This window comes from Talpa europaea (genome assembly GCF_964194135.1).
Source record: "Talpa europaea genome assembly, chromosome: 3".
Taxonomy (NCBI): Eukaryota; Metazoa; Chordata; class Mammalia; order Eulipotyphla; family Talpidae; genus Talpa; species Talpa europaea.
Window position 1 is genome coordinate 73,461,814 of NC_140069.1, and position 1,153,433 is coordinate 74,615,246.

The 1,153,433-nt window shown below is 37.5% G+C and overlaps 5 protein-coding genes and 3 pseudogenes across 9 annotated transcripts; 3 read left to right on the top strand and 5 right to left on the bottom strand.

Annotated features, from left to right (window-relative positions):
• Positions 1–100,525: 100,525 nt before the first annotated feature.
• On the bottom strand, positions 100,526–924,006 carry SUGCT (succinyl-CoA:glutarate-CoA transferase; the record flags this gene model as incomplete). The annotated part of the gene is made up of 14 exons (XM_084229769.1): positions 100,526–100,689; positions 214,490–214,553; positions 518,668–518,770; positions 572,406–572,503; positions 579,455–579,526; positions 719,344–719,439; positions 795,429–795,572; positions 822,484–822,575; positions 873,464–873,584; positions 900,714–900,764; positions 901,278–901,363; positions 908,889–908,962; positions 909,962–910,013; positions 923,907–924,006. The coding sequence occupies 14 exons, from the start codon at positions 924,004–924,006 to the stop codon at positions 100,526–100,528; spliced, it is 1,317 nt and encodes a 438-aa protein (XP_084085895.1).
• LOC311168233 (ferritin heavy chain-like) lies at positions 815,427–816,518 on the bottom strand (annotated as a pseudogene). The gene is made up of 2 exons: positions 816,142–816,518; positions 815,427–816,082 (listed from the first exon to the last, which is right to left on the bottom strand). The product of its transcript is annotated as a ferritin heavy chain-like (transcript).
• LOC311168369 (small EDRK-rich factor 2-like) lies at positions 895,805–895,981 on the top strand (the record flags this gene model as incomplete). Its single annotated transcript, XM_084229770.1, has 1 exon — positions 895,805–895,981. One exon carries the CDS (start codon positions 895,805–895,807, stop codon positions 895,979–895,981), a length of 177 nt encoding a protein of 58 aa, XP_084085896.1.
• A 452-nt stretch (positions 924,007–924,458) lies between the features above and the next one.
• MPLKIP (M-phase specific PLK1 interacting protein) lies at positions 924,459–926,055 on the top strand (the record flags this gene model as incomplete). Its single annotated transcript, XM_084229375.1, has 2 exons — positions 924,459–924,843; positions 925,855–926,055. The coding sequence occupies exons 1-2, from the start codon at positions 924,505–924,507 to the stop codon at positions 926,053–926,055; spliced, it is 540 nt and encodes a 179-aa protein (XP_084085501.1). The 5' UTR covers positions 924,459–924,504.
• A 24,102-nt stretch (positions 926,056–950,157) lies between these two features.
• On the bottom strand, positions 950,158–1,020,918 carry CDK13 (cyclin dependent kinase 13; the record flags this gene model as incomplete). Of its 2 annotated transcripts, none has more annotated exons than XM_084230337.1 (14): positions 950,158–951,148; positions 951,700–951,969; positions 955,500–955,705; positions 960,997–961,128; positions 961,663–961,779; positions 967,582–967,659; positions 967,750–967,851; positions 979,594–979,650; positions 980,574–980,763; positions 993,157–993,327; positions 995,162–995,301; positions 996,637–996,807; positions 1,002,833–1,003,489; positions 1,019,705–1,020,918. In XM_084230337.1, 14 exons carry the CDS (start codon positions 1,020,916–1,020,918, stop codon positions 950,298–950,300), a joined length of 4,356 nt encoding a protein of 1,451 aa, XP_084086463.1. In that variant the 3' UTR covers positions 950,158–950,297. The 2 variants fall into 2 exon arrangements, with proteins under 2 accessions (XP_084086463.1, XP_084086462.1); XM_084230336.1 differs by having other exon boundaries at positions 951,700–952,149.
• A 28,580-nt stretch (positions 1,020,919–1,049,498) lies between these two features.
• On the bottom strand, positions 1,049,499–1,050,517 carry LOC311168434 (E3 ubiquitin-protein ligase RNF146-like; annotated as a pseudogene). The gene has a single exon. The product of its transcript is annotated as an E3 ubiquitin-protein ligase RNF146-like (transcript).
• Positions 1,050,518–1,104,318: 53,801 nt separating this feature from the next.
• Positions 1,104,319–1,104,959, top strand: LOC311168394 (ras-related protein Rab-18-like; annotated as a pseudogene). The gene is made up of 2 exons: positions 1,104,319–1,104,688; positions 1,104,756–1,104,959. The product of its transcript is annotated as a ras-related protein Rab-18-like (transcript).
• Positions 1,104,960–1,112,407: 7,448 nt separating this feature from the next.
• Positions 1,112,408–1,137,945, bottom strand: RALA (RAS like proto-oncogene A; the record flags this gene model as incomplete). The annotated part of the gene is made up of 4 exons (XM_084229666.1): positions 1,112,408–1,112,530; positions 1,122,226–1,122,400; positions 1,136,590–1,136,798; positions 1,137,832–1,137,945. The coding sequence occupies 4 exons, from the start codon at positions 1,137,943–1,137,945 to the stop codon at positions 1,112,408–1,112,410; spliced, it is 621 nt and encodes a 206-aa protein (XP_084085792.1).
• Positions 1,137,946–1,153,433: the final 15,488 nt, after the last annotated feature.

Here is a 1,153,433-nt window from a genome sequence, read left to right on the forward strand (position 1 = left end):
GAAACCCTTGAAAAATTGGCAAGAAATAGAGTATATCTTAGCTTAATATAAACCATATATAACAAGCCCACAACCTGTAACATCTTTCTCAATGGTGGAAAACTGAAATGTTTTCCACTAAGACCTGGTCCAAAACAAGGGTGTCCACTCTCACCACTACTATTCAATATGGTATAGGAAATCCAAACTAGAGCAATGAAGCAATAGAAAGATATTAAAGAAATTTAAACCAGAAAAGAAGAAGTAAAGCTATCATCATTTGCAGAAGACATGATAATATACATAAAGTGTCCTACGACTCCATTGACAAACTAATTAAAAAAATAATTCAGGGCCTCCCCTGTGGCACAGCGGTTGAGCGCCACACTGCGAAGCTGTCTGCAGTCTCTGCAGTGCCGGTTCCCTTCCCCGTTGGCCAGGGAGAACTCCACACAGCACAGCAGACCTCTCCTGCCTCGCCTGCTGCTCCCCTCAGCAGTGTCTTCAGTCCATCTGCCTGTTCTGTTCTCCACTTTGGCTCTGGTGAATTCTCTCAACTTCCCACATTTCTGACCTGTACCCCAGTTCTTGTATAAAATAAATAAATCTTTAAAAAAAATTCAGTTCAGCAAAGTGGCAAGTTATAAAATCAATACACAAAAATCAGTTCTGTCCTCTGTGTGGATGATAAGCTAGAAAAGGAAGAAATTAAGAAAATGCCATTTTATAGCAGCAAGGAAAACAAAAGAAAATAAAGACAATCGGGACTCCATCAAATTAAAATGTTTTGCACAGTGAAAGAAACTGTCACTAATACAAAAGACACAACACTGAATGGGGAAAAAAAATATTTGCACACAATACACCTGAAAAGGGGCCATTATCCAAGAGCTATGTAAATTCATACAATTCAACAAAAAGGAAACAAATAACCCAATAGAAAAATGGACAGAAGAGTTAAGAAGAGTTAAATAGGCACTTCTCCAAACAAGATATGCTGATGGCCAACAGGCGCATGAAAAAAAAAAAAAAGTTCATTACCACTCATCATCAGTGAGATGCAAATCAAATCATGATGTGATTCCACCTTCCACCTGCAAGAACAGGCCATCTCAAAAAGACCAGGAACAATAAGTGCTGGTGAGTGTATAAAGAATAAAAGCCCTCTTATACTGTTGGTGGGAATAGACTGGCCCTTTCTCTATGGAAAGTAATTTGTAGAATTCTCAAAAGATTAAAAATGGATCTGCCCTACAACCTAGCAATCCCCTTCTAGGTATCTACCTGAAGAACTCAAAAACCTTAATTCAAAAGGAAGCTTGTTCTCCCATGTTTATTGCAGCACTTTTTACAATAACCAAGCTATGGAACCAAACTGAGTACCCCAAAACAGAGGAGTGGATCCAAAAGATGTGTTATATATATGGAATAGAGAGAGATTATGGAATATATATAGAGAGAGGAAATGCAATAAAAAAAAAAGATAAACACATTTTGTCTGTGGCAACATGGATGGAGCTGGAAGGGATTATGCTCAGCGGAAATAAATCAGAAGGAGAAAGAAGAATATCAATGGTGTCACTTGAAAGTGGAACATAGAGAAAGCAAACAAAGGGTTAAAGACAACTTTAGAACCAAGCCTTGCAAGCCCACCACAGAACTGAGGCACCCAAAGGAGGAGAGCTGTGAGGACAGGGTGTGGAGGAACACAAAGGATCATGGAGGAGGACTATGGACATGGTGGTGGTGGACGTGCTCCAGCGACCCGACCTGAGGGAGACATCCCACACTTCCAAAACACTCATGGGGATGTAAACCAATTCCGCCTCAGTAACAGTTCAGAATAAAAAGGGTGTTCTTTGGAGCTAATAATAACTGTGAGCAATGAGACAGTGTATGTTTCAGGCAGCCCCCTCTCCTTGGAAGATGTCCTTCCACCCAAGATTATGAAGGCCAATTGCCAGGGTTGCCCCAAATCAAAAATAAAGTTGGAAGTGTCACTTCAGTGAGTCACAGCACAACAGTACTATCATCCTGACCCACTGGAGGTAAGTGCATAGTGTACACTTGCGTTAATTCTCTCTCTATAGAGATGTATGTGTGTGCAAGTATGAAGCAGAGCTTAAAATCAATTGTTATAAAAACTTAGATGTGATTCTTTTGTAGTGTTTTTGTTTTTCCCCTGGAATTTCAATGTCTTCAGATTCAAAAGTGAAGAATTATTTGAAGTTGAGCTTAAAAGTGGTCCACTAAGCTTTTGTGAAGTTCGTTGTCATTATCGGCACATGGATAAAATTTGCCCTGACTGGAAATAATCTAACAGAGAGCAGTTCCTTTCAGACCAAACTTTCTCAACCCCAGATGCTCAAAAAATCATCAGGGAACTTTCTAAAACCTACCTGTTGATTCAGGCTCTACACTAGCAAATTAAATCAGCATCTTTGGGGTTGTGATTTCCTCAGTGATGATAATATGCAGCCAGAATGAGAAAAATAAACACTAATTTTAGTACCAGCTGACTGCTGGGGCTCTTAGCATGTGGATATTAGTTCCTATCCCTTTGTGTAAATAGGGTGCTATATAACTGTACCTCTTGCACATAACCCAGCATTCCTCTCTGTCTATATTCAGGGTGATTTTTTTATTTTAATAGCGATTATAGACACAGTTCACCAGGCCAAGTTTCCAGGTCATTCAGGAATCACTTTTTCATTGAAAACACTTCATGAAGCTTATAGAAATCACTGGAAGTCTCAAGGCTGGGTCCCAGGAGGACAAATGGGTCTCCTGGGAGGAGATGGACAATGGTAAAGGAGATGCCAAGAGCAGCAGCACAAGCAGGACAGTCTGCACTGCTTTAAGACAGGAAATAGAGTGAGTCAAGAAATCAATGTCAAGAAAACCAGCTTGAGGGGAAAGTGAAGCTAATTGTTTCTGTTCAGTAAAGATTTCTTGAGTAGCTGATGTGTTTCAGGCAGTGTATAAGCATTGCAGGTGCAACCCTACCTTCTAGAAACTTAGAGTTCAGGCCTCACAAGGAAAGTCATGAGCAGACAGTAGATCTGAGACATTACAGAGGGGAGGAGTAGGGGAACAGCTGGAGAGGTATAAAGAAAAGGCCTGGGGGTGAGAGTGGTGGAGTGTGGTGGATGATGAAGGTGCTTTTGTTGTGGGACAACCATGGTGACTGCACCTGAGGGGAGAAATCCTATATTGTAAAGAAAACAAGCAGTGATGTTAAATAAAAAATAAGATAATGTAATATAAAAAATATAAATGAAACCCAGAAAATTGAAGAAAAAAGAAAGTTATGAGAAGATGAGGAAAAGCCATTTGACACAAAGTAGAGTATTGGAAGATACTTCTAGATCATACAACCTTACCCGAGTATTAAGAAGTAAATGCTTTTTTTTTCAGTAGAGCTTTGGCTATTCGGGGTTTTTGGTGATTCCATATGAATTTCATCAATAATTGTTCTATTTCTTTGAAGAATGACATTGAAATTTTGATTGGAATAGCATTGAATCGGTATATTGCTTTTGGTAGGATGGCCATTTTAATAATGTTTATTCTTCCAATCCATGAGCAGGGGATGTCTTTCCATTTCTTTGTGTCTTCTTCTATTTCTTTTAACAGTGTTTTATAATTTTCTTTGTATAGGTCCTTTACCTCTTTTGTTAGATTTATTCCCAAATATTTGATTTTTTTTGTTTCGATAATAAAAGGGATTTTTTTTTAATTTCTTCTTCTTCAGATTTATTGTTTGTATATAGGAAGGCTACTGACTTTTGCATGTTGATTTTGTATCCTGCCACTTTACTGAATTGATTGATAAGTTGAATTAGTTTTTCTGTGGAGTTTTTGGGGTTCTCTATGTATATTATCATATCATCTGCAAATAGTGATACTTTGACTTCTTCTTTTCCTATTTGGATTCCTTGTATGTCTTTCTCTTGTCTTATTGCTCTGGATAGGACTTCCAGTATTATATTGAAAAGCAATGGTGAGAGTGGACATCCTTGTCTTGTTCCAGATCTTAATGGAATTGCTTTCAGCTTTTCACCATTGAGGATGATACTGGCTGTTGGCTTGTCATAGATGGCCTTTATGATGTTGAGGTATGTTCCTTGTATCCCAAGAATTTCAAGGGCTTTTATCATGAATGGGTGTTGCACTTTGTCGAAAGCTTTCTCAGCATCTATTGATATTATCATATGGTTTTTATATTTCTTTTTGTTGATGTGTTGGATAACGTTGATTGATTTTCGGATGTTAAACCATCCTTGTGTCCCTCGAATGAATCCTACTTGGTTGTGGTGAATTATCTTATGGATACATTGTTGGATTCTGATAGCTAAAATTTTATTGAGGATTTTTGCATCAGTGTGCATTAGGGAGATTGGCCTGTAGTTTTCCTTTTTTGTGTTGTCCTTATTCGGTTTTGGTATTAGTGTAATGTTGGCTTCATAAAACGTGTTTGGTATTGTCCCTTCCTTCTCAATTTTTTGGAAGAGTTTGTGAAGGATAGGCACTAATTCGTCTCTGAATCTTTGGAGCTGATGAGACTCAACAACAATAAAGAAAATAACCCAGTCAAAAAATGGGCAGAAGAGCTAAAAAGAAACTTCTCTGAAGAGGAAATGCAAATGGCCAACAGACATATGAAAAAATGTTCAACATCACTTGTAATCAGGGAAATGCAAATCAAAACTACCATGAGATACCATCTTACACCAGTGAGAATGGCACATATTAAAAAAACTAGCAACAACAAATGTTGGCGAGGTTGTGGAGAAAAAGGAACTCTCCTGCACTGTTGGTGGGAATGCAAACTGGTCCAACCACTATGGAGAGCTGTGTGGAGATTTCTGGACCTACTAAACATAGAGCTTCCATATGATCCAGCAATTCCACTCCTAGGTATTTACCCAAAGGACACAGAAACATCAATTCCAAAGAACACCTTCACCCCTATGTTTATAGCAGCACTATTTACAATAGCTAAGCTTTGGAAACAGCCCAAATGCCCAAAAATAGATGACTGGATCAAGAAGATGTGGTACATAGATACCATGGAATATTACTCAGCATTCAAAAAAGATAAACACATGCAATTTGCAGCAACATGGATGGCGCTGGAAGGGATCATGCTCAGCGAAATAAGCCAAAAAGAAAAAGAAAAATACCGGATGGTCTCACTCATAGCAGGAATCTAGAAAACTTAAATAAGGGATCAGGAAAATGAATAACTATAAGAAAGTGAAAATCAAAATCAACAAAAAACTATGAACCAGAGACACTTTTTGGGGGGTGGGGGCCGGGAGGGGAGGGATTGGGGTCAGAGTGGGGCATGTGCAGTTGTATGGGGGAATATAAAAATAAAATTTATTATTTAAAAAAAATAAAAATTAATTGTCATAAAAAAAGAAGTAAATGCTATCCAAGTGAAGCATGTTTGTAAAGCTCAGAAAGTAGACAGAGCAAGGGCAAAGGCTCAGTCAGGATACAGTGGGTGTGTATGTGGAGGGTGGTCAGTGGACCATAAACCCTTGGTGCAATAAAAATTGTCATGTGGGCTGGAAGAGCAGGGCAGATTCACATTATGGATCCAATGTGCTGGTTGCAGTCTAGAGATAGGAGTGGAGAACAGGGAGAGGGTGAGCACACTGTTGGCAGGTTGGTGAGAAGAAGATAGTGCAATGTTCCAGGCAAGAAATGGAAGGACTAGCACCAGTGTGATGACTGGGGAAGTGGATATGAACAGGTGAGAAGTGAAATAAGCAAGACTTTAGGACTATATGAAAATGTGGGATGAGGGAGATAGAGGGCATGTGCTTTATATAAGAAAGTATCAGAGCATGGGATACTGTTTCCGTGAGGACGTGGAGTTAGAAATGGATGGGGACAGGCAATTTCAGAAAAAGGACACAGACCGTCCACATGAGATGGGGGTGCCAACTTTTAAGGGACTGATGGCTATAAGGTTCAGAGATGGCCCATCACTGAGTGGCAGGGCTGGAATGGGCTTGTACAGACAGCAAGGTGGAAAGATCTCGCCTGTTTCCTTCAGTTTCATTCAGTAGTTTACTCATCACATTGACAGTTGGGATTAGTACTTTCCTAATTCAATTGTTTTTGCAAATCCCAATTCATCTGATGATTGACTACAGGTGGCTATTAACTGAGGAATGACAGAGCATAGCTTGGCCTCCCCTCGCTTGATCCCTCAGTAAACCAGAGGCCTGGAAAATCTTGGGGCTGCTTTGGGAAATGTACCACACTCTAAATGAGGAGCTGAGGGAAGGAGGAACATTTAAATTAACCTCTGGTGGAAACCCCAACCCACTTCTTATGGTCATTCTTGGCACAAAATGTTGGCTGTAGTCCAAATAGACAAAAATGGTAAAATTGTAGGACAGAAAGTTGGCATGGACCCTGTGGTGATTTCCCTGTCCCTCTGACTCCCCTGCCTTGGAATTCTGTCTAGACTTGGCTTCAAGACACATTCCTTCAGTCTTCAGTAGGCAGAGGTGTCCGGCTCTTGCAACGTGTACATGATTTAAAAAGAACTAAGAACAGGCTCTCAACAAACCACTGCTTTCTAAAGGTCAAATCTCACTGCTCCAAGTGTGACCGGGAAATGCAAATATATTCCAGATCTCTCAGCCCACAGGTGCAGAAGTCTAGTGCTGCAAATTTTATGTGCAGACTGGGGGAGTCCTTTCTTTGAGTCTCCAGATGCAAAGGGAATGTTTTATGTTTGGGAAGACAGAGGCTACACAGGGACAGCTGGGCTTTGGAAAAAAAAAAAAGTATGGACATTTCCAAGCCACCAGCATAGGAAGCAGAAAGGAAGCACCCAAGGGGCGCTCGTCCATGCATTCATTCCAAAGATGTTGAGTGCTTACTGTACATCAGGCATTTTCCAAAGCTTTTTCTCCGCCTGTGACAAAATATGTTCACACTATGAAACATGTTTCTTGCCATTTAGATGTCACACTGCAATTCAGGAAGTTAGAACATCGCCACACCATTTGACCCTGGATAGTAATTTTATGATTTTTCTTTTATCTAATTAACCTAGTCCTTTTTCATGGATGCCCTGCATAGAAACATTTCCTGAGAAATGGATTTTACAGAGGAAACAGCCTGCCTCAAGGAAGTTGGGAGATGTTTAATTTGTGTAATTGTACTGGGTCCCTCCTGTGTCTAATGGGTATATTGTCAAGAGGCTGTTGCTGTGGTGGATCACAGGATTTTGAAGTCTCCACAAACAGTAATGCAAAGAGCTTTATGTGGTCATAATAGTGATTATAGGGAAACAGGCTGAGGAAAATATGGAAATAGATAAGAAGAGTGAGAAAAAGAGCAGAAGAGTCTAAAACTATAAGGGGAGGAAGTGTTCAGAAACATCATTCATTCAGAGATATTTATTGAACACCTATTATTTTCAGGCCATGTTCGGTGCTGTAGATGAGATAATAAAAAATAAATCATACTTTCATAGAATTCACATTATATTGAGGGAAGAAGGAACCTTGCAAATAAAATTAAATAGATATGATGCCAGGTGCTGAGATAAAGGAGATTAAGGGGGTAAAATGTTTGTATGTGTCTAGGCATATTAATTTGCATAATGGGTGTCAGGGAATGATATGCCTAGAAGACAACATTTAGGCAGAGTCCAGTGGCTAAATGGGTGTGTGGGGGGGCAGTGTTTTGGTCAAAGAGAGTTGATTCTTTTACTTTCTCATCATTTCTATTCCTAACCCAGAGGGTGAGTTGGTGTGTACCCTTAAATGATATTATGCTCACTTCCATCACCTGTCAGAATTGGACCATTGATGAAGTGTAAGGAAGCATCTTTTGATTATTGGACCATATTCTGATTATGTGGACCATATCACCAAAGGACTATATGGCCAGTGCCTACCTACTGGCCCTCCGCTGGCCAGGTCCCAGATCTACTCTGCGTGCCAGGTAAATTATTCCTGCTTCTTTCAAAACTGTCTGGAAGCTTAAACAGAACATGTGTTTCGATTCCTTTTGAATAAGTGCATGGGATTTTCTAACTCAGATCAAGGTGTTAAAATGAAATAGAAAGAGACAGTCTTTCTGATCTGGTGTAACTCTTTGAGAGAGGTGGACATGGATATTTTCTTTCTTTCTCTCCTAATATCAGATTTTTGGGGTATTTACCTCATAATACCAATGGTGTGAAGACACTGGACTCCATTGTTTTACTTAAATGTATTTTATTAAATCAAGATCTTTTTTGCCTTTAAATGCAGACTACACACCTACAAGGAACAATTGAATCACCCACATGGACTCTGGCTTTGGCTGACCCTATCCTGACCAGCATTCTATATCTGGGGGCAAGAGTGAGCACATCATGTGAAACAACATGGTACGTGGAAAGATTTCTCTTTTTTTGAAAAATTTATTTTTATTTATTTATACATGTAAGAACTGGGGTGTAGGTCAGAGGTGTGGGAGATGAGAGGATTCATCAGAGACAGAGTGGGATCTGCTGAAATACACTGCTGAGGGGAGCAGTAGGAGAGACAGGAGAGGTCTGCTGTGCCATGTAGGTTAGCTCCCTGGCCGGGATCGAACTCATGTCACAGTGACTGGTGATATCTTGAGAGCACTGAAATGTTAACCCCTGCTCCACCAGGGAGGCCCATATGAATGATTTCTTAAAAAACATATATACTCTTCTCTCTGTATTGCCTTTTCCTCAAATGGATTTAGATCCCACCTACTTGAATTTTAGAGTCTTAGACATAATTTTATATTTGGACAACTGGGTAGTAAATAGTCTTAGAATTTTTGCACTTAAAAACCTTACAACTGTATTTTTTGTGTTTTTTAAATTACTTTCATAGATTTCCTTGTTTGTTTGTTTGTTTTTTCTTAATAATAGGGTTGTTAGAAAATGTGTGCTACTTGATAATCCCCACTTTACAGATGAAAAAATCTGAGTCTCGGATGTTAGATAATTTGTTCAAAGAACTTAGCAGGTAATTTCATAGTGACATTCAGTTATTTGACTCTGAACATATTGTTCTTCTCTTACATCCCAAATATGCAGATCCTTGGGGTTGGATTCTGACCATTTGTAAAATTTTTGCCAGTGAGAAATAAACAAGTCAATTTTTTTGCCTATCTTCTACCTCAGGAGTAATTGGGTCTTCCCAGACTCACGAAGGAAGTGCCTGTGTAGTGAGATGTGAATATCCCACAATGGTGAGAAATGGAGACATAGAGAAACTTTTGTGCCCATCCTCCCTCCCTAGAAGCCCTCTTCCCAGGCCTTGGCCATGATTCCAGCAATATTTTTGACATATGAGTTTAGCTTCATTTGTAAGAGTTTCCAGTTAAGCTACACAGAATAAGTAGAGGTGGTGGGGCATCCCATTAGCCAGTGATAATGAAACCCTGTCCTCTGCAGCAAGCAAACACAGTACACAGAATGCTGAACACATCCAGAATTGCCCTGAAGTGCTTGCCATTTTATTGGTGATAGTGAGTGGCTCCTGGGAAATCAAAATAAGGGAGATGAGGTCCATCTTCATTTGTGATTTGGAATATCAATACCCAAGTGGTCTACAAAACAATAGATTGGTTCACAGTAAGTTGGGGCAAGTTAGAAACAGAACTTGTCCAAAATCTCCTCAAGCTAAATGTTCATTTTAGTAAGATCCCCAGATGCGCACGTCCAAGTTTAAGAAAATCACCAGAAAACTGATTTCCCATGAAGCTGCATAGGGAGATTCCCAATCCAGTCTGCTCTATGTCCCTCACTCTCTTTTTCTTAGTCTATATTTGTGCCTGTCCATATCTCTTGTAACACCCAAATCTCTCAGCCCTCTTGTTCTTAAATACTCTTCTTGAATACTCATAAACTAAAGATACGCTTTCTTCCTCCACTTTACAGGCACCAAGACTGAGGTTCAAACAGAATAATTCACCTGGAGTAAAACTGTCATTGAGTATGGTTGCACCTGGGAATTGAAGCCAGTTTTGTTTCCCTCCAAAGGCAAATCTCTTCTGTTTCTAACCAGAACTATTCCATATAAGGCCTCTTCTCAGGGATGTTTTTTTCAGTACAGGAGAAAAATCAGTTCTTACTCATCCTGCAAGCCCACCCACAGAAGGAGGCTTTCCTCTGGTAGTTCAGGGATTCTTCTTTGTGCTCACAAAAATGGTGAGAGAATTTCAAAGTTTACAACTTCAAATGCCTCCCAGAGGAGAGGAAGGGTCTTCTGATATTTGCTTGTCCTGGGATCTGTTATCACTCCCTGTTCCAAAGGCATTTCCACGCTTGTGCTGATCACAGGAATGATTCTAGGAACAATGACAGAGAGAAACCAATTTGGGGGCACTCCTGATCAGTGCACAGGGTCTCCCCACCAATCCCATGGCTAAACAGGAAGAAGTAAATTTCTCCCAGTCCCTGCATGCCAGGCCAATCAGGAAACAATTAGTGAAGTGAGAATGTCTACTGAGAAGGAAATAAAAAATCCTTTACAAAATGTTGAGGATGTGCTAAAAATATATTTATGGATGAGATCACATATTAACCAAGAAAAAAGCCAAGCCACAAACAGGTTTTTCAGCATTCTTCTTTGTGTGTGTGTGTGTGTGTGTTTTAAATGATCTATCTATAAACATGGCACATAAAAGAATGTTTTGAATGATAGGTTTATGGGGGACTTTCATTCTTGAAATTTTTCTCAATATAATAAATATATTACTTATATTTTTATCTCTATCATAAACACACTGTGGAATAGACTTAAAAATATTCTTAAACATGGGCATTTTCCTTAGCATCAGTATTATGCTCAATATCAATATTTACATTTTAGGACCTATACAGTTTGCATCATTATGTAAAATTAGTTTGACTGAACCACCTCCTTGTTATGTCATTATCTTAGTACTTTATGTCATTCGACAAAAGATCCCTTTGAGGAAAACATTTCTTCCTGAAGGAAAACGAAACACAGATTCTGTAGCTCTAGGATAATTTTTTCATGGGGAAGGGTGTGAGGTAGTAAGCCTCCCTTCCTTCCCCTGGGGGTGGATTTCCCATAAGGTCTTAGCCCTACCCATTGGCTCTAGGGCCTGTAACACTTCAAACTAAAGGTCTTCACTTTGCATAGTTGAGAATATGTTGGAATTTTACAAAGGAAAGAATTTGCCAGTGAATGAAGAATTGCAAAAGATGAATAAACCCTAAGTATCTTCATTCTATTACATAAACCACACTCTTGGAGGAATATGAATGGGAGTTCACACAAATGGAATTATATTGAAAAAGCACTCTCCACCCATATCCACTTGAACTTTCTGCAAAACTCCTTGTTCCTTTTTTTTTTTAATATTTTATTTATTTATTTATACAAGCACTGGGTACAGTCAGAAGTGTGGGAGGGTGAGAGAATTCACCAGAGCCAGAGCGGGGAGCAGAGCAGGCAGAAGGACAGAAGTACACTGCTGAGGGGAACAATGGGTGCGGCAGGAGAGGTCTGCGCGCCATGTGGGACCCTTGTTGGTGGCCGGGGATGGAACAGGCACTGCAGAGGCTGCGGGCAGCTTTGCAGTCCAGTGCTCAACAACTGCACCACTGGGGAGGCCCTTAAATATTACTTTTTATTGACATCTCTGTGGGAATAATAAATAAAATGTAAAATTGACCTGTTCTAAGAAACTTACCATTTCTGGTAGGAATATCCAGCAAGTGGCTGGAATTCATGTTGGAATGCCAAGAATAAAATGTGTAAGTGATTCCCCTTTATCGTTTGATTCATGGACAATTGGCCTGTCTCCTCATTACCACTTGTTGAAATTATAACTGACCCTTATAAACTATATGTAAAGGTAATTCTTCCCTGATTGCCTGAATCTTCCATAAAGCCTTTCCTTATGCCCTCCACTAAAGTAATAGAATTTGTTTTCTTCTAAACTGCCAGCATAATTACTGAACTTTTCTTGGGAGACATTTCACAACTTAATACAATGACTCGCCACTAGGGATAGCCTAGGGTACACCTCTGAGAAGCATAAAATAATAGCAGTAAAAACAATAAACACTTTTTATTGAGTATGTGTAAGCTGGGAATAAAATGTCTTTTTACAGTATCTCATTTAATATTATTATAATAGTCTTATGAGCTTCAAAATGATTATTATTCATCAAAATCACACAGATGGTAGAAGGTCTCACATTTAATCCTTATCTGCTTTATTATGAAGACCCTACTTGGAATCACCAGTGCCCCCTGATAATTTTCAAAACATCCTAGTCTCCTCCTTCTCCACCAGACTGGATTCTTTCCCCTTCATCATGTCCATGTACTCTTATCAATCATCAGTGAGTCCCCAGGATTGCTGAGGTAAAAGCCTATTGGGGACCACTTTTTGACCCTAGTCATCTGCCTTATTCTTCCTACTGTGTGTTTTATGCCCCCATAGGGAAAAACCTGTACCTTCTTCATCTACCCACCACCTCTCCCATACACCATGGCTATGGCTTCTAGAGCAATATCTTGTTTCTTTCATTTTTGTCTAACTGTTTTAATGGAGTTTTGGAATAAAGGAAAGAACATAGAATAAACATTCTATAAATGAAAATACTGTAATGTACAAATGATAACATCTGCAGGTAAAGAGAGATTTATGGAAGAGGTGACATTTTTTTCATTTCTTTTGACTGGGAGGACCTTGACTTTACAGGGATGAAGGTGAAAGGCAGTCTAGTAAGGGAGAATTGTAAATGACGCAAACCATTTCTCCATGTTGATGAGAAATGATGGTGCTGATAGATTTCCTATGGACATTGAACAAAGTTTAATTCTGGGAATTTCTGTTTTCTATCCCAGGGATTATTGTTTTGGCTATTATCGCTTCAGTGGATGAAGGTATTTGCTAAAAATAGGCTACTAATGTTTTCCTTAGAATTACAACCCACGTCAGAAGAGACTAATGACCCAATGCTCAATGTTTTCTTTTCATTTCATTTGGCCTCAAACAAATAAACCTGATAAATATTATCAGAGTCACATATGCTCATTAAGGGTTATAGTCAGTGGCTATGTTTGTTTTACTGTGTAATAGATGATGAAACCATGGTGATGAGTGGAGTAAGCTAGGATGGTTTTCATATTTTCCCATCTTAACACTGGAGACTTACTCTTTTTTGTTTTTTTTTTCTTTTTTCTGGCTCATATTAGAAATAGAACAACTTACTAAACCACTTATTCATTTTTGACAAGTCTTACAGCATTCCACATTCACATCTTCTGATTTAGCTGAATGATGCATCAAAAATATTTAAAAGTGGTTCTTAAATATAGCATTCAATGTTAAATAAGCATTTTCAGTGGCTAGACATTTAGGGTAAAACCTATCATATAACAAACTGTATTCTTTAATAACTTATTAAGTCACCATAATTGAGGAGTTTATTGATAATCATTTTATAAACTAAAGGTCAAAAATTGACTCATTCTATATAAATTTATGTTATGAAAGTCAAAGTTTACTGGATTGGCCTACTGTCTATTTTATTTTAACATTTCAAGCCAGTAAAAATAAAGCACTGCATTTCTGAACAAAAATACCACTTACATGCATACCAGATCCTCATGACTTTTGTATTAAGAAAGCATATATATATATTCATATACATATGAATATATATTCATATATATATATGAAAAAGCATATATATATGAAAACATGTCTTTCCATTCCTCCATAAATTCTTACCAAAATGGTAAAATTTTGATTTGTTATCTATAAAGATGCATTTCCCATTCTTGTTCTAATTCATGTTTCCGTTAATAGAACACAGCATCATCTCCCAAGTGCAAACTGTCAGTGGACACCTCTAAATGCAATCTAAACACTTTTGCATTATACACATATCTATACATATATACAAATGCATATATATGTAAGTGATATATGTGATGTGTATATATATATTTTCTTATATCCGTCTGCCTGTTCTGCTCCCCACTCTGTCTCTGGTGAATCTTCTCAACCTCTGCACCTCTGGCCTATACCACAGTTCTTGTATATATAAATAAATCTTTAAAAAAATAAAAAAGAAAATGACAGCCATCAGAGTATTGTTATAGAAATATGGGGTTGGACACCAATTGACAGTCTTACATGTAATTTTGTCAATGACCATTATTATTCAAATATAGCTATAATAGCTAGACGACATATCCTATTGGCCTAACAAGTATTAGATATAGTGCCCACGTTCAGGTGAAGGTAATATGTAGAGGCAGAGTGTGCTAGTGTAAACCTGCCATAAGTTCTGGGGCCACATGAGCCAGGGTTCATCATTTATTCCCTTGGACAAATTACTTACCCACCTTGAGTGTAAAAAAAAAAATGATATATTGTTATCTTTTTCAGAGGGTTGTGGTAAGGATTAGAGAGTCTACATAGGAAGCACCTCACCCAATGCCTGGGAAAATGAGTCCTCAGTAACTGATGGATATTTGTATTGTGGAAATCAAGAGATTTGAGTCATGTTCAGGGAAGCACATGATTAGAGGCTACACAAAATCCAAATTTTTTCTTTTTTATATTTTGGAGGAAACCTGGGAAGGAGGCAAAAAGCTCACCTTCCACTACAGAAGCTGTCAGTTGAAGAATTAACACCTAGTTGAATTTGGGCAATTAATCCTCTGCCTGAGGCTGTGATTCTGGAAGTGACGGACAGCAGGCGAACCCCAGCACCCTTACCAGCCTCCTGCCCTACCTGCATCTCGAAGAAGATCCAGGTGCCTTGACCCCTATATATTCTCCGATCCTGATGTTTCTGGGAGCTTTCTGCTATATGGTAGGAAATCCCTTATTTGTTTAGGTTAAATAAATCTGTTTTCTACCATTTCTGACTAATAAGACACTCATAATTCTCGTAGAGGCTAAACAATCCTTCCCAGTTTATTCAAATCTATTGTTTAACACATTTTGTGCTCTAACCCTTAATTATAATCACAGATTCATTTTCTGTGATCCTGGGGAAAAAGTAGTTAATAAAAACAGGACACTGGATAAACCACAAAGTTTACTGTAAGTCACAAGTTTAAGCAGTTAAATACACTAATCTAGTCTGAGAGCTATCCGTCTACTTTGAGTTTAAGGAGCTGAACTAAATTTCAACAAGAGAGTACTGGAGGGCAGAAGCCCAGAAAATCCAGTCTCTAAGAAATGGCCATTTGGTGCAGGCGTGACTTTGTGCAAAATAGCCAGTGAATTTCCAAAATTTTTAAGTTGGAGGGAAATATGTGACAGATGTGTTGGCTCTAGAAACAACAAAAGCATCTCCTTAAATCACCAAGAAGGAGGGGGTGGAAAGAGAAGGTAATATAAGACAGGTTAATCAGGAGGGTGTGGGCAGGACTGTCTGTAGCGGTTGTGAGTAGCAAGAATATGTTCAGTAGCCATAAATGAACTGCAGGTGGGGACCACAAGCAACCACCCAAGCAGAAAACTGCCCTGAACCTCACTTTAAAGGATTATGATATACAACTTGAGGAACACACAAAAATAAAATTCTAACAAAAGCTCAAGCAGGGCAATAACATTAAATAACACTAAAACCCACACAAATATACTAATAAAACAAAGAGAGGTAATTAATGAATCAGGAGCCTATGCTGAGTTCCATTGTGGCAGTGGTTCTCAACATTTAACATACATCAGTTATTATTGGAGATTCTTCTTAAAAATGCAGATGAACAGGGCCTCCCCTGGTGGCGCAGCGGTTGAGCACTGGATAGCAAAGCTGCCCGCGGTCTACGCACTACGCAGCACCTGGTTGGTTCCTGGCAGCGGGGGAGAGTCCCACATGGCGCTCAGACCTCTTGTGTGGCGCCGGCTGCTCCCCTCAGCAGTGTATTTTGCTGGTCTGCCTGTTCTGTTCCCCACTTTGGCTCTGGTGAATTCTCTCATCCTCCTGTGCTTCTGACTGTACCCAGTGCTTGTATAAATAAACAAATCTTTTTAAAAAATGCAGATGAACAATGATGTAAAAATAAATAACTTTAAAAAATGCAGATTTCTGAAGCACTCACCTAATAGGTGCTGATATAGTGCTTTTCTGTGGAGCCTGAAATATGTATTTTTAACAATTTTGAAGATGCTTCTAATGCAAATAGCATTTCTCACTGTATTTTATGGTCTGATAAGCCATTTTATTATTTTTTAAGATTTATTTTTTTATGCATATAAGAGCTGGGGTGCAGGCCAGAGATGTGGGGGGTGAGAAGATTCACCAGAGACAGAGTGGAGAGCAGAATAGGCAGATCTACTGAAATACACTGCTGAGGGGAGCAGCGGTGAGACAGGAGAGGTCTGCTATGCCATGTGGGTCACCTCTGGCCAGGCATCGAAATCGTGCTGCAGAGGCTGCAGGCAGCCTCATAGTGCCAAGTCTCAACCCTTTGCACCACCAGGGAGGCCCTAGTCAACCTTTTTAGTTTTAATAGGTACAATTATAGGTCTTATTGTCCTGGGATACTATGCTAGAGATTGAGACAATTGACATTACAGCATTATGAATAGTGAAGGTGAATTGAGCTCATGTATGAAAGTTCTAATTTTCAAGATAGGCTTGTTATCTGTGATGTATACAACTCAATGATACCAATGATGCCCATCATGCATTGTCTTCATTCTGGATCAGACATGGCCTAGTACTTTATATACATTACACAGAACAATTCTCTGAGGTTGGTTTTATGATTATACACATTTTCCAGATTTAAAAAAAATGATAGAGAACATGAGAATCTTGGATATCACATACTGTGATTGTTAATTTTGTGACAATTTTACTTGGCTGTGAGGCACCAAGAAATTTTGTTTGTATTATTATCGATGTATCTGTGAGAATTTTCCTGGATGAGATTAATCTTTGAATTGGTAGACTGAGTAAAGCAGATTGTCTTCCTTAATGTGGGCCAAATCTCATCCAATCCATGGAAGACCTAAATAGAATAAAAAAGCTGGTAAGCACAAACTTTCCCTGCCTGCATGCTTGAGCGGGGGCTTTGGCGTGCTAGTTGCACCATTGGTTTTACTGATTCTCAGATATCTGGATTCATTCTACTTCTTCTTCTGTGACTCCTGACTGCAAATTTTGGGACTTTCAGCCTTCATAATTGTGAGAAAAAATTTCTGTTAAGTCACCAGTCTATTGTATTTTTCTATGGTCATCAGAAAAGACTAACACTGATGTTGGTACTGAGGAGGGGAATAGTGCTGTAACAGATAGATAGCATGTAGGAGTCTTTGGAATTTGGTAATGGGTCAAGAAAAGAAGAATTGTAAGATGCTATTAGAAATATTGATTTTAAGGGGCCTCCCTGGTGGCACAAGGGGTTAAGTCTCAGCACTATGAAGCTATTGGCAGCCACTGAAGCACAAGTTCGATCCCCAACCAGGGAGCTAACCCACATGGCACAGCAGACCTCTCCTGTATCACCTGCTGATCCTCTCAGTAGCGTATTTCAGTAGATCCTCCTGTTGCTCCCCACTCTCTCTGGTGAACCCTCTCACAGTCTCTACCCCCCACACTCCTGACTTACACCTCAGCTCTTGTATGCATAAATAAATAAAATAAATCTTTAAAAAAAAAGAAAAGAAAAAATATTGTTAAAAGTATTCTGATGAGGTCTTAGGCAAAAACTTGGGAAGCATGCTCTTGGACAAGGAGGAAAAATGACACTCGATATAAAGTGGCAAAGAACTTGGCTGAATTGTGTCCCTGTTCTATTATTTTGCCAAAGGTCAAAATTGCAAGTGATTAAATTAGATATTTAACTTAGATTTCTAAGCAAAATATAGGAGTAATTTGATTCTTGTGATTGCTTGAAGTAAAGTAAAATGTGAGAAGGGAGAGAGAAGTTGAAGTATGAATTATTAAGAAAGGAACCAGAAATAAAGGTTTGAAAAATTCTAAACCATACTAAAAAAAAAAAAAAAAAATCAAGTTTCTTTAAAGAGAACACTAGGGGGCCACTCTGGTGGTGCAGGGGTTAAGTCTCAGCGCTATCAAGCTATCACCAGTATATTTCAGTAGATTCACCTGTTCTGCCCCCTACTCTGTCTCTTATGAATCCTTTCACTCCCCCACACCACTGGTCTACACCCCAGTTCTTGTATGCATACATAAATAAAATAAGTTTAATAATAATAATAATAATAATAATAATAAGGAGAACATGAGGGTGTGACAGAACAACCATTTGATAAGAAATCATGGGTTTTACTCATGCCTTTAGGTGGCCATCTAAACAGAAGCCAGGTAGAGAAATGGAGTATGCCAGTGCAGACACTGCCAGTTTGAACTAAAGAAGACAGAAAAGCTGGTCAGAATGAAGGGAAGCTGTTGAACTTTTGGATTCTGCTTCACAGAAAGGGACTATAGAGTTCTTTAGCTTCAAAGTGTGTTCTCCTTCAAAAAAGGGAATAACTATGCAAAGACAATTAATGTCTCCTATAGACTTACACATGTTTGGGGGAGAAAGTGGGTGTGGCAAGACTACCTCTACATCAATTTTATTTTATTTTTTTTTAAGATTTATTTATTTATTTATTTACACAAGCACTGGGTACAGTCAGTAGTGTGGGAAGGTGAGAGAATTCGCCAGAGCCAGAGCGGGGAACAGAACAGGCAGACTGACAAAATACATTGCTGAGGGGAGTAACGGGTGCAGCAGGAGAAGCCTGTCGCACCTCTACATCAATTTAACAGGGAGGATTTACCCAGGGGGATCCTCGCAGAGTTCCATAGGCAGCTAAACTGTGCAGATGATGCTACTACCCCGGTAGATATGGAGGGCAGAATACAAAACCAATGAGGGCTATTTGCAAGAGGCTTAAGAGCTAATGGAACTTGCCTGGGTTTTGAATTTGTTTGGGAATCATTACCCTTTCACCCTTCTGATTTCTCTTTTGGAATGTGACTCTCTATACTTTACCTATCTCACCACAATATTTTGGAAATACATAATTTATCTGGTTTCACCGGTTTATACTAGAGAAGGATTTTGTCTCAAGATAAATTGTACTTTGACTCTCTCCCATACCTGAATTTGATATTGAGATAAAATTTTGGACTAAATAGACTTTAGGGTTGATGGTGGACTGAGTTAAAAATTTTATTGGTGTGTAGATTTATTTGCATATGCACTTGCATGTAAAAAAGTGGTCATACAAATTTATAAAAAAAATTAGGGCTGCTGGACAATGACAGACACAATATTTTCAGGTATCATGATTAAGATAATGTAGATTGAATGTCTGTCCTTGAACATTCATAGGTTGAAATCCTAACCCCAGTGTGATGACTTTTGGTTGTGGGGTCCTTGGGACCTAGTTATGATAGATAAGGCCATGAGGATGGAGCTCTCACAATTAATGCACGTCTGTTATTTACCATCAATTGCCATTCAGTCTGTGATGTGCTGTATGGCAGCCCAGTCAGCAGAGACATATAACTAAGAAATGGCAGGGTTGGGATTTGACCCCCAATGACTGATTTGAGGACTTTGTTCTTGACTATACTTTTAGTTTACTTTTTCTCAAAAGATCTATAAACAGCAAGCTGTGATTCCTTTCCTAAGTATATTTCAGTCTCCTACATTCCCTTTAGACCCATCAATCGAGAAGAGTGATTTGACTGAAGGTTCCAGGTGCTGAGCTTTATTCTTCCTTCTAAAAATCTCTCCTATAGCAAGATAGAAATTTCCCAACCCAGCCCTCATGAAACTGTGTAGGAAAGCAACCAACACAAGAAACAACTGAGTCTCTCATTTCTATATGACAGGGCCATGCCACTATCACCTGTGTCAAAATGAAGTTTACCCAGATGCACCTGACCTTGGAGGGGATTGTGTGACCACGGATCTCCAGGAGGTCCTACTGATGATGCACACTCTGAGTAGCTCATTAGCCACCATGTGCTGACCTGTGGCCTAGGAAGAACTGGAGCACTGGGAGCAAAATAAAAATGCACATTTAGTGCCTACATAATGGTAGCCTTTTGCAGTAGCATTTCTGCTCTTCAGATTATCGTGTAGGGTATACAAGGTTCATAGGTAGTTTGGACCTGTTTTGAATTTTGATAAAAAGATTGTAATTATTGAAGAGTGACAGGAGCCACTCTTCTTCATAGGGGTGGAAAAAATGTTCCCACAGATGTTTGCTTTTGGGTATCTGGGGGCTTGAAAATGGGAAACCCTAAGTGGGAAATCAAGTCAAGAAGGTCCCCTTGTAAATGTTTAGTATTTTGTGGAGACAGGCAAAGGGCCATTTATGGAAAAGATGTGAGAACACAGACCCCAAATGTCTGTGTTCAACACCCAGAGACCTACCTCGAATCAGGGAGGCTTACCATGGGGCTGAGTATGGCAACTTAAAGCAACTAGAGCTGTTAGCCTAATAACTTTCATAAAGCCAAAGCCAAATTATGTCGTTGTCCAGCTTAAAGCTTTTTAATTGCTATTACTGCATGATTAATTGTGTCAAAAATCTTTGAACTGGCGGCCAATTCTGTCTCCTGCACTTTCTTATAATGTCATCATATATCTTCTTTCCTTTTCTAGTTTCATGCCCTCCTCCACACCTGTTTCCTCTCCTGTTTCTGGAGCATGCCTAGACACATGGTAATTTTTTCTTTATTTATTGGATTAGACTGTTTATCCTTCTATCCTTGGCTTGGTCTTATCCTTCTGGTCTCAAGACAAATGACCCATCTAAGTCTTATGTCCTTCTTCACTGTTATTTTCTCTCTCAGCTCCCCAGTCATAACTTCAGCACTCTGTGAAATTACTATGACCATTTCCATCTTTGTGTATATTTTCCACTGAAACTGATTCCCAGAAGCACCTATACCAGATCTATTGTGGTTTCTCCTTAATGTATGCACACTTTCAATTTGCTAGACATTTGGGAGGTGTTCAGTAAATACTTGCTGAGTGAATGAGTGGGTAAGTTGGTAGTGTCATTGACAAGCATTAAGCTATCTCTGTCCATTTAGAAATATTGCAGTCACCTGATAAAGGAGTCAAAGAACCTGGGGTGCTACCAGGCTTGCCGTTGACTGACCCGTCTGTGATACTTTGGACAGAGACAAAGAGAAATATGAAAGTTGTTACCTACCACCAACTAGACCCACGGTGTGTATCCTGTGCTGGATAGAGCAGTGCAATGGGGCTGAGCAGGGGCTTGTGCCCATATTCTCTGGCTTAGTTGTCTCTCCCTGAAGATGAATTCTTTTCATTTGATCTGCCAAGAACCAGGAGCTTTAGGAATTTCACAGAAAGGCACAACAGGGTCTGTCTTTGATCTTTCAACAATCCAGGGAGTTGCAAATCAGTGAGTCAGTTGTCACCAGAAATTACTTGAGTCTCAGATCCAGATGGCTGATGTTTAGGAGCCACTCACGTAATAGACTCATCTTTGGGTTTCAGGAGGACATCATCCATATCCAACTCCAAAGCTTCCCACAAGACTATGTGTGAGTGACTTAAACAATGTAACTTAAACAATATCTACCTAATCAGAGATGGACTTGTCACATTAATGCAGTTTGACCCTATTTAATTTGGAGAGAAAAACGAACACCAAGAGAATCATAGAAACAAAACAAAGGAGAATAACCTTGTCCTAGTTCTTTATCCTCTAACTGCCTTTGAAAGGTGTTTATCAAAAATAACATTCCCACGGGAGGCAGTGATTGCTGTTCCTGGTCAGAGCAGCTGCTTCACAAGTTTGAATTCACCACTTCCCCATCAACCCAATGTTACTTGTCACTATGGAATACCTTGAAAAATGTTGAAGCTCTAATTTCTTTATATTCCCTTCCCCATGACTACAGACAGACCTGGTAAAATGAGATAGCATATGCAAGTTTCTTTATAAATTTGCAAAGACTCATGACAGACTTTAAATTACCTAACCCAAGAGAAAACTAAGAATGGAGAAAATGAAAACGATACTGACATTCTTTTTTAGGAGCTCTATTCTGTCCCTTTAACCTTGGAGCTAACATACACTGAAAGTCAGATGAGCAGCTCCCTTTTGCAGATGGTCTATTGCACTTGCTATTATTGTTGACACTGCAACCTGTTCCCTTTTCTTCCCCTCCCAGCAGCAGCCAGAGCACATACCAAAAAGCCCTTGAAAGAGCAAACTTATTCAAGGTCATTATTCTGCGGTTGCATGTATGTTCAGGCCCCTATGTTGCACTCACTCCATCCTGACAAGCGCAGAAGGTGAAAACATTGCTAGACAGTCTATATCTGAGAGTTATCAACCTGTTGCCGAAAGATTTATCATCAGGGTAGAAAAAAATGCCTTTATTTGAACCAAAATTGGTCATACAGAGTTCATTCTGTAACCTGAACATTTATTTATATCTTATGTGCCTTCTACCAAGGAGAAGTAGATGCATGTGGGACCATTACCTCATTGATGCCATGTGGTCAAGTAACTATCTCATTGGACAGTCTATTAGAGGCTCTAATGCGAATCTCATTTGACTTTTTCTTTAACCTGTTGTACTGTGATTGTAGATTGTGTGATTTCTAATGATCAGGGGAATTATGTTTCACCTTCTATATTCACAGCCACTGCAAATGGGATCATTAGTTGTAGCGTCTGGTTCAGCAGACACAAGCCACATACTCCTACTTATCTCTGTCCAAACCACTCATGAAAGAGAACATGGCTGGTTACAAGTGACAGAAGGCTTAGCAAAAAATAAAAGGATATATGGTAGAAGAAAAGTTTCCTCTTGTAAATATTGATAGCTTATGCTCATAAAATCGAAGCCAGTGACGTAAAACATCAATTACCAGACAGGTCATCACAGCTTGCCACTGATCTAAAAATCAGAGCAAAATCTTGTACATATACATGGCTTTTAGTCTGTAGAGTATGTTATTCCATTTTCTCACTTAATCCATAGATAGTTCTATTATTATTATTATGCAGATGAAGTAATGGAGGTCTAAGGAGCAATTTTCCCAAAGACATAGGCCAGAGGTGGGATTCAACTCCACCTTTGGAAACTAAAACAAAAGCTCTGTTATCCAAGATCTCTGAAATCATGTCTAGGGACTACTGAGTGTGACAGAAAACAATCTTGGAAGAATCTGTTTGCCATTTCCACTCAACTACCCAAGGTTTTAGTTAAAAACATCTCAAGATGCCCTGGCTCAAAATGACTCCCCTTCTCTGAGAATGCCATCAGTTCATTATTTGCCACTCCTCCCCCATCTATGAACCATACAACCCAGAACGTCAGCCAAATGACCTCCTAGTCATAATGGAGCCACATGAAGGGGGAAGGACACCTGCTCTTGTGCTGGCCATTCTGATTGAAACAAGGTGATGCAGACTTGGGTCTCCATGGAGTTTAGTTAATATTGGTATCTGAAAGGAATGTTCGTAAACCCTTATTACTTAATTATAAAAGCTGCACTTGACCCTCCCCGGTGGCGCAGCGGTTGAGCACTGGGCTGTGAAGCTGCCCGCAGCCTCTGCAGTGCCAGTTCAATCTCCGGCCACCAGCGAGGGTCCCACATGGCGCTCAGACCTCTCCTGCCACACCCGCTGCTCCCCTCAGCAGTGCACTTCAGTCCTTCTGCCTGTTCTGATCCCCGCTCTGGCTCTGGTGAATTCTCTCACCCTCCCATGCTTCTGACTGCACCCAGTGCTTGAATAACTAAATAAATAAATCTTACAATAATAATAATAAAAAGCTGCACGTGTTTATACCTCTCTAAGTCCAAAATTCTCCTCTTCTTACTTAAATTAAAGTGTATGAAACAGGAGGTTAGTCCATTCAACACTCATTCTCAACCAAGTTTTTCTTTGCCTTCCTCTCATACTTTTTTCTAACAGTGGCTATACAATATAATTTTGGCCAAAAAGATGTAGATACAATTCCTGGGCTGGATTATGGGTTCAAAAATAAAAGGGCAAAAATGTGTCCTTTCCATTTCTTGCTGACTAAAAAGCAGATGCCATGCCTTAGAGGGGAGAGAGCCATCTGGAAAAAACATTAAGAAAGAAAAGGCCCCAGAACTGAAAGATCAATTAATCAGCCTGATACAGCCTGGACTTGGTAAAATACATAGAAAGGAAGTTACAACTGTTGGTTTATGCCCCTGTAATTTGTGTATGGTGATATTTGCAAACAAAAGAGGCAATTTTCTACACTTATAATCCTGTGCCTCTTTTAAGCACCATGAAATTAACTGAAATCATTTTCACATCTTATGTGTCATGGGTCCAAGGAAGGAGTCCACATACAGAGCTCTAGTCCACTTGTGAGAAGGATGGTCTATTCCACCTGCTATAGGCTAGATCTGGATCATAGTATCCTGGTAAGGTCTATTTAAGTTATTTGAAGGGAGATGTATAGAAAACCTTGGGTAATAAAGCTTATAGTAAAGAGAGAAAATTTTGGAATGATCTGGAAAATTGACCAAACTATATAGTTAGTTCAGATGCCATTTATTATCATTCATCATTCATTCCTCATCAACAATTGTTTCTTGACTAGTATTAATGCCAGAAACATGTGTGTAATGGTAAACAAGATTCAAAAAAAAAAAGTGATTCTTTCAAAAAACCTTAAGGTAGTTTTCAAGGCAGCCAATTTAGCAAGTACTTTCTATAAAATTGTATGAGTACTTTGGTAATTGGGAGGTACATAAGTTTTACAGAAAAATAATTCAACAGAGCTAAGAGCAAGAAGTTTCAGCCCACATAATCTGATTAGTTTTATTTTTATTTACCTCAAATTTGTGTTTTCCCAAGAAGAGATTTGAGATATTATGTTTGGGACTGGTAAGGTTAAAAATATCACTCTTGGACACATTTGACAAGTCACCTCAAAGGTGACTGATTTCCCTCTTGCTGAGTCATAGTTGCTGTTTCTGAAATGATTACATGACTGTGTTATTTTTCTCATGGTTCCATAAAAAAATTTTAGCTACAGAGTATGTATATTTAACAAAAGGAATTGATGTCAGAGTCAAATCTATGAATGCATTTCATAAATCAAGGTCTGGCAGGACTCAAGGAATTAAGCACAGCTCTGTGAAGTTATCTGCAGCCACTGCAGCACGAATTTGATTCCTGGCCGGCCAGCACGAGTCCAACCCACATGGCATAGCAGACCACTCCTGTCTTGCCTGCTGCTCCGCTCGGCAGTTTATTTCAGTCAGTCTGCCTGTTCTGATTCCCACTCTGTCTCTGGTGAATCCTCTCACCCTCCACACCTCTGGCCTGTACCCCAGTTCTTGTATGCATAAATAAATAAATCTTAAAAAAAAAGAAGGTCTGGCAGGCTCAGTTCCTGGTGAGAATTCTCTTTCTGGATTGCAGAAGGTTCATCTTCACCTGGTGGAAATAGGTCATGGTATCTCTTCTCTTCTTATAAAACACCCACGCTATCAGAATAGGTCCCCAACCTTATTATCACATTTTTATCACCTCTTCTTACACCTTATATCCAATGCAGTCATCATGAAGATTAGTCTTTAATATGTGAATTTTGGAGGGGGTCGAGACTGATTCTGAGTGCCTGGAGGACATTCTTTACGAATGTTACCACCATCAGAGGAAAGAACGGGACCACTCTCTTTCAAATACTCTGCAGGTGTTACAGATTTTTCCTTCAAATATTCCAAAGGAATATCACATGCTGCCCTGGAATCTAGACAAAAATAAACTACCTGGAGAACACAGTTATCAGGGTCTCCCTCTTCAGAACACTTCATATCTAACCAACAGGTAATTTATTTCAACTTATATTCTTCTAATGCCAGGAAAGGGAAAGCCAAATCATGGAGAGCCACTGTTGAGGGGATAAAGGAGGGAACTCTAGGTGGAATACAGGTGGATCTCTGCTTGGATCTCACACACAAAAATTAAAGCAAAGGCTTTTCAGGAGAATCTCTGATTGAGATCAGCTGTATATTTGTATTATCACTTAACAGAAGAGGAAACCAAAAATAAATGAATATGTCAAAGTCATAGGAATTGTCTATGAGCAAAACACAGTTTCCTATGCCAACATCTACTGAACCAAGCCACTACCAGGACACATGTCCAGAGCCCTAGCCCATGAGAGGCTCTGATCCAAGGACAAAGCTTTCTTTTTATTTAATAACTCTCTGATGGATCAGTCCTACTTTTAATGCTGTTGCTACTGCTCAAGGGTCCTCTCTCAAAGTTTTCCTATATATTAAGGACGACATATGTGGAAAAGAGAGATGCTGAAACTTTTGTCATCAAAATTCAGATGGGCATAAGCCAAAAGCCCCCAGGGAAGGATAGTAAAAAAAAAAAAGTAAGAATTGCATATTTCCACATCTGTTTCCAATGAGACTTATGTCAAATAGCTTTATTTGACAAAAACAATCCAAGTAATACTTTGCTTTTTCAGAATGCCTTGAAATGCCATTGAATTCACCTATAAGCTCACAGACATAACACACCACCTGCCCATAGTGTTAGATCAAGTGAGAAAACAGGCAGCAAAGTCTCATCAATAGGAAGAAACTTGGCCTGCTGCAGAGGGGCAGAGGCAATGTCATTGCTTATCTTAGCATTCCTGTCCCCACCAACCTGGGGCAAGCAATCTATTTTCTGCTTGACACCAATCAGGAAATGGCTCTATTAAAATATACTCCTTGTTGATACAAATGAGACATATCCCTGGGAAAGCAGAGAACACCAACATGGACTTGAGTACTTACATGCGAGGGTCATTTTTGGGCTAGCAAGTGAACAATAGACATGTTATAAAACACAATTGAAAAAGCAAACCTGCAAGAATAAGCTTCTGAAAAGTAATTTGGTGATACAAACAGAAAGTCTACAGTGCTGCAAGTTCTTTAGTTTAGTAATTTCATTCTTCTGAATTTACCCTAAGGGTATTTTCAAAGGCATAGGCAAGGATGCTAAATGTTCGCAGATAGTCCATAGTTATCTTATGCTCATACACATCTTGTTAGGTATTACAAGAATGTAATGTCATTACCACTCTTTTAACCCAGGCCATTTCTCAGGATTGTACTTAAAGCAAGCAACCTGGAAGAATGAGGTAATGTCTCCTTCTGGGGCAAAAAAGTAGGCTTGCTTACTGCTTATGGAGAAGAAGTAGATTTCCTGAACTTAACACTTCCTCAGCTGCGATGCAAGCCTGCCTTGCTCATAACATTCATCTGGGCAAAGAACTCCACTGTGGGCTTGGGGACAATGGGAACCAACACATGTGCTGTCAAGTGTGCTATAAGTAATAAAGTACTTTGCTTCTACTTAGGAGTCTTGCCTTCATTTTGGAATGATCTGGAAAACTGACAAAACTCTAGAGTTAGTTCAGATGCCATTTATTATGCATTCATCCATCATTCCTCATCAAGAAATGTTTATTGACCACTAGTAGTAATGCCAGAAACATGTGTACAATGGTAAATGTGATTCAACTTCTTTCAAAAAATTTTAATATAGATTTCAAGGCAGACAATTCAGCATTCATAACACAGCAATAAGCCTACTTCTGAGCTGGCAAAGTAGGTAAAATCAAATCTGAAACCTGATTCTTAAGACAAAATTGCTTAATAAATCAATGAAGCTAAATGCCCTCTGAGGAGAGATTGATTAGATTAATTACAGTACATACACACATAAAGTATGGTGCAGACATTTAAAATTACTTCAGCATATTCATTGACAGGGAAATAATATAAAAATACATTTTTGATTTTAAAAAGCAGGCAACAAAGGAAACTATGTAGAAGGCCACCTGTGTATAAACACATAGATAAAACATATAATGCTTCTGGATGATTCTATTAAAAAATGTCAACTGGAACATTCTCTAGGTAGTGGACTTTTATTCATTTATTTTCTTTCTCACTTGTGTGGTTTTCTCTTTCCTGTAGTGAACATCAATAGCAAAAAAAAAAAATGGAAAAGAAGAAATGCAAGAAAAATAATGTGTACTGGAGATAAACTCTGAATGTATGCTATGTGTAAACAGAGGAAGAAAACAAATAGAAATAAAATTTCTAATTGGACACAGGTGTCATACAGGTGAAGGCCCAAAGAACCTAAAAAAATTCAAATAAAAGGAAAGTCCTAAGTCCTTTGTTGGACATATCTTCTTAGAATATTTAAAGATGAGGATCAGAACCTGCATTTCAGTATCAAAAATGTTAAATATGCCTAGTGTTTCAATGGACATTGCAGCAATCTGTCTTACCTATTGTGTATAGTACTTTATTAAACATGGGAGAACATATATCTCTTTAACATCCTGTTTTCATTTCATTTGGATATATACTGAGAAGTGGATATATTGAGAAGTCAGAGTGTTTAGATTATATAGTAGTTGCATTTTTAATTCTTTTGAGGAATCTCCATTCTGTTCTTCACAGTATTATACTGGTTTACATTCTTACCAAGATGGACAAATGTCTCTTCCCTTTTCTCTGCATCTTTGCCAATACTTAGTATTACTTGTCTTGTTGAAAGTAACCATTTTAATAGGTATGATACCTTATTATGGTTTTGAGCTGCATTTCCTTATTGATTAGTGATGCAGATAATATCTTTAAGTACCTGTTGACAGTTTGGATGTTTTCTTTGAAAGAATTCAGATCCTCCACTCATTTTTAAATCAAATTATTTGTTTTGCTATTGAGTTGTATATATTATTCTGAGTATTTATTTTGGGTATTAATTGTTTAACAGAAATAATATTGCAAATATTTTCTACCTTTCACAAGTTGTCTTTTCATTTTGCTGATGTTTTGTCTGCTGTGCAGATGCCTTCATGTTTATTGTAGCATTATTCACAATAGCTTAAATATGGAAATAACCTAAATGCCCATCAACATATTTTTTTTAAAGATTTATTTATTTATTTATTTATTTATTTATTTATTTATTTATACAAGCACTGGATACAGTCAGAAGTGCGGGGAGGGTGAGAGAATTCACCAGAGCCAGAGCAGGGAGCAGAACAGGCAGAAGGTCCTAAGTACACTGCTGAGGGGAGCAGCGGGCGGCAGGAGAGGTCTGCTGCCCCATGTGGAATAGCTCCCTGGCAGGAGATTGAACTCATGTTGTATTGGCTGGCAATAGCTTGATAGCACCGAGACTTTAACCCCTGCACTACCAGAGAGGCTATTATGTCACTGTTTTGACCTGAATATATACCCTCTCAATTATTTTTCTGTATGCAGCAATGATCTTTAAATCAGCCTCTGCCTCTATTGCACATCTCACTAGTTGTTTTAGCATTGCAGTCACATGGTTTTAAAAAGCCACAAATGAAAGTATGTCATTCTTTTTTTTTTAAAGATTTATTTAATTATTTATACAAGCACTGAGTACAGTCAGAAGTGCAGGAGGGTGAGAGAATTCACCAGAGCCAGAGCGGGGAACAGAACAGGCAGACTGATGAAATACACTGCTGTAGCGGGCACAGCAGGAGAGGTCTGTGACTCCATGTGGGACCCTCGCCAGTGGCCGGGGATCGAACCGGCGCTGCAGAGGCTGTAAGCAGGTTCGCATCCCAGGGCTCAACTGCTGTACCACCAGGGGAGGACTGAGAGTATGTCATTCTTTTGTTTCAAGTGATTGAGTGCCTCCCAGATATTGATAAAATGGACTAGCAATTAAGGCTCACTGTCATCTGCTAATGTTGGCTTCATGACACTTTTTTATGTACTCCTTGCCCTCTTTTCTTTTGATTACTTGTCCCAATTTTTATAGACTTCCCCACCTCTACCCTGCCAGGCAAATACCTATTTCAATACTTAGCTTCTCTAGAAAGTGTGTTTTAACTACCTGCCCAAGTTAAGTTCCCTTTTGGAGTCAAAACTAGATCATATGCAAATTCATAAAAATACACATCTCCCTTTCTTTTCCTTTTATTCGCTGTATATCATTCTCTCTTAAAGGCTGAAGTCATGAGTTTATTATATTTATGTTAGAAACATCGAGTCCCATACCTAGTGAAAAGATAACACCAGAAAAACAGAGTTAAAACATCTTAGCTAGGACAGAAAAACTAAGTATACTTCAAAGAAGACTTGCAGATGAACATTAGGCACGTGAAAAAATGTTCACCATCTTTCATGACCCAGAAAATGCAACTCAAAATGACAGTGAGGTACCCCCTCACTCCCTTGAGAATGACATATTAAACATAAACAAATAAATGAATGTTAGTGAGGGTGGGTAGAAAAGGGTACCCATGTAAACTGTTGGTGGGAATGTAGACTGTTCGAATTCTATGAAAAGCAATATGGAGTTGCTTGAAATAGTAAAAATGAATCTATTATATCACTCAGCAATTCTACTCCTTGGTATTAATCCAAAGGATGCCAAAATTATTCAAAATGATACACGTACTACTATGTTCATGGCAGCACTGTTTGTAATAGACACATAGGAAACAACCTAAGTGCCCAAGGAGAGCTGAAGAGCAGCAAGATAGAAGCAGAAGAAGAAAATGAGTTCACCTCCTCCAAATGCTCACAGCCGGATTACAGCAGAACAAAACCAATAACTCCTGATGGAAAAACAAATGATTATAGCACACTCTAAAAATATCCAGAGAAGAGTGGCCCTGGAATGGGAAATCCAGTAGCCCAGAAAGGTGAGATGAGTCCCAGTATCCAACAGCCTCCTTAAGCAGCAGAGCAAACTTAGCAAGTAACCCTTTTTTGGTAGACACTGCCAGGCCCAGTGAGCACCAAGGTGGGTCCTGGAAGCAGCTTCACCAGTAGTAGGCCCCGAAAGACCACAACATGCCACAGGACAGGGGATCAGAGCAGCTTATCTGGTGTTAGCTCCTCACAGATCCTAGAGAGTCTTAGGATCGAATACTGTAGACCTCACTGAGTCTCAAGGTGTGCTTGGAAAAATCAAATCTAGTAGAGCCTGAAAAACAGTGGTACAGGCCCTAAATGGTGAAAAAGTGATAGGTACTAGATAAGTCAACATCAAAGCTTGGTCCCCACTAACTGCAGCTCTTAGAGCAGAAGCAATCCAGGGGACACTGTTTAGAGGTATACACCTACAGATAAGACTGGGATTGATTATTTCTTGGACAGTAGAGATCAGTGCTTCAACAAGGTTGACACAGGAGATGCATGCTACCTTGAACAGGAGCTGGAAAGAGAAAGTTAATGATTTTGTGTAGGGAACACTGGTGGAAAGGATATCAGGTCAACTCTGGAGAGTGGGGATAGAGGCGGTGAGGAGGCACATTCATTTAAAATAGGGGACAACTGGAGGAGGGATTAGGGTCAAAATAAGGGGAGTGGGAATTGTATGGGGAATATAACCAAAAAGAAAATTTATACATTCTGTAAAAATGAAAAATCATGTAAAATATATAAAATAAAATATTTTAAATAAAATAAAATAGGACACAACCTCTGGAGGATCTGAGGTGCACCACAGGGACTGACTGGGTACACAGAAAAGATAATAGCAGCAGAGGCATTCTCATCTACACTCTCCCTTCCTTCCCTAGGACTGGTGATAACCTTGTGCAGTGCACAGAGAGCACAAGGACTACTGAGAGTCTCATACCAAACCACAGGGGTAGAGATATTTGGGGTGACACAAACACAAGCCAGCCAGACCCCAACTCATCCTTGCCAACATCTGGATTCCTCCAAGGCCCTCTACAACTGGCCAACTCAGCAACTACAAAATTGATGTGAGTACATTCAAAAGCCAAGAAAGGTCAAAATAAGAAAATCAAGTAAGTTAAAGGAACCTCTACCAGAAAAGTAAAGTTATTATTAATTTTTTTAAAATAATAAAATAAAATAAAATAATAACACCTCAAGTAGCAAAGAGAGAGGCAAAAAAAAAAAAAAAAAAAAAAACCAAGCTGGAAACATGAGACCTACGAGAATATGACATCAGAATGCAAGAACAATGCTCCACAATCCAAACACAAAATAGATGATTATCTAATGGAAAGTTATCTAATGGAAAGTTCAGAACTATCATAGTAAAGAAATGCAAGATGTAGAAGAAAACCCAGAAAGGTATATCATACTAATATGAGAGAACTCAGAAAGGCAAATGAAAAGAAATGACAGACAACTCAGAAAAAAAAACTAATCAAAGATAAAAAAATGAAGTTCAGAAAAATAAATTAATGATGCCCCAAATAAAATAAATGGAAATAATGTAGAAAATGCTATCTTTAAATAAGGAAATTGAAATTCAGGAAGAAAAGTATTCAAAAAATGAGATCAAGAACTCTAGAGGGTCTCCCCGGTGGTGCAGCGGTTGAGCGCTGGGTTGCGAAGCTGCCCGCGTCCTCTGCGGCGCCGGTTCGATCCCCGGCTGCTCCCCGGCCACCGGAGGAGGGTCCCACATGGTGCGCAGACCTCTCCTGCCACCCGCTGCTCCCCTCAGCAGTGTACTTCGGTCCTTCTGCCTGCTCTGCTCCCCACTCTGGCTCTGGTGAATTCTCTCACCCTCCCGCGCTTCTGACTGTACCCAGTGCATGTATAAACAAAACAAACAGACAAATATAATAAATAAATAAAAACATGCCTCTATAAAAAAAAAATAATAATTAAAAAAAAAAGAACTCTAGAGAAAGCTATGGAAATTGAATGGAAGATCCAATCTGTGACCTCAAAGATAATAATGCATTAAGGACCATGGTGGAAGAAGAGAGAGATACAAATGAAAGTGGAGATAAAGGATCAAGGGAAAATAATAACAATAAAAAAAACAACAAAACACAACAAAAATAAACATTGGCAGGTGAGGGGGAAGGAGAAAGATCAAAATGAGGGTGGGAAGAGCCCAAATGACTATGATGATGGTGCATAGGTGAATTGGTGGTGGAAATTCTGTGGGGACTACACCTGAGAAAAGAAATCAAACATGGTAAAAAAAAAAATGAACAATGATGCAAAATAGATATCAATAAATATAATTAAAAAATAAAGATCAATTGCAGAACTATTTGACACCATGAAAAAAAAGTCAAACAGAAGAACAACTGGTATCCCAGAAGGTTAAGGGCAGGGGGAAGAATAAAGCTCACTCAAGAAAATAATAGGAGAAAACTTCTCACACCCTTGAAAGAACTAAATATACCAGTATATGAAACTAAAGTATATAAAAACATTAATTTGAAAGGATATTTTCACTCCTAAGTTCATTGCATTCACAATAGTAAAGTTCTGAAAAAAAATACAAGTGGCCAAAAACAGAGCAGTGAACTTGAAAGATGTGGTATATATACACAATGGAATACTACTCAGCTATGTAAAACAGGAATTCCTGTCATTTTTGATAACCTAGATGGAACTGGTGGGGATTATGCTAAGTGAAATAAGTCAGAACGAGAGAGACAAACACAGGATAATTTCACTCATATGTAAAATATAGGGAAACAAAACATAAGAAGTGGTAAATTTACCCCTAGAAAAATGATTGCAGAATTGAGGTTACTGGAGGGGAAGAGAGAATGGGTGTAGGAATAAAGTGGATGGGTACCCAATGATCTGTGTTTGAAGAGCATGTGGACTTTGGTGGTGAGTGTGGTATAGGAACATGATCTGAATAGGAGTGAACAACTCTAATTAACAAGTCCTCTATTTAAAAAAAGGGAAAAAAAAATCTTTAGCACTTGAGTTCAAATATTTATAATTTGATAATTCAAAATCAAAAATAATAATTTTGAAAAATTTCAAGTTAAGAACACCTGGTGGATTCTAACTATGTTGCCAGTGGTATTTGGCTGCCTAGAAAAGAATAAATTGGGTAATTACTACCTACAAAGAATGTAACACTCTGTCTGATACAGAGCAAGCAAACTCTGTTGCCGTTAGAGGGAGAACACCTTTGAAATGTCAGCATTCCAGAGAGAAAATTCATCAGGAAAAACTAACACAGAAACAGTGTAATATGCTTTATAAGATTGTCTTTGAGAACTGAGCATAGAAAGATACTTGAAGTCCTTTCATAGTCTTAATAAAAGCATTCAAGAACAGAAACAAATGTTAGCTCAGGTAAATCAAAGCAGATGTAGAAAACAAACAACAACAAAGCCATTTACATGTATAATGACTAAGTCAATAGGATGTGAGTCTGAAATTGAACATCAGATTTATTTTTAATTCATTTAAATATATCATTTGGTGCAAACTGCATGTGTTTATCTTTTTTGATTGCTGAGTAATATTCTATGGTGTATATGTACCACATCTTCTTGATCCACTCATCTATTTTTGGGCACTTGGGTTGTTTCCATAGCTTAGCTATTGTCAATAGTGCTGCTATAAACATAGGCGTGCAGGTGCCCTTTGGAATTACTGTTTCTGTGTCATAATCAATACAAAGTAAAAATCAAAATCAACAAGCAACTATAAACCAGAGACAAACTACAAACTACCCCACTATGGTGGGGAGGGAGGAGCGGGGAAAGGAAGGACTAGAGTCCAAATAAGGGGGGAGATGCAATTGTATGGGGAATATAACCAAAATGAAAATGCATACATTGTGCAAAGATGAAAAAAGATGTAGGAATTATATAAAATAAATTATTTAAATAAAAAAACATATAGGAGAAAATAAAAAAACATATAGGAGAAAATAAAAAATATATATATATATATATATATATATCATTTGGAATGGTACTCTAACATATATTACTCTAAGATTCAAATAGCATTTATTTCTTCAGTGTGATCCCTCATCTTAAGCAGGGCATGACCTACTGCTTCCTAACATGTAGACTTAAAATGTCAAAACAGATCTTGTGTCATGATGTAACTTGATAAGCCATTCCTGACATGAGGATTTTTGCCAAGAAACACCCTGAAACAACCAACACCAATGGAGTTTACAGAGCTGTCTCTTAAAACAGCATCTTGTTAAAGGCTCTTTCTTCTTCTGATACCCATTGTGACCTGATCTGCACACACTCAGCTGGTTATAGCAGAAACTAGGATGAAAGTACAAATAAGGGTCTCCTGGAAGGGACTGGATGTCTGGGATTGTTCCTATAGCTAGACACAGGCCCTGTGAACACTCATCCCACAAAGGGCTTTAAAGTCTTTTAGGTCAGTCAGGTATGGGCTGCACTAGAGTAGTATTCGCCCCATGTTCTCTGCTCTACAATAGTGCTCCACAGATAGACCAACAGCCTTTATGCTGCTTGAGGCCTTGCTATAGAGAATTCCATTTCTGACTTATGAAACATTGAGCCCTGACTCCTCTCTATACCTCTAGCCAGCTCATCCTTTGGTCTTGTGAACAGCATAATTTTTTTCTTAACATAAGCCCTTGAGAACTTTATTTTGTTATTTGATCTTTTTTCTGGCCTCAAGAGCTGATCCCCACCTCCAAGGTGATTACATCAAGTATGGACACCACACTGCACCAAGTTATCAACTCCCTAGAACTAGAAGCTAATTTCACTGAATTGCGTAGTATGAGGTATCATAATCAGCTGATGGAGATGGTCTGTGCCCACCCTAGTTTTGAGGTTAGCCCTGAAGTAAGAGTCAGGCAAAGTTTGGAGCAGCTCTCCTCACAGCTGACTCAAAAAAATGTAGTTCCACTGTTTAACTCAAAAAATGGTTCACTTTGTGACCTAGTCTATGGATGTTATAAATAATTTATTGTAAAAAGTTTTATTTTGTAAATATTTTTGATGATCTCTATATTATTTCATCCTGTTTCATTATTTCTACTTTTATAAAATGAATGTGATTTAGGGCCTCCCCGGTGGCACAGCAGTTGAGCGCTGGGTTGCGAAGCTGCCCACGGCCTCTGTGGCGCCGGTTCGATCCCCGGGAGAAGGTTCCCACATGGCGCGCAGACCTCTCCTGGCGCCCGCTGCTCCCCTCAGCAGTGTACTTCAGTCCTTCTGCCTGCTCTGCTCCCTGCTCTGGCTCTGGTGAATTCTCTCACCCTCCCGTGCTTCTGACTGTACCCAGTGCATGTACAAACAAACAAACAAATAAATAAATAATGCATGCCTCTTTAAAAAAAAAAAAGAATGTGATTTAGACTTTAATACATGTACAAAAGTAAGGGTTTGCTTCTACCCTTATCAAGTCCATTCTTCAAAGAATGAGTACCTTTTTCATCTGGAAATTTCCGTAGGTATGTGAGCAAGGAAAATAAAAAAAAAATGGATGGGTTATATAAATCTATTAAATGACATCTATATTGAAATTATTATCCACAGTTTATAAATATGCATTGTGTCCATTTTTCTTCATTTGATTCAGTCTCAGTCCCTATGTTAGGAAAGAAACTGTGGATGAGTGATTTTTTTGTAGTTATTATGCATTTTCCATATGCAAAATCACTTTTATTTCCAGAAAATCCCATAGTTTGGGAGAGAACATACAAAATTAATAGCCAGAATTTGTACAATGTTATCAATTTCAGTTAGATTAAAAGTGGGAGTGTGTGAGATGGGGAAATGGGGAGGAGGCTATTTTATTTTTAATGCTTGGGCGTGGGAGGATCTGGTTATCAGTTTCCTATGAAATGCACTTCACACTGAGGGGTTCTGTGCTTGTCTAAATTATTCAAGGGAGCGTCTGTGACTCTTTCATTACTTACACATGAACTTGGTGACTTACAATAACACTACATGATCCAATCCCAACTTGTACTTTTCCGGTGGGACAACATAACATCCCTACCTCCTGGAGACTTGCAACACCTTTTCCACACTGGTAAGATTGTTTTCTGGTCTATGTAGAAGCAGCAACTACCAGGCAGCACATGAAGTAATGGGTGCATGCAGGGTGTGTCAGCTCTCACCCTTATCTGGTGACAAATTAGTTCATGTGAATAACTGCTAACTTGCGCTTTCTAGCCACTGAACTCAGAGAAGGATATGTGTTGTCAAGTCCAGGGCCATGTGATGGTAAACATTCAATTTTCCAGAAGATTGAGAAAGGAGCAAATATGAGATTTAATTGTTTCAGAGTACATTTTTTCTGGATAATGGACAAGTTCTAAGTTAAATATCTCTAGACTGGTTTAAAAACTGAAAAAAATAGTTTCACAAGTTTTCATTCCAATGTTTCTTCTTCAACTCTTTCAACTAAACCATGAATCTTTTTTCTAACAAGACAATCTATTGATCTATGTCTAAATTAAGATTTTAATCACCCCTTAAGACCTATTTCTGAAGGGTCAAAAGAGAACAATTAGACAATATGAGAAAGAATATATTGCTATCTCATGATCACTAACATATTCTCAAACAGGTTTACCTGTTTATTAGTTTATTTTCAAATTTTGTTGCATGCCATTGAGTTATCTCTTTTTTTGGTCTTCCTTTATAGCCTTTGGGTCCTGCTTCCCTCTCCCCAGAAACGTAGTTTCCAATCGGTTGTCCCATTTAGTTTCATTTCCTGTAAAGTTTTTTATTAAATCAACAGGGTCTTGTAGCTTTTGGTTCAAAATTAACATCCATTTTGTAAACCTTTGTCTTGCTTATATTGGCAACTTCTTTTTCTATGCTTGATGTTCTGTGTATACAGAGACTCTGATCCCTATTCTATGAATAACCAAATAAAAAAAGATTCCTGAGCAAGAGAGTGATGGAACACAAAAGAAGAAAGTAACTTTGGGAGGTAAGCCTGTCCTGTGGTATTTGATACTAAGCCATTGTCATGCTTAAATACTTATGAATTTTTGAATTTTCAAGTAACGGCCTGGTCTTCTTTTTGTCTTTCTGAAAATTTGTGAGATTCACCTAAAGTTAATAACTTTCATATTTCATTATATAGTCTAATTATATAGTCAGTTTTATAAGAGTCTAATTTATCTTTCAGAATTAATATGCACAAATTCCCAAAAATTAAATCAATCAAAGTACAGAGGTATTTTAATTTCATTTCATTTATTTTAGTGTAAAAAATATAATACTTTAAAAGAAACACCATGTACAAATTAAGTCATAATTCATATGGTTCATAATGTTGTCATTAGAAATTGACCAGTGATCTTTTGACACTTACCAAACATTGTTCTATTTTTATTATTGTTAATTTATATTCCCTTTACTCAGTAATGGATGAGAATATGGCTAAAATAAGTGAAGTAATGGAGAAAGGATAAAAGAAAAAAAAAGGAAGGGTAATAGAATAAAAACATATGGGCCTGTATTTACATAGTTTGCAAGCATACTTAAATTGGGCTCTAAGGCCCCTAACAGCCAAAGCAAAGAAAGGGAGATATGCACTGCTATATAGCTCTTGGTACTGGATGTGAAGAAACATACTAGCTCCTGAGGGAAGCAAACATATTATTCTTGTATTAATTTCTCAAGGAAATCTTGCTGATAAGCCCTCATATGGGAAACACTGAGTGATGTCACACTCAGAATACTTCCTGGAGTTCTGCAGTTGGAGATGCCATCCAAGGAGACTTATAAACTAAGACTACAACATTAAAGCATTGAAACATTAAAGCACAATATAATTTAGCAATTTTTAAAACCAAGTTTGGGGCCTCCCCGGTGTCACAGCGGTTGAGCGCTGGGTTGCGAAGCTGCCCACAGCCTCTGCAGCGCAGGTTCGATCCCCGGCTGCTCCCCGGCCACCAGAGGAGAGTCCCACATGGCGCGCAGACCTCTCCTGCCGCCCGCTGCTCCCCTCAGCAGTGTGCTTCGGTCCTTCTGCCTGCTCTGCTCCCCGCTCTGGCTCTGGTGAATTCTCTCACCCTCCCGCGCTTCTGACTGTACCCAGTGCATGTATAAACAAAACAAACAAACAAACAAATAAATAAAAACATGCCTCTATTAAAAAAAAAATCTTAAAAAAAGATTTATTAAAACCAAGTTTGAAGCCTTCTCAGTACAACTGGAGGAGAAGCATAAATGGAATGTTTAACCTTTAGACGGTTCTTTTGGTGCTAGATAACAGCTTACTATGGCCTTTTCCATGGAGGATATGATGGGGCAGTGGAAAGCCAATCATGTGAAGAGTTAATTGAAAGCACATCAATTTTCTAGACCAAAGAAACTTAACTACATTCACTTGTCACAACCAAACTACTGTTGAGTAGCTGCCTAGCTCCACATTGATGGCTGTCCCACCTCCCCACAGAGTTAGGCCTTGGGAATAAGCACAAACAAAACTTTCTACAACAAACTATCTCCAGCATATAAATCAGAATATGTACCTTATGCAAACAGAGACCAGTAGATACAGGTGGTCTACCCTGCTAGATCATTCCAATGGAGTTACACAGACTTGGATTTCAACAGCTCTGTGGACAGGGAAAACCAGGCAAAGCACCCCACTCAGCGCTGCATATCATTGACTGTTTTGTATATTTTAAGCTCTGTGAAGTGGTGTGACTCGGTCTCAATCAGACAGAGTCAAGTGCTTGTGACATGAGGTACTTTCCTGTGTTGTCCTATCCTGATCATTTCTCAGGAAGTGGGTCTCTGAGCTTCCCTCCTTAATGATATACACAGTCAACCCTTATTATCTCCACAAAGAGTGGGTGTACTTCTGTTTCTGTGATACAATAAGGTGTTTAAATTTTGGCAAATCCCTTCCTATTCCCCTTTATAAACTGCCCTTTTCAAATAAATAGCATTTTTTTCCAGTCAAATTCATCTTCCCGACCAAGAACTAAAAAAAATCAAGATCCATGTTTATTCAGTATTACATAGTGAGAGAAATCTTTTTCAATTTATGTATGACTCATTAATAGGAAATAGAGAAATCCTTCAAACAAGTTTAATAAGATAGCTCAATATCTTCATGACAACAACAACAAAAATACAACTTGAATATGAAACTTTTCTGAAAATTCCTAATACCATTTGTTTAACTTGATACTCTGTGGGCTAGGCAACTTTACTTCTAAGGGTTTAAGTGAGGAGAAAACTCTTGCTCTGATAAGTGTAGAATATTCCTCCTAATATCCGAGTAAACTGGTAACAAGCAAATTCACAGCCTAAGCCTGCATTTGATATCTTTTCAAAGGATCAAAATATTAAACTGCAGAAATTGTTGCTATATTTGATCTCTCTTATTTTGAGTTCTATCTCGATGATTTTTGAACTGCTTCAAGATCTTCTAGATGCATACATCCTGCCAAAAAGAATAAAGGGAATGAGTATATACTAGTGCTTATGTGTAACCAGAAAACACACACTACTAGGATATTGATATATGTAAGTAATATTTTCCCACATTGATCTCACAGAGGGCCGTTTCACATTATTAAATTTTTTATGCAAATGCTTTTGCAAAAGAGTATTCCACTTAATTTAATACAGCTCTCCTTAAGAAGAGCAACAACAAAAAAAATATGTCTCAGTACAAATTGGCTCCAGGTAAGGCATAAAATCATATCCTGCTGTTCATGTTTCTGGAGACAATAATTTTTGTTCCTAAAATCAGAGGAAAAAAGTGATGTTAAAATGCTTATCTTATTGGAGTCTAATATCCAATCACGCTGCACATTAGTGGCATTGAAAAGAGGAAAAATCAATGGGATATATTCTTGTTCAGAGGGCCAAAGTGGTTGGTGAAGTATCCACCTGGGTAAGCAACTATATATTTACCTTGCCAAACTACTTCTCAGTTCTGGGTACGAAAAACAAAGAGCTTCAAAGTAAAAAGAGTACTCTGTGTGTGTGTGTGTGTGTGTGTGCATAAATCAAATAATTACATAAAATTTGACTTGTTATGATTTGGAAGAGAGGGCAAATAAAAGCTAAGATGACAAATGTTTGTTTATGTGAAATTCCCAGAAAATATGTAGTTGATGCTTAAAATACAGTCCTTTAGGTTTGGTCAGCTTCTTTTTATTTGGGGCCATTATAATAAGGTGCTGGAGCTGGAAATGCACTCATTCCCAGATGAGCCCCTAAAAACCTGCAATGCATAGATTTGAAAATAAACAGATAGCTGATTAGGGTAGGAAAGTTTCCAGAAGCTGATCCGTGACACATATCTAACAAGCACATTGAATTCTGCTGTATTCCTTATCAAAAGTCAACCTGGAACCATTGTGCTACCAACCCAGGAAGAACATTGATGATGGACTTTTTAACTTAGAACTCCTGATGATGGGCTTTTCAACTTAGAACTCAAAAGTGTGTAGCTGCCAAGCATAGGTCACTATTTTCTAGAATTTGCTATTTTTTTTTCTTTTTTGTGATTTCCCTTTGAAGGGACCCCCCCATTTGGGAAAAGAGTATACTCAATCTCAAAGAACTAAAGAAAACAACTGTCCACTTGCGGGAAAGGGACAGTAAACACACTACCTCTATTCTATCTTTGGTTTGGTTGCATTTAAAACAGATTCAGAAGAGCCAGAGTTTTCTGAGTCCTCCACTTCCTCTCAGCAAAAAAGGCAGGAGATGAACATCATCTTAGCTGAAGGCAAGATATAAAAAACTCCAAAACTTCCTCAAATTGATGCACCATGTATTTGTTTTTTTTTGAAAGATGCACCATATATTTCTAATGTTTCTCTTAAAAATAAATTTTGTACCACTAAAGTGTAGATCTATGAATTACACATTTTTAGATTCACAGGTTGTTTGAAAGAATTTGCAGTATTTGGTGTTCCTATGCATTGCACAGGACCTTTAGTTTTAAACATTTGGACTTGGAAGCAAAATAGATCATCTTTCCAATGACACTAATAATATTATGCTTTCAAATACTGATGCCATTTGTACATAATAATTGCTTTATGAAGAATCCTGTATGGGAAGAAAAGATTGACAAGAACACAATAACCCTATATTTATAGTTCTAGCTTCCAAAGTAATTACAGAGGCCACTCTGAGAAAATATATTTGAGGCAGGAATTGAAAATGAGGAGGTCTGGCACTTTGTGGGCTCATTTCTTATTTTCCAACTTCACAAACGGCTCAGAGCCTAATGGTCATCATTTGTAATTGGGAAATGTAGCATCAAAGGTTTCAAGGGGAAGAGGGTAACTTCCAGAGTTGACACTAAATCTGTTTGTGGGCAACATTAAGTAATATTGACATATATCATGGAAAGATGGAGAATGTCATTCATTAAATGTTGCTTTAGTTATCTACTTTCAAATACCATAAAATATGATCAATATTTCTTTCATTTGAAGCTAATTTCATACATAATATTCTTTTTCATTTTTGTTTATTAATTATTTAATTTAATTATTGTTATTTAAATATTAATTATTTGTTTTTTTTTAAGATTTATTTATTTATTTATATAAGCACTGGGTACAGTCTGAAGTGCAGGAGGGTGAGAGAATTCATCAAAGCCAGAGCGGGGAACAGAACAGGCAGAATGATGAAATACACTGCTGAGGGGAGCAGCAGGTGCAGCAGGAGAGGTCTGTCACTCCATGTGGGACCCTCGCCGGTGGCCGGGGATGGAACTGGTGCTGCAGAGGCTGCTGGTAGCTTCACAACCCAGCGCTCAACCACTGTGTCACCAGGGGAGGCCCTTGTTTGATTTTTATTGAGGTAATATTTGGATACCCCCTTGAAGTATTGCCACCTATATGCCTACCACCAAATTACCCATAGTTCATCAACACAGTCAATTGTACTTTCTCCTCTCTTTGATTCTTACCTCTCCCTCATCTGTTCCCCGCATTGGTACTTCAGTTCTGTTGTCAGCTATCAAGAGCTAATTTTTAATTTAGTCTTAACTCTCTTAGTTTAGTTATTTTACTCACATGCTAGTGACACCATCTAGTATTTATCTCTGTCCTTTTGATTTTTCACTTAGTATTATCCCTTTCATCTCCATCTATGTTGCCACAAATGGTAACAGTTTCTCCTTTTTGATTGCTGAGAAATATTCCATTGTGTATGTATGTATCTACCATATCTTCTTGATACACTCAGATGTTTCGGGGCACTTAGGTTGTCTCTATAATTTAGGTATAGTAAATAGTGCTGCAATAAACAGGGGAGTGAAAGTTTAGTGTTTGTTTTTTTTTTTAATTTTTTGTGTAGTTGCCTAGGTGTGGAATTACTGAGTTGAGTGGCAGATCAGTTTCTAATATTTTAGACTCCTCTATACTGATTCCCATAAGAGCTGGAGCAGTTTGCTTTTCTACTAGCAGTGTAGGGAGATTGGCCTATATTATTTTATTTTGTGTTTTCTTTGTTTTGGTATTAGAGTAATGTCCTTATGAAAGTATTCCCTCATTTTCATTTTTTGGAAGTTTAAGTAGGATAGACATTTGTTCATCTCTGGAGCTTTGGTAGAATTCACTTGTAAAGCCGTTTGGTCCTAAACTCTTACATTTTGGAAAGATTTGATTACTGTTTCAATTTTCATCCATGTGAGGGCCTCCCCGGTGGCACAGTAGGTTGAGCACTGTGCTGTGAAGCTGTCCGCAAACTCTGCAGCAAGGGTTCGATTCCTGGCTGCCCAGGGAGAAACCCACATTGTGTGGCAGACCTCTCCTGCCTTGCCCACTGCTCCCCTCAGCAGTGTCTTCTGTCCATCTGTCTGTTCTGCTCCCTGCTTTCTCTGGTGAATTCTTTCACCCTCCCTCACCTCTGACCTGTACCCCAGTTCTTGTATAAATAAATAAATCTTCAATTTTCATCCATGCGATTGGATTGCTCAAGGTTTCTATGTCTTCCCTATTAGATCTTAGTTTATTTTATAGTTCCATAATTTTTTCTATTCCTTCTATGTCATTGAATTCATTAGCATATAGATGTTCAATGTAGTCTATCTTAATCTCTATTGTGATTTCTCCACATTAGTTTTTGATCCTACTAATTTGAGATTGCTACCTTATTTTCTTGTTGAGACTTTATAGAGACTTTTCTATTTTGCTTATTTTTTTCAAAAAAAAATTTTTGGTTTTGCTGATCATTTTGGGCTGTCTTCTTGACTTATTATAATTACTTCTGGTTTAATTTTTATTACTTCTGTTTCTACTGGCTTTGGGTTTGTTTGCTCTTCTTTATCTAATTCCTTGACTTGAGTTTCTAATTCCTTGAGTTGAGGTCTTTCTTGTTTCCAGATGTGGACCTGAATTCCTATATACTCCCCTGAGTACTACTCTTGCTTCATCCCCTAAGTTTTGGATAGTCATATGTTAATTCTCGTGTGCCTCAACATATTTTTTAATTTCCTTTGATTTCCTCATTATCTCAGTAGTTTTTAAATAGTATGTTTCTCAGTCTCCATGTATTAAAGGTTTCCCCTGCTTTCTTTTGGTAGTTGATTTCTAGTTTGATGCCTTTATGGTCTGAAAAGAGGCTATATATTATTTCAATCTTTGTGAATTTGTTCATACTTGTTTTGTGACCCATAATTTGGTCTATCCTGGAGAATGCCCCATGTGCCTTTGAGAAAAATTTATTCTGTGTTTTGATGGTATGGTGTCCTATACATGTCTATGAGATTAATGAAGAACTGAAGACATGTCCAGATAAGTAAAACTGAGATGACACACAATACCTAACAAAACAGAAAACAGCAAAGGAGAAATAGAGAAATCAAAAAAGATAAAAGAATAAAAAAGATTTATTATATGATCTAACATATCCTCTCCTATATATCTACGCAAAGAATACAAAAACACTAATTCAAAGGGATATATGAATTTCTGTTTCATTGCAGCACTATTTGAACACTGAGAAATTTAAACTGTCATTAAAAGAAATTAAATAATGTTTATTAAAAGAAAATATATCCCATGTTCATAGATCAGAAAAGTTAATATTGTTAAAGTGGCAATACTTCCCAGATCAATTATAGATTTAACACATCTCTAGGAAGATCCCAGATACCCGTTTTGCATAAATTGATAAGCTGGTTATGAAATTTATATGAAAATGTAAGACTAAGTGTAGCTAAATCAATCATGAAAAGGAAGAAAGTTGAAGGACTCATATTTCCTCCAATTTGCTACAAACCTAGAGTAATCAAGACTGTGAACTAGCAGAAGAATAGACATAGAGGGCCTCCCCTGGTGGCACAGGCAGTTAAGTGCTGCATTGAAGCTGTCTGCACCCACTGCAGTGTTGGTTTGATCCCGGCTGGGAGGTGAGGGTCCCACATGGCGCAGCAGATCTTTCCTGTCATGCCCACTGCTCCCTTCAGCAGTGTATTTCATCAGTCTGCCCATTCTGTTCCCTGCTTTGCCTCTGGTGAATCCTCTTACGCTCCTTCAAATCTGGCCTGTACCCCAGTTCTTGTATAAATAAATAAATAAATAAATAAATCTTAGGGAAAAAAGAATAGACATAGAGGTCAATGGAATAAACTCAAAAAACTAGAAATAAATCATCACATTTACAGTTAATTCATTTTGAACAAGACTGCCATTTCAATTTAATGGGGAAGAAATATTTTATTTCAATTAATGGTACTAGGATGCTTGCATATTTATTGAAAACACAATGAAATTACAACTATAACTCAGACCTCTAAAAAATTTGAATCAAAATGGATCTTAAAACTTAGAATAAATCTTTTTTTATTCTTTTATCTTTTTTTTTTTTTATTTCTCTATTTCTCCATTACTGTTTTCTTTTGTGTTAGGTATTGTGTATCATCTCAGTTTTACTTATCTGGAGATGTCTTCATTTCTTCATTAATGTAAGTTCTAAACTATAAAACTCTTAGAAGAAAACAAAGCATGTCTTCATAATCTTGGATTAGACAATAGTTACTTAGATATGACACCAAGATCATAAATAACCAAATAGGAACTAAATATATTAGCTTTCATAAAAATTATAAAACAAGTGTATTTCAAAAAATACCTAAAGAAAGCATATAGAAAACCCATCGTCTGGGGGAAAATATTACAATTTTTTTTTTATCTGATAAGAGGTGTAGCTAGAATATACAAATAACTTTAACAATGCAAAAAAAAATAATAATAGGGCCTCCCTGGTGGCACAGCGGTTGAGCGCTGGGTTGCGAAGCTACCCACAGCCTCTGCAGTGCTGGTTTGATCCCTGGCTGCTCCCAGGCCACCGGAGGAGGGTCCCACATGGCACACAGACCTCTCCTGCAGCCCGCCGCTCCCCTCAGCAGTGTACTTCGGTCCTTCTGCCTGTTCTGCATCCTGCTCTGACTCTGGTGAATTCTCTCACCCTCCCGTGCTTCTGACTGTACCCAGTGCTTGCATAAATAAATAAATAAATAAATAAATAAATAAATAAATAAATCTTAAAAAGAAAAAGAAAAATAGCACAGTTTTAAGTGGTTAAAATAAATTGAGAAAAAGTTTCTCCAAAGGTAGATAAATGACCAAAAAGCACATGAAAAATACTCAACATTCTTAGTCAATAGTAACATGAAGATATAAATCACATGAAGTACCACTTTACTCACATTGTTATAGTTCTAATAAAAAGATTATGGTAATTGTTGGTGAGGTTAGAACCTTGATACACTATTGGTGAGAATGTAAAATGTCATGGCCACTTTGAAAAACAGTTGAAGGGCCTCCCTGGTGGCCTAGGGGTTAAGTCTCAGTGCTATCACATCTAATCCCTGAGTTTGATCCCTGGCCAGGTAGCTAACCCACATGGCACAGCAGAACTCTCGGGCCTTCCCTGCTGCTCCCATGAGCAGTGTATTTCAGTAAATTTGCCTGTTCTGCTCCCCACTCTGACTCTGAATACTCTCACCCCACACACCTCTGGCCTATACCCTAGCTCTTCTATGCAAAAGAAAAGAGAAGAGAAGAAAGGAGAGGAGAGGAGAGGAGAGGAGAGGAGAGGAGAGGAGAGGAGAGGAGAGGAGAGGAGAGGAGAGGAGAGGAGAGGAGAGGAGAGGAGAGGAGAGGAGAGGAGAGGAGAGGAGAGGAGAGGAGAGGAGAGGAGAGGAGAGGAGAGGAGAGGAGAGGAGAGGAGAGGAGAGGAGAGGAGAGGAGAAGAAAATCAGCTTAAATATTACTCAAAAAATGAAGTATAGAGTTATTATATGATTAGGCAATTGCACTATTAGGTATAAAAACAAGATAAACCTATACATAACTGCTCACTATTCTGATTCTGATTATGTTAATATAATAAAAATGAGAAGAATTACATTTGCATCAAGTGATGATGCATATTCCTTACAATGGACTAGTATTCTGTCATAAAAAGAAATGAAGAATGTTTCAACATAGATGAACCTTGAAAAATTATGCTAAATGAAAGAAGACGTTTATAAAGGTCATACTATTCTGTGGTTCAATTTGTATGATATAGTCACATAAGCAAATCCACAGATGCAGAAAGCAGGTTAGTGGGTGCCAAGGGTTGAGATCAGGGGTGAATTGGAGTAAATGCTAGTAGGTATAGGGTTTTGCACTGGGGTATTTAAAATGTTCTAAAATTCAAAAGTAGGGATGATTGTACAACTTTGTAAATATACTAAAAATGAACAAAAGCACTAAAAACCACTATGAATGTGTGAAATGTATGCTTTGTGAATTAAATCTCAATTAAAAAATAAACAATTTTAAAACACATTAAAATATCTAAGGCTAATGAACAGAATCAATAGAGATTTGAACATTGACTATTCCAGATTAAATAAGGCAGCCATATTGTCCATAACATCTTGTATTCACTTACCAGAGAAAAGCTTTAAACTGGTAATTTCAATAATCCAAAAAAGACAAATGTTGAGACTTCTCACATTAAGAAAACCATGAACCAAGAATTGAAAGAAATACTACATTAGCAAATGAATATAGAAAAATCATTTCAAAATCTTAAAAATGGAAAAATTTATTCAGTGAAGAAATAAAAATAAACTTAATAAAATGAGCACTAGAGCCAACATGTTCAAAATGCAAATTAGGTAGATGATAGGACTTAGAGATTCACAAAAATGAAGAAAAGGAGGTAAAACTAAAAGTATTTAAGAGATATACTGAACAGACTATGAGTTTCCACATATGTCTGATGGAATGAATGCTGGAGAAGAAATATCTGGTTATCTGAATATTTTTCATAATTAAAGAAATTCATGTTTTTATAGTAAAAATGTACTATTGATCCTGAGAGAAAAAGATAAAATTAAATTCACAACTATGAACATCTTTAGGAAAATTCAGGGAAATGAATGAAACTTAAAATGGACTATAGTGAAAAGAGATACTGCTTATGAAGCAACAATAATTTGACTAACACCAAACTTCTCATTAGTAAAAATACATTGCAGAAGACAAAGTAGTATAACATTTTTAAATACTGAAGGAAAATAATCACCAACTTAGAATTTTACTCTCAGTTAAACTGTTATTTATCAGTTAGGAGAAATATATAAGAATGTGTAAAGACTAAGTGAATTTACCATCCTACTTCCTCATCTACAGTACTATTAAAAATGAAATTAGGGGCCTCCCCTGGTGGCGCAGCAGTTGAGCGCTGGACTGCAAAGCTGCCTGCAGCCTCTGCAGTGCCAGTTCGATCCTCGGCCAACAGCAAGGGTCCCACATGGTGCACAGACCTCTCCTGCCGCACCCGCTGCTCCCTCAGCAGTATATTTTGTCAGTCTGCCTGTTCTGTTCCCTGTTCTGGCTCTGGTGAATTCTCTCACCCTCCTGCGCTTCTGACTGTACCCAGTGCTTGCATAAATAAATAAATAAATAGATAAATAAATAGATAAATAAATAAATAAATCTTAAAAAAAAAACTAAATTAATCATGAATAAAAGTGAATTCAGGGCCTCCCTGGTGGCGCAGCGGTTGAGTGCTGGGCTGCGAAGCTGCCCACAGCCTTGCAGCACCTGTTCAATCTCCGGCCTCCGGGCGAGGGTCCCACGAGGTGCGCAGACCTCTCCTGCTGCCCGCTGCTCCCCTCAGCAATATACTTCATCAGTCTGCCTGTTCTGTTCCCCACTCTGGCTCTGTTCCCCACTCCCGCGCTTTTGACTGTACCCAGTGCTTGTATAAATAAATAAATAAATCTTTAAAAAAAAAAGTGAATTCAAAGAAAAAGATAAGCACAAACATAGACACACTATCATGTTCTATCTATATCCATATGTGTATACATGTGTTTTCATATATATATAAAGTTAGATAGATAGATAGATAGATAGATAGATAGATAGATAGATAGATAGATAGATAGATATTACTTTCAAAAACTTGAATAATATAATGATAGGTTTGGTGACAGTACTGAAAAGAGTTCAGAGCAAACATGTCCAATGTAGAATGCTTGGCTGGTTTTATGGCAGTCTGAATAAATACATTCACAGAGCAAGAATGGAGGGGGGGTAGTCAGGAAATTTTCCTAATGTCTCATAAATTATGGATTATATGCAGGGGATGCATAAAATTCTACATCACACTCCATTTGTGAGGGGTATATATTGATTTTAAGAAGGTCTGTGGACTATAAGAGGCCTTGAGTCAGTACCATAAGGAGAAAAACAAACCAAACCAACCAGCTAGCCAACAACAGCAAAATCAAAGCCTGAGGATTTCATATAACAACCTGCAGAGAGGAAAACTACTACATGGACTGGGTAAGAGTATATACTTTGAACTTTACCTTCTTCTTCAGTCTTTTCTTTCTGACATTGGCAGGTGACAAGAAATGTTGACTTCCAAGGCTTCTTATGACAATGTTGTTAATTGAATTCACAGTCACCCTTTTCCCTGCACATGGACTACTTTCCTCACAGAAAAGATCAAATCAAAGAAAGAAATTTTTGTCACAGCATGATATAAGCCAGATCTGGGAACTGAAGAAATGGGAGTAGCCACACATGTGTGATTCCCTTGAGAAAAGAACAATCTATTAAAGGAGGTAGACATATAAGCAATGTCAAATCAGGTCATGAAGGAATGAATTCTTGAATGTATAGGAGATGGCAGGAGCACATAGAGAGGCCTTTAACACAATAGAGGAGATGGAAGAAAGCAGTCAAGGAAGATTTCCAAGAGAAGGTGCTCCTAGGCTGAGTTATAAAGTTTAAGTTATAAGGGCCAACCATGGGAAAAATTATGAGGGAAGAGAGAAGTATGAACAAACACAACTGGTCTGCAAGATGTCGTTGGGGACTTAGAGATGACACTAGACCAAAAATTTCAGAGACAAAGTTAGGAGAACTACCAAAGATGAGCTCACAGAATCAGAGGAATTAAGATTGTAGAGGGCTGGAATGCTTTCTGGAGGTAATGACTAGGATGACAAAAAGTAACTGAAAGGTTAAGGCAGTGGGATGGTCAGGTAGATTCCTCTTGTAGTTGTCTAGAAAATGAAATTTGGGGGGAAAGTTGGCAGGAAAGGAGGAAACTGGGATGACAAGATCTGTTAATCAGTTCTTATAATATTGCTAAGAGATAATAAAAACTGAATTGAGTTCCCCAAGTATGAGGCTATTTATGAGGTAAAATTAGTAAGACTTCCTGAGAGATTAAAGGAAAATAGTGGTGACAGAGGATTACAAAGTAACTCCCCAGTGTATGACTGGAATAACTGTAGGTGATACCACAAAAAAAAAAAAAAAAAAATCACAAAGCCTATGGAAGGAAGCTTATTTTCAAGGTAAAGCTAGCAGTATTAGGCAGGTTGAGTTTGAGGTGCCTCTGGGACTCCACGTAGAGATGACTAGGAGGCCCTGAGCATGAGCATGAAGTTTGATGAGAGGTCATAGTCCCAGAAGGCAAGATGTAAGTCATGTATATCTAAAAGTAGGTAAAATCTGAGTCTCCCTGGTGGTGCAAGGGGTTAAGATGCAAACTATGAAGCTGTCCACAGCACTGTAGCACAAGTTTGATCCCGGCCGGCCAGGGAGCATCCCACATGACTCATCCTGTCTCGCCTGCTGCTCCCCTCAGCAGTGTATTTCACTCAGTCTGCCTGTGCTGCTCCCCACGATGTCTCTGGTGAATCCTCTCCCCACCACACACATCTATGGCCCATACCCCAGTTCTTGCATGCATAAATAAATAAGTCTTTTTTTTTAAAAAAGTAGGTAAAATCATGTAATTTTAATGAGCTTACCCAAGAATGAAGAGAGGGAAATGAAAAACTCTGAAAACCCCCAACAATTAAGGGGGTTCCTCTCCATTTCTTTGAGGTAAATCAGAATGTTTAGAGTAACTTGTCACCCATCATCACATTGAGGAAAAATTTGTTATCTGTTCACAGTGCCCTAGGTACAGGATTTTTCTGACAATGACAAATAAACATATTGGCACCAAACTACGTCTGAGATTAAAAACAAAATTTAGACCTAAGTGGTCTAAATTTCTTTTCCTTTCTGTGTTGGTAAAATGTGATATCCTGACCCATTGATGCTCATCTTCGCCAATTTTTTTCTGAAATCAATGGGATGTTAGTTGACATGACATGACATGACATGACATGACATGACATGAAATGAAAAAGATGTAAATGAATTTGTGCATTTTGTCTTAGCTTGTGTGCTTCAGTAAGCTGCCATGGGACAAGTATGCTACAGACAGAACTGTCCCTTCAAAATGGGTCCCAGAATGAAGACAGATTCAGTGAACCTGGATTCAACCTTCAGTCTGAAGCAAAACCACCTAGATGAGCTCAATATAGATCAGTTACAGTCAGTCTGCAGAGCTGCGAATGAGAGAACAAATGCTTGTGCTGTCGGTTTCTGAACTTCGAGGTTGTTACACAGCATTATATTGGGTAATATCTCATTAAGACATTTGTATACTAAGTGCTCCAGAATTTCTTTCCAGCACCAGGAATCTGATTAGAATTTGGACAAAGGAAATTATTTTTAGGTCGCATTTACAGAGTAATGGCCCTGCTTTTTTTTAGACTGTATGTTCACTTTGGATGAGCTAGCAGATATTTGGGGAAGGTAAGATAGATGTTCTAAGATCCTTGTCCCACTCAAACAGTTCTGAAATAAGGATGTGTTTTAAAACCAATAAACATGGTGGCAGGTAGCAGCACTTCTCATTTCCTCAATCCCATCATCAATCCTGTGTCCTCTGAAAGTAGAGTCAGTGTGTTTTACAATCCAACAATTCTGAAGTCAGGATGTATTCTAGGGGTTGGCATGACTGAAGCAGATCAGGATTGTGAGGTCTGACAAGTGCATTAAATGTCTAAATAGCAATGGTAAATATTGATAGAGTACAGTTAACTGAAAGCAGAGTTGCATCCTCTTAGAAAAACTAAATGTTGCACTTCACATTACAGTATGGTGATGTCAGTGTTTTGTGATATCCTTAATTGCCTAAATGTGTATTCTTTCAGAGCACAGATTACTGTATCATGTAGTAACAAAGCAATTACTTTTAATCTGGAAATTGTTCAGAACAATTCTTAGCAATTGGCCATGGTGACAATGAAAGCTACAAGCTTTCCAATCCAGCAAGGGAAACTGCACAGCATAAAGCAATGATAGATGCACTTTCTTATTTCTTGCCTTGTGAACATTGGCAGCTGAAGACCAAAACAAAAATTTAGTTTCCGTTTATCTGATATTAAACTGTTCTTTTTGATTATAGTTAGTCAACAGTTTCGGCTGCTAACGTTTTCCCACAGAACAACGTGATAATTAGTTGGATAATTGGGAACTATGTCCCTGACCAAGGACTCAGCAGCAAATAAATCATAGATATAACCAATAATATGTCATCCAAGCAAGATACAACAACCATAAACCTCCAAAATCATTTGAATTAGTAAAATTATGACCCCAGTCCCATAAAAATGGGCAAGAATTTACAAATAACACATAAAATTCAAACCTAACATATCATAAATTTGGCCAAACTAAGCTAATGGAAAGATAGCTATTGTAAACATTGAATTGAACTCTTGTAGGATAACGTCTATAGCCCAAATCTTCAAGGAAAGAAAAGCAAGCTGCCATAGTAAGGATAACTGATATGTTCTTTATTACTTAATAAATTTTGTTGCTGTAAATATGCCAAATAAAAGCCAACACTGTTACTTTGAAATGCAAGATTTGGGGGAAGACTATTTAGGACAAAACATCAACAGAATTTAAATTTAAATTGTTGACATTTTCATCTGTTTCCATATATAATTCAGTGACAGGTATATACATATATACAAACACCCACGTCCTCAACTCCACCATGCATTCATATTGTAATTTCTTCAGTGTCCATCCCTGAGCAAAGGGCTATAAGAAGCAATGCCAAGAAAATTCCCTTTAAAAAGATTTCCCCGTTGTGTTCATTTATGCCAGTAATTCTTAGCTACATAGGATTTTTCTTAAAATTGGCACTGTCTGGAGATGTTTTCGATTGTCATGAATGATGGAGCCACTGGTATCTATACTGTAGAAGCCAGGGATGCTGCCAAACATCCTACTATGCTTGGGATAGCATCCTACAACAAAAAAATAACTGACTGTATGAGTAGGGTAAAAGCTGAGAGACCATATTTTACATAAAGATTTGTATTGTTGAAAAAAGACCATGGGTTCAACCATTTAGACTCCTTCACACTTCTTGCTAATCGATTTTATTGCTCATCTGGAAGTACAGCTGGTCAGTAGACCTATCACAGTCACCATGCAGAGAAAGGATGCTGGAGACTTGATTATTTTGTTCGTCACCATGATCTTAGCCCAACACTTGCTTCATTAAGGTGGTTTAATGAATATTTGCTAAATAATTGAATGAACAGATGAAAAAGGAAGAAATAATAAGAAAGGAAGGGGAAAGAAGGATAGGAAGTGGATGTTGCTATGAACAAAGTTTGCTTGAGTTTGATAGCCTTGCTTTCCATGTATTTAGTGTCACCCAGAAAAATCAGTGGGCACAGGTTGAGCTGATATTTACTGTTTACTAATTACTATCACTAATTCCCTATTATGTTTAACTTTAACTTAATATATTAGCAATAGCTAAAGTGTTATTAGTAACCACTATATAATTTTTCTTGTAGCAGTTCACAAGTAGATTTTTATTTTATTAAAGATTTATTTTTATTATTTATGTATACAAGAACTGGGGCATAGGCCAGAGGTGTCAAGGGTGAGAAAATTCACCAGAGACAGAGTGGGGGGCAGAATAGGCAGATTGACTGAACATACACTGCTGAGGGGAGCAGCAGGAGAGACAGGAGAGATCGCTGTGCCATGTGTGTTAGCTCCTTGGCCAGGGATCCAACTCTGGCCACAGTGGCTGGCAATACCTTGATAGTGTTGACTTTAACCCCTGCCCCACCAGGGAGATCCCCACGAGTAGATTTTTTTAAATAATGTCAGTGGCCTTCAAAGTACTCAAAGTTTAGAAGATTATTTTCAAAATAACAATTAGAACATCCAAATAACCTAGGACCTCATTAAAGTTGTACTGCTTGCTAACTTGATTTGCCTTGTCTTTTAATGACTCTCTTTGGTCTCCTGGTCTTTCCCCAACTTTAAGCAATATCCTGAGGCAAGAGAGTCACTCTGGCTACATTGTGGCTGGGGGGACATTCAGGAAGAATGGAAGATAAGCCTGCTGGCCGTGATCACAGGAAAGGAGTGAAGGAGGGGAGGGGACACAGTCATATATATTACTACAGCCACGCTTGGATTTTAGCACCTGTTATCAGAACTTCTCTCTTCTTTCTCAAAATCACTATCCATTTTCAGTATGGACTTCATTATAACAAAAACAAAAAACACCCAAAAAATAAAAACTTACAAATTTCTTTGTAAAAAGCATTTTTACTTTGCCAGAGCCTACCGTAGTTTCTACATAAAAAAGTCAATCATTAAGGAAATGTGAAATTAGTGAATGTTTTGTGAAAACTATTGTGTGCCATGGACTGCAACGGATATTGGTCACAGCAAGAAAAAGAGAGTATGATTTCTGTTCTCCAAGATGGGAAACATGGGATTACCATGAAAATATTTGATCAACTAGTGCAATAGCAAATGAACAAACTAGAGCCAAATACAGCACTGATTGTATCTTCCAGATTTCACCAAAGCAAAGGTGTCTAATAGGACACTAAAACTTTTGGTCAATATTAGGCACGCAGGTAGGTATTCTTGTTTCCCATCACTTCTAAAAGCCATCATGACCACTCTCAATTTGCATTCTGTGAACACTTTATATAATCACCACAGATTAGCTGTCAAGCTTATATGTCATTATGAAAATGGTCCATATTATATAATCATCTGTAGGAAGATATCTCCATGTCTTTTAAACCCAACACATGATAAGTTAATTATTTTCTGTAGAAAGCAAATACCAACCTAAATTAATAATTCTTGCTACTCTCCATTAGCAATCTTCTCAGACTGGGCATTTTTATATTTTTCTCCTGTTTTGATCAAATTTCCATCATCCTTGGTCCATACTCCATCTACCTATTTCTAAGACTTTGGTTGCTTCCTGTGTCAGATGTGCTATCTGTTCAATAAGCTGTTTATAGAATTCTTCCTCATGGGCTGATAGGAAAAGTACTTTTCATATTGAACACAAAAAAAACCCCACAAGACAAAGTAAGCTCAGGGAAAAAAACAAAAATACCATAGCCTATGTCCAGGTGAATGCAGAAACTGCTGAGTTGGGTTGAAATTTTCCAGCCCTGGATGCTTTTCCTCTCATCACCAGCTTCTAAGAAGGAAAATGCAAAGTGAATTAGCCTGTGGAACCCCAATTTCAGGAGTCAGCTGGTGAGCACATCTTTGGAAGAGACTCCTGGGTAGAGCCTGCTTAAGTTGCTGATTTTAGGTTCAGACACACGGACTCTTAAATCTGCCACTCTATTGAGATTTTGTACAAATTCACTCCTCTGAAAACCTTCCTGATAAGACCACTGGATGAATCCAAACTACCTCAGAACCTTGGAGCCAGCCTATCTGTAAGGTGCCAGAATAAACAGACAACTGCCCTAGTTGAAATCATGAAATATCTGGAAGCAGATAATAGTGAGAAAACAGAATTTCAGCTGAAGTTACACAGAAAGAAAAGGCGAGCAAAACAACCATTAGACGTTACCTCGGTGAAAACTGAGTTTCCCTCCTGTGGTCTTCTCCCTGTCACGTCCAAGGAGAAGGAGCCACACACACCCCAGTTGTCTTTGTGTCTCATTGCATCTGATGACCAGTTGGATTGTCATAAAGTAAAACAACATTCCGTGAGTGAGCACTAGGCCAAGGCCCTGAGCAGGGGCCGCGTGAACCCCGGGTGACCAACAGCCACACTGCAGGTAGTAAGTCAAGGAGGCACGAGGAGACACATGCCATTTGCACAAGTCACGCTCGGAAACCACAGAGCCGTGTCAGCTGCCTCTCAAGTGATCTGCGACTCACAGACTCCAGCCTGCTCTCAGCAGAGCTCTGGCCCAGGTGACCGGAGCAGGAACTGTTGACTCTGGAAATGGCTGGGGCTGTATTTCTGTCACTTCACATGATTGAGTCTCCACTGTCCTTTAGTTAATAAAATTGTATTACAGTGCCTGTGGTATATGTACATTTTAGGAAAAGCACGTGAAAATAAAGGGGAACAAAAACCCAGGATAGTTCTGCGGTGATTTTAAGGTATTTTGTTCCCAAGATTTTGTTCTTCATTGGATATATCCATGCATATATATTTTTTTATTTTTTTTATTTTTTTAAAGATTTATTTTATTGATTGATTGATTGATTGATACATACATACAAGCACTGGGTACAGTCAGAAGCGCGGGAGGGTGAGAGAATTCACCAGAGTCAGAGCAGGGAGCAGAGCAGGCAGAAGGACCGAAGTACACTGCTGAGGGGAACAGCAGGCGACAGGAGAGGTCTGCACTCCATGCGGGACCTTCATCCGGTGGCTGGGGAGCAGCCGGGGATCGAACCTGCGCCGCAGAGGCTGTGGGCAGCTTCGCAACCCAGCGCTCAACCGCTGCGCCACCGGGGAGGCCCCTCATGCATATTTTTAAAAGTAGAGCCGGACCATCCTTAGCAACTTTTAATATGTAAATATATGTATGCACATATATATCTATAAATATGCCCATGTAAGCATAAAACTCAATAAAATCCCTATTATGTTATAAATCTTTCATTTACAATTCCTTGTGGCATTTCACGCTTACAAATAATCCAGGGTTTTAATGGCAACTTCATATTTAAATTATAGGGATCTTCCAAAATCCCTTCATTTCATTTAACTAGAAAAATTCTGGTAGCTATATATTTTTTGCTAAATATTTTTACATTTCTTAAATAATGTTTATTACAAATTTCTAAATGAAGAAAAATGTTTTAACAGATTAAGTAAATTTTAAGATTTTTGATATAGCTGACCAAAATGCTTCTTTTTTCATACTGTGTTCAACATTATGCATTATTTTTTTAAAGGTTTATTTATTTATACAAGCACTGGGGTACAGGCCAGAGGTGTGGGAGTGTGAGAGAATTCACCAGGACAGAGCAGAGAGTAGAACAGGCAGAAGGACCGAAAGCACTGCTGAGGGGAGCAGCGGGCCAGAGAGGAAAGGTCTGCTGCACCATGTGGGAATCTCCCTGGCCAGCCGGGGATTGAACCAGTGCTGCAGAGGCTGCGGGCAGCTTCACAGCACTGGTTCAACCCGCTATACCACCGGGGAGGCCCCCTGCATTATTTTTTTAAATAACAATTTTTTATAATAAAATGGTGTTTATTAATGTCTTAATTTGTATTTCTTTAACACTAGTAAATTTTTCATTCTTTAACTTTCTTGGTGCTGTCTTTCCCATTTTTCTCTTAGGTTGAGGTTAAAGATGAATCTTTTTCTTATTTATATATTTAGAACATTGGTAATATATAATGTAGTGAAACTAGACCTCTATTTACAAATGTTGAGAGATGAAACATAAAAATTCACTCTCTCCTAAGTCAAATTTACAAGCTTTGCTTGTTTGATTATTTCAGTTCTGGTGAGGATGATGTCAGTTTTATCTTAGATTATAACTGTAAAATGCAGTGTGTCTCAGGCACTGTCAACCCAGTCTCCACATCTTTACAGGATTCTGAGCCTAAGATCTCATCCCCAAACAACGTGGTGATTAAGGGGGTGGGTTGTGCTATTAAATGTGGACTCAAGTTTTTCCTTTGGCCTACGAGTCATGTGCCATTGGGCAATATACTGTGTTCGGTTTCAGGTTTTTCAGCTGTGGAATGGAAAGAGCAATAACGCCTACATCACAGGGCCTTTTTGCGAGCATTCGATGAGGCCATGCACATAAACGCAGTGAGAGCTAAATGTTCACTGCTCCTAGGCACTGTTTTACAAGCATAATGCCTGACATGCAGTGATGACTTAATAAGTGTTGGCTATATTAAACTAGTATGATTTCACTGTTCTTCAAGGGTTCCATCTAACAACAGAATGAGAAATGCAAAGCCCAAGAAGATAAAGACTAGATTAAGTACCACCCCTTTTAGAACTTTGTGTCATTGATGCTGATTTCTGTCTGGGAATGTGACATATGACACAATAGCAGGTAAGGATGCAGATATGGCATTTCTGAGCTATAAAGCATTTAATCAACAGTGTATGCAGCAGCCAGGAATGCTCACAGTCCTAAATCAGAAAGACAGCCCCCACTCTCACAAGTACACACACACACACACACTCACACACTCAGGGCAAATGTTCCCCAAGGAAGAGATCTTTACTTTCATCTTCCTCCTCTGAACTCAAGTGCCATCCTATCATGGGAATAAAGAAACATCCAGGTGAGTCCATGGCTCCTGGCAATGGCAACCAGATGAAGGAAAAAACAAAACAAAACTATCTTAAGTGTCTGCGAAGCCAGTCAAGCTCGAAGGTATAGCTCCTTCTCTGGGAAGATTTTATTTGGTTTGTCAATTTTTAATTATATAGCAAATTTTAACTCCCACCTCATTCTTGTATAGCAATCAATATGCTTATTCTACTTTCACCTCCTCCCTTCTCCAAAATGTCTCAGTCATGCTATTATAATTTGTCAGAATAAGAAAAAAATTAGTTTCCCCATTCTTTTTAAAGAAATTTAGATTTAGTGGACTTTAAAAATGTGTCTTAAGGGTGTACTAGTTATATTGGTATATTTTGGAATTGACTACTGTCAGGGCCCAGACCTGAGGCCCAGACCTGAACATCCGGGTTCTCGCCTGAAGCAGGTACTGAATGTTAGCTCCAGGGAAGGTTTCAAGTTTCCTATTGTGAAGACTGAAACTTTCCCCCTGCTTGCTACTGTGGCTTGTTTGCATTGGTGGTCTCTCCTTGCTAGAGATAACGAGAGACCTCCTCCTCTGAACCCTATATAACATTGTACACATTCCTGAATAAATGAGACTGGCGATGATCCTGGCTTTGTCTCCACTCCTTGCGTACCCCTGTCCCATACCAAGCCCCTGCTTCCTCCCCCGGGTACCCCGTTGATCTGCCCGGCTGGCCCGGACAGACTACTCCATAATTCCAGCCTGTAGATTTAAGCCATTATTTCTGGAAGGTATTCTTGAATCGTCATTTCATTATTAACTTTTAACCATTGTTTTGTTTTTCTTCTCTAGGGACTTCAACTAGGTATGTGCTAGCTTTATTTCTATACTTGTCACATGCCTCTCTGATTCTTTTTACCTTTGTTTATTGTGTTTTCATTTCTTTGACTCTTGCCCGCCCTCTACTTGATGCCTGTTGTGTTTTCAGCAAATCTATTTTCCCTTATTATTTCATTTTTATTTCTGAGTTGATTTTACTTTTTTACTTCAATTTCTTTCCAGAGCTTGGGTTCTTTATATTTTTGCATCATCCTGGGTTTTGATCTGTATTTTTTAATTTCTGTTTCTAAGAGTTTTATGAAGATGTGTCTGTAAGTATTGATAGATACATAAGTCAGATTGGGCTGTTATAAATTTCTTCTGTTTCGTGATTTTAATTTGGGGAAAACTTTTCAAAACAAAAATGTTTTGTTTCTATTTAGGTTTACTTCTTATAATAACTGTGTCCCAAAGTCTGATATTTTTCATTCATTTCAAAATGTCTTATATTTCCACAGAATATGGGAATCTTTTCAGGTATAAAATACTAGGTATTTTAGTTGAAGAGGCTCACTTATGGTGTATTTGGGGGGAGTGCAAGAGGGTGTCTTCTGATTTTGTGGGACTCTTAAACAGTTTAATAGTTATTGTAATTTTCACCTGTTTGCTATCAAACCTTCAAAGATTGCTGTCCCTTCTGAGTTGCCTGTCTCTTCCAGAAGTGGGGCTTTCCCAGGATGACCTTGTTTGCTCCTGCTAGTTCTCCTGCAACGTTTTTCTTTAATTCCCTCCATCACTATTAAGCTCATTTACTACATCACCTCAGATCTGTTCTCAGTATTTCCTCATTCATGGTGGGAACTCCTTCATAGGTAACTTTAAATAACCATGCGGTATCACAGTATTTGGTTGGATAGTGTACCCTCCAAACTCATGTCCGACCCACTCATTTGAATGTGACATTATTTGGAAATAAGGTTTTTGCTGATAAAATTAAGTTGAGGTCCTGCAGTGTTAAGGTGATCACCAAATCCAGTGAGTTGTCTTTATAATGAGAGTGATATTTGGAGACAAAGAGACACCACAGAGACAAACAGAGAAAAGAAGATCATGCAGTAACATGAAGGGGAAAAAAACATGTGTCTACAGAGCCAGTGATTCCAGTGATGTTCCTACAAGTAATTGAATGTCCAGGACCAGCAGAAACCACCAGAAGCTTGAGAAAAGCACAGAATTGATTCTCCCTTAGAACCTCAGAGGAAGGACAAACCTGCTGACATCTCAGTGTCAGGTTCTAGGCTCTAGAAGCATGAGACCAAATTTATGTTGCCTTAAGCCACTTAGCTGGTGGTAATTTGTTACAGAATCCTTAGGAAACCACCCCCACTAGCCATCACTGGCCGCCCCTTGTTCCTGTGTGGCGCCCATCTGAGCCTGTGTTAATGAGGACCTGACAGCCAAAATTTCTTGTTTGGCATGTTTCATTCCCCCTTAAACACAAACTGAACTTTATAGTGATGCAAGTCTTATGCAAGTCTTGTATTATACTGTTTAGGGTGGACTATGGATGATTTTTTTTTTATATATATTCCTTTTAAGCCTGTATGATTCTGGAGCATTTGTGGACAAATTCAGTTTTAGGAACTTAAAGACATTATTACAGGTAATGTGATTTATTTTTACCAAATCAAGTGTGTGATAGATAATCTGGCATAGCGTGGTCCTTGTTATCAAACTCTGTGCCATTCATGAATCACCATAAATTCGTGGACATCATTCTTCAAAATACTATTTTGGGACCGGGATTTATATGATTACGTAAACTTCCCTGCTGGAAAGGATTATGCTAAGTGAAACAAGTCAAAAGAAGAAAAACAAATACTGTATGATTTCATTCATATGTGGAACATAAAGAAACAAAGCAGAGGAACAGACTAAAAAAAAAAAAAAAAAAAACAACCACTGAAATCTGACTGCAGAACTGAAGTTACCTGAAGGGGAGGGAGTAAGTTGGGAGCAATGGGGGGTTGGGAGACTCAGTGGACTTTGGTGAAGGGTGTAGGTATTTCAGTGTGGGTGTAGTGTGATGACTTCCCTTTATCAAGGTCTGAACCTAAAGCCCTAAAACATGCACAATGTTGCAAACCAACATTACCTCTATAAACATAATTTTAGCATATATATATACAAGCTTCTCTAGTGTTTCTGATCTAGCTGATATATGTGACATTATAATATGTGACCTATATAAACCCATTTTTTCTATTTATGGAATCTGAGTTTGTAATAAAGTAAAAATAAATAAATACAAGGTAAATTTAGAGTAAAGTAAAGATAGTTCATGGAATAGAAGAATATATTTGTAAACTACACACCTGATAATGGATTAACAACCAGAGTGTCTAAACAATTCCCATAATTCAACATCAAAAATATGAGCAACCTGATTTTAAAAATGGGAAAAAGTTTTGAATAAGTGTTTCTTCAAAGAATAATAACAGCCAATAAGTACATGAAAAGATGCTCAACATCACTAATCATCAAGGACATGCAAATCAAAATGACAATGAAATATCACTTCACACTATTCTCAAAAATAAACTGAGTGAGGTGTAACTGACTTTTGTATTAATCATGTCTCCAATCAGTCTAACTTCAAATTCCTCACACTCAACCATCAATTTCATACTTGATTCCATGGCTTTTACATTTTATAAGAGAGTCTCACTTCAGACTTTCATAAGCTGAAGTAAAGAATGCATCAGTTTATACAATTAAGAAGTCCAATCCAGGTGTCAGTCATCTCCTCTCTTCTCTCTCTCTCTCTCTCTCTCTCTCTCTCTCTCTCTCTCTTTCTCTCTTCTGTTTTATTCACTCACTCTCTTTCTTTCCTCCTCTAATTTTGGAATCTGTCTCTTGTTCATCTTCCCTCCATTCCCTCCATGTAGCCCTCTGTTTATTCCCTATAATATGTTATTTTCTATATGCTCTATATATTCTTTATCTTTATCTACTTAGTAGTGTCTTTTCTTACAAGCCCATCAAATATCTGCAAGGTCTCTTTTGCCATGTAACATGACAAACTCATAGGCTCAAGAATAAGGATGTGTACATCTTGGGGGTGGGTCATTATACAGTCGACTACAATGGGTTGTAAAAGATATTGGAGATTGGCAAAAGGTCAGTTTTTCAGGGTAGAAATCAAGAGTTCAGTTAAGGGGACATTGTATTTATAAGGCTAATAGATCATTAAAATTGAAATGTCAAAGAGGGAAATACTTGAGCGTTTGAAGTTTCTTGGAGATTTCCACTAGAGCTGTCAGTGTGAGAGTTAGTAGGGTAAGATGCTCACATTTAAATGTTTCCAGCATTTTTCATATTTTTTATTTAATTCTTAATATTCTTAATTCTTAGTGCATATGCTTAAATGCATCTTAAATCACTTTTATGCTTAATAAAAATATTTAGTGCTAAATAAGTATATTTTTGTTTTTACCATTGCTTTATGCATTACATGAAATCATAAATGCTTAAATTCAATGATTCTACCTTTACTCCTTTTTATTAAACAATGAACAATCATGTCTATATCTAGGTATTATTTAACATTGCTTAATTTTACTTTAGTTGTTTTTAATTCTAAATTTAATTTGTCTATAAATCTTTATTTGCTTAATTCAATCTTTTGGCATAACTTAAAATTTTAAGTTTAAGCTTAAATCTAGTGATTATTTTAGTTTCAGAATAGAGAATTCTGAAAAATCATATTAAAATATCACAAATAAATAAAATGTAAAATATAAATTATTAAAATGCTTGTTATTCAGGCAAACATTGCTGAAATCATAAAGCTGAAAATGTTATCATCTTATACTAATCATTGATGCCAGTGTTATCAAAGAATTGTATAGGAAGTGAAATATGTGTTTCAAGAGGGTTTTTTTAAAAAAGATTTATTTATTTGTTTGTTTGTTTGTTTGTTTGTTTGTTTATACAAGCACTGGGTACAGTCAGAAGAGTGGGAGGGTGAGAGAATTCACCAGAACCAGAGCAGGGAACAGAACAGGCAGACGGATGAAGTACACTGCTGAGGGGAGCAGCAGGCACAGCAGGAGAGATCTGCGCGCTGTGTGGGACCTTTGAGGGTGGCTGGGGATGGAACCAGCACTGCAGAGGCTCGGGGCAGCTTCACAACCCAGCACTCAACCACTGAGCCACCAGGGGAGGCCTTCAAGAGGGGGTTGTTATAGATAAAGATATAGATGCAGATTCAAATATAAATATAATGACTTCTCCAATCCTAAACTCCCAGCCTCTATTTGAATACAATAAAATATACCTTCAACTTCTAAATATATATTTATTCTGGTGGAATATACATAAAATTTACCATTTTAGCCATATTTAAGCTTAATGTTCAGTGTCATTCACACTATTGTGCAGCCATCTCTAGAAATGTTCCCCTTCCCAAACAGTATCTCCACATTTCTCCATTGCCTCATCCCTGGAAATCAACATTCTGCATCCTACTTTCTGTCTCTATTAATTTCACTATTCTATGTACCTCACATAAGTGAATCGTACAATAGCAAATATTTTTTTTTAATTGCAATGTAAGTATCCTAAATTTAGTACACATAACCTCATAGTTTGGCAAAGGTATACAAGTCTTGGCCTGATGGGGCCTGCCTCCCTCCAGCAAGCACAAAGCCCCTTTATTTACCCTATTTAGTTAAACCCTAAATAGTTTCACTGGTATTCTAGGTCCTGCCTATATACTTTGTGTGTTTCTGATGATGCAAACTTAGTTATAAAAATATCTACAGTACTTGCTTTAAAAGTTCTTGCTGCCACTTAACTGTAAACAGACTTGTAATTTGGCTGTAAAAATTCATGACTTTCTGAAAGGAGCTATAATAAAGTCATAATGATTGCTGGCACAAACACCGCCAAAGAGGCCAAGGATGGTTAGCTGAATGCGAAGTATGGCTTGCACGATGTGAGCTGGACTAAGATTGGGCTATGGCCATCCTAAAGTGACTTCAAGATGTTTATCTATCAGACGATCTTCAATGCCCACATATATCAAATACTGATATTGCCAACCAAGTGGTTCAACATCAATCTCAGTTATGTGGGTGACAAGGAGATACCACCCTTGAGACCCCTCCCGGCCCTTAAACAACAGTGATCTTTCTTTTGGCGAGGAAAATGATGGGCCACATTCTGAACTGAAGACTGGGATAGAGGGTATTTCATGCAAAAAACAGTTCCTGCTGGAAGTCCGGTATGTCAGGTATGTCATCCCTCAGCTTGTGTGACAAAAGAACATTTCTGTTTTTTCCAGGAATTACTAGGGGGAGGATTAATCAAATGAGGAGTCTCTTTGTTTTCATTCTGAGGAGAGGAAAATAGTACCACTATTTGGTGCTCATCTGCATCTGAACAAAGGTGGTAAAGCTGAATGCCCTGCCCTTCTCTCCTCCCCTCTGGCACTTCATTTACCCCTTCACAACACTGTGCCTAGTGTTCCAGAATTCTCTGTTTAGGAAATGGTGTGCCTATGGGATCCCCAGCACTGAGAACTCTGCCTCAACTGACACCTTTTCTGGCCAAAATCCATTCAGAATTGCTTCTCACTCCAGATGTGGCTGCACAGCCCCTCAGAGTTGGAGGGTTTGCCTCAACGCACTGGTGCCCACCTTGGCTTTTCCAGATGTCCAGTCCCCAGGACTATAGGTGTTATAGAGCAACCCCGATATTAAACGGGTTCCTGGCTGTGGGTCCTCACCCGCGCGCTTTAAAGAGACTTATGAATACTCTACTACAGACACACACAAAAGGGTTAATAAAAGGTTTATTTACAAGAGAAAAAGAAAATAAGGAAAAGGTACAACTCAGGGAGAAAATAGGGAAATAAAGTCTTTAATGCGTCCTACCCAATCCGACGACCTGGAAACCCAAAGTCACTCTCAGAGCTTACCGGACGCTGCAAGCTGGCCGCGAGCCCAAAATGGAGAGCCCCCCCAAAGCCCACGTGTCTGCCTTTTGTATCCACCTGGCTGCTTAACCCCACCCTCAGGTCCCAGCCACCTTCCCTTTGGTGGTGATGGGATTTGGAGTTCCCAGTGTCTTTGGCTTTGACCTGGGGTGGGGGTGGAGTCCACAAAGCCTATATGGAATTTGCTTTGGGACATCCTTTTCCCCCTAACATAGGAAGTACTTGATTTGGAGTCTTGGTATCTGAACTTGGGAACAATGTTCTTTCCAGGCTCATCTCCTTTTGTAACACAGAGTATAAAACTCATTTTCTGAAGTCTTTTCTGAAATTGTAACAGTTGTGTTTTTTGAACTGGAAAATATCACTTGGAAATACTGGTTCTCAATAGTTTCAGAAAGATGAGGTCAGAGAAGAACTGGATGCAAGAATATCTTTCATTCAATCAGGGTCCTTGCATAGATTTACAAAAAAAAAAAAGAGAGATCCACACAGATCCTTAAGAGCAACTTGAAAATATTATTTAAACTGAAATTTAATCAGCATTAAATTGATTAATTTAATTAATTAAGGCAGCTGAGCATCACACTATGAAGCTGTCTAAAGCCTCTGCAGCGTGGGTTAGATCCCTACTGGAGGGCGAGGATCCCACATGGCAAAGCAGACCTCTCCTGTCTCGCCTGCTGCTCGCCTCAGCAGTGTATTTCGTCAGCCTGCCTGTTCTGTTCCCTGCTCTGTCACTGGTGAATCCTCTCACCCTCCTGCGTATCTGGCCTGTACCCTGGTTTTTTTATAAATAAATATATATTTAAAATAAATTAAATTACTCTAAAATTATGCAAAAGGGAGATGACTTTAGAGATAAATACCATGCTCTTCTTGTTGGGAAAGGAAAAGTGTACTGGACATAAATATATTATTCTGGCCACAAGTTTGTCTATAATGCCCAGCTTCACAGCATAACCTTACCTGAACAATCACCTCATGGTCTTTATTACGTAAAAGGAAAACAGATTTTATTTTCTTTCAGTACCACTCTTGGACAATGAATGTTGGCTGTTAGAGCTGAAGGTGAGTCTTGTCTTCCGTATGTACTACAGTGTCCTGGGGCATTGGGAAGACAAATGCATTCTAAGTGGGCAAGATAATGAAAGTTTGTTTTTGTCTAGTCCTCTTCACTCCTCTGCTTCCATCAGCCTTGATTTGACTTGCTTCTGTCATCATACTTTTTATTCCTGACACCATTGTATAAAATGGCCAATGAATACAGACCACTCCATGACATTGGTTTTGATATTTTGTAATTTAAAAATATCCGACACTTTGTTCATAATGGCTGATATTTGCAAGCAACCAAGGGCATTGTCTTCCTTTAGTAGGTGAATGGATAAATAAACTTTGGTATATCCAGACAGTGGAATATAATTCATTGCTAAAATGAAAGCAGCTATTGAGCAATTAAAAGACTCGGAGGGAGCTTAAATTCACATTATTAATTGTAAGAAGTCAGCCTGAAGAGGTTATATACTGTGTGATTCCAACATTCCAGAAAAGGCAAAACTACGAAGACAAAAAAGGGCAGTGGTTGCTAGGAGTTGCAATGAATAAATAGAACATGGAAAATTCTCAGGGCAGTGAAAATGCTCTGTACAATACCATAATAATGGAGAGATATATACTCATCTAAGCCGATAGCAAGTACAACATCAAAACTGAACTCTAATATGAACTTTTCATGATAGTGATATGTCTTGTAGGTACATCAGTTGTGACAAATGCACTACTCTGGTAGGGTCTGGATAATAGAGGAGTGGGTGTCTGTGGGTGAGTAGAGGGCAGAGATATATGGGAGATCTCTGTACCATACCCTCAACCTTGATGGCAACTGAAAATTCCTCTAAAAAATAATTTTAGTAAAATAAACCCAATAATTCTTTTCACAGGTAGCATTTCTGCCCTATTTTAAGGGGGTTTAAATATGGTAGTCCAACTTGTTCCCATCAGAAACCAGTTATTTTCTTCATTTCTCTTGATTTCTGTACTTATTTTTCAGGTTTGCTTCCTGATTTATTGCCTGGCATCCCTTTCTTTGAAATATCTGTGCCAAGAAAACCACACTGCTAATGTGGATGTGCAGACTGTTCGGAGATCCTTGGTCTGAAGATGGTCATAAATCAATGCAGACTGGAAACCCAATTCAGTGGGGCTTGTGCTTCCAGGAAGCCTTGGGCATGACCTTTCAAGCGGTTGTGCACCAACTGCTCTGGGTGCAACTCAAAAGTGAAGGAGCTAAACAGCATGTACTGATGAGATGTGTGGGCTTACACAATTAGCCTGATCAGACAGAGACGTGGGGTGAGTGTCCTGAGCAAGTACCAGCTCATTGAAACAAACAGTGAGGACAGCTTCGCTGGCCAGAGAGGTAGCCAAAGGATCTTGGTAAGGGAACAGGAAACCTAGAACCTGCCCACTAAGTCATCACCTGTTCTTCATTACCTGTCTCTCTGGTTAGACCCTCAACTAGTTACCACCACAGACATTTGTCACTGAGACCCAGATGACTTTCCTAATCCTCTGTAGCAAAGTTCTTAGAATCTGGAAGTCATCTGGAATATCTATTCTGTAGTGAACATAAAGCTTCCAGAAGTCAAATAGAGTGGGACTCACAAGATGAAACACAAAAATTAACGAATTCAGAGTCAGGTTACTCTCCCCCATTCCCATCTATGCAACACACACACACATCCAAATTTACTAATTTATTTATGCTCAGAGGGCTAAATATCATCCCTGGAATTTTAGGTGTATATATCTTGTATTTTTATTTGCATATGTTTTTGAAACCATCTAATGTACAGATTAATATTTTTATAAATAACAAATAAAACACCATTTTTTTTTTCATGTTGGCCCCCTCCCTCCAACTTACCCTGCTCTGGGTAACTTTAGCAGCCTCTGAAAGCAGGTAGTTTCCTGAGGACATTCAATATTTCTTATGGAGAAAAGTCCTCCTATTTGCTGTTCTTCTTGCTGTCCAAGCCAAGACACGGGCCTAGAATATCACTCAGATACCCAAACAATCACTTTATTTTAGTCAGCCATATCTGTGGAATTACTTGTAGAGGTCAATAGGGTTAAAAACTAGTTTTCTCTTTCACATTCACTGGGCCCAAATGATAGCTTAAACAATAATTAATGTGAAGGATTTTGAAGAAGGTATGAGTATGTGGGAGATGCCAGCAAAAGACGGGGCAATGTGCTCAATAAAGGACACTTTCCCCAGAGAGCTGGCTGCCTCCCCCAGCCCCTGGGCCCCAGGAAGTTAAATGTGAGGATTTACAGATCCCCTCAGAGCTTGAGGCAGACAGCCCATGCTGGGTCAAGAAGTCTTCAGGTCTAACAAGCTGCCCAGCTGACACTGAGACAGGTTGTGATGGATAAAGGGCATCCTAGGAAGTCTGATCTTCCTGGAAAAAGTCACCACTGCCCCCAAGTCTGATGCCCTCAAAGCTGGACAGGAGACAGAGCGTTGGTACCAACACTACAGCAAAGGTCTGGTGTGAGGTGGGCTCAATGATTTCCTCTTCACAATTGTAAAATGAGAGATACAACTATCCAAAGTAACTTCTAGCACAGTTCACACAACATCAGACATGTAGGAAAACATAGTAAATAGTTTATTCATGAAACCCAAAATCTCTCCTTTCTTAAAATTATTGTTTTAGATTTATTTCTTTATGCATACAAGAACTAGAGTACAGGCCAGTGGTGCGTGAGGGTGAGAGGATTCACCAGAGACAGAACGGGGAACAGAACAGGCAGATTGACCGAAGTACACTGCTGAGGGGAGCAGCATGTGAGTCGGGAGAGGTCTGCTGTGCCATGTGGGTAACTCCCTGGCTGGGGATAGAACTTGTGCTTCAGTGGCTGTGGATAGCTTCATAGGTTGTGTCTTAACCCCTTGTGCCATCAGGGAGGCCCCAAAAATCTCTCCTTTACTGTAAAAACACATTACTGAAACCTATGAATTACAAAAAGTTCAAGTAGCGTTATTATAATTTGGCAACCAACTGCACACTCATCAATAGGCTTGCACCACCTGATGTTTCCAAGTCTGAAAATCACTGAGAGATTAGTAAGCTGGAAAGACTGAAGTGCTAGGTCTCCCTGGGAGCCTAGGGGTTAAGTCTTAGCACTATCACCGCTAAGGCCCGAGTTCAATCCTGGGCCAGGGTGGTGACGCACAACGTGAGCAGACCTCTCCTGTCTCGCTGCTCCCCTTAGCAGGGTATTTCAGTAGATCTGCCTGTTCTGCTCCCTACTCTGTCTCTGGTGAATCCTCTCAACCCCACCTCTGCACCTCTGCCCTACACCCCAATTCTTCTATGGATAAATAATAATAATAATAATAATAATAATAATAATAATAATCCTTTGGGAAAAAAAGGGAAGACTAATGTGCTTGAGTAAGATGGGTCTGGCGTGATCCCAGCCCTTCTGTTTCCTTGCTGTAGGAACCTTTGCAAGCTACTTAACCTCTCATGGACACTAGTTTCCTTATCCTCAAGAGGGGAGTAATAGATACAACCCCTCGGGGGTATGTTTATAGCAACAGAGGAGTCAAAATGGGACTGGAGGTGAAGAACAGGGACTGTCTCCACCCTGTAAGGAAAAGGGGTGACTGGTTTCATGAAAGAAATGCAAATGAATAGGCCACCCCAAGAGGCTGGGAGCCCATGAGGTCAGAGTCCCTGATGGTCTTGCTCGTTTCCACCCCCTAAGGCCTAATGGAATATCCCAAACAGTATGGGAACTAGTGTGGGCTCTCCTCTGCACTAACAGACAATATGAATTGAAACCTTCCATCAGCCAGGCCCATGCTCAGTGTTTCACCGGCACTCTCCTTCTTCTGCAGCTGCTTCCTTTCACAGACAAGGAAACAAGGTGTAAAGAGATGTAGAAATCTGACCGACACTGTGGAACATCACTGTGAACTCAGAATTCAAAATCTGAATTATAAATAGGTACAGAGACAGAGAGAAGCCACAGGAAGAAAAAAGTAGGAGTTTGGAGACAGGTTGATGAAGCCCTTCTCCTAGACGTTGATGGATGGCAAGACTTGACACCAGCAGAGACAGGAGGGTATTTCCATTCTGAGAAGCAATAGTGAAATTTCCAGAGCTGGAAAGCACAGGCCGTCCTGTGTAGACTTTTTCCATGGCTTTGCCGGAGCTTAGTTGGAAGCCTGCAGGCAGCCCCATGATCAAAATGACTGTGGTCTCTGTGGTACTGTGGCCTCTGGGACCCGGGGATACTGGGCAGCCTCAGGCCTGGCACCCTAAGGTGAACGCTTCTCCCTAACCAGGCTTCTCCTTTGTCTTTAGACTCACGCTTCATCTCCATTTTAAGAAGAGCAAAATGCAATGGGCACAAGACCTCGGGGGTAGAGTGCCAGGGTGAGGACTCAATTTCTTGGTCTCTTAGCTCTGCCTCACTCTCCTTAATGACATTTCAACATTGAGAAGGTTTCTACTCCACCAACCCCCTTCTTTAAATGAAATATACAGTAGGTGTTTTGTGCTTAATTTTCTTAAGAAAAAATATATTGTGGGATAAAACGGTAAAAAGGAAAAAGTCGAAGGGAGTTGTGAAAGTTTATAAAAACCATATTGTGTGCAGAGGGGACGGGGTTACCTTTGTGGAGCCTTTCATTCTCCTGGGAACTCTCATAATGTGGTCTGAGAGTTTTGTTGTTGTTGTAGTTTCCTTGCATTCTTTCATTCTCTTTAGCATGTGTGTTACCTCCTGAGTCACTTGTCTTTTATATGCTTCTCAGAAGTATATTGCTGACACAATAGCCCAGAGCCAGTAGGCTTGGGAGCCGCTTCTGTTCCATCGCGTAATTACCTTCAGGGGTGTATTTATAACAACCCCCCAAAGTGGTGCTGGGCATGAAGGAATGGCTCTGCCTCCAGGACTGGATGTCTTGCACAGAGACATGGTCCCCATGGACTGGTGGGGGTGGGTGGCTAAGTGTGCCGGCTCCTTGCAGAGATAAAACCCATGCATCAGCTGGGGCCAGAGTGACAGGAGAAATGCTGGGGTGTCTGGCACTCTCCCCCACATCAGATGCCTCGCTCCATCCCCTTAGAGCTCTGGGGGTCTGCAAAGTGGCTGAAAAGTCACTGTTGGTGAGGGGGTGACCGTGGAGGGGGTATGGCTGTCTCTGGCCTCTTATCCATCCCCAGTGAGAACCACTAACTCCACTTTCATCTGAATGGAAGTTTTGAAGATGGTTTTATGTGAAGAAGTTTCTTCCTTTAGGTAAAATGTTTGACAGCCCTTGACCTATAAGTACTCTTTACCTCTCTCACCTCTCTCAAAAGCCACCTCAGGTTTCCTTGATTTTTTGCCTCTGGCCTCCTCTCTTCCAGCCCCAATGCCCTTCCCTTTTCCTGCCTTTTGAAATCTTTCAGGCTCTGCCTCCCACTGAAGGTTCTTGATGGTCCTCTGTGTGTTCTTCTGGAAGACTCAACCCATTCTTCCCAGTCATCTGGTGGTCATTCTACAACTCTGAGCTTGTCCCTGAACTCCTTAAAGTTTTTCTGTGCTCATCTCCCTGAAGGTAAAGTCCAACTATATTAATGCCACACTCGATGGCCTGCATATTCTGAGCCTTCCTTACTCCCCAGTTACTTGTGCGGCTCCTCCTCACCCCCTCTACGGCAGCCCTAAGGGCCCCTTGACATACAAGGATTGAATAAGTACTTACCGAGCAACTGGGCCATGTCAGGTATGGTGTCCATGGTGAGTAAAAAAAAGTGAATTTTCTCATGGAGCTTGCAGTCTACAGGAGAAAAGGGGCAATATACACAGACACGCGAGTCACATCTTGGGCAGGTATTTTGCAGAAAACAAAGTATGGGAGAAGGTCACACCTGAGTCATAGGGCTATTAGTGTAGAACTAGGATTCTTTGGACAATTAACCTGTGAGCAGAGCTCTCAGAGGTGAGCAGCTGGGGCAGGGTGAAGGAAGCAGCATGCCAGATGTGCAGAGACACTAAGACAAGGTGAGGGAAGTAGGCAGGGTCACAGCCAGCATGGTAGGGTTAAAATGGGAAGTTAGAGGAAGTTTGGGATCAAGTGGGGAGTATGATCTTGTTCCCATGTTTAAAATGGTTGCTATTCAGAAACTGGTGACAAAAATGGTTGGGGGAGGGGGGTCTTTCCAATCAGGTCCCCTAGCCTGTCCCTCCAGGGGAAGGAACAACCATTCCCAGGAGCAGGGAAGATGCTCCACAAGACACCCTCTTTGCAGCCCTGCCCACTGGTGATTTCAGAGAGTGGGAGTTTCGGCTCAGGAATGGAATGGGAGTGGGAGAGAGGGGCCAGATCTTTCCTGGAGTTTTGCTGGCAAAACTAAACAGAACTGTGGCCAGTAGGCAATAATGTTGTCAAAGGAGGTTAGTTCACTCACTGTTTGGTTGGAGAAGACAGTGGGGATGGGGGAATTCACTCTTCGTATATGTGGGATTTCACAGCAAGGGATCTTAGTCTGGAGGACAGGAATGTGCTCCCAGGTCCTCAGGGAGTAGGCTGCAGTGTGAAGGCCTGCCTGTGTACTCCCTTTCTGATTCTGACAACAGCCAAAGTTCATGGTCAGACTGAAAAGATCCCTGGGAGTCACTCTTGTTGATGCCCAGGTGCTCAGAGATAAGACATGAGCTTCCTAGGGTCCTGCCTCTGAACCCTCAAAGTGAGTGGTACTCTGGACACCTGCCTCCCAAGGGGGTAACCCATAGAGCCCATGTCATGCAAGTGTTGAAAACTCAGTGGGTGCACCGCAGAGTATGTGTTTTGAGACTGTCAAGCATGACTGGAAGCCACAGGTCCATGCCACCTATCTCTAGGGCCAGAGTCCCTGCCTACTGTCAGTCAGACCATGGGCCTGTCTCAGCATAACGCCTGTCTCCCCTGCTCTGTCTGTCACAGTCAGGTCCCAGCACGTCTCCATTTTCCTTTTTGTCAAAATACAATCAGTCAAATAAAACACCATCAGGAAGCATCAGGCCACAGCCTGTTTGTCTCAGACTAAGTGACTCTGACAGCTCAGGGCAGACAGCAACGCAGCGCTGCTGAGCTGCAGCTACGGCTCAGGTTCCAGAAACTGAAGTGGACACTGCCGCACCCTGCCCAGCCACACACAGTGGTCAGTCACCTGCGCTCTGCTGGCTCTTGCTTGGTAGTCCATCTCCCTGCATCTTCTTGGCCCCCGTCCAGGCAGTGAACAATGCCTGCTGTGGTTAACCCTAAATTCTGCCTCTTGAGGACTGAGCTGTGCCAATGCCCCAAACCTTTCCAGAGTTTCTCTTAGATGCTTCTAGTTTGAATCTTGCCTTAGATAGTAGTGATGTCACTTGTTGTTGCTGCCTGTGCAAATCAAGTTTATTTTGAATTCTCAAAAAACTGCTGGAAACTTTACTCTGGGTGTATCTCTGCTACAGTCCTACAGTCTCTCAATTCATTTAGGGCAGAGTACAAGAGGAAGCCTGGCATGGGTGAAAAGACAGATTAGGAGCAAGAAGCACTGGGTGGGCATCCCACCTGAGCCCCTGCTTATCTGCGTAGTCACCTCCTCCTGTGCTCAGTTCTTCATCTGCAAAATGAGGACATTGATATCTAAAAGGCACCAACTTTGGAATCAGACAGACCTGGTCTTCACCCCAGCTCTGTCACATCAGAAATCAATTCCGGTGGAATGTTTGGCCCTACGCCTGACAAAGTGAGCGTCTGTTGGCACCTTAGCTGTCAGGCCCATTCTGTTTGAAATTTCTCTCGAGTCCTCACTTCTGGGTCCCACACACCAAACTTACTTTTCAGCCAAACTCATCATTCATGTCTTTTTACTTTCTTTTGCTAAATCTACCTCCTCTACTGAAATGCTGTATTTTGGAGATAACAAGAGTTAGTGCCGGGGCCCTGGCCCCTTCCTCTCCCTTGGGAAGCTCAGCCCTCTCCCCACCTTTGTGTCTCAGGCCTGCTCCTATACACCAACAGGTCTCAGGCAAGCACATAACTCCCTGAGACTCCATTTGCATTTCATGACAACAGCTCTCCCTTCTCCCTGCCACAACAGTCCCATATGTGCCCACCCTATCAGTCCATAACACCTAGGCCTAGCGACTGAAGCCAGACACTTAGCAGGCCTCCTTGAGTCCCCATTCTCCGTCCTCACTACTCTTTTAACCCATTATTGAGGGTTGTGGTTCAATATCTAAACTATACTTGAATTTTGACTTTCTTCATGACCCCACAACTCCCCTTGCTCCATCTTGCTCCATCAGTTAGCTTCCTAACTGATGTGCAGTCCTGCTCCTGCTTAGCACATTCTCCAAACAAGTGTGATCTTTGTACTTCAAAGTTTGATCATGTTATTAAGTTTCTTAACGACCACCCCCTAGAGCTTATAATTATATACAGAATTAAATTTGAAATGTTCTCCAGCATTGGGATGCTCTCTGTTATCTAACCTTTGCCTAGGGCTTCAGATTCATCCCAAGTTTCTCCCCAACCACTGGATATCCCAGTCATGCTTACCTGATCCTCTTTCTTACCTCAAGGTCCTTGCAGGTGCCTAAAACTTTCTTCCATTTTCTATTTATAGGAACGTTATGCATGATACGAGTGATAGGTTCATAGGAAACTGAAGTAAGCCATGGGTTCAAAATCACTCCAACCCTGTTACTCTGATGACTTTGACCAGAAGTCCACTTCTGAAAGGGTCTGTTCTTCCATAGATCAGATCTTCCAGTTGCTCTAGCATATGCTGGAATGCCACTAAACACCAACATGGGTATCACTAAGTTTTCTTGCCTCTTCGGTTTAACAGTTCTGAGAGTTGACTAGTTAACAGAGTTGGGAGAGTGGATTGATATGGAAGCAGCCATTTGGCAGGAATTTCTTAGTATGATAGTCAAGTTTACCAATATTCTAGTCCAGTTCATTTTTCCATTCATTACCTTCTCACACATCCCACTGCCTGATGAATTTACCTCCCTCTCACAACTATCTTCATTCTCTATCCATATTCCCTTAGTCAGTGCAGAAACCATATTCTTCTTCAATGTCAAGCTAGTTTATGAATAATCTAAGTACAGGTGTTCATTCTAGCTCAGCTCAGCCTTCACTCCTGAGGATTCCCAGTATTGGTGCCTACTGCCCACTAGCGGGCCCTGCCACATCTTCCTGGAACTAGCACCAGCTCTGCCCCAGCAAACTGCTTGCAGTTTAAACCTTTATCTAATGTACCTAGCACTGCCGCTATGAGGTAGGTGCCACTGAGCTTCTCATTTTATCGAGGAGGAAATGGAGACTTAAAAAATGAAGCTCGGACCTCTCTGGTGGTGCAGGGGTTAAAGACAGCGCTATCAAACTATAGCCAGTCACGAGTTCAATACCCCTCCAGCCAGGAAAAACCCACATGGCACAGCAGACCTCTCAATTCTCACCCGCTGCTCCCCTCAGCAGTGTATTTCAGTAGATCTACCTGTTCTGCTCCCCAATCTGTCTCTGGTGAATCCTCTCACCCCTCACACCTCTGGTCTACACGTCAGTTCTTATATGCATAAATAAATAAATCTTTTTAAAAAAAAGCTGCATATTCAGTTTCAATTCAAGCCCTTTCTGTCCAATTCCATCAAACATTTTCTTAATTTTTACACTATTTTGCTTAATTTGCTAGCATATCTGTTTCCTTTCTTGAGGAGCTTCTTGATCTATAATAGATCTTCATAGCATGTGATAAACTGATGCTTTATGGGCAGTGCTTTTCTATTAGGGTGGTTTCTTCTGCTTCTGTAAAATCTTTTAAGTGGAAAAAAAGGTGAAGCTCCCTCCAGAACAACATTAACATTGTATTATATAAGAAAAGTCGGGAAATGGATATCTGAATGTTCCCAACACCAGCATTAGCTTACATGCTCACCCACACCCTTGGCCTAGGAGGGCCACACCAAGACAAGTCAGCCTGCCCTTTGGAGCCCATTCATTAGTGAAGGGAAGTGTTTATGTGGCCTCAGCGTGGAGATGATATAATGATTGCCTTTCCTCCCAGCAGGTCTCACCCTGTCTCAGGAAGACGTCAGGGGTCAGCACAAGGCCAGACTCCTGGCCGATGAGTCATTCTGGGAGAAGGCTGATCACAGGATGAAGGTTGGCTTCAGGGGATTGGCAAAAATAAATGATACCTTGCCCTTGGAGTACTGAGGTGAAGTTCACCTCAACCTGGTGGCATGGAAAACATTTGCCTGTCTGGCTAGGGATCCAAGAGGGGAGCAGGGCCCTCAAAGAGGAAGACTCAAAGCCAGGCTCTAATAAGGGTTCTTAGGAAATCTGCATTACCAGGTCTCTGAAGATCTCAAGTGATGCAGGTGTCAGGAATATGGACTTTTTTCATTTTTTCCATGTGTAAGTGTGGTTCCAGTAAAAGCAAATAAAATTGATGGGGAAATGTGCTTTGAACAAAGCAGTAGAAGAACGAAAACAAAGCTCTAGTTTCTCTCTAAGACTTTTGCTATGTCACCCTTGAAGGACCGCTGAATCATATGGTGGAAAGTTTAAACCTACCTGTATCATTGGCTCTTCTATGTATATTCCCAACATCAGCACCACCAGCATCCCACCACCACCACTACCCACCACCACCAGTACCACCACCATCACTACCACCATCCCACTATCACAAACACCATCACCACCATCCCACCACCATCCCAACACCACCACCACCACCAACACCAACCCCACCACCACCATCACCATCTTACCACCACCACCACCATCACAAGCTACCCTTTAATTCTATTAAATTATTTGGCAGGTGTCATTTTAGGTGCTTTATATTTAGTGTTCATTTAATTCATAAAAAGGTACATATTATCTTCAACAATGCAGAAAGCAAGGTTTTCATAAGTCAGGTAACCTGACAGAGATAGATAAGAGTGGCAGAACTCGAGTCCTCACCCAAGTGTACCTCACTCTCCCCAAGGTTATACTCTCAACTACTGTGCAAGATGAAAGGTCCCCTTTGAGGCAGGAAAGTGGAGTATGATGAACAAACCATGAAACAAAGACCAGGTGTGCTCCATTTCTCTCCTATCCCTGCTTCCACTTCTGCTCACTCAGGCTGCAGGGACCACATGATAATCTTTATAACTAGCCTTCCTTTTCCTCCTTTGCTGCTATCACTCCCTTGCCCATTTCTACCAGGCAGGAGGTGGTAGCCATGTCCCTTCTTTCTAAATTGCTGCAACCATTCTTGCATTTTTAGCAGACCCCTGTCACCTTTGATTGAAAGTTTCAGTAGAAAAAAATTCCTTTTACAAAATTTCCTTAGCATTGAGCACAACAGACATGCAGGCCAAATCTTAATATATGAGGACTAAACAAAGCCAAAAGGCATCAGACTGTCTCAGTCCTCTACTGAGCTCAGATTGCACAGTCCTAGGGAAGGCCCATCTTTCCAGAATTTCCAAAGTGTTCCCTTACCAGAAGGTTAGAGGCGAAGAAACAAGGATGAACCAGGAAACCTGTAATATCATTTTCTATGAGGAACTACAGAGAGTTAATGTCAGTGCAGACCCTAACAGAGAGTTAAGCAGTCTGCTGAAGACTTTTTAGTGTTTCTCTGCTTATGCCGGCAACTGAGGAGAGGATCAGCCAGGTAACAGTTTCCTGTTGCTGGCTTGGAAAACTTTCCAGTGTACTCTTCAAGCATAAACATCTTGGAATAAGACCGATCCCTATAAAAAGAACCAAATGCCAGGAGAGTTGAACATAAATATTGTTGTTGTAGGGATTCCTTGACAGTTATTTTTTTTTTCACCAGTGTTATAAGAGAAAGGAATGTGAAATGTGAAAGGAAAACCCAGCTGATTTTATGACCGTGATCATTATATTTCTCTTTCTGGAACAAAATTACCACTGCAGAATTGATCTGTTATTTGAGTTCCTACAAACTGAATTGAATGGACATTCTGTCTGCCTATGTGCATCCTGCTCCCACAGGTGGGTGTCAATTCAGTGGGACACCCCTTAAAGTTCAGAGAGAGGGTTTGCATGTGCCTTCAAGACTGAGGGAAGATATAATTGCTTATACTGCAGTATTCCAGAAGTAAGATCATACTTCATGTTGCAAAATTCACTGAAGACATTTTCATTTTGAAGCATTAAAAAGGTAAAACACATCCTAGCGCCTAACAGCAAACTTTTTTTTTTGGACTGAGATCACGTTCATTTACAATGCTGTTTATGATTCGGAGGTATAAGTTCCCACCTCTTCAGATCCATGTTTCCATCCCACACTCTCCACCACGGCACCCTTGTTCTGTGAGTCCCCTTCTCCCTTTCCCACCCTTTCCACACACCTTCACATGATCACCTCAATTCTACAGTCAGATTGCAACAGCAGCTGACTTTTAAGGAGACCTTACTTTGCCTAAGCATTTTACATCCAGGATGTCAACTACCTCTCATGATAATCCCATGAGATAAGTGACATCTTTATTTTACAGATAAAACCAACACAGAGAGGTTCAGAAACCCTTATAAATTCATAAAAATGATGCAACCTTAATTCTGGTGAACTACAGTTTAATGTTTTCTGTGGATTAAATACAAGAAAATGAGAGCCCCAGTGGAATTCCTGCACCAGCATCTGAAAACAGTCTAGTTCCCTCAAAAACAACACACCAAACCACCAGAGTCCTGCTGTTTCTGGATATACATGGGAAAAGTGTTCACTTCTTGCACCTCATAAGCTGTGTGGGTACCTAGCAGATAAGCCCATATTATTTTTTTTTTTTAAAGTCTTTTTTTTTTTTTAATAGAGGCATGTTTTATTTATTTATTTATTTGTTTGTTTTTTTGTTTATACATGCACTGGGTACAGTCAGAAGCACGGGAGGGTGAGAGAATTCACCAGAGCCAGAGCAGGGAGCAGAGCAGGCAGAAGGACCGAAGCACACTGCTGAGGGGAGCAGCGGGCGGCAGGAGAGGTCTGCGCGCCATGTGGGACCCTCCTCCGGTGGCCGGGAAGCAGCCGGGGATCGAACCGGCGCCGCAGAGGCCGCGGGCAGCTTCGCAACCCAGCGCTCAACCGCTGCGCCACCGGGGAGGCCCTAAGCCCATATTATTAAAAAAGAAAGCATGGTAAGGGATCTGGAAAATGACCACACCAACATAAGTCAGAAATAACAGTTCTCATTGTCTTAGCATAATCTCTAGCTTTCAATTAAACTGGACAGCTGAGAAGAGGAGGATCAAAGAGTGGACTGTGAAGATCATTCCCTGTGCAGCGCTGAGCACTGTCATCAGAGTCAAAGGCAAGGACAGTGACGGCAAGGAAGTAGAAGGAACATAGGCTGGTCCACATATCCCAGGAGTGTAGGAAAAGTACCCAGAGGTGTGGGTCCAACTTTTTAAACCCCCAAACCACAGGGATCATTTCAAGAAATAGACGAGGACAAATTGTTGATTCTAGAATAGTTGAAATAATGTCAATGTGTTTTTCCCAATAAAAAAAAACAATTCAGAACACCCCTTTTTCCTATTCTTTCACATTGGACCAAAAAAAAAAATGAATTACTTTATTGCTTTGGTTAAGAAACTAAATTGATAACAATTTCATCAAGGCTAATGTTTACTTATAACATCTTTTCCTTTAACCTAAATTCAGTGAGTAGCAGACTTCACATGCATCAAATAACTTTATTTTGTGTTCTGATAATAAGCACAGCAAGCTACACACACACACAAGCATGCTCTTCGTATGTTACAAATAGTATAAATTCTTCAGTGACAATAAGGCATTGCCTTCTGCAATTGCCTTCACAGAGGATAAAATTTTATAGGAGGAAGTGCCTAAGGTGGTTAAGATGGTTTTCTTTTAACCTGACCATAAAGAAGTCCAATCAGTTGATGATAGATACCAGGCCCCATTACTCCACAGCACAACTGGGTCATTTTGACTGTTTCTAAATAGGGATAAAAAAAGGTTTCATGTAAAATTATTTATATTGGTCAGAGTTCAGGAATTTCTACTTTAGTGTTTGATATTTTTATTTTTTTTAGATTTATTTATTTATGTATACAAGAACATATAAGCCAGAGGTTGGGGGTGAGAGGATTCACCAGAGAAAGTGGGGAGCAGAACAGGCAGATCTACTGAAATACACTGCTGAGGGGAGCAGCGGGCGAGGCAGGAGAGGTCTGCTGCACCATGTGGGTTAGCTCGCTGGCTGGCTGGGGATCAAACTTGTGCAGCAGTGGCTGGCAATAGCTTGATAGCACTGTCTTTGACCCCTGTGACATTAGGAAGTACCCCTTGATATTTTTAATACTTTATATGTTAATGATTTTTCCTCCATGCTTTTCAGCCTAATGGATAATTTTCTCACACTCAGAAAACAGGACACCTTCCTGTCTGCGGCAAGTCTAGTGAGCTGTTCTCATCTCATTTCAGAAACTTTAAGGTATTTTTTTAAAGGAAACTTGAAAACAATCAAAGTTCTAATGCACTCTTCTCACAGCTGTAGACAATAATTAGAGCCAGTGTCAATTTACCTGCAAACCAAGTGACCTTCTTTTCTGACATGTTTTTTACATGTGCACTTTTTTCTACTCTGGCCTGTCAGTTTGCCTTAGATTCTACCACTTTCCATAGTTTCCCATTTAATCTGTCCAACTCCTTCTTCTACATTCTGCATTCACTAAAGTGGGACTAAAAACCTCAGATAAACACAGTTATTTTATCAACAGTCATCGTGACTTTCTCCAGGACCACCCTATGTGGTAGAAGCCAATGTCAACTTTCACATGGGGAAGGATGCAACTGCCCTTGATATCTGGAAAAAGAAAAAGGTTATCTCCCAACCTGATGCTTTACTTGGCATAACTAGGGTTATCACCAGTATCATGTTTTAAAAAGAGTCCAACAATGTTCCCTTTCATATCAAGGAGCCACATGGATCTTCGGATCAAAACAAGGATCATTTGATTTGCAAGAAAGTGACAGTGACTCAGATGATCCATTCTCCTGAGCTACATTAACATGTGCCCAAGTCAGTGGACTCAATTAGAGAGTACTATTTCTCTAAAATCCCTGTAGACCACTGGGTGCCCAGGAGAAGTGCCTCTATTCATGTAATAAATGGAACACAAGCATGATGGAGAGAAATTCTCCCTGCCTCAAGCGAAGTTAGAGCAGCACATTGAGGGGTGCAGAGAAATGTGGCAGAGCCATGTTCCTCAGTGGTGGCAGGTTATGGTTTCAAAACATCTAAGACTGAGGATGCTTGATCATGTGAAGTGCTTAATGCCGGGTGCCTCCATGTGTCAGAGGTCAGAGGAGACAATCTTATTTTCATGAGACATGGGAATAGTGTATTTCTGAGTAAGCTAATAATACCATAGGTCCCCCCCACCCATGATGGAGCACAGGGGGAAGGGGATGGTAGCAGTTGTGTTTGTTGTGTTTTGTAATCCCCACTGTATGCCTTACTTACATCAGGTTAAGGTACATATACTTGCACAATTTGGCATAATAATCATTCTGCATGACTTCCAAGACTGAACACTGCACTTTACAAAATGCAATTGCTTGGGAGACCCTCCATGACTTCATCATAACCCATTCTCCTCTAGATCCGAGGGACAATCTATCTGGTTGCCTTTGTGCACTCACATCAGTACTTGTATCAGCTGTACTTTTCTGTCCTGTCATGAAACATTGGTTCAGAACAGGCCACTGAATCATAAACCATTACAGCTGGAAGGAACCCAAAAGATTATTTGGCTCAATGATTTCTAAACTGTTTTTAATAAAATTTTTTCCAATGAAATTTTACTCAGACCCCATAATATAAAATAAATATAGTAGCTATGATTCAAATGGCAGTTTCATCGTAACTTTTTATTATTCTTACCTAATAAAGATATATTGAATTATAAAAGAATCATCATTTTGCAGTCACTAATGAAACTAGGCAACAATCGTGAATGGATGCTAGAACCATAGATGAAAAGTTGATGGGGAACTTTTTAATGGAGGGATCGGACTGTTACCAACCAAGCCTACTGATCAGACTCAGCATTAGTAAAAGTAAGTTAATCAACCATGTTGCAACTTCATAGGTGGTGCAGGCGGAAATACATGTAAAGTGTATCTGTGAAGTACTCTTGCTTAAAAATCAAATACAAACTCAATCAATCAACTAGATTTAAACTTCAGTTTCTAGGATGTAAAAGAATAAATCGATAATAGCATAAGGAAGTAATCAGCCAAATTCAGAATGTGGGCTAGTCTACAAAACAAATGACCTAGTTCCTCTAACTGATGAAAGGCATGTGCAGTGGATTTTATTATTGTCCAGTTATTCATTCCCCCTTCCTGTAAGGGGAAGAGTTATACATTTGTAAGAAAATCACACATATGTGCCTACTGCAGGCAAGAAAATTCTAAAATTCCCAGAAGATGTAAAGTGTTTAGATTAATGGTGATTTAACAAGCAAAGTTGAGAAAGTTTTATTCCCAAGTGTGTGTGTGTGCATGTGTTGGGGACAGTAGTCTTGAAGAGTGTCAATCTGCCCTGTAGAACATAGCAAGAGCAAACAAAAACTGGTGTAAGTGAAAGCATGTATAAGGACAGTTGACTTTATGACATCCACCCATTCATACAACTACACATAACGATGCCGCCCTCAAAAAAATAAAGAAAGAAAACAAAGTGTTTACTGTCCAGGAGAAAAATAACAAGGTGACTTTCTTTTTAAACAAAACAGGACAAAACCTGTCTGGGAAAATCTGGGACAGCTGATGTGGGCTCTGATACTCAAAAACAAAGCACTCCACATTCTGGCATTTTGGTGTAATGATCAACTTTCCACATATTTACACTAAAATGAAGCTTATTAGACAATCAGCCATGCCACAGAGGAACCACACCCAGGTCACCATTGCATGATCCTTGAATGTTAGAGAAAACCTGCAGCATGAGGAGAGATTAACACAGAGGGAAAAATGACAACAGAGACAACAGAAATAATTAGGAAACAGGGGATATTCTTTTTTTAGGGATAAGCTTTTGATGAACATTCTCAGAGAAATCTGACATAAGATGAATCCACAAAAAGAATAGGATTCTACAAAAAATCAGAGACAAAATAATGTTGGCAATTAAAATTCAATCCCAACCTCCACTCTCCCATCCAAAAAAAAAAAAAAAAAAGACAATATAAATCCTATGAGAAAAAGGAGACTTTCCCTCATTAGAAACATTAGGGACACAGAACAAAGGATAAAATCAAACGGTATATAAGAGGATGGAAAAGCCATTCATGTGAGGAGCAGTGGACACTAGAGCTTTGTTTCGATCTCCATGTTTTCATCATGGCTGGTTTTGCTACCAGGTTGTTATATATTTTCAGAATTCACATGTGTAGGGACAATGTGATGAGCGTATTTTAGAAATGTAAAACCAAAGAATATTCAGCATTAAATGTAAATCCTCAAGTATCTAATAAATATTTCATTCCTAGAATTGAAAACCTCGAAGTCTAATTTCTATATTAATTGTTAGCCCTCAGAGTAGAAAGGTTATGATAAAAAAAAAAAAAAACTCAAAAACTCCATCCTAGTAAATACCCTTGAGAAGACCCCATCATTTTCATTTTAAAAGTGTGGTTTTTCAGATGAGACTTAAGTTTCAGATTGTGATTAAAAAAAATGGTTTACATAATGAGAAAAACTTGACTCTCACACACACCCCATCCACTGAGTACATTAGTGCTCTAGGTACATTATTGAAAGCCCACAAAATATGTCAAAATTATTTGGACATAGACTCCAAAAAAATGCTTATCAAAGCACTAAGCATCCATTTGGTAATGATTTGAGGGGAAACTACCAATGATGAAACTTAAAATTGCTTATAATATTCAGTAAACATGCACAGACACATTTGGGTACGGCATGAGAAATATTTTGAGGAAGTTCTTCCTAAATTATCCATTACGTATTATCTAAAGATTATTTAAAGTTCTGATTACAAGTCAAAATTCAGAAGAAACTGATTTGAGAATAGCCTTTGGCCGAAGGAGGCTTCATGTGGGTTGAAGTGACCAACACACAAGTGGGGACATTTCTTTCAAAATAAATGTTGTCCTCAACTTTGAATGTTTCTGAACTTCATCCAGGCCCTAATTTTAAAAGGCTTGGGGAAACCTATGTATACATTGAAGAAAGGTAGAGTTTCTTAAGAATTCTGGGGAAGGGTACAGTTCAAAATAAGGAATGCGTGGCCCCGGGGGAAATTCGAAGCTGAGGCTGTGAAATCCGGGAGCCACTCCCCGCTGCCCGGCTCTCCAGGAGCTGTCCCCGAACAGTGTCTGTTCACAGCGAACTGCGGAGCCGGGCAGCGGTTGTCCAGTGGGGCGGCCCTGAGGGATGCACACACATTCATTCAGCACAATGACTAGCAAATCCCTCCCAGAGGGGTTATTAGATACCCCTGCAAGCCAGCTCCACCTTCTGTGGACCTGAGGCAAGCTGTGTTTTGGAGCATTTGGAGAGGAACTTCTTATTTATGAAAGTGGAGCTTTCCTTCCTTCTAACATACAGCTCCAGCCTGCATCAAGGAACGAAGCCAAATTAAACACTTTCTTACGTAGACTTCCAAGTGATGGGTGGCATTAACTTCTTAGTTATGTCTTCAACTTGGTACAGATACATAATCCCTTTTTCTTTAAAGTGATAAAAAGACTTCCTAGAAACTTCAACACACCCAGCTTCTTCATTTCCTAGTATTATCCTTCTGTGTTCTTTTCCATGGAATAAATTGACAGACAGCTTGACTCTAGCATAATGTTTAAGAATATGGGTTGTGGCGTCAGACTTCCTGAGTATAAATGACAGCTCCAACACATACATGCTCTATGACCTCAGGAAAGTTACTTACGCCATCAAATTCGCACTTTCCTCACCTGAGAGAACGAGAGGAAGCTCATGTCAGATTGACAAACTTATGACAAGGATTCACTGAACACATCCATGTCAAGTTAGAATAATCTCCTGTTCACAGGTACTGTGGCTACAAACAACAAAAACAGCTACTCAAATTGGCTAAAACAATAAATAAATGTGTGTTTGACATAGGCTTGGATCCAGAAGAGCAGGCTTCCAGCACCAAATGATTGACAACTTGATGGATTGTCAAAAACCTAGGTTCTTTCCCTCTCTCATATGCTATTCTTGGCAGTGATTCATCCCAAAGCTGCTTCCTCTCCTGGTCCCATTATGGCTTCCTGCGGCAACCAGGAATACTTTACTTCTTGTTCCTATTCAATAAGAAAGAGCAAAGCAAACTTTCTCCAAGCTTTCCAGCAGACTACTCCCTTCCTATTGGCCAGAACTGAGTCACAGGCCCACTCCAAAAGTCATTGCAAGGACTGGGATGACCGTGAGCAGCATAGACTCAATTTTGAAGGAGAAATGGATACAGGAGAAGATTATTTCAAGACCCATTGAAGGTTACCTCTTAATTTCATTACTGTTCACATTATGTTGCCCTTGCACTTCTACAGGACTGCTTTCCAAAGATGCAACTGGCTATGGCCTCAAAGGTCTTGAAATGTCAAAGAGATTTTTTTTTAAAGATTTATTTATTTGTGCATACAAAACTGGGGTACAGACAAGAGGTGCAGGGGGTGAGAGGAATCACCAGAGACAGAGTGGGGAACAAAACAGGCAGATCTACTGAAATACACTGCTGATGGGAGCAGCCGGTGAGACAGGAGAGGTCTGCTGCACCATGTGGGGAGCTCCCTGGCCAGCAGGGGATCAAATTTGAGCTGCAGAGGCTGCAGATAGCTTCACAGTGCTGTGCTTAACCCCTAGCGCCATCAGGGAGGCCAACAAAGAGATTTTATGTTGCGTGTCATTTCAGGTTTATTTCTAGAGGATGTCCAAAGGATTCTGGGAAGGGGGAGGAAAGGTAAAATGATAAGTTAAGAAAATTGGTTAAGCACACAAGATATGCCTTCATCCGGTGCAGAAGGGAACAGGATTGGGTGCTGTTCCATCTGTACTTTTTCTTTCTGCCACTTCTTAAACTTTAATCAGTGTCGAACTCCCTCTAGTCTAGCACAGACTCAAGGCTCTCAGACTAAAACCAGGAGCGCATCTTCACCACTGAAGAATGAGTTGGACAGAATAGCTGATTTTCTAGGTTCCCGAGAGAGTGAACTTTCTCAACAGACCTTTTCAGCAATTATTTACAGAGCAGTAGCTCGTTTTCTTATCGCATGCCAGGTGCTTAGCATAATATAAAAGAAGTGTCAGACACAAACTCTATCCTTAAGAAACTGCTAATCTATCTCAGAAAATAAAGCATGTGGATAGTAAAGTGTTAAATGGTAAAACAAACAACTTAGAATTCAGGGCCCATGGAAATTGCTACAGCCACTTTAATTGGCCATGACTAAACTGACCAGGGAGAATCCCATAATTAACTGGAGCACCGTTTTGCAGGTTGGCATATGGGCTCAGCCTAAATCTGTAATAGAGGCTGATACTTTCCATGGAGCAGGCAGACAGATGGCCTCAGACATTTTCAGACTTAGCGTCAATCTCTTCCATGTGCTAACTGTAACCACGACCATGACCTTGTATAAAAACGTCTTCTAGAAAAGGCTGACTCTTGAAGCCTGATGAAATGGTAAGTCTCCAGAGCCTGAAAGTGTGGCAGTGGCTTCTCAGACTCTTGCTCCATCTTCACGCACAAGCCTCAGGATTCATACTTTGAGCTTAATTAATATCTAATGTAAGTGACTCTGTACCTTTGCTGTACAGAATATTTATAAAATATGTTATATATAATAAAATCTTACATAATTGCCCCTATCGATGTTATTTTCTTATAATGTATTTGGAGCCACTAAGCCTGACAAAATTTGACAGAGTAATAGTATCGATAACATCTAAGGCCTCCCTGGTGGCGCAAGGGGTTTAAGTCTCAGCACTATGAACCTATCTGCAGCCACTGCAGCACCTGGTTGATCCCCAGCCAGGGAGCTACCCCCATGACACAGGAGACCTCTCCTGTCTTGCCTGCTGTTCTCCTCAGCAGTGTATTTCAGTAGATCCGCCTGTTCTGCTCCCCACTCTGTCTCTGGTGAATTCCACTGCCCCCCTACCCTGCACTTCTGGCCTGTACCCCAGCTCTTATATGTATAAATAAATACATCTTTAAAAAAATTTACTCACCAACAGATCCTTAATCCCAAATTCTACATAAGCAAGAGAAGACATGCTCTAAAACTAGGGGAACATAGCTTTGGCTTGCAAGGCATTTATAAGGCTAAGGTAAACAACATAGATATATCGAGCAAAGTGTCTAAAGCAACATACAAGACTACTTCCTGACTTTCTGGCACATAGCCAGATTTTGGCTGTTGGTGCCTTTGGCTCCAGTCCTACATCCCAGGTTACTCAATAACAACTATCAGGACCACCTTTCCAAAGGACAGTGTTGAGCAAGACCTTTTATTATTAGAAAATATATAAAAGCATCCCAGTGCCCACAGAAAAAATATCCTTTTGATTTTCAGTTACCCTCTAAAATCTGGCCCTCGCTGCCTTCTACCACTCATGTGATCTCCTTAACTACACTAGTTCTTGCAAGGTTCCAAAGATGTCATGAATTTTCCTCCTCCATGGTTTGCCACCCAGTGCCCATAATACTCTTGCCTCTCTTCATAAATAATGATAAAAGTCTCATTCTTTGAAGATGAGGTTTATTTCTGACATAATTACTTTCCTAAGCATGCCCGCCTGCTTAATCTATCCACTGAACTCCAAGAGCACTGGCATTTCTCATGTAGTCCCAGGAGTTTTTCTGTGTGGATTTTATTTTATTATTTTTTTAAGATTTATTTATTTATGCATAAAAGAGCTGGGGTGTAGGCCAGAGGTGCAGGGGGAGCAGATGAGAAGATTTACCAGAGACAGAGTGGGGAGCAGAACAGGAAGATCTACTGAAATACACTGCTGAGGGGAGCAGCAGGTGAGACAGGAGAGGTCTGCTGTGCCATGTGGGTTAGCTCCTTGGCTGGGGATCGAACTCATATCACAGTGGCTAGAAATACCATGATAGTGCTGGGACTTGACCCCTGCTCCCCCGGGGGGGGCCCATGCATTGTCTTTAAATAAGTGTCTTTTCTTCGCAGTTGCATTTCTCATCCTTGAGTTTGAGTGAAACTCTCCATCTGCCCACAACTTAACAATGCTGTTGATAGCAAAATAAAATTAGTCCTATTTTTCCAGAATAAAGGAGTAGTAACTTAGAATCATAATGGATTATAATGATATTTCCTAAGTTTCACTGGATGGGTAACTTTTAAAACTAGGTTTGGAAGAAAGACCAGACATGGCAGAAGGGTATAAAGAGAGGAAGCAACAAGGGCACAAATCTAAAGAGTGACGGTAGACATGGAAGGAATGGGTGGATCTGGGAGTCAAGCCACACCCTAACGGTTGAGTGCACCATGTAGAAGGCTGGGTGCCAGATGCCCTTTCCTTTGCATATCTTCTAGGTGTAACTGGCTTAGGCCTATTAAGTTGACAAGTAGATCCAAAAAAAATAAAAAAAAAAGAAAGAAAAGAAAACTTCATCATCTAAGTTTAAATTCTATCTATGACCTTTAAATGTTCATCTTCCATTCAATTCTTTGAAATATCATTTCCTTTGGTGAGGTAGTTTTTTTCCATTGGGAAGTTTGTTGGTAAGTTTTTGGTCCTCCTTTAACCTCGTTAGAACAATTGGACAGAATTTCCAATGTTGAATAATGTTTTGCACATTTGTATCCTCCTTTTCGTGTTGTCAGATACCACCCCACAGTTCCAATTGTAGAGAAGAACCTGTGTCTCCCAGATGTGCAGGTTTTCAGAGATTTAGGGTAATGTTATGTGCTGATCGAGGTCAGCTGGGTTTTACTGAGGCTGACCCGAGTCCCTGCCCAGGCTGAGTACTTCAATCTCAACTACATCTCAACTCTCCTGCAGAGTGAAAATCTGTAGTGTGCTTATTTCAGAGAGATAGAAAGATATGCCAAGGAATGCATGGATTATCTCACTTTATATTTGTTATCTTTGTAAATATTCTATATCTGTACAGTTATAGGTTACCAAAACCCCAAAAAGTGTTCTCCCAATTCCTTTGATTGTCTTCTCCTTTGAGCAACATTGTTCAAAATTGCCCACTAGGGTCTCTCTGGTGGCCTGGGGGTTAAGTCTCAGCACTATCACCATGACAGCCCACCAGTAAATCCGCCTGTTCTGCTCCACACTCTGACTCTGGTGAATCTGCACACCCCCTGCACCTCTGGCCTACACCCCAGCAGTTCTATGCAAAAATAAATAAATAAAATCTTAGGGGGAAAAAGCTGTCCATTAGTTTTGTCTGTACTACCGAGCATCCCTAGTCTGACCCTAAATGAAAGAACCATAGATGTTAAGAATTTGAAATTAGGATCTCTAATATTATCTCATCAAAGTCCCTTACTCTATAGAATAAAGGATGGTTAGACAAGAAATGTGGTCTGTTTAGTGTCACTCAGGCATGCTACAATTCTCTGGTTATTTTAAGAACTAAGATCTTTCCTGTAATTTGACTTGTCCTAAATATAACTGCAACTAAGAAAAACTAATGAGCTCCCTCTATTAACTAGAAAGCTTTGGTCCTTCCATTTTAGAAATACATTGTGAGAAGTCAAAATAAGGATTTTACATTTCCATCGAAACAAAAATGTGTAGTATTTATTTTATGATCATATTGTATCCCAGGGAGTTACCTCCATTGTCTTTTAAACTTATATAATGCATAAAAGGACATAGCGATAACCAGCCAAGAACCCACTCTTTTGGCTCAAGGATCTACTTCTTTCTTCTAGAATAGCATTTCTCAACAGCATTGACATAGGCCAAATAATTACTTGTTGTAGGGACTGTCAAGTGCATTGTTCACCAAGATTACTGGCCTTTATTCACTAGATGCCAATAGCAAACTTCACCACTGCTGCCCACAGTTATGAGACCCAAAATTATCTTTAGATGCTGCCAAATGTCCCATGGGAGGAATAATATGCCCTCTCCCTCTTGAGAAATATTGGGTCTAGAACATACTGTAAACGTGGAAGTTCTTTTGTGGTATCCTTCTAGAAATTACTCATTAATAAATCAATATTAATTGATGCCCCTCCGTTACCCTACCATTAGTGCTGTAATTTCTGCCAGAATTCCCACAAAGAAATTGAAATACAACAGGCAACACGGCCCCATTAAAACCTCTATATAAGGCCATACAGGTATGTCATGTCAGGCTAAACAAACAGAGAATAGAGAGAAGTTACAAAATTGGAATTCAATCTGAAAGTCATATATGACTTTATGCCACAATCTAATGGTAAAATATGTTAGGTAACTATTGCCATGTAACAAACTGTTCTTCAAAGTAAGTCTAACCTAATTCTATTAAAAAATAATGCTAAAATAGTAAATAACATTGTACATGGTTTCCAAGGGTCAGGAATCTAGAAGTGACTTAACTACACCATTCTGAGATATCAATAAGGTGTTGGCTAGGTGACAGTCATCTCCTGGCTATAATGAATCTGGAGACTCTGCCTCCAAACTTACCCACATGATTCTTGGAAGGCCTCAGTTTCTCACTGGCTGCTCACCAAAACTTCCTTGTCATCTGGGCCTTTATGTAGGGCTGCTCACTCCATCACAATTGGCTCCCCAAGAGTAAGTGATGAGAGAAAGAAAGATTTCCTTTTCCATAACCTAACCTCAGAAGTCACTTACCATTGCTCTGCTACATGTTACTTATCCTTGGTGCAATGTGGGACAACACAGTGGTGCAAACCAGACTCACTGAGGGCCATTTTAAAAGGCTGCCTACCACAGAAACCACTAAATAACTTAAGCTCTTTCCCAGTTTTATCTCATTTCAAATCAGAAATATGACAACTTCCCATCATAAGTATCCTAAGTTTCATATGAGGATGGGACAGGATTTGCATGTGGTCATAATAATGACCTTTAGATACCACATCATGAAAACAATCCAAAATATTCTATTCACTAAGTAACAATATTAGGGCCATAGTTTTAGATGTTCTTTTAACAAAAGCAGGTTGCTATCTCTCAATAGAAAATATAGTAAACCATAGCACATAATCTCTGTTTCAACTAGCCAGGAATCCATACAACTTATACCTCAAGTGACATTTATCAAATATATAACCTCAGTGCAGCAGATTAAGAAGCATCAATTAATGTAGGTCAGAAATGTGGGTAAGTTTCAGTTGGGCAGTTCTTCGTTCCAATGGCAGTAGCTGAAGCCACACACTAGACTGCAGTGTTGGTTGTAGATTTGAATTGGAGGATCAAGAAAGCTTCACTGGCATCTATTAAAGATTAGCTAAGAAACATTACACTAACACTTGTAACACATTCTATTGATCAAAGAAAGTCACATTTGAAAAGTAGAACCTGGGCTTCCCTGGTGGCGCAGGCGGTTGAGTGCCACTCTGTGAAGCTGTCCACAGCCTCTGCAGAACAGGTTCAATCCTGGCTGGCCGGCGAGAATCACACATGACTTCTCCTGACTCGCCCGCTGCTCCCCTCAGCAGTGTATTTTGTCAGTCTGCCTGTTCTGTTCCCCACTCTGTCTCTGGTGAATCCTATCACCCTCCCGCACATCTAGCCTGTACCCCAGTTCTTGCATAAATAAATAAATCTTAAAAAAGAAAAAGAAAAAAGAAAAGTAGAACCTTTTGTAACGTTCCAGCTTTCAGATTCACACCAGATAGAAAGATGGATGAATAGATAGACAAAAATAAATATAACTTCTGATATGTATTCATGAATTTTTTTTTCAGAGATTAATTGGTTTTATTAAGTGATTCATGAATCAGACAGCATCCCACTTAGATACTAAAGGGCTTACACAAAATGAAGGATATTTATAGACATAAAGAGGATAGGACAATTTTTACTCTGCTCTGGTGAGTATGTCTAGAACTGATGGTTCCCCAATAACAATGAACACACCTAGCATCCCAAACATTCTCTAATAAAAGGAATATGGGCTCTATGGGTAAATGATTGATTCCAGGGCTAGTTACATGACCCTGGTACTACTTCTGTTGACATAAATTAATAAAATGTTCATAAGATGATGGGGATATGTCAAAAGGGAGTCAAACTGAGGATCTAAATGGACAAATTTGCATCTCTTTAGGCAGAACAATTTTGTGCATAACAGATTATAGCTCATAAAATCAAAGAAATATCCACTGATGCATATGGATGTAAATAAATAATTGAATAAAGAAATAGAGGAGAATAATAGCTTTTACAATAGGCTTTCAGACAATGCTTCTAAAAGAAGGAAAGATGAAAGGAGAACACCAAATAATAATTGTTTTAAGTAAAAAGCATTGACTTATTGAACAAAGTATGATATAAATCAGAATATTTGCATGATCTTTATAATAGGCTGGAAATTGTCCTTCTCAATAGATATTGCATTCTAATCCCTGAATGCAATAAGAATGCCCATGGCCAAAACTTTTCAGATGTGATTAAGTTAATGATTTTTTTTAAAGATTTATTTATTTTATTTATACATGCACTGGGTACAGTCAGAAGCATGGGAGGGTGAGAGAATTCACCGGAGCCAGAGGGGAGAGCAGAGTAGGCAGACTCACGGAGTACACTGCTGAGGGGAGCAGTGGGCAGCAGGAGAGGTCTGTGCGCCATGTGGGACCCTCGCCCGGTGGCCTGGGAGCAGCCAGGGATCAAACCGGCGCTGCTCTAACCGGCGCTGCAGAGGCTGCGGGCAGCTTCGCGCCGTGCCACTGGGGAGGCCCAAGTTAATGATTTTGAGATAAAGAGATGATCTGGGTTATCTGGAAGGAACCTGGCTGTGCTCCTTTAGGAACCACAATTGTTCTTATAGGAGAGAGGCAGAGGGGGATTTGCTAATGCGCAGAAGGTCATGTTATGAAAAAGGAGGAAAATAGAGGCAGAGAGAAAATATATCATGGTTCTGGTGTGGAAAGCAGAGAAAAGGCCAAGAACCAAGGAATAAAAATAGTGCAGTTTAGATGTCAGGAAATGCGAGGAAGAAAATTCATTCTTAGAGGTTCCAAAGGGAGCATGGTGCTGGGTCCCAGCCAATACTTTTATTTCAGCTCAAGGGTACTGATTTTGGATTACTGATCTATAGAATTATGAGAGAATAAATCTCTACTGTATTAAAACACCAAATTTATGGTAACTTACAGCACCCAAAGCAAACTAATACACTCTTGAACTTTCACTAAGGAAAAAAAAAAAGCAGTTACTTTCCAGGGGATAACCTGGAGAGTACCTCTCTGTAATGTGGTGGGTGAGAGAATGTCTATTCAACAGATATTTATTGTGCATCTCCTATAGAGTAGGCACCACCATAATCACTGGAGATTATGTGACTAAGATACCCACAAGAATATTATAGTTTAATTGGAGCAAGTAACTTGTGACCAGTGATTATAACTCACTGTATAATAACTGTTTTGGCCTGATAAATACAGGGGACTGAGAGAGCAATTGAGATATAGACATTACTTCCAATGTGGAGGTCAGAAATATCTTCATTCATAACTCTATGTAGCAGTAGAGACCTTTTCCAGATGGGAACATCTGGGCTTAATCTGGAACTACGTGCTTATTCTATCAAGTTAGAATACTCTACAAATAAGCATCCTCTTAAACACTTACCCACAGAGACCCCCAAACTACTCATTTCTCCATACTTTGGTCAGTGAGTTCAACTACCTGATTCATTTAGCTGGTCCTGAGCATCCTCTGCCTGTGTACTGGGCCCACATGCTGTGACTTAAGTTTTCTCAGAAGGGGAAGCTGGAAAAAATACTTGGGATTTAGAAGATAGGAAACATGGACTCAGTGGTGGAAGTCCAATTTTGGATATTTCCAGCTCTGTTGTGGTTTTAAGAATAGGAGAGTTTTGATTGCTATATCATCAAACATTTTGTGCACTACAGGTTTACAAATCAAGCTAAGAAGGTTTTCTGTGTCCCAAGTCACTGGGCTTTGTTTCCAAAGGTGACTTGAGTCATTGCATTTCATCCTGCCCTCTCATCTGTGTCAATGCCACTGAAAACATATTTGGCTCTCTATAAGGGCACCCCTAGATAGGGAGAGAGTGTCCACTTTTCTACCTCCAGAAATAGCCATTCTTTATCGGTCTTGCAAAATGAATGTGACCATTTTCTTGACCATCTCCAAAGAAAGTATTCAGAAACGTCCTTTAGAAGTACATTTCAATGTTCTATGAAGAATAGCCAGGAAGTTCTTTGTAAAAACATAAAAATATAAATCGAGGACTGTCAGCATGAATGTGTGCTACACGTGTGGCTACGTCTCATAGCAAGAGATACTTTGGAAATCTGAATTCTTCTTTAGAGTTCACAAAGGGGTGAAGAGGCAGAAAGAGGTTTTCCTGTTACAGGGTCATATTAATTTCTTTCCTTTCAACATTGAGGTTGTATCTTCTGAAACTGAGTGTCTCACTTCATGGTGCACACTGGTTTGAAATTTCTGGGCAAAAGGAAAGGGTGCGGGTGACAGGATGAGGAGCAGGAAAGCACTGTTCCTCCAATCTCTGTGGTCAGGAGCCAAAGAAACCAACAGGAGTTGAACAGACTGTCATGTGGTTAATTTGTGCAGAAAAAGAAAATAGTGGGAGCGTGGGCGTTGAAAAAGAAGGGCTTTGTGAAAGTGTTTTTCATCCTGTTGAAAGAAGAAAGCAAAGGGAATCAGTGAAGTTCCATCCACTTTGTTTAACAAATGGTAAAACCCAGGTAGACACGAAGACACCATCACTCTGGAAATCATTAGATTCAAATGACTAGTGACAAGCTACTGATCACCAGCGGAAGGCCGGGTAAGCCCACCTTTTCTAAGAAAGAAATGGCAAGCTCTGGTGCCGGAGCAGAACCATCAACTATCATGAGGTCCCTCTCTTTTCTCTGCTGAAAGTTCAATAATCATACCAGTCAGACCTCAGCTGTCTTGAGTCTAGACTGTACTCTGTATTTTGTTTTCTTTTTTTTTTTCCAGCTGTTTTTCTTAGAAATAGGGGCACATAAGCTTAAGGGTTCTGCCACAGTCCAGAGCAGCATTTGTGACACGCCTTTATTTCTTTCCCTGAGTTTAAAGAGAGGATAAGGGGCAGTCAGTTAGTTAAGAACCACCCCACCCAGAAATTAATTCCAGATTGTTTGTGGAGGTGAAGTCATGGCCAAAATCACCACTAGTTATCTTCCAAATTACTGAGCAAGTCCTGTTTTTCTGAAGGTCAGTCAGGTTTTGGTATCCATGTTTGGGCAACATGGATATGTCACAGTGCATGTGTGTGTGTGTGTGTGTGTGTGTGTGTGTGCGCGCGTGTGTGTCTCCAGAGAGAGGGAGAGAAAGAAGATGAGGAAGCAAAGGAGGAGGGGTTGGGGAGAAAGACAAAAGGAGAGGGAGAAAAATGGTTATTATTACAGAAAAAGAGAGGCCCTTTCCAGAGCTACAAAGATCAGAGGAACAAAGAAAGTTAGGGAAGGAAGTAGGTCACTTTGCAAAAGTAGTGATTTTCCTGTCACTTTATACTTCTAAACTAAAGCAGAACAATCTCTGAATTCATTTTCTATTGATACTGTAACAAATTATCACAAATGTAGTGGTTTGAAACAACACAAATGTATTATCTTGTAGTTATGGAAATCAAAACTCCAAAATGAGTTCAAAAAAGGTCTCACAGGACTAAAATCAAGAAAAGATGTTTCTCTTCTGGAAGCTCTAGGGAGAGTCATTTTTTTTATTTTTCCATCCTTTAAAATATACCTATATTGCATTGTTCATTTCCATTTTCAAAGTCATCAGTAGTTGGAAAAATCTTCCACATTCAAAGAATTCTTATCATCATATTAGGTCCATCAGGATAATCCAAAATGCTCTCCCTAGTTTAAGATCAGCTCATTAGTAACCTTAACTCAATTTTGCCATGTAAGGTAACATATCCACAGGTTTTGGAAATTAATCCAGGAAATCTTTGATGAACTATTGTTCTGCCTACCATAGCTTCTTATCAAGAATGTTGCAAAGGAGAAGACTTAATAGTTGCTTTAAACTAACATGTTTTAAAGAGTGGGGAAAATGAGCTACATTGAAAGAAAAATATTGCGATAGGAATCATCTGTTTTCTAGGTTATGCCTAAGCTCATGCCAGTCCCCACCTCTTGACACCTCCTTGTTAGGCAAGGCCCAAGCTGGCAGGGCCTCTCCAGAGACTCCAGAGCAGACATGCCCTTGGGTCTACCTGACCTGGACTCACATTCTCTTCTACTTTCCTGCTAGTCAAATTTATCTTTTCTAAGTATCATTCCTTCAAAGTACTCCTTTGTGTGTGTATGGAATATTTATATATATTTATGCACGCAAAGTATTTGCATTTATTTGCTTGTAATGTTTAACTTTCTAAAATGATACCTAAAGGCTTGTTGTTGATAGGTGTTTGGGGAATGTGTCTACTGCCATGTTTTTAAGATTTATTTATTTATACAAGAACCAGGGTACAGGCTAGATGCATGTGAGGGTAAGAGGATTCACCAGAGGCAGAGCTGGGAACAGAACAGGCAGACTGACGAAATACACTGCTGAGGGGAGCAGCAGGTGAGACAGGAGAGATCTGCCATGCTATGTAGGATTCTCGCCGGCTGGCCGGCCAGCCAGGATCGAAGCTGCACTTCAGAGGCTGTGGACAGTTTCACAGTGTGGTGCTCAACCACCTGTGCCACCAGGGAGGCCCTACTGCCATTGTTTATACCCTATTAACCCCATCACATAAAGCTGTCCTGACAAGAGCCGATAGGGTGTGAAACTTCAGTCATCTGTGCTTGGAAGATAGCTTAGTATTTCCATATAGAGAAACTATGTAAGCATCTGACAAGATTCATAATTTACAAATCATTTAATCCTGGTATTGTCATAGTAGGACTGTAAGAAAAAATACAATTTTATCTTGAATTTGAGAAAACGTCTATACTTCAACATAAGAACCTCTGCAATGAGTTTCAGTTTTCTCCAACTGCTATTTGGAATGGAAATATGTACCATTGTGTCTCAGGAACCTCACCTACTAAAAGGGTTCACTACCACCAATTGCTTCCCAAAGAGAGCAGCAAATGAAAGAAGAATATCACAATCTTGGGCAAGTTGGAAAATTAGTAGCTCAGGTCAAAGCGTAGAGGTTGTGAGGTGTGCTCCTTTTTCCATTTGTCTCTTTTGCCACTTAAGGATCAATGGTGAACAGTCAGAAGAAGACACAGAAGATTGCACAGTCTGTTCAGCTTTGTATGATAGGCATCTTCTTCAGATCCTTTGGATCCATTACCTGGAGAATAAGCCCACTGGTAGAAGGCAGCATTGAGATGAACAAGATGCACCTTACTAGCTTTCATAGTATGAAGTTGCCTATGTGAGTCCTTCTTTGTTTTTCTCAGTCAAAACTGTACTTATAACTCCTGAAAGATAAATCAAAGCCAAAAGAACATCAAGTAACTGGGGTGGTCACTTGAAGTCTATTTCTCTCCTTCTTGGTAAACATTCAGCATATCAGACTACATATTGGGAAATATCATGCTTGATTACCCAGAAAATCATGGCAGAAAAAGTTCAAGAAAATAATCAAGGCACGGAAGCCTAATTGTTTGTAGATACACACTCAATTCCATAATGATTAACCCACTAAGTTTCAAATAATGTTTTAGGCCAACAGTAGACACAAACCTGCCAGAAGGCAGGCTTTGACACCAACTGAACTTGAGCATATGGTATCTTAGGAGTGTGTTAAACTTTGGAAATGTGTAAGATAATAGGCCCTGATAATTAAAACATCACATTTGTTTATAAGCATAACTTGATCTGGGGCATATTGCTAGAAAATTTAGCAAGCACAATGTTTCTTTCAGGATTAATTATCTATTTGAACTTGAAATGTATTCTAAATTATTTTTCTCACTAAATCAGTAGCGTAAATGCTTTCTGTTGGGTGGTGAACAGGTTCAAAGTTCTCCCAGAGCATTTTTAGTTGTGAAGATGAAAATTTGGATAGTTACATACATGATTACACAAGAGACAGTCTCCAGTAGTGACTCTGCTGGGAATGAAGATTAATATCTTGATTGATTTCAAGGTTTTGGAGGCATTTTGTGATGCTCTGTGAATGATTAGTATCTTCCTATACATGGCTGCCTAGACATATAGAGTCACTGCCTAAGTGATTTGCACCTCAACATATCTACTTGGGTTAGCAGAAGAAATGGTTGGTCTGTTTTCAAGAAATGTGGTTTTACCAGTTCTTTCTCATCCAGTCTTTTGCCATTTTTACTACTAGTAGCATTGGTCATGGAGGGATTTCATTTATAAGCCTGGCCTGAAATGAATGTCTCTAATGAATTAGTCATTGGGAGAAAAGTACTGTAGAGGACATTACGCTACCCTGTATGATGAAATTGTAACTAAATAACAGTAGTAGTTCTTCAGAATAAGATGTTCACAAAGAGCAAATGGATAGTACAATAACTTTTTCAAGAATTAGTAGGCGCTCTTCTAAAAAAGTCCCACAGGTCTTGTGAGAAAACAAATTTCCTGTTTATTTTGAATCCTTGATTCTAGAAACATATTGTGCCTCCCAACATGACAAATGGCTCAAATCATTCCAATAAAAAGGAACACAAAAAGAGAAGTAGTTTCACATCAGTTTGAAAGATGAACATCTATAATTTAACTTTCACTATCAGTTAAGTATAGTGACATGGCTTTAAAATATGTGTGCCCAACAGCGATGACCAGAAGTCATATCAACATATGATCAAATAATCCACTGATCCCTTGGTTTGTACCGGGGCTTGAATGATTGTCTGAGTGACAGTTTATCCTTGAATTATATATAAATCAGTTACCACATTCTGTACAGAAGAAGTTTTCTATCCTTCAAACTCACTCACAATTACTTAAACACAAATACTTATATTAAGGCACATGTTCTCCTATAGTGGATACTCAGATTACAAAGAACATTTTCCTATTTATCATTATTTATACATTATTTAATATATAAAGTCATTTAACATTGCTTTATAAACTTGTTGTATTTGCATTTATTTCAAAATAAGGTACCAACTAAAGAAACTCTCTTTTCACCATAATGCAGGTATATGTACACCCCAAAATGCATTAATGGAAATTTATTTTCCAGCACACATCATTAATTAATCAGAGAAATACAACCTAAAACAAATATTTACCCCCATTATAAAAGGAGATCCGTTTTATAATGGACATCAGCAAAGCCCATGGTTTAAATTACAGATTAACAAAGGGCTCATGAGCTCAAAATTAAGTTATTCTGTTTAAAATCAATCACTGAAGCTGTCATTTTGCTTATTGCTTTGACTTCCTAACAAAAGTTTAAATGAGGATTTTATGTGCAAGCAGAGAACATCAAGGATCTGCTCTTTTTCAGATCTGTGGGGGTAAGGAGGGGCAAAGGTTTAAGTAATTAACATAATTAGAATGAGGAATGTATTTTTCCAGGAAAAGAAAAATCCCACAAATCCACAATTAATGCATTATCTGGAGGGAGGAGGGGGATAGTAGGGAATAAAAGGTAGGGGATATTTAAAAGCACTAGCTTCATTGATTCCAGAGCCATTCTGGAGACACCAGGCAGGAAATGTGTAGCTACTCTAATTGTTCTTTCCAGATGCAGACACCAGCACTGGGAGAAGGGATTAGAACAAATGTTGCCTTTGCATTTAGATTGTGATTTTGAGAAAGAACACTGTTCCTTTGTCACTCAGTTGCATGCTGGGCCACCACGCCTGCACTGAGCAGCTCCCCGATGGCTCTGTCATCATATCTGAGGACTTCCTTCAGGATGTGCGTCGTGTGCTGCCCAAGAAGGGGAGGTGGCCTGGCCTCTGACATCTTGAACTTACTGTATCTCACAGCTGGGCCTATCAAAGAAGGAAGAAAGCAGGAAGCCTGTTAATGACTAACCTTAGGAAATTAATTATCCAATCAGCCTAGGGTGTTTTCAATGAATGTCAAGGATATCAGTGCCAGTCACACCCTTGAAGATGTACCATCACTGTGGAAAGAAATGTATTATTACATGTGGCTTTTCTTTTTCCTTTTTTTTTTTTAAAGATTTATTTATTTATTTATACAAGCACTGGGTACAGTCAGAAGCGCGGGAGAGTGAGATAATTCACCAGAGCCAGAGCGGAGAAGAGAACAGGCAGACTGAGGAATTACACTGCTGAAGGGAGCAGCAGGCGGCAGGATAGGTCTGTGTGCCATGTGGGACCCTCGCCCGGTGGTTGGGATCGAACTGGCGCTGCAGAGGCTGTGGGCAGCTTCGCAACCCAGCGCTTAACCGCTGGGCCACTGGGGAGGCCCTACATGTGGCTTTTCTTGACTCACTTTCAACCACTTGTGCATTGGTCATCTGACCCACCTGCTACCATGCCAAGGGCTGCATGTGCATGCCAGCTCCATGCCAGGTCTGCTCAGGGGCTGCCAGCCCCATCTCGACCACTGTCAGGGTAGGGCAGTCAACTGGGCAATCTCTCTGCTCCAAGAAAACAATGGCCGCAGATCCACCGCATCTCTCTAAAGCTAGACATCTGACTGCAGGTGAAAGCTTAATATTGTATAGATCCAGGATTAGTTCAAAAGATTACACACAACTCAACCTCAGGAAGACCCTAGTTGAAGCCTTTGAGTGGTGGAAGTTATGTGTGCAAATTTTATTGTCAGGGATACTAGGATTTGGTTGTCAGTCTTCATAGATTCCAGCTACGTTGTCTTGGATAAAACACATAACTTCTCTGAACCTCATATTCTACAACTGAACTTGGAACAGTATTATCTACCATGTAAACTTGATATAAGGACTAAAGTGAGATAATAGATAGAAGGGACTAAGTAAATGTTCCATAACCTACAATAATTCAAAAAATCCATTAGTTACTGTGATGACAAAAGTTGCCACATCTCTCTTGAACCTCACAGTGTGCAGGGGAAACAGTCTTTATTGTCATTTATTTGCTGAGTGCCAAGCAATAGAAACGCAGTAACTCAAGCAGTTACTGTTCTTTAAACAACTGTTGAAAAGGGACTATATTTTCCCCACTCTTCTCTATCAACCAAAAAAGCTAAGGCTTTGTTTAAGTTTCCATGGCTAAAAAGCAGCATCAGTATGCTAATCCATGTCCATCTCAGCTGTCTCACATTGAAGGCCATGCACTTTCTGCAACCTCCTCCAAATTCCAACTCCTCCACAGACATGCTGGATGAACATTGGAGAACATGTTGATCTAACAGATTTACCTTTGTTGCCTCACTCAATAAATGATATTTATGTTGGCCATCCTTTATACTTCATTCGATTAGGCTTTGGGAAAAGAAATTAGACAGTCACAAGAAGAGGGCAAAACAATGCATTTCTATCTCAATTTTTTTTTTCCAGTACAGTCTTCACTTGGGGAACTCACAGGGAGAACAAATAAAACCAAAGTGTATGTGAATAACAGAACTCAGATAGCAAAGTAAAGGTCTTTCTCCAGCTTTTTGGAGAATTCTGCTATTAAAAAGCAATGTTGTAGAAGCTATTGTTGATAGAGATACAAGTCAGTGGCCTTAAGCCACCAAACTGCACCTTTGTATCACACAGAACATCCACTACAGAGGAATGGCCACTTCCACTGATGCCCCACGTTTTATTTCATATTTCCATCTCACATTTTTTTTTATTTATTTTTGCATTTATTTAAACATAGAAGAACTGGGGGCTAGAGGTACAGGATTCATCAGAGACAGAATGGGGAGCAGAACAGGCAGGTCTACTGAAATCCACTGCTGAGGGGAGCAGCAGGTGAGATAGGAGAGGTCTGCTGTGCCATGTGGGTTAGCTCCCCTGGCTGGAGATCGAACTGATGTCACAGTGGATGGTGATAGCTTGATAGCACTGAGACTTAAATCCTGCACCACCAGGGAGGCCCCTCCATCTCACACTTTAAGGACAGTTAATAGTTCAGTTAGGAAATTAGAATAACTTGCCCAATGTCACACAACTAAGAAGTGACAGAATTCATTCTAAGTCCAGGTTTGTTAGGTTCAAGAACTTGGACTTTAAGAAAATAACAGTTTAAGGTGAAATTCACATAATATAACCATTTAAAAACGGTTTAAAATTATTTTTTAAAGTGAACAATTTAGAGTATTTGGTACATTCACAATGCAATGAGACCAGCAGCTCTATCTAGTTCCAAAACATTTCCATCACTTCAAAATAAAACCCTCTATCCATTAAGCAGCTTCTTTCAAGTCCACCCTCCCCCAACTTCTGGTAACTACTAACCTAGTTTCCATCTCTATGGTTATCTATCTGAACCTAGTCTATATTATTTCTAAAATAAGGTGGCATTATCCATGAAAGGTTAGTTTGAGCATTGAATACTACAATACAGGAAATATGTAATATCAATAATCAAAGAATTGTATATGAAAACAATAAAATACAACATTGTTTAAAAATTATCAAATCTTGTGGATATTTTGGTTTGCTTTAAAGGGATAGGTGACCTAGTGAAAATTAGTGTAATGTTTTGGAGGGAAATTTATGAAATACATATAGAGTGTTTTAAAGTTGTTTACAAACAGGAACAGAGAAATCCTGTTCTTCGGGGGGCTTTGAACATACGTGTCGACCTATTTCCTGAAATCACTTACATAAAATCATAGCAGTTAATCAAACATAAAACTTCAAATGAGTAAGAAGACTGGGAAGGCGCATCACTAGTGAATGTGACATTTCAACAAATTTATGAATGACAGGGTGCCATGAGCGCTGATAGGTAAAAGAGGTAGAGAAAGCTGGAATACCCTACAAGGAGACAGAGAAAGTGGAAGCCATTTGGTGCATTTAACCCCACCTGAATTTATTTAGAATCTAAAAGAGACAGAACTTAGAATGGGATGATGACTGAAAATAGAAGGATTGAATTTTTCAATACTGGGCAACATATCCAGGTTGGATTGCTCAGAACCTTTAAAAATGAGAGCACAAGTAGCTAACATTTAACCACAAACAAAGTATCAACTGGCTCTTTTAAAAAGAAATTCAAGAAGCTGTGCAGGGAAAGTTCAAACTTGAGTGGGAAAATAAAGCTTACAGAATAGATTTTGGTGCCCCAGTGCAAAGCCCTCCTTCTCCCTGTATTTGAAGGACACAGAGCCTGTCATTGGCTCCCTTTCTCTTCTGCAACTACTCCTGTAAAGTCTGTCAGTTAAACTGCCTTGGCACAACCTTCAAAGAATTTCCCCTCAGAGTAGATCCAACAAGAGTGGAAAACATTCTTAACAATAGACAAAATCAATGCCAGATATCCATATCTTTTTTCTATATAAGAATGATCAACCAAGGATCACCAAGAATATGAAAACTACATAAAAGAGTAACGATGGAAAAGTTAAAATATCTCAGAACAGAGAACAAGAATGGAATGCTTGGAATTCCAAAAACACAATCAAAACAAGACTTAGCACTTGATATTTGCAACATTATTGTCACAATTGAGAATTTAATATGAAAACCAGAAAACAAAGTAAAAAGATATAACCAAGAATGTAGGGATAAAAATAGATAATTTGTCTAAAAGTTGTGAGGAAGAAGCTAAGAGTTCTTATAAAAAAGACAATTATCCCAGAAAAAAGGAAAACACAAAAGTAGAAATTTATGAGGGATTAAGGAAAAAAACATGCTTTCAGACTGAACATATCATATGAGAATCCAGCAAAATGTTCATCTTGATATCCTTTCATGAATATCAGGGTCCAGAACATGAGGGTTAAAAAGGTCTGGCCATTTACCAGGTGGGAAGACTGAATGAGTTGTATGGACATGTTTGTGTAGAAGCAGAAGTCAAAGTATTTTTTTGGACATGCTGTTTGAGGTGTCCATGTGATAGCCAAGCAGAGATGTCAGTGGGCCTTCAGCTGTGCAAGCCAGAAATTCAGGGAAAAGATTTGACCAGGTTGTACAAATTCAGAAGGCATTTACCATATAAATGTCCTTGTTCCAAAACAATGTACTTTCAGGGCAATTGCATATATTCCAACATTCCTGATACTGAAATCTCATTTTATTATTTTTTTAAGATTTATTTTTTTTATTTATACAAGAACCAGGGTACAGGCCAGATGTGCGGGAGGGTGAGAGGATTCACCAGAGACAGAGCAGGGAACAGAACAGGCAGACTGACAAAATACACTGCTGAGGGGAGCAGCGAGAGAGACAGGAGAGTTCTGCCACGCCATGTGGGACCCTGAATGGCGGGCTGGGATCAAACAGGTGCTGCAGAGGTTGCAGACCTTCACAGAGCTGAGCTCAACTGCCTGTACCACCAGGGGAGGCCCTACATAAATTTTAAATAAATTGTTTATGTAGCCTTTTCTCTACTATCTAAGCTTCATATCAAAATCTAATGTTTCAACTCTCCATTGACTTAGGGATAAAAATTAGTTTTATTTCATTTATTTATTTATTTTGTGTAGAAGATCTGGGGTATGGGCCAGAGGTGCAGGGTGTGGGGGGTGAGAGAATTTACCAGCAACAGAATGGGGAGCAGAACAGGCAGATTTACTGAAATACACTGTTAAGGGGAGCATCGGTGAGACAGGAGAGTCCTGCTGCACCATGTGGGTTAGCTCCCTGGTTGGGGATCAAACTCAGGCCATAGAGGTGATAATGCTGAGACTTGACCCCTAGGCCACCAGTGAGGCCCTTAGAAATTAGTTTTAGAGTAGTTTTACTTTTGCAAGAACTACAGCTCTTGTGCTGTAGGAAGAGGCAGAGAAAGAACCTTAGAGTTGTCTTAGCGTTAGCTTAACACTTAGGAAAACTATGGTGAGGTTGGTTTCTCTCAGCCTTAATAAAGGAATCAAACTGAAAAACACAGGAACATATACATCACAGTTGTTTGCAGGACATAAACTGGTACTAAATCTGGAACCTCAAGTGTTGTCCCTCTGAGGGGTCTACCTAGTTACCTAATCTAATGAGTACTGGTCAAAATCCGAGTTTCCTTGTGCCCCTAACAAGGGAAGGATCAGGGCAGGTGGGGCCTCTAAATGAGGTGTCCACAGGGTGGTCTATAGGATTCCGGGGTGGGTCATTGCTTTTTATTTCAACTTCTGCATATGTCCATTTTGGGGAGACTGAACCAATAAGCTTCAAGGGAACTAGCATTCTAGATCTGGCAGCTGTCCAAATACAAAGGTAGGTGAGGAGTAATCCTGTCATTGTCTCTAAGTCAGACATGGGAAAGTTTGACACTACTTCTTAGTGGTGCTCATTGTATACCAGGCCTGGGACTATATGCTTTGTAACTGTTACATAATTTGATACTCACAATAACCTTTGGTAATGCATTTTACTCCTATATCACCAAAAAGAATTTGGAACTCTGGTAAACAAGATCATAGAGCAGATACAAACTTGGATCTGCTGACCTCATAGCCATTATTTTTTTCAGGAAGTTAATTTAGGTAGTGATTGAGTGTGTGTTCTGAAGCAGTGGTTAGAGTCAGAACCTGGCTCTACCATTTATGGACATCTTCTTGGGTAATCTACTTTATCTGTGCTTCAGTATCATTATCTGTAAAATGGGGATGGCGGTGCCCACTATATAAAGATGTGAGGATTAAGAAAAAAATAAATCCCTTAGAAGAGTTTTGGGCTCAAGTAAGCACTCAATGCATACTAGCTGCTGTCCTTAGTTCCCCTCTCTGTGGCAGTTCTTATGTTAGAGACTTTGGGTACAGCCTTGATCACCTGCTAATTTCAAATCTGTTTTTCCCAGAACATGGGCAAGTTAGCTGCCTTTTAGATTCATAAGAGCTACTTAGAGATAAAAAATACTCTTAATTTTAATGATATTTAAAAGCTCTGGGTAAGGTTACTTAAAGATTATTTAAAGAGGAGGAAATCATCCATTTCTCAAGTGCATGTTACAAAATAAGCACTTTTCAAATATTTATTTTGCTTATTCATTATTATAATCTCTGAGGTAAGTAATTTTCCCTCTTCCTACAGAATGGAGGTTAAGTGAGGTTAGATGAATACCCAAGTCACACATCTGAACATGTACACATTCACTGGCGCCAACAGCATCAGAACATATACCAGAAATTAATTTTATACTCTCTTAGATATGAATTAATTATATTAGAAGGAATTTTGAAGATACAGGACTTCTTTTACATATTCAACAGACACTTATGATGTGCCATACACTATTGTATGTGTTGTACACATTTGATTTATTCAGCCTTTAGGATATGACTGGAAAGTACTACTATCATCCTAACATTACCAATGGGGAAACTGAGAGACATGAAGGGGAAGTTAGTCACTTGCTCAGGGTCATAGGATTAGAAAGGGGCAGAGCCAGGCCAGGTTTCACACCCAGATGATCTTGTTGCAAATCCTGACTCTTTTCCATTGGGCTATACCACTTCTGTGGAATGGGGAGAGTCAAAGAGGAGAGTGTTATCGAAGTTTGAATAGAACTCAGAGGTCTTAGAGCAGACCTTGCCAAGGACAGCATCCGTCTTCATCTTATAAACAGTCTGTTCTCTCCCTCTTTCTAGGTCACAGTTCTACCAGATATTTATGCAATAAATACTCATTACTACCTCATATTAATTAGCAATATTCTGCCTATGTCCTTGTGTAAGTACTAGAATCACAGCACAATCAATATATCCCAATTTTTCATGTTTATGTGTCAGGAGATGATCTCCAGTGCTATTCTCTACACACCTCAAAAGGAAAGAATCTGCCACTGTGCTTTTTGCAGAAATTATCTAGTTCAAGACTCAGGGAGGGTCCAGCTCCTGCTGTGCCAGTGAATTTGTTTTCTATCTGTGGTTTGAGGCCCTTCAGAAACAGGACCCTGACTATTTTGTCTTACATCCTTTTAGAAAAAACTTCCATGATTCTCTTAGGTTGAAAATACCAAATCTATGCAAACATCCCAAGCTACTATAACTATATATGGAGTTCAAGCTACATTTCTATAGCCCAGACCAAGTTAATATTGTAAACAGTTGCAGGAAACAGAGGTAGCCAAAAACATGTGGGAAACCATAATGAATATTCAAGTAATGGGAACATAATATCACATCATCATAAGGGAAGGGATCTAAAAAGTCCTTTTTCCAGAACTCTATGCACCTCCAGTCTTGATGATGCATTTCTAAAGCAATGAAATAAACTACTGCTCAACCTCACAGCTAACTGGCAAAAAATCAGCATTAAGGGTTAAATCAATTAGCATAGCTGTCCTGTCCATTCATATTGGAAGCAGAAATGGGTAAAATTAAAACTTAGTGTGGGGTCTTTTCATTTGTTGTTCTGATATGAGTGTCAACTTTTAAAAATATCAAGACTACTTAAAAGCAAACATCTGTTTTATAATATATGAAATGCTGTATTAAACATTTTATTTTGACTTCTTTGGCCCATTTCTAAGATACATGCTGTAGATACCATTTAATCTTCAAGGCTTACTAGTGTAATAAGCCAAACTTCATTTTGCTGAAAATAATGATAGCGCTAGTACCAAGTTATTTCACAATTTCCCCTCCAGTGCTTGAACTCATCATCATAACAATAACGATATTTTTTATATGGCGTCTCACAGCCATAGCATACAAAGCGCCAAATGGAGTCATACAGTTAGAACACATTAAACCCATTAGATGTGAGATAAAAACAGATAAAGCCATTTAAACTAGCATGGGATGGTGGAAAAGGGCCATAGGGAATATAAATGACTTTGGACATCTTTAACAGAAGAACTCTATCTATGGCACTGTTTATACCGTCAGGCATCCCAGAAACTCAACATAGCATGCGGTATTTACCACCAACATAGATGGCTCACCCAGCATTCCCTGGAATTCAGAGGTACAACTAATCATTAGTGCTATAATGGATTTTTAATTCAATGTTTTGAATTAAATAAAGAATCCCTTAATGGCTACCACCTATAATGCAAGAGCTTATTTTCAACTATGTCTTTGGCTTTGTGGAAGTCATAAGTGTTGTCCACTAAATTTCCAGTTTTTACTTTCCAAGATCATGATAATGTTACACATCCTGTCAACTTTGATGCTGAATGAGGTCATGTGACTTTCCAATGACTTGTGAATGGAAGGATGTATAGACAACTCTTCAAGCCAGGAAACATAATTGCTGACTTAAGAATGTCTAGGTGTTACAGACAGTGTATGAGAGATGATGACTGCTGTACTAGTCTAGAACCTTTCTAAGCCATGATGAACATGCAGTTTGAGCATGAAATATTGTGTTGTTTTAAGCCAATGCTATTTGGGAATTGTTTGTTCTTGCAGCATAGCCTAGAAGAGGGAAACTTATCACATACCTCAGGTTAATACAGAGGCCTATCTATCTGTACCAGAGGAATCCCTCAGCACTCCCTTAAAAAGCATTAAGTTCAGATGTTCCAGATAATTTGATACTCATTTTATGTGTATCCAATTTTGAGCAGTGCGATGATAACAGCTATTGTTTATTGAGTGCTTATGTGTGTTAGGCATTTGATGGAACGCTTAGTGTTTATTACCTTGTTTGATGGACTATGTCTTTAAGAAAATGACTTTAACAAGTAGGATTATTATTATACCATTTTATTCACAAGGAAAGTGGGATTAGGCAATGTTATCAAAATTACACAGCCAGTCAATTAAAGAATTTCATTAGAACTTAGGCTGGATAAATACAAAGTGCATGCTCGTTAACACTAGTCTGTATTTCCTCCCTGCATAATGTGGAAGAAAATCTGTTCTCATGTCAGTGACTGAATACCACTCTTTGGCAGATGGTGTTATAAAGCAGTACTGTATTATAAATACTTATATATCTCATGATTGCTAATCCATTAAGGCATTTATCTTTCATTTGAAAAAGAAACAGGGCAACTTGTATTTGATTTATGTATCTTGTTCCAATCCACTGAAATGTCATAGTAGATTATCCATTTCCTGCTGGAAAATATATGGCCCATAAGGAAATACTGTTCATATTCATTAGCAAACATGCCATCTCCCCTCAAAGCGTGCTAACCAAACGTTCAGCGGAGTTCTATGAAACATGTCAGGTTGGAAGATCTCCCTTGAATTCCCCTTTTCCAAATTTGTGTTGCCTTTTAATTATTTTCAACACTTCTGAAAACTCTAGGAAGGGTGAAGAAACACCTTGCTAATAATGTGCTCTTTGCCAAAATAATCAATTTTCCCATTTCTTTGCCTTTTAAACTTCAAATATTCAATACAAGCTCTTTGGGCTTATTCCCAAGATTTTGTTTGGTTAGACCTCACCATGGAAAACAAAATTGGTTCAGCTGAAGTCTGGAGCCAGAACATTTTAAGCTTCATAGACCTTCAAAGTAGTGACCTTCTCCTCACCTCCTTTGCCTCTGTGCTCCATTAAGGAAAATACCGGAAGAAGTTTCCAGTCAGAGAAGCCAGATTGCATTTTGATTCAGCTTTCAGAAGAGGAACTGAACAGAGCTGGAGCAGGTGGTTATTTGTGGCTCTTTCCTTCAAATGAGCTTTGAAAAGTTCTGTAAACCTTTGAAGGTCTATGACAATTTAATAATTTTTTTCTGTGCTTCTTAATTTCTGTCTTAAAGGAATCAACCTTACATCTACCATCTTCTTTTCTTTCCCAAGTGTCTGAGACCACACAAATCACAATTGTAGCCTGAACAGAGAATCAAGAAAATTTGTTGAGCAAAAGGCTGCTGGGGAAATGGGTATGTTATCACCACAAGAATTGATTTTAGCTTTTTCCTTTCATTTTGCTTCTGATTCAGATGAGAAGATTTTAGAAGGACCATTCCCTCCACACACCATTTCTTTTGGCATGACCATCCTCTCTTTAGTGGTACCATAATCCTCCAACTTGCTTTTGATACCTTGCTACCACAATGTCGTAGTCTAAAATGCTTTCACTCATACTCAGGCTCCCGAACTTTTCTGCTGCCTCATTGGTCCAAAGCACTCTGAAGTAGAACTTGTCCAGCATTTTCCCCAGATGTTCCCTCTAGTTAAAATTACATTCATTTTTCCCCTGGAGTTGATGCTCACCTGGAATACATCTCGATTTGGTAATCCTCAGATCCACATATTCCTCCCCTTTCCTCACAGTTCAAAGGAAAATCTTTCTCCTCTGACTTCCTATACATTTGATCTCTTCTATCATATAGATCAATTACTAATTTTATTGTTTCTTGTGCTCATTTTTGAAACTAGAATTAATCTTTCGAGACTAGAATTATTTCATATTTTCTATTGCACCTACCACATGATGGGTGTGCATTAAATTAGTGCTGGAAGGTTTAGATTAAACAAGGACACAAACAAATAAACAAAAACCTAACTAGATTCCTAGATTAGGAAACAAGACCACCAGAAATATGTGAAATAGATAAGTAAAGGGAAGTTAACGCTTGCAAATTGTTATATTTTGCACTAGGTTTCTAATATCACATTTCTTTTTCTCTCACACCCCATTTCCAACCCAGTTGCAAATCCCATTGGCTATATCTTCAAAATATATACAAAATTCAATGAGTTTTTCAAACTAACCCTAGTCATTATCACTTCCTGCCTGGTGTCCTGCCAGCAGGCTTCTCTGCAATACATTCTCAACAAGAGAACTGGAATCACCAAAAGCATACGCCAGATTGTATCACTCTACTTCCTCAAACAATAAGTTTTAGCTGTTTTGCTCCTGATAATGGGCTCAGAGTTTCTACAGAATATGTACACTTTCCCACTAAGCTACCTCTGTGACCTAGCCTCCTGCTCATGCACCTCTTGCTCACTTTTTTTCAGTATATTCGCGCTCTTGCTGTTCACCAGACATGTCCACCCTTAGGAGCTCTGTCCAAGCTGTTGTCTCTGAATGGGCCATTCTTTTCTTTTTTTTTAAATTTTTTTAACTACTGCTATTGCTCCTTTTCTTTTTTTTTAATTTTTTTAATTTTATATATTTTTACATCATTTTTCATTTTTGCACAATGTATTTTCATCTTGGTTATAGTCCCCATATAATTCCCCCCCCTTCTTTTGATCCTACTCTCTCTTCCCACCCCATGTAGGGTGTCTCTGGTTTATAGTTGCTTGTTGATCTTGATTTTCACTTTATTATATTCAGTCATTTTCCTGGTCCCTTATTTAGGTTTTCTAAATCCCTGTTTTGACTGAGACCATCTGGTATTTTTTCTTTTTCTTTCTGACTTATTTTGCTGAGCATGATCCCTTCCAGCTCCATCCAGGTTGCTGCAAATTGCATGACTTTATCTTTTTTGATTGCTGAGTAATATTCCATTGTGTATATGTACCACATCTTCTTGATCCAGTCATCTTTTTTTGGGCATCTGGGTTGTTTCCATAGCTTAGCTTAGTAAATAGTGTTGCTATAAACATAGGGGTGCAGGTGCCCTTTGGAATTAATGTTTCTGTGTCCTTTGGGTAAATACCTAGGAGTGGAATTGTTGGATCATATGGAAGCTCTATCTTTAGCAGGTCGAGGAATCTCCACACAGCTTTCCATAGTGGTTGGACCAGTTTGCACTCCCACCAGCAGTGCAGGAGAGTTCCTTTTTCTCCACATCCCTGCCAATATTTGTTGTTGCTAGTTTTTTTTTTTTTTAAAGATTTATTTATTTGTTTATTTATACAAGTACTGGGTACAGTAAGAAGTGCAGGAGGGTAAGAGAATTCACCAGAGCCAGAGTGGGGAATAGGACAGGCAGACAGACAAAATACACTGCTGAGGGGAGCAGTGGATGTGGCAGGAGAGTTCTGTGTGCCATGTGGAACCCTTGTCAGTGGCCGAGGATTGAACCAGTGCTGCAGAGGCTGCAGGCAGCTTTGCAACCAGCACTCAACCGCTGCACCACCAGGGGAGGCCTGCTAATTTTTTTAATATGTACCATTCTCAGTGGTGTAAGATGGTATCTCACTGTAGTTTTGATTTTCATTTCCCTGATTACAAGTGATGTAGAACATTTTTTCATATACTCGTTGGCCATTTGCATTTCCTCTTTGGGGAAGTTTCTTTTTAGCTCTTCTACCTATTTTTTGACTGGGTTATTTACTTTGATTTTGTTGAGTCTCATCAGCTCTTTGTCAATTTCTGTGATCAGTCTTTTATCATTAGTGTTGTGTGCAAAAATTTTCTCCCAGTCGGTGGGGTGTATCTTTGTTTTGGTTACTGTCCCTTTTGCTGTACAGAAGCTCTTTAATTTGATGTAGTCCCAGCTGTTTATCTTTGTCTTCACTATCACTGCTTTGGGTGATATGTCTGTAAAGATGTAACTGAGGTATATGTCATGAAGTGTTTCTCCTATATTTCCTTCTATATATTTTATGGCTTCAGGTCTTATGCCAAGTTCTTCAATCCATTTTGAGTTGGTTTTTGTGCATGGCATAAGGTCGTAGTCAATCTTCATTCTTTTGCATGTGGCAACCCAGTTTTCCCAGCACTATTTATTGAGAAAACTTTATTTTCTCCATTGCATATTCCTTGCTCCTTTGTCAAAGATTACTTGACCGCAAATTTGTGGGTTTATATCTGGATTTTCTATTCAGTTCCATTGGTCCATATATCTGTTCTTGTGCCAATACCATGCAGTTTTGATTATTATGGCTTTGTATTATAGTTTGAAATCTGGGCATGTGATACCTCCATTCCCTTCTTTTTTTTTTTCAGGAGAGCTTTGACTACTCAGGTTTTTTTGACTATTCATGACTCCATATAAATTCCCATCAATATTTGTTCTATTTCTTTGAAGAATGTCATTGAAATTTTTATTGGAATAGCATTGAATCTGTAAATTGCTTTTGGTAGGATGTCATTTTGATAATGTTAAGTCTTCCAACCCATGAGCAGGGAATGTCTTTATATTTCTTTGTGTCTTCTATTTCTTTTAACAGTTTTTTGTAGTTTTCTTTGTATAGGTCCTTTACCTCTTTTGTTAGGTTTATTCCCAAGTATTTGATTTTGTTTTGTTTCAATAATAAAAGAGATGTTTTTCTTGATTTCTTCTTCTTCAGATTTATTGTTTGTGTATAGGAAGGCTACTGTTTTTTGTGTGTTAATTTTGTGTCCTGCTACTTTACTAAACTGATTGATTGGTTTGATTAGTTTTTCTGTGGAGTTTTTGGGATTCTCTATGTATATTATCATAACATCTGTGAACAGTGACAATTTAACTTCATCCTTCCCCATTTGGATTCCTTGTATGTCTTTCTCTTGTCTTATGGCTCTGGTTAGGACTTCCATTCTTCTTTATGATAGCTACACAGATCATTTCCTCAAATTCTTCACATTTTTGCTTTAAAGGGGCTATTCTTTTGGTGGTACACAAGGGAAGGGGGCAGTAAATGTGATAGTGTAGTGGTATTGAAACTTTGGTGGTATTTGAAGTATGTATATATGTGAAGGAGTGAAGTGATATCCCTGAAGTTACATAGGCTTTTTTCCATCATTCTAAATAAAAACCTATGGACAGAATTGGAAAGGAATTTTGCTAAGTGAAATAAACTTGAGGGAGAAAGACAAATACTAGAAAATTTCACTCATGTGTGGAATACAGAGAAACACAACAAAGAAACTGACAGAACTAAACCAAAATAAAGTCTGGAAATGACTGCAGAATTGTGGTCACTAGAGGGGCAGTGGGATGAGGATAAACTGGGGAGGGGGCCCAATGATGTACAATGAAGGTGCTCTGGAGTGGTGGGGTGTATTGATACACATCACAGGGTGTGAACCTACTTCTCTGAACCAAATACAAGAATGTAAACCAATGTTGTATCAAGTTAATTGGTTTCAAAAAAATAAGGAAAGTTAAATTTAAATCTGGCTTGCCTGAAAGCTTTACTTTTTCTCCATAGTGGCCGAAAGTGTTTGATATTGCAATTTTCTTTATGAATAGTCAAAATTCCAAGCCCCAGGCATGGTTTGCTTATTTAATAAGCAATATTCATGTTGTAGAATAAGAGAAGCCTCCGGTTACTCTATCTACACCTACCCTCTAGCCAGATACTTCTAATCAGGCATGACATTCTGGACCACAGCATGATTGCGACTAATGCATTTTCTTTACATCATTTCTTTGTTAATTTATGTTTCTCAAATTTCCTAACCAAGCTTATTCTAAAAATTGCTGAAAAGATAATATAAAACTCCTTATTTTCAAAAACTATCAGTAAATCATAAAGAAAACCTATTGTGGCATTTTCAGTCAAACTTCTTTTTTTTTTTAAATCAATCATTAAGTTTAAATAATAATTGAAAAGTAAATGAACAATAATTTTTAAGGAATCATCATTATTACAGTTCAAAATTATTTTTGGTAAAAATAAAGTAAATTTCTTCAAAACAGATTTGACGACTTTTAATAACTTGTATCTATTAATAATCAAGGCAGCAGAACATCTGCTAAAGATCTACTTTGCTTTTCACACCATATTACTTATATATGTCATTTTCTAAGAATGTAATGTGACTCTCATTCTTTATTCAGTATTTTTCCCCACCATCATCCTTTATATACCCTTTGACATTTGCAGTGCATAGTAATTTATGATTCTTTGTATTTTTATAATATATGGTAATTTCTCCTTTTCACTTCTGTTTGTAAATTTTTCTCCTTATTTTTCTTTGTGAACCTAGTTAAAAGTTTATAAATTTTAGTTATGTTCTTGAAGAACAAATTCTTAGTTTCATTGATCTTCATTGATCTTTTTATGGTCTTTTGTTTTCTCTTTTATTTCCTCTCTCACCTTTATTTTCTTCTTTTCACTAATGTTAGGTCTTACTCATTTTTCCTTTTTAAAATTACTTTATATGTAATACTGTTACTTATTTGGGGTTTTTCTTGTTTTTTTAATGCTGGCTTCTATCGAATTAATGTTCCCGTTATGGCATCTTTGCCATATCCCATAAATTCTGAGAGCTTGTGTTCTCTTTTCATTAGTCTCAAGGCATTCTTTGACTTCTGCTTTAGTTTCTTCTTTAATCCTATGGATATTGAACAACATATTATTTAGTCTCCATGTATTTATAGTTATTCCTATTATTTAACAAAATAATTGATTTCTATCTCTATGGCATTATGGTCAGATACATTAGTTGGTATAATTTAATGTTCATGGTTTCACTGACAATTGACTTGGCCGATTCTTAAAAATGTAAGATATGTTCTTGAAAAAAAATTGAGTATGCAGCAATTTTTGAGTAAAGTGTTCCATAGATATTTGATAAGTCTGTTTGGTCTTGTTACTCATTTAAGACTTTTGTGTCATTATTTATTATGTCTTATTGATCTGCCCAAAGTTATAAGTGGAGTATTAAAATTCCCTAGCATTGTTGATTTGTTATCTAAATTTCTGTTTATTAATAATTGCCTCATGTGTCTGCTGTGCCATGTGGTTTGCTCCCTGGCTGGCCGGGAATCGAACTTGTGCTGCAGTAGCTGTTGATAGCTTCATAGGTTGCATCTTAACCCTTGCATCACCAGGGATGCCCTAATCTGTCTACTCTTGAGGACTTCTACTCTATAATATTTTTTTAATTCAGTTATAGTCTCTTTTTGATCCAATAGTTCTAATTGTAACTATCTCATTTTCCCAGTATTTATTTCTATTTTTATCATCTTTTTATTATAATTCTATACACATTGTTACAGTTGTTGCCTTAAAATCCTCTTCAGGCATATGCCACAGTTCTCCTGGATTCAGACTTCACCAAGGATTATTTTTTAATTTACTTCAATATTTGCATTATGTTTTTCTGTTTCTTCATTTTCAGTTTTTATGTACTTTTATAGAGAATTTCCTTTTTTATCTTCATTAATTGACCTTATCAACCCATCAATAAGAAGTCAAGTATAATCCTAGCTTTTTTACTTAGTATCTTTATGTATCTATAATTCACAAACTGATGCTTTTGCACCTGTTCAGAGAAATGGGCCACTGATGCCAGGAAGGTGTAACAGGTAGAAGAAACGAAGATGGTAGAGCTCCCAAAGTTTGCCTCAAGTGAGAATTCATACTCTTTACAGTGCTTTAAGTTCCCCGACTTTGTGTTGGGAATCAACTATTATCACTTCCCTTAGGCTAACTTCTCAGCTAAAATGTCTTGTGCAATCTCAGACCAGCCTCAACTTCTAGGCTGTGGTTGAGCAATAGCTATAGCAGCATTGGGTGAGAACATGGTAAAAACAGGACGATAAGCTTAGAATTGCTCTCTTTACTTTTTGAGCACAGATCTCAATCCTAGGGCACTTGCTCCTGTTACTAAGGCCTCAAGTATTTAAGCCTTTGGTTAGTGGCAATATTCAATTGTTGCATCTATTGAGGAAAAGGCAGGTGTTTGGCATGTCACAGTCTCAAGCTGCAAATTATAACTTATTCTATGAGGAGACACAAATGATCAAATTAGTTTTCCCTGCCAGTTCAGGCTCCAGATGTTCTAGTTTAGGAACTTCAGACTGTGATTAGTAATTATCACTCAGTACCCTTAAGAGCAATACTGTAACCTCTGCCCAACACATAATTTTTGTGAAATATTTTCTTCAATGTAGTGTCCAGTTTTTAAAGTACCTGACATGGGCATTGACCCTTGAATCAACACTAATATATATGAAATAAAGAAAAAGTGTACAAAATTAAAACTGTAACAAACCCTGAATATCTGACTGCAAAATTGGGCAGGGAATGGTGCAGGGAACATTGGGAAGGAGAGTTAAATAGAATTGGTGATGGATTATTTGTACTTTGATAGTGAGCATAATGTGATAACATTCATTTGTATAAGTGTGTAGCCATGCCCTTATATATACAGTGCTGAAAAGCACGGTTACCTCAATAAAAGTAATTGAAAATAAAAACAAAGAGTTATTTAGACATACCTCCCATGAGGGTACGATTCCTATCAGTTTTGTTTTCACAGGATAGATAAAAGCTAGTAATTTGAGACACTCAATACACATTTGATAAATGAATAGATGAATGAAGAAAAAAGACCCTTATATAATCAGAAAAAAAGAGCAATAAAAGTAAATAAAGGTTTTATTACTTGGGTACTGGTACTGTGACACTAAATTATACCTTAATTTTTTCAGAAGTTAATCTTTTATTATGACAATAATAGGTGGTACTCTATGAACAATGTAAAATAGTTCAATAAAACAATATCAGATTTTAAAAAAATGTCCATTATTTCTTCTTGGAAGAGCATTCTTTTGGATTTTCAATGGCTTTTTCTATTTGGAAGACATAAGTCTTGGTTTTTATTTATACGTGACTATAATTTTTGCAATTGCACTTTAATTTAATATTATTTCCTATGTTTCTTTTTGTTAGTGGGTGTCACAAATTTTACATAATAATATTACATGCCTGTTGTGGTATACAAGCATTTTCCTAGTTATTGTTTCCCCCTTTTCCCACATTCTTTTTATTAGCTGTTTAGATCAGAGCTTACAAAATGCTCTGCTGATTCTCTTGCACATTAATTCTGTGGTTATTCTTTCCTAATATCTTTTGAATTATTTAAAATTATTTAACACACAAGGTGAAAAGAACTAAGAAATATTGAATAACTGAAGTGTTGTTTCCATTTTCACAGCTTCATTGTGAATTTGGAGAGGTCATTTACTTTTTTATATATTAATTAAATATACAAATAATATTCTTTTCCCCCAAGGAACTCTTTACAGTCTCCAATAGCACAAATTTTGTTCTCTTCTTCCGCTGAGGGTAGAATTTGCCATTGTCCATGAAATGTGTTAGGATATCCTCAGTTGTTGCTGAGTGGGAAAACATTTTTCCACATTGGAACATCATTAATTTTGCCTAAGCAACAATTCAGCTTAAGTAAATGAAAAAATATGGAACATAATTTCTCACAAATAAATTATTGTAATAATTAGCAAATCAATTATTTGCCTACAAATTGTACTTGCTTTGTTTAAGCTTGCTTATTTTTAGGAGTAGTTGAAGTATTTCCTGTGTAATCATAATTAAGCCAATACTTTTCATAGAGATTTTTCAACCAGATAGCATAAAAATATACAGCAAAATGATCAGATCAGCATCTAAATGATCATATAGTACAAATTTTTGTGACCCAAACTTAAATTGTCCCTGTTTTCAGGTCTCTAGGTCCATAAGATACATAAGTTCAAAAAACCTTTGTCCAAAGAATAATTAGTCTAAGTAATAAATCAATTATGGGTTATAAGTTAAGAGTCCTCCCTGAATCACAGTGTATCTGAATGGCTTTTTGTATTAAAAACACAAAGAGTTATAAAACAGCTAATGTGATTGAATGGTATTCAATAAAAAATGTGTGTTGTAAATTCCCAAACACCTAAATGCTATACATACACACACAGAAATATATTTTATATACATATACGTAATGCTATATATGTATATATATGTAAGTAAAAGATAAGTACAATTCTATTTCTTATGAAATAGACAATGCAGCAAACATCCAAGTTGTTACTATGGAGTGAATCACATGTTCCTGTACAGTGTTATGAAAATGAACATGCAGAAAAAAGGGGGAAGTATTCTAGAGACAATACTGGACATGCACTTGTGCAAAACACTAAGAAGAGAGCAACCCCCAAATCCCATTTTCTTTAAAAATAAGAGGTATGATCAGTTTGCACTCCCACCAACAGTGCAGAAGAGTTCCTTTTTCTCCACAACCTCGCCAACATTTGCTGTTGCTAGTTTTTTTAATATGTGCCATTATCACTGGGGTAAGATGGTATCTCATTGTAGTTTTGATTTGCATTTCCTTGCTTACAAGTGATGTTGAACATTTTTTCATATGCCTGTTGGCCATTTGTATTTCCTCTTTGGGGAAGTTTCTTTTTAGCTCTTCTGCCCATTTTTTGTCTGGCTTATTTTCTTTGCTTTTATTGAGTCTCATCAGCTCTATGTAGATTTTTGTGATCAGTCCTTTATCATTAGTGTTGTGTGCAAAAAAGTTCTCCCAGTCAGTGGGGTTTCTCTTTGTTTTTGTTATTGTCTCTTTTGCTGTGCAGAAGCTCTTTAATTTGATGTAGTCCCAGCTGTTGATCTTTGCCTTCACTATCACTGCTTTAGGTGATGTGTCTGTAAAGATGTCTTTGATGTGCATATCATGGAGTGCAAACTGGTCCAACCACTATGGAGAGCTGTATGGAGATTTCTTGATCTACTAAACATAAAGCTTCCATATGATCCAGCAATTCCACTCCTAGGTATTTACCCAAAGGACACAGAAACATCAATTCCAAAGAGCACCTGCACCTCTATGTTTATAGCAGCACTATTTACAATAGCTAAGCTTTGGAAACAACCCAAATGCCCAAAAATAGATGACTGGATCAAGAAGATGTGGTACATATACACCGTGGAATATTACTCAGCATTCAAAAAAGATAAATACATGCAGTTTGCAGCAACATGGATGGAGCTAGAAGGGATCACACTCAGCGAAATAAGCCAGAAAGAAAAAGAAAAATACCGGATGGTCTCACTCATAGCAGGAATTTAGAAAACTTAAATAAGGGACCAGGAAAAAGAATAACTATAAGAAAGAAAATATCAAAATCAACAAACAACTATGAACCAGAAACACTCTATGGGGTGTCGGGGGTGGGGAAAGGAGGGGTTGGGGTCAAATTAAGGGGGTTGTAATTGTATGGGGAATATAAAAATAAAATTTAGACAATAACAAAAACAAAGAGAAACCCCACCAACTGGGAGAACATTTTTGCACCCAACACTAATGATAAAGGACTGATCACAAAAATCTGCAAAGAGCTGATGAGACTCAACAACAACAAAGAAAATAATCCAGTCAAAAAATGGGCAGAAGAGCTTAAAAGAAACTTCTCTGAAGAGGAAATGCAAATGGCCAACAGGCATATGAAAAAATGTTCAACATCACTTGTCATCAGGGAAATGCAAATCAAAACTACCATGAGATACCATCTTACACCAGTGAGAATGGCACATATTAAAAAAACTAGCAACAACAAATGTTGGCGAGGGTGTGGAGAAAAAGGAACTCTTCTGCACTGTTGGTGGGAGTGCAAACTGGTCCAACCACTGTGGAAAGCTGTATGGAGATTTCTGGACCTACTAAATATAGAGCTTCCATATGATCCAGCAATTCCACTCCTAGGTATATACCCAAAGGACACAGAAACATCAATTCCAAAGAACACCTGCACCCCTATGTTTATAGCAGCACTGTTTACAATAGCTAAGCTTTGGAAACAACCCAAATGCCCAAAAATAGATGACTGGATCAAGAAGATGTGGTACATATATACCATGGAATATTACTCAGCATTGAAAAAAGATGAACACATGTAATTTGCAGCAACATGGATGGCGCTGGAAGGGATCATGCTCAGCGAAATAAGCCAAAAAGAAAAAGAAAAATACCGGATGGTCTCACTCATAGCAGGAATCTAGAAAAGTTAAATAAGGGACCAGGAAAATGAATAACTATAAGAAAGTGAAAATCAAAATCAACAAAAAACTATGAACCAGAGAGACTTTTAGGGGGGCGGGGGTGGGAGGGGAGGGATTGGGGTCAGAATGGGGGGGCTGCAATTGTATGGGGAATATAACAATAAAATTTATTTAAAAAAATAAATAAATAAATAAATAAAATAAAACATAAGGTTGAAATATAAAAAAAAATTTAAATGAATAAAAAAATGAAAGTCATTTGACTAGTTGAAAAAAAAAATAAAATAAAAAATTAAGAGGTATGGCTGTTTTCACTAACTGTTGTTGGTGAGAGCCATCTTACTAAAGGCAAGACCATTGTCTCAGTGCCACGTTTATGGCACTCAGTTTTATATTTTCTTAAGTCAAGAGTGCACACTGAGATTTTGTTGAGTCTCATTAGCTCTTTGTAGATTTTTGTGGTCAGTCCTTTATCATTAGTGCTGTGTGCAAAAATTTTCTCCCAGTTGGTGGGGTTTCTCTTTGTTTTGGTTACTCTCTCTTTTGCTGTACAGAAGCTCTTTAAGGGTCTCCCCTGGTGGCGCAGCTGTTGAGCGCTGGGCTGCAAAGCTGCCTGCAGCCTCCACAGCACCTGTTCCATTCCGGTCGCCTGGCGAGGGTCCCACATGGCGCTCCGCCTGCTGCTCCCCTCAGCAGTGTACTTTGGTCTTTATGCCTGTTCTGCTCCCTGCTCTGGCTCTGGTGAATTCTCTCAACCTCCTGCACTTCTGACTGTACCCAGTGCTTGTATAACTAAATAAAAAAAATTAAAAAAAAAAAAGAAGCTCTTTAATTTGATGTAGTCCCAGTTGTTTATATTTGCCTTCACTATCACTGCTTTGGGTGATGTGTCTTTAAAGATGTTACTGAGGTGTATACCAGCTGGTCTCACTCATAGCAGGGATTTAGATAACCTAAATAAGGGAGCAGGAAAAATACTAATTATAATAAAGTAAAAATCAAAACAAGCAACTATGGACTATAGACACACTACAGAGAGGGGAGGTGGGAATAGGATCAAAACAAGGGGTGGGGATGGGAATTGTATGGGGACTATAACCAAGATGAAAATGCATACGTCGTGCAAAAATGAAAAATGATGTAAAAATATATAAAATTGGGCCTCCCCGGTGGCGCAGCGGTTGAGCGCTGGGTTGCGAAGCTGCCCACGGCCTCTGCGGCGCCGGTTCGATCCCCGGCTGCTCCCCGGCCAGCGGCGGAGGATCCCACATGGCGCGCAGACCTCTCCTGCCGCCCGCTGCTCCCCTCAGCAGTGTACTTCGGTCCTTCTGCCTGCTCTGCTCCCCGCTCTGGCTCTGGTGAATTCTCTCACCCTCCCGCGCTTCTGACTGTACCCAGTGTATGTATAAACAAAACAAACAAACAAATAAATAAATAAAAAAAAAACATGCCTCTATTAAAAAAAAATATATATATATATAAAATTAAAAAAATAATAATAATTAAAAAAATGGGAAAAAAGTGCACATTGCTGGTTCTGGCCCTCATCTGCTGAACCTGAAACTTTGGGAGTAAACTTATTATGTGCATTTGAATAAGCACATCCAAAGACTTTTGCATAACTGTGTTGGAAAAGTTAAGCCATTTCCTAGTAATGCGCATTTGGTGTCAAATCTTTTAACCCCTGTTAGCCTATGTGTACTCATTTATAACTTGAGGGTGATACAGTGTTTAGTTTACTCTATTGTGGAGCATTACATAAACAAATGACTGCCAAGTACTTAACTGAAGACCCAGCACATATTAAGCACTATAGGATTGGTAGCTCTTCATTCACTATTTCTTCTTATTATAATTAACACAGTAGAGTTATGAGAATTGAGTGTCTCCTTCAGAATGGCTAGCAGTTATTCAAACCCATGCCTAGGATCTTGTCTGAAATTTGTGTGGTGACTTTTTCTGAAGGGAGATCATATTTTTTTTATGATTAGGAAATAGAAGATTAAATATTTAACAAGCATTGCATAAAAGGCAATACCTTGGAATTCTGGATTTGCTAAAATTGAATAGCCTCATTTCCTCCTGCAAATAAAAATTCTAGAAATAAGGCAACAAATAGTATAGGAAAATTCTGAGAAGTAAAGGTAAGATGATAACTACCTAGGTATACTGGACTTTTGAAACACACTGAAGGGAATTTCTGGGTTTCTTTATTGACTCTATAATCTTGGACAGAATACTAATGAAGCCTCTAATCTGAAACCAGCAATAGACACTAATATAGTAAATGCCTGCTAGAAAAGTCTTTTCCTACTAGCCAAAAGAAAAGGAAATGGGAAATCTACTTGAACAATAATCCTTTTGATAATACCTGCCAGACACTGGCCAGACACCAGTGAGAGATTTCTAACATGTAGTCAGTCCAGTGTAGCCAAACCAGAAGTTGATCTCATACTCTGCACCCTCACCAAAACCCACAGACAGAGCAGCACTAATTTCCCAGACCTCTGGGTTAAGCAGGAATAAGGGGAACAGACTGCTCGTTTTCCATGCAGTGTAAAAGATGACGCTCAAATTAATCTGCCAGAATAATCTTATGGAAACAGAGCAGTGAGCTAAGTGGGCCTAGGGAGCCCATGGGGAAGCTAGCCATATACTCCCAGCTGGCCTTGATGCTATACCTCAACAGGAGAATTGCCTGCTTAGCAAAATATAATTGAACAAGCTACATGGACTCATCACATAATATTCAAAATATACTATAAGCAACTGAAAATAACTTATAAAAATAATCAAGAAAATGACAACATGAATGAGAAAAAGCAACCATCAGATACCAGTATGAAGTAAAAAGCACATGTTGGAGTTTCAGACAAGGATTATAACACATCCCCATAACTATGCTTCACAAGTAATTATGAATTCCCTTGACTTTTAAAAATACAACATCACAACAAAAACTAAGTGATTTAAAAAGCCTAATAAAAATTATAAACCTGAAAATTCAAAACCAAAATTAAAAAAAAAAATTACCGATGAACTTAACAGCAAAATGGAGATGACAGAGGGTTGTTAGTGAATATGAGCACAGATTAACAGAAATTATCAATCTAATAATAATGAGGAAATGGACTATGAAAAGTTAAGGAAAAATCAGGACAAAATCAAAAGAGTTAATATTTCTATTATTGGAGTCTCAGAAAAAGAAAGGAAGAGAAAAGGACTTTGGGGCAGGGAGATTTGAGTAAAATCACCCAAATCTTCACAAATTTGGTGAAAGAAATAAATGTACAATTACAAAATAAAATTGAACTCCAAATTAGAAAAACCCATAGATACCATGCCAAAACATATCTCAATTAAGCTTCTGAAAGCAAAAGAGAAGTGATAACTTGAAAGCAGTCAGAGAAAAATAGTAACTATCTGTTGGGTGGAAATGTTCACATAGCAAGGGATTTCTCATCAGAAAACAGAGGGCAGAAAACATGGCATTATCATTGAAAGAAAAGAACTTTCCACTGAGAATACTAGTATCTGGCAAACATGTCTTAGAAATGAAGAGGAAATCAAGACATTCTCAGATAAAAGAAAATTTGTTGATAGCCAAATTGCCTTAAAATGGGTAGGGGAAAATCATTAGACAAGAAAAAAATAATAGAAGACTTTGAACCTCAGAAAGGTAAAGATAGTATCATAATATGTCAAAACAGGTATAAACATAAAAACATCATATTTGAAAAATATGAAAACTCATATATTTGATGATTGAAATAATAATTACAATATTATCTGATATGGTGCTCAATGTATGTAGAAGAAATATTTAGTACAATTGTATTTACATACAGAACAGCAAATGGGCTTAAATTGAGCTTAGGTTTCTATATGTTATTTGAACTGGTAAAGTATCAGCATTAGTAGACTGAAAAGTTATGTATATATAACAATACATAAAGGAATTTCTTTTTTTTTTGATGGTTTCTACAACATTTTATTTTATTTTATTTCCTTTTTTTACTTTTATATATTTTACATCGTTTTTCATTTTTGTACAATGCATACATTTTCATCTTGGTTATAGTCCCCATAAAATTTCCACCCCCCTTTCTTTTGATCCTACTCCCTCCTCCCACCCCATGTAGTGTGTTTCTGGTTTATAGTTGCCTGTTGATTTTGATTTTTACTTTATTATCATTAGTCTTTTTCCTGGTCCCTTATTTAGATTTTCTAAATTCCTGCTATAAGGGAGAGCATCTGGTATTTTCCTTTTCCTTTCTGGCTTATTTCACTGAGCATGATCCCTTCCAGTTCCATTCCTGTTGCTGCAAATTGCCTGAGTTTATCTTTTTTTTGATTGCTGAGTAATATTCCATTGTGTATATGTACCACATCTTCTTGATCCAGTCATCTATTTTGATCCAGTCATCAAACAGCATTTGGGCTGTTTCCATAGTTTACCTATTATAAATAATGCTGCAATAAACATAGGGGTGAAGGTAAGGTGACCTTTTGAATTTTTTTTTGTGTCCTTTGGGTAAATACCTAGGAGTGGAATTGCTGGATCATATGAAAGCTCCATTTTTTGCAGATTGAGAAACCTCCACACAGCTCTCCATATGGTTGGACCAGTTTGCACTCCCACCAGCCATGCAGGAGAGTTCCTTTTTCTCCACAATCTCACCAACATTTGTTGTTGCTACATTTTTTAATATGTGCTATTCTCACTGGTGTAAGATAGTATCTCATTGTAGTTTTGATTTGCATTTCCTTGCTTAAAGTGATGTTGAACATTTTTTCATATGCCTGTTGGCCATTTGAAATATAGGCAAAACGCTACATGACATACACCTCAGTTACATCTTTAATGACACATCACCTAAAGCAGTGATAGTAAAGGCAAAGATCAACATCTGGGACTACATCAAATTAAAGAGCTTCTGTACAGCAAAAGAGACAGTAACCAAAACAGACACCCTGCTGATTGGGAGAAAATTTTGCGTATAACACTAATGACAAAGTACTGATCACAAAAATCTACAAAGAGCTGATGAGACTCAACAAAACAAAGTAAATAACCCAGTCAAAAAATGGGCAGAAGAGATAAAAAGAAACTTCTCCAAAGAGGAAATGCATAAAGCAATCTTTAAAAAAAAAAAAACTGTATAAAAAGTATACTCAGAAACTTACTAATCAATTTTAATTAATTAATTAGGGAATCTGAAGATGTTTTAGTAGCTCATATCAAGGCAGAAAGGAGCAACAGGGCCTCCCCTGGTGGCACAGCAGTCGTGCGCTGGGCTGCGAAGCTGCTCGCAGCCTCTGCAGTGCCGGTTGGCTCCCCAGCCACCCGCGAGGGTCCCAGGCCACGCACAGATCTCTCCTGCTGCTCTTGCTGCTCTCCTCAGCAGTGTAATTCGTCAGTCTGCCTGCTCTGTTCCCAGCTCTGGCTCTGGTGAATTCTCTCACCCTCCTGTGCTTCTGACTGTACCCAGTGCTTGTATAAATAAATCTTAAAAAAAGAATTATAAAAAAAAAGAAAGGAAAAACAAATAATAAACAGAAAGTGAACGGTAATATGGCACTCTTACATTGTATCATAACTCTAATTACTTAAATATAAATTAAACGTAACAAATGTATGAAATATACCAATTTAAAGACTGAGATTGGAAGAAAGGGTAAAACACATGCGTACCATAAGAAACATACTTCAATTTTAACTATAAAGGTAAATTGAATGCAATATGTTGAAAAAACAACATAGCATTCAAACATTCATATAAATATATGTATATATATGTAAATATATAAAGAGAAACCTGATATTAGATAGATAGATATATAATCTGATATATAGATATAGATATATATTTCTCAGATGAAATAGACCTCAGAGCAAAGAAAATTACTAGAGACAAAAAGAAAAAAACTGCATGATAATGAAAGGATCAGTTCAGCAGAATACATAACAATCCAAAATGTGTATAAATCAAATGACAGATTTTCAATTACATGAAGTATAAGCTGATATTATGGAAAAGAAAAACAAACAAATACTCAGAGTTGGAGGTTCCAACATCCCATGTTCAACAATTGGCAGTACTACTAGATTGAATCTGCAAGGATATGGAATAACTACATAACTCAGTAAACCAATGTACCTATACAAGCACATATACAAATTTTACCCAACAAGAACAGAATGTAATATTTTTTTGACTGCTTATTTAAAATTCATGTAAGTAGGACACATTCTGGACCATATAAAAAACCACCACCCTCTAAGTCCTTTCCCTACTCTTTCAAGCCATTTTCTGCCCTGTTTGCCAGCTATTCTATACTCTCACCAGAAAGCTTTACTATGTGACTAATAAAGCTTTTGTATACTCTTGGTGTATTTTTGTTATTTTAAGTCTCAACATTTGAACCAAATTTTGAGTGGGAGTCTATTTTGCAGTGTGACCACATCAAAATTATGATTAAGATGCTTTCTGACTTTGATGGAATTAAACTAGAACTCAGTAACAGAAAGACAACAGGAGTATCTTTAAACACTTGGAAGTTAAACAGCACAGTTCTAAAAAGTACATGAGTCAAAGGAGTCTCAAAAGAAAAAAAAAGGCACACAATGGGATGAAAATATATCAAAATATGTAGGACATTGGTAAAGCAGTGATGTGAGGGAGATTTATAGCAATAAATGATTACAACAGAGAAGTAGAAAATACCAGTTTCCCATCAAAAGGAAAAAGAAAAAGAAGAGAATAAAAAACCCAAGCAAGAAGATCCAAGTTAAAAAAAAAAAAAAAAAAACTGAAAACAAGGAAAAAGAGTCAATGAAACAAGCAAACAAAAAAAAAGTATTGATAAACTTCTTGCCAGACTGACAAAATAAAAATAACAGGAGACACATATCACAAATATCAAAAATGAAATTAGAAATTAGAGACATCGTCACACACTATACAGTCATGAAAAGGATTAGGTTATTCCTTCTTATTGAATCTATATGACATGATGCTTGTTAGCTGAATCTATTATGGTAATCATTTCACAATATATGAAGATAAAACCATCATGCTGTATGCCTCAACCTTATATAGTGATACATGTTAATTTTATTTCTCAATAAAATTTGAAAGAAGTTACAGTCATTGTAATTCTTATGAGTCATTCTTTTAATTACAAAATAAATCTGAGTAAAGACAAAAAAGGATAAATTTATTTACTCATAAATCAACAACTTAGAAAGTGGACCAATTTCTCAGAAGCCACATACAACCAAAATGATTAAAAAGACATTTGAATAGTTCTAAAATCATTAAAGAAATTGAATTAAATTTTTAATCTTGCAAAAAAGAAATGTCTTGGCTCACATGGTTTCATTGAGAAATTCTACCATACATTAAAAGAAAAATGAATATCATGGGCCACCCTGGTGGCTCAGGGGTTAAGTCTCAGCAGTATGAATCTATTAGCTGCCATTGAGGCCTGAGTTTCATCCCTGGCCACGGAGCCAACACACATGGCACAGAAGACCTCTTCTGTTTTGCCCACTGCTCCCTTCAGCAGCGTATTTCAGTAAATCTGCCTGTTTTGCTCTGCACTCTGTCTCTGGTAGATCCTCTCACCCCCTGCAACTTGGGCTACACCCCAGCTCTTGTGTGCATAAATAAATAAATCTTTTTTAAAAAGAATAGTGATTTTAGAAAATTGCTTCCAGAATATAAAACAGAGAATACTTCCCAACTTATTTTACGAAATTGGTATTACTTTGATCTCAAACTTAGATCAAGCTAGCACACAAAAAGAAAGCTTGCTATCAATCTCTCTCTTGAACTTAAGTTAAAAAATCCTCGAATTATTACTAAATGAATTCCAGTTATGTGTAAAAACAAATTATATATTATGAATAAGTAGAATTAATTCTAGTTATGCAATGCTGATTCCATATTTAAAAATCAATAAATTCAATCTACCATATCAACGGGCTAAAGAAGAAAGATCTCATGATCATATCAATTGATACAGCAAAAACGTTAGACAAAACCCAACATTTATGAAAAGTCTCAGCAAACTTGTACTTCCTTAACTTGACAAAGAGCTTTTACAAATCCAACAGCTACCATCGTATTCAATGGCAAAGGCATTTTCTCTAAGTAACAAGACAAGGCTGTCTTCTTTCCACTCTTATTCAACAAAGTACTGTAATTTCCATCCACTATCTTAAGGCAAGAAAAATAAGAGGCAATGTGTTAGAAAGAAAAAGATAAAACTCCCTTCATGCAGATGACATGATTGTCTATATATATATAAAAAAAAAAAATCCCAAGTAATCTACAAAAATCCTGTAGGAATAAGTAAGTATGCCAAAATTGCAGGATAAACCATAAGCACACAATAAGTAATCTCATTTCTATACTAATAAGGAAAATGTGTAAACTAAAATTAAAAACAAAATAAAATTTCCGATTGCTACAAAGAAAATACACAATGTTAATACAGAAAAAGTTCACTGAAAGAGTAGAAATAGGAAAGTGGAACATGGCGGCGAGGAGACGCTGCGAGTAAGATCTCCCATTAAAAAAAGTTAATAGGGAGGAAAAGCGGCAGGTCCCAGTGAGAACTGGGACACGGAAGATAAACGGACGACTCCAGCAAACTGCCCGAAGAAGAAAGTTGCCATAAAAGAGGACCAGAAGGGAGGGAAGCGCAGAACCCTGCTCCCCTCCCCCGCCCACAGAGGCGGCACTCTCCGACCAGCAGAGACGAGGGAAACAACAAACCAAAACGCCCAACAAGAAAAACGGATGCAGCAAGTGGGACTGTGAGTGGAAAGGAACTATTTCAGCCACCACACCCCGTGAACGGGAGCTGAGGCGAACCCTGCAGGATCCACCGCAGAGGTGAGCTCCAGGCGCCATTAAAGAGCCCCGCCCACCAAGGAGGAGACCAGCACCAGCACACAGCCCCAGCGGCCCGGTAAGCTTGCGCGAAAGCGGCGCTCGGATTGCAGCTGCCCAGGGCCCTGCGCCTGCGACCTAGGCTTGCGGGGAGACGGCGGAGGCCCTCCCTGAGTGAGCAGGAACAAGGTGCCCAGGCAGGGGAGCGGGATTCAAAAGGCGCCATTCCCGCGCCACTGATCTGGGCTACAGCCCGCGTCCTGGAACTGAGGGCTTTGGAACTGAGACCCGGGCGGAGGCCCTCCCTGAGTGAGCAGGAACAAGGCGCCCAGGCAGGGGAGCGGGATTCAAAAGGCGCCATTCCCGCGCCACTGATCTGGGCTACAGCCCGCGTCCTGGAACTGAGGGCTTTGGAACTGAGACCCGGGGCACGAAATTAGGGGCGTGGGTTCCCCACGACGGTGGGGCACAAGGCAGACACAGCACCCCAAAGCCGTTGAGGTGTACCCTACCATCCCCGCTCTGCTCCCTGTCCCACGGGGTGGAAAATCAGCTCCCCAAGGGCTCTAGGAGAGATCTCTGGTGCCACCTAGCGACTTGACCCCAGCACAGGCTACTGAAGGAGCTAGTGGCCAGCTGGGGAGTTAGCCCACACCGGGCCCCTTGTGAACAAGTAGTCTGAGCCCACAGGGAGAGCGAGCACCCACAGCCGGGGCAGACCAGGCGCGCAGAAGAGTGTGCCTGAGACCAGAAGCGCAGGGAGTGTGTCGCACATCACCATTTTAGAACAGGGACATTTCTTCAGTAAAGACTACCTGCAGAAGGCTTCCTCAGGAGCCAGAGGTGAGCGGGGGAAGTTCGCCCACGCCAGACCCCCTCTGGCCTGCAGTCCAAGCCCAGAGGGGAGCAGGAACCCACCGCCGGGGCAGACCAGGCGCACAGGGGAGTGTGTCCCCACATCGGCATTTTAGAACAGGGACCTTTCTCCAGTAAAGGCTGCTTGAAACTGACAGATGACTCCTGGAAGAACCAGAGGGGAACAGAGAAGCCTACCCAAGATGCCGGCAAGTCCCAACAACACAGTGTCCCAACGCATACGGCAAATTAGAAAACAGACAGTAGGGAGGAGAAGAACCACACGCAACCTAGCAACTCTCCAGAGAAAAAGCACACCACAAAAAGAAATCCAGCCCCCAGATTGCAACGACAATAACTTGGAAGAATTTCTGAGCCTTCCAGAAAGAGAATTTAAAATTGCCGTGATTAAAAAACTGACAGAAGTCATAAAGGAAAACAATGATAAGGGAAAAATAATCAACGATCAGAAGAATGCAATTGAGTCCCTAGAGAGGGAAAACAATGGTCAGAAGAAAGAAATTGAGACCCTAAAGAGGGAAGTAAAAGAAATGCAGGAGATCAAAGAATTAATGGAAGAACTAAAGAATTCTGGGAAAAGCAATGAAAGCAGAATAGATGAAATGGAAGAACGAATAAGTAATCTTGAAGACACAGAAATAAAAAGAACCAAAACAGAGAAGGAAAGAGAAGTACGAAGGAAAAAGAACGAAGAAAGACTTCGGGAACTATCTGACTCCATGAGGAAAGGAAATATAAGAGTTATAGGAATACCAGAAGGAGAGGAGAGAGATGTAGGAACAGAGAAAATATTCAAAGAGATAATTGAAGAGAACTTCCCAAATGTGAAGAAGGAGCTGAAAATTGATATACAAGAAGCAAGAAGAACACCAAACTTCCACGACGAAAGGAAAAATACAGCAAGACACATAATAGTAAAGCTCCCAAGAATCCAGGACAAGGAAAAAATAATGAAGCTGGCAAGAAGGAAGAAACAGATAACATTCAAAGGAAAACCAATCAGGCTGACATCAGACTTCTCCGAAGAAACACTACGGGCAAGGAGAGAGTGGAGGGACATAGTCAACAGACTCCAAGAAAACAGATGCCAACCAAGAATACTCTATCCCGCAAAGCTCTCCTTCCTCTTTGAAGACAGAATATGGACCGTCCCAGACAAACAGAAACTCCGGAATTTCATTGCAACTAAACCCCCACTCCAAAAAATACTACAAGGAGTCCTAAAGCCAGAACCTCAGAGCGATGAATAACAATGAAAGAAGGCCAAAAAAAAAAAAAAAAAGTTATTAAAAGAATAAATAAATAAAATCAAAGGAAAGACAAACACAATGGCAAATACAGATGTTAACATATCAATATTAACTCTAAATGTAAATGGACTAAACTCTTCAATAAAAAGACACAGAGTTGCAGCCTGGATTAAGAAACAAAACCCAACCTTTTGCTGTCTCCAGGAAACACATTTAGCTACAAAAGATAAAAATAGGCTCAAAGTTAAAGGATGGAAAACAATCCTACAAGCAAATGGACCAAAAAAGAAAGCAGGAACAGCTATACTTATATCAGATAAAACAGATTTCAAACTCAAAAAGATAAAAAGAGACCCCAATGGTCACTACATTATGATCAAGGGGACAATACTTCAAGAAGAAATAACACTCATTAACATATACTCACCAAACGAAGGAGCACCAAAATATATCAGACAACTGTTGTCCTCTCTGAAAACAGACATCAGAGAAAACACATACGTAGTGGGAGACTTCAACACACCACTATCAACAATGGATAGATCAACAAGACAAAAAATAAGTAAAGAAACCAAAGCTCTAAATAAAGACCTAGAGCAATTGGGCTTAACAGACATCTATAGAACACTAAACCCCAAAAAAACGGAGTACACATTTTTCTCAAGCGCACACGGATCATTCTCCAGGATCGATCACATACTGGGGCACAAGACAAACATCAACAGATACACCAAGATTGAAATCATATCAACCATCTTTTCTGACCATGAAGGCATCAAACTAGAAATAAACCATAAAAAGAAGGCAAGGAACTTTCCTACCTCATGGAGATTAAAAACCACACTACTGGAAGACCATTGGACTAATGAGGAGATCAAAGAAGAAATTAAAAAATTTTTTGAATTGAACGACAAGGAGGACACCAATATCCAAAATGTATGGGATGCAGCAAAAGCAGTAATAAGAGGAAAATATATAGCAATAGAAGCTCACATCAAGAAACAAGAAAGAACGCAAAGAAACAACCTAATCTCGAAGCTCAAAGATCTAGAAAAAGAACAACAAGAAAACCCCAAAACCAGTAGAAGAAAAGAAATAATAAAAACCAAAGCAGAAATAAATGAAATTGAAACTAAAAAAACAATCCAAAAGATCAATGAAACCAAGAGCTGGTTCTTTGAAAAAATCAATAAAATAGACAAACCCCTAGCCAGGCTCACAAAGGAAAAAAGGGAGAAAGCACAAATAAACAGGATCATCAATGAAAGAGGAGAAATCACAACGGACACAGCAGAAATCAAAAGAATAATCAGTAACTACTATGAACAGTTATATGGAAACAAGTTTAACAATCTAGAGGAGATGGACAAATTCCTACAACTCTACAATCACCCAAAGCTAGATAAAGAAGAAATAGAACACCTAAACAGACCAATTACAATTAGCGAAATTGAAATGGTAATCAAAAACCTCCCCAAAAACAAAAGCCCAGGACCTGATGGATTTACAAATGAATTCTACCAAACATTCAGAGACGAATTAGTGCCTATCCTTCACAAACTCTTCCAAAAAATTGAGAAGGAAGGGACAATACCAAACACGTTCTATGAAGCCAACATTACACTAATACCAAAACCGAACAAGGACAACACAAAAAAGGAAAACTACAGGCCAATCTCCCTAATGAACACTGATGCAAAAATCCTCAATAAAATTTTAGCTATCAGAATCCAACAATGTATCCATAAGATAATTCACCACGACCAAGTTGGATTCATTCCAGGGGCACAAGGATGGTTTAACATCCGAAAATCAATCAACGTTATCCAACACATCAACAAAAAGAAATATAAAAACCATATGATAATATCAATAGATGCTGAGAAAGCTTTCGACAAAGTGCAACACCCATTCATGATAAAAGCCCTTGAAGTTCTTGGGATACAAGGAACATACCTCAACATCATAAAGGCCATCTATGACAAGCCAACAGCCAGTATCATTCTCAATGGTGAAAAGCTGAAAGCAATTCCATTAAGATCTGGAACAAGACAAGGATGTCCACTCTCACCATTGCTTTTCAATATAATACTGGAAGTCCTAGCCAGGGCAATAAGACAAGAGAAAGACATCCAAGGAATCCAAATAGGAAAAGAAGAAGTCAAACTATCACTATTTGCAGACGATATGATATTATACATAGAGAACCCCAAAAACTCCACAGAAAAGCTAATTCAACTCATCAATCAGTTCAGTAAAGTGGCAGGATACAAAATCAACACGCAAAAGTCAGTAGCCTTCCTATACACAAACAATAAATCTGAAGAAGAAGAAATCAAAAAGACCATCCCTTTTGTTATTGAAACAAAAAAAATCAAATAGTTGGGAATAAATCTAACAAAAGAGGTAAAGGACCTATACAAAGAAAACTATAAAACACTGTTAAAAGAAATAGAAGAAGACACAAAGAAATGGAGAGACATCCCCTGCTCATGGATTGGAAGAATAAACATTATTAAAATGGCCATCCTTCCAAAAGCAATATACAGATTCAATGCTATTCCAATCAAAATTTCAATGTCATTCTTCAAAGAAATAGAACAATTATTGATGAAATTCATATGGAATCACAAAAAACCCCGAATAGCCAAAGCTCTCCTGAAAAAAAAAGAAGGGAATGGAGGCATCAGACTCCCAGACTTCAAACTATACTACAAAGCCATAATCATCAAAACTGCATGGTATTGGAACAAGAACAGACATACAGACCAATGGAATCGAATAGAAAATCCAGAAATAAACCCACAGATTTATGGTCAACTAATCTTTGACAAAGGAGCAAAGACTATGCATTGGAGCAAAGAAAGTTTGTTCAATAAATGGTGCTGGGAAAACTGGGTCGCTACATGCAAAAGAATGAAGCTTGACCACCACCTCACACCATACACAAAAATCAACTCAAAATGGATTAAAGAACTAGACATAAGACCTGAAACCATAAAATATATAGAAGGAAATATAGGCGAAACACTACGTGATTTGCACATCAAAGACATCTTTACAGACACATCACCCAAAGCAGTGATAGTGAAGGCAAAGATAAACAGCTGGGACTATATCAAATTAAAGAGCTTTTGCACAGCAAAAGAGACAATAACAAAAACAAAGAGAAACCCCACCAACTGGGAGAACATTTTTGCACCCAACACTAATGATAAAGGACTGATCACAAAAATCTGCAAAGAGCTGATGAGACTCAGCAACAACAAAGAAAATAATCCAGTCAAAAATTGGGCAGAAGAGCTTAAAAGAAACTTCTCTGAAGAGGAAATGCGAATGGCCAACAGGCATATGAAAAAATGTTCAACATCACTTGTCATCAGGGAAATGCAAATCAAAACTACCATGAGATACCATCTTACACCAGTGAGAATGGCACATATTAAAAAAACTAGCAACAACAAATGTTGGCGAGGGTGTGGAGAAAAAGGAACTCTTCTGCACTGTTGGTGGGAGTGCAAACTGGTCCAACCACTGTGGAAAGCTGTGTGGAGATTTCTGGACCTACTAAACATAGAGCTTCCATATGACCCAGCAATTCCACTCCTAGGTATTTACCCAAAGGACACAGAAACATCAATTCCAAAGAACACCTGCACCCCTATGTTTATAGCAGCACTGTTTACAATAGCTAAGCTTTGGAAACAACCCAAATGCCCAAAAATAGATGACTGGATCAAGAAGATGTGGTACATATATACCATGGAATATTACTCAGCATTCAAAAAAGATAAACACATGCAATTTGCTGCAACATGGATGGCGCTGGAAGGGATCATGCTCAGCGAAATAAGCCAAAAAGAAAAAGAAAAATACCGGATGGTCTCACTCATAGCAGGAATCTAGAAAACTTAAATAATGGACCAGGAAAATGAATAACTATAAGAAAGTGAAAATCAAAATCAACAAAAAACTATGAACCAGAGACACTTTTAGGGGGGCGGGGGCGGGAGGGGAGGGATTGGGGTCAGAATGGCGGGCTGCAATTGTATGGGGAATATAACAATAAAATTTATAAAAAAAAAAAAAAAATTCACTGAAAATTACAAAATTCTAATGAAACAAATCATACATAAACGGATAATATATTGTATTCATGAATTGGAAGACCCAATGTAGTAAAGATGTAAATTATCCTTGAAATTGGGGCATAGTGAAATGATTTTGCTGGACCAACACACCTAATTAAAGGATAATGAAGATTTACATCAAATCGTAAACAAACTATTTAAAACCCAAAAAGATATTTACCTTTTTTAAAGTCTTGAAACCAAATGAGAATATATTGTTATCATCATGTACAGTTGCCCGCCAATTTGCTGGCAAATATTGGGGCTTATCTAACATGTCAGACAATTCAGGTTATACAGGGTTTGAGGTAGCAAATGCAGGTTCGTTATGGAAAACACTGTTCCTGGAGACTAAGCCATAGAACGTGACTGCTGTCAGGAGGGCACTAACAGAACTTTAATTTCTGAATTAATGTTTCAATATGCAAGAAATGGAGGAAAGTGCTCTGGGGTAGATATTATATGATAAAAATGATTAGAAGAATTTGGATATGTTACTTAAGAAATATTTAGAAGGAATATAAAAAACAATTGTCTATATTTAGTAATCCAGAAACTATGTTTTAATTATAGTTCATTTGATTTTTTTAAAATATTTATTTATTTTTACAAGAACAGGGGTAACCAGGTCAGAGGCATGGGAGGTGAGAGAATTCACCAGAGAGAGTGGGGAGCAGAACAGGCAAACGGACTGAAACACACTGCTGAGGGGAGCAGCAGTCAAGACAAGAGAAGTCTGCCTCACCATGTGGGATTCTCCCTGGCCAGCCAGGAATGGAACCCGCACTGCAGAGGCTGTGGACAGCTTCACAGCACAGTGCTCAACCCTCTGTGCCACCGAGGAGGCCCAGTATAATTCATTTGATTTTAAACAGTTAGGTGAATCTAGAAGAGACAAAAGACTAGATCTCAAAGTTGTTAGCATTGTGAACTGAAGGAGAGAGACAATATCTGTACCTGTGTGCACCAGTAGTATAATCACTAGGCCCATGTAGGTATTTCAATTAATATTAAATAAAATTAAAATCCATTTCCCCAACTGGACTACCAAATGTCCAATGCTCAATAACCACAGGTGGCTAGTGGCTACATAGCAGACAGTACAGAAAAGATATCCATCATCTCCATTAAGTATGAAACAATCCCCAATGAGAATCATTAAGGAAAATATTATGAAGTTCAAATATCATTTTTTTAATTTAAAAAGGGTACCATTTTATAAAATAGCACTTCTATAGACACCCATGGCCTAAAGCAGGTTTGGAAAGGCTAGAAATTGGATTATATCAAACATTTGCCCTACACTTGAAATTTTCTGGTTGTCCAGGCTATGTTTGAACATCTTTATGTAGAACAAATAATTATTTCTTTACTTTTTGAGATTAAAAGAAGCATTTCTGTTCTTTGAAGTCATTCTATTGCTTTGAGTCTTCATAATTCTGACTGTTCACTACTGGACTCTAAAATGGATTCTTATGTATCTCCTCTCTAATCAAACAGCAATTTTACTAAAATTAAGTGCAGGTTTTAAGCACTCAGAATAGTCTTCCCTTATTCTATGTATAATATAACATATTTTCACAGACTAAAATCACAAACTCCCTTTTATTAACCTTACCTATCAGACTATTTGCAATGTGTTGCCTGTCAAACAACACCCTATAATTTGGCTAATGTGGCCCATTGGTCCAGCTAAGAGAGTAACTTTGTGCCCTAGTGGCAAATTCATATATGTTAGTGATGGTTCTGAAACAAACACAAATATTTGGCCTCCTACATCTTTCCTGATGTAACTGATAATGTTGACAACAGGGGCCATGGGTATGTCCTTGGAACACTCTACCACCACCCACCCACAGCCCAATTATCATCAGTTTGGAGCCAGCCAGTCTCAAATCAGAAGTGCCCAGTTCATGTTTCTCTGTTTTACCTGTGAAGTCATAGCTGATAATCTAGAATTTATTACCAGGATTAGCATTTTTCTTTGCTGTCCTACTGGAGGCAAATCTATTAAATAATCTTTTTTTTTTCATTTCCTAATAATGATCAAATGGACCACATTTTAGTTGCAGGTTCCTAAAAGAAAAAAAAATGTGTATTCAAACTCTAAATGTAGGAATGTTGCACTTTCATCATTCCTACAATATATCAATACTTCACAAAGTTAAAAGGCAGGTGCTTTATTTTTACTTTTATTTTACTTTAAGATGACTGCAGAGACTTTTACAACACAAGAGAACTTATCAGTCCTAGAGGACTGAGGATGCACTGAGATAATTGGCCCCCCACGGTAAGCAACTCTAGCATTTTATATTAAAACAACATTGAGAAGAATTTCTAATGATTCTATTGATTTTCACATAATAATAAAGAGTGAGTTCCTACTTAACTAAATTCTAATGAGTTTGGTATTTCCACATAGTCCTCCACCAAAAAGGTACCACTTGTTCAAAATTCTTTGTACAGGGAGAGGAGAGCTCAGCAATTTCATTGCTGCTTTCATCATGGTCCAGCAGGAATATTTTAGAAACACATATCTTAACTTATTTGATTAGAGACAAATAAAGGAAAATTTATAGCCTCTGATCTCAAGCAGGCAGTTATACACTAATGGAGCAATATGTGCCAAAATTCTGAAAAGGCAAGGTCCTAGAGAAATTATGTAGAATGTAATTATTTTTAATGACTCTGCAACATGAAAATGATTTGTGTCCAGGAGTTCAATTTTCTAAAGAGACAATGTAATCTGGGACTTTAAAAGAGATAATGTGGCATATTAATGAATATGTTTATGAACACATATTAAAATGGCCAAGTATTAAATAGGTTGAATTCTACAGAAAAGAGAGTCATCTAGAAGGAGTTAGTCAAGTCAATCAATGTTACTTTTCATATAGAAGTTTACATTTCAAACTTGGGAGAAATAATTCAGGGGGTAGGAAAACAGAGAACACCCTCTTTGGGTTGTTATAAAAACGTTCGTGCTATAAAAAGGATCTTGGAAGGCAAGACATCTCAGCTCAGCATTCCTATATTTGAAAAGAGGATGAAGATTTTTTTTTCCTCCAGGAATCTGCAGCAAAAGTGATCTCTTTAATATTATTGGAAGGTTTAAGAAAATGATTACTTACTAAATTGTTTTCCAGCAGAACAGCAAGAAAGGAAAAAGAAGGGATGGGAAGGTAGGTTCTTCTAAAGGGCAAGCACAATGCCAAGAAGAACCCTGGCTTGTATATTTGGGGGCAATAAGAGCAAACTCTCAAGGAGCGCCAGTCACTGGAGCCAGAACAAAGAGCTTCTGCATTGAAGTAGCTTTAGATAACTCTCTGTTGCTAAGTGTGCTAAAAACATAGTGCATGGGTAGAAGTTTTTGTATGCCCCTCTGTGAGTTATTCTGTGAAAGAATGCCAAAGATATTAATTTTTGGAGAACATGTGGCCTATCAAGTAACATTAATACTAAAATAGCATTGAATGGTAAAAAGCGCTTTCACATCATGTCCCAAAACACATCCACAAGGACCCTGTGGAATGGAGGCTAACTATTATTTCTTCCATTTAACATGAAAGGATAATAAAACCCTGAGAGGCAACATGTTGCTAGAGTCCCCTCATTAACAAAACAGAACAAGGAGTAGGGCTGTCTGATTCCTGTTCTGTCGTGTCTCTCCTTACTCAGCACAACCACTTATTCTGTCAATACTCCCCAAAAGGTTGAAAATGCACCACAGAGAATAGCATCTCAACGTGCTATCTCTTCCAAATGGTGACCTCCTCTTTAGAGTTCACATTATGTCAATACTCTGCAGGCTAAGGTCATTGCAGGGCATCACAGAATACTGCCCTCCCCAACGCCAAGGTTCCTGGGCTCTGAATCCACTCTAAGCACTGGCTCTTCCCTTGCCAGGTGACCCCTACTCCAGAAGACCTCTCGTGCGAGCATCATAACCCTTTCCTCCTTCCTCCTTCTAACACCCAGCCCCCTCTAACACCAGAGACCACAACCAGCCCTGTGGAATTCCAGCTGGGGAGGGACCATGATAAGGACACTCTCACATAGAGTCCAGAGAATGAGGCGAATAATGTGAACAAAAGCATTCTTGCTGTCCCCAGTTGGAACTCAAAATCCTATTTATCAAGAAGATGTGGTGCATATACACAATGGAATATTACTCAGCATTCAAAAAAGTTAAACGCATGCAGTTTGCAGCAACATGGATGGAGCTAGAAGGGATCATACTCAGCGAAATAAGCCAGAAAGAAAAAGAAAAATACTGGATGGTCTCACTCATAGCAGGAATTTAGAAAATCTAAATAAGGGACCAGGAAAAAGACTAATTATAATAAAGTAAAAATCATAATCAACAAGCAACTATAAACCAGAGACACACTACTTCGGGGTAGGAGGGAGTGGAGAGGGAATTAGGGTCAAAATAAGGGGGGTGGGAATTGTATGGGGACTATAACCAAGATGAAAATGCATACATTGTGCAAAAATGAAAAATGATGTAAAAATATATAAAATAAAATAAATTAAAAAAAATCCTATTTCCCACAGATTCTGTGTGACTCATGCTGACGTGCTGCTGAGGGTCAATAATTTGACATTCTACAATGGTAGTATCTCAGTTAGACATTTACAATACACAGGGCCTTATGAATGACCCCGAAGCCCTATCCGTCATTGATGATATTGTCTCTATGGGGAAATGTGCTTCAAGTTTCATATGATAGCTCTCCAAAGACATTCTAGAAAACAAACCCATTTACAAGTTTGGGCACTGTCTGTCTTCTAGCACTGGCTGTTCTCCCACAAGCTCTCTTCGACCTAACCTGTTTTCCCATGTCTAACTTCTGGGTGGCCCATGGAAACTATTGCTCCTCTGAGACTACAGCAGGCATAAGCAATGAGTAGAAGGTGAAAGTTCTGGGGAAAGGTCCAGCAGCAGAGGGGGGAGTGAAGAGCAAGAACAAGACAGAGTTGGAATCATTCATGAGACAGCAAAGATTGGTAAGCCTATGCTGTTGACAAGCTACAGGGAAGAAGGCCTTTTAGGGAAATTCAAATAAAACTCTCAGGCAACCAGGGTAGATGTCACCAAGAAAACACAGGCAATGGATGGAACAGGCTTGGAGGACACTCTGCCACTGTAGTGGTATTTAAGCAAACAATTTAATCCCCGGGAAGTGTCAGTTTTCTCATCTGTAAAATGGAGATAATGTTTACTTTTCAGAGTATTTGTGAAGAGCAAAACGAGTTTGTAAATGTGTGTAGCTTCGCAGAAGGAAGTGCAGGACTAAAGAGAAGGCTGCCAGGGTGTGTGTGAGCCTAATTGAGACACAGTGAGAAGGTCCTCGGAAGGTGGTCCTAACAGTGGTGGAAGAGCACGGCAAGGATGGGATTTGAGGGGACTGGGCCCTTGATGTGCACTTTGCAGAGCTGGAGGGGCTTCATACTTAGCTCTGATGCAAGAAGTGCTTGCAAGGATTTTAAGAAGCTCTATGGAAAAGTGGCACAGTGTAGAGATTGCAGCTGCAGACAGTGGTGCAGGGCAGAGACCACAGTGCTGGGGTAGGGGCGGCGGGGAGAGAACGGGATATGTTCTGATTCAATGTGTGTTTTGAAATTAGAGTTAGTAAGATTTGTCAGTGGGTTGTTTGTGGAGGAGAGTGAAGGAAGATGAGAAAGAAGTAGATTTTAACTAAATAATTATTTTAACTCCCTGTGATGGAGCATTAACTATGGGAGCAATAGTCTGGGGGAAATGAGTGTTATCTTTTGAGAAGTTGAGTCCAGTGTACCCTCTGAGTGTCTGGGTGAAGATTTCAGGTAGGCCCTGAGGTGTGGCGGAAAGGGTATGAGACCAGGACAGACACTGTGGAAGCCTCAGCAGGCTATGACTTGAAGGAAAGGGGACCTGACATGCCGTGGGGGTGGACAGAGCTAAGAAAAAGAAAGGGCAGTATTAAAGGTCCATGGGGCCACACCATCAGTGGAAATTGAAAAAAGCATGCCCTAACTAAAATTTTCCATATTTCTTTCCATTATTTTTTTAGTTATAATATTACTTTTTATTTCATTTTATTTTATATATATTTTTACATCATTTTTCACTTTTGCACAATGTATGCATTTTCATCGTGATTAGAGTCCCCATACAATTCCCCCCCCTTGTTTTGATCCTACTCCCTCCTGCCCCCTCCCTAGTGTGTCTCTGGTTTATAGTTGCTTGTTGATTTTGATTTTTACTTTATTATAATTAGTCTTTTTCCTGGTCCCTTATTTAGGTCTTCTAAATCCCTGCTATGATTACTTTTAAAAGCCTCTTACATCTTCAGTACAAATGCTTTGTGTAGGATAAAGATAGATGCGTACACACAGAAAGATATGCATTCAGACATGAACTCAACTTCTTAATATTAATGTCACATATTGTTTTTGTTTCTTTTTTATCCAAAAATTAAGAAATATTTCAAACACCCTGAACACCGCAAATAAAATAACGGACACTGCACTCAAATTTGTAAATATTTTGCCACTTAGCTATACCCATTTCAAAACCAAGTAAAGTCACAGCCCCTGCACCCCAACCCCTTCTTTTCTTTAGTGTGCTAATAAGAAATACGGCCTGACAAGGAGCACCTTCTCAATAAAGGTTGTGAAGCACTCGCCATGGCAGAGGTGGAGTGGTTGTTAGTGTTATTACTCCGCCGGTTTACATCCTTCTCATGTGCTTTCCAACTTTAGTAACATAAATTTACTTTCATTACAATGTAGAGTACAATTTTGTATGTCTTTTGAAGTTAACATAAACGGTCCATTTTTGTACTAGATTCTTTTATCCCTGGTTATTTTTACTCAGCACTCTTCTTGAGATATTATACATATCTATTGAGTTAGACACAGTTTAGAAAATAATAGGGGGAGGAAACAAATTTTGTGCAAGGAAAGGGACTGAAGGCACTTCAGCAGTCCCCACAGTTCAGCTCTCCTGGGCCCTTTACGTATCACTGCCCAGTCATTTTCCAGTAAATCGTCCCTGCCCGGAGACTGGAGACTGTGAAGGTGTGAGGAAGTTCTGATGTTGTTTTCCATCCTTCATCCTTTAATCCTTCCTTACCTGTGCAGCTATTCACTCAGTGTTGAAGTGATAGTAAATGCTGGCTTCAAAGACATCCGGCCAAGAGGGAACCCTAGAAATCAGCTGGTCTTAGATATCCAAACCTGCCCTGCTGCTTCATCCCTGACTAGGAGCCACACCAAGCCCTTGCCCTAAAAGAGTTCATAACATGGGGGAGGGAGGCACTTAATGTGTATTCATGAATTGACAAATGTGGTCGCTTCTGCAAGCAAAGAAGAACTGAACGTACATATTTTACCTGCTGGTTACTGTATTTTTTCTGCTCTTGCCTAATCCAGTTATCTGCTTAATTCGTATTTCATAGTCTTAAACAAACAAGCATTGTTTGGAATTCAGCTCCAACAAGATGAGGGTAGACAAGTGGGCACATTCTACATAGGGATCCAGGCATGAAGATCAAAGTGACAATTTGACCAATGTCATAGTGGAGCTTAAGCAGAAGGACAGGACTGGATTCCAAGGCCCTGCAGACAGTGTGTGGCAGGAGGCCACCTTGCGTGCTGGCGTGTGGAAGCATCACTGCCCGGAAACTGGAGACTGTGAAGGTGTGAGGAAGTTTTGATGTTGTTATTGTGAGACTTAAATTCCATGACTAATTCCCTTTAGCCAGCCTTGCTTAAGACCCTTAGAGAGCCTGATGATAAAGATGCCCCTGAAGTTGGGCAAAAGCTTTACAGTTCAAGTGAGCTGGGGCAGCAGGAGGGGAGGATCAAGCCCTCAACACAGGGACACACTTTAGAGGGGAAATAATACTTGAGGTTACTAAAAAACCCAGCTTCCTTTGTCTAATGTTCCCTGGGATTAAGAGCTTTTCAGCTGACTCAGGAGCAGCCTGAGGCCCTAAATGAAGTCAGGTGAGTAGAGCAGGTGAGTAGAGAGGCACTCTGGCCTAAAAATGCTAGTAGCCAAGGTGTGCCTTGCTTCTGACCCACAGAGGCCACTTTGCTCCCTCCTCCTTGCACCACTTAAAGCTTTTCCTTTCCTTTCCTGCTGTTCTAGGCAGCAGGTGCCTGACTGCTGTGGAATTTCTCTGCTGCACGTGGAATGTCTCCTGGCAGGGTGGCACCTTCAACCCACGCTCCCTGTCACCTCTGATCCTTTGCCATCGGCTTTTGTGGGTTTTCTTTTGCCCCTGCGTTCTGAGTTCATTCCATAATCTGTGTTCTTGTGTTTTCCTTTCCCTCCCCAATCCTCCTTTTCACCATGGCCCAAGCCCACCAGCTTCTTCCTTTGTTTATAGAGGGGGATTCCTTTCAGCTCATGTGTTTTGTTTTTTAACTATGCATGACACAAAGATTTAAAGTACAAAGTGCCAAAAGAAAAGTAAGATAGGAAAATGTAGTGGATTTGGGGGTGAAGAAAAGCAAATTTGCATCCCACTTTTCCAAACCTCAAACATATTTCTTTTCTTAGCCAAGTTCTTAGTAACTCACCACAGTGCTCTTATTTGGTGCCTTAAGGGATAAGCAAAGGCTCTTTCTTGCTCAGCATATACTTAATACTTAAAAGAACTCCCCTTCCCCTCTTTGGCAATACACTTGTTGCTAACAGTGGAAAGAAAAGGCACTGAGAGGCTAAACTGTTTAGAAAACCAGAGCCAATGCTTCTGAAGACTGACGCCTTGTGGGTGATTCAAAAACAACTGGAATCAGAAAGAACAATATTCCGCACATACTGTTTAAATGGTCAGTCTTTGTCTTGTGCTTGTGTTTTCTGAAAACCATTTCGCTAGGCTGAAGCAAGAGAAATGGGCTTTGTTTGTGGGGCCCAGAGTCCCGGCTTCTTCACCCGATGCTTGCAAAATGTTTATAGTGGATTCGAATACCTTCCACAGATCATTCTGATTCTACATCTGATTTCTCCACCAGCTGTTGCTGGCCTGATTCATTGTGCAGATTTCTTTTTAGCACAGTGGATATTCCCTAGTTACCTACCATAACGCTAGGTCTTACAGGTGCATAGCATGTTTGTAATGCTTGTTCATATACTCCCAGGGAAAAAGATCATAAAAAACAATCTTATGTGTAATTTTCCTGAATGCTAAATGCTTTGCCCTAAACTCTAAGATAGTATATCAGCTGAAGGATGCCAGGAATTACTTCATCTCAGATATATGTACCTGTTACAGATTATATTAATTTTCAAATTAATTTCAAAGCCAGCTGTTATTTTTACTAGAAGTAGTCCTTAATGGTATGCTTTAGCAACTACTATTTACAATGTAAAGAGACTAGTTGGACAATATGAGAATTTAAAAATATGTAGTGTTTGGATGGTTTATTATGATTTTACATTTTAAACGTGGGTCTCTCGTAATCATTTTTTCTGCAGCACTTAATAAAAATGAACTTTCAGGAGAAAAAGCAAAATACATAGTGTTGGAATTTCTGAGTGATTTATTTTCCTTAATTTTTCTAGTATAGTCATTTAGTCATCGATAGCAATGATAATTGAAAGGTAGTTTCCTTTGCTATGGGCTTTATTGGAAGTTCTAACTAGGCATGCAAATACTGGTGTAATCTTAACCCAAGAAGATGTCTCCTCTAATCGGGAAGTTGTCTGTTTGCACCATCAGACATCTTGGCAGGACGGGGGACCTACCTTGCCTACTTATGAGCTGAGTCAACTCTGACAGTCACAGCCAAGAGGAAGTATCACCATCAAAATGCATACATATCCAGTTGCATCTTCCATTTCCCCTTACTCATGCGGAATACTTTTAAAAAGCACTTAAAAGAGTCAAGTTCTCTCCGTCTCTCCCCTCCCCCCACCCCCGGAATTAACTCAGTGATTATATGTAAAATAAGAAAGAGAAAAAAAAAAAAAGAAATCCTCGATGTGTGCCATGCACTTCAAATTAGGCTTCCTTAGAAATTCTGAAACCTTAGAAATGGCCTTCTAAGCTCTAGAGAGATATGACCAATAAATAAGTATATAGACTTAGACTCTCCTACAAAAATGCTGCAAACAGGCAGCTTGTGTTCCAAGAAGGCCATGACCCATCCTGCTCTCTCGTATGTCTTTTAGGATTCACATAACTGTCCATGTTAGCTTGATGAAGGCACCATCACGTGTCAGAGACTATGATTCCTTATGTGCACTGAAACACTTAGTTTTGGACATACAGGGAGACTATATTTCCCAGTTTCTTTTGCGATTGGCTTTGGGTCCGGAGACTGAATTCTATCCAACTGAAGGCAAGTGAGAGTTTTGCATGTCACATTTAGTCCGGGACAGAAGCCTCCCTCCTCTGGCATAATCTCTCACATCTCTGTGCCCATTGTGCTGCAACTTTGGGACCACATGTTGAAGATAGTGAAGACCACACATTACATGTGTGAAAGAGTCTGAATTTCTGAAAGTCTGCATCAGGCGTTGCCTTCTTCCCCCATGACCATGTTGGACTGTGACCAGAGTGAAGAAGAGATAATTAATTGAAATTCAAGGTTGGTTTATTATAGCGGCAATGTATTACTTAACCTAATTAATGCATACCATATTACATCATATTTAATCTCTGTCCCTTCCTCCCTTTCTTAACTATAAGGATTGTTTGAAGAGAAAAATTAGGAAAACTACTTCATTTGCTCAAGTGCTTCTTCCGTCTCCCTGCCTGATGTTTCTCTTTCTTTGCCCTTGCCTCTCCAATAACCCCACCCCTCATACATATCTTTACCTTTACACACCCCTTTTCAGTTTTGAAATAGCAAGCAGGCCTGTCAGCAAAGACTCTCTGGGCTTTAAGAACATCAATCAGCTTCATAGCTATAGGCAAATTTCTTTCCTTAGGGAACATTTTTTTTTTTTTTTTCCAGCGGGGAATATATTTTGCTCTATCCTATCACAGAGTGAAGTTAAGGATGTAGCTAGTTACCTGTCATAAGCTTGAGTAAGAGGGAGAAATTTTCTCCCTTCGCTGCTCACTGTCATTTTCTCACTTTCCAACTTCTACTTCCCCTGAATATTTGCATTAATCTAGCAATTACCCAGTGCTCATCACTGTGGTGTGGACTCAGGAAAAGGATCAATGTTTATTCCCTTTTTTAACATCAGTATGTAACACCCACTAGGTGCTCAGCAAATGTTAGTTATTATTTAGTGGTATCATTATAAACCAGGAAACAGATGAACTTTAATTCTGTCAAGAGGATTTAGGGCAATTTCATAGGACTAGAGCAGCTGTCTGGCTCTTTTCTTAGTCCATAGTTATTTGAATCCCAGATATGAAACTTAAGGAACTGAAATTTTCAATATAAACGTGATGTTTTAATTCATCTTCAAATAAGTTCATTTTATTTTCCCTCCTCATAAAACAAAAAGAGATGGAGGAGGAAGCTAAAGAGAAAGAAGACAAGGAGGAAAAGAGGTGGCAAAAATTAAAGAGGAAAAAAAGCATGTAAGGAGGCCCATTTTTCTCTAGAAGCAGGAAAAAGGAAGTCTTAAATGTTTACAAATTCTACCGTCTCAACTCATATTTATAGTAAGCGGTATAGTTCAGTCGGGAGGAGGAAATGTAAAGCTATGGTAGCAGAAATGGCATTTGTTGAGTGTAAATGTGAAACTACATTTTCCACCTACATTCTCCAGTGTTAGTTTTTGAAATCCCCATAGTAGGAAATCCTCTTGAAATATGTTTGCCTTTGGATCTATTTTTAAATGAAAAAATCTTAATGTTTCTGGTATATGTATGTACTAGAGACAATCTTAACCTAAGATGTTAAGATAGGAGCCTGGGGCAATTTATCAATGACAAAGCCCAACACCAGAAGAGAAAATGTAATGGCTTTTTAACAAAGATTCTATTTTTAAGACCTAATTGGCTTATCCTCTGGGATTATTTCTGGAATAAATTTTTTAAAATGGATTGTTCCAAGAAATTCAGCAGGATGTATGGTAAAAATCATCTCTAAGGTAATATAACAGTAGTAAATATTTATTGGTGTAAAATAGGAAGCTCTAGATTATCTGGGGACTTGCCTGCTATGGTAGTGAGTTATGAGAGCCATCATAACCAAGGCCTGCTTTTGTCTCTCTCCTTGCAGTCAGAGAAATAAATGCAACCCCAAACTATGTTAGAGTCATCAGAATATCCAAGAGGACTCATTACTTATCCCCTGGGGATATTTGGTCAAACTCCTGCCTACTGATTCCTCACTTCTCTGAACTTACCACTCCTCTTTTCCTATCCCCTTTGGTTTTTCTAGCTGCCCACTCTCAGGACATTTCCCGATTTCTTTAACATTCTCACTTTCCTATTAGTGCTCCATTCTTGCTCAGAAATTCTCCACACTGAAAAGTATCAGGTTACTTCAGATAGGTGAACCCACCCAGGAATATAGATATGGGTTAAGTGAATGATGGTGTTGTGCCAGGATGCCTTTCAGGTCTTCTGGGACCCCGTTCAATCTACCATCTCCTTGCACATGCATGCTCCATTTCTCTCTGTCGTTACTATTGCCATGCAAATAGGCAGAAGCATTGCCTAGCTTAAAGGACAATCTTGTCTTGGAAGCATATGTCTTCTAGCTCTGGCACTGTACTGCTTACCTCCTTCCACACAAAGACATACATATTTCCTGTCTCCACTAACTCACTTCCCATTTACTCCTTAATCTAGTAAAACCTTTATCTAGCTGATTTCCATTGTTACACTGAAACTATTCTTCTTGGTACATCGCTATTTCTATTACCAATACCCATGGTGCTAAAGATGAGTTTAAAACAGGAAACATCTTTTAGACTCACTGCCATTTGTTGAGGAAAGCTAACTACAAAGATTTAGTCATATTCTGGGTACCACATTACCTTGTTTCCCTGGCTACAGCCCTCGGGTGCAGTGGGTAGGGTTATATAAGGGGTCCAAAGAACTACAATTCCAGTCTATGGACTGTGAGGCCCCTATCTAATTAGAAACACAGGGATAAACTGAACCAATTGGATTCTCTCATTGAAAGGCTGGTCTAGAGATAACAATGCTGTAGTGGAGCCAAAGTATGCAGACCCCATAAGGAAATGAAAAGTTAGGTTGATGGCAGGTAGACTGGAGAAGGATGATAGATCAGCTATTACTAAAAAAGCAACATGATATCCTGATTGCAAGAATTATACTGTATCCTGAACAAACTTCTAGCTTCTGAACTATAAATTACAGTGTCTCATTTTTCTGTAGTTCCTGTTCTCCCAAAAGCTGTTTGCATAGAATAGGGTACCTGTCTACTTCATTTACTGAGTGCATTCTTAAAGTAAAGCCACTGTTGCTTTAGAAAACTTAAATTAACATATTATTTGCTAGAATAATGCCCACATAATAAAGACTCCTAGCAATCATTAATTTGTATCTGTGACATCTGACAATACAGATATCCTCCTTCTAGAAGAGTTCTCTCTCTTGGCTTATGTGGTAGAATTCTTCTCAGTATTTCTCCTAAGTATATGGTTATTTCTTTTCCGTTTTGTTCCACCATCACTTTCTTCATCTCAAACCTTAAAAATGGATATTCCTCAGATACGCCATGATCTACTTTTCTTAAATCTATACACTCTGTTTCTAAAGAAATGTAAACATAATCATGGTTTTATTTAAATCCTAAAAATATTGTTTGCTGGACACCTTTCATTTGGCTGCCCCAGAGGATTCTCAAATTCTTACTGCATTGTTAAAAAAAAAAAAAGTTGTCATTATTTTGCACTAAATAGCTTTTTCTTATATGCCTTAAATCAACGGTGATACCATTGTTAGTTTAGAAGGCACAGACAATCTAAGTTCAGCCTCTTTACTCTTACTTTCTCCTTGCTTTAATTTCTCTAGAATATATCTTCACCACCTCTATCGCTGCCTTTTTCAGGCTATGCTCCTTGACTCTTCAGTGATTTTAGTGTCTTTCCTCTGTGTTCTTATAGTACCGACTATACACCTCAGTCACAGCACCAACCCACTATACTGACAGATTCAATTTCATCTCTCTCTTCCAAGATTCTAAGTTCCTTATGAATAAAATCTAGTTTTAGTCACATTTATACTCCTACTACCTAGCACAATGCTGAAAAACTACAGGTACATATTAATGCATTTTAAATAAATAAATAAACAAATAAAAAAATGAAAAACCTTACTTGTCTGCACTATAGATAAAAAACAAGGAATTCCCAATTTCCTAATTATATAACGTAGCACAACCAACCCATATCACGTAGGCTCATTATGGGTTCTAGCAGCTGTGTTGGTGTCTTCATGCTCTCCAGTGTTTGTTGCCACACTCTATCGCACTCTGCACTGAACACCTCCACAGTCCTCCACACCATGCTGCACCACGCTACACCATGCCCTCCACATGGCACCACATTGTGCCACGCCAAGCCACGCCATTTGGCTAAGTGCACATGCACGGTGGGAGGGTGGAAAAGCCTGAAGCTTTTTCCCCCTATTTACCCCACACATAAAAACCACACAACTGGGCCTCTCTGGTGGCACAGGAGTTAATGTCTTAGCTGTATTAAGCTATTACCAGCCACTGAGGCATGAGTTCCATACCTGGCTAGGGAGCTACCCACATGGCACAGCAGACCTCTCCTGTCTTGCCCGCTGCTCCCCTCAGCAGTGTATTTCAGTAGATCTGCCTGTTCTGTTCCCCACTCTGTCTCTGGTAAATTTTCTCACCCCCTCATCTCTGACCTAGACCCCAGTCCTAGTATGCATAAGTAAGTAAAATAAATCTTAAAAAAAAAAAAAATCACCCAACTAAGGATGGGAAATTAAAATTGAACAGCAAAGGTGTTGGTTTATATTATCAAAACCTCTCCCTTCAAAGAACCTTCCTTCTCAAAAGACATTTGAGAGAAGAGACTTCCCTCTTACTCCATTCCTATTACTTTCACATATTCTTTTGTTACAAGACCATCACAAAACTCTTATTTGATTTCTTATATCTATTTCTTCTTATTTGTTCTGGTACACGGAGGATAAATGATTTTCAGGCTTTTCTGCCCTCCCACCATTTAGACTGCATGTCTGATGATGGGCACACGCATTTTGTTACATTGTTATTGTAGGGGCAGGATGGTCAGAGCAGACCAGGTGAAGGAGGAGTCCTGAAGCCCTCGGTGGTTTTCTCAGGCTTTTATTGAGCTTTTACATGTATTGCAGCAACCTGGTACTCGGCAGGCAGGGTCGTGGGGTGGGGTGTGTGGGGGGCAGGGGTGTGGGGTGTGTGAGGGGCAGGGGTGTGGGGTTTGGGGGGCAGGAGGCTGGTAGGCCTCTTAGCCCCTGGTAAGTCTTCACTCTGGGCTTCTCCCTCTTCTGGCTTTCTTTCTCCCCTTTGATCCCCTCCTCTCTCCTGCTTCTCTCCTATTTTTGCTTCTCTTGGTGACTATCCCAATACTTCTCCTATGGCCTACAGAAGTAAATAGGGCAGTTTGCAACAATGTAACAACTGCAGGTGCCCCATCAGGCAGGGCAATGCTAATGGTGGGAGAGCAGAAAAGCCTGAAAACTATTTACCAAACTATTTACTCTACAGTTATCTTAAGTTGCATTGTTTACTTCTGTGGTCCATGGCTACAATATTGATATATTCCCCAAGAGAAGCAGAGGCAGGAGAGAGAAAGAGAGAGAGAACAGGAGAGAGAAGGGGAGAAAGGCAGCTAGAAAGCCCAGAGTGAAGACTTGCCGGGAACTTGGAGGCCTGCTGGCACCTGCCTGCCCTGTACCTGATTGCCGCACTACATGTAAAAGCTCAATAAAAGACTGAAAAAGCCACCAAGGGCTCCAGGTCTCTCCTTTACCTGTCTGCTTTGCTCAAATCATAAAGAAAACCTGCACTGTGCTCATCCTGCCACTATAGTACACCTACCAAACTAGGCCCAACTCAGAGGTTAACAGTCATATCTAATAATGCAGAGCTGTGATAACTTCATTCACCAAGAGTCTGCTTATTTAATATTACCTTTACTTGCACACAGCAGGGCTGCTGAAGAATGACCTTAGCAATATCCTCAGCCTTGATACTTAGCCTGCAGTCAGTTTGGATCATTGATTGAAATAGATAGATTGTAAAGAAGCTTGAGGAACCAAGTAGTATGATACCAATTTAAGCTAACCTGAGACTTAACTGATGGTAGGAAATCCAGTTACCTTTGTGTTTTTGTGTGTTTGTGTTTGTGCGTGTGTGTGTGTGTGTAGAGGAAGGGGAAGAGAGAGAATACATGTACCACACAAATGTGTTTGGATATATAGAATAAAATACAGTATCACCATTCCCCATTTTGACTTGCTCATATTAATACAAATGAAGATTGGCATATATGATGAAGAATAATACATTTATATATATTTTTATATAATATTTAGTCCTGGAAAGAATACTAATGATAGAAAAATTCATATGAGCTAAAAATTATTTAGCACTTATAAGTAACAGAACCAGATTTTTTTTTACAAAAAAAAACCCACATCCATCTTAAACATAATGTTTTCAATAGCAAAAATGCCTATCGAATTTACCTAATCAAGTTTCCAGATAAGAAAATGAGGCCCAACATTGTGAAATAACTTGTCCAAGGTTATACAGTTGGTTAGGTAGAGTCAGAACTAGGCAGGAATTACCTAGCAACATCTTGCCTTGCCCTTAAAATAAGTGACTCCTGGAGGCAGACATCTATGAGTAAGAAAGATAAGTAGGGGAGGTGAGCAAAATAAAATCATATGCTTTCCTCTTCTGCTTGACTTTAGGATGGTCTGTGTTCTGTTTCTTATAAAACCTCCAAGAGACAACAATTGCATTTATGGAAAGGAAAACAGACTGTTTAAATGACACATACAAGAGATATTTTTGCATAAAACCAGGGAATTTGGGCCACTTTTAGCCTCTTAAAGATCAAAAAGCCTGTGGAGGAATGTTCTCCCACACTACTAGCTCCTTAACCCAACCCACAGCTGACTGATTTCCTTATTAGGCTTGGATAATAGAAGGGCAAATAATTAAACCAAGTAGGCTTTATGAAACTGCACAAGAGTAATGCTTAGGGGATGGAGGCAATGTCCCCAGGGAGCATGACCGGGTGTAGATCATTTGGGCATTGAAGGATGACACAGTAACCAAGCATATCAATGCATCTGTGCAGATAATCCTGACTTAGCTGAAAGCAGTTCTTGCAAATCTAAGGTTTCTTATTTTCCCATATGGCCTTTCCCACTTATTCATTCCCACTGCCCAGACTTCTGCCGATGGATATTTAGTGTCTTTTGTCTGTAGAAAAGGCAAGACCCAAGTCTCAAAAGGAGTCTTTCAGAAGCACCTTGGAATTAGACTGCTGTCTAAGGATTAGGATGATTAGGAACATGTCCAGTGTAGCCATCAAAACTTCCATTATAACTCAAACTACCCCCAAGTTAGCCTCATCATGGTATTGAGCTAATGTATGGTTCTCTAAATACTTTTCTTAGACAGTTCCATAAGGGCTAAATATAAATTTACAGGATAAATTTATCTATCACTCATCCACAGACTTTTGTTTCCTCCGAAAAACTGAATAATTTTATCCAAACTGTCTTGACAACCTCCATCTAGATGTCCTCTCCACATTCTCCTTGATTATTAAAGATCTATCATGTGAGTCCTCACATCAAAATGTCCTATTATACAAATAGAAATGGTCTATGGTTTCTCAAATATTCTCTCCACCATGTGAGATCATAAGGAAACAAATCTACTGCAATTGCTGCAAAACTGCCATTGTCTCTACTAGAACCATCACTGACTAGCATCTTCTGGGTGATGGGCTTACATGTATGAAAACAGGTCATTTGTACCATTTTAAGAGGAATGTAGTAACTATCCTTCTTATTTCTTCTGTACAGCTCAAGAAACTTATATTTAAAGAGTTGAAGCCAGAGATTGCCAAATTCTATGCCAGGCACTGCATAGAGAATAGGCTGTAAGTATTCTGTGGTGTAGATCACCTGACACCCTCAGGGCAACTGCACCTGATTTTCTGGCCTATGCCTCAAACAGCCCCATTTGTTTACGCCAGGTATTTTATCCTAGCACCTGTACAAATGATTTAAATTTCATTTCATGCTAATAAAATGTCATGAGGTAACTAGTTTGAGCAACTTATTTAAGTATTAGAGCCATTCTGAATTCAAATCTCTGGAAATCAGAAACTGATTTCATGATAAACACTCAAAATGATGTGCTTCCTATCAAAACAAATACAAGGGGAAGGAGAAACACCACCCAAAAAATAGGTAGAAATAAAATACCCCAAGGATGGGTAGAAAGTAAGATTAATCTACACAAAACAGGAAAATCAGATTGAAGATGGACATTATAATAATGATAGTTGAGAAGAAAAGACCAAGTTTGTCTTGAATAGAATCTTAGTGTTCAAAGAATTCTTCAAGAATTAATTGCCCTCCACATTCACAGAAGCATCAACAGTACAAATCAGATTTAAAGAAGGATAGCTCTTGGGCTGACCATCTGCACTCTTGATCATGGGCTTGATGAAATCCTAAAATTTGTTATTCAGGACCATCTAGAACCCCTTGTTAACAAACTACATCAGTACTAGAGGCCTAGACATCTTCTTTCAGAAAAGTATGTATTTAGTACAAAATATTTATCACTGGGTATGTATAAACTTGACATTTCTTTAAGTTGTTTTTTCTTTTACAGACAAAGATCTCATTAAACTGAATCGTGGGCCTCCCTGGTGGCGCAGGTGGTTAAGCACAGCACTGTGAAGCAGCCACTGCAGCACAAGTTCAAACCCCTGCCGGCCAGGAAGCTACCCATATGGCGCAGCAGACCTCTCCTGTCTCACCGGCTGCTCCCCTCAGCAGTGTCTGCCTGTTTTGCTCCCTACTCTGTCTCTGGTGAATCCTTTCATTGCCCGCACCTCTGGCCTGCACCCCAGTTCTTGTATGCATAAATAAATAAATCTTAAAAAAATAAACTCAATCATTTTTCTTGTATGTGTGATAATTGAGTATCTGGAAATGTGTCTGTCCATTGCTTCTCAGGAGGTTTGCCAAGAGCTTCCCAAGATGCAAACATTTCTTCAAAGGAGCTTTTTCTTCTCACTGCCCTACATTTCTGGTATTTGTCTCTTAGGCCCCTTAGATGACATTTTATGCACTCACATAATAATTTTAGAACAAGTTAGAGCCACACCCTCATTTTCTGCTACTACAATAGCTTGATAATACACATGGAACCATTTAATATGTTCAAAAGCAGCACACCAGCATTTTTATATTAAAAGTACCCCAAAAGAATATGTGCTCTTTTCATAAGAACATCAAATAAATGGCAATTGCCAGTAAATGAATTACACAAAGGAATATTGATTCCTGAGAGTAGAATCATTAATACATTCCTAGGCTTGGATGATACCAAAGTTACTGCTTCACAAATGGCTTATAAGAACTTAAATTTTGTAGAAAAACTTCAAAAAATTTAAACTTAGTTTCAGTGTCTTTGTCTAGCATACCCGCATGGACACAACTGCTTGCATATACACCTTTCTGCATAAAAGCAAATCATCTTGCTTAAGGTACTGTTAATTTAGTTTGGAGGGGAAAACCCAAACCTATTTAGGTTTCCAAACTGTAAACCAGCAAATAATTTTGTGATTAAACCCAAGGAGAAAAATGTTCCTGTTGGTTTTGATGAATGCGTTATTCAGAAGCAGTGAGTTCATCTCTTTTGGTATCCAGAAATTGGTAAAGGCCTATGAATAGTAAACAATGCTTTTTTGACATTGTGCCCCAACACAGTCAAATGCTGCCCTTGGACACACCCAGATGAGATTCACTCTAGCCAATGAAAACTACATGAGAGCTTTTGAGGGCTAGAATTCAGCTGGAGGCTGTGCACGAGGATCTAAAGTCAGGGTTTGGACCCAGAATGTAGCTCAGTGGGTTGGATTCACATGCCTTAAAGACAATTCCTTCTTCCTTGGTGGTATATTAAGTAGCATTCTTCCAGCAGTCATGGGGAAACTGATCCAGGAACCAGTGAACCCTAAATCTGTGCAACTGTCTGAAGACATACTATAAAAAGACAGAGTCATTTTACTTCTTATGTGCACTTTCGTGAAGACATATTGAAGCTGACCACAAATAAAAGTGAAAACAGATCCAGAATAAGTACAGCAAACAATGGAAAACAAATGGATCCAGCATTTGAATGAAAATGACAGCTTTTCACATGCCCCTGTATGCTGCCTTTCTCCTTTAAAAATGTCTTCTTAACATTTCTAGCATTAATGGAATTAAATTATTTTGCATGGGTGCAGAATTAGTCCCACAATACCAATATTTGTTTTCAGCATTGAAGCTAGGACAAACAGTGCACTTCTATGATGATGGCACTGCTCTTTTACTGGCAATTTAGGACTTTTGTTTACCCGCGGGGAGCTGGGTATCATTCAGAACATATAAATGACAAGGACTTTGTCCTTGTGTTCCTTATCATGTTTTCTAGCAGATGCTTTCACTTAAGATATTCAGTCCTTGAATCACCCACAATGATTACACTGAAAGAATGTTTTTTTGTATCTGAGAAGGACAATAGCCTAGCCAGTGTTATTCTGGAGAAGAGGAAGTTGGACATTATGAGCAATGTAATTTTCTAGGGCTCGAGAACAAGAAACTAATTAAAAAATGCCAAATGTCTCCTTATGGAATGTGCATTCACTCTGGATAGAGAAAATAAATATATCAGTATTTGTTGTGCAATTAAGCACTGGCTTAAATTTCTGTATTGTTTACCCAATGTTATATTTATGCACAAGGTACCTACTGCTGCCACAATTTGTAAATGTGAGGACTAAACAATTTTTCTTCCTCTGAGGTGATCTATTCCTAGGTAATGATGATCAACATCTTTGAGACAATGTATAAAATAGCATTGTCTTAAAATCTCAGGCTCCAGTTAGTCACCTGTAGTGCCAGGATGAGCCACTGAGCAGGTTTTCTGATCAGGCAGATGGAGTAAAGGAGGAGTCCTGGAGCCCTCCGTGGCATTCTCAGGCTTTTATTGAGCTGTTCCACATAGAGCAGCAACCAGGTACATGGCAGGCGGGGGAGGGGGTGTTTGTGGGGGCAGGAAACCGGCAGGCCTCCAGGACCCTGGTGAGTCTTCATTCTGGGCTTCTTCTTCCCCTTCACCCTCCTGCCTCTCTCCTGCTTCTGCTTCTCTAGGTGACTCTCATTACTGCTCCCATGGCCCACAGAAGTAAACAAGATAGCTTGCAACATAGTAACAACTGCAGGTGCAATAATGTAACAACTACAGGCAGGGCACTCCTAATGGTGGGAGGGCAAGAAAGCCTGAAAACCATTTACCCTACATCACCCTGCTGGGGTTGATTACTTTCCATATGAAAAGCAAATAAACTTTGGCTGTAAAGTTGATCTTTTTAGGTGATAAAGGAGAAAAAGTTATATAGGTCACATTTTTCCTCCTCTTCCAAAAGCAAATGTAATCAATGAAATATCCCTTTCACTGTAGATTGAAACACATGCGCCATACTTTTGAATAAAACTGTTGTTTGAGAAAGCATCAAATGTAACACCATGAAAGTGCTAGAAATGATTTTTAACTTATTATATGAATTTCATACTTTTTTGTTTCCATAATTTTTGCCAAAGAATCTGTTTCTGGTTACACATACATATTATTTATTTGATTATATTTTGTAACTGGCAATATTAATAACAATGCTTACTATTTTGATTTATTATTTTAAAGATTTGTTTATTTTATGTATACAAAACCTGAGGTACAGGCCAGAGGTGTGGGAGGTGAGAGGATTCCGCAGAGACAGAGTGGGGAACAGAAAAGGCAGATCAAAAGAAATATACTGCTGAGGGGTGCAGCGGGTGAGTCCGGAGAGGTCTGCTGCGCCATGTGGGTCACCTCCTTGGCCAGGGATCAAACTCATGCTGCTGTAGCTTTAGGTAGTTTTATAGTGCTGTGTCTTAACCCCTGCACCACCAGGGAGGCCCCAGTGCTTACTATTTTTGATGATTTAAAAAAGTTATTTCGAAGGTGGACTATTATTTACTTTGTGAAGATGGATTAAGAAATATATTGTGGGGCCTCACCAGTGGCGCAGTGGTTGAGCCAGTTCCCGGCCACGGGAGGAGGGTCCCACATGGCGTGCAGAGCTCTCCTGGCTCCCGCTGCTCCCCTCAGCAGTGTACTTCGGTCCTTCTGCCTGCTCTGCTCCTCGCTCTGGCTCTGGTGAATTCTCTCACCCTCCCGCGCTTCTGATTGTACCCAATGTATGTATCAATCAATCAATCAATCAATCAATAAATCTTAAAAAAAAAAAAAAAGAAACATATTGTGAAGAACTGGAGGACTGTGGATTGCCCAGACCCCCTTGTTCTCAGGATGTTGTCTTGGCACCCAAAGTTTCTGTTGGTCAAGCTAAAGTGTAGAGTCAGGCAGGGCTGGGGGGTTCTCTCACCAAGACAAAAGTCTTGGTATGAGGATATCTGCTAAAAACAGCAGGCAGACATTATGGCCAGATAAGCACAACCAGCTAGACCACCTTGGCAGGAAGTTAAGTGTAAACAGGGACTAGAGATAGGATGTTTTGATCAGCAGCAACAATGGAGCCCCCCAGGCAATAGCCCCTATTCACTCCTCTCTAGTTTGTGCCAGACTATTATGCATCCCCAATCCACACACATTCCTCCACTTATTCCTCCACATACTCGCCAACCTCCCCTAAATATGATACCAAATAAATATGAGAGTGGCCATGGGGAAGGTGCTGCATCTCCAGAGATGTGAGCCCCTCTAGCCTCCTCCCAACCCCTGTTCTCTCTCTCTCTCTCTCTCTCTCTCTCTCGCTCGCTCTCTACTTGGACTTTGAGTTGTCTTTCCTCCTCCCCATGTTGCTCCCAATGCTGCCACCCTGTGCGGTGGCAGAGGGCCACAAAAGAAAGACAATGATTTCCTTAAGATTTAAGTAAATATGACTTTCTCAATGGAATACTAGGCAGCTATAAAAAAGATGAAAACTTACAATGTGCAAAAACATGGCTCAAGCTGAAGAGGATAATGTTAAACAAAATAAGTCAAAAGGAGAAAGATAAATGACAAACGGTATCACTCATCTTGGAATATCGAGAAGAACAACAAAGGATCGGACAAAACCAAAACAAAACAAACTCAAGAAATCTGAAGGTAAAGCGAAGCCACCAGAGAAGTGGTGGGAGGAACGGTGTCCTTTGGACTATGGTGGTGAGTATGAGTGCCTTGGTGGTTGGTGTAGTGTGGTAACATACATCCAAAGAGGTGTAAACCTATACCTCTGGATCCTATTCAGAGGTAAACCATGTTGTAAACCATTATTACCTCAATAAAAAAAAAAAAAAGCAAATGCACATTTCTGTATCTGTCTCACTGAGGCAGATAGTAGGTTGCTAAGGACTTTGGAGTCAAAAAATTTTTTATTTGGATTCTGGTTCTGCTACATACTTGCATTACTTTTAGGCATAGTTAAAGTCTGTCAAAGATCAATCTTTCCATTAGTAAAATGGGAAAATTTTACTTACAGAGCTGTTATGAGGATAAAATGGAGCAGCATCTACAAAATGTTTAGAATGAAGGCCTGAAATATCTGTATGTACTCTTTATGTGGTTGCTGGGGTTTTTTTTTATTAGTATCATCATTATCACTTTATTTTAATATATCACAAGACAAGGTAAAGACTCTTGCTTGATCTTGACCAGGAGGAGCAGCAATGAGAAAAAGAGAAGAAATGAAGGATGAAGTATAATAGAACATTACAATTATAAACATTACAATTAAAGATAAAAAACATTAAAGATAAAACATTACAATTAAAGATAAAAAAATACATTCTATTTTATCTCATATGGCCGACACTCTGGAATAGGTATATATATATACGTATACATATATATACATATATATATATATATATATATCTTTTTAAAGAAACATAACCAAGGCATAATTTCTTATAATCAGGAAATAAAAGTTAGCATGTTTTAATGAAAAATTTTAAGTGTTCTTTCCTTCAAATATCGTATTGTAGTGAACACAAAACTGAACAAAAAAGTAAGTTAAATCTGGTCATTTATATGTCTTTTGGTGCAAAGCTTGCTAAACTCTGAGTAATAGGAAGGGGGTGATTATACTTAATATCCCCACTTTCTGTTCCAAATGTGCAAGTTGACTCTACAATATTGAGAGTTCTACCAGCTATCCATGAAAAATATGTGTTACACCTGGGACAGAAGGAATGCTCAGTGGTTTTCTGGTTTGGTATATAAATGAGTCTGATGATATCTACAGCTCCTGTGCACCCCCATTTGATGTGAATTAGGTTATCGTTTGTTCCCCATTGAGTCTCAGAGAGGAAGCTCTACTGCTCACTACTTGCAATTACTAGGACTCACTGGGGAAGGTGTTTACAAGGCATTAAAGATGGCAAAGGGAAAATTGTAAAGATTTTATAGTCTGGACAGAAAAATTCATCCATAATGATGAAAAAACATAATCAGAATAGATAGTAAATATAGATCTAGCAGTATATTTGAGGTTTTAAAATATTGTTTGATGATCAAATTGAAATTTCAGAAAGGAGACAAATGGAGAAAGAGAGAGAGAGAGAGAGAGAGAGAGAGAGAGTAGTGTACTGACACCATTGAGGACATTTCCGAAAGGGACAGAAAAAAATTAATTCTTCCATTTTTTACAACACTGCCTCTTGGAGCATTTCTTCAAGTCAAATTTGTCTGGTCTAGTTTGAAATGACTAAGTGATGGGGCTTCCAAAATGTTCCCAGTGAGACTATCCCACAGTCTACAAAATTTCACTGTTTCCTCTTATTTAGTTTAATTTTACTCCATTTCAATTCACTTTTTTCAAGGGAGAAAAAAGTAAGTGTATCCTTTAAAGTCATGTCATAGGAAATATTTTCTGTTTTATTTTCGCTTTAATGATTGGTTTTCTCTGTGGCCATGCCTAGGATTTGTTAGAAGGGATGAAAGACTATAAACAGATTCATTTCTTATTCAAGAGGGCTGCTGTGGTATCGGTCAAATCTTCATGCAGACCAACTGTGAAAGATGTGTTCAGCTGTATCCATCCTGGGCCTCAGGGCCTGATGCATCTGATGAACATCTTTAGGGCTATTGCTTATCCTCATACTTGGGTCCAAGCTTCACAAATATGAATTCAAAGTTCAAAATGTCCCAATTTACTAACTTCCACATTTCCATTTTCTTTTCTTTTTCTTTTCTTTTTTTTAGATTTATTTATTGCATAGAAGAACTAGGGTGTAGGCCAGAGGTGTGGGGAGTGGTGTGAGAGGATTCTCCAGAGACCGAGGGAAACTTTATTGACCAAGGAAAACTTGCCCAAGAAGATGACTTGAATTCTACAAAGTGTCTTATCCAGGAAACATCCACAAGATAGGAAAGATGTTTAGGATAAATTTTTAGTTTTTTCCTCATTAAAACAAGCATGTGGGAAAGTATGTCTTGATTTTTTTTTTCAAATAAAGGTTGATTTGCCTACTGAAAAAAAAATAAGCATGTGCGTACAAGGCAAAAAATTTCTAATGATATATAAAATGAAATATATCCTCAAGATGCTTTGACTTGTTTGGGAGTTCTTATATGATTAACATAGACCTCAACTCCAAGACTTTCTGGATGGGCTCAGAAATGTCTGTGATTGGAGGCAAAATTAATCAAAGCCCCGGTGACTTATTTGTATGCTTGCTTAAGATATACCAAAGATGTAAACCTTTTGGACTCCATCTGGGAGAGTATTCACAAACTCTCTTGTTATTTAGCCATTTCCTTACATTTGTTGTCTTCCTTTCTCACCTATTTATACCCAGACAGAACCATCACTGTATGTGGACGAGTCAGCTTGGCTCACATGAGTCACACCATCTCCATCTGCCACTGAGTGGCTGCTCCAGCTCAGCGCAGCAAGGTGGCTGAACTTGAAGCAGGTGTGACAGAGCAAGCCAACAGCCAGCAGCCACACCCTGGCTTTGTGATCTCAGTCAAGCTGCCTGACTCTATTTCAGTCTCTTCAACCCTCAAACAGTAGTAATAATAGTATTTACCACATGAGCTGGTAGTATAAGCACTATTTGGTCAATTAATATTGCAAAATGCTTAAGGTAATGCATGTGAACACTATAAATTTAGGACACTATAGTTTAACATTTGTACATAAGATAAACCTTCTATTTATCTGGTACACCTATGTTTTCTGGGTAGAAATTCATTTTCTGGGTAGAAACTGAAGGAATAGATAAATTTGAATCTATGTTGAGCAGTGGCATGACAATTGAAACCTTGGTTTCTGGGGTATCCAAGTTGAACAACAAAGAGTTTAAAGGCCAGGAATACAACACCTCATTCCTCTCTCAGTGTTGCTCCAGATCACAGTCACCTTCCAACAAGACAGTCCCATGATCGGAGGCAGAGTAGAGCACAAACAGGATCCTAGAGAGCTCCAGCGCAAACCATAATGTGAAGCGAAGGGAGCAAGCCCTGCTTTGTAACTGGGTAAGCAGAAGTGAGTCTTTGGACATTCACAATGACCTGGAATATCAGAGATGAAAGCAAATATTAGCCAAAGTACAGTGTCAATGTCCAGGCCTGGACTCACTAGAGCCACTACAGCACTGTTAAGGAAGAATTTTCCTGTATACAAAAGGATTCTGAATAAAATCTTGCTGATTTTTAGGAAGAGAGCCCTTCTCAAATTTGTTACCTGGCTTCCTTAGTGACATATTTGCTTATGGTAATGACTTTTTCACGGCAGGTATTCAGCATTCTGCTTGTTTCACAAACTTCCTTCACCACATTTTCCAGGCTGGTGCCAAGGGTAAGGCTTCTCCATGCCAGGTTTCTAAAAAATTAATAAATCTACTGCCATAATCCTTACTGCTTCAATTGACAAATTTAATAAACGACAGGATGCAAAGTCCAGGTTTCCTAATGGGATTGCTGCCCTTTTTTTTTTTTTTTTTTTTTTTTGTCTTTGACAAGTTTTATAGAATAGCACTTTTGAGACGTGGTCAAGTGCTATAAACCTAATCCTTAGCAATTTCCTCCTCAGCTCAAATAACCTAAATATTTTATGAATGGTAAAGGGTTTCACATGTCAACCATCAACCAACCAACCTTTGTCTATCCCTTCACTCTGTCTCACTTTTCCTTTGGTTGTTTGGGTAATTTTCTTTAAGAAAACATACTTTAGTCAATTTTTCAGGAAAAAAAAATGCACATGACACTTTTAATCTGCTTTCTTTGGAAGCTTCTGAAAGTGTCATGCTGTACATAAGCAAAGCTATCAACATTTTACAATGACGCTGATGTTGATTGAAAAAATCAGTTTGGATTTAAATGTTTGGATTAAAGAAGAAGACCTTTTCTGTAGATCCCAAAGGCCCCATAAGCACAAAGAGGAAGAGTTTGAATGTTTTCTTTTTGTTTGTTTAACAACATATTTAAAGTTCAAGCTACCAATATACTTTGAAATTTCACTAGCACTAGGATGTTTTATTTACCAGAATTTTCTTCTTATTTTGATAAAAGCTATGTGAGCAAGCAATGAATTCTAATGTTTTCTTTTACTATTGTTAAAATAATTTTTCTATTTTGAATACTTTGATGTTCTGCTCAGTAACTTGAAAATATCTTTTTCTTTTATCTATACTTATTCATCTATACAGGTCTCAAAGTATTCACAAATAGGCATGTACCCTCTAAAATAATAAAATTTCTATCAATAGGGGCACAGACATTTCTTTGTCATAATTAATTAATATTAGCACAATCACCTACCCAGCAAATCTATCAATTGATTCAGATTTTATGCAAGGGGTTGGGGGTAAAATGTATATATGAGTTATCATGTGAGAAATTCCCTGGGTAGAGGGGAAGATAGAATTTAAAAATGTATTATTATACAGTCTGATAAAAATTAGAAATGTAGATGTAAGAGTTCTCTATTTCCCTTTAAATTTCATTAATACTTCATATTAAATGTGTTTAATTTATTTTTAATTGAAAAAATTTTCATGTGGTAATGAAAATTAGAACAGTCTGATTGCTTGATATTTTTAATGTTTATGATTTTATATTTGAAATATATTCAGTTTTATCAACTTGTGATTTGTATTTTACAAATTCTAAATACCTGTAAAATTAAAAAAAAACAGTATTTTTTTTAGAAATATATATATTTTTAAGATTTATTTATTTATTTATACAAGCACTGGGTACAGTCAGAAGGGCGGGAGGGTGAGAGAATTCACCAGAGCCAGAGCAGGGAACAGAACAGACAGGCTGATGAAATTCACTGCTGAAAGGAGCAGCAGGTGCAGCAGGAGAGGTCTGCATGCCATGTGGGACCCTCACCCGGTGGCCGGGGATTGAACCGGCGCTGCAGAGGCTGCGGGCAGCTTTGCAACCCAGCGCTCAATTGCTGCGCCACCGTGGAGGACATAAAAAACAGTATTTAAAAAAAATAAAGTTGTAAGGCAGCTTAGCAGCCTGGAGTATCTGTGCATGGCTAGGGAATCCATCCCAATTGCTGATCCTGGGGTTTCGAAGGAGGGATTAGAGCTGTCCTGGTGGATAGCGCAGGGATGACACTTCAGGCAGAGGAAATAACATGAGACCATGCACTGCTTCATGTACAAATAAGTCTGAGCAGCTAATATATTAGACATGAGTTCGGGAGTGTGGCAAGACAGGTGGGGAAGGCTGACGGGGCTCAAAGTTATGGATTACAGACCATGGGATCTGAATTTGCACTTGCATGTAAAGGGCATATAGAGTGTGAATCTATTATTGAGAGACTTACAGCATCCATTCAAAACAAAGCAGACCCTGGGCATCCCTTTGTGGATCCATACTTTTCATCACATAATTCTGAAGCTTGACAACAATGAACTGGACTGAGAATCAAATATTGAATATGACCCAAAAGTTGAATATAAAACAGCCCACTGACTTATAAGGTAGGCAGGATGGGGAATTTAGGAACAGAGAAGACAGGATGCATTTGAGAGGTATATATGACTTGAAAGTGAGAGTTCTTTGGCCGTATGGATGTAGGGTTTGAGGGAGAAGCAGCAACATAAAATGACTGCAAAGTTTCCAGCTTGCGTAACTATGGGACCAATAATTCAAAGTGTAAATAGAAGAGGAAGAAGAGTTTCAGAAGATGGAGCTCTCTAAGAGTCAGAGAACTCTTGAGTAAGGAAACTGAAATAATTGAACGGCGCACTGTGATGAGAGTAGTCATATTTTCCAAATAATAGTTTGCTTCATAGGGACCTGCCCATGTGTACTTTTTGTGAGAAAAAAAAGGGCAGGTATTTCAGTTTTGTTTATTACTCTAACTATGCAGTATTGTGTACTTTAACTTAAATGGTGACTTCAAAGTTCAGGATTTTTAGTCAAATACTTTTATAATTAATTAATTCATATTGTGCTATTTCAGAAAAACTAACGTAAAATACATGGAATTAAGTTGCACCTCACCTATTGTCCTCTCGACCCTATTAGACATCTGAAAAGCTACCACAAGACTAAAATGGCCCCCTTAGAATACTCTGTTGGCTATAAATCGAGGAAACTTGGTCATAGCCACTTAAAGATGTTTTTTCTCAGAAATGGAATGATTCAGTTACAACTTTATTCATAGCCCACTTAACTCTGGGTCTGCCCTACCATTTTCTTTGGCTATTCACCTTCCTATTGCCCTTGGCTCATCCTCAAAAATCAGCCGCAAGCTCATCTAATGCTGGTCTCCACTCACTGTCATTGTCTTTTTCCAGTATCTGCCTCATGTCCACACCACTGGGGTACAAGTGGCTCCACACTGTCACTGGTTTAGAATCATTACATGAAGTCAAAACCTTTCTCAAAAGTGTCAAAGATGTAAAAAAGATATATAACCTGTAGCCACATTGTAAAAGGCAACATAGCTTAGTGATTAACACCAGCTCTATGGTGTCAGAGGCAAAAAAATTAGGTTCCAGTCCCAATCTGCCATTTATAAAGTAAGATCATGAGCAAGTTCATTTGCTAAGACCTATTTATAAAATGGAATGATGACAGAAGCTAGCCCATGCTTTTGAGACACAAACATAAGAATATGATAATATAGATACTGTGCATAGCCTGGAACCCAAAGGAGAATAAAAGTTCAATATTTTTTCTTTACTTCCTCTTTGGTTTTCTCATTGTTATGAATGCATCACAATAATTCTTGTTTGTGCAAATTCTACTAAGATTCCAACTTAGAAAGCACCTTTTCAGAAATATTTAGCTCACTCCTTGGCTTTTAAATGTTTCTCAACTGCTTTGAATACCTTTGTGTAGATCTGCTTGCTTTCACAGATTGATAACTGGAATTCCAAACCCAATGATCATCTTCATTGTCTATCTCAACATTATAGATGTCATTAACTACTTAGTGTACCCAAGACACTTTGTGCTTTATTTTCCCCTGAAAAGTACTTGTTGTTCACAAACAGAGAAAAAGAAAGTCTTTAAAGGAAAGAACTTTGAGCTCTAAGATCCAAAGAACTTCTTATAAATGAGAGTGTTAAAAAGAAAAGAAACATTTTAAAATACCTTGATAGAAACACTTTCATTTATAGTGTTTCAAGTAAAAGATTACATATTCAAAATGTTCCTATTAATTTTCATATGCTGCACTCACTCAGCATGTTTGACTATTTCACTTCATAATGTTTTGGCACAAAAATGTAAATAGCATTGCACTTCACCTTCTCCAGTTCCCACAGTCCATTTTGTGGGTATTAGGGGGAAGAATATACTAATAGTCAGAAACTGTGCACATTCAGCTGGCTGAAATCCATAAGTAGTTTTTAAAAATGTTTTCTATCTTAACTTGCTCTTGGGAGTTTGTTCGTTGCCAACCTAACAAACTATGATTTTTCAAGAGAGCATAAACCCTCTTAAAAATTAGACAAAATTATTGTATCTCCACACTGATTGAATTGAAGTCATATGAAAACTTCTATTTTCTACTTTATATCAAGAACTGGAATGGCTGCTTTTCTACATGAGATTTTATTTTCCTTGAAGAACTCCTAGGTTTATCGTTATTTAGTTATTTGGGAGAGAGACCAACTTTCCTTTCCTTTAGTGAAATAAGATTGGTTTCAAATGCAGTTCAATTTGAGGATGGGGTACTACTGGAAATAGTTTCAGAAGCAGCTCTTGACAAAATGTTTCATTGTGATAATAAAGAGAAAGGAAGAGTGAGAACTGAGTTCTTCTCTTGGCTCTGCTCCTATCTACCTCTCTTTTGTCTGGCTTTTTATTGTTTGTTTGGGGCTTTTTATAAGATTTTAGATTTTTTTTAATTTATACGTATTGAGTTATTGGTGATTTATGTTACAGTACACGTGTTAGGGCAATGGGCTTACGCCTCTACAAATATATGTTAATCACCACACCCTCCACCAAAGGGCCAACAATCCTCCATTAAACACCCCTTCCCCTTTTGCCCACATCCCATCACATCCCCCTTCTGGTGGCCTTAGCCATACCTCAAGTGTACCTCAGGGAAGCGCATCAGCCCTAGGAGTCATCTCAGTCTACAGGATACACATTTATACATCACACACTTTCCTCAGTAAGAAATACATAATTTTATTTAACTCAATGTTTCCCACACTTTTTTGGCCATGCAACTACAAATTAGTGTACTATGGAACTCACTTTGAAATCCATCCATACACATTACTCATGAGCAAAAAACAACTGAGGATTTTGTAAGATATCAATATTAAGATTCCTATAAACTTTTATAATGCTTGATTATTCAATATAACTGTGACATGAAATGAGAATTAGGGAATGAAAATATGCTAGTTAATAATTTTTTAAAAAGAACATGGAACTTCTGTTGATGTAAATATAGCGGAATAGCTCTCATGAAAAACCCCTTTGATCCAAGATATTTAAAAATGTTAAATAAATCATACACCAATATACAATTTATATTATATATATTTCATATATTTACATATAATATATACTGTATATGTGTTTTAAAATATTTTAGTGTATGAATGAATTAACAAGAAAGTAAAAGAAATCCTGGGAAGTGGTGAGGGTGGGAGGACACAACAGTAAAAATAATAAAAACTAAAGTTATAAAGTTTAAAGCTGCCTTAAAAGCATCTACCAATGTTACAACTGTGACATAAATGCCCACAAGCCAGCCCTCATCCAGGTTTGCAGGTAGATTCATACCTTTTTGAGAGTCACTATGAGGAGAAGTGAAGTTTAAAGAGTGACTGGGGGGCCTCCCTGGTGGCGCAAGGGGTTAAGACACAACCTATGAATCTAACCGCAGCCTCTTCAGCACGAGTTCAATCCCCAGCCAGCCAGGGAGCAACCCACATGGCGCAGCAGACCTCTCCTGACTCACCCGCTGCTTCCCTCAGCAGTGTACTTCGGTCAATCTGCCTGTTCTGTTCCCCACTCTGTCTCTGGTGAATACTCTCAACACCCACACCTCTGGCCTGTACCCCAGCTCTTGTATGCATAAATAAATAAATCCTTAAAAAAAATAAATTCACTGAGTTTAATATGCCACAGGTGTCTGTCTATCAGCAAGCCAGAATGTGCTTGCAATCTGAATTTCAAAATATTCTGACAGATACATTTCCAATGTACATAACATATAAAACACTCCTGGAAAGCAGTCACCATGAACCAGAGAACAAAACAAAGTATCAGATATTCAAATATTTCAGATATTAGATTATGAGATCCAAAATATAATTTTGGGGGCTTCCCTGGTGGCACAAGGGGTTAAGCACAGTACTATGAAGCTATCTGCAGCCTCTGCAGCATGAGTTCGATCCCTGGCTGGCCAGGGTGCTACCCACATGGCGCAGCAGACCTCTCCTGGCTCGCCAGCTGCTCCCCCCAGCAGTGTGTTTTAGTCAGTCTGCCTGTTCTGTTCCCCACTCTGTCTCTGGTGAATCCTCCCACCCACCCCTGGCACCTCTGGCCTGTACCCCAGTTCTTGTATGCATAAATAAAAAAATAAAATCTTTAAAAAAACAAAATATAAATTTGTTTAAAGAAAAAGAGTGAATATTAAAAGAAATAAAAGAGTGAATATTAAAAGAAATAACAAAAGTGTATAAGAATAATCAGAAATATTTGAAAACGAGCTTCCAGAAATGAAAAAAAAAATCATTAAATTTAAAACAGTGCAATTATTAAACATTAGACATAGATAAAGACACATTTAGTCAATTACAAAGCAGAACTGAAGGTAAAAGTTATTACAGATAAGGTGAAACAATAAAAACACATTTAATTGCAATTCCAGGAGAAAACAGAATCAACATTTGGAGAATTTTCCAGAATTAATGGAAGATATGACTTCTCAGATTCAGGAAGCCTAAAAAATTTCAAGTTAGGCAATAAAACATTAAAAATCCATACCCTAATACTCTTAAATTGAGCAATAGAGAAAGAGAAAATATTATCTACAGCGGAATACAATCAGACAGCTCAAGGCATATGTATGGGATGTTGCTAGTCAGTGCAAATGGTCTCATGACTACTCTATAATTGCAAAAAATATAGAGAGTAAGAAACTGATCAATTAAATAACTGGGAGAGGATGTCATTAATGTTAAGGGTCGAGACACCCTAATCATTTCTGAACTGGCCTCTAGGGACAGGAGTACTGGGCTTACCAAGAGTCACTATCTCTTCCCATTTTTCTTGTCATTCCCCTTTCTTCTCGCACACTTCTAAAAACTCAGAAATATGTATCATGATTGCTCAACCAGCAATTCCATTTATGGTCAGATCTGTCAGTATAATTGGACAAATATAGCTACTCACTGAAACTAATTACAGTTTTTAAAATGGACCATACTTATTGGTATTTGGTGGAATGGTTGGTGTGGTAACCTACATCAGAAGAGGTGTGCACCTCACCCCTAAATCATATATACTGTTGTAATAAATGTTGCCTTAATAAAAAAAAATAAACATTTTAAAAAAAAAACATATAAAAGAAGTGAATCTGAAAAGATAGACTCTGAAGCTGTACTTTCCCAGCATAGTTATGCATTGGGACCAGCTAGGGAATGTCATTGCACAGAAATGTTTTAAAAACTGACTACCTGCTCTACTGAAACAAAATTTGAAGCACAATAATTTGTTCTTTAAGAAAGGATAGATCTGAGGCCTCCCAGTGGCAAGAGGTTAATATCTCAGTGCTATCAAGATATCACCAGCCACTGTGGCATGACTTCGATCCCTAGCTAGGGAGCTAACCCACATAGCACAGCAGACCTCTCCTGCCTTGCCCACTGGTCCCCTCAGCAGTGTATTTAAATAAATCTGCCTGTTCTGCTCCCCACTCTGTCTCTGGTGAATCTTCTCACTCCCCACACCTCTGGCCTACAGCCCAGATCTTCTACACACACACACACACACACACACATAGATGGAATGTATCTTTTTAAGTTAAAATCTGTATCTTTAACTACCAAACAGAAACTCTTTCTTCCATTATAATTACAAAATGTGAGTGGGAATGTCTTTCCTACATGAGGTCAGCCCTTGACCAATCAAGTGTGATCAGAGGGAAAGTGTCAAAATGGCTGCTTGTGATCTTCATGTATGTGGAAGTTTTCCCGGGGTGGGGGGGGGGAGGGCAAACCAATGAAAGAGTGAAATAAACACAAGTACACAAGGCCAAATGTTGCCATATTCATAGTATTCTTGATAATTTCCAAAGAGAGTATCTGTCAGAAACAAACCAATTCATTTTAAGAACATGTTTTTAAGAGCAGGGTGGCAACCCAGGTAAGATCTTAAATATTTTTTTGGATTGTTTTAGCAGTAAGAATTTGGACCAAGGTAAGAAAAAACATAAATTCAGGAATAAAATTTCCATTTTCCATTCCTCCTGCTTTTACTAAACATTGGCTTTGACTGCAAAAACTTGCCAAGATCCTACTGTTTGTTTATGTGCAACCTATGGAAACAGCATTAAGAAAATTATTCCTTCAAACTTCCATCTTGCTCTTAAAATTCCTACACACAGCATTGTGGTTATTCTTTCAGGCATACCAAGTTGACCTAGTTAGCAAGTCTTACAAAGCTATGATCGGTAAAGTAAATCCACAGCCTCTGAATTTGTGGAACAAAATACTCACATGAAATGACTGTTTTGGGGAACACAAATGAATTAGAAAGCTGATTAAAGAAAAAGAAGAAGTAAAAATATTCTTTGATTTTTAGCTATTTTTTGTCTTTAAGCAAACTTATTTACATTTTATAGACAGTAAAGAAATACAAAGATAGAGCTTATAGTGGTGATTTGAGTGAGATAAATTTATTTATACTAATTTTAATCTAGTTGTCTTGCCTTTATCATGACAACTTCTATTCTCTTAACTGAAAGTCAAAAAATATATTTTATGTAAATAGAAAATGCATTTTCTGTCAAATGTAATTAATTTCTGATAAATGAAGTTTATGAATTTTGTAAAAGAAAAGATTATTTTTGGTGTCTGAGTGATCTTTCCAAAATAGCTTTCTCTGCTCTTATGACATCTGTTAGCTCCTCCATATCCTGGAAGCATTAAGTCAATTATTCTTTCAGCTGGAAGCAAATAAGAACAAATCTCAGCCACCTCATTTTATAAATCCTTTCAATCATTTGTAATATTCTCTGACTAGTAAATGAAAGGACTGCATCAAAAAAGCAATTTAGCTCATTGCTTACAGATGGAAATAATGAACATGGGTTATTGTCTAAGGACAGAATACAAGATTATATCGGAAACAGATCACACTCAAATATTTATTCATCATTTGATAAGTTATAGAGTGCTTCTAAAAATCAGCAGTGATACCTCAGATTTCAATTTTTCTAAGGTAAAGAAAGTGCTCAGAGTTGAAATGATTATTTGAACATAAGGCTGCATCCAGTGACATAACATTCTTGAATTATTTCACTATTGCACTGAAAATAATGTTATTTGTCTGAAAATGATTTCTATTGCCCATGCTGTTACCCATTATTCATGGGAATAATTCTTTAAATCTGTATTAGGCCTTCAGATAAAATATATTTTAATAAAACTCTCTTCTTTGTGTATTGGCTCACAACTACGTATTTGGTTTTTCATATTACTATATAACTGAAAATTGCAATACAGCAGTGGAAACTCATTGATGGGTAAATTACTACGGGTAACACAATTTTTCTTCCTCATATATATACACAGATAAATCTTACATCAAAGGTAATCTTTGGGATCAGCCACTCTGTCTTTAGATTTTACTTCCAGCATTTATTAGTGAAGGAAGGGAACTTGAATGCATTTTCCTAATTTTTCAGAATCTCTTCCCTGATTCTCTATTTCTTCGAGTTCTTGAAGAAGTAAGTGATCTAACTCAAGAAAATTCAGATGGATCAAGGTGACCAAACTGTGTCACCAGGCCCCTAAGTTCTGGCATGTCTTCTTTCCTATCTCTTAGCTCACGACAAGCAGACCCCCATGAAGTGGTGGCAAATACAACAATAAAAGGCTTGTGTTTATAGTCTAGAAGTTGAACAAATCCAACTAAAACGGGCAACTTTCCCAATAATTTCTACAGGAACTCCAGAATTTTCTTTGAATATCTTGATCTGGTATCAAGGTAGATATCTTCTGACTATCTACCTTTATATTCTCTAAATATCTACCTTGAACTAAACTCTTTGACCAGGAGAATGCAATAGATGAATGTTTCCTCATTGACCAAGGAAGGAGTAGCAGCCCTATCTGAGCCATCCAAGGGGAAAAAGAATATAAGAGAGTCAAATGGAAAATAAAAACTGATACAGAATTTGAGAAATGTCTGAATTTTAAAGTCATGTCTCAACCCACACAGAGCTATCTCAAGAGAATGGAAACTTCATAAGTTCAATATATTATGTCATTTTTATTTGGTCCTCTGCTATATGTTCTAGTTCAAAGCTGAGGTTTTCTACTTTTCCCCTTGTTTCAAGTATATTTATAGTGGCTTGTTAAGGCACTTTTAAAATGGCTACTTTGGGCCTCCCCGGTGGCACAGCGGTTGTGCGCTGGATTGCGAAGCTGCCCACAGTCTCTGCAGTGCCCATTCGATCCCCGGCCACCAGTGAGGGCCCCACATGGTGCAGCAGACCTCTCCTGTGGCGCCCGCTGCTCCCCTCAGCAGTGTATTTCGTCAGTCTGCCTGTTCTGTTCTCTGCTCTGGCTCTGGTGAATTCTCTCACCCTCCCACACCTCTGACTGTACCCAGTGCTTGTATAAATAAATAAATAAATCTTTAAAAATATATATATAAGCTGGCTACTTTAAAATCTTCATCAGATAACTCCAATACCTGTGCATTCTCACTGTTGGCAACTGATGTTTGTCTATTCTACTCTTGAGATTTTGCTGGTTCTTGGTATGAAGATTGATTTTCAATTGTATCTAAGATATCTTGAAACTCTGGTTCTTATTTACATGTTTTAGTAGGTCTCCTCTGAGAATATGCTGGCAGGGGAAAGTTTGCTGTAAGGTGATGGTAGAAGCCAGGATTTCCCAGTGTGTTTCCATTGGCACCCTGCAGTGGTATTGGAAGTGGTGATGGTGATGGGGGCTCCACGACACTGCTGGGCAGGGTGGACATTCAGGTTTTCCACCAGATATCTGCTGATATCACCCTAACTCACAAGGAGAGAATTGGCTGGTTATTCCTACAAATGGGGCTTCCACTGACATGACAGGTCAAGTATGTAACTTGCCATTACTGCAAGATGATGCACACCATCCTCTGCTTATCCTCTGCCATCCTTGGCATCCTCTGACACCACTACAGTATGGATAGGGAGGAGTGTTTTGTTACTGCTCAGTAAGGATAGAAGTTCTTTCTTCACACAAGTCTTCACTTACACCATGGGATGGCGCTCATTACTGGCAGATAGATATGGCCTCTTTACCTGGTCACTTCTGACCACATCTTACTGTGGGTATCTATTAGGAGGAAGGCTCTCATTTCAGCTTGGCTACAACAAAAGTCCAGCATTCCTTCTCTGTCTTTGCTGACAAGTGGGAGTACAGCTTATTTCTGTGGTGTTTGACTAGAGAGGTTATTGACTTAAAGTCTTTCTTTCTAGTCTGCATCTTAGTCAGTTGCAGAGAGAACAGGCATTTCTTGGGACAACAGACATTTGTTATTATTTTGGTGTAGAACTTCTTGATTTCTAGCTTCTCCAAAACCCAGTTTGGGATATATGTGGCAGAAATGAACTCCAGTTAATTCACTGCCGTGCCAATCTTTGGGTCCCAACATCCCGAGCTGGTACATCTTCTTCTTCCCAAATTTCAGAGTCCTATATTTATCTTCTACTATTCAATTTTCCCTTGTCCAGCTCCCTTAAATATCCCTAAATGTAAACCCAGAAAAACTGGTGCATCATCTATGGAAGACAGTATGGTAATTCCTAAAAAGAAAATGAAAATATCATATAATCCAGCAATACCACTTCTAGGTATTTACCCAAAGAATATGAAAACACTAATACAAAAAGATTTATGCACTCCTATGTTCAAAGCACCATTATTTACTATAGTTAAGCCTTGGAAGCAACCTGAATGTCTACTGACAGATGACTGGATAAAGAAATTGTGGAATATATGTTCGGTGGCATACTACTCAGCTATTAAAATTCATGAAATAATGCCTTTTGGGAAAAAAAATGGTTGGATGTAGGAGGTTGTTATGCTAAGTGAAATAAGTCAGAAAGTAAAAGTTACCAGATGGTTTTATTCATTTGTGGAATATAAGTAACCAAATTAAAAAAAAAAACTAGAAAAAACAACAAAAATAATTCTTAGACTCTTTGAAAATATATTGGTTGCCAGAGAGTATCGGGAGGTAGACAGCAGAAGATCGGGGAGAGAAAGTGACTGAGTAAGGGCACTGGAGCTTTGGTGGAGAGCAGGAGAAGTATGTGCAAATGAGGAGTTGTGACACTGTCCCAAAATTGTATAGTTGCGGAAACAACTTGTAAATCAATAAAATTTTAACAAATAATTAATAAATATGTTAATTTAAAATGTTTTTTTTAATTAAAAATGGTACTATTTTAAGTGTGGGAAGTGAAGGAGTTCACAGGTCTCACTGCATTATGTTTCCTTTCTCTTTGGGGTTTTGTCTCTGAAGATATAGCTTCACTGGTTGTTCCTTAGTGCTTTCAAACTGATTTAAAAATGTATCCAATTTTTCTTATTGTTCTTGTCAGGAGGTTGGTATGCCACAAGCTAGTGTTTTATAACCAGAAATGGTAATTTCAGATATTACTTAAGGATTTTTATACACTATTGTACCTGACATATGCTTCTTTTGTGCTTGCTCTGGGCTTGTGTATTAATTCTGACAATGAAGACCACCGTCAGGACAGTTTCATTTGTAAAGTTTAATGGAAAATGAATCAAATGCTTACTAATGAATTATTAGATATTTCCCATGGCTGATATGCATCTTTTATGCACTGGTACATCTATATTGGTTATTGACATATAGATACATAAATCCTCTATGGGGGTCCTCTATGCACCCCTCAGTCCCAGGAGTCCTCTGATATTTCTAATGATGTAAAATATAAAGGACTAAAACCTGGTCAGGGTGCATCTGCAGCAGCACTGCTCTGATGTCAAAATTATTTATCTTGGTGACAGCTCATGATTAACTCTTGCTAAGTATTTTGAATACCAGTCCTATGACCCCTGAGCCATCTGTATGTGCATCTCCATTATTTTTTTCTTTTATCATAGGAATTAATCATATTTTACTCTTGGTTATTTCTGTGGAGAATTGTTTAGCATGGCTCTTTCAATCATTTGAATGATATGCAACAGTATAATTAGCAAAAATATTCAGAATTGTTTCTGCTAATGAACCTCATTTTAATTTAAGTCTATGAATATCTTTACCTTCCATTAACATAATTAAAATCAGACATAATTGCCAGGTTAAGCCAAATAACTTCTGATAAGGCCAACCTCACAGCTTATAATAATTTCTCTTGTTAATCATAGACATAATGCTGAATACATGAAACTAAGAACACTCTACAACACAGCTCACAGAGCATAATCATTGCAGATTCATTAATAGCTGCCATCTTTATTTTTCTATTATGCACTATAATCATTTACTGTGGTCTCAGTATTTTATTGCCATTGTACTTGTCTGAGCTAATGTGCTCAAATTTCACAAAGCAATGAGAATTTGTGGTTTTGTGTTTCCTATTAGCCTTAATCAATGTTTTACTTATTGACTTTCTATAGGGAGAGTCAAGGTATTAATTAAGCTTAGATTGTTGTTCCTTCAGCTAAATTACATACAGAAGCCTAATTAATGAGTTTGTAAATTGTTTTACAGTAGCAAAATTCTGTTTCCATATGTTTTTTTCATTCTGAAAGCCACCAATTTAGAGGATATTGTGTATAATTTTTATAACTTAATGTCTTATTTTTCATATGCTTCTTTGGAAGTAGTATAAAGGAAAAATACTTATAGATGTCTGCCTGGTCCTCAGTTACTGTGACCTAACCTTGGAAACTTTTCCTGGATCTACCTCAAGTTCCTCTTCTTTAATTGGGTCCAAACATATCTCAATATCAAAGTTATACTATCTAATTGAGAATAAATTTCTTAAAAGTTGTTTTTTAAGGCTGATATCTCTGCAGATATTGGAAGGATTGGGTTACAGGATACAGAAAGACTGCTGCATGATCAGAGTTCATTGCAATTGAATGAGTCATGATTCTGACCCCTGAAGAATTAGTGAAAACAGGTAGTCAGACCAAGTCAAGCTGAAAGTCCTCCTCTTCTCTGGGAACAGAAAACCCAGCAGCTCATGCTTCCTTATAAAATAAACACTTGGCATCATTTGATAAAATGTATGTTGAAAATATAGAATTTATAAATGGGGTATAGAGAGGAGAAGAGTTGTGCTGGGGATTTTCACAAGTTTTCCATCAGATTACTCACCAAGATTAGAAATGTGAATGTCCCCATAAAATTGGTCTCCACAAGAATAGTTTGTTATCAAGATGTAATATGCAACATTGCCTTATGTGTTGGACTCTTTAAGTAGAGAAAGATTAATATTACTTTTTGTAATAGGAGGTAGAGTATTATTTGTATTAGGGTGAGCAAATGAAGACTTGGGATGACTAAGTGATTTGCTCAAAGTAAATAAACACATAACTAGAAAAGTTAGATTCTGAGTGAGTTCAACGTCCTTTCCATGAAACTGAAGTCTGAGTAGTATCTGCATATACTCTAATCAAGTCTCCCAATGCTGTTCACACAATTATCAAGCAACTATTACTTGTTTTAGTATTCCATTCATAATAGCTTTAAATCTATTTCATCCCCAGCTCATCTGACACAAAAGATGAACTAGACAGAAGCAAAAGAAGAGACATTCTGTGGTCCAAGAGATCAGGAATTCACAGTGTGTTATGAAAGGATTAGTGTATGAGCACACTTCCCAGAAGCAAGTGAATCTACTCCTCTGAGTGTAATCCCCAGCAATGCAGGGTTTTAACATAGTGTTAGAAATAGCTATGAGAAGAGGATGACTGACACAGTACTAAATGGTCCACTTGAAATCCTGAAAATGGGAGTGAAAAAGAATGCTGTTAGTTTTGTCCCATCAGAGGGACTTTAGTCTCAGATAACTACAAAGATTTGTTCATGAGTAGATTAAAAATAATTTCTCACAAAGTTCTGAGACTGTTTTTCCCAACAACCGTTATAAACTATGTGCTTCTACTTACTCTGAAACCAGGCTCAAACCTCCCTGGGAATACTGACTTGGCACACTAAGTTTTGAGATGATGAAGAAGGTACTTTAGGCAAGGATGGAAACACTTGCTCTTTGTAAAAGGTTTTTCTCACACTAATTTAATATATAGTCATTTAACAAGCATATTCATTCAATAACCATCGATTGAGTCACACGCCAATTCTCAGCACCGAGCAATCAAAAATGTTTAAGCTATCATTGCCCTTTGCAAGCTCAGAATAAAATTGGATTTGAGGGATGAAGTTTCATGTGAGTTTAAAGGAGATGGATCAATTTTAACAGGGTCCAGCACCTACTGTACGATTAAATCATAGTGATCCAGGTTGAATAACTGAGAACTCTCTGAGGAGTTCAGTGGTGAAAGTAAGTCTCCCAGTCAAACTATGCCAGTGTCCCATCATAGCCACACTAACATTGTTGTATTACTCAACAGTTCATCAAAGTGCTGTTTTCTTTACTAAAACACAGTCACAGACCTTCAGAGTTTAGCGTTGAATAGAGATCCTACTGTTGAAAAGGAGCATCTGAACAAATACTCCCAGGTCTTTCCTCTTGGGAGTCACCTCCCTTTCCAGGGGACTGCTACTGCCTCTCTCTCTCTGCTGCTCTAAAACAAACATGAACTAGTAGGTTCATTAGTGTTCATTAGTTTCAGCTGAAATTGGCTGAAACTTGCAGAAAAATTTCTTTGCAAATATTAAAGAAGAACAAAAGGGAAATAAGGAGAACATTAAGCACTCAGGCCAGCTAATTAGGAAAAGCTTTCTGATCCTGACAAAGCTGGCTTCCCTGTGCAGCTTAAAAATCCTATCTCTTTCTATATGGGCTTCCCCAAAAAAGAGGTGGTTGTCTCTTAATCTCAAGGACTAAAACAACTCCACCACCAAGGCCGCCTGATGTCCGATTCCTGGCACCAGCTGGTCTCCACCACACACACTCCAGGATGCTGTCCTCACAGAGTTTTAAACAAAAGACACAAGTTTCATTCCAGTTTTTGGCTAGATGTTTAGCTAATCACTGATACCAGGAAGAAATTCATGCTTACAATGACCTTTCTTCAGCACAGAATTAGCTGAACCCCAACATCCTTCCACAGCATCATGACCACACAACGCCCACACAGGCAGGTTACACATGAGAAGTTATACCCTCACTCATTCCTGTTAATTCTGAATCCCCCTCACCACAAGGCATAGTAAGGAAGCAATAGGAAACTTGTGGTTTTAAAGGTTAAATAAAGGATTAAAGGGGAATTTCTTAAGTTTATTGGACATCCCAAGATACTGTGATAGAAAAAGAATTGCCATGAAATAATTGTGTTGTCCCATTCTCCTGGTTACTTTTGCTAAGTGAAAACACTAAAATTTATGAAATGTACTTAACCTGGGAATGGATGAGGAATGCAACCCCTGGGACTGTTTTTACCTTAGGCAATGATGAATTTTTTTTTCTGGAGTCTCTTACAATTTTCAGATTCATTGATCCTACGTGCCAACCCAAATGCATGGTGCCCTAAAGCTTTCAGACAGCCCTTCAGCCTAGAAGGTTAAGATGAAAAGTATTTTAAGTGGGTCTTGGGAAACTTGAATGAGAAGCCAAAAAAGAACAGTGGAGTTTCAAACAGCAGCACCATCCGGCCTCTGTCAGCCTTGTCATTATTGTTCCCCTCTTCCTACCGCCATAGAGTCTTCACTATCGGGTTGTCAGGGTTGATCTCCAGGTGCCTTTGGTCATCTAACTCATTATACGGTTGTCCCAAAGTGCTTGGGCTTTCACAAGTTATTCCATGTTGGCTGCCCAGCCATAAGTGCTTATCACAATGCAGAAGGGTAAAGACAAAGCCTATAGGATATTGTCACCTTCTCAACCGTCTTAGCCAAGATTTATTTCAGGAGTTTGCAGATATTCTCAAACTTGGCCATCCTCGCTTTCATTTTCTTCTCCTTCTCAGGCAGCTCCAAACCCTCCATGGACCAGGCTCTTCCAATCAAACTTCCTAAGCTGTTGCACACCACTCTTCAGTAGGCTCTGTCATAGAGACCACCTCAAAGCCCCACTTCTGCACTCACTCCAGAAAGACAGAGCTAGCAACCTGCTCTTTGTTCTCACCAGGCATGTAATAGCTGACCTTTTGGATCTCCTGCATGCAAGAGACATATTCTGAAAGAAGAGTCATCTCATCTCCATACTGGGAAGTATGATAGTGCAGCATCTCAGAAAGGCACTGTCAATAGAATCCTCATGGAATCCAAGCTTTGGGTTTTGGAGAATTCTTCATAGAATTCTTATAGTTCTCCAGGTCTTCTACCAGCTCAGGGAAGAGTTAAGGCACTTCTTAACGATGTCTTTGCAAATGACTTTCAAGATTTTTCTCTGTGGCAAAATCTTGAGAGGTGCTCAATGGCAGATCCTCAGAGTCAACTATACCATGGATGTTACTCTGGTATCAACTCATCACAGATATCCATGATGGTTACCTGGTGGACACAGAGTTTGATGCTGTTCTTTTTCTTTTCTCAAAAAAGTCAAAGGGAGCCTAAAATAGAATGATATTCATGTCCTAAATTCCAGAGACAACTGCTTGACTCACAGTCATTGGTTAGGATCTTATTGAATTTGCCATATTCCTTGTGGGTAATGATATCAGGGGTTCTTGTCCAAATGGGCTTAGTCCTGTTCAGTTCTTCCTGATCAATATATATTTTCCTTAATTTCCTTTTTTAACCCTTATTGGTATCATCTCCTTCATCCTGAGTCCACATCTTCAATTTTCAACTTTTCTTCATCATCTTTATTTTCCTGTTCTTACTTTTCCTTTGACTCATCATCACTGACTTCTTTACCTCATTCCTTCTTCAAATAAAGGGTGATGAACTGAGATTTTTTTTACCACTTCTTCAGCTCACCTCTCTTCTAGGTACTCGGTCTGATTCTCTTCAAGGTGGAGGAACACATTGGTACCCAAGCCCATAGGGTGGCCATGATCTCTGCATACAGTGAAGGCCCCCCAGCAGAAGACTCACAAGCACATTGCTCATCATCATCGTGTTTTGTGATCCCAACCACTTTTTCTGTCACCAGGCAGACACAATAAAAGCCAACACTAAATTGTCCAATCAAGAGATGTCTGCACCAGCCTGAAGAGCCTCCATAAATGCATTAGTACCAGACTTGGCAATGGTTCCCAAATCATTTATAAGATCAGCTTTGGCCATGCCAATACCTGTGTCCCCAGAATGTGGGTGAGTTCCTGAAAATTAGGGATGATGTCAATTTTCAGTTCTTTGCCACAGTCCAACTTGAAAGGGTCTATCTGACTGTCATACTATGCAAGGTATCAGAAACATTTTTTTAAAAGATTTATTTATTTATTTATACAAGCACTGGGTACAGTCAGAAGCATGAGAGGGTGAGAGAATTCACCAGAACCAGAGCGGGGAGCAGAGCAGGCAGAAGGACCGAAGTACACTGCTGAGGGGAGCAGCGGGCGCAGCAGGAGAGGTCTGCGTGCCATGTGGGACCCTCACTGGTGGCCGGGGATCCAATGGGCACTGCAGAGACTGTGGGCAGCTTCGCAACCCAGCGCTCAACCGCTGCTCCACCGGGGAGGCCCCCAGAAACATTTTTTTAATCAATTCCCAAAGGAAGTTTTCCTACTGTAATAGAAGGTATGTGATGAAAGTGACATATGTTGGGCAATTTCTGCCTGTAAGGCAAAAGTCTTCACCTCCTCCTCTCCATAGCACATTTCTGAGGACATCTTAAAGGAGAAGTGTTGTGAACACTAGAGCACAGAGTGGGCAGGGATTGTGTCCAGCTCACAACCCAAGTTTGCAAGAGGAGCAGGGGGCTCAAGAATAAAACAAGGGCCTCCCCTGGTGGCGCAGCGGTTGAGCACTGGGCTACGAAGCTGCCCCGCAGCCTCTGCAACACCAGTTCAATCCCCGGCCACCAGTGAGGGTCTCACATGGCGCACATACCTCTCCTGCCATGCCCGCTGCTCCCCTCAGCAGTGTACTTCGGTCCTTCTGCCTGTTCTGTCCCCTTCTCTGGCTCTGGTTAATTCTCTCACCCTCTCGTGCTTCTGACTATACCCAGTGCTTGTATAAATAAATAAATAAATCTTTAAAAAAAAAAGAATAAAATGAATATATATTTTTTTTATTGCGGTAACATTGGTTTACAACACTGTATATGTTTTAGGAATACAGGTTCATATGGCCTGTTATTTTGGCAATAAAAGTATGAGAAAACTAAAGAATCAGAAATTACTGATAAAATGGTTAAGCACATTTAAAATGTATGGTGTGAAAGAGATATAACATTAGTATGTATAGCTCTGATAAAGCATACAGAGAAAAAAATGAACAGACTATTTTTTTTTTAGGAAAAGCAATATTCTATTTACTTATACTATATCTCTAAAATATAATGTATGTGACTTTACATTTTCTTGCCATTTTTCTAAATATAAATGTAACATGGAAAAAAAATCTAGAGAGCTTCCCTGGTGTCAGAAGGAGTTAAGCGCAGCACTGTGAAGCTATCCACAGCTTCTGCAGAACGAGTTAGATCCCTGCCAGCCAGGAAGCTACCTACATGGTGCAGCAGACCTCTCCTGGCTCACCCGCTGCTCCTCTCAGCAGTGTATTTCAGTCAGTCTGCCTGTTCTTTTCCCCACTCTGTCTCTGGTGAATCATCTCACCCCCCCCCCCGCACCTCTGGCCTAATAACCCAGTTCTTTTATGCATAAATAAAATAAATCTTAAAAAAAATCTAGAAAAATAATGAGTGAAATAAAAAAGTAAAAATTACCCATACTCTGTCCAAAATAATTATTATTCATAACATCATAAGATTATTGTTAATATTTTGATGTATTTCCTTCTACACTTTTTTTGAGTGTCATATACCTCATTATATCACTTCTGCCAAAACTTGACCATTACAATCTAAAATGGAGTATTAGACAATAACAAGGTGTAATACCTTAACAGGAAAGAAGATGAAAACAAAGAGGTAACTACTATTTGATGTGTAAAAACCAGCTAAGAAATTGCCTGAGGAGGCTGGTGGAATTAATAATTCAATGGTAGAAAAACAATTGTTATCCATCACTAGAAGTTCCACTGCACAATACCCTTTCTAATTTATGCAATCATCAATAAATGCCTGAATTATTTACAAATCCCATTTATTCTCAAAGAGCAACACTTATTCTTTCTGTTTAAATGTGAAGTCACACAACCTAGTGGGATGTCTAAGTCCAGCATATGCCTTAACTTTTACATGCCATCATTTAAAAAAAATGGTTATATATGTATATGTGTACACATGTGTGTGAGGGTATATGCAATATATGTATATGTGTATGTATGTATATGCACATGCATGTATACCTTAGGCTTTACTCATCCCCAGTGCTTTTAGAGAACTGAAACATTTCTCCTTATTTACAAGGTTATCATTTTATTCAGGAGAAAATATTATCAGTCCTGGTGGTGTCCTTTTAATTTCAAGGGAATGTGAAATGGAAATGTATCATCAGTGGTCCAAAGCTAGGAATATGCAGATAAGAATAAAACCTTGAAAATAACTATCTTGGATATATATAAACAACATTGATACACTGTGCAGAACTGAAGAAAAACAACTAGCAGATACAGACTTCAAGGAAAAAGAGACTAGAACTGTACACTCCCTTCAAAAATCCAGTGATACCAAAAATTAAGTAACAAAGCCATCAATATGAAGGACCCAAAGCCTGAAGAATGCAGCAAGATAAAATCAGTCACAATGTACTTATTTTTTCTTCTGATGAACTTCATCATTAGAAATATTTCCTTTCTTCCATTTTGAAGATTTATAGTGCAATTTTTTAGTTTTAATGAACTTCAAGTTGTCCCCTGAAAAGTTTCCTCAAAATGTTTAAAAGTTTTTCAATGTTGGTGTTTTTAAATTTTTTAAAGACAAGAAAATTAAAAAAAAGAAAAGAAAAAACCCACACTAGGAACTCCAAGTCCTGCCAATTTTTTCTTCCTGCCAAGTCCTATTAGTATAAATGAACGGTTTATTTTAAGAAATGCCTGATAAATTACTCTACACAATCAGTAATGAGGGTACTGTCAGCAAAGGAGAATCATTTCCAAAATTTACTTGGCATTAAGGAGCTAGCACCTTCTAAACTCAAACTGGGTTATGTGGCCCTAGCCCCTGCGGATTCCATAAATCTCTCCCTTCTTCTCAGAGGACACAGGGATCAGCATCCCACTGTGTAACTGCTGAAATTTCTCTCAGCCCACAGTTTTTGAAAACTGCAACAAAACATCGTCATTTCAAACTTCCCTTGTCAACAATTTCTACCACTCTTCTACCAGCTCCTTTCCTTCTTGGACTTTGCCCAGAGGAAAATATTAAAGACCTCAGGTTATTGTATTAACATAAAAAAAATATATACAACCCGAGACAGGACAGAAAATAGCATAATGTAAAAAAAGAAAGTCAAAGAGCTTCATGTTTCTTTAGGACATAAACATCAGCTCTTTGCCCACTCATAGCTAACGCGTCTTTGGAGAAACAGAATGTAATGTTGTAGAAACTGTAAGTTACTGCTCAGATATAAAAGCAAAGGAGAACAACGAATTACCACTTCTTCTTCTGAAAGAAAAGTGCATAGTTTAGAGAGTCTGTGGATTATAAGAACATTCAGAGTTGTAATTCAGAAAAGAATGACGAGAATCAGAGAATCATCCTCAACTTCTCCACTTCAAGTTCCCCTAATGCAGTGCCCTCCTATTTACATATCCACCATGTGAAATCCTTCATATTTTATTAATGAAAACCCAGAACTGAGATCTCAGAAATAAAAGATGTGTAGTTGTGGACTCTATCTTCAAACATTAATGGAAAATTATTTTGTCCTGAAGCTTTATTTTTCTAAAGGGAGAAATAGGTGGATGTTCTTGTTGATTAATTATGGCAGCAAAACCAATGGGGGAATGAGGAGTTTAAAATCTGGAGTCTGTTATCTGTTAAAAAAAAAAAAAAGAAAAATGTGTGTTCTGCAGAGGAATAGCATTATAAAAGTTAATGTGCAAATAAAATAAACAAGTACCTCTGATCCTTGCAAACCCGTGACCAGTGCAGACTGGTTCCCCTCAGTTTTTCTTGACCCACTTATAAATCCCCCAGTGAGGGCTTCCACTGCTTTTGCAGTAGGCCTATTTTCCAACCACGATTTAAAAGACTTCCACATACACTTAGCAGTGTCTGTGTAATGTTTGTGGTGACCCTGCATTGAAATCTTGTTAGGCCTCCAAGTAGGAGACCAAAGTGTTTCACACAATTTATACTACTCATATTTTGTATTTAATATGTTTAAACACTAGGATCGGAGTTCAGCGTTTAATGCAATGCAGTCTGTATACAAGCTGACTAAATTACAGATGAACAGAGAGATGCTGCATAGTTCCTCCCATCTTATAGCAAGACGAAAGATACCAGTTCTTCTTTGGAAATATTTATAAGTTCCAAGTATTCTTAGCATCATTAATAAACAAATTTCATGATGGTATGGGGAGGTCATTGAAAGGAGTGGATTCCCACTTTGCAGATGAGGAAACTGAGACCTGGAAAGAGATTGGGTGGACTTCTCAAAAGCAAGGACATGCACAGAGTGAGGCAAGCAGGACCCAGCAGGATCTCAGGCCCTGAGCCATCCAGACTAACTGGATTCTCTAAAGGTCTTGCTTTTCATGAGGCTGGAGGGTGGGAACATTGGTCAATGCTGATGCAAACATTCCTTTGGGAGCTGGAAGAAAATCAAAGGGGCTGGATTAATGGCTTCTGATTGGGACTTGATTTCTACTTGGAAAAGCCTTCTAGAAAATAACACTGGAATGGAAAATCACCTCCTTATCCAAAAGACTTTCACCCTCATCACACCTCCGAAATACCTACCACAGAAATTGGTTTCTACGAAATAATTTTTGGAGACTCAAGTTTGATCCCAGCTCACTACTAACATTAGATGTCATTGATCGGAAAGGTCAGGGTAACAAACACATATGCTAAATGTATCCAACTCAGTCCATACTATTAACCAAATTTCTTCAGCCTGCAAGTCTATGATCACTCTGATTATTTTATCATCGTTTACAGAATGCAGAGCAGAGTGTGGAGCCCTGTCTGCGTAGTCTCACCTCACTTTTGGGTGACAGCATTCTTAGTTCATTAAATTATAAGTCATTGGCAATAATATTAGGAAAAAAGAGTGCTTCTGAAATTATTCTGAAGGGATTCTAGGATACAAATTTCATATGTGCTAAACATCATAATTGCATTTCTAAACAAAATGTTAAACCTGTTGTCAACTCTCTGGAGCTAGCTGTGGAATCTGCTAGTGTACTGTTGCAGTACACTGTTTGAGGCTTGCTCATTTTCTCTCCATGCCTCCAAGGGGGCTAGGAGCACAGCATACTGAAGGGGCTGCATAAGCCAACTGTGTGCATTCTGATTCTGCAACCTCTGTCCACAGCATATTAAATTAATACAGCCCTGACTCAATTAATATGACCCTAACCCCTGAATTTCAGTCTATGTGGTATTATGATCAATGAGTTGGCTTGGAAAGAAAAACTGTGCCCAAGTCCTCTCTGTGGAATTGAGCCCTGGGAAGCTGACTCTGAACTAGTTAGCTAGGGCCACGACAGCTAGCAAGAAGTACTAGGCGAAAGAGGGTGCCATTAGGGGCCAAGCACTGACCCTATGAGGGAGGAATAACGATGAATGCACAGAGCAAGCCAAGTAGGAAAGCAAGAAGAAAGGGAGGCAAGGGCACTATGATTCAGAAGGACAGAGATGCCAGGGCACTGCAGCTCATTTTCTTCTGTTGCTGAAGCTGATCATTCAGGTTCCCCCATGCACAAACTCCCAATAAATCCTCCTTCACGTGAGGCAACTTAAGTGCATGTCTGTTTCTTGTAACCAAAAGAGCCTTGAGAAGAACAAAGGCCCCCAAGGAAATGATTAAAATCCTCTGGGGTAGTCCAAGAGTTGGGCTGGCCAGCACCAGGCACACACAGCTCTCCCCAAACTCACAGCTGTGCCAGGACGCCTGGAAAAGGGCGCCCCCTTGTGCAGCTCCTGACTGCTGAGAGTATATCGAGTGATTTGCTCCTTCTTCCTCCAGAATAACATGAATTACCACTGGAATTTAATGCTACTGAAAGATGAAAAAAAAGAAAGTTAACATATAAAAATAAATGAGACAATCCCACCCAGAAAACATAAATAAGAATGTGACCATTCAACCTGATGTCTTTTTACTCTGATATTAAACATTAAGTAAAGGTGTTACCTTATCACTTACTGCAAGGAGTTTATCTCAAAGCATCAAAGCATGTGGAAAAGATAATGTCACCCTATATGAGGCCTCCCTCCATATTGTGCCTTTGTAGTGAAACTAAGGGAAATGTAATTAGGAACTATCCCTGGAGACTAATACCTGGCACAAGAATCTGAGTTCTGACATTGTTTGGTGAACATGAATCTGAACAATTTCTTTAGATAGGGCATAATTAAAAAGCTGTCTCTAGAGGAGAAGCAATTTCTCTCTCATCTCTGACTCTGGCCGTGGAATTTTTAACTCAAAATTTCATTTCTTCACAAAGTATTTTCAGAAACCAGAACTTTATTACACCTTTATAGATATTATAAGAATGTTAGGACCTTCTCCCTACTTCTCTTGACACCCCACTAAAAAGTGCCTTTTCATTAAGGTTGCAAATTGCTCCCTTGAGGAGGAAAACCCATGCTTGACTTTGTGTTTATTACATGGGGTATAGTCCATGAATAGCAATCATTTAATCCTCAATTCTAAATGGTTACTGACCCTTGTGCCTCTTACCCCAAGTGGCCTCTCTTATTGATCAGAAGACTCTAGGATCATTGGCAATGTCTGCCACAGCAAGCAAGGGCAAAGAGCCAGCATGCAAAATGCGGACTACCTTTAGTTTACATCTTTAACATAGGAGCAAGTACTTGATTTAGCACACTGAACTCTGAGTCTAGCACTAAACTAGCCTCAAATATCACTTGCAGATAGTTGCTGACATTTAAAATTAAAATAATAAAATGGAAAATAATGGACATAGGGCCTCCCCGGTGGCGCAGCAGGTTGAGCGCCACGCTATGAAGCTGTCCACAGCCTCTGTAATGTGGGTTCGATTCCCGGCCGCACCATATGGTGCGGCAGACCTCTCCTGCCTCGCCCGCTGCTCCCCTCAACAGTGTCTTCGGTCCATCTGCCTGTTCTGCTCCCCACTCTGTCTCTGGTGAATTCTCTCACCCTCCCACACCTTTGGTCTGTACCCCAGTTCTTGTACAAATAAATCAATTTAAAAAAAAAGAAAATAATGGACATAAAACTTGTCTCTAAGTTATGAAAAAAGCAACAGTAACTTATTAATAACTGAAACGTCCATCAAATATAAAAGCGGGCCTCCCTGGTGGCTCAGGAGGTTGAGCACAGCGCTGTGAAGCTGTCTGCAGCCTCTGCAGTGCTGGTTCGATTCCCACCAGCTATGTAGCAACCCACATGGTGGGGCAGACCTCTCGTGTCTCTCCTGCTGCTCCCCTCAGCAGTGTATTTTGGTCAGTCTGCCTGTTCTGCTCCCCACTCTGTCTCTGGTGAATCTTCTTAACCTCCTGCAAATCTGACCTGTACCCCCGTTCTTGTATAAATAAAAGATAAATCTTAAAAATAAATATAATTTTAAAAATAAATAAATTAGGAAAAAATAAAAACCCATCCAGGAAGTAGGGTTTCCTCTCATGATGTGAAAAAACTGAAAGTCAAAAAATAACCATAAAAATGGGATGGGGAATAAAGATGTGATGAACTCGGGCTTCAATTCTAAAAAGTAAAAATTCAAAAATTCTTGTGGATTTTTCTTCTGCAAATGCGTTTTTGCTTTTCCCCTTATTCTGATAATTGCTGTGCCTCAGCACAGTGAAGGAAAAAAAAAAAAAAAAAAAAACCTGATTCCAAGACTTCATTGTGAATCAGTAGCAGGTTCTGGACATAGAAAATAAATGAGTTGATTTGGAGCTGACTTGCTTCGTGCCCAGACACTTGGATTGCATGGCTGACTTTTACCATGACAGGATGAGGCAAGCATGGGGCAGCACCCTGCACATTGCGATGGAGCCAGCAAGAGACTGGCAAAGTCTCTGGATGAACAGGGTTCAGGGAAGAGGCTGGGAAATAAGCTGAAGGACTATATATCTCAATAGAGTGGATTCTTTAGAACAGAAACTTTGGAAATAGAAGAAAAGTGCAGCAATAATTCCAGAAACTAAGCCATTTCCGAAAGCCTCATCTGTGTTCAAAATTATGTACTGAAAGTCTCCTTTCGACATTGTATACTGACTTGATTTTATGTTGCTTCTTTAAAGGACTTGGAAGGGTGCAACTATATTGACTTATTTATACTTCCATGAAGGGAGATAAAGGGCAGAAATAATCCACTCACTTTACACTTAAGCCACAGACAGTTTAATATCTTGGGCTTGCCCTCCAAAAGGCATAAAATGTGTCCATCTAAAATCAGGCTAGATTCTCTTCCCTAGAGAATTAAGGCAAAAGAGAGGTGCAACACAATGATTTTAGAATCAGGTGCACATCAGTTAGAACACTAGTCCTGTCTCTCACCAGCTGTTTGATCTTAAATGTGTCCTTAATGGATCTGAACCTTGGTTTCCTAATCTGTAAAGCTGAGAAAATAGTATCTACCTTGCAAAATGAAAGAATATTTTTTGGAATCATGTATATTCCTACTGATCATTGAGTTAGCATTGAATCCATATTAACTGTTAGCCTATACAGTGAATATACCTCTTAGCATTGTTAACTTATGCTTGCGGATATTTACTTTTCCAGAAGAGAAACTGAAACTTCATGCCTCATGAAAGATAAGAAGGCAAAACAAACAAAAATACAAAACAAACGAAATACCCAGTCATATCATACTTGAAGTTGTATGGTATGGCAAGAAGTTTCCAAAACTAAATATTACTACTATGAAACAAACACTTAGTTCATGTAAAGGATGCCTGCTCCTTTTATTTCACTATTAAAGAGATTTCCTTTACTTAACTCTTTCCCTTCTCTTGCCGAAATATTACTAATAGGAGAACACAAACGGCCATGAAAACTCACGGTCCATTATGTCTTGATGTTCAAAACAAATTTGTGTTTTTTGTCAAAATGTCTTAGTCATTATATTTCACAGTTGCAGTATTTGGGGGAAACTGAACATGTGAAACTCATGGAAAAAGTCAACATAAAATCAACCCAGAGTCTTTTCAAGTCTTCATAAGTTATATACAAATGTTAAAAGCACTAAAAATAATTATTTTACGAAATTCATTCATTGCATTCAGGCAAGATGTAGTGTTTTTGGCTACTAGATTCTACTATGAGAATGGAGAAACCAAAATATAACAAAACTCCACACGATTAGCTGTCTTCCCAATTGGATAATATGTAATAAGAAAATGACAAATTAATTTCTTGGGACACTGGCATCTGGGAACTTTTCAGAGTGAATTTTTAACATCTCTTCATAAAAGGAAAACAAGATATACAAATATATTATTGTTTTTATTGAGTTTTCTCTTTATGTAAATTAGAACAAATCTTTCAGTTTTACTTTTGCCTGTTATTTTTGAAGGCACTCTTTTGGCAATTATAACATCTGGGCTTTCACTAGATAAGTTAAGTCTGCTTTATAGAATTGTGTATTTCCTTATTGGCTTGCAGAAGGATTGTTTTACAACCCTTGATAAAAGGGAAGGAAGGCTGACTTCCAGACTCTGAAATTCACAAGTTTTACACAATGTTGGTGAGTCTGAAGGAAAAAAGAAGTGTAGCAAAAAAGAGAAAAGATTTAGTTTCCCAAATGAATTAGTACTGTAGAATCCTAAAATCTGATGTAGTGCATTTACCGTCACTAAAAGTTGTTCAACACATTTTTGTACAGAACAAATTTATAGCATCTATTTTCAGTCTTATTTCCTGTTTCTCTGTCCATTCACCTATCAAGTATTTGGAAGCCTAAAATGGCTATCTAGAGTGTTTTAAGAGCTGACCTAGGAAGTGAGTACCCCTTAGGGAGTAATCTGACTGGTTAACACTAGTTTTGAGCCCAGTATGTGAATCTTTATGACTACACAGCTTCAGGAATGAATTACTTGACCCCAACTTTCTCCATAGGGTGCACACCTTAATTTTCCACACTAATTTTCAAATGGAGTTACAAAAAGCACTTACCTGTCTAGAGGTCAACTATTCTACAAACTCCAACTACTTGGAAAACAGCAAAAAGCAACAAAAAAAAGTATTCAGCCTACAGTTGATGTCATAAACACCCAGAGTTTCTTCATCAGAGTTATTAATATAGAGTAAATTGACCTTGATTTTATGAACAATTCTGATCACAATCTTATTTAATTTTTGAGTCTACAGTATATGAGAAGCAAACCATAAGTGATAAGGAGGTACTAATAGAGGTAATAAAGCAAGAATTGTCTGAAATAATAAAGACACTAATTCAAAAATTATGGAAAAATGACAACCTCTTCTGCTTCAGTCATCCATGAGGACATAACTTACTATAAAAAATTACAATTTCTAATAATTATAAAAACTGCAAGGATTTCATTATATTCTCTCAATATTAATTGGGGAAGGCAGGGGGCTATTTACTTCATTATATAAACTTCCATCAAATAAGGAAAACATTTCAAAAGGACTAGCACTTAGAGGAGTCAGCTGTGGCAATCTATCCATTGATTAATCTATACAATATATTCACCTCTGTGGAATAACTTATTCCCTCAGAAAAAAATATATTAAAATGCCAATAGCTAATTTAATTGTATCAGGTTAAATTATTAAATTTGGGAAAACATATATATCCAATGCTGGATGATATGGATGATTATCAGTCATTTAAAGAAATACTATGAGTTCAAACATGGAAAACTTTTTTTTAAAGTGAGAAACACATTCTCCTCCAAAGTATAAAGGATTTTTCATCTATAAATCACAGGAACTTGAAACAATCTGTAAGACTTGAATATGCGCTGATACTCAGCAGGTGGTAAAAGGAATAAGGGAACAGATGCCAGAAATGGAAACTTCAAGGAAAATAAGTTACCCTCTTCCCTACTCTTACATGCCTAAAGTGTGGAAAGTGAGGAGGAAGGAAGAAATGAAGTAAAGTATATACTACTGAGGATGGTAGAGTGGGAAATAAACTGACCGAGTCCTTCAAGGAGTGAAAGGAACACTATTAATAATGATGCCGGTATAGCAGGCATAGAAATTGATAACCCTGGGCAAATTAGCGCATATGGACACTCTTGTCTTAAGGAGTAAAATGCAAAATACTATTCTAATTAATTGTCTTCTAATCATTCATGAGCTAGAGGATGATGGGAAAATATAAATAGGTAATTCAGGAAAGTATTCCATAGAATGCCCTAAATAGATGGCTTCTCTAGTTCTTTAAGATTCATTCATTGAATCAGTTAGCTTCAGTTGAGAGCTACTGTAACACATCACAACTTTTGATATAATCTCACTTTATTTGATTACAAATTTTTAAAATATATTTCCCTTTCAAATTGCATGTGTTATATTTATTCAGTTAGATGATAAAAATAGTCATTTTTCAAAAGAATATCTTTTAAAAAATGAAGCATTACATATTGAAAGTAATAATTCTACTTTTACTCACCTATCTAATCTAAGTATATCTTGCTAGGGTAAAACTACTGTTTGATCTTAAAGAATGCTATTGAATTCTGGATTTCTCCAGATGGCAGCACTTAGCTTTCCAGTACTGTTAAAGTCATGACACTGTAAAATATTTTACAGAAAAGGGACATATCAAAAAAAAAAAAAAACCGCTACAAATGAAATTATGTATATTTTTTCCAATAGACTTAATAGTCTACCCCTTAAATTTACAGCATTATAGTTACCCACAGAATGTGGCTGCAGTTTCTACAGAGTGTGTTCACATGCAACCTCCTGCATTTAAATGGATTCAACTAACATAAACATCACTTAATTACATTTTTCTAAACTATCTTTAAACGGGAAGCTGGGGTGGGAGTGTGGAAAATATCTAAATGCCCTGTTATATACAGAATCATAACTTTTTGAACCATAAAATTAAAAAAAAATACACACCAGAACCATATTTTCTACATATTTAGGTACATGTTCTATTAATTTTCTAGGAATTTCAACAAAACTATTTGAAGAACACAAAGTACAATATACTTTAAATTAAAATATATGGTAAAATCTAAAATTTCTAGGATGGTGGCATCTGGGAACTTTTCAGGGTTACTTCATTCATTCATTCATTCATTCATCCATTCATTCAGTATAAATAAATTTGATATCTTACTATGCTAGGCAAGCAAGACAGTGATAAAACAGAGTTCTTGCCTCAAATTACTCACAGTCCAGGGCAAGAAATATCCAAGGTAATAAAGGTATTTAATATAGTTAGATAAGATATTCACAGGATATTTGGGAGTACAGAGAAGAGACAACAAATGCAGCTAATGAGTTAGGAACTTCTTCCCAGAGCATATAATTTCAGTTTTAAATAATGTCACATATGGCTTGTTATTCATTAATATCCCTTCTCTTCTTCCATAGAAATAGAGCATCTGTATTTTAGTAAGGTAAACCTGACCCCTCACTCCCATATAACAATTCTCTGCGCGTTTCCAAGTGACTAAGAACTTGTTAATATAAATGAGCAGAGGTATAATTTGATAGCTTTTAGAATCCTTCCTACAAAAATGGCTCGAGAGTACCCTTGGCCTCTTTGTGCTTCTCTCCATTCCTTCTGAGGAAGATAAATGTGATGGCTGGAGCTCAAAACACCATTTTGTATTATGCAGACAACTTTCACACTCCAGGCAGGGCAAACTGAACTGGAATGAACTTGTGGCCATCCCACAGCAGTGCTGACCTGCTCCCTTCTGAATTGTCACAGAGACAGAATTAAACCTCTATTTTAATACTGTGCTATCTGGGATCTCTGTTATAGTGAAAGATGATCCTGACACAACTAAGTAGAAGTTATGTATGCAAACGAAATAAGAGTCACTCACTAAGAGGAAGAAACAGAGGCAAAATAATGTGGTGTTCTCAGGAAGTGTACACATTGACATGACAGGATCAGAGAGGAAGTTGATGAGAAGGGAGCAAGCTTGATTATCAAGATGCTTGTATGCCATGCTAAGAAGTTTGGATTTAATTATAAATACACAGAAGTTAAGGAAAAATTCCATTAGAAAAGAACTACTCTACAAACAGACTCAATCCAATAATCTAAAACCAGTGCTATGTAAGAGAAATGAGGTGGCTGTATCTCCTTCATTTGTGACTAAATATTTGCCTTGGCTAGTTTATTTAATGTCCAAATCAAATTCTAGACATAATATTAAAAAATACAGTTATGTTAGTTTTCTGTTGCAGCTGTAACAAATGCTCTCAAAGGTAATGGATTAAAAGTTTCCTCTTTGGAGAAGTTTCTTTTTAGCTTTCCTGCTCATTTTTTGACTGGGTCATTTATTTTGTTTTTGTTGAGTCTCGTCAGCTCTTTGTAGATTTTTGTGGTCAGTTTTATCATTAATGTTGTGTGCAAAAATTATCTCCCAATCAGCAGGGTGTCTCTTTGTTTTGGTTACTGTCTCTTTTGCTGTAGCTCTTTAATTTGATGTAGTCCCACCTGTTTAGCTTTTCCTTCACTATCACTGCTTTGGGTGATGTGTCTGTAAAGATGTTACTGAGGTGTATGTCATGTAGTGTTTCGCCTATATTCCCTTCTATATATTTTATGGTTTCATGTCTTATGTCTAGTTCTTTAATCCATTTTGAACTGGGTTTTGTTCATGAAGTAGTAGTCAATATGATCCAGCAATTCCACTCCTAAGTATCTACCCAAAGGACACAAAAACAATTCAAAAGGACACCTGCACCCCTATGTTTATTGCAGCACTATTTACAATAGGTAAGCTATGGAAGCAACCCAAATGCCCAAAATTAAATGACTGGCTCAACATTGTTGTATATATACATGTCATTTGCAGCAACATGGATGGAGCTGGAAGGGATCATGCTCAGTGAAATAAGCCAGAAAAAAAAAAAAAAGAAAAGAAAATTACTGGATGGTCTCACTCATTGCAGGAATTTAGAAAACCCAAATAAAGGATCAGGAAGAAGGCTAATTACAATAAAGTAAAAATCAAAATCAACAGGCAACTGTAAACCAGAGACACACTACAGGGTGGGGGGCAGAAGGGAGTAGGATCAAAACAAGGGTGGTCAGAATTTTATGGGGCCTATTACCAAGATGAAAACGCATATATTGTACAAAAATGAAAAATGATGTAAAAATATAAATAAGTAAATAAATAAATACCCATTTCCTTACAGCTCTGAAGGCCAGAATCTGAAATGAACCTCATCAGGCTAGTCAAGGTACTGGCACTGCTGTGCTCCTTTGGAAACTCTAGAGGAAAACTGGCTTTCTTGTCTTATTTAGCTGCCTACTTTCTTGGATTGTGGTCCCTTTGCTCCATCTTCAATGTGCATCACTCCAACACCTGAGTCCATTATCACATCTTCTTCTCTGACTATAGCCCTTCCAACCTCCTCTTATAAACTACTGATATTTATATTGTGATGTAAAGTCCAACAGATAGGTCAAAATAATCTCCCTAGCCTGAGATCTTTCACTAAATAACATCTACAAAGTCCCTTTTGCCATAAGAAGTCACATTCACACATTCTAGGTATTAGGCATACTTGGGGTGTATTATTCTAGTTACAACAGTAGGAACTCAGGGAAAAATTACAGAAATGAGAAATTTGAATTTTGATTCTTGCTCAGTCATTCACTTTAAACACCACTTCAGCTAATTCTTTACATTGAAATATAACATTCTCACCAAGTGCCCACACACTGTATTTATTGAAGTCTGCAGTTACTACGATGTTCACTCTCTATCTGGGAAGATCAACACCCCCCACCCCTTATTTTCTGTCATTCTTTGACATGTATGAAAATTTGTCCTTATTTGGAGCCCAGTCCACTTCTTTATAACATCTATTAGTTCAAGCTCTGTGTTCTGAAGCTGTAGCTCTAGATTATGCAATTTCAAGATCCTCACTCTGCTTATTACTTTCCCCTTAAAGAACAAACTATCATACACACTGCACCCCCATTAAAACACATTGTCCGGCATCTTACAGGGAAGGATGCTGATGATTGAGGTCTGATTAGGAGTTTGCATAGAAAAAAGAACAGCAACAACATATTTGGTGTATTATTGTCATACCAGAGGTATCAACCATCACATGAAGACATTTGGATTGCAATCTGGCAAACTCAACATTATTTAAAAGTAAATGAACAAGGGCCTCCCCTGGTGGCTCAGCGGTTGAGCGCTGGGCTGTGAAGCTGCCCGCAGTCTGTGCAGTGCCAGTTCGATCCCCAGCCACCGGAGGAGGGTCCCATATGGCGCACAGACCTCTCCTGTCGTGCCCACTGCTCCCCTCGGCAGTCTATTTCGTCAGTCTACCTGTTCTGTATGGCTCTGGCTCTGGTGAATTCTCTCACCCTCCCACGCTTCTGACTGTACCCAGTGCTTGTATAAATAAATAAATAAAATCTTTTTTAAAAATTAAATAAATAAATAAATAAGTGAACTGGGGCCTCTCTGGTGGCGCAGGCAGTTGAGCGCAACACTGTGAAGCTGTCCACAGCCTCTGCAGTGCTGGTTGGATCCCCGCCATCCTCAGAGCAACCCAAGTGGTGAGCAGACCTCTCCTGACTCACCTGCTGCTCCCCTCAGCAGTGTATTTCGTCAGTCTGCCTATTCTGTTTCCAGCTCTGTCTCTGGTGAATCCTCTCACCCTCCCGTGCATCTGGCCTATACCCTGCTTCTTGTATAAATAAAATAAATCTTAAAAAAAAAATAAATGAACTATCAGGTCCAATTTTTAACCATCTAGCACATCTTCATGATAAATATTCCTTTAAAAAGCACCATTTAACCCTGATCATGTTGAATAAACCTACTTTCTACAAATGGTGGTAGAACAGTAGGGTAGGTCTATAGACTCATTCAAACATGTTAATGTTTAGCATCTAGGTAGCCAAATATAAACTTAATAGGTTCCTGCATGATCTTGCTCCCTAGTCAAAAAGTGACTCACAAAAAGTTATGTATGGAAGTTGAAACATCATCCTGATGTTCTTCATAGAGATTGTGAAACCACGGGGCTTTTGAGGACCCCAAGGATCCCCTGCTGACTTGGTCGGGGCATGGGACACAGTCTGTATCTCTTGCAGACTGGCAGCTATGGTCCCTGTAGGAACAGTTACTGCCTCACCACTGAAGCTGTGAAAAGTTCTGAGAAATAGGTTATTAAGTAGCTTGAGGCCACTGCCTCTGGACTCTCACCTGCTGAACTTGAGAAAACTTGAGCTTGGTGCCCCTCCCCAACTCTTAAAGTGTATGTCCCTTGCATAGTGTGCTCAGAAGACACAGGGCTTGGCCAGAACTCACTGTGACAGCAGGCCCTGGTATGGGCTCAACCTTGTCTGAAACCAGTTCGTTCCTCTTGGTCAAAGTTTGGAAAGTAGATCCTGCCTTCTTTTATGGAGCTCAGTTCTGCCCTTAAATTCATATTGACAGTCTTGCCCTTCCAGGATATGGGAAAATCAATGACTGCATCTTGTTCTTGCCTTTTTCATCTTTATGCCAGGATTTGACTTCTGCTGTTAAGTACCAGTCCTGTGGCCTAGACCTCACCGAGCAGAAGGACTTATCTGACTTCCAATGTATACAATTTGCTAGCAATCTGTGGCATTCCTTGAACCTGCAATATCTGTTTATGTGTTCTGTCTACTGCCTGCCAGAGAACCTTGCCATATTTTGGTAAATATGACACCATATTTTCCCCAACTGATGGGCCACATTCTCTCCATTGTCCACAGGCCATGCATCCTCTGCCATCCCTTGGCCCACAACAGTATGTTTGTCCATTTGCAAGTTCTCACATCACTGGGATGCTCCATTCTTTCAGATGAGAGACCACCGCCGCCCCCACTCTTCTGTGTAGTTTCATGTAAGACCTAGAGATCCCATGAAAGATCCTCAGGTTACTGGCATTGGGAAAAATGCCCCATGAAGATAGTTTTTCTGGAGAGCTAAAGCTTCGGAATACCGTATGAATTTATTTGATATGCATAATTTACATTTTATGGGCATATCTATTATCCATTGACAAATATATAAGAAGCTTTTGTTCAAGTATAGGAATTAATACATTTTTTATTAGAAAACATTATGAAGAGATCACCTATATTTAAAAAATTAATGCAGGGGGTGAATTCCTAGTAGTCTACTTGCTTTTAATATTGTGGATCAGGTAAATTTCTCTTTTTTGGTAAAATATAGCAAAGACCTTAAGTCATTGAAACATTTTCAAAAGTACCCAAGGGGGATAGGCCTCCCCGGTGGCGCAGCGGTTGAGCGCTGGGTTGCGAAGCTGCCCGCAGCCTCTGCAGTGCTGGTTCCATCCCCGGCTGCTCCCCGGCCACGGGAGGAGGGTCCCACATGGCGCACAGACCTCTCCTGCCGCCCGCTGCTCCCCTCAGCAGTGTACTTCGATCCTTCTGCCTGCTCTGCTTCCCGCTCTAGCTCTGGTGAATTCTCTCACCCTCCCGCGCTTCTGACTGTACCCAGTGCTTGTATAAATAAATAAATAAATCTTAAAAAAAAAAGTAACTAAGGGAGACTACCTGGTGGTGCAAGTGGTTAAGCCTCAGCACTATTAAGCTATTGCCAGCCACTGTGGACTGAGTTCTGTCCCCGGTCAGCCAGGGAGCTAACCCACATGCTGCAGCAGACCTTTCCTGTCTTGCCCGCTGCTCCTCTCAGCAGTGTATTTTGGTCAATCTGCCTGTTCTGTTCCCCACTTTGTTTTTTTGTTTTTGTTTTTTTTTTTAAGATTTTTTATTTTTATACAAGAGCTGGGGTATAAGCCAGAAGCATGGGAGGGTGAGAGGATTCACCAGAGACAGAGCGGGTAACAGAACAAGCAGACCACCAAAACACACTGCTGAGGGGAGCAGTGGGTGTGACAGGAGAGGTTTGCCATGCCATGTGGGAATCTCCCTAGCCAGCCTGGAATTGAACCCCCACTGCAGAGGCTGCGGACAGCTTCACAGCACTGCGCTCAACCCGCTGTGCTACTGGGGAGGCCCTGTTCCTCACTTTGTCTCTGGTGAATCCTCTCACCTCCACACCTCTGGCCTGTACCCCAGTTCTTGTATGCATAAACAAACCTTTACCATATATATATATATATATATATATATGCATCTATTAATATCCAAAACTGACTCATTTTTAAATTATTAAGCGGTTCTCTATATTTACCTTAATAGCATGTTGTTAAGACAAAAAAAAAAAAGATTATTTGCTTCAAAGGTTTTATTCACACTAACACATGGAGATTTACATTTTCCATTAGAAAAAATAAACTGACATTGGGATTTTGAGCAATTTAGAGTTGGAGAAGAAATTACTGAATAGGCATAAAACTCATATATGAAGGTACAAGATTGAATTTTCCTTTGACACCATAATTGACACCAGGACATGTATATGAATGACATGTATTGTCTTTGTACACTTTTCTAGGGGGTCATGGTTTCACTCATAGTATATTGGAATGCAAGAATAAAAAGTTATATTATAACAGAGTTCCATTGTGTTTAAAAAGAAGAGCACTAAAATAAACTTTTTCTTTTTCCCACCTCAAACAAAAGGTTAAATGTTGACATTTCCTTTCAGATAAGTGAAATATTTAATAAAGATAAAGAAGAGCAGTCCAAAGAAAATACATGGCTTAAAACTTAGAGGGTGATGCTTGATATTCCAGAAAAGCATAGGCAGAGGACAAGTTGTCAGAAACTTTCCCTGCACATGAGAGAAGGTGCACTGACTGAATGGAGAGTGATTTAGACCATTTCTGAAGCTGTTTGAACATGTGAATCCCCTCTATTTTTTTCGCTCATGAATTTCAGTTTTTTCCCCCTCAATTTGCCTTCCTTTTGTGGTCTCTGTTAAAACGCCCTATGCCCATTGAAACAAAAACAAAGGAAACAAATGTTAAAGAGCAGTAAGATCTGTTTTTTTATATTGGTTTGTTAACCTCTGATTTTAAACATTTAATTTTTCTTTCAGCTCACATAATCAAGCAGATGAATTGAAAGTCTAAAAGTTATTTTTAATTTCAGGCAAATGCATATTTTTTTTTCTTTTCTAAATTGACATGTTCCTGAAAGCATTTGTACCAGACTCAGTAAGTCCCAGGCAGGGCCTCCCCTCTGGCGCAGGTGGTTGAGCACAGTGCTGTGAAGATGTCCGCAGCCTCTGCAGTGCCGGTTGGATCCCGGCCGGCTGGCAAGGGTCCCACATGGCACCGCAGACCTCTCCTGTCTTGCCGGCTGCTCCCCTCAGCAGTTTATTTCGTCAGTCTGCCTATTCTGTTCCCCTCTATCTCTGGTGAATCCTCTCACCCTCCCATGCATCTGGCCTGTACCCTGGTTCTTATATAAATAAATCTTTAAGGAAAAAAATAAATAAGTCCCAGGCAGAACATCTGGGGGATGGGTAAAAGGCCCAGATTCATGTCAAGAAGAGTTTCACATTCTTTTTTTAAATTAAGGTAAAGTTGGTCTAAAATATTGTATATGATTCAGAAATATAGGATTCTATTTAGGTGTATTGCTACCACACCACACCCACCACCAAGGCACCCATTGTTCTCCACCCTCTCCCCAGCCCTGGCGGTTTGTTGTTGTTGCTTTAATAAAATTAATCGAGTGCCATACAGAATATATTGGTATTCCAACCAGAATGACAACCTCTAGTTTGAAATTCCTAAAGTTCTAACCTGATTTAAGACTTATGTAGTGGAATATTACCTCTTGTATTTATCTTTTTTTATTTGTCTTGTTGGAAAAAAGTTCACAATTAAAAATGGAGAAAAATAAATCAGAAAGAAAATTGTCTCCAATTCACTGCAAATGAAAGCAAGTTTACTAATGAAAATTAGTGTTGTATCTAAAATGCCAACTGTGCAGTAAGTTGTCACTTACACATTCTGATAACTTGGGGACAAGACCTTAGATCATACATGAGCAAAGGAGACCATGGTATAGCGTTCTGATTATAACTTGAGTTGTCATGAACACAAAGAACCTCTAAAACCAGAATAATACAAAAAAATGAACCTTTAGCACCACCAAGGAGAGTTCTTTTCTCAGAAAGTGCACACTGCTCCAACCAGTGGCCTGCTTAGGTGAGCTGGTCTGAGTCCCAGTTGTAGCCTTGTTCATGTCCAGGAAATTGATAGCTCACCTTGGACATAGGTGGCAGAGGGAGGAAATAGGACTGGGATTATCTCTCTTGGGAGTGTTGACAGAGATGCCTTAATCAGTTCAATATGGCAAAACAGTTCCAATTAAGCTTAATTTAAAAAATAAAATCTTCAGGATTATATCATTTTTAGACTCTACCATATTTTTTGAATGGTTCCAGAAGAATTGTTTATGCAACTAACTTTTTTTAAACTTCCTGTCAAATCTGGTTTTTCCATCAGTACTAATACACCATTTTTTTTTTTAAGAAAAGAAGAAATCATTTTAAAGATAGCCAAATAAGATGACATACATCATCTCTTTTAATGTCCTGCTATGGAATTGAATTCCTTAGATTTGAAATGTGTTCCATGAATGTAAAAGACATAAGCAGGGAGTCATGATGGCTAAAAAAGGCAAATGAGGTAACAATGACACAAAGGACTGTTTATCTACAATGTGCTATAAATAGGAATAAGAAATTGATGTTTTCAATCTACACTCTATTCAAGGAAAACCCTCTTAGGTGGTATACTGAGGAAACCTATCTAAAAATGATTAAAATTTAAGTTGTCATTCACATGCTTACTGAAATAGAAAGCATACAGAAGCATGCATTTCCTAAATTTCCTGTAAAACTCAGGAGTGCAGGATGACACTTTTGGAGGAACATTTTTTCCATCTTCTAATCCAGTCTACCGGAGTGATCTCCCCCTGCTGTATGTTCACTGTAGGACAGTTGGAAAGCCGACTTCTCCCGAGGCCTGCTATTACAACAGCTGGTGACTTAGGCATTTTCATATAAACATGCAAGCCGAAGAAGAATTTCTCCTTTATAATTGGCCCTGTTTCCCTCTTCCTGGGTCATTCCACAATGCCACCAACAATGAAATGCCCAGGAAGGAGGAATCATTTCTGTTTACGTGAAAATAGATCTGAACTCCATGCAGCAAAGGAACAAATAACAGAAAGGTTCAAAGACCTCAAAGAGAAGTTATAATCAAATCTGAATGTTATTTTTGAGATCTGACAGAGTTTCTCCTCCATACATCAGCTCTGAATGCTCAGGGAGCTGGTGCCAAATGCCCTTTCTTCTAACCTTGCAGGTTCATTCCCTATGAAACTCCAGACAAGCTGTTTGCTTAAGTCATGCCATTGTATTAAATGGGTTAAGTGTGGGTAACACCCTTAGTGACCACCCACCCTCAGAGAGGAGTAAATCATTTCACTCTCCAGAGTGCTTCATATATACTAAACCCTAGGTCTGAAGTTTATAAAAGTCACGATTAAAGATACCTTCAGGAGGCAGCAATAAAAGACTTTTTTTTTTTAAGTAACTCAGAACTGAATGCAACTTCTGGTTCTGTGACTTACTGATTATGTGACCTTGATAAGGATATTTAATTTCTCTGAGATTCAGTTTGCTCATTTATAAAACAGCAACATTAATGTCTTCCTCAGAGTTGGATGATGCTTAGAGATGATATATGAAAAGCACCTACTGAATAACCACACCAAGTGTTAGCTAGTTTTATCAAATGCTCCCTGTAGTGACTTCTTTATTTATATTACAAGGTTTATATTCCCATACAGTGTAACATAATTCATGGATTTTCCATGATTCTTATCACCTAAGAATCACCGTGATTCAGAGTAAGGGAAAACATGTCTAGAGGCATCAAACAAACTTAAATGTTGGCACCACCTTAATTCTGCAGAAAATGAAACATTTTATTCCATGCTTCAACATTTTCTCCTAAAATACATAAAAGTATGCATCTTTTAAATAAAAAAAAAGGATATTGTAAGAAAAGGAAATATTGTCCTGAATCTTTTTTTTAATATTTATTTATTTATGCATACCACACCTCTGGTACAGGCCAGAGTTGTGGGGGGGGTGAGAGGAGTCACCAGAGACAGAGTGGGGAGCAGAAAAGGCAGACTGACTGAAACACACTGCTGAGGGGAGCAGCAGGAGAGACAGGAGAGGTCTGCTGTGCCATGTGGGTAGCTCCCTGGCCAGGGATTGAACTTGTGCTGCAGTGGCTGCAGATTGTTTCATAGTGCTGAGACTTAACCCCTTGCACCACCTGAATCTTTATCCAAATAACCCAAATGATTTTCCATGCAAAGGCAGTCAAATCACCCGTGCTGGTAAAGATTGTTTCAATTTTAGTTCCCTTTTGGTGCTTAAAGCCAGTTTCTTTTCATTTACCACATTAGGCAATTAATTGGGCATTCGTAGGCAGTTATCATGCACACCACTATCATCGCTACTCAGCCATACATTTTACACTCTCCAGATGTTGCTGCTGAAATCCTACCCCTTAATCACCTCATCATCTTTGTCACATTTAAAAATTTCCTTCCACTTAACTCCATTTTCTAAGCTAAAGCATGAACAATTGTGCAGAATTCTACTAATGCTGCTTTACTGAGGTTCAATGAAGAGAAAGTGTGTTCTTCTTAAGTGATTTCTTTAGATCCCAGGATAGTTTTTGCTTCTAATGCAAGAGCATCACCGTGTGAGCTATTTCTGATCTGCACTTTGGTGTTGTCCTCAATCCATCTCCTACATCATCAATGCCTCTCATTGTCTAATTAGAGTCTCACTCATGGGGGCTAAGCCAGTTTGGAATGAGAGCAGCCTAAAATCACTACTACAGCATCTCAGCCACCATGATATCCCTCGTGGCTAAGCTCCGTGCTGTCCTTCTCTGCCCAACACTTATAGAAGAAAAAAATACTTTGTAACCTTCTGCAGGATTGTGGGTCCCTGGAACTAAGAAAAAAGACAAAATTCTAACCTTCAGAGGATGGCCAGTTTCCTTATTTGGTTTCTAGGCATTTTGTTAGAGTAAACTTTTCAATTTTTCCAGTAAGTAACTATTACAACTGTCACATACTTGCCCTATGTGGTTCCAGGGGACACACATTCCCAGTGGGGTGACCGCCCCCCAAATTCTTTTTTATGGACTCTTTCTACTAAGAGCGCTAGATGAAATAGTCAAATAACTTAAGAAAATGTGACAGTCAGCAGCTCCCTCTTAGAGATACAAATATATCTAATAGAATGTTAATGGTTCTCATATGGTAAAGAAAAAACACAATCCCCAATTAACTCAGGTTTCCCAAAGTTGTTTGACAACACAGTCATTTCTTGGTGGGACAACTCTTAAGACAGTAAAAAACTGCAAGGTCTGCCGAGTACATTTTGAAAATGCACTGTGTCATGGTCCTCTCAAATTTCTCCTGAACAAGCTGCTACATTCTCATCTGTGATCTCTGGATTATTATTTTCACCTGTATGATCTGTCAGAGGATGACAGTGGCTCTGGAAGATGCTTTTCCAGGACACGGTCCCAAATGACTTATGCACTTTTTTTACCCAAGAGCTTCAGGTTGGAGTAGGACAGAGGCTGGTTTGGCCTTACACACATCTGTGTCAGGACAGTCCCATCCCCCCACCCCCACTGCTTGTCTCTCCATTCCATCGGTCACTGTCAAGTGCCCCAGGAGACTGAGCTCCTCCTCAGCCTAGGCCCACACAGGGTATCTACTAAGTAAGTGTTAAACAAAAGAAAGATCTGCTTTACTCTATTTCTTTGAGAAATATGCTAATCATTTAAAATTTTAATATCTGAAAAATAAATCATGTGTCTAGTTGTACCCCCCCAACAGTCACTGTAACTGTAGACACTGTTAAGAGTTTATTAATTATCTAAAATGTGCTTTCACTTATTCCTTCTTTGTGCCGAACTCTAGGTACATTTTATTAAGTAATTATTAAAAGTAACAGTCAGGTAAGTATTTGATCTTCGTTTACAGAGGAGAAGGAGACCACGAGTCTGTCTATTAACTCCAGCTGTGGCTTGCACAGCCAGGCTCTCAGCTTGCGTCCTGATGGCTGAGCACGCGTGCTCTGTGCCCCACATGTCTTGCATGCACACCACACACGCATGCCACAGGGGCTCAGGAAAACAACGGGGCATTAGTTCACATTTTTGGCGCTCATATTTTTTTTTGTTTTGTTTTGTGCTGTGGTGAGATCTGTATGACATAAAATATATTACCTTTACGTGTATCACTTTGTGACATAAAGTCATCCTCCCTGTTGTTCAACCACCACCTTCGCTAGAACTTGGTCATCTTCCCTGAGACTGTTCTGTTAAACAAAAACTGCTCTCTTTTCCCTGCCCACAATAAGCAAGAAAAAAGTCCACACAGCCCCAGGGCCACAGGCAAATGAAGAGAGGAGAAATATGGGTCAGCTGTGGAGACAGATTGTCTCAGGTCTTCGATTATTGAAATCTGCATATATATCCCAAACTTTTCTTTTTTCCCCTTTCAGACTGCTTTTCTGTTAATGTGTGAACATAGTACAACTTGAGGGAAATGTAATCCACATGTTCTGGTGCATTTACACTTAAATGCTCTTGAGAATATAAAAATACATTTCCCTTTTTTTTTTTTATAGAAACACATTATAGACTTGGTAAAAAGCAAACTTAATCCCCAAAAGAGTTAGTCTCAAATCTGAGTTCAAATTTTTGAAATTTAAACATTCCTTAAATAAATTTCCAATTTGATCTTTAAGCAAAGCATTTAAAATACAGTAATCAGTCTTTTACATTAGAGACTCAAGTTACATGGTAAAAAATCCTCAATAGTTGGCTTAATTTTCCTTTTTCGCTAAACTAGGGGAGATAGCAGTAAAGAAGGAAAAAAAGACAGATTTCAAAGATACCTAGTCCTAGGCTGGAAGGGCTGCAACACTCTCAAATATCCATTTTTTCACCTGGATATCATAATGAATATAATAATATGTAGCTTCCAAATTATCCTGGAGATAAACAAAAAAGCAACAACTGTATGCAAAGCTCATGTATGTACCATAGAGAGAGAAGTACTCAACAGCTACTAGATTATGTGCCCTCATTTAAAATTTGGACTTTCCATGGCAATGATGTCATTAAAAATCTATTCACAAAGTATATTTATGTGCCACACAGTGAGTGGCATTTTTCCTTACACTTGAAAGAATAAAAAGACTCATCCCATTGCAACAAGAATATAGGGACAACAAGGTGAAGTGAGTTATATAAGGTCACACACCTACTTGAAGTCCCAGCAGAAAAGCAGAAAGCAGAAAAAAAAATAACCTAAGGAGTGAATGGACGAGAAGCTGTGTTAATATTCTCTAATCCCCAGGGGTTAGATAGATTTTTGTGGCTGCAGCCTCTTGAGGGTAGTTTTATTTCACTCCCATTCTACTCAAATCCCCAACATGTCTTATATTAACTTTTTAATTTTTAATTAATTTAAATTACGTTTTTGCATAGTTGTTTGAAAAGCAAAGGCTTCTTACAACGTGGAATCTAGGTTCATAGGAACACTTGCAAAAGATAGAAGGTTCTGAGTAGCTTAGACTGAGGAGCAGCCACTCCACGAGTCAATAGCAGTGGTGATTTCCATAAAGGATAAAACAGACACATTTCAAGATTGCTCATCCCTCCCCCTCTCAGCTTATTCAAAGCATGAGCTGAGAGACAGTGACCACTAATGTTATACCAGATAAAGATATCACAGCATGGAGATTTGGTTCCATAACTGACACACAGACAATATTCACTCCAACTCAGGTGGAGATAATAATGAGCCCCACAGGCCCAGCTCAGTGCCAAATAAATCATTAAGGTTTGGAGACAAGGAGATGAATGGGAATGAATGGGGTACATGACCCATTGGTTATGCTAACCTATTTAGAGGTTCTCATGAAACCCTATACTACCATTTCTTCATCTCCATTAACTCTTCTTATTAATATTAACATAGTACTGTGTGCCTAGTCAAAATTATTGTATAATCTTTTTACATAAAAATATGGCTTACTCTGTTGATATTTTCTTTGGCTGAGTCTTCTTCACAGGAATATGTCTTGACATTTTAAGGAACATTATTTAAAGAAAATTATTTTCCCATGGGGTTCAACCCATTGTCATCTCTTCCCGGACTAAAGACTTCCTACATGGTAATGCTAGGGGAAAAGCAAAGTCATTCCTTTTTCAGAGAAGACTAAAAACTTCCCTCTCTAGCCATGAATGAACACAGCAATGGTGATAAACAACTCAGTTCAGGAAGAAGACCACTTGGAGACAAAGATAATATCACTTCTTGATACCAAGTTAACTTCATAACATGGAAGTCCAATTGGAGGATAATTTTACAGCTATTACGTGTATCTGATTTTATTTCTAAAGCCTTTTGCATGCCTACTGGTTGATAAGATCAACCATATAGTTGACATACACATTTGGTTCACAAACAACTTCTCTGGGTATTCAACGAAGATTGGCTGGAGCTAATACAGTGAGAACACAAGAAATGATCCCAGAATATTTTTTGACTACCTTCTAAAACATTTAGGAAAAAGCGTTAGTATCATTGAATTCTGACTCTTTCTGTGACTCTCTGTTTTCATTTTTTATTGATTTATTGACTCTACATTTGGTTTAATTCAGTCAAATTATTTCAAACTTGCAACCTCAATGATAATTCAGTATAGTGGTACTTGAGAAAACACCTCAATGCAGAAGTCAAAAGAAATATTCACCCAGAAAAATTATTTTGCCTAAATATTACTTTCTGATAGTGAAAATTTACTCTGCCACAGTATTTCATTGATAACTTAGGACTGATTTGCAGTGAGAGTGTCTCATTTATTAGATTCACTTTATCTTAGCATCTAGGTCGATGAGGACATGTTGAATAAGAAGAAGTGAGCTCTTGGCCACCTTCCCAGACCCAACTAACAGGAACATGAATTCCCTGAACATGAAACCTTCCTCCTGACACAGATAAGCAAAGTTGATGAAGATCCCTAAGTCATATCAATGACAGTAACTTGGCTCTTAGGGCTTCTCAGGTTCCTGACGGAAAGATATTCCTGGGGCTGCAATTCATTCCTCCTCTGTTTCCTCCCTGTTCTCCTAGGAAGGGAGTCACTCTGCTATTCATTTCTCACAGAACAGTAACAATGTCTGCAGTCCCACCTCACTGAAGCAGGACTTGCAGAGAAGGCTGCAGGCAGGCACTCAATGCCAAATCATCTGAGGATACGCTAATTTATTTAACTCTAGTTCATTGCCATAGGTTAAGAGTTTAATAAAGTTAAAAATAATTGAGGACTTTGGGAAGCACCATGGCTAGTCTATTTGGAAATTTATTTCCCTGCCAGCATTCTCCCATTCCGTTGACAGATTGTGGAACCTTCCTTTCATCTCTTTCCTCTTTTTACAGATTAACCTAGTCCCTGGAGGAGTATGTTCTTTCCAGAAGATAGATCATGCACCACACATAACATGAAAATTTTACACACTCTTCCTGTTGTCATCTAAAAGATTTTTCTACCTGGAAGAAATAACTTATCTCACTTTCCATTCTCAGATTGGTTTTACTTAAAATTCCTCATAAGAACCAACATATTTATACTTTATGTAAGGATATAAACTGAAACTTTCTCTCAATTTTTCCTTATCTCCTGTGAAATCTGTGACAGCTTTCCCCACTGCAGTTATCTATTATAGAAATTTAACTGCACTTTGAGGATATGTGATTTCAGACACACTATCTAATTTTCCACCTAAAATAAAGGAAAAAAGCTAAAAGGGAAAGGTGAATGTTCATACAGCACTGAAGAGGAAGATGTGTAACTACAGAAGAGACAGGGCAGTCACTCCATTTGATGTGTGTACTTCAAGCTAGTAACCGGTCTATTCATTTTTAAAAAAGCACATATTGCTAAAATTGTCACGAGTTACCTTTTGAATTTTTTTCATGTAATATTTTTTCATTCTAATCATCACCCAACAAATATCCATTAAGTAGTTTGTTGGTACAAAGTTTGTTGATTTGATTTTAAGAGAATTTAGGTATTTAGCAAAGAAAATGGTTTTAGATCATCATTTAGAAAAAGTCTTGCAAGACATTCAGAAATATAAAATGCTAGATAATCAAATAAAGTACATTCAACTTTCTAAAATTCACTGTAAAATCCAAGCATCAATATTCCAATAATTTGGTTTGAGCTTCATTAACTCAGAGTGATGACTGTTCTTCCTTCATCTAACACCACAAGCTAAAAGTTGTTGCAGGCTCCAAATATGAATATTAAAAACTATGAGGGGCCTCCCCTGGTGGCTCAGGCAGTTGAGCGCAGCGTGTGAAGCTGTCCGCAGCCTCTACAGCACCGGTTTGATCCCAGATGGCGAGGGTCCCACATGGCATGGCACACCTCTTCTGTCATGCCCACTGCTCCCCTCAGCAATGTATTTCGTCAGTCTGCCTGTTCTGTTCCCCGCTCTGTCTCTGTTGAATCCTCTCACCCTCCCGTGACTCTGGCCTGCACCCCGGTTCTTATATGGATAAATAAATAAATCTTTAAAAAACAAAAAGCAAGCAAGCAAACAAACAAACAAAAAACTATGAGGAAAAGACTTAAGAAAAGTTTTATTTAAAAGAACTTGGAGCTGTATTCTAAAAAAACATAGATCGGCGGCCAGCAGGGAAGGGTAATTCAATTTAAAATTATGGTGCATGCATAGAAGACTGCCTCCCTTTCATTGTGCTGCCACACACATCACTAGCAGACTTTTTTTTTTCAAAGTTTTTTTTTTTAAAGATTTATTTATTTATTTATTTATACAAGCACTGGGTACAGTCAGAAGCGCGGGAGGGTGAGAGAATTCACCAGAGCCAGAGCGGGGAGCAGAGCAGGCAGAAGGAACGAAGTACACTGCTGAGGGGAGCAGCGGGCGGCAGGAGAGGTCTGCGTGCCATGTGGGACCCTCCTCTGGTGGCCAGGGAGCAGCTGGGGAAGTGCTGCTGGAATCAGATAACTGCAACCCACATTCACTGGGAAGTATCTGAAAAAGGTTACGGCAAGAAACTTTAGAGTTACATATTAGGGAAGTTACATACAGGGAAGGACAGCATGTTCCACTCTGGCTAAAAGGCCAATGGCCAGTAGCATTGCCCAAGATGCAAACGGTGACTGGCTCGGTGGAAACTGGCAGTGATTTGGAATGTGATAACTGAAGTTACAAATCAGGTGATTTTATATGATGGCTAATCATGTGTTGAAGAAAGATGGTGCAATGAACTTTAAAGTGTCTTTTATTTCAGTAACTAATAAACATAACCTTTTATCAATTTCACAGTTCAAAATTCAGCTTACTGAATTTTGGAGAAGTCTTCAACTGAATTGAAAGTTTTTTATGTTACAAATTATCCTTAAAATCAACCAGTGTGAACATCTGCCAAATCATATTTGAGCAGCCACCCAAGCTCCTCTTGAAAACCCCACCTGCATCTCCAGATAGTAGGGGTATCAAAGACCTCCTGTATATTTTGATTTGTGTTGAATTTGGTAAATAGCCCTTCATTCTTTTCCTTCCTCCCTCCCTCCCTTCTTTTTCTACTCCTTTTCCTCCTTCTCCTTTCTCCTCTCTTGTTCTCTCCAGCTAAATCTCCAAGGTAACTTTTAGCCTGTTCCCTTCCACTTTTGTTTGAATGCCACTGAGTTCTATGGTTATCTGTTACACAATGGCATTGTGACAATAATTATCTGATATACTTATGAATTAAAGCAAAAGGGTACATAACTCTAAAATTATCAAAAAATACACTTCCTTCTTCCTGAGATTGCTTAATTTAATTATTAAGAAAACTGATCAAATTCACTTCTGATTGACTGAGAGTGTTAAATGCAATGAGTACCTTCTAGTTTGGTAATTGACTTACTCTTTTCTTTACTATAATAATGATTAGATTAAATTTTTTTAAGATTTATTTATTTATACAAGAACCGGGGTACAGGCCAGATGCACAGGAGGGTGAGAGGACTCACAAGAGACAGAGCGGGGAACAGAACAGGCAGACTGACGAAATACACTGCTGAGGGGAGCAGCAGGCAGGACAGGAGAGGTCTGCCGCGCCATGTGGGATTCTCAGCGGCCAGCCTGGATCCAACCCGCACTGCAGAGGCTGTGGACAGCTTCACAGTGTGGCACTCAACTGCCTGCGCCACCAGGGAGGCTCAAGATTAACTTTTAATATTTACTCTTTGCTTTCATGTGTTCCCCAACACATATCAATAACTGTCCAACCTCATATCAATAACTGTCCAACCTCATCAACACATATCAATAACTGTCCAACCTCATTTGTAAACCTGTGGAGTTAAATTACAGTTTATTGAATTGTTCTTTAAGCTCATGCTTCCGAAGAAATATTTGGATTGCTGTAGCATGATGGGAAGAGGACAGGATTGCTAACCAGCTGGAGTGTTCACCGGCCAGTCCACAAAACTCAGCTTTGATCTGTCTTAGATACTGACACTTCATTTGGAGAATATGTTTCACTGTTTAAACATTAAAATTAAAAACTACTAAACAAAATTCTGTTTAAAGTTTTCACATACTAAAGGTATATATGAAATTTTCTTTGTTGTGGCTGCCACCTTTTCTCTATGTTTATTACAGTGATTCTAACTTAAGGCAACATCACCTGAACTCTAAAACCTTAATCCCTGTTATAAATTACCAATCGTGTTATTTCATCCTCCTACTTAAAAGTAAAGTTAAACCAAATTTAATGGGGAGCTCATGCTCTGTCTCTCTCTCTGTGATCTTATTTTCAACCTATTTTTCTTCCCTTTTCATGCTGGCTTAACACACACCCAGCTCACTCCTACCTCAGGGCCTGTCTGCTTGAATGTTCTTCCCCTACTCTCCAAATGTCAACTTCCTTTATCCTTCAGTTCTCAGCCATCCTCTCTGAAGGGCTTCCTGATCACCCAAACAAACATAGGTCTCCTCGTTATTCTCTGTGACAGCACACTGCTATTCCCCCTTTGCACTTATCATGACTTGCACTTATAGACACATTTACTTGTTGCTTTTATTCTCTGACTTTCTATAGAGTATGAGATCCATGTAGCAGAGTTGTCTGGATTATTTTTGCATTCCTAGGTCCCAAAGCATTGCTTGGCACATAGTATATGCTCAATAATGTAAATGAATAAATTACTTTTTTGACTTCTATCACCACACTTGTTTTCCACTACCATTCTGTATCACATAGCATTTCCCCATTGGGATGTGACCCCAGTCTCTAATATGTTTACACCTGCTTCCTCTCCTAATTACCTTCTTTAATTCATGCATAATGTTCCTTATACTCCTGCATATCAGAAATGTATCTTTCAACTTGCTTTAGTTATCATACATACTTCATATTCTTTACACATGCCAACCCTCAAGATCTGATCTGTTCTCAGATAATACTATCAAGCTGACCCCAAATCCTAGAATGAAATTAGCAATAGCAGTTATTCAATAAGTGTGCTTCTCAAAACCTGTAGAAGTAAATGTTCTATGTCATTGGACTGAAGTGACTGAACCAAATTTCAAGCAAAACTATCAGGCTATATTTTCAGGGGACACACACACACAAAAAAGACCAAAGTTATATTCTAGCTAATTGCATTAACCTCTGTCCAAAGAAAGGAGAAAAAATAACTGTGGTTTATATATAATAGAGAAAATAAGGACATAATGAGAGAATGTGCTGTGCTGTTCTGAGGAATGTTAATAATATGATCAGAGAAAAAGAGTTTGTAGTGGGTAGTAGGTGGGTCAAGAGCTCTCACTACAGTCTGGATGTTCTGATCATAGGGATAGATGTATGACTACTGCAAAGATAACTTTCTCTGGAAATGAAAAAGAAACACTGTGGCTTAGGGAAAAAAAATGGTGAGTTTGGTATGAGTCAACTAACAAAAAGTCTAATTTAATCTGGCTTTGCTAAAAACATTTAATTTCTTGATCTACAAATGCCATGGATCATGTTCAGTTCTCATAAAGCTAAAATACATACCCTGAACTGTAGTTCAGAGAGGAAATTCCTTGGCCTTAGCAATCAGTCTCCTTCCCTGGGCACCACCTGTATTGTACCCGACTTTCCTTCTCATTCTCATATGAGCCACTCATAATTTCACAATATTTGCCATGTCTATCATCACCTACCTTTTGGCAATTACACAATGTACTTATGTGACTATATGATTAAACAAAATGAACTTAGAGAATATGCAATTTTTGTCACTAAATCATTCAGATTTTCATTAGAGAAAAGACAAAATTTTTTTACCTTCAGCATAGATTTTTGTAGGTGTGATCCTAAATTTTAGTCAAAATGAAAAATTGGATAATATCTTGACAAGTTGTTTGAGGAATCATTAGCTACTTGCAGCGATCACCATAGGGAACAATTAATGAAGGAAGGTGTTAAGGAAAATAACAAAAATTTTCAAACCTGGGACTGATATCTTCCCCACTGTCGGATGTTTCATCTCCATAATGAGGCCATTGTGTAACACCTTAAAATGTAAAAATAGAGAGAAAAATAACTTACAAAGTAAAACTATAATTTCAAGGTAAATGGAAAGTCACCTATTCAGTTTTCTAAAGAAAGATATTGCAAAACACAGAGATGCTTTAAATTTTCATTTGAAAGTAAATATTTGAGATAAAAACAGTGTTTTCATCTTATATTACACCAACTAAAGACAAAAAAAAAGGAATTAGAACACTGAAAGACTAGCAGAATATATTTTTTTTCTTTTTTTTTTTATAGAGGCATGTTTTATTTATTTATTTTATTTGTTTGTTTGTTTTGTTTATACATGCACTGGGTACAGTCAGAAGCGCGGGAGGGTGAGAGAATTCACCAGAGCCAGAGCTGGGAACAGAGCAGGCAGAAGGACCGAAGTACACTGCTGAGGGGAGCAGTGGGCGGCAGGAGAGGTCTGCGCGCCATGTGGGACCCTCCTCCGGTGGCCGGGGAGCAGCTGGGGATCGAACCGGCGCCGCAGAGACCGCGGGCAGCTTCGCAACCCAGCGCTCAACCGCTGCGCCACCTGGGAGGCCCTCAGAATATATTTTTATAAAGTCTTCCCACTCTTAAAAATGTTTTCTGCTCTAAATATACCCTCTTTCTTAGTTATGAATCTCTAAATATTAAAACCCAGCCTCTTCCTAGATTACCACATCCCAGGATGTAGACAAGGTCAATTGCAGAATGTAGGATAGAAGGAACCAGAATCTGGAACAAGTGGGCCCACAAGGGTGGCACATGTACTCCTGGCAATTGATTCAGTGAAATATATGGGAAGTCAGTCCAGTTTGGACGGTGTCAGAGTCCCTGAAGATCCAATGACCAAGGGAAGAGGACAGATGCACAGTTGCTGTGACAAGTAATGAGCAGCTGTCAGGGAACCAGCTGACAGAAAGCAGAGAAAACATCCAGGTCACAGCCCTGAGAAGATTAAAATCAGAGATGTTTTCAGTGATGATACAATGTTAATCTTAAAACTAGGTTTGATTTCAGATCTAGGACTCCATTATCCTGGAGTCTGTGGGTTATGAGAGGGAAAGGAAGGGAACAACTGAAAATAAAAACCTAAGACTTCATCCTAGAGGGCTCATTATGTTCCCATATGCCAGGCCCAAGACAGGTATTTGGTGTCCCATCAAGTTCACGTTATACTTGGTCTCAGTATTAAGACTCAAGACCAATTATTAGGATAGGGACACTCTATCAGTGCCCAAGAGGCAGAAATGTGAATGTTTAATTATTAGCCGCTGAAATAGAGTTACTTATATCCTTGGCATATAAAATCTATAGTTTCTCTTATAGGGTGAGCAGGGAAATAACATCTGCCAGGAATCGGTGCTCCCCCAGCTGTAAGCTGAGAATAAAATGGAGGCATGGAACCAGATTCTAGAACATAAAGGTTTAAATACTAGAGGCAAAATGTTCTACAATTCCACAGAAGAAAATGTTACACAGTTGGGGATCTTTGTTTTTAAATCACTGGAGGCTCTCTGGGTATACTGTCTCAAAGAACCCCAAAGTTCAATTTACTATTTCTATTACTGGATATTCAGTGAAATATAAATGGACAACTTACATATGATTTGTACCTCACCTATACCATCTATCAAATGGAGAGCTTCTCTCCTCCAGTTCTTTACATGGATCTAGTGGCAGAAGCATGTCTGTGGCATAGGAAACTTGTGGACTACAGTTTCATGCCAATATCTCAAAGCCTGGTAGTTGTGATGGTTCTACAACATTTTGAGCTTCAGGTAAAAGTAAGATTTGCATATCTATATTCTACTCTTTTTATAGAGCAAAAAAAGTATGCAATAATTAATAAAATTCTTTCTTCACTTGGAAAAGTGCTCAAATCTCTTGTATTTTATCCATTTCCTTTGAGCTTTTTGTTAAATTATTGACTAAACCACTAATAAGACAACTTTGTGGGTGACATTTTAAGGTTAGAATTATAACTCTGCTATGGCTACATATTCTGGCTTCTAGTGTTTTCTTTGGGAATGCTCACCATTTTGGGGTTTTGCGCTTTAAACAGTCACATCAAACCCCCTCATTGAGGGTGATGCCACACCATATGGAGATCCTTTCTAGGGAGCCTTGCTTCTCTTTGGGAATCACCAGCTTTGCACCCAAGAGCTGGCCAGAGAAAATTCTTACCAGTGTTAAAACTGTGCTATAATTTCATTCTTGTGTGGCTCGTTCTCAGCACTCGCCCAGCACAGCCTCCTCCTTTGTGGGGGTGGGGGCTAAATGCCAACGGGAGGTGCTAAATCTCAGTTCTACTAAGGACAGGAACAAAAATACCGAGCTAAATTTCACTCGAAACAATTATCTGCACACTGAATCATTCTTCTCGTATCTCTGTTGCCCTCCTGACTACCTCTTTGTAATAACACTGCAGTGCTACTCACAAAAGACAAAAGTGAGTGTTCTTAGCTAAATATAACTTAACTGATAGTGTTGAAATTAATTAACACTGAATTTTAATCATGTAGCAAACGTTAAGTGTCAAACGTGAAAGGGTAGTTGGTAAAGGTCAAGGGACCTATGTCAAAGTTTTGTGAAGCAAAAGCTTGCAGTTGATTGAAGATTTTAATGGAAACAATTTAAGGGGTGAACTTCCTTCAGCCCTACCCCCATTGCTATCTGTCTGTGATTCCCAATATGAAACTTATCTAACCCTATCAATTCCTTCGCATTAAACATTGTGAATATAGATTTCAACTGAAACATAAATTCTTCTTCTGTTTGGCAAAGGAAGTTGACTGCAGTCTCATTTGCTGTAGCATTTGTATAATTGCAAGGCAAAAGGGCTAGTCTGAGCCCTCATATTCAGAAAAAAACTGACTTATTCATGATTGTTTGCCAACCACTTTTTAATGCAAAGTCTGAAGGCAATACAATTCCATAGGCTTTCAGTGTGAATCAGGTCAGATCATCTCAGAGGACAATGAAGACTGTGGCAGTGCTGTCCCTGGAAACCTTGCGTAATGACTCGGAATCTTGGAAAACTCTCTAGCCTTGTTTGTGGGGCGAGTCCTGCTCTGCTTAGTAACATATTTGAGGATCTCGGAACCCAGGCAGTCTGTCTGAATTTTAGCATAAATCTCTTCACTGCTTTTCAGGCATATTGTCTCATTCTAACTTCACTGGAAATGGAGGTGCTGCAGCGTACACTATTTGTATTTTTCTGGGAATGGTTTCTATATATTTCCTTTTTTTCATTTGTGATGCAGACTCAAAACCTGAATCTCCATGACCTTAACCCAGATATTCAAATTTAAAGTGTCTAATTTCCTGACCCTTACAATAAAATGAGAAACTTAGTTTTAGGGTCCTTCAACTAACGTTTCTCCTAAAGGGGGAATTCACCCTAGAATCTTAGTTTGCCCAGTCATGGCATTCTTTGTTACACATTTAGTTATTTTAAAATATGGCAAGGATCTTCCCTAGAACTTTGTAATGGATTTTGTTCATCATTTACTTATTTTATCCTCCCTAAATCTTTGGGTTTGGTAGATATTCTAAATTTCATTTCTTCTTGAAATCTCAAAAAGCCTATTCTTGACAAGAACAGAATTGTAGACACTGTACCAACCTCTTTAGTAAAGTATCAGGCCTGTTTAAAATAAGGTCTTTCTTCTTCAAGAGCTTTACAAATTGACAGCCTAATGACAGAGTCAAATGGTAATGTATTAATGACGTAGGGAAAGAGTAAGATGTATACCTCTGTGTGATTTGGGTAATAAAAGTTTAAGTGGAAGTAAGGTTTTAATATTTTTATAAAGCCACATGGAATGGCAGAAAGAAAAAAGCTTTAATATAGCACTAGTAAGGGCGTCCCCGGTGGCACAGCGGTTGAGCGCTGGGTTGCAAAGCTTCGTGCAGCCTCTGCAGCGCCAGTTCAATCCCCGGCCACTGGTGAGGGTCCCACATGGCGTGCAGACCTCTCCTGCAGCCGGTTGCTCCCCTCAGCAGTGTACTTTGTCACTCTGCCTGTTCTACTCTCCACTCTGGCTCTGGTGAATTCTCTCACCCTCCCGCGCTTCTGACTGTACCTGGCGTTTGTATAAATATATATATATATATATATATATATATATGTATATAGCACTAGTTAGACAAAAATATAAAATAATAAAAATTGAAACCCACTAGATAGGCAATGAAAGCAAGAGACGTAGGTCAAGAATAGAAGTAGCAAGGTATATCTAAATGAAAGAAAGTGATAGAGTATCAGCATTAAATGACATACAGAAATAGTCTGTGTAAAGACCATATCAAAGATCAATGTAAAAGCATCAAGGCTATTAATGCTGCATAAAAAAGAATTGATCTCTTCATTCACTGAATGAAGAGAGACATGACCTCTTCATTCAATTTGTTAAACATCATAGAACACTATAATATTAGATGATAAGAAGGGGCTGACAGTGAAAAGATGAATGAATGTGCATACCAGTGCCTATAATTAGAAGAGATGATAAGGAATAAGAGACCTGAGTCAATTTCTACAACACAGTTTAAGCTCTAAGGAAGAAGGTATATCCAAATAAAAACAAAGTAACTCTGCTTGCCTTGAAAGGAAGCTGAAGATGGTGATATTGAAATAAAACATTAAGGTTAACAATTACAATAATAAATATAATGTTAGCTATTGCTCAACAAATTTCCATAAGGGCCAGGCAATATTTTAAAAGTTAAAGATTTGTCTCCATTTAATCCTCTCATTAAATACACGAGGTAGAAATTACTCTCATCTGTATTTCTACTGATAAAGTGGTGGAGGCCAGAATGGGTTAAGGACTTGCCCAAAGTTTCCCAGTAAGTGTCTGACTTTGGATTATAATTAGGTGTGCCTGATCCTAAATTCTTAGCCGGATTCCTGACATTTGGAGACAGATGAACATAATTTGATTTACCATTAAAGTAACTAGTTGATGTGGTTAATTCTGTAGAACAAATTAGTCAATTCTTTGGGGAAGAAAATGAGTAAAAGAGACTACTTGGATCATTCAGCACCATGTGGCCCAATTAGTTAATAAACTGCACTGCTCCCACGTCATTGGCCAGGGATATTCTGGCCACCACAGATACAGAGCTGCTGAGAAAGAGAAGTGTTTTGGCTCTCTTAGCTCAGATTTCGAAGGGAACTGATCCAGCAGCTGACCTTGGGCAAGGTATATACATGCTTTGAAACTGAGTGCTCATCGGCTAATAATAATCTTTTTCTCAGGAATTTGTAAGGATAAAGGGAGATCAGTGTTAACACTAGTATAATGCCTCCAACAGAGTAACTCACAATAAATGGGAACTGTTTTCACCATTATGGAAAGATTGGGTTCAAACTCCGGTTTCACCAAGTGTGAGCTATGTGGCCTGAGACACATTCATTGATGCAACATAAAATGTATTAACAGTAACAATTACTGGGCCTTCCTGGTGGCGCAGCGGTTGAGCGGTGGGTTATAAAGCTGCCCGCAGCCACTGCGGCAGCGGTTCGATCCCCGGCTGCTCCCCGGCCACTGGAGTAGGGTCCCACATGGCGCGCAGACCTCTCCTGCCGCCTGCTGCTCCCCTCAGCAGTGTACTACGGTCCTTCTGCCTGCTCTGCTCCCCGCTCTGGCTCTGGTGAATTCTCTCACCCTCCCGAGCTTCTGACTGTACCCAGTGCATGTATAAACAAACAAACAAATAAATAAAGCATGCCTCTATTAAAACAAATTATAAATAAAAATAAAATAAAATAAAATAAAACAGTAACAATTACTAATTAACAATGAGAATTAAGGGCAGTTTACTGTGCCACGCATTATTAAAAGCTGAGTGAAAACTGGATCACAGAACAAGCAAGGCCCTTGCCCTCAAGAAACTTGCAGTACTACAAGGGAAACTTTCCAATTAAATGGTATGCAGTGGTTTGTTATTGTGACATAGTAATATCTGTTTCCTTCTCTGCTGCATCTCCAGCCCCTCAAACATTGTCTGTCACTATCTAGTAGGTGCTCAATAACATGTTACTGGATTTATAGAGCTAGATTTGTTTATTGATTTCATTAAAATAAATTGATTTAGAGGAGTTAAGTAGAAAGTGTTTATCTTCGCTTTCATTATTTTATTGGTGGGGTGGAGGATATTCTTTGTTTTAAGCTTTTAATAAGTCTTCTCATATTCTAGTCACAAAAGTTATATGGGTTTCCAAAACATATTCACGTTTAGGAACCTAATTATCAAGTTCCAGTGTTGTCTTGCAATTTCTTTTTTCCTAAAGCAGCTTCTAGGTGATCTGAATCTGTCATAGGTAATGCACACATCTGAAGATATTCCAGCGGTCAGGTTGAGAATTTCTGTAACCAACATGGCCCTGGAGAGTGATTGAAAGCACTAATGGGTGAATTGTGTGCAGAAACAACTGCACATACAGTACACATGTAAAGTGAACTGCCATACTTGAAGAAAATAATTGTAGCATTCCTCTCATTGTGAAAACTCAGAAAAACATTTCCAAAGCTTGCAATAATACCTTTGGAAACAAGAAAGTATTGAAGTAATCTCATTTAGTGCATTCTTCATCAATTTATTCATTTCTTTAGTTTAGATGGAAAACAACCTTGGAGTAATATATATAATATTAAATTATAAATAAATATTAAATTATTTTAATAATAATACATAACAAAAATCATTATGTACAATTAATATGATAAAGGTTAATTCAATCTTCTAAAAACTATGACCAAAAAATATGCAAAAGTCATAAAAATTCATGAAAAGAAACTGGCATGTAAATTCCAAACTTTACTTAGATAATTAAGATCATATAAATGCTGACATTTTTATTTTTCTTTTTCATTTTGAAATGGAACACCATGAGTACTAAGTGTGTATAAACCTTATCAAAGTAATAAGAAATACATCTGCAATGAAATTTCTTCTTATATTGTTATTTTATAATTGTTAATGACAACATGATTTTGGTAAAAGAATAAAATAAACTGCAAAAATTAGTTTAATTTTTTAAAACCTCTATATAGGTATTTACAATACATTAGAGTGAAAGGAGAACATAACAAGATTTCTTTTTGTTTTAATTAATATATCTATTTATATAAGCACTGGGTACAGCCAGGAGCACAGGAGGGTGAGAGAATTCACCAGCGCCAGAGCCAGAGCAGGGGGCAGATCAGGCAGACTGATGAAATGCTCTGCTGAGGGAAGCAGTGGGCATGGCAGGAGAGGTCTGGCGCCATGTGGGACCCTTGCCAGTGGCCGGGAATCGAACTGGCGCAGCAGAGGCTGCGAGCAGCCTCACAGCCCAGCGCCCAATCACTGCGCCACCAGAGGAGTCCCCATAGCAAGATTTCTATCAATAAAATGTTCCAATTATATTCTTTTGTTTTTTTTTAATTGAAATTCTTGATTTTTTTTTAAAGATTGATTGATTGATTGATTGATTTGTTTATACAAGCTGGGTACAGTCAGAAGCACTGGAGGGTGAGAGAATTCACCAGAGACAAAGCAGAGAGCAGAGCAGGCAGACTGACCAAGTACACTGCTGATTGGAGCAGCGGCCGGCAGGAGGGGTCTGCGCCACGTGGGACACTAGCCTGTGACAGGGGATCTAACCAGCACAGCAGAGGCTGCTGGCAGCCTCGCAGCCCAGTGCTCAGCCGCTGCGCCACCGGGAGGCCCTTGGTTGTTGTTTTTTTTAAACTTTGTCAGTGGATTATCATTTTTTTTTGTTATCATGAAGAAACGCTGCATTAAAACATTGTTTTATATCTGCATCATTAAAAACCAACATACAGGGCCTCCCCGGTGGCGAAGCAGCGGTTGAGCGCTGGGTTGCGAAGCTGCCCGCAGCCTCTGCAGTACCAGTTTGATCCCCGGCTGCTCCCCGGCCACCAGAGGAGGGTCCCACATGGCGTGCAGACCTCTCCTGCCGCCCGCTGCTCCCCTCAGTGTACTTCGGTCCTTCTGCCTGCTCTGCTTCCCGCTCTGGCTCTGGTGAATTCTCTCACCCTCCAGCACTTCTGACTGTTCCCAGTGCTTGTATAAATAAATAAATATTAAAAAACAACAACAACAACATACAATTGACCCATTTAGGTGGATACCCTGGTTCATCCACCTCTTTTCCCCCTTCCCTCTTGTAACCATTAGTCTTATAATCTAAAGGTTTTTATTTTCTTTTATTCAGTGCATGGATTTGTTTCCTTTATACACTATGTATGAGTTAAAGTGGTTTGTCTTTCTCCATCTGGTTTATTTCACTTTACATAAAAGCATCTAGGTGCAGCCATGTTGTTGAAAATGGGAAGATTTTTCTCATTTTATATAGTGAGTAACATTCTGTTTATCTATCTATCTCTCTATCTATCTATCTATGTATCTATCTATGTATCTATCTATCTATCTATCTATCTATCTATCTATCTATCTATCTATCTATCATATATCTTCTTTATCCAGCCATCTGTGGATGGGTACTTAAATAATATGAAGCTTTTGGCTATTGTAAATAGTGCTTTAATAAAAATGGGGTGTATATGTTTCTTTAAATTAATGTATTTGTATGTGGGGGTAAATAACCAGAAATTGAATAACTGGATTGTATGAACTCATCTTTATTTATTTATTTATTTATTTATTTTTTGCGGAATCTACCTACTGCTTTTCACAAGGGCTATGCCAATTTACATTCCCCTGAGCAAACAGGGTTCCCTCCTCTCCATATTCTCTTTAATACTTGTTTCTTTTCTTTTGGATAATGGCCATCATTACAGGTGTGGGGTGATGAGATTTAATCAATTTTGAATCATGTGGTCATTCTTCAATTATAGCCATTAATGGTAAGTGTATTATTATATTAAAATATCATAATCCATCAATCTACTATGTTCTGACATGACTTACAGTGATTTTACAATAAAAAAGAAAAATTGTCATTGTAAATTACTATAAACAATTACTGTAGGGAAAATACTATAACTACAAGGGATAAGATCGGGCACATTCAGTTTTACCTTGTGAAATAATACAGATTACTTTTCAAAATAATTTACCAATCATTCCTACCTGTAGTGGATATTATTTTGTTCACATCTTTAGCAAAACTTGATATTATCAGACTTTTTTATGTTTTGCCAATCTAACCCCTGTGAAAAAAATTTTTTGAAGCTTTAACTTGCATTTCCATGATTACAGTGGTAGCTGAATATTTAGTTTTCCTGTTTTATAGTCATTTACATTTTATCTTCAATGAAAAGTCATTTGTATGTTTTTTATTGGTCTAATACTTTTCTTATTGGTTCCAAAGAGTTCTTTATATGAATCCTTCATTGGAATATAAATTTAAGTTATTATGGCTTTATGTCTCACTAATTTTGTGGTATTTTGATGAACAGAAGTTATATTGCATCATTTACAAATGTATTTAATTTTTCTGTGTTCTATATTTTTCCTATTCTAGGTGACATAGATATTCTCTTAAATTTCCTTTACAAAAATTTTAACATTGGGCCAATTATAATAAAAATTCACAGGATATTAAGAATTATTTTTTTATACATTGCTAACTAGGACTACCAATATACTGATAAAGTTTTAAAAGAAGCATTTTCATCATGTTTAAAAGAAATGCACTTAACGCTTTATAATATGATTGTGTAAAGGTTTTATTACGTAAAAAAGTTTGATTCTTAGTTTACTGAGAACTTTCATTCTTAGTTTGTTGATGCTGAATTAGCAAGTTGTTTTTAGCCATTTATTAAAAGAATTATACATTTTTCCATTAACCTACCTGTCAACATGAGGAATTAATTCTAATATTGAACTAACCTTATATTTCAAGAACAAACCAATTTTTTTTTTTATTTCTGTGTGCTACTGTTTCTGACATAATTTTCTTGCATCTATTTTCATGAGAGAGGCCATAGTTTTCCATTATTTTATTTCACTGCTTAGTTTAAGCATCAAAATAATTTACTTTATAAAGTGAACTAGGGCCTCCCCGGTGGTGCAGTGGTTGAGAGCTGGGCTGCAAAGCTGCCCACAGCCTCTGCAGCACCAGTTCAATCCCCAGCCACCCACAGGCAAGTGTCCCACATGGCATGCAGACCTCTCTCCTGCCGCCCACTGCTCCCCTCAGCCTGTTCTGTTTCCCGCTCTGGCTCTGGTGAATCCTCTCACCCTCCCGCACTTCAGACTGTACCCAGTGCTTGTATAAATAAATAAATAAATCTTTTAAATAAATAAACTAAATAAATAAACTAGACTAATCCTTCCTTTCCTATTTTTGAAAATCTTTATACAAGATTGGGATTATTTGATCCTTCAGTGCTTGGTGAAAACCCATCTGCAATCTATTGAAATTTATAGTGTGTGTGTGTTGGCGGGGGGAGGGGAAATAGATGACAGAACCAAACATTTCATTTCCAAAAATCTAATACTTCATAGATTTAAGGTATTTCACATTTTTAGAAACGAGAGTTAGGAAGTACATCATAGTTATTGAAATGTGCTATCACTTGTTTTGCTTCTAAAACATAGACTGAAGAACATAATTGTAGGAAGGTTGCATCTAATATTGATAATTTTAAATCACACTCATATCCCCATGTGGTCACAAGCAATGTTTACCTGGAACAGGCCTCCCACCTGGGGAGGGAGGGAAGGCCTAGCCCAAGTCTGTTTGTGGTGAAAAGATGCAGAGCACTCCTGCATGCCAACAGGCTCCTTATGCAGAATGGGAGAGCGAGGGGTTGGGCTGTACATGCCCATTTTCTCTGCCCAGTCTCAACAAATGAACTCATCTCTACTCCTCCTTGTCTAAGGCTAAGAATGAATGCAATGCAGAGAGGCTAGTAATACTCCAGTAAAAGTTGCTCCTTTGAGCATGAGGAATAAGTATCTCTTCCTGCCCCATCATACTACTTCCCCTGCCAAAATATTAAAAAAAAAAAATAAAAAAAACCCTGTAATTTTCCATATGAACTTCATCCAAAGGATCTCACCTACAAGATACACACAAACTAAACAAGTCTTTAAAAGAAGTTTTGAGGTTGCAGTGACCAGAGATTCTTATTTAGGGGCACGATTCCAATGCCCCATAGAGACCTATGAAGGACTCTTTCCCCAGCTGCCCTTGTTGATAATGTTCTGGCAACAATCTTGAGCCAGTGTGCTACGCAAATTTTCATTTGAAAGACAATCACATGGACATTTAAGAATAATAGTGAGGACTTTAATTATTAATTTATTCTTTAAATAAAGAGCAATGCAGATTTTCTTTGTTTCCTTAAATTTTGATAATGTCTATGTCCTAGGAATGCTGTGACTCCACTAACTTGTCAAATTTCTTGTCTTAAAATTGTTCATTCAATACTTTAAAATTTCAGAATTATTTTATCTTATTGGTAATTTGAATTGTTTCTGTTTTGTGGTGACTTGTGGAATAGTAATACATTTTGTTTTAGGGCCTCCCTGGTGGCACAGTGGTTGAGTGCTGGTTTGCGAAGCTGCCCCCAGGCTCTGCAGTGCCAGTGCCGGTTCGATCCCGGGCCACCAGGTGAGGATACCACATGGCACGCAGACCTTTCCTGCCGACAGCTGCTCCCCTCAGCAGTGTACTTCATCCGTCTGCCTGTTCTGCTACCTGCTCTGGCTCTGGTGAATTCTCTCACCCTCCTGCGCTTCTGACTGTACTTAGTGCTTGTATAAATTAATAAAATAAATCTTAAAAAAAAAAGTATTTGCTTTAAAAAAATACATTTTGTTTTCAAGTGTGCAGTGTCTAACATTATTAAAGTTACACAAATTAAAGTTAACTAATTTTGGTTTGAATTTTCACGATACATATAATTTTTCTCCTATGCACTTAAGCTTTCTAAATTTTAAGTTTGAGGTATGTCTCTTGAAAAGAGAAACATCACTGGACTAATTCTATTACATGTTTGTCTTAACTTTAGAATTTAGTGCACTTACATGATTCAGGATTATTAATATGCCTGAATTCATTTCTAGAATCTTATTTTGTGCTTTCTTTTTGTTCCTCTATATTAAAAAAAATCCTGCTTTGTTTGAAATTGATTGAGATTTTTGTCCCCACATTCCATTTCCCCAGATTTTCTAGTTTGGCAGATATACATCTACAATTTTACTATGACTTTCCTCTAAAGTTTTGAAGTACATATTTTAACTATAGTAAAAACAAACAAACAAACAAAAAGATAAAGGCTGATTAGCATTCCTATGTCCATTTACATACCTGATGTTCCCATACATGTTTGTTCCTGATAATCTTAGTGTCTATATAATTTTTCACAGTGCTCCTGGATAAAAATAAACATCTTTTGTTTGATTAATTAAGACATTTTGCTTTGTTTATTAACTAATTAGATAAAAACAACTTAATATGTATTTATGTCCTAATAACTTTGTAGCTATTTGCAAAAAGTAAATGGCATACATTAAGAGAAGAAATAATCTTATTTCATTCACTGACAATTTTTCATAGTTTGTATGTATTTGTTAAATATGAGTGTTTTGGTGGTGGTGTGGTATAGGAACAACACCTGGAGGGGGACATCCATACCTCTAAAACCCAAAAAGTGTTATGAACCAATGTTTCCACAATACAAAAGGGAAAATAAGTAAATACTTTCCAGAGTCATAAAATTAGTGAAGAACTTCCCAAATATTAAAATTGGATACTTTCCTCATTTCTTGCTTCATAATGATTTTCTCTTTGGTTGGCAATTGATTTATTTCCCAGAAACACCCATCTGAAAACTCAGTTGCATAAAGATATGATGTAATTGAAAGGCATGTAGTGCAATTCAATGTTGAAATTGCTTTGAGGCGGCACTGCATGTTGTGTCTAAAGATGTAGATGTATTTCCCTGGACTATTTTATTTTATTATTTTTTGAAAGATTTATTTATTTATTTATATAAGCACTGGGTACAGTCAGAAGCGTGGGAGGGTGAGAGAATTCACCAAAGCCAGAGCAGAGAGCAGAACAGGCAGACTGACGAAGCACACTGGCTGAGGGGAGCAACAGGCGGCAGGAGAGCTCTGCATGCCATGTGGGACCTTCACCCAATGGCCGGGGAGTGAACAGGCTCTGCAGAGGCTGCGGGCAGCTTCACAGCCCAGCGCTCAACCACTGCGCCACCAGGGAGGCCCTTATTTTATTTTGAAGATTTCATTTATTTATTTTTGCATAGTAGAACTGGGGTGTAGGCCAGAGGTGCAAGGGGGTGGTGAGAGGATTCACCAAGACAGAGCAGGGAGCAGAAAGGCAGATCTACTGAAATACACTGCTAAGGGCAGCAACAGGAGAAACAGGAGTGATTTTCTGCATATGTGGTTAGCTCCCTAGCCAGGGATCCACTCAGGACTCTGTGGAGGGCCCTCACTGTGATAGCATTAAGATTTAACCTCTAGGCCACCAGGAGGCCCTCCTTAGATGGTTTTAATATCTTCTGTGCCTCTGTGTATTCACTGGGATGACACTGGTGCCTCGGCATCATAGTTTGAAAATAACAACTATATGTTATTGTTGCTCAATAATTTGGTTCTCTTTTCATTCAAATATTAGCCATTATCAATATCATTTTCCAAGATATTTTTTAAAATTTACTACATGTTTACCATATATATATTTGTTGGTTTTGGTTTTTTTTTTTGTTTGGTTGTTTTTTTTTTGTTTGTTTTTTGTTTTTTTTTTTTTTTTGGTTATCTGAAGCCTTACTTCAATGATTATATTCTCTTTCCTCTTGGATGTTCTTTAGAATATTTTAATCATCTGTTCACTGTAACTTCTCTTGATTTTATCTTCTTAGAATTTACTTTATTTTGTTCACATTCTGTATAAATTGAAAGACAGGATATACATTTCTAAGCTAGCAGTCATTTTTTGTTTGTGCACTGATGATATTATTCTATAATATTGTGATTTCCTTCTTTGCTCTTAAGGGATCAGTCATAAGATTAATTACTTACCACTTATTTGTATATAATCTGCTCCCCTCTCCCCCCAATGAGTTACAAATTTCTCTATCTTGAGTTTGTAACATCAGTCAAGGCTTTATGTGTTTTTATTTAATCCATTTAATTTTCTGTGTGATTTATTGTGTCTTCATTACTTAATGTATTTTTAGAATTATCTTTTCAAAAGTTCTCAAAAATTCCTAATCATTACAAAATATTGCCTCTACTTATTATTCTCCAGCTTCTCCTGGAATGCCAAGTAGATATATATGAGACATATATTAACTGTATTATATACTTGCTCACTCCTTATGTCTCTGGGTCTCTTGTATTTGTGCATGCTCTCTCTCTCTTCCCCTCCTTGTCCTGAATATGATTAACTGAGTTATCTCTATATACCAGATTATGACTTTTCACTTAGTTTGTGTCTAATCTACTATTTCATTTGTCTGTTGTACAGTTGTGTTTTATCCAAACACATTTGTATTTGTTTCTTCTAAATGCTGAGGGACACCACCAAAATGGGATCACATTAAATTAAATTTTATGCTTTTAGAATTTTGCTCCTGCTTTAAGGGCCACCAAGTGGAATTAATTCCTGCCCAACATGTGGGACAGTAAGTATGTGGCTAGAACATCTTATAATAGATTTCTCTTTACATTTTTCTTACAAGGGTCAAAATCAAAACACACTAGAATCTCTACTATTTCCTTTTTCAGTCTTTAGTGCAGAATTTTAACTTTTTTTGTTTTATTTTTCACCTGAGTCACCCACTGAGAATTATGAATTATAGATGCCCAAGGTTTATTCTGAAATCCAACCTCCCATAGACGGTATGACTCAGGGTTTTTGTTTTATTCTCATTTCTTATGTTTTTTCAAGTTCAAGTTCTAAGCCCAGAGAGAGGTATTAGTCAATGCTGGTTCCAGTGCATATTTCTCTGCATGTACACTTTCTACTGAGAAATCCTCAAGAATTCTTTGGTCACATACTGTTCCATATTGACAGAAACAGAGATCCTCTGGATATTACTGTGTCTTCTCTAAGCTACATTTTTCAGACTTAATTTGGTGCGCCAAACTTTCCCAAGATTAATTATCCCAGGGAATATGAAAAAGAACAACTATTAAAACAAAGAGGAAACACAATAGAATCCAGTGAACTATAAAGGTGATTTATGTGCTTTAAAGCCAGGATATTGGAAGTCCAGACTTGTATTTTAACTCAATTCTCTTTGTCAATGAGGCCTTTAATGAAATTATCTCAGAACTAGTTGCTACAAACTTGGTGAAAGTTGAGAAAGCATTTTTTCCCTCCAGCACAGGGGCCTGAAAAGTCCTGTGAAAGGAAATATTCCAAGAGGTGGTCAGCAGGGTGATTGTATATACTGTCTTCACTTAGCAAGAACCAAATAATTCCCTGTTTTTAGGAATTTTCCAACTTTCCAGTGGAGAAAATATGAGTTTTGATTAGTTCTAAGAAAGGTCGGAAGGTTGTAAAAGTATACATATATGTGTATATATATATATATTTTTTAAAACTGGATTTATCCCCCTTCTCTCCTGACACTGAGACGATACTAGGCAGTGATTTGGATGGCCAGTCTAAATTGTGTAACTTGATGTGCTTTGTTTAATGAGATAGTTCTTTATATGACATCAAATATTTTTATTAATATTCATTTGTTGAAGAAAAGATCACTTCAATATGAATCATTGTCAACCACTCTATTCTTTTGGGCACCAAAGTGAGGAGGAAAGGTTAGTTGAATAAAAATATAGCATGACCAAAAAAAGTATGCATCCTTTCTACTTACGTAGAGATTTTTAAGTGACATTTGAAGGCAAAAATCTAATCATCATAGATGTAAAGGAAGGGCAGGGGTATTGGTAGAGAACAGCACCTGCCTACCACCTAGGGGGCGATTGCACCTCCTGACTCTTTCATCCATACAGAAACCCCATAAAGGTGGCCTATACCTCCATACATCGATCACAAAGACAATATGTGAAGGTAAAATGACTTGATTAATGTCATAAGTGGAGGATCAAAGTGGAATGTCAAATATTCTAAATGATGGTTATTAATGATTTGTCATTTTTTCTATTGATTCAAATGTTGCCTTGAAGCTCAAGCACACTATGATGCAAGTAATATTATACTGAGGGCTTCCTTTCTGTCTCCTTGATGGCAGTTTTTTTTTTTTTTTCATCTATTGAGAATAAATATCCACTGGTATCTAATTACAATAAGGCATCTCAGTATATGGCATAGTAAAGTTTTCTTTTGGTTAAGACCACAGTAATATGAAGGACTGCAGGATGTAACAAAGCATCAATATCAACATCTGCTTCCCTAAAAATTTCTTCTTTAATAAAGTCATGCATGCCAAATATGTTTACAACTCGTTATCACTCTTGATACAGTATGATATGAGTTTAACCAGGAGAGATTTTCAGTACGAGAAAACCACAGAGGAAATGATGTCTGCTGTGGTACATGATAGCTGAACAGCCACAAAGCAGAACACCACAAAGCAGAACACCACTTGATAAATGTGATGATTACTCAGTCCTCTACCATGAGGAAGCAATATCATTTGTTTACTTGATGTCAGCCATTCTAAAGGCCCATAACCACCCAAGCGGCAATCAAGCAACAGTCCTGTGACTAACGGAAGATCATGGACACTGCATACCACATCCTCACTGCACCTGATTCATCGTTTGCAAACTTTGTTCAGATATAAAAAAAGAGAGATCCATTATATTCAGCATGTCTCTAAGATTTAAAAGCACAAAGGTAGTGCTTCTAAATGTCAATAAATTCTGCTTTAATTTTACATTTTTGAGTTGCTTTTTACAGGAATTTATGTTGATGGAGAAATACTTAGCATGTTGCAAGCTTGTTGTGTTTGCTTTAGGGCAAGAGATAAGAAAACTATTTTAGGAAGGAGTCTGTGTGACTGGGGGTGGGGGAGATAATAATATTGATAATTGTGAGCAGGATCACTGATAACTTTGTGGGCAAGTAACCCTTTGGTTTTGTCAAGAGATTTTATCAACAAAAAAGTATTGAGTCATGTAGCTATATATATAATTTTGACTTGAACCAGTTGGGATATGGGGAACAGAAGGGATGTTTTTTAAAAAAAAAAAAAAAAACCTACAACAGAGACAGAATCCAGTTGAGAGAGGCCTGAGCTCCTTCATACGTATTCATTTTCCCAAGTGACCTTTTGCATCCAGTGTCACATAGTTTCAATCATATGTTATAAGCCTGCTTTACAGATACATTTTTCAGCATCTGAGTATACATGATACTGTCCATTTCTTAATGGAACATCCAGAAAAGTGGTTCTTGCCTTTGGTTTGCTTAACATGGATATTATGGGAAATGTTGCCTTCTAAATCTCAGTTGTGTGATGAATCTTCCTATTTATAATCCTGCTTTATCTTTTGGACATGACACGTGGCACTATACCAGTATGATCTGGAAATTTTGCTTCTGATCACAGTGAAGACTTTCCAATGAAGACTTAAGGCCTAGTACTTGGTCAGATATACACCTTGTTTAGCCTAGACCTTGAGTCAAACCTTATGCTGTAGGTAATAGGGATGAATAATGGCCACCCAAATATATTAAGCCGTAATGCCTGAAACTCATAAAGGCTACCTTATTTGGAAAAAAAATAGTTTTTGCAAATGTTATCAAGTTAAGGATTTCAAATGTAAAGAATACCCTTGATTATCTGGGTGGGAGCTAAGTACCATCACAATATAATTATGAGAGAGATAAGAGGAGATAACATCAATACAAAGAAGAGAAGGTAGAAGTGTGACCTTAGAGACTGAGAAGTGAGTGAAGTGCCCACCAATCAAAGAAATTTCAGAGCTACCAGAAGTTGGAAGAGAAAGAAGATTTTCCCTGAAGACTGTTAATGGGAGTGGAATCCTCTAAACACCTTGATTTTGGACTTTGACCTCCAAAACTGTGAGAGAATAAATATCTGTTGTTTTAAGTCATCCTGGGCATGCTAATTCATTATACTAGCCTTAATATATGCTATATGTAGCTCCTGGGTTATGCCCTGATAAAAAAACCATTCACAGGCACTAAAATTCTCAGTTTAGTTTAAGCAACTCTATCTAAACAAACACCACTATGCCCCAAAATAATCTTGCCCAATTTTATTAATCCAAATGGCATTTGGGATTTCTACATAATGGAGACTGGATTATATGAAGCAACATACAATATGACTCAATCAAGTGGATGATTTTTTATTGAAATAATCTCAATGGAGAAATATTATTTTTTTAATTCGGTCTTTGCACTATTTTGAAATTAGCTTTGCCATTCTCAGTAACCTGTTAAGAGCTTAAAACCAACCAACAAAAATTGTTTTCATATCAAAATTTTCTTTCTTCCACTACCATAATTTGTTTAGGCAAATTACCTGAGCTCAGGTACAGGTTGATCATTCATTAAGAATGGGTAAAGTGGGGCCTCCCTGGTGGCACAAGGGGTTACGACACAACCTATGAAGCTATCCACAGCCACTGCAGAACGAGATGGATCCCCTGCCAGCCAGGGAGCAGCCCACATGGTGCAGCAGACCCTCCTGGCTTGCCTGCTGCTCCCCTTAGCAGTGTATTCCAGTCAATCTGCCTGTTTTGTTCCCCACTCTGTCTCTGGTGAATCCTCTCACCCATCCCCACACCTCTGGCCTGTACCCCAGTTCTTCTATGCATAAATAAATAAATCTTAAAAAAAAAAAAACGAATGGGTAAAGAGGCATCTTATTCTCACTATTTTGGTTTATTTGTAAGACCCATTTATTTTCTGACTCCTGCAAAACATAGACTTTCTCGTTTTTCCTTGACATATCAAAGCATATCTTGTACCTTCAAATATGTGAATTTACCTATAACATAGGAGTAGCCAGTAACTAAAGTAAGGAGAAGAGGAATTTTACAGGTTTTTAAAAAGATCTTGGTCTTGGGCCTCCCTGGTGGTGCAAGGGGTTACGACACAATCTATGAAGCTATCCCCAGTCACTGTAGCACGTGTTTGATCCTTGGCCAGGGAGCAACCCACATGGCGCGGCAGACCTCTCCTGTCTCGCCCACTGCTCCCCACAGCAGTGTGTTTCAAGTCGATCCACCTGTTTTGTTCCCCACTCTGTCTCTGGTGAATCCTCTCATCCCACAGTCTGTCCTATACCCCAGTTCTTGTATGCATAAATAAATAAATCTTAAAAAAAGACCTTGGTCTCATCTGAAAACCAAGTCAACTAGTAGAAGAAACACTTACCAATTTTGATTCTGCCACTAACCAGATGAGAAGTGTCGGACAAAGTTTTGTGTTTTTTTGACCTTTCTGTACTTCAATTTCTACACTGATAAAAATTGACTTAATATATTTTACTTTACAGCTTTGCTAACAGAAGTAGATGAGTTAAAATATTTTACCTGGATATCCTGAGAGCAACCTTTAAGCTCATAAGTGGCCAAATAAAATTCATTATCACCCTACCATATAACTGTTCTTCTCAAATTGTCCCCTTTAATTCAACAACATCTCTTAACTGGGAATTGTCCTTGACTTTCCCCTCTTTCTCATAACTTACTGATATAGAATGCATCTACATAAAAGGGGGAGAGGCATGCAGTGCAGTGAACTGGCAACATTTTCCCTGTCCCCAGTTACATGTTGCTGCCTTGGATTACAAATGCCAGTATGCCATGGACTGGACTTCCTGGTCATGGGAGTTATAGGGAACTAGGGGTGGAGTTAAGCAGAATGCATCAGGCAAACTCAGGGATTCTTGTTTCAGTGGCCTGACTTGTGCCCTGGTACTGTTGGGAAAGGGACTTGGAAGAGATACATGGAGGAGAAATATGTCAAATAAAACGTAGAAGAGACACATGTGGGGGGCTGACAATGGGCATCATTACCTTGATATTGACTTGCCTAAGTCCCTTCTTGTTGTTTCCCACCAGAAGGTATCAGACTTGTGGCAAGCTTTTGAGTCTCAGGCAGTTCTGCTTTTGGTTGACCCTGTTTGGCTGGGCTTTTGCCCACAAGGGGAATGGTAATCTGGGGTGTTTTATTGAGAATATCCTTTCTTCTCTCTCTCTATGCACACTAGTTACATTAAAGCTCTTTCAAACTGTCTGCTTCCTTTGCCTCTGTGAACATGAATGGCCAGATCCCTCTAGAGTGACCTTAACAGTTTGGGTTCCCTGGGTACCCCTTGGAGCATATAAACGTTAGCATCATTTCCCTAGTCGTTAAATTCATTACAACTATTATCACTTCCTGTTACTTAACAAACAGAACACCTCACTCCTTTTAATCATTTTTTGGGGGGTGGGGAACAACCACAACTACATTAACTACATAAATAAACAGTTTCCCAGTCATTCACCAATCATCTCAATTGATGCTCTAAAGTTCAACTTGTTATGCCTTATGTTCTTCCATGACACCTCTATATTAGGAGAGGGTACATCCAAGCAGCTTCAGCTAATGTGAGCAATGTTTTATTATCATTTTAATCTTAGTTGCAAATATTTAAGATGTGAAGATTTCACTTACAAATTTGGACTTAAAACCTTTCATGAAAAATTAATCAATTTGCACTGAGAAGTAGTGGTTGTCTTTAGCTGTGGCAGGCACTTTCCTGCTTTCCATAGTTCCCACTACACCTAAAGCTGGCTACTCAGTTTGACTTACTTGTTGACATTTTCTGCTTTACACATTTATGTCTCTGATCTGTAACTTCTAGTTTACAGGATAGGTTTCAAACTCTTTAGCGTGTATTTAAAAAATTCTCATATTTGCACTATACAACTTCTCCAGTCTCATCTCACCTAAATACAGCATCAAATACTTACAGTTTTCTGTATACAAGAACTGGGGTACAGGCCAGATGCACGGGAGGGTGTGAGTATTCACCAGAGAGAGAGTGGGGAACAGAATAGGCAGACTGACGAAATACACTGCTGAGGGGAGCAGCGGGCACAACAGGAGAGGTGTGCTGCGCCATGTGGGACCCTCGCGGGCTGGAATGGAACCGGCGCTGCAGAGACTGTGGACAGCTTCACAGCGTGGCGTTCAACCACCTGCACCACCAGGGGAATCCCTGAACATCATACTCTTAAACTCTGTACTTTTAATATGTGTCCATCCTGTCCCCTACAGAAAACCCCCAAGGTTATCTTCTTTGAAAACATGTGTCTTTGCCGGACTCTGTGGTAGTAGTTTTATCAAGTTTTATTTGGTCATCTCAGAACAACTTTGCTACTTCCTTTTCTAATCCTACACTATTTAAATATGCCCCTTTGGTCTCAAAACATCTGTAGACGTATAGCGCTGAGGAAAGGGACAATGCTACTTCCTTCATACCCCTACCATTTCGCATAGTACCTGAAGTAGAATGGTGTTAAGTGCTAGTTACAAAAATCAATGTACCAAAGTGCTTATTCACTATTAGTCACATAGCACACGTTCGATAAATTTTATTTGAATGGGAGTGAACAGTATTAGGTAACACAGGCACATTTAAAATGAATGCATCCCCAAAACAGAAAAAAATCACAGTGTAGTGGCTCAGGGTTTAGGCTCTGGAATCAGACTTTCTAGGTTAGAATTCTAACTCCTCTGCTCATCAGTTGTTCAATTTTTGGCAAATACTTTTTCTAATTTAGCTTAATAATCTGCAAATGGAAATTCTAATAATACCTACTTCAAGGTTATTGAGATGATTATACAAGATATTTATAAAACTATAAACAGCTTTTGTCACACGATAAGCATTAAATAAATTTAGCTGTGATTATTGTTGTTGTTATTCTGTTATAGAAAACATTCTTTTTCAAAAAATCTTTATGTAACAAACCTAAAAATTGGACTCACAGAACAGCCTACTAATGAGATGATTATTTCTAAAGTCTCATATTTTATTTATATAAGCTAAAAATGTATTCAAAGAAGTTACAAAGTCCCTTTTTCTTATAAGCGGGGCTTTCAGGAAACGCCTCTTTTCCTTAAGCTCCAATTTAGTCCTAAACAAATACATTTAATTGGAGAAAATCATTCCTAGTTAAACAAAGTCAAGCAATAAGATACTATAAGCCTGAAACAATAAGGAAATATCACATTTTATTTACATTTGTTAAATATGTATTTTCTTAAATAAGGACATACCTTTGAAAGATGAAAGGAAACACATAAATTTTACCTTGAAGGCAAAAATTTGTATATCTTTTTGAAAAGGGTTATATATGTGTGTAAGTGTGTGTGTGTGTGTGTGTATACATATCTTTGAACGTGTACTTTTGATCCTAACTCTGTGTCTTTGTCCTAAAGGAATAAATTTTAAAAAAGAAAAAGCCTTAGACATAAAAATGTTCATCTAAACATATCTGTAGTATTACCAATTGATAATAATTTGAATGTTCAAAAATGGGATAATGAATAATAATTCATAAGATTATTATTCATAATAGTAATGAATAATACAAATACACTTTTGGGAATTGAAGAGCTATTAAAAATTAAATGCACAAAGTTGTTTAGTACACAGAAAAGTCACTAATTAAGAATTCAGGATATCAATTTATATGAATAAGATAATCCCAAATATTAAGGGAAAAATAAAATATACATCACTTATGCTGTACATAGGTATCTAAAACCACATTCCCAGAGTTGGCAAAATTCTTTCTCTGCCTGTTGTAACTGAACATTTCATTTTTATGGCTCATGTGTTTATAACTAGACAAAAAATGTCTATCAAATTTATAGTAAAATTGTTCATCAAAAGTCAAAGTTAGAAAAACTCAGTTCTAACACAACCAGAGTAGTTTATCTGGAAGAAGCCACACTTACATGAAAGGATGTGGTATTTCTTGCTAAGCCTCAGAAATGATATCAGATATGAAGGACACAAGTGAATGCTTTCTGTGGAATGGTCCACAATTCTTGTTAAGTATGGGTGTATGATGAAAAATGATTTGAAAGATGCTTGGGACTTATACAAATGCAAAGTGCTTATGAGAGAGAAGAATGGTCTACTGGGATAGATTAAGAAATGTGTGCTTGGCAAATAGTTTCCAAAATGCCTCAGCTTTATTTCCACTGAGAGGGAACCGACAACTGTGACAGAGAAACACAAAAATGAACTCATATCTCTTCAATAAGTTAAGAAACAACTTCCAGGAAACAACAATAATAGATTTCATAGTAATGAAATCATGAAATCTTTGTATAAAGCTTGGAAAAATACATTTGTAGAGGGCAAAAGAGAGCTCTCAAAGATCAAGAAATGTGCTTGCATAGAGAAAAAGCTACTGCCTCAGTGAACAGTGAGCAATGGAATTACCAAAAAATAACTAGATATCATTCCTCCTAATATATTATTAGTATTTGACAACCCATGGGACCTCACCTGTTTCTCCAAACACAATATATATATTCACTGCAATAATAACAACACAGATCACTTTTTCTCAAGAGCTTTACTTAAGTACCCCATTTGTCTTTCACCTGCCAGAAAGAGTTGCACCTTGTGTATCATTCCCTGTTTTCTTAGACCACAACCCTTTGGTTATAAGCACCAATCCACCTGAGCTTGTACCTCTCAGCACCCACTTGGTTGGTTACAATGTGAACCCTTATAATGACAGGGTTATAACCCATTGCCGATGTCCTCCAGAGTAAAAACCTGGCAACTCAGCTTGTCGGTTATTACATTCACTGCTGTTAAAAACCTTAGCTCGTTCTTCACTCTACTCCAAATATAAGTTATTATGCTGGAATATAAGATGTTGATCTTTATAGACATTTAAGAAAGAGTTAATTGTTTGGGGCGTACATCTTAGTACATAGTAGGTAATAACTGCCAATGTCTACTGAATGCCTTAATGTTGATAGGAAATAATTCCTTTCATTGTCTACTAGCCATATTTTACAAAGAAACTGAGGTAAAAAGAATCAATGCAATTTGCCAAGGTCACCCAGTCAGTTTCAATGGCAGAGCTGAGAATGTGAATTGGAACTGCCTGATGCCAGGGCGGAAGCTGTCAACCCCATTCTATATTGTTTTCTAATTAATGCCTTCCTGATTATAAAATTCTTTATTTCTTTTAAATCAGAAGTTGGTTGCCACCCCTCACTAAAAAGCGCTATACTCTTCTTACTCCCTCTGCCAGGTTACCTGTCTAATAAAATTATTCTCACAAATCAAGACTGTCAAGGGGCCTCCCCTGGTGGCACAGTGGTGCCCGCAGCCTCTGCAGCACCGGTTCACACCCCCTGCTCCCCTCAGCAGTGTATTTCATCAGTCTGCCTGTTCTGTTCCCCTCTCTGGCTCTGGTGAATTCTCTCACCCTCCCACGCTTCTGACTGTACCCAGTGCTTGCATAAATAAATGAATGAATCTTAAAAAAAAAGACTGTCAAGGAATTTCAGGAGGCAGAAATAGGGAAAAACCCAATATCTCCATGAAAGGAGTCCAGGATTTTCAACATGGACACAGCAATTCTGAAAACTGGACACTTAGATTATGTTTGATGAGAAATGGGGTTTTAAGGTATGTATAAGCAACTAATTATGGGATTTAAAAGATTATCTCCAGGAGGGAGCATTTGAATCAAGCATGAGGACAGAAAGAGCTGGTGAATTCAGCTGAAGAGAGAAGAGAGGGCAAGAAGGAGGAGGAGGCTGTGGAAAGGCTGTGGGGAAATAAAGTCCCATATATCTTTGTGACCCATACTGTGTCATGTTAACCGTCTATTTAATAGGTAAGGTTTAATCTAGAAGAAAATGCTTTTACAGAGAAAAGTCTAAGAGCCCAGATCTTAATTGTTCCCACTACAGAAAAATTAAAAAAAAAAAATGTGATGTGATAGAGGTGTTAGCTGTTGCGACAATGGCAGCCTATTGCAGTACGTAAACACATCAAATCAACATGCTACACACCTTAAACTTACATGATGGTATATGTAAAACAAATTTTAATACACATTTATAATTAACTATAAATATAAAATAATGGAAGATCTCATTAAATAAGGAGTGAGCAAATGGAAATCGAAAGACTAAAAATGGGCATTAGGGTTCTAAGAAGAAAGTTCAGATACTACATATCAATAAAAGGAACCTCTAAAGGAAATAAGTTTAACATTTTTCCTTCATTTATCTACTTATTCACTCATTTATTTATTTATTCAAAAGTGAAGTGTCTTCTATATTAGTATTTCAAACTCTACTATGTATAAGATCTCTCCGAGAGTTGATTTAGGAATCTTACACATGTAACAAGAGCCTAGTGATGTTGACTGCTGATGGAACACACCCTGAGTGGTAAAATCTGTATAAAGGCATGAGAAAACCCCCAGACCCACACATCCTGGAAGGAAAAACAAGGCACTTCTACAACGAGAAGGGGGCGCAGGCAATGGAAGGAGCTCCACAGTTGCCCCAGATAAGACACAGGACTCTGTTAAGCATTTCTCTCAACTGTTCCAATCCTTCTACACTTTATTACAATGCTATAAAAAAGGGCTACTAGCAGGGCCTCCCTGGTGGCACAAGGGCTTGAGCACAGCACTATGAAGCAGTCCTCGGCCTCTGCAGCACAAGTTCAAACCCCTGGCCAGCCAGGGAGCAACCCACATGGTGCAGCAGACCTCTCCTGCCTCACCCACTGCTCCCCTCAGCAGTGTATTTCAGTCAGCCTGTCTGTTCTGTTCTCCACTCTGTCTCTAGTGAATCCTCTCATTCCTCAAACCTCTGGCCTGTACCCTGGCTCTTGTATGCAGAAAGAAATGAAAAGAAAGGGAAGGGAAGGGAAGGGAAGGGAAGGGAAGGGAAGGGAAGGGAAGGGAAGGGAAGGGAAGGGAAGGGAAGGGAAGGGAAGGGAAGGGAAGGGAAGGGAAGGGAAGGGAAGGGAAGGGAAGGGAAGGGAAGGGAAGGGAAGGGAAGGGAAGGGAAGGGAAGGGAAGGGAAGGGAAGGGAAGGGAAGGGAAGGGAAGGGAAGGGAAGGGAAGGGAAGGGAAGGGAAGGGAAGGGAAGGGAAGGGAAGGGAAGGGAAGGGAAGGGAAGGGAAGGGAAGGGAAGGGAAGGGAAGGGAAGGGAAGGGAAGGGAAGGGAAGGGAAGGGAAAGGAAGGGAAAGGAAAGGAAAGGAAAGGAAAGGAAAGAAAAGAAAAGAAAAGAAAAGAAAAGGAAAGAAAAGAAAAGAAAAGAAAAGAAAAGAAAAGAAAAGAAAAGAAAAGAAAAGAAAAGAAAAGAAAAGAAAAGAAAAGAAAAGAAAAGAAAAGAAAAGAAAAGAAAAGAAAAGAAAGGGCTACTAGCAAATGCAGCAGAGCTCCTTATATGGTGGCAAAATAGATGCTTAAATTGATTTTCCATTTTTTTTAAACTTTATAAAACTTTTATCTGTTTGCAATTTATCTTTTTATTTAGTAAAAGATATTATGATTCCAAAAAGAAAGTTGGTTTTCATGCATATAAGATAAACATACATATGTAAGTTACCTGTGTAAATTTATAATTATATATCCTGTATAATAGATGTAATGCATTTAAATAAACAATTAAAAATAGATGATATGCATAGTGAATTTATATATTGCATATGTAATATATGGTCAAATTTCATTGTTCTGACTTCAAGGAGAGGTCAGCAAATTACTTGCTGTTCTTGCATCTCAGATTCAAGCCATTACCTTTATCCCAGACCTTCTTAATATGAGAGAGGGAGGAACCAACTATGCCAGGTAGATGCAAATAGACTCAAATATGGCTATTGTCATCTGCAATGTCCTTCCACTTGCTAGGGTCCCACTGAGTAGAAACTCCCCTTTTATGTTTTATTTTCCCAGATTAAGAGAACAATACAGTCAATCACAAGTTCATTTTTTAAAATTCAATTTAGAGTTAGGTCAAGCCCTCAAGTGATCTCATCTCATTTATACATGACCTTTGGTATAAATATCTTTTCATTTTCTTCACATGGTGAAGTCTTTTCCTTTTCTTAATTTTATTGCTTTGGTTCACATGTGTTTTTCTATAAGCTTCCTTGAATCCTTTTGGAAATAGATAGAAAATACATTAAAACTGATCATTTGTTGATTCACCAAGTTGCTGAGAGTCTAAGTGGTAGGTACTAGAATTAGAGGGGAAGAGAGACCCTGATCATGAAGATGTAAACATGAATACATGCAGAGTGTGGTGGTCTAAGGTCTCAATATCCTCAATATGAGTCTGAATTAATAGATCATGTAAATAGATCTAATTAATAGAACATATAAGAAATGTAGCTTAGTATTTCCTGGGAAGACATAGTTTAGTTTTTTCATCAAAAAGGTAGTCTTAAAAACTGAACTACTCAGAAATTTCCTATGGCTTTGTGATTTTATTGAAATGTAGAATCATAATTAGTCATCCATCACCAGGAATAAGTATCAGGAACTGTTCACGTTAAATAAAAACAAGCCTCCTTCGAGAAGGGTGTCTTTAAGGAACAGGACATCACATTGGGTACATGACCACCTGGAAAAATTAAGACTGTGCTTTTTTTCTGCTAATAGTACCAAAAATGAAGAAAATATAAAAAAGGAAAAGCAACAATTTCTATGCCTGCCATGAAAAGGAGACAAGGAGAGAACGTGACTAACCCTGCTAACCCTGCTATTGCCAGGCTTGTGTCATGTGTTTGCAAGCAATTCATTCAGGCCTGCATCAGGGAAGTTAAGTCATTTTCAAAAATCACAAAGAATTAATGGAGCCACAATTCCAGCCCTTCTACTTCTTGCTCAAATTGGTTGGGTATCCAGTACTAGGTAAGCACCCAAGATCCAGGCTCATAGAAAAATAGCTATTGTGCTCACAGAGTTTTTTTTTTTTTTTAAAAAAAAAAAAAAACCTGCAAACCTGCCTGGTGGCACAGGGGTTAAAGTCTCATCGCTATCAAGCTGTTGCCAGCTACTGTGGCCTGAGTTGGGTCCCTGGCCAGAAAGCTGGGGGATATGGAATGTCGGACCTCTTCTGTCTTGCCCACTGCTCCCCTTAGCATTGTCTTTCATTAGATCCACCTGTTCTGATCCCCACTCTTGTCTCTGGTGAATCCTCTCACCCCCCCACACCTCTGGCCTACACCCCAGTTCTTATATACATGAATAAATAAAAAATAAATCTTAAAAAATACTTCAATAATTTTAATCATTTTAGTTACCTGGAAGTTTCAATAGTTCTATAAAATGTTCACAGGAAAATGTCATTTTGCTTTCTGTATTTGGACCCCAAGCTAGCTGATCTAGGAGGAAATCACTTACACAGCACTATTGGTAGATTGATTTCACATAGCAAACATTACTTGAGAATACAGATGTTGTTTATGATATATACAGTTTATAAATAACTATCAGATTGAAGGATATTGCCTTAATGTGTCACGTGGACATTTTATTAACCAAAATAAAAGGGGGTTGAGGGGTGGGAGAGAATACTTCACCTCAAAGATTCAGATTAAAAAGAGGTGGTAAAGAATCAAAGTCAGAACATGGTAACTTATCTTAGGGAAGAAATATATATGCACTAAACATTTTATAGAAGAGTATTATAGTCCTTCATGTACTCAAGAATTTTTAACTGGTTGTTTCTATGCTCAAGCTATGAGATAATCTCTTGCACATACATGCTGTTTCATAATGTTACATCAGCAGTTTCTTTTAGATGTGTCCCTACCCCAGGTGGTTTTGTTAACCATTGCCTCCTAGAAATGTGTTTCTAAACAGACTGATTTATTGTTTATTATGTATATCCTCAGAAGTCTAAGCCTTTAAGAATAAAGTTCGTAAAAAGACAATAATTATCCACCTCTCATCAAAAACTACCTTTGGGTAGGATTTACATTATATTGCAATTTATTGGGAATTCTTCACTTCTTCCCACTATGTTTTGAATATCAGGCTACACTCAAATACAGGAGACTCCACAGACGACAACTGTGCTAAAATACACCAAAATAGCCAAATAAAGGTAGACTTCAAGTAAGAACGTTTTTGGAACTGAAGTCAAACATTTTCTGGGAAGACCTTCTTTTATCTATCTTCATTGGCATGATAGATCATGAATTAGTACTAGTTTTGTAAAGTGTATGAGAAATAAATATTATTATTATGATTTTTATGATTTCCTTCCCCTCTTAGTCAATAAACTTCAAAATGCTGCCTTGTGGAGAAAAAGATTAAATTATCTTTTTTTTGTCCAGTTTCCCAAAGGATAGATGTAAAGTAATACATTTCAAGGATTTGTAATTTGTTTTTTAGGTTGCCTTGAGGAGACTTGAACAATGCTAAAATAATTTTTGGTTGCTTTCTTTGCTATGTGATTTCACCATTGGCTTCATAAGTAAGGCTAACATCAAAAAACCCTTAGAAAGTGACTAGTTATCTGGCTCTCATTCTTCTACCAGGATCCTATACATTTGATTTGGATTTGTACTCTGGTGAATTGTCCACGCACTTCTGCCTGTGAGTTCTGTGGGGTTGAAAATGGCTTGAAGACTAGGAATCGACTTTTCCTTGACTTACTATTTGTCTTATTCATTGGACGAAGGAATCAATAAGTAAATCACCAAGTTTTGCTCAGCATTCATTCACTGCCAATCTAGGAGGAAGAGGTTCTGTGTGGTGGCCATAGAGTGACATCCTGAGCACAGTTGTCTCCTCTGGTATTACTTGTTGAAAAGGAGCCCCTCAGTGATGTTTATGCACATTATAAAGGGTTAGCTCCTGAATCTGAATTAATTTTTTCATGAATTCCTGGTAAGAAGAAACCCTTGCCTTAGCAGAAGGATTATACACCTGGCCTGTGTTCCAGACCCATCAGCTACATAAGGGCTGAAAACTCTGTGTACAGTGGGGTGGGGAACTGAACACTCTGGCCCTTTGTTGCCACCTCAGCCCAGAACCTTCATAGTACCCGCTATACAGCTGATCAGATTTGGAGATCTGATCTAACCCCACTCTCCCCTGGCTCTAGATGGTCCTCTTCGGAAGACCCATCAGCATCTTAAGAAAACAGATTCCTCAGAGATCCTTGAGGGAGACTATATCTAGAACAGATAAGCAAAGTGATTTTAGAACAGTCATTCCATCCACTGTGATTCCAAAACAACCAGTGGAAAAGTGATAAAAGTGAAAATTCATTTTCATGCAACTGGTTTGATTGCTTTAGGGAATTGACTATATTTGGTCTAGAACTGACTTTTCTCATTGTATGAGCCAACATTCCCAAGGAGAATTTAAATTAGCTATATCATCACAGCATGGGAATGGCTGAGCACTGCACCAAGGTCTATTTTCACTTGATTAGATGTGTATTTGTTATATAAAAATAGAGCAAAAATATGACTCTGCCAGAAGCCGCTCCTACATCATAGTGTAAGAATTAGATAGAATTTCTTTAAATTGAAAAACTGCATGCTTATTTTGTTTTCACAGCTGTCAGCTTTTTTAATGTTTATTTTTTCCCAGTTGGTTGTTATTTATTTTGCTTATTATTTAGGAGAATTTACTGGTAGCAAAATGTGCTTGTTGGCAACCCTAAAAGAGGAAGTCCTCTATTCTGTTAATTTGTGGTGGATAGAGATGGATATGTTCAGATAAAATGAAAACTGCAAAGTTTACTCCAAACACAGGCCAGATTTCCTCATATTTAAATGGATAGATTTTCTTCCCTTGGTCACAGACTTCTACAAGACCTGCTTTCTTCTGGGACCAGAATATATATATGCAGTATTAAAATTCCTCATGAAAGGACAGTTTTGAAAGTCATCCAACTTAAAAAAATCTCTTTAGGAACCATATTTTCTACTTCAAGCCATGTGAAACAAAATTTCAAAACCTACTATCCCTTCACAGATTGCACACATATGCAGAAATAGGGATAGAAACACATTATCCCCACTGTAGCAACTGCAAACCAGAAGGTACTTCTCAGAGGAAAAGAATGTCCAGGTTATATGAATGGAATGAAGCCACTTAAGAAAATGGTCAATTATGGAATGTTCTGTGCATAAGTATGTCCATTAATTAAGAAATGAACTGAAATTACTAATGGATTTCATAATGGCCACCAACCAGCTGCCAGTTGGCCGTAGCTTGGTGACAGATGGTAGTCACTGATCTGGACTAGATTTGACCTAGAGATAGTTCATCATTTATTAAATTGCAGTCCAAATAAAATTCCATGCATTGCAGCATTTCACCATTATGTCTCACAGTGAGATGCACTGATAGCTTTCCTTATCTGTCACCCCTGCTGCAGACAGCAAACTCTTCAAAGGCCTTAAACATAACACTCAGTAAAGAAAGTCCATAATACCTTGCAAGAGAAGGAGGGAGGAGCAACTTGAAAGAACACCACTTGAATGAGGCATAAGGTAAAATGGGAACTCTGTTTTGTACTAATCTGGTTTGTTACCTCCCAGAGGAGATATTTACTTCTCCCCCACACACACCCCTTTATTTAATCACGTTCCTCATTTACACAGCAACTGACACGTAGTGATTCTGGGGTTCTGCTTTAATCCATCAATATATCTCCAGTATCCTCAGAGCTGAAGAGAGCTGCTAAAGACTGACCACAGAACCTGCCTACATAGGGCTGTTGCATAAAAAGTCACTGGAGAGGGCACAATAGCAGTTCCAACTATTATCACCACACACATAGCTTGAGTGTTTGGGAAAATTAACCTTAGCAGTGCTTTGGGAGGAGAAGGTTCATAAAGACTGGAGGGTAGAGAGAAAGGTGGGAATCCTACAGTTAAAAATTCATGTAGAACCTAGAAATTCATAGAGATGACATAAGGATATAAGTCTGTTCAAAACTCCTTCATGTAATATGCAGTAGATCATTGTCAAAACTCTTTGTAGCTTCCTGTCCTATTCAATGATATCTACAGGATGTGCTTTAATACAAGATGTATACAGTCAAGAAGCAAAATTATGATATTGGTAAGTGATATTTGGCCATTGTAAGGCTATTTTACTTATTTCAAAAAAGCAGAATATTTACACATATTTAACACATTATGCTAACCTTTGTATTTTAAAAAAAAAGACTTCTTGTTGGGCCTCCCTGGTGGCGCAGCAGTTGAGTGCTGGGTTGTGAAGCTGCCTGCAGCCTCTGCAGCACCGGTTTGATCTCCAGCCGCAGGGCAAGGATCCCACATGGCTCTGGCTCACAGACCTCTCCTGCTGCGCCCGCTGCTCCCTCAGCAGTGTCCCTCTGCCTGTTCTGCTCCCTGCTCTGGCTCTGGTGAATACTCTCATCCTCCTGTGCTTCTGACTGTTCCCAGTGCTTGTATGAATAAATAAATCTTTAAAAAAAAAAAGACTTCTTGTTTTAGCTGGAGCAGTGTGCTTCTCATCCATGTCCACTGAAAGCCCATAAAATGTAGAGTGGATTGAGGAGGGATTCATCAGAGATTTGGGGGGAAGGCCAACAGAGGCCTGACCAGGGTAAAATTTCTTTGTACTCTCATGCTTCATGCTAAAGCTGATTTCCAATTTTGCATTTGAGTGCAGAGAAAATCCATTTTTCTATGGATTGAAAGAATGATTAAGATTGTTCCACTATATAAAATGAATTCTGAAAAAAGATGTGTCATTATTATCATACAATTTTGTGAACCTCTCTGGATATTTCTGTACCAAACTTTGACAAATACAGGTCTAATCCAAATTGCTTAGTTAATACTTACAAACACTTTGGCCCAAAGAGTTTAAGAGTGTAACTTGCCAGGACATATCCTCTGAACTAACTGTGTCCTACTATTCTACACCTGTCTGTTTCATTCAGTCTTACTGCTTCGTGCCTCATCTTCTCATTTCTCATGTTTAGTCTAATTCTCCTTCTATGTTCTTCCAATTCACAACCTCATTCTGCTTTTGAGTTTTCTGTTGTAGACTTTGGTAACTCTTTGCCTGACCCAGTTTTCAACTTTACTGTTCTTGAATCGTAGCTTGCAGGGGACTCACCACATTTTGAGATCCCCTAGCAGGTATCTATTCAGGACTTTAGGACCGGCTGGTTACAGCTGAGTATGTAACTGTGTGTGAGTCGGCAATGGAGAACCAGACCAACAGCAGAAGCCAGACAGCTGAGCAGTGGGACAATTAATAAAAAGAATGAAAATAATGACAATGGGACTGGGACAAAACACAAAACAGATTGGAATGCAGAGACCCAATGAACAAGGAAAGGAAAAGAGGCCAGGACAGTTTGAGAAAGCCCAGCATAAGCAAAGGCCCACTCCCCAGAGAGCAGGGGGAAAGCATATGCCCAAAAGAGGCACAGCCTAGAGCAAGTTAGATTGGGGAGGGGTCAGTAGGGAAAGAAACTATGTTGAGGGACTTGTATAATGAAGTATAATGAAGTTGTACTAAGTATAATGAAGTTGTACTAAAAAGTTGAAACATGGGGTAACACGATGAAATATGTTATTTTATGCTGCATAGGAAAGCTTCAAATTGACCTTAATAGCTGAAGGAACTATATTCTATCTATGGCTTTTTATTTTTTATATTTTACAGCCTTGGGGAAGAAAGACTGTAAATATTTTTGTAGTCTCTGATATTATAAGAACTTGTTCCCAGAGTTTGTGGCAATAGGGTGGACACTGGCTTGGACACAAGTATGTGGAATCCATTTCAATAAGTATTATTTAAAATACTCAAAGTTCTTTTGCTGAAAAAACATGCCACTGCAGAATCACTTAAAAATATTTACATATAGACCTAAACTCCAAACTGCTGATGGCAATTTTAAATGGAAAGCTGAAAGCTGTTTCTCTCCCTTTTTATTGGACTATTATTAACCAGTCAGAAAGCCTAGCAGTTCATTTATCAGAGAAAAAAGAATGTATATAAATGCCTGACAGATGAAGGCTATAGCCACAATGTTATGACTTTATTTGAGTTACATTATATAGACAAAGCATGCTGATCCATGGGCCTGGAGAGTTACTGCCCTGTTACCTACGGTAACAGTCAGATATTTTCCTCATTACTTAATAATACCAGATCTCAAATAAGCATCACAACATGAAAAACAGATGTTAAAATGTGACACTCAAGGTCAGGTTACACCAAATACTTCTTAATTTTTAAGTGCCTGGTTACTCCTCAAAAATTGTCTTGAAATTTTTCACAAGATTTTGTTGGCTTTGGTTGCAGGTTTTAGAGTTTTAATACATGAGACATAAATAGGAACTTGACTTGTTATTAATCAAAGTGGCAATAAAATAGGGACAAACTGGTTTTTATACTAGAATGCTCATTACTTTACAGGAAATGTGATTTTATGCAAATGACCAAAAGCAAAAGCATGGTTTATATATTTACTTCAATAATTTTATTTGCATTTTCCTCTTAATATATCAAATAGTCTTTTATATTTATTTAAGACATGACTTTCATTGTAAATAGAAAACTTTTTATGAGTGTGCCATTAAAGATTATATATTTTAAAGAAAACTGAAATGTATGAATAAAAAGAGAAGAAAATAAAATTTTCATCATGGCACCACTCAGTAATCACCTCTAACAAAAATTTAGTTGTAGCTTTTTTCCTGTTTATTCATATCTATATATCTGTAATTACACAGAGATTTTTTTCCTTCGAAAATAGAATCAAAACATGCAGTAAAGATCTCCCCATGACAATTATTCTTTCTCTATACCATTTTTATGTTATGACCGAAGACAGTTCCCTTATGTGGATATACTATGATTTGTTTAACTAATAACTGATTTCTGAACATTGAAATTATTCTCAATGTCTTGGTTTCATAAATATTATGGCAATGAACAAATGTGTAGCTTAATATATCTAGACATTCTCAATTATTTCCTCAGTATAAATTCCAAGAAGTGAAATTTGTGGGTCAAAAGGATGCATGCTTTAAAAGCTTTGGTTATAACTGCTAAACTGCTTCCAGAAAGATGGTATATATTGCTATTATATTGTTATATTCCCACCAGAGGTGAGTAGATGACATTTTTTCGTTATATTGTTTCTAGTTTGCACCCCTACTTCCTTGATCTTGAGACACTCTCCCCCACCACACACACATTTTAACAGTCTTAAAATCAACCTTGTTTTATAATGGATGGACTAGCATAGTATAAGTGGTGCTTTTTTTTTTCATTTTTTAGGGATTATATATATATATATATATATATATAGTTGCATCATATAATTAATGTCTAAAATACCATAAAGTATGGTATTTTCTTTTATATGTTATTGTTGTCTTTAGCACAGATTTTAGTTTCATATAGCCAAATGGCCTTTTCTTTGGCTGTCAGGCTCATGATAATCTTAAGTAATAAATATTCACCTATGTTTTCTCTTATTATATATATAATTTTTAATATATAAAAAATACTTTTTCACAAATGAATTAGCCATTATTTATTTGTAAATAATTTTATTTTGCTTATCTATCATGCTTAAAGTTTATTTGATTCAAATATTTGTCATGTTTACTATTTCACTATTCTAAGCACATGAAGAATTTAATAGACTTTTGTTGATTGATTCATAAAATTTGTAGAAGCATGATGTAGATTTTGACTTGACTTAAGTGGAAGTCACAGTTTAGGGCTTCTGAAGAGATTATAGTTAGAGTCAAAACACTACTCAGCCATCTTTGCTCTTTGACTTATCACTTCTCCAATCCTATAATAGATAATAGAACCCAGCAAACTAAGAACTACTGTTTCTCTTGCTGGTGACCATTCTTCTGGCCTGGAATCAGGGGCGAGGAGTTATTGTGCAGAACTAGAAAGTCACTCTGTTTTCAGTTCTCAACAAAATTCCACAGAAGTATTGATAGCCGACCAGGGCAACCTGCTAAACTCAGAAACACAGTCTTCACCCAGCTCAGCAGCTTGAGTTCACAAGTTCATCTTTTATAATGGCCACGTCCAGTCAAAGCACTCAACTAAAACACTTGATAAGCAGCTGATCTGTGCCTAGCACTAATGACAAACAGATGGGTACAAACATGTTTCTCCCTTCAGATAACCAAGCAGTGAGAAAAAAGATAAGTCAATAAAAAGTGTTATAAAATTCAATCTTTAGTTTACCCGTGTATAGTGGGAGAACACTAGAAGAACAAAGAAGTAAACAATGATCCAAGAAGAAGGAAGGGGGGCAAACACACACACACACACGCACACACACACATGGAGGAATAACCTGAAGAATCCAGGGAATCTGAAGATGCAGTTGAGAACAACCTAACAAGCTGAGGGGTATATACCACTACGATGTTTTTGAGGAAACTACAAACAGACCAGTGGTCAAACTCATTGAAATGAGAGCGAGGCTTTCAGTTTCTGAGAACACTGAAAAGGTATGAGAAGATACAGTTAGAATGTGGAATTAGGATTGACAACTGATTGAACGTGGAGAGGGAGGATCAGGGAAAAGTTTGAGCAGATTATCATTTTGAAGCTTGTGGCCCTGACAGTATGCTTGTGCCCATATGTAGGTGTAGAGGCAGGAACAGACACAGTGCAGGTTTTCTATGATCCAACAGACTGGGTAAAGGAGGAGTCAGAGCCCTCAGTGGCTTTTTGCAGGCTTTTATTGGGGTTTACCAGGGACACAGCAGGCAGGGGTACTGGGGGGCCGGGAGGCTGGCAGGCATCCCAGCAAGTCTTCACTCTATCTGGGCTCTCAGGCCTTTTCTCTCTCTCTCGGCTTCTGCTTCTCCTAGCTTCTTTCTCGGCTTCTGCTGGCATCCACATGACGCTGCCCTTAAAAGCTGAGTCTTAGCCCAGGTGAATCCCATCTACCTATGCCCACTCCCTACTCCAGGTGCCCGCCATCAGGCATGCATTCAGGACCTCAAGGATCCATCATCTACCCTGATGACGGGAGGGCAGAAAAGCCTGGCATTTTTCCTTAGGTAAAAGTATCAGGCTTTTCTGCCCTCCTGCCATCAGGATAGATGAGGGAACCCTGTGGTCCTGAATGCATGCCTGATGGCGAGCACCTGAAGTGGGTACACCTGGGCTGAGAGATTGAGTTTATAATGGCGGCATCACGGGGATGCCAGCAGAAGCTGAGAGAGAAGCAGAACCATGAGAAGAGCAGAGAGAATGTGAGAGAAGGCCGGAGAGCCCAGAGTGAAGGCTTGCTGGGGCCTGGGAGGCCTGTCAGCTTTCCGGCCCCCCAGCACCCCTGCATGCCGTGTACCTGGTAATCCCAATAAAAGCCTGCAAAAGCCACTGAGGACTCCAGGAATCTGACTCCTCCCTTACCCCGTCTGCTGGGATCATAGAAAACCTGCACTGTGTCCTTCTTGCCCCTACACCATACATTTGCAACAGTGTGATATAGGTTACAGGTTTCCTGTCCCACCGTAGGCAGGGTGGTATTGGGCAGGGAGGAGAGGCTAGAAAAGACTGGGGGAAAGAAAGGACTGGGAAGGAGCTGTGCTTACTTCTTGGCCTTGGGCTATATCACAGGGACTTGGAGGACATAGAAAGAGACACTTGAATGAGACAGAGACATAGGTGATACCTATGGGGAAGCTGACAGTGGCAGGCTTTATCTTGACTTGTATTTTGATTTTGCTCTTTTTCTTCCAGACTTGCCTGGCCCCTTCTTCCCCTTTCCTGTGGTTCTCCATCAGAAGGTGCCTTAGACTTGTTGCAAACTTTTGAGCCTCAGTGGCCCTTCTTTGGGCCAACCCCATTTGGCTGGGTATTTACCCACAAGGGGATGTGTAACTTCGTTTGTTTCATAGGGAAACTATTTTAACTGCCCTTTTTTTTTTTTCCTCTAATATACACTGGTTGTATTAAATATCTTTTCCAGGGAAGGTTTTACACACTAGGGTATGTTTTTATGTGGTGGATGGCAGAATGCATTTAAAGCAGGCAGATCTGTGGGGCCTGGGTTGCCTCTCATCCCCTCCACTACAAGATTGGGATAAAAAGACACAAGAGGATGGACAAAGCTAAATTCAATTTTAGATATGTTGAGCTTGAACTGCTGTAGGATATTCTGAGTATATAGCTGAATATATACAAATCTGAAGTTCAGGGGATAGCGAGTCACATCCAACTGTAAATCACTTTGCTCATTTTTTCCCTAGTGAAAGCACCCTGGCTGAAGAATAAGAGTTGCACTTTTCATTTATTTTTTTGCTTGTTTGCTTGTTATGTAGGGGGGATAAGTGTTCATGGATGGAGCATGCTATAGGGTGACATTGCTTTCATCTTGAAGTCAAAGACACTGGGTTCCTAAAAGGCAGGAAAGAGATGCCAGGAAATAGGAGAAGGGGCTTTAAGAAGGCAGCAAAAGCAGGCCAGATGTTCTTTGCAATTGCAAATATTAGGTCACATGGCAAAATATCCCCATCCAAGCTTCTATATCACCAATTCCGTTGTTTGCTTCACTGCCATAAATGATTCATCCTTTGCTACACAAATTGAATGAATTAACTGTACTAGGCTGTTTAAGTCAAGAATGACTTAACTGTACTAGGCTGGTCTGCTTTTACAACAAAGGAGAGATTTTATTTTTAAAAAAACTAGTGTTTCGTTAGAATTAAAAGTGTGATATTCATAATCCAACTCATATCCTTACACTTCTTCTTTCCCAAACAATCTTAAATCCTGGCAGGTGGGAGAAGGAGGAAACAGCTTCACAGTTCACTTGGTGGGTAGTCCTGTGATTTGTTCCCAATTTCTGGACTGGGGTGACATAACTGCAGTGTGAATTAGACTTTTCCACCATTACACCAGGTCAAAAGTAACATTATCCAAGGTGGGAGTTTAAATTGATAAATTGCCTTTGTGAAAGGAGGAAATAACGGATGGGCACTACACAAGTATTATTTCACATACATATTATTTTTATGTATTATCCTGTAGAGTTTGACTTTTAAAAATTCAAGCAGTTTTTAACTTCCTCCAGGGTATAACAATAGACTTTAAACAGGTCCAAAGTCAAATTTGCTTCTGAGAACAAGTGTTTGTGTTAATGTGACTTAATTGATAACAGCCAATGTAAACCCCATTATTTAAGACCTATGCATTACTAAACAATTTTATTAAATAATGGAGAAGAACTTAAAAAAAAAAGGAACCCACATAGCACATGGTTTTCATTTGGGGAGTAAGAGCTGGAGAGAGACTATGCTCTGAGGTTGACTTCATGGCTTCAGGCAAAACTGGGAGATTAAACAGAAACTATAGCAGAACCATAGTTCTCTGTTTTTTAGAGACACTGAACTCAGTATATGAAAAATCTCAGGAAATCTTTTGAGTATTTTGGGAAGGGATTTTGGGGAAGAGAGAGTGATTAGTAAGCAGTTATATTTCTTATGTTTAGGGATTTTTTTTTCAATCTTTAATAGCTGATATTAACCATATAATATCATGGAAAGTAAAGTTTAATATATTAAGTGTATTAATTTGGCTGGTTTTCTACGTGGCAAAAGAGAGGTCATGACAAATGATATCTCCTGATATGGTCAAAATGTGTCCTTTAAAAGGGTAGAAGAATATGAAGAAAAGTGTAAAACACGATGCAAGGATGTGGGACTGGGGATGGGAGTTGGAGGTCAGGGACTGGAGTTTAAAGGAATAATTATTTGAAGAAATAATTCAAACAACTTATATTTTACAGACAAATGCTCACATTGGCCACTGCTAGGTGCCTAAATGCATAGCAGGATTTACATGTGCCACAGGCTATTAAAATAGAATTACTTCCATCTTCAATTACTTTTCATTAAGCCCCAAAAGTTAAACACAAAATAACTTGATATGATTCTAGACCATCTCTGTAGGATTTCTGAGGTGGTGGTAAAAATTGGTTTGCAATCCTTAACTCAACATCCACCTCTTGATTACAAAGAGAATGGTGATTTTTATTATAATAACAACCTTCAATCATGTAATAATCTTTCATCCCTCAAACTTAGTGAGGCCTGAAGAAGACAACTAAGAAAAGAATGGATGATTATTATACTTACAGGATGCAGAGTCTGAGGCTGAATAAAAGCTGACAAGCCTGTTGATCTTTATTTTTACTTTATTATAATTAGTCTTTTTCCTGGTCCCTTATTTAGGTTTTCTAAATTCCTGCTATGAGGGGGAGGGGAGGAAGGATTGGAGGTCAAAATGGGGGGGGGATTGTATGGGGAATATAAACAAGATGAAAATGCACACATTCTGCAAAAATGAAAAATGATGTAAAATATATAAAATAAAATAAAATATAAAAAAAAAACCTGACAAGCCAGCTGCAGATGAGGCACTACTGAACCAAGTTTCCTGCAGTTGGGTTTTCTGAGCAGAAGACACTCAGAATAACCCGTGAAAGCATGTCCACTTTGAGCAGTATCCAAACTTAGAAAGAGTCTATACCAGATCACCCAACACCAGTCAGATAAGACTTTTCTCTGTCCTACTCTCTTGGGTTCCTCTCCCAGAGGGGAGTTGGGGTGAGGGGTGGGGCACAAATGACACATAAGGAAATGGATCAGAATCCAACGTTACATCCTTTATCTGACCCGACCGTACAGCAGACTTCTGAATTGAAGTGGGTCTGAACTGGGGAAAATAGGAGATTTCTTATGAAAAAAAGTTCAGGGATTTTATTAATCTACTGTAATGGCCAATATGAATTACATTTCAGATGAATCTTGTCATTGAAAGTGATGTGGGAGACTCTTTATTATCAGATCACTGAAAAAGCTATGGGTCTTCCCAGCAGTAGGAAAAATCCCAGGGCTTAAAATAATAAAGATGTGTCAATATCCTCTATGTCTGCTTCTAACTTTAACATTAGGGAGATGTAAGGTCTCTATTTGCCATCTGAGCAAGAGCTTGCAACCCGTGAGGAATATTAAGGAGCTGAGCAGTGAAAAATGTATGATCCACCATCTTTTCTTCCCAGGATAACATATAACCAGTAGTCCTACTAAATATAGCAAGTAAATATGTTTCCATTTCATATGGCCTGCATTTCTTTGCAAGTAAGTTGCATACTCAAAGCAAGTCTTACATGGTCCTGTAGGATAAGTGATTATCAGGCTTTTTTGCCCTCACGCCATTAGGATTAATGATGGATCCCAGTGGGCCTAAATGCATGCCTGATGGTGGCACTTGGAGTAGGGTGTGGGCATGCATAGATGGGCACACCTAGGCAGAGATGGAGCTAATAAGGGCAATGTCACGGGGACGCCAACAGAACAAGTGAAGAACGAAAATGAGCAGAGAAAGAGTAGCAGAAGCATGAGAGAACACCAGAGAGCCCAGAAAAAGTGAAGACTCGCTGGGGCTGGGAGGCCTGCCAGCCTCCTGGCCCCCCAGTACCCCTGTCTGCCTTGTACCTGGTAAAAGATCATTAAAAGCCTGAAAAAGCCACTGAGGGCTCCAGGACTTTCCTTTACCGTTCTGCTCGGATCATAGAGATCCTGCTCTGTGTTCTTCCTGGCACTACAATCCTAACTTCTCTTTTTCTCTACAGAGCCAATTGGCAGTTTCCCTTCCACATATATTATGCTATTGGAGATTGATGCAACAACCTATACAATTTTTTTTAAGTTTGTTTTTTTTTATTATTTATACAGGAACTGGGGTACAGTCAGAAGCATGGGAGGGTGAGAATTCACCAGAGACAGAGCAGGAAACAGAACAGGCAGACAGAGTGAAGACACTGCTGAGGGGAGCAGCAGGCAAGGCAGGAGAGGTCTGCTGCACTATGTGGGTTTCTCCCTGGCCAGCGGGGAATCGAACTGGTGCTGCAGAGGCTGCGGACACCTTCGCAGCGAGGCCCTCAACCGCTGCGCCACTAGGGAGGCCCACAATTTTTTTTTAAATCAACTTACTTTTCCAATATAATGTGAAATATACACTGGTTTTTATATCTACTGGTGAAACACAGTATGCTTTATATGGCTAGCAAGTGCAGTTGCTCTGTTCTGATAAATTTGTATATGTTGGCGAGGATGTGGAGAAAAAGGAACTCTCCTGCACTGCTGGTAGGAGTGCAAACTGGTCCAACCACTATGGAGAGCTGTGTGGAGATTCCTCAGCCTACTAAAGATAGAGATTTCATATGATCCAGCAATACCACTCCTAGGGATTTACCCAAAGGACACAGAAACATTAATTAAAAAGGGCACCTGCACCCCTATGTCTATAGCAGCACTATTTACACTAGCTAAGCTTTGGAAACAACCCAAATGCCCAAAAATAGATGACTGGATCAAGAAGATGTGGTATGTATACACAATGGAATATTACTCAGCAATCAAAAAAGATAAACTCATGCAATTTGAAGCAACATGGATGGAGCTGGAAGGGATCATGCTCAGCGAAATAAGCCAGAAAGGAAAAGAAAAATACCGGATGGTCTCACTCATAGCAGAAATCTAGAAAACCTAAATAAGAGACCAGGAAAAAGAGTAACTATAATAAAGAAAAAATCAAAATCAACAAGGAACTATAATCCAGAGACACACTATGGAGGGGACGGGGAGAGGAGGGATTGGAGTCAAAATAAGGGGGGTGCAATTGTATGAGAAATATAAAAAAAAAACTTTAAAAAAATGAAAAAAAATTGTGGTTAAAAAGATGTAGGTATACTTTTTATCAACTTATTTCCCTCTTTCTCCATTAGTAGTCCCTATTTTAAAAAAAGCATGTCCTCAAAGTCACAAAATGATTAACAATTTGTATAAAATAATCTGAATGCTCAATTATTGCTTCATCATTCAAAATCCCTGTTGTAGGGTAAGGTAAAAAACATCAGGCTTTTCTTCCCTCCCGCCATTAGGCTTGATGATAGAACCCTGTGGTCCTTAATGCATGCCTCATCGTGGGCACCTGGAGTAGGGTGTGGGCATGCATCAGTGGATACACCTGTGCTGAGAGTCTGGCCTAATAAGGGCAGCATCACGGGACACCAGCAGAACCATGAGAGGAGCAGAGAACAAGGCCACAAGAGAACGCTAGAGAGCCCAGAGTGAAGACTTGCTGAGGGCTGGGAGGCCTGCCAGCCTCCTGTCCCCCCAGTACCTCTGCCTGACATGTGCTTGGTAAGTCCCAATAAAAGCCTGAAAAAGCCACCAAGGGCTCTAGGACTCTCTCCTTTACCCCTTCTGCATGAATCATAGAGATCCTGCTCTGTGTCCTTCTGCCATTACATTTGGCGTAAGTCGGCAAGATAATCTGAAGCAGGCAGGTATGGAGCCCTCCGAAGACCTCTGAAGGGACTGAGGAGTATCAGACTGAGAGCCTGTGACAATGCTGGAGGCGCCATGGCAGCATAGGAAGTGGACAAGGTCTGGGAGCTGCAGGAGGAGACCTCACCTGGAGCAGGAGACAGACAGCCTATGGGGACCAGCCCATGACTCCTGAGGCAGCAGAATCATTGGGGAAGAAAGGACCATGATTCGGAGTTCATTAGTGCTGATGCAGGGCAAGGCCAATGGACTTGGACTGACAATCCCGCCAGAAGGCGGAGGAACCTTGGCAGGTTGATGTGTTTTGGGGACCCTGGGGGTGGATGGTTTCATTTGCAAACCCCAGGAGTTAAAAATCAAGGCATGGCCGGTGGGCCTTGGTAGAAGAGCCCACAGTTGGTTGAGGGAGGAAGCCCTTGCCAAGTTCTCTGCAGCTAGGCAGAGAAAAAGCCAACTTAGAAAAGCAAAAGCTGATGCTATGGGCTTCCCCTGGTGGTGCGGGCTGTTGAGCACCATGCTGTGAAGCTGTCCACAGCCTCTGCAGCACCAGTTCAATCCCAGCCAGCTGGCAAGGGTCCCACATGGCGCGCAGACCACTCCTGTCTGGCCCGCTGCTCCTTTCAGCAGTGTATTTTGTCAGTCTGCCTGTTCTGTTCCCCTCTCTGTCTCTAGTGAATCCTGTCACCCTCCCGCACATCTGGCCTGTACCCCGGTTCTTGTATAAAATAAATATTAAAAAAAAAAAAAAAAGCTGGTGCTAAGATTGAGAAGCCCTGAGTGGATGTTAGGCAGCCTAAGTATGCTGAAGAAGGCCAGTGAGTCTTTTAAAATCACCTGTAGGTGATGCCCTGCTCATTGTTGAGGGAGGGTGAGGAGCTGAGGAACCCGTCCCTGGGGGATGGGTGGGGAACGTGGCTTGTGATGGAGCTCACAGCCGAAGAGGGGACCCAAGAGAGGTCACATGTGGAGTCTACATCCACGGATCCCCAACCCATGTGCTTGTGCAGTGGGTTGGCCTGGGTGCAGGGGTCTGCGTGTCGCATTGGTAGCTATGAAAGCCGACTGTTGCAGCGAACGCAGACAAACCCTGAGGGTTGGGCGATTACAAATCCCCAACAGTATAGAATCACCAATCCAAGAGTGAGTGCATCCTGGGGGTGGATGCAGTGTATGGTGTAGGGAAAGGTAAAAAGTATTAGGCTTTTCTGCCCTCCTGCCATTAGGATAGATGACAGAACCCTGTGGTCCTGAATGCATGCCTGATGGCGGGCACCTGGAGTAGGGTGTGGGCATATGTAGATGGGATTCACCTGGGTTAAGACTGGGCTTATAAGAGCGGCGTCATGGAGATGCCGGCAGAAGCAGAACCATGAGAAGAAAAGATGCAGAGAGAATGCCAGAGAGCCCAGATAGAGTGAAGACTTGCAGGGGGCTAGGAAGCCTGCCAGCCTCCCGGCACCCCAACACCCCTGCCTGCTGTGTGCCTGGTAAACTCCAATAAAAGCTTGCAAAAGCCACCGAGGGCTCCAGGACTCCTCCTTTACCCTGTCTGCATAGAATCATAGAGAACCTGCACTGTACCCATTCCTGCCCTTATAATGCTTGTGGCAGAGACCACAGCCAGAGAAGGCCATCAGGCTTCCTGGCCATGTGATAGCAGATGCCTGAGTGGTTCCCCCCTCACATGAGCCGTGCCAGGCCCCCCAGTACCTCTCCCTACCATGTACCTGGTAAATCCCTATAAAAGCCACCGAGGGGGTCTCCCCTGGTGGTGCAGTGGTTGAGCGCTGGGCTGCAAAGCTGCCCGCAGCCTCTGCAGCGCCAGTTCAATCCCTGTCTGGCCGGCGAGGGTCCCACATGGCGCGCAGACCTCTCCTGCCCAGCCCGCTGCACACCTCAGCAGTGTTTATTTCATCGGTCTGCCTGTCCTGTTCCCTGCTCTGGCTCTGGTGAATTCTCTCACCCTCCCGCACTTCTGACTGTACCCAGTGCTTGTATAAAAAAATAAATAAATCTTAAAAAAAAAAAAAGGCCACTGAGGGCTCCAGGACTCTCTCCTTTTACCCTGTCTGCTCGAATCATAGAAATCCTGCTCTGTGTCCTGCCATTACACCTGTCTACAAAGCACAGAACTGGCAGTTTATATAATTGTTATAGACTGAATGTGTCCTCCACCAAGATTCATATATTGAAATCCTAGTGTCCAATGTAATAGTATTAAGGCCTGTGGAAAGTAATTAAGTGTAGAGTAAGAAATTATCAGGTTGTTCTGCCCTCCCGCCGTTGGCATTGATGATGGATCCCTGTGGCCCTGAACGTGTGCCTGAATGCAGGCACTGGGAGTGGGGTGTGGGCATAAGTTGGTGGGTACACCTAGGCAGAAACAGGGCTTATAAAGGCAGCGTCACAGGGAACCAGGAGAAGAATGAGAGAGAAGCAGAAGAGAGGCGAGATTACGAGAACTCCAGAGAACCGAGAAAAAGTGAAGACTTGCTGGGGGCTGGGAGGCCTGCCAGCCTCCTGGCCCCCCGCCACCCCTGCCTGCCGTGTATATGGTAAACTCAATAAAAGCCTGAAAAAGCCACTGAGGGCTCCAGGACTCTCCTTTGACCGTCTGCATAGGGTCATAGAGATCCTGCTCTGGGCCCATCCCACCCCTACATTAGATCATAAGGGTAGAGCCCTCACGAATAGCATTAATATCCTTATAAGAAAAGACTCAAGAGATGCTTCCTGTCTTCTCTCTCTGACATGTGTGGTTGATAAGAATACAACTTTCTGTAAACTAGGGAGTAGATCTCAGTAGGCAATGGATCTGCCAGCCCCTTGATCTTAGGCTTCTAGCCTCCAGAACTGTGAGAAGTTTAGGCCACCCAGTCTGTGGTATTTTAGTTATAGCAGCCTGAAGTGACTAAGACTGTCATCTAAAGGGCAACAATTTTTTTTCAACTTCAAGTGCCAGCTCCTTCCCTATGATAGGGCTTCCTTGTAAGTCAGGTGGGCTGGCTGAGCCTCCATTTCTACATCTTCCATGTGGTCCCCATTTAAAGGGCGATGGTAAGAACCTAAATGAAAGTGAAAATGCAAAGTCTCTGTCATATGGTGAGTACTACCTAACTGTAGACATTGCAAACTAGTGACCCTCTTATAAACACAAGGGTTTAATCTGAGTGCCACTGTAGGGTAAATGAAGAATCTTAGGTTTCACGCTGTTGACCTCTGTGGCTATCACCTATGCTGTGATTGCAGGAAGCACTTGTGAGTGTGGGCTTGGGGGCACATGTGCCCCACTGTGGACATCTGGAGTATGGTTTCGGCATGCGTAAGCGGGCACACCTGAGCCTGGAGGCTTAGCATGTAAGGGCGGCATCACAGAGAACCAGAGGACAGGGCAGCAGAGGGTGGCAGAAAGGATGAGAGTAAGAGACCATGAGAGAACACCAGAGTGAGCCCAAAGAGAAGGCATAAAGATTAGCTGGGGGCTAGATCTGCCAGCCTCCGGGCCCTCTGGGCCCCCTGCCTGCCCTGCACCTGGTTGCCTCACTACAAATGGTGTAGAAAGATCATTAAAAGCCTGAAAAGCCACCGAGGACTTCAGGATTCTCTTAACCGTCTGCTCAGATCCATACAGAACCTGCCCTGTGCCTGGCTTCCACTACAGCTACCATCCCCAGGTCCCTGCAGCGGTCTCCATTCTGCAGCTCCTATACCTTTGAACTGTGCTTACTGGCCTGGATAAGCATTTGTGATTGCTAATCTCTGATTGAGACTTTTCATTGATCTTGTTAAACAGTGATCCTAACCTCAGTGTCAGCCTACTCAGGCAGGATACCTCTTATTCCTTTATTCCCCACATTCCACTGGCAAGAACTTAACTTTTAGCGCTGAGAGAGCTGTGCCTACACTTGAATACAGAAACTACAGGAAAACCTGGAATTTTTTTTAGACAGTGTCTTTTCAAATAAAAACACTGGAAGGAAATTTTCTTAATATCAGAGCCCAGTGAAAAAATTAATCAAGCAATAATAAAATCACTGGGAACTGGGATGATTTTCAATAAATTAATGTTTATTTCTCCACCCAATTACAATATTCTAGTTTCACTATTTTTTCTTTCTTTCCCCCAACAAGTTTTTAATGTGTGCAGAAAGTTTTTTCTCATCTCTTTTTTTCTTAGGTATGTGTAAGGGCAGGACAGGCCAGAGAGCAGGTTTTCTATGATCCCGCAGACCAGGTGAAGGAGGAGTCAGAGTCCTCAGTGGTTTTTTGCAGGCTTTTATTGGGATTTACCCGGTACACAGAGGCAAGGGTGCTGGGGGGCCGGGAGGCTGGCAGTCTTCCCAGCCCCCAGCAAATCCTCACTCTATCTGGGCTCTCTGGAGTTGGTTCTACTGCTTCTCGGCTTCTCTTTTGGCTCTGCTGGCATCCCCATGATGCCGCCCTTAAAAGCCCAGTCTCAGCCCAGGTGAATCCCATCTACCTATGCCCACACCCTACTCCAGGTGGCTGCCATCAGGCATGCATTCAGGACCGCAGGGTTCCGTCATCTATTCTGATGGCAGGAGGGCAGAAAAGCCTGATACCTTTTACCTAACCTTACAGCATGTTTTAGATTTATCTCTCTCTCTTATCTCTCTCTCTCTCTCTCTCTCTCTCTCTCTCTCTCTCTCTCTCTCTCTCTTGCTCTCTCTCTCACTCTCTGGCTCTCTCTTTCTTTCAACGCATACACATCTTAATCCCTAAAAACATTCCTTGAATCAAGTTCTAGAGGAACGAATATGGAAGAGAAAAAGGATCAGAAAAATCCTCCAAAGATAAGGCCTCTGGGGTGACAAGTTTAAAATCCTCACCCACCCTTGTTGCCCTCTACTCATCATCTGTAAAACAGAAGCTGGACTGGATCTAATCTGTATTCTTTCAATAAACTTTGAGATTAATCACAAATAATTAGCTCCTAAAAACAGAAATGTACGAATGACTTGTTTCTGTGTAAATAAAAGAAAATGGGCCTCCCCTGGTGGCTCAGTGGTTGTGCTCTGTGCTGCGAAGCTGCCCACAGCCTCTGCAGTGCCGGTTCGATCCCTGTCCACCGGCGAGGGTCCCATATGGCACGCAGACCTCTCCTGGCACCCACTGCTCCCCTCAGCAGTGTACTTCAGTCCTTCTGCCTGTTCTGTTCCCTGCTCTGGCTCTGGTGAATTCTTTCACCCTCCGGTGCTTCTGACTACCAAGTGCTTGTACAAATAAATAAATAATAAATAAATAAATAAATAAATACATCTTTAAAAAAAAAGAAAGAAAATGCAAGGATTATTTGTAGTATTATTGCCTTGCATTCCACAACACATTTTGAAATATAATAAGGTGTTCATCTACCAGTCTTCATACAGAGAATGTTTTAGACACCAGGGAGAGGTGGTAGTTACATTGAGGAGTGCAACTTTACAGAGAGGAAAAGTACCTAAAGATGACTTCTTAGAAAGTTTCCTAAGTAAGATTTGTGCTTCTTTTTTCCTGAGAATGATGCCAATGAAGTCTTCAGTATAATACAAACCAGTAATTCTCAAAGTTGTCTTTCCCATCCCTCACTAGCATCAGTACCATCTGGGAACTTGTTAGGTTAAATGTATAAGCCCCAGCCCAGATATCTTAGAAATCCTGAAGGTGAGGACCAGCAACATAAATTTTAAATAGCCCTCCAAGTTATTCTGATGAATGCGGAAGTTGATAATTACTATGTTTTCCTACATAACCATGAAGGTTCCACTACTAAAACTACTATTATAAAGGGAGTAGCCATCATGGAAAAACCATCTACAGGAGGAGCAGCTAGTGCCCATCCATTCAGACCCCCTTAACCAGCCAATGCTACCATCCTCTGGTTGCTTTGAATAATAAAGCTGAGGGTTTATTCGTGTGCTTTCTCCAGTGACTTATTGTTGGTTAGCAGAACAAAGAGAGAAGTTTGGACTGACTGACATGTGGTACTTAAGTCTAGACTCCTTGAAGGGCAGGGCAACTTTGCCCAGTGATCCCCTGCATCAGGCCAAGGCTGGACTTTACCTAAGACCACATTCTGGGGGACTCCTTTTACTTTCCTATCTTGCTTCGCTCACTCTTTATCTTTTTCCTGCAGACTACTCCTACGTTAAGCACGTGCACCCAAATCCATTTCTCTCCTTTTTCTGGGAAAACAGACTAAGACATTTTAATTGTAGTAAAGATTATAAATGATTGCAAAGTTTTTATTAGAGCAGTGGCAAGTGGGAATGGTTATTGTTTGGTGAAGAAAGCAGTTCCCAAATATGGGAATATCTACAAGAGTCCTCTCCAAAGTGTATCAGACTAGACGGTGTTTCTTGTAAACACAGTAAAAATGAAGGTTGAACACTGATGAACCAGATAAGTCCAATGACCATCCAAATTCTAAAAGGTGCATGTCACAACAATCCCTGTACTGTATAAGAGATGTACACTTTTCTTTGTGTTGAATTACAGAAAGAGAAAAGCCAAGAAGTCCCAAAAGGGTAGATGTTCAACTTGAGGGAGACAGGCATCATGCAGGTGAAAAGTCTGAAATATTATGAAGAAAGTAAAGCCAGGGGAGGATATAGAGAGTGCTAACTCAGAGAGTAGGGAATTTACCATGGAGATGAATTTTAGCAGACACTTAAATGCAGTAAGCAAAATTATAGGGATCTCTACAGTGTTCTAGACATAAGCACCCACAAGTGTAAAGACCCTGGGCAGGAACTTGCTTGATGAGGGAGACAGTGGCAGGAGATGAGTTCAGGAGGTATCGAGGGCCCTGGCCATGCAGGGGCTTGCAGGTCATACTGCAAGTTTGATGTGATGAAAAAGAAAGACTTTAAAGTTTCTGAGCATGATTGGAATTCAGCTTCAAAGTCTATCCTTATAGGGAATAGTTGGCAGGTGGAGGCACAAGAATCTGAGACCAAAGATAAGAAGATATGGTAGTAGACTAGATATGGTAGTAGACTAGTCAGGCAAGAAAAAGACTGAAGGCCTACAGGAAAGTTTACTTAACTACTCCTTTACTTCTTTAATGATATCTCTGAATGGTCCTATATGATGTGCACACATATATGCAATTTTTCTCCCCTCTTTGCTTCATCACAAGTTGTAAAGGGAAGAAGGATTTAAAAGCATTTCCACTCAGATATCCAAACTGAGTCCAGTGCAGGATACACAGAGCATCCAGGAAATACTTCAATCCTGGTACCTGATTGTGACGTTGTTACTATTATATTTCGAGAAATCTCTCTCTGCTTCCTGTCATTTTATACAGCACTGTGGAGATGTGAGAAGTTTTAAGTTCTATTCTCTACAGTCACAATGTGAGGAATAATTTATTTCCATTTCATTTTATTCAAAGTGCATAAATGTGTTGTTAAACAATACCATAAAAGAAGACATTTGATATCATTTCTGCTAACAATTGATTTTTTTTTGCTCCCAATAAAATCTATTCTTTGCAAACCTTTTATTGTCAGTAAGTTTGTAAATGCATGGAAAAAAGATTTCAATTACAATTTATAACCCAAGCAAATTTTAACATAGGAAGTCCATTCTCTTGAAAGGAACAAAAGCCCACCAGAGCTTACTTAGAAACAGTATTTGAGGCTTAAATCTGTGGAGATTTCTAATACTCCTTTTCTAAGTGGAATTCAATTTTCCTATTTGTAAGTTTCCTGATGTTGGTGGTTGCAGAGAAAGTGCCTGTGGTCAGCTGGCTTAGGGGGAATGGAGAGAATGAAGGTGCTGGTTTTAAAATTAAGCCTGAATCTTTCACAAGTCCTAAGGATCCTGTCCAAAAAGAAATTGCTTTTCTCAGGACTAAAGGTACTATCTCACCATTCAAATGCAAAGGACAGATTTCATTTATAACTTTTCCATAATTTTCTTCCCAGATTTAGCTTTCTACAAGTATTTCCTTCAGGAAAACATTCACTTTTCCTCTCTTGTCCCGTTTCCTGCAAGAGTGCTTCTCTAGGAAATGGTAATCATAGCATTATTCTTACATTCTTATATTCTATAGTTATAGGCAAAATGTTCATAAATACAAACACAAAAGACCTCTCCAAATTGAGGATGAAGCAGAGAAAAGAGAGTAAAGAAACCCAGTTCTTGCATGCATAAATAAATAAATCTTTAAAAAAAAAAAAAAGAAAAGAAATGTCTCCTTTTCCCAAACTGCTGCTCCTTATTTAAATTAGTTGCATTTGGGTCTCCCTAGTGGCATAGGGGTTAAGTCTCAGAGCTATCAGCCAGGGAGCTAAACCATATGGTGCAGCAGACCTCTCCTGTCTCACCCACTGCTCCCCTCAACAGTGTATTTCAGTAGATCCACCTGTTCTGCTCCCCTCTCTGTCTCTAGTGAATCATCTTACCCCCTGTACCTCTGGCCTACACTCCAGTTCTTGAATGCATAAATAAATAAAAATAATTATTTTTTTTAAAAGTTTACGGCTTTAAAAAATAATAAAATAAATTAGTTGTTGTTGCATTATCTTCCTAGCTTACACTAGGATTTCAAATTTATACCCCTTATTTAAATAGGCATTTCTTCCCTTTAGTCTTAGATATAGATTGAAGCAACCTGAGTCACTATTAGGATTTAGTTCAAAATATCAAAGTTCTACCTTACGCAATGGTAGGCTACCTGGGTTGGTGGTTGAAACACGCACGCAGAGCTGTTTCTGAGTTCCAAGTGAAGGTGGGTGACAAGGGTTAGTCTTCTAATTGTCAGAGCTATGCCATGATCACAACCTTTGTGATGACTCCTTTAAGGGATAGGACAGTTCACCTAACCCAAGCAAGGATTTCTGAGGCTGCCTCCACTAGAAAAGAGAGTAGCTGGGCTACGCAGCATAGCTTTCTGAGCATACAAAGCCATCTTGTAAGCCCTTGGCAATGCTGTGATTTCCTCCAGATTAAAACTCAGCCAGGACCTTAGTGACAGCTGCCCCTTGGAGGTGGGCCTGGGAGCACAAGGTTAGTTATCGCCTTTCCCCCCCCAAATCTAGAAAGTTGCTGAATGGATATTGCTGCCAACAGAAGAGGCCACTGCAATGAAAACCACTCCACAAGGAGGAAGGGGACTATTTCCACTTGTTGAGTGCTACACACTAAGTGTGTCCACCCTGAAATCCATATGTTGAAACCTAATTCCCAATGTAATGGTGCTTGGAGGCGGGGCCTTTGAAAGGTCATCGGATCGTGAGGGTGGCCCTCACGAGTTAATATCCTTTATAAGAAACACTAAAGAACAACTTCTCCCCTTCCACCCTGTGAAAGGCAGCAAAAGACTGTGGTCTATGAACCAAGACGTGCACCCTCACCTGCACTGAAACTGCTGGCACCCTGATCTTGGACTTTAGATTTCAAACCTATCAAACATAAATTTCTCTTGCTTATAAGTCAGGTAATTTATGGTATTTTGTTATAGCAGCCTGAACAGACCAAACAAATATCCTCAATTTCATACTCAAATCTCAAAATGACATATTTTCTCAACTTTAAAACTCTATTATTGATTGAAGGTACATATCAATATAAGTAAATAAAAAGATATTTCCCAAAGAATGAAGGAAATATGTTATTAGATATGATAATGAAATAAGATATAAAAATTAAAAATACATATAATAAAATATAAAAAAGAAAAAAGAAATGAAAATGATCATTAAAATACTAGGTTATGTTGAGTTTTTCTTAGCCTATATATTTAAATTATTTATCAAACCTTCTGGAGTAGATTGCTTTTTCTCAATTTACACATGAGGAAAATAAGGTTGAAGAAAAATTAAGGAAATTAAGAAAACTAATGGAACCTAGAGTTTTGTGAATCTAAACTCATGCCCAGGCCCCTCTGAGTTTCTGAGATGTGCCACCCTGGAAAGGACCAGAGGGTGCAGCAGATGGTCCAAACTTCCCTGCTGTCCCAATCAGATCCAAAAATAAATTTCAAGAGAAAAAAAAAAAGGCAATATATTCACACCATCAGCACAATTAAGTGACCCAAAACCCTGATGCAAGCTCTGATGTTTCTGATGGCATAAAAATCAAATTCCACTTCTGCTATGACCCAAATTTCAGGAGGTAATGTGGTAAATCAAAAGGAATGATGACTCAAGTCTGAAAGATCTGGGTTTAGTGCTGCTGGAACAGAAGGGTGGAATTTCTAATTAGTGTCAAAACGATAATTTGCGAAATAAATGGTCCTAAGAAAATTGGAAATTAAAGATAAATTCCTTATTTTCAATAATTCCAAAATAAATTCCAGATGAACCAACACATTTTGAATAATAAAGATAAAGCATAAAGATTTTTGTGGCAATGGATTAATTCTGTATCTTAACGAACGACAAAGATCATTATATAAATCTATGCACATGATAAAATGGCATAGCATTATACAAACACACATTTTACCAAGGTCAGTTTCTTGATTTTGATAGTATACTGTAAATATGTAAGCTGTAACCATGGGGGTAGCAATTCTTGAAAAAGCAGAGATGGTCTACATTTCTGTTTGAGAAGCTCTTGTGTATACAAATGACCACCTGGGACTATGAGTATGGAAACCTGAGTATCAGTTACCCTGGGGCCAAGGGGAAGAAGACTATTTGCTTTATTGTTTGCTCTTGGAGCCAAAACCAGAATTTCTTGAAGTCATTATGCAGTGCAAAACTTTGGGCAAGTGATTAAACTTTATAGGACTTCTTTTCCCCCATGGTGAAAATATTTATCACTTTTCAGGATATCAACTCTACAATATCACACCTCCGATTCTTCCAAATCACCAAAAGAAACTAAGTATCTTCAGAGAGAAAAGGAAAGGTAGAAAGATGAGAGAGCTGAAAACAAAATAACAAAACAAAATGAAAAAACACACTCTGCTGGAATGTTATGAATTAATGCATTTACTCACCTGTGCTGAGCTTTCCAGGGCAAATCCACTGGGAAAAACCTATCAATTGGGCCAGGCAACAGCCACCACCCATTAAAAAGAGACACACACACACACACACACAAACACACATTCTCATGCATTCTCTGTCTCTGTCTGCCTCTCCCTGTCTCTGTTTCTATCTCTGTGTGTGTCTCTCTCTCACACACACAGAATGCATATTTCCCTTATTATAATACTCTATGTGGAGATTATTCAGATACTTTTCCTTGAAACAACAAAAGTGTGTGGGGCAGGGGTGGTAGAATGGCTCTGTCATGCATACCAAAAGGAACCACCTTTAGTTAAATATTTGTGAGCAGAATGTGGGTTGATTTGAGAATAGCATTGGGTTTTATGTTTTTGGTTTTTTGTTTTACTAAAAAAGAGTGTCATATTTAGCTCTGGTTTATATGTGAAGGCCCCACAGGATAAGAACTAGTCCAGAAAATGCATTTCAGTGATCTTTTATTGAGTTGGAAATCCCACACTAGTGCTTCCAGGGCATTAACAAGAACACCTTGTTTCACAGTTTTCACAACCTGAGAAACAAGGAGCAGACTCATGTTGATACAGTAGGTTGACCCCTAAAGTAGAAAAGTTTAAAGTGAGGTGGACCCAGTGCTTTTAAAATACCCATAAATCTAATGCACCAGGACCATATGCTCCACATGTCATGCTGAGAGCACCGGGGAGAAAAAGGCAGACAGATGCCCACAGTCAAAGACACTGAGGAGGTGACTGGTGACTCTTAGAGGTAATGGTTTTCTTGACTTTGATAAGTTTACATAAAAAGTCACATGACAATACATTGTTTCCACTTTATTTTCCTCATCTGAAATAGTGCCAAGTTTCTTTCACATTAGGAAAAATATCTCAATAGAATGAAAGGTTAGAAACTGTACTTTAAAGTTCTAAACTTGTTCTAGCAGCCTGCCTGCCCCTCCACTACAGACAGTGAGGTGCTAAAGAGTTGTGGTCACTGATATTCATCTCTCTATTGCCTCCTAATCAGAGGACAACCTGGCTGCCTTCCGATAGCACTACCTCCAGTGGAAAGCTCAGGCTTTGATGACTTTGAGGGTTATTTTGGGAAGTTGTCCTTGGCTGGGCTTACAGAAAGGTCACAAGGTGAGAGTTGCAGCTGTGATGATGTCACTCAGGTGGATCTCACACAAATCTTTGTGTTTCTTATCCATTTCTGTTTTACCTTGGTGAAGGGGTCATAACTGTGTCCCAGGGGTACAGCAGGGACTCCAAACCTGAGAGATTTTTTTGGGGAATGTATCGCCCATTAACGTACTATCTAAATCCAGTTTACACATAAATTCATTCTGTAATTCAGTTTTCTTGGTAGGAAGGTAAGGGGACCCTCCTCCCCCCCACACACACACTTAGCCACTTCACAGAGTACTTACTGGAATTTTAACAAAATTGAGATGATAGAACATGTGACAGTTTTAGAATTTTTTGAGAATCTCAACAGCAAAAATACACTAGCTACAAAATTTGGTACAAAGGAGATCTGGAAATTCACCTTGTTTGGTGCCCACATGGCTTATGGACTTTGAACAATCCTTTTAAAAAAAAAAAAGATTTATTTATACAAGAACCGGGGTACAGACGAGATGCACGGGAGGGTGAGAGGATTCACCAGAGACAGAGCGAGGAACAGAACAGGCAGACTGACAAAATATACTGCTGAGAGGAGCAGCGGGCGCAACAGGAGAGGTCTGCTCTGCCATGTGGGACCCTTGCTGGCCTGCCGGAATCAAACCAGCGCTGCAGAGGCTGCGAACAGCTTCACAGCTCTGCGCTCAACTGCCTGTACCACCAGGGGAGGCCTCTTTGAACAATCCTTTTAACTACTTTGAATTTGTTTACTTCCTTATGTGAATTTTATCATTTCCCAGATAATTATCTGGAAAATACTATAATAGCCAACACAATCATTGTTTCTCAAGACACCTGCCTTTTAGAAGGCATAAGCAACAACTGCCGGAAAAAAAAACCCAGTTTTCATTTTAGGAGTAGCCAACCTGCCCCACAGAGGTAGCCTTGTGCCCTCTGGCCACCCAGGGCTGTACCCAGATGTCCCACATCCGCAGGCACTCTGAACACTGGAGTGATTACGGATGAGCTGAGCTTTCAGAAGTGGCTGGAGGGCCGAGATAGGAGTGCTCTGCCACACTCACTTCCTAAAAACAAGTTCAGCCAAAGCCACATTAAAGATGGCTGCTTGATGTTGGCAGAACTTTCCAGGAGGCAACAAATGAGGGTGTGTGGGTGGGGGAGTGGGCAACAGTGTCACAAAATGACAAAGCAAACAAATGTTTCCTGTCCTTGCATTTAAAATCTCCCACGGGGGTGGTAGCAAGCCTCAAAGGCCTGGGGCTTTCCTGAAGAAACTGTGAAAAGAAAGAATGATAAAAGCAGCCAGCATTTTAGCAGGAGCACTACCAACCAAACCAAAGAAAGGAAAAAGATGATTCTCACTCAACAACAATTCTTGCTTGTAATTATCAGGCTGTGTTTGCTTCAGAAGGCTCCTCAGAAGGGATGTGAGTTTTGGTTTTGTTTCTCTGGTGGTGATTTTCTTCAATGACCATAGGTCATGTCTCACCTTCTTATGCCACCACTATAGATCTACATCTAAGATGTTAAACAAGAATCAGTGGCTTCTTTGTGCATCGCACACCTCCTAGTGGTTTCCAACAAAATGTACTACTTGCTCAGAAACATCCCTTGCTATCTGAATTCTTGCTGAAAGAAGGAAAATAATCTATTCAAACAGGGGTCATAATTTAAATGTAAAACCATTAACATAGCCAATAAATGTTTCTTTAGTGTGATTCCCAGGACAAAGTAAGTCATGTAGCATTCCTTTTGACATCAGTCAATTTTCAGTCACAACAAAAACATGAACAATTGATGTGAAGCTGAATAAACAGAAAATAGTTCAAAATGCTCAGCTAGCATGCTTGGCCTATTTCCAGTTATTCAAAGAACAGTATATTGAAGAGTGATTAAGTGCTTAGATCTCTCATTTCATGATCACTTAAATCCTATAATGTAAGATCCCACTTAAGCAAGGAGTGAAATTCCCATTTCTTGAGAAAAGGTGAAGTTCTGAATACTTCAAGAATCTCCAGTCCAAAAGTTTAGACTAGAAATGTGAGAGCAGACCCACTTAGCTAAATTATGCACACTATACTATTTAAAACACAGTGTGTAAGACAGTGTTTCAAGAAGTTCCAAGCATCTTCAGAGTCCCAGGAATTGTATTTGACTCATAAAATTCAGAATTTCCAACCCACACTTATCAATGTCATCTTCTTCCTTGTCCTTGTTCCACCCTCCTCTATAAATCAAGAGACATGCAGCTGCCTACAGCAACCACAAAGATTTTCCCAATAAAACAAATTCCAGCAAGAAGGAAAAAATAATTTGACTCACAGTTTAGTGGGTGGTTCGGGGGTTTAATCAATTAGGTTGATTTAGGTTCCAATTCTGATTCTACTAACAATTAAATAATGAAGAACTTTGAAACATCCTTTATATATTTCAAGTTCTTTAACATTAAGAAACTCATTTGACCTTCATAATAAACCTCTGAGCAAGAAGGGAGACTTTGTCATCCCTAATTAACACATGAGCAAGCCAATTCAGGTCTGCATAATTTGCCAAAATTGACATTTCTACCCTGGCAGATCTAGTGTCACCCACAGCCTTCTTGCTCAGCGTCCATCAGCCTCCACCCCCACCCCACGACCTGAGCTCCCTCTCTCCCCATGCCACTTCCCCCACCATCTGTACACGCATACCTACTCACTCTCCACCCTCATCACACAATGAGCTGTCAGTTATGTGTATATTTATCTTAGTGTTTCTGAAGTTTTGAAAGCTTACTGAGGGCAAGAGCATGCAAGACCCACCTTTAGTGGCTTGAGGATATGGCACGACCTGCCACAAATGCTCCATAAATACGTGGCAAATTGAACCCAACTGAAACGATCTGATGAAATTGTAAAACAGGTAAATTTGGGGCATCCCCCACCCTGTAACCTCTTGTTTTCAACCTTAATTCCCAGTTATCAAAACCAGATCTTTCAGCACATAAAAAGCTGTATGACTGATAGGAACTTAAAATGTTATACATCACTATGGGTAATAAACTTGAATCTAAATGGATGTGACACTAATTTCAGGAATAACCTAAGAGTCTGGGATGACTTGGGAGTGTCAGGACCTTCCCAGCAGGCCAGAAATCACATTTAGAACTCAGAAGCACTTCAGTCTGTACTAAAATTGCAGGCATCCAACAGTCACCTACCTTGGTTTTTCTCATCTATGAGTTGAAAATTATGACTCATAAACTGTTGGAAGTATTTTTTTAACTCACTAATTATTGGCTAGTAAAATGCAATGTTTCAACCTTCACTGAATGCTAAGGCCAATCTTAGCAACCAATTAGGCAAAGTTGACTTTGAAATCAAAGTAAAGTCCAAGAAAAAAGAGTAAGCTATTTAAAAAGATTATGCTGATATCCTAAAATGTGTAACTCAAAGCATCTGTGAATTTTCCATGCAAATAATGGAGTGCAATCACTTCTTCCTCTTTGATGCTGACCATGTGAGGAGGCCTAGCCCTAAAAGAAGCAGCATCATGAACTCCCCCTCAGTCTTGAACTTGCAAACCAGTCACATGGAATGCAAGTTATACACGCTAAGTCATTTGCATTCCATTCTTGATTACTGAGCCTCAGATAAAGAGTGAGCATCAGCCCCACACCCCAAAACCCTACCCAGCCTCAGTCTTTTTGGTTTCTCTTAGAAACACCAAGTTCTGACCCTGTCTCCTCCTCCCTGGCAGGCCTAACAGCCTAGGCTCAGGCTGCCTAAAGCTGAACGAGTCTTTCCTTCCCCAACAGTTTAAGCCACAGCCATCCCTGTCCTGGTCATGCCCACCTCTGGCAGGTTTTCACTCACAACCCTCTCTCCATTTTCAGGACTAGCCTGTGCTGTACTTTTCCTCAAATGCCACTTGGGAAACACCCACTCCTCCTTTAAGGCTCAATTTACAAAGCTGAGAAAGTCTTTATTGGTTCTACCAGGCTGGGTTAGAATCTTCTGCTGTTTCCAAAAAATCCTGAACAGATATCAAGCACAGCATCCACAACACCAAATAGCAATTCCTAGTAACTTTTCTACCTTACGCCCTTAGCAGTCCCACAAATGTCCAGTGCATTCTAAGCACAGAGGAAAAAAAAAAACCCATTGCTTGGCAAACAGGCTGAATGAATTGACTGCAGTAAGAGACGGTCATATCTATCACTTCGGAACACTTAGAAGAAAAAGTGCAAAGTTCTCTGAGATGCTCCTATTCCTCAGTATCTAACATAGCGTGGGGGCATGATGCCAATCACTTCAATGAAATCAAATTATTGCCTTGACCAATCCTTATTTATTTCACTGTTGGTTATCATCTACCATATGCATGTGTATGGAAACAGCAACTAGGAAAACAAAGAGATCTGAGTGAACGTTGTCTTCTTTGTAAGGAAGATAAGGAAGATTTAGCCAGGGAGATGAATTTTGTGCCAGATCATAAATAGTGAGTGTTATGGAAGGAAATATATGCTTTTTTTGAGCCTTTTGCTATGTGTGTAAGACAGTGTTTGGAATATATGTTACTACTAATCACAAAATATCCTTTATGTAAATGTTAATTACATATTAATTACACACTATAATCTAAACCTTCTCTTGGGTTTCTTCTGCCAATACAAAGTCCTTTTGCATGTCTCTAGCATTTTAGCTGTTCTTCAAATGGCAGTTGCTTTAACATTTCACAGACCCTGGTTTACTGGCCCTGAACTGCTTCTTCTGGAGTCCTGTTAATCTCTCACGTTTATTATAATTTTTTTCAGCTGCAGTCACTATGAGCAGTAGTATTTTTTTTCCCTCACAGTGATAAATATGCATACATTTCTGAATTAATGAAGAGTTAATGTTCTCAAACTTGAGGAGTTAATGTCAATGGTCAGGATCAAAGAAATCATATTAAATCTATTGATATCCTCACACTTTTCCAGAAGTTCAATTGCTTCAGACACAAGGCTGAAATATGGAGTTTGGAAGTTTTGATAATGATCATGGGATGAACAGAAAAACAAAGATGCAATTGGCTAGTAATAGATCTGGGTGTGTTTTCTATTTCACAATAGCATGTGGGTGGGTGAGAAGCAATTTGGAGTCTTTTCACATTATTTAATTTATAACATGGATACTGGGTTTGTCCAACTATCCCAAAGATAAGATATATCCTAGGCAGTCATAATCCAAGTCCCATTAGGAAATGGGGGTCTACCTGCAAGGGGATTTCTAGTTTGTACTCATCCCAATGCCTCTGACCTCTGATCTCCACTCAAATACACCTACTGGCTCAGAGACAGCTACTGTAGTGCTACAACTACTGTACGTTTCCTTTGCAATGTAAGTTTCCTGTCTGATGGTGTCTAAGGATTGATGCCAAGCTAGTTTGAGTGCCTTGAAATATTTGCTGGACACGGGTGTATGCAGGTGTGCACACGTAATTAAGGAAATGCCTATTTGGCATATAATATCTGAAAAGAGAAAGGATGGTCAGATATAGTAATGGTTTAGGGGAGCAGATATGCAGTTGATACTCAGAAAAGTTTTACAGTTCTAGTTCTGCCACTTACTATCTGTATAACCTTAAAAAAGCTACTCAACTTCTCCAGGCTTTCCTTTCATCATCTCCTTCATGCAGTGGTTCTTATCTAGGGACAATTTTGTGTAAGATATTTGTATCCAGATAGCAATTTTAATCTCCTTTAGTAATATTATGTAAGTAGTCATCTTATGTACAATACTGACCTTGATCTTTCCTGAAACCAGGACTTAGATCATAAAACCAAGACTGGGCAGCACAAATGTGTCTGATTTTGAGGCCAGAGCTACTAGAACTGGCCAAGTGACTCAAGTAGCCTTGAGCTACCTAATTCTCCAAAATGTTACTAGGTATGTGGTCCAGATTCATCTGCTACTTCTTGAGGCAAGGTGTTAATTTTGTCTCAGAAAGTACAGTGCCATTTGCTAGGCAGTGATATTGTCTAAAAGAAGAGATCTGGCCACTGATAGCAGCAATTGTTTTATGTCTTATTTGGTTTGTTTGTTTAACAAGACTAAAAGAGAACAAGTTCCTATCTTACTTGGTGATTTAACCAAGGGCAGTGTTCTATTTAGAGACCAGCAAGAACAGTGTGGAAATTGTTCACTAACAATGTGAATCATTTTCAGACAATCCCCAGAAAATCTGGGATAAGTTAGGTGGAAAAGAGACAGATGACAGTATGTGGAAAACTTTATTTATGAATGTTAATAAAATTTCAGATGCAAAGGAAATACTAGAGACAAAACTGAAAAGCCCTACATTGAGAATGAAGCCTACTCCAGCCTCACTCTGAGACAAAAACAAGCTAAGGACCAATTCATTAAATGCCAAGTTCAAGAGAGGGATGGCAGGCTAGACCTACAACTGGAGAAGTTCCCCTCCTTAAGATTTTGCCAAGAGCCTGATCACATGCTTTGCAAACCATGATAGATATATTAGGGCAGACCTGACATCCTTGCTTAATTTTCCATGTCAACTTTTTGCAAGATGGGGAAAAGGTTGGTAGGTTTGGACTAAAGGTAATCGTCCTCATTCACATTTGGGCCCTTGACAGAAACTTTCAAAATGGAAATGAAAATGGCAGCCAGTCAAAATCAAGGTTTTAATTTTTACATCTGGAGAACCTTTTTGAGGACAATGGCCCAGAAAACCAGAACAGACTTGAGCTTATGTGACAATGAACATGAGAAATATCCAGATGCACATTGGGTTATAAAATTGATATTGACATTTTTAATGTGTTTTAGCTGGGGAACATTTTCCAAGAATACTGTGAGAACATGGCAGGACAATGTTTTTATGAGGATTTGATATGCTGCCTTCTATTTTCCACCAGTTAGAATAAAATTGTTTTGAAATAGTGACTGAAGGAAGCACCACTTTTTAGAATGCCCCGGGTCATGAAAACAGTAAATATTTTAACTGTGCACATGAAACTGGGATTTGTAAAGAATTAAATATCAGATAAAGTATCGAGGTCATATGGCAGATCCATTTCTAGTGTTCTGAAGATATTCCACACAGTCTTCCATAGTGACTGACCAATTTACGTTCCCATTCTAACTATCCAAAGAACACAAAATTTAAAAGGAAACACTAATTCAAAAGGAAACCTTCACTCCTGTGTTTATTGCAGCACTACTTACAATAGCCAAGATATGGAAACAAACCAAATGCCCCAAAATAGATGTGGTAAATATACACAATGGGATACTACACAGCTATCAAAAATGATAAAGTCATGACATTTGCAGCAATATGGACAGGGCTGTTAGGGATTATGCTAAGTGAAATAAATCAGAAGAAAAAAGATAAATATCAGATAGTTTCACTTATATGTGGAATATAGAAAAACAAAACAAAAGTCAGGCAAAGGCAAAACTTTAAACCTAACCATAAATTTGAGGAATTTCTAGCAGAGAAGTGGGAGAGGTGAAAACAGGAGGTGGAAGAGCACATTCAATTATGACTAAGGCCACCAGAAGGGAGTCATGACGGGGTGGGAACAACGGGGAGAGGGTGGCTAGTGGAGGTTTACTGGAGTTTTGGTAATGGGTATAGTGAAATAACATACAAATTTAGAGGTTTATTTATTTAAACCTATACCCCTAAGACATATAGTGTGATGTAAATCAATATTACCTCAAAAAATATAAGTTAAAATAAAATTAAAAATAAAAATACTTAGTAACAATACTGAAAAAGAATAAATTTTTGTTCCTCCAAGAAAGAAGGTATTATCAAGATGAGGTGAGAATTTCAAAATTCTAATACTGAGGAATATATTGAACATGAGGCTCAAGTAAAAACCCATTGTCTCTTTAACTAACTAATCTTGGGGTCTCCCTGGTGGCACAATGGGTTAAGATGCAGCACTATGAAGCTATCTGCAGCCACTGCAACAAGAGTTCAATCCCCAGCCAGGGAGGTGACCCACATGGCGCAGCAGACCTCTCCTGACTTGCCTGCTGCTCCCCTCAGCAGTGTATTTCAGTAGATCTACCTGTTCTGCTCCCCACTCTGTCTCTGATGTATCCTAACACCTCCCACACCTCTAGTCTGTACCCCATTTCTTGTATGCATAAATAAATAAATCTTTAAAAAATGATATTTAATAAATTAATTAATTAATTTCATTCCATGATTATATTTTACAGAAAATGCTCTCTTTGAGTGTCAGTATAAAACAGTGTGACCTGAAATCTGAAGGTCTGGGCTCAAATCCTAGCTTGCATATTTGTGGGATTTGGGGAAACTTGTTGAGTTTCTCTATTCCTCCTCTTCCTATCTGTGCAATGGAGATAATAATTGTATCTGCCTTACAAAGTCAATGTTTTAAAATTTAAATGAGCAAATGCTACGAAACGTGGGAAAAGAATAACAACAAAAAACAGTACCTGCTGCATTAGAAGTGTCCTGTCATTTCTAGCTCTCCCTATCTAATTTCACTTTTGTACACACTTTGCAGCTCTTGTGAGGTCAGTACTATCTACCCTTCCCATGATGAGGAAGTGAGGCTCTGGGTTATTTAACTTGTCCAAGATCAGACAGCTCAGAAATGATGGAGCCAGTATTTAAAATTTCTCTTTCCATTCCAAACCCCAAATCTCTCACTATCTAATGTATTTGGGGAAATGATTGTGAAGAGGGCGAATTCTGCTAGGGCAGAAATTAGGCACATTCAGAGTCTAGGAAGTAGCATTACAAACTTTCCTCTCTCCAAAGCACTGATAGTAAGAGTAAAGGGGAATGACTGAAAAAATACCGTATCAAAACAATTCTTCCCTTAATTTAATCAGGCCACTTTCTTTACCCTTACCACAAAGCACAAATATCTGAAAGCCATTCTTCTTGCCTGTCCCCAAAAATTTCCACAAGATTGTGCCTCGCATCAGAGAAGAAATACTCTCTTCTGTGGAATTTTGCTGACTGTGAGTCCATTTCAGCTGACTTCTGGGTGAAAGCAGAGGCCTAGTTAGATCTTGCAGATTTTTTAATGAAAGTTAGTGTTGGTGCCTGAATGCTACTTGTTTTTCTTCTGAAACCTTCTCTCCTCTTCCACTATCCCTGTCACTCCATAAAGCAAGGCTCTACAAATTTCCTTGGGTTAGTGAAAGTATGAATTGTAATAATGGATTTATCATTTCAACAATAGTACAGATCCACTTTTCTATACAGGTTTCCTTAAGTGAATATTCCCATTCTTTTTAGGACAAATTAAAAGATGCCCTTTAATTAGCATTTTCAGTGACTATACAGTGAAAGTCCATAAAATCAGTACTTTTAGGCTCTTCCATTTTTGCTTTGTTACTCTTAATCCATAGACTTGAAATACCTTCACTTTTCCCTATGTTATCCTTCACCCCTTTGCCCTCTTAATTGGACAAATTCTCACCCCGTACATGAAGAAGACTTAAATGCCCCAATTATACAGTGGTTTTTCTAGGATTTATCATATGAACATCTGTGTCACCTGCAAAGGCAAATGGCCCAAATATAATCTTTTCTTAAAAAAAAATATTTATTTTTACATAGAACTGCAGTACAAGCCAGAGGAGGAGGGGTTAGAAGATTCACCAGAGACAGAGTGGGGAGCAGAACAGGCAGATCTACTGAAACACACTGCTAAGGGGAGCAGCAGGCGAGACAGGAGAGGTCTGCTGTGCCATGTGGGTTAGCTCCTTGGTGTGGGCTCAAACTCAGGCCTTCATGGTGATAGCACTGAGACTTAACCCCTATGCCACCAGGGAGGTCCAAGTATAATTAATCTTGAAAGACTCCTGCCTGAGCCACTGGAGAAGAGAACTTGTAATGGCTTTCAGTCATAATCTTTAGGTTTTCTTAAAGATTCTCTCTTATATGTTCATATGAACGAATGTCTCTTTCAAGTCCATTAATGTAACTTATTGCAAAATGTAGCTTTTCAATAAATAATATATATCTTCATTAGCCAGGGGAAAGTAATCAGAGCTTAAGAAAGATAATCATATTTGATTTATAGAGCACATATAAAGGTAAGTAAGTAAAGGTAATGGTGCAACATTTTCTTGTTTTAAACTCCTTTGAGTATTCAACTCATGTCACAAAAACGTTCTTGTCCATGCATATAATGATATTGGAAATACAAGTTTTAAAAGAGCTTTAAGGCAATAGTCATTGACAATCAAATTGTAACCACTATGTTTACCATCTTGGCTCATGTTACAAGTTTCACATGGCTTTAGCATAATTTTTTTGACTCAGCAATTAGGACACAGATACAAATATTCCATTTTTGTTACTATTCTAAATGAGTAAGAGAACAAATCCATTTCTCTAATATGAATTTGAAACCCTTTGGAGTATGGTGACCATATGTATCACTCCTTAGAAAGTGAAAGCAAAATATTAATTTCCCTTTCTTTTGGAACACTTTAGATTTCTGACATGAGGAACCGATCCTATTAAGTGGTAATTTACAGTGGCTAGTTACTGCCTAAATGTGGAAAATCCACAGGGGTAGATCATGGGAATTAAGGAAGAGAGTGCCCTGAGTAAAATAATATGTACAGTTAATCCTCATCATTTACTCTGTATTCTTCTCCCCCCTTCACTTCCCCACCCACTTCCTAACTTTGTAATCCATCCACCCCAAACTCCGGCTACTCAATTAAATTAGAAAGGCCTGGCAGAATTTGCCACAGGAATTTATGTTGCAGCAAATACACACACACATACACACATTTATAAGAAATGAGTCTTGTGCTGTGTTTCATCTCATTCATACTCATTCTACTCTATGATGCCTTTCATACAATAAGAAAATATAGATCAAGGAACAGTACTGTCTTTATGAAAGACCTTATGGAGTTTTGTTAAGGTTGCTAAATTTTCTAAATGGGAAATTGCTCATGATAATCTTCCTTTTCCTTTGAGAATGACATTCTAAACAAATTGTAGTGTTCATTTTGCCTTGAAATCCATGCTTTTATAAAATCAAGTATAAAAACAGAAAGGATATTTTCTTTTCACTATTTATTGTACCCAGAACAGAGAGGTTCATCAGTTGCCATCAACTTTTTCCAGAACAATAAGAGGTCCGCTCTACTGAAGCCTGCTTTTTCAATTACTTGCTAGGCTTAAAATGAGTAAACAAAAAGGGGAAAATACAGGGTAGTGTGAACTGGAACACATACTGCTTTGTGACTTTCTAAGTATGTTTTGTTTATGACTATGATAGGTTTTCAAGGAAAGTGAATGTTGGGTATTTGCTCACAGAATTACATAAGGGTCTGCTCTTCCTTCCCTCACTGACAAACTATACAAGAAGGAGTAAATGTATAAAATTCCCACTCCCACCATACAGTTCCATAAGTTATCCTTTAAATACATCCTTTCCAGGCCTCCCTGGTGGCGCAAGGGGTTAAGCACCACACTATAAAGCAATCCACAGCCTCTACAGCACAAGCTCGATCCCCAGCCAGGGAGCAATCCACATGGGAGGCAGACCTCTCCTGCCTCACCTGCTGCTCCCCTTAGCAGTGTATCTCAATCAGTCTGCCTGTTCTGTTCTCCATTATGTCTCTGGTGAATTCTCTCACCCCCTTGCATCTCTGGCCTGTACCCCCACTCTTGTATGCATAAATACATCTTTAAAAACAAATAAATACATAAATACATCCTTTCCATTTCACAAATCTATAGTGACACTTGAGAATGTTTACTCCCCCAAAGGAAGTGTCTTTAAAATATGAATATAAAATTTAAATATTTAATCACATCCAACAATATGTCAATTTTAATTAAATTTAGTTATTTCTATTATATGACCATAACTCAAAAACATAACATCTTATAATTTGGAAGATGCAGAAAAAAAATTGAAAGGGGAACAGTTACCCACAATCTTAGATACCATTATATTAATATTTCCTTCCAAGCTTTTATATGATTGTGATAACTATGATCAAAGTATTCTAGAAAATTGCATTTTGTTATCTCTTCTGAACTGTTACACACATTTCAATGATCATTGTGGTAATAATCTGAAATTTAAATACAACTCTTTGGGGATTGCTATAAATGTTTTTTATTATTTAATGATATCTTGGAAACAAATGCAAGACCTGATTTTTAATTTCTTGGGGAAAACAGAAACTCAGAAAAGCACAAGTATCAATAAAATTAAAAGCATCTCATTTTATCTCTGCCAATGGATATATGCTTTGGATTCTGTAGAATTCAGTTGGAATTTTGGTAAAAGAGTATGACTGGGTCTCTAATGGCATCCATTGCAACATGGCCATGAGGAAGTAGACTATTGGACCAAAATTTCATTATGCTGTGGGAATCCAAAGGTGTATGAACTTACATAGCATTGATATTTACTAATCACAGCATTAAGAATACTACTAAGATTTTACAATTTCATAGCACCATCAGGTTAAATCTTAACATGTTGACAATTCAATAAACTTTATTAAAAGATGCATAGCCCTCTTTTACCATACTGCTTGCATAATAGGTTAGTAAGATGATGGTCAAAGAAATTTTCTGGGCCTATAATCCAGATACACATACATTAAAAAAAAATAGACAAGGATAACTTATCTCTACCATTTTACTATTTGAGGCTTGCTAGCTTGAAGATCCTCTAGGACCACCCTTAGAGGAATCTCATGAGAGAATTCCTATGGGAATTGACACAAGCTTTGTGAGCATTCTGGTGGCAGAAACAACTGAAAGTAGAGACCTCTGCTAGCTTCTCTAAGGATCATTGAAGAAAGGAGGTCTGTTGCAGCAGTCAAGTTCAGCAGAGCATCAAGCAGCTATAATATATCACAGTGTTTCTGGGATCTAAAAGTGTGGGCACCTCATTCCATTTCCCTATGGACATGTGTAATTGTGGAAGAGAAACCTTGTTGTTCCTGAGCTTCTCAAGAAGGAAAACAGAAATTAGAAGAGGTGTGAGAGATGTGGGGCTTCTAGGTGGACACCAGAAAAAGTTAGAAGGCAGTACAGGTAGAAAATGGATTGGCCATCAACTACTGGTGTAACTCAAGGGAAATTAATCAGAGAGGAAGCTTGGGTAAAGTTGAAAACCACCCAAAGAAAGCACAATTGTTCTCTCAGCAGAGTCTACAAATATCAGAGAAAATTAGACAGAACCCAAAACAAGAATACTTTCTCATGACCAATATGTTTCCAGTGATGTCAGATCCCTGCTTCCTCATCACTCCTCTTGCTGTGGGATCAGGACTTGGATAAAGAGGGAAAATTAGACAAGATAGCTTCAACATAGTGCTTATTATTACTCTCTTTTAATTAACCACAAAAATGACAATGATGGCAATTCTATAAAGGATAAACCTAGAAGGAAGAATATAGGAGAGCAAGTTACAGAAGATAAGATATGGTAGTAGCATTTTACAAGTTGAAAATATGGTGGATGAGAAGTCATTATCTTAGACATAGAAAAAAGCTGAAACAGTGGATTGAAAGGTGAGAAATCAGTCTATTTCAGCTGAAAAATCCTGGAACTGACCTGTATAATTGACTGGTGTCTGCACCTACCCCCTGTTTCTGGACTGATTGAATACCATCTGTAGCTGAGATGCATTTTATTCCATGTAGGAAAGAGGAAAATTAAGTGAAAATCTGGCTAGAAATCACGAGATTACCAGTCCTTCTTTTTCATGTTGGGTACTACAGTACAGACAACCAGGCTATACCCCACAGACAGTGATTTATAGGATTTTTCTCTAAAAAATTGAACAAATAGGGCCTCCCCGGTGGCACAGCGGTTGAGCACTGGGCTGTGAAGCTGCTCACAGCCTCTGCAGCACCGTTTTGATCCCTGGCCTCTGTGGAGTGTCCCACATGGCACGCAGACCTCTCCTGCCATGCCACGTCTGTTGTTCCCCTCAGCAGCACTTTGTCAGTCTGCCTGTTCTGTTCCCTGCTCTGGCTCTGGTGATTTTTTTTCTTTTTGTTTTATGTTTTGAACACTTTATTGTATTTTGTTAATTTAAATTTTATTTCTATATTCCCCTTACAATTATAACCTCCTTATTTTGACCCCAACTCCTCCTTTCCCCGCCCCCGGCTTCCCATTGAGTGTCTCTGGTTCATAGTTGTTTGTTGATTTTGATATTTTCTTTCTTATAGTTATTCTTTTTCCTGGTCCCTTATTTAAGTTTTCTAAATTCCTGCTATGAGTGAGACCATCTGGTATTTTTCTTTTTCTTTCTGGCTTATTTCGCTGAGTATGATCCCTTCCAGCTCCATCCATGTTGCTGCAAATTGCATGTGTTTATCTTTTTTGAATGTTGAGTAATATTCCATGGTGTATGTGTACCACATCTTCTTGATCCAGTCATCTATTTTTGGGCATTTGGGTTGTTTCCAACGCTTAGCTATTGTAAATAGTGCTGCTATAAATATACGGGTGCAGGTACTTTTTGGAATTGATGTTCCTGTGTCCTTTTGGTAAATACCTAGGTGTGGAATTGCTGGATCATATGGAAGCTCTATGCTTAGTAGGTTGAGGAATCTCCACACAACTTTCCATAGTGGACCAGTTTGCACTCCCACCAGCAGTGCAGGAGAGTTCCTTTTTTTCCACATCCTTGCCAACATTTGTTGTTGCTAGTTTTTTAAATATGTGTCATTCTCACTGGTGTAAGATGATATCTCATTGTAGTTTTGATTTGCATTTCCCTGATTACAAGTGATGCTGAACATTTTTTCATATGCCTGGTGGCCATTTGCATTTCCTCTTCAGAGAAGTTTCTTTTTAGCTCTTCTGCCCATTTTTTGACTGGATTATTTTCTTTGTTTTTGTTGAGTCTCATCAGCTCTTTGTAGAGTTATGTGATCAGTCCTTTATCATTAGTGTTGTATGCAAAAATGTTCTCCCAGTAGGTGGGGTTTCTCTTTGTTTTTATTATTGTCTCTTTTGCTGTGCAGAAGCTCTTTAATTTGATATAGTCCCAGCTGTTTATCTTTGCCTTCACTATCACTGCTTTAGGTGATGTGTCTGTAAAGATGTCTTTGATGTGCATATCATGTAGTGTTTCACCTATATTTCCTTCTATGTATTTTATGGTTTCAGATCTTATGTACAGTTCTTTATTCCATTTTGAGTTGGTTTTTGTGTATGGTGTGAGGTAGTAGTCAAGCTTCATTCTTTTGCATGTAGCGACCCAGTTTTCCCAGCACCATTTACTGAACAAACTTTCTTTACTCCAATGCATATTCTTTGATCCTTTGTCAAAGATTAGTTGACTAAAAATCTGTGGGTTTATTTCTGGATTTTCTATTCAATTCCACTGATCTGTGTATCTGTTCTTGTTCGAGTACCATGCAGTTTTGATGATTATGGCTTTGTAGTATAGTTTGAAGTCTGGGAGTGTGATGCCTCCATTACCTTCTTTTTTTTCAGGAGAGCTTTGGCTATTTGGGGTTTTTGGTGATCCCATATGAATTTCATCAATAATTGTTCTATTTCTTTGAAGAATGACATTGAAATTTTTATTGGAATAGCATTGAATCCGTATATTGCTTTTGGTAGGATGGCCATTTTAATAATGTTTATTCTTCCAATCCATGAGCAGGGGATGTCTTTCCATTTCTTTGTGTCTTCTTCTATTTCTTTTAACAGTGTTTTATAGTTTTCTTTGTATAGGTCTTTTACCTCTTTTGTTAGATTTATTCCCAAGTATTTGATTTTTTTTGTTTCGATAATAAAAGGGATGGATTTTTTGATTTCTTCTTCAGATTTATTGTTTGTGTATAGGAAGGCTACTGACTTTTGCGTGTTGATTTTGTATCCTGCCACTTTACTGAACTTATTGATAAGTTGAATTAGTTTTTCTGTGGAATTTTTGGGGTTCTCTATGTATATTATCATATCATCTGCAAATAGTAATGTGTTTTCTCTGATGTCTGTTTTCAAAGATGATAATAGTTGTCTGATATATATTTTGGTGCTCCTTCATTTGGTGAATATATGTTAATGAGTATTATTTCTTCTTGAATTATTGTCCCCTTGATCATAATGTAGTGATCGTTGGTGTCTCTTTTTACCTTTTTGAGCTTGAAATCTGTTTTATCTGATATAAGTATAGCTGTTCCTGCTTTCTTTTTTGGTCCATTTGCTTGTAGGATTGTTCTCCATCCTTTAACTTTGAGTTAATTTTTACTTTTGTAGCTAAATGTGTTTCCTGGAGGCAGCAAAAGGTTGGGTTTTGTTTCTTAATCCAGCCTGCGACTCTGTGTCTTTTATTGTCCAATTACATTTAGAGTTAATATTGATATATTAGCATCTGTATTTGCCATTGTGTTTGACTTCCTTTGATTTTATTATTTATTCTTTCAATAACTTTTTTTCTTTTTTTGGCCTTCTTTCATTGTTATTCGTCCTTCTGAAGTTCTGGCTTTAGTACTCCTTGTAGTATTTTTGGGAGTAGGGATTTAGTTGTAATGAAATTCCAGAGTTTCTGTCTGTCTGGGAAGGTCCTTATTCTTTCTTCATAGAGGAAGGAGAGCTTTGCGGGATAGAGTATTCTTTGTTGGCATCTGTTTTCTTGGAGTCTGTTGACTATGTCCCTCTACTCTCTCCTTGCCCGTAGTGTTTCTCTGGAGAAGTCTGATGTCAGTCTGATTGGTTGTCCTTTGAATGTTTTGTTTCTTCCCTCCTATCAGCTTCATTACTTTTTCCTTGTCTTGGATTCTTGGGAGCTTTCTATTATGTGTCTTGCTGTGTTTTTCCTTTTGTCATGGAAGTTTGGTGTTCTTCTTGCTTCTTGCATATCAAGTTTCAGCTCCTTCTTCACATTTGGGAAGTTCTCTTCAATTATCTCCTGGAATATTTTCTCTGTTCCTACATCTCTCTCCTCTCCTTCTAGGATTCCTATAACTCTTATATTTCCTTTCCTCATGGAGTCAGATAGTTCCCAAATCTTTCTTCTGTCTTTTTCCTTTGTACTTCTCTTTCCTTTTCTTTTTTGGTTCTTTTTATTTCTGTGTCTTCAAGAGTACTTATTTATTATTCCATTTCATCTATTCTGCTTTCATTGCTTTCCCCAGAGTTCTTTAGCCCCTCCATTAATTCTTTGATCTCCTGCATTTCTTTTACTTCCCTCTTTAAGGACTCAATTTCATTCTTCGGAGAGTTGTTTTCCTTAATGACTTCCATCAGTTTTTTCATCATGGCAATTTTAAATTCTTTTCCTGGAAGGCTCAGAAGTTCTTCCAAGTCACCATAGTTGCAAGCCGGTGGGTGTGTTGGTTTTTGTTTTTTTTTTTTTTTTTTGGTGTGTCTTTTTTCTGAGGCATCATTTCTTTGCTTGTAGTTTTTCTTTTCCCTGCTGCCTGTCTTCTAATTTGCCTTATGCTTTGGGACACTGTGCCACTGGTACTGGCTAGCATCTTTTTGGTGTGTTCTTTCAGGAGTTTCAGAAACTGGCAATCCAAACAAGTCAAAAACTGTTATGCCAAAAGTCTAGTGAGGCAGTGGTACTTTGAGTATGTTAATGGTCACTGTCACAGAATCTCTCCTCATTTGTGCGTATTGAAGTCCCACAGACTTCCCTGGAGGTGGGGCAGCTGGATTGCACTCTGGGTTCCAAATCTCTGGATTCTCCTCTGGGCTCCAACTTCCTGCCAGGTGGGAACAGGTTTGTGGGGGCCTTCTGCTCACCTCTGACTGTGCAGGGAACCTTCTCCCTCTGGCTCTACAGGGAGCCTTCTGCCAGATTCAAGCAGTCTTTATTAAGAAAGGTCCCTGTTCTAAAACGTTGCTTTGGAGACAGGCACACTCTTCTGCATGCCTGGTCTGCCCTGGCTGTCGGTGCTCACTCCCCCTCTGGGTTCAGACTGCTGGCCTGAAGGGGCCTGGTGTGGGCAAACATCCCAGCTCACCTCTGGCTCCTCCGGGAGCCTTCTGCCAGTTTCAAGCAGTCTTTATTGAAGAAAGGTCCCTATTCTAAAATGGCGACTCGGAGACAGGCACACTCTCCCACACGCTGGATCTGCCCCGGCCATGGGTGCCCATTCCCCCTCTGGGATCGGACTGCTGGTCAGAAGGGGCCTGGCTTGGGAGAACTCCCAGCTCACCTCTGACTCCTCTGGGAGCCTTCTGCAGGTTTCAAGCAGTCTTTACTAAAGAAAGGTCCCTATTCTAAAATGGTGATTTGGATACAGGAACACTCTTCCACGCGCCCGGTCTGCCCAGGCCCTGGGTGCCCGCTCCCCCCTGGGTTCAGACTGCTGGCCAGAAGGGGCGTGGCCTGAGCGAACTTCCCAGCACACCTCTGGCTCCTCCAGTAACCTTCTGCAGGTTTCAAGCAGTCTTTACTGGAGAAAGATCCCTGTTCTAAAAAGGTGATGTGGGTACACACTCCCCTGCATGCCCGGTCTGCCCGGGCCTCGGGTGCCTGCTCCCCTCTGGGCTTGGACTGCTGGCCAGAAGGGGCTTGGCGTGGGCAAACTTCCCAGCTCACCTCTGGCTCCACCGGGAGCCTTCTCCTGGTTTCAAGCAGTCTTTATTGAAGAATGGTTCCTATTCTAAAATGGCGATTCAGAGACAGGCACAATATTTGCACGGCCGGTGTGCCCCGGTCGTGGGTGCCCGCTCCCACTCTGGGCTCAGACTGCTGGTCAGAAGGGGCCTGGCTTGGGAGAACTTCCAAGCTCACCTCTGACTCCTCTGGGAGCCTTCTGCAGGTTTCAAGCAGTCTTTAGTGAAGAAAGGTCCCTATTCTATGGGGTGTTGGTGATTTTTTTCTGGTCGCTAGGTGGCACCAGAGATCTCTCCTAGTGTCCTTGGGGAGCTGTTTTTTTTTTTTTTTTTTTTTAACCCCGTGGGACAGGGGAACAGAGTGGGAGTGGTAGGGAAAGCCTCAACGGCTTTGGGGTGCTGTGTCTGCCTTGTGCTCCACCGTCATGGGGATCCCATGCCCCGGATTTCGTGCCCCGCGTCTCAGTTCCAAAGCCCTCAGGTCCAGGACACAGGCTGTAGCCCAGTTCAGTGTCCACAGAAATGGAGGCTTTTGCACCCTGCCCCCGTGTCTGGGTGCCTGGTTTCTGATAACTCAGTGAGGGACATTCACCTCAGTGAGGGCCCCCGTGCATCTCCGCACAAGCCTAGGTCTCAGGCGCGGGGACCTGTGCAGCCAAGACCTGCGTATCCTTTTCAAGCACGCAGCTTTTCCGCACAAGCTTACCGGCCCGCCTGGGGCTGCTTGTAAGACTCAGGGAGTCTTTGTTTTTCTCTAATGGCACCTGGAGTAGTTTGCTCACCTCCACAGCGAATCCTGCAGGGTTCCCCACAGCTCCAGTTCACGGGGTATGGCGGCTGAAATAGTTCCTTTCCACCCACAGTCCCGCTTGATGCGTAGTTTGTTCTTGTTGGTTGTTTTAGTTTTATTGTTTTTTCCTCCTTTCTGTTGGTCAGAGAGTGCCAACTTTGTGGGTGTGGGAGGGTAGCAGGGTTCTGAGTTTTCCTCCCTTCTAGTCCTCTTTTATAGCAACTTTCTTCTTCGGGTAGTTTGCTGAAGTTGCCCATTTATCTTCCGTGTCCCAGTTCTCACTGGGACCTGCCGCTTTTCCTCCTTATTAACTTTTTTTTAATGGGAGTATCCTACTCGCAGCATTTCCTCACCGCCATGTTGATCTACCCTCTGGCTCTGGTGAATTCTCTCACCCTCCAGTGCTTCTGACTGTACCCAGTGTTTGTATAAATAAATAAATCTTTTAAAAAAGAAAAAATAAATTGAACAGATCAAGAAAATAGAATTTTAGATGCCAATACTAGGGTTCCACAATGGGAAACAAACAAACAAAAAAAAACGTTATTAGGAAAATATCAGTTAACAAGTCCCACCTATATAAACAAGTTTCCATTAGCTTTTTAATGTCACATTCTTCAGTAGTAATAGCTAACCAATGCTATCTTTCCATGTGCCAAGCATCATTCCAAATACATTTTAAGTTTTACACAAAGTAACTCTTTAATCCTACACATATTAATGCTTTCTACATATATACACATTTATTTAACCAGTATAACAATTTTATAAAACGAGCATCATTATTATCCTTATTTTGCAGTAAGGAAACTGAAGTACAATAAAGATTAAGTAGTTTGCCCAAGATCACAAGCTACAAAGTAATATGGCCAGTTTCACAATCTTTTAGTTTAGATCCAGAGCTCATGCATCTAATATCTATGTCTGCCTCAGAATGAAAATAGAAACAAAGTTTTTAAAAAGGGAAACAATGCAAAGACAACCAAGGATCATAAGGTAAGACTACATCAACTCTAACTGATTTATTCAAATTACTCATTACATCTTAAAAAAAAAGACATTTTCTCATTAATGCTACTCAAAAATATGGGAGCAGTATATTCAACTGATGATTTATAAAACAGAATGGTAAAACTTAAAGGCAAAATTAGATAAACCAAGATGATTTACCTAGAAAAAAATTCTAAGAAATAACACAAGATTCCCACATTTTATGATTCCAAAAATATCCAACTAATATAATGAGCTATCTAAAAATATGAAGGATACATGTTAAGATGTATGAATGATAAATATTCAGTCACCAGATATTAAAAAAAAATTATTCTGAAACTACAATGAATATACCCAATCAGAAGATGACAAATTAGAATGACATTAGGCAACTCAAAAGCAATTTTAGAAAATAGGAAACAAAGAGTAGTAGTTAGTCAAATATTAATTGGAAATGAAAATAAGAGCTCTTCTGATATTTATGGTCTAAAAAGAGTATGACCCATGTGTCTTTTTACAATTGGAAGGCAGCATTCTAAAAAAAAAAAAAAAAAAGCACCAAGTTGAGGATGAAGGGTTGCTTCAGGGAAACATTTTATTTTATTTTTTAAAGAGATCTAGGGTACAAGCCAGAGTTGTAGGGGGTGAAAGGATTCACCAGAGACAGAGTGGGCAACAGAACAGGCACATTGACTGCAATACACTGCTGAGGGGAGCAGTGGGTGAGTCCGGAGAGGTCTGCTGTGCCATGTGAGTATCTCCCTGGCCAGGGATCAAACTCGTGCTGCAATGGCTGTGGCTAGCTTCATAGATTGTGTCTTAAACCCTTATGCCACCAGGGAGGCCCTCAGGGAAACAGTTTAATGCAGGATTGTAGAGAATTAATCCAAATGAGAGCAATAGCATAAAAAGGGTGTTAGGAGGCATATTTTTAGGTAAATATTGATAGGTAACCTAATTTGTATAATCGAGTTTCAGATGCCCTTACAGAATGTATATATGAATTACTACTACAAACAGAAAAATAAGGAATGGATAAAGACGATTATTAAGTTCAGAAAAAACAAATACTCACAAAACGTGTCTTGGGTGTAAGAAATACTGTGAATTGTGTTGGAAGTGATTTCAGACAGCTAAATAAATCCTTGTAGTCTTTAGGGCAGAATAAATAGATAATGTCAAAATTTATTTAAAAAAAATAGGAAATAGTATCAATTGTGTTATTTAGAAATATGGAAGTAATCAGTAGAAGAAAAATAACTATTAACTATCAGAAACAAGACGATGGTAGCAACCATGAAGAAAGTGATACATACTGTTTTTAATTCTTATTTTATAGATGAGAAAACTGAAAGAGGCAAAGCTGTAATATAAATAAACATTGGCAGCTAGTCTCTGTGTGAAGCAATGTGGGTAATGTGTGAGAATGAAGAGGGGATGTCAAGAAGAGCCCCATCTCTGGAGTCCATGTGACATGGATGGAGCCTCCCATGCAAGTGATGGAGGAACATGAAGATTCAGTCAGGCCCATGCCAAGACCCTCAGAGACTGGCCCTTCAAAGATCAATAACTGGCAAAAGGGGCAGCAGACTGCCCTAAGTCTATCCTGACCCAGAATCCCACCCACTGGGGGAATAAGGGAAGAGTGGCCAATAGGGTGGAAACTGTGGTCCATACCCACACCCAGGGAGGGCAAAAATGATTGCTCTGGATCTGAAGCTATAAGGCATTTAGTATCAAATCTGAAAACAGACATTGGATAAACCAATGGCCAAATCAACCAGACAGAAAATAAATAAGGACACAATAGCCTTAAATAAAGAATTATACCTAATAGACATTTATAAGACACTGCATCCCCCCAAAAGATGACCACACATTGTTCTCAAGTATATATGGAATATTCTCCAGGATAGACCATCTATTGGGTCAAAAACAAGTATCAGCAAATTCACAAAGATTGAAATAACAAGCATCATCTCAGACCCAATGGTATCAAAAGATACAAAAAAAAACACTAATTCAAAGGAAATTATGCACTCCTATGTTCATTGCAGCTCTATTGACAATAGTCCAGCTATGGAAATCACCTCAGTGCCCAAAAAAAGATGAGTGAATCAGGGACATGTAATTGATACACACACATACACACACACACACACAAAGGAATTCTAGTCATATATGAAAAAAAATAAAACTTGCCATTTCCAACAACATGAAAGGAGCTGGAGGAGATGATGCTAAGCAAACTAAGTCAGAAAGAGAAAGTCATATATTGATAGTCTCATATATCTGTGAGATATAGAGAAACAGAACAATGGGTCAGATAAAGCCTAATTAATAGCATACCCTAAAATGTTATTATAGAACTGAGGTTACCAGGAGGGAAAGTAAGGGGTAAGAACAGAGTAGGGGGGAGCACAATGGACTATGGATGTTTAGTGATAGTCATGGTATAGGCATAGCTATTTTGTCTATAGGTATAGGCATAGCTATTTTGTCTATAGAGACCACTCAAACAGAAACAACATCATAAACCAATGTTACCTCAACAAAAATTAATTAAATAAATAAACATTGGTATTCTGAAGGGGAAAAAGGAGCTTTCAGAAATAAGAGAGTAGATGGATGAGGTAAGAGATTCTTTTCATTATAAACTTATGAGTATCATTTGGTTCTTCAAGCCATGTATATGTATTACTTTGATAAAATGATTTATTTTAAATTGCAAGGATTTTAAAAGGATGAGGTAGAGTCTCATAACTAGACCCCAAATAAAAGGTAATTCATCTTTGCATCCCTATCCCCCAAACATACTGAGACTATGTGTGTGGCAGGTAGACTAATAGGTCTCCAAGGGCGCCATGCCCTAATCTCTGGAACCTATGGTGTTCCCTTACATGGGAAGCATGTAGATGCAATTAAGTTTATAAACCTTCATATGGGGAGATTTAATCGCATGAGGCCTTAGAAGTGGGGAGCACTTACTGACTCCATTAGGAGAAATGAAACATGAGAAGGGACAACCTGCCTTTTTGGGCTTTGAAGATGAAGGAAGTGTCCCTGACTCAAGTAATGCAGCAGATTGTACAGGCTGACAACAGTCCTCGGCCAACAGGGACCTCAATCATATAAGCACCAGGCACTGAATTCTTTCAGCAACCCAAATAAGAAAGGAAATGGGTTGTCTTGAAAAGTCTCCACAGAGGAATGTAGATTACTGATCTTGTTATTTTAGGCTGGTGAAACCCATGTCAGATTCCCTGACATAGCGAATTGTAAGACATACATTTACGTTGTTCAAAGGTGCTATATTTGTGGTAATTCATTATGACAATAAAAAACTAATAAATACTGTCGACTCCTAATGCAATTCATGCAGTTAATATCCATAAAAGAGTCTTATATGACAAAGTCTGAGAGTGAATGTGGACATTCAATAGGCTTGCTAAAGACATAAATTTAGTAACTATATAAATTCACAGAGATAAGACATAAATTTAGTAACTATATAAATTCACAGAGATTATCTTATTTTCTCAGTACCATTGACATGAGTCAACTGCTAATGGAGCAATGAAGGAGCAATTTATTCATTACACACTGATCAGTAGTCTTAAGCATGAACAAGGTCTCAGACTGGGAAACGGAACTTCAAACATCAGTTTATTTTTATATTCTACTACAGCCATTCTTATCAAATGTATTCAAGTCAGCTGTATGTTTTCATGATGAGATACAAATATTTCTAAACACCCAAAATAAAAGCACAGACTAAGATTTCATAACTAAACCTATCAAAAACAGCTGATATCTTAAGTAGAGGTGAGAATATGACAAAGCTGAGCAGCTTAAACAACCATCTATGCAGGTATATAAGCAGGAATTTCAGGGCTAAAAATGTAGTCTAAACAAAGGTGAGATCCGCCCTTTACTTCAACCAGACATTAAAAAAATGAGGAAAATAGCTTTGATCTCTTTCATGTTTTATGTGGGTCACTTTTCAAAATTGAGATATAAAGACTTACAACATTATGTAAATTTAAAGTGTACAATCTGCAAAGATGACACATCTATATTGAAAAATGACTGCCATAGCATCGCTAGCTAATACCTCCACCATGTCACATAATTATCATTTCTTTTTTGTGGTGAGAATTTGAAGATCTAGTCTCTTGTCACTTTGAAGTATATAATACAGTATTGTTGCCTATAATTACAATGCTGTGTATTAGATCTCCAAATCTTATTCATTCTTTTTGTTTTTTTGTTTCATTACTGTTTTTTCCATCTAATGAAGTTATTTTTATTTTTACAATTATATTTTCATTTGACGTAATATTGGTTGACAACACTGTACATGAATTAGAGATACAGGATCACAGCCTTCAGATGTAAGTACCATGCCACACCTACCACAAAGGCACCCATGGTCATCCACCATGGTCCAGTGTAGCTCCCTTCCTACTTTCCTTGTTTCTCTCCTTTATCCTCTGTTGATGGATACTTAGATTGCTTCTATATCTTGCCTATAAAGAATAATGCCACAATATACATAGCAATACCAATATCCTTTCAATATCCTGTTTCCATTACTTTTGGATATATAGCCAGAAGTGGGATTTTTGTATACTGTTTCCTATAGCAGTTCTATTCAATCAACAGTGCACAAGATTCCGTTTTCTCCACATCCTCACCAACACCTGTTATCTCTTGCCATTTTTATGATAGCCAATTTAACGAGCGTGGGGTGACAGCTAATTGTGGATTTGATTTGCATTTCCGTGTTGATAATGACATTCAGAATCTTTTTGTGATTTCTTTTTAAATATAACACTAATACCATTTGGAATTGACACAGTATAATTGGAGAATTGCTTTGATTAAAATTCTATGTATGGAAAAATCTAGGTTTTTTTGAAACATAAAAGCCATCTACAGTAAATGTAAAAAAACAACTTAGTGATATAAAGCAAGGGAAGTAAATTGACAAACTACAAAATAGAAAGGAATTCTATTTCCCCTATTGACAGCCTGTGATAACCAAAACCATTGAGTGAAGAACAAGAATAGAAATGGAATCAACCCCTTCAGTTTTTGTATTAAATACTAATTTTTTTTTGTTTGTTTTCTAATCCTTTCCTTCTGGAGACATCAAAAAATTGGAATAGAATAAAAGATGAGTATAATTTAGAACAAAGAATAGACTATTTTCAAATAAGTTAAAAATAAACAAAATAATGGTTTCCCTCTCTCTTTCCAGGGAGATTAAGAGAGCTTACTTGTCTTTAGCCTCAGGATTCTATGTATCTGACTGAGGGATCTCAGTAGATAAGGTATATTTTCAAAAGAGAGTAGGTGTTTTGAGATTAATGTCCCATAGAAAGTCTTCAGTTGTCCTTTGCCAGTGGAAAGTTGTGTGCACTTAAAGTTTTGATTATATTTAAAGAAGATTCATAAACTTCCCTAAGGTTAACATGGATGTTATTTGATATTGAATGGGTCATGGCTATAAAAACAGGACACGGTGCTTCAATTCATTACTCATTACATTGCTGAAGTGTCACTGACTGTACTTCTAATTTAGTAGATTGCCATCCCCAGTTAGAAAGACAATGGCTACACTAGTCATGCATCCCACATTTAGATATGGGATCTGAGGTCCCTATAACCAAGGAGAGCATAGATAATGTAGATTTTCTTTGTGACTTCTGGTTGTAAAGATTGTCAAAATTCCTTTCAGAAATGTGATGTAAAATATGAATTTTTTTACCCATGTGAAATATAAATATGATATTTTTTTTCCTCCTCTAAAATCTCATGAAATGAGTAGTTATGTCACTGTTTGGGGGGTTAGAGAATAAGTTACCTTTGACAATCATATGTATCCTGCAGCTTTCAAACAAAATTAATAGATCTTTTCTTTTTGTTTTACCTCTTTTGTAAGTGTCCAATCCTTTCTTAAACATTTGGTCTACATATGGATAGACCTGTGATTTTAAATGGCCTAATGAGTCTCAGACAGACTTCGAAGTAACACTCATGAATAAGCCAAAGAGAGAAATTCTCAGATGATAACATTTACTGTACTAAGAATTTTTTTTTCTGTTTGCTGATTTCTCCCCTTTTAAAAAGTTAACACTTATTGAGTATAATACATCCTGAATCTTTTGCAGGTGTTAAACAGCTGACTTTAATTTTTAAAGAACCAAATCCATATATTATCAAACGAAAATAAAATGTTCTATCTATTTAGGTTATTTGACAGTAAATCCTTCCTTTCTATTATCTTCTAGGAAAAGGATTACATTTCTCTATAAAAATAAACTTCCTGTAAAGATTAAAACATGACCTAATCAGACTTGCTCCTTAAAAAGATGAAGGGACCAAAATGTGACATTATATTTTCTTTTATTCTAATCCTTTAATTTAGGAATGAGGGATGCTTATTATGAATATTTGCTTTAAAATTAAAAATATATATCTTGGCCCTCCCCGGTGGCGCAGTGGTTGAGTGCTGGGTTGCAAAGGTGGCCACAGCCTCTGCAGCGCCAGTTCGATCCCCGGACACTGGCGAGGGTCCCACATCGCGCGCAGACCTCTCCTGCCGCCCGCTGCTCCCCTCAACAGTGTACTTCGGTCCTTCTGCCTGTTCTGCTCCCCACTCTGGCTCTGGTGAATTCTCTCACCCTCCCTCGCTTCTGACTGTATCCAGTGCTTGTATAAAATAAATAAATAAATCTTAAAAAAAAGATCAAAAAAAGAATATATTTTATTGTCTGTGACAAAAAGAAATCACTGGAAGGCCTCCCTGGTGGTGCAAGGGGTTAAGCTCAGCTCTGTGAAGCTGTCTGTAGCCTCTGAGCATAAGTCCTATCCCGGGTCAGCCAAGGAGCTACCCACATGGCACAGTAGACCTCTGCTGTCTCAACCACTGCTCCCTTCAGTTGTGTGTTTCAGTCAATCTGCCTGGTCTGTTCCTCACTGTCTCTGGTGAATTATTTCACCCTCCACACTTCTAGCCTGTACCCCAGTTCTTGTATGCATAAATAAATAAATCTTTCAAAAAAGAAAAATAAAAGAAAGAAATCATTGGAAAGGCAATAGTAACCATGATAATCCTGTACAGGTTTAAAGTTTATTATGCACTTTATTTATCTAATCTTTACAATTACTCTATAGGTTTTAACATTTCCTTTGCCAATGAGAACACTGTGGATGCTTATAAAGTAAGCAGAGATTTTTCTCCTATCATTATTCTCTAATGGTTCCTAATGTTTCTGTACTGTTAATTATATATTTTGTGTATACCTCAGTATTGTCTAGTTCTCTCATGTGATAGACCTCTGCCTCCCCCTTGGCCTCCCTGGCTCTCATCCAATCTGACTGCAGCCACAGAGATCTTTCTCAAGTCTATACTTGTTCATGCTTATACATCGTGTTTAAAGAATTAATTCAAAATCCTTGACTGCTGAGTTCTGTGTCACTCACCATTACTTGCTCCCAGCCTCAAATCTCAGTGTCCTCTCTGATTTGACACATCTCTCTATATTTTAACTCTCACTGCTCTTTCTTCATCCTGTTTACTGGATTTTTCCCATCCTCTTATGCTTCTACAGCCCCAAACCTTTGTAATCCATGATCCTTCTGCCTGGAGCACTTTCTCCAACTCTTTTGGCTTAGTTAACGTCCACATTTTTTCATCTTAGATATCACCTCTAAAGCAACTTGCTTCTATAAATTCTACTCCATGAGTGAGAACTTCTCATCTTTGTCTACTAAATCATTTGATTTTCCTATGTCCTTATGAGTATTGTCCTATGTCCTTTGTATTTTCCTATGTCCATATGAATATTTCAATAGAAAATAAGGGAAGGTCATATCTGAAATGTGAATATGACACCGTTATGAATGAAAGGTCCTACCTGTCCTTTAAAGAACTTTTCCTTCTGTTTAGGAGGCATTAACCAGCTCTATTTCCTGGAAGATGAGGTAGCAGACTGAGAAGGAAGCTCGCATAGCAAGGCAAATGAAGATTCCACATACTATATCTTGTATTAAAAGTCTCCACTTTATGCAGTCATTCCTAATAGGAAACCAATTCATCCCAGGAAGATGGTATTTAATATTCTAATGACAAACTGGTTTAAAAAAAAAAAGTAAGAACAGTACCACATTTTAAGCCTCTTACCTTTCTTTTCTTAATAATATAGTTTAATCTTCACCCATTCTTCTTCACCCTAATTTCAGTAGAACTTGTAAATGTTTAAAATCTATGACTTCTGATTTTCATTATTATTGTTTGTGGCGCTTGTTATTGTTTTAAGTAACATTGGCAAGAAATGAGTTTGGGGTATAAAAAGCATATCTAGGAAGTTACTTACAGCATCTTTTAAGGTTGCAAAAACTTGCAAAATTGAGGGAGGAATTATATATCACCAATAGGATAAATAACTTGACAGTGCATGTGTATTTTTTTTTTTTAACCACAAATTATAAAACTGGTTCCATGGCACAGGAAATTTTGTCTCCAAAGTTGGTTTTACAAAGATAACATGAAAAAATGAACTACTGTCAATTCCTTCATATTTATTAAGTTATAGGTAACTATAAAAGAAGTGTACAAATCATACTTATTCATCAGTCTTTTATACAGCAACACAGACATTTTATGGGTGACTATAAAGTACTCTTCAGCTTTATGTGGTTCCCTTAAATAGAACCATGAAACTCTTCATTGTGAGTTTCATTCACAAACAAAAAGGAAAAATGAGCTTAAATAGAGAAATTGACTCAGTGGGTCAGGAGGAAGATTGGCAAAGATGGAACAGCATCCAAGAAGAAGAACTAAATTGTGAAAGGCCATGAAAAGTTAGAATTAGAACAAAGACATGACTGACATGGCTTTCAATAGTTTTCAAGAAATACTTAAGAACACAGTAGAATTCCAATGCAAATCAAATTGGTGGCAATTAAAAAAAAAAAAAGTCAAGTCACCGTAGAAAATCAGTCACTGATAGGAGAAAAATATGAGAAGTTCTCTAATCACATATAGGAAAGAAACAAAGAAATGAAAATTATAAGAGAAGGAAGATAACAGATATCGGGCCTCCCCTGGTGGCACAGGCAGTTGAGTGTTGCATTGTGAAGCTGTCTGCTGCCTCTGCAGCGCCAGTCTGATCCCTGCAGGCCAGCAAGGGTCCCACATGGCGCAGCAGACCTCTCCTGTCTTGCCTGCTGCTCCCCTCAGCAGTGTATTTCATCAGTCTGCCTGTTCTGTTCCTCACTCTGTCTCTGGTGAATCCTCTCACCTTCCCATGCATCTGGCCTGTACCCCGGTTCTTGCATTAAATAAATAAATAAATCTTAAAAAAAGAAGATTACATATCAAGGATGGAAATTTTAAATTTTAATCTAACAAGGACAGAATTTTCAAGACAAGAAATGAAAACATATGGAACAGAATCAGTTGACAGTTACTGAAGAAAATATTAATTTGAAGAGACCTGAATGCATAGGTTAAAAGAAAATACTGAAATTGCAGAAAAATCAAATTAATTTTCAGTGACAAAAAGCAGTCAGTGGTTGCAATGATAAGGGAGGAAGAAGATGACCAACAAAGGGGCATCAGAAAACTTCTTGGGGTAATGAAAATGATTTATATTTGATTGAGGCAGTGGTTATATAGATTGTGGTGGTAGGTATATATATATATATAGAGAGAGGTGTATACATTTATCAAAATGCATCAAATTGTATACATACAAGTAAATTTTATTGTATACAAATCATATTTATATAAAATTTATTTTTATTAAAATTTTGATTTTAAGAGCATTGTAGACATACATGTAATTGTAAGAAATAATGCAGTGAAGTCCTATGTGTCCTTTACTTAAGGGTAACATCTTGTGAAGAGACACTACCCTATCATAACCAGGAAACCAACATTGACAAGGACAAAACACACTCCATCACTAAGTTTTCATCACAAGACATATTGTAAACACACTCCATCACAAGACAACCACAAAGTTGTCTTGTATTTTCCACTAATAACCACACCCACTTCCTTCTTACTCTCATTTTTTCCTAAAGCCCTGGTAACCACTAATCTTGTCTTCATTTCTATAATTTTGTTATTTCAAGAAATGATATAATACATAAATTTCTAGAATTGGCTTTTTTTGCTCAGCCTAATTCCCCAAATATCCATATGGAGATGCATAGGAGTTATTACAAGTAGTAATAGTTTGTTGTTGCGGTTGTTTTAATAGTGGTAAAAATCATATAACATAAAATTTACAGTCTTGACCATTTTAAGCACATAATACAATAGTATTAACTATATGTATGTTGCTGTATAATAAAACTGTTGTGGAAATTTTTCATTTTGCAAAACTATTCATTCACATTTAGAAATTTATAACTGCTTTATTTCCTCATCTATACTTACTGTTATCAGATTTTTAAATGTTAATTACTTGTAGGGTACATAATGCTATATTTCACTATGGTTTTAATATTCATTCCTCTTATAATGACTCTCAGCATCTTTTTTTTAAATTATTTTAATTTATATAATTCTTACATCTTTTTTCATTTTTGCACAATGTATGCATTTTCATTTTGGTTATATTCTCTATACAATTCCCACCCCCCCTTATTTCGATCCTAATCCCTCTTCTCCTCCCCCCGCCCCCTCACTGTAGTGTGTCTCTGGTCTATAGTTGCTTGTTGATTTTGATTTTTACTTTATTATAATTAGTCTTTTTCCTGGATCCTTAATTAGGTTTTCTAAATTCCTGCTATGAGTGAGACCATCCATTATTTTTTTTTTTCTTTCTGGCTTATTTTGCTGAGCCTGATCCCTTCCAGCTCCATCCATGTTGCTGCAAATGGCATGAGTTTATCTTTTTTGATTGCTGAGTATATGTTTACTTGGGCATTTGAATGTTCTCTTTTGTCAAGTTTCTGCTCAATTTCTTATCCATTTTTCTATTGAGTTACCATCCTTCTTATGTTTATTTGGAGGTGTTTCAAAAAATATGTTCTGTATACAAATCTCTTACTAGTTATTTATATATATATATAAAAATATATGTGATATAAATATATAAATATCTATTCTATATAAATATATAAATAATATATATAATATATAATATAAATATATATATAAAGTTACTGGTTATGGCTATGGCATGGATTAACTTAAGAACACATGTACAAGAAAGCACCCTGCTCACAATGGTGGTACAGAGAGACTGGGAGACTGGTGAGGTTGAGGAATGTTAAGTAATCAAACATACATATGTATTACACTAAAAAGTCACATGTAGAATTTTTAATAGCTTTAAAAGAAATTCTTTCACAGAACAGTTTTTTAATTGTCCAGTTTTTAATTGTCCATTTTAAATATATATATATATATATTACAAGAAAAAATGTTATTTTGGAAAGAATTACCTTTTATTAATATTTAATAAACAAAATCAATAAAACTGACTATCTTCATGAAAGAAGCAAAAAATCTTGCTTTACAGTCTGGAGCAGATACATTAGGAAAAAAATAGCTTTCAGTTTTACCTGTTAGTTTTGAGATACCTATTCAGAATCTAAATGGAAGTGTCAGTAAAGCAGTTTAATTAAGAGACCTTATCTCAGGAAAACACAAGGATATAAATATGGAATCATATATGCACAAATGGTATCAAAAAATTAGAGTGGAATCAGATGACCTGAGGAAAGAGTATGATAGAGGAACCAACATTTAAAGACATGGTAGCAAAAACTAAGAAGGAAAAAAATCAAAGAGAACTTTGTGCTGTAGACACCTGTCAACTAGAATTATAAGGGAACTTTGATAGTCTCGATAAAGTCTGCTATAATGGAGCTCTGAAAATCAAATCCCAAATTTAGTAAGTAAAAAAAAAAAAAAAAAGAAAAGCAAGAAGTGAAAACTTGAGGGGAGTGAAGGTAGATATTGTATCATATGTGTGTGCATGTATGTTTGTGTGCGTGTGTGTAAAAGAACCAAGAAGTTAGGTAGCTCCTGAAAGGATATGTAATATCAAGGGAGTCATTTTTTCTTTCAAGATGGATGATAGTTCAGTATGTTAGTTTGCCAATGGGGATTATATGGTAGAGAAGGAAAACTAATGATACAAGAACTAAAGAGAATTATGGTAGAAAACAAATCCTTAAAAGGTGCAAGGAGAAGAGAAGAGTAAAAAAAAAGTAAAAAAGGTTTGATGAACAGAAATTGTCTTCCACTGTAACAAGCTTGGTGGGAAGCTAAAATAATTCCTGACTAATTTAGTCAATTATCTCTAAGAATAGTACATTTAGGTCATCAGTTGAAAATATGGAAGAAGAGTAGTTAGAAAACTAAAGCAAAAGAAGAAAGTATTAGATGAATGTGTTGTACAAAAGACTGTGAATCTTCTAGGGCATTTTAGTGGGATAATCTGGCAATGTGAAATACCCATTTTAGATTTAAATCATAAATTGGGAGTGAATATAGTCAATAAAGTTGTACATTTTTTTCATACCAATGGTCAACTGCACAGATAAAGTTATGGCATAAGTAGATTGTTGGTTTAAGTAGATTCAGGGATTTTGTAGTCAAACATAATAAAAGGAGAGTGGAGCAAGGAACATGAGATTGCAATGAAGATTTTAATACTGGACAATGGAACTTCCCAGTAGGCAGGGGAGTGAGCACAAGAAGAATGATGAGTAGTTGAAAAGAGACGTGGCTAAATATTAGTGGGAGAGTTCTTGAAGAAGTAGAACCAGAATAAGTGCATTAGAAATATAAGAGACAGGGCCTCGGGTGGTGCAGGCGGTTGAGCTCTGCGCTGTGAAGCTGTCCACAGCTTCTGCAGCGCCGGTTCGATCCCAGCTAGCTGGCAAGGGTCCCACTTGGCGCAGCAGACCTCTCCTGTCGCGCCCGCCGCTCCCCTTAGCAGTGTATTTCATCAGTCTGCCTGTTCTGTTCCCCACTCTGTCTCTGGTGAATCCTCTCACCCTCCCGCGCATCTGGCCTATACCGCAGTTCTTGTACAAAATAAATAAATTAATTAAAAAAAAAAAGAAATATAGGAGACACTGGTCATTCTGGGTTGTTTTCATTGAACAAAATTTTCTAAGGTGGCATGAGTGTCAGTGATTGCATCACTTACATGCTTCTGCCTCGGGGAGTTGTCAAAGTATGGAGGTAGAAAAGATCATCAAAATCAAAGAGATCAGAGAACCTATAATCCTGGGTATGGTTTGAATTATTTGCTTGAATGGGCAAACTGCTAATAATGAAAGGAAAAGCAGTCGGGAGTGAGGCAATGACCTAAATGATGACATCCTTAATAAATGAGAGAGCCTGGGAGGTCAGACTAGACAGATGACAACATGAAGGGCTATGGTTAGTAAGTGATATCTACTTGGCTTTCTATACCTGAGATATATGAAGTAGGAAGAAAACAGGTATCATTTGAGAAGACTAGAGGAGATTCAGTCTTCTCAGAAGAGAGTCAGGTTGGGCTAGAGTTAAAGCAAGAAAGTAAAGGAACTTTCCAAGGAAAGGTTGAATTGTAATGAAGCTGATGAGGAGAGATCATGATGAGGTTTAGAATGTGAGGGTCTTCAGTCTGGCAAATGGAATATGATTGAGACAGTATGATGCATTAGGAAAAGTAGAAGGAGGGGACCTCTAGAAGAAACTGATGACATGAGGACTGATGAGATCAGTCTTGAGTTTGTACACACAGTCACTGCATGCTCAGGCCTTGGGGTTGCTGAGGGATTAAATCCTATGGAATAGGGTGAAATACTGCCAGGAGGATAGATGTCTTTCATAATGTATAACTCACTTGAAGAGCAATTGGCTATATGCTTCCCTCATGTATATCCTGCTTCAAATGTATGCCAGATTGCATTTGACAATACCATTCTGTAACAGAAACGGCTAGCTGAATCTTTGTTCATACCATCCCTTTCTTAGTGCAGAATGAGAAGCAACTGCTCAAAATTTTTCAGCCACCTCACCAACCTTCACTCTGTGAAATTAGGAGTAGGCATGAGTTAGGTGTGACTATGTTTTGGTCAATGAAATGTGAACAGGAGAGATGAATGCCACTTCAGGTCCGACCCACAAACATGCTTTCTGTCTTACTCTTTTTACTGGCTGAATGTCAAGGTCACGGTGATACTGCAGACCTGAAATGAAGTTTCTGTTAGCCTAAATGAAGATACATAGCAACTCTCTTGGTTAGGAGACTTTATATGGGAAAAAATAAAAAAAAATATTTTGAGCTAGCCACTAAAGTTTCAGCATTTATTTATTACAGCAACTAACACATCATTAACCAGAATACATCTCTCATATCTCATAATTGAAGCCAGAGACATATTCACAAAATCACTAGTATATTACTCACAAGTGATGACCTTTGTCAATAATCCCCATCTGATATAGGAGAGGACCAAGAAGAGATGAAAAGAGAATTGTTGGCTTCACGACAGTACAGTGTATCTATGAAGGAGGGAGTGGTAAGGCCCTTCATCTGAAGGCAACTGAGAACAAAGGTAAAGATGTGAGGTGATGCCCAAAGCAGTGATAGTGAAGGCAAAGATCAACAGCTGGGACTACATCAAATTAAAGATCTTCTGCACAGCAAAAGAGATAATAACCAAAACAAAGAAAAACCCCACCGACTGGGAGAAAATTTTTGCACACAAGACTAATGATAAAGGACTGATCACAAAAATCTACAAAGAGCTGATGAGACTCAACAAAAACAAAGAAAATAATCAAGTCAAAAAATGGGCAGAAGAGCTAAACAGAAACTTCTCTGAAGAGGAAATGCAAATGGCCACCAGACATATGAAACAATGTTCAACATTACCTGCAATCAGGGAAATGCAAATCAAAACTACAATGAGATACCCTCTCACACCAGTGAAAATGGCACATATTAAAAAAACTAGCAACAACAAATGTTGGCGAGGATGTGGAGAAAAAGGAACTTTCCTGCACTGCTGGTAGGAGTGCAAACTGGTCCAACCACTATGGAAAGCTGTGTGGAGATTCCTCAACCTACTAAACATAGAGCTTCCATATGATTCAGCAATTCCACTCCTAGGTATTTACCCAGAGGACACAGAAACATTAATTCCAAAGAGCACCTGCACCCCTATTTTTATAGCAGCACAATTTACAATAGCTAAACTTTGGAAACAACCCAAATGCTCAAAAATAGATGACTGGATCAAGAAGATGTGGTGCATATGCACAATGGAATATTACTTAGCATTCAAAAAAGATAAACACATGCAATTTGCAGCAACATGGATGGAGCTGGAAGGGATCATGCTCAGCGAAATAAGCCAGAGAGAAAAACAAAAATACCGGATGGTCTCACTCATAACAGGAATCTTGAAAACCTAAATATGGACCAGGAAAAAGAATAACTATAAGAAAGAAAAAAATCAAAATCAACAAACAACTATGAACCAGAGAACTCTTTGCAGGGGGTGGGGGGAAGATGGATTGGGGTCAAAACGGGGTTGCAATTGTATGGGGAATGTAAAAATAAAAATAAAAAATTAAAAATGAGAACATCAAATAGCATATGAAAGAGCCGTAACCTATTGTTATGGATGAATATTTGTGCCCTCTAAAAACTGATATATTAAAGCCTTTTCCTTTCATTAAAAAAAAATGGTGTGAGATGATGTATGTTAATTCACTAGATGGAAATCTTTCACAATGTGCAATCACATCAACTCCTCACATCACATACTGTGAATATACTATAATATTTATCAATTAAACATTAATAAAACAAAAAATGAATATATGTGCCTCTGCACTCTCTCCCCCCTGACTCCAGTAGATTAGATATTATACTTCACATAATCTTTCTGACTTGTAACTATTCAGAGGTTAATAACAGAAATGCCATATAGCAGAAATACCTAGAAAATACAGATATAAATGAATAGGTTAACGAAAGACTTGAGAAGGATGATGTGTTTATCACTGGGGCTGTTGAGTTTTTATTAGTGGTGCTATTATAAAGTAGATCACAGAATTTGGTATCAATAAGCTGAGGATCTCCAGCTCTATCATTTAAAAGCTACAATAATTTCACTATTTACTTATCTACTTAGCTGTAGATACTTCCTTTGGAAAAATGGGGATCAGGAAATTTACTTCAGGAGATTACTAATTAAACGTAATGGTTTAATTGAATGAGCAGTTGGTAAAAAATATGCTCTACTGAAAAGTACATAAAGTAGAACCTGGTAACTATAGTTTTTATAGAAGGTAGACTAAGTTTTATTCTGACCTTGTTGTCAATGTCAATACAACATAGATATGGTGCTGATATATAACTACCACAAGCAAATTATACCTGGGTTGACAACAACAAAGGAAATCATTTCTTCTTGACTTATCCACCATGAACCCCAAATTAAAAAAATACATATATATATATATATATATATTACACATAAGCAAAATCTATAACAGTTATATCTATATAACTGTTTTTCATGGAATTTTGATTTATAGCTTTAGAGAAAAAATATCCTCAAAACCATATAACCCCTAATGTATCCTTTCCCTAAAGCCATAAACACACCTCTAGCTATCCTGTCCAACAAAAATATACCACAGCAGGTGGAGTCACAAAAAAAAGTAAATGGTTTCAATCTTTTCATTCATTTTAGTCTATTCCCTCAACAAAAACTTCAAACTGCAGGTGCATGCAGCATACTTCTGCTATGACAATAGCAGTGTATCTTTGTAACTGGGACTTCACCTAATGATGTGTGAACTAAATGTTAACTGCAGCAAAATGACTCCAAGCCAAGAAAGCCCCAGTTGAAGGTCTTGTCTGGAAGAGAGGCTAAGCCACAGGAAAACACCAGAGTGGGGCTGGATCGTTGGGAGATCCTTCCTTCCTCCAACTTCTAATGTTTCAAGTACAGTGTGCAAACTAAATTGGAATTTTCAATTTTAAGATAGTGTTCACCTTAGGGTCCAAATTTGATTTCAATCTGGAAATTAGTATCTAAATCAGTTTGAGAGAGGAATAAGTTTTAAGAAAGGTAAAAATCAGTCAAAGTAAAAATAAATGTAGGGAAGCAGTTTCACATCTGGAATTGGTTACATGTGCAACAGAAGGAAGAGTTTTCTTAGGATAGTTGATTTAATTACATTTTTAAAACAAGAAGAGTAACCATGGAAGTCCAGCTAATCTCAAATGCAAACAGGCCACCTCTAACTAGCAAATATATTATTAGTACTATAGATGTAAGCAGTTTCTGGTTAAATGCTGGTAATCAGCTGTTGGTTAACTGAGGCACATTTTCTAATGTATCTTTGAACTGCATATTCTGCCTAGGAATTTTTGTGTGTTAGGGTCAAATCTAGGTGTTCAGACATCTTGCCTGTTTAAAAAAAGAAAAAAGAAATGATGGGAGAAAAAAAAATAGTTTTGGCATTAGATTGACCTATATTTTAATTTACTAGCTGTGTGACTTTGGGAATGTTACTTAATCTTTCTTTATCTTCTCCTTATCTGGGAAATGGGAATAATTCTTATCCTGAAGAGATCTGTGTTGTGATTATTATATTAAATTATATAGCATATGTGAAATTCCTAAGGATTGGAAGTCTATGTGACTATATGTTCCACAGATGTTAACTCTCTCACCTCTCCCTTTCTTAACTTTATTCTTTCTTAAAAACTTATTTTTTTTTTCCTAAAGGCAATGTATTTGGGGCAAATATGAGACAGGAAGCTGTATGTACTCTACAACCTAAAATATCACTAATATAACAGAATACTAGAAATTAACACATAGATGGATTTGAAAGTATTCACATTTGGATAGCTCAGAAAACTGTATCACTGTAGTTAAACTGTATTACTGTTGTTAATATATATTTATTACAGCAAATTGTGTACCTTATGATTTCACCACGATCCCCCTACTTGCTATTCTCCTCCAAAATGATGGTTGTATATTTTAATGACCTTGATTCACTAAAATCAGGTCAATAACAGGCCTTGAGGTTAATGATACTGAATCAGTATGCGTCATCATCTTTGTAACTGAGCTCTTTCTAACAATCAGGTTACCAGTGGATATATTTGCAAACTAATACTTTTCCCAGAGTATAGGAGAGAATTCTGCTTTGCAATGAACAAGCTTAGTATAGCTATGAATGATGCTAAAAGTAACATTTTACTCCCAAGGAGCAGGTTATGACCTTTCAAATGCAAGTCAGCCAGAGTATTTATATCACATTATCACCAACAAATGGAATAAAGAGAAAGAGGTGGATATAATTGTATTTTGGAAGGCACCATGACCTTGATTGTTTGTATTGTCTTTCCCTTAAGTTGTTCTGAGATTTGTAATATGTTTCATGAAATTAATAGTTATATTGAATCCCCTCTATTTTTCCCAGTTGAGTGCTGGAGTAGGAGTTTAATCTGTGAAGATAGGTTAGGGGACCGAGAGTGACATAGTGCTGTTACTCGGACCAAGGAGATCATGGTGATATTTAAAGATGATTTTAAAAACACCAGATTATAGACCCATGGCAGTGCATAAGTGGTAGTATTATCAAAAGTAAATAGAGGGCTTCCTTGGTGGCGCAGCAGGTTGAGCACAGTGCTGTGAAGCTGTCCACAGCGTGAGATCAATTCCCAACTGGCCAGAAAGATTCCCACATGGCACAGCAGACCTCTCCTGTCACGGCCACTGCTTCCCTCAGCAGTACTTTTGGTCTGTCTGCCTGTTCTGCTCCCCACTCTGTCTCTGGTGAATCCTCTCATCCTCCTGCACCTCTGGCCTGTGCCCCAGCTATTGTATAAATAAAAAATAAATCTTTAAAAAAAAAAAGTAAATAGAGTTGCTTGTCCACATTTTTGAACCCCTAGGGACAGTTTTCAGGCACTTAGTTGGAGTCTTTGTGTGTGTGAAGCACAAAGTGCAGGACAAAATGAAGTCGATATTTAAATGCGATGCTAAGACAAGTGAGCTGCTTGATGTGGTTGAGCATTTGCTCTCTTTACACTCTGTTCTGTTTATAAACATTCCAGCTGTGTGAATAATAAAAAGCCAAGCACAAGCCTTTGTCATTCCACCATGATCTTTCTGGTACTGGAGGGGCTTAGGAGGAGGTGTTGAGTTTTTGTGTGCTAAAGCTTGTCAAGGGCACATCAAAATGTAATAACGAAATCAACTACCAGACAGATTGGATAGCAGATTTTGGCAGTTAACAAGGAGCTTTCTCATTATAGGATGTGCAAGCTTGTGGGTTGTACTGCAATTAGAAATGATTTTATTTTATTTTTTGCCCTAGCTCTTCTTATACTTTTCATTCTCATTAGTGACAACAACAAAAAACTACTTCTCATTCCCTAATGCACCCTATTCATTTCCCTGCTGCTAAAGTAACTTGTGTCTTTATTTAACGTGAAATTTTTAAAAATCACGTCAATGCTGTTCAGTGTTTATGAGATATTGGTACTTGGGAAAATCAGTGACACAAGTAATTTTTTTTTATATATTTTCTCTGTGTGTACAAAATATTCTTTTAGTACTTTTTAAATTGTTGTTGTTGTGGTTTTAACCATATGTCTTCAGTAGGAAAGTAAGAGCTTTGTTTCTTAACAGCTGATGTGTACTTGCTACTGTGTCACACAGGAGTCCATAATGCTGTTAGCAACAACTAAATCATTTCCACAAAAACTAATTTTAGCTTTCAGGAAGGGAAAAGCAACACCACTTTCCTGCCACTTGATAGATTTTATGTGAACCAACCCAGTGCACCAGGTCAACCTGTTTTTCAGAGGTTAAAGTTGAGGCATCCAAAAGAATAAATGGTTTCCTCAGAGATTTACAGCATATCTGGACCAGCACTATAACTTCATACAACTGACCCGGCAACTTTCAGACCATTCTGGTTGTTGAAATCATAAACAATACTAAAGGGAGTAGAGTAGGAACTGAAAGAGAGGGTGGCTTAACCCAGCTTTTTAAATACACTCAGGGATGTCCACTCAAGAGTTAGAGACCATCCTATACCACTGATTCTAATGGGATTCAAGTACCTAAGTACCACAGAGTGGAGGTAATGAACAACAATGTTACTATGCAGATTATGTTGTTTTGTTTTCTTAAACGTCAATTTTGGTCAACCATAGCACTTCAAGAATTGGATTGTAAATCCTTAAGACATAAGAGAAATTAAAATGATGTACTAGGCTCCATATTTATCATATTTCTTATTTTACTGGGAGTAAGAGAAAATGTACTTATGCATGAACTTTTCTTTGAATCAGTAACTGATTTGTTAAATGCATTTAATATATATCAGGCATTGTATCAACTCCTGGGAATACAGAACTAAACTTGAAACCAACTCTTCTTAGTTATGGTTGAATAAAAGAAATAAAGATACTGAGACTACCCCTAACATGGGCTTGATAGAGACACAAAGACTGAATCATCAAGTCTCCTCTTCATAGAGATGAAGCTGGAACTGAGTCTTGAACAAGCATTTCCAAGTTAAATTGAATACCACTATTCAAAGCACACATGGTATACAATGTGAGGGGTGAAGCTGGAGATACAGGTAGACACGGAGACTTTGAAGGTAAAATAGTCTATGAAAATGAGTTTGGATAGGAAGAATATCCACAGGCTTTAAGAAGCAGATGACATGATCTGTGACTTTTGCAAAGATCTTTAGATAGCACCGTAGCCAAAAATTGGACAGGGAAGGTACTATTATATCAATAACAATTTTTCTTTCAAAACATGAGGTAGGTAAAATCCACCAGGACAATTACCCCAACTTCTTGCTAATATTCACAAAAACAGAAAAAATGAAACACACATAAAATCAAAATCTAAACCTAAGAAAATGGTCAATAATTATAAGATACGAGAAAATGGAAAAAGATACACCTATTTCCTTAGCCACTTTCCTGCACTTTATTTATAGCTAGAAACTAAAAACCAGAAAGTCAGAGGGCTGTGAATAAAGGGGTAGAGGTTCCTAGAGATAGAATAGTACAGTTTGGAACATGGGTATAGATATAACCCTGGGATCACAAGTGGTCTATATTTTTATATATTCAATCAATTCATCAAACCAGAGAAATAAGAAGTCAGGGGAAAAATCAAGTTGTGCCTTCAATAGAATAGAGGTATACTACAACTATGTCTATTATGAAATAGGATATAAATGCATAAACCTGTCCTCCACGTGCATGACCAAGAAAACAGTTTAGACTCACTATATACTACCAAACACACCATCTAGTAAAGTCCCTCTGAGATCTTGGAGGAGGCTGTATATAGTTCAGGAGCTTATATGGAAAAGTATCACCAAGAGGAGCTATGAATACCCTAAACTGTTACTTTTGTTGATTCAGATCTTTACAAAAGGGTGAATAATTATTACCAGGATGGTTCAACTTGAGAAAAGGAGATAAACTAATGATAAACTAATTGCCCAGGGCAATTTCTAGCACTATTACTTGAATAAGTTATCTTTCTGTCTCTCTTTTCCAGAAGAGACTAATAAACAAAGATAATGTAGTCCTGGCCATACATGAGAAAGGGGTGGTGAAGGGGATGTTCCTATACCAGAAAGGTAAAACCTATTTGGCTACTGAAGACAGGCAATTCTGTTGAATAATATGAAATGAAGTTATATGAAATGAAAACATTGAATCAGATATTTTTATAATTCACAAATGGCCAAATCTCGGTTCTTTTACACGTTTCAACCTGTATTTCACTGGCTTTTATCCTCAAGTGGATGAGAGCTTCCAGTATTCTATCGAGTATGTCTATGGACCAGACATTGGTCCATAATAATCCGTGATTCTGCTTTTTAATTTAGGACAGGGACCAAAAAATGGTGTGACCTTTGACGTTAGGTTATTTTTATTCTACCAAGGGCAACTAAGATTATCCCAGAAATTATCTCATACTCTTCTTCTTCCTCATGCTGGTTCCTGCTCATTCCCTTCCCCTACCTTCAGTTCACTCCCACACACCCACATCATGCAGGGACTCCACTGAGACCGCCAAATGATTTCATACTGATTTTTGAATACTTATCATATAGAACAGCTCTCACTGCAGGAAGAGGTCACAGGAGAGCTAGGAACCAGATTTTAGTATTTCTGTATTTGATCACTTACCCTTCCCAAGAACATTGTCAAAAGTATGTAAGAACATACTTATTTCTATTATCCCTCTCATAATTAAGTCCAAAGTATAATCCCTGCAAAGTACATGCATGGTTTAAAAAGCCACTTTGTGAGTGTCAGGGGAAATCATATCATCACATGTTGACAAGTCAGAATATCACTATTACTAAACTTACTTTCAAAAATAAAGGGGGGTGGATAAACCAAGGCAAGGGAAATTCAACATCAAACAGGATTGATGGGCTTATCATCATTGTGCTACATTACGGGGTGACCTCTGCAGACTGGAAATTGGGTTACATCAACAAACCTTTCACTTTAAAGTGTGAGATGAAAGAGTGCCTCCCCTAACACTTTGCAGTATTACTGGCTCAGGTTTAAAGAAAGTATGCAGCCAGGTACCCGTGTCACATTTCAACCTGTGATACTGACATAGATGTGAAAACTCAAGTCTTTGAAACTGAGACTTTCATATATTGAACAAAAACCTAAAATGCACTCTGCAGCAAAGACCTGAAGGAGAGACAAGGTAAGATGATAAAGGGGAAACCTTTACACAGGGACCATTTCTGAATTCTCCTGCCATGGGGTGTAACTCAAGTCTGCTAAAGTAGAGCTTATTCAGATAATTGACATTGGTTTGTTTGGTTTTCCTCAATATCAAGGCTTACCTGGCTTGTAAAGATTCCAAAAAGTCAGTGATGTGTTGCCAAAGTAAGGAAAATTATTTATTTAACAGAACCATTCTTCTTGAAGAGCAATTCAATTATAAAGTCACCGCACCCAATAGCACTGTGTTATTTATTAGTTAAACTGGTTTCTCTGTTGCTTCAGCAAACTCCCAAGCTAACAGTGAAGAGATCAAATATTTGTTGTAAGTTTATTAACCCTCTGCAAGTGATCTTTGTAATTTTTTCTACAATATTCCAAAAAGAAAGTGTATCTGTCTTGCACTTTATGTTTTCACTCTTGTTATTTTCAACCTAAAACAGATACCAAGCCAAATAGCTCATCCTATGGTTTAATGAGTAAGTACATATATGGAAAGTGGAGGGACTACAGACAGGATTTTTCAACATACCACCAATCATTTTAAACAAGGTCTTCCAATTCTGCCCATCTGTGATTTTCAGGTTAAAATACAAAAAGAATTACATCACAAAGGACATTTGAGTTCCTTGTAAACAGGAATAGAAGACAATCTGCTAATATCTGATGAAGCAAATACAAATCTCCAATAGTAGAACTTAATATGCCCTACTATTTTTAAAGTATTGAAAACATCTCCAGCCGCAGGTCCTTCCTTGGCACCTAGCCAGGCCTTGGTCCCTTTACCAGGAACAGACCCCCAGGATACATTACCCTTCCTAATTCTTCATAGTCGGCATCGTTTGGCAAAAGACCTAAGCCTAACCACAACAGTTGAAAAGAAAGACTTACATTCTGCTATAAAATATACAAATCATGAAATGTATACAACTAACAAAAACAGTTTCAGTACTACTTGATGAAAAGAATTTTGTGGTTGTTTTTTTTTTTTTTTAATTCAGCATTCCTGTAATGTGAAACCACTGTTTAAGGTAGAAAATCATTTTTCAATCTCAGGAAACATCGTTACTAGCTGCCAAAAGTCGATCCATATAATAAGAACTATTTGCTAATGCTGAACACCTGCACTTTTATAGATAGCCTCTCAGGACAGCTGTAGCTGAGTCTTCAAGTCTACTGATACAGCAGCCAAGCAAAAACACAACGTTTTAGATAAGAATGCTTGCAGAATTACCATGCATGTATCCACACTAAGTCTAGTATATTTATTAGTGGACTCTGATACTCATTAGCTATAATAAAGAACAAACAAAATACGTCTCGGATAAGGTTCCCAGCTGCTAGAAGCTTACATATTGAGGTGGTAGGAGACAAAAATCAAAACATACTAAAGGTATAAACATATATCATGCTTATGGAAGCCATATGTAAATATTTATTCCAGTTCCCATAGTTAGTCTAAGCATTTTTGGTTTCATTGTTTAATTTTCCTGACTAATTGAATTTTCAAAAAGGCAGCCACCAGAAGTTTGAAGGAATATTCATTAAGAAGGTGCAAGCATTGTTTTAGATTCTTCTGAAATGAAGAGTTTCTATCCAGCATCCTAAGGATGGTTTACATATTCTCACATACATATTCAAACACAGTGATGGTGAATTTCATACCTTTGTACTGCAGTGTTCTCCTCTTAATGAACAAAACAAGAACCATAGAAAAATGACTGTAATATTAGAATTCCAAATAATAGAAAGTATTTTGAGTACCAACAAAGAGCCAGCAACGTCTTTCTAGTTCATATATTATGCTCATTTTGCAGTAAAAAAAAACAAAAACTAAAAATTAAAAAAAAAAAAAACTTAAGTAATGTGACTTACTTAAGTTAGGTAACTGGTAAGTAAATGATAGAACTAGAATTCAAATCCAGGTTCATTTGGTTTGAGATGTTCTGGTCATTCCTCTGTATTGTATTTCCTCCTTAGTCAACATCTAGTTAACACGAGTTTTTGCTACGCACTATACTAGGAGAAGGACGGTAATATTTCATGAAGTAAATATAATTTTCCATGCACAGTTTACAATCTAGTCAGGAAAGCATACAAAAAGCAGTAATAAATGAAACTATTATTAATAGACATAACTCAAACCTAGCCAAATGGTATAAATTCTGAAGATTGCACAAAAAACAAGGATATATAGTAGTTGATTAATCACACTCACCCCCAAAATTTAAGACATCCTATTATGTACTCAATTTAACCTTGTTATCTTGATATTTCTATTTTAATCAGTTGCCTCTGGTTGTCTGTGATTTCAACAGAGACAGATAGACTAAGATGTCCTGGAAGGGGCCTCCCTCGTGGTGCAGGAGTTAAAGTCAGTGCTAACAAGCTACTGCCAGCCACTGCAGGATGAGTTTGATCCCTGACCAGGGAGTTAAACAACATGGCACAGCAGACCTTTCCTATCTCGCCTGCTACTCCCCTCAGCAGTGTATTTCAGTAGATCCACCTGATCTGCTCTCTACTCCATCTCTAGTAAATCCTCTCGGCCCCCACACATCTGGCCTACACCCCAGTTATTGTATGCATAAACACATAAAAATATCTTTTAAAAAAAGTCCTAGAAGAGTTCTGAAATGCGAAGAAAAGAATGACAACATTTTCTTTTCTTATAGCTCAAGGTTTTATAAAGCCCTCCTCTTAAACAACTGGCCTACCTGTATCTCTGAAGCAATCTATTATTCCCTCTCCCTTTTTCTCTTTATCTCCATTACACTTCTCCAAGATTCTTTTACATCACAGGCATGTATCCCTATGCCATCCTTTCCTAAAGCGATCACATTCTCTCCTCCAACCTCAACCTCCACAGCACCTTTGCATACTACAATCGAACAAATCCCTAAAGTTGGAAAGGACTAATTCTTATCATTCTTGGGTACCAGTGCCTTTCCTCACTTTAAGCAAAAAAGCAGAATTTTTTCTGGAAGCAGTTGAGTGCACATCTCATATTAGGACATGTGCACAATAGTATTGGTCTTGAGGTTTTTCAAAAGCAGCTTAAGCAAAGTGGCAAGATTAACACAAAGTACCAGATTAACCAAAATTCTTCAATATACACATGAAGGATGAGTTTTGACTGCTGCAGACACTCCCACAATGGGATCCAATCATAGTTCCCCCTGCCATTTCCATCACAATCACATTTTGGAATACAAGTGAGATTTATGTTAATGGTAAACACTTAAATCTGCTTTTTTTCAAATAAAATACTTAAAATTCCACTTGACTAGCAATATGCAATCATCTGTGTTTCACAACATACCTCACCACCAAGGTACCACGGTTACAAACCTGCCACCAAAAATCACTGCAAGATAATCAAAGATGATGGCTAGTAACCTTACCTTTTAAAGGCAACTGACCCTCACCTTGGAAGCAAATTACTGCTCACTAGAGGTAAGGCACAGAAACAGATATCCATACATGCTTTTCTGTGGTATATAATCTGTTCCCAAGTAGGTATGATAAAATTCATGATATATATGCATTTACCACATTACATTTTCTGAAAAGTTCAATCAATTATTACCACAAATAATAATGTTATCAAGTACTTCTGAATTCCCCATAAAAATAAGAAATGATAGCAAGTCAAAAATTTTCCTTCCACATTAGGTGATTACGTAAAGTTGTACACCTACAAAACCTTTCCTTTTAAAGAATCTTCCAACAGCCAACTTATATCCCCAAAGGAGTACAATCTTTCTGTTAGTATGGTAATAAATTAGTTAGTATGGGATATTATCACTGTTCAAAGCCTAAGAATCCACACAGGTAAATACATTAGAATACTTTAGTCCTCAGTGAGAAGCCGGACATGAAGAGGCCAATTTTCACATTCCTAAAAGAAGAGTCATCACACTGATGTGGGGATAGCCAGTTCTCTAGGGCTAGTGAACTGTGGGCTCTGGTGGCTTACTAAGTTCTATGCTAAAGAAGTAATAACAAATTTACCAGAAGACATTTCTACTCATGGGATCATCCCCCACCCTGCACAAGGGTCTGTTGCTCTACAAAAATGATTCCAGCGCTGGGTGCCCCCATTCACTATTAAACACTTCTACCTTTCAGAGATTCAAATTTCTATGCCTCAGACACACTTCTCCTTAATACCAAATACTGAGTTCAGATGTTTTAGTAGAGGAGCTAGGTGTGACAAGACCACAAAATTTCTGGGCCTTCAGTCCACTAGGTGGTTAGTCACACTTCTTCACCAAGTCCCAGTGAAACTCTGAGTCATTGAGAATATATGATTTTTCCTGTCCTTGATGAATAGAAAGAGGAAGCTAGGCTTAGAAGCTGAAAATCTCCATTACAACTTCCCTTTCTGTGAGTTTTCCCTGAAGTGAAACAAAATTATGAATTTGCCAAACAAATGGAAAATGTGCAATTCATCAGTCATCTACACATATTAAACATATCTCCCCTGTCGTGTTGCTCACCAAATAAAATTGGTACTAACTTATTCCAAACTTTTCTAGATCTTATCACCCTAGGAGCACATACCAACAAAAGTCACCACTCCTTTCTTTAGTATTTTCTAATTTTGTGAAATCCTTGACAGGATAGGGAGAAGCTAGGAGTCCCTTGCTTTTTTATGAATATTTTGGGGTCATACATGTATCCAAAAGGAATATTTAAAATATTTTAAGACCAAAATAGTGAGGCACTGATTAATTAGAATGGATTCATCTTATGTGATTTTTTTTTGCTATGGCAAAATACATGTAACCAAAATTTAGCTTTTTAGCCATTTTATTAATTGCACAATTCAGGAGCATGAAGTACAACCATACATATGTATGTATAATGTCAATTTTGGGCCTCCCCGGTGGCGCAGTGGTTGCGCGCTGGGTTGCGAAGCTGCCCGCAGCCTCTGCAGCACCAGTTCAATCCCCGGCGGCTCTCCGGCCACTGGAAGAGAGTCCCACATGGCACGCAGACCTCTCCTGCCACCCGCTGCTCCCCTCAGCAATGCACTTCGGTCCCTCTGCCTGCTCTGCTCCCTGCTCTGCTCTGGTGAATTCTCTCACCCTCCCGCACTTCTCTCTGTACCCAGTGCTTATATAAATAAATAAATAAATATATCTTTAAAATATAAATATATATATATATCAATTTCTAGTACTATTTCATCACTTAGAAACTCTATAGCCATTAATAAATGTTTATCATTTATTATATCAACCCTTGATAACTTCTATTTTATTTTATGTCTCCATGAATTAGTCTATTTTATGTACTTCATGTAAAGACTAAACTGGCTCTAATGTCTGATATTCTTTGATTCTCCTACTCATCAAAGTGAATCAAATTTCTCTTTCCTTCAGTATCATTTACCTTAGTGACTTATTTATAATGACTAGAAGGAGGTAAAATTAGCCCTGTGTGACTTCAAGCCTGAACAAGACAAGACAAGAGAAGACAAAGACAGCACAGCTTCCACCTGACTTCCTTTCTCTCAGTCTTGGAACCCAGCCACCATATTCTGAGGAATTCAAGTAGCCACACGAAAAACTCAAGTGTAGGTTTCCTGGCCCCAGCCCCAGTTGAAATCCCAGCCAATAACCAGGATCAACCACCAGACATGTGAGCAAGTCTTTAGGTAATTCCAGGCCCCAGCTCTGAAACCATCCCAGCTGACAGAATGAAACAGAGACAAGCTGATTTCATCAAGTCCTCCCAAAATTTCTGATTAATGACCAAAGTAAATGTTGTCACTAAATTTTGAGGTACTTTGTTACAGAGAAATATAAACCAGAATATAAACCAATCAGGATAAATGCTGCTCAATACATCACAAAGATATACATCAGCTGAATATGAGCCTTCTATGTATTCATAAAACAGGTCAAGCAAATAAATCAGAGATCCACTCCAGGGAATCCAGGGAATCTAGGAAACAGGATGCCTTTGGAATATTGAATTAAATAAGCTCATAGTAACTAGACAAAGTTAAGTCAGAAAGAAATCTGCAGTCTTGGATCAACTAGTGATACCTGAGTATCTGTACAATAGCAAGTAATATTCATATTTTGGGAAAAATTAGAAAATATTTAATTAGATATTACATATGTAAATAATATTGATGAATATATGTAAGGGCAATTATGAGAGAAAACGTGCCAGATTCACTGACACAACCAAAGTATATTTCTCCTCAGTAAGAATGCAAAATCCAGATTTTGTCTATTTTAATAGCCCCTTCACTTCATAAATGTTGGTGACACAGAACAGGTTAATAAGTACTCATGATGGTTGAGGAAGAGACAATAATGTAGACATATACTGCCCTGGCAACAATAAGACTAAAAAAAACAAAAGAAATAATGTTTCAAAATATTATCTTAATTTAAAGCATCAATAAAATGTGTTTACAAAGCAGATTTCTTGTTATTTTGTGTTAATTCATCCTGATCGGCAGTGTGTGCTTTCTCTGGTTTTCTTTCATTCTAGAAAGTTACTATCATTTGTTGTACATTGTCTTTTCTCCATTATGTGCTTCTGTATCTCCTATTAGAAATATATTTCAATGTCTCAATTGGCACTGACTTATATTTACCACCTATTTCATTCTACACATTTTGTGTAATTTATTCATTTATATTTATCATTTCATGAACTACTGCTTCAACCACACCCAACCTATTATGCACTCTCATTATTAGGTTTTTTCCCCAATTTTTAACCTACGTGAAAAACATTTACAAGACATTTAATGGACTCAGCCACATTCATCTATGCTAGTTTCAAATTTTTTTATTCATAATCTTCTATTACTATTTATTTTGATTATTAGTTCCTTTTTAATCTTTTCTAAGATTTTTATAAGTCTTGAATTTCCTCATATTTTTAAATTTGGGCTTGTGCCATTTGCAATGACATGAATGGAATGTGAGGTAATTATGCTATGTGAAATAAGTCAGGAAGAGAAAGATAAATGCTGTCTGATTTTATTCATGTGGAATATAAAGAAATGAAGCAAGCAAACAAAATAATATAGACTCTGACAAACAATCCCTCAAATGCTGACAATAAAATGGTCATCACCAGGAGGAGAATCCATAGTGGTGGTGGGCGGGGGGAAATAGAGGGCTGTTATTTGCATAGTGGTGGGTCATAACTTTGGTGGTTGGAATGGTGTGATAGATGCATTTATCAGAGTGCTAAGCTACATATCTGAAACTTGTATAATACTGTAAACCAATTTTTAAAAATAGGGGTGTGCATTCCTCCTGCCAAGGAATTTTGTTTATGTGTGTTGCTTCTTTGTTTTCATTTCTTCCTAAACTCCCCTTTACATAGTGGGCAGTTTCACAGTTGTCTCAGCCTGATCTGGGAGTCCACAGCTCAGAACTAGGTGTTATATTAGAGTCTGGGACCCTGTCCTGTGGAAAACCACGGTCCCAATCCCCATGATGGTAAAAAAGAGGCATTACTGGAAAATTCAGTGGAATGTTAAAGTAGGTCTGCTTCCTCGCTTGGCTAGGTCATTTCTAACACAGCCCCTGACAGCACCTGGGGCATGTGACTCACCATGGTGGGTACATAGAGTCCCTCCTGGAGCTGGGACAATGGGACCTGTCCCAGCTTTTCTAGTCTCAGCACCCTGCTTACTTCAGTTCTGGCTTGCAATGTGGATTTTCGCTCTGTTTTTACTCATCAGAGATTTTTATTTTAATTTCTGCTGCTTTTAGCGAAACTCTCACGTATTTTTTTTTTCAGTTTTCTGTGTTCTGAATGAACAGGGAGTCTCTCTCCACTTTGCACCCTACGTCTATACTTTCTGCCATCTTAACTACATAGAAAAACACTAGAAAAAAATACACTTTTCCTCAATTTGGCATGAAAATCCTCGTAATTTTCATAGTTAGAAACTTCATATTTATCTTGACAGAGAAAGTAAGTTAAGTCTGCCATTGCATAAAATGACATTTTTGCTGTAATAGAGCCCTGAAAATAATACTATGAAACAAGCGATATTAGGTTATGCAGTAGGTTGAATGAATAGTTGATTTAGTGCTTGCACTACCAAAAGAACACAACTGTTAAGTATATGTATTTGATTTGGAGTCTAGCAAGAGGGCTTGCCTCCTCCATACACTCACAACTACAACTGAGGCTGCCAGAGGGGGAACAGGGAGGGGAAGATGAACTAGGGGACAGAACACAATGGACTATCACAGAGTACTGTGGGTGCTGAATGATGGGTTTGGTGTGGTGACAACACCTGGAGGGGGAAAGCCTATACCTCTAAAGCATATACCATGTCATAAATCAATATTGCAGGATTAAATAAATAAAACCACAAAATCAGAAATCAGTACAGACATATTTGATTTCTGAAAAAAAAATGAACAACACTAAAATGACAACCACAACACACACTAGGAACTTTGGCAGCAAGGGGTAGGATAAACTTTAATTGAACGGTGTTTCAGTGATGCCAGGCACTACAACCCACAAGAGGAAAGTTGCTCTGAAGAACCTCCCATAGTTACTCACTCAGAGGTACAAGCCAACACTGGGAACTCTTGACACCTGGCACTGCACTGGATAAGGGGGCATGTAGAGTTGGCACCCAGAACAGAGAGCAGGGGTGGAGAGAGGATTACTGGCTTGAGCCTGAGGCTCTCAAATGGAATAGTCGGAACCAGACTCCACAAACGTCAACACAGGTTAACTCACCTGTGTCTTCTCATAGATGAGGCTTTCCTGGAAGCTGAGGCTGGGATAGTAAATATTTGTGTATATTTATACACAAACAGAACATACATAGAAAATCATGTTAATTCCTCATCTGGGAAATGAACCATTTGCAGATATCCACAACTCTATTTAGGAACTTTTTAATCATTTGAATTACTGAATTTTGCTTCAGTGTCCATAGTATAAATAAGCTCCTAGTTAAGCAAGAACTGGTCCTTCAGCTTCTCTGATTGTCAAAGAGAAGTTCTGATAGCTTGATTTTTCCACCAAGCACCTGTTAAAAGGTATCATTTTCCCCACTAAAGGGGGAGGCTACTTGACATTTGCAATGACAGCAGATATTTTCATGTAAACAGCTGTCTATATATCAGCTTATTATGAGAAAAATTTAATATGTTCATGATCCCTAAGCTGGGTTAACCCATTTCAGTGTAGGTAGATCCTTCTGCAGAGGGATTCATTTCTGCATATGGGATGTATCATTTATAAAAAAATATCTAAAAAGGAAGAGGTGTTCTTTCAATTCTTAATATTGGGTTAAATGGATTTAAAAAGAAAAGCAGTACAAACATATTTGATTTCTGACTCACAGGCAAAGTTACTGAGTACCTTCAACAGATGATACAAAGAATGTGTAAGACATAACAAACTTGCTCCTCTAAGTCAATTTTATAAGATTTATAATAACCTTGATTTATGATATATGATGAAACCTTTCTAAATCAGTGTCTTTCTGTTTCTACAGTGGGGTATGTGTGTGTGTGTGTGTGTGTGTGTGCAGATGAGATTATAAGAGATTTCCTCCCTCTTCTGCAATGGTTTTGAAAAGGTTCCCTTAGGGATATATATTTTTTAATGATTGAGAGAAAACTCTCTTTATAATGTAGTCTATTAATCAGACTTAGAAATAAGCATATTACTACAGGTAAATTTAGTAGCATTTGGAAATACTATTTTCCTTAAACTTCAAGTAAGCTTGTAAAATAGTCATTATTGTTTAATATTTCTGCATGGGAGATTCTAAATATCTCTTTTTTGAAAATTCAGACAAAAATAGATCATATTTTTAAAAATTGGTGTAACTGACTGACATATAGTTGTCAACACTGGTTAAATATCTTTTGAGTGAATGTTATTACACAATCTGTAAGGAACCAGCTCTTTAACATATTTTTCTCCTTGCTTAGGCATAGAAGGACAAGAAAGGAAATAGTGGGATGGCTCTATTCTTTTTCCTGTCTATCTAGTTTATCATCATTCTGAGGAAGGTTGACTAGGAAATGAAAGTTAAGTACATAAGGACAGTTGCCTGAATAGCAACAACATGGCAATCACAAACCATTTAAGAGGAGAGTCAGGGAGAATTTCAGATGAGACAGTTTGGCATTCACTAGCCATAAGTTTTATGACAGGCTCAGTATAAAAAGGCATAATTCTCATCTTCCAGAAAGACAAGCAAAGGAGAATACCAAGGATTCACTGATGGACATTTTTCAAAAAATGTCATTAAAATGGCCAACAGGTACATGAAAAATTACTCAACATCCCTAAATATTAGAGATATGCCAATCAAAAATATAATGAGTTATCATCTCATGCCTTCCCAGGCTTTTGAGATGGAATTGGTCTTATCATTCAGAAGAAATGAGCAATTACAGGAAGGATTAGATATTAGAAATTATTGTATTACCTCCTTATTATAAAAAGAAAAAGTCTAAAATTCTATGGTTTCAACCCTACCATAGTTATCCACATAGTCCAAACACAGTGTTTCAGATCACAAAAGGGCTCTTTTTCAACTTGCAGGACAACCACTGATTGAATTTTTCAATGAGTAAAAACAACCTTTGAATGTTGAATGTGTAAAACCAAATCTCTGCAATTGGTGTCAGGGACAATAAATGTCACATGGTAATCTTAATTCTTGTCCAGTGTGCCTATTGTGTTCAAAAATCCATAACCAGACATAGAAAGTCAAAGTTAGGAAGAAAAGGTGTTATTAAGCATAAATCAGATTTATATGTTGAAAGTTAAGTGTTTTCTTATTGCATAGAAATAATGCTGGAAGAAGCCCAGAATCATCCAAAATTGTCCAATCCATCTATTTTACAATGGGGTGCTTGTGATAAGAAATACTCTGTCCTGTTTTTAAACCAGTTGTTATTTTCTATCATTCTAGAATGCGGGGTAATGGACACAGGAAGCAATGAGTGAAATAAAACATTGTTGGACTTTGGAGTCAGAAAAATTTAGGTGTGAATATCAAAATTAAACCACTTTCTTGATGATCTGGGTCACGCTATAGAACTACTCTGAGCCACAATGTTGTAGTCTATAAAACAGAAATATTAGTAACTATGTTACAGAATTTTCATGTGAGCCAAACTAGATGCTTTCTTTCTCCTATACACTCTCTCTCTCTCTCTCTCTCTCACACACACACACACACACACACACACACACACCATGAGACCAGTTAATGCCCATTAGCTCAGAATCTTGTGTGTACTCTATAATAAACCTTTGTAAATATTTGTTATAAATTTATATTCTTTACTAAACTGAGCATGTTTTAGGGCCAGAACATGTATCTTACTATCTTTCAGTCATGAGGATTCAGAAAGTTCTTGGCATAGAGTAAGTACTCAGAAAAAAAGTTCTTTTTTTGTCTTTGTTTTTCTAACATTTACTGTGTTCATGTCACAGGATTTCGCTTCTCCATTTAGGATGAGAAATGAGAACAAGAGGAAGATAGCACCTAAGTTCCAATATGACAATTGTCTACATGCAAAATCTTTTTACCAGAAATGAGTAGTCTGTTATTTCTAATTTTTGCTTATCCTTGGTGGTTGTTCGCTCCTAAAACAAAACAAAACAAAACAGTATCTTGTGTCATTGGTGAAGGAAACTCTATGGGGACTACACCTGAGGGGGGAAGCAAATATTGTTTAAAAGTGAACAATTATGGGCCTCCAGGGTGGTGCAGTGGTTGAGTGCTGGGCTGTGAAGCTGCCTCTGCAGCATGGATTCGATCCCCGGCCACTGGAAAGGGTCCCACATGGCGCGCAGACCTTTCCTGCCATGCCCACTGCTCCCCTCAGCAGTGCACTTTGTCAGTCTGCCTGTTCTGCTCCCGCTCTGGCTCTGGTGAATTATCTCACCCTCCCGCACTTCTGACTGTACCCAGTGCTTGTATAAATAAATAAATAAATAAATAAATAAATAAATAAATAAATAAATAAATAAATAAATCAATCTTTAAAAAAATTCAAAAAATAAAAATGAACAATTATGTAAAAAATAAGTAAAAAAAGAAAAAATACCCCCAAAAAATGTATCTTGGTCTTCTGATATTGAATCAAACAGTTGTGGGTCAATAACAGGTACTTTATAGCATGAGCTGAACAAGCAGCAAATATAGAGGAAAAATATCTACTTTCCTACTTCTGAGAGCCAGCAAAGAATAGGACAAGGGGCTTTCTCACTCCATGTGACTTGATATCTAGCTGGGATTAGAGCACTCCAGTTGGGGTGGAGGAAAGGACACCCAAGGGGCAAAGGGGCACAGCAAATGAAGTGAGGAAACTTTTGACAGAGACAGTGGCTTCCTCACAGCACAGGAGAAGGTGGAGAGGTTTGAAGCACAAGTGATCTGGCTAAAGAGGAGAAAGGGGTATTCTGTGCCTAAATGTAGATTTAAATCAAGCAGTAGCTTCATTTTGTGAAGCTCTTCTTTTGGGTTGACAGATTTTTTTACAGGACCCTCTTTTGATATTCCACATATAATATCAATTTTATACATACACAAAATATATAATACAAATTCAATTACTATTTCACGACACTTGACCTGACAGATGAGCTGATCTTTATCACTGATTACTAAATCTGTAAATTTTCTCGCCCATTCTCAAATAAAATTACTAAGTTCTCAACTCAGCGAATAACAGCCTATGTGATCTTGGACATCATACTCTGCCTCTCAAGTTCATTTCAATGACCACCTCATTCTATCATACTCTCATCTCTAGTTACAGTCCCATAAAATTGCTGGAGGTTAACAAATATCATTTTCATATCTATAGCAAGAAAGTCCCTCTGCCTCTTATCTCACAAGTCCAGAGTATAACTTCAAAGCTGTCTTCAAAGGTCTTCCTCTGTGAAACTCTACCTGATCGCTACAATGGTCAGGTAGAGAGACTTGGTTTATTACTTACTCGTTATGTAAGAGATTCTCTTATCAAATAATTGACTCAATTGTTTAGATCTTACAAATTCTGAAATGTGGCACACACTTTTTTTTTTCTGTCTAGGTGACTATATAGCTCACTTGTTTAAGCTACATAAATTATGCTTATTGTCAGTTTTTGTATGTGGCTGGCTTATGCAGAGGTTAAAAAGTCTAGTTCTTGTCTTATGAAGATGACAGCTTATCAGACGATGAGTAAACAGATGAGTACATGCAAAAATATAATATGATGAGACAAGTTCTATGCTAGAGAGAAGGAAAAGATGCTAAAAAAAAAAAGTGAAATGGAAGAAGCATATCCTAAGCAGATGGACCAGGAAGGAACGAGGAAGTTGTTCCTGAACAGTGTCTTCAAGGTGAGGACACCTGTGGCAGAGAGGGCAGTGAGCTGGCAATCAGTGAAAAGTGGATGGAGAGGCACACGCTTGGCCTAGATGCTATTCAATGTGAACTCAATACAGACATCAAGACAGAGCTGATCACTCACGGTGGAGAAAGATGAGGGCTTTGGGTTTTGTTCTGAAAAACTGAAAGCAGGTGATACCATCCCAACCATACCTGAATATTGATGGAGACAATGGGAATTGGAGAGACCTCTTAAAATAATGCAGTTATGACATGCATGAGAAATAATAGTCAAAATAAGTCTATGGTAGCAAAGGTGAAGAAGAGAAGATAGATTCAAACAAACTACTTAGACATTCTTTCTGCAAAATTTAATGATAGGTTGACTATGGGGGTTAGGAGAGATACAGACCAAGGGTGACCTCATGGTATCTTACTTGAGTGGCTGTTAGTGTTGAGATAAATGAGGAAAGGTAGATAGAGAATTCAGGGTGGTGAGAGAAGGAAGAGATTGTGAATTTTAGTTTGGGACATATTGGAGACTCTTTGAGAAATCCAGGGAAGCAATCCCAGATGACAGATGTATGTGTCTAGCATATAATAGAGCTAACTGGACGAGAATATTGGAAAAGTTGTCTTACATGTAGTAGCTGAGTTCTTTTTAGAAGGATATAGAAGATGAGTAGATCTCTTAAATTACAAATATGATGGGAATTTATTTATTGTTTAAATATTTATTTATGTATGCATCCAAGAACTGGGGTATAGGCCAGAAGTGTGGGGGTTGGTGAGAGAGTGGGGAACAGAACAGGCAGATTGACTGAAATACACTGCTAAGGGGAGCAGCAGGTAAGACAGGAAATGTCTGTTACGTCATGTGGGTCAGCTCCCTGGCCTGGGATCAAACTCATGTTGCAGTGGCTGCCGATAGATAGCTTCATAGTGCTGAGACTTAACCCCTTGCACCACCAAATAAATGAGAATTTATTAAGAGATATTAAGAAAAAAAAATTCTAATTTTTTTCTTGGCACAGAATTCCAAGCTCCACCTTTTACCCTCAAAGTCCCACCACAAATTCTCCAAATACATGTTAGAGGTCAAGAATTAAGAAAAGGTCAAAATGGGCCTCCCTGGTGGGCCAGGGGGTTAAGACGTAACCTATGAAGCTATCTGCAGCCTCTGCAACATGAGTTCGATCCCCAGCAGGCCAGGGAGCAACCCATATGGCGCAACAGACCTCTCCTGACTCACCCGCTGCTCCCTTTAGCAGTGTACTTTGGTCAATCTGCCTGTTCTGCTCCCCATTCTGTCTCTGGTGAATCCTCTCACCGCCCCCAATATCCCAGCTCTTGATACATAAATAAATAAATCTTAAAAAAAAAAAAGAACAGGTCAAAGTATATGCTTCACCACTATAACACTTCAACATTGTAGAGAATCCTTTGGTGAGATAGACAGGACCACAAATGTTTTAATACCAGAGACAGACATATAGCACTTAGAGTATGCTAAGAAGGCTGCTTGTTGGCAGTCCTACGTATATGGCAACTTGGTCAAGGAAAACTGTCAGATAGGCAAAATAGAAGTGAAAAAAAAGGACAAAGCAGGAGTTTCTCCCTATGGTACAGAGTAGACACCGACTACTCCAGGCAACAGGGTATTCTCCAGATAAGGTACTTCCGTGGCAGTAATGTCTCCGAATCTAATTACTCTCAGTTTCATGGGTGGAAGAGAGAATTAAATAAGGATAATAATCAAGTGATAAATAGATAAAATTCCTTGCACCTGAGTCTAATAAATAGCATCACTCTTGGTCCCACTTAATCATCACTTCTCCCTAGAAATAAAGTTAGGAGTAGGGAGATACTTAGAGTTGCCAAAAGCTTCCCATCACACTGAAAGACCAAATGCAGGACCCTAATATATATCTAAATTTTAGGTACTGAAAAAGAAAAAGAAACTTTTAGGGAGGTGACTGAGAAGGAAGATTAAAGGGAAACCTAGGACAAAGTGTACATTTCTAGAAGTCATGGCAGGGGGGGAGTAGAAATTAAAAAAGGGCTAGTCAAATGTATAAAATTCTACTGTATATAACTACTAAAAGAATCATAAGTGTCCTCAGTAAAAATGGTGTTCAGTGGAGTCATACAGAATCTGAACTTCTGGTGATGGCCACAGAAGCGCACACAAATCTTTTTTTTTTTTAAAGATTTATTTATTTATTTGTTTGTTTGTTTATTTATTTATTTATACAAGCACTGGGTATAGTCAGAAGTGCAGGAGGGTGAGAGAATTCACCTGAGCCAGAGCGGGAAGCAGAACAGGCAGACTGACGAAGTACACTGCTGAAGGGAGCAGTGGGCACAGCAGGAGAGGTCTGCGCACCATGTGGGACCCTCACCAGCGGATCGAACCAGCGCTGCAGAGACTGCAGGCAACTTCGCAGCCCAGAACTCAACTGCTGTGCCACGGGGGAGGCCCAATGCAGACAAATCTCATGTATGATAAGATTTGCAAGGGCTGGAGTACAAAGTGAGAATTCCACATTTTGATGACAGCTAAATAGCAGCCCTTAGGACTGATTAATGGTCAAGTTATAACAGAATTTTCAACTAAGTGAAAAGGTGTATCAATAACACAGTCTTGCTTAGTTAGTGCCTAGACGGCTCACGTGAGTTTCTGAGCACCAGCTGAAGTATCACAAGTTTTCTATTTTTTGATGAACTGTGAACCTGTCCATTCTTTTTCCCTGCTTACCATTTGGACAAACATGGGTTAGTGTTTCTGGAGTTGTAGATTAATTAATTTGTTATCTTAAATTTCATCCAAAACAAAGATAAGAAGATAAAAAAGTCCCTTAGGAGCTCTAACTCAACATATCCAAGAGTGAATTCACATACATAACACACACAACACCAAAGAGGCAGAAAAAGCAGAGAAAGAACAAATTACACCATTTAGTATAATATTAAAATAAAATTACCTATACTAAAGTTACAATAATATTAATTTTGTTGGATTAAGTACTGGCTATACCACTTATTCACTATTTGGTAAACTATTTGGTAAAATGGGATGTTAATGACACCTAACTCATAAAAATGTAAGAAATTAAATATAAGAACTCATACAGCATGATTCCTGGTGCAAAGTAAATACTCAATAAATGTTGTCTACCATAATTATTATGGCACTTCAGAATCTGACAGAGTCTTAGTTGATCATTATAACCCTCAATAATAATTACAGTAAGAACCTCCCCGGTGGCGCAGTGGGTGAGCGCTGGGTTGTGAAGCTGCCCGCAGCCTCTGCAGGGCCGGTTTGATCCCTGGCTTCTCCCCGGCCACCGGAAGAGGGTCCCACATGGCACGCAGACCTCTCCTGCCGCCCGCTGCTGCCCTCAGCAGTGTACTTCGGTCCTTCTGCCTGCTCTGCTCCCCGCTCTGGCTCTGGTGAATTCTCTCACCCTCCCATGCTTCTGACTGTACCCAGTGCTTGTATAAATAAATAAATAATTAAAAAAAGAAAAAAGAAAATGAACTTTAAAAAAAATTACAGTAAGACTTATTTCAAGACAATTTGTCTTATTTCAAGAACACACACATATACACATATAGCTACCTATACATATGCATAGATAAATAGATGACAGCTCCTCAAAGAGGCAGTCTTTTTATTGTAAAAAAAAAAAAAACCACTTCAATTTAAGAATATATTGATAAGAATGTCCTATGCTCTTGGAAATATTTTCCTCCTCCTTTTTTTTTTTAAGATTTATTCATTTTTTTTTTATACAAGAACGGGGGTACAGGTCAGATGCGCAGGAGAGTGAGAGGATTCGCCAGAGACAGAGCTGGGAAGAGAACTGGAAGACTGATGAAATACACTGCGGAGGGGAGCAGCCGGCAAGACAGGAGAGGTCTGCTGCGCCATGTGGGATTCTTTCCCGCCGGCTGGCAGTGATTAAACCCGCGCTGCAGAGGTTGAGGACAGCTTCACAGTGCGGCACTCAACTGCCTGCGCCACCAGCGAGGCCCATTTTCCTCCTTCTTGAAACAGAAAGTATTCATAGAATTCTAGGACCTAAATTGACTTTGAAATGATGGCACTTCAGATAAATGGAATGAAGCGAAAATATTCAGGTAACCAGAGAATTTGTGATTGCTAAGCATATATTGGTCCAAGATATGTTCAAGCTTCCGTCTAGCTGCAGAGGAAACAAGACTTGGTTTCTGCTAATCAGATGAACTTAGATGAAATTTTGAATAGTGAATCCCAAGGAGAGAGAAACAGAATGTGGAACATCCCACTTTCTGGCAGAAACTATAGTTTCTTAGGTTCTTCCTAACTTAGCCACTGTTAACTTTCCCCAGGGCAGAAGAAGCAGAAAGAACTCTGGTAGCTCTTTTATCCACAGATACCTGGAAGTTTTTCTGCTTGAGCACAGAAAAGTCTCTGGGATGCCATTATCTATTAAACCAGCTATAACCAATAGTGCTGTCTGTTTTGCATCCTTCCCTGGCCAACATAGACATATAGAATAAATGCAACCTTGGACAGGGGATCAGGTTTGCTCAGGCAAATCAAACTATCTGAGATCCTGCATGAGTGATCTATGTGAATTACTATTGTTTGAACTTCTTCTTCTACTTCACAGTCCACAGAAACCCAAGGATATTTAAAAAAGAACTGCCTATGAAGAAACAACATGGGTCTGTGGGGAGAGGAGAAGAGAATAAGGAGAAGGTGGAATGACAGAGATGTTTCAGAGGTAGAAATGAGCAGAAGCAGCTATTTGTATGTATTGGTTGTCTGGAATGTAGCTATTTCAAAGAAACACTATCTGCACTGTTCTTGTACAACATCCACCAAGTTTTTGAAGTTAACATTCCTGGACCCCAGCCCAAGTTAACTGAATCATACCTATGAGGGGTGGCAACTGGCACCTGGCAGTCGTGATGGGTAGCAAGTTTTGCTTAAGCAGAGAATATTTCAAAGTTTTTACTTCTATTCATTTATAGAAGTAATTTAGAACCTGGAAGGATATAATCACTTTATCCTGGACACAAGTTTCTTTTAGCTTGTAGTCGGTAGTGAAGGAGTAAAGCTCATTATCAGATGAAATCTCTACATTCAAGAAGACAGGAATTTTTGTGTGAGCTTCAAATCAAGCCAGAGAGCCTAATATAGATATCTCACTGGACAAAAACACCAATTTAAGGGGAAATTAAGTAGCATACTCTGATGTTTCTAGACAAGTACAGTGTGGCTATTCTGTGCCTATGGTGATTGAGAGAAGATACCTGTCAAATCATTGGGTTATTGCTAAACATCCAACCTAGCTGAGGTGAGTACCTTGCACTCAAAAGAACCCATTTAATCAACAAATCATTTAGGGTTAATTTGAATATACAATCTTTCAGAATAGCAAATGTTGATAACAGAAGAATCCAAAAGTCAGTAAGCTGCTATTTTCAAATGGACACAAGCCACATGTTTCAATTTGAGGATGCAAAGACCATACTCTGCTTCCTCATGCATTTAAAGAACTGTCCTGCCACCAAGACCTGGCAAAGAAGTTTCATGTCATGGGTCTTGAATCTTCTTTTGCTTCTTTGCCTACATATCTTTCAATTTTCACCAAAAGTAGGAGCTGGATAACGTGCCTCTTCTTACTGGAATTCTGAAATACCTCTATTTTCTTTCTTTTTTAGAAAATATTTTATTTATGCATACAAGAACTGGGGTGTAGGCCAGAAGTGTGTGTGTGGGGGTGGGAAGAGGATTCACCAGACAGAATGGGGAGCAGAACAGGCGGATGGACTGTAATACACTGCTGAGGGGAGCAGCAGGCGAGACAGGAGAGGTCTGCTGTGCCATGTGATTATCTCCTTGGCCAGGGATCGAATTCATGTTGCAGTGGCTGCTGACAGCTTGATAGCACTGAGATTTAACCCCTGCATCACCAGGGAGGCCTTATTTTATTTATTTATAAGACAAATGCATATAAAAATTAAATAAAGCTGGATGAAAAGAACATATCACTTCCTTTAAGTCCCAATACTGAAACCCTAGTTATTTTGAGTAAATATGCTCATAAATATTTCCATTGAAATATAATGGGAAAGACTGGGCCTCCCTGGTGGTGCAGTGGTTAAGCACTGGGTTGCGAAGCTGCCTGCAACGTCTGCAGTGCTGGTTCGATCCCTGTCTGCTCCCCAGCCACCGGAGGAGGGTCCCACATGGCACGCAGACCTCTCCTGCCGCCCGCTGCTCCCCTCAGCAGTGTACTTCGGTCCTTCTGCCTGCTCTGCTCCCCGCTCTGGCTCTGGTGAATTCTCTCACCCTCCCGTGCTTCTGACTATGCCCAGTGCTTGTATGAATAAATATATAAATCTTTAAAATGAATAAATAAATAAAGGCAGTATTTCCCATTTAAAAATATTTTAAAAAAATAAAAAAAAAGAAATATAGTGGGAAAGAGACTACTTATTGAGTATTTTCTGTGTCCCAAATTTTGCTAAAGAAGTAGAGGCTCAGGAAAGATAAACAACTTGGTACAGGACACATAAGATGTGGCAGCAGGATTTAGGCTCATGACTGGCCCTTTCCACACAAGCTTCTTGTTACTGTTAAAAAGAAAAATAAAGTGTTTACTTAGCACATTTCATTTTGAAATACAGAAATCTGAATATACAGTTAACATGACTTACAGATTAAGCTCAGTTCTTTGCTGTATACTAGAAAAAGCACATATGCCCAGAGGGAGCTGAAAATAGTCATATCCCTCAAATTTCATGAGAGTCTCTCAGGAGGCAGGAAAATGATGTAGAGTTCAAGGCACTTCCCAAAGGGAGCAAGAGATGCTAGAAGGTGTACAGGAACATTTAGGAAAAGTATCCTTTTGACCACTAGGTGGTTGAATAGTATAGTAGTTAAATGCAGGGAGTGTCAGTGCAGGGTCTAGAGATCACTGCACTATATAATTCTGTGGTTTTTGGACAAGTTGCTTAACCTCTTTCATTAATTAAAAGAAAACACAAATGTGAAATTTCAACTGAATAAAACATATGAAGTGCTGAGCATATTGCTTGATGCTGAGCATCTGCTTAAAAAATGTGGGTTTTTATATTATCACTTATAGTATTAATTGTTCACAGAAAAAAACAAATTTTTCACCAGCTCTCCACAGGCACCCCCTGACTGTTTCCCAGCAAGAGTTGAAGTTAGCTTCCGGATTGAACTTGCTAATCACCCTGGGCTGTCACTGGGAGAAAAACACATCTTACTAGATTTATGTCACCGTTTCTTCTGCAAAGAAAACCCTTCATTTAGAAAAAAAATATAGCATAATGTGTTGCTTGGGATAGAAAAGGTGATGTTCTGGGAGACAAGGTTAAGAAGGCAGCAAACCAAGACTAAAATGCAAAGGGATTTTGAGGTGAGGGATAGCAAATTAGGAAAGGGGGAAGAAGAAGTGAGGAAGAAGGGAAAGAAGGAGAGGAGGGAAGAAGAGGAAGTGAAAACAGGGGGATGGAGGGAGAAGGCAGAAAGAGAGAATGAGGAGGAGGAAGAGAAAGCAGTGACAGGTGAGAGTGCAGGAGAGGAGCTGTCAGAGTGTGAGAGGGCCTGGACCTGGTATGGCAGAGGAATGCAGTCAATAAGAACTTCCTAATGGCAAAGCACCATAAGAGGTTTTTTTTTGTTTGTTTGTTTGTTTTTTTAAGAAATAGGATGCCTAATACTCTATTTAAATGCTCTCCTGATATAAACTCTCCCTATTGCCAGCAGGTTTCATTATGTTCACTATGGAACAGTTCCTTATGGGGGTGAACTGAGGATGGGGGAGTGGTACAAGTTAAGAAAAAAGGACTGAGTTTCCCTCAAGGTCAGTATGGAGCACAGAGGAAAAGCCAGCTGTGGGAGGGAAGATACAATGAGGTTAAGAGTTTACCAGGACAACTGCCCATGAGCATGAGAATAGGTTCGAGAATGTGCAGTCTCTGGGGGATGGCATTGGAACCTTCCAGGAGATATGAAATGGGGGTTGAGACAATTTTATTTGAATCTCAAAGGACAGGGTGACCTTAAGGACGAGGGTGATCTCAGCTAACATCTGAGTTACATTAGTATTTTGAGATTGGGGGTGGGAGAGGAGATAAGAATGCACTATGATAAGTGGGATTGCAGAAAGCAGCAATTTTCAAAGCGTGTTTGTTTTTTACAGAGAAACTTCATATGAAACATTACTTGGAAGTCCAGTGTGAAAACAGATAAAAACAATTTCTGCTCAGCTTGGTATGTGTGCACGTGAGTGTAGGGTGTATGTGAGAGGGAGACGAGGGGGATGAGAAGGAAAAGAGAATCCTCTCTTTTGCTTCCTCCCTCTACTCCCAATTTTCCTCATCCCTTGAGCAATTTTGCCTGTGATGAGGGTCTAAGAGTCACAGTTTTAAAACCACATATATAGGTACATGTGGCTGTTTTACAAAGAGGGAACACATTAGTAAAGCACACAAGATCTCATACCAGATTGCCTGAACTCAGTGTGTGAGTCTATACAAATGAACTTAACACTCTTGTTCTTCATCTCTATAGAGGGTAATAAGATTAAAAGTCTTCACAGGATTATTGTGATGATAAAATGCCAAATTATAAGTATTGTAAAAATTGCTAGCATAGAGTAAATAACAAATGTTAAATATTATGCTACTTAACTGTACTCTTTTATTTCATTAAATTTTAATTTTTTTTACATTGCTGCTCATTTTTGTACAGTATTGTATTTCTCTCCTCAGGTGCGGTCCCTGTAAATATCCCACCACCACATCACCTGTGAACGATCACCACGGTCCCTTGTGATCTTCCTACACCTGTTTTGATCCCCTTCCCTCCTCCTCCCCTGCTTTAAGCCTCAGATCCATAGTTGCCGAAAAGTTTTGTCTATTTTTTTTTTGGCCCTTTGTTCTGTTTCCCTATGTTCCTCCTATAAGTGATATCATCCAATATTTTTCTTTTTTCCTCGGACTTATTTCACTGAGCATAATCCCTTCCAGCTCCATCTACGTTGCTGCAAATGGCATGAGTTTTTTTTTTTTTTCTGATTGCTGAATAGTATTCCATTGTGTATATATACCACATCTTCTTAATCCAGTCATCCGCTTTTGGGAAAATACTTCTTTTGCAAGGAATAATATGCAGGTAATAGACTATTAAACAATATCTAATAGGGCAAGACCCAAAAGAGGTCTTGGTAGAGAGAGAAAAGAGGATGGTCTACAGCAGCAAGCAGTGACCAGGAGACATTCCGGGGATGTGGGAGGGAGCTCTGGAGCAGCTTCAGATTATTGAGACAACAGTTAGGGAGGCACCAAGATTAATAAGCACAGACACCACTCCATGTCAGAGGATGTCCCACTTAAGCAATGTAGAACCAAACTAATTGCTTAACTGAAGTCTATTTGATTGTATTTTGCACCAAGGACCCTAAATAAAGAAGCAAAAACATCAAGCTATCACCAACCACTGCAGCACAAGTCCGATCCCTGGCCAGCCAGGGGGCTTCCCACATGGCTCAGCAGACCTCTCCAGCCTCGCCCGCAGGTCCCCCCAGCAGTGTATTTCAGTACAAATGCCTGTTCTGCTCCCTACTCTGTCTCTGGTGAATCCTCTTACCCCCCACATTTCTGGCTTATACCCCAGTTCTTGTACATATAAATAAATGAATCTTAAAAAAAAGCAAAAATATCAAAAACAAATGTCCAGAGGAACATAGTATCTTGAGGCAGAAGGTAGCCCAAAAAAAATTAATAAGAAAAATATATTCACATCTATACTGCTCCAACCTTATTCTAAAGTGATAATCTAAAAGATACAAGACTTTATCATCTGCCATCCCCCAAATGATTACATACTAGGATATGTGTGCATGTTCCCAAAACTTGAAAGACATATTATCTATGTGAATAATCTTCTAACAAAGTCCAAAAGCTGAAATAGTGCATATTTCCTACGAAAAAAAAAATCTTGGAATTATATTGCTTTTAATAAAATTTATTAACTTAATCATTTTCTATAAAATCAGATGTTAAATTTAGAAGGAGTATAAAAATGATTTGTGGAGGCTCATAAAACAATAAACTGTATTATGTAGAAAGCAGAAAAATGAGGGAGGAATTTAGCTCCCTCCTATTTACAGTAGCCATGAGAAACACAGGACAGAGCCCAGTTCTACCCAACTTACCTCGTTTCAAAGCTGTCTAGGCAATTTAGTTCTGTGAGATATGTATTTGGGAACAAAGTTGGGGATCTGGTGGTGGGCTGAAATGGAGTAGCATTGCTGGAGCATTTTTGGAAAGAAAAGAAGGCATTTTCAAGACTTAAGAAAATAGTCACAGTAAGACCCTGGAATCCCTGGGATGGGGAGATGGGCAAATGGAGAAAGAATGTTAAAAGCCCAGAAGATAATGAAGTGTAGCCTTCCCTGTGGAACAAGGAGTGGTTCCATATGCCTTTATTGGCAGGGCGATTTCTAGAAAATCCTGTTATCAAGCATCAGAGAGTTTGGAAAGAGATCAAATGAATTGCCCAAGGTCACACACTGTGTCGGGGCAGACCCAGTGTTAGAACTCATAGCACTGAAGTTTCCAATCTATTATTGCTTGGCTCCCTAAACCACAAATGCTTGTCAAGGAAAAAGTCTCCTCAGAGCTGAGGCAATACAGCTGGAGAATATTAAGTCAAAGCTTAAAACAGACAGGATTTCACTGGATCACAGATCCAGAACCAGTTTTGATGGATACTTAGGGAAAGATGAAGGGCAGCAGGTGGGGGGCTTGCTGGATAAACAGAATAGTTTAATTAAGTGATCAGATCTTCCTACCCCAACAGGCCACCACCCTTCAAACCACACACACACATACACACACACACACGCACGCACATCTATTAAACACTTGCTGACAAAGCTGAAAATACTTGTTGAAGAGTCACTGTTTTAAAATAAATCCTGGTAGGTATGTGTGTATGCATGTATGTGTTTCCCTTAAGCCAGGAATAGAAAATCCTATTAGATTAGTAATTAGTTCTGAGAAGATGAAAAATAAGATAAAGAAGATGAAAAATAAGTTCTGAGAAGATAAAAAATAAGATAAATCTAATGACATTTTAAAAAATTCCTTCCATTGCTTCCCTGGTGGCGCAAGGGGTTAAGACACAGCCTATGAAGCAATCTGCAGCCACTGCAGCATGAATTCAATCCCCGGCCACGGCCACGGAGCTACTCACATGGTGCTGCAGACCTCTCCTGACTTGCCCGCTGCTCCCCTCAGCAACATATTTCAGTCAATCCGCCTGTTCTGTTCCTCACTCTGTCTCTGGTGAATCCTCTCACTCCCCACATCTCTGGCCTATACCCCAGTTCTTGTATGTATAAATAAATAAATCTTTAAAATAAAATAAAAATTACCTTCCATATTATGGATGATTTCATTGTATACTTGCCCTTTAATCCTTGGGTTTGTAAACTTTCTTGGCCACTCACTCCACTGAGAACTTGATTAAAGCTATGGTCCTCTATCGGGAATTGCTTATGGATCCATGCACACAAATGTTTATTAAAATCCCAGAAGTTCAAAAATTTCATAATTCAAAGGACCCCCCCACCCATATGAGATGTCCTGTTAGAGACATTGCAATGCTCAGAGGAAGGTGTGACTGGCTTTGATTGGCTTACTGACTTGTACATGAAACAGCTGCCTATGATCATAAGGCACACTTGTCAAAAATACAGATATATCAGTATCTTTTGAACCCTATTTAATCTGAATTTGGGAGACTATAGGAGATGCCATAGGAACCAGTATTATAACAAATGTCCCAGATGATTCTGGTACACAGTCAGGTTTGGAAGACACTGCTTTGGGCAATTGCTTAATGATGTTATTAAGTACTTAGAAATTGCATATGATAAAGGTGAAAGAAGTTGGGGGAGGGATAAAAGAACACTGTTGTAGAGCAACCCCGATACAAAACGGGGTGCCTGACTGTGGGTCCTCACTCGTACACTTAAAAGGACTTATCAATGCTCTACTGCAGGCACACGCGAAAGGTTAATAAAAGGTTTATTTACAAGGGAAGGGGAAATGAGGAAATGTACAGCTCAGGGAGAAAAGTGGGAGACAAAGTTTTAAATGAGTCCTACCCGATCCGCTGATCTGGAATCCCAAATGGCGCTCTGAGAGCTGGCTGCAAGCTAGGAGCCATGAAGCCAGGAGGCAAGCGACAGCGAGCCACCCCAAGGCCCACATGTTTGGTTTTTATACCCAACCTGGCTGCTTAACTCCACCCTCAGGTCCCAGCCACCTTCCCTTTGGTGGTGATGGGATTTGTCTTTCCCAATGTCTTGATGGCTTTAGTCTGGACTGGGAGTGGAGTCCACAAAGCCTGTATGGGATTAGCTCAGGACAGCATTTCTCCCTAACAAGACCAATGGTCCAACAATAGCCAATATATATGAAATTTGGCCCATCCTAAGAAATGTGGGACATATGGTCATCATGATATAAGATGAAAAATGTCTGAGAAATCACTGCTTTAAAGATAAGATGACCAGATGGTCTACATTAAGACAGAAAGTTCTATCATTTGATTTCACATCCTGCATCTCCAATTTTCTCTTGCCTATTACTTTCTCTTCATGCTATCAAAACGCCCTTCTTCCTTTTATTAATAGTTTTCTCCAGTTGTTCCACACATTAGGAAACCTCACTCTGATTCCTCTGATCAATCTCAGAGATGATACAGAGACTGAGATCAAACCCCCTCACTGTCCTTCGCTTTATAGACAAAAACCCCAGATATCAAACCACATCCCTTCTCAGGTGGCCACAATCACTCACTCTTCCCTTGAGATTCTCTTCTCAAACTACAAGCCAGGGAGGAAAATGTGGCTCAGCAGCCCCAGCTGATTCTAAGAGTTCACACGTTTTTATCTCTGACCATTAAAACAAGAAGAAGAAAGACAAGAAAAAACAAAATAACAAACACGGAAAAGCTCTCTAGTTCACAGTGTTCTGATTGTTGTAATCTCTGGGCTCTATCTGGTCACTTCCTTAGGCAGCTTCAATTCTTTCCTTAAATCCTCAACCTGCCACAATAATATATGCATAATTATGAAAAGATATGTAGCATGTAGCATGTATGTCATACATAAATAAATATTATAAAAATATATTAAAAGATAGAATGAATAAAAACACTTGATAAATTATTTGTGCTTAATCTATAACTGTTTCATTGATTCCTGCATTAGTAGAAAAAGGACATAAATTACTGGCATTTAATCTAGCACAGTTTTACTTGCTGTGCAGAAGTAGAGAAAGGAAACAGGCTGAAAAATATAAAACAACACTCCTCAAACTGCAAATAGTTGCTGAATTAAATAGAGAAGTTAAAAGACTGGTAAAAGTTCAACAACAACAAAAAAGTCCACTTCAAAAAAAGTTTTCCCAGTGTTTTGCACCCTTGTTCTGTCTTGCTCAGTAGTTAACAGTGAGTAAAACATTTCTGTAAATTAATGCTAACAATTTGTGTTTGAAATGATTATTTTTATCATTATCATTACATTCATTCATTGTTATATTAAGTGTTGTCATAATCAGTGTTATCTCATTTAATTTTTTCAGAAACTTTATAAAGAAGGTATTAGCTTCCCACATTTAACAGAGATAGAAAACAAGATTTAGAGAAATGAAGTAACTTGAGGAAATTCACACAAATAAAATGAACTTGAACCAGCATTATGCCAGAAAACATATACCAACCACCCCTTCTTAGGGAAGGGAAGAGTTCTAATTTGTAATCCTTGCTAATTCCCATAGTGTAAATGCTCCCAGTATTTCAGGCTAACCAGGTGATAACACTGAATATCGAGTTGGGAAAAGACATGCACAATTAAGCCTTGCCAACTAAGGCCCCAGTTCCCACACACATTGACTTGAATCTCAGCCAGCCTTATTTGAAAGGGGGATATTAATCCATTCCAGCATTCTGGCAGTCAGATGAGTATGAAAATTGACACTGGTCATATCTCTATTCTGGCCAGATCAAACTATTTGTTAAAATGAACTTTTTTTCATTCATTGAAAGGGTAAATATAGAGGAAAACTACCAATTATCCTGTTGTTAACTATATAAAGTCAAAAGTGAAAGCTCTGTGGACAATTTTGAATGTTGAATTGGAAGCAATTTACCTAAGAAATATCATATAAAGCCTGATAACTATTCATGGAAAATATCAGCACTCTTTCGACACAGGGCCTTGCTTAAGATTTTTGTTCAAAACAAAAGATTATAATCCAATTAAGAAAAGTCATACTGGGCCTCCCTGGTGGTGCAGGCAGTTGAGTGCAGTGCTGTGAAGCTGTCCACAGCCTCTGCAGCATGGGTTTGATCCCGGCCAGCTGGGGAGCTACACACATGGTGCGGCGGACATCTCCTGTTTTGCCCTCTGCTCCCCTCAGCAGCATATTTCAGTCAATCTGCCTGTTCTGTACCCCACTCTGACTGTGGGTGAAGCCTCTCACCCTCTAGCACATCTGGCCAGTTCTTGTATGCATGAATAAATAAATTTAAAAAAAAAAGTCATACTACCCAGTCCTCAACTATAACACACAGGGAGCTGTTTTCTTCCTTTCTTTCATCTGTACACACTACATTTTGATCTTCATGTATATGTGATTTTCATGATTTTGATCTTCATGTATCTGTTGATGTTTGTCTTGTGGCCCAGTATGTGATCGATTCTGGAGAATGATCCATGCGCACTTGAGAAAAATGTATACTCAGATTTTTTTGGGTGCTGTGTCCATAGATGTCTGTTAAATCCATGAGTTCTATGTCTTTATTTAAGGCTCTAGTGTCTTTGTTTATTTTTTGTCACGTTGATCTGTCCATTAGTGAGAATGGGGTGTTGAAGTCTCCCACTATACATGTATTTTCTTTAATGTCTGTTTTCAGAGCTGATAATAATTGTCTAATATATTTTGGTGCCCCTTAATTTGGTGAGTATATGTTGATGAGTGTTATATCATCCCGATGTATTGTCCCCTTGATCATAATGTACTGTCCATCTATGTTTCTTTTTACAATTTTTAATTTGAAGTTTATTTCATCTGATATAAGTAAAGCTATTCCTGCCTTCATTTTTGGTCCATTTGCTTGTAGGATTGTTTTCCAATCTTTTACATACAGTATATGTTTATCTTTTGTGGTTAAATGTGTTTCCTGGAGACAGCAGAAGGTTGGATTTTGTTTTTAATCCAGCCTGCTACTCTGTGTCTTTTTATTGATGAGTTTAATCCATTTACATTTAGAGTTAATATTGATATGTTGGCATCTGTATTTGCCTTTTTTTGTCTTTTTTGTGATTTTATTCCTTGCTTTATTCTGTTTTTCTTGTTCATTCCTTTGTTGGTTTTGGCTTTAGGACTCCTTGTAGACTTTTTTTTTGGAGTTGGGGTTTAGTTGTAATGAATTTCTGGAGTTTCTGTTTGTCTGAGAAGGTCCATATTATTTCTTCGTAGAGGAAGGAGAGCTATGCAGGGTAAAGTGCTCTTGGTTGGCATTTGCTGTGTTGAAGTTTGCTGAATATGTTACTCCATTCTCTTCTAGCCCGCAATGTTTGGAGAAGTCTGAAGTTAACCTGATTGGTTTTCCCTTATAAGTTATCTATTTCTTCCCCCTTGCCAGTTTTATTATTTTTTTCCTTGTCTTGGACTCTTGAAAGCTTTACTATTATGGTATCTTGCTGTAGTTTTCTTTTCATTGTGGTAATTGGGAGTTCTTCTTGCTTCCTGTATGTCTATATTTGTCTCCTTTTTCATGCTTGGGAAATTTTCTTCAATTATCTCCTTGAATAATTTCTCAGTTCCTTTGTCTCTCTCCTCACCTTCTGGAATGCCTATAACTCTTACATTTCCTCTCTTCATAGAGTCTGATAATTGTTTAAGAGTATCCTCATACTTCTTCATTTGCACTTCCCTCTCCTTTACTCTTTTGGCTCTTTTTATTTCTGTAACTTTGATAGTAATGATCCATTCTTCCATTTCATCGATTCTGTTTTCATTGCTTTTCCCAGAGTTCTTTATCTCCTCTAATAATCTTTTAATCCCCTGTTTTTCTTTTCTTTCCTTTCTTAAGGTCTAATTCCATTCTTCAGTGCAGTGATTATTGGTCTCAAATCATTTTTTTTCCTTTTCATTTTCTTTCTGCTTCTTAATCATGACCATCATTAATTCTCTGTCTGATAGGCCAAGAAGAGCTTTGGTGACTGTATTTCTTTTTGTGGTGTGTCCTTCTCCTGCAGGCTTGCTTGGTTATTCATATTTTTTCTTCTCCCTGTTGTTTGCTTTCTAATTAGTTCTATGCATTGGGACATTGTGCCACTAGTGTTGGCGGGCATCTCTTTGGAGTGCTCCTTTAGGGGTGTCAGAAACTGTTTACCAGACTGAGACCAGCACTGGTAGGCTAAAACTCCACCAGGTTTGATGCTGTGTTGCTGGGCACTGTCCCTTAGAGTTCCCTCCCTCTGTATTTACTCAGTTCCAACAGGAGATCAGCTAGTTGGTGATTTTGTTCTGGTCACAAGGTGGTGCCAGAGACCAGTACTTGCTGACCCTTGATTTTTCCTGTGGTTCTCTGAGAAATGGAGGGGGGATGCAGAGGGGAGCACCTCAACACAGGTGCTCTTATTCAAGCTGGGTGCTATATCTGCCTCGTGTTCACCCAGTGCTGTGCCTGCAGCTGTATGGATCCCACACTCTAGGTCTCAGTTCCAGGGCTATCAGTTCCAAAATGCTGGCTGTCACCCTGTGCAATGCCTGCTTCTATGGTGTGTCCCACACCCTGGATCCTGCGCCTGGCTCGAGTTCCAAAATGGTGTCTTGCTCCATGCCTTATTTCCCTTCTTACCCCCATTTGCATGGCCCATCTTGTCTCAGAGCCTGAGGGTGTTTTTGGGATCCCTGGTTTCCAACTGTCAGGATGTTGGTGATTTTGTTCTGGTCACTAGGTGGCGCCAGAGATCTTTCCTAGTGTCCTTCCAAAACAGTTTTTTTCTCCCTTGGTTGGGGGAACAGAGTGGGGGTGGCGTGGAACACCTCAACAGCATGGTGTGCTGTGTTTGCCCTGTGCCCCACCATCGTGGGGATTCCATGCCCCAAATTTCATGCCCCAGGTCTCAGTTCCAAAACCTTCAGATACAGGACATGGGCTGTACCCCATTGCAGTGTCCACAGAAATGGTGTCTTTTGCACCCTGCTCCCATGTCCGGGTGCCTGGTTTCTGATTACTCAGTTGTTGCAGAAATAAATTCTAGCCTCTTACCCAGGCAAGGAAAGAACAAGCGGTACTTCAGGAATGGTGAGGTCAGGAGAAGCTTTATTACTCATGCATGAGGTCCCAGACCTGGGTAGCCCCTTAAGGTCTGATCACCCATCTAGAGAAAAAGAGTTTATTTTAAACATAACCATTTTCATTGATAATATTGGTTAGTTAGCATACAAATTCTGGAGACAGGAAAAGGGAAAGGATGCAGATCTTTGAGACTGGCCTGGGAGAAAAACCAGTCTAGCAGGCTGCCAGGCTTTGTTTAGATATTCTTATTACATTTCCATGTCTATGGCTCTTTAACAGGGAAAGATTTCCTTTTCTTAGCAGTTCCCTTTTTCTTAACAGTTCCCTTTCATTTCCATAACAATTTCCTTTCCTTAACAGTTCCCTTTTCCTTAACAATTCCCTTTCAAGTGAGAGACATTCACCTCAGTGATGGCTCCTGCACATCTCCCCACAAACCTAGGTCACAGTTGTGGGGACCTGGGCAGCCATGAACCGTGTATGCTTTTCTAGCATGCTCACTTTCCCACACAAGCTTACCGGCTGGCCTTGGGCTATTTGTAGGTCTCTGTGAGGAGTCCTTGTTTTCCTTTAATGGCGCCTGGAGCCATTTGCTCACCTCCATGAGGATTCCTGCAAGGTTCTCCACAGTTCTCGGTAAATAGTTCCTTTCTACTCAGTGTCCCACTTGATCTGTAGCTTGCTCTTGTTGGCTGTATTTTTTTTTTTTTCCTTTCCTTTCTGTTGGTCGGAGAGTGCGGACTTTGTGGGTGAAGGAGGGTAGCAGGGTTCTGACCTTTTCTCTCTTCTTGTCCTCTTTTTTTTTTAAGATTTATTTATATAAGAACTGGGGTACAAGTCAGAGTCAGAGGGGTGGGAGGGTGAGAGAATTCACCAGAGCCAGAACAGGGAGCAGAACAGGCAGACAGACCAAAGACACTGCTGAGGGGAGCAGCGGGTGAGGCAGGAGAGATCTGCTGCGCCATGTGTGTTTCTCCCTGGCAGGCGGGGAATCGAACCGGTGCTGCAGAGGCAGCAGACAGCTTCACAGCACAGCGCTCAACCACTGTGCCACCTGGGAGGCCCCTCTTCTCGTCCTCTTTTATGGCAACTTTCCTCTTAGGGCAGTTTGCCAGAGTTGCCACATTTATCTCCCGTGTCCCAGTTCTCGCAGGGACCTGCCACTATTCCTCCCTATTAACTTTTTATGGGAGGACTTACTCGCAGCTTTTCCCCATCGCCTTACTGATCCCACAAGTTATGTTTTTTAGAGGAATATTTTTATTTGATTTCTGTTGTTATGTCAAAATTAATATTTTCTATTTGCATATAAATAAACTATTTGCATATAAAATATATTTGTATATAAATAATCTGTTCAATAAATGCTTCCATTTCAAATATGAAAATGGATCATTAGTGGATTAAAAGTTAAGAATAGTGGGCCTCCCTGGTGGCACCAGGGGTGAAGTACTGCACTATGAAGGTATCAGCAGCCTCTGCAGCACAAGGTTGATCCCCGGCCGGCCAGGGAGCAATCCACATGGCGCAGCAGACCTCTCCTGACTCGCCCACTGTTCCCCTCAGCAGCAGTGCACTTCGGTCAATCTGCCTGTTCTGTTCCCCACTCTGTCTCTGGTGAATCTTCTCACCCCCCCACACCTCTGGCCTGTATCCAGCTTTTGTGTGCACAAATAAATAAATCTCTAAAAAAAAAATAAAGAAGTGGGCCTCCCCGGTGGCGCAGTGGTTGAGCGCTGGATTGCGAAGCTGCCCGCGGCCTCTGCAGTGCCGGTTCGATCCCCGCCTCTCCCCGGCCACCAGAGGAGGGTCCCACATGGCGCGCAGACCTCTCCTGCAGCCTGCTGCTCCCCTCAGCAGTGTACTTCGGTCCTTCTGCCTGCTCTGCTCCCCGCTCTGGCTCTGGTGAATTCTCTCACCCTCCAGCGCTTCTGACTGTACCCAGTGCATGCATAAACAAAACAAACAAACAAACAAACCAGCAAACAAATAAATAAAGCATGCCTCTATAAAAAAAATAAATAAAAAAAATAAAGAAGTTAGGAATAGTTATAACATTTTTCATACCATACTACAAGGCAAATGAATATTATGGCCTTTTTCAAAACTCATACTTTACATTGCAACATTTTTTCATTTTTTGCTTAAGATTTTTTTTCCTTAATATTTAAAATAAAAATTATACTGTACTACAGTGGTAGGTTATGTGTGTTTTGACGTTGGGTGTGGTATATTAACAAACATTTGAAAAGGTGTGATCTTATACCTCTAAATGATCTACAGTGTTGTAAACCAATGTTACCTTAATAAAATATAATACAATAATAAATAAAAAATAAAAACACAAAGATATTTGCCTCTACTCACTATTTTGAATAAATCATTTCTAAAGACACAAATTACAAATTATGACTTCAAAAGATGTATGAATACCAGTTTAAATGTCCAGACAAACATCATTGTTACTGGGGGTTAAATGAATGCTCTTAAATAATTAAGGTTAGGTGAAAGCATGAAAGGTCACCTAGTCCTATGCTTTGAATATTATTGCAAGGTTTCTATCAAGCTTTATACTTTTATACTATCTGAACCTTGCCCCCAAATTGTGTGATTTTTTACATATTTTTCAAAGAAGACATTTTTATTTTCACAGTAAAAGAGCTCAAATGTCCAGGAAAATACTGATATGAATTGAACTGATTAGATTTTTAAAATTTATTTATTTTTATATTCCCCATACAATTGTACCCCCCTTATTTTGACCCCAGTCCCTCGCCCCCCCCCCCCACAGTGTGTCTCTGGTTTATAATTGTTTGTTGATTTTGGGCTTTTTAAAATTAATGTTATTAACTAACCCACACTTGAAGGGAAAATATATTACCTACATAAAAAGGTCACTGTACCCAACCTCAGTAATGATGCCATATATAAAAGTAACGAGGTGAAATTAAAGATTTCCCTGATTAACATAGATGTAAAAATCATCAACAAAAATCTTACCAAATGAAATTCAACAATGTATTGAATAGATCATACACCATGATCACGTGGAATTTATCCCAGAGGCACAAGGATGGTTCAACATTGGAAAATTAACCAACATTATACACCACGTCAAAAAAAAAGGGAAACATAAAAATCACATGATCATATCAGTAAATGCAGAGGTAGCATTTTATCAGATTTGACATCCATTTATGATACAAGCCTTCAAAATGGGGATAAATGAAACACATCTCAACATAATAAAGGCCGTATAAGAAAAACACAAAGCTAACATCATTCTCAATGGTGAAAAATTGAAAGTTTTTCCTCTAAAATACATTATAAGACAAGATTGCCAACTTTTTTTTTTTAGAATGTTAGTATTTTTTTTAAATATTTATTTATTTATTTATTTATTTATGCAAGCAGTGGGTACAGTCAGAAGTGTGGGAAGGTGAGAGAATTCACCAGAGCCAGAGCAGGGAACAGAACAGGCAGGCCAACGAAATACACTGCTGAGGGGAGCAGCGGGCGTGGCAGAAGAGGTCTGCACACCATGTGGGACCCTCGCTTGTGGCCAGGGATCGAACTGGTGCTGCAGAGGCTGCGGGCAGCTTCTCAGCCCAGCGTTCAACCACTGTGCCACCAGGGGAGGCCCAGGATTGCCAACTTTTACCACTATTATTCAATGTAGTATTGAAAGTCCTACCTGGAGCAATTAGGCAAGAAAAAGATACAAAAAAGCATTCAAGTTAGTAAAGAAGTTAAACAATGACTATTTGCAGATGGCATGATAATATACAAAAAAAAAAAGACACACAAAAAATAATTTAAAAATAAATACAGTAAGGGACTAATTACAAAATCAGTTTACAAAAATCTGTTGTGCTCCTTTATGCAAACAATATGCTGGAAGAGGAAGATATCAAGAAAAAAAATTCCATTTATAATCACATCAAAAAGAATTAAATACCTAAGAGTAAACATAACAAAGTGAAGGACCGGGCCTCCCCTGGTGGCGCAGTGGTTTTTGCAGTGCCTATGTGGAGCCCATACTTCTGTGGGTTCCTAATACTAATTTATGATTTGCCAGAAGGGTATATAAAGCATTCCACAAGTAGAGGAGAAGGTCAGCCCTTCAAAATTCAGTGTATCCTATTAAAATAATTTCCTTTGTTTAATATAGCATAATTACAACACCACCAAAAGAAGGAAGGGAACATATAACCTCGTGAAAAAAATTGGCAAAAGAGCTAAATAGACATTTCTTCAAAGAAAGCATATAGTTAGCCAACATGCACATAAAAAAATGCATATCATCACTTATCATAAGGGAAAAGCAAATCAAAACCACAATGAGATAGATCTCACACCTGTGAGAATGGCCCATATTAAAACGACCAGAAACAAAGTGTTGGCAAGGATATGCAGTAAAAAGAACCCTCATACACTGTTGGTCCAGTTCCTATGGAAAATACCTTGGAGCTTTTTAAAATATTAAAAATTGATATACTATATGATCCAGCAATTCCACTCCTAGGTATCTAACCAAAGAATGCAAAAACAGTAATTCATAGGAACATAACATATCCAAAACTATGTTTATTGATGCACTCTTTACCATAGCCAGGTTATGGAAGCAACCTGAGTGTCCAGTGACAGATGACTAGATCAGGAAGACGTCACATATACATATATATGACATGCATGCAATGGAATACAATTTAGCTAAAAACAAGATAAAGTCTTACCATTTGTGAAAGATGGAACTGCAGGAGTGAGTGGGGGTAATACTGAGCAAAATAAGCTAGAAAGTAAAATACTAGATGGTTTCACTTATATGCGGAATATAGAGAAACAAAACAAAGGGTTCGACAAAACCAAATCAATAACAAATCCTAGAACTCTGACTGCAGAACTGAGGGGGAGAGGAAAGAGAAAAGCATGTAAGAGGTCCAATGGACTTTAATGAAGGACTATGGGTGCTCTGGTTGTGAGTGTGGTATGGTGACATACATCTGAAGAGCTGTGATCGTATACCTCTAAATCCTGTGCAGTATTGCAACCCTCTGTTACCTCAAAAAAAAAAAATAATAATAAAATGGAAACTATTTTTAAAAGTTCAGAAGAAGTGAATCAGATTTCATAACCCTCAGACTTTGCCTATAAGTTGATTCTAAAACCAGTAACTACACATATATTTTTGAGTTGAGAATTGACTACATTTTCGTCTTGATTTCAATAACCTGGCCATTATGCCAAATAAATTCTCATTTCTTACATTGTGCCAGGTGTTCAAAATTATGTCTTATTTAAGGTATTTTATATTTACTCCATCAAACTTTCTAAAATAACATTTTCTTCCTGTTGTTAGTTGCTTTTTTATCTATACTTGAAAGAAAAGTATATATTTTTATTGCACTTAAACTGTGCTCCTTAATCATACTGTGTGTTTTTGTAATCTTTCATTCTTTTTTATATAAAATGTTCTACCTGAATATTGATACTGATTTTCAGTTATAATTTTGACGAGTTATTTTTCAGACCTGTTGCAAAGTTAACATCCTCAGAATTATTTTCAAAATGTCAAGTTGTTTTTAACATTCTACAACACTGATATCTTTCTTTTTCAGTTTCTCATTTGTATTTTGTTAGACCTCTACTTGGACGTGTAATAAACATCTCAAGCCTAATTGATTGTCCCACTAGACCTGTCTGCCCACAGTCTTCCTCATTTTTATTAACGGCAACTCCATCTTTTCAATTGCACAGGCCAAAAATCTTAAAACCACACTTGACTCTTTTTCTCACATTCCATATATGATCCAACAGGAAATGCTATAACTTTACTGCCAAAATACATCAGAATCTAACCAGACTGCTACTGAAACCATATGTATCATTGAAATGGTAGTCATACTACTGTCTTGGGATTGTGCATGACCAAAGAACTTAGTTATCCTTACCAAACTGGGACATTTTCCAGGTGACAGAAAGGCTAGTAGCATGTCTTGATACATTCCTTTTGAACATGAATTTTTCCCCCCTCAAAGAACTTGATGACTTTTGGTAGCTATTTTCAACTCATTTTGGTATTATCGAATAGATGGAAATAGTAAGAGGTAATAGTTATATTTTATATTATCTATTGTTTGTATAACTATTTATAGTTTCTAAGTTACTTTAGTTAATTATTTCATTTGCTCTTCGTAATCTATCTTGTAGCCACATTTGTCACTGTTTTACAGAAGAAGGGACTGAGGCTCAGAATCTAAATGATTTGACCTAGTCTTGCTAATGGTAATGATATCAGAATTTAAATCTAATTTTTCTGATTCTTATGCTATTTTCAGTGCTTTTCTTCTGTCTTCAAGGAGACATAATTAGGAACTGTAGTCTGAAGTTATTGACAGAGGTTCTTATTGAGCAAAGATCATTAGACCTGTCCAACATTATACTATGCCCCACATGACTCACACCTCCCATGCCCTTTGAACCCCTGCTGCTGCTCCCATTCTGGTCCTACAAATGGGAGTCCCACATTGGATAGGTGGCTCTTCAGGATGTCTTCCTCATATCCTTTTCAGAAATAAGGCTATATTATCTCAGGTCCTTTGAAATGTCAGCTTATGTAAGCATCTTATACTGTCATTTATGTAAGCATTGCAATTTATGTAAGCAGCTTATGTAAGCATCTTGCATTGTCATTTTAATCGAGCTACTTTTTATGAAATTATTGGAACTGCATTGGAGAAAGGATGGTTTCTTCAGCATATGGTGTTCACCATATGCAAAAGAATGAAACTACACCGCTACCTCACACCATACACAAAATTAACTTAAAATGGATTAAAGACTGGTATGTAAGACCTGAAACCATGAAATGCATAGAAGAAAACATAGGCAAAACACTATCACTTTGGGTTCAGTGACATATTTTGGGGACTCAATTCTAACAGCAAGGGAAATAAAAGCAAGTAAACAAATGGCACCTCATCGATTTCCGCACAGCAAAACAATCATTAAAATGAAATTTTAGGGGCCTCCCCAGTGGTGCAGCGGTTGAGCACTGGGTTGTGAAGCTGCCCGCAGCCTCTGCAGCACCGGTTCCATCCCTGGCTGCTCCCCAGCCACCGGAGGAGGGTCCCACATGGCGCGCAGACCTCTCCTGCCGCCCGCTGCTCCCCTCAGCAGTGTACTTCGGTCCTTCTGCCTGCTCTGCTCCCCGCTCTGGCTCTGGTGAATTCTCTCACCCTCCCGCGCTTCTGACTGTACCCAGTGCTTGTATAAATAAAAATAAATAAATCTTTAAAAAAAATGAAATTTTAATATCTGCTCACCAGAAACAGAGAGGGGAACAGAACAGGCAGATTGACTGAAATACACTGCTGAGGGGAGCAGGGGCGAGTCAGGAGAGATCTTGCGCCATGTGGGTTAGCTCCCTGGCCAGGAATCAAACTTGTGCTGCAGTGGCTGCGGATAGTTTCATAGTGCTGCGTCTAAACCTCTTGCGCCACCAGGAAGACACACAGCTGCAATATTTACAACGACTATTCCATTTATGGAAAAAACATGAGGGTCCAATGACAGGTGAGTGGATTACGAAAATGTGGGATACATACACAAAGGAGTATTACTCAGTGATAATAAAAATAAAATGAACTCTTGCACTTGGATCACATGGATGGAACTGGAGGTGATTATGCTAAGCAAAATAAGCCAGAAGGAGAAAGACAAATACCAGATGGTTTCATTTATATGTGGAATATAGACAAACAAAACAAAGGGTCAGACAAAACCAAAAACAAACACTAAAAATATGAACATAAAATTGAGAATACCAAAGGGGAGGGGGAAAGTAGAGAGAGCAAAAGGGGAAAAGAGCCCAAAGTACTATGGTGGAGGAGCTTGGTAGTAGGTGTGGTGTGGTGACATACATCTGAAAGAGGTGTGAACCTATACCTCTGAGGCACATACAATATTGCCTATCAAGTTAACTCTAAACAAAATTGAAAGGCAATAATTTTTTTTTCTAATTTCCCCCCCAAAAAACCAATTAGTGTTTTAAAGAAGTTATAGTTTGCTCTTTCTTTAATCTTTAAAAAAAAAAAAACAGCACAATTACCATAAAACTATGGTACTTTCCATATTTCCATCTATAAAAATGACGACTCTATAAGCTAGCATTTCCTAAAATGTGACGCTCAAACACTAAAGCACTGCAAGAAATATAGATGCCACAGTCAAATAAACCTAGCTTATGACAGTCTTCTCTTGGACACTAATGCTTAAATTGTGTTACTAAACTCTACAGTCCAGCAGAAAAGAAGCCTAATTATTATAGGACAGTGTTTCCCAAACTAATGTAAAACAGAATTTCTTTTGCAGAGCATCAATTAACATCCTCTGTACAGAACAGACTGGGGAAGTAGGCTGTAGCCAGATGGGAATGAGTTGTCTTCTTGAATGCAGAACACAACAAAATTCAGGGAAAGCAAGGAAAATGAAGCAACATCCCTCAGTGTCAACTGGGTAATGAAGTAGTTTTTGAAACAAATACTGCCGTAGGTTTGTTTAGGGTGTTTTGCTTATTCCCTCCATTCCAAAGGTTATTCCTTGAAGGAAACTATAAGTGTTCAAAGAACAGGACTGCAAAAATCTTAGGTATATAAATTAGCACTGCTAAGACATACAAAACCCAATCAAAACAAGTGAAAATAAAATTTTTATTAAATTAAAAAAAAAAAACTATAGCATTCATAGTGTGCTATTTAGAATATGGGTGCATGTTTAAGACGGAAGAAACAGCAACTATGCCAGCTGGCAGTTACAAGAAAGTTACTCAGTTGATTTATATTCTAAGAATTAAAGAAACAAAGATTAAGAAGTCACAATGTTAAGAAGTCATTTAGTGTGTTCTCTGCCTCTCTTTTCTCCGTCTATCAGGTTTTCATTACAGTCATGATCAAGTGAAGTGAATTCTGACTCCACATATAAATGGAGAATAACTGTCTAAAGACAGGTTTTAAGTACTCAAAATAAGTGTGGGTTATTCTGGAATTTATGCCCCCATTAGCTACTCCTGCTGTGTGAGTGGTCTCATTATGCTCCCATAAAGCCCTGTTACAATAGTTCACAATCTTTCAGTGTAAGATGGTTCATACACACAAACTTTCAGAGGGAGTCTGGTACAGTTTATAGGAACATTTATTGAATTTGGTTCCCAGGATATAATCTGTGACTGTAAAATTGAAAGTATACTTGTAAAATGCAAATATATTTTTATTTTTAATAAGCATAATAATGTTAAACTTATTTGAATGCTACCAATATGCCAGACCATATTCTAATAGCTATAGATAGGGTTTTTTCCACTTAATCCTCATACTAACAAGGTGAGTTATAATGATCTCGATTGTACAGGTGAGAAACACAAAGTATAGAAAATTTAGGTATATTTCCAAGTTTGCATAGCTATCAAGGGATGAGAAAGGTATTCCAATCAAAGCAGGCTGACTCCAGATTTCATCTTCCTGATCCTAATACCATACTGTTTCTCACACAAAAACAAAATCTTCAGGTCCATTTGTCAATCAAAGCAAGTAAAAACAAAAGTATAATTTATATATGACCTGATTTTTCTTGCTTGTTTGGTGGTTGAATTTGGGCTCTGGAGTATGACTGCATTGGTTCAAAGCTTTGCTTTGCCTCGAAACAACTGTTTACCTGTGAGAAAGTCTATCTCCTCACATGTAACATAAGGATAATAACTAACATTTATTGAGCATTTCTTATACACCATACTTTCCAAACACTTCATATGTATATATATATATATATATATATATATATATATATATATATACACTATAATTCTATGAAGAAGGTGCTGTTATTATCCTAATGATACCTGAATAATTGTGTAATTAAGGGTTTTAAAGCATGTAAAGAACTTTGAACAATCTATGATGTAGCATATCAATAAAAGTTATCTGGCAGACACATCATGCATACACTTAAACTTCATAGCATTTTATGATTACAATCATAAAAATGGCACTAGAGGGATGCTACTACAAAGCAGTGGCATATTATTTAAAAGAAGGGAGAAGCCTAGATTTCTAACAATGCTTTAATCAATGTAAACACATAAAATAATAGCAATAAAAATTAACAAAGCAACTCTGTAACAGTGGTTAAAGCAGCTCATCATACAGCTGCCCAGATTAGAAGATAGGTTTTTACCAACTTAATGGCTGTGTTACCTTGAGCAAATACTTTCCCCTATTTGTGCCTCAGTTTCTTGGATAAACAAATGTTTGTCCCTTGAGGTTGTAACATGGAGATACTAATAATGTGTACCTTACAGAAGTATGAGGTTCAAATGAGACAACATACATAATGTACTTTAAAAAAAAAAAAACAAAAACCTTAGTAGACAGTCAAAAAATATTAGTAAAAGTTTGTTACTACAACTGCTACCACGATTACTGCCACTACCAAAATGATAGCTACTGTGTAATTCTACTACATAACTCAGTATACTATCTTGTGACATTTTTTCCTCATAGAATTACTGTCCCAAGAAAAACAATGGAACATGAACACATGGAATGTAGGGATAATATTTGTTATAAAATAAAATCAACACTCCACCTGAAGGTCCAATAACTCCTATGTCCTAAATGTCCTAAAGGACATCCAGTCTGCTATGGTGCTCTTTGATAACATCTCACCATCAGTGATCCAAAATGAAATATAAATAGGGTATTATTTTTAATAAGTTATTACTAACCATCATGATACAGATAGGGACACAAATGGCACTCTAAAGAAAATTGAACTTACTGATAAATTATGTTAACTTATTTTATTTGAAGTAGGGAATGACTGTTCACAGATTCACAGCCTAATAGTTATTTCATTTTGAATGTTGGAAAAGGAATTTTATCTCAAAGCGCATGATCATGGTGGAGTTGTATTACTGTATCCGATGTACTCTGACTATAAAAATGGAAGAGTCAAAAAGGATAAATGAAAAGGATCCACTTATACTGTTTATACTGGGAAGTCTGGCCTTTGTACTGCCAGAACCAGAGTGATCAGGGAGAATGTCTAAAATGTATGCCCTTCCCCAATGTCCAGTTCCTTCCCCACTCTCCCCTGTCATGAGTTCTGCATCAGAGGCAAAGTGTCAACCCAGATGGAAAAACTCTGACATGCACTTGGTTGCTTTGAGAATTACCATAATTAATCTTAAACTGACATGAGGCAACATGGAGGTTCATGATGGAATTTGAAGTCATAAGCACAAATAAATCCCCCTGGGCCAATGTAGAGTCACACATCATAAGCTGTTAAAAATCAGGATTATTGTTCAAACCAGCATTCTGATCCCAACGGGACCACAGAATCATGGGGATTTGCTGTTTTTTGTTTTTTTTTTTTTCCCTAATAATATCCCATTTGCAAACACTCAATTTGAAGTTTGCCAAAACAAATGTATTTTCCAAGAGGGAACAGATGAAGTGTAAGTTGATCCATGTTTTTTTTACCCACTACAAGTCAAATGTCTGGCTTATTTAGGAACTACCTCTCTTCAAGCAAAATATTTAACCAGATTATTTTCTTACCTATTTATTAATTTCTTTTTTTTAAAGATTTATTTATTTATGCATACAAGAACTGGGGTACAGTTCAGAGGTGTGGATGGTGAGAGGATTCACCAGAGACAGAGTGGGGAATAGAACAGGAGATTGACTGAAATACACTGCTGAGGGGAACAGCGGGCTAGTCAGGAAAGGTCTGCTGCGCCATGTGGGCTGCTCCCTTGATGGCCGGAGGATCAAACTCGTGCTGCAGTGGCTGCAGATTGCTTCATAGGTTGTGTCTTAACCCCTTGCACCACCAGGGAGAACCTATTTATTCATTTCTTTATTTGATTTCTTATTTACTTATTTATTATATTAATAGTCCCCCTTATCGCTTCTAACAAAAGGCTTAACAAGATTATTTTCTTATTTATTTATCTACTTATTTATCACATTAATACTCCTCCTTATTCAACAAAGTTTATGAGATCACTGGCAGTGACAAATTGTAAAAATCAGGACCAACAAAAATAACATCCAAACTAAAGTATCACAAGGTGAATATGATTGAGTCAGAGATTTTAATTTAATTTTAAACTTACTGATTGTCAAAAGAAGGATAGAAAAGATCTGCAGGAATTAAGTTAAATGGACTGAGCCTATCCAGCCAGATTTAAGTTTTAATACCAAAATTACAGGTCAGACAAATTCAATGAATTTGTCGACCTAAGACTCACAGACTGATGCTCCAAAAATCTCACCATCACACATCTCTTTCAGAGTGAATTCCTTCTGCCATTTCCCTTGAAAGACCTCTACACTTTCCAGAATAAAGGTCTTTACAGACAATATTTCAGTTTTGAAAATATGGTCAATTGGCTATTTTAAACCAAGCAATTAGATTATTGCTAAGTAGCAGCTGTTATATTGCTATAATGCATTCTTATTTTGCTAAAATAAAACAAAAATAAAAAACCAATGCCTTGATTTGAAACTTATGCCTTGATTGTGAACTTACCAAGAACTCAGAAATCAGCCTCATTATGAGTCCCAATGTAGTATGTAGAGTCAAAACTCAGTAAGTGTGCTGGTTCAAATTAGGCCCAATTCTTCAGGTGTCACATACACAATCACAGTCTACAGTCATTTGTTTCATGTTATTTTTAAAGATTTTTATGTGCCATTTTAGAAGTAGTCATATATAAATAAATGAAAATTTAAAAGTACTGGAATTAATAAAATGATAATAACACATATATTACAAGGAAGAAGAGAAAGAATTTAGCATAAGGTGGGAAAGTACCTTGTATTCTGTTCTGGTCTCTGACACTTAAATACATTACCTAATTTACCCCCACAGAAATCCTATCATATAGACATGACCACTATCATGTTATATAGATGAAAAAGATTTGATAATATACTCAAACTCACAGAGCCAGCAAAAGAATACGATCCCATATGCATGTAATTGTGACACATAAATTATTCCTAACATACTTTCACACAGCAAAGCAGATGATCATAGACCCATTTTCTATGTCAGAAAACCAAAATATCAGAACGTCAAACTGACTATGCTAGAGCCAGAACTATAACTTTGGAGCTTTTCTAGCACATAATAGTTGGCATGATCTAAACAGAATAATTTGCAATATAGGTTTCATTGATAGAAATTCTGAAATTCTGAGACATTCAAAAAATAGAGCTTAAATTAATAAGTAAAAATAATGCATTTTCTTTCTTTCTTTTTTTTTTTTTAACTCATTTTGGTTCACTGGTAAATAGACTTTGCAAGTATACTTGTGAATTCAACTATTGTACTAAAAGTACAAAGGGAAATAATTGAGATAAACTAGAAACATAATAAATGGCCTAAAAATATACCATTTTCACAAGGGAAACCACAGTTTTCTAGGCTGCATTCCCTAGAGCTAGAGAATATACTTCTAATGAGCTTTGAGTAATCACATAAATTGAAAACCTAACCTTGTAATGCCTGATAGTGATCTAAACTACTTAGCTATGTTTTGTATTATACCACAAAACAGTGGTTTGTTCATGAAATGTAACAAAATATCATGTGTTACTCATACTTTGGCCTTAGGCTTACATGTGTTGAAACCATAATCCCCAACATATTTCAGAGTATGTTTGGACAACCAAAGTTACTCTATGAAAATAACCCAAAAGGAAAACCCTATTCCATTAAAAACACAAATTGCTAAGAGTTAAATGTTTAAGTATTGCCTACAGTATATGAAGAAGATTTAAAATACAGTACTCATTTTTCCCACTTAAAAAAAAAAGAAAAAGGGACATTCAGGAACCAAACAGAAAGTTGTAAATTAGCTATATCCTGTTCCACTTCATCTATGTTGCATTATGTAATGTGGAAGGAACAAGATATTACATCCCAACAAAAGGGTGCTTGATACCAAGAGTTTTAGATTCAGAGAGAAAGGGACTACCATAGTTGCTAAATGAGGAAAACTAGTCAAGATGATGCCAAAGTAGTGTAAGGGGTTAACACCAGGCAATAGTGGTTGAAGATTCTCAAGTCAAAATACCTGAAGCCCATTTGAAATGCCCATGGATATTTAGGCTGTAAATCCTCCAAAGACAGTAGTACGGTAGTTAAGAATATGAACAGTGGGATCAGATAAAAACATTTGAATTCCAGTTCTACAATTCACCAAGTTCATTTCCTTAGGAAAGTTACTTCACCTCTCTGAGCTGTAATTTCCTCATCTCTAAAATGGAAATTAGTACTTTCTTCTTTTTCAGGGTTGAGAGAATTAAATTAAGTGGTATATATAAAATACTTAGTAAATTTCTTAACATTTGGTAAGCACTCAACATTTAGTTACTATTATTACTGTTATTGTTATTTTGTGAATAATCACTGTGCCCTTAGTATCTGTGGATTTCCCAGCCCCCTTGTTCTCAGGATATTGTCTTGGTGCCTAGAGTTCCTGCTGGTCAATCTAAAATGTAGGGGACCTCTCACCAGGACAAAAGTCTTGGTATAAGGAATATACTGGGAAACTAGTGTTTGCTGAAAACAGCAGACACACATTATGGCCAGATTAGCATACCCAACTAAATTACCTTAACAGTAAATTATGTGAGAACAGGAACTAGAGATAGGATGCTTTGCTCAGCAGGAACAATGGATACCCCAGGCAACAGTCCCTATTCACTCCCCCCAGCTTGTGCCAGACATTAATGCATCCCCACTACACATCCCCACTACATACATTCTTCCATGTATTTACCCAACTTCCCTGAACTTGAGCCCCAATAAATATGAGACTGCCCTTGAAAAGGGGCTGCATTTCCAGAGGCACAAGGCCCCTCTAGGTTTCTCACTCTCTACTTAAAGTAGAGCCATCCCACACCACTCCAAATGCTGCCACCCCATGAGGCAGAAAGTATATAACACAGTGCCGGTAAATAATAATCCATAAATGTTTGCCAACTGAAATGAGCTTTAAGGGTCTTAGTTTGAGATTTTACATTGTTCTACTTATTTATACAGGGATCATTTTAAGTACCATTATTTAAACTCTAGGATATATTGAGCAATGTGGGGAAGACAGGGACATCTATATTAAATAAAATGAGCATTTTCATTTCTGCAGAACTTCTCAGAGCCTTTAATGTGACAATGTGAATTATAAATCTAAAAAAGAAAGGCATAAGAGATAGTCTGCAGGGTTTCTTAATTTTATCGTGCAGTTTCCTCCTTTATAAAACATAAAATTTTAAAGCATGATTACTAAATTACTCCCTTCTTAAAAGTTTAGATTTCTATGCATTTTTCAAAACGAATTATGTATCTGAATATAGATAAAAATGAACGTTGATTCCCCACTGGAATCAGAACAAATCAGGATATTTTCCATTTTCCCATTCCAAAGCCTACCCAAAAAGAATATTTCATGCTTTATCATGTACATAGTTTAATCTTGGTTTTAACTTGAATAGATCAAGTTCATCAAGTGTGTATTTTTTAAAATAGTTTATTCTTAAATCACTTTTAATTTAAAATATTTTCTGAAAACACAGGTTGACATTAAATCCAACATGTTAAAGTTAATAGGTTCCAAAATGAAAACTTAATCATATAGAATTAAAATATTTTTTGAAAAAGTTACTTTTGAATAGGTTTCTCATTAAACATCCTGACAAAATTTAAAAGTCAAGTAATGAAATTGTCACTTTACTAAATAACAGAGAACTATGACACTTTGTGTTTTTTCTGTCTCCTCTCTATCCACTAAATCCTTAGATTCCAGTTGGTGGATCCCTTATCTTTCCTTTCAGTCATTTACTCTCTCTGCACTGAAAACTCACATTCCCTTCTGTTTAGTGGGTATCCTTTTTTGCAATCACCTTTAATTCAACATATCCAAAGTGAAACTCACAATTGCTTCACCAAATATCTGTCTGCTCACCCTGATATGATCATGATCCAGCCGTTGAGTCTTTCAGCATTCTTCCCTGCTCCTATTCCTCCACATTCAGTGAGTTTCCACCTAATAATCAGTTTTACAGTTTAGTCTGTTTTTAAGATCCCAATTCTCATTCATTTTTTTAACATCAATTTTCTTCTCTTGTCAATATTTTGAGATTCTCTACCATATATCTAGTCTCTACCTTTCTAATATATTTCTAAGATAAAAAGTTGGGGAAGGAAATACACAACAGTTGTCCCTGAAACCTCAGTGAGCCACAGTATGTGACCTGGAAGCAGACCCATTACAATAGGCTCTGGAAGACTCCAACAAGCTCAGAACTGGATCCTGAAAGGAACACTTCTGGTCGTAGGTCCCCTGCAGACCAGAGTAAGCCCCAGGGTGGGTCCTGTAAGGAAAATTCACCATGGCAGGCTGGAAGATACAAAGAAACCCAGACACAGTATTTGGAAGCAGATATACTGATGTAGGTCTGCACAGACTTCAACAAAGTTGACCCTGCGAAGATTCACACTACATCGAATAGGAGGATGAAGAGAGGAACCTCTCCTGACTTGCCCACTGCTCCCCTCAGCAGTGTATTTTAGTCAATCTGCCTGTTCTCTTCCCCACTCTGTCTCTGGTGAATCCTCTCACCCTCCATACCTCTGGCCTGTACCCCAGTTCTTGTATGCATCAGTAAATAAATCTTTTTAAAAGAGAAAAGAAACTGACAAATTATTAGGACTATACAACCTTCCAAGACTGAACTAGGTGGAAGAAGAGGAAAAAATGAGATGTAAAAAAAATAATTATAATTGTAAAGGTAATTCAAGAACTACCTGACACCCAAAAAGCAAGCCAACAAAAGAATAATAGGTATCCCAGAAAGGGATAGACCAATTACAGGAAATTGGGATATACCAAAAAAGGATAGACCAAATAAAGGAAACTGAAGCAGTAATCAAAAGTCTCCCCAAAATGGGCCTCCCTGGTGGCACAGTGGTTGAGCGCTGGGTTGCGAAGCTGCTTCCAGCCTCTGCAGCACCGGTTTGATCCCCGGCCGCAGGGCAAGGATCCCACATGGTGCGCAGACCTCTCCTGCCGCCCGCTGCTCCCCTCAACAGTGTATTTCGTCAGTCTGCCTGTTCTGTTCCCCGCTCTGGCTCTAGTGAATCCTCTCACCCTCCCGCACTTCTGACTGTACCCAGTGCTTGTATAAATAAATAAATAAATAAATAAATAAATAAATAAATAAATAAATAAATCTTTTTTAAAAAAGTCTCCCCCAAATCAAAAGCTCAAAACATTTTTACTATGAAACTCTTCTAAAAATTGAGGGAAACAGAATGCTCCCAGAAACATTTTTATGAGACCAACATTACACTTATTCCAAAATCAAACAAGGATATCACACATAAAGAAAATTTCAAACCAATATCCCTGATGAATACAGATGCAAAAATCCTCAAAAAAATCTCAGCAAACCAAACATTATCAATGATACACTAAAAATATAAATAAAAAATAAAAATATAAAAAAATGACAAAGTAGGATTTAATTCTGGGGCATAGGGATGCATTGGCATACAGAAATCAATCAATGTAATTCACTATATTATCATAAGAAAAGGGCCTCCCCTGGTGGCACAGTGGTTGAGCCCTGGACCTGCCACCTGCGAGGGTCCCACATGATGCAACAGACATTTCCTGCCATGCCCGCTGCTCCCCTCAGCAGTATATTTCATCAGTCTGCCTGTTCTGTTCCCCACTCTTGCTCTGGTGAATTCTCTCACCCTTCCGCACTTCTAACTGTACCCAGTGCTTGTATAAACAAATAAATAAATCTTAAAAAAAAAAAGGAAAGACAAAACTCATGATCATTTCAATAAATGCCAAGAATGTATTTGACAAGATTCAACATCTATTTATGATCAAAATTCTTAGTAAAATAGGATAGAAGGCATATACCTCAACATAATAAAGGCCATATATGCCAAACCCACAACTAGCATCATATTCAATGGTGAGACTGAAAACTTTCCTCTAAGATCAGATACAGAACACAAATAAAAACTCTCACCACTATTGCTCAAAGCAATATTGGAATTCTAGTTAGAGCAATCAGGCAAAAGAAGATATAACAGAATGCAAACTGGAAACAAAGCAGTTTGTTTTACAGATGACATAATGTACATAGAAAACCTTAAAAACTTCATTAAAATATTACTAGAAGTAATAAATCAGTATAATAATAATCAAGTGAAAGCTTGCAAAATGAATATACAAAAGTCTATTTATTACATTCTTGCATGCAAATAATGAACTAGAAGAGAAAGAAATCAAGAAACAATCCCATTTTCTGAAGATCAAAACATATTTAATACTGAGGACTATGCTAACAAAAAGGGTGAAAGACCTATTCAGGGCCTCCCCTGCTGGCGCAGGCAGTTGAACACAGTGCTATGAAGCTGTCCACAGCCCCTGCAGCACCAGTTCAATCCCGGCGGGCTGGCGAGGGTCCCACAAGGCACAGCAGCCCTCTCCTGTCTCACCCGCTGCTCCCCTCAGCAGTGTATTTCTTCAGTCTGCCTGTTCTGTTCCCCACTCTGTCTCTGGTGAATCCTCTCACCCTCCCATGCATTGGCCTACATCCCGGTTCTAGTATAAATAAATCAATAAATCTTAAAAAAAGACCTATTCAACAACAAAATCTATAAGACAACGCTAAAAGAAATAAAAGACAAAGGAAAATAGAAAGATGCTGGGTGCTCATGGACTGAAAGAATTAGCACTGTAAATGGCCATCTTACCCAAAGCAATATATAGAATCAATGCAATCCCTATCAGTTTCAATGGAATTCTTTGATGAAATAGAGCAAATAATACTGAAATTTATATTGAAACACAAACCACCCCAAATAGCAAATGAAATCTTGACCAAAAAAAAAAAAAAGGCGGTATCATGATCACAGATTTGAAATACACTACAAAGCTTTAGTAATCAAAATAATATGGTATAAGACTTAAAATAGACACAGACAAATGGAAACGAACTGAGAACCCAGAAATACACCCACACTTGTCTGATCAGTTAATCTATAACAAATGAGCCAAGGCTAAACAATGGAGAAAGGAAAGTCTGTTCAACAAATGGTGCTTGGGAAAGCTAGACATTTTCAAGCAGAAAAGTTAAAATAGGCCGCTCTCTCACACCATATACAAATTTAACTCAAAATGTATTAAAGTCTTGGGTGCAAAACTAGAAATCATAAAATACATTGAAGAAAATATGCAAAGAGTTCACAACAATGGTTTCAGTAATGTCTTTGGGGACTCAAGTCCAAAAAAAAGGAAACAAAAGCAAAAATAAGCAAATGGGACTACATCAAATGAAAAAGTTTCAAACAGTGAAAAAACTGTCATGAAAAGAAAAAGCAAGACCTCCCTGGTGGCACAAGGGGTTAAGACACAACCTATGAAGCAGCTTCTGCAGCACAAATTTGATCCCCAGCCGGCCAGGGATCAGCAGACCTCTCCCCTCAGCAGTGTACTTTGGTCAGTCTGCCTGTTCTGTTCCCCACTCTGTCTCTGCTGAATCCTCTCACCACCCCCCCCCACACCTCTGGCCTATACCCCAGCTCTTGTATGCTTAAATAAATAAATAAATCTTTTAAAAAAAGAGAGAAAAAGAAAAGAAAAAGCACCCTACTTACTGGATGGGAGAAAGTACTGTTAAATCAGCTATCTGAAAGGGGCTGATATCTGAGATCAACAAAGAACACATACAAGTTAATAAAAAGAAAACAACACAATCAAAAAATGGGCAGATGAACTAAATAGACACTTCTCCAAAGAAGATGGACAGGTGGCTAAGTGGCACAGGAAAATATGCTTAAAATCCCATATCATCATGGAAATGGAAATGAAACCACCTACCACCTCATTCCCATAAGAATGGCCTATATGTTGAATAAAGTGTGGAGAAAATGGAACCCTCATATTTAGTTTTGGGGAATACAGATTGGTCTAAACCCTAAGGGAAAGAGTATAGATGTTTTTCAAAATATTAAATATATATATTAGATATATATGTGTGTGTATACACACGCACACACACATACACACACACGTGTGTATCAATCATATGACCCAGCAATTCTATTCCTAGGCAAAAATTAACCAAATAATGCAGTGATATTAATTCAATTAATGCTAAGAGTTATATACACGCCTGTGTTCATTGTAGCACTATTTACAATAGCCAAATTTTGGAAACAACCTAACTGTCAATGACAAAGTAAAGGATAAAGAAGATGTGGTGTATATACACAATGGAATACTACTTATGTATAAAAAAAGAACTATTGCCATTTGTCACAAAATGGATGGGACAGGAGGGCATTTTATATTAAGTGAAATAATTCAGAAGAAATGAAGCAAATACCAAATGATTTCACTCATGTGGTATATAGAGGAACAAAACAAAGTTACTGACAAATTTAAAGCTGAACAAACCCTGTAAACCTGACTGCAGAATTGAGACTTCTTGGGGAGTGATGGTGAGGATGGGAACAAAATGTGGAGGGGCCCAGCAGTTTAGGATAAAGGGCGTTAGATATTTTGGTGGTGGGGATGGTGTGGTACCATATATCTGTGGAGGTGTGAACCTATTTCCCTAAATCATATATAGTATTGTAAGCCAGTGAAAAACGTACATAAATAAAATGAAATGAAAAATAGTTATTCCACCCTTCTGGCTATAGTACCTTCATGACTTCCCATTTCTAGATATTTTCTAATCTCTTTAGTAAATTAGAGAAGGCCCTTCCTAAGCTGGTTCTAAACTACCTCTCCAGTCTCACATCTCACCATACTCCACTTTTTGGACTTTACTGTCTCTAGTGTCTCTGCCTTTTTTTTGAGACACATAAATATCATTTCTACTCTCTGACATCTACTATCTGCCATGTCCCACTTACCTAACTGTCACACACACACACACCACACACACACACACACACACTTTTGTTACTTAGCTCTCTCATCCTTTAAGCTTATCCTCATATTTGCTCCTTTGTAGTGTTATTATTCCAAACTCTGTTTCCAAAATGACTTTTTTCTTTTTCATTGATGTCTTATTATGTTGCTAATCAAAAAGTCCCTCTTTAGACTGAGGTTTTCAAGATTTTTGATATTTCTTTTCTTCTCCATCTCTTAGTATTCCACACAACCCCACAGAATGCCTGGCATAAGTAGCTGTTCATTAATATCTCTCGAATGGCTGAGAAAAATAAATGAATTTATGAAATTCAAATAAAATTTTAAGCCCTGAAATTGAATATTAATGTTAGAACTATGCTAAAGTGAAAGAAAATCACTTCCCTATCTTCCACTCCTCTCAAAATGATATATGTTAAAAGAAAATGTGAGTAGGTAGGTTCTTCTTCCTGTGATTCTGCTTTACTCTGCACTCAAAGACATACATTTGGGTATATTGTGCCATTGAATTGTATATCACCAGAACAAGATTAAAGCCACATTCTGCCCAGAGGGGATATGAATAGATATGGAATATGTCCAGTTAAAACATAAAATTATTTCTTGTTTGTTTTTCAGATTAGTCTTAAAAATTGCCCTAAACAACTCAAGGCTCTTTTTTTTTTATGACCACCACCTTAAACCTGCAGAGCATAACCTCAGGAGAAAATCTGCCTTGATGATAGCAAAAGTTTGAAATTCATTAGGTCAAAAGCAGTGGGGTGGCCGTGTGTATTGCTCTGCCCAGCAGAGGGCGCACAGTCCCCAACACCTTGCAGAGAAATTGGAAGAGCTGGGTGAAGTTGTTCAACAAACTAAAGCCTCCAAATCCGGGTCACTGCTCTGACGTCCTGTCCTTGCCTACTCTCTGGCACACTGCTCTGTTCTTCCTGCTCACAATGAGGTGTTAGCGAATTTCCAGATCTCAGCCACACTAGTTTTGGAGCAAATGGGGAGAGGGTAAAGGAGAGCCTGTTCACCTAAAAGTATGAAAATTTCTTGGGAAAAGAAACTTTAATTCATTGCTACTTAGCATTATAGCTACAGAAAGCATACTAAGCTGCTTATTTCCTATATCATTATGTAGAGGCATTCAAACTGCCCCTTCCCCAAATTGAAGGAAAATAAGTTTCCACTCTTAGCAATTTGGTTTAAATGTTTTAGACATCAGAAATGTAACAGTAAGGTCATCGGGCTCATAAAATACTATATGGGGGTAACAGTCTTCCCTTAAATACATATTTATATTTTTATTTATATTATTTTTTTTAAGAACGGGGTACAGGCCATATGTGCGGGAGGGTGAGAGGATTCACCAGAGACAGATTGGGGAGCAGAACAGGCAGACCGACCGAAATACACTGCTGAAGGGAGCAGCAGGCGAGACAGCAGAGGTCTGCTCACCATGGGAGTATCTCCTCAGCTGGCGGCGACTGAACCGGCACTGCGGAGGCTGTGGACAGCTCCACAGCTCTGCGCTCAACTGCCTGTGCCACCAGGGAGAACTTTTTTTTATTTTTTTAAAAAGATTTATTTATTTATGCATACAAGAACTGGGGTACATGGGCTTCCCCGGTGGCGCAGCGGTTGAGCACTGGGTTGCGAAGCTGCCCACAGCCTCTGCAGCGCCAGTTCGATCCCCAGCTGCCCGGCGAGGGCCCCACATGGCACGCAGACCTCTCCTGCTGCCCGCTGCTCCCCTCAGCAGTGTACTTTGGTCCTTCTGCCTGCTCTGCTCCCCGCTCTGGCTCTGGTGGATTCTCTCACCCTCCTGCACTTCTGACTACCCAGTGCTTGTATAAATAAATAAATAATCTTAAGAAAAATTTTAAAAAAAAGAACTGGGGTACAGGCCAGAGGTGTGGGGGGTGAGGGGATTCACCAAAGACAGAGTGGGGAACACAACAGGCAGACTGAACTAAGCACACTGCTGAGGGGAGCAGCGGGCGAGTCAGGAGGTCTGCTGCGCCATGTGGGTTGCTCTCTGGCCAGCCGGGGATCAAACTACTGCTGCAGAAGCTGTGGACAGCTTCATAGGTTGTGTCTTAACCCACTGCGCTACCTGGAAGGCCCCTAAATATATATTTATATTTTTATAAGACATAAATAGTAAAGAGGAAAGAAATTATAATATTTATCTCATTCATAAAACAGATGCTTTCGTTTTACAATTTAAGAGTAAACATCATTGATCAAGAAAGACAATATAAAAAATAAACCAACGGGGTACATGTAGCTCTCAAAGAATGCAAGTTCCTTGTCTATATTTTGTTTGAGGAGAGCAAGGGAACATCACAGTCCTTACAAAGATTGCTTGCTCTGTTAAGCCTAGAATCTGCTGAGAGTGAGGAAATAACAAGGGCCTCTTGTTAACACTCAGAAAGAGCACACAAATTATTGTCTCTTTCACTTACAATATGCCACAGGCAGAGATGAGAAGTCTGTGTGGAATTTTACCCCTATATTGAGGAACCTCCATCCCCTCCCAAGCAAGGATCTAGAAGCAGAATGGGGAATGGTGACTGGAAAGCTGCCAGTGCTTCCAGCTGCATGGAGAACAAGGTGCGGAGCTGCGGAGTAGTGACAGATAAAGTGTAGCTCACTGTAAATGATGCTAAGGGATATGATTTTACTCTGAGGTCATAAGAATGCACTGAAGAATTTTTAAAAAGGAGTAATATAATCAGATCTGCATATTGAGAAGACCACTCTTGAAAACAGTGGGACAATCTTATGCATATCAAGAATGAAGTGCTAAATTAATTTCATGCTTACTATGATAAGACATAACAAGATCATGACTTTACTTTTGAAAAACAGACCAAATAAGAGTAAGGAGCTTTTTCCAATCTTAGCCTATTTGCCTTACTCCAGACTTAGAGCCCCATGCCCTACGCAACCCTTAGGGCCACCATTTATGTAGACAAACCACAAAGCCTAGAACCAGCTAAACCCAGAATAAAGTCTCATGTGACCTGACTTGAATTCAACTTTCTGATCATAAAAGAATTTTATCATAAAGAAATTAGTATAATTTTACAAATACTTTTGGAGCATATATTATGTTGAAAGTAGATTCTGTTATACTAGACTGTTGGGATTAGTAAAATCAATCTTCGTCTTTTAGATGCTCAAAACTATTTCATATCAAATAAAGAAGAAAATATTTTAATGAGGAAGCTTGGGCAAATAAAGATACCAATCAAAACACTTTTTGTTATCACTTTGCATTGGGAATATATGTATCAACACCATTTTATTCTGTATCACATAATTTTCCAAGTATACACATAGAGTTTGAATTCAGGAAAATCAAATTATACCAACACTTTAATCAATATTCTTAGGTTTTATTTTTCTTAAAAAATGGAGGCTAGATATTCTAAAAACACATTAGCACTAGGTTAGAGAATAACTATAAATGAAAAATTATCACATTCTCCTAGAATTTATGATCCCCAAAAACTCAGCTGAAAGCTCTGTTCACTTGGACTGTGTTTAAAATAAATATGCCATCTCACTTGTTCCAAAATCCCTTCATTACTACAAACTTCAAGTGTTAGGGAGATTCCTGCTAATTCCAGAGATCAAGTGGAAAAATCCTAAGGACATTCTGTTGAGAGTGATGCTGGGGCTACTACAAATAATGCCTAGGATGGGATTTGCTGCTCCCATGGAAGGGAGCAAGAGTGCACCTAGAAATAATTGAAGTATGTGACAAAAAGACTGGATGATCCTGAAGGGAATAAACAGTTCTGGTAGGTTCTTATGAGGCCACAATTACTTCCTACAACTTCAATAACTCATGTATTGAGATTTGTTTTTCCCTTCCGTAGCCATAACTTAGAATAGACCTACAATCTGATCCTATAACAGACAAGATTAGAAGAGGAAGAAAATCTATTTCACTCAGCAAGGTTGAGCTGAGATTATTGAATGTAAAACATAAGAATTATCCTAAATATTGGTTTGTGAATATTAAATTCTTACATAATGATATATGAAAGGGTCTTCCAAATAATGACATGAATTAACATTTTAGTTTCACTACAAAATTGAAATAGTATGTCTATAAAAAGCCAAGGAACTATTTCTAATTGGATATGTTGGATACTTTAAAATGAAAACTTGCAACAAAGGACAATTCTGAATTTTTGAACGTTTTTCACTATGGCCATGTGAAAGTTTACAACTTATTTCGTGTTATATTTTATAAGCTTGGGCTTGCTGCAGCAGGGGTGCTGTCGTCCAATACTGAAAGGGAGAAAGTGAATTTATTGTGATACTCCATATCATGGAATACATTTTAATGAACCACAAAATGAAGACAGGGTATTGTGTGGTTCACATAATTATTTCTCTAGCAAACTCAAAACCTTCAGAAATGCTTCTAAGCGGCACTTATCACTCAGAAATCTATGACACTAGAACCACCTGGATTTGTTGCAGAGACATGTGGTTGGTGGTTATGGTCCACAAGGGACCTGGTGTCTGCAGGTCCATGATATCCCCCTTTAGTTCCTGATCAAATGAGCTATGTCAACACAAAAAGACATAAACTTGACTAACAAGGAACTTTTACAGTGTTCATCTCTCAATAGTACTTATTTCATATATATCATTATGTAAGAATTTAATATTCACAAACAAATATTTAGAATAATTCTTATGTTTTACATTCAATAATCTCAGCTCAACCTTGCTGAGTGAAATAGATTTTCTTCCTCTTCTAATCTTGTCTGTTATAGGATCAGATTTAGGTCTATTCTAAGTTATGGCTATGTAAGGGAAAAACAAATCTCAATATGTGGGTTATTGAAGTTGTAGGAAGTCATAGTGGCCTCATAAGAACCTACCAGAACTGTTTTATTCCCTTCAGGATCATCCAGTCTTTTTGTAATATACTACATATTTTCAATTTGTACAATTATTACCCTGACAAATAAGTTCTTTTCATATCAACTGTGTGTAGAATAGAACACATGGCTTGGGTCTGTAGTTTCCCTACAACCATGAGAAGGTCTGAGTTTCATGAAAATATGTGAACTGAAAAATTTGACTTGCCTGGTGGCACAAGGGTTAAGTCTCAGCCTCATTACGCTATCCCCGCTATGGCCTGAATTTGATCCCAGATCACTGGCAAGGGAGCTGGCCCACATGGCGCAGCAAACCACTTCTTTCTCTCCTGCTGCTACCCTTAGCAGTGTATCTCAGTAGATCCACCTGTTCTGCTCCCCATTCTCTCTCTGGTGAATTTTTTCATTCCCCCATACCTCTGGCCTACACCCCAGTTCTTGTATGCATAAATAAATTTTTAAAAAAATTTAAAAATATAGCCTCTTTCTTTTTAGAAATGTCATTGGATTCATAGACTTTCATTTATGTTGTTATATTAGAATGAGAATGACAGATGTCATGTTTCAACAACAAAAAAAAAATTGGAGAAAAATATTTGAATGTAGGTACCTAAACATATGATTGAATACCACACATGTCAACATATAAATTGCAAAATACCAAGAGAAAACAGGAAACTGTCTTTAGTTAGAATCCTCACCCTATGAACATATCTGCTCCTTTTATACACAATTAATATTCAATTAAATCTAATCCATAAGACTTATGAGGGGAAAATCTCCAACTTGATTCTTTTTTTTTCTTTAAGAAGTGGGTACAGGCCAGAGTCGCAGTGGGTAAAAAGAGTCACCAGAGAGAATGGGGAGCTGAACAGGCAGATGTACCAAAACACACTGCTGAGGGAAGCAGCGGGCGAGACAGGAGAGGTCTGCTCTGCCATGTGGGTTGCTCTCCAGTGAACTCGCACCACAAAGGCCTCAGACAGCCTCACAGTGCTGTGCTTAACCCACTGCACCACCAGGGAGGAGGCCCAATTCTTTTTTTTGAAGATTTATTTATTTATGCATATCAGAACTGGGGTACAGGCTAAAGGTGTGGGGATTGATAAGATTCATCAGAGGCAGTGGGAAGCAGAACAGGCAGATCTACTGAAATACATTGCTGAGGGGAGCAGTGGGCGAGTCAGGAGAGGTCTGCTGTGCCATATGTGTCACCTCCTTGGCCGGGTATCAAACTTGTGCTGCAGTGGCCGTGGATAGCTTCATAGTGCTACATCTTAAACCCTTGCGCCACCAGGGAGACCCCTCTACCTTGATTTCTTAGAAAGTATAAATCTGGGTGTACCCTTGACCAAGAAAAGTGGTTTACTTTGATTTCAATGGACTCCATTCTTCAACAAAGTATATAAGACTTGATTGCTCTTAATCATACGGGAAGTCAAGTATTAAATTTCCTGTGACTCCCACCACAGGAATAGGAATTGTTTTAACTTTAACCCCTTCGCTGACTTGTAAATCCTGGGGATTAGTTGACAATCAAATTGTGACATTCACAACATTAGTCATGATTTACATTCTGCAGCTTATGTAGTAAGAGTCAGTCTTGATAACACTTTCATCAAGCAATAATGATATACTGGATTCTGGGGGATGAATTTTCAGAACATATTCTTCAAAGAGTGGTCAAGAAACAACTTACATGAAGTAACTTTTCTTAGATGTACAAGGATCCAGACTGAATCTAAATTGGCATTTTACAGACACCTGATGAATGAATGGTTAATAACTTGCTTTTATGCTTTTGTTGTTGAAATGTTTTGATTAATTTGTTTTGAAGGTGAGTTTATGACAGTGGATAATAAAAGGGTTCTGCATATATATATATATATTTATATATATATATATATAGAGAGAGACAGAGAGAGAGAGAGAGAGAGAGAGAAAGAGAGAGAAAGAGAGAGATACTGGGCAAAACAGTCTGCAGTCTGCTGCAGGAGGAGGACTGTGGGTGAAGCTATGGAGTACTTTCTTTATAATCCCAAGTAATATCTCTCTTGGCCCATTAGAGTACTATGACTCTTAAGAGGAAGAAAGGCAGGGTGTCCCTGGCAGCCTGGGGGTTAAAATTAAGTCTCAATGCTCTCACCTCTAAGGCCTGAGTTTAATTCCAGCCTTGGAGCTAACCCACTTATGGCGCAGCAGAACTCTCCTGTCTCACCTGCTGCTTTCCATAGCAGTGTATTTCAGTAAATCTACCTGCTCTGTTCCCCACTCTGTCTCTGGTGAATCCTCTCACCCCCCCCTCACCTCTGGTCTACACCCCAATTCTTCTACGCAAAAATTAAGAAAAAAAAGAGGAAAAGGGGAATTCTTCATTTTGTGGAATCCAGTGTCATTTCCCCATATGAGATATGCAAGGATACAGGGAATCTAGAACCATATGAGCATCTTAGAAAGAGCTCAGAGAGCACTGGTGCCAGCTCATTTGATGCAAACACTTATATACTAATCGTTGATTCTGGCAGCCATGTAAGAAACTGCTCCTAATTGACTTCCTGAGATTTGGACCCCAGCAAGGGTGTTAGGGACTAGAGTGAGGAGAATAAAAAAGGACTGCTTGTGAATGGCACTAGAAACCCAGAATTATACCAGTAAGTGGAGATGATAGTACAATTGATTACATGTATTACCCACAGCTGGTTAATATAGGGACACTTGGTTTAGAAATCAAAAACAATTGGGCTTTAAGCTTGTTTCTAGGGGTATGAATAATTTTTTCTTACATCATTGTTGATTTTTGTACATCAAGTGGTTTTTCCCTCAGGTGTAGTCCCCATAGTTCTGCTACCACCATATCGCCCATGAGCCATCTCCATATTCCCTTGTGTCTTCCTCCCCTATTCTAACCCCTATTCCTCCCACTTCCTTGGGTATGCCTCATATCTGTGGTCATCTTGTAAGTTTTGTGATCTTCTTGACCTTTTGTTTGGTTTCTCTATATTCTACATATAGGAGAATGAGTCTTAATGAAGAAAAACAGATGGGCCATTGAGGAGGAGAGAAAGACGACTTGTAATCAATAAGATTACTCATATTATTCAGAATCACACTCATACAGGACATCTTGTAAAACAAACCCAACTCTAGTAGAACTAAATCACCTTTGAGGGACTTGTTTTGGTGAAGTTAATATGACCCCAAAGCAAAAACAAGTAAACCACTGCAATTTGGTGTAAAAAACATAGCTATGATCTAACCTCCCACGCTTCATTTCCTCAACTTTAAATAAAGAATTCCTAACTGTGCAATTTATAGCCAACAATCTAATTTCCTAATTAATGAGAATGTACAAGCTACCCACAAACTTCTCAGAAAACTCTCCCAATGCTGTGGTATCCTGTGTTAAGGATAACAGCGGGTGGCAAGCGAATCTCAAGCACAAGCTTCTGAGGCTTCCCTTAAAGTGTTGGTTTCAAATTCTTTGTTTTGCATCTGACCACAAAGCAGAACTGCTTCCTGTGGCATCTGAAATGGGAAGAAGGAATAAGAACAGCATTTTGTTCAGAAGGAAGTGAAGAGGCAAGTGAGCCATGTTAGGTTTTCCTTGAAGTTTCATCTCTATAGCCATTATCATGTTCAGAATTGTGGATGGAAAAATATGTGGTCTTGGAGATGATGGAGATGATCTCTTTAGGAATCACTATTCCTTTGTCAATATTTTGAAAGACCAGTATGTTTACCCTCTCCAGCTCAGTTAAAAGAGAACACTTGCAATTTTAGAAATCATGGGTCACATGAGAGAGGTTTAAAAATCGCCACTCTTTGTGCAAAGATGTATGTTTGAATAATGGCTGCCATTCACTGGTGAAATTTATCATATTTACATCATATTCTTTATCACCTGAGTACCTGAAATGATATCCTACAGTCACTTCCCACACAACACAACAAACCGCTCTCCAGATCTGTTCCAACCACTCTCGATCCACAAATTCCTTAAGTATTGAATGTCTGCATGAAGAATCCCTCTTCCTTTAGTATTTTTCTCCAGTTTTTTAATCGAAAAAAATTCATATACACCAAGGCTCAAATAAATTATCACTTTGGGGCCTACCTGGTGGTGTAGGGGTTAAGTCTCAGCCTTATCATGCCATCACTGCTACGGCCTGAGTTCAATCCCTGATGGCCAGGGACCTAACCCACAAATGGCATAGCAGACCTCTCCTGTCTTGCCTCCTACCGCTCCCCTTAGCAGTGTATATCAGTAAATCCAGCTGTTCTGCTCCCCACTCTGTCTCTGGTAAATACTCTTACCACCTGCACCCCTGGCCTATACCCCAGTTCTTCTATGTAAAAGTAAATAAAATCTTAAAAATAAATAATCACTTCTATGAAGCCTCTCTCCACTCACCTTTGAAAAACACCTCTACAATAATGAAGCAAAATGCTAATATTAGAATTGATTATGTACATATCGGTCTCCCTGAATAAGGATCAAGCAATGGATTTCTTCCCTTTTAGTGACCAAGATTATTAGAATATCTCTGATGAATCATGGCTCTAACTATAATCAGGCTAGGCAATCAAGTACCCAGATAGGGACCCACCATGGCACAGTACATAGGAAAGAGGTACAGTGAGTACTACGGTCCAGTTACCCTTTCACACTGCTGCACTTTGGGTAAACGCGAAGAATATAAGTGTGGATTTAAACAGCTGATAGCACGACACATAATACTCTATAGACCCAGGAGGAGAACTGGAACTGGAATTGCAAGAACACACTTGTCTGAGATTAAGTCAGCCAGAGCTGAAGAGAAAGCAATAGTAGGTGAACTTTTGGTCTTTTATTGGCTCATTTGGTCATTCTTTTTTTTTTTTTTTTTTTTGTATAGAGGCATGCTTTATTTATTTGTTTGCTGGTCTGTTTGTTTGTTTTGTTTATACATGCACTGGGTACAGTCAGAAGCGCGGGAGGGTGAGAGAATTCACCAGAGCCAGAGCGGGGAGCAGAGCAGGCAGAAGGACCGAAGTACACTGCTGAGGGGAGCAGCGGGCGGCAGGAGAGGTCTGCGCGCCATGTGGGACCCTCCTCCGGTGGCCGGGGAGCAGCCGGGGATCGAACCGGCGCCGCAGAGGCCGCGGGCAGCTTCGCAACCCAGCGCTCAACCGCTGCGCCACCGGGGAGGCCCTGGTCATTCTTTTTTTTAATATATTTTATTTTATAAATTTTTACATCATTTTTCATTTTTGCACAAAGTATGCTTTTTCATCTTGATTATAGTCCCCATACAATTCCCACTCTCCTTATTTGTAATCCCTCCTACCTCCCCCCACCCATGCCGTAGTTTGTCTCTGGCTTATAGTTGCTTGTTGATTTTGATTTTTACTTTATTATAATTAGTCTTTTTCCTGGTCCCTTATTTAGGTTTTCTAAATTCCTGCTATGAGTGAGACCATCAGTATTTGTCTTTTTCTTTCTGGCTTATTTTGCTAAGCATGATCCCTTCCAGCTCCATCCATGTTGCTGCAAATTGCATGAGTTTATCTTTTTTGATTGCTGAGTAGTATTCCATTGTGTATATGTACCACATCTTCTTGATCCAGTCATCTATTTGTGGGCATTTGGGTTGTTTCCAGAGCTTACCTATTGTAAATAGTGCTGCTATAAACAGAGGGGAGCCAGTGCACTTTTGAATTAATGATTCTGTCCTTTGTGTATATACCTGGGAGTATATACACATAGGAAGCTCCATCTTTAGCAGGTTAAGGAATTTCCACACAGCTTTCCATAGTGGTTGGACCAGTTTGCACTCCCACAAGCAATTCGGGAGAGTTCCTATTTCTCCATAACCTCGCCAACATTTGTTGTTGCTAGTTTTTTTTTAATATGTGCCATTCTTACTGGTATAAGATGGTACCTCATTGTAGTTTTGATTTGCATTTCCCTGATTGCAAGTGATACTGAACATTTTTTGATATGCCTGTTGACTGTTCGCATTTCCTCTTTGAAGAAGTTCCTTTTTAGCTGTTCTGCCCATTTTTTGACTGGATTATTTATTTTGTTTTTGTTGAGACTCTTCAGCTCTTTGTAGATTTTTGTGATCAGTCCTTTATCATCAGCGTTATGTGCAAAAACTTTCTCCCAGTAGGTGGGGTGTCTGATTGTTTTGGTTACTCTCTCTATTTTGCTGATTTTGCTGTACAGAAGTTCTTTAATTTGATATGTTCCCAGCTGTTTATCTTTGCCTTTGATATCACTGCTTTGGGTGATGAGTCTTTAAAGATGTTACTGAGGTGTATGTCATGCAGTGTTTCACCCTTATTTCCTTCTATATATTTTATAGCTTCAGGTCTTATGTCTAGTTCTTCAATCCATTTTGAGTTGGTTTTTGTGCATGGTGTAAGTAGTAGTTAAGCTTCATTCTTTTGCATGTAGCAACCCAGTTTTCCCAGCACCATTTATTGAACAAACTTTCTTTGTTCCATTGTATATTCTTTGTTCCTTTGTCAAAGATTAGTTGACTGTAAATCTGGGTTTATTTCTGGCTTTTCCATGTGTCTGTTCTTAGTCCAATACCATGCAGTCTTGATGATTATGGCTTTGTAGTATAGTTTGAAGTCTGAAAGTGTGATGCCTTCATTCCCTTCTCTCTCTCTTTTTTTTTTTTTTCAGGAGAGCTTGGGTTATTTGGGGTTTTGGGTGGCTCCATATGAATTTCATCAATATTCGTTCTATGTCTTTGAAGAATGTCATTGAAATTTTTATTGGAATAGCAAATTGCTTTTGGTAGGATGGCCATTTTGATAATGTTAATTCTTCCAATCCATGAGCAGGGGATGTCTTTCCATTTCTTTGTGTCTTCTTCTATTTCTTTTAATAGTGTTTTATAGTTTTCCTTCTACAGGCCCTTTACCTCTTTTGTTAGGTTTATTCCCAAATATTTGATTTTTTTTTTTTGCTTCAATAATAAAAGGGATGGTTTTCTTGATTTCATCTTCTTCAGATTTATTGTTTGTGTATAGGAAGGCTATTGATTTTTGTGTGTTGATTTTGTATTCTGCCACTTTACTAAACTGATTAGTTCAATTAGTTTTTCTGTGGAGTTTTTGGGGTTCTCTATGTATAATATCATATCATCCATGAATAGTGATAGTTTGACTTCTTCCTTCCCTATTTGGATTCCTTGTATATCTTTCCCTTTTCTTATTGCTCTGCCTAGAACTTCCGGTCTTATATTGACAAACAGTGGTGACAGTGGACATCCTTGTCTTGTTCCAGATCTTAATGGAAATGCTTTCCACTTTTCACCATTGAGAATGATATTGGCTATGAGCTGGTCACATATGGCCTTTATGATGTTGAGTTATGTTCCTTGTTCCCGAGGATTTCAAGGGCCTTTATCATAAATGGGCGCTGTATTTTGTCAAAAGTTTTCTCAGCATCTATTGATGTTATCATATGGTTTTTATATTTCTTTTTGTTGATGTGTTGGATAACATTGATTGATTTTTGGATGTTGAACCATCCTTGTGTCCCTGGAATAAATCCTACTTGGTTGTGGTGAATTATCTTATGGATACATTGTTGGATTCTGATAGCTAAAATTTTATTGAGTATTTTTACATCAGTGTTCATTAGAGAGACTGGCCTGTAGTTTTCTTTTTTTGTGTTGTCCTTGTTTGGTTTTGGTATTAATGTAATGTTAGCTTCGTAGAACATGTTTGGTATTATCCCTTTCGTCTCAATTTTTTTGAAAGAGTTTATGAAGGATAGGCACTAATCACTTTCTCAATGCTTGATAGAATTCATTTGTAAATCCATCTGGTCCTGGGCTTTTGTTTTCGGGGAGGGTTTTGATGACCATTTCAATTTCACTGCTTGTAATTGGTCTGTTTAGGTGTTCTATTTCTTCTTCATCCAGTTTTGGGTGATTGTAAAGTTGTAACAATGTGTCCATCTCTTCTACATTGTTGAGCATGTTTGCTTATCACTCTTCATAGTAGTTTCTGATTATTCTTTTGATTTCTGCTGTGTCTGTTGGGATTTCTCCTTTCACTTGTGATCCTATTTATTTGTGCTTTCTCCCATTTTTCCTTTGTGATCCTGGCTAGGGGGTTGTCTATTTTATTTATTTTTTTGAAGAACCAACTTTTGGTTTCATTGATCTTTTGGATTTTTTTTTAATTTTGATTTCATTTATTTCTGCTTTGATTTTTATTATTTCCTTTATTCTACTGGTTTTGGGTTTTGTTGTTGTTCTTGTTCTTGTTCTCATTCTTTAAGATGTGAGATTAGGGTGTTTCTTTGAGTTCTTTCTTGTTTCTTGATGTGAGCCTGTTTTGCTATATGTTTTCCCCTTATTACTGCTTTTGCTGTGTCCCATATATTTAGGAATTGGTGTAGTCCTTGTCATTCAACTCAAAGTAATTTTTTATTTCTTCTTTGATCTCCTCATTAATCCAGTGGTCTTCCAGTAGTGTGGGTTTCAATCTCTATGAGGTGGGAGGGTTCCTTGCCTTCTTTTTGTGATTTAATTCTAGCTTGATGCTTTCATGGTGAGAGAAGATGGTTGGTATGATTTCAATCTTGGTGTATCTGTTCATTTTTTTTCTTGTGTCCCAGTATATGATCAATCCTGGAAAATGATCCATATGCACTTGAGAAAAATGTGCACTCAGCGTTTTTTGGGTGTAGTGATCTATAGATGCCTGTTAAGCCCATGAGGTCTAGATCCTTATTTAGACCTTTATTGTCCTTACCTATTTTTTGTTTCATGGATCTATCCATTGTTGATAGTGGTGTGTGGAAGTATCCTACTACGTATATGTTTTCTCAGATGTCAGTTTTCAGAGATGATAATAGTTGTCTGATATATTTTGGTTCTCTTTCATTTGGTGAGTGTATGTTAATGTGTGTTATTTCTGCTTGAAGTATTTTCCGCTTGATCATAATGTAGTGACTGTCTGGGTCTCTTTTGACCTTTCTGAGTTTGAAATCTGTTTTATCTGATATAAGTATAGCTGCTCCTGCCTTCTTCTTTGGTCCATTTGCTTGTAGGATTGTTTTCCATCCTTTTACTTTCAGTCTATTTTTATCTTTGGTAGTTCAGTGAATTTCTTGGAGAACTGAAAAAAGTTGGGTTTTGTTTCTTACTCCAGCCTGCGACTCTGTCTTTTTATTGAACAGGTTATGCCATTTACATTTAGAGTTAATATTGATTTGTTAGCGTCTATATTTGCCATTTTGTTTGTCTTTTCTCTGGTTTTATTTATTTATTTATTTATTTATATTTTTTTGTCTTGTTTCTTCCTTATTCATCCTTCTGTTGGTTCTGGCTTTAGGACTCCCTGTAGTATTTTTTAGAGTGGGGGTTTAGTCGTAATGAAATTCCGGAGTTTCTGTTTGTCTGAGAAGGTCCTTATTCTTTCTTCATAGGGGAAGGAAAGCTTTGCAGAATAGAGTATTCTTGGTTGGCATTTGTTGTCTTGGAGTCTCTTGACTATGTCCATCCACTCTCTCCTTGCCCGTAGTGTTTCTTCAAAGAAGTCTGATGTCAGCCTGATTGGTTTTCCTTTGTATGTTATCGGTTTCTTCCCTCTTGTCAGCTTCATTATTTTTTCCTTGTCTTGGATTCTTGGGAGCTTTACTATTATGTGTCTTGCTGTGTTTTTCCTCTCATCATGGAAGTTTGGTGTTCTTCTTGCTTCTTGTATGTCTATTTTCAGCTTCTCCTTCATGTTTGGGAAGTTCTCTTCAATTATTTCCTTGAATATTTTCTCTGTTCCTATATCTCTCTCCTCTCCTTCTGGGATTCCTATAACTCTTATATTTCCTTTCCTCATGGAGTCAGATAGTTCCCAAAGTCTTTCTTTGGTCTTTTTCCTTCGTACTTCTCTTTCCTTTTCTGTTTTGGTTCTTTTTATTCTATGTCTCTGAGAGTACTTATTCATTCTTCCATTTCATCTATTCTGCTTTCACTGCTTTTCCCAGTGTTCTTTAGCTCCTCCATTAATCCTTTGATCTCCTGCATTTCTTTCACTTCCCTTTTTAGGGACACAATTTCAATCTCTGACCATTGATTATTTTCCCCTTATCATTGTTTTCCTTTATGATTTCTGTCAGTTTTTTAATCACGGCAATTTTAAATTCTCTTTCTGGAAGGCTCAGAAGTTCTTCTATGTCACTGTTGTTACAATCTGGTGAGTGATTTTCTTTTTTTGGTATGTCTATTCCCTGAGGACTTGCTTGGTTGCTTGTACTTTTTCTTCTCCCTGCTGCTTGTTTTCTAATTTGTCCTATGCATTGAGACACTGTGTTACTGGTACTGGCCAACATCTTTTTGGTGTGCTTTTTTTGGGATGTCAGAAACTGGTGGTACAATCGAGTCAAATACTGTTATGCCAGAAGTCCAGTTGGGCAGTGGTACTATGAATATATTAACGGTCACTGTCACAGAATATCTTCTCCTTCTGTATTTGTTTAATTCTAATGGTGTGTCTTGATGTCCCACAGACTGCCCTGCAGGTGGTGTGGCTGGATTGCTCGCTGGGCTCCAAATCGCTGGATTCCCCCCCACCCGCCCCCGCCCCGGGCTCCAACTCCCTGCCAAAGGGGGTCTGGCGTGTGAGGGCTTTTCAGTTCACCTCTGGCTGTGTGGACAGCCCTTTCCCAGTTCCAAGCAGTCTCGGCGCAAAGATCCCTATTCTAAAATGGTGAGTTGGAAGGGCACTTCCCTGTGCCCGCGATCTGCCCTAGTGGCAGCCAGATCCCCCTCTGGGCTCTGACTGATGGCTAGAAGTGGCCTGGCATGTGGGGGCTTTTCAGCTCACCTCTGGCTCTGTTTTTTTTTTTTTTTAAGATTTACTTTATTTATTTATACAAGCACTGGGTACAGTCAAAAGCGCGGGAGGGTGAAAGAATTCACCAGAGCCAAAGTGGAGAGCAGAACAGGCAGACTGACGAAGTACACTGCTGTCACCTCTGGCTCTCTTATTGACTTTTTTGGATAAAATAAGACACTAGATTTTGGGGTCAAGTTTATGGAGAAGCAGATGATAATCTTTGAGTATTTCAAGAGAAATATTACCTGTGTCAGTCAGGATAGGCTAGATGTCATTATGCTATATAACGACAACCTCAAGTCTCAATGGATAAAACAAGAAAGATTAATTTCTTTTCTGTGCTATAGGACAACTTTGGGTCTCTACTCCTTTTAATCATTCAGGGACCCATGCAGATGGAGAAGCCACCATGTCAAGTATTTACCAGTCCACCTTGCCAAAAAGGATGAGAACTCTGTAGGGTCTCAGACCGGATATTAAATACTGTGGCCTGAAAATGACATACACCCTCTGTACACAATGCTTTGGCCAGATCTAGTTACATAGTTCTATCCTACTATAAGAAAGCCAAGTAGTGCAATCCTACTATGTTGCCAGAAGGCAGAAAGCTGGAAATATTTGGTAAACAGCACTGATGACTACCACATGACCTTATTTGTACCCCAAGCTTGTAAAGTAGATCACACATGTTACAATGAATTAAATTGTGTTTTACTGAGACAGGTTTCCCTGTTGGTTTAGTTTAAATGAATACAATGTACAGTGTTCTTTGGTGTTATGAGAGCCACTGTGTCAACTCTAAAAGGTTCTAGAAAAATTTATTTGAACATAAAGTAGCACAACAGCTATAAAATTATATCACTTAGAGTTTTTTATAAAGAAGTCAGGATAGACCAGTCCCTTGTTTGATAACTATATTAGAAAATTTAAGTATCAAAAATCATATTTTTGTAAGGTAAGAACTTCCTTTTAAGGATGCAGAGTCTGGTGGAAAACAGAGATTGATTAGAAACAGCAAAAAGATAAACGATCTAGTACTCCCCCTTCGACCTATTTGCTATTTAACTTGAAGAATTAAGAACTCATGCACTTCTGATTTTCTGTCCAGAAAATGAATAACATTATTTCATCCAATTGTCAAATATTCATTTAGCACCCATTGATACGACTTTTGGTTGCATTAGCAATACAAATATTAAGGAGAAAATGCATGATCTTTAGCTCCCTTCATATGGTTACTAAGACTTTCACTAATCTGTTAAATGCACTGATATATGAGACCCTAAAGTGGGGGTGGGGGGGCAATAGAAAAGACATGTGACAGGGCGGCAAGGAATACAAGAGGCAAACAAACATGTTAATACCTAAATATAATAGCTGAAAGATCTCCATCCGTCTCCAACTACTGAATCCCCAACATGCAATGCATGAAACATAAGTATTAAAAGATATGTAAAGTCAAACCTGGCCAGAAAAAAAAAATAGTAATGTCAGTGTGTGGCCCATTCATGGAGATGAAGTGTCATGTCTTATTGGCTCATAGGGCCTGAAAAGGTTCTCCTTTGACTTTCTAGGTAATTAGCTTAGGAGAATTTTTGCCTATTTAAATAATGCAAGTTTCTAAATGACATAAAATCTTACATTGCAGCAGAAACATTATCAAAACGCAGCGATACATTCACAAAAGCAACTCTACGTTTCCGTCTGTGCCTCTGCTATCCCTTTCATATTGGTAGTGCCAGTGTGGTTTCCAAGGACATGGAGTACTCCCGATGCCTATTGTAGTTTTATTTTTTAGCTGTTTTTATTGGAAGGGATGCTTAAACTATTAAAATACAAAGAAAATGTGCAAAATGCAATGAAAAGGATAAGAAATGATTTATAAATTGAACAGTTTGTTTTATTATTAACAACAACAATAAAGTAAGTCACACAGCCCATAAGTCTTCCCAGATGAAACATCTGCAGGATTCTTGGGTCTGAAAAGAACATCAGCTTATAAACACGTCAGACATGTTCTAAATAAAATGAAGATTTCGCACTACATGGGATTATGGCTATTTGTTCTTCAGCATGTCCAAAATTTAGTGTTATTTTAAGATGCTTTTCCTTCCAATTAAATAGGACACTTTTTCCATCAACTTTAGTTGAGGCAAAGGTACCAATAAATGTTTTTGCTGGCTACAGTTTGGGTAAATACTAAGTTTGAGATCACAGGCTTTCAACCACTGATACAAATTCTTAATCCTACCCAGCTCAAGGTGTAAATAGTCTATGATATATTTTAGTAAAATTTTTGCTTGTTAGCAAAACCATCTTCATATTCTGGTTACATTTGACCTTTAAACAAGTAGTGATAGTTGAAAAAAAAGAATGGCAATACTCTCTAGCTAGTTCCTAACCTTACATTTAAACTGTATTATATTATTTTTATGGCCAAAAAAAAAGGAAAAGGGAAAGAATAGGTAATAACTAGTAACCCACTGAAATAAACAACATGAAGGGATTTGCTTAAAGTTCCTGAATTTTCTATTTTCCCATGCCCCTGTACAAGAAGTAAATGAGAAGACTTTCCCTCTGCCTCTAAACTGCTGTCAGTCTTTCAACTTCAGCCTGCCAGTCAGCTGCTCCTAGCTCTCGATGAAATGTTTTTCAAAGTTCCCTGGCTCTACTCCACTCACTTATCTGCTCTAGATATTAATGGATCATAATAACATATTAGAGCAACAATTAAAGTAGCACAATATATTTCTTGAGGATTCCACAGTTGGAAAGGGGGGATGGAAAGAATGTGGCCCTTAGTGAGATACAGATCCATCCCTTTATAACATTATTAGCAAGATCAAATAACTGCACCTTTTCTAGACACCCATTTTTATCAACTATAACATAAAGGATGAAAGTTGTATCACAGAGTTGTGGCAGATAACATGTATGTCAATATATTTAAAAGCACCTGGCACATTTTAAGATTAAACATTTTTTGGTTTCTTTCTTAGAATATAAAGTAAATGGAGACTAGCTTTTTTGATGACTGATAAAAAATTCCTTTTTCCCCCCATTATCAGTGTCAGCTTCTTCTCTAAAGTGAAAATGAGTCAATGGTGATACAGGAAAAGTAGAGTGCCAAAGAACTGCTAGATGAGAAATGACTTAAAGAAGTGATTTTCATTCTAACCTTAGAAAAATGGCCTGATTGCTTGTCAAGGTGAGCTGAGAAGGCCCACTCAGATGAGGCATGGGTTTCTCACCTTCCTCAACCAAAGACAATGAACTTTATTCTGTTATATATTGACTATGTATAAAGGTAGGATTTGGGAAATGTACCACTGACAGCCTGCTTGTAAGTTCCTCTTTACTGCCACATGGGCCCTGGCTGTAATCCTCCGAAGAAAGCAGTCTCCCCAGAAAGGGACAGCTGCTCTCACTGCGCGTGACTCTGGGAGAGTTTGATAGTAGGGCACAAAATCTGGGCCAAGGTTTGGCCTAGACTCCCGGTCTGAAGGCCCGACTGGCTTCAGTGGAGGACAAGCTGTCCTTGTCACAATGGCAGGGGTGCAAAAGGAGGGCAGCTGACCTAAAGAGAGTTTGGTTAAATCTGGACTTGTGCTACTATTTAGAGATATTCCCTGTGTTCTTTTCTCCCTCATTCATCCCCAAATTTTATATATGTCTTATATAAAGTGATAAGGCAGACTCAGGTAGATTGCGGTGATTTAGCCAAGAACCATATTTGGAGAAAAGTAATAAAATGTCCTTTGGAAGCTAAGGAGTGGAGTGTCAGTCACTATCACTGAGGAGGCATCTAGCACTGCATACTCTCCCCAGGCAATCATTTGGCAACTTAAAGAGTCTCAGCTAGAACAAACAAGGAATGGAGGAGAAAGAGGTACTTACTCTTGGAAGTACATGAGATAGAAACAGAATATAGCATAGTAAGTTGGCACAAATGTAAGAGTATGTGCCAGTCACCAAGTCCTTTTCAAATATATACTTATTTAATATTTATCATAATTCTAAGTAGGTGTTATCCCCATTTTACACAGAAGGAAAATGAGAGTAAGGAGGTTGTAGCAACTTGCTCAAGTTGGCTAATTAGATCATACGAAAACATTTTGAAATGAGTTAATTCCCAACAATTTGGCAAATGAAGTCTTCTGCCATAATAATTACATATGGAAAGGAATTATTTTATAATTATGGCAGGGTGACTGGGCAGGGATGCAATAAATTGGGTGTAATATAATTATCTAACATATTATTTGAAAAAATTGCACTGAGTTTTTTTAACTCAAAAACTTTCTCCTAAAGATTGTTTATTAATATTTTAGAATAGTTTTTTCAAACATTCTTATCCATGAAACACCAGATTGTGGGGGTAACAAATCTGCTCACTCCCTTTTGTTCATTTTTCTGTCACCATCAGCACTGAGGGTTAATACACTTTGTCCTTACCTTTCTGCACTAGTTTGCCAGGTAAGTGGGAAAGTGTAGGACTGGAGAAGTAGGGGAATTAAATGGTCAAACCAAAAGAAAAAGAAAGAGGGGCTCCTGCTAGAATCCCACAATTCTAGGACTAAAGAACAATGGGATGGCTCATTCAGCTCCTTCCACGGTCTGGACTCCAGTGCAATTTCAGTCCGAAGGGCCTGAATTACTAATAGTCCCATAGGCATTCTGCCTTCTTATCTGATCATGCCCTTCACAAGCATTAATTTTTCTGTTTTTTTTTTTTTTTAAGGTTTTCTTGTCTTTTTTTTTTTTTTAAAGATTTATTTATTTATCTATTCATTTATACAAGCACTGGGCACAGTCAGAAGAGCAGGAGGGTGAGAGGATTCACCAGAGCCAGAGCGGGGAGCAGAGCAGGCAGAAGGACCGAAGCACACTGCTGAGGGGAGCAGTGGGCGGCAGCAGAGGTCTGCGCACCATGTAGGACCCTCCTCTGGTGGCCGGGGAGCAGCCGGGGATCAAATCAGCCCCGCAGAGGCCGCGGGCAGCTTCGCAACCCAGTGCTCAACCACTGGGCCACTGGGGAGGCCCCGATTTTTCTTTGTTTTTTTCCTCTTCCTGCAACTCATTCACTTAGAGTCTGGCCCAGAGCTATATATACTTTTCTGACAGGCTCAGATCTAGGATGATCATTTGACTCTAGAGAGCTTTTTAGATATAAATGTGACAAAGTGGAAAAATCACTGCTTATTACTGTGAAATATAGAACTAACATCTCTGAACTTCATTTGCCATTCTCAATTGCCTTTCTTTAGTTTGGTACACATCAAAATATTTCAGTCAAGCCTGACTCAAGGCCAGCCCCTCCCCACAAAATCTAAAATCAATCTGGAAAGGCCCAGAAGCTCACTTTCTTCTAAGTCTACCACACTTTTATCAAATATCACAGTCCCCATTTCATCTACATGTCAGTAGATTAGCAATCTCACATTTTATAATGCACAAAGCACCCCACCTCCAACCCTTACCATCCCATTGCCATTAGCCTTCCACAGGCAGCTCTCTGCCTACCAGTCCTGTGTCTAAGCCTTGCAGAGGCTGACACCCTAAGTAAGATGATGCAGCCTCTCTTCCAAATAACCAGTGACTGTCAAACGTCTCATTTCATAGCCTACAAATGCAGTAGCATTGTTTTATTCGAATCTCTGCACAAGGAAATGAGGAAGATAATAGGACATAAACTGATTGTAAAGATTAGCAATCCACAGGAGTGAAAGTGATCTTAATGAAAATCTAATCTCATTTTCAGCAAGTTTTTTTTTAAGATTTATTTATTTATGCATACAAGAACTGGAGTGTAGGCCAGAGGTGCTGGGGGTAAGAGGATTCACCAGGGACAGAGTGGGGAGCAGAACAAGCAGGTCTACTGAAATACCCTGCTGAGGGGAGCAGTGGGTGAGACAGAAGAGGTCTGCTGCGCCATGTAGGTCAACACCCTGGCCAGGGATGGAACTTGTGCTGCAGTGGCTAGCGACAGCTTGATAGCACTGTGTCTTTAATCCTAGGGCCACCAGGGAGGTCCAGCAGCAATTTTTTTTTAAAAGATTTATTTATTTATTTTACACAAGAACTGGAGTACAGGCCAGATGTGTGGGAGGGTGAGATGATTCACCAGAGACAGAGTGGGGAACAGAACAGGCAGACTGACAGAATATACTACTGAGGGGAGCAGCGGGCATGACAGGAGAGTTTTGCCATGCCAGCATTTTTTTAAAGTTATTTTTTTATTTATTTACGCATAAAAGAGAGCTGGGGTGCAGGCCACAGGAGGATGGTGAGAACTCACCACAGAGTGGGGAGCCGAACAGACAGACTGATTGAAATACACTGCTGAGGTGAGCAGTCAGCAAGACAGGAGAGGTCTGCTGTGCCATGTGGGTCAGCAACCTGGCAGGGGATCAAACTCATGCTGAAGTGGCTGCCATAGGTTCATAGTGCTTAGACTTAACCCCTTGTACCACCAGGACAGCCCAGATTTTCAGCAAGTTTTTAAGCCTGTTCTTCAATATTACCAGAGTTATCTTTAAGTGTAAATTTAAGCCTTCCTGCCACACTGCTAAACAATTCTGTGCTTTTGCAATTTTTCTGTATTTTGTGAAAATAAGTATTTAGAAATGGACAAAAGGCAAGATATTTGAAATACATTAGAAGATCTAAAGAAAAATAAAGCCAAGCTATTACTATTTTGTTCTTTGGTTTCAAATTTTCATTAAGTGTTGAAAGAAATATATTTATAGAGATAATAACATTGTTTAATATAATTAAGAGCTAGTAAATTCTCTGATCCTACTTAAGTATAGCTAATATCTAGATTAGATGACAGGTATATATTGATAGATAACAGATAGATATTAACAGATGATAAATAGATATCGACAGATGATATCTTTAAAGTGAAACTACAAGAAGAAAAATAAAATGGGTAAACATGGAAATGCCTAGGATCACAGTCTTATGGATATACAAACACATACACATCATATTTACTTAGACCACTCTTTGAAACTTTACTATATATATATAAATATATATATGTAATTATAAATTTATTCACAACAGAATTATTTCCTAGCTAGCAAAAATATCAGGTATCAGTTCTTTGCAAATGCAGGCATTATACTACTCAGAATTTTAGGAAAAACAGCAAGTAAATGACTGAAAGTTTAAATCAAAGGGGAAAAATAGCATTTGTACAGTACAATATTTTCATATTCATTACTTCAAATTCCACATTAGCAAATGCTATCTATTTACACAATAACATATCCTACAATTTAAATTTTCCCTTAATAAGGCTATTTTAAAATTAACTAGGATTATTAAAGCAGTATTATATACAATGTTAATAAAGCTTTAACACAGATAAATGCTTAAAGTAGAAATCCAAGAAAATGCTTAAATCATAATTTTTCTTATATATCTCTATCAAGATTATTCACTTTTTGAGCCTAAAACCCTAAGCATTAGAAATGTGACCCTGGGAAAGTTATTTAGTTAATTTGTTACCTCTTCAGTTACAAAACAGAGGTAACCTTTTATCTGCTCAGAGACAAGAGAATTGGCCAGAAAATATCTTTGATGTCCACTCTGTATAAAAATTGGTAAATCTATGGTCTTATAAATATTTGACAATTTTCTTGGGAATATGAAAGGAAAATTCAAGAGATGCAAAAAGATATCCATTGTACTTTTGTCTCATATAAGTGGTTTATTGTAAAACAGGAATTTCATTCTGCATTGGGAAATTTTAAAGGAATCTTTCTAAGGGACTGCTGACCTCACATGGTAGTTATTTTTCACTTAAAGAAATGAAAGGAAAATGGGTAAGTCATGTGACATCTTACCATTCAGGTTTAATTAAAATATCTCTTCCTTTTCCACCTCCACACTCTTTCCCATGCAAATGAAAAATAAACATCAAGCTGAACAAACATTTACTGTGTCAACTCATATTAAATATAAATTTAAATATTTAGACAAACACATCTTTTAAGATTCTTCAATTCCTACATCATTTTTCTGTAACATGTATATATCTATCATAAATATGAAGATAAGTTTAGGCATAAAAATTTAGAATTATTTATTTTTCAAAATAGCCTTAGTTAAAATAACTAAAAAGATCCCCACCTTTGTGAAAATAAGCTTGGGTCTACTTGTAAGTCCTCTTTTTCAGTCAAGTTTACTGAAGTATTGAAGTGCAATTTCCATATAGTAAAGTTTGCCCTAAATCTCTTTAGTTCACAGTTCTGTGAGTTTGGACAAGTGCATAATAATGTAACCATCATGATAATCAAAGCAGAATATTTTCATCACCCCTCCCCCCTCCGAATTCTCTTATTTCTCTATAGTCAAACCTTGCCCTTTATCCCTCTGCTCTTGGAAGCTATTTATCTGTTTTCTGTCACTATAATTTTACCTTTTCTAGAATGTCATATTAATGGAATCATACAGCATGTAGCTTTTTATAGCTGGCCTCGATCACTTTCATGCTGCATTTGAGATTCAACCATGTTGTCACATTTCATTGTAGTTCTGTTACTTTTTATATTGCTAAGTAGTATTCCATCGGTTGAATGTTTTATTTACCATTTACCAGATGAGGAATGTTTGGATTATTTTCTACTTATAAATTTTAACATTTCAGCTCATAAAACAGCATAGTATAGTGGATAAGAGCTTAGATTTTTAAATTAGGGATACATTATTTTAAATCCCTGATCTGTCATATATTAGTATACTTGGGCAAATTATATTTTCTGAGTCATGGTTTTATAAAGATTAAATTAGTATGTTACTTGTAATATCAATAAATGGTTAGATTAAATAATGTAGTATCAATAAATAAATGGTTTCTAGTTATCAAACTTTTTTTAATCACCTGGCTTTCTGCTATATCTGTTTATTTACCACCCATTCTTTTTGCTTTCCATATTCAAGACTGAAGTTAATCTTTCTTCTTGAGGACTTTCCAAATTTAAAGTCCACATTTTATCTTTCCACTTTCCACATTCTTGTAGCATGTATAATCCAATCTTGTAGTTACTAGCCTCATGTGGTTTTTAAATTAAAAATAATTATAGTTAAATAAAATTAAAACCAGTTCCTCTGTTACAATAGCCATATTTCAAGCATTCAACAGGATAATATGATTAGAGACTGCCATGTTGAGCAAAGAAGATACATAATATTTTGATCATCACAGAAATTGAACAGCACTAATAATTAAAATTATATATTCCCTCTAAGAACTAGGTTATATGATATAGTCATGTTCTCAGTTTTTCTGTGCACAGACTTATTATATTCCATACAAAACTAATAATTAACAGACACTGACCAAGTATCTATTCTGCAAGGGACCAAGGTTCTAAATACCTGCCTCCCAAATTAGGTTATCACGACACAAATCCTAATCAGCATCTTTCATTATAGCTCCATGAGCAATAAATACCAAAAGAATTTAAAAGAAGTAAATACCAAGATCTCGCTGATAAGGAAGTAGGTCATTAAAATTTTAGGACACATGTGTAGGTAAAAAAATGGTACAATTCTATGTTATATATTTTTATTTTCCTCCCATCATAGCCAACACAGTGCTGGGTTACAGAGTCATAACTACCACCACACTAAGACATGGAAGAACCAATGACCAGGATTATAGTAATATGACATAGGAGTGATATGTGGTAAGGATTCAAAAAAAGAGATTCTTAAAGTTAATCAAACTGAGTGTAAATTGGCAAAAGTAAGTAGAGAACAAATTCAGATATGGAAGAAGATAAGAAAAGTCAAGGTGAAAAAAAATGAGATGAATTAAAAAAAGGGCAATTAAACTGATACTGAGATAAACATAGGCTCAAGGAAGAAGGTAGTGTCCAAATATTAGTATAACACAGCCAGAAATAACTCATCACCAGAGGACTGAAGGATGAGACAACTTGTGCCCGCAGAGGAGGCCAGACTGGGAAATGCAGTCATTTTGGAAACATCATTCCAGCCATGCTTTATCCCTGATATTTCCACCTGGGATGGCTTTTCTTTCTGTCTCAAATGCTCAAATGACATATGGAAGTCATAACCTTTTGGATTGGCTGTGTTTACTGGCTAAAAGCAAAATAACTGAATTCTCCACATTAATATTTTACCTTTACCTTTAAGCATAAAGGTAAAATATGCGCAAAAAATATATAGAAATATAAGGTAAAATGTAACATGGCTAAAATTATTGGTTTTCCTAGCTACCCTAATGGTGCCCTCCATTTTTCCATTGCCTAAATTGGCTTTTATTTCACTTAAAATGACCTACCTGCTCTAACACTGGTTTCAGAAGACATGTTTTCAATTGCTTATTGTTGGGATCTACCATGTTTTGCCAAAAGATTGACTGTCATCAAACAATGTTTTCCCTAGTTTTGTCTAAAGCTAAATGAATATCAAGGAAAATATGAATGTTTTTAAGTTCAAACTTTGAATGAGAAATAAAATGTGTATTCAGAGAAAAAGGTAAAGCAACAATAACAAATCTTGATAGCAGTAGCAAAGTCACTTCTGAACAATCTGTGTTAAAGAGACCATATATGTCCCCAGAACCAATCTAGGTATTAAATTACCCACCGTGGGGCAAAAGGCTATTACTCACTGTCTTAAACCACAATGATCATAGACTCTTCAGAGGTTCTAAGATAACCATACTTGGTTCAAGTCAACACTGGACAGGAAGCTCACTAAGAATTTCCTATTTCTCCCACTAGTCTTTTATCATGAGAAGCTTCCTACAACCACCAAAGCTGATTCCCTAACCATTCTGACCATTTTCTCAGGGATGATTCTGAGAACAGCTGGAGGGTGACTTGAAGGCAAACCTTCCAATGCAGTTTAAATGTTGCAAAAGAAGTAAACCATGGTATTATAATTTGCAATGCACTTACATTCTATAGCAGTAGAAGAAAAGTATCTGATAGTGTAAATGACTTGCCATAGGCTCATGGTACTATAAATAGCACACCATGTTTAGCTCAAGATCCATAGACAAATCCCAGCTCTATCAATTTCAAATTGAGTAACTTTTCTTAATCCCTTAATTTTTCCTGTCATCAGTTTATTCATCTGTAAAATGGGATGACACATTCTGTGACTACTTTGGTGAGTTGTTGTGAAAATCATATGAGATAATGGCAGGGAAAAAATTTGTAATCTGTAGATTACCACGCACATGGGAGCTATTATCTGATCTTTTTCCCTAAAATACTGTTCCTTGGAGCTCACTGAGCCTGGAGTTTTCCAACTGCACATCTAAAAGAAAATTTTTGGAGCTACTCAAATGAATACTTACACAAAATAATGAGTATCTGTTTTCTGCTTCTTTTTCTCTGATCCAAGGAACTTGCTTCCTTTCACAGATTTAGCTCTTTATGTCATTAACTAAATTTAAATCATGCCTAAAGACTTACTAGTTTGGCAGCACAATTTCATATCCTGTTTGGTTTAATTTTTTAAATTCTTTTGTAAAGCACTCCAAGATGTTTGCATGAAGATCACTCAACAAACGGAAGCCTCTCTTGAATACACACAAGAACACACCCACATCAATGGGAAGAAACATAATACAGACTTTTGTGAACGTAGTAAAACAAGTCTATAGAAAACAGTGCCTAAAATTACATTTACTGCCACACTGTATGTCCATTTCTTGACTCGGCAATTCTTAACCACCTCAAAATCAGCAGGAAGCCTAATCGGATCTTCAAGATGCAAGTCTACCAGATCATACAGAGAAGATTAAAGTGTATATAGTTCAACATAGACACAATATTTTCCATGATGCAGGCATCCTGGCAGGAAAAAATTCCCTAGTGTTTCACCATCTATCAAGAGACTAACCATCAGATCCTGAACTGAGTTACATAAGCACAATACCCTTATTGTTAGCAGCTGTTTATTGGTCAGCATTGCACAACTGACCAGGTGCATGGCAGGATGGAGTTTTGTCTTCATCCAAAGATTTAGGGTAAATGGGCTCAGGACTTGTTCTATGATGGCAAACATTTGTTTCAAGCAATCAGGATTATATAGCCTATAAGGGCCTTTGCCAATTTACCCATATGTGATAGAAATAAAGCTTTGTATACAAAAAGAGCCAATGGTATAATTGAGGAACATTATTTTAAATGTTGCATGTTTTAGGGGGCCTCCCTTGTGGTGCAAGGGGTTAAGAATTCAACCTGTGAAGCTATCCGTAGCCACTGAAGCACAAGTTTGATCCCCGGCCAGAGGTGTCCCACATGGCACAGCAGACCTCCCCTGACTCGCCCGCTGCTCCCCTCAGCAGTGTATTTCATTCAGTCTGCCTGTTGTGTTCCCCGCTCTAACTCTGGTGAATCCTCTCACCTCCCACACCTCTGGCCTATACCCCAGTTCTTGTATAAATAAAACAATTAAAAATCTTTAAAAAAAGAAATTTTGCATGTTTTAGAATTCATCTTAAGCTTAATTCCCAAGATGTAAAGGTCAAATCACTGTCTTAATATCAATAAAGATCATCAGATATTTGCAGTGAAGATACATTTTGGAAGATACTTTGAAGGCTAAGAGGCAGGAATATTTTAATTTCAATGGTCACTTTATTTTCAGATACATAATGTTAAGAATGTATTTGTTAGGACAACCAAAAAAGATCAATCCATTTAGGATGGGAGAGATTATAAATTATACCAAAAAAAAGTTCCCCTTTTATTATAGTCAAGAAAAAGAACTTATTTTGATTAAAATTAGCCATGAAGATTCAGACTTTTATGTTGTCTTAAGATAGGAAAAAAGCTGTGTTTTTTGTTTTTTTTTCACCTTGGCTGTGTTTATCACTTTAAGTTTTTCAAGCTTTATCTTCCTTTATTGATGCACCTTCCCAGGCAATAAGTTAGTTGTTTTCCAAGCTTCAGATAAGTAGTTAGTTGTTACTAAAAGATAGCATGTAATAAAGAACATTACTTAATTCCCAATTAGTGTGTTTAATACATTGTATTTTTATAGTGAGTCAGTTTTTTGAAATTATGTTGGTTGAGTTTTTAAGGAAGGTATAGCCATGTATCAAATAGAGCCTAGTCTAAGGTACTTTGTGAAAAAAAGACACTATCTAGAAAATATTAATAATCTCAGAATTATTATTATTATTATTGTTGTTTCAGAAAATGCCAACATTTCTTTTTTTTTTTAAGATTTATTTAGGCATATAAGAACTAGGGTACAGGCCAGAGGTGTGGGGAGTGAGGATTCACCAGAGACAGAGTGGGGAACAGAACAGGCAGACTGACTGAAATACACTGCTGAGGGGAGCAGCAAGAGAGTCAGGACAGGTCTGCTGTCCCATGTGGGTAGCTCCTTGGCCAGGGATCAAACTCATGCTGCAGTGGTTACGGGTAGCTTCATAGGTTGCATCCTAACCATTGTGCCACCAGGGAGACCCAAATGCCAACATTTCAACATTAAACCATTGTTTTCCTAACATTTTTAGATACAGAGATAATATAAACTGAACATGCACCGATCATAGACATGAAACGAAGGGCTTGCCAAATGTGGGAACTATTATTAGTTTCTCAAATGTATGGATGAGGAAATAGAATAAAGGTAACTAGAGAAATCCAGAGTAATCTGATCTCAAAGCACTTGCTCCCACCCAGCAACCTAATGACTTTTTATAGAAATATCTGGCAGAGGAAGAGCAGACTTTCAATAAAAGAACATCATCATAGAAGTATAAGTGAGCTCTAGGTCAGTATTTGGGCTACAGTGTATCTTCAGGACAGGTAAAGATTAGTACCCGCTCTCCCCCCCCCAAAAAAAAAAGGCTATCAAATACACAAATTGTATGCTATGTTTCTAACACCTTTATTAATGAAAAGCACTAGTGTTCATATGTCTTGATTACAATTTTTAGCATCAAATGGTAAATGAATTTTAGTTTTGGTTGTAAAATATAATGAAAGGATTCAAAATCATCATTGATGAAAGACCCTAAAGCCATACAATTTGTTAATATATCCTCAATTACAAAATGACATACAAAGAATATAAGAAAAGGGTGTACTTCACAATCCTGCAAGTATGGTCAATTTGAAGGTGATGATGCTATTTTCAGATTCAATTATACCTATAGATTTGTAATCTGAGATGACCCTATTTCCACATTACATAAATAGGGATGCACTGTTTCTAGAAGCAATTTCTCATAGTGACTTGCTTTGTTATTCTTCATAAAGAATGGTATAAGGCCTCCGTTGGTAGCACAGGGGTTAAGGTCTCAGAGCTCAAGCTATCAAGCTAGCACCAGCTACTGCAGCATGAGTTCGATCCCCCACCAGGGAGCTAACCTACATGGCACAGCAGACCACTCCTGTCTCCCCTAATGCTCTCCTTGGTAGTGTATTTCGGTAGATCTGCCTGTTCTGCTCCCCACTCTGGTGTCTCTGGTGAATCCTCTCACCTCCACCACACCTCTGGCCTACACCCCAGTTCTTGTATGAAAAATAAATAAAAATAATCTTTAAAAAAAAAGAATGGTTTAAGCTTGCCCAGCATCAGGGTTTATAGTGGGTTCTGTGAGAGGTTACCTGCATCCCTGTTCAATATTTTTATCAACAAAATACAAAGAAGGAAGATCATTTCCTGAGTTTTATTTACCCAGCTTAGTCAAACAAGAAGAGGGACATTTACCTCTGTGCCAATGGTCTTTTGTTTTTAGCTTCAGAGTAACATTTACAAACATGGAGGTGATTTGGGACTTTTTGCGATACTCTCCGCTTACTTTCCAGGTAGATTTTCCTTCCCCTGATGTAAATAGCAGGCAGAACAGAACCTAAATTAGATCTTATTTGTACTACATCTTGCAGAAATTATTCAAATATTTTAGCCTGTGGGTGTTCCTATTTCTTATTTCCTGCACAAATACAGTTTTGTGTTTTTTTTTTTTTTACCTGATTTATATCAGGGAAAAGATTATACATACACATACATACACATCTTTTTGGGGGTGGAGTATTAAATATGTGGGATAAAATCACAATCTTGATACAAAAATAAAGTAGTCCATTTTTAGGCTTCCTCCACAATTACCATATATTAGGGGAATTTTAATTTTCATATCTTTCTCCATAAATACAATAAAAACTAAAACAAGATACTGTCCCTCTTCTTTGTTTTGAAAGTAAACATAAACTACATTAAGTGTGCATATTTTCTGTAAAGACTGAATATACACTTTGGCTGGCTGACCACTTTCTAAGCTTAAATTGTCACTTAGCTGCCCACCCCATTTAAATAATATCTGCCACACCAGCTCTCCTAGCAACTTTTTCATTCAATAACATACCTGTAAAAAGTTGTTAAAGTTGTTAGAGTAAAATAAAAAGTGTATTAAGTCCACTTAATTGTAAACTTTGTTAAAATGTTAACCATTATATACCCACTGACAATAGAACCTGGCATATAATAGACACTCAATAGTATGTTTTGAATTAATGATTAAGTAAATAGCTTAGTGAAATAAATCAGAAGGAAAAGAAAAATACCGGATGGTTTCACTTGCAGAAGGAATATAGGGGAACTAAATAAGGCATCCGTGTAAAAAAATAATAACAATACAAAACACAACAAAGCAAAAACAGACCATTATAAATCAGAGACATACTGCAGGGGAGGAGGAGGGAGAGGGAGCAGAGGGAGGGAGGGAGGAACACAGGGGACTGAGGAGATCGTGCACAGGTGCATTGGGGAAAGAAACTCTATGGGGACTACACCTGAGGGTGTGGGGCAGGGGAAGCAAACATTCTTTAGAAATGAACAATGATGTAAAAAATTAAAAAATAAAGCTGGAAAAATTTTTGTTTAAAAAAAAATCAAAATAAGAGTCACCAGGGCAGTCATCCTAAAAAAAAAAAAAAAAAAAAAATAGAAGACTGACCCCAAAACAATATATGATTACCTTTGCAACAACAACAAAAAAGTAGGTAACAGTTTTTTTTTTAAAGAAACTGTTTAAAGAAGTAAAATAGTGTCATGAAGTATTTGAACTGTGGTTTGATAATGTAAATATGTTTTTATACAAATCTACCATTACAAATTACTGAAGAATTGGCATGTTTTCATCCTTACCCACCAATTTTGAACACACCTTTTCTTTGTGGCATCATGGTAGGCTATTTTGTACTTAAGTTAAAAGGAAAATTCAGGACAGATTAGATACACCTCCTGGAATGTTCTGGAATTCGAGTTTGTTCTTTGGCCATCACAGCAATTTAAGACAGGGTAAAGTAGGTAGATGTTATATGCCTGAACAAGGTGAGTCATATACTGTTTTATTAAACTTTCTTCACTAAGAACATAAATATTTTAAATTTGAATAGGACACATTATTTTTTTTATTTTTTAAAAATATTTATTTATTTTTATACAAGAGCTAGGGTACAGGCCAGAGGCGTGGGAGGTTGAGAGGATTCACCAGAGACAGAGTGGGGAGCAGAACAGGCAGATTACCGAAATACACTGCTGAAGGGAGCAGCGGGTGCTATAGCAGAGGTCTGCCATGCCAGTGGATATCTCCCTGGGCAGGAATCAAATCCGCGCTGCAGAGGCTGCAGATAGCTTCACAGCACTGCACTCAATCTGCTGCACCACCGGGGAGGCCCAGGACATATTTTAAACATATTTTCTAAGTAGAACAGTCACTGCCTTTTATCAAACCAAGAATTTGTCATTTCTGGTATTTTTCTTCTTCTGGCTCACTTCACTTAGAATAATATCTCCAGTTCGATCCATGTTGCCACAGATGACATGGGTTTATCTTTTTTTTTTTTAATGTTTTTTCCATTGTTCTTTTTTTTTAAGATTTATTTATTTATACAAGAACTGGGGTACAGCCCAGAGGTACGGGAGGGTGAGAGAATTCACCAGTGTCAGAGTGGGGAGCAGATCAGGCAGATGGACTGAAGACCCTGCTAAGGGGAGCAGTGGGTGATGCAGGAGAGGTCTGCCATACCATGTGAGTTTCTCCCTGACCAGCCGGGAATCAAACCCGCACTGCCGAGGCTGCGAGCAGCTACACAGCGTGGTGCTCAACCCACTGCACCACTGGGGAGACCAGATTTATCTTTTTTGATCACTTAGTATTCCATTGTGGCTATGTACCACATCTTCTTGATCCACTTCTCTGTTATGGGGCACTTAGATTGTTTCCATATTTTGGCTATTGAAGAGTGCTACTATAAACACAGGAGTACAGGTTTCCTTTTGGATTAGTAATTTTGTGTTCTCTGGATAGATACGTAGGAGTAGAATTGCGGGGTGATATAGTAAATTCATTTTTAGTCTAATGAGGACTCTCCACACTTTTTTCCACGGGGGCTGGACCAGTCTACAGTCCCATCAAAAGTGTAATAGGGGCCTCCCTGGTAGTGCAGTGGGTTAAGCACACGTTGTGGAGCTGCCCGCAGCCTCTGCAGTGTGGGTTCTATTCCTGGCAGGCCAGGGAGAAACTCATATGGCTGGCAGAACTCTCCTGCCTCGACTGCTGCTCCCCTCAGCAGTGTCTTTAGTCCCTCTGCCTGCTCTGCTTTCCACTCTCTCTGGTAAATTCTCTCAACCTCCCACACCTCTGACCTGTACCCCGGTTCTTGTATAAATAAATAAATCTTTAAAAAAAAGTGTAATAGGGCTCCTTTTTCTCCACAGCTTTCCTATCACTTATTTGTGTTTATGGGCCATTCTAACAGGTGTGAGGTGGTAACTCATTGTGCTTTTGATTTGCATTTCTCTGGTGATAAGTGATGATGAGCATTTTCTCTATATTGGCCACCTGCATATCTTCTTTGGAGAAGTGCCTATTTAACTCTTCTGCCTGGTTTTTTCATTGGGTTGTTTATTTTCTTTCTGTTGAGTTGTATAAGCACTTTGTAGATCTTTGATATCGATTCCTTATCAGTTATAGGGTATGCAAATGTTTTCTCCCATTCAGTTGAGTGTCTCTATGTTTTGGCCATTGTCTCTTTCATTGTACAGAAATGTCTTAGTTTTGATATAGTCCCTATTGTTTATTTCCTCCCTTATTTTCCTTGCTGCTGGAGATGATTCCACAAATGTTTCTGAGGTTTATATCAATGAGTGTTTTGCATGCTTTTTCTAAGTATTTTATGATTTCTGCTCTTACAGAAATCCTTTATTCATTTTAAGTTGATTTTAACATTTGGTGTGATATAATCCTCTAGTTTCATTCTTTTGCATGAGGCAGTTCAAATTTCCTAGCACCAAGTATTAAAGAGACTTTCCTTGTTCCAGTGTATATTACTTGCTTCTTTGTCATACATTAGTTGTTCATAAATGTGTGGCTTTATTTCTGTGCTCTCAATTCTATTCCTTTGGTCTGTGTATCTGCTTTTGTTCCAATATCATGCTGTTTTAATTATCAAGACTTTATAATATAGTTTAAAGTCCAAAAGTGTGATACCTCTATTTTCCCCCTTTTCAGTCTGTAAATCTTTGCTTGTTCAGGGAGTTTTGGGGTTCCATATGAATTTCAGTAATATTTGTTGTACTTCTGTGGAGAATCCTATTGGAATTTGGCCAATGCAAGAGATGATGGTGAGAAAATTATAGCCATCACATCTATATTGGAAAAGGAAAAATATCAAAACCAGTATACTGAGTTTCCACCATAAGAAAATGGAAAAAAGGTGCAAACTAGTAGACTGTAAAGTTAAGATTATAAGTCACTGAAACTGAAAATAAACAGCATAAAAACTCAAGCCTTAATAGATTAAATTTTTTAATAAAATGCTGTGATGGTTTCAAACATGTCCATTGATTGCTTGATGGTATCTTCAGAAGGTGGTGTCTAAATTTCCTGCTCTAAGTGTGAGCTAGATTTAGTGGCTTGACAGCAGTGAATAGAAAGAAGCAGAAGGCTAGGGCCTCCCCTTGTGGTGCAGGCGGTTAAGTGCCTCTCTGTGAAGCTGTCTGCTGCCTCTGCAGCGCCGGTTGGATCCCGGCTGGCCAGTGAGGGTCCCACATGGCGCAGCAGACCTCTCCTGTCGTGCCTGCTGCTCCCCTCAGCAGTGCATTTTGTCAGTCTGCCTGTTCTGTCCCCGCTCTGTCTCTAGTGAATCCTCTCACCCTCCTGCGCATCTGGCCTGTACCCCGGTTCTTGTATAAAATAAATAAATAAATCTTAAAAAAAAAAGAAAGAAGCAGAAGTCTAGTATGTCACTTCCAAGAGTAGATCATAAAAGACAATAAGACTTCTGTATTTGTCACTGGGATAACTTGATTTGGTCAAAACTATATGTGATATTGAGAGGGCACTTAAGTAGCTTACAGCAAATTCACATAGCAAGGAACTGAATCTTTTGGCTAGTAGTAAAGTGAATAAACCATCTTAGAGTTGGATCACCCATCTCCAGTGAAATCTTCATATGCCTGAAGCACCAGCCAGCATCCAGAATGCAATATCATGAAGGATCCTGTATCAAAACCACCCAGCAACTAACTTGCTCCCAAATTCCTGGCCCACAGAAACTGAGATAATAAACATTGTTGTTTTGAGCCACTAAAAAAAAGAGAGAGAGAGATTTTTGTCAGCCTATTCAGCAAATAGATCAACAAACACATACACATGTAATGTACACATAATGTTATATACATGTGCATGTACATATTTGTTTTATGAAACAGGAAAATATACCTGTTTGCATTCATGTTTCAAACAAATAATAGATTTTTTTTATAACTTTTCATTGTAAAATCAGAGCTCTAGATAAAGAATTTCCTTTTTTTTTCAATGATTTATTTTATTTATTTATGCATATAAGAACTGGTGTACAGGCCAGTGGTGCAGGAGGTGAGAGGATTCACCAGAGACAGAGTGTGGAGCAGAACAGGCAGACTGACTGAAATACAATGCTAAGGGGAGCAGCAGGCGAGACAGGAGAGGTCTGCAGCACCAAGTTGGTTAGCTCCCTGTCTGGGGATTGAACACATGCTGCAGTGGCTGGTGATAGCCTGTGGTTGGCAATAGCTTAATAGCACTGAGACTTAATCCCTATGCCACCAGGAAGGTCTTGAGATAAAGTATTTCTAATGGCTAACTAAAGAAGAAATATAAATATAATTTGGTAAAAGTTGAGCATTCTAGAGAAAGTTGAGAATTCTTTCTATATTGGCTATGTAAATGTTTTTCAAGTGACTGAAAAAGTTGCTTTAAAATTATCCCTTTGGTCCTACAATAAACCTGACCAGATTAGTTAATTAATACAAAGGAAACACATCATGAAAAAATGCTGACTCTACCTAATTCTTAAATCATTCTGATACAGCCCAAGCAGAGGTCCCTGGAATCAACGAAGGGACTATTTGTTTTCACCTCACATGTGGTGCTTAACTATAGCTTCATACACTTTGCAAATGTATTTACTTGGCTTGCAATGCTCTAGTCCTGGTTTCCCCTATTGAGTTACCCCTTCATTGAAATTTCTGTTATTGGGATTTAGTCACTGACTCCTGACTAAACCTTCTAGAATCTAGAGAGGACATGCTCAATTGCACCCCACATCATTTATGTATTTTTCCATAAAAAGGGATGAGTGTACACTTGTTTATGTATTTTCTCTGTGTGTGTTCTCGAACATTTTCATGTGTCTGTCTGGCTGAACTGAGGGACTGCAGAGTACTTCCTGCAGCCCAACCACAGCAGGAAGGCTCAGCCTTGGTCTTGGACCACCAGGAGGGTCCTGCCAAGGACCTGATGTGTGTTGGGGGAAGGGATCTTTACTTTCTCACAGATTCTGGATAGCACTAAACTGCAATGGAAGGCAGAATAAATCACAGTGTGCTGAAACCATAGCTTAGGATGAAATTTCATTTCAGTTTATGTAAATCTCTGAGTCTAGATAACCATGTAAATGCATTGGTAGTAACTACAATAAAAAGAAAAGATGCTGGTGGTAGTGTTTAAGTGGTGAAACAATTCCCTTTATCTGTTTAGCCATTTATTTTTCCGGGGTCCTAACAAAATAGCATAGAATTATTTAAAGAAAAAAAAAAAATAACCCACTAGAGATTACAAGCTCTAAAAAGGCATAGAGCACTACTACTTTTTATCTATTTTTGTTATGTTCACTCATTATTATACTATCCATGGGGTCTAGCACAGTATTTAACACATTGTAGGCATGATTTAATATTTATTCATAGTCATATATATTGTTTATATTGCAGTTTATATATTTTATACATATTGTAGATAATGTTCTGTGATCTGGGGGGTAAAGATAAAGAAGACAAAGCTCCTGCTTTTAAGAAGTTTTCATTCTATTTGAGAAGAGGAAGAAAAAAATAGTTAAAGAAAAGGGAAATATCTAGAAATAGGTATTTTTCAATTTTTCACTGGGCCTTTTTTACTATACTTTTCAGTTGTGGCTACCCATGAAAACCTCTTTGGGAGTTAAGGAATCAAAGACTGATTTCACTAGGCTTAGGTGGGGGCACCTGGGCATTGGTATGATTTAAACATTTCCCAGACAATTTTAGTGGACAGTCAAAAATTGGAACCACTAGAGAAGAACATTCCCAGCAAAGAAATAGAGCTATACTATAGGAGAGAGAATTTCATTAGAGCAATGGTTAATAAAACTCTGATTAGAATTATCTAGGGAGTTTTTAAACCCATGATAATTAAGACTGCAGAGCAGGTCAGGCCAAGCATCTGTATTTTGGAAAACTTCTCTCTGGAGATACCAGTGTGCAGCTAAATATGTTAGACTTGGTGACCAGTCATCCTGGTTTAACCAGGAGAGAAGCATTATTAAGGACTTGGGAATTTTAGTGCTAAAATTAGAGCTGTCCCTGGCAAACCAGACCATTAATTACCCTAGTTAAATAAGTGTTTCTCAAAGAATGGTTGTTAGACAAACTCTACGAAGAATGCATACAACACAACAAAAACCCAGTAACTCAAACAAAAAATAAAAGGGCAGAAGTCCTAAAGAGGCAATTCTCCAAAGAAGATATACAGATAGCCAACAGGCATAGGGAAAAAAAAATGTTCATTGTCACCTATTGTTAGGGGAAAAAAATAAAAACAAAAATGAGATGTCATGTCACACCTATGAGAATGTTTAAAATATATCCAAAAAACAGCACATCAAAAAACTAGCAATAGCTTAGCTATTATAAATAGTGCTACTATAAACATAGGGGTGCAGATGGCCTTTTGAATTAATGTTTCTGTGTCCTTTGGTTAAATACCTAGGAGTGAATTTGCTGGATCATATGGAAGCTCCATCTTTAGCAGGCTGAGGAATCTCCTATGGAAACAACCCAAATGCCCAAAAATAGATGACGGGATCAAGAACATGTGGTACATAGACACCATGGAATATTACTCAGCAATCAAAAAAGATAAACTCATGCAATTTGCAGCAACATGGATGGAGCTGGAAGGGGTCATGTTCAGTGAAATAAGCCAGAAAGATGAAGAAAAATACTGGTTGGTCTCACTCATAGCAGGAATTTTGGAAACCTAAATAAGGGACCAGGAAAAAGACTAATTATAATAAAGTAAAAATCAAAATCAACAAGCAGCTATAAACCAGAGACACACTACAGAGAGAGAGGAGGGAGTAAGATCAAAAGAAGGGGGGTGGGAATTGTATGGGGACTATAACCAAGATGAAAACGCATACATTGTGCAAAAATGAAAAATGATGTAAAAATATATAAAATTAAAAAAAATAATAATAAAAAAATAATTTAAAAAACTAGCAATAGGGCCTCCCTGGTGGTGCAGGGGATTGGGAAGCAACCTATGGGGCTATGTGCAGCCAATGCAGCGTGGGTTCGATCCCCAGCTGGGGAGCTGCAACAGATCTCTCCTGACTTGCCCACTGCTCCCCTGAGCAGTGTATTTCAGTCAATCAGCTTGTTCTGTTCTCCACTCTGTCTCTGGTGAATCCTCTCACCGCCCCCACACCTCAAACCTGTACCCTAGTTCTTGCATGCATAAATAAATAAATCTTAAGAAAAAACTAGCAATAATTATTGGTGAGATTGTGAAAAAAAAAAAGGAACCCTTGTACATATTGGTGGGAATGTAGACTAGTTTAACTATAGAAAATGTCACAGATTTACCTCAAAAAATGATAAATAAAATTACCATGATTCAGCAATCCCATATTTGGGTCTCTATCCCAAGAAAATTAGACCATTAATTGGATCAGTACATTCATCACAATGTTTAATGCAATATTATATATAATAGCTAAGATAAGGAAACAACCCAAATGTCCATGATGGATAATAAACACACACACACACACACACACTTATTCTATATAAACATGGAATACTATTAAGCTATAAAAATGTTATATTTTTCCATTTGTAGAAAATGGAAGGAAGCTGAGGTAATTATGCAAAGTAAAATTAATCAAGGAAGACAAAGACTATATGATTTCACCTATGTGTACAATATAGGGAAACAAAATAGAACATATGAACAGACGCAAACAGATGAACGGGCAAAACAAAATAAAAATCAATTAGTGTACATCAATAATAGACTTTTGGTTTCCAGAGGGGAATGGAGGGTAAAAGCAAGGGTAGTGGGTGTGAAATGGAAGATGATGGGTATTTTGATGTTGTTGCTTTTAATAAATTTTAAAAAACAAAGAAATGCATTAAGGCCAGAGTTTCACTTACCTTCAAAACCAGGTAATTCCAGTGTTACTGAAACTTTTCCATGCCTTCAAAATGTTACTGATTTTATTTTGAAACATCAGCATGATTTTTATTTTAAAAATGATATTAGGCACCGAAAAGGCAATTACTAACAAATCTCACTGAAGCATATATAAGTAAAATTCTAAGATATTTTTAAGCCAAGTTTAAAATTATGATAAACAAAGATTTTCACATCTTACGAAGTGATAGGTAAGGACAGAAAGAGACTTTTTAACAATCCTGTCTGAGATAAGCCTGAAAACAAAGGCTTTCCATCAATGCCTATCAATTTATACTTAGGTCTTTCCAACTAAAGGAAAAGCTATGCAACAATAGGATCAAGTAGAATTTTTTAAAAAAAATCAAAAACAATTATAGTAATTGTATTATTTCTTATATAAGATTTATTTATTTATGCATACAAAAGCTGGGGTACAAGCCAAGATGAGGTGGGTAAGAGGATTAACCAGTGACAGAGCGGGGAACAGAACAGGCAGACTGACTGAAATACACTGCTGAGGGGAGCTCGGGCAAGACAGGAGAGGTCTGTTTCACCATATGGGTTTCTCTCTGGCAGGCTGGGGATCAAACTTGTGCAGCAGAGGCTGCCGATTGCTTCATAGTGCGGTGCTTAACCCCTTGCGCCACCAGGGAGGCCCCGGTAATTATATTAATATTAAAGAGCCTTTCCTAGCCCTCAGGAATTGTAGTACCAAAAACTACTGAAAAATGAGAAATAGTTCTGATAATAGTTGTTGATATGTCCACACTCACTCAGGTAAGTGCAAACATGCATGATTAGGTAAAAGTGTCTGAATCATCTTAACTGCTTCTTGGCAGACATATTTTCTTCCTTAAACACCTAAAATTTACTTTAGCTTCATCTCTATCAAACCTACAACTCATATGCTACCAATCAATTATACACTGACTGGCTATTTTTCCAAAGCTATTTGGATTTCAATCTTTTGGGAAAAAAATTAAAAATAAATATAAAGTAAAATAAAAAAGAAAGCTACAAAGTATATCAGTGGTCAAATAAAATGTGAATAACAATGATTTCTCTATTTAAAAAAGTGATTCATGGATCAGATTTTGGAAGTTAAAACAAAGAAATATAGATTAAATGTAAATAAATAAGAAGAGTAGAAGGCAAATGTTAATAAACTAAGATAAAAATACTAATATATTCGTGTAAAAATAAGGTGAAATTTGAGAATAAAACACTAAAAGATTAAAGAGAAATGTGATACAAAGAAAAAATAAACAAAAACAATTCAGCAAATAAAAGTAATCACAGCCATGAAAGGAAGATAAAATTCCCATAGAACTTGAGAGCGAGTGACTGAAGAACCAGAAGACAGAATTCAAGGGAACTACAATTACTAGAAAGTAAAGTTGGAATTCAGAAAGGAAAGAATCAGAAAGAAGTCTACAAACTGCCCAAACTATGGTGGATCTCTGACTGCACATAAAAGTGACAGCTAAGGCTAAGAGAACCAAACCAAAATTTGAAAAATAAAGGAAAGAGACTTTGCAGTTTGTATTAATCAAATTTCAGTGCCTGTCTTTAAAAAAAAAAAAAAAAAGAAACAAAAAAAAAAGAGCACTTTTCAGAGAAGGATAACAAAATACAGAGTCTACAACAAATCATTCACAATGACAGGAAAAATAATGCAAGTTTACTCAACATATTCCTCCCCTGACAACCATCACCCCCCAAAAGAAAACACTGGAAAATATAACATTTTCAAGAGAAAAAAGAATGAATGTAAATGACCCAAATAATAGTATTAGCACTCTGAGATGCTTCCAGTCAACTTTCCTCCTCACACAACTTCACTCAGAGAAGACCTGCCTTGAATTTTGGCAGATTTCCCAGCCTTTCCTTTTTTCCCCTCACAGGTGTTTCCATTACTAGAAACCTTGGCAGTTCAATCTCATCTGCTTCTCTGGGGACCTAATTGTACAACTGTCTGAGAAATCAAAAGTCCAAACCAATGATCTAGTATTAGCCCTTACTCTTTAGTGGTCTTGACGTTTGGCAGATCTTGTTAGAACACAGATTAGGACACATCCAAGAGATATTGATACTGAATTTGCTTGTCTAACAAGTTCCCAGATGACCCTGAAACAACTGGCCTGGGGCTACACTTTGAGAATCAATAATCTGATTTACACTCAAATTGGCTTCAGGACAATAGGATGGTTGATAAGGAATCTCACCAATCACATATCCAAACATGATAATATGATTCCAAACTGTGTCTTGAGGAAATCAGATGTGTGAGAGTCCACCATAGGCAGAGGAATGAAACTTAGGAGGCAGGGGTCCAGATCCTCTCCTTCACTCCTCACTTCAACCAAAGCAACTTTGCTATTATCAGTTTTATATATTGATATTTCATTTGATAATAATGCAAATGATGAGAAACATACTATGAAACAATGGCCCTAACAAAACTCAGCCAAACCTTTCTGTATAAAATTAAGAATGATACTGAAAACTTCTTTCTTTCTAATCTGGTTAACCATGTGAACTATACTGCCCAGTAAATATTTTGAACAGTAACGGTAACCAGTAACTATTGTTTACCTGATTTCATTCTAACTTTCACATACTAGGTCTGCAATTACAGCAGATTCAAATACTCTTACGTATTCTCTACTCTCAATAGCCTGCGGAGATTTTTTTGATGGGCTAAGGGGCTTCGATAACTTCTTTAAAAGCTATAAACAATATATATAAGAAGCATGTTTCTCTTCTGAGGGCCAATCCCCTTCTCTATCTTATTTCTTTCTTTCCTTTCTAAAACCTACTGCCCTTATTTGAGAGCTGCAAGGCAGAAGACAAAACAGAATAAGACGACAAAGTTGCAGATAATATCTAACCTTCGAGCTGCTGTTCCAAAAACAGATAAACACATTTCACTACCTTTAATTATTTTAAACATATTCTGCACTGCCACTAGAGCCAAGATGCTAAAAAAGTTAAATAAGCTATATGAGCTTTATTTCTAATTTTTATGTAAATAAAAGGGTCCATCTTCTACTTTTCAGTATTTATTGACAAATACCTAAGGTGAGCAACAGGGAATTATAAAAGATTGATTTGTCACAACTCAGCAATATTGTTTAGTCTTCATAACACAGGACGAGTGTTATTCATATACAGGTGATTCACTTTTAGGAAATCTAAGAGATTTTTAATATGTATTCCCCTTTACCATTCCGTATACACCCACTTAAAGAACTAACAGGACTTCTGCAACTAAAAGATGATGAAAAAAATAGTTGAAGTTTACATATGATATTGTCTAGAACTTTTGAAAAAAAAATGGTGGCAGGAAGCTACTAGACAATGTTTATGTTCCAAATCAACTAGTAATTTAAATGTCATCCTCTCTTCCCCATTATCCTTACATAATTAGGAGCTATATTTTGTTTCCCCAAAACAAATTTGCATTGTTCAGTTAGAATACTGAACTCATTGCTAAGAAAGTATAATCACCAATGCTAAGAAATTAAGTGAGACAAGTTAGAAAGATAAGTGAAGGCAATAAATAACAAAAAAAAAAAAAATTGAGGAAGGCTTAGTCTCCTTCTTTCAAATGTCTAACACTTTAGACATTGATGGTTGTGATTTTTTCAGTGGATACATATGAAGCAGAATATCCAAAGTATTTACTCTCAAATATCCAAAACTTCTCCCAACATACCCCCACAACCACTCATGTTGCAGGATAGGTATTCTAAAGAAAGTGTTTAGCAAGATAATCATTGATATCATGGGGGGGGGACTTAGAATTTTAGATTCATCCACTCATTAGAACTTGCATAAGATGTGTACTCTCTGTCATTAAGTTTTTATATTTTTATATCCAAATATTAGGTATGACAACTCTCCAGGAATTGCTGTGAGGATTTATGGGATGATGTCTATATAAGCATGGTTACTTGTAATACCAGTTGCTCAATAACTGTCAGTTAATTGAAAGTGAGAATTGAATCACCAACAATCTGCAGGGATATTGAACTAAGAAGAACGCCTTAAAGATGTTCAAAAATGAAATTAGAAATAAAGATCAAAGAGATGGGCATCCCCGGTGGCGCAGCGGTTGAGCACTGGGTTGCGAAGCTGCCCGCAGCCTCTGCAGGGCCGATTCGATCCCTGGCTGCTCCCTGGCCACCGGAGGAGGGTCCCACATGGTGCGCAGACCTCTCCTGCCGCCCGCTGCTCCCCTCAGCAGTGTACTTCGGTCCTTCTGCCTGCTCTGCTCCCCGCTCTGGCTCTGGTGAATTCTCTCACCCTCCTGCGCTTCTGACTGTACCCAGTGCATGTATAAATAAATATATAAATAAATCTTTAAAAAAAAAGGAAGGAAGATCAAAGACATTTTAAATTATTTACAGTTTTATTCTATAAAAAATTCTATATTATGTGAAAGTGGTTAAAAGTATCCATTATCTCTGAAAACTCTAGGATATGATGAAAATTAAAGCTGTACTTTTACATATCTATTACTAAGCAGTCAGTAAAAACTACTCTTGAAAACCCACTGTGTGTGTGTGTGTATGGGGGTGTAGCGTGTGTATGTGTGTTACTTACAGCTTATTACTTAGGGGAAAATAGAATGGATTAAGTCACACCTGGTGAAAATGTAAGGGGAAGGAGAAAAGAGGGGAAAAAAGGGAATTTAAAATGTCTGCAGAGATCATTAATGCCCTGATACCAAATGATTCAAGGACATCTTTGGCTTTGATTCAAACAGTTGTTCAGTTTTGAATATCATGACGACAATCTAAAGAGCCACAGCTGGACTCTGGAAAATCTTGTCTGATTCTACTGTTATAAAAGTAACAAATCTGCTGTAAGGTTGGATGACACAGAACCCCTTCAGAATGAATCCTGTCGAAGCCAGGGACCCAGAGGAGTTGCTTTATGCAGTTTTGCTAAAAGACATGATTTGTTTTTAAGTTGCTCTAGTATTAAGAAAAGCTGAACAAGCAGTTTTGAGAGGTCATGGCTCAAGTTAAAACAAAAAGTCAACATTTGTGATCAAGCATTGTGATAGAAAGCATTATTTTTGCTCTAACCTCTTCCCTCATTTCCTGAGTTTCTCAGCTCACTCTCCAAAGAAGACAGAGGACAGATCTCTTTATCAAGATGAATCACTTACCCACATGGCTTATCTCCTGTCCCCTCTTGTTCTACAGAAGTTTGATGCTACAGTGAATGCTACTAGTAACACCATTTGATTTAGAAATAAGGAGACATGCCAGGTCTTTCTCAGACACATTCTACATTCTTCATTAATCACAGCACCACAAAATCTTAAGCCAGCAGGGACTTCACACATCATCAATTTAGCTACTTATTTTTAAAGAAAAGTTGATACTTTAAACACCACAGTAATATAATGAGATTAAAATTCTATATTTCTTCTATTTCTTCCAGAAATGTTAAGGTTTCCCCAGAAGACTTTTTCTACTACCACTCTTTAAAAATAATTACCATTAAGTTAGGCAGAGATTAGTTCAATAAATAATTTCCACTGATTCCTCATGATACTCAAGAATTATTTGACACACATTTACCTGCCATCCTTATAAGACCCTCCACCCCGGCTTTTCATCTTTTTTTTCTCAACTTCCACAAAGTTCTCTAGAATCATCTGACCACAAATGAATGAACTCTAAGAGAACCCAAAATAATTCTATGTATAAATTTACCTCTTTTAGAATATAAACTGTATGCCCTATGGAATTTTTTTGAGAGCAAAATAAATACTTTCCCTGTAGACAAACCAATAAATTTTCTTTTCCTACTCCCTACCCTGAATTTTCAGAGGCCATTTTCTAGATTAAAATATGCATCCAGGGTGTAAGTTTTCAGGGGCTTTCTTCCTGGAAAGTTGATTTCTTATACACCTTCCAACAATCACTGACCACATCCTGACCAAAGCTAAGCACTCTGTAATGCTAAGCAGATCTGGGCCTGCTACATTCAGGACAGCTGTCAACACTTGTCCAGCACCCTACCTTCTACTCATCCCTCCCCTGCAATTAGCCAGGAGTGAAGTTTGAAGGTAAGTGGACAGCTTCTGAGACCAAAAACAAAGAAAAAATGTCTCTTGACTGTGTTTTACAAACACTTTACTGAGGTTAACCACTGTCTGAAACTATTTTATTTCTTTTAGTGTTACCCTTTTCTCCTGAGACAGTTAACTATGATCTCACACATTCCCACATAATCCCAGAGAATTCTAGAATTCCACATATTCACACTTTATTTTAAGAAAGTGAAATCTGACAAAAGCTTTTCTAAAGACTGAAAAGTATCTGGGCAATGACTCCTGATACTTAGCAAAGGTCTCAATCAGATTCAAGCCAAATGATTTTATTTATTCATGCGTTCTTTCAATAAACATTTTCTTGAGCATCTATTTTGCTTAAAATACTGTGAGAAATGCTGTAGATGAAATAAAAACAGAAGATACAACTTCTCCCCTCATTAGTTTAATAGTTATGTATCTATGAACAACTGTGAACTCCTGTGTGTACTGAAACATTAGGGTCTAAAACTTTGGAATAGAAAAATAATTACTTGCATTTCCAATGCAGCAATCATTAGATATGGAAACCCAAACTGTAATTTTCACTCAAGTTCACATTTTCTCATAATGTATTTTGTATTCAGATGAAGAAAATTGTAACAGAATTGATGCATTATAATTAATTGTTGATCCTCATTTATACAGTTAATTGCTACACTTTGATTTCTTTTTAGTTTTTCTTAGTCAGTATTACTGCATTTGGGGTACTGCTATTTAAAGAAGTAGTGAACACTTCCAGATAATTAAGATGTGGCAAGTTTACTACAGAAAGCACAATAAAATGCACTTATTTTTTAAAGTTCCTTCATAAAACCATTGTAGGTCAAATTACAAACTGAAAGGCACTTACATGGTGTTTTGATCACTGGTCAGCTTTTATAGATGAGAAAACTTAGGTCTAGAAGTAATATGGCCTATTTTTCAAAGAAAAGTGTCTCTACTGTAGATTCATGCTTGTTCGCTCTCACTTTAGACATATTTTGGTTATCCAATTCTTTAATCCCCAAAAAGAAAAGAAAATTACTACACACAGATGCAATAACTGCTGCAGAATCAAAATATTTACAGTAGAAAGGAAACAGCAGCAGAAACATCACAAAATAAAGACATCATATACATCACAAAATGTATAGCAGTTGGGTGACTTAAATGAAGAGAGCTCTGTTAGCATGAATAGTCTTGCATGGTTTAACTGCAGCCCAGTCTATATTTTTGAATCTCTTGGTTCAGCCTCCTCTGCTAAACTCTAAGCACACTGTTCTCTGGTTCTGCACATTTATAAGTTCTTCCCCACCGTCAGGCTTTGCTTGCACTGTTCTAGCTGCTTGAGACCCTTCTGTCCCCATTCTATACATAGCTGTATTCTCTTTTCAGTTTTACAGTATCTTTCACTGTGTCTGCAGTCAGTAAATATTTTTTGGATAAATAAATTAAAGAATAAATATAATGTTAATCCTTTCAAGAAAAAAATTAGTATATTCTACCTAGAAAGCAAAGAGAGAAATACATACATGTCCACCAAAAATTCTGAAATGATTATCTCAAAAATAAAAGCTGAAGCCCAATAAAGTTATTACTGAATTAATGCCCTCATGCAGACATTTTTCTTGAAACTCATATTTTCCTTACTTAATACAAGTAGGGTTTGATAACAATGTGACTATGCAGACTTCATTTTTTATGGAAGAAAGCTACACATAATGATCTCTATATACCATGTTTCACATATTGATGGGAAAAAAACCACATAAATTTCTGCCTATTCATTTTTCCAGTAAGTAAATGAAAAATAATATCTGCTTCATGATTTAGGTATGCTATATGATCTATGTATGCTATATATATATGTATGTTGTATATAAACATATTTCATTATGTCCATATACAGCAATACAATATCATGTATATGTACAAGCATTTTTTTCATTGAGCACATAGGCAGTTTCCATAACTATTGTAAGCATTGGAGGTTTAATAAGCTTAAAAGATTTTTAATGCATTTTTATATTCAGGATAGATCACTGGTCAAAGGGTTCAGACACTTTGCTTATATTTAAAATGTAACACTCAAGTAGCAACAAATTAATTCAAGTTCATTTTTAAATAATCCTTCAACATTCAAATAATTGAGAACTTACAACAGAAATTCATAGCCACATTTGAATCTTCTCAATGATTTGTCAATCCAAGTTACACAGTTCACAAGTCTAAAGAAGATTCCTTTTTGGCCCAGCTGTGCCAACTCAACCTGGAATGGGAAACATTGAGTTCTGACACCCTTAAAAGCTACCAAGATTTTGTGATAGAAATGAAGCTGACAGTTCTGTCAGGGATGTGAGAAGCAAAATCAGATCCAGCTAATTCCTGCAGAGATGTGCTGGCTCTATAGTGTCGTTGGTAAAATGAGCAGATATAAGTGCAAGAAAAAAGGAAATAGATATTGAGCAAAAGGATAACACTTCAGACATTACTTATAGGGTGCCAAAGTTCAACAACCACTGAAGGAAAGGAAGGGATTAAGTGTCTCCTTGGGAATCTGCTGTTCCTCACATACTAAAGAGCATGTCCTCATGTGATTTCTTTGGTACTTCCGGTAATGGAGTTATGGGTTCTTGGCACTATATAATGTCCTGCTATGAGTTTTTTTTAAAAAAATTTAAATTGAGATAACATTGGTTTACAATACTGTATATGATTTAGGGGTAAAGGTTTACAATTCCTCAGATGTAAATTCATACTGCATCCAACAACCAAAGCTCCCAGAGTCCTTTACCATAGACCATTGGGACGCTCCCCACTTTGTTCCCACCTTTACCTTCCACCCCCCTCCTTAATTTTGCAGTCATGTTATAGGGTTTGTTTGGTTATGCTTGGTCAGTTCTTTTAGTATTTGGCTTTCTTCTTCTGGCTTACTTCACTAGTATAATCCCTTCCTGTTCCATCCATGTTAAAGCAAATGGCAAGATCTCATGTTTATGTGTGTGTATGCTATATGTATATGTGTGTTGTATATAGACATATTCCATCATGTCTATATACAACAATATAATATCATGTATATGTACAACCATTTTTTCATTGAGCACATAGGCAGTTTCCATAACTACTGTAAATAATGCTGTAATGAACACAAGAGTGCATCTATTCAATTTTGAGTTAATTTTTGTGCATGGTGTAAGAGGCTGGTCTAGTTCCATTTTTCTGCATGTGGTTATCCAGTTTTCACAGCACTATTTCTTGAAAAGAACTTCCATTTTCAGGTATGTACTCTTGTTTCCTATGTCACAGATTAATTTTCCATGTAAATGTGACTATTTTGTGCTCTCAATTATATTCCATTGGTCTATGTGTGTTTTCTTATTCCAATATAATACTACTTTGATTATTATGGACTTTGTATTATCCTTCTGGAAATGTGATAATTTCGTTCCTCTTATTTTTTTTATCAAAATCACATTGGCTGTTTAGGATCTTTACTGTTCTATAGAGATTTCAGTGTTTGTTCTAGTTTTTTCAATGTTTTCTATAGAATTTGAAAGGGATTGCATTGAATCTATATATTTTTTACTTTGGAAAAAAGTAAAGATTTTGATTTTGTTAATTCTTCTAGCCCATGAGCATAGAACATCTTCCCATGTCCTTGTGTCTCCTATTTGTTTTACCTGTGTCTTGCAGTTTTCACTGAGTAGGTCTTTCAGATCCTTTGCTAAGATTAGTCTTAAGTATTTAATACGTTTTGATGCTACTGTAAATGGAATTGATTTCTTTCCTTTCAAATTCAGTATCTGTGTATAAGAATGGCACAGACTTTTGAAGTATTGATAGCATTAATTCTTTGTGTTCTTGTCCAATTTGAATTCCATTTAACTTCTCTTGCCCAACTGCCCAATGTTATGTTGCATAGCAGTGGTAAGAGGGGACATCCTGGTCATGTGCCCAATCTTAGAGGAAAATCTTTCAGGTTTCTCACCACTGAATATGATTTTAGTTATGTGCTTGCCAAATATGGAATTTATTACATTGAAATGTCTTCTTTCTACCCCAAGAAAATTAAAAGTTTTGATGATAAATGGATGCAGAATCTTGTCAATGCCTTCTCTGCATCAATGATATGAACCATATGAATTTTGTCTTTCCTTTTGTTAATATGATGAATTACATTGATTCATGTGTATATATTAATTCACACTTGCTTCCCTGAAATAAATCCACACTTGATCATTATGTATGATCATTTAATTGTATTTCTGAATTCAGTTTGCTAGGATTTTGCTGAGGATTTTTGCATTTATGTTCATCGGGATATTGGCCTTAAGTATTCTTTTTGTGTGTTGTCTGTCTTCTTTTGGTATCAGAATGTTGACCTGATAAAATGTGTTTTGGACTATTCCTTCTTCCTCAACTTTTTGGAAGAGTTGTAAAAGGACAGTTATTATTTCCTCTTTGAAGCTACAGTATAACACACTAATAAACCATCTGGTCTTGTTTTGGGGAGTTTTTTTAGTATATTTCAGTTTCCTTGGTTGTAATTGGTCTGTTCAGATTTTCTATTTCTTTCTGATTCAGTCTTGGAAGGTTGTATGTTTCTATGACTGGTCCATTTTCCCATATTTTCCAATTTATTGTTATAAAGACATTAATTATGGTCTCAATCCTCTGACTCTGAGACATCTGTTATAATTTCTCCTTTTTCATTTCTGATTCTACTTATTGGTGTGTTCTCCCTTTTCATCTTTGTAGTCTAGCCAGAGGTTGGCCTATGTTGACTATTTTTTCAAATTCAAATTTCATTGTTCTTTTAAGCTGCCTTGGTTACTTCCATGTCATACAATTCTGCCATATTTTTTATTATTTTCTTCATTCTCTTGATGCTTGTTTTTTTTACCACCCCCCCGCCAGATCCTTAAGGTTTAATTATTTTATCATATGGGCTATATTGCTACATATTTCCCTCTTTGAACTGCTTTTGCTGCATCCCCAAGGTTCTGGTAGGTAGTGTATTCACTTGTGCTTGTGCTATTTATTTTTTAACTTCTTTGATTTCTTCGTTAATCCAATAGCCATTCAGGTGTATAGCATTCAATCTCCACATATTAGTTCTTTTTCTAACTTTATTTAGTGATTGATTTGTAGTTTGAAACTATTCTGATCAGACAAGATACTTTATATGATTTTATACTTCATGAATTCATTGATTCTTGTTTTGTGATCCACGTATGGTCTATCTGGAGAAATGTCCCATGTGCACTTGAGAAGAATGTGTACTCAGCTTTTTTAGGGTGTGATGCCCCCTAAGTGTCTAGTAGATGCATCTAGTTTAATTTCTCACTTAAGGCTATTATTTCCTTGTTGATTTTCTGTCTGCTCAATCCATTTATTGATGTAAGCAGGGTGTTGAAGTCCCATACTAGTATTATGTTGCAGCCACATAGTATTGTGTTGTCTGCTTTTAGATTTGTTAATAGTTGTCACACATATTTTGATTTTCATTTGCTTGTTACATAGATATTGACAAGTTCTATATTTTTCTGATCTAGTTATTAACTATTATATAATATCCATTCTTGAATTATGTTACCATTTTTAAGTGAAAGTAATTTTATCTGATACAAGTATCACTGTATCTGTATTTCCTTTTTTCCCCCATCTCTTTGTAGGTTTATGTTCCGACAAATCATTTTGAGCCTGTGTTCCTCTTTAGAGTTCAGAAGGGTGTCCTGGAGGCAACGAAAATTTGGATTTTGTTTTCTGATCCAAAAGTCACTCTGGGGGTCTCCTTGGTGGCACAGGGGGTTGATACAACACTATGAAGCTATCCACAACCACTGTAGCATGAGTGTGATCCCTGGCCAGGGAGGAGACCCACATGGCACAGCAGACCTCTCCTATCTCACCCGCTGCTGCCCTTGGCAGTGTATTTCAGTACATCTCTCTGTTCTGCTTTCCACACTGTCTCTGGTGAATCCTCTCACCCTTTGCATTACTGGCCTCAACCCCAGCTCTTGTATGCATAAATAAATAAACCTTTAAAAAAAGTCACTCTGTATCTTTTGACTAGTAGGTTCAGCCCATTTACAATTAGAGTGATTATTGATATACGAACATTTGCTATTGCCACTTGTGTTTAAGTCTGTTCTATGAATTTATTTCTTTATTAATTTCTTGTGATTTTTCTTCACTTTAAGTAGGAATGATGCTTTTAAAGTTCTTGTAGGTAAGGTCTGATGTTTGTATACTCCTTGAGCTTCTGTTTATTTTAGAAGTCCTTTATTTCGCATTCATATCAGCAGATGAGTCTTGCAGCATATAGTATGCTTGGCTGGCTTGGTTTTAATCTTTGAGTATTTTGAATACATTATTTCATTATCTCCTTCCCTATAGGATTTTCTCAGAGAAGTCACATGTAAGCCTAATAGAGCTATCTTTATAGGTTATCTGCTTTCCACCCCTCCCTTACCAACTTACACATACATACATTCCTGCTTGAATCTTGACAGTTTCACTACTATGTATCTTGCTATAGGCCTCATTAAATGCATTCTTTTAGTTTCATGAACTTGCATATTTAATTCCTTCCCAAGGTTAGGGGGATTTTCCTCTATTATTTCCTTGAAAGACTCTGTTCCACTCTTCCCCTTTTTCCCTTCCGAAGCACCCATTATTCTTTTTTTTTTAAAAGATTTATTTATTTATTTGTTTGTTTATACAAGCACTGGGTACAGTCAGAAGCGTGGGAGGGTGAGAGAATTCACCAGAGCCAGAGCGGGGAGCAGAGCAGGCAGAAGGACCGAAGTACACTGCTGAGGGGAGCAGCGGGTGGCAGGAGAGGTCTGAGCACCATGTGGGACCCTCACCCAGTGGCCGGGAATCAAACTGGCACTGTAGAGGCTGCAGGCAGCCTTGCAACCCAGCACTAAATCGCTGCGCCACTGGGGAGGCACTGCACCCATTATTCTTATGTGGTTTTCTTAGTGGTGTTGGATGGTTCTCAGATTACTTCTTCATTTTATTTATATCTCATCACACTCTTCTTACACAAGAGTTATTAGTATATTACTATCTTTGTAATCACTAATGTGCTTCTCTATTTGTCTATTATACTTCCCTAGCTTTCTCTTGCATTCATGACCTCATTCATTGTGTACTTTATCCCCTAAATTTCTGTTATTTTCTTATTTAACATGTTGATTTTGATCTTCTGTTCATTGGTTTTATATCTGTGCTCATTAAATTATTTTCCTGAATTTTGATTTTTACTTATTTGATTAGTTTTTCTGAGTTTTTTTTTTTTATTTGACTTGTCTAACCTGAGTTTTCTTCTGTCACTTTGAGTTTTTCATTATAGTATTATTGAACTTTCTATCTGATAGGGTAACAAAGCTTTCTGCCTTTGGAGTCTGGATAGTTGTTCTCACATTGCCATTTTATGTTCTCTTGAGATATCATATTTCCATATTTCCACTTGTCATAATTTTTTCTGCCCATTGTGCTGATTGAGGTCTCCCTATATTATTATTATTATTATTAATATCTTCAGCATAATTTAAGAGGTTAAGCTATTTTAATTTTCACAAATTCATAGAATGTTCTATGGATTTGTTTGATTTTCTTTATTTTGGCCTTTTCTGGATATGTACTAGGATCTGTTTTTTAGTTTCTGAGTCAGCAGAGAGGGGGAGTTGGAAGGATTTGATATTAGTATGGATGAGTTGGGATACAGCCAGCTCCTGTTTGTGGCACCCCCAATATTCCTCCTGGAATGAAAGACTCAGCAGCCCCTTTGTTTTCAGTGTGCTCTGAAAAGTAAACAACAGATCCAAGAGGTAGAAAAGGGAAGTGGAGCCTCCCTAGTGGCTTAGGGGTTAAGTCTCAGAACTACCACCTCAATGGCCCTCTGGCAGCAAAGAAGCCTAAATTTGATCCCTGGCTAGGAAGCTAACCCACATGGCACAGCAGAGCTCTCCCATTTAATCCACTGCTCCCCTTAGCAGTGCATTTCAGTGTATCTGCCTGTTCTACTCCCCACTCTGTCTCTGGTGAATCCTCTCACCCCACCCCACACACCTCTGGCCTTCACCCTAGTTATTTACACAAAAATAAATAAAATAAAAATCTTACAATAATGGAATAATTCTTTAAAAAGAGAAAAAAAAGAAAGAGGAAGTGTAGTTCAAAATGCCTGTTGTATTATCTCTCCCAGAACCTAGCCTATGTGGAGAGCTCCAGTCCCTCCAAAGAGATTTTCCCCTCTTTCAAGAGTGTGCCTCTATATAAGTTCTGCTCTTCTTTCCCCAGGTGCCCTTACTGAACAAAGAGCCATGCCACCATTTTCCTCTAATACAGACCCCCTACCCATAAGTTCCTCTCTCTACCCACCTTCTGTCGAACGTGGCATGAGTCTCCTCAGTTTTTATCCTGTTGATTTCTTCACTGGTCCCTGCTGTCCAAGGGATAATCAATCCCACTCCTATCCCTCTGGCTCACTGCTCCAAGAGCTACAGCCAGTGAGTGCTAGAGACTATTAGTGGAGTCTCCCATGATTGGAGGTTGGGCTGTCACAGCTGATAATTGGGGGCCAGGAGTGGTCAAGCTATATGTCCTGGGTTTTCCAAGAGTCATAATGTATCTATAATGCCATTTTCCAAACAGAAATCTCAACAAGACTGGCCTCACATTTATGCTCTACAAAGGTGAGAAAGTCTGCAATGGCTGCTCTGCCCTGGGAAGATTTGGAAGCTCTGTTCTAGTAAAGCAGTCAATAATCAACAATTAGGAACTAATAAGCAAATTCCCTTTAAAGTGGTTTTTACAGCAATCACAGAAATATATTTTTATTTTCTATTATCTTTTGCTCAAAAAAAAAAAAAAAGATTGTTAAGAGTGTACACTTGGGGCCTCCCTGGTAGCACAGTGGTTGATCGCTGGGCTGTGAAGCTGCCTGCAGCCTCTGCAGCACTGGTTCGATCCCCGGCCACAAGTGAGGGTCCCACATAGCACACAGACCTCTCCTGCCGCACCCGCTGCTCCCCTCAGCAGTGTATTTAGTCAGTCTGTCTGTTCTGCTGCCTGCTCTGGCTCTGGTGAATTCTCTCACCTTCCTGTGCTTCTGACTGTACCCAGTGCTTGTATAAATAAATAAATAAATCTTTTTTTTTTTTTTTTTAAAAAGACACAACCTATGAAGCTATCCACAGCCACTGCAGCACAAGTTCGATCCCTGCTCAGGGAGCTACCCACATGGCAAGGTAGACCTCTCCTGATATGTTCACTGCTCCCCACAGCACTGTATTTCAGTCAATCTGCCTGTTCTGTTCCCCACTCTGTCTCTGGTGAATTCTCTCACCCCCCATCTCTGGCCTGTACCCCAGTTCTTGTATGCATAAAGTAAATAAATCTTTATAAATAAATAAATAAATAAATAAATTTGGGAATCACTTTTGCCACAGGAGTTATTAAGATGACAATTCTGGTGTGAAGGCTCAAATAATTTTTAGAAGCCTACTTGCAGTTTGAGTGGCTGCCCAGTTCCTACACAGTGAGAAACTGCCCTTGTTTTATGTTATAATGTTAACCAAGAAAGAAGAGAGATACAGATAAATTTGAAATCAAGACAGATTTAAATTGGATTGATGTTCTCTAAGTTTCTTCCTTCAGAGCCCTCATGTTAAGGTCAGTTGCACAAAAATCCTGAGAACTAGGAGAAAGAAGTATGATGTCTATATTTAAATACCCAGAGTGCAAGAGGAAAACCCTATTCATGTTGTATTAATATTTTCAGTAACTTTTCAGATAATATCTAGGCCTATAATGATTACAGTGTGGTTAGGAAATGAGCAGTAATGAACAGTGTTGAATCATTTCATCTTCTAAGAAAAAAATCAAGAACAAAGTCTAATGATTATCCCTAGCAAGTAAAATATTGCAGACCACAAAATGGTTTGCCATTCTAATCCATTTCAAGCATAAACAAACACATACTTGTATGCACACACATACCCCTACATGGAAACCATAGTCAAAAGCTGAAGGAGTTAATTTTGGCCTTGGAGAAAACCCGGTTTAAGCACTGGTTCAAAAGCTCTTAAATAGCAGAAAAATCAATACACTTTTATCAGACTTCAGTGTTTATAGAAGCAATACAAAACAGGATTTTGTTAAATGTATATATTACGCCAGATCAAACTGTAAGTTAAAACATCTGTGTCCAAGTTAATCTCAGATATAGCATGGAGATTATTTGAATTGTGTGTTTCCTTTAGTGACCTTTTTAGATGTGGCTTTGGGCAGGGGGACAGGCGGGGGAATAATTTTCTTAAGCTTTTAGTTGCTTGCAACAGTGCCAACAGTTGAACATAACAGCAATATTTTTTTAAGTTACCCAGATGAATAGCAAAAAGAGAAAGAAAGCCCCTTTAGTTATTTCAAGATAGTGTTGTATAGAAAATCTTAAAAAATAAATTATAGAGACAGAAATATAGGTATGTGGATCTAAGATTGCTGTAGGCTATCTATGACTTAAAATTTTCAATTAAAACCACTTTTATGAGCAATAATCACATTCTAGAAAGGCATACACAACTTGCTAGTGAATTATACTACTTCCTTGATGAAATGAACCTTAAAGCATAAGCAAATATAACGTACTTAGTTTAGTTTAACATGCACTGATGTTTTTTAAGACAATAAAGTGTTACAGAAAATGTCTTATAGAAAGTCCTTAGTTCTTGTTTGGAGGAGACAAGAAAACAAGAACTGAAGTTGATGGAAGCTTTCTTTTTTTAGATATGTTTTTAAGGGATCAGACATCTGTAAATCAAATCCATTTTGATTGAAACAATAAATTTGATTCAATTCTGAAATTTCATTTCAAAAGTGTAAGAGAGAAATTCATGGGACACCTCAAAGTAAATGACAAGCCTGGTCTCTGAAATATGTCAGGAACACATTAACACCATGTAAAAATAACAGCAGAGCCAAACCAAAGTCACAACGGCCAAATGTCCTGAAAACAGGGCTCTAGAAAAGAAATTCGTTGATCTAATATTAGTTGAATCTTTGGTAAGTAACAGACACTTCATACTATTAAATTCCCTTAATATTTTTGGTGTAGCAATGCTATTCTTTCTTTGCTTAATTGATTATATTCTGGGCAAGAGATATGGACCCAAGATTAGGAAAATTTAATCATAGATGCTACAAGTAAAACAGAAACATTCAACTATCTTCAAATAGTAATTGAATACATTGTGGCCAGGTTCTGTTCTAAGGACTAGAAATAAAACCACAAGCAAAATAAAACACCTGACTTTATGGAGTCTATTTTCCATGGAGAGACAGGATACACACACACACACACACACTCACACCATACACACACACTCACACTCACACATCAATACATGTATAAAATATCTGTAAATGTTTCATATATTATATATGTGTGTATACAATATATATGCATATATATGTGTGCTATGAAGCTAGGAAAAACTCTGTTGAGGTGACATTTGAGTAGAGACCTAAATAAAAGGAATAAAAGGAGGAAGAAAGTCAAATGGATGCCAGTAGAAAGAATATTATTCCACACATAAAACACAAGACCATTGAAGCATGAGCTTGCTTAGTTTTGCTTGAGGAACTTCAAAGGGATTCATAGGGCTGGAGGAGAATGACAAAGTTGGGTAGAGGAAATAATTAAGGTGAGTGAGGTAACTCAGATCAGATCTATTCAGCCTTGGGTATTCTGCTGATAATGATGAAAAGCTATTGGAAGGTCTCAGCAGCCTAGCGTGTAATAAAGGTTCAATAAAGATTTACTGAATGAATGAAAGGATGGATGAATATATGATATCATGATGACAGTCTATTCTCCAATAAAAACATATTCACCATTAAAGCTTTATCCCTTTAATTAAAACCCTTTTACTTTGAAAAATTAATGTCAGCCATAGCATAATTTTGTCACTTTAAGTTATCAATGTGTTTCATGAATTAGGTGACTAAAAGACTCCCCAATAAGCAGAAATCAGTTTTCATAAATGTCTGGATAAAAAGAGCTCTAGGGGGCAAGATAACTAAAATCTTAAGAGTGGAGGAGTAATAATAGAGAATTGGGAGAATACTACTAAAAAGGAAAGTGGGAAGACAATAATGATGAATTCTGCCTATATTGACCCCCCAAAGGCCAGTCCATGATGATACCTATCCACACCTGCAACATATTTTTAGTGCCCACTCTACATCAGAATCCAGTTTTCCTAGATTAAGAGCTCGGTTATCTGCTCTATATTACTGTTATTGTCTGGTTACAGAAAATTGGTTATGGTTCCACTTCTAAAATGTAATATTACAAAAAAGTGAGTGCTTTTTATTTAGACCTGGCTAATATTGGGACTTTGGAGGTTGGAAAATAGTCTTAAATTTCAGTATATGAAAAGTTTGTTCTGAATTAATAAACATCTCTTGGACTGTCCAGTTCACTAGCAAAAAGGAAAGGATCTCACTAGGGAGATGTGATTCTTTTTCATCTTTTAGAACAGGAAGTCAGCTCAATCCTTTCTATGACAGGTCATGTTAGCAGAACCTTTGTCACAGGACTTAATAATATTAAGTTCATTTTATAATTTGCAATAATCTTCTTCATTCTCAAGATGTTAAATGGTAGTTTAAAGATATCTCTATCAGGAAATGAAACTGAATTTCAATTCATGACTTAAGGCAAGTAAACAGAATAAATTGAAATTAATTCTTATGTGGAACAATTCAAAAACACTCATTTCCCCTAGCATACATATATTATTGTTCTTCTATTTTAAAATAATTTTGGTTGACTATTCAAATTACACAGACTTATTTTTGAGAGTACATATTTTCATGACTAAATTGCCTATATTCAACAATTAAAATATTAGAAATAATATTTAATATGGGGCCGCCCTGGTGGCACAGGTGATTGAGCACAGCACTGTGAAGCTGTCCACAACATTTGCAGTGCCAGTTCGATCCCCACCAGCCATGGAGATACCCACATGGCGAGGCAGACCTCTCTGGCCTCACCCACTACTCCCCTCAGCAATGTATTTCAGTCAGTCTGGCTGTTCTGTTCCCCACTCTGTCTCTGGTGAATCCTCTCTCCCTCCCGCACATCTAGCCTGGACCCTGGTTCTTGTATAAATAAAAGAAATCTTTAAATATATATATTTAATGTTATCTTCCAGTTATATTTTATCTCTTGATTGATTAATTGATATATTATATCAATGTATAGTTATTTGTCTGTTCATTGATCTTCTGCCTTGTTCTACATAGGATTTGGAAGGGACACTTCTTACTGCTTTTAAATGTCATGTATAGCAGAGTGGAATCCATGTCTCATAAGCAAGTATTCTTATACATTACTTTAAGCTATGCCTATTTTCAATGAGTATCTACGCTAAACTCTGTGATATAGATTGCCATTGGCCAAAATGGAGATGTGGTATGCCCTATTTTCAGTACCAACCCTCTAATTCAGAGGGTAGCAAACTCTGAATTATAGCCCTGGGATCAAATCCAGCTACCACCTGTTTTTGCAAAGAAAGTTTTACCAGAACACAGCCACACCCATTTGTTTTTATATTGTCTACAGCTGCCTTTGTTCTACAAGAGTAAAGTTGCAACACAATGATTACAACAGAGATTATATGACTTGAAAACTTAAAATATTTACAATCTGGTCCTTTACAGAAAAAGTCTGCTGACAACTCCCCAGCCCTCTCCCTCATTTAAATCAAAAAAGAAAAATACCATATATGTGTACAAATATCCTCTCTTCTACCTTTATCTTGGCTTGGTTAGGATGTTAATTGTCATAGTATGAGTTTCCAAATCAGTAAGTCCATAATAAGTTATTAGGTGTTTATGAACATACTACTGTTTTGTTTAGTGTTGCTTTTTGTTTTATGTATCCTCATTTACAGGTATATCGTCAAGGCACTGAGGTAAGAGAGACATGAAGTAAAAGCAGTCAAGTAAAAATAGTTATGATTTGGACAATAATCTAGAAGCACCAATAAGATGTACCCAAGCTCCTGCTGTGAAATTTTGAGGAGTTAAAGCTCCAAGTACATCTCTTTCAGTGTCCTCAAATGACCACTTCTTATTTGCTATAACTTCTTGATATCAACTCTCCACAAGTCTGTTTTTCAGATCATATTCTAAAATAATTGAGTGCTTTCAGCATCACAATTGATTCTATGGAGTGAGTACAGCTTTCATTAGAATGCAGTTACAAGTGGTCCTTTCCTTAACAATGAGAGAAATCATAGTAGTTTACCAACAATGACTTTCCTTGAATACATCCTAGAGCTAAAATAGCAAGACATACAAGTATACCAAATTCTAAAGAAGTGATAAGACTTTAGGAGGAGAACTGAGAGGCTATTTCATATTTTCCATAGTGTAGGATGAAGATGTGACTGCTTATACACAGCTAAGAAAAAAATAGCTAAAATTTTAACAAGTCTTTGAAGTCTGATGGTGAGATAGCATGACAGAATAACTGGAACCCAGATAAGAGGAGAGTCTTCACTGACAAGCAAGCTCTTCCACATTCGGGTCCACTCAGTGTTCACGAGAATGAGAAAGACAGGACAGAGGATAGGAGAGACCCCCTTCACTGATACATGCATGCAACAAGTGGTAATCACCTGCTACCTGGAAAACAAGCATTAAACCTTACTCCCTTCCCTGCATCCTTCACTAAAAATCAAAGGCCTTAAATCACTCAGAGGGATAGGAAATGCTTCAGCTTTAAGAACCAAGGCAAAGATCGATCCTTCCAATATACCTCCACTGGAATCTCAAATTCACTGTGTCCAAAATGCACCCAGCTACTTCTTCACAAAACCTCTACTATATTCCCTAACAATGAATGGTGCTATGATCCACTTATCATGAATCATCTCTTCATTCCTTAAGGTGAAATTGTTTATTCTCCCTAAGTATCTCTCAGACATAAAGAGGGGAGCCTTCATTCTCTGTTATCTTCTCCAAGATTATTCCAGCAGTTTCCCAATTAATACCAGTGTTCAGTCCCTTCACTTTCCCCTCAAACAATATTTATCAATTTCTGTTGCTTCTTAAAATGTTTCAATCTCTCCATATCATATAAGATGATGTCCAAATTCCTCAGTGTGGCAAAAAATACACCGACCCATCTTTCCAAATGCATTTCCCCCAGGGCTCATCCAGAACCCTATGTGCCAATCACACAGAATGAATTACTATCCGAACCTGCAACCTTTTACACCCCAATGCCTTAGGTCAGTTACACATCCTGGAATGTTCTTTCCTGCTTTTTCTACCTGAAATACCTGCAGTCACAATTTAAGATTCAGCTGACATGTCTCCTCTGTGAAATCTTCCCTGAGCATTTCTCCCTAACCCTGGAATGCTACATTTTATCTTCCCTGCTTAAGCTGTTGACACCTTGGGATTTGTGTCTATTAGTAACTTCAACCAATTTCACAATAGATGTATTGAACATGATAAATGTCCAAATTGTTTGTTGACTAAATTTAAGTCTGAAATGAAGGTTCAAACATGAAACCATTTTTCTCCACATCTCACCTTCAATAAGTGATTAAATGCTAAAATGACTAGTACTACCAATGGGACTCAGCACAATTCTCCAATTTCTCTTGAACTACATTCTTTTATTTTTATTTAAAAGCTCTAAATATGGCACATATTAAAAAAAAAAAAAACTAGCAACAACAAATGTTGGCGAGGTTGTGGAGAAAAAGGAACTCTCCTGCACTGTTGGTGGGAGTGCAAACTGGTCCAACCACTATGGAGAGCTGTGTGGAGATATCTGGACCTACTAAACATAGAGCTTCCATATGGTCCAGCAATTCCACTCCTAGGTATTTACCCAAATGACACAGAAACATCAACTCCAAAGGGCACCTGTACCCCTATGTTTATAACAGCACTATTTACAATAGCTAAGCTTTGTAATCAACCCAAATGCCCAAAAATAGATGACTGGATCAAGAAGATGTGGTCCATATACACCATGGAATATTACTCAGCATTCAAAAAAGATAAACACATGCAATTTGCAGCAACATGGATGGCGCTGGAAGGGATCATGCTCAGCGAAATAAGCCAGAAAGAAAAAGAAAAATATCGGATGGTCTCACTCATAGCAGGAATCTAGAAAACTTAAATAAGGGACCGGGAAAATGAATATCTATAAGAAAGTGAAAATCATAATCAACAAACAACTATGAACTAGAGACACTTTATGAGGGGTGAGGGGCGGGGGTGAGGGATTGGGGTCAAAATAAATGGGTTGCAATTGTTTGGGATATATAAAAATAAAATTAAAAAAAAAGCTCTAAATGAGACTTTAGGAAAGTGGGATGAAGTCTTCCATTCCATTTACAGAGGAGAAGAGAAATCCCTGACAAAGGCTTTTGCAATATTTTATTTTGCAAATCCAGCCTTGGATATGTAGATGTGTTCCATCATAGTATCAGGGCATTGCTAGAATTATGTAACAAGCTGCTTTTACCTACCTAGGTAAAGGTTTTGTATCATGAAGTCTCATGCATTTGTGAGTAATTTCTGAAGGGTATTGTATTCAGTGATAGTATTCCTGAGCCCAAACAAAGTAAGTGATTTTTGAGAAAGAACAATGTGGTAATAATCACCATTTAATTTCAAATGTTGCATATTTGTTTCAACAAATTTCAAAACATTTTCCAAGGGATGTTAAAGAAAGTCACCAAGTATGTTTAACAAAACAACATATGGAATGCTAATTTTGTTGTGATGCTATACGCTAATACAGCAAGAAACAGATTTTTTGTAAAATCAGCAGATTTGCAAACACTAATTAAGAAACATTGAGAACTATCAAGGTCAACTTAAAAATCCATTTGAAAACAAATATTACTTGTCTTGTTAGTTCTAGTAATTTCTCACTAGGGATTTAATGTGCGTCAGCAAACTTCCGCTATATAACTTCTGCAGTGAAGGTAAATAGATAAAGGTTTACTTTTAATTTTCAATACCAAGTCAAAAAGTGAGGTTTGTAGGGCTGGGTAAAAATAGCTGATTTGCCTCTGTCAGTATAATCTCTACTCAGGAATCTAAATTCCTTGTAGTTTAGGATTACCACTTATGCTCTATCATCCTTAGACTTTACAGGAGTTCTGTGTTTGCCATGAGGGATAGTCTCTGAGACTTAACTCTGTGTGATACAGATTCTCTGCCCAAAAAGAGTAAGTAGCCCAAAGAAAGTAGTTTTATAAGATACACATCAATACTTCCCTTAGCCCTGTGGTCATTTCTTTTTCTGCCTATCGACTATCATTGTTTGCAATATCCTTCCACCTAAAAAGTGGGGAAATATATCTATGAAATATGTATGCATGCATGTATTAAACCCAAGTAGTCTGATTCCACAGTCCATAACACTATACTCCTTTTTAAGTATTCATTCATTCATTCAATAATCATTTACACAACACTTGCCAATTCCTCAGAAGAGACCTATGAGACAAAAGTTCATGTGCAAGTTGTTGATTAAGGAAGTGCCCTGAGAGGAAAAAAATTAAAGGAGTTAGGAAAAGTAAGATAGAGAAGGGGAAGAAGATAAACATGGGTGTGTTTAATGTCAGGTGTCCCGGGCTGTGAGAGCTAGTGGAGTTAGTATATTCAGATCAAGGCAAAGGAATTGGGATTTCCTGCACCATTCACTAGCTGCACTCTGCTAGGGCTGTAAATTTGCATGTCAAATGAAGAGGTTCTAGTAGTTCTAATTTACTAGTTTCTAGTAAAATTGAAAGTTTAGCTCTCTGAAGAAAGTTACAATTTCAAGCTGGTAGAGACTAGTGTATAGAAGCAGGGGATGGATATACAGAATGGTAAAATGGGTTCAAGGTGATTTGAGTAGAGCACCAGCAGAATCTACTGTGTGTAAAACAATAAAATGAGCACTTTAAGAAGAGAAGTAAATAAGACTAATATATTTTTCTTCAAAGAGTTTATAGTAAAACCCAGGTGTGTGTAATTTCTATAGAATAGATTGTGATAAACACTATAAGAGAGTATTAGTATTAGAGAGTATCTTACCAATAAATTGCTAAGAAATTGGGAAGAAGAGAACATCCATACAAATATTCTTTTATGCCCTGGCTGAGGGAACCATCAAAAATAATTAAACAAGTAACATTTGACATGGGTGTTGTATGAGTGGCAAAATTTGGGGAAAGTCTTTAGTGCAATAAACCTATATGGGCAATCACCAGAGGTTTGATGGTACAAGGCATTTTCATAATCAGATCATGCTCACCAACATTGTGCATCTGAATATAATGGGATTCAAGAGAGTTTTAAAAATGCATATCTTCAGGACCCATCCCAGACCCACTGAGCCATGTACCCCAGGGATGGGGTCCAGAAGTCGATGTTTATCAAGGTGTAAAGGTGACTCAGAGGTATATTCAAGATGAAAGGACATTTGCTCACCACCACCTGGTCTCAAGTTTGCTGCATATGTTCTAAGCCACCTGTGAACCTGCTTCTGTCCAGCGCCACACTTTCCTACTCCCTCACTTGAATGAGTATCAGCAAGGTATGAAAGAGGAGTGTGGACAAGAAAGGGGACAATCATGCTGGACAGCAGCCTTTTGTAACCAACAAGCTTGAGGCTCAGGTTATACACAGTTTCATGAGGCATATTCATTGAGAAAAAAATGACTGAGGAAATATTTCATTAACTAGAAGGGAGGACCTGGACCACTATGGAGGCCATCCTTGTACCTATTTCTAGAAATTTCTAGAAGCTCTTGATTTATTCCTTCTTCCTTGCTGACATTGCCAGCTCCAGGGAGCTCTCAAATACCCACATTGCCTCAGAAAAATGATATGCTAATCATTTATGCCAATAGAGGATGAGGATAGGCAGCACCTCTTTAGTTTGTTCTATTTTAAAGATTTATTTATTTATGCATACCAGAACTAGGGTACAAGCTAGAGGTATGGGGGGTAAGAAGATTGACCAGAGACAGGGTAGGGAACAAAAAAGGCAGACTGACTGAAGTACACTGCTGAGGGGAACAGCAGGCAAGTCAGGAGAGGTCTGCTGCGCCATATGGGAAGTTTGCATCTTAACCCTTTGTGCCACCAGGGAGGCCCAGCACCCCTATAGTTTCAAAATCAAATATGAAATTCTGAATGATTCAGAAGTGACCATGAATATATATAAAAGTATGCTTTATGAAAGAATAGTATAGTTTAAGGTGGGCAAGATAGGCAGAGAGGAGCATGGAAGTATGACTTTGGAGACAAGCATCCTAGGTCAGGCAAGAAACCATTAGGCCTGGGAGTGAAATAAACACAGCCTGAGATTTAGGTAAGTGTCTCTGGCAGGTACACAAAATAAACTAGAGAGAAGGCATTATGGAAAAAGAAATCTCTAACTACTCAGAAACAGAACTATGGAATGATAGAAAAATATAGAAGAAATTTTGGAGATAAAACAGACAAATATTTGGCTAAGTAAATATAAGGAACATTTTTCTTAAGACTGTAGCCATCAACAACAAATGTGATAAACCTCTTCTCAAAAGCATTTTTTTAGCTGAACCAGAAAATTCACTTTTTTTTTAAAGATTATTTATTTATACAAGCACTGGGTACAGTCAGAAGCGCAGGAGGGTGAGAAAATTCACAAAAGTCAGAGTGGAGAGCAGAGCAGGCAGACTGACTAAGTACACTGCTGAGCAACGGGAGCAGTGGGAGGCAGGAGAGGTCTGGGGCCATGTGGGACCCTCGCCCAGCGGCCGGGGATCAAACTGGCACCGCAGAGGCTGCGGGCAGCTTCTCAACCCAGCGCTCAACTGCTGCGCCACAGGGAGGCCCAAAAAATTCATTCTTATCCTCAAAACAAGGGTCATTAAAATTATCCACACAGCAAAACACACTATGTAGAAATTGCAATCATCCAAATGTTGTTTAATCAAGAAAGGAATTTTCAGCTGAAAAAATAAATACATTAATAAATAAAATAAATACATTTAAATAAAGTTTTATTTAAAATAATTAAAATCAGGTAAAAATTTTTAATTAAAACAATGATGCTTAATTCTCAAATTTATAATAGAAAAGTACTGAAACATGGACTAGTTAAATGATTCCAAGACTTTAAGATAAGTACATGTAATCACAAGTATACTTAGCCCCTCACAAAATTAGCAGTTTATAAATTAACATAGTATTAATAGACATGCCACTAAATTATTTAGCTCTGTTGTTAGGTTTAGAGAAACAATTAACTGTAAGCGTCAGACAACTTATGACTGGCTCATCATTTATAAAAAGTATCTGCATAGTTTTTATAATTTAATAAGAATAAATATTCATTGAGTGCTTACTATGTAATAAGCATTATTCTCTTTACATGCTTTCTATCATTTATTGCTGAGGTACAGCAAATTAAATGAATTTTCCAATGTTACATAGCTTATAGGTATCAGTCAGGATTCAAATCCATATCTGCCAATTCCAGAGCTAGAGTTCAAAGTACTAAGAAAGTCTCTTCTTACACTGCTTTTAAATTTACTCTTCTTAAAAATTATTTGTGGCAGCCATTATTATCACCATTTTACAGCTGGTAACACAAGACCCAGAAAAGTTAAGTATCAAGTCCAGCAAGAGCCTATCAGGAAGAGCTAACCTGAGTTATCTGAGTCCCAGGGAAGTTCTGTTCTACCACCTGCACAAGGGTTCTTCTCATTGGGGGCATCCTTAGTATTTCCAAAACATACCAATACTTTCTAGGAAAGAAAGAACTTTTGAAACATAGCCTACTAGATAGCATGATATGTGCACATGCGCATATACGCAAGTACACACACACACACACAAATAATGTGGAAGCTTACTAAACATGACAGTTCCACTTCTAGTTAATGATATATTAACCTCTGTGTGTGTGTCTACATATATATAGATATGTATAGATACATGTTTCAGAAAGAACTGAGAGTAACCATCTGAACTCGTTGTGATTTCTGGAAATCCACAGAGGAATTATCATGTGTAGGGTAAAGAAAATATCAGGCTTTTCTGCCCTTCCGCCATCAGGATAGATGATGGATCCTTGTCCTGAATGCATGACTGATGGCGGGCACCTGGAATAGGGTGTGGGCATAGGTAGATGGGATTCAGCTGAGCTAAGACTGTGCTTTTAAGGGCGGCGTCACGGGGGGACGCCAGCAGCAGTAGCAGCAGCAGCAGAACCAGAACCTGAAGGAGAAGCCGAAGCAGAAGCAGAGACCACCAGAGAGCCCAGATAGAGTGAAGACTTGCTGGGGGCTGGGAGGTCTGCCAGTCTCCCAGCCCCCCAGCCAGCACCCCTGCCTGCCATATGCCTGGTGAACCCCAAATAAAAAACCTGCAAAACTACTGAGGACTCAGACTCCTCCTTTACCCGGTCTGCATGGGATCAGAAAACCTGCACTGTGTCCGTCCTACCTTACATCATGTTATTACAAAACTTAATCATCTTAATAAAGAACACATTAAACATTTATGATGTTATTAAAAAAGGGCTGCATTGTTCAATTTTGACTTCTCAGGTCTATTTTACACTAGGCAATATCTCAGAGACAACATCAATCTAGAGAACAATTATATGGATTTTTCTAACTAGAGGCCTTTTGTGTTATTCGAATGTTATTTTTCTAAAAGATGTATTCCTTAGTTAATTCATAGTTGTTCCCTAACTTATGGCTGTACTTCCAATTCATCTCTTTCATTAAGGTGCCAGTCTCATTTTGGTTTTTTTGTTTGTTTTTTAAAGATTTCTTTATGCATGCATTCAAGAACCAGGGTACAGGCCAGATGTGCGGGAGGGTGAGAGGATTCACCAGAAACAGAGCAGGGAACAGAACAGGCAGACTGACTGAAATACACTGATGAGAGGAGCAGCGGGCCAGACAGGAGAGGTCTGCTGGGCCATGTGGGATTCTCACCAGCTGGCCAGGATTGAACTGGTGCTGCAGAGTCTGCGGACAGCTTCACAGAGCTGCACTCAAGTGCCTGCGCCACCAGGGGAGGAGGCCCAGCCCTCATTTTGAAGAGACAATGTATAGCATGAAAAAAGGTAAACCCAGAAACATTGCAAAGATTTTTTTTTCCCTAGCAGCAATTTTTATTTATTTATATATATAGTTCACCCGTGAACTATCACCATAGTTCTTTGTACTTTTCCTTAGCCTCTTTTGATCCCTCTCCCTCCCCCTCCCTTAACACTGCAAGGAATTTTATAAAATCTGGAACACAAACACAAAGGTAATTATTATCTATGTGATTACTTCCATAAAATATTGTTGCAAGTTTATAAACATTGTTTGTAGATATTTTTTAATGCATTTTGGAAGTAAATTAGCACAGATAATTCATTCCCACTCTTCAGGAGAACTGCCAGAACCATCTCAAATCTGGATATGGAATGACAAATGTGAGCTCAGCTAGGTGCAAAGTTTGCAATCAGTCACAGCCACAGCTTCATAGAAACAGAAATCAGCATTTCCCAAATCCTGTGATTAGGTCAGTAATTGTCAAGTCCCTGAACCAACTGGTGAATATAACTATGATGGATTCAGGAAGAGAGGAGGTGGGAAGTGGTGTGAGAAAGGCTATACTTAAACATAATTTTCCCTTTTCCTTCTGTGCCTTTGGGGAAAGTGTGATGGAAGACATTGCTGAGATAGTAGCCTCTGTGTTTGGGCAAAGTTCTAGGTTATCATTTATGTATCCTTTTTGCACTTTGATCTTAGTCATGCCGATAAAGAAAATGAGAGCAACTCAGGCAAACAGGCAACGCATGGTAATCGTGACAGCTGAACATGGGGTTGAACAGTTCCATCTGGCCTCGCAGGCCATCACCAGACCCTGTGTGATCTATTAGCAATCTGAGCCCAGGTGCAAAGGCCTCGGCTCACCAAGACAGCCCCAGCCATTAACTGATTTAAGTATTGGGTAACTTATGAAAAAGCATGCAGCATGAACATCAGTCAGGAAATGGTTACAAATTAGAAAAAGAAAGAGGAATCAAGGGCAGAGAGGCCTCTTATGCCACAGTAATAAAAGCCAACTTCCTCTTTTCCCTAATTTCAGAACCACAGAGTAGAATTCTCAACATATGAAATTCCTTACAAGTCACAGGCTGCACTAAACCACTGCCTGTCCCCTTCAATGTACTCATAGTACAGTCACACAGAAACAGATGTTACCGCTCTGCTATCATGCTATTAAGGGAAAGTGTCAGTGTGACATAGGAAATGGTGACCTATGACCTCTCAAGCACAATTCTCAAGCACCTCATTGATGCTTTTGTTCTCTAGACAATCTGAATCCTTAACATTTGATAAAGCTCTCCATGAGCTCATGTAGCTCATGTTGATCATGTAACTAAAATTTAATGATTCTGGTAAATTTTATATGAGCTGAAAGTGGTCTCACAGCTTGCAGACCAGGTGTAATGCTGACCTGAGAATCCTCACTCATTTCATTCTTTCCCAGACTGGCTAACTAAGCACCACTGTACAGCAACTTCCTGGGCTAGGTTAGAATTACTCACCCTCTTATCTGTGTTCTTTAGATTATTTTTACACATCTCTATTACACCATTCATCCTACCAGTAACCATCCCTATTTATACTTGCCTTTCCAACCAGACTATTATTACAGACAGAGATTATGTCTTTTGCTACTTCATATCTACCAAACTTAGTACGTATGTTGCTCCACTGGTGAAAATTCAGTGAATGAACGAATATACTTATCAGTATTTATTATTACCTAGCACACTATATATTTATTTCTGTTTTAGAGTATATGCTTCCTCATGATTTAATGAAACCATTTCTGATTACAAATATTGAGAGCAAGAACTTTAATATGTTTTAAATTCTTACGTAAGTATAGGTTGAATATATTTATAGAGGTGATTGTATTCAGCCTAGAAGTCAATTCTTTCACTCCAATGAGATAGCATATTCTGAGGGAAAACAAGTAACATTTTATTTTAACATAACAAATTGTCTGTTATGCCAGAAAGCAGCATTTCAACACAAAGGCCAGAACCCTCACTAAGGATTTAACCAAAGAAAGTAGAGGGTGAATTGAGGGGAACTGTGGGGGTGGGAAATAGGAGAACAATCCATAAAAACAAAAGTGACCCAAAAGCAGCCCTAGAGAACAATCAGAAGAGGGTCCCAGGAGGATCTATTAGCCAACGAGTGTGCCCGTTTGAATTGAGAGAGTTTAGTGAGGCACGGAACAGGTCATATAGGAGGGAAAAAAAAAAAAAAACACAGAAGGGACAAGAAAAGGAAACAGACAAAATCAAAATTAGCAAAAGAGAAATTAAGTAGAAAGGAGAGTGAATCAAAAAGAATTTGTTGCCTGATTAACAGAAAACTAGTAATGTAATAAATGAGTTCCAAGGAAAAAAAGGTGAAATGTGTGTGAATCTGGCAAAACATCTAGAGCACACCCTGTAAGACAGCAACAGAGCATGAAAATTATGGAAAAAGGAAAAAGAACAATGACTATGCTGGCTAGGGAGAACTTTCTAAGTAAATTGAAAATGGAAGCCAAAAAAAATACTAGTATACTTGAATTTGTATGTCATGTTAAAATAACTATTAGCAAATTTTTCTCCACAACATATGGTCACATGGTTCTCAAATAAGTCTTTATTAATTTTAAGTCTTAGGATAAGACCCCTGTATGGGCATTGTTATTATAATAAATGCCACAACCTAAGGTAAAAGGCAGCTATCCTGCATCCAGTAACAATAAACAGTTTTTCATTGACAATGTCTCTGTTCCTGCCTTTCTGTTCAAGAAAAGAAGAGATAGATGGAGCAGAATCTATCCCTGAATGCAAATACAGCCCCCTAAAAGACTAATGATTGAAGAGAAGATGTAATGTGATTATTGATGAAAAGATGAAATCTGGAAACCAACTATGATAGGAATATTTAGTACCATTAGCAACTCCTATGACAAGACAAACCCTCCTCATAGAAAAACAAACAACCAATACCAGAAGAGAATATGTAAGATAATGATATCCGATAAAAGGTATGGAAAGACTCAAAGGCACAGATAAAATCCAAGATGATTTAAATTCAATTATTGGCTAGTAGGGCCACTATGATAAAAACCAAGTTTTGATTGTGGACAGTCATCCTGAACTATTGTTTGTAAACACTCCCAACTGTTCTCTCATCTTCAGTGCCTAGCCTTTGCAATTTCACTTTGACAACAAAGTCAGAGTAGTTATTATCCTAACAAATCAACCAAATTGGGTTATCACCTGCTTAAAATATTTAGTAGTACTCCAAATCCTATAGGAGAAGTCTAGACTTCTAGAATGGCAATGAAAATTTCTCTGTATCAGACCCCAATTTACTTTTCCAATGTTATCTTCCACTACTTTCCTCCTACCTCATCATTTTTACCAGTATGCTAGACTCTTCAACATTTCAGGAAAAAACATGTATGTTCTGACATTCATACTGCCTCTTCAGGCTATTCCCAAACCTACAATTCACTTTCCACAACTCACACACCAAAATCACACTTATCTTTCAAGGTTATGCTCAAATATCTTTTATTTAAATGGAACTTTCCTTGACTCACAATGCTTGTTCTTGCTTATGCCTTTGTATCATTCTATTAATGCCTAATTGCACCGCCACTGGAAACTTACAATGAGTTATGTGTGTACAAATTTACAATTGAATAATAAACTCTTTGGGAAGAGGTACACTGTCTTATCATTTGGGTGTTTTCCTTAAGGGAAAGTTACAACCAGATGCTTGCATTTCTTTAATATTTAAATTTAAAGTTAGTGTTCATTCCAAGGCTAAGTAGTGTTTGTTCTTAATTATTACAAAGATTTCTATTTTCAGAATGGAATAACATGTTCTATTCATAATTTATTAATCAAGTCTATAGAATGTCAGATCACCAGACCAAATATCAAGTAACAATCCAAACAGGAAAGTAATACTGAATGTCATATTCACAACAGGCAGCATGGATGTTAGTAATTTAAAATAACAATTTCTTCACAGAATGCAATTCCAGGGCAAGAAAAAGAGTGCCCAAAATAATTTGGTATCTATTATATATGACTGGAATTGTTATAGAAATATGAGTCTCTTCTGTTTCAAGGCGGTCTCAAATATGACCATGGCAATAATCTACACAAAGAGAATTGAGTTGGTGGAAAGATTGAGAAACCTAATATTTACATTTAACTTGTCTTGTGAATTACCAAATTTTCAAAATTGATAGAAATTAAACAAGATAGGGCCTCCCTGGTGATACATGCGGTTGAGCGCAGAGCTGTGAAGCTGTCCGCATCCTCTGCAGTGCCAGTTCAATTCCCCGCCGACCAGGGAGATACTCCCATGGCGCAGTAGACCTCTCCTGTTTCGCCCGCTGCTCCCCTCAGCAGTGTGTTTCAGTCAGTCTGCCTGTTCTGTTCCCCACTCTGTCTCTGGTGAATCCTCTTACCCTCCTGCATCTCTGGCCTGTACCCCAGTTCTTATATAAATAAATAAATCTTAAAAAAAAAGAAATTAAACAAGATCATTTCTTTAGGTTTTAGAGTAGTGGACTAATAGAGTCTAAGAACCCACAGTTTTATTAACAACTCATCCATATTATTTTATATTTGTGTAGATCGACACACAAATCATAAAATATGATTCTTCCCTTCAAGAAGTTCAGAGTATATATAGAGTAGTAGAATTAGCACATGTGAAAGAGTAAATTATTAAACAGTATGAAACTGAGGTGACTAAATTAGATTCACTCTACAAGTTGTAGAAAACAAGAACAAAAGGTGAAAATGAGGCAAAATAATTAAACATTGAGGTAACACAGATAATAAAAAGTTTACCTGTAAGAGTTTTTCCTAAAAGAATAATCATATGTGCACAAAGTTGCATATACAAAGCTATATGTTAGCATAAAATGGAAATGATCTTGGCCCAATACAGCTTTAGTTAACAAGTTATGCAACAGCCACAAATAAAATATTATAAAATGATTGAAAACAATCCTTTCATAAGTATATATGTGCGTGAATGAAAAATGATAACAGAATGTGTAGAATATTTTATAAAACTAATTATGAACATAAAAATGTAAAATTTTAGAGTTTACCTCTAATCTTTGAATTAAGGAAAACATTTCCTTCTTTTCTTTTCTTTATTTCTATGTACATTTTTATGAAAACATGTATTTTTGTGATAATAAAAATAAACACTAAAAGATTTTCTTAGTACTTCAGAGCAATCTGGCACTCAAAGTCAAAATTCCCTCTCTCTCTCTGTATCAAAAGAAGATCTAATAAGATTAAGTGTCCTTGAAAGAGTTTTCAAATAAATAAAATGCTCTGTTAAAAAGAAAAACATAAAAGACACAGCCATCACAACTTCTTTCAAAAGGTACAATAGTTCATTTTGTGTCAATTTTCCTAGGCCACAGGTGCCCAGATGTATGGTAAGCATTAAACTGAATGTATCTGTGAGGATGTTTCTGGATTATATTAATATTTGAATATATAGGCTGAATACAGCATTTTCACCTCCCTAATGTGGGTAACACTCTTCTAGTCAATTAGGGACCTGACTAGAACAAAAATTCTAAGTCAGAGGGAATTTCACCTACTTGACTGTTTGAGCTGGGACATTGGGCCTCTCCTATCTTTAGACTAGAACTTATACCGCTGGTGTTTCTAGGTCTTCATTTTGTTGTCAATTGCAGATCTTGGAACTTCTCAGTCTCTATAATTCTGTACACCAATTCTTCATTTTATATTATATATATGCAGTATATACATATCTATAGATAGGTGGTAGACAGATGATTTAGACAGAAGATAGATAGATATTCTATAGCCTACTAGTTCTATTTCTCTGTAGAACCATGACTAATACAGAAGGAACTTTTAAAAAATATGTTTAAAGAAAGTTAATCTCATAGTGATATAGGATAAACTTAAGCTGCAGTTGGGAAAGGCTAGAAGTTAAGACTCCAACCAGAAGGATGCTATAGAAAGTGAAACAAATGAATGGGAGGATGGCCTGTGGTGGAGTCAGTGGTAAAGGGCAGCTGATGGTGGTCAGAGAATCAATAGGATGGAGTTTTACAGTGCCTTGGAAGAAGTTACTTCTCCTTTCTCTCTCTCTCTCTCTTTTTAGAGATTTATTTATTTATTTTTACAAGAACTGGGGTAGAGGCCAGATTCGCAGGAGGGTGAGAATATTCACCAAAGGCAGACTGGGGAACAGAACATGCAGACTGACGAAATACACTGCTGAGGGGAGCAGCAGGAAAGATAGGAGAGGTCTGCCGTGCTATGTGGGACCCTCGCCGGCCTTCTGGGATCAAACTGGCACTGAAGAGGCTTCACAATGCAGTGCTCAACCAGTTGCCTGTGCCACCAGGGGACGCCCGACTTCTCCTTTCTAAGCTTCTGACTCTTCATCTGCAAATGAGTTGTATAGACCAGAAATGCTCCCCAGTTATTTTCTGCTCTATAAACCTAAGATTCTATTATCAATAGGAACAATAACAAAATGTTTTTATTCAAACTGTGAATACTTTGGCTTAGCTTTGTCCTTATACTACACTGAATATTCCATCAGTGCTCAATAAATAATACATTAAGCAAGCTCTTTTGGACATCATGGTTTAATTGTAAGGCCTGAAAAAGTCCTGACTTTTGGCAAAGTCTTGCAATATCAATTACTTTATTAATTTTGCAAACATATAATGGAAAAAATAAGCACATTACTTTGAAGTAGGCCTGTTTTAATCTAATTCTCTTTCTTAATCATGGAAAAAGTCAATTTATGAGAATAACACATTTCATATCAGATAATTTATTTATAATGAAACATTAAGTAACTTCAGCAATTGATGCAATTTGAGGATATTGCACAGGGGTTAAATGAGGTTCCAGTAGACCAGACAGCCATGCCAACTGACATTGTTCAGTCCCTTCCCATAGGGTCTACATAATGGTAAAATATATGGTTACTTATGTTGAGGCTAAGCTAACCTAGGGGGAAAGAGTCTTGCTAACTTCACTCCAAACAGAAATCTCATGTCAAAGTCCAGAGACACTTGAGAGCTATCCTTTAAGATTAATTTTCTGCGTGTTGAAATTCATACATTTTATGGCTACACCCATTTGATAAAATTAGGACAATCTTACAAACACACTAAAGAGAGTAAGCCCACATACAGTGTATTGCCTCACCCATATTTACTTATGTTATCTTCATTTTAATCAAACATTTCTCTGGGTATTTCCCAAGTCAGAAGCTTAAAAGAACATACCTATGAATCTTCTGTAGCTGATACACTTATTTTTCTCTGTATGCCTGTAAAAACCCATAGGAAAAAAGAGAAAGAAAAAAAGGACAGTGCACTAAATCTCTTTTCAGTCTGTTGTCTGATCTCTTAGAGCCTAGACACATGGACCAGCTTTTACTTTCATAAATTCCTTTCCTTCCTTTGTCTTGGGTTCTTTTTACAACTGAACCTGGATCTAACAGCAGTTAATGTCTTAATGCTTTCAGGTAAGGCCATATTTTATATCATATTTTGTTTCTGGTCTTGGCAGTAAACTTGGACTTAGCTATTAAGTCAGGATTTCTCATCTAGTCAACTCCAGGAAAAAGTACAATAGAGAAAGGAAAAAAGAGCCAGAGACTTTGACCAACAGGAACTATATTAAACTTTATATTAAGAAATATATTCCACTTGTGCTCCAATAGGAAAGAAAAAAGAGAGGTTCAGCATTCCCACCATCAAATGAGGACTCTATGGTAAACCTCTCACTCACTTTTTATTTTATTTTTTATTTTATTATTTTTACATCATTTTTCATTTTTACACAATGCATGCATTTTCATCTTGGTTATAGTCCCCATACAATTCCCACTCCCCTGGTTTTGATCCTGCTCCCTCCTCCCCACCTTGTAGTGTGTCTCTGGTTTATAGTTGCTTGTTGATTTTGATTTTTACTTTATTATAATTAGTCTTTTTCCTGGTCCCTTATTTAGGTTTTCTAAATTCCTGCTATGAGTGAGACCATCCAGTATTTTTCTTTTTCTTTCTGGCTTATTTCACTGAGCATGATCCCTTCCAGCTCCATCCATGTCACTTTTACCCGGGAATATTGATTGACTCCTTTCAATCCTACTACCTCAGTCCATGCTGTTGATTGGGGTTTATGAAACTTAGCCTATTATTTCCAAAGGGGGAGAAAAAAGAAGAATTTGTTCCAAAAATATCTGGTTCTCCATCCCCACCTGCCTTCATTTATAAAACAAGCCATCTAAATCTCTTAGGCTATTTTTCCACAGGCTTGTTTATAATGTGGTAATGATTATGCTAATACCACCTGGGAATTCATCTATATGGACATGTTGTGTGAGTGTGTTGGGGTGAGGGAGGGCTATATAAGAGCATGAGGAGAACTATTCAATAAAATTATAGTACATGTGTAGTCCTCTTTCTGTATTTACTAGTTTGTTGTAAGCTCATTCTCAAATGGGAAATAGACCATGTTTCCTTTGCAGAGGGATAGTTATTGAATAACGAAGACCATGTGTTCTGCTATGTCTTATTTGTGCGAGTGTTTTGCAGTTATTTTCTAAACCAAATTAATAACAGTATACTAAGCTTATTTCCCCAGTGAAAACGTCTAGCTACTAACAGTGTCTGTACACACACTACATTGTACCCAAACACAGGTAATCACTATGTAACCAAGCCCACTATGGCATCCAAGCAAGGAGGATGCAGCTTTCACAGTATACAAGGGAAAATGGACATCCTCTAATTAAATGATAGTTTACACAAGCAACAGAATATTACATCACTTTCCCTACGAAGAGAAGCAAATGTGAAATTTCAGAAAAGACAGATAGCTATTTAATGTGTAACTTGTCACCACGGTCAGCTTCAGTATAATAAAACGCACATGGAAAATCCCTTGCAGAAAGCCCTTTGCAGAGCAGATTCTTCCTTCGTCTGGGTCACAGGGTGTGTATGTCTCTGAAAGAAATAATATCTCTCCCTCTCTTACACACCCTCTTGCTACTCTGTGAGCTTCAAACAGCATTTCTGGGATGTGTCTGCTGATGCTAGGGGCACAGAGGCAAGAGGTTGGCAGCAAGCCTCCTGTGTGGTTAGGAAGAAGGAAGTATCTCCTTCTTACAGATTAAGGAAATACATATCTACATGACAGCTAAACACAGGAGAACCTAGTATATACAGAAACTGCTCTTTTTTATTTTTACCCCCAGAGCTAAATAAATTCTAAACAAAGAAAATGCCATCCTGGTAGCAAAGTGATCTCAAACAAGATCTTTAATTTTTCTACCACTATATTCCAAACTACAGTACTGCCTTATCAAGTCAGATTTTTTGCCACATCTATATAAGGGCATTTTTCAGTATCCATACTTGCCAGCAAATAGACTCCTGTTCTCTCAACAAAACTTCCAATGAATGTTGTCAGTGATGGATATTTGTAACATACTCATATTTCAAATGCTAGGCTTTGCTTCCAATCAAGTATATAGGCATATATGTTTATTATTAAAAAGCACTCTGTAAAATCCCTAAAATTGGGGGAATTTTAGTTTCATTTGGACATCACAACTAAAACATACAATTCATTCCACAGCATGTTAACTCTCTTCAAGTGAAAATTCTTTCTGGTGTTTCTGATGTAAGCTTAAAATGTTAATTACAATTCACACATGAAAAACTCTTTTAACAGTTGGAATCAGAAGTAGCAAGAGTTAACGGTCCAGTCCAGCAGATAAACTTTTGCAGGTTTCCATCTGAAAGTCATAACATAACATTTTATTCTGTGTGTCATTGGTACAGAGGTTTTTCAAGGCAGAGCTCTTCAAACTGCAAGATGTTAAACAGATGTACTATCGAGTCTTCCAGGTCTAAACTATGAAGAGTCTGTTTTCAGTCTGTGTGTTGAATTCTTCATTTGTTTTATTCTTTTATCAAGATCTTCAGGATTGGGTATTTCCTTGTTAAAGTTATTTTATTGTTGTTATTGTTTTTAAGGCACATATTTGTTTAAAAACAGATTTTAAAACATATTGTTTTTAGACCAAATAGGGCTATTAATTTAAATTTTGCCATTTAAAAGTACGTTTTCTACAGGAAGATCTCTGCTTCCTATAGCAGGTGCTAGAAGTCCAAACCCAGATGTTTTGATGTGTAAATAGCAGGGAAAGAACTTGAGAAATGGGTAGAGATGCAAGAAAGGAAGGCATAAATAAAAAACAGACTTGTTGAATCTTCATTTCACATATGTCTATTTCTAAAAACCCTGTCTAAACATTGTGGCTTTTGTTTTCTATTGGTGGGCTTCTATACTTAACCATTTCTCACACTGCAAATATCACTTTCCAAAACATGGAAAAGGCCATAGTCATTGGCCTAAATGCCCACATGGCTATTCATTTCCAATTAACCACTTTTTTTTTCCAGTATTGACAAGAACACTATGTCCTACACTGCTGTTCAGTATGCTGAGACTCAGAAGTGATCATTTTCCCCACCTTTAACTTCCTAGAAGCTTGCAATTTAACTGAATCAAGATAACATGATAAATAGGGCTCTCCAAAGCTTAAACCTCAGTCTTTGTAGTTGAAAGGCCAGTTTTACCCTTTTTGTTCTTACCCATTTGTTACTTGAAGGGATTTCAAAATGCATAGCTCTAACAGGGTTAAAGGGGTGCTTATAAATGCTTTCTCCTTATTTAGCTTGATGTTGGCAGAGCCCCTCCATCATTTCAATGAGAGACACATGAGCAGAAAGGCCTTTATAATATACACAGGTCTTTATAATATGGGCAGTTTCCTTCTTGAATATCCTTTTGCTATCAAACTAATCAGTTGAAAGGGATAATTAAAGCCATACATAGCATAGTTCTGTTTTGACTACTTTAACCACTTCACCACCAGACCCTTTTGCACTGACAGAGGAAGTGAGCATGGCCTTATAAGGGAGTGGCTAGGAGACTGACTGGTTTTTGGAGTCAGATATACCTGATTTTCTTCATGATTCTAGCATTTAGAAGATTTGTAGCTGAAAGCTACTTATCTCTTCCAAACATGATCCCCCCACTATGTACAGTGGATGATGATAACAATGATGATGATGATTAGATTATCAATGTCATATTCACATAGTAAGAATTAATTAAATAAGGTACATAAGAGGACTCTGTACAGAACCTGACAGTTGGTGCTAAATGTTACTTATTATATTGCCCCAGAAATACCCTCTGATTCAAACAAAGTAAACCCCTAGCTCTGCATGAATTCTTGCCTCTTGCCACTGGGTTACCAAGAATTTGCTGATCCTGACCCTTTCCCCTGGAAGGCCCTCTCCATATAACACAATATCTACAACTTATATTCTTCCCAATGTCTCCAATCTCTGTTCAAAATTATACCCAGCTTTCAAAACACAAGTGTCAGCAACTCCATGACATATTTCTTAAATTCTTAAAGCTGTGACCTCTAACTTAACAGAGGAGCTAAAGAACTCTGGGAAAAGCAACAAAAACAGAATTGATGAAATGGAAGAAAGAATCAGTAATCTCAAAGATACAGATATAAAAAGACACAAAAAAGAAAAGGAAAGAGAAGTATGAAGGATAAAGAATGAACAAACACTTCAAGAACTATCTGACACCATGAGGAAAGGAAATATAAGTTTTATAGGAATCCCAGAAGGAGAGGAGAGAGATCAAGGAACCAAAAAACTATTCAAGGAGATAATTGAATAGAACTTCCCAAGCATGAAGAAGGAGATGAATATAGGCATACAGGAAGCCAGAAGAACATCAAATTATCACAATGAAAGGAAAACTACAGCAAGATACATAATAGTAAATCTTCCAAGAGTACAAGACAAGGAAAAAATAATGAAGCAGATCAGTGGGGAGAAACAAATAACCTCCAAAGGAAAACCAATCAGGCTGACATCAGACTAAACTGAAGAAACACCATGGGCAAGAAGAGAATGAAGTGACATATTCAACAAACTCCAAGTCAACAAATGCCAATCAAGAATACCCCACAAAGCACTCCTTCCTCTATGAAGGAAAAATAAGGACCTTTACAGACACAAGAATCTCCAGAAATTCATTACTGATAAATTCACACCCCCAAAAATACTACAAGAATCCTAAAGCCAAAATCAACAGAGGAATGAATGAGAACAGAATAAAGGAAGGAATAAAATCACAAAAAGACAAACAAAATGGCAAATACAGATGCCAATCTAACAATATTAACTCTAAATGTTAATGGACTAAACTCATCAATAAAAAGACACAGAGTATCACGCTGGATTAAAAAACAAAATCCAACCTTTTGCTGTCTCCAGGGAACACATTTAACTACAAAAGTTAAACATACACTGAAAGTAAAAGGTTGGAAAACAATCCTACAAGGGAATGGACCAAAAAAGAAGGCAGGAACTGCTATATATACGTCAGATGAAATAGACATCAAAATAAAAAAGATAAAAAGAGACATAGATGGATACTACATTATTAAGGGGACAATACATCCATTAGGAAGATACAACACTCATCAACATATAATCACCAAATGAAGGAGAGCCAAAATATATAGGGAAATTATTATTAGCTCTGAAAACAGACATTAGAGAAAGTACATATATAGTAGACTTCAACACCCCACTCTCACCAATGGACAGATCACAGAGATAAAAAATAAGAAAGTACACTAGAACCCTAAGTAAAGGCTTAGACCTCATGGGCTTAACAGACATCTATAGGACACTGCACCCAAAAAAATCTGAGTACACATTTTTGTCAAGTACGCACAGATCATTCTCCAGAATCGATCACATATTGGGCCATAAGATAAACATCAACAGAAACATTAAGATCAAAATCATTCCAACCATCCTCTCTGATTGTAAAGGCATCAAATAGAAATAATTCATGAAAAGAAAGCAAGGAACCTCCAACTTCATGGAGATTGAAACCCACACTACTGGAAGACCACTGGACTAATGAGGAGATCAAAGAAGGAATTAAAAAAATAATTTGAGTCAAACAATAATGAGGACACCTATGGGACACAACAAAAGCAGAAACAAGAAGAAAGTGTATAGCAATACAGGCTCACAACAAGAACAAGAAAGAACTCAAAGAAACAACATAATCTCCTAGAAAAAGAACAACATAAAAACCCAAAAACAAGAAGAAAAAAATCAAAATAAAAATTTAAAAAATAATCTAAAAGATCAGCTAAAGGGAAAGTTGATACTTCAGAAAAATAAACAAAATAGACAAGCCTCTAGCTAGGCTAATGAAGAAAACAATGAGAGAAAACACAAATAAATAGGATCATAAATGAAAGAGGGGAAATTATAAGACTCCGTATAAATTTAAAAAATAATCAGGGATTACTATGAACATTTATATGCAAACAAGTTGAATAATCTTGAAGAGATGGATAAATTCCTAGAATGATATAATCATCAAAGCTAGATAAACAAGAAATAGAACACCTAAACAGACCAATTACAAGCAGTGAAATTGAAACAGCAATCAAAACACTCCCCAAAAACAAAAGCCCATGACCAGGTGACTTCACAAATAAATTCTACCAAACATTCAGAAATGAATTAGTGCCTATACTACACAAACTCTTTCAAAAAATTGAGAAAGAAGGAATACTATCAAATACATTTTATGAAGCCAACATTATACTAATATCAAAAATAAAGAGCGGACACAGGAAAAGAAAACTACAAGGCCAATCTCCCTAATGAACACTGTGCAAAAATCTCAATAAAATCCTCACCAATATAATCCAACTATGCATCAAAAGGATAATACACCACAACCAAGTGGGATTTATTCCAGGGGCACAAGGACACTTCAACATCCAAAAATCAATTAATGTAAACCAACACATCAACAAAAAGAAAAATAAAAAACATATGATCATATCAATAGATGCTGAGAAAGCATGTGACAAAGTTCAAAATCTGTTTATGATGAAGGTCCTCGAACTTCTCGGGATAGAAGGAACATACCTTAACATGATAAAAGCCATATACGACAAACACACAGCTGAAATCCTTCTCTTTAAGATCAGGTACAAGACAAAGATGTCCATTCTAGCCACTGTTTTTCAATATAAAACTAGAAGTCCTAGCCAGAGCAATAAGACAAGAGAAAGACATACAAAGAATCCAAATAGGGAAAGAAAAAGTAAAACTATCAACATTTGCAGACAATATAATATATAGAGAGAATCTTAAAAACTCCACAGAAAAACTAATCAAAATTAAAAAAAAAAAAAACAGTTTAGTAAAGTAGCAGGATACAAAATCAATACAAAAAATCAGTCGCCTTCTTATATGCAAACAATCAAGCTGAAGAAAAGAAATCAAGAGACTATTGTTGATAATTTTTTTGGAGGGCAGATCAACATGGCGGCGAGGAAACACTGCAAGTAAGATCTCCCATTAAAAAAAAAGTTAATAGGGAGGAAAAACAGCAGTCCCCAGTGAAAACTGGGACACGGAAGATAAACGGGCGACTCCAGCAAAGAAGAAAGTTGCCATAAAAGAGGACTAGAAGGGAGGAAAGCTCAGAACCCTGCTACCCTCCCCCACCCACAAAGTCGGCACTCTCCGACCAACAGAAAGGAGGAAAAAACAAAAAAAAAAACTAAACAACCAACAAGAACAAACTACGCATCAAGTGGGACTGCGAGTGGAAAGGAACTATTTCAGCCACCACACCCCATGAACTGGAGCTGTGGAGAACCCTGCAGGATTCGCGTGGAGGTAAGCGAACAGCTCTGGGTGCCATTAGAGAAGAAAAACAAAGACTCCTTGAGACCTACAAACAGCCCCAGGCCAGCCGGTAAGCTTGTGCGGAGAAGTGTCCCACTTGAAAAGGATACGCAGATCGCGGCTGTCCAGGTCCCAGCAACTGCGACCTAGGCTTGCAGGGAGATGTGCAGGGGGGCCCTCACTGAGGTGAATGTCCCTCACTGAGTAATCAGAAACCAGGTGCCTGGATACGGGAGCAGGGTGCAAAAGGCACCATTTCTACAGACACTGAACTGGGCTACAGCCTGAGTCACGGACCTGAGGGCTTTGGAACTGAGACCCAGGGCATGAAATTTGGGGTGTGGGATCCCCATGACGGTGGGGCACACGGTAGACACAGCACCTCAAAGCCGTTGAGGCTTTCCCCACCACTCCCACTCTGTTCTCCTGTCCCACTGGGTAAAAAATAACAGCTCCCCAAGGCCACTAGGAGAGATCTCTGGCGCCACCTAGCAACTAGGAAAAAAATCACCAACACCCCATAGAATAGGGACCTTTCTTCAGTAAAGACTGCTTGAAACCTGTAGAAGGCTCCCAGAGGAGTCAGAGGTGAGCTGGGAATTTCGCCCAAGCCAGGCCCCTTCTAATCAGCAGTCCGAGCCCAGAGGGGTAGCGGCCACCCACGGCCACAGCCAGGGCAGATCCAGCGTGCAGGAGAGTGTGCCTGTCTCCGAATCGCCATTTTAGAATAGGGACCTTTCTTCAATAAAGACTGCTTGAAACCAGCAGAAGGCTCCCAGAGGAACCAGAGTGAGTTGGGAAGTTCACCGGGCCCCTTATGGCCAGCAGTTGGAACCCAAAGGGGGAGCGGGCACCCAAGTCTGGGGCAGACCAGGCGGGCAGGGGAGTGCGTACCCACATCACCTTTTAAGAACAGGAACCTTTCTATAATAAAGACTGCTTGAAACCAGCAGAAGGCTCCCAGAGGAGCCAGAGGTGAGCTGGGAAGTTCACTCATGCCAGGTCCCTTCTGGCCAGCAGTCTGAGCCCATAGAGGGAGTGGGCACCCACGGCCAGGGCCAACTGGGCGCATGGGAGAGTGCATCTGTCTCCGAATCGCCATTTTAGAATAAGGACATTTCTTCAATAAAGACTGCTTAAAAACAGCAGAAGGCTCCTGGAGGAGCCAGAGGTGAGCTGGGAAGTTTGCCCAGGCCAGGCCCCTTCTGGAGAGCATCCGAACCCAGAGGGGGAGCGGGCACCCAGGGCTGGGGCAGACCAGGCACGCGGAAGAGTGTGCCTGTATCTGAATCACCATTTTAGAATAGAGACCTTTCTTCAGTAAAGACTGCTTGAATCTGGCAGAAGGCTCCCGGAGGAGTCAGAGGTAAGCTGGGAAGTTTGCCCAAGCCAGGCTCCTTATGACCAGCAGTCCAAGCCCAGAGGGGTAGCGGGCACCCACGGACAGGGCAGATCCAGTGTGCAGGAGAGTGTGCCTGTCTCCGAATCACCATTTTAGAATAGGGACCTTTCTTCAATAAAGACTGCTTGAAACCAGCAGAAGGCTCCCAGAGGAGTCAGAGGTGAGCTGGGAAGTTTGCCCATGCCAGACCCCTTCCGGCCAGCAGTCAGAACCCAGAGGGGGAGCGGGCACCCATGGCTGGGGCAGATTGGGCACGTGGAAGAGTGTGCCTGTCTCCAAAACACCATTTTAGAACAGGGACCTTTCTTCAGTAAAGACTGCTTGAATCTGGCAGAAGGCTCCCCATGGAGCCAGAGGGAGAAGGTTCCATGCGCAGTCAGAGGTGACCTGAAGGCCCCCAAAAGCCCAGTCCCACCTGGCAGGAAGTCGGAGCCCAGAGGAGGATCCAGAGATTTGGAACCCAGATTGCAATCCAGCTGCCCCACCTCCAGGGAAGTCTGTGGGACTTCAAGACACACATTTGTCACTAAACACAGAAGAAGGAGAGATTCTGTGACAGTGACCATTAACATACTCAAAGAACCACTGCCTCACTAGACTTCTGGCATAACAGTTTTTGACTCGTTCGGATTGCCAGTTTCTGAAACTCCCAAAAGAACACACCAAAAATATGCCAGCCAGTACCAGCGGCACAGTGTCCCAACACATAAGGCAAATTAGAAGACAGGCAGCAGGGAAAAGAAAAACTACAAGCAAGGAAGCGACGCCTCAGAAAAAAGACACACCAAAAAAAAAAAAAAAACCAAAACAAACAAACAAACAAAAAAAAACACCCATCAGCTTGCAACCATGGTGACTTGGAAGAAATTCTGAGCCTTCCAGAAAAAGAATTTAAAATTGCCGTGATGAAAAAACTGATGGAAGGCATTAAGGAAAACAATGCTCAGAAGAATGAAATTGAGTCCCTAAAGAGGGAAGTAAAAGAAATGCAGGAGATCAAAGAATTAATGGAGGCGCTAAAGAAATCTGGGAAAAGCAATGAAAGCAGAATAGATGAAATGGAAGAACGAATAAGTACTCTTGAAGACACAGAAATAAAAAGATCCAAAACAGAAAAGGAAAGAGAGTTCAAAGGAAAAAGACAGAAGAAAGAATTTGGGAACTATCTGACTCCATGAGGAAAGGAAATATAAGAGTTATAGGAATCCCAAAAGGAGAGGAGAGAGATGTAGGAACAGAGAAAATATTCAAGGAAATAATTGAAGAGAACTCCCCAAACATGAAGGAGAAGCTGAAAATAGACATACAAGAGGCAAGAAGAACACCAAACTGCCATGACAAAAGGAAAAATACAGCAAGACACATAATAGTAAAGCTCCCAAGTATCCAAGACAAGGAAAAAATAATGAAGCTGACAAGAGGGAAGAAACAGATAACATTCAAAGGAAAGCCAATCAGATTGACATCAGACTTCTCCAAAGAAACGCTATGGGCAAGGAGAGAGTGGAGGGACATAGTCAACAGACTCCAAGAAAACAGATGCCAACCAAGAATACTCCATCCCGCAAAGCTCTCCTTCCTCTATGAAGAAAGAATAAGGACCTTCCCAGACAAACAGAAACTCTGGAATTTCATTAAGACTAAACCCCCACTCCAAAAAATACTACAAGGAGTCCTAAAGCCAGAACATCAGAGGGATGTATAGCAACGAAAGAAGGCCAAAAAAAAAAGTTATTAAAAGAATAAATAAATAAAATCAAATGAAAGACAAACATAATGGCAAATACAGATGCTAATATAACAATATTAACTCTAAATGTAAATGGACTAAACTCTTCAATACAAAGAACAGAGCCGCAGGCTGGATTAAGAAACAAAACCCAACCTTTTGCTGTCTCCAGGAAACACCATTTAGCTACAAAAGATAAAAATAGAATCAAAGTTAAAGGATGGAAAACAATCCTACAAGCAAAAGGACCAAAAAAGAAAGCAGGAACAGCTATACTTATATCAGATAAAACTGATTTCAAACTCAAAAAGGTAAAAAGAAACCCCAATGGTCACTACATTATGATCAAGGAGACAATACTTCAAGAAGAAATAACACTCATTAACATATATTCACCAAAAGAAGGAGCAGCAAAATATATCAGACAACTGTTGTCCTCTCTGAAAACAGACATCAGAGAAAACACATATGTAGTGGGAGACTTCAACACACCACTATCAACAATGGTTATATCAACGAGAAAAAAATAAGTAAAGACACTAAAGCTCTAAATAAGGATATAGAGCACTTGGGCTTAACAGACATCTATAGAACACTAAACCCCCAAAAATCTGAGTACACATTTTTCTCAAAAGCACAAGGATCATTCTCCAGGATCGTTCACATACTGGGACCCAAGACAAACATCTACAGATACACCAAGATTGAAATCATACCAACCATCTTTTCTGACCATGAAGGCATCAAACTAGAAATAAACCGTAAAAAGAAGGCAAGGAAGTCTCCTACCTCATGGAGATTGAAAACAACACTACTGGAAGACCACTGGACTAATGAGGAGATCAAAGAAGAAATTAAAATATTATTTGAATTGAATGACAAGGAGGACACCAGTTTCCTAAATGTATGGGATGCAGCAAAAGCAGTCATAAGAGGAAAATATATAACAATAGAAGCTCACATCAAGAAACAAGAAAAAACTTAAGAAACAACCTAATCTTGAAGCTCAAAGATCTAGAAAAAGAACAACAAAAAAAATCCAAAAACAGTAGAAGAAAAGAAATAATAAAAACCAAAGCAGAAATAAATGAATTGAAATGATCAAAGAAACCAAGAGCTGGTTCTCCGAAAAAATAAATAAAATAGACAAACCCCTAGCCAGGTTCAGAAAGGAATAAAGGGAGAAAGCACAAATAAACAGAATCATAAATGAAAGAGGAGAAATCACAACGGACACAGCAGAAATCAAAAGAATAATCAGAAGCTACTATGAACAGTTATATGGAAACAAGTTCAACAATCTAGAAGAGATGGACAAATTCCTACAACTGCATAATCACCCAAAGGTAAAGAAGAAATAGAACACCTAAACAGACCATTACAAGCAGTGAAATTGAAATGGTAATAAAAACATCCCCAAAACCAAAAGCCCAGGACCTGATGGATTTACAAATGAATTCTACCAAACATTCAGAGATGAATTAGTGCCTATCCTTCACAAACTCTTCCAAAAAATTGAGAAGGAAGGGATAATACCAAACATGTTCTACGAACCCAACATTACACTAGTACCAAAACTGAACAAGGACAACATAAAAAAAGAAAACTACAGGCCAATGTCCCTAATGAACACTGATGCAAAAATCCTCAATAAAATTTTAGCTATCAGAATCCGACAATGTATCCATAAGATAATTCACCACGACCAAGTAGGATTCATTCCAGGAACACAAGGATGGTTCAACATCCGAAAATCAATCAACATTATCCAACACATCAACAAAAAGAAATATAAAAACCATATGACAATATCAATAGATGCCAAGAAAGCTTTCGACAAAGTGCAACACCCATTCATGATAAAAGTCCTGGAAATTCTTGGGATACAAGGAACATACCTCAACATTATGAAGGCCATATATTACAAGCCAACAGCCAGTATCATTCTCAATGGTGAAAAGCTGAAAGCATTCCCATTAAGATCTGGAACAAGACAAGGATATCCACTCTCACCAGTGCTTTTCAATATAATACTGGAAGTCCTAGCCAGAGCAATAAGACAAGAGAAAGACATACAAGGAATCCAAATAGGAAAAGAAGAAGTCAAACTATCACTATTTGCAGATGATATGATAATATACATATAGAACCCCAAAAACTCCACAGAAAAACTAATTCAACTCATCAATCAGTTCAGTAAAGTGGCAGGATACAAAATCAACACACAAAAATCAGTAGCCTTCCTATACACAAACAATAAATCTGAAGAAGAAGAAATCAAAAAAACCATCCCTTTTATTATCAAAACAAAAAAAATCAAATACTTGGGAATAAATCTAACAAAAGAGGTAAAGGACCTATACAAAGAAAACTATAAAACACTGTTAAAAGAAATAGAAGAAGACACTAAGAAATGGAAAGATACCCCCTGTTCATGGATTAGAAGAATAAACATTAAAATGGTCATCCTACCAAAAGCAATATACAGATTCAATGCGATTCCAATAAAAATTTCAATGTCATTCTTCAAAGAAATAGAACAATTATTGATGAAATTCATATGGAATCACCAAAAACCCCAAATAGCCAAAGCTCTCCTGAAAAGAAAAAAAAAAGAAGAGAATGGAGGCATCACACTCCCAGACTTCAAACTACACTACAAAGCCATAATCATCAAAACTGCACTGTACTGGCACAAGAACAGACACACAGACCAATGGAATCGAATAGAAAATCCAGAAATAAACCCACAGATTTGTGGTCAACTAATTTTTGACATAGGAGCAAAGAATATACATTGGAGCAAAGAAAATTTGTTCAATAAATGGTGCTGGGAAAACTGGGTCACTACATGCAAAAGAATGAAGCTTGACTACTACCTAACACCATGCACAAAAACGAACTCAAAATTGATTGAAGAACTAGACATAAGACCTGAAACCATAAAATACATAGAAGGAAATATAGGCGAAACACTACATGATATGCATATCAAAGACATCTTTACAGACACATCACCCAAAGCAGTGATAGTGAAGGCAAAGATAAACAGCTGGGACTACATCAAATTAAAGATCTTCTGCACATCAAAAGAGACAATAACAAAAACAAAGAGAAACCCCACTGACTGGGAGAACATTTTTGCACACAACACTAATGATAAAGGATGGATCACAAAAATCTGCAAAGAGCTGATGAGACTCAACAAAATCAAAGAAAATAATCCAGTCAAAAAATGGGCAGAAGAGCTAAAAAGAAACTTCTCTGAAGAGGAAATGCAAATGGCCAACAGGCATATGAAAAAATGTTCAACATAACTTGTAATCAGGGAAATGCAAATCAAAACTGCAATGAGATACCATCTTACACCAGAGAGAATGGCACATATTTAAAAAAAAAAACAAAAAACAAAAAACTAGCAACAACAAATGTTGGTGAGGATGTGGAGAAAAAGGAACTCTCCTGCACTGTTGGTGGGAGTGCAAACTGGTCCAACCACTATGGATTGCTATGTGGAGATTTCTTGACCTGCTAAACATAGAGCCTCCATATGATCCAGCAATTCCACTCCTAGGTGTTTACCAAAAGGACACAGAAACATCACTTTCAAAGAGCACCTGCACTCCTATGTTTATAGCAGCACTATTTACAATAGCTAAGCTTTGGAAACAAACCAAATGCCCAAAAATAGATGACTTATCAAGAAGATGTGGTCCATATACACCACGGAATATTACTCAGCATTCAGAAAAGATAAACACATGCAATTTGCAGCAACATGAATGTAGCTAGAAGCAATCATGCTCAGCGAAATAAGGCAAAAAGAAACAGAAAAAGTACTGGATGGTCTCACTCATAGCAGGAATCTAGAAAACTTAAATAAGGGACCAGGAAAAAGAACAACTATAAGAAAGAAAATATCAAAATCAACAAACAACTATGAACCAGAGACACTATGGGGATTGGGGGATTGGGAGGTGGGGAAAGGAGGTCTTGGGGTCAAAATAAGGGGGTTATTTAAATAAAAAATTAAAAAATTAAAAAGCACTATTTTTATATGACTTTCAAAATAAATAAAAAAATCAAGAAATCCACCCCTTTTATAACTGCAAAAAAAAAATCAAATACTTGTGAATAAAGCTAACAAAAGTGGTGAAAGACCTATACAATTATAAATCATTGTTAAAAGAAATAAGAGACACTAAGAAATAGAAAAACATCCCCTGCTCATGGTTTGGAAGAATTAACATTATCAAAATGGCCATCCTACCAAAAGCAATTTATAGATTCAACATTATTCCAATAAAAGTTTCAATGACATTCTTCAAAGACATAGGACAAATATGGATGAAATTCATATAGAACCAAAAAAAAAAAAAACCAAAACCTCAAATAGCCAAAGCTCTCCTGACCAAAATGAAGGCAACTGGAGGTATCACACTCCCAGACTTCAAAGTATACTACAAAGCCATAATAATTAAAACTGTAGGCACTGAAACAAAAATAGACACAAGCCAATGCAATCTAACAGAAAACCCAGAAATAAAGCTACACATATATGGACAACTGATCACTGACAAAGGTGCAAAGAATATGCAATAGAACAGGATAGTTTGTTCAATAAATGATGCTGGTGCTGGGAAAATGAACCTAGACTATAACTTCACACTATGCACAAAACCCAACTCAAAATGTATAAAGACTTGGACATAAAACCTGAAACTATAAAATATATAGAAGAAAATATAAGCAAAACACTACATGACATACATTGCAGTAACATCTTTGAAGACACATCCCCAGAACAAACAAAGTAAAGGAAAAGATAAACAGCTGGGACTTCATCAAATAAAAAAGCTTGTTTACAGCAAAAGAGACATTAACCAAAATAAGAGACACCCTACTGATTGGGAAAAAAATTTTGCACACAATACTACTGATAAGGGACTGATCACAAAGATCTGCAAAGATCTGACTTGACTCAACAAAAACAAAGAAAACAATCCAGTCAGAAAAATGGGCAGAAGAGCTGAAAAGATATTTCTCCAAAGAGGAATTGCAAATGGCCAACATGTATATTAAAAAATGTTCAACAATACTTGTAATCAGGAAAATGCAAATCAAAACCACAATGAAATACCACCTTATACCAGTGAGAATGCCACATATTAAAAAAACAAGAAACAACAAATGTTGGCGAGGCTATAGAGAAAAAGAACTCTCCTACACTGCTGGTGGGAATGCAAACTGGCCAAGCACTATGGAAAGCTGTGTGGAGATTCCTCAAACTACTAAAGATAGAGCTTCCATATGATACAGCAATTCCACTCATAGGAATATATCCAAAGGACACAAAAATATAAATTCAAAAGGATATCTTCACCCCTATGTTTATTGCAGCACTGTTTATAATAAGTAAGCTATGGAAACAACACAAATGCCCAAAGGAGATAACTTGATCAAGAAGATGTGGCATATATACATAGTGGAATACTATTCAGCAATCAAAAAATATAAACTCATGTCATTTGCAGCAACATGGATGGAACTGGAAGAGATAATGCTTAGTGAAATAAGCTAGAAAGAAAAAGAAATAGGGCCTCCCCTGGTGGTGCAGTGGTTGAGCACTGGGCTACGAAGCTGCTGCAGCCTCTGCAGCACTGGTTCGATCCCTGGCCACCCGCGAGGGTCCCACATGGCGCGCAGACCTCTCCTGCTGCCCACTGCTCTCCTAAGCAGTGTACTTTAGTCCTTCTGCCTGTTCTGTTCCCCGCTCTGGCTCTGGTGAATCCTCTCACCCTCCTGCACTTCTGACTGTACCCAGTGCTTGTATAAATAAATCAATAAATCTTTGGGAAAAAAAAAAGAAATATATCAGATGGTTTCACTTATGGGAAGATTGTAGGGAGGTAAACCAATTAAGGGATCAGAGAAAAAATAATTATAATACATTAAAAAACAAAATTAACAGGTATAAAATTAAACAGAGACACTCTGCAGGTGAAGTTGAGGAAGAGGGATCAAAACAGGGGAGGAGAGAACACAAGGGACTAGGGTGATGGTGCACAGGTGATTTGGTGGTGGGAATTTTACAGGCTCTACACCTGAGAGTAGAAAGCATGCATTGTACAAAAAGGAAGACTGATACAAAACATATATAATAATAATAAAATTTTAAAAATGAAAAATAAGACTTGTGGTTTGTAGATAAAGCAAAACTTGACAGAAATATAAAGATTGAATTGCTTATACTTAAAAATAAGAAAAGGTGCAGATTAATGAGCGATGCATCTATTTTGGAAACACATGTTCCCTGCTCTGTCACTAGTGAATCCTTTCACCCTCCCACATCTCTGGCCTGTACCCCAGCTTGTGTATGCATAAATAAATAAATAAAATATATCTTAAAAAAAAAAAAACTTCATTATGGGATCTCCTTAACTTTGAAATACACTTCCCCCTTAATAGAGCTCTTGAAGGTTGTGAATTGTATGAACTCCAAATAACTATTTTTTTAATTTTTTAAAAAAAATTATTTATAAAAGAACTGGAATATAGGGAGACCCCATAATGAAGCTTATGAATTTGCTGGGTTAAGGAGACCCCATAATGAAGTTTCTTTTTTAAAGAAAAAATTTAAAAGGTAACAAAGTAAAAAAAAAAAAAATAAAGAAACTATTTTGAAGATCTCCTTGGTCATTATTCTAACAATAAAAAAGAGCATAGAAATTCAAATAAATGCAACTGGACACACTAAAATGATTTGCGATGATTAGTTACATAAAACAAATACACATTTTTTACCAAAACTGACATCCCCTTGCTCCTGATGCAGTTAAATAATTCAACCTTATAGTACTATTTTTGGCTGTTCTGCTCATCATGTAGAAATATTAAATTTTTATTATCTTATAAATTTCTGTCTGCATTAAATATTATTAGGAAAAGTTCTTGATAGTTATTTGGAGAATAGGCCTCCCCGGTGGCACAGCAGGTTGAGTGCAGCGCTGTGAAGCTGTCCACAGTGCCTGCATCACAGGTTAGATTCCCAGCTGGCCAGGGAGAAACCCACATGGCGCAGCAGACCTCTCCTGTTGCGCCTGCTGCTCCCCTCAGCAGTGTTTTCAGTCAGTCTGCCTGTACTGCTCCCCGCTCTGTCTCTGGTGAATTCTCTCACCCTCTCATGCCTCTGGCCTGTACCCCAGTTCTTGTGTAAATAAGTTTTTTTTTTAATTAAAAAAAATAGTTATTTGGAGTACATACAATTCACAACCTTCAAGATCTCTATTAAGGGGGAAGTATATTTCAAAGTTAAGGAGACCCCATAATGAAGTTTTTTTTAAAGATGTATGTATTTTTTTATTTATTTATATAAGAGCTGGGGTACAGGCCAGAGATGGGCGGGTGAGAGGATTCACCAGCAACAGAGTAGGGAAGAGAACAGGCAGACTAACTGAAATACACTGCTGAGGGGAGCAGCGGGCGAGAGAGGAGAGGTCTGCCTCACCATGTGGGTTGCTCTCTGGCCAGGGATAGAACTTGTGCTACAGAGGCTGTGGATTGCTTCATAGTGCAGTGCTTAATCCCTTATGCCACCAGGGAGGCCCCGATAATGAAGATTTTATAATGCTTTATCTATTAGAAATAATAACCTTAATAACCACAAAATAAATTATTTCTTAAACAAGCATTTATGATTTAGTCCACATCTACAATAAGAGTCTAATATATATTTCTACTTCTACTATTTAAATTACAGTAAACACCAGAATTGCACATGCTATGTTTTCAGAATTATATTGAAAAAATTAGTAGCTACTTTGTTAATAAAGATGAAACTTTCAGAATTAACAAATAAAGCCTTAAAAATTACAACTAATCCATAGAAAAAATTCATAAGCTTTAATTGTAGATTTTTTAGTTTTATCGCAAATGTGAATAAAAATGTAGATATTCTAGGGAATGCAGCTTCCCTACATTTGGAACTGAAGGGTCTACCACAATGCTTGAGCAAAAGAGAAATGCTTTTCCCAATGAGAAGTACATAGGTGAATAGAAGTGACTCCCAGACTTATTCAATGGTGTGAATTTATGGTTTTATTTCCCCCCTTTAATCCACTTTGAAATGGATTTGGGTCACCAACAATTGAAAAAGTATGACTAAGATGTTGGTATTTCTATATTTTAGATTTTGTGATTTATTTTCTATAGTTCTCTAAGATTTCATTTAGTGTACAACTTAGACCTTTATAATATTCTGCTGTTAATTTGCTTGAAAACTAAATAATCTTGTTTGAAAATGCAAAAATTAAAAATAATTAGATACTTTTTAAGGGTCAAATAAGATTTCCTTTACGCACAAAATGAATATATTAGCCACTCTCTTTAACCCAAGGTAAGAAAACCCTCTTCTCAGCTCCATAGCAATACCCATAGGGTAACTAGTGATTTACATGTCTGTCAACGCTTTGGGGACCAGGACCACTTAGCCTTCTGTCTGTTTCTGCAGAGCTTAACTAGTAGTGTGTCTTCAGGAAACACTTATTAAACTAATGGGTCTCAGCATCACCTAACCAACTATTTGCCTGGCCCTAGTTAGTTAGCTCAACTCCGGTTTTGAGAACTGCCATTCTAAAACCTTCATTGTCACCACTATCTTGCCTTCTCTTACCATTTTCAAGCAGTACTTAATTGATAAAGTAAACAATGCATAAACTGCCACTTCTTCCTGTCTCTTCACATTCAGTCCACCTCTCCTTCCTCTACTTCTTGCCAGTCTCAGAGGATAAGGTACCATTTCTCTTGGGTTCTTAATTTATTCCTTCCCATTTTTTGCATGTCCAAGATCTTATTTCATTTGTTTTGATTCTTCTTCCCTAAAATGTGCAACCTCCTCCTCCCTGCTGTTAGTCTCTTCTTGAAAGTTTGCAAGTCTCTAACATCCTAATGCAATAGCCCTCTTCAATGATCTCACTGACCATCCTCTCACTGTCAATCTTCAGGAAAGGTTGATCCAACTGTTTTTCTGACTCCTGCAAACACTAAAACCTAATTCTTACCAGGGCTCTACATCACACATTCCACAAAAATCTCTCTGCACAAATAATACTTGTCAATACTGCAAAACTTTACAAGCGTATCTCCTCCAATAATTGAACATCTGGTCAATGATTTGGAACTCTTTTTTTTTACTAATAGTAAATTGACAATAATGTCAAAATAAAAATGAATGCTGCAAAGAGATGAAGAACAATGAAAATTATATTATTAAAAATAGAAGACACAATGAAATGGAAAGATACTCCCTGATCACAGATTGCCAAGACTGAACATGTTAAAATGTCCATCTTTCCCAATGCAATATTCAAATTGAATGCAGTCCATATCAATTTTAAGTTACAGTCTGCATAGTAATAGAAAAAGTGTTACTGAAATTAATATGGAATAACAAAAGTCTAAGTAACCAAGTAATACTGACTCCCCCCCCCAAAAAAAATGGAGATATCACAGTCCTAGATTCCAAACTACTACTAGTTTATAGTAATCAAAACAGTATAGCACTGGAATGAAAACAGACACACAGAGCACAGAATAGAATCAAGAGTTCAGAAATTAAGACACACTTACATGGACAGTTAATCTATGACACAGAAGCCAAGAGATACAATGGAGAAAGAAAAGTCTGTTCAACAATAGTATTGGGAATAATAGACTGCCATATGCAAAAAAAAAAAACTAGGCCACTGACACACCATTGTCAAAAAATATCTCAAAATGAATTAATATCTTGTATGTAAGAACTAAAATTATAAAATACATGAACATTACTAAAACATTCCTTGATATTGGCTTTAAGGATTCCACTCCAGTGAAAAGATAAACAAATGCCACTACATAAATGTAAAAAGCTTCTGCACAGCAAGAGAAACTGTCATGAAAAGACACCCTACCTAATGGGAGAAAATTTTGCACATCGTACATCTGACAAGATGCTCATAAGGGCCTCCTTGGTGGCACAAGGCGTTAAGATGCAACACTATGGAGCTATCTGCAGCCACTACAGCACATATTCGATCCCTGGCCAGGGAGGTGACCCACATGGCGCAGCACACTTCTCCTGTCTCACCTGCTGATCCTCTCAGCAGTGTATTTCAGTAGATCTGCTTGTTCTGCTCCCCACTCTCTCTGGTGAATTCTCTTACCCCCCACATGTCTGGACTGCAACCCAGCTCTTTCATGCATAAATAAATATTCAAATAAAAATGATGCTCATATCCAAGATCTACAAGGAACTCATAGCTCAACAAAAAGAAAACAAATAACCCAATCAAAAAATGAGCAGAAGAGCTAGAGACATGACTGAAAAAGAGGAAATACAGATGGCAAACAGTAAAATGGAAAAAAAAAATCTAATCATCAATTATCATCATGGAAATGCAAACCAAAATAATAATGAGATACACTTATGAGAATGGCTTATATCAAAAAGACCAGAAATGGGGGCCTCCCTGGTGGCACAAGGGGTTAAGCACAGTACTTTGAAGCACAGCCTCTGCAGCACAAATTCCATCCCTGATCAGCCAAGGAGCAACCCACATGGCACAGCAGACCTTCCTGTCTTGTCTGCTGCTCCCCTCAGCATGTATTTCAGTCAATCTGCCTGTTCTGTTCCCCACTCTGTCTCTGGTGAATCCTCTCACCACCAGCACCCCTGACCTGTACCCCATTTCTTGTATGCATAAATAAATTTTAAAAATCTTAAAAAAAAAAAGACCAGAAACAACAAGTGCTATTGAGGGTATAAAGGAAAAAGAAATCTTAGTACACTATTGGTGGGAATGTCCACTGATTAGGTCCCTGTGGAAAATAATATTGATGGTTCTTAAAAATTAAAAAAAAAAAAAGATCTGCCATAAGTTCCAGAAATTCGACTCCTAAGTATCTAACTGAATAATGAAAAAAAAAAAGACAAAAAAAAAAAAAAAACACTAATTTAAAGGGCTAGGTACACTCCTATGTTCATGGCAGCACTCTTTACAATAGTCAAGCTATGGAAAAAAACCTGAGTTTAGGAGAGATGACTGTCTAAAGAAGAAATGATAAGTACACACAATGGAATACTATTCAACTATATAAAAACATGAACTCTTGTCCTTTGTAATAACACAGATGGAACTGGAGGGGATTATGCTAAACAAAATAAGTCTGAAGGAGAAAGACAAATACTGGAATATTTCACACATATTTGGGATATAGAGAAACAAACAAAGGAACACACAGAATTAAAACAAAACAAACCCTATAAATATGACTGTGCTATTGAGACTACCAGAGTGGAGGGAGAGGAGAGGGAGCAATATGGTGAGGATACCCAGTGGATGATGGTGAAGGATTATGGGTTCATTGGTGACAGGTGTGGTGTGGTATACACCTGAAGAGGTGTAAACCAATACCTCTGAATCATATCTGTGTTGTAAACTGATGTACCTCAATTTAAAAATATACAATAAAAAGAAGCACATTAGGGCCTCCCTGGTGGCAAAGGCGGCGGGCACAGCGCTGTGAAGCTCTCCACAGCCTCTGCAGCGTGGGTTCGATCCCTGCCTGCTGGGGAGCTACCCACATGGACCGGTGGACATTTCCTGTCTCACCTGCTGCTCTCCTCAGCAGTGTATTTCAGTAGGTCTGTTTGTTCTGTTCCCCATTCTGTCTCTGGTGAATCCCCTCACCCTTCCGCACATCTGGCCTCTACCCCAGTTCTTGTATACATGAATAAATAAATCTTTTTAAAAAAAGAAGCACATTATTAGTTCTAAAAATTGATTCATAAAGTTAAGGCAATATCAATGTTAAAATAAAAATTCCATTGAGAGTAGTAAATATTAAACTATAATTAGTTGCTGATAAATGTATGTTTGCCCAATCTTATATTTCATATCATCACATTAAAAAACGAAATTAAAGAAATGTAGAAATACAGAAGATTTGAGTTAGTGCCATTTTTAAAGTGATATAAGAATTATTTCTTTTTCTTTTGGAATAGCCTTGGAAGTCAGACTGACTCAGAAAACAAGTGGACATATATGAAAAGAATACACTTGGTGTCATTGTCTATCTTTATCCAAAAGGGAGTTTGAAAAGCAAAGGTTAGGGCCTCCCAGGTGGCGCAGCGGTTGAGCGCTGGGTTGCGAAGCTGCCCGCAGCCTCCGTGGTGCCGGTTCCATCCCCGGCTGCTCCCCGGCCACCGGAGGAGGGTCCCACATGGCGCGCAGACCTCTCCTGCCGCCCGCTGCTCCCCTTAGCAGTGTACCTTGGTCCTTCTGCCTGCTCTGCTCCCCGCTCTGGCTCTGGTGAATTCTCTCACCCTCCCGCGCTTCTGACTGTACCCAGTGCATGTATAACCAACCTACCAACCAACCAACCAAATAAAAAAAAAAAAAAAAAGAAAGAAAAGCAAAGGTTAGAAGCAGCAAGGGGATGGATCACAGGAAATGGAGAAGGATGATTACCTGAAGTGTTCTTTCCAAATTTTACACATAGCAAATCAATCAAAGAATCATCTCAAATGATAGCTCTTTCTGAAAGCTTCTTTATTTTCATGTTAAAACTAATTATTCCAGTGTAAAGTCAAGAGGAATAATAGGGTAAGGACCCTGAAATATACCTATCCAAACTAAGAATAAAATCCTAAAATAAAAATTCTGAATATCCTGTCAAAAGATTTTCAAATATCCATTACAATGTTTCAACAAAAAATGGGAAAGTCAGGCCAAGTGTTAATCACTATGTACACCTATCAATGAATTCATAGAAATCACCATATTAAGTCTCTTTCTGCATATGGTATGAAAGTCATAAAAATAAGAAATACTATATACAAAAATTCATCTCCAAATTAAAAAATGCTAAGACAAAATATATTTTAAAACATCCTAATATCTAGATAAATGATAATTAACATACTTAAATAGATACAAATATGTTCTGTCATTAAAAATACAACCTGTAAGCAAAATTCACCCACAAGACATTGAAAAATATATACAAATAAATATATTTAAATTTATTGTAGTTTGGAGTGAACCTCTCTGTGATCAATGACACCAAAAATTATAAAAATATATTAGTAAAAACAAATGTAGGTGAAACTTATGGTTGAAAACATCTTATTTCATGAAAACATGTTTATCATTAATCTGTTAGTTTTCAGTGGCAATTAAGATATTTTGTAAATTATTGGAAATCAGGATGAAAGATAAAACAATTTTAAATTAAAAATTATTCTTACAAATATGCTCAAGAGCCTCCCTCGTGATGCAGGCAGTTGAAGGCCATGCTGTGAAGCAGTCTGCAGCCTTTGCAGAGCGGGTTCCATCCTGGCCAGCCAAGGAGAAACCCACATGGTACGGCAGAACACTCCTGTCTCACCCGCTGCTCCCCTTAGCAGTGTATTTCCTCAGTCTGCCTGTTCTGTTCCCCGCTCTGTCTCTGGTGAACCCTCTCTCCCTCCCACACATCTGGCCTGTACCCCGATTTTTGTATAAATAAATAAATCTTAAAAAAAGAAAAGAAAAGTGTCATTTGTTTAAAAAAAAAAAAAACAACACAGGGGCCTCCCTGGTGGCGCAGGTGGTTGAGTGCAGCACTATGAAGCTGTCCGCAGCCTCTGCAGCGTGGGTTCAATCCCGGCTGGCCAGTGAGAATCCCACATGGCCCAGCAGACCTCTCCTGTCTGGCCCGCTGCTCCCCTCAGCAGTGTATTTCATCAGTCTGCCTGTTCTGTTACCCGCTCTGTCTCTGCTGAATCCTCTCACCCTTCCATGCATCTGGTCTGTACCCCAGTTCTTGTATAAATAAATAAATCTTTAAAAACAAAAACCAATATGCTCAAACTCAGTGTGAAATCATTGCATAATAAAGATAAAATTCTTTTATTATTGAGTTGACGTTTGTAACACTGTATCATGCATACATCATAACACATCCATCAACAGAGTACCTATATCTTTTTACCATATATCACTGGAACCATCCCACCAAATTACACCTCCATAGTGTACTCACCACCAAAGCACCTGTGGCCTACCACCCTAATCCACTGTGCTCCCTCCCCACCTTGCTCTCACCCTTCAACTTCCTCTCCTCTTCTGGATTCTAATATCAATTTTCCAGAGTAAGTTTTTAAGCTTGGTTTTATCTATTCCTTTGTTTAGTTCACTACCTTCCACTTATAAGTGACATTATTCAGTCTTTATCTTATTCTTCTAACTTATTTAGTTTATCATAATCCCTTACAGGTCCATCCATGTTGCTATGAATTTTCTAACACTGTCTCTTGATTTTTGAGTGGTGGTCCATTATGCATAAGTACCATGTCATCTTGGTCCACTCATTCAAATTTAGGCATTTGGGCTGTTTCCATATTTTTACTATTGTAAATGGTGCTACTATAAAAATGGGAGTGCATAGGGCCTCTCCCCTGGTGGCGCAGCGGTTGAGCGCTGGGCTGCGAGGCTGCCCTCAGCCTCTGTAACGCCGGTTCGTTCCCAGGCCACCAGGGAGGGTCCCACAAAAAAAAAGAAAAAAAAGAAAAAATGGGAGTACATAATTTCTAAAAATACGTTGGACTTGCATCGTATTGCACACAATTGGTTGTGACTGAAATGTTCCAAAAGTCATTAAAATATTTTATGTTATAGAAAATGATTTTTCAATCAAACAAATGAGTGGATGATAAATCAAGATATTTGGGATGACTGTTCTTTAAATGTGAATTCTTTTTTATTTAAAATTTCTTTATCATATGCTAAATGATGGTTATTCTTTTTTAAGTGCTTAAATATAGTTATTATTGCTTTGTAAAATTTTCTTACATTACTGTAGTCCCCATAATTCTCCTGCCACCATAGCACCTATGAAACATCACTATATTTCCTGTGTTCTTTCCTCCTCTGTTTTGACTCTTTTTTGCTCCTCCTCTCTTGCTATATGCCTCAGAGTCTCAAGAACACCTTTGAAATTTTGCTCCAGAAGCAGGGAAAACAAAGGAGAAGATAAACAGCTGTAACTACACCAAACTAAAAAGTTTCCATTTTGTACAGCAAAAATAGAATGTCAAAAGAAAGAGGCATCCTACTGAATGAGAGAAAATATTGTACCCAACACTGCACAACAGATAAAGGATATCAAAGATCGAAAGAGCTTACACAACTCAACAAAAAAGCAAAGTACCCAATCAAAAAATGGGCAGAAGAACTAAAAAGATGGGCCTCTCTAGTGGCTTAAAGTGTTAAATCTCAGTGCTATAAACTGTTATCGCTGCATGACCTGAGTTTGAACCTGGCTAGGAAGTTAACCCACATATGGCACAGCAGAACCCTCCTGTCTCACTCACTGCTCTCCTTAGCAGTGTATTTCAGTAAATCTGTCTGCTCTGCTCCCTACTCTGTCTCTGATGAATCCTCTTACCTCCATACACCCCCCTCCATACACACACCTCTGGCCTACACCCCAGGTATTCTCTGCAAAAAAAAAGGGCCTCTCTGGTGGTGCAAGGGGTAAAGATGCAACCTATGAAGCTATATGCAACCTATGAAGCTACCCACAGCTTCTGCAGCACTAGTACAATCCCCAGCCAACCAGGGAGCTACCCACATGGCATAGCAGACCTCTCCTGTCTCGACTGCTGCTCCCCTCAGCAGCGTACTTTGGTCAATCCTCCTATTCTGTTCTCCACTCTGTCTCTGGTAAATCCACTCATCCCCATACCTCTGGCCTGTACCCCAGTTCTTGTATGCATAAATAAATAACTTTTTAAAAAAATGAAATGGAGTATTAAAAAAAAAAGAAATTTCTCCAAAGAAGAAATGCAAATGGCCAATAGGCATATGAAAAAATATTCAACATCACTAATTATCAGGGAAATGCAAATCAAAACCACAATGAAATACCATTTCACTCCAGTGAGAATGGCACATATTAAAAAAACTAGAAACAACAAATGTGGGAGAGGATGTACAGACAAAAGATTTATAGCCTTATTACCTTCAAAGGTAATATGGTTCTTCAAAGGTAGATATGGTTCTTCAGCTAAATTGCAAAATATATTTGTGCAAGTGGAAAACATTAAAATATTCTCTGAATGCATAAATACCAACAAAACTGCAGAGAATAAAAATATATAAGATTATGTTTATATATATATATTTCTTCATAGTTCTAATAAAAAGGAAATATTAATATTAATTTATTATCCTAAAATATTTATTGCTTGGATAAGATAAAATATTTTAAACCTAAATTTATGTTTTGAGGTCAATAATTTGAGCAAGATGAAAGCAACTTCAGAGCTACACTTTAAAGAAATAAACACTTGAGCAACTAAGGACTACAAAATTTTATAGATGATGCAAACATAATTCCCAAATTTTAATTTTATTGATCAAAACAAAGTTAATTTTTAATGAATGAATCACATTTATACACTCTAGTTGTTTATTTAATATAAGCATAATAATGTTCTTTGCATTTAATGCTGTTATTACATAGAGTATTACTTTAGTTGTACAGTTATTATAGTAACTCACATATTTTGCTCTGAATTATTTGAAAATTCTTTTGGGGTGGAAGAGTAGGTTATCTTAAGATTTAAGTGCCTCCCAAAAATTTGAAAAGCAGATATTATTGACCAACTCAAATGAACTTAAAGACTCAAATTTGTTCATTCATATGAGCTGAGAAACTAACATGTGGTATTGATTAGTTTTATCATCGCAAAATATTTTACTTACAAATTTACATAGAAATATAGATCCAGAAATTTTAGTATTGAGGAAAATAATGTTGACAATATTGTTTGGGTGAAATAATGGAATCAGTATGTTACTTTATTAAAATCCTCTTTCAATACTTATAAAAACCTTTTTTATCAAATGTTTTGTTAATTGTAACATGATATGTCATATTAGATCTTTTACAAAGTTACTTAAGATCAACTTTAGTGAATACGACACTACAGAGTAAAAATGATCTGAATCAACCCAGAAATATGTATAAACCCATATGCACATGCACACATATTCAGATTAAAGTGTTACATTTGTAATGCTTGTTAATCTTTTATGCTTTATTCGGTCTCCTAAAAAATATAATGAATTCTATGGGCTTACTCCTCCATTCCTCAAAAATGAGACACATACAAATACCTATCTAAAATCTAACACAGGAACTCTCCTTGGGAGAATGGGACCCTTTTAATAAATTTTCCCTTAAAAAGTTACTATTTTCCCTCTTTGGCCCTACAAAGGGCATAAAATCTGCTGAAATTTTGTTTTGTTTGAATATTTCTAAAATAAATTCTTTTAATGTTTCTGCTGTTGTAATTACTCTCAGTTACCAGTAGTGTTGGATCTTTATTCCTCAAGAAATCATATAATGATTTTTGCTATCCTCGTAAAAGTCCACATAAGGGCACCCATCCAGTCTGTTCCCTCACTTAGGTATGTTCCCTCAATGTTTGATCTCATCTTCCCAGCTATTGGGCAGGTGTATATTCAGAAATTCTGAAATAAAAACTCTCCCACACACGTAGTAGAGATAGTTGAAAAACGTCTCATGCTCAGTACAAATTAGGATCATCTGGCTGTAATAATAAGAGCAGGGGCTATTATTAGTAGTAGTACATTTTAGTAGCTTAACTATCTAAATAGTAGTGTTCATAACCATAACACAATTTCAATTCTACACTTATTTTATGACTGATCACATTGTTAAAAAAATAAATCACCATTAAGAGTCTAAAAATCCAGTAACTGGAGCCTTCCTGTGGCACAGGGGTTAAGACGAAACCTATGAAGCTATCCGCAGCCACTGCAACACGAGTTTGATCCCCATCCAGGGAGCTACACACATGGTGCAGCAGACCTCTCCTGCTATGCCCACTGCTACCCTCGGCAGTGTATTTCAATCAATCCGCCTGTTTTGTACCCCACTCTGTCTCTGGTGAATCCTCTCACCCTCCACACCTCTGGCCTGTACCCCACTTCTTGTATGCATAAATAAATAAACCTTTAAAAAATTAAAATCCAGTAACTTTTTTGCTATGGTATGGAGAGGAGCACTGGATTTAGTCAGACGACCAAACTCTGCTGCTTACTGTATGGCCACAACATATTTGAGCTCTTCTGTTTCTTCATCTGTGAAACAGACATAATACTATTTACTTTATGGGCTCTTGAAAGGCTTAAATTAGATTGTGCATGATTTGGAGTCCATCCTACTTTTCAATGCTTATATTTAGCCACTTTCTTTCACAGGCATCTTATGTTCTAGTCACACCTTAATGTTCTCTAAAAGTCTCAAGTTTGTTTTCCCTTTTGTTTTGAATGTCTTCTTCCTGCGTTTACTTGGATAATATGGATTAACCCAACAACACTCATGGAAGGAAGACTTCCCTGACAAACTCCAAGTTGAATCAACCCATCCTCTAGTCTCCATGTTCAACCTGTACAAATCTTTATCCTAATATTTACCTGCTTATCAGTCAAACTCCCTGACCATATTCTATAATCCTTGAATTCCTAAATATGCCATCCATCTCCTCTGTCCAATTATGTGTGCCAGAATATGCCTAAGCCATGGTAGAAAAAAAAAAGGATGATTAAATGAATGCATAACATGCACAAAAGCAGTGAGCTTAGTTATTTTGTGATATAGTAGGGATTCAGTTTAAGTTAGCTGAATTTGAAATTTAAATCTTTAGTCGCTGGATCCTATGTTCACTATGGTATCACTTCATTTTATGATTAAACTTCTGAACAATAACTGCTAGTAGTATTGAGATATGTCTTATAAAGAAAATGAAAGACATCATCAAATGAATCCCACATATGGTCAGCATACTCTGTTAAGAATATTTTATCTTGTTTTTATTAAGTTAGCATCAAGGTCTTTCAGCTTACAAATCCCATGAAACAGCAAGCTGACATACAAGACTTTAATATACCACAAAGCTAAATTGTAAGCATGCTTTTCTCAAGTTTCACTGTGGTCATTTAATTCGATTGCTTAGCAGTGATATTTGAATAGTTATACACACTTCCTGCTGTTGGTTAGCTTGGTTCTGTATTAAAACAATTATATTATCATAACCAAAAAGTATATATTTTGAATAATAGCAAAGGCATAGAAAGAAAATTGTCACGTTTTGCAGCTAAAACTTACAGAACTACTCCTAACTTGCTGAAAGTTATAATTAAAATTGCTCAAAAGGAACAAAAATTAGCAATAAAGCAAGAAACAATAAAACCTGAAAAGTGAATCATTGTACTTCTAGGTATAAACAAATGTATCATTGAGGTTCTACTTAGGGAAGTACTTGACAAAAGAGGCAGACTGCAGGCAGATAATTATGTGGGTAGAAATATGCAGGATAGAATTTAAAGGAAAGAAATTGGAGTCAGGTGAGTAATTAGGTTAAAAATCTCCAGACACTGGGACTCCGAGGGCGTGTGGTCCACTGTGGGGCTGAATGATCTGTGTTTATACTGCCACATTTCCAGAATTTGGAAAACTCAACCTTTTAGGGACGTTAGAACAGAGAATAAATATCTTAACTAATACCTTCTGCAGTGGGGATGAAATTTATATTCTACAACTAACTTTAATTTTTATCACTGATACTATCCTTATAGGTCTCATTCTTACGGATGGCAAAGCAAACAAATAAAAAACTTAATTTTCAAGTACTCCAGTACTTGAACATTTGGTCCACTGGTACTTCCAGAATGGGAAGAGTGTAGAAAGTAAGGTGAAGAGGCCTTCAGCTTCTGTCTCTGCTGTGCAGTGCAGTAGGCAGGACTCCATCCAGGTATGTTTATCTTCCCTCATTAGCATGGGTCCTCCACTCTTGCAATGTCATGTCAGACAATTTGCAATGATAAAGGATCTGCAACTTCCCCAGATTTTTCCCAAATAAATGGAGTATCAACTTTCTATGTTCTCAAATTCAGAAAAATCTTTTATTATTTTATTTTTCCACTTCAGATTCAAAATTCCACTTTGACAGGATGTGGAAAGTGAAGATATTCTCTTAGCTTTCTTGAACTTCTATTTCAGCGATCCTCTTCCATCCTGGGAGATCTGTTCCTGCCCAAGTTATGGGAACTCCCCATATGTGCTGACTTATTCTCTTTCTTACTCTGCTTCATGATCACCACTCCAATTTCTGGTTTGTAATAGAACCATAACACACCTTTTATTCTTTCTCAAAAAAAAGAAAAAAAAATGCTTGCTTCAAGACTCTCATCTTGCTACAGATGTTACAAATTCTATTTGAAAGTTCAAAACTAAATGATGACTTTCTTTTTTTCCATCTAGGTATGACATTCCCAAGAAGTAATGTATATTATTGATTTAATAAATTGGAATAATCAAGGGACAATTAGAAACTTGGGATTACAAGAATTTAGATACATTATTTTAATATCTACAAAACATCTCCTACATCTTAAGTCTATATATAAACAATTCAGGAGAACTCATTTCTAGGAAATAACATTTAACTTGAGCCATGTGTAAAGGTTTCAATATAATTATGAAAAAATAATGTAATATTTATAAATGTTTCATTCATCAAAGAAAACAGAACAGAAATAAAAATCACAAATACTTTTGCCCTAAACAAAAGAATCCCAAAGCTAAAAGCTTAAAAGAATTTTCTATTGTTGATTTATGGGGAAATTACTGTAATAGAGTATGGTCTCATATGTAGGGATATAACCCATGACAAAAATATCACATATTCAATACTCATAAAGATGAAATTTATTATATTTAAGCCATTTTAAGTATGAAAAAATCTGAAAGAATATCCTAGGTAGCAGCTTATAGTCTTCCCATTCTAAGGGAAATCATCAAACTAGGAAACCAGTCAAAGAAAATAATAAAAGTTAATATGGATTCAGTGCTTCTATTATATGTGACGAATTATTTTACATGTTTAAACAGACATTAAAACTTCATTTAATTTTAAGTGTCATCTTTCGAGGTAAGTATAATGGTTATCTTCATTTTGCAAACTAAGAAAATGATGAACAGAAAGGCTAAGTAGCTTTTTCAGTGAATATGTACTAGAGCTAGAATTTGAACCCAGGCAAACTCACACATAGTCTTTACATTCAAACATTATGCTGTGCTGCTCACAGATAAAGGAAATGTGAGGGCATTGAATTTAAAATGTAAGAGAAAAAAAAAAACAGTCACAAAAGACTTTACTATCTTTATAAGGACAAAAGAAAGGACTGAGATTCCATATTTAGAGTTGGCATGCATAATAATTCCCAGAACCATATGTTTCAAATGACCCAATCATTGGGTCTTTCATTTCTGATCATTTGACATTTTTAAGCATGAATCATCTAATGAAAAAATTACAAGGCTTTCTTTTGAACACACTGTTTATTTGTCACCAAAAGATCTCAGATATACTTTAAACAAATTCTTTCTATAAAGAAAAGACTACATACCCTCATGAATGGCATAATCCAAAAATAGAAATTATTTAAAACAGCTCTAACACCTTTTCTAAATTTCCTACATTGTGAAATGACAGCAGTGTCTCCCTTTCAACACTGCCTTCTAGTCAATGTAAAAAGAAATAAACCATCCCCACATGCTCATATTTGGTGTTTACTTTTCCATCAGTCATCTAAAATGGGACACAGGGAAAGGGATGTGTCTGTCTCTGTTAGACAGAGAAGAAAAGTGAAGGAAAGAAAATCTAATGCAACAAGAGAGTTGCCAGATTTGGAACTGATTGAAAGAGGTTTATGTCACCAAACATTTTTCAAAGACCTATCAATCTGCAACTCTTTTTATAAACCAACCTGTAATGACTGGTGTTTCCACACATTTTCTTCACACAGTTGCTTCTGAGTTTGGCAGTGCCTTTGATTTGAAAAAGAATTTCAAACTTTAGATGATCACACAGAACCTTTTGGCATCAAGGAAAAGAATATTTAGATCATAAAGACTTAAAGGAATGTAAGCCACAGTTCCAAGTAGTTTAAACTTTCATTACAAAGATGCTGAAAGCCACATTGCAGTGCTTACAAGTATGTTTATAAGTGATGCCATTTGCAACTCTAATTAAATGAATTAAGATTCTGTGAAAATAAAAACATGGATTAGAATTAATATTAAATGAAAACTATAAAATATATGATATATCGAATAGCAAGATAGACCCAAGCATCTTCATAGTGTTCCTATTCAGGCCTTCTGGTATCAAGGAAAAGCAAACTTGGAAAAAACAAAAAAATCCCTAAAATAACAAAAAAGCACCAGCACTAACAGTGTTATACTTAGTAATCCCTGGGAAAATTCAAAGAGAGTAGCATAATGAAATATGTCACCTGCTGACTAGGTTTTGCTGCTTATAGAAAACAAAGAGCACAGAATAATAGGGTTCAGAATGTACAGCCAGAAGAGACTAGGATTCCCAACTACAAAGTACCTAACTCCATTGTGAATACAAATCTCATTCTCAGCTCTTCACCACCAAACCAGTTTCTCAAAGTTTAGCACCCAACTAACAACAACAACATCATTTGGGACTGTGTTAGTGACACAATTCTCAGGACCCAGTTAAGATTAACTGAATCAAAAATTCTAGAGACAGGCCCAGCAAGCCATGTTTTAATAAACTCTATAGAATATCAGGATCAGTTTCTCTCCAAGAACCTACATAATGATCAAGAATGGGAGCTGAATTGAGCCCAGCTAGAAATGCATTGAGTACTTTTGGTATATAAGTGAAATGGCAGATACTACAATCAGATTATCCTCAAGTCTGACCAGCACATGGTTTAAACACAATCTTTTCCATTCTTGCTTCTGCCCCCCAAAAGTGTTCTATAATCAACGGGTGTTCTTTATGTCAGTGAACAAATAGTATAAAAGAAGATATATAAGATATAAAGCATGACGTTGTCTAGGTTATTTTATTATAGATGAAAAAAAGCGGCAGTCTCTATTTTCTCCCCTTATTTTTTTCTTTTTTTTATTTTATTTTATATATTTTTACATCATTTTTCATTTTTGTACAATGTATGCATTTTCACCTTGGTTATAGTCCCCATATAATTCCCACCCCCCTTGTTTTGATCCTACACCCTTCTCCGACCCCCCCACCCCAATACTGTGTCTCTGGTTTATAGTTGCTTGTTGATTTTGATTTTTACTTCATTATAATTAGCCTTTTTCCTGGTTCCTTATTTGGGTTTTCTAAATCACTGCTTTGAGTGAGACCATACAGTATTTTTCTTTTTCTTTCTGGCTTATTTCGCTGAGCATGATCCCTTCCATCTCCAGCCACGTTGCTGCAAATTGCATGAGTTTATCTTTTTTGATTGTTGAGTAATATTCCATTGTGTATATGTACCACATCTTCTTGATCCAGTCATTTATTTTTGGGCATTTGGGTTGTTTCCACATCTTAGCTGGAATTAATGTTGAATTAATGTTTCTGTGTCCTTTGGGTAAATACCTAGAAATGGAATTGCTGGATCAAACCGAAGCTCCATCTTTAGCAGATTGAGGAATCTCCACACAGCTCTCCATAGTGATTGGACCAGTTTGCACTCCCACCAGTCCTCATTTATTCCTCTTTTCGAGTAACCCAAGCCTGAAATCTTGATATCTTCTTGAGCATTCCTCTTTCTTCACTTTCATCCAAGAAATCATCAATGTCCAAAATTACTTTGTTCACTTTTCTATATGTCACTTTATTTCAATCCCAATTGCCTCTACTCCATCTCTGACAATTTCTTACCCTAGACTACTTCAATGGTCTTTAAATCTCCTTCTTTACTGTAGTTATCATGAAGACCACTGTCAACTAAGTCATTTTTTGTTATGATGCTTCCATACTCAAAACCCATCAAAAATATTCCACTACTGACAGGGTGAAGTTCATATTCCTTGTAAATATAAACATCTTCACAGCTTGAGTCTAGCTTTATCTCCAACTATTTCCTTATGTGAATCCTAATCTCAAATCACAGTTCTATATTCACTGTCTCCAAAACATGTCATGAATGTTCCAGCAACTCTTCTTCATTCCTTTCCACAGCTTCAGATAAAAGGTGATAGATATAAAATGCCAAAGTGAGAATAGGCATTAAAGCAGAGAATAAATTAAAGTGTGTTTACTACTTAGGATTTATTTATAGATGAGTGCTTCCAATTTCATAATTCTGCTATACTGAATTTACAACAGTTGGGAGAAAATAATAAATGTTTCAAAGTTAACATAAGTCTTTGGTTAGCCTATCTTGCAGTATTTAAATAGAATATTAATCTAGTGCTATTCCAGATGCCAAGGACAAACATATTTATAAGGGAAAAGGATTTATGCTCCAGGGATTCACATCTTGAGGTGAAGCAGGTTCCTGTTTACTCTCTAAAAACATCTTCCCTGGAATCAAGGTTTCTGGGATTGACCAAATTCATTGCTAAAAGAACGGGAACTATATTTGTAATTATAAGACACTCCAACTACCAAAATCATTCACTGAGTCTTTAAATATAACAATTAAAAAGCTAAGAATGATATTTTCTCCATTTTGATAAGGTGCCTTTTCATTTTAATGTTAGTTTGACATGTTTCTTTGTTGTGCAGAAGCTTTTTAATTTGATGTAGTCCCATTTGCTTATTTTTGCTTTTGTATCTCTTGCTGTTGGAATTGAGTCCCCGAAGGCATCTTTAAAGCCAATATGATGGAATATTTTACTTTTGTTTTCATGTATTTTATAATTTCAGATTTTACATCCAAGCCTTCAATTCATTTTGAGTTAATTTTTGTGCATGGCATGAGATAGTGATCTCGTTTCATTCTTTTGCATATGGCTACCTATTCACAAAACTATTTGTTGAAGAGACTTTCCTTTCTCCATGGTGTACTCTTGACTCCATTGTCATTGGTGGACTGTCCATATAAGTGTAGGTTTATTTTGGGTTTTCAGTTCTATTTCATTGGCCTGTGTGTCTGTTTTTACTACAGTACCATACCCATACCACATCTGACAGAATTACTATTCAAGATCCACAAAGGATTCCTACAACTAAACAAAAAGAAAATAGAACCCAATGAAAAAGGGGCTAGAGAGCAAAAGAGACACATCTCCAAAGAAGACATACAGACATATGAAGAAAGTTCATCATCACCTATTATCAGGGAAATACGAATTAGAACCACAATTAGATACCTATTAAAATGACCCATATCAAAAAGACTAGACACTGTAAGTATTGGCTAAAATGTGGAGGAAAAAGTAACACTTGTGTACTGCTGGTGGAAACGTAGAGTGGTCCAGCCCCTGTGGATAACAGTATAAAGGTTTTGCAAAAAAGAAATAGTTTAAGGTCTCCCTTGTGGTCTAGGGGTTAAAGTCTCAGTACTATCACCATGAGGGTCAAAGCACACTGAGTTCAATCCCTGGCCAGGGAACTAACCCACATGGTGCAGCAGACCTCTCTTATCTGGCTTGCTCTCCCCTTAGCAGTGTATTTCAGTGGATCCACCTGTTCTGCTCCCCACGCTGCCTCTTGTGAATCCTCTCACCCACAACACCTCTGGACTATACCCCAGTTTGTCTATGCAAAAAAAAAATAAATAAAAATCTTATAATAAAGGAATAATTATTAAAAAAAAAGTTCACATGATCCAGCAATTCCACTCCTTATCTACCCAAATAATGAAAAAACACTAATACAAATGGATACACATTTTGTTCATGGTAACACTATTTACAATAACCAAGTTACCAAGTTATGTAAACAATCTAAGTACCCAAGGACAGATGAGTGCATTAAGAAGAAGTTGTATATATATATATATATATATATATATATATATATATATATATATATAATGCAATACTACTTAGCTATAAAAAAGATATCTTGTCATTTGCAATAACTCAAATGAAACTAGAAGAGCTTATTCTAAGTGAAATATGTCAGACAGAGAAGACAAATACCAAATGATTTCACTCATGTGAAATATAGAGAAATAATAATGGAACAGAAAAATCTAAACCAAAGAAAACATTAGAAACCTGACTGTGGAACTGAGGTTACTAGAGAGGTTAGGTGGGAGTGAGGAACAAAGTGGTGGACTATGGGTATTTTGCTGATGGGTGTGCTGTGGTAACATATATCTGAAGCGGTATGGATTTGTATCTCTCAATTATATACAGTGTTTTAATCCAAAGTTACCTCATTAGACAATAATACAATTAAAAAACTAGAAAAAATACCAATATTTAAGGGAAAGGGAGTGATAAAAATGTTCAAAATAGAAACTAAGAAACAGGAATTTCTGAAAGGATTTTTTAAGTATTAAAATCAACAAGACAAAAGAAACCACTGTGTTCTGTTATAAAAAAATAATTGAGAAATAATAGGAAGAAGAAAGATATAGAGAAGAAGGAATTCAAAAAGGAGGAAAGATAGAAATAATCAGTATTTTTGGAAAATAAAAACATAATGGAAATAAAACAAATCAACAGATGTGAAAATAGTAAGATAAATATGAATAAAAAGTTAGTGATTTGAGTAACGATAAGAAATCTAGAGTATTGTAAAAAAGAATAGAAATTTGATCTTAGTAACTATACTAAGGGTCAAAAAAAGCCATCAAGCATAAAGGGTAAGAAACAAAATAAACATTCTTTACCAACAATATGATGTCCAGTGAATTTTTTAGAAAATTATTAAATGAATGCAAGTTAACTAAGCCAGATGGAAATAGTGACATAAAATCAATCATAAATTGATTTTGATTATTGGCAATAACAAATTAGAACATGAAACCAGGGATATGTAGACTGGGTATGTAGGGGCAGGAAAAGGACACTGAGCAAGTTTTCTAGGATCCCATGCAGACCGGGTAAAGGAGGAGTCAGAGTCCTCAGTGGCTTTTGCAGGTCTTTTATTTAGATTTGCCAGGCATATGGCAGGCAGAGTTGCTGGGGGGCCGGGAAGCTGGCAGGCCTCCCAGCCCCCAGCAAATCCTCACTCTATCTGGGCTCTCTCTGGCGTTCTCTCTGCTTCTCTTCTTTTCTCGGCTTCAGTTCGTTCTTGGCTTCTGCTGGCGTCCCCATAACGCTGCCCTTATAAACTCACTCTCTCAGCCCAGGTGTACCCACTTCAGGTGCCCGCCATCAGGCAGGCATTCAGGACCACAGGGTTCCCTCATCTATCCTAATGGCGGGAGGGCAGAAAAGCCTGACACTTTTTACCTTACCCTACAGGGTAATAAACAGAATAGAAAATATTTATGATTCAGTGAAATTTATCATGATAATGGCAATATTTCAAAACAATGTGGAAAGAAAGTACAACAATAAATGTCATTGGGATATTGAGGTTTTCACCAGTTTAAAAAAAAAAACACTAAGTTTTTATCTCCTATCAAGATAAAAATTCTTGACATGACTAAAAATAAAGCTATGAAAGTATCTGTAGGGTAAATGAAGATTGCTCAAATTTTTACACCGTTGACCTCTTTGTCTATCACCCGTGGCCTTGAATGCAGGAGCAGCTTGGGAGCGTGGGCTCAGGGCATGCATGCCTGATGGCAGACACCGGGCATGTGTTAAGTGGGCACACCTGAGTCTGGAGGCTGAGCATATAAGGGCAGAAGAGTGGGGTGGAGATAGGCTATAGAGGAAGAGATCATGACACTATGTCAGAGAGAGCCCGAAGAAAGAGTAAAGATTTGGTGGGGCTGGGAGGCCTGCCACCCTTCCATCTTGCCACCGCACAGACTTGTCCCACAACAACTGTCATAGAAAGAGCATTAAAAGTCTGAAAAGGGGCCTCCCTGGTGGTGCAAGGGGTTAAGCACTGAACTATGAAGCAATCCACAGCCTCTGCAGCACAAATTCGATTGCAGGCCTGCCAGAGAGAAACCCACATGGTGCAGCAAACCTCTCCTGTCTTGCCCGCTGCTCCCCTCAGCAGTGTATTTCAGTCAGTCTGCCTTTTCTGTTCCCCACTCGGTCTCTGGTGAATCCTCTCACCGTCCCCCGCATCTCTGGCCTGTACCCCAGCTCTTGTATGCATAAATAAATAAATCTTAAAAAAAAAAAGTCTGAAAAGCCACTGGGGGCTCCAGAACTGCCTTTACTGGTCAGCCCTGATCCATAGAGAACCTGCCGCATGCCTTACTGGCCTTACAGTATCAAAGGTATCAGGTAAATTTTATAAATTGGGGGAGGGTAAGTTTTCTTAAGCAAGATACAAAGCCCAGTGTAAGGTCAGGACTGGCCATGGTGCAGGTTTTCTAGGATCCAGCAGACCGGGTAAAGGAGGAGTCAGAGTCCTCAGTGGTTTTTTTGCAGGTCTTTTATTGGGGTTCACCAGGCATATGACAGGCAGGGGTGCTGGCTGGGAGGCTGGCAGGCCTCCCAGCCCCTAGCAAGTCTTCACTCTATCTGAGCTCTCTGGCGTTCGTTCTGCTGCTTCTCGGCTTCTCCTTCGGCTTCGGCTTCGGCTTCTCCTCGGCTTTCTGCTGGCATCCCCGTGACGCCACCCTTAAAAAGCACAGTCTTAGCCCAGGTGAATCCCATCTACCTATGCCCACACCCTATTCCAGGTGCCCGCCATCAGGCATGCATTCAGGACCGCAAGGATCCATCATCTATCCTGATGGCGGGAGGGCAGAAAAGCCTGACATTTTTCCTTACCCTACACCCAGGCACTATACTGGAAAACTCTGACACACTTGACTATATTAAAAAGTAAAATATTCTATTTGGCAAAATAAATAAGTAAAAATACAAATCATAAAAAGAGTAAATAAAATTAAAAGACAAACAACACTGGGAGGAGGTTTACTGTTTAAAAATTAAAAAGGATTAAAATACATAATATATAAAAGTAAAAACTTCCTAATACCCAACAGAATATAGGCAAATAATTTTCAGAGTTAAAATAAATATAAAAAATGTCTAATTCTCAGTTTTAATCCAAAAAAGTAAAGTGTTAGTGTTTATGAAATGCATATGCTACATCTTTTTGCCAATCACATTAGTGAAATTAGCAAAGACTGATAATATCTAGTATTGCTTGGTATGGGAAAACAAGCTTTCCCAATTAAGATTTTATTGGAGTATAAATTAACACAGACTTTTGAAATGCATATTATTTGTTATATTGTGCTTACCCATTCAACCAGAAATAATTATTCAAGGAATCAATTCTAGAAATTGCACAAGTAAGCGAAGATAAATATGAAGGTATTCATTGTCTCTATACAGTTATTCATTAAACATTTCAAGCCCCATATATATCATCTAAAAAATGTATTTCCAAACACCACTGTGCATTCTTTTAAGTAATTAAATATTTAAAATATTAATTAGTATGCCATAATTATTAATAAATAATTAATGAGTAATTGATGATTTTTTACTTATTAAAATAATACCACAGCATTGCCTAACAAGGCACAGTACCCTTAATCATTGAAAAATAAATACTTACATAGAAATTGTTTGTCCGCATTTTTAAGTACAAAGTACAATTTTATCATGTCCATTGAGTGAACAAAGCTTGTGTTATCTTAAGTAGCAAAGGAGACTTTCTAAGGGTGATTAAGTCAAGGAGGTTGAGACGGGAAATAAGTGGGTTCAATGTAATCATCAAGGGTCCTTGTCAGAGTAAAGGGAAGGCATTGCCATTTCAAGGCAATGCCATTTGAAAAAGATTCAACTCACTTTGCTGATACAAAATACGGAAGGGAGCCATGAGTTCAGGCATGGTTTCCGCAAGGAAATGGATTCTCCCTTAGAGGCTGTAATAGAACCTTAAACTGAAATATTGATTTTAGCCAACTGTCACCTCACACTTCATACCTCCATAACTGTAAGATAATAAATTTGTACTGTTTTATCAACATTTGTATGTATTGTTTAAGACAAAATATAGAAATTTGTTTTAGCGTTATAAAAATGTAATACAATCAGACACTGTATTAAGTTATAAAAATATAAAATATCAGGGCCTCCCTGGTGGCACAGGGGTTAAGTCACAGTGCTATCAAGTTATTAACTCAGGCTGTAAAATATTACAGCCTGAGTTCCATCCTGGGCCAGGGAGCTAATCCACATGGCGCAGCAGACCTCTACTGTCTCACTAGCTGCTCCCCTCAGCAGTGTATTTCAGTGGATCTGAATGGTCTTCTCCCCATTCTGTCTGTCCCTGGTGAATCTTCTCACCCCCCACACCGCTGGCCTACACCCCAATTCTTGTATGCATAAATAAATCTTTCAAATATATATATGTATATATATATATATATATATATATAAAATATCCTTTTATCTTTGAGATCATAGTCCTTCCAGGAAAAGAAATAGATACAAATTAGAACTCTTAAGACAGATAGTAAACGTCAATGTATAAGACTTTCTGATTTTTTCTAATTAATACATAATTTTATTATACCTGATGATATTTTCAATTTATTTTTTTATTTTTTATTTTTTTATATTTCAATTTTCTCCATTTTCTCTCTTTTTTTATTTTTATATTCCCCATACAAATGCAACCCCCTGATTTTGTCCCCAAACCCTCCTTTCCCCTCCCCCCTCCCAGTGTGTCTCTGGTTCATAGTTGTTTGTTGATTTTAATTTTTTTCTTTCTTTTAGTTATTCTTTTTCCTGGTCCGTTATTTAGGTTTTCTAGATTTCTGTTATGAGTGAGACCATCTGGTATTTTTCTTTTTCTTTCTGGCTTATTTCGCTGAGCATGATCCCTTCCAGCCCCATCCATGTTGCTGCAAATTGCATGTGTTCATCTTTTTTGAATGCTGAGTAATATCCCATTGTGTATATGTACCACATCTTCTTCATCCAGTCATCTATTTTGGGGCATTTGTGTTGTTTCCAAAGAATAGCTATTGTAAATTGTGCTGCTATAAACAGAGGGGTGCAGGTGCTCTTTTGGAATTACTGTTTCTGTGTCCTTTGGGTAAATACCTAGGAGTGGAATTGCTGGATTATATGGAAGCTCTATCTTTACTATGTTGAGGAATCTCCACACAGCTTTCCATAGTGGTTGGACTAGTTTGCACTCCCATCAGAGTTCAGGAGAATTCCTTTCTCTCCACATCCTTGCCAACATTTATTGTTGCTAGTTTTTTTTAATATGTAACATTCTCACTGGTGTGAGATGGTATCTCATTGTAGTTTTGATTTGCATTTCCCTTATTGCAAGTGACATTGAACATTTTTTCATATGCCTGGTGGCCATTTGCCCTCAAAGACATTTTTACAGACACATCACCCAAAGCAGTGATAGTGAAAGCAAAGATCAACAGCTGGGACTACATCAAATTAAAGAGCTTCTGCACAGCAAAAGAGACAATAACCAAAACAAAGAGAAACCCCACCAACTGGGAGAAAATTTTTGTACCCAACACTAATGATAAAGGACTGATCACAAAACTCTACAATGAGCTGATGAAACTGAACAAAAACAAAGTAAATGATCCAGTCAAAAAATGGGCAGAAGAGCTAAAAAGAAACTTCTCCAAAGAGGAGATATTTTCACTTTAAAAGTGTGTAAATGTTCTTTATGTATGCATGTCAGATAAAAATTATTTTGGAAGTTTTGATATTATTGATAGAATAAAATAAAACATACAACTTTTTCCTTAGTATTTCTACATTAGATATTCTTCATATCTTTCTTAATTCTATAATGTTGTAAGGTTATTTGTTATTAAAATAAGGGTTAATAGAAAAATTCACTTTCCATATTTCATCTACTCATTTGTAATATTGAGCATTTAGAAGACAAATAAAACATTTACTTATGATGGAGTTTCTTAAATGGAACTTAATAAATAAAATATATGGGAATTAACTGGAGTGGAGAAAATTTTTGGTATCACCCACAGGTTCCAGGAGCTTTACCCTCAATAGTAGAGTAGAGAGAGTAGAGAGAGGAAACACAGTAGAGAGAGGAAATGACTTGAAAATATGAGAAAAATGAGAATAGTTTTTAGCTTGTAATTTGGATTTCCTCTTTCTATAACAAATTCAGGTAGGTCTACTCATCACCCAAAATTAAGAGGAAAAGAGCAATTTAGTCTAGTTACTCCTTTGATAGAAAATTTCAAATATTTATGAAATGTTTTCCTTTTGGTAGCATATTTTTATATTTCCCAAACAAAAGTTTCTCCAAATTAAATTGTTCCCTGACACTTTCAGTATCAGTCAGGGTCAAGTCAATAGATACTACTCTTTTTTCTTTTAACTCTTTTATTTTATATAATTCTTACATCATTTTTCATTTTTGCACAATGTATGCATTTTCATTTTGGTGATATCCCCCATACAATTCCTTCCCCTCTTATTTTGGCCCTAATCCCTTATCTACCCCCCCCCCATAGTGTGTCTCTGGTTTATAGTTGCTTATTGATTTTGAATTTTACTTTATTATAATTTAGTCTTTTTCCTGGTCCCTTAATTTACGTTTTCAAAATCCCTGCTATAATCGAGACCATCCAGTATTTTTCTTTTTCTTTCTGGCTTATTTCGCTGAGCATGATCCCTTCCAGCTCCAGCCATATTGCTGCAAATTGCATGAGTTTATCTTTTTTGATTGTTGAGTAATATTCCATTGTGTATATGTACCACATCTTCTTCATCCAGTCATCTGTTTTTGGGCATTTGGGTTGTTTCCACAGCTCAGCTATTATAAATACTGCTGCTATAAACATAGAGGTGCAGGTGCCCTTTTGAATTAATGTTTGTGTACTTCGGGTAAATACCTAGGAGTGGAATTGCTGGATCATATGGAAGCTCTATGATTAGTAGGTCCAGAAATCTCCACACAGCTTTCCATAGTGGTTGGACCATTTTGCACTCCCACCAGCAGTGCAGGAGAGTTCCTTTTCCTCCACATCCTCACCAACATTTGTTGATGCTAGTTTTATTAATATGTTCCATTCTCACTGGTAGACATTACTCTTTAAATAAAAATAATTTTTGCTTGAAGTGGTTAGCTATGTAGCACAAAGGATAAAGAGAACTCTAAGGTGTTAACAAAGGTAGCAACTACAGGAAGCAGCTATGGCTCCCAAGTCTTGGGAGAACAATGGAGATCGTTAGAGTTATTAGAAGCTTAGAGGAAGGCATTGTGGAGGTAAAACTCAGATCTCTGAAGAGAAGCTGTGGCTAGTTACATTGTTTTCTCTAAGATAGGACATTTTATTTTATTTTTTTAAAGAGGGAACACTTCTTTTTTTTATTTAAAGATTTATTTATTTATACAAGCACTGGGTACAGTCAGAAGCATGGGAGGGTGAGAGAATTCACCAGAGCCAGAGAGGAGAGCAGAACAGGCAGACTGACGAAGTACACTGCTGAGGGGAGCAGCGGGTGGCAGGAGTCTGCGCACCATGTGGGACCCTCGCCCCGTGGCCAGGGATCGAACTGGCACTGCAGAGGCTGCAGGCAGCTTTGCAGCCCAGCACTCAACCGCTGTGCCACCAGGGAGGCCCTAAGATAGGACATTTTAAAGCTAATTCTTCAAATACTGGAAAAACTTCAAATTTGATTCAGCTGCTGCCACATGAAATGACCGCTGCCAGGAAGAAGAGTTGCTGGAGTGATGGTCACAGGAACCACAAGTGAACTGGACTCTATGGGAAGAAAGAAGAAAAAGAAAAAACTGTCTTTTCCTCCTATTCCCACCTTGCTAACTCCCTCTGGTGCCTCCTCTGTGTAGAATTCAAGCAGGAAGTCAGGTGCAAAGCAGAAACGTAGCTTAGAATCCCAGTCCCAATATCACAAAGCAGAGTATAAAAGGATTGATATGCAGCTGAATAAAAATTCAGTAATTCGTTCACCTTTTTGTGATAACTCATATTCATGTATATCTTTTTATAAACAGCAAAGTTGTTTCCACCTAACATGATGCAATTATTCTTAATACAAATAAAGATACCGTCACTTCAAAATGAGTAGAGACAAAATCTCAACAATTATGGTTGAGAGTTGTGGTTCCCCAAATTCAGTCATATTCCCATTTGAATTTTCTTACCTAGTACTAAATGGAAAATTAATCTTTAAAAAGCTATTAAAAAGGACAGGAGATAGCAGGAAAAAGTTCATATATTTGTGTATATTCATAAAAACAAAGTAAACAAAGAATAAAATATATATAGCTGCTTTAGTCTTTATGTAACTTCTCATGATGTAAATAACTTTAATCTTTCACCATCTATTTCCTTTTCCCTCTGCCAAGTTTAAAGTATGTTAATCCATCATTTTGCAGCATCTGAATGCTGTTTTGGAAGTACTAAGAAGTTCCCAAGAGAATACCCTGGATTCCAGACACGGTCCTCCCTGGCACCATAGTGTAGCGCCAACACCATAGTGTAGCACCATAGTGTAACTACAACCATAGTGTAGCACCAACCCTATTATCCTTCATAATTAAGCTCAATTAACCCAGTCAGCTTGTTGCTACTGCTTAAGTGGCATGAGAATCCCCAAATAGTCAGATGGTAGTCTCTTCGATTCAGATGATGAATCTTCAATTCAATGATTCCCCTGAATCACCTGGTAGAGGCATTCTTTCCCTAGAAAAGTCTGCCAAACTAACAGAGCATAAATTTGTGGAGAAAGAAGCAAACATTCTGAGAATAGATTATTAAGTTTTAAAGTAAAAGAAGCCATTCCAAGCTCCTTCATTTCTAGACTCATGTACAGTCATGTATTAGGACAATATGTTCCAAGAAATGTGTCATTAAAAAAAGCCATTTAATTATTGTGCAAACATCACTGAGTATTTGTTATTCTCCTAACAGTACTTCTGCATTTCATTGCATAGCAATTCAGGAGGTACTGGTGTCTTAGAAGAAGAGCTGAGTCATCTATGAAGTCTTACTACTCCTGTGGCACATGAGGAGTATGTGCTATTGATACCACTTGGCAATAGGAATTTTGGGGCCACTGCTATATATGTGGTCCATCATTGATATATTATACAGTGCATGACTGTGTTTTCACATTAGGAGAGACAGCATCATATTTGTGACTCTGATTCAAAGCATATCCTGCATCCTGTAAGACAGAACCCCATCCTTCCAGGGTGTTGGAATGGAGAATTCCTTCTGTCCAATATATATGCTGCTTTTAGATAATGGGATACATGTAATACTAGTTAATTTAATACTGATGAACTCATTACCGTACATTTTATCGAGCTGATTTCCTTGATTGGAATCAATGTTAAACAAAATATTGTGGGGCCTCCCTGGTGGTGCAGGCAGTTGAGCGCCACATTGTGAAGCTGTTAGCAGCCTCTGCAGCACGGGTTCGATCCCAGCTGGCCTGGCGAGAATCCCACATGACTTGGCAGACCTCTCCTGTCTCGCCTACTGCTCCCCTCAGCAGTGTGTTTTGTCAGTCTGCCTGTTTTGTTCCCTGCTTTGTCTCTGGTGAATCCTCTCACCTTCCCGTGCATCCTGTACCCCAGCACTTGTATATATAAAAATAAATCTTAAAAAAATAAAAGAAACAGAATATTGTGAAAATCCAGTTGTGGATGGTGGTGTTGATAAAATATTATGGGCAGGGTAGGCATATTCACATCAGGATTAAGTCTGATTCCAAGGTGGACAAAAGGTGCACACTCTGTGATGGCAGGGGCTCATTGTAATCAGCCTACTACCTAAGTGACTGACTGGTGCCTCCAGGTAATGGATCCATATGAATGGCTCAGGATTAATATCTGTTGTTGGTAGGGTAGGCACTAAACTGTAGTAGCAGCCAGATCAGTAAGATCTGGATGAGCCATCCATCTTCTATAGCCTTGCACCATGACTACTTTGTATATGAACTCATTGAGCAGATACTAGGGTGTTAGAAGAAAAAAAAAGCTTACTAATTTTTTTTGAAATGTGTGCTACCAGTATCCTCTAAATGTAAATTAATTTAGACGTCAACCTTCATTTGGACTTTTCTTTTTCTTCCTAAGCTCAATAAAAAAATTCATACTATCTCCTTTTGATTATTTTTTCTTTCTGTATTAAGTCGATTTCCCATTGTTTAGTTCCATAGTCTTCCAAAGTTTAAAACTAGAAATTATTCAGCACTTTTTCTGACAGTCCAAATTCTAAAACATCATATAATATGATCACATACTACTGATAACCCAGTCATTTACTCAGCATCTGAAGTGAATGAGTAATTGAAATGAGTTTTTCAACAAAATTGAAGTTTGTTGCACACCTTCATAAATTATCTTAATTCTGTGATAGAGTTTCATTAAATTCATACCCAATCTACCTTGTCAGTATTGCCCCTACTGGAAAGAAAATCCACATATGTCCATTGGAAGATAACTTTATTTGCCAATATAAATCAATAAAACTTATCAATAACTTGTCTTACATTTTATGAGTTGAACCACTACAATCTTTTTCATTACAATGTCTACTCTTCTGGTAACTTACTTTAGCAACTGAATTCAGATATATGCTGTCAAGATTTTCCTTAAGTCATTTCCAGTTTTCAGATCAAGAATTTTTTTGTATCTATTGTACATATAACATCTTTCAACATCTCTAATACAATATTGTTTTGAAGTATTTTTTATTACTGAAATTATTTATTTTGAAATAATTTCAGGTATAGAGAGGAGCTCAAAAAAAAATAGTTACAAAGCTTTTCTGCATAGGGCCTCCGTGGTGGTGCAAGGGGTTAAGCACCACACTATGAAGCGGTCCGCAGCCTCTGCAGCATGAGTTCGAGCTCCATCCAGCTGGCCAGGGAGCAACCCACATGGCAAAGTAGACCTCTCCTGTCTCGCCTGTTGCTTCCCCTCAGCAGTGTATTTCAGTCAGTCTGCCTGTTCTGTTCCCCACTCTGTCTCTAGTGAATCCTCTCACCAACCCCTGCATCTCTGGCCTGTACTCCAGCTCTTGTAAGCATAAATAAATAAATCTTAAAAAAAAAAAAAGACAAAGAGTTTCTACATATTCTTTACCTAGCTTCTCCTAATGCCAGTCTCTTACATACCATGGCATAGAAGTGAAAAGTAGGAAACTAATATTGGTACAGTGTTATACTAAGCTATAAACTTTATTTAGATTTCACCGGCTTTTATACTAAAATCCTTTTCCTATAACAAGGTTTACTTCAGACTTGCTCTTGGAACTTAGTCATCAAGTCACATCCAATCTGAGATAGTTCCTCAGTATTAACTTGTCTTTCATCATTATGACACTGTTGACAAATGTATTTCTTTTGTGTTTGTTTGATGTTTACTCATGATTACATTGATGCTATGGACTTTGGGGAACAATACTAAAGATCTGGTACATACATGCGTCATAGAATATTCAATCAAGGAGAACATTATACTGATGTCTTATTGTTGTGATGTTACAATATTTTTATTTGTCCAGCTCTAACATACATTTGAAGGAGTTTCAGAATTGCTAAAACACATCCTTGTGAAAAACAAATTTACAAAATACAACACATTGTTTTGGTTTGGTAATTTTTGTTTTATTCTTATTATATCTACTAAAAAAACTGTTTTCCAAAGTTATTTAGGTTACTCATCTTCTCTAACCCTTTCAGTGTAATTATGCCATTCATTTCTCACAGTATAGATTACATATTGGGTTTCTTGACACTCTGGTTGACATTTATTAATTTACATACCCTTTATAGTACAGAATTGTATGGGCTTTGACATATGTATAAAATTATGTATCTACTCCCATAGTACCATATGAAAAAATTCAGCCATGCCCCAAATTCCCTTGTGTTGCTACTTTGTAATTAATCTCTACCTCTACTCTTAGCCAAAGTCAACTAAAGATGTTTTCTGTCTATTTTGCTTTTCCCAAATGTTATATAAATGAAAAGATATAATATGCACTCTTTTCTGCCTGGTTTATTTCACAAAGTAAAATACACTTAAACTTTACCTGGTTTGTGTTGGGGAGTGGAAGGAGATGTATTGGTGGTTTCCAGAATGATGACATGAGGTACTCCACAGATCCACTCCTCAATGGTGAAACAACCAGAATTGGTGAAAATCATTATTAAAAACATTTAAAATTTTTAAATTTCTGTAAACAATCCAAAGGGCATATTGCAAAGGAAGAAATATTTATTCAGTAAAACCCACTAAGCATTAAGTAAGAACAGCAAAAGTCTGTTACTATAGTTTCAACCTATTCCCCTGAACAAGCCCCTCTCTTAGACCCTGAGATTAGTGAGATAGAAGCTCTATTCTGGGTGGGAGAATACAAGAAAAAAAGGGATCCTGAAACTTAATTTTTTCTGACTCAAATAAGATGGCAGCAGAGGGAGGACACTAGCTAACTTTCTCCTTATACTCTTGGACCAAAGCATCAGGACAAAGTCAATAACTCCTGAAGGGAAGATAGAGTGTTGCTGGGGGGAGCAATATCCATAGGACGGGTCCCTAGTCCAGCTGTCAGCCTTGCTAGGAGCCCTACTATCTTCCCAGCTACTGAAGGCTGGCAGGCAGTCAGCAGTTGCAAGAGGGAGAGACAGACCATTCCAGTATCCAGTGATCAGCCATAGGAATCTAGTTTCTAGTTGTCAACTATGGGACATTAGGCCCCAGTTGCCAGTAGTGAGGGATGGACTGCCCCTGGAGTCCAATACAAACCACAAGTAGTAAGAGTTGGACTGCCTCCAGCATCCATTACCAACACAGGAGCCCAGCCTCCAGGTGCCAGCTGTCAGCAGGATTTGCACCATTCCCCATCAACTGCCACCAGCCAGGAGAGGCCAGCCTTGCTTCCCCAGCTATAACCTTTCTGAATAAGAGTTTGGCTGCTCCTGTCCCCATTGTGGCAGCTGATGAGAGCCCAGTCATTTGTCACCAGCTGCCAGCCACCAGCAAGCTGGACTTCTAATATCGAGCAACCAGCTACAGAAGGCCAGATACCAGCTACTTCTGGCCTCCAACCACCAGGTGTGGGAATACAACCATCAGCCAGTGAGACAACAGAAGGGCCTAGGCCACACTTGTTGTGGCTTACATTAGACTTACATTTGACTTCTCTGAGGAAACATTAATGAGGAAGGAGAGAATGGAATGATTTATTCAAAATATTTAAAGCTAGAAACTGCCAACCAAGGATATGATATCCTGTAAGACTCTCTATCAGATATCAGATATAAGGGAGAAATTATTGCCTCTGCAGACAAATAGAAGCTAAAGGAGTTTGCAAATGCCAGCTCTCCCTTACAACAAATGTTGAAAGGAGCACTCCAAAATAAATCAAAGTTAAAAAAAAAATTAGGACAGGCCTCCCTGGTGGCGCAAGGGGTTAAGCACCACATTATGAGGCAATCTGCAGCCTCTGCAGCATGGGTTCAATCCCCAGCCAGCCAGGAAGCTACCCACATGGCGCAGCAGACTTATCCTGTCTCGCCCACTGATCCCGTCAGCAGTGTATTTCAGTCAGTCTGCCTGTTCTGTTCCCCACTCTGTCTCTGATGAATCTTCTCACCCCCCTCATCTCTGGCCTGTACCCCAGTTCGTGTTTGCATGAATAAATAAATCATAAATAAATAAAAAATAAACAAACAAATAAATAAATGTAAACACACTGAACTCACCAAAGGTACAGAGTTCTAAGTTAAATCAGTAAACAAAACCCAGCTTTCTGTTGCCTCCAGGAAACCCATCTGAGTTTCAACAGTAAATACAGGCTTGAAGTGAATTACTAGAAAGCAATCCTGAAAGCAAATAGAACCCAAAGAAAGGCAAGGACAGTCACACTTATTTCAGATAAAATGAACTTCCAGTTAAGAGAGATGCATAGATGGATATTATATAATAATAAAGGGATATTGGTTGCAATGCAATAACAGAGGATTTCAACACCACACTTACATCAATGGACATATCAACCAGAAAAAAAATATCAACAAGGAAACACTCTTAAATGAAAATTACCAGATAGGCCTACTTGATATTTATAAGGCACTAAATTCTTCTCAAGTACACATGGTACATTCTCGAGGAGAGACCACATATTAGGTGGGTCACAAAACAAATATTAATAAATTCTGAAGACTAAGATCATACCAAGTATTTTCTCTGATCACAATGGTATCAAACTAGTAATCACAAAAAGAAAGCAGGAAAACCCTCTAATTATCTAGAAGCTGAAAAACACACTATTTAATGAGCAATTCAACAAAAAATTAAAAACTACCTGGAGACAATTGAAAATGAAGATACAATCTATACCAGAAGCCCTAGGACACAGCAAAAGTAGTTCTAAGAGTGAAGTATATTGCAAGGCAGGTCCACATCAAGAAACAAGAAAGAACTTAAAACAAATAATCTTTTCTCTTACCGTAAAAGATAAAACAGAACTTAAAAGATTATATCAATGCATGCAGAGAAGGCATTTGGCCAGATTAAGCAAAAATTTATGATTAAAAACTCTGCATAAACTAGAGTTTGAAGGAACATAACTCTACATAATAAAAGTCATATGCGATAAACCCACAACTAGCATCAGGCTCAATGGTGAGAAAATGAAATTTTTCCTATAAGATGGTAGAGGACAGCATGTCCACTCTCACCACTACTTTTCAACATATTATTGGGGAAGACCTTGCTAGGGCAATTGGGCAAGAAAAAGATATGAAAGGAATTCAAATTGGAAAATATAAAGCCCTAAAGACTTTATTAAAAAAAAATTATGAACAATAAATCAATATAGTAAAGTGGTGGGCTACAAAATCAATATGCAAAATACTGTTTTATTCTATATACGAATAATGACTAGAAAAGAAAGAAACCAAGAAAACAATTACATTTAATTAGCATTAAAAAGCATTAAATTCTTAGGAATAAACTTAAGAAGGAGGTGAAACACCCATTCAATGAAAACTGTAAACCTTTGCTAAAAGAAATAGAAGACAACAAAAGAAAATGGGAAGATATTCTGAGCTCACGGATTAGAAGAAATAGCATAATCAAAATGTCCAATTTGCCCAAGACAAATTATAGATTCAATGCAATCTTTATAAAAACTCCAATATGGGCCTCCCCGGTGGTGCAGCGGTTGAGCCCTGGGTTGCGAAGCTGCCCGCAGCCTCTGCAGGGCCGGTTCGATCCGCGGCACATGGTGCACAGACCTCTCCTGCTGCCCGCTGCTCCCCTCAGCAGTGTACTTCGGTCCTTCTGCCTACTCTGCTCCCCGCTCTGGCTCTGGTGAATTCTCTCACCCTCCCACACTTCTGACTGTACCCAGTGCTTGTATAAATAAATAAATAAATAAATAAATAAATAAATAAATAAATAAATAAATAAAATATTAAAAAAAATTCCAGTAGATTTCTTCAAAAAAAATAGAGAAAACATTATTGAAATTTATATGGTCCCCCAAAAGACCCAAATAATGAAAGTAATTTTGTCAACAAAGAAGGGGAATTGTGGTATCACATTTCCAGATGTCAAACTATGTTACAAGTCCATAGTAATATAAATAGTATGATGCTGGAATAAAAAACTGAGACCCTGACAAGTGAAATAGATTTGACATCCAAGATATAAACCAGGAAGCCCAGCCCACCAAGCTGGCCAACATCTTCCAGCCCAGACTGGGTCCCAGCCCAGAAACCCCAGCATCTACCATATATCTGGAATGCCTTGGATACCCCAAAATGAGCAACTGAGACCTCAGCACCAGCTGCCAGCTCCACAGAGCAGAAGGAACTTTATTTTTTTGTTTTTTCCAGAAATACACCCATTTTACATGGATAGCTAATCTATGACAAAAGAGCCAATAATATATAATGGAGAAAGGAAAGTCTCTTAACAAGTGGTGCTGGAAAGACTGCACAGCCATGTGGAGAAAAATGAAACTAAACCTATCTCTCATACCATAAATAAAAATCAACTCAGAATGGATTAAAGACTTAAATATAAAACAAGAATCCATTAAATACATAGAAGAAAAAAAAAGGCCAAATACAACATTAGCTTCAGGGATGTCTTTGGGGAATAATTCTAATGGTGAGGAAAATAGAAGCAAAGATAAATACAGGGGACAACATCAAACTGAAAAGCTTCTATAACAGTAAAAGAAACTATCCATGAAACAAAAAGATACCCGACTGAATGGAAGAAAATATCTATACATCTTATATTCAACAAAGGGCTGATATTCAAAATGCACAAAAAGTTCATGCAATTCAATAAAATAAAAACAAAGAACCCAATCAAAATACAATACGGGCAGCAGACATTTTTCCAAAGAAGACATATAGATGGAAACAAGCATATGAAAAAAAAAAAAAGATCAACATTTATCATCAGAGAAATGCAAATCAAAACTAGTATGATACACTATCTAGCAACTATAAGAAGGCCCAAATCATGGAGTCACAAAAAAACCTTGAACAGCCAAAGCTCTCCTGACTAAAAAGGAGAATGAAGGTATCACATTCCTAGACCACAAGCTGCACTACAAAGCCACAATAATTAAAACAGCATGGTGGTGGAACAAAAAAAAAAAAAAAAAAAAACACCCAGACCAATGGAATGAAATAGAAAACCCCAAAATAAAACCCAAAATAAAATATATGTACAACTGATCTATGACAAAGGAGCAAAGAACAAGGACAGTTGTTCAATAAATGGTGCTGGGAAAACTGGACCACCACAAGCAAAATAATGAAACTAGATGACTATATCACACCATGCATAAAAAGCAACTCAAAATGGATAAAAGAATTGAACATAAGACCTGAAACAATAAAATATATAAAAGAAAACACTACGTGAGACACATTGCAGTAACATCTTTAAGACTCACACTCCAAAGCAAAGCAAGTAAAGGAAAAGATAAACAGCTGGGATTACATCAAACTATCAAGCTTCTGTACAGCAAAAGACACATTAACCAAAACAAAGAGACACCCTATAGACTGGGAGGAAAAAATTGCACTCCATACAACTGATAAGGGACTAATCACAAAGATCTACAAAGAGCTCACATGACTCAACAAAAACAAAGTAAACAATCCAGTCAAAAAATGGGCAGAAAAGCTAAAAAGATACTTCTCCAAAGAGGGATTGCAAATGGACAAGAGGTATGTGAAAAAATGTTTAATAACACTTGTAATCAAGGAAATGCAAATCAAAACCACAATGAGATACTACCTTACACCAGTGAGAATGCCACATAGTAAAAAAACAAGAAACAACAAATGCCGGCTAGTATGTGGAGGAAAGGAACTCTCCTACACTGCTGGTGGGAATGCAAACTGGTCCAAACACTATGGAAGTTCCTCAAACTACTAAAAATGAGTTACCATATGACCCAGTTCCACTCATAGGAATCTACCCGAAGAACACAAAAACATTAATTCAAAAGGATACCAGTACCCCTGTGTTTACTGCAGCACTCTTTACAATAGCCAAGCTATGGAAACAACCTAAATGACCAAAAAGAGATGACTGGATTAAAAAAAAAAATGTGGTATACATGCACAATGGGATATGATTCATCAATCAAAAAAAAGATAAACTCATGCCATTTGCAGCAACACGGATGGAGCTGGAAGGGATTATGCTTAGAGACAAAAATCAGAAGGAAAAGGAAAAATATCAAGATGAGTGGATTAAAAAGCTGTGGCATTTATACACAGTGGAATATTACTCAACTATAAAGATGAAATCTTGCCATTTGCAACATGAATGAAACTGAAGGTGATTATGTTGAGTTAAATAAACCAGAAGTATAAAGATAAACACTGGATGGTTTCAGTAATGTGTGAAATATAATCAAAACAAAGGGACAAAACTAAATCAAAACAAACCCAAATTAATCTGCAGATTCAACACAATCCCATCAGAATGCAAACTGACTTAAGAGCTGAAATTTATAAGCTACTTCTAAAATGTATTTGGAAATACAGGAACCTGAACAAGCCTAAACAATCTTGAAAAATAAAGGCAAAAATGGAATACACACATCTTCCTCTCTAAACTTCCACAAAGCTACATTAATCACAATAGGGTGGTACTAGCAAAAGTACAGACTATAGATCGGTGAATTAGAAATAAACATTTACTATTTCTGTGTAATGAATTTCAACATAGGTGCCAAAAATTAAATAGGGAAATAGTTTCAACTATTGATGCTGTGTCACTGGTTACCCATATACAAAGGAATAAAGTCAGACTCCAACCATACACTGTATGCAAAAATTAACTCAAAATTGATCAGAGACTTGGGCTTCCCCGGTGGAGCAGCTGTTGAGCGCTGGGTTGTGAAGCTGCCTGCAGCGTCTGCAGTGCCAGTTTGATCCCTGGCCTCCAGGTGAGGGTCCCACATGGCGCTCAGACCTCTCCTGCCGCCTGCTGCTCCCCTCAGCAGTGTATCATCAGTCGGCCTGTTCTGTTACCCGCTCTGGCTCTGGTGAATTCTCTCACTCTCCCGTACTTCTGACTGTACCCAGTGCTTGTATAAATAAATAAATAAATCTTTTAAAAAAATTGATTGGAGACTTAAATTTAAAGCTATCAAACTCTTATAAGAAAACAATCAAAAATCTTCATAGTCTTTAAGCATGGTTTCTTGGACACAGTAACAAAAATATAAGTAACAAAAGAAAATATACATAAATGTGACTTCATGAAAATTAAAAAGTTTGGGTTTCAAAATACACCATCAATACAATAAAATAACATCCCACTTAATGGGATAAAATATTTGCAAGTCATATATTTCATCAGGGATTTTTATCCAGAAAATCTAGGAACTCATCACTCAATAACAAATAATCCAATTATCCTATTATCACTTTAGAAGATTTTCAAGATCATTGTCATTAGTTTAATGCAAACCAACCCACCATGAGATACCACTTCATACCACTAATATGGTATGAAAAAAGAATGAAGGGTTCAGAGAGGGAGGAGGGACAGAGAAAGGAAATAAGGGGAAAAGGGAAGCAGAAAAGGAGGGAAGGAGGAAGGAAAGGAAGAAAAGAGGGACTAAGGAAAAGTAGTATGTGTTGGCAAGAATGTGGCAAAATTAGAACCCTCACATTTTGCTCATAAAGTTGTAAAATGATGAGTCACCTGGGAAAAAGCTAAACAGAGTTACCATATAACCCCGCAATTCTACCACTGGGTAACTGAATAGCCATAAATGCTTACGACTATATAAAGACTGTGCATTAATTTATATCAATGTTGTATCCATAATAGCCAAAATAAGAATTAATTTAAATGTCCATAAACTTATCAATGGTTAAGTAATATGTGATGTTTCCATACAATAGAATAGTATGCAGCCATATAAAGATATAAAATGCTTATGCATAGTACATCATGGAAGAATGTTGAAAACATGCTGAGGGAAAGAAGTTGCTCATAAACGGACACATATCAGATGATTCCATTGAAATGAAATGCACTAAAAAGACAAATTCTTAGAAACAGAAAGTATATTATCAGGAGCAAGAGGGAGGAGAAATGGGGAGTGCATGCTAAGGAGTTTCTTGAAAGAGGTATGAAAATATTCTGAAATTAGTGGTGATGATTTCACAGTTCTGTGAGTGTACCAAAAACCATATATTTTAAAGGGGTAATTTTATGATATCTGAGTAATCTGTCAATAAAACTAAAGTTTTTTTTTTAAATGACCTATGATTCCATTTTATATAACATCCTTGAAATGATAAAATTATAGCAATGGAAGACAAATTGATGATTGCTATGGATTTGGGATGGGGCAGGAATGGATGTCATTATAAATGGGAAACAGAAGGGGGACCTGTTTAAATCTTTGAGTTATAGATTGTGGTGATGGTTATACAAATCTATACATGTAAAAAAGGCATAGAACTATATACAAACATGGCACCAATGTCAGATACCTGTTTTGCTATCATATCATAATTATGTAACATGTAATCATTGAGTGAGGACATTTCTGTACCATTTCTAATTCCTTATGAATTTAATTAGTTCAAAATAAATATATATTTAAAAATTTAAAAACCTAATGGTCTTTAATTCTCATCTTTATTAACAATGTCCTGATTACTGATTTGATTCCCATGAGTTCCTTAATACCTGAAGGGTACACCATATATACTTGCCATGGTAAATATATATATATATATATATATATATATATATATACTGTATTACAGGTTTTAACACAAATACATCTCAATACAAAGAAATAATCTAGTACTACTGTTTGTTACTATCTCTTATTTGCATAGAAAGAGTGGGCAAATGTCATTCTTTCTCCTCCTTTGTACACAGTTGACACTCATAAAATATTTGATAATGAATGAATTCTGAATCTTGGAGTTTTGGGAAATAAGCTGAGTTCCATTTCAGTACTGTGAAGTTTAACACAGTAACATCAACTTCTATTTAGGTATCTCATCTCTCTTTTATTCATATTTAAAGACTTGAAATTTTTACACTTTTAGTTTTACAGCAAAATTGATAGGAAGGTGTAAAGAGTTCTTACATGCTACCAGTCTCTCCCACTATCAACATCCCCACCACTTACATAGCTACAATTAAAGAATTTACAATAGCATCATAATCACTCAAGGAATCTTCTCTCCCATTTGCAAATTTCTCAGTCTCTGAAAAAATACAATCCTAATATAATTGTACTTCTAGTGGAGTGTGCATAAATCCTCTTTTCTGAACCTAAAGGCCATGCACTCACCACAATCTACTGATAATCTCCTAATTTGATAATTACCACAATTTTAGTTTATTAGAGTTTCAGGCCCAGAGTTCTAGATGACAGGGTATAAAACAAAAATGAATATCCACATTGATTAATTTACCAATAACTCTCAGAATGCATGTTTTTTGCTAGGTTGGCTTAGACCTAAGGACTTCTGAATTTCTACCATGGGGCTGATAGGTTCTGTATACATCATACATAGTTATATATAAAAATACTCATATCCTTCATGTTCCTAGGCCTCACTACTACCCAGGATACATTGCTACTGGTATGTAAACATGTGCTCCAATTCAGAGCTGGCATCACACTACATGGAGTCTCAGTTTGGGAAATGATCAAACTCTTCAGGACAGTACACGTGTTCCATGAACTGACTTTTGGGTTCTACACTTTCGTCTTTTACGATCTTTCACTGACACTCTATACCTCAGCCCTAACCTGAGTTTTTCATATTTCTCCAGGCAGTTTCATATCTCTTATTTCTTTTTGCATGGGCACCGCCTGAAATACTTTTCATTCATCATCACATTTTCCAGAAAATAGCTAATGATCTTAAAAACTTATGAAATAAAATGCCATCATTTTGAGTACTTCATATGTACTAATTTACTGAAATAATGTTTTAAAACAATGAGGTAGAGATCATTAAAATATCCATTACAGAGGAGGAAATTCAGGTAGGGGAAGGTTGAGTAATAAATTATCCAGTGAGAAAGTGACAGATTCCAAATTAAAGCCAGCTCTGTCTGACTATAAAGACTATGTTGATAGCCACAACATTCTCCTTTCTCCAGAGCATTCTACAGTTCCACAACAGAATTCTTGGAGAATCTTCTAAGTATCCTTAATTCCCATTAGAATTGTATTATCAGAATCTGTGTTGGAGCTTCAAAATTTATATTTTTGAAAAGTTCCCTAGGTAACTCTATTGTACATCCTGTTTAAGAACCACTGTCTGATCATACAGAAAGACTTACAACTATTGACAATCCCATGTTATAGTAAGAAGACATCAGAACACAATTTTGTAAATTTAACTATTTTTTAGAAAACTTAAATGAGACATCTATTGTGCAGAAATGAGAATCTGTAGAGAAGTATTTCCAAGAGAAACTGCATTCTGGTAACATTTTAATTACATTTTATAAATTAGCAAAAATCTGTTTTGTAAAGAAAAATGAATTTAAATTCTTTTTCATTTAAATTCTTGACAGAGTATCAACTACAATTGTGTGGGGAAGATTTGAACATTTGATTGAGTATGTGACTGTCTTAGTAGTCCTCAGACTTCAGAGATAAATTTTACTTATGATACAGAAATATTAATAATACTTCCAGTTTCCTACAATTCAGTGTTTCATTTTCCATAAATAGCACAAAGAGTTATTACAACCAGTCAGTTACAAATGTGAGGGGAGAAATGGCATTTGGGGTCTTCTGATACTTTGATAAGCAATGCTTTTAAATGATGGAAATATGTAAGAAAGACAATGAAATCTGAAATTTTATCTTGCCTGTTATATAGCGGGCTCCTTTTGCAACTTTATACTTTAAATGGTTTTCTTAATGCAAGGCTCTTTGTCCTTGTGTTTATATAATATGGGGTATTTAAATTAAATTATTTGTTTTATCTTTCTTTTAATTTTTTTTAAAGATTTATTTATTTATACAAGAACTGGGGTTTAGGCCAGAGGTGCGGGGGATCGGGGGGAGAGAACTCCCCAGAGACAGAGTGGGGAACAGAACAGGCAGACTGACTGAAAACACTGCTGAGGGGAGCAGCGGGCGAGACAGGAGAGGTCTGTCTCGCCATGATGGTATCTCCCTGGCAGGCTGGGAATTGAACCCACGCTGCAAAGACTGTGGACAGCTTCAAAGTACTGTGCTCAACAATTGTGCCACTGAGGAGGTCCCATTTCTTTTGATTTTGAAATAAAATTAGACACAGAAAAATTGCAAAGTTGCAAAAGTTGTCATATATCCTGTCCCCAGTTTCTACTATTAACATCTTGCCTAACTATAGTACAAGTAAAGAAACCAAAGTACTTATACAATATTACTAGCTAAACTAAAGATCTTACTTGAATTTTGACAATTACCATACTAAAGTCCTTTTCTCTGGACCAGGATATAATCTAGGATCCTATAATGCTTAAAATGGGCATACTAGAAAGCTAGCACTCTCCAATATAGGACAGTTTCTCATCTTTTTCTTGCATGATTTTCACACTTTTGGAAGTGTTGGTTAGGTATTTTTTTTAATTTTTCAATTTGAGTTGGTTGCATGTTTCAGTGATGTAAAGTTATGCATTTGGGGCAAGTGATGTTATATCAAACGGTTCATGTTGGTGATACTCACTACTATAAAGTAATTACTCTTTCCTTTGTAATTAAGAAGGTAGAGAGATACCTTGAGTTTTTATAAATATCTTCTTTTTATCATAATTTAGCTTAAATCAATAGTTCTTTCCTGCAACAATTACTACTGTGATGTTTACATGAGGATGATTTATTTTTCCACAAATCCATCTATGTTTATTAAGTGAAATTCTACAACATAAAGAACTCTTTCCATCCTTCCACATTTTTATTGATTCAATTATTTATATTAATATGACCTTATGGATATATATTTATTTATGGATTATTGTCTATCCCTGTAATTATATTTATTTTGTTACTAAATTGTCCCACTTTGGCCACTGGGAACTCTGAAATTGGCCCCTTTGTATTTTTGCCATGTTCCCATTATTCTGCGAGCTTTATCTCATTTACTGGCACCACAAGATGTTCTAGGTTTATATTATAATTGCTGTGAAAATTTGGATGAATGATTTAATATTGCTCAGAAACAAAAACATATATATATATATACTTTGTGTTTTTGCTCAGTCTCCTTTACGATTGCTGGTTCTGATACCTTCATTCTCTTTCTGAGAATTCAATTTTCCTTATACTCCCAAAATACAGAATTTGAAAGAGAATGCTGTATAAGTACAAGATAATTATCAGATGCCTGACATGGTAAACTGATAATTAAGGAATTATTCATTCCTGTGGGTCATGCGATTTTATTTCTTTTTAATATAACACAATATATTTTAATAAAAAAGGAAATAAAAACCCCAATATATAAAGCATTCTAAATCAACAGAGTATAATATATTAATAAGTGTTGAAAACAATAGTATTTCCTGACTCTAACATCACGAAAAAAAATTGGGGGTTTATATTCTAGTTCCAGTTATTTATTAATTCCTTTATTCAGCATATTTTTACATTTAGTTTGGATTACTATTTCATGAAAATTTTAATTTGGAGAATAATTAATTGCAAAGCATATGAAATTTTTGAGCAATTCAACTTAATAGCAATGTCAGGATTCTAGTCAAGGAAAATAATCTACAAACTTTTTTAAAAAATTACAGATTCAGTGGGCCTCCCCGGTGGCGCAGCGGTTGAGCGCTGGGTTGCGAAGCTGCCCGCGGCCTCTGCGGCGCCGGTTTGATCCCCGGCTGCTTCCCGGCCACCGGAGGAGGGTCCCACATGGCGCGCAGACCTCTCCTGCCGCCCGCTGCTCCCCTCAGCAGTGTACCTCGGTCCTTCTGCCTGCTCTGCTCCCCGCTCTGGCTCTGGTGAATTCTCTCACCCTCCCGCGCTTCTGACTGTACCCAGTGCATGTATAAACAAAACAAACAAACAAACAAATAAAGAAAGAAAGAAAACATGCCTCTATAAAAAAAAAAAATTACAGATTCAGTGCAATCCCATAAGAATCTCACTGGTATTCTTCAAAGAAATGGAACAAATACTACTGAAATTCATATGGAACCATTAAAGACCCCAAATAGCCAAAGTTTTCTTTACAAAAAAATAGAAGGGGGGAAATGGTGGTATTACCCTTTCAAATTTCAAGTTATACTATAATAATAATTTTATAAGTATTTTACAAAAAGAATTTTAATTATAAATAAAATTAAAATAGCATGACACTAGAATAAAAGCAGACACACAGACAAATGGAATAGAATTGAGAGTCCAGAAATAAAACTGCACATATATGGATAGCTAATCTATAACAAAGAGGTGAAGTATATACACTGGAATAAGAAAAGCCTCTTTAATAAAGAATGTTGAAAAAATTGGAGTACCACATGCAAATCAATGAAACTAAATCATTATTTCATATCATACTAGAGAACCAACTCAAAATGAATAATAGACTTGGATTAAGTCCTGAAAACATAAAAGACATTGAAGAAAATATTGGCAAAACACTCCATGACATTGCTTCAGATATATCTTTCAGATTTGTCCCCAGCAGCAAGGAAAACAAAAGAGAATATAAACAATTGGGGCCACATCAAACTAAAAAGCTTCTGCAGTGCAAAAGAGACTAACCAAAACAAGAAGGCATCTTATTGAAAGGAAGAACAAAGAACCCTCTTATACTGTTGGTAGGAATATTGACTGGCCTAGCACCTATGGAAGTTCCTCAAAAGAATAAAAATTGGTCTGCTGTATGACCCAGCAATTCCATTCCTACAAAATACCCAGAACACAAAAACACTAAATTGAAACTGCTACTTCTATGCTTATTGCAGCACTATTTAAAATAGCCAAGATATGGAAACAACCTAAATGCCCAAAAACAGATGACAGCATCAAGAAGATATGGTTTATATGAACAATGAAATACTACTCAGTGATCAAAAAAGATAAACTCACTCCTTTTGCTACAACATGAATGAAGTTGGAAGGGAATTAGTTTAAACAAAATAAGCCAGAAGGAGAAGATAAATACTTATATGTGGAATACAGAGGAACCAAACAAAGATCCAGAAAGAGATAAAAATTAAAGTCAACCCTTAAAAGCTGACTATAGATTTGAGGTGTCTGGGATGGGAGAGAAAATGGGGAGGGATGAGAATGGAAGGGGCAGCGGGGCTAGAGCACAATTAACTATGATGGATTGACTATGGGTAATTTGGTAGTGGAGCATAATGATGACCACACCTGAGGGTACAAATCCTATACTATTAAAATAATAACAAGGATGTAAACCAATGGTACTTCATTAAAATAACAAATACATTATAAGAAATTTTTGCTTTGAAGTTGAAATATTCAGATTTTGAGTACTACAGATACTTGATCCTATCTTCCAAGGAATGCAGCTATAAAATCAGGATGGAATACATGGAGCAGTTATTTAAGGATTCAAAAGTAAATAACAGCAGATGGATTGGGAAGAAAAACAAAATTCAAATATCACCATAAAAACAGTGTTTACCAAATTTTTTACTGCTGTATCCTCTGGTCTAAATTAATCACATACAAAACAAAAGTGAGCATCGGGTACTGCTAAAGGGTGAATATTTGTGCCTGTCTCCCCCATATTTGTATGTTGAAACTTAGACCTCAGAATGATAGTAGTTGGAGGTGGAACCTTGGGGAGGTGAAGGAGTCACAAGGGTGAAGTCCTTGTGACAGGACTAACAATAACACCCTTATAAATAAGACAATGAAGAGGTCAGAGGTCCATCACCCTTTCCACCATAAAAAGATACAGCAAAATAAACAAAAAAACCTAGACATCTATGAACCATATAAGTGAGTGCTTACCTGTGAAAAGTGCTGTTGGGTTCCACAGCATCCAGAAATGTGATAAATAGTATTTTATTGCTTATCAGTCACCCAGTCTATGGTATTTTTGTTACAGTATCCTGAGGAGAGTAAGACAGATACAAACAGAAAGCTATAGGAGGGGCCTAGTTCCAGCTCAAGGAATATGAAAGAAATGTATTACATTTAAAGAGACTAAAAATCCCTCCTTCTTCTCTTTCTGTTATCCAATCCCCTACTTCAAGCTCTCAAATAATCCTGTGATGATAGTCGTAGCTACAGCTTCAACAATCAGAGACAGTGGGGGTCAGCAAAAGCCAAAATTCTAAAGAGAAATGTTTCTCTCAATTTCATGGAACTGCAAATTCAAAAGGGTAGGCTCAAATGTGAGTGCTTTTAGGAAAAGTAAATCCACAGTATTCTGGCACCCAGGAAACTGGAAATTACTAAGGAGATGGTGAGAAAGAAACATGAAAATATAATTGCATAAAGTTTCTTATGAACTCCTGGGCATATGTACATATCAAATTTAACAAACCAGACAGTGAGAACTGAACTAACAGACACAACACCAACCAGATCCAAACTGGTTACTAGGTGGCACATACACATTTCTATAATGGTTGATTTGGATAGCTATACAATGTTTGGAAAATTGAATTGACATTAGAACCATGATCCACAGAAAGCTAGCCATAACCTGTGACTTTTTAATGTGATTTGTATCTCTTTTTTCCTTGACCCATTATTATTATTCAGGCATTTAACTCCTAGTGCCTAACCTAATCATTCAGCCATATAATCTTCACATTGATCTTTAACACCAGGTTTCTATGAGAGCTTCTTTCCTATGATATCAAAATCACCCCTCAAATCATTTTGCATCTAAATTATTATTCCCCACATATAAATTTCTTGGTATAAATGGTCATGTTAGAAAAGTCTTCACATTTTTATCAATGTTTATATCAGGATGACAATCTTTAGAATTTTAGAGGGTGATAACATTTCAAAATTTAGGGACAAATTCTGTCTTTTTTCCTTTTGACATCAGGGAAGGGAGTACAGAAAAGTAATTAGGAGAGGCAATCATATTAAAAGTAACTCCCTACACTCATGACCTAGTTTATAAACTCATTTAGATTCCTGAAATATCTTTTAAGTTTTTATTTGAAAGAGAAATAAACAGAAATTTATGCTTTAAAATCTTTGATGGGAAGGGTAAATGAGGTAATCGTGAGCTGATGGGCAGTGAGAGTCAGAGTCAGAAAAATGAAAAACAATGAAATAAATATAAAAAATGAGGACCCTAAGTCCTTCATGAGTGGGTAAATGACATTAAGTGCCTGGGATGGAGGGGGAAGAAAAGTGAGAGGACATGAAAGACACTTATTCCTTTGTTTGTTTGTTTGTTTGTTTGTTTTTTGGTCTAAAATCATTCTGACCCCACTGACAGAAACCTAAGGGCATTTCTGTTTTTCATTACTTTTAGCTCATAGGGAAAATCGAAATCCTTTGTTGTAAGATTTGAGATGCTTCAAAAATTATGGGTCCAAGTAACATGTGCAACTTAATCATCTAGCATCCTCTGAAATGGTACTCAAAACACAGTTTGTACATGAAAAATTCTGAGAAATCTACATTTTCTAATTTCTGAGCTTCATCCAAAGTCAGTGGAAATCATAGGGCATCGTTAGACTCAGAAGTATTAATTTTGAAAAGGCCCTTAGTTAATTCTCACCAGGCATTCTTTTGGAAACACTTTGAGAGCATTACCATAAAATGTTTACATGTATCTTTCAGAGGTAGTGTAAAAAAGTAACAAATGAAATACCAAACCTAGCAGAGAAAGGACAAGGAAACTGTTCAGGACACAATCAGGCCTTCTTAAGGGCAAATAAAAGTGGAAAGAAGGTGATTACCAAGCGCGCGCGCACACACACACACACACACACAAATAAATTTAGCACATAGACATTCTTGAGGGTAAAGATAACTTCAGGGTGTCCTGCAAAGAAATAAGCTAGCTAGGTCAGGTAAGGGAAGGTCAGCAGACCGGTTTCCTAGCAAAAAAGCTATTTGCCTGATGCATATAACTCTTAAAAAACATTTGAAGTCCCTGGAAATTATCAAAAAGGTATACAACAAATGAAGAAACATTGTCTCAAAAATGTCTACTTAATCTCAGAAAGAAAAGCTAGAGTCCATTGCATTAAAGCTCACTTCACATCAACCATCACTACAGCAAACTCCACATTTCCATGTTTGAAAAGTTTGAACCCAGGCACTCTACTTCCAAGTAAAAGGGGCAAAATAAAGGGAGCCACCTCTCTGCCCAACTCCCACTCTAGGACTATAGTTTCATGCCATGAAAGACAGGGTGAACATGGGATATTTTCAAGAACAGACCAGGTCTTGGGACAGAAGTCAACTGTCAGTAAAACCACAAAGATTGAGATCATACTTAGTACTGTCTTCTACCATAATGACAAAAAAAAAAAAAAAGGAATAAACTATAAGGAGAAAAGAAAAAAACCCTGTGGCTACACAGAGACTAGACAATATGCTGCTTAAGAGAACTTGGAAAAAAGAGGAAATCAAAGCAGAAATTAACTGGCTTATTTTTTAATTAGTTTTTCTGAGGAGTTTTTGAGGGTTCTCTCTATTATCATATCATTTGCAAATAGTGATGGTTTTACTTCTTCTTTCCCTATTTGGATTCCTTATATATATTTTTCTTGCCTAATTAGTCTAGGTAGGACTTCCAGTATTATGCTGAAGAGCAGTTGTGAAAGTGGACATCCTTGTCTTGCTCTAGATCTTAAAGGGAAGGCTTTCAGTTTTTCACCATTAAGGATGATATTAGCTGTGGATTTGTCATATATGGCTTTTATTATGTTAAGTATGTTCCTCATATCCCAATAATTTCTAGGGCCTTCATCACAAATAGATATTGAACTTTATCAAATGCTTTCTTCAGCTATTGATATGATCATATTTTTTTTTCTTTTTGTTGATGTGGTAGATTATATTAATTGATTTTCAGATATTGAACTATCCTGTGACCCTGGAATAAATTCCTCTCGGTCACAGAGTATTATCCATTTGATGCATTGTTGGATTAAATATCAAAATGTTCTTAAGGGGCCTCCCCTGGTGGCGCAGCAGTTGAGCCCTGGGCTGCAAGACTGCCCGCAGCCTCGGCAGCGCTGGTTCATTCCCCGGCCATTGGCAAGGGTCCCACAAAAAAAAAAAAAAAAAAAAAAAAAAAAAGTTCTTAGGGAGGAAGATAATTGTAGCCATAATTAAGCAAGAAAAATCACAAATGAAAAATCTAATAAGACATTTAAAACAATTTGAAAAAGAGGAATAAATAAAGGCCTCCCTTGTGGTACAGGCAGTTGAGTGCTGCACTGTGAAGCTGTCCACAGCCTCTGCAGCATGGGTTCGATCCTGGCAAGCAGGCAAGAATCCCACATGGTGCAGCAGACCTCTCCTGTCTCGTCCGCTGCTCCCCTCAGCAGTGTATTTCGTCAATCTGCCTGTCCTGTTCCCCACTCTGTCTCTGTCTCTGGTGAATCCTCTCACCCTCCCACGCATCTGGCCTGTACCCCGGTTCTTGTATAAAAAAAAATAAACCTTTTAGAAAAAGAAGGAACAATTAAGACCCAAATTTAGTAGAGGAAGGAAATAATAAAAAATGAGTGGAAACAGATAGATATCAAAAAGACTATAGGAAAAAACTGGTTCTTTGAGAAGATAAACAAAATAGATAAAACTCTAGCTAGAATAACACAAACAAGAAGAGAGAAAACATTAGTAAACAGAATCAAAAATGAAGGAGGAATAAAAGAGAGCACAGGAATAAAAGAGAGCACAGAAACACAAAAGATTATAAGAGACTACTATGAACAACTATATGCCTTGAACCTATGGATAAATGTCTAGGTAAAAAAATGTCTACCAAGACTAACCCAGTAAGAAATAGAAGAATTGAACAAATCAATCACAAGCATGGAGATTGAAATAGCACCTCGAAGACATCTTTACAGACACATCGCCCAAAGCAGTGATAGTGAAAGCAAAGATCAACAGCGGTGACTACTTCAAATTAAAGAGCTTCCACACGGCAAAAGAGACAATAACCAAAACAAAGAGAAACCCCACCAACTGGGAGAAAAATTTGCACACAACACTAATGATAAAGGACTGATCACAAAAATCAACAAAGGACTGATCACAAAAATCAACAAAGAGCTGATGAGACTCAACAAAAACAAAGAAAATAACCCAGCCCAAAAATGGACAGAAGAGCCAAAAAGAAACTTCACCAAAGAGGAAATGCAAATGGCCAACAGGCATATGAAAAAATGTTCAACATCACTTGTAATCAGGGAAATGCAAATCAAAACTACAATGAGATACCATCTTACGCCAGTGAGAATGGCACATATTAAAAAAACTAGCAACAACAAATGTTGGCAAGGTTGTGGAGAGAAAGGAACTCTCCTGCACTGCTGGTGGGAGTACAAACTGGTCCAACCACTATAGAGAGCTGTATGGAGATTTCTTGACCTACTAAACATAGAGCTTCCATATGATCCAACAATTCCACTCCTAGGTATTTACCCAAAGGACACAGAAACAGTAATTCCAAAGGGCATCTGCACCCCTATGTTTATAGCAGCACTATTTACAATAGCTAAGCTATGGAAACAACCCAAATGCCCAAAAATAGATGACTGGATGAAGACGATGTGGTACATATACACAATGGAATATTACTCAGCAATCAAAAAAAGATAAACACATGCAGTTTGCAGCAACATGGATGGAGCTAGAAGGGATCATGCTCAGCAAAATAATCAGAAAGAAAAAGAAAAATACTGGATGGTCTCACTCATAGCAGGAATTTAGAAAACTTAAAGAAGACACCAGGAAAAAGACTAATCAATACAAAGTAAAAATCAAAATCAACAAGCAACTATAAACCAGAGACACACTGGGGGTGGGGGTGAGGGTGGGAGGGGCTGGGAGAGGAAGGACTAGAGTCAAAATAAGAGGGGGGTGCAATTGTATGGGGAATATAACCATAATTTAAATGCATACATTGTGCAAAGATGAAAAATAATGTAAGAATTATACGAAATAAAATTTTTAAAAAAGAAATAGCAACAAAAAAATTCCAAAAAACAAAAGCCCATGAGCATATGGCTTTACAAATAAATGTTATATATAAAACCTTTAATGGAGAACTAATGTCCACTGTGTTCCAAATACTTTTAAAAACACAGGTTCATTTTATGATGTCAACATTACCCTAATATAAAACCAGACAGAGAGCACAAAAAAAGAAAATTATAAACCAATAACCTGATATCAATCCAAAAATCTTGAACAAAATACTAGCAAATCATATATAAAAGTATATCACAAGGATTGTATACCATGATCATGTGGGATTTACCCCAGGGATGCAAGAATTGTTCAATATATAAAAAATTAATTACTGTACTACATCTTATCAAAAAAGTAAAGAAAAAAATCATATGGTAATTTTTTTTTTACTAAGCCTAGATGGTGGGCTTAGGAAAAACAATAATTTAAAGCAGATATTATAAATATGGTAAGAGAACCAAAGGAAACCATGCCTACAGAATTGAAGGGAATATTAAGAAAATGTCTTGACCAAAGAGATAACAGCAATGAAGAGACAGAAATATTAAAATTTTTAATAGGAACAAGTAGAAATCTGGAATGAAAAAGAAAAGCTGAGATTAAAAAGTCACTAGAGAAGATCAGGAAATGTGAAGACAGTTAAATAGAGATTATACAATCTGAAGAACAGAAAGAAAAATGAAGAAAAATTAGCAAAATCTCAAATAAAAGTGAGCCGCTGTGAAGAGCACAAACATACACATAATGAAAGTACCACAGGGAGATACAGGAAAGAGATAAAAAGAAAAAGACATAATGACTAAAAACTTCATCAATTTCTTGAAATACATTAATCTACACATCTAAGGAGCTCAACTCTAAGTAGGATGCATGTACAGTACTCCACACATTCCCAGATATATCATACAACAAATGTTCAAAGACAAAAAGAAAATTCTGAAAGTAGCAAAAGTATACAAGAGCAAAAAATATATTGGAGTAAGGAAAATGAATCAGATCCAACTCAAATCTATAGTTTAAATCTATAGGAAGAAAATAAGGGAACAAGATAGCATAAGTAAGATTGATATTTTAAAATTCTATAAATATAGACTTGGTCTCATTTCTTTCATCAGTTCCCTTGAAAGAAAACATTATATAACATTATAGAGTAATAAAACAGCACATTAAATATGCATAATACATTTACACACACAAATATCTATCCAATTATAAAGCTTACATATTGTATTTTGTCTAAGCCCGTATAAAGCTGAGGTGAATTCTCACAAATTAAGATTTATACTGTCAACCATAATAGAAGAAAAGCTGCAAAGCAAGACAAAGCTTTACTCAGAGTTTCAGGGACTGCAATTTGAAAACACAATTCCAAGATGGTCTTGGAATCTATCTCAGGGATCCAGGGAAATGTGTATGTTTTATACAGACAAGAAACACCAGGGATTTTTCACATGTATAAGTTACTTATAAAAATATATCACTGGTTACTAAGTTAGTTTCTAAGCAGAAAAGTCTATTGTAAACCACTGACAGGCTCTTCCAGGTTGGTAGTGTTTTTTTCTCAGTAAGTATTCTCTTAAAAGTTTTCAGTTATTTTTCCTATCTCTTGGGGTAAGGAAGTCCAAAAGCTGTACCTCCCTAATAATTCCTGGTTCTATCAGCATCAAAATAGATAAACTCATGTAATTTGCAGCAACATGGATGGAGCTGGAAGGGTTCATGCTCAGTGAAATAAGCCAGAAAGAAAAAGAAAAATACTGGATGGTCTCACTCATAGCAGAAATTTAGAAAACCTAAATAAGGGACCAGGAAAGAGACTAATTATAATAAAGAAAAAATCAAGGTCAACAAGCAACTATAAACCAGAGACACAGAGGGGTGGGAGAGGAGGGATTAGGGTCAAAATAAGGGGGCTGGGAATTGTATGGGGAATATAACCAAAACGAAAATGCATACATCGTGCAAAAATGAGAAATGACTTAAGAATTATATAAAATAAAATATAAAATAAAAAGCACTCCTGTCACTATAGCTCTATGTTAGAAGCTTTCCTTAACAATATTATAGGACCTAAAGACACGGACAAGACAATTACTTAAAAGTGTCACTAAGAAAATTAAAATGAAAAATGAAAACACCTACTTAATGCAAAAGAAAGGAATAAGGAGGGATAAAGAAATAAAAAAGATGAGATATATGGAAAACAAAAATAAAATGTCACATGTAAAATCAACCATATCAATAATAACACTGAGTGTGAATTAGACAAATTTAATAAAAATTGGATACAAAAAAATCAAATTCAACTGTATCTGTCTGCATAGAAAATACTTTAGATTCAAACATGCAAATAGGCTAAAAATTAAAAGATGGAAAGAGGTACACAATGTAAACAACCACCAAAATAACAATAGGGTTTTATACTAAAAATTAGAAGACAGATATTAAAACAAAAACTAGAAGAGGAACATTTTTAAGGATGAAAAAGAGAAAGGGAAAATCCATCATGAAAATATGTTGGTGATAATTTTATATGCACATAACAACAAAACCCAAAAATACATAAAGCATAAACTCAATGACAGGCAATTTAATAGTAATAGTTGGTGATTTCAACTTACAAATTTCAAAAATGATTATAATAACTACTCAGAAGGCACAGAAGAAAATATTAGAGTTAAGCAATGGTATAAACAAACAAGATCAAATTAACATGTCTATCAAATACTCCAATAGAATATATATTCTTCGTAAGGACACATGGAAATTTCTGCAGAACATATCTATGCTAGGACAAATGAGTCTCTGAATAAATCTGAAGGAGCTAAAATCACACAGAGTGTTTTTCAAACACAAAGAATGAAAATAGGAATCAGCATGAGAAAGTCTGAGAAATATATACATTAATGGTCAATTGATTTTTAATGGGAAAAGGACTTGAACAGACTTTAAAAAAAAAAAAAAAGACATAAAAATGGTCAGTAAGTATATGAAAAAGTTCCTGACATCATTGATCATCAGGGAAAGGCAAATGAAAACCACAATGAGACATGATTGTACACCTGTTAGGATTTCTTTAATTAAAAAGATAGGAGATAAATATTGCCCACAATGTGAAAAAAGGTAACCCTTGTACATCTTGGTAGAAATGTAAATTGGTGCAGTCACCATGGAAAATGGCTTGGAGGATTCTCATTGTGGTTTTGATTTGCACTTCCCTGAGATTACCTTGTCTTCATTTTTCATTTTTGTTACCTATTAAAAAAGTATGTCCTTGGTTTTAAAGTTCAACACTTGGGGGAAAGTCAATGATTATACTATGAATCTCTACTTAGAAATTTTCTTGAAATTTAGTAAAACATGGGATATATATGTGCAATTTGATAAACAGGCTGTGTGAGAGAGAGACAGACAGTGAGAATAACTTCACAAAAAAATTGTAGAGTTTTAGGTCACATTCTCAGGTCACAAATTATATCAAAATCTCTGAATAAACAGTAAAAGTTAAAATTCTCCATTAAATTCCCCTTTATCACTGAAGAGTTTATTAGTAATATGATGAACTAATCACAAAAAATTATTTAAAAGGATAAAGAGAACTTTGTCAAGTTTCAAGATTAAGACATTTAGAAATTCTTTGTCAGATTTTAAGTTTTTGTTAATTCATTAAATAGAAAAATCTCATAATGTATAATTCCCATTATATCTTATTATGAAAAATAACAAGAGCATTTATGTGTAACTCTTCTGTGACACTGAACACTGTCCATCTTGAATTGGACTGTACATCTCTTTCAACAGCTTCACCTTTGTTCTATTGATTCATTGTTTTTCATCATCCATACTCCTTACCAAATAATTAGTATCAGACCATATATATTAGGGTAGGCCATCAATTAATTTTTCCTAATGAATAAGTGAATGACTGACACAAAAAGTGAATATGGTCACTTTTGCCCTGAACCATGCCTTTACGCCTTTTCATGAAATGATCAAAAGTAATGGAATTTTACATTTATGGAATTTTTTAAATTTTATAATCTGTTAAAATCAATATCAATCATGAAATAGCCAACATACACTGGTTATATATCTAAATGTGTGTGTGTTTATAAGAGAAAGAGAGAGAGAGAGTTAAAAGAAATTGGTGCATGCAAACCTCTAGGTATATAGGAATTAAGAAATCAAATGTGAGAGTAATACTATATACTAAGTCTTTTTTTTTTTTTAAGATTTATTTAGTTATACAAGCACTGGGTACAGTCAAGCGCGGGAGGGTGAGAGAATTCACCAGAGCCAGAGCGGAGGGCAGAACAGGCAGACTGATGAAATGCACTGCTGAGGGGAGCAGCAGGCAACAGGAGAGATCTGTGCACCATGTGGGACCCTCGCCAGGCGGCCGGGGATCGAACCTGCGCTGAGAGGCTGCAGGCAGCTTCGCAACCCAGCGTTCAACCACTGGGCCACCGGGGAGGCCCTATACTAAGTCTTTTTCATTTGACACTTCAGTGGGTTTCCTCCATTATAATAACACAGGCTTCTACATGCAGATTCTTCTCAACTTAACAAAACAGAATTGGTTTAAACTCTTAGTCTGATTTAATTTAATCACATGTTAAAAAAAAAAAAACATTTCTTTAAAAACTGAAAACAGGGCCTCCCCTGGTGGCGCAGCGGTTGAGCGCTGGGCTGCGAAGCTGCCCGCAGCCTCTGCAGCACCGGTTTGATCCCTGGCCACCGGCGAGGTCCCACATGGCGCGACAGACCCCTCCCGCCGCGCCCACGGCTCCCCTCAGCAGTGTATTTCGTCATTCTGCCTGTTCTGTTCCCCGCTCTGGTTCTGGTGAATTCTCTCACCCTCCTGCGCTTCTGAGTGTACCCAGTGCTTGTATAAATAAATAAAAATCTTTAAAAAAAATTAAAAAACTGAAAACATTACACTTAGGTATCATAAAACAAACACACACATATATGAACTTGTTCATCATCTAAAATGTGTCATGTACATTCAGAAATTCATGTATATTTAATTTTTTCTTCTTTGCCTCCTGGGAACTATTTCCAGTCATATTGGTTTATCTCCGACCTTTATGAAATGTTTCCCAGTTGCAGGGAGCACAGTATGTAGTATTGCCCAGCAGTATTAGAAGCAAGGGTATTATTTTGCTTGACTTGTATAGCGCTCCCAAAGCTATGAAACTGCACTTCTATAAATTTAGTTAACATTATTGAAAAGACAATCTTTAAATGCATCAATAGTGTGCTTATATGTGTGTGCATGCATGCATATACACTGGAAGGCATTTGTGTATGGCAGAAAGGGCTAGAAAAAAGTTATGTACTTTGGGGTGCTTCTAACACTTACTATATGAATATTGAAGGTTTTTTTTCCCAGATGCTCAGATATTTTGCCAAAATGTGCCGAAACAAAATCAGAGAATATGAGCTAGTTAGAGAATATGAGCTAGCCTAGAGATTAATATGAGCTAGCCTAGAGATTAATAAAACCTCCAACTTCACAGACTTCCACAAATGATGATTTGAAAACAACAGATAATTTTAAGCTATCAAATATTTCAATACTTCACTCTGTTTGTTCCTATGACATTTTTATCCCATACGAAAGATTTGCTAAAAGGAGTTGTAATGGCCTTCTGGGACAGGAAGAATAAGGTTTCTGTAGAAAATGTTAAATTAATTTTGACGGTGATGCAAAGTTAAGGAAGGGATGTTAAGAGATGGCTTGTTGCCACAGGGTGGAGTTTTGTTTTGGTATCCTTTTAGAGGCTGCAGGTGTTTGGCACCAGTTAAAATCGGGGCCAGCTGTGATATTTCAGTTCTGATATTTTCCTCCCAATAGTTCTCAGAAGTGATGCTTCAGAGTGATGTCTTACACCTGATGTATTCAATGTGTGTGGTATAAATGTGAAGATTCTGTTAAATAACACTAGTTTTGTGACACCCTTTGCCTTCTCTTCCCCACCCACAGGTCATGGCATGAAGAAGGAAGAAAAACATTAATCAGAAATTCAGTCATTCATGTATTTTTTTAATTGAGCCATTCATTCAACGATGGTAATAGACTAGAATCACCAAATGCACAGTCTTCAGCAAAATACAAAAAGTAGTACAACACATTCTCTTTTGATTCTCATGGTAGATAATGATGCTTTTAAACCCTCTCAGTGGTGAGATCCATACCTATTTTTGCAGGAATTTGTATAGTTTCTATTAAAAGCTGTATTTTCTTTTAAGTTTGTTTGGGTTGGAAAACCTCAAACCACAATGTATTTCATGCACATGTTCCCAAGGGTATGTTAAATAGGACCATACTGAGGTCATCTAGTAAGTTTTTTAAACTTTTTAAGAATCCCTTTAATGTATTTGCACAATCTTGGCCTGATTAAAAATAGATATTTTAAGAAAGGACTTGGAAAAATGACTACTAAAATCTATATGCAGATAATCTGTATTATACTTCTATATTGTGCAATTTTCCACAGATAATTTATCATTGAGAGAGAAAAACAATAAAGCTTCCTCTAAAAGGGTTTTGGATCAAAACGTCCCAGACCTATCAGTAAATTCAGTTCAAAACCCCCATGGTATTCTTAACTGACTTTACAGTGTATGACAGTAGGAGCATTGTAACTGTGCAAGTCTCAGCACATAATCAGAGGATAAAAGGCAAACAACCTTACATCTATCGAGGAAAAAGAAATCATCTGTTGTTTCAATTCACTCAAAAATCAAGTTTTTTTGGAACATGGGACATGATGAGATTAGGTTAAAAATGGTTTCTACCATGAGGCCTCTATGGTGGTGCAAGGGGTTGAGCGTCAGCACTATGAAGCTATCCACAACTACTGCAGCACGAGTTTGATCCCGGGCAGAGGAGGTGACTTACATGGTGCAGCAGACCTCTCCTGTCTCGCCCGCTGCTCCCCGCAGCAGTGTATTTCAGTAGATCTGCCTGTTCTGCTCCCCACTCTGTCTCTGGAGCATCCTCTCACTCCCACACTTCTAGTCTGTACCCCAGTTCTTATATGCATAAATAAATAAATCTTTTTTAAAAAATGGTTCCTACCATCACATAAATTTTTGCTTGGCAAGTACAAACCACAGATGAAATGTAAATAGCCTACTTAACAAGCAAGCTCACAGAAAATTTTCTTCTGCAATTTGATGTTTCTGACCTTTTTTTCATTAGATGTAACCCTTTTCACTACATCAAAGTCTCACTTCCTGTGTCACATTCCAGGCCTGTACTTTCCCCATATCAATTTTCAGTTGTACTAGCAGCTGTGTTGGCACAGCATATACAAAGGATAACCAGGCCATGGGCACCAGTGGGGCAGCCCCACAACTGAACAGAAGTGGCCAGTTCCCTATACACAGGGCCAAGAAACTCCACAACACACCACAAGAAAAATAAGAAAGGACACCTTAAACAAAAATCACACACTTACGGAAAATGAAAAAAGAAAAGAATTTTCAGTAATCAGAAGTGATAAAAGGTTAAGAACTTCTTAGCACAGAGTTTTCTGATGCATTATCATAAAAGAACATAGAGGTCAGTTTTAAGCTAATGACTCCCATGGCAGCAACAATGGATTTGAGTTTATGCACTAAGCAAAAGTAGGTAAAGGACGGTAAAGTAGGTAAAGGGCAACACCATAACCAGAGCAACAAAGATTCATTGAGCAATTGCCATCTGGCAATCCCTACAATGGGTCCTTGATAAACATTATCTTATTTAACACTTAAAACAACAGAGAGAAACAAATATATGTCACCACTTTTCTGTGAGGAAACAAAAGCATAAAATCTAGTTTATAAAACCGCCAGATGATTTTGACACCATTGTCTTCACTATTATGTTTAGTCCCCTGAGCTTTCGAACCTAAGATTTTTCAACCAGTTTTACAAATAAAGCTTGTCAACTCCATTTAGAGGTGCACAGTAGTCACTTTATCATTTGGAAAACCTATATTTTGCAGGGTAAACCAGATAATTCATTTTTTGACTTATGCATCAACATATACATATAGCGTATCTAATTTGTTATTTTTCAGAAAGGAAGAAAATTACAAATTCATGCAAAATGACTAGCGCTTTGGTATATACAATAAAGGTTTGTTGAACGAGAAATTTCTAGTAGTTATTTTGTATATCTTCTTAATTTATGTTCTATTTTAATAATTTATTTTATACAGATTAAAATAAAATTCCCTGAGTTTCCACATTTTATATTTCTTTCAAAATTCAAATTTTTGTGGAATTCTTTCTAAAAGAGTCAAAGATTTCCATGCATAAGGGGATGGCACTTTCCTTGCCATTTGTGGGAAAACCCTATTTGCAATTGACAGTCATCTTTGCTTATTTTTAAAATGTAATGGTACTAGATTTTTTTCTTCATCTTTCTAAAAATACAAATACACTTTATAAATACATGTTGATAATTAAATTTCAAAGGATTAAATTATATATAAAAAGTAACCAACACTACTCTTAAAACTGGGGCTCAATTATCAATAACTATGACTATATGATTATCAAATTTTAATTTTGAATTATAATAATTGGAATCTACATTTTGGTTGGTAAGAAGGTGGATTTCAGAGACTTTTAGGGTACTAGGAAAAATTGGTATCCCGGCTGAGGTAATAATAATCTTCTCCATTTGGAAAATGGGCTAAGTACTAAAGATATACCATAGACCAATAACAGAAACTTCTTACTGGTCCAAAAGAATTGAGATAAATAAATTAAATGGCACTATACAAAGGGGAGTTGGGAATGAAAAGACCAATAATCTTATATTCACCTGAACCAGTGAATAAAGTTATCAATTTTAAGATGGTGGATAGGGTCTTAAATCCGTGTTCATCAAAATTTAACTAAAATCTAGGTAACATTAGAATATACCTAGTGGTTTTAAAATAACATTATTTTCTTTGGTGCCCTGATCAAGCACAGGTAAAGTAATATAAATGATGATGGGAAGTGTCTCAGGAAATAGTTCCTGACAAATGAGTTAAACACAAAGTCCTGTACACCTTAGCACCACTTTTACGCAGGAAAGCAACAGTAACTCCCTCCCATTTCCCCATGATAACTTAGAATCAAAGTTTTCCCAAATATGAAATAAGAAAACTGGCTGTCTTATCTACTACATTTAGAGCATATTCACTGCTACCTCATCACAAGGAATTTCCAGGCATCAATCCATTGAGGTGGGGGACCCTTTCACAAAAACACAGTACATATCAAGTGGGCCCCCTCAACTCAAATCCTCGCTAAGTATTGTTTTATTATGGACAAAGCCTTGCCATCCTCACAGTCATGGAAGAAAAACAGCACAAAACAGAATTCCTGAGCACATTCACTTTTTTCTCCAATATATATTGTAAACATTAAATGCATTTTAAACATATTAATGTAAGATAAAAATACCAAAGTTAGGTCAGTTTCCAACAAAGCTCTCTTCCCTTACAAAAAGGGTACTTAATTTTCAATAACTCATTTTAAAGAAAAATCTGCTACTATATAAATAAAAACAAATTTTAAAACCCCTCTAATTCTGAAATGTTGAAAACCATCAAGATATATGAATAAAAATAGTGAAAGTTTCACAGAAAATTTGAGTTCATCTATCTGTGGAGATTAATAAATGTGTCTGAGAAAAGATTAATTATTTGCTTGCAGTAATATTGACTAAAGCAATAAAACCAAACTTATTATTTTAACATTTCAACATCATCTAAAAATAATCATAGTATCATAGAAATTTATTTTTAGGTGATATCATTCCTGGACCTAAATAGGAATTTGTAAGCAATACACAGCAAGAATATCTACTTAAATACAATTTATTCTTTGAGTGCATGTGTTAATAATGCACATTAATCAAAGCCTATAAAAGCTTCTCATTTGCACAATTAACTATGACTTGCTTTGTATATTTTTAGACAGCCATATAATAAGAGTTGGACTATAATTGTGGAAGTTCTCGTATTTCTTTCTCTGCTGAGAGTGATTTCCAAGTGTCTAACCCTAACCTCTCAATTGTATGCATGTCTATTTTTTAGGAAAAGCAAATTTTCCTGACCTTGGAAATCTTACTTCATAACTGCTGAAAAATTATGTTAGATCTGATAGACACAAAAGTATGATTGCAGACAGCCACTTCTAAATTCTCATTCTATTTTTAGTTTAACATAACAGTAAATACAAAAAAGGTTTGTGAATTGAATTCAAGAGTAGTGATTATTTAATCTAGGTAGAAAAGAGAGACAAGTTCTTGTGTTTTTAACCACAATATACTAAAAATTTAAAAGAAACAAACCTGAGGTTCTGCAAATACAGTCTTCATGTTGTTGATTGGGCCATAAGGTACCCCACTGCCTTCAAAGAGACATAACCACTTGCTGGTCACTTCTTTTTCAAACCTAGGCACAGACCAAAGGAACACACTTCATTCACTAAAGAATAAAACTTTTTTTTTTTTTCTTGCATGATCCTGTTACAATGCAACCAATAATGACAAAAATGTTTTTAGTCTCTCTTTGCTCCTGGTTTTGAGAAAATGTTTTTTATATGAAATCTTGAGTTGTTCTGTAATGGTAAGAATAGCCAACCAGGTTCCTTTGAAAATCCACCATTAAAAATATAATTCCTTCTATTTCTGTTCATATGTACTTTTTTGAAAGAGAGTCTCTTGAAGAAGAGAGATTATGGGGGGAAATGCATTGAGTTTCAAATATGTTTTTGCGTAGTCTATAGATACAATAATGTTAAAATAGCATTGCAATTTTGAACATGATATTATTGAACAAAATATTTTTAGTTATCTTGCATAGTATATCAGGTTAAGGTACACAAGGACATCTAAATTATTCCTCAAAAAATTAGTAATGTTTTAAACTATATGTTTTACCACTATTATAATTAAAATGACTTAGAATTATCAACCACTACAATTTGTCTAAAAATCACTTTAGCTACTTATTTATTTGCACTGGGATTTACTAATAAAAACAAACCTAGACATCTAAAGTACTGATATTTCAATTTAGCCAAAACAATCCCATCTAACCAACTCCTTTGTCTCACTTGTTCTAATATAACTAAAATTGGACTTCAGAGTCATAAAAGCTTATTTAATTTCTTTTATTTTCTCTATTAGGTCTCTAGGAAAGAGAGCAAAATTCATAAATGATAGTTACTCTTTTATATTGCTTCTCTGTGAATCCAAACAAAATCCTTTCTCTGTAGAGAAAACTCAACATAGTTTGTAATATATGAAGAAGTTTAGAAATTGCTAATTGTTAAAATAGCAAACCATTTTTGACTAAGTAATTATCAAATTGAATAGTTTTTTTAAGCACTTTAAATAAAATAGATTTTTGACAGCAAGTAAAATGGTTCACTAACATGGATGATCTAGTGGAAATACAGTAGAGATATTTAGTATTATAGACTTCAGCTCCCTTTATATATATCTAGACTTAATCTCAGATCTGCAGATTCCATGGGAAATATACTAGAGGGCCTCCCTGGTGGAGCAGGCTGTTGAGCACAGTGCTGTGAATCTGTCTGCAGCCTCTGAAGTGCAGGTTCGATCCCAGCAACCAAGGGAGATACCCACATGGCATGGCAGACCTCTTCTGCCTCATCCGCTGCTCCCCTAGCAGTGTGTTTCAGTCCATCTGCCTGTTCTGCTCCCCACTCTGTCTCTGGTGAATCCCCTCACCCTCCTGCACATCTGGCCTGTACACCGGTTCTTGTATAAATAAATAAATCTTTACAAAAATATATACTAGAGAAATGCACTTTTCCACAATTTTTTAAAAAATGTAAAACAGTATCAATACTTTAAGTATCAATACTTTTCTTATTATACTCTAATAGAAGAAATTTGCTTTAATGTATTTACTAAAAGATTGACTACTATATGAACAATAATAACATTTAACTATATAAATTTTTTATATAAGGAGTTTACAAAATTTTTTAAAGTTTGAATTACATTTCAGTAGCAATGTAATTAGTCCTAATCATGCAACCATTTACTCTACAACCAACTAGAGAGTGCCTACTATACACCAGCATTGACTGTTATCTTTAAATATAATGCCTACCTTTCCTCTCCATTATGATGAATAAAAGTTTTTCATTATACCTCTTAATTATGGCTCAATAACTATCTCATTTAGTAAACAATAAAATACTTCATTTGTAAATATCAAAAATATTATTTTGTGGTAACACAATCATAAAAGTTTAAATTTCTTCCATTAATCAATTCTTTATATCATATTTTCTTTTCAGTGACTGTTAAAGTCATCTCCTGGCCAAGCATTCCTAAGGTATACATAGATGTATATCACCAGAATGCTATATGAGAGAATAAAAGAGATACTTTTGAGCTTGGAAACTTTTCAATCAGGGTGTCAATTATTTCAGTTTTTATAAACAGAGTGTTAAAATGGTTATTCTGATAAAATTTTCAACACAAGTGAATTTATCACCATTGGATTCACCCAAGTGGCCCAAAAGATCTGTAGAGAGAATACATGTCAGTATTCAAACAAATCCAGGGCTGCAAGCTCAACAAGAGAAAAGTCAGGGGAATAGTTGAAGTTTTAGTATTTATGTAAGCTTTTCACCACTGGGCAAAAGAGAGGAATTTATGTTATGGAAAACAATGGATGCGATTTAGAAATGAGACTGGAAAGAGAAGCAAGGTCTGGAGTTGCATTTGTGACCACTGTTTGTGCATTTGCGTGGGTGTGGGTGTGGAAGTGTTCATAAATGCCTCAAACTAAATCAGTTAGAGACAGAACATTGCTGCATTCCGCTGCTCCCAGTGGACACATTCATCATTTTCTTCTGAAAATTTATCACTTGATCTAACTCTGATGTTGAATCCTTTCTTTTATCTATGCAAAAAAGCTGTAAGCACATGTTTTTATTAACCACAAAAATTCTGCTAAAAAAAGAAAAGAGCTGATCTGAATCACTCAGGATTAGGAGATGTTGAAGGTAAGAAAGAAGGGTGTCCTTATATCCAATTTAGTGAGTCTAGAAGCCAGAGACTCCCCTGGGAAATTACATGGAGACACAAAAAGTTGAAATTTAATTGTAATTTTATTAAATCTACCCATTTATTTAATTCCATACTTTTACTGAATTCACTTGATGGCAGAATAAATATTGCTACTCAAATAGAATCATTTAGATAGAGGAAACATAGCTGCATAAAGATGGATTTGAACTTTAAATTTTCTAGCATCAAAATTTAACTTAAAAAAATAAACAAAAAGGGCCTCCCTGGTGGCAGAAGGGGTTAAGTCTCAGCACTATGAAGCTGTGTGCAGCCACTGCAGCATGAGTTTGATACCAGGCCAGGGAGCTAACTCACATGGTGCAGCAGACCTCTCCTGTCTCTCCCGCGGCCCATTCAGCAGTGTTTTAGTCAGTCTGCCTGTTCTGTGTTTCATTCTGTCTCTGGTGAATCCTCTCACCTCTCCATAGCTCTGGCCTACACACCAGCTCTTGAATACATAAATAAAGAAATCTTTAAAAATAAAATAGAATAAACAAAAAATTTTCCTTTGTATCAAATGGATTAAAGCTGTAGCCAAATCCAAGTTAAGAGAGAATCCCATGAAATGTGTGCCATGAAGGTGGGAGTCAGGAGTAATCATAACATGATGATAATTAAATACTGGTTATTGAATTGTTTAGTCTATATTTTGAAGTTTTTATCCTTATAAGCATGCTATTAAAGTAAGTTTTCATTTCATTTCCACCAAGTGGAAATTCTATTTGGAGAAATTAACTTACACAAATTAATATAGCTATTTTCCCAACATTTTGAGGGTATTATAATTGACAAAAAATGTATATGCTTAGGTTGTACAGATTGTACAGCATGACTTTTTAAGGTGTGTCTATAGTGAGATAATTACTACAATCAAGTTAACTGACACACCCATAACCTCAAAGTTACCATTTTTTAATGTGATAAAAACAGCTAAGATTTACTCTCTTAGCAAATTTTAAATACACAGAGGCCTCCTTTTTGGTGCAAGGGATTGTCTCAGCACTATGAAGATATCAGCAGCCACTGCAGCATGAGATCTATCACTGACTAGGGAGCTGACCCACATGGTGCAGCAGACTTCTCCTGTCTCACCCACTGCTCCCCTCAGCAGTGGATTTAGTAGATCCACGTGTTCTGCTCCCTACTCTGTCTATGGTGAATCCTCTCACTCCCTCCCCCAGACCTCTGGCCTGCACCCCAGCTCTTGTGTGCATAAATAAATAAATCTTAAAATATATGATGACTGGTATTACCTATTATTCCATGCTATTTATCTTATACTTGAAATTTTGTACGCTTTCACTGATAGCTCCCCATTTTCCTTTCCTCTTCCCTCCTGCACCAGTCATTGGCACCTATGATTCTATACTCTGGTCCTATGAGTTCCATATTTTTTTATATTCTATAGCACAGCAAATTTCCTGCCCCAACCTAAGGAAAGGAAGAGTTGGGCAGAGAGGTGAAGATTAAAAAAAACTATGAAAAGGAAAAAAAAAGGAAAAGGAAGAAGTGGACAGAGATAGAAAAACAAGACTGGAGGAGGCACATGGAGCAGAGTGACTTGTGAAGAAGTTACAATGCTTCTCAAGTCACTCTGCTTGGGATACATGGAAGGAAACACTTGAAAGAGATACATGTAGATGAGAGACTCACAGCAGTCTTCATCTAGATTTTGATTTTGCTCTTTTCCTTCCAAACCTGCCTGGTCCCTTCTGCCCCTTTCCTATGTGTTCCCACCAGAAGCTGCCTGAAATCTATAGCAAGCTTTTGTGCTTCAGCTGCCCTGTTTTGGACCAAATATATTTGGCTGGGCCATTACCCATGAGGGAATAGATAATTTAGGGTTTTAAATGGAAACTATACCAGAAAGATGCTGGCCAATACTGGTGACACAGTGTCCCAAAGCATAGGGCAAATTGGAAAACAAGCAGCAGGAGAAAAAAAACTACATGCAACCTAGTAACTCCTCAGGAAAAAGACACACCACAAAAAGAAAATCACCCACCAGATTGCAACGACAGTGACTTGGAAGAACTTCTGAGCCTTCCAGAAAGAAAATTTAAAATTGCCGTGATGAAAATACTGACAGAACTCATTATGGAAAACAACACACAGAAGAATGAAATTGAGTCCCTAAAGAGGGAAGTGAAGGAAATACACGAGATCAAAGGATTAACGGAAGAGCTAAAGAACGCTGGGAAAAGCAGTGATAACAGAATAGATGAAATGGAAGAACAAATAAGCACTCTCCAAGACACATAAATAAAAAAGAATCAAAACAGAAAATGAAAGAGAAGTACAAATGAAAAAGACTAAAGAAAGACTTCGGGAATTATCTGATTCCATGAGGAAAGGAAATATAAGAGTTATAGGAATCCCAGAAGGAAAGGAGAGAGACCTAGGATGAGAGAAAATATACAAGGAAATAATTGAAGAGAACTTCCCAAACGTGAAGGAGCTGAAAATAGATATACAAGAAGTAAGAAGAACACCAAACTTCCATGATGAAAGGAAAAATACAGCAAGACACATAATAGTAAAGCTCCCAAGTATCCAAGACAAGTAAAATATAATGAAGCTGACAAGAGGGAAGAAACAGATAACATTCAAAGGAAAACCAATTGGACTGACACCAGACTTCTCCAAAGAAACACTATGGGCAAGGAGAGAGTGGAGGGATATAGTCAACAGACTCCAAGACAACAAATGCCAAGCAAGAATACTCTATACTGCAAAGCTTTCCTTCCTCTATGAAGAAAGAATAAGGACCTTCCAGATAAATAGAAACTCTGGAATTTCATTACGGCTAATCCTCCATTCCAAAAAATACTACAAGGAGTCCTAAAGCCAGAACCAATAGAGGGATGAATAACAACGAAAGAAAGCAAAAAAAAAAAGTTATTAAAAGAATAAATAAAATCAGAGGAAAGAAAAACACAATGGCAAATACAGATGCTAACATATCAATATTACTTTAAGTGTAAGTGGACTAAACTCTTCAATAAAAAGACAAAGAGTCACAGACTGGATTAAGAAACAAAACCCAACTTTTTGTTGTCTCCAGGAAGCACACTTAACTACAAAAGATAACAATAGACTCAATGTTGGGCCTCCCTGGTGGCAGAGTGGTTGATGGCTGAGTGGCCAAGCTACCCGCAGCCTCTGCAGCACCTGTACAATCCCTGGCTGACGGGCAAAGGTCCCAAATGGCATGCAGACCTCTCCTGTCGCCCGCTGCTCCCCTCAACAGTGTACTTTGTAGTCTGCCTGTTCTGCTCTCCACCCTGGCTCTGGTGGATTCTCTCACCCTCTCATGCTTCTGACTGTACCCCCAGTACTTGTGTAAATAAATAAATAAATCTTTAAAAAAAAAAGACTCAATGTTAAAGGATGGAAAACAATTACAAGTAAATGGACCAAAAAAGAAGGCAGGAACAGCTATACTGATACAGATAAAACAAATTTCAAACTCAAAAAGGTAAAAAGAGGGCCTCCCCGGTGGCACAGCAGTTGAGTTCTGGGCTGTGAAGCTGCCCGCAGCCTCTGCAGCACCGGTTCATTCCCCTGCTGCCAGGCAAGGGTCCCACATGGCGCGTAGAACTCTCTTGCCACCTGCTGCTCCCCTCAGCAGTGTATTTTGTCGGTCTGCCTGTTCTGCTCCCTGCTCTGGCTCTGGTGAATCCTCTCAGCCTCCCGCGCTTCTGACTGTACGCAGTGCTTGTATGAATAAATAAATAAATCTAAAAACAAAACAAAAAAAAAAGGTAAAAAGAGACCCCAGCGATCACTACATTATGATCAAGGGGACACTACTTCAAGAAGAAATAATACTCATTAACATATACTCACCAAATGAAGGAGCACCAAAATATATCAGACAACTATTATCATCTCTGAAAACAGACATCAGAGAAAACACATATGTAGTAGGAGACTTCAACACACCACTATCAACAATGGATAGACCAACAAGACAAAAACTAAGTAAGGACACTAACGCCCTAAATAAGGATCTAGAGCTCATGGGCATAACAGATATCTATAGAACACTAAATCCAAAAAAAATCTGAGTACACATTTTTCTCAAGGGCACACAGATCATTCTCCAGGATCATTCACATACTGGGACACAAGACAAACATCAACAGGTACACCAAGATTGAAATCATACCAACCATCCTCTCTGACCATGAAGGCATCAAACTAGAAATAAACCATAAAAAGAAGGCAAGGAACTCTCCTACCTCATGGAGATTGAAACCCACACTACTGGAAGACCACTGGACTAATGAGGAGATCAAAGAAAAAATAAAAAAATATTTTGAGTTGAATGACAAAGAGGACACCAATATCCTAAGTGTGTGGACCACAGTGAAAGCAGTAATAAGAGGAAAATATATAGCAATAGAGGCTCACATCAAGAAACAAGAAAGAACTCAAAGAAACAGCCTAATCTCAAAGCTCAAAGAACTAGAAAAAAGAAAAACAACAACAACAAAAAAAAACCAGTAGAAGAAAAGAAATAATAAAAGTCAAAGCAGAAATAAATGAAATAGAAACTAAAAAAAACAATCCAAAAGATCAATAAAACCAAAAGTCAGTTGTTCAAAAAAAATAAATAAAATAGACAAACCCCTAGACAGGCTCACAAAGGAAAAATGGGAGAAAGCACAAATAAATAGGATCACAAATTAAAGAGAAGAAATTGCAACAGACACAGCAGAAATCAAAAGAATAATCAGAAACTACTATGAACAGTTATATGCAAACAAGTTCAACAATCTAGAAGAGATGGACAAATTCATACAACTCTACAATCACCCAAAGTTAGATAAAGAAGAAATAGAACACCTAAACAGACCAATTACAAGCAGCGAAATTGAAATGGTAATCAAAAACCTCCCAAAAACAAAAGCCCAGGAACTGATGAATTTACAAAAGAATTCTACCAAACATTTAGAAACGAATTAGTGCCTATATTTCACAAACCGTTTCAAAAAATTGAGAAGGAAGGGATAATACCAAACACATTCTATGAAGCCTACATTATGTTAATACCAAAACTAAACAAGGACAACACAAAAAAAAAGAAATTTACAGTTCAATCTCTCTATGGAACACTGATGCAAAAATCCTCAATAAAATTTTAGCTATCAAAATCCATCAGTGTATCCATAAGATAATTCACCACAATCAAGTAGGATTTATTCCAGGGACAAAAGGATGGTTCAACATCCAAAAATCAATCAATGTAATCCAACACATCAACAAAAAGAAATATAAAAACCAAATGATAATATCAATAGATCCTAAGAAAGCTTTTGACAAAGTGCAACACCCATTCATGATAAAAAAAAAAAAAAACCTAGAAATTCTTGGGATACAAGGAATATACCTCAAAGTCATAAAGGCCATATATGATAAGCCCATAGCCAGTATCATTCTCAATGTTGAAAAGCTGAAAACATATCCATTAAGATCTGGAACAAGACAAGGATATCCACCCTCACCACTGCTTTTCAATGTAATTCTGGAAGTCCTAGCCAGAGCAATAAGACAAGTGAAAGACATACAAGGAATCCAAATAGGAAAGAAGAACTTCAAGTATCACTATTTGCAGATGATATGATAATATACATAGAGAACCCCAAAAACGCCACTGGAAACTAATTAAACAAATCAATCAGTTTAGTAAAGTGGCAGGATAAAAAAATCAACACACGAAAATCAGTAGCCTTCCTATACACAAACAATAAATCTGAAGAAGAAGAAATAAAAAAAAATCCCTTTTATTATTGAAACAAAAAAAAAATCAAATACTTGGGAATAAATCTAACAAAAGAGGTAAATGACCTATACAAAGAAAACTATAAAACACTGTTAAAAGAAATAGAAGAAGACACAAAGAAATGGAAAGATAGCCCCTGCTCATGGATTGGAAGAGTTAACATTATTAAAATGGCTATCCTACCAAAAGCAATATATGAATTCAATGCTATTCCAATAAAAATTTCAATGACATTCTTTAAAGAAATAGAACAATTATTGATGAAATTCATATGGAATCGCCAAAAACCCCAAATAGCCAAAGCGCACCTGAAAAAAAAAAAAAGAATGTAATGGAGGCATCACACTCCCAGACTTCAAACTATAGTGCAAAGTCATAATCATCAAAACAGCATGGTATTGGAACAAGAACAGATACACCAACCAATGGAACTGAAAAGAAAATCCAGAAATAAACCCACAGATTTATGGTCAACTAATCTTTGACAAAGGAGCAAAGACTATGCACTGGAGCAAAGAAAGTTTGTTCAATAAATGGTGCTTGGAAAAAGGGTCGCTATATGCAAAAGAATGAAGCTTGACTACTACCTCACACCATGTACAAAAACCAACTCAAAATGGATTAAAGAACGAGACATAAGACCTGAAACCATAAAAAAAAATAGAGGGAAATATAGGCAAAACCCTATATGACATGCACCTCAAAGACATCTTTACAGACACATCACCCAAAGCAGTGATAGTGAAGGAAAAGATAAACAGCTGGGACTACATCAAATTAAAGAGTTTCTGCATAACCAAAACAAAGAGAAACCCCACTGACTGGGAGAAAATTTTTGCACACAACACTAATGATAAAGGGCTGATCACAAAAATCTACAAAGAGCTGATGAGACTCAACAAAAACAAGGAAAATAATCCAGTCCAACAATGGGCAGAAGAGCTAAAAAGAAAAACTTCTCCAAAGAGGAAATGCAAATGGCTAACAGGCATATGAAAAAATGTTCAACATCACTGTAATCAGCAAAATGCAAATCAAAACTACAATGAGATACCATCTTACACCAGTGAAATGGCACATATTAAAAAAACTAGCAACAACAAATGTTGGCAAGGTTGTGGAGAGAAAGGAACTCTCCTGAATTGCTGGTGGGAGTGAAAATTGGTCCAGCCACTATGGTGAGCAATGTGGAGATTTCTTGACCTACTAAAGATAGGGTTTCCATATGATCCAGCAATTCCACTCCTAAGTATTTACCCAAATGACACAGAAACAGTAATTCCAAAGGGCACATGCATGCCTATGTTTATAGCAGCACTATTTACAATAACTAAACTGTGGAAACAACCCAAATGCCCCCAAATAGTGGATGAGTGGATCAAGAAGATGTGGTACATATGCACAATGGAATATTACTCAGCAATCAAAAAAGATAAACACATGCAGTTTGCAGCAACATGGATGGAGCTAGAAGAGATCATGCTCAGCAAAATAAGTCAGAAAGAAAAAGAAAAATTTGGATGGTCTCACTCATAGCAGGAATTTAGAAAACCTAAATAAGGGACCAGGAAAAAGACCAATTAATACTAAGTAAATATCAAAATCAACAAGCAACTATAAACCAGAGACACACTATGGGGTGGGGAGGGACAGGGAGAGGAAGGGCTAGGGTCAAAATAAGTGGGGTGTGCAATTCTATGGTGAATATAACCAAAATGAAAATGCATACATTGTGCAAAAATGAGAAATGATGTAAGAATTACATAAAATAAAATATTTTTAAAAATAAAATGGAAACTATTTTTCTCTTCTCTACAGTAAACTATTTTTTCTCTTCTCTATTGCACACTAATTGTGTTAAAGTTCATTTCTATTGAAAGTATGTTTTGTCTTTATGCAGTGGATGGCAGAATACATCTAGAGTAGGCAGGTTTGGGATTCTGGGGCCCTCATTCTGCCTGTTTACAATTTCACATGTAAGTGATATCAGTACATATTTGTATTTCTGTGTCCAACTTATTTCACTTAGCCCAAAGGTACCTCTTCACTTCCATTCTATGTATCTCTTGCTGCTTTTAGCAAGAGTTTGCTTTGTGCCAATCATCAAGACAATAAAAATGAAAGTCTCTAAATTCAGAAATTATACACTCTAATGGAGAACGTGACCATGAAAATTGATAGTGTACAATGAGATAGCCAAGATAAACACATGAATGGATAACTTACTTTGAAGTACGAAAAAAAAAAAAAACAGAAAGAAAGGATTCAAAGATGAGATGACATTTGAGCCAGGTGTTGAAAGATTAGTTAGAATATTTTATATGAAAGATGGAAAATAACTTCCAAGCAGAGAGAGCAATGTGTATAAAAACCCAATCTGAAAAAAATCTGAAATCACCTGTTCCCTAAGCAGCAACATATGAAATGGGAAAGTGAAGTTATTATATGAGCATGACGTATCTTGTCTGCTATGCTAAGGATATTGGATCTTTACAGTAATGAGGAATGCAGAGAGGTATTTCAGCAGGGGGCTGTCACAATCAGCACAGAACTAAAGAAAGGAAGGATAAAGATAAGACTGGAGATACTGACAGAAGACAACATAATCTCTCCCTCTGATGCATCTTAAATCTACCATTCTATCAGCATCTTTCATTTTATTGTCAATCATAAGCAAGATTTTATCTTGGAAAAAAAGTTTTTTTTGGTATTCTTATCCCTTCAGTTACCATCCTATTTCTCTTTTCCCAATCCTATCAAAACTGCTTGAGCCTCTAAAATATCTTGTCCTCAATGCCTCTCTACACAATCTCCAAGGGTCACCTGTGCCAATGTATAAATTCAAAATTCTTTTCATAGTCCTGATTTTATGTGCTCTTGGGTAGCACTTGACATTATTGACTCTCCCATTTTAGGTCCTATGACACTACATCTTAGAATTTTTATACTTCTTTGGACATTTCTGGGGGGAAGGGTATTAAGCATTTTACCTTTTCACCACTTATAATTATATTTTCTCTATTATTGTTGATTTATAATAATCAAGTAATCATGCCATATTGATGCAGATGACACCCAAATCCGTATTTCTAGCCCTGATCTTTCCCGGTTCCTTTTTTTCCCATTACCAGAGGATATTTACACTGAGGTGCACTAATGATCCCATAAACACAACATGCTTATTGATGACTTCATTTCCATTTCCTACATAAATCTAACATTTCTCCCTTGCCTTAACTCACACCCTTAGCTAAATGTGGAACCCCTTCTTTTATCATACATTATAAATTATACATAATTCTTCTGCATAATCAACTTTTAAAAGTTAAGGTTTTTTTTCTCTATTCTCACTGTTAATATCACAGTTCAGATCCTTGATTCTTCACATTTGGACTATGGCAATAATTGATTAAAAGCTTATTATCTTCAATTTCTGTTCTGTTAATAAATCACAAGTATTAGATATGTATCAAATCTGCCAAACTATTGTCCTTCCACAGGATCATTATTTCCTCTCACACTGGAAAAGCAGACTGTTTCTTGAACATCACATCCCCAGAACTTAAAACATAGTTGGCATTTGGGAGGAATAAGAGGATCTCAATCACATTAGCTTAAATTAATAGGGTGGATTATTTTTTCCTAAAATCTTGCTGAGGTTAGGTTTATTTAAGTTTTGAGTTTGAGAAAAGGAAGACAAGTTGAGGCTCTAAGATTTATATTACAACATGTCCTCTCATTTCTTTTTCTAAACTTGTCTCTAAGTTCTGTAGAGAAGTATGTCTTATAGAAAATAAAATTTACGTTTACAAAAACTAACCTAAAATAAAATGCTTAACACATAATGCTTCAATTTAGGGACTGCCTATGTAATCCAGAGAATCATAAGATCTCACCAATTCAAAAGACCTTAACATTCATCTATTGTTTTCAATAATTCTACATGATCATCATACTCTGTTCACTGGAAATATTTCTAGTAATAGGGAACATACTCATAGATTACTGTAAGTATTCAGATACAGGAAGTGTCCTACAATAGGTAAGGCAGATGTGGTTGGATTTGGGCTTGAGTCACTGCCCCAAAACCGTAATAAAAAAGTCAAAGAATAACAATTTTTCCAGTCAGAACAACCATTTTTTAAACATGGTACAAGGTTCCGTGCTAAGCAATTTACATGCATTATTTCATTTAATTCTCTCTAAAATAACTTGAAGTGTGTATCATCATAATGTTCATTTTAAAGACAAGCAAACCAAGATTTTGTGAGCTTAAGCTAACTTTAAATTCATTATCAACATTAAGTAGCCAAGCTGTAAGCATATCCTGGGTTCAAAGTCCATGGATTAACCACCATTTTCTACTGCATGACTCTCATCAGTGAAGTCTGGGAGAGTGGACCAGGCATAACTCTAAGTGTTTTGCTGCAGAAGACAAGCCACACAGAGTCTTCAAGTTCAACATATTCTTATATGTTGACCGAGATCATTTTATGTACTAGGTACCACAAGAAATACTTTGCATATTATTTTTAGTCCTGATTATCCTATTAGGTGAGTTTTATAATACCCATGATTGAGGAAACTAAGGCACACAAAAGTCAAATGGGGGAAGCCTCAAAGGCTCAAGTCAATCAGTTGGTGAAATCTTGAACTCATCTTTCTCCATGTTCATTCAGAAGTATAGACTGCTATATGTCAGCATCAAGTCACTCAAATCTAGCACACAATGCCACCATTGACATTAAGCTACTGGTTAACCCCCAGAGTTAGAAGGCAGGGACACCAATGTAAGGAATCACAGTTGGCCTTCATTCTACTTGGAGATACCATAATAAGGAGTGACAATGCAGAGATTATAAACTACACGGGGAGCAGTTAAAAGGACACAATTTATCAGGCTGGCAAGCAGCATAGTTGAGACAATTTAAAGAGGCACCAACATCAATATAGCTTGTAGAGAGGTAATAGTGGTTAATGATTTTGTCGTTTTGTTTCATCCTGTTGTTTAAGAGAATGATCAAGTCTCAGTTCCTGTCAGTGATGAAAGACAATACCTATGGGGATTATGTAATGTCCACATCTGGACTAACCTTCATTTTCCAAGAGTTTGGGATGCCCCTGGACAAAATCCAAGGACTTAAAGACTGACAGAAACTGGGAGCAAATGAAATGTTTCCTTTACCTATCTCCTGCTAGACTATGTGAGACACTCTAAGATCTTTCTTCCATTATTTTCAGACTTCTCTTGAACAGAGAATAGGACAATGCTTGTGGTAAGAGTGAATTAGATTCCATTTTATTTGATAAATGTATTTCACTTTGAGGTCAGAAAAGACAGCATTTCAAGAATAAACTGTATATGGGGATTCGGTAACAAGAAAAAAATCTTTGAATCCTCTGTACTTTGCCACATAAAAATGCAGGGTGTAATATGGCTTCAGAGGAGGTTCCCTGCTTTGCTCCAAAAATGGTCCGGAGGGGAACTGGACTGAAAGGATTCCATGCCTTGGGACAAAACTATGCAAAGGTTAGGGGAGTGTCATGGAGGAGAGAGTTGCTTGGTGTGAACCTAATCATGGTAGATACATACAAAATGCCTGGAGTGTGCCAACTGGGAAGGGACCCCAGCTAAAGGGAACAGCAGAAGTATGCTGCCCTTTCCCCAACCTCCTTCAGGACTTTCTCAGGGAGGAAGTACTGAGAGCTTGTCACATAGGCTGCAAGGACATGGGTCTGGAAACCCATAGAGAAAAATTATCAGTGGTACCAGAGGTATGAGCCACACACACACACACACCACTTTCACTAGAGATTGGGCCCACCAGGGCCCTCCCTATGTCCCAGAAGAGGCACTCCCTGATAGATTAGCACTCCCTGACCATACAGCATAATCTACTGCAAAAGTGGAAAGCACACTTCAGACACTTGAATACACAACAAAGCACAAATGTAATAACGGAATGTGGAAAAATATAACACATAGCACCTTGACTCCTTCAGAAATAATTCACCACAAAGAACAAATATCCAGAAACACAAAGTCAAGAAAGATATTTTCTTCCTATCAGTTACCAGGTTCAAAATTGTCATGATAAAAAAAATTCAAAGAAATGAAAGAAAATACAGCGAGGCTGATCAAATATAAACATGAAACCTGAGAAAAACAAATGAATGTCCTGAGAAATAAAATTAATAAAGAGAATATGTAGGAAGGGGCGGAGCAACATGGCGGCGAGGAGACGCTGCAAGTAAGATCTCCCATTAAAAAAAGTTAATAGGGAGGAAAAGCGGCAGGTCCCAGTGAGAACTGGGACACGGAAGATAAACGGACGACTCCAGCAAACTGCCCGAAGAAGAAAGTTGCCATAAAAGAGGACCAGAAGGGAGGGAAGCGCAGAACCCTGCTCCCCTCCCCCGCCCACAGAGGCGGCACTCTCCGACCGGCAGAGACGAGGGAAACAACAAACCAAAACGCCCAACAAGAAAAAACGGACGCAGCAAGTGGGACTGTGAGTGGAAAGGAACTATTTCAGCCACCACACCCCGTGAACGGGAGCTGAGGCAAACCCTGCAGGATCCGCCGCGGAGGTGAGCTCCAGGCGCCATTAAAGAGAGCCCCGCCCCCCAGGAGGAGACCAGCACCAGCACACAGCCCCTGCCGCCCGGTAAGCTTGCGCGAAAGCGGCGCTCGGATTGCAGCTGCCCAGGTCCCCGCGCCTGCGACCTAGGCTTGCGGGGAGAAGGCGGAGGCCCTCCCTGAGTGAGCAGGAACAAGGTGCCCAGGCAGGGGAGCGGGATTCAAAAGGCGCCATTCCCGCGCCACTGATCTGGGCTACAGCCCGCGTCCTGGAACTGAGGGCTTTGGAACTGAGACCCGGGGCACGAAATTAGGGGCGTGGGTTCCCCACGACGGTGGGGCACAAGGCAGACACAGCACCCCAAAGCCGTTGAGGTGTACCCTACCATCCCCGCTCTGCTCCCTGTCCCACGGGGTGGAAAATCAGCTCCCCAAGGGCTCTAGGAGAGATCTCTGGCGCCACCTAGTGACTTGACCCCAGCACAGGCTACTGAAGGAGCTAGTGGCCAGCTGGGGAGTTAGCCCACACCGGGCCCCTTCCGAACAAGTAGTCTGAGCCCACAGGGAGAGCGAGCACCCACAGCCGGGGCAGACCAGGCGCGCAGAAGAGTGTGCCTGAGACCTGAAGCGTAGGGAGTGTGTCCCACATCACCATTTTAGAACAGGGACATTTCTTCAGTAAAGACTACCTGCAGAAGGCTTCCTCAGGAGCCAGAGGTGAGCGGGGGAAGTTCGCCCACGCCAGACCCCCTCTGGCCTGCAGTCCAAGCCCAGAGGGGAGCAGGAACCCACCGCCGGGGCAGACCAGGCGCACAGGGGAGTGTGTCCCCACATCGGCATTTTAGAACAGGGACCTTTCTCCAGTAAAGGCTGCTTGAAACTGACAGATGACTCCTGGAAGAACCAGAGGGGAACAGAGAAGCCCACCCAAGATGCCGGCCAGTCCCAACAACACAGTGTCCCAATGCATACGGCAAATTAGAAAACAGACAGTAGGGAGGAGAAGAACCACACGCAACCTAGCAACTCTCCAGAGAAAAAGCACACCACAAAAAGAAAGCCATCCCCCAGATTGCAACGACAATAACTTGGAAGAATTTCTGAGCCTTCCAGAAAGAGAATTTAAAATTGCCGTGATTAAAAAACTGACAGAAGTCATAAAGGAAAACAATGATAAGGGAAAAATAATCAACGATCAGAAGAATGAAATTGAGTCCCTAGAGAGGGAAAACAATGGTCAGAAGAAAGAAATTGAGTCCCTAAAGAGGGAAGTAAAAGAAATGCAGGAGATCAAAGAATTAATGGAAGAACTAAAGAATTCTGGGAAAAGCAATGAAAGCAGAATAGATGAAATGGAAGAACGAATAAGTAATCTTGAAGACACAGAAATAAAAAGAACCAAAACAGAAAAGGAAAGAGAAGTACGAAGGAAAAAGAACGAAGAAAGACTTCGGGAACTATCTGACTCCATGAGGAAAGGAAATATAAGAGTTATAGGAATACCAGAAGGAGAGGAGAGAGATGTAGGAACAGAGAAAATATTCAAAGAGATAATTGAAGAGAACTTCCCAAATGTGAAGAAGGAGCTGAAAATTGATATACAAGAAGCAAGAAGAACACCAAACTTCCACGACGAAAGGAAAAATACAGCAAGACACATAATAGTAAAGCTCCCAAGAATCCAGGACAAGGAAAAAATAATGAAGCTGGCAAGAGGGAAGAAACAGATAACATTCAAAGGAAAACCAATCAGGCTGACATCAGACTTCTCCGAAGAAACACTACGGGCAAGGAGAGAGTGGAGGGACATAGTCAACAGACTCCAAGAAAACAGATGCCAACCAAGAATACTCTATCCCACAAAGCTCTCCTTCCTCTTTGAAGAAAGAATATGGACCTTCCCAGACAAACAGAAACTCCGGAATTTCATTGCAACTAAACCCCCACTCCAAAAAATACTACAAGGAGTCCTAAAGCCAGAACCTCAGAGGGACGAATAACAATGAAAGAAGGCCAAAAAAAAAAAAAAGTTATTAAAAGAATAAATAAATAAAATCAAAGGAAAGACAAACACAATGGCAAATACAGATGTTAACATATCAATATTAACTCTAAATGTAAATGGACTAAACTCTTCAATAAAAAGACTCAGAGTTGCAGCCTGGATTAAGAAACAAAACCCAACCTTTTGCTGTCTCCGGGAAACACATTTAGCTACAAAAGATAAAAATAGGCTCAAATTTAAAGGATGGAAAACAATCCTACAAGCAAATGGACCAAAAAAGGAAGCAGGAACAGCTATAATTATATCAGATAAAACAGATTTCAAACTCAAAAAGATAAAAAGAGACCCCAATGGTCACTACATTATGATCAAGGGGACAATACTTCAAGAAGAAATAACACTCATTAACATATACTCACCAAACGAAGGAGCACCAAAATATATCAGACAACTGTTGTCCTCTCTGAAAACAGACATCAGAGAAAACACATACGTAGTGGGAGACTTCAACACACCACTATCAACAATGGATAGATCAACAAGACAAAAAATAAGTAAAGAAACCAAAGCTCTAAATAAAGACCTAGAGCAATTGGGCTTAACAGACATCAATAGAACACTAAACCCCAAAAAAACGGAGTACACATTTTTCTCAAGTGCACACGGATCATTCTCCAGGATCGATCACATACTGGGGCACAAGACAAACATCAACAGATACACCAAGATTGAAATCATATCAACCATCTTTTCTGACCATGAAGGCATCAAACTAGAAATAAACCATAAAAAGAAGGCAAGGAACTTTCCTACCTCATGGAGATTAAAAACCACACTACTGGAAGACCATTGGACTAATGAGGAGATCAAAGAAGAAATTAAAAAATTTTTTGAATTGAACGACAAGGAGGACACCAATATCCTAAATATATGGGATGCAGCAAAAGCAGTAATAAGAGGAAAATATATAGCAATAGAAGCTCACATCAAGAAACAAGAAAGAACGCAAAGAAACAACCTCATCTCGAAGCTCAAAGATCTAGAAAAAGAACAACAAAAAAAACCCAAAACCAGTAGAAGAAAAGAAATAATAAAAACCAAAGCAGAAATAAATGAAATTGAAACTAAAAAAACAATCCAAAAGATCAATGAAACCAAGAGCTGGTTCTTTGAAAAAATCAATAAAATAGACAAACCCTTAGCCAGGCTCACAAAGGAAAAAAGGGAGAAAGCAAAAATAAACAGGATCATCAATGAAAGAGGAGAAATCACAACGGACACAGCAGAAATCAAAAGAATAATCAGTAACTACTATGAACAGTTATATGGAAACAAGTTTAACAATCTAGAGGAGATGGACAAATTCCTACAACTCTACAATCACCCAAAGCTAGATAAAGAAGAAATAGAACACCTAAACAGACCAATTACAATTAGCGAAATTGAAATGGTAATCAAAAACCTCCCCAAAAACAAAAGCCCAGGACCTGATGAATTTACAAATGAATTCTACCAAACATTCAGAGACGAATTAGTGCCTATCCTTCACAAACTCTTCCAAAAAATTGAGAAGGAAGGGACAATACCAAACACGTTCTATGAAGCCAACATTACACTAATACCAAAACCGAACAAGGACAACACAAAAAAGGAAAACTACAGGCCAATCTCCCTAATGAACACTGATGCAAAAATCCTCAATAAAATTTTAGCTATCAGAATCCAACAATGTATCCATAAGATAATTCACCACGACCAAGTTGGATTCATTCCAGGGGCACAAGGATGGTTTAACATCCGAAAATCAATCAACGTTATCCAACACATCAACAAAAAGAAATATAAAAACCATATGATAATATCAATAGATGCTGAGAAAGCTTTCAACAAAGTGCAACACCCATTCATGATAAAAGCCCTTGAAATTCTTGGGATACAAGGCACATACCTCAACATCATAAAGGCCATCTATGACAAGCCAACAGCCAGTATCATTCTCAATGGTGAAAAGCTGAAAGCAATTCCATTAAGATCTGGAACAAGACAAGGATGTCCACTCTCACCATTGCTTTTCAATATAATACTGGAAGTCCTAGCCAGGGCAATAAGACAAGAGAAAGACATCCAAGGAATCCAAATAGGAAAAGAAGAAGTCAAACTATCACTATTTGCAGACGATATGATATTATACATAGAGAACCCCAAAAACTCCACAGAAAAGCTAATTCAACTCATCAATCAGTTCAGTAAAGTGGCAGGATACAAAATCAACACGCAAAAGTCAGTAGCCTTCCTATACACAAACAATAAATCTGAAGAAGAAGAAATCAAAAAGACCATCCCTTTTGTTATTGAAACAAAAAAAATCAAATATTTGGGAATAAATCTAACAAAAGAGGTAAAGGACCTATACAAAGAAAACTATAAAACACTGTTAAAGGAAATAGAAGAAGACACAAAGAAATGGAGAGACATCCCCTGCTCATGAATTGGGAGAATAAACATTATTAAAATGGCCATCCTTCCAAAAGCAATATACAGATTCAATGCTATTCCAATCAAAATTTCAATGTCATTCTTCAAAGAAATAGAACAATTATTGATGAAATTCATATGGAATCACAAAAAACCCCGAACAGCCAAAGCTCTCCTGAAAAAAAAAGAAGGGAATGGAGGCATCAGACTCCCAGACTTCAAACTATACTACAAAGCCATAATCATCAAAACTGCATGGTATTGGAACAAGAACAGACATACAGACCAATGGAATCGAATAGAAAATCCAGAAATAAACCCACAGATTTATGGTCAACTAATCTTTGACAAAGGAGCAAAGAATATGCATTGGAGCAAAGAAAGTTTGTTCAATAAATGGTGCTGGGAAAACTGGGTCACTACATGCAAAAGAATGAAGCTTGACCACCACCTCACACCATACACAAAAATCAACTCAAAATGGATTAAAGAACTAGACATAAGACCTGAAACCATAAAATATATAGAAGGAAATATAGGCGAAACACTACGTGATTTGCACATCAAAGACATCTTTACAGACACATCACCCAAAGCAGTGATAGTGAAGGCAAAGATAAACAGCTGGGACTACATCAAATTAAAAAGCTTTTGCACAGCAAAAGAGACAATAACAAAAACAAAGAGAAACCCCACCAACTGGGAGAACATTTTTGCACCCAACACTAATGATAAAGGACTGATCACAAAAATCTGCAAAGAGCTGATGAGACTCAACAACAACAAAGAAAATAATCCAGTCAAAAAATGGGCAGAAGAGCTTAAAAGAAACTTCTCTGAAGAGGAAATGCAAATGGCCAACAGGCATATGAAAAAATGTTCAACATCACTTGTCATCAGGGAAATGCAAATCAAAACTACCATGAGATACCATCTTACACCAGTGAGAATGGCACATATTAAAAAAACTAGCAACAACAAATGTTGGCGAGGGTGTGGAGAAAAAGGAACTCTTCTGTACTGTTGGTGGGAGTGCAAACTGGTCCAACCACTGTGGAAAGCTGTGTGGAGATTTCTGGACCTACTAAACATAGAGCTTCCATATGATCCAGCAATTCCACTCCTAGGTATTTACCCAAAGGACACAGAAACATCAATTCCAAAGAACACCTGCACCCCTATGTTTATAGCAGCACTGTTTACAATAGCTAAGCTTTGGAAACAACCCAAATGCCCAAAAATAGATGACTGGATCAAGAAGATGTGGTACATATATACCATGGAATATTACTCAGCATTCAAAAAAGATAAACACATGCAATTTGCTGCAACATGGATGGCGCTGGAAGGGATCATGCTCAGTGAAATAAGCCAAAAAGAAAAAGAAAAATACCGGATGGTCTCACTCATAGCAGGAATCTAGAAAACTTAAATAAGGGACCAGGAAAATGAATAACTATAAGAAAGTGAAAATCAAAATCAACAAAAAACTATGAACCAGAGACACTTTTAGGGGGGCGGGGGCGGGAGGGGAGGGATTGGGGTCAGAATGGGGGGCTGCAATTGTATGGGGAATATAACAATAAAATTTATAAAAAAAAAAAAAAAGAGAATATGTAAGTTGAAGCTTTAAATAAGACAATAACAGAGATGCAGATTGTAAAAAGATCAATAGAGAAGTCAAAAATTATAGAGAAAGCTATGGAAGTAGAATATATTACTCAGCAATCAAAAAAGATAAACTCATGTCATTTGCAGCAACATGGATGGAGCTGGAAGGGATCATACTTAGTGAAATAAGCCAGAAAGGAGAAGAAAAATATCACATAGTCTCACTTATAGGAGGAATATAGAGGATATGAATAAGAGATCAGGAAAAAAAAAGTAACTATAATAAGGTAAAAATCAAAATCAACAGATAACGATAAACCAGAGACATTCTGCAGTGGGGGAGAAGGGTGTAGGATCAAAACAGGGGTGGGAAAAGCACAAGGGGCCATGGTGGTGGTAAATGAGTGGTGGGGATTTTATGGGGACTATAACTGAGATGAAAATGCATGCATTGTATAAAAATGAAAAATGATGTAAAATATATAAAACAATAATTTTGAAAAAGAAAGCTATGGAAGTAGAATAGACTAAATAGAAAACTCAATCAGTGATCTTGAAGATGACAGTGCACAAAGAATAAAAGTGGAAGATAAATATCAAGACAAAATGAAAAAATATAGTTCAATAAGTAGCCAAGTCCACGAGGAATAAATTCCATTTGAACGGAGAAATATATAAGGGTCCATTGAAGTATTGGGTGTGATAAAAGGAATTGGAAACAAGGGATCAATAGTAGGAGAAAAGATAATTGTGGAATATTCACACAGGAATGTGTTAAATGGATAAACTCGGTGAGCTTTATCTACATGTATGAATATGTGTAGATCTTGAAATTAAAATATTCTTGTTGAATATAGGAAAAGCAAGTTGCAATGTTACATTTAAAAACACAACACTATATTTAAAATGCTTATGCATTCATCCAAACGTACACATCTATGCAATAAAAATACAATAACATAAAAAGTCGTGTGAATTTTAGCATGGTGATTACTTCTGAGATGAGAAGGGGGAATAATCTTGAGAGGTACTGAAGGGACTTTTTCCATGTACCATTTTGTTACTTAGAGATATGAAGAAAATATTCTAAGCTATTAACATTTTAACAATGTAAAAAATACGAGGGGCATAAGTATTTGCATAGTTTTCTTTTCTATGGAATTTTTGAAATATTTCACAACAGTAAAATAAAAAATAAGTTTAATCATTCAAAGAATAAATCTATGTAGTAATATTCTGGAATTCCTTAAGTATATGGGAAACATTTCTACAGTATTGTGACAAGTTCTTACAAAAGTTTTAAGTTATATGTACAGTATGTCTAGTCAATATTTACATTCAGTTCTAACTTGTTTACAGAGTAATGTATTTTGTAATTCCCCATTGTTTTTGTTAAGATTATACAAGATATTTCTTTGGCTTTTGGGTTTTCCACAAAATTATTTGGAGTTTTAAGGCATAGTTTTCTGCACCCAATCTTCGGTATACGAAGAAGGTAGTGTGTTAAGAGATCTTTGATTACTTGAATCTTTTCATAAGCTTAAAGGCTATTAATTTCTCCTTTTGTGTCTTTTCATTTTGGATATTTGCCCATTTTCCAGTTGTACTGTTTTCCTTTAATTGCTCATTTATAGGAATATTTACATAGTGTAGATACAAATCATTCATTAGTTACATACACTTCAAATTTCTTCTAGACTACTGTCTTTTAGCTTTTACTTTTTATAAGCTGTTACTAACTTACATATAGACAAATAATTAGTCTTTAAGCTTTTTGCTTTTCATTTTCATTTAAGAAATAGTATCTAGTTCGTAAGCTTATTATGAGGAATTAAAGTAATACTTTGAAGATGTTTAGAACAGTGTCTAGTACAAGTAAATGTTACATATGTATCAAATAAATAAAACTACACTACCATTTTGGGGATGCTGAATATTGGCAGAAGGTAGAACAGAATAAAGTTTGGAAAGAAAACTTCTTTGGTATAGGGCAGAATTCCATAAATGTATTGTCCATAGGAGATGTCTCTGTAGACTAATCTTAGTAAATCCAAACCAAACCAATGGGATTCCATAAGATCCAGACTAGAGTCTACAATGTAGTAACTATAAACAGGCCTGTGACACTTCTATAACCCACAGAGAAACAGCTGGAATTTGTTGGTTGGTGCTTCTACCGTAAACAGAATCACAAATTTAATATTTCCTGTAATTTCCTTAGACCTTATTTCCTCTTAGGAATTTATCTCTACATATTACTGATAATTTATGGTTAAAATTATCTTCTTTCCCCCTAGCATTCACTAGCTTGCTTCTTTGTTTGCATGTCAATTTACAGGCCACACAAAAGATGGAATAAGAGTCCATCTAGGGAATCCAGTACTACCTTCTAGTTCATAGTCACTCAAGACTTTTCAGATAACTTACTCACAAAAACATCAGGCATTTACTAGGCTGAGTAACCACAATGTCTGAGATTCACACTAATTATTACCACACCAATAACTCTGTCTATACTAATGATCATCCACAGTTCAGAAATATTTTGCTTTAATCACATTTTAAATGAAATGTGGGTCGTATATTGTAATGGTTTAATTTGATTAGCATTTCTGTAATTGTCCATACAGCCTAAGTAACATCACTGCAAACATGATATGGGTAAGTTGTATACATTGCCAAGGTTCAGTGAGGCCTTACACTAGGGCTACTCATAACACAAAATAAGTCTCTTAAATTGAGATCACTTTTTGAAGAACTATAATTCACATTTATTGCACAAAAATATTTAAATATCAATAGGCACAAAGAATACAATCAACTTGCCACTCAGAAATAGTTTTTATTTATGGGTATCCTTTGACACTTCAGTCTGAATACATACTTCTTAAAATTTTAAAAGGGGCCACAATGGTTTTCATTTCTTTTTGTGGTGTAAATTACAGTAACATAAAATTTACCACCTTAGTCATTTTTAAGGGTACAATTAAGCATTATTACCTTTCATATTTACATTGTTTTGCAGCCATCATAATATCCCATCCCTACAAGTCTACTTACCTTGTAAAACTAAAGCTCTATATCTATTAAACAATAACTCCCAATTCTCAACTTCCCTCCAAGCCCTGGCAACCATTATACTTTTTAATCTCTAGGATTTTGACAACTCAAAGTATGTCATGTAAGTGGACTCTCATAAAGTATTTATGTCTTTGTGACTGGTTTATCTCATTTAACAGAATGTCTTCAAGTTCCACGTATGTTGTAGCATATTGCAGAATTTCTTTCCCTTTTATTTTTTTTAAAGATTTATTTTTTTATTTATACAAGCACTGGGTACAGTCAGAAGCGCAGGAGGGTGAGAGAATTCACAAGAGCCAGAGCAGGGAACAGAACAGGCAGACTGACGAAATACACTGCTGAGGGGAGTAGCGGGCATGGCAGGAGAGGTCTGTCGCACAATGTGGGACCCTCGCTGGTGGCTGGGGATCGAACCAGTGCTGCAGAGGTTGTGGGCAGCTTCGCAGCCCAGCGCTTAACCTCTGCGCCACCAGGGGAGGCCCTCTTTCCCTTTTAAAGCTGAATAAAATTTATGTAATATTGCTAAAAGAAATTAAAGACATAAGTAAATAGAAACATATACCATATTCATTGTTTGGAAGACAATATTGTTAAATGTCAATATTATTCAAAGCCATTATCCAAAATTAAGGGATTCAATGTAATCATTACTGAAATCCTAATGGTGTTTTCACTGATACAGAAAAACTCATTCTAAAATTCATATGTATTCTCTTGGAATCCCAGATAGCCAAAACAATCCTGCAAAGGAAGAGAAAAATAAGGACTCATATTTCCTCACTTCAAAACTTACTACAAAGCTATAGTAATTCAAAACAGTGTGGTATTGACAATAAAAAAGACATAGACCATGACTAGAATAGAGACCTCAAAAATAAAACCTTAAATTTATAGTCCAATGATTTCTGACAAGATTGCCAAAACCACTAAATGGGAGGAGGGAAATCTTTTCAACAAATTGTAATGGGAAAACGGAATATCCATATGAGAAGGAATGAGGTAGGATTCTTACCTAACACCATATATAAAAATTAACTAATGGAAATAATGCAATAAATGTAACTAAATGAACTTAACTGCAATATACATAAAACACTTAGGAAAAAACATAGGACAGAAGCTTCTCAACATTTGATATGACAATGATTTCTTATACAACATTTAAGGTATAGGTAAGAAAAGGAAAAATATACAAATTGTACCTCATGAAACTTATTAAATTTTATAGATTAAAAAAACACTATCCAAGGAGTAAAAAGGTAATGCACAGAAAAAGGGGGAAATATTTGCAATTCATATATTTATAAGGTATTAAAGAGAAAATAAAGAGAACTCCTACAACTCAACAATGAAAAAATGGGCAATGGATTTGATTAGACATTTCTACAAAGATGATCTAACAATGACAAAGAAAGACATGAAAAGGGGCTCAACATTATTAATTCTTAGGGAAATGCAATTTAAAATTATAGTGAGATACCACCTTACACTAGTTAGGATAGCTACTATTAAAAAGAGAGAGAGAGAGAAAATGGGGAAAATGGGTGACGCAAGGATGTGCACTATTGGTGGAAATTTAAAATGGTACATTCACAGAAAGAAACAGTACGGGGATTCCTCAAAATACTGAAGTTGGAACTACCATACCCTAAGTTGGACCCAGTAATTTCACTTCTGGGTATATGCCCCCAAAGATTTTAAATGAGAGTCTGTAAGACATACTTGTGCATCCATGTTCATAGCAGCATTATTCAGAACAGTTAAAAATGTTGAAGCAACCCAACTGAACAACAATGTTATGTAACTATTTTGAATTTGATAACCAAATGTCCATGGGAAGAAATAATTAGCCATTAAGGCAGTTAGATGTGTATATTTCCCCAAGATATATAAATATTGCTGTAATAAACATATTTGCTGCTAAATCTCTATGCACAAATGTATTCCCTAGGATTCATTCCTAGATATGGAAATTCTTTAAATATGCATAATTTAAAAATATTTTATGTTGATTCATTGAGTTCCTATTTATACATAATTTTATATAATTTATTGAGCCCCCACTAACTGCTAGGTAAGCACCATCTAGGATTTACAGTAGTGAATAAAACAGACATATGTGCTGATCTTCACAGAGCTTGCTTAGGATGGGGTTAGGAGAGAAATGAATAAATTCTGCATTGTTTGTAGAAATAATATAGAAGGAAAAATTAAATGGAAAAACGAAGCCCTACCATAAGGAATTTTGCATAATAACAAAAGGAGAGGGGTTACCACTTTCCTTTTAATAGGGTGACTTAAGAAGATCTCAGTGAGAAAAATAAATGATCAATGTGTTGTATAAGTGTCACAGAAACTGATTACTACTTTTATCATTTGACTTTATTTTTTCCAATTTGGTAATCAGAAAAGGAATCTCACCAATTACTAATTTTCAGTTATTTGTACAAAGATGCCTGATTATATTCTTTCAAAACTATTCTTCTGATTTTCCTCTATCTTATTAATACAGAAATAACAGACTACTTTTGTGTTTACCTTAAACTATTATTTATGATGGCTTTTTAATGCATAGAATTTTTAGAATAATTCTTATTCTCAATGTGGTGATAAAGGTAGAAAACCCCAGGGGCCTCCCTGGTGGTGCAAGGGGTTAAGTCACTGCATTATGAAGCTATCCACAGCCACTGCAGCTTGAGTTTGATCCCCAGTCAGGGAGCTACCCACATGGCACAGCAGACCTCTTCTGTCTCGCCTGCCGCTCCCCTGAGTAACGTATTTCAGTCAGTCTTCCTAGTCTGTTCTCCACCCTGTCTCTGGTGGATCCTCTCACCCCCCAACCACACCTCTGGTGTGTACCCCAGTTCTTGTATGCATAAATAAATCAATCTTTTAAAAAAAAACTAGAATACCCCATAATGACTCAATAGCCTTATCCTTCATCACATACACAATAATCTCAGAATGTCTTATTTCTGCCATAAGTAATTCTGATTTTTTAAATTTTTATTATGCTGTCCAATTCTAACCCCATGTTTTTTTTTTATATCTATGCATCCACATAGCTATCAATGTAGCATAGGCTATATAACTTGCATATTATTCACTTTCACTAATTTAGTCATAGTATATACATATCTATAACTATATCATCTATCTATAAATGAGGATCACCACTAGTCTTTAGGTCATTATCTCTCCAGGCACTTTTGCTACCTACAGCTCATTCCATAGTATATCACTAATGCATTAAATTACACATTTGTGTACTTTATACTTGAAGGTCAGGTTTGGCAGATATAAACTGTGCTTGGTTTTCTGTCTTTGACTTCTTAAAACTGTTACTCCTCTTTTTCTGGCAAAAAAATAATGCTCCTGAAAAAAATTCTTTTCCTTACAAGTTATGTGTTCTTGTAAGAGAGAGAAATTTTAGATTTTCTTTGAAGGATATTTTCTCTTTAAAGTTGAATTTTATGGCCTCCTCTGGTGGCGCAGTGGTTGAGCGCTGGGCTGCGAAGTTGCCCGCAGCCTCTGCAGCACTGGTTCAATCCCTGGCTGCCAGCGAGGGTCCCACATGGCGCACAGACCTCTCCTGCTATGCCCACTGCTCCCCTCAGCAGTGTATTTCATCTGTCTGTCTGTTCTGTTCCCTACTGTCTCTGATGAATCCTCTCCCCCCACATACACCTCTGGTCTGTACACAAAAATATGTCAGCAAATGCAAAACAGAACTCTAGACTGGATGTACATATAATTATATCTAATTATTCATATGTATTAATAAAATTTCAAAAACAATTTGGCAAGATATAAATAGAGCCAACTGCTCATCATATTCTTTTCTTCAAATATTTTCAAATCTTTTACAAAATGAGCATATAATCAAAGCAGCCCTATGGTTCATAGATAAGATGCTGATCCCCACTATCACTAACTCTAGGGAAAGAAGTGAGTCTGACTTGTTCCTTTTTGTACACTTATACAAATGTTCCCTTTTAATAGTTGACTTTTATCTGGCAGGCACATAATGTGTGCCAGACACTTGTTTTAAGCATGTCACATAGATTGCACATTTAATTCTCATAGTCTTATACCATAAATACTATTATCATCCCCATCTGATAGATGAGAGCCTGAAGGATAGAAGGGTTTAAGTGACTTGCCAAGGTCACAGTTACTAAGAGATAGATAGAGTCAAGATTAGAACCTTGATAGTAAGAAGTGCAGAATCGATGCTCTTCCCTCCTCTTCCCACGCCCATGCTCAATAAAGGAGGTCAGCAATAAATGGTGGTTGAATGCATGTGTATCTGAATGAGTGAGTGTTTAGATGGATGGAAAGCTAGATCAATCAACTGATGAAGTATTTGAGTTTACTTTCTCTGGAACATGGAAAAGGAAACAAATATATTGACTGCCTACTCTCTGGCTCTGTGCTAGATGTTTTCATATTTTATCTCATTAAGTTTAGTAAGAACTTTGCAATCATGCATTACTATTGCCCATTTTTTAAAATAAAGAAACTGAATTTTTTAGTAATTCAGCAAATTACCCATGGTCTAACACTATAGTTCATCACGCTTCCTTTCTACTCCCTTCTCTCCTGGATGCCTCGGTTCTATAAACTGGACTTTGTTCATTTGATATTGAATCTTGAAAAAGTAACTTTGGAACTCAAAATAATACTTAGTAAAGTAGACGCTCAATATAAATGTGTGAAATGAAGGACTTTAAAGTATATTTTTAATATTTAGAAAATATTACTACTTCGAAGTAGTAGTCAATATGGTTTTCTTAGAGGCAAATAATACCAAGCCAATCTCTTTTTCTTTTTTAATTAGATTCTAAAAAGTATGTGTGGGAAATACTATGGGTAAAGTGTTAATGGATTTTACAAAAGCTACTAACAAAATCATTCAAAATATCTTTGTGGATAAGATGGCGAAATGTAGTTTGCATAATGATATAATTATGTGAATTTGAAGTCAAAGACACCCAGAGACATCAGTTTGTTTGTTGTTGTGAGAATAGTTTCTGTTGTGGGACTTACATTAGCACTTGGATGGTGTCATGTTGATTAGAATTTTGAATGACACAAAGCTTGTAGAGACAGAAGAAAAGCTGGTATAGATAGAGCCAATTAATTAAAAATGTATTTAAGACCAAAAAATAACAAATATATAGATATATAAGGCCAGGTTACAGTCAAGGTTTTTTTTTTTTCTTTTTAAGAATTTTTAAGATACTATTTTACGCTGATTCAGAGTCATTCTTAAATTTTTAATAACTTTAAACAATAACAATTTCTCAATTTAATTAGTTTAAGAATTTAAATAATTCTATCTTTCTAAGCATAACTATGGCATGTCTAAGTATAACATAGACAGGTCTTGATTATTTTAATCTATGAACTAAACTATAGCATGAATTAGGGGGAAATAAAAGAGATTAGCATGATTTTTCTCCAAACTACTGACCATCTCAATAGTAGTTCAGAAAGAAAGGGAAGAGAAAGTGGCAAAATAATAGAAGAGAAAGACAGGAATTTTTAACATAATGTCTGTAATAAGTAAAATTTAGGTCTTTAACCAACCAATCACTCATGAACTCCCAGCATAAAACTATAAAATTGTCTCCTTCTGAAGACTATTTCTGAGAAGGGTGAGCTCCTAAACTCATTTTCTTTCTGGGATATGCTCAAAAGGACTTATCGGTATTTAGAAACAGAAATCAAAACATTCTGACAAACTGGTGCTCATTCTTCATCCTTGATTCCTTGATTAAATTGCACCACCATTTGTTACTGCCTTTGCAGATCACAGTCATACTCTCCTCATTCCAGAAATACTTCCAGGAGTTGGTAAAAAATGCAATGGATAAGTTAATAATGTTGGTATGCTACTATCTTATAGAATGAACAATTCAGGCTTAGAAATACTTCAGGAATGGGAAAAACAAAAACTACAGAAGAAAATATCCTAAATCTGATCTTACTTTTTAGCTATTTATTACATTCAGAAACAATATTTTAATTATCAGATGTCCTTGTCAACTGCTGTTGTGTGCATAAAGTGATATGATTATTAAAAATAAGGTAACCGACTATCATAAACGGATTAATATTTCTCAAATATATAGCTTTTCATATACATATTGCTTTAAGATGCTTCATATAGTTACTGTTAAAATAAGTATGTAAGTTTTATTGAACAATGAAGTAAACAACTACCAAAAAAAATGCACAAATCATTAATAGATTCTGTTATTTAGGGTAGAATTCATTTGTGGACTGTGTTTCATGAAAGGAATCTTTAATTTTGTGTTCAAAGTCAATTTAAGAATAGGAGCTAAGTGGCAGGAGGTATTCTGGTAAGTAGCATTATATTCATACCATTATTTTCACCTCTATGTCTGCTATTCTTGATTCCAAATGACCAAGGACTTTTAATAAAATTGCTATGTTTAACAAGTAGGTCAGAGAACAGAATTTTTTGTTTTTTCATTGCTTTTTGGCATTTTGTTGCTTGCTCTCTTAAAAATGGGTGTTTGTTGCAAAGTTATATTAGTTTTATCAGCATTGTGATTACTAAAATTCTCATATTAGAAAATTTAGAAAAGAGAGAAAAATATAAAGAAGTGAAAACAAATCTTAAGTAAGTTTCTATACAGAGATAACCACAGCCAATATTAGCTATACTTCTTCCTTTGGTTCCATTAGTTGTGTTGCTGTAGTTAATGGAATTTGTAATTTCAGCTTTTTGCATTCACATTATATCATGAACACTTTTATTTCCATGAAAAGTTATCAGTAAACTTGGTTATAAAAATAGATGAAATCTTGCTATTTACTACAACATGAATAGAACTGGAGGGGACTATGCTAAGTGAAATAAGTCAGGATAAAGATACACGTGGATGATTTCACTTATGTATAGAATATAAAAAACAAGGCAAGTCTGTTCTCTAAAGGAACAGACAAAATCAAATCAAAACAAATATCTGATATATGAAAATAGAATAGGGGCTACCATAAGGGAGAGGGGGTGAGCCCAAGGGTGGGGGAAGAAAGAGGAGGAATGAAACAAAGTGGGGAGGAGGCGCAGTAGACTATGGTGAAAGATTGCTACTTTGCTGTGGGTGTGGTATGATTCCATACCTTTGTAGAGATTAAATTGATGTGAATGTATACCCCATATATACTGTTGTAAATCAACATTATCTCAATGAACATAATATGTTTAAAGCTAAAGAGTCAGAAATTATCATTAAATTTTGTTGAATGCACAGTATTCCAGAGTATTTACTTATTTCCCTAAAGCTGGATATTTATGAACTTTGGGCTATTTCATTTTATTAAATAACTCTGTATGTGTCTTTATCTTCATTTGAGAAGACATATATTAGATCATGAATATTCTGAAATAGAATTATGGGATCATTAAGAATGGACACTTAAAATCTCTATCTAGTCTTATTGTTTCCTCTCCAGAAGAATATGAACATATATAGCATTGTGATACACAAGTTATTAAAATTTAATAAATAATTGAATGTTTAAAAAGATTTTAAAACATTTGAACCATTTTATTTACACAAATTTAATTACTATTAACACCAATATTTTTCAAATATTAATTTGACTTTAGGGTTTCATATTTTATGAATTACTGATATTTTTCCAGCTAATCTATTGAAGTAGTTGTGGTTTTTTTTCTGATCTATTTGACAGTTCTCTTTGTAAAATGGCTACCATTATCTGCATTGCTAGAAATATTTTCTCCATTTTGTTATTGAATCAATTAATGTATGGATTTCTTGTATAAATAGTAGGGGTTGTCATCTCCATACTTCAAAAAATTTACATAGTCTATTTATTCTTGAAGATAAACTTTAGAATATATTAAATTCCAAAAATAACCCTGCTAAAATGGTGCTCGGAATTTTGTTAAACTATTAGTAATGAGAAAAAATGACAACAAAATTTCATAGTTTTTTTTTTTTAAATGTAAGTGATACATATCTTGTCACCACTATCCCTAGGTATTTTGTAATTAATGTTGCTGCTGTTAACCATGTATGGAATCCTTCCTTCATTACATTTCAGATCATACAAGAAAATACTGTTCTCTATACATTGGTTTTATACTTGGGCACATAATTCCAGTTTTTGCAAATTTTTCTTAAAAGTATTGGTCTTTGAATAAATATAGGCAGTATTGTTTCAGTACTTTTTTTAGTCTCACAAATGTATCATTTTCATGAATAATCTATACCAATTTTATTCCCTCTTTTAACTTTCAAGTCACTCTCTCCATTAAGTAATTTTTATACCTGAATTAAATCTTGGGATGATCACAGAGCCTTTTGAATCCATTCTAAGTAATGAATGCATAGAGCTTTGTTGTAGTATTAATATAATTCAGTGCAGTCGAAGAACTAAATAATTTGATTCCAGTGTGATATTACAGTATAATTCAGACCTCCTCTGGAGGTTCAAGTTCTAGGTTACCTATCACTCTGATAGCTGAGAAAATCTCTGCTTAATTGCACTGATTTATTTTTTAATACAACTATTGGCCAATATTTTAATATCTATTTTCTTAATTATATTACATAAGCATTCTTATTTCCCAAACTATATTCCAAAGCCAATTACTGTTCCTTGAAATGTTCATAGGAGTTTGAAAATCAATGCTTGCTATATTCATACAGATTCACAATACACATTAGCAGATTAAGGTTATAAGAAATTATCTTAAAATATGAACTCTTTGTCTTCAATTTGAGCCTGGGCTGTCTCCATGACTCATTTTCACTAACAGAATGTGAGTGATAGAAGAGACATTATACAAGTACTACAGCCTACTACAGCTCAAGTACCTCAAGAGCCCTTGTAACTTATTCCACTGCCCTTTAAACTACCTTTCAAAGACAAATCTGTAAGAAAACCTCACTAGCTTGAAAGACAAAAAAGATGGGGAGGAGAACTAAGTCAATTTATGCAGCCAATCACCAACCAGACACATGAATGAAGCCACCTTAGTCTTTCAAGCCCAGATAACAACCAAGCTGAAGAAACCAGAAAAGTGTGCACCCCCTCCAAATTCAGAAGCAGCCAACCAACCCTAGGAATCATGAAAAATAATAAATCAGTGTTTCAATAGAAGGACTCAAAAGCTATGGCCCATGAATCATGTTTCTATACAGCCCTTAAGCTAAAATTGGATCTTGCATTTTTAAAAGTTTGAAAGAATACAAACAAAGGACATTACCTCACAACACATGAAAACTGTATAAAGCTCAAATCCCAGTGTCCATAAATAAAGGTCTGTGGGAATATAGTCATATGCATTCACTTAAATGTCTTAGGTTGCTATTTCGCTACAATGGTAAAGTTAACTAGCTGTGATGGTGACCAGATATTCTGCAAAGCCTAAAATATTTAGTATCTGACCCTTTATAGAAAAGCTTGCCAACTTGTTTTAAAGCAATAAATTTTAGGATGGTGTAAGGTAAAAAAGTATCAGGCTTTTCTGCCCTCCCGCCATTAAGATTGATGATGGATCTGCGGTCCTGAATGCACGCCTGTTAGCGGACACCTGGAGTAGGGTGTGGGCATGCGTAGATGGGGCTTATAAGGGTGGCGTCAGGGGGATGCCAGCAGAGCAAAAGCAAATTGCAGAGCGAAAGGGAAGAGAGAGAAGCAGAGGCCACGAGAGAATGCCAGAAACACCAGAAAGAGTGAAAATTTGCTGAGGGCTAGGAGGCCTCCCAGCCTCCTGCCCCCCGCCCCTGACACCCCTGCCTGCTATGTACCTGGTAAATTCCAATAAAAGCCTGCAAAAAACCACCCAGGGCTCCAGGACTCCTCCTTCACCTGTCTGCTTGGGTCTTAGAGAACCTGCCCTGTGGCCTTCCTGCCACTACAAACGGCTTCCTGCACCAAGAATAGTTAATTAAGATTCTAAAAATTTCAAGCTTTCTTAATTTTCCTGCTTATGGCTCTGTGTTTTATAGTTACATCTATGCTTGTGTATTTAAATTTGTTATTAATTTCTAGAACATTCCATTCATTGTAGCTTGTTTTTCTTTTTTGAAGCTTACTAAGATTTTCTTTCTAACCTAATCTGTAATTAGTATTTATAACTTTAACTTTTCAATAGACATTAGAAAAGACAATATATGTACTCTGTTAGTAAGACATGCAGTGCTATATTTAGTTACTACCTCCATCTCATTAAATGTACTGAATAACTACTCATTATTTTCTTTTCTTAAAAGATTTATTTATGCATACAAGAGCTGGGGTACAGACCAGAGATGCGGGGGTTAAGAGGAGTCACCAGAAACAGGGTAGGGAACAGTACAGGCAGACTGACTGAAATACACTGCTGAGGGGAGCAGCGGGCGAGACAGGATTGGTCTGCTGCGCCATGTGGGTCTCTCCCTGGCCGGCTGGGGATCAAACTCATGCTGCAGAGGCTGTGGACTGCTTCATCGTGCGGTGCCCAACCCCTTGCGACTCCAGGGAGGCCCTACTCATTATTTTCTTTATCTATTTTTTAAAAATAGTTATCTAAATTATTATAAAACAATGTTTGTCAAAATTTCTCTAGCTTTCTTATGGTTCTAGATTTCTATATTTTAGAATACATTTCTATATTTTAACATGTTTAAAAATAACATGGAGCCATCAATTACTCTTATTTTCCAAATACAATATATATTAACAGCAATCAAAGAAAGCAATGCTAGAATGTGATGTTCAGACCAGCAATCTGATTTTTCTTTTTTATTTCCCTTTATTAAGTTGAACAGCATACCGAGACTTAAATAAACTCAGACATTCCAATGTCTGGACTTTTCTCTTCCCAACATTAGCAAATAAAAACAGACAAACGATTCATGATAGGAGAAAGAAAATCATTAAGAAAGGAAAGTGTACATTTATAAATTGAAAGATTAAAATTGTGAATATATATGCACATAGTCATCTATCTAGGAATACATAAGCACATGTGAGAGAGAGAAGCAAGGAAGAGGCACCGACATTCATTTATTTTCTTTCCCTAGCCAGGACTATTGTATTCACAAAATTTCTAATTAGAGAAAAGGAAAATAAGCAACTATTCTGATTTCTGTGGAAAAGGCATTGATAAGAAGGAGATTCCAATTTGAGCCTTGCCCATAAGCTGTGTGATGCTGAGAAAAATATATTAAGGTAGAACTGAGGTAGGTTAGTCTGTATTCAAAGCACTGAGTAGCTTGCCAAAAATACCATCGATTGTCTATGTGAAGGCAGTCAGGAACAGCTGATCACCAGAGTATGCACCAGGATGCCAGACAGCTGGTGGAAATCAAAACTCAGCAGGGATGTTAGCTGTCAGCACTGGAAGAGAGGTGGAGTCAACTCTTACTAGAAACATCAGTTGATAAAGATCAAAGACCCAAGGAAAGCCTGTGCTGGAAAGCCAAAGCTAAGAGGAGATAAGAACCTCTGTGTGGGCAAAGCAGTTGCAGAACAGAACTGAGTCTGAGTCAAAGGCAGGCAGGAAACTGGGCACAGAGGGAATGAGTCTGGGAGAGTCTGAGGAGCAAGTCAGAATGTCAGAAGACCAAATGAAACTCCAGATTCTCTAACTAATTCAAAAGTCAAGAACAAAACAAGGTCAGCCAGAAAACCTGAAGAGCTGTACCTATACCCTTTCAAAAGGAATGCCTTCAGAGTTGTCTTTGTGGAGTCACTCACCAGACTTGAAGGGGGCTCTGATACTGGTCATGATGCTGTTAAATTCTAAGTTCTTAAACTTAAAAAGGGGTTAAGTTCAATGCTATTCCAAGTTCTTCCAGATCCCCAAGTGTTTAGGACTCTAACATTCTATAAATCTAAAAATATACATTCAGTTCCAATGAAGAAATGAGAGTATTAGATGTTTTACACAGGAAAACAGAATTTACAGGATTCCCTCCCACCACCATTAAATCCCTCCTCCTTTCACATATGTATAAATGCCCCACCACTACCATCTAATTCTTTCTACTAAAAGGCAGTGTGGAATGGTTTATAGGCCTCCTGGAAGAAAAAAAAAAAAAGCGTGGGGGGAGGGGTCTGCCAGGTCAGACAGAGTGGGAAGACATTCCATTCCATCCTGACTCACTTAAAGACATCATTTGAGTCTCAGTCACAAAGAATTCTCTTAACAGGTTGGAAAGAACCCTGGCTATGAGGAGCTTGTTTGGAGTTGCAGTGGCTCCCTTTGCCTGGTGGGCATGGTGCCCTCTATAAGCCAAAAGGATGCACTCTCAGGCTGTATTTCTTTGATTCTTTCCTCCTCTCGGCTGATTTTATAGTAACAATACTTAGCCAATTAAATCTATCTTCAAATAACCAACATTCAGAAAATGTACCACATAAAATATAGACATTTTACAAGGGACTATCTATTAGCTGATAATGGCAGAGCTGCCATGGAATGCCTAAGAAAACAAATGTAACCCTCACCAAATGTCAGATTCATTTATCCAAATCATTCCTCTGCAGTGGAAGCCAGATAAACCCATAATGATATGATTCAAAGCACTATGAGAGGCTAGAGAAAGGTTACAATAAACTAAAAATGTATGTTAAGAATATATATAAATCATATGAACTGCAGTCTCATAAGATACTAATAGGAGTCAGGGAAAAAAAAAAAAGGCTGGCAGAAGAGAATATTAAACCAACAAAAAAGTTTCAGAGGGAGAAAACAATAAGTTTCTCTATGTCTATTAAAAACATGAAGACATGGGAAAGTCAATGGTTGCCAGGTTTAGAGAGGGGAGGAATTAATCAGAGTTAAAAGAGACCTCCATAGTCTCTGAGTTGTGGCAAAGTGTGAGTAAGAGGAATTTAACTTCTGTGGTTCCTGACTGCTAGAAACCCTTCATAATGTTCTTCAACCACCTTAGGCAGTCAGTTTTGATTATTTCTCCATATTAATATCTAGTCTGAGAAAAAGGTCTGGCCGGGAAAGCTTACATTAAGGAATAAGATTCACGGCTTAACTTCACTGTGCTGTTTGAAACTTTAAAATGGACAAACTTAAACCACCAAAAAATAAAACAAAAAAAAACCTCTAATTGCATAATATCTAAAATCAGCAAACCATGTGAAAGAAAGGATTATAGTTCATCAAATAAAGGTTTATTCTACTCCCTTCTAAATGATATCATTAAGTGGTCACTGATCAGTCCTATCCATTCTCTAAGCAAATCTTTGGTTCACTGATACCTTCATAGAAGTAAGTGAAGCCCAATAGGGAGGCAGTACATAATATCCACTGACAATTTAACTTTAAAACAGTTCAAATTTTAAAAGATCAGATAAAAATAGGGATATGGAGCCAAGGAAGGAAGTGGTAGGAGGACTGAAATGGGGATTTAGGAAAGACAAAGGACAAGAGAGAGATGGTAGTATGAAATTAAATGTCATTACTTTTCTACTGAAAAAAAAAATAAGGAATTTATTTAACAGAAAAGTAAAGTCAACAGTTTCAGGAAAGCCAGCAATACCCATTAAAACTTTAACCATAAAAATGACACAGGAGAACTCATGGGTGTACTTTATTTAAGAGTTCAAAGACCCTGGCTAAAGCTTTTCATTGAGGCTATTAACACAGCATAGCAACTAAGGACACACAAGAAAAGTGTTTCATTCTTTATGAGGGTACAGCTATAAATGCAAGGAATAACTTAAGTGGAGTGTTCAGAAATTTCAAATTCAGTGCACACTGAGATACAAGTGTCTCTTGAAAAGAAATAGAATATAAACTACTAAGTTCCACTTCTGGTTTTAAAAAAATAAGAACTATTAATAGCCTTTATTAAGAACACACTACAAAGTTAAGTGTATCCCTAAGTCTTGTGTTCTATTTTTATTTTTTTAAAAAAATTGAACAAAAAAATAAAAAAATGAACAGAAATCAATCATTTATTTAGCTGCAACAAGACCACACAGGGCAACTAGAATGCCATGCTTTATTTTTACTAAGATGAAATCAAATCAGTACAATAACACTAGTTATATCATCCTAATCAGAAATTTATTGACAGTTACAAGAACCTGATTAAATAAAAATTATGCAAGTTAATTCATATAATGACTACAGTTTGGGAGAGAAGTATCTCAAAAACATGGGGTTAAGAATTTAAAAATAGGGACTCCCTGGTGGTGCAGCGGGTTGAGCACAGCACTGGGAAGCTGTCTGCAGCCTCTGCAGTGCGGGTTCGATTCCTGGCCAGCCAGGGAGATTCCCACATGACGCAGCAGACCTCTCCTGTCTCACCCGCTGCTCCCCTCAGCAGTGTATTTCGGTCATCTGCCTGTTCTGCACCCTGCTCTGTCTTTGGTGAATCCTCTTGCCCTCCCACGCCTCTGGCCTATACACCAGTTCTTGTATAAAAATAAATAAATCTTTAAAAAAAAAAAGAATTTAAAAATAATATAGGAGAACTTCAATAGTTAAAAAAGATGGAAACTATAACTTACGATTCTCTAGGATTGAGATTCTCCTAATAAATACTTGTCAGAGGAGTCCCCAAGCCACAGTTCCTGTATCAAGGATGTAGTAGGGTGTGACTGGCTCCTCTGCAGGGTCCCCCTGTGCCCAACATGACACCAGGCACCAACCAGGTCCAATATTGACCCCAGTATGAGCCGGTGGGAGAGAGGATGGATGCGCACCAGGGTCCCTGATCATAGCATGCAGTCCACAGATAGCCAGCCTGGCAGGTTCTGAAAATCAGTGGCAGTGCCCACCCCAGAAGTGTCAGTCTGGGCTACACCAAGGCAACCCACGCTCTGGTCACTTGGACTCTCCCCACAGCTCTGCTGTGGGGCCCGTTGCTAATGTGAGACCACCCCATCTCAGTGTAGGTTGAATCTGTATATGCTGGTGGGGTGTGTTGTTGCACACCAGGTTTGAAAATGGACATTTTCAAGCTTGAACCAGCACCAATCAATTGATTTTGTAAATGGACCAATCAAGCTTGAAAGGCAGGTTCCCTGAAGGAGATAGAAGTCAAGGTTTCAGATGACTCCAGACAGACTTACCTGACTCTGCTAGAAAGCCCTTCAAGACTTTTGCAGACCTCCAAGACCTCTAAGACCTTCATATCTGATTTCTGCTTCAAACCACAGCCTGACTGTTGCCCTGGCCTCCAGTTCCGCCTCCAACATCATCTGCTGACTGGCACCATTTGCCTGTGCCCAATGTCCCTGAAAGTGCTATACAGTGGGGTATCTGGTTCCTTGGCACTGCATTTAAAAGAACTGTCTGCTGGGCCTCCCCTGGTGGCACAGTGGTTGAGCGCTGGGCTGCAAGGCTGCCCACAGCCTCTGCAGCGCCGGTTTGTTCCCCGGCCACCGGTGAGGGCCCCACAAAATAAATAAATAAATAAATAAATAAATAAATAAATAAATAAATAAATAAATAAATAAATAAATAAACTGTCTGCTGCCAGTCTATGCCTGATGTCTCTAAAAGAGCTGTAACACTGGTGCCTAATCCACATTGCCTCCTGCTCTGGTGCTGACAGTGCTGACTTGTATCCAGCCATTTCTAAGAGCTGTCTACTGCTTCTGCTCCAGACCTTACCTGCCCACTTTCCCTGCTTCCAGTATGTCTAGCACAACCTTCTGTTGCTGTTATGTTCAGCACTGAGCAGTCTGGCCTTTTGAGCACTGCTACTGGCTGCTGTGGTGCTGACCCAGCAATATAATCTGTGACTATCTCCAGCTGCCACCATGAGCTAGGTCCTGTTCCACCACTTACTGGTATGCCACCAACTCTGGGCTCTTGATTAAGGGACAACACCATCTTGCACAAGCAGCCTTTGATTTGTGCTGCTGGATACTATGGACACTATCTAGAGTAGGACAGCTGGTCATGTGTGGCCTTAGAAATTCCTTTCTTTTTTCCCCAATTTCTCCATTGTTGTTGCACTCTGAGAAGGCTGAACCATGTCTTGCAGTTGTAAGCACACATGTGAGGACCTATGAACTAAGACAGCTCCCAGGTTTTCATGGTTTCATTCTGAACATTGTGGCATGCTGAGCACTGTGGTAGCAACTTTCATGATACAGGTATTGTTTTGCACACCTTATATATGAGAAATACAGGCTCCAAGCAGTGAAGGAATATATTTAAGACCATTTAGTCAGTGGAAAACTCTGTTCTCAAATTTAGGTTTTTTACATGCTATGATCACAATAAAAGCTACCTACCATTTCAAAGTTCTACTAGTTCACTACTAGTTTCTCTTCTTTTTATCCTGACTTAGCACTAGGGGATTTTCCTTCTTTCCATTTTTTGGCTACTTCTGCCAAACTTCAATAGTGTTATCCCACATTAGTGTATGCATTCGCTAACTGAAATAACATTCAGAACAAATAGGCACTAGTATTTTATGATGTATCAATGCAGGCTCATTGATTCCAACAAATGCAGCACCTGGAGTGGATACTGATATTGGAGGAGGTTATGCATGTATAGGGGTACACAAGGAAGAGCTGGCAACTTTCTGTACCTTCCTCTCAATTTTGCTGTGAACCTACAATGGCTCATAAAAAAAAAAGTCTAAAAAAAAAAAGTAAAAAAGTAATACTTTTTGCCCTAAGAAGTCCACTGTCCTGTCAAGGAGGAGGACAAGTAAACATAGGTCACAATTGAACGCAACAGATGCTTGGATGCAGCAGTACAGGGGTGTTCACTTCAAATAGACCAGGGAGGCAAGAAAAGCTTCCAAACCTGTGCTATTTAAAAGGACTGGAAGTGGCCAATGAAGCTAAGAAGTTTCATTATTTTAAGAAAAAGTAATAACATGTGGGAAGACAGAAGGATAAAAAGACCAAGCCACATTATAAGGAGTTGCAAGCAATTCTAAGGTAACAAGGTGTGACATGCAATTGCATATTTTAAGGTAAATAGTTTAAACTTCTCCTAAAAGCTATGGAAATACCTAGTGCAATGACCAAATTTACCTGATGGTACCAAAGTGTCAGATTAATTATTATATCTAAGCACCTTTGAATTTATAATCCTTCCATTAATAATACAAAAATGTTCCAACTCTCCAATATTCAGCTCCAACTCTCCAATATTCTGCACAAGTTTATTAAATTTTTTAATTTTAATTTTGGAAATGATTAAATGAAGTTTTTAAATAAGAACTTAATTCAATATTTGCTTAGCAAGTCTAGTTAGAAGAACCTGAACTAAGTCATTTAATATTGTATTATTTTAACATAGTAAAGTCTGGAAATACGTTTTCAATTATTCATCAGAAACTTTAAGAAAAAATTAGATCACTCCAAGCAAGTAAAAATTATTTTACTTAAGGAATTGCCATGGTACTTTAAAGGATAAATTTATCTAAAGCTATCAGTTTTATTTATGACAATGTAATGTAATCCAAGTCATTTGAGAAATGACTTCACTAGAAATACACTCATCTACACTTGCTTATTAACATATCTAGCCTTTTTTTACAAAGCAATTTAAATATTATAATTTTCTTTCCAACCTACATTTTCCTGTTTTTATGGCTTATTTCTCTTCCTATAAAATTACCAGAATTCAATATGTCCTCCTTCGAACTATCTTTCTTAGTCATCTGCCTTTTTCCACTTGTCCTGCAAGAGTCATCTCAGGTGGCACCACCTACTGGAACCCTTCACTTACTTGCCCAAATTAGAGATAGTAACCTCTTCTCTGGGATCCTGGCACCTGTGCATCTTTTTTTTACCCCAACCTGTACACATTACTTAAATTATTGCTTTGCTTATTTATTTTCCTAAGACATTGTTGGGGCAGTAATGGGCACAGTGCAGGTTCTCTATGGCCTGAGTAGACGAGGTAAAGGAGGAGAGAGTTCTGGGCCCTAGGTGACTTTTGCAGGCTTTTATTGGGATTTACCAGGTACACAGCAGGTAGAGGTGCCAGGGGGCTGCCAGCCTCCTAGACCCCAGCAAGTCTTCACATTTTCTGGGCTCTCCGGCATTCTCTCCTGGCCTCTGCTTCTACACTCCTTTCGCTCTGCTATTCCTTTCTCTTCTCTCTTCTGTTCTGCTCTTCCGTTCATTCTGCTGGAGTCCCCGAGACACTGCCCTTAAAAACCCAGTCTCTCAGCCCAGGTGAATCCCATCTACATATACCCACACCCTATTCCAGGTGCCCGCCATCAGGCACGCATTCAGGACCGCAAGGATCGATCATCAATCCTAATGGTGGGAAGGCAGAAAAGCCTGATACTTTTTCACTTACCCTACAACCACACACTATTCAAGAATGAAGAACTTGTAGGGGCAGGATGGACCCCAGGGCAGGTTCTCTATGACCCAAGCAGATGGGTGACGGAGGGATCCTGTTGCCCTTGGTGGTTTATTGCAGGCTTTTATTGGGATTTACCAGGTAGGTACACAGTAGGCAGGAGTTCTGGGGGCCGGGAGGCTGGCAGGCTTCCCAGCCCCCTGCAAGTCTTCACTCTTTCTGGGCTCTCTAGTGTTCTCTTGTGGCCTTGTTTTCTATCTTCTCGTCTGTAGGGTAAGGGGAAGATGTCAGGCTTTTCTGCCCTCCCACCATCAGGTTAGATGATGGATCCTTGGGGTCCTGAATGCATGCCTGATGGTGGGCACATGGAGTAGGGTGTGGGCATAGGTAGATGGGATTCACCTGGGCTAAGACTGGGCTTTTAAGCTTGGCGTCACCGGGATGTCAGCAGAAGCCGAGAACGAACGGAAGCTGAAAGGAGAAGCAGAGAGAACGCCAGAGAGCCCAGATAGAGTGAAGATTTGTTGGGGGCTGGGATGATTGGCAGCCTCCCAGCCCCCCTGCCTGCCATGTACCCATTAAATCCCAATAAAAGAGCTGCAAAAAACCACTGAGGACTCTGACTCTTCCTTTACCTGGTCTGCGGGATCATAGAAAACCTGCACTGTGTACATTCCTGACCCTACACTGTCTCTTTCGCTCTGCTGGCATCTCCGTGACACCCCATTATAAGCTCAGTCTCTCAGCCCAGGTGTACCCACCTACGTATGCCCACACCCTACTCCAGGTGCCCACCATCAGGCATGCATTCAGGACCATAGGGATCCATTGTCAATCCTAATGGCGGAAGAGCAGAAAAGTCTGATACTTTTTTACCTTACCCTATAGAACTCATCTGTCAATTCTGTATTTACAGAACCAGGATACACAGTCAGTGTAGGAATAAAGAATGGACTTCTATATTCTCCATTTCTCTTTTTCTCCATCCTCATTTCATGTCTTTGTATTGTAACTGGATACCTGCAAGCTCTGGGTGCCATTGGGTAATACAGTATAAGGGCAGGACTGGACACAGGGCAGGTTTTCTGATCCCATGCAGACCGGGTAAAGGAGGGATCAGAGTCCCTAGTGGCTTTTGCAGGTCTTTTATTGGGATTACCAGGTACAATGCAGGCAGGGGTGCTGGGGGTCTGGGAGGCTGGCAGGCCTCCCAGCCCCCAGCAAGTCTTCACTCTATCTGGGCTCTCCGGCGTTCTCTGCTTCTCTCTCGGCTTCTGCTACTTCTTTTTCGGCTTCTCTTTCAGCTTCTGCTGCTGTCCCCGTGACACCGCCCTTAAAAGCACAGTCTTAGCACAGGTGTACCCACTTCAGGTGCCCGCCATCAGGCATGCATTCAGGATCACAGGGTTCCCTCATCTATCCTGATGGCGGGAGGGCAGAAAAGCCTGATACCTTTTACCTTACCCTACATACAGCTTTCTGGGGGCTGAGGCATGTGGAGATTCCCCTTCCCCCAGCCCCAACAAGGATGGCTCCACACATGGTTCCCTAGAGCCAACAGGCCCAGCATGCTTCCCTGACCACAATATGGCATCTGGCAGTAGGATTCAAAAGTGGCCCAATTTGGTACAAGCTAAATGGACCAATCAGGTTCAAACCCACTTCATTAGTTAACTATTCAGATTAAAACATGGAAAATGGGGTGACTGCTGCAAAATGACACTTAGGATTGAAAATGGTCCAATCTGGCTTGTATAGTGGGGAATCTGAAACAGGTATAAGGCAGAGCAACAAGAGTCAGCTTGATTCATCCTGTTCCTGACCTCTGAAGAGAAAAGAAGGATTCATTCTGCTGCTGGGCTTTGGAGAGGAAGCATACATCAGACCACCTTTAAAGAAGAATTCTACTCCCAGGCTCCAAAGAGAAACACACTGAGAAGTTGACCTCCATGGGATTCACCAGACATTCATAGACTTCATAGATTTTGTAGTCCTCTAGACCTTCACACCTCCATAGAACTTTAGAGACTCAGTCACTGCACCTGCCTCTGGCCCTGCCTCTGATATCCCCTGCAAAGGAGCACTGTCAGACTTGGCCCAGTGTCTCAAAGAGCTGACTACAGTCTCTGGCTTTCCAGCATCACCTCATGGTGCTGTTGAGTCTATCATTGTCTGGTTTGACCTTCAGACTGTTGTTGTGGGCTTGTTCTGCAACCATCCCAGGCCAGGTAGATTCATCATAGGTTCAAGCAGCTTGAAAGAGAAACTTAGAGGGCCTCCCTGGTGGCGCAAGAGGCTAAACACAGCACTGTGAGGCTATTCACAGCCTCTGCAGCACAAGTTCAATTCCAGCCCACCAGGGAGCAACCCACATGGTGCAGCAGACCTCTCCTGTCTCACCCTCTGCTCCCCTCAGCAGTACATTTCAGTCAGTCTGCCTGGTCTATTCCCCACTCTGTCTCTGATGAATCTGCCTATACCCCAGTTCTTGTATGCATAAATAAATCTTTAAAAAAAAGAGAGCTCTGGAGTCCTTGGCATCATCCCCACAGGTTAGCGGAAACAAGCCAGCAGGGAGACAGCAACTTGGGACCCCCTGTGAATCTCTATGCGCTCTTTCTTCTCTTAGCCATTCTCTGACGCTCTCCACTGCACTCTGCACATGGTCTTCTGCCACTGTCACCCCCTCCCCTGGCTTCTACTGCTACCCTTATATGCTCAGCCTCTTGGCTCAGGTGCTCACACTTACACACGCCTACACTACACTCCAGGTGCAGCTGTCAGGCATGCATATAAACCACAGGTGTCAATCATAGATACTAATGGCAGAAGGGCAGAAAAAGCCTGATAACTTCCATTTACACTGCAGGGCTGCTGTAGTTTAACCTCATCTTACATGAGTGGCTTTTGTATGGGATTTCTTGATACTGTGGACACTAGGAAGAGACAGCTTGTCACTTGTGGCCTCAAAAACTCTTTCCTTTTTCCAAATCTCCTGCTTGTTAAACAAACCCTGTGGTTGGGCCCTGAACCTGAGGGCTATTGAGTAGTCTTGCAATTGTGCACACAGGTCACTGACTGGCAGTGACCTGTCACCCACCTTGGGCACTGTCCTGTTAGCACTGTTCAGTACTCTTTGGCATCTCTGAGCACTGTTTCAGTACTGTTTCACTATTATTTCTCCCCAACTACTAATATATCATTTCCATCCGCCTCTTCTTAGTTTCAATACACATCATGATTTTCAATGTCTCTCTAGAGGTCTTAACTATCGCAAAAATGCTGATCCAGTATGTGAGTAGCACAGGTTTAGGAGTATGTTGCTCCTAGGCCTTGCAAATAAAGGGGTTGTTTCAACAAACTGGGTTAGCCTCTATTTTATCTCCCCTTCTGTGTTTCAGCTGGGGACTTTTAAACATGCTTTAGCTTTGCCTAGTTTTCAGTCTTAGCAGCTGGGTAAACAGACTTTTCTGCAACACCCGGGATAAAATGGCACGCTCAAGAGGAAAGTCTTCCACCTCTAAATTAAGAGGAAAAAAACTTGCTGATGGCCATGGTTGGGGAATAGTAACACCTGAGAGCACTTGAGGGGAATTGTGTGTGTGCTGGCTGTGTAAAATTCAGCTGATGGCAAAAACATGCAATTGCCTTCCTGCGCAAGACTGACTGCTCTCCGAGAGTCATATCAAATTGTATTTTGCAAGAATAACAGAAGAGAGGTGAGTGACATTTCTGGTAGGTGTTCTCAAAAGAGTCTATGAATTTCATAGAAGAATGCAAGAGGAGTCACCTGATTCTAATAAACTTAAGTGAATGTTTACAATAAGCAAGGAAGTTACTTTGGGAAGTTACTCAGAAAGTTACTCAAAAATTACTTAGGAAAAATACCTTTGAAGGATGATTTTGAAACATAAGAGAAAACTTTTATGTGAATTTAGGAGACTAGATTTTATAAAACTCCAGAAATTGCTTCTTTTTTCACCTTCAGATATCAAATTGGATGAAATGAATGAGAATGTTTTATTTAGAAAAGGAAAAAAACAGGCCTTCCTTGGTGGTGCAAAGGGTTGGAACACAGCCTGTGGAGCTGTCCGCAGCCTCTGTAGCACAAGTTTGATCCCCTGGCAGGCCAGGAACAGCCCACAGCAGACCTCTCCTGACTTGCCCACTGCTCCCCTCAGCAGTGTGCTTCGGTCAGTCTGCCTGTTCTGTTCCCCACTCTGTCTCTGGTGATCCTCTCACCCCCTACACCTCTGGCCTGTACCCCAGCTCTTGTGTGCATGGGTAAGTAAATCTTTAAAAAATAAAATAAAAATAGGAAAAACACTATGATTAGTAGTCCTTCATCCTCAGAGCATGTTTGTAAGGTTATCAGCAGTATATTCACTCTCATAAATACCACTACTATTTTTTAATATTTATTTATTTATTTATTTATTTATTTATTTATTTATTTATTTATTTATTTATTTATACAAGCACTGGGTACAGTCAGAAGCATGGGAGGGTGAGAGAATTCACCAGAGCCAGAGCAGGGAACAGAACAGGCAGACTGATGAAATACACTGCTGAGGGGAGCAGCAGGCGCGGCAGGAGAGGTCTATCGCACCATGTGGGACCCTCGCCAGCGACCAGGGATTGAACTGGCACTGCAGAGTCTGCGGGCAGCTTCACAGCCTAGAGCTCAACCACTGCGCCACCAGGGGATGCCCTCGCTATTTTTTTTTACATATTTTAAAGATTGTGTAAAATAAAAAATATAGGTTGAAGAAAGTGTCTATGAGTATTAGAGGACATTATGCTGTAATATTTAATAGCAGATAACAGGCAAAAACATGGCATAGGGTAAGGTAAAAGTATCAGGATTTTCTGCCCTCCCGCCATTAGGATAGATGAGGAAACCCTGAGGTCCTGAATGCATGCCTGATGGCAGGCACCTGGAACAGGGTGTAGGCATAGGTAGATGGGATTCACCTGGGCCATACTGTGCTTTTAAGGGCAGCATCACGGGGACGCCAGAGAGAAGCAGAGCCATGAGAAGAGCAGAGAGAACGTGAGAGAAGGCTGGAGAGCCCAGAGTGAAGACTTGCTGGGGGCTGGGAGGACTGCTAGCCTCCTGGTCCCCCAGAACCCTTGCCTGCTGTGTACCTGGTAATCCCAATAAAAGCCTAAAAACCCCGGAGGGCTCCAGGACTCTGACTCCTCCCTTACCCCATCTGTTGGGATCATGAAAAACCTGCCCAGTGCCCATTCCTTCCCCCCACACATGGTAAACTCATTGTTTACCATACTATAGAAACGATTGGGAAAACACATTTTAAAAAATGTTAGTATGTATGTCAACCTGTTTAACCTATTAAAAATAAGACAAAAGAACAACAAACTATTAACAAGGACAATCTATTACTATAATGGTGTTGTAAAACAAATATGTAAATGAAAAAGTAATTTCTTAAGCATATCAAAATAAACGTTTTCATGGAAAAATTCTTAAAAGAAAAAAACTTTTCTAGAAAGTCTGTGAGAATAATGAACGTCTAGGAGGACAGGGGTTTATGTCATTTTGTTTTTTAATGCTGTATTCCTAGCTCTCAAAACAGTCACTGACACATAGATGTTCAATAAATATTTGTTGGATAAATGGGTGGAGACTGAATAAATAAGAATATACCACTGAAACTCCTGAATCCCTCAAATCTCTCCAAGAGAGGAAAGAACTTTTACTGATTCAATGTTGCTAGAAAAGATGGAACTCTATCAGTGTAGTCCTTCAAGACATCTCTTCAGAGAGGGGAACTCCCAGTTAAAAGATGAATAAGTTCTGGCAATATAACATGTGGCATGATGTCTAATTAACAACACTGCAATTTATGTATGACAATTGCTAAGACAGTAGATATTAAAAATTTTCATTACAAGAAAAAAATTGTTATAATTATATGAAGTAATAGATCTTAACTAAACTTATTGTGGTAATCATTTCACAATATAGGCATGTGCTGTGTAACTATGTTTGAGTCAATGTCAGACCTCATATAAGAAGGTGGTCCCAAAATTCCTATTGCCGATTGACGTCTTAAGAGTTTTGTGCAGGCCACAGCCTCATACATTTCCCCTTGTGCTTAATTTAATCATGTGTATTTTGTTCATCATGGCTCCTAAGAATACAAAATCCACAGTGTGTGTTGGGTTCGCACAGTGATAAAACCACCTAATCACAGATGATCAGAATGTATCACTATTGTTAAGTAAGAATGACTATATAACATATCAAACGGAGTTATGGTATAGACCTTAAAGTAACATTCAATCATTAGTTATATGCCAATTGTATGTGATCATCACATATGTGTGTCTCTTTGGGTTAGATAATAAACAGAAGCTGCTGAGGGCCTCCCCAGTGGCTCAGCAGTTGAGCACTGGGCTGCCAAGCTGCCCACAGCCTCTGCAGTGCCAGTTTGATCCCAGCTGGCTGGCGAGTGTCCCACATAGCACCCAGACCTCTCCAGTCACGCCCGCTGCTCCCATCAGCAGAGTACTTCATCAGTCTGCCTGTTCTGCTCCCCGCTCTGGCTCTGGTGAATTCTCTCACCCTCCTGCACTTCTGACTGTACCCAGTGCTTGTATAAATAAATAAATAAATATTTTTAAAAAATAAAAATAAATAGAAGATGCTGATAAGCAAATTCACTTTATGATCCCCCAAAATACCTTTATTTTTACAAGTTTAAGAAACCACTTTAGCATAAAGAATCAGAATTTTCACATGATTTGCCTGCCACCTACCCCTACTCTCCCTGGCCCTATTTCCCCTTCTCTTCCTCTTGTTCTTAAAGCTCCGTGTACACTGTCCTCTTTGCCACTCCTCAAACTCCCAAACATGTACCTGCTTCCTAGAAAGTTTCTTCCAAGTTAACTGTTATCTTTCTCTCTCATTTCTTCAGGACTATGCTCAAGTGTCACTTTACCAGACAGGCCCTCCATGACGAGTCAAAATGAAGTAACTGGACTCACACCAACTTTTGGCACTCCTCATTTTCCCTTCCCTGAATCATTTTTCTCCAATTTACTTTGTTTCATTCACTTCTCTAACCCACACACTCATTTTGAGCGAATAAATAATCACAGATATAGAAATATCACAGGTGCCATTTCAGGGAGGCAATATGGTATCTGGAAAGGTACAACATATTGAATCCCATTTCTAGCTGTTCATTATATGTCTAACCTTGCGATTAACCTCCGCACACTTCGGAACTGTCTTCTGTAAAGTAGGAATAATAATACTTACTGGTAAGTACTTGGCATCTAAAAAATGTGGAGTCCCCTCCTTCCTTTCTCTCTGTCTCATTTTTGTAGTTGGAAAATGGATGTGGCCATGTTATTAGGAAACAAGCTGAAAGCAATTCACAAGTTCTGAGATCTTTGTGAAATGAAAGGAACAGTGTGTTGAGCAGGCCTTTAGTAATATTGTTCCAGGCAACAACTAATGTTGATTCTGTTTGTGTTTGGTAGGTTGGATACTAAGCACAAAATATACACCTCCCTTCCTCTGTCCTCTGACTGGGGACCAAAATAGAAATGTTCAAGGATGAGTTCATGAAGATGTAGAACTGACTTCTTTAAAGTACAACTGTATTTAAAGGTAATGTTGTATCTGGAAACATTCCAGAGAGGGAGAAGATAAAACCAATTGAGAATGCAATGAGAGGAGGGACCTTATATTGAGAAAAGGTGGGAAGAAAAAGTCACATCAGATTATGAAAGACAATGGCGTCTAAAGACCAGATTTAATCCTATAATTAATACTCATGAAAAGTTTTAATATTGGAAAAACAGGCTCATAACAAAAATGATAAATGTTAAATGCTTGCAGAGACTTTTAAAAGCAAGCCATTAAACAGTGAATGAATCCAGTGACATTTGTTCAGAAAAACAAATGAAGGTTGCAAATGAATAATACTTTGCTCTTCCCTGGTCATCAGTGTTTGATCCACCATGGAGAAGAAACTTGAGCTGGAAGAGACTGAGGAACTCCATCACACAAGAGAGCACCAAAACATGTCAACACACTAGCACAAGAAAACATGAAACATGGCCTCTGGGCCATGAAGGGCTCTTTCTGTGGTCTTTATTTTAACAGCAGGAGCTATGATGATGTGAACACCCCTATTAAATTTTCTCACTTAAGACTGTCCTACTGGGCCTCCCTGGTGGCGCGGGTGGTTGAGCGCCGCACTGTGAAGCTGTCCGCAGCCTCTGCAGTACGGGTTCGATCCCAGGAGCCAGCAAGAAACCCACATGGCAAAGCAGACCTCTCCAGTCTCACCCGCTGCTCCCCTCAGCAGCGTATTTCTTCAGTCTGCCTGTTCTATTCCCTGCTCTGTCTCTGGTGAATCCTCTCACCCACCCATACATCTGGCCTGTACCCCGGTTCTTGTATAAATAAATAAATCTTTAAGAGAAAAAAAAAAGACTGCCCTACTGTCTTCTTGTATATTGATTCCATATTCCTTATTAAGTTTGAATAAAGACCTAGGAAATTTATAGTTTTCAAAATGCTGAAATTCTCACTTTTGTGTCCAATAAGTAGAAAGAAAAGGTGACATATTATTTCATTAATCCCAAAGAAAGAAAATGGAAGTGAATATGTAACAGATGCTACTAAAATTGTTTCCAAAGAAGAAATCTTTAACAGAATTCAGCAAGGAATAAAAGTGCTAGGACATCAGAAACCAATAATTTAACATTGTGATTCCTGAGATTATAAAAGTGCTGGCAATTAAATAACAAGGTGACATTTGTATCTGCCCAGGTTTTATATTTTTCTTGGGATTCACTCTTCTTGCAGCATGGCTGTGATTTATTTGGACTATCAAAGAGCTTTTGATAAGGTTCTCACAAGTGCCTATTATTGAGATTTGGTAACCATGGTATGAAAGGAAAAAGCCCTATCAATGAATGAAATGAATTAAAACTGCTTGAGAGGCAAAGAGGCAAAAAACAGAAATAAATGGCCAATTCTCATGAGGAGAAAGGTTAATGACAGAGGGCTCCTGGACTTTGCTGTAGAATCAGTTATATTTAACTAATGCCCAGGAAAGGAGAGCCCAATTCTCATTTCCCTGTTCTCTGCACATCAGTCCCACACAGAGCCCCCATTGACTGAAGAACATTTGGAAGATGGTGGAGATACAAGCAAAGTACAGAAGTGCTTGAAGTCCATGAATGAGTAAATAGGTAAAGAATATGAACTCATGTAGAAATCCCCAAATTAAAAAGAATAGAAGTAAAAATTATATTAACAAAATAGGCTTTTTGAAAAGACAAGATATGGCATTTGATAAAGTACTTCATTCATTGGCATGATGAGAACATTTTTTCTATAATGAAGAATAGCTCAGGTGGACATTTATCTGAGAAAACCACAAAGCCCATTTCCCTAAATAGGGAAGTATAGACATAGACCAAAATAAAACTGATAGGAAAGAGTAAATTATTTTTCTGGAATGCACTTGAAAAATTGGTATGTTTTAACATAAGTGTTACCTGACATGAATGGGGTAATTTAGGAGTAAAATACTCTTAACTCATTCACATCAGTCCTTTATGGCCCACGACTCAGTGTAGCATTTTCAAAACATCATCAACAAACCACACAGGCGGAGCTCAGAAAAGCCAACAAACTCAACCTTCCTGTATCTCAGTTTCCTTATCTAAAATGGGAATACTACAGCTGGGACTACATCAAATTAAAGAGCTTCTGCACAGCAAAAGAGACAATAACAAAAACAAAGAGAAACCCCACCAAGTGGGAGAATATTTTTGCACACAACACTAATGATAAAGGACTGATCACAAAAATCTACAAAGAGCTGATGAGACTCAACAAAAACAAAGAAAATAATACAGTCAAAAAATGGGCAGAAGAGCTAAAAAGAAACTTCTCGGAAGAGGAAATGCAAATGGCCAACAGGCATATGAAAAAATGTTCAACATCACTTGTAATCAGGGAAATGCAAATCAAAACTACAATGAGATACCATCTTACACCAATGAGAATGGCACATATTAAAAAAAAAAAACAGCAACAACAAATGCTGGCAAGGATGTGGAGAAAAAGGAACTCTCCTGCACTGTTGGTGGGAGTGCAAACTGGTCCAACCACTATGGAGAGCTGTGTGGAGATTTCTGGACCTACTAAACATAGAGCTGCCATATGATCCAGCAATTCCACTCCTAGGTATTTACCCAAAGGACACAGAAACATCAATTCCAAAGAGCACCTGCACCCCTATGTTTATAGCAGCACTATTTACAATAGCTAAGCTTTGGAAACAACCCAAATGCCCAAAAATAGATGACTGGATCAAGAAGATGGGGTACATATACACCCAGGAATATTACTCAGCATTGAAAAAAGATGAACACATGTAATTTGCAGCAACATGGATGGAGCTGGAAGGGATCATGTTCAGCGAAATAAGCCAGAAAGAAAAAGAAAAACACTGGATGGTCTCACTCATAGCAGGAATCTAGGAAACTTAAATAAGGGACCAGGAAAAAGAATAACTGTAAGAAAGAAAATATCAAAATCAACAAACAACTATGAACCAGAGACACTCTATGGGGGCTGGGGGGTGGGGAAAGGAGGGCTTGGGGTCAAAATAAGAGGGTTGTAATTGTATGGGGAATATAAAGATAAAATTTAAATAAAAAATAAAATAAAATAAAAATAAAATGGGAATACTAGATTTTTATCTCACAAGGTTAAGTAAGACCATGTATGTAGAACATTTATTATAGTAAAGGTAAATAAAATTAAAGTATTATTGTTAGTAGTAGTATGTATAATTTATGGAAGCCAAATGTATACCACAGATAAAGGACTTAATTTAAATTTTTGTTAGTTTCATATTTATGTGACTGTTATGACTCTTAAAGAACATAGAGGTGCTTTCAAATAAAGAAAAAACATAGCTTTGAAATGTCTTTACAATACCCAAAATTTGTAAAATGGAAGAGAATTATAAGTTAATCTAAATATGCCAGAAAAAAACACCACAAAACACCAAATAAATACTAATGACATAATTCTTAAATATACAAATAATAAACCCAAACTTACCGTGAAGATAGTATTTTAATAAGCCCTTTTCTATTCTGTACCCGAAGGTGATTATTTTTATACTTGGAGTCATCAATCAGTTCAGGCAAATTCAAGATCTAAAAGAGAAAAATAAATTATAAGTCTTTCATCAATCTGTTTATGGATGCTAGTATTCAGGGTCTGCCATTCCCTCACTAAGGTCCTTTCTCACTGGTCTTCAAACTTCTCAATAAAGGGATCTTGGGCCTCCCTGGTGGCACAGCGGTTGAATGCTGGGTTCTGAAGCTGCCCACAGTCTCTGCAGCGCCGGTTAGATCCCCAGCCAGTGGGCGAGGGTCCCACATGGCGCGCAGACCTCTCCTGCCGCCTGCTGCTCCCCTCAGCAGTGTACTTCGTCACTCTGCCTATTCTACTCTCCGCTCTCGCTCTGGTGAATTCTCTCACCCTCCCGTGCCTCTGACTGTACCCAGTGCTTGTATAAATAAATAAATAAATATTTTTTAAAAATTAAAATTAAAAAAATAAAGGGATCTTGAGGGAAGGGTCATGCACTTAGGATGGGTCATGCTGGTGAGTGGATGTCATTTATAAGAACTTCCTACCACACTTAAACAGGTGCCTACATGTGGAAGCACAGAAAAGGAATTATCAGCCCCTCATAGTGTGTCTTGTACCCATAAACAAAAATATAGGAAAGGAGTTATCAGATTCCCACAGTAAGTCTGTCCAGAGGGAGTAGGGAGAGGGAGAAAATCAGGTAAAGCTGGCCTAGTTCTGAGAACCAATATTGCAAGTGCACAACTGCACTTCTATGAAGCCCATAATCAACATATATCTTGTGGGTACCTTCACTTATTTGTTCCACATGTAAATAAAATAATATTATCTATCCCAGTAGTCCTATCCAGGATGTTGTACTAGGTGCTAAAATAAAGGAAAAGCATATACATTTGCACAAAATGCTTACCATTAAAACAATGTCAAATTAAAAGATATTCTTCCTACAGAATTGTCACTATTTTTCTTTAGTATGTCTCCCTAAAGGCATAACAAATAGAAAAGCTTTTATATACTTCCTCTTTTGCTCCTCCTCAGTAAAGGGAAAATCTATCTTGCAAATCCCTCTGGACATCTTGCAATTTTAACAAGACCATAATGAAAGTACCAAGTGAATTTGGAATGGGAAAAAACTTTCAGAAGGAATGTGTGGAGGCAGTGCTTGGCAGTTGTGTTGGAAAATCAGAAGGAGCATTTATGGGTTGGAGCAGACCATGTGGCCTACAGAAAGCTTCACTACCTCTATTAATGTATTTGCTTTAAATATAAACATTTAATGGTTTCATTTGTTTCCCACAGTTTAAATAAAATCAACCCATTAATCATCTTACAAAGAAGAGAAAAGTGAAGAAGATTCCCTGGAGTAAAGAGACCATCTCAGTAGTATAATTTCTCTTTCATATGTTTCACTTATTCATTTCCTTTAGGAATAATAAAGACAGCATTACTCTCCCAGATTTTAAAAAGCAACACCACATATAGTTCTCTTTCTAAAAACCTCCCTGTCACCACACCTGATCCCAGAATTGGCCTCACAGCTTGTTCAGGAATCAAAACCTCCCTAAGAGGGAATAAGTCATTTCGAGAAAAGGCATGTGCCTTCGCTAAATCACAGATTAAATTTATAAATCTAGCTTTACCCAAATTACACTATAAACCGCATAAAAAAGTCTCAGTGATTGCACTAAAGGGTAACTAGGTTGCCCTCATCTGTCTTTCTCTGAATTTGATTGGCTTTCTTTTCTCTTTGATAGTTGGTGAGAAACAATGGGTCAAAGTTTCATCATTCCATCTTTAGCTGTGCTAGCATTCAAAATGTTTCTAAAGAGACAGTTTCAGCTACTGTTACCATAACCATTCTTTAAGTGCTTGAAAAAGAAGCTACCTGAGATAAAATGAAACAATGCAAGTGAAAGTGTTTGACAAATTAAACACAAAATAAATGTGAAGTATTAGGACTAGGTACAAGAAACTATTCCCTCAAATAACAACAACAACAACAACAAATAACGCATGTGTTTGTTCAACAAATGAAAGATGGGGAAAAGGGAAGGAAGGAGGGAGGGAGGAAGTCTTTACCTAACCTTCCTTTCTTACAGATATATCTACTGGATACAGAATTCAGGTGAACAGTTCTTTCAGTCCTTTCAACATGTTGTTCCACTTCACTCAGGGTTCTGTAGTTTCTGACAAGAAATCTGCAGTCAGTTGAGCTGTTGTTCCCACTTAGATAATACATCACTTTTCTCTGGATACTTGCAAAATTTCTTTCTTTAGTATTCACTAGTAATATTTTAGTGTTTTGGGACATGATCTTATTTGGGTTTATTCTATTTAGGGTTTGCTGAAATTACTAAATATGTAGATCTTTAATTTTTAACAAAGTTTCAGTCATTATTACTTCGAAGACTTTTTGCAACATGTGCCCTTTCTTTTCTCCTTCTGGGACTACAGTGACATAAATGTTAGATTTGGGAGTATTGTCCTTCATGAACCTGAAAGTGTTTTATGTGAGGGGGAGGGGAGGGCGGCTATCCTTTTTTTCCTCTCTGTTATTAAGAATGAAATAATTTCTATTTATATATCTTAAAGTTCATTGACTATTTCCTCTGTTGTCACCTTTGTGCTTGTATTTGTTTTATTATTTGTTGTATTCAGTTCTAAAATTTCCATTTGGTTCTTCAGTTTCTTTACTGGACATTTCTACTGTCCCATTTGTTCCAACTGTGCTTATGATGCTCGTCGGAGCATTTTTGTAATAACTGTTTTAAAGTCTTTGTGAGTTAATTCCAATACCTATGTCATCCTGGCATTGTCATTTATTGATTTCCTATTCTCACACAAGTTGTGATTCTTCATAGGCTGACTAATTTCAGTTTGTAACTTAGGCACTTTGGATATTATGTTATGAGCCTCTGGGTCTTGTTTAACGTAGTTCATCTGCTGGGTCCACATTTCAAATCCCAATCCATATTCTGTTGTGTTGGTTCTCACATTGGTTCAGTTTTCAAAGCCTTTACAGTACAATTTGAATCTATCCCACCTATGCCCCACTTAATGGTCATGCTGAAACCTGGGCAGATGTCTATTGCTACCTTTGTTTTCAACTTCTTTGGTGTGCTTATTAGAGCCCTATCAGTGTATGTGTAGCTCAGGGGATGAGTACAGGAGTTCACCAACAACTTCAAGGATCCCTTTCCAAAGCTCTTCCTTCTCTTCACTTTCTTTCCAGTTGCCTGGGGCTTCCCTTTAGTTAGTCTACTCCCCTGTACACTTTGAGGGCAGAGTCCAAGCAGTAAGAGATTAGAAAAAAGCAAAAAGGTTTCACCCCTCTCTTGTGATCACAGCTAAACAATAAAGAATAAAATTCCCTTCCTCAGAGTTTTGTTTCCTGCTCATCTGTTGCTGTCACCACAGGATTGCTTGGGAACTGGGACATGAGAAAATGAAAAGTAGTTAAAGGAGGTTTTCCACACTGTCTCTGACATTAGAGCTCACTTTCATGTTCCTCCTGTCAGGAAAAAGGATATCCATCTCCTGCAGCTCAGCTCTGCTCCATGGTGCCCACTTCCAGATTTCAGGATCCATTAACTTCATGAAAGAATATTTGTAGGACAAAACTGGTAACCTTATTACCCATTTGGAGATACGAAATGGGTATTTGAACTCTGGTGTTCTTTCCTCAGTTCTCCTGCTACTATTTGCTTTACAGAGCCCTCTACAGATGATCCAAGAATTTTTGTCCAGGTTTTATCACTGTGCTCAGTGAATGACATAGGTAGATGTGTGTTTACTTCATCTTACCCAGAACCTGAATCTCAACACTTACATTTTATAGAGTGCACATTGTGATCCAGCACTATACTGTTTTTTTTATCTAATTTAGTGCTTACAATCCCCAAATTTATGTAGTAAGTTATGTATTATAATCTTCACTTTATCATGCAGACATAGATATTTAGAGAAGATTAAGTACCTTGCCAGAGGTCTAGCTGGTTACAAAACTCACTGTATGCTTAAGAATTATACTATAAAGTCCTCAGACCACCTTCTACAAAATCAGCTACAGTGCTTATTCAAATTAAAGTTTCCTATGTCCTACCTCAGACATTCCAATTCAACAAATTTGGGAAGGAGCTCAAGGAAATTTCTTACACATACTAAAGTGGAGAATCAATACACATTGCCTCCAAAGAAAAAAAAAATTTCGGTCTAAATGATTTTAAAAAAAGATATCAATGTACTTAAAATAGGAATATCTATCAGTGTTGGCACCAATCAACTTAAAATATCTTACATATGCTCATTTTTCCTACTTTTCTGTATCATGTTAAGGGACATAAAATGGAATTTGTTAGATGTCAAGGTTTACTTTATATGCAGGAAGATTTTTTGAACCCAAAGCCTTGAACACAATTTTCTTATTCCCGTTCTAACCCCTCACAATAAGAGCTCCCTAGTAGGGTCCCTCACCAAGAAGTGTTAGTCAAACAGTATATCAAATTCTATTTTCAAAAGAGATTAGGCAGAAGTGAATTCCATTCATTCATCATATACAATAGTGCTACATTTCTACTCAGGGTATACAGCTGCCCGATCTTTCATGATTTATCTTACTTAGAAAAAGGACATTTTTGATGGGCTCACTATCAAAAACTAGGAAGGGCCTCCCTCGTGGCACAAGGGGTTAAGACACAACCTATGAAGCTATATGCAGTCACTGCAGCACAAGTTTGATCCCTGGCCAGGGAGCTACCCACATGGTGCAGCAGACCTCTCCTGACTCATCAGCTGCTCCCCTCAGCAGTGTATTTCAGTCAATCCACCTGTTCTGTTCCCCACTCTGTTTCTGGTAAATCCTCTCACCTCACACACCTCTGGCCTGTACCCCAGTTCTTGTATGCATAAATAAATCAATCTTTAAAAAAAAAACTAGGGATCTCATCTTCCACAATGTCAGTTTGAATGAAACGTTCCTCAGAAATAGATAAATCTGACTAAAAATATGTAGAACACACTCACTATATATGGGATGGGATGAGAACCTTAACTTAAAATAAGGAAGTAAGATTTTTCTTAAGTGAAAAAGTTTTAGAACAATTATCATGTAATGAAGACTGAAAAAATTCAATCATTGTAACATTCTTTGGGATGCCTATTAAATGATGTAATAACACTACAATCCCATATACACAAAATTTTTCTCTAAGGATCTCAAAGAGTTTTTCAGACACTTCCTTAATGACTCATAACAGGGACTGTCATTCCTATCTCACATATGGAAAAAACAATGGCAAGCATGCCATTCTAGAAGGCTTCTTATTGTCTCCCTTTTAAAAAATGTGTAATGACACTCCATAGATATGTCATATTTTAGTACTAAAACATGGCAAATATTATGCTTTGATATAAAAAATACTTTTCAAAAAATGTTCTTGTAGACATTTATGAGGAAGTTTAACAGTTTCAAACTTATCAGCAGTAATGATCAAAAATAAAAAAGTTCAATACAGTCATTTTCAACAGTGAAGAATATCTCAACCAGTAATTTCAGCCCCACCCCACCCCCAACACACACACACTTTCTGGAGAGAGAAAACTCTAAAACATATGGCCCAGGAAGAAAATCTGTATTCGTTTATAGCAATGAACTGGCTTTTACATCTCTGCAGCTAGAGTACGCAAATGACTTCACAGACAACAGCTTCCGTATGTTTCATATTTTTAACATTGACCGTTCATAATAAAGATTCTTTGATCCCAGATCAAATGTTTGATTCAATTTTCTCTACACTTACTCAGAGTCACCATTATAAAAGTTCCCCTCTTTCCCACCTCAGATGTTCCAGCCCTTCTTGCAATCGGAACTATCTCCATTTGTCACCTTCTTCGTGGTACTTCCCACCCCTTTGCTGTGGTTTTAGTTCTGCTCGTTAACCTCTCATACAAAAGAGGCACAGTAATAAATAATTTTTGTACATAATAAGTTAAATGCAATAAATAAGGTTCCTCTAAGGAATTCACAGGCATCTTTAATAAAACTGAAAGTTCATGGTAGAATGGTTAGTACAAAAATAAATAAATAAGTAAACAAATAAACTCTCCCAATCAGAAAAAAATAATTCTTTTTTTTAAAATCTTAATTCATCTTTTGAAAAATATATTCTTGGGATTAGAATTAAGAAAACTGAATTGAAATTGGAGTCCTTAAATTAAAACAAAAGACCAAAAGTCTAGATAAATATTAAAAACATTAAATTAAAAAAATGTCTAAGCAATTGTAAAAACTTAGAGAATCATCAATGTAAAGTTTTAAATGACTCCTAGACCTTTTTAAAGATGTTTTCAGGAGTAACATTTACTTGATTTAATTTAATTGACATAGCCCTAACCATGAATTTTACAGAAAATCCTTAAACAAAGTTTAAAAAAATCTAAGTTTCTAGTTGTAAATAAATTTGATAATAATTTAACTATATCTGAGCCTATTTAAATATATTGTTAATAAAGAAGGGCAGAAGGGAAAAGGAGGGAAAGAAAGAGAAGAACAAATAACAGTGAGATAGAGAGGGAGAAAGGAAGGGAGGGTGGGGAGAAAGAAAGCAAGGAGAGAGAAAGAAGAAAGAAAAACAAAATATTCTAGTGTTAAAAATCCCTTTAAAATTATTAATTTTTTTTGTTTTTGCTTTTCTTTTGTTTGGACTGATAGACAAATCAAGTTTTAGCATACTTATTTCAAAATATAGCCCATGTATATATAATTATATATATATATATTAATTTCAAAACGTAGCCCATATATATAATTTTATATATATATATTAATTACCACTCTATAATAATAGAGTTAAAAAATAATAGAGTGGTAATTAATTCCCTGTCTTGGGCTAATGCTGGAAATCTTGAATTGGTTTAGACTTAACATTATTCTAGGCAAAACTGACTTTTCCTGGCTTTTCACAAAATGCACTGTTGCATATATCACAACTACTGCAATAATTACAGATTACCTTGCATACGGTAGCAAACTGTTGGTTATTTCCTGCTCCAACTACAAGATAGCCATCCTTGGTTTTAAAAGCCTAAAATAAAGAAATAAACCAATGAATAGATATATAAACATGTACATGCATAAATAAATAAGCTTATATGTTTAGAACACCACAAAGGTTGACTAAAACTTACTATATATTTTGGTTATATTCCCCATACAATTGCACCCCCTCCTTATTTTGACCCTAGTCCTTCCTCTGCCTGCCCAAAATGAAAATGCATACATTGTGCAAAAACGAAAATTATGTAAGAATTATATAAAATAGAATATTAATTAAAAATAAAAAATAAAAAATACCAATCAAAAGGAAAAAAAAAAGAATAAAAGGTTACCAAAAGAAGGACTTATTCTCTTAAAAAAAAAAAAAAAACTTATTGTATAGAAAGCTTGGTCTAATATTCACACGATAATTAAATCAATATTAACTAGATTATTTTTCTCTTGTATTTGCATAGAGAGGGAGGGCAGGAAGGAGGATAACACGATAGGAGGGTGGGAGAGATCATGAATCAGGTGATGATGCTAACCTTCTTCTTTGAAGCTCTCACAAGTTAATTTTGGGGCCATTTTTTCCTTTTTAGTTAAATGAGAATTGACACATCAGGCTTTCTTGATCACATGTGGCTTTTTGTGCTTGAAAGTATCCCTTTTAGGAGACAAATTCATTTCAACAGGAACAAACCTATAAGTATTTGACAGTCCAAGATCCTTTAACTAGCTCCCGTAAAGAACTTTTCAACATTCCCTTCTCCATGGTTGATCATAGTGAAGACTGGAAAAACCAAATATTACAATCAGAAGGCTTTGTTAAGTAAATGAGTTACCTTAACTTCCTTCCTTTTTATTAAAAATATTGCTTTTGTACCTTCAAGTACATTTTCTTCACTTTCTCCTGCATCTGAGAAAAATGACATCTATCTTCCTTAGCAGGGCTTATTGCTATGTTAATGACTTCAGGAACCCTACTCAATCATCTTTAATCATCATTTCCACTGGATCTTTCTCTATTACCTACATGTACGCTCATGCCTACACCAAAATTAATACAAAAAAAACAAATTTCCATAAATTCTGACAACTTTCTCAAACTATCTTGAAACTTTTCCCCTTCCCTCCAACTCTAAATGATAAAAAGAAGCAGGACCTGCCTACATTTCTTTTTTTTCTTTTTTTTTTTTTAATGCTTAGCCATACTTTTTTTTTTTTAAATAGAGGCATGTTTTATTTATTTATTTATTTGCTTGTTTGTTTTCGTTTTATACATGCTTAGCCATACTTTTTTTTTTTTTTAAATAGAGGCATGTTTTATTTATTTATTTATTTGTTTGTTTGTTTTCATTTTATACATGCACTGGGTACAGTCAGAAGCGCGGGAGGGTGAGAGAATTCACCAGAGCCAGAGCGGGGAGCAGAGCAGGCAGAAGGACCAAGGTACACTGCTAAGGGGAGCAGCGGGCGGCAGGAGAGGTCTGCGCGCCAGGTGGGACCCTCCTCCGGTGGCCGGGGAGCAGCCAGGGATCGAACTGGTGCCGCAGAGGCCGCAGGCAGCTTTGCAACCCAGCGCTCAACCGCTGCGCCACCATTTCTTCACCAACTACAACAATCCAGTGCCAAGATTTTGTCACCAGGATTCTTACTCTATCATTACACTGAAACTATTATTTCTTTAAACTTTCTGTATTATTTGGTGCTATTATCCAGCCCTTCCTTCAAGAACCTATCATGTCTGGGCTCTGTTGGGACTCATGTTCCATCTCTTTGACCTGTTTTCCACATTCCTTTTTTGCAAGATTATCTTCTCTTCTCTTCAACCTTCAGCAGTCCTTAAGCATCTGTGTTTCACCTTTTATTTAATTTCCTTATTATGGTAGCCCTAGCCACAGGTGATTATTAAATTTACATAAACTAAAAGTAGTCAATCACAAAAGATCATATATTGTGATTACATTTACATGAAACATCCCAAATAGACAAAATCAATGGAAATAGATAAAAGATTTGTGGCTATTAGCAAAACAGGGACCCCACAGTACCTAGAAACCATGAGGAATCACTGGCTTTTGCCTATGTACCCAAGCCAACAAAAGGCATGGGTGAGAGGCCCACAACATGCCAAGCCTAAGGACAAGGTAGATTGTGGGGCCTCACCTCAGTATTCATGATTGAAGTTGGCCTCTAGCGTAAGGACCACTGTTGGGTTCCAAAAGTGGTGGCAGAGGGCAGCAGTGGTTTCCCCACCCTGCCATCCCAGTGCAAGCAGCCCCAGTGGGGCTCAGGGAGCTGGTTTGGCAGCTGGCCTCAGGGCATGCAGCCTTTGAGCAGCCACCAGGCTGCTCCTGATACAGTGGTGGTGACAGTGGTGGTTGCCTAGCGCAGAGCAGGCCAGCCCTGGGGCTCTAGCAGGAAAGGTTCCTAAAGCCCTCAACTCCTGGTTTGAGTCCACTGAAAGGAATGTTGGGTCCACTGAAAGCATGTTTCGTACTGTGGCTTTAGGAGGCCTGGGAGAGAAGTCGGCGGCACATAGGACAAACATGGCAGGCTTGCAGGAGCAGTGTGCCCTGCGTCACTACACCTAGTCCTGCTAAAAGGTACTAGGTGTGGCGTGCCTATGCCACACTGAAGTTTGCGCCTGCTAAGTCTACCCTGAGCCCCTTGAGCCCACAGTAGCAGAGGAGTCTGCTCTGGCCTCAGTGCAGGTCAGGTTCGGGTAGGTTTCCCTTTTGAATAGGGCTCCAGCACTGAAAATTAATCAATCAAGTTTAAGTTCAATGGACCCATCAGGTTCCAGATCTCCAGTCCCACTCAAGCTTTTAAGTCCTCTAAAGAATCAAAAATTAGTAAGCTGATTGGTGCTTAAACAGCACTAATAAAACAGCTAGGATTGAAAACATCCAATTAGGTTTGTAAGATCAGGGACCCTGAAAATGATATAAGCAGGGCAGCAGCCAGCTTCAATTCATTCAGCAGACAGCTTCAGAAGATTCAGATGACTTCATAAGAGAAGCATTCAGCAGACAACCTCAGTGAAAGTCAGCAGAATATCAGGACTTCCAAACCTTTGTAGTCATTTGTAGACTTTCAGACCTCCATGGACTTTCAGGCATATACAGACTTTGTCTGGCCACACTGCCTGCCTCCAGCCCTGTCTCTGATATAGCCTGAAAAGAGCACCATCAGCTAGGGCCTGGTGTTTGTAAAAGAGCTCTTTGCTGTTGGCTGTATTCCAACAAGTCACATAGAGCTATAAAAATCGTTTCTCTGGCCCTGCCTTCTGGTGACCAGTGCTGACCAACACTGCTGAACAGTGTCAGGTCACCTCTGAGAGTTGTCCATCGCTTTCTCCTGGTGTGTTTGCTTTCACTGCTGTCCAGCCTGGCCTTGAGATAGCTGCTGTGGACTGCTGTGCAGTTTTCACAGCTGCCACGGTAAGTTTGATCTTCATCCACTGCTTACCAGTGTGCCACCAGCTCCAGGCTCTCATCAAAAGGACAGCGTCATCTTGCACAAGCAGACTTTGTTTTGGACTACTGGACCCTGTGGGCACTATCTAGGTTGAGAGAGCCAACCACTTGTGGACTTAGAATCTCTTTCCTTCTTCCCAATCTCCCCTTTATCAATAAACACCAATTTTATTGCACACTAAGACTGAGTGATATCTTGCAATCGTGAGCACACAGGTGAGAACCCACAGTGACTCTCCCCCACCTTTGGACTGCTGCACTAGGGCTAAGAAATCTAGAGAGTGACTGCTAACAATTACCATATTTCTTGTCAGGGTATGAAATGTTCTAAAATTGATTGTGATGGGCCTCCCTGGAGTTGCAAGGGGCTAAGCACAGCATTATGAAGCTATCCACAGCCTCTGCAGCATGAGTTTGAACCCTGGACAACCAGGTTGCTACCCACATGGCTCAGCAGACCTCTCCTGTCTCGCCCACTGCTCCTCTCAGCAGTGTATTTCCGTCAGTCTGCCTGTTCTGTTCCCCATTCTGTCTCTGGTGAATCCTCTCACCTCCCCACACGTCTGGTCTGTACCCCAGTTCTTGTATGCATAAATAAATATATCTTTAAAAAATTAAAAAAATAAAATTGTGGTAATGTCTGCACAGCTCTGAATATACTAGAAACCATTGAATTATACACTTTAAATGGGCAAAATGTATGGGGTGTGAATTACTTCTCCATAAAGCTATTATTTAAAAAATTAACAGTTCAGTCCCAAAGCATTCATAGCCAATTGCAACTATTATCTGCAATGTGAGGTAATGCAAATAGCGAGGATTTCCATCATCACAGACAGTTCTTTTGTACATTCCTGGTAGACTGAAGCAGGTCAATTATAGTTTTCCTTCTTATTCTCCCTACTAGTTTAGATATAATATCTGAAGACTATTAGACAGTTAATAAATTGTCCTTAATGAATTAATCAAATGATCGCACACTTATAATAGAGTTGAAACTAAAACTGTATCTCAAAAACATTGTAACAGCATTTTATTTTATTTATATTTTTGTTTGATTTGGTAATAAATGTCAATAAGAAGATATCACATCAAAAAGATGGCATATATATACAATGGAATACTACTCAGCAATCAAAAAAGATAAACTCATGCCATTTTGCAGCAACATGGGTGGTACTGGAAGGGATTAGGCTAACTGAATACATCAGAAAGAGGAAGATAAATAATACCACATGGTATCACTTATATTTGTGATATAGAAAAACAAAACTGAAGGTCAGAAAAAGAAAAAATTTAAAACCAATCTTTGAAAATTTACTATGTGGCTTGATATCTACTAGACCCATGGCTTTTGGCAGGGTAGTGAGGGATGAAGGTGAGGGGCACAGGGAGAACACATGGACTTTGTTAAAGGACCATGGGTGTTTCACTGGTGAGAGTACTACTGTATCACATGATCTATTTTAACCTTGAACACAATTTATTGTTATTTTTCAGGGCAATGGTGAGTTGGGAATAGATAAATAATATGAACTAGCAATGTACTGCCAAGCATAATGTAAAGAAAGATCTTCAAATTTTGGATCAGTGTCGTTCACAAAATTTAATTATACATGGGATAGGGGGGTATGTTCATTTTTTAAAAATGTTAAACAAATGCCTGTTTTTTCCATAAAATCATACCAAGAAATATACCTTTGATGACTTTTTTTTTATTTTTAGCAGCGATAACTAGATAATGATCATAGGAAAGGAAAGACTGAACAAGAAGCTGAGTCACTAGAACACAATGAATTTAAAGAGCACCAAAGAGAGGTATAAAGAAGGTAAGATTACAAGTTCTTTAAAGATGTGTTTGTTCCCTATAATTATTGCTAATATTTAATTAATAAGCATAGTTTAAATAAAAAATTTAGGGCCTCCCCTGGTGGCACAAGCGGTTGAGCGCCGCACCGTGAAGTTGTCCGCAGCCTCTCAGCGTGGATTCGATTCCGGCCACCAGCAAGAATCCCACATGGCACAGCAGACCTCTCCTGCCGCGCCCGCTGCTCCCCTCAGCAGTGTATTTCGTCAGTCTGCCTGTTCTGTTCCCCGCTCTGTCTCTGGTGAATCCTCTCACCCTCCTGGCCTGTATGTACCCCATTTCTTAAATAAATAAATAAATAAATAAATAAATAAATTTTAAAAATACCACCTTATGCTATAGGCTGAAAATGTGTTCCCCCAAATTCATACTTTGAAATCCTAACCCCAATGTAATGGGAATAAGATTCAGAACACAGTTGTCTATGAAACAGAAAGGTGTTCCTCACCAGACACCAGACTTGCCAGGACCTTGACCCTGAACTTCAAGGAAGATGAGAAATAAATACTGTTTGACACCCAATATAGGGCATTCTTTCATAGCAGCCCAAATGGACTCATAACTTGGTGCTGAGAAGTGGAGTACTATTGGTGCTGCTGTAATAAATGCCTGAAAATATAGAAGGATGTTTAGAACTGGATAACAGAAATTGGAAAAGTTTTGAGGTATGTTATAAAAAAATCTACATCAGCATGAATGGATTTTAAAGGCATTTCTGGTAAGAGCACAGACACCAAAGAGTTTTGCTGCAGAGTAAGAATCAATCTTCTTGGAGAATAGCTAAATAATCCTAAATAGAATGTTGACAACAAAGCCTGACGAAGTGGAACATACATGGGATTAGTTGAACATACAAGGTAGAAGAAAAGAAGACTAAGGACAGCCAAAATGTAAAATGCTTCATTCAGTGACTGTTGAAGCAAAGCAGATGCTGGGTGACGTGAGAGTCAGTGTGAGGTACTCAGAAGAGTTGCAAATTAAAAGTAGAAGCTCAATAAATATTATTATTAAATAGTTACTAGTATACTGAGTCCTTTATTAAAAGAACACCCGAGAGCATTCTAAGTTCTTTGATCCTGATCCCTAGGCACTTATCTACAAAACACTTCTCTCTCTTTCTCATTCCCTTGGTTGCCTTAATATCCAAACTAGGCAAGTAAAGTGGCAACATAAGATTGCAGGCTTACTCTCACAGAGAAAACACAAATGAAAAACATGAAATTGGTCCTCCAATCCTTACGGTGGGTGCTTTTCTCTTGTCAAGAATACAAGTTTCAGGAGGATTAAAATAATTGCTTCTGCATGAAATGAAGGATAAGAGGGTAGCACTGGCAAGGGTCTATAGTTTTAAATGGACAAGGCCCAACCCAAGTCTTTTCTGATAGGAGACCAGGTTTTATTATTCCTGGGGAAAGAAATGCTTCTTATTGTGTACTCTACTTATTCAAGGGTGACAAATTTCACTGGTAGTCAGAATACACAGAAATTGCTTTTTTTCCTTCAAATTCTAGTCATGATAAAACTCATATCCTAGAAAGGGAGGTGTTTTTCAGACTGAGAACATATTAATGGGTCAAGGAATTAGATGCCCCAAAGAAACTGTACAACTAATAAGCAAATCAGGAGACATGAAAAGGTAAAAGGACATGGGAACCCGTTCCTCTACTTAGAGCAGTTTCAGATGTAAAATGTGAACATGAACACATCTAACAAACTGAGGGGAAGAGATGTCAAATGCAGGAGTCAACCTAAAAACAAAATAATGAGAGGATCTATCTGGAATTCCCATTGCTCTTGGAAGTATCTATTGCTACCCAAATATCCTACTTTCTGAGCAGTCAGAAATTGTAATCTGGACTGATGATATCCTGATTATTAAGTTGACTAAGGATAAAACTACAGAATGACCTCTACAAGTTCTGCATCAACTCAATATATCATATTATCAAATGGAAAAAAGGAAAATTATAATTTCCTGCGTCATTCTCTTAAGCTACCATATCGATACATCCAGTATTTTCCCTGGTCTAAATAAAGTGCAGACAATTGGTAATGTGCTATGTCAAAACAAAGAACATGAACTTCAAGTCTTCCTATAGCTACTTAATTTTTAATAAGATTTTCTTCCAAAAAAGGTAATCGTTGCTAAACAACTTCATCATTTACTGGGAAAAAAAGACATTCCATGAAGTTTAACTCACTGCCATGAAAATGTTTTCTGGAATGTCAAGCAGTTACTGACTTTGGGTCTGTGCTAGTACATCGTGACAAATATAGAGCACTATTTCCTACCACTAACAGTTCAGTTCACCTTATGGTGCTGAAGCTGGCTGAACCAGATGGCACTAAAGCACAAACTGCTTACAACCCAAGAACAGTGTCATCTATGGGATGAAACTATGCAACAAGTGGTAAATGAACCCAGTAGTCCCTAATTTTACCTACTACCTATTTGGCTTTGTCTCCACATTGTTCATTTTGATATCACTTCAAGGATACATTTCTGAATACAAACCCTTCCCTTGAATTCTAATACAGCCTTAAAGAGCAATTTAAGCCTTAAATAGCTATACCCATTTCCTGCCACTCCAGATCCAGAGCAGGTCTTGCCAACTCCCTAGGAAGCTCGAATGGCCAAATAGATTCTTGAGGTCCTTCAAATTAATTAAGTCTCATTTCAAATAAAACATGGCTAAGATTTTCAATCACTCTGTTTCTTATACTGGACAAGGGGTAGTGGCAAGAAAGGTAATGGAAACTGCCTTAAATTATTTATATTCTTTGCAAATTGTCACAGATATTATTTTTCCTATAAAAGAAGTCCTTTGTGAAGAAAGTTTGCTATCATTCAAGAAGGTTGTCATCATGTATCTTGGACCTGATGTAAAATACACATGGAGTTACTTTTCCCGAAAAGTACAGGCCGGAGCCTAGTTTTAATGGTGCTGCATTGATTGTATTATAAGGAATCTTAAGCCACATTATTCAGAATAACCTGGCAAAAAAACTTATTGAATGGAAAGTAACCACAATATTCTGCTCAAGAGATCATACTGATTTTTCAGAATCACTTCAAGGTAAAACTTTCTTGGCTGTGTTAAGCATTTTTAAGTTTTCTTCATTTCACTTTGAATGTGTTACTATAATCACAGTTGCACGTTATTTTTATGTTGATCTATGAAAATACCATACTGACAATAAGCCTTCATTTATCTTAAACTAGTTAGGCATTCATAGATCAGAATTTTATACAAATTATCATCACAACATTTCACCTTCAAGGAAGGAATCAAACTAGAAAAGAAAATTAATTATGGTTATAGTAAGAACTTTCTAAAGTAAATTATAGAGTAGATTGCCAGTAAGGTCTTCCAAACATATCTTATTTCTATTATACTTTAAGATTTAGCAATAACAAAACATGTGGCATACACAGCAAGACCAGATTAACAGGTTACCCTGACATTAGACCTGCCAATTAGACCTGAAAAGATATTGGAATATAGGCCCAGCTGAGAACACTGTATGAAAGGATTGAATAAACATGATTTGGAAAAACAGTAAAGAAGATAAAGTATCAGAGTATGGAAAAGAAATGGGCTGAGTTTTGATTACAAAAAAATAATAGTAATAATATTTAAAAGTCCTCAGGCCTCCCTGGTGGCTCAAGGGTTAAGATGAAACCTATGAAGCTATATGCAGCCACTGCAACACGAGTTCGATTTCCGGCCAGCCAGCGAGAAACCCACGTGGCGCAGCAGACCTCTCCTGACTCACCAGCTGCTCCCCTCAGTGGTGTACTTTGGTCAATCTGCCTGTTCAGTCCCCCACTCTGTCTCTGGTGAATCCTCTCACCCCTTGTGCCTCTGGCCTGCACCCCAGCTCTTGTATGCATAAATAAATAAATCTTTAAAAAAAATAAAGTCAATGCAAACAAACAAACAAAATATTTGAAAGTCCTATAGTAGAAAGTTGGCCCCTAAGACATATTGATATAGGCTGAAGGTCTCAGTTACGGGAATGAGGCTCAGAGGAAAAAAAAGAAGGTAAAGGGTGGTGGGACAGTACTAAGCAGTCAACTAGATAAAGAGATCCCAGAATACAGTCAAAAATAGAAGCACACTCCTTTGGAAAAAAGGCATATGAAGCAAGGAGAGTGAGCGAGCTCTGGAGTCTGCCACACAGCACACTAGCCTTATGTAATCAATAGTTACCTCAAACATCTAGGGCAATAGCTGGCATAATACGACTTTTAAAACATTTTTTTTAAATCAAGGCCAAGGTCTGAGTGCCGGGTCACGGTACGCTCACCAATTTAAGAAATATTAAAAACTCTATAAAAGACTGGGTGGCAAAACTTGGAAGCACAGAGTAGAGGAAGTATCAGGGGCCCAAAGTTGAGGACCCACTGATACGGCAAACATACTAAAAATCAAGTATCACAATAACCTTCCCTCTTCACATCTATGTTTAAGAGTAAAGACAAGTTTAAGGGAAGATGGAAATATAATTTCAGTAGGAGTTCCAAGTATGTCTTGTTATTGGAACAATGGAGACTCTGTCGACATAATTAACTATTTCTCATTCTTCTTACCAAGGTCAAAATTTGTTCTATTCACAAACCAGAAATCTTGTTAGTCAGGTGTTCTGAGCATAGAATGATTTTACAAAGCCAAGGAATTAAAATTTTTTTCACATGTTGCTAAATTAAAATTCAGTTTTTAATTATATAACTATATATAAGTTTTCTTGCTTCTCAGATAATATCCCCTTATGCTTCCATTTGCCTCCTATTCACTTATTTCTTTCTTTCCTCCTTGTACTATTGCTTCTACCCCAAGACCCCCCAAAAGAGCTACTCTAAATCACAATATCGTTTTCTCAAAGTCCTCACCTTTATTGATCTCCTTGTTTCCAATAACCAACCTTTCCTGTATTTCCCTGGGAAGAGATTACACTAGCTCTCTTCCTTCCTTCCAATACCAATTCATTCTACTTGGTGGGATTTCCTGAGCTTTTCAACAGAGCACTCTTTTTTCATATCTTTTGTTCCTATGACCGCACCCATTCTCAGAGATTTGCAAGCATAACTTAGAGTCAACAGAGATTAACAGTAACTCTTTGTAACACTGGCCTATTTACAAACTCTTGTACAAATTCTTCAAAGTTGGTAATCAAAACCTGAACAAATTAATTACCTGTAAACCAGGACTGGGAGAAGTTGGGAAACTGCAACCAGAGAACACCCTGATAAAGCTGGAGCGCATAATAGGCTATTCTACTAGCGAAAGTGTAAATGAGAAGGATCCACTCAACAGAAAATGTGAAAGAAGAAAGAAATCCCCTGAATAATCTTAATCATAGCCTTTCTTTAATTTCTAGCTTCACACCATTGTGATCAGAGAAGATGCTAGATATAATTTCTAATTTTATATATATATTTTTGAGATATGATTTTTGCCCTAGCATATGATCTATCTTCAAAAATGTTCTCTGATGACTTGGGAAAAATGTGTATTCTTTTCTTTTGGGGTAGAAGACTCTATACTGTCTATTAAGTTTATCCGATTCAATGTTTCATTTAAGGTCATAACTTTCTGTCTGGGTGATCAATCACTTTGGAAGGTATGTGTTGAAATCTTCAACTATTTTGTTGTTGTTGTTGCTATCAGTGTGTTGCTTTTGGTCTGTTAATAGTTCTTTTATATAATTAAATGCCCCTGTGTGTCAGGTGCATAAATATTAATAACAATGATAGCTCAATGATAAATTGCTCCCTTGATCACTACAGAGTGTCCATCTTTGTTCCTCATGACCTTTTTTGTCTGAAAGTCTAATTTATCAGATATGAGAATGGAAGCTTCTGTTTTTTTCTCTGTGTTACTGGCTTGATCCAAAGACTATCATTTAAACAGGCAATATAAACCTTAAAAGCAATTATTGAAGTTAGGTAATAATGCTGATACAATAGCTATCGACATAGAATGTTCTATCTAACTAAAGTGCTCTTAGAGGATAGCATTGAAATAAAAGCGTTTTCATACTGATAGAGTATGAGGATTTAACATCACCAGATCCTTTCCAACGCAACTTCTAAGGAATATACTTTAGAAAGAAAGAAATTAAACCTGGAAGGGATGGGAATGGTGAGAAAATTAAATAATTTACATATAAATGAATCTAACTAAGGAAACATTAATGTGCAAGAATGATGATGATGATGATGATGACAATGATAAAGAAAAAGGAAGAGGAGGAGGCAGCAGTAAGATCTCCTTCGAGAAAGAACCTGATGTGTGGTTACATCAGCAAGATGGCAAAATAAGAAACCACAGACCCTCCTTTTGTCCCTGGGGAACACAGATTCAATACATAGTTTAATTCCCTTTGTGAGAAATCCAAGGAAAGGATAAGAGACTCCTATATCCCAGGTGACCCAGGTAAACATGAAACTAGTCCCATAAAAGCCATTAAGAAAATTTTTTGCACTCACTTGCCATAATCCCTCCCTCTCCCTGAGAGAAAAGCCCCAGCTCCGGCTTCACCCTGAGAAGAACAAAACATATGTCCATTGTGCAGACTTTATGAGAGGCTCCTTGAAGGGCTGGTTTCTGTCTTGCCAGATTTTAAGTACTAACAACAACAACAAAAGAAAGGTTTCAGACTGTGGACTGCTAAGAACAAAGGTGAGAACTGGATTAACATACACTGACTCACCATAGTCTTTCTCCCTGGTTCACTGCAGAACTCAGGGGAGAAAACCCCTAATTCCTTGCTTCTCTCTGGGAGGGGGAGAGAGGAGAGAAAGAGAATGGGTACTGTTTTCCAGATTTTCAGGGGTCTGACCAAAGAATTGGTTTCTGTCTCTCTGTTTCAGAGCTGTTAGAGGACCGAACATGCTCTAGATGCCTGAGGGCACTGAAAACAAAAGAGAACTGGACATCATGCCACTATCCCAGAGGATCCACCATAGAGGAATTGGCCTCTCACACAGGGAAAGAGAAGGGTGGAGCATGTATCCAATGCTCTGCTCTACAGGAAGCTGCTCAGGGGTCTAGTTTCTGTCTCTAAGTACTGACATGCTACAACAATCACTGAAAGTCTAGGGGCACCGGAGAGCAAAAGGGAGGTTAAGTTTGCAGTACCTCTGGAAAACTTACAGTACTTCAGATAGACACCAGAGGGAGCAAGAGATTATGCACTCCTGAAAAAAGAAACTGGCAAATTCCTGTTTCGTTTCCCCTCAACTCCTGAGAGGATGCAACCACCAAAACATTTGAGAGGCCCCTAGCATCTATAGCCAAGATGATTGGTACAAAGATCTTTCCCTATAGGAAGCCACACCATTAAGCGTGGGAAAGGTGACTGTTTGAAATTCATGGATTCCAACACAAAGTTACAGGCACATGAAGAAACAGGGAAGCATGGTCCAATCAAAGGAACAAAATTCATCTTCAGAAACTAACTGCAACCAAAATCAAGGTGGTTTTTTGCATTGGTGGGGCATCCAAGGTCAGAAGGCAAAAGCAGAGGCAGCAACTTGTCCCCCCTGCTTAGCCTCCTCCTGACCTTCACTGGTTGCTCCTTTGCCCTGCACTTTCTGTAAACATGACTACTCTTTACTGGGCTCTGCTGAGGGGATGGTGGCAGAACGAACCTCTGAGTCAGTACTTTGGGCCATGGCTGGGCATTTGCTGTGATGTGTTGATTTGATGCGGGAGCGGGGGGAGGGCGGGGGGAGAGGGAATGTGCTGCTACCTGCTTTCCATTATTTTTGACAAACAGGTGCTATCTCCTATTCTCCTGATCAAGTGAACCTGCTACAGAGGAAACTGGGGGAGAACAGAAACACCTTGGTTTTGTTTTTCATCCAGTTTATGAAACTTTTCTTTATGACATCAGACTGGGTCTGGAACCTTTCTCTTGCAAGATTTTAAACATTTTGAATATTCCCATTGTGCATGTATTCTCTGCTTTTATCAATTTGATCCCAAACAATTTTATCTGTGTGCAGACAGACTCCATCCTCTCAAACCTTACTTCTCGAAGCTGCCTTTAAACTATTGGTGATTGCCCCTGTAGCTTTAGTTCCAGGAACCCTCATTAAAAAGTTTAGCCATAAAAACCTGCATATGAATAAAACAAGCAACACTAATCACTATCAGAAAGGAAAAGTGATCTGCATTTTGTGATTGCCATTTTTCTGTGATGGATTTAGCTTCTGTATTTCCTTATTTTTTTTTAATTATCAAAGGTAATTTGGAAACAGTTCATTTGTATGTACTATCTTCTCAAATTAATACTCAGTACTCTAGGAGGTGAAATCAGTCCATTCAACCTGTCCTAATTTCATAAGAAAATATGTGAAATGGATGTCCTCCTAGAAAATCCTAATTATATTTCATTGAATAACAAGGAACTCAGGATAATCTATTATATTTGCTTCTTGTCAACCCTGAAATGCCTTGGGAGAAGATTTTGTCCTTGTCCACAGTGCTGTTTCTGAAAAGTAATAGAACTTTGTCTTTTCCTGTCAAGTCTCTGGGAGATGCCGTTAATATAAATGATGACAGATGAGCCTACATCACTGACATCACTCTTCTGTAGTATCTTGAAGTGTTTCTTCTATACTATTTTTGACGATGATCTATCTCTTCCATGGGAAACATGCTGATGAACTGCACAGAACTTTCAAACACAGCCCAAATGTGCAATGATTTCTGTAATGCACTATGCATTCAGAGACACTGATGTTATCAAATCTGTCAGATCTCTTGGTTGTGACAATTAAGCTGATTGCAAACTATTAAATATGGATAGAGCAAAGATCTGTTTTGGAGAAATTCTTGCCCATTCTTATTACATAGCACCCTTTACTACCCTGAACCATGCGACTTTCAACACATTTTTCTAATATATCTGTTCTGTACGGAAATCCTTTTTTCATTCTCCTGATAAGAGAATGGATAAAGTCTATCAGGTGGTGTACTCTCTAACTGCTTTTCATTTTGTCATTTGCGAAATAAGTGAGGAATAATTCTACCTTATCTTTTTTAATTTAAAGAGGAAGACTTGGTTTTAGATTAATTTGTTGTATTGTGTTTTAATTATCTGAAGCTTTCATTACTTCCTCAACTGTAGTATTAAATTGTCAACAGATGTGAGTTAATGCATGCAAGACATTTAAAATGACCGGCTCTGGGATCCTTTTCCCTAAAGGAATAAGTTGTCATTTCTTACCATAACTGTTGCCCTTGGACATCATATGCTGGACTTTTCATTTGGCTTGGCTACGATTTTAATGTAGGCCACTTCTACATGAATTTTTGTAAATACTTGTGTTCAGAACAAAGAATAAATTCCAAAGCAGTGCTTTTGAGATATACGTGGATCCAAAAGAATACAACAAAGGCTAATTTTAAAAGTTCTGTTGCTTTAAAAGAAACTTGATAAATAGGGTAGGAGTGAGGAAACCAAGTGGAATTTGAAATTCATGGTTTCTTGTGCTCTGCAATAGTAGGAGGAAAGGAAAAACAAAGAAGTTTTCCACACCATCACAAGAGTGTGCCCTTCTCCCTTTATCAGAATCCTTATATCTATCTCTCACCTTGTGATTTTGCAACAATGAGTCTGATCAATATGCATTAAGGCAAAGCAATTACCAAAAAAATGAATATAAATATTTTCAAAACAAGAAATTACTTGAGAAAGAATTCTAAACAAGCACCATGAAAATGATCCATGAGCTCAGAGAAACTATGAAGGTATTGAATGAGAATATCAACAACGACACAATATAAAGAAGAACCAAGCAGAAATATTGGGAGTAAAGTATATAATAACTGAACTGTAAAATTCACTAGAGTGGTTCAAAAACAGACTTGCTCAGATAAATCAATGAACTCAAAAACAGATCATTTTGAATTATCTAGTAAGAGGAACAAAAGGAAAAAGAATGAAGAAAACAAAAGTGACTTATGAAAATAAATCAAGGGCACTAGTATATACTTAGGAGTCTCAGAAGGAAAATAGAGAGAGAATACAAGGGTGAAACATGAAGAAAGAATGGCTAAAAACTTACCAAATCTGTAGGAAGAAATGGGCATCCAGATTCAAAAAAAAGTCTAACTAGAATTAACCCATAGCTGTCTCCACCCAGACACGTTATAATTAAAATGTCAAAATCTAAGACAAAGGAAAACTTAAAAGCATCATACAAAGGGGCCTCTATAAGACTCTGAATGTACAAAGGGGCCTCTATAAGACTATGAACATATTTCTTAGCAGTACCTTGCAGACCAGAAGGGAATGGGATGCTATATTAAAAGTGATTGGGGGGGGGCACCAAGAATGCAATATCTGACAAGGGGATATAAAGAATTTCCCAAATAAACAAAAATTAAGGAAGCTCATCACACCAAGACCTGCCTTTTAAGAAATGATAAAGTGAGCTCTTCAAGTTGAAACAAAAGAACACAAAAGAAAACATTATGAAAGAATAAAGCTTACTGATAAATATACAGAGAAATAAAGGACACTGTAATATTATTATAGTAGTGTATAAAACACTTTGAACACTAATATTTAATTTAAAAAACAAAAGTATATAAAATAACAAAAACTATAAAACCATAAAAATATGCTAATGTATAAATAACATGGAAACACATAATTTGTGACATCAAGAACATAAAGTATGGTGGGTAAAATTAAAGAGTAGAAAGTTTGTACACAACTGAAGCTATGTATTTATCAGCTTAAAATAGATTGTTTTAACTATCTAAGACATTGTATGTAAGTCCTATAGTAACAACACAGAGAAAATACTAATAGAAGATAGAATAAAAGAAAAACAAATCAATACATGTCAAAAAATCAAGCAAACATAAGGGAAGAGAGGGAGGAAAAGGAGAAGAGACAAGAAAATCTAGAAGACATACAGAAAACAACAAAATGGCAATAGTGAGTCCCTTCCAATCAGTAATTAAACTTAAATGAATTAAATGCACCCAATCAAATACAAAGTGAATAATAAAATACTGTCTACAATGGACTCCATTTAGAATTAAATGCACACATATGCTAATATAGAAAGATGGAAAATGTTATTTCATGTAAATGGTAACCAAAAGAGAACATGAGTTACTGTACTTGTATCAGACAAAATAGATTTAAATCAAAGTCACAAGAGAAAAAGAAAGATATTATACAATGATGAAAGGATCATTCACCAGGGAGATACAACAATTATAAACATATGTGCACTGAACATCAAAACACACAAACAATTGAATATTGACAGAACTGAAGGGAGAAATAGAAAATCCACACAATAATAATAGATTTTAACAATGCAATTTCAGTAATGGGTAGAACAACCAACTAGAAGATCAATAAGGCAAAATGACTTAACAAACACAGACACTCCATTCAACAGTAACAGAATAGACACTCTCAATTCACATGGAACATTCTCCAGGATAGATCACATATTTGGTCATAAAATAAGACTTGTAAATTTAAGAAGTTTGAAATCATCTAAAGCATGGCAAGGAAAACAGACAAATGACTATCAGGTATATAAAAGTATGTTCATCATCACTAATCATTAGGGAAATGCATATTAAAGCAACAATGAGATACCACTAACCATGTTAGAAAGGTCAATAGCAAAAACACTGACAATACCAAATGCTCATAAAGATATGCAGCAACACCAACTCTTATACATTGCTGGTGAGAATGCAAGAGGTACAGATATTTTGGAAGACAATTTGGTGATTATGTATAAAACTAAATGCACTCTTGTCATCACATACCTTTCTATTTATCCAAAAATGTTAAAAACTTACATCTATACAAAAACCTGCACATGATGAGACTCAACAACAACAAAGAAAATAATCCAGTCAAAAAATGGGCAGAAGAGCTAAAAAGAAACTTCTCTGAAGAGGAAATGCAAATGGCCAACAGGCATATGAAAAAATGTTCAACATCACTTGTCATCAGGGAAATGCAAATCAAAACTACCATGAGATACCATCTTACACCAGTGAGAATGGCACATATTAAAAAAACTAGCAACAACAAATGTTGGCGAGGATGTGGAGAAAAAGGAACTCTTCTGCACTGTTGGTGGGAGTGCAAACTGGTCCAACCACTATGGAGAGCTGTGTGGAGATTCCTCAACCTACTAAACATAGAGCTTCCATATGATCCAGCAATTCCATTCCTAGGTATTTACCCAAAGGACACAGAAACATCAATTCCAAAGAACACCTGCACCCCTATGTTTATAGCAGCACTGTTTACAATAGCTAAGCTTTGGAAACAGCCCAAATGCGCAAAAATAGATGACTGGATCAAGAAGATGTGGTACATATATACCATGGAATATTACTCAGCATTCAAAAAAGATAAACACATGCAATTTGCAGCAACATGGATGGCGCTGGAAGGGATCACGCTCAGTGAAATAAGCCAGAAAGAGAAAGAAAAATACCGGATGGTCTCACTCATAGCAGGAATCTAGAAAACTTAAATAAGGGACCAGGAAAATGAATAACTATAAGAAAGTGAAAATCAAAATCAACAAAAAAACTATGAACCAGAGACACTCTATGGGGGATGGGGGCCGGGGAGGGGAGGGATCGGGGTCAAAACAAGGGGGTTGCAATTGTATGGGGAATATAAAAATAAAATTTATTTAAAAAAATAAATAAATAAATTGAATAAATCTAAGAAAATTTAAGATATAATGAAGAAGTGGGCGGAGCAACATGGCGGCGAGGAGACGCTGTGAGTAAGATCTCCCATTAAAAAAAGTTAATAGGGAGGAAAAGCGGCAGGTCCCAGTGAGAACTGGGACACGGAAGATAAACGGATGACTCCAGCAAACTGCCCAAAGAAGAAAGTTGCCATAAAAGAGGACCAGAAGGGAGGGAAGCGCAGACCTGCTCCCCTCCCCCACCCACAAAGTCGGCACTCTCCAACCAGCAGAGAGGAGGGAAAAAACAAACCAAAATGGCCAACAAGAACAAAGGACGCAGCAAGCGGGGCTGTGAGTGGAAAGGAACTATTGCAGCCACCACACCCCGTGAACGGGAGCTGTTGAGAACCCTGCAGGATCCCCACAGAGGTGAGCTCCAGGCGCCATTAAAGAGAGCCCCGCCCCCCAGGAGGAGGCCAGCACCAGCACACAGCCCAGGCCCCCCGGTTAGCTTGCACAGAAAGCGGTGCGCTGGAAAACCAGACACGGATCGGGATTGCGCGGAAAAGCGGCGCGGTTGAAAAGCAAACGCGGATCCGGATCGGATCGCAGCTGCCCAGGTCCCCGTGCCTGCGACCTAGGCTTGCAGGGAGACCGCGGAGGCCCTCCCTGAGTGAGCAGGAACCAGGCGCCCAGGCAGGGGAGCGGGATTCAAAAGGCGCCATTCCCGCGCCACTGATCTGGGCTACAGCCCTCATCCTGGAACTGAGGGCTTTGGAACTGAGACCCGAGGCACGAAATTAGGGGCATGGGTACCCCACGACGGTGGGGCACAAGGCAGACACAGCACCCCAAAGCCGTTGAGGTGTACCCTACCATCCCCACTCTGCTCCCTGTCCCACTGGGTGGAAAATCAGCTCCCCAAGGGCTCTAGGAGAGATCTCTGGCGCCACCTAGCGACTTGAAGCCAGCACAGGCTCCTGAAGGAGCTAGTGGCCAGCTGGGGAGTTAGCCCACACCGGGCCCCTTCCGAACAAGTAGTCTGAGCCCACAGGGAGAGCAAGCACCCACAGCCGGGGCAGACCAGGCGCGCAGAAGAGTGTGCCTGAGACCGGACGCGCAGGGAGTGTGTCCCACATCACCATTATAGAACAGGGACATTTCTTCAGTAAAGACTACCTGCAGAAGGCTTCCTCAGGAGCCAGAGGTGAGCGGGGGAAGTTCGCCCACGCCAGACCCCCTCTGGCCTGCAGTCCAAGCCCAGAGGGGGAGCAGGAACCCACCGCCGGGGCAGACCAGGCGCACAGGGGAGTGTGTCCCCACATCGGCATTTTAGAACAGGGACCTTTCTCCAGTAAAGACTGCTTGAAACTGACAGATGACTCCTGGAGGAACCAGAGGGGAGCAGAGAAACCCACCCAAGATGCCGGCCAGTCCCAACAACACAGTGTCCCAACGCATACGGCAAATTAGAAAACAGACAGTAGGGAGGAGAAGAACCACATACAACCTAGCAACTCTCCAGAGAAAAAGCACACCACAAAAAGAAAACCAGCCCCCAGATTGCAACGACAGTAACTTGGAAGAACTTCTGAGCCTTCCAGAAAGAGAATTTAAAATTGCCATGATTAAAAAACTGACAGAAGTCATAAAGGAAAACAATGATAAGGGAAAAATAATCAACGATCAGAAGAATGAAATCGAGTCCCTAAAGAGGGAAGTAAAAGAAATGCAGGAGATCAAAGAATTAATGGAAGAACTAAAGAATTCTGGGAAAAGCAATGAAAGCAGAATTAATGAAATGGAAGAACGAATAAGTACTCTTGAAGACACAGAAATAAAAAGAACCAAAACAGAAAAGGAAAGAGAAGTACGAAGGAAAAAGAATGAAGAAAGACTTCGGGAACTATCTGACTCCATGAGGAAAGGAAATATAAGAGTTATAGGAATACCAGAAGAAGAGGAGAGAGAAGTAGGAACAGAGAAAATATTCAAAGAGATAATTGAAGAGAACTTCCCAAATGTGAAGGAGCTGAAAATTGATATACAAGAAGCAAGAAGAACACCAAACTTCCACGACGAAAGGAAAAATACAGCAAGACACATAATAGTAAAGCTCCCAAGAATCCAGGACAAGGAAAAAATAATGAAGCTGGCAAGAGGGAAGAAACAGATAACATTCAAAGGAAAGCCAATCAGGTTGACATCAGACTTCTCCAAAGAAACACTACGGGCAAGGAGAGAGTAGAGGGACATAGTCAACAGACTCCAAGAAAACAGATGCCAACCAAGAATACTCTATCCTGCAAAGCTCTCCTTCCTCTTTGAAGAAAGAATATGGACCTTCCCAGACAAAGAGAAACTCCGGAATTTCATTGCAACTAAACCCCCACTCCAAAAAATACTACAAGGAGTCCTAAAGCCAGAACCTCAGAGGGACGAATAACAATGAAAGAAGGCCAAAAAAAAAAAAAGTTATTAAAAGAATAAATAAATAAAATCAAAGGAAAGACAAACACAATGGCAAATACAGATGTTAACATATCAATATTAATTCTAAATGTAAATGGACTAAACTCTTCAATAAAAAGACACAGAGTTGCAGTCTGGAATAAGAAACAAAACCCAAACTTTTGCTGTCTCCAGGAAACACATTTAGCTACAAAAGATAAAAATAGGCTCAAATTTAAAGGATGGAAAACAATCCTACAAGCAAATGGACCAAAAAAGGAAGCAGGAACAGCTATACTTATATCAGATAAAACAGATTTCAAACTCAAAAAGATAAAAAGAGACCCCAATGGTTACTACATTATGATCAAGGGGACAATGCTTCAAGAAGAAATAACACTCATTAACATATACTCACCAAATGAAGGAGCACCAAAATATATCAGACAACTGTTGTCCTCTCTGAAAACAGACATCAGAGAAAACACATACGTAGTGGGAGACTTCAACACACCACTATCAACAATGGATAGATCAACAAGACAAAAAATAAGTAAAGAAACCAAAGCTCTAATTAAGGACCTAGAGCAATTGGGCTTAACAGACATCTATAGAACACTAAACCCCAAAAAAACGGAGTACACATTTTTCTCAAGTGCACACGGATCATTCTCCAGGATCGATCACATACTGGGGCACAAGACAAACATCAACAGATACACCAAGATTGAAATCATATCAACCATCTTTTCTGACCATGAAGGCATCAAACTAGAAATAAACCATAAAAAGAAGGCAAGGAACTTTCCTACCTCATGGAGATTAAAAACCACACTACTGGAAGACCACTGGACAAATGAGGAGATCAAAGAAGAAATTAAAAATTTTTTTGAATTGAACGACAAGGAAGACACCAATATCCTAAATGTATGGGATGCAGCAAAAGCAGTAATAAGAGGAAAATATATAGCAATAGAAGCTCACATCAAGAAACAAGAAAGAACTCAAAGAAACAACCTAATCTCGAAGCTCAAAGATCTAGAAAAAGAACAACAAAAAAACCCCAAAACCAGTAGAAGAAAAGAAATAATAAAAACCAAAGCAGAAATAAATGAAATTGAAACTAAAAAAACAATCCAAAAGATCAATGAAACCAAGAGCTGGTTCTTTGAAAAAATCAATAAAATAGACAAACCCCTAGCCAGGCTAACAAAGGAAAAAAGGGAGAAAGCACAAATAAACAGGATCATCAATGAAAGAGGAGAAATCACAACGGACACAGCAGAAATCAAAAGAATAATCAGTAACTACTATGAACAGTTATATGGAAACAAGTTTAACAATCTAGAGGAGATGGACATATTACTACAACTCTACAATCACCCAAAGCTAGATAAAGAAGAAATAGAACACCTAAACAGACCAATTACAATTAGCGAAATTGAAATGGTAATCAAAAACCTCCCCAAAAACAAAAGCCCAGGACCTGATGGATTTACAAATGAATTCTACCAAACATTCAGAGACGAATTAGTGCCTATCCTTCACAAACTCTTCCAAAAAATTGAGAAGGAAGGGACAATACCAAACACGTTTTATGAAGCCAACATTACACTAATACCAAAACCGAACAAGGACAACACAAAAAAGGAAAACTACAGGCCAATCTCCCTAATGAACACTGATGCAAAAATCCTCAATAAAATTTTAGCCATCAGAATCCAACAATGTATCCATAAGATAATTCACCACGACCAAGTAGGATTCATTCCAGGGACACAAGGATGGTTTAACATCCGAAAATCAATCAACGTTATCCAACACATCAACAAAAAGAAATATAAAAACCATATGATAATATCAATAGATGCTGAGAAAGCTTTCGACAAAGTGCAACACCCATTCATGATAAAAGCCCTTGAAATTCTTGGGATACAAGGAACATACCTTAACATCATAAAGGCCATGTATGACAAGCCAACAGCCAGTATCATTCTCAATGGTGAAAAGCTGAAAGCATTCCCATTAAGATCTGGAACAAGACAAGGATGTCCACTCTCACCACTGCTTTTCAATATAATACTGGAAGTCCTAGCCAGGGCAATAAGACAAGAGAAAGACATCCAAGGAATCCAAATAGGAAAAGAAGAAGTCAAACTATCACTATTTGCAGACGATATGATATTATACATAGAGAACCCCAAAAACTCCACAGAAAAGCTAATTCAACTAATCAATCAGTTCAGTAAAGTGGCAGGATACAAAATCAACACGCAAAAGTCAGTAGCCTTCCTACACACAAACAATAAATCTGAAGAAGAAGAAATCAAAAAACCCATCCCTTTCTTTATTGAAACAAAAAAAAATCAAATATTTGGGAATAAATCTAACAAAAGAGGTAAAGGACCTATACAAAGAAAACTATAAAACACTGTTAAAAGAAATAGAAGAAGACACAAAGAAATGGAGAGACATCCCCTGCTCATGGATTGGAAGAATAAACATTATTAAAATGGCCATCCTTCCAAAAGCAATATACAGATTCAATGCTATTCCAATCAAAATTTCAATGTCATTCTTCAAAGAAATAGAACAATTATTGATGAAATTCATATGGAATCACAAAAAACCCCGAATAGCCAAAGCTCTCCTGAAAAAAAAAGAAGGGAATGGAGGCATCACACTCCCAGACTTCAAACTCTACTACAAAGCCATAATCATCAAAACTGCATGGTATTGGAACAAGAACAGACATACAGACCAATGGAATCGAATAGAAAATCCAGAAATAAACCCACAGATTTATGGTCAACTAATCTTTGACAAAGGAGCAAAGACTATGCATTGGAGCAAAGAAAGTTTGTTCAATAAATGGTGCTGGGAAAACTAGGTCGCTACATGCAAAAGAATGAAGCTTGACCACTACCTCACACCATACACAAAAATCAACTCAAAATGGATTAAAGAACTAGACATAAGACCTGAAACCATAAAATACATAGAAGGAAATATAGGCGAAACACTACGTGATTTGCACATCAAAGACATCTTTACAGACACATCACCCAAAGCAGTGATAGTGAAGGCAAAGATAAACAGCTGGGACTACATCAAATTAAAGAGCTTCTGCACAGCAAAAGAGACAATAACAAAAACAAAGAGAAACCCCACCAACTGGGAGAACATTTTTGCACACAACACTAATGATAAAGGACTGATCACAAAAATCTGCAAAGAGCTGATGAGACTCAACAACAACAAAGAAAATAATCCAGTCAAAAAATGGGCAGAAGAGCTAAAAAGAAACTTCTCTGAAGAGGAAATGCAAATGGCCAACAGGCATATGAAAAAATGTTCAACATCACTTGTCATCAGGGAAATGCAAATCAAAACTACCATGAGATACCATCTTACACCAGTGAGAATGGCACATATTAAAAAAACTAGCAACAACAAATGTTGGCGAGGGTGTGGAGAAAAAGGAACTCTCCTGCACTGTTGGTGGGAGTGCAAACTGGTCCAACCACTGTGGAAAGCTGTGTGGAGATTTCTGGACCTACTAAACATAGAGCTTCCATATGATCCAGCAATTCCACTCCTAGGTATTTACGCAAAGAACACAGAAACATCAATTCCAAAGAACACCTGCACCCCTATGTTTATAGCAGCACTGTTTACAATAGCTAAGCTTTGGAAACAACCCAAATGCCCAAAAATAGATGACTGGATCAAGAAGATGTGGTACATATATACCATGGAATATTACTCAGCATTCAAAAAAGATAAACACATGCAATTTGCAGCAACATGGATGGCGCTGGAAGGGATCATGCTCAGTGAAATAAGCCAAAAAGAAAAAGAAAAATACCGGATGGTCTCACTCATAGCAGGAATCTAGAAAACTTAAATAAGGGACCAGGAAAATGAATAACTATAAGAAAGTGAAAATCAAAATCAACAAAAAACTATGAACCAGAGACACTTTTAGGGGGGCGGGGGCGGGAGGGGAGGGATTGGGGTCAGAATGGGGGGGCTGCAATTGTATGGGGAATATAACAATAAAATTTATTATCTAATAAAAAAAAGTTTCAGCTCTTGAATTGGTAAGAGTGGGGAGATATACTCAGATAATATTCGTTATTATTATCATCACTTTTTATCTATCAAATAAATTCTGAATCCTCAATAATCATTTATAATGTCTCACAATTTAATCTCAGTCTACCTGTCCAATCCCACTGCTCACAGTTCCTATAATTATATCAATGTGATTCAATCAAAATTTAAACTGTGGCTTTCTCTAAAGAAAACATGTACTTTCATCCTTCCATACCTTGTTCTCATACTTTAGTACCTATTCTTTCCATAAACCTTTACTAATCATAACCCAGATATTCCTCAGTGTTACAAAACCTTAAGGGCTTGAGATCCAATTCCAGAACCACAATGGTGATGCAGAAGTCAGCATCAGTTAAGTAATCAAATCCTTAAACAGGTATTTCTACCCATTAATAAACTTTATTTTTAACCCAAATAAGTTTCTCTGTAGCTTGTTCTTCCTGGAATAGTTTTTAATTGCTTAAAGTCATAAAGAACAAGTTTAATATTTTATATGACGGTCTATTAAATATCCAAACAAGTAAGAGCAGAATCAGAAGTTTCAATTTTTATAATACATTCCTGGTACTGCTTAGACGCTCTAAACTTCAAGATTCTCCTTTCTAATTTGCACCTCTTGGTGTGTTTCTCCAGAATTGATCACAGTACCTAAATCCCCTGGCTTTAAATGCATAATCCTGGGTCAAGTGATTTCATCATTCTCTTTCACCCCTATAAATCATAACCTCCTTGAAGTGTATAATAATAAAGAATTACAGGTTTGTTGAGCATTTTAATCATCTGCTCTTCACCCCATAAGTGAAGGAGGGAACCCCTGGCCTAGAGTTAGGGGGATGGTCAAACACACAATAACCGAAACTAAGATAGACAGCGGTTTATTAATCACATGTACTCACAAGCCAGGAGAAGAGGACACTACATACCATACACGGTCACAAGGAGTAGAGGGTGGAGGAGACCACAGGGAAACATAGTGAACAACTAGGGGGCTGTGGGGAGCAGGCATTGTAGTATCACGAGGGAAGGGTGTGCACTCTGGTTCCTATAGAATAATGTGACTGGTGTAGTTGGATAATTCCATGTGCTGGCAGGGAACTCACACACACTACTCAGGATAAGTAGAGGCTGTAATTGGTCCATTTGATAATGAGAATTATTTGGCTTAGGACCTGATCTATCAGAGCAGAGAAATGAACTTGAAATTAGGCCATTTGAGACTCTCCTATCTTTTTTATATATATAATCTTTACATCATTTTTCATTTTTATACAATGTATGCATTTTCATCTTGGTTATATTCGCCATACAATTCCCATCCCCCCAATTTTTCCCTAAGCCCTTCTACCCCCACCCCTGTAGTGTTTCTCTGGTTTATAGTTGCTTGTTGATTTTGATTTTTACTTTATTATAATTAGTCTTTTTCCTGGTCACTTATTTAGGTTTTCTAAATTTCCTCTATAAGTAAGACCATCCAGTATTTGTCTTTTTCTTTCTGGCTTATTTCACTGAGCATGATCCCTTCCAGCTCCATCCATGTTGCTGCAAACTGCATGTGTTTATCTTTTTTGATTACTGAGTAATATTCCATTATGTATATGTTACACATCTTCTTGATCCAGTCATCTATTTTTGGACATTTGGGTTATTTCCATAGCTTAGCTATTGTAAATAGTGCTGCTATAAACATAGGGGTGCAGGTGCTCGTTTGAATTAATGTTTCTGTGTCCTTTGGATAAATACCTAGGAGTGGAATTGCTGGATCAAACGGAAGCTCCATCTTTAGCAGGTTGAGGAATCTCCACACAGCTTCCCACGAGACCCTCCTATCCATTTAGGCATTTTAAACATAGTAACAATTGTCTCTTGGTTTCCATGATTCTCTTTATTAATTATTCATAATTCTTTCTATTGCCCCTTCAGAGGTGACACATCTTTTATTCCTTATGACTTCATTTAATGAATGAAGAATTCATTAGATTCTTGTGTTTCTAAGATTTTCAGTTATTTGAGAATCTTGAATCTGTGGGGTGATATACTTCATAATTTTAAGAAAATTCTCAGCCATGATTTCTTCAAATATTGATAATTCCATTGATATATTGATAATCTCCCTATGAGATTACAATTACATGTCTTAAAGTTTTCAGTATGATTTGTAACTTTCATTTTTTTTCTGCTTACATTCTTAAACTTCAGGCTGGCTATTTTTTATTGACTTTATAAATTCAGTAATTTTGCCTGACTGTGGCCAAATACATCTGAATTCTAATATCAGATGGCCAAATATAATCTGTGGCCTGACTGTGGCCAAATATAATCTGTGGCCAAATACATCTGAATTCTAATATCAGATATCTTCTAACATTCTTTAATGTCCATTTAATGTATTTAATATTTCTGTTGAAATCTTATCTTTTAATCATCATTAATGTGTCCATCTTTGCCTCTGATTTAAAATGATTATTTTTAAGTCCTCACATATAAACTCCAATATCTAGATCATCTCTCTGTTTTTTTTTTTTTATTTATTTTATTTATTTTTGCATACAAGAGCTGGGGCGTAGGGCAGAGGTGTGGGCAGGTGAGGAAGGATTCACAGATACAGAGTGGGGAGCAGAACAGGAAGATTAACTGAAATACACTGCTGAGGGAAGCAGTGGGTGAGACAGGAGAGGCCTGCTGTGCCATATTGGGTCTGCTCCCTGGCTGGTAATCCAACTCATGCTGCGGAGGCTGCAGATAGCTTCACAATGCTGAAAAAGCCTTGTACCGCTAGGAAGGCCTCCCATTGATGTTTTTAATCTCTCAATCACTTGTTCTAAATTTTTCACATGCCTACAAAGTTTCAATTGTGTGTTAAACGTTATAAAGGATTAATTGCAAAGGCTCTGAATTATGTTAACTTCCTATAAAAACCAGATGCCTATGTATTTTTCTGGCAGAAAAGCATGTTGAACTACCTTGATTTTATCAAAAACTGGTTTTTGTGTTTGCTAGGGTTGATCAAGCTCAGTATTTTCTTTACTCCCAAACATTGGTACTTACTCAGATTGTGGATTTTCCAGATTCTCAAAATTAATACAAGCCTAATATAAGCACAGCATCTTACAATTTGTAAAAATTGTCATGTATAGTATCTGATCTAACATACAAGTTCTCTTACTAAAAAAAACTAAAAAAGTATAGTCAATACAAAACATACAAAATTTCTCAAACTTAATCTGATATTCCTTGCCTCAGGAATATTTAAACAAGTCATTCATTTGATACATATTTATTGTGTACCTAGCATATATTTTTCTGAGCATTATATTAAGCACTGGGAATATAAATATGAATAATATATTATGAAGAAGGTAAAAATTTATGATCAAATGTATAAAGGGAGAAGTGAGAAGACTAATAAAAACAATTTTTTTCTGTATCAACATTTTCTGATATTTATTTTGGCTTTAATTTTCAATAGTTACATCTACATTCCAAGAAGACTCTGGGAAGGCCTAAAGTAATAACAAATGTACAAATAAATGTTTCTTGATTTTTTTTAAATTTATTTATGTCCCTTCTATTCACCTTCAGTGCACAGGCTCAACATACATCATACTGTCATGATTTACTGACTCAACCTGCTTCTGGTTATACAGATATCCCATGAAAACACCATGATCAAAAGATAAAAATCAATCCATTAAAGAGCTAAGACATACCAGAATAGATCATGCTTCTTGGAATACATCAGGAATTTGTGCATGGGGAAAGAAATTTGTTGTTTAGTTCTTTGAGGTGTAAATGAATATCTAAATGGCCTTACTAAAACCTGAAGGAACATTTTAGAACTTAAGCCTTATATACAACTGTATCCAGTCATCATAAGTGCTAACTCATTTTGCAGCAGCAGCAGAAGCCAAAAAAAAAAAAAAAAAAAAAAAAACTATAGAAAATACCATATCTAAAAGAAGATGTTCAAAGTAGCTAGTTATAATAGATATTAACATGAGGTTACTTAAAAGTTATCTTTCTAAAAGTGTTTGGGAAGGAAGCCCATCAATGATCTTTGAGTCAAGTCTAGATAAGGTTATTAAAAATTGTATTATTAGGGCCTCCCCAGTGGTGCAGTAGGTTGAGCACCGCGCTGTGAAGCTGTTCACAGCCTCTGCAGTGTGGGTTCGATCCCAGCCAGCTGGCGAGAATTCCACATGTTGAGGCAGACCTCTCCTGTTGCGCCGACTGCTCCCCTCAGCAGTATATTTCTGTCGTCTACCTGTTCCGCTCCCTTCTCTGTCTCTGGTGAATCCTCTCACCCTCCACACCCCTGGCCTGTACCCTAGCTCTTGTATAAAAATAAATAAATCAAAAAAATTTATTATTAGACTCAGAGCCTTTTAAGTCCTAGATACATTTAGCTAACTTAAATATGCTGGGAAGCAGAGTATTTCCTATGTTGCACTCCTTAAGAATACTAAGTATTCATCTGTTGATCAGCTCAAAGAATGGGCTTCTGCCTCAGTTTTTCTAATAACTACTGCTAGTTGTTCAGACTGGAATACTATCCTAAATTGTGGGTGATTTTGCCAGGATTTTGAGAACTTAGTTCAGTCTTCTAAGTTACTTACTCAAGGGATAGAATTCATCTCCCTTCCCATAACAAAGAGACCAGTAACTTGGAATTATAGTGACAGTCATTATTTATTAAGAGGTTACTATAAATGCCAGGGACTATGCTAATTTCAATTCATTTTCATGAATTGCTTTGCTTGATTATCAACACAATAAGTATTAATATTATAAATTTACTACTTATGAAACCAAAGCACTGAAAATAAGCAACTTCCTCAAGCTACTAGTTAGCAGAGCTTCCCTGGTGCTAAATGCTATAGCTTTTCTGTCTTTGAATCTATGACTCCACTACTTGGACATCTACCTGGTTCTTGTCTTTCTGGTTCAACCAGACATCCTTAGTTGTTATCTGAATGTAATTGAACATAATTTTCAATATCCTTAATAAATGGGGTCTCCTGTATAAATGGCTCCTTTCAGATAATTTTACAAAGCCAGTCTTCTACTACCCAGTAAGAGTCCCCAGCACCAGCCTCATCAAATCTTTTTTTCAATTATATGCTTTATATCATACATATGTATGCTGAAGGCTACTATGGAGGAAGATCCCAATGCCACCATTGCTAGGTTATAAAAGCTTCAATGCTGTCTGGATCCAGTTATCATTTTTCTTTCCTAAATGATCTGACTTGTAGAGGAGAGACTAGGATTCTTACAATAACGATATTGCCTTAGGCAAATCACTTAAACTTACCAAGTCACAGTTTCTTCACTTATAAACTTAGGGTGCTAGATTGGCCCTTTCCAACAATAAAATTCTATTATTTTAAGATCAAACATGAAATCCTGATAGGAGGATTGTAATAAAATAGTGAAAAAGAAAGAAAATGGTCTGGTCTAAAGGATCTTGCTTATTTTATTATAAGTGTTTGGGGCTATTTTATGCATGTTTACATGCACTTAGAGACATTTAAAGTGGGGAATTTTACAGGGTAAGAAACAAGAAAGCCTTCACACACATGATATTTAAAATGTGGCTCCAGAGTTCACAACACCCTCATCATGTATAAATAGAACATAGCATTTACAACCACTTACTCTGTAATATATTTCTTTTGGCTGGCTGAGAGGTAATGTTCAGCTACAGAAGTTTCTGAGAACACTGACCTTTGTTCTTCATGTTGTTGAATAAAGAAATGCTATTTTGTAAAGACATGGTGTCCGTAGGTACTCAGCGCAATTATTATTGTGGGTTTTTTAAAAATAATTATAATAGCTGCCATTCATTAAACATACACTATTGGGTCTGACTCTATGCGTAGAAACATGCACACATAATCTTCCAGAGTGTCTGCATAATGTGTATCATTCTCCTACTTTATTAATAAGGAAATCAAGTCTCAGATAATACAATAACTTAGTGGAACACTATTAAATAAAAAAACCAAGATGAGAATCCATGTCTGTCAAACTGCTCACCATTCTGCTTCAAAATAACTGAAATAAACCTTCTTACTACTTAAATAATAATAGTAATATTTTTGGATCCATATTATATAATAATCCTTTTAAGCCTCCCAACAACCTTATTAACTAGATACTATTTCCATTTTAAAAGTATGGAAAATGAAACTCAGAGAAATGAACTAATTTTTCCAGAGTTACACATTTAAAAACTTCTGATGCTTTCAAACCCCTTCCCCAAAGCATCAACCATGTGTTTGAAGTTTTAAGTCTAGAGAAAAAATACTCATTTCTTCTCGTTTCACAAAATGATAAGTAGAATGATTAATTTGATAAGGTAATGATTATAAAGTCTCAAGTAAATCATGAAGTTCTTTGCTTCTGCTATTTTCTACACATCTATCAAGAAAATATGAAAAGAAAGAACTTCCAGGCTTATACATATTCCCACATTCCTGTCACCATCTTCATTGCTTCAATTTCCACACCTTGCTTCCTTTCTTTCTCAAAACTATATATGTTACTTTCTCCACCCGTAGCAGTGAGGTAAAAAATGGTGATAATGATGATGATTTCAAATTATTATTTGACTTCTCTATTTTTATCATTGACACACTCTCTAACTATGGTAGAGAATGCTTTAAATTTTACATGTGAAAAAAATAATTTAAAGCGAAAATGTGATTGATAACTTTAAAATCCTAAGTTTGGCTAATTTCTTCTTGAAAATTGAGTATAAATAGTCTTTTACCAGTCTAAAGAAAGACACAAGTATTTTGTCAAAGAAGTAAGAGAAATTTGAATATGGGGAACATAAATAATATATAGTCAGTTGTAAAATATGTTTTAAACATCATAAAGTTTAAGATAAACTTTAATTCCAAACAAACCCCTTGAAGTTGTGTAAACAAACACTGTGCTAGAGTGTTTAAAAATATATACATAGAATCAAATTCTCCATTGCAACATTAATTTTCCATTACCTTTTCAATAGAATCCTATGAAAACACACACATGTAGAAGATGGATACTTTATGATAGCAACACATTGGAGCCAGTGTAATTAGGTTTATGTCAATGTTTCCATTTAAGCTACATTTTTTTTAAAGTTGGTAAATGACTAGACCATAAAAATGCAATTAAGTGAAATCTGGCATGTATGTTCCTGTAAGCAAAATTTTTAAAATGTGAAAAGAAAATAAAAGCAACTGTTGACCACTTGGAAGAAATTTATTTTTTCAAGTATTCTGAAGAACAGGTACTATAAAGTTAAGTCAGACAAAAGTTTTAGAAGTTAGATTTATAAATATATTTTAGAATTGCTTCCAAGTAAATTTAGTTCTATCTTTTTCTACAAAATAATCTTTGATTTCAGACACTTTGACATGTACCTTCTTACCGGAAATCACAGGCATCAGTAGTAACAATATTTTTCTATTACCAGTCACAGTATTTGGTGTTTCCAAAATGGTACTATGCCAAAGAGTAATATAGAAAAGAACTTGAAATGAAATTCGACTTAAAATTATAACTTTAAGGACTGTTGACAGAGTTGGGAATATGGGTCAGGCGTTGAAGACAAAAGGTGAAAGTATCAGCTCTGCCACTTGCTACTTTCACTGACAGGCAAACTAACTTTTTTATGACTAAGGCATCCCATTTTTAACCTGATAATAATAACAGTACCTATCAAATAGAATCCTTTCATAGAAAAATTGAGAACCTACTGGGGCAAACAGACCTCCTGGTATGTGCTTTATTTAAACATAATACAAGGTGTTGTTAAATCATGGAACTTTATCAAAATGAATTATTACTTATTCTTACGGATTATATGTCTTAGAGAATATATTTAACAGTTGGCTATTTCTCTAAAATGTCAGAGATGAAGAATAGCAGATCATCTTAAAACATTAATTATCTGGTAATTACTGAATATTTACTTTTTTAATTATATAAATTAGCAGAAATATCCAAAACACTTGATGTTTAACACAACAAATTTTGTTGATCATCAACTTTTTAAAGTAAGGTGCCAAACATCACATCCAGTAGGATGTCTTAAAGATGTAAGAACTGCAAGTGTGGATTTTTTTATGTAAGAGAAAAATTGCATTCTAGGTGAAAGGAACAGAAACATATAAAGTGCAGCAGATAAGGAGGAAATAAGATAGGAGGAAATAAGTTCAGCTAAGGAAATATAAACCAATTGTTAATTGCTCAAGAAAATATTATATATAACAGTGTAATATGTGTTGACAGATATTCCAAGGGGATATCCAACCATATTCCAATTCTGTTTTTTGTTACTTTTCCCAGAGTTCTTTAGCTCCTCCATTAATTTTTTTTAAAGATTTATTTATTTATGTATACAAGAACTGGGGTACAGGCCAGAGGTGTGGGTGGTGAGAGGATTCACCAGAGACAGAGTGGGGAACAAAACGGTCAGATTGACTGAAATACACTGATGAGTGGAACAGCGGGTGAGACAGGAGACGTCTTCTGCACCGTGTGGGTAGTAGCTCTGTGGCTGGGGATTGAACTCGTGCTGCAGTGGCTGAAGATAGCTTCATAGGTTGCGTCTTAACCCCTTGTGCCACCAGGAGGCCCTCCTCCATTAATCTTTTAATCTCCTTCATTTCCTTCTTTAAAGGCTTAATTTCATTTTTCAGCTCATTAATTATATTTCTCATATCATTCTTTTTCTTTTCATCATTTTTATGTTCGGCAATTCTAAATTCTCTGTCCCGCAGTGATGTTCTTCCATGTCACTGTTGTCGAGTTCTGGTGGCTGATTTTCTTTTTGTAGGTGTCTTTTCCCTAAGGGCTTGCTTGTTATTTGCATTTTTCCATCCCCCTGATATTTGTTTTGGAATTTGTTCTGTGCACTGGGCCACTGTGCCACTGGTACTGGTGGGCATCTCTTTGGGTTTCTCCTACTGGGACATTGAGGACTGGTGGCTAAGCTGAGTCCGGCACTGTCACACCAGACTTCACAAGGACTGTGATGCTCTGGATGTAATGGGCACCTATCCTTGAAGATCACCAAGTGTCTGTATGCTGCTGGTCTCTTCCCCTACATGCATGTCTTAACCTACAATGCTTGATATGCTCTGCTCATGTGGCAGGGGTTCACGAAGACTCTAATGCTCTGCGTGGATCAAAAGGCACTCTCCCAAATGGCTGCTGCTCCCCATGGGGGTTGGACCTTCCTTATAAGCCTTCCTGGTTTTATCGCTGTTCCAGAAGGGGTGCACAGGGGTTGTGGCTTCCCACAGCCGTCTGCTGGCAGGAGGGTGCTATCCTGGATATCACTGCTCACCTTTGTTTTCTGGGGTCTCCCTCTGCCTTCACTTGGTTCCAAAAGGGGTACTCAGGGGTCGCTGGCTCAATAGCCCTGTGTGCCAACAGGTACTTCCTTGAGACTGGCTGCCCACCTTTGTTTGTGGGGCCATCCCTCTGCCTTTACTCAGTTCCAGAAGGGGTGCTCATGGGGGTCAACAGTCTCCAATAGCCTTGTAGGCAGGCCTGTGCTTTCCTGGGACTGGCTGTTCACCTTTGTTTGCGGAGCCCTCCCTCTCTCTGCCTTTACTCAATTCCAGAAGAGGTGCTCAGGGGCATCAACAGTTTTCAACAGCCTTGCAGGTAGGCCTGCAATTTCCTGGGACAAGCTGCTCACCTTTATTTTTATAGCAACCTTTAGCACAGTACCTGGCATGTACTAACCACTCAGAAAATCTAGTCAATACATAACTTATTTATTAAAAATTTAATTATACCCCATTCTAAATACTAGCAAAATGTTGCCAACATAAACACATAGCCACATAATATAGTCTTATCACGTAGTTTTTCCCACCATAATGTATGTATATCATTAATTTAAGAATTCCAGGGATTGAAAGCAAGGCACAAAAAATGGCATGACGTACCTAAACCTGACCTTGATCTGGGAGCAAATGACAAAAATGGTAGATAATGGAATTAAAATGTTAAATGCTAGATCTCCCAATGTGTTATAATATCTAAGGCAGAGGGGTGGGGCAAGATAAGGGTTCAAGGCTGGAAGATCAGAGCCCTTCTCTAACAGCTGTTCAAAAAGACATATCAGGAATGAGTTAAAAGCATCTATTACAGCTCCCTACTTGGCAGGATATGATGGATTTTACAGATCCAAAGATGTGGGAGACTAAAGAAGGGGAATTCAGTAAAAGAGTACAGGGTGGAAATATGAACAAATGGATTTGATAAGAACACAGGGTGGGTGAAGGAAATACAGTTGGAAAAATGGGTTGGAATATTAATAGATCCCATGTTAAGAGATGAATTTTAGTCAATAAAGCTTAGAGAACCTATATGAGTTTGTGAGCTGGGACGAGACCTAATCAAAGCTCTGCTTTCAGGTTCAACCTGGTATATATTAGGAAAAAGAGAAAAGCAGGTGAGTGAAAATGAGACAATATGGGTTGTGCAGGTTATATACATGGAAATGGAGATGCTAATCACAGCAGCACAAAGAGCCAACAAGAGATTCTCCCCCATAGCACTTTGAAACTTCAATTAAATATGCAGATATAAAATGCTTAAACTGACTCCTTCCAACTTCTATACCTTTGTTTCCCATTACCATTTTCAAGAAATTTTAAGTGCAGCTAGCAGCAAAAACATACTACATATAGTTGCCCACCAGAGAACGTCATAGAATGCTATTCCTTGTGATCAGAATGTCTCTTTTTCACCTTCATCATTTATCAATACTTTCTCATGCTTCAAAATTTACCTGAACAAGTGAGTTTTCTAAAATTCTCACATCTCCCTTCAGTCTCTTTACAGCAGGCTTCCATCACTCTATTTGTACTTATCACACACTCAATGTTGATTTAGATTATCTGTTCCCTCTCCTTAAAACTTTAACTAGTCACAGGAAGAGGAAGTCAAATGCAGAGGTTAGGAACACAGGCTCCTTTTCCTGCAGTTCACCAATTTATATTACATCCTTGGGCACTATACACTTCTGTAAAATGCAGATAATATCTACCTTACAAGGGCGACTGCAAGAATTATGTGAGGACTCTGCCATCAAGGTAAACTGTGGGTACCAGGAAAGTGCAGCCCTTGTACCATTTTCTGAAGCCAGAAGCCCCATGATTCCCTCCTGGCAATGAGTATAGAGAGGGATGGCTCCACCACCAAGGTGAACTGTAGGTACCAGGAAAGTGCTGCCTCTGGGTCACTGTAGGAAGCTAGCAACCCAGTGGTCCCCTACTGGAATTGAGTAGAGATAGGGAGGACTCTGCAAACAAAGGTGAGAGGAAAACGTGGGCCAGAGCAAGGCTGCTGGAGACCCTGTGCTCCCCTTTCAGAACTGAATAGAGAGGATGGCTCCTCCATCAAGGTGAACTGTGGGTCCCAGGAAAGTGCAGGCTTGCGCATGGGGCTGTTGGAAGCCAATGGCCTCAGGATTCCCTTCTAGAACTAAGTAAATACAGAGAGAGGGGATCTTCAGTGACAGCACCCATCAACATATCCACAGCATCACTACATTTGTGTGGAGTCTGGCTTAACAGTGCCAGACTAGATCTGACCACCAGTTCCTGACATCCAAGAAGGAGCACCTCAAAGAGATGCCTGCCAGTAGAGTTGCACAGTGGCCCAACACATAGAATAAATTAGAAAACAAACAACACGGAGAAAGAAAACCATAAATAATCAAGCAAGCCCACAGGGGAAGGACACACCACAAAAAGAAAATCAGTCACCAGAACTCAACAACAATGATATGGAAGAACTTCTCTGCCTGCCACATAGAGAATTTTAAATTGTCATGATTAAAAATAAATAAAGAAGATGAAAAGGAAAAGAATAATATCAGAAATATAATTAATGAACTGAAGAATGAAATTGAGTACTTAAAGAAGGAAATGAAGGAAATGCAAGACATTAAAAGATTAATGGAGGAGCTAAAGAACTCTGGGAAAAGCAACAAAAACAGAATTGACATAATGGAAGAATCAAGTAGTACTCTCGAAGATACAGATATAAAAAGAAACAAAAAAGAAAAGGAAAGAGAAGAGAAGTACAAAGGAAAAAACATGAAGAAACACATTGAAAACTATCTGACACTTTGAAAAAGGTAATATAAGAATTATAGGATTCCCAGAAGATGAGGAGAAAGATAAAGGAACCAAGAAACTATTTCAGGTGACAATTGAAGAGAACTTCCCAATCATGAAGAAAGGGATGAAAATAGACATACAGGAAGAACATCAAAATACCACAGTGAAAGGAAAACTACAGCAAGACATATAATAGAAAAGCTTCCAAAAGCCCAAGACAAGGAAAAAATAATGAAGCTGACAAGGGGGAAGAAACAGATAACCTATAAAGGAAACACCAGCTGACGTCGGACTTCTCCAAAGAAACACTACAGGCAATAAGAGAATGAAGTGATATATTCGACAAACTTCAAATCAACAAATTCCAGCCAAGAATACTTTACCCTTCAAAGAAAAATCTCCTTCTCTATAAAGGAAAAATAAGGACCTTCACAGACAAATAGAATCTCCAGAAATTCAACACTGGTAAAACTCCACTCCAAAAAATATATGTCCTAAAGCCAAAATCAACAGAGGAATGAATAAATAGAACAGAATAAGGCAAGGAATAAAATCACAACAAGACAAACAAAATGACAAATACAAACGGCAAGATAAATATAAACGGACTAAAATCATCAATAAAAAGACACAAAGACAGGGCCTCCCTGGTGATTCAAGGGGTTAAGCACTGCACTATGGGGCAGTCCACAGCCTCTGCAGCATGAGTTCAATCCCTGGCCAGCCAGGAAGAAACCCACATGGCAAGGCAGACCTCTCCTGTCTCACCTGCTTCTCCTTTCAGCAGTGTGTTTCAGTCAGTCAGCCTGTTCTGTTCCCCACTCTGTCTCTGGTGGATCCTCTCACCACCCCCGCATCTCTGGCCTGTACCCCAGCTCTTGTATGCATAAATAAATAAATCTTAAAAAAAAAAGGCACAAAGACGACATTCTGTTGGCTCCAGGAATCACATTTAACTACAAAAGACAAACACAGGCCAAAAAAAAAAAAAGGGTTGGAAAATATTCCTACAAGCAAATGGACCAAAAAAGAAGGCAGAAACAGCTATACTTATATCAGATGAAATAGAATTCAAACTAAAAAAAGGCAAAAAGAGCCATAGATAGACACTACATTATGATAAAGGGGACAATACATCAGGAAGATATAACACTCATCAGCATATACTCACCAAATGAAGGAGGACCAAAATACATCAGGCAATTATTACCAGCTCTGAAAACAGATATTACAGAAAGTACATATATAGTAGGAGACTTAAAAACTCCACTCTCACCACTGGTGAGATCAACGAGACAAAAAATAAAAGAAGGACAATAGAGTCATAAATGGGCTTAATATCTATATATATAGGACACTGCACCCAAAAAAATCCAAGTACATATTTTTCTCAAGTGCACATGGATCACTCTCCAGAATCGATCACATATTGGCCCAAGACAAACATCAACAGATACATTAAGATCAACATCATTCCAACTATATTTCTGATCTTAAAGGCATCCAACTAGAATTAACCATGAAAAGAAAGCAAAGAACACTCCCACACTACTCCCACACTACTCCCACACTACCCAGAGACCATTGGATTAAAAAGGAGATCAACGAAGAAATTAAAAACTGCTTTGAGTCAAACAACAATGAGGACACCACTTTCCAGAATGTATGGGATGCAGCCAAAGCAGTAATAAGGGGAAAGTATACAGCAATACAGGCTCACATCAAGAAACAAGAAAGAACTCAAAGAAACAACCTAAGACTCATTTCAAAGAACTAGAAAAAGAACAATGAAAAAAAAAAAAAAACCCAAACCAGTAGAAGAAAGCAAATAATAAAAATCAAAACAGAAATAAACAAAATAGAAATTTTAAAAAATCCAAAAGATCAATGAAACCAAAAGTTGGTTCTTTGAGAAAGTAAACAAAATAGACACATCTCCAGTTAAGGTCATGAAGGAAAAATGAGAGAAAAAACAAATAAATAGGATCATGAACAAAAGAGGAGAAATTACAACAGACTCAGTAGAAATTAAAAGAATAATCAAAGATTACTATGAACATTTATATACAAACAAGTTCAACAATCTGGAAGAGAATGGACAAGTTCCTACAACAATGTAATCATTCAATGCTACATAAAAAGAAATAGAATACCTAAACAGACCAATTACAAGCACTGAAATTGAAACAGTAATCAAACCACTCCCCCAAAACAAAATCTCAGGACCAAACAACTTCACAACTCAATTCTACCAAGCATTCAGAAATGAATTAGTGCCTATCCTATTCACCAAAACAAAGTCTTTCAAAAAAATGAGAAATAAGGAATACTACCAAATATGTTCTATGAAGCCAACATTACACTAATATGAAAACAAACAAAGACAACACACACAAAAAGAAAATTACAGGCCAATCTCCTAGTGAACACTCTGCAAAAATCCTAAATAAAATCCTCGCCAAAAGAATCCAGCAATGCAACCAAAGGATAATACACCACAACCAAGTGGGATTTATTCCAGGGGCACAAAGATGGTTCAACATCTGAGTATCAATTAATGTAACTCAACACATCAACAAAAACAAATATAAAAACCATATGATCATATCAATAGATGATGAGAAAACATTTCACAAAGTTCAACATCCATTTATGATGAAGGCCCTCGAAATTCTTGGGATAGAAGGAACATAACAAGATAAAAGCAATATATGACAAACGCACAGCCAATATTATTCTCAATGATGAAAAGCTGAAGGCATTTCCTTAAAGATCAGGTACAAGACAAGGCTGTCCATGCTCGCCACTGCTTTTCAATATAATACAAAAGTCCTAGCCAGAGCAAGAAGACAGAAGAAAGACATACAAGGAATCCAAGTAGGGAAAGAAGAAATAAAACTATCACTATTTGCAGATGATGTGATAATATACATAGACAACCCTAAAATCTCTACAGAAGAACTAATCAAAATAATCAACCAGTTATTAAAGTGGAAGGATATAAAATCAACACAAAAAAAAAATCAGTAGCCTTCCCATATGCAAACAAACAATCTAAAAAAGAAGACAAGAGATCATCCCTTTTATAATTGAAACAAAAAAAAATCAAATACTTTTGGATAAACCTAACAAAAGAGTTGAAGCACCTATACAAATAAAATTATTTAAAAAAATGTTAAAAGAAATAGAAGAAGAGGGCCTGCCTGGTGGTGCAGGCGGTTGATCGCGGTACTGTGAAGCTGTCTGCAGCCTCTGCAGTACCGGTTGGATCCCGGCCGGCCAGTGAGAATCCCACATGGTGCAGCAGACCTCTCTTGCCTTGCCCGCTGCTCCCCTCAGCAGAGTATTTCGTCAGTCTGCCTGTTCTGTTCCTTGCTCTGTCTCTGGTGAATCTTCTCACCCTCCCACGCATCTGGCCTGTACCCTGGTTCTTGTATAAAAATAAATAAATCTTAAAAAAGAAAGAAAGAAAGAAAGAAAGAAATAGAAGAAGACACAAAGAAATGGAAAGACAAACCCTGCTCATGGATTGGAAGAATAACATTATCAAATTGGCCATCCTACCAAAAGCAATTTACAGATCCAATGCTATTCCAAGAAAAATCCCAATGACAGTGCCTCCCTGGCGGCGAAACTGGTTGAGCACCATGATATGAAGCTGTCCACAGCCTCTGCAGCACGGGTTCGATTCCCAGCTGGCCAGGGAGAAACCCACATGGCATGGCAGACCTCTCCTGCCTCGCCCGCTATTCCCCTCAGCAGTGTCTTCAGTCCGACTGCCTGTTCTCCTCCCCGCTCTCTCTAGTGAATTCTTTCACCCTCCCACACCTCTGACCTGTACCCCAGTTCTTATATAAATAAATAAATCTTTAAAAAAATCTCAATGACATTCTTCAAAGACACAGAACAAATGTTGAAGATATTCATATGGAGCCATCAAAAAACCTCAAATATACAAAGCTCTCCTGACTAAAACAAAGGAGATAGAGGTATCACATTCCCTGACTTCAAACTATACTACAAAGTCATATAATTAAAACTGTATGCTACAAAAACAGACACACAGACCAATGGAACCAAATAGAAAGCCCAGAAATAAACCCACACATGTAAGGACAACTAATCTTTGACAAAGGATCAAAGAATCTTCAATGGAATAAAGACAGTTTGTTCAATGAATGGTGCTGGGAAAACTGGACCACCACATGCAAAAGAATGAAACTAGAGCACTACCTTACACCATGCACAAAAATCAAATCTAAATGGATAAAAGAATTGCACATAAGAACTGAAACCATAAAATATATAGAAGATAATATATGTAAAACACTACATGACATATATCTCAGTAACACCTTTAAAGACTCATCACCCACACCAAAGAAAGTGTAATAAAAGATAAACAGTTGGGAACACATCAAATTGAAAAGCTTTTTGTACAGCAAAAGAGATATTAACCAAAACAAAGAGACACCCTACTGATTGGGAGAAAATGTCTGGACTCCATACAACTGATAAGCTGATGATCACAAAGATATACAAAGAACTCACACAACTCAATGAAAACAAAGTAAACAATCCAGTCAAAAAATGGGCAGAAGAGTTAAAAAGACAATTCTCCAAAGAGGAAATGCAAATGGCCAACATGTACATGAAAAATTGTTTAACATCTCTCATAATCAGGGAAATGCAAATCAAAACCACAATGAGATACCAACTTACACCAGTAAGAATGGCACCTACTAAAAAAAATAGTGACAAGTGTTGGCAAGAATGTGGTGAAAAAGGAAGTCTCCGACACTTCTGATGGGAATGCAAATTGGTCCAAGCACTATGGAAAGCTGTGTGGAGGTTCTTCAATTTACTAAAAATAGAGCTACCATATGACCCAGCAATTCCACTGCTGTGGATTGGAACTACTACCCAAAGAACACGAAAACAGTAATTCAAAAGGATACCTGCTTTCCTATGTTTACTGCAAGCACTGTTGATAATAGATAATATTGGGAAACAATCCAAATGCCCAAAAATAGATGACTCGATCAAGAAGATGTTGTATATATACACAATGGAATACTATTCAGCAATCAAAAAAGATAAACTCATGTCATTCACAGCAATCCATGTGAATGACATAACTTTATCTTTTTTGATTATAAGCTCAGCAAAAAAAAAAGTCAGAAGGAAAAAGAAAAAAATATCGGATGGTGTCACTGATAGGAGGAATATAGGGGAACCAATTAAGGGATCAGAGAAAAAATAATAACAATAAAAACAAAACAAAACAACATTATTGTTTATTATTGCAGGCAACTATAAATTGGAGACATTCTTCAGGGTTGGGGGAAAGAGAAGGATCAAAAGAAAGGTGGGAAGAGCACAAGGGAATATGGTGATGGTGGACGGGTGAATTAGCGGTGGAAATTCTATTGGTACTACACCTGAGAAAAGAAAGCAAAGATTACACAAAAATGAACAATGATGTAAAATATATATAAATTATTTTAAAAAAGAATTATGTGAGACAACAATGGAAATTATTAATACCGTGACTAGCCTAGCAGAAACACTGAATAATACAGATCTTCCATTAACCATCCTTGTGACATTGCAAATTAAACAATGAAGTTAAATCAGGCTACTTGCGGGAGGCAATCACCAAAGGCAATGACTTGAACCAGACTTTTTACCAAGGTCTCCAAGTCTCTGGAGGATCTGCTTTGCATGCAGATATGCATGTTGACCTGGATTGTAAATTCACGAAGAGATCCAAGGTCTTGAATAAATTCCTTATTTCTTCCCACAAATATCAGAGAAGGGAAATATGAACAGAGAACAATCAAAAATACAAACTGGCCAGAAAAAGGTTTAAGGGAAAGGAGGTTTTTACTAATAATTATAATTCTTCTCCTTCTAGTTCAAGTCATCTTTTTTCTTTCAGTAATGAATCAAGTGATTGATGAGTATATTGGGGATTTTGTCTAGATTTAGAGTTGGCTAGCAACATACAAAAGTGGATATGGTTAAGTAAAAGAAAACCATTAAATTCCTACCATCAGAGCTCTCTTTCCACTACTTTTTAGTACCTTTGTCATCAGCTAAAGGAATTCAATCAATAAAAATACAAATAACCATCCATTTACAATATTCATGTACATTATGTAAACATGAACTTTACCATTTTTTCCCCATGCAATAGGAACTCACTGCAACATAAATGAACACATTTCTTCATGGCTCTTGTGTATCTCATTACCAAAAAAGCACTTTACACTGATGTTTTTCTTTATAATTACATTCCTGTCATAACAACTTCCAAATACATTTACAGCAATCTCCTGGTAGGCATAGAGAAATGAAAAAAGATAAAGCATCATTTCAGGATGCTGACAAATATTAAAATTCTCATTAAAAATATACTACAATTTATGGATTCGGATGCTTAATAGGCATTTTAATTTCTTTTTGCTGTGTCAGAATTAAGTTTTCTAACACTCGGGGCAAACAGAAAAACGTCCTCTCTTCTGATTTACAAGTAAGAAAAGGTTAGAAGAAAAAAAAAGAAGATGGTGCATTCCATTTAAATAAATTCAATTCTTGGAACTCCTTTGGACAGATTATACAAGTAAAGTTTTCTCTGCCTACCCAGACCACTTATAAACCCCTATACCCTTATAAGACCCAGCTTTCTGCCACAGGACTCCACTCTTACCATAGTTGGTTGGAGGTAAGCCAGGAAACCTGACTGGTGCCTTTTCATCCACAGGCCAGCTAGTGGTCTGTGCTGGATTAAAACTTTGAAAAGGTTCAATCTAAGTCCCAAATATTTGAAAATGGGAAAGGAGAAACTAGGTTATTTGAATGTGAAGCTGGTAGTAAAAAATATATTATGACCGTGTATCTAAGACATGGAAAAGCAACTACATATGCACCTCAAAAACAATGAGGAAGCATAAGAAATATTAAGCAGCTATAAGGAAGCCAATGAGTGGAAATCACAGCATCATATAAGGAGAAGAAAATAGGGCAAAGAGACCAGTTCCCTCAGAAGACATAATCCCTGCTATTTCCAATTGGTGAATCCTTACAACAGACTTCGTTTTACCAAGTGACTCTCCTTGCAATCAGAAACACAGTGACTTCTCACAGTACCTACTGGATAATTAGTGTAGTTATTTCAGAATTAAGGAAAAAAAGTATCACAGAAATGTAAAATTCATAAAAATAAGGACGATTTCTCCTATTTAAACATAGAAACTTATCTACAAAGTTAGGTTTATATTCACAAAAAATACATACCAGTCGTAAACATCAAGTCCATACATTATAGTTAAGATGTCAATATCCCATTAGTTATTAAGTATGTTAGTTGTTACCAAAAAAATTCTGCAAGAAAATTTGAAAAGTAAAAAATAGAAGTATATAATCACTTATATATTTCTTTGAGAGGCACTGCCAAACATGATTGCAAAGGTCAAAGTAATGTAAATGCATTCAATCTTATTACAATATCAGATAGTATCTATTTCTGTGAATTTAAGAGTTACAAAATTAAAGTTTTTAAGTTACATACTTTAGTTACTATTAAGGGTAAAATGTCCTCTCCATATTTACATAAAGATTGCATGTTATTAATGTAACTGGTATTCTATAATTACATTTTTGTCAATATTATACATTTTTGCTTTTTAATCCATAAGAGCTCACTATTTAATATAGGTCTAAACTAACTGAAAATAATATTACCTAACACAGTTTTTATTTTTTACTGCATTCTACACTAAAGTATGTTAAAATTTAATAGCTTAATTTCTTGATTATTTCTACTAATTCACCTTGTTTCACTTCCTGGAGAATCACCTAGGTTAACCAGGAGAATACTGCATCCCAGTATTCTGGCTTTAGGCAAACCGAGAATACCCCTTGGACATCAGGGACCAGGTAGACTGTACAAAGGAGATTCATTCTTCAGTAAACAAGAGGTTGGTGAAGAAAAATGCTTGAACTGTGGTCCAGGGAAGGAGGCTGCCATACAAACCACAGCACTGACACTCAAGGGAGCTCTGAGGAGGGGAAAGCTGAATTATATGGATACACAGACATTTGACTGATAGAAATACATGGAGAGAAGTTGTGGTACTCTCAGCAGGCCAGGACTCTGGTAAAAGGAACAGGGACAGTACTGTACCAAGTGAGATTTACTCCAGGGACACAAGGAGCACTCAGTATCTGAAAATCAATCAATGCAATTAACCACATCAACAAAGATAAAAACCAAATGATCATATTACTAAATACCAAGAAAGCATCTGATAAGATTCAATACCCATTTATAATAAAAACCTTTAAAAAACTGGTGAAACACGAACCATACTTCTAAATATTAAAGGTAATATTTGATAAATTCACCACTAACATCATTCTGAATAGTGAAAAACAGAAAGCTTTTCCCTAAGATACGATCCAAGACAAAGAGACACACTTTTACCACACTACTATTCAACAAAATGTTGGAAGTTCTAACTATGGTGATTAGGCAAGAGATGGCTATAAAAGTAATTCAAATTAGAAAACAAGAGCAGACAACATGACATTATACATACAAAAGCCTAAAAGTGTCACTAAAAGAACTTCAAATAATCAGTTCAGCATCATGACAGGTTAACAAATCAATAATAAAAAATAATCAGTTTCCTTCTGTAAGGAAAATGAGTTATGATCAGGCTATTTTTCACTTCCACAAAACTAATAGCTCATACCTTGAAATGCTATGTTCTCCACCATGCAGGCATCTAGCAAATAAGAGATGGGCTTTGCATTTGCAGCATATCACACAAACACGTTGCATATATACACAAAATATGTTGCATTTGTAACATATCACATAATATCTCAGTTGTGTGACTTTGGGCACTTAACAGTGTAAAGGGGGTAAGTAGTGGAGTTTCTGCCTTTCACAGTGTTGGAGTCTTGCTCTGCTTACCTGTGTATACAGTTCCCTATTTCAGCAATAAAGGCTTGCAAAATCCACAAAAATTAACTCAAAATGAACAAAAGACTTAGGTGTAAGTTTCCAAAATTTTCTTCTTCTCTGTGAAAACTGAGAATGAACCTATCCAGCTCAGAATGGTTGCGCAACACCTTCTGTATGCAAACAATGAGCCAGAAGAGAGAGAAATGAAGAAAAAAATCACACTTATAGTGGTATCAAAAAGAATCAAATACCAAAGAGTAAATATAAAAAAAGGAAGTGAAGGACCAATACAAAAAATTATAAGATATTGTGGAAAAAAACAGAAGACAAAAAGAAATGGAAAGCTATTCCCTACTATTGGATCAGAATAATTAGCATTACTAAAATAGCCATCTTACCAAAGCAATATTCAGATTTAATAGAATGCTCACGAAAATTTCAATAGCATTCTTCAAAGAAGTATAGAACAAACACTGCCTAAATTTCTATAGAATCTCAACACTCCAAATATCAAGGGAATATATATGAACAAAAAGGAAAAAGACTGGTTGTAGCAAACTCCCAAACATCAAGCAATAACGACCAAAACATTTAGATATTAAAACAAAAACAGACACAAATGCTAATGGAATAAAATTGAGGACCCAGAAATAAAACAAAACATATATAGACAGTAAATTTATAACGAAGGTAGTAAATGTATACATTGGAGAAAAGGAGAGCCTATTCCATGTATGGTATTGGGAAAATTTGACAACCATATGCAAAAATATGAAACTAGACTACTATCTCACATCACAAACAAAAAATTAAGTCAAAATAGACAAGAGAATTGGATGTAAGACCTGTAAGCATAAAAAACAAAACACTGTATGACAAAGGTTTCAACTATGTCTTTGTGTATTCACCTCCCACAGCAAGAAAAACAAAAGAATATAAACAAATGGGATTACATGAAAATAAAAAGTTACTATGACTAAAAGAAAAATATATTCTACTTGAATTGTAGAATATATTTTTCAGATGAAAAGGGGCTGATATCTAAGACCTACAAAGAATTCACACATCTCAACAAAAAAATGAATAAATAATCCAATCCCAAAAAAATGGGCAGAAGAGCAAAATATACTATGGAGAACTATGAGTGTTCTGGTGATGGGTATGGTGTTGCAATAGCTGAAGAGGGAAATACTATACATCTAAATTATATGTAGCATGTAAATCCTAAACCAATGCTGCTTCAATAAAAATTGAAAACACAGCACCATGTACTAGGATGGTAGAAGTAATTTAAACCTCTAAGATCTGAAAGAGCAAAATGGTCAGATCAAAAAAAAAAAAAAAAAACAGATGACAATTGAGAACTCAAGTAAATATCACAATGCAAGAAGATAACTCTTCAGAATCCAACCACAAATATAAGGAGATTTTATCTTCCTATAAAGTTCAAAACTGTCATGATAAAACAATTCAGAGAAATAGAAGTAAATTTAGAACACTAAGGCAAAGGGATACGAGAGAATTCTGAAAAGTCAGTCTGAGAGATAAAGCAAAATCCAGAAAAACAAATGAATGGCATTAACAATAAAGTTAGTGAATATAAATTGAAGATTTAAATAAGAAAATAAGGGCAGAACAAAAAAATAGAAGAAATAAAAAATCCATAGAAAGCTATGGAAGCACACCAAAATAAACTGGTGATTGAATGAGTGACCCTGAAGATAATAATGCACAAATGACACAGGTGGAAGAAGAAAGAAAATTTGAAGGTAAAAGAAAAGGAAAAAAAAAAACTGTAAGAACTATTTGAATCCCTTAGGAGAGGCAACATAAAGGTAATGGGTATCCCAGAAGTGGGGAGACAGAAAGAAGGGAGCAAAGACTTATTCAAAGAAATACTATATGACCAGATCCTAAACATGGGGAAGGAAGAACACACATAAATCCATGAATTTAAAAGAAATCTGGTTATCTAAATGCACTGAGGTCTACGCCAAGACTCATTGTTGTGAAAATACAACAAAGAAAAAGATATTAAAAGTGTCTAGGGGAAGAAAGAAAATAACCTATAAAGTTTCTTCCATCAGGCTTATATCAAATCTCACTGTGGAAAAACTATGAGAACACAGAGAATGGCATGATGCATTCATAACCTCCAGTTATGAGGGTTATATAAAGCACTTCCCAGAGAACAGAAACTGAAGAAGTTTGCAAAAACTAGACCTCACGAAATGTTAAAATGAGCTCTCACATCTAATTAAAGAGAACACATTTCACAGTAAAACTAAAGAAGAAAATATGGACATTGGAGAAAGGAAAGCATTAAAGCAGAAAAATAAAGACAAAATGGCAGTCGCAAATCCTCAAATATTACACTCATAAATGTAAATGGACTAAACTTACAAATCAAAATGCACAGAGTAGCCTAGTTGGATCAGATTTTTTTAAAAATTCTGCTGTCTTCTGGAGACCTATCTGAGCTCCAGAAACAAATGTTTGGAAAACAATCCTACGTGTGTGTGGGCAGGGGTAAGAAGAAGGAGGGAGGATGGATAGCTATAAAAGAACAACCAGGGGCCTCGCTGCTGGCCCAGCGGTTGAGCACTGAGTTGCGAAGCTGCCCGCAGCCTCTGGAAGAGGGTCCGACATGGCACGCAGACCTCTCCTGCCACCTGCTGCTCCCCTCAGCAGTGTACTTCGGTCCTTCTGCCTGTTCTGCTCCCTGCTCTGGCTCTGGTGAATTCTCTCACCCTCCCGCACTTCTGACTGTACCCAGTGCTTGTATAAATAAATAAATAAATCTTAAAAAAAAAAAGAAGAAGAACCAAAAGCCAGTAGTAGGAAGAAAAGAACAAAAAATAGACCACAAATAAATGAAATAGAAAAAAAAAAGACAGTCCAAAAGATCAATGAAACCAAAAGCTAGTTCTTTGAAAAATATGCAAACCTCCAACTAAGCTAACAAAGAGAAAAAGGAAAGAAAATAACAAATATAATCACAAATAAAAGTTACAGACATCTCAGAAATAAGGAGGATTATGAGATTACTATGAACATGTCATGTCAGTAAGTTGAATGAAGTAGAAAAAAATCAACAAATTCTTTAAAACATACAAAAATATACAAACTTCTGAGGCTGAATCATGACTAGAACCTGAACCTGAACAGACCAATTATAAGCATAAAAATTGAAACATTGATCAAGTTTCAAAACAAGAAAAGCCCATAAACGGACAGCATTACTAATGACTTATACTAAACCATCAAGAACTAATACCTATCCCTCTCAAACTTGTCCAAAAAATTGAGAGAGAATGCTTCCAAACATATTTTATAAAGTCAACATCACCCTAATACTAAAAGCAGGCAAAAATATTACAAAAAGAAAATTACATATCAATATCCCTAATAAACATAGATGCAAAAATCAATAATCTCAGTAAAACAAATTCAACAATGAATTAAAAGGATTATGCATTGTGATGAAATGGGATTTATTCTAGGAATGCAAGGATGATCTAACATCCCAAAATCAATCAATGTAATTCAACACATCAATAAAATGAAAGATAAAAATCAAATGATAACATCAATTGATCAATTGAGAAAGAATGTGGTGAGATTCAATATCCACTTATGATAAATCAAAAATGGATAAAGATGGAACATACCTCAACAGATATAGATCATATTATGACCTTCTACAGCTAACATCTTGGAAAGTTATGAAAAACATAAAGGTATTCCTCTAAGATCTGGAACAATCAAGGATGTACACTTTCATCACTATTATTCAACATAGTATTAGAGGTCCTATTTAAATCAGTGAGGCAAGAGAGACTATAAAAGGAATTCAAACTGAAAAAAAAATAAAACTATCACTACTTGCAGAGATTATGGCAATACACATAGAAAATCCCAAAGATGCTAACAAAAATCTAAAACAATAAATCAGTAAAGTGGCAAATTACAAAACCAATTAATAAAATCATGGCATTCCTATCTGCAAACGAGATATAAGATAAATAAATCTAGAAAACAATCCCATTTATAATACATAACAGAGGAGGTTTGGAATAAATGTACAATGGAAACTATAAGATACTGGGTCTTCCTGGTGGCGCATGGGGTTAAGCACAGCACTGTGAAGCTATCAGCAGCCTCTACAACACTAACTCGATCCCCAGCTGGCCAGAGAGCTACCCATCTGCCTAGCCCACTGCTCCCCTCAGCAGCATATTTCAGTTAGCCTGCTTGTTCTGCTTCCTGCTCTGTCTCTGGTGAATCCTCTCACTGCTCCCCGCCCCGCACCTCTGGCCTGTACCCCAGTCCTTGTATGCATAAATAAATAAATCTTAAAAAAAAAGAAACTATAAGATATTGTTCAAAGAAATAGAAGACACAAAATAATGGAAAGATATACCAGCTCATGGATTGGAATAATTAAAATTGTCAACATGATCATCTTATCCAGAGCAATGAAATCCCTATAAAAGTTTCAAAAGCATTCTTCAAAGAAATAGAACAAACACAAATTCATATGGAAACACAAAAGACCCCAATAGCTAAAGCCATCCTACAAAAAAAGAAGGTGCAGAGTTATCACACTCCCAGACTTCAAACCATACTACAAAGCTATAGCAATCAAAACAGAATAAAAATAGATATACATAGCAATGGAATAGAATTGAGAGTCCAGAGATAAACTGGCAATTGTATGGATAATTAGTTTATGACAACAGAGCCAAGAATATGCATTTGAAAAATGAAAGTGTTTTCAATAACTTATGTTGACAAAACAAAATAACCAAATGGAAAAGAATGAATTAGACCACTTTCTCAGACCAGTATTGATTATCGAAAACACTATCTTTTATTCATAAAAGTGTCTTAGATTGCACACACTTTAACATACCACACAGAAAAATTAGTTCCAAGTGAATTAAAGATTTGGAATTAAGATGATAAACCAGAGCCTCCCCAGTGGCGCAGCGGTTGAGCGCTGGGTTGCGAAGCTGCCCGCAGCCTCTGCAGCGCCGGTTCAATCCCCGGCAGCTCCCTGGCCACCTGAGGAGGGTCCCACATGGCGCGCAGACCTCTCCTGCCGCCCGCTGCTCCCCGCAGCAGTGTACTTCGGTCCTTCTGCCTGCTCTGCTCCCCGCTCTGGCTCTGGTGAATTCTCTCACCCTCCCGCGCTTCTGACTGTACCCAGTGCTTGTATAAATAAAATAAATAAATAAATAAATAAATAGATAAATAGATAAATAAATAAATAAATAAGATTATTTTAAAAAATGCAATTAATTTAAAAAAAAAGATGATAAACCATACAATAAATTAAAAAAAAAAAGGCAAAACTCTCCATGACATTGGCTTCAGGACAACATCAAATTAAAAATTGACACAGCAAAAGAAATTATCAGTAAAATAAGGGCATGCAACTGAGTGGAAGAAAATATTTGCACACCACACATCTGCAAAGGCCTGATACCCAAATTTTACAAATTCATACAACTCAACAAAATAAAACAAATAACTCAATTTTAAAAATGGACAGAAGAGTTAAAGAAGTGGGCCTCCCGGGTGGTGCAAGTGGTTAAGTTTCAGCACTGTGAAGCTATCTCCAGCCAGTGTGGCCTGAATTTGATCCCTGGCAGACCTCTTCTGTCCCACCTGCTGCTCCCCTCAGCAGTGTATTTCAGTAGATCTGCCTGTTCTGCTTCCCACTCTGTCTCTGATGAATCCTCTCACCACTACCCCCACCTCTACCTACACCCCAACTCTTGTGTGCATAAATAAATTTTTAAAAAATTAAAAACAAAGTTGGGAGTCCCTGGTTGCCCACGGGATTAAGTCATAGCACTATGAAGCTATCCACAGCCACTACAGCACGAGTTCACTCCCTATCCAGGAAGCTACCCGCATGGCACAGTAGACTTCTCCTTACTCGCCCGCTGCTCCTCTCAGCAGTGTATTTCAGTCAATCTGCCTATTCTGTTCCCCGCTCTGTCTCAGATGAATCCTCTCACCACACCCCCCACCTCTGGCCTGTACCCCAGTTCTTGTATGCATAAATAAATAAATAAATCTTTAAAAAAAAAAGTTAAACAGGCACGTCTCCAAAGAACATGCAAATGTCTAATAGGTACATGAAAAAATTCTCATCATCACTTTTTCAGCATGGAAATGCAAATCAAAACCACAATAAGATACCATCTCAAACCATTCAGCACAACCCCTAGTGCTGAACAAGAGCTGGTGAGAATTTGGGGAAAAAATATGTTGGTGGGGATTTAGTCTTACACAGTACTTAAGGAAAACAGCTTGGAGATTTCTCAAAATATATAAAAGAGATCATCATATGATATAGCAATCCCTTGAAGTCTACCTGAAGTATTCAAAAATAATAATTTGAAGGAATATATGTGAATATCCACTCCTATGTTCACTGCAGCACTATTTACAATAGCTATGTTATGGAATCAACATAAATGTATAAGGATAAATGGCTGGATTAGGAAGAGATGGTATATATATATATATATATATATATATATATATATATATATACAATGGAATACTATTTAGCTATAAAAAATAAACTCTTGCCATAAACAGTATCATGGAATGAACTAGAGGGGATAATGCTAAGCAAAATAAGTCAGAGGGAGAAAGACCAATATGAAATTGTACCTCCTAAGTTTTTGCTCCAAGGGAGATCTTCAAAAAGAATGAAAAAATGCACCATCACCACAGTCCCCTGTGCTCCTCTCCTCCCTCCTCCTCTTCTGATCCCTTTCCCTCCTCTTCCTCTGCAGTATGTCTCCGGTTTGTAATTGTCCTTGTTTTGTTTTGTTGTATTGTGTATTGTTATTATTTTTCCCCTGATGTCTTATTTGATTTCCCTATATTCCAGCTTTAAGTGAAACCATCCAATATTTTTCTTTTACCTTCTGACTTATTTCACTGAGGCATAATTCATTCTAGCTCCATCCACATTGCTGCAAATGGCATGACTGCTGAATAATATTCCATTGAATATATATACCATGTATTCTTGATGCAGTCATCCATTTTTGGGTATTTGAGTTGTTTCCAGGTTTTACCTATTGTAAATAGTGCTGCAATAAACATAGGGGTACATGGTACACAGGTGCATTGGTGAAGGAATTCTATGGGGACTACACTGAGGGCAAGGGGAGAAGCAAATATCATTTAAAAATGAACAATGATGTAAAAAATAAAAAATTAAAAATAAATTCAGTAAAATAATTTGTGCATGAACTAAAAATTTCACTTACCCAACAAAAACACTATAATTTGCATTTTGCTTTGATTCATTAATATTTTAATTGGATTAACACTGTATGTATTTCACCTTATTTTAGTACAAATAAAAATTCCACTGATCACATGAAAAAAAAAGAATGAAAAATGGACTACAGAGTTGAAGGAAATATTTCCAAACTACAGATATCACAAGGGATTAGTATCTAAAATATATAAATCATATTAACCCAAAAGTAAAAAATCATCATACACTAGAAAGAGAAAACAGGCAAAAATATGAAAAGATATTTAACTAAGGAACATCTGCAGGTATCAAATAAGCATATAAGATGTTCAACATCATTAGTGACTACAGAAATTCAAATTATGGAAAATATGTTTTCTTATGAAATGAAGTATGCAATTACCATATAACTCAATATTCTTGGATTCCACAGAAATGAATTAAGGTTCACACAGAAATAATATATGTGAATGTTCTTAGTGGCTCTGATCATAATAGACATCTGTCCACAACCCAGATGTTCTTAGATGGGGGAATGGTTAAAAGAAAAATAGTATACTCAATCATTGAGTACTACTCAGAAATAAAAAGGAAAAAAATTAATGGTAGATGAAATAACTAGAATGAGTCTCCAGGGAATTACGCTAAGTGAAAAAAAATCAATTGTGAAAGTTACATACTGAATGATTATAACTATAAATAATGCTTTAAATGACAAATTCATGAAAATAGAGAATAAGATTTGAGAGTGGAGTCAGGGACTTGGGAGAGGGAGCTAAAAGGGAAGGAAATGGGTACCATCATAAGGGAGAAAACAGATCAGCTTGGGAGGACAGAGTAGAATTAGTTACTTGCCTTGATAGAATACTAAAGAAATATGTTTATTTTTTATTTATTTATTCGTTTTCTATGTTGTTTTGCATAGAAGAATTGTGTTGTAGGCCAGAGGTGCGGGGGGTTAGAGGATTCACCAGACAAAAGAACAGACAAATTTACTAAAATACACTGCTAAGGGGAGCAGCAGGCGAGACATGAGAGGTCTGCTGCACCATATGTGGGTTAGTTCCCTGGCCCAGGGTCAAACCCAGGCAGTAGTAGTGATAGTGCTGAGACTTAACCCCTAGGGCACCAGGGAGGCCCTGTAAATGGTAACATTTAATCTCTCCTGATGGCTAAACAGTATTGCATTTTGTGGATACACCACATATGAATGATTCGATACTCTGACAGTGGATACTTAGGTTGTTCTCATGTCCAAGCTATTGTAAATGCTGCTGCAATAAACACTGTAGAGCACATAACTTTTTGAGTTAGTGATTTTTAATGTTCCTCACATAAATGCCCCAAACTGGAATTGCTAGGTCATATCGTAATAATCCCTGCAGCCGCCATAGGCTTATGGGCAGTAAATGTTATTTGGTGCTGAGTCATGCCAGCCTCAGCCCACCAATTGTGCATGTTCCCCACCTATCCCACAACCACCTCCTCCCAGCCCCAGCAAGGCCAACTCTGGACATGGCTCCTGGAGCCAACAAACCTACCGGCTTGCCGTCACCTGAATATAGGCCAGGCTGAGCTTTTCCCTCTTTTATATCTGTGCCAGAATTCAAAAATGAATCAGTCAGGTGTGAGCAAAATGGACTAATCAGGAGCAAACTAAATGAACCAATCAAGTGTGAGCTAAACATTGTTTTACAACATTAAACCAGTCAGGTTCAAGCTCAGTTTATTAGTTATATATTCTGATTAAAAAACTGCAAATGAGCTGATTGGTACTAAGTGGTCCAATCATATATTTTAGATTGAAAATGGTGCAATCAGGCTTGTAGATTGGGGACCCTGAAGGAGATGAAGAGCAGAGCACGAGCCAGCTTGAGTCACTCTGCCACCAGCCTCTGTAGAGAAAAAAGATTAATTTGACCAGTGTCAAGCCAGCAGCCAGCCTTCAAAGAGGAAGCATTCATCAAACCACCTTCTGATCCCAGCATCTGAAGAGACGCATTGAGCAGTTGACCTCTGTGGGATTCACCAGACCGTCATAGACCTTCGAAGACTTCAGAGACACTTTTGTAGACTTTGTATACTTCTAGACCTCCAAACCTCCACAGACCTTTAGGGAGACTCAGATGCTGCCCCTGCCACCAGTCCTGCTTCTGACATCACTCGCAAGGAGCACCCTCAGGTTTGGCTCAGTTTCTCAAGGAGCTGACCACAGCCTCCAGTTCTCTGAGACCACTTCCTGGAACTGTTGAGTCCATGACTGTCTATTTTGGTATCTGCCTAGCCTTCAGACTGCTATTACTGGCTGCTGCAGTGTCACCTCATCTTCCATGATCAGCCTTTGTTTGGACTTCTGGACCCTTCAGACACTCTCTGTGGTGAGATATAGCCAGCCACTTACGGGCTCCAAAATTTTTCTTTTCCCAGTCTTGTTTGTTAAATGAACCTTATTGTTGTTGGACCCTGACCTTGAGTGGTCTTGCAATTATGCATGTGAAAGAAAGCCCTATTCCTCTACCCCTGTAAGAGTCTTTTTCCCTTTTTAGTATGGTTTCAATATGATATTTTTAGGTGGTTTTTTTTTTTTTTTGAGTAAATCCAAATTTCTTTCCAAGATGAGTACACCAGTTCACATTCTCACCAACCATGTCTTAGGGCTCCTATTTTTCCACATGATCTCCAGTACTTCTGTTAGGGGGTCCTTCTAATATGTGCAATACACATGGGTCTGAAATGATATCTCATTGTGGCTATGACTTGCATCACCTTTATCAAAAGTAATGTAGAACATTTATTCACATGTCTGCTGGAATTCAGCATATCCTCTGGTGAATTGTCTGTTCAGATCTGTTATCCATTTATTTATTTGTTTGATTTTTGTTAAATTGAATAAATTTTTTGTGTATCTTATATATTAACCCATTGTCAGTTGTGTAATGTGTGAATATTTTGTCCCATTCAGTAGAATATCTTTTTAATCTACTTATATTTTCTTACACTATCTAAAGGCTTTTTCATTTATTTATTGTTATGGGAAATTTTGTATTGAGGTAACATTGGTTTACAACATTGTGTTTCAGAAGTATAGGATCTTCCCCTTCAGGTGTTACTACATAACACACACCACCAAAGCACTGATAATCATAATTGTTTATTATTGTTTTTATTTTCCTTGCCATAAAGGTAGCGTCTCCAAACATCTTTATCACTCATGTCATGAAAAGTTCCACATGTTTTCTTCTATATATCTTTTATTGAAAGTCTATGTCTAAATCTTTAATGCACTTTGAAATTATTTTTGTACACAGATTTAGAAAGTAATTCAACCTCATTCGCTTATTACATTTTCCTTTTTTTGCCGGCATGATTTATTACAGAAGATTCTCCTTCCAGTGTATGAACACGGCTCCTTAATCATAAATTAAGTATCAATATAAAAATGGATTTATTCTAGGCTTTTCATTCTGTTCCATTGATCCATACAACTATTTTTCCCAGTATTTTATTGTTTTCATTACTGTTACTTTATAATATAAAATCGGGTACAATAATATCTCCATTTCTCTCAAGGTTAATTTAGATATTGAAGACCTGTTATGATCTTATTTAAATTTTTAAATTTTTGTTCTATTGCCTTGGAGAATGCAACAATATTTTAGTAAAGATTGCATTAAATCTATTGCTTTTTATAGAATAGTTCTTTTGACTATGTGGATTAGCTCCACCCATGTTTCCACTTCTTGGTCCTGTTCTTATATCCTTTAGTAGCGTCCCATAGTTTTCATTATATAAGTTCTTTGCCTCCTTAATTCTTTAATTCCTAGGTTTTTGATTTTTTTGATGCAATTGTAACTAAAACTATTCTAATTCCCTTTTTCCCTCACTCATTATTTGATATAAAAATACAACAGATTTTTGTATGTTGATTTTATATTTTGCTACTCCGGTATATACATTTACTATTTCTAACAGCTTTTTGATGTATTCTTTAGGATTTTCTATATATAGTATCATTATCTGAAAATAATGATAGTTTCACTTCTTTTCCTATCTGGATTACTTTTATTTCCTTTTGCTTTCTGATAGCTCTAGTTTAAATCTCTTAATACTAAACCAAACAAAATTAGGGGCCATGGGCATCCTTGTCTTGGTCCTGAACTTAGGAAAATTGTCAGTTTTCAGTGTTTTATTGAATGTAGGTAATGATTATTATGCTGAGGTAGATCCCTTTTATTTCCACCTTCTTTAGAATTTTATCATGAATGGGTACAGAATTTTTTCAAATGATTTCTTGGCATCTACTGATATTATCATATGATTTTTGTCCTTTTGTTGATGTAATACATGACATTAATTGATTTAGATATGTTGAATGAAACTTGCATCACTGGAATAAATCTCACTTTGTACTGTACTGCTGAATTTGATTTGTTAATAGTTTGTTTAGAATTTTTGCATCAATATTCATCAGAAATATTGGTCTGTAGTTTTCTTGTGCATTATTTGTCTGTTTTGGGGATTAAAGTAACAAAATTCAGAATATAAAATATATTTTATGGTCTATATTTGTGCAATTTTAGAAATAATTTATGCAAGATGGGTAAAAATTGTTTTTTTTAAATATTTTATTTTATATAATTCTTACATAATTTTTCATCTTTGCACAATGTATGCATTTTAATTATGGTTATATTCCCCATACAATTGCATCCCCCCCTTATTTTGACTTCAGTCCTTCCTCTCCCTGTTTTAAAGGTTTGATAGAATTCACTTGTAAAGCCATCTGGCCCTGGACTTTAGTTTGGGGGGAGACTCTTTGATTACTCTTTCAATTTCAATGATTATGATTAAGGAATTCTTCTATTTATTCCTGTCTTAGTCTAGTATACTGTATTATTCTAGAAATTTATTCATTTCTTCAAGGTTATCAAATTTATTGGGATATAGTTGTTCATGGTAATCTCTTTTTTAAATTGTATATAAATACATATATATATATACCTATATACATTTTATTTTTTTTAAAGATTTACTTATTTTTATTTTTTTTTCCCAAACAACAACAGGGTTTATTTAACAATCAGTAGATTGGGAAAAGGAAACAGTCTCTAAGGCCACAGGTGGCTGCCTGTCTTACCTCAGATAGTGTCTATAATGTCCAGTAATCCCCCCAAAAGGACACATGTGCCAGATAGTGCTGTCCTGTCAGTGAGGGCCAGGAACTGGTGACACCACAGCAGCCCACAGCAACAATCTGAAGGCTGACTGGACAGTACCAGGTGCCGAACCAAATAGCAATGGACTTAACAGCACCAGAGGTGGTGCTGGAGTCCAGAGTTAGTCAACAGCTCTGAAATGCGGCTGGACCGAGTGCCAGATCTGTAGTGCTGGTCAACACCTGTCATCAGGAGGCAGTTCAGAGACACCAGTGCTACAGCTTTTTGTGAACTATTGGTATGAACCAATAGCTAACAGCTCTTTGAGACACTAGGCTGAGGTTAACGGTGCTCCTTGCAGGTGATATCAGAGGTAGGAACAGAGGAGGTGCAGCAGTTGGGGGTCTGGAAATGTGGAAGTCTACAGGGATCTGCAAGGTCTGCTAAATCCCACAGAGATTGTCTGCTGAATTTTGCTTCTTTAGAGGCTGCCTGCTGTTTTTTTGGAGGCTGGCTGCTGAGTGAGTCAAGCTGGTTCTTGTTCTGCCTTATATCCTCTTCAGGGTCCCCCACCCTATGAGCCTGATTGGATCATTTTTCAATCCTAAACATCTGTTTGGTCCAGTTAGCACCAATCAGCTTCCTTCCATTTTCAATCTGGATAATTAACTTGAGGCTTGAGTGACAGCTGGAGAGCTTGATAACATAAAAAGGGAAAATGGTGAAGGCAGAGATTAAGAGGGTGTAAAGAAGTAAAGGTGGGTAAGTAAAACTGCTTCATTATCTTAGGTTCTTCAATTAATGTATAGATGGTTGAAACCGCTCCCCAAATGTCCAGGAAGCTTGCTCTTTAGGATCTTTAGGTGCTTACTCACCATACCATCCAGGGAATGACACCCCATGCAAAGGGTGCTAGAAGGTACTAGAAGGTGCTGGAAGGTAGAAATAGCCCTTGGTGCCTGCAAGAGACCAAGAGTTTCTAGAAAACCTTCAAGCTTTTCCCTTCCCATATTATGATCCCACTTACTGAGTTACCCCAAACTGAAAGAAATACCAGTGGCAGCTACCCTCCAGTCATTGGAACCCATGTCCCAGCACTACTGTAGGACCCTCCAAATTGTCAAACCCTGCCCCAGGGAAGTACAGTGTGCTTCTGGCCTCGGCCATGCTTCTTTGGAGGCCTTTGTCCCACAAGCCTGCCCTGACCTGAGTGCAGACTAGTCTAGGCAGGTGCCAGGCTTTTCCTCTCTGTATCAGGCTCCAGGATCATAAAGGGACAAATTGGGTTCAAGATTTATTTATTTTTATACGAGAGCTGGAATACAGGCCAGAGGCACGGGAGGGTGAGAGGATTCACCAGAGACGCAGCAGGGAACATAACAGGCAGACTGATGAAATACACTGCTGAGGGGAGCAGCAAGCACAACAGGAGAGGTCTGCTGTGCCATGTGGGATTCTTGCCAGCCGGCGGGGATCAAAACAGCACTGCAGAGACTGTGGACAGCTTCACAGAGTGGCACTCAACCCTCCGTGCCACCAGGGAAGCCCCAAATTGTTCATAGTAATCTCTTTAAAGTCTTTGAATTTCTATGTAATGTGTGGTAATTTCTACTATTTTATTTCTATCTCTATTAATGTTTTCTCTCTTTTTTCACCAGGCAAGTTAGGTATTTCTTTTGTGATTTTTCAGCTGTCAATTATAATCTAATGTCCATAACTATCTCTTATTACCTTTTTCAATTGGAAATCTATTTTATCTGTTATTGCTGTTCCTGATGTTTTTTGACCGCCATTTATTTTCCAATTTTTAATTCTAAGTCTGTGCTTGTCTTTGGTAGTAAGATGAGTTTCCTGTAACCAAAACATCAGGCTTTGTTTTGAAGTTCATTCAGCCATTCTAACCTCGTAATCGGTGAATTCAACCCATTTACATTTAAGGTGATTATTGAGGCTTAGCTGTTTATAGGCATTTTATTTTTCGGTTTGTCTTTTATTTTTGGCATCTTCCTTTTATGTTTTGTTTAGGTTCCATTTTCATTGTCTTATATGTTTCTTCTATTATTTTTGGTTGAAGTTTATACTATGGCTTGTGTATGATAATCTGTACTTGTGACCTATTGGACAGTTTGACTTCAAACTTGTTCTGACAGGTCACAGTTTCACTCTCCTCCACCATACTGCATAGTTTAGGTGTCTGATGCGTCTAGATATGTTTTATCGTTGCTTTATAATAGCCTACTTAGTACTTCTTTCAAGTCTGACTTGATATTGATATATTATTTTAATTTTTTCAGGAGTGAAGATCCTTACTCTTCCTTTGCCTTGAATGATAGTCTGGAAGGATAAGGTATTCTAAAGTATTCCATCTTTCACTTTGCATATTTTAAATATCTCCTGTCATTACCTTCTTGCCTATAAGATCTCCACTGAGAAGCCCACAGACCATCTAATGGGTTCATTCAGTACTTTTAATATTCTCTCCTTGTCATTAGCTTCCAGCAGTTTAAGTAGTATGTCTTGAGTGTGCAGATGAAGTATTATTTTGTTTGGAACTCTTTGGCCTCTAATATAATGGCTGTCTGATTCATTTTCCATATTGAGGTGGTTTATAGCAAATTTTTTCTATGTGTGTGTGTTCTCTGCCACTGTGGATTTAAGTTCATAGAGTCTCTCCATTTACATGTGTTTGTCTAATGTTGAGGCACTCTCTTTTTGTTTTTTTTTTTAGTTATTATATTTGTTAGATCCATTAATTTTATTTGTAGCCATCTCATTTTTTTTCTGTCTTTATTGTGTTCCTATTTTTGAACATCAATTACTTTTCCTTAATTAGACAATTCAGGGGACAAATGTCACAGGCCAGGCAGGTCCATTGTTGAGTTGGGCAAGAGGAAAAGAATCTTGGAGCATTAGATAGATTTGACAGGCTTTAATGCTGAAGTAGGGGACCAGGTACACAAGGCAGACCAGCAGGCAAGCAGGCAGAGAGGCTGGGAGGCTGGCAGCAACAGAGCCTCCCAGGCCCTGTGATCTCAGCTCTTTTGCTTCTCTCTGGCCTCTCTCCTCTCTTGCTCAATCTCACCCAGGTGTCTGCATTTATATATGTACACGCCTCATGCTCACTAGCTACTTGGTCTGGGTGTCCATAATCATGTGTGCTCATGCTCCCAAGTGCTTTTGCAATGTTACCATGTATGGACAATAAAACCTGGGAGGAAACAAAGCCACAGGTGGTAGCCATAGAGGCCAGCAATGAAAAGTGAAAAAGATCCTGAGTAACTCCATTTTCCTTACAGACAAGCATGGTTATTAATGTTGCTTTAAATTCCTTATCGTGCCTCCCTGGTGGTGCAAGGGGGTAAGTACACAGCACTATGAAGCTATCTGCAGCCTCCCCAGCACAAGTTCAATCCCCGGCTGGCCAGGGAGCTACCCACATGGCACAGCAGACCTCTCCTGTCTCTCCCGCTGCTCCCCACAGCAGTGTATTTCAATCTGCCTGTTCTGTTCCCCACTCTGTCTCTGGTGAATCCTCTCACCCCCCTGCATCTCTGGCCTGTACCCCAGTTCTTGTGTGCATAAATCAAAAATAATAAATCTTTTAAAAATAAATAAAATAAACATATCAGACATGTTATATAATTCTGCTGAACTGAGACTTCTCTCATGATTTCTTTTCACTTTGGTATTTGTGTAATGTTTTTGTGTCTCATTTTTGGTTTTTCTGGGTTGTAATGAGCAGCTCCCTTGTCCTTCCTTTCCTACACCTTCCAACCTGTCTTGATAAATTACTGGGTTGTTGGAAAAGTCACAACACATTTTTGCTTGAAAAACATAGAAAAATACATCATGACTTTTCCAACAACCCAATAGCTTCATCTGCCACATACAAGTAGCTTAAGTAGAGCTTAAGTAACTTAGTTAAACTGATACAGGTGAATAAGTTGCACACCCAAGATAAAACCCAAGCAGCCTGTTCTACAGCACGATTTTGATCCCTAGATTGCACTTGCTCAGACATGAATGCTACACTCTCTTAGAACCTACAGATCTACAATGTCTGTTTCTTTCATTTCTGGATAAACTTGTACCAAACAAAAATGTCATTTTACAAATAAGTATTAGAGAATTCAAGGAAAAATGTTGAATAAAAAACAATAATATAAGATACCAGATAAAATGTGGCCAGTTATGAGTCATAAGTAACATAAGAAGTTAATGAGAAAATATCCTTCAAGACCATGTAAAATATCTAGGAATAAACAATGGGTAGGGGGAACCTATAACTAATATACAATCTATAAAACTTGATTGAATAACATACTGTAAGGTTGATTAGTGCTATGTTCCTTAATGAGGAGACTCAATTATGGTAAACTGGTAAACTCTAATCAAGTTCCTTTTTATCTTTAACTCCAATCAAAATATGAAATATTTTTAACTTTACATTTTGACTCAAAAAATACAAGAAATTATTTTCTAGGGCAATAATAGGCAAGAAAAATTGAAATAGAAGAATGCTAAAGAGCTTATTAAAATAGATATTCAAAGTTTATATAAAGCAAAAATAATGGTAAAAGACTAACCAAGACACTAAGAGACAATGGAACAGAGCTTTAAGTCTGTAACTATGTGGTTCTGTGTATATATGTTAATTAAATAAGTTCATATTACTGATGGATTATTAACAAATTGTTATAAGTAACAGAATAATGATTTGAAAGATCACACACCAAAAAAAAAACTAACTGCATATGCAGTAAAATTTAAAATAAGTTTTATTTTGTTTGTCTTAGTATTGTGATATTTTTCTGAGCCCTCCAAAATCTTAACATTGAGAATGTTTTAATTCTGTAATTAGAAAAACATAATTATTAAATGTGTGGATACAATTAATGTAGTAATCAAGAAAAGAAAAATATTTAACTCTAAAAATTTGAGATTCATTCCACAACTAAGGACAAAATAAGGGAAAAACTGCTTTAGTGGCAAACGATAACCTAGATGAACTGTGAAAGAGGAAAAGAGTAAAACAACTTCAGAGATGGTACTAGCTGGGAAAAGCAGGACTTGGTGAGAGACTGTTGTGGGGAACTAAGTGGGAAATTTATGTCATGAAGTCACCTTCTGCAAACAGAAGAGAAATAATCCTAGGAAGGACAGGAATAATCAAAGTCAAGCTTTTTCAGTTTTCATAAGTCTATTTCTTTTTTTTTTTAATTGAGATTTTTTTGCCTGTTTTTTTTTTTTAAAGATTTTTATTTTTATTTATTTATTTATACAAGCACTGGGTACAGTCAGAAGCGCGGGAGGGTGAGAGAAATCACCAGAGCCAGAGTGGGGAGCAGAGCAGGCAGAAGGACGAAGTACACTGCTGAGGGGAGCAGCGGGCTGCAGGAGAGGTCTGCACGCCATGTGGGACCCTCCTCCAGTGGCCAGGGAGCAGCCAGGGATGGAACCCGCGCTGCAGAGGCCGCGGGCAGCTTCGCAACCCAGTGCTCAACCGCTGTGCCACCGGGAAGGCCCAACCTAAGTCTATTTCTTTTTTTTTTTTTTTTTTTTAAAGATTTATTTATTTATTTATACAAGTAGTAGGTATAGTCAGAGCGCGGGAGGGTGAGAGAATTCACCAGAGCGGGGAGCAGAGCAGGCAGAAGGACCGAAGGACACTGCTGAGGGGAGCAGCGGGCGGCAGGAGAGGTCTGCGCGCCATGTGGGACCCTCCTCCAGTGGCCGGGGAGCAGCCGGGGATCGAACCAGCGCTGCAGAGGCCGCGGGCAGCTTCGCAACCCAGCGCTCAACCGCTGCGCCACCGGGGAGGCCCCCTAAGTCTATTTCTAATATGGTTTCTGGAACAAAAAAGTTCAAATAAAAGTAACTGTTTTTTCTAAATTGCTACTAATGAAACTGAGCATATGTTCTCAATAGTAGTTCTAACATGTGACAAAAAATGCAAGAACATGCAATATACATTAATAACCAGAAGGATTTGTCATTTTAAAAAAAGAAATATTTGTAAAGAAAACTGAAAGTCACTTTCAAGTTTAAGGAATGTTGGGGCCTCTCCTGTGGCTCAGCAGTTGAGCGCTGGGTTGCGAAGCTGCCCGCAGCCTCTGCAGCGCCAGTTCGATCCCCGGCTGCTCCCCGGCCACCGGAGGAGGGTCCCACATGGCGTGCAGACCTCTCCTGCCGCCCGCCGCTCCCCTCAGCAGTGTACTTCGGTCCTTCTGCCCGCTCTGCTCCCCGCTCTGGCTCTGGTGAATTCTCTCACCCTCCCACGCTTCTGACTGTACCCAGTGCTTGTATAAATAAATAAATAAATAAATCTTTAAAAAAAAAAAAAGAAGTTTAAGGAATGTTCTGGGAATACTATCACTTAAAAAAGAAAGGTATCATCGTCAATTTACCTGTTTTTCTACATAATTACTAAAAGATTACAGAAGAGTACAGTTGGTCTGAATGAACTGGAAAAGCTTACTGGCATCAAAGGTAGTAAACCATAATGTCCTTCTAAAATAAAAGAAATAGTTAAAAAAAAAGAAATAGTTAAAACAAGACTAAAGAAAACATCTCACTCAGGGGTAGGTAAATGAGTTAATGGCAACAGAAAATTATCCCAGTCTCACTAAAAAAAAAAATGAATCAGAAAAATAATACTCCTACAACCTATATTCCTTAAAAAATCTTCTAAAAATGCAGACCCACCAAATCCTTTTGATGAGGATTACCAAAATTCAATGAAGAAAGATCAAAAGTATTGTCAGTATTCATTTTTCAATAGCTAAGAATATAACCTTTTTAATTCCCTTTTTTTCATAATCTTAAGTCCTAAAACTATTTTTATCCTTTGATGATTTATATTTAACCACTTTTAAAATATATGTCTATATGGGCCTCCCCGGTGGCGCAGCGGTTGAGCGCTGGGTTGCGAAGCTGCCTGGAGCCTCTGCCGTGTCGGTTCGATCCGTCCCACATGGCGCGCAGACCTCTCCTGCCGCCCGCTGCTCCCCTCAGCAGTGTACTTCGGTCCTTCTGCCTGCTCTGCTCCCCGCTCTGGCTCTGGTGAATTTTTCATCCTCCCGCGCTTCTGACTGTACCCAGTACCCAGTTCGGGAGGGAGGGAAGGAGGGAAGGAGGGAAGGAGGGAAGGAGGGAAGGAGGGAAGGAGGGAAGGAGGGAAGGAGGGAAGGAGGGAAGGAGGGAAGGAGGGAAGGAAGGATATATGCCTATATATTTGAAATATATACATATATATCAGATGACACTCATTTTTAAACACATTTGCCACTTTTAATATACACAAAACTTTGTCTTGGTCAACTTAAAAGATAATATATGATTAAATGAATGTTTGCCTTAAGTTTAGATAATATTGAAACAAATACTTGGGACTTTTATTGTTTTAAAAAAACATAAATAAATGGAATTGTTCTTAAACATTAAAAACCATTCCATACAGCTATTGAAATATCATATAACTAATTTATTACATTTTTATTCAGAGTCAAGTAAGAAAAATAATTGTCTTGAATCAACAAAGAGATGTTGACTGAAAAATTCTGCCTTATAAAAATAAGATAAATTGAAGTGTTTTTTATTATGAGTTTGTGCATTTTCATACATATTTTATTTTCTTTGTTGCAGTCTTCTAAGAGAAGTCTTTAAAGCTCTGCTAATCTTGTAATAAATATTTTTTTACAATTTCTAATTTTCTTTTTTAAATTTTTAAAATTTTTTTAATTGAGGTCAATGTTGGGTCTCCCCATCAGGTGTTACCACCACAGTGCACCCACCACCCATTCCCCCATCTTCCAGCACCACAGACCATTGTTTCCTTCCCTCTTTGTTCTTGCCGCTCAAGTATCTCCTGCCCAATGAGTGCTTCAGTTCTGTAGTCAGCTATTGAGGATTAATTTTTAAGCTTGACCTTATTTGACTATTAGTTTAGTTACTTTACATTCCACATATTAGTGACACCATCCAGTGCCCCTCAGCGAAATAGTTAAAACAAGACTAAAGAAAACATTCAATCAGGGGTAGGTAATTGAGTTAATGGCAATAGAAAATTACCTCAGTCTCACTAAAGAATGAATCAGATGGCTCTAATTATTTTTCTAATTGTTTTTTTTCATTTTTACTTAATTTTATTTTCTTTTGGAAAATAAGTATGAGGAAATATTGGGATACCCCTATCATATTACCACCATAGTGCATCTACCAAATTATCCAATTTAGTGTTCTTAAATCACTTATCTTTCTCTGGTAAATTTTAATTTTTGAAAGTAGATTTTATTTTAACATCTATTTTAAGCCAAGAACCCAGACTATTATATTTGCCAGTTTTATGTCCACATATATAATTTACAAAAATAGTGATATAGGAAGATCTTTAATGTCTACTGCCAAGCCAAGTGGTCACTGTAAAATTTCAGAATTCTCTCTGTCAGTACACTTTGCAGTATTATTTACTCTTTAAAAACTCAAAAGACCAGGACAGATTTTTGGCATATTTATGCCTGCCTTGTATTTTTATGACTAAATTACACTTTTTTAATAAAAGAGGTTCACATAAATAACTGAGCAACTCTTAATCGGAGATTAGCTCTCTGTTTAACCTAAATAAACTACTTTCCTAGTAACATCATGATGACAAAAATTTGCTGTTAGAGCATTATAGGTTTTCTTATATTCAAAGGGATATTTCCTGTTAAAAAATGTTTATTTTATTTTATAAGTTTTTTCTATAATAAGAAACATTAGTTTATAAAAAGCAGAGTAAATGTGTTTTGTAAAATTAAATGATTGCATATTCAAATGCTAATTGTAAAGCAGGAAACATATCTTCTAAAGGGTAGGGGGGAAAGAACAGGTATTGTCCTCATTACAGAAATGGATAAATTCAGTTCCATGTTTATGTAACACATCTATCACACTGATATTTCCAATCACTTTAAAGTCGGCATAAGGGCCTCCCCGGTGGCGCAGCGGTTGAGCGCTGGGTTGCGAAGCTGCCCGCAGCCTCTGTGGCGCCAGTTCGATCCCCGGCTGCTCCCCGGCCACCGGAGGAGGGTCCCACATGGGGCGCAGACCTCTCCTGCCGCCCGCTGCTCCCCTCAGCAGTGTACTTCGGTCCTTCTGCCTGCTCTGCTCCCCGCTCTGGCGCTGGTGAATTCTCTCACCCTCCCACGCTTCTGACTGTACCCAGTGCTTGTATAAACAAAACAAACAAACAAACAAACAAATGAATAAATAAAACATGCCTCTATTAAAAAAATTTAAATAAATAAATAAAATAAAGTCGGCATAAAATTCTGAGAGTGTTGTGTTCACTGGTGGATAAGGTTACTGGATCTTCATGACTGGGACTTTCTTACGCTTTCCAGTCATTTAACTAGATAGCAATAAACTGACAACACAGTCTTAAATACACAGTTCTATTTAAACTCTTTTGTTGCTCTGGGGCATGTGCTAAGGGGCTCTTAACTTCTGATTTCCTATGCAACTTTCAGTAAGGCGGTGAAGTTTAATTCTGGGTTTTAGGCAATAAAGAGGACTAAAACTTAAATCACATACCCCAGGTCACAGGAGAATTTTGCTATAGTATTTCAAGTAATCCAGAAAGATACCAAAATTAGTAATACTTCAAGCACTGTTAGGTCATATTTTTCTTTTAGCAGCACCTGGCAGAACAGGGATCATACTGAAGAGCTTTTGTTGGTCTGGGTAGTATTTTCCTCTACAAGAAGCTAAATTACCAAATACTAGAACACCAGAATCTTTCCTCTGTGTGAAAAGATAGAGCAAAAATTAGACTAAAAGACTGCTCTGAAGGAATATCTTCCTCAGACCAAGAAATAAAAAGCAGAACAAATGTCCAGGCCATAGTACCCACTTATATGCAACATATGTGAGGGTGAGGGGGAGGGAGGAGCGAGAGGGAGGGAGGAGCAAGAGGATGCCTTATGTACCTTCATGAGTAAGACCAACATCACTTTCTCTCTTCTACTTAGGATTATAGGACACTAACACTGTAAAGAATGTAATTGGCTCTAATTTTTCACTTCTCTAATGAGAAGTTCAGTGGAATTCAGCAACAGACCCAAAGTTAGCAATTAGAAGTGAAGGTTCCTGAGATGCAGCCATACATAGCACAATTCTCCCTTATCTGCGTCAGTTCCTAAGTGACATTTATCTATGACTGCATTCATTCCTGACCCCGCCTTATTTCCTCCTGTGTTGCTAAAACCTGAAAAAAGAAAACCCTAAAAGAAAAGAAGTAAATGATTAAGTCTGAAACGAATGGTTCCATGTAGACTGCTTATATTTCATTAGCCGGTAAGTTGTCAAAAAGAATACCCAGAAGTAGATGCTGCTTCCAAAATTAATCTTCAAAGAAATTAAAAGGGCATATTCGCACTGAAAACTCAACCTGCTTGCCATATAGACAATGAAAACATGTTTGCCATCAAAATGCATCAAATTAGTTCCATTCTCCTATAAAAACATTGAGTAGGATCAAGTTATGAATCATCTAACTACATATAACCAAAGACAAGGGTAGCCACAGAGGTTAAACATTCTAATTCAATCTTTGTTTAGGGTACAGTGACCTATTTAGGTTATGTAAACATTCCTCCTGAATTTTAGAAAGATTCATCCATTTTTAAGCCTGTGTAACTTTCCCTTTTTGCCTAATCTAATAGCTTAAAAGATAGCTATTATTCCTTCTTTGAAAATGCTATTCCTCAGTCCCTCTACAGTTATACTATACTGCTCAGAGTATCTCTAGTAAAAGTTAGTGTTCCTATATTATTATCTCTGTTTTTAACACAATGAGATAAGTAAATCATAATATATTCAAGTCTGTGGTAGATAACACTCTCTAGATTAATTCAACATAAATTTTGTTTTATTCATTAGTGAGTAAAATTTGCATGGAATTCATTTATTCACAGAAGGATTGTTATATTATCTGGCTTCTCCATTTTCTTGTTTCCTACCAGGTCAGCAGCAAGAGCACCTATAATTTTGTACAAAACTGAATAAAATTATGGGAAATGAAAACAAAAGGAAAATTATTGTATTTAACTTAATATATAATAATCTAGTTCCCAAAGACAAAAGAAGGAAAATATTATTTAAAAAGAAAAACATTTGTCATGAAGAATAAGATTACTATTTAAAATACAATATAAGGGGCCTCCCCGGTGGCGCAGCAGTTGAGCACTGGGTTGTGAAGCTGCCCGCGGCCTCTGCGGTGCCGGTTCGATCCCCGGCTGCTCCCCGGCCACCGGAGGAGGGTCCCACATGGCCCGCAGACCTCTCCTGCCGCCCGCTGCTCCCCTCAGCAGTGTACTTCGGTCCTTCTGCCTGCTCTGCTCCCCGCTCTGGCTCTGGTGAATTCTCTCACCCTCCCGCGCTTCTGACTGTACCCAGTGCTTGTATAAACAAAACAAACAAACAAATAAAATAAATAAAACATGCCTCTATTAAAAAAAATTGTTAATAAATAAATAAATAAATAAATAAATAAATAAATAAATAAATAAATAAAATACAATATAAGGGCCTCCCCGGTGGCATAGCGGTTGAGCGCTGGGTTGCGAAACTGCCCTGTTCGATCCCCGGCTGCTCCCGGCCACTGGAGGAGGGTTCCACGTGGCATGCAGACCTGCCCACTGCTCCCCTCAGCAGTGTACTTCGGTCCTTCTGCCTGCTCTGCTCCCTGCTCTGGCTCTGGTGAATTCTCTCACCCTCCCGCGCTTCTGACTGTACCCAGTGCTTGTATAAATAAATAAATAAATCTTTAAAAAATAATAATAATAAATAAAATAAAATACAATAGAAGTTACACATAGACAGAGAATAGATAATAGCCCTGCGGATAATCATGTATTGGGTTGCCTCCAATCTATTAGAAATTAAGTAAAGTACAAGAGGTTTCCAGTAAAAACTCTCTGGTGTTCTCACCTAAATCTGTGGAAGACAGCAGTCTTCATCATGAAAACCACACATAAATCAGCTAGCTGTCAGCAATTGTTCTGGAGAGTACAAGTCTTATGCTATTTGGAGACTGAACTTCCTCTCACCCTAAAGAGCACAGAGCTTATGAGATCAGGATAAAGCAATGAGAGAGGAATTTCTAAAAGTTAAAAGGAGAGATTATTTTCAAAACCACTTAATGTAGCTCTTAATAATCTGCATAGATGACTCCCAGCACATTTAGGGGAAAAATTAATAAAACACAGAAAAGCACACAGCACAGCACATTTAGGAGGAAAAAAAAACAGAAAAGCTAGACATATTTTCCTAACTGGATTTTAAAGAAAATACAATGAATGTACTATAGATAAATATTAACTGCAAAACATATAATTTTCATTCCTTGTATTAGTATATAGTTAATGGGCTTAGTTTTCTATCTTGCCATAAGTTTTACTTCATAGAAATTTTTAAAAAGACTATATTTGCTTGTTATAACACAACTGCCCTTAATTAATTGAAGCACTTAAATTTTTGGCCATCTGATGTCAGAAAGCACATTAAGCCATAAACAAGCTCCCATAACCTTCTCTATACATTTATCTTAAAAACGAAAACAGTGCCTCCCCGGTGGCGCAGCAGTTGAGCGCTGAGTTGCGAAGCTGCCCACAGCCTCTGCAGCGCTGGTTCAATCCCAGGCCGCTGGGCGAGGGTATCACAAGGCACGCAGACCTCTCCTGCCGCCCGCTGCTCCCCTCAGCAGTGTACTTCGTCAGTCTGCCTGTTCTGCTTTCCGCTCTGGCTCTGGTGAATTCTCTCACCCTCCCATCAAATATGGCAGATTTATGTAATGTAGATGCATAAACCGTTTAATTTATACTGTGTGACCCAATTCATTAGGAAATATGAGAAACATACAACATACATTGCATTGTCCAATATGAAAGCTCAATACAATTGCTTTCATCTACAACTCCAAATTAGTACTATATAAACCCATCCTTTGTTCATTAACAAATTCTTTCCAGACCCTTCCAAAAATTCTCCAAAATGATGTTATTTAAACCATATTTTCCCACTGTGATCACCCTGTGTTTGCTTTATATGTCATTATAGCATTTTAATATGAAGATTGGACCTCATAATTGTAGTAATTTATTCTTTACTAAGACCTCAGATCTACTTGATCAGAATGATTTAGATGGACCAACCCAATAGAATACCTTATTTGTTATATATTCTAGGAAACATAAGTTAGGGAGAAATATAAGTGAAACTGGGGAGGGAGAAAAGCCAAATGAACTAGGTAAGATTGTGGCCAGTGGAGGCCAATTCCACTGGAATATCAAATGTAATGTCGGGCTGTCAGAAAATTCATGACATATTTTTTTCTGTTTTCTATGTTAAAATGCATGATGACTTTTCCAACAACCCAATATATCTCAGAATTGCCTCATGAAAGAACACAGACTGTGGAATATTAAACCACTGACTGTGATCCCTCTCTGGTAGAGCATTGCCCATGTGGCATGAACTCCCTGGCATTTCTAAGATATCCTATGTGGATTAAACAACCAATTATGATAGGATGGAAACCCTCAGGCAGGGAATTAAAGAAACAGAAATACTTGACACAGGAAAATGTGAGTGACTACAGGAATGGTCCACCACATTGTAGGAAAATTCAGAAGTAGATGCAAATGACATGTAGTAGGACATCAACATTAGTTACACAGTAGAACCGTGCTTTCAAGTTATCTCATCCTTGTGATTACAAGCATACCAACAATTTTCAATCTCCTCCTCATTATCACATGGACTTCTCCAAGGTCTACACTCTCCTTCAGTCATCTACTTCACATTATATTTCTATTTCTAAAATAGATATTATGCCCTTATTAAATATAATATGTGGTCCTTTGATTACCATTATCCAAAAGACATATTTTATATAACCTCTCCCTTTTCTGAACAGTATGTCTTTAGTCTACTCAAGAATGATTTTTCTTGAGGAAACAGAAAGGTTAACTTTCAAAAGTTTCAGGAATAAAGAAGACATAGTCCCTGCTCTCCAGCAGCCTAGCAGAGGAAAGAAGTCAAGGTTACAAATAACTAAAACATAAGTCAGAATGAGCTAAGTGCCATAAGAGAGGTACATACAAAGTGCTTTGAGAGCTCAGTGGAGATAAATATCACAGCCAGTTGTCAGAATCAGGAAGGATATATGAACAAGGGGGCTGGAAAGCTGAGCTTTAAAGGTACGATGTAATTTTGTCAGGAAAAGGTGGCCAGAGGATTTTCTAAATATGGAGATTATAAGCAAAGTCCTAACCACAGAAAAATGCATGCTTCTTTGAGAAACAGTCTGATATGGCTGGAGAATAATTTATACGACACAGAGTTACACCGGGAGATATGAGTAGAAAAGACCACTTATTAGGAATTTTAAACATTTTGATAACCTATCATCAAACATTTAAACTCTTAAAAGTGGCATGGCATCAATGCCTCTCTATATAAGGTCTATCAGCTACATATTATTTTTAATAGCAGATTAGCACCCATAATTTAAAATTTCTGCAAAACCAAAATTGTTGAAAGGGAATATAAGAAGTAAGAAGGGGGGTCATTTCCTTGATCATATGAGGATAGCATAAAAGTTTAAGAGTCTATGATATATTTTGTCTTTGTTTATCCAAATACTGCTTACAGAAAGAAGTGACAGTTTGTATTTTACATGAAAAGAAAAAGGAGGTAATAAAAAAAGATGAATGAAGAAAATAAGTCAACAATTAATCTTTCAACAGGTGCCTGAATCTACATATACATGTGCATTTAAAAGAAAATTAGCCAATGTAAATAATGAGGGAAATCAATGTGAAACACATTTGCATGCATGTGGTTTTCCTCCACATCCTGGGGGAATTAACATTTTAGTCTTGCTACAGTTCCATTATTAATCTTATTCATACCAGAGTTAAATGGGAAGTAAATCTGCTAAAGTATAATAACTAAAGCTACAAAGAAATTGTTCTTTTCTTACAGAATAAATACTTCAGTTCAGCTTGAGGACTCTTTTAGATAGTCTTACAGTTGTTTATCTACCCACAAATACAATCTTCATCTAGCTCCTATAAACACACATAGTGTTTAATCTATATCTAAATATTAATTATTACATTGCAAATCAATGCAAATTTAACGTTTAGAAATTTCTGGAAAGAACACTGAGCAAAAAACCATTATTTATTATCCTCATTTCATATATTAAAAGAAACAAGGTTCAAAAAAAGTTCACTAGCTTCCCCATGTCAAAGTTGTGATATGGTGTTTTGAGTGCCACTTTAATGTTCTTTAAAAGTGACCTGAAATTACTATCTTAAACAAGCAAATATTATATGCTAAACAATGCTTTTTTTTAGTTTTATTTTTTTATTTATTTTTTTAATTAATAAATTTTATTTTTATATTCCCCATACAATTGCAATCCCCCCATTCTGACCCCAATCCCTCCCCTCCCGCCCCCCACCCCCCCAAAAGTGTCTCTGGTTCATAGTTTTTGTTGATTTTGATTTTCACTTTCTTATAGTTATTCATTTTCCTGGTCCCTTATTTAAGTTTTCTAGATCCCTGCTATGAGTGAGACCATCCGGTATTTTTCTTTTTCTTTTTGGCTTATTTCACTGAGCATGATCCCTTCCAGCGTCATCCATGTTGCTGCAAATTGCATGTGTTTATCTTTTTTGAATGCTGAGTAATATTCCATGGTATATATGTACCACATCTTCTTGATCCAGTCATCTATTTTTGGGCATTTGGGCTGTTTCCAAAGCTTAGCTATTGTAAACAGTGCTGCTATAAACATAGGGGTGCAGGTGTTCTTTGGAATTGATGTTTCTGTGTTCTTTGGGTAAATACCTAGGAGTGGAATTGCTGGATCCTGTGGAAGCTCTATGTTTAGTAGGTCCAGAAATCTCCACACAGCTCTCCATAGTGGTTGGACCAGTTTGCACTCCCACCAACAGTGCAGAAGAGTTCCTTTTTTTTAATATGTGCCATTCTCACTGGTGTAAGATGGTATCTCATGGTAGTTTTGATTTGCATTTCCCTGATTACAAGTGATGTTGAACATTTTTTCATATGCCTGTTGGCCATTCGCATTTCCTCTTCCTCTTTTTAGTTCCTCTGTCCATTTTTTGACTGGATTATTTTCTTTGTTGTTGTTGAGTCTCATCAGCTCTTTGCAGATTTTTGTGATCAGTCCTTTATCATTAGTGTTGTGTGCAAAAATGTTCTCCCAGTTGGTGGGGTTTCTCTTTGTTTTTGTTATTGTCTCTTTTGCTGTGCAGAAGCTCTTTAATTTGATGTAGTCCCAGCTGTTGATCTTTGCCTTCACTATCACTGCTTTGGGTGATGTGTCTGTAAAGATGTCTTTGATATGCAAATCACGTAGTGTTTCGCCTATATTTCCTTCTATGTATTTTATGGTTTCAGGTCTTATGTCTAGTTCTTTAATCCATTTTGAGTTGATTTTTGTGTATGGTGTGAGGTAGTGGTCAAGCTTCATTCTTTTGCATGTAGCGACCCAGTTTTCCCAGCACCATTTATTGAACAAACTTTCTTTGCTCCAATGCATAGTCTTTGCTCCTTTGTCAAAGATTAGTTGACCATAAATCTGTGGGTTTATTTCTGGATTTTCTATTCGATTCCATTGGTCTGTATGTCTGTTCTTGTTTCAATACCATGTAGTTTTGATGATTATGGCTTTGTAGTAGAGTTTGAAGTCTGGGAGTGTGATGCCTCCATTCCCTTCTTTTTTTTTCAGGAGAGCTTTGGCTATTCGGGGTTTTTTGTGATCCCATATGAATTTCATCAATAATTGTTCTATTTCTTTGAAGAATGACATTGAAATTTTGATTGGAATAGCATTGAATCTGTATATTGCTTTTGGTAGGAGGGCCATTTTAATAATGTTTATTCTCCCAATCCATGAGCAGGGGATGTCTTTCCATTTCTTTGTGTCTTCTTCTATTTCTTTTAACAGTGTTTTATAGTTTTCTTTGTATAGGTCCTTTACCTCTTTTGTTAGATTTATTCCCAAATATTTGATTTTTTTTGTTTCAATAATAAAAGGGATGTTTTTTTTGATTTCTTCTTCTTCAGATTTATTGTTTGTATATAGGAAGGCTACTGACTTTTGCGTGTTGATTTTGTATCCTGCCACTTTACTGAACTGATTGATGAGTTGAATTAGTTTTTCTGTGGAGTTTTTGGGGTTCTCTATGTATATTATCATATCATCTGCAAAGAGTGATAAACAATGCATTTTTTAAAAAACTGTGCAGTGCACATAAAATGGGAGTCACTTCTTTCAGTAATGGTCTCACTGTGAATGTAATAAGCTGTTTTTTTAAATATTTAATGTCCTTCCCTGATTTCCATGATTTTCCTCCCACAATTAGGCTAAGATGATCAATTACATGGTCATGGCTCTAGTTCTCTGAAGTCTCAAAAGAAGTCCTTGTTCGAAGATGCTCAATAAATTCAAGGTGCTTCTTAAAGAAAAGTTGGTCCTGCCTCCAGAAACCACAGTATCCCTGTTCTGAATAAAGACAGACCCTCTATATGATCTAGAATACAAATAAAACTCATTCTCATAATGGAACATTAACTTTCCACTTGTATTTCTAAGACCTAAAGACAGAATAGCTGAATTGTTGAACAATTCATAACATCTAGATGACAGATTCTTACCACAGAGTTTTTCCTTAAATGCTCTGCTTTCACTTAAAGGTCACTGAAATAATTGAAGTAATGAAGAGGCTTCCATAGCAGATTAATAATCCTCAAACTTGAATCTGCATACAAATCTCTTGAGAATCTTGTTAAAAGATTCTGATTCAATAAAGCTGGGTAGAGGCTCTAAATTCTGCATTTCTAACTATATCCCCACTTAATGCCAGTGCTTAGTTAAGGACCGCATGTGAAACAGTAATGCTTTAGAGCAGAGGTCTGCAAAGTGTCATCTAGGTCTGTGTGAACCATGAGATAATGGATTTTATATTTTTAAATAATCGGGGACATAATCAAAAGAAGAATACTATTTTGTGACATGTGAAAATTATATGAAAATCACATTTTAGTTTCCATGAAGAAAATTGTATGATGGCATAGACTGCTCATTTATGTACTTATTATTTACAACTTATTTTGTGCAGTGGATTGACTAGCTGCAACAGAGAATGCATAGCCTACAAGTCTAAAATATCTCCTATATAACCCGTTAGAGAAACCATGTGTTGACCATTGGTCTAGAGCAATGGTTCTCAACTCTCTGTACCACACAAAATTAATGTAGAAGATGAAAAAGTGACCATACCATCATATTGCTTGTTGTATTTTTTGAGGTAATAGTGGTTTAAAACATTGTATGTAATTTTATGAGGCTGATATTTCTTTTTTTTTTTTTTATAGAGGCATGTTTTTTATTTATTTATTTTGTTTGTTTGTTTTGTTTATACATGCACTGGGTACAGTCAGAAGCGCGGGAGGGTGAGAGAATTCACCAGAGTCAGAGCGGGGAGCAGAGCAGGCAGAAGGACCGAGTACACTGCTGAGGGGAGCAGCGGGCGGCAGGAGAGGTCTGCGCGCCATGTGGGACCCTCCTCTGGTGGCCGGGGAGCAGCCGGGGATTGAACCGGCGCTGCAGCCGCGGGCAGCTTCGCAACCCAGCGCTCAACCTCTGCGCCACCGGGGAGGCCCGAGGCTGATATTTCTTAATTCTAAAACCAAAAAACAGCATAGAAAAAGAAAACTTAGTTGGCTAGATCTCTGATGAACATACATGTAAAAATCCTCAGCAAATTTGTTGCAAATTGAATCCAGCACTTTATATATTAAGGGAATCATCTATCATGGCCAAATAGGTTGCATTTCAAGGAGTAAAGATTGGTTCAATAAATTCAAGTTAATCAATGTTATTCACTATATCAATACAACAATAAATTGCTTGCAAGGAGAGGAGAGACAGAGAGAGAGAGAGAAAGAGAGAGATACTACTGAGAGAACCTGGTCAAAATGAAATAATCTTTTCTGGCTTTTTTTTTTTCCTGAATGTTATAGTATATATAGTGAAAGCAACTAAGAAAAAAAGAAATGTTCATGTCTTTTGAGTTGTGACTATTTAATTCTGTGCCATTAATTATAAAAGTCCCTGCGCAAGCCATACAACTTCCTGGGCATCACTTTATCCATTAAAATAATAATAATAATAATATCATTTTACATTATGTTACTAATATTTGTGACTATTTAATTCTGTGCCATTAATTATAAAAGTCCCTGGACAAGTCACACAACTTCCTGAGCATCACTTTATCCATTAAAATAATAATAATAATATCATTTTACATCATGTTACTGATAATTAAAATGAGAGCTTAATACATCATAGGTGCTCAACAAATTAACATTAAGTGTGTTATTAAATTTAAAGGACATAACACATTTTTGTACAAATACAAATTTTTGCTGAGGCACTCCACTAAAATACTTTCTCATTGAAAATTTTTATATATAAAATTTGTAGAAATATCTAGAAAACACAGGGAAGCAAAGAGAATAAATGAAAATCATCCCAAATGTGAAAATCAAGAACAACTGCAGTTAATATTTAAGTCATTTCATCTATTTCTAGTTCTTCTCTCTCCATCTCTATTACACTGGTTTTCTTCCCTTTCTCCCCTCTCCTTTTTTCTCCCTCTCCTTCTCTCTCCCCTTTCACTTGTCCCCCTACTCCTCCTAAGCTTTGTGGAAAGAACCATAAAGTTTGGTTCTTCCTGTGGTCCCCGCTACATTTCAAGCAACTTTATATGGTGAGAGTAAGCAATTATACCACATTATATGGATCAGTTCAGCTGATCCTTCAAGTTCAGCAAAGTTAGGAAAATATGCATGTGAGGAGGAACAGCTATTTTTCAGAATCCTATAAATCTCCTCATGAAGACTCATTTTCCCCCCAGTGAATTCTCACAAGTTAATCATCACAACCATGCCATGCAGATCCCAGAAGCATAACTCTGTATGGCTTTGTAGCCTGGGTTTTTTTTCCCATGATAATTTATTCTTTAAAGTTAGCATTTACATAAGAAGAATAACTATAAATTTACCTAGAATGAGAAGAAAGTTTGCATGACATAACATGTACAAAAGCAGAGAGACCTGGGAAAGGGTGGCATTTTCCAGATAATAAATATGCAATATATGGTGTTTGCAAATATGCCACTGAAACAAAAGGTTAGAAGGGAGGCAGGGCCAGATAGTTAGGAAGTTCATTTCTATCTTCCATGCTAAGGCTTTTAGATCACAGAGCCTAATGAACAGGGGAATTAACTTTCATATCAAACTACTCTGACTTTAGGAAACTTTCTTATATAACATACTTGACTTTAGGAAAATTTCTTAATTTTCCAAAGCTCCAATCCCCTTATTTGTAAAACAAGGACAATAGGCATATGTGTAAGAATTAATTGACTCAATATACAGTTAATTCTTGTTATTTTCAGTTGTTACAGTCTATAAAATCACAGTGAGCAATGAATTAACAAACACTGAACTGTTCTGTGAAACACAGGTCTATGTCCTGAGAGCCTCTGGTCACATGTTCATCAACCCTTCAAAACATAGTGCTGTTTTATGTGTTTATGTTTAAACACACCTTATTAATTTATATTATTGATTCATTAACATTGAACTCATAGCCAGTAGCACTATAACTCATGCATGAATGAAGTTTACCTAATACACTTACTTTCTGCATAAGACACAACACAACAATCTCCTTGCACTTAGGAACACCAGACCACTTCAGCACCATACTTGGAGTTAATGTAAAAAGCAAAATCAAAACTATGAACCAGAGACACTTTTTGGGGGGTGGGGGGCGGGAGGGGAGGGATTAGGGTCAGAATGGGGGGATTGCAATTGTATGGGGAATATAAAAATAAAATTTATTAATTAAAAAAAGCAAAATCACAAGAAAAATCATAAAAAAGAGAAATTAAGGGTATTAAATAAACCACAAAAAGGACACTAGTTTATAATATGAACTTTGAAAGAAAAAGGCAGACCATCACCTTGTTCTACCACCAACTGGACACATGTATAACAAGTGAAACTGCTGCTCTACACAAAACTACAAATGATCATGAAAGCAGACAAGTATTGACTGCGGGATTATATATAAATTTTAGCAAGTAGGCAAGTTCATAATACAGTGTGTGAATAATGAGGATCCACTATACATAGAAACACTGAAAATTATTCAATAAGCATTTAACTTATTTATCATCAAGAATCACTAAGACTCCTGAGTTGGATGGTGACACTCAGATTTTTAGTATAGAAAGAAATTTTGAGGAGGCATTGGAGAAAGGAGAATGGAGCAGACAGAACAGCTGAGGGGAGAAGAAGAAAGATTTCAGAGATATTTGGGAGGTAATTAATGTCATATAAATATGGGGAAATGGAAGAGGAGAATTCAAGATTGATCACAAAGTTGTACTTGGGGAAAATGGGTGATCAGAGTAAAGAATGCAGGGAAAGTACCAAAAGACAGGAAACCAGTTCTTCCTTAAAACTGACCCCTCCCTGGTTTCTACAGAAGTTACTTTTATTTTCTTTCTTCTTTCCATCTACCATTTTAAATGTTTTTTACAAATGAAGGTGAGGGAAAAGGGAGGCAGATTTGATGAGATAGCTTTCTACTATTCAGTTCTGGATTGTCAGTGAGAAACCCCATCCTACTAGCTCAGAAACCCCATCCTACTAGTGGGTAGATTTGGATATTTATATACACCCCAAAATCCTTATCCAACATGCTCAGGGTGGTTCACCTTCCCCTCCTACAATTTAGCAACAATATTATGTGCTTCATGTACCATGTGCTCCCAAACTGAATTTCTGTCATCTCTCTAGCGTCATAGCCAGCTCCCCTGTGATACTACTGCCTAGCCATGGACCTCACTTAATCTAACCATTGTGTGGAATGCAAGTTGATGTAATCAGTTTCTTCTCTCATTTCCACAACCTTCTCTCATGACCAACATAAATATGCATACAACCCATAGAAGTTCTGTTGAACTGACCCTGAAGATTATAATCCTCAAATCTACTTGATTCCCTGTGGCCTCCATCCAATGGTTCTCCTCCATCTAGTGCCATTTCTGTTCATGATAACTTGAATCTCAGATATTAAACACAGAATGGATTCAACTTTTCTATGCCTCTTAGATAATATGACTAGGATTAATGTCTGCCCATCCCCCTTCTTAGGGATCAGAGCTGTTACCATGTTATTCTTTCACAAAACCCTATCTCACTTCAACTTCCTTCCTTCAAAGGCACATTGTAACATCCTATTAGTGAATAGATGCAAATGTATATAAGATTATACCACACCTTATTGTATAACACTACTCAAAAGCTATATACCAAGCTATTGCTATATATACATGGGCAATCAGGATTACAATATTTTGATGGCATTAAAAAGGAAGAAATGATAGAGAAATTGTTATAGGCATAATTGAAATTTATTTTCTTAAGAAAGAACTCAATTTAGAAGTTATTTTCTTCCCAGAAGTCAAATAAATATATATAATAATCTCCTCCCTCCCCATCACCAAACTGCCACCAACACAAAGAAGGAAGACAGTTACTAGTATTTTGTCAATTTTTCAAGTACCCTGCAGTTCAGTACTCATCTTACTAATGTAAATCATCTGGAGAACTTACTAAAATAGACAAACTCAGGCCCCAACCACAAGTTCTAAATCAGTAAGCCTCAAGTCCAGTGATTTCAAAAGGTATCCAGATGATTTTGAATATCAGCCAAATTGGGAAAGCAGTAAACTGTAGGATAATGGTCTTTCTTCAATTTCATGATTCTGAGTAGTGCTAAATTATAATTGGTACTAGCTTCAGCTTTGTATATTCTGTGAAAATATTCTGTGCTTAAAGATTGAATGAGGCAACTTCAGTCAAAAGGTGACAACCCTGTGGAATCATCACGCAGCCTCAGTATAACAAACATTCCAGTCAGGATAAGACAAGAAAGAATACAGAAGTAATACCACCAATCAAGGACAAAGGACCCATTTATTTACTCATTCAGTTTTTCTTCAAGAAATTATATAGGTAGAAGCTATTATGTGCCAGATAATGTGTTATATGTGGGGAACACAAGAATAAGCAAAACAAAGCCAAGCTTGTTCTTATTGAATTTTGAGCTACTGAAGTAGATAATAAACAATAAACATGTAATTGCAGAAAGAAACCTACATATAGACTAAAGTTTATAATGGAAGATTTGTCTAAGTAGGGAAAAGCAGACAACATGGGATGTGGTCAGGCAAGACTTCCTTGGGAAGTGACACTACAGACAAAATCTAAAGGATAGTAAGAAGTTTAGTTAATGAAGAGAGGAGGCAGAGAGTGTTCCAAGAAGATAAAAGAACGGCAGGAACAAAGGCTTTGTGTCTGAAATCAGAGTGACTTGTCTGAAGATACAAAAGGAAACAGTTTACTTGTAGTACAGTAAAGGAGGAGGAGAATAATAAGGGATGAGAATGAGCAAGGATACAAAATCAAGGATTATGCTTACTGGCCCCTTGCAAGGGTCTGCCCTTGCATAGTCACCATGCGGCACTTTACCCCATGAAAAAACCAAAACATTTAATATCCCAGTGAGCACATCTTGTTGCAGTTGTTGTTCCATTGTAGGTCCAATCTTTTGCAGATGCTGATGCTTCTCAAAAGGTGGAATTTCAGCCAGATTCAGCTGAAGGAAACCCTGCCCCTAATCATGTCCTTGCATTGCTCCTAATCACCCCTCACCTCTGCCTCTTTTGTTTTAAAAGTAGTTCTCTCTCCCTGTCCCAGTGAAAAACACAAGTTCTTTTGTTCCTTGGTTGTAGGTATGGTGTGGTGACATACATCTGAAGAGGTATGATCTGAATCACGTGCAGTGATGTAAGCTTCAAGTAGCCCCTTGTCAAAAAAAAAAAAAGTTCTTACTCTGCTTTCCCAAACCTGGCGATTGTATTAATTGAGTGAGAATCCCCAGATGGCAGATACTCTTAGGGTTAGTGACAAGTCTTTAATAATTGGGAGGCAAAAGTGGAAGCGGGAAGAAAAGTAACTGCTTCAGTATTCTTAAGCTAGAGATGATAGGCCAGAGTAGGGGCTGCACTGATGGAGGAAAGTGGGCATAGGAGGAGAAAGCTGAAAGATATTAAGGATAAATATTTTTCATAGGTAAATCTTGCATTAGTAATTTCCATTATGTTGTTTTGTGAGTTCATGTACTTTTAGCAATTTTTTTAATGGGTTGATATTTGGGGTGTTTTATTTTGTTTTGGGGTTTTTTTGGCATTTTTGTTTCATAATTTTTAAAACTACATTATTACTTGTAAGATAAGCGAAACAGACTTTATGCCACTGGCCTCTGTGGCCATCACCTGTGGCCTTGAATGCAGGAGCCACTTGGAAGTATGGGCATAGGGCACCCAAGCCTGATGATGGACACCAGGAGTATGGTGCAGGTATGCGTCAGTGGGCACACCTGAGCTGAGAGACTGAGGCTATAAAGGCAGCATCACCAGGATGGTGTGTGGATGGCTGCAAGAGGAAGAGACCATGAGAGAATGTCAGAGCAAGCCCAGAGACAGTAAAGATTCAATGGCCACTCGCCTGCCCTGCACCTGGTTGCCTCACTACAAGTGGTGTAGAAAGATCGTTAAAAGCCTGGAAAACCCACTGCTCCAGGACTCTCCTTGCCCATCTCCCAAATTAATAGAGAACCTGCCTCGTGCCTTGTTGCACTACATTAGTCTAAGTCATATTTTATAGGTATAATGACAAAAGAATAGCGATAGTTATACAACCTTGTAAATACACTAAAAATTACTGAACTGTACATCTTAAAAGTATGAAGTTATACAACATGTGAATTACATCTCAATTTTTAAAAAAACTTTATTACTCCTAAACATGAGACTTCATTTTCAACTTTCCTCCTATATTGGATATATTCTTATTAATACAGCAAATAGTACAATAGATGAAAATAACACACACACTCAACACACACAAACTGAGGGAAAACACAATATGAATTAATTTCCCACTCTCCTTTCACTTGCATGTAGACTTAGTAACAAAATCTTTGACCCTTAGTATCAAAACCTGACCCTTAAATGTTGTGATTCTACATTTTCTTTACTGGATCTCTTCTCACTCAAGGCCAGTGCTTGTTAAATCTGGCACCATGACACCTTAAAGCAAGTCAATCTCTAGAGTTAGTCCTGAAGCAACAGGATTTCTTATTTAAACTTCCTAAGTGGGGCTTCCCCAGTGGCACAGCGGGTTGAGCACAGCGCATCCTCTGCAGTGCGGGTTCGATCCTGGCCGGCCAGCAAATATCCCATATGGCGCGGCAGACCTCTCCTGTCCCGTCTGCTGCTCCCCTCAGCAATGTATTTTGGTCGCCTGCCTGTTCTGCTCCCTGCTCTGTCTCTGGTGAATCCTCTCACACTCCTGCGTCTTTGGCCTATACCCCAGCTCTTGTATAAAAATAAATAAATCTTTAAAAAATAAATAAATAGATAGATAGATAAATAAATAAATAAATAAATAAATAAACTTTCTAAGTGATTCCAAAGAGCAGCCAGGAAAGAAAATTTAAGCAAAGCTAAAGCTCGAGAATAACACTGTTTCATTCAGAACTGGTCTGGATTTCTTTTATTTTTTTATCAACGTTATGATAAAGTGACATTACAGAAATGGGCATCATTATGCTTAATGTGGTGGTGTCCATAAACCTACTGAGGGCATTAAGTGAAGGATTATTGTACTGCAATTTATTCCTTACCTAGATAACTTCATCCACTGCAATTATCATCTTTATTCCAGAGACTACCAAATCTGTATCTTTAGTCTCTACTACCATCATCCTTCACAATATAGCAATGCTAAACCACAAAATAAAATTTTACTTTTGAAAATGACACAAACTGAAAAAGGATGTTGAAATTTAATTACTTCTTTCCAGGATGTTCTAATTTTTCTCTATTTTTTGAAAGGTGAGGTGCCTGTTGGTAACAAAAAAAAAGAAGACTACTTAGAATGCCTAGTGGGAAATCAAATACATGCTAGGATGTCTTTCCTGAATTACAGACATTTATTGGAAACTCCACCTTAAAGTGCTAAAAAAAAATTCCCCTTAGTGCTAAAAAAAAATCAATGTGGCTAAAACAAGTAACAATTTCACCATATCTCCAGACATCCCTATCACATTTTCTATTCAGTGAATGGCACTAGCATACACCAAGAGGCTCAAGTAAAACACTTGGGAATGATGATTTAATCTTCTATCATTACATCCTCACCCTCAATTATTGGCCAATTCTAACTCTACTAGATCTTAAATCTGTTTCTTTTTTCCACCATAGCCACAATATTCTTTCAACTGGAGAACTGCAGTATTGGTGGTATAATGCTAAGCGTTGATGTCTTTAACTGGAGTCCTACAGTAGCTTCTTAACTGATATCCTTGTGCACAATCTTTACTTGCTCTACACAACTACCAAAATTTTATTTCTAAATACAAATGTTTTAGCGTAAGAGTAAACTTTCAGAGACACACTCCTTCCCTTAGGATGGTGTCTGCATTTCATATGATGGTTTATGAGATCCTTAAAAATGTCCTGCTTGGAGTGACATCATTGACACAGCCGCAAAGAGATGCTGGGATCAAATTCTGCCATAAAAACAACTGATAGGGAGAAATAGCAGTGAGTTCCTGGCAGGAACCGGACACATTAGATGCTGATGATTCTCCCAGACAGAGGAAAGTTGGAACGACAGGGAAAGGGAAAAGAGAACCCTTCTCCCCTCCCCACCTGCAAATCTGGCCTACACTGTCTAGCAGAAGAGGAAAAGCTTGGAGACCAAGACACCTAGAGACACCTGAGACATCTGACAGGTCCAGAGAGAGACCAGTGGGCAAAAGGCGTCAGTGCAGGCAAACAGTGCCGGGTGTGCGTCCCTTTGTTGTGGTGCTTCTCTCTCCTCTCCCCTCCTGGAAGCCATCAGGACCATTTAACTAGTAGCACTTACCAGCCAGAGGACATCAGAGGGAGTGTCATAGGCCTGGTCCCTACTTCAGGGCATCTTGGTACCCCAAGCCCTCAGGTGGAAGGAGGCCTCAGGAGCCCCAACACCCACCCAACTACCTCACAGGCCCAGAAAGAATGCCAATCCTTCCACACCCAGAGATGCAGTACAATCAGTACCCTTTTGTGCTCCTTTTTTTTTTTGGGGGGGGGGGTTTGTTTGTTTTTGTTGTCTGTGTGTGTGTGTGCATGTGTGTGTTTTAAATCCTCTCTCAACAGGCTACAAAGGAGATAACAGGCCCTGGAAAGACTATCCTACTCAGCCTTACAATGCTCCCCAGAGGACCAGACTAAAACAGCAACCTCTAGCTCACTGGCAACCATCAGGGTCCTGAGAAGCAATTCTCCCCACATCTGTTTGTGTGTTTGTTGGTTTACTGGTCAGTTGGTTGTGTGCTGTTCCTCTCTGTGTCTCCTATTTCTGTTTTCTGATCCTTCTTTCTTCCTCCTCCCCTTTAACATTGCCATCATTACTATGCCTTTTCTTTCTGTTACACTCCCTCTTTTTGCTCTCTTTCCTCTTCCCCCATCTAGCCCCATTCTTTCTTCTCTCACCTTCATTCCTTCAAATCTCCATATCATCCTCTTCTTTCCTCTTATCCTTTCTTTCTCTCCATATTCTCTTTCAATCCCAGTATTCTTCTGAGACAAGCCTAGAGGGACCTAGCAATTCAACAGAGAAGGATATCCCACCCAGCCTGCAGGACCCTCCCAGTGGACATGGCCTTAGCATGTATCTGGAGGTGCTGAAGGCTAAGAAAGGGAAGAAAGAAAAATAAAAATGATCAAGCAGGACCATCTGGGAACAATACACCACAGAAAGAAAGTCAACCTCCAGAACCCAATAATATGAACATGGAAGATATCGTCACCTAGCAGATAGAGAATTCAAAAAGGTCACAATGAATACAACTAAAGAGTTAAGAGAAAATGCAGAAAGATAAAAGAAAATCAATGAACTCAAGAATGAGAAGGAAAGCCTAAAGAAGAAAGTGAAGGAACTGAAAGATATCCAGAGATTTATAAATGAAAAAGAAAGAGAAACCTTCAAGAACTATCTGACACTATGAATTAAGTAAATATAAGAGTTACAGGAATCCCAGAAGGTGAGGAGAGAGACCAAGGAAATGAAAAACTATTCAAAGAGAAAATCAAAGAGAACTTTCCAAGCATAAAGAAGAAAATGATGAAAATGGATACACAGGAAGCCAGAAGAATACCAAATTACCACAGTGAAAGGAAAACCACAACAAAACACATAATAGTAAAGTTTCCAAGGGCCCAAGACAAGGAAAAAATAATGAAGCTGATGATGGGGGAAGAAACAGATAATCCATAAATGAAAACCAAACAGGCTGACATCAGACTTCTCTGAAGAAACACTACAGGCAAAAACAGAATGGAGTGACATGTAACAAACTCCAAGTCTGAAAAGGCCAACCAAGAATACTCTACCCCACAAAGCTCTCCTTCTTATATGAGGGAAAAATAAGGGCCTTCGCAGACAAACAGAAACTCTAGAAATTCATCACGACTAAACCCCCACTCCAAAAAACACTACAAGAAGCCCTAAAGCAAAACCCAACAGTGGAATGAATAGGAAGAACAAAATAAGATAAGGAATAGAATCACAACAAGGCAAACAAAACGGCAAAATATGGATACCAGTGTATCGATATAAACTGCTATGCAAATGGACTAAACTCACCAATAAAAAGAAGAAGAGTCGCAGGCTGGATTAAAAAAAAAAAAAAAAACCTTTTATGTCTCCAGGAAATAGATTTAACTACAAAAAACAAACAGATTGAAAGCAAAAGGTTGGAAAACAATCCTACAAGAAAATGCACCAAAAGAGAAGGCAGGAACAGCTATCAGATAAAATAGACTTCAAAATAAGAAAGGTAAAAAGAGATATAGAGGGCCTCCCAGGTGGTGCAGCGGTTGAGTGCTGGGTTGCGAAGCTGCCTGCAGCCTCTGCACCGCCAGTTCGATCCCCAGACGCTGGGCGAGGTTCCCACATGGTGTGCAGATCTCTCTTGCTGCCCTGGTCCCCTCAGCTGCTCCCCTCAGACTTCTGTCAGTCTGCCTGCTCTGCTCCCCGCTCTGGCTCTGGTGAATTCTCTCACCCTCCCGTGCTTCTGACTGTACCCAGTGCTTATATAAATAAATAAATAAATAAATAAATAAATAAATAAATAAATAAATAAATAAATAAATCTAAAAAAAAAAAGGAAAGAAATTCTAACATTTAAAAAAAAGGGGGGTATAGGTGGTCACTACATTTTGATCAAGGGAACAATATATCAAGAAGACATAACTCTCATCAACATACACTCACCAAATGAAGGAGCACCAAAATATATCAGACAGTTATTATCATCTCTGAAAACAAACGTTAGAAAAAATACATATGCAATAGGAGACTTCAACACACCAATCTCACCAATGGATAGATCAGTGAGACAAAAAATAAGTAAGGACACTAGAGCTCTAAATAAGGACCTAGACCACATGGGTTTAACAGACATCTATAGGACACTAGACCCCAAAAAATCTGAGTGCACACTTTTATCAAATGTGCATGGGTCATCCTCCAGAATTGATCACATACCGGGACACAAGACAAACATCAACAGATACACTAAGATCAGAATAATAGCAACTGTCTTCTCTGACTATAAAGACATCAAACTAGGAAAAAAAAAAAAGCAAGGAATCCTCCTACTTCCTGGAGATTGAAACCCACACTACCAGAAGACCATTGGCTCAATGAGAAGATCACTGCTGCATATTGCAACTGCTTAGCACATGGCAAGAACTCAATAATTGTTCAAATAAACAATGAACAAATAAATAAATGATTGAATAATATACCTAATATTCCTACTCACAGATCTCATTAGTAAAACTTGCATTAACTTTTTCAAACAAAGTTAGAATACAATAAAAAGAGTAGTTTTAAAACAACCTTGCACAAACATGGACAGCAGATCCATGGGCTAACCTACTGATATCAAAAGACTGAATTCATTCATCCAACATTTGCTAGTAGTTACTTTTAACTCTGTCCATAATGAATGTGTATTATGCAGTAGCAACAGTCACCTATTCATCTCAAATAAATATCAAAGTATGAAATCTGTCATTTAATATAAGACATATCTACCATTACCTTTCTCCAAGCACTGTTCTCATTAGTTGATACATTGTCTAATTAAATCTCTACAATCATGCTCTCAAATAGTTCATATTCTCTGAAAAAGAAAACAAAACTCAGTAAGATGTAAGATAACAATACATGATGTGAAATATCCAGTGAGCAAACCTTTCTCCAACATAACATTAAAGAGAAAAATAAACCCAACATGAAACTTGTACTTACATTGCCATGGCTAGTCCAATCCTGCTCTATGAAACATTAACGTTGTTGGAGAGAGAAATGTCTCTAAATAGTTAAAATAGTACATATTCATGGAATAGATAGTCCCATGCCAAAGGTGATGCTTAAAACCTTACTGAGTTCTTTATTTGCTTGTGATCAAAACAAGTTTGAAAATGTAGAATGAAATGTTTGTCCAACAATTTTATGTCACACAGTAACCAATATTCTAGAAACAAACCAGATTCCTGACAGTGAACATTAATTTGGGAGTGAGGACTGTGAATATTCTAGCAGGCCTCCCTGGTGGCGCAAGGGGTTAAGACACAATCTATGAAGCTATCCACGGCCACTGCAGCACAAGTTCGATCCCTGGCCAGGGAGCTACCCACATGGTGCAGAAGACCTCTCCTGACTCACCCGCTGCTCCCCTCAGCAGTGTATTTCAGTACATTCGCCTATACTGTTCCCCTTTTTGTCTCTGGTGAATCCTCTCACCCCTCACACCTCAGGCCTGTACCCCGTTCTTGTATGCATAAATAAATAAATATTTAAAATAAATAAATAGTCTAGCATATTACATAGTCATAATATCTTAACACTGAGATCACTCTCCTGAAAAAGACTATTAGCAACTAGTTTCTTTAGTTTGAAATTCTTTCCTATTGAAGATCCTTTCATGTTCTCCGTATAACTTTTTTTTAAGAAATTTAATTATGAGTCTCCCCAGTGGTGCAGTGGGTTGAGCGCAGTGCTATGAAGCTGTCCACAACCCCTTCAATGCAGGTTCGATTCCCAGCCAGCCAAGGAGCTACCCACATGGCACAGCAGACCTCTCCTGTCTCGCCCACTGCTCCCCTCAGCAGTATTTTCAGTCGTCTGCCTGTTCTGCTACTCACTCTGTCTCTGGTGAATTCTTTCACCCTCCTATGCCTCTGGCCTGTACCCCAGTTCTTGTATAAATAAATAAATCTTTAAAAATAAGAATATTACTCAGCATTCAAAAAAGATAAACACATGCAATTTGCAGCAACATGGATGGCGCTGGAAGGGATCATGCTCAGTGAAATAAGCCAAAAAGAAAAAGAAAAATACCAGATGGTCTCACTCATAGCAGGAATCTAGAATACTTAAATAAGGGACCAGGAAAATGAATAACTATAAGAAAGTGAAAATCAAAATCAACAAAAACTATGAACCAGAGACACATTTTGGGGGGTGGGGGGCGGGAGGGGAGGGATTGGGGTCAGAAAAAAAAATAAAAATGAACAATGATGTAAAAAAAAAAATTTAAAAAAATAAATAAATAAATAAACAAAATTTAAAAAAAAATAAGAAATTAAAAAAAGAAATTTAAATATAAAGTCTAGGGCCTCCCCGGTGGTGCAGTGGTTGAGCGCTGGGTGCGAAGCTGCCCACAGCCTCTGCAGCACCGGTTCAATCCCTGGCTGCTCCCCGGCCACTGGAGGAGGGTCCCACATGGCATACAGACTTCTCCTGCCGCCCGCTGCTCCCCTCAGCAGTGTACTTTGGTCCTTCTGCCTGCTCTGCTCCCAGCTCTGGCTCTGGTAAATTCGCTCACCCTCCCGCGCTTCTGACAGTACCCATATAAATAAATAAATAAATATTAAAAAAAATAAAATAAAATATATAAAGTCTGACTGTAAAGAGTCTATTGAAATTGCCTACTGGATTCCTACAGTAAAGACCCCAGACTCCAGACCCCCAGGCCCAGCCAAAGGGCCAAGTACCCACAGAATACAACCAACTCCTAGGCCCACTAATCAGAACCCATACAACAAGTGCAGTATATGGCAAGTAGTGCAAGCCCTAGGCAAGTCCCCAAGGCTACATGAGGCACCAGTGACCTCTGGCCCCACCAAAAAGGACTCTGGATCTCTGACCCAGTGTGTGGGACACAGAGCAAGCCTCAGAAATTGCTCCAAGGCTGTGCCAGGCACTATCTACTGCAGAACCAAAAGAACCCTAGTGCAATATGGGTATTGGAACAATACCTAGCGAAGGCTCCACACACAGCAGCATTGTCCTGAGGTAGAGAGAAAAGCACAACAAACTGCCACATGAGTATTCAGGGGAATATTATACCATAGAAAGGGAGCAAATATCCAGAAACCAATTACAAAATCATATAAGGTCTGTTCTTCCTATCAGATACAGAATGCAAATTTAACATGATAAATTAGAAGAAACTGGAAAACTCAGAAAAATAAATGAAAGTCCTGAGAAACAAAATTAACAAACAGATCAACAGTGATACTCTAAATAAGAAAATTACAAAATTACAGGATATAATAAGATCATGGAGGCACTGAAAAATACTGTAGAAAGTTATAAACAGGATAAATCAAATGGAAGAGTGAATCAGTGAACTTCAAGATGTGAATACAAAAAGAAGCAAGACGGAAGAAAAAAAGAAATGAATCAAAGTTTAAAAAAAGAAGAAGAATCACTTAGAGAACTATAATAGAGGGAAACTTACTGAACCTGGAGAAGGAACTAGATATACAAATCCACACACATGTAAGAACACCAAAATACCTTAAAAAAATGAGACCTACACCCAGATATAGAGTAGTGAAACTTCCAAATTTCAAGACAGAACTTCTGCAAGACCCCAGTGGTCTTCACCCAGACGAGTAGAAGTCTTGCAAAATCTGTGAGACCCAACAGCATCCACCAGACCAGTGGGAGCCAGACAAAGTCAGGGAGGAAATCAGAACAGCTATAGGCCTTGTAACCTATCAGGAGACACCACAGGTGCCTGCCTAGACCAGCAGAGGTCTTGTGACCTTCTGGAAAACCCTGCCATCCCCCACCCAGACCAGTAGACAACTCAAGAACTTCTGCAAGATGCCCCAGGCAACTCCCAGAGTAGCAGAAGCATTGTAACCTCCTACAAAACTACTGGTGAGACACCAAACTGACATCAGTGAGAGTATCAGAGTGACCAGAGATCTGACAAACTTCTGCAAAACCCCATTAATCTCTGTCCAGATAAAGAGAGGGCTCACAACCTTCTAAAAGACCCTGCCAGAGCCCACTCATACTGACACAGGATTTGCAATTTTCTATGAGACCTCAGCAGTGCCCACCCAGGACAGTGAGAGCCCAGACCCAACTTAGGGAGGTTGCCAGAGTGACCAGAGGCCTCACGAGATACCACCAGACCATGCTCAGGTCAGAAGAGACCTTGTGACCACCCACAAAATGAAGCCAGTAGCTGCTTGGGCTGTTAGAGGTCTTGTGACCTTTTGTGGGACCCCAACAGTATTGTCCCAGACCTACAGAGGTTTTGTTATTTCCCACAAGATCTCTGTCAGCACCCACAAAGACTGGTGATATGACACCATAACCATATCAAAGAGAGAGCCAGAATGACCAGAGGTCTCATGATTACCCATGAGATCCTGCCACTGCTTATCCAGATAGGTTAGAGCCCTGACCTGTGATGGGGAGGAGCAATACCCAGAGGAAACCCACACCAAGGGGGCTAAAAGTGACAAAAAAATTCATGACAGAAAAATATATAAAATTCAATTTGTGTCCATAAATAAAGTTTCATTAGAACACAGTCACAGTCATCTGTTTATATCTATGGCTGAGTTTGCACTACAACAGCAGAGTTGAGTGGCTGTGACAGAGACCACATATGACATTCTCACCCTCATTGATTTGCACAACAGCTTTGTGCACTACAAATCAGTTATAACACAACAATATTTCAAATGCTATGTATTACCTCACCAAAAGTTTTGCATTACCATTGCACACACATCACATCAAAACAAAGAAGAAAACAACTAGATTTCAAATGTCATAATTTTAGCAGACACTGGAAGATGGACTATTCTGTTATTGAAATAGATGGCAATGCATTTTGGTTTTCAATGACTTTTTATCTGTGCTAATAGAATACAACATATGCCAGATCAAACGTTCATCACAATTTTCCCAATACACAGGAAAACAGTAGCCAGGAACATTACAAAATTTAAAACACAATATCTACATAAAAATGAAAATGGGACTACAACCAAAGTGAGGTTCTGCATGACTCATTTGTTAGCCAAACAAGAAAAACCATTTACCAATGGTGGATTAATTAAGTCATGTTTGATTGTAGCAGCCAAACAATGTACCCAGAGAAAATAAGCTTTTAAGGACTATTAGTCTTTTGGTAAGAACAGTTGTTCAAAGACTTGAGGACATTGGGAGGAATATCAATAATCAATTTTAAAAAGAGGGAAATTTATTTTTAATGGTTTTCCTTGGCTTTGATGAGTTGACAAACGTTATAGATAGATATCAGTTGTTCTTTATACAAGGAGCCAATGACAATTTAGAAGTGACTGAAGATTAGCCTCTATAAATAGGCTGCATGGAACAATTACAAACAAGACTATTTCCGAAGATACTGAAAAAATATTAATTCAATACAAGTGGAATCTGCTATGCTAAGATACATAACTCCGCTAAGAAGTTATAAGTAAGCGTGGTTAAAATTATGTGAGAAGCAAAAAAAGACTTAGTTGGACACATTTATAGAACTTGTAAAAATCTAACATGCTTAAAGCCTATGGTTGTTCACTGTGTTATTCATCAACAAGTATGTTAAAGAAAATATTTTAATCATGTGACATTAAACCAGTATTGCTAATGGTGATTTCCATTTGCTCAGATAGTTTTAAACATTTTTAGTTCCATGAAGTCTTCTCAAAAAGTAGCAACTAAATATCCTGGCTTACTCGGCCACAGACTTTTTTTTTTTCCTTTTCTTCAAACTGGATTTAATTTTTTTTATTTCTAAATAATAAATTTTATTTTTATATTCCCCCATACAACTTTAAGGGTGGTAAAATTTTACTGTGATATTTTTAAAGCTCAGGGTCAAGAAAGATCATTCTACATAAGAAGAACAACCACTATCATTGAATATTTAATAGCTTTGGCAGTTATATTTTCCTGTGGATTTGAAAAAATGTTTTTTTTTAATGTTTTCAACCTAAAATTACAAGGTAAAACAGAACTTACATGCAAAACTTTTACAGCAATAAAGACATTTCAGTGACAACTAATGTTGTTTGAATCATAAGTCATGTCAAGCTGCTTTATATACTTCTCATGCTGTCAAGAGTTAAAACAAAATGTGCGATTTCCTTTCCCACACACATTTGCAGCAGATATATTTTCTGAGCTCAAACCACAGCAATACATTAGACTTTGATGCAAGTGTAAAGGAAATTTCCAATAACTCAAAATTCATTTTACTGTGCAATTGAGGAGTTTCTACTTAATTTTCAATTGTAAGGGAGTAATCTGAAATATGACATCAAAGAAAAATATGAGAAAAAAATCTAATAAATTCTATAAATGTCTTCCTGTGTTCAATTAAAATCAGATGCTTTTGAATTGATATTACTATTTGTTTCATACCTTTCTCTGTAAAAAGATTTTCAAAAATGAAATATGTAGATTTTTATTACAGATCAACACAAAGAGACAAACATTTGCAACCAATTTTCTGCACCTCCAATTAAGTGAAATGCTATCTGCCCAAACAATAATTCCATTCTTCTTATTAACAAATTACTATTGCCAAACAATTGTATATAATTGCTATTTTTTAATATTGAGAGTTTCTAAGCCACTTTACCTTTTAAAAAATATATATATATATTTATTTATTTATACAAGCACTGGGTACAGTCAGAAGGGCGGGAGGGTGAGAGAATTCACCAGACAGAGCAGGGAACAGAACAGGCAGACCAACGAAGTACACTGCTGAGGGGAGCAGCGGGAGCGGCAGGAGAGGTCAGCACGTGCCATGTGGGACTCTCGCCAGCGGTCGGGTATTGAACCAGCTCTGCAAAGGCTGCGGGCAGCTTCGCAGCCCAGCGCTCAACCGCTGCACCACCAGGGGAGGCCCCACTTTACCTTTTGACCCCCCTTCACCTCTTCCCACACTACACTAATAAAATTAGTGTATTGACATTTTTAGATAAATACACAGAAGTGGAATTGCTACAACAAATCGTGGTTCTATTTTTTTTTTCTTGAGGAATCTCCATAGAGAGTTCCATAATGGCTATAATATTTTACTTCAATTAATCAAAACTATTTAGAAAAAATGTATTTTCTCTATTTATTGTATGACTATTTATATAATATTCTCAGTTTTGCCTCTTGGTCTATAAATCATGAATTATTTACTATCTGGTCTCTTACCAAAAACATTTACCAAATCTTGTAAAAGAGGGTTAGTAATAAGATGGAACATGTCCCAATCTCCAAGAAGCATGAACTATTCTACTTCCCAAAAGAACAGGTTACAAAAGTATAAAATTTTAAAAATTGTCATAGGTTATGATTACTATAAATTTAAAACTCTAAATAAAACCTTTTCTGAAATAGGGACAAGAACATATACCTGCTAAGACTTTTACCAAAAGATTTTGACACAAACTATGACACTAACAATGAAGAAAGAAAGAAAGAACAATGGGCCTCCCCTGGTGGCACAGGGGGTTGAACACTGCACTGTGAAGCTTTCCATAGCCTCTACAGTGCTGGTTCGATCCTGGCAGGCCGGCCGGCGAGGATCCCACATGGTGCAGCAGACCTCTCCTGTCATGCCTGCTGCTCCCCTCAGCAGTGTATTTCATCAGTCTGCCTGTTCTGTTCCCCACTCTGTCTCTGGTGAATCCTCTCACCCTCCACGCATCTGGCCTATACCCTGGTTCTTATGTAAATGAATAAATGAATCTTAAAAAAATAAAGAAGGAATGAACAAGAAGAACAGAATAAAGCAAGGAATAAAATCACAAAAAAGACAAACAAAATGGCAAACACAGAAGCCAACAAATCAATATTAACTCTAAATGTAAATGGATTAAACTCATCAATAAAAAAACACAGAGTAACAGGCTGGATTAAAAAATAAAATCTAACCATCTGCTGTCTCCAGGAAACACATTTAACCACAAAAGATAAACAGACTGAAAGTAAAAGGTTGGAAAACAATCCTACAAGCAAATGGACCAAAAAAGAAGACAGGAAGAGCCATACTGATATCAGATGAAATAGACTTCAAATTAAGAAAAGTAAAAAGAGACATAGATGGACACTACATTATGATCAAGGGGACAATACATCAGGAAGATATAACACTCATCAACATATACTCACCAAACAACGGGGCACCAAAATATATTAGACAATTATTATCAGCACTGAAAACAGACATTAAAAAAAACATATAAAGTGGGAGACTTCAACACCCCACTCTCACCAATGGAAAGATCAATGAGACAAAAAATAAACTAGAGCCCTAAATAAAGACATAGAACTCATGGACTTAACAGACATCTATAGGACACTGCACCCAAAAGATCCAAGTACACATTTTTCTCAAGTGCGCATGGATCATTCTCCAGAATTGATCATATACTGGGCCACAAGACAAACACCAACAGATACATGAAGATCAAAATCATTCCAACTATCTTCTCCGATCATAAAGGCATCAACCTAGTAATAAATTATGAAGAGAAAACAAGGAATCCTCCCACTTCATGGAGATTGAAATCCACAACTGGAAGACCACTGGAATAATGAGGAGATCAAAGAAGAAATTAAAAAATACTTTGAGTTTAACAACAAGGAGGACACCACTTTCCAGAATGTATGGGATGCAGCGAAAGCAGTAATAAGAGGAAAATATATAGCAATACAGGCTCACATCAACAAACATCAAAGAAACAACCTAATCTCGCATCTCAAAGAGCTAGAAAAAGAACAACAAAAAAACCCTAAAGCCAGTAGAAGAAAGGAAATAATAAAAATCAAAGCAGAAATAAACAAATTGGAAATTAAAAAAACAATCCAAAAGATCAATGAAACCAGAAGTCGGTTCTTTGAAAAATAAACAAAATAGACAAACCTCTAGCCAGGCTCACAAAGAACAAACAGGAGAAAACACATATAAATAGGATTATAAATGAAAGAGGAGAAATCACAACAGACTCAGTAGAAATCAAAAGAATAATCAGAGATTACTATGAACACTTATATGTAAACAAATTCAACAACCTGAAAAAATGGACCAATTCCTAGAATGATATAATCATCCAAAGCTGGACAAAGAAGAAATAGAACAACTAAACAGACCAATTACAAGCAGCAAAATTGAGGCGGTAATCAAAGCAACTCCCCAAAAACAAAAGCCCAGGTCCAGATGGCTTCACAAATGAATTCTACCAAACTTCAGCAGTGAATTAGTGCCCATCCTACACAAACTCTTTCAAAATATTGAAAAAGAGGGAGTACTACCAAATACATTATATGAAGCCAACATTACACTAATAACAAAACCAAACAAAGACAGCACAAAAAAAGAAAAATACAGGTCAATCTCCCTCATGAACACTGATGCAAAAATCCTCAATAAAATCCTTGCCAACAGAATTCAACAATACCTCAAAGGGATAGTACACCACGATCAAGTGGGATTCATCCCAGGGGCACAAAGATGGTTCAACATACGAAAATCAATAAGTATAATCCAACACATCAACAAAAAGAAAAATAAAAACCATATGGTCATATCAATAGATGCTGAGAAAGCATTTGACAAAGTCCAACATCCATTTATGATGAAAGCCCTTGAAATTCTTGGAATAAAAGAAACATACCTTAACATGATAAAAGCCATAATGACAAACCCACTGCCAACATTATTCTCAATGGCAAAAAGCTGAAGGCCTTTCCTTTAAGATCAGGATCAAGACAAGGTTGTCCTCTCTCACCACTGCCCTTCAATATAATACTGGAGGTCCTAGCCAGGGCAATAAGACAAGAGAAAGACATACAAGGAATAAAATAGGGAAAGAAGAAGTAAAACTATCACTATTTGCAGATGATATGACAATATACATAGAGAACACTAAAAACTCCACAGAAAAACTACTCAAAATAATCTACCAATTCAGTAAAGTAGCAGGATACAAAATCAATACAAAAAATCAGTAGCCTTCCTATATACAATCAATCAGAAGAAGAAATCAAGAACACCATCCCTTTTATAACTGAAACCAAAAAAATCAAATACTTGGGAATAAACCTAACAAAAGAGGTGAAAGACCTATACAAAGAAAATTAAAAAACACTGTTAAAAGAAATTGAAGAAGACAGAAAGAAATGGAAAAACATCCCCTGCTCATGGATTGGAAGAATCAACATTATTAAAATGGCCATCCTCCCAAAAGCAATATACAGATTCAGTGTTATTCCAATAAAAATCCCAATGACATTCTTCAAAGAAATAGAACAAATACTGATGAAATTCATATGGAGCCACAAAAAAACCACAAATTTCCAAACTTCAAGCTATACTACAAAGCCATAATAATTAAAACAGTTTGGTATTGGAACAAAAACAGACACACAGACCAATGGAACCGAACAGAGAGCCCAGAAATAATGCCACACTTATATGAACGACTAATCTTTAACAAAGGAGCAAAGAATATGCAATGGAACACGGACAGTTTGTTCAATAAACAGTGCTGGGAAAACTGGACCTCCACGTGCAAAAAAAAAGAAACTAGACCACTACCTCTCACCATGCACAAAAATCAACTCAAAATGGATAAAAGAACTGGACATAAGACCTGAAACCATAAAATATAGAGAGGAAAATATAGGGAAAACATTACAAGACATACATCTCAGAAACATCTTTAAAGACTCATCACCCAAAGCAGTGATAGTGAAGGCAAAGATAAACACCTGGGATTACATCAAACTGAAATGCTTCTGTACAGCAAAAGAGACACTAACCAAAACAGAAAGACACCCCACTGATGGGTAAAAAATCTTTGCACTCCAACTGATAAGGGACTGATCACAAAGATACACAAAGAACTCACTCGGCTCAACAAAAACAAAATAAACAATCCAGTCAAGAAATGGGCAGAAGAACTTAAAAGACATTTCTCCAAGGAGGAAATGCAAATGGCCAACAGGCATATGAAAAAATGTTCAACATTCCTTATCATCAGGGAAATGCAAATCAAACCCACACTGAGGTACCACTTTACACCAGTAAGAATGGCACATATCAAAAAAAAAAAAACACAAGCAACAACAAATGTTGGCGAGGATGCAGTGAAAAAGGAACTCTCCTACATTGCTGATGGGAGTGCAAACTGGTCCAACCACTGTGGAAAGCTGTCTGGAGTTCTTCAGTCTGCTAAAAATGGAGCTACCATATGATCTGGCAATTCCACTACTAGGGATCTACCCAAAGGACACAAAAACAGTGATTCAAAAGAGCATCTGTACACCTATGTTTATTGCAGCACTATTTACAATAGGTTAAACCTGAAAACAACCCAAATCCCCCAAAATAGATAACTGGATCAAGAAGATGCGGTATAGGGCCTCCCCGGTGGCGCAGCGGTTGAGCGCTGGGTTGCGAAGCTGCCCGCGGCCTCTGCAGTGCCGGTTCGATCCCCAGCTGCTCCCCGGCCACCTGAGGAGGGTCCCACGTGGCGCGCAGACCTCTCCTGCCACCCGCTGCTCCCCTCAGCAGTGTGCTTCGGTCCTTCTGCCTGCTCTGCTCCCCGCTCTGGCTCTGGTGAATTCTCTCACCCTCCGTCGCTTCTGACTGTACCCAGTGCATGCATAAACAAAACAAACAAACAAATAAAAAATAAATAAAACATGCCTCTATTAAAAAAAAAATTCATAAAAAAAAAAAAGAAGATGCGGTATATATACACAATGGAATATTATTCAGCAATCAAAAAAGATAAACTAATGCCCTTCGCAGCAATGTAGATGGAGCTGTAAGGAATTATGCTCAATGAAATAAGCCAGAAGGAAAAAGAAAAATACTGGATGGTTTCACTTATAATGGGAATATAGGGGAACCAAATAAGACATCAGTGTAAAAAAAATAATACAGTACAAAACACAACAAAGCAAAAACAGACAATTATAAACCAGAGACATACTGCAGGGGACGAGGAGGGAGAATGATCAGAGGGAGAGAGGGAGGAGCACAGGGGATTTTGGTGATGGTGCATGGGTGCCTTGGGGAAGGATTCTATGGGGACTCAATATGAGGGGGTGGGGTGAAGCAAATATTGTCTAAAATTTTTTTTTAAATGATAAATGTTAAACTAAGAAAAAAATTTAAAAATTTTTAAAAAAGAATGAAGAAAGAATCTACAAAGAAAGTGGAAACCCATCTGGGGATTGCAGCCTCTACAAATGTGCCAGTGTCAAATCCATAGTGGAGAATTCAAAGTGTCAAGTAGCCAACAGGCAGTAAACACAATAAAATGGTCTGGAAATTAGGGTCCTCATTTATCTGGGCACTAATGAAATCTCCTAGATTTATATGTAACTCAGTGGAGAAGGCAGGCACCAAAATAATGACTGAGATACAATTTCCCAAGATGGGGTAAAGGTTCAGAGACAAATCTAAGTCATTTTTTAATAAAAAAATTGTATAACAGTTATGCACAAGAGTCAGAATTGCTACATTAGGAGAACAACCTCATGACCATGTGAGGATTAAATGGAATAGATTATATATTTAGTCCAATGCCTCACACTGAAGTTACTAGCTGTTATTATTACTTATCATCTTCGGCTACTACTCTTTTTTCATATCCCCTGCCTCCTGTGTTTCTTGCTATTTGCCAGAGTTGCCAATATCTTGAATTTTATGAATAGGACAAAATGCTCCTTCTTCCATGTTGCCATTTCTCCCTTCTCTCTTTCATTATTTTATTTTATCCCATATCCATTTTCAGCCTGTTCTGTCTTACTCTGCGTTTCTGACACTCATCCTATGGGTTGCATTATGCAGTTTCCTTGCCAGCTGCTTTTATATTGAGAGTGGGAGTTGCCAACAGAAAGAGAAAAAAAATCAAATGATTTGTAAACAGTTCCCTCCCAGCTTCAGCCCGATATCTCTAAAAGTAGCCTGTTGTTTCCACACTACAACTTCCAACAGGTGGCCCTTCCACAGTTTTGGTTCTCATTGAGCTCCAGGAACTACACTTCCTTTTATCCCTTTGACAATATGGAAAGGTAATATTGTTCTTTTCTTGCCTCTCAGTTCCCTCTTTGCCTGTGTCAATACTGTGTTATACAGTACTATTGTAAGTAGTGCAGGTTTCTTTTTACATTAATGTTCTTGTGTCGTGTCCTTTGGATAGATTCCTAGGAGTGGAACCGCTGGGTCATATGGTAAATCCATTTTTAGTAATTTGAAAGTCCTCCACACAGCTTTCCATAGTGGTTCTATCAGTTTGCATTCCCACCAGCATTGCAAGAGGGTTCATTTTTCTCCACATCCTCACCAGCATTTGTTGTTGCCATTTTTTTTTTTAATATGGGCCATTCTCACTGGATTGAGGCAATAGTTCATTGTGTTTTTGATTTGTATTTCCCTGATTATAAGTAATGTTGAGCATTTTTTCATATACTTGTTAGCTATTTGCATTGCCTCTTCATAGAAGTGTCTTTTCAGCTTTTCTGCAATTGGTTTGTTTACTTTGTTTTTGTTGAGTTGTGTACGCTCTTTCTAGATCTTTGAGTTTAATACTTCATCAGTTGTATACAGTGCAAATATTTTCTCCAAATTTGTAGGGTGACTCTTCCTTTGGCTATTGTCTCTTTCATGGTAGAGAAGCTTTTTAGTTTGATGTAGTCCCAATTGTTTATTTGTCCTTCATTTTCTTTGCTTCTGGGGAAGGGTCCTCAAAGATATTTCTGACTTGGAGTGTTTTGCCTATGTTAACTTCTATGTATTTTATGGTTTCAGGTCTCACATTCAAGTTTTTTTTTTCACCTTTTTAAAAAGATTTATTTATTTATGCATATAAGAACTGGGGTACAGGCCAGAGGTGCAGAGGGTGAGAAGATTCACCAGAGACAGAGTGGGGAACAGAACAGGCAGACTGACTGAAATACAGTGCTGAGGGGAGCAGCGGGTGAGTCAGGAGAGGTCTGCTGTGCCATGTGGGTAGCTCCCTGGCTGGGAATCAAACTTGTGCTGCAGTGGCTGCAGACAGCTTCATAGGTTACGTCTTAACCCGTTGCGCCACCAGGGAGGCCCTGTAAGATGCATTTTTATGTACCACAAAGAAAAAAAGTTGGCAATTGAACTAGATTCTGTGCTTTTAAGAATGATTTAGAATGTTTATCATATGCTTATTGAAAGAGCTCTTTTAAATTCATTTAGTCATGGATTCTATCATGTATCCTGTTTGCATACATTAAAGGGAAAATATCAGTGAAATATATTGGTGAAGGTATTCGCCAAAACTTCTCCACATTCAGAACTCAATTTCTCTGGATCATATTTTGACTCAGGCATCAATGTATTTTCCCTCATGATCTTGTCCTGTGTGCTACCAAGAGGGTTCATGATGTAGTGGTTCTGGAAACAGTGCTCTCCACTTTTGCTTCCAGTACTTCCCCTAAGCGGCCCATTCTGCAAATTTTGACACTGGAATTTTTAGTATTTACCAGGAGGTGTCAAGGGAAGATTTGCAGACAACTGCAGCAGCCTTGCTCAAATGACTATGTTTCTCCAGAGGAACAGAAATATGTGTGTGTGTGTGTGTGTGTGTGTGTGTGTAACGTGTGTATGTGTGTATTTGACTCATGATTATGGAGGCCAAGAAGTCCCACAACTCCTTTGCACTGGAAATTCAGTCTAAGTCTGAAGGCCTGAAATTGGGGAAGGGGCTTATGGTCCAAGTCCAGGTCTGAGTCCAAAGACCCAAGAACCAGGAGCACCATGTCCAAGGGCAGGGGAAGACGATGTCCCTGCTAAGGCAGAGAGAGTAAATTCATCTTCCACCTTTTTGTTCCATCCAGCTGATTGGATGATCCCCATCCACTTTGAAGAGGGTGATTTGCTCTACTCATTCAAGTGCTGATATATTCCAGAGACACCCTAGCAGACACATCCAGAAATAATGTTATACCTGCTAGTGGGGCATCCCTCAGCCTAGTCAAAATTACTACAGATGGTGAAGTCTGTAAGTAGTTTGTTGATTGAAATGTGGCACTTGGTTTTGTGCACCACGATCCCAGCCAACTTGAGCTGTATAGCCACAACTGTGTCCTGGTGCTTGCCTGGCGTAGTGATAGACATGGCCAGACACATCCACATTTGCATGTCTGGAAGGTATGTCTGGAATTAATCAAATATGGTAGATATAAAACATTTGGCAGTGAGTCTGGCACACATGAATGGAGAAGAAATGAACATTTGCTGTTTGTCCACTTTGTATCAGGCTGTATTAGTTAGCTCATGCTACTATAACAAAATGTCACAGACTGGGTAATTTAAACAACAGAAACTTATTTTATCAGAGTCCTGGAGACTGGAAGTCTGAGGTCAAGGTGTCAGTAGGGTTGGCGCCTTCTGAGGCTCTTTTGAGCCTTCGTTTTAACCTAATCACCTCTTTAAAACCCTACATCCAGTCACATTCTGAGGAATGGGGACTTAGGACTTCAACTTAGGGATACTGGGGAGAGATGCACCTCAGTCCCTAACACAGACCTAATGTGGGAGCGTTGTGAACAGGAGTTCCTTTCAGCTGTGCAGTGATCATGCTGGGTGGGCAGCTTTATCTACATGTTACTCATTAGAAAACCAAAACTCCAAGAGGTTATCTGTCAAAGATCACATAGCTAGTAGGGTAAGAGCTGAATTTCAAATGCAGGAGAGGGCAAAGCCTGCTAATTTCTCATACCAGGCTATGCTTTATGCAGTCTGTGGGGAAGTCAGAATTCCTTCTCTCTCCCTTCACATTCAAGTTTTTTATCCATTTTTGGTTGGTGTTTGTGTATGCTGTGAGGTAGTGTCAGGTTTCATTCTTTTGAATGTAGCAGTCCAGTTTTCCCATAACCATTCATTAAAGAGACTATCCTTGTTCCAGTGCATATTTTTTTCTCCTTTGTCAGAGACTTGTCGATCATATATATATGTGGCTTTATTTCTGGGTTTTCAATTTTATTCCATTGGTCTGTGTGTCTGATTTTGTTCCAGTGCCATGCTGTTTCAATTATTATGGTTTTTCAGTGTAGTTTGAAGCCTGGGAGTGTAAGACCTCCATTATTCCTCTTTTTAATCAGGAGACCTGTAGCTATTCCAGGTTTTTTGTGATTCCATATGAATTTCAGCAATATTTGTTCTATTTCCTTGAAGAATGCCATTGAGATTTCTATTGGAATTGCATTGAATCCTTAAATTACTTTTGGTAGGCTGCCACTTTTATAATGTTAATTCTTCTGATCTGTGAACAGGGAATGTCTTTTCATATCTTGGTGTCCTTTTCTATTTCTTTTATCAATGCTTTGTAATTTTCTTTCTATAGGTCTTTTGCCTCCTTTGTTACATTTACAACCAGGTATTTCATTTTTGTTTATACAATTGTAAATGGGGTGGCTTTCTTAATTTTTTTTCTTCAGATAGATTGTTTATATATAAGAAGACTACCGATTTTCATGTGTTGATTTTGTAATCTGCTACTTTACTGAACTGGTTTATTGTATTAATTAGCTTTTCTATGGAGTTTTTAGGGTTATATAATCACATCTTGTGCAAATAGTTTTACTTTGTCTTTCCCTACTTCGATTCCTTATATGTCTTTCTCTTGCCTAATTGCTCTAGCAAGGACTGCCAGTATTCTATTGAAAAGCAGTGGTGTGAGTGGACATCTTTGTCTTGTTCTTAAATGGAAGGCTTTTATTTTCTCACCATTAAGAATGATATTGGCTGCAGGTGTGTCATATATGATTCTGGTTATGTTAAGGGATGTTCCTTCTAACTCAAGAATTTCAAGGGCCTTCATCACAAATGGATGTTGAACTTTATCAAATGCTTTCTCAGCATCTATTGATATGATCATATGGTTTTTATTTTCTTTTGAGTTGATGTGGTAAATTACATTAATTGATTTTCAGATGCTGAACCATCCTTGTACCCCTAGAATGAATGCCTTTTGGTCATGGTGTATTATCCTTTTCATGCATTACTGGATACAGTTTGCTAGGATTTTGTTGAGTATTTTTGCATCTGTGTTTATTAAGGAGATTGGTCTGTAGTTTTCTATTTGTGCATCTTTGCTCAGTTTGGTATTAATGTAATGTTGGCTTTGTAAAATGTATTTGATAGTATTCCTTCTTGATTTTTTTGAAAGTTTCTGTGGGATAGGCATTAGTTCATCTTTGAATGTTTGGCAGAACTCATTTGTGAAATCATCTGGCCCTGGGCTTTTGTTTTGAGGGAGAGTTTTGTTACTAGTTCAATTTCACTGCATTTTATTGGTTTGAGATTTGCCTGTTTTATTTCTTCAAAGAAGCAACTTTTGGTTTCATTGATCTTTCAGATTGTCTTTTTTAAAATTCTATTTCATTTATTTATGCTTGAATTTTTATTATTTCCTTTCTTCAGCTGGCTTTTGGTTCTTTTTGTTTTTCTTTTTCTAGTTCTTTCAGATGGAAAATTGATTTTTTTTTTTTGGCTCTTTCTTGTTTCTTGATATGGACCTATATTGCTATATACTTTCTTCTTATTACTTCCTTTGCTGTGTCCCATACATTCTGGAAAGTTGTGTGCTCCTTGTCATTTGTCTCTATTATTTACTTTCTTCCTTGATTTCCTTATTAATCCAGTAGTCTTTCAGTAGCATGTTCTTCAGTCTCCATGTAATGGGATCAGGTGGGGTTCTTTGTTTTCTTTTCATAGTTGATTTCTAGGCTGATGCCTTTATAGTTTGAGAGTATAACTGGTATGATTTCAGAAATCATGGATTTGTTGATGTTTGTCTTGTGTCCCAGTATATGGTCTACCCTGGAGAATGATCCATGTGCACTTGAAAAAAATGTGCATTCAGGGTTTTTTGGGTGCAGCATCCTATAGATGGCTGTTAGGTTCATGCATTAGGTCTATGTTTAGGGCTATTGTGTCCTTGTTGGTTTTCTGTCTTGTTGATCTGTCCATTGGTGATGTGGTGTTGAAGACTTCTACCACATTTGTACTTTTTCCAATATCTGTTTTCAGATTCGAAAGTAATTGTCTAACTACTTTCGATATTTTGATGTTCCTTTATTTGGCTCATATATACTAGTAAGTTTAATAACTTCCTGGTGTACTGTTCCCTTGATTATTATATAGTGTTCATTGGTCTCCTGTCATGTGTTTTAATTTGAGGTCTGTTTTATCTGATATAAATATGGCCGCCCCTGCCTTCTTTTGGGGGCCATCTGCTTGTAGAACTGCTTTCCAGCCCTTTACTTTTAATCTATGTTTATCTTTGGCACTTAGGTATGTTTCTTGGAGACAGCAGAAGGTTGGGTTCCTTTTTTTTTTTTAAGTTTTATTTATTTATTTATAAAAGCACTGGGTACAGTCAGAAGCACAGGAGGGTGAGAAAATTCACCAAAGCCAGAGTGAGGAACAGAACAGGCAGACTGATGAAATATACTGCTGAGGGGAGCAGTGGGCACGGCAGGAGAGGTCTGTGGCACCATGTGGGACCCTCACCAGCAGCTGGGGATCGAACCGGCGCTGCAGAGGCTGCGGGCAGCCTCACAGTTCAGCGCTCAACCGCTGTGCCACCAGGGGAGGCCCTGGGTTCTGTTTTCTTATCCAACAGGTTACAATGTGTCTTTTTATTGGTGAATTTAGCCCATTTACAATTGGGGTGATTATTGATACATGGGAATCTGTATTTGGCATTTCATTTATCATTTTGTGTTCTATTCATTACTTTGTTCAGTTCATCCTGTTCATTCCTCTGTCGGTTAAGTCTTAAGGCTTAGCAAATTTCTGAAGATTTTATTTGTCTGAGAAGGTCCTTTTTCTGCCTCATATATGAAGGAGAGTTTTGGAGGATAATTATTCTTGGTTGGCAATTTTTGTCTTTGAATTTTTTGAATATGTTGCTCCATTCTCTTCTTGCCCATAGTGTTTCTTCAAAGAAGTCTGATGTCAGCCTAATTGTTTTTTCTTTACAGTTTATCTGTTTATTCTCCCTCATCAGCTTCATTATTTTTTCTTTGTCTTGGTCTCTTGGAAACTTTACTATTATGAGTCTTGCTGTAGGTCTCCTTTCATTATGGTAATTTGGTGTTCTTTTAGCTTCCTTTATATCTATTTTCATTTCCTTCTTCTTCATGTTTGAAAAGTTCTCTTTGATTATTTCCCTGAGTAGTTTCACAGTTCCTTTCTCTCTCTCCCTTCACCTTCTGGAATTCCTGTGACTTTTATATTTCCTTTCCTCATGGTGTCAGATAGTTCTCTAAGTGTTTCTTCATTCTTTTTCCTTTGACACTCTCTTTTCTTTTCTTCTTTGGCTCTTTTTATGTCTGTATCTTTGAGAATACTGATTTGTTCTTCAATTTCATCTATTCTGTTTTTGTTGCTTTTCCCAGAACTCTATAGTTCCTTTATTGATATTTTAACATCTTGCAGTTCCTTATTTTCTTACATTAAGATTTATTCTCATATCAACCTTTTCCTTCTCTTCATCTTTAAGTTTTTATAATTATGGTGATTGTGAATTCTTATCTGTCAGGCAGAAAAATTGTTCCATGCCAGTGTTGTTGGGTCCTGGGAGCTAATTTTCTTTTTGTAATGTGTTATTCCCTGAGGGCTTGCTTGTCCATTTTTATTTTTCTCTCTCCCTGCTTTTTGCTTTCAGATTTGTTCTTTGTGCAGGGCCATCATGCCACTGGTGCTGGTGAGCATGACTTCGGGTGTTCCTATAAGGGCTTTGGGGCTAAAGGGCCAGACCATGACTTGTGCAGTTTCCCCAGGCTTCACAAGGACTTTGGTGCTGCAAATAAGAACATGGGCATTCACCTCAGATGTTGCTTTGTCTCTGTGTGCTATTGGTTGAGTGAGGGTTTTCTTAAACCCCATTTATCAGTTATGCTTCAACCTCAGTGTGTGCACAAACTACCTGCATTTCTCTAAGCACCCAGGTAAACTTATGCTGCTGATGTTTTAATATACTTTGAGTAGTTTGAAAAAACCTTTATTTAAAAAATTATCTGTTCCTGTTCTGAGAGTTTCATTTTCAAAATGATTCTCACACCATAGTTGTATCATAAATCTTATGGAGCCTTGAAAAAACAAAGATTCTTGTATCATATTTTCATTGTGATAGTACTGTACATGTCATAAAATTATGTAGAGCTAAATGTACACACAATTACATATTAAGCTAGTAAAATAGGACCTCTGTATTATTTCTTCTAATTACATGTAAACCTACAATGATAGCATCACAACACACACACACACACACACACACACACACACAATCTAGGCACTATCTTCAGAGTTTCTGATTAAAAGACCTGGTATGTAGTTTCATAATTCACATTTCTGACAAGTTCCCAGGTGAGGCAGCAAGTCTGGGGACCACAGTTTTGAAAACCACTGATGTCAAATAATTATTTTCTACTCTTGTTATGCATTAGACTCACCTAGAGAGATTTTGAAGGACTCTTACTAATACCCAGTCCCCCACATAACAATTAAATTATAATTTCTGGGGGAGAAGAGTTATAACATTAATACTGTTATAAAAAGTCTCAGATAATTCTGTGAAATCAAGATTAAGAACCATTCATCTATAATTTTAAACCTGCTTTTTCTATCATCATCCATCTTATGTCACTTAAGAAAACTGTATAACAGTAGCCAATTTTCCACAGATTAAAAATTGAAGTGAGAAAACACAACATAAATTGGCAAAGCTGCCATTAAATAAAACTACAAAGACTGCTTACAAATGTTTTCTTAACAAAATTAAGCCTTATTGTTCTAGAGATTTTCTAAAAACAGCATGTAGAACTCTGATCACAGTTATTACCTAGCCCACATGGGTGTCTTGTGAATTAATGAGATAATGTTTGTAGTCTTGGATGGGTGGTGAAAAAAATACAACTCCACTATTATTCGTGACAACACTATGATAAATCTCAAAATATGTCTAGTAGTCCATTCAACAAAAAGGAACTTTTTTTTTTAAAGGAACATATTTTTTTAAAGAAAGAAAAAATATTTTAATGTTAGGTCACAAAAAATTGACCAAATGGGATCAATTATTGCCATACTTCATGATAAAAACATATTTTTATTTTTAAACATAACCTTGCACCTCCCTAGTGGCACAAGGGGTTAAGCACAGCACTTTGAAGCTATCCCCAGTCTCTGAAGCAGGAGTTCGATCCCGGGTGGGCCAGGGAGATAGCCACATGGTACAGCAGACCTCTCCTGTCTCGCCTGCTGCTTCCCTCAGCAGTGTATTTCAGCAAATCTGCCTGTTCTGTTCCCCACTCTGTCTCTGGTGAATCATTTCACCCCCCGCACCTCTGGCTGTACCCCAGTTCTTGTATGCATAAACTAATAAATCTTTAAAAAAAATAAACATGATCTTAATAAAAGAAGTCAACAAAGGAAAATTATCAAGTTAAATAAGTTAATGTAGTATTTCATAAGTAAATGTAATATTTAATATTCCATTTAAAAATGGAAGTAAAATTAAAGGGCAAAATGAGAAAAAGCAGTAAACTGATAAGATGGACCAATTTGGACAATCTTTCAAGAGCTCAAAAGACTAACATCACAACAGAAAAAGAATACAAATAGATAATACATTACATATTTAATAAAAACAATTCAAAATCATTAATAACAAAAATAAAATGATGGTGAATATGATTCACCTATCAAGTAAAGAAAAATTCTGACAATGTGTAACTGAGAAGTGGACATGAAAAGTATTATCTATTACTCATACTAGATTAATTTAAAAGGATTTATTTATCCACATTAAAATTATTTTAATTTTTTTAAATTTTTTTAAAAGATTTTATTTTTATTTATTTTATACAAGAACCGGAGTACAGGTCAGATGTGTGGGAGAGTGAGAGGATTCACCAGAGACAGAGCAGGGAACAGAACAGGTAGACTGACTGAAATACACTGCTGAGGGGAGCAGCGGGCGAGACAGGAGAGGTATGTCGTACCATGTGGGACCCTCGCTGACCTGCCGGAATCGAACAGATGCTGCAGAGACTGCAGACAGCTTCACAGTGTGGCACTCAACCGCCTGCGCCACCAGGGGAGACCCTATTTTAATTTTTTAACATCTATTTTAATTTTTTAACATCTAAGGTAAAGAATACAGGAACAGAAACGTTGAAGCTATTCTACTATGCATATTCTAAATAAAATCACCAGGGATCCACTAATACCACCTAATTGAAAAACAACATTAAAAATAATAAGACCTTCTGGGAGGAATGAAATGAAAATACAGCAGGTGGGGGAAAGTGGAATGGCCTCAGCTTTGCAAGTGAGAATAAGCCATGTATGAAAGCAGGGATCTGGGAGGCCACTAAAATCTGTTTACTCATAACACCAAATGGAAAGCAGAATGACCAGGGATAGACTTCAATATTCCAGATAGGATACCCATTTTATATTTGGAAAGAAGGGCTATTATAATGTCAGCTATAGAAAGTTAGTCAATTGAACAACAGCTAAATAAAATGTACAGAAAGAAAAGGATATGATATCATTTTCTTGATGACACTGCCCTTTCCTGTAATGCATTTTGAATCTAAATTTATGTCAATGACAGTTTCACATTATATGGGGAATATAAGGAGACAAGAAAATAAAAAAAGAAAAATAAAGCAAAATAAACTCTGAAAATCTGAATTTAGAATAGAGGTTACCAAAGGGAAAGGGTAGGATATAGGGGAAAAGCAGGAAGGGGGACCAATGCACTTTTGGGGAGGAATATTGGTGCTTTGATAGTGGGCATGATGGGATAACATATTTAAAGAGGTGTGAACTTATGCCTACAAATCATATATAGTATTGTAGAGCAATGCTACCACATGAATAAAAAATTTTAAGTGTCAAAAGAAGCAGTTTGAACAACAACCAGTGATGAATAGTAAGCAAAGCCCCCTGTTTGCCAGCAAACCATACAATAAGATATAAGAACCCATTCAGTGAAGAGTATATAGAGAAGGGTAGGAGAGGATCTACAAAATACTCTACAAAATAAAAGAAAAGAAAATATAGTACTCCAGAGACAAAAAGACAAGAATTTCAAAGCCATTTATGTAGGGGGAAAAAGTAAACTATAGAAAACATATTCTTGACCCAGTCAATAAAATTCAAGCATATGTGGCCTTCCTGAAATACAACTAAAACAGGAGATTTTGAGACCACATCACTAGTTTAGAAAACAGAAGAAATTACAGTGGAGGCAGGTAAGAATTCTTCGGCACAAATGTGTAAGAGCAAAATTCAATACTGCCAAATTAGAGTAGATTACATGGAGGACAAACCTGAAAACATATTTCAGAACAAAGAAGAAAAGTTAACAAGAATGCAATTGAAGAGAAATTAAGCATGAAGGACACATAGAGATCTAAAAAAAAATAATCTGATATTTCTGAAGAAAAGACAAAAAATGGAAGTACAGCTTCCTAATTTAAATATGACATGTTTATGAATTTAAAAGACTCAAAAAATTACTAAATGAGAGCTCAACATAAAAATATGCTACAAGGGCCTCCCCGGTGGCACAGCGGTTGAGCGCTGGGTTGCGAAGCTGCCCACAGCCTCTGCAGCGCTGGTTTGATCCCCGGTTGCTCACCGGCCACCGGAGGAGGGTCCCACGTGGCGCGCAGACCTCTCCTGCCGCCCGCTGCTCCCCTCAGCAGTGTACTTCGGTCCTTCTGCCTGCTCTGCTCCCCGCTCTGGCTCTGGTGAATTCTCTCACCCTCCCGTGCTTCTGACTGTACCCAGTGCTTGTATAAATAAATATATCTTAAAAAAAATGCTACAAGTTTCAGTTTCAAAAAAAAGAAACAGCCATCTTGATAAATCAAAGATGAGATTCTTCATAAAAATACAAAAATTAAATGAGCTAATTGAAGAACAAGAGGCTCAATATTCCAACACAAACTTAGAAAGTAACCTAGTAACAGAGGTGCTTAATAAAACTGTGAGATAATATTATATAATTTAGAGCAATGAACATAAATTCAGCTGAACAAATAACTATTATATAATAAAAATCACAACCCCAAAAGACACTGGAAACAAGTGAAATTTTAGAAATCTTTTTAATTTAAAAATCAAAGAAAAAATACTTCTCATGTTACATAAAAGAACTCATTATCAAAGTTGCTGTGGGACTAATTCTGAAATGTTCTCATAAAAAAAATGATAATTATGTGCTATGATCAAGGTATTAGCTATCCCTAGGGTAATCATATTGCAACATATAAAAATATCAAACAAGCACCTTCAACATCTTAAATTTACATAATTTCATGTTAATTATAACTCAATAATTTAAAAAATAACATAAAATTGTTCAAAGCTTAACAAAAATGGAAAACTTTCAAACTTGATCACTATGCTGAGCTATGACCTCATACGAGAACCGAAAGCACAAAAAAACTAATGTCTCAACAAACTTAGAAAAACAGATGTAAAATTTTTTAGTAAAATAATACCAAATTAGGTTAGCAGCATATAAAAAGAAAATACTATGATTGAAGACTATTGTTTAAATCACTCAATAAGACTCAATGAAATACCTGAATAACTCAATATTAATAAAGTAATCAGTAAGGGAAAAGGAAAATTCCTGCCAACTAATTCTTAGTAAAACTTCAAAGGGATTTTTTAAGTTGGAAAAAATAACTTTACCTAATTTGAAAGAAATTACCAAAAAAATCTAAACAAATGATAAAAAGGAAAAATAAGAGAGGGGAGATGTTCACCATAGACTATTAGAACTTATTATATAGTCACAGTGTAACACAGGTTTGAGAGGAGAATAGGTAAAATAAACAAAAACTGGAGTCAGGAACCAACCAAAATGTAACTTAATGTATCACAAAAGTAATACTTTAAACAGTGGCTAAAGAATGAGCTGTTTAATCAAATGTTGAGGTATAAAGAGAATACTATTTAAAGGGAAAATTGTTTCAAATTACTTCATATTACATATCAAGATAAAGGATAGATAAATTTAAAATTCAAAAAGTAGAAAAGCAGAATTATAAAAGTAACTGGAAAAAATATTACTCCAAAAATTTAAATCCTGAAGGAAAGACTAATAGATTTTATTATATTTTTAAAAGATAATATTCTACATAAATAAAACCACCACATAAAAAACTCAGGGAAAAATAACAACCAAAAAAAAAAAAAACACAACAAAATATCAAAAGATTACTATCTTCAATATATCAATAAGACAGTAACTCAAAAACAGTTAACTGAACAAAAAGAAACAAACTCAGTTGCCAATAGAAATAGGGCAATGCAGGAAGAGGAAGCAGGGCATGTAAACCTCTGGGAATGAGCTAAGAGTATAGCACAATAACTGTAAGTGCTGATGATAGTCGGAGAAATGTGACAATATGCTAAGAATTGAAACAGGAAAGATAAGGAGATGGATCAAATAAGGGACAGATCACTTATGTGACATGTTAGGGAGTTCAGATTTTAAGCGCAAGTGACAATGATGTGCCATTGATGCTTTTGAGATAAATGACAATAATCAACCACAATATACCAAAGCCATACAAATCTTAGGAAAATCAATGAGGTGAGTTTCATCTTTCTTTTCCTAAAACTCTTTGGTAAAGAAATGGAAAGACATCCCCTGCTCATGGATTGGAAGAATTAACGTTATTAAAATGGCCATGGGCCTCCCCTGGTGGCACAGTGGTTGAGCACTGGGCTGCAAAGCTGCCCGCAGCCTCTGTAGCGCTGGTTCGATCTCCGGCCGGCCCGCGAGGGTCCTACATGGACACAGACCTCTCCTATCGCTCCCGCTGCTCCCATCAGCACCGTGCTTCATCAGTCTGCCTGTTCTGCTCCCCACTCTGGCTCTGGTGAATTCTCTCACCCTTCTGCGCTTCTGACTGTACCCAGTGCTTGTATAAAATAAATAAATAAATCTTTAAAAAAAAAAAAAAGGCCATCCTACAAAAAGCTATATACAGATTTGACGCTGTTCCAATAAAAATTTCAATGACATTCTTCAAAGAAATAGAACAAATACTAGTGAAATTATGGAAAGACATCCCCTGCTCATGGACTGTAAGAATTAACATTATTAAAATGGCCATCCTACCAAAAGCAATATACAGATTTAACACTAGTCCAATAAAAATCTCAATGACATTCTTCATCAAAGAAATAGAACAAATACTGATGAAATTCATATAGAAGCACAAAAAAACCACAAATACCCAAAGCCCTATTGATGAAAACAGAGGAGAAAGGAGGTATCACACTTCCAAACTTCAAGCTATACTACAAAGCCATAATTAAAAGAGTTTGGTATTGGAACAAAAACAGACATGCAGACCAATGGAACCAAATAGAGAGCCCAGAAATAAAGCCACACTTATATGGACAACTGATCTTTGACAAAGTAGCAAAGAATATGCAATGGAACAGGGACAGTTTGTTCAACAAACAGTGCTGAGAAAACTGGACCACCAGGTGCAAAAAAAAAAAAAAAAATGAAACTAGACCACTACCTCCCACCATGCACAAAAAGCAACTCAAAATGGATAAAAGAACTGGACATAAGAACTGCAACCATAAAATATATAGAAGAAAATATAGGTAAAACACTACAAGACATACATGTCAAAAATATATTTAAAGACTCATCACCCAAAGCAAAAAAAGTCAAGGAAAAGATAAACACCTGGGATTACAACAAACTGAAAAGTGTCCGTACAGCAAAAGAGACATTAACCAAAACAAAGAGACATTAACCAAAACAAAGAGACACCCCACTGACTGGGAAAAAAATCTCTGCACTCCATACAACTGATAAGGGACTGATCACAAAGATATACAAAGAACTCACATGACTCAACAAAAACAAAGTAAACAATGCAGTCAAGAAATGGGCAGAAGAACTTAAAAGATATTTCTCCAAAGAGGAAATGCAAATGGCCAACAGGCATACGAAAAATGTTCAACATCCCTTATCATCAGGGAAATGCAAATCAAAACTACATTGAGATATCACCTTACACCAGTAAGAATGGCACATATCAAAAGAACAAGCAACAACAGATGTTGGCGAGGATGTGGTGAAAAAGGAACTCTCCTACATTGCTGGTGGAGTGCAAACTGGTCCAACCACTATGGAAAGCTGTCTGGAGTCAACTAAAAATGGAGCTACCATATGACCTGGCAATTCCATTCCGCGGGATCTACCCAAAGGGCACAAAAACAATGATTCAAAAGAACACCTGTAGGGTCTCCCCGGTGGCGCAGTGGGTTGAGCACAGCACTGTAAAGCTGTTCACAGCTTTTGGGCACCAGTTCGATTCCCAGCCGGCCAGACAGATTCCCACATAGCATGGCAGACCTCTCCTGTCTCGCCCACTGCTCCCTTAAGCAGTGTATTTCACTCGGTCTGCCTGTTCTGCTCCCTATTCTGTCTCTGGTGAATCCTCTTACCCTCCCGCATCTCTGGCCTGTACCCCAGCTCTTATATAACAATTAATAAATCTTTTAAAAAATTATTTAAAAAAAGAACACCTGTACCCCTATGTTTATTGCAGCATTATTTACAATAGGTAAAAACTGGAAACAACCCAAATGCCTAAAAATAGATGACTGGATCAAGAAGATGTGGTACATATACACCATGGAATATTATTCAGCAATCAGAAAAGGTAAACTCATGTCATTCACAGCAACGTGGATGGAGTTAGAAGGAATTATGCTCAGTGAAATAATCCAGAAGAAAAAAGAAAAATATCAGATGGTTTCACTTATAGCAGGAATATAGGGAAACCAAGTAAGACATCAGTGTAAAAAAAATAATAACAGTACAAAACACAACAAAGCAAAAACAGACAATTATAAATCAGAGACATCCTGCAGGGGAGGAGGAAGGAGAGGGGTCAGGGAGGGAGGGAGGAGCACAGGGGACTGAGGTGATGGTGCCCGGGTGCATTGGTGAAGGAAACTCTATGGAGAGTACACCTGAGTGGGTGGGGAGAAGCAAATATTGTTTAAAATTGAACAATGATGTAAAAAATAAAAAATAAATTAAAAAATAAATAAAATTTTTAAAATACTGTCAATAAAGACAAATGGGAAAATAAAAAAAAATAATAAAACTCCAGAGCTATATACATTCCTATTCATTATGGCATCATTTATAATCTGTTTGACATTAAAAATCATGTTTTTCAAAGGATATGTAACAATATTACAGATAGTTTGGATAAAGAAAAATTGGAGGTGTAGATCTGTACCCATATATGCATATATATTGCATACACTGAGAAAGAACTGACTGGGAAAAAATGCACACAAGATTTAACAGTAATTATATTATCTCTAAGATGGTGTATTTTTGCTAATTTTTTCTTCTTTACATATACATAGTTTTATTGTCTTTAAAAAATCATTATTGTTGCGGGCCTCCCCTAGTGGCGCAGCGGTTGAGCGCTGGGTTGCGAGGCTGCCCGCAGCCTCTGCTGCGCCAGTTGGATCCCCAGCCACAGGCGAGGGTCCCACAAAAAAAAATAATAATAATTATTGTTGCTATCTCAAAATTTAGTTTGTTATTCATACAACTCAAGTCAACATATTCTCAGTTAATACACAATATTAGCTCCATAAATTTCTTTTTTTACCTAGTTAATTTCAATTGCTAATGTTATAGAATTTCCATTTTTTATTTCCAATGACTTCTGATTAACTGCAATTTACTGAACATTTCTTTTTTGGAAATAACTATATTTCACATGTAAATTTGGAAACATTCAAGCTTATATTGGAGGATTATCTATAAGCAAAACCACACAGGGTCAAGTTTAGACAGAAATAAGCAGGATAACTTCATACTCTAAACACTACCTATACCATAAGATAAGATACAATAAACAAATCAAGAATCCATCCAATCCAACTTTCTATGTAGAATAGTAACATTATTGTACTTACTGATTTAGGTAAATTTAATCAACATTCAAGAGAATGAGTAAGCCAAAATGGGCTCCAAAATGGGCAAGACAAAATGAGAATATCCATATTCATTTTTAAAGATTTATTTATTTATGCATATAAGAGCTGGGGTGTAGGCCAGAGGTGCAGGGGGTGAGAGATGGTGTGGGGAGCAGAGGATCTACTGAAATACACCGCTGAGGGAGGTAGCAGGCAAAACAGGAGGGGTCTGCTGCACCGTGGTAGGTCACCTCCCTGGCCACGGATTGAACTCGTGCTGCAGTGGCTGTGAATAATTTCATAGTGCTGAGACTTAACCCCTTGTGCCACCAGGGAGGCCCCTCCATATCTTAATATAGTAATCAATGTAACTTTTTATATAAATTAAAGTACTTCTTTAAGGCAGCTTATTCATCCTTCAATAAATATCTCATACATAGATGAAAAGCAGAGAATATAACTATTCCTAAGCAAAGAAGATGTGGGTCTAAGGGATTCAAGCAAAGACCAGCAAAGAATGTAAAAGTCAGTCATCAAAGACAAGCAAGAACAGCCACAATTAAAGTACAAATGACATTCAAGAAATGCAGAAATTTAAGGATATGTCACAAATCATTAAGATGGAAAGCACAACAGTAAAATTGCTTAATGATAAAAACAAGTAAAGCATAAAGTAAGACTAAAATGTGGATAAAAAAACCTTATCTTAACTTGAGATTAAGTAAATAATTAGCATAAATAATTAATTAGCACAAAAATGCAATGCCATTTTTGAGCTATACAATAGACAAATATTTTTTAAATAGTATCTAGTATTTCTGGCAGTAGTGAGGAAAAAATACTTTCATATATTGTTCATCATAGCTATACTTTTTAAACTTTTTATTAAAGTAGGATCTCCCTACTTCAGGTTTTGTTGCCACAAATCTATCACCACCAATGTCCACTACCACCACCATAGTCCATTGTGATCCCCTCTCAATGTGTTCTCACCCTTGCCATTTCGCCTTTGGATTCTTTAGTTCTATAGTTTTCAAGGGACAGTGTTTAAGGTTGATTTCTGTGGCTCTTAGTTTGGTTTTTCTATATTCCATATAAAAGTGATGTCAGTCAGTATTGGTCTTTCTCCTTCTGACTCATTTCATTAAGCATTCTCTCTTCCCACTTTGCTACTCCATCCATACTGCTTCTAATAGCATGTGTTTACCTTTCTCTTACATAATTGTTCTAGCCATGACTTGTATATATGTTATCCAATATTAGCTATTCTTCTGCCTGATCTTAGAGGAAAAACTTTCAATTTTTCACCTTGATTATTATGTTCCTTGTGGTTCTGTCATATGGTCTTTATTATGTGAGGTTATGTTCACTCTGTCCCTATTTTTTTTTTACTATTTATATAAAAGTAAGTTGAATCTTATCAAATGCACTCTCTGAATCTATTCAAATGATCATATGATTTATAAATTTCCTTTTTTGATGCGGTGAATTGCATTCACTAATTTGCAGATGTAGAAACTTCCTTATGTCCCTGGAAATGATATACAATGCTTTGAATGCATTGTTAAATTTGGTTTGTTGAAGACTTATACATCTAGGTTTTCAGGTTATTGTCTGTAGATGTACTTCATGATTTCATTTGCATTTGATATCAGATTATTTTTTGGCCTCATAAAATGTGTTTGGAAGCATTCCCTCTTCCTCCATTTTTTTTGAAGAGTATAAGAAGGGTATGCCTTAATTTCTTTTTGAAGGTTTGGTAGAATTCACTAGTGAAATCATCTGTTGCTAGGATGTTGCTTTTTGGTGGGATCTTTGATTCCTTTCTCAATTTCCATATTTATTAATAACATGTTCAGATTTTCAATTTCATTCTGATTCTGCCTCAGAAAGTTTGTGCTTCTAAGATTGTCCATTTCTTCTAAATCATATAATTTACTGTCATAGTGGTGTTCACAGAAGTCTCTTATGATCCTCTATTTCTGAGATGTTTGTTGTTATATCTTTCATTCTATTTTATTGAGTTTATGATTCTATTTTATTGAGTTTTTCCCTTTCTTTCTTTCTAGCTCAAGCTTGTCTATTTTGCTTATTTTTTCAAAGAAACGGTTTTTGCTTTCATTTATCTTTTGGACAGTGTTTTCTGTTTCATTTATTTCTGCTCTAATTTTTGTATTTTCTTCCTTCTACTGACTTTTGATTTTGCTTGTTCTTTTATTTCCTTAAGGTATAAAATTAGATTACTTATTTGGGAGACGTCTTGCTTCATGGTGTGTGCTTTTATTGCAAGTCACATCTTTCTTAATACTCCTTTTTGCTGCCTCCCATAGTTCTGGTAGTTCATGTCTTCATTTTTAATTCTTTCCAAGTTTTTTTTTTTTAATTTCTCCTAACTTCTTTATTAACTCAGTAGTGATTCAGTATTATTTTGTTCAGTCTCCACATTCAGAGGATTTTCTGCATTCTTTTTGAAATTGATGCCTAGTTTGATACCGCCATGGTCAGATGCTTAATATGATTTCAATATTCATTAATTATTTACACTAGTCATTAATTTATTTACACTTGTTTTCTGACCCAACATGTGGTCTAGACTAGATAATGTTTCATGGGTACTTGAGAAAAATGCACATTCACCTTTGTGGGAGGGGAGTATGTAGTGCCTTATAAATAATTATTAAGCCCATGTGATTCAATCCTTCATTTACTATTTTCTGCTTCCACAGCTTTGTCTAGAGTTTTTAATCTATTGATTGTTTTGCATACTGAAACTCTGTGATTTTCTTATTTAACATATCAATTTCTAGGGGCCTCAGGGTTAAGAAGCAACCTATGAAGCTATCCACAGCCACTGCAGCACAATCACAATCCCTAGCCAGGGAGTTACCCACATGGCGCAGCAGATCTTTCCTAACTTGGCCACTGCTCCCCTCAGCAGTGTATTTCAGTAGATCTGCCTGTTCTGTTCCCCACTCTGTCTCTGGTGAATCCTCTCATCCCCCACCCCTCTGGCTTGTACCCCAGTTCCTGCATACATAAATAAATAAATCTTTAAAAAATATCAATTTCTATATTCTGCACATTAATTTTATTTATCAGCTCATTTTTTGTTTTTTTTCTAATAACTCTTTGTTCAGTTTTTGGCATTTTATTCTATCACTTTGATTTTCTTTATATCCATGCAATGTAATTACTATTCAGGTATAAGGAAAAGTGAAATGTTACTATTTACCAGAAAATGAAAGGCGTTAAACGGAAGTATGTATAGCAAAGTAAATCAGAAAGATAAAGACAAATTAGGATGAAAATCAATGAACTAATAAAGCAAAATAATTATGAACTACTAGATATTGTTAACCGAAAAGAGGTTCTTAGGATTTAGAGGTTGGGATAAAGGAAAAGGGGCCAAATAAGGTGGTAAAATAATCCAACTTTATAAAAAAAAATAATTAAAACTAAAGAGATATATATCTTATTTGTGGGGTCACTTCAAGAAGAGTTTTTAAGGGCCTCCCCTGGTGGCTCAGTGGTTGAGCGCTGGGCTGCGAGGCTGCCCACAGCCTCTGCAGCGCTGGTTCGTTCCCCCGCCGCCGGCGAGGGTCCCACAAAAAAAAAAAAAAAAAAAAAGAAGAGTTTTTAATACTAGAAATGTTTATGGGGAAAGAAGAAGCTGAAGGTCATGGGAAGGGAAAAAATATTTTCATGTTTGAGGATCAGCTGAAGAGTATCACATATAAGTATCTATGGTTCCTTTTCATTCCCTTTTTTTTTTTTTTTTCATAAAAGACTCCACGACTGAAACATGAGGCACAGTTTTAAAGAGCTTTCTAAATCCTCAGCTTTGGAAATATCTGGACTCAAGTCCCAAGTCTGTTTTATTTACTCTATAACTTAGGTCATTGCATTCCATGAGATAGATGTTGGTTAATTATTATAAATCAATACCATTAATTATTATGACACAAATTAATGATATGCAAGTAATTATAATAACTATGAGTTCAAACTAATGGTAATTTCTAATAATATAACAATAATAACTTAGGAATGAGTAGTTGAATTCAGATAAAATTTTTAGATACACTGGAGAATGAAAGGCTGATGCAGATGTGTACTGGAGTGTAGCTATGGAATTAACTACATAGTTTACCCTTGAGACTTACCAAGTAAACACATAAAGATATTTATCAACAGTCATTATTTCACATCTGAAGTTTCCTATAATGCCATACCTTTTTTTGTTTTTTTTTTATTTTTTTTTATTTTAACATTTATCATTTTTTACATTTTTTAGACAATATTTGCTTCCCCCTATAATGCCACACTTTTAAGAATAGCAAGATAGGGGTCTCCCTGGTGGCACAGGGATTAAAGACAGTGCTAAATCAAGCTATCCCCAGCTACTGCACCATGAGTTCAGTCCCCAGTCGGCCAGGGAGCAACCCACATGGAGCAGCAGACATCTCCTGTCTTGCCTGCTGCTCCCCTTAGCAGCGTATTTCAGCAGATCTGCCTGTTCTGTTCACACTGTTTCTAGTGATTCCTCTCACCCCCCGCACCTCTGGCTTACACCCCAGTTCATGTATGCATAAATAAATAAATCTTCAAAAAAAAAAAAGAATAGCAATATATTTCAAACTAGATCCCTAAATGACTGAAGGAGAACAACTGTTAAGATATTGGAATATTAGGCCTCCCTGGTGGCACAGCAGTTGAGCGCTGGGCTGAGAAGCTGCCCACAGCCCTGCAGCATCAGTTTGATCCCCAGCCACCGTCGAGGGTCCCACATGGTGCACAGACATTTCCTGCTGCTCCCCTCAGCAGTGCATTTCGTCAGTGCCTGTTCTGGTCCTAGCTCTGGCTCTGGTGGATTCTCTTACCCTCCCACGCTTCTGACTGTACCCAGTGCTTGTATAAATAAATAAATAAATCTTAAAAAAAATATATTGGAATATTCGATTAAGTTCTAATACACTGTTATTCAGAAGTTATTATGGGAAACAGATTTCCCAGATCTTTTTTTAACTCTCAAAAATGGAATTGCAAATATTCTATACAATTTCTATAGAGCCCAACACTCTGAGTAAGAAAAAAAAATTATAAACTAGTAACTAAATGAAGTATAGGTTTGTGTATAGGAAACTTTTAATTGGTTTTTAAAACTAAGAGTTATTTTTGGTTGCTAAAATTGGTTGTTAAAATAAGAGTTAAAAATGTATCTCTTATTTGCTTTCCTGAGATTTGTTTTCATCTAGGTATTCCTCATGCTTATCTATAAAGTAAAAGGTTTTGTCTGGGTCATCTCTCAGATTCCTTTTCTTCTTTGATATTTTTGTTCCATAAATTACAGAAATGTAGATTTCAACTAAATATAAAATATTTAATAACAATTTAAGCTGTTCAAAAATGAAATAATCTCCCTTGGAGAAAGTGAATTCCTTGTAGCTAAGTAAGAATAACTTGGATCTGAAGTTTGATAGATTTTTCCAGAGAGATCAAAGTATTTATTCCAAGAAATACTTGGAAGAGTCTAATTTCATCATGCCCCCTCTAAAACTCTGCATTTAATGCTTGCCAGGGACCACTATACCAGGCAACTTCACATATATTTAATTTGGTCCTTGCAACAAATCTCAGAAGATTAAGTAAGGATATGAAACCATGTCTTTCTCATTCCCTTTTTGAGAGATGACAATCAAAAGCAAAAGAATGCACAGGCACAGTAGTTATGCATCAAGTCTGTCTTTGTTTTCAGCAACTTCCAATATTCTACCAATCTATTCAGTAGAATACAACTGTAATAACTCCAATTTCCTTTTCTGGTTCCTAAATGAAACAATGTTCCTAAATAATTCAAAGCCCAAATGATACTATAGTCTCCCTGACATGTGTCATCCACTTATATGATCTTTCAAAAGCTTATTTCTGTTGATTTATAATTTCCACCAAAATTTTTTTGTCCTGGGCCTCCTCGATGGCGCAGCAGTTGAGCGCTGGGTTGAGAAGCTGCCCGCAGCCTCTACAGCGCCAGTTCAATCCCCAGCCACCGGGCAAGGGTCCCACATGGCGCACAGACCTCTCCTGCCATGCCTGCTGCTCCTCTCAGCAGTGTACTTCGTCAGTCTGCCTGTTCTGCTCTCCACTCTGGCTCTGGTGAATTCTCTCACCCTCCTGCACTTCTGACTGTACTCAGTGCTTGTATAAATAAATGAATAAATCTTAATTTTTTTGTCCTAAGAAACTTCACTATATACTTAGTCTTCCAAATTATCTATGAATATATTTAATAAAGAAGTCAAGTAGAAATTCCTGGAGGAGCCCAACTATTTACAGGTCTCATCTATAGCAGGCTCACAAATCCTTCTTTCTGTTTCCTCTATTAATACCTACATGTGATGAAATATTCCTCCTAAATACCATGGTAACATAATTTGGAATTAGCTTTGTTGTGAAACTTTGTGACTCCATAAAAATCTAAGCAAATTACACTGCTTCCTTTCTTCCTGGACTTTATTTATCTCTGCAAATAATCAAAGCATGTTATAGAAAACAGAATCATCTTCCTCATTCATTATACTGGTGGCCAACAATCTTAATACTTTAGAGACTCACCAAGATGAATGAGAGTCACCAGTCAGTAAATTGTGGGAACTCCTCAGAGGATTTCATTAGAATGGAAATAAGAGTAGAATGCACTAACAGTGAAGAGTAGATATAATAACTCATTTTGCATTTTAGTCAGTTTATTCCCTTGAGTTCCTTCAGACTCTTATAATTGAGGCTGTAAAGTTTCAATAATTTACTTATATCTAGTATGCCAATCAGGTAGAACATCCTGTTCCCTTAGCACTATTTGATCTAACACTACATCTCTTGCCTCTTTACTTCAAAAGACATGATGACAGTGAACATTTTTATGTTTCTACAAAGACCAAAGCAAAGAATTCATTGAGCCTCCAGATCTCCTTTCTTCCCCGTGAGCACATCTTTTGCACCCTGATCATCAAGCAGTCCCATTGATTCTCCTGTTGACCTTCTGCCTTTCATGTATAAAAAAGCTTTCATTTCTGGATTGCAGTCCTTTTAGTGCTGTTTCTTAAATTCCTTTACAGTCTGACTTGCTTCTTATTTACACCTGACCTGTCACACTTTGAGTTCTTCCTGGCTCTCATTTGAACAATCTTTTGCCTACTTCTTCCCTACCCCCCACCCCCACTTTTGCTTCTTTTACTTTATGAGATGGATGCAAAAGTTTTTATATGAACTACTAATCTTTGGAATGTGACATATTCTCCTGCCCTTCCATTAATGTGTTTAAAGCATTTCCAGGCTTCCTACAAGCTACATATTTTTTAAAATATTACTTTCAATTTTAACTTAATGCACACATTGATTTGATCATGATTCCTTTATCTAAACCAGAGTAATAAAGTGATAGGATTTTTTTTTGTCTTTCACTCCTCTTTAAAAGGTTGAATGTAATTGACTTGTGAGCATTATTATAAGAGTCAAACCTGCATCAATCCCTGTCTAAACATAGGCCCAACTCTAATATAATTCTACCCCTTAATTCTAAAACTTGAAGTAGACATTTGAGTGAGACCCCCTTTTAGTCTCAATATGTTATTTCTGTCATAACTACTATTTGTCTTCTTTTCCAATGTTAGCAAGAGAATTTCAAAAGATGCTATTCAGTTGGTCTTTGGTAGATATTCTTATCCTAGAGTCTAGGATGGGTTCTAGGAGGCGTAGGAAATTTCTGGAATCATAAATAAAATCACTCACTTATATGGGTATGCATAGTTTTCTGAGGAGAAAAAAATCATTTATTAGTTTCTCAAATGAACTGTGAACCAAAAAATAATGTTTAAGAGCCATGGGGCCATACTGTCTCTAATAACATTTTTACTACTGACCACGAATTTCTCATCCACTGAAAATTTATTTTTCCAACATAATTTTGTACATTTTTATTAACTATTTTTATTATATCATTCTGTTTTAAGCATTTCTTTGTCTAAACTAATTCCATCAGTTCATACATTCCTAACATTGCAATAGATTTCCTAGGCCTACAGTACCACTTTTCACTAGTTACTACCAATTTATTCCTACTAACAAGCTCATGAAAAGAAAATGGAATAGGTATCCTTACTTCCTACCAATAATTTTAGCCACTTTTTATTTTTTGGTATTGTTAAAACTTTATACATCCAGTACGAATTTAAATACTTAGGTGTTGTGACAGGAGCTTTGTTGCTGCTTTGCAGTGGGAATGCAATGAGGGACACAACAGTCATGGAGCAGGTTTGCAAGGCAAGACTCTGCTACTTGAGCAGAAGTTCTTGTGCCATTTATTGAAATCATACAGGCTAGTAGAAGCTGATCATGTTACAATGGTATGAGGAATAAGGTCAGGAGTGTGGGAGAGGAATGGGGGACAAATGTTTACAAGGGACAGGGAAAGGGGCATTGTGACAATATGTCAAGAAATATTTGCATAGCAAATTATTTGATGTTATCACAGGCAGTTATCCCGAGACCACCATGGAAAGAGTCATGTAATCAGGTCAACAGAAGCCTAGGTATCCCCAGGCCTGCCTCATGATAGGGCTATACTGCATAGGTCATCAAAGAATGCTCTTCTGTTATTTGTATGGTCACAGTTGCCCATGAGTGCCCAGCTAGTGGCCTGTTAATAGGAGCCCACATTTAGGGTTTTGCTTTTTCTATAACTGTCAATTTTTTGTTAATATGGATGGATAATTTTACTATATTCATCTTTTACCAATATATTACAGAATTCCCCTCTATTTATCATCTTCCACACCTCACCACTATTAGCCTATCTAGGTCTGTGTCATATTGGCTCTCATACTTCTGAACTTATCAACTTTCTCCCAATTTTAAGGTTAACTCCAAATTGCCACTTAATAGATTTGCTACACACAGAGTTCATTTTCTAACCCTCCACATTAACACAACACCTCAATGCACCATTATATTTGCTGAACAAACCTCAGATTATTTTTCATTCTACACAATAACACCATTATAAGTTTTGTTCCCTAGCCCCCAGCTTCTTTGAACTAGAACCACTTACTGATTTGATGAATTCCTTGCAACAGAAACAAGCATGACATAGTAAGGGGAAAAGAATGATCCATACACTGTTTAGGTTTTTTTCATAATGCATTTTAAACAATTAAATGTAAATACATTAAAATTAACTATGTAAAGACAAAAAATCCAATGTATATTCCAAAAGTTTTGCAAGGAAAACGAGGTTATATTTTAAGATATATATAATAAGCATTATTCCTTACTATTTATATCCCTTTCCATTCAATGCAGTATACAAATACAGTTGCTGTTACATCAAAATTTCCATCATTACAAATGAAACCATAGGACTCCTTATGAGTAAAGTGTAAAAAGACTCATATAAGAATATTTTCAAGATAAAAGATATCAGCAAACATCTCCACAGTAGTTTCTGAGGTTGCTGCTAACCAGGTAATGTTCCAGTGACCCTAAAGTATAAGTTTCAGTACTTGAAAGAACTTGAAAGAAAATACAGGGGACACATTACAGGACATCTACCACAAAGATGTATTTGGGAATACAATCCTAACAGCAATGGAAACAAAAGCAAAACATAAACAAGTGGGACTACATAAAACTTAAAAGCTTTTGTACCTCAAAAGAAACCATTACAAAAATAAAAAAATCCTACAGAATAAGAAAAAATATTTGTATGCCATATATCTGACAAGGGGTTAATCTTCAATTTCCCAAAGTACTTACACAATACAACAAAAAAAGAAATAAACAAAGGACCTCAACAGACATTTCTCTAGAGAAGACATTAAGATGGCCTATAAATATGTGAAAAAATGTTTAAAACCACCTATTATTAGATAAAACCAAATTAAAACCACAGTGACATACCCTCTCACCACTGTGAAAATGGCCCATATCAAAAAGAATAGAATTAACAAATGTTGGGAAGCTGCAGTAAAAAAGAAACTGTCATCCACTGTTGGTGGGAATGCAAGCTGGTACAGTACCTGGAGAAAATGGTATGGAGATTTCTCAAGAAAATAAAAATGGAAATTCCATTTGCTCCAGCAATACTGCCATTAGGTATTTACCCAAATAACATGAAAAATCCAATACAAAAAAAAAATCTATTTATACCTATGTACATAGCAACTCTATTTACAATTGCCGAATCATGGAACCAACCCAAGTGCCTTCCAAGAGATGGATACAGAAACTGTGGACCATATATTCGATGGAATATTACACAACTGTGAAGAAAGAAGAAACTGTGTGGCATTTCGAACAAAATAGATGGACTTTGACATGATCACATTGAGTGAAATCAGTCAATAAGTTCAAGACAGATTTGAGATGGTTTCACTCATTGGTGGAATACAGCTAAACTATATAAGAAATAAAAGTTGAATTCAGCAAAAACAACAACAACAAAAAAGATAAGGTTACAAGAAGGATTAATAGGCTGGGAGGTTGGGGAAGGGAGGAGATAGGATATGAACACAGTTTGTTTAGTGGAGGGGATGAAAAAAAAAATGGCAGTTCTCCCCAAATTGATACATAGCACTTTTCAATGGTGGATTGAGAGACAGTGATAACAGCTACCCTGTGTGAATTTATACTATGTGCCAGGTTCTAGACTACATAATTTTACATGCAATATCTTGACAAATCTCCAACACCTATGAAGCAAGTAGTAGTATCCCTACTGTACAAATGAAGAAGCTGAGGATTAATAAAATGAAGAAATTTGTGCAAGGTCTCTCTGACCCTAAAATTTATGGTTTTAAATAATATATCTCAGTATGTTGATGTATCTGGTAGCAGCTGTAGTTACAGCAGCAATAGTTAAAAAAAAAAAAAAAAAAAAAGAAGGGAAGGGAATCCAACATTAAAGGAAAGACTGGTATAAATTCCTTTCTCTCCAGAAATAGAAATTTAGACTATGGCTGGATGGAAGTGAGCACTTTAAGCTTGTTTTCCATTTAAAAAATGAAATTGATTTTCAGTAAAACACTTTAAAATTAATTCTTCCCCTGCCATCAGGAATTGCATCATAACAAATGATACAGCAAAAATAGCTCCACAGCTTAGAAGCAAACACCTTAATTATTTTGAACAAAAACAAAATCAAAAAATCACATTTAAATTAAAACATTATCACATCAATAAGAATATTTACTTGACTAAAATCAATCAAAGTAAACATTTTTTCATTCATTTAGTGGTATTATAAATTAAATTCCTCTCCCACACAGCAAGAAGAGGAAATATACATGAAACACACATACCAAGTACACACACATACACCACTGCTACTTTATGACTTGTTCACTACCCTTGTTAACTGAAACAAATGAAAAGCCACATCAGACATAGAGGGAGGAGGATTTTGTAAAAGGCTGATTTATTTCAAGACCTAGCTTTTATCAAACTGGGCATATTTCAGAAAACAATAGGATATTCTAAAGCATAGAAAATTTTCACCCCTCTTTCCAATATGCAAACCTAACTAGTTGTTAACAGAACTTTTCCTTGTGGCCACAGATGATGAAGGGCATCAGCTCCCTCTGGATCTTACTTTACCTGTAAATGTCCCTCATACACATATTCAAGGCTAAAACTAATGCCATACAAGATCATACTTGGAACATTTCTTTCCAAGTAGAAGCGAGATCAGTCTTTTTTGTTAAATTATCCTAGAAAATTCAGAAAGGTCAGCATTTTCTCCAGCAATCACATGGAGGTCGACACTTATTTCAGGATACAGCCTTGTGTCCTTTCTGCTCTCTTTATCTGCAGAGAGCAACCCTGTTCTTTCGTTCTGTATCATTGTGCTAAGCAACCCAGGATGCTCTTCTCTCAGAGTCAGAGCATCTGCAGCATATTTTGTGGTAAGGTTATATAATGACAGACAAACTCAAACAACTGGGGGCTTGAAGGAAGGGAAGACTTAACAAAATGAAAATCATTCACAGGAATCTCTCTTCAGCACTTTGAGCCAGAGAAAAAAGGTTTTTGGTTTTTTTTTTTCTTTTTTTCCTTTAAATAACAATGTGTACATCAGTAGCTCTAAGGAAGGGGAGGAAATCATCTAATAATGTCCCCTTCTTCTAAGTCCCTATTGAAACATGTAGTTCCATTACCAGGTTACAAGAGTGACATCTAGTGGAATTTTAAGACAATGACCAAGAGGATTTCATATGTTCTTTAGAGCAGGGCTTATCAAACTCTAACCTAAAAATAAAACTGATGGGGATCTTGTAAAATGCAGATTCTGGTGCAGTAGAATACAGTGGTGTCTACTATTTCCAACAGTATTCCAGGTTATTCAGGTTTTATTAATAGTAGTGAGGACCTAGACCATTTTGTACCTGCTTTTATCCTCAGAAGGAAAAGAGGGAAGAAATATCCAAGAATCATTTCCAGGTTAAAATTGGGTATCAACATGATTTTTTAAAATATTCCTAGTTCACTAACCCCTTCAATATTCACATTTACTATCTCATGTCTAATGAGAGTCCCTGCACACCAGTACTCCCTTTTCCTTAAGTGCAGAAAGAAAACAACATACTTCACAGTCACATTTCTGGACATGATTTCCTCAAGTTTCCAGTACAGGTTACTTCTGAACTTAACATCATAGGCTTTCTTTTACTGTTATTTTTTTACCCAATATTTAATTATATTATAATGGTAATTTGTACCATGTCAGAACTCAGTGATTTTTTCCCCCAAGTAACCTGCACCTGAACAAGGGGCCATCAGGGTATTGTCTAAGTGCTAAGCACACCTACTCAGAATTTCAACAACATCTGCCCTGGGAACCACTAAGAAGAGAACAGGATGTGCGCCTACATCCAAAGCTAACTGTTTGCAGAATCTATTCCTATGTGATTTATCTAGGCCAAAGAAACTTGACCTCCATGCAGGGCCAGATATTACTAGATATGGCTGTAAAGGAAGGTGTGTCTCCTCCACAGAGAAGCCCTGCCTGGCCCTACACAAACTCTTTCTGTCAAGGCCTCCATCTCAGCTAGATTGGAACCCTTTGTTTGGTTCTAGGGCATAGTTATAGGAGCCACCAACATTGAGGAAAATCAGTCTCTCCTCCCAAACATGCATAAACAAGCACAAAACCTGCTTTCTAATTCAGGAGAATCCTTCAATACAAGTTAAATTTATCTAGGGAAAATAATCACTTTTAAACAACAGAACCACTATTTGAAACACACAAACCAAAAAATGGAGCCATTTTGGTATGAATGGGCTTAGAATACTTAGAGATCTGGTGACTTAGCTTCTCCCCATACTGTTCTCCAGGGCCCCTAAACACTCCTCAGGCCCTAAGTAGTACCTACCCCAACTCTTGCCCCAGTCTATTAACCTCACAGAAATACAATTTGAAAACCAGAAACTACAAATCTCACAATAGCGAAACCATCCCCAAGTGTCTAGCACTATATTGCTCAAGGACAGTATTGTTCTCATTACATAGATGGTGCTTGAGATAGCAATTTCACTATAACTTGACTTAATTATGATTCTAATACAATTTTAGCATATGCAATCAAAGGATTTATTCAAAAGATGTACAACCTGATTTCCTGAAGGAAATTTGCTTTTAAGTCATAATTAAGGATCTCTGTAATGAGTAAACAACAGAATTGTTTATACCTCTCCAATTGCTCTTGGCAGTTCTAAAGGGGAAATTATGTAGAGGAAAATATCAAATAATTCTTCCTCAAAAGTGGGATGAAGACAGAAAATGAAACTAACCATGCCAGTTTGAGTAAATAGCATTGCATCATCTGCCTATATAATATAGTTTCCCTGCCTCAGTTAGAATCTTAACTATACCACTTACATAATACCTTAGACAGGTTAACATTTGTATGCCTCAGTTTCCTCATCTGAAAGTGAGCAAAATAAATCTAGCTATCTCGTGGGATCATTGTGGAGACTGTATATAAAGTATGTAATAAATGACACACTGTAATTATTCAGTGTTACCTCTAATGATGATTATAATTATTATTAATATAATTCTAATAAGTGTAATAATTAATATACTTATTTAACTGAATATTCAAAATTACACAATTTTGAATCTACTAAATTTTAACCATAAATGATATACAGTCCCATCAATTCTAGAGAATATTGAGAGTGCAAGAGAAGCTAATTAAGATCCTAAAGGAATTCCTAATTTATCCCTCAAAATATATTTCTTTTTCTTGTGTCTATTTTTTGCCTCTTAATGAAATACATTTTTTAAAGACTATATTTGTCAATTGGAGGCAATTCTGAGCTTTTAAAAATCACAATAGTTTTTGAACAATTATGTTTATTCTTAGTGCAATACACTCCACTTAAACATCATATTGTCTAACTTATTTTAAAGTTAAGAATTTTCTTTTAAATCAAAGAAATTAGAACCTTTGCTAAGGAAAAGTCCAGAGAACGGCAGTTATTTTGCCAGTAGCTATTACATCTATCCTAATTGTAACTGACTGTCAGAATTTCTAACTACCTATATTCATAGGACTATGATAAAGTCTTGGCCTATACGTTTCAAAGTAAGGAGGATCTTTAAATGAAAGATTTTTTTAACTTTTTTTTTTACATCATTGTTCATTTTTAAACAATATTTACTTCCCCCATCCCCATTAGGTGTAGTCCCCATAGAGTTTCCTTCACCAATACACCTGTGTACTATGACCTCAGGCCCTTGTGCTCCTCCCTCATTCCTTCTGATCCCTCTCCCTCCTCCTTCCCTGAAGTATGTCTCTGATTTATAATTGTCCATTTTTACTTTGCTGTGTTTTGTACTATTATTATTTTTTTATACTGATGTCTTATTTGGTTCCCCTATATTCCTGCTATAAGTGAAACCATGCAATATTTTTCTTTTTCCTTCTGGCTTATTTCACTGAGCATAATTCCTTCTAGTTCCATTCACATTGGTGAAAATGGCATGAGTGTATCTTTTTTGATTGCTGAATAATATTATAAATGAATTTTTTTGTGTGTTGTTTAAACAAGAATCCTAAATTTGTAAGAATCAAGGCATAAACAAGCTTTAAGGCAAATATTCAGAAGTAACCTGGCCAAAACCATGACAACAAAAGGATTGCAGGAAATTAAAAACACTTACACCTTAATTTACTAAAACAAACTAACAATTAAAAAAAATAACACAACTGGGCCTCCCCAGTGGCACAGAGGGTTGAGCACAGTGCTGTGAAGCTGTCCACAGCCTCTGCGGTGCAGGTTCGATTTCTGGCCAGCCAGGGAGATACCTACATGGTGTGGCAGACCTCTCCTGTCTCACCCGCTGCTCCCGTCAGCAGTGTTTTCAGTCATCTGCCTATTCTGCTCCCAGCTCTGTCTATGGCCTGTACCCCAGTTATTGTATAAATAAATAAATCTTAAAAAAAAATAACTTTTGAATATTCTAACTTGTCAATGCTAACCAATCCAAAAGTTTGCAGAAATTTCTAAAATGTAATCTAGTATATTATCACTTATGTTTTTATGTAATAAACTTATGTTTTTGTTTGTAACAAATATCTAGATAATTTTTACTGGATAAACATTATAACAGTTGTTTGTAATCTTAAGGTTGTAAAAATAGTTGTTTAAAATATCCTGTAATTCTCTCACTTTTAAAAACTGAGGGAGAAATCTCCACCCCTGGGCTCTTATAGGGAAAGTATGTATCTTTTAGAGATAGGTTCCCATCTTGCAGGCTTCTGAGACATTACTGCTGAAAATCATTTTTCTCAAGTTTTGTTTGTTAAATATGATTTTATACTAAATCTCAATTGACTAGACATTTTTGTAAACTAGAATTCCTATTCTGTTTGACAGAATGGTGTTACGTGATTCTCTTCAAACTGCATTTTGTTCAATAATGCTACATTTGAGTAGTGTCTCAGTCATACAATTTGTGAGAAATATCTGAGAACAGTTTTTAAAACAGAAAAGTACAAAACATTGCCCTCCTTTGTGTCTTTGAAAAGGATATTTAGGTAGAAATGTCATTAAAAAATAAAACTATGTAGGGCCTCCCCAGTGGCGCAGCAGTTGAGCGCTGGATTGCAAAGCTGCCCGCCGCTTCTGCAGCGCCGGTTGGATCCCCGGCCGCTGGCGAGGGTCCCACATGGCGCGCAGACCTCTCCTGCCGTGCCTGCTGCTCCCCTCAGCAGTGTACTTCGTCAGTCAACCTGTTCTGCTCCCCGTTCTGGCTCTGGTGAATTCTCTCATCCTCCCGCGCTTCTGACTGTACCCAGTGCTTGTGTAAATAAATAAATAAATAAATAAATAAATAAATCTATGTATCTTTACTTGCTTAGTTACTAAACTGCCATTGACAATGTTCATAGAGATTAGTTCATAGTTTCATAGATGCTACTTTACGAAATTATAACTATAGTTCAGTTACAGAAATAATAGGAGTCACATTTTATTGAGTGAATACTAGAGTCAGGTACCGTATAAAACACTTAGCATACACTGTCTCATTCAATTCCTTCAATAAACATGGAAACTACTATCACTATCACCTTTCTGCATGGGAAGAAACTAGTACATGGATATTAAAAGACTTGTCAAAAATTTCACAGCCAATGAGGGGAAGAGCCAAGTTACAAACCCAAGTTTGTGTCACTCCCAAGTTGCGTGCCATGTGGGGCCCTCCCCAGGGACCGGGGATCCAACCGGCACTGCAGAGGCTGCGGACAGCTTCGCAGCCCAGCGCTCAACCGCTGCACCACCAGGGGAAACCCTCACTCCTACATTTAAAAACTCCAAGTCATGCCTGCTCTATTTTTGAATTCCTTGAAAGCGAAGGCTCACATCTTCTTTATCTGAAAGTCTTTAGTAACTAAAATAGTGCTCCTCCACAGGGGCTCAAGATAGTCTTGTTTATATGATTTGCCAAGAATCCTGATTTATGAAGCATGAATTCAAAACACAGTAGAGGGAAACCTATAATTACTTCAATTATTAGGTTTGTTACCTTCTGGAATCATACTAAATGGGTAATTTGCCAAAAAAAAGTATAGAAACAGATCAGGAAAATTCTACCATCTGCCAAAGAAACTAAAAGATAAGCATCCACATGTATAAAGCTCCAAAATAACTATTAGTTTGTATAAAGTGAGAAAAGAAACAAGGTCTTGTTATGGTCATTGGAAAATTTCTCAATTTGCTAGGTCTCCACCTTCCATCAATATGAAATGAGAGAAAGAATTTATTTCCAGTTGCACAGTACACACTCAATTGAAGGTAGCAATATTATCATCATTATTATTATTACTTTTATTACTAATACAAACATTAAATTAAATATGCAATGCCATTATATGCCTGTTTAGAATCTACTCTCAAGACTTAGTGAGTGCCTTAGCATGACTATGGTATTAAAAAAAGTCACAATAAGAGATAAATGTGTATCATTCACATTTTGACATTTAAGAATATCCCTAATACAAATTTAAACAAAAAAAAAAATCCCAAGGTTATCTAGTCTGCTATGATTTAACAGAATTTTGATGTTTTTCTAAGGAATGATAGCAAAGTACTGCATCTCTTCAAACTTGGAATTTACTGCCTGTCTCAAGTCTCTGTGTGTGCCAAATTAAATATACAATATAATGTCCCTACCAGAAATAACATAGCACATCTTTCTGCACTACTACTTGGTTGAGTGAATCCAAACTGAAGAGAGACATGATTTTATTTAATCATCTGATCGTCAATCTCTTAAATTAGAAGCTATTTCAGAAAAAAAAATAGCTGAAAAGAAAGCACCACATTTAAAGGAAAGATTCCCTTTGAAGGCCCTACATTTGAAAGGCTGGAGAAAAACAAAAAGTATTCTTATTAATGAACTGCTCAGAAAGTCAACTTCTCCTAGCTATGTCATAGCACTCAAACTCCTAAGGCTTCAGAGTACTATAAAATCTCTGCCTATGAGGCATAATTGGAATTGTAGAATAGATGATGTAGTGCTTCCTTCCAGCAGACATCACCCAAAATGCTCTTGAAAAGCTTTGTAAGAGAGTGGGGAAATGGGATGGTAGATAGAAAAAGACATATTCTAGAGATCCTAGACATATCCTAGAGGAATGTTGCTGGGCTATTTAAGATAAAGAGCGTGATCAAATATTTAACCTTCACTTGATAATACAGGTGATACAGGTGATAAAAGACTTAAAATACAGGAGCAATGACTTTAAGTAGGCAAAATGTGGAAAGGGAAAATTCATCCCTTGTGTTAGGAAGGAATGGAGTGAATTATATATGTGGGTACTAGTGTAGGCCTTTGGGAGGTATGGTAGAGAAAAGATGAAGCAGTGCTCTTCTGATTCCATCAAAAGAAATTCCAATTTCTAAATTTACTAAATTCCAATTTACTAAAATTCCCATTTTAGTAAAATGAGACAACTTGTCTTTAGCTAAGGATAAAGAGAAAGGGGCAAGATTTGAGGAAAGAAATGTTAAACAGGCATTACAGAGAGATAAAATACATATTGTAAGCATGGCAGGGTTGCTATATAAGACTGAAGGACCACTTGAGAGAGCCATCAATATTGATATGGTCAACCTGGCAGTTCTATTTTCTTCTAGCCACATTCCCTGATTCAGGCATGAAAGAGATGGACTATTACATTTAATCAACATTGGAATTTGCCAGGTGAATACAAAGGAGGTGGTGTAGTCATAGATAATAATAAAATCTAGATCTAGAATCTTATTACACATGTGCAGTATCAACGTCACCTGCAAAAAGAATCTGCATCATATTAAGGTCTCTAAAACATTCATGTGCACATCACAGTGTGAGAAATACATGAGTGAAAACAGTGTCAGTAAGTGAGAACAGATTATTAAAAACAATAGGAGGTTAAAAAAATAAAGACAGCAGGCTGTTGCTTTCGTCCTCGTTGTGGATTTCAGAGTCACCAAGATTGATGACATAATAAATAGATGTATAAAAGGAAGAGATGGACAGAGTTATATAGGAATAATTGTCTAAGTAATAATAGATGGCCTAGAAGACTTGAAGACCTGGTGTTGGATTGAGGGAAATACGTCAGGAATGATAGGATTGTTCTGACAGTGTTTTAGGTTATGGTTGTAGTCTCCATCTCTGGATTAGCCTCTTAAGCTGTTTATACTGATCACTGTAGATGAAGAAGTTATAGTTTTAAAAGGAATCCCCACAAGCAAGTTCCCTTCTGCTGTAAGTAATATGGACTGGAAGAGAGATGATCTCATGAGGAACAGTGAGAAAACTTGGTAGGCACACTAGTATTCCCTGAAGGAGGAGACTCTCTTTATATAATCAATAAATAGTAAAGCATTTGGCTAATAACCACCCAAAGATGTGCTTCTGCTCAAAAGTGTGAAAACTCTTTGCACACAAAAAGAATTTGTTGCTCTTGAAAAGAAGAAAAGACAAAAAAGATAATGACAGAAGGGAAAAGAAGATAAAAAGAGTTGTTTTATTTTAGACAGTGAAACGGTCAAAGGAAATGGTAAGAAAGGTGAACTCTCATATTGTATTTTGTGTATATTTCATATATTAAAATTACTTCATTATTCTTCAAAATATTCAAGATAGTATCCATTCTAAAGACTGTATCTGTGTATGGATTCTGTATAGTATTGGAGAGTGGCAGGGGTCAATGGAGGTCACAAGCCCAGAGCGCAAAGGAGGAAATGCAAGTATAGACTAAGATGTTGAAGAAATTTTGAAGAGAGTTTGGATATACACAGGTTAGAAAAATAGGGGAATTATAATGTTAACTATGTAATATTTAAAGGGCAGTGGCCCCACTGACTATGTTACACAATAAATTAAATTCCTTTTGAAGACCAGTTAACTGCTTTCTCTGCATTTCCCTCTCCCATTCCTAACACCCTCCTGCCTTTACAAACATAAATGTTTGAAGGGTTGAAAAACATTGAACATAATAATGATTTTTTTAATATTAACATAAACAATGATAATGAGAATCATAAAAGCAATGAAATCCACAAATTCTCTTCAAACATCTGAATTCTTAGAAAATCATCTATCAATATGTTTAACAAGTAGCAAAATGATTAAATCAATTGTCTTCTTTTGTTTAGTTTCCTCATTCTCAAAAAGTTTGCAGCCAAGGAATAGGGAGAAAAGAGTACAAGTGGATAATAAACTTAAGAAGTTAGGAATCACATCTATATAAAATAAGACACAAATCAAGGATCACTACTTTTCAGTAATTTACATTCTCTGCATTCAATGTCTATGATCTTTCAGATAGGGTTCAACAAAATTGAGAAGAATAAGCTGGGTACCTTAACTAATTCCTGAGACCATCAGGGTCTTCCATTATAGACTTTCAACTCAAACCTCAGACCACTCAAATTAGATGCAAAGCTGTAATTATTATAGAAAACTGAATTATAATTATCCTGGCATTCACCCATAAAAATATTTCCCAAATCTATTTTTAAAATTGAAAACAGACAAGGGTCTATAAGCATATCTGGGACCCATCTTGGTATGCTAGTTTCATTCAAGCTAAATTTGCATTTGCTTCTTAATCACAGTGCTGAACCAGTTCTCTACCAAGAGGAAACAAATTAATTCTGGGCTCCTGAGGAAAGTACCTAGTAGATCTTCTCTTATTTCCTACAGATTATGAATCTGCAATCAACAAGAATCAAATAAACACAGTATCCATTTTATAGCACTGGAGCAATTCAAGCAAGAAAAGTACATTTCTTTGTTCAAAGAATAAAAATATACAATTGCCTATACATGCACATATGCAGTTTCCCATATATTTCACCTACAAGATTTTCAATTTCTTTTCACTTCACAGTAAAATAATAGATACCCAAGATGCCAAAGCTCTAGATGCAAACACCTAAGAGGGATAGCTTAGGTCTAGGCAGCACATTTAAAAACACATTCTATTTTTTAAAAATAAAAAATAAACTATGAATTTTATACTTGAACATAGTATAGTATACACTTCCATATGTCATATATTTTGGAAATACACGGTAGAATTTTGCAACTCACAAATGTCTTCTCTATACACATGAAAAATGGAAGCCTGAACTTCCATTATTTGAGATAAATCCCCATGAGTTCCAACACTGTCTTCCTTTAAAATGCCCTACCAAGGCCTCCCTGGTGGCGCAAGGGGTTAAGCACTGCACTATGAAGCAATCTGAAGCCCCTGCAGCATGAGTTCAATCCCCGGACAGCCAGGGAGCAACCTACATGGTGAAGCTGACCACTCCTGTCTCGCCCGCTGCTCCCCTCAGCAGTGTATTTTGTTTAGTCTGCCTGTTCTGTTCCCCACTCTGTCTCTGGTGAATCCTCTCACCCCCCCACACCTCTGCCCTGCAGCCCAGCTCTTGTATGCATAAATAAATAAATCTTTAAAAATAAATATTTAAAAAAAAATAAAATAAAATGTCCTACCAAAGGATTTCCATTATCAGTGATACATACAATTCAGTTGAAAAGCTAAGAGCAAGTTTAATGAGGAGGGTGTGGGTAGAATCCAAAAAGGGAACTGAAATTACAGAAATCTTCTATTAAAGGTAGCAGGATCTGAAAGAATATTCAGCAAGAAAACAGAAGAGAAGAGTTGGAGTCCATCTATCCAACACAGGTCTCAGATTTCTTATCCGAAAAATAAGAAGGCTGAATTTGATGTCCTCAAACTAGCTCAAAAAAAAAACCAAACAATTAAAAAAAAACCAACAACTTTGGTGAAGCAAGGTAAGGAAAATATCACAATAATAATGGTTACTAATCTTCCCAGAGAAAAGAGGGAAGGCACTTAAGAAAAGTCTCTACAACTTAATTGTGTCAAAAAATTAACCAAATGTGTTCAAAAGCAGTTCTACAAAAACTCATAGTAATGCCTCTGGGTATAGGGACCATAAATAGACATAGAGAGAGAATTATTAGTTCACATTAGGTCATTACTTTCCTCAAATTTGTATTTTAAAAAATGGGGGAAAAAATGAGTTTTGCCCAAGGAAATAATGTTCTTAAAACTAAAAGGATGATTAGCAATGTTGGTAGATTTCCTGGAATAGAAAGTGAGGATTTTTTCATGTACTGTCAAAGAGTACTTGCACTGAAAGGACTACAGTAAAATTCACTGCTTTACTCAACAGATATTTATATAGTGCTTAGGATGTGCTTCTACTGAGTATAAAAAAATTATAAAATGATTTTAAAAAGAGACACTCATGCTCTTAAACTTATATTACAGTAGACCTTACAAATACATTAGTAAATACAAAGATGCAGCTGGACTAAGCAAAGGTTAAGCATATGAAAGAAGACTTAGAGATTTTGTTTTTGTTTTTATATTTGAAAGATCACAGTTCTTCACATATCCATTCCCACTAGCCAAAGTTAAGAATTGGGGGCAAGTTTAGACACTTTATAAAGAACAGCAGCTCCTGAACCATCTGCTTTGCTCAAAAAATGAAGATCCATCACACGCAAATTTCACTTTACTCCAACCCTGCAAGAATATTATTGTCAGTCTGGGTAGATAACATTTGGTTTATAATTGACATGGTGAACAAACCATGCTTTATAAAATGACAACAACCAGTGCCTCTGTGGGATGGAAAAAAAAAATCAAACTGTCATATGAGTCCAAAAATCACTCACTTTCAGCAAGTTCTTTTGATCCATTTAAGTGTCCTGTTACTAATCTTCTTTAGATGAATAAATGTACAAAATACAGAACTTAAAATGAACAACAGAACCTTGTCAGACAAATATATGACAGAATAACCTGAAGGATTTTTTTTTTAAAGAACATTATTTCCCAAACCAATATCATGTAAAACTGTAGTGACATAGCCTTTATTATGGTATTCTTACCTGGTAAGGAACAATACTGCCATGAGCAGTGCCCCAACGTTCTGCTTCCTTTTGGGCAATAAGATAATTAGCAGCTACATGGGTCAAACACGCTACCTACAAAAATAAATAAATAAATAAACAGTGGTTGTTTATGTACACTAATAAATATGCAGAAGATTATAATATGAATATTCTCATTTTATTTCATTTCATGTCACTGTAGAAGGTAAAAGAAAGATAAAAGCGTCCAAACAGGTTAGAAAATGTGCAAATACCCACACTTTTGTCATACAAACAACAAAAAAATAAAGAGCAGTATTATATTACTCCTTGTGATTAAGTACTGATTAATGGTCAACTGAGAAATGAATACAGAAATATTCAGTTCCTGAAAAGATCATATGAAGACAGAGGTTGACTAAGTCCTTACCATCAAAGCCATAACAATACATCAGCAACTAGTACATTCCTTTCCCTTAATGCTGGTCATCACTGAATGGATGAACAAAAGTCAAGGGTTACATTCCCCTAAACATCTTATTACATGAAACAATAATAATAAAACTCTATTTTGTTTAAATCAGTTTAGTCAATTTTGTTACTTCCTGCCAAAAGTATCCTAGCGCACACAGAGGATCAAGATTTGACATTTTTTATTCACTAGTGATTCATCCTCCCTTAAATAAAAGTTATTGTACCTTATCCCAACTTGATCCAAGCCTCATACTGTCATGATTACACTTGTTTCAGTTGTTAAGAATCATAAACAGGGCCTCCCCGGTGGCGCAGCGGTTGAGCACTGGGTTGTGAAGCTGCCAGCAGCCTCTGCAGTGCCGGTTCGATCCCCAACTGCTCTCCAGCCACCAGAGGAGGGTCCCACATGGCGTGCAGACCTCTCCTGCCGCCCGCTGCTCCCCTCAGCAGTGTACTTAGGACCTTCTGCCTGCTCTGCTCCCTGCTCTGGCTCTGGTGAATTCTCTCACCCTCCCGCGCTTCTGACTGTACCCAGTGCTTGTATAAATAAATGATTAGATCTTTAAAAAAAAAAAAAAGCTTAAAAAAAAATCATAAACATGGGCCTCCCCCGTGGCACAGCGGGTTGAGCGCAGCACTGTGAAGCTATCTGCAGCCTCTGCAGCGCGGGTTTGATTCCCGGCCTGCTAGGAGATTCCCACATGGCGCCACAGACCTCTCCTGTCTCTCCTGCTGCTCACCTCAGCAGTGTACTTCTATCCTTCTGCCTGTTCTGCTCCCTTCTCTGTTTTTGATGAATTCTCTCACCCTCCCGCACCTCTGACCTGTACCCCAGCGCTTGTATAAATAAATAAATCTTTAAAAAATAAAATAAATTTAAAAAAGAATGATAAACTTATTAAAAAGGTCATCTAAAACTTAAGTCTTCTAAATCTATTAAAGAAGTCATCTGAAAGTGACTCCCACCCTGTTTCACAAAGAGATCTCAAAAATCTATAATAATTAAATTCTACATGAGGATAATGAATTAATTTCTAGAGGATAATGAATTAATTTCCACCACACAGAGAACGGATTCCAAAGACTGCTTCCAAGGGCCCAGAACTGTGGGAAAGGAATGATATAATAACAACTTTCCATAGATTCCAGGAAAAAATGCATCCAGCCTGGTAAGATAAGGATGATATTTCATACTTACATTTCACATTCTAGACCATCCAGTATGATTGAGAATCTACCAAACCAGCAATCTGAACATACCCCAAATTGTATTGGCTCCTGGGATATCTCAAAGGGTACTTTTTTCAGGGTTCAGTATTGCAACCTGTTATTGCCTTCTTCTTGGTGTGACAGCTGTGCCCACTACAAGGTCTATCAGTTGGGCTCAGCATGTCTTGCTTGTTGCCCTTCTTTATGTTATTTTTGGGATTTAAACTCCCTTTCATGTTCATTTACTTCTCTGCTGAAATTGGAACTGCCTTATGGCAGCTGGTTTGGCTGTATTGCCCACGTGGCCAAACTAATACACTTTGAGTTATCCACTTCTGGACCTCCATCTGGTCTTGAGTATTTGAACCACACAGCATTCCAGGGTTGCCTGGGGCTACCTAGTGCTAATCACCATCCACTTCTGTGTCTTTCAAAATGAAAAATTAAATTAACACTTTATGTTAGAAGTGCACTACATGGTAAGTCAAGATTCATGGTTTCTAATTTCTATCAACCTCTCAGTAGTTTACAATTGTAAGTATATAATTTAACTTCTTTGACTTTCAGATACATTTTTCATAAAATACTGGTGATCTGAGATTATCCTGCAATGCTTAAATTGATCTGAGATGATTTCCAGAGCTAGGTATGAGCTGAATACTAGTTCGTAGATCAGCCTAGTTACCTCATTTCTTGCCCAGTATTGCATTTTTTCCCACTTTTGTTTTGTAGGAAGCGCACTAGATGGTAAGTGCTCCTGACCCTGCCTTGAATAACTATATTTGACAACTATTTAATAAAAATAATCCTGCCCTTAAAGAGAGTTTGAACCACTTTGTGATTGAGCTCAGTTGGTTAGAGCATAACGATAATAAGTTTGAATGAAGAGTCAGAACTCATCTTGCAGCCCATTTCTGAATGGAATACCATATCCATTCCTTCCACATAATGATAACTCATGAACACAAAAAGAATTTCAGAACTAGCAAGCTCCCACTGGGCAAAAAGGTTAAAAATTATTTTAAACCACTGACAAGCAAAAAATAAAGTATGATTTGTCTGTAACTACTAAGAGGCCTAGTTGGGGCAGGGGTAGGGGGGACTTGTCTTTATAAAAAGAGAGCAAAAGGGATAAACTTAGCAACTCAATGTTTAAAGGGGCATGGCATTACAGATCTAAAACTAATCTACTATTTACAAGAATGTAATTTAAGGCAGGAAAAGGGAGAGAAAGTCAACAGCTCTGAAGTGATTATATATGAAAAATCAGAGGCGTCCTGGCAAGTAATGACAAATTTTCCACAAATTGAAAGAATGCAGTAGTATGTGACTTTTAGGTTAATAACTACATACTGTAGATCCATTCTAAATATTGCATTAGATCATCCCCTAAACTTAGGCTCATTATTTCATCATGTGGATGCTATATAATTTACTCAGAGGGTTCCTTTATATGGTTTCATCTACACACACATACACACAGAAGTCAGCTTTGGTTTAATAATAATCATTTTGCTAGCAAAACTATTATTTTAGATAATATAGTGGGTCCTGATATTTTTTGTATCTAAAGAGAAAACCAATGAGGTGGTCAAAGTGGATCTCAAAAGGCATAGCTCAAAAAGTTTGAGGATGAATACACCCAATTATTTCCCAAAGGAGCTCCACAGTGTCTATCACCACACTTCACTTCTACCAAATGAGCACCGAAAAACAATAACAGAATCTTTCATGTACAGAATGATAACCAACTATGACAGCTAAAGTCGGAAAACAAAACAAACTATGATTCACTGCCACAAAACTGATATTTTCCCCTCCTTCTCCCTTCTTATATTCTGACCTCCAATTAAGCTGGACTAAACTGTAATCATGCCTCACTTCTACACCTCCCTGTATCCCCAACTAGTCTTCAAAATCCATTTCAAAATTATCATTTATATTATATTAGATCCCTTATTGACCCAAACAAAATATATTTTCCGTGCCTCTGAAAAAAATACAACTTAGTTTGCCCGACTCCTGCTGTACTTTCACAGTCTGTACCACAATTAGAATCATAACATGGTAAGTCTAGAAGACATAGAACAATTGTCTCTAAACCTGACTATGTATCACAATCAACTGGGGAATTTCTGGACCCCACCTTAGATCTACTGAATCAGAATTTCCAGGGATAGATCCTGGGAAAAAAATAGTCAAGGCACCATTAATCGAACATCAGATTTGAAAACTAAAGTCTTTGGAAAATATAACAAAACCCTTAATATTATAGATGGATAAATAAACAAATTGAAAAGTAAAATAATTTACTTGAGGTCACACAGTGTTCTCCATGCTACAGTATTATTCTATCTTATCCTATATTGGGAACTATTTCACAGTAAAAGTTGTTTATTATAAGCCTTTCATATTTTCCCATAGCACCAAAAATAGAGTTGCACACTAATTTTTAATATATGAATAAAACAGTAATTAACATTTTATTTTATACAGTATTTCATTCAACAAATGTTCTCTTTTGGCAAAATACCAGATACACACACACACACACACACACACAAGTAAATGAAAAGATGTAGCCCTACTCCTTAAAATAGTTGGAAAAAAAACTAAACAGTTATAGAAAATATAGGAACAGGGCTTATCATAGGAGCTCTCCTATTGGAGACTGGGTAGAATTTTAAAAACAAATAGAATAACTTATGAAAACCCTAAGGCAGAGAAGAGACTGACACATTGCGGGAGGGAGAATGAAAATACATACTGTAACTGAAACTAGGCAAGACAGACAGGAAATGAAATTGGAGAGGTTGACAGAGACTATATTATGCCAGCCCTTGCAGGTCCTGGTAAGAAGTGATTTTTTTGCCCACCTTTCAGAATAATCAATTTAAAACCACAAATCATATCATATATCCTTCTACTTCAGACTCAAAGACTTTCTACTGCATTTGTTATTAAATCCAAAGAGTGAACTGAGAAATCATACCAATTATTTTCTCTGATCACAGTAGTATCAAACTAGAAATCAACCACAAAAAGAAAGCAATAAAAACCTCCAGTGTGTGGAGAATGAACTACATGCTACTAAATGACTATTGGAATAATTGAGAATTCAAATAAGAAATAAAAAAATACCTGGAGACGAAATAAAATGGGGACACAATCTAGCATAATCTATGGCACAGAGAAAACGGTGTACTAAGGGGGAAGTATACAGCAATACAGGCCAACATCAAGAAACAAGAAAGATCTCAAACAAATAAGCTTATCGCTACGCTTAAGGAATTAGAAAATGATAAGCAAAATCAAAAGCCAGTAGAAGGAAGGAAATAAAAAAATTAGAGCATAAATAAATTAAATAGAAATTAAAAATTCTAAAAGATAACTGAAACCAAAAGCTGATTCTTTGAAAAATAAGCAAGAGACAAACGACTAGCAAGGTTCACAAAGAAAAAAAAAAGGATTAAATAGCATTAGAAATAAAGGGATGTTACAACAGACATCTAAGAAATTCACTATGAACATATGATGCTAGTAGTTGAATAACCTAGGAGAGATGGACAAATTGTTACTAATGTATACCATCTAAGGCTGAATCAAGAAGAAATAGAAGGGGCATCCCTGGTGGCACAAGGGGTTAAGACACAACCTGTGAAGCTTACCACAGCCACTGGAGCATAAGTTCGATCCCCGGACAGGGAGCAACCCACACAGTGCTGCAGACCTCTCCTGACTCACCCGCTGCTCCCCTCAGCAGTATACTTCAGTCAATCTGCCTGTTCTGTTCCCCACTCTGTCTCTGGTGAATCCTCTCATCCCACGCACCTCTGGCCTGTACCCCCATTCTAGTATGCATAAATAAAAAAATCTAAAATAAATAAATAAATAAATAAAGGATGGGTATTTGTATTAATATAGATTTATTATTAAAAAAAGAAAGCTTGAATACACAATTTGGAAAGAAGGAAATTGAAAAATAATCAAAGAACTCCCAAATAACAAAAGTTCAAGAGCAGATGGTTTTACTATTTCATTCTACCAAACTTTCAAAGATGAAATAATATCTACTCTTCTCGAACTTCCCAAAATTTGAAATAATGGGAATACTTCCAAACACATTTTATGAGTGCAATATCACTCTGATACCAAACCAGACAAAGACACAACAAATAAAGTAATGACCAATTTCCCTGATGAAAATAAATGCAAAATTCTCAACAAAATCTTAGCAAACTGAATTCAACAATGCACTAAAAGGATCATACACCAAAACCAAGTGGGATATAATACAAGGAACAGGAAATTTCACCATCTGAAAATCAGCATAATTCACCACATCAGCAAGAAAGGTAAAAGTCACAGGATATCAATAGATGCCAAAAAAAGCATTTAATAAGATTTAGCATTCTGCAAGTGTTGACTTTTTCCTGATCCTTTGTTTGGTTTCCCTATATTCCTCCTATAAGTGAGAACATCTGAGTCATACAGCAGGGGAGAAGGAGAGAGAGGGGCCAAAACAGGGGAAGGAAGAGTACAAGGAACCATGGTGATGGCCATGGGTACTATGGTGTTGGGAGAATTATGGGGGCTATACAAAAGGGAAGAAATAAAACATTGTACAAAAATGAACAGCAATGCAAGAAAATAGAAAAATCAATTAATTTTTTTAAAAAGATGCAACATCCATTTATGTAAAACAAACATCTGTGGAAAAATGAAACATACTTCTACATAATAATGGACATACATGACAAACCCAGAACTAACTTCATTTTCAATATTGAATGACTGAAAGCTTTTCCATTATGATCTTGTATAAGACAAGGAGTATTACACAACCTAACTAGAATAATTAGGCAAGAGAAGTATATAAAAGGAAACCACATTGGGAAAGAATAATGAAAACTATCATTATATGCAGATGACATGAGATTATAAATAGAAAACCCTAGCAAATGTCACAAAAAAACTAACTGAAACTATCAGTTCAGCAAAGTGGCAGGTTACAAAATAAATATACAAAAACAGCTGCCTTCCTATATGTAAAAAAAAAAAATGAGCTATGAGAGGAAGAAATTAAGAAAACTATGCCGGGGGGGTGGGGGGGGGTGGGGGGTGGAGCAACATGGCAGCGAGGAGATGCTGCCAGTAAGATCTCCCATTAAAAAAAGTTAATAGGGAGGAAAAGCAGCAGGTCCCAGTGAGAACTGGGACACGGAAGATAAACCGGTGACTCCAGCAAACTACCCGAAGAAGAAAGTGGCCATAAAAGAGGACTAGAAGGGAGGGAAGCGCAGAACCCTGCTCCCCTCCCCCGCCCACAGAGGCAGCACTCTCCGACCTGCAGAGAGGAGGAAAACAACAAACCAAAACGGCCACCAAGAACAAAGGACGCAGCAAGCGGGGGACTGAGTGGAAAGGAACTATTGCAGCCACCACACCCCTTGAACGGGAGCTGAGGCGAACCCTGCAGGATTCGCCGCAGCGGTGAGCGAACGGCTCCGGGCGCCATTAGAGAAGAACAAAGACCCCCGGAGACACGCACACAGCCCGGGCTGCCGATGACTCCTGGAGGAACCAGAGGGGAGAAGAGAAGCCCACACAAGATGCCGGCCAGTCCCAACAACACAGTGTCCCAACGCATACGGCAAATTAGAAAACAGACAGTAGGGAGGAGAAGAACCACACACAACCTAGCAACTCTCCAGAGAAAAAGCACACCACAAAAAGAAAACCAGCCCCCAGATAGCAACGACAGTAACTTGGAAGAACTTCTGAGCCTTCCAGAAAGAGAATTTAAAATTGCCGTGATTAAAAAACTGACAGAAGTCATAAAGGAAAACAATGATAAGGGAAAAATAATCAACGATCAGAAGAATGAAATTGAGTCCCTAAAGAGGGAAGTAAAAGAAATGCAGGAGATCAAAGAATTAGTGGAAGAACTAAAGAATTCTGGGAAAAGCAATGAAAGCAGAATAGATGAAATGGAAGAACGAATAAGTGCTCTTGAAGACACAGAAATAAAAAGAACCAAAACAGAAAAAGAAAGAGAAGTACGAAGGAAAAAGAATGAAGAAAGACTTCGGGAACTATCTGACTCCATGAGGAAAGGAAATATAAGAGTTATAGGAATACCAGAAGGAGAGGAGAGAGAAGTAGGAAGAGAGAAAATATACAAAGAGATAATTGAAGAGAACTTCCCAAATGTGAAGAAGGAGCTGAAAATTGATATACAAGAAGCAAGAAGAACACCAAACTTCCACGACGAAAGAAAAAATACAGCAAGACACATAATAGTAAAGCTCCCAAGAATCCAGGACAAGGAAAAAATAATGAAGCTGGCAAGAGGGAAGAAACAGATAACATTCAAAGGAAAGCCAATCAGGCTGACATCAGACTTCTCCGAAGAAACACTACGGGCAAGGAGAGAGTGGAGGGACATAGTCAACAGACTCCAAGAAAACAGATGCCAACCAAGAATACTCTATCCCGCAAAGCTCTCCTTCCTCTTTGAAGAAAGAATATGGACCTTCCCAGACAAACAGAAAATCCGGAATTTCATTGCAACTAAACCCCCACTCCAAAAAATACTACAAGGAGTCCTAAAGCCAGAACCTCACAGGGACGAATAACAATGAAAGAAGGCCAAAAAAAAAAAAGTTATTAAAAGAATAAATAAATAAAATCAAAGGAAAGACAAACACATGGCAAATACAGATGTTAACATATCAATATTAACTCTAAATGTAAATGGACTAAACTCTTCAATAAAAAGACACAGAGTTGTAGCCTGGATTAAGAAACAAAACCCAACCTTTTGCTGTCTCCAGGAAACACATTTAGCTACAAAAGATAAAAATAGGCTCAAAGTTAAAGGATGGAAAACAATCCTACAAGCAAATGGACCAAAAAAGAAAGCAGGAACAGCTATACTTATATCAGATAAAACAGATTTCAAACTCAAAAAGATAAAAAGAGACCTCAATGGTCACTATATTATGATCAAGGGGACAATACTTCAAGAAGAAATAACACTCATTAACATATACTCACCAAACGAAGGAGCACCAAAATATATCAGACAAATGTTGTCCTCTCTGAAAACAGACATCAGAGAAAACACATACGTAGTGGGAGACTTCAACACACCACTATCAACAATGGATAGATCAACAAGACAAAAAATAAGTAAAGAAACTAAAGCTCTAAATAAGGACCTAGAGCAATTGGGCTTAACAGACATCTATAGAACACTAAACCCCAAAAAAACGGAGTACACATTTTTCTCAAGCGCACACAGATCATTCTCCAGGATCGATCACATACTGGGGCACAAGACAAACATCAACAGATACACCAAGATTGAAATCATATCAACCATCTTTTCTGACCATGAAGGCATCAAACTAGAAATAAACCATAAAAAGAAGGCAAGGAACTTTCCTACCTCATGGAGATTAAAAACCACACTACTGGAAGACCACTGGACTAATGAGGAGATCAAAGAAGAAATTAAAAAATTTTTTGAATTGAACGACAAGGAGGACACCAATATTCTAAATGTATGGGATGCAGCAAAAGCAGTAATAAGAGGAAAATATATAGCAATAGAAGCTCACATCAAGAAACAAGAAAGAACTCAAAGAAACAACCGAATCTCGAAGCTCAAAGATCTAGAAAAAGAACAACAAAAAAAACCCAAAACCAGTAGAAGAAAAGAAATAATAAAAAGCAAAGCAGAAATAAATGAAATTGAAACTAAAAAAACAATCCAAAAGATCAATGAAACCAAGAGCTGGTTCTTTGAAAAAATCAATAAAATAGACAAACCCCTAGCCAGGCTCACAAAGGAAAAAAGGGAGAAAGCACAAATAAACAGGATCATCAATGAAAGAGGAGAAATCACAACTGACACAGCAGAAATCAAAAGAATAATCAGTAACTACTATGAACAGTTATATGGAAACAAGTTTAATAATCTAGAGGAGATGGACAAATTCCTACAACTCTACAATCACCCAAAGCTAGATAAAGAAGAAATAGAACACCTAAACAGACCAATTACAAGCAGCAAAATTGAAATGGTAATCAAAAACCTCCCCAAAAAAAAAAGCCCAGGACCTGATGGATTTACAAATGAATTCTAGCAAACATTCAGAGACGAATTAGTGCCTATCCTTCACAAACTCTTCCAAAAAATTGAGAAGGAAGGGACAATACCAAACACGTTCTATGAAGCCAACATTACACTAATACCAAAACCGAACAAGGACAACACAAAAAAGGAAAACTACAGGCCAATCTCCCTAATGAACACTGATGCAAAAATCCTCAATAAAATTTTAGCCATCAGAATCCAACAATGTATCCATAAGATAATTCACCACGACCAAGTAGGATTCATTCCAGGGGCACAAGGATGGTTTAACATCCGAAAATCAATCAACATTATCCAACACATCAACAAAAAGAAATATAAAAACCATATGATAATATCAATAGATGCTGAGAAAGCTTTCGACAAAGTGCAACACCCATTCATGATAAAAGCCCTTGAAATTCTTGGGATACAAGGAACATACCTCAACATCATAAAGGCCATCTATGACAAGCCAACAGCCAGTATCATTCTCAATGGTGAAAAGCTGAAAGCAATTCCTTTAAGATCTGGAACAAGACAAGGATGTCCACTCTCACCACTGCTTTTCAATATAATACTGGAAGTCCTAGCCAGGACAATAAGACAAGAGAAAGACATCCAAGGAATCCAAATAGGAAAAGAAGAAGTCAAACTATCACTATTTGCAGATGATATGATATTATACATAGAGAACCCCAAAAACTCCACAGAAAAGCTAATTCAACTAATCAATCAGTTCAGTAAAGTGGCAGGATGCAAAATCAACATGCAAAAGTCAGTAGCCTTCCTATACACAAACAATAAATCTGAAGAAGAAGAAATCAAAAAAAACATCCCTTTTGTTATTGAAACAAAAAAAATCAAATATTTGGGAATAAATCTAACAAAAGAGGTAAAGGACCTATACAAAGAAAACTATAAAACACTGTTAAAAGAAATAGAAGAAGACACAAAGAAATGGAGAGACATCCCCTGCTCGTGGATTGGAAGAATAAACATTATTAAAATGGCCATCCTTCCAAAAGCAATATACAGATTCAATGCTATTCCAATCAAAATTTCAATGTCATTCTTCAAAGAAATAGAACAATTATTGATGAAATTCATATGGAATCACAAAAAACCCCGAATAGCCAAAGCTCTCCTGAAAAAAAAAAAGAAGGGAATGGAGGCATTACACTCCCAGACTTCAAACTATACTACAAAGCCATAATCATCAAAACTGCATGGTATTGGAACAAGAACAGACATACAGACCAATGGAATCGAATAGAAAATCCAGAAATAAACCCACAGATTTATGGTCAACTAATCTTTGACAAAGGAGCAAAGACTATGCATTGGAGCAAAGAAAGTTTGTTCAATAAATGGTGCTGGGAAAACTGGGTCGCTACATGCAAAAGAATGAAGCTTGACCACCACCTCACACCATACACAAAAATCAACTCAAAATGGATTAAAGAACTAGACATAAGACCTGAAACCATAAAATATATAGAAGGAAATATAGGCGAAACACTACGTGATTTGCACATCAAAGACATCTTTACAGACACATCACCCAAAGCAGTGATAGTGAAAGCAAAGATAAACAGCTGGGACTATATCAAATTAAAGAGCTTTTGCACAGCAAAAGAGACAATAACAAAAACAAAGAGAAACCCCACCAACTGGGAGAACATTTTTGCACCCAACACTAATGATAAAGGACTGATCACAAAAATCTGCAAAGAGCTGATGAGACTCAACAACAACAAAGAAAATAATCCAGTCAAAAAATGGGCAGAAGAGCTTAAAAGAAACTTCTCTGAAGAGGAAATGCAAATGGCCAACAGGCATATGAAAAAATGTTCAACATCACTTGTCATCAGGGAAATGCAAATCAAAACTACCATGAGATACCATCTTACACCAGTGAGAATGGCACATATTAAAAAAACTAGCAACAACAAATGTTGGCGAGGGTGTGGAGAAAAAGGAACTCTTCTGCACTGTTGGTGGGAGTGCAAACTGGTTCAACCACTGTGGAAAGCTGTGTGGAGATTTCTGGACCTACTAAACATAGAGCTTCCATATGATCCAGCAATTCCACTCCTAGGTATTTACCCAAAGGACACAGAAACATCAATTCCAAAGAACACCTGCACCCCTATGTTTATAGCAGCACTGTTTACAATAGCTAAGCTTTGGAAACAACCCAAATGCCCAAAAATAGATGACTGGATCAAGAAGATGTGGTACATATATACCATGGAATATTACTCAGCATTCAAAAAAGATAAACACATGCAATTTGCTGCAACATGGATGGCGCTGGAAGGGATCATGCTCAGCGAAATAAGCCAAAAAGAAAAAGAAAAATACCGGATGGTCTCACTCATAGCAGGAATCTAGAAAACTTAAATAATGGACCAGGAAAATGAATAACTATAAGAAAGTGAAAATCAAAATCAACAAAAAACTATGAACCAGAGACACTTTTAGGTGGGCGGGGGCGGGAGGGGAGGGATTGGGGTCAGAATGGGGGGCTGCAATTGTATGGGGAATATAACAATAAAATTTATAAAAAAAAAAATAAAAATAAATGGTGCTGGGAAAACTGGGTCGCTACATGCAAAAGAATGAAGCTTGACCACAACCTCACACCATACACAAAAATCAACTCAAAATGGATTAAAGAACTAGACATAAGACCTGAAACCATAAAATATATAGAAGGAAATATAGGCGAAACACTACGTGATCTGCACATCAAAGACATCTTTACAGACACATCACCCAAAGCAGTGATAGTGAAGGCAAAGATAAACAGCTGGGACTACATCAAATTAAAGAGCTTCTGCACAACAAAAGAGACAATAACAAAAACAAAGAGAAACCCCACCAACTGGGAGAACATTTTTGCACCCAACACTAATGATAAAGGACTGATCACAAAAATCTGCAAAGAGCTGATGAGACTCAACAACAACAAAGAAAATAATCCAGTCAAAAAATGGGCAGAAGAGCTAAAAAGAAACTTCTCTGAAGAGGAAATGCAAATGGCCAACAGGCATATGAAAAAATGTTCAACTTCACTTGCCATCAGGGAAATGCAAATCAAAACTACCATGAGATACCATCTTACACCAGTGAGAATGGCACATATTAAAAAAACTAGCAACAACAAATGCTGGCGAGGGTGTGGAGAAAAAGGAACTCTTCTGCACTGTTGGTGGGAGTGCAAACTGGTCCAACCACTGTGGAGAGCTGTGTGGAGATTTCTGGACCTACTAAACATAGAGCTTCCATATGATCCAGCAATTCCACTCCTAGGTATTTACCCAAAGGACACAGAAACATCAATTCCAAAGAACACCTGCACCCCTACGTTTATAGCAGCACTGTTTACAATAGCTAAGCTTTGGAAACAACCCATATGCCCAAAAATAGATGACTGGATCAAGAAGATGTGGTCCATATACACCATGGAATATTACTCAGCATTCAAAAAAGATAAACACATGCAATTTGCAGCAACATGGATGGCGCTGGAAGGGATCATGCTCAGCGAAATAAGCCAAAAAGAAAAAGAAAAATACCGGATGGTCTCACTCATAGCAGGAATCTAGAAAACTTAAATAAGGGACCAGGAAAATGAATAACTATAAGAAAGTGAAAATCAAAATCAACAAAAAACTATGAACCAGAGACACTTTTAGGCGGGCGGGGGCGGGAGGGGAGGGATTGGGGTCAGAATGGGGGGGCTGCAATTGTATGGGGAATATAACAATAAAATTTATTAAAAAAAAAAAAAGAAAACTATGCCATTTACAATCGCATCAAAAAGAATAAAATACCTGGGAATGAACTTAAGAAAGGAAATGAAGACCTATACAATTAAAATCAACAGACATTACTAAAAGAAATAGAAGAGGCAATTCCTTAGTGGAGCAAGGGGTTAAGACGCAACCTATAAAGCTATCCACAGCGTCTGCAGTAGGAGTTCTATCTCTGGCCCGCCAGAGAGCTACATACATGGCACAGCAGTCCTCACCTATCTCACCCACTGCTCCCCTCAGCAGTGTATTTCAGTCAGTCTGCCTGTTCTGTTCCCCACTCTGTCTCTAGTTAATCCTCTCCTCTCCCGTACTGCTGGCCTATACCCAGTTCTTGCATGCATAAATAAATAAATCTTAAAAAAAAAGAAATAGAAGACACAAAGAAATGTCAAGATATTGTCTTTTTATGGATCAGAAGAATTAACACTGTCACCCAAAGCAGCATACAAATTCAATGGAATCCATCTCTGTTTCAGCAACATTCTTCAAAGAAAGAGAACAAACATAACTGAAAATCATATGAAACCACAAAAGACATCCAAGAAGTCAAAGCAATCCTAAAAATAAAGAGGGAAAGTGGCAGTACCATATTTCCAGACTTCAAACTATACTATAAAACCGTAACAATTAAAACATGGTGCTGGAATAAAAAACGGATACACAAACCAGTGTAATAGAACTGAAAACCCAGAAATAAACCTACATCTGTATGGACAATCTATTACAAAAGTGTTAACATACCAGTCAGATTTCACCACTACACATTGGTGAAAAGAATGCCTCTGCAATAATAGTGTTGGTAAAACTGGATAGATACATGCAAAAGAATAAAGTGAAATGGCTATCTCACACCTAACATAAAAATTAACTCAAAATGAATGAGAGATTTGTATGTAAGATCTGAAACCATAAAATGCATAGAATAAAACATAGACAAAAAAACTCCACAACATAGACTTCAGTGATATTTGCATGTATTCATCTCCAACAGTAAGAAAAACAAAAGCAAATATAAACAATTAGGACTATATTAAACTAAAAAGATTCTGCCCAGAAAAAGAACTATCACTAAAAAAAAAAGAATCCTTGCTCAATGAGAGAGATGATTAGCACTCCATACATCTGACAAAGGGCTGCTATCCAAGAATTCAAGCAACTCAACAAGAAAAATAATTCAAACAAAAAATGGGTAGAAGAGCAAAATAGGTACTTGTCCAAAGAAGATATACAGATGGCCAACAGGTCACATGAAAAAATGCTCAGCATCACTTATCATCAGAGAAATAAAAATCAAAACCACAATGAGATAACACTCCAATGAGAATGGCCCATATATTAAAAATAGAAAAAGAAAAATAAACAGTAATTGTGTCAAAGCTGTCAACGATTTGGAGAAAAAGGAAACCTGTACACTGTTGGTAGGAATGTATGCTGGTCCAGCCCCTATGGGAAAAGGTATGAAGAGTTCTCAAAATATTAAACATGGATCTAGCATTACTATCCAGCAATTCCACTCCTAGGTAGCTACCCATGCAATACAAAAACACTAATTCAAAAGAATATATGCACTCCTATGTTCACTGCAGCACTACTGACAATACCAAACTATAGAAACAACCTAAGAACCCAAAGACAGATGAGTTGATCAAGAAGATAAGGTATTTATACATAATGGAAACTACTCAGCCACAAAAAAAGATGAACTCTTGCTATTTGCATCAACATGGATGGAACTAGAAGGGATTATGCTAAGTAGAAATAACTCAGAGGGAAAAAAAATTACCAGGTGTCACAATGTGGAATACAGAGAAACAAAACAAAGGGTCAGGTGAAGCCAAACCACTAACAAACCCTAGAAATCTGACTGTAGAATTGAGGCTACCAAGAGGAAGTGAGAGGGGAGAGATTAAATAGGGAGGGAGTACAATGGACTATAGTGGAAGGCTATGGGTATCTTGGTATTGGGCATGATATGCTAACAACAACTGAAGGTTTGATCCTATACTTCTAAATCATATGCAAGTGGTAAACCAATGTTACCTCAAATTTAAAAAATGAGCTGAAAAGAAACAAGAGTTAAGATACAATTTTGGATATTGCAAGAAATCCAACATAAGTTGATGATAACGCAGACTAAGTAGCAGTGGAAATGGAAATAATAATGGATATATGATCCATTTTTAGGAACAGAATGGACAGAATATGTAAAAGATTATCATGGAAGGAGATAGCAGATAAAATGATAAGGAAGAGGTAAGAACCAAACAACTCCCAGATTTCTGGCAAAACAGTTGGATAAGCTATGAACTATGAAGGCATTAACATAAATAAGGTCATCTGAGTGAGGAATAACTTAAAGAGGGAAGAAAGTAAGAGTTCAAACTTTGGGCCTCCCCTGGTGGCACAGCGCTGGAGCGCTGGGCTGCGAAGCTGCCCACAGCCTCTTCAGCCCCAGTTCAATCCCCCCGGCCACAGGGTGAGGGTCCCACATGGCGTGACAGACCTCTCCTGCCATGCCCCCTGCCCCCCTCAGCAGTGTACTTTGGTCCTTCTGCCTGTTCTACTCCCCGCTCTGGTTCTGGTGAATTCTCTCACCCTCCCATGCTTCTGACTGTACCCAGTGCTTGTATAAATAAATAAATCTTTAAAGAAAAAAAAAAAAGAGTTCAACCTTCAATTTCTTGAATTTGAGATACCTATGAGAAAAGTCATCAGCATATAAAATGTATTTAAAGTTATCTACCAAAGGGAAATGTAGAGATAAAAGTAAGAAAAAAATCAGAAATAAGATAAAATAAAAGAAGCACATCTCTAACTACAGGTATGTTCAGTGATGTAGTACAAACTACTAGTACCAATTTAAATATCAAAAACAGTGGGTAGAAAAAAAGGAAATGGATAGTATATGGTATCAACATTTAATAGAAGACAAGTAAACATTTAAAATGATATAACAGAAGAATACAACATTATATGTGAAAAGTTCACAAATTTTCTAATCTTTCTATTTTAGATGTTTTAGATTTACAGAAAAATTACCAAGATAGTAGCTCTATACTCCACACCCAGTTGCCCCATTATTGCTATCTTACTTCAGTGTGGTACATATTTTATAATTAAAGAGTCAATATTGATATATTAGTAATTTAGGTTCAAATCCTCAGATTTCCTTAGTTTTTACTTAATGTCCTTTTCCAAGGTCCCATCCAGGCTACCTGTCTCATTATATTTAGTCATATTTAGTACCTTCTTAGACTCCACTTGAATATAATCATTTATCATAAATTCCTTGTTTTGCATAACCTAGACAATGTTGAGTCAGACCAGGTATTTTGTATAATCTTAGACTGGGATTATGGATTTTTTTTGGAAGATCACAAAAGTATATTGCCTGTTCAACACATCATGTGAAAGGTACATTACATCAGCATTATTTATTACTGTTGATATTGACTTTGATCATCTGGCTGAGGTACTGTTTATCAGTTGTCTCCATGTGATTGTAAAATCACTCTTTTAAAAAAATTGTCTCTTTTTTATTGAGGTAACACTGATATTCAGCACCATATATGATTCAGAGGTACAGTCTCACAATTCTTCGGATGTATTTTACCACACCATGTCCATCACCAAGACACCAATACTCCTCCACCATAGTCCATTGCACCCCCTTACATTCTGTTCCCTACCCTATAAAATTATTCTTTTTATGTTTTGCTTTTTTAATACCTAGTGTAAAATGCAGTCAGAAAGAAGGAAAGAGTAAAATATCAATAAATGATAAGTGAAATGAAACAGAATCACAGAAAGAGCTCTTCTAGACTAGCAGGTTATAAAGGTCTCTTCTGAGGATGCTACATTTAATCTGAGATCTGAACAGGCATGTGAAAATGTAGGTGAAGTCTTTTTAAGCAACAAGTTTTATCAATTAAAAAAATGTATCATTGGTAAAAAGCTGACTGTATTTAGGACTAGAAAAAAGTTAACAGTAGTTGGGATGTAATAAATAAAAGAGGCACTCATACAAGGTGAGGTAAGCATATGGCTAATGTAGGCTTGGATAAGGATCTGGGATATTATTCTAAGTGTCATGAAAAGCCAGCAATTTATGTAATTAGATCACTTGAATATTATATGGAGTATAAAAAATCAGAAAGGAGGGAGTGAATGTAAGCAAATTAAATCATAAAAGGTAGGTATTACAAGTTCCATTTAACAGATGAACAAACTAACCAAAGGGATATTAAGTATCTTATCTAGATCTGTCAGTTGGTAAATGGCAAAAGCATAACTGATATTCATTCAGGTCACACTACTCTCCAAGCCAGCCCTTCAGTAATGCCTCCTCTCTGTTCAATTTCTTTGTTCTGAGCCCTCTCACCCTAGTACTACTTGACTTCGTGTTTATATCCTTGGTTTCACATGTTATATTCTCTACACAGACCCCCACACACAAACATTTGAATAGACTAGAAGGCTTCTGCACTCATTCAGTTTTCTTGTGAATTTGCTTAGAAAGCACATCAACTGAATTGATATTTCCTCTCATATTCTTCTGCTCAACCTCACTCATTTATTAAACTGTAAAACTTTTTCTGGCAAAAATACATTAAAATAGTAGTGGAAAGAATGGAAGTCACAGAGAATATACCTTTCAAGAAAGAAAATTTATCTTTTCATTATAACTTTTTGAGATCCTAATACACATTACTAGGCATGTCAAACATGCTATTCATTTAGTATGTTTCACTCTTTCCGTCAAACCTTAAGGTAAACTAATTCAGAACACCTAAAATTGAAAAAGAGAAACAGTCAGGAATAGAGAAGGTATTTTGTATATTCCATGTGGAAAGAAGAATAAGACTTCTATCTATTCATATTATATTTTAAGTTTCTTCTTAACTTATATTTTAAGTACTGCTATCAAGTTAATCCTTATTAAAAAACTTGCTGTGCATTATTCTACACATTTTATGTGAATTACCTCATTTAATCTTCATTGCAACTACATGAGATGCTATGAGTCTATTTTACAATAAGAAAACATAGGTAGGGCCTCCCCTGGTGGCACAGCGGTTGAGCGCTGGGCTGCGAAGCTGCCCACAGCCTCTGCAGCGCTGGTTCAATCCCTGGCCGCCGGGGAGGGTCCCACATGGCACGCAGACCTCTCCTGCTGTGCCCGCTGCTCCCCTCAGCAGTGTATTTCGTCAATCTGCCTGTTTTGTTCTCCGCTCTGGCTCTGGTGAATTCTCTCACCATCCCGCGATTCTGACTGTACCCAGTGTGTGTATGGATAAATAAATAAATATTAAAAAAAGAAGAAGAAGAAAGAAAACATAGGTACAGAGCAGTTTAGTAAACTGCCCAAGGAAATATACTTAATAAATAGACAAGCCAGAACCTGAACTTAGCTAGTCTTGGTTGGCATTCCATACTAAATTACAGGCAGAAGCAGACTCCTTAAAGTTTCTGAGTGGCCTTGATCATAAAAAAGTTTTATTGACAATTCCTATTTGGTAAAGAAAAAATTGTGATTAAGCAAACTTTTCAATTAGATAAACCGCTATAGGTAAATTTGACCTGAATCATCACATAATATATTATTTATTCAAAGTATTCCTCCAATGTAATTAGACATATGTCAATCTATAAACATCTCTACCAGAAAACTCAAAAAATATATATAATTTTAAAGCACTACTTTCATTACTTAAAGAGGAAAAAAATTAAATCTTTCTCTTCATGGCAATTTTTTAATTTAATGGAATGCACATATACATTCCACATTCCTCTGAATAATCATAGCTACAGTAAAATTATATTGATGTTTATTTTATATACTGAACTCAAAAGAAAAACATATTTGCATTATACTCAGAATAATTTTGCCAATCTATCTGAATCAAAATCAGACTTATGAGGAAACTGGATATCAAATGCCAGAAGGTAAGACCAGACAGCAAAGAGAGACAGAATTTCAAAAGCATGTTTAGGATAATACATCAAACATATTTCTTACCATGAACCACTGACCCAGTCAATCATTTTACTAAAACAGTGGATATAAGCAACTAAAAAAGATGTGATGAGCAAGTGGAAGTGTACAAAAGTAACATTTGAAGACAGTATACACTTATCCATTGCTGGCATGTTTTCAGTTTCAAATATCTTCAGCAAATATGGTTTTATATTTTAAATAACTTTCTTCATTAAAGTGTTCCTTTTTTAGAATAAAAGAATACGTTGTTATGCAATGCCAGTTATAAAAAGTTCTCAGAATGAAATTTAAGTTACTTTTATTCTTTGTTTCATTTATACACTTAACAGGTATTTAATAAGAACATATGCAAAGCACACTTGCAGGCACAATGTTGATCACAAAATCAGTAAAACGGTTTCATCTCTCAAGAATGTTAGTGACACAAGCGACTTTTTAAAAAATCAAGTAGGCATAAAAAGTGATGTTTGGGGGCCTCCCCAGTGGCACAGCAGGTTGAGCGCAGTGCTGTGAAGCTGTCTGCAGCATCTGCAGTGCAGGTTCGATTCCCGGCCAGCCAGGGAGATTACCACATGGCGCAGCAGACCTCTCCTGTCTCACCCACTGCTCCCCTCAGCAGTGCTTTCCGTCTGCCTGTTCTGCTCCCAGCTCTGTCTCTGGTGAATTCTCTAACCTTCCCGTGCCTCTGGCCTGTACCCCATTTCTGGTATAAATAAAAATAAATCTTTAAAAAAAAGTGATGTTTGGGTTAAACTTGTAATAAGTAGAACTTAGTCATGCAAAACAAGTGAAGAGGACGTCCATGTAAAATAAAATAAATAGCAGAGATGTGACAGTATCAGGTCATTGTTAGTTAATTAATTAAAATTACAAACTAAAGTCAGGAATTAAATTTGGTGATCAGGAGAGCATTAAGATGCATATCAAAAGAGCAGTTGGGACAAAAAAGGGTTAATGAATCAAAGAAAAGAGCCACAGGCATATTTACAGACTGAAAAGGAGGAATGAAGCAGATGAGCGAGAAGAGAAAGGTTACAGTTTTGAGGATGGGGGAAAAAAAACTTTAAGTTTATTTGAAAACACAAGGAAGAGAGTAACTGAAGGAATGAAGTCATAAATAAATGGAAGAGGATAAGAAAAGTATAGATGAAAGGGCTATAGATAAAAATGTCATCTCAGGTTTCCAAACAAGATGGTGACAGAGAAGTCTTCTTTCCTTGCTTCCAAGAGGATCATCTGAAGAGTTTACTGGAGGGATACTATACCCAGAGAGTCCTGTGCCTTGGGCAAAATTAGAATATCCCTTAGACATCAGACACCAACACAGAAGACAAAACGGAAGAACAATTATGTTTCATGAATGGTAAGTGGGTAGAGAGAAATCACGGGAAGCTCCAGTACAGGGCAGAGCATAAAGACTGCGGGTCAGCCAGGTCAGTCAGGGGTCCCAGAGTAGAATAAAATCCTGTGGATACACATAAGCATGACTGAGGATAAATGTGTGGAGAAACTGGGGTACCCCCCACATACCCGGTCTTGGTAAAAAGACGGGGCAATTGACTCCATCTCTCTCACATCTTGGGACTGGTACTGGCATGTGAACTTCACTGACAGTGCATAAACTGTACATCTGAAATCTGGAACCCCAGAGCGGAGGGATATCAATAATACAACAAAAACAAGGTAGCCCTCTCACCCTCCCACTACATTTGTATCAACAGATGGATACAGATGGGGCCTCTCCAGGCCCCTCCCATATCCTGCTGACTTATCAACTGCAATAACATGTCTCAGTACCTGTGGAGGGCCGCAAACAGCAAAATTTAAAATCAAATAATAAAACCGCAACAAACTCTGCAGGAAAAGTTAAAGTACTTCAACTCTCTAAGATTCTTCTACATTTTTTTTTTAAATAGGGATTTTAATACACACATAGCAACTTGAGACTGCAAATGAATATGACATCACAAGGAGAGAGCAACTCCAGAATCTAACCACAAAGACATGTAAGATTATATCTCCGTATCAGATACAGAGCTCAAAATCGCTATGATAGAGTATATCAAAGAGCTAGAAGAAAACACAAAGGTAAATAAAATAGAAGAAACATCAGAAAAGCATCAGTAACACAGAAAAATTAAGAAAAACAAATGATCGCAGAAATAAAATTAATGAACATAAAATAGAAGGGGAAGCTTTAAATAAGAAAATAACAGAATCAAGATACAAAGGGTATGGTAGAAGAATAAAATATTCTGAAGATAGCTATAGAAGGAGATTAGAGAAATGTAGGATAAAATCAATGACTTCAAATATGCAATGCATAAAGGAGCCAGGTGGAAGAAGAGATGGAAGTGAGATACTACTTTACAAAAGAAAAAACAGGGCCTCCCTGGTGGCGCAGCGGTTGAGCACTGGGCTGCGAAGCTGCCCGCAGCCTCTGCAGCACCTGTTCGGCTCCCCGCTCTGGCTCTGGTGAATTCTCTCACCCTCCCGTGCTTCTGACTGTACCCAGTGCTTATAGAAAGAAAGAAAGGGGGAGGGGAGGGGAGGGGAGAGGAGGAGGGGAGGGGAGGGGGGGAGAGGAGGAGGGGAGGGGAGGGGGGAGAGGAGGAGGGGAGGGGAGGGGGGGAGGGGAGGGGAGGGGAGGGGGGGAGGGGAGGGGGGAGGAGGGGAGGGGAGAGGGGAGGGGGGAGGGGAGAGGGGAGGGAGGAGGGGGAGGGAGGAGGGGGAGGGAGGAGGGGGAGGGGAGGGGGAGGGGGAGGGGGGAGGGGAGGGGGGAGGGGGAGGGGAGGGGGAGGGATAGGGGGGAGGGGAGGGGAAGGGGGAGGGATGGGGGGAGGGGAGGGGAAGGGGGAGGGATGGGGGAGGGGGAGGGATAGGGGGGAGGGGAGGGGGAGGGGGAGGGGGGAGGGGAGGGGGAGGGGGAGGGGAGGGGGGAGGGGAGGGGGAGGGGGAGGGGAGGGGGGAGGGGAGGGGGGAGGGGGGAGAAAAATCATAAAGACATTTCAAGAGCTACCTAATTCCATTAGGAAAGGCAACACAGGGAGAGAGAAACAAAACTTATTCAAAGAAGTGATAAAGGAAACATCACAAACCTATTGAATGAACTAAATATACAGATGAAAAACACCTGGTTATCTAAAAGCAATGAGTTCTACACCAGTACACACAGTAGTAAAACTGCAAAAATTTTTAAACAAGGAATATTAAAGGCAGAAAGAGGAAAAAGGCAGGTAACCTATAAAAGTACTGTCATCGGGCTTATAAAATAAAAACAACACAAACCTAAAGCTATGCTCAAAATGAAGAAACAGGGGCAAAACTCTAATAAAAAGAAAAATAAATGAAAGAATTTACAACAAATCTCAGGAATAGAGAGGCTCATTAGAATCAACTATGGGGCCTCCCACTGGCACAACGGGTTGAGCGTAGTGCTGTTAACCTGTCCCCAGCCTCTGCAGCGCAGGTTCCATTTCCAGCCAGGCAAGGAGATTCCCACATGGTGCAACAGGTCTCTCCTGTATGCCCACTGCTCCCCTTAGCAGTGCTTTCAGTCTGTCTGCCTATTTTGCTCACTACTCTGTCTCTGGTGAATCCTCTCACCCTCCCTAGTCTCTGGCCTGGACCCCAACTATTGTATAAATAAAAAATAAATCTTTAAAAAAAAATCCTTTAAAAAAAAGAGTCAACTATGAACATTTACATACCAGTAAAATAACTAAAAAAATTGACTAAATTGACTAAGAAATTATGTTTAGCAAAATAAATCAGAAGGATAACAACAAATACTGGATGATTTCAGATAATATGTGGAATATAGGGAAACAAACTAAGGAACAGAGAAATCAAACCAAAACAAACCCTAGAAATCTGGCTGGAAAATTGAGGGAAGAAGAAAAGAAGGATCAGGGATGGGGAGCATGTTGGGGGTGGGGTTCAATGTACTATTGTTGGGGATTATGGGTGTGGTGTAGTAACATATCTGAAGTGGTATGGAACTGCACTACTAAATCGTATATAGTGTTACAAACCAACAAACCTCATAAAAATAATAAAATTAACAATTATTTAAAAATAAAATGTTCTTTCTCAGTGTAGTCTTCCTTATTTCACTCAATGTCATTTGGAAAGAACTTGTCTAATTTGTTTGCTGCTCTATCCTCAGGAACACTACAGATATGCTGTAGGTACTCAGAATTTATTAAACTAGTGAATAAATAAACAAATACTACAGTTTTCTCTTGAGAGTAAACTCTCAATGAAGAAAAAAATACTTCAAGTAAAAATATTTAATTGTTCAATCCAGTTCCCACAAAAAAGCAGAACAAAGTATCTTCATAGAATGAAATTTGCCTTTCTCGCTCTATATTCTGACACTTCCCACGGAGTCAAACATTCTTTTACCATATACCAAATAGTTAAATATAGAAGCTGAGTTACAAAGCAATGTCAGGGCTGAGGACTCATATTCAGGCTGACAAAAGCAACAAAGGTGATTAAAAACAACAAGGGAATCTCCAGGGGTCACTGGGCTAAAAGTGAGTATATGATGATGCAAAAAAATTCATGTGTGTGTAGAGAGATGAAATAACAACTCTTAAGTCAGAATTGGCCTAAGAATGAGGGTAAAGTGAATCTGTATATTGGCAGATCAACAAGTTTTAGGAGGGAATGGTTAAGATGTTGAAAAGGCTAAAAAAGACGCCCACTGACCTCTGTCACTCCCTTGGATGTCACTCCCATGATTAAGTTTGATTAAGTTGATTGGATGTCACTCCCTTGGATAAGTTAATAATCAGTTGATTAAAAGGGGAAGCCTGATGTAATCAGAGGGGCCTTTATAAGAAGGCCTTTAGAGGGCCTATAAGAGGGCCTTTAGAGAGAGATTATCATGCTAGCTTTGAAAACAGAGCCTCCATAAGCTCTACAGCCACAAGGAACTATATTCTGCCAGCTACGTAAATGAGTCTGGAAGGGAACTCCATATCAAGTGAAAACTGCAACTCAACAAATACCTGGATTGCAGCTTTTTTAATAACTGAGCACAGGGCCTCCCTGGTGGCACAGCGGGTTGATCGCAGCGCTGTGAAGCTGTCCGCAGCCTCTACAGTAAGGGTTTGATCCTGTCCAGCTGAGCAAAAAGACCTCTTCAGCACCCGCTGCTCTCCTCAGCAGTGTATTTCCGTCATCTGCCTATTCTGCTCCCCGCTCTGTCTCTGGTGAATCCTCTCACCCTCCCGCGCCTCTAACCTGTATGCCAGCTCTTGTATAAAAATAAATAAATCCTAAAAAAAAAAAAAAAAAATAAACAACTGAGCACAGGGCCTTCCTGGTGGCACAGGGGTTAAAGACAGCGCGGTGAAGCTCTCACCAGCCACTGCATCACAAGTTTGATCCCCAACCCTAATGGCTCAGTAGACCTCTCCTGGCTCCCTGCTGCTCCCCTCAGCAATGTATTTCAGTGGATCTGCCTGTTCTGCTCCCCACTCTATCTCTGGTGAATCCTCTCACACCCCCGTGCCTCTGGCCTACACCCCAATATAAATAAATAAATAAACAAGCAAACAAACAAATAAATAAAGCTTTTAAAAAAAAGGAACTGAGCACAGGATCGAACCTTTCTGGACTCATTACACATGAAAACTATAAAATAATACCTTTATGTTATTTAAATTTATAATGTACTTATGGAAAACTAACACAAGGCCAAAATCATTGAAGCAGATGACTAGACTGCTAGGTAATTAAAATGAAAGCTGAACATAAGAACAGGGCACTGGAAATCAACAAAAGAGGGGAGAAAAAGAATAGATTGTAAAGGTAGGAAAAATGAAAGAAAGGTGTAGTAGCTGGAGGCCAGAGGATTTTGTTAGAGGAAATGTTGCATATATGTCAAATAGCCAAGCAAGATCAAGGAAGATGATAGTGAGAATCTCAGACTCTACAAAAGGAATTCAGCCTTTAAAGGCAATGCCAGTAGAGGAATTTTCGTGGACATAATGCATTAAGGAAAAGTAGACAGAAAGCAGAAACCTCAAATATAAATAATATATTAAGTTTGACAGTGAAGGGAGGAAAGAGATAAAGCAACAGTTGGAATGTATAGCCAAATCACCAAAAAATGATGTCAAGTGAACACTGTTCATAATCTTACCTTTCCAGGATTTGCAGACTTTAACAGAAAATTAATCAAGACCCCAAATCCTGTGCACTAAAGAAAAGAATCTCACTTGGTATTTTCCCAAGTTGATGGAAGAAATATTTATATTGAGTCATTTTCCTAGAATTTTTGTTACTGAACTATAGAAGACAAACCTAAATATAACAACAGCTTATATACCAAGCCCTAACATGAGAACAAAATATATTATTAGCTCACACATTCTGTCTACCTCTGATCATTCTGACTGACTAGAATTCAAGAATGTAAAAGTGAATCTAATGATGATTTTTGTCTGGCCATGTCACATTGCATTGCTCTACTGAGTTTCTGTGGAATGAGTCCCAGAATAACAAGGGACTCACTAGAATTCAGTACGTGATGAAGTTCTTTAGTGGTGACTCTTCTTAAGAGTTACCTCAAGAGAGTTCTGGGGAAAGGCGCAAAGCCAGGTGTCAATTAGGACAACAAAGCATTATGTCAGTGACCAATGACTTAGCAGGTAAAATATGTGTTATGTCATTATACTTCAAGCAAAAATTCCTGCAATGAATACAAGCACACAGTGCCAAAAACTGCCATGTTAATTAAAAAAAGCTACCTCAGTGATGAAAAAAACAACCCTCAAAACACCAGGAGAAGAAACACATTCTTGCTTTCTGTATTTTTTTTTTCATTCACCGAACATTTATTAAGTGACTATTTTCTTCAGGCAGTGTGTTAAGTCTGGGCATACAGTGGTGAAGAAAGGTGAATTCTCTGCCTACATGGAATATAGTCTAGTTAGAAAATACAGATTAAACATGAAAATGTTCAATGACCTGAGTTGTTTAAGGGCAGTAATCTGACTACAAACAGGGAATCTAGCTCAAAGTTGAGTCTGCAAGACAATCAAGTTCTTTTTGCACTTCTCTGCCCACTCTCCATGCCAAAACACACAAAATATTGTTGGTAAATATAACTGTCATATTATGACCATCTTTGGTAATTTAGGAGTCATTTTACAGGAGCAGAAACAATGAGAATATATACAAATGTCTGGCCAGTTTCTCTTCTATTCTTACTTATACATCTCACCAAAGATTAAAATCAAGGAAAACGATTTCTAAACCTCACTAATTTATCAGTCAGAAATCGTCAACAGCAGGCCATATGACACAATATGTATGACTTTTAAGATCTAGGTTGCAAATTATAGACATGTTTGGGCTTTTCAACATCACTTCTAAGAAATCTCAAAGGTACACTGACATAATCAGCCTTTGATGACACACAGTATCATGTAGCCTTATTCTTGTATGTCTGTAATACAGCACATTTGCATATGATCTGCATTTTAACATATCCACAAATATGTTTTTATATGCTAGAAGACTGTAACATGATAGAACCCTTAAAGAGCCACTCTGCTTTGCTGTGTCAATTCTCATATTCATCAGACAAGGATCATTCTCTTAGCCACATCCTCCACCTACTCCCTAACCACAATTGGAGGGCTAGACAGTCCCAAAAAGGGCATAGTCTTTGAATCTTTATTTATATGCTTAGCAATTTGGTTGAAAAGAAATTTGGATCCTGAGTCAATAAGCCTGAGTTCTCGCCACTGTTCAACCCCTCATGTGCTCCCTTGGATAGCAAAGTCATTTTGCAAACCTCAGTCATTTATAAAACATCACTAAGTTCCTCACAGCCCTGTTCATATGACTTCATAATAACATCATGGAAGGGGTTTGAAAAATATTCAAAAGTGTGAATAATGAAAAAATATCATTTTAAGAAACATACATAAAGCTATCTGTTGAATGAAAAGAAAAAATTCATACAATATATAACTGACAAGGGGTTAATAGTCAAGGTATGTTTAAAAAATGTATACTATTTAACAGTAGGAAAAAAGCAACCACATTAATAAATACACAGCATATCCAAACACCCAGTTCATTAAAGAGGTAACCAAGAGGCCAACAGACACATGGAAAAATATTTATCATTGCTTAGTAAGGGAGATGCAGGTTAAACTACAATGAGATATCATCTCATACCTGTAAGAATGGCACATATTAAAAGACCCACAACAACAAAAAAAATGGGGGAAAGGATGCAGAGAATGAGGAACCCTATCATAAGCGGATAGGACTATAAACTAGTACAAGTATTATGGAAAGTAACTTGGATTCATCTTTAAAAATCTAAAAACTGAGAGCCTCCCTGGTGACGCAAGGGGTTAAGCACTGCACCATGAAGCAAGCTGCAGCCTCTGCAGCACGAGTTTAATCCCTCACCAGGGAGCAACCCACATGGCACAGCAGACCTCTCCTGACTCACCAGCTGCTCCCCTTAGCAGTGTATTTCAGTCAATCTGCCTGTTCTGTTTCCCACTCTGTCTCTGGTGAATCCTCTCACTCCTCACATCTCCGGCCTGTGCCCCAGCTCTTGTATGCATAAATAAATAAATCTTTAAAAAAAATCTAAAAACTGAAATATGTTCAACTTAGCAACCCCACCCTTTGGCATTTATCCAAAGAATATTAAACTATTAATGAAAAAGCCAATGAAAAAGCCATATGCTCCACAATGTTTACTGCAGCACTATTTGTAAACCTAGGATATGGAAGTAGCCTAAATACTCAGCCATAAATAAGACTGGATCAAGAATATGTGGCATACTATTCGGTCATAAGGAAAGATGAAATCAGCTATTTACAGTAATTTGGGGGAAGTTTCAGAGAACTATGTGCATAAAGTAAGTCAGAATGAAGAAAATACTGGACATTAACATTTCTATGTGATGAAGTAAAATACAAGAACTAGCAGATGAGGGAATGTGGACTCTAGTTAGAGGAAGGGGCACAGGACAGATGACAAGGAGACATAGGGATGGTGGTGAGGGAGACAAAAATAGAAAAATAAAGCTAAGAAACATAAAATGTATACTATCCAAGCAAAGACAGAACACAGATAACATAAGGTTTTTGGTATACAAATTACTATTTATTTTTTCCCCCTAACAACCTACATTATAAGGATGAGGAAAAGTCTATAGATATTCTCTTATTTTTACTGAGGAACATCGGTTTCAAGTGTTACAGACATATATAAAAAAAAAGATACCTCTATATACATTACGTTTGCCACCAGAAACGTATGTTTCTTTGCTTCAATCACCATATTTGCTTCAATCACCATATTGTTGATTGTCTTTGCCCAATTTATCCATTACCCCATAGCTACTGTTTAGTTATTTTACTTTGTGCATTCATTTGCCTTTTCTTTATCTGCCATATATGAGTAAGATCATATGGTGTTAGTTTTTCTCCAGCTGACTTAATTTCACTAAAGATAAAATCCTCTAGTTCCATCTATGTTGTAACAAATATGAGGCTTTCATCTTTTTATTTCTGAGTGTGTGTGTGGATGTGTGTGTGTATTACATCTTCTTTGTCATGGGCACTTAGGTTGTTTCCAAATCTTGATTATTCTGAGTAATGCTGTGATGAACTAGGGGTACACATATCTCTTTGAATTAATGTTTTCATGTTCTTCAGGTAAATACTCAGAAGTGGAATACCTACATCATCTGCATTTCCATCTTTAATTTTTTGAGTAATTTCCATACTGCTGTCCTTAAAGGCTGCACCAATTTACATTTCCACCAACAGTTTACTAAGCAATCACTTTTCCCACATCCTTGCCAATACTTGGCACTTCCTGCATTTTTGATTATTGCTTCTCTTACAGGTGTGACGTGATAGTTCCTTGTTGTTTTGATTTACATTTCCCTAATAAAAAGAGGTGATGAATATATTTTCATGTGCTTGCTTTCCATGTGTCTACTCTTCTTTTTCAAAAGAGCACCAGTAGAGCATAAAACCAAGTATGGAGTATTCAAAGAACAGGCCCTGGGTTATTGCACACATCATTTTCCCATAAAGCCAGCCCTGCAGCTCCTTAACACACATCCCCCCAGCAACACATGATGTCTACTAGGCTTGGCGATTTTCATTTCCTTTCAGTACTGCCTTTGATTTTTTCCCACCACTATCCCAAACACCTCTTTCACCTTTTATCCCTGTAGGGTAAATGATTTTCAGGCTTTTCTGCCCTCCCACCATTAGGATTGCATGCCTGCACCTGCATTTGTTACATTGTTATAAGTTGTCTTTACTTCTGTGAGCCTTCGCAGCAGTATTGATATATTCACCAAAAGAAGAGAGAGAGAAGGCCAGAGTATAGACTTGCCAGGGGCTTGGAGGCCTTCCGGCCTCCTGGCCCCACCCCTGCGCCCCTGCCTACCCTGTACCTGGTTGCTGCACTACATGTGAAAGCTCAATAAAAGCCTGAGAAAGCCACGGAGGGCTCCAGGACTCTGCTTTACCTGGTCTGCTCGGATCATAGATAGCCTGCTCTGTGGCCTTCCTGCCACTACAATCCCTCTTCTCTCCCTCTTCATTTACACTGTCTACTAATTTTATAAGTATTTTTCTTTGTTGATTCATCTGTTATGATGTTGTTTAAGTCATATATATGTAACATACAGTATTTATTTTTTGTCTTTCTGACTTGCTCTACTACACATAACCCCCTCAAACTCCTTCCATTTTGCTGTAAATGTTAATCTTTTACCTTTCCTGTAGCTGAATAGTATTCCATTGTGTGGATGTACCGCATGTAAATCCAATCCTCTATCAGTGGGAACTGCAATTTAGCGATTTCTGTGAGTTAGATATGTGTTTCCTTTCACTGATACAAATTTTCCATCTAGGAAAAACAACCCCCAGATGACAAACCAGATTAGTTAAGCTTTAGAAATTACTGATACGCTTTTTATTAATCAAAAAAGATTTCTGAACTGCAAATTTTTATCATTTACAATATGAAACACACTTAAAAATGCTGTCAATTCAGAAAATACCAGTGGAACAACTGATCACATCTGCAGTTGATGATAAAGTAGCAAAAACTATTTCTGATAAGATTTCTAAGGTAAGTATTATCAGTTAACCTCCGGGACTGGAAAATGAGCATGATTCAGTTCACTGATGTTTTGTTTGGCCTATGTAGTATATTAAAAATTGAAAAATTTTACATTAGCAATTCAGATTTCTTACTTTAAAAAATTTATGGCTCCACTAGGCAAGTGGTGTGGTGGAGCTAGCTAACACTTGCTCGGGAAAGTTAGTTATTAATACCTCTGCAACCATTTTAAGTAACAGTAACATTAAAAGCTTGAAATTATCTGCCTAAAACTATTTACCCCAATGGCAAATGTTGTAAATCATAGCTTTTTTATCCTTTTAAAAAAAGTGGGATAAACATTTACAAGCATACCACTTGGGACCACTCTCAATTGGCAGCAATTGGCTCAAGTGAGTAGTAACTGCCCTCAGAGAGGATGTGAACTTCTCAATCTTATTCTACTTCCTATTGTCTTTTTCTGACTCAGCCCACTCTTTAAATTAACTGCCTGGCACATTTAATTGTTTGATTTTGAAAATTCTAATATATACTTATACTCTATTCATAAAACTCTTGGGTGATAACAATAAGAAAAAAACCAAGCCACAGTGCTTGTTTGACAAAAATAAAGTTGAGGCTGAAATTCAAAACTCTTGGACAAATTGAAATACCATCGATTTCAAGTCATAAACTGACCAGTTAACAAAATGGACTTTGAAGAGGAAAGAATATTATTTAATTATATACTCTTGAGAAACCAAACATGAAAAAAATGTAAATTTTTATTTCTGGGAGAAAAAAATCATTGCTTCTCAAAACTATAAAGATTGAGCCTCCCCTGGTGGCGCAGGTGGTTGAGCACCACGCTATGAAGCTGTCTGCAGTCTCTGCAGCACCAGTTCGATCCTGGCCAGCCAACGAGGGTCCCACATGGCACGGCAGACCTCGCGCCCGCTGCTCCCCTCAGCAGTGTATTTCGTCAGTCTGCCTATTCTGTTCTCCACTCTCTCTCTGGTGAATCCTCTCACCCTCCCACACATCTGGCCTGTACTCCAGTTCTTGTGTAAAATAAATAAATAAATCTTTAAAAAAAAAAAAAAAACCTATGAAGACTATTACTTAGCTGAAGACCTTATATGATATTTGATGGAAATCTCGAAAACCTGGGTAGAAAAATTCCTATGCAAGATAAATGACTAATATCAGTAAGAATGTCTGAACATGAAACCAGATATGATAATGGCAAGGAAAACTCCCTTATAAGTCACATCGCTTGGGTTCATAAAGAAATGACTATTGCTTAGCCTCCCTTACTACATAGGTCTGTGCCTCCAAAGACATTGTTTTCATTTATCACTCCCCTTGGGGCATGAGCTTCGTTCTACTACCCACTAGAAGAAAAACATTTCCAGAAACCACTTTCAAGATCCCAAGAACAAAGGACAAAATATGAAAAAGAATACAGACCAATAAAGCTTCTCCAACAGTTTGCATAAATGAGTTGTACATTTATGAATACTGTCCTAGCAGTCATCACTACCACCATAAAGAAAGGCAATATGAACATTTCAGGTATCTCTATCTCAATGCACCATTTTTAAAATTCTATCTTCCTTCCACTACCATTCACAATTGGTTTTTAGTCTCACACTTACTTTAGAATGATTACTGGCCTTTTCTTTTTTTTGGAAGGATACTCAAAAATTATAAGTATTTGGAATTCCATTCTATTCCAAAAGTTGTAATAAGGTCAATTTTACTGTAGCAAAAAGCAAAATTTAAAAAGTAGGAAATAAGGGGGGAAAGAAAGGGGAAAATGAAGGGAGCAGGGGAAAAAGGAATAAAGAAAGGACAAAATGCATATTTTGAGATAACATGAGAGAAAGGGACCATGTTTTTAAAAGAGAAGGAGAAAAACAACTGTCCTTTTAGAATGCCTTATATTTACTATTATTTTTTATCAGATCTATTTATTTTCTACATCGTTGTTAATTTTTGACTAGTATTTGATTTTTCTCCTTAGGTATAGTACTGTAGTTCTCTACCACCATAGCACCCATGACCAATCACCATAGTCCCTTGGTTCTTCCCACCTCTATTTTGACCTCTCTTCCTCCCCTCACCTGCAGGATACCTCGGATCTGGCAAGTTTTGTCTTTCCTGATCCTTTATTCAGTTTCTCTATATTCCACATGTAAGTGAAACCATCAGTATTTATCTTTTTCCTTCTGACTTATTTTACTTAGCATAATCCCTTCCATCTATCCAAAGAATACAAAAACAATAATTCAAAAGGAAATCTGCACTCCTGTGTTTATTACAGCACTATTTACAATTGCTAAGATACGGAAACAACCCAAATGCCCCAAAACAGATGAATGGATCAAGAAAATGTGATATATACACACAATAGACCACTACTCAGTGGAAAAAAAAAAAAAGAATACTCAATGTAAGTTTTTGGAATAGGGTAGAATCCAAATACTGTTATAACTGATTATCCTGAAAAACAAATTTGAGTCTAATTTTAATTATACATGGGACATTATTCAATGTAGACAGGAAATCTTGGGAGATGATCCAACTAGAATCCAGAGTTGTTTATTGAGAGTGCCAAAATCAAAAGCAGAATAAACAAAGAAAATCATTAATAAAAAGAACGCATTTTACCTGTATTCAGTAATATGTACTAGCTACATTAAATGATGTCAAGCTTTCTTTCAATGTGTTGATTTTTCCAATTTGTTGCTAAGTATGTGGACTTCAGTAACCTGAAAGTAATTGAACTCTTTAGTAAAAGAACTCAAGATAACCCAGAGTAGTACTGTTCTCAGATCTCTCCTTTGGCCAACTAGCAAAGAAGTTTTCCTGGACTTTCAATAAGTTATATCAGTTCTCTAGCTAGTCTAAGCAGCAGTCAGCATCCATATGTATATTTAAAATAAGAAATATATCATTAGTATTTTTAAGTTAACTTTGACAGACATTTAAATGTACACATTCATGGGGGGGGGGAAGGAAACAGGACCAAAGTAAGACTTACTTTTTTTTTTAATTTAAATAATAAATTTTATTTTTATATTCCCCCATACAATTGCAAACGCCCCATTCTGACCCCAATCCCTCCCCTCCCGCCCCTCACCCCCCAAAAAGTGTCTTACTTTTTAGTGTTCATATTCTAAATAATTGTAAGACTTCATCAAAAATAAAGGCTTTGACTAAGTAATTAGTCTGCTACAAAAAAAGGGAGAAAGGAATGTAGAGATAATGGTAATAATAACATAAAAACATAACATTTATAGCACTGCTATAAGCACTTTAGATATGCTAACTCATTTTAATCTTCATGGCAATCTTAAGAGGCAAACACTGTTATTATTCCTCTTTAATAAATGAGGAAACTGAGGCACAGAACCATTTCATGGCTTGCTCAAGAGCCTCCAAGGAGTTAAAAGTCTTGAAAGTCTGGCTCAAAAGTCCATACTCCTAACTTCTACGCCATAGACCTAAATGGAAAGGTTGCTGAATGGAAAGAAGTTAAGACAATAAGCTTGAAATTAAGTTTTATTTTAACTGAGGTTTTACCTTATAGGGAAAAAACATATTTTGCAGGCAGATTAAAAATGCTGTACTTAATAAACACAATATAAATTTTAATGGGTACTTGGTAGAAAATAACAAGTGGAATTATAACATTACAAATGAACTTTAAAAACCAGAGCTTATTTTTAGTGCAGCTCATGAGCCCACAGTGCCATCCAGTGATAATATAAGGTAAATCACATATGCACTCTCTTCAGCAAGTTATTGTAATCTTTCTATAACTAGACTATTCACATAAAAAAGAAAGATAACAGTAACAACCTATCTTTTATTTTACTATAACTTTTGTTATCCTTACTTTAAAATTTTGTACCACCATTTCTAAATGAAACATGACTGACAAGACCAACCAAAACTATTAACTTGAGTAAGAAATGTTGATAATTCAGTAGCGAATGTCACTTTTTCCAACAAACTATTTATTAACATAATATTGTCACCAATGTAGGGTAATTCAGTGCTACCTAAATCTTCATTTAGAGGATTATGATGTTCAACAACAATTAATAAGAAAGTCTCAAACAACTGCTCCAAACAGCAAAGCTAATTCTGAGTAGATCCCCAGTCAGCTGTACCTGCACCAAGGAACTTCCAAAAGGAAACTGACACAGCAATTAATCACACAGTAGAGGAGGGACATAGGAGTATAGGAAAAGGAGCTGGGCAAGCATCAAACAAGGCAAAATTTATCTATAGACCTAAGTAGAAAGGTGATCACTTTTTAAAAATTCTCATATAGGGAATGTACATTATGACTTAACTAAATTCTAAAGACTAGTCCTTATGCAAAACCATGATATTACAGTTAATTATATCACTAAGACAAAAAATCATTCATGTTCTTGGAAGGAAATCAAGACATGTTCATTAGTGGGTTCTTTTAATACAATTTTTTTTTAAATACCCACCAAACATTTAATAGTAGTTATTGTTAACAAATGGAATCACAAAAAAAAATTGCATATTTTTGGCATTTATTTACAAACATGTATTTCTTTTGTCAAAATTATATAAGAAGAGATGGTGGCAACACTGTAGACTCACAAAATGCTGGAGTTGTCTCTTTACCCACAGGCATAGCATATCTATACCTGTATTGGAGAAACTGCATTTAACAGTACAAAACACAACAAAGCAAAAACAGACAATTATAAACCAGAGATATACTGCAGGGGAGGAGGAGGGTGAGGGATCGGAGGCGGGCGGGGAGGAGCATAGAGGACTTTGGTGATGTTGCACGGGTGCCTTGGAAAGGAAATTCTATGGGGATTTAATCTGAGGGGGTGGGGGAAGCAAATATTGTCTAAAAAAATGTAAAAAATGGTAAATGTTAGGCTTCCACAGTGGCACAGCAGTTGCGTGCTGGGTTGCGAAGTTGCCCCCAGCCTCTGCAGCACCGGTTTGATCCCCGGCCACCCAGCAAGGGTCCCACGTGGCACGTAGACCTCTCCTGCTGCTGACTGCTCCCTTCAGCAGTGTACTTCATCGGTCTGCCTGTTCTGTTCCCTGCTCTGTCTCTGGTGAATCTTCTCACCCTCCCGTGCATTTGGCCTGTACCCCGGTTCTTGTATAAATAAATAAGTCTTAAAAAATAATAATAATAAAATAAAAGTGAGGACTCACAAAATAGGCATCCCCAAAGTGAGGAGAGACAGAAACCATTAGAAAGGGTAGTTCAGTCTAACGCGCAGTCCTGCTGGGAACTATCAGGACGCTGTGAGAAAAACCTGCCCCTCCCCGGCCCGAATCCCTCTGGCTTCCCAAGAACCTCACTAGTCTACTGTATCACAGCAAGTGCATCTCTCAGGCAGAATTCTTCAGGGAACCAAAGGCAGGAGCAACTAAGGTTGCTTTGGACCAGCTTCAGCAGTCGTGAAAAATTACCAATAATTCTTTGGCTGGGCTAGACAGGCTTCTGGACAGCCTATCTACTTCAAAGACTGTGACTTCCTACAGTGCGTGCATGTAGCTCAAACCCACAGATCCTGTTCACTTTGCTCTTGCCTGAACTGCAAGGAAAAAGCTCTGAATGCAAAAACTGCTAAAATTAGAACTAGATAGTAGCTGAAAGGTAAGATATAGTCTGAATCTTGTAGAATACCACCAGTGGAGTCTGCCTTGAACTGATGTTAACTGAACATCCCTCCCTAAGCCAAAGCAGCTGCAACACCCACAGGGACTTATGCATTCTACACCAACCACCTCCTTCCCTCCCACCTTCCCAGCTCCCACCCTATAGGCTAGGTTCCTATATTATTTAGTCTTTATTTTAAAGATTTATTAATTTATGCATACAAGAGCTGGGGTACAGGCCAGAGATGTGGGAGTGGGGAGCAGAACAGGAAGATTGACGGAAATACACTGCTGAGGGGAGCAGCGGACAAGTCAGGAGAGGTCTGCTGCACCATGTGGGTAGCTCCCTGGCCAGCCAGGTATTGAACTCATGCTGCAGTGGCTGTGAACTGCTTCATTGGTTGTATCTTAACCCCTTGTGCCACCAGGGAGGCCCCTGTATAGTCCTTTTTTTTTTTTTGAGGTAAAATTGGCTTATACATATGTATATAATGCAAAGGTATAGATTCAGACCACACCCATCACGAGGGTACCTATAATCCTCCATCATAGGAACATCCTGCACCCCTTTGCTCACCACCTCCCTCAGTTCTACATTACTATTTCAAAGGTTTATTTGGGTTTGAATTTGTCTGTTGCTTTGTAGTCTTTCTCTATTTTCCACATGTGAGTGAAACCTGATATTTGTCTTTCTTCATCTGACTTATTTCACTAAGCATCATCCCCTTCAGTTCCATCCACACTGTTGCAAACACAAACATTTCATCTTAGTTATTGATTTATATATTCTTTTGTGTATATATACCACATCTTATTTGTCCATTCATCTACTATTGGAAACAGATTGTTCCCAAGCTTGGTTATTATAGTGTTGCAATGAAAATAAGCATGAATATATCTCTTTGAATTAGTTTTTGCATTCTTTAGGTAGATAACTGTAAATATAATTGCTAGATCATATGGTATATCTATTTTTACTCTTTTGAGAAACCTCCTTACTATTTCCATAGGGGCTGGAACAGTGTACATTCCCATAGAGTCTTACAAAGTTTCCTTTTTCAACAACTCTAACAATTGTTTCTGGTCTATTTGATATAGGTCCTTCTCACAGGGGTAAGGGGATTTCTCATAGCAGTTTTTATTTGCATTTCCCTGATGATAAGTGATGATGAGCATCTTTTCTGTTGGTCATGTGTATACCTTCACTGGCGAAGATTCTATTTAGCACTTCTACCCAATTTTTGTTATTCGCTTTCTTTATGTTCATTTATTAGTTTTGTACATAATGGATATGTGAGATGTATGATGTGCAAATAATTTCTCCCATTAATAGGCACCTTTCCATTTTTATAGTCATTTTGTTCACTCTGAGGAAACTTTATTACTTCCATTCCCCCGCTATTAGAATAGAGTCCCAAAAGATATCCATGTTGTGGAAGGTTTTGCCCACGTTTCTTCTATGTAGGCTATGGTTTCTGGTCTCACATCCAAGCCTTTAATACATTTTTGAGTCATTCTTTGTATATGCTGTGAGATAACATCCATTTTTTCCCAGAACTATTTCTTGACAAGACTTTGCTCCTACAAGGTATACTCTTAACTCCTTTGTTGTAGATTAACTGTCCACATAAGTGCAGGTTTATTTCTGGACTTTAGGTTCTCAATTCTATTCCATTGGTCTGTGTGCCTATTTTTATTCCTGTACCATACATTTTGATTACTATAGCTTTGTAGTATAGTTTGAAGTCCAGGACTGTAATATCTCCATTCTTTCTATTTATCAGAACTGCATTGGCTGTTGGAGCTTTTTGTGGTTCCATATAAATTTCAGTATTGCTTGTTCTATTTCTTTTTTAAAAAATATTTACTTATCTATGCATACAAGAACTGGGGTGTATGTCAGACATGTGGTGAGGTGGGAGGATTCACCACAGTCAGGGTGGGGAGCAGAACAGGCAGATCTACTGAAATACACTACTGAGGGGAACAGTGGGAGAGACAGGAGAGGTCTGCTGCACCATGTGGGTTAGCTCCCTAGGCAGGGATTGAACTTGGTGCTGCAGTGGCAGGCAGTAGCTTGTGCTGTATCTTTAACACCTGTGCCATCAGGGAGGCCCCTGTTTGTTCTATTTCTTTAAAGAATGCCACGGGACAGACACAGCACCCCAAAGCTGTTGAGGTGTACCCTACCATTCCTGCTCTGTTCCCTGTCCCACGGGGTGGGGGGAGGCGAAAAACAGCCCCCCAAGGACAATAGGAGAGATCTCTGGCGCCACCTAGCGACCAGGAAAAAAAAGTCACTAACACCCCATAGAACAGGAAATTTCTTAAGACTGCTTGAAAAGGGCAGAAGGCTTCTGGAGGACCCAGTGGCCAGCCGGGAAGTTATTCCACGCCAGGCCCCTTCCGACCAGCAGTCTGAGCCCACAGAGGGAGCAGGCACCCACGTCCGGGGCAGACCGGGTGCGCAGAAGAGTGTGCCTGAAACCGGAGGCGCAGGGACTGCATCCCGCTTCGCCATTTGAGAACAGGGACATTTCTTCAGTAAAAACTGCCTAAAACCAGCAGAAAGCTCCCCCAGAAGACAGAGATGGCTCCTGGAAGAGCCAGAGGGGAGCAGAGAAGTTCACCCAAGATGCCAGTCAGTCCGAGCAACACAGTGTCCCAACACATACGACAAATTAGAAAACAGACAGTAGGGAGTAGAAGAACCACACGCAACCTAACAACTCCTCAGGAAAGAAGCACACCACAAAAAGAAAACCACTCCCCAGATTGCAACGACAGCAACTTGGAAGAACTTCTGAGCCTTCCAGAAAGAGAATTTAAAATTGCCATGATTAAAAAAGTGATAGATCAGAAGAAGGAAATTGAGTCCCTAAAGAGGGAAAACAATGGTCAGAAGAATGAAATTGAGTCCCTAAAGAGGGAAGTAAAAGAAATGCAGGAGATCAAAGAATTAATGGAGGAACTAAAGAACTCCGGGAAAAGCAAGGAAAGCAGAATAGATGAAATGGAAGAACGAATAAGTTCTCTTGAAGACACAGAAATAAAAAGAATCAAAACAGAAAAGGAAAGAGAAGTACGAAGGAAAAAGAATGAAGAAAGACTTCGGGAACTATCTGACTCCATGAGGAAAGGAAATATAAGAGTTATAGGAATTCCAGAAGGAGAGGAGAGAGATGTAGGAACAGAGAAAATATTCCAGGAGATAATTGAAGAGAACTTCCCAAATGCGAAGAAGGAGCTGAAAATTGATATACAAGAAGCAAGAAGAACACCAAACTTCCACGACGAAAGGAAAAATACAGCAAGACACATAATAGTAAAGCTCCCAAGAATCCAGGACAAGGAAAAAATAATGAAGCTGACAAGAGGGAAGAAACAGATAACATTCAAAGGAAAACCAATCAGGCTGACATCAGACTTCTCTGAAGAAACACTACGGGCAAGGAGAGAGTGGAGGGACATAGTCAACAGACTCCAAGAAAACAGATGCCAACCAAGAATACTCTATCCCGCAAAGCTCTCTTTCCTCCATGAAGAAAGAATATGGACCTTCCCAGACAAAGAGAAACTCCGGAATTTCATTACGAATAAACCCCCACTCCAAAAAATACTACAAGGAATCCTAAAGCCAGAACCTCAGAGGGACGAATAACAACGAAAGAAGACCAAAAAAAAAAAAAAGTTATTAAAAGAATAAATAAAATCAAAGGAAAGACAAACATAATGGCAAATACAGATGCTAACATATCAATATTAACTCTAAATGTAAATGGACTAAACTCTTCAATAAAAAGACACAGAGTTGCAGCCTTGATAAAGAAACAAAACCCAACCTTTTGCTGTCTCCAGGAAACACATTTAGCTACAAAAGATAAAAATAGGCTCAAAGTCAAAGGATGGAAAACAATCCTACAAGCAAATGGGCCAAAAAAGAAAGCAGGAACAGCTATACTTATATCAGATAAAACAGACTTCAAACTCAAAAAGATAAAAAGAGACCCCAATGGTCACTACATTATGATTAAGGGGACAATACTTCAAGAAGAAATAACACTCATTAACATATACTCACCAAACGAAAGAGCACCAAAATATATCAGACAACTGTTGTCCTCTCTGAAAACAGACATCAGAGAAAACACATACGTAGTGGGAGACTTCAACACACCACTATCAACAATGGATAGATCAACAAGACAAAAAATAAGTAAAGAAACTAAAGCTCTAAATAAGGACCTAGAGCATTTGGGCTTAACAGACATCTATAGAACACTAAACCCAAAAAAAACGGAGTACACATTTTTCTCAAGCGCACACGGATCATTCTCCAGGATCGATCACATACTGGGGCACAAGACAAACATCAACAGATACACCAAGATTGAAATCATACCAACCATCTTTTCTGACCACGAAGGCATCAAACTAGAAATAAATCATAAAAAGAAGGCAAGGAACTACCCTACCTCATGGAGATTAAAAGCCACACTACTGGAAGACCACTGGACTAACGAGGAGATCAAAGAAGAAATTAAAAAATTCTTTGAATTGAATGACAAGGAGGATACCAATATCCTAAATGTATGGGATGCAGCAAAAGCAGTAATAAGAGGAAAATATATAGCAATAGAAGCTCACATCAAAAAACAAGAAAGAACTCAAAGAAACAACATAATCTCGAAGCTCAAAGATCTAGAAAAAGAACAACAAAAAAAACCCAAAACCAGTAGAAGAAAAGAAATAATAAAAACCAAAGCAGAAATAAATGAAATTGAAACTAAAAAAACAATCCAAAAGATCAATGAAACCAAGAGCTGGTTCTTTGAAAAAATAAATAAAATAGACAAACCCCTAGCCAGGCTCACAAAGGAAAAAAGGAAGAAAGCACAAATACACAGGATCATAAATGAAAGAGGAGAAATCACAACGGACACAGCAGAAATCAAAAGAATAATCAGTAACTACTATGAACAGTTATATGGAAACAAGTTCAACAATCTAGAGGAGATGGACAAATTCCTACAACTCTACAATCACCCAAAGCTAGATAAAGAAGAAATAGAACACCTAAACAGACCAATTACAAGCAGCAAAATTGAAATGGTAATCAAAAACCTCCCCAAAAACAAAAGCCCAGGACCTGATGGATTTACAAATGAATTCTACCAAACATTCAGAGACGAATTAGTGCCTATCCTTCACAAACTCTTCCAAAAATTTGAGAAGGAAGGGACAATACCAAACACGTTCTATGAAGCCAATATTACACTAATACCAAAACCAAATAAGGACAACACAAAAAAGGAAAACTATAGGCCAATCTCCCTAATGAACACTGATGCAAAAATCCTCAATAAAATTTTAGCTATCAGAATCCAACAATGTATCCATAAGATAATTCACCACGACCAAGTTGGATTCATTCCAGGGGCACAAGGATTGTTTAACATCCGAAAATCAATCAACGTTATCCAACACATCAACAAAAAGAAATAAAAAACCATATGATAATATCAATAGATGCTGAGAAAGCTTTCGACAAAGTGCAACACCCATTCATGATAAAAGCCCTTGAAATTCTTGGGATACAAGGAACATACCTCAACATCATAAAGGCCATCTATGACAAGCCAACAGCCAGTATCATTCTCAATGGTGAAAAGCTGAAAGCAATTCCATTAAGATCTGGAACAAGACAAGGATGTCCACTCTCACCACTGCTTTTCAATATAATACTGGAAGTCCTAGCCAGGGCAATAAGACAAGAGAAAGACATCCAAGGAATCCAAATAGGAAAAGAAGAAGTCAAACTATCACTATTTGCAGATGATATGATAATATACATAGAGAACCCCAAAATCTCCACAGAAAAACTAATTCAACTCATCAATCAATTCAGTAAAGTGGCAGGATACAAAATCAACATGCAAAAGTCAGTAGCCTTCCTATACACAAAGAATAAATCTGAAGAAGAAGAAATCAAAAAAACCACCCCTTTTATTATCGAAACAAACAAAATCAAATATTTGGGAATAAATCTAACAAAAGAGGTAAAGGACCTATACAAAGAAAACTATAAAACACTGTTAAAAGAAATAGAAGAAGACACAAAGAAATGGAAAGACATCCCCTGCTCATGGATTGGAAGAATAAACATTATTAAAATGGCCATCCTACCAAAAGCAATCTACAGATTCAATGCTATTCCAATCAAAATCTCAATGGCATTCTTCAAAGAAATAGAACAATTATTGATGAAATTCATATGGAATCACCAAAAACCCCAAATAGCCAAAGCTCTCCTGAAAAAAAAAGAAGGAAATGGAGGCATCACACTCCCAGACTTCAAACTATACTACAAAGCCATAATCATCAAAACTGCATGGTATTGGAACAAGAACAGACATACAGACCAATGGAATCGAATAGAAAATCCAGAAATAAACCCACAGATTTATGGTCAACTAACCTTTGACAAAGGAGCAAAGACTATGCATTGGAGCAAAGAAAGTTTGTTCAATAAATGGTGCTGGGAAAACTGGGTCGCTACATGCAAAAGAATGAAGCTTGACCACTACCTCACACCATACACAAAAATCAACTCAAAATGGATTAAAGAACTAGACATAAGACCTGAAACCATAAAATACATAGAAGGAAATATAGGCGAAACACTACGGGATTTGCACATCAAAGACATCTTTACAGACACATCACCCAAAGCAGTGATAGTGAAGACAAAGATAAACAGCTGGGACTACATCAAATTAAAGAGCTTCTGCACAGCAAAAGAGACAATAACAAAAACAAAGAGAAACCCCAACAACTGGGAGAACATTTTTGCACCCAACACTAATGATAAAGGACTGATCACAAAAATCTGCAAAGAGCTGATGAGACTCAGCAACAACAAAGAAAATAATCCAGTCAGAAAATGGGCAGAAGAGCTAAAAAGAAACTTCTCTGAAGAGGAAATGCAAATGGCCAACAGACATATGAAAAAATGTTCAACATCACTTGTAATCAGGGAAATGCGAATCAAAACTACCATGAGAAACCATCTCACACCAGTGAGAATGGCACATATTAAAAAAACTAGCAACAACAAATGTTGACGAGGGTGTGGAGAAAAAGGAACTCTTCTGCACTGTTGGTGGGAGTGCAAACTGGTCCAACCACTATGGAGAGCTGTGTGGAGATTTCTGGACCTACTAAACATAGAGCTTCCATATGATCCAGCAATTCCACTCCTAGGTATTTACCCAAAGGACACAGAAACATCAATTCCAAAGGGCACCTGCACCCCTATGTTTATAGCAGCTCTATTTACAATAGCTAAGCTTTGGAAACAACCCAAATGCCCAAAAATAGATGACTGGATCAAGAAGATGTGGTCCATATACACCATGGAATATTACTCAGCATTCAATAAAGATAAACACATGCAATTTGCAGCAACATGGATGGCGCTGGAAGGGATCATGCTCAGCGAAATAAGCCAAAAAGAAAAAGAAAAATACCGGATGGTCTCACTCATAGCAGGAATCTAGAAAACTTAAATAAGGGACCAGGAAAATGAATATAAGAAAGTGAAAATCAAAATCAACAAAAAACTATGAACCAGAGACACTTTTTGGGGGGTGGGGGGCGGGAGGGGAAGGATTGGGGTCAGAATGGGGCATTTGCAATTGTATGGGGGAATATAAAAATAAAATTTAATATTTAAAAAAAATAAAAATAAAGAATGCCACGGGAGACTCAGTAGGGATTACATTAAATCTATATATTGCTTTGGGTAAAATGGTCATTTTAACAAGGATAATTCTTCCAATCCATGAGAAGGGACTACTTTTCCATTTCTTTGTGTCTTCTATAGCTTTCTCTTCTTCTTCTATTTCTTTTAAACTTTTTTTTTTAATAGAGGCATGTTTTATTTATTTATTTGTTTGTTTGTTTGTTCTGTTTTATACATGCACTGGGTACAGTCAGAAGCGCGGGATGGTGAGAGAATTCCCAGAGCCAGAGCGGGGAGCAGAGCAGGCAGAAGGACCGAAGTACACTGCTGAGGGGAGCAGTGGGCAGCAGGAGAGGTCTTCGAGCCATGAGGGACCCTCCTCTGGTGGCCGGGGAGCAGCCGGGGATCGAACCGGTGCCGCAGAGGCCGCAGTCAGCATCGCAACCCAGTGCTCAACCGCTGCGCCACCCGGGAGGCCCTTCTTCTATTTCTTTTAATAATGTCTTATTGTTTGCATTACACAGGTCCTTCACCACTTTTGTTAAGCTTATTCCTAGGTAGAAAATTCTCTTTGATATAGTAGTAAATGGAATTGTTTTCTTAATCTCTTTCTCTTCTAATCTGTTGTTTGCATATAGGACAACTGATTTTTGTAAATTGATGTAATAGCTTCCTATTTTACTGTACTGATTTACTATTTAATAGTTTCTTGTGGAGATTTAGAAGGTTCTATGTATATTATCCTGTCATCTACAAATTGGTGATAGTTTTATTTCTTTTACAATTGGAGTTACTTTTTTTATCTTTCTCTTGCCTTGTTGTTCTACACAGAACTTCCAGTGATATGTTGAACAGACTCTTCATGACAATGAGAACTCAGTCAATGTAAAGTCTCAGACTTGTTCACCTGTATCCTCAATGCCATACCACTCTGCCAGACATGAGGCTGCAACAGGTAAAAATGGCAACCTGGACATGATTATATATCTAGGCTAGTCTGTTGTTTCTTAAGTCCCAGGATGATAAGCAATGAGTTACAATCTAAGAAATAATTGGATATGATACAAACTCCAGAGAAAGTGGCAGATAATATCTTGGAGTTCAAAGTTCTAGGGTCTAAAGAAAGATCCAACCTGGGCTATACCAAGAATACCAGCAGCAAAAACACCTGTACATGCTGTGATGACTTCAGGAGGAAAGCACTTTATTTTCTGTTTTCTAAAAATGGGAGAGTAAACCCCTTTTGAGTGATATCTGAAGAGAAAAGTTACAGTCATGATTTGGTTTTGTTTTTTTTTTTCAATACATGGGAGACCTATGCTGATGCATAATTAGAAGAAACTGTTGCTTCTGGGATTTTATGGTCATAGCTCACATCCTTGTTAGACATATTTGGTCCTCTACATAAAGGGTATAGACAAGTATTCACAACCACACATACCATAAATCACCAATCCTAGTAAAGCTGGGTTGATTCTTGTTTACTGATTTTGTAAAGTCCTGTCAATTTTTCCAATTTCTATAAGTGAATGCCTACCTACCCATTGAGTGGTCCAAAGACTGTAAGGTTATCAATGTCAAGGTGCATGGTAATTAGCAAGATAACAAAACTTGACTATAACTATATAGAGAGAAATATATTAAAAAAAAAATTGTGGATAACACAAATGCCTGTTCTACATGATACATGTTGATTCTCATCAGCTCTTTGTAGATTTTTGTGATCAGCCCTTTATAATTAGTGTTGTGTGCAAAAAATTTCTCGCAATCAGTGGGTTTCTCTTCGTTTTGGTTATTGTCTCTTTTGCTGTACAAAAGCTCTTTAATTTGATGTCATCCCAGCTATTTATCTTTGCCTTCACTATCACTGCTTTAGGTGATGTGTCTGTAAAGATGTCTTCAGGTGCATGTCATGTAGTGTTTCACCTATATTTCCTTCTATATATTTTATAGTTTCAGGTCTGATGTCTAGTGCTTTAATCCATTTTGAGCTGGTTTTTGTGCATGGTGTGAGGTAGTAGTCAAATTTCTTTCTTTTGCATGTAGTGACCCGGTTTTCCCAGCACTATTTATTGAACAAACTTTCTTTGCTCCAGTGCATATTCTTTGCTCCTTTGTCAAAGATTAGTTGACCATAAGTCTGTGGGTTTATTTCTGGATTTTCTATTCAGTTCCAGTGGGCCGTGTGTCTGTTCTTGTTCCAAAACCATGTAATTTTGATTATTATGGCTTTGTAGTATAGTTTGAAATCTGGGAGAGTGATGCTTCCATTCCCTTCTTTTTTTTATTCAGGAGAGCCTTGGCTATTCAGGGTTTTTGGTGGCTCCATATGAATTTCATCAATATTTCTTCTATTTCTTTGAAGAATGTCATTGAAATTTTTATTGGAATAGCACTAAATCTGTAAATTGCTTTTGTTAGGATGGCCATTTTGATAATGTTAATTCTTCCATCCATGAGCAGGGGATGGCTTTCCATTTCTTTGTGTCTTCTTCAATTTCTTTTAATAGTGTATTATAGTGTCCTTTGTATAGGTCCTTTACCTCTTTTGTTAGGTTTATTCCCAAATATTTGATTTTTTTTTGTTTCAATAATAAAAGGGATTTTTTTTTATTTCTTCTTCTTCAGACTTATTGTTTGTGTATAGGAAGGCTACTGATTTTTGGGTGTTGATTTTGTATTCTGCCACTTTACTAAACTGATTAGTTCAATTAGTTTTTCTGTGGAGTTTTTGGGGTTCTTGATGTATATTATCATATCATCCGTGAATAGTGATAGTTTGACTTCTTCCTTGCCTATTTGGATTCCTTGTATGTCTTTCTCTTGCCTTATTGCTCTGGCTAGGTTTTCCAGTATTATATTGAAAAGCAATGGTGAGAGTGGACATCCTTGTCTTGTTTCAGATCTTAATAGAAATGCTTTCAACTTTTCACCATTGAGAATGATATTGGCTATGGGCTGTTATATATGGCCTTTATGATGTTGAGGTATGTTCTTTGTATCCCAAGAATTTCAAGGACCTTTATCATAAATGGATGCTGTACTTTGTCAAAAGCTTTCTCAGCATCTATTGATATTATGTTATGTTTTTTATATTTCTTTCTGTTGATGTGTTGGATTACATTGATTGATTTTTGGATGTTGAACCATCCTTGTGTCCCTGGAATAAATCCTACTTGGTCGTGGTGAATTATCTTATGGATACATTGTTGGATTCTTATAGCTAAAATTTTATTTAGGATTTTTGCATCAGTGTTCATTAGAGACATTGGTATGTAGTTTTCTTCTTTTGTGTTGTCCTTGTTCAGTTTTGGTATTAGCATAATGTTGGCTTCATAGAACATCTATGGTATTATCCCTTCCTTCTCAATTTTTTGAAAGAGTTTGTGAAGGATACGCACTAATTTGTTTCTGAATGTTTGGTAGAATTCATTTATAAATCCATCAGGTCCTGGGCTTTTGTTTTTGGGGAGGGTTTTGATGACCATTTCAATTTCTATACATGTAATTGTTCTGTTTTGGTGTTCTATTTCTTCTTTATCTAGCTTTGGGTGATTGTAGAGTTGCAGGAATTTATCCATCTCTTCTTGATTATTGAGCTTGTTTGCAAATAATTGTTCATAGTAGTTTCTGATTATTCTTTTGATTTCTGCTGTGTCTGTTGTGATTTCTCTTCTTTCATTTATGATTCTATTTATTTGTGCTTTCTCCCATTTTTTCTTTGTGAGCCTGGCTAAGGATTTGTCAATTTTAGTTATTTTTTCAAAGAACCAACTTTTGGTTTCATTGCTCTTTTGGATTGTTTTTTTAGTTTTGATTTCATTTATTTTTGCTTTTATTTTTATTATTTCTTTACTTTTACTGGTTTTAGAGATTTTTTGTTGTTCTTTTATTAGTCCTTTCATGTGAGATTAGGTTGTTTCTTTGAGTTCTTTCTTGTTTCTCTTTTTTTAAAAAATATTTATTTTATTTATTTTTATACAAGAAACGGGGTAGAGGCTAGATGCACAGGAAGGTGAGAGGATTCACTAGAGACAGAGCAGGGAGCAGAACAGGCAAACTGACAAAAATACATTGCTGAGGGGAGCAGCGGGCGCAACAGGAGAGGTCTGCTGTGCCATGTGGGACACTCGCCAGCCAGCAGGGATCTAACCGGCGCTGCAGAGGCTAGGGACAGCTTCATAGTGCAGCGCTCAATTGCCTGTGTGGTGCTCAACAAGAAAGTGAGGCCCTCTTTCTTGTTTCTTGATGTGAGCCTGTATTGCTATATATTTTCCTTTTATTGCTGCTTTCACTGAAGTCCACACACTTAGGATATTGATGTCCTCCTTGTCATTCAAATTAAAGTGTTTTTTAATTTCTTCTTTGATCTCCTCATTAGTCCAGTGGACATCCAGTAGTGTGGGTTTCAATCTCCATGAGGTAGGAGAGCTCCTTGCCTTCTTTTTATGGCTTATTTCTAGTTTGATGCCTTCATGGTCAGAGAAGATGGTTGGTATGATTTCAATCTTGGTGTACCTGTTGATGTCTGTCTTGTGTCCCAGTATGTGATTGATCCTGGAGAATGATCCGTGTGTGACTGAGAAAAAGGTGTACTCAGATTTTGGGGGGGTTAGTGTTCTATAGATGTTTGTTATGCCTACGAGATCTAGATCCTTATTTAGAGCTTTAGTGCCCTTACTTATTTTTTGTCTTGTTGATCTATCCATTGCTGATAGTGGTATGTTGAAGTCTCCTACTACATATGTGTTTTCTCTGATGTCTGTTTTCAGAGATGATAATAGTTATCTGATATATTTTGGTGCTCCTTCATTTGGTGACTATATGTTAACGATTGTTATTTCTTCTTGAAGTATAGTCCCCTTGATCATAATGTAGTGACCGTCTGGGTGTCTTTTTACCTTTTTGAGTTTGACGTCTGTTTTATCTGATATAAGTATAGCTGTTCCTGCCTTCTTTTTTGGTCCATTTGCTTGTAGGATTGTTTCCCATCCTTTTACTTTCAGTCTATTTTTATCTTTTGCAGTTAAGTGAGTTTCCTGTAGACCGCAAAAGGTTGAGTTTTATTTCTTAATCCAGCCTGTGACTCTGTGTCTTTTTATTGAAGAGTTTAGTCCATATACATTTAGAGTAAATATTGATATGATACCATCTATATTTGCCATTGTGTTTGTCTTTTCTCTGGTTTTATTTATTCATTCTTTTAATGACTCTTTTTTTTTTTTTTGGTCTTGTTTTGTTCTTATTCATCCCTCTGTTGGTTCTGGCTTTAGGACTCCTTGTAGTATCTTTTGGAATGGGAGTTTAGTCATAATGAAATTCTGGAGTTTCTGTTTGTCTGGGAAGGTCCTTATTCTTATTCTTTCTTTTTTTTTTTTTTTTAATAGAGGCATGTTTATTTATTTGTTTGTTTGTTTGGTTGGTTTGTTTATACATGCACTGGGTATAGTCAGAAGCGCGGGAGGGTGAGAGAATTCACCAGAGCCAGAGTGGGAAGCAGAGCAGGCAGAAGGACCGAAGTACACTGCTGAGGGGAGCAGCGGGCGGCAGGAGAGGTCTGCGTGCCATGTGGGACCCTCCTCCTGTGGCCGGGGAACAGTCGGGGATTGAACTGGTGCCGCAGAGGCCGCGGGCAGCTTCCCAACCCAGTGCTCAACCGCTGTGCCACCCGGGAGGTCCCTTATTCTTTCTTCTTAGAGGAAGGAAAGCTTTGTGGGATAGAGTATTCTTGGTTGGCATTTGTTGTCTTGGGGTCTGTTGATTATGTCCCTCCACTCTCTTTGCCCATAGTGTTTCTTTGGAGAAGTCTGAGTTCAGCCTGATTGGTTTTCCTTTGTATGTTATGTTTCTTCCCTCTTGCCATCTTCATTATTTTTCCTTGTCTTGGATTCTTGGGAGGTTTAGTATTATGTGTCTTGCTGTATTTTTCCTTTCATCATGGAAGTTTGGTGTTCTTCTTGCTTCTTGTATGTCTATTTTCAGCTCCTTCTTCATGTTTGGGAAGTTCTCTTCAATTGTTTCCTTGAATATTTTCTCTGTTCCTATGTCTCTTTCCTCTCCTTCTGGGATTCTATAACTCTTATATTTCCTCTCCTCATGGAGTCAGATAGTTACCAAAGTCTTTCGTCATTGTCTTTCCTTCATACTTCACTTTCTTTTTCTTTTTACTTTGGTTCTTTTTACTTCTATGTCTCTGAGAATACTTATTCATTCTTCCATTTCATCTATTCTGTTTTCACTACTTTTCCCAGAGTTCTTAAGCTCCTCCATTAATCCTTGGATCTCCTGCATTTCATTCACTTTCCTCTTTAGGGACACAATTTCATTCTTCTGATTGTTGATTATCTTTCCCATGATATTTTTTACTTCTTTCAGTTTTTTAATCATGGCAATTTTAAATTCTCTTTCTGTCAGGCTCATAAGTTCTTCCAAGTCACTGTTGTTGCATGTTAGTGAGAGTGAAAACACCCTAGTCCCTAATGTTCTTCCCTTCCCTGTTTTTATTGTTTTAAATATTTATTTATTTATGTATACAAGAGCTGGGGTGTAGGCCAGAGGTGCAGGGACTGAGAGAATTCACCAGAGACAGAGTGGGGAACAGAACAAGTGGATTGGCTGAAATACACTGCTGAGGGGAGCAGTGGGCAAGACAAGAGAAGTCTGCTGTGCCACGTGGGTCACCTCCCTGGCAGTGGATCGAACTCAGTGCTGCAGTAGCTGCAGATAGCTTCAGAGTGCTGACACTTAACCCCTTCCCTTGCACCACCAGGGAGGCCCTTCCCATCTCTGTTTTGATCTCACTCCCTACCCTCCTCTGCAGAATGTCTCTGTTAATTTTGTTTTTTTAATTTATTTTTTTTCCTGATCCCTTATTTGGTACCCCTATATTCCGCCTATAAGTTAAAATATCCGATATTTTTCTTTTTCCTTCTGGCTTATTTCACTGAGAATAATCCCTTCCAGCTCCATCCAAGTTGCTGCAAATGGCATGAGTTTATCTTTTTTGATTTCTGAGTAGTATTCTATTGTGTATATATACCACATCTTCTTGATATACTCATCTATTTTTGGGCATTTGGGTTGTGTTCGTTGGGTAGATTCCTAGGAGTGGAATTGCTGGGTCATATGGTAGCTCTATTTTTAGTAGTCTGAGGAACCTCCACACAGCTTTCCAGAGTGCATGGACCAGTTTGCATTCCCACCAGCAATGTAGGAGAGTTCTTTTTTCTCCATATCCTCACCAACATTTGTTGTTGCTAGTTTGTTTGTTTTTTTTTTTTTTAATATGTGCCATTCTCACTGGTGTAAGGTGATATCTCATTGTGGTTTTGATTTTCATTTTCCTGATTATAAGTGATGTTGAACATTTTTCCATGTACCTGGTTAGCCATTTGCATTTCCTTTTTGGAGAAGTATCTTTTTAGCTCTCCTGCCCATTTTTTGACGGGATTGTCTACTTAGTTTTTGTTGAGTCTGTGAGCTAAGAAGAGGGAGGTCTTAAGGAGACTGCTAGTTGAAGAATGAATTTTTGACTAGGAGAAAAATTAGAGACAAGTAACTAAGTAAGGATTTTCATGCTGAAGGCATGGAACATTCTCCAGGGTAGATCATATGTTAGGCCACAAGCAAGACTTAATGCATTTAAGAAGACTGAAACCATATCAAGCATCTTTTAAGACTACAATGGTATGAAGCTAGAAATAATTTATAAGAAGAAAACTGGAAAGAGAGGAGACTGAACAACATGTTCCTGAAACATGAGTGCCTCAACAAGGGAATCAAAAAATACCTTGAGACAAATGGAAATACAAGTACAACATGGAAAAACTTACTGGATGCATCAAAACTAGTTCTGTGAGGGAAGTTCATAGTAATAACTGCCTTTCTCCAGAAACAAGAAAAATCTTAAATAAACAGTCTAACTTTACCTCTAAAGGAACTAAAAAAGAACAAAGAAATCCCAAAGTGAGTAAAAGGAAGGAAATAACAAAGACTGGAGCATAAATAAATGAATGAGATTAAAAAGAAAACAGAAAATATCAATGAAACTAGATCTGTCTTTGAAAAGAAAAACAAAATTGATAAACCCTTAAGCTAAGCTCACAAGAAAAAAAGAGAAGTCAAATAAATATAATCAGAAATGAACAAAGAATTGTTTACTAATACCATAGAAATACAAAGAATCATAAGAAACTATTATGAACAACTACACCCCAACAAACTGTACAACCTATAAGAAATGGATAAAACCTCAAAATCTTCCCAAAAAACACAAAAGGAAGTATCATCCCAAAATCATCATAAAAGGTCAACAATATCCTAATACAAAGACCAGATAAGGATGAAACAAATGAAAATTATAGGCTAATATTTCTGATTAATATGAATGCAAAAGCCTTGAAAAATATTAGAAAACTGAATTCAGTAATACATTAAAAGGATTACACACCATCATCAGTGGGATTTATTACAGAGATGCAAGGATGGTACAATATAACAAAATGAGAAATGAAAATTATATTATCATATCAATAGTTCAAACAGCACTAAACAAAGTTTTAATACCCATTTGTGATTTTAAAATATTAACAAGGGCCTCCCGGTGGCGCAGCGGTTGAGCGCTGGGTTGCGAAGCTGCCCACGGCCTCTGCGGCGCCGGTTTGATCCCCGGCTGCTCCCCGGCTGCTCCCCGGCCACCGGAGGAGGGTCCCACATGGCGCGCAGACCTCTCCTGCCGCCCGCTGCTCCCCTCAGCAGTGTACTTTGGTCCTTCTGCCTGCTCTGCTCCCCGCTCTGGCTCTGGTGAATTCTCTCACCCTCCCGTGCTTCTGACTGTACCCAGTGCATGTATAAACAAAAACAAACAAACAAACAAATAAATAAATAAATGAATAAAATGTGTGCCTCTTTAAAAAAATAAATAAATAAATAAAAATAAAATATTAACAAGTAGATAAAGAGGTAATATGATAATATAATAAAGGCCATATGACAAGCTGCAGCAAACATACTACCCAGCAGTGAAAAGCTTAAAGCTTTCCCTCAAAGATCATAAACATGATAAGGATATCCACTCTCACTACTTTTATTCCACACTGTAATCGAAGACCTATAGATGATTTAGGCCCAATAAAGGAAGAAAGGAAGCACATACAAACTGGAAAGGAAGAAATAAAACTTTCACTAATTGCAGGTGACATTACATACATAGAAAACCCTAAAAACATGCAAAAAGACATTTAAAAAAACAAAATATGTAAAGTTTCAGGACAGAAAATCAATATGCCAAAATCTGTTTGTTTTCTATATACCAATAACAAACTATCAGAAAGAGAAATTAACAAAACAATCTCGTTTACTATTGTATCTAAGAGAATAAAATACCTAGTAATAAATACAATCTTAGAGGTACAAGACCTATAAAACACTAAAAACTATAATACATTGATAAGATAAATTGAAAAAGACACAAATTAATGGAAAGGTATTAAAGGCTCATGGATTGGAAGAATCAGTATTGTTAAAATGCCCATACTATGCAAAGTAATCTACAGATAATTGTAATCCCTATCAAAATTCCAATACATTTATCACAGAAACAGAAAATGCAAGTCTAAGATATATGTGGAAGCAAAAAATGTGATTAATAGACAAAGTAGTCTGGAGAAAGAACAAAGTGGGAAGAAATAAACTGTCTGATTTCAAATGCTATCGCAGCTATAGTCATCAAAATAGTAAGTTATTCACATAAAAAAAAAAAAACCAGGCCCAACGATAAATGGAACAGAATGGCAAGTCCAAAAGTAAACCCACAAACATATATTGACTACTAGATTACAACAAATTAGCTAAGAACATACAATTGGGAAATGATAGTCTCTTCAATAAATAGTGTTATGAAGACTGGATATCCACATGTAAAAGAATGAATCTAGACCAGTATCTCAATCAAACAACACATGAAAATTAAGTTAAAATGGATTAAAGGCTTGAATTTAAAACCAACAATCATAAAAATTCTAGAAGAAAACATAGGCAATAAGCTTCTAGATATATGTCTTTGTGGTAATATTTTGCATTTAATACCAAAAGCAAAGGCAACAGTCCTCAGACCAAAATGGTGTCAGAGGATATTCCTTGCTTTGCTCCCCAGAGGATCATCTAGGCTACTTAGAGGAACAATACAACCAGAGAGCCCTGTACTTTTCAACAGAACTGAAACACTTTAGACATCAGAGAACAGGCTGCACTAATTGGGACACAGAAGAGATTCATTGTTCATTCAACAAAATGTAGGTAGAGAGAGAAACCTAGACCCTATGGTCCAGAAGAGGGAGGCTGTGGTACAAAGTATAGTGCTCCCACTTTGCTGGAGAAGTCTAGAAAATGGAAGAGGTAAAAGAGGTAAATGCTATGGAGAAACATACCCATGACTGAAGAGTAATATACGCAAAAGAGTTTTAGTGCTCCCTAACAGCCATACCAGGTCCCCGGTGAAAATAAGGACAGGGCACTGGACTGCACTTCCCCTCCACTTCCCACTGGGCTGGCATTAACATCAATAATTGCACTAACATATCTTAAACTGAACAGTCTCAGGTCTATAATCCCAGTATGAAAGGCTATTGGCAGTGCACAAATATAAGCCAATTTCTCCAACTACAACATTTATACCAGTATACCAGCAACTGAACCCTCAAGGTCTCTCTCTTGATTCAGCAATTAAAAGATAAGGTATCTGGACATACAAAAAACAACAAAGGTCAAAAAAATTAAATCACTTAAAACCATAGAGCAAGCTGTTGGAAAGTACAATAGTGCAGTATCTATGTTAATGCTACACATAATGTAAAAATATAGGGACGTCTAAACAGCAAAATGAGCAGATAAAACACATAACAACTTGAGACCTGAAGGGGACATGTTTTCCAAGGGGAAAACAATTCCCTAGAATACAATGTAAAGACGGAATATTTCATGTTCCTAGATACAGAATTCAAAATTGCCATAATAAAGAAGATAGAAGAAAACACAGAAAAGCAAGTCAAAGTTATACAACAGAACTAGAAAAGTTAACATAGATACAATGAAACTCAGAAAAACAATTCAATAGCACAAGAAAAACTAATGAACAGAAAATGAACTTAAACTACTAATAAAAGTAACAGATGCAAGATATAGAAAGATCAATAAAGGATATAAAAAGTTTCTGCACAAGGCTATGAAGGACCAAATGGAGGGTCAAAATAAGTGACATTGATGATAATAACAGACAAAGAACACTGGTGGAAGAAGAAAGACATACACAAAGAAAAAAATAACAAACACTTTGTGGGGCCTCTCCTGGTGGCACAAGCGGTTGAGCGCGGTGCTGTGAAGCTGTCCGCAGCCTCTGCAGGGCCAGTTAGATCCTGGTTGTCTGGCAAGGGTCCCACATGTCACAGCAGACCTCTCCTGTCGCGCCCACTGCTCCCTTCAGCAGTGTATTTCATCAGTCTGCCTGTTCTGTTCCCCGCTCTGTCTCTGGTGAATCCTCTCATCCTCCCGCACATCTGGCCTGTACCCCGATTCTTGTATATATAAATAAATAAATAAATAAAACACTTTGTGAACTACTCAGCTCCATTAGGAAAGGCAACAAAAGTATAATGAGTATTCCAGATGGGTAAAAGAGGGAAGAAGAAAACTTCCTGAACATGGGGACTGAAAAAAATATACAAGCTTATGAAGATAAAATAACATGAGGTTAAATAAATGTAAAGAGACCTACACAAAGACACATATTATTGAACTACCAAGAAATCAGGGTAAAGAAAAAAATATTGAAGGTGGCTGGAGGAAAAAATCAGGTAACCTATAAAGTTACTCCTATCAATGTTTCATCAGATTTCTCAGAAGGCACCATACAAACAAGCAGAGAATGGAGATGTGTATTTCAAAATACTTAAATATAAAATCTTTCAATCAAACATAATATAACCTAAAAGACTCTCCATCATATATGAAGTAGAAATAGACATCCCCAGAAAAACAAAAGCTGAGTCTGCAAACACTACACTACTCCTACCAGAAATGTTGAAAGCTTTCCTATCTAAAATCAAAGCAAACAAGTTTTTAAAAATGAACAAGGAAATAAAACCAGAAAACTAAAGACAAAGAGGCATCATCAAAACCTCAAATTTCAATAATCAACCAAAATTAAATGGGGTGGAGGGATAAGATGGATGGCAGACAGAATCCTTGAATCATCACTTCCTTTAGAAATACCAAGGATAAGTGCAGTGTGTGTGTGTGGTGGAGGGTGGGGGGTAATAAATCACATCTAGACCTAAAGAAGTAGGATAAGCATCTCATAAAAGAGAGCCAAAAATCATTTGAAAGGGAAGGAAATACTGAGAAACAATAAGCCAGAAACCATGCCAGTTTACTCGAAGGGCTATTGGATCTTCCCCCAAATGTCCCCCAGGCTCTCCCACTGGCCTGAGAAGGTTAGAGGATAAATCACTGGGAGTGCACAGTGAGAACCTGATAAACAACAAGGGACCTGTTGACTAGTGTCTGAGTTTACAGTCACACAGTTGTCCCCAGAATAGCCTCTGGGCTCCCAGGAGTGTATGTAACTGTCCAGGACATACAGTCAGAAACTAAAGATAACAACAATGAACAGAAGCTGCAAACAGAGGGTTTCCTAGTGGCTAGTAACCAGGGTAGGGTATAAGGAGTGGAACTTGTCTACTGCCCTCAATTTTATATCTTGAGTTTCCTATAAAACTTGCAATTTGCCAATGCTGGATAGCACAAAAATTGCAGGGGAAATGATGTAACACAACAAAATCAGCAAAAAAAAAAAAAAAAAAAAAAAAATACAATGCAAGCCAACAGACCTCAAGGGAATATATTACCATAAGGAGGGAATAAACTTCCAGAACACAATGCAAAAGATATGGAAAACCTTATCTTCCCATCAGACAGAGAGTTCAAAATTGCCATTATAAAGAAATTTAAAAATATGGAAGAAAATGTAACAAGTTCACAAAAAATGAGAATTACAACTAATAAACAAATTAGAAATTAAAGATTTTACACAGAAATAAGAAAATTTCAGGATACAAAAAGATTACTTAAAAAATTACCGGACCTAGGGGCCTCCCTGGTGGGGGAGCGGGTTGAGCACAGAGCTATGAAGCTGTCCTCTGCAGGGCGGGTTCTATTCCCGGCTGGCCAGGGAGAAACCCACATGGTGCAGCAGACCTCTCTGTCTCACCCGCTGCTCCCTTCAGCAGTATATTTCAGTCAATCTGCCTGTTCTGCTCCCAACTCTGTCTCTGGTGAATCCTCTCACCCTCCTGCGCCTCTGGCCTGTACTCCAGTTCTTGTATGAATAAATAAATCTTTAACAAAAAAAAAAAAAATACAAGGTCTAAAAATAAAAACCTACAGGAAGCTATGGAAGCAGAGTAGAGCAAATAGAGGACCAAATTACTGGCCTTGAAGATTATAACACAGGGAGGGTTTATGTGGAAGAAGGAAAGGAAGTACCAAGAAAAAAGAATGAAGAAACAGTCAAAGACATATCTGACTCAATTATAAAAAGAAACACAAAGATAATGGGTATCCAGAAGAGAGAGATAAGAAGACAGAGAATTCTTTTACATAAATAATAGAGAAACTTGTGGAAGGAAATAAATATACAAGTTCATGAAACTAAACAAATACCTGGTTCCATAAATGCAATCAGTTGTAATAAAGACACATAGTCATGAAACTACTAAGAATTCAAGGCAAAAAATATATTGAATGTGACTAGGGGGAGAAAGTAGAAATCATGTAGAGGAAATCCCAGTTCACTGAAAGCACACTTCTCAGAAGAAATAGGATGGGCAAGAAAAGAATGGAATGACATATTCAAAATACTCGATGAGGGAAAAGGCAATCTATGAATACTATATCCTGAAAGACTCTCCTTCAATTACACAGGAAAAGAAACAAAGATTTCACAAACAGACTGAGGGCATTTGAAAACACCAGGATTCCCTCACAAGTAATATTAAAATTGGCTCTCTTAAATAAAAGAGAGGTAACTTGACCAAAAAAATGAATAAGGAACTAGACAGAACCAGGAAGCTAAAAACAAAAGGGCAATAACAATCCTCATATATCAAAAATCACCCTGAATGTGAATGTATTGACTTTATAAATCAAAAGGAACACAGTGGTCAATTGAAGCAAAAAACAAATCCAACTTTCTGTTGTTTCCAGGAGATTCACATGAACTACAAAGATAAACACAGATTCAAAGTAAAAGCGTAGAATATAATCCTACAAACAAATCAGGCACAAAAATGAAGGGGCAATCACACTTACATTAACTAAGATACACTTCCAGCTAAAAAAAGGTAATAGGAGGTATTCAGCGATAGATGCTATAAAATGATAAGGGATTACTACATCAGAAAAACATTAACAATCATCAATATACATGCGCCAAAAGAGGGGACATTAAAATAAATAAGTTGCTATCAAATCTGAAACCAGACATTAACAGCAATGCAATAAATGCTGGGGACCCCAACACCCCAATTTCACCAAAGGACAGATTAAACATACAGAAAATAAACGAGAAAAAAATAACTTTAAATGAAAACATAGGCCTATGGGCTAATTGACATGTAAAGAACACTACACCTCCCAAAAAGCTGAACACACATTCTTCTCAAGTGCAAATGGAATATTCCCTCCAAGATAGACTGTATGTTGAATCAAACTAAAAAAACCAATAAATCCATGAAGATTGAAATCATATCTTCTGTGATCACTGTGATATCAAGCAAGAGATCATCCACAAAAATGAAGCAGAAAATAACTCAAAAAAACTAGATACCTCCAGAAACTGAAAACACAATTCTGAATAATCCTTAGACATATGAAGAAATCAAAGAAGAAATTTAAAAATACCTGGATATAAATGAAAATAAAGACACAACCTATAAAAAGTTATGGCACTCAGCAAAGCAAAACTAAGAGGAAAGCATATAGTAATTCAGGCCCACATCAAGAAACAAGAAAGAGCTCAAATAAACAATCTTATCTCTCACATCAAGATATAAGACAAAGAAGAACAAATGAAATCAAAAGCCAGTTTAAGGAAGAAAATGAAACTTAGATCAGAAATGAATGAAATGGAAGCAAAAAAAAAATGAAATTCCAAAGGATCAATGAAATCAAAAGCTGGTTATTTGAAAAAATCAACAAAGTACACAAACTTTTAGTTAGACTCAGTAAGAAAAAAGAGAAATAAAATAGAATCAGAAACAAAAGAAGAGAAATCACAGCAGACATTGCAGAAATACAGAAGATGATTAGAGATTACTATGATCATCTACATGCCACAGGTTGATAAAATGGGGAAATTCTTAGTAAACTACAACCCTTTGAGACTGAGCCAGGAAAAAAGAGGTATCCTGAATAGACAAATAACAAACAAGGTAATTGAAACAGTAATCAAAAGTCAAAAGAAAAAAGTCCAGGCACAGATACTTTCACTTGTGAGTTCCACTAGGTAAACCTTCAAAGATGAACTAACATCTATACTTCTTAAACTCTTGAAAAAATTGGACAAAATCTGTCAAACACATTTTATGAGGACAACATCCCTGGGATAACTAAACCTGATAAAGACGTTACCAAAAAGAGAACTGCAGAACAATTTATCTGATGAACATAGATGCAAAAATCCTCAAAAAATTTTTAGCAAACTGAATCTAGCTGATCCAGTGTGGTTTATTCCAAAGACACAGGGATAGATGACTCAATCCAAAATAGACGTGAAGAAAACATTCGATGGGATTCAATATCCACTTACAATTAGAAAAATTCAAAAAAACTGGGGATAAATAGAACATTCCTCAAAATCATAAAGGCCATATACAATAAACACAACTAACATTACACTCAAAGGTGAAAACTGAAAGCTTTTCCACTAGGATTTGGTACAATAAAGATGCCCACTTTCACCATTACTATTCAGCATAGCATTAGAAGCTCCAGCTACAGCAATCAGCCAAGAGAAAAATTAAAAGGAATACAAATTAGGAAAGAAGTAAAATTTACATTATTTGCAGATCACATGATAATATACATGAAAAAGCCTAAGGACACCACAACTAATTGAAATAATAAATCAATTCAGTAACATAACACATCATAAAATCAATCTGAAAAAAAGTGTTTGTATAAGAAAACTAGTTTGAAAAGAAATAAATCCAGACAACATATCATTCACAATTGCAACAAAAAGTATCAAATATCTAGGAGAAAATTTCACCAAAGAGGTAAGGGAACTATACAATGAAAACTAAAAGACAATGTTAAGAGAATTCTAAGATACAAGGAAGTGAAAAGATATTGGAAGAATAAACATTGTTAAGATGGTTATCCCAACAAAAGATACAATGCAATCTCTATCAATGCTATCAATGTAATGGCATTCTTTAATGAGTTAGATCAAACAATACTGAAATTCATATAGAATCACAAAAAAAACCATAAAAGCAAAAGATATCCTGACCAATAAAAAGAGGAAGAGTGGCAGTATCACACTCCCAGACTTCAAACTATACTACAGAACTATAGTAATTAAAACAATGTCACTTAAACAAACAAAAAAAAAATTCAAAGATCAAAGGAATAGAATGGACAGCCCAGAAATAAGCTACACATTTTTAGACAGTTAATCCATGGTTAAGGAGCCAAGAGTATATACTGGGAATGGGAGGATCTCTTCAACAAATAGTGTTGGGAAAACTCAGCAACCACATACAAAAGAATGAAACTACCACCACCTCACATCAACAAAAAATTAACTGAAAGGAGACTAAAGATACAAGATATAAGACCTGACTACAAAACACACTGAAGAAAAAATTAGGTCAAAACCACCACAACATTGGCTTCAGTGATATCTTTGTAGACCAATATTATAGACAAATGGGATTTTATCAATTTTTTAAAATTCTGCAATGTGAAAAATCATTGGTAGGGCCTCCCCTGGTGGCGCAGCGGTTGAGCACTGGGCTGCAAAGCTGCCTGCAGCCTCTGCAGCGCCAGTTCGATCCCCGGCTGCCGGCGAGGGTCCCACATGGCGCGCAGACCTCTCCTGCCATGCCCGCTGCTCCCCTCAGCAGTGTATTTCATCACTCTGCCTGTTCTGCTCCCCACTCTGGCTCTGGTGAATTCTCTCATCCTCCCGCGCTTCTGACTGTACCCCAGTGCTTGTATAAATAAATAAACAAATAAATAAATAATAAATCTTAAAAAAAAAAAATCATTGGTAAAACCAAAGACACCTTACTGAATGGGAGAAAATATTTCCACACCATAATCTGACAAAGAGCTGAAAGTCAAAATATATAAAAAACTCATATAACTCAACAAAAGGAAACAATTAACCCAACTTTAAAAAAAAAAAAGGGTAGAAGAGCTAAATAGGCACTTCTCCAAAGAAGATATAAAGATGGCCAGTAAGGACATGAATAAATGCTCATCATCAGTTATCATTAGGGGAATACAAGTCAAAACAATAATAAGATACCATTTCATACCTGTGAGAATAGTCCACATCAAAGAGACCAAAAACAAGTGTTGGCAAAAATGTGGAGAAAAAGGAACCCTCATACACTATCAGTGGGAATGTACTCTGGTCCAACACCTACGTTAAAAAGTATGGAGGTTTCTCAAAATATCAAAATTGGATTTACTATATAAACCAGCAATTTCACTTATAAATATCTGTGCAAGGAAATAAAAAACATACACTTGAAATGATACATATACGCCTATGTTCACTGCAGCCCTATTTACAATGCCAATTATGGAAACAGCCTATGTGTCCAATAAAAGAAAAGTGGATCACAAAAATGTGGTATTAATATATGTGCAATAGATTAGTATTTAGCTATAAAGAATGAACTCCTGCTATTTATTTGCATGAAACTAAGAAAAATAAGGCAGAAAGGTAAAAATGAACATAAAAAATCAAAAGACAGAGTCATTGGTTGGATCAGAAAACACACCAAACTTGCTTCTGTATTCAGAGCTTGAAAGATAAACAAAGGCTCTCACATATATGTTGGGAAAACAACCTTACAAGCACATGGGACCAAAAAATAGTAGGGGCACTCATTCTTCTATCAAATAAAATGAGCTTCCATATATGAAAGGTAACAAGATACAAGGATGAACAGTATATATAAATCACTATAGATACGGAAGATATAATACTAATATGTGTGTGTGCATATGCCAAAGGAAGAAATGTCAAATATATAAAATACCTATTAAAAAATCTGAAAACAGATGTTGGAAGTAATGCAAAAGTAGTATTCCATAAAACACCCACTTACATCAATGGACATATCAATCAAACAGAAAAACAAAGAAACAACAGCTTAAGTGAGGAATAACACTACATGGGCATAATAGTCCTTTATAGGACACTGCATCTATAAGGACAAAAAGACTAAGTACAAATTCTTTTCAAACACACATGGAACATTATCCAGGATGATCCACAATGTTGGGACACAAAACAATAATCAATAAATTCATTAAGACTGAAATCATAGCGAGTATCTTCTCTGATCACAGGGTATCAAAAGAGAAATCAATGACAAAAATAAGGTGGAAAAATCTCAGATCCATGTCGAGACAGAATAACATACTATTATAATGATACATCTACTCTGATAACGGGAATATCCAAGGATAACTTAAAATTCTTAGAGGAAAATGAAAACTATGACACAAACTTCCTAAACCTATGGGATTGAGCAAAACAGTACTCAGCAAAAAAAAAAAAAAAAGTATGTAGCAATATAAGCCAAAATCAAGAAACATGAAATAGCTCAAATAAATTACTTCCCACCTTAAGGAACTAGAAGAAAAAAGAGAATAAATATAACACAAAGCCAGTAGAAGGGTAGAAACTGTCCTTTTCTAAAGGATAATTCTAAAATTAGAGCAGAAAAATAAGTATCCAAAGATACTCCAAAGGATCAATGAAACCAAATCTGGTACTTTGAAAAAAATGAACAAAATAGATAAACCTCTGGCCAGATTCAAATGAAAAAATGGAACATACTCTAATAAATAGAATCATAAATGATAGAGGAGAAATTACAACAGACATCTTAGATATACAGAGGACATAAGGGACTGCTTTGAACATCTCTTGTCAATCAGTAGAACCTTTACATGTTCTACTAGAAAAAAGAAAGGACATATTCTTAAAAGCATACAAGCTTCTGGTAAATGAATCACACATAAACATGAAAGTTAAATAAGCCAACTACAAGCAAGGGAACTCAAACCGTAACCAAAATTTTCCCCAAAAAGCAAAATCCCAGGACCAGAAGATTTTGCTAGCCAGTACTAAATAAACTAAGACATTCCTCTCAAGCTCTTCCCAAAATATAGAGGATGAGGGAATTCTTCCAAACACATTTGGGAAGGTAATATTACTCTGACACTAAAAGCAGAAAGAAAATGCTGATCAATATCCTTGATTGACAGATGAAAAAATACTAAGCAAATTCAATAATAAATCAAAAGGATTATATTTACTATTGCATCAAAAAGAAATATATATCTACAAATAAATTTCATAAAGGAGGTGAAAGACATGTACAATGAAAATTATATGACATTGACAAGAGAAATAGAAGACACAAGTGCAGGGATCCACTTGACAACAGCTACATTCCACCACCTTCAAGAAATTGCCCCTGACCCTAGGACCACACAACAGCATCTCCAGAATAAGCAGATACCACAGTCCAGCATGTGCAGGAGACCAGATGACAGCAGTAACTCACAGCCACCCTCCACTGAGCACCCTGACCCCGTGTGTGAGGGTTGGAGACACATGTAGCAGAGGCCAAACCCACAATGGTGAGGTCCTGAAACCAATGAGGAAGAAACAGATAGCCTATAGAGGAACAGAGATCAGGCTAATATCATATTTCTCAAAAGAAACAGTGTAGGCAAGCAGAGAATAGAAAGACATGCTTGAAAAACTTAGACAAATACTGCCGGGGGCCACCCTGGTGAAGCAAGGGGTTACCCACATGGTGCAGCAGACCTCTCCTGTCCCACCCACTGTCTTACCCACAGCAGTGTATTTCAGTCAATCTGCCTGTTCTACTTCCCACTCTGTCTCTGGTGAATCTGCTCACCCCACCCCACCCCCACCTCTGGCCTATACCCCAGCTCTTGTATGCATAAATAAATAAATAAATATTTTTTAGAAAAAGACAAACACTGCCAACCAAGAATACTATATTCTCCAAGTCTCTCCCTTTAGATATGATGGAGAAATAAAGACTTTCTCAGAAAAAAAAAAGGAAAGAATGTGCAAAACCTAGACCCCCACCCCGGTTCAAGAAATATTGAAGGAACTTTTGTATGACTTAAAAGAAATCAAGATAGCCATCTCATATACAATCACACCCCCAAAAAAATAAATACCCAAGAATAATCCCCAAAACAATGAGGTGAAGGACATTCACAATAAGATATGATTGGATGGTCTTTATCTAAAAAGAAACAGCAAGTGTTGAAGAGTATGTAGAGAAAAAAGGAACCCTTATACACTCTTGGTGGGAACAGACAGTGGTCCAGTCCCTGTGGAAAACAGTACAGCGGTTTCTCAAAATATTAAAAATGAATCTACCATGTGATCCAGTGCCTCATATCTGCCCAAAGAATATATAAACACTAATTTGAAGGGATATGTGCATTCCAATGTTAATTGCAGTGCACTCCAATGTCCTTAACTTCACTACTGTCAAGTTAAGGAATAACCTAAATGCAGATAAGAGAACAAAGAGTATGTGGTATACATAGAGGCATCAAACTAGAAGTAAACCATGAAAATAAAGCTGGAGACTGCCCATAATATGGAGAGTGAACAACATGCTACTGAGAGACCAATGGGTTAATGAGGAAATCAAAGACGTAATTAAAAATACTTTAAGACAAATGACAACTTTCCAAAATGTATGAGACTCAGCAAAAGCGATACTAAGAGGAAAATATATGGTAATACAGGCCCATATCACAAAGCAAGAAGCAATCCAAAGAAACAATCTAATGTCTCATCTTGAGGAACTAGAAAAGGACAACAACAACAAAAAAAATCCAAATGCCAGGAGAATAAAGGAAATAATAAAAATTAAAGCAGAAATAAATGAAATAGAAATAAAAAAGATAATCCAAAAAATCAATGAAACCAAAAGCTGTTTTTTCAAAAAAAATAGACAAACCCCTAGCAAGGCTCACAAAGGAAAAAAGGGAGAAAACACATATAAATAGGATCATAAATGAAAGAGGAGAGATTCCAAGAGAGGCAGCAGAAATCCAGAGGATAATTAGAGATTATTATGAACATTTATATGTAAACAAGTTCAACAATCTAAATGAGATGGACAAATTCTTAGATCTATACAATCACCCAGAGCTGAACAAAGAAGAAATAGAATACTTCACAAATTACAAGCAGTGAAATTAAAGGAGTACTCAAAACTCTCCCCACCCAAAAAAAAAAAAACAAAAACAAAAACACACAAAAAAAGCGCAGGACCAGATGGTTTCACAAGCAAGTTCTATCAAACATTCAAAGATGAACTGGTACCTATCGTACAAAAACTCTTTCAAAAAATCAAAAAAGAAGGAAAACCACCAAATACATTTTCACATTTTCACAAGGTCACTATCACATTAATACCAAAACCAACCAAACACAACACACAAAAAAAAAAAAAGACACCTACAGACCAATCTCCCTAATGAACACAGATGCAAAAATCCTGAATAAAATTTTAGCAAGCTGAATCCAACAATGCATCAAAAGGATTATATACCACAACCAATGGGATTTATTCCAGGGACACAAGGATGGTTCAATATCCAAAAATCAAAAATGTAATTCACCACATCAACAAGAAGAAAAATAAAAACCATATGATCATCAACAGATGCTGAGAAACCATGTGGTAAAGTCCAACATCCTTTTAATATGAAGGCCCTCAAAATCTCTGGATAAAAGGGACATATCTTAACATAATAAAAGCTGTATATGACAAACCTCAGAAAAACTGACAGACTTCCCACCAAGGTCTGGAACAAGACAAGGATGTCCACTCTCACCATGGCTTTTCAGTATGATACTGGAAGTTCTCAATAAGGCAATTAGGCAAGAGAAAGACATAAAACAAATCCAAATAGGGAAAGAAGAAGTGAAACTATCATTATATGCAGATGATATGATAATATAGAGAGAAAGAATTCTAAAAAATCCATAGAAAAACTAATAAAAACAATAAACCAGTGGGCCTCCCCTGGTCGCGCAGCGGTTGAGCGCTGGGCTGCGAGGCTGCCCGCAGCCTCTGCAGCGCTGGTTCGTTCCCCGGCCGCCAGCAAGGGTCCCATGGAAAAAAAAAAAAAAAAAAAAAAAAGCCAGCTTAGTAAACTAGCAGGATAAAAAATCGATACACAAAAATCAGTAGTCTTCCTATATGCAAACAATCAATCAAGAGGAAAAAATTAAGAAAACCATCCCATTTAGAATTATACCCCCCCCAAAAAAAAACCCTGGGAATAAACCTAACAACAAATACAAGGAAAACTACAAAACACTGTTAAAAGAAATAGAAGAAGACATAAAGAAGGAGAAGATATTCCATGCTCATGGATCAGAAGAATTAACATTATAAAAATGGCCATCCAACCAAAGGCAATTTGCAGATTTAATGCAATTCCAATAGAAATCTCACTGGCATTCTTCAAAGAAATAAAACAAATATGTTGAAATTCATATGGAACCACAAAAAAAAAACCCAAATAGTGAAAGCTCTCCTAACAAAAAGGGGCAAGAATGGAGACATTACACTCCCAGACTTCAAACAATACTGCAAAGTCATTATAATAAAAACAGCATGGTATTGGAACAAAAACAGACATACAGACCAATGGAATAGAATTGAAAGCCCAGAGATAAAACCACACATATATGGTCAACTAATCTACAACAAGGAGCAAAGAATACACACTGAAAGAAGGAAAGCATCTTCAATCAATGGTATTGGGAAATCGGACTGCAACATGCAAAAAAATGAAACTAGACTACTACCTCACACCATATACAAAAATCAACCCAAAATGGATAAAAGACTTGAATGTAAGACCTGACACCATAGCATATATAAAAGAAGACATGGACAAAACACTTCATGACATAAACTTCAGAAACATCTTGGAGGACTCTTCTTCAGAAGCAAGGAAAACAAAGGAGAAGAAAAAATCTGGGACTGCATCAAACCAAAAAGCTTCTATACAGCAAAAAAGACAATAATCAAGGGCCTCCCCTGGTGGCGCAGAGGTTGAGCGCTGGGCTGCGAGGCTGCCCGCAGCCTCTGCAGCACCGGTTCCATCCCCGGCTGCTCCCCGGCCACTGGAGGAGGGTCCTGCATGGAGCGCAGACCTCTCCTGCCACCCGCTGCTCCCCTCAGCAGTGTACCTCGGTCCTTCTGCCTGCTCTGCTCCCTGCTTTGGCTCTGGTGAATTCTCTCACCCTCCCGCGCTTCTGACTGTACCCAGTGCTTGTATAAATAAATTAATCAATTAATTTTAAAAAAAGAGAGAGACAATAATCAAAACAAAGAGACATCTGACTAAATGGAAGAAAATATTTGCACACCATATAACAGATAAGGAACTGACATTAAAGATCTGTAAAGAACTTACACAACTCAACAAAATCAAAGCAACCAACACAGCCAAAAAAATCGGCAGCAAAAGTAAAAAGAAATTTCTCCAAAGAAGAAATGCAAATGGCCAAGAGGCATATGAAAAAAATGTTCAAAATCACTTATGCTAAGCAAAATATAATCAATAATAGAAAGACCAAAAAAAAAAAGTTCAAAATCAGGGAAATGCAAATCAAAACCACAATGATATACCACTTCACTGCAGTAAGAATGATCCACATTAAAAAAAAACCAAAAAACAAAAACACACACAACAGAAACAACAAATGCTAGAGAGGATAAAGGAACCCTCTTACACTACTGATGGGAATGTAAACTGGCTCAACAATTTCAGAAAGCTCAGAACTCTAAAAATTGGATCTTCCATATGATCCAGCAGTTCCACTCCTAGGAATCTACCCAAAAGACACAAAAACACAAATTCAAAAGGAAACCTAAATTCCTGTTTATTGCATCCCTTTTTACAATAGCCAACATATGGAAACAACCCAAATGCCTGGAAAATAGACAAAGGGATCAAAAAGTTGTGGTATATTTACATAATAGAATATCACTCAGCAATCAAAAAAGACAAACCCACACCATTTGCAGCATCATGGATGGAGCTAGCCTTCCAGCTATTATGCCAGCTAAAATTAGAAGGAAAAAGATAAATACCAGGTGGAATATAGAGAAACCAAACAAAAGGTCAAGAAAAAGTCAAAACTAGCAAGCTGACCATAGAACTGAGACATATAGCAGAGGAGGGCAATAGAAGTAGGGCAAAACAGAGGAGGCATGAACACACAGGAAATTGGTGATGGTTCACGGGTGCTATGGTGATGGAAGAATTATGGGGACTACAGCAATGTAAGAAAAACTAATTAATTAATAGAAAAATAGGATATGTGGTATATATACACAATAGACTATGACTCAGCTATCTTAAAAAATGATGAGATTTTGCTATCCACAACATGGATGAAAATGAAGGCTATAATGATAAGCAAAATAGATCAATAGTAGAAAGACAAAAGCAAAACAGATAAATTTCAATCATACAGAATATAAGAAACAAAACAAAGGAATAGACAAAAACTGAACCAAAACACATCCTAGAAATATAACTGTAGGACCAAGGTTCCAAAGATGAGTAGGGAGTGGGTAGCAAGGGATGTAAGGAGGGGGCCCAATGGCTACGGTGGAGGAATATGTTCGTCTTGGTGGGTGGGGGTGGTGTGGTGACATACATCTGAAGAGGTGTAAAACTTTACTTCTAAAACACATACACTGTTAGGGGCTCCCATGGTGGAGCAGGCGGTTGAGCGCTGCTCTGTGAAGCTGTCCGCAGTCTCTACAGTGCCGGTTCGATCCTGGCAGGCCGGCAAGGGTCCCATATGGCGCAGCAGACCTCTCCTGTTGCGCCCGCTGCTCCCCTCAGAAGTATTTTTCGTCAGTCTGCCTGTTCTGTTCCCAGCAATGTCTCTGGTGAATTCTCTCACCCTCCCGTGCATCTGGCCTATACCCCAGTTTTGTATAAATAAATAAATAAATCTTTTTAAAAAAAGTCAAAAAACATACAGTGTTGTATACTGTGACTTCAATAAAAAATTTAATACATGTAAAAATTAAACCAGTAAATAATCAGACATTTTTTAAAAAAATGTCTAGATCCACAGAAGCCACAATTGCTCCTGAATTCATATGATCAGCCCAGTACTACATCTCTACCTATTCCAATCTAGCTTCATGCATAACACTCAAGATCAGAGGTGACTATTTATTTTAAAAGCTCACTTGTGCTAATGGTTACATAAAATTAACTAAAAATTATCATATTTACAAAAATTATTAAATTGTCACTTGAAATAATGTGAATTTTATGTTATATAAAATAAACCTACATAAAATATAACTATCTAAACATAGAATTAAAAAGAAAAGCAGAAATACAAGTGTATTTAAAGACACAAAAAGGTGTACTTCAGATTACTTGTTTGATATTCAAAAGTTTCTTCATAAAAGTGTGCTAAAATAATGAGAGTTAAAAGGTTATCTAACCAATAACCAATATGGAGAAAGAATGATCACATTAAAATGCCAAAACATTCTATATGTGAAAATAATTACGGAAGTTTGGTGCTAAAAAACTAACTTGTAGTAGTAATTAGGGAAGCCTGGTTGCAATTAAGTACAGGAAGGATATTAAAACTTCCAAAAGATATTTCTGTAAACCACAATAGAAGATTATGAGTAAAGAATAATTGGAACCACATCCAAACCCACTTCCTTTTTATTTACCAATATCATATAAAAATACTATTTAGATGCTGATGTTAGACAATTTTCAGATGACAGCTTCAAATCATATTAAGACCAAGAAAGAATCAAAGAATTTTATGACAGGGGTTAAAAGTTTACAGCCTTGAAACTACAAAAATTTGGTGCCCACTACAAACCACATCCTGGCAACTGTCATGTCTCTACAATGAAATGGTTTTGTTGTGGTTGAGGCAATCATTTCTGAGTTAATAATTAGCTACTATTCAAATCAAGTGTAATTTGTCTATTGTACACTTTTAGAGAGCACAAAATTTCATTTTTAGCAACTGATATTGAATCTTATGATCATTCATTTGTCATCCTATGTAATGCAATCAAAATGAATAGAAAAATCTCTTTTTACCACTGTATGTATGAAATCACAATCACTTTCCAGGCAGCTGAAATTAAGTTCAAATGCTATCTGCTTAATGCAGGTGAGCATTTATATATAAAAAAGAAAATGAATACATTTTTTAAAGGTGAAGTTTCCTATTATGTTATTTTGAAATGTATTTAAAAATAGTACTTCCATTTGCATAAAGCAGATTTTAATCATTTGTGGTTTGGTTTTGGAATCTAAAATGTATGAATGCTATCTTAAAAGACTAAGCGAAGTGAGTCAAGATTTCTCTATTATGAAAAGCTTAATTGTGATAAAATAATTATGTCAAATTTTTAATCTCAGCACATTTCTAACACTAATTTTTTTCAATAACCTAATAAAATTAATAGTAGTCATCAGTAGAATACTTTATAATTTACAAAGATTTTTTCACAGGCATTATTGTATCAGATCTTCAAAACAACTCAGTATGATAGTATAGTGAAAATTTGTTGATTGGCTCCCTGACACCCATTTCCCCTTCCTCTGGACAAAAATAACCATACCAATCTTTGAGAGAATAACTTCTCTCCAGTCTCAGCTGTAAAGCACAGGTTAAAATTAGCATTTTCCATTTTTCAGGCTTCATTAATTTGCTCAGGAATGATTATGTAACTAAGTGAAACCTAGCATGGTCCAATGATCTGAGACTTCTAGGAAAGAGAACTTCCACTTTCTCCATGGGATACTGAAACATTCTGATACTTTTTTGACTGGTATGATATAAATATGTAAGATCTGAAATCAGAACAGCTACAAATTTACTTCCACACATTGAAAAATAAAGAAAGGAGAGAAGAGGAGAATGGCAGAGAGCATAAAAATAGGATTTAATACAAGAAAGTAAATAAATAAATAAATGAGAAAGTGTCAGAGAAAGAGATGCCAAAGGCTAGAGAAGCTCACATGACAAAAAAAAGAGACTTCCAAGGCCGGAAATTATGCAGAGACAAAGAGTATGAAGAAACCAAAGCTTGGATCATAGTGGATTCAAAGAATGAAAATATCCTTGTACTTCATGTAGGCATCAACACAAATTATTATCTGTATCACTGTCCTATGAAACAGGCTAATCTGAATGCAACAGTTATAACAAATATCCATGGAGACATAGTTGATAAGATCATTACCTAACAAAAATTATAGAGAAACAGAAGCATTATGATGTTGGAACATTCATAGAGTGATGCATCCACAGTCTAGAAAAAAAAGAAAACTATATTCACAAGTCATACCCAGGATTGAAATTCAACCAATCACCATTTGACAAACTTTCCACCTGTCAGAAATGCACTGACTAAAAACCTGCTAGCTTCCTGCTAGTGACATATAAAGACCTTAATTATCTTGGCCCATGTCAGAGAATAACAGAATTATCTATTACCTCCAACTCTACCACACATCTTGGCTTCCTCTACAACTAAATCTTGAGAAGATGTGTCCCCTCTCACTCTAAGCCTAGCTAGCATGGAGCCTAGGGCACAGTAAATACTTAGTCATCCCATGACTCCAAATATTGTTTTACTTAGAACTGTCATATTTCCACAGAAACACTTGTCTATCAGCTTAAATTCCATAATAGTTTTCACTCACTAGCTCTAGATAGGATTAGATAATGGTCCAGAAGAGCCTGCTTTGTTAGTGTCTTATGGCTATTTGTATGCTGTTTTGGGGAAGGAGGAATATTGACCTGTTACTGAATGCATTTTGCTTCCTTCTGCTTCTTACTCAATTTGCACTCTCTCCTAAAGCTTCACTACAGGAAAGCTGAAGCTTGCCCTTCACTCGCTGGGAAAGCTTTTGTCTTCAATAAGCAGAGAGAGGAGAACGATTTGGATGTCAGAAAACAGGGTGCTTTCTGTGACTGTGTTTCTCAAGGATTTCAACATTTCTTAGCCTCAGTATCCTTGCAAATAAAATGGGAACAAAAATTCCTACCCTACCTACCTCAACTGATTATTATGAGGATGACTTAAAATAATAAATGTTGAAGTGCATAGCTCTAAAATAATGCATATGTTTATTTCTAAAAGGTAGTTATTTAGTCCTAAATACACTAATTATTTTACCAAACTTTATGTGGGCTAGCTCCAACATGATAGGCTAAAATCACTGCTATCATGTTTGTCAAAAATAAATAATCTAACCATTAGCGGGTATCAAGCACTTATCCTATATCATTGGTTTTTTACCTTGTTCTAATCTTTCCTAGCAAATGTAAGGGTTATGAGACATTTCCATTGGTAATGATAAAAAAAAAAAAAAAAAACATGGGGTCATGCAAAGTCTGGGTTTTAACCAACAGAGCCAGGAGGCTGTTGAGGGCCAGGTACCAGAGAAGTCCTGCATGTTGGAATATTCATGGAGCAATGCATCCACAGTCCAGAAGGAAAAGAAACTGTACTTCACAAGTCATACCCAGGATTGAAATTCAACCAATCACCATTTGACAAACTTTCCACCAGTCAGAAATGCACTGACTGAAAACCTCATTGGGATAAAACAGACCCACGTATTTCAAAAAAAAAAAAAAAAAAAAAATGGGAAGCCTGCTATTTGGCAAATACTGGACTGAGTTTTCAAGATACCACTGTAACCCAGAACAAACATATACACAGACACGGAAAATGACTGGCATGTATGTAAATTTGTGTATATGCATGAGTTCCCACTCACTATGCCCTCATTTTTGAAACAGTCCTATCAGTGACTCCATTCTACCCCACCCCAAACAACACACAACTTCACATCATAAATCATTTTATTATGCCAAAAGGGAATTAAATTCCACATCACAAAGAATTTTATCCAAAACGAATAACATATAAGTTAACCCTCAACATATAAGTAAGATCAGGTATAGATCAGGACACCTAACTAGAGTCCAAGCACAAGGATTGGCTACTATAAGTATTGTAATTGCTGGTGCAAAATAAAAAAGAAAAGAAAAAGTATTTAAAATATCAAGGCAGTTATAGAAGAGCATTTAAACTAAATCTATGATCCTCTGTGGCTACATAGGTCACACATTCATGAAACCCCTGGCTTCCATATTTATTAGCTGTGCAAGTTTTGGCAGTCAATTAGCCAACATCTGGTTACATAAAGTTATAAAATTAAGAAAGTAAGAAAAGTGCTATTTTCACCCAAAACTAACATTTACAGTTCTCTGTTAAGGAGCTCTAAACCACTCATTTCAAGAAAGCTCTCTTACCACTTTTGTATAACTAGTTAAATTCTGATTGTAACTCAAAACTGGGCCTCCCTGGTGGCGCAAAGGATTAAGACGCAACCTATGAAGCAATCCGCAGCCACTGCAGCAATCCCCAGCTAGGGAGGAACCCACATGGCCCAGCAGACTTCTATTCAGTCAATCTGTCTGTTCTGTTCCCCACTCTGTCTCTGGTGAATCCTCTCACCCCCCATGCCTCTGGCCTGTACCCGAGTTCTTGCATGCATAAATAAATAAATCTTTAAAAAAAATTCTGATTGTAACTCAAAACTACTATTAAAAACACAACTAAAGTGAGCCTCCCTGGTGGCGCCGCGGTTGAGCGCTGGGTGGCGAAGCTGCCCGCAGCCTCTTCGGTGAAGGTTTGCTCCCCGGCCACCACCGGAGGAGGGTCCCACATGGCGCGAAGACCTCTCCTGCTGCCCGCTGCTCCCCTCAGCAGTGTACTTCGGTCCTTCTGCCTGCTCTGCTCCCCGCTCTGACTCTGGTGAATTCTCTCACCCTCCCACGCTTCTGACTGTACTCAGTGCTTGTATAAATAAAATAAATAAATCTTTAAAAAAAAAAAAAAACCAACTAAAGTATTTCACCTTTTACCTCCATACACCTACTTAATTTTGCCTAAATGAAAAAACAATCTCCAAAACTTGGGAAAAAAAACAGTGATTCAAGTAATTTCCCATGTGTGTCACTAAAATCTGAAATTCCTAATAAAGATCTCGGTCTATAAAGTAACTTTCCCCACAGTAAAATGTCTCCTCTCACAAATTAGATATTTTCTTTTTCTATCCCTGATAAATTGTCTATTCAAATCAACTCCCATATATAATATAGCATATGGGTCTGACGGAGTAAAGAAATGTCAATTTGAAAAAGACTTTAAATAAAATTATTGAGTATTATTCCGCCAGTTTAGTATTTAATATAGCATAACTAATAGATATCTATTGTATAAACCAGGGGTTGTTAATCTGGAGTCCACTGACAGAATTCTGGAAACTAAATAAGCTGAATGGAAAAAAATTATTGTATTTTTATTTTATCAACCTCTAAAATTTTGTGTCTTCTATAATTATGAAACTAGGCAATAAACCAAAGTAGTACTAGCAGTATCTAACTTAATCATAAATAAATATTATACACATTTTCATGTTATATTTTAGTTATTGCAGATTAGTTATTGCAGGTTAAAAACAATCACTTATGCTCAATAATATCTCAAAATTGCAGTAGACTAAAGTTTAACATATAAGTAAAAGTGTTATTAGAATACAAAATTGCTTTTTACACTGAAATAATTATATTTAAATATATTTGAATTCCTTTGTAATCCTACATAACTCATTGTTGGTGCATTAACAGTATAATTCTTTAAAAAAAAACAACTACTTCACTAGATTACTCAAAAGGCCCAAGACATCCCAAATGCCCCAAGATAGATGACTGGATCAAGAAGATGTGGTATATATATACAATGGAATATTACTCAGCAATCAAAGATAAACTCATACAATTTGTAGCAACATGAATGCAGCTGGAAGGGATCATGCTCAGAAAAATAAGCCAGAAAGAAAAAGAAAAATACCGAATGGTCTCACTCATAGCAGAACTTTAGAAAACCTAAATAAGGGACCAGGAAAAAGGCTAATTATAATAAAGTAAAAATCAAAATCAACAAGCAACTATAAACCAGAGACACACTACTTGGGGGGAGTAGAATCAAAACAAGGTGGTGGGAATTGTATGGAGACTATAACCAAGATGAAAATGCATACATTGTGCAAAAATGAAAAATGATGTAAAAATATATAAAATAATAAAAAAATGGTGAAGAAACCCTGATCAAAAGAAGTTACAGGGTTCACATGACAATAAAACAGAAGCAACTGTACTTTTGCTTCACAAGTTATAATACAACTATTTTAGTATAAACAGACTTTAAGATTCTAGTTTAACAACATATATTTACATTATAATAAAATCTTCATGGTGCATTTTTTTAATATGACAGTAACTAAGCTCAATAAAACAATAACTTTTGCTGTTGTCATATAGGGGTTTTATCAGATGTTTGGGTTTTTTGTTTTTGCATAGGTCACTATAGGATTTGATCAGAAAAAGTAAATCTAGATACATATTTTTATACAACTATGTAAAATATTATTTGGATTAGTACCTGAGATGACAGTAGGTTACAATCAATGAACAGTCCTTTCCCGGTCTTATATCTTTGTATTAATCCAGCTATAATGGCTCCATATGTATATAGGCCAGTGGCAAGATCAGTCATGGCCACTCCTGGACGAACTGGATCTCCACCCTAATTTGAGGGTTGGGTTGAGAAAATAGAGAAAATTGAAAATCATAACCATCATAAGATTTTTCAAATATTCTAAGATCAAATACAAGGAAGAGTTATGTATGAGGTACACATATAAGAAATACAACAAACATCATTGTGAGTATCTGTTGGCAGTAAGAATATATTTATAGTTACCTTATTTCTTATCCAAAACTCTATAAACAGAACTATCCCAAGTCAAGTGAAATAGAACAATTTATAAACATGTCTAAAGGTTATGCTTAATATATTTTATTTTGTTTATACTACCAAAAATAAATAGTTGAATTTGAATTTAAACAAGTTAATCTTAAGGAGAGTTAAAGCAGTAATTTTTTTTTTTTTTCTCTGTTGGGTAGGAGGCTTTCCCTGAGGGAAAATGAGGTATCACCTCACACCTGTAAGAATGGCCCCTATTGAAAAAACCAGACACAGCAATTGCTAGCAAGGATATGGAGAAAAAGAACCCTCCAATAATACTGTTAGTGGGAATGAAGACTTGTCCAACCCTTATTGAAATCAGTGTCTCAAAATATTAAAAATGATCCCATGGACCCAATAAATCCACTCCTAGGAATCTACTGAAAAAAAAAAAAAATGCGGGCCTCCCCTGGTGGCACAGCACTGTGAAGCTGTCCGCAGCCTCTGCAGCACCAGTTCAATCCCTGCTGGCTGGCGAGGGTCCCACATGGTGCAGCAGACCTCCCCTGTTGTGCCCACTGCTCCCCTCAGCAGTGTATTTCATCAGTCTGCCTGTTCTGTTCCCCACTCTGTCTCTGGTGAATCCTCTCACCCTCTCACGCATGTGGCCTGTACCCCGGTTCTTATATAAAATAAATAAATCTTTAAAGAAAAAATGCTAGCTTGAAAGGAAATCATGTTTACTGCCATGTTTACTGCAACACTATTTACAACAGCCAAACTATGGAAACAATGTAAGTGTCCATAAATAGAAGGATGGATCAAGAAAAGGTGGTATATATACACAATGGAATATTACTCAACAATCAAAATACGAACTTGTGCCATTTGCAACAACATAGATGGAGCTGGAAAAGACAATACTAAGTGAAATAAGTCAGAAAAAAGATAAATGCCGGATGGTGTCACATATAAATGGAATATACAGAAACCATACTAAAGATAAGCCTAAAAACTAACCCTTGAAAGCTGACTATAGAACTGAAGCACCAGAGGGTGAGGGTGGTGGTGGGGGGGGTGAAAACAACGAGCAAAGGGAGCGAACTATATGGTAGACTATGGCTGATTTGGGGACAGGTGTACTACAGTAGTGATACTTGAGGAGAGATCCTATCCTTCCAAAATATGAACAATAATGTAAGCCAAATAAAAAAATTAACTAAAAATTTATAATAAATAAAGTTTATACTTATGAGACTAAAAAAATCACAAGTAAAAAAGTAGTTATACTTTAAAACACAAAGGGAATAGATGCAATTAATTTTAATAATACATTGTATTTGCCATAACATATCTAGAATATCATTCAAACATGTAAAAACCTTTTTAAGTTATTAATGATGATTTTTACATGATTTTGTTCATAAGTCTTTGAAATCCAATATATATGTTACACTTATAGGATATCTTTTTTTCACTTTCTTTATTTTTTTATTTTTATTTTTAAAAAAATATTTGCTTCCCCCCACCCACTCAGATTGAGTCCCCATAGAATTTCCTTCCCCAAGGCACCAGTGCACCATCACCACAGTCCCCTGTGCTCCTCACTCCCTTCCTCTGATCCCTCTCATTCCTCTTTCCCTGCAGGATGTCTCTGATTTACAATTGTCTGTTTTTGCTTTGTTGTGTTTTGTACTGTTATTTGTTTTTTACACTGATGTCTTATTTGGTTCCCATATATTGCTGTTATAAGTGAAACCATCTGATATTTTTCGTTTTCTTTCTGGCTTATTTCACTGAGCATAATTCCTTCTAGCTCAATCCACATTGCTGCAAATGGCATGATATTATATTTTTGATTGCTGAATAATATTCCATTGTGTATACATACCACATCTTCTTGATCCAGTCATCTATTTTGGGGCATTTGGGTTGTTTCCAGGTTTTACCTATTGTAAATAGTGCTGCAGTAAACATAGGGGTGCAGGTGTTCTTTTGAATCAATTTATTTGTGTCCTTTGGGTAGATGCCTAGTAGTGGAATGCTGGGTGGTATGGTAGCTCCATATTTAGTAGACTGAGGAACCTTCAAACTCTGCTTACTTGTAACATGTGACTGATGGCTGCAGTATTAGACATCATGATAAAATAAAAAGAACTATGAGATTTTAGAATAGGGACCTTCCCTTCAATAAAGACTGCTTGAAAACGGAGGAAGGCTCCCTGTGCAGCCAGAGGTGAGCTAGGAAGCACCCCCATGACAGGCCCTGCCTGGCCAGCAGTCCAAGCCCAGAGGGGAGCGGGCATCCACAGCTGGGGCAGACAGCATGCCCAGGAAAGTGCGTCTCCAACTCGCCATTTTAGAATAGAGACCTTCACTTCAATAAAGACTATTGAAACCTGGAGAAGGCTCCCCACGCAGCCAGAGGTGAGCTGTTAAGCAGCCTCATGCCAGGCCCTGTCTGGCCAGCAGTTCAAGCCAGAGTGGGGAGCGGGCATCCACAGCCAGGGCAGACCGCGGGTGCAGGAAAGTGAACTTCTGACTTGCCCTTTTAGAATAGGGACCTTTGCTTCAACCAAAGCTGCTTGGAAATGGGAGAATGTTGTCCCCGCAGTCAGAGGTGAGCTAAAGGCCCCCACAAGCCAAGTCCTGCCTGGCAGGAAGTTGGAGCCCAGAGGGGGATCCTGCGATTTGGAGCCCAGAGTGCAATCCAGCTACCCTACCTCCAGGGCAGTCTGTGGGACTTCAAGATACACCTTTGGAATTAAACAAACACAGAAGGAGGAGATATTCTGCAACAGCAACCATTAACATACTCATAGTACCACTGCCACTCTGGACTTCTGGCATAACAGTATTTGACTCCATTGCACCACCAGTTTCCGAAATTCCAGAAAGAGCACACCAAAAAGATGCCGGTCAGTACCAGCAACACAGTGTCCCAACGCATAGGGCAAATTAGAAAACAAGCAGCAGGGAGAAGAAAAATACATGCAACCAAGCAAGTTCTCAGAAAAAGACACACCACAAAAAGAAAACCACCCACCAGACTGCAACGACAGTGACTTGGAAGAACTTCTGAGCCTTCAAGAAAGAGAAATTAAAATTTCCATGATTAAAAAACTGACAGAAGTCATTAAGGAAAACAACGATCAGAAGAATGAAATTGTGTCCCTAAAGACGGAAGTGAAGGAAATGCAGGAGATCAAAGGATTAATGGAAGAGCTAAAGAACTCTGGGAAAAGCAGTGATAACAGAAGATGAAATGGAAGAAAGAATAAGCACTCTCAAAAACACAGAAATAATAAAGAACCAAAACAGAAAAGGAAAGAGAAGTATGAAGGAAAAAGAATGAAGACTTCACGCCAACAAATGCCAACCAAGAATACTCTATCCCACAAAGTTCTCCTTCCTCTATGAAGAAAGAATAAGGACCTTCCCAGACAAACAGAAACTCCGAAATTTCATTATGACTAAAACCTAACTCCAAAAGATACTACAAGGAATCCTAAAGCCAAAACCAAGAGAGGGATGAATAAGATAGAAGACCAAAAAAATAAATAAATAAATAAATTATTACTAAAAAAATAAATTAAAAAATCCTGAGAAAAGTCAAACAAAATGGCAAATACAGACACTAACATATCAATATTAACCCTAAAGGTAAATGGACTAAACTCTTCAATAAAAAGACACAGAGTCACAGGCTGGATTAAGAAACAAAACCCAACCTTTTGCTGTCTCCAGGAAACTCACTTAACTACAAAAGATAAAAATAGAATGAAAATAAAAGTATGGAAAATAATCCTACAAGCAAATGGACCAAAAAAAGAAGGCAGGAACAGCTATACTTATATCAGATAAAATAGACTTTAAACTCAAAAAGGTAAAAAGAGACTGAGACGGTCACTGCATTATGATCAAGGGGACAATACTTCAAGAAGAAAAAACACTTATTAACATATACTCACCAAATGAAGGAGCACCAAAATATATCAGACAACAATTATCATCTCTGAAAACAGACATCAGAGAAAACACATATGTAGTAGAAGACTTCAAGATATCACTTTCAACAATGGATAGATCAATAAGACAAAAACTAAGTAAGGATACTAAAGCTCTAAATAAGGAACTAAAGCTCATGGGCTTAACAGACATCTATACAACACTAAAACCAAAAAAATCTGAGTAAATATTTTTCTCAAGCACACACGGATCTTTCTCCCGGATTGATCACATACTGGGACACAAGACAGACATTAACAGCTACACCAAGATTGAAATCATACCAATCATCTTTTCTGACCATGAAGGCATCAAACTAGAAATAAATCATAAAAAGGCAAAGAACTCTCCTGCCTCATGGAGATTGAAACCCACACTACTGGAAGACCACTGGACTAATGAGGAGATCAAAGAAGAAATTAAAAAATACTTTGAGTTAAATGACAAGGAGGATACCAATTTCCTAAATGTATGGGATGCAGCAAAAGCATTAATTAGAGGAAAATATATAGCAATAGAGGATCACATCAAGAAACAAGAAAGAACTCAAAGAAACAACCTAATCTCAAAGATCAAAGACCTAGAAAAAGCACAACAAAACCCCAAAACCAATAGAAGAAAAGAAATAATAAAAATCAAAGCAGAAAAAAATGAAATAGAAACTAAAAAAAACAATCCAAAAGACCAATAAAACCAAAAGTCAGTTGTTCGAAAAAATAAATAAAATAGACAAACCCCTAGCCCGGCTCACAAAGGAAAATCAGGAGAAGACACACATAAACAAGATCACAAATGAAAAAGGAGAAATCACAATAGACACAGCAGAAATCAAAGGAATAATCAGAAACTACTATGAACAATTATATGCAAAAAAGCTCAATAATCTAGAAGAGATGGACAAATCCTAAAACTCTATAATCACCAAAAGCTAGATAAAGAAGACATAGAACACCTAAACAGACCAATTACAAGCAGTGAAATTGAAATGATAATCAAAACCATTCCCAAAAACAAAAGCCCAGGAACAGATGGATTTACAATTGAATTTCACCAAACATTCAGAAATGAATTAGTGCCTTTCCTTCACAAACTCTTTCAAAAAATTGAGAAGGAAGGGATAATACCAAACACATTCTATGAAGCCAACATTACACTAATACAAAAACCAAACAAGGACAACATAAAAAAAGAAAACTATAGGCCAATCTCTCCAAGGAACACTGATGCAAAAATCCTCAGTAAAATTTTAGCTATCAGAATCCAACAATGTATCCATAAGATAATTCACCATGACGAAGTAGGGTTTATTCCAAGGACACAAGGACGGTTCAACATCCGAAAATCAATCAATGTAATTCAACACATCAACAAAAAGAAATACAAAAAACATATGACAATATCAATAGATGCTGAGAAAGCTTTCAACAAAGTACAACACCCATTTATGATAAAGGCCCTTGAAATTCGCAGAATACAAGGAATATGCCTCAAATCATAAAGGCCACATATGACAAGCCCAGAGCCAGTATACTCTGTGGTGAAAAGTTGAAAGCATTTTCATTAAGATCTGGAATAAGACAAGGATGTCAACTCTCACCACTGCTTTTCAATATAATACTGGAAGTATTATATTGAAATGCTTTTCAATATAATACTGGAAGTATTATATTGAAATAAGCAATAAGACAAGAGAAAGACATACAAGGAATACAAATAGGCAAGAAAGAAGTCAAACTATCACTATTCGCAGATGATATGATATCATACATAGAGAACCCTAAAAACTCCACAGAACAACTAATTGAACTAATCAGTTTAGTAAAGTGGCAGAATACAAAATCAACACTCAAAAATCAGTAGCCTTCCTATACACAAACAATAAATCTGAAGAAGAAGAAATCAAAAAATCCATCCCTTTTATTATTGAAACAAAAAAGAAACCAAAATATTGGGGAATAAACCTAACAAAAGAAGTAAAGGACCTATACAAAGAAAACTATAAAACACTGTTAAAAGAAATAGAAGAAGACACAGGGCCTCCCCTGGTGGCGCAGCAGTTGAGCTCTGGGCAGCAAAGCTGCCCACAGCCTCTGTAGCGCCAATTAATCACAGGCCACGGGCGAGGGTCCCACATGGTGCGACAGACCTCTCCTGTCACGCCCGCTGCTCCCCTCAGCAGTATATTTTGTCAGTCTGCCAGTTCTGTTCCCTGGTCTGGCTCTGGTAAATTCTCTAACCCTCCCGCGCTTCTGACTGTACCCAGTGCTTGCATAAATAAGTAAACAAATCTATAAAAAAATAAAAAAATAAAAAATAAAAAGTAAAAAGCCTTTGTTAAAAAAAAAAAGAAAAAAAGAAATAGAAGAAGACACAAAGAAATGGAAAGACATCCCCTGCTCATGGATTGGAAGAATTAACATGATCAAAATGGTCATCCTACCAAAATCAATCTACAGATTCAATGCTATTCCAATAAAAATTTCAATGTCATTCTTCAAAGAAATAGAACAAATATTGATGAAATGCATAGGGAGCCACCAAAAACCCTGAATAGCCAAAACCCTCCTGAAAAAAAGAGACAGGAATGGAGGCATCACTCTCCCAGATTTCAAACTATACTACAAAGCCATAATAATCAAAACTGCATGGTATTGGAACAAGAACAGACACATGGACCAATGGAACTGAACAGAAAACCCAGAAATAAACCCACAGATTTATGGTTAACTAATCTGACAAAGGAGCAAAGAATATTCACTGGAGCAAAGAAAGTTTGTTCAATAAATGGTGCTGGGAAAACTGGGTCACTACATACGAAAGAATGAAGCTTGACTACTACCTCACACCATGCACAAAAACCAACTCAAAATGGATTAAAGAAGTAGACATCAGACCTGAAACTATAAAATATATAGAAGGAAATATAGGTGAAACACTACATGACATGCATCTCAAGACATCTTTACAGACACATCACCCAAAGCAGTGATAGTGTAGGCAAAGATAAACAGCTGGGACAACATCAAATTAAAGAGCTTCTGCACAGCAAAAGAGACAATAACCAAAACAAGGAGAAACACCACTGACTGGGAGGAAATTTTTGCCTACAACATTAATGATAAAGGACTGATCACAAAAATCTACAAAGAGCTGATGAGAATTAACAAAAACAAAGAAAATAATACAGTCAAAAAATGGGCAGAAGAACTAAAAAGAAACTTCTCCAAAGAGGATATGCAAACGGCCAACAGGCATATGAAAAAATGTTCAACATCACTTGTTATCAGGCAAATGCAAATCAAAACTACAATGAGATACCATCTTACATCAGTGAGAATGGCTCATATTAAAAAAACTAGCAACAACAAATGGTGGCGAGGATGTGGAGGAAAAAAGAACTTTCCTGCAATGCTAGTGGAACATAAAATGGTCCAACCACTATGGAAAGTTGTGTGGAGATTCCTCGACCTGCTAAAGATGGAACTTCCATATAATCCAGCAATTCCACTCCTAGGTATTTACCCAAAGGACACAGAAACATTAATTCAGAAGGGCACCCACATCCCTATGTTTATTGCAGCACTATTTACAATAGCTAAGCTTTGGAAACAACCCAAATGCCCAAAAATAGATGACCGGATCAAGAAGATGTGGTACATATACACCATGGAATATTACTCAGCAATCAAAAAACATAAATTCATGCAGTTTGCAGCAACATGGATGCAGCAGCTGGAAGGGATCATGCTCAGTGAAATAAGCCAGAAAGAAATAGAAAAACACCAGATGGTCTCACTCATAGCAGGAGTTTAGAAAACCTAAATAAGGGACCAGGAAAAAGAATAACTATAATAAAGAAAAAATCAAAATAAACAAGCAACTATAAACCGGAGGCACACTACAGGGAGGGGAGCAGGGAGAAGAGGGATTGGGGTCAAAATAAGGGGGTGCAATTGTATAGGGAATATAGCCAAGATGAAAATGCATACATTGTGCAAAAATGAAAAATAATGTAAGAAATATATAAAAAAGTAAAAAAAATTAATTAATTAAAAATAGAACTATGAAAAAAAGCACAGCTCTGAACACAATCATTGTTAATAACAGATGAATTGGACACAGAAAAGTAAAGAACAGATTTGTGAGAAGAAAGCCAATGTAGACTCATATTGTGGAAGACAGAAAGAAAAAAGAATATGAAGATAGTATAGAAAATACATCAAGTCATAAAAGTGAGAAAAGAAAGCAAAAGCATCTTCTATAGTTTCCAATTAAGAGGTCATTGGTAATCTTCACAAAATCAATTTCATTGATCAGGTAGCTGAGGAAACCAGAATGTAATGGACTGAGCAGTGAAAAAGAAATCACATGGTCTTCTTTCATAACGTATTAATAGTATCTCTTATTACTTAAACCAGTCATTCTAAAAAAGGTGGAAAATTAGAATCACTCTGAAGGATTTTCAAGAATAAAGACATATAACTCTCTCAAGTTTTTGCTTCATTATTTCTAAGAGAAGGAATTTATGTATTATATAAAGTTAAACAGGCAATTCTAAAGACTCCAGTATACCACAAAATGGGTGTCCTGAAAAATCCATATTAAATCAACCTCTGAAAGTCTCATAAGATTGCATCCCATGAATTGGCAATGGTCTCTCAAGTTCCCTTATTCCTCAGAACAGAAATTTTGATTTATTGGCACAAATATGAGTTTTTTTCAAGTTCAAAGTTCTTTTCCAGTGACTGTGACTGCAGGTCAAGTATTTAATATTTTGCACTTGTTTATCCTCAGTATATAAACTGAACATTACTTCTAGAGAAAACTAATATTAAATGCAATAAAGTATTGCATTTACACAGTTAAATATTATCTTCCTAATATATTAGAGGTTTTGATGTCAAAAGCGCAGGTGTCACACACATCCTCTTTGAACCTTCAATGAAAGATAAAAAACTAAACTATTTTCTCCAAAGTTAATGTAAAAATTGTACCTTAGTTACAACAAAATATGATTATAAACAGTCAGGGTAAAAATAGGTGAAAAGGATATGGTTCAGAACTAAGACTGAGCTAAACCTTATTTGCTTTTATTCCCTCATAGCTGCATGTTGCCTTTTAAGGAACCTGTAAATTCCTTCTTTATAGTCACTTTTCCTTGCTTCTACTTAGGTGAAGATATTGGAATACAGATTGTGATTGGCCCCTATCTCCTAGGGAAGATGCTAACTCAAAACTGAAGCTATCATTAACTTTCCATTCAAATTCCCTATGGTTCAAATAGCAATTCAAGACATTCTACATACTTATTTTTATAGTGTAGAATCACAGGTATAAATCAAATACTTCATCCTTGACAAAAGAACTTTTAAAAATCTATTTAATTACTTAGTTTCTAAAATAAAACAGTAAATAAAGATTCCTAAATCTGTGAAAGTACTCAAAGGGTCATATGGTCTGACTTTTGCTTCTGGGCAGGTAAACTTTCTTTTTTTTTTTTTTTAATTAATAAATTTTATTTTTATATTCCCCATACAATTGCAATCCCCCCATTCTGGGCAGGTAAACTTTCAAATCATCCAAAAGAGTTGTTTATCCCTCTCTCCTTAAAGGTCTTCAGAAGAAGGAAAGCAGTTATTGAGTACATTCCAAGCATGCACCAGAAAGGAAAAAGTAATTAGCATTATTTCCTAAGTGCTTTTCTACATTACCCCATTTGATCTGAGTAATACTGAATGTTCTCACTTTAAAAAATGAAAAAAACAAGGATCAGAGATTTTGAGTGGGAATACGATTACAAGTCAAAACTGTCAGAGACTGATGATCTTTCCACCCCACCATGATAAAAGAAACGGCATTACCAGTTTTTTTATGCACTGCCATGTTCAGTACACTAATGATCAAAATGATTTTGTTCCGACACATTATCTTCTCTGATGTGAACTAGTTCCCTCTATTCCTTGCTATGAACAATAAAATAACTGCCTCATATACTCCACCTAAAATATAGATGAGAACAGAAATCAAACCATTTCTTTGCCTCATCTGTGGCAAATAAACCCATTCCCTATAGGCTTTTATTGAAGAAACACTGTTATATTTCTGGAATAACTTAACCCATTCTTTTCAAAATCTTCTCTGATTATAACAAGTTTTCAAAGCACAGTAACTCAAAATGAATACAACCGTCTCAAAGGTAATCATTTACTGAAATAAAAAAACAGGGAGGTTATTTTTCATAAAATTAAGAAAGCAAAAACATCACTAAGAAAGTATTTAAATGTTTTTTAATCCTTTCATCAAGCTGAACACATTATCAAACATTCTGAGCATGAGATTTATAACTTTTACTGTATCCCATAATAATAGTTATTTTTGTTTTGTTTCACCCGTTTGTTTTGTTTGGTTATCTATATTCCACAAGTAAGAGATATCACACAGTAATTGTCTTTCACTTTCGAACTTATTTCAGTTAATATCCATCCATAGTGTATAATATTGTACCAAGAGTCACTTTTATCATTTTTAGTAGTTCTACTATATTTCCATAAGTATAGATAGGACAATTTCCTTATCCAGTCTTTTGCTTGTGGGCATCAATCTTGATTCCGTATATGGACTATTATGAATAATGCTGCCATGAGCATAGGGGAGCAATAATCTGTTCATAGTTGTGTTTTTCATATTCCTTGCACTGGATTGTTTTTGCTTCATTTGTGCTTTTCCTAGCTCCCTCAAATGTTAGGTTAGAATGAGACTTTTCTTGTTTATAGATGTTGGCCTTTATGGCCATGAACTTCCCTCTTAATATAACTTTTACTTTTAATATAACTTTTACATTTATAACTTTTACTGTATCCCATAGAATCTGGTAATTCATCCCTTCACTTTCTCCAGAGGGTCTCCAGATAAGTCTTTATTTGTCCTTTGATTTCTTTGATAACTCAAGAGTAATTCAGAGGCATTTTGTTTAGTCTCCACATGTGTGCAAGTTTTTGGGGTTTTTTTCAAGTTTCTTCTCATAGTTGATTTCTAGCTTCACACCAGAAGAGACAGAAAAAAAAATGAATGGTACGATTTTAATTTTTCATGTGCTTTTTTTTTCTTTCAGTTGATATGGTAAATTACGTTCATTGATTTTCAGATGTTGAACCATCTTTGTGTCCCTGGAAAAAATCTCATATTGTCATAAGCCTTTAGATGCAGTGTTGGATTCAATTTGTTAATATTTTATTCAGAATATTCTCAACCATGATCATTATTGGTCTGTAGTTTTCTTCCTTGTGTGTTGTCTTTGTTTGTCTTTGATTTTTGTGTGACGCTGGATTCATAAAATGTATTTGGTAATATCTTTTCCTTTCTCAATTTTTTGAGAGTTTTTGTAGTTTAGGCTTTAGTTTATCTTTGAATGTCTGGTACAACTCCCTTGTGAAACCATCTGGTCCTGGGCTTTTGTTTGGGGGGGAGAGTTTTGATTACTGTTTAAATTTCCTTTTTTTGATTTTTTTTAATTTTAAATGTTTTTTTCAAGTTTTCCATTTCTTCTTTGTTCAGTCTTGGATGGCTGTATGTATCTAATAATTTGTCCCCCATCATCTAGATTATTGAATTTGTTTGCATATAAATTTAAATGTTCATATTAATCTCTTACCATCCTCTGGATTTCTGCTCTGTCTCTTGGAATTTTTCCTCTTTCATTTACAATTCTATTTATTTTCGTTTTCTCCCCCTTTTTCTTTGTGAGTCTGCCAGAGGTTCATCTCGTTTATTTTTTCAAAGAACCAACTTTTAGCTTCATTGCTCTTTTAGACTGTATTTTTATTTCTATTTCATTTATTTCTGCTTTAATTTTTCTTATTTACTTTATTCTGGGATTTTTTTATTCTTCTTCTTCTAGTTCTGAAGATGAGGGATTAGGTTGTTTCATTGTTTTTTTGTTTGTTTTTTTTTTTTTTTTTTTTTTGTGGGACCTTTGCCAGAGGCCGCTGAGCCACCAGGGGAGGCCCTCCTGTTTTTTGAAGTGGGCCTGTATTGCTATATATTCCCTCTTAATACTACTCCTGGGGTATCCTATAAGTTCTGGGAGGTTTGTCTTCATTATCATTTGTCTCAAGGTATTTTTTTTATTTCTTTTTTGATATCCTCCTTAACTCAATAACCTTTCAGTAGCATGTTGTTCAGTCGCCATGTAATGGGGGATCTTCTTGTTTTCTTTTTGTAGTTTATTCCTAATTCAATATCTCTATTGTCAGAGAAGATAACTTGGAATGATTTCAATCTGCATGTACGTGTTGATGTTTGTTTTTTGACCCAGTCAATCCTGGAGAGTGATCCATGTGCACTTGAGAAAATGTATATTGATATATTTGTGGGTGCAGTGTCCTATAAATACCTATTCGGTCTATGTGCTCTAGATCTGTGTTTAGGGAAATTGTATCCCTGTTTATTTTCTGTCTTGTCGATCTGTCAATTAGTGAGAATGGTGTATTGAAGTCTCCTACCACCAATGCATTTTCTCCAATATCTCTCTAAAAAAATGACAGTTATTTTCTAACATATTTTGATGCTCCATCATTTGGTGAGTATATACTGATGAGTGGTATATTGTCCCCTAATCTTTTATAGTGTCCATCCAAGTCTCTTGTCACCTTGTTTTAGCTGGAAGTATATTTTATCTACTATATGTGTGGCTGCCCCTCCCTTCTTTTTTTTTTTTTTTGTGGGACCCTCGCCAGCGGCTGGGGAATGAACCTGCACTGCAGAGGCTGCGGGCGGCCTCGCAGCCCAGCGCTCAACTGCTGCGCCACCAGGGGAGGCCCTACCCCTACCTTCTTTTGGGCGCCATTAGATTACAGAATTGTTCTCTAACAATATTCCACATCCATTTATGATAAAAACTCAATATAATGAGGATAGAAGGAAAATATCTCAGTGTAAAAAAGCACACATAACAAATTCATCGATAACATCATAATCAATAGGGAAAAACTGAAATCTTTTCCTCTAAGAGCAGGTACAAAACAAGGAAATCTGTTTTCACTACTACTAGTCAATATAATATTGGAAGTCCAATTAGAGCAATTAGGCAAGAGAAAGCTATAAAAGGAATCCAAATTGGAAAAGAATTAAAATTATCACTTTTGCAAATGACATGAAAATATATATTAAGAAAAAAACTTCAAAGACTACTAGAAAAAGGTACATCAGTGCAGTGAATTGGCAGGCAACAAAATCAATACACAGTAATCTGTGGTTTCCCTATTCGCAAACAGCAAATTACAAGAGAAAGAAATCAAGAAAACAATCACATTTAAAATCACATAGAAAAGAATGAAATACCTAAGAATATATGTAACAAAGGAGGGGAAGGACCTGTACAATCAAAATAATAACACATTGTTAAAAAAAATAGAAGACACACAAATAAATGGGGAGATATTCCTTATGTACTGAATAGAAGATTTAACATTAAAAAAGGCCATCTTACCCAAAGTAATATACAGATTCAAGGCAATCCCTATCAGAGTTTCAATGGCCTTCCAAAAAATAGAGCAAACTTGCTAGACTTACAAAAGGCCCCATTACTCAAAGCAATGCAGACAAAAAAGAATGGAGGTCAAACCCCCAGACTTCAAACTATGATACAATGCTATAGTCATCTAAACAATATGATCTTGGAATAAAATAGACACACAGATAATGTAATAGAATTGAGAACCCAGAAATAAACCCACACTTATATGGTCAGTTAATTTATAACAAAGGAGCCAAGAACATACAATATAGAAAGGAAAATCTCTTCAACAAATGGTGTAGGGAAAACTAGCACCCCACACAAATTAATAAAACTAAACTGTAATCTCATACTATACACAAAAATTAACTCAAAATGGCATAAAAATCTGGATGTGAGACTTGAAATCATGAAATAAATAGAAGAAAACACAGGCAGAAGATTCCATGGCATTGGCTTCAGTGACATCTTTGGGGACTTGACTCCAATAGCAAAGGAAACAAAAGCAAAAATAAGTAAATGGGCCAACATCAAACTTAAAAGTTTCTATACAGTGAAAGAAACTACCTCTAACATAAAAGGACACTCTATTGAATGGGATAAAATACTTTCTCATTGTACATCCAACAAGGGGCTGATATCTAAGGTCTACACAGAGTTCATACAACTCTACAATAACAACAACAAAAATAAAAATAACCTGGTTTAAAAAAATGGGCAGAAGAGCTAAATAGACAATGAAGATATGAAGATGGCTAACAGACACATTCAAAAATGCATAACATCACTTATCATCAGGGAAATGCATATCAAAATGTCAAAACAACAATACATACCACCTCACATCTGTGAGAATGGACCACATCAAAAAGAGCAGAAACAAGTGTTGGTGGGGATGTGTAGAAAAGGGAACCACTGAAAACTGTTGGTGAGAATGTATACTAGTCTAGCCCTATGAAAAAAATATATAGGGTTTTTTTCTTGGAGTAAAATTTTTAAAAAGAGATCTACCTTAAGATCCAGCAATCACACTCAAAAGTAGCTTGGAGTGTGCAAGAACACAAATACAAATGAATATATGTACTCCTATGTTCACTGCACTACTATTTACAAAAGTGAAGTTATGGAAAAACCTAAGTACCAAAGAGAGATGATTGGATAGTGATGTACTACATATACACAATATAATATGTACACACACAATACTACTCATCTATTAATAAAAAAAGATGAAATCTTGCCATTTGAGACAATATGATTGGACTGGATGGGGATTATGCTAAGCAAAATAAGTCTGAAGGAAAAAGACAAATACTAGGTGACAAACAAAATACTGAGAAATGAAACGAAGAACAGACAAAACTAAACCAAAACAAATCCTAGAAATCTGATTGCAAAATTGAGGTTACTGGTGGGGGGCAGGGGGTGAAAACTGGTGGAGGGGGAACACAGTAACTATGGCGGAGGATTATTGGTGCTTTACTAGAGAGTATGGTGTGATAATATATCTCAAAAGATGTCAACCTATACCCCTAAATCATATACAGTACTGTTAAACAATTTTACCTCAATAAAAAATAATTTGTAATATTCAAGGAATAAAGTTTTCTGGTATTTATTAGTTTAACTTTTTAAAAAGAAACATTGTCTATTTGTTTAAAAACTAGAATTGTGAATGTTTTGTGCAACATGCATGTGTGTGGAACCTCTTATTAGGATCCTGTTTTAGAAAAGAGATTTTCGAGGAATATTAAGATTTTGCTTTACCATATTATCTTCACAGAAGACTTTCTTTGAGATGCCGTCCAGTCAAGGGTCAAAAGTGAGGGAAAAACAAAGTAAAACTAAATTTTTAAATAAATTCTATGATACTGCTAAAATATGAAATAAGTTTCAATAATAAATATTAGCAGTGTTAATGTCAGTCACTGCAACTGAATTTATACATACAATCATAGTTAAACAAATTAAACCAAGTAATCAATCCAGTACAAATTTGAGCAGATATATTAAAGCACAATTCGATCACTCCATTTCTTCTTTCCTCGTCATATTGCTTTTTGTTTTGTTTGTTTCACATAGTTCATACAAATTTGTCCTATTAACAACCAAGTAGGGATAGAGGGAAAATGTATAGCTCTGAAAGGCAGAGGTCAAGAAACGAAACTGAATATTGAGGTGCTGCCCATTATGGTACAGTTCTTCACTTCCCTTCCTTGTTCAGACACCACTGAGGAAAAATAGGTTAATTGACCAAATTCTCAGACTCCAGATCAAAAATCCCTCAGAGGAAGGAAGCATAATAAAAAGCTAAGTAACCAACACAGGGGAAAGTTAACAAAACGCTCTCATGAGTTGAGGCCACTCATGGATTTCTTAGACAGAAAAGGCGCTAACCATAAAAGAAAAAAAAATGATTAATAGGATTTCAAATATAAAACTTCTTATCCTGGGCCTCCCCTGGTGGCGCAATGGTTGAGCGCTGGGCTGCGAAGCTGCCCGCAGCCTCTGCAGCACCAGTTCTATCCCCGGCCGCTGGTGAGGGTCCCCCATGGTGTGCAGACCTCTCCTGCCGCCCGCTGCTCCCCTCAGTAGTGTACTTCGGTCCTTCTGCCTGTTCTGTTCCCCGCTTTGGCTCTGGTGAATTCTCTCACCCTCCTGCACTTCTGACTGTACCCAGTGCTTGTATAAATAAATAAATAAATCTTTAAAAAAAAAAAAAAAACTTCTTATCCAAATACATCATTATGATAGCAATAAGGCTAGCTATTGAGTGGGAGGAAATATCAGTAATACATGGCAAATACTATAGTATATGGCAAATAATATATCCAGAATACTAAAAGAAATCTTAGAAATCAATAAGAAAAAAAGACCAAATTCCAATAACACAACAGAAAGACTTGAACATATATTTCCAAAGATATCCAAATACAGACATTGCATATGAAAAAGATATACCTTATTATATATCAGGAAAATTAAAATTCAAATCACAATGAAAAACTACTGCATTTCTACCAAATGATTAATGATAAAAGAACTAATGATTGGAACATTGGCTAGTTCCAATTCTAGGCATATACCCAAGAAAAATGAGTATGTGCAACAAAAAAACATTCAAAAGAATGTTCAAATAAGTTGTATTTATAATTGGCAAAAACTGGGAAGAGCTTAACTGTGTATTAACAGACAATGGATAAATTGTTGTGTTCATGCAAGGGAATAACATACAAAAGTAAAAACCAACTGATAAATAAAATTGAAGAAACCTCAAAATCCTTACGTTGAGTGAAAGAAGCCAGGCATAAAAGAGTATGTACTATAAGTATTCTGTATTTAGAAGTTCAAGAAGCGGTAAAACTCGTTTATATAGTAAAAGTCAATGCTTACTTTGAAGAGATAGTAGTATTACCTTGGAATAAAATTTTCTGGATGATGTATATATTCTATATCTTGTACTGGGTGATATTTATCCAAGTGTACATACTTGTAAAACATCATTGAACTAAGATTTTGATCTTTATTGTATGTAAATTATATTCACTTGTATAGAATTTAAAAAACAATGAGAAAATATATCACTACTTTTTTAAAATCATAAGAGAGACTATTTTGCTTATTTTTAAATAGAATTTCTGAAAGAATGTAAAAGAAAAGTGACAGCATAGTCTCTGAGGAGGAGAAAGTGAAGTAGGGACACAAGAAAGAAGATTGACATTGCAGATTCTTAGATTAAAGTGACAAAAACAAGTCTGGTGGTTTATGCTCAATGTTATTATATAAAAAGCCCTCTTCAGGCCTCCCCGGTGGTGCAGTGATTGAGCGCTGGGCTGCGAAGCTGCCCACAGCCTCTGCAGCGCTGGTTCGATCCCTGGTCCCCGGGGAGGATCCCACATGGCCCGGCAGACCTCTCCTGCCACGCCTGCTGCTCCCTTCAGCATTGTATTCCATCAGTCTGTCTGTTCTGCTCCCTGCTCTGGCTCTAGTGAATTCTCTCACCCTCCCGTGCTTCTGACTGTGCCCAGTGCTTGTATAAATAAATAAATAAATATTTTTAAAAAATAAAAAGTCTTCTTTCATTCTTAAAAGAGTAGTGGTTTGGATAATAAATTGTATGATCAACATATGTATGTTTCTCATTGTACTGGTGAATGTATTATATCCAAAAATGGATAAATATAAACTACAATACAGTGCTTTTGAACATCAGTGTAACAGCATTTTTTCATTGTGTAATTATTTATGATTCCTAAGTTTTTAAAAGGGGAGATAAATATCTAAGAAGCATTGCTTATAAATTTGATTTAATCCATCCTATACATTTGGGCCAAATATTTGGGCCAAGCACAGCTTTTATCAAGTCACTCCCCTTCTTAAAAACCTCCCTAACTTCACCCCGAGCATATAACATCCCAACTTCTTTACTTGACCTTGAAGTTTTCCAAGTATATAGCTTCAACCAACTTCCCCCCAGTGCTCTGAAACCTTCACTCTCAGTTCTTCCATAACTGGCCTGTTGCTTTTCTACAGATAAGCTTGATTCCTTCCTGCTTCCCTGTCTTTGCTCACTTTGTGATCTCTACTAAGACTGCTTTAATCCATCCCAATTCTATCCGCCTTTCCAGGTATTGTTCAACTCTAATCCCGCCATTTCAAGTTTCACTGTGAATCACTTTTCTGTTTTACTTCTTCAAGTAATGATAAGGTCTCAACAACAAACTCTTTGTAAGCTATAATTAATACTTAGAATATTTTAGTAATTAACTTTTTTAAAACACATTTGAAGAACACCTGTTGTAACACCGTTTTCTTCTGTAACACAAGGGTGTTACAACTGGAATACTAGGACATAATACTGAATAAAAGATTGAATAACAGGTACCCCATCAGTGGAAGTTCTAACAGAAACAGCTGACACTGCCACCATACCAAATTGCCCTCACACATCTGATACTCTCGCTTGCAAGAACTGACCTCATTGTCAATATCACATATAGACATGCACACAAACATATACACACTCCTCAACCCCAGACCTCTAGGATCATATAACTTAAGAGTTTTCAAAAGTTGAAAAAAGTTAGAGATTCTCTATTGTGGTTCTCTTATATGCTACATAATGTTCCACTTAATTTAATGCACTTTTGTATTTTCTAATTTTCCTCAAGTATGTATCTGATCTAGACAACTAAATTATTATTTATGGAGCAACCTATTAAATTATAATATCTAATGCATACCATACACTCATGGTTAGTATATTGCTATTCATTACTTGATCAATATAATTCCTCTTGACATTTAAATGTAGCATAATTTATAGATGAATTTTTACATAGAACACATACTACATGTGTCTAAGTTGATTACTTTCCAGAAGCTCTCACATTCATTGATTTCATATCTCAACTCATTTTTGTAAATGAAATACAAATTAAAAAGAAAGTCAAAAGATCAACAAATCCAAAAGCTGTTTCTTTGAAAATAAAAATAGACAAACATCTAGCAAGGCTCAAAAGAAAATAAGGAAGAAATATCAAATACATAGAATTTTTAAAATGAAAGAAGAGAAATAACAACAAATGCAGAAATCGAGAGGATAATGAATGACAGGCTACTAATTATCGAGAGGATAATTACAGGCAACATCTATTGATATATGTGAACAAATTCAATAACCTAGAAGAGATGGAAAAATTCATAGATTTACACAATTGTCCAAAATTGAGTAGAGAAGAATAGAAAAAAATGAACAAACCAATCACAAGCAAGGAAATTGAAACAGTAAACAAAACTCTCCTAAAAAACAAAAGTCCAGTAACAGATGGCTTCATAAGTGAATTCTACCAAACCTTCAAAGGTAAACCAATGCCTATCTTGCTAAAAATCTTCCCAAAAAATGAAAAAGGGGGAATACTTTCAAACCTTTTTAAGAGGTGAACATTGTTCTAATGCCAAAACTAAACAAAGACAACACACAATAAAAGAAAATTACACACCAACACAAAATTCCTGAACTAAATACTAACCAATCAAATCCAACAATGCATTAACAGGATTATACACCATAATTAAATAGAATACATAGGTAGAATACAAGGATGGCTTAACTTCTGAAAATCAATCAATGTAATTAACTACGTCAACAGAAAGAAAGATAAAAACCATATGACCTTATCAATAGGTGTTAGGAAAGCATCCATTTATGCTGAAAATCCTTGAAAAGCTTGGGATAATTGGGAGATACCTTAGCATACTAAAAACCATTTACTGCAAACCAATATCTAATATCATTCTCAATGGTGAAAAACTGAAAACCTTTCTACTAAGTTCTGGCACAACACAAGGATGACCACTCTCACAACATAGTACTGGAAGGACTAGCTTGAGAAATTAAAAAATGATAAGCTTTATTTCTTCATTCCCAATTTTGATTCTTTTTTTTTTTTTTAATACGGGTACCAAATTGCTTTATTTGAAGGAATGGTACAAATGAAAGCTATACGTAGATGTTTTGGTACAACTTATAGAAAAGGTAAAGGTAACCCCAACATGCATGCACAGCCTTGGTGACCAGGAAAGTCAACCCCTGGCTATGAGAAGCCAGCCTAAGGCTTAGCTTAGCTCTTGTCACTGTCTCCCAGGGTGTGCTTGTCAAAGAGATACTCGGCCATGCCAGATTCAGGGGGCCCCCATCTTGCGCAAGTTGGTTAAATGGTCACCCAGTTCTTTGATGGATTTCACCTGCTCATCCAGGTAATGAGTCTCCAGGAAGTCACACAAATGGGGGTCGTTTTTGTCAGTAGCCAGTAGCCCATGCCTCCTGGAACCACTTTCCCTATCCTGCCTGTTATGTTTCCTGTGGCCCCAGTCCCTACCTGCCTATTCAGCTCCAGTAGTGACTGATTCACGCTCTTTTCCAAGTGTAAGGCGCACTCCACTGCATTCAGCCCGTTCTCCCAGTCATCGCGGTCGGGTTTCTTGATGTCCTGAAGGAAGATGCGGCCACCTTGTTGGTTCTGCAGCTTCATCAGTTTCTCAGCATTTTCCCTCTCCTCATGAGATTGGTGAAGAAAATATTTGGCAAAATTCTTCAAAGCCACATCACGGTCAAAGTAGTAAGACATGGACAGGTAGACGCAGGAGGAGTAGAGTTCCAGGTTGATCTGGCGGTTGATGGCGGCCTCCGAGTCCTGGTGGTAGTTCTGGCGCACCTGCGAGGGGGACGCGGTCGTCTGCGAGGGGGACGCGGTCGTCATAGCGGCGGCAGTGAGGGCTGGGGGCGATCGGACGGCGCTGTGGGCGGGAGCAGCGGGCGGGCGGGCGGGTGGCAGCGGGGGGGGGGGGGGGGGGCGGGGGGGGGCGGGGGGGGGGGACGAGCGCCGGGTTCAGTCCAAGCTCTGTTGAAGCAGGAAACCGCGGCGACTCTCCGCGAAGGCTGTCCCAATTTGGATTCTTTTTATACCTTTCTCTTTTCTAATTGCCCTAGCTAGGACTTCCAGTGCTATGTTGAATAGTAGTGGTGAGTACTGGATCTTAGCGGAAAGGCTTTCAGTTTTTTTCCCAAGTTTCTTAAAAACGGATGTTACAGGTGACATGATAATATGCAAAGAACCCCCTAAGAGTCCATTGAAACAATCAGTTTGGCAAAATGGCAGGATGTATGTAAAATTAACAACACAAAAATCAGTTGCCTTTCTATACATAAACAATGACATAGAAAAGGAGGAAATTTACAGTTACACAAAAAAAATAAATAAATAAACTAGGCATAACCCTAATAAAGGCGGTAGCAGATCTACACAAAGAAAATTAAAAGATACTGTGGAAAGAAACAGAAGAAGTCACAAAGAAAGGGAAAAATATTCCCTACTCATGAATTAGAATAATCAACATTGCCAAAATGGCCATTCTCCCCAAAACAATGTACGAATTCAATAAAATCCCAATAAAAAATATTAATGGCATATTTTAAAGACGCATAGCTAAACTACTGAAATTTCTATGGAATCACAAAAGACCCCAAATGTAAAAGCATCTAGACAGTGAAGAAAGAGAATGGAGGTATCACACTTCCAGACCTCAAACTGTATTATAAGCCACAATAATGAAAACAGCCTGGTACTGGAACAAAAACAGACACACGGAGCAATGAGATGGAATTGATTTTATAAGTGGGAAGAAACAGAAAACCGATAAAGGAACACCGATGAGGTTAACACAGATGAGGTTAACATAAAGACTTGTCTGAAGAAAAAAAAAACACTATGGACAAGAACAGAATGGAGTGACATATTCAAAATATTTCAAGACAAAAATGTCAGCCAAGAATACTTTATCCTAAAAAATCTTTCCTTCCTACATAAGGGAAAAATAAGGACCTATTAAGAAATATAAAATCTTGGAAATTTCAAACCACTAAACCCCAACTCCAAGAAATAAAAAAAAGGCTTTATGATTTAAGCCAAAGAGAAATATAAAAATAAATAAATAAACAAGGAATTAAATACAGCCACAATATTAACAAAATGGTAGTCAAAGATTCCACTGTCAGTTCTACAAGTAAACCATGCCCAAAGAAGGCCAGGACAGATATACTTATCATCAGATAAAATAGACTTCAAGCTAAAAAAGGTGACAAAAGACATGGATGGACCATATATAATGATCAAGAGTGTACACCAGGAAGACATAACACTCATCAATCTATACTCACTAAATGAAGAAGCCCAAAAGATATTTGACAATTACTGTCATATCTGAAAACAAATACTAAAGAAAATATATATGTGGTAGGAGACTGCAGCTCCCCAGTCTTATCAATGAAAAGATCAATGAGACAGAAAATAAACAAGGACACAACCCTAAACAAAGATTTGGACCCCATGGGCCTGTAAGATATTTATAGGACACAATACACATTAAAAAAAAAAAAACCCAAATACACATTTTTCTCAAGATGCAGACTGAAATCATACTGTGACACAACATGATAATCTGAACTAGGAATCCTGGACAGTGTAATAAAGATTTGAAACACTGCATGCACACAACAGCAGTAAGCAAGCCAAAGGAAGTTTATTTGAAGACAAAGACCAGCTCCTGGGAGCAAAACCACAAGGGTTAAATAAACAGGCTAGCTCCTGCCAGCAGTGAGCAGGCCTGAGGAGATTTATGTAAGGACAGATAAGAAGCGAAAACAGCTCCCACGCTCACAGGAGGCGTCCTGAATGGGTTGGTCCCTGTGAAGAAAACTTGGGGGTTTTTATAATTATGCTCATGTTTTGGGTCTCGGGGATGAGCCATGGTGATCATTCAGTTTCTTCACTGATCAATCTTGGCTGATGTCCTAACATAGATTAAGTGGTAATAGTGTCATGGGGTTTTGTTGTTATTGCTTTTCTCTCTTCTTATCCTGGGGTTCCCATGCCTCCTGGAACCACTTTCCCTATCCTGCCTGTTATGTCTCCTGTGGCCCCAGTCCCTACCTGCCTATCAATTTCTAACCCCTCATTACCAATATCTTCCTTAACCATAAAGGTATCAAACTAGAAATCAATTACAATAAGCAAACAAGGATATCTAAAATTATGTGGAGATTGAACAACATGCTACTTGAAGACCACTAGTTAATGAGGAAATCAAAGCAGAAATTAAAAAATAACTTCAGACAAATGATAGAGAAGACATAACCTCCCAGAATGTATGGAACACCCAAAAACAGTATAAAGAGGTAAGTATACAGTAATACAGGACCACATCAAGAAAGAACCCAAAGAAACAACCTAATCTTTCATCATTAGGAACTAGGAAAAGAAGAATAAAAAAACCCAAGAGTCAGTAGAATAAAGGAAATAATAAACATTAAACCAGAAATAAATTAAATAGAAATGAAAAAAAAAGAAAACCCAAAAGATGAATGAAGCAAAAGTTGGTTCGATGAAAAAAAATAAACAAAATAGACAAGCCTCTAGCAGGCTTACAAAGAAAAAGTGTGAGAAAACTCAAATAAATAGGATCATAAATGAAGAGGAGAAATTCCAAGAGACAGAGCAGAATTCAGAGGATGATAAGAGATTACTATGAACATTTATATGCAAACAAGTTCAACAAACTATATGCGATGGAAAAATTCTCAGAATTAGTCAATCATGCAGCTGATAAAAAAAGAAATAGAAAACTTGAGCAAACCAATTAAAACAAGGAACTTGAAACAGTAATCAAAACTCCTCCAAGAAACAAAAGACAGGGCCAACTGGTTCACAATCAGGTTTTACCAAATGTTCAAAGATGAACTAATAAGTACTCTGCCAAAATTCATTCAATAAATTGGTAAAGAAGGAATATTACCAAATACATTTTATGAAGTCAACATCACACTAAGATGAAAACCAAACAAAGAAAACACAAAAAGAGGAAACTATAGACTGATCTCCCTAATGAACACAGATACTAAAATCCTCAATAAAATCTTAACACTGACTCCAACAATGCATAAAAAGGACTATATGCCATGACCAAGTGGAATTTATTACAGGAACACATGGATGGTTCAATATCCAAAATTCAATTAACATAATTCACAATGTCAACAAAACAGAAAGAAAATATAATCATATCGATAGATGCTGAAAAGCAATTGATAAAGACCAACATCCATTTATGATAAAGGCCCTCAAAAAACTTGCGATAAAAGGGAATATATCTTAACAAAATAAAAGCCATATATGACAAACCCATAACTCACATGATTCTTTTTCATTTTTTTCTATTTTTTATATATTTTTACAACATTGTTAATTTTTAAACAATATTTGCTTCCCCCCCTCAGGTGTAGTCCCCATGGAATTAGTTTTACCAATGTACCCATGTACCATCACCACAGTCCCCTGTGTGCCTCCCTCCTTCCCTCCCTCTGATCCCCCTCCCTCCTCCTTCCCTGCAGGAAGTCTTGCATTTATAATTGTCTGTTTTGGTTTTGTTAGGTTTTGTATTATTATTTCCCCCCCCATGTCTTATTTGGTTCCCCTATATTCCTCCAATGAGTGAAACCATCCAATTTTTTTTCTTTTTCCTTCTGACTTATTTCACTGAGCATAACTTTCATGATTCTTAATGATGAAAAATGAAGACCTTGCCACTATGATCAGGAAAGACAAAAATGTCTACTCTCAAGACCACTGCTACTCAATATAATACTTAAGTCCTAGCTACAGCAATTAGGAAAGAGGAAGCCATAAAATGAATTCAAATTTGAAAAGAAGTATTAAAGGTATCACTATTTGCAAATAGTATGATAATATATAGAGAGAACCCCCCCAAAAAAATCCATGAAAAACTAATTAGAACAATGAACCAGTTCAGTAAAGTATCAAGTTCAAAACCAATGCTCAAAAATCAGCAGTCTTCCTATATGCAAACAATCAGTCTGCAGAGGAAGAAATTTAAAAACCATCCCATTTACAATAATACCAAAAAAAATTAAATACCTGGGAATAAACCTAGCAAAGGAAGTGAAAGACCTATACAAGGAAAATTATAAAACAGTGTTAAAAGAAACAGAAGAGGCCATCAGGGTGGAAAGATATTACTTGCTTATGGATCAGAACATTACCAAAATGGCCATCTTACCCAGAGAATCAAATGGCAAATAAAATAAAATAAATTCAAATTGGAGGAGGGGGCCTCCCTGGTGGCACAGGTGTTAAAGACAGCACTATTAAGATATAGCCAAATTGGGAGAGAAGTAAATCTATCATTGTTTTCAAAAACATAACTAACATGCATAGAGAATCCCAAATACTCCACTAAAACAACTAACTGAAACAATAAATCAGTTCAACAAAGAGTTGGGCTACAAAATCAATACAGAAAATGCAGGTGCTAGGGCCTCCCCTGGTGGCACAGCAGTTGAGCCCTGGGCTGCGAAGTTGCCTGCAGCCTCTGCAGCAACAGTTCGATCCCTGGCCGCTGGGCGAGGGTCCCACATGGCGCGCAGACCTCTCCTGCTGCCCGCAGCTCCCCTCAGTAGTGTACTTCGTCACTCTGTTCTGCTCTCCACTCTGGCTCTGGTGAATTCTCTCACCGTCCCGCACTCTGACTGTACCCAGTGGGTGTATAAATAAATAAATAAATAAATAAATAAACAAACAAACAAACAAACAAATAAACAAAAATCTTAAAAAAAAAAAAAGAAAGACAATGCAGGTGCCTTCCTATATGCAAATAATGAGTGAGAAAAGGGAGAATTTACCAAAATGATCCCATCTACAATCAGACCAAAAACAATAAAATACCTAGTAGTCAACCTAACAAAGGAGGTAATGGGCCTATACAAAGAAAACAATAGATTTTGTTAAAAGAAATAGAAAACACAAAGAAATAGAAAGATAGTCCCGGCTCATGTTTTGAAAGACTCAACATTGTCAAAATGGCCAATATAGAGATTCAATGCAATCCCCATAAATATTTCAGTGGAACAAAAACTATTAAAAGTCATATGAACCACAAAAGACCTTGAATAGCCAGAGGTCAGTATCTCTCACATCATTCAAAAAATCAGGGCTAAATGAATCAAAGACTTGGATATAAGTCCTGAAACCATAAAATACATAAAAGAAATCATAAAGAAAACTTTCATTACATAAGCTTCAGTGACGTCTTTGTGGATTTGTCACCAGCAGTAAGGAAAACAAAAGAGAATATAAACAAATGGGACTGCATCAAACTAGAAAGTTTCTTTACAGAGAAATAAACAAAAAATGTATCAGCCATAGACCCAGCAACTCCATTTCAGCATATCTATCTGGAGAATACAAAAAACACTAATTCAAAAGGAGCTTACACTCAAATGTTTTTGCAGCAATATTTACAAAAGTCAAACTTTTGTTTTGAGGAAAGAATTATAAATATTCTGGGCCTCTCCTGGTGGCGCAGCAGTTGAGTGCTGGGCTGCGAAGCTGCCCGCAGCCTCTGCAGTGCCGTTTAGATCCCTAGCCGACAGCTAGGGTCCCACATGGTGCGACAGACCTCTCCTTCCATGCCTGCTGCTCCCCTCAGCAGTGTATTTCTTCATCAGTCTGGCTGTTCTGTTCCCTGCTCTGGCTCTGATGAATTCTCTCATCCTCCCGCGCTTCTGACTATACCCAGTGCTTGTATAAATAAATAAATAAATCTTTAAAAAAAAAAAAAGATTTATAAATATTTCTGAAGATGGATACCCACCTCAGGCCCAGTAATGTGCATCAGGCCAGAAACAGCAGAAGCAACAGCATCATAGCCAGCTCTCTGAGATAGAGGACCTGTTTGACCATACCCTAAAACAATAAGAATAGATATATTCAGTACCATGCAGGGAGACCAATAGTACAATGTGTGCATCCAGAAATCTTGCAGGATTTTGCTAATGGAGGAGGCAATAACAATCAATTGCAATGTTACACTGTAATTTATGACTTTTCTTGAAAAATCAAAAAATAATTTCAAAAGACACACATTCTCATATAGCAGCAACAAATTATAATTAAGTAACATCTCTTATCTTTACACTGAACATAAATTATCCAATATGCCAGTCTCCATCATGCCTTATTTTTTTACACATCAGCCTAACTGACTCATTGAACTTACCTCCCAGATCTCAATATTTGCTATTCTTCCTCTATAGAAAACAATTTATAAAGTAAAATTAAACAATATCTCCCTGGGTTCTATTTATTTATTGTCTCAAGGATAAAAAAATACATAAATAATAATAAAACCACATCCTTCTGAAGCACACATGGAATATTCTTCAAGATAGATCATATATTGAGCCACAAGACAAATCTCTGTTTTGTCATCAGCAAAAATCAAAGGAGTTCAAAAAGTATTTTCTTCTGTTCTCTCAGTGCTGGTTTTTATTACTGAATAACAAAACTACTGAATATCAGGATCTATATGAAACTGTCTCCAAATCCCATGTACCATTCAGGCAGAGCCAGATGAAGAATAATTCCAAATGAACAGCTATTTACTGAAATTCCATGCATACTCTGATTTAAAAATATTAACAAGGGGTGCCTCAGGGTCTTTGCTTTCTTCTCTAGCCACCTGGAAAAATCTTCCTCCATTTCATTCCATATATCCACATTCCACACTCCCTTGCACACTCTAAATCTCCAGGCCTCCGTACCAGAGAGGGCTTCCCTGAGGAATTTTTTTTTAAAGTAATCCTCACTTCTCACATGTAACCTCCCTTACTTAATTACATTCATCTTTGTAGCCCTTATCATAACAAGATATTTTAAAACATAGTTATGTATATATGTATTTGTTTATTTTCTGTCTGTTCCTTATTAAAACATATTCATGCTCCAAAAAGAAAGGAATCGTCATACAATGTTTGTGGCAATGTAGATTAGTCCAGCCTTTATGAAAAAAACAGTATGGAAGTTCTCTATGATATGATACAGTGATCCCTCTCAAAGGTATCTACCCAAAGAATATAAAAATGTAATTCAGGGCCTCCCCAGTGGCGCAGCGGTTGAGTGCTGGGTTGCAAAGGTGCCCGCCGCCTCTACAGCACCAGTTCCACGAGGGTTCCACATGGCGCGCAGACCTTTCCTGCCACCCGCTGCTCCCCTTAGCAGTGTATTTTGCCCGTCTGCCTGTTCTGCTCCCTGCTCTGGCTCTGGTGAGTTCTCTCACCCTCCCACACTTCTGACTGTACCAGTGCTTGTATAAATAAATAAATAAATCTTTAAAAAAAAAGCTGATTTAAAAAAAAATGTAATTCAAAGAGATATATGCATTCCTATGTTCACTGCAGCACTATTTACAACAGTCAAATTATGGAAACAATCTAAATGCGCAATGATAGATGAGTGGACAAAGAAACAATTAACAAAATGGCAACGATAAGTTCATACCTATTAATAATTACTTTATTGTAAATAACCTGATCAAAATTCGCTGATCGAAAGGCGCAGGGTAACTGAATATTTAAAAAAAAAAAAAAATCTATGTGCTGACTATAAGAGATTCACTTCAATTTTAAATACCCACACTGAAAGTGAACAAATAGAAATAAGATATTCATTCAATACTTAGGTAAAGCAGACTTTCAGTCAAAGATTATAAGAGACAAATCTTTTCCATAATGATAAAATGGTTAATCCAACAAAAGGCTATGGTATTTTTAAATATGTATGCACCTAGTATAGAAATACTTAAATGTATAAACCAAATCTTACCAGACCTGAAAAGAGAAATCATAGCAATACAGTGACAGTATTCAATATATTACTTCCAACAAGGGATAGATCATCTAGACCAAAAACCAATAAGAAAACATTAGACATAGATGATAATTAAAACTAGATGGATTTAGAGGCTCCCCAGTGGCACTGTGGGTTGAGCTCAGTGCTGTGAAGCTGTCCGCAGCCTGGCAGCGCAGGTTCCATTCCTGGCTGGCCAGGGAGATTCCCACATGGCATGGCAGACCTCTCCTGTTGCATCCACTGCTCCCCTCAGCAGTGTATTTTGGTTGTCTGCCTGTTCTGCTCCCCACTCTGTCTCTGGTGAATCCTCTCACCCTTCAGTGCCTCTGGCCTGTACCCCAGCTCTTGTATAAAAATAAATAAATCTTAAAAAGAAATAAACAGGGCCTCCCCTGGTGGCCCAGGCAGTTGAGTGCTGCACTGTGAAGCTATCTGCAGCCTCTGCAGCGCCAGTTCAATCCCGGCCAGGCGGCAAGGGTCGCACATGGTGCAGCAAACCTCTCCTGTCACACCCACTGCTCCCCTCAGGAGTTTACTTCAGTTGTCTGCCTATTCTGTTCCTGCTCTGTCTCTGGTGAATCCTCTCACCCTCCTGAGCATCTGGCCTATACTGGTTCTTATATAAATAAATAAATAAATAAATCTTTAAAAAAAAAAAAAGATGGATTTAACATACATTCATAAAAAAAAAAAAATCTGTCCAATCACAACAAAATGCACATCATTCTGAAGCACACATGAAATAGTCTCCAAGATAGATAATATATACGTTAGTCCACAAGATAAATCTCAATAAATTTAAGACTGAAATCATATCAAAAATTTTCTGCAGTCACAAAGGTATAAAACTAGACATAAATTACAAGAAGAAAACTAGAAAATTTTAAAATACATGGAAATTAAACATGATCTGAACATGATTAAACATGTCTCTCAATAGCCAATGGATCAAAGAAGAAATAAAAATTAAAATTAAAAAATTCTGGTAAAAAATAAAAGTGGAAGTACACATACCAAAATATGGGGAATGCACCACAAAAAGGGTCTAAGAGGAAATATTGTGACAATACAAACTACATTATTAAGTAAGAAAGAACTCAAATAAACACCTAACTCAACAGTTCAAGGAACTAGATGGGGAAAAAACTAAACCCAAGATTGGTAGAAGAAAGGAAAAAACAAAGATCAGAATAGAAATAAATGAAACAGAATAAAAAGGCAATAGAAAAGATCAACAAAACTAAGAACTGCTTTTTAGAAAAGACAAAAAGACAAACTGTTACCAAGAATAACCAAGGAAAATAGAAAAAAACCTCAAAGAAATAGAAATGAAAGAGGAAACATTTGACCTGATATGACACATATACGAGAGATTATAAAGGAGTACCATGAACAATTATACACAAAGTAGACAACTTAGAAGAAATGTACTAATTTCTAGAAACATACAACCAACCAAGAGTGAATCATTCATCACTCAAGAAATAGAAAATCCAAACAGACCAATTACTATAAGATTCTAACAAGCAATACCTAAAAAGAAAAGTTCAAGATCAAATAGCTTCACTGCTAAACTCTACCAAACAATTAAATAAGAATAAAGTGATATTCAAATCTCAACAATGACATGGAAGAACTTCTCTGCCTGTCAGATAATTGATAATCCTCATGATTAAACCACATAAAAATAAACAAAAAGGAAAAAAAATGATATGAGACAAATAATCAATGAACTGAAGAACAAAAATGAGACCTTATGAAATGAAATAAAAGAAACTCAGGAGCTTAAAAGATTACTGCAGGAGATAAAGAACCCTGCTAAAAACAATGAAAACAATGAAATGGAAGAATGGATCAGTACTATCGAAGATACAGAAATGAATAACTATAAGAAAGTGAAAATCAAAATCAACAAACAGCTATGAACCAGAGACACTCTATGGGAGGTAGGGAGGGGGGAGGGGAGGAATTGGGGTCAAAATAAGGGGGTTGCAATTGTATGGGGAATATAAAAATAAAATTTATTATAAATTTTAAAAAAAGAAATAAGAGCTGAATGAGAAAAGGAGAGAAAAGTACAAAGGAAGAAGAATGAGGACACTTTTCAACAATTATCAGACTCCAGGATGAGAGAAAATATGAGCTATAGGCATTCCAGAGGGTGAGGAGAGAGACAAAGTAACTGAGAAATTATTCAAGGAGATAAATTAAGAAAACTTCCCAAGCATAAAAAAGGAGACGAATATAGACATACACGAAGCAAGAAGAATTCCCAATTACCTCAATGAAAAGAAAACTACAGCAAGACACATAATAGTAAAGCTTGCAAGAGTCCAAGACAAGGAAAAAATAATGAAACTGGCAAGGGGGAGAAAACAGATAACTTGTAAGGAAAAACCAATCAGGTTAACTTCAGACTCTCCAAAGAAACACTACAGGCAAGAAGAGAATGGAGTAACATATTCAACAAACTTCAACACAGCAAATGCCAACCAAGAATACTTTACCGTGCAAAGCTCTCCTTCCTGTAGGAAGAAAAAAATAAGGACCTTTTCAGACAAACAGAAACTCCAGAAAGTCATTACAAGTAAATCCCCACTCGGAAATATTCTACTACAGGAAGTCCAAAAGTCAAAACCAATAGATGAATGAATAAAAACAGAATAAAGCAAAGAATAAAATCACAAAAAAGACAAACAAAACAGCAAATACAGATGCCAAAATATCAATATTAACTCAAAATGTAAATGGACTAAACTCATCAATAAAAAGACACAGAGTAGCAGGCTGGATTAAAAAACAAATCCAACCTTCTGCTGTCTCCAAGAAATATATTTAACCACAAAAGATAAACACACTAAAAGCAAAAGGTTGGAAAACAAGCCTACAAGCAAATGGACCAAAAAAGAAAGCAGGAACAGCTATACTTATATCAGATGAAATAGACTTCAAATTAGAAAAGCTAAAAAGAGACATAGATAGACACTACATTATGATCAAGGGGACTATACATCAGGAAGATATAACATTCATCAACATACACTCACCAAATGAAGGAGCACGAAAATATATTGGATAATTATTATCAGCTCTGAAAGAAGACTTTGTTTTACACTTTTTTAAAGATTTATTTATTTATTTATTTATACAAGAACTGGGGTACAGGCCAGATGCACGGGAGGATGAGAGGATTCACCAGAGACAGACAGGGGAGCAGAACAGGCAGACTGACAAAATACACTGCTGAGGGGAGCAGCGGGTGCGACAGGAAAGGTCTGCTGTGCCATGTGGGACCCTTGCTGGCTGGCCAGGATCGAACTGGCACTGCAGAGGCTGTGGACAGCTTCACAGTGTGGCGCTCAACTGCCAAAGCCACCAGGGAAGGCCCTGAAAGAAGACTTTAAAGTAAATTCATATATAGTGGTAGACTTCAACACTCCACTCTCACCAATGGGTAGATCAATGAGACAGAAAATAAACAAAGACACTAGAGACCTAAATAAAGACATAAAACTCATGGACTTAACAGACATCTATAAGACACTGTACCCAAAATAATCCGAGTACACATTTTTCAAGAGCACACACAGATCATTCTCCAGAATTGATGACATACTGGACCACAAGACAAATATCAATGATACATTAAGATCAAAATCATTCCAACTATCTTCTCTGATCAGAAAGGCATCAAAGTAGAAATAAATCATGAATAGAAAACAAGAAACACTTCCACTTCATGGAGATTGAAATCCATGCTATTGGAAGACCACTGGACTAATGAGGAGATCAAGAAGAAATTAAAAAATACCTTGAATTGAACAACAAGGAAGACACCACTTTCCACAATGTATGGGATGTAGCAAAAGCAGTAATAAGAGGAAAATATATAGCAATACAGGCTGAAATCAAGAAACAAGAAAGAACTCTGAGAAACAACCTAAGCTCACATGTTAAAGAAGTAGAAAAAGAACAACCAAAGATCCCTAAAGCCAGTAGAAGAAAGGAAATAATAAAAATCAAAGCAGAAATAAAGAAATCAAAATTTTAAAAAAATCCAAAAAATCAATGAAACCAAATGTTTGTTCTTTGAAAAAACAAACAAATAGACAAGCCTCTAGCCCAGCTCACAAAGAACAAACAGGAGAAAACAAATATAAATAGGATTATAAATGAAAGAGGAAAGATTACAACAGACCCACTGAAATTAAAAGAATAATCAGAGATTACTATGAACACTTCTAGGCAAATAAATTCAACAATTGAGAAGAGATGGACAAATTCCTAGAAAGATATAATCATCCAAAGCTATATAAAGAAGAAATAGAACACCTAAAGTGACAAATTACAAGCAGTAAAACTGAAGCAGTGATCAAAACACACCCCAAAAACAAAAGCCCAGGCCAGACAGCTTCACAAATGAATTCTACCAACTGTTCAGCAATGAATAGTGCCTATCCTACACAAACTCTTTCAAAATATTGAAAAAGAGGGAATACTACCAAATACATTCTATGAAGCCAACATTACACTAATACCAAAACCAAACAAAGACAGCACAAAAAAAGAAAATTACAGGCCAATTTCCCTAATGAACACTGATGCAAAAATCCTCAACAAAATCCTTGCCAACAGAATCCAACAATGCATCAAAGGGACGGTACACCATGATCAAGTGGGATTCATCCCAGGGGCACAAGGATGGTTCAACATATGAAAATCAATCAGTGTAATCCAACACATCAACAAAAAGAAAAATAAAAACCATATGATCATATCAAAAGATGCTGAGAAAGCATTTGACAAAGTCCAACATCCATTTATGATGAAGGCCCTTGAAATTCTCAGGATAGAAGGAACATACCTTAACATGATAAAAGCCTTATACGACAAACCCACTACCATTATTATTCTCAATGGTGAAAAGCTGAAGGCCTTTCCTTTAAGATCAGGAAAAAGACAAGGATGTCCTCTCTCACCACTGCTCTTCAATATAATACTGGAGGTCCCAGCCAAAGCAATAAGACAAGAGCAAGAGAAAGACATACAAGGAATCCAGATAGGGAAAGAAGAAGTAAAAGTATCATGATTTGCAGATGATATGATAATATACATAGAGAACTCTAAACACTCCACAGAAAAACTACTCAAAATAATCAACCAGTTCAGTAAAGTAACAGGATACACAAACAACGTGCAAAAATCAGTAGCCTTCCTATACAGAGACAATCCCAATCTAAAGAAGAAGAAATCAAGAAAACCATCCCTTTCATAATTGAAACAAAAAAATCAAATATTTGGGAATAAACCTAACAAAAGAGATGAAAGACATATACAAAGAAAATTATGAAAAACTGTTAAAAGAAATTGAAGAAGACAGAAAGAAATGGAAAGATATCACTTGCTCATGGATTGGAAGAATCAACATTATTAAAATGGCCATCCTCCCAAAAGCAATATACAGATTCAATTCTATTCCAATAAAAATCTCAATGACATTCTTCAAAGAAATAAAATGAATACTGATGAAATTCACATGGAACCACAAAAAAAAAAACATGAATAGCCAAAGACCTACTGATGAAAACAAAGGAGAAAGGAAGTATCACACTTCCAAACTTCAAGCTATACTACAAAGCCATAATAATTGAACAGTTTGGTATTGGAACAAAAACAGACACACAGACCAATGGAACTGAATAGAGAGCCCAGAAATAAAGCCACACTCTTATAAACAACTAATCTTTGACAAAGGAGTAAAGACTATGCAATGGAACAAGGACAGTTTGTTCAATAAATGGTGCTGGGAAAACTGGACCCTCACATACAAAAAAATGAAACTAGTCTACTACTTCTCACCATGCACAAAAAATCATATCAAAATGGATAAAAGAACTGTACATAAGACCTGAAACCATAAAATATATAGAAGAAAATACAGGTAAAACACTGCAAGACATACACCTCAGAAGCATCTTTAAAGATTCCTCACCCAAAGCAGTGATAGTGAAGGCAAAGGTAAAAACTTGGGATTACATCAAACCAAAAAGCTTCTGTTTGGCAAAAGAGACATTAACCAAAACAGAGAGACATCCCACTGATTGGGAAAAAAACTTTGCACTCCATTCAACTGAAAAAGGACTGATCACAATATTACTCAGCATTCAAAAAAGATAAACACATGTAATTTGCAGCAACAAGGATGGAGCTGGAAGGGATCATGCTCAGCAAAATAAGCCAGAAAGAAAAAGAAAAATACCGGATGGTCTCACTCATAGCAGGAATCTAGAAAACTTAAATAAGGGACCAGGAAAAAGAATAACTATAAGAAAGAGAATATCAAAATCAACAAACAACTATGAATCAAAGACACTCTATAGGGGGTGGAAGATGGGGAAAGGAGGGATTGTGGTCAAAATAAGGGGGTTGTAATTGTATCGGGAATATAAAAATAAAATTAAAAAAAATAAATGATATACAAAGAACACACATAGTTCAGGCCTCCCATGGTGGCGCTGGGGTTGAACGCTGGGCTGTTAAGCTGCCCACACCCTCTGCGGCACTGTTTCCATCCCTGGCCAACAGCGAGGGTCCCACATGGCACGACAGACCTCTCCTGCCATGCCCACTGCTCGCCTCAGCAGTGTACTTCGTCAGTCTGCCTGTTCTGTTCCCTGCTCTGGCTCTGGTGAATTCTCTCACCATCCTGTGCTTCTGACTGTACCCAGTGCTTGTGTAAATAAATAAATAAATAAATCTTAAAAAAAAAAAATTCTTAAAAAAAAAAAACACACATGGCTCAACAAAAACAAAATACACAATCCAGTCAAGAAATGGGCAGAAGAACTTAAAAGACATTTCTCCAAAGAGGAGATGCAAATGGCTACCAGACATATGAAAAAATGTTCAACACCTTATCATCAGGGAAATGCAAATTAAAACCACAATGCGATACCACCTTATACCAGTATGAATGGCACATATCAAAAAAACAAGCAACAACAAATGTTGGCAAGGATGTGGTGAAAAAGGAACTCTCCTACATTGCTGGTGGGAGTGCAAACTAGTCCAACCACTATGGAAAGCTGTCTGGAGGTTCCTCAGTCTACTAAAAATGGAGCTACCATATGAGCCAGCAATTCCACTACTAGGGATCTACCCAAAGGACACAAAACCATTGATTCAGAAGAACACCTGCACCCCTATGTTTATTGCAGCACTATTTACAATAGGTAAAACCTGGAAACAACCCAAATGCCTAAAAATAGATGACTGGATCAAGAAGATGTAGTATATATACACAATGGAATATTATTCAGCAATCGAAAAAGATAACCTCATGCCCTTCACATCAATGTGGATGGAGCTAGAAGGAATTATGCTCAGTGAAATAAGCCAGAAGGAAAAAGAAAAATATTGTGTGGTTTCACTTATAAAAGAAATATAGGGAAACCAAATAAGACATCAGTGTAAAAAACAAATAACAGTACAAAGCACAACAATGCAAAAACAGACAATTATAAATCAAAGACATCCTGCAGGGGAGGAGGAGAAAGAGGGATCAGAGGTAGGGAGTGAGGAGCACAGGGGACTGTGGTGATGGTGCCCAGATGCCTTGGGGAAGGAAATTCTATGAGGACTCAGTCTGAGTGGGGTGGGGGAAGCAAATATTGTTTTTAAAAATAATAAAATTAGGGCCTCCCCTGGTGGCACAGCGGTTGAGTGGTGGGTTGCGAAGCTGCCCGCAGCCTCTGCAGCGCCAGTTCAATCCCCGGCTGCTCCCCAGCCACTCCCCGGCCACCCCACCAGAGGAGGGTCCCACATGACGCACAGACCTCTCCTGCCGCCTTCTGCTCCCCTCAGCAGTGTACTTCGTCATTCTGCCTGTACTGTCCCCTGCTCTGGCGCTGGTAAATTCTCTCACCCTCCCGCGTTTCTGACCGTACCCAGTGCTTGTATAAATAAATAAAATAAATCTTTTTTAAAAATTAAATTAAATTAGGGGCCTCCCCGGTGGCGCAGCGGTTGAGCGCTGGGTTGCGAAGCTGCCCGCAGCCTCTGCGGCGCCGGTTCGATCCCCGGCTGCTCCCCGGCCACCAGAGGAGGGTCCCACATGGTGTGCAGACCTCTCCTGCCGCCCGCTGCTCCCCTCAGCAGTGTACTTTGGTCCTTCTGCCTGCTCTGCTCCCCGCTCTGGCTCTGGTGAATTCTCTCACCCTCCCGCACTTCTGACTGTACCCAGTGCATGTATAAACAAAAAACAAAACAAACAAACAAATAAATAAATAAAAACATGCCTCTATTAAAAAAAAATTTAAAAAATTAAATTAAATTAAAATTTAAAAAAAGTACAAACTTCCAGTTTTAAGATGAAAAATTTCTGAAAATACAATGTACATTATGACAACTATAGTAAATAATACATTAGTATATACCTGAAATTTGCTGCAAGTTAATCTTTGGTGTTTTAACCAAAAAGCAAAAAACAAAAAAATTAACTATGTGAGATGATAGATATGTTCATTAACTTAATTGTGGTATATACTTTGCAATCAAATAATCCCATTGAGGGCCTTCCTGGTAGCACAGGTGGTTGAGCACAGCACTGTGAAGCAGTTCACAGCCTCCGCAGCACGGGTTCGATCCCGGCTGGCCAGCAAGAATCCCACATGGCGCAGCAGACCTCTCCTGTCTTGCCCACTGTTCCCCTCAGCAGTGTGTTTCATCAGTCTGCCTGTTCTGTTCCCTGCTCTGTCTCTGGTGAATTCTCTCACCCTCCCGTGCATCTGGCCTGTACCCCAGCACTTGTAGAAACAAGAAAAAAATAAAATCTTAAAAAAAAATGATATTGAACACTTTAAATATATACAATTTTGTCTCTCACTCCTCAATAAGCCTGAAAAAAATAGAAAAAGAAATGTGAGTATGCAAAAAAAAAACCCTCATATAAAAATACTTTTTAGTAACAAGAATAAATATGTATTATTGTTGATGATAGGAAAGGTATCAAAATGTGTTTATGTTCCCCTTTATGTTCTATGATGGAAAATTTTACACAAATAAAAGTAAAGGGAATTATATATTCAATTCATCACCCAACTTCAATACACATTTATTCATAGTTAATCTTCTTTCCACAATATTTGTTTTTCAACTAAAATAATGGAGGGAACAAAAGGGCCATTTGGTGCTGGGTATGGTCTGGTTATATACATCCTGAAGTGTTAAGATTCTATACCTCTGAATCATACACATATCAAAGTGACCTCAAACAAAAAGCTATTATATGAAGAAAAAAGTAAAATCACTTTTAAAAAATGTCTTGATTCAAGTAAAAACCAGTCATACACATTGCAGAGTAGGAGAGTTAGAAAAAGGAGTCATATAAATTTCTAAGCACTACCAGTTTGTTTCTCATGTTCAAAATTAAAATATATAAATATTGAATTATTACTTTGAAATCTTTGGAAAAAGCAAAAATGGACTAAAGGGAAATAAACTGTAAGAATATTCTTATGCAGAAATACAGAAATTAGTGGCGCAGCAGACCTCTCCTGTCTCGCCCGCTGCTCCCTTCAGCAGTGTATTTCGGTCAGTCTGTCTGTTCTTTTCCCTGCCCTGTCTCTGGTGAATCCTCTCACCCTCCCACACATCTGGCCTGTACCCCAGTTCTTGTATGCATGGATAAATAAATCTTTAAAAAAAAAAAAGAAAGTAATACAGAAATTAGTGCCAATCTTTAAAGCGAATTTATATTCCAGGACAGCAATTTACAAGTATAAAAGGGATCCTTAGACCAAGTTCTACTCTTGAATGCAGTGGTTTTTAAACCACTAATATCCCCAGCATGAAAAAAGGCCTACTAGAGGAAAGAAAAGTTCCACTGTGACAAGAACATTATGTTCTTTGTGAACCACCTGTTACCTCGAAGAGAAGGAATTAAGCTTTAGATTGTTCTAGGTTGGAAAATCAGGTGCTCAGGCTTCTGGCCAGTAGCCCAAATCCCTCATATGGGACAAAAGAAGGCCTCTCACCAGCAGCACAACTCCAAATGGAATCTAAATAAAGACCTACAGAAAAATATTCTCAGAGAAACAAACAGCTTGCAAAATAAAAGTGCACCATAATAGTTGCTTTGTGATAAAACAGCTTACAGCAAAGAGGAAGCACAAATGTCCTAATTGCTTTAAATTACAACTTCCAAGTATTTCTATTACAGAGAAATATGGTTACCATCATGGAGTCAGTGAATAAGAAAATATCTGTATTTAAATTATAGTTCTAGCAACTACTAAATCTTTGACAATTCATTTACTCTGAGCCACAATGTCCTCATCTGTAAAATGTAAATATTCACATTTATTGCATAGATATCTTATGTGAATTCTATTTGATAGGAAAGCAAATTTAAGTGTACTTTAAACTGAAAATTAAATACACCTAGCTAATAAATACGCATTAATCAATATAATAGCAGTGGTTTGTTCTTTTCATGAAATATTGAGAATAATAAAATGAAAACTGCCTTAAGGCATAGCAAAATGATGAGAATAAATATTCTAAGTTTGCAATCATGTTATTTAATAAACCATCAAAACCCAGGTTTTGTACATGGAACCTGTACTTCCTCATTTTAAAGAAGCTGAAAATAATCTATATGTTAGTATATATAATTAGAATCAAATATCATTCCCCCTTTTTACCACAGACTTAACTATTTGAATGGTGACTACCAGTACTCCCAACAAAAATGTGTGTCAGTAAATAGAAATTATCAAAATTACATTTTGCAAAGATTACGCTGTTGGTAATGTGAAGAATGAATTATTTATTATTAATCTGTCAAAGAGTTAAAAAAAATAGTAAGCATGAAATCCAGGTAATTCCTTTAATTTTATTTTTAGCAATATAACTTCAAAAACAACTATGATCAAAATCCAAATTAAAGAGGGAAAACTTAGTTATGTCATTTCTATTTTGTATTCAAAAGGTTAAGAAAAATTAAGGACAGGGAAATCTGAAACTCCCCGTGAGTGAGTGAGTGTGTGTGTGTGTGTGTGTGAGTGTGTGTGTGTGTGTGTGTGTGTGTGTCTATATCTGTCTCTCTCACTAACTTTAAGGAGCAATCTCGCCATCTTGTGGCTTTATATGAACATTCACTATAAAGCAAAACATACATTTCCACACTTTTAAGTAAAAATATGAGAGAGGAAACTAAACAGAAAAGATTTATTATGTTTTAATATTTCCCCTGAATTATCTGGCCTAACAGCTCCTGGTTTCACTAATTTTTCTTGTGTCTAACTTTGCTTTCCTTCTATCTTTAACTGATAAACTCCCTTCACTGCTTTTATTTTCTGTAACACCTATGACACCTCCCACAATATTCAACACAGTTTTCAAAAGCCTAACATTTAGCAATCACAAGTCCATTTGACAAACTGCTTATAAGCTATGAATTCTCACCCAAAAAAAGTAATTAAAATATTCTTAGAACACCACTCATGCACCCATCATCAAGAGGCAGAGTTAAACCCTAGGGAGGCAAGTGCCTTGGCAATCTACAACAGATATCACCTCACTTCATGCCTCCATAATCCCCACACAGCACCCACAATGTTCACCGCACATGACTTTAGGCTGGGTTTTCAGCTCCATGTATCCTGAAAGGTGATGAGGCTTCTACCTGTACAACAACAGAAATTTCAACATTCTAGGCCAATGTCCCTCATCTATACACTGCAAGCTTCAGTTCTTAATACTCTGGTTTCTCTTCAGATCGTATAAGTCTTTCGCCTCTTACACAAGTTTATTATATCAAGAGTGAGAAGGAAAGTGGTTTATCTCAATCCATATAAATAAATACAGAGTACCAAACAAAATAAGAAGACAGAGGCATTTGGTGATCAAAACAAATGCTAGGGGGAAAATCTTAATGTGAATGAACTAAGTAAAACACCTGAAAATGACTTCAAAGAAACAATTTCAATGATACTGAAATTAGGAGAATAAAATGAGAACTCAGCAAAGATAAGAAAATAAAGAAATTTCCAAAAAGAAATCACAGAGCAAAGGAAGATTATAGGAGCCTCAGTGGTGGGAGTGGTGTGGTGATATGCATCTAAAGGGGGTGTGATCTTATGGTTTTTAATCACATACTGTGTTGCAAATCAATTTTACATCATTAAAAAATACAATGGAGAGAAAAATAGATGACTGGATCAAGAAGATGTGGTACATATATACCATGGAATATTACTCAGCATTCAAAAAAGATAAACACATGCAATTTGCTGCAACATGGATGGCGCTGGAAGGGATCATGCTCAGCGAAATAAGCCAAAAAGAAAAAGAAAAATACCGGATGGTCTCACTCATAGCAGGAATCTAGAAAACTTAAATAATGGACCAGGAAAATGAATAACTATAAGAAAGTGAAAATCAAAATCAACAAAAAACTATGAACCAGAGACACTTTTAGGGGGGCGGGGGCGGGAGGGGAGGGATTGGGGTCAGAATGGGGGGCTGCAATTGTATGGGGAATATAACAATAAAATTTATAAAAAAAAAAAAAATACAATGGAGAGGCATAACAGTAGGCTAAATGAAGCAAAGGACAGAATTATCAAATCAGAAGATGGATTAGTGTAATATAGCCAAAAAAAAAAAAAGGAAAAAAATTGAATTTTTAAAAATGAAGATAACTTAAGAGGTTTATGGGGTAACATCAAAAGGAACAATATTCACAATATAGGCATTCCAAAAGGAGACGAGAAAATAAAAGGAGTAGCAAGTTCAAAGTTGAAGGCCCCCAACCAGTCATCCATTTAGCTATCACTCAGAATTGAAGAAACAATAAAGAGCTGTATAGACAGCCATAAAAAGGACTCCATCTCCACTAAACTAGCCTAGAAAGAAATATTAGAAGAACTTCCATTAAATGAAAGTAAACCCAACTACAAGCAGAAAAACACCAAAAACAAAAATAGGAGGGAAAGAGCAAAGCAAAAATATGGGCTGTAGCGGTGGCGTAGCGGTTGAGTGCTGGGCTGCAAGCTGCCCGCAGCCTCTGCAGCGCTGGTTCGATCCCTGGCCACTGGGGAGGGTCCCACATGGCACGCAGATCTCTCCTGCTGTGCCCGCTGCTCCCCTCAGCAGTGTATTTTGTCAGTCTGCCTGCTCTGTTCCCTGCTCTGGCTCTGGCAAATTTTCTCACTCTCCCACACTTCTGACTGTACCCAGTGCTTGTATAAATAAATAAATAAATAAATCTTAAAAAAAAAAAAAAGAATGTGTTCAATATTAACTTACATACAAATTAATATAGTTTATAAGCATATAATCTTACATGAAAACCTCAAAACAAAAATAATCATATAAGAAAACAAAAACTGCAATCAAAACATACCACAAAAGGTAGACAGCACAGTAAACAAGAAGAGAATAATTAAAAGAACAGAGACAAAAACAAAAACATCCAGAAAATACCGTAAATAGTAAAATGGCAATAAATATTAATATATCAATAATTCCCCTAACATCAATGGTCTGAAATGACCAATCAAAAGGTAGAAAGTGGTTGTACTGATAAAAACAAAACCCAATTATCGTTGCCTCTAGAAACTTATCTGAACTCAAACATAATTCCTCTACATGCAAATGCTAACCAAAAAGGACATGAATGGTCATATTACATAAAAGAGATTTCCTACTAAAATAGGTAAGAGGAGACACGGATAAACATTATATGATAATAAAGAAATCCATTGTCAAAAAAGACTTAACATTCACTAATAAATATTCATCACACAAAATATTATCAAAATATATAAGGCAATTATTAACAAACCTAGAGAGAGACATTGACAACAAACAAATAGTAAGAGAATCAGAAACAAAACACTTAAATGATGAATTACACCAGGTAGGTTTTAAGGTTTTAATAGTCATTTAAAGGGCATCCACACACACAAAAAAAAGTGAGTACAAATTCTTAAATATATATGGACCATTTCTGAGGACAAACCACATGATGGGACATAAATTAATTGTTGAAATCATATCAAGTAATTCTCTGATCATAACACACCAAAACTAGAAATCAAGTACAAAACGAAAACTGGAAAAATCTCCAATATGTGGAGACTAAACAAATGCTACTGCATAACTGTATGGTTAACAAGGAAAATAAGTGAGAAATAAAAAATATCAGAATACAAAATAACAGACATGGGCAGTCAGAACCTCTGTGATGCATCAAAAGCAGTAATGGGAGGGAAATTTATATCAATAAAGGCCTATATCAAGAAACAAAGAAATCTTAAGTCAACCTTGTAATCTTAAATCTAAAGGAACTAGAAAAGAATAGCAGATGAAACCAAAGATCTATAAAAGAAAGAAAATAATAAAAGGTAAAGTAGAGATAAACAATATAGAAATCAAAAAGACAATTAAAAAAATGAACAAAATCAGGCCTTCCCTGGTTGCACAGCGGTTGAGCGCTGGGCTGCGAAGCTGCCCGCAGCCTCTGCAGTGCCGGTTCGATCCCCGGCCACCAGAGAGGATCCCTCATGGTGTGACAGACCTCTCCTGTCTCACCCGCTGCTCCCCTCAGCAGTGTATTTCGCCAGTCTGCCTGTTCTGTTCCCCACTCTGGCTCTGGTGAATTCTCTCACCCTCCTGCACTTCTGACTGTGCCCAGTGCTTGTATAAATACATAAATCTTTAAAAAAAAAAAAATCAAGAGTTAGTTCTTTGAAAACTGCACCAAAAAGGATGAAATATCTGGGAATAAATTTAGCAAAGGAAGTGAAAGACCTATACATTAAAAACTCTAAGACCCTTCTTCAAGGAAATAAAAGCCACCCCCCACTCAAAAAAAAAGGAAAGATATTCCACAGATTAGAAGGAGAAACACTGTTAAATGACCATATTACCCAAAGCAATTTACAGATTAAACACAATACCTATCAAAATCCCAATGACATTATTCAAGAAAATACAACAATTCTAAAATTTGTATGGAAACACAAAAACCCAAAATTGACACACCAATCCTAAGAAAAAAAGAAGAAAAATGGAGGTATCACAGGCCCTGATTTCAAACTATACTATAAAGTGACAGTTATCAAAACAGTACTATATTGGTGGGGGTGGAGTAGGGAACAGAATAAAATAGAAAGCCCAGAAATAAACCCACAAAAATATGGTCAGAATATCTCTGATGAAAGAACCATGACTAAAAAATGGATTAAAAAAAGCCATTTAACAAATGGTTTTGAAAACTTGGACAGCCATATGCAAAAACAATGAAACTATATCCTTGCTTAAATCCATACAAAAACTAATTCAAAAAGGACTAAAGAGGTATGACCTCAAAAAATAAAATACACACAAGAAAACTCAGGTGATATACTTCTGGACATCAAACACACAAATGTATTTAGGGACACAACTCTATCAAAAGGGAAAAAAAAGCAAAAATAAATAAATAGAATGACATCAAACTAAAAAGCATTTGTCCCTTGAAAGAAACCACCACAAAAATAAAAGGGCAGCCTACGGACTGGAAGAAGATACTTACACATTACATGTTTGACAAAGGATTAATGAATAATTCACACAAGTCAACAATCAAAAGGAAAACCCCCCAAAATAAATGACTGGATCAAGAAATGTATACACACACACACACACACACACACATACACACAATGGAATACTAGTCAGCAAACAAAAAGATAAATTCATGCCATTCATAGCAACTGGGATGGAACACAAAGGGATTATGCTCAGTAAAATAAGTCAGAGGGAAACAAAAATATTGGATGGTTTCACTTATAGGAAAACTATAAGGAAAGCAAATAAGGGATCAGGAAAAATAAAAATAATAAATAAATAAAATTAACAGGCAACTATAAATCAGAGACATTCTGGGGGGGCAGGGATCAAAATAGGGCAGGGAAGAGCCCAAGGGACTACGGTGATGGTGTGCGGGTGAATTGGTGGTGGTAATTTTATGGGTACTGCACCTGAGAGAAGAAAGCAAATATTGTACAAAAATGAACAATGATGTAATATATATGTATATATACATATATATAAATTAATGTTTTTTTAGATTTATTTGTTTATTTATTTATACCAGCACTGGGTACAGTCAGAAGCGCGGGAGGGTGAGAGAATTCACCAGAGCCAGAGCAGGGAGCAGAGCAGGCAGAAGGACCGAAGTACACTGCTGAGGGTAGCAGTGGGCGGCAGGAAAGGTCTGCGCGCCATGCGGGACCCTCCTCCAGTGGCCGGGGAGCAGCCGGGGATTGAACCGGCGCTGCAGAGGCTGCGGGCAGCTTCGCAACCCAGCGCTCAACTGCTGCGCCACCGGGGAGGCCCTATATAAATTAATTTTTAAAAAAAAGAAAACTCAAAAAAAAATGTGCAAAGACCAAAGTAGACACTTCTCCAAATGCATTCAGATGACGTACAAGCACATGAAAAAAATTTCAACATCACTTACTATAAGGGAAATGCAAATCAAAACTACAATGAGCTATCCCCTCACCCTTATGAGACTGGTCTGTATCAAAATGACTAGAAACAACAAAATGCACATATGCAGGTGTGAAGTTGTACTTTCAAATGACCAATAAATTAAAGAAGTTTTACACTACATGACATGCACCTCAAAGACAGATAGTGAAGGCAAAGATAAACAGCTGGGACTACATCAAATTAAAGAGCTTCTGCACAGCAAAAGAGACAATAACCAAAACAAAGAGAAACCCCACCAACTGGGAGAACATTTTTGCACCCAACACTTATGATGAAGGATGATCACAAAAATCTACAAAGAGCTGATGAGACTCAACAAAAACAAAGAAAATAATCCAGTCAAAAAACAGGCAGACAGGCTAAAAAGAAACTTCTCCAAAGAGGAAATACAAATGGCCAACAGGCATATGAAAAAAATGTTCAACGTCACTTGCAATCAGGGAAATGCAAATAAAAACTACAATGAGATACCATCTCACACCAGTGAGAATGGCACATATTAAAAAACTAACAACAACAAATGTTGGCGAGGTTGTGGAGAAAAAGGAACTCTCCTGCACTGCTGGTGGGAGTGCAAACTGGTCCAACCACTATGGAAAGCTGCGTGGAGATTCCTCAACCTACCAAAGATAGAGCTTCCATATGATCCAGCAATTCCACTCCTAGGTATTTACCCAAAGGACACAGAAACAGTAATTCCAAAGAGCACCTGCACCCCTATGTTTATAGCAGCACTATTTACAATAGCTAAGCTTTGGAAACAACCCAAATGTCCAAAAATAGATGACTGAATGAAGAAGATGTGGTACATACACAATGGAATATTACTCAGCATTCAAAAAAGATGAACACATGTAATTTGCAGCAACATGGATGGAGCTGGAAGGGATCATGCTCAGCGAAATAAGTCAGAAAGAAAATGAAAAATACCGGATGGTCTCACTCATAACAGGAACTAGGAAAAAGAATAAGGGACTAGGAAAGGGACTAGGAAAAAGAATAACTATAAGAAAGAAAAAAATCAAAATCAACAAACAACTATGAACCAGAGACACATTTTGGAGGGGGCGGGGAAAGGAGGAAATGGGGTCAAAATCAGGGGGTTGCAATTGTATGGGGAATATAAAAATTTAAAAAAAGTTCAAAAAAAATAAAAAAAAAATTAAAGAAGTTTTAGAATAAATAATTCATGGAAAGCAGAATATGTAGGATTGTGGACAAAATAAAACTGGCTGCAAAATGATCAGTATTTATCTTGGCAATGAGTACCTCAAGAGATACTATACAGTCCCAGCTGTTTATCTTTGCCTTCACAATCATGCTTTGGGTGAGGTATCTGTAAAGATGTCTTTGAGGTGCATGTCATGTAGCGTTTCGCCTGTATTGCCTTCTATATATTTTATGGTTTCAGGTCTTATGTCTAGTTCTTTAATCCATTTTGAGTTGGTTTTTGTGCATGGTGTGAGGTAGTAGTCAAGTTTCATTCTTTTGAATGTAGTGACCCAGTTTTCCCAGCACCATTTATTGAACAAACTTTCTTTGCTCCAATGTATATTCTTTGCTCCTTTGTCAAAGATTAGTTGACCATAAATCTGTGGGTTTATTTCTGGGTTTCCTATTCGGTTCCATGGGTCCATGTGTCTGTTCTTGTTCCAATTCCATGCAGATGAGACTCAACAAAAACAAAGAAATAATCCAGTCAAAAAATGGGCAGAAGTGCTAAAAAGAAACTTCTCCAAAGAGGAAATGCAAATGGCCAACAGGCATATGAAAAAATGTTCAATATCACTTGTAATCAGGGAAATGCAAATCAAAACTACAATGAGATACCATCTTACACCAGTGAGAATGGCACATATTAAAAAAACTAGCAACAACAAATGTTGGCGAGGATGTGGAGAAAAAGAACTCCCCTGCACTGCTGGTGGGAGTGCAAACTGGTCCAACCACTATGGAAAGCTATGTGGAGATTCCTCAACCTACTAAAGATAGAGCTTCTATATGACCCAGCAATTCCACTCCTACATATTTGTTGGAGGACACCCCACGTAGTGAGCAGAAGGACCTTGACCCGAGTCCCTAACGCATGTGAAAACACATGCGTCTCGGAGGAAAACCTGAGTGACAGGACTTGGTGTTGAGAGACTGGAAGTGACCTGCATACATCTCCACAGTTTGAGAATAACAAAAATAATGAGCGAACTTCCCAGGCTCTGGCTAGGGGGCAATAAGATTATGTGCGTGAGAACTAACCACCTGGTACCCTACTGTCTGAAGTAAATAGATAATAGTAAGAAAATAGACTAATCACTCATATATGTTATCATTATATGGTATGCTTTGATGTTACACCTGCTGCAATTAAAATAGCATATAATGAGCACTAAGACAATAAAGATTGCCTGCATGCTAGACATGACAGTCCCCCATGTCTGATTTCCCTCACTGTCGTGTCCCAGGTCTCTGACTCACTAGAAGTCCACAAGTGGCGCCCAAATAAAGGGACCTGAAGCTGATACCTCCCACCAAGAGTGACGAGGTGACGGTGACAGTTTACATAAGGTGGTGAGTAAACAAGGGGAAAATAACAGAATGGGGCATTCTTCTTCTCGTCTTCCTACTTCTGCTTCTCTGTTGAAACATTTATTGGCTGAAAATGGGGCAAAAGTCCCACTCTCTCAAATTCTTGAATGTTTGAATGTTGTGACTGAATATAATCCTTGGTTTCCTGATACTGGTACTTTTGATCTTGGAACGTGGGACAGGGTCCGAGAGACAATGGTCCAGAAACACAAGCAGAGGGAGCCGATCCCTGTAAAGTTTTGGTCCACATGGGCTATACTTAGAGTAGCTATGTTAGCTATCGACGGAAAAATCCGTCCTGACGCAGCCATTTTGTTTCAAACAGCGCAGGAATCTTTACATAAGTATGACCTTGATGACACTCTGGCTAAGGCAGCTCAAGCTGTTCAGCAATCTCTAGAAGATTGTGATGATGATGTTCTTTTGTAAGAATCCAATAAGAGTGACCAAAGGGCTCAGCCTTTTGTTGTGGCTCCTGTTAATAATTCTGCCAAACCTTTCTCAAATATGTCACCAGAGGAGCGGTGTTCAATGTTGCAATCCCCCTTTAAACAGGGTCGTAGACAGTGCTCAGGTTTCAAACCAGCTGCAGAGAATTTATGAGAGTTTACTTTAGGGGGTTCAGCTTCCCATGGACTTCAAATCAGGCCTCCCGTCCCTCTTCACGAGGAGGAGGAAATGAAAACAGCAAGGTCTCATAAAATACGGCCTGAGGATGTGTCTTTACCTGACACTGGGAGGAGGAATCTGCATTATCAGAAAGTTCTGTTATCCTTATGGAAGATAATATTGCATTAGATCTTAAGGATAAAGGATGGGATGTAAAAAAGGAACAAAAAGAAAAAGGAGCAACAATAACAATTACAAAGAAAGCGGTCGATCCTGTTACAGACAGCAATCCGACCGACACCCAACTTGTCTATAAAAATTGCTCTCCCATGGAAAAGGCCATGAAGGGTACTCATGAATTTTACATGTCTTTTCCAGTAGTAATGGGTGATGATAATGTACCTGTATATGAAGGATTACCAATGTCAATTATGAGAGACTTTAAAAAGAGTGTTCACTTGTATGGGCCAACATCTCCAAATTGTGTGGAAATGCTTTCTAGCTGGTCTGACCAAGAGTACTGGATTGCCCATGATTGGCATTTGGTTTGTAAAACTACTCTTTCCCCAGCTCAATATATGCAATAGAAAATGTGGTTTGCTGAGGAGGCTCATGCTACTGCTCAAGACAATGCTAGAGATCCGCAAATGGCTCATATTAATATTGATATTTTAGCTGGAATATCAGCTGGATATATTTAGCTGGATATTTTAGCTGGAATTGACCTGCTGCGTCCATTGATTATCAAATTAATACTGCTTCACAATTGTCTCTTAAACAAACTCAGGATGCTGCTCTTTCAGCCTGGGCTCGAATTAGCTCTGGCCCAGCTGCACCTAGTTATACTAAAATACTGCAAAAGAATGATGAGTCATGCGCTGATTTTTCTCTCGTGTCTAGAAGGCACTCTTCAAAAGCAAGTTCGTGATCCTGATATACAAAATAGACTTTTAACACAGTTAGCATATGATAATGCTAACAAAGATTGCCAGGATGCCATACGCCCCATTCAGGACACTAATAACACCTTGGAATATTTACGTGTGTGCCCAGATGTGGGCAGCATAAAATATCAGGCACTTGTGGCAGCAATGGCTGCAGCATCCCTTCAACAGACAACTACTAAAAAATACTTTAATTGTGGAAAGACTGGTCATTTTAAAAGGGAGTGTTGACAGTCATCCACCATAAATTCTCAAAAGGGCTCCTCTGCTCAACCGCCTTTTCTTTGTCCCCGATGCCAAAAAGGGTTTCATTATGTGAGAGATTGTAGATCTAAATATCACAAAGATGGTATGCCATTGGGAAACGGGTTGAGGGGCCAGTCCCAGGCCCCAACAAATGTGGGACAGCGATTCCTATGGCAGTTCCACCAGCAGCAGTAGATTTAATTTCCACTGTTGATGTTACTTTGCTGCCCAATTATGGCCCTTACAGAATTCCTACTGGATGTTATGGTCCTTTACCACCCAAAACTGTGGGGCTTATTTTAGGTAAATCTAGTTTAAATATGAAAGGGCTAAATGTACTGCATTATAGATTCTGACTGCCAGGGAGAATTGCAAGTGGTGGCTGAGACTAAAATTCCCTGGGAAATTAAAAAAGGAGATTTAATTGCACAATTTCTCTTGTTTCCTCATGTGCCTATTGGTCATTCTAAAGTTGAAAGAAAAAGCGGTTTTAGCAGCACAGAGACTGCTGGAATTTATTGGTCAGAATTATTACAAAAAGCTGAACGTCCTATGATGCCTTTAATAATAGAAGGACAAACTTTTACAGGATTAGTTGATTCAGGTGCTGATGTTTCAGTAATTGGCAATGATGAATGGCCTGACAAGTGGCTGGTAAAGACTACTACTATTGATATGACTGGAATTGGCTCTGTGTCAGCTCATGCAATTCGTCAAAGTGCTAGGATGTTACAATGTCAGGGGCCTGAGGGTCAGCTAGCTACATTTCAACCTTACATTCTTTTGGTTCCTCTAAATTTATGGGGGAGAGATTTGCTACAGCAATGGGGTGCTCAGCTACAAATTCCTATAAATAATTCTGTGGTTCAAAATATGAGGTTTAAAATGGAATATATACCAGGCAAAGGTTTAGGAAAAAATTTACAAGGCAGTGCTCAGCCCATTGCATTGGACTTACAGTCATCTTTTCCGTAAGGGCCTTGGTTTCTCAATTACAGTATGTTCCTAAAATAGTATGGAAAATGCAAGAACCTATTTGGGTCGGCCAATGGCCCCTGTCTAAAGAAAAGACCCAGGCTCTCCATACTTTAATTGCAGAACATCTTCAAAAGGGCCACATAGAAATTTCTTTCTCCCCTTGGAATTCGCCTGTATTTGTAATTAAAAAGAAATCAGGCAAATGGCGTCTTTTAACAGATTTAAGACAAATAAACGCTGCTATGCAGCCTATGGGGGCACTTCAGTCTGGCATTTCTGCTATTGCAGCAATTCCTCAAAATTGGCCTATGACTATTATAGATCTCCAACATTTTTTTTTCACAATTCCTGTCCATCCTGAGGACGCTGTTCGATTTGCCTTTACGGTGCCCTCTTTAAATAATGAACAGCCTGCCCAGCGATATCAATGGAAGGTGCTGCCTCAGGGCATGGCAAATTCTCCTACTATGTGTCAGTTTTATGTTGACAAGGCTCTAGTTAGTTCACAGCAGCCATTTCCAGATGCTTGCATTTTACATTATACGGATGATATTTTAGTAGCTGCTGACAGTAACTCTGTCCTTTCTCAAGTTGAACAGTTTTTATTAATGGAACTTCCAAAGTTTGGTCTTTTAATAGCTCCCGAGAAAATTCAAACCTTATCACCTTTTAAATATCTCGGTAGCCTTACTGACCAGCACACTGTGCGGCCTCAGTGCATGGAACTACAACAAAAACATTTAAAAACCTTTAATGATTTTCAAAAGTTACTTGGGGATATTAACTGGTTACGCCCTACGTTGGGCATTCCTAATTATGCTTTAACCAGTTAATATGCTTTAACCCATCTTTTTCAAACACTAGAGGGCAATTCGGATTTACAAAGCCCTAGGCATTTAACCCCTGAGGCCCAAGTACAACTTTCTATTTAACCCCTGAGGCCCAAGTACAACTTCTACAAATTAAAAAACAGTTTGTTTATCAATATCAGCCTGATTTACCACTTAATTTATTAATCTTTGGCACTCCTGAAAGTCCTACAGCAATAATTGCACAACAGGACAAGACACTGGAATGGATATATGTTAAAAACTCAAATTCTCAAACGTAACTCCATATATTGAACTCATTGCTCAAATTATTGTTAAAGGAAGGCTCCGTGTTAAATCCATATGGGGCTTTGACCCCTGTTATTATTTTGCCATTTTCTTCCTCTTGGTTTCAACGGATTTTTCCCTCATCAGATATACTGCAGCTCGCATTGGCCGATTATCCTAATTGCATTGGATGTCACTGCCCTGCTGGAAAGTCATGGGATTTTCTCAAGTCTACAAAATGGATAATTTCTGATACTGTTGTTCTTGAGCCTATACCTGGAGCTCCTGTTTATTTTGTAGATGGCTCTTCTTCCGGTATTGCAGCTGCTGTGGAGCCACAGATTCAATTTTCAGTCCACACCTCATTCATCAGCTCAACAAATTGAATTATTTGCTATATTTCATCTTTTGCAGCAACTGCCTCCCGGCCCAGCTAACATTATTACTGACTCTTTATATGTTGCCCAATTGGTTCCTCGTCTTGTTATAGGTACTTTACATTCTAAACACCCTGTTCTTGCCTCCTTGTTACAGCAGCTTCAATCAGTGCTGCGATCTCATAATTATCCTCTCCATATTGCACATATTCGTGCACATTCCGGCCTCCCTGGACCTCTATCTCGAGGCAATGAAACAACTGATGCATTGACCAAACAAATTTTTCCTGTTTTCTTCCCCAGAAGAGGAGCATGCTGTTCTGCACTCCAATGCTTTTCGGTTACATTCTGCCTATCATATTCCTTTACATCAAGCTCATTGTACTCTCCAGAGATGTTCTGCCTGCGCACCATATCTATGCCGGACCTCTCCAGCTGGAAGTAACCCACGCGGTTTGTGCCCTAATCAGATTTGGCAGATGCATGTTACTCATTTCCCTGCTTTTCGCCCTTTATCATATTTACATGTTACTATTGATACATTTTCAGGTTTTTTGTGGGCCACTCAGGGGAAGCCTTTGTTCATGTTCAAAATCATTTATTTTCTTGCTTTGCTGTTATGCGCCTTCCCACGGAACTCAAAACAGACAATGATCCTTCTTACACTTCTCATCGTTTCTTTGATTTTTGCAGGGAATGGCAGATTCTTCATCTTATAGGTATTCCTTACAATCCTCGTGGCCAAGCCGTTGTTGAACATTCTCATCATATTTTAAAAACATTGCTTTCCTCTTTAATTATAAACAGAAAAGGGGGAGCACAGGGAGGACGACATCACTGGATACAAGAAACCCTGTTATCATCTCTTTTTACTTTAAATTTTATGAATTTACCACAGGGGGACTCTGTAACACGCAGCAGTGAGCATTTTGCCACTCAACCAGCATGCAGTGTACGAAAACCAGTATGGGTGAAGACCCCAGGAACAAATGTGTGGGAGACGGGGGTGATGATTTTAAAGGGAAAAGGCTATGCTTCTGTCATTTTAGATGGATCCTGTGAAACAATATGGACACCTCTTCGGCTTGTCCGACCCCGGATCCCGGCCCTCCAAGAGACCACCTCAGACTCTGGACGACAACACCAATGAGAGACCCTCCAGCAACTTCTCAGCCACTACTGTGGGAGACACAGAAGCCATTGATCCAAGGCATGGCCCGTCTTTCAATGAAAAGAAAAAAGGCCACTAATAGTCCTGTGGCACCCATTACATGGGGCAGTGTCAAGGCACTCAGCAACCATGGTGAACGAATTCTCCGCAACCAGGGAGCGCCAATTAACCCGGAAAATATGTTCCTTGCTATAGTGGCAGTCATCACATGTGCCTCTGCTGTAGGTGTCAACTATACATATGTATATTGGGCATACATTCCACATCCCCCATTGTTACAGGTGGTGGAATGGGCACACATTGGGCCTGTCGTCTTCACCAATGACACTCAACACATGCCTGGTCCATGGTCAAAAGAGGGACCTTCTCATCCTGATGAGGAAGGACGTAGCTTTAATTTTACCTTAGGATATGAATATCTCCCCTTGTGTGCTGGTATGACACCTTGTATACCCATTGCCCCTCAGACCTGGGTTAATATTGCTCCTCCTATTAAAATCAATGATCAATTTGGCTCACAAATTCGTACACTTATGGATATGTATGTTGCTCTTTCTTTTAATTTTACTGAAATAAATACAACATCTAAGGCATGCAGCAATAAGCCAGTTTATCAGCAAATTTCATATAAGAATTATACATATTCCCCTACTTTTGGGGAAAATTGTTAAAATCAGGAAAGTATGTTTTTGTTGATTGGGGACCTCATGGGAAGTTTTTGACTAACTGTTCTGATAACTATGGTCCTACAGTTTGTGATTATGTTACAAATGCAGTTTGGAATGTGTCAAAGAATGGGACTGTGAAAGATAGGAACCAATATGGACTCATGGCTTGGCATGATGGAGGCATGGCACCCCCGAGACCTCGTTTGTCACTTCCGGATGGTGGGGACCTGAACAATGGGACTTTTGGAAGCTAATAGTCACCACCACCCCTATGCAATTTTGGAAAGGCAACTTCTCAGGAACATCACATTCTATGTCTCATTATCACTTTGTACATAATACCAGTTTCTATATACAAGCTTGTGTTCAATTCCCTTTTGTAATAGCTATTGGCACTGTTTCCTTTGATGAAAAAGTTAAAACTGTAACATGTAATGACTGCTCTTTATATTCCTGTGTTAACTCATTGGCTAAGTTTAATATTAGCTGCCACTCTCTCATTGTTTTAAAAGCTAGAACACACTTGTGGCTGCCTGTAAACCTGACCCGACCCTGGGAGGAGTCTCCAGTGATTGGGACATTACTTAAGGTGATTGGGAAACTCCTCTGCCGCACTTGACGTTTTGTGGGATGGCTTGTGCTTGCCATACTTGGATTGATTGTGATCACAATCACAGCAGCGGTTGCAGGAGCGGCACTTCATACTGCAGTACAGACTCATGATTTTGTTGCTAATTGGTCTCATGAATCTCGACTCCTCTGGCAACAACAAGTCTGCATTGATGAAGATTTACAAGAGCGGGTGGGGGAGTTACAACAGACTGTTCAATGGTTGGGTGATCAATTTGTAGCTGTGCAAAAACAAATTATGTTACATTGTGATTGGAATGTTAGTACTTACTGTGTAACTCCTGTGCAGTTTAATAATGTTTCTACTTCCTGGCCTCAGATTCAACATCATCTTAACTGTGTTCATGGTAATTTGTCTTTAGATGTAAAGTCTTTACAAAATCAAGTACTTCAATACATTTCTAAAGAACTGCCTACAAATTCTATTGACGGATTAGCTGAGGGTATTGCCAATGCTTTACAGGGCATGGACCCTCGTTCATTTGCTCAAAGTCTGACTCATAGTACTGGTAGTGGAATTATAGCTATACTAATACGTGCTTTGTTGTTTGGAATAGGGTACTACTGCCTCCGACGACGGACAAGCCTCCGCTTCGACTCCGCTAAATTGATGCTTGAATTATTAAAGACAAAAGGGGGAGATTTTGGAGGACACCCCACGTAGTGAGCAGAAGGGCCTTGACCCGAGTCCCTAACGCATGTGAAAACACATGCGTCTTGGAGGAAAACCTCTGAGTGACAGGACTTGGTGTTGAGAGCCTGGAAGTGACCTGCGTACATCTCCACAGTTTGAGAATAACAAAAATAATGAGTGAACTTCCCAGGCTCTATCTAGGGGGCAATAAGATTATGTGCGTGAGAACTAACTACCTGGTACCCTACTGTCTGAAGTAAATAGATAATAGTAAGAAAATAGACTAATCACTCATACATTTATCATTATATGGTAGATACGCTTTGATGTTACACCTGCTGCAATTAAAATAGCATATAATGAGCACTAAGACAATAAAGATTGACTGCATGCTAGACATGACAGTGCCCCATGTCTGATTTCCCTCACTGTTGTGTCCCAGGTCTCGGACTCACTAGAAGTCCACAGGTATTTACCCAAAGGACACAGAAACTTTAATTCCAAAGGGCACCTGCATCCCTATGTTTATAGCAGCATTATTTACAATAATTAAGCTTTGGAAACAAGCCAAATGCCCAAAAATAGATGGCCGGATGAAGAAGATGTGGTATATACACACAATGGAATATTACTCAGCAATCAAAAAAGATAAACTCAGGTAATTTGCAGCAACATGAATGGAGCTGGAAGGGATCATGCTCAGCAAAATAAGCCAAAAAGAAAAAGAAAAATACCCAATGGTCTCACTCATAGCAGTAGTTTAGAAAACCTCAATAAGAGACCATCAAAAAGAATAACTATAATAAAGAAAAAAATAAAAATCAACAAGCAACTGTAAACCAGAGACACACTATGGAGGGAGGGAGGGAGGAGGGACTGGGGTCAAAATAAAGGGGGGTGCAATTGTATGGGGAATATAACCAAGATGAAAATGCATACGTTGTGCAAAAATGAAAAATGATGTAAAAAATATATAAAATAAAGTATTTTTAAAAATGATTGGAGGCTGGCTGAAAAAAAAACAGATACTATATAATTCACTCTACTTTATGTGACCTCAAATTTTCCACAATTTGAAAAAATAATTTTAATGTTATATAATCCTCATTTGTAGATCTAAAAGTTTAGTACCAATGACTATTAGAGCTGAATAATCTAAGGCAAAAATTTTTGCTTTACAAATGAAGTCTAGAGAAGTTAAATGACTTGTCCAAAGTCAATCAATAGCAAAATTACAATTAACACTCAAGTTTTCAGTTTTCCAATCTGATTCTCCTTCATCTGACAAGAGAATTCTGTTCTGTTCTAAAGACTATTTTTACCCATTCCTACTTTATAGAGTTAATTAGGAAACAAATTCAAGACCCTATTCTCCAATAAGTGTTTTTTGTGTTTTGTTTTTTTTTTTAACTTGTGTGCTTTGTTTTGTGGACATTTCCCTTATCTTACCTCTTTCCTCAACTGTGACAACTAACTAAGACATGTTAAGCAATTGGTCCAGTGTCATATTCTGGTGGTTTTTCACCTAACACTTTCTACTGTCATTATGAAAAATCCATCCTACTGGGCCTCGCCTGGTGGAGCAAGTGGTTGAGCAGCGCACTGTGAAGCTGTCCACAGCCTCTGCAACGCAGATTCGATCTTGGCCAGCCGGCCGGCGAGGCTCCCACATGACACTGCCAACCTCCCCTGTCACGTCTGCTGCTCCCCTCAGCAGTGCATTTCATCAGTCTGCCTGTTCTGTTCCCCACTCTGTCTCTGGTGAATCCTCTCACCCTCCTGTGCATCTAGCCTGTACCCCAGTTCCTGTGTAAATTAATAAATTAAAAAAAAAATTCAACTCTTCTCTTTTAAAAAAAAAAGAAAAGAAAAAGAAAAACCCATCCTACTACATTGAAAACTTCCCACAGTCATACCTGCCATTAATAGGGTTTAACTTTCTTTCATTTAAATTCTCACATTCACCACTCATTTTGGGTTTTTATGTTTGTTTGCTTCTTTTTCCTCAACATACAGATTTCTACCCTATAAATAAGTACCTTTCTACATGTGAGATTGTAAAACACTAATCATAGCAAGAGAAAGCCCTTCAAACCTGCAACCAATAAAACTAACACTTAACCCAAGGACCTTAAGTAATAAGTTAAAAATAATAAATAACAGTTAACTTATACAGAACACTTGTTACATTCTAGAACCATGCATTCTCATTTAAGTCTCAGAAGAACTAAATGAGGCAATTTGTACTCTCTTTTTTAATTACCATTGAGAAAAATGAGGTTTTGAGAGACTAAAGAAAGGGATTAGCCAAGGCCACACAACTATGTAATGTGATTCTATAAGTAATAATTGTGGGCTTCACTCATTAGTATGTGACTACATTTACAAAGTATGTCCATGAATATCAGCAGTTCATGAGTTGTTCAAAGACCAAAAAATGTGATTAATATGGTTTGCTATTCAAAAACTTTTGAAAATAAACTCCCCAATCTCTAACACAGAGAAGCAGCAAAATTTATTAATTGTATAGCACCTAAAACAACTGAAATATAATATTAGTAAGTATAAATTCCTAATCAGAAAAGGTTAATAAAATTACAGGTTAAACAGTATTAAGAAATGTAGCAAAAGCACACTAAACAAAAGGGATGTGTGTGTGTGTGTTTTCTTTGAAAATTGTTCCTATACATATGTTTCATTCACCCCAATTAGTTAACATAACATTGAGAAGATAAAAGAAATTTAATATACACGTGTCACCTGATGGGTGCATATTTTTGTAACTAATAGTATTTCATGAACATCTATGATATTCTTGGCATAAACTATCAAAGTAGATGTGTTTATAGAATTGACAGGAGTTAAGGATAATAAGTATCAAGTTAGGTTTATGATAAAGTAAAAAGTATCATATATACTTTTTAATGGGAAAGATTTTTTTTTTTTAATTCTTCAAAACTACCTCCATCCAAATGCGGTCTACAATTGCAAAGGTTTTAGTGATCACTGACAAAGCATCCTGCTAAAAGTGACTTTAACTATACCTACACCCATGTGAAAACAAACACTCACACATACTGACTCAATATACAAGGACCTAACTTTTTACCACCAGTCATCAGCCATACACAGGAAGTGCATCCCACTTAGCACCTAGCCACCAGAGCCTCAGGAGCAGACACAAACCCCAGTGTGGGCTTTGCAGGGTTTAACTTTTCACTGCAGACTCTTAGCTGTGCCTGGAAATGCATACCACTCAGCAATCAGCTAACAGTACTTTGAGAGAAGACTCAAGCCCCAGTATGGGCTGCATAGGGACACCCTCGACATCAGGGCCCTTCAGCAACCCTCTGTGTGTCCTGGCCACCAGAAATAGGCTCTGAACCACCACTTTTGAGGGAGGCAAGGTACCAGTGACTCAGCCTCTTGACCAAGCATCCTCCCTGCCCTCCCAAACACCGGAACAAGGCCCAGGAGTGCTTCAGTGGAAGATATAGAACCAACCCAAATCCCTTAAGACCCTAGTAGCTGTGTCCACCATCAAGTAAATGCCCAGAACAGTGGGGTAAAAGGACCCATACACAACAAAAATCTCAATTAAGTCAGACTAAACCCAAAGCAAACAATGGGGAGAAGGAATAACACAAATGGCCAGGCAAGCCCTCAGGGGAATAACACACCACAGGGAGAAAAGAAAACCCCAGACTCAAACCACAAAGACATGGAGGAGCTTCTTTACCTATCAGACATAGATTTTAAAATGACCACAATTAAGAAGCTAAAGATTGGAAGCAACACAAAGAAAATTCAGAAAATTACATCAATACTTTAAGAAATACAATCAACAAACATAAGATTGAAATTGCAGCTTTAAATAATGAAATAAGAGAATTAAAGGGGGAAGCAAAAAATTCAGGAGAAAGCCACTTTGAGTTAGTGATCTCTAAGATGAAAAAGGTAAGACAAAAGATACAAAAGGAAAGAAAGAAACAAAGGGAAAGAATGAAGAAATGTTTTGAGAATTATCTGACACCAACAAGAAAGGAAATATAGGAATCATAGGAATCCCCTAAAAAAGAAGAAAGAAGTAAACTAAAAATCTACTTAGGGAAATAGTAGAGGAGAATGTCACAAAGTTGAAGATGGAAATGAACATAAAAATAAAGAAAAAAAGAATACTTAGCTATCTAGATGAAAGGAAATTTACAGCAAGGCACATAATAGTAAAACCTCTAAGAGTCCAAGACAAAGGAAAAAAATAATGAAGCTGATAAAGGGAAAGAAACAGACAACCCATAAAGGAACACAGATTAGAGTAACATTAGCACTCTACAAAGAAACACTAAGGTCAAGAAGAAAATTGAATGACATTCAAAATACTCCAGAAAAAAAAGAAAATGACAGCCAAGTGTATTCTACCTTGCAAGGCTCTCCATCCTATACATTATAAAGATAAGGAACTTGTCAGACAAAGTAGATCTTAGAGAGTTTGCATCCACCAAACTCCCCCTCCAAGAAATATTAAAAGAAGATTTAGGATCTACACCAGAAGGTAGAATGAATGCAAAGAACTAAATAAAGAAATGAATGCAAAGAACTAAGTAAAGAAATAAACAGAGCCACAAAGCTGGGAACCAAATGATAGTGATAGACATTTACATCTCAATAATCACTAGTAACATGAATCATCTGAATTTACTAATTAAAAGACAGAGTGTATAGCTGGGTTAGGAAACAGAATCCAACCTACTGTTGGAAACACACCTATGTACCAAGGAGAAATATAGACTGAGAGTAAAGGAAAGGAATGGAAACAATCCTGCAAGCAAATAGCACCTAAAGGAAGGCAGGAACATCCATACATATACCAAGTATCTTCTCTGAACTAAAGGTCCTAAACTACAAGTCAACTATGAAAAGAAAACAAGGAAATACTTAAATACATGGAGACTAAACATTGGATCAATGGGTTAATGAGGAAATCACAGAATAAACTAAAAAAATACCTCAGGGCAAAGGATAATATGGACATAACCTTTCCAAACTAAGACAACACAAAGAAAACAACAGACCAAACTTCCTAGTGACAACAGAAGCAAAAATCCTCAATAAAATCTTGGCAAACCAAGTGGGATTTATACCAGGAACATAAGGATGGTTCAATATCCTAAAATCAATCAATGTAATACATTGCATCAATAAAAAGAAAAGAAAAAACCCACATGATTATAGCAGTAGATGCTGAGAAGGCATCTGATAAGATTCAGCATATATGAGATTTTAAAGCCATATAAAAGCCACATATGACAAACCCACATCTAGTATCACTCTCAGTGGGGAAAAACTAAAATCCTATTCACGAATATCTGTTATAAGACAAGGAGGTCCACTCTCACTACTACAATTCAATATAGTATCAGACATCTTAGTGAGAATAATTAGGCAAAGGAAAGACATAAAAGTAATCCAAATTGGGAAAGAAGAAGTAAAGCTATCATCATTTGCAGATGATAAGACAATATACATAGAGAATCCCAAACATTCCACAGAAAAGCTAACTGAAATAATAAACCAGTTCAGCACAGTGGCAGGATACAAAATCAATACACAAAGATCAGTTGCCTTCCGATATACAAATAATGAACTAGAAGAAGAAATTAAGAGATCTATCCCATTTACAATCTCACAAAAAAACAATTAAATACCTGGGAATAAACTTAACAAAGGAGGTAAAGGACCTTTACAAGGAAAACTAAAATACTGTTAAAAGAAATAGAAGACACAAAGAAATGGAAAGATATACCCTGCTCATGGATTATAAGAATCAACTTTTGAAAATGACCATCCTATCAACAGCAATTTATAGATTCAATTCTATCCCAATAAAAATTGCAATGGCTTTCTTAAAAGAAGTAGAAAAAAACCAAATAGCCAAAGCTCTCATGATGAAAAAAAATGAGGGTGTTGGGGGAGGGGGAAATAGAGGCATCACACTCCTGATTTCAAACTACACTACAAAACCAAAACAATTAAAATACCATGGTACTGGAACAAAAACATGCACAAAGACCAATGAAATCTAATTGAAAGCCCAAAAGTAAAATCACACATTTATGAACAAGGAACGTAAGGATGGTTCAATATCCTAAAATCAATCAATGTAAGACACTGCATCAATAAAAAGGAAAGAAACATAAGGATGGACAAAGGAGCAAAGTATAAACATTGGAACAAGGAAAGTCTCTTCAATAAATGGTGCTGGAGGGGCCTCCCTGGTGTTCCAGGGGTTAAAGACAGCAATATCAAGCTACCACCTGCCACTGCAGCACAAATTCACTTCCTGGCCAGCCAGAGAGCAACTCACATGGAGCATGCCTCACCCACTGCTCCCCTCAGCAGTGTATTTCATTAGATCTACCTGTTCTGCTCCCCACTCTCTCTGGTGAATCCTCTCACCCTCCAGCACCTCTGGATTACACCCCAGCTCTTGTATCATAAATAAATAAATCTTTAAGAAAAAAATGGTGCTGGAAAAATTGGACTGCCATACACAAAAGAATTAGATGAGACCATTATCTCACACCCCACAAAAAATCAACTCAAAATGGATAACAGACATGGATGAAAGGCATGAAAACCATAAAATACATAGACATATATAGCAGAAATATAAGAAAACCTAAGCAAAACACTCCATGGCATAAACCTCAGAAACACATTTGTGGGCTCATCTCCAGCAGTAAGGAAAATAAAGGATAAAATAAACAACTGTGACTATACCAAACTAAAAGGCTTTTTCACAGTGAAAGAGACAGTGACCAAAACAAAGAAACACCCTATTAAATGGAAAAAAATATTTTTACATACTATCTGACAAGGGATTGATACCTAAGAGCTATGAAATGCTTATAAAACTGAATAAAAAGAAAAACAAACCAATTAAAAAATGGGCAGAAGAGCATAACAGACACTTCTCCAAAGACAGGCAGGTGGCCAACAAATATGAAAAAATACTCATCATCACTTATCATGAGGGGAATGTAAATCAGAACCACAATGAGATACCACTCATACCTGTGAGAATGGCCTAGATCAAAAAAAAAAATCTACAAAACAAGTGCTGGCAAGGGTGCAAAGAAAAAGGAACCCTATTACACTGTTGATAGGAACGTAAACTGGTCCAGTTCCTATGGAAAGACGTGTGGAGATTCCTCAACAGACTAAAAATGAATTTATCAGATGACCCAACAATTCCATTCCGAGATATCTAGATATCTATAAAAAGAGCACAAAAATACTAACTCAAAAGGAAACCTGCACTCCTATTTTTATAGCAGCACTATTTACAACAGCCAAGATATGGAAACAACCCAAATTCCCCAGAAAAGATGAGTGGCTCAAGATGATGTGGTGTATAGATACACAATGGAATACTACTCAGCAATCAAAAAATATAAACTCATGCCATTTGTAGCAACATGGATGGTGCTGAAAGCGATTATTCTAAAGGAAGTGAGTCAGCAGGAGAAAGATAAATAACAGATGGTTTCATTAGATGTGGAATCTAGAGAAACTAAACATAGGATCACACAAAGACAAACAGTAAGACTGACCCTTGAAGGTAGACTATAGATTTGAGACATTCAGGAAGGGATGGAGAGAGGGAGAATAAAGAACAGTGGAGGAGAAAAGTGTAGTGGGCAGTGGTAGAGGATTGTTCGTTCTTTTCTGGTGGGAAAACTATGGAAAATCCTATATTTAGAAAAAATAAAAAAGGATGTTTTAAAAAATATTTTAAAAGATACAGGTTACAAGAGGGGATATAGGGTAAGGAGAAGGGGGGAAGGGAAGGTGAGAGAGCATGTACACTAGTAGTCTGGTGGAGGGAGAGTGAAGCACATACACCCATGAAGATGTATTCCCCAAATTACATAGTTATGTAAAAGATTTTCAAATTAATAAAATTTGAAAGAAAAAAAAATCATTGATACTAAACACTAAAACAAAAGTTATCCAGTTAGTGTGTCTTTGATACAAAAAAAATGTAGCTTTTTTCCAAAAACTTCATCATTATTTGAGCTAAAGTAATATTAACATAAATTTACATTTTCTTTCAATAATCCAAACAATGATAAAGGAAGGTGATTCAAAACATTTTGTGTTAAGGGAGTCAGTCCAAGGGTTCAAAATTTTTTTGTGGCTAACCTAACATAATTTAGAATTTGCCGTGCTAGAAAAAGAAACTAAAGTGAGGCTGGCATTATGTCACAGAAAATGGGTACTTCTATTTATTTGTGGAATTGTGCTGGGAGTAGAAAACCTCCCACTTTTTATGAGAAGCTATTGCATAAAGTTCCTAAGACAGCCCTATGTTAAATGAGTATAATGAAATCATAGAGACTTTGAGATTTTTGTCATCTCCAAATACAATTTAAATGTTTCTCCATTCTCACACAGGGACTATCACTGGGCCTGATGGCCTAATAGCCTAAAAGTACTTGGTAACAGACATTACATAGTCATGAAGCAATACCAAGACTTCTCCTAATATAGTCAAGTTCCAAAGCCAACTTTATGTTTTTGATTAACAAAAAACTCGTCACCAGATGCAAATAAGTATCTGGAAAACATTGGGAATATCATTAGTGCCAGATGAAACATGAGGGAATGTATCAAAAGTGATTCTTCTAATATCTAGGTTAATATGGCAGCAGATAGCCTATCAGTATGTTTTCTCTCAATATTTCATTAAAATACCTTTGAAGAGATCTGATAAAAATCAAAACTGGAAAAACAACTTTAAAGGAAAGATAACACCATCTTAGGTTGAGAATTTCCACTAAATCATCATTGGTAGAGAGGATTAGGAAGCAAATTCTTGAGAGATAAATTTAAATGTGTCCTATTCTGAACCAGTATCATAGAGACCTCCTTTTAATAACTAGAAAGGGAAATCTTTTCCACATGTTCCTATTCTAAGGAAAACATGTCATAGATTAGGGAATACTTTCTTATTTTACAAGGTCCTATTTAACAAATAGATACCTAAGGCAAAAAAAAAATTAGGTCAAAGGGATTTTTAACAAAGTCTATTTTAATATCTACATTAAGTTGTTTCAGTCCTTTGCTGATAAGGATTTTATATTTTTGTTTTATTTTGTCTGTTTTAAACACTCAAATGAAAGAGCCACCACTTTCACTACCAAGAAACCCAGTGGAGAGAAGTTCATCTGTGGAAAATCTTCACAGACAAGACTAGGTCACAACTTCTCAAAATAACAAAGTAAACTGAGGTTTATAACTGGGATGAATAATCATGATTTCATCCAATTACAACAATCTTTTTTCTCATTTGGAACACTAGAAGTCAGACTCCCTCTATTCTTTAATAAATTCTTTAATAAGTTACCATTCCAAAGTAGTAATTCCCAACAAAACAAAATATTTTACAGAGCATCACTTGCTTTCATCCCTTTCTTTTAAATTGTGCACATTACTTTCTTGGAATTGAACGCCCTAACCATGCAAAACCAACTCAGGGTACACAAGTGACCTTTTCTCAAACCCATCATTTCCAGATGGATTACTACATGACAAGTGGCCAAATGTCTCTGCCCACAAATGCAAGGTTTTCCAAGGGTACCCTGTCTTAGACATTAATTCTAGTATCCATAGAATTCATGTAAAAAAAAATACTGATAGCTTCCCAAAACCAGAATATGAGTCATCCATAAGCCTCGTTCACTTTTCTATTTCTACAGATATTTAGACTAAAATTTTCCTAGCACACAACAAAGGAGATATTAGATTAGTGTTGGAAAATGTGAATCAAAAGCTAGGTAGTTTTGATACATAAGGAAATGCACTGTGTAAGAAAAAAGGGAAATAAAATTAAATCATGGTGTGGTAGCTGAAAGGGGAGGGAGGCAGACTTCAAATGATATTTATGGCCCAAGCTTAACCATAGGATGACAGTTAAAGCAACTAACTGGAAACATAGGTGCAGCAAACATCTGCTAAATTCAGATACAAATTCTATAAACAATTTCCATTCAATCTAAGATTGAGAGAGAATATCAACATCCAAGTGGACAAAACAGACTGCACAACCACGAACATGTTTACATTGGTCTGAACATCATGACTGTCCCATACTCCTTTTTTTCCTCCTCACATGATGAAGGTACAAATAAATTACAACACACTTCTTAATCAAGTTTAGCCAGTAATATAATGTCCCCTCATGCTTTCTTGTAAGCTATTTGTATATCTGCACCAAGACAAAATGAGGATCCTTTATAAAACACCTCTGCTTCCCAAAACAAGTAAAGAAAGTGGAGCAGACTTTCTGTAGATGCAAGCTGTAACCAAATTTCATTTTTGATCAGAATCTCTGCCCTATAAAAGGTAACCATTGCCAGATATTTCCCAAAATGTCTGGACTGTGTACTACAGTCATCTACCTCTACTTAACAGTGGAGAGACATCAGTTCCAAAATACAGAGCCATTTATAGCAAAAAAGTACCAAACCCTAGGCATCTAAAGCAAATCCTATTTCTATTAGATAAGAAATAAATGATATATGAAACTCTTTGATTAATCATCAGGTTTTGATATCATTATGCATCATTTTTATTAAAAATATCAAAGCATAATATGGCCCAGAAAAAAATTAAAAGACTAATTCTGATAGACCCTACAATTCCACCCATGCTAGACACTTCTGGGACCTTTTTCAGTCTTTTACCTTATTCCCCACATCAAAACTATCCATTTCACCTCTGAATTATCTCATAGATATACATATTCCCTCCTTTCTATCAAGTTGTTCTACTCTAACAAAATCTCAGTGTAGAACCACAATACTGCTCACAAAAAAATACTACCATAACCCCAAATCCCTTCTCCCACCCCATACTATGACATATAAATACCGATAGCAACCCCATTTTAAAATTTCCAGTGGGCTTCCAGTAAATAACAGTAAGTTTATACATCACAATTTATGTTTCCCAATTATGACAAAAATAACCAAGGAAATATAAAAATAGGGGAAACCTACATGTTTCCTTCAAACATCTAAAGTTTAGGAATTTCTGCAGAAGACAATTGAAATGGCATTGGTTTGCACACTACCTGTCTTAGCCATGTCCACACGTAGTGTACATGTATTGTACATACAGGCATGTAGTATATGTATACTATGCATGCACATGGCTTAAACATGTAGTGTACACATGCAACTCACCTCCTGAAGTATCGTTTCCTCACAAGAGGACATACAGTACAGCATATGTAGTATATAATAAAGGCAGAACTAGTGAGACAACCTGTTTCAAAGTCTAGATCCACTGCTTACTATGAGAGCAACCTGGACAGGTGATAATTCTTTGTACTTCAATTTTCTTGCTCAGAAACTGTTAATGATGACAGAAGTTACCTCAGAAGGCTGTTGTAAAGATTATATCAATTAATACATGTAAAGTGATGAGCCATATCTAACATTTAATGTGTTCAACAATTATTATCATTAGTCCACTACAACATAGATTCCATAAGGACAAGGAATTTTTTCTGTTTTGTTCATTGCTGTATTTCCAGTGACAGAAGACACTGAAGGAGGGGAATGGGTTATGGGAATGTGTTTAAACTGTATCACTAAAGCTTTGGTTCAAAGAGCTGAGTTCCTATTTTGACTATGCCAATTACTATATGACTTAAGTTTCAAAAATTTGGAAACTGTAGATAATATCTATCTACCTTCACAAGGCTATCCTGGATACTCAATGAGATAATGTCTATATAAAAGCACATAGTTGTAGGGCTGAGGCAAGGAAAATACAAGATGAGCATGTCTTAGAGTGAAAAGTAAAGAAATGCTAAAAAAAAAAAAAAGGAGGAAGAAAAGCAAGGAGGAGGAGGAGAAAATAATCTAACATAAAAGAGCAACCGATGACCAAAGCTTAAGAAATTTTAGTAGCATAATAAATAACAATAGTACTGGGTTACAAGAATAAAATAAATACGCATGAGTCATACTGATAAAATATAAATAACAGAATAAACAAATGGAGACATAGAGATGAGGGGATAAATATTTCTTTCAAAATTACAAATATATGTAGACAATTCCAATCTAGGAAATGTAGCTTAATTCCCCATTACTGAAGAGTAAACTGGATTGAGTGACTAGGTTCCCAAGTAGTACAAAAACAGAAAAGTAGTGAATTTATCATGGAGAAAGATGACATACATCACCCTAACCAAGAGATAAGTTAACATCATTAGTGATGTCATGTTGACATCATGTGCCTCCTGACATGCAATAAGGGCTCTTCACGTCTGTAATATTTTTCCCAAAAGCCCATTCCACCAGTTTAATCATAACAAAACCATAAGACAAACCCAAAGTGAGGAACATTTTATAAAATATCTGATAAGCAATCTTTAAATCATCAAGGTCATAAAACAAGAGACTGAAAAACTGCTACAGATTGGAGAAATCTAAAGAAGCACAACAAGTAAACATGATGCAATATCCTATAATGTATCTTTATCTAATATGAATAAAATATGTGATTTTAAGAGGATTGCATCAATGTTAATTTCATAGTATTGAACACATTAAAGAATGTTGTGTGAAGAGTATACAGGAACTCTATACTACCTGCACACCTTTCCCCATCCATCTAAAATAACAACCATATATCAATAATCACCATATATGCAAATAAATTGAGCTAATCAATCAAAACGCACAGACTGCCAGATGGATTAGAACAAAACCCAGCTTTCTCCTAAAGGCCCATTTGAGCTCCAACAGTAAACATGGGCTCAATGTAAAAGGCTGGAAAACAATTCTACAATTGTTTTCTCTGCCAAAAAAAGTAGGGACAGATATATTTCCAACAGATAAAATGGATTTCCACCTAAAAAATGGTAACAAGAGAGAGAGTTGGACACAATACATTAGGGATTAAGGGATCAATACATTAGGATGACATAACATCCATCAATATATACTAAATGAAGGACCTTCAAAACATATAAGGCAACTCTTATTAACTCAAAAATCAGACTTTGGAAGCAACACAACAGCAATAGGAAACTTCACCACTTACACCACTTACACCATTGATTAACCAGACAGAAAATCAACAAGGAAACTATATTGCTAAACCATATTGTTCAATGAGAAATGGACTCAACAAACATTTATAGGCAATTGTGTCCCAAAGTAGCTGAGTACAGATTCTTTCAAAGTGCCCTTGGAACAGTATCCTGGGTCGATCAATTGTTGGATGACAAAACAAGGGACAACAAATTCATGACGATTGCAATCATATCAAGAATTTTCTCTGATCATAATGGTATCAAACTAGAAATAAGTCACAAAAAGAAAGCAGGAAAAGCCTCTCATACAACACATTAGGTTAACAAGGAAATCAAAGAAAAAATTAAAAATTACCTGGAAGAAAATGAAAATGAAAACATCCTTTCCAAAATTTATGGGACACAGCAAAAGCATCACCAGCAAGGATCTATGTAGCCATACAGGCCCACATGAAGAAAAAAGAAAGCTCTCAAATGAATACCCTACCTCTTACCTTAAAAATCTAGAAAAAGAAGAGCAAAACAAAAACCCAGTACAATGAAGGAAATAGTAAAATTTAGAGCAGAAATAAATGAAATAGAAATCAAAAACAGTCCAAAAGATCAGTGAAATCAAAAGCTGGTTTCCTTAGAAAAAATAACAAAATAACAAAACACTAGCTAGAGTCAGGGAGAAAGTTCTAAGAAATAGAATCAGAAATAAAAGAGAAATTAAAACAACTCAGAATCCAGTTGCATCCACTTTGCCACAAATGGCATGAATTTATTTTTTTTTTTGATCACTGAGTAGTATTCCATTGTGCATCTTCTTGACTCATTCATCTGTTTGGGAGCATTTAGGTTGTTTCCATATCTTGTCTATTGTAAATAGTACTGCAATAAGGTTGTGGTCTTTTTGGATTTGTGTTTTTGTGTTCTTTGGGTAGATTCCTAGGAATTAAATAACTGGATCAGGTAGCAGATCCATTTCTAGTGTTTTGAAGAACTTCAACACAGATTTCCCACAGTGGCTGGACCAATCTACATTCCCACCACCAATGTAAGAGTAATCCTTTTTCTCCATATCTTCACCAGCACTTTTTTCTGGTATTTGTAATACGGGCCATTTGCACTTGTGTGCGGTGCATTTCCCTGATAACAAGAAATAATGAACATTTTTTCATACATCTGTTGCCATTATCATTTCATCTTTGGAGAAGTGTATATTTAGCTCTTCTGCCAACTTTTGAATGGGTTGTATGACTGAATTAGAGATCTTTAATACCAGCCCTTTATCAGATGTATGGTGTGCAAATACTTTCTCCCATTCAGTGGGGTATCCCCTTATTTTGGTTACTGTCTCTTTTGCTGTACAGAAGCTTTATAGTTTTATGTAGTCCCTGCTATCTCTACTCTCTTTGTTTTCCTTGTTTCCTTGTTGTTTGTTGAAAACTTCCTTTGTGTGAGAGGCTTTTCCTGCTTTTTTCAACATAACCTTCAGAAACACCTTTTTGCTCCAATACCATTCTGTTTTTATTGTAATGTCTTTGTAATACAGTTTGAAATCCAGAAGTGTAATAGCCTCATTATTCCTCTTTTTAGTCAGGACAGCTTTGGCTAATCAGGATCATTTGTGATTCCATATAAGTTTCAGCAATATCTGTTCCATTTCTTTGAAGAACAACATTGATATTTTTGTTGGAATTGTGTTGAATTTGTAAATTTCTTTGGGTAGGATGGCCATTTTGATAATGTTAATTCTTCCATTCCATAAGCAGGGAATACCTTTCCATTTCTTTGTGTCTTCTATTCCTTTAACAATGTTTCATAATTATCCTTGTATAGGTCCTTCACCTCCTTTGTTGATTTCCAAGTATACAATTTTTTGATACAATTGTAAATGGGATGGTTTTCTTAATTTCTTCACTTCAGGCTAATTGTTTGCATATAAGAAGTAACTGATTTTTGCATACTGATTTGTATCCTGCTACTTTAATGACCTGGCTTATTCTTTTTTATTAATTTTCTGTAGATTTTTTTTAGGGTTTTCTATATATATTATCATCTGCAAATAATAGCTTTACTCCTTCTTTCCCATTTGGATTATTTTTGTGTCTTTCTCTCTCCTAATCACTGTAGCTAGGAATTCCAGTACTATGTTGAATAGTAGTGGTGAGTACTGGATCTTAGAGGAAAGGCTTTCAGTTGTTTTTTTTTTTTTTCCCAAGTGTCTCAGAAGTGGATGTTGAATTTTATCAAATGCTTTTTCAGCATCTATTGATATGATCATATGTTTTTTACCTTTCTTTTTGTTGATGTGGTGAATTATGTTGACGGGTCCTCAGATGTTGTACCCTTTGTGTCCCTGGAATAAATTCCACTTGGTCATAGGGTATCATGCTTTTTATGCATTGTTCAATTTGGCATGCTGAGATTTTATTGAGAATTTTAGCATCCATGGTCATTAGGGAGATTGTCCTGTAGTTTTCTCTTTTAGTGTTGTCTTTGTTTGGTTTCAGTATTAGTATTTGATATTGGCCTCATAGAATGTATTTGGAAGTATCCCTTCTTTCTCAAAGTTTTGAAAGAGTTTGAGCAGCAAAGGTATTAACTCGTTTTTGAAAGTTTGGTAGAACTCGCTTATAAAACCATCTGGTCATGATCTTGTTTTAATGAAAGAGTTTTGCTTGCTGTTTCAATTTCCTTACTTGTAATTGGTTTGCTCAAGTTTTTCTATTTCTTCTTTATTCAACTGTGGGTGATCACATAATTCTAAGAATTTTTCTGTCTCATCTAGAGTGTTAAAATTGTTTGCATATAAATGTTCATAGTAACCTTTGAATATCCTCTGGATTTCTGCTGTTTGTTACAATTTCTCCTCTTTCATTAATGATCCTATTTATTTGAGTTTTCCCCTTTTTTCTTTTGTTTATTTTTATTTATTTTTTCAAAGAATGAGGCTGATCCTGTTTGAGTTTTCCCCTTCTTCTTTATGAACCTAGGTAAGGGATTATCTATTTGTTTATTTTTTCAAAGAATCAGGCTTTGGTTTCATTGATCTTTTGGACTGTTTCTTTGATTTCTATTTCATTTGACTCTGCTTCAATTTTTCTTATTTCCTTTCTTCTGTTTGCTTTTGGCTCTTTTTGTCTTTTTCTAGTCCCTTGAGATGAGAGATTACATTGTTTCTTTGGGGGCTTGTATTGCTATATCCTTTCCTCTTAGTACTGCTTTTGTTATAACCCAAATATTTGAAAGGTTTTGTCCTTACTGTCATTTGTCTCAAGGTATTTTCTTATTTCTTCTTTGATTTCCTCATTAATCCAGTGGTCTTTTGATAGTACATTTTTCAGTATTCACATATTGGAAGATTTCCTTGACTTTTTTTGTACCTGATTTCTAGCTTGAAACCTTTATAGTCACGAAGATACTTTGTATGATTTCACTCTTGATGTATTTGTTAATATTTGTCTTGTGACCCAGTATGTGGACTGTCTGGAGAATGATACAAGTGTACTTGAGAAGAATGTACATTCAGTTTTGGGGGGTGCCGTGCCCTATAAATATCTGTTAAGTCCATGTTGTCTAGATCTTTGTGTAGGGCAACTGTGCCTCTTTATTTTCCCTCTCATTGATCTGTTCATTGGTAAGAGTGGGATGTTGAAGTCTTCAACTACATACATATTTTCTCCAATGTTTGTTTTCAGATTTAAAAGTAACTAATTATTTTGGTGCACCTTCATTTGGTAAGTATATATTGATGAGTGCTATGCCTTCCTGATGTACTGTCCCCTTAATCATTATATAGCACCTATCCCCTTTTGGAACTGGAAGTCTTATCTGCTGTAACTATGGCTGTTCCTGCATTTCTTTGGGTGCCATTTGCTTATTAATCATCTTCTACCCTTTACCTTTATCTATTGAGTTGTCAAAAAAAATCATGATGCAAGTTTTATGTTTTTCAAAGAAAAAATATCTCATGACTTTTCCAATAACCAATGCTTGTGTTTGAAAGTTAGGTACATTTCTTAGAGGCAGCAGAGTTTTAGATTCTGTTTACTAATCAAACATGTCTGTCTTTTCATTGGTGAGTTCAGTCCATTGAGTATTGTCAAACTTTTAAGTGCCTGTCCAACTCCTAGATTCAAAATGGATTAGTTTTGTTTTACTTTGCATTTGTCTAAAAGATATGTAACTTTTTACTGCCCTTTTCTGGAGCTTGTCTATTATTCTGCTAAATTGTTCCTCTTTTTTCAGTTTGATTTGAAGTATTTTTTTAATCTAGTCTCATCACCAATCCTTTGTCAGTCCTTCCAAGACTGTGATTTGTCTTCTTGCTTTACAATAGTGGCTTTTGATAGACCAAAATTTTAATGCTAGTAAGTAGTTATGTTTATCCATCATTTCCTTTTGTTTCTAGTTTCCATATGTTGTCTACAATATCTTCCCTAAGCCCTAAGTTCATAAAGACATGTTCTTATATTTTTTCTGATAGTTTTAAAGTTTTATGTTTTATAGTTAAGTGATAAGTACACCTAGAATAATTTAATGTATAAGATAAACTCTAAATTCAATTTTATCTTTCTCCATAGGGATAGCCAATTGTTCTACCATTGATTACCTCATAATCTATCCTTTAATAGTGTGTGGTAAAGCCAAAAGAAAAAAAGAAAAGAAAACATGTTTCCATACATATGCCAGTATGTTTCTAAGACTATTCTGTTCTATCTGTTGATCTATTTCTTTGTCCTTGTGCTAATACTACCTTGTCTACTATTACAGTTATATAATAAGTATTTATATCTAACAGGATAAACCTGCCCACATGTCCTTCCTTAAAATTCTCTTATCTATGTTTTCACATATGCTATTCCATCATTTTATAAAGTAGGATTTTCAGGCTTTTTCTATTTAAAACTAAAGGGTTGATCTAACTCTCTAATATTCTCCCTGAATTGAGTCCTGAGGTCCATCATGAGGCATTACAGAATCTTTCAATCTGTTCCTTACAAAAACAGAGATTAAGAAAATTCCATTGGGGGCTCATACAATACAAAAAAGGGACTTTTCTAAAAAAAATTAATAAAATTTTATTAAAGGGCACTCCCAATTTTCCTGCCACAAAATTAGGCTAGTTAATTTAAAAAAAAAATGTGTTTATTCAGGAAGAAAGCATAATGAAATTAACAAGAAGAAAAAAGAAATATTTTTAACTTAGGTAGAGAGGATTTTTACTGCTAAATTTTTATAATTAATAACAAGTTCAGAAGAGAAAAAGGAAAGAAGGTGCAATTTTAAATTGTTTAGGAAAATATCATACTTCTAAAAGTACAGTGAGATAGACAATGGTCACTTTAAAAATGGATTACTTAAAAAATATAAATACATCCTTTTACATATTCTCTCTGCTCATTTTCTACCCGGTTGATACACCAGAAACACTACAGTTGTCTCAAAAAATAATTTCTAATGAATTATAGCTTTTTAAACACTGCCCCCTAATGTTCATACTCAGTTTCCCATGAAATGATAAAAGAACCATGTTAATAAGAGTAATCAGGTCCTTCTTCACTTATCTAGCATTTTTGTCACATGGACTAGATTTCACAAACTGAGGCAATCTCAACCACACAAGTGCCAGAGTGGATTAAAGTAAATCCCCCAGGGCCTCCCCGGTGTAGCAGCAGATTGAGCGCCACACTGTGAAGCCGGCCACAAACTCTGCAGCGCGGGTTCGATTCCCAGCCAAGCAGGGAGATTCCCACATGCCGTGGCAGACCTCTCCTGCCTAGCCCACTGCTCCCCTCAGCAGTGTATTTCAATAGATCTGCCTGTGCTGCTCCCCACTCTGTCTCTGGTGAATCTTCTCACCCTCCTGTACCACTGACTGTACCCCAGTTCTTGTATAAATAAATAAATCTTTTTAAATATATATATAAATAATAAATAAAGTAAATCCCCCCAACTATCTAATATTACTCTCATCAGCAATCATGCCAATATCTAAGAACAGACTATTTGAATTTGGACAGCATGACAAGACAGTGATACTAGGGGTAATATCAGGGAAATCTTGGATCCAATTATAGCATGTGCAACTTTAGACAGATCTTATCAGCTAATTAAAAAATAAATAAAAATTGATTACCAAGAAAATCAAACTTCATAAAAAGAGATGATCCTTGTTGTATGTACATACAAACTCATGACTCATAAATGACCTCTGATTCCAAAAGAATCTGCTGAAATTTAAACTCCCCAAGGAGTAAGCTTATTCATGCCTTCCACCACTGCCAATATGATTAACAAAAATGAAAAAGAATAGCAAAACTGTATTTTCCAGTACAGCTGTTCAGTGCTTTATAATCACAACATCCATGTTATTACTTACCAAAGACATATGTCTAAATATGAAAAGCACAGAAGAACCTAATGTTTAGTCAAGAAGACTGAATTTTAAACCTGTCTGCCATTAAATAGCTAAGTGACCTTAGGTCCGTTAGTTACCCCAGATGTTTCCTTATCAGGAAATAAAAGAATGAACTTATGGATGTTTTTCTAATGATTGTCTGGAGGTGTGGATGAAGAGAATTTTAGAATTATGAGAGGTGTGTTTCAAGACTACACATACCTCTCCCTATCACTTCCGTATTCCCCTATCCCAATCATGGAAAAGTATATGATATCGTCTCTCTAGCTGAGAACAACTAAATTATAAAGTCTACACCAAGGTCCTTTGAACTAAAATGTCAATACAAGATCTGAGGACTAGAAGAAAATATAGAGACTGTCAAATCACAAGCCAAAAACCAGAAGAACTCTTGGATTTAACCATAGTTTGTTACAAATGTGTAGCTTTGGGAAATGTGAGGTTACAAGTTAACTTGGCAGCTATTAAAAACTCTTTAGTCAAATTCATTGATTCAACAGACTCGAGTTGAGTCCCTACTATTTGCTTTATATGATGTATCAAACTGGGAATAAAACAAAAGCTTGTGGGAAAATGGAGGAGACAAGCAAGAAAAGAGGAAATACAAAGTGTGATAGAGAACATCCAACTCGATTTGCAGGGATCAAGAGAGACTACACAGAAACAATAGCATCTGAGGTGTAATTTAAAGGACAGAGAATAACAGGTTATGGTAGAAGAATAGTGTTTCAAGCAATAAAAACATCAATGTGAGAAGAAGCATGGTGAATTAGGAAAGACAAGTAATTCGGGTACATATATATTGCATGTTTTATGACTTTATCATTAAAGTCTATATTTTTAAACTGAACTGTCCCTGTAAATAAATGTTTTTTCCCCTTGGCTTCCAGGAAGTTCTCCTGCTACCTCAATGACAATTCCTTAATAATTTCCTTCTCTGTGTCTGGCTCATTTTCCAAACAACTAGTGACTGGAGGGCATCGGTCTTAGCACATCAGATGCTCCTTTTTCTATCTTTACTCTCTTTTAAAATAATCTCTATCAGGCTTCATATGTCATCCATTTGCTCATAAGCATCAAATTTTACTTCTCTCCTAAACTTGTAATTCTTAGATGCAGTCTCTTATACTACATTGCTTGGGTATCTAATAGATATCTCAGGTTAGACATGTCCAAAATCTAACTCTTGACATTTTCCCTATCAAAAAATTCTATCCTTTGGGCCTCCCCCATGGCGCAGCGGTTGAGCGCTGGGTTGTGAGGCTGCCCACAGCCTCTGCAATGCTGGTTCGATCCCCGGCTGCTCCCCGGCCACCAGAGGAGGGTCCCGCATGGCGCGCAGACCTCTCCTGCCGCCCGCTGCTCCCCTCAGCAGTGTACTTCAGTCCTTCTGCCTGCTCTGCTCCCCGCTCTGGCTCTGGTGAATTCTCTCACCCTCCCGCGCTCTGACTGTACCCAGTGCTTGTATAAATAAATAAATAAATAAATCTTTAAAAAAAAATTCTATCCACATTCTTCTTCAACTCAGTACATAACAATTACATTCTTTTAATTTCTCAGACCAGACTTCACTTTTTCTCTAACCTATCTGTAACCTATTTGTAATTCTTATCTACCTTAACTTGAAAACAGTCATTCTTCAACTTCCTCTATCACTAGTGCACTAATTCAAGCCACCTCATCTCTAGCCTGGAATATTTTAACAGCTTCATTGTTATTCTTCTACTTGTACCAATGTATTCTACATTCTATTATCAACAAAAGAGCTGGAGTAATCTTTTTGAAAAATATGAGGTCATATCATCCTTCTGTTCAAAACTCTCCTTTCACTTATAATCTTACTCAAAGTAAAAGTTAAATTCCTTAAGAATAGCTCACAGCTCCTTCATAAGGTTTTACTAAACAATATCTCCCTGATTTTCCTCCTCTTAGAGTTCCCCTCATTCAGTTTGCCTCAGTTGTACTTGTACGTCTTCAAACATACCCAGCCTTAACACCTGCTGTTGCCCCTGCCTGAAACCCTTTGTCAAAATGTATGTGATTCACTCCTCCTTTATTCATTCAAGCCTCTACTCAAATGGCACCTTACCAAAAAAAGCTTCTCTAGTCGCACAGTATAAACTAGTTCTAGCCCATCCCAATGCATTTTACTTCTCTCTTTTGACTTCATCACTATCACATTCAATGACAACCCCCAAAAAAGTGCCTATTCATTTACTTCCTATCCCCTTCCCCTAGAATTTAAATCTCCTTGAGAGAATAAATAAGTATCATTCACTGTTGCATCACTGAGCCTTAGAATACTACCCTGCAGATTATAGGCCTGCAGTAAATATCTGGTGGAAAAATAAACAAAAACTAAAGATATGATGACAAAAAATAGCAATATAACTCTTTTTAAGAGCTACTATATTTTTAATAGTTGGAAGCTTATAAAATATGTAAAATAAATACAATGACTTTTTTCCTTTGGTCTAAACACACACACACACACACACACACACATTCACCAGCAAGGGCTGAATAATAGGGATGACTTTGTAGCACCTTTTACTCGGCTTAAGGCACTTTTGAAAACATTGAAGGGATATGCTGAATTCCTCTATAATCTAAAAGCTGATTAATAAGTCACCTAAAAAAACATGTATGTTAATAACAGTACTTTGTAAATGTTTGTAAAATATGAATAGAAGTATTGGTTAAAACTATAAGCAGACATTTCACAAAGGAGGTAAAAACAGTTGATAAATACATTTTAAAATGTCTATGTAAGCTAATTTTCTTTAATGGTTAATTTTCAGCAGCGTGAAATGACTGGAGGGAAGACAGAGTAGAATAACTTCAAGAAAACCAGCACTGTTCAAAGGATTAATATAGAGACAATAAACACAGAAATTGAAAACCAATTCACTGAGGTAGATGTGGAGTTGAAATACCTGTGATGGAACAATAAATGATGTGAGGAGCAATCATGTCTATATCTTCATATCCCAGGCCCATTGCAGACAGTTTACCAGGTACATAGTTTTCCACAAATACATCACAAACCATGGCAAGCTGAAGGGAAAAATGAAAACACGTCAAACTTTTAATTAATTGAATTTCAAAAAATCCCCAAATGAATTTCAGTGAACACAATCAATCATCACTTTGTAGTAGTCCAGAAAAACCACAAGAAAAACAGAACTACAAAGTAGAATTAAATAAACATAAAGGCTCTGGTCAAATACTTGAGTATTACAGTCAATAAAAAATAGCTATAAAAGTAGATTTTTTTTTAAAGATTTATTTATTTATTTATACAAGAACCAGGATACAGGCCAGATGAGCGGGAAGGTGAGAGGATTCACCACAGAGTGGGGAACAGAACAGGCAGACTGATGAAATACACTGCTTAGAGGAGCAGTGGGCGCGACAGGAGAGATCTGCCACTCTATGTGGGACCCTCACCGGCTGCCTGGAATTAAACTGGCCCTGCAGAGGCTGAGGGCAGCTTCACAGCACAGCGCTCAAATGTCTGTGCCACCAGGGGAGGCCCAAATTTGATTAAGAGGAAAGACCACATGAATAGGTAACAAGAAGGCAGGCAAAAGTAACCTAAGGAGAGAGACATAAAAAGAAACCTAATGATTAGTCTTGGGTGACTAGCCTTGAAAACTAAGAGTGGTGAAGAGTACAGCCCTGACAAAGCCACTCTTGGTCCTGCATACAGGGTGATTACATGCCCAAAGGAAACCTCACCCAAAGCAGTAAGAACCCAAAGCAAAAAAAAAAAAAAAAAAAAAAAAAAAATGAAGACAGAAAAACACAACAAACTGTAACAAAAATCCTCTGGGGAATACCACAATGCAGAAAGAGAACAAGGCTCCAGAACCTAATCACAAAAACATGGAAGATCTGTTCTTTCTATTAAAAACAGAATTCAAAATTACCCTAATAAAAAACCTCAAAGAAAAGAAAGGAAATTTAGAAAAATAAATCAATACACTGAAAAATAAAGTCAAAGAACAGATAATCAAAACTGAATCTTTAAAAAAGAAAACAATGCAGATTCAGGACATAACAAGAGCAGTAAAGGAGATGAAAAGTTCAGAAGAAAGCTATGGTATTATAACAGACCAAAGGTAAGAATGAATCCATGAACTTGAGATAGGGATGAGCAAATGAGTCAGGTAGAAAAAGAAAGCAACAATTGAAGGAAAAAATAATAAAAACAAAAATAAACGAACACTCCTGTAATTATCCTACTCCATAAGGAAAGGTACTATAAGAATGGGCATACCAGGGCTTCACTAGTGGCACAAAGGATTAAGTCTCAGCACTATCAAGCTATCATCAGCCAGTAAAGCACCAAGTTCAATCCCCAGCCAGGAGCTAACCCACATGGCGCAGCAGACCTCGCCTGTCTCACCTGCAGGTCCCCTCAGCAGTGGATTTCAGTAGATCTGCCTGTTCTGATCCCCACTCTGTCTGGTGAATCCTCTCACCCCCTGCACCTCTGGCTTACACTCCAGTTCTTGTAAGCATAAATAAATAAAATAAATCTTTAAAAAGAGAGAGAGAGAGACTGTGGGCACAGGTAAGTACTCTCCTGACTCGCCATTTTAGACCAGGTATCTTTGCGTCCAGAATCCACCTACACTGCATGAAGCTGGGAAAAAGCTGCCCCCACAGACATAGGTGAACTGAAAAGCCCTCACAAGTCACGCACAATCTGGCTGCCAGTTAGAGCCCAGAGCGGATCCAGTAATTTGGAGCCCAGTGGGCGATCCAGCCACAGCCAGGGCAGTCTGTGGGACCACAAGACCCTCCTAGGGAATTAAACAAATACAGAAGGAGATATTCTGTGACAGCTGCCACTAACATATTCACAGTACCACTGCCCTACTGGACTCTGGCATAACAGTATTTGACCCAATTGACCACCAGTTTCCGACATCCCAGAAAGAGCACGCCAAAAAGATGCCGGCCAGTACCAGCGACACAGTGTTCCAATGCATAGGACAAATTAGAAAACAAGCAGCAGGGAGAAGAAAAACTACAAGCAACCAAGCAAGTCCTCAAGGAAAAGACACACCACAAAAAGAAAATCACCCACCAGAATGCAATAACAGTGAGTTGGAAGAACTTCTGAGCTTCCCAATAGAGAATTTAAAATCACCATTGTGGACTTCTAGTGAGTCCGAGACCTGGGACACGACAGTGAGGGAAATCAGACATGGGGGACTGTCATGTCTAGCATGCAGTCAATCTTTATTGTCTTAGTGCTCATTATATACTATTTTAATTGCAGCAGGTGTAACATCAAAGCATACCATATAATGATAACATGTATGAGTGATTAGTCTAGTTTCTTACTATTATCTATTTACTTCAGACAGTAGGGTACCAGGTAGTTAGTTCTCACGCACATAATCTTATTGCCCCCTAGATAGAGCCTGGGAAGTTCGCTCATTATTTTTGTTATTCTCAAACGTGGAGGTGTATGCAGGTCACTTCCAGGCTCTCAACACCAAGTCCTGTCACCCAGAGGTTTTCCTCCAAGACGCATGTGTTTTCACATGCCTTAGGGACTCGGGTCAAGGCCCTTCTGCTCACTGTGCAGGGTCTCTCCATTTTGTTATTCTCAGACTGTGGAGATGTAGAAGCCTGACTCCACACAGGTCACTTTCCAGGCTCTCAACACCAAGTCCTGTCACTCAGAGGTTTTCCTCCAAGATGCATGTATTTTCACATGCCTTCGGGACTCAGGTCAAGGCCCTTCTGCTCACTACGCAGAGTGGCCGCCTCCAACACACCATGATAAAAAATTGAAAGAGGGCCTCTCCTGGTGGCGCAGGCAGTTGAGCACTGTGCTGCGAAGCTGTCCACAGCCTCTGCAGCCCCGGTTCGATCCCGGCTGGCCAGCAAGGGTCCCACATGGCACGTCAGACCTCTCCTGCCGAGCCCGCTGCTCCCCTCAGCAATGCATTTCGTCAGTCTGCCTTTTCTGCTCCCGGCTCTGTCTCTGGTGAATCCTCTCACCCTGCTGCGCATCTGGCCTGTACCCCAATTCTTGTAAAAAATAAATCAAATAAATCTTTAAAAAAAAACTGAAAGAAGTCAAAAATGACATGGGAAAAATAATCAATGATCAGAAGAATAAAATTGAGTACCTAAAGAGGGAAGTGAAAGAAACGCAGGAGATCAAAGGATTAATGGAGAGCTAAAGAATTCTGGGAAAAACAGTGAAAACAGACTAGATGAAATGGAAGAACAAATAAGCACTCTCCAAGACACAGAAATAAAAAAGAACCAAAACAGAAAAGGAAAGAGAAGTAAGAAGGAAAAAGAATGAAGACTTCGGGAACTATCTGACTCCATGAGGAAAGGAAGTATAAGAGTTATAGGAATCCCAGAAGGAGAGGAGAGAGACCTAGGAACAGAGAAAATATTCAAGGAAATAATTGAAGAGAATTTCCCAAACGTGAAGAAGGAGCTGAAAATAGACACACAAGAAGCAAGAAGAACACCAAACTTCCATGATGAAAGGAAAAATACAGCAGGACACATAATAGTAAAGCTCCCAAGAATCCAAGACAAGGAAAATATAATGAAGCTGACAAGAGGGAAGAAACGGATAACATACAAAGGAAAACCAATCAGGCTGACATCAGAATTCTCCAAAGAAACACAATGGGCAAGGAGAGTGTGGAGGGACATATTCAACAGAATCCAAGACAACAAATGCCAACCAAGAATACTCTATCCTGCAAAGCTTTCCTTCCCATATGAAGAACGAATAAGGACCTTCCCAGACAAACAGAAACTCCGGAATTTCATGTTGACTAAACCCCCTCTCCAAAAAATACTACAAGGAGTCTGAAAGCCACCACCAACAGAGGGGTGAATAAGAACAAAGGAAGACAAAAACAATTTAATTTTAAAATTAAATAAATAAAACCAGAGAAAAGACACAACAAAATGGCAAATACAGATGCTGACATAACTATATTAATTCTAAATGTAAACAGACTAAACTCTTCAATAAAAAGACACAGAGTAGCAGGCTGGATTAAGAAACAAAACCCAACCTTTTGCTCTCTCCAGGATACACATTTAACTACAAAGGATAAAAACAGACTGAAAGTAAAAGGATGGGAAACAATCCTACAAGCAAATGGACCAAAAAAGAAGGCAGGAACAGCTATACTTACATCAGATAAAACAGATTTCAAACTCTAAAAGGTAAAAAGAGACCAGACAGTCACTACATCATGATCAAGGGGACAATACTTCAAGAAGAAATAACACTCATTAACATATACTCACCAAATGAAGGGGCACCAAAATATATCAGACAACTATTATCATCTCTGAAAACAGACATCAGAGAAAACACATATGTAGTAGGAGACTTCAACACACCACTATCAATAATGGATAGATCAACAAAACAAAAAATAAGTAAGGACACTAAAGCTCTAAATAAAGATCTAGAGCTCATGGGCTTAACAGAAATATATACAACACTAAACCCAAAAAAAAATCTGAGTATACATTTTTTTCAAGCTCACATGGATCATTCTCCAGGATCGATCACATACTGGGACACAAGACAAACATGAACAGATACACCAAGACTGAAATCATACCAACCATCTTCTCTGACCATGAAGGTTTCAAAGTAGAAATAAACCATAAAGAGAAGGCAAGGAACTCTCCTACCTCATGGAGATGGAAACCCACACTACAGGATGACCACTGGACTAATGAGAAGATCAAAGAAGAAATTAAAAAATACTTTGAGTTAAACAAAAAGAAGGACACCAATTTCCTAAATGTATGGGATGCAGCAAAAGCAGTAATCAGAGGAAAATATATAGGAATACAGGCTCACATCAACAGACAAGAAAGAACTCATAGAAACAACCTAATCACACATCTCAAAGAACTAGAAAAAGAACAACAACAAAAAAAAAAATCTAAAACCAGTAGAAGATAGGAAATAATAAAAATCAAAGCAGAAATAAATGAAATCAAAACTAAAAAAACAATCCAAAAGGTCAATGAAACCAAAAGCTGGTTCGTCAAAAAAATAAAAAAAATACACAAACCTTTAGCCAGGTTCACAAAGGAAAAATGGGAGAAAGCACAAATAAATAGGATCACAAATGAAAAAGGAGAAATCACAACAGACACAGCAGGAATCAAAAGAATAATCAGAAACTACTATGAACAGTTATATGCAAACAAACTCAACAATCTAGAAGAGATGGGCAAATTCCTCCAACTCTACAATCACCCAAAGCTAGATAAAGAAGAAATAGAACACCTAAACAGACCAATTACAAGCAGTGAAATTGAAACGGTCATCAAAACCCTCCCCAAAAACAAAAGCCCAGGACCAGATGGATTTACAAATGAATTCTACCAAACATTCAGAAATGAATTAGTGCCTAGCCTTCATAAAATTGAGAAAGAAGGGATAATACCAAACACGTTCTATGAAACCAACATTATACACTAATACAAAACCAAACAAGGACAACACATAATAAGAAAACTTCAGGCCAATCTCTCTAATGAACACTGATGTAAAAATCCTTAAAATAAAATCTTAGCTATCAGAATCCAACATTATATCCATAAGATAATTAGCCACGAACAAGTAGGATTTATTCCAGGGACACAAGGATGGTTCAACATCTGAAAATCAATCAATATAATCCAACACATCAACAAAAAGAAATATAAAAACCATACGATAGTATCAATAGATGCTGAGAAAGCTTTCAACAAAGTACAACACCCATTTATGATAAAGGCCCATGAAATTCTTGGGATACAAAGAACATATCTCAATATCATAAAGGCCATATATGACAAGCCCATAGCCAATATCATCCTCAATGGTGAAAAGCTGAAAGCATTTCCATTAATATCTGGAGCAAGAAAAGGATGTTCACTCTCACCACTGCTTTTCAATATAATACTGAAAGTCCTAGCCAGAGCAATAAGATAAGAGAAAGACATACATCCAAATAGGGCAGTAAGAAGTCAAACTATCACTATTCACAGATGATATGATAATATACTTCACAGAAAAACTAATTAAACGAAACAATCAGTTTAGTAAAGTAGCAGGATACAAAATCAACACACAAAAATCAATAACCTTTCTATATACAATAAATTTGTAGAAGAAATCAAGAAAACCATCCCTTTTATTATTGAAACAAAAAAAATCAAATATTTGGGAATAAACCTAACAAAAGAGGTAAAGGACCTATACAAAGAAAACTATAAAGCACTGTTAAAAAAAATAGAAGAAGACACAAAAAATGGAAAGACATCCCCTGCTCATGGATTGGAAGAATTAATATTATCAAAATGGCCATTCTACCAAAAGCAATTTACAGATTCAATGCTATTGCAGTAAAAATTTCAATGACATTCTTCAAAGATAGAACAAATATTTATGAAATTCATTTGGAGCCATCAAAAACCCCAAATAGCCAAAGCTCTCCAGAAAAAGTAAGAAGGGAATGGAGACATCACACGCCCAGACTTCAAACTATACTACAAAGCCATAATAATCAAAACTGCATGGTATTGGAACAAGAGCAGACACACGGACCAATGGAGCCAAATAGAAAATCCAGAAATAAACCCACAGATTTACAGTCAACTAATCTTTGACAAAGAAGCAAAGAATATACACTGGAGCAAAGAAAGTTTGTTCAATAAATGGTGCTGGGAAAACTGGGTTGCTACATGCAAACCTCACACCATGCACAAAAACCAGCTCAAAATGGATTAAAGAACTAGACATAAGACCTGAAACCATAAAATATATAGAAGGAAATATAGGCAAAACACTACATGACATACAGCTCAGCAACATCTTTAAAGACTCATCAACCAAAGAAGTGATAGCAAAGGCAAAGATAAAGAGCTGGGACTACATCAAATTAAAGAGCTTCTGCACAGCAAAAGAAACAATAACCAAAACAAAGGGAGAAAATTTTTACACACAACACTAATGATAGAGGACTGATCACAAAAATCTACAGAGACTCAATGTAAACAAAATAAATAATCCAGTCAAAAAAGTGGGCAGAAGTGCTAAAAAAGGAACTTCTCCAAAGAGGAAATGCAAATGGCTACCAGGCATATGAAAAAATGTTCAGCATCACTTGTAATCAGGGAAATGCAAATCAAAACTACAATGAGATACCATCTTACACCAGTGAGAATGGCACATATTAAAAAACCAGCAACAACAAATGTTGGTGAGGATGTGGAGAAAAAGGAACTCTCCTGCACTGCTGGTGGGAGTGCAAACTGGTCCAACCACTATGGAAAGCTGTGTGGAGATTCCTCAACCTGCTAAAGATGGAGCTTCCATATGATCAGCAATTCCACTCCTAGGTATTTACCCAAATGACACAAAAACATTAATTCCAAAGAGCACCTGCACGCCTATGTTTATAGCAGCACTATTTACAATAGCCAAGCTATGGAAACAACCCAAATGTCCAAAAATAGATGACTGGATCAAGAAGATGTGGTACATATACACAATGGAATATTACTCAGCAATCAAAAAAGATAAACACATGCAGTTTGCAGCAACATGGATGGGGCTGGAAGGGATCATGCTCAGCAAAATAAGCCAGAAAGAAAAAGAAAAGTATTGGATGGTCTCACTCGTAGCAAGTATTTCGAAAACCTAAATAAGAGTCCTGGAAAAAGACTAATTATAATAAAGTAAAAATCAAAGTCAACAAGCAACTATTAACCAGAAACACACTATGGGGGCTTGGGGAGGAGGGGAGGAGGGATTAGGATCAAAATGGGGGGGGTGGGAATTCTATAGGGAATATAACCAAGATGTAATGCATACATTATGCAAAAATGAAAAATGTTGTAAAAAATATATAAAATAAAAAATTTTAAAAATTAAAAAAAAAAAAGAATGGGCATGCCAGAGAGGGAACAGAGCTAGTAAAGGTAACATATATAAGGAAATAGAGGCAAATTTTCCAAATGTGGAGAAGGAATTAAATGTGCAAATGCAGGACAGTAAAAGAACATCAGAGTAGACAAAGAAGCTGGAACCATACAAAGGGAAAGTTCAACTATCAGACACTAGCAATCAGAAACCAAGTACTTGAACTGGAAACAGACTCCCCCGTATTTCCAGCTACCCGTAGTGGGAACCCAAAGATACCCAGAAAAGCAAAAATTAGGTCCAGTGTCCATTGAGTGCAGCTCCTGTAGCAGCAAAAGGAGGAACACAGGTCTGAGGAACAATCCTGTAGATAGCAGTGCAAGTGTTTATCTTTGAACAGCAAAAACCAGAGCAACCTCAACAGGCTGGACACTGAAGTCATGAACAAAGACTTAATGAGTGAAGCATCACAACTGTTGACATCAATACCACCACACGAAACAAATAGCAGGGAGAAGAAATAAATAGCACAAATAGCAGGGAGAAGAAATAAACACAACAAATGGTATATCGTTCCAGGGGGACGATATACCACAGAGAAAAAACAAATCCCAGAAGTCAATTTCAAAAGCATTGAGGAGCTTCTCTTCCAATCAGAAACAGAATTCAAAGTAGCCATAAAAAATAAATTCAAGGAAATAGAAAACTCATAAAAACAAGTGAATGACTTAGAAACAAAATCAAACAGATAGAAAATGAATATTTTCAATAAGAAAAATGTAGGTCCAGAATATAAAAAATAATAAGAAAGTTATGAAAGCTAAATAGATTAAATGGAAGAATGAGACAGTATACCTGAAGACCTGAATAATCAAAGAATCCAGGCAGAAAAGGAAAGAGAGAAACAAGGTTAAAAAAAACACTCAGAATTATCTGAATCCATGAGGAAAGGAAACATAAGAATATTGAGAGTAGCAGAGAAAGAGGAAAGAAAAAAAGGGAGAAAACACATTTAAAGAGATAATGAAGGAAGATTTTCCAAATCTACAGACAAGAATAAACGCATAAATTCCGGAAGCTAAAAGAACTCCATGGTACCTAAATAAAATGAGATCCACACAAAGACATTTCGCAGTTAAACTTTCAAGAATTCAACACAGAGAAAGAATATTGAAGATGGTAAGGGAGAAAAAATAGGAATCAGGCAAAGGCATCCCAATCAGACTAACATGAAGTCTTTACTGAAGAAACACTACAGTCAAGGAGAGAATGAAACAGTATGTTCCAAATACTTAAAGATAAAAATGTCAGCAAAGAATACTCTATTCTGCAAAGCATTCCTTCACATATGAGCAAGAAATACAGGACTTTTTGGACAGAAACTCAAGGAGTTTGCAATCACTAAACCACTACTCCAAGAAATGAGAAAGAACTTCATGCATCCAAAACAAAAGAGGAATCCACACAACAAACAGAATAAAAGATCAGATTGAAGAGCAAAAATTATAAACACAATTGATACCTAACACCAGCCTTTGTTTCCCTCAGCCAATAAATGGAAACAGAGTTTGAGAAGGAAAGTAGTTTAATTTGTCCACAAACTGAGGAGGGCAGCAGACTCCCATCTGAAAGAACACAGTCCTGCACTCTGACAGCAGGGTTATTTATACAAAGGAATAAAACAAAAGGGAGGCGGGCAAGGGTCAGCATGTCCTTTGGATGCAGGCATCGGGAGATTTGATTTTGATTTCGGTGGGTGCCAGCTTGCTTTGTTAATAGCTGATGTTTAACTTCCTTAGATGTTTAACTTCCTTATTATCCTCTTAGAGCTATCCTTCCTTTTCCTTAGAATGTCTCCCAAGAAGACAAACTTGTTAAATGCAGCAGCTAGGAATGCTTATCTGATGGGGCAGGAAGAGAGGCCTGTCCTGCTTCACTGCATCACAATGGCAAAAAGAGACCTCCATGTATCAATAGTCACTCTAAACATAAATGAACTGAACTCATCAATAAAAAGATATGAATACTTGGTTGGATCAGGAAACAAAATGTGATAGTCTACTGCCTCTAGGAGATAAAACTAAACTCCAAAGACAAGCATAGGCTCAAAGTAAATGGCTGGAACAGTTTTACAAGCAAATGAGACACAAAGAAGGATGGGACAGCTATACGTGTATCAGACAAAACAGATTGCCAGTTTAAAAAATGGTAATAATCAGCTTGCTGGTGCCTCCACAAGACCAGGGTCCCAGCCTGGGCTTTACATAGGGATCTTCAACAAGTCCCAGGTGAGCACCTCTGCCTCCAGGCTCAGACGCCTAATCCTCAGAGCAGACAGAGGCCCGAGCCTGAATCTTGCAGGACCAAGCTTTCACTGTGGTCCCCAGGGCATCAGGACGTGTGTCCCACTCAGCTTGTTCGTACCTGCCAGCAGAGCTGGGCCCCATTCTGGGCCTCACAGAGCTTGGCTCTAAAATGGGGACCCTCAGTAACCCTCAGATGAGAACCCCTGCCTCCAGGCTGCCACCAGTCCCTCTGGAGAAGATTGAGGCCCAAGTTGCCACTTGCAGGACCTGGCTATTCACTAAGGGCTCCAAACCACACTGGGAAGTGCATCCCACTCAGCGCTCAGCCCCAATAGGCCTCCTTCTAAAATATATCAGGAATCTTCAGCAAATCTCAGCCCTACTGGCAACAAGAAACAAGCCCTGAAACACTACTCCTGGGTAGGGCGAGTCCCCATCAACTCAGCTTCTAGACTCAGCATTTCCCTGCTCACCCTGCAATCAGAAAAAGGCCTAAGCATGCTTCAGGGGATGTTGCAGCACCACTCCAGATCCTACAAGAACCCACTGTGGGACATCCTTGGTGGCGCAAGGGGTTAAGTCTCAGCTCTATGAAGCTATCTGGTAGCCACTACAGCACAAGTTCAATCCCCTACCAGGGAACTAAACAACATAGCACAGCAGACCTCTCCTATCTTGCCTTCTGCTCCCCTCAGCAGTGTATTTCAGTCAATCTGCTGGTGCTCCGTACTCTGTCTCTAGTGAATCCTCTCTCTCACACACACACACCCCCTGCTGCAACTCTGGCCTACACCTCAGCTCTTTCATGCATATATAAATCTCTAAAAAAAAAAAAAAAAAGGAACCACTGTCTTTACTCAATATCAAGTAAACACCAAAACAGTATGGGAGAAGAACTCATATACAAAAAAGCCCCACTACAGCAGAGCAAGCCCAAAGCAAACAATAGGAAGAAGGAAGCCCTGAGGGGAACAATATAATAATTCAGAGGAAAAAATCAAACTAAAGAACCCAGTAACACTGACACAGAAGAATTCTTCTCCCTGTCAGATCAAGACATGAAAATGCCATAATTAGAAAGTCAAAGCACTCGAACACCACAAAAAAAACCTCAGAAAAACAAAATGGATATAAGATGCAGAAAAGGAAAAGATTGCTATCAGAAACATAATCAACAAACAGAAAAACAAGATTGAAACTTTATTTTTTTAAAGGTAACTTGATTTTTTTTAAAGATTTAAAGAGGTACAGGGGGGTAGTGGTGAGAAGATTCACTAGAGTCAGAGTGGGGAGCAGAACAGGCAGATCTACTGAAATATACTGCTGAGGGGAGCAGCGGGCCAGACTGGAGAGATCTGCTGCGCCATGTGGGTCACCTCCCAGGCCGTGATAGAATTAGTGCTGCAGTGGCTACAGATAGCTTCATAGTGCTGAGACTTACTCCTTTGTACCACCAGGGAGGCCCCTATGATTGAAACTTTAAATAAGTTAGTGAGTTTGTTATCTAACATACACATTCTCTTGTTTTCAGATTTACCCATTTCAAGATAATGTATGTTACCATTGGCTTTTAAGTCATTCATAAAAATTCTAAACAGAATACCTCTGAAGTCAGAGCCATCATAAAACTCCATCTGAGCTATACTATAGCCACACTATCTACAAATAGTATACAAATCAACTGTTTCAGGAGAGATTAAATATTGACAGATTTCCTTAATACAATAATCTACTAAGAAATAAAGTAAGAAAAGAAAAAGACTTGTTCCCAGTTACTGATGATCACCTCTTCCTTGTCTAGGAGCTCACAAATGACTAATAATCTATTTTAGAATCTTACCCAGGATAAAAAGTAAGCACAACTTTGTATAAGTGAAAGAACCCATTACCTTCTCTTTCTGAAATGGAAAAAAAATCATTCCTTCTACTTACAGAGGAAATATGAACTAACATCAATTTGAAATCTAGAGTACCTAGTTCTAAGTTCTCTTCATTACATGTAAGTTAAGAAAAGACTGGATAAGCAAGTTAACAAAGAGAGGGGAAAGTGATGGTGATAATAATTTAACGACATTTACAAGTAAAGGAATCATAAAATAATGTTTTAAATAGCACGTCAAAGAATGTACTAGGAGATTCTAACTGATTTAAGGGCAAGGTTCAGGAGTTTTTCTACTTGCTTTCGAATAGTTCAAAATATACATAGAAATACACATATGAATGGATATATAAATAAGAAAATAAAGCAAAATGTTAAAAGTGTTACATGCAGGCACAGGGTAAATGAGAGTTCATTATATAATTCTTTCAATTTTCTGTACACTTATATTTTTCATAATAAATTGTTGTAGAAAAATAAAACCCACAATTGCTCCTGCACCATAATACATGTGCACAATACATGAATATTGCAACTATCAACTAATAAGTATAGACAATTATTTGAACATAGTTGATGTGTTATAAACGTGTCAAATTACATTGCTATGAAAATACCAAACTCTAGATAAAAGTTCTAATCAGTTTTTATTTTTACACAATCTCATTTCGGTTAGTCTGCTTAATGAAAAACTCATCTTTCTGGAGCTCTCACATATCCAGCTGATTGTTTTATATAATACTTAGGAACCCTCTCTATAAACTATTTATCATACTAGCAATCATAGCTACCAAGGCCTCAATGCAGATGTATTTTGCTACTCTTTCAGTACCAAAGGAGAATCCATGCCATAAAGAATAAAAAGATAAAGCAAAAATAATTTTTCCTCTAGCAATAATATACTTAACTTATGAGTGGTATAAGCAACTAAAAGCCACGGGTATCAGTAAGAGTCTGAGACAACACTAGTTGAAAATGCCTTATTGTTATCAATAAACATGAAGAAATATCAAGCCCATAATTAAAAATTTTAAGTTGTTACAATCTGGCAGAGAAGAATGACAGGATCTAAGATGAGTGAAAAGAAGTTACATCAATCCACTTACTTTATTCAGAACTATACATGTAGACTATAGGGTCAGGTATCAGGCTTTTCTGCCATGCCACCATTAGGATAGATGACGGAACCCTGCGGTCCTGAATGCATGCCTGATGGTGGGCACCTGGAGTAAGGTGTGGGCATAGGTAGATGGGATTTGACTGGGCTAAGACTGGGTTTTTAAGGGCGGCGTCATGGGGATACCAGCAGAAGTAGAGAAGCATGAAGAACCACGAGAGCAGCAGAGATCGCTGGAGAGCCCAGATAGAGTGAAGACTTGCTGGGGGCTGGGAGGCCTGCCAGGCTACTGGCCTCCCGGCACCCCTGCCTGCTGTGTGCCTGGTAAATCCCAATAAAAGCCTGCAAAAGCCACCGAGGGCTCCAGGACTCTCTCCTTTACCCTGTCTGCTTGGGTCATAGTAAACCTGCTCAGTACCCATCCTGCCCTTACGTAGACCTAAAATATTCAAGTGTTCACCAATGTCATTGTAGCAGGAATTATGAATTCCACCTAACACTGCATCATTGAGGAACACCAATCATACTGTATTTGTTGAATTAAATCTGAAACCTTGACAATTATGGATAATACATTGCAGGGTTTTCTGCCCTCCCGCCATTACGACTGGTGATGTATCCCAGTGGTCCTGAATGCATGCCTGCTGGTGGGCACCTGGAGTAGGGTGTGGGCATGCGTAGGATTCATGTGGGCTGAGACAGGGCTTATAAGGTGGCTTCACAGAATGGAACCACCAGAAGGAGAACAAGCAAGAGAACGGAACGGAACCAAAAGAAGAGAGAGAACGAGACCATGAGAGAATGCCAGAGAGCCCAGGAAGAGTGAAGATTCGCCAGGGGCTGGGAGGCCTGCCAGCCTCCTGGCGCCCCAGCACCCCTGCCTGCCGTGTACCTGGTATAATGGCAATAAAAGCCTGAAAAGTCACTCCAGGACTCTCTCCTTTACCCATCTGCATAGGATCATAGAGATCCTGCCCTGTGCCCATCCTGCTGTTACATATATCATAATGTTCTGAAATGGGAGAAGCAGTAACTATCAACATTGAAGACGGAAGTGAGAAAAACATAGACTAGAAAGAAAAGAGTTAAAGAGAGAACAATAAATCTCCCAGGTTAAAAGAGATAACAATAACTGCTTAAAGAAGATAAAAAGAAGGGCCTGAAAAATAGACAATGGAAGACAGGACAGCCTCTGCAAAAAACAGTAGGGGAAAAAAAAAAAGACAATTTAGTAAAATCAAGCTAAGTTTAAACCAAAAAAGGAAATAAGAAGTCTAAGCTATGCCATAGAAAAGATATATAAAAATTATTGAATTGTGGGTTCAAAATATATCTCATATTCAAAAATTCTCCTAAATTTTTTGTTTGAACCAAAACACTCAAAGTGGATGGCCACTGATTCTGATACATTTAAAAGAAATTATCTTTCAACCAGACAAACCAATAAGGAAATAGCAGCAGAAAAAAGACGTTAAAGTTAGTGCTTTGTTTTTAAACAACTTTTAGGATTTGTTTTTCTGACCAAGTAGACTTACATCCATTAGACTAGATTTTAAACTCTAACAAGAATGACAACAAATTTTATCTCAAATGATGAATCCAATTTCATGTACATCAGGAACAATAATAATTAATTAGTGATGATTATGACAGACATTTTTCTACACATAGTAACACAAATTCTAATAACACCCTGGGAGTAGATGCTATTTCATCCCCATTTTACTGAAAAGGAAACTGAGGCATAAAGATATTAAGTAATCTACCTTTAGTCACATTGCTAGTTAAGTGGAAAAGGTATGATTTGTTTATTTTTCAATTGTATATTTTTTATTTAGATAATATTGGTTTACACTGTATATGATTTAGCGGTATAAATTCACATCTCTTCAGATTTATGCTACCACACCATACCCACTATGAAAGCACCCATAATCCTCTACCAGAGTCCACTGGGACCGCTCCCCTTTTACTTCCCCTATATTGGCCTCAATTGTATAGCTGGATTTCTAGGATTTATTTTAGTTTTGTTTTGTCTGTTTTTTTTCTCATTTCTTTATATTTCATATCTGAGTGAAATGACCTGGTATTTGTCTTTCTCCTTCTGACTTATTTGATGTAGTATAATCCCCTCCAGTTGTATCCATGTTGTCACACTTGGCAAAACTTCAACATTTTTTAATAAATGAGTTGTATGGGACCTCCCTGGTGGCTCAGGGGTTAGGCTCAGCGCTATCACCACCAGAACCTGAGTTTGATCCTTGGCCAGGGAACTAACCCACATGGCACAGCAGACCTCTCCTGTCTCACCCGCTGCTTCCCTCAGCAGTGTATTTCAGTAGATCTGCCTGTTCTGCTCCACATTCTGTCTCTGATGAATCCTCTCACCCCCTGTACCTCTGGCCTACACCCTAGTTCTTATATGCATAAATAAATAAAAATAAATCTTTAAAAAAACTAATGAATGAATTGTATTCCATTATATATATACAGCATATCCACTCCTCTGTCATTGGGCACTTAGGTTGTTTCCATTAGCTAGCTACTATAAATACATCTTTGGGGACTCAACTACAACAACCAGGGAAACAAAAGCAAATATAAACAAATGGGACTATATCAAACAAAAAAAATTGTACAGAGAAAGAATATTATTAAAATGAAAGACACTGAACAGAAGAAAATATTTACACATCATACACCAAACAAGAGATTAACATCCAAGACCTACAAAGAACTCAGATAATACACACACACAAAAAAAAAAAATAACAGTAACGACACAATCAAAAAATAGGCAGAAGACCTAAATAGACACTTTTTAAAAGAAGACATATTGAAGGCTGAGAGGTACAAAAAAAAATTGCTCATCTTCATTACTCATCACAAAATTGCAAATCAAAACAATAAGGTCCCACTACCATCATCCCCATCACAGCCTAGGGCACCAAGTAAACATTCCCTGCCTGGCCTCAAAGGAGAAGGAAGATCCAGCTTCCACTTAGCACCATCCACTTACAACGCCACCCAGTGCATCAGGCCAGTAGGCCTGATATGAACTCAGACCAGCAGAGGAAGAGGAGTAAAAACCATACCCACAGCAGGGCAACACTGAAAACTAAAAATGGGGAGAAGAAAAAACACAACAAACTGCCATGTAAGTCCTCAGGGGAACAAAACATCACATGGAGAGAACAAATCTCCAGAACAAAACCACAAAGAAATATGAGATAGTTTTCCTAGCAAATGAGGAATTCAAAATTGCCATGATAGGGAAAGTAAGAAATTGAAAGATTACAAAGAAAACTTAGGAAAGACATGATGTCACCAACATAGTGGCAAAGGAACCCTAGGATTAAATTCACCCATAAAAACAACCTAGAAGGGAGAAACTGCAACAAGATCCTGGCAGGACCCAGGTGTTTTAGAAGCAGGGAGAAGGTGAGAGGAGCAATAGAGGAAGGGAGGAAATGGACATATCTACCGGACCCCTTCCTCCTTCCCCACCCAAAAACCCAGAACACTTTGCCCAGAAAAGGAGGAGATAAAGTTTGGAAGCAACAGAAAAACACTGAGTCATCTAACAATCTCAGAAGGTGAAACAAACAAAGGTCAGTAGGATAACGGGGGTGGAGAGGAACAGGGCTCCCACAGGTCCCAAATCTGTGATTTGGAACTGAACTGAGCCCCTCCCAGCCGGACAGGGACAGGAACCCAGGACACCAAAAGTGTGCAACACCTGCGCTACTGTGGGAAGCTAGGGACTGCACCACTCCCCTCTGAAATGGAGAGAGGGTTTGCCCCACAAATACAGTTCAGCAGGATAGCATGAGTGGAGGGGAGCAGGGCTTCAGCAGATCCCAAGCCCTCAATTTGGAATTGAACTGAGCCCTGCACACCAGCCGAGAAGGGGCAGGACCCACCTTCACAGAGAGTGCACGGCCCTTACACCACTGTGGGAAGCTAGGCCCCTGGAACTGAGGAAGTACAGAGGGAGGGGACCATCAGAACCAGGGCCCATCAACATATCCACAGCACCACCTCTCTTGTGGAGTTTGGATGCAATAGTGATGGACACCATCTAACTACCAGTTCCTGACATCCCATAAGGAGCACCCCAAAGAAATGGCCACCAGTACCAGCAGCACAGTGTCCCAACACATACAACACATTAGAAAACAACAAGGAGAAGGAAAAATATAAACAACCAAGCAAGCCCTCAAGGGGAAGGACACACCACAAAAAAAAAAAATCAGCCACCAGAACTCAACAAAGATGACAAGGAAGAATTCTCTGCCTGTGATATAGAGAATTTAAAATCATCATGATTAAAAAAGATAAGACAAAAACGAAAAAATTATGAGACAAATAATTAATGAATTGAATGAAACTAGACCTTAAGGAAGGAAATAAACGCAGGGGATTAAAAGATTAGCAAAGGAGCTATAAAACTCTGGGAAAAGCAACGAAAACAGAATAGATGAAATGTAAGAAAAATCAGTACTCTCGAAGATACAGAAATAAAAAGAACAGGGCCCCCCCGGTGGTGCAGCGGTTGAGCGCTGGGTTGCGAAGCTGCCTGCAGCCTCTGCAGCGCCGGTTCCATCCCCTGCGGCTGGGCGAGGGTCCCACATGGGTGCACAGACCTCTCCTGCCACCCGCTGCTCCCCTCAGCAGTGTACTTCATCACTCTGCCTGTTCTACTCTCCGCTCTGGCTCTGGTGAATTCTCTCACCCTCCCGCGCCTCTGACTGTACCCAGTGCTTGTATAAATAAATAAATAAATCTTTAAAAAAAAAAAAAAAAAAAAAGAACAAAAACAGAAAAGAAAAGAGAAGTATGAAGGAAAAAGAATGAAGAAGCACTTTGAGAACTATCTGACACCATGAGGAAAGGAAATATGAGTTATAGGAATCCCAGAAGGTGAAGAGAAAAACCAAGGAACCAAGAAAATATTCAAGGAGATTTAGAGGGAAGAGAATAGAAGAGAATAGAGGGACATACTCAACAAATTCCAAGACAACCAAGAATACTTTATCCTACAAAGCTCTCCTTCCACTATGAAGAAAAAATAAGGACCTTCTCAGAAAAACAGAAACTTCAGAAATTCATCATAACTAAACTCCCACTTCAAAAAAATACTACAAAATACTACAAAAATAATACAACCAAAACCAACAGAGGAATGAATAAGAACAGAATAAAGCAGGAATAAAATCACAAAAAAAAAAAGGACAAACAAAACAGCTAAATGTAAACAGACTAAATTCATTAATAAAAGGACACAGAGTTGCAGGCTGAATTAAAAAACAAAATCCAACCTTCTGCTGTCTCCAGGAAACACATTTAACCACAAAAGCTAAACATAGACTGAAAGTAAAAGGTTGGAAAACAATCCTACAAGCAAATGGACCAAAAAGATGGCAGGAACTGCTATATCAGATGAAATAGACTTCAAACTAAAAAAGGTAAAAAGAGACAAATTTGGACACTACACTATGATTAAGGGGACAGTACATCAGGAGGATATAACACTCCTCAACATATACTCACCAAATGAAGGTGCACCAAAATATATAAGACCATTATTATCAGCTCTGAAAATAAACATTAGAGAAAATACATATATAGTAGGAGACTTCTGTCTCTCTCTCCCTCTCTTTCCTTACTCTTGTAACCATTTCATTCTTATATTTCTTTTCCTCCTGGAGTCAGATTATTCTTGAAATGTTTCTTCATATGTTTTAGTTTGTTTCACACTTTCCTTTTCTGCACAGAATCTTTGTTCATTTGCATCTTACATAAAGGATAAGGAGAAAATGTAATAATATGATCTAATACCTAAAGATAAAAACTTCCTGGCAAGACTACTCTATCCTGCAAGACTTTCCTTCAAATAGGAGGGACAAATCAAGATCTTTGCAGACACAGATACTGAAGGATTTTGCAGACACTAGACTAACCCTTACAAAATATTGAAAGGGGAGCCTCCCTGGTGGTGCAAGGGGTTAAGATGCAGCACTATGAAGCTCTCTGCAGCCACTGCAGCACAAATTCGATCCCTGGCAAGGGAGGTGACCCACATGGCACAGCAGACCTCTCATGACTCGCCTGCTGCTCCCCTCAGCAGTGTATTTCAATCAATCCTCCTGTTCTGTTTCCCATTCTGTCTCTGGTGAATCCTCTCACCCCCACACCTAAGGCCTGTACCTGAGTTCTTCTATGCATAAATAAATAAATCTTTAAAAAAATATTGAAAGGACATTTTATATCTAAACTGAAGGAGGAACATACACAAAGAACTGAAAAAAGGAAATAGAACCACAAATTTAAGGACAAATAGAGAGCAACAAATTTTCATACATCAATATTACTTTAAACCTAAATATACTGAACTCTCCAAACTAAAAGGCACAGAGTATGTGGCTGGATCAAGAAATAAAATCCAACCTCTGCTGTCTCCAAGAAACACATCTAAACTCCAAATACAAACACAAATTCAAAGCAAAGCATTGGAAAACAATCCTACAAGCAAATGGGACACCACTGGAGGCAGAAACAGCCAGAAACAGTTTAGGCCTAAACTACCCTAAAATAAAGAATTAGACCTCATGGACTTCATAGACATATAAAGGGCACTGCACCCTCCAAAAGCAGAATACGCATTTTTCTGAAGTGCACATGACAAATTCTCAAATAGACCACTTTCTAGACACACACAAAAAAAAATCAACAAATTCACAAAGATTTAAATCATACCCAGCATCTTTTCAGACCATAAAAGTATCAGCCTAGAAATCAACTATCAAAAGAAAGTAGGAAAATCTTTTAATACAGGGAGACTGAACAACACACTACTGAAAAGCCAATGTGTTAAAGAGAAATTTTTTTTTTTTAATTTAAATACCTCCCTGGTGGTGCAAGGGGTTAAGCACCGCACCATGAAGCAATCCGCAGTTTCTGCATCACCAGTTTGATCCCTGGACAGCCAGGGAGCAACCAACATGGCGAGGACCTTTCCTGTCTCACACGCTGCTCCCCTCAGCACTGTATTTCAGTCAGTCTGTCTGTTCTGTTCCCCACTCTGTCTGTCTCACCCCCTGCATCTCTGGCCTGTACCCCAGCTCTTGTATGAATGAATAAATAAATCTTAAAAAAAATTTAAATATCTCAAGACAAATGAAAACAAGCACATAACCATCAAATTTTATGCAATGCAGCAAAAGCAACACTAAAAGGAAAATATATAGCAATAGAGGCCCACATCAAGAAAAAAGAATTCAAATATACAACCTTCCCTCTCAAATTGGGGATTAGAAAAAGAACAAACAAATCCTAACACCAGTAGAAGAATAGATAATAAAAGTCAAGGCAGAAGTAAATGAAATAGAAACTGAAAGTCCAAAAGATGAACAAAACCAAAATCTGGTTCTTTGAAAAAAATAAACAAAATAGAAAAAACTTTAGCAAATCTCACCTAGGAAATAAGGAAGAAATATCAAATAGAATAAAAAATAAAAGAGGAGCAATCACAACAGATGCTGCACTAATTCGGAGGATAATTAGAGACTACTATGAATGTCTATATGAGAATAAATTCAATAATCTAGAAGTGATAGACAAATTCTTAGAAGCATACAATCATCCAAGACTGAATAAAGAAGAAATAGAAACCTTGAACAAACTAATCATAAGCAAGGAAATTGAAATAGAAATCAAAACCATGCCAAAAAACAAGAATCCAAGAACAAGTAGCTTCACAACTGAATTCCACAATTACACCCCCCAAAAACAAAAACCTAGGAGTTCATGTAACAAAGGAGTACCTATATAAAGAAAATTATATGACACTGATGAAACAGAAGACACAAAAAAATTAAAGATACCTCATATTCATGGACTGGAAAAATCAGCCTTGTCAAAATGACCATTCTACCCAAAGCATTACATAGATTCACCTCAATCCCTATCAAAATTTGAATGGTATACAAGAAAATAGAACAAACTTTGCTGAAATTCATATGGAACCACAAAAGAATTCACATATCAAACCAATTCTCTCAAAAAAAAAAAAAAAAGAGGAACATTGGTGGTTTCACAAACTATACTACAAAGCCATAGTAATTAAAACAGCATTATAGTGGAACAAAAACAGACACACAGATGAATGGAATAGACTAGAGTTTCCAGAATTTAACCCATACCTATATGAACAGTAATTCTGTCACAAAGGAGCCAAGAATATACACTAGAGCAAGGAAAGACTCTTAGTAAGTGGTGCTGGGAAAACAGAGCAACCACATGCAAAAGAATAAAATAGATCACTGTCTCATACCTTACATAAAAATCAGTTCAAAATGGGTAAAATATTTGGGCATAAAATACATAGAAGAAACCATAAAATACATAGAAGAAAACATAGGCAAAACACTTCAAAACACATGTTAAGGAACATCTTTACAGATTCATCTCCAGCAGCAGGAAAGTAAAGGAGAACATAAATGGAACTACATATAAAACTAGAAAGCTTCTATGCAGCAAAAGAAACCTTAACCAAAACAAAAGGCACCCCACTGAATTGGAAAAAGTATTTTCTCAGCATACATCTGACAGGGGCTGATATCAAAGATCTATAAAGTACTCATACACCTCTACAAAAAGAAAACAAATAACGCAATTTAAAAATGGGCAGAACTAAAAGGACACTTCTCCAAAGAAGGTATGGCCAACAGGTACATGAACATCATCACTTATCATCAGAAAAGTACAAATCAAAACCAAAGTGAGAGACCATCACATACTTATATGAATGGCCCATATCAAAAAGTCCAGAAATAATAAATGCTGGTTAGGATATGGAGAATAGGGAACCCTAGGACACTGTTGGGGATGCAGACCGGTCCAGTACCTAAGAAAAATAGTATGATGCTTCTCAAATTATTAAAAATGGATTTACCACATGAAGTAGCAATTCCACTCTTAGATATATACCCAGGGAATACAAAAATACTCATTCAGGCTATAGCTGCTGCCTTCGGCATGACCCGCAGTAACCAGCGCAAGCTCGCCCGCCAGAATATGAAAAAGCAGAGCAACTCCGTTAAAGGAAAGAGCCAAGATGACGGGCTATCTGCTGCCGCCTACAAGCAGAGGGACTTGGAGATCATGCAGCAGAAGCAGAAAAAGGCAAACAAGAAGGAGGAGGAACCCAAGTAGCTTTGTGGCTTCATGTCCAATCCTCTTGCCCTTTGCCTGTGTGCCTGGAGCCAGTCCCATCACGCTGGCCTTTGCTCCTGTAGTGCTCACAGGCCCCACCTCCAATGGCATTCCCTTTGCTCTGAGTCTGCAGTGGGTCCCTTTTGTGCTTCCTTCCCCTCAGGTAGCCTCTCCCCGCCAGGGCAACTCCTGGGGGTGGGGGTGAAGGGGGGTTACACCCCTTCCCAGAGTTTTTTATTCCTGTGGGCTCACTCCTAAGTATTCAAAGTAGCTTTGCGATTCAAAAACAAAAATACTCATTCAAAAGGATATATTCACCCCTATGTTCACTGGCAAAGGCTGGGTTTGAATCTCAATGGCAGAATTACAGGGTGTGACACTACCCATTATGGAATCTTGCCCTTCAAGGAAAAGTGTTTTGTCAGGTCTGGGCACATTGACCATCTGCATAAGTATTAAAAAAAAGCTTGGACTCTCCAGTGATGTGACCCATGGTTGACATCTCAGCTCTTGCCTTTACTTCCTATGTGATCTTTGAAGCCTCACTTTTGTCCCATAAGACTAATTCCCCCATGTGAAAAAGAAGTTTCTAAAACTTTAGTTTTTACGGGGCAAACTCTTAGGAATCCAGGAGATAATGTAAGTAAAGTGCCCAAGCTAAAAATCTGAATATTCTCATAGTATGGAAAACATTATGTACAATATACAATCAATTATAAAGTCAATTATACCTACCAAAAAATGTCCTTTAATTCTTAATAACATTTACAGCCAAGTATAGATTGTCAATATACTTTTTAAAAATACTTTACTCTGATATTCAAATCCCCAATTACAACCTGTGGGGTCTGCTACTCCTAAGTAGCCTGTACGGCCACCATTTTGTCACATATAGTTCTAAATCCTAAGCAAGGTCAAAATGGCCTAGTCAAGTACAGGAGGCCAATCCTGCAAGGTGCTCTTCAAAACAAACAAAAGCACAAAGCTGGATCACGCTGGGAAGGCTATGTATCATGAGGTATGACTGGGAACACCTAGGGGGGCTGAGGACCAATGTATAACAAGGGACCCAGAAGCTGATCAGTGGAATGCCTTGTTGATAAGATTAAAACCACTGGACTAATGAGGAGATCAAAGAAGAAATTAAAAAATTCTTTAAGTTGAAAGACAAGGAGGACACCAATTTCCTAAATGTATGGGATGCAGCAAAAGCAGTAATAAGAGGAAAATATATAGCAATAGAGGCTCACATCAAGAAACAAGAAAGAACTCAAAGAAACAACCTAATCTCAAAGCTCAAAGAACTAGAAAAAGTACAACAAAAAAACCCTAAAACCAGTAGAAGAAAAGAAATAATAAAAACCAAAGCAGAAATAAATGAAATCGAAATTAAAAAAAAATGCAAATGATCAATGAAACCAAAAGCTGGTTCTTCGAAAAATAAATAAAATAGACAAACCCCTAGCCAGGCTCATAAAGGAAAAACGAGACAAAGCACAAATAAACAGGATCACAAATGAAAGCGGAGAAATCACAATGGACACAGCAGAAATCAAAACAATAATCAGAAACTGCTATGAACAGTTATATGGAAACAAGTTCAACAATCTAGAAGAGATGGACAAATTCCTACAACTCTACATTCACCCAAAGCTAGATAAAGAAGAAATAGAACACCTAAACAGACCAATTACATGCAGTAAAATTGAAATGGTCATCAAAAACATCGCCAAAAACAAAAGCCCAGGACCTGATGGATTTACAAATGAATGCTACCAAACATTCAGAGACAAATTAGTGCCCTCTAAAAATTGAGGAAGGGATAATACCAAACACGTTCTATGAAGCCAACATTACACTAATACCAAAACCGAACAAGGACAATGCAAAAAAAGAAAACTACAGGCCAATCTCTCTAATAAACACTGATGCAAAAATCCTTAATAAAATTTTAGCTATCAGAATCGAACAATATATCCATAAGATAATTCACCACAACCAAGTAGGATTCATTCCAGGGACACAAGGATAGTTCAACATCTGAAAATCAATCAACGTCATCCAACACATCAACAAAAAGAAATATAAAAACCATATGATAATATCAATAGATGCTGAGAAAGCTTTCGATAAAGTACAAAACCCATTCGTGATAAAAGCCCTTGAAATTCTTGGGATACAAAGAACATACCTCAACATCATAAAGGCCATATATGACAAGCCAACAGCCAGTATCATTCTCAATGGTGAAAAGCTAAAAGAAATCTTAAGATCTGGAACAAGACAAGGATGTACACTCTCACCACTGCTTTTCAATATAATACTTGAAGTCCTAGCCAGAGCGATAAGAAAAGAGAAAGACATATAAGGAATCCAAATAGGAAAGGAAGAAGTAAACTATCACTATTTGCAGATGATATGATAATATACATAGAGAACCCAAAACTCCACAGAACAACTAATTAAACTAATCAATCAGTTTAGTAAAGTGGCAGGATACAAAATCAATGCACAAAAATCAGTAGACTTCCTATACACAAACAATAAATCTGAAGAAGAAGAAATCAAAAAAAAATCCCTTTCATTATCAAATCAAAAAAAAATAAAATACTTGGGAATAAACCTAACTAAAGAGGTAAAGGACCTATACAAAGAAAACTATAAAACTCTGTTAAAAGAAATAGAAGAAGACACAAAGAAATGGAAAGACATCCCCTGCTCATGGATTGGAAGAATTAACATTATCAAAATGGCCATTCTACCAAAAGCAATATACAGATTCAATGTTATTCCAATAAAAATTTCAATGACATTCTTCAAAGAAATAGATCAATTATTGATGAAATTCATATGAAATCACCAAAAACTCTGAATCACCAAAGCTCTTCTGAGAAAAAAAAAAAAAGAAGGAAATGGAGGCATCACACTCCTAGACTTCAAATTATACTACAAAGCCATAATAATCAAAACTGCATGGTATTGGAACAAGAACAGACACACAGACAAATGGAATCGAATAGAAAATCCAGAAAATAAACCCACAGATTTATGGTCAACTAATATTTGACAAAGGAGCAAAGAATATGCACTGCAGCAAAGAAAGTTGTTCAATAAATGGTGCTAGGAAAACTGGGTCGCTACATGCAAAAGAATGAAGCTTGACCACTACCTCACACCATGCACAAAAACCAAGTCAAAATGGATTAAAGAACTAGACATAAGACCTGAAACCATAAAATACATAGAAGAAAATATACATGACATGCACATCAAAGACATCTTTACAGACACATCACCCAAAGCAGTGATAGTGAAGGCAAAGATAAACAGCTGGGACTACATCAAATTAAAGAGCTTCTGCACAGCAAAAGTGACAATAACAAAAACAAAGAGAAACCCCACCAACTGGGAGAACATTTTTGCACACAACACTAATGATAAAGAACTGATCACAAAAATCTGCAAAGAGCTGATGAGACTCAACAAAAACAAAGAAAATAATCCAGTCAAAAAATGGGCAGAAGAGCTAAAAAGAAACTTCTCTGAAGAGGAAATGCAAATGGCCAACAGGCATATGAAAAAATGTTCAACATCACTTGTAATCAGGGAAATGCAAATCAAAACTACAATGAGATACCATCTTACACCAGTGAGAATGGCACATATTAAAAAAACTAGCAACAACAAATGTTGGCGAGGTTGTGGAGAAAAAGAAATTCTCCTGCACTGCTGGTGGGAGTGCAAGCTGGTCCAACCACTATGGAGAGCTGTGTGGAGATTTCTTGAACTACTAAAGGTAGAGCTTCCATATGATCCAGCAATTCCACTCCTAGGTATTTACCCAAATGACACAGAAACAGTAATTCCAAAGGGCACCTGCACCCCTATTTTATAGCAGCACTATTTACAATAGCTAAGCTATGGAAGCAACCCAAATGCCCAAAAATAGATGACTGGATCAAGGAGATGTGGTACATATACACAATGGAATATTACTCAGCAATCAAAAAAGATAAACACATGCACTTTGCAGCAACATGGATGGAGTTAGAAGGGATCATGCTCAGCGCAATAAGTCAGAAATAAAAAGAAAAATACCAGATGGTCTCACTCATAGCAGGAATTTAGAAAACATAAATAAAAGACCAAGAAAAAGAGTAATCAATACAAAGTAAAAATCAAAGTCAACAAGCAACTATAAACCAGAGACACACTACGGGGGGGGAGGATGGGTGGGGTGGTGGGAGAGAGGGGCAGTGAAAGGAAGAACTAGAGTCAAAATAGGGGGGGGTGAAATTGTATGGGGAATATAACCAAAATGAAAATGCATACATTGTGCAAAGATGAAAAAAGATGTAAGAATTACATAAAATAAAATATTTAAATAAAAAATAAATAAATAAAACCAAGGCTGGGGGATTAGGGTATTATCTCAATGACAATACTGAGTCATTAAGCAGATGAGAAGTGCCTGGAGGGCAGACTCATAATCCCTGATCTTCTACATCCTTCCCCTTTCTTTAATCTCCTTCCCCTTAATCTCCTTCCCCTTTCCTTTTGCTCCTCCCCCTTACAACTGATGCTGTGTGTTAATAAAAAGGCCAGGATCTTGCTCTTCAGCAGCATCCTGCATTATGTAGCCTGCTCCACAACTCCCATTTCTTTATCGGTGTGGTGTTGCCCAAGGCAACAACATCCTAGACAGCCAAATGACTTCCCGAGTATACTGTACCTCTTTGATGATTTTCACACCTTTGGGATCCTTGATATTAACAGCTATGCTCTAAAAATTAAAAATATATATATTAAAATAGATTCATAAAAGTTTTTCTTATTACTAGCAGTTCAATCAGGGAGACATGCTTTAAAACAAATGTATTTTTCCTCATAAAGAAAATATTTAAGTCATCATTACAGAGTTTATTTTCAATTTAGAATGTTAGGAAAAGAGCAAGGATTATAACAAAAAAATTAATGATAATTATGAATGTTAATGAAATGGTAATCTCCAAAAGACTAACAAATACAAAGAATCAAATGATTTTTCTTTGATAAAATTATGTCCTTTATAAATTGTTAGAAATTCTCACAAAATGATTTAAGTTAGTAGAAAAGGAAGATGAGTGAAAAGCTCTGTTGTTTCTATTTGTTAACTGGTGCATGAATAAGATTTTATCTTATTTGAAATATTAGTTATATCTACAAAAAAAGGATAAAAACAAAAGGCCATGATAATATCAAAGTTTTGATGTTACAAAAAAATTATACAAAGTAAACAAAGGGATGGTACTCTTACTTTTTTATTTCGATTAACACTGAGAAAATAAACACTTTCTGTCCCCACAAAAGGTGGCCCCCAAGTTCGGGTATCATCACCAGCTCCTGCAAATAATAGTATGATCAATTAATCTTTAACTTTGAAACACTGTGAGATATTTCAAACCATCAGGCTCACTCCTATCATTCACAGAGGCCTGAGTAATATCAGTTCAATTGAGCAGAATTAACAATGTAGAGAGGGACACTAGAGCTTTTTAAAACTGTCCAAACTCTTACCTGCTCATCAAAATCACTAAATCCTTACATATTCTCTTTCATAAAATACATCCCAGGAAGTCAAAATCAAAATCTGACATATTTCAAATTTGAGGGAAAAAAATATTCCTCTCACTTTTGGCCAAATAAGTCAGTCAGTCCTTTCATGCTCTCTTAGTATTAAATGTGTGAAGAAAATGTGCCTGCAAAAGAATTTTGTTAAATATAATTTAAAAATCAGGACCTCCCTGGTGGCACAGGGGGTTGAGCGCAGCTCTGTGAAGCTGTCTGCAGCCTCTGCGGCATGGATTCGATCCCTGGCTGACCAGGGAGATACCCACATGGCACAGCAGACCTCTCCTGACTTGCCCACTGCTCCCCTCAGCAGTGTTTTTGGTCTGTCTGCCTGTTCTGCTCCTCACTCTGGTGAATCCTCTCACTCTCCCACACCTCTGGCCTCTACCCTAATTCTTGAATGCGTAAAATAAATAAATCTTTATATATATATATATATATAATTTAAAAATCAGAAAAATGGTCAGTGAATCTTTGTGATAGAAGTGGCATTTGGGCTTAAGTATGGAACAATGATAAATAAAAAATAGATTAAAAGATTTGTGCAGTGACAACAAATTCAAAAAAATAAAAGTTACCAACTAGTAAAAAACAGTGAAAAATATTGTTTTAGAAGAAAATTTTAGTTATCTATGTCTTGCCTTAAAATACAAATTTAAAACCATCAACGAATAGGGTATTTCATTCTGGACATCTACTGTCAGTGATTCTGAAATGTATTTGCATTTGATTCAAAGACACCACTACAGAGTTACAGAAAAAAATAGTTTTTTGCACAAGAAGCAACAAGCAAACAATTTAGGTAACACTTGGAAAATATGCCAACAATTAAATAACTGTAGTGCCAGCAAGGCACACAGCAGGATCTCTATGATCCAGGCAAATGGGTAAAGAAGAGTCCTGGAGCCCTCCGTGGCTTTTCAGGATTTTATTAAGCTTTTTACATCATTTATAGTGTGGCACCCAGGTACAGCAGGCAGGGGGGCCAGGGGGTTGGGAGGCTGCCAAGCCTCCCAGTCTCAGGCTAGTCTTCACTCTTTCTGGGCTCTCTGCGTTCCTTCCTGGCCTCTGTTTCTCTGCTACCACTTCTGCTGCCGTTGCAGTTGCTGTTTCTCTGGTTCTGCTCTCGTTCTACTACTGCTCTACTGGCATCCTCCTGACGCCATCTTTATAAGCCCAGTCTCTCAGCCCAGGTGTGCCCACCTATGCATGCCCAACCCTACTGCAGGTGCCCGCTAAGGACCGCAGGGATCTATCATTAATGCTAATTGCAGGAGAGAAGAAAATCCTGATAATTTTCATTTACCCTACAATAACACAAAACGATATCACTTAAATTGAGAATTTTATAAGTTCTAATTAAATATTGATATAAGAAACTAATCACTATGTAACTATAATTAAAATATTTATAACTCATTTCCCCCCAAAAAAGGCTGTGAATATGAGGTAAAGTTTAAACTTTAACTTCACTTAGATGATATAATTAATCTAATCTCCCATGAGACTTTACCCACTGAAATTGATTGAGAAAAAAAAACAGTATTTTGGAAATCCAAACAAAGACTAAAGATCAGATTTTTTTAATGATCTTTTTCTCACAAGAGAAAAAGGACACAGAATAATGAAAGAAAGAAGCATTAGTTCTAAAGGAAGATGAACTGATAGCACAATGCAGTAAACAGTGTAGGAATCAAGTAGAATGACATGCAAACTACAAGCGCCTGCAAACACAACCTCCCAGTAATAAACCAGGTAGAGGCTTCAAATCTGGATCTTCAGGATCAGACAGAAGCAATGACAGCCAAGAAAGCCCAGGTATTTTCATTTCATTGAAACTCCTAATACACTAAAAGTCTTTTTTGAAATAAAGCAAAGTCAAGAAAAGCCTAAAGTTAAATCATTTATTTTTAATTTTTGTATTCATTTACCCAGTGTAGAAAATGCCAGAAATCATCTAAATTGGAGACCTACACAAAGTTCCTACCTCACCTGTTTCTGTGTTACCAGGATTTTAGAGAGGCAGAGGGATGGTGCTGACGGCACATGACAGGAAATAAAGGTTAAAGCCATAAAATGGCAAAACTGATAGTTTGAGAAATAAGTTTTATTTGATTCACACACACTTGGCAGTTTTTAACTATCTTAATTTTTGGAAATTTCTATCCACTCATCTGTATTTGAACACATAGGTGGTTTCAATACCTTGCCTATTATGAACAGCGCTGCAAAGAACACAAGGAGTGCATGCTACCCTTCAATTTACTGTTGTTGTGTTCTTCAGCTAGATTCCTAAGCAGAGATTTGCTGGATTATATGGTAGACCCATTTTTAATATTTTGAGAAGCCTCCATACTGTTGCCCATAGGGATTGGACCAGTGTACATTCCTACCAACAAGTATAAGAAGGTTTCTTTTTCTCCACCTCCTTGCCAGCACTTGGTGTTTCTGTTCTTTTTTATATGTTCCATTCTCAAAGGTGTGAGATGATATCTCATTGTGGTTTTGATTCACATTCCATATAAAAATTTTGACTGCCTTTCTTAAATATTTCAAGGCATTCATTCTTTCAGCAAGATTTATTGAGCACCCACTGTAGGGTAAAGAAAATATCAGGCTTTTCTGCCCTTCCGCCATCAGGATAGATGATGGATCCTTGTCCTGAATGCATGCCTGATGGCGGGCACCTGGAATAGGGTGTGGGCATAGGTAGATGGGATTCAGCTGAGCTAAGACTGTGCTTTTAAGGGCGGCGTCACGGGGGGACGCCAGCAGCACCAGTAGCAGTAGCCGCAGTAGAAGCCGAAGCAGAAGCCGAGAAGCAGCAGAACGAACGCCAGAGAGTCCAGATAGAGTGAAGACTTGCTGGGGGCTGGGAGGCCTGCCAACCTCCCAGCCCCCCAGCCAGCACCCCTGCCTGCCATGTGCTTGGTGAACCCCAAATAAAAAACCTGCAAAACTACTGAGGACTCTGACTCCTCCTTTACCTGGTCTGCATGGGATCAGAAAACCTGCACTGTGCCCAGTCCTGCCCTTACAACCCACTTTATGACATAGTATTCAACAAGAGACCTATGTCCCTCCTCTCATACCCCTTCCGGTGGGGACAGTCCTGGAATATCAACAGCAACATTTGTTGCTACTTCAATCATTTAAGTTATCTGCCTGGCCAACAAGCATATAATTATACACTCACTAACAAGTTTTCAAGAAAAGAAGAAAAATAACTTTGATATGCTTTTTTATTATAAAAGTAAGTATAACCTAAGTTCTAAGGCAGAAAATTACAACCAAATTTTATTTAATTAAAGGACAAGAAGCAGAGAAAAAAGAGATTAGTTCTCCATTGAAATTTGAAAATACTGTCAAGTCCCTTTTAATGAGTGTAATACTAAGTCACTTTTATTCATATACATGCTGAATAACTATCTCAAAAACCCAGAACAATTAAAATATAACATGAACATTGAAATGCATGGGCAGGAAATAAGGAAAACAGAACAATCTGTCAAAAAAAGAGAAATGCACGCCTGCTAGTAGCAAAGTCTGATGCCAAGTGTATGGTCATGGGACATAATAAAGACCTAGAAAAAGGAAAGTGTCCCCTACCATACAAACTAGAAAGTACAAAGGAGAAATAGGCCAACATAAAAAGGGAGTAATGAATTCTAAAATTAATACAAGTATAAATATTTTAACCTAGTAATTAACTTACAAATGAAAAGAAATTTTCTCTTTGGTTGAAATCAAAAAGTGCTATGGTGTTGAAAACTGATAACATTGTGGAAATTGGAAAAGGGAGAAAAAAAGATGTTTAGCTGGAAAGCAAACATTCTTCAATATGATTCCAGAAATGAACTAAAGCAAAGAACGTCACTATCACAGGAAAGTAAGATTCAAACAAATCTACCACCTGGAGCCTGATAAATACAGAGTGATATAACTATAAAATAGAAATATATAATATTCCCTATGCTGATCAGAGAATCTTCTGTTACTGCTTTGGACTCCTAAGAAGATCTATTTAGAAGAAAGTTGAATGTTCCTGATCAAATATTTTACTTTATAGCATGTGGTTAATTAATAAATTGATGCAATTATAAACTAGTTTCATGGATTTTACATATATTCACTATGTATTCAAAACTAAACCATTTTCACTGATTTGGGAATTCTCTTCCAATTTCATAACTGTAACTGGGTCCCCATGATGCCCAAAAGCCTCAGGGTAAGCAGTGTTTTGGGGGTTGGGAGAGTGAAGATGGGGCAGCTAAGGCACACCAACTGTAGGGTAGGTAAAAGGTATCAGGCTTTTTTGCCCTCTTGCCATTAGGATAGATGAGGGAACCCTGTGGTCCTGAATGCATGCCTGATGGAGGGCACCTGGAATAGGCTGTGGGCATAGGTAGATGGGATTCACCTGGGCTAAGACTGTGCTTTTTAAGGGCGGCGTCACGGGGACGCCAGCAGAAGCTGAGAAAGAAGCAGGAGAAGCCAAGAGAGAAGCAAAGAAGCAGAAGCAGAGAACACCAGAGAGCCCAGAGAAAGTGCGGATTTGCTGGGGGCTGGGAGGACTGCCAGCCTCCCCGCCCCCCAGCACCCCTGCCTGCCACGTACCTGGTAATCCCAATAAAAGCCTGCAAAACCACTGAGGACTCTGACTCCTTTACCCGGTCTGCATGGGATCAGAAAACCTGCTCAGTTGTCATTCCTGACTTTACACCAACCTCAACCCATTTGTGGACTATTCCCTCCACCAGCCCCAGCAAGGCTATCTCCCAGCTATGGCTCCCTGGAGCAAAGAGGCCCACGAGCCAGTCCTGACCTGAGTGCAGGTCGCGTCTGATGAGGAACCAAGCTTTTTCCCTTTTTATATCTGGCGCTAGGATCCTAAATGGACCAATCAGATTCAAGCTCTCCAGCTGTCGCTTAATTTTGATTTAACGTATTTGGATTGAAAATGGAAAACAAGCTGATTGGTGATAGAAGGTTCAACCAGATACTTAAAATTGAAAACAGTCTTAGTAAGCTTGTTGTAGGGTAAGGAAAAATGTCAGGCTTTTCTGCCCTCCCGCCATCAGGATGGATGATGGATCCTTGCGGTCCTGAATGCATGCCTGATGGCGGGCACCTGGAATAGGCTGTGGGCATAGGTAGATGGGATTCACCTGGGCTGAGACTGTGCTTTTTAAGGGCGGCGTCACGGGGACTCCAGTAGAAGCCGAGAGAGAAGCCGAGAGAAAAGCCGAGAGAAAAGCCGAGAGAACGCCAGAGAGCCCAGATAGAGTGAAGATTTGCTGGGGGCTGGGAGGACTGCCAGCCTCCCGGCCCCCCAGCACTCCTGCCTGCCATGTACCCGCTAAATCCCAATAAAAGACCTGCAAAAAGCCACTGAGGACTCTGACTCCTCCTTTACCCGGTCTGCTGGATCCTAGAAAACCTGCACTGTGTCCTGTCCTGGCCCCTACACTTGTATGATAGGAGAACCCTAAAGATAATATAAGGCAGAGAAAGAGCCAACCTGAGTCAGTCAGCAGCTGGCCTTCAAAGAGGAAGCATTCATTAGACTACTTTGAAGGATTCTGTTCCCAGCCTCCGAAAGAGGTCAGTTAACAGACAGCCTTCAAAGAGAGAAGTGAGTTAGCAGTCAGCCTCCAGAGAAGATTCATTGTACCACCTCTGAAGAAGGACTCAACCGACGACCTCTGAAGAGAAGCATCAAGCAGTCAACCTCCATGGGATTCAGGGGACCTCCATAGACTTCTAGAACTCTAAACTGCCAGACCTCTGTAGATCTTTGTAGAGACAAGGCAACTTCCTGCCTGTGGTCCTGCCTCTGATATCACTTAAAGGGTCACCATCACCTTGCCCTGATGTCTCAAGGGGCTGCTAGTTGTTGGTGTATGACAACAGCTCACAAACAGCTGTCCTCACCCTCTGACAGCACCACTTCCTGGTGCCATTGAGTCCGTTGCTGTCTGGTCCAAGGACTGGCCCAGTCTTCAGACTGTGGCTATGATCTGGAGTGTCACCTCTTCTTCCATAGGTAGCCTTTGTTTGGAACTTCTGAATACTGTGGACACTTTCTGAGGTGAGACAGCCGGCCATCTGTGCCTTAAAAACTCTCCTATTCCCCAATCTCCTGTTTGTTAAATAAACCCTGTTGCTCTTGGATCGTGAGCCTTCATGGTCTTGCAATTATGCATGAAGAAAACCCTGACAGTGACCTGTTCCCACACCTTGGGCACTGTCTCTTAGTATTATTTAAGCTTTGTTTTAATTATCTTTAGCACTGTTTCATAAGGATTATATCTTGAGGAATAAATAATGAATTTTAAAACCTTCCAAAACAAGTAGTATATAGGATGATGTAGAGGACACAGAGAATGTGGACTCTACACTTTCAATTATTGTTAGAGAAAAAGGACATACAACATGACACTTTCCTAAGCAACTTTATCAAAAACAATATGAACTAAACACCAAAAGGCTAAGGCACCAAATAAAAATGGGAATCGCACAAACAAAATAGATTCGTTGGGCAAAGGAGGGAGAAAGAATGGGAAAGGTCTAAGATGAAAGAATTGATCTAACCTTAGGTGTTTTTCCCTCAAATTATTTAAAAATCATAAACCAGGAAAATGTTTCTTTTATTAGAAATTTTAAAAACTAGGTAAGCGTATTTGAGCTTTTTGAAGGATTTTGATTCCTTTTCCTTCTCTCCTTTTTCCTATGCCCTCTTACTTTCTTTTAACCTTCCCCTTTTTCTTGCTTTTCCTTCACCCCACAGTGACATTCCTATGGTATTCCTGTGGTCAGGAATACCCTAAAGCCTCAAGGGTAAGGCTTGTGTGAGACTCAGGGGAGCTGAGATCAGAGCTCAGGCCAGGACAGTCCCTATTAGCTTTATCTCGCTATGTCCCTGTTTTCTCACTAATAGAAATAATAACACCAACTCTTAGGATTATTATAAAAATTAAATAAAATAACAAAGTCAAAGGGCTTAGAACAGTGCCTGGCACAAGTGTTCTTAGCATCATTGTTACTACATGTTGCATCTCTGCTTCTACCAGAGGTTTTAGTTTCCTGTGAAGGACCTGGAGTAAGCCTCAACACTTGGCACCTACAAAGTAAAGAGATCATTAGTATTCAGAGGAAAATAAAGAATGGAAAAGAGAAAATAGCAATTTAATTTCAATTCTTTTCTCATCTCACATACAGATACATGGATATTTAAAGAACTACTACAAATATTTATTTATGTGTTGGTTTGAAAGGGAGCAATAGCTCTCTTTACCTGGTCTCTCCACTTTTATAACTTCTGCTCCAAGATCTCCCAAATTCATAGTAGCAAAAGGTCCCGCCAGTACTCTACACGAATAATGATAAACGAATTACCATTTGAAGATTTTTATATTAATTATTTTCTTAATAGTCCATTAATATAGATAAGCTCATACAGTATTAATAAAGAAAAAAATTATTAAAACTGTTCTAAAAAGTAATTTTCCCTTACGTACCAAAGAATTTAAAAAGTATACTGCCACAATTAAAATGCCTACTGATAGAGGATTGAATCAAGAAGATGCAGTATTTACTATCCAGCCATAGGGAAATATGAAATGTTGCAATTTACAGCAAAATGGAAAAAAATTCAAGGAAATTGTGTGTAGTAAAGCAAGGAAGAATGGCAAAGACAAATATTGGACATTTACTTTGTGGACATTTACTTTTAACAAAGCAAAATACATTTAAAAAAACAGTAGTAAGAGAATTGAGATTTCCAAGGTTAAGAAGGAGAATGAGTCAAATAGGAATAAGGGATGGTGGTGATGAGAACAGAAAAAGAAATGAACTTTGAAATTAAAATAAAGGAAATAAAACTAAAAATAGTCTCTTTGATCCAACCATTCTACTTCCAGAATGCTAAAGTAAGGAAGAAATCAAAATATTTCCTGAGGCAAAGACTTATGTACAAGGAAGGCTTATTTATTTATAACAGTAAGTATTATGGGATGATTAAGTAATTCTGTGACAATATTATAATAAAGTATCATATTTTTTTGAATTTTGAATGACAAAGGAAATAATCAAAACAACATTACATGTTTAAGATGTGGCTAAAACTATCATTTGAATATGATCACAAATTTTGTTTTTAAAATTATATATAAACATAAATTAGAAAGAAATAAAAAAATGCTAATCTCTTAGAATGAAGAAATTTCAGTAATTTTTCCTTTTTTATTTCCACAAAATTACAATTTCAGTAATTGTAATTTACTGAAATTCTTCTTATATTCCAAAAATTAAATGAATTTTGTTGAAAGGAAAACTCAATGACCTAAATATAGACAAGCAAATACAAACCTCGTTAGATCCAGAATTTTTACACCCTCCAACGGCTTCAGATTGTTAGTGCCTGGTAAAATACAGAAAATATTTGGAGACCATTGATTACTAAATTTTAGGAAGAAGAATACAGAAATACTGATATTATTTTAAGTAATCTCTATTACTACTGAAAAATTTTCTTCACAATATTTCTGCTATATACATAAAACACAGAAACCTTAACCTGATCCAACTAAGTCTATCTGCAAAAGCTAAATGCTTTAATGCCAGATTAATAAGTTAATGTATTTATAACTCCATAGCTACACTTAACATATTTTGTTTAATGAAAAAAATATCTGGGAGGGGGAAGGAATGACCAGGCCAAGCACAGAGAATTTTAAGGGCATTGAAAATACTCGTGTGATACAATAAGGATGAATACCTATCAATATATACTTGTCCTAAATCATAGAATGCACCACAACAAGAGTTAACCCTCATGTAAACTATGGATTTTGGGTGACTATGATATGTCAATGCAAGTTCATCTATTGCAGTGAATTTATCCCACTGGTGGGATATGATAATAATGGGGAAGGCTATGAATATGTGGAGCAGGGAACACATAGAGGAGCTCTGTACCTTCCTCTGAATTTTGCTGTGAACCTAAAACTACTATATAAAAGAACTGAGGTCTTTAAAATACATATAGTGTTGGAAGTCCTAGTTAGAGCAATTAGGCAAGAAAAAAGACATAAAAGGAATTCAAACTGGAAAAGAAGTGAAATTATCACTATTTGCAGATGACATGATAATATACATTTAAAAAGTCCAAAAAACTCAACCATAAAGGTCTTAGAAATAATAAATACAGTTAAATGGCAGGATGCAAAATCAATACACAAACATCTCCTGCATTTGTATATGCAAACAATGAGTTAGAAGAGAGAGAAATTAAGAAAACAATTTGGTACATTTATAATTGCACCAAAAAGGATGAAATATCTGGGAATAAACAAAACAAAGGTGGTGAAGAACTTATACACTGAAAATTATAAAACACTGTCAAAGACAATGAAAGAAGACACAAAGGTATGGAAACATATCCTGTGTTCACTGATTTAAAGAACAAATATTGTTAAAATGGCCATATTACCTAAAGCAATTTATAGATTCTACACAATACCTATCAAAATCCCAAAGGCATTCTTCAAGGACAAAAAAAAGTCTAAAATTTCTATGGAACCATAAAAGACCCAAAATTGGCAAATAAATCAAGAAAAAAGAAAAATGAAGGTAACACCTCCTCTGAATTGAAGCTATATTTCACAACGATAGTAATCAAAACAGTATGAGGCCACTGCAACCTAACAGACCTTCTCCAAACAAGACAGTCAGGTGGCTTGCAGGCAAGAAAAAAATCAACATCACTCATTATAAAGGAAAGGCAAATTAAAACTGCAATAGCATAACACCTCTCCTCTTTCCATATCAAAAACAATGGAAACAAATATTGGAGAAGAGGTAGAGTAAAAAGGAACTTTTATCCACTGTTGGTGGGAATGCAACTTGGTACAGACTCCATGGAAAATGGTATGGAGATTTAAGAAAAAACAATTAAAATCCTGTATGATGTCTCTACTAGGTATTTATCAAAAAATATGAAAACTCTAATATGAAAGACTTACGTATGCCTATGTTCTTAGCAGCACTGTCCACAATTTCAAGTCACATAACCACCTAAATGCACACCAAAAGGTGAATGACTTAAAAAAAAAATTGTGGACTATATACTCAATGAAATGCCACATAGCTGTTAAAAAAAAAAAAACCGTCTTTTAGAACACAAAGGATGACCCCCGAGGTGATTATGTTAAGATGAAATATATCAGAAAGTAAAAGACAGATAACAAATGGATTTACTAATCTCTGAAATATAAATAACTGAAAAACATACACAAATAAAATACAGAGGAATTAATATTGGACTTCGTGAACCAACTTACTGTTGCCAGAAGAAACAGGAGAAAGGGACGAGTGAATTGGAGAGGGAGATAGTTTTGGCATTGGTGGTATGGTGAGGGGTCAGACATCTATAGAACACTAAACCCCAAAAAAACGGAGTACACATTTTTCTCAAGTGCACACAGATCATTCTCCAGGATCGATCACATACTAGGGCACAAGACAAACATCAACAGATACACAAAGATTGAAATCATACCAACCATCTTTTCTGACCATGAAGGCATCAAACTAGAAATAAACCATAAAAGGAAGGCAAGGAACTTTCCTACCTCATGGAGATTAAAAACCACACTACTGGAAGACCACTGGACTAATGAGGAGATCAAAGAAGAAATTAAAAAATTCTTTGAATTGAATGACAAGGAGGACACCAATGTCCTAAATGTATGGGATGCAGCAAAAGCAGTAATAAGAGGAAAATATACAGCAATAGAAGCTCACATCAAGAAACAAGAAAGAACTCAAAGAAACAACCTAATCTCGAAGCTCAAAGATCTAGAAAAAGAACAACAAAAAAACCCCAAAACCAGTAGAAGAAAAGAAATAATAAAAAGCAAAGCAGAAATAAATGAAATTGAAACTAAAAATACAATCCAAAAGATCAATGAAACCAAGAGCTGGTTCTTTGAAAAAATCAATAAAATAGACAAACCCCTAGCCAGGCTCACAAAGGAAAAAAGGGAGAAAGCACAAATAAACAGGATCACAAATGAAAGAGGAGAAATCACAACGGACACAGCAGAAATCAAAAGAATAATCAGTAACTACTATGAACAGTTATATGGAAACAAGTTCAACAATCTAGAGGAGATGGACAAATTCCTACAACTCTACAATCACCCAAAGCTAGATAAAGAAGAAATAGAACACCTAAACAGACCAATTACAAGCAGCGAAATTGAAATGGTAATCAAAAACCTCCCCAAAAACAAAAGCCCAGGACCTGATGGATTTACAAATGAATTCTACCAAACATTCAGAGATGAATTAGTGCCTATCCTTCACAAACTCTTCCAAAAAATTGAGAAGGAAGGGACAATACCAAACACGTTCTATGAAGCCAACATTACACTAATACCAAAACCGAACAAGGACAACACAAAAAAGGAAAACTACAGGCCAATCTCCCTAATGAACACTGATGCAAAAATCCTCAATAACATTTTAGCTATCAGAATCCAACAATGTATCCATAAGATAATTCACCACAACCAAGTAGGATTCATTCCAGGGACACAAGGATGGTTTAACATCCGAAAATCAATCAACGTTATCCAACACATCAACAAAAAGAAATATAAAAACCATATGATAATATCAATAGATGCTGAGAAAGCTTTCGACAAAGTGAAATTCCATATGAATTTCATCAATAATTGTTCTATTTCTTTGAAGAATGAAATATTTGGGAATAAATCTAACAAAAGAGGTAAAGGACCTATACAAAGAAAACTATAAAACACTGTTAAAAGAAATAGAAGAAGACACAAAGAAATGGAAAGACATCCCCTGCTCATGGATTGGAAGAATAAACATTATTAAAATGGCCATCCTTCCAAAAGCAATATACAGATTCAATGCTATTCCAATCAAAATTTCAATGTCATTCTTCAAAGAAATAGAACAATTATTGATGAAATTCATATGGAATCACAAAAAAACCCCGAATAGCCAAAGCTCTCCTGAAAAAAAAAAGAAGGGAATGGAGGCTTCACACTCCCAGACTTCAAACTATACTACAAAGCCATAATAATCAAAACTGCATGGTATTGGAACAAGAACAGACATACAGACCAATGGAATCGAATAGAAAATCCAGAAATAAACCCACAGATCTATGGTCAACTAATCTTTGACAAAGGAGCAAAGACTATGCATTGGAGCAAAGAAAGTTTGTTCAATAAATGGTGCTGGGAAAACTGGGTCGCTACATGCAAAAGAATGAAGCTTGACCACTACCTCACACCATACATGAAAATCAACTCAAAATGGATTAAAGAACTAGACATAAGACCTGAAACCATAAAATATATAGAAGGAAATATAGGCGAAACACTACGTGATTTGCACATCAAATACATCTTTACAGACACATCACCCAGTGCTTGCATAAATAAAATAAATAAATCTTAAAAAAAAATTTTTTAATATGATCCTATATTTGTAAACATAGCTATTACATTAATAATATATGTTATATATAATATAGGTTGGTGATTATAGTAGCAGTCATAAATCTTTTTTTTAAGATTTATTTATTTATGCATACAAGAACTGGGGTACAGTTGTATGCACCCCCCCAGAGGTGCGGGGGTGAAAGGATTCACCAGAGACAGAGTGGGGAACAGAACAAAAGGAAACTGAGCCTAGCAGCGGGCCAGTTAGGAGAGGTCTGCTGCGCGATGTGGGTATGTACAGTTCTTAGTAGAAGGCTCAGTTTAACAAATATATTTATTCTTCCTAGTTGCTTGGGGTATACATATGGAAGACCAGTCACCATTCTATCTCCAGAAAATTTACAGTGTCTTGAAAGGACATGCCAGAGTATTAAGCAATTAATATAAAGAAAGGTATTGCAGGAATAACAAATTTGTTGAATCTTTCACACTATTGAATTGCATTTGAAAAGTATGGAAAAGAGATAAAAAGTAGATGGTGCTGGGCCTCCTCGGTGGCGGTGGCGCACTGGTTGAGCGCTGGGTTGTGAAGCTGCCCGCAGCGCTGTTTTGATCCCGGTGGCGGCCGCCACCGGGTGAGGGTCCCACATGGAGCACAGACCTCTCCTGCCGCCCTGCCGCCCGCTGCTCCCCTCAGCGTGTACTTTGGTCCTTCTGCCTGTTCTGCTCTCCCCTCTGGCTCTCGTGAATTCTCTCACCCTCCTGCACTTCTGACTGTACCCAGTGCTTGTATAAATAATTAAAAAAAAAAAGTAGATGGTGCTTTTTTTATTATTTAATAAAGAACCATTGTTTCACATCCTTGCTAATATTTTGACAGTATATAATTTCTTCCCTCAGGTGTGGTCACCATTGCTCTCCCATCACCAAAGCACCCATAGTTACCAGCCATAGTCCACTGTGCTCTCTTCACCCATAACCGGATGCTTCTTTGTTTGGTTTCTCTATATTCCACATATAAGTAGCATCATCTGGCATTTATCTTTCTCCTTCTGGCTTGTTTTGCTTAACATAATCCCTTTCAGCTCCATCCATCTTGCTAAAAATAGTATGAGTTTATCTTTTTTGATTGCTGAATAAGATATTTTCATATCATTAGGAATGAATGGACAAGTAATTAATTTTGTAACATATGTCTTCAAAAATATTGGTTTTCTATACTTAGGTCTCTTACAGAGGGCCTGCTTTATTTAAATGTTGCACGAAATGCTTATGAATATCCTCATTCCATAAATCTCCTTTCATTACAAATCTATCAAGTTTAGGGCCTCCCCAGTGGCGCAGCGGTTGAGTGCTGGGTTGCGAAGCTGCCCGCAGCCTCTGTAGAGCCGGTTCCATCCCCAGCCGCCAGGCCAGGGTCCCACATGGTGCGCAGACCCCTCCCGCTGCCCGCTGCTCCCCTCAGCAGTGTACCTCGTTAGTCTGCCTGTTCTGCTCTCTGCTCTGGCTCTGGTGAATTCTCTCACCCTCCCGCACTTCTGACTGTACCCAGTGCTTGTATAAATAAATAAATCTTAAAAAAAAAACCTATCAAGTTTATATTTCACTACCAATGATATCCTACAACATAACAAACTAGTAACATTTTATTTAATTAGTAACATTTAAATTTAATTCAGTTAATATCAGGCAATAGAATTTTGCTTTTATTAGCTGAGAAGACACCCATAAAAGACTTTTAGGGTACATTTAAGTCAAAATCAATAACAAGTTTTTAAACAGTTAAGAGCATGTGCTATGAAGACACTGAATTCAATTATCTACTCCACTACTCAACTATTCAAGTGACCCTGGACAAAGCAACTTCTTTTCTCTGAACTTCAATTTCCTCATTTGACACACCTAGATCATAGAGTTTGCAAGGATTAAGGAAACATTGAATGTAAAGTGCTTAGAACACTTTGTAGTTTTATTTCAGTTGTTATTGTTATCATCATTTTATATATATATATATATACTATATAGTCACACAACCTATTGAAGGCAATAACTTAATTTGCATTTAAAAACAAAAACATATGGTTATTTTACTGAATAGGAAAAATGATAGTCAATATTCTATATTAAAAGGCTATCTACATTCATATTTTACCCATTTGAAAAGCCCAGAAGAGGCTAGATGGCAGTGAGGGGTGATTGCAGGGAGAAAAACAGTTGGAAAGGGCATCATTAATTGTACCTGTAACATAATCTGTTGAAATATATTGAACAGCTTGTATTTTATTTGGTCTTTAGGATATAAAGTTATGATGATGGTACAGCTGAACAACAATTCAAATGCCCATACAAGTGGCTCATCTGTGTGACAACGATTATTGCAACTCTCACCACAGTACTAGCCAACTACAGAGACAAGGGAGGAAAAACAGGGAAGTCATGAAACAAACTGATCAAATATCAAATAGATCATGTGCTGTACATGAAAGGACTTTTAATTTGATATTTTACAGAGAACTTAACTATCAAAACTTCAGAGTGAAAAAGCAAACGGACATTTCTTCAAAGCATGCTCTCTTAACCTGCTCAAGTTTTTTTTAGAAGAGTTAGCATTATGTCTTCTAATGCATTAGAACACTTGAAAGAAGTTCTGTTCCTAATAGTATAGTTGCCAAGTAATTTTTGGAAAGGTTAGGGTACTTGAAAAATTGGTATCTACTAGAAGACATATCAAAGAAATTAAAATTTTTTGAGTTGTAAAAATGTGTGAAAGTGATGCTAAAGTTATAAGACAATTACACCATTTAAAGACAAGCAGAGAACAATAGTTGGGTGTATAATAACAAATAATAATTTATAATTCACCTTCTGCTGCTATCTACTTTCTTAAGAACTGTTTTACCTTGCAAGAATTTAGCTATTACTTTGAAATTTGCAATCAAATACATTTTGGGGGCCTCCTTGGTGGCGCAAGGGGTTAAGACATAACCTATGAAGCTGTCTGCAGTCATTGCAGCAGGAGTTTGATCCCCTGGTCGGGCAGAGAGCAACCCACATGGCACAGCAGACCTCTGCTGACTCGCCCGCTGCTCCCCTCAGTAGTGTACTTCAGTCAGTCTGCCTGTTCTGTTCCCCCACTCTGTCTCTGGTGAATCTTCTCTCCCCCCACACCTCCGGCCTGTACCCCAGCTCTTGTATGCATAAATAAATCTTTTTAAAAAATACATTTTGGAGTGCAATTGTTGTATGATACTATTTTAATGAAAACTCTTAGACATTTACAGAGTGAACAGACCAGAAAAATGACTTATGAATTTTGGGTAAATCAGATCAGGCTTTTCTACATTATCCAGCTTCTCTCTCAGTTAGGTTAGGGCCAAATGCCTGGGATCTGGTCAATGAAATATAAGCAGAGTAATATAAGCCAATGGCAGGCCTGATCCTTAAAATCATCCCATGAAATTCTCCTGGCCTTTTTACCCCTGCTGCATCAATCTGAGCAGCCACAAGTTTCAAATAGTATACCCATCTGTGCAAGAAAAGTGGCTTGATTGTATTAAGAATGCTGATGTTGTGGGTTAATGTGTACCATTAAAACAACACAACATTTATACTAGACACAACCTACTTTCTATCCCAATCAAAAAATATGCCAAGCATTAAAAAGAAATGGTAGTGTCTGAATAATTTCACAAAATTAATGTCCCAAACTGGGAAGCTCATTTCAGAGATAGTTTGTTTCAAACTAGTCTTCAGGGCCTCCCCAGTGATGCAGTGGTTGAGTGCTGGGTTGCGAAGCTGCCCGTAGCCTCTGCAGTGCCTGTTTGATGCCCGGCCACCGGGCGAGGGTGCCACATGGCGCGCAGACCTCTCCTGCTGCCCGCTGCTCCCCTCAGCAGTGTACTTCGTCAGTCTGCCTGTTCTGTTCCCCACTCTGGCTCTGGTGAATTCTGTCACCCTCCTGCGCTTCTGACTGTACCCACTACTTGTATGAATAAATAAATAAATCTTTAAAAAAAAAAACTACTCTTCAAACTGAGATATGTGAAAACTTTTTCTAAGAGGTACATGAATCATTTCATGGAAAACAGTTTCAAGAACTTCAATTTCCATTCATATCTTCTCTCATAAATTCTCTCTTCTTTTGGTCCATATTTCTATAGGGATATTTATATTTTTATTTATTTGTATGGATTCTTTATACAATAGGAATATTAACCTTTTAATCAATTATAGATAATAAAAGTAATTTTCCCCCATCTGCTATTTGCTTTCTTTAATTGTTTTGGAATTTTACCTTCAAAAGAATCATTTCATTTACACTCTGCCCAAGTATTGTTTCTGGGGTCCTCAAGACTATGCACATTTTCAGTGATTTGCTAAAAGGAGCCACAGGACCCGTAAGCAAGGAGAAAAGACAGGCAGAATCTGAAAAAATTCATGCACAAGGCTTATGATCTCTGCCTCCCATCAATGGGCCACACCAAGCATGCCTCTTTCTCAAACAAAAAATACAGTAATAAGTTCAATGTTTCTTCTTTGGAAAAGTCTACTACAGATTTAGAATCCAAGGTTTTTATTGAGGCCTATTCACATTAGCACACTCTGCTTATCACGTACCAAAATTTCAGACTCCCAGAAAGACTCCCATAAATCACATTGTTTGTAAAAGCCATCTCTAGCAACCCTAGTAATTAAGGGGCAGTTCAAGTGCCAATTTCCCAGGTGCCAATCAAACTTGCAATAAAATGCTTTAAAAGATAAACTGACTTCTTGCTATGTTAACTATTTTCTGCACAGGTATCAAGATTTTCCAACCCCAGATTATATAAGCATTCATGTATAGTTTTCTCATTTTAAAAAGCCTTTTATTTTCCTATTTAAAGATTTATTATTTGAAGTTAATTTTTTAAATATTAAATTCAATATATTTAAATATTAAATAGTTGCTTCTTGAATAAGAGATTATTTTTCTTGCTTCTCGTTTTGCTAAACATTTCAGACTTTCTATCAGAAGTATGCATTGTGTATATAATTGGAAAACACACAAAGATAAAAATCCCAGTGACATTACCATTTTATTTACTCATTTTAAAGCAAAAACTTTTCTATAGAAAGAAATATTCATATTCTTACATTTTACTTCATATCAAAGTATTCCATCAGCAATTTTACTATTTTATGAAAACTTTTATAAGTGTAAGCTAATGCAGTAACACCTGTGTTACATCTTAGGTGAAGAAAATCACTCTATAAGAAGTTAGTATGTATAAAGCTTTTCATCTGTGTAGAATGGAGGCTACCAGAAGGAGGGAGATGGGGAGCAAAGAGAGGAGCATGTCCCATGGACTGCGGTGGAGGACTGTGGTGGATATACAGTGATAACATACATGTGATGGGTAGAGAGTGGTAACACACTTGTGAAGCAGTGTGAACCTATACCCCCAAGTCTTATGCAGTATGGTAAATCAACATTACCACAAGAGAAAAATAAAATGTAAATAAATAAAATTATGTAAACCAAGAAAAAATCATCTGTGCTTGACTATGTTAGAAAAAGGACACATGCTTAGAAATGAAAAAAAAAACAACAACCCAGATTATTAACAGTAGAATTTGGCCCTCAAATTGTTGAAAACAAGTTGCTTCTAATCCTCATTCTATCAATGAGAACAATACTTAGGTAATAGATAAGTGGTCTGCTGTGTTGATGCAGGCCTAACCCTATCAATGAATGAGATAATCACATCCTAGAGATGCATTTACTTCTTTACTCTTAGCAGTCTTTTATCATAAAACAGGTTTAAAAAAAAAAAAAGAATCTCTATAATGAAAACTGAAATAGTCTAAAAAATTTTCAGGGAATATTAAGGTCAACTTTATGATGTAAGTATATATACCATGACTTCTAAACACAGAAATTATTAAACACATTCTCCCGTCCTAAGAAGTATTTTTAATATTTATATTTATTAATTTTTATTTTTTTACAATTTACTTATTATACAAGAACTGGGGTACAGTTAGAAGCAGGGAGGGTGAGAGAATTCACCAGAGACAAAGTGGGGAGCAGAACAGGGAGATGGACCGAAGACACTGCTGAGAGGAGCAGGGGGCGAGGCAGGAGAGGTCTGCCACACCATGTGGGTTTCTCCCTGGCCAGCCAGGAATTGAACCCACACAGCAGAGGCTGTGAACAGCTTCACAGCGCGGAGAACAACCCACTGCGCCACCAAGGAGGCCTCTATTCATTCCTTTTTAGTGGCCTACAGGCATATGAAAAAAAATGTTCAACATCCCTTATCATCAGGGAAATGCAAATTAAAATCACAATGAGATACCACCTTACACCAGTAAGAATGGCACATATCAAAAAAAAACAAGCAACAACAAATGTTGGTGAGGATGTGGTGAAAAAGGAACTCTCCACTGCTGGTGGGAGTGCAAGCTGGTCCAACCACTATGGAAAGCTGCCTGGAGGTTCCTCAGTCTACTATAAATGGAGCTACCATATGACCCGGTAATTCCATTACTAGGGATCTACCCAAAGGACACAGAAACAGATTCAAAAGAAACACCTGTACCCCTATGTTTATTGCAGCACTATTTACATTAGGTAAAACCTGGAAACAACCCAAATGCCCAAAAATAGATGACTGGATCAAGAAGATGTGGCATATATATACAATGGAATATTATTTGGCAATCAAAAAAGATAAACTCATGCCCTTCGCAGCAACATGGATGGAGCTAGAAGGAATTATGCTCAGTGAAATAAGTCAAAAGGAAAAAGAAAAATATCTGATGCTTTCACTAATAGCAGGAATATAGGGGAACCAAATAAGACATCAGTGTAAAAAAATAATAACAGTACAAACACAACAAAGCAAAAACAGACAATTATAAATCAGAGACATACTGCAGGGGAGGAGGAGGAAGAGGGATCAGAGGGAGGAAGGGAGGAGCCCAGGGGACTGAGGATGGTGTTGGGTGCATTGGTAAAGCAAACTCTATGGGGGCTACACCTGAGGGGGTGGGGGGAAGCAAATATCGTTTAAAAATGAACAAAGATGTAAAAAATAAATAAAATAATATTTATATTTATTCATTTTTAGCCTAAAAATAAACACAAGATTTCTGGACCAGGTATCAGTTATTATTACTTGTATCCAGAAATGCACCATTTTCCACACACTTTTGTGTCTTAGGCTTTTTACAGTAAGAGTCGAGTCAGTTGGTTAGGTCTGCGCATAAAAGAGGTTGAATTACAAGAGAGGTACCAACAATTATGAATTTTCATAGGTTAGCTGCCCAGTTGCCACCTTCTCCTGTGAAAGAGCAAGAAAGCTAACCTCCATAACGCAAACAAATATCCTTTGGAATGTAAATAAATATCTCCAGAGGGGAGACAAACTTCGCTAGATTTATAATCTCAATCTCAGAATGGTCTCCAAAGCTATGAGTTTGATAGCCTTTCAAAATATAAACTCTTAGGAGTTCTGGATCTATTCAGTCATCTTTTAACTTCCAAGGTTTGCCCTTTAACCCAGGTTCTAGTTTTCTTGGCTTAGAAAGTCCTGACCATGCAAAAACATGAAAGCATTCACTTCTTCATGATAAGTAGTAAAATTAATTAACCAAGGTATTTGCAGCACTCTTTAACATCTAGCACCTAAAATACTGTTTTCAAACCAATTCCGCAGAAGTGCCCCAGAAGCTTCCTATGGGGAGAAGGGACGCTAAAGCAGGAGTACAGAATGAGCAGGGCCCTGGACCCCCAATTCCTGCTTCACACACAGCCCCTCTTCTCTCATATTTTGAGCTTCCAAGTATGGGTTTCTGAAAAGGTTCCACCCTCCCCCCTCCAAAAAAAAAAAAAAAAAATGAAATCCACTGGGAAAAAAACACCCCAAAAATCTTAACTTAAATCCTGTCTTTAGAAACAGGCAAGGTCCCATTTACATGTACAATTCAAATTTATTGGCATGGTATTCTTACTTAAATTATAATAAAAGGCACACCATCACAAAGTTAACCAATTAATTCAGGTACTCATCACAAAGGCTCATGGTTACCAGAAAATGATGTTCCAGCTGTTGATTTCCTATGTATACCATGCCACTTGAAGATAACACTTGTCACAAACAGCATCTTCCACAAAATCACTGCTCTATCCAAGTACCTGTTTTCCAATGCCAGTCCTCGCTAAACAGTGCTACACTTTTCTTTTTGATGGAACCATACCTCTGTTGTTCACAAAAAGTACCCTTTTCTCTTCAGAGAGCTCATACTTAGTTTACAAAGCAGTCACCATAATCTTAAATTCACTATCCCAGTTCACATTTTCACCTCCAGGCAACTCAATATAAAAAACTTCTCCTCTTCCCCTCATCTCTCCTCCCTTCCCCTAAACTCACCACTCAATACAAATAGATGCCTGCTACAGTCCCACTTTCAAAATTTTACATGTTCAGTTATATATTTATATATTGCATTTTGAAAAGACAGACCCATTCACATTTCTGTACTTAGGGAAAAAATAAAAAAATTGGGATTCAAGAAGCAGTTCTGATACTACCACTGCTTGAAATGTGACCTTAAGCAAGTCGCTTAACTTCGCTTGGCTAATGTTTCATCTCTAAGAGAGCAAGGGGCCTGTTCTAAAAATGATCCACTTCCTTAAGAATTTACTCTCTCTCTCTCTCTCTCTATATATATATATATATGTATGTATGTATGTATGTATGTATACAGAGAGAAAGAGAGAGAAAGAGAAAGGCACACTGTCATGAATCACGTATCTCTCAATTTTTTTCTCTGTATTTCTTTCACTGTATTTCTATTGCAAGTTCCTATGTGTAGAAAATAGCAAGATATCACTTTAGGGAAAAACATTCCACAAGTGAAAACCAAGTAAAAAGATAACTTAAGGTATTTCACTCAATTCTGCATATAATTTGCCAATTACAAAAATTAATAAAAGTAATTTAGTGCCTACCACCCTCATTTTTCTGCTCCCTCCCCCAGAAAAATAAACTGGTTGAGAATATAGAAGGTCTGAATGACAGGTGGGAATCGCTGGCTAGTATAATGGGATTTTGTTGCCTGCAAGCTAAATTCAAAAGTGATCGTGGACTACCATTCCCAAATTTTGGAAGAGTAAAGAACGTCTATCAAGTAAATAGTAAACAGAAAATTCAAATTCTAAATAAAATTCTGCGACAGTTTTCTGGTACAAAGTCGTGTTTTATTATACATTAGATGTCATTCCGGGATTATCACAATTTTCTTTTTAACTAAAAGTCTCAAACAATCAAGATTTTGAGTTGGCCAAATTTCGCTTTTAGAAAATCATTATCTCTGCTTCCTAACCACTTCCCAAACCCTCTTCCATTTAACAAGAACAAGAAAGGGGGTAAAGTCCGACATTAGCACAGTCTGTCCACCCAGTTTAAAAGCAGCAGGCTGAAACCCTTTCTGGGTGTACATTTTTTTAAGTTGTTTGTGACTTGGAGGCCGAGGGGGCTGAGGTCAGGGAGCCAGGCAAGGCGTCCGGCCGGGAGGACAGGGCAGGGGCCAGGCTCGCACGGCCCGGCGCTCTCCCGAGGGTCCGGCCTCGACGCGGGCACTAAGCTGGGCGACCCCGGGGCGGCCTGGCAGAGGGGCGAAGCCTGCACAAAGTGAAGGCTCAGGGAGGCGGGAGGGAAAAAACCCGGCAGGCTGCCGCGACAGCAGATACTCGGAGAAAGCGCGGGCGCTCTCCTCAGGACGCGGCGGGAGGAGGGAGGCTGCGACTGGGCGCTCTTTCGCCGCCCGGACCGAGTCTCGGAGGATACCTGACTGCGGGCGGCCGGTCCACAGCCCCCTCCAGCCACCCCGGCCGAAGAGAAAGTCGGTTCCCCGCAGAGCCGCGAGCCTTCCCAGCGCCGCCAGCATCGCGTGCCTCAGACGCTTCAGCCCCAGCCGGAGGGAAGAACGCGGCGCGCTCTCGACCTACAGCCGCCCGCGGCGCCCGCGACACCGCAGCCCCCGCCCCCGCCGGGCCCCGGCCTCGCCCCGCCCCCGGTCCCGCCCTTCAGCCCCGCCCCCCGCCGGAGGCCCGGACGCGCCGGCCCTGGCCCCCAAGCGGAGGTCCTGTGGGTCCACCAAGGGCCGCCAGACTCCGAAGGCCGTTCCTGGGGAAAGAAAGGCTCTCCCTCTTTCCTTTATCCTTTTCCTCCCTTATTTCTTGACTTCCACCGCTCTATCTTTACCCAATTCAGTGATCCACTTATCGCGTAGCCCCCTAGCGGAACTTTGGTATCCTCGGAACCAATATGCTGTAGTTGCGGAGGAGCGTTTTGGTAAAGAACCGCCAATTCGGTCTGAAGGAGTGTTCGGAACAGTTCCGGCGGGAGAATACGGCCGTGAGTGCGTTCTCTGCGTTTTCCGATTATGCGCCGACAGAATTTTCGACCCCCGACTCCTCCTTACCCCGGCCCGGGTGTAGGAGGTTGGGGAGCTGGGAGCAGCTTCCGGGGTTCCTCGGGCGGAGGCGGACCGCGCCCGCCCTCCCCTCGGGACGGATACGGGAGCCCTCACCACACGCCGCCTTACGGGCCCCGGTCTAGGCCCTACGGGAGCGGCCACTCTCCTCGGCACGGAGGCAACTTCCCAGGGGGCCGGTTCGGGTCTCCGTCCCCTGGCGGTTACCCTGGCTCCTACTCCAGGTCCCCCGCGGGGTCCCAGCAGCAATTCGGCTACTCCCCGGGGCAGCAGCAGACCCACCCCAAGGTAATCTTAGCCAGCGTTTGCGGAGCTCTTTCTGTATGGCAGGCACGGTACTGATAATCCTTTACGTGGATTATTTTGTTTAATCCTCTGTGAGCTGAGATGCTATCTTTAGCCCGTTTTACAGGAGTAAACTGAGGCTGAGAGAAGTTAAGTAATTTTCTTTAGATCACCCTAAAATATGACGGAGCTGTACTTCCTGTTCTCGAGCCCTTCTGCTCAGCTTTTAACCAGTACAGAGCCACTCACACCGGAGATTCCCCTAGATACCATTCCGTTGCCAAGGGCCTTCCCAGGTCGTTTTCGTGAATTGAGTCCCCGGTCTCTGGGCAAAAAGTCAACGAATCTCCAGTATATCGCTCCTCTAGATTATAAAATTTTAGGTTGGTACCTTCTTCCTACTGCTGGGCACCTTCTCCCCCACCCCTTTGTCTGTTTTCTAACCAAACTGGCATCTGTTCCAGTCTTTCTCGATAAAAAGCCTAGCAATAGTGGAAGAAGTCTCCCATTCCGCTCAGAGTGAATACAGGAGATAGGAGTATATCTGGTGTGTATAGGGTTTCTGTTGTTTATAACTTGTGTGTACTTATTAGCTTTCCAATTTTGTTTTTGTTAAACCCCACTCCCTTTGACCATGGAGCTAAGGTGATAGATAAAATTTCATGAAATAGAAATGTTCTATAAATTTGTAACTAGGGTTTTAAAAAATGCTGTAATTTTTCTCCAAAAAGAGGAAATTTTGAGGAAAAATTGAAATGCAATTAGTTTCTTATTTCATCACCAATTGCTGTTTCTGCACAGTTATTACATTAGAAATCCAACAGTATTTAAGGTGACACATTAGTTTAAATACATTTTACACACAAACACTAGATTAAAGAAAGCATGAACTTTGCAATTGGACATATTTAGGTTCCAGAAACAACTTTTAACTTAGCAATGCGCTCCCCACTGGCTTTTAAAGAAGGTTATCTCTGCTAAATGTTTTTTTAACTGGTGATTTTTTTCCTAAAGGGTTCGCCAAGGACATCTACACCATTTGGATCAGGGCGTGGTAGAGAAAAAAGAATGTCTAATGAGTTGGAAAGTTATTTTAAGCCTTCAATGCTTGAAGACCCTTGGGCTGGCCTAGAACCAGTATCTGTAGTGGATATAAGCCAACAATACAGCAATACTCAGACTTTCACAGGCAAAAAAGGAAGATATTTTTCTTAATATTTATGAAATTCATCTGGAAGCGTCATGTGTCAGGAACATCTTGGACAAAACATATTTGTGTAATTAAGTTGAACTCTAAGATGGTGACTTTGAATAATTAGTTGGGGCTTCATATTTTTCATTATATGAAGTACTGGTATATTAGAGAAGACATGATAGGATAATTTGCAATATTAAGCTCTCTGGAAGTGCCTACCACATTTTAGAAGATTTACAGTTTCCAGATATTTAACGTTCTTTCCTATGTGATGGACTTTTGTCTTTCAATGTTTTTCTAATGTTTTGAAATAAAACATTTTATCTTAGCTATATTGTGGTTTTGTCATGTGCTAAAGAAGTAGAATTAATGTTTTGTAACCACTTAGAGTTCATAGGTAAATAATGGTGTGTGCTACTTTTGCAAATGAAAATATTGAGCTGTGGGCAGTTCTGTATGGGGAAAGGAGTGAAAGGAGAGAATAGATAATTCTTTTCATATTCGTAACTATAAATCTATTCATATTATAACCATTCAGTTTGAGAATTCTAGCTTCATATTTTATGTAATGCTATTGTGAAAATGCATTGAGGCTTGATGGAAAGTGACAGAAACCCATTTTGTTAAGTAAAAAGGAGTATTTATACTTATTTAACTGGAAAGGACTAGGATAGAACTATTCCTTGCATAGCTTGATTAAAGTGCTGTGCATCTGAATTTCTCTACATCCCTTTGTATTGTGGAGTCATTTTCTCTTGATGCCAAGGAAAGTGTCTACCAGTGTTTCAGATCACAAAGAAAATATTTCCCAATTCTGTCAATCCCAGGAAAGACAGCATGACCATGCTTAGATCATATTTCTGTGGTCCTGAACCAGTAACTATGACCAAGGCAAAATTGACCTGAACCATGGGCTCACCTGTGTAGGGAAACAGGGTATCAGTTACCTTCAGCCCATTGGCCTATCTGGATTAGAGATGTGGTTTTCACAGGAAGGGATGCTATGTATATGTAACTACAATAATGGAGAGAAAAATATGAAGGAATTTTCCCCCCAACTATTTAAACAAAATCAAGTCTTACAACTTGCAGACTTTTTAGGTATATTGCTGTCAAAGTACAATGAAATAGTACTACTTATAATTTTGTTTAACATTGCCAGAAACATCCAAAAATGAAATGATCAAACCAATCTGATGACCAGTTCAGTATATCTCTTCATTAGGACTTTTCATAGAAACAAAAAAAATGAGAAGAGGAGGATTTTATATTAATAAAAGTTCCATGAGAGCCAAGACTTTCTATAGCTAGATGAGTTATTTAACTTCTCTGTGCCTCAATTTTCTCATGTAAAGAATTTAATAGTACCCATATCATAGAAGTGTTGTGTTTGAAGATTAGTTTTATGTATGTACAACTCTTGCTCCAGCGCTTGGCACATAGTAATCTCTCAATAAATGGTAGCTATTACTTTCTCATTCACTTTATACTGCAAGCTCTTACAATGATGCCTGGTAAATTGTAGGTGCTTACTACATAATTGTTCTGCTTTATCTCCTTGATATGTAGGGATGTATATATGAAGTAGTAAATTAGTAATTTTCTTCCAATATCTTAAAAAAAATGTCCTTATTCCCTAACATCTTATCTTTCCAGATGACTTGAGGTCACATATTGAAAATTAGAGCAAGTAGAATACATTCATGAACCATTTATTGAGCTTCATAGATAAGAAAGCAGTACTATTTTTAGGAAACAGCATTTGGAAATAATTACTAAGCCATCTCTTACAGATCATTGTGTTATAGGCAAAGATGATAAAGGAAGTCAGCAAAGATTTTATGCCATTCATATAGTTTGGAAGAATTCAAATTGTAACTGCCCTACTTATGTGGAGTTTATCTCACTGCTCTGTAAATTTAATTGTAAACAAGTAAATGTAAAGTTTCCTTCTTACCAAGCTACCAGCATCTTCTGGGGGGTCGGTCTGATCTTTTATGACTTTCCAAGGAAACAATTTCTGTCCTCAGGAAAGGACCATAGTTGTTTTTCTGTAGTTAGTAGTGTATTCCATTATCAAAGTTTTTGTGACATTGATAATTTGGTTCCTATTATTGGCCTGTTTTTGTCCAGTATTCCAGAATACACATTTTTACTTCTACTGAAATACTAAATAAAAGACAAATTTTTAGTTAAGTATATGCCTTTATTTAAAAAAATGAAAAACAGAAATATCTCTGAGTCTTCATACAATAGTATGCATTTTTCTGGAATAGTCAACTTTCCAAGGGAGTTGCAGACAAAAATAGCTTTAAGGGATCCAAATCAGATCCTCATTCCCATAAGTATGCTTGTTAAAATTGATCATAATAAAGAACATGTCCATGTTCACTTGCCTTTTTCATAATTACTCTTCACCCACTTTGCAAAAGAAACTTGTGGCAAGTTGCATTTTTCAAAAATGGCCCCAATAATATTTCTCTTCCAGAACCTTGCCACTACCCCATCAAGATGTGGAGTCATTTCCCTTTCCTTTGAACCTGAGCACATCTTTCTGACAACCTTTAAGGAAATATATTTTCATTAGTAGTAAAATGTGGTCTTAGAAATGGGTTATGTTGGCCCATGTGGTCATGTTCTGAATTCAGATGTTTTTGAGTAGGGAGATAGTATGATGACATGTTTAATGCCTTGCCTTTTTCTCATCTCCTGACTTCAAAAAACATCTTTCCTATAGGTGAATCATGTGAAAGTAAAGGAAAGAGCAGGAAAATGAAGGGAAAGACATCTTATTTTTAGTCAACAAACAAATGATAAGGTTGCTTGTTTCATCTATCTTAGAATATTGGGGATTGGTATAAAAGCAGGATGTGTTTTCATGAAACTGCCCTGAAGCAAACTGTATTTTCCCCCATTCCCATTAATGATAAACTGATGATGTGTCACAAATCTGTCTCAGTAACATAACTATGATTTCAAAAGGCAGAAATGAAGTTTCATGTTTATTTCTGACCTATTATTAACATTATATCTGCTAGGTAAGAGATATGTCACAGATAAGTTCATGGTTCTATATTTGCAGAGCAGTTTTCAATTCTTTTTTTTTTTTTTAAAGATTTATTTATTTATACAAGCACTGGGTATAGTCAGAAGCTTGGGAGGGTGAGAGAATTCACCAGAGCCAGTGGGGAGAGCAGAGCAGGCAGAAGGATGGAGGTACACTGCTGAGGGGACCAGCGGGTGGCAGGAGAGGTCTGTGCGCCATGTGGAACCCTCCTCCCATGGCCAGGGAGTAGCCGGGGATTGAACCGGCGCTGCAGAGGCTGCAGGCAGCTTCACAAACCAGCGCTCAACCGCTGCGCCACTGGGGAGGCCCAGTTTTCAAATTCTTAAGAGAAACAATTTTTATTAACCTTTGCTAGTTCATTAGTAGATTCTTTAATTCCTTATTTTTTTTTTAACCTGGCCCAAATTTCCTGCTATTGTCACTCAGCCATTTCTCTTTTTCATCACTACTAATGATTTAGGATAAAATTAAAAGAAATATTGTGGATTGTATTATAAATGAGAACCAAAATAGACGTAAATATACCTTGTATAAACTCTGAACTTAATGGTGACTCAATTATCTTCTCTTGGCCTTGCTATTCCACAATCAAAATTTTATCTACTCTTACACAATTACTATGATTCATTAATATGCAACACCAGTAAAAAGCACCGCCAACTAAACTACGATACGCTGTCGATTATAAATTGCATCCCAATTTCAAATGTTGAAATGTGTCTTATTTTGATGAAATGACATGACCAATGCTCTTAAATACAGAACTATACATATAGTACAGTCTAGGACACATAGTACTTTTAACTTCCAAAAAATATACTTAAGATTTATTCTTTATAAATATTTACAACATGCTCTAATTCTGTAAAAAGCATAATTGTTTTTGAAACATAAAACAATTATCTTCATAAATGCTGTGCAATTTCCAATTTTATGGGGGTGTTTTTATTCAGCTTTGTCTTAATTTTAAGCTCTATAAGAAGGAGGACACTAAGGGAACCAGTTATAGAGAAGTCTTAGACTTTTTTTGGCTTACTTTACAAAGAATTGGAAAGAAAAATACCTTGAAAAAGGAATTCAATGAGAGTCATTTTCAATTTTTTGTTTCAACAAAATTAAACTTAAATTGTCAATTAAAATCATTAAAAATATTTTGATGTGGCATATAATTTAAAAGGAGTCCAAGAATTTAGTGGCATTACTGTTCATAATGAAAAAATTAATAGATGTTTCATTATTAGACAAAACTACTCAGAATTCTTATAAAATGCCAGACTATAAATTTTCAGATGACAATGTGCTAGAAAAACTTCCTGAAATTCAAAAATTGATGAGTGAATATATTTCTGAAAACAAAAGGAAACATGTTATTATCATCCAGTTTGTCATCTGAAAGGATTTCAGGACACAATACTTTCTGACTAGGACACATTTATATGATAGGGCTTTAAGTAGAACCATGCTAAAGGCAGATGTAGGGCCTCCCCTGGTGGCACAGGCGGTTGAGCACTGAGCTGTGAAGCTGTCCACAGCCTCTGAAAGCGCGGGTTTGATCCCGGCAGGCCTGCGAGGGTCCCACATGGCACGGCAGACCTCTCCTGTCTCGCCCACTGCGCCCCTCAGCAGAGTATTTCGTCAGTATGTCTGTTCTCTTCTCCGCTCTGTCTCTGGTGAATCCTCTCCGCCCTCCCCCCCATGCCTCTGGCCTGTACCCCAGTTCTTGTATAAAAATAAATAAATCTTAAAAAAAAAAACTTAAAAAAATGAAAAAATAAAGGCAGATACATGTTCAAAGATGAATGAAATAATAAATGATGTAAAGGTGAATAATCGATTGATTTTTCTAGTTGGTGTTTACAAATCTATAGTAAAAGTGTTTTTGCAATCATAAAACAAAGCAGATGGCCACTGTCTGGTCAATAAGAAAGACAAAAGTTTTCATTTTGAAGATGCAAGTGCAAAAACAGCCCTAAGATATAAACTAGAGTGCATCCAAGATCTATTTGAATCTGGAGCCAGTATTCTTAAAATAAATAGTTCTAGGTTTATGACAGTCAAACATCTATTGTCATCAAGGAACATTACACATATTTGAATTTCTAGTAAAGTTGTTTCTAATTCTTGAACTTAAAATGTTTTTAAAAATTGGAAAGGTTTATTGAACTTTGATAACAAATGATGACTTTTTTCTAGTACACTGAGGATTCAGATGAAGAAATTAGATTAGTTCCAGTAAAGGCTTTGAAATCATACATAATATGGCCCACTCTGTCCCAAAGTATTTGAAGACTTAGAAGAAACGAATAATTTTTTAGAATCAATGTTGATTCAAAAGATTAGGAGGTTAAAATAAACTAATAACCATTAATGATATTTAGTGATTGAAAATCATAAGTACTCTCCCCACAGTTAACACCAGACTTATCAAGTCTGCATGGAATTCATTAATGCTTGTATTATAAAATCTTGTACCAAAAAAAAGAAAAATACCCAACACATCTTATACCTTTGGTATTAATTCTGTCTTGATCCTGGGCAAGAACTCTATAAATGGAAATTGTAAATTATTTTACTTATGAAAGTAGTTCTAAGTATAGATATCACAATTGAGCAATTAAAAACAAGTGAATAGGGTACATGTCAGGATTGCAATAATGGTTCAGAATCTGGAAATGTATTTCTATAATACATGTAATTGGCTGATTAGAGTAAAGAATCTACTTATAGTAGAATGGACAAGATCTGAGATATGAGTTGTGAAGGGAAACAAAACTGATATTATTTGCAGATGATATTGTGTACGACTCTTAAGAGAGGCAAAATTTTTAATAGCATTGCTGTTGATCCAAGAACAATATACAATTAGTAACATTACCACATACCAGTCAAAAAAACGGCAATAGATAAAACTGTTCCACCTCCCATACAAGCTGCAATAAATCTTGCAGAGGGGGAAACTAAGAAAATTACATATTGAAGGACTTTTTATAAGTGACACTAAATGGGGAGGGATTATTTGTGGGTAAAAAGATAGTGTTGCAATTTTGTCTATATATCTAAAAATTCAGTTCCAATCAAAATATCAAAATAATTTTTGTGGGTCTTACAAAATCATTTCAATTTCTTTATGGAACAGGTAAGAGTCAAGATTAGTCAAAAAAAAATGTTGAGAAATATAAACAGACTTGCTCAACTATAGAGATGAACTTGTAAAACTAATGATGGTTGGTGCAGGAGTAAAGAGTTTAATGTAAAAAAAGAAAGCGCCCGCACCTCAAAAAACAAACACATGTATAAAAAGTTGACATTCAGATAGCATAAATCAGAGGAAAGTAGAGACAATATATGAAAGTGAGCTATTTAAGCTTATGAAAAAGTGAGTATTCAAGAGCAAAATTTCAATTAAAATCCAAATGTGAAAAGTAAAACTAAGGAAATGTTTAGAAGAAAATGTAGGCAATACTTTTCAGGAATTTGCAACAGGAAACAGTTTCTTACAGAAGACAGAAAAAGCACATAAAAGGTTGACAGATTTGCTATTAAAATTCCCAACAAATAGTACCATAAACAAAGCTAACAGGATAGTTACAATACACAGAACTAGCAAATTACATAAATAACTCCTACAAACCATGAAAAAGGCAAGCAACATAATGAACTGAGAAAGACATTTTTAGAAGAGAAAACCTAGGGGAACAACAAGCATACGAATCCATAGTAATCAGAATACCTAAATTGAAGTCACAAATGAGCTACAGCTTTATCCTCATCAGACTGGAAAAATGTGGAGCATCCTACAGAAGAGCTCATAAGAGTATAAACTGGTAGAACCTCTTTAAAGTACATTTGGCAGTGCAGAAAAGCCAGCAAATTCACATCAAGGTATTGTGGAATAAAATTATAAACCCCAATTAGTATGATTCTGGTTTGTCTAAAATTGTAGCTTGAAAGATTACAAGTCAGAATAGGATGAAAGCTTCTATGACTGTCAGAATACATTGGGGAATACAAATATGTTTAGGAAGATTTCTGTAAAGGTTACAGACTACTCAACACAGCAATTACCATAAAATTTAGGTTACATTTGCTTACTCAGAAGGACAAAGACTCATCCTATAACATTCTTAGATTTCTATTTAATATCATCTTCCCATGATTACTACTTACAAAGTGAGGTTATAGAAAAGTAATTTAAACATATTTGCATAGAATTTTATTTTTATGCAAAAATTTTGCATAAAATTTAGTTCATAGTAAGATGAATTCGTTCACAACTTCACAAATTTGCTCACAAACCTACTAACCATGACCTCATTGTTTTCATAATTAAGTCAGCATAAAAATATTGACAACCCTCTTACTTAATAAAAGTATTTGAATGCAGGCCTCCCCAGTGGCACAGCAGTTGAGCACTGAGTTGCGAAGCTGCCCGAAGCTTCTGTAGCAGGGGTTGATCCCCGGCCACTAGGCAAGGGTCCCACATGGCGCGCCGACCTCTCCTGCTGCCCACTGCTCCCCTCAGCAGTGTACTTCGGTCCTTCTGCCTGCTCTGCTCCCTGCTCTGGCTCTGGTGAATTCTCTCACCCTCCCGCGCTTCTGACTGTACCCAGAGCTTGTATAAATAAATAAATAAATCTTTTTAAAAAAGCCAATTATTAAAAAAAAAAGTACTTGAATGCCTCTTTGCAGAAATTATTTTTGCAAAAAAATATTTTAAAAAACACAACATGAATTATTTTCTTCTACGCTAGCTTGCAGAAATACAAGTACATGTGCAGAAACATTCAAAAATGTTCTTTATAGTAATATTGGAAATATCAAGATTGGCAATAACCTAATTGATACGGATAAGAGGAAGGAAAAATTATGTTTTTGCACAATTTGATGGAATCTAGCCATTCAATTAGGGCTACATGACAATATTAATAAATCCAAAATAATTTTGAGCAAAATAAACTTTGTTAGTCTTTAAAAACAAAGTTCTTCAAAATGATCCTTTGTATTATTTATAGATAGGTAAATGTAAAATAGTAGTATAAAAGCATGCATGTGAGTAACAAATATCCACCATAGTCATTTTTTGCTTAGAGGGCAGGGAGATATAGGCTTCAAATGAATTTAGGTGGATGGAGAGGTGAGTGTATATATAATTCAAGCTATTCAAATTTGGGAAATATTAAAATTTATTAAGGCTATAGGTACAATGTATATTTTATTTTTTTCTGACCTCAACTCATTCTGTAATGTCAGAATCACACTAATATTATATAACCAAAGATACAACATAGGAAAACTGCACAAAATTATGAAAAAAGATGCAAAAATAAAATCCAACAATGTTTTTAAAAGAATTATATACCATGAAAAAGTGGGATTTCAGTTATGCAAGACTGGTTAAATATTCAAAACCAATTAATGTAATCCATCATATCAACAGACTACAGAGGGAAAAACTGCATGAAGCTTACCAATATATACAGAAAGTATTTGACCAAGTCCATCACCCATTCATGATTACAACTCTCAGCAAACTAAGAAAAGAAAGGAACTTTCTCAACTGAGAAAGAACATCACAAATCCTACAACCAATATTATTCCATGATGAGAAACAATGTTTTCCATCAAGATCAGGAATGAGGTAAGGATGTACCCTCTCACCACTACTTTTCAAAACTACGGAAATTCTAACAACAGGAAATAAAAGATATATAGATTGGGAAGCAACAAATAAACTCTATTTACAGATGACATGATTACCTATGCAGAAAATGACAAGGAACCCCCAAAAGCTAGAACTAATAAGGATTTACAGCAAGGTTGCAGTCTGCAAATTTAATGAATAAAAGCCAATCATTTTCTTATACATCAACAATAAACAACTGGAATTTCAACTTAAAAACCACTTACTTTAGCACCACAAAAAAGGTCTGAATCTGTATAAGATCTATATGAAGAAAACTGTAAAACTGGTGAAAGAAATTTAAAAGTTTAAGTGAAGAAGACTCAATTTTGTAAAGATACCATTTCTTCCAATTTGATTTATAGATTCGATGCAATCCAAATCAAAATTCCAGGAAGTTATTTTGTAAGTATTGACAAATTGACTCTAAAGTTTAATTCTAAAGGCAAAAGACCTAAAACACAATACTGAAGGAGTAGAACTTAATTGGAAGAGTGACACTACCCAACTTGAAGATTTTCTACAAGATAAAGCTACAGTAACCAAACCATGTGCCAAAAGAATAGACAATAGGTCAATGGATCAGGATACAGAGATGAGAAATAAACCTGTACAAATTTAGCCAGCTGATCTTTCATTTAAAAGCAAAGTCAATTCAATTGAGAAAAGATAAACTTTTCACCAATGATGCTGGAATAACTAGGCTTCCAAAAGCAAAAAAAAAAAAAAAAAAAAAATGAATCTACCAATAGATACAGAACTTATATCTTCCATGAAATTTAACTCAAAATGATTCATAGACTTACATGAAAAACACAAACCTATAAAAGAAGTTTTAACAGGAGGAAAAATCTATGTGACCACACATTTGATGATGATTTATATGCAATGCTAAAGGCATGAGCCACAAAAGAAAAAATAAATTGAACTTCATTAAAATTGAAAACTTCTGCTCTCTAAAAGCCACTGTTAGAATGAAAAGCCAAGCCACAGACTGGGAGAAAATATTTGCAAAAGGAAGAAACAGCATTGTTACCATGGTTAACTCTAATCGCAATCAGTAAAATCAAAATATTGACAATGTCTAAAATCCAAAACACTGATAACCCCAAATCCTAACAAGGATTTGGAACAACAGAAACTCTCATTTATTGCTAGTGGGGATGCAAATTGATTCAACCACGTTGAAAGACTGTTTGACAGTTTCTTACAAAACTGGCATATTCATACTAAATAATCCAGCAATTGCACTTCTTGGAATTTACCCAAACAATTGAAAACTTACATCCAACAAAAACCTACACATGAATGTTTGTAATATTTTTTTTTTCACAATTGCTGAAAATTGGAAGAAACCACATGTCCTTTAATAAGTGAAAATTTTTGGCATGGTTGAATGTTTTCAAGCCATGTTCAGCTACATTGATGCTGTTACAGGGTAGATTTAGAGTGTTTTCGTTTTTCTCAAATGAGTACAGGAAGTTAAGAGGTGACAAAGCAATTGAAATGTATAAGGAAGTGAGTGGATTATTTATATTGAAAAAGGTAGTTGGAGTAAGAGAAAATATAAATATACCAGAGGTTTTTCAAAGACTAAGAAGTATGCTTTAAATTGAGATTTGAAGGAAGATTGTTATTGGTGTTGATAAAATTCAGGTAATGAAAAAGATGTGAGTAGCTGAGATGAGGTAGAGGATAAGATCATTGAAGTGATTAAGAAACAAAGAAGTCAAGAATTGAAGGATCATCCATATAAATGTTGAAATCAAGATAGAAATAGAAGTGATAAGCCAGAAATTAAAATGTTCAAGGAATTGGCAGGGGTTGGGGTATAGCAGGGAGAGTTAAAGGAGATGTATGGTCAGTAAATGACTCCAACAGGGAGAAGCGAGTGATATAATCTGATGACATGAGTGTCAAAAGAGTCAACACGAATGGTGTAAAGGTGAAAATGTGGATCAAGAAGAATACCTAATTAGACTCTAGGTCCACTGGTTCAAGGGAAAGAAAATAACCATTACTTAAAAAGACTGCAGCTCAATAGTCTAGCAGTGTCCTCAGGAACATGCCAGATTTCAGTCAAAGCAAATAGACCAAAAGAACACAATCCTACCTTAGCACACTGAGTATGGTAATCTAACATCAAAATTTCTTCCCTTATACTTTATAGAAATGTTCAGCATACAATGTTAATGGCGAAGGGCCTGGTGCCAGTCTGATTCCCTTTCTTTTGTAGATAATACATTTTTTGTTCCCTCAATGTAAGTAAATCTAAGCTCCAATAAAATTTTAAATACTGACATATTATTTTAATTTATTTCAAGTGTGAATCTTTTATGTTTCCTTTGCATTCTATGGACCTCTTAAAATAGAAGACTTGGGTTTCTTTCAACTCTGGGAAATTTTCTTCTAACATTTCTTTCTAAATTTTTCCTATCTTTTCTCTCTTCTCTCCTTTTGGAACTCTACTGGTTTTCTATAGTTCTCCATTTCTCAATTTTATTTTCATATTTTCCTTCATTAAATTTATTTTCATATTTTCCTTCATTGAATTTTAGGGAGGATCCTCCCTGAGGATCATGTCTCAACTTGATATCCATACTCACTAATTTGATCTTCATTGTGGAAAGTCTATTTTTATAGTCCATTCACCTTTTGTTTACAATCATGTTTTTAACATCTAAGAACTCTAAATTAGCCTCCCCCTTTTTAAATGAATACTTAATAGTAATGATAGGTCACTGTTCAACATTCCTTCATACATGATTTAAATCAGTCATGTAATTCTACTCCACTTTTTGGTAACTAGATTGTCAATACAGATGTAGCTCAATTCTGAGTAATGAGATATACTTCTTAAGAGTTTTACAAGTATAACAAGTCTACTTGTTATAGAGTTTTGCTTGAATGATGCTTGAAACTGCCACAACAATTTTACTACTATGATGAAGATAAACATACAGAGGACAGAACCAAAAGAACTATAAAGTATACCTCAAGTCCTGAAGTATGTTTGAAGTCTAACCTTTTCATATTTATGGAAGAAAATAAATTTGCCTTTGAACTGGACTTTCTGATATTTGCAGCTAAAACATGCTGACCTGGTACAGAAAGTGGTTAATGGAAATGGGTTGTTTAAAGTAGCATATTCTACAACAGGGATTTGGCAAAGAGGTAGAGAATTGAGCAACGTGAGTCCCACTATTCCAGGTTTGAATGATAAAATTTTTACCTTTATACAGTGGAAAATTGTGTTATGTAAATAAGTATAAAGGAAAACAGTAGGAAAAATTTGTTGAGTTATGTTGGCTATTTCGTAAAACCTACAAGAAAGTGATGTATCCAGTTGAAGGTAGTTCTTTCTAGCAGTGCCTGCAATCCAAGTCAAGACCTTGAGGTTTGAACTAAATTCCCTGTCCTAGGAATTAGAAGGCATAGTAGGAGATAAGATTAAAAGAAAAAAAAAGATAAGCTTTATTATTCTTTTCTTCAAACTATAGGATTATGAGTAATTTCATCCTACTCAAAGCTGTTATTTTATATTGCCTGAATGTCAGATGTCTTTAAATTGAAGGAGAGAGAGATTAACAGGTCACAAAAATGAAGCACAATTGAAGGATGTTTTACTGTGCTATCACATTGTGTCACCAGAAATATTATACCAACAAAGACAAAAGTGATTCAATTAGTATCCTGCTAATGATTAAAATAGTTGCAATTATAACCAGAATTTTGTTAACTATTTATTTCCATAGTTTTCATAATAATTAAAGATCAAGTACCAACCAAATCCCCCTTCTCTTTTCTGGAACCACCCCCCATCATTATAAGTAGAGTCTCTGCAAAAAAAAAAAGTTTTTTTGCTACACCAAATATACTGACATAAGAAGGATCTACATTTAGTGACCTTAAGCTTAAAATTTCTCTGAAGTTTTTCACTAGGTAGTTTCCACCTGTGTTTTTAGTTGATTAGTTTTTTTTTTAAATTTCTCTTTCACTTGCCTTCTATCTTCCATGAATTTCTAAAAATTTTTAGGACACAGAGGCCTGTGTTCCAATACTGTTTTTGAACTGTCCTAAATACCTACATTTTGGGGGAAAAAGTCAAAAGTAGTGCTCAGTACACTCCCTGCACTAATTTCTTAAAGGAATTTTTCATGATGGAATTAACCCAATGGGTCTGTATATCTGGAGCCAGTCTGACTGCTTCAGACCCCTCCTATATTCATACACTAAAGCCTAACACACACTGTAAACATATTTGGAGTAAGGAAATAATGAAGGTTAAATGAGCACAGAAGTGGGGCTCTAATCAAAAAGATGTGTCATTTTAAGAAAATACACCAAATCATGCACTTCCCCACCACATCCCCCTCTCTGTCCACATGTTCAAAGGAAAGGCCATGTGGGAAGCTGCAAGCAGACAGTCATCTGAACCAGGAGAAAGCTCTCACCAGAAATCAAACCCCTCTGTATCTTGATCTGTGATTTCCAGCTTCTAGAACTGTGAGAAATAAAATTCTGTTGTTTAAGTCACCCAGTTTGTAGTATTTTATTATAACAATGTTCAAATTTCCACCTTGCCTATAACCATGTGACCACCAGCAATTGACTACATGCCTGAGACAGCTATCTCTACCACTATCCTCTTCTGTAAAACGTGGTTATGAATAGTACTACCTCATAAAGTTATGAGGATTAAATAAGTTAATATTTATAAAATAGTGTCTAACCCATTGTAAATGCCAAAGTATTGGTTAAAACATATAACTATCGCAAATGTAATTTCATGTGTTTCCTACAGTATCCTTTGTTAAAAAGCTGAAAATATAACAGTAAATTGTTCTACAAACTATCAAGGTCTTGGTAGAAGCACTCAAATGTACTGATGATCTCCCTTGATCTGAAGATACTACTTAGAATAACTAAGGATATATAACATTGTTCCTAAATTTGAAGAACTTATTAGTGTTTTAGTGTTTAGCCAAAGTCATAACAATCATATAATTTTTTCCTATAAGCTTTCACATTTACCTTTCACATTTAGATTGAGATTTAAAAAATTTTTTGAATGTGATGCAAGGCTCAAACTTCTCTTTTCCCCCCAAATGGTTAACAATTTATTCTAGCAACATTTATTTACAAGACTATTTTATCTCCACTAAATTGCATGTCAAGGTTTATGTGAGGGTCTATTTCTGCATATGTATTTTATCCTATTGACCTATGTCTATCTTTGTGCTAATACCACAATATCTTAAATGTTTCTGCATCAAATTTACTGTACATAAAGTCTTGGAGTCTAGTAGATTAAGTTCTTCAGCTTTGTTCTTCAAGGGTGCCTTGATTGTACAAGTTCCTTTGCTTCTGTACATAAATTTTAATATCAACATGTCAAATTATATGCATGCATACACACAAACTTGCTGGGTTTCTGACTGATCACAGTAAATCTACAGATAGTCCAGTGTGAGTAGAATTGACATGATAATACTGAAATTTCCAATCTGTGAACTCTGGTGTTTTAGGACTTTAACTTGTCAACAATGCTTTGTTGTTATTAGAAGTACATCTTTTGTAAGACTTACTCCTATTTTATTTTTATGCTAATGTAATTTACACTTAGTGAATTCTATTTTCCAACTGTGCTAGTAATATATAATTGATTTTTGTATTAATACTTTGTTTTCTTGCTGAATTAATTTGTAGGTTTTCTATATGCACAATCATGCCATCTATTAATATAGACAGATTTCTTTCTAATATTTCCAGATTTTACCCCTGTCTTTTGGCTCAGACCTCTGGCAAAATGTTGATGAGAAGCAGTGATATTAAATATACTTGACTTGATCAATCTCAGGAAGAAATTTTCCAGTCCTTCCTTCCCATTAGATAATGTTAGCTGTAGGTTTTAAATAAACTTTTATCAAATGAAGAATTTCCCTTCTATTTCTAGTCTACTGAACTTTTTAAAAATCATAAATGGATGCGTAATATGCTTTCTGCATTTATTGAGACTTTTTTCCTCTCCATTATTTTGTGAATATGGTATATTGATTCCTGAATATTAACCCAAACTTGCAGTCCTGGAATGAACCCCACTCGGTCATGATGTATATCATCCTTTTTAAAAAAAAGCTCTGGAATTTCATACACACACACATACACACGTTTTAAAGATTTTATTTTTGCGTAGAAGAACTGAGGTGTAGGCCAGAGGTTCGGAGAGTGAGAGAATTCACCAGAGACAGAGTGGGGAGCAGAACAGGTGGATTTGCTGAAATACATTGCTAAGGGGAGCAAAAGGGAGATAGGAGGGGTTTGCTGCGCCAGATGTCCATGGTGGTGATAGTGCTGATGAGACTTAACCCCTAGGGCACTAGGACTTCAATGTGAGATATTTGCTAATAATTTTCTCACAAAGTTCATGCCAGATTTTTGTATTAAGGTTATGTTGAACTCATGAAATGAAGTGGTACGTGATTGTTTTTTCTCTAATTCCTAACAGTTTGTGTAAGGCCTTAAGGTTTTCAGGATTGCATTAGAGAAGTATTCTGAGCCTGCAGTTAATTTGTGTGGAAAGAAATCTAATTTAGATCCAATCCTTTCAGGCTTTTAGATTACTTCTTCTGCCAATCTTAAATTATATTTGTCTATTTCATCTAACTTAGTTATAGTCTGTTTCCTTTAATATGATAGGCAAAACTAATCAAAGGTGATAGAAGTTAGGGTAGTGGTTCCTTTTAAGAGTAGTGATTGGGAAGGAGCTTCTGGATAGATGTTCTCTATCTTGACCTGGTTAGTGGTTACATAATATAAACATGTGATTTTGAGGTCCACTCTCAGCTGAAACTTTTGTGTTCAAGTGTGGCCTAAGAGAGTCTGAGTACTTAATGGAGACTTAAATTTTCAAAGTCAAAAAGACTTCTATTATTTCCTTTTAGCAAATATATGATTACCTTTTCCTATCTCTTCCAGAGGTGACACACAGAAATATAATTCCTGAATTTGAAAATCAACTCTAGTGCTTGAAAGGAAAAAAAAGATGAATTACATTTAGACAGCTCTTTTAATCACTTAAGTTAGATGTTTGAGATGAAGTACACAGAATAAAGTTAAACTTTTTATATTCTGTGGAAAGTATTAAGGGCAAGTATTATTGTTAATTGATTCTGATATCTTTCGATTTAAATTTTATTACAAGAATGTATTTTTAATTTAAAATATGTATCAATGAAGCAAAATTCTCAATTTACTTCTTTCACCCAGTCTCTCAATAATATCAGCAAATACTCATGAAGCATATGCTATATGCCAGTGTTAATCTTTAAATCTTAGGTATTGTGTCCATATCATTGATGTAAAAACTGAGAATCAGAGTTTCAATAATTTGTCAATGGTTATACAGTTTAATAAATGGTAAAGTCAGGATTTGTTTCTGTTATATAAGCCTACATTTTAAACCACTAGGCTCTATTATAACCTACAACCAGTTTGGATTTTTGAAATCTTTTCCTATGCACTATGTAAGACACATTTCTTTAATCAAATGGAGTCATACTATATGTTCATCCATATTTTACTCTTCTCCTATAAATATTTATGAGATTTACACTTAAAACAAATAAGTGTAAATAGAAATTTGTATTTAGAAATGATACATATATACCTACATGGGTTATTTCTAATAACAGAGTCCCAGAAGTAGAATTGCTAGGTTAATGGCATTTTTCCTTACTTAGTATTTTTAATTTTTGTTATTCAGACCCACTAAAATGTGTATTTTTCCCAATCTTTACCTCTTCTTGACTTTTTTTTTCCCTTGTGTATAACCAGTCATCCCAGAAATCTTCATATCTGGTATATAGCAAGTCCAGTGTTTTAAATTACCAAATTTTTAACTTATTAGATAAAGCCAATAGTTTCTTTTCTACTTGTATGGAAGAAAACTAAATGGACCAATTACACAACTCTAGAGCTAGGAATAACAAAAGTAACAAGAAAGGGATCAAAGTCAAAATGCTGAAATAAATGGTAAATGATAAATTATTATTACCTGATGGTGAAGGGATGGAGGTTGGATGGAGCAAACTCTAGATAGTCTAGGCAAGGAAAAGAGAACAGACACAAAAAGAATATGCAATAATAAATGCAATCTGTATTGAAAACATTGAAATATTAAGTGTAACTATATGCTAACAACCATTTTAAATATGATTGATTATATGATGGATTTCCATGTAAAGGAAAATTATCAAGATCTACTCAAGAAACAGAACCCTGAACATAGCAAGAACATAAGTGGAAATATAAAAATTGTGAAAGAATTGTCTTCAAGAAAGGAGCCAGGTATATCGCTTATAATAAACAGCATCAACTTCAATAAATAGATAATTCTCAGGAAATATAAACTATTCTAAATCAAACAAAATATTAGATAGTTTTCCTGGTTATTCTGCAAAAATCAAAACCTGACTTATCTCTGTGAATAAACAAAGACAAATTTCTAAATATATGTTTAGTCAATAGAATACAGCAGCATTTTAAATGTATGACTCAATATTAGACTCTACTAATAAAATTGGTATCTATTAAGAACAAATTGAAGGAGAAAATCCACATAAATATACTGGTAGACACTGAAAAAGTCATTTGATTTAAAAAACTAACATCTGAGTCTAATAGATGGAATTCAAGAATAAAGATTTTAACATTTATTATTCTAGTTTAAATTATGTTTAAGAGTGAAATACTGAAAATTAGACATTCATAAAATCAGAAACAAGAATGCCCATTATGACACTCAATCAGCTGAAAATAAGAAATAATAGAAGTTATATGGCCAATTAAAAAAAAAAAAACATGACAGCTTTTCTATATAAGCAATGACTAGTTTGAAATAGTACAATTACAATACTTAATAATACAAAGATTCCATTTCTAAAAGCAACAAAAATAACTTTCTGGAAACTTTAAAAACATCTTAATATATAAAAAATTTTGGGAACTTTTAATGAGGAACATGCAAAAAAAAATTATATTATGCTTTCAATGGAAAGAACCCCTTAGTAAATTTAAACACGTATTATTGTTTCCACGTGGGGAAGGTAATCAACATGATTACGATACATGGAAAAATAAAAAGGCAGAACAGAAAAAATTGATAATGGGAAAATTAAGTTTCACCATACAAAACATATTGTCTTCTGTGTGCTATACATTTGTCCTAGGAATTGAAAATACAGTGTTAAAAGGACTACCATGACAGAAGTGTAGCTTTTCAGGACTATATAAAGTATAATACTTGTCACCACAAGAAAAACATAAAAAGTGTAACATGGGCCTCCATAGTGGCGCAGTGGTTGAGCGCTGGGTTGCGAAGCTGCCCGCAGCCTCTGCAGCGCCGGTTCAATCCCCGGTGCTCCCTGGCCACTGGAGGAGGGTCCCACATGGCGCGCAGACCTCTCCTGCCGCCCGCTGCTCCCCTCAGCAGTGTGCTTCTGTCCTTCTGCCTGCTCTGCTCCCCGCTCTGGCTCTGGTGAATTCTCTCACCCTCCCGCGCTTCTGACTATACCCAGTGCTTGTATAAATAAATAAAAATGAATCTTCAAAAAAAAAAAAAAACTTGTTATAAAAAAAAGTGTGTAACATAACTAAAAGTGCAGAAATAGAGTCATAAGGCATAAATTCTTATTTTAAAACCAAAGATAAACCAAATCTGTTCGCAAGTGACCAAGGGATACCAGGGACCCCCAAACTTGCACACTAAAGACATCTGGCCATCCATGCACATGAAGGCAAAGCAGACTCTTAGTGTGAAAGATTTCTACTAATAATAGTTTACCAATAAAACACAAAATTACCCATCCCCTCATGGGCAAATGCCTAGCCAAACAGGGTCACCAGAAGTGGGCAGCTGAGGTTGCAGATCCTGGTTAGCTAAAAGAAGAAAAAAGTTTTACTTGAGTTAAAAAAAAAAAGTATCAGTTCAAACAAACATTAAAATTGGGTACATCGCCATTAGTCCATTCAGTACTTGAAATGAATTGCAGACATACACACAAAGTCTCTATAAGGTCAAAGCCACTTACTCTAAGTATCAGGAAATGAGATACACTACAGAAACAAAAACTATATTCGCGCTTATGGGAATCAGTGCCATGAGGAAGGTTCCTCATTGGGCTAACCAGCAACTTTTTCCTAGTGTTGGGGGATCAAATCTGTTAGTATACCTCCAAAATCACATGCTCTGAAAGGATCAGCCATCAGTGCACACGAAGTCAAAGCATACTGTTTAACCAGTGCTTTTAGCATATTTAGTATAGCCACTGAGAAAATAATTCAAAATTGTATCCTTATCTCACAACATGTAACAAAAGTAATGCTAGAATGAGTTAGAATTAAGTGTAAAAGTAGAAAGCCAGATAAGTAAAATAACATTTGCACAAAAAGTCAGCAGCTTTTCAAAGGAGAAACCATGAAGACTTGACTACATAAAATTAAAATGTCCCATATCAAAACACACCATATAGTGGTTTTAAAATTAAGGTTTTCAAAGGGCTACCTTCCTCACACAAAGAGCTATTCAAAAAGAACAGATAAACACCCAATAAACAGGTACAGTTAATAAATGATATCTGGCTAACATGGATTAATGAATTAATGAACTAGCAAAGAAACAGGAGTTAACTCAAGATGATCTGACACCTGTCAAATTGGTAAAGATTTGAAATTTACATATCCAACATACTTCAATGTACAGGGAGAGTAACACAAATGTGAAAATGGCAAACATTTGCTAAGGGAAATTTGGAAATAGTAGATGTTTAGAAGTGTAGGCTTTAAACCAGCAATTCCGAGAAAATTTGTATTTGTATGTACATATGTATTTAGGTGGGTTTTCCTCGCACTGTTATTTATAACAAATGTTAGAAATATTGTGTCCAGCAATAAGGGAGTGTTAAATTTGCTATTAGGGAATAATTTACAACCACTAAAAAGAGAACAGAATTATTGATATAGGATGTTTACAATATATTATTAAATGGAAAAAAAAATCTCATTACAAAGCTGTGGGCAGCATAGTTCTACTGTTCTTAGGAAAAATTTTAGATTATGCATTTCTAATAACATCTAGCAGAGAAACAATAGTGGTTATCTCTGGATGTGTTCCTACATTTCCTATTATGTACAAATATAAAAAAAAATTAAGGGTTCTAGATTTTAAGCACTATCAGTAAAACATGGTAGAAAGTGGTCGTCTTTATCAGGTGAGATTATTTCCAAGAGTCTGTTTTGAATCTAAGCAAGAAAACAAGGCTAAAAATTGCCTGGAATGCTTACACCAGTTTATTTACAGTCTATCAAATACAGCCTTTTTTTTTTTTTAACAAATGGCCTAAAAACATTGTACAGTTACAAGACTTACTAAAAGTTCTTGCAAAAAAGCATAATACCTTTACAACAAGTTAACTTAAATGTGAAAAAATATATATATAAAGGCTGTTTCACTGGTCTCAATTTGCATGCAGTTAGAACTACAAAATTCCTTTTAAGTGGGACATTTGTTATGGTGAAAGGAGTAAGACCCACAAAACGTGTTAGACCACATTATTCAAAGGGCAAGTTATTTCCATTATGATCAAAATTTTGTTGTCCCTATCTTCTACTGGATCCTTTGATAGCTTACTAGTTATTAATAGCTTTTAAACAATTAAACTGGAAACAGTTTAATAAATTATATGGGGAGGCCCTTGGCAAATGACAAGCCCCTTATAAAACCACCTAAATTTATAAAATCCTGAAAGGATTTTACAGCAATTTCTACAGGCCTGCTGACACTTTCTTCTGAAAATTAACACATTTTAATGAGTCAGGTTTATTATCTAACAGTTATATAGCTATTTTATTTTTAAAAAGAGGAACCCTTTTAAACACTATCCATATTTAAAACAGCTTCTAATTCAATACATTTTTAAAAAATTTCTTTTTTTCTGAATTGCTTTTTCTGTTGACTTTTAAAAGCCAACTGTGTTAAATTAGTTGTTCAATTTTCTAAATCTATTTCAATTTGCTGTAACATTGGTAAGCATTTTAACAATTTTCTCTTCTGAAAAAGTGAAGTATTTGTTGCACAATTTAGATATGACTGGAAGAACATGCACTGGCAATCCATCTAAGTCTCACTTTGCTTGGCTGTAAACTGAGATGGAACAGATGATTTGATTGCTGGGACATCCTATTCAGGCCTTTAAAATAATTTTTACAAGACTTTAAGGTGAAAATCATTAAATTTTGTTATGCTCATAGCAAATACAGTTTAATTCAGAAATACCAACAGGATTGAGAAGCATTTAACCTATTACATCTTTCTCAAGAAATCTTGACAGAGCCTGCAAATTGGACTACTGTACACTATCCAGAAGCTAGTGAATATTCATTTTCAATATTGAGTTTCCAGTTCTATTTCTTTCCAGAATTTGATTTCTCCAAATTGCCTTTAAAATTTTACAAAGACACTCAGTTTCACTTCTTATTAAGTGTAACTTAGATACATACAGGTGAGAGTAGAAATACCGCTAGCCTCTCCAGACTTTTTAAAATCAACTTACTCATTTTCAGCCCACCAGAAACATGATTTAATGCCTTTCATACTGAAATATCCCAAGTACTAGAATAGCAACTAGCACTAGGTATTACTGAACATATATTTACTGACAGAATGAAGCTCTGAATCACAGCTAAGACATCTTAATTTATACTTCATAGATTTTTAATCAATAAACCCTTTAAAATGAACATTTTAAAATTTCATGGTTGTCGGCAACTCTCCAACATATAATTAAGACTTGGGAAACATACTGAGTTGCATGCAGAAAAACTTGCTGTGTCAGAAAATATGTAAGGAAATTTTCACATAGGAGATATTTTCTTCTTTCAGTAGCTCAACCTTTTCTGAAGTCTTATTTGCAATCTGATTTACCCATCTCTTCCCCAAAATCTTAAGCAATACTTTATGTTCTTCAAGTTTCACTCAAGAATACTCAGTGATTATTGTAATTTTCCAACCTTGCTCTTTGTATTAACCAAATTCACTAAATTATTAAATGGTATTGAAGAATGTATTAATATTTTTACTCCTGTATTTTTAAGACTTTCTTTTATATAATCATATCGCTGAATTTGGAGAGTTTCTTTTGCCACATCTTAGGTTTCTTTTGTGGTTTGACAGGCAACATTTTTTCCAAGCAGTGCATAAAACATCAGCATATCTCACACATAATTAGCTGTTTTAGGATACTAGAGGTTGTGGTTCAAATTTTCGATTTCAAACAATTATTCTGTATTCCCAGCCACTCTCCCAACATAAGTATGTAGCTTAAATGTTTAATTAGAAAAACTAACCAAACACAGTTCAATTTTATATAAAATATTTAATTTTTAAAACACAGGCTATTCATGTCACATAAATATTTTCAATTTTAGGTTAGCTGCTTATGGTCAGCAGAGTTATCAAGTGTGACTATTAAGAATAACTTAGATACTGTCACTTATAGGAAAGTCTAAAGCTCTAAGACTCACCATATTAAAATTTTTCAGATACGTGAATACTGTAACTATTTTGCTAAATTTCAAAATATTTCTCCACTTCTTGCAATGTAATTTTATAAGTTGTTAGTACTCAATATTCAAATAAAAGCAAAATAATTTTTCTTCCATTCATTTTTCTCTCAAACAAAAAATGCCATCAAAAAATAAAATGTTCAACTGACATCAACTATTTTATAGCAGTGAAATGGTAAACTATCCACTTTAAAATATTTTTCCTGTCATCAAGCTATAATGCTTTCCATATGCGGTTTTGAAATGAAAGTTCAAGTCAGATAGAGGGCACAGGGTTAAAAGACTGACTTCAGAACTGGAACAATTTCCAGTCTGTAATAGTTGTTCTAAATTTAAGATTCCAATCAAAAATTAAATTACCAGAAGAACAGTTAAACAAAATGGTTAATTGGCACCTTTGGTTCCTTTCTAGAATTATTACAACTGTATGTGTGTGTACAAAAGTTAGACTTGACAGCATTACAATTTAAATAACGGTTAGTCCATCATCTTTGCTGCTTTTAATAAAAAAATTAAAATAAAGTTCTTCAAAGTCTGGTAGAAGTCATAATAAACTTCACAGGTGAGAGGAGGGACGATAACAGATTTCTCTCACTACTTCTTTTTTGCTTCCATAAATTTGGTCTAGACAAGGTTTCTAGTTAACAAGTAAACAGTTGATTTTGTTCTTAAAATGGCAACTGCATAACTTAAAATATGGTGCTTGTCACCCCTCCCTCCATGAACTTTATTAAAGTTATGTGAATTCTGTTATTAACTCCTGCCTCTGTCCTACTGCCCTCCAATTACCCAAGGCAAAAGGAAACAGGGACAATAAGGTAGCCGGAAAGAACAGTATTCTAAAATTCTCATTTAGCTATTACTTTCAACCATTTAAAATGTCAAAACTTTTTAGAACTTCTCGGAAGTAACAAAAGGTACTGATTGCAGTTTTACTCCCCTTCTTTGCTCTCACTCCCCTATCAAGTGAAGGTGATAGTAGAAGCTAACACGGCCCAAAGACAGGCAGGAGAGGAGCAAGTGTGATAGGCAGAGGGAATGGATCTGACAGGAACTGAACTGGCAGTCCCTAAACACTTGAGAGCTTCCTGTCTCTTCAATACAATACATTGATTCCCTTTAGAAGACAAATAGGTGTAAAGGTTAACTACTTTTTCAGACCTTAAGCTTACCTGTTAAGGCACTTACTTACAACCCTCCCCAACCCACCCATATTTTTTTTCATATAAAACCCATATTTCGTTTGAATGCGCTTTGCTAGGCTATGATAATCTGCAAAATAAAACAAAAATAACGTTGACCATTTTTTTTTATAAAACTGTTGCATCAAGAGAAAGGTTGTGTTTTATTTTCTGAAATGAGCACAAAGTACACCTTTCACAATAACACTGAAAGCAGGTGCAAAGACTGACAGTGACCTTTGACTAAAGGTAGCTTTGTAAAAAGAAAAATACCAAATAAATCAGTGCCCTTTCTGATTGTTGTAAAACTGGAAGGGTGAGGGAGGGGTTGGTTGGCTGTTACATAAAAGTTGGTCCAAACTTACAAAAAAAGCACAAATGTGCATAGTTCAGAAGATCTGCAAGAGGGCCATAAGACTTATGTCCCTAAGATTAGCATCCACTTAAAACTGCGAGAATACAAAATAAAATTGTTAACTAGAATTTGTGAAGATGTACAATCAATAGATCTAGTTTTTAGAACAGCATGAATTTAAGCAAAGGTTTTTTTTTTTGTCTTTTTTTTAAACTATTGTATGCAAGACCCTTTTCCACATAAAAATAAAGCTGTTGTTGAATTAATATTATTCAAGTCTCTTGGATTGCTGCTTTAAACTGCAGCTAGAAAAGTCTTTCCAGATAAAAATGATGTGCCTGAGGAAAAACAGATACTCAATATGGTAACCCTCTGCCTCGACCTCTGCCAGTTGATGTGCTAATGTGTCCCCTGTATCCTTGTGAATATCCAGGTCCTTGGGCAGGAGAAGTCCAGGTCTGTCCATGCATGAGGCCAGGGCCACCAGGGTTTTCCTGTAAGTTACCACCATAGTTATAGTTGTGCATCTTTGCTGGCAAAGGATGAGTACTCTCTGGCCCTGTGGAAGGGTCACTGCTATTTGCCAAGACTGCAATGGGGCCATGGCTATATTCAAACCTATGGTCCTTGTCTCCACTAAACAACATAGGACCAGTATTGAGGTAAATGTCTCCATATGCAGCTACTGAATTGGGAAATGACTCAGAAAAGGCAGAAGGCTGAGGTGGACCACCAGAATGAGATGAAGAAGTACTGTAGTTATCCAAAGGCTGAATATCTGAGTTTCCAATGAAGCTACGTCGTTCCAATGTTGCAGCAGAGCTACCTCCTAGACCATCATTGCTAACATAAGGAGCAGAAGAGAAAGAAGAAGATCCAAAATTGTCCTTATAGTCTGAAGTGGGTACATAAGTGTCTCCTGCTTGGTAATCAATACCGCCTTCTCTTTTGGGATCATCTTGGGGCTGATGCTGAGCAAGTAGTTGTAACAGGGCGGCTTTCACCCCAGCATGAGGGTCAGTTAATGAAGAACTAGTAGTGGGAACGTGCTGGTTTTCTGTCCGATAATCCAGATCTTCTTCAGTGACTGGTGGTGGTTCAGGTGGTTCAGGAGGTCGTTGATCAGGAGGCAGAATACGAGGCCGTTCTGGTTCTGGTGTGAGCTCCAATATCCTCATATCTGGGTGCTGGATGAGGTCTTCTTGCCCTAAGTAAAACAAAACAGAAGAAAAGTTAAAAGTTCCATGGAAAACTGAATGTTCAAAATAGCTGTTTCCTTGGGTGACCCTAAAGATCCCTAGCAGTTTCACCTCTGGTAAAAAAGAAATAAGAAAAAAATTTAAGTGAAAAAGGAAAAGGTAGCTAAATACTACTATTGACTGCTACCACTTAAGACTTAGTAACTGAAACATTTTATTGTATTTGATTTCACATTTATTTACTGCTTGAAGAATAAAACTACTATATTGAGTTTCTGCCTTGGTCACTCATCCTGCTATAGGTAGAACAAAAGATCATTTCTTAACTATGGATTTTACCTGACAAAATCTATGGCATTCAAAATGAGCTATTACACATGGATAAATTATTAAAGAATCAATTCAATTCATAGGAGTATAAAGACTGAGAGCCAGCCTATAATGAGTGATCTGATATTCAGGACATCTAACAATGTCATTGAACAATACACATTATAGATAATCATTATCAGCAAGAAAACTGTGAATGCAGTTAGTGATCTGCCATCTGCACACTCACCCGATACCGGAGTGCTCGGTTCTGGAGGTGGCCTGAGTTGTAATGATGCTTCATGTCCCGACCCATTTTCCCTCTCTTCCAGTAGCACATCTTTCTGCTTTGACTGTTGTGCCTTTATTAACTGAGTCAACAGAACTGCAAATGCACTCTGCACAGCCGCTTGGGCAGCATCAGTCTCCACCTTAGGCTGGACACTCTGAGAAGACTGAATTCCTCCCAATGGTTTCGAAGACTCCTGCTGTGGTGTTGATGGATCTGTCTGTTTTTCACCTGTTGCCAAAATTCCAGCAGGAAGGTTTATTTTATTTAGCTGCTGTTGAGTCTCAGAGTTTACCTTAATGTTCAACACTTGGACAAAATCAGCCATATTAACACTGGTTTTAGATTGTAGTAGGTTTAGTAGAATTGCCAATTCACTGTGGTTTAACTGTTGTCCAGGGCCTGTTTTTACTAAAGACAAAATTTGTGTTAATTAGAATTGCTGCAATTTCAGCACCCTCCTCCCACTCCTCCCCACCTCCCATAATGGCTCTGTACTGGGACATTTGTGGGACAGTGTTTAAGAAATATTGTGAAAAGTCTAGTTTAACATCAGTCTAGTTCTATTTCATGTACAATTTAAGATGGAACCATATCTTAATACAAAGTACATTAATACAAAAAAAACTTACAGTTAATCTTGAGTAAATTATTTTGGGGGACAAATACTTCAAAATGAAAATAAGACTACCACTAGTACCCCATACTACCTCTAGTACCAAGAAGTACACCTGCCAGTGGGAAATGCATGATGACACTTTCTAAGCATTTTATATCCTTTATTCCTTAGAAGAACCATCTGAGGCATAGTCTATTAATTTCTTTTCTTTTTTTTAACTAAATAACTTGCCCAAGGTCAGGGACTCTATAAATGGCAGAACTGAGATTTGAAGCTAATATTCTGATTCCAGAGTCTGAGTTTTTACTACTCACTGTTCTGCTTACCTAAAATAACATTAATTATCAAAGAATCTAATTATTCTTTGCAGTAAACTCAAACTTGCATATTGCAGACTCTTGATATATTTTATTCAAAGTGCTTTATAAGTCCCTTTCAGTAAGTTAGGAACTCCTACAAAAGCATGCTTCTTATTAACATGCATATAGGATAATATCAACTTATGACCAGTAAAACAGATTCAGTTGTTCTACTTTTCCCAATTTTCAGTTTAGACTTACAAGAGTTTGCACAAATTCTTGTGCAAGCTTATCTGAGTCATATATAAAAAGACTCAAAAGCACATAAGACTACATGTTAAGTAATAATACAGGTACTGATAAACAATTTCCATAACCACAGATGACAGATTAGTAGAAGAAAAACTCCAAGAAGCTCAAAAACTGATTTCTAATGCTTTTTATAGTTCCTCTATATACTTTGAGATACATTTTACTATTCTGCAGGCATTAAGAAGGAAATCAAGCTTGTTTGCTATACCCCAAGAGCCAGTTTTTCTCCTTTTCCCCTTCCTTTCTCTGTTATCAAAGGGAGTATCAATTGGAGTTCGGAGTACTCTTTTTTTTTTTTTTAATAGAGGCATGTTTTATTTATTTATTTATTTTATTTGTTTGTTTGTTTGTTTATACATGCACTGGGTACAGTCAGAAGCGTGGAAGGGTGAGAGAATTCACCAGAGCCAGAGCAGGGAGCAGAGCAGGCAGAAGGACCGAAGTACACTGCTGAGGGGAGTAGCGGGGCGGCAGGAGAGGTCTGCGCGCCACGTGGGATCCTCCTCTGGTGGCCGGGGAGCAGCCGGGGATTGAACCGGCGCCGCAGAGGCCGCGGGCAGCTTCGAAACCCAGCGCTCAACCGCTGCGCCACCGGGGAGGCCCTCGGAGTACTCTTTAACTATGATGTCTCCTCTACAGAAGGGACATTTTCTTATTTCAAGACACTTACTGGTGATGAAGAAAATAGAGCAAAGAGGATTCATTCCTATTTCAAAAAAACAAATTCTTTTTTTCGATTTTTTTTCCAAATCCTTTTTTTAAATAAGATTTATTTATACAAGCACTGGGTACAGTCAGAAGCACGGGAGGGTGAGAGAATTCACCAGAGCCAGAGCGGTGAACAGAACAGGCAGACTGACGAAATACACTGCTGAGGGGAGCAGCAGGCGGCAGGAGAGGTCTGCGCGCCATGTGGGACCCTCGCTGGCGGCCGGGGATCAAACTGGCGCTGCAGAGGCTGTGGGCAGCTTCGCAGCCCAGCACTCAACCGCTGCGCCACCGTGGAGGCCCAAAACAAATTCTTAACAGCAACAGTTAAAAAAAAAGGAAAACAAAAAATAAAATTAAACTCTCTACCATTAAAAGGGTTATTAAATGTTAGAACTATGAATAACAAAATGAACCCAAAAGGGTAATTACTATTTTTTTTAACCAGTAAAAACTATTGCACCAGTTGGCTAAAGGAATAAGGACATCAGTTCCGTGAAGAGTAGAATTACAGATCTGATCGTCTTACTAAGGAATATGACACAGTTGTTGCCTGTGACAACTGACCAGAATCCAAACTTTCTGTTACCGCCACTTCAACAACTTTTTCAGTACTAAATGGTATACAACATAAATACAAATTAAGAAACTTTCCTAGTGCTTCACTTTTGCCTTTTCTCAAATTTTACATTGTTTTTCATGTGCCAAATATTGAACTTGATATAACCTTCATTGTGTCAAACATTTTCATGTAAGGGGAATGTACTATCTCACACTCTGAAGAATACCTCTGAACAAGAAATAACACTTGCTTTTGGATTTTAAAGTAACAATGCAGCATCTTAATGTAGTCTGTCCAAGATCAAACATTAAACTGTTGAAAACATAGGGAAGCATTAATGGTAATATTTATCAAGCCTTCTTAGCTAATCTACTCTATTTATACTCAGTCACTAAAAGTGCAATCACATCCACAAATGTGTTTTAATCAAATACTGATCAGTTAATATATACCCATCACTCGAGTGCTAAGCTATTTTTTCATGTTTTGTAAACTACCACCTCCATACATACACCCATATTTATTTACTTCATATCTTACCCTTTGTCATCATAAAAAAGCTAAACTAAAAGTGAATAGTTTCTGGATTGTTGAGGCAAAATGAGGACGTGAATTCAATTTTTCAAAAGCTTTCAACTAAATAAAAGATTGAGTTTAACCACACTTCCGACAGCATTAGAGCTGGTTCATCATATCGAAGTTTACTCTTATAACAGAGTCTGAGGAAGAAATTAAAGTTTTCCCAAAATACTGTTCTTTATCACACTTCAAGTCATTTTTGGCACAGTATGAAATCTTAAACTTTGAGATTCTATAATACAATGGCAAGTATATTAAGAGTGATCTGAGGCCTTTACAAAAAGTATGAAATAATTCCAATTATGATTTTTGGCTGTCTTTTCTATTTTTCTTCTTACTCTATGAGAGTACAGACACTGGATGCCATCTCACTGAGGAAAGCCTCAGTAAAAGATCTACTGAGTCCTATACTAGGGAGTTAAAGGAAACTCAGCAACAGGACCAATCACTAATCAAATGTAATATTGTGCCCTTTTCCCAAGTTAATCTTAGCTTGAGACTGCTTAAAACTGTGCCAGTATCAGTGAAATGTCTGCTCTGGCACAAGCAAATAAAGAAGAGATAATCAAGCTCAGTAAATAAACCTTAGTGATCAACTTTTAGCCACAAGTTGTTTTAACACTAGAATACCAACACTAGTTACAAAATGTGAAGGAGATCAAGACATGGAAGCATTACTAACCAGGAGCTACATTCGAGTTGCCCTGAGATTTCAGTTGTGAAGATGGCAGCGCACCCTGAGGTGTGTTGGTTCTGCTGTCATCTAAGCCCAGAGACAAGTCCTTTCTGGGGGCTTTAATTGTGGAACCATCATCAGTCATGCCCATCTGCTTCTGTCTTCTTCGCTTTTTACTCCATAACTCATGACAATCTTGCCATAAAGGAAGGCTGGGGGGGAAAAGTATTAAACAGTTTGAATGGCATTTCTTAACCACAAAAAAGGCTAATAGATACTATATTCACCAAGCTGTCACCCATACGCCCCAGCAATTTGTTCTTGAATACTTAATACATAGGTTTTGTAAACTCCTCCAATAAAAAATCATCCTTGATGCCCACATTCTTGAGGGCTTCACCTTTTATAGATGAATTTTTTCCGTGTCATCTGAATAATCAAAGAATAATCATTAGAACTATGAAAAATATGTGTTTATAAAAGGTAGGTTACTATTAACCTTGGTGCCATTTTTTAAAGTCAGTTCTTATCACAGTACATCATACATTGAACAGGACATAAAAAAAAAGGCAAAAAAAAAAAAAAAAGAAAGCTATTTGCAGAAACTAGTCACAGAATTAAAATGTAGTAAAAGCTAGGATATAACACTTGTGAAAAGCTTCCTGGTAAAAGCCTTTTATTTCTGAATATCCTCTTGTTTCTAAAATCAAATGTGGTAGAATTAAACTAACGCTACAGAGGAGTTTCAAAAATAGGTAATCCAGGTTCATTACTCATTAACACAAAGTTCTGAAAATCTAGCAACTATCAAAATTACCCACCATTCTGAAACAATTCAACTTTAATTTCATGAAACTGACAATATTGCAGAGTAATTTTTGATTAAAGAAAGATATAACTATTATAAATGCTTTCTTTTTACCCTAACAAAAAATCCAATGGGAAGTTACTATTATATCTATTTTAAAGATAAGAAAATTGAGGCTTGAAAAGGTTAATAAACTTGCCCAGAATATCTACAAATTCCCTTAAGCAGCCCCAACCTGGTGATATATCTACAGTCTTTAACCTGGATGTTTACCACTAGGGATACCAGGGAATACACCTGGAATTGTTTTAAAAGAATGCCATATCCCTGTGTCCTTAATCTTTAAGAATGACCTGCACATTCAGCAATCCTTCTACACCTTTTCTTTCACATTTACCCTTATTCTCATGTTATAAAATAAAGGCATATGCAATATGGTCAAGTCTTAGCAATATAATATTAAGTATTAAAAAGCTCATTTCCAAAAGATTACAAACAGCATGACACCCTTTTATAAAATAAAAGCAACTAAAATTTTAAAAATTTAACTTTTAATGAATACATATAGATGGCAACAAAAAGTATATACAAAAGAAAACAGGGATGATGGTTACCTCAGGTGGAGGAAGGTAAGGAGACAGGTCGTGGGTACAGGGGTAGAGGGTATGATATGATTAAAAGGTTATTTTCAAGGTTCTAACTTTTATCTGGTAGATTCATGGCTGCTTATTCACATTATTTAAAAAAAACTAAATTAAGTAACTAAAGAAAAAAAGAGCCATGCATGGACCAATGATGAGTGACACAAGGATTATGATTAAATCAAGTCTATGCACCTGAGGTCCAAAAACAAAACAAAGGCATACCTCTCAGCCATCTTACTATGGTGCATTGCCTCAGCGTGTAAAAACCTCCTGGAGTAACAAACAAAGGGACAATTTGAAATATTGATATTGGGAAGCTTTCAGGCATTATAAACCCGCCAAAGACTTTCCTTTTTCTCTGTGTGTTTGTATTCTATGATGTGCAGCCTTTGCCTTTGTTGGGATATTCTGAAATCAGATAGACTGCTACTGCAGAGTGGGGTTAGCTAGAATGATTTTGCCTCTTCCATCCTAATGTTCAGACAATGCATTACTCTTGTGAGAGAGTCCCATAAGAATAAAATGAAGAAGTCCACTTTAAAGAGGGCTTTTGTTCCCTTCCATAATTTAAAGGTAAGAGACTCTTCACAGATGAACAAATGATCTCAATAGTCATTTCTAGAAAAGATAAACATTACCCAACAAACAGTTAAGTCTCTTAGATGTAGCAGAAATGTTTTCTAGGATGATCAAGTTTTTATGTGCTTCTCTGAAGGTTCAAATACTGGCTCAGCCACTTATTCTATCTCATTGGGCAAGTAATTTGACCTCAGTGCCTCAGTTTCCTTATCTTTAAAAATGGGATTAAAACAGTACAATCTATCTTACTGATGGAGATAATATTTGTTAACATGTTAACTGTCCATGACTGGACAGTACTTCTCAAATAGTAGGTACTATAATTATGGTTGATATCATTTATCAAAATTTAATAAGGTAGTCAAAAAATATTTTTATCAAATATCATGACTGTCCCAATTAAAGTTGATCCTAGTTTATCCTATTTCCTAATGTTTTTTATTTGCTGTTTAGAAAAAAAACAAAATTATAAACCAGCTGCCAATCAAATTTACTTGCTAGCAATACAATTTTTTTTGATTAAATAAACCAGAAAATTTACACTGAGTATGTAATACAATTAATGGAGTTATTTTAATATTTTTATACCTACTCTTCATTTGATTTTCCTAAAAACCTGATAACAAGATATGAATACATATACACAGTCCTTCCCATATAATTTATAATTTCAATTACAAAATCAGACATTGTTATTTAACTTTTTACTTAAATATTGTATCAATACCATTCTAATTTCTGCTTTAGTAACACATTCAATAAGCTACAACTTATTAGCTTATAAAATGCTCGACAAAATGTGTTTCATGAACCACTCAAAACATCTTTATATTTAATGGAAAAATGGTTAAGTTCTGATTAAAGTTAAGTGACTAAATGGCCAAATAAGAAATCTTTTGATAAGCGATGGTGTTTCTAATTTTTCACTGTCAAAAAAATTAAAGAGAAGGAATCTCAAGTTGACATTTAAGAGGTGATTAAAATAACTGATGACATTACTGAAGTGCTTATTTACAAGAATACTTATAAAATTAAATTATAATTCATGTGGAACTATTTCTCACTATGGAATAGGTGATACTAACCAGCAGATATGCAAAATTAAGGGAAAAAACTCAAGTCTTATACATTTTTTTCTTTAGTTGTATTTTCAACAAAACTTCCCAGATCTCTTTTTAAATTGAATTATTTACTACTAATGTGTGCAATGATAAACTAATCTAGAAAAAAGAGCTTTGCAGTGAGAGGACTTTTTTTTTTAAACTAAGTTTCTATTTATATAATGTGTTTGTTTTCAAAAAATTCAACACAGTAATGAATAAAATACTTTTAAGCATAAATGCATGTTACAATAAAATCCTACTGAAACAATGTAAGTTCCAGATGAAAGAGAACAATTCCAGTTGTTTAAGAGTTTGTTTATACGTCTTCTAAGTAAAGACTGAGGGAATATCAAAATGCTAAGGTATTTTTATTCTAGTAGACATATTTACAAGAGTGATATAACTGCTCCATTTAAAAATATCAACATTTATGATACACTGAAAATTGCATCTTTTATAACTATCTGCATCCTTGACTTAAAAAAGTTTAGATATCAACTGAAAGAGTGGCTTGATAATGGGTTGTCAGAAAAGTGATGATGTATTTTTGCTTGAAAAACAGAAAAAATACATCATGACATTTCCAACAACACAACAGCTTTACTAGAATAACTAGAATACTTTCACATGGACCATTTTAAATGAGAGACTATCAACTTATTATTGCCAATAATGGAAAGAAAATGACATATTCGTCTTGCTGTGATACAGCTGGAAGTACACTATAACTTATGTAGTATTCTTGCCCAAAAAAAGAATGTTAATCTAATTCTTACTGCAAAGAAGCAATCAAATTCAGAAGGTAGAATTTTACAAAACAGCTAATTTGGATTCTTCAAATATATCAGAAGTCCTCCCAAAAGAATGATAAAAGAGACATGACAACTGAATGAAATGTGTGAGCTTCATTTAAAAAAGTATGTATCAGAAATTACTGGACCAACTGAAGAAATCTGAATATGGATTATTAGCTATTACAATGTTAAATTTCTCATGCTTTATAGTGGTACTATAGTTATAGAGACTAACGTCCTAGTTCTTATAATACAAGCGAATTATTTATAATCGAAGTGTCATTTCTACAAAATACTCAAATTGTTCAAGACAAAAAATTTATACGAAGTGATAAAGCAAATGTAGCTAAATATTAATAACTGTTGATTCTTGATGAAGTATATATGAAAACTTATTATACTATTCATCCTGTAGAGTGAAATCTTTCCAAATCAAAATGTTTTTAAAAATTTTTGAAGGGTACTACAGCCAAAATTTCAAGACTATTGACATATACTGATACGCAAAAACAAAACAAAACATGGAAGAGTTAAGTTAACTCAACAGTGAATGATTCAGGTTTCTTTGCATGTCAGTTAGGTTCTTTCTGCCTTTCACATCATCTCACAAAGGCTATTCAAATACAGTTCAATAAAAACTTAATATCCAATATTCTCCAGAAATGTTTAAGCCCAGTCTAGTTAGATAAGTGGAAGAGCCAGGATTTGATTCCCAAAGCCCATGTGTTGTTCATTCATATATGCTTATTAACATGGAAACATTATTATTGGAATAGGTCTGCTTTTACAATGCTCATTATTTTTTAAATTACTGAAAAAATCCTGGAAAGTTTCTAGCTCCTACAAGAAGGAGAAACAAATGTACTTCTTGGCTCTGTCCCTTTTCCCAAATCAATCCTAGAGAATGATTACAGGAGTCAGAAGGGAGTGAAGGTTTAAGAATCCAGGTATTCTGATCTCCAAACTCCATGCAATTTCACCCCATCAAACAAACCCACTCTATATAATATTCTGATACTTTTATTCAGTGATAAGGATTTTTTATTACAGTATGCCAAGGAGCATTTCAGAACTTCTCTTTCTTACTGGTCTAATCTGAATTTGAGAGCTGGCTCCACCCTTTATTAGAGTTGTATTCTTGGGCAAGTTTCTTAACCTCTCTAAGCCTGCTTCCTTCTCTATAAAATGATGATCACATAAATACCCACCGTATAAAGATTAACAAAAAATGTTTCACACAACACTCAAAATTTTAGCTAAAGCAACTGTTAGTAGCATAAGCAATAATACTGGTAGAAGTAGTACTAGAATAATAGCAGCAGCAATATTTTCTTAGATTTAAAAAATATTAATAAAATTAAGTAAGGAAGGCTGCTTTTGCTAGTCCTATCAGCTGAATATTAAGCAAGATTCTACATTCTAGATGTGCAAATTATATGTATTATTGCTATTCATTTTTTTAATTTATCTACTTCTTTTAACTAAATCATGGACTAGTTAATGATTATTACAGATGTCATTAAAATTATCCAGATTCTTCATATATGGGATCGAATAAAATAAAGAGTTACTTACTCTGGTGGAGGCATTTTTGAGGGTTCCACATCTCGTAGGAACTCACACTGAAGAGCCTGTTCTGCAGTGCAGCGCTTACTAGGATCCAAGGCGAGCATGTAATCAAATAAGTCTAGTGCAGCTGCAGGAATACTGACATGAGAGGATTACAAAGTCATACATGTTCTTTGACATAAGTTTTGTGTTTCTTTAGGAACTTATTTCCAATATTTTATTCCAATAAATTTAAACAATGTGAAACATATTTTCTATATAATTTTGTACCTATTCTACATTATTTGAAATCTGGCAAACAACAGTCTATTTTATGGGCAGTTTGCTGTGGTAACATAAATTAAGACCTAAAAAAATAGTTTGCTACAAGCAAAATAAAAACCTAAGCTCAACTAATCTGAAAGCTGCTACATTAAAATTTAAAATGGTATTGAGTCCTTTCAGATATGTAAGTGTGAAATCAAACACATAACACCAATTCACCATTTCCATAACAATGGTGAAATGATAATTTTCATGTAGCAAGGGGAAATTCAAAATTAAATAGCAAGAGAATTGTGGCAACTCTCCCCTGTATCAACACAAGACAGAAAGACATTTAGATTTCAGAAGAAATAACTTTAAAAGAAAAAACTTCAATATAACATGAATGTGTAAGCATCCCCTTCTTACAAAACAAATTCTTCTCGTAACTTTCGACGATATTGCTTCTTTGGTTTCATGGTGTTGAAATATGGTAGTTTGATTACATCAGGCCACACTGCAGGACATGGACTCCCACATATACGGCTAAACAACACACAAAAAGGAGTACATCACTATAAATTACATAGAAAAATAATATTGATTACTGCTATACAGAACATCACCTTATTTTTAAATATACAGAAGTTGACATCCTTATATAACAGAAGTTTCACTGAATATTTTAATTACACAAACTTAATTGTTGTAAAATCAATTTATTTTCAGTAGATGCTTCTAATGCAACAAGCATTTCAATTCATATTTGCAAGATGAAATCTTAAAACACAGGTTAACACTCAAAAATGTTAGAATACTGTTAACAAAAAGAAAAAAAAGAACATATGCCAATAAATTAAGGAATGAGTTTAGTATATGTCTTTCTCTGATTTTACAGGTATCCTCTTTACCTCTTCTCATGAATATAAGGAAGATTGCAAAAGAGTAGAAAAAAGATTTCCTACACTCAGGAAGGTAACTGTAAATTCTGCCACTAAATTCAATCAATAGGAGGAAACTAAGAGTAACCTTCTTGAAACACAAAAAGCTCTTCAATTTAAGTAGGACCACTGATTTCAAGGTATTTAGAAATTTTAACCACTTTACTACTCTCTGCTTACCTAAATCAAAACCCTCATTATTTTTGTACTAGTAAAACCTTGTTATGGTAATTTGTTAAAAACTGATTTGGTAATACATAGATAAAAATGGTTAACAATGCTTAACTTGAGTATATTAAATCTTTTTTTTTTAAAGACTTATTTATTTATACATTCAAGAACCGGGGTACAGAGCAGAGTTTTTGGGGGGGTGAGAGGATTTACTAGAGACAGTGGGGAACAGAACAGGCAGATCGACTGAAATACACTGCTGAGGGGAGCAGCAGGTGAGTCAGGAGAAGTCACCGCCCTGGCGGCGGATAGAACTTGTGCTGTAGTGGCTGCGATGAGTTTCATAGGTTGCGTCTTACCCCCTGCCACTGCCAGGGAGGCCCCTATATCAAATCTTTTTTTTTAAAGAACCCTATTAATTTTTTTTTAAAGATTTATTTATTTATACAAGCACTGGGTACAGTCAGAAGCATGGGAGGGCGAGAGAATTCACCAGAGTCAGAGCAGAGCAGATCGCAGAGCAGGCAGACTGACACAGTACACTGCTGAGGGGAGCAGCGGGTGGCAGGAGAGGTCTGCGCGCCATGTGGGACCCTCGCCCGGCGGCCAGGGATCGAAATGGTGCTGTAGAGGCTGCGGGCAGCTTCACAGCCCAGCGCTCAACCGCCGCGCCACCAGGGAGGCCCCCTATATTAAATCTTAAGGACAAATCTGTATTGTACAGTTGACTACTGTTGTTACTTGTTTTGGCTTTGATTTTAATAGAATATTATTGGGATAAAGGAAATGAAGAATACTTTCAACTGCAGAAATACAAGAAGAACATATTCAAGATAGGAAAGGGTGAGAATTTTAGCTCCAACTACAGGAAAAAGAAACAGACAGATGAGAAAGGAAATAAAATAAGTATGTTAGTGGCAAAATTAAGTATCCAAGCAAAGGCATGGAAGTAGCAGAGGTTAAGTATTTGGGAGAAAGACTAAGAAAATAATTATCATTGGAATTTAGGGGTCGGAGAAGTTGCTCTAAAAGCCTATACTGGGGGGGGGGGCGGCTCCCTAGTGGCACAGGGGTTACATCTCAAAGCAATCAAGCTATCACCAGCCACTATGGCATAAGTTCAAGCCACTGAGGCATGAGTTTGATCCACAGCCAGGGAGATAACCCACATATGGTGCAGCAGACCTTTCCTGTCTTATCCACTGCTTCCCTCAGCAGTGTATTTCAGTAAATCTGCCTGTTCTGCTCCCGACTCTGTCTCTGGTGAATTCTCTCACTGCCGCCCACACCTCTGGCCTACACCCCAGTTCTTACATGCATAAATAAAAAATATAAATCTAAAAAAAAAATCTAAAAAAATAAAAGCCTATACTGGGGCCACAATACAGTGTTAAGAGGTGGTATGCCTAAGTATAATGAAGACACTTTGGAAACAAACTTTAACCGAATGCTGTCCATATAATACTTGTCAAATTGTTTATGAATCTGTTTCCTCTTCTGTAAAATGGAGATTAATTTCACTTCAGAGGTCCGAAATCAAATGAGCCACTTTACAATAAAAATCAGTTTCATTATGACATAGAGTTTCAATTATTTCATTATATGTGCTGTGGGAAGATATCTAATGATAGCAGCATTGAGGATGGAACAGAAATATCGAAGCAGGGAAAGTTAGCAGAAATAAACATTGCTTGGGAAACATCCATTGCTGTAAGCAATGAATAACTGCAAATTAGCAAAATGTGTGCCTGATGGCCAACCAGCAATTCCAGAATCATTTATTGATGATGTCTTGAAATGCATGATAACCCTAATTCCCCAATTATCTGAGGTCTACCCTGATGATCCATTCTGATCTACTTATTTATCTACTTTGTGTCAGTACCATTTGGTAGCTTTATATTTTTCATATGGTTGATAAGAAAAAAACCCTCTACTTATCATGACATTCAAAAGAGGACCACCACCTAGGTTTTAAAAAACCTAGCATTTACAAGTACTAATACTTTAGTCTAATGCGTGTTAGATATTTTTATTAATAATTCATATGTAAGATCGGTAAATAGAAGTAGTTCTCAGAATGGGATCTAAGACCCCTGAATGTCCCCTAGGCCTTTCAGAGGTCTGGATGGTCAAAGATTATTACTATGACATTATTTGCCATTTTGAATATGCTAGCTTTGCACTACTGATGGTACAAAACCAGTTGAGGGCAAACTACCAGCATTTTAGCATGATTCAGATCAACTCGAACAGAATCTTCTAGAAAACTGCTCTTTTCATGTGACAAGGTTGTTTTTCAGTGTATCTCTAGAGTTACCATTACCTTTTTAATAACAGTAACCACTAAGTAGATGGATTGAGCTTTCTTTTTTCCTCCTATATGGTTCACAGACTGACTTAACATGTTCTTAACATAATCCAAGTACATTCATACCTCAGAATTTTACTAACTTGCTGCTCTCTTACTTCATTCAGATTTCTGCTCAAATGATATTTTATGGGAGAGGTCTACCCTATACAACAATAACTATCATTTTCTATCTCCCTACACTTTGTCACCATTTGACATATTTTATTAACTTGTTTATTTTGTCTGTCTCCCCCGACTAGAAGGTAGAATAGTTGTGTGTCAGTTACTAAGTGCTGAGGATACAAGTCCTACCCTCCACATTGTATCCTTAGTACCTAGTATCTGGCATACAACCAACAATCAATAAATACTATTCAAATAACCTCCTTGATTTTAAGTGTCTTCTGTATTATAGTTGATTTATGAACTTCCATTGTAATTCACACATAATTCATCTATGTATCTTGTGCCAATACAAAATGGTCTTAGTTACTATAATTTTGGTTTTTAGAAAATGTAATATGCCAAATTTTCCTTCTTTTTAAGAACTTGCTTGGGTATTTTCATGTTTATCTTCTCTGGATAAACATTAAAATAAATCACTGCTTCATAAAATGATATTCTCTTTAAAATTAAGCTTTCTAGTCAAAAACAAGATAATCCTCTCCAATTCTTACTCAAATCTTATTTACAATTTTATGTGGGACATTACAGTTTTCAATATTCCTGGGGTGTATAGGGTAATGGTTTTGTTTTTTTCCCCCACTAATGTTTCTAACATTATTGATACATTTTTTAAAAGCTATTGGTATTGCTTTTAGTACACCCGTATTAAATTATGTTAGTATATTACATGTTTATATACATACATATATACACACATATGTACACAAACATATCCTCTTAACATATCATTTTATGACCTTTTTATTTAAGGTTTTTCAGATAATATTCCCTAACATGTTGCATGTCTACAATGCTATCAGATACAAATTAAGACAATATTGCCATTATTTATACCTCTTATTACTGATTCACTTTTCTAATACTACTAAGAAACTGCCAGTTCTTCTAAAACACTCTTAAATAAATACAGGGAAATTTCTTTTACTGACTCTTTACTTCTGTAGTATTTTACCACTAAATATTATTCTGCCTGTTAGTTTGTGATAAACATTTTTATCATGTTTAAGAAATAGTCCTCTATACTTAGGAGTTTCTATTTCTAGCAAATGCATATTCAACATCAATTAAGATTAAATATTTTACTCCTTTAAAATGATTAATAGATTTTGTAAAACTGAAATATCCTTATATTCTTGGATCAACTCTACTTGACTCTGCAAGTTAATTGGGTTAATAAAAAGTTAGATATCATTGGCTAATCTCCTCTTTAGAACTTTTGGAATATTCTCTAGACACTTTTCATTCTGTTTTTGTCAACTATTGGAACTTGTGCCATGGTGATTTTGCAAAAAGTTTCAGGAAGTTTTATTTCCTACATAATACAGAAAACTGGTTAAGTAATTAAATACTAGGTTACAACTGTCCAGATCAAATCTCAGTTTTGCTACCTGTTTGTTATATGACCATGGCCAAATTCTTCACCTAAGGTTGAGTTTTTCCAACTAAGCAAAGGGTTGTTATGAAGCTTAATTCAAGTGAATTCCTTAAACAATACTTGCATCAGGTATAAACTAAATAAATACTGTTATCAATTATAGAAGTCCTTGTATCTAACAGAATAGTTAACTGAGAAACAAAAATGAGTTAAAAGAATCATTAAAAAAAAACACAAATGCATAATTGAAACATTTATTTTAATTGAAAAATCTATAGATGTACATTAATTCTCCAATCTTCAGACACAGGATCAAAGACTTTTTTTGGAAGAGAATTCAGTAAATCAGATTCTACTTTAGCTTTCTTGTACAAACCACAACTATAACACATCATCAAACAGTTTGAGTGATAAATTCTTCTAAATTTTTGTGCCTTCTCTAATTTGTCCAGTCCTAATTCATTTGATGGCAACTTCTGTTAAGTCTGTTCAAAGCATTATCTGTCTAATTTAAACAACATATATACACTATTAGAAAGTCAGTATAAAAAGTGTCAACAATTTTGACCTCTTGGGTCACCATACTTTTCAGATTGTGGAATAAATACAAAGTCTTACTAGAGAGTGGTATTTTATTAGCTGCAAACATTCAACAAGACATAGTATCAAGCTAGTAATATTTACAGAGAAAATGGAGAACATCAATTAACCCAGTAAATATTTTGAAGGGAAGGTTCATAGAGTATCAGTATTTGTGACTCATGCCAATATCTTCCCTAAAAAGTTCTCATTCATATATTGAAGTATTCAAGTAAATTTCTTTAAGTTGCAAAATAATATTATAATATATGAAAACCAAAGCTCTTTTACAATTTTTATTTTAAGATATTAGATGAAGAGAAAGGTTACTTACTATGAGTAACTCCTTATTACCTATATCCTATGATAGATTCCAAATAACGAAGGCCTATACTAGTGGGTTTATGCATATAAATATGTATGCATATGTGTATGTGTGCCATTTCTTCACAATACTCCTAAACATTAATTCGTCCAACCTGTCATATATTAAAAAGTTACTACCATTTATTATTACTTTCCTCCTATTTACTCTAACGATATGATCATAAAAATAGACTTTACTTTTACTATAGCAAATACCAAAGTGGTCGTATTCTAGTTTCTCCTTTATTTAACAGTGTTTAAGAGGAATGTGCTGTTTTCCTCCTGAAAATACAAAACTTGAAAAATTTAAAACTTCCTATGGAATATGACTACATATACACATCCACCCCCCAAAATATTAACAATGATGAGCTTACCTTATTAATTCTAGCTGTGCAAGTTCCTGATTTGCTTGGAATATAGGTTTTTTAGTGAAGAGTTCACCAAGGATACATCTGAAGGACAAAATACCCATCATTACCAAATTACACAACTTAGTACCAAATGTTTCAAGTAAATTAAATCAATAAATATGCCTATCTTACCCACAGCTCCACACATCAATAGCTGGTGTATATCGTTCTTCTCCCAACAGCAATTCTGGTGGACGGTACCATAGTGTGATGACCTTGTTAGTATATGGCCGACTAAAAAACACAGAAGGAACTCTTTAGTTAGTATCTGTTGGAATAGAGATTGTCCTAGGAAATTGTCCTAGGAAAACTGTATCTTGTGCAGCAAGATACAGTTTAAATTGGAACCACCTAATAAAAGTTTTCAGGCTGAGCACAGCTTTGACAATATTTCACTGATTTCAACCCAGTTTAGCAAAATGTTAATAGAAATTACAAAAATGTTAACTATAGTAACTGAAGTCTATTTTGCAAATAACCACAAGTAATAGGCATGATTCCTTTGTTGCGTTTAACAAAAAAGACATATACATACTACTAACTCTTTATCTGTCATAAAAGAGAGTATCTATTAAGTTTAGGTATGAATCTAACCATCACAGTATAAATTCTCTGGCAAAGTATTTTCATCATCATGAATGGCCATGAGCTATTTAATTCACGTGAAAAAAGAGGATTCTAAGAAATCAGGGGTGGTTCTTGAACTGGTTAGTCATTAGTGGTTAGGGTATATACTTCAAGTTGATCATACACGTTTCAATCTATTCTAAGTCTCTTTTTTTCCCTGAATATCCTCCAAACCACAAGGACTCAAAGTACATATCTATCATAGAAAATTCCCTTGAAAGGCTGTGTTCACCTATGGTTTGTTTGGACCTAGACCAGTTTCAGGAAGAAGGAAAAAGAACAAGTAAGTTATTAAGCAATTCCCTTTTGCCAACTATAGATCGGAAGTTCCAGGTAGCATAACACCTCAGTACCTGATCTGTTCTGCACCTATCCAGCCAAATTTATCCAAATAATTTAAACATTCATTCTAATATGCTATCAATCTGGGTATCATGATATTATCACAAATAGAACTATAGCAATATTGTGCTGAAGCCAGGAAAAAGGGTAAACCGTCTTTGAGAATAAGGACGACAGTGAAATGTACATCATCAATAGCAAATTAGGACTAGATTTTTCTAACATTTTTAAAGTAATTGTTAGTGATTTTTGTTTACAGGCATTATTTATGTTTACAAAATAAGGAAGTCTTTTGAACTCCAGATAATCTAATTAAGCTAGACTTAATCATCCTTAAAAATAGATCCACTTCTTAGTATAAAATGAAATTTTAACATTTGTAACAACACGGATGGAACTGGAAAAGATTATGCTAAGCAAAATAAGTCAGAACGAGAAAGACAAATACTGGATGATTTCACTCATATGTGGAATATAAAGAAAGCAAAGGAAAAACCCAAAACAAACTCTTGAAATCTGACTGCAGATCTGAAGCTACCAAAAGTGAGGGTGCAGTGCTGGAAGTGAATGGGAGAAGGGGTTGAACTGACAATGTGGAGAACTACTGATGCTCAGATGGATAATGTAGTAACTACACTCAAGATATAGTGTAATAACACACATTTGTAGAAGTATGAATATACACCCCTAAATCATAAATTATTTAATGTAATTAAATATTTAATGTACAAAAATATTTAACATACACTAATTAGCATACATTCGCTACATTTCTACACAATGTTACCATATTAAACACAATTTTAGATGTGTATATATATCAATATACACACATATATGTTCACCTTACATTTAACCCTTACCCCTTTTATTTTTTTTTTAAAGATTTATTTATTTCTGCATACAAGGGCCTCCCCTGGTGGTGCAGCAGTTGAGCCCTGGGCTGCGAAGCTGCCCGCAGTCTCTGCAGTGCCGGTTCGATCCCCACCCCCACCCCTCCACCCCGGGTCCCACATGTTGCGACAGACCTCTCCTGTCATGCCCACTGCTCCCCTCAGCAGTGTATTTCATGAGTCTGCCTATTCTATTCCCTGCTCTGTCTCTGGTGAATTCTCTCATCCTCCCACACTTCTGACTGTACCCAGTGCTTGTATAAATAAATAAATATATTTTTAAAAAGATTTATTTATGCATACAAGAACTGGGGTACAGGCCAGAGGTATTGGGGGGTGAAAGAATTCACCAGAGACAGAGCGGGGAACAGAACAGGCAGACTGACATACACTGCTGAGGGGAACAGCAGGCAAGTCAGGAGAGGTCTGCTGCGCCATGAGGGTTTCTCCCTCGCCAGAGATAGAGCTTGTGCTTCAGTGGCTGCAGGTAGCTTCATAGGTTGCGACTTAACCCCTTGCGCCACCAGGGAGGCCCCCTTTACCCCTTTAAAACTTGAAATGGTCTCTCTACTTTTCTCTCATTCAAATTCTATACTTCCAAGACAGAGTAAAGATCCATTTCCATGATCTCTAATCTTTATTAATAAAAGATTTATTTTTACATTTTAAATTTGTATCATACTTACCACTGTATTGAACTCTCTACTTTATGTTTTCTATCTTTCCAGTAAGTCAAAAGACCCCAGAGACCATTCTTTACTATGAATCCCACACACAAAGTCCAGAACAATGCTGAGCACAGACACTTTAGTGTCTATGGCCCTGAAGCTTTAGGTGACAAAGAGCTAAGTTTAGGAAGAACAGTTTGTGAAAATTACTTTGACTAGTTTTCTAAGTCATTTTAAGGGCCTATAACCATATGAATCCTTTTGTCTAGTTATTAAAGTACAACTAAGTTTCAAGAAAATGTGTAGTATAGGGCCTCTCTGGTGGCGCAGTGGTTGAGTGCTGGGTTGCGAAGCTGCCTGCAGCCTCCGCAGTGCGGGTTCGATCCCCGGCCGCTCCCTGGCCGCCTGGTGAGGGTCCCACATGGCGCGCAGACCTCTCCTGCCGCCCGCTGCTCCCCTCAGCAGTGTGCTTCGGTCCTTCTGCCTGCTCTGCTCCCCGCTCTGGCTCTGGTGAATTATCTCACCCTCCCGCGCTTCTGACTGTTCCCAGTGCTTGTATAAATAAATAAATAAATCTTTTTAAAAAAGAAAATGTTTAGTAAAAATCTGCAGAAAGTTATTTTATCTTTGTATTTTTACAAACATTTAAAAATATATTTTAAAAAAAAGAAAGTATGGGCCTCCCCTGGTGGCTCAGGCAGTTGAGTGATGCGCTGTGAAGCTGTCTGCAGCCTCAGCAGTGCCCGTTCAATCCCAGCCGGCTGGCAAGAGTCCTCCCAAATGGCGCAGCAGGCCTCTTTTGTCGCGCCCACTGCTTCCCTGATCAGTCTGCCTGTTCTGTTCCCTGCTCTGTCTCTGGTGAATCCTCTCACCCTCCCGCGCATCTGGCCTGTACCCCGGTTCTTGTATAAATAAATAAATAAATCTTTAAAAAAATGTAAGTATGTTGAATTTTTGTGGAGAAACTATGTAAATTAAGATTACTAAAAGGTAATATTGGGCCTCATCTGGTGGCGCAGCGGTTGAGTGCTGGGCTGCAAAGCTGCCTGCAGCCTCTGCAGCGCCAGTTCGATCCCCAGCTGCTGGCGAGAGTCCCACATGGCGCGCAGAGCTCTCCTGCTGCCCGCTGCTCCCCTTAGCAGTGTATTTCATCATTCTGCCTGTTCTGTTCCCCGCTCTGGCTCTGGTGAATTCTCTCACCCTCCTGCGCTTCTGACTGTACCCAGTGCTCATATAAAATAAATAGATAAATAAATCTTTTTTAAAAAGAGGGAATATTGGGCCTCCCTGGTGGCGCAGCGGTTGAGCGCTGGGTTGCGACGCTGCCCGCAGCCTCCGCGGCGCCGGTTCGATCCCTGGCTGCTCCCCGGCCACCGGAGGAGGGTCCCACATGGCGCGCAGACCTCTCCTGCCGCCCGCTGCTCCCCTCAACAGTGTACTTCGGTCCTTCTGCCTGCTCTGCTCCCGGCTCTGGCTCTGGTGATTTCTCTCACCCTCCCGCGCTTCTGACTATACCCAGTGCATGTATAAACAAAACAAACAAACAAGCAAATAAATAAACATGCCCCTATTTAAAAAAAAAAATTTAAAAAAATAAAAAAAGGGAATATTAAAAGATTTTGTATATACTATATATGAAATAAGTAACAGAATATAGTTCTATCTAGCAGTTAAAATCAGATTAGTTTAATTTTTTATTAAACTTATAACGTAAAAATTCATTTTCAAAAATAATTAAACCCAAAGCTATATATTAAGTATACAGCAAAAATATTTAATGTACACTAATAGCTTTTCCAAATATTTCTAAATGCCTAGTTTCTGATAGAAGAAAAATAAGAGCTAGGCAAAGAAATGAGAAAAAATTCAACTGTAAAACTTGACCAGAAAGTTCAGTTTTAAAACACAAACAGAATCTCAAAATTGTGAAAATTCTTTGATTTATGAAGTGAATATTCAGAGTGGTAAGTTCTTTTAAAAACAAAGCACCACCCTGACATTCTTCTTTACATTCAATGAAATACTGACAAAGTAAAAAAGGAGTCATTTTCTATGTGCTTAATGGCAGATTACAAAACTTTGTCCCTAGATAATCATAAGAACTCAAAAGACTGGTAATATCATGGTTATGGTCTACCCTACCTTAGTACATAACAAGTAGTACTATCAAACAACGCACTCAAACCACTAAGCACTGCCCTGAGCAGGATGCTCATCAGACTTTTGTCTGGTCTAGGCAGGTAACAAGGCAAAACAGATGCTCCAAGCAAAATCCTAGGTCCTTTTAACTAAATAACCCCAGTTGAAATTTATAAACTGGAGTTGCTAATTTTGTTCTAAGAAATGAAAAAAGAATCACATAAAAAGAAATGCCTTCAGCTAACTAAATTCTTATGTACAAAATGCCGTCTCCTTCAGAATCTACTGGCGATACCTACCAAACACAAAAAATAAATCTGGGATCTACTTTTTTTAAAAAAGATTTATCTATTTTTATGCATACAAGAACTGGGGTGTAAGCCAGAGGTATGGGGGGGGAGCGGGTGAGAGGATTCACCAGATAGAGTGGAGAGCCGAACAGGCAGATCTACTGAAATACACTGCTAAGGGGAATAATGGCAAGACAGGAGAGGTTTGCTGCGCCATGTGGGTTAGCTCCCTGGTCAGCGGGGATAGAACTCCTGCTGTAGTGGCTGGCAGTAGCTTGATAGTGCAGTCTTTAACCCCTGTGCCACCAGGGAGGCCCTGGAATCTATTTTAATGCCTAACTGTCCTTTGAGTCCAAAAATCCAGGAATCATCCTCCATTCTTTCTTCCTTCAAATCCCATCAACTTCTGTCAACTCTATATTCCAAATAGAACCTAAATCAAATCATTTCCCGCAATTTCAAGAAAAGCTGAGCTACTATTACCTTTTACTCTGAGCCACCACTACTAATTCAACAATCTCAACTAGTTTCCTTGCTTCCATTCCTAGCCTCCCTCCCTCCTCCTTTAAGTAAAAAAATAAGGCTAGATCATACCACTCACTTGCTAAACTACCCAGTAATTTCCCACTACAACAAAGTAAAATTTAAATGACCTCAGTTGATAAGATCATGATTCCAAGCATTTCACCTATTTTTTAATTAATTTATTTTTAATTATTGTTACATCATTGTTCATTTTTAAACAATATCCCCTGCCCCTACCCCCACCCCCGCAGGTGTAGTCCCCATAGAATTTCCTTCACCAATGCACCCGTGCACCATCACCTCAGTCCCCTGTGCTCCTCCCTCCCTCCCTCTAATTCCTGTCCTTTTTACACTGGGCAACTTTTTGGCCCTTAAACTTTCTAAGTCTATTCCCAGGGCTTTCTAGCCGAGCTCCTTGTACTTAGAATAGTCCATGCCTAGGTCTACCTTTAAGTTATTTCCTTCTCATCATCCAGATCTCAGCTCATTTTTACTTCCTCAAAGGAGCCTATGCTGACAAATGAACATTCCTAAGTTGGCAAAAATAAAATATGGTATTTGAAGAGTAAGAGGCAATAAAATTCAGTAGACTACTTACTACAACAGAATTCTAAACAAATGTGATCTAGTAGTACTCCAAAGCAAGCTACAGAAGCCCCAAGAGCTCTCTACCTGAGAGATCAAGATCGGATCCAAAATCTTACCTGGAAAGCACTTAGTGTAATAAAAATAAATACCCCTTTTATTAAAAAATCCAAGTTAATGGGCCTCCCTAGTGGCACAGGGTTGTTAAAGACTGTGCTATCAGGCTATCTCCGGCCAGGAAGCAACCCACAAGGTGCAGCAAACCTCTCCTGCCTTGCCCACTGCTCCCTTCAGCAGTCTATTTCAGTAGATCTGCCTGTTCTGCTCCCCACTCTCTCTGGTAAATCCTCTCACCTCCCGCCCCCCCACCCCGCCCCGCACCTCTGGCTTACACCCCAGTTCTTGTACGCATAAATAAATCTTTAAAATAAATCCATAAATAAATCTTTAAAAACAAAAAATTAATTTTTTTTTTTTTTAAAAATCCAAGTTAAATTTTAGCACTACCATTTACTAATTGCATGATCTGGGAAATACACTTATATTTTTCTAAACTTTCTAAGCTTTTCTAAACTCTAGTCTTTAAAATGTTCCCAAGGATACGATATGTATACCACCTATGTCTCAAAGGATGGCTTTTCCTTAAAATAATTCTTGTGAAAGAGACTATATATAATAAAGGACATGCAGTTAAGTTTGTTCCTTTCTTCATAAACAACAAATACTTCCTGAAACTCTTGAGGTAAGTAGTGTACTAAGTACTGACAGATGGTTTCACTGACCAACCAACCAACATGGTTATAACTGTTTAGAGCCTTAAGGTCTGGTGCAAACACAGACATAAATTTTAATAATATGCTCTAAGTAATATATAAAACAATGAATAATGTATTCTGAATACATAAAGGAAGCTGTACTTAATTTAACCTGTGGGATTTAGACAGATTTCAAAAGAAATAGTGACCAAAAAAGCATACTGAAGGAAAAAACAAAATTTGTCAGGCTGAAATAAATAGGAAGTATAATTCCATGCAAAAGGAAACAACTTAGGTAGAGTCACAAAGACATTCAAGAGCCCAAGTTTATTTAGGAGACTGCAAATATTTCAACATGGCTTCTATGTGGGTATGGGGGGTAGGTAGGGAATGGTAATTGACAAGAATGAAGAAAAAAAACAATGTTAGGGAAAAAGAAGTCAGAAAAAAACAATGAAATTCTATTTTCAATAGTCTATATGAAACATACCTATATATAAGAGTGACTGGATACTTTTAACTGAAGGGAATAGGGGAAAAAAAGGAAAAGGAACAGTTTTTTTTCCTGGGGAATGTGAAAAATAGGTTAATTTAATTGAAAGTAACTGGATCATTCAGGTGGAAATATCCAGTAAGCACAGTGTAGAGATGAGTAGAAAAAACAAAACTTGAAATTTTGGCTTGTAAGTTTTCAGCATTAACAGAATTGATGGAATTCTTCCCACACGAGGAAGAGAAACACTGTACACTAAAATATTAAATTGCCTGTCCTATTTTATATGTAAGCTACTCCAAACAGTACTATGAATGTGTTTTGTGTTTTAAGGCATATGAAACACGAAAGTTTAAAATACAATGACTTTTAAATGATTACTATTTGATCTTAAAATAAAAAGACAGTAACACAAGAAGTAATATCAGTGTTAAGGAGGTAATTTTTATCCTAAATATGATTCATCTTGTCCTTAGAAAAACAGCAAAGGTAGTATTCTCTCCTCCAATACCTAGTTTTGGGAAAATTTAGTTGTGTGTTTACTGGAAATTTCACGAAAAGCCACTAGATGGCGACAATACATTCAAAATTATTTTAAAAATTTATTTTTGATGGTAATTTTTAGAACCATTTAAAAGATGTTTTCAATAATATTTAAGAAGGAATTTAGAGATTTTAGATCCCTCATAATAAAGCTGAGAATAATGAGATGTAGAGGGAGCTTTTATGACTTGCCCAAGATTCCACAACTAGTTACATGGCTATAACCAACAGTTACCTAATTTTATGTCTATTGGGTATTCATGTCCATTGCTTTAAACAAGTAAGTGTGCTACATTATAGTTTACTCTCTAGAAAATGAAATTTAAATTTATATAAAAAGCATATATTTTCTCATATCTGACAGTCACACAGAAGATACTGATACTCCATGATTTGAAAAAAAAAATTCCTTAAGAGGGAAATTCATTATGGCTAAAAGTCTCTGGAAAAACTGGACTTACAATAGCATAAAAAATGAACTGATAATGAAGAAAGGGGGCTATATTTTCTTTTCTCAATTCCTGCATTTCCTAATGCCAAATGGGACAAAGATGGATACTGCAAAATGCGATGGTGTGCAAAATGAGAAAATGATTTGTCAAGTTTAAAGGCGTCATTTTACCCCTTTTTTTAAAAAAATTTATTTATTTATACAAGAACTGGGGTACAAGCCAGATGCGCGGGAGGGTGGGAAGATTCACCAGAGACAGAACAGGGAACAAAACAAGCAGACTGACTGAAATACACTGCTGAGGGGAGCAGCGGGCGCGACAGGCGAGGTCTGTCACGCGGTGTGGTTATCTCCCCGGTTGGCAGGGATTGAACCTGCACTGCTAAGGCTGTGGACGGCTTCACAGCACTGCGCTCAACCGGCTGCACCACTGGGGAGGCCCTCACCCCTCATTTTTAACCCAGTGGTTCTCTTTCTTTCTTCTATTGTAGCACACATGATATAGGAAATACATATTGGTCATACACCCCAAACGTTCATTTCCTAATACTATCTATAACTCCAACAAGTTTTCCTCAAAGTCAAAAAAGATATCCAAAATCAAATGAGTACAAGACATGTGGCTGACGCTCTTACAGTGATAAGCTTAAATCAGCTCTATTTTGCCACACCAAAAAAAACCTAATAATTCCCTGAACACTTCAGTTTTATTCTATCTGTAATAGACAATTACACTTAAAAGCGATATAACATATGGATGGTTTTGCTATGGTAAAGTCTTACCTTTCTGCTTTTAATAACAAAGAAATATAAATGAAAAATCATTTGTTATATCTTTATTTCAAGAAATATCTAGAAAATTTGAGACAATACAGTAACTGGATAAGGGCAAATTTCAGTATGTTAAAATTAAGTATTTTATTAAAATTTACTGAAACAATACATATATTTTTAAATCATTCCATTAAATTAAGTCTAATTCTCTGGCTTTAAAGAAATTGGAATTATTCAAATCTAGAAAAAAGAGAAGTTTTAATGGAACACATAACCCCTGATGGACAGGCTATTTGTTGATATAACAAAACATCAAAATCTTATCTTACAAATTGAATTAAGCAGAAAAATTCAGTATACATTACCTGAAGATGCAAAGTCATGAGACTAAAATTCTTACTGCTGTAAGTTCAAAATTACTATTTCAGTTTATCAGGGCAATGGGAAGCACAGCTCAGCAAACATACCACACCCCTAACACACCCTCAAAACCCAACATCCCCTTTAAAAGGAAAAATCATGGGGAAATGGTGTTTTATTAATAAAACTTGGCTCTACATTCAGGTTTTCTGGAATATATTTATTCCAGTATGTACAAGCATTTGCATAAAAAAAATCTATGACATGGAAAAATGGTAATTTAGCTGTTCTCCATTCCACTGAATCTTAACATGAAGACAAGAAGAGATATATGTGTAAGTATGACTGACATGTACATACTTGTATTAAGAATGATCTAACTACAGAGAAATCTCAATTAACCAGCTAAGCAGTCAGACCACCTTATTAAACAGAATCTCTCCCTAAAGAATAGTCATTGAAATTTAGTAATTCGAAAGCATACTTCAAGTGAAAATTTTAGATTAAGTACACACTGGGACCAATTTATTTTTTTCTTTCAATGCCTACTAAAAGGCACTATTAATTATGATTGAAAAAATTAAAAATTGGGAGTAGGAAATCTTGAAATACACACACTTGATTCTGCGGGAAAGTATTTTTTGATTCTTAAAGTCACTCCAACATTTCTGGATCTCAGTTTTTGCAAATGCAAAATGAAAGCTAGAGTTTTATAGTTAAAAACTAGTTTTTCTAGAAACAACAAAGGCTGGCGAGGATGTGGTGAAAAAGGAACCCTCTTACATTGCTGGTGGGAATGTAAACTGGTCCAGCTTCTTGGAAAGCTGTGCTGAGGTTCAGCAAAACACCAAAAATGGAGCTACCATATGATCCAGTGATTCCACTCCTAGAAATCTACCCAAAGGACACAAAAAAAGTAATTCAAGAGGAAACCTGCACGCTTATGTTTAATGCACTAGTTACAACAGCTAAGTTTGGAAACAACTCAAATGTCCTAAAACAAATCAGGAAGATGTGGCATATATACACAATGGAGTACTACTCAGCAATCAAAAAAATAAACACATGCCATTTGTGGCAACATGGATGGAGCTGGAAGAGGTTATGCCAAGCAAAATAAGTCAGAAGGAAAAAGATAAATATTTGAATCATTTCACTTATATGTGGAATATGGAGAACCCAAACAAAGGGTCAGGAAAAAGACAAATCTTGCAAGCTGACCGTAGATCTGAGGCCATACAGCAGGGAGCAGGAGGGAGAGAGGTCAAAACAGGGTAGGGAATAGCACAAGGACCTATGGCGATGGTCACTGGCACTATGGTGTGGGAGAACAACTACCTGAGGGGAGAAATCAAATACTGTCCAAAATAACAATGATGTAAGAAAGTTAAAAAAAAAACAAAAACAAACTATAGTTTTTAGCCTCTGTTAACAGTTTGAAAATAAAACACACACACACAAAACCAAACTATATCTTAAAATATTAATTAAAAGTGTAGTAGGTGAAACAAATAAAAGCAGAAAAACTGGCTGAAGTAGGTATAAAAAATGTTCCTGTTCAGAACATTCCAGTCTATAGTGAGGACTTCCATGTCCAAACTACACCACATAGAAACCTCTATACTCTAAACAATGAAAATAATTTTCAGGAAGATGTCACAGGTAATGCAAGATTAAGAAATAAACATTTTTCATTCTGAAAAATTCAATCAAGGATTTTTTTCCAATTAACCAGAAACTGGCAAAGATTCAATGAAAGTGAGTATCTATCTCTAAGAATTCCAACTAACTGATATTTCATTATATAAGACAATTTCATAATTTCAAATATATATACACACACATCCTTGAAAATAAACAATTCTGCCTGTCAAAAAAGTAATGACTAACCTAAATTTACTAAATCCAATTAATTTCATAGCTATTTACATAAAGTTCACTTTACAAAAAAAAATAATTTGATATTTCATATCATATCTACACATTTCACTACTACCGGGCACAAAAGGAGTGAAGTGAGATACAGATCTCCCAACTTCAACCAGAGAATATATAAATTTAACTTCATCGCAATACTTTAAGAAAAAGATTCTAAGGAATTTAAAACAAAGAAAACTAGAACAAAATATATTAACTTAAAAAAGGTAAATCCAACAATATTTTTTAAAGTCTTTAAGTTTGAAATAAATAACATAAAAAGTGTATTTTTATATTTTACAATTTTTAATTTTGAACATGAAAATTACAAGCATCTTAATGCCTGGATCTGCATTAGAAATTTAAGGATGAAATTTGAAAAAAATTATTTACATTACATTTAAAATGACACATATAAAAAAATATTTACTTCTAAGAATTAAAAATCAATTATTTGTAAATTGAGATAAATGCATAATATCTTTAATTAAAATAATCAACCGAATTAGGTAAATGTCCCATTTGTTAAGAAAACTATCAATAAAGTATTCTTAGTCTAGCTTCTAAAACTGGTCTCTAATGTCAATAACATTCATATTTGAAAGTACTCTTACCTTTCTTCAGAGCTATACAATCGAGCAAGTCCAAAATCTGCAAGTTTAATCTGCCCTCTGGTGGAAGTAAGACAAAAAGAACAAAAGTATTAAACTACTCTGAAGTGATCATACATATACTCTATCCTAGAAAGAATCAAAATACAATTATATGATCTTTAACTTTGATCACAGTGCATTATGATCAAACCAGACAAGGTTAAAAAAAAATAGTACTTTTTGGGATTTTACCTGCTATACTAATATTATTATTGTTGTTATCTCTAGTCTATAACAGTACTAGTGTAACAGTATTTCAGTACTACTAAATCCTATTTATAAAAGTAAACCAATGAGATAGTTTTACTACTTAGTAGTTAAGTTACTTGTTCACATCTATATGTTCAAGAATTAAATCACATCGTTTTAAATTTTTATTTCATTTTACAGTTCTTAAAATGGGTAGACACATAGAACACTTTCTACTAAAATCAAGGCCAGGCATGCCTCACTTAAACAAGCAATAGTACCAGTTACAATAGAGTTCAGAGGTCAGGTTATATAATTTGTAAACTATTTAAAATAAGTTTTAAATACATATGGATGCATGTATGATTGTGGATGCACATATGTAATGTGTGTGAGCACACTTTAAAGAAGTTCACTTTAAAACTTTGATAACTTATTTAAAAATATTTATAAAAAATTCTAAAATTTATTCTTGACATAAAGCTGAAATCATCTTATAAGTTACATGACATTAATTAAAAGACTAACAAACGAAAGTCAACTATCATTTTATATTATAAACTATTACTAGCACTTAATTAACTAAAGTATACTTAACTTCAGTAAATATACTTCAGATAGGGCCCAAGTGATCATATTGTTGATTATGTTAAAATAGTTTGAGCAATGAAAATAATTTTAAATCCTTTCAACAGATTCACAGTGAGCATAATAACATTAATTTTAAATATATACATCAACTCATATCATACCGATTATTTAGAAGAATATTTGAACATTTAATATCTCTATGCAAAAAGTTCTTCTTATGACAATAATCCAGACCTTCCATGAGTTGTCTCATAAAGGATTTTATGTGATTTTCATTAAAATGTACCAAGCCTGACTCCAGTAGTCCCATCAGGTCATGGTCCATATATTCAAAAACCAGATAAAATGCACCTAAGGAACAGGAATAATTAATACATTAAAGATGTTTATTCTTACAATTTTTTATATATTCAAAATTTTTAAAAATAACGTACTAGGAAGAAAATTTATCCTTGAAAAGAAGCGATATTCTTTCACTGTAAATATCAATAAATATACTGCAAGGAAACATCTAACAGTTTTCTGAAAACTATTGCAACGTAAAATTCACCTCGTTGATTTCCACAATCCATAAGTTTCTGTATAAGTGAACTATTTTACATATTAAACAACTGTCCCTCAACAGAAGCTAATTAAAACCAGTGTCATTTATAAAAGAAAATAAAGGTGTTCAAAGAATTGTTTTTAATTAAAAATGATTCTGGGCCCCCCTGAACTTTAGATGATTTCTATTAAGCCTTCAAATAAAGCTTCTGTTTATACAGCTCTAGAGAATTTGAAAGCATGCAAATTAAAATTTTATTTCATAAAACCAGCTTAATTCTGCTACCACAACCTAAAATAGTATATAGTGTGTGTGTGTATGTGTGTGTGTGTGTGTGTATATATATATATATATACATATATATATATATATATATCTCAAGTATACTTATGAGAGATTCAAAAACCCTACATGAAATGGCATGGCATAAATTGAATCCAAAACTATACCAAGAAATATCCCCATCAAACAGTTTAATTCAGCAATTGAAGAATGGAAGAGCCAATAAAATTCACTACACCTGTTAAAGGGAAAAAGTATGAATACACCAAAAGAAGCAAAGTTCACAGTCGTTTCCTAATTAAAAACAGAGATCTTGTAGTAAGCTTGCAACAGGAGTACTCTTTCTTGAGAGCTTTTAATGGTACCTCTTCGAAACCACCAACCAACGTTCATGTTTAATAATAAAGTATTAGGTATTGTACACAAAACAAAAATGTTCATTATTAATTGTTCAAGAAGCTAGTAAACAAAATTAAAGATGAAGTACAAATATTGAAAGAGACCAAAAAATGTAATTATTGGTATAGAAATAGGACTATCCTCCCGGAAAATCCAAACAAATAAAAAGACAATGGCTGTATTAGAGAAAATCACAATCAAAAAAAGCAAGACTTTACATGCCAGCAACAATAGATGCTAATGAGAATATGGAGCAATATAAATTCAATTATTGCTTGTAGGAACATAAAATCATATATTTGCTTCTGAAGACATTTTGGAAGTTTCTTACAAAACCAAACAAATTCTTAATATGACTTAGCATTTGAGCTCCTTGGCATATGTCCAAAGAGTAGAAAATTTATGTTCATACAAAACTTGCATATGAGTGTTACTGCAACTCTCTTTATAATCATCAAAAGTTGAAAGTGACTAAGATTACTTCAGTACATGAATTTGGATAAATAAATGGTGGTACATTCAGACAACAGAGTATTTGCTAGCACTTAAAAAGAAAAAAATGAACTATTAAGATATGAAAACCCATAGTGCAAACTTAAATGCATATTACTAAGTGAAAGTTGCAAAAGCAGCCAATCTACATACTATTTCCAACTATGTAACATTCTGGAAAAGATAAAATTATGAAGGTATTTTAAAAAAATCAGAGACTTCCAGGATTTGAGGGGTGGGAAGAATAGTTGGAACACACGATTTTTAAAATAATGAAAATATTTTGTGTGCATGTCTGTGTCTGTCTGTCAGATTCGCAACCTCCACCTTTTTCTCTCTTTGTGTTCCTGTCAGGGGGTCCCTCTCAGACTCATCAAACTCTGCATACCTCTGTTGGACTCTGTGTCTGCTAGACTCACTGCCCATCTCCTGACTCCCCATACATATAGTATGTATGTGTGTGTGTATGCATGCATACCTATGTATTTCTAGGATTTCTACTTTTAAGCACAGACAATGGTATGAAAAGGTACATAACCAGTTGCTAAGACTAGGTTGAACAGAAAACAACAAGAGAAAATAGAAAATTATTTTTTTAATATATATTTTTGCATCAAGACTATGGTAAACTCATTTACTTTGATACTTCTTATAGAGGAACTTATTTTCAAAAGAAAAATATTAAAGAAGTTGGAGTTAACAGTCCATAAAATACAATAATTTTAAATTCAGTAAAAGTTGATCACAATAAACTCTCAGTCCTAGCCAAAGCAGTGAAGTACAGCAAGGAGATTACATCAAGAAAAATAAATTATTGTGTTACTTGAAAGGACAGTTGCCATTACTATTCACTGTAATTAAGTGAAATCCTTAAAATGTCTGTGCCACCAAAAGTCAAGTAAAGCACTAAGGCCTGGGAATCAGTGCAGGTCTTCCCATTAACTCCAAAAAACCCTGTGCTACTGAGGTATTTAACACCACAGACTATTGTAAGATAGACTTCTATTAATACGTACCTCTTAGTTTCAGACAAACTAGGACTGTTTCCACCACCCAATGCATACGAGCTTGATCAAAAAATGGTACTTTATCAATCTTCTAAAGACTCCACCTTGTTTTTGGTACGGAATAAAAAAGCTCACAAAAATCCAGTGATGAAAGTCTAGGTTCCATCTCTCCATTTTCACAGTACTGGTTCCATCTCAGAACCTATACTATGCCCCAAAGTGGTTGCTGCAGCAATAGCTCCTTCTTACTCGCAGGCTCAGGCTCTCATATCTCACCTGATATGAGTGAGGTAACAGCACCTCACTCTACATACAGAAACTTAAGAAAAGTCTTGAATATGAAGTCAGGAGAACTGTAAAGGTTTTAACTGACTGGTCCTGGGTGACCTGCCCCGAGGGTGCTTTAACTGGAAAGATCTCCACAGCTACATGAACTGAGAATAGATAAAAGAGAATTCCTCCAAGACAAAAAAACAAAAGCCCAAGGTAGTAGGGTAAACTGGTGGAAGAGACACCAAAACCTGTCAAATATAATACCTACCAAACAAAACAGGCTATATTCTAGAACTATGCTGTCTATTCAGAAGGCATTAGACACAAGTACCTCGAACTGTGGCTAGACCTATGGAGATGAGATGCCCTCTGGAATTAGAAAATTTAGTACAAAAAAATGTAAACTACATCAATTTTTAAATTTTCAGTACATGCTGAAATATTTTTGGATATTGTAGTTAAAATATTAATAGTAATTGTGGTGAGGCAGACCTCTCCTGTCTTGCCCGCTGCTCCCCTCAGCAGTGTATTTCAGTCAGTCTGCCTGTTCTGTTCCCCACTCTGTCTCTGGTGAATCCTCTCACCCCCACTTCCCCCCACATCTCTGGTCTGTACCCCAGCTCTTGTATGCATAAATAAATAAATCTTAAAAAAAAAATTTTAATAGTGGGCCTCCCCGGTGGCGCAGCAGTTGAGTGCTGGGCTGCGAAGCTGCCCGCAGCCTCTGCAGCGCCAGTTTGATCCCCGGCTGCGGGGGAGAGGGTCCCACATGACACGCAGACCTCTCTGCTCTGGCTCTGGTGAATTCTCTCACCCTCCCGCACTTCCGCTTGTACCCAGTGCTTGTATAAATAAATAAATAAATAAAATCTAAAAAAAAAAATATTAATAGTAATTGGCAAGAATATATTTAAAATAAATAGCAAATAGGGATGAGAAACTACAACAAGAAAACAAACAGTAAATTCACTGGCACACTGATTTAAACAAGATGAAGTTAAATTTTCCACTTATTACCAATTCCAAAATAATGTTTCACTCATGACCAAAACATTATGAAAAGGTAAAATTATAAGTTAAGCAATTTATAAAAATATATTTTTAAATTCTTACAGTTAGATTATTCCTAACAGGAAAAGTCTTTTCAAGAAAAATATATGAAAGACCAATCAGTTTTCAATTATCCATTCTAAAAAAGACCTAGATTCTACTTTTTGATGCTCTACGCGATCAGAGAAACTTCTCTAGTAACGAACTATAGAAATGATCCCTGAAAGTATAGTCTTGATTCTACTTTTTGTTCAAGGCTGAAAAATCAGTGATTGCTACAAAGAGATAACAAGAAATAGTGATGGTGTATCTGGACCAAAAAAACATTTCCATTTGCAAATCCTAATTTAAAATTTTTTTTTAGATTATTTAAAATTCTTTGTTTAAGAAAGAATGTTACCTTTATGAGACTTTAATTCAACAAAACAGTTAACAGAACCCTGTAGTCTTTAAGTACAAAAATGAGTAAGAATTGCTTATCTCAGGTGCCTAATTAGACAGAAATACAGACAGATAATAGGTTTTTAAATGTAGTGCTACCCAGAAGGAAGATATCTGATTAGAGAATCAGGAAGAGATATTTAAGCTGAAATTTAAAGCAAGGTCAGGAGCAAGAAGGCTCATGGGGACAAGAAGCATGTTCATGTTGAGATAACTTTGTGAAATGTGAACATGACGTTATCTAGAGAATAGCTGCAGCTATCTGGAGCTCACCTCTAGGAAGAGAGTTTTTTGTGTGTGTTATTTAAAATAGACGTGATTTGAGTAGGTTTACTCCTAAAAGGACCCAGTGGAGGCAAGGACTTGAAAGTATCAGCTTCAAGCAAGAAGAAGAAATATACTTTCTCTGAGATAAATGAAATGAGTACAGTGTGAGGTAAGTACATGGAAAGTTAGAAGTTAAGAGTAAATTCTCATTGGACTAGTGTGATTTTCTCTGTAGAGCAGGAAGAAGGAAGCAGTGTCTTCTCTTAAGAGAACAGGAACTTCTGCTTTGTAAAACAGAAGGTGTTGACTATGGAATGTCAGGCGACCTTGATGCCCTAGCTGAGTACACCATAAATCTGAGGACAAAATAACCTACACAGTTGCATGATTTTTCCTCAGAAGATTTAGTATAAAAAAGTGATTCAAGATTTAAGGTTAGGGACACAACTGTCATGAGGTTTGAATTTCCTGAAGAGTCCAAATATCTTTAATTCATGAAAATGTATAATCAAAAGTAAAGTATACGTTGTATTATTATTATGCTTTCTTAAATTCCACATCAGAAATAATCGAGGCAGAGCATTTAAGGGACATCATTTAACAGTTCCAACTGTAAAACTAAGAGCTGCAAAAAACATTGCTTTTTACTTGAGAAAAGAAGTCAAATACAAATATTTGTAATGTGTATATCTTAAAGATAGTTTTGTGAAATTCCAAAACATTTCTATCTAAAATTTGCAAGGGAAAAGAGAAAGCAAAAACATTTCTTTCTGTGGCCATCTTTGCCTTTATAATTGCTAGAAAATATGTCCAGTTTTAACAGAAGGAAACAAATTAATCTAATATTAGAGACCCAAATTACATAGTATTACTGAAGGTAAATGGAGGTATTCCTCCACTCTCCTTTGACCATGTGTACTATTCACATTGGAGCAGAGAAAAGGAACTTATTTTCCCAATTCCCTTAACCCTATCCCAGGCCAGTCTCAACCCTCAGCTCTTATGACAGAAATCCTTACTCAATAGAATGTAAATGCTACATGGTAAAGGGCCATGTCTATCCAACTCACTCCTTATCCCTAACAACTAGAATCATGCATAGCATCAAACAGGTGCTAAACAAGTACTTATGAGGTAATTTCTTCTAAAAGAATTTAGGGGTCTTATTTCAGCATATTTACTTACCAAAAAGGCACATTCATAACTCTGTATTTCCCACAAGCCGAAGCAACAAAAAAATGTCTAAGGGTAGGGGGTGAGGTATAACATCAGCAGAGGAAGGAACATAGCCTCCTCTCTTTCTCATTGGTATTATTGGCAGAGAAGCTAAAAAAGGGATGTATGTACACCATCATATCACAGGACGTTGCGATTGACAGTGGAGGTAGCAACAAAAAAAAAAATAAAATCAATTACTAAAATGGCAAAAAAGAAAGTTCTGGTGATTGTGCCAGTAAGAAACCAAATTCCTCAATTCCAGGTGTTAAAACACAAAAGAGGCTCAAAGAAAAGTCTTCCCCTCCCAGCTTCAAACTCTAAAAACTTGGGAGCACCTGGCTCTTTATCTCAGAATCTCCATTCATAATTTCAGGTCTCCAAGGCCACCACGAGAAATAGTGAGCTGGGTAAGTAAATGTGCTCCAACTAAATTAAAAGGTGGTAAACATATAAAGAGCAGAAATCCATTTAATGCCACCACAACAGGAAGGGTGTGCCTGAGCTCAAAATTTGAATTTTCAATGTATTTTTCATAAATATGCTATAAATATCAGTTTTTATGCATATTAAAATCAAACAAACTGAACTGAGTGTTTGAAAAGACTTTCTAGTCATTATTTTTCACATAGCAGAAATTGTGTGTATCTGAGTATTCTGACTTTTCCTAAGTCTTATTTCATTCACTGTTCTCATAGATCTTGTATGAGGATTCAAGGAGTTAATATTTGGAAAGAGCTCAGGTTAGGGCCTAGTCTCCAGTAAGCATTAATGCTTTAAATTAAACATTCATTTTTTTTTTGATTTGTTACGTTCTTTTTTTGTAATTGAGATAATACTGGTTTATGATACTATATATTTTAGGGGTACAGGTTCACATTTCTTCCATTAAACTTCCTCTATGCTTTACTATCACTACCTCTCCTCATCTGGTAACCTCAGTTCTGTCATCTAAGTTCAAGGGTTTGTTTTTGCTTTGTCTGTTCATTTGCTTTGTTTCTTTATATTCCACATGAGTAGTATCATCCAGTACTTGTCTTTTTCCTTCTGACTTTCTTCACTCAGCATAATCCTCACAAGTTCCATCTAGCCATCCATGTTATCACGGATGTTAAGATTCTCTTTTTTTTTAAATAACTGAGTAGTATGACATTGTATATGCATACTGTGTTCTCCTTTATCTAATTTTATGGTTTATTTCTTATTTCCATCTTGGCTTTTTTATTGTAAATTAACTGATCTCTGTCTTTTCATGTATCTATGCTCTTTAAACTCTAAATTTCAATGTAAGATTCTAACTCTGTATTTCCCTGTGATTTAAAGAAAGAAGTTATTCTTAAGATTTTAGTCTATTTCCGTGAAAAGCATTATTATTTAATATATTTTATTCAACATTAATAAAAGTACCTCCCTGTATCTAACTGATAATTCAAAATTCACTATCATGAAAGGCTTATTACAATTTGCCTTATAAATGTTTTTCTCTCATTTCAACTCAACAAATATTTACTAAGCACTAATTAATATAAGAAACACAAGGAGAAAGAAAACCAGATATCTAGATAGCTTTTATGTAAATCACGCCAAAATGTTCATTACCATGTGTAAAAAATATTTAAAATATATGTAAAATCAATGTAAATATACACTGTAAAAAATGTACTTAAAATCAATTAAGAAAAACACTAACAACTTAATTTTTAAAAGAGGGGAGAGGCACCAAAAGACATAAAGAAATTACATAAGAGAAATATAATGGCCTCTAAGTACAAAAAATTTGCCAACCTCCACAGTTAAAAAAAAATTACTAAAAAGACCGGATACCATTTTTTGCTTACCAAATTGCCAAACAGCAAATAAAATCACTACAAATGCTGGTTAAAATGAACTGTACTATTTTTTCAAAGAAAAGTAAAAGTTAATATTTTGGTTCCTTGGCATGATATATGAAGTCAAGCACTATTTTTGGTCTTAACCTACTTTTCCAGCCTCATCTTCTATAACAACCCCATCCCTTCTCCATTACCAATACTCCTCTTTCTCAATTTACAGAGTATTTGAACAGAACACGGAATTCCTGGAAGCTAGCTGGGTTGTTTTTTGTTTTTTTAGGTCTTAAATAACAGCTATATACAGATCTAATTTATAAACCATACATTCATCTATTTAAAGCATACAACTGAATTTTCATTACCCCAAAAAGAATCTGTAGCAGTCACTCCCAACTCCAACCTCCTCCTCAAGTCTAACAATCACCAAGCTACTTTCTGTCTCCAAGGATTTGCTTTTTCTGGACATCTTTATGTAACGGAATCAAATAATACATGGTCTCTTAATTTCCATCTTTTATTTAGCATATATTTTCAAGACACATTTATATTGTACCCTCTATCAATACTAATTCCTTTTTTTTAAGTTTTAAAAGGGTGATGACAAAATTTACCATCTTAACTGTTTTTAACTGTACATTTCAGTGGTATCACATTGTTGTGCAAGCATCATCAATTTCTAGAACTCTTTCATTTTGCAAAAATGGTAAGTCTGTATGCACTGAACAAACAATAACTCCATCTTTCTTCCACCCACTGATAACCACCATTCTAAATACTTTCTGTGGTTTGTCTATGTCAGATACCTCGCATAAATGAAATCACACAACAGGTTGAGACAAGGATCAGATGTTATTTTCTTTTATATATTCCCAGGATTCAAACCAGTACTTCTCAATGCAACTAGACTGGATGATAGAAATGTTCTATTGCTGCACTACCCAAAATGTAGCTAGTCACTTGTAAGTACAGATCACTTGAAATGTAGCTAATGCAAATAAGAAACTGAACTTTAAATTTTACTTTAGTTGATTCTGATGTAAATACATTGTCTTGTGGCTATTGTACTGGCTAGCCCATGTCTAGCACCTTGCACAGTATACATGTGTGGAAAGAATGAACAAATCAATAGTGCTCTTTTCACAAAACTTATGAGCACATCCATACTGTGGAATTCAGAATTTTAAGAAAATAAGACAGGGAAGGTAATTTTGAGGCAAGATTTTTTTAGGGGAGATGCCAAATCTTTCATTGCCTCATAGAACAAAATAAGACAGTTATGGATTAGAATGTCCTCCTTTCTACCTAGCTAAATCACACACACATAACAGTCCATTTCACAGACCCTTCCCACCTCTGCATTTCATTTATTCATTAAGCTACTGAAAAGTTAACAATAACCTAGTGTACGCTGCACCCTATGAATACAAAATAGAATGAAATTCAGACCCTGCCCTCAGTGACTTCAACAGAAATGAAATTAAAAAACATGATATGATGAAACACAAACTACTATTCAAAACTGGGTATAACAAGCAATACAAGTGCAAGGGAGCATAATGTGAGAATCAGAGACTATAGAGGAAATGACATTTGAAACTTTTTCTCTGGACCATATAGTGAGACTTTGCCACAAGAAAGCACTGCTTTCTTGATTTTTAGTAAAATTCCAAATTAAAAGATTATTCAAATTTCCTTAATGAACAAGTATTAATATTATCAATGTAAAGTAACTTAATTTTTGCTTAGACATCGTAATACTGGCTTTTAGTTGTCTAGAATGTCATGTCAATGACGTCAAGATTAAATACCAAAATATTATTTTGTTGGAGAAATACCATTATTTCAGGGTTTGACGTTTTAAATCTGAATAACAAGATATTTACATTTGACTTAAGTTTTCATTTCATAGTGCATATAATTGCAAAAAAAGGTCTTCTCTACCCAGAGAATTACAAACTGCACTAAAAATTTTAATTTAATGTTATTATATTCACTCAGACAGTGTTGTTCTTTAAGTTCATTATTCTCAGTGGGTAAAAGAAAATAACAAAGCTAAGACTTTACTGCAAAATAATTCATATTCACATTTAATGACTTCATGAACATTAAAATATGAGTAAGCATGAATGCACTGAAATTACCATATGTAACTGCCCCTTGCTCTCCCTCCATACTTTAAGATCTACAGGTACAGGAAATAATTTCTTTGAAACAAAGTCTTCTTTACTAACAATAGAAAGATTAAGAAATAGACAAAAGGTTCCAAAGACTCCTTTAAAGTTATTAAAAACAAAAGGGACAACCTAAAGAATGACATAGGAACAAAGTTTAGAATTAGTTTATCTCCCTCCTCACTTTTCCTCAATTATTTCATAAAGAGATTCTTTTTTTTTTTTTTTTTTTTTTTTTTTTTAATAGAGGCATGTTTTTCTTTATTTGTTTGCTTGTTTGTTTTTGTTTTGTTTATACAAGCACTGGGTACAGTCAGAGGCGCGGGAGGGTGAGAGAATTCACCAGAGCCAGAGCGGGGAACAGAGCAGGCAGAAGGACCGAAGGACACTGCTGAGGGGAGCAGCGGGCGGCAGGAGAGGTCTGCGCGCCATGTGGGACCCTCCTCCGGGGGCCGGGGAGCAGCCGGGGATCGAACCGGCGCCGCAGAGGCCGCGGGCAGCTTCGCAACCCAGCGCTCTACCGCTGCGCCACCGGGGAGGCCCTCATAAAGAGATTCTTCAGCACCTCTCAGTGTGTGCACAAAAATAAACTCACAACTTGGTGATACTACATAACTCTGTTTACTTAAGAACAGTAACTTCTTTTTTAAGACAAAGTAACATTTTATTACTAATTTTTCATGATAAATTTTCTTCATTTTTAAGTAGAGCCAAGTTTAAAAAAAAAGTTGGCATTATTTTCATATAGCCAATGGCATGTGTTATAAAGCACATGTAATTATTTTTATATGTTTATAATTTTTCTTTATTTTTATGTGTTTTCATATTTATTTCAGTTTCATTTTTAAAATTTTATGAATTCTAACACACAGTATTAAAGTTACCATATAGGGGCCTCCCCTGGTGGCACAGCAGTTGAGTGCTGGGCTGCGAAACTGCCCGCAGCCTCTGCAGTGCCGATCCCCCAGCTGCCAGCATGGGTCCCACATGGTGCGGCAGACCTCTCCTGTCTCGCCCCCTGCTCCCCTCAGCAGTGTATTTTGTCACTCTGCCTGTTCTGCTCCCCATTCTGTCTCTGGTGAATTCTCTCACCCTCCCACGCTTCTGACTGTACCCAGTGGTTGTATAAATAAATAAATAAATCTTACAAAAAAAAAAACTCCAGCAGATTAGTGGTTGCCAGAAATGGGGGATGGGGGCTGGCAAAACGGGGGAAAGTTGTCAAAAGGTTCAACTTTCAGTTATAAGTCATGAGGCTGCACTATACGCCTAGTGACTACAGGTAATAACACTTGTATATTTGAAAGTTACTAAGAGTTTTTATCAATATTGATGACAAATGTTAACTGGAATTACTGTAGTGATGATTTTGCAGTATATACAAATATGGAATCATTATGTTGTTGAAAATAAAAATTGATATTAATAATTTATTAATAATAAAATGTTGGTAAAATTAAAGGATTACATTTTAATTTTTACACTCCCTCACAAACTCTAAGAGTTAATTAATAAGTGACACCTAAGTGTAGCTTCTGATATAGTGAGATATTTTCTTATTCATCAGGAACTCATTCAATTATAAATGGGATTATGGTAGGAAAAATGAACATGCAAGTACAAATACAAGAAAATTTGTGATCAGTAAAATACAGAGCTACGCATTGTGAAGGAATCAAAATAAAAGAAAAAACTAAGGCTCCAGGGAATTTATAATCTGATAAAGAAAATAAACAATGACCATAAATAAAACAGAAAGAATTAAGAACACTCTGTTTGGAGGGAGCAGTCTTTTTTAAAATGTTAGAGTATGGACAGGATTATAATAAGCTCATTCATTCAGCAATTAGTTATTTTAGCACATTGCATGGCAGAAAGTGTAACAAATAAAACAGGTATGGTTTCTATCTTCAAATGGAGGAAAAATAAGTAACAAATCAATAGAATTATACTGGAAAAATTTATACAGATCAAAAAAGCAGGAGGTTCAGGATATGCAGAAAGAAAAGCAAATACAGTAATTTGGTTAACAAGGTTAATGATAAACAAATAACATTTGCACACCACCCTCATATATAAAGTCTTACTTTAATTTTTATTACAGAATAAGTGAATTAATGTTCCCCTATAATGGATAGTCAGCAAAGCTAAAGGCCTTACTAATTAAAGTCATACTGCTCATAAGCTAAGTATCAAATCCAGACATTCCATCCCAAGCCAAATCAGTATCCTTTCTACTACACAACAAAAAGTAATAAAAACTAAAGACAAACCAGATTAAAGGCCAGGATAATATGGACCTTATCACTGATAAAAACTATGGGAAGAAGTATTAAAAAAAAAAAAAAAAAGATGGCATTGTATCCATATTATTTATTCCTTCTAGCTAACTGAATTGTAATTTCCAATCTGCTCCAGCGTTACCAAGCCTGAATTTCATCAGCTAGAATTTACTGTTCTTATCCTAACACTACTATAAACTATTTCTCAATCACTAAAATATAAAAGACTACAAATTATACACTGAGGCTCAAAAAACTAGTATCTAAGAATGGTAAATATGTTTTGATGTTTACTAAGGTGACTAAAAGATCATTAAAGTAAATAAAATATTCTTCAATTCAACTATATTTAAAAATAGTTTGCTATGAAGGCAGTAATTTTATGCACCTAATGATTACTCCAATGGTGAGTATCTATGACAAAATCTGTAAGCTGGCAACACTGTGAGTATGCAAAAGTGTTTGTTTGTTTGTTTAATGTACACATACCTTTATCCTTCTTAAAATCCAAAGCATCTTCTTTATCAGTCACTATTTCCTTCATATTGATAATACTCTGGTGGGTAAGCTGCCGAAGAATTTTAATTTCTCGAATTGCTGTTATTGGAAAGCCTTCCTTTTCATTATCTAGACGTACTTTTTTTAAGGCTACCATTTCTCCTATTAGAAGATTAAATAAAATCAATTATCAGTTCATAAAACTGAGACAGTTTTTCTGAATCTTAAATTTATTTTAATTATAATTTATTACTACCTATTGAAATTGAAATTAAAATCCACAAAATATATTTGTTTCCAACATACTAAACTGCAACATTTATAGCTCAAGAAAATAAGTTTCTGGCTAAACAAATGGAAGGGTATTTACTAAAGCTGTGGAATACTATACAACTGTTAGAAAGAATGGTGTAGGTCCTTTTAAAAAAACTGTTATTTCAAGCTCTCCTAGATACATTCAATGAAAAAAAGCAAGGAAACTAAAAACAGATAAATTACACTGCCATTTTTTGAAACTGGAGGAGGGGAGAATAAATATATCCAATATGCTTGTATGTGCACAAAGTCTCTATGAATCAGTAAGAAAACTCTATAAATTTTGCATGTAATAAAATATTCACACACACACTAACCTGCTCAAAGCTGCCTAGCTATCCAGTAACGAAAGTGAAATTCTAATTCTGGTTTAGGTGTCTCAAACGTTATACGCTGTTCTCACTACATGGCTTCATATTTTAAATTAGTTTTATTCCATATAAAATCTAAGTATTAGGGCCTTCCTGGTGGTTCACGGGTTAAAGTCTCAGCGCTGTCAAGCGATGGCCAGCCACTGTGGTCTGAGTTCCATCCCCAGACAGGAAGCTAACCCACATGGCACAGCAGACCTTTCCTGTCTTGTCCACTGCTCCCCTCAGCAGTGCATTTCAGTAGACCCACCTTTTCTGCTCCCCAATCTATCTCCGGTGAATTCTCTCACGCCTCTCACCTCTGGCCTACCTACACCCCAGTTCATGTGTGCATAAATAAATAAAAATAAATCTTTAAAAAAAATCTAAACATTAAATAAAACAAACACAATTCCTATTACAAGAAAAAAGACACTATAATAAAGGTTTGTTCATTTCACTTCTTTGGAGAAAAAGAGGAAATTTATAGTTACAAATTTTCCAAAAGGATGTTTTATCAATTTACTCATTAAGCATTACTTAATTCCTTTTTATGGAAATCTAAAATTAACTGATTTATTAAGCAGTTTAAATTGTAATTTAATCTCTTTAATACACAGATCATATTATAAATATATTTATATAGTATCCTGTAAGTACAATTACATAATTGTGTTAAGATATATTTATATAAGTAAATATTACAATCCAAATATTATTCTATGCTGCAATTGCCTTCAAGAGTTTCTGAAATATAAGTAGTATCCCCTGTACTAAAATAAAATACATGCCTCAACTAGCTGTAGATAATCTATTGATTAATTTCAACAAAGAATTGCAAGTGAAGATTAAACACTAGTTTTATGCATTATTCAGCAAAATACATGGCCTCTGACACAGTTACTTTTTCGTCTGTTGCAAGGCCTTTTAACTTTCACGGTCCTAATTATGTTCTGAAAGATTATACTGCTAAATCTGACTTCCAAATAAAGGTCGATTTCTACAGAAAAAGTTTTTTGGCCTAAATACAAGTGCTACAATAAGGTTTAATACAAAATTTACTACTAGGACTAATTAAGATCAAGATACTTTATTCATCTTTAAAGACAAGTAATCTAAATTCCATCCTACTGAACATCACACATTTAAAAAATACACACATACTTATATGTACTACTATCTTACATAAGTACATAAATAAAATTAAAAAATGAAACAAATGCATGATAAATTCTAATTTAGCTATTTTATTAAACTCCTAAAGCTATATATTAGATGAAAAACACATATTTAAGTACATTCCACAGATCCAAAGAATTTCTCATTCTTACCAGTGTCTTTATCCCTGGCCTTGTAAACTTGTCCGTAGGTACCTTCTCCAATAATTCCAATGATATCAAATTTATCCACGCAGCGTTTTCCCCAGTCAATATCTTTCTCTTTGATTTCACCATAGCGAGGCCCACATATTCTATCAAATACAGTTCTGAAGTTTTTATATACAATCAAGCAAATTGACTGTTTCATAATTACCCATCTTCTACCCTCATATCTTTTATTTCCCCCATCTTTGCATACTTCTATCACATAAGATAAAAAAGTGATCTGGTGTAAGTTATCCTAAAAATCAAGGTTAACATGTCTCCACACTGACTCTTCTGTATACTAGCTTTTAAAACTGAAAAAGAAAAGGTAAAGCTTACATGAAGTTTCAGAAATAAAACATATTTTTCAAATCAACACAAGTACAAAGTCCAAGTTCTCTAACCAATCTCCAGAAAAACTTTTCTTTTTCATTCACTGATAATACATATATCTGCTTTCCAAAAAATGAAAGTTAGATAATGAACACTATTCAAAATCTAACTATCATGCTTACTGACAAATTGAGACTTAGGCTAGATGAAATCATCTTGAAAACGGAAAACTCCAGAAAGATTTTTAGTCTAAGATAATACAAAATCAACTCTCATAGATCCATACTGTGAGAGACAATATGTATGTGTGCTGGACATATATTTGACATTCTTCAAAAAGGAAGTAATTCTGTAGGTAAGCAATTTTGTAAGTAAGGTTTTGGTAACAGAAATTCAAGTAAAGAAATAAAGCTATAATATTCAAAGGGAGACTAGGTTAAAAGTTTTCTAGCTTTCTATTCCATACTAGAAAAATCACCTAATACTCTTACAGTAGGCACTATCTGAATAGCAACTATAAATTCAGATCTAACTCAGTCTTATACTTTCCCCTGGTTAAGTGAAAGTAAAAAAAAGGAAAACAGCATTCTCCTCCCTTAACTGATCAACAGGTTTCAAGGGAAGTTCTCTAGGCACTTACTTGAAACCAATTTAAGATACATACTTCAAACCACCTTCTATTCTAACTCTTGCAAAAGTGAAGATTGCATTTAGTTATGAAGGTAAATGGAAATAAAAGGAGTGGAAAGCACAGCAGCTTGCCCATAAGGTTTGTTTGAGCTCATTGAATGCTGACTTTTACCTTGTCTGATTTCAGCATTTCTATGTTATTTAAATATTTTAATTATGGAAATGTTTTTCAACATATGCAATACCCCAAGAAATTAATACATTACAAGCTATCAGAGAAAATTAAACTTAGTTTTATTAGTTATTTTGAATACGTATGCAGGCAATTATCAATTTTCTTCAAAACTCTAATTTATTTATATACTTAAGTTGAAAAAATACACTTAGTATCGTAAATCTTAATTTTATGTTGTAAGATTTTATGATCATACAAAATCACATTGGTCAGTTTAAGATCAGGTAGAAAAGCAAGCACATACTTAGGCCTCCTTTTACTATGTAATTGTGTTGCTGTTTTCTTTTCCTCTGGACTCTTTGAGAGGTCATCTCCTCCAGGTAGCTCAGGGGGCAGTGGTAAATCAGCAAGTAGACATCGTAGCTTCTTTTCTACTTCTTTTTTAACTGCTTTTACTGAAATATTTCCTCGGAAGCTAAAATGAAAGGAATCAGACAAATAAAACATGTCTCACATTTAAAGAACACGCAATGACAGTGAATATTCTACACTATTTCACATGGCAAAATACTAAACGGATTTTCTTTAGTTTCCAGGTAAAATAATATACTGTGTTAAACTGCAAAATACAAAATTCAGGGTCAAAAATGATAAAGAATTAGAAAAAGATTAAGGAAATATGAACAAAGCATCAACTTAGTTTCTAATAATGTATCCAAGATAGGTTCATCAAATGTAACAAAAGACCACACTAATGTAAGGCATTAATAACGAGGAAACTGGGTACATGCTATATGGAGACTGACTGTAGCACCACTGTAATTTTATGGTAGAATGCAAGTAATACATCTATCCAAGTGCCTCCTCTATACCATTAAGTTAAATGCATTCCTTTAAATGCTTTTCTATTATTTCAAAATTATGACTAAGAAAATGAGATTTAGTGATATGAATTAAAGTTCCTCATATTTCTAACCTAAAAATTCAAGGATCAATTTGATTTTCATGATCACTCATTTGTTAAATGACACTACACAAGAGAAAATTATTTCCTAAGTTGAGAGTAAATTACCCCAAGAGTAAAATACCAGAGCATCTCTATTAACCTAGGACAAAAAAATTTTGAACTGGCATTATTTGCAAATCTAATTATTCAATGTCAACTGGGAATGAGAGAATTACCTAAGACCATGCCTGCCCACTGACAGTACTAAAGGATAAAGAGTCACCTATGTGACTGTCTCCAGCTTACCTTGTAAGCCTCAATTCATTCTCATGTCAAAACCCATTAATTCAATAGTATCACCTTTTTAATTGAGGTATAACTAACATATGGTAGTCTATTAATTTCAGTTATACAAGAGGATTTGATATTTGTATATACAATGAATGATCACAAGTCTAGTTAACACCTATCATGATATGTAGTTATTTTGTTGCATCATTGTAATTTTTCTGTAAATCTAGAATTGTTCTAAAACAATGGTGTATGTTAAGCAATGACATAAAATTAAAAATACTTATATAAAAATTCATTCATTTTGTAATGGCATTTGGTTTGATTCTGATGGAGATACAAAAACTTTCATTTTAAGAAATAAGTAAAACCTCATGCTCCTATTAATCTTGCTATTAAATAACCACAACTAGTATTGTCCTTTTCTGGGTTAAGTTTCCTATATCAGACAATGATTCATTCAAACTTTAAGGTAAAATGACAGGTAAAAACTTAAGATCAGTTAAGTTTCATACGTTTTATGAAAACACCAAAGTGTTCTGATTTTTAAAGTATATCTTAATTTGTTAACTGATTATTTTAAACTTCCCAAACATTACAAAATCTGTTAATAATATGACATGAGAAAGAAAAATCTTAAATGGTAATAAAATGTGGACTTCATATACTTTCAGAGCAGTTATAGGTGCCATAATGAAAACAATTAGTGAGACTACTCTGTTGTTAGGAATTACTAAAGATGTAACCAATGTAAATCATTTTAATTATCACTGTATTTATGTTGAACACTAACCTTACTGTACAACAAATGGATCCTTTAACACCATCTGACAAAAACTATCAATGATCATAATACAAGCGTGCCTTTCTTTCATCTTGCGTTATGTTACTCACTGGAGGGTCCTTTAACAGGGAAAAAACATGCTTAAAGGGAAACTGGTTTGCAGTTTTATTTTTAAAGTAATGGTAACTATCCCAGTCTACTTTTCAATTTTAATGGCCCTCCATTCAAAGAACAGTGATCCTACACTTTCTATGTGCTAGGTAATACATAAAGCACTAGAAATTTAATGAGTTCAGTAACAAATACAGTACAATACCGTTCCTTTCAAAAAGGAGCTTAGTCTTTTGGAAGGCTCAGTCAGATAAGCAGCAGGATAAAATACTATATAGATTCCCATGTAATGTCGTACCTAAATTAGATTTGAAAATTAAAAGCTTCTTTCTAGAAAAGGTGCTTGATTTTTGAAAACAGCGTATTTAAAATTATTTAGAAAGCAGTAATCTCTAACTTACAAGTAGGCTTCAGTAAAACATCCCCATTTGTCTGAAGATTCAAATCAATGTTTCAATGTTTTCTGGGGGGCCTAAAAAGTCTTAATTTTACTTATAATTCAAAATTTTAAAGACTACCTATATTCCAATATATTATTACATGGACTATCAAATTCAGCAAAAGTACCACACTTAAGCAAGTGTTTTTAACAGAATTTAACTAGCTGACTGATACGAAATGTCTTAGAATGAAGGCAGAAAAACTGCCAAGAAAATTTCTGAAAAAGAATAATGGAGTGGGATTTGCCCTATCCTATGGTCAATCTATTTTTAAGAATTTCAGTCTTGAAGACTAAGACTGGCCCAAGTCAGAGAATATAGATTATTGTCTACCCAGTGTTTCATAAAAAAACACTATGACTCAACTGTCAATATTTATAAACCACAGGATTAAGATTCAGTTTGTAGGCTTCTTAAAGTGAAAAGCTCTAGCAATACTATGTCCAAATTCATGTACAGCAGCACTGAAGCTGAAGGCAAAAATCAGGGCTATTCACTAATCATTTACTCCATCCCTTTCACTTGTACACTACCTGCCTACCCCTATAATAGAAATTTGAATTTGAAAGCCAACATACCATGGATCTAAAGAAGTCAAAACAAAAAGGTACTGGCAAAGAAATAATAAAACATTTACAGGAGAATCTAGAAACATAGGTTATTTATAAAAAAATGCTTATATATGGAACCACAAATCAATGAAATTAGATTACTCAATAAATAAAGTTAACAGTAACCAGATCTATTAGTTCACAGTATGATGGGGGGAAAGCAGATAATCAGACCACATCTTTCTTCCTCATATAGTAACCACAAATAAATTTCTGTATGATTTGAATTAACCTTCTTTAATTTCATAGACCCAGAAGTTTTAAAGGAAAAATAATAGATCTACCTACATAAAAAAAGAAAACAACAACCAACAACAATTAAATATCAAAGACAAGTAACAAACTCTGAGAAGTGAAGGTCAAGATTCCTAACATAAGGAGTACCTAGTAAATCATTTAGAAAAAAGAAAACAAGCTTAAACAAAAGTTAGCATAAGATATGAACAAACAATTCATTAGCAAGAATTGACAACAAATAAAAAGATACTAAATTTCAATAATCAGAAAAATGCAAAATTATATATATTAAAGATTGCTAAAATTGTCAAAATTGATAATCTCCAACATGACTGAAGCAATTTCATATATTTGGGTGCATAAATTGGCAGTCTTACTGAGAAACTTAGCAGTTTCTATCAAATTTTTATACAAAATATTAATATGTAAGCACAGGTGTTTTTTTGGTTTTTTGTTTTTTTTTTTGCGCCAAAAAACTGAGGTGTAGGCCAGAGTTGCAAGGGGTGGGGGTTGAGACTGAGAACAGAACAGGTGGATTTACTGAAATACACTGTTACAGGGAGCAGCACCATGTTAGCTCCCTGGCTGGGGATCGAACTCAGGCCTTAGCGGTGATAATGGCTGAGACTTAACTAACGCCTAGGCTACAAGGGAGGCCCATAAGGAGAGTTTAATAGCAAATAATTATAAACCCAAGTGCCCAGTAATTAGTTAACAGAGTAGTTAATAAGAGAATGATGCATCCATTCCTAGAGCCAGGAATACTGAACCTATCAGAATAACATGAAAAGATCTCCAACACACTAAATGATAATGCAAGTCTAGAAATATTATGCATGATATAATCCTATTTTTTTCCAAAAAGAAAGCAATTTATTATATGGAAACATAATGGATTCTAAATCCAGGAAAAAAAGTTCAAAGTGAGCCCAAAAGACATTTGGTAGGAAGAAGGAAGATCATGTAAAAAAGGACAAAGAAGTCAGCTTTAAAGAGTTTCCAGTGGCCAAATTTCAGATAATTGGAGTATCAAAAAAGAAGAGTGATTTTTAACTGCAAATGGTGTTGAATCAATCTTTGGTTATACATGTCAGTAGTGGTCAGAAGTCTTAAGAAACATATATTCATGAAATATACAGTTAAAGAAAGAAGATCAGGGACACAAGAAAAGTAGAAGAGACAAAAAAGGTGGGTCCAAAATTTTTCTACGTTTTAAAAGGACAGATGGTATTAGGAAAAAAAGAAACAAAGATGCACCTGCATAGTCACAGGTGGGCAGAGAGGTGTCCCCCGCCCCCCCCACACACACACTAAAATTTTCATGACCAAGTCTGAAATGGACCAGCTTGGATTAAAACAGATGCTTCTTAAACATTCACAACTATGTCATGACTTTTTAAAAAACACCACCAGTAAAGCATATATGAAGACAAATTAAAGAACAACCTGAACAACTGGTCCAGAATCACTGAATTCTCAGCAACTCTCACCCATGAAATGACTTAATTTTGCACTCATGCATCTTTGCCCTGGAGCATCTATTTCAGAACTCACCAAAATTACTACTATTATGAACCTTCAGTATTCCCAGACTGTCAAATTTCTACATACCAAATTCGACTAGTATATCTGGAGAACATGTGACTGAAATGTAATCTATCTTTTTGATTTTAACACCTTTTATTATTCACTGTTTGTTCTAAATTAAAAATTTCCATAATGCTAATCAAAGTAAGCGCTTGAAAAGACCTGTCCCCATTGCAAATCCAAATCCAATAAAGATGTTAGCTAGGAAAACTGCTCATATAGTTGCTTTTTAATAGAAAGTGGAGAAAGGGAACTGGGGAAAGGCAGTTCTAATTTCTTCATAAAAAATAAAAATGGTAGGACACCTGCACCCCTATGTTTATAGCAGCACTGTTTACAATAGCTAAGCTTTGGAAACAACCCAAATGCCCAAAAATAGATGACTGGATCAAGAAGATGTGGTACATATATACCATGGAATATTACTCAGCATTCAAAAAAGATAAACACATGCAATTTGCAGCAACATGGATGGCGCTGGAAGGGATCATGCTCAGCGAAATAAGCCAAAAAGAAAAAGAAAAATACCGGATGGTCTCACTCATAGCAGGAATCTAGAAAACTTAAATAAGGGACCAGGAAAATGAATAACTATAAGAAAGTGAAAATCAAAATCAACAAAAAACTATGAACCAGAGACACTTTTAGGGGGGCAGGGGTGGGAGGGGAGGGATTGGGGTCAGAATGGGGGGGCTGCAATTGTATGGGGAATATAACAATAAAATTTATTTAAAAAAAAAAAATAAAAAAATAAAATTAAACAAACAAACAAAAAAAAAAAATGGTAGGGCCTCCCCTGGTGGCGCAGCGGTTGAGCGCAGTTCATTCCCCGGCCACCACGAGGGTCCCACAAAAAAATTAACTAATTAATTAAATAAAAAATAAAAATGGTAAAGGTTAAGTGAGACATTAGACAGATGCCACACAATAGCATAATGCTTCTATTCTAGCATATGTTTAAGAAATATTCTTAGAACTCCATTTACTTTAGAGCTACTTTTACCTTCACCCTCTTAAAAATGTTTCACAGTAAAAGCAAGTCATACCCCCAATATTCATAACAGCAAATTTTAAACAAGTTAAAACTTTTTCACATTCTAGTCTTTCTATAGTAATTTATCTCTAATTGCAAAAGAATTATGTCAACTATACTAAAAAGTGATAAATTTATAAGGCCACTGAAAAAACTGAGAAATAACCAAGATATGTATTACCCAGAGCAGACTCTCATAAAATGTCCTGTATCCAATATGATCAAGACATACTAAGCCAAATGAAGCACTGATTTCCAAAATCAAACTGATATATACTTTGTATTGCAAGGTAACTACAAATTTTTCTTGGAATTCTTAGCATAAACTGTGATTTTTGTCATCTTTTAAGCATGTGCTCCATTTGAAGAAATACATAAGAAAATTCACTTACACGTAAGGTTTTTCAAACAGGTACTTTTTGTTCTTTAGAACAGTTAATGACAAATGTTTTGTACTTACCTATCAGTATCTTTATCTTCAGGCAGCATGGGAGGCAAAGGTAATGGTGGTAATGTAGAGGTCACTAAAGCCACATGTTGCTCCTTCTCCTTGGCTCCTATGCTTGGTGTAAGTGGTTTGGTTTTCTCTTTAAGAGATACTGGGTCCTCCTTTGTAGCAGCAGATTTACTCTCCTTCCCAGCTACTACTGTTTTCTTGGTGGCTTTATCTACAATCAAATTATTGTCCACCTTTGTTACCTGAAGAGGTGCCTTTGCTTTTGCCTTGTCATTTTTTAAAGTTCCAGCACTTGAAGGAGAGGGTGCATGCTCAATTTTAAGTTTCTTCACATCCTTCACATGGTTTGTTTGTGATGCACTGGCACCAGTTTCTGTGTTCCCCTTGGTAGGTGTGGAAGCATTTGAAGCTTTGGCAGCTTTGGCAGCAGCCTCAGCAGCCTTAGCTGCTTCTGCAGCCTTTGCTGCTTCTGCAGCTCTTGCTGCCTCAGCAGCTCGTGCTTTTTTATTCTTGTTCAGTTCAGCTGCCAGGCTACTCTTCAGAGTTAGTGTGCTAGGAGAAATGCTAGAATGACGACTTCTGGATCTAGACAATCTGTGTCTGCTACGAGATCTTGAATGTCTAGAATATGGGCTTCTGCTTCGGGACTTGGCAGACCGTCTGGTGGGAAATAATTAAGATTTAATCAGTAATGCAGAAAAGTTTAGTTTAAAATTTATAAAAACTGCTAAAAAGCCTATGAAATAAAAAGGAAATTTACTTAATTTTAAAATCATTAACATAGTTTCCAAGGGAGAATTTTTTTAAAAGTGCTTTTAAGTAAAATATCTGGTGGCTGTAATTTTTCTAAAGAAAAAAACAGATCAATTGTCTTGATTGTGGCCTGTTGTACAAATGCCCAAAGGTGAGCCTGGATGAAAGTAATCTCTATAACAAGAAATACTGTAAGGATTAGGCGGGAAAAAAGGTGACAAGGTGTGACTGCTGTCTCAGAAAACAGAAGAAGGCAACAGGATATACCAGTGGTAACTGCAGGATAAAGTCTGATGAATCTTTTACCAGGGAAACCATCTCTACATCTTAAAAGCACCTTCATCCATAAGCTGAGAGGTAAGTAGAATCCTGTCTATAGCAATAATGAAATGACAGTGCCGATCATTAGGCAACAAGTAAAAACAATCTCTAAATCCTGGAAACTAGTTAATAACAACTTTATTAACTAGCAATTCACTTTGCAAAAATTACTGGGAAACACAAAACCAGTGTATGTTTGAAAGGATGGTGGCACTTCCTTTCACATTATGGCCCAACAGAATGGCTCTTGAAAAGGGTTGCTCTGCCTTCAACAAGGTAGTGACCAGAGAATATATCATCAACATTCAGAAGCACATCCATGGAGTGGTATTCAAGAAGAATGCCCCTCGAGCACTAACAGAGATCTGGAAATTTGCAGTGAAGGAAAATGGGCTGCGTGCACTAACACCAGGTTCAGCAATATTGTGTGGATCAAGGAATAAGCAATGTCCCATACCATTATCTGTGTGTGGTTGTGTAGAAAGTGTAATGAGGATGCAAAGTCACCAAACGGCTGTATATATTAGTTACCTATGTCCCTGTCACAACTTTCAAAAATCTACACTCAATTTGGATGACAACTAACTACTGATTATCAAATAAAGTTATAAAGCTGCCCCCCAAAAAGATGGTGACGACTGAAGTTCTCAAAAAATATAGCCCAAGTCAAACAAAGCTGTTACAAATACCCACCTTATTAAAATTTTAAAAATATACTCAGAAGACAAAAGCACTATGATCGTACTTTGAAATGTTATCTTATCTAATGCCAAAATCAACCCTAGTAAAGTAAGTATAGTTTACAGTACACTCTTCTGCCCTATGCTGTACATAAGGAGGCTGACCCCGATAGATTCAGCTTTTGGTTGTCAGTGCTATCACGGGTAGAAGATCAAAAGGCAGGGAAAGACCAAGGATTTCTTCCCTGTTTGCTCCTTCCTTTCAGATTTTCTGACAGTCAATGTGACCCTCTACTAGCACGGCTCCTTTCAGGTACCTCCTTTACCACAGTTCTTACCAGATTTCAATAAACATTTTATTTTCCTTGCCCCTTGGAGCATCTTTATTGTTACTAGTAAAAATTATTTCTTGTGAGTTCCCGTAAATCCACTCCTATCTCCAAGGTACTTCAATAAAGTTTCCTGAACGCTCTGATTTGGATTCATTGTCCTTCTACAATCTTGACTGATCCAGTGTATGCAATAAACCCATACCTGTGATGCTAAAGTTGGTAGGTTAACACAATTACTGCACTGATGTTCTGCCAAGGAGGTAACTCTTTTTGAGACTTTAGAAAAGTTATAGGGAGAGGGTAAAAAAAACAAACCCCTGGTAATCCATAAATAAAAAGAGCAGAGAAAATAGGAAAAACTGGAAAGTTTTGTTTATACCTGGCATTAATGAATATGGAAGGAAAAATTTAGAAACATCGTACAGCTGAAAACAAAACGATTAGGTTTAAGATAAACTCAAATGCAAATTCAACCTTTTCCTGATTCTTTCAAAAAAGTTAAGAATAAACTGACGAGTGTTTGGCACTGAGCTGCTATATCATAGAAACCCCACACTACATAAAGTATTTATGTAACATTATTTTAGTTAACGGGAACATGGATTTAGAAAACATTCTAATCTAAACTTGATTAACATTAAATATTCATATACACCAAATCACTAAAATTATCAGCGAGTTTACAATTATTCTTGAAAATGAGATGAAATGCTTAGCTAACATAAAGTGATAAGCTGATTGCAAAATATCTTGGATAACTTTAATACAGGAAGTCAAACATGTCATAGTATGAAATTCTCGGCCACATTTTTTATTTCCTCTCCCTTCAGATTCTTGGACATCAAAACAAGTCTGCTATAAGTTGTATTTCTATCCCTTCATGAGATACTTGCAGTAAACAGCACAGAGGTACACAGCAAAAGAAAAAGCAAAGAGATGTCATCTCAACAAAAGTAATAGTACAGAACTTTTGTTTTTGTTCTGCTTTTCAGAACTTATCTTAAATTAACTTTCTTGTATTTTGAAGGTTATGGTCAGCAGTTTTATACAGATACAGAAACAGAGATTTATGATCATAACATTTTATCTAAAAAAAGACATAAAAGGTATTAGGCAAAATCCCAATATAAATTAAGTACTCTGGCCTATTATTCATTTCTAGACCGAATCTAGAATTGATGTTTTTATGGTATTTGATCTCTAGGCCTAGTAACACCCTCCATTCATCTCCAATTTCTCCTTCCTTAACTTTTTAATTTCATGCCTTAGTAAACTTGCATTCTCTTAGACATTGCATACTTGCCAACTAATTTTAATTTTTAATACGGTTTGGGAACCTAAAATTAAATACAAAATTCTAGCCTAAGTAATTTTTACTAATGATCAGTCAAAGTTATAAGTGTAAGAGATTATACCATAATATCTTACTAAAATAATTGAAATGGATGGTAAATATCAAGTTCTTATTTCATACAGTTTTTCTACTCCTGTTTTCACAAGATTTCTATACCATATTACCTAAAGTGAACAAATATTAGCTATTTTATGTTTGTTTTTAAGAGGCTACAGGATCTCTTTTAAGATGTTGAGACCTTTTTTACATTTCTGAAAAGGTTTCCCTAACTCATACAATGAAAGCAGAACCAGGATAAAAAACCAGTATCCTGAAATCCAACTGGTTAGTGCTCATTCTTAATCAGTTTAGTGTACCTTGGCGAGCAGGGTGTACAATTCATTTGACTACATCACATAATTTCTCCGAGAGGCCAGGTTGTCTGAAACTATATCTAAGCAGCCAACACTGATTCTTAAAAATGTTACTATAATATCCAATCTCTCATTATACAAAACATTACATATCAGTGTTATCCATTAGAACTTTCTGGGATACAGAAATGTTCTGTACACATTACATGCAGTACAGCTGCCATTACTCGTTTTTTTTAAGCTTAATTTTTCTATCTAGTTTATAGCACATTCTAATAGAAATTATGTTCAATTCAAAAACTTGCTGATAACCAAATTTAAAAGATACAAAAATACTTCTCACGGAAAGATGGCTCAACACAGGCAAGTCACTAAATGTGATATGCCGGATTAACAAAATGAAGGATAAAATTAGCATTGCAATAGATGCAGGAGAAGCATCTAAAAAAAAAAAATTCAACAAATTGTGTACAGAAGGAACGTACCTCAACATATACAATTTCACAGCTAACACCAAACTCAATGGTGAAAAGCTACAAGCGTTTCCTCTAAGATTAGTAATAAGAAAGGATGCATTCCACTCTGACCACTTGTGTGTAACATAATTAGTCATACATTGTTTAACCACAGGGATATGTTCTAAGAAATGTCATTACGACAACATTACAGAGTTAATTACACAAGCTAGATGGTACAGCCTACTATAAACCCAGCTCTCTATAGGGAACATCATAAAAGAGATATGGTCCACGGTTAACTGAAACATCAGTATGCAGCACTTGACTGTATTGGAAGTTGTAGTTAGAGAAGTCAAGCAAGAAAAATTAAAAAGGTATCAACATTTAAAAGGAGGAAGTAAATTTCTCTCTCTGCAGATGGAATGATCTTAACAGACAGAAAACGCTTAGATACTCAACTAAAAAGTTGTTAATGAACTAACAAATTTAGTAAAGTTGCAGGACAGAAAATCAGTAAACAAAAATCAGTTGCATTTCTATACACTAACAACAAACTATTTGAAAGAGAAATTAAGAAAAAAATCTCATCTATAATAGCATCAAAAATAATAAAATATTTAAGAATATATTTAACCAGGGCAGAGAAAAATCTGTATAAGACACCAATGAAAGATTTAAACACACAAATAAAATGAAAGCTATATACTGTGCTCTTAGACTGGAAGGGATCTACAGATTCAATGTGATCCTATCAAAATTCCAATGACATTTATTTCAGAGAAATAGAAAAACATTATTAAAATTAATATGGAACCACAAAAGACCCCAAGTAGTCAAAACAATGTTGAAAAAGAAGAATGAAGGTGGAGGCATCACACTTTGATTTCAAACTGTATCATAAAGCTATAGTAGCCAAAATAGTATGCCACTGCCATAAAAATAGACAGATCAATAGAATAGAATCTAGACCTAATAAACCCATGCATATATAGCAATTAATTTTGACAAAAGGGCCAAGAATACAATGAGGAAAGGATAATCTATTAAATACATGGTGATAGAAACAATGGATACAGACACAAAATGGACCTCTATCTTACACCACACACAAAAATCAACTCAAAATGGATTAAAGACATGAATGGAAGACCTGGAACCATAAAACTGCTGGAATAAAATATAGAGAGTAAGCTCCTTTACTTCCATATAGGCAATGGTGTTTTGGATTTGATACCAATAGCAAAGGCGACAAAAGCAAAAATAAACAAGTGAGACAAGCTAAAAAAGCTTTGCACAACAAAAGAAACCATCAACAAAATGAAAAGCAGTAAGATATGGAAAGTATTTATCTGTTTCATATTTAGTTATATCTATAGTCCTATATCTCATTTACCAATATTTATCTATTGCATAAGAAGTAATATCCAAAATATACAAAAAACTAATAGAACTCAAAAGCAAAAAACAAGTAACTATTAAAAACAGGCAAACATCCTGAATATACATTTTGCAAAGACAACAGGTACCTGAAAAAGTAGTCAGCACCATTAATAAGGAAGTGCAACTGAAAATCCTAAGGTATCACCAAACATACCTGCTAGGATCTCTATTATCAAAAATGTAAGAAATAACAAAGGCTGGCGAGTATGTTGAGAAAAGGAAACCCTTGCATGCACACTGCAGATGGAAAACTGTGGAGATTCCTCTAGAAATCAGAAATAGAAGTGCCATATTATCTATCAATCCCACTTCTGGAGTTTTGACAATATGATTATGAACAAGTCATATGGAATGACTCCCTTTATTTCTTTGTACTAAATTAAAACTGACTCTGCTGAATACAAGAGGTCCTTTCCTAAAAGAAAGAGAAATGTGAAATGTCACAAATGTGAAATGTCCAGAATGCATAAAGAACTCTTAAGATTCAGCAGTAAGTAGACCACCCAATTTTTCAATAGGTAAAGGATCTGGGTACACATTTCTCAGAAAAAAAACAAACAAACAAACAAACAAACTATATATATATATGTGTATATATATAACTGGTCAATAAACAAATGAAAAGATAGTCAATATCATTAGACATTACAGAAATGCAAACCAAAACCACAGTGAGACAACAGGATAACTATAATCAAAAAGACTGTTAAGGATACAAAGAAACTGGAACCCTCAAAATTGTCAGCCAGAATATAAAAATGATGTAGCCACTTTGGAAACAGTTTGACCCTTAATTAAAATGTTAAATACAGAACTACTTCATGACCCAGAAATTTCACTCCTAGGTACATACCCAAGGAAAATAAAAAAGCTTATCTATGAAAAAATTGTACACAGATGATCACGGCAAAATAATTCTAAATAACCAAAAAGTAGAAATAGCCCAAATGCCCATCAACAGATAGTAAAATGTAGCGTGTGTAGATATATATGTATATATGTGTGTGTGTATACATTCATGCAATAGAATAGTATTTTGCCATAAAAAAGATTAAAGTATTAATAGGCTGCAACAGAGACTAACATTAAAAACAATGCTTAAGAGGGGGCCTCCCTGCTGGCGCAAGGGGTTAAGCTCAGCACTATGAAGCAATGTGCAGCCACTACAGCACGAGTTCAAGCCCCAGCCCTGCCAGGGAGCAACCCATATGACACAGCACACCTCTCCTGACTCCCCCGCTACTGCCCTCAGCAGAGTATTTCAGTCAATCTGCCTGTTCTGTTCCCCACTCTCTCTCTGGTGAATCCTCTCACCACTCGCACCTCTGGCCTGTACCCCCGTTCTTGTATGCATAAATAAATAAATCTTTAAAACAAAACAAAACAAAAAAAGCGGAATGAAGTTTATGGTATGTTAATTATAATTCAAAAATAGATGTTATTTTTAAAACTAGAAAAAAAAAATGAAATGCTTTGTCTTTACTCTCAAAGTAGAAAATAAGTCCTCACTTAACATGTCAAAATGTTCTTGGAAACTAACTTTAAATGAAAAGGTGCATTCAATGTGGGCTGGGACTCTTTGTTTCTCATCAATATTATAACTTAACACCTTTGAAAAACACCATTATTTGAGAACCTGCTGTACCTCCATCCCTTTGTGTTCTTTATACAAACTAAAAGTAAAAACAAAACCAAAAAAAGGACACATGGCTGATTTTTTGCAGATCTGCCCAGGCAAACAAGTTCTAATCCACTTAGTGTAAACTGTATCTTCAGGTTACATAGAACCATGCCCTGCCAAGTGCTTCTGAAGAGAGAGAAAGGAAAGATGGTGAGAAGAGTAGAGGAAGGGTTTGATACTTAATTTGCACAAAGACACATACTTTTGATTAGTCTAGCACTAGTCTATGAATTTATTCATAAGCCACTATTAGAACTTGTTAATACCAGGGATTTTTTTTTAACCCTTTGCACTTCGAACCATTCTGGACATTGGCTACCAATGTCCCCTGAAAGGGGACAGCGGAGTGCAAAGGGTTAATTCTGAGGCAATGGATATTTTCTTATCCAAATCAATTTTAAATCGCTTGTATGGTACCCATAACTACCATACACCTTAAGCACCTGTGGTAGGTGCTTAAGAGACACTGAAATTAAAAAAGAACCAAGGGACTTATAATCCAGTAGTTGAAACAAAAACAAAATATAAAAATTCCCAAGCCAGACATGGAATAAGTCAAAATATTGAAGGGGGAGTGGAGGGAAGTTCATATAGAATTCCACAACCAGCAAAAATACCTTTCAAAGTGGGGACCTTTTCAGACTAAGGAAATAGCAGACCTGCGCTTAAATGCTCAAAGTCATTCCTCTGGCCACAGGAAAACAGCACGACATCTAAATTTGAATCTATACAAAGGAATAAAGTGTTTAGAAAAGCATATATTAGAGAAGATATAATGACTTCTCTCATTTTTTTAATTTCATGCATTTATACAATAAACATAAGTCATACAAACACAGAAGGTACATGAGAAGAACAGTACAAAAGCTAAGAGTAAGAAAACGGAAGTATGCTGTTGTAATGTCGTAGCATGCACAAAAGAAGATTGTGATAAATTAAAGAGGTAGAAATTTTTTGTGACCATGAACAAGGCATAGTTTTTTTGAGGCACAAAAAGCACATAGCATAAAAGAAAATTGCTGAATTGGAATTCATCAAAATTAAAAATTTTTAGTCTTAAGAATTACTGCTAAGGAAAGGCAAGCCACATACTGAGAAAAAAACATTTGCAAACCACGTAGCTTGTATCCAGAATACCTACAGAACTCTAACAAGTTACAGTAAGACAACCCAATTCATTAAGAACATGGCACTTCACAAAAGATATGAAGAGGAAAGCAGCACAGAAAAGATGTTCAACGTTATTAGTCATTAAGGAACTGCAAATAAAACCTCAAAGATATACTAATCATCCTCTAGAACAGCTAAAATGACTGACAATCTGAAGTCCTAGGGAGGAAATGAAACAACTGGAATACTCTCATACACTGCAGACCAGAATGTGAAATGATACAGCCATTTTAGAAAACAGACTGGCATTTTCTTTTAAAGTCAAATATTAACTTACCATACAACACAGCAATCCCACTCTTGATTTACTCATAGGGAATAAAAACAAAAGATCTGTGTTCAAATGTTCATAGCCAGCATTGTTCATAATAATCAAAAACTAGAAATTCAAACGCTCATTAACATAATAAACATGCAAATGACAGTACGTCCATACAATGGAATATTGCTCCACAATAAAAGAGTCACTCAAAAATGCAATATGGATGAACTTCAAAAGCATTATCTGTTTAAAGCAGACACCAAAAACTAAATACTGTGAAACTCCATTTATATGAAGTTCAAGAAAGTAAAAATTACCAATATGACAAAATCAATTAGTGGTTGTCAAGGACCAAAGGCAGCAAGGAGCCAGGGGAATGTTCTATGGCAACAGAAATATTCTTCATCATGACCAGGGTTACACAAGTATATCTACTCAATATTTGCCAAAACCTATTCAAATGTACACTTAAAACTGGTATATTATATTGTATATCTCAATAAAATTGATTTTGCTTTAAAAATAAATGAAATCTGTCCAATATACCTAGAAAAGGCCAGGGGGTAGTGGGTGGAGGAGACAACTTTAATTACTGCAAGCCAAGATGTAGTATTAATAAACGTGACCTCCGTTCTAAAGGCATTAAGTAAATTCTGAATGAGGTTAATGAAGCTTCCTAGATAAGACTATGACTGGAAGAATGATGGGCAAGTAAGAATGGCCAATTGAGGGAAAGGCATAAAATAAGGTATGTTGGGCTAACAATTCTATGCTTTGAAGATAATGAGTCCAGTTTGTATTGTGGTCAGCCTATGTAGCGAGAAATGCGTACAGTCCTGACCAGTCTGGGCTGTGGAATCTTAAATGCTCACTTCAAGAATTTGTTTATGTAAATGTTTTATTAAAAAAATGACAGAACCAAAGTAGTATTTTAAGAGTAAGTTGAATGCAAAAACAAAACAAAACAAAACCAGGAAGGGCCTGAGGGCTTGAAAAAGAAAAACCCACAGCAAGCTGATCCAACAATAAGGATGTAACTTCTTTCCAACTAATTAAGAATGAAATAAAGACCACTGCAAAAGGCCTGATAAAACCAGCAATTCACTAAAAATGGAAAAGGAGAGAGAGAAGTTTTACTGAAGTTTTGGCACTGCTTGCCTGTGAAAAACCACTGCCTCTTAAAACACATGCACAAATCAAAAACTTTTTTGGAATGAAATATAAGATCAAAAGACAAAAGGCAAAGTCATGAAAAATGCTAACACCACAAAAAAAGTTACCATCTCCACTACACAAAGAACTCTAACATATAAGAACAAACCGAAAAACAAATCAAGAAATTACAACATTCAATAAATAGATGAAAATAAATTCAGTCTTTTTTTTCTTTAAGATTTACTTATTCTTATTCAAGAGTTGGGGTATAGGCCAGAGGCACAGGAGGGTGAGAGGATTCACCAGAGACAAAGCGGGGAGCAGAACATGCAGACAACCGAAATACACTGCTGAGGGGAGCAGCGGGCACGACAGGAGAGGTCAGCCACGCCATGTGGGAATCTCCTTGGCCGGCCAGGAATTGAACCCCCGCTGTAGAGGCCTGTGGACAACCTCATAGCACTGCGCTCAACCCAAGGCCCAATTCAGTCTTATTGGATACTAGAGAAATGTAAATTAAAAAAATAATGGGATATTTGACAATTCCAAGTGATGGTGAGATGAGGAAATGGGCATTCCCTCAAGGTTGAGAAATATAAATTGGTAAAGCCTTCTGAAGGGCAATATGAGAGTGTACCAAATTTACAAACATGACCATTCTGACCCAACAATCTTACCCTGGGAAATAAGAGAAAAGTTCACATAAAAAACTTGTGACAGGCATGTATATAAAACAAAAATTTTAAAAACAAAGCATCTAGCAAAGTGGACTTGGCCAAGCAATTTATGATATACCCATACAACAGATAACTAAGAACCAATAAAAAGAATATAAATTCATATTTCCCTATGCAAGTGTGTAAGAATGTTTATCAAAATGTCGAGGGTGATTATCTCAGGTCTTGGATTCAGGGGAAACTTTTAATCTTACATTTTTATGTATTAAGTGCAAACAGTTCTCAGTTACCATGAGCCTCTATTCTCTCTATAAACAGGCAAAAAATAATGAAGAGCAACATCAGAGAAAGAAAATACTCAGCTGAAAATTTAAGGTCAAATATTTTAGTTTGGAACGACAGTACGATATTTAAGTGAAAGTGCCGATATGTAACCGAAAATGCAGAAACAGAAAAGTAAGGAGGCATACTGCCCATTTACTACTTTCAGTTTTTAGTTCCTCTCGCTACCCCTTTTCATTTCCATTTTATATAAACTCCAATTTTATCTAGAGATGATAAAACTAGACTTCATTTTATTTTCCAAATATATTAGGAATCCAGATTCCCTACAATTTAAATGTGTATACATTCAAGGAACAAAATCACTGCAAATAAGCAATACTTCTGACTCTAGGTACTTTTACTTTCAACACCTACTTTAAAAATTATGAATCTCGGGCCTCCCTGGTGGCCCAGTGGTTGAGCGCTGGGCTGCGAAGCTGCCCGCAGCCTCTGCAGCGCCAGTTCGATCCCCGGCCACCGGGTGAGAGTCCCACATGGCGCACAGACCTCTCCTGCCTCCTGCTACTCCCCTCAGCAGTGTATCATCAGTCTGCCTGTACTGTTTCCCACTCTGGCTCTGGTGAATTCTCTCACCCTCCCGCGCTTTCTGACTGTACCCAGTGCTTGTATGTATGTATGTATGTATGTATGTATAAATAAATAACGAATCTCTACACATGAAAAGGTTAAAATGATCTTAAATATGAGTATCAACCAATAATTTTCCAACAGGTTTTTCAAAAATTGTTACAATTTTTCCAAAGTTAGGAAGTATAAGCTTGATATACAGTCTACTAAGAAAAACAATTACCTCGGATCAGTACCAAAGAATACAAATGTAAACACTAAAACTAAATTTATTCTAGTCACATTAAAAGTAACTCTCAGCCTCCTTCATTCATTCTAATAAAGTAGAAACTAGAAGGGAGGGTTTCTTAAATTCCATCCTTATAAACCGAAACAATTATTTCTTCCATCCTACAGTATAAGTGAATAGCAAGTAGTTTTAGAGATACAACCAAAAAGTTGTATGTACGAAAGTTGGAGTGCATTATTAATCCATGAAGAAAAAATGCTAATTAATCCAACCACTAACAAATATACTTTGGAATATGTTCTATAGGAGGAAGTTTACAATGTGGTAAGGAAAGCACAAATGTAACCCGTCAAATCAGAACAGTATAAAGAATTTTTTAAAGCTCTACAATAAAGATAAAGCAAAGTGTAGCAGGAGTATTGGAAAAGGAACTGACTCTAAATGAATGGAGTAAAATCTCATTTAGTGGGATCTGATCTGGGTTTTGAATACAAAGCTGCAGGCAGAAGAGAAAAAAAGAGCATTTCAAGCTAAAGTACAAGAGTAAAAACACAGAGCCATAAAAGTGCTTCTAAAAATAGATTCTGATAGAATGGGAACAGATCATAGAAGGCATTACCTAGTCATACATTAGAAAGTCTAGACTTAATTCTATATAATGGAAGTGTCACGATCTAACCAACTTTTTCAGAAAACTCTCCTGATAATGAATTGGGAAGAAAAGAATAACAGGAAGATAAAATTTTAAATGAGGGACTGAACTAAGCTGCTGGAAATGGGATAAATATTAATGTTAGATAAAAAAAATATAAGAACTAGTAGATATAAATGTCAGGAAAAGGTTAGAGAGGAGCAAAACACAAAGCCATCAAGAGAACGAAAGCTGTGATTACAGGCTTTGGAGACTAAAGACAGCTCACCTAAATGTCCATTCCATCTGAATGTTGCTGCATTTATTCTATCACCCTTCATTTTTGACACTTTTTAGAAGTACTTAACAAATTCCATTCATCTAAAGATAAACATTACTTACTAATAAGTACTAGCATTTATGAGTGGTATCTTTTATGACACTATTGAAATGTCTTTATATTCTAGGAGAAACACAGAAACTCCATGACAGAGGTACCTTTGTATCTCAGGCAAAATAGTACTAAAAATCCACCAATTTACATCTAGGGTCCACATTTCTTTAGATTTTCAAGGTCTTGATATTATTCCATAATGAAGGCTTCTGCTGCTCCTTAGTGGCCTAGAACTTCTACAGGTTCAAAGAAAGAACCAATTATATGAAACAATTTATTGTACTGATTATAAGTGATTTGACTTGACTGACTTCACACCAAGATATTTCACTGCAAAACCACCACCAATGCAATATATAAAAAGTCTTACAGTCTCCAAGACTGTAAGCCTCATATTCATAAAAGCTTAAAAAGCTGGGGGAAAAAAAATCTTTGGATGAATTTGTTTGGTTTTCTAAATCTACAGAATGCTGCAAAGATGGCCAAGAAAGAGAAGTTAATACATAAATACCAAATGAGGGTTGAATTTTAGCAAAACAGATCATTATGTGAGGTGGTCTGCTCCCCTGAATGCCAGCTGAGGCTCAAAAAAGAATATCAAAAGCATGTAGTTCAGAATCAGTCAGGACTTGAATCCAAGATGTGATCTTGGGACATATCACTAAACTTCAGAGTTTCCATTCCCCAATCTATCAATGGGATTGTTTACAACAATTGTTTGGGATTGTTTACAACAAGGGTTTTCAAGGCAAATGTATTTTCAGTAAAATCCAAATGTCAGCATCATTCCCTCCCTTTCTTAAACAATTCCCCTCTTCAGTTCACCCTCACATTTATTATCTGGTCAATAAGCAAAATTACATGACTTCCCACACTCCAATAGTCAAGTACTAAAGAAAATGTGGTAAGCCAGTTATAAAAGGAGAAAAGCAAAGCTAAGGGACTGATGAAAAACATAAGCAGAAGACTGAAGATTCTGATGATTCCAATGAAGGCAAAGAGCAAGCTGTGAAATAGAGGTCAATGGAATAGAGAGGATTTATTCTAGGAATTAATACTAAGAAAAATCTTCATACCATGGTTTCAGTACTATTTGTAATGTGTTTGCATTGCCTTAAAAAAAAAAATCTACGGGGGACGGGGGTGTTACAATGACAATTCATTAATACATAGCCTCCAAGTGGGCTGAATAAAGATAATAGAACATGGTAACAGATTTATGTAATCCAGGCCCACAATTATACTACATACACCTGATAAATACCATCATTCCTTCATTTACCCATTCAACAATTAGTAAGTCTATCTGCACCAACACTACACCCAACATTATAAATACAATGGTGGATAAGACAGGCTAAGTGCCTTCGTGGAGTTTATAATAATTAAACAACATGGGCTGCCATCTTCCACAGTTACTAAATTCTAAAAGTAAATAAAACTTTTTGTGTTAAGCAAGACAGTTCAGCTAGTTGTTTCTGACTAGTAATAATAATTTGCTTATAAAAATCTCAAGTTTTTCAATTACTTTAGCTGTAAATTCTGGGACACATTTTAAGCAAGTCATTTGACAACTCCATATAATGTGACAAATCTGAAAACCATACTTTAAGAAAACAGATTTTTTTTGGCCATAGAAGATTCAGAAGATATGGTAACTGTTTTAACTTCTTTTTTCCCCTTTTTCTTTATTGAGGTAACATTGGTTTATAACAGTGTATATTATTTAGGGAAATAGGTTCAAGGCCTGTCTTTAATTTTTTTTTTTAAAGAGAGCATATAAATTTGCTCTGTATCATTCCAAAAGGTTAAACTTGCCATAATGAGGAAGTGGAGGTGGATTTTTGTTTCAATACAAAGAATTCTAGTAATTCAAGCCAGTTAATAATAACTAAGCCACCTTACATTTCTATGGTATTCCGCAATATTTCCATACTTACGAAACACATATTTTCATTTACTCCTACAAAACAAAACAAAAAAGCCTATCTCCCTTTAGTTTTGGAAGCCAATTCTCCAAGAGTCTTCAAAGACTCTGGACAAACCAGGACTGTAACTTAAATTCCATTCCATTAACCTAATAGAACAGGCCGTCTCAAAGTAACATCTCACCTGAAATGTATTCAGGCGCACACCAAAAGGCCAGCTGTCAGAATGGTTTTAGCAAAGATATTTTAAATAAAGTTTCTTCCAAATCCATTAGTTCTTTAGAAATACTTGCGGTAAACATAAATACCATGAAAAGATTCATTAAAGGCTGGTCTTCTAGAACACAAGTTCCATAAAGGTAAGGACCTTGTCTTTCCTTAATATTATATGCCATCCTCCAGAACAATATCTGGCTTATAATATGTACTCAATAAATAAATGTTAAATATGAGTAAGTCTAATCATACATGCCACTACTACATATCATATGCTTAAAATTGGCACCCAAAATCCTTTTTTATTAGGCCAGAGGTGCTGTGTAGGCCAGAGGTGCTGGGGGTGAGAGGATTCACCAGAGACAGAGTGAGGAGCAGAACAGGCAGATCTACTGAAATACACTGCTGAGGGGAGCTGCCCGCCAGGCAGGAGAGGTCTGCTGGCACCCAAAATTCTGAACCTTAGTTTCTGAAAACAATGTTCAACTGCAAAAAATCAAAATTTTTGGTAAACATCAAATATTTTAACTGAAAGTAAAATATAAGGCCTTACAAAATAAAAAAAACAAAGAAATGCTACATTTCATGAATTGAGTTCTCAGTGTTGAATCTTAGCTTAATATGTCAACTAGCATTTTAAATATACTTCAACAATGTTAATAATGAGAAATTTAGACAGTTGTTTGGGTTTAAAGGCAAACTTACAACCACGTCTCCATTCACATCACATCTTTACATTTACAAGGCTGACACCTCAAAGATGTATGCTGATTTTTCAGATCCATTTAGTACATTGAGACTGAACCTAACTCATACTTAAGAGCTACTCAGCATTCACTTGGCATTATTGAAAACTAGTAAAACAACCAATGCAAACATCTTTTTGTAATATTCTAAACTACACAGCTTAGACTTGTTTCCAAACATCTCAAGGAACATAACAAACTACAAAATACTGAAGTCATTTTTAATTCATTTTGCTAAATGGGTAAACACACATCAATACACACTTTTTGGAGCACAGCAGCCACATAAAAGATTTACTGAATTTCATTATATCAAATACCTTTTAAAGATTTCTAACCAAAGATCCTGATAGTTAAAGGTTTAGTTAACTTCAAAGAGAACAGGTTCATAATAGTTTAGGGCTGTACTAAGTTAGAGTGGATTACACCAACTAGATTACATTTCTGAACCAGCAACTCGGTGTCATTGCAAGCCAACACAGACACTACATTGATGTGATTTTTTGCTACTTTTTGAAATTGAGAGCGAAAGATGGTCTAAAAAACTATTGCACTTAAGAATATCATAAAATGGATATGCTCTTTATCTTCAGAACTTGAACCTGTAAGCTTCCACATCAGCTCCTTTCATCTACTTAAAAATAAACTTACAGAAAGTCTGTTTTTCTCGTCGCTGTGTTAATCATACGAAATACTTGCAATCCATACCTAACTCTGACATCAGCACGTGATTCTGATTCGCCTTGACAATATTGAATCCCTAAGCTACAATCCATTCCTAAGTCTCCAACAATGAAATCTCTCCAAGAGCTTTCAAAACGGTAACAACCTCTAGATTAACCAGTTAATGAAGCTGGATAAGTCAAGAACAGTTGCGAGAAATCTGTTACTATAGTAATGCAAGAAATTTAAAACTTTGAACTTCCTTTGCAATCTTCCCTGCCAGAGCAAGAAGAGCTCTGCTGGACCTGTTGCTTTGTCCCTTCCAGCCCTAAAAGATGCCAGGGGCGCGCGAAAACGCCCCTCCCTGCTAAAACCTCCTCCCTCCCCCCCCCCCCCCAAAGTTGGGTTTCCCAGCCTGGGCGGCAGGCTCCGTTGGTTCTGAAAAGTCCAATCACCACTTTCCCTGGCTCGGGGGATCTGGCCAACCCACTCAGGAGAAGCGACAGGACCGCGGACTCACCTGATCACCGGGCTGTAGGGGCTCCGGGAGCGGCGCCAGCTACTGCTGCTGTAAGGGCTGGGGGACACGTCGCCACCCCGCTCGTAGGAGCTGTGGCGGCTGTAACTGGGAGAACGGCGGCGGCTGTAGGGGCTCGGGGAGCGCGCCAGCCGCCGAGAATAGGGACTGCTGCCACCTCCCGCCGGGCTGGGGGACTTGCGGCTCCTCAGGCTTTGCGAGGCCCTGTGGGACACCGGGCTGTCGTCCCGGGCTCCCAGCGGGCTCGGGGACCGCTGCCGCCGCCTGTAGGCCTTGGGCTCGGTCTTGTCGTCCCGATAGGCCTTGGGCGGCTCCTTGTAGGCCGAAGGCGTCTCCTTGGCCGACTTAGTCCGGCTCCGGTGGGCCTTCGGGTCTCGGTCCTTGCGGCTGCTGCTGCTGCTGGACGTGGCCGAGGCGCTTTTCCTGCGGCCTCCGCTGCTGCTGCTGCTGCCGCTCTTCGCGGCCTCGGCCCGCTCCTCGCCGCTGTGGCTGTGGCGGCTGCGCGACTTGGAGGCCTCGCTGCCGCCGCGCTGCCCGTCCCGCCGCCGGTGCTCGCGGTGGCGCTCCTTGCTGCGGCCGCTGCTGCTGCGGCGGTCCCGGCGGGGCCGGCGCTCCGACCCCTCCCCTCGCCGCTGGGTGCCAGAGGAGGAGGCCGGGCTCCCGCCGCTGCCCCCCGTTCCCCCGGCAGCCGTCGCCGCCGTTGCCGCGCTGGCCCCCCCCAGCAGCAGCCCCTGCTCGGACTGGGAGCTCACATCCTCGTATTCCACCAGCGGGGTCACACCCCCGCCGCTACTAGCACCGCCACCGCCGTCCTGCTGCGGCTGGGGCAGCGAGAAGACCCGACGCTTCTCCGCCTCCTGCCCGGCACGGGGCCCGCGGCGCCGCTTCTGCCGCCCTCCTGGGCGCCTCTTGCCTCTCGCCAGCCGCTTGACCTCCAGAGGGGGGCCCGGGCTGAAGCAAGAGGAGGAGGCCGCGGCGGCGGCGGCTGCGGCGGCGGCCGTGCCGGGAGCAGCCAGGAAGAGCAGAGGCGGCGGGGGCGGCGGCGGTTGCAGGAGCTGCGGCTGCAGGAGCGGCAACAGCAGCGGCGGCTGCTGAGGGGACAGAAATCGCCTCCGCTTGCGGCGTTCCTCCAACTTCTTCTCCGCCCAGCTCAGGCCCCCGCCTCCCCCCAGCGCCGTGTCCGAGCTGCTCGGCATTGCCTAGAGCCCGCCGCAGAGCGCGGCGCGGGTGCGGCCTCCTCCGGGTCAGATCCTGGCCATCTCCCCCGCCGGAAACGGGAGCGGCGGCGGAGGGACACCGAGCACGGGAACCGGCCGGCAGACGAGCCACGATAATCCGGGTCGGGACGCGGGTCCCTGGGTTCCAGGTCACAGTGGGGCAGGCGGCGGCCTCCGAGCCGGGGGTCAGCAGGGATCGGCGGCGGGGCTTCCGATCGGGCGCCTGTCGTCCTCTGCTCAGGAGCAAAACACCAGATGCGCCGGGCGCTGACCTGCGGGGGAGTCCGGAGTCCTCCAAGTGCCCCCGGGGGTGGGGGAGCGGCCTCGGCCGCGCTCTCGGCTCGGGCAGCGCAACGCGGAAGTACCACCTTCGTCGCCGCTTCACTCCATTGCGCCCTGACGTTGGGTGCGAGTTGAGGGGAGGGGAGCGGGGGAGACAACAACACGCCTCCGCCGCCTCCTCCTCCGCGTCGACGTCGTCCTCCTGTGGCGGTGGCGACACACGGCGGGCGCCTCAGAAGTGGCCTGGGCCTGACAACAACTCCCGGCCTAGGGCCTCGCGCACTCTGCGGCCCGAGGGACGGGCGGCGGGGCGGGGCGAGGCGGGGGCGACCGGGCTGCGGCTCACGGTTGGGGCAGCGAGTGTGCGGGGCAGGGCGGGGGGCTGTTTCCGGGGAGATGGGACGGGGGGGCGTTTGAGTCTGAGGCGGTGGGTACGGGCCCTGACTTTCTTCTTCCTTCGCCGCTACCGCGAGCAGAGGAAGCGGAGCTACCCCTTCCCTCCGCTCTCCCCCTCCACGAGGAGGCTCCTGGCGTGCGCGGCCGGCCCCGGCTTGCTCCTCCCCTTCCCTCGCCGCTCCTCGTCTAGAGGAGGGAGGGAGACGGGACTTGCAGGTTGGGCCCTAACCTCCACAACCCCTCCTTTTCGCCTCGCTCTTTCGGCCTTTCCCCCTCAGCCCTGACGCAAGGACGGGGGCGCGCACGCACGTCACGCTCCGCGAAGGACGAAGGTGAGTGGTGTCCGGGGCCCAGGAGGCGGGAACAAAGTTGCCGCGCACCAGCGTGCTCGCTCCCGCCTGCGACGGGTCGTCACGGCCGGAAGTGGCGTAACGTAGAAACGCTCTGCTTCCGGTGAGGGTGGGACTCAGAAGAAGGGTTAAAGAAAGGAGAGGATTCGTGCGCCACCCACTTCTGTTGCTTGAGACGCTCGCTGTGGTGGCATACTCTTCGTGCCTGTTGCTCGTGTCCATCCAGCGTGCGGTGACGTCCGGGCTCTCCGCGGGCTACGCACCGCCTCATAGGGTGACGCCGAGAGCGAGACTCTGGAGGCTCCGAGATAATGCCGTTAGTGGCCTACAGGGCTTAATAGTTACCACACCTACGCTCGGCCAAGCCTTGGTGCTGGAACAATTGCTGGAGACGAGAGGACATCCTGCAAAAGAGGACGGGGATGGCGTTTGCTTAATTGTCTCACACCCACGTTTAAGGCCCCGTCTTAACCTAAAAACATTTGGAAATCGCAAAGATCACTTTCAGTAATACTGTAGTTCACTCAGAAACAACAAAAAAACCTAAAATTAATCCTGGGAAAAAATGAAACGTCCAAGGAGAGCTACTGAAAATCCTAGAATTACCACTGGAAGTCAAAACATACTCAGATGAGGACGACCTTTCTGGCGCTTTAATCCGCTTTCACCTTAAATCTGTAGAACTGCCAAACTTAACCAATCAGTGACCTCACGTCTCATTTCTTGCCTTACCAGACATGCCTTTTCTTTATTGACTGGGCACTTAGTATAAATATGTTAAATTCTGTTAAAATTAAACGATTTTAAATTTTAACATAGCAGAATTTTTAAATTTAACAATTTAAAATTATACTAAAATCTAAGTGGGTACTGCCTTTTGATATTGTTGAAAAGAAAAATTAAGTAGTCCATTCAAAGGCTACATGTAGTCTTCCCTTTGCAAGTTGATTTGTTGAGACTATGCGTTGACTCTTAGTTCTTAAACATTGGCTATCCATCATTCATGCCTTATTGTGAACAATGTTAATTGACCTGACATCCACTGACACTATATCAGACTGACTGATCTAAGATCAAAATTCACTGAAAAAAAAAAAAAAAATGACTACAAAGGATATTTGTGGAAGACCAAAGGAGAAGGAATAAGTAATGCTTGAAGTCAGAATACTTTCCAGAAGCGCAGACTTGGAGGGTCCACAGCATTGGAACCTACTGTGCAACCTGAAGGAACTGGTAGGGGCATTGAGAAACTGAATGAAAAAGTAAAGGTCAGGAGTCCAAAAAAAATGTCTTAGTAGTATTGCTTAGTAGTATTACCAGCCTCTTGCTAATGACCGCTTAGCAAGTGGCTTCTCCAAAATGCAGTATTAATCTGCCCTATCATCCTGCATATGTAGCAGTTTCTCATATCACATATAACCAATTCCATTTAAGAATGTCATCTTCTATCTTATACCTACAAAGGAAACTTAATCCACAGAAAGTAGACATCTTCCAGTCCAGGTTTCAAACAAACAAACAAAACTTGTACTAAAAAATGTTTAGTGGAGTTCTCTTATCTACTTGTTTCCACAAAGATTCTATCTTGGGGCCATGGAGAGTATAGGGAGAAGAGGAAAAAATGAAGCATTTTGAGCTCTCCAAAGGCACCTTACCCACATGCATTGAAATAATAAGTATTACAGGCTTAAACTAAAAGAGAGAGAGATGCCTTTAAATTAGAAGCCATCTCTCTGTAAGACTGTCTGCTTGCCATCATATATAGCTTTGAAATTGTCACGGGGCTGTATTTTAATATTTTACTGTTTGTGGGTTATAATTTATTGTCTCCTCGTTTCTTTTTTTAAAAGGAGGGCAGGGACTGATGTCCCAAGTTTGAACATAAATTTTCTGATCACTTTGCCTGTAAAGATTATTATCCACAGTTTGAAAAATAGGAAAGTTAGTCATAGATTGAGTGTTTTACCCTAAGTACATGTTACCAATTGTGGTTTTAAAAAAAGTTGCTTTTTTTTAAATCTTTGCTTATCTAACAGGTCATATCATACCATACCATCTGTTCTTAAGATGTGGTTTAACATTAAAATAAAACCTTTTACTGGATAATGCAGTCGAAACTATCTTCATAACAGAATGTAATTATTACTCTTGTTCTTTCACAAATATATGTAGTTTTCCACAGGCAACATGACAGGTGATGACATCATCATTCTGATGTCTAATGGAATGTGTGCTTATGTGTTCACATGTTTTCTAGAATTTTCTAAGGTATTAGATTTCTGAAATATGTAAACATTTTCAATACGTAATTCAGTGAATCAACATTTTCAAATGACTAATAGGTGATGTTACAAAGTCATGGTTCAAGTCAAAGTAGTGGGTTTTAATGTGAAGGTCATAAGAAGTTCATTGATATTTCAGAATCCACTTTACAAGTAACCTTTGAGAAACAATTGTGGTATTTTGGTGTAGTATCAATAACCAAAATTATCTGGAAAAGCTATTTATATGCTCCCCCTTTTGAGCAACATATCATTTTTTACATATTTCTGCCAAAACAAGTGAGGAAAAATTATTGAGCATACCACTGTTAAAAAAGACAGGCAAAACTGAAACAATGGAAATTTTCAACCCCATAATAAAATCAAGTAGTGACTAGGGTTTACTGAGCACATTCTGTGTGTCAGGCTTTGTGCTAAGTGTTTTATTTTATTTTCTCATTTGATTCTCTCAACAATGCCTATCAGTAGGTTGACCATAGTCCTGAGTTTGCCTGGGGTGGTACTGGTTTATGCAACTTTTCAAGCATAATTATTAATAGTATTCCCTTTATAGCACTTAAGTCCCTAGTTTGCACATAAATTATCTGATCACCTTACCAGTAAAGATTATTGTCCACAGTTTACAAATTAGGAAAGTGAGTCATAGAGAGATTGTTTTGCCCAAAGATCCCAAATGTGCATCTGGGACCCTTACCCAGGTCTCTCTAGCTTTATAGTCCAGCCTTATAAGAATCATAAGATGTTTCATGTGCTATTTCAATGTCAGTGTTCCTGAGATTTATGTTGAGGCCAATTATAGTAATATATATATATATATATATATAAAGATTTATTTATTTATGCATACAAGAACTGGGGTGTAAGACAAAGGTGTGGAGGGTGAGAGGATTCACTAGAGAGAGTGGAGAGCAGAACAGGCAGATCTGCTGAAAGTGTAGATCTACTGAGAGGAACAGCGGGTGCGGCAGGAGAGGTCTGCTGCACCATGTGGATTAGGTCCCTGGCCCGCTTGGATCGAACTCGTGCTGCAGTGGCTGGCAATAACTTGATAGCACTGTGTCTTTAACCCCTGTGCCACCAGGGAGGACCCAATCTATATATTTTAATAAAATGTTAATATCAGTTTCACTAATAAAACTCTAAAGTGATAGATATACATCACCTTTGTGCCTCTTTTACATTTCAAAGGCCCACACTTGCCATCAATCCTTTGCAGAAGAGCAATTCAAATTTTACTGACCTATGCCTTTTAACTTTCTCTCTTAATTTTCTTCTCTTCTGGAACTCAAATGCACTGTGAGCAGCTATCATGTGACATACACAAATGATGGCTAATTGAAAGAAAGATGAAAGAGTTTGGCTCCCAGAGGACATGGTGGATCCATCAAACCAGCCATGTTGAATAAAAAACACATGAAACTATTGGCATGTTTAAGCCACTGCTTTTTCCGATTTTATTAGAGTCTAACTAAATTCCTAAATGTTACAGTGTGACCCTGTGATCCCATTCCATTTCCATGGTGGATCTCTTATTTAATAACAGTGTTCCTTCCTGCTCATCCTAAATATAGCCCCATACTATGGACATCCACTTCCATAAGGCCAGAGATGGTACCAGCAATTAAATTATTTTTCAAGATAGAGAAATTTTGGTGATTTTGTGGGGAGATTTTGTTGGTCAAAAAACATAGGATTCACAACATGGCACAAAACTACATACACTGAGGTTGTGTTGAACTAGTTATGCCTTAATTATAGATAAATCAATACATTTAATTATGTCAGAATTTTTTTAAAGATTTGTTTGTTTATGCAAACAAGAGCTGGAGTGCAGGCCAGAGACCTGGGGGCTGAGAGGCTTCACCAGAGACAGAGTGGGGAGCAGAACAGGCAAATGTACTAAAATACACTGCTGAGGGGAGCAGCAGGTGAGACAGGAGAGGTCTGCTGCACCATGTGGGTCACCTTCCTGGCCTGGGTATGAGCCCGCGCTGCAGTGACTGCTGATAGCTTCATAGTGCCGTAATTTAACAACTTGCGCCACCAGGGAGGCCCTAATTATGTCAGAATTTAAAAGGGGACATTTTTTGCAATAAATATTGTTTATTTTTTTCTCTGTTATTTTGTTGATGATTAATTTCATAAGAATATATACTTCGGGCCTCCCTGGTGGCGCAGGCAGTTGAGTGCAGTGCTGTGAAGCTGTCCGCAGCCTCTGCAGCAGGGGTTTAATCCCAGCTGGCCGCGGAGATACCCACATGGCGCTGCAGACCTCTCCTGTCTCACCTGCTGCTCCCCTCAGCAAGTGTAATTCAGTCAGTCTGCCTGTTCTGTTCCCTACTCTGTCTCTTATGACTCCTCTCACACATCTGGCCTGTACCCCAGTTCTTGTATGCATGAATGAGTAAATCTTAAAAGTATATATTTCTGGGAGATAGATGTTTAGAAGTATTTAGAAATTCAACCACAGAACAAGAATACTTTAAATTTCTAATTATATCAATTAATAGATTTCATGGAGAAAACGAACAAACATGAACAACACAGCTTCATGTTGTGTTAAAATTTTGCATAAATAGGGTCATTATCTTCTAAAATACAGTATTGGTGATACAGCTCAAAGAAGGTAGTTTCTAACAACTTTTTAACTGACAGCTTGAATCCTATTTTTGTTTTCAAAACATTATAACAGAACTATTAGATCAGCATTTAAAAATTGATTTGCCCTTATATTTATTGTCAGATGATTTTCAACAAGAGTGCCAGACGATTATAAGGGAAAGATTAGTTTTTTAACAGATGGTGCAGGGACAACTGGATAGTCACATTAAAAAATGGTATTGGACCCCAACCTCATACCATGTAAAAAATAATAAACTGTCGCAGAGATCTATATATGAGACAAAGTTTTTAGAGACTGAGAAGTAAACATAAAAATATTTGCAACCTTGGGTTACACAAAACCTTGTAAAAGTCCCCAAAACATAAATGACAACTTGTGACAAAAGGCACACATGACAAAAGGCAAAAGAGAAAAGTTAGGCTTTATGCTTCAGATAACACCACCACATAGTAAAATAAACAGTCCATAAATGTTTACAAAGAGACTTGTATCTAGAATATAAAAAAGGACACCTACAACTCAATAATGAAAATATAAATAACACAGTTTTAAAGTGGTTAAGCAATCTAAATAAACATTTTTCCCAAGGAGAAATACAAATGGGGGGGCCTCCCTGGTGGTACAGGCGGTTCACTGCTGCACTATGAAGCTGTCCACAGCCTCTACAGTGCGGGTTCGATCCCAGCCAGCTGGCAAGAATCCCACATGGCAAAGCAGACCTCTCCTGCCTCGCCTGCTGCTCCCCTCAGCAGTTTATTTGCTCAGTCTGCCTGTTCTGTTCCCCGCTCTGTCTCCGGTGAATCCTCTCACCCTCCTGCACGTCTGGCTTGTACACTGGTTCTTGTATAAAAATAAATAAATCTTTAAAAAAAAGGAAATAAGACACAACCTATGAAGCTAGCCGCAGCCACTGCAGCAGGAGTTAGATCCCCAGCCAGGGAGCTACCCACATGGCACAGCAGACCTCTCCTGACTCACCCCCTGCTACCCTCAGCAGTGTATTTCAGTCAGTCTGCCTGTTCTGCTCCCTACTCTGTCTCTCACCCCCTGCACCTCTGGCCTGTACCCCATCTCTTGCATGAATAAATAAAAAAACAAAAGGTCAAAAAGGACACAAAAAGATACTCAACATCATTAACCATTATGGAAATTCAGATAAAAACCACAACAATGTATTTCAAACACCAGAATGCTAAAATCAATTTGTGGAAGATGTAGAGAAAATAGAATCCTCATACATTGCTGCTGGGAGTGTAAAAATGGTAAAGCCACTTTGGAAAAACAATTTGGCAGTTCCTCAAAATTCTACTCCTTGTTATATATCCACATATATATACAGAAAACTTGTATGCAAATGTTTATAACAACATTGATTCATAGTAGCCAAAAGGTAGAAACAACCTGAATGTCTATCAACAGATGAATGAACGAAATATGACATGTTCATACAATATAGTATTTGTTCAGCAATAAAAAGGAATGAATTTCAGATTCATGTCGTGCTGCAACATGGATGAACTTTGAAAACATTTGTACTTAATGAAATAACACTTGGTTTCTTTTTGTAATTATCTCCTAAGTACAATGTAGACAGTATTATTCCCATTTAGCAGCTGAGGTAATAAAAGTTCAAAGGGATTGGGTTGTCTACAGCCACATAAACAATAAAGTGAAACTGGAATTTTAACCCAAAATATATTCTAACAAAAACACGGTGTTTCTTGGCCTCCCTGGTGGCACAAAGGGTTAAGACACAACCTATGAAGCTAGCCGCAGCCACTGCAGCAGGAGTTAGATCCCCAGCCAGGGAGCTACCCACATGGCACAGCAAACCTCTCCTGACTCACCCCCTGCTACCCTCAGCAGTGTATTTCAGTCAATCTTCCTGTTCTGCTCCCCACTCTGTCTCTCACCCCCCGCACCTCTGGCCTGTACCCCATCTCTTGCATGAATAAATAAATAAGTCTTTTCTGTTTTTTTTAAAAAAAAAGGTGTTTCTTGATCTATATTCATACAATCATTGAATGACCACACAAAGTGCTTGGCCTCTTCCCAGTGTCTTTGTTATAGGTAAAATTTCCAGTGGAAATAAAGGAATTTTTAGAGTTGGTCAAAATCTTTAGAAATTAGTTCAATTACCCCACCCTCACTTTATTGATAGAAACTGAGATTCATACAAGTCATTTACCTATGTAGGGTACTACTGCTACTTTGTAAAAGAAACTTAATTTTGTCTCCTCTCCAGCACTCTTTACATTAAACTAGTGGTTTTCAAACCCACTAGTGGTATTCAAATACATTCCAAGGGGTACATAGACTGGGAAAGTTTTGACAAATTGGGATTTCAGACCCTCAACTTTCATGCTTTTATTTTTTTTCTAATTTATTTTTTAATTTATTTTTTACATCATTGTTCATTTTTGAACAATGTTGGCTCTCCCCTCAGGTATAGTCCCCATAGAATTTCCTTCACCAGTGCACCTGTGCACCATCACCTCATTCCCCTGTGCCCCTCCCTCCCTCCTTCTGATCCCTTTCCCTCCTTCTCCCCTGCAGGATGTCTCTGATTTATAATTGTCTGTTTTTGTTTGGTTGTGTTGTGTTTTGTACTGTTACTATTTTTTTATACTGATGTTTTATTTGGTTCTCCTATATTCCTCCTATAAGTGAAACCATGCAATAGTTTTCTTTTTCCTTCTGACTTATTTGCACTCCATGCAACTGATAAGGGATTGATCACAAAGATATACAAAGAACTCACAGGACTCAACAATAACAAAGTAAATAATCCATTCAAGAAATTGGCCAAAGAACCTAAAAGACACTTATCTAAGAGGAAATGCAAATGGCCAACAGGCATATGAAAAAATGTCCAACATCCCTTACAGTCAGGGAAATGCAAATCAAAACCACAACGAGATACCACCTTACACCAGTGAAAATGGCACATATCCAAAAAACTAGCAACAACAAATGTTGGCAAGGATGTGGTGAAAAAGGAACTCTCCTACATTGCTGGTGGGAGTGCAAACTGGTCCAACCACACCACTATAGAAAGCTGTCTGGAGGTTCCTCAGTCTACTAAAAATGGTGCTACCATATGACCCAGCAATTTGACTCCTAGGAATCTACCCAAAGGATACAAAAACACTGATTCAAAAGAACACCTGTACCCCTATGTTTCTTGCAGCACTATTTACAATAAGTAAAACCTGGAAACAAGTCAAATGCCCAAAATTAGATGACTGGATCAAGAAGATGTGGTATATATACACAATGGAATACTATTCAGCAATCAAAAAAGATAAACTCATGCCATTCACAGCAACGTGGATGGAGCTAGAAGGATTTATGCTCAGCTTTCATGCTTTTAAAGTGATCTGCCTGAGAAGGTTGTTGGAGTCAAGGAATCTTGCTGGCCCTTTTTCTCTCACTTTACAAAATAAAGACACAACTCTCACTCATTCTCTAACCTTAACAGTATTTTGTCCAAAACTGTAGGAACAATGGCAAACCAAGCCAGGATTCAAAATATTGGTGTAGGAAAGATTTTTTAATCAAATCAACCTGTCTCATAATAGCTGAAATATCCTCTGTTGAACATGAACTAATGAATGTGAAAGGGGACTCATTAACTGTTAAAAATTATTAATCAAAATATGAAGTATATTTCTATGTTTAAATCAATTACATATTACTGCTGGTTGAAATGACATTCTAGAAGGAAAACCTGAATATATAAATTTCTACAGAAATACACACTTATTACATGATGTATGATAGGGCAATGGATAATGAACTTTAAAGCATAAAATTATGTTAGTACATAACTTTAGGACAAAAGTATGTAAGGGAAATGGAGTGGAAATACAAATACAAAGAGATAAAGGAACTGTAAAATTCTGCTTATTGAAGTTCAGTGTAGTTTTTCTAAAAGGATGATTGTATATGTCAAGTAGCTATAGTTGGAGAATTTTACTTGTATGTATAAGTGATATTAATAGTATTACTTTCAAATGTTAATATTTATAATATGACAGAAAATTACATCATTATCAACTATTTAGATTTATAATTAAAAAATCAAAATGTCTGCATGTAAAAGTATACATGTCTATATAGGCTTTCAAAATTATTTTAGGAGGTATAAGCAAAGAAATCTGAAGGACACTCTCATAGGCAATCCTCAGTAAAATATTGATGACTCAGTTAATCCATTACTATTGTTAAAAAATTTCAACAAACCTACTATTTTTAAGCCAATATTATCATTTCCACACATAAAAGAAAGCACATTATGATTATTCATTTTTAGAAAAACCACACGAATTTTGAATTCATTAAATAGAGGTTTTTGTTCCTACCCCTAAGTTTTGCAACCTTTTCTTTTCTTACACAACTTCTTCAAAACCAACACAACAGCTGCTGTATACTGAGGTTTCTGCTTAAAACCTTCAATTTCTCCCAATTGCTTATAGAAGAAATTGCTAACACCTTCATGAGGATCACATTACTCTGTATGATCCAAGTCCCAGTTGTTATTTTAGAAACTCATCTTTCTATCTCTGCTTTTTGGGTCTTTGAAGTTTCTCCCTCGACTCTGGGTCTTCCCCAGGATTTCACATTTGAAATACCCTTCCTATTAGTCTCCACAAAGTTTAATTTTCACATATATTCAAATCTTAACTTAGATATGACTGAAGCTTTTGCTGACATGCCCCACCATTACCGTCACTAATGGTGAATGAAACACTCCTCCTTTGTGTTCCTGATAGTGTCCTTTCCCATCAAGTACATGCACAATCATCTTTTCCCTTGTATGTATTCTCCAACAGACTATAGGTTTCAAGACAAAAGGGAGAGAGTTTACTCACCATCATGTTCTTAAATCTCTCTTAATGTATGGTACCTGGTAATGCTGAATAAATATTCTTTGGGAGAATTAATAAATGGATGTCTTGGTTTCGCTGACTCATCAATTAAAGTAATTCTATTGACAATAACAGCTGCTGTAACAATCTTTAGTAAAAAGGAAATTCATCAGAAGGATGTAAAGAGCTCTTGAATTGACAGGAAACTGTAAACTAGCCTTGAAAATTAGGCAAAGACTCAGGAAGCTCAAGACAGCCAAGAAGCTAGTAAACCTTAGTAATAATAATCAAGAAAGGACACAAACACCTTTATTGTAGGGGACTGTCTTTAAGATTCAACCTCAGTGCCCTTGAAGATAATCTCCCTGCTACTGTTTAAATTAAATATCATCATTTCTTTGTCCTTGAGTCACTTAGTCAAGGGTCAGAATTTTGGAAAAGTGGTCATTGGCTAAAAGTCATATATCCATGCCCAGGATACTAGAAGTTGGGTACATCAGGATATGGTCCTTCACACTTCCAGTCAGGGAAGGAGGACATGCTTCCACAAAGATAATGAGGAATTCCCCCAAACAGGAAAAGGGTTGGATATGGTGCAGCTAAGAAAGTACAGCTGTCTCTTACAGCTGTCTAGAACTAAAGCAAAATATGTGTTCCCACACAGAGCTGTTTGTTTTGGTGCCATGTGTATGTTTAGGGTGGCTTTAAAAGTATTAAACTACATGAATATGGTGAGATGTTTTAGGGAAACATAATTTCATTTGGTAGTCAAACAAAATGTTCCGTAAATTCAGATGTGGTTATGCTAGGCATCTTATTTTATGAAGATCTCAGGAATCAAAAGAAAAATTATAAAGTAGATGTTTGAAACATCTACTGAAAGAGCTTAAATACTTTCAGATCCATTATGAAAAACTTATTTAGTGCTCTAATCTTAATTACAGCAAAGAATTATACCTTTTTGTGAAAATGACTATAACCTTAGAAATCCAAAGGACTTAGAAAATAGCTTGACAAATTTTAAAGTATCTATGAATTTTAAGGAAACCTTGTAGCAATTAATATTTGTTGAAAACCTAAGAAGAATTCAGGCCCTTGTAAACATGATGAAAGGGTTTTATCAGTAAGGAAGAAATAAACCGTCTGAGAAAAACCAGTTCATTGTACACCTTAAGTACCAGGGATGAAAAAGAAATATCCACATAGGGCCTCTCTGGTGGCGCACTGTGAAGCTGTCCACAGCCTCTGCAGAATGGGAAGAAATCCACATGACGTGGTAGACCTCGCCTATCTCTCCTGCTGCTCCCATCCACAGTGTATTTCCTCAGTCTGCCTGTTCTGTTCCCGGCTCTGTCTCTGGTGAATCCTCTCACCCTCCTGCGCATCTGGCCTATACCCTGGTTCCTGTATAAAAAAATTTTTAAAAAAATTAAAAAAAAAGAAGTATCCACATAAAATCCTGCACATCAATATTTATAGCAGTTTTATTCATAATTGCCAAATCTGGAAGCAACCAAGATGCCCTTCAAGAAATGAATGACCAAACAAACTGAGGTAGTCATACAGAGGAGTACTACTCAGTGATATAAAGAATTACCGTGACAGGGCCTCCCCGGTGGCGCAGCGGTTGAGCGCTGGGCTGCGAAGCTGCCCGCAGCTTCTGTAATGCCTGCTCTATCCCCGGCCACCGGGCGAGAGTCCCACATGGCGCTCAGACCCCTCCTGCCGCCCGCTGCTCCCCTCAGCAGTGTACTTTGTCAGTCTGCCTGTTTTGCTCTACGCTCTGGCTCTGGTGAATTCTCTCATCCTCCCGCGCTTCTGACTGTACCCAGCGCTTGTATAAATAAATAAATAAATCTTTAAAAAAAAGAAAAGAATTACCGTGACACAAAAAGACATGGAGGAATGTTAGGTGCATATTGCTAAATGAAAGAAGTCAATTTGAAAATGCTGTATTGTGTATGATTTCAACAATATGACATTAAGGAAAAAGCAAAACTAGAGACAGCAAAAAGATTCAAGGTTCAAGGGAGCAGGAGGATGTATAGATAGAGCAACTGATGTTCTTAAGGAAGTGAAACTGTCCTAAGGATATTTTGTTTTTATTTTATTTTTATTTAAAGATTTTTATTTATTTATTTGCACAAGAACCAGGGCACAGGCCAGATTCACAGGATGGTGAGAGGATTCACCAGACACAGAGTGGGGAACAGAACAGGCAGACTGACTGAAATACACTGCTAAGGAGAGCAGCGGGCGAGACAGGAGAGGTCTGCCACGCCAGGTGGGACCCTTGCCTCCCAGCTGGGATCGAACCAGTGCTGCAGAGGCTGCGGACAGCTTCACAGCGCTGTGCTCAACCGCCTGCGCCACCAGGGGAGGCCCTAAGGATATTTTAAAGGTAGATATGGGTCATTATACATTTGCAAAAATCCATAGACTATGGAATACAAAGTGTAAACCCCAAAGTAAACTATGATATTTAATTAATAAAAATGTATTAATAATGTCTTGGGCCTCCCCAGTGGCGCAGCGGTTGAGCTCTGGCTTGCGAAGCTGCCCGCAGCCTCTGCAGCACGGGTTCGATCCCCAACCTCCGGGCGAGGGTCCCACATGGCGCACAGACCTCTCCTGCTGCTTGCTGCTCCCTTCAGCAGTGTACTTCGTCAGTCTGCCTGTTCTGTTCACCGCTCTGGCTCTGGTGAATTCTCTCACCCTCCCACGCCTCTGACTGTACTCAGTGCCTGTGTAAATAAATAAATATATCTTTAAAAAAAAAAAAAAAAGGAGGTATCCTAAACAAATAAATAAATAAAATATATTAATAATGTCTTATTAATTGTAACAAGTGTACCATGCTAATGGCAAGATGTTAATAGAAGGAACTGAGGGGAGGGTATATAAGGACTCTATATTTCCACTCAATTTTTCTGTAAAAGTAAAACTGCTCAAAAAATTAAAAATTTGGGGGGGTGGATTAAATGTTAACTTTATTTATTTTATTTTTTTAATATATATATATTTTTATAAAATATATATATATTTTTCTTCCTTTTAGTACAATACATGCTTTCTCCTTTCAGGTGTAGTCCCCACAAAATTCCTACCACCAACTCATCTGTGCACCATCACCATAGTCCCTTGTGTAAGAACACATTCCCTCCCCTATTTTGATCCCTCTCCTCCAACCACTGTGGCGTCTCTGATTAATAGTTGCTGGTTAATTTTGTTTTATAATTTATTATAATTAATTATTTTTCCTGGTCCCTATTTGGTTTCCCTACATTCCTCCTATAAGTGAAACTATCTGATATTTTTCCTTTTCCTTTTGGCTTATTTCACTGAGCATAATCCCTTCCAATTCCATCCATGTTGCTGCAAATGGCATGAGTTTATCTTTCTTGATTGCTGAGTAGTATTCCATTGTATGTATGTATGTGTGTGTGTGTGTGTGTGTGTGCATCACATCTTCCTGATCCAGTCATCAATTTTTGGGCGTTTGACTTGTTTCCATATCTTACCTATTGTAAATAGTGCTGCAATAAACACAGGGGTGCGGGTATCCTTTTGCATTAATGTTTTTGTGTTCTTTGTGTAGATTCCTAGGAGTGAAATTGCTGGGTCATTTTGGAAGCTCCATTTTTAGTAGACTGAGGAACCTCCAGACAGCTTTCCATAGTGGTTGGACCAGTTTGCACTCCCACCAGCAGTGTAGGAGAGTTCCTTTTTCTCTACATCCTTGCTAACATTTGTTGTTTCCTGTTTTGTTTTTGTTTTTTTAAATGTGCCATTCTCACTGGTGTAAGGTGGTATTGTGGTTTTGATTTGCATTTCCCTGATTACAAGTGATTTTGAACATTTTTTCATATGCCTGTTGGCCATTTGCATTTCCTCTTTGGAGAAGTGTCTTTTTAGCTCTTCTGCCCATTTTCAAAAAAATTTAAAAAGAGAAAAACGTAATTTCAAGATGCTGCAGTTATGTCTACAGTTGTCTATCACATATTTATCTATGTATAGATATGTTTATCACTGTGTCTATCATATTAATAAAAAATGATTGGTATTTTCTTCACAGGTGGTAGGTGAAACACTTATTGAAGAATAAAAATAAAGTAGATAGACACAAGCACACAATTAAGTGTTTACTGATTCTATTAGCCAGCCTTCAAGGTGATTGCTCATGGTATTCATTTCCTTTTTATTTTTAAATCCCAAGGTTTGTTTGGTTTTTTTTTTTTTTAAAGATTTATTAATTTATTTATACAAGCACTGGGTACAGTCAGAAGCGCAGGAGGGTGAGAGAATTCACCAGAGACAGAGCGGAGAGCAGAACAGGCAGACTGACAAGGTACACTGCTGAGGGGAGCAGAGGGCAGCAGGAGAGGTCTGCGCGCCATGTGGGATCCTTGCCGGTGCCCGGGGATCGAGCAGGTGCTGCAGAAGCTGTGGGGAGCTTCGCAGCCCAGCGCTCAACCACTGCGCCACCGGGGAGGCCCAAGTCCCAAGGTTTGGCCATATTTGTTATACAGCAATAGTAACTAGTATACTGCATGCAAGTAAGGATGAATCAGTGGATGTGCATCACAAAGTAAACATTCAAAGATAAACAGCTTTGAATTTACAGAACTTTGGAGAGGATCTGGACTTGAGGATAAGAGTAATTTTAGAGGGAAGCACAGAGAAGTGAGACAGAATCAGAATGATTTGAAAGTATATATTAAATAGACCAAGTGCTACCCATAACCCTGAAATACAGAATAGTTGGTAGCCTGGGTAGGTGGTTTTAGAGTCTGGGGAAAGCAGGATAATTCTTTCTCAAGAATTGCCCATGGATCACTAGATGTACCAGCAGGGAGTTGGGGTAGCAGAAAAAACTACATTTTGCCATGTGAGAAGCTTCTAGCATAAACACCAGCCCTTTAACCTGTATTTCCAAAAGTGATCTATCAACTGAGAATCTCCTCCTTTGTACATGAATCACCCAGCAATCTAACAGTTGCCTCATTAAAAAAAAATTAAATTCATTGATGTATAATTTATGCAGAATATAGTGACAAATACATAAGGCATGTAATCACTACACTATCAAAATAAAGAATATTTCATTCACTGCAGTTTTGTATGCAATTTCATTACCATTTTGTAATCAATTCCCTCCACTACCACCACCTTGCTCCAGGCAACTAACTATAGATTTGTTTTCATGTTCTAGAATTTCTGATGAATTGAATCATAATGCAAATGGTTCTGACTTCTCTTGCTCAGCATAGTGTTTTTGAGATTCATCATGCAATAGCTGGTATCAGTAATTCATTTGTATTTTATGGTTGAGAAGAACTCCATTGTAAGGCTAAACCACATTTATTTATCCATTCACTTATAGTTGGACATTTGGATTGTTTCCTGTTTGGGGATATTATGAATAAAACTACAATGAAGTTCATATACCCACCATTAAAGTGTCAACTAGAATAGTTTTGTTTTATTGCCCTAAAAAATCCCCTGTGCTGTGCTTTATGTAATTATTTTGTCTTTTCAGAAAGACTTCTTTCACTTAGAGATTTGTGTTTAAGATTTATTCATGTTGGGCCTCCCCGGTGGCGCAGCGGTTGAGCGCTGGGTTGCGAAGCTGCCCGCGGCCTCTGCGGCGCCGGTTCAATCCCCGGCTGCTCCCCGGCCACCGGAGGAGGGTCCCACATGGCGCGCAGACCTCTCCTGCCACCCGCTGCTCCCCTCAGCAGTGTACTTTGGTCCTTCTGCCTGCTCTGCTCTCCCCTCTGGCTCTGGTGAATTCTCTCACCCTCCCGCGCTTCTGACTGTACCCAGTGCATGCATAAACAAAACAAACAAATAAATAAATAAATAAAACATGTCTCTAAAAAAAATATATATATATTTATTCATGTTTCTTCATTGCTTGATAGCTTATTTCTTTTTATTATTTTATTATTTATTTATTTATTTATCTATTTTTAAAGATTTATTTATACCTACAAGAACTGGGGTATAGGCCAGAGGTGTGGGGGGTGAGAGGATTCACCAGAGACAGAGTGGGGAACAGAAGAGGCAGATGGATTGAAACACACTGCTGAGGGGAGTAGGGGGGCAGTCAGGAGAGGTCTGCTGCACCACGTGTGTTAGCTCCTTGGCTGGGATTGAACTCATGCCACAGTGGCTGGTGAAAGCTGGACAGCACTGAGATTTTAACCCCTGCACCACCAGGGAGGCCCTCATTTCTTTTTAATCACTGAAAAAAATTCCATTATATGGATGTGCCACAATCTGTTTATACATTCACCTGTTGAAGGAAATCTTAGTTGCTTCCGGTTTTACGTGATTATGAATCAAGATGATGTAATCAGTTGTGTGCAGGTTTCTGGGTAGACTTTAATTTTCAAACCAGATAAATGCCAAAGAGTGCAACTGCTGCATCATGTAATTATGATTATGTTTAGGTTATTTTCAGCTTTGTGAGAAACTACCAAAGTTTACACATTTTCCATTTCACCTGCAGTGAATGAGACTTCTAAGATCAACAGCAACAGGTATTGTCAGTTTTTTGGATTTTAAGATTCTAAAAGATATGTAGTGGCATTTCATTCTGTTTTTAATTTGAAGTTCCCAAATGACAAATGCTATTGAGTGTGTTTTCATATGCTTAATTATAATTTGCATGTTTTCATTGATGTGGTTTTTTCCCCCCATTTCTGTTGTTTGCTAATTTTTTTAGAAGCCAAACAATTGCGGAGATTATTTATTTATTTATTTGTTTATTTATTTATATTTAGGCAACATTGTTTGCACTGTAGTTGATTCTGGGACATAAATGCGTGATTCAGATACATGTCACTAACCCACACCCACCACCAAGGCACCCACAGTCCTCCATCATGGTCTATAGTTCTGTTATCCACTTTTAAAAAATTGTGTCAATTTTTATATTGTTGAGTTTGAGTTCTTTCTATATTTTTGATGCAAAGCCCTTTGAGATATGTGTTTTACAAATATTTTCTATCTGTAACTTGTGTTTGATTCTCTTTCACAGAATAGACATTTTCAATTTTTGAAAAGCACAACTTACTGATTATTTTCTCTTGTAGATCATGCTGTTAGTATATCTAAAATTTCATCACCAAATCTAAGGTCACCTATATTTTATCTTATGTTCCCACTAGAAGTGTTATAGTTTTACATTTTAAAATTAGGCCTATGACCCATTTTTAGTTAACTTACATGGAAGGGTATAAAAGAATTTTTAATATTTTATATTCTTTGGGTTCATTACTAGTATTTAGAAGCACAATTGATTTTTATATATTAACTTATTAACTGTGCTATATACACATATTAGTTCTAGTAAGTTGTTGGTAGATTCTTTAAAAAAAAATTTCCACAAATACTATCATACTATCTCTAATAAAGTGTTTTAATTCTTTCTTTTCAATCTGCAATTCTTTTATTGCCTCTTCTCGTCTTTTTGAATATGTTTGGATTTCCAATACAAAACTGAATAGAAGTTGTGAGAGTCAACATCCTTACTTTGTTCCTAATCTTAGGTAGAAAGAAAAATGATAGGTACATGTTTTTCACAGATATCCTTTATAAACTGGCTAAAGCTCCATTTTATTCCTTGTTGCCCAGTATTTTTATCATAAGTGCAAGTTTGCTCTGTTTTTTCTGCATCATTTGACATGAAGTTGTGCTTTTTATCATTTATTTCACTACTGTGGTAAAAGACATTGGATGATCACTTAGTTTTTCTTTTTTAGTTTGTTAATGTAGTAAATTGCATCAGTTGCTCTTCAAATGGTAAACCAACCTTGCATTCCTTGAATAAGCCCTGATTGGTGAGCATAATTTATCATTTTTACATGTTACATTTAGCTTGCTAATATTTTGTTAAGGATTTTTGATTTCAAGTAAGTGAGGGATATTGGCCTAAAACTTCCTTTTATTTAAATGCCTTTTCAGGTTTTGGTATCATGGATGCACTGACTTCTTAAAATGAAAGGAGAATTGTCTATCACCTTTATTTTTGGAAAGAGTACATATAAAACTTGTATTACTTTTTCCTTAGGTTTTTGATAGAATTAACTAGTGAAACCATTTGGTCCTAGAGTTTTTTCATAGGAAGGGTTTTAATTACAACTTTAGTTTCTGAAATAATTATTATGCCTTATGTAATTTTGGTTATTTGTTTCCTTCTAGGAATTTGCCCATTTCAAAAGAACTCATAAAGTTCTTCATACAGCATTATGATCTTTCAATATGTGTTGTGATATTTCCACTTTCATCCATTATTTTTAACTTATGTTGTTTCTCTTCATGTTTTTATCTGTTTGGCTAGTACCTTGTTATTTGTATTGATCTTCAAATAGCCAGTTTCAGTTATTCATTTGTTTGTCCATTTCTATTTCATTGACTTCTATTCTTATCCATACTATTTCTGCTACTTACTTTGGGTTTAGCTTACTCTTCTTGAGGTCCTTTGCCTGTTTTTTAATTGGTTCGTTTGTTCTTTGTTGTGTAAGTACTTTGTAAATTTTGGAGATTAACCAATTGTCAAATGTATAGTATGTAAACATTTTTAATATTACTTGAAGAGCAAGTCTGGTGGTAGCAAACTCATTCACTTCTGTTGGTCTGAGAAAAACCTTGATTATACCCTCATATTTAATTGATAATTTTTGAGAATAGAGAATTCTTGGTTGAAGGGTCTAGTTTTTTAGGATTGTGGATATTCCTTCCATTCTCTTTTTGCCTGGAGCATGTCTGATCTGAAATCCAGGGAAATTATAATTTGGGATCCATTAAAGTCATTTGCTTCTTGCAAATTTTTTTCTTTATGTTTGATTTTTGATAGTTTCAAAATGGTGTGTCTGGGTGTAGGTCTTTTTGTGTTAAGAATTTAGGTGTCTCTCTGCTTGCTGGACTTCCATATTTCATTCATTCTGTAGTTTTTGAAAGTTCGCATTTGTAATTGTTTTGAATAGGGTTTCTGCTGCTATTTCCTTTCCTTCCCCTTCTGGGAGTCCGATCATTTGTAGGTTTCCTCTTCTAATTGAGTATCATATTTCTCATAATTTGCACATATTTCCCTTGTCTTTCTCTTGACTTTCTTCTAAATGTGTACTTTATTTGAGTCTTCTACAACTGATATTCTTTCTTCTGCCCTTTCATTCTATTTAAAGGACAGTCTAAGTTTGTCTGCATTTCACTCAGTCTCTTTGTCATCTTTTTATATATTCAATCTCTACAGTGAAGAATTCTCTGTTCCTGGATCTCCTTTCTGAGATCTTGCATCTGCCTTTCTACTTCTCACTGAATTTTCAGTATCTCATTTAACATTTTTAATATTGTTGTCAGATAGTTCCTCTATTTGTGTCTCCTTTATATATGTCCTGGAACTTCTATACTCACTTTGCTTTTCCATCTTGTGTTGAGATGTTTCTTATTTCATAGGCATCGGCATGCATATAGCCTTACTTGTAGCTACTTATGCACGTGTATGCAACAGGGTTGCTAGGGATTTATCTTTCTTTGTCCTCCTACTAACCTTGGTGTGAGATGGCAGTAGGAGGGGGGTGGGTAGGGCTTTAATACTAGATCTTGGTTTGAGGTGTGTTGTTGATCACCTCTACTTGTTTAGTTCCACAGTAAGCTGTATTCTGTGCTTAGGTTGTCTTTACTTCCTCCCGCATCTGCCTGTTGTTCCAGGAGTCATGATCTCTGAAGCTTGGGCCTCCCAGTAGGAAAGACAGTATCTGGACCTCCAGCTCACACTGTGGGGATAATTTGCACATGGCCCAAAGGCAGCTCTGTGTGTGTAGTGGGCATACATGTGCTTACTTAACACTATGGCTGCCCTGAATGGTTGTTGCTGACCTGCCCTTGCCTCAGCTGCTGCTTCTGCAGGGCTGGGATGTATGTGTGCCGTTGGCTTGCCTCCCAGAGGATTTTTGAGTTCACTCCTAAGTCCGTTGTTGGTTTTTTTATAGGGTCCAGCCTGGCTTAGCCTGGCTTTTCTTTGATCTCTTCAGGGAAGAAGTAGGAGAGGGGGCTTTTAAAGGCACACCAACACAATTGTGGGGTTCCCAATTTCCCAAGCAAGAGTCTGCTGAGTTTCCTCTGCCCTAGGTTGGGTGCCCAGGCCCACTCCTGGGTGAACAGAATTCCTCCAAAGAATTTCACAATGTCCTGAATTTCCACTGGCATGGCTTGAGCAGTTGACCCCCATCCCAGGCATATTACCCCTACCTCTATTTTCTTCCCCTCAGCAACCACCAACCTTAGTTCTTGAACTCCCTGGGAAATCCTGAGTCTATATAGCTGATTCAAAGAATCTCAATTTTCCTACCAGTGCATATCTATCATTTTTTCATAGTTTGCAAAAGAGAGGGTGATTTCAAGCCTCTCTATTCTGCCACGTTGTGAGAAGTGTCCTGTCTGAAAGTTTTAAGTTTATTTGTATTTTGGAAGTTTTTTTTTATATTTTGTTTTATATAATTCTTATATCATTTTTCATTTTTGTACAATGTATGCATTTTAATTTTGGTTATATTCCCCATACAATTCCCACCCCCATATTTTGACCCTAATCCCTCTCCCTCCCCTGTAGTGTGTCTCTGGTTTATAGTTGCTTGTTGATTTTGATTTTTCTTTATTATAATTAGTCTTTTTCCTGGTCCCTTATTTAAGTTTTCTAAATTCCTGCTATGAGTGAGACCATCCGGTATTTTTCTTTTTCTTTCTGGCTTATTTCTCTGAGCATGATCCCTTTCAACGCCATTCACGTTGCAGCAAATTGCATAAGTTTATCTTTTTTGATTGCTGAGTAATATTACATTGTTTATATATACCACATCTTCTTGATCCAGTCATCTATTTTTAGGCATTTGGGTTGTTTCCATAGCTTAGCTATTGTAAATGGTGCTGCTATAAACATAGGGGTGCAGGTGCCCTTTGGAATTAGTGTTTCTGTGTCCTTTGGGTAAATACCTAGGAGTGGAATTGCTGGATCACATGGAAGCTCCATCTTTAGCAGGTCAAGGAATCTCCACACAACTTTCCATAGTGGGTGGACCATTTTATGTTCCTACTAGCATTGTAGGAGAGTTCCTTTTTCTCCACATCCTCGCCAACACTTGTTGTTGCTAGTGTTTTTTTAATATGTGCCATTCTCACTGATGTGAGAAATGATATCTCATTGTAATTTTGATTTGCATTTCGTAATTACAAGTGATGTTGAACATTTTTTCATATGGCTGTTGGCCATTTGCATTTCTTCTTCAGAGAAGTTTCTTTTTAGCTCTTCTGCCCATTTTTTGACTTAATTATTTTCTTTGTTTTTGTTGAGTCTCATCAACTCTGTAGATTTTTGTGATCAGTCCTTTCTCATTAGTGTTGTGTGAGCAAAAGTTTTCTCCCACTCAGTGGGGTTTCTCTTTGTTTTTGTTATTGTCTCTTTTGCTGTGCAGAAGCTCTTTAATTTGATGTAGTCCCAGCTGTTTATCTTTGCCTTCACTATCACTGCTTTGGGTGAAGTGTCTGTAAAGATGTCTTTGAGGTGCATGTCATGTAGTGTTTTGTCTATGTTTCCTTCTATATATTTTGTGGTTTCAGGTCTTATGTCTAGTTCTTTAATCCATTTTGAGTTGGTTTTTGTGCATGGTGTGAGATAGTAGTCAAGCTTCATTCTCTTGCATGTAGCGACCCAGCACCATTTATTGAACAAAGAAACTTTCTTTGCTCCATTGCATATTCTTTGCTTCTTTGTCAAAAATTAGTTGACCATAAATCTATGGGTTTATTTCTGGATTTTCTGTTTGGTTCCATTCGTCCGTGTGTCTGTTCTTGTTCCAATACCATGCAGTGTTGATTATTGTGGCTTTGTAGTATAGTTTGAAATCTGGGAGTATGATGCCTCCATTCCCATCTTTTTTTTTTTTTTTCAGGAGAGCTTTGGCTATTCGGGGTTTTGGTGGCTCCTTATGAATTTCATCAATATTGCTCTATTTCTTTTTTTTTTTAAGATTTATTTGTTTGTTTATTTATACAAGCACTAGGTAGAGTCAGAAGCGTGGGAGGGTGAGAGAATTCACCAGAGCCAGAGCAGGGAGCAGAGCAGGCAGACTGACAAAATACACTGCTGAGGGGAGCAGCGGGCGGCATGAGAGGTCTGGCGCCATGTGGGACCCTCGCCCAGAGGCCTGGGATCGAACCGGCACTGCAGAGGTTGCAGGCAGCTTTGCAACCCTACGTTCAACCATTGCGCCACCGGGGAGGCCCTGCTCTATTTCTTTGAAGAATGTCATTGAAATTTTTATTAGAATAGCATTGCATCTGTAAATTGCTTTTGGTAGGATGGCCATTTTAATAATGTTAATTTTTCCAATCCATGAGTAGGGGATGTCTTTCCATTTCTTTGTGTCTTCTTCTATTTCTTTTAACAGTGTTTTATAGTTTTCTTTGCATAGGCCCTTTACCTCTTTTGTTAGGTTTATTCCCAAGTATTTGATTTTTTTTTGCTTCAATAATAAAAGGGATGGGTTTTTTGATTGCTTCTTCTTCAGATTTATTGTTTGTGTATAGGAAGGCTACTGATATTTGTGTTGATTTTGTATCCTGCCACTTTACTAAACTGTTTGATTAGTTTAATGAGTTTTTCTGTGGAGTTTTTGGGGTTCTGTGTGTATATTATCATATCATCTGCGAATAGTGATAGTTTGACTTCTTCCTTGCCTATTTGGATTCCTTGTATGTCTTTCTCTTGTCTTATTGCTCTGGCTGGGACTTCTGGTATTATATTGAAAAGTAGTGGTGAGAGTGGATATCCTTGTCTTGTTCCAGATCTTAATGGAAATGCCTTCAGCTTTTCACCATTGAGAATGATATTGGTTATGGACTTTATGATGTTGAGGTATGTTCCTTGTATCCTGAGAATTGCAAGGGCCTATATCATAAATGGGTGTACTTTGTTGAAAGCTTTCTCAGTATCTACTGATATTATCATATGGTTTTTATATTTCTTTTTGTTGATGTGTTGGATTACACTGATTGATATTCAGATGTTGAACCATCCTTGTGTCCTTGGAATAAATCCTACTTGGTCATGGTGAATTATCTTATGGATACATTGTTGGATTCTGATAGCAAAAATTTTATTGAGGATTTTTACATCAGTGTTCATTAGAGAGATTGGCCTGTAGTTTTCTTTTTTTGTGTTTTCCTTGTTCTGTTTTGTTATTAGCATAATGTTGGCTTCATAGAATGTGTTTGGTATTATCCCTTCCTTCTCAATTTTTTGAAAGTTTGTGAAGGATAGGCACTAATTCATTTCTGAATGTTTGGTAGAATTCATTTGTAAATCCATCTGGTCCTGGGTTTTTTGTTTTTGGGGAGGGTTTTGATTACCATTTCAATTTCACTGCTGTAATTGGTCTGGTTAGGTGTTCTATTTCTTCTTTATCTAGCTTTCGGTGACCGTAGAGTTGTAGGAATTTGTCCATCTCTTCTAGATTGTTGAGCTTGTTTGCATCTAACTGTTCATAGTAGATTCTGATTATTATTTTGATTTCCACTGTGTCTGCTGTGATTTCTCTTCTTTCATTTGTGATCCTATTTATTTGTGCTTTCTTCTGTTTTCCCTTTGTGAGCCTGGCTAGGGGTTTGTCTATTTTAGTTATTTTATCAAAGAACCAACTTTTGGTTTCGTTGATCTATTGGATTGTTTTTTAGTTTCTATTTCATTTATTTCTGCTTTGATTTTTATTATCTTTTCTTCTACTGGTTTTGGGGTTTTTTTTTTTTGTTGTTCTTTTTCTAGATCTTTGAGCTTCGAGATTAGGTTGTTTCTTTGAGTTTTCTTGTTTCTTGATGTGAGCCTGTATTGCCATATATTTTCCTCTTGTTACAGCTTTTGCTGCATCCCATACATTTAGGAAATTGGTGTCCTCCTTGTCATTCAACTCAAAGTATTTTTTAATTCCTTCTTTGATCTCCTCATTAGTCCCGTGGTCTTCCAGTAGTGTGAGTTTCAATCTCCATGAAGTAGGAGAGTTCCTTGCCTTCTTTTTGTGGTTTATTTCTAGTTTGATGCCTTCATGGTCAGAGAAGATGATAGGTATGATTTCAACCTTGGTGTATCTGTTGATGTTGGTGTATCTGTTGATATACCAGTATGTGATTGATCCTGGAGAATGATCTGTGTTCAATTGAGAAAAATGTGTACGCAGATATAGATGTCTGTTAAGCCCAAGTGCTCTAGATCCTTATTTAGAGCTTTAGTGTCCTTACGTAGTTTTTGTCTCATTGATCCATCCATTGTTGATAGTGGTGTGTTGAAATCTCCTACTACATTTGTGTTTTCTCTGATGTCTGTTTTCAGAGATGATAATAATTGTCTGATATATTTTGGTGCTCCTTCATTTGGTGAGTATATGTTAATGAGTGTTATTTCTTCTTGAAGTATTATGCCCTTGATGTAGTGACCGTCTGGGTCTCTTTTTACGTTTTTGAGTTTGAAATCTGTTCTATCTGATATAAGTATAGCTGTTCCTGCCTTCTTTTTTGGTCCATTTGCTTGTAGGATTGTTTTCCATCCTTTTACTTTCAGTCTATTTTTATCTTTTGCAGTTAAGTGAGTTTCCTGGAGACAGCAAAAGGTTGGGTTTTGTTTCTTAATCCAGCCTTGACTCTGTGTCTTTTTATTGAAGAGTTCAGTCTGTTTACATTTAGAGTTAGTATTGATATGTTAAAATCTGTATTTGCCATTTTGTTTGTCTTTTCTCTTGTTTTATTTATTTATTTAAAAAAAATTTTTTTTTTTGGTCTTGTTTCATTCTTATTCATCCCTCTGTTGGTTCTGGCTTTAGGACTCCTTGTAGTATTTTTTGGAGTGGGAATTTATTCGTAATGAAATTCCAGAGTTTCTGTTTGTCTGGAAGGTCCTTATTCTTTCTTCATAGAGAAAGGAAAGCTTTGCGGGAGAGAGTATTCTTGGTTGATATTTGTTGTCTTGGAGTCTGTTGACTATGTCCTTCCACTCTCTCCTTGTCTGTATTGTTTCTTCGGAAAGGTCTGATGTCAGCCTGATTGGTTTTCCTTTGTGTGTTATCTGTTTCTTCCCTCTTGTCAGCTTCATTTTTTCCCCCTTGTCTTAAATTCTTGGGAGCTTTACTATTATATGCCTTGCTGTATTTTTCCTTTCATGATGGAAGTTTGGTGTTCTTCTTCCTTCTTGTATGTCTGTTTTCAGCTCCTTCTTCATGTTTGGGAGTTCTCTTCAATTATTTCCTTGAATATTTTCTCTGTTCCAATGTCTCTTTCCTCTCCTTCTGGGATTCCTATAACTCTTATACTTTCTTTCCTCATGGGGTCAGATAGTTCCAAGTCTTTCTTCATTCTTTTTCATTTGTACTTCTCTTTCCTTTTCTGTTTAGTTCTTTTTATTCTGTGTCTTCGAGAGTACTTAATTCATTCTTCTATTTCGTCTATTCTGCTTTCACTGCTTTTCCCAGAGTTCTTTAGCTCTTCCATTAATCCTTGAAAGTCCTGCATTTCTTTCACTTCGCTCTTTAGGGACTCAATTTTATTCTTCTGATCATTGATTATTTTTCCCTTGTCACTTTTTTTCCTTTATGACTTCTGTTACTTTTTTAATTATGGCAATTTTAAATTCTCTTTCTGGAAGGCTCAGAAGCTCTTCTAAGTCACTGTTGTTGCATTCTGGTGGGTGATTTTCTTTTTGTGGTGTGTCTTTTCCCTGAGGACTTGCTTGGTTGCTTTAGTTTTTCTTCTCCCTGCTGCTTGTTTTCTAATTTGTCCTATGCATTGGGCCACTGTGCCGCTGGTACTGGCCAACATGTTTTTGGTGTATTCTTTTTGTGTCAGAGACTGTTGGTCCAATTGAGTCAAAAACTCTTATGCCATAATTCCAGTAGGGCAGTGGTACTATGAATATGTTAGTGGTCACTGTCACAGAGAATCTCCTACTTCTGTATTTGTTTAAATCCAAGGTGGGTCTTGTGGCACCACAGACTGCCCTGCAGTGGCAGGATCGACTGCTAGGCTCCAAATGCCTGTATCCCCCTCTGGGCTCCAACTGGTGACCAGATGGGGCCTGGTTTGTGGGGGCTCTTCAACTCACCTGTGGATGTGGGGGCAGCTCTATCCCAGCTCCAAACAGTCTAGGTGGATTCCAGAGGGAATCAAATGGTCCCTAGCCTAAAATGGTGAGTCAGGAGGGCCTGAAAACTTTTTAAAATATAGAATTCTAAATTGGCAGTTTTTAAATATGTTTTTCCATTTGTCTTCTGACTCACAGTTGGTGGAGAAGAAACTTTAGTAATTTTTTTCTATTTTTCCCTAGCTATATTTTCCCCTGACTGATCTTTAAGTGTTCTCTTTATCGCTGATGTTAACAATTAAATTATTGCATGCTTTGCAGTGATTTTATTGCTTGACTTTCATTAATCTTTGATTTGTAGTTTTTAAATTTTTAGTCCTTTTCAGAAATTTTTTGCTATTCTTCAGATTTTAAAACTTTTTTGCTATTCTTTAAAATTTAAAAAGTAAGTTCTTTTTCTTCTCTCCTTCTATGACCTCAACTACACATATGTTTAATGCCCTGAAATTGCCTCATAGGTCATAGAGTCTTCATTAATTATTTTTCAGGAGTTTTCTGTTTTTACAGTATAATTTCTTTTGCTGCATCTTCAAGCTTGCTGATCTTTTCATTTGCAGTATTTAAATGCTACTACATTCATCCAGTGAAATTTTCATTCCACATATTGTATAGTTTATCTCTGGAAATCCCACTTGGTTCTTTGTAAACCTTCTATTTCTTTCTTCATTATTTTTGTTTTTGTTTAAAAATTTGAACATATTTATTTATTTATTTATTTATAAATTTTATTGTTATATTCCCCATACAATTGCAGCCCCCCCATTCTGACCCCAGTCCCTCCCCTCCCGCCCCTGCCCCCCTAAAAGTGTCTCTGGATCATAGTTTTTTGTTGATTTTGATTTTCACTTTCTTATATTCATTTTCCTGGTCCCTTATTTAAGTTTTCTAGATTCCTGCTATGAGTGAGACCATCCGGTATTTTTCTTTTTCTTTTTGGCTTATTTCGCTGAGCATGATCCCTTCCAGCGCCATCCATGTTGCTGCAAATTGCATGTGTTTATCTTTTTTGAATGCTGAGTAATATTCCATGGTATATATGTACCACATCTTCTTGATCCAGTCATCTATTTTTGGGCATTTGGGTTGTTTCCAAAGCTTAGCTATTGTAAACAGTGCTGCTATAAACATAGGGGTGCAGGTGCTCTTTGGAATTGATGTTTCTGTGTCCTTTGGGTAAATACCTAGGAGTGGAATTGCTGGATCATATGGAAGCTCTATGTTTAGTAGGTCCAGAAATCTTCACACAGCTTTCCACAGTGGTTGGACCAGTTTGCACTCCCACCAACAGTGCAGAAGAGTTCCAAAAATTTGAACATATTTATAAGAACCACTCTAAATTTTCTGTGAATTCCATCATACCTGTGCCTGTAGTTTCTGAATTAGGAAACAGGCAATAGTCTTTAGAAACACTGGCTAATTTTTCTCCTGTCTAGAAGTCATATTTTCAGCATCATTACTAGTCTAGTAATTCTTCACTGGAAGTTGAACATTATGAATGTTACATTATTCAATACTTGAATTTCATTGTCTTCTTTTTTCTTTTGGAGCTGAAGACTATTTTTTTTTTATTTAAACTTCAGCTACTGTGCACTGTCCATTAGGCCTTCTAGATCTGACACAGACTCTGCCAGCCCCTGCTACTTATCAGTCAGTTCCTGATTGATCTAATCGATCGCATACTGTCTGGTTTGCATTAGGAACCAAAAGTTTCTTTTGGATCGAGTGTACAACAAGCACAGATACATCTTCATTATCACTACTGGCATTAATTCTGTTTCTTCAATGGAGGTGTCTGGTGCTGGTGTCCTGCCTGAAAATGATGATTCATGATTTTCTTCACCTTCCCCTCTATGACTCCTTTCAGCTATGCTGTCTCCACTGAGTTGTAAATGAGTAAAAGAGTCTTCCAGAGAAGTGCTTGCATCAGGGAATGGTGTTGCAGGGCTTATTCACTGACCATCTACTGAGACCAGGGGCCTTATAGAAGAAGATACCAGAGGCTGAACAGAAGCTCCATTCTGTGCTGATACACTGTCTGCTCCATCAGCAGAGCTCTCTATTGCTAGGTTTGTGATATTAGCATCACAGTTCAGCCTAAGTCTAGCCACTCCCTTCTTTGGTATATCTGTTATATCCTGCGGAGTCCATGTTCATTTCTCCAATATTGAACCATATTTTCAAGATCAGCAACATACAGAAAGCTGGCAATTAAGCATCTTCCAGCTTACTAGTATGCTCATCATACTGCCACCACCCATTTCTTCATAATACCATGCATATTCACCATTTTCTCTACTTGATCCCTTGAATTCTTTTGGTGACAATAAAATTGCTTTATCAAGGAAATCCTCTAGAATTCCTTGTTGAGAGAGGGCACATCTGTTCCCCAGCCATGAAGCTCCCTTTATACACAGATAACAGAAAACATGCTTACAAGGTAGATTGACTGGGTGAACACATGTTTGAAGACAAATGGCACTTTCAGGAACAGTTAGACAAGGTGTGGTATTAGAACAGGACTCATTCCCTTTTCTGTTCCTAGAAAGTATGTTTATTGAGTGATCAATTTCACCACTGCCAGCCATCATTTCTATTACAGATGCCACAAATGTATGTCACAAAAATAAAACATCATCTTCATTAGTAGTCAGTCAGTTTGCAGTTATTTTCTCTTCTACACTGATTCATCCTATACTCTGACCACGGCTGTGGCCACCTCATGGCCTTCTTTTCAGTCTGGGAGCCCGCACACAGCAGCCAGGGACATGTGTGTAGTCAGGTGACAGCCTGGCACCTCATTGTCTTCTTTTAATGACTGTTAAATTTGCTTGCCAGGCAATCTAGTTATATGGAAATCACCTGATCATTTCAACACTCATTTTTAAACTTAGAGTAAATGTAAAGCAACGTTTATTCTAATGCTTATTTGGCCCCACTGCTATAACATAACACTCCTTGTTTCTCTCTTTTTTTAAAGATTTATTTATTTATTTATTTATACAAGAACAGGGGACAGGCCAGATGCGCGGGAGGGTGAGAGGATTCACCAGAGACAGAATGAGGAGCAGAACAGGCAGACTGACGAAATACACTGATGAGGGGAGCAGGGGGCGAGACAGGAGAGGTCTGCCGCGCCATGTGGGACCCTCGCCGGCCGGCCAGGATCGAACTGGAGCTGCAGAAGCTGTGGACAGCTTCATAGAGTGGCGCTCAACCACCTGCACCACCAGGGGAGGCCCTTGTTTCTCTATTAAATACCCCTGGTTTTCTATAAGTTCTCTTCACTGTGGTTAGTACAAATGTCTCTTAACCCTATGTGAGCTCTAGAACTTGTTTAGCTTGTATGTTCCCAGCTTTTGTTTTTTACCTAGTCTGTAGTGTCATGGTACAGTTTCAGATTACAGATCTTCCTTGACTTATGATGGGCCTGTATCTTGGTAAATACATCATAAATTGAAAATATCCTAAGTTGGAGATACATTTAATACACCATAACTACTAAACATCATAGCTTAGCCTACTCTACTTTAAATGTGGTGAGAACACTTACATTAGGCTACATTGAGCAAAATCATTTAACACAAAGTCTACTTTTTATTGAGGTAAGACTGCTTTATAACACTGTATATGATTTAGAAGTATAGGTTCACACTTCTTCAGATATATGTAACCATACCACACCCAATACCAAAGGACCCATGACCCTCTACTGGGCCCCTCTCACATTTGCTCCCTATTCCCACCCTATGGAAGTCTTACTTCTACTGTCGGATTTCTAGGGACTTGTTGGGCTAGTTTTGTATATTATTATCTTTTGTTTCTCTACATTCCACATATGAGTGAAATAATTTGATATCTGTCTTTCTCCTCACAAAGCCTAATTTATAATACTTTATTGAACACTTTACTGAAAGTGAAAAAAAAGAAATGTGATGGGATGCAAAAACACAAAGCACAATATTCAAAAATCACTGGCAATACAATGTACTATAGAACATTTGTTGTTTATCCTCTGACCCCATACCTCATTGCCACTGCCCAGAGTCATGACAGAGTATGATGCTATAGATGGCTAGCCTGGGGGAAGATGAAATCTCAAAATTCACACTGCAGATTCTACTGGAAGTGTATCACTTTTGCACCTTTGTACACTTGAAAAATCTTAAGTCAAACCATCATAAGTTGTCATAATAACTGTCTGTAGTATTCTGCCAAATATTCAAGGGATCCTTATGCAAATTTCCGGATCTCTATCTCTACATGTCTTCCTCCTCCTTGCCGTTCTACTCTACAAATTCTAGCCACCTTCACTTCCTAAGTCTTTACCTGCTGTTCATCAATTCAGTGAGAACCCCCAAGGATGTTTTGATTTCTCCTCCTTGTGTCTTGGTAAAAAAAGAAAGAAACCTTCTGGGAGAAAACTTTAGTTATCAAAAGACACATCTTGTTGGTTTCCTTTGTTGCAATGACTGAAATTAAACAGCTTCAAAAATTTGCTCATATATTGTATCCAATTTTGTAAAGCAGCATGGCAGACCCCATGCTGGTAACACCTTCATTAGTGGAAGCAGAAGCTATTGCCTCATTTTCATATGTGAATGAATATCTAGTATCAGCAGACATTTGAGAACTGCAGAACATAAGATATACTTAAAATTTTGAAATAGAACATAAAAGTTTCAACATTGAATATTTATCATTGTATTAATTTTCTAAGACTATTGTAACAAAGCACCACAAAATGGGAGTCTAAAATAACACAAATTCATTGTCTCATAATTCTTGAAGTTAATGTCTGAGATCAAGGTGTCAGCAGGGGCGGTTCTTTCTGAGGGTTGTGAAGGTGAATCTCATCCAGGCTGTTCTTCTAACAGCTAGTGTCTTCTTGGCACCTTGGGAACTTCTTGGCTTCTGCTGCATCACCCCCAAATTCTGCATTTTCCTTTACATGATTGAATTTTCAAGGATATCAGTCATATTAGACTAGAGACCACCCTACTTCAGTGTGATCTGATCTTAATTAATTATATCTACAATGACATTATTTCCAAGTAAGTTTATATTCTGAAGTATTGGGGATTTGGACTTCAAAATACGAATTTTGGAAGAGACACAATTCAGCCAACACCCATAAGTAAAACACTGCTAACATACTTGTGCAATGGAAAGAGAAAAAAAGAGATAGAAGGAAAGGTGGGAAAAATGAATAGCCTTGGTCTTATAAAAGAGGAAGGGAATCATGAGATATTTACAAAAGTTTATGAAACCAAATAAAAGTTCTTGGTATACTATTTAAAAGTTATATATGCAACCAATAGCATGGTTAGCAAACTGAGTTATTCATGAGAGTGAAGCAGGGAATGTAAGTGAAAAGCAGTGTGTGTGTGTTATGTCCCTTGTGGACATAAGATCTTTGGCATACTACTAGGTTGAATCCTGTATGGGAAGTACAGTCACTTGACCAGCTTTGCTCAGTTCTTAAGAGACCATATTTTCCATACATACAAGTTTAGGGTCCCCCCAAAATTCATGTGCATTTGAAACCTCAGAATATAAACATACTTGGAAGGAGGATCTTTGCAGGTATAATTAGTTAAAATGAGGTTGTCCTATGGGAATGAATGATCCTAATGTTACCCAATTAAAAATGGGTAACGTTTACTAAAATAAATGATTATTTAAAATAGATGAGGTTATGCAGTTATACTAAAGGGTCTTTGTCTGACTTTCATGTGTTAATCCTATAAAAATGTTGAAAGAACAAATAACTACTCTCAAGCAAGAAAGCTTTATTGTGGATCATCCAATAGAAGAGGAGCAGTAACTTCCCAGACCCACATTCTCAGCTTGAGAGCAGCAAGGGTATCTGGGCAGTGGGGCGGGGGGGGGGGGTGGAGGGGGGGGGGTCCTAGTTTTATGGGATTTATCATTAGGGCAGAGGAGTAAGGAAGCAGAGTATTGGTTGGATAGCTTTTTGTAATTAGGATATTGGTTAGCTGGCATTCTGTGCTTGTAAATAACAGGAAGGTAACAAATATATACTACAGGGTTAACCTAACAACACTAACAAGGACCAGATAACTGTTAATAGTTATATCAACGAGAGTAGGTCCTAAATTCTATGACTTATATTCTTTTTATTTATTTATTTTTTTTTATATAATAAATTTTATTTTTATATTGCCCCATACAACTGCACATGCCCCATTCTGACCCCAATCCCTCCCCTCCCGGCCCCCACCCCCCAAAAAGTGTCTCTGGTTTATAGTTTTTTGTTGATTTTGATTTTCACTTTCTTATAGTTATTCATTTTCCTGATCTCTTATTTAAGTTTTCTAGATTCCTGCTATGAGTGAGACCATCCGGTATTTTTCTTTTTCTTTTTGGCTTATTTTGCTGAGCATGATCCCTTCCAGCGCCATCCATGTTGCTGCAAATTGCATGTGTTTATCTTTTTTGAATGCTGAGTAATATTCCATGATATATATATACCACATCTTCTTGATCCAGTCATCTATTTTTGGGCATTTGGGTTGTTTCCAAAGCTGAGCTATTGTAAATAGTGCTGCTATAAACATAGGGGTGCAGGTGCTCTTTGGAATGGATGTTTCTGTGTCCTTTGGGTAAATACCTAGGAGTGGAATTGCTGGATCATATGGAAGCTCTATGTTTAGTAGGTCCAGAAATCTCCACACAGCTCTCCATAGTGGTTGGACCAGTTTGCACTCCCACCAACAGTGCAGAAGAGTTCCTTTTTCTCCACAACCTCGCCAACAGTTGTTGTTGCTAGTTTTTTTAACATGTGCCATTCTCACTGGTGTAAGATGGTATCTCATGGTAGTTTTGATTTGCATTTCCCTGATTACAAGTGATGTTGAACATTTTTTCATATGTCTGTTGGCCATTTGCATTTCCTCTTCAGAGAAGTTTCTTTTTAGCTCTTCTGCCCATTTTTTGACTGGGTTATTATCTTTGTTGTTGTTGAGTCTCATCAGCTCTTTGCAGATTTTTGTGATCAGCCCTTTATCATTAGTGTTGGGTGCAAAAATGTTCTCCCAGTTGGTGGGGTTTCTCTTTGTTTTTGTTATTGTCTCTTTTGCTGTGCAGAAGCTCTTTAATTTGATGTAGTCCCAGCTGTTTATCTTTGCCTTCACTATCACTGCTTTGGGTGATGTGTCTGTAAAGATGTCTTTGATGTGCAAATCACGTAGTGTTTCGCCTATATTTCCTTCTATGTATTTTATGGTTTCAGGTCTTATGTCTAGTTCTTTAATCCATTTTGAGTTGATTTTTGTGTATGGTGTGAGGGAGTGGTCAAGCGTCATTCTTTTGCATGTAGCAACCCAGTTTTCCCAGCACCATTTATTGAACAAACTTTCTTTGCTCCAATGCATAGTCTTTGCTCCTTTGTCAAAGATTAGTTGACCATAAATCTGTGGGTTTATTTCTGGATTTTCTATTCGATTCCATTGGTCTGTATGTCTGTTCTTGTTCCAATACCATGCAGTTTTGATGATTATGGCTTTGTAGTATAGTTTGAAGTCTGGGCGTGTGATGCCTCCATTTCCTTCTTTTTTTTTCAGGAGAGCTTTGGCTATTCCGGGTTTTTGGTGATTCGATATGAATTTCATCAATAATTGTTCTATTTCTTTGAAGAATGACATTGAAATTTTGATTGGAATAGCATTGAATCGGTATATTGCTTTTGGTAGGATGGCCATTTTAATAATGTTTATTCTTCCAATCCATGAGCAGGGGATGTCTTTCCATTTCTTTGTGTCTTCTTCTATTTCTTTTAACAGTGTTTTATAGTTTTCTTTGTATAGGTCCTTTACCTCTTTTGTTAGATTTATTCCCAAATATTTGATTTTTTTTGTTTCGATAATAAAAGGGATTTTTTTTTAATTTCTTCTTCTTCAGATTTATTGTTTGTGTATAGGAAGGCTACTGACTTTTGCGTGTTGATTTTGTATCCTGCCACTTTACTGAATTGATTGATAAGTTGAATTAGTTTTTCTGTGGAGTTTTTGGGGTTCTCTATGTATATTATCATATCATCTGTAAATAGTGATACTATGACTTATATTCTTATAAGAAGGGAAAATTTGAAGAGGGGAACACAAAAACACAGAGGGAAAAAGGCCATATGACAACAGGGGCAGCAACTTGATTGACAACAGCTACAAAACATGGAATGCCAAGAATTGTTGGCAATCATCAGAAGCTTGGATGTTGCAAGGAAGTTTCCTTCCCTAGAGTTTCTTTTTTTTCTTTCTTTTTTTTTCTTTTAAATATTTATTTATTCATACAATCACTGGGTACAGTCAGAAGCGTGGGAGGGTGAGAGAATTCACCAGAGTCAGAGCAGGGAGCAGAACAGGCAGACTGATGAAATACACTGCCGAGGGGAGCAGCGGGGGCAGGAGAGGTCTGTCACGCCATGTGGGACCCTCGCTGTAGGCTGGGATCGCACCGGAGCTGCAGAGGCTGCCGGCAGCTTTGCAGCCCCGTGCTCAACCACTGCACCGCCAGGGGAGGCCCTCCCTTGAATTTCAAAGGGAACATGGTTCTGCCAATACTTTGATTACAAATATTTAGCCTTCAAAATAGTGAGAGAATAAATTTCTGTTTTATTATGCTCCTGGTTTGTTATAGTAACTCTAGGAAACTAAAACATGCATTATCTGGCTTTTTGAGAAAAGGTAAATTGGATATTTTAAAGTTAAATCTTACAATTTTTCAGGCCTCCCCTGGTGGTGCAGTGGTTGAGCGCTGGGCTGCGAAGTGGCGCAGCCTCTGCAGAGCCGGTGCCATCCCCAGCCGCAGGCAAGGGTCCCACATGGCACGCAGACCTCTCCTGCCGCCCGCTGCTCCCCTCAGCAGTGTATTTCGTCAGTCTGTCTGTGCTGTTCCCCGCTCTGGCTCTGGTGAATTCTCTCACCCTCCCGTGCTTCTGACTGTACCCAGTGCTTGTATAAATAAATAAATAAATCTTTAAAAAAAATTTAGAAAAACTTACAATTTTTCAATGTTTGCTATTTAAAACCAACTGAACCCTCCCCACAAACTACCACACGTATACAGTCAGATCTAGCCTCCAGGCAATCCATTTGCAACTTCTACAATAAATTAACTACAGTATAGGGTTACGACTAATAGAAATGAGGAGGGAGGTAAATGAAATGAGATGTGGTATAAATGTGCTAAATGCTCATCTGTGGTAAAAGAAAGTAAAACAAAATATCTAAAAAATATTAACTTAGAAATAACAAGAAAATGATTTAAAGTAGATACATTGGAAAATGATACAGAGAAGTGAGTGTTGTCTTATATTGTTTGCTTTTAAAAGGTAAGTAGATATTACTATTAAACTTGCAAGGAAGTTGCTCTAGAAGTTAAGAGAACAAAATTTTCCTGTCAGTAATAATGGAAGAGGCCATTAGCTGAGAAAAGTTTGGAGAAGTAGCAAAAGATGCTGCTTCTCCCTGGAGAAAAGTAGATCTTAGCACCAATGAAAGAACAGACAAAATGTACAGGTTTTCATACTTCTATGTTTCTCAGAATTTATTTTTATGGGTATTATGAGAGTCCTATTCCAGATAATGCTTTAGACTATGGAAATGAAATTACTCAGTAATGCAATCTGTTATGTTTTACAATATTGAGAAACTAAAATAATATATCCTCGTAATTTCATTTTTAAATCACTTACAGAAAATCTTCAAAATGGTATCTATGTTTTATGGAGGCATTTGTGCCCTTCAAAGACCAAGTATAGATCCTTCGTTATACGACTGTTCATGATATCAGACATGACTAATGATTTTAATTGTTAAAGGAATCAAGCCATAGATATTTCGCAAGGGGGGGAAATCACATCTAGAACTACACCCAGTTTATCTTGAAATTCTTGTTCCTATAAAAACCTATTGAGAGATGGGCGGAGCAACATGGTGGCCAGGAGACGCTGCCAGTAAGATCTCCCATTAAAAAAAGTTAATAGGGAGGAAAAGCGGCAGGTCCCAGTGAGAACTGGGACACGGAAAATAAACGGGTGACTCCAGCAAACTGCCAGAAGAAGAAAGTGGCCATAAAAGAGGACCAGAAGGGAGGGAAGCGCAGAACCCTGCTCCCCTCCCCCGCCCACAGAGGCGGCACTCTCCGACCTGCAGAGAGGAGGAAAATAACTAAAAGGACCAACAAGAACAAAAGACACAGCAAGCTGGACTGTGAGTGGAAAGGAACTATTTCAGCCACCACACCCTGTGAATGGGAGCTGTGGAGAATCCTGCAGATTCCGCCGGGGCGGTGCGCTCCAGGCGCCATTAAAGAGAGACCCCGCCCCCCAGGAGGAGGCCAGCACCAGCACACAGCCCCGGCCACCCTGTAAGCTTGCGCAGAAAAGCGGTGCGCTGGAAAACCAGACGGGGATCGGGATCAGGATCGGGATTGCGCGGAAAAGCGGTGCGCTGGAAAGCAGACACGGATCGGGATCGGGATTGTGCGGAAAAGTGGCGCAGACCGGAATCTGGATCACGCGGAAAAGCAGTGCGGTTGAAAAGCAAGCGCAGGTCCCCGCGCCTGCGACCTAGGCTTGCGGGGAGACGCGCGGAGGCCCTCACTGAGTGAGCAGGAACCAGGCGCCCAGGCACGGGAGCCGGATTCAAAAGCCGCCATTCCCGCGCCACTGAACTGGGCTACAGCCCGCGTCCTGGAACTGAGAGCTTTGGAACTGAGACCCGGGGCACGAAATTAGGGGCGTGGGTTCCCCACGACGGTGGGGCACAAGGCAGACACAGCACCCCAAAGCCGTTGAGGTTTACCCTACCATTTCCGCTCTGTTCCCAGTCCCACGGGGTGGAAAATCAGCTCCCCAAGGGCTCTAGGAGAGATCTCTGGCGCCACCTAGCGACTTGAAGCCAGCAGAGGCTCCTGGAGGAGCCAGTGGCTGGGGAGTTAGCCCACGCCGGGCCCCTTCCGACCAGTAGTCTGAGCCCACAGGGGGAGCGAGCACCCACAGACGGGGCAGACCAGGCGCACAGAAGAGTGTGCCTGAGACCGGACGCGCAGGGAGTGTGTCCCACATCACCATTTTAGAACAGGGACATTTCTTCAGTAAAGACTACATTTCTTCAGTAAAGAAGGCTTCCTCAGGAGCCAGAGGTGAGCGGGGGAAGTCTGCCAACGCCAGACCCCCTCTGGCCTGCAGTCCAAGCCCAGAGGGGGAGCAGGAACCCACCTCCGGGGCAGACCAGGCGCACAGGGGAGTGTGTCCCCACATCAGCATTTTAGAACAGGGACCTTTCTCCAGTAAAGACTGCTTGAAACTGACATATGGCTCCAGGAGGAACCAGAGGGGAGCAGAGAAGCTCGCCCAAGATGCCGGCCAGTCCCAACAACACACTGTCCCAACGCATACGGCAAATTAGAAAACAGACAGTAGGGAGTAGAAGAACCACACGCAACCTAGCAACTCCCCAGGGAAAAAGCACACCACAAAAAGAAAACCAGCCCCCAGATTGCAACGACAGTAACTTGGAAGAACTTCTGAGCCTTCCAGAAAGAGAATTTAAAATTGCCGTGATTAAAAAACTGACAGAAGTCATAAAGGAAAACAATGATAAGGGAAAAATAATCAACGATCAGAAGAATGCAATCGAGTCCCTAGAGAGGGAAAACAATGGTCAGAAGAATGAAATTGAGTCCCTAAAGAGGGAAGTAAAAGAAATGCAGGAGATCAAAGAATTAATGGAAGAACTAAAGAATTCTGGGAAAAGCAATGAAAGCAGAATAGATGAAATGGAAGAACGAATAAGTACTCTTGAAGACACAGAAATAAAAAGAACCAAAACAGAAAAGGAAAGAGAAGTACGAAGGAAAAAGAACGAAGAAAGACTTCGGGAACTATCTGACTCCATGAGGAAAGGAAATATAAGAGTTATAGGAATACCAGAAGGAGAGGAGAGAGATGTAGGAACAGAGAAAATATTCAAAGAGATAATTGAACAGAACTTCCCAAATGTGAAGAAGGAGCTGAAAATTGATATACAAGAAGCAAGAAGAACACCAAACTTCCATGACGAAAGGAAAAATACAGCAAGACACATAATAGTAAAGCTCCCAAGAATCCAGGACGAGGAAAAAATAATGAACCTGGTAAGAGGGAAGAAACAGATAACATTAAAAGGAAAGCCAATCAGGCTGACATCAGACTTCTCCGAAGAAACACTACGGGCAAGGAGAGAGTGGAGGGACATAGTCAACAGACTCCAAGAAAACAGATGCCAACCAAGAATACTCTATCCCGCAAAGCTCTCCTTCCTCTTTGAAGAAAGAATATGGACCTTCCCAGACAAACAGAAACTCCGGAATTTCATTACAACTAAACCCCAACTCCAAAAAATACTACAAGGAGTCCTAAAGCCAGAACCTCAGAGGGACGAATAACAATGGAAGAAGGCCAAAAAAAAAAAAGTTATTAAAAGAATAAATAAATAAAATCAAAGGAAAGAAAATCACAATGGCAAATACAGATGCTAACATATCAATATTAACTTTAAATGTAAATGGACTAAACTCTTCAATAAAAAGACACAGAGTTGCAGCCTGGATTAAGAAACAAAACCCAACCTTTTGCTGTCTCCAGGAAACACATTTAGCTGCAAAAGATAAAAATAGGATCAAATTTAAAGGATGGAAAACAATCCTACAAGCAAATGGACCAAAAAAGAAAGCAGGAACAGCTATACTTATATCAGATAAAACAGACTTCAAACTCAAAAAAATAAAAAGAGACCCCAGTGGTCACTACATTATGATCAAGGGGACAATACTTCAAGAAGAAATAACACTCATTAACATATACTCACCAAACGAAGGAGCACCAAAATATATCAGACAACTGTTGTCCTCTCTGAAAACAGACATCAGAGAAAACACATACGTAGTGGGAGACTTCAACACACCACTATCAACAATGGATAGATCAACAAGACAAAAAATAAGTAAAGAAACTAAAGCTCTAAATAAGGACCTAGAGCATTTGTGCTTAACAGACATCTATAGAACACTAAACCCAAAAAAAACGGAGTACAAATTTTTCTCAAGCGCACATGGATCATTCTCTAGGATCGATCACATACTGGGGCACAAGACAAACATCAACAGATACACCAAGATTGAAATCATACCAACCATTTTTTCTGACCATGAAGGCATCAAACTAGAAATAAACCATAAAAAGAAGGCAAGGAACTATTCTACCTCATGGTGATTAAAAACCAAACTACTGGAAGACCACTGGACTAGTGAGGAGATCAAAGAAGAAATTAAAAAATTCTTTGAATTGAATGACAAGGAGGACACTAATATCCTAAATGTATGGGATGCAGCAAAAGCAGTAATAAGAGGAAAATATATAGCAATAGAAGCTCACATCAAGAAACAAGAAAGAACTCAAAGAAACAACCTAATCTCGAAGCTCAGAGATCTAGAAAAAGAACAACAAAAAACCCCCAAAACCAGTAGAAGAAAAGAAATATAAAAACCAAAGCAGAAATAAATGAAATTGAAACTAAAAAAACAATCCAAAAGATCAATGAAACCAAGAGCTGGTTCTTTGAAAAAATCAATAAAATAGACAAACCCCTAGCCAGGCTCACAAAGGAAAAAAGGGAGAAAGCACAAATACACAGGATCATAAATGAAAGAGGAGAAATCACAACGGACACAGCAGAAATCAAAAGAATAATCTGTAACTACTATGAACAGTTATATGGAAACAAGTTCAACAATCTAGAGGAGATGGACAAATTCCTACAACTCTACAATCACCCAAAGCTAGATAAAGAAGAAATAGAACACCTAAACAGACCAATTACAAGCAGCGAAATTGAAATGGTAATCAAAAACCTTCCCAAAAACAAAAGCCCAGGACCTGATGGATTTACAAATGACTTCTACCAAAGATTCAGAGACGAATTAGTGCCTATCCTTCACAAAATCTTCCAAAAAATTGAGAAGGAAGGGACAATACCAAACACGTTCTATGAAGCCAACATTACACTAATACCAAAACCGAATAAGGACAACACAAAAAAGGAAAAAACAGGCCAATCTCCCTAATGAACACTAATGCAAAAATCCTCAATAAAATTTTAGCTATCAGAATCCAACAATGTATCCATAAGATAATTCACCACGACCAAGTAGGATTCATTCCAGGGGCACAAGGATGGTTTAACATCCGAAAATCAATCAACGTTATCCAACACATCAACAAAAAGAAATATAAAAACCATATGATAATATCAATAGATGCTGAGAAAGCTTTCGACAAAGTGCAACACCCATTCATGATAAAAGCCCTTGAAATTCTTGGGATACAAGGAACATACCTCAACATCATAAAGGCCATCTATGACAAGCCAATAGCCAGTATCATTCTCAATGGTGAAAAGCTGAAAGCAATTCCATTAAGATCTGGAACAAGACAAGGATGTCCACTCTCACCACTGCTTTTCAATATAATACTGGAAGTCCTAGCCAGAGCAATAAGACAAGAGAAAGACATCCAAGGAATGCAAATAGGAAAAGAAGAAGTCAAACTATCACTATTTGCAGATGATATGATAATATACGTAGAGAACCCCAAAAACTCCACAGAAAAACTAATTCAACTCATCAATCAGTTCAGTAAAGTGGCAGGATACAAAATCAACACGCAAAAGTCAGTAGCCTTCCTATACACACACAATAAATCTGAAGAAGAAATCAAAAAAACCATCCCTTTTATTATTGAAACAAAAAAATGAAATATTTGGGAATAAATCTAACAAAAGAGGTAAAGGACCTATACAAAGAAAACTATAAAACACTGTTAAAAGAAATAGAAGAAGACACAAAGAAATGGAAAGACATCCCCTGCTCATGGATTGGAAGAATAAACATTATTAAAATGGCTATCCTACCAAAAGCAATATACCTATTCAATGCTATTCCAATCAAAATTTCAATGTCATTCTTCAAAGAAATAGAACAATTATTGATGAAATTCATATGGAATCACCAAAAACCCCGAATAGCCAAAGCTCTCCTGAAAAAAAAAGAAGGAAATGGAGGCATCACACTCCCAGACTTCAAACTATACTACAAAGCCATAATCATCAAAACTGCATGGTATTGGAACAAGAACAGACATACAGACCAATGGAATCGAATAGAAAATCCAGAAATAAACCCACAGATATGTGGTCAACTAATCTTTGACAAAGGAGCAAAGACTATGCATTGGAGCAAAGAAAGTTTGTTCAATAAATGGTGCTGGGAAAACTGGGTCGCTACATGCAAAAGAATGAAGCTTGACCACTACCTAACACCATACACAAAAATCAACTCAAAATGGATTAAAGAACTAGACATAAGACCTGAAACCATAAAATATGTAGAAGGAAATATAGGCGAAACACTATGTGATTTGCACATCAAAGACATCTTTACAGACACATCACCCAAAGCAGTGATAGTGAAGGCAAAGATAACCAGCTGGGACTACATCAAATTAAAGAGCTTCTGCACAGCAAAAGAGACAATAACAAAAACAAAGAGAAACCCCACCAACTGGGAGAACATTTTTGCACCCAACACTAATGATAAAGGACTGATCACAAAAATCTGCAAAGAGCTGATGAGACTCAACAACAACAAAGAAAATTATCCAGTCAAAAAATGGGCAGAAGAGCTAAAAAGAAACTTCTCTGAAGAGGAAATGCAAATGGCCAACAGGCATATGAAAAAATGTTCAACATCACTTGTAATCAGGGAAATGCAAATCAAAACTACCATGAGATACCATCTTACACCAGTGAGAATGGCACATATTAAAAAACTAGCAACAACAAATGTTGGCGAGGGTGTGGAGAAAAAGGAACTCTTCTGCACTGTTGGTGGGAGTGCAAACTGGTCCAACCACTATGGAGAGCTGTGTGGAGATTTCTGGACCTACTAAACATAGAGCTTCCATATGATCCAGCAATTCCACTCCTAGGTATTTACCCAAAGGACACAGAAACATCAATTCCAAAGAACACCTGCACCCCTACGTTTATAGCAGCACTGTTTACAATAGCTCAGCTTTGGAAACAACCCAAATGCCCAAAAATAGATGACTGGATCAAGAAGATGTGGTACATATATACCATGGAATATTACTCAGCATTCAAAAAAGATAAACACATGCAATTTGCAGCAACATGGATGGCGCTGGAAGGGATCATGCTCAGCGAAATAAGCCAGAAAGAAAAAGAAAAATACCGGATGGTCTCACTCATAGCAGGAATCTAGAAAACTTAAATAAGGGACCAGGAAAATGATTAACTATAAGAAAGTGAAAATCAAAATCAACAAAAAACTATGAACCAGAGACACTTTTAGGGGGGCGGGGGTGGCAGGGGAGGGATTGGGGTCAGAATGGGGGAGGCTGCAATTGTATGGGGAATATAAAAATAAAATTTATTATTTATTAAAAAAAAAAAAAAAACCTATTGACACATTGGGGCCTCCCCGGTGGTGCAGCAGGTTGAGAGCAGTGCTGTGGAGCTGTCTGCAGCCTCTGTAGCACGGGTTCGATTACTGGCCAGCCAGGGAGCTACCTACATGGTGCAGCAGACCTCTCCTGTCTCTCCCACTGCTCCCCTCAGCAGTGTATTTAGGTTGGTCTGCCTATTCTGTTCCCCGCTCTGTCTCTGGTGAATCCTTTCTCCACCACCCCCCAGGCCAGAGGGGGTACCCCAGCTGTACCCCAGCTCTTGTATAAATAAAAAAAAACCTATTGACACATTAACAGTATTTATTTAAATGGAGTTTACAAGCTTGATTTATATATGTAGGTAGTTACTCAAGATCTGTGCGTTGCTTTTAAGAGCAACATTAAGAAATTAACTTTGAATAAAAGTTGAAAACAAGTTTATTATCTATCACTTACTTTCCTCTACGACACTGAGGAAAAAATGGACAAACACCCAGACTATCTCATTTAAACTAGTCTCCGCACTAGTCCTGAAGGACTTACTCAAAGGCAAATCTGCCTAAGACCCTCCCTTAACCTAAATCCTTTAATAGATCATCACTGCCTTCATGACAAAGTTTAGTCTTTCTTGATCTGGTCTCCGGTCACTTTTCTGGCTTCAGCTTTCAGCTCTCCAATCAAAATTTGGTGCTTGCTGGTCCTTGAACTTCAGTTCCTGGGGATGGAGTTCCTTTTTGATTCTCTTTCCCATGGTTAACTCCTACTTATCTGCAAAAACCCAATTTAACTCTGTCCCTCCAACAAGGGGGGACTTCCTCGATACCCCCAAAACTGGATTCTATACTATCTTGGGTATTCCCACAGCTTCTTATGGGATAACATTATCTTCAGACTTTAATTTCACTAGTGGATTTGTAACACTATGACCATAAAAACTGCTCTTAATAAGAAAGTGTCGTATTTTGTTTCTAAATAATGACTTCAGTTCTCAGTTCATTTATAAAACTGTCAAAATACAAAACCAAATGAATAAGCAAGCCCCTACGAGTCTGCCTAATCCACCCCAGATCCCTTCATAATTCAGTTGCTCTTTTCCTACTTCTTAGAAGGGTTGTCACAGAATTTTTAATACTAGAGTTGTACAAATTCAAACAGAGGTAATAGAAATATTCCAACTTAAAGAAAAGGATTTTGTTCTCATAGAATAATGGACTCATAGTCAATTCTATTAACTACATTTTGAATGGCTTGAATGTAAGTTTCCTAAAAGTTGAAATTATATTCCCATTGCTTGGCATATTGTATGAAATATCAGACAATCACGATCACGAAGTATTTATTCCTACTAATTTTTTAATAAGAGTTGATTTCCATTATTCTCTGGACTTATTACCAGAAACTTATTGTATAAGCTTATTTTGCAGAAAATTTTACTTGAAATTAACAGGATTCATGGAAGTTAAACAGTTTATTTCATATCACAATAAACTGTAAAATATATGACAAGAATCTGAGTCAGATACAGATGAAACCAGAATTTTTTGTTTGTTTTTGTTTTTTAAGATTTATTTATTTATACAAGCATTGAGTACAGGTAGAAGCACGGGAGGGTGAGAGAATTCACCAGGGCCAGAGCGGGGAGCAGAACAGGCAGATTGATGAAATACACTGCTGAGGGGAGCAGCGGGCGCGGCAAGAGAGGTCTGCATGCCATGTGGGACCCTCGCCTTGCGGCTGGGGATCAAACCAGTGCTTTAGAGGCTGCAAGCAGCTTTGCAACCCAGCACTCAACTGCTGTGCCACCAGGGGAGGCCCTGAAACCAGAAATGCTACCGGACTTTTTTCCTAATAATTTTTTATATTTTCTCTGAAAAATATAAATGTATAAAGGTCTCTGATTTAATCAAAATTCTTCAACAACAAACCACAACAACAACAAATTCAATTTGGCCTCATTACAGAAAAGGCCAAATTGGCTTAAATTTGAGAAAAAGTTTTAGGTCATATGGGTCATATGTCATTTAATTTCTTTTAAAATATTTCCCAAAATATGAACTACTTCCTAGATGATTCCTTTTTCTCCTGATATTCACATCAGATTCAAAGAAGAAAAAAGAAATAATAAGGATCATCAATAAATTTAACTATCTTTTTTTGTATGTGTTTGATACTGAGGCAAGGGACTCACTGCCTGGTGCACACAGAAAAACAAATATTATGACACCACCATGTGAGAAAAGAAAAGGTTTATGTGTGGTTAAACTGGTGAGGAGACAAGAGTTAAATCTCAAATCTGTCTCCCTGCCTAGGAGAGGGCAGGGAATTATATTAATTTTGGGAAAATGGGGTCAAGAACATAGGAGTTAAATGTTACTATTGCAAAAGAATGTGAAATTGATTGAAGTCTATTGGATAGTTACAAACCAGTCCATATGAGGAGAGGTGTTTCAAACAACTGTGTCATCCTGGTTGAAAGGACTCCTAACTTCTGGGTGCAGTCTGGATTGTCCTTCCTGATTGATAGGTCCCTTGCTTCTGGGGTCTGGAGTGGTCCCTTTTCTTGTCTTCTTGACTCTGTGCCAGTGGTCTCTTGGTTCTGGCCTACTTGGAAGTTTAATTTGAGATCAATCACTTCTGCACCTGCTCAGATGTATGACTCATAGTTGAGCGTCACACCCTGTTGCTTCTGTAAAAACAGCTCAAAAGGTAGTTAACCATATCCAACCATTCTCACCCATAGGAGATTAGACATAGTTTCATTTTTTTAAAGTCATTGGGGAGGTAGACATTATCGTTATCATAACTGTTTCACAAATGTCGAAATACAAGATCAAAGAAAATATGTAATTTTCTTAATATCACACAGTTAACAATAAGCAGAACTTATCCTCTCAATGAGAGGAGATCAAATGAGAATTAGTCTAAGGAAGATACACAGTCTTAAAACATTTTTTCACAGCTTTTTATGAATTGATACTGCAAATAAATTACTTTGAAAGGCCTAGGGCAATTTTTTAAAATCAAGTCTTTTTTCTTGAATAAGATTTGTTTACTCCTACCATATCCCTGGAAGGCATGGTTCTGCATACAGGAACATAAAAGGCACAAATAAACTCATTTCTTATCTGACGACATACTTTCTGTTTTGGCGAAAGGTTTATATGAAATTTGTTTATATAATATTCCATGATTCCAGAGTATAATATATACAAACCTCTTCACTGTCATTAAAAATGAACTTGGAGGTAGTTCATTGAGTGTTTATATTGGTAGTAACCTATCATTCAGCTCCCCATGAAAGGAACCCATATTGATTATCATGGTGACTTTTGGCCTCCTCATTCTGGTTTAGCACTACAGGTGTAAGTTTGAAGAGGACTAACCTCCACCATTCACTTTTGTGATGAGGAGGGCACCTGATTCAGTCTAACAATTTTTGCAGTTGCTTTTTCTTTTCTTTTCTAAATTGTGTTATTTGTATTGATAGAATGTTGGTTTACCTTACTGTAGAGTGGTTAGTATAGGTTCACCCCTCTTCAGATGTATGTTATAATGACCTGCATACTATCAAAGAATCAATAATCCTCCACATAGTCCATTGGACCGCATTTGCCTTTGTTCCCCACCCTGCCCTCCCTTTCTGGTAGCCCCGTTTTTTACTCAGTGAGATTTCTAGGGTTTGTTTTGGTTTCATTTGGGCTGTTCTTTTGCTTTGTTTCTTTATATTCCACATGAAATGAAATCATTCCTTATTTGCCTTTCTCCTTCTGTCACTCTAATATTTGGATGCTTTGCATCTCTTCTAGCATATTAGCAGTGTAATAATCAGATTATTAATCAGTGTAATAATCAGTTAATAGGCATCAGTTTCTGTTTCTGTAGCCTTATGATATCCATATTACGTACAGGAAAAGTCTTAAGTTATGAAAAGACTTGTTTCTTCTATGTGTTTCTGGGAATTGGTACAAGTCTTCAAGAGCTCTGTCTACCTCCATGACATTAATGTTACTCTCTTATTTCCTTAGGGAGTTTGAAGGTTTTAAGAATTCTTGATCTCTCTTGGAATTTAAATAAATTACAAAAAAAAATCAAGAGTTCAAAGCTATTTTAATTACTGAGTGTTATTTCATTAGTCTTCAGGGTCTTGACTTAGCTATTCCTTCCACCTAGTTTTCTTTTGCTCAGAACTCAGATCTGAAAAGCTTCTTGTCAATGGGAGAGATGTGGTCTAGGCTTTTGCAGTCTGAGGGAGCTGAATCTAAGGGATTATAGATCATGATGGCTGAGCCTGTTACTTAGCAGGAAGAGACACAAAGGTATATCTCGACAAGTCAGATTGTGCATGAACTCATTGAGAGCAGCTCTCCTGCCGTGTTTGCCCGGAAAATGAGACTCACTCCCCTGAAACTTGCTTGGATTCTATATTTTATGCTCTAACAGATCACCACCATTCAACAGAATAAAGTAATTCAAAACAAATCTTTTTTTTTAACACATTTAAAGCTATGATACAAACAGCTTTTGAAGGTACATTTTACTTTACAAAATCAATTAAGATATTTTAGGATTGCATGTTGTTGGACATATATTATATACTCTTTATAAGATTTTCATCCATGTATAACTTTAAACTCATTTTCATGCTTAACTCATTCTCTGTCTTAGAGTTTTGAAATTCAGTCCTTTTGTGAAATTTCAAGTAGTATGATATCATGGAAAGAGCAAGAGGATGTGAGATGAACTCTGGCTCTACCGCTTACCTGTATTTTCACTTAATGTCTCTTAGCCTCAGTTTCCATTGTGTGAAATGGCAGGAATAATAACTGTCTCACCTACTGTTACAACTTTTTTTTTTAACATATATGAGTAATATGAGCCAGCATATAAGGTAACTGCTGCTACCCTCTTTAAAGAAGTAGGAACTAAGAACTCAAAAGCTGAGGTGAACCACCCAGGGTCATTCACCATACACCAGACTGAGTTTATGCACCACTTACCATTTGGCTTCTCTTGACATTGGCCTTTCATTCAAAGGAGTGCACTTCATCTAACATCCCAGCTGACTCAGAATGCCCAAAATGAGGACCCAGATTTGGACTGACTTCCCATATATTTTTTAAATTTTTTAAATTTATTTAATTTTTCCCCCACCCCTTCAGATTGAGTCCCCCTAGAATCTCCTTCCCCAAGGTGACTCCCATATTTTAACTCATGAAATAGTAGCCTCATTATTCACTTCCAAGTAAGTCAACTGGCTCTTCCCATCATTTCCAGGTAGCTGAAGAACTTCATCACTTTGCCTGCACAACCTGGAAGTGTATGTTAATTAGTGCCCTGTGGAGTAAGCTCAGAGAATGAGAGGCAGCAGATGGGAAGAATCCTGTAGTTGAGTGTATTTGCCTTCCTACCATTGTTCCCACATACAACAATGCCACACAGCACCTCCAGAGATATCCTGTGTGTGGTTTCTTGTGAAGCTGTGACCTGCTTGGTTACATACCACATTGTATTTGTTTCTCCCTCTTGGTTCTGTCCAGGATTCTTTGCTGTATCAGGATAGCACTCCCAATGAAACAGCTGATATGATCGTACTCTAGGCCTGTACTGTCTAATCCGGTAGTCAGCTTCTTACTCTAGTCACATTTCAAGTTCAATAGACATATGGCTAGTAGCAATAGCATTGGACAAGATAAAGAACATTTCCTTCACTGCATTAATTTTTATTGGACAGTGCAACTCTAAGTTTTATCATAGCCAGTTTCAAACAGAATTTCTACTTTAAGCAATTCTATCCCCTGAAGGCACCGTCTCATCTTCCAGGTTGCTTGAAGTTCCTCTTTAAGTACTCTGTAGCCTCAATTTGGATCTGTAGTTGTAGGATCCTGCATCCCTCTCTCTGCATTTGTGCCCTTGCCTTGTCCTCATCATTCCCCTTACCCTGCTTAAATTTTATTTTATCCTTAATTCTTGCATATTTCTTTATTATACTCCCCTTATGTGCAAGATATGTTCTAGTTGCTTCTCCAGATCTACCCTTCTCTCTCTTTTATGCCCTGGAAGGGTAACATATTTGGTTTACAATAATCAACGAACCCCTTATTTATGTGTTCTGTTTGGGGTTGGCCCCTGGCAAATCCAGGAGATGAAAGAAGGTGAGGTGAGGATGCTAAAGAGATTTACTCCTCAAGCATCTTCTCCAACAAGTCATCCTGTTCTATATGCCTAGTTGGTCGAACTCAGCTCCTGAACTCAGTCTTCAGTATTCGCTATTAAAAAAAAAAAGCTCCTAGATTACTCCTGTTAGACACCTGTGACACAAACTGCCCATTATGAACTGGGTGTTATATATTCCAAGAAAATATCAAAACTAGACATGCACATCATATTTCTTATAAAGTAGAAATAATATGCCCACATAAATGCAATAGAAAACCAGTTATAAAAATGATGAACTTTTGCCATTTGCTTCAGCATGGATGGAAATAGCCACTCTCCCAGTGCCAGCCAGATTTGAGCGCTGGAGCTCCAGCGGCATCCACTGGGCTGACAAAAGAATTTTTGTGTCCCACACCCAAGCGTGTTCAGGCCTCTTCGAAAGTGTTGGCAGCAGCTGTGGGTGGTGGTGGCCCCCCACCCTGACACCCTAGGGCATACAGCCCTGGGACTGTGACAGCCAAGATGATCCTAAACCCCACCACTCCAGGTTCAGGGACATGGGGAGGAGTGTTGGGACCTCCTGGATTTGCAGGCAGTAGAGGCCTGTGCAGCAGGGGCCAACATGGTGGGCTCCCAGCAGGGCCCACCCTGCGGCAGCTGGGACCCATGTCCTCGTGCAGCTGCTTCACCTCTCTCCAAATTGTTACACCTGGCCTGTCCGGAGCCGCCTGGAGCATGCGCCGTGTTGTGCATGCGCGCGATGAGTTAGGTTTCGATTTACCGTTTCGCCTTCTGAGAAACCACTGCGTTTTCCTGTACATCATGTGGGACTGGGAGGTACGATGGGAGGAGCTACCAGGGTATAAGAAAGGAACCACGAGAGAGGAGGGGAGGATAAGGAGAGGATACTGCGAAGAGACTGCGAGAGGAAGATACTGCGAGAGGTTACTGCGAGAGGAGCAGAGAGAAGGCCAGGGAAGCTAGAAAGCCAGGGAAAAGAAAGACATGTAAAAGCAAGAGAAGGTAAAGGAAAAATAAAGAAGCAACCACTAGCGTCAAGTTGTCTCAAGCCCCTCATTTCAATCCTCAGCCCTTCTCTTTTCGTGCCTCCGAATCCCGCGGGTCGGGACACTGGCCCTGCACCAGGTGTAGTGTGTCTCCTGTCCTCACCCAGGCAGACTCCAGCTGTGGCTCCCCAAGACCCTGATGGTCAAGAGCCTGCCCTGACTTCAATGCAGTTTGGGTCTTGGAAAGTGCAAATTTTTCCTTCTATATCTAATCCCAGGCTTATAAGTGGACCGTTCAGATTCAGCTCTTCAGCTGTCAGTCAAGGGCTTGAGCTAATTATGCGGATTGAAAATTCAGTGAACTAAATAGGTGCTTAATGGCACCAATCAAATGCTTCAGGTGGAAAAATGGTCCATCGGGCTTGCAGGATGGGGGCCCTGAATAGGATATTTGATAAATTAGGAGCCAGCTTGTTCACTCAGTAACCAGCCTCCAAATACAGAAGAAGAACTCAGCACTCAGCCTCCAGAGAGAGAAGTATTGAGCAGATGACCTCCATAGGGTTTAGCATACCTGTGCTCTGTAGTCCTTCAGAGACCCATCTGCTGCACATGTCCTGGACCTGCTCTGACATCACATGCAAGGAGCACAATTGGTTTTGGCCTGGGGCCTCAAAGAGCTGTCGGCTCATACCAATAGCTCACAAAGAGCTATTACACAGAAGTCCCTGACACAGCCCCCTGGGGACCTTTGGTGACTGGCATCACAGACCAGTGCTAACCAGTACTACTGGCAGGTGACCGGCATTCTGTGTCCAGCCACTTTTGAGAGCTACCCATCACTTCTGATCATCCAACACCATCTCCTGGGTCTGTTGCCTCCATTTTTGTCTGGTCCAGCATATGGTGCTGTCCAGCCTGGCCTTCAGACTGTTGTTGAAGGCTCCTGTAGTGTCACCTCAGTGACCCCACCTGTGAGCACCTCTGGCTGCCACCATGAGTTGAAACCTGATCCACTACTGACTTGGATATCAGCAGTCCCAGGGCCTTGTCAATACAAGCAGCCTTTGTTTGAGACTATTCAACACTGCAGAAACTATCTGGGGTGGAACAGCCAGCCTCTTGTTGCTTAAAGAATTCTTTGTTTCCCCAATCTCCTGTTTGTTAAGTAACCCCCATTTTTGTTGGTCCCCAAGCCTGAATTGTCTTGCAATTTTCAGCACACTGGTGAGAACCCATAGACAGTGACATGTCCCCCACGTTGATGCTATCCTTTTGATATTGTTCTTGGCACTGTTTTACAGGCATGAATTCACCACCCCAACCTGCATAATGAATCCATCCATCACTCCTAAAAACTTCCTCTAATTCCTTTCTTTTCACCCATTTTTTAGGCAGTTACTAATTTTTGTCACAATTGATTAGATTATATTTTCTAGAATTCTATATAAATGAAATCATGCAACATGTGTTTTTTTATCTGGCTTCTTTAACTGACCATAATTATTTTGAGATTTATCTTTGTAGTTGCATATATCAGTAGTTTTGTTTTTATTGCTTAGCAGTATCACATTATATAGATATAACATAATTTTTTTTTATCCATTCATCTATTGGTGACTATTTGGATTGATTCCAGGGTTGAGTTATTAGACATAGAACTGTTATGTCCTTAACATACACATATTATATAGACATGCTTTCATTTTTCTTGAACAAATAAATATCTAGGAGTAGAGTGACTAGATTATACAGTAGGTGTGTCTTTAACATTTTAAGAAACTGCCATCTATTTTCTTTACTGATTTAGTACCATTTTATTTGCCTACTAAGAGTTTTAGTTGCTCTACAGCTTTGCTGATACTTGGTATAGAAGTCTTTTTAAGTTAAGCCATTTTAATATGTATATAGAGGTGTTTCATTGTGGTTTTAATTTGCATGTTTCATTGTGGTTTTAATTTGCATTTCCCTAATGATTAAGATGTTTATCACCTTTCCATGTTTTTTTTTTTCCCCCCCCATTGGATATCTTCTTTGGTGAAATCTCTTTTCAAATATTTTCCCATTTTTATTGAATTGTTTTATTATCGAGTTTTGAGAGATTTTTATATACTTTTGGAAACAAGATTTCTGCTAATGTGATTTTTAAGTATTTTTCCTGACTGTAGCAGTATCTTTTGATGAGCAGAAGTTTTAAATTTGGTTGAAATCCAATTTGTCAATCATTTATTTTATAGATCACACTTTTGGTGTCATATATGTGACCATTGTGGTTTATTTTGCCTAACCAGAAATATTTTTTACTATGTTTCCTTCTACTACATTATCAAAGCCAAGTTTTGTAGTTTCTATTCAAAGTTTTGTGTGCATTCAATTTTTGTGTGAATTCATGTTTTTGTATGCAGATATACAATTATCACAGCATATTTATTGAAAAGACTAACTTTTCTCCACTAAATATATGTGGTTTATTTCTGAAATTTTTAGTCTATTCCATTGGTCTACATGTCTATCCTTACACCAGTACCATGTTATTTTGATTACTGTGGGTTTGTAATAAGTATCGAAGTCAGCTAGCATAAATCCTCCAATTTTATTTCTCTTTTTCAAAGTTGTTTTAGCTATTTGATATCCTATGATTTCCAGAGGAATTTTAAAATCACCTTGAGAATTTTATTGGGATTACATTGAATCTATAGATTGGCATTGAACAACATTGAGTCTTCAAGATCATATTCTGGTACATAATTTAAAAAAAGTAAGTTGCATACTCCATGACCCTTTACCCCTAAATTGTTCAGTGTATAGTTACAAAGAATTATCATATTCTCATATATTTCTAAAAATAGCTATCAGCCTCAGTAAATTTAACAGACATAATACTTCTACCCTATCTAATGTCAGCATTGCAGTTCTGTCAATTGACCCAATAATATTTTTATAACTTTGCTGCCATTAGTACAGATTCCAGACCAGAATCACATGTCTTATTAATTGTTGTGTCTCTTTAGTCTCCTTTAATCTGGAATAATTTGCCATCAGCCTTTCTTTGTCTTTTATGAGACCGATAATTTGGGGGAACATATCCCCCCACCTTTTTAAAATTATTTATTTATGCATACAAAAGCTGGGGACAGGCCAGAGGTTTGGGGGTAAGAGGATTCACCAGAGACAGAGTGGGGGAACAGAACAGGATGATCTACTGAAATACACTGTTCAGGGGAGCAGCAGGCAAGATAGGAGAGGTCTGCTGTGCCATGTGGGTAGCTCCCTGGCAGGCATGGGGATCGAACTCATGCTGCAGAGGCTGCAGATGGCATCACAGTGCTGTGCTTAACACCTTGTGCCACCAGGGAGGCCCGTTCCCCCCCTTTTTTACAGTTCCTTTTTTAAGAAGAAAACTATTTAAGTGGAAAAAATTATAATGCTGAATTCCCATATTTAGTTTTTATTTTTTTTAAAGATTTATTTTTATTTATTTATACAAGAGCAGCAGGAGGCAGGAGAGGTCTGCACGCCATGTGGGACCCTCCGGGGATTGAACCGGCACTGCAGAGGCTGCAGGCATCTTTGCAACCCAGCGCTCAACCGCTGCGCCACCGGGGAGGCCCGCCATATTTAGTTTTTAAAAGGTAGGAAAATTAAAGAGCAGAGAACCCACTTTAACAAGTAGATTGCTAGGAAAACTTTGGTATAATGGAGTTGTTTCCTTGAGTTATACATGAAACAGAATAACAGAAAACAGAATAACAATGTTTTGCTGATCTGATTACAAAGAATACTATATAATTTTTATATCATGGGCTTTCTCCGGTTCCTCTTTGTAAAAACCTAAAAAAAAAAAATGAAATAAAAAAAGGTGACGGATGCTGAAAGGGCATCCTTCCTAGGCATAAAAGGGAAACTATACTACTCTCCCTTGCTGTTAGACAAGATAAGTGTCTAGTTCTTGCCAATGAAATGTGACTGTAAGGGATGCGTATCCCTTCTGGGTGGATATGTTGAAGAGCTAACATGTTATTTCCACGTACTTTTCTCCCTATCATGGCCTTGGCAGTCCCATATTGAGAAGACAGCATTTCTAAATAGAAGCTTAGATTCTAGAGTCACCAGATTAAAGAGAACTTTGACTCAACTGCATCAACTTTTGTGCTAATAAGAAATAAACTTCTCTCAGTGTGTTCCAAAGTGTGATGTTTTAGGGTTTATTAGTAAATCGGATCTTACTCTATTGCAATACTATTCTATAGCACTTGATTTGTGTTGGACAGGAATCAGTAGCTGCTTCCTGAATTGTCCCTTTTGTTTTTTTTTTTCTTTCATAAGACTTTGTTGTTTGAGAATCAGTATACAGATATTTCGATTTGTACACAATTCTTTATTTACGTAGCAAAATCTAAAACATCATATATAGTTGTGATTCTTTCAAGAAGATGTGGTATATATACACAATGTAATACTATTCAGCAATCAAAAAGATAAACTAATGCCACTCACAGCAACATGGATGGGGCTAGAAGGAATTATGCTCAGTGAAATAAGTCAGAAGAAAAAAGAAAAATATCAGATGGCTTCACTTATAGGAGGAATATAGGAGTACCAAATAAGGCATCAGGGGAAAAAATAATAACAATAAAAAACACAACACAACAATATAAAAATAAATGAACAACTATGAATAGAACGTTCTGCAGGGAAGGAGGGAGAGGGAGAGGGATCTGGAATGAGGGAAAGAAAAGCACAGGGGACTATGGTGATGGTGCACAGGTTAATTGGTGGTGGGAATTCTATGGGAACTACTTCTGAGAAAAGAAAGCAAACTGTAAAAAAAATGAACAATGATGTAAATATATATGTAAATAAATAAATTATTAAAAATGAATAATCATATAGTTGTAATTCTTTCCTAAACAATTATTTCAGTGACTCCCCAGATCAAAATTTGGAGGCAAATTTTCCTTCACAGGATATCAATTATCAATATCTTCAAATTTGCATAGCAGTTAAATGGTTAGTCTCACTTATTCACAATTCAGTGTCATAAACTCTGTGAACTCAAATATTCCATCATTCACAGCACATAAAATTACTAGAAAAACTGGACTACCATGACCAAATATGTTACAGAGTACATGAAATTCTGACAGGAGAACCAAGACTAATGTGTGGTTTTCTTTAGGAAACAATAGTACCAAAAATGATAAACAAATAAAATGACATGGGAGTAGAAATAATTTAAAATGTTAAGACATTACGTGCATGAAAGTGACTCCAACTGCCACTTTGCATGTTTTGTACAATAATACATAATAATTGCCCCCATTAGTGGAATGTTAAGCGAACATCCCCAACAATCAAAACTACTTACGGTTGTATTAAAAAAACAACAAGCAACAAATGATTTCACCTCTTAAAAATGTATTTATATTGAAAAAATGGGATGAAGTGGCTTTCCCTCCTTCTTAAGAATGTTTCTAAAGTTATTAAAAAAACTTGCATTTCCAAAATATTTGATAAAAATACTCCTCTCTGTTGTGCAAGAAGAGTGACAGGGAGTACTGATAAGACATGGGTCATGATATTGATCAGATTTGATTTCTTTCTTCCCTGCCGTATCAGAGGCGGGTTCTCCTGGTTTGTGGTATCCTGGTTCTCTACCGGTGTGCCTTTGGTTGCTTGGTGGTCAGCTTTCCCTTCCTCCCCTTTTCCTTTTTGCTTGCATCTTATTGTCTGCAGATTTATCCTCTCCTGCCGCCTTTTTGGGCTTCGTTTTCACTCCTGAAGGGCTGGTTAACTGACCATCTCTCGGATTTGCGGTTTGGTGTCCTCCTTGGCAGTCCCCAGAGCTGAGCAGACATCCCTCCTGCGCAGCTACCCGGGTGCCTTCGCGAAGCTGCACTGCCTGGTCGCTGCAGCTTCTCCCGCTGCCAGCCAGGTCTGCTGGGACCCGGGGCAGGGGGAGTCCTGAAATGTCCCTTTTCAAGTCATATCGGGGCCCATGTAAGACACTTAATGAAAAGTTGATCTTCAACCATTAAACAAAGTATACAAAAATATTATAAAGCAAAGGAAAGCAATAAGTGGTTAAGTACAAGAACACTTCCTTTTTTGGTAGATGTATCATGTGGATGCTTTAAATTACTTCACAGAAAGTGTGTGGTCCCTTCTCACCAGAACTGACAACCACCTCTCCAAAGGCATTTTGTTTCCCTGTGAAATGTGTCAACAATAAAGACAGTCCCATCAAGCTAATTAGTACTTCTCTAATCTCGGCTGAGATTAGCCAATGCAGGCTCTCATAACCACTACTTATGGGGGTAACAGAGTTAACTGTAAAAGTAATAGTCCCAAAGCAGGGTAACACCGGACTCAAAAGGCAAAAACTTGGTTTGGTCTAAGAGTTTGAAACCGGGGCGAGTGATGCCTTACAGGGGATGAGTCACCAGAGGGCGCCAGAACGTCCTTCTCCAGAACAAGTTTCTGTTGAGAAAAACCCGTTTAGCTTTCGATTTAACACAATACTTGCCCAAAACCACGATCTCTACAGAAGTAGCCCTAAAGATAGAAGAATGTGGACAATCAAGACATGAAAAAGCCTTCTGGAACATACAATTTGGTGGACGTCACCAGTTTTGTGTTGAAAATTGACTGACTTTCCACCGCTTCATACACATCCTGGTTCGTTTTAATATAGCACACATAGTATGTGTGTGTAGCACGGCCTTCCTTCCTCCGGGGAAACGGGATGCTCGCGAGGGCTCGGTGACCATCTCTGGCATACAGCCACGCGGACCGCGGCGTCTTGGATTCCTCAGCTGAAACTGGGTGGGGAGAGGGCACCAGCTGGTTCCCCAGCGCCTCCTATCGTCACGACCCACCTGCAGCGGACACCCCCCTCAAGCCCTGACTCTGGACGTGGCCCCCGGGGCAGTAGGGACTGATGACCCCAGAGTCCAGTTTTCCATTGCCCTCGTTTCAGCCAGGGGAAACAGCTCCGAGGGGCACAGACCTGTTTAGAATCACACTTCAGGTTATTTTTGAGGCAGAGGTGAAAATTCTGTTTTCCTAACACATGAACTGACACTGACGTCCCCCACAGAAAGAAGGGTTGCTCCCCTGGTGGTATGAAGTCTAAAAGAGGATAAGAAAAAGCGTGAGACCCAGGAAAGGGGAATTCAAAGTGCAAAACAGTCGGAGGGTGGGAGGCTCAGAATCAAGTTCTGCAAAGGTTGCCTGTCGTGCTGCCACCTTCTGTTCAACTAGGTAATGAAACTCAAACTTTGCCATAATGCTTTTCCCTTTGATTTTTGTCAAAGAGCTGACACTTGCTACATTTCTATGATAATATTTTTTTCCCTAATACATTTATCTGGTATTTCCAAGCTCCATAGTCATAATTAGAGAACTACTTAGGGACATATATGAAAAGAAACGAGACTAATTACTAAGAAGTTAAATTTTAAAATTCCATTTCTTCTAGACTCAGCCTTTACACAGATCTTTGACACTTTGGATATAGTATATTTTATAATAGGCATTTTTATGAATCACTGAATCACAAATAATATTCTGAATTAAAATAGCATTCGAGTATTTTCTGTATGTTGTATCCATATTTTATGTGGTTAAAGTATTAAATGGATAAAATGTGTTCACACTTTATGTGGATTAACTTATTTAATTCTCACAAAAATTCCCCAATTAGGTACCATTATTATCCCATTTTACATATAAATAAATTGGGTCACAGGGATATTGGCTGATTTGCCCAAGGTCACACAGCAAACAGATGGTAACTTGACACCCCAAGTGATAGTCAGCCTAGAAGTTTATGATCTTAACCCAGGCCAGTGATTTTCAAAGTCTTGCCTCCAAACCAGTGACACCATTATTATTTGAACACCTGATATAATTGCAATTTTCTGAAACAGAAACTCTGGGGGATGTCTTGCCAGAGGCCAAAGTTTGACAACCATTGACTTAGGCTATGCTCCTTCAGCTGTTGAATATTTAAATAAGAGGACCCTGGGCCTGGACCTACTCTGGACATCAGTATGTAGACACAATAATACTGTCATTGATGTTACTTCAGGCATTTTGACATACTCAAAAGACACTGTCCAGAACTTAAAGAAAAAATATATTTGGAATATAATGTTTATATATATAAGACCCTTCGAAATTAAAAGTGATCAAACTGCTGTGCCTTCCCAATTCCACACTGAGCATTCTGTTGGAATATAGATTATTTATACATATTCCAATATATATAAAACTGGGATCACCAATTTTATACTTTCTAAAACTGTGTGAACTAATGAAGAGGAATCACAAAACCCACACGGAAAACACTTCGAGTATTTTGAGTGACTATTTTCTCTATCTTCACAGTATGCTATATCACTAGTCCTATGCTGGATACAAAAGAACAAAGTTAATTCATTCTATACACAAACCTTAAGGCAACTAGATTGGATCCTCTCAGGAAAGAAATTATTTATTTATTTATTTATTTATTTATTTATTTATTTATTTATTTATTTATACAAGAACTAGGGTACAGGCCAGATGCACAGGAGGGTGAGAGATTCACCAGAGACAGAGTGGGGAACAGAACAGGCAGACTGACTGAAATACACTGCTGAGGGGAGCATCGGGGGAGAAAGGAGAGGTCTGCCGCGCCATGTGGAACCCTTGCCGGTTGGCCGAGATCGAATCGGCACAGCAGAGGCTGTGGACAGCTTCACAGTGCTGCACTCAACTGCCTGCGCCACCAGGGGAGGCCCAGAAATTATTTATTTTTTGCTACATACACAGAAATAGAACAGCACCATGTATACTATTAAAAAGATAAACTCTATAGGAATCACTCATCTTCAACAATTAGAACAACTTCTCTGTTTTGTTTCATCTATTGCCTGAGTCATCTTAAAATTTCACCTATATATAGGTTCAATATACCTCTCTCACTGGAAAGGACTTTTTTTTTTTTTTTTAAGATTTGTTTATTTTTATACAAGAGCTGGGATACAGGCCAGAGGTGCGGGAGGGTGAGAGGATTCACCAGAGACATAGAAGAGAGAACAACAGGCAGACGACAGAAATACACTGCTGAGGGGAGCAGTGGGCGGGACAGGACAGGTCTGCCTCACCACGTGGGATTCTCACTAGCCGGCAGGGATTAAACCAGCATTGCAGAGGCTGCAGACAGCTTCACAGTGCTGCGCTCAACGCACTGCACTACTGGGGAGGCCCTGGAAAGGACTTTTAACACATAACCACTATGCCATAATTCCCTTTAACAGTAATAAGAAATTAGTAACATCTAAAAACAATAAGCTTTATAATGAATTAATAGCATCCAATATTTAGATGATAACCTCATTTTCTTATCATCTCAAAATTGTTTTTTTATAGCTTTTTGTGTGACTGCCTTAATCACAAATATGGAAAGAGGATCTAGTTACGACTGAGAATGTCCTCCTTTTCCTTCCTTCCCTTCTCCCTCACTCCATTCTCCCTTCTTCTAACTCTCCCTCTCATCCTCTCCCTCTTTTTCTTCCTTCACTGACTGCCTTCTGTGTGCAAGGTCTTGCTCAAGCTTCTGGGAAATGTGTTATTAAAAGCCATATATCCTGTCTTCAATGGCTAACAAGTCACCTGCTCCCTTCCCTGCCCCTCACCTTTACTTCCATCCCTAGTTCTCATTTTCTTTCCCTAAGAACTTTCTTTAGGCATCAATTGAGCCCAAACAAGAAACTCTAGTTATCAGATTATTAAATCTCAGGGTCTTTAGAGAAATTCTTGAACAATATTCTCAAACTGGTTTCCCCAACAATTTTCTCTGGTTACAAAAACAGTGAATATATTTACTCTTAAGAATATAGCTAAGGGCCTCCCTGGTGGTGCAGCGGTTGAACGCTGGGCTGCGAAGCTGCCCGCAGCCTTTGCAGTGCCAGTTCAGTCCCCGGCAGAGGGCGAGGGTCCCACATGGCGCGCAGACCTCTCCTGTGGCGCCTGCTGCCCCCCTCAGCAGTGTCCTCTGTCTGTCTGCTTGTTCTGCTCCCGGCTCTGGCTCTGGTGGATTCTCTCACCCTCTCATGCTTCTGACTGTACCCAGTGCTTGTATAAACAAACAAACAAACAAATAAATAAATAAATCTTTAAAAAAAAAAAGAATATAGCTATACAGAATAAAGCTAAGGGTGTCCACGTTAGGAAAATACTACCTCAAAAAATTAAAAACTAAGCCTATCAAATTTTCAGTTGTTTTTACTAAAATACATGTTTTTCTTTATAACTGATACAATTATTCCCCTCAAATAAAATCACAAATACAGGGTGAATTGTTTTTTTTTTTGGAACAATATTCCTTAAAATGAAGTCTACAGATATGGGGTGGGGGATGTGTCCTATGGACAGACTTGTGAAGGCCATGCATTCTCAAGTTTGAGAAACTCCAACATAGAGTAGTGGATGCCAAAGCTGTCTTTACATTAGAATCACTGGAGGATTTCTATTAAAACACACATTCCAGGCTCCATCTCAGACTTACTCGATTAGAATTTCTATGTGTGAGGTCAATGAATCTGAATTTTACATGTTTCAAGTGACCTTGATGATTAGCTAGTTTGAGAAACCATTGATCAAAGAGTTCCTTTACTTTTCTCCACCACTGAGAGTTTAATTCTATTCTACAGTTTCTTGACAAATAGTCATTGGTGTCAAATATTCATTGGTGTTAGCTTGACTCCTCAATGAGGGACGGTTCATTTTCCTGTGAGGCTGCCCATTCTGTTATGAACGCTATTGATTTCTTTCTTACGTTGAGCTGAAAATTCCTTCCCTCAAGTTTTACCCAAAGATCCATTGATTCTGAGAAAAAATTTATATCAGAAATTATAAAAATATTAAATACAGCCTTTGTATTATTACCTTCTTAAGATACCATGTCTTCTGAAAAGCTGGCATTCTTGAAGAGATTTTTTTAAGCAAAAGAAGTCCCCAACTCAATGCATAATATTCTATTGTATTGGACTTAATTCTTATAGGTTTTATTAATTATAATGATTCATAGACTATGGTCTGGCTATACTCCTAGAAAGTATCTACTACTATCTTTAGACTATATGAGGGAAAAAGAGCAAATATGTTTACAAGAATTGTGATTAGGGGAATGGAATTAAATAAGGAAGGCAAATTTTATATTTTTTATGATGTACATTTTGAAGTCATGAAAAAATTTTCCTGCATTGTCTCTCCCCTGTCCCTTCCTGCTGTCGTATTGCCCTGAACATGTGCTCAGTCTTCCTGTTATAGTGCAAAGGACAGGCTGGATTCAGTTACAGCAATCTAAGGATAGTGGTGATGAGGATGGAAAGAAGAGATGGAAATGATAGTTAGGGAAGGAAAAATGCCAGGGACTAATCACCATGTGGGTATAAAGGCAAGGGAAATGGAGGAGGGAAAATTACTCCAAGGCTTAGGCTGGGAGGGGTGAGTGATTGGCAGAAATGATAAGATCTAAAAGGAGATAATTCCAGAATAAGATAATTTGTTATTGAGTTGTCCTTGTAATTCTTAGTGGTTGTGTTTCTTTTATAATTTCTGTCCTCTCAGTAGCAACAAATATTCAATATATTCTTCCCTTAATTGAATGACAACATCCAAATACCAGATGCCTACCATGCTTGGCAAATGCCTACCACACTATGGGTTGGGGTGGGGAAAGGAGTGATTGGGGTCAAAATAAGGGGGTTGCAATTGTATGGGGAATATAAAAATAAAATTAAAAAAATAAAAATAAATCTATGGCGCCCGAACGTGGGGCCCCGACATTTCATTTCATTTCATTGTGTCTTCCACCCAAAGAAGAGGTGAGTAACGAAGAGATCGTGTTCTGCACGCTTCTCTCAACCCTGAGGTGGCCTCGTCGTTTACTGCTGTGCTGGTCCGCGGCAAATCTAGGTAAAAAAAAATAAATCCAAAGACTATCTGGGAAAATATTTTCCTGAACCTAAGTGCTTAGTGTACTTTGAAGTACATACAATTTATTCCTTTAGTCATTAAACCTTAAAAAGTCCTACCATTCCATTCCATAGAAATGTACACAATCAACTTTTGATTTTCCACTTGGCAGAGAGCAGAAATAATTTAAAAAAGCAAAAGACAGTTATATCAAAACTGGAGTGTGGGGCTATGCTCCAACCGAATTTCTCATAACATGCAAAAATAGTTTAATTTTGCTTTATACATGGCATGACCTGACACAGATATTTTGGACTACCTATTGCCTCTGTGTTGTTTTGTGTTTCAATTTAATCGATTCTCACAACACTAGGAAATTGCACATTTATCCTAAATTTGAAAAGTTTGCGCTAATGCAAACAGTTGAAATAATTTCACTAAATGTAAACCAGGTAAATGAAATAAACTTAAACCCAATTTTTTCCTTCTACTACACAAGTCTAAACTGCGATCTCAAAGAACTTGGGTGCTATTCTTCCTCTCAGTTTCAAAAAAAATGCTTAAGAATCTTCACTGTTAGATTGTTTACTTTTCTGCCTTTTCAAAAGACAGTGTTCATCTTTCACAAAAATGGGAGAGCTTTTGGTGCTGTGTGATGAATCTGTTTCCATCCACATTTCTTCTCAAGCTCACTTTTCTTTTCATTGTAAAGCATCTAAACAATCAATTGCCATCATAACAGATCTTAGGCCAGTCATGTTCTCCTGCTCTCAACTCTCTCCTGGGCAGTTTTTTTAGGCCCAGGGAACTTTAATGCTCTCAGGTATTTCTGTACCAAGACTGATTTCTTGTTTTAAATCCAAAGACTATTTGGTACTGGTCCAACCACTATGGAAAGCTGTGTGGCGATTTCTCAACCTACTAAAGATAGAGCTTCCATATGATTCAGCAATTCCACTCCTAGGTATTTACCCAAAGGACACAGAAACATTAATTCCAAAGGGCACCTGCTATGTTTATAGCAGCACTATTTACAATAGCCAAGCTTTGGAAACAACCCAAATGCCCAAAAACAGATGACTGGATCAAGAAGATGTGGTACATATACACAATGGAATATTACTCAGCATTCAAAAATGCAATTTGCAGCAACATGGATGGAGCTGGAAGGGATCATGCTCAGTGAAATAAGCCAGAAAGAAAAAGAAAAATACTGGATGGTCTCACTCATAAAAGGAATCTAGAAAACCTAAATAAGGGACCAGGAAAAAGAATAAGTATAAGAAAGAAAAAATCAAAATCAACAAACAACTATGAACCAGAGATACACTATGGGTTGGGGCAGTGAAAGGAGTGATTCGGGTCAAAATAAGGGGGTTGCAATTGTATGGGGAATATAAAAATAAAATTAAAAAAAAATACATCTAGGTTAAAAAAAAATCCAAAGACTATTTGGGAAAGTATTTTTCTGAACCTAAGTGCTTAGTGTACTTTGAAGTACACACAATTTATTCCTTTAGTCATTAAACCTTAAAAAGTCCTACCATTCCATTCCATAGAAATGTACACAATCAACTTTTGATTTTCTACTTGAGCAGAAATAATTTTTAAAAGCAATTTTTTTTTTCAATCACTCTCTCCATTCTTAGTCAACAGTTCAGCAAATATTGGCCTCCCTGCATCTTTCCCTTCAAATGAGTAAAACTGGGGAAATGCAGGAAAATGTTTTAGAAAAGTATGGAAGGATGCAGGAAGGAACCTTCAGAGAGACAGACCTGGGCCCTGTCCTAAGTGATCACAACCAAGTCACTTATACTTTCTAGGGGTTAAACCATGATATCAAAAAGATAAATTCTCCCAAAAGTGACATTGAGAGTCTTCTTGAGAGAACCACCACAAATTTGTAATCTCATAATCTCTATTTTCCAAGTAGAAGACATTCATAGCAATTTCTTTAATGTAATGATAAAAATCAGTCCTTTCAAATGGACACTCCTATTTTCATTGAGTGGAGAAGGGAAGAGGGCATAATCCTAGTGAACAGGTATTCTTTACCCAGTACAAAGTAAACATGAGGCCATTTAAAAAAAAAAAAATCTTGTGTAGTGAAAGTACAGGAGACAAATTTTAGGAAAAGGAAGTAAAAGCAGATAAATTATTTCCTTAAAAAGAACTGATCAGACCTTGCATTGGGAGGGTACAAGAAGGTCATTTGCGGTGTTTTACTGGTGTTGGCTACTTTTCCAGAAAAGTTCTTACACTGAGATAAACAGCAGTTATGTTTTGGAACCCATTTTTTTTAAAACCTACATTCTCGATCTTTAAAATTGGATTAAAATGTGGAAGAATTTTGAAATAAAACAAGAAAACAGTACAGGACAAGAGAGTCCTCAAAATCAATTTCTAGAGTTCCACTTGGCAACTCTGTATGCTCTCATTACAAACCAGAGAAATTATTTTGATAAAATATCTCTCTTCAAAAATGAAAGTAAAATAATTTACCATTAGGAAATGTCGAAGGTAGAGATTCTTATTAGGGAGTATTTATTCATTTAAATGTTTATTAACAGCATTTTGGCTCTGATCTCATGAAGATGCATCCTAATGAGAGGACAACTGTGATAAATAATATAGATAATCAGTTGAAAATAAGTGCAATGAAGAAAAATATATAGAATGCAAAGAGCAGGTTAGGGGCATGTGTTCCACTTGGGAAAGGTGGTACAGGAAGACCTCTTTGATGAGGTGACATGTGAGCAGAGACCAGAATGAAGTAAGATCGTGAAATAGGAAGTTGTCTGGGTCAGGTTGCAAACTTTTCCTGTAAAGACCCAGATAGTAAATATTTTGACTTACAGGTTATATTAGCCTCTGTTGCAACCACTCAACTTTGCCCCTGGGCAAGAACTAAGCCATAGACAACATACATGAATGGGTGAGCCTGTTCCAATTGTTCCTTATTTTCAAATAGTGAAATTTGAAGTTCTTGTCATTTTTGTGTCATACAATATTGCTTTTCTTTTAAACCTTTTCTTAACCATTCTAATATATGTATTAAAAAATCTTAGCTTAATCAGAGGTCATACAAAAACAGTCTGTGGGCTATGTTTGTTGACCCCTGAACTCTGATCACTGATTTAAAGTAAACATGTTCAGAAGAGGGAACAACTAGACCCTGAAGCAGAAACATACGTGACTTGATAGAAAACAAAGGAAAAGTCCATCCAGAGTATTCAATTAATAACATCATGGAAGACCCACTGCACTCAGTCCAAATTATTCTGACAGGTGGAGTCAGCTTCTTACTTAAAATATCTTCAGGACCAATTAAAGACAGACATCATGTTTCAGAGGGATGGAGGGATCTGGAGAAACTCCTTAGAGGGAGTAGGTTTTCAACTGGCTTGGCTTTGAAAAATGGACAAGGTTCTAACAGATGGTTCTGAACAAGAAGAGAAAAGAATATTCCAATTAAAGGAATAACCTGAATGAAGGCCTGAAAATAGGAGAGCAGCATATGGTGGGTTACAAATCCTTGCAATCTTGCTCCCAATAGGTCGTGTGTGAGTGCATGTGTATGTTGCATATCACTACACCTTGAAATGCAAGCCTCTAAATAGTGGTGCTTAAATTTGAGGTTGCATCTGAATCACCGGAAGAGCTTGTTACAAGCAACTGCTAGACTGTACCTCCAGGATTTCTGGTTCAGTAGGTCTAAGAATGTGCATTCCTACTAAGCTCCCAGGTGATGTTGATGCTTCTGGTCCAAGGACCCCACTTGGAAAACCACTGTCCTACAAGGTTGTCTGCTACAGAAAAAGACTGGGGTCTAGCAATCTTCTATTGCCTGACCTTAAGCATGGAGTGGTGCCTGAGACCAACTATAAAACTGGATGGTGTCATTTATATGTGGAATAGAGAAACAAAACAAAGGGTCAAAGAAAGTCAAACTATGAAACCAACACTTGAAAACTGACTATAGAGCTGAGATCTCCAGGAAGGGAGGGGCAAGGAAGGAAGAGGAGGAGGGTAAGACGGGTGGGGAGAGTACAATGGACTATGGGTGCTCAGGTGGTGGGAGAGCAATGACGACCACACCTACGGGGAGAAATTCTGAACTGTCAAATATTAACAAAGATGTAAAACAATAGTATTTCATTAATTAAAAAAGGAATTAAACAGAAAAAAAGGTAAAATCTATCATTTAATAAACTAAAATAAATAAAAAATAAAAAAGCTGAACAAATAAAAGTTAACTGGACTTAATGAATATATATAGTAGTGTCAGGCCCATCACAGACTCTCTTTGGCTTGACTTCTTTCCCTTTCCTACCTTCTTTCCTGAAACTATCCAGAAGGGCTTAAAATTTGTAAGCAAGTTCCACATGGGAACTTGGTCACTGTCCACAGGTAGAAAAGTGAGACTGCTGAGATATGACCTTCTAGAAAAGTGAGGTTTCTTCACAGATTCTGGTAGCAAGGAAACAGGCTGGGGAAGGAAAAGCAAGATCTTAGTGGCTCAGTCGCAAGCCAGAAACTGAAGAATGACTTTATTCATTTCCCACTCGCTCCCCAACATAAGCTATGGTTCTCAACTCTTTGGGGCTCACAAGAATGCCCAAGATTTACTGAAATGTAATGATGGAGCCCAAGCCAAGGTTCAGATCTCTGAAGTGTGCATTATAAGCATCCCAGGGGGTCCTGACGTAGTTGTGGTCCTTACGTCACAGCCATATTTACTTTAGGCGAGACAGTCGCATCTTACTACGCTAGGGTTGAGCACAGTAACTGATATTGCCACTTTTCAGTTTACAAAGGGCTTTCACATCTAAGGTCTTATTTGAGACTCAAAATTACCCTGAAACTGAGCAGTCGAGCTGGCCTTCTGCTTCCAAATCCCATGTGTTTTCCTTAACCCCAGTCCCCAGGTCAGAGCAAGACCAAACATGGGTTACCGTAGTGGTTCTCAAAACCTGAGAACTAGATTAAACTGGGAAAAAGTAAAAGGGCAAAATGGAGGCTCTACCCTAGGTCCACAGACACAGAGATTCTAGAGTGGGACCCAGCTATCTGTGTTTTAACAGGACCCCACAGGTGATGCTGATATCTGAGAACCTCTGAGTTACCCCAGCCAGACCCTAGCCTTCATGGATCCTTGAAGTCCAGATCCCCCACAGCTGAATGTATCCAGCCGCTAGAGACCCATATGGGTAGAGGGGGCTGGAGGGCAGGCTGGGCCAGCTCTCTTTATAAACCTTTCCTCTAGTCAAGCACAAACCAGTGGCTTGGGCCTGTCTATTTTTTCTGCTCCTACAGAAGTCCACACTCTCCATATTTACACACTTCTGATCAATATTGTCAGCACCCGCCTGGTTTCCATAACCCCATCTCTCCCCTCCTGTAGGTCATCTGGATACCACTGACCTTCAGACCCAGTCCTAACTCAGGTCCTGGCACAACTTGTCCCTAAGAGGGAAGTCTGGAAGGAGCACCAGCCCCTTCCTCAGGAGGCTGCTTTATCACCTTCTTCACCTGTCTGTGTTCTAGTGCAGGCACATACCTACTTGTAATTGTGGCTGTTATTAAGCTCACAAAACCTGAGACTTCCCTGCCCCCACATCAAGATAGGTGATACCCAGCCTGGCCTGCAAAGCCAGATTCAAACAGCTCCTTTGTGACAGCTTTCCAGGTACCCGCGCCACCCCCTTCCCAGGAAGAGTGAGCCAGTTCTTCCCCAGGGCTCCTGTGGCACCTTGAGTTAGCCTCACAGCATTTCCTTCCCTGGATTATAGGTTTTTATTTACGCCTCTGAAATCCTTCCTGTATTCACAATATCTGTGCCCGTTCCTGGCCCTAAGGAGGGTGTCAGTAATGGTCCTTCATTACTGAGAAATGTTTGGTTTCAGAAAAATGTTTGGTTTCCGCTTAATCGGGCTACAATCCATGCACAGTTTATTGTGCTTTATGTATCTGGGTTTTTAGTTCATGAAAGAGCAGGATGGGCACTCAGCAAAGGAGGGCATCTGGGACACCGAGGTAAACCAGACCTTGCACCATCCCCTGCTGGGTCTTTCCTGCTAGTCAGAACAATTTGGACTCTTCCCTGAATTCTGCATCCTGTTACTTTTGCTAAACTTGCACAATGTCCTGGACCCTTGCTCTCCACATGTATCACCCAGACTGGGACCCTTGGAGAGTGAAAGGGGCAGTGATAGTGATGACGCCATGACAAATGGCATAGGTCATAGGGTGACCAGGAGATGTGCTTGCCCCATCCCTGAGCCACATGGCTGCTTGGGCCCATCTGCATCAGGAACTGGGTGTGCTGGGCTAGGACAGGTTGGTTGGGTTGGGGACAGTGAAAGGGACCCTAAGGCTGAGGCAGATAGCATTTTTCCATTGAAATTAGCTCCAGAATTTGACCTGTGGTTAAACCAGCTTAGGAAAAACAGATTAAATTTCAAAGGCCTTATTTGACCACCAGCTGTCTCAGTTCCCGTCTCCTTTTTGGAACCTCTTCTGCTTTCTCAATACTAGATAGCATTTCTCTCTATGTCTCTCCAGATATTTGGGGACCCCAGGAAGTCACCCAAGTAATTAGAGCATCCAACTTGCCTAGGACTTCATCAAAAAGCGTTTTCACAAGATTTACCACTTTGAGGTTATAGTGTGGCTTACTGGGAGGACAACATTGGAAACAACCGGATGTCTGAAATAGAGACACCTCACACAACAGAATCTGAGAGTGTGAATAAAAGAATTGTGTCTGCATACCGTTTTCCCATTGCATGATTAAATAGAATTCTTACTGCTCAAACTAGAGTCGTTATTTTCAAGACAAAGGGTTTCCCTTATTACAAAAGGGTTCCTCTATTATAAGAAGCAGTTTCTCCTATGTAGAAATGCTTAACAGGAGAAACCAAAAGCTGCTTATTAAATAGTATTAAAGGGCCTCCCTGGTGGTGCAAGGAGTTAAGTCGCAGCACTAGGAAGCTATCGGCAGCTTGATTCCTGGTCAGGGAGCCTTCTGCTTCCAAATCCAAGTCCCTGAAACCTTCCCTGTCTTCCCACTGCTCCCCTTGGCAGTGTATTTCTGTAGATCCACCTGTTCTGCTCCCCACTCTGTCTCTGGTGAATCCTCTCACCACCACCAGCCCCCCACACCTCTGGCCTATACCCTGGCTCTTGTATGCCAGGTATTGTATGCTAAATAAATAAGTCTTTTAAAAAATAGTATTAAAATGAATTTTCATGGTGTATAAAAAATCTGAAATTATCATGCCAAGGAAGTATTTTCATATGTTTATGTTTCAATGGTTATTTCACCAGTGATTGTTCTTTTTAACTTTAGGGTAGGAAGCTAAAATGCCAGCTATCCAGCTTGATTTTGGATACCAGAAGAGTTAGGTTAGTGACCTTCATTCACAAAGATAGAAGGAAGCAGATCTGGGGTGGAGACTCAGTTTCCCCAGGCCCACATAACCTCTCAGCCAGGGCCACATCACCAACCTCCAACCTCCAGTTTCCAAACTTTGGTTTCCACTGCCACTTCCCTGGGTTTCTTCTGATCAGCCACAGTGGGAAGAGTGTTGTTTCTGTGGATAATCCTGTACGTTCTTCTCCATGCATGGCTGGTCTCAGGAGACACCCCTATTGCATCATACGCAGGCCACTGGCATTCTTTCCATTGCTGGGAATGTGCTAATCCCCTCCCACCTCAGGGCTTTTTCCCTGGCAGGATTCTCCACCAGAAGAGTTTTGCCTTTACTGGATTTTCTGCTGAATCTCTCTAAGACTGAAAGATTTATACAAGCTTTTAGAGATCATTTGTCTGATTTACTACTCTTCTTAGCACGGAGTAGTACCTAGCCCATAGTAAGTACCTGTGAAATGCCCCTGTCTTTGATATCTCCCTGCCACTAGCATAGAAACCCTGAGACAGGAAAACTTCCAACACCACCTCCCAATTTGGGAATTCTCCAGAAATTTATGTTATCTTTATACAAACATGAAATTTAAAATGGGACATGTTACTAAGAAACTACGAACTTTCTAAATAATTGCTTATAAACAAAAGAGACCCAGTAAAATTCCCATAACATACTGAATTTCTTAACAATTTTCATTTATTTCTTTTGCACTTTATTATTTAAAAAACAACTTTGAATTAGATTCTATTCACAAAACAACCAAAGATATAAACAACTGAGGAATGAACTTAAAAACAAATGTATAAACATGAAATGAAGAAAACTATAAACTTCTGACAAGAGACAAAAGGATTTTAATAAATACTGAATGAGGTTCTCAAAATTAAGATATTAAACTAACCTATGTGTTTTGTTCAATCCCAATCAAAATGCTAATATTAATTTTTCTGAGCTTTTTTTACTACATGATACTAAAGTACATTGATATGGGTAAATTTAACATAGCCCAAAAAGTTATGGAATAAAATAGTGAAGAGAGACTTGCCTCCTTTAATCACTAAAAGATACACACAAGAATGTTCATAGTAGCATTACTGATAATAATCAAAAATGAGATAAAATCCAAATGTCCATCAACACTAGAATGAACAAATTATTTAGATTTAGATTTGTATTGTGATCTACTACAAAACAATGAAGACTGAACTGCTACACCCAACAATGTGAGTGAATCCAATCAATATAATGAGAGAAATAAGCCAGTCATCAGGGAGAACATCTATATGACCTATTTGTAGATGAAGTTAAGAAATAAGGAAAACATATCAAGGGTGTTAGAAACAGGAAGAAAAGTAACATTGGGGAAGAACAAGGGGCTAAAGAGAATCTTCTGCTATGTTTACACATGACTATTCACTTTTTAAAAATTCAGTATAAAAATTTACCAGAAAACACAAAGAAAAATGAGTAAGTTCACAGAGATAATATTGAGTGAAAGAAATCAGATACCAATGAGTTCACACAGTTGGTTCCATGGTTATAAAGTTAAAAAACAGTACAACCAATAATGTATCATGTTAAAGGTCAAAGAGTGATTATGTTTGGAAAGGTGAGAGCAGTAAAGGTTTGCAGGAGTTATGTTCTGAAATTTCATGTTTTTCTGTTTCTTGAGCTAGGTGATACTTACATAGGTGTGCCCCCTTTGAGAATTTTAATCAAACTGTCCACTTGTAATTTGTGTGCTTTTGGTACACATGATAAACTTTAAACTTTAATTTTTTTTAAATATGTGAATTCTCTTTAATCTTGAAATTTCACTTTTAGGATTTTTTTCTTCTAAGGAAACAATAATAAAAGTGTCCAAAGATTACAAAGATATGGACCCAAAGATATAAACAGCTATCTAGCTGATCATAATAAATAAAAATTTGAAACAACATAAATGCCTAACAACCAGATGAATAATTTAAGAGACATGGGTATACGAGATACTCTCCCGCCAACTGTCGATAATATAGATTTACATGCATTGATCTAGAAAAAGGCTCACGATAAAGCCTCAAATGACAAAAGCAGATAAATGTTGATTTTTAAAATATAGTACCAAAATATTTTCTGTAGTAATTTTGGATGGGGGATTATTTGTGATTATTTTTCTAATTGCTCCTATATATTTTCTATAAAATGATTTTATTAAAAAAAACTTTTTTTTTAAAAGATTTTATTTATTTTTATACAAGAACTGGGGTACAGGTCAGAGGCACGGTAGGGTGAGAGGATTCACCAGAGACAGAGCTGGAAGCAGAACAGGCAGACGGATGGAAACACACTGCTGAGGGGAGCAGCAGGAGAATCAGGAGAGGTCTGCTGTGCCATGTGGGTATCTCCCTGGCCTAGGAATCAAACCCGCACTGCAGAGGCTGCGGACAGCCTCACAGCGTTGAGCTCAACCCCCTGTGCCACTGGGGAGGCCCTAAAAATTTTTCTTATTAAAGTATTTTTCTAGGGCCTCCCTGGTGGCTGAGGGATTAAGTCTCAGCACTACCACCACAAAGGCCCACCGCGATAACCCCATACCTTACCAGGGAGCTAACCCACATGGTGCAGCGGCCCTCTCCTGACTCGCCCGCTGCTCCACTCAGCAGTGTGTTTCAGTCATACTGCCTGTTCTGCTTTCCACTCTGTCTCTGGTGAATCCTTTCACTCCCCCACTCCCCGACCCGGCACCTTTGGCCTGCATTCCAGTTCTTTTATGCATAAATAATAAATTAATTAAAAAATATTTTTCTATAGAGATTTAAATATCATTAGAGACATTCAGCAATTTTATTCACATTAAGAAAGCCCAGCTATTGGGCCTCCCTGGTGGCGCAGCGGTTGAGAGCTGGGTTGCGAAGCTGCCCGCAGCCTCTGCAGCACCAGTTCGATCCCCGGCCACCGGGCAAGGGTCCCACATGAAGCACAGACCTCTCCTGCCGCCCGCTGCTCAGCAGTGTACTTCAGTCCTTCTGCCTCAGCAGTGTACTTCGGTCCTTCTGCCTGTTCTGCTCCCTGCTCTGGCTCTGGTGAATTCTCTCACCCTCCCGTGCTTCTGACTGTACCCAGTGCTTGTATAAATAAATAAATAAATATTAAAAAAAAAAAAAAGCCCAGCTATTGACAAGCTAATGAATTGTCTTGCCTAAGAATTTAGACTTTATAGACAGATCCAGAAAGGTATTCCCTCCTGAACAACTTATTAGTCATGCTACTTTGGAGGTGTTACCACAGTTTAAGAGCTTCCAATGAAAAAATGAAAATAGTTGTGGTTAAAGGAGCATTTTTAATGATTCAACATATATAAGGCATTTCTCACTGACTTACACCAGACAACAACAAATGTCATTGTCCCACTTTTGATTATTTATTATTTCAAAAAAGTTAATTTTTGGGGCCTCCCCTGGTGGCGCAGCGGTTGAGCGCTGGGTTGCGAAGCTGCCCGCAGCCTCTGCAGCGCCGGTTCGATCCCCGGCTGCTCCCTGGCCACTGGAGGAGGGTCCCACATGGCGCGCAAACCTCTCCTGCCGCCCGCTGCTCCCCTCAGCAGTGTACTTCGGTCCTTCTGCCTGCTCTGCTCCCCGCTCTGGCTCTGGTGAATTCTCTCACCCTCCCGCGCTTCTGACTGTACCCAGTGCTTGTATAAATAAATAAGTAAATAAATAAATAAATAAAAATGATAGTGATGAGCTCTATGGAGATAAAAAAAAAATTAAAAAAAAAAAGTTAATTTTTGAATTTCAGATAACAGATCATATGAAAAGATGCCAAATTTTCCAGGGGATTAGAAAATAACCTTTGGTTTCTCTTGTTCTGATACTTTTTTTCCCCTTGTGACAGCTGCTTCTGATCAAAATTGTTCAGTTCCTGGGTCTTTTTCCTCTAGGAGGGCAAAAGAAATGGGATTGCTGGGAGAGGGCAGATAATATCAACGCAGCAGGAGCCTAAGAGGAGCTCCAGCAACACAAGAAAGCTGACCCAGCCCGGGTCAGCATCCCTGGAGGACAGTAGGTGGCCTCCTTCACTGTATCTGTCCATCCAGGATAGGTAACCCCGTGACCTCACACACAAGGCATGAACACCCAGCAGTTTCTGGCCCCAAAGTTGCAACCTTCAGTGTCTTTTCTAATAAGCTAAACCAAGGGGTTAGGTCACAGGTGTAAGGACAGCATTTGATTGGTACAGAGATCTGGGGTCTCTCCCAAATATCACTCTCTACCCTATATTTTCAAAGGTGCCTTCCCAACATAAATCCAGTATCTCGCTGATGTTCCAAAGGGACAAATGGCACGATCAGAAGCTTGCTAGAACATAAAACATGTTAATGAAAACTATAAAATTTAAACAGAAATTCATTTGTATTGTGATAGCGTTAACACTACAATCTTTCATTAAGATGGGAGCTAAAAACAAAGTAAACTACAAACACCTTTGTATGAAAAGACCACATGTATGAAAAAATCTTATTCCTTGACACAGCTATGCAATTTCCTCACTCCTCTGAACAATAACAATGCTAGCACTATTTTATCACCAAAGTACAGATGAGAAAACTGGGGTTGTCAATTCATCACCCAACTCTGTCAGCAGACTTCTCTGTAGGCAACAGATCAGTCTCTCGTATTCAGGCCTCTTGATGATGTGATCTGAACCACCAAACCTCACTCTGCCCTCAGATGGCTCCCTGCCACCAGTTGAGACTGGGTATGACTGGTTATCTGTAGTTGCCTAGAACTGCCATCCCTGAGATTGTTGGCAACATTGAGGGTCAGATTGCAATTCCAGTGATGTTTGAGTGGAGATTCCCTCCATTGTGCCACTGAGGCTGCCCCACCAACCTGCCCGGAGGGGACACTGTTGATGCTCCATTTCAGGTGTTAACAGTGATTCTCAACTTGGGCTGCAAGTTGGCATCACTTGGAGAACCTTTTAATATTCCACTTGCCCAAACACTCCATTCACTCTGGGGCAATTGCATTAGAATCTTGGGGGTGGTTACTAGCATCAGTATTTTTTTTTAAGATTTATTTTTATTTATTTATGCATACAAGAATCAGTATTTTTAAAACCCCCAGGTAAGCTACAGTTGAAAATAACCATTAACTGTCTTTGGAACAGGGAGGATAGATGGCTAGGGAATAATCTCCAAACTGAATTGTTAGAATTCATTTGTTAGAATTCAAACCCAACACAGTGCTATGATCTGGTCTCCCTTCTTTTCAATTTGCTGATTAAAGGTATAAAACTTCTAAATGGGGTAGGATCCATTTTTAAGTTACAGAGACTGAAATTTAAGCATTCTGTAATAGACATAGGGAACATATTATTCTTTCAAAGTAGGACAACATAGTAGAAGATTCTGTGTGCTAGACAGTGATTACCAGAAAGAACAGTTCTAGACTAACCATTTAAAACAAATATTTATTGAGCATCTATGTACTTTATGCCAGATGTGCTTGACACTAGTGGAGACAGACAGACAAAGAAAAAGGCAAGCAATTACAGTTCAGCATATCTGTGATAGGGAGGAATACTATGGGAAACATAGATGTGACTCCTGGCAAAGACAAAATCTTTTCAAAAAAGGAGATTTAAGAAATATACTTAATACATTTGAAGAAATAGAAGAAAATGCAACAAGGATTAGAATGTATAATATACATTAGACACTTATGAAAAAGATATCCCATTTTTCAAATAAATTATTCCTCTTTTCTTGTCATTTCTGTCTTCTTCAGAGCAATAAATAGTTATGACTACTCTCGTAGATAAGTTGCTCGATCGTGTTGGACAGTAATTATATCTTTATGTTTCAAGTCATTATCACGTACAATATTCCCTTCCATTTTAGTGCATAGTCTCTGCACTATTTTACCGTAAAACTGTATTTAAAGATCCTTGGGCCTCTAGCTCTCATTCACATGAATTTGAAAGTCTTTTTTTTTTTTTTAAGATTTATTTATTTATACAAGCACTGGGTACAGTCAGAAGCACGGGAGGGTGAGAGAATTCACCAGAGTCAGAGTGGAGAGCAGAGCAGGCAGATGAACAAAATACACTGCTGAGGGGGGCAGCAGGTGGCAGGAGAGGTCTGTGCTCCATGTGGGACCCTCGCCTGTGGCCAGGGATTGAACCAGCGCTGCAGAGGCTGCAAGCAGCTTCGCAGCCTAGCGCTCAACTGCTGAGCCACCAGGGGAGGCCCTATTTGCTCTACTTTCTTTGAGATCTTCTATTTTGTGTACAGTGCCTACTGGAACAAACTTCTATTTATTCATATTATTAGATTTGCAATAATATAAATGCAAGCCAATTTAATGAAAAAAAGCACTCAGGAGTGAGGTCATTAGATATAACTAAATGCATCTTAAATATAAATGTCATGTACTTCCTGATTGGTGTCAGCTAAATACCTAATCTATCCTGAATTTTGGTCTCAGGGAAAAAGGTCAGAGACAGTTACAAAAGGGGTACTTCATATTATCAGGTCAATATTTAAAACAATAAGATCCTTTGGGAAACTCCCTTTAGTCTTTGCTTTTATCAGAGAATTCTGTTGGTTCTACTGTGAGTAATTCATTTCTGAATTACTTTTGAATTATATTATGAATTCTTTTATGAATTAGTTATGGCTGTTTTTATCACTGGATCCTTTTAGAGTTTTTCAAGGCCAAATGCAACTGACAAATGGGGAAATCAGAGGGTAGATGTATGGCTCCAGGAGGTGTTTGTAGACCCAGAGCAGAAATGGAATGACATACAGGGAAGGCACACATGCCCCAGTCTGGGTTTTGTCAGCGTAGTCCCACGGTGGGGCTACTTCTGAGAAGTAGTTGGACAGCGTCACAGTCATAGTCCATCCCAACCCCTGCAAGCCCTGCTCACCCTCGTCACTGACAAGTAAGGAGATTGACTTTATTTAGTCTGTCCCATTAGGGAGACTGCCCCAAATCCAAAGATCAAAGTGACTAGTTAGGGTAGGGTGGGTTTACCTTAATTTTATAGGAAGGTATAGACAGGTTACAGGTGTGGGCAAGTTACAGTTGGTTTTGTTTCTCAATAAGAAGTCTCAGTTAGTTAGCTGAACAGGAAATCTTAATCTCAGTGTCTAGCTCATTTCAAGGGGACAAACAGTTCTAATCTTAGCTAATCACTTATGAGACAAAGGACATTGGCCAGAGGCAAATGTGAAAAGATCTGTGTCTGGCTTGTCACTCCTAACAAGGTTTTGTAGACATGTACATGTGCTTTTCCTGTTTTTATTTTTTAAATAGTGAGTCTTTAAAAACATAAAAAGGCAGAGAAAATAGTATAATGAATTCTCATGTAACAATCCTCCAATTTGAATAAGTATCAAATTTTGGCCACTTTTCAAATTTATATTTCTCCTTCCCTCTTTCCCTTTTCCCTCCTTCACTCTCTTTTCTCCTCCCTTCTTCCTTGCCCTTTCTTTCATAGTATTTTAAAATAAATTGTCACTCCTACATCCTTTGATATACATCTATAAATAATATTTAACCAATTTTTCAGGTTCAAGAAGGCTTCCTGGAGGAAGTGACATCTGCTCTCAAAAAGACAGGTAGCAAGTGGTTTGTAAAAATGTTGGCAGCAGTGCTGGAACAAGGAGTGGGGTATGTTTTAGAGAGAGAGAATGGCAAGTGCAGAGACAAGCGGTTCCATTGTACAGTTTGAGGAGAAGGGATTCATGAGAGATGAGTGTGAAAATGTAAACAGTGGCCATTTAATGAAAGGTTTGGTGAGACTCTGGTTCCAGAAGGCCTACATTAGCAAGAGGAATGAGAAAGGAGAAAACAGCATATTATAAAGCTATCTATAGCCCATCCACACTATCTGATCAAAGGGATTATCAACAATAGGCAACTGAAAAGGAAACTGGGGAGGTCAAATTCATACAGAAGGAAACTTTGGTGCCACCTTCTCCCAGTCTCCATTTCAAAGCTTTTTCCTTGAGAAGAAAAGTGGCTGGGGTGGTGAGAAGGTGAAGACCAGGACCCCTCTCAGACCAAAATTTCACTGCTCTGTTTCATTTCTTTCCTGAGGGCCTTAAAGTATCATCAAAACAAGCAAAATGTATATTTCTGGGGACTCAGTTTTCTCCCAAGGCATCTTCCATTCCTACTTGGAGAGGTAGATAGGTAATCTGGATCACCCACATCTGGGGTGTTAGATCAGAAGTAGGGCGGAGAGTGGCTTGTCTTTCAACAAATTCCTGAAATCTATTCAGAAAAGTGAAAAAATCCAGGTTCTTGAATGAAAGAATGAAGACATAACACTATACACTACTGAGTCTACAGGGCAGGAGAGATTTGAGCTGGCAATGGATATCTGGGTGCTATCTGCAGAAATGGCACTTGAGGTGAGAAGAGAGATTAGCCAGTACTCAGAAGGATGCCAATATTTAAGTGGTGGGCAGAGAAGTCATATTACACTTGGAATCATTTCCTTAGGCTTCATAATTGTCCCTGCTTTATTATTTTTCTTAACCACAATGGTGCTCCTATAGTGAGATCTACAAAGCGCTCAATTATGGCAAGGTTCTGTAGCCTTGTCATTGGGGAAAGTGAAGACAGAGAACGCAGGAGATGAAGCCCCATTCCACAGCAGGTGGATACATACCTCAGGAAGGGGAGCCTGAAGTGACGAGAATGAGAAAGAATCAAGCTGAGTCTGGGAATACAGATGTGGAGGAAGGGAGAGGAAGAAGGAGAGCAGTCAGTCTTGCCAAAGGGGAAAATAGTCAACAGAATAAGCCTGGTGACCCAACACAGAACATACAAGAATTTGTTTTCCTTATTAAAAATCATTTAAAGATTATAATGACCATTTATTTAGTGCCATATGTTTGGCACTTTTATTTATGATTTTGAGACAAGAAGGGCCCTGGCACAGGAACAGGACAGGAATCAAGGACAAAGATTTTGCTGTTCTCATGGGCTGATGTAAACAAGAGCTTAAAAACTAGGCCCAGGCACCTGCTACCTGTGTTAGCTTGTTTTTGGGGGGTGTGTGTGTGTTTTACACCATTTCTGACCTATCTTTCCATAGCTTATCAAGTTGGCTGCTATGAGGGGGAGAGGAAGGTGTTGCAGACCCAGAAGAAAGAGTCAGAGACCTTGAGACCAGACCGGTTTAACTTGTGGACACACAGTGTCCATGAGATATTCGGAGATGGTGAGGAGCCTGCAGGTGATGGGTGCCCACAATTACCAACAACAAATGGGTTTCAGCCAAATCCACCCACTTGCTTTCTCAGCCAATAAAGTTTGATTCCTTTGTTTTCAAACTCCATTCCTAAAACCTGTCAGAGACCCCCGCCCCCGCCCCCAGTCTCTCTCTAATGCCCAGAGATCAATTCTCTCCTTGCTTTTGCTAAACAATACATGCTGATTCCTTGCCTACCCTCAGGTGTCCAGGAAGTCCTCCTTTCAATACTGACCAGAGGGTCTAAAAGGCCCTTTCCTTGGCTTGGGGCTGGAACGCTTGGTCCATCCCTCCGACTCCTGGCAGGTGGACAGCGCTGGTACTCTGCTGGTTGGCTACGTTGGGGTTGGGCTGAGGGCAATTTCACATCTTAAGGCCACCCCATTGAAGAAGTGTTCTCGATTCTCATTCTACAAACTAGTAAATTGAGGCCTATTCTGATTCAGCCACTTCCTAACTGTGGGGTCTGGGGCAGTTCCCTTCATCTCGAACCCCCTCAGACGTCTGGCAGGTGAGAGACCCCAGCCTTGGCAGCACAGGCTTACTGGACTCTAATGTACCCGCATTTCCTCCGCCTCCTTCTGTTATAGAGCAGCCCCGATATTGAACGGGTTCCAAGTCTCAAAGTCTCTATTTTACAGGGAAGGAAAGTAATGCAGAGACAAAGCCAGGTGTAGAATAGAGTCTCCTTGGTTAAGGATTTCTCATTTTGAAGTCCAAGCTGCTGGCCGAGCATCTCAGACACTCCCTTCCCTCCAGTTCTACCAAAGAAAAACATGCCAGGAGAAGGAAAGGCTAGTCGAGGCCGCGCTGTGAAGCACAAAGGCAGAGGCCACCAGGCGCCCTGGGCGCCGCCTCCCGCAGCGCCTGCCTTCCCAGCTGGCGCCGCCGGGCGAGTCAGCGCAGGAAGGATCCCGGTTTCCGGTTTCCAGGCGCAGCGGAAACGGCCGCCTCTGCCCCGGGGATCCTGTCTCTGACAGCCCGGGAGGCCCCCGCAGGCGTCTCGGACGCAGCCAGAACCGCCCCGCTGGTCTCCAGGGACCCAAGCTCGCTAGCTCGTGCGCGTGCAAGGGGGAGAAGAAACATTGACCAATGAGATACGGGGGTGCTGTGACGTCACGCAACTGGGCGGGTGTTGGTGGGGTTCTCCGGTTGCTGAGCGCTGGGAAGCAAGGAGTAAGAGGGAGTCGGAGAGAGGGAGACTCCTGAGACGCCTCTCCAGGGTATCCCACAAGCACATCCTCTCCTGTTCGCCCAGGATCCCCCTCGCCAGCTCCCCAGCCTGCTACTCTTCTGGGAGCCGGTTTCAGTGGCTGTGTTCTGGGGAGGCTGGCACTGGCTGCGGGGCGGTGGAACAGGCAAGGGTATTGTCAGAGTCTCGCCGAGCTATCCAGCCTTGGACTTTCTATGCCTGGAAACTGAGTGGGGTTCGTGAAACAGGGGCAGCGAAGGCCGCAAACGAGGGCACAGGGCAGGAGGCGGGATGGATGGAACGGCCTCCCACCTGCCCCGGCTCTGCGACCAGAGCGCCACCAAAAGCTCCCGAAACCAAGAGCTGTAGCCGAACAGGGCCAGTGCCCGGTGCGAGGCCAGGTCACTGTCTGTGGGTTCTCACCCCCACGCACAACTGCAACAGACCCGAGCCTCCAGGAACAGCCACCGTGGGGTTACGTGACACGGGAAACACAGAGCTTGCTGACGCTACTCACCCAGTGGCATCAGCGCTGGGCGCCACCGGGCACCGGGCGTGCCGGCCAGCGCTGGGAGCAGTGATGGCCACTACCGGCCCCGCAGAGGCGGCGTCGGAGACCCCCAGAGTCAACAGCTGTTGGTGAGGTGCTGGGTCACACCAACCACAAACGGCTCTTTGAGACGCCAGGCCCAGGGCCTCTGGTGCTCCTCTCAGGCTATGTCAGAGACGGCCCGAGGCCCAGTCTGTGAGAGTCCTTCGGCTTCGCTTCCCTCCCTGGAGGCGGCTGCTGGAAGCTGCTTTGCTTCCTTCTTCAGAGGCTGGAATTGCCTGCTCTTCTCCGGGGAGCGCGTCGCTCCTTCACCGGCTCGCTCGAGGGCTCCCTCAGCGCCCGCCAACCCTGGCTTTTAGCCTCTTTCCCCCACAAATCTGATTGGGCCATTTAGCACCAATCAGCTCACAGCTCATGCCTGATTGGTCCATTACAAACGGCAGTTATTGCGCTCTGCGGAGCAACCGCCAGAACGGCCTTGTGGCGGGGCGGGTCGAGGGGAGCCCCCGCCCTGCTGCAGCCCGCCGCTGAGGCAGCCGGGTTCGGGGAACATTTTCAACTGCAGTTATCTTGTCTTTCCATTAGATTTGCCAAGATGAGTCATCTTGTAGTTGGACATGTGTTCCCTTTCCCTCCACCCTCACCCCGTGGGAACCACTCTTCTACTGTCTCTATGAGTTTGAACTTAAAAAAAAAAAGATTCCGCATGGAAGTGCTCCCGTGCGTTATTTGTGTTTCTTCCTCTAACTCAGCGCACCTAGAGGCAGCCTTTCCTGACGGCACCTCACCGGAGTCAGAAAGCCGCTCCTCTCCCGTGCTATGGACACAAGCCGGGAGGCCGCGCTCCAGGCCTCCACCCCGCCCCGCCTCTCGGTGTGCTCCGCCCTCTGCCTCGGCGCCAAGGACACCCCCAGCGAAAACTTGGTTTGTATTTGAGGAGGTGGCTCAGCCCTATCCTGAGCTGTGCTCCCAGGAAGGAGTAAGCGGCATCTGGAGGCTAATCAAAGAAAAAGCAGACACAAGATCTCACAAGGTTGTGCTTCAATAAGGTTGCACTTGAGGGGAATCTCTCACAGCCTGTGCCCATCAGAGGCTTCTGGTGCGAGCAACCATTCAGAAGGGCCCCCCACAGCAATATCTTCTAGGACAGGAAAAAGGATTCTCTTACATACATCCAAATCTGTGATTTCTGCCATAAACTGATTTCCATGGGAACACTCTGTCTTTAACTTTTGAGACTCAAAATCTTTGTCTCTCATTGTCTCAAAGATATCGTCAAAAATCCAGAAAGGGTGTGTGTGTGTGTGTGTGTGTGTGTGTGTGTGTGTGTGTGTGTTGGAGTATCATCTTTCTCTGAGGTTGTGAGCCCAGAATGCTATGGCTGATAGCTGAATAGGAGTAAGGTCACACAGGACCAGGAATGACTGGAAATGAAGACATTAATTTATCAAAGATAATCCTGCCACATGAGCATTCACTTAGAGGTATGTGGGTTCTTATGAGCTGGTCACTCATGGGCAACTGTGACCTATTTGCTATGAGCAAATCACAGTAGAGCATTCCTTGACTACCTACACATAATATCCCATATCACGAAGCAGAGCGGCAACAGATATAGTGTCAAAGTACGAATCTCTTCCCAAAGAAAGTTGTGTTCCCAAAGAAAGTTGTGTTCAAATACGTTTGAGAAGCACTCAGATATTTTAATTTGCTGATATGCACTATGAAGTGAAAGTCTAGTATATTCTAAATTTCTCTTTCTTGCAGATCCATTTACCAACACATCAAAGCCCACAAGGGTTCTGTCTACCAAAACACGACTCTACTTAAGTATTGATGTGAGAGTTGGTGGAGAGCTGTGCCTGGGAGGAGATATAAATGGGTACAGATGGTAGTCTTTGGGCGCTGGGGTGGAAAGTAAACTTTTTCATGCAAGTTCACTATACTAGTCCTCACTCATGTTTACTATGTACATATATTAAAAGATACAATCAGTTGATGGAGGCTTAGATGAACCCGAAGTTGGATATCCAACTAATAGCAAATAAATTGAAACCTCCTTAGGAATGAGAGCTGCTGCCTTGTGAGTCACTACAAGAAATAGCCCTCAGAAACTCATCATTGAGCCTGATTAAATGACATTGAAGACACCATGAAAAAGGAGAGCAAGCGCGGACCTAAGCAGGTGTGACAAGGTGTGACAAGGTGCCAGCCGCGGAACAGTGCGCGTGCGCGGGCAGTTCTCGGGGTTAAGGGTTGAGAGCCGAGCCCCGAGGCCAGCTGGGCTTGGAGCGCAGCAGGGTCAGGATGAACGAGGACGTGTTGACCACCCTAAAGATTCTCATCATCGGCGAGAGCGGTGTAGGCAAGTCCAGCCTGCTCTTGAGGTTCACGGATGATTCTTTTGATTCAGAACTTGCAGCAACAATAGGTATTGACTTTAAGGTGAAAACAATTTCAGTGGATGGAAATAAGGCTAAGCTTGCAATATAGAAAACTGCTGGTCAAGAGCGGCTCAGTACATTAACTCCCAGCTATTATAGAGGTGCACAAGGTGTTAGTTTATGATGTGACAAGGGACATCTTTGTTAAACTGGATAATTGGCTAAGTGAATTGGAAACATATTGCACGAGAAATGACGTAGTAAACATGCTAGTCGGAAATAAAATTGGTAAGGAAAATCATGAAGTTGACAGAAATGAAGGCCTGAAATTTGCACGAAAGCTTTCCATGTTCTTTATAGAGGCAAGTGCAAAAATCTGTGATGGTGTACAGTGTGCCTTTGAAGAACTTGTTGAAAAGATCATTCAGACACCAGGACTGTGGGAAAATGAGAACCAGAATAAAGGAGTCAAACTGTCACACAGAGGAGAAGGCCACGGAGGAGGAGCCTGTGGTGATTATTGTTCAGTGTTATAAACTCTGGGAAACTCCATCTCTTGCATAGTAATCAGATAGTGACATCTTTCTGTATATAAACTCTTTAACTTCTATCTTAGGGACCTTGCAGTTTGCACATCATTTGTTTTATATCATGGCAGTAAATATTTGCAAGAAAGCCCCCTCATCGGCTTTCCCAGTTCCAATGTTATGGTGTGCATGCACACTTTGCAGTCTACTGTTTTTCGTGTAACATAAAATAGGTGTACCTTTACCAGTACATTTGAATTTATGATTTACATTTATCATGTGATTAAAAAAATCCACCTATCCAGTCTCTGTTGATACAAAGCCTACTTTCGGTCTCCTTTTTACTTAACTACTCCTATCAATTACTGAATTAATTGCTATGTAGAACTCCTGGAACTACTGGGAGAGATAGAGGTATGTAGCATCAAACCAGGCAAATTTCCTTTCAGGAATAACAGAGCATGATTTTTACAGCTTTTCTAGGATGTTTGCTGACAGATTCTCTTTCAGTACTAAGCAAAATTCTCTAATAGTCCAGTCCAACTTATAATTAAATCTCTACTTGTTCTGATGATAATTCTAAAGTAGCATTGATATGTTAAAGAAGTTTGGTCTTTTTTTAAATTTACTTCAATGAGTAGCTCAGTTGCTTAATGAGAGTTTTATTTCTGTGCTATATGTGTTGACACCTGACACTTTGTGCAGCATTTTTAGTTTTGTGGTGTTTGACAGAATAGCAATAAGATTTTCCCCCATTTTGGTTTCAGGACTCATGTAGTACTTAACCACTTTTTAAAAGCAACGCCTTTTTTCATAAATGTTGGTGGGTTTGTCCAGGTTTATCAACTATAGCTTGTGTAATGTTTATGAGTATCTCTATATTGTGACTTCCATAATGGCTAGTTGATATTTTAAACCTATTTCTGTGTTTTGAAGTTTGGGCAAAAAACAAACAAACAAACAAACAAACAAACAAACACAAACCCACTAAACGACAGCTTTAGAAAAGTGTATTGCTTCCAGATTTTAATGTTTGGGGGGAAATACTGTTGCAATGAAAATCTCAGTAATGTACTGTAACAAGTATCAAAAAAAAAGCCAACTTCTACAGATCTAATCTTTTCCACAGTATTCAGTTTTCTAACCTCTTGCTATTGTACATTGTTTTTTCACTGATGTTATTTAATTTACATTGATCTCTGCTATCTTAAACCGCCAAATAAGTAATTTGTCCTTTCAGACTGGTCACTATACTATTGTTTAGTAAGATATTGATATTAATTTCTGAGCAGTTTGTTCTCTGTATTATAATTACAAATGATAATTATTTTTATGGGTCACCTTTACAAGACAAGTGATAATAGATTAACTTCGAGCTGGGTTCTTTCTGAAATGTTCATCCTCCATAAGAAAACCTTACACTCTACTTGGTTCACCATGGCCGTCTCCGTTACATGTGATTCAAAGTTTTCTACACTCTGTATGTTTTTACTAAATATAAACCATTTACTACTTTAATGCTGGAGAAGGTAGCTAACACATGTACTTACGGCTTGTGTTACACTGAAACTTTAGACTTATAAATTTATATAGTGTGTATTGAGAAGACATTTCTATTGCTTTTTGCTCCTTGAGCTATATTATAATCTTTCTCTTCATTGGAGTGTTGTCTAAATTTGGGTTAGAATTTGAACACATATGAGCCACTTAACTTTTCAAAAATAATTTTGTTTGATTTATATTGTAACATTTTATAATTTTTGAATAAATATAGCCTGCTTTCCGTTAAAAAAAAAAAAAAGGAAAGTGAGAAAAAGAAAACTGCTCTGGTGTGGAACTGGATCTACCAAAATTAAAATAAAAATTCTTTTGTGTAGCCAGAGTGTGTTGAGACTCACTGGGATTGGAGAGGTATCTTTAAGAGCTCTTCCTTGAACAGCCATTTTTCTTCTTGTGAAAGGCACAGAGCAGGGGAAATTAAAATGAACAAGATGCAGTTTCTATCCTCAAATAATTTCTGGAGCCAGAAGTTGCTGTCTTTTATCGATATGCCCATATAAAAGAGCCATCCTTCTGTTTTGTGCACAGTGAGGCTGGGGCTTGGGTTGGACCCGGGTTTGCCCAGAAAGAGCTAAACTGAGTTTATCAAATCCATCCTGGAAGAGAAAGAGCTTTGGTCACCTGGAGCTCTGAGGTCAGCCTGGCCCTTCCAGGCATTCCTGGAAGACTCCATATTCCAGATCACACTCTCAGGATGGCAAAAGAAACAATTGTTAGGGCCTCCCTGGTGGCACAGCGGTTGAGCGCTGGGTTGTGAAGCTGCCCACAGCCTCTGCAGCGCCGGTTCGATCCCTGGCCACCGGGCAAGGGTCCCACATGGCGCGTAGACCTCTCCTGCCGCCCGCTGCTCCCCTCAGCGGTGTGCTTCGTCAGTCTGCCTGTTCTGCTCCCCGCTCTGGCTCTGGTGAATTCTCTCACCCTCCCGTGCTTCTGACTGTACCCAGTGCTTGTATGAATAAATGAATAAATCTTTAAAAAAAAGATGCTCCACACTTATATATATAAAAAAAACTGTTAAAATAACTGCCTACTGAATGGGAGAAGATACTTGCAAACCATTTATCAGAGATGGGGTTGATATCTAAAATATACAAATAACTTGTAGAACTCAACAACAACAAAAAAGTGACTTTAAAATGGGAAGAGGATTTGAATAAACATTTTACCGAAGAAGACATACAGATGGCCAACAGACACAGGTAAGGATGTTCTATGTCACTCATCATTAGGGAAAAATGCAAGTCAAAAGCACAATGAGATTCCACCTTATTGGAATAATAGCAAAAAGTCAGAAAATGGTAAGTGGTGTGGAGGACCACACTGTTGGTGTGGGAAAGTAAATTGGTGCAGCCGCTTTGGAAAACAGTATGGTGGTTTCTCCAAAAATAGAACTACTATATGATCTAGTAGTCCCATTTGTTGGCATTTACCTGAAGAACATAAAAACACAAATTTGAAAATACATATGCACCCCTATGTTCTTAGCAGCACTATTTATAAGAATCAAAATATGGAAAACCCCCAAGTGCCCACTGATAAGTACATAAAGATGTGGTATATATAAGCAAAGGGATGTTATTTTAGCTATAAAAAAATGAAATCTTGCCATTTGGAACAGCATGGATGGCACTTGAGGGGATTATGCAATGTGAAATAAGTCAGAAAGTGAAAGACGCTTCCAATGACAAATGAGTCACTCATTTGTGGAATAGAAATAAAAAAGGCAAAACAACAAACAATACAAAAACAAATGCTTGGGCTGACAACTGGATGGTGGTTACCAGAGGGGAAGAAGGGACAAGGAGTGGGCAGAGGGGGCCGATTGGCTGGTGGTGGATGTGGAGTGATATATACAGCTGCTAAGGTGAAAAATTGTACACCTGAAACCTATATACTTTTGTAAACTGTTACCTCAATAAAAGAAATCACACTTGATGAATGAAAGAATAAGTGAACAGTCTGTCCTGGAATAGAAGGGACTTGCTCCTCAGTTTAGAGGTTTCCACTCCAGAAGCATGCCCTCTGCTGCTGCCCTGCTGAGGCTGTGGACCTGACAATGGGCTGATATTCCAAGGTCCATTTGTAACAATGACTTCTCTCCTGGGAAATGATTATATTTGGCATCAGGAAAAACACAACTGAAACCTCTCTCAGTAGAGGGGTAAATTCACAGAGTCGTTGCTGATTGTCTTGAATTGAGTGTTTTCATTTCTATTTGGAAATGTGCAGTATATGGGGTGGGGGACAGAGAGTAACTTGGATGGTACTAGCTGGGGCTGACTTTTCCACAAATGCTGCTCATCTTGGTCTCTTTTTTTTTCCTATTAAATAAAAATCTTGTGTTGATGCAAACTTATGGATATTTATACCAAAATAAATATAAATGCCACTTATGCGTCATCATTTATTAAGCTGATTTCATCATGTTTTTTCATTTCCGATCACTTGTTTTTGAGATTTACAATCTATCCCTTTGAGATTTCAGGAGTGTTGAGAGGCAAGATATGCAGTGTACATGTACATATAAGTGTCTGTTCCACCCCCATGCTCCATTCAAGAAAATTGCCATTTGTGATGCAAGCAGATTGCCAACGTGGACACGCAAGGTGAAGATAGCTATTCCATTTTGGTGGTTTGACTTAGTGAACTGTTCCGACCTCCCCAAAATGCAACCTCACTCACATCCTAAGTAATAGAGTTTGCCAATTAAACCCACAAGTTCTTGGAGCTGGTACAAGTTGCCCTAAAAAAATTCTTGGGGAGTAAGATTTTTCTACAAAGCTCAACCATGTGCTCTGGGTAAATTAATGGTCAAAACACCAAATGATTGGATCACACCAGTCTCGCAGCAGTAAACAAATAAGTGCTGAAGGCTTCCTCTATGCTGGAGCATTCATACAGGCGGCAAAGAGAATATTCATGCCCACATTCATTATCTTCAAGTCTGCCTCTCTGCCCGTGCTCAGGGCTTTAATGAGGCTGGAAGGAACCAGAGGTTGTATCTCTGAACTGTTCGTCCTTCCAGGACCCTCATACTTGGTACCCCTATCTCACTAGAGGCATTCCTGAGCACCAGGGGGTACAAGGATGTGGGGGAAAGCAGGACACCACAAATTTGGCCTCCATTTCTCAGTAGCCTGGATTAAGCAGAATTAAGTCCTAATCCTGTTTTTCTAGTTGTGATCTTGCAGATTTCACTTCATTGTCCCTGTGACTTGTCATCTGCTCAGTGAGAATAGGGGTTGGGCAACTTTAATCTCTAGTACTTTTTCTTTTTTTTTTTTTTTGTGGGCCCTCTCCGGAGGCAGGAACGAACAGGCGCTGCAGAGGCTGCGGGCAGCCTTGCAGCCCAGCGCTCAACCGCTGCGCCACCAGGGGAGGCCCTCTAGTACTTTCAACTGGAGTCTCTACCAGTTCATTTTATCCTCACACACCAACATCAAATATAGGACCAGGAGGCATTTGCATGGTTTAGAGAGTATCAGACACAATGTTACATAGAAACTTTTTAGTAAGAACAGGGGGCCAGGCATGGTTAAAGCTGTCCTCTGCATTTGAATAATTTAGGTGCCTCTTAACGCCAGGGAGACTACACTAGGGGTGGATCCTGAGAAATGAGTACTTAGGTGATTTTGTCTTTGTGCAAACTTCAGAGTATACTTACACAAACCTAGATGGTTTGGAAACTAAATAGTCTCTGGGGATCATTCTAATTAGAAGTAAATATAAAGCTGTCACATATCGATTCCTGAGTTTAGTAGTGTTGTAAAATGTGCACATTTATGACTTTCATAACAGCCTGAGACTATCTAGACTATCTTCTATGTAATTGTGCACATGGCATTCTTATGTTTCTGAGCCTTGATTAAATCGAAGCAATGATGATACTGTTATTTAGGAAATCTGGCGCTACCACAAAAGAAATCCCTAAACTGGTAACTCAAAAAGATTTAGATGTTTCTAAAACTCTAGTAAAGATGCTCAGGTTGATAAATCTGAATGTTACATGTTATGTTGTGAACATCAAGTAACACCACAAACATTTTTAAAAAAGGAATTTTATTGGTCTTTAAATGGCTCAAATTGCAAATAAACCAATCGGGTAGTGGCATCAGCCTAAGACATGTGATGCATCTTTGTCAGTTGGCTTCATAGCACCTCAGTACCCAGGAGAGGAAAGGTCTCAAAGCAAAGTCACAATGTTAGTGGTTAGGACCCCTGGTTAAATAAGACTGCGATGTGAACACGTGGAGATCGCTGGGCCCACGGGGCCTGTGTTACATTGGTAACTGTAATTCTGCATATGACATAGCCTATGAAAAATATGAAATGAAAGATGTACATCTCAAATCCTTTAAGAACAAATATTTAACATGACAAGCTGGATGAAATATCTAAACAGTTGAGTTCCTAAAAAGTCTATTTTTATTAGCGTTACATACACACCCATTACCTGGAATGCCTGAACACATCTTTGACTTGTTGAAATTAGAACTAAGCAAAAAGAAAAACTTTGTTGAATCAACTGTCCTAGTAGCCCCATTTGACAGAAGAAAGGAAAATCTGACAGTGGTATACTTCCCATTGAAATATGTGCCACTAGCATGTCAGAATTCGACCAGTGAGGACACCAACAATGGTAATAACAGGCCTCAGGTTTGGCCTATGTAAGCCAAAAACTTTTCTTCTCTATACTTAAGTTTGATTGCTTGATGTGAATTTTAGGAAAAATGGAGCTATAGTGTTCTTCATTCTGAACACAAATATTCCTACAAATATTTCTAATAACTCCATATAGCCAAACTGCAACCTTGAGTATAAATTTAGAAATCAATAGGTGGCAAGCATGAGTATTTTTTCACAAGTATGCTAATGCAACGGCATTAGCATCAATGACATGTTTCCTGAACTCTGCTCCAAAGAGACTAAAAACCAAAGAGACCCATACCACTTGCAGAAAGGAAGTTCCAGGGACCAGCATCTTAAAGAAAAAGAGGGTTCACTGCAACATAACTGGTGCTGAATTCTCAGTTTAAAATTGTCTTACAAGTTTATGCTGGCCCATCATTTTAAACTATCTTATGGTTAATTAAAAGCAATCAATCAAGGAGCTCTGGAACTTTACTTTCAAGAACCAGAGTATGGCACACATTTTAAATTTGGATAGACGCCTATCAGTTATTTCTCAAGAATCTTCTATACAAAAGTTGTATCCACACTAGGCATTCATTCTCTCACCAAGACACATGGGCCAGTGGGCCCATGGGCCAGTGAGGACATACCCAGAATGATGTAGCTGGGTATTTTTCCATTTCTAAATTAAGGCATATTCAAAAATTTCCATGTACAAGTTTATACCACGTTTTAAATGTTAATCACCAGGTAATTAATGCAGGTTTACAGATGAATTACTCTCACTTTCACTATATGCAACAATCATGCCAGTAACTTTTTCTTCTACATTTTGCATAACAATGGTTAAAAAAGTGGTACAGTTTAACTATCATGTTCACAATTGTCATTTTTTCAAGGCAGTAGAAGACCGAGACATTTTAAAATGATATAAAATTGAAGTTTTATAATAAACCAGAGGAAGTAGCCTTTCCTCCCATCCCCACCCCCACCATCTCACCTTTTTAACAGTTCAAGAGAGACTGCCTGTGAAATACAAGCGCACACGCTACATTCAGGACCGTGATAAATGTAGGCAATTATGAAGTAAGTTGAATGCTGCTTCTTGGTGAAGCCACATTAATTTCTTTTTAAGTGAATTTGACTTTCAGTGAAGTTCCAATTCATGCTTTTAGTGATACATAACATTTTCCAAAATGTTAAAGTAATTTCAGTCAATTGAGCCTTCAATGGCAATGCTTATAAATTATATTTATTAGTATGGTCAAGATAAGAAAGGAGTTTGGGCTTTGATTATAAAATGCAGCATCTTTCTCTGATTCTCTTGGCTAAACTTTTCCTCTTCTTTTTCCCATTCTTTTCTTTGCTGTCTTCCATCTTTCTGGCTCGAATTTCCCTCATTAAATCAAAAAATACCTAGAAAGAAGAAAATTGAGTAAATGAAGCAAGTAGATAAAATGATCTCCAAATTTGGGAATAATATAAGAGTAAATATTTAACAGCTCTTGTTTGAGGAGTACAGGGAGAGGAAAGCACGAAAGTAAACTAAGCAAATGGGAAAACTGGGAATTCTTTTGATGTACACTTTTTGGTAAAAAATGCTCACAAAGCAAACTTTCCATTCCAATTTTCAAGATAAAAATGAAAACAACATTATAGATGATAGCACCAAAGATACAATTCAGTGGATTACATCTGAGTGATTTATAATAAGTAATTTATGATTAATAATATCAATTCATATTTAAAAGTGATTATTTTGTTTAATAAAACAAATCTATTTTTTCTGCTTCATTTTAGAAATACAACTGGAGAAAATGGATTCTTCCTTTATTTTTTGACAATAAAAGAAAATAATTTTGTTAATTGTATATGAGTTTCATCATTCTTTTTTTTTAAAAAAAAGATTATTTATTTATTTGTTTGTTTGTTTGTTTGTTTGTTTATTTATTTATAGAAGCACTGGGTACAGTAAGAAGTGCGGGAGGGTGACAGAGAATTCACCAGAGCCAGAGCGGAGAACAGAACAGGCAGACCGACGAAGTACACTGCTGAGGGGAGCAGCGGGCGGCAGGAGAGGTCTGCGAGCCATGTGGGACCCTCGCCCGGCAGCTGGGGATCGAACCGGTGCTGCATAGGCTGCGGGCAGCTTTGCAACCCAGCTCTCAACCGCTGTGCCACCAGGGAGGCCCCAGTTTTATCAATTCTTATCTGATGTCTAGAGATTAGCAAATAATGAGATTTAAAAATGTAATAATTTTAAATTTTACTTTAACAATTCAAAAGTTAAATGTCAATAATATATGTTTGAGTGCACACAGAGAAGGGGCTGAGAAAATGTTGAGTTACACTGTACACAAACAGTTGTGAATATATGATAAAGGGATACTTTTGCATTCTGGACGTTTTTATCAAAAATTTCAGTATTACCTTTAGAATGAAAACACAAAAATACAAAAGAACAAATGCTGACAGTTAATGAATATGTTATAAAATGACTGATGTGTCTTTTTCAAACATGCCTATAGCTTTTTAATGGAAACGCTACTTGAAAAGAAGGTGGTGAATAGAGAGAAAACTACCTGTATGTGTGTTGAATAAGAGTTACATGTATTTGCTTGCATTTGCTATAGAAACAATGAAATGATAAAATCCAATACTAACACACAATTTTATTTTCTGGAGGAAGGGAACAACAGAGAGAATAGTGGGACATCTTTGAATATAGCTAGTTACATAATTTCAACTTTGGAAATGCAAATATTTTACATACTCAAAAATGAAATTAAAAACAAAGCAACTGGTAAAAACAGAAAATCAAGCAAATGAGACAATATGTCAAATTGGTGACATAATTATTCAGAGGAAAGAATTCGTTTCAAGAGACTTACAAATATAACATATGGAATATTCATTACAGAACAGATGCTAAGAATAAAAATAAAACTTCAATAAATAAAAAACAAATCTTCAACTTCCACTTTGTAGTTCAGTTGTTAGTAACCACGGTGTCTACTAATGGTTGCTTTTTTTTTTTTTTTTTAGAAGGATCACACACACACACACACACACACACACACTACGGGACAATGTAAGTAATTATGTTAATATAGTTTAGGAATCAAGACTTTCAGCTTAAAAGATACCAACACAATCAAAGAGGTAAAAATCCTAAGTACTGAAATTGAATTGGAAGTAACATTATGATTGCATGAGTTTTTTCTTTAAAAGTATGTATTTCTTGGCACTATTTACTTAAAGGTCAGGAAACAATGACAACCATGTAACAATGGGTGAATTAGTTCCAAGGCTGTGACTACCAAATACATTTCCTACCAGTAAGACCAGGGGCAGGGTTCCCTTTGGACATGGCTGGTTCCTGATCTAGAGCAAGAAATACAAAGCCAAAAAAAGAGGGTGCTATCAAAGACTAATTGGGTTAAGTCATATGGACACAGGATAATATGGTTAAAGAAGGGAAAACCTGTGCTTAAGAAAACCTATAAAGAATGCAATAGATACTTGTTGATTTTGATTTTCACTTTATTATAATTAGTCTTTTTCCTGGGCCCTTATTTAAGTTTTCTAAATTCCTGCTATGAGTGACACTATCTGGTATTTTTCTTTTTCTTTCTGGCTTATTTCACTGAGCATGATCCCTTCCAGCTCCATCCATGCTCCTGAAAATTGCATGAGTTCATCTTTTTGATTGCTGAGTAATATTCCATTGTGTACATGTAACAAATATAACACTATGGGGGAGGGGGAGGGAAGAAGGGATTAGGGTCAAAATAAGGGGGGGGTGGGAATTGTATGGGGAATATAACCAAGATGAAAATGCATACATTGTGCACAAATGAAAAATAATAAAAAATATTCCAAAGTCCAGGGGGCAAAAAAAAGAATGCAATGTACATAAACCTCATGAGTTCTTGCCTTCTCTTGTTATTCAACTTTTGTGTAAACTGGGGACTCCAGGACACCCTTCTCTACTTCAAGTCCACAGTTGTTCAGGGGGGCAGAATCTTCCAAACCACATGTACTTAGTACAGTTCTTTAAGTACTGCTTTCTGATATAGATACATCACTCTCGAATGGATACTGGATGGCTTAATTCTAATTGTAGATGAATATTTGCAATGCACGTCAAATGAATCTCTATGAGAGACTTTCAAGTCAATCTTAACTGGCAAATTCAGTGGGAAATTATCAGAGTCTGCATCAGTTAACTGAATGAAATAAAGCAAAAGGAAGGCCAGTTTCAACCGTCAAGTAGAAGGAACAGTAACTAGGAAAAATAAAGAACTGGTTCTGATGAACTCAGACAAATAATCCCCAGAGCACAGGACTTACTTTTTCCTACTTATTTTAATACACTTTCAAAATCACTTCTTCCCAAACTTCAAGTTCTCCTCCTGTCTTCCTCTTTCCTTTCTCCCATTTTAGGGCAACCCAGTCCATACAACATTGGCCTCTTCAATTAAAGATTATAGGCTATAGGAAATCCTCCTTCTTATATAAATCAAAATAAAATATAACTAGACACACAAAGACTCAGAATGCTTACTTTAGAATAAAGCTGAAAAAAAAAATGAAGTTATTAGAAGCCACCGGCATCTCAAAAGCAATACAGTCCATCAATTTAAATCTAAAACTTTACCTTGACCATTTTCTTTCATTTTAAGTACTAATTCACATCATATACAATATTAAATGTTCAAATGGATTAAGGATCTACCTTTAAAAAAAAAGTCAACACCAAAAAAAGTGAAAAAAGTATAGGTAATTTTTAAAATAAAGCTTAGAATGGTAAAGAACTTTCCTAAGGAAGCCACAAAATCAAGGGCCACCAAGGAAAACACTGACAAATTTGACAACATAATCTTTAGTGTTTTTCCATGGCAAAAGACAAAAACAAGCAGTTATTTTTTAGTACACATTAAGAGACAATACTCACAGCAAATTTCAGTGGACAAAGGGCTGACATCCTTAGTATAAAGTGGGCTTATGAATCAAAAAGTTAACCCATTAGATCGACAGGCAAACAAAAGTAATTTCAGAGTTCAAGAAGATATACAAATGGCCAATGAATCAATTACAAGATGGTCAGTCTCATTAGTAACTGGAAAATACAAACTAAAACAATGATTTACCTATCTTACTGTCAATTTTTAATTTAAAGGCTGCTTTAATCTGCTGGAAGGCAGTGGGGAAAACGGTTTCTTCACACGTTGTTAAGAGTTTAAGGATAGTCTTTTGGGAGGTGACTTGTCTTCAAAGTTTATTTATTTATTTATTTTTAAAGATTTATTTATTTATACAAGCACTGGGGTACAAGCCAGAGGCATGGGAGGGTGAGAGAATTCACCAGAGACAGAGCAGGGAGCAGAACAGGCAGAAGGGCTGAAATACACTGTTGAGAGAAACAGCAGGCAAGACAGGAGAGGTCTGCTGCACCATGTGGGAATCTCCCTGGCCGGCGGAAATTGAACAGGCACTACAGAGGCTGCGGACAGCTTTACAGCACTGTGCTTAATCCGCTGCGACACTGGAGAGGCCCCTGTCATTAAAGTTTAAAATGCACCTTACATGGGTACACAGAGTTCACTGTAGTATTGTTTGTAATAGAGAAAACTGCAATCTTTATGTCACTAATAGGAAAATGGCTGAATTAAGAAAAAGTACAAGTATGGAAAAGTTTAACAGTTTGTAGATTTTAAAGACATGGTACATCTGTATGCAATGACATGGAAAGAACTACAAGATCCATTTGCTGTAAAATTTAAAAAGTAAGCCATATATATATTCTCTCCATATTATATAATGTCACATATATCCTATAAGTATCAAGTATATATTTGATATGTATCAACATATACATTATAAATATCACACAACACATATCTACAATATATATTATATATCATACATATTTTAATACTAATATATAGAAATATCATAGAAATACAAACATGCACAAACTTTCCTTTAAATATCTCTATGCCTGCCTTTAAATTCAGGAAAATATCTGGAAAGACACACAAGTGTTAGCAATGGTTACTTATAGGGAATGGAAAGGAATGGATTTTGGGTAATGTGATTCACTTTTTCCTCTGTATTACATATTTGTCTTTTTTTTTTTTTCAAAGATTTATTTATTTATTTATTTATTTATACAAGCACTAGGTACAGTCAGAAGCACGGGAGGGTGAGAAAATTCACAGAGCCAGAGTGGGAACAGAACAGGCAGACCGACTTAACACGCTGCTGAGGGGAGTAGCGGGAGCAGCCGGAGAGGTCTGCGCGCCGTGTGGGACCCTCACAGGTGGCCGGGGATTGAACCGGCGCTGCAGTGGCTGCGGGTAGCTTCACAGACCAGTGCTCAACCTCTGCGCCACCGGGGGAGGCCCTATTATGTATTTGTCTTTACAGTCAGCATATGTTCATGTAATTCTTGCACAATGGGAATAAACAAAAAATAATGTATGCATTGTATTTCTACTAAAATCCTTTCCCTAACATAAAATTTACTCTGTTGGTATAATAAATCATACTGTCTATTTTCATGAGTAATTGCTCAATTGCTTTCATTCCTCCAAGGTATTTTATAAAATTAAGAGGAACCCTGGAATTCCAATGTGAAGAACTAGAGCATTTAGATAGGAAGACATTTGCAAGTTCATCACATGAACTTGGCACCCAGCAAGTACATAAAGCAGGTTTGCTAGAGGTGATTTCTCTGTGACAGACATGGCCTCCTAAGACAGGCCACACCCCAGTTTAATGACTGATGGTCATGACGCTTTTTCACAGAGTACACTTAAAATCTGCCTATTTGAAATGTCTACCTAGTGGTCTATTAGGAATAAAAAGGAAGATAAGGCACAAACTCTTAATATCTTGTGGGGAGTCAGTGTATGTTTTCAGTGACAAGACATGGTACCTCCCAATTTAATAGAAGGAAATACTGGTATTCGCTTCCCTCAAAATCTGCAATCAGGTTTCCAATAATGGATGACATACAATATTGCAGCTATTGCAACCACTGTTTTGAGTGAGGCAGTAAGAAGAAGATGGGCACCAGAGTGGTCACATCCAAGCCGGCAGATGGAACCAGCAACACTGGGACCCTGACCTGGATATGCAATGTCTCAACATCTCAGTTTCCTCATCTAAAAAGTGACTATTAGAAGAGCAGCAATTCTTCCAGGGTAAAAGACAAAATGTTAATGCCAGCCAGTATCTGATTCTTGGAAGCACTAACAAATACTAATTTTTGTAACTATTACATTATTTCCTCAACAACAAAACAAATATAAATCAAGTCTAGAAACTGAACAGTTATTGCTAAGTCACTCTTATTTAGTTATCAAGGTACTTTATCTGGTAATCATTCTTTAGGATATAGCATTATATGAAATCAGTTTTCAGAATGAAATTGTACCTCAATTTTCAAACAGCCTCATTTAATGGAATTCTCCTTTGGAGAGGTGACCATCAACTCTGACTGCATTTTCCAAAACTGGCCACGGCAATATTTCCTATGTGCTTTTTCAGAATCTTTCCTCTCTATTGAGAGGTAGAGTTTATTCCCCTTCCTCCTGAACCTGGAGCAGGGAGGGTGGGGTGAGAGGACTTTGTGACTACCTGGACCAATAGAAACAAGGGAGAAATAATACAGTGTAACTTCTGAGGCTAGGTCATAAAAGGTGATATAATTTCTGCCTGGTTCTTATCCTCTTGTGATACTTGACAACAGAACTTTTCCACCCTGCTGTGCGAAAGTCTATATTAGGACATTCAGAAGAGGTCACATGGAGATGAACTGAGGCATCCCTGGACAATACCTAGTATCAATAACTAAGCCAGATTGTGTGTAAACAAGCCTTCAGAATCTAAGCTGAGATAATTCTGATGCCCAAATTTTAAGCTTTTTGCTGAAGCACCAAAGAGGTGGAGCGGATAAGTCACCTCCATTGTACTCAGTTCAAATTCTTGGTCCATAGATTATATCACCATAATAAATTGTTCCATTCATTACTTTTTGGTAGGCATTTTGTTATACAACCATAGTAACTAAAATAGCCCTATCCGTATAAATTTCCTCTTTTGAAAAGTAATAGATGTGGGCCTCCCCGGTGGCGCAGCGGTTGAGCGCTGGGTTGCGAAGCTGCCTGCGGCCTCTGCGGCGCCGGTTCGATCCCCGGCTGCTCCCCGGCCACCGGAGGAGGGTCCCACATGGCGCGCAGACCTCTCCTGCCGCCCGCTGCTCCCCTCAGCAGTGTACTTCGGTCCTTCTGCCTGCTCTGCTCCCTGCTCTGGCTCTGGTGAGTTCTCTCACCCTCCCGCGCTTCTGACTGTACCCAGTGCATGTATAAACAAAAACAAACAAATAAAGAAAGAAAGAAAACATGCCTCTATATAAAAAAAAAAAAAAAAGAAAAGTAATAGATGTATATGTTATTGGAAAAATAATACATGTTCCAAAAACACCAAGAATAAAATTAAACATGGAAGTCCAAAGGGCATTTATAGTGAAAATAGCACACATGTATGACTCAGTTCTCTTAGATCCTTACATATCCCTCTGATATATACGTGTGTGTGTGTGTGTGTGTGTGTGTTAAAAGCACAGTTGACATCAAACTGTACTATTCTGATTGCTGAATAGTATTCCATTGTGTATATTTACCACAGCTTTTTTTATCCAGTCATCTGTTTTTGGGCATTGCCATTTGCAGCTGGAAGAGACTATGCTCAGTGAAATAAGTCAGAAGGAAAAAGAAAAATATTGGATGGTTTCACTTATAAGAATAATATTAGGGAACCAAACAAGGGATCAGAAAAAAACAAAACTATCAGGCAAAAGATAAATCTGAGACATTAGGCAGGGGAGGGGGAGGGAGAAGAATCAGACCAGGGGAGAGAAGAGCACAAGAGACTATGGTGATGGTTCCTGGGGGACTTGGTGGTGGGAATTCTACGGTGACTACACCAGAGAGGAACAATGATGTTTAAAAAAAAAAAAACCATGTATAAATAAACAAACAAAAAAAACTATACTATTTTATAATTAACCTTTTTCTCTTAATTTGTTGGAAGATCTTTCCACATTAGCACATTTAGTTCTACCTTCATTTCTTTTTATAGGCCTCCATTATATGAACACACTAAAATTTACAAAAGTCATTCTTGGACAATGGGATGTTTCTAGTCTTTTGCTGTTATAAACAATGCTCCATAAAAGACCACTGAACATATATTTATGTGCAGATGTATTTTACCTGTATAATACACTTTTATAACTTTTCTATACTCTTGTCAACAATATATTATCAACCTTGTGATTTTTTTCCTAATGTGACAGGTTAAAAAAAAAAAAAACCCACATATTTTAAAATTGTATTTCCCTTTTTATAAATGAGGCTAAATCTCTTCAAGTTTAAAAATAATTTGCATTTCTTTTCTATGACATTCTGGTTTATGTTTCTGACTATTTCCCATTGAATTGTTGCTCTTTTTCTTACTGTCCTGTGAAAGCTCTCATAATGCACACCTTCATACTTTCCTAGGGCCTCTGAGGCCAGCAAGAGACACCATAAACACTGTTACAGCTTCATAGCTTGTATGGTTACTGTTACTGTTCACTTCTCTTCCCAAAGCCCCTTAGTTTAAGTGGGTTGAAGAGTATGTCTTACAACCTGTAGGAGATATCATTTAGGAAGAAACAAAGTACATACATGCTATAATAATGTTCAATGTTGCCTTTTAGAACCTCAAATACATTGACCCTTAAAATATATCCTCTGAAAACATTTGTCTTAACTTTAGAGAAAACTGAACACTGAGTTGAAACCTTGTGGCACTCATTTTGTATATCCTTGAATCTACAGGAATCTTACCACATGACTAATAATTGAATCAGCTTAAGACAATCATGACAGTCTGTCTTTTTTTTTTTTATAGAGGCATGTTTTACTTATTTATTTGTTTGTTTGTTTTGTTTATACATGCACTGGGTACAGTCAGAAGCGCGGGAGGGTGAGAGAATTCACCAGAGCCAGAGCGGGGAGCAGAGCAGGCAGAAGGACCGAAGTACACTGCTGAGGGGAGCAGCGGGCTGCAGGAGAGGTCTGCGCGCCATGTGGGACCCAGCTCTCAACCGCTGCGCCACCGGGGAGGCCCACACAGTCTTAAGATCTATGGTAAATGAACAAAAGCATCTCCGTGTGTGTGTGTGTGTGTGTGTGTATTCTCCTGGTCCACAGTGTGTACCATGGAAGTGTGCTAGAGATGAGAATTCTCAGATCCACCCCAGACCAAGTCAAAATATCTGGGCTTAAGACTCAGGAATCTGTGTTTATCAAACTTTATAGGCAATTCTTTTCCATGTTAGAATCTAAGAGACACTTTATGGTGCCTAGAGAGTTGAGGGCTAAAAAAGGCCCCATAAAAAGCCCATAGGGAGGGCTTTTAGAACCTGTGCTTCCTCAGCCCAATGGACAGTTTTCCTAAATACTAAAGATGGTCCTTGGCAGCAGGAAGAAATGCATCTGGGCAGGCTCCTAGACCCTAAGTATAAGGGTATTCCTCACCAGGTCTTCAGAAAAGGCCAAATCTGAATAAAGAGGGGCAATAAAGGAAAAAGAGGATTTCCCTTTCCACTCAGGGAAAACAGAGGTCGTAGTTATCTAGGTTTTAAAATTCTCCTGTCTAGGGGGATCCTTCATCTTGGGAACACTTTCACTTTCTCGAGAACTTAAATGGGTCCAGATAGGCTCAAAGAACTCACACAATTCCTTCTAAACTATCCAGCCAGTCAGGACAAGGAAGAAAAAAAAAGGTAAGGACTTCAGTCAGCAATCTGTCAGTGCTAAAAAAAAAAAAGGTACATTTAGCTGTAATGTCTCATGTTTTACTATCTTAGGAACCTAAAAACAAGGCAAAGTGAAAAACTCTTAAAATGATATACTGGAGCTTTCAGGGCTGAAAAAAAATCAGCCTGCATTGAATTTCTATTTGAAATTCTCACAGAATCTCTTTATCAAATGGAACTGAGTTAAAGAAAACCAACCTATTTCTAGGATGAGGTAGAAGAAACTGTGTTTTACCTTGTCAACATTAGCTCGCGTTTTAGCAGATGTTTCCACATAGTTCACATTCCACTGATCAGCTCTGGTTTTTGCCTCTTCTACAGACACCTGCCTTTTATCTTCTAAATCTGATTTGTTACCAACAAGCAGGAATGGAACATTTTCATCTTCTTTTACTCTTAAAATCTGCTCCCTGGATAAGAAAAAATGATAAATACCATTACCTCTATATATTAAAGTGACAAAATAACACACACCCTCTGTGATTAATATTTATTTAGGTTTCTACAGAATAATAATTAGCTCATTTATTAGATGGTAAGAAATAAGCAACACTTCTTTATTCTCCATCACTTAGCTGAGCTACAGTCATTTTACTAATGAAGGAACTATATACCAAATAGTATAAAAAAAGCAGTATTAAAAAAGGCCTCCCCTGGTGGTGCAGGTGGTTGAGTGCAGCGCTGTGAAGCTGTCCGCAGCCTCTACAGCACCCGTTTGATCCTGGCCGGCTGGCGAGGGTCCCACATGGCATGGCAGACCTCTCCTGTCTCGCCTGCTGCTCCCCTCAGCAGTGTATTTTGTCAGTCTGCCTGGTCTGTTCCCCACTCTGTCTCTGGTGAATCCTCTCACCCTCCCGCGCATCTGGCCTGTACCCCGGTTCTTGTATAAATAAATAAATCTTTTTTAAAAAAGCAGTATAAATTAATTAAACAAAGCAGTGTAAGTTAAAGTATAAAATGCAACTCCCTCCTTAATTCTTTAAAAAAAAAAAAAAAACAAAAAAAAACAGGGCCTCCCCAGTGGCGCAGCGGTTGAGAGCTGGGTTGCGAAGCTGCCCGTGGCCTCTGCGGTGCCGGTTCGATCCCCGGCTGCTCCCCGGCCACCGGAGGAGGGTCCCACATGGCGCGCAGACCTCTCCTGCCGCCCGCTGCTCCCCTCAGCAGTGTACTTCAGTCCTTCTGCCTGCTCTGCTCCCCGCTCTGGTGAATTCTCTCACCCTCCCGCGCTTCTGACTGTACCCAGTGCATGTATAAACAAACAAACAAACAAATAAATAAATAAAAACAAGCCTCTATAAAAAAAAACAAAACAACAACAACAAAAAACCATGGATTTAGATCTGCAGCAAAGCTGTGAAGGTAGCACAGAGTTCTGGTATAACCCACACTCTGCTTTCCCTAATAATATCTTACTTTAGTTTGGTACATCTGTTACCATTAATAAGCCAATATTGATGCCTCATTATTTTCTTTAAAGATTTATTTATTTATGCATACAAGAACTGGGGTGCAGGCCAGAAGTATGGAGAGGAGAGGATTCACCAAAGTGGGGAGCAGAACAGCCAGATCCACTGAAATACACTGCTGAGGGGAGCAGTGAGCAAGACAGGAGAGGTCTGCTGTGCCATGTGGGTTAGCGCCCTGTGCAATCATGCACAGTGGCTGATGATAGCTTGATAGCGCGGACACTTTAACCCCTGTGCCACCAGGGAGGCCCCTGATGCCTCATAATTAACTAAAGTTCAGACTTAATTCAGATGGTCTTAGTCTTCACCTAATGCCCTTTTTCTGTTCTATAATCCCAGCTAGGAAAACACAGGACATGTAGTCATCATATCTCCTTTACACTTCATTTGGCTGTGACAGTTTTCAGACTTTCCATGTTTTGGATAAAATCAACAATTTTGAGGAGTACTAGTTAGGTCATTTGTAGCCTGTCTCTCAGTTGGGATTTGCCTGTTATTCTCATGATTAAACAGGGGTAAAGGGTTTTAGGGAGGAAGACCACAGAGGGAGTCTTATTCTTTTTTATTAATTTTTTTCTTACATCATTGTAATCCCTGTAGTTCTCCCATCACCATAGCACCCATAACCATCAACCATAGTTCACCATAGTCCCTTATGCTCTTTCCTCCCCTACTATGAAACTCCTTTCCCTCCACCTCCCTTGCTGGGATGCCTCAGATCTATGATCAGGCTTGCTAGTTTTGACCTTTTCTTGACCTTTTGTTTGGTTTCTCCATATTCCACATGTGAGACCATCCGATATTTATCTTTTTTCTTCTGATTTATTTCAGCTAGCCTAATACCTTCCAGCTTCATCCATGTTGCCGCAAATGGCAAGAGTTTGATCAAAAAAGGGTGCTATTCTTATTAAATCATAATAATAGTCTATTAAATGTTTTTAAAGCCCCATGGATACCAAAAATATCTGAAAGTCAATTCAAGTAGAGATTTTGCATTTAGAAGTAAGTAATATGCTATTAAAGTATTACCAGTTTTAGAGATATCATGGCTCTGCCTTCCTAGTCATGTGAATGAAGTAAAGTACTTCTTAGTTTTAATTTCTTCATTTATTGTAAAATGGGACTAACAATAAGACCTTCCTTATATGACTGCTATGAGAATTAAATGTAAACTGATTAGAATTGTGCCTGGCACATAATACATATTCAGAAAATGTTATCTGTTTGTAATGATTATTATTAATCTACTGTAGAAATCAAGATAAAAGATAAATACCTTAGTATATTTAGGTTTGCCATCTTATTTATAGATATTTGTCCTTTGAAATTATTAAGGGATATTGAAACTATAGGGAAATGATTATGTTATATTAAAAGAAAATGAGTAAAAGATATCAGAATGACAGATCAGCAAAACACATTTGATTTTGCGGGGATTTTATAGCAATATTTGTGACTGAATATAAATATTTGCCATGGCTTATTTTCAGATTAGTCTATGTTGTGCTTCTTAGACAATACCTCCTTAATATTACCACCATCCCACTGCTGGTAACATTTTATTGAGTGTTCTCAATGTGCCAGGTACAGTTTGAAGTATTTTATATACATTATCACCTTCATTCTTCACCCCAAATCTACAAAATAATATCATCATTCTACTATAGGTAAGGAAATTGAGGCACAGAGAAATTTTGTAATTGGCTTAGAGTCACAGTTAAAAATTAGGATTCGAATCTGAAAGATCTAACTTCAGAGAAAATATACAACTCCTACACTAGGAATCATGGGACTTCTCCATATAAAATATCTAAGGGAGCAAACCCTGTTTGAAGAATATTAGTTGCCCCCAATTTTTCACCATGACACCCCTACCTCTGATATGAAATGAACACCAAGGTGTCCACTGGGCATTATGGTGAGGTTTCCCAAGATATAAAACATTTTCCTTGCATGGCAAAGTTACCAGCTGGCAGAGAAAAACTTCTTTATTATATATAGTGATCAGGTCATACGTATGGGAGAATATGAGGTAAAAGATAGGTAGAAGTGCTGATCATATATACAGAAAATTTTACCTTTCTGAAAAAATGTTTTCAATGAGTTGTTTTAGTTGAGGGTTAGAGTTGATACTAATAAAGTATTGATAGTGTAGGGACCTCCCTGCTGGCACAAAGGGTTAAATCTCAGCACTACGAAGCTATTGGCAGCCACTGCAGTACTGCTGCAGTATAAGTTCAATCTTCGGCCAGGGAGCTAACCCACATGGCGCAGCAGACCTCTCCTGTCTCACCCACTGCTCCCCTCAGCAGTGTATTTCAGTCAATCTGCCAATTCTGTTCCCCACTCTGAATCTGGTGAATTCTCTTACCCCCACACCCCAGCTCTTGTGTGCATTAAAAAAAAAAAATCTAAAAATAACAAAGTAATGATAGTATAACACAACACCATAGAATAGTTTAATTATATAATTAGAAACCAATGCCCTACATGAAAAAGCTTATACATTAAAAAAAAAAAAACAGTAGGGAAACAGGCTAGATTTCAAAAAGAAAGCTACATTCCATTTTAAAAACATGAGAGATGGCAGCCACATGGTGTTATCCAAGTGCCATATCTCTGCCAGTAAAGCAGAGATATTAAAAACAAGAACATGGAGCTGACCTTTTAGATTTTACCTGTTCAGTAATCACTAATGACATGACTGGGGGTAAGTCACTGCAACTTTCCTGTGCTTCAGTTTTTCATATGTGAATTTGGATAGTACTTTTCAAAAATTCACATTTAAGAAATTATTAATTGTAAGTATTATTTTACGTACCTATAAGAAAAACTGTTGCCAACTGTAACTAGATGTAACATTATTATTAGACACATCCCTGATTTTAAGAGATGATAAAATGTAAAAAATGTATGTCTTAGACTCTATGGAATATAGCACTATCTACTTTATCCATGTTAATGCTTAGACCAGTGTCTGGTACAAGGCAAGCACCATAAAAGTATTAGGTAATGTTATTGTTATTGTTTTTTATTATTATTGCATTCACCTGACTACTGATGGGGCAGCAAACATTCTAACAGGCTCAATGCTTGCAGTAAGTTCTTTGGATTCTTAGTTTTTCTAACATGAAGAGACATGGACAACACACACAGTCACCTCCATTCTTCACTGGTTTGCACTGAACTTAAAACATCCTTTGAGAAAGTAAAATGTTAATAGAGCACTATATCTGGTACCATATGTGCTAAGCTGTGTGGTACTACAGAGTATTGTGTTTCCTACCACTCACATGAAGTCTTGCAAAGAGCATGTCAACACTCAGCATTCTTGGAATTAAATTTATGTCGTATTTTGTTTTTTTTTTTTTTTTTTTTTTTTTTTAATAAATTTTATTTTTATATTCCCCATACAATTGCAACCCCCTTATTTTGACCACAATCCCTCCCCTCCCCGCCCCCCATAGAGTGTCTCTGGTTCATAGTTGTTTGTTGATTTTGAGTTTCACTTTCTTATAGTTATTCATCTTCCTTGTCCCTTATTTAAGTTTTCTAGATTCCTGCTATGAGTGAGACCAAACCTGCTTCTCTCCAAGTCCTCCTCTGTCAGTAAGTGCTGTCACCATCAAATCTTACACTCAAGGAAGATATCTCAGAATTTTTCCAGACACTTCCCTCTGTTTTATTTTATTTTTTTTTTTCAATCATATTTTTTTTTTTTAATAAATTTTATTGTTATATTCCCCATACAATTGCAGCCCCCCATTCTGACCCCAATCCCTCCCCTCCCGCCCCCGCCCCCCTAAAAGTGTCTCTGGTTCATAGTTTTTTGTTGATTTTGATTTTCACTTTCTTATAGTTATTCATTTTCCTGGTCCATTATTTAAGTTTTCTAGATTCCTGCTATGAGTGAGACCATCCGGTATTTTTCTTTTTCTTTTTGGCTTATTTCGCTGAGCATGATCCCTTCCAGCGCCATCCATGTTGCAGCAAATTGCATGTGTTTATCTTTTTTGAATGCTGAGTAATATTCCATGGTATATATGTACCACATCTTCTTGATCCAGTCATCTATTTTTGGGCATTTGGGTTGTTTCCAAAGCTTAGCTATTGTAAACAGTGCTGCTATAAACATAGGGGTGCAGGTGTTCTTTGGAATTGATGTTTCTGTGTCCTTTGGGTACATACCTAGGAGTGGAATTGCTGGGTCATATGGAAGCTCTATGTTTAGTAGGTCCAGAAATCTCCACACAGCTTTCCACAGTGGTTGGACCAGTTTGCACTCCCACCAACAGTGCAGAAGAGTTCCTTTTTCTCCACACCCTCGCCAACATTTGTTGTTGCTAGTTTTTTTAATATGTGCCATTCTCACTGGTGTAAGATGGTATCTCATGGTAGTTTTGATTTGCATTTCCCTGATGACAAGTGATGTTGAACATTTTTTCATATGCCTGTTGGCCATTTGCATTTCCTCTTCAGAGAAGTTTCTTTTAAGCTCTTCTGCCCATTTTTTGACTGGATTATTTTCTTTGTTGTTGTTGAGTCTCATCAGCTCTTTGCAGATTTTTGTGATCAGTCCTTTATCATTAGTGTTGGGTGCAAAAATGTTCTCCCAGTTGGTGGGGTTTCTCTTTGTTTTTGTTATTGTCTCTTTTGCTGTGCAAAAGCTCTTTAATTTGATATAGTCCCAGCTGTTTATCTTTGCCTTCACTATCACTGCTTTGGGTGATGTGTCTGTAAAGATGTCTTTGATGTGCAAATCATGTAGTGTTTTGCCTATATTTCCTTCTATATATTTTATGGTTTCAGGTCTTATGTCTAGTTCTTTAATCCATTTTGATTTGATTTTTGTGTATGGTGTGAGGTGATGGTCAAGCTTCATTCTTTTGCATGTAGCGACCCAGTTTTCCCAGCACCATTTATTGAACAAACTTTCTTTGCTCCAATGCATAGTCTTTGCTCCTTTGTCAAAGATTAGTTGACCATAAATCTGTGGGTTTATTTCTGGATTTTCTATTCGATTCCATTGGTCTGTATGTCTGTTCTTGTTCCAATACCATGCAGTTTTGATGATTATGGCTTTGTAGTATAGTTTAAAGTCTGGGAGTCTGATGCCTCCATTCCCTTCTTTTTTTTTCAGGAGAGCTTTGGCTATTCGGGGTTTTTTGTGATTCCATATGAATTTCATCAATAATTGTTCTATTTCTTTGAAGAATGACATTGAAATTTTGATTGGAATAGCATTGAATCTGTATATTGCTTTTGGAAGGATGGCCATTTTAATAATGTTTATTCTTCCAATCCATGAGCAGGGGATGTCTCTCCATTTCTTTGTGTCTTCTTCTATTTCTTTTAACAGTGTTTTATAGTTTTCTTTGTATAGGTCCTTTACCTCTTTTGTTAGATTTATTCCCAAATATTTGATTTTTTTTGTTTCAATAACAAAAGGGATGGTCTTTTTGATTTCTTCTTCTTCAGATTTATTGTTTGTGTATAGGAAGGCTACTGACTTTTGCGTGTTGATTTTGTATCCTGCCACTTTACTGAACTGATTGATGAGTTGAATTAGCTTTTCTGTGGAGTTTTTGGGGTTCTCTATGTATAATATCATATCGTCTGCAAATAGTGATAGTTTGACTTCTTCTTTTCCTATTTGGATTCCTTGGATGTCTTTCTCTTGTCTTATTGCCCTGGCTAGGACTTCCAGTATTATATTGAAAAGCAATGGTGAGAGTGGACATCCTTGTCTTGTTCCAGATCTTAATGGAATAGCTTTCAGCTTTTCACCATTGAGAATGATACTGGCTGTTGGCTTGTCATAGATGGCCTTTATGATGTTGAGGTATGTTCCTTGTATCCCAAGAACTTCAAGGGCTTTTATCATGAATGGGTGTTGCACTTTGTCGAAAGCTTTCTCAGCATCTATTGATATTATCATATGGTTTTTATATTTCTTTTTGTTGATGTGTTGGATAACGTTGATTGATTTTCGGATGTTAAACCATCCTTGTGCCCCTGGAATGAATCCAACTTGGTCGTGGTGAATTATCTTATGGATACATTGTTGGATTCTGATAGCTAAAATTTTATTGAGGATTTTTGCATCAGTGTTCATTAGGGAGATTGGCCTGTAGTTTTCCTTTTTTGTGTTGTCCTTGTTCGGTTTTGGTATTAGTGTAATGTTGGCTTCATAGAACGTGTTTGGTATTGTCCCTTCCTTCTCAATTTTTTGGAAGAGTTTGTGAAGGATAGGCACTAATTCGTCTCTGAATGTTTGGTAGAATTCATTTGTAAATCCATCAGGTCCTGGGCTTTTGTTTTTGGGGAGGTTTTTGATTACCATTTCAATTTCGCTAATTGTAATTGGTCTGTTTAGGTGTTCTATTTCTTCTTTATCTAGCTTTGGGTGATTGTAGAGTTGTAGGAATTTGTCCATCTCCTCTAGATTGTTAAACTTGTTTCCATATAACTGTTCATAGTAGTTACTGATTATTCTTTTGATTTCTGCTGTGTCCGTTGTGATTTCTCCTCTTTCATTGATGATCCTGTTTATTTGTGCTTTCTCCCTTTTTTCCTTTGTGAGCCTGGCTAGGGGTTTGTCTATTTTATTTATTTTTTCAAAGAACCAGCTCTTGGTTTCATTGATCTTTTGGATTGTTTTTTTAGTTTCAATTTCATTTATTTCTGCTTTGGTTTTTATTATTTCTTTTCTTCTACTGGTTTTGGGGTTTTCTTGTTGTTCTTTTTCTAGATCTTTGAGCTTCGAGATTAGGTTGTTTCTTTGCGTTCTTTCTTGTTTCTTGATGTGAGCTTCTATTGCTATATATTTTCCTCTTATTACTGCTTTTGCTGCATCCCATACATTTAGGATATTGGTGTCCTCCTTGTCGTTCAATTCAAAAAATTTTTTAATTTCTTCTTTGATCTCCTCATTAGTCCAATGGTCTTCCAGTAGTGTGGTTTTTAATCTCCATGAGGTAGGAAAGTTCCTTGCCTTCTTTTTATGGTTTATTTCTAGTTTGATGCCTTCATGGTCAGAAAAGATGGTTGATATGATTTCAATCTTGGTGTATCTGTTGATGTTTGTCTTGTGCCCCAGTATGTGATCGATCCTGGAGAATGATCCGTGTGCGCTTGAGAAAAATGTGTACTCCGTTTTTTTGGGGTTTAGTGTTCTATAGATGTCTGTTAAGCCCAATTGCTCTAGGTCTTTATTTAGAGCTTTGGTTTCTTTACTTATTTTTTGTCTTGTTGATCTATCCATTGTTGATAGTGGTGTGTTGAAGTCTCCCACTACGTATGTGTTTTCTCTGATGTCTGTTTTCAGAGAGGACAACAGTTGTCTGATATATTTTGGTGCTCCTTCGTTTGGTGAGTATATGTTAATGAGTGTTATTTCTTCTTGAAGTATTGTCCCCTTGATCATAATGTAGTGACCATTGGGGTCTCTTTTTATCTTTTTGAGTTTGAAATCTGTTTTATCTGATATAAGTATAGCTGTTCCTGCTTTCTTTTTTGGCCCATTTGCTTGTAGGATTGTTTTCCATCCTTTGACTTTGAGCCTATTTTTATCTTTTGTAGCTAAATGTGTTTCCTGGAGACAGCAAAAGGTTGGGTTTTGTTTCTTAATCCAGGCTGCAACTCTGTGTCTTTTTATTGAAGAGTTTAGTCCATTTACATTTAGAGTTAATATTGATATGTTAACATCTATATTTGCCATTGTGATTGTCTTTCCTTTGATTTTATTTATTTATTCTTTTAATAACTTTTTTTTTTTTTTTGGCCTTCTTTCATTGTTATTCGTCGCTCTGAGGTTCTGGCTTTAGGACTCCTTGTAGTATTTTTTGGAGTGGGGGTTTAGTTGCAATGAAATTCCGGAGTTTCTGTTTGTCTGGGAAGGTCCATATTCTTTCTTCAAAGAGGAAGGAGAGCTTTGCGGGATAGAGTATTCTTGGTTGGCATCTGTTTTCTTGGAGTCTGTTGACTATGTCCCTCCACTCTCTCCTTGCCCGTAGTGTTTCTTCGGAGAAGTCTGATGTCAGCCTGATTGGTTTTCCTTTGAATGTTATCTGTTTCTTCCCTCTTGCCAGCTTCATTATTTTTTCCTTGTCCTGGATTCTTGGGAGCTTTACTATTATGTGTCTTGCTGTATTTTTCCTTTCGTCGTGGAAGTTTGGTGTTCTTCTTGCTTCTTGTATATCAATTTTCAGCTCCTTCTTCATATTTGGGAAGTTCTCTTCAATTATCTCTTTGAATATTTTCTCTGTTCCTACATCTCTCTCCTCTCCTTCTGGTATTCCTATAACTCTTATATTTCCTTTCCTCATGGAGTCAGATAGTTCCCGAAGTCTTTCTTTGTTCTTTTTCCTTCGTACTTCTCTTTCCTTCTCTGTTTTGGTTCTTTTTATTTCTGTGTCTTCAAGATTACTTATTCGTTCTTCCATTTCATCTATTCTGCTTTCATTGCTTTTCCCAGAATTCTTTAGTTCTTCCATTAATTCTTTGATCTCCTGCATTTCTTTTACTTCCCTCTTTAGGGACTCAATTTCTTTCTTCTGACCATTGTTTTCCCTCTCTAGGGACTCAATTGCATTCTTCTGATCGTTGATTATTTTTCCCTTATCATTGTTTTCCTTTATGACTTCTGTCAGTTTTTTAATCACGGCAATTTTAAATTCTCTTTCTGGAAGGCTCAGAAATTCTTCCAAGTTATTGTCGTTGCAATCTGGGGGCTGGCTTTCTTTTTGTGGTGTGCTTTTTCTCTGGAGAGTTGCTAGGTTGCGTGTGGTTCTTCTCCTCCCTACTGTCTGTTTTCTAATTTGCCGTATGCGTTGGGACACTGTGTTGTTGGGACTTGCCGGCATCTTGGGTGGGCTTCTCTGTTCCCCTCTGGTTCTTCCAGGAGTCATCTGTCAGTTTCAAGCAGCCTTTACTGGAGAAAGGTCCCTGTTCTAAAATGCCGATGTGGGGACACACTCCCCTGTGCGCCTGGTCTGCCCCGGCGGTGGGTTCCTGCTCCCCTCTGGGCTTGGACTGCAGGCCAGAGGGGGTCTGGCGTGGGCGAACTTCCCCCGCTCACCTCTGGCTCCTGGGGAAGCCTTCTGCAGGTAGTCTTTACTGAAGAAATGTCCCTGTTCTAAATTGGTGATGTGGGACACACTCCCTGCGCTTCTGGTCTCAGGCACACTATTCTGCGCGCCTGGTCTGCCCCGGCTGTGGGTGCTCGCTCTCCCTGTGGGCTTAGACTACTTGTTCAGAAGGGGCCCGGTGTGGGCTAACTCCCCAGCTGGCCACTAGCTCCTTCAGTAGCCTGTGCTGGGGTCAAGTCGCTAGGTGGCACCAGAGATCTCTCCTAGAGCCCTTGGGGAGCTGATTTTCCACCCCGTGGGACAGGGAGCAGAGCGGGGATGGTAGGGTACACCTCAACGGCTTTGGGGTGCTGTGTCTGCCTTGTGCCCCACCGTCTTGGGGAACCCACGCCCCTAATTTCGTGCCCCGGGTCTCAGTTCCAAAGCCCTCAGTTCCAGGACGCGGGCTGTAGCCCAGATCAGTGGCGCGGGAATGGCGCCTTTTGAATCCCGCTCCCCTGCCTGGGCGCCTTGTTCCTGCTCACTCAGGGAGGGCCTCCGCCCGGGTCTCAGTTCCAAAGCCCTCAGTTCCAGGACGCGGGCTGTAGCCCAGATCAGTGGCGCGGGAATGGCGCCTTTTGAATCCCACTCCCCTGCCTGGGCGTCTTGTTCCTGCTCACTCAGGGAGGGCCTCCGCTGTCTCCCCGCAAGCCTAGGTCGCAGGCGCAGGGCCCTGGGCAGCTGCAATCCGAGCGCCGCTTTCGCGCAAGCTTACCGGGCGGCCGGGGCTGTGTGCTGGTGCTGGTCTCCTCCTGGGGGGCGGGGCTCTTTAATGGCGGCTGGAGCTCACCTCCGCGGCGGGTCCTGCAGGGTTCGCCTCAGCTCCCGTTCACGGGGTGTGGTGGGTGAAATAGTTCCTTTCCACTCACAGTCCCGCTTGCTGCATCCGTTTTTCTTGTTGGGCGTTTTGGTTTGTTGTTTCCCTTGTCTCTGCTGGTCGGAGAGTGCCGCCTCTGTGGGCGGGGGAGGGGAGCAGGGTTCTGCGCTTCCCTCCCTTCTCGTCCTCTTTTATGGCAACTTTCTTCTTCGGGCAGTTTGCTGGAGTCGTCCGTTTATCTTCCGTGTCCCAGTTCTCACTGGGACCTGCCGCTTTTCCTCCCTATTAACTTTTTTTAATGGGAGATCTTACTCGCAGCGTCTCCTCGCCGCCATGTTGCTCCGCCCCTCCCTATGTCGTATTTTGAAGAGGACTTTTGCCAATCATCTTTTTCCAGTACTGCTAACAAAAACTTTGCTCTTACTTTCTTAACCAGTTTCCTTTGTGAGCTGAATTAAGATGTTAACAACTGACTTACTACTCGGTCTCACTAACCTCCAGGAATGTGAGACTGACTCAAGTTTTTGTGACTTAGCACTTCTGGTCATGTGTATATATAGTTGTTAATTTGCTTTTTTTTTTTTTTTAAGATTTATTTATTTATGCATCCAGGAACTGGGGTACAGGCCAGAGGTGTGGAAGGGTGGTGAGAGGATTCACCAGAGACAGAGTGGGGAACTGAACAGGCAGAATGACTGAACTACACTGCAGGTGAGTCAGGAGAGGTCTGCTGCGCCATGTGGGTAGCTCCTTGACTTGGGATTGAACTTGTGCTGCAGTGGCTGCGAATAGCTTCATAGGTTACATCTTAACCCCTTGAGCCATCAGAGAGGCCCCCAATTTACTTTTTTTAACAAACATTTTCTTTATTAATTTGTTTCAGGTATGCTGAGTCAGGTGTGACAAGAAGACCAAGATTGAAATTACGGTGTGATGAATGCTATCAGAAACATGGCTATGAAAACTCAGGCCTACTAGGTGCAGAAAGGAGAGGACCACAGTCTATAGTTGGTTTAGTTAGCTACTTGACTGGTGTCAGAGTAAGGTAATGCCATGTCTACAGTCTGCATACATGTTTTGCTTTAAATAAGTTTTAGACATTACTATATAATTTTAGAATAGGAAAGTAACTTTACAAACTGGTCTAATGTCTTCATTCTGACACAAGGAAAGACAAAATGAAAAAAGGTAAGACTTCTGAGTTAACATTATATCAAATGTTTTACTAAGAATCACTGTATGTTTTATGTTAACCATTGTGCCAAATATGGGTACTATGGATACTGAGATGGGTAAGAAATGGGTCATGTTCTCAAGAGTTTTTACCTTACTAGTGAGAGAGTATGGTAAGTGATCAAGTATGGGCACGGGTGGTTTGGTGGAGGAATAAAAAAGTAGAGTAAGCGTGTCAGTGGAACTGTCACAAGTAGACTGCACACTCAGATGAGGAAACACTGGATTCTGTCTCGGCGATGGAAGGAGAAGGAAGGCTAAAGTGAAAAGCTGGTATTTGTTTTGTTTTGTTTTTTTCTCATAGGATAACTGGGGAGTAGGCCAGAGGTACAGGGAGTGAAAGGATTCACCAGAGTGGGGAGCAGAACAGGCGGGCTGACTGAAATGACTGCTGAGGGAAGCAGCGGACCATACAGGAGAGGTCTGCTGTGCCTTGGCTGGGGATCAAAATCAGAGGTTCTGATATTTGTGCTATACTCTGCATGGCAGACCAGATGGAGTACTTAATCTAGCAACTCAGACCATCTTAAAAATGCCTTCCTTACTGCTGGAGAATCACCAGGACCATTTTTATTTATGGGAAGGGAAACATATTGGAAGCCAACAGAAGATTAATGAATGATGCACATATTATGTATAATAACTGCAGTTCAAGATTTTCTTTCTTGGCATAAAAATACCTCATTCCCATGGAACATCATTTTGGCACTGGTGACTATGGTGACAAAATTTATTCCATTATCTTCAACAGGGCCTGCTATACAATAAGCACTGAAATACTTTATGAGTCAGTGAATAAACATTGAATTTTATATAACTTTTAACATCTTTTCCATGATTACAAGTTACCAGGCTCTGCCACCCTCTGCATTATCACATTAAAAACTCCTTCCTTATAGAAACCAAACTTAATTTTACAAATAAATCTATTTTAAAGGTTTCTCAAAAACATGCTCTTTTGCAAAGAGTGTTCTTTTAGAATTCTTTAAGTTCTTGAGACTTTCAAGAGTACACAAAAGGAATGCTTTGTATAAGCTTAAGTTCAGATTTTTTTTCTCAACTACCTGAAATGACTTTTTTCCTGATCTTTCAGGCTCATCTATTTCATGAAGGCTTTCCAGCTTCTCTGCTCTCCTGGATCCCCTGTAATGATCACTGCCCATGTCTCCTACTTTGCCACTAACTTGCTCTTGATTCCATGCCTTATTCAGTCAGGCTGTGAGAATCTTGAAAACAGAGGACACATTACATGCTTCTCCTGTGTCCACCATACCAAAGCAGACAGTTAGCAAAGAAATAAAATACATAATTAAAGAACACTTTTGATTATGCATGTAGTATTTATAAGTCTACATAAGAAGTTATTTAGATCATATTTCTCTTAGATATAGAAAGAACCCTTCTCTACTTTCACCAATACCTTCCCTGTAAACTAAATGGATCACAGATTTTGATTATGCAAATAGTTCAAAAAGATAGAAGAAATATTCTATGATATAAGCTAGTGTGCCAATCTATAGTATATTTCTATTACAAATTCAGGCTGCGAAAAGGATGGCAATGTGCCTGTCCAGCATTACACAAGAGCTAAGAAACCAGAAACCACAGAAAGATTTAAAATCTGCATCAGAGTTCCATTATGTGATACAAGGTGTCAACTATTATGGCAAAATTAGTAGTGCATTCCAAAGAGAAATATTTTAATAATGCATAAAGAGATTTTGGGTACTGAGGCTGTCATAAACTCAAGTTGCTATACAGCCAGTATTGGGACAGCTGTAAACTTTGCAAGGTATACTGAATGTCTGAGTGTAAGTACACAGTGTACAGACCCAAACTCTGAGCTAATAAATACAATTAGACACAGAGTGAAGGACTAACAAGTATGAACTTCTACTTGTTTCTGGGAAAAACTGTTATACCATAGGTTAGAGCAACATTACTCCCTGACATACCTGAAGTCAGCTGTGGCTGCAAAGGATTCCATTTCTGTAATAGAGAAGACACAGAGGAAACCCTCCCCGCTCCGGAAGTAGTTGTCTCTAATTGCAGCATAGTCCTCCTGCCCAGCTGTATCCAAGATATCAATCTGCACTTCTTCCCCATCCAGCACTACCTTCTTCCGATAGCTGTCTGCTTTGGTAGGTTCATAGTCCTCCACAAACTAGAAAACATGAGAGGCACATCCATCTTAAAACTATATTTTACAAAAATTATTTCAAAATAAAGATATACATAAAATTGCAGAGGATAATATATAAAATAGTACAGAGAGGTTCTAGTACCATTCATTCAGTTTTCCCTGATGGTAAAAATTGTATTAATTTAAAATTTCACCTTAGACATTTTGGCAGCTGCCTCATTTATGAAAAGCAGGGGTAGAACTTTTAATTCTAGGCTGTTTGCAGGTTGAAAACTGCTCCCCCTACCCTGCCCTGGGCTTAAAATACTATACTTGGCAAAAAACATTTCACATACATTACCAAATGTATATGACTAAATATAATTTTTCATGTGAAAATTACTGAAATTATTTATGTATACATGATGTAATATGTATACCTATATTAAATTCAAGTCTTGATTAGTTACTGTATCTACCATTTCTATTAAAGTGAAACTTTACATTAAAATTCTAAAAATAAAAATCCAAAGTTAGATTGCTCAAAAATAGGCATCATTTCCAGTTTTTTTAAAGCATAAGTTTTTCAAGGAACTTGAGTTCTTGTCAAATTAAGCAATATAGGGCCTTCCTGGTGGCGTAAGGGGTTAAGATGCAGCCTATGAAGCCAGCTGTCCGGAGCCACTGCAGCACTAGTTCAATCCCTGGCCAGCCAGGGAGCTGCCCACATGGTGCAGCAGGCCTTTCCTGACCCGCCCACTGCTCCCCTCAGCAGTGTTACTTTGGTTGATCTGCCTGCTCTGTCTCTGGTGAATCTCTCTCAAACCACCCCCCCTCCCCCACCTCTGGCCTATACCCCAGCTCTTGTATGAATAAATAAATCTTTTTAAAAAAAAAAAAAAGTTCTTCACTTAAAAAAAATTAAGCAATATATAAATGTTGGTTTTGAATGAAAAAAAGGTAAAAAATAATTAGTAGCTTTCAAGTATTAGGAATGCATTTAAAATAGCATCAACACTAATTATAGAAATACAAAAGGCCCAAACTTTCATTTCCATATAAAATCAGCACTTACCTCATCATACATGAACTGTAGTGTCAGAGCAGACTTGCCCACACCACCACTGCCCACCATGATGACTTTGTGTAAAGCCAAAGAATTCTGACCCTTGGGCTTATTTGTGGCCATCTTGTTTTCACGAAAGGGTTAAGAACAATCTAAGATGAAGGAAAGAAAAAGTAGTAGTTAGTATATTCTTTTTCAGAATTCAAGCATAGGAAAGATATATAAAGTCCTTTAGGTTCAAGATAGTAGTATTTATTAAAAATGGATCTGCCATATGATCCAGTAACTCCACCTCTATGCATCTACCCAAAAATTCAAAAACTCAAATTCAAAAGGTAACTTGCATTCCCATGTTTATTGCAGCACTATTTATAATAGCCAATAATGGAAAAAACCTAAATGCCCCCAAACAGATGAGTGGATCAAGAGGATCTGGTGCATATACAATGGAATATTACTCAGTGATCAAAAAAGATAAACTCACGCCGTTTGTGGCAATATGGATAGAGCTGGAAGGGAAAAGGCTAAGTGAAATCAGTCAGAAGGAGAAAGATAAATACTGGATGATGTCACTAATATGTGAAATACAGAAAAACAAAATGAAAGGTCATATAAAAACAAGCTTTAAAACTAACCCTTGAAAGCTGACTATAGAGCTGAAGCATCCAAAGGGCAAAGGAGGTGGGGGAGAGGTAAGAACAAAGAAGGAAGGAAGTGTGATGGACTATATGGTGGATTGGGTGAACTGTGATGCTGATTCCTGATGGGGTTATCCTACTACTACCTCTACTAAAAAAATATAATTTATGATGAGTAAAAATTAAATTACAGAGATATATAATTAAATACATTTCAAAAAGACTACTAGTTTTCATTCTGCAGTGATTTTAAACAGACTGCAAGTGAAGTATGCTGATTTAGGGAAAGAATCACTTATTAGAGAACACCGATGGCAGCAACACATGGCAATAAAGCAAGTAGAGCGCTCAAAGGCATTTCTCTTATAGTAGTCTCTTTTCAGTGACCAAAAGTGAAAATTCCCCAAGTGAAATCACATGCCGACAATAATGGAGTATTCACTGTATTAGAATATAATGATACAGATCACGAAAACAGGCTAAACCTTTTCCCTAACCTTTACTAGCAATTTGAGAAATATTTCTTCTAATTACAGTATGAACAGAAGCTGGGGGAAAAAAAGACTGACAAATGAAAGGCTTACTTACTGCCAATTTGTAAAAGAAATGTCATCTCAACCACTTGGTTGTAAAGCCAAGAATCTAATACTGGAGACCCCAATTCACAAGTCATACTACTGAACATTTGTGTATTCTGGCAGTAGATGGAAAACCTAATTTAAACACTGAAACCTAGTGTGCATTCTCACTTTCCTCAGAACATGCATTTGTTCTATATTTATGTGTGCAGTATGTGTGCAGACCAGGTTCCTTTAGAAGCTTAGTTACTTGCGGTTACAATATCACAATTCTTAGAAAAAGTGGCTGTGAGGTCACAACAAACACTCAAGTCTGTGTGGATGGCCACGGAAGAAGACTTTTTGTTATTAAGGGATGGAGGTGGCTACTTATTTTGGGCACAGATAAAGCTTTCTCATGATGCAACTTATAGGACCAGACCCCATCCTGTCTACCTCTTGATCTTGCTGGGTTTCTCCCAGCTCACTTGGTTGCATCAGACGCACACAGGTCTCTTTCAGTTCTTTATATTCTCTTCTTTGTTTCTTGATCTTTGCTATGCTAATTTCTCCATATGGCATATTCTTATTCTACCTGGCCAAGTCCTCTCAGTTTTGGGATCTTAGCTTTACCTGAACCTTTCAACCTAAATTTGGTTCTCCCCTGTCCTGTGTTCACTCATGTATCATCTGACTCTTTTCCTTTAAAACCATTATCACAAAAAATTAAGCAATATATAAATGTTTGTTTTGAATGAAAAAAAGGTAAAAAATAATTAGTAGCTGGAGTGTGTTAGTTGTTTAATACAAATCTTCTTCCATTATACACCTGAAGCAATACAAGGATATTTGGACAAGCAATGCATGTCTATTTGGTTTGCCTTAATACTTAATGTAACTAACATGGCTTGGCAAAATCAGCCATTCAGGACATGTGTTAGATGAATAAACAAGCCAATGCTGACAGTCTGACTCAGCCTTGGGGAATGCTTTAGACTGTGCTGGTGTTAAGTAGCTATTGCTACTAGATATTCAATCACAAGTCTGGACAAGAATACTATGTTGTAGGTCTGGGCCTCAAACACTGGCTGAACCAGGCACCCAAGAGCTGGGTACTGCTTTAGGCCATACCCAGCAATCATGTTCACATTCCTGTGTGTGAACACAGAAAAGTTTTAGACACGCCGCCCCCCACAGTCCCCATAATTTTGATATTCATCTAATAACATGAACATATTAACATACTTCCTTTGAGACTGCTTTCAATCTGGAGCAAAACTGAGATTATACTACACATACATTTTTTTTTTTAAGATTGATTGATTGATTGATTTATACAAGAACTGGGGTGAGAGAATTCACCATAGACAGAGCAGGGAGTAGAACAGGCAGAACGACCGAAAACACTGCTGAGAGGAGCAGCAGGCGAGACAGGAGAAGTCTGCCACGCCATGTGGGTTTCTCCCTGGCTGGCCAGGAATCGAATCTGTGCTGCAGAGGCTGCAGACAGCTTCACAGTGCTGTGCTCAACCTGCTGCGCCACTGGGGAGGCCCTACACATACAATTTTTGATCTTGTAATCTTATCATAAAAATTTGAGCCTAAGTACCTAGAACTGCGGAGTGCATGGTAAAGAATCCACACTCAGAGGGTAGAAATTCAATTCAGCTCAACAAACAAGAACTGAACCCCTAGATTATGAGTAACTATCACTATTCAGAAAGCGAAAAGTAATGTACTTTACATAATTAAAGATACACCAAGAGAAAGATAGCAAGTGTAAGCAAGTATCTTTTATGGGGGATATACAAGTTAGAGTGCCTAAATAAACCAGGAAACAACTTCTTTATAATGATCTTTTACTTTTTAGTAGTTCCTTGGTGGGAACTTCTTTTCCTGGATAGCCTTTTGAAAATATGGAATGTGCAGCTTACAGTTATTAGGGGATAAACTTTGGAAAAACATCTTTGGGAATTTCTATTTTTATCTTTTCTATTTCTAAGTCACAGACTATATTTTAAAATTTTCTATAAGGCAAAGTATTCTGACCCAGTTGGTGTGACTGCTACATGTTTTTGCTTAAACACACACACACACACACACACACACACACACACACACACACACAGAGTTCTTTGAGCATTAATCAATAAAGTAATACCCTGAGCTCATCTGGCCATGAAATGATGACAGAAGAGAGGATATCATTAAGGAGCAAAGCCCCTCCAGAAGTGGACCACATGAAATTTAAAATAACACAAACTATGACTTACAGTCTGATTGCTAGAAGTTGCCAAAATGAGTCTTAAAGGTATAAAATAAAGGTGTCAGTAGGGCAGGTTTCTTTTGGAGGTTCCAGGAAAGAATTTGTGCCCTTGCCTTTTCTACTTCTAGAGATTGGCTTTCCTCGGTCTCTTGGCCACTTCATTACCATCTGTTTCTGTGCTCATTCTTCCTCCCTCTTGTAAGGACACTGTCATTAGCTTAAAGGTTCACCTGGATAATTCAAATTTCCCATCTCAAGGTCCTTAATCTTGCACCTGCAAAATCCCTTTTGCCATAAAAGGTAACATTCACAGATTCAGTGATTAGGACATGGGTATCTTGTTGGGCCATTATTTGCTCTAACACATGCAGGAAATCCGTCACGGCACTTCAGACCATAAATCTCTAAAGTCTAAGTTCCCTGTGTAAAATGTTAAGAGACCAGTCTGGCTCTCCAATAAAGAACACTCTACCAAGTAAGGAATAAAATACCCCCTGCTCCTCCAAAACAAAAAAATCCAATGATGTTTACATTCCCAGAGTTTATTATCTTTTAGTCTAACAAAAATATTAGCTGGTGAAGTTCTTAATAAAAATATTAGTAACAAGATTCCTTGTTACTAAATTTTAAATCAAAGTGCTTCCCTCCCTTTCAATTTAAATAGTGTACAGAGACTGCTCAAGTAGTTACGCTAACCTTCAAGGTTCCTTAGAAACTTAGAACTTCCAAGGGAAGTTCATATAACTTCCAAACCTAGGAAGTTAGTATCAAATGAACAACTTTAGAAGAGCTAAAATATAACTGACCAAGAAAAAAGATACACAATTCTATTTTGGAAGGGATTTAGACTATTTAGGTTTATTACCAGGCCAGATAACATCACTACTTAATGTGAGAGAGAATAGAGAATACCTCCAAATATTTTCAGAGAGCAGCCTAACATTGATACAAAACCTTAACCAACAGAGATGAAAAGACTGACCTATTCTGTGAATATGGTATAAAAACTCTAAATAAAAAATGTTACTAGATAGAATCCAACATATTAAAAAAATAAACTAAAATGACCAGTTGAGATTCAATAAGAGATGCATGAACGACTTTATATTTTAAGTAGTAAATATAATTCCTCATCTTACTTGATGAGAAAAATCATGAGATTATCTCTACAGGATCTGGAATGATATTTGATAAAATTCAAAGTCCACTGCTTATGAAAATTCTTAATTAAAGATGAAATTTATTGACATATACTTAATACATAGTTTACTGTGTATCTTAATACCAAAACCATTAATAATCATTACTCTTAACAACGAAAGCATTCCCATTCATTTCAGGAATAAGAGAAGAATACCCACTACCTTGTTTTCAAAGTATTATCTGAGACACTGAAAAGAAATAAGAAGGCAGGTAATCACTGTTAACTGATAATATGACTTCATACTTAGGCCCAAGGAATCAAATGAAAAATTACTAGAAACAAAAGATTTCAAAAGTAAATGATTATATATGTGTATGTATAAATATGTTTAAAAAAATTCAAGTAACCAGTTAGAATATACAAAAACATACATAAGAACAAAAGCTAACACAAACTGTGTAAGATATATGAAAACAATTTAAAAATGATATATAGGTAACACAAAGAGTGACTCATAGATAGATCTTGTCCTTGGAATATGAAAATATATAGTGGTAAAAGCACAAAATCCTTACAATAAAAAGACTTAATTTTTAACATGTAAAGATTTCCTCACAATAGAAGAAATAAAGTTGAGTCAAAAGACAAAGAATCTGATTTAGGAGACATATGACCTATCTCCTAGAGTTTTATTTATTCTTAAATTTGTGAATTTCTGATGTGGAAAAATTGGCTTTATTTTAGAAAAAGGCAGGTTAATTTAAATACAATAAAATCACCTTAACAAATTTTGATAAATGAATATAGCCATATAAGCACCGCCACATTTCAGATACGGAACATATCCACAACCCACAAAAGTTTCCTATAAGCCCTTTTGAATCAATCTTCTCCAATTATCCCATCCCACTGCAGCCACTGATTTGATTTCAGTTCCCAATGCTTTACTTTTTCCAGATAAATGGATCATCTGTACATTCTTTCTGTGCTTGCATTTTTTGAGACATATCCATATTGTTACATATATCAGTAGCAAATGCATCCTTTTTTTTACTGTTACATAGTACTCCATTGTCTGTAAGTGGTACAATTTGCTTATCCAGTCACTTTTATTTGGGTTGTTTCCATTTAAGAAACTTTATGAATAAAGATGCTACAAACAATTGTGTACAAGTCTTTGTGCATGTATCTTCATTTCTCTTGGGTAAATTCCTAAGAGTGGGATTGCTAAATTGTATGGTTTAAGTATGTGTTTAAATATTTTCCAAAGTGACTATACCTTTTTGTATTTCCACTAATAATTTATAAGATTTCCAATTGTTCCATGTCCTGGTATGGTCACAGTCTTTTAATTTTAGGCAGTGTAGTGGTATTTCATTATGTTTGTCATTTTCCCAGTGAATAATTTTATGTTGAGTAACTTTTCATATCCATATGTCTTTGGTGTTTGATTCCTTTGCCCGTTTTTAAAAAATAGTTTTTTGTTGTTGTTCAGTGAGTTGTAAGAGTTCTTTATATATTCCGGAATCAAATTCTTTACCTCTTAGTCTGTGGCTTATCTTTTTGTTTTCTTAGAATTTTTCCTGAAGCCCAGGAACTTTTAAGTTTGAAGTCCATTTATCATCTTTTCTTTATGTATTTTATCCGTTTCGATTCCAATAAATCGGACAAATTTTAAGTGACAAAGAAACTACTATATTTTGATATTTTGAGTATAAACAAAACTTTATTATTAGGTCATTAATTATTAAGGAAAGAAGATGGAAGTCCACGTGAAACATAACATTAATAGTGATTGATAACCTAAATTCTTAGGAGATCTTCCTCCATTTTAAAGTATATAATCAAATTCTATAAAAGTAACATTCAGTCAGGAAGTCCCCAAGGCAAAGTTTTACTTTTGAAATGTAAAAACAGAAATGTTTTCCAATTACCCAAATGGCAATGAATAAGAAAAACAAAATTAGAACAAAGACTTAACTAAGGAAAATAATATTCTGTTTAAAGGTACAGTAGTTGAAAACTGCTTCAATGTTGCTTAATATTTTGTCTTTTCTGCACAGTAAAATTTCTTTATATGACTTGTTAGGCATGTTGTTAGCCTTAAACCACTGCAGTAAAAATTAAAGTTCACCTTAATAAAATTAAGTTGTAAAATTAAAGTTCAGATGAATAAAATAACATACACATTTAAATACACATAGTAAATATAGATAATGTAATTTGTGCATCATTTTAGAAGACCCTACCTTTATATGAGGCATATATTCAGCTCCCAATCAGTGCAAGATTGTAACTGGCAGCACAAACTCACCATAGTTAAAACCAACAAAAATCTTATAAAATACAGAATAGTGATGGCTAAATTGAGACCTGAAAGACAAAGCATCAGCAGAGGACTAGGTGAACCTGGGTGTGATGGTGAGAGATGAAGTTAAAAGGGTCAGAAACATTATATGTCAGGAATTTAGATTTTTTTAACCTCAGAGCAAGGGAGAACTACCAGTTGTTTTTTAAATGAGCGACTACAAATCAAAAAGCAGAGAAACAATTGGAAGGCGATATGCAATGATGACTTGGACTAGAGGGCAGGCGTGGGGGTGCCCTAAGAGATATTAAAGGAAAAGAATCAATCAATCAAATTTGGGGAAAGAGTAGATGTGACAGGTGAAGGAAAGGAAAATTTCAAACCAAACTGCCCAAGATTTTGACTTGCTTGGATATGAGTAAGAAAAAAAAGAGAAACAAATATCTTTTAGGGGATTAGGGGATGGTGTTGAGAAGAGTAAAGTGGCAGGAAATGATGGAAATCAAGACTGATCTTACCCCAGCCCCAGGGGTAAGTTAGCACCCTCTTTGTGTAGGAGTTTCTCTGATCTTTTTATTTACTTTTAGATTCCTTTCTATTTCTGTTTCCTATGCCCATTTTTTAGTCCACATACAGGTAATGTGCTTTGCATTGGGAGGGAGTAACAGGTGAGTACATAGACAAGCAAGTCAAGACTCCTGATTTTAAGGGTCTTATGATCAAGTATAGCGATGTGGACAGAGGGGGTTATTAAACTGTAATATATAAGTTCATTCTAGATACTTTAGTCACACGCTTTTCCATGTAGTTTTGTTGTCTTTAGTTGCAACTTTAGATGGACAGCTAATATATTATCCAACAGATGTAGAGATGTGTCCTAAGACATTATAGCTATTTAGAATTATTCAATATTATAATGGATGACAAAATATTTTGACATTTAAAATACTTTCTGTGAGATAGAGTCTAAGAAATGGAAATGAACTGAATGGAATATCTGAGGTTTTATCAGGATATTCAAGAGAGCTGCATAAATGTATACTGCATTACTATTAGCAATGGGTATTCTTTTTTTAATCTGCTAATTATAAACTGGGAAAAAGATTTGTTATTTCCAATTACATCTTTGATTACATGAAAAAGATGAACATTTCTTCCATGTATTTATGAATTGTTAATTTATATCTATTACTAATCTGGCAATAGTAACTCGTATTCATTTTGTATGATTTCAGGCTAGGTTTCTATCTTGCTTTCCCAGTCCCATCACAACAAGTTTTCTCTGTTCTTGGGTAGATCTGTTTCCTACAAAAGATCAAGGGCAGTAACAGACTTGATGTTCACTGGCATTTTAATGGATGTGCTTTACTTTTGGCCTCACAGGCAAGGAGTAGGTTGATAGGCTGGATTCTTCTCCAAATACAAACCAAGAAGAGTTTTCCCTGGGTCACTAACTCCTTAGAACTCCTAGTCTTCTTTAAGTTGAGAGTTCAAAGAAATAATTCTGAAAGCAGATTCCCAAAATAAGCATGGGAACCAGTGTTGTTACCATCTTTGTAGAGGTTGGGTGTGTGGGTAGGATACTCAGTTAGCTACTCAGTATGTCTTCCTTTAATTAATTTCATGTTCAATCATCTCTTTTCCCTCTTCCTACTGACTCTAGCTTAAAGTTTCTTGAAAAAGTCTCTTAAGGATAAAGAATAGACTATTTGAAAGGAGAAAGCATACATTGTACAAAAAGAACGATGTAAAATATATATATAAAATTAAATAAAATTATTTAAAAAAAAATTCACTACTGTAGCCTTCCCTCAAGGGAATGCTGAACCAGAGCTTCCTAGACCTTGATTCGTATATCAAAAGCCATCTGGTTTCTGTCTCCTGGAACCTGCTTTGCTGATGGTCACTCCATCTGTTTCCATTCTGTGCTGTTATGGATTTACAAATTTACGTCTTAAAAATTTTTTTCCTCTGTCATTCCACAGAGAGCTGAGGACTCAGAGGAAATAAACACATGGATTTAGTCTATTGGCTTTTGCTGTAAACAAGATAAAATCCTGAACTGACTTGATTGGGAATCCCAAAATATTTCAAATTTAGAAACAATGAAAATCTCAAATAAGGACATTTAATTAAAATTTATCTGAGTTTTAGAAGTTATTTATATTACCTGATTTAACAGATCGGTTTCCTGATATAGGTGACCAAAAATTTGTAAGTAAAGAGAAAAAAATTAAGATTAGGCAACATCTAGCATAAAAGGGAATGGAGGACCTCCCTGGTGGTGCGGGTGGTTGAGCTCAGTGCTGTGAAGCTGACTACAGCCTCTGCAGTGTCCGTTTGATCCCCGCCAGCCACAGAGATACCCACATGGCAGGGCAGACCTCTCCTGTCTCACCCGCTGCTCCCCTCAGCAGTGTATTTCAGTCTGTCTGACTGTTCTGTTCCCCACTCTGTCTCTGGTGAATCCTCTCACCCTCCTGCACATCTGACTTGAACCCTGGTTCTTGTATGAAAATAAATAAATTCTTAAAAAAAAAAAAAGGAAATGGAAGTCAGACAATGGTGGGAGAGAGAAGAGTGGCAGCAGTCTACATTGTTACAGGGCAGGTTTGAAATGAGTTCTTAAAAATGTTTTCTTCATAGCATTGGGACAGGTTAGCTAAAACTAAAAAAATTTATGGGGACACACTGTTTGGACATGATCCTGCAAATTAAATATTGAAACTGTTTTTACAAACCAAGAATTTAAAGCTAAAGATTAACTTTATAGCAATAAAGAAAAATTTCCTCTGTGCCAACCTTCCTACAGCTCTCTTCAAGACCACCTATTGAGTTTCTACTTCATGAAACTCATGGAATTATTATTGAGGAGACAATTCCTTTTAAGGAATACAGGGAGTCACTCAAAAAAACAGAAAGAAATTATCAACTAGCAGCCTTTGAAATTCATATTTGTTATGCAAGGTACCAGGAATCCATCCTGTTGGTTAACTTCTTGGTATGTAGTATAAGATGCTTATTATATAAGTTATGACAAAGCAAACAGAGAGGAAATACCACTTTCAAATTAAAAACTTCCCCTGACAATGAATATAAATGGCATATTATTTGTAGTGATGTGAAAATTATCAAATTCTCTATTTCAAATCTCTTTACTGGAGCTTATTTCCTAAGACTATCTTGAATACTGTTGAGTGCTCCTAATTTTGTCATTAGTATTGATTTACCACCCCCCTCCCTACTACTCCCCACCATGCATGGGACTTATGCTCCTCCTCCCCAACATTTCATGACAATAAGGTAAAACTTGCTCATGACAGGCAACATGGAGAGTAAAGAGGGGAAAGTCACCTGTGTGGTCCTACCACGCAATGTTAATATTTTTGAATTTTTATCTTCTCCTAGGACTAACTTATAAAAAACATTAAACCAATCATATGGTTCAAGAAACTGGGAAAAAAATTCCAAGAATAAAAGGAAATTGGAAAATCACAATACTTGGAGATAGGACAATAACATGGGAGGAAAATACATAAAGTTTTCATTTACTGAGTGTTTATGTCAGAAACTTTCAACACTTGATTATCTCAAGAAACTCTCAAAAGGGGCCTCCCTGGTGGCGCAAGGGGTTAAGCACTGCACTATGAAGCAATCCACAGCCTCTGCAGCACGAGTTCGATCCCCGGCCGGCCAGGGAGAAACCCACATGGTGAAGCAGACCTCTCCTGTCTCACCCACTGCTCCCCACAGCAATGTATTTCAGTCAGTCTCTCTGTTCCATTCCCCACTCTGTCTCTGGTGAATCCTCCTCTCCCCCTCCATCCCTGACCACCCCCCCCCATCTCTGGCCTGTGCCCCAGCTCTTATATGCATAAATAAATAAATCTTTAAAAAAAAGAAACTCTCAAAAGACTTTGTAACTATTATAATTCACATTTTGCAGGTGACTAAAGTGAACCTGACAGAGCTTTAAAAAGGTGCCCCAAATTATATAGTTGGTGTGGGACCAGGTTTTTAAAAAATCCAGATACTAAATATTTACTATCTAAATTGCTGCTATGAAAGAAGCTGGTAAAGAATTTCCTTTCTACAAGGCTTGAGGCCCCAGCAGTTTTAAAGGCAATTTCTTTTAAACATAAAAAAGATAATTCTCCTGGGTAGCACAGAAAAGCTACCCAAATAATTTTATTTGAATAGTATGTCAGTGCTACCAAAATAGTAGTAATCATATCCCCCAAAAGTCATACTACAATTTCATTTATGAACACAGAAATTTCATAAAATACAAACAGCAGAATTTTATCTCTTCATAATAGTCCATTACAGTTAAGTGTTTTATCACAGAAATTTAATAGCTTACTATGAATATATATTGCTATATCACATAATATAATGACATGAATAGGCCCAATGAAAAAGCCATATAATCAACAGAAAAGAAAAATGCATTCAAAAAATTCAATATTTTTTCTTCATAAAAATTTTTCTGAGTTAAACACCACAGGCTGCCCACGGCTGGTATATACACATAAATCTAATGAGATGCTTCAACAATTCTGAGTCACTTTTGTAGGAGCCATACCAATCTATGTATTTTTTTTCTTTTTTTTTCCCAATCTATGTATTTTTAAAGAAGTATATATCCCTTCATTTTTTTTTTAATAGAGGCATGTTTTATTTATTTATTTTGTTTGTTTGTTTGTTTCATTTATACATGCACTGGGTACAGTCAGAAGCGCGGGAGGGTGAGAGAATTCACCAGAGCCAGAGCGGGTTGCAGAGCAGGCAGAAGGACCGAAGTACACTGCTGAGGGGAGCAGCGGGCGGCAGGAGAGGTCTGCGCGCCATGTGGGACCCTCCTCCGGTGGCCGGGGAGCAGCCGGGGATTGAACCGGCTCCTCAGATGCCACGGGCAGCTTCGCAACCCAGCGCTCAACCGCTGCACCACCGGGGAGGCCCTATCCCTTCATTTTTAAGAACACTAAATTAGAACATGATAGTAGGGGGAGGAAAAAGTTCAGAATTCTCTTTCTGGGGGTTTAATGTTCTCATTTAATCAATAAACTAGAAAAAATTGTCCATAAAATTTTGAACTTATCTAGAATCCACTTACCCAGGATTTCAAAATGCTGGCTAATAATGGGAGTACAACACACAAATTATCATCAGTGAAGATAGCTATTGTTCAAAGAAATTCCCTCGACTTTTCTCTTGACTACATTAAAATTATGAATCATGTATATAAGCTGAGTTGTGAGTCAGGATTAGATAAACTGAACTGTGGGGCCTGCTTGCTTATTATTTGTTATTCTCTTTTTCAGGAAAAGGCAAAAGTGATTTGAAAAGTGCAAATCCCTAAGTTTATGTGAAAGATAATATGAAATTACAAGGGAAAAAGTCAGCAATTCACTGAAAATCATGAAAACATCTTATGAGACAAAGATTTTTCTCCCTAAGATAGAATACTGATAAATCTTAATTTGAGATTTGATCATATCATCAAAGTTGAAAATGACAGTAATTTGTGGAGTCATGAAACTAAAGTCTCAGTTCATAGACAGATAACTGACTACAGAAAAAAATACAAATCTCTATAAGAGAAATTCTACAGTGAAAGAAAAATAGCCTAAAGGGAAGATTTTCTCACAGGTGTTTTTATTCATTTATTTCTAAATATTTATTTATTTATTTATACAAGCACTGGGTACAGTCAGAAGCACGGGAGGGTGAGAGAATTCACCAGAGCCAGAGCAGGGAACAGAACAGACAGACTGATGAAATACACTGCTGAGGGGAGTAGCGGGTGCGGCAGGAGAGGTTTGCACGCCATGTGGGACCATCGCCAGCGGCTGGGATGGAACCAGCGCTGCAGCGGCTTCGGGCAGCTTCGCAGCCCAGGGCTCAAGCGCTGTGCCACCTGGAAGGCCCCTCACAGGTGTTCCCCCCCCCCCTAAGATTTATTTATTTATTTATACAAGCACTGGGTACAGTCAGAAGCACGGGAGGGTGAGAGAATTCACCAGCGCCAAAGCGGTAACAGAACTGGCAGACCGATGAAATACACTGCTGAGGGGAGCAGCAGGCGGCAGGAGAGGTCTGTTGTGCTGTGTGGAACCCTCCCTGGTGGCTGGGGATCAAACAGGTGCTGCAGAGGCTGCGTGCAGCTTTGCAGCCCAGCACTCAGCCACTGCACCACTAGGGGAGGCCCCCCTCACGGGTGTTTTTAAACAAAGTATAAATTAGAATTTTCTGGGGAGATTTTTAAAAATGCAATTACCAAGATACATGCACTATGATCCTGACTCACTGGTCTAGGATGGGGAGAGTGTGTATATACATACACATATATCTAATAAAAAGGGCCTTGATAATTCTAATTTGCATCCTGGTTAATAACCATCATTTCTGTATAGCTATTAGCTGAACCATGTGAAACTGCCAACATGAGTTTGTTTTATTTTTAACATACTAAAACAGCAATTTCACATGATTCATCTAATAGAAAGGGTCCAAGGATTAAAAACAGCTAACACTGACTGCATTACTTTGTTCTAGGCACTAAATTCTTTATATCTGTTGCTGAAAGTTTGAGAACAAAATGCAAGAGGTGGGTAAAGATACAGTCCCTGTATGGAGAGGTAAGGAGGACAGAGAGGCAGTTGAGAAAGGAGAGTTGAGTGAGGGATGATGCCACAAGGGCAAATTATATTCCAGGTAAAAACCACCAGGGTTAGAGACTAATGCAGGCAGGAGAAGAGACAAGCATGTTATTTTTTTAAATTTATCTATTTATTATTGAGGTAACATTGGCCAACAATACTACATAACATTTAGAGGAACAGGTTCAAACTTTGTCAGGTGAGTATCCCCACCCCATTCCTGTCATCAAAGCACCTTTAACCATAAACCATTTGGTCCCTTCCGCACACTATCACACTCCCTCTTAGTAGCCTCAAATCTGCAGCCACAATTCTAGGATATGTTTTGGTTTAGTTAGTTCTATATACCAGTGAAATCATCCTGTATTTGTCTTTCTCCTGATTCACTTCATTCAATATAATCCCCTCCAGCTCCACCCATGTGTCACAAATGGCAAGATTCAGTATTTTTTTTAATAGTTAAACAGTATTCCATCTTGTGTATGTACTGTAACTTCTTAATCCACTTGTCTGTTTTTGAGCACTTAGGCTGCTTCCATAACTTGGCTATTCAAAATTTTTCTGCAAATGAACTTCATTGAAAAGCATGTATCCCTCTGAATTAGTATATTTGCATTCTTTGGATAAATACCCCAAGGATGGAATTACTAGATCACACAACATTTCTTCTAATATTTTGAGGAACCTTATATTATTTTCTATAAGGGCTGGACCAATCTACATGTGTTTTGAGGGTTGTGTTTTCTCCACACCCTCTCCAACACTTCTTGTTTCTGGTTTTTATGATATGAGTCATTCATACGGAAGTGAGGTGATAATCTCATTGTAGTTTTGATTAGCAGTTCCCTGATAAGTGATACTGGAACATTTTTTTAATGTGCCTGTTAGCCATATGTATATATTCTTTGGAGAAGTGTATATTTAGCACTGCTGCCCATTTTTTGATCGGGTTCTTAGATTTATTTTTGTTAAGTTATATGAATTCTTTGCAGACCTTAGATATCAGCCCCTTGTCAGATTTATGATGTGCAAATACTTTCTCCCATTCAAAAGGATGTATTTTAATTTAAATGACAGTTTATTTTGCTATGCAGAAGCTTTTTAGTTTAATGTAGTCCTATTTGCTTATTTTTGCTTTTATTTTCCTTGCTGATGAAGTCAAGTCCCCAAAGACATTACTGAAGTCAGTGTTTTGCCTATGTTTTCTTCTATATGTTTAATAGTTTCCAACCTTAGGTCAAAGATTTTAATCCATTTTGAGTTAATTTTTGGGTATGGTGTGAGAGTGGTCTAGTTTCATTTTTCTGCATGTGGCCATCTATTTTTCCCAACACTATTTGCCGAACATGTACCATTTTCCTTTCTCCATTGTATACTTCTGGCTCCTTTGTCAGAGATTAACTATCAATTAAAATGTGCATTTATTTCTGGACTCTCAACTTCATTCTACCGATCTGTATGTCTGTTTTTATTCTAGTATCAAACTTTTTATTAATATGGTCTAATATAACATTAATTTAAAACAAGTCCCATGTTTAGCAACTGTCTATGTGATCAAGGGATCTCCTCAATCATTTTCAAAATGTCTAACAGCAAAAGTATTTTACAATGTGTGTCATAATACTTAAGTGAGGAAAACAGAGGAGTGGGAGAGTGAGTATATACCCTATCTTTAAAGTGCTTATAGGGTAGAGTCATGGCCCAGAAATGGTAAGGAACAGAATGTAGGTCCATGCACAAGCAAACCTCCACTCTGTCCAAATTGTAACACTAAAAGTCAATCATACATTTAAAATTAAAACACAAGCACAGTTGGGGCATCTCACTATCATTTTAAGGTTTACAAGATCGCAACAAATATGGAGGACAATAAGACCATCACAGAGATAACACTTAGAAGGTCCAGGCAGGCCCTACATAGAGTGAGATTTTCGTTGGGACAAGAAATCATCCAATACAATATTCTTTAGTTTACTTGTCTGTTTCCTCCAATTTTACATGGATATGATTTTAACAAGCTAGTTTCATTTTTACCT